The following is a 1153433-nucleotide window of genomic DNA, read 5'->3' on the forward strand; positions in this document are numbered from 1 at the left end:
GTGCCTATACCAGAGCCCAGAATCCAATAGGTACTCAAATATTTGTTGAATAAATCAATGAATAAAATAACGCCATGTCCCCAAAGATCTTTCCATGGCATGATTACATCCCTATGGATTGGAACACAGAACAGCTTAAAGATGGGGGAGAGGAGAATGGAAAAGATGGCTCTCATTAAATGGAAAAGCAGAGGACCAGAGCTTTAAAAATCTTTTTAAAAAGGCATGCAAGAGAATTGGGAATGTGTCAAAACCAAATTTCTGCCTTCTTTCTAGTTTGAACCTATAGAGCAAGCCTCAAATATGGCAGGGACAGCCTGAGTATTTCAAGGTGTCAACATATGACCATTGTATTTGGACACTCAAACATATGCTTTCATTTTTGGTAAGGCTGCACTCCTATTTGAGGCTTATTTTGTAACGTTTGATCCACCACAATATAATTGAAATAGAAAAGCATCTCATTTTAGAACCGCAAGCCAATACTGAAACACATCACCCTTTATACAGAAGGAGTGTGTGAGCAAGAGTTCCCGCTGGTTGTAACTGTGCTCCCACCACCATCTGAAGCCTGGAGCAACATGCCCCACATCCCCTGTAGGCCCAGGCAAAGACTCTGGAAAATGTAATCCATGTACACTTTCAGTTTACTGACAACAATAATTAATTAGTGTTAAAATGGGCTCAGCAAACCCTCTTTGTTTGAGGCTTGTTTCTTCATTCATTTTCCATGTCCCCCAATTAGGCAACACTTGTGGGTGGGAAGTGTTTTTGCTTTAAGGAATTAGTTAAAAATAAAAAGTATCATTTTGCATACTGCAAGGAAAAACAGTCCCCCCCCACACACACACCCCAGAAATCACCTCATACATTCCCATAGCTGTCTGCTGGAATCACAAGAGACTATGCCAACTGGCAACCACGGGTGCGCATTTTTAACTCACTGGGGAGTGAAGCAAGGAAAACATTTTTGTAAGGCTGTTTAAAAATTATTTGCAAGGGAAACAATTAAAAAAATGTGTGGCCATTTTCTTGATGTGGAAGAAATGCTATATCCAACATCCAATTCCATGGGCCAATTTTCTCCTGCAAGATTTATGAAACAAACACCGCCAAGCAGACAGAAATCTAAATAGTAACATGTTTCACTTTAATAGAACTTTAATTTAATAAGAATAATACCCAAAATACCCAGACAGTTTTATAGCACTCTAGTAATGGTATCCCACTTTCTCTTTGGAGCCCTTGGGATGATAAATACGCCTTGTACATCACCACCAGAAGCTGCCTGGTAACCAGCTGTCAGGATGGCTCTGGCTGGGCCTTCAATCTTCCGAAATTAGTTAGGAATTCCATTTCTCCACAAGCACACAGATGCCACATCTCTAGGCGGATACTACGATTTCTACTCTGAAACCTTCACTTCTTGTTTGGTAAGTCTAAAGTTCATGAATAATCCCCTGTCTATACATACTGACAGGCTGAGGCTCATTCTCAAAGTTGAATAACAATGTTGTGGAAAGGTTTTATTTTTATTGTTCTTTGGGACAGAGTATCTAAACACAGCAGAGACCCTTTATAAAATCACAAAGTGGGGGGTCCAGATGGACATCAATATTGGCTTCTCCTGCTATCAGAAAGTACAGTGTTCTTATGAAAACTTTCAGAAGATGAAATGGTGCAAAGAAGCAATTACTATTCCATAAAAGTGAAAATTCTCTTTAAATTTCTTTCTGTTGGTAAAAATGGGTACTAATGTCGGTGTTTCATAAAAGCTAAGTGGCATAAAACAAATTTTCAGATAGCAGAGAAACCTATATTCTGATGTGATACTGTCTCTAACTTTTCCTTTGTGCTTTAAAAAACATATTTCAGGAACTAGCATCTGATGCACAGTGCTCCAACAGCAGTGTAAGAAGGGTCCTTGTCATAAAGGAATTCTGCTGCAATTCATAGTCAGGTCTGAGGAAGTGTTTGTGTTGAACTGTTTTACCTCTGCATCCATTCATACGTGAGTTTTATCTACTTCAGAACTGGCATACCTGTGGCATGCAGGCTGTTTCTCCCTCCACACAGGGCATCAATGACAACCAATCAATCAGCACAATTTTCTGTTGAGACCAAATACCACCTCAGAATCTTGAAACAGTGCTCCAGAAAGCAAGCCCCAGTCCATTAGATGAGCTCAGCACTAAACTATAGGCCACCCTCTGGTTTCTACATTTTGACTGTTTAAACAAAACAAACCACTCCCTTAAACAATTGGCATTTGGGGGAAAGAACTTTGTGTGATCTATTATTTAAAAGATAAATGATCATTAACTTCTGGTGCATCTCTCCCTGTCTGTGTGTTTCCACTATGCTTAATTTGAGCTGTCAGTGTTACTTACACCGTCACTGAAAGTGTGTCTGCCCTTTCTGTGTGGCTGACTCCCTTGAATTCATGGATATCAGGCTCCATCCCTAGATCCAATCCTATGATGGGAATAGTGTTGATGCTAAATCGATGCTCATTGGCTTAAATTGAAAGCATTTAGATGAATTTATCCAACTATGATCCAGTGTTTCTAGAAGGGAAGCTAACTGCTTTCAGGAGTCCAGGAAGCACTTAATGTCATGGGACAAAACCAGGGACAGCAAAATGCAAGAGTAAAGGGTAGGCTTCCAAGCATTTTAACTGCAATTAGAACCAAGAATCAGTGTTTCAAAGTGCAGCTGCTAATTCAAGGTTTATCCAAACCAGGGGAATGCTTTGGTCAGCAAAACTGGACAAGAAAATCTCTTGAGAACAAGCTGTCTCATAAGATTTCCGTTACCTGCTGCTTCCAGTCGGACTGAAAATACCTCCGGGGCAGCCTTTCCAATGGTGGTTTTGGCACTTCTTCCCCCAGATGGAGCCCACAAGTGCAGGAGTGCACAGAAATCAAATGTCCTGGGAGGAGAGTTGATTAAATGTTTTCAAACCTCAAAAAAGAAAAAAAAGGAAAAAATCAGTTCAGGTAGAGTTCAAGTTTTGGGGTCAAGCTGCAGGGACCCCTGGGACTCTTTTGTAGTGAGGCCATTAACTTACTCCTTGAAATCGTACCCCAGAGAGCTTATCAAGAGCAACAGCCTTAGTTCACAGCATTGCCCCTTCTTTGTTTTGTGTGGTCTGTTTGTCACAGAGTGAACCCAGAATCATGCTGTATTCTGTCTGCTAAAGGAGAATGTGAGCCAAGTCACATAAGAATTTCACATTCATCCAGAGTCAGATGCCTTCTTTATTCTCCACACTTCCTTCTACTTTCCTCTTGAAATCAGAACTTCAAATGGCTGACCCTTGCACAGATCTGTTTTTCCTGCCGAGATAGTATCATTTCAAGCTGCTTTTTCACATGAAAACCCTTCAAGGCCCTTGATGACACCCCCCCACCTCCAAAGATGCTGACAGATGAAGCTGGAAAAAACAATCCAGTGTGTGTTTGAAAATGAAGAAATTCCAAGATTTTTACCTAGTTTTGAGCACTTTCCAGATGTTATTGAGTGTGGTTGACTTTAGGGATAGATTGCTATTTTTCTGAATAGGAAATCAGGCTTCCTTTTCACTTGAGTGCAAGAATAATTCATGAAATAACTGGGTGGGGGGAGCATTTTAACTCCTGTGTCACCAAGGGCGTCTCCCTTTGGCTCTCCACCCCTTCTCTCTTTGTGGTGCTGTCTGCTTTTGGCTCTCTGGGAAGCAGAGATGGATTTTGATTATTCCTTACATAAGAAGGCTAACAACTTTACTGCCTAAGATGATTAACATGATGACAACTGAAAAAACCAGGAAGGGCCCAGGAGGAAGCTGCTGACCCTGTGTCTACATATTGACAGAAAGAACTGTGGCCTTCAGAGCTGGGGCAAGCATCCTGTGTGATGAGGGAGAGGGGCCAGAACAAAGACCCTTCAAGATTTCAAACTCTGGTGTGTTGCATACCCACTAATCCACTGATCAAATGCGTATGGAGAGCTGATTAAGGCATTTTGAGAGGAATGCAGATTTCTCTCCCCCATCCAGTAGAACCCCCTGTGATGAATAAAGGAAAATAATAAGAGTATAGAGGTTGAGTCAATGTCAGAAAATATATCTTCATCTTGCTGTACAGGGACTAACTTAACCAAACTGGAAAGCAGACAGCAATTCTTACAAATAGAGCTCTGATCTCATTTGTCCTAGGAGCTCAGTGTGAGCATAAAAAGGCTCTGTCCTTAAGCTAGGGTTATATAGACTCAGCGATTCAGAGGGAATGCCTCCTTCATTTTTACAATTTTGAATGTATGTGTATGTATAAACATATATAAAAACATAAGTATATATAGCATGCACATATCTGCCTGTGTATTGTGTACATGTGCATAATTTTTGTCTATCTGAAGACCATAAAATATGACAGTATCAAGAAGGGGAAAGTCCTATATAGTGGTGTGACTTTTTAAAATGTTCTGTTAAGCAAACTCATTGCCTGTAACACTGTGGTGAGGGCAGCAGTGGAATGGAAAGGAACTCAGTGTTAAGTCCCAACTCCCTCCCTTACATTCCAACTATGTTAGAGCTTTACTTTCTGTGTTAGATTAATTTAGACTGTGTGGCTGCAACCTAAGCCTTCGTTTTGAAGGAGGGAACAATGGACTAGGTGGAGAGAAGGGGTTGGAATTTTAGAAATTCTGACATTTACCTTGCCATGTATGGCCACCATACCAAACCACATTAAGAAAAAACCCAAACCCAAGTCTGCGGTTTCATTCCATGGCTGGTCTATACAATGCAGCCACTGTGTACCATGTACCGTGTAGGATCAGTCATGTTATAACATGAAGGGAGACAGAATTGTTCCCAGAGCAGCCCAGAATCTGTGGAAGAAGGAGGCCTACAGTGAGAGACAGAAAATTAAGCTCAACAATGGCCAAGAAGTTGTCAATAAGATTTTCCATGATATGAGGTCTCTTGTATTTGCAACAACCTCCCGCACATAGGAATCTTTGGGATTTAAAAGTAGGACATGTTTTTACAGAGAGGAAACAAGTAGAAACATAAGTGTATCCCCAAACTCTCCATGGAGTTCATTAAATGTCTGTTTTGAGAAAGCATTTTCTTAGGTACTCCTGTCATGGGGTTTCTTATCCCCTGGGCCAACTGGGAGAATATCCGCCTTTAAGTAAAGGAAAGCTTCAGATAGGGGAAACAAAAGTATAACATTTTGGAACAGGGTTGAGATACCTTATCTGTAAAGCACCAGATGACAAATATTATCAGTTTTGCAGTCTCTGTCACAATTACTCGACTCTGACTAAGCAGCTGCAGATAATACCTAACAAATGGGGTGTGTGTATCCCAATAAAACTTTATGGATAAAAACAGGCGTGGCCTGGATTTGGCCCGCCAGCCATAGTTTGCTGATCCTGATTTTAGAAGATTCAATTTCTGTTTGTTCATTTGATTTGTGGTTTTTGACATGGAAAAGTAACAGTGGTGACAAATCCCAGTTCCCAAGGATGCCCATGCACCTAGATATAGGGATATCTATACATAGAGGAATATCTATACATATTCTGAGCAGGTGTGCCAGCTTGACCATATATCCTACCAAGAGACTCATTCTTTCCTCACTCAGTTTGATAACATGAGTATCACTTTCCAGACTTGACCGTCTGAAACAAGGGGCAAAATCTAAACATTTTTCATCTGAAGACTCGCTACCTGATCCAGCAGCCTCAAAAGAAATTTTAATTTTATTGGCTCAGACTCAGATATGACCCCTATTAGATATAAAACCTCCTTCTCCATTAATTTTGATCAGTTGGGATAGAGGACTCTATTACATGTTCAGAACTATCCAATCTGAGACTAGAGATGGTCCAAGTCCCATCCCTGCCCTACCAGGACCCCAAACCACTGTCCCCATCACAAAGGGAAGTGACAGGAGGTCAATGAGAGTTCACACGCACACACACACACACACACACACACACACACACCCTTTCTCTCTACATTAGAACATATGAAGAAACTGATTGCACGAGTCACTTTCATTAGGTTAACATGTGCTCATTTAGCCAAACAGGTGAAACTGATTAATGCCAGGCTTCAAGGGCCAGGGGCTGCACAAGCAGAGTGGGCTTTGTGTGAGAAAACTGGGATTCTTCTGGTTTGAAATTTGTGAGAAATTCAATTTGAGTGCACACCCTTTTCACCTCTGAGGCAAGCCTGAGGCCACCTGAATCAAAACCAGATGGTTACTCAGGCCTAAAGACAACAAATAGCGGTTCGAAATCCTGTCGGCAGAGGACCACCAAAGCAAGGGCTCATTTTGAGAACTCTGCCCTGATGCATATTAATGTTCCCCAGATCTGGAGCAGAGCCTCAGCCCTTTTTCTACCCTCAATGCCCAAGAACATCGCATCATTGTAAACTGGTTATTTGAGCCGGTTTAAGTGAAACCCATAGCTCCCTGCCCCTCATGCTCCCCCCTTCTTTGCAATGTGCCCCTAGCAGGGGCTGGTTTGTTTTGGCAAGGCGAGCAGGTGCCCTCCCAGTGCTGAGATCTGAGCTCCGTCAGGAGTGTCAGCGGTGACCTGAAGTCTTGGGTGGCCGCCTTCACGCTCTCACTTCCCCCTGTCAGCTGATACATCTACCACCCACACACTGGAAGGTTCCGGCGAGCTCAGAGATTCCTGAAGGCGGGAGCGCTGACCTCCTCTGCTCCCCACCCCCCAACGGCTGGGCCCTCTGGAAGAGCCAGGGCACGCTTGGAAATCTTGGGCTCTGATTTTTCATAAACAATGGGAGAGGTGAGCATTTAAACATGTGGTCTGTGAAACATTAGCTTCCAACTGATAATTGAAATAGGGCCTTATAAACAAATGATGCCTTAGATGTCTAGAAGTCTCTTCTAAATTGCCTTTGAAAAGAGAAGTGGGATCAATGGGTTATTTTTCAGAGACTGGGTTTGTCTGGGACTCCAGTCACATGGACATCACAAGAATGGGCTTTTTTTCTCTGTGCTTTATCATTAAATTCACACGCAGCATCCTGGAGACAGGCAACCCCCCAACTGGCCACAGAAGTTGTCAAGCAGCCATCTCCAGTGCCATGAAAACCAAGCCTGAGGAGGCCCACGGCAGTGTGGTAGACTTGGTTTCCATTTCTTTCCTCATACACAAGACATCCATTTAGATTATGGAATAAAATCCCCCTAATTGATTTACATCTATTCCCATAGCATTGCCCAAGCTCTGACCTTAGTCTCACTTCTGGAAGTCATCATGAAATCCCTGCAGGCTGCATGGTGAGAACGGGGCCTCTCTACTCTGTGTGGGTGCAGGTGCTGATCCCCTTGCAGCCCAAACATCCTGCTGTGGGCCAGGCCACCTGCTGTCCACTCAGGTGGAAGTGGGACCACATGTCTCTGTCCAACCCACCAAATTGCAAGGGATGAGTAAGGGAAACAAACAGGCAGAGCAGGTGCTGGGGAAGCATCCAGAATAGGACAAGGGGAGGCATGCACTTGAGCACCATCCCCAGGCAAGGCTTCAAGGTGGAATTGCCCAGTGCCTGGGGCTTCATAGTCCCTAGGAATAAACTAGGGTCATTTTTCCTCAGAGTCTTGCTCAATCTTTCTATTGCACAGAACATTTGAAATCATTCCAGGAATTGGGGGGTACAGAAACCCCATTACTTGCAGAATGACCAATGGGAGGGGGGAGCAGGTGTGCAGTACAAAAGGGCACACACAGGGTAGTCTTTGTTTTGGTGAGCAGGTGATGGTCATTCTTATTTTAATGAGTGTATGGGTGTCTCTTTGGCTGATAACATTATTTAGTGCTTACCAGCAGTGCCAGGCATGCTGTTAAACACCTTGTACATTATTTTACTCGATTTTCACCACAACTTACATTCTACCCACTCATGGAAGAATAGTTGAGGCTTACAGAAAGTGACTTGCTTCATCTAGGAGAGCTGATCTGTGTGGAGGATGGCATTGACCAGAGAGACCTAGCCCTTCTCTGCAACATCCCTACAGTGTTCATCTGTAGCAGCCAGCAATGCCATGGGCAACCATATTTGCTGACCTATTGTTCTTGATCCAGTTGGGGTGATTTGGGGGAGCTGAGGAGGGTCCAAGATGCTTATCCAGGAGAAATCTAAGTACCGTTAATATTGAAGACAGCAGAAACTCCCAGAACTGAGAACATGAGTACAGAGAAGCTCACACACACACACACACACACACACACACACACGGCACTTTAATAGCCGGAGGAATCAGTAATGAAGGAGAGGGAGAGCCTGCTGACACAACGGTCTTTTAACTATTCACTCCCTCCTGGTCTACATCCCACCTTGAACTAGTGACTGGGGTGGGGAGAAGGTGTGGATAATGTTGAGGGTGGAGCAAGTGCCTTGAAATGCCATATTGTCGCGACACCAGTGGATTGAACATCAAAAGTAAAGTGGGGATTGTGGCAAAGTTTACAGGATGGGGTGGATGTGGCCAAGGAAGGAGCGTGCATTATGTCTGCAGTTTCCAGTGGCCCTCAAACTCTGCTTCACAGTCCCGCGAGTTTCCCACAGCCTCTGTGTGTTTGCAGATGAATAACATTGGCCACGCCTGGCCCGGATGCACCAGGAGTCACGAGGGCCCAGCTTCAGCACCAGAAGTCTCTGTCTCTTTTCGGGGTGACAATTGGTCACAGTATGAGTTAAGCCCAAACTGGAAAGGACACCAGCTCAAAGGTCGGAATCCCACTGCTAGACTAGACACCATAAACCTCTGTATAACTTGTCTTCTTAAGTCTTGAGGCACATAAAGAGCTAAACTACAAGGTGAGTTAAAAAATAGAAGGTGAGAAATAATCAGTGGTTCTGACCCCTGGCTCCTCCTTACAATGATTGGGGAAAAACATTAAAGAATGCTGAGCTCCAGGCCCAGATCACACAACTCAGAATCTGTCTCCATGGAGCCCAGGCATTGGGCAACTGTTAAAGCCTCCACGCCACAATGATCCCATTGTGCCACTGGGTGGAGACCCATTGGACAGCATGGACACTGGTAGGGTTTCTAATGAACAGTACTGCAGGCAGGAAGGAGCCAGGTCAAATCAGAGCATTGGGATGAAGAAGAGGCTTGCTTCGTAGCAAATCCCAGAACTTAGAAAATCTGACTGAGAAACCAGGACAGACCTACTGAGTGTGTGCGTGCGTGCGTGCGTGTGTGTGTAAATATTCCCCCAAACAATAGTTAAATGCACATCTGTACATATACATACATATACATATATATTTATTTTGAGGGGGATATTTAGTGCTTTTTATTGTGTGTGTATATATACGTTATAGTACATAGTATATTTTTGTTGTGTATATACACACTATGGTATATATATTTTTTGTTTGGGGGAAATTTCTTTGCCTTGTTGACTAAAATGAAACTAAGTTTCCCTGTTTATAGGTGGGAGGCGTTAGCAGAATTGGGGAGCCCCCCCCACTTAGGCTACAGAGGGCACTAGTGAGCCTATAGGGAGCAGCAAGCACAAAAGGGTCACTCAGGAGATGGGATATTTTTTATTTTTGAAAGAAAGAAAAGGAAGAAAGGGACGGAGGAAGAAAGCATCCCCTTCTAAAATTTAAACAAGACTTATCTGGAGAGCTACAGACTTTGTGAAAAAAGCCAGCCCAAACATTGGTGGCATACCTTCCTCCCTGAAGAAACTTTGAAGCTACCTGTCTCTGTTTTTAAGGAACCTGCTTGAAGTCATGCGTTCAGCCCAGCAGGATTCGGGATGGTTAGGAGCAAGCAAGGAAGCTGGCCCATGTCTGTCATGTGAGGCCACAAGTGATCAGAGGGGAGGTAGGTCTTTCTGTCCCTGACTTGATAGCTAAGAAGCTAAATTTGTCTTGACATTATTTGAAACTTATGTATCAGGTGTTGCTTGGAGAGGTAACATCTGTCAGAAAGGGTTCTATGTTCACTTAAAGAAAAAAATCTGTACTTTGCAAGATTACAGTTGCCAAACTCACTCTGTGGTGGTTGAGTCAGAGGTAGAGCTGGATATTGTAGACACCATCTGGGCTTTCATCACCCCATCATGAAGCATTTACATTGTACTTTATATTTGCAGTGTATTTCACATTGTATTAATTTTCTCTAAGGTTTACTATTTAAAATTTTTTGCTGGGTAAAATTACAAAAGTAATTTAACAAAGCAGCCTCATATAAACTATCCACATGCCGAATAACAACCCACAAAATAGGTTTGTTTCTTTGTTACAGACAATGAAATTGAGGTCCAAGAAAGTGTAAGCTGTTTCAGTGGTGTCTGCACCTACTGTTTTCTGCTGTGGACTTTAGAAATGTTGTGCCCTGAGTTTCTTATGTTTCACATTTTTACCTGCAGTGCTATTCCTTTCATCTCCCATGCAAAAAAAAAAAAAGTGTCTTTTTCCTTTTGTATCTACTTATTGCACATTTTAATCAATGCATAGCACCTGTGTGTTTTCTGATGCTACTTTGATCTTTAAATGTCACTGATGGGAAAGAAGATTCTCATTTTGATATCATCACAGAGTTTGAACACGCAAGGTGTAATAAAGAAGTAGTAGAGATTCTTTTATTTTAATTTTTAAATCAGCTTTGTTCTTGACTTTTTCAGTGAAACTATGATTGTCCTTAATGTGAGATCAAACAACTCAAATCCTTTTTGTAAATAGGAGGTGTGTGTGTTTGTGTGTGTGTGTGTGTGTGTGTGTGTGTGTGTGTTTGTGAATGCTCAGTTTTCAGACTAATTTAGTTGTCTTTGTAGTATCTCTATGAGGTGTGATGGGAAATTCATCTCCATGTTCTGCAGATGAAACTGAAACCAAGATCAAATAATCAGTCACCAAGTTCATGAAGGATTTTAAGGAAGCTGTGTAGGATTGGGGAGGTTTAGGAAGGTGGTGGGGGTAGGAGGACCATCTAGTAACCAAAGAACCAGGCAGATGACCTTGGACAACTTACCTAACTTTAAGCTTCCTTACTTTCAACAGAAAAATGAAAATAATGTCTGCCACACCTAAATTTCTGTTGTTATGGCTATCAAAAGAGATTATAGCTGGAAATGTTTTCTGAACTCCAAATTATTATATACTTGTGCATATAATTATACATTATTATATATGTTCCTTTGTATATGAATTATCTCATATATATCCATACATAGCAATGCATTATTAAAATCAGGATTGAAGTCATTTCATTTCAGAAAGGGCAATTTCATTTCAGAAAGGGCAATTTCATTTCTTAAATTTAGTAATAGCAAGCCTTTGCTCTAGACCCCTTGACATAATATAACCGATTTTTAAAATAATTTTAAAATGAGATTCTTATTTAAGTAAGAACGGCTTATAAAAACAAACCTTAAATACATCCAACAAAAGGTCATTCATTGTAAGGAAAAAGCATATTTTATGAATGTGAATCAGCTTCAGATTAACACTAGTACTTCAAATATGTGTGAGATGAGATGACATTGCTGGAAAATATATTACAATCTCTTTCAAGGATTCATATACCTTTTTCTCCTTTTCTCCTTAGCTTATGGAACCAATATTAGAGAGGTTCTTTCTCCTTTAGAAGCCAGGAAATGTAAGACACTCTTAGAAAGAAGCTCAAGGATTTGATGGGCTCAAGCCAAGACCTATTGGTACCTGGGAGGCCTGAGGCACAGCAGGACTGTATGCCTCAGGGGTAGGCTGAAATGATAAGACACTGCCTTTCTCTAGTTCCACCGGAAGTTATGAGTGTACTGCTGTTCTTTCAGAAGGCTTTCTGTTTTCTAGGAAACTACCCCAAGAAAATAACCAGAAATGTGGATGAGATTTACATATAAGGATAGTTACCCAAGTGTTGTTTACAATAGCAACACTAGAACAATTATTAAATATATTTTGTGTATGTATATGTGCAGTTGTCAATTTGGCACTTTCAAAGAATATTTATTAATATAGGAAAATATTTCATGTTGCAATGTTAGATAAAAAGGGAAAAATATAAAATCAGAAATGCAATGATACCAATTTTATAAATGTATATGTGCATAGAAAAAGAAGACTAAAAGAACACACATCCAAATCATAACCATGGCTCTCCAAGGAATGGATATGAAGAAATTCAATTTCCTCTAATACTTTGCTGTATTTTATTCGTTTTATACAATAAGCATATATTATGATCAGAAAGAAAGTTTACTTTTACCAAGCAAATCTTTTCCAAGGATGTGGGTTCTATCCTGACTCAGAAATAAATCTATGTAGAATAAGAACTTATTTTTTCTTTTTCTTTTTTTTTTTTATGAAATTTATTGTCATATTGGTTGCCATACAACACCCAGTGCTCATCCCAACAGGTACCCTTCTCAATGCCCATCACTCACTTCCCCCTCCCTCCCACCTCCCATCAACCCTCAGTTTATTCTCAGTGTTTCAGAGTCTCTTATGGTTTGCCTCCCTCCCTCTCTGACTTTTTTTCCCTTCCCCTCCTCCATGGTCTTCTGTTAAGTTTCTCAGGATCCACATTAGAGTGAAAACATATGGTATCTGTCTTTCTCTGCCTTATTTCACTTAGCATAATACTCTCCAGTTCCATCCACATTGCTACAAAAGGCCATATTTCATTCTTTCTCATTGCCAAGTAGTATTCCGTTGTATATATAAACCACAACTTCTTTATCCTTTCATCAGTTGATGGACATTTAGGCTCTTTTCATAACTTGGCTATTGTTGAAAGTGCTGCTATAAACATTGGGGTACAAGTGCCCCTATGCATCAGCACTCCTGTATCCCTTGGGTAGATTCCTAGCAGTGCTATTGCTGGGTCATAGGATAGATCTGTTTTTAATTTTTTGAGGAACCTCCACACTTTTCCAGAGCAGCTGCACCAGTTTGAATTCCCACCAACAGTGCAAGAGGGTTCCATTTCTCCACATCCTCTCCAGCATCTATAGTCTCCTGATTTGTTCATTTTAGCCACTCTGACTGGCATGAGGTGATATCTGAGTGTGGTTTTGATTTGTATTTCCCTGATGAGGAGCAACGTTGAGCATCTTTTCATGTGCCTGTTGGCCATCTGGATGTCTTCTTTAGAAAAGTGTCTATTCATGTTTTCTGCCCATTTCCTCACTGGATTATTTGTTTTTCGGGTGTGGAGTTTGGTGAGTTCTTTATAGATTTTGGATACTGGCCCTTTGTCTGATATGCCATTTGCAAATATCTTTTCCCATTCCATTGGTTGCCTTTTAGTTTTGTTGATTGTTTCCTTTGCAATGCAGAAGCTTTTTATCTTGATGAGGTCCCAGTAGTTCATTTTTGCTTTTAATTCCCTTGCCTTTGGAGATGTGTCAAGTAAGAAATTACAGCTGAAGTCAGGGAGGTTTTTTCCTCTAGGGTTTTGATGGTTTCCTGTCTCACATTCAGGTCCTTTGTCCATTTTGAGTTTATTTTTGTGAATGGTGTAAGAAAGTGGTCTAGTTTCATCCTTCTGCGTGTTGCTGTCCAATTCTCCCAGCACCATTTGTTAAAGAGACTGTCTTTTTTCCATTGGATATTCCTTCCTGCTTTGTCAAAGATTAGTTGGCCATACATTTGTGGGTCCAATTCTAGAGTCTCTATTCTATTCCATTAGTCTATGTGTCTGTTTTTGTGCCAATACCATGCTGTCTTGATGATTAAAGCTTAGTAGTAGAGGCTAAAGTCTGGGATTGTGATGCCTCCTGCTTTGGTCTTCTTCTTCAAAATTACTTTGGCTATTCAGGGTCTTTTGTGGTTCTTTACAAATTTTAGGATTGCTTGTTCTAGCTTCGAGAAGAATGCTGGTGCAATTTTGATTGGGATTGCATTGAATGTGTAGATAGTTTTGGGTAGTATTGACATTTTAACAATATTTATTCTTCCAATCCATGAGTATGGAATGTTTTTCCATTTCTTTATATCTTCTTCAATTTCCTTCATAAGCTTTCTATAATTTTCAGCATATATATCTTTTACATCTTTGGTTAGGTTTATTCCTAGGTATTTTATGCTTCTTGGTTCAATTGTGAATGGGATCAGTTTCTTTATTTGTCTTTCTGTGGCTTCATTAGTAGTGTATAAGAATGCAACTGATTTGTGTACATTACTTTTGTATCCTGCGACTTTGCCGAATTCATGTATCAGTTCTAGCAGACTTTTGGTGGTGTCTATTGGGTTTTCCATCATGTCATCTGCAAAAATTGAAAGCTTGACTTCATCTTTGCCAATTTTGATGCCTTTGATTTCCTTTTGTTGTGTGATTGCTGATGCTAGAACTTATTTTTTCAGCTTCTGGCTATTCTTATATAGCCTTTGTTTTGAGAAAATGATCAGTTCCTGGTTGTAGCTTCTGCTGGACCATGCCTTGTGTCTGTAATTAGCCCAACAGGGTGATAACATGCCACATCAATAAGACTCAACATGGCAAGTTGGGGTAAGTAAAAGGATTTGAAAAGATAAATTCACTTGTTTGCTGGTTTGGCAAATACATGTTGATCTGCTGCTCTGCCAGGAATATTTTTAGGAAATTTATGTTCAGGAAGCTGGTATGATTGACCTGAAGAGATAAATCTAGGGCTACAGTTTGAGGCTTCTTCCCTTCGGGAGCTGTGTCCAGCTTAAAGGTTCTCAAATATGTCAGTTCTTCTCCAGGCAGATTTGCAAAATTCTCTGAGAGATGACTTGTGTTATTAAATTTAAAAAGTATTTAATGAAAATAGGGGCACCTGGGTAGCTCAATCAGTTAGACATCAGACTCCAGATTTCAGTTCAGGTCATGATCTCCATGGTTTGTGAGTTCAAGCTCGCTCAGGCTTCACACTGGCAGTGTAAGCCTGCTTGGGATTCTCTCTCTCCCCAGCTCTCTCTCCCTCTCTCAAAGTAAATAAATAAAACCTTAAAGAAAAGATATTTAATGAGAATGTTCTGTGTGTCAAATACTATGCTAAGTATCTTGGATATGTAAAGGAAATGTATTGAATGACCTCTATAGCAAGACAGCAATGTTCTTTACCACTTGAACTGCCTGTGACCGTCATAAGCCACTACTGTTCATTTTGCAGATAGGCTGAGGAAACATTATTTGATTCCTCCATTGCATGCTTTAAACTTTGTCATTATGAATTTCCATTCTATCAGTTATACTTGATATACGAATACTGCTCCCTTCCTAATTCTTTTGGTAAACTTTAAAGGCACCCTACAAATAACAATGGTTTTTCCCCTCTTTTTTTCATAAGCACTATGAAGCCGATGTGGACAATAGACCATTACAGTCTAGTCTTCCAGTTGTTGTAAAGAAAGTTGCATTCACTTAGTACATTTTATTATCCTGCATATATTAGCACTGGATTAATCAAAATCACTCAGGAAGTAAAATACTTGTCCAAACAATATACAAAAAATAGCTTACAGTTTTCCCTAATAATCTCACTGCTTGACACTCCCTGAGGCCCAGTCACTGATTCTGACTTTCAGAATCAATATCTTTTATAGTATTAGAGCTGGGTGACAGTCAGTGACCAAACCTCTCCTCCAAACTAACTACAAGTCTACAAGCATCTAGAATAATAATATTCAGGAAGCTAGCAAAGCTAACAAACAAAATCTCTAGTATGAACACTTATGACTAATACTGCATTTGCCGACAAAATATAGAAAATAATTTCTATATATACTGAACATTTTTTTGTATGTAGAACCATTTTAACAGAGATTCTCAAGCCTTAATAAGCATGAAAATCTCCTGGGACCTTGTTAAAATGCAGATCCTGAATCTACAGATGGGGCCTAAGAGTCTGCATTTTTATCAAGGCCTGAAGTGTCCTAATGCTGCTGGTCCATGGCCCACACTTAGAGTAGCAAGGATCATTAGGTTTGTCTTATAGAGAGAAATATAAGCATTGGCAGAAAAGTCTGAGCTAACATAAATAAAGAAATCTTCTTTTAGAGCAAGATAACACACTTCAGGAAATTCTTTGAGGTGTGGGTCTTTGGGACATTGTCTTTGGAAGGCCATACAAGGTGAAGTCACCATAATGGCCAGGGACCTCTGGGGTGGGAGTTGCAGGGAAGAAGGGAAGCTTACCAGCCCACCCACTTCAGGCATGGAAGCATCTTGTCTTCAAACATATAGGCCAAGTGAGATATAAGTATGGAAATGCATTGCAAAGTACAATATAAATGCTGGGTGATGTTATCACCATCATTATTTTGCACAAATGCGCTGGGTGCCTGAGGCACAGTCTTAGGGAGTCTGAAAAATAAAAGAAACACAATTCCTATTCTAGAAAGCACTGGATGGCATTAAAGATAGATGAAACACAAGTATAGAACAAATTTGCTCATCTCATCTTCAGCCTCAAAAATATAAACCAGACTGTTTTCCCCTAATATGTTTTACATTTTCCATCCATCCACATATCTATCCATCTGTCTTTCCATCCACCATCTATCTATATATGTACACATGTATGTGTGTGTGTATATATATATTCCCTACTTACATCTTTCATAAGATTGAAATTTCTCAGTCCTTGTTGCTGCATGTGATTCATGATGCTATTTTATTATATGCATTAGATGTTGGACATATATTAGATGTTGGACAGTTAGCAGTAATATGTCACTTCACTTTTTGGTCCATGCTGACCTATCTATGCTCTTATGGATCTGCTGTCAATACAGACAATGTTTGCTCAAGAGTGAAAACTATTTGCTTTTCATATGTTTGTATGTTTCAGTCTGGTGGGAACTACATAGAGGATAGAATTACCTTTCTCTTAACAGCTACCTGGTCATAGACATTCCAACTTGATATGTATTGGAGAGAAGTCACTGGGCTTCAAAGTCTAAGTTGTGATCAGTGGACTCCCAGCTGGAATAAAAATGGATGGAAAATTCCTGATCAAATGTCAATAGTAGTTGACCATAAGCAGTGTATACTTCTAGTATTTCAGTCCTCATTTAACATTTATTCAGCAGTGATTTGTTGACCACCAACCCTGAGCAAGGATCTTGATTACAACAGAGAACTAGACATAGTATTGGCCCTGAAGGTGCTCACATCCTGTGTTAATGTGTGTTGGCATGTGTGTGTATGTGTAAATAGGCATGTCTGTCCCAGGGTATATGTGTGTCTGGGTACAATCATCTAAGTGTGTGTGTGTGTGTGTGTGTGTGTGTGTGTGTGTGTGTGTGAATAGGGAGGGAAGCCCTCAAGTGGACAGATAAACTGACTTATTAAAAAATATGTCAAAGAAAAATAGAGGACAACACAAAGTGCTGAGGGGACACATGGTCTCCTGACCCAGTTGTGGAGGTTAAAGGAAGCCTTCCCACTGGGGTGACACTTAAGCTGAGACTTGATGGATGAATAAGAATAGCCAGGCAACATGTAGAAGAAGTGAAGGTGTTTTAGTCATAGAAAGGGTAATCAAAGACCCAAGGTGAGACTACTTTGGCATGAATGTAGCTTTTAGTGTGGAGCAGGAGGGCCTGTGAGAGGTGCTGTAGGGGAGGGAAGCAGATGAAACCTCCCATGTCCAAGTATGAAACAAGCTCCACAACACATTTCCGCTACTCACTGCCTGCCAGGGTAATAATCCCTGGAATATTCTTATGTGGTCTGTTCACTGATAAAACCTGAAAATCCTTGAACTTTTCTCCACCTTATTTCTTCCTGTTCCATGTAATTGTTTTGCAAAGCACAAAAAGACCTAATTTTGGTAGGCGTAGGAGAGAAAAGGGAGAGTTTTTCCCTTATACCATAGCTTTTTATGAACAAAGAGCGTTTCTAACTCCCACTTATAGAACATTCACGTGCAGTGAGGCATCTCAACAAGCATTTTAATAAATACCACACTCCACTCTCCTATGTTTATGCAAGAACATTAAGGCCTATCTCCTGCAGCTGATGGTTTATAATCCAGATTTAGGTGAGTTAATGTAAACGGTCTGATGGACTTGCCTGGATGGATAGCCAAAAAGCAATTTCTTATGAACATGGAACACAGTGTTGGGGAGGCTCTCAACGTGATGAAAGAAGCCCAAGATAGCATCAGAAATGACCTAATAGAGGAGGAACTAGGGCAGAGGTGATCAGCATCCCAGCTTTTGCTAAATTTAACATGACAAGCCAAGTAAGAGAAGTCATTATTGAGAAAATGTGAAAGTCCAGCCAAGAGTTTGGGTGATGGAAAATTAACTATAGTTGAGACATAAAAGTTTATAATGTAGGGATTGTAGAATGATTGGATGTCTTTCATATTCTAAGAATGCAGTTCAATGGACCATCTCTTAGCATTATTCTGAAAGCTTTACTTTTGATTAAAATCATAAAATCTATCTTAGAGATCCAGGAAAAAGTGTGTATACCTTAAACCCAAACATTTTACTACCTGGATGACTAATATTCTCATTTTCCTTCTATCTTTAATTTAAGTAAAAAGGTTGTGGCCAAACTAGAACTTTGTGTAGGAAATTCAAAGAAATTAAAGATTTTAAAAGCATATTTAAGAGTTTACATATTTCATCATTTTCAGGGGATACACGATCAGGTCCAGACTTAGCCACAGTCCTTGGAAAAATGGCTGATGAATGTGCCTTGGTGTTGTCTACCTGGAGGGGCTAGAGGTTGACTGGGGACAGACTCCAGCCAGCCTTGTGAATAGTCCCATGATGCATCATGTGCTGATCTGGAAGAAAAGGGTGATCAATGAGGGAGGAGGTCAACTAGAGACAGGCTAGATTTGAATCCTGGCTATGGTCCTCTCCAGATGTGTCTCCGTTCATTTCTACCTTGTCTGCTTCACTTATATCCACTTTCTTTACTCAGCCAGAATCTCAAGTACTCATGTCATTACACTGGGCTAGATGATGAGAGAGAGCTGAGGTTTGGAATTGCTAATGCCAAGATCTGTCACACTAGAGAGCATTGTGTACCATGAACAAGAAACCCAAAGGAATAAAAAAGTAATAAAATAATAATTGTGGTTATGAGGTGTTTAACAAAGCCAAATTTCCATAATATGCTAAATAATAAAAAATGATTCTCAAGAAACACTTAACCCTAATAAGAAGGAATTGCATGGTTGTAAGTAGTTGAGTTCAGTTCAATGAACATTTATGGAGATCCTCTTATATTTGAGGTACTGTGAAAAACAATGGGGGAAAAAGATGAATCACACATGGTCACATTGATGACAATTCAGTCCCTGTCCATATCCAATGTAAATGGAATGATAACATATCTAAAAAAAGAGAAAACATCAACTTATTACCAGCTCTGAGCCGGGCACTGTTCTGGTCTCTGAGGCTATAAAGTGTATTAAAACAAACTTTTTAACCTTAGGAGCTCATAGGCTCTATGGCCATTGCCTTTTATCTGTTGCTTTATAAAGAGTAGAAACTCTTGGGATCAAAAGAATCATAATTCAGTACATTAATAAAACTCTGAAAGATGCTAAAGCTTGGTCTAGCTATTTGGGAAAGTAATCAAAAAGAAAAGATGGGGTTTCTAACAACGGAAAAGGTGGAGAGACTCTCAGTCATTTCCTGAGCATTGAACTCTAACGTATGACATGTATATTCTGATTTGACACACTTTCATCTTCTGTGGCTGTTTTATTTTCAAGTATTTGAAACAGAGCTATAAGATTTAGCAAATAAAAATATAAGAAATTCAATTAATTTTCAGATAAGGTTGAATTTCAGAGAAGCTGCTCATTCTTTATCTAAAATTCAAATTTAACTGAGTGTTCTGAATTTTATCTGTTAAGCCAATTAGAAGTTAGCTCTTTATTTATAGAGATTATGTAATCCAGTTCTGCTGCGGAGTACCTATTTTTAAGCCTGAATAAGTTGTTTGCTTGAAGTTGTCTCTGGATACCTGAATTAACTTAGTCTTGCTGTTTCAATCTTGTTTTTTTTTTTTATTTATATTTAACATAAGCCTAAAATCTTTGTCTGTTTCTTTGAAGAATTTTACTAGCTCTTTTGAGTTTTCACTTACCTAGCTTGCTTTTTAATATTCATTTGGCCTCTATCAAATTAATAATTCCATTCTTGGTCTTATTTTCTAAAAACTATTGGTATACATGATCCATACCAAGGTGTCACATGGGAAATTAGTGAATTTTAATCAAATTACACATTACATAGTATACCCTGGAAAGTTCTCACCATTCACCCAAATTTTTCTGCTAAATAAGGAAAGGGTAGCAGGAAGAGTAAGAGTAGAGTTTATCCTGTTGAGTATATGAAATCAGTCAGAGCAATATTCTTTATACAGGTCATTTAGTTTGAAATACATAATTTCATTGGTCAAAGTCAGATTAGTTAAATTCATATATTGATTCACAGGTAATTAAATGGGAAGACAGAATGCCAGACATAGCAGTGTGAGAAAGATTGGCATCCACCACTGGGGAGTTGATAGCCCATAGCTGTGCTTCTAACACAGTGGTGGCCAGCCATATGGGGCTACTTGATTTTATTTATTTTTTTTTCAACGTTTATTTATTTTTGGGACAGAGAGAGACAGAGCATGAACGGGGGAGGGGCAGAGAGAGAGGGAGACACAGAATCGGAAACAGGCTCCAGGCTCTGAGCCATCATCCCAGAGCCTGATGCGGGGCTCGAACTCATGGACCGCGAGATCGTGACCTGGCTGAAGTCGGATGCTTAACCGACTGCACCACCCAGGCGCCCCTGATTTTAAATTTAAATTAACAAAACTCACAACGCCCCCCCAAACCCCAAATAATCCAGTGAAGTAATGAGCAGAAGACATGAATAGATACTTTTTCAAAGAAAACACCCAAATGGCCAACAGACATATGAAAAGATGCTCAACATCACTCATTATCAGGGAAATACAAATCAAAACTACATTGAGATACCACCTCACACCTGTCAGAATGGCTAAAATTAACAACTCAGGAAACAACAGATACTGGCGAGGATGCAGAGAAAGGGGAATTCTTTGCACTGTTAGTAGGAATGCAAACTGGTGCAGCCATTCTGGAAAACAATATGGAGGTTCCTCAAAAAATTAAAAATAGAACTACCCTATGACACAGCAATTGCACTAATAGACATTTGTACAAAAGATAAAAAAATGCTGACTCAAAGGGGCACAAACACCCCAATGTTTATAGCAGCACTATCAACAATAGGCAAATTATGGAAAGAGCCCAAATGTCCATCAATTGATGAATGCATAAAGAAGATGTGGTACAAATATACAGTGGAATACTACTCAGTGATGAAAAAGAATGGATTCTTGCCATTTGCAACCATGTGGATGGAACTAGAGGGTATTATGCTAAGCGAAATAAGTCAGTCAGAGAAAGACAAATATCATATGATTTCACTCATACGTGGAATTTAAGAAACAAAAAAGATGAACATAGGGGAAGGGAAGCAAAAATAAGTTAAAAACCAAGATAGAGGCAGACCATAAGAGACTCTTAACTCCGGATTACAAACTAAGGGGAGGTGGGTGGGGAGATGGGTTAAATGGGTGATGGACATTAAGGAGGACACTTTTCAGGATGCACACTGGGTGTCATATGTAAGAGACGAATCACTGGGTTCTACTTTTGAAACCAAGACTACACTGTATGTTAACCAAATTAAATTTAAATTTAAAAAAATCACATTTGGATTAGCCACATTTCAATTAGTCAATATCTACATGTGGCTAGCGGCGACTGTATTAGCATAGATGATAGAAATTTCCAATAGTGTTGAAAGTTCTAGACAGTGCAGGTCTGTGAGGATAACAGATGGGATTATTAATTCCACAATCAATTATTTATAGTAATTGCAATTATGTTATGTGACATGAAATAGATGCTTAAGGAATTATTTGATTGCAAAACAGGGGAAAGCCTCTCTGAAGAAGGGATATTTTGAGGTGGAATGGAAAGGATGGGTAAAAACCAACACACAAGTAGCTAAGGGGCAAAGAGAACTATACAGGTAGAGGAGATTAGTATGTGCAAAGGTCCTGAAAGGGAAGGAACAAACAGAAATTAAAGAAAAAGCAGAGGGCACAGAAGAGAAAGAGGAGAGAGGCCCAAGAGGAACCTAGAGGACCATGGTGAGGGTTTGGGTCTTCATCTGAGAAAACCACTAAAGGATCATACAATGAAGAGTGATGAGTTGAGATTCACACTTAAAATCATGGCTCTGGCTTGGGGCGCTTGGGTGACTCAGTCGGTTAAGTGCCTGATTTTGGCTCAGGTCATGATCTCATGGCCTATGAGTTTGAGCCCCGCATAGGGTTCTGTGCTGACAGTTAAGAGCCTGCTTCAAATTCTCTGTCTCCCTCTCTCTCTGCCCCCTCCGTGCTCGCTCTCTCTCTCTCTCTTAAAAATAAACATTATAAAAAGAAAAAGAAAAAAAATCTTTGCTCTGGCTGCTGGGCAGCAAAATGACTGCTGAGAAATGAGATATATGATATTGCAGTAATCCAGAGAAGACAGCATGGTAGCTGGGTTGTGTATTAATTTGCTAGGACTGCAAAACAAATACTACAGACTGAGGGTTTAAACAGCATAAATGTATTGTCTCACTGTTCTGGAGACTAAAAGTCCAAGATCAAGGTGCTGGAAGTGCTGGTTCCTTCTGTGGGCTGTGAGGGAGGATCTGTTCAGGCCCCTCTCCCTGTAGATGTAGATGGCTGTGTTCTCCCTGTGTCTTCACCAGTCTTCTCTGTGTACCTGTTTGGGTCCTAATCTTCATTCTTATAAGGACACCAGTCAGATTATATCAGAGCCAACCCATATGACCTCATTTCACCTAATTATCTCCTTAAAGACTCTATGTCCAAACAGTCACATTCTGAGGTACTGGGTATTAGGACATCAACATGGGAATTTGGGGGGACAGAGCTCAGCCTATCATAGAAAGTTTAACCTTCTAACTAGTGTCAAAGTTGTGTGAAGGTCAAGAGAGTTCATCATATGTCATTGGCCCAAACCCCTACCCACCCAGCAACACAAGAAACATCCAATTGGAGAAACACATAGGGTAGAAAAACACTCTCCACCTTTCAGGCTCTCTGGTCATGAACTATTTAAGAGAAGTTCAGTGAGAAGAAAGGAAGATCAACAGAAGTGAGGTCTCTACCCAGAGGCTGATGGTGCTATGCATTTTAGTGATCTGCCTAGTCTTTTGTGGCTCTTGAGTGGGAAGTTTTTTGGTTTAAGATCTATAGGATCTTGGCCCCTAACCTTCTCCTGTGTCCCTTTGGTTTGATCTCTCTCCCTCTAAGAATGGTCTCTGCAGTATTCTCACCCTCCTGGTCAACTCTCAGTTTAGACATCAGCTTCTCTGGGAAGCTTTGCAAGAGAGTTCAGTGTCCCTCTTAAATTATCCCATGACACCCTCTATCTGCCCCCATTAAACCTGCCTGTTCACTCTGTGTCACCCACAGTGGTGGCTGATACTGCCCAGTTCACAGACCACTGGGCAGAGGCTACATGAGTAGCAACACTGAAATGTTCTTTTTTTAATTATAAGTAATAAAATTCTTTTTATTATAAAAAATTCTTTTTATTATAAATCAGAAAATGAGTAAAATTATCTTAAATAAATCTCTGATTGTTATAAAGTGTCAATGAGTTAAACTCCAAGAATAATGCCAAAGGGGGAAAATTATCTTAAAGTAATGAAAGCTTTTTTAAAAATATAATTTATTGTCGTTAGGCAACATACAGCGTATACAGTGTGCTCTTGGTTTTGGGGATAGATTCCTATGATTCATCGCTTACATACAACACCCAGTGCTCATCCCAAGTACCCTCCTCAATGCCCATCACCCATTTTCCTCTCCCCTGCCCCCCCCCATCAACCCTCAGTTTGTTTCTCCGTATTTAAGAGTTTCTCATGGATTTGTCTCCCTCTCTGTTTGAAACTATTTTTTCCCCTTCCCTCCCTCCATGGTCTTCTGTTAAGTTTCTCAAGTTCTGCATAATAACTGAAAACATATGATATCTGTCTTTCACTGACTGGCTTATTTCACTTAGCATAACACTGTCCAGTTCCATCCATGTAGTTGCAAATGGCAGGATTTCATTCTTTCTCATTGCCAAGTAGTATTTCATTGTATATATAAACCACATCATCTTTGTCCGTTCATCAGTCGATGTACATTTGGGCCTTTCCCATGATTTGGCTATTGTTGAAAGTGCTGCTATAAACATTGGGGAACAAGTGCCCCTATGCATCAGCACTCCTGTATCCTTTGAATAAGTTCCTAGTAGTGCTCTTACTGAGTCTTAAGATAGTTCTATTTTTAATTTTTTGAGTGACCTCTACACTGTTTTCCAGAGTGGCTGCACCAGTCTGCATTCTCACCAACAGTATAAGAGGGTTCATGTTTCTCCACATCCTTGCCAACAACTGTTGTTTCCTGAGTTTTAATTTTAGCCGTTCTGACAGGTGTGAGGTCACCTGTCAGTGAGGTATCTCAGTGTGGTTTTGATATGTATTTCCCTGATGATGAGCAATGTTGAGCATCTTTTCATATGTTTGTTGGCCATCTGGATGTCTTCTTTAGAGAAGTGTCTACTCATGTCTTCTGCTCATTTCTTCACTGGATTATTTGTTTTTTGGGTGTGGAGTTTGGTAAGTTCTTTATAGATTTTGGATACTAATCCTTTATCTGCTATGTTATATGCAAATATCTTCTCCCATTCTGTCAGTTGCCTTTTAGTTTTGTTGATTGTTTCCTTTGCAGTACAGAAGTTTTTTTATCTTGATGAGGTCCCAATAGTTCATTTTTGCTTTTATTTCCCTTGCCTTCGGAGACGTGTTGAGTAAAAAGTTGCTGCAGCTGAGGTCAAAGAGGTTGTTGCCTGTTTTCTCCTCTAGGGTTTTGATGGTTTCCTGTCTCACATTTAGGTCTTTCATCCATTTGGAGTTTATTTTTGTATATGGTGTAAGAAAGTGGTCCAGTTTCATTCTTCTGCATGTTGCTGTCCAGTACTCCCAGCACCATTTGCTAAAGAGACTGCCTTTCTTTCCATTGGATACTCTTTCCTGCTTTATCAAAGATTAGTTGGCCATACATTTGTGGGTCCAATTCTGGGTTCTCTATTCTATTCCATTGATCTATGTGTCTGTTTTTGTGCCAATACCATACTGTCTTGATGATTACAGCTTTTTAGTAGAACCTGAAGTCTGGGATTGTGATGCCTCCGGCTTTGGTTTTCTTTTTCAACATTACTTTAGCTATTTGGGGTCTTTTGCAGTTCCATATATGATTTAAGATTGCTTGTTCTAGCTTTGTTAAGACTGCCAGTGCAATTTTGATTGGCATTGCATTGAATGTGTAGATTGCTTTGGGAAGTATTGACATTTTAACAATATTTGTTTTTCCAATCCATGAGCATGGAATGTTTTTCATTTCTTTGTGTCTTCTTCAATTTCTTTCATAATTTTTCTATAGTTTTCAGCATATGGATCTTTTACATCTTTGGTTAGGTTTATTCCTGGATACTTTATGGTTCTTAGTGCAATTATAAATGGGATAGATTTCTTGATTTCTCTTTCTGTTGCTTCATTATTGGTGTATAGAAATGCAACAGATCAATGTACACTGATTTGTATCCTGTGACTTTGCTGAATTCATGAATCAGTTCTAGCAGCTTTTTGGTGGAGTCTTTCTAGTTTTCCACATAGAGTGTCATGTCATCTGCGAAAAGTGAAAGTATGACTTCTTCTTTGCGAATTTGGATGAATTTTACTTCATTTTGTTGTCTAATTGCTGAGGCTAGTACTTCCAACCCTATGTTAAACAACAGTGGTGAGAGTGGACATCCCTGTCATGTTCCTGATCTCAGGGGAAAAGCTCTCAGTTTTTCCCCATTGAGGATATTAGCTGTGGGCTTTTAATATTTGGCTTTTATGATGTTAAGGTATGTTCCTTCTATCCTAACTTTCTTGAATGTTTTTATTAAGAAAAGATGCTTTAGTTAGTCAAATGCTTTTTCTGCATCTATTGACAACATCATATTGTTCTTATCCTTTCTCTTATTAATGTGATGTATCACACTGATTGATTTGTGAATATTGAAACAGGCCCACAGCCCAGGAATGAATGCCACTTGATCATGGTGAATAATTCTTTTAACATACTGCTGAATTTGATTTGCTAGTATCTTGTTGAGAATTTTTTCATCCATGTTCATCAGGGATATTGATCTGTAATTCTCCTTTCTTGTGGGGTCTCTGTCTAGTTTGGGAATAAGGTAATGCTGGCTTCATAGAATGAGTCTGGAAGCTTTCTTCCATTTCTATTTGGAACAGCTTGAGAAGGATAGGTATTAACTCTGCATTAAATGTCTGGTAGAATTCCCCAGGGAAGCCATCTGGCCCAGGACTCTCATATGTTGGGAGATTTTTGATAATTGATTCAATCTTGTCACTTCAATTTCTTCTATTCTTCCTGTTTTAGTTTTGGTAGTGTGTGGGTATCTAGGAATTTGGCCATTTCTTCCAGGTTGTCTAGTTTGTTGGCATATAATTGTTCATAGTATTCTCTAATAATTGTTTATATTTCTGTGGTATTGGTTGTGATTTCTCCTCTTTCATTCATGATTTTATCTTTTTGGGTTTTCCCTCTTTTCTTTTTGAGAAGTCTGGCTAGGGGTTTATCAAATTTGTTTATTTTTTCAAAACACCAGCTCTTAGATTCATTGACCTGTTTTACTGTTTTTGTTTTTGATTCTATATTGTTTATTTCTGCTCTAATATTTATTATTTCTCTTCTTCTTCTGGCCTTGGGGTTTCTTTGCTGTTCTGCTTCTAGTTCCATTAGGTGTGCTGTTAGGTTTTGTATTTGGGATTTTTCTTGGTTCTTGAGATAGGCCTGGATTGCAATGTATTTTCCTCTTAGCATTGCCTTTGTTGCATTCCAAAGGATTGAACTGTCATGTTTTCCTTTTCATTTGCTTCCATATATTTTTTAGTTTCTTCTTTAATTGACTGTTTGACCCATTCATTCTATAGGAAAATGTTCTTTAACCTCCATGCATTTGGAAGCTTTCCAATTTTTTTTCTTGTGGTTGATTTCAAGTTTCATAGCATTATGATCTGAAAATATGCATGATGTGATCTCAGTTCTTTTATATTTATTGAGGGCTGTTCTGTGACCCAGTATGTGGTCTAATTTCGAGAATGTTCCATGTGCACCCAAGAAGAATCCATATTCTGCTGCTTTTGGGTGAAAAGTACTGAATATATCTGTCAAGTCCATCTGGTCCAGTGTATCATTCAGGACCATTGTTTCTTTATTGATTGTCTGTCTAGATGATCTGTCCATTGCTATAAGTGGAGTATGAAAGCCCCCAGTAATTACCGTATTCTTACCAATAAGATTACCTATATTTATGATTAATTGATTTATATATTTGGGTTCTTTCAAGTTGGAGGCATAAACATTTATAATTGTTAGCTCTTCTTGATGGATAAATCCTGTAATCATGATATAATGACCTTCTTCCTCTCTTATTACAGTCTTTAATTTAAAATCTAGTTTGTCTGACATAAGAATGGCTACTCAGTTTTCTTTTGACTTCTAGTAGCATGATAGATGCTTCTCTGCCCCCTCACTTTCAATCTGAAGATGTCCTCAGGTCTAAAATGTGTCTCCTAAAGATAGATTATAGATGGGTCTTGTTTTTTTTTTTATCCATTCTGATACCTTATGTCTTTTGATTAGAGTGTTTAGTCCATTTACATTCAGAGTTATTATTGAAAGATATGGATTTAGTGTCATTGTGTTATCTGTAGGTTTCATGCTTGTGGTAATGTCTCTGATCCTTTGTAGACTTTATAGTGTTCTACTCACAGAGTCCTCTTTGGGATCTCTTGTAGGACCTGTTTAGTGGTCATGAACTCCTTCAGTTTTTGTTTGTCTGGGAAAGCCTTTATCTCTCTGTTTATTCTGAATGACAGCTTTGCTGGATGAAGAATTTTTAGCTGCATTTTTTCCTATTCAGCACATTGAGTATTTCCTGCCGCTCCTTTCTGGCCTGCTAAGTTTCAGTGGACAGGTCTGCTACTACCCTTATGTGTCTACCCTTGTAGGTTAAGGCCCATTTGTCCCTAGCTGTTTTCATAATTCTCTATTTATCTTTGTATTTTGCCAGTTCCTCTATAATATGCCATGGAGAAGACCTATTCTTGTCAAATCGGAAGAAAATTCTCTGTGCCTCCTGGATTTGGATATCTACCTCCTTCCCCAAATTAGGGAAGTTTTCAGCTATAATTTGGCAAATAAACCTTCTGCCTCTTTCTCTCTCTTCTTCTTCTTCTGGAACTCCTATGATATGGATATTATTACATTGCATTGAATCACTTAGTTCTCTAATTCTCCCCACGTGGTCTAGTATTTTCTTATTTCTCTTTTTCTCAGCTTCATTGTTTTACATAATTTTATCTTCTGTTTCACTTATTATCCCTTCTGCTTCCTCCATCCTTGATGTCACTGCATCTAGTTTACTTTGTACCTCATTTACAGCATTTCTTAATTAGTCATGATTATTTCATAGTTCCTTGATCTCTGTAGCAATAGGTTCTCTGTTATCTTCTATGATATTTTCAAACCCAGCTATTCTATTAATCTTATGATTATTATTCTAAATTCTTGCTCAGATATATTTTTTATATCTGTTTTGAGCAATTCTGTAGCTGTCATTTCTTCCTGGAATTTCTTTTGAGGAGAATTCTTCTGTTTTGTCATTTTGGCTAGTTTTCTGTCCCTTATGTGTTTTAATAGCTTATTATGTGTCCTGCACCTGCAAGCACTATTATATTAAAAAGAAATCATACACCGTTCAGGGCCTGGCCCTTCAGAAGTTGTTTTTGGAGTGTGTTGCATGCTCTCTGTTGTTGTGACTCTGGTTCCTTTATCTCCCTACTTGTAGTGGTTGTTTGGGCCTTCCACCAAGTGTGCTTTGATTTGTTCGTTGAAGTAACCTTGGAAAAAGTTCAAGAAAGGGGAGTGGTGGTGGACAAAGCCTTATCCTATACAAAGAGAGAAGTGAGAGGGGTCCGGAAAAAGGAGAGGAAAAAATTGACCAGGTAGAGAATTGTAGAAACTATATGGCTTAATACAGAGAGAGAGAGAGGGAGAGAGAGAGAGAAATAAAGAAGAATGAGATACAGAAGAGGTGTAAAAAGAATAGATTAAAAATGTCTATGGAATGCCACGTTGTCTCCTTGGGCCCCTGGAGATGTTTCTGTCACTCTGTAGCCTAGATTCCTAGAATTCCAAGTCTTCTGGCCTCAATACTGCTGTGTTTGAGGGATGAGGGAACTTTGGGTCCCCCTACTTCTCTGCTATGTTGACTCCCTTAATCAATGAAAGCTTTTCCAAAAGGAAATTTTCAGGAGCTCATAAAATTCATCAAACAAGTATAAAATTAAAAAAATAAAAATAAAAAGGAGGATGTTTGTGTGCCTCAAACAAATCATAGAATGAATTAAATTTAAGAATAACTAACACTCATTGAAAACTCTAAGAGCACTACTGTGCTGAGCATTTTACCTGCATTATGTCATTTAGTCCTACAGAAGCCCCTGAAGTAGGTCATTATCTCTGCTTATCAAACAAGGAAATTGAGTAAATAACTTGGCTACAGTCGTAGTATTCAGTGTCTGAGCCAAGATTTAAATCAATGTTTGTTTGATTCAAAGAATGTGCTTATAAACATTATGATGCAGATAAAAGACAAAAGAAAATACAGGAGTTATCTAACAAGATTGGCACTTTTAAAAGTAACTTGTGTGTCACTGTCTTCCCAGGCTCAATCCCCTGGTCTCATTTAAGGTTCTGTGTGCACAGGGAAGTGGACCATGCCTTCACTGCTCAGAGAACTGTTAGTCTATCCTTACAGGAAAAGTATTGGTCAAAAAGAGATCCCCAAAACACAATTTCCCTTCTAGAAATTGATCCTTAAAAGTAGCCAGTAAGTCAGAAAAAGGATTGCTTAAAACACAAAAGGGGCACCTGGGCGGCTTAGTCAGTTAAGCGTCCGACTTTAGCTCAGGTCATGATCTCACAGTTTATGGGTTCAAGCCCTGCATCAGGTTCTGTGCTGACAGGTCGGAGCCTGGAGTCTGCTTTGAATTCTGTGTCTCCCTCTCTCTCTCTGCTTCTCCCCCACTTGTGCTCTGTCTCTCTCTCTCTCTCTCTCTCTCTCTCTCTCAAAAATAAATAAAACATTAAAAAAATTTAAAAACCACAAATGCAGCTTAAATAGGTGTAACAGTAATAAATTAATATATAATGTTATATTATGAAGCCATCTAAATGGTATTATTGGAAAATATTAATGATATTGGAAAATGTTCTTATGATTAAGGGGAAAATTCAAGGGACAAGTTCAATGATCTGGATATATCATTATCCAGATTTTGTGGGTTTTTTAAAAGTGTACACACACAACACTGAAAAAAGTGATTGGAAAAAGTGCATAAATCATTAGTAATAATTACTCTGAGTCCCACATCTTATTTGTTATTTGTATTTTTCTGTTTTCCAAATCCTGTGTAATGAATGTATGTGATTTTTATATTAAAACATTAATAATATAATTTTTAAAGGCCAAATAATTTATGCTATAATGTTATAGAAATAATTCTATTAGTTGTTAATCAGTTAAAGAAATAATAGACTAAAAAATACAGAAAACAATGAAATAGGAAGAAATTTGAAGTAAATTTAACAGACAAATGTTTATTAATAAATGTGAACAATAGAATTTGTAATGGTGAAAAACTAGAAAAAGTTCATATGTTCAATGATGGCGAAATCATTATGTTCATCATAATATGTGAATCTATACATGTTTTAAAATTATCTTTAAAAAATTGATTTATTTTATTTTATTTTATTATTTTTAATGTTTATTTATTTTTGAGAGAAACAGACAGAATGCGAGTGGGTTAGGGGTAAAGAGAGAGGGAGACACAGAATCCAAAGCAGGCTCTAGGCTCTGAGCTGTCAGCACAGAGGCCAACAGGGGGCTCAAATCATGAGCTGTGAGATCATGACCTGAGCTGAAGTCAGTTGCTCAATCTACTGAGCCACCCAGGCACCCCAATTTATTTTTATTTTAGAGTGAGGGAGCACACGAGTTGGGGGGACGGGCAGAAGGAGAGGGAGAGAGAGAGAGAAAGAGAAAGAGAGAGAGAGAGAGAGAGAGAGAGAATCTTAAGTGAACTCCATGCTTAGTGTGGAGGTGTGGAGCCTGACACAGGACTCAATCCCAAGATCCTGGGATCATGACCTGAGCCTAAATCAAAAGTTGGCTGCTCAACCGATTGAGCCATTCAGGCACTCCTATTGGTGTTTTTAAATAGCCCACAATCTAAGAGGCAGAATGTGACCTCCAAAGCCTAAAATATTTGCTATCTGGTCCTTCACAGAACAAGTTGGCTAACTCAGTGTAAAATATTATGAACACATTAAATTAATAAAGATAAAGACTTTATTATAGTAGTATCAAAATGTGTATATAAAATTATATGAAATATCACAAAATGAAAAGATACATAAAGATTAGCAGAGACCAAAAACTATTATGATGGCTCTCTTTTTTATATTCATTTGCCATCACATATTTTTGGAGCACTCACTATGTACCAGACCCTGTTTGTGCACATAAGAAACATTATGAACAAAACTGACAAGAATCCCTTCCACCATGGAGCTTACATTCTAGTGGGAGGAAGGAAGACTACAAACAATAACTAGTATGTCCAAAGCTAAGCCAATGTTATCTAAAGCTTATGTATCAAATAGGCAAGCACATCTTCTTGAGAAGGTGACATTTCATCAAAACTTGGAAAGGTGTAGAGACTTAGTGATGTGAATGATGTGGGCAAAAGAACATTCCAGGCAGAAGCCCTGAGAATGGAGTATGTCTGTAAAGTTGAGAGGCAAGAAGGCCAGCAAGCTGGACCTGGTAAGTTAGGTGGAAACAGGAGGAGATAGGTGGGAGAGGTAGTTGGGTGGGGTCAGATCATATAGGGCCTTGAAGACCCTTGAAAGGACTGGGAAAAATGTTTAAGCAGAGAAGGGGCATGATGTGAGTTGTATCTTGAAAGGATGGCTGTATCTACTGTAATGGTCATAGACTATAGAGGCAATGGTGGCAGGAGGGACACCTAGTAGGAAGCCAATTGTAGAGGTCCAGAAAAGAAAGCAATTGGTAATGACCCAAATAGTGAGGAGTAGTCAGATTCTGGATATTTTTTAATATTTAAATTTTAGTTAATATACAGTGCGATATTGGTTTCAGGAGTAGAATTCGGTGATTCATCACTTAGATACAACATCCAGTGCTCATCACAAGTGCCCTCCTTAATACCCATCACCCATCTAGTCTATCCCCCACCCACCTCCCTCCATTAACCTACAGTTTCTTCCCTATCTTTGAGAGTTTTTTATGGGTTGTTTCTCTCTTTTGTTTTTTTTCCCCCTCCCATATGTTCATCTGTTTTTGTTTTTAAATTCCACATATGAATGAAATCTTATGGTATTTGTCTTTCTCTGGCTTATTTTGCTTAGCATAATATATTCTAGCTCCATCCATATCTTTGCAAATGTCAAGATTTCATTCTCTTTGATGGCTAGATAATGCACACACACACACACACACACACACACACACCACATCTTCTTTATCCATTCATCAGTCAATGGACATTTGGTCTCTCTCCATAGTGTGTCTATTGTTGTTAAAGCTGTTATAAACATTGGGGCGCATATACCCCTTTGAATCTTTATTTTTGTATCCTTTGGGTCAATACCTAATAGTGCAATTGGTGGACCATAGGGTAGTTCTATTTCTAGTTTCTTGAGGAACCTCCATACTGTTCTCCAGAGTGGCTGCACCAGTTTGCATTCCCACCAACAGTGCAAGAGGGTTCCCTTTTCTCCACATCCTCGCTAAAATTGTGTTGTTAATTTTAGTCATTCTGACAGCTGTGAGGTGGTATCTTATTGTGGTTTTGTTTTGTATTTCCCTGGTGATGAGTGATATTGAACATCTTCTCATGTGTCTGTTGGCCACCTGGAGGTCTTCTTTGGAGAAATGTCTATTCATGTCTTTTGCCCATTTTTAAATTGGATTATTTGTGTTTTGGGTGTTGTTTTATAAGTCTTTTATGTATTTTGACACTACCCTTTATCACATATGTAATTTGCAAATATCTTTTCTCATTCCATAGGTCGCCTTTTAGTTTTGTTGATTGTTTCTTTTTCTGTGCATAAGACTTTTATTTTGATGACATCTCAGTAATTTTAGCCTTTGTTTCTCTTGCCTTTGGAGACATGTCTAGAAAGAAAGAACTTGGTATGACTGATTTCAAGGAGGTTGCTTCCCGTGTTCTCCTCTCAGGTTTTTACTGTTTCAAGTCTCACATTTAGATTTAATCCATTTTGAATTTATTTTTGTGAATGGTGTAAGAAACTGGTCCAGTTTCATTATTTTGCATGTTGTTGCCCAGTTTTCCCAATACCACTGTTGAAGAGACCATCTTTTCCCATTGGATATTCTTTTTTGCTCTGTTGAAGATTAATTGACCATATAGTTGTGGGTTCATTTCTGGGTTTTTTATTCTGTTCCTTTGATCCATTGATCTATGTGTCTATTTAAAATGTAAGTATTTAGTGAATGGAGCAATCATTTGTGCCCAGGTCTGATTCAATGCCCTTATTTTATTTAATTCTTTTTTTTAAAAAAATTGTAAAATATATGTAACACAAAATTTACTATTTTAGCCTGGGCTCCTGGGCGGCTCAATCAGTTAAGTGTCTGACTCTTAATTTCTGCTCAGGTGGTGATCTCATAGTTCGTGAGTTGGAGCCCCATGTTGGGATAGGCACTGACAGTGCTGAGCCTGCTTGGGATTCTCTCTCTTTTTCCCTCTCTCTCTGCCCCTCCTCCTCTCAAAGAATAAACTTTTTAAAAATTTTACTATTTTAGCCATTTTAAGTGTACAGTCCAATGGTATTCACATTATTGTTCAACCATCACCACAATCCATTGCCAGAATTTTTTTAACCTTCTCAAACTGGAACTCTGTACCCATTAAACAACAATTCTCTGATGAGTTATTTTAAGTGTTCAGGAATAGTGTATTTATAAAAATGAAATAGATTACCTATACTAGATCTAAATAGTTATTACATTAAGGAGAAGGGAGGCATTTTGGACAATTTTATTAAAATAAAAGTATTCATTAAACGTTTTTTAATAAACTATATACAAAAAGAACTGTCCTTAAGTCTTCATTGCTGAGACAAAACAAAGGAAATACTTACTGGGGAACCACCAGTCGTGTATCCTTCTAGGCATCTGAGGCCGCCACCTTTTCTCCTGGGTGCCCTGGGTCTCCCAAAAGCAAGACTCGGGAGTCCAGACAACCATCCACATTCGTGGGACAGGTGAGAGCCATCATCATAGCATAGGATATGGGAGTTCAGTCTCACCTCTACAGCCACAGCTCATCTGTCAGGCATTTAAGAAGGATGCTGGCTTTAGAATGGTTTTGGCTTTGCCTCAGCCCTCAGCTCATTTTAGTCCCACTTGAAGAAGATTAGTCCCCAAGACCCCACAGTTAGTGTCCTTGCCTCAAGTGTTCTATTTGACTGAGTCTTCAGAGAGCCCCTTAATTCTTGTAGAAGAAATGAGGAATCCTCCCAGGTATCCCCCAAGTTAGGAGCAGAGCATCCGGAATACAAAAAGCAGTGAGATTTTGATGAGTTCTAGCCTAATTACCTTCTCCAGGAAAGTACTTTGAACACCATCTTCAATGATCTAATATTAGTGTTAAAAAGACTTGGACATCCAGGAAATTTGTTTGGAAAGAAATATACCATAAAACAGGAAAAATGAAAATACACATAGTTCCAATATAGAACACATTTGAGGGACCGGAATTTTTAAGTGAAATATAAGACCACAATAACTTGAAAAAAAAGATACAATAACTCAAAGTGTTTTCCTACATTTCAGAAGAACATGGTGAGTATAATAGCTGCCTGTTGACCTTTTGCTGTAGCTGAACTAGACAATACATAATGAAACTTGGGATCCATCCAGAAGAAACAAAGGAAAAATCTCAATTCACCTGAAGAGTACTGGTGATCACTACCTTCTCTTCTGAAAGTGCTCACATTAAAAAAATCATTTTGACAATTTTTCAGTAAGGCCAGCATGTAATGTTGTTTATCTCCATAAATATTTCCACATCAAATGAAGTAACCAATAATAGGCTTAGTAATAAATTAAAGTACTAGCTCTGTCAGACATTATGCTAAGAATTTCATGTGTAATCCTTGTAACAACTCTATAGAATAAGTATTACTATTACCCATTGTGCCAGTTATTAACCTATTATAAATATCAACTAATGAAAAAATAACGAAACTTAAAAACATTATGCTAAGTGAAAAAAGCTAGCCACAAAAGACTACATATTGTATTATTTTATTTATATGAAATAAAAAATTTCAGAATAGGCAAATCTATAGACAGAAAGTAGACTCATGTTTGCCAGAGACCAGGGGAAGAGTGAATGGGGGTAGTGACTGCTAGTGTGTAGAGTTTTTTTTTTTTTGAGGGGTGATTAAAATATTTGTGGTGATGGTTACACAATTCTGTAAATACACTAAAACCCATTGAATTGTACACTTTAAATGGTTAAATTTTATTATATGTGAATTTTGTATCAATGTAGATGCTTAGAAATATATCAAATATGGTTTCATGATTAGTTACAGAAACAGGGATGGTAACAACTACACATATTTTTTCGTATATTTATATCAAATGTATGTGTATATACTAAATGTTTCCTCTTATTGCCTATGCTGCCATTTATTATTTTTACACAACTTTTGACGCAAGGAAAGTTTAACCTAGTCTTTAAGTGACAGAACACTTAGATGGGATTGTTGCTGAATTTGAGGAATAATTAACATAGCCTAAAGATGGACAACATGACTGCCTCCCTGAGATAGATGCAAAGACTGTTTCTTTTCCTCATTTTGAGAAGAGGGTAAGCACATCTTCTCAAGGATGTCCTGTTCCAAGGACAGTTTATCTTGTCAGGTAGAAACAAGGTTGTTTTGATGTACTATGGAAATTCAAATAGTAGCAGTGTGTGCTGGATGGTGAGTGAACAGGGGGAGAGTTTGCTATTGGATCTCACCATTGAGCTCTCCTTCTATCTTTTGCTCTGTGATGCTGGGGCAGGGGCTCTGAAACCACATGTCTGCTTTTCAGCTCATTCCATGTTGGGCTCTGCCCACTAGAGTAACTAGGGAGAGACTGGAAAGATAGGGCAGGAAGAGTGATTTACTCCTTTCTGGTGGCTTCCTATTTGCAGTTTCTCTGGGTGTCACTCCAACAGCATTTCTTCAATCCAGGAGCTATTGTTTCTTCTTGAAGCAGTGGCTGAATCAAGTTTGAAATTTTTCCAACACTTGCAGATCAGCATCATTGAATCACTTCTGAGACAGTGGGACCAGTCCGCCAGTGTCTCCTCCTCAGAGATCTGTGCCCAGGCCAATGGACACCTCCTCTAAACTCAGACATGCTAACACTAGCCACTTGGATACTTAGCACATCCTCCTCAGAGATCCATTTTGACTCTTCAGGACTTGTTACGGGTTGAATTGTGTCTCCCCCGCAAAATTCATATATTGAGTGTGACCTCTCAGTAGTTCAGAATGTGACTTTATTTAGAAATAAGGTCACTGCAGAGGTAATTAGTTAAGGTGGAGGTCATTAAGGTGGGTCCTAATCCAATATGACTAGAGTCCTTATAAAAAGAGGAAATTTGAATGCAGACATGCACACAGAAGGAACACCATGTGAAGATGAAGGCACATGTTGGGATGATGCTTTTAGAAGCCAAGAAATACCAAATATTGCCAGTAAACCACCAGAAGCTAAGGGAAAGGTCTATAACAGAGTCTACCTTGTGGCCCTCTGAAGGAGCAAACCCTGCTGATACCTTAATCTTGGACTTTCAGACTCCAGAACCGCGAGAAAGTAAATTTCTGTTGTTTAAGCCACCCAGTCTCTGATGCTTTGTTGTGGCAGTCCTTACAGACTAATACAGGACCCTTCCTCCCAACTTCTAAAGTTAATAATTCCAAACTTTTCCTTTTATTACCCTAATCCAGGGGGTGATAGATGCTTCTTGAAATTACTATCTCCACAATATCTTATTGTTCTCTTTTTATCTTGAGGAGTTACATAGTTAATTTTATACCAAGATAGAGATTCTTTATTTTAAATTCTAAGGTTCAAATACCTTGTATATTTTCTACCTCCTTACTGCAATTGGGCTGATACACCTAATTTTCATATAAAGAAAAGAATCATAGAGGGATTAAACAATTTACATGAAGGCAAAGAGCTACTGAATAGCAAAGCTAGGTTGGTATGGCTTTAGAAGCTATTTCATTAAGTGGCTTTGTTAGGTGAGAATTTAAAACTTGACCCCCTATGGCTGTTGTACCAGCTTTAAAGAGGCCAGTGATGAAGCTTTGTTGATCTTAACTGATTGAGCCATTTGTCTACTTCTGTGTATATGATGGTGGAAATCAACATGTGATACAATATCTTAATTCTTTGTGCCCATTTTCCAGCTGTATGTCTCTGCTTCAGACCTACTTGTCTTTGATCTTTATTTTTTTCTCCTTCCATGCCCCTTACCATCATGAAACCATTTGCCACTTCCCAGAAAACTATATATTCCCATTTTGGGCCACTTCTTTCACATAAAGTGGATGAGCAGGTGCAGTCTTACAGCTCTGCCCACTGAGAAGCTTTGGCCTCTCCACTGCCTTCAAGGTCGTGCCTGATGTGATTGCAATGCAGCCATTATCCATTTTCAGCTCTCTATCACATACCAAGTTGGACATCTATAATAGAGCTCAGACTTTTTCCTCTTCCTTCTGCTGGTCATAGAGGACCCCTATCAGCCACATGTAGGAGCTGAAAGAAAGATGTAAACAACTATAATTGATGACATGTAGGTCTGGAATGCTTACCCATGCAGCTCGTTTTGCCCTCTGATGCCTGCTTAGGCTCCATCCTGGATGTATCCTCTCCATCCAGTGATGGACTGCTGCTGGGTCCATCCAATATTATGACTTTGTGGGTCTGATAAACCAAGCTAATAATGGGAAGTTTCCCCATGGTCAAGTGTTCCATCTCTAACAGAGCTTAGTAACACTGCAGGAGATTTTTTTCTTAAGCGTGCAACTCTGTGCTGCTGATGGAATCAGCACGGCCCTGCTCCAGAGACAACATTGTGACTCCTCCACGGGATTTAATACAGATTCACACAGCATTCAGCCCTACAGACACCACTGACATCATAGGGTCTGCCATATTTCATGGTCTCAATGGCAGAACTGATTCCAGCATGACCCATTGTTGAATCCTTTACTGCTCCAGACTTCACTTAAATATGGCAGACTTCCATGACAGCTGATACATGGGCCAGAGCACATCCTAGGCATAAAATGTGAGCAGCAGAACTCAAAATGGCTGATTAGGCAATGTGTTTCCTTATATGTGGTATGGATGTAAGATATAGCACTTTATCTGTTACTTTGGAGGTAATATCTGAGCACCGTCTTAACCTCTCCAAAAAACTTTACTTAAATGGCATCCCTCTGAATTTTGGTATGGTTTATTCCCCACCTTTGGAAACACACATGTCTTTACCAAGGCCTCCAACATACTAGCAACTGCTTGCTTGTCCTGTCCAGTTTGATGTCATCAATTTAATGAATTAATATGACATTTCATTGGATGTCGAGTGGTCCATATTTTCTTGGACTGATAGAGAAGGTAGGAAAGCTGTGATAGTCCTGGGGACTAGTTATAAAGAATGTTATTGACTATTTCACATGAATAAAACAGGTTCTGATACTTGTTTCTTTTTTAAAAATTTTTTAATGTTTATTTATTTTTGAGAGACAGAGAGCGTGAGCAAAGGAAGGAGGGCAGAGAGAGAAGACACTAAATACAAAGCAGGCTCCAGGCTCTGAGCTGTCCACACAGAGCCCTACATGGGTCTCAAACTCATAAACTGTGAGATCATGACCTGAGCCAAGGTCAAACGCTTAACCGACTGAGCCACCAGGTACTTGTTTCTGATGCAAGTAGAAAAGAATACATCTACCAAATCATTAGAATCTTCTCTAGCCACAATAGCACATCCAACCTCTAGCATAGTATTTGCAAATGGAATTATTACTTCCTTGAGCTTGGTAATCTACACAGATGTTAAGATATTAAGATGTTAAGATATTAAGTTTGTACAAGTTCATATAGAAAATTGTGTGGTCAGAAATGAACACTGAATGCCACTCAGATCTGTTCTAATATGTGAAAATTTGTAGTTAGCAATTGTTTGGTTTAAAAAAAAACATGCATAGATACTTGTAGATAATAATGTCTTAATTCCTCTTTTCTATCCTTGGTTTGGGACATTGCTCTATATCCTACTGAAGAAATTTCTCCATCAGGATTTCCTACCGGACTGGTCGCCAATCATTTTTCTCTTTGCCTTTTTAACACTAACACCTGACATATGTATTTCTTGATCTCAGGGAAAAAGCTCTCAGTTTTTCCCCGTTGAGGATGATGTTAGCTGTGGGCTTTTCATAAATGGCTTTTATGATCTTTAAGTATGTCCCTTCTATCCCGACTTTCTCAAGGGTTTTTATTAAGAACGGGTGCTGGATTTTGTCAAAGGCCTTTTCTGCATCGATTGACAGGATCATATGGTTCTTATCTTTTTTTTTGTTAATGTGATGTATCACGTTGATTGATTTGCGAATGTTGAACCAGCCCTGCATCCCAGGAATGAATCCCACTTGATCATGGTGAATAATTCTTTTTATATGCCGTTGAATTCGATGTGCTAGTATCTTATTGAGAATTTTTGCATCCATATTCATCAGGGATATTGGCCTCTAGTTCTCTTTTTTTACTGGGTCTCTGTCTGGTTTAGGAATCAAAGTAATACTGGCTTCATAGAATGAGTCTGGAAGTTTTCCTTCCCTTTCTATTTCTTGTAATAGCTTGAGAAGGATAGGTATTACCTCTGCTTTAAACGTCTGGTAGAACTCCCCTGGGAAGCCATCTGGTCCTGGACTCTTATTTGTTGGGAGATTTTTGATAACCGATTCAATTTCTTCGCTGGTTATGGGTCTGTTCAAGCTTTCTATTTCCTCCTGATTGAGTTTTGGAAGAGTGTGGGTGTTCAGGAATTTGTCCATTTCTTCCAGGTTGTCCAATGTGTTGGCATATAATTTTTCATAGTATTCCCTGATAATTGTATCTCTGAGGGATTGGTTGTAATAATTCCATTTTCATTCACGATTTTATCTATTTGGGTCATCTCCCTTTTCTTTTTCAGAAGCCTGGCTAGAGGTTTGGCAATTTTGTTTATTTTTTCAAAAAAACCAACTCTTGGTTTCGTTGATCTGCTCTACAGTTTTTTTAGATTCTATATTGTTTATTTCTGCTCTGATCTTTATGATTTCTCTTCTTCTGTTGGGTTTAGGCTGCCTTTGCTGTTCTGCTTCTGTTTCCTTTAGGTGTGCTGTTAGATTTTGTATTTGGGATTTTTCTTGTTTCTTGAGATAGGCCTGGATTGCAATGTATTTTCCTCTCAGGACTGCCTTCGCTGCATCCCAAAGCGTTTGGATTGTTGTATTTTCATTTTCGTTTGTTTCCATATATTTTTTAATTTCTTCTCTAATTGCCTGGTTGACCCACTCATTCGTTAGTAGGGTGTTCTTTAACCTCCATGCTTTTGGATGTTTTCCAGACTTTTTCCTGTGGTTGATTTCAAGCTTCATAGCATTGTGGTCTGAAAGTATGCATGGTATAATTTCAATTCTTGTAAACTTATGAAGGGCTGTTTTGTGACCCAGTATATGATCTATCTTGGAGAATGTTCCATGTGCACTCGAGAAGAAAGTATATTCTGTTGCTTTGGGATGCAGAGTTCTAAATATATCTGTCAAGTCCATCTGATCCAATGTCTCATTCAGGGCCCTTGTTTCTTTATTGACCGTGTGTCTAGATGATCTATCCATTTGTGTAAGTGGGGTGTTAAAGTCCCCTGCAATTACCACATTCTTATCAATAAGGTTGCTTATGTTTATGAGTAATTGTTTTATATATTTGGGGGCTCCAGTATTCAGCGCATAGACATTTATAATTGTTAGCTCTTCCTGATGGATAGACCCTGTAACTATTATATAATGTCCTTCTTCATCTCTTGTTACAGCCTTTAATTTAAAGTCTAGTTTGTCTGATATAAGTATGGCTACTCCAGCTTTCTTTTGGCTTCCAGTAGCATGATAAATAGTTCTCCAACCCCTCACTCTCAATCTAAAGGTGTCCTCAGGTCTGAAATGAGTCTCTTATAGACAGCAAATAGATGGGTCTTGTTTTTTTATCCATTCTGATACCCTATGTCTTTTGGTTGGCGCATTTAATCCATTTGCATTCAGTGTTATTATAGAAAGATATGGGTTTAGAGTCATTGTGATGTCTGTATGTTTTATGCTTGTAGTGATGTCTCTGGGACTTTGTCTCACAGGGTCCCCCTTAGGATCTCTTGTAGGGCTGGTTTAGTGGTGACAAATTCCTTCAGTTTTTGTTTGTTTGGGAAGACCTTTATCTCTCCTTCTATTCTAAATGACAGACTTGCTGGATAAAGGATTCTTGGCTGCATATTTTTTCTGTCTAGCACACTGAAAATCTTGTGCCAATCCTTTCTGGCCTGCCAAGTTTCAAAAGAGAGATCAGTCACAAGTCTTATAGGTCTCCCTTTATATGTGAGGGCACGTTTACCCCTTGCTGCTTTCAGAATTTTCTCTTTATCCTTGTATTTTGCCAGTTTCACTATGATATGTCATGCAGAAGATCGATTCAAGTTACGTCTGAGGGGAGTTCTCTGTGCCTCTTGGATTTCAATGCCTTTTTCCTTCCCCAGTTCAGGGAAGTTCTCAGCTATTATTTCTTCAAGTACCCCTTCAGCACCTTTCCCTCTCTCTTCCTCCTCTGGGATACCAATTATGCGTATATTATTTCTTTTTAGTGTATCACTCAGTTCTCTAATTTTCCCCTCATACTCCTGGATTTTTTTATCTCTCTTTTTCTCAGTTTCCTCTTTTTCCGTAACTTTATCTTCTAGTTCACCTATTCTCTCCTCTGACTCTTCAATCTGAGCCGTGGTGGTTTCCATTTTGTTTTGCATTTTGTTTAAAGCGTTTTTCAGCTCCTCGCGACTGTTCCTTAGTCCCTTGATCTCTGTAGCAAGAGATTCTCTGCTGTCCTCTATACTGTTTTCAAGCCCAGCGATTAATTTTATGACTATTATTCTAAATTCACTTTCTGTTATATTATTTAAATCCTTTTTGATCAGCTCATGAGCTGTTGTTATTTCCTGGAGATTCTTCTGAGGGGAATTCTTCCGCTTGGTCATTTTGGTAGTCCCTGGAGTGGTGAGGACCTGCAGGGCACTTCCCCTGTGCTGTGGTGTATAACTGGAGTGGGTGGGCGGGGCCGCAGTCCGACCTGATGTCTTCCCCCAGCCCACCGCTGGGGCCACAGTCAGACTGGTGTGTGCCTTCTCTTCCCCTCTCCTAGGGGCGAGATCCACTGTGGGGTGGCGTGGCCCGTCTGGGCTACTTGCACACTGCCAGGCTTGTGGTGCAGGGGATCTGGCGTATTAACTGGGGTGGGTAGGCAAGGTGCACGGGGCAGGAGGGGCAGGCTTAGCTCGCTTCTCCTTAGGTGATCCACTTCAGGAGAAGCCCTGTGGCAGCGGGAGGGAGTCAGACCCGCTGCTGGAGGTTTGGCTCCGCAGAAGCACAGCGTTGGGTGTTTCCGGGGAGCAAGCAAGTTCCCTGGCAGGAACTGGTTCCCTTTGGGATTTTGGCTGGGGGATGGGCAGGGGAGATGGCGCTGGTGAGCGCCTTTGTTCCCCACCAAACTGAGCTCTGTCTCTGGGGGCTCAGCAGCTCTCCCTCCCTTTGTCCTCCAGCCTTCCCGCTTTCCGAGCTGAGCTGTTAACTTATGACCTCCCACACGCTAAGTCACGCTTGCTGTGGGAACACAGTCCGTCAGGCCCCTCCGCTTTTGCCAGCCAGACTCGGGGGCTCTGCTTGGCCGGTGAGCCGCCCCTCCAACCCGGCTCCCTCCCGCCAGTCCGTGGAGCGCGCACCGCCTCGCTGCCCTTCCTACCCTCTTCCGTGGGCCTCTCGTCTGCGCTTGGCTCTGGAGACTCCCTTCTGCTAATCCTCTGGCAGTTTTCTGGGTTATTTAGGCAGGTTCAGGTGGAATCTAAGTGATCAGCAGGACGCGTGGTGAGCCCAGCATCCTCCTACGCCGCCATCTTCCCTCTCCTGACATATGTATTTCCAGCCACCAAGTTGTATTGATAAAAACCACATGAAAATACCATGAAGTCAAAGGACAGTATGTTTACATATAACACATTTTGTTAAAAAAATTGTTTTTAACATTAAAAAAATACCTACTCCTAAAACTAACTCTCTCAACATGGGCTACTTGATCCAACCCCATGCTTTGTGATAGCTCTAATCCAATACAGTCAAGGTACTGAGTTGTCATTGGATATCAATCACTACTTTAAAAAAGGAGAAAAGAGACAAACTTAGATGAGGTGACTTCTGTGGTCACGTTAGAGCCACCCATGAGGCAGTCTGGATCCATAGCCTTTATCTCCTGGCAGCCTTGATTGAACGGAGGCCATGAGAGATGTTAAAGCCCTCTTAAACTCTCATCCCCCCTTTTTTCTATCATGTTTCACAGACTACTTCCTGTCACCCAATTGCCTACTTCTTTCCTTCTGCCAACAAGAAAATTATTAGGTGCCGGCACATTCAGTAGATTGTTATTCAGTTGCACTTGAAAATGTTCATTTACTGTAATAGGCTCATTATTCTAGGAATGTAATTGGAACCCAGACTGTTATGACCTCAGGAAATAGAACATAACAAAGCTATGCAGAAATATTAACTTTGCCCCAAAGCAGGGCAGCCTTTTCCTTAGGGAAAATGGAGGAATCCATCATCCTACCTTCCCATTCTCTCACAAAATCACAGATGGTTGGGTCTTTGTGAACTGTAAAAGACTTCTAATCGAAATTCCTTAATTGACCCATGGGAAAACTGAATCCTATCAACTTAAAAAAAATAGAACTTTTACTGTCTTGGAAAATTTTTTTCTAGTGACAACTAAAATTTGGAGTAAGAACTAGGCAAGAAAGGCTGTGTATACTTAGGTTTGTATAGCAACTGCAACACAAAGTTGGGTGGACTTATAATCAGTTTGAAGATAAGCACTGAAAGCACTTAAAAAGTGAAGAAAACCAGAGGGAGGGGTAAAAATTAAAGTCCATATTAATGGCCCGTGTAGAATGAGGGGATTAGACAGGATGACAAACTCTCACATTCTATTTCATGATGTCTATTATGCCTTTAAAAATTATTAACAAAATGGAGTTTAATATAGATATAATGCACTGTACACCATCCAAATAGCTGATGCAGGAATCTGGTTTGATATTAATGATTTAGACTGGAAACTGTTCAACATATGGGCTTAAAATAATTAGAAATGTTATCCCCTTCAGTGTGAGCAATGCTTAGACTAATCTGAGACCTTATTTTTAAGCCTCAGAATAGCTGTATTGCAGAGACCTCATTTGAGTTTGGTTTCCCTTTTTGGAGTAAAGTTTTATGGCCTCATGTGACTTTATAAGAAGGGCATCATTATATGCGCACACACATACATATGAACCATGTTTGAAATTTCTAATTTCAGCCTCTGAACAAAGAAACTATTTTGTAGTATAATAAGACATATTTACTAGTATTTAAATGGCAGGCTTATTGTAAGTTTTACAACATTAAAAATGCAATGGTATTTTTTAGACCCAAAATAATTTATAGTGCTTAACATTTCTGAGTTGGTTTAAAAACACAGAGCCAAGACCAACAAATCCAATGGAAAAAAAATGGGCAAAGGATAGGAGTAGACAACCCACAGAAAAGGAAAAGTAATTGTCTCTTAAAAATATGAAAAGATGCTCACTGCACTCAATATAAGAGAAATGCAAATTAAAATATACTGAGATGTCATATTTTAATCAATCACATTGGCAAAAATTCAAAAATTGTTAATACTTTCATTGGTGAAGCAGTGGGGAAACAGGCCCTCGCACACATTGCTGGTGGGAGTGTAAATTGCTACAGCCCCCATGATGGTCTATTTTATAAATGCATATTATAAATTATAAATGCATATTACCCTTTAACCCATTAATTCCCTCTGTAACTTTATCCTACAGATACACTTGCACACGTGCAAAATGACATATTTACAAGCTTTTCCATTGCAACACTGTTTATGATAACAAAAGATTGGAAATACCCCACATTTACCTTAGTAAGGACTATTTAAATAAAAAATGGAGCATGCAGTTATTTGGAAAAAAATGAGAAAACTGCCTATATACACTGATACGGAAAAATCTCCAGATACATAATTTTGTGAAAGAACAAGGTAAAGAAGCTGAACATATAGTATGTCCCTTTTGTGTATCAATAGAAGGAGAAAGAAGAGTATATCTTTACATTTGCTACTATTTATAATTAAAAACTCTGGAAAGCTGCACAATAAATAAACAAAAGTTTTATGGAAATGGGATAGGTAGCAGAAAAACATAGGAGGAAGACATTTTACTCCACACCTTTTCATTTCTTTTTATTGTCTTCCAGCTTTATTGAAATATAATTTGACATAAAAATTATGTAAGTCTAAGATGTACAGTGTAATGATTTGAAATATGTATATATTGTGAAAAGAGTACCACAATAAAGTCGCTCAACACATCCATCCCTCACATAGTTACAACTTTTTGTTGTATATGTGGTGAGAACTTTTAAAATACTTTTGGCAATATTTAAGTATACAACACAGTATTGTTCATCAGCCACCATGCTGTACATTACATCACCAGAACTTACTTCTCTTACAACTGAAAGTTTGTGCTCTTTGACCTCTCTCACCCACGTCTTTCCATACCCCACTCCCTCCCCAAATCTCTGGCAACCATCAATCTGCTTTTGTTTACTAAGAGTTTGATTTTTTTTTTAATTCCACATATGAGTGAGATAATACAGTACTTGTCTTTCTTTGTCAGACTAGGAATAATACACAATACTTTCAAAGTTCATCCATATGGTCACAAATGGCAAGATTTCCTTTTTTATGGCTGAATAATATACCAGTGTATATGCGCACGCGTGTGTGTGTGTTTCCTACTACATTTCTTACATTTTTAATATTTCTTACTATTCATTCATCAATGGACACTTAGATTGTTTGCAAGTTGTGACTATTACAAATACTGCTGCAATGAACATGTATGTGTGGATATCTCTTCAAGATGGAGATTTCATTTCCTTCAGATATATGCCCAGAGTGAGATTGTTGGATTGTATAAAAATTATATTGTTAATTTTTTGAGGAACCTCCATACTGTTTTCCATGGTGACTGAACAATTTACATTCCCACCAACAGTGTACAAGGGTTTCCTCCTCTCCACATCCTTACCAGCACTTGTTATCTCTTGTCTTGAGATGATATTTCATTGTGGCCCTGAGTTGTATTTCCCTGACGAGTAGTGCTGTCGAACAGCTTTTTATGTACCAGTTGGCCATTTGAATATCTTCTTTGAAAAAATGCCTATCCAGGCCCTCTGTCCAGTTTTTAATTGAATTACATGTTTTATTACTATTCAATCACATGAGTTCCTTATATCTTTTGGATATTAATCCCTTATCAGAGATGTGGCTTGCAAATATTTTCTCCCTTTCCATAAGTTGCCTTTTCATTTTGTTGGTTCTTTTCTTTTGTTGTGCAGAATTTTTTGGTTTGATGCTGTCCACTTATTTATTTATTTTTCTTGGTTGCTAAATATTTTCATTTCATTTTTAAAACCATGTGAATTTGTTACTAATCAAAATGATTAAATAATTTTAAAAGTAGAGATAATAAGGAGTCAATTTGCCAAAAAAATCAAAGCTTTGAATATGTTTCATTTGTTCAATATTTTTTCATTTAAAATTTTTTAAACGTTTATTTATTTCTGAGAACAGAGAGAGAGAGACACAACACGAGATGGGGAGCAGCAGAGAGGTAGACACAGAATACAAAGCAGGCTCTAGGCTCTGAGCTGTCAGCACAGAGCCAGACGCGGAGCTCGAACTCAGGAGCGGTGAGATCATGACCTGAGCCAAAGTTGGACACTTAACTGACTGAGTCACCCAGGCACCCTAATCTTTCTTAATTTTAGTAAACATGTTTTTTAAGTTTTAATTTTAATTCTAGTTACTTACTATACAGTGTTATATTCGTTTCAGGTGTATAATATAGTGATTCAACAATCTATACATCACCTGGTACTCATCATAAGTGCACTCCTTAATCCCCATCATCTATTTAACCCATCCCCCATCCTCCTCCACTCTGATAAGGAACAGTTTGTCCTCTATAATTAAGGACATATATAATCATGTTTTTTTAATTTGTCTCCCTCTCTCTCTTTTTCCCTTTCTTTTGTTTCCTTAATTCCACACATGAGTGAAATCATATGGTATTTGTATTTCTCTCACTGACTTATTTTACTTAGCATTATATTCTCTAGCCCCATCCATGTTGTTGCAAATGGCAAGATTTCATTCCTTTTTTATGAATGAATAATCCATTATGTATGTGTGTGTGTGGGTGTATGTGTGTGTGTGTGTGTGTGTGTGTGTGTGTTTGTATATATATATACCACATCTTCTTCACCCATTCATTAATTGATGGACACTTGGGCTGCTTCCATGATTTGGCTATTGTAAATAACACTGCTATAAACATAGGGGTACATGTATCCCTTTGAATTAGTGTTTTTGTATTCGTTGGGTAAATACCCAGTAGTTCAATTGCTGGATCCTAGAGTAGTTCTATTTTTAACTTTTTGAGGAAACTCCATACTGTTTCTGAGAGTGGCTGTACCAGTTTGCATTCCTACCAACAGTGCACGAGGTTTTTTTTTTTTTCACATTCTTGCCAACACCTCCTGTTCTTTTACTGTTGATGTTAACCATTCTGACAGATCTGAGGTGATATCACATTGTAGTTGTTTTTTTTTTAAAGAAGTACTGGTATTTTATTTTTTTAAATTTTTTAAATGTTTTATTTATTTTTGAGAGGGAGGGGGAAGAGATAGAGGGAGACACAGAATCTGAAGCAGCCTCCAGGCTCTGAGCTGTGAGCACAGAGCCCAACATGGGGCTTGAACTAACAAAATGTGATATCATGACTCGAGCTGAAGTTGGACACTCAACTGACTGAGCCACCCAGGCGCCCCTCACTTTGTAGTTTTGATTTGCATTTCCCTGTTGGTAAGTGATAATGAACATCTTTTCATGTGTTTGTTTTTATGTCTTCTTTGGAGAAATGTCTGTTTATGTCTTCTGCCCATTCTTTAATTGGATTGTTTGCTTTAGGAGAGTTGAATTTAAGTTCTTTATATATTTTGGATGCTAACACTTTATTGGGTATGTCATTTGCAAATATCTTCTCCCATTCAGTAGGTTGCCTTTTAGTTTTGTTGATTGTTTCTTTTGCTGTGCATAGTTTTTTATTTTATTAAGTAGTTTATTTTTGCTTTTGTTTCCCTTGCCTCAGGAGACATATCTAGAAAGAAGTTACTATGGCCAATATCAAAGAGGTTACTGCCTGTTCTCCTCTAGAATTTTTATGGTTTCTGGTCTCACATTTAGGTCTTTAATCTATTTTGAGTTTTTTGTGTGTCTTTTAAGAAAGTGGCTGGAATGCCTCGGTGGCTCAGTCAGTTAATCGTCTGACTTCGGCTAGGGTCATGATCTCACAGTTCGTGGGTTCGACCCTTGCATTGGGGCTCTGTGCTGACAGTGTGGAGCGTGGAGCCCACTTTTAGTTCTGTATCTCCCTCTCTCTGCCCCTCCCTTGCTCACACACTCTTTTTCTCTCTCGAAAATAAATATTAAAAAAATAAAAACAAAGAAAGTGGTCCAGTTTCTTTCTTTTTATGTTGCTGTCTAGTTTTCCAAACACCATTTATTGAAGAGACTGTCTTTTTCCCACTGGATATTCTTTTTTGCTTTGTTGAAGCAGATTTATTTCTGGGCTTTCTATTCTATTCCCTTGACCAATGTGTCTATTTTTGTGCGAGTACTACCTATTTTGATTACCTCAGCTTTGTAATATAACTTGAGGTCTGGAATTGTGATGCCTCCAAATGCTTCTCTTTTCCAAGAATGGCTTTGACTATTTGGGGTCTTTTTGAGATACCATACAAATTTTAGGGTTATTTGTTCTGGTTCTCTGACAAATGTTGGTATTTTGATGGGGATTGCATTAAATGTGTAGATTACTTTGGGTAGTTAGATATTTTAAGAATATTTTTGCTCCAATACATAAGCATGGAATGTCTTTCCATTTCTTTGTGTTGTCTTAAATTTATTTCATCTGTGTTTTATAGTTTTCAGAGTACAGGTCTTTCACCTCTTTGGTTAGTATTATTCCTAGGTATCTTATTCTATGAGGTGCAATTGTAAATGGAATTGTTTTCTTAATTTCTCTTTCTGTTGTTCATTATTGGTGTATAAAAATAGAACAGATTTCTGTATATTGATTTTGTATGCTGCAATTTTACTGAGTTCATTTATAAGTTGTAGAAGTTTTTTGTGGAATCTTTCAGGTTTTCTATGTATAGTACCATGCCATCTGCAAATAATGAGTTTTAACTCTTCCTTACTGATTTGGATGCCTTTTATTTCTTTTTGTTGTCTGATTGCTGTGGCTAGGACTTCTAGTACTATGTTGAATAAATGCCATGAGAGTGAACAACCTTGTCTTTTTTCTGACCTCTCAGTTTTTCCCCATTGAAGATGATGTTAGCTGTGAGCTTTTATATATAGCCCTTATTATGTTGAGCTATGTTCCCCCTAAACCTATTTTGTTGAGGGTTTTTATCATGAATGGATGTTTTACTTTATCAAATGCTTTTTCTGTGTCTATTGAAATGATCATATGGTTCTTATCCTTTCTCTTATCACTGTGACATTATCATGTTGGTTACCAATATTGAACCACTCTTGAAATCGAGAAATAAATCCCACTTGATCATGGTGAATGATTTGTTTAATGTATTGTTGGATTTGGTTTGCTAGTATTTTGTTGAGGATTTTTGCATCTATGTTCATCAGGGATATTGGCCTGTAGTTCACTTTTTTTGTGGTATCTTTATCTGGTTTGGTATCAGGGTAATGTTGTCCTCATAGAATGAATTTAAAAATTTTCCTTAATCTTCTATTTTTTGGAATAGTTTGAGAAGAATAGGTATTAACTCTTCTTTAAATGTTTGGTAGAATTTGCCTGTGCAGCCTTCTGGTCCTATACTTTTGTTTGTTGGGGTTTTTTGATTACTGCTTCAATTTCTTTGCTGGGTATCATCTGTTCAAATCTTCTATTTCTTCTTGTTTAAGCTTTGGTAGTTTATATGTTTCTAGGATTTTGTCCATTTCTTCTAGGTTGTCCAATTTGCTAGCTTATAGTTTTTCATAATATTCTCTTATAATTGTATTTCTGTGGTGTTGGTTGTTATTTCTCTCTCATTTGTGTGTGTGTGTGTGTGTTTTATTTGAGTACTTTCTCTTTCTAGATAAGTCTGGCAAAAGGTTTAACAATTTTATTCTTTTTTAAAGATTTTTAGTTTAGAGAGAGAGAGAGTGTGTGTGTGTGTGTGTGTGTGCAAGTGGAGGAGAGGGGGAAGAGGGAGTGAGAGAGAGAATCATATTTTAATATTTCTTTCTTTATTTACTTATTTATTTACTTAGAATACCAGTTATGTGTAGATTATTTCTCTTTAGTGCATCACTTAGTTCTCTAATTTTCCCCTCATACTCCTGGATTTTTTTTATCTCTCTTTTTCTCAGCTTCCTCTTTTTCCATAATTTTATCTTCCAGTTCACCTATTCTCTCCTCTGCCTCTTCAATCCGAGCTGTGGTTGTCTCCATTTTATTTTGCAGCTCATTTATAGCATTTTGTAGCTCCTCCTGGCTGTTCCTTAGTCCCTTGATTCCTGTAGCAATAGATTCTCTGCTGTCCTCTATACTGTTTTCAAGCCCAGCGATTAATTTTATGACTATTATTCTAAATTCACTTTCTGTTATATTGTTTAAATCCTTTTTGATCAGTTCATTAGCTGTCGTTATTTCCTGGAGATTCTTTTGAGGGGAATTCTTCCGTTTTGTCATTTTGGGTAGTCCCTGGAATGGTGCGGAACTGTGGGGCACTTCCCCTGTGCTGTCTTGAATAACTTGTGTTGGTGGGCAGGGCCGCAGTCAGACCTGATGTCTACCCCCAGCCCACCACTAGGTCAGACTGGTGTGTACCTTCTCTTCCCGTCTCCTAGGGGCGGGATTCACTGTGGGGTGGCGTGGCCTGTCTGGGCCACTTGTTCACTGCCAGGCTTGTGGTGCTGAGGATCTGGCATATTAGCTGGGGTGGATCGGCAAGGTGCACAGGGGTGAGAGGGGCAAGCTCAGCTCGCTTTTCCATGATCCACTTCGGGAGGGGCCCTGTGGCACCAGGAGTGAGTCAGACCCGCTGCCAGAGGGATGGATCTGCAGAAGCACAGCCTTGGGTGTTTGCAGGTGCAAGCAAGTTCCCTGACAGGAACTGGTTCCGTTTGGGATTTTGGCTGGGGGATGGGCAAGGGAGATGGCACTGGCAAGAGACTTTGTTCCCCACCAAGCTGAGCTCTGTCGTCTGGGGCTCAACAACTCTCCCTTCCATTGTCCTCCAGCCCTCCTGCTCTCTGAGCAGAGCTGTTAGCTTATAACCTTCCAGATATTAAGTCCCACTTGCTGTCCAAACACACTCCACTCCGTCAGGGCCTTCAGCTTTTGCAAGCCAGACTAGAGGGCTCTGCTTTGCCAGTGGGTTGCCCCTCTGCCCCGGCTCCCTCCCAACAGTCCATGTACCGCGCACTGCCTCTCCACCCTTCCTACCCTCTTCTGTGGGCCTCTCATCTACGCTTGGCTCCGGAGAATCCATTCTGCTAGCCTTCTGGTGGTTTTCTGGGTTATTTAGGCAGGTGTGGGTGGAATCTAAGTGATCAACAGGATGCGGTGAGCCCAGCGTCCTCCTATGCCACCATCTTCCTCCTCCCTTCTCCTTATTTATTTACTTAGAGAGCACATGTAAGAGGGGGCGGGGCAGAGAGAGAGAGGGAGAGAGAGAAACCCATGCAGGCTCTGCACTGTCAGCACAGAGTTGGACACAGGGCTTGATTTCATGACCTTGGGATCATGACCTGAGCTGAAATCAAGAGTCAGACACTCCACTGACTGAGCCATCCAGGTGCCCCAGTTTTATTCATTATTATTATTATTTTTTTTATCAAAGAAGCAGCTCCTGGTTTCATTGACTTGTTCTGTTCTTCTTTTACTTTCTAATATTTATTTCTGCTCTAATTTTTATTATTTCCTTCCTTCTCCTGGTTTTAGGTTTTATTTGTTGTTCTTTTTCTAGCTCCTTTAGGTTGTTTATTAGAGATTTTTCTTGTTTCTTGAGGTAGGCCTGTATTACTATAAGCATCCCTTTTAGAACTGTTTTTACTGCATCCCAAAGGTTTTGGACTATTGTGTTTTCATTTTCCTTTGTTTCCATGTACTTTTTAAATTTCTTCTGTGATTTCCTGGTTGACTCATTCAGTTTACTAGGATATTATTTAACTTCCATTTATTTGTGGTATTTCCAGCTTTTTCTTTGAAGTTGACTTCTAGTTTCATGGTGTTGTGATCAGAAAAGATACATGTTAAAACTTTGACCTCTTTGAATCTGTTGAGGCTTATTTTGTGGTCTACTATGTGATCTATTCTGGAGAATGTAGCATTTGCACATAAAAAAATGAGTATTCTGTTTTAGGATGGAATGTTCTGAATATGTCTGTTAAATCCATCTGGTCCAGTGTGTCATTCAAAGCCATTGTTTTCCCCTTGATTTTCTGTTTAGATGATCTGTCCATTGATGTAAGTGGTGTGTTAAAGTCCCCTACTATCATTGTATTATTATTTATTAGTTCATTTATGTTTATTATAAACTGTTTTATATATTTGGTTGCTTCTATGTTGGGTAGATAAATATTTGCAGTTTTTATATCTTCTTGTTGAATTGTCCCCTTTATTATTGTATAATGTCCTTCTGTGCCTCTTATTACAATCTATTTTGTACAATATAAGTATTGCTAGTCTGGCTTTCTTTTGACATCCTTTTGCTTGATAGATGTTTCCACATTACCTCAGTTTCAATCTGCAAGTGTCTTTAGGTCTAAAATGAGTCTCTTGTAGACAGCATATAGATAGATCTTGTTTTGTTATCCATTCTGTGTCTTTTGATTGGTGTATTTAGTCCATTTACATTCAAAGTAATTATTGGTAGATATGTATTTATTGTCACTTTCTTATTTGTTTTGTAGTTGTTTCTGAATGTTTTTTTCTGATCCTTTTTTGTCTTTCTTTGATGGTTTGCTGGTTTTCTTTAGTGATATATTTGGACTTATTTCTCTTATTCGTTACATACTTATTAATGGTTTTATAATTTGTGGTTACCATTATGTTTGTATATAATTTCTTGTGCATATAGCAATTCATATCAAGTTGATGGTCATTTAGGTTTGAATCCATTCTTTACTCTTCTCCTCCCCCATGTTTTAGGTATATGGTGTCATATGTCACATCCTTTTATTTTGTGAGTTCTTTGATTTTTTACAAAAATATTCATTTTTACTGCTTTTCTGTTTCCTATGTAAATACTGTCACTTTTGATCTTTCCTTTCCACTCAAAGATCTTAACTATTTCTTGAAGGGCTAGTTGTGTGAGAAACTCATTATCTCTCCTATTCTGAATGATAGCATTGCTAGATGGAATATTCTTGGCTGAAGATTTTGCCCATTCAGCACTTTGATTATATCATGCCACTCCCTTCTGGCTTGGAATGTTTCTACTGAAAAATCTCCTGATAGCCTTTTTGGATTTCCCTTGTATGTTACTGTCTTCTTTGGTGTTGCTCCTTTAAATTTTTCTTTATTACTATATTTTGCCAATTTAATTACAATATGTCTTAGTGTTGGCCTGCTTTTGTTGATTTTATGGGAGTTCTCTGTGCCTTTTGGATCTAGATATCTGTTTATTTCTCCACATTAGGGAAGTTTTCAGCTATTATTTTTTCTGCCTCCCCCCCCTTTTCTCTCTTCTTCTGGGACTCCTATAATGTGAATGTTATTACATTTGATGGAGTCACTGAGTTCCCTAAGTCTGTTCTCTTTTTGTATAATTCTTTTCTTTCCCTTCTGTTCAGATAGATTATTTTCCATTACTCTATCTTCTAGGTTATTAATTCATTCCTCTCTTATTTCATTTATTGAGCCCTTTATTTCTGCCATGTTATTTCTGTGTTAAGGGCCTTACTCATGTGTTCTACTCTTTTCTCAATTTCAGTGAGTTATCCATATGATCATTGCTTTAAATACTCCATCAGGCATTTTACTTATATCTGTTTTGCTTAGATCTCTGGCTATCGCCTTGTCCTGTTCTTTCATTTGGTATATATTTCTCTGTCTTCTTATTTTGTCTAAGTCTCTGTGCCTCTTTTTCTGTGTTAGGAAAGTCAGTTACATCTTCTGTTTTTGAGACTAATGGCCCTGTGGAGAAGAAGTCTTACAGTGCCCTGCTGTGTAGTGTCCTGTTTCCCAGGGCCTAGTACTTCTGGGAGTGTCTGCAGTGTTGCTGCATGTGCTCTGCTCTTTTGTTTTGGATGCTTTGTCTTTCAGGCCAATCATCTGCAGAGGCTCTCCTTGCAGTGTTGTGGGCAGTGTTTGGCCCCTGGCGAGTTTTAATGAGATGTCCTTTGATTTGTTTATAAAATGAGAACTGTTGCTACCAACACCAGAACTGAGGCTCCACAAAACTCCCAAATTGGGAGATGCATTTGAGTAGGGGTTTGCTCCAATTGACCAGGTCAGGGGGCCTGCCAAGCTGAGACTGAAGCAAGTGGGATTGGGAAGGGCAGTTCTACCAGAGTGTGGGGGATTGGGAAGCTAGCTTCATATAAGGAAGCTAGGTAGTGAGCATTAGTGCGGCCCTGGTTCCCACCGGTGGTCCTGTGCTTATGCTAAGGAGAAGGAGAGGAAAAAGGCACAAGTCAGTTATTTTGTTCCTGGTAGGGTCTCTCCATGAACGCTGCCTCTCTGGGATGTACTCCAAGATGAGCAAAAAACCTCCCCACTCTGTGCCCCAGGTACTCTTTAGATTTCTCTTTCCTTGCTCTATGTCATGCGTTGTTTCCCTACCTTCTCTCTAGGAGCAGTGCAATGTCCTTGGGACTCTATTCCAGTCAAGACTGCTGACCCTGAAAGCTCCATGTTTTTAAGTTGTGCTGGTTGCCAAAAGTCATGAAATTCAGTCCCCTCTTACTTTCCATGCCGATTGTTATGGGGATTTATTTTCCCGTTGTGTTCCCCAGCATGCTAGCCTGTCTCTTGCCCTTCTCCACAACCACATCCCCCTCACCACTGCAGCAGCCACAATCCATTTCTCTCCCAAACTGCATCTCCCACCTTGTTTGATGTGGCCTCTTTTCTATCTTTAGTTGTGAAGTTTTTTTTCCAGTTTTCAGGTCAATTTTGGTATATTTAGGAGATCTGATAGTTATCTAGTTGTATTCATGGAATGAGGCAAACCTAAGGTCCTGCTACTCTACTGCCATCATCCAACCTTCTCATTTGGTTCAGTTTGAGTTTATATTACAATATAATTATAATTTTATATGTAAACTTCAGCATATATTTCATGGTGATTAATTTTTTTTTAATTTTCTTTAAAAAATACTTTTTACTCCTTATTTAGACCTAGAGTTAGCAATAATAGGTAGAATTAGCCAATATATCATAACAGCTCCAATAAGAATAACTTCATTACATAAATGTTTAAACAACATGCTGAATTTTATTGCAATATTATTACAATAGCTTCCTAATGTTCTTCTACCTTGCTTTCCTTCAGTGCATTATCAGTCCAGCAAACAATCATCGTACTAAAATTATAAATAAGACCATGACAATTTTCTGTTCAAAACTCTCTAAAGTCTCCCTATCTTGCTCTTAGTAAATAAAAACCCTTTTGATTATCTTTGAGGTCTGATGAAAGCAGCCCTCCAGCACCTCCTGTGCCAAGTATCACTATGGCCCTCCAGCTACAAATGCATTCTTCTTTGTCTGCCTTGCATCACTGGAGTAGGTCCTTATAGGTTTTCTCCTGGCACAATACCCTGCTTTATTAGCAGAGGGCACTGCAGGGGGAAAGGGCTTCTCCTCCTGGTTGTGGTGTTTGATCTTGCTCTCAAAACTCAGCTGCCAGTCTTGTGCAGAAGACCCAGAGATGCCCACTCTCCAGTGTTTTATTGGCATCCCTGTGCATGCCTTCAGCTCCATCTGAAGTTTGTCACTGAATTTCTGTTATCTAGGGAACTATGTCATACCTTCTTAATGACATCTGAATCTGTGCCTTTGTTGGAAATGAGGGAGAATCATCCAACTTTATTCCTTCCTGGGGTACTGTTACTCAGTGCTATAGGTGTTGGCTATCTTTAAATCTTCTATTCACATATCCTTTAGAGTTCTCTCTACATCTTAGCAGGTAATCTCCCTTTCACTAGTTAATGATTTGTAAACTTCCCTGTTTTAAAAAAAAACCTGTATGACAAAAATCAGTTGCATTTCTATACACCAATAAGAACATTATGAAAAGGAAATTAAGAAAACAACCCCACTTATAATAACATCAAATAAATAAAAGACTTAATAATAAGCTTAACATTAGAGATGAGAGATTGGTATACTGAAAGCTGCAAAAGTTGCTGAAGGAAATTAAAGAGAAAAATAAATGAGAGACATCTCATGTCCATGGACTGAAATCATATTTCCCAGTTTTTAAAATAAACAATCTGGATATTCATCCACTCTTAAAATTTTGAAATTAGACATAGGACTTAAATTGTTAAAATGCCCATACTCTACAAAGCAATCTACAAATCCAATGCATTTCCTATCAAAGTTCCAGTGGTGTTTTTTTTTTTTTGCAGGAATAGAAAAAAAATCCTAAAATAGACATGGAAGTTCAAGGGACCCCAAATAGCCAAAACACTATTGAAAAAGAACAAAGTTGGAAGCATCATACTTCCTGGTTTCAAAACATATTACAAAGCTACAGTAATCAAACAATGTGGTAATGGCATAAAGATAGACATATAGACCAATGGAACAGAATAGAGAACCCATAAATAAACTGTTCTATATATGGTCAAATGATCTTCAACAAGAGTGTCAAGACAACATAATGGGAAAAGTATAGTCCTTTAACAAATGATGTTAGTAAAATTCCATATCCACATGCAAAAGAATGAAGAAATGAGTGCTGCATCTCAGCTGCAGTAGGCCCTTAGATAGGAGGCTAGGCTATCTCTTCCACTTGACAAGAGCCATTACCAATATTGTTTAGGCAAAACTATTTAACAAATTTTGGAATCATCTATCTTTCTCCTTCAGATTGGGCTTTGACAGCGATTAAAAGGGAAAGTGTTAATATTTTGTGGCAATTCTGATGTGAGGTGCTCACCCTTTGTCCCCATCTGTATGTTCTTCATTGTAACCCCAACAGAGAAAGAAATGATGGGGTCTGCTCTTTCCATGGGTGATCTCTACTGGCAAATATTAATTTAGTGATCTGTTCTAGAATGTTCCTGGGGATTGGTTTCATGCTTACAGGTTCATAATTTCCAAAATTCATCCTTATACTTAAGTAAACTAACAGGATCTTTGCCCTTCCCCTTCCCCTTGTAACACTGCTATGATTTTCTATGAGTTAACATAACAATATGACTTTGAAAATATATTTTCCATTTTTAAAAATAAACAACCTGGATGTTCATCCATTCTTAATTTAAGAGCTTGCTAAAATATATGAAGTAAAAATTCCAATATGTAATATCCCATATAAAATACAAAAACATCTATAATCCTCAATTACTTATCATTTAAAAAAACATTAGATTATTTTTCTTATAGGTGCCAAGTAATCATAAACCCCAATAATCAACTTCAAGATACTAATTTTGCTTAAAATCCATGGTAAGCTGACCTTATGTGAGGCAATCTAGAACTGTTTTGTAGGCTTGCTCTATTTGTGTACCTCGGTGAGTCCTCATATTTTCTAGGAAACAGAAAGGCAAAAATAAGGCTAAAATCAGCCAGTGGTACTTGGGCCTTCCTGATCACTGTCTGCCCTGTGCAAGTAAGTGTTCTGAGACCCTGTACTTATACATGTCTGCCATATAAGAAAATTCAACCACCAGGTCCCAAGCCAAAGATGTATTACTCTAAGTTATATTAGCAGTTATGACACATCATCCTTTCTTTTCCAAATTTCCCCCATTTGTACTTTCAGAAGTTGGCTTTGTGCCTCTGCATAACATGTCAGGGCCAAGAAGTTGCTCTGAGCTCATCTGATCTGGAAAGATAAGATAACCTGTCAGATTTGGATTTTGCTGCCTTTAGAGAATGTGTATGTAGAAATGAGTGGCACCAGTGAGAGTTCAAAAATTTTTTTTCCAATAAATGAGAGACTCTGAAAGGTGAAAAGTTGAACGTGTGAAATGGCAGGGTTTAAAGAGCTCATGCCCAGCATTTGGCTTTTAACCCAGTTCCGGGAGTTCACACTGAATAATCACTGGATTCAGTGGGAGTATTACAACAATGCCCCTCATTTCAAATGGCGTTAGTTGTGAGAGAGCAGGAGCCAAGGGTAACTTCTTTAGAAAGAGCATATTTCTTCAAGGGATGTGTCAGAAGACAGACAGAAAGAGAGAGAGAGAGTAGGTAGAAAGGGTGCGTATTGAGACGAAAAGGGGAGGTTGTGAAAGAAGGAAGGAAGGAAATTAAGTTTGATGATCAGCAGTAATTTATTCTTTTAAACAATTTGTTTTGTTTTGTTTTGTTAATGGGGGTTCAAATATATGCAAATACAGATTAAAAAAATACTGCTACATAAACTAAAGTCATTTTTGGAGACGTGGTGAAGCACACTATTTTAGCAGGAAGTTTAATTCCACTATCATAAATTAAAAAGCATCAAGGTCTTGTATTTACTTGCCCTTGGTTGATCTGTGATTGCAGAACAACTGTGATATAAAACGATGCCCTCAAACATATATGCTGTAAAGTGGTAAGATCAAGTTCACAAAGAAACACACTTTATAATGATTGAGTTTGCAATCCACAATAGTCATGAATACGCACTATATAGCAAAGCACTAACACAGAGTAAGATCCACAGGAAATGCAAGAAGAAATATGCAGAAATTCACTGATGGTAGAAGACAGTTCACTTTAGATCAAAATGATAAACACACACATACACACACAGAAGATCTAAACAACAAATAATGAAGTAATTACTGTGTATCAGACTATATCCTAAAATCAGAGTATAACTCTTTTTTTCCAGATGACTTAGTAAGTCACAAAAATTGACCCTCGCCAACCAGAAAGGAGACCTCAATACATATTTTTAAATTAAAAGGTAAAAATAACAGTTTCTGATCATAATACAATAAAATGAGAAACTAATAATTTAGAAGCTAAAAACAAATAAACCTACCATCTATAATCATTTTTAAAAATCTTAATTCTTCAGTTATTGAAAAATAAAAATAGAATATTTAAAAAGGAATATGTATCAAATGCTATTGAAACAATTAAAGCAGTGTCCAGAGGAAATAGTAGCTTTAGATACATATATTAATAAACAGAGAATATGGAAGATAAGCAAGTGTAAAGAGCTTGGGAAAAAACACAACAGAGTGAATTTAAAGAATGCAGAAAGAACGAATTAGCACAAATAAAAGCAAAGGATAAATTAAAAAACAGAAAGCAGTAATACCAATAAATGACCCAAGTATTGGTTTTGGTAAAACTCACATCAAAATACATTTGAGGAGAGAAATGCAAATATGAAAAATTGGAAATGGAAATGCAAATACAGAGTAATTAAAAAATTTTATGTTTATTTATTTTTGAGAGAGAGATACAGAGTGTGAGCGGGCAAGGGGCAGAGAGAAAGGGAGACACAGAATTCGAAGGAGGCTCCAGGCTTTGAGCTGTCAGCACAGAGCCTGATGCGGGGCTAGAACTCACAAACCATGAGATCATGGCCTGAGCCAAAGTCAGACACTTAACTGACTGAGCCACCCAGACACCCCTAAAAAAATTTTTTTTAAGTAATCTGTGCACCCAATGTGGTGCTCAAGCTCACAACGCTGAGATCAAGAGTTAGATACTCTACTGACTGAGCCAGCCAGATGACCTAAGTTTTTTAAATTATAAGAAGTTAATTTTAAAAGTTCATACAAATAAATGTGTATTAATTATCAAAATTGGCCCCCAAATTGAAAAGTCCACTCATATCAATTAACACTGAAGAAATAAGGTTACTACAGATCTGCTCTGTAAAACGCACCAAGTCTGAACAGTTGCACATAATTCTACCAAATCTATTTAACTGGTTTCTCAGAGTATTCATATTTTTTTTTGTACAAGAGCATATCATTGATAATAAAACTTCCCAAACATTATCACATAACAGAAAACTACAGGCTTATCTCACAAAAACTATATACAAAGCTGTACAAACAGAGAAAATGGCCCCACTGAACCAGTGTGCACTGTGGACACTGAGATAGCATCTGTGGTGACTGTGTGGTTCTTTGTTGTCCATCACACTCTGAAGCAATGTCTGGCACTCTGATAGAGCCAGAGGTGACACACCAAGGTAGGGATCCTGGCTTTTATGCCACATTACTAAATAAGCACCAGCCTCTTGCCTGGTGTGATCAGGAACCAAGATACAATATCAGTATAGTGCAGTGGAACCTTGGCTTCAGTTCTAGCTTGTCAGACCAAGGTTCATGAACTGGAGAGCGGAAGCATCAGACACTCCTCTGGTGAGAAAAGAATTAGAGTTCAAACCCTGCGGCTACAGTGATATGAAGGTAACAGCAGGATATACCTTATCAACATTCAGATTTGGGGAAATGCCAGCCCTTATTCTAGCATGATCAGGAGCCAGGATCTGGACCCTGCAGTTGACCAGAATTTATGCCTTATACGCTGAACTGTAGCTACTTTACAGGTAACTTTAAAGAGAAGCTCTTTTTTTTAGAGGCCAGGTTTCCAGAGATCTTGGACAAATTAATCCTTACTGCTCAATTAGTAAATAGAACCCAGAAAAATATTGAAAGAATAATGTGCCACAACCAGGTAGGCTTATCCCAAGAATTCAAGGATGTGGTGCACCTGGGTAGTTCAGTTGGTTATGCGTCTGACTTCAGCCCAAGTCATGATCTCATGAGTTGTGAGTTCGAGCCCCACATCGTGCTCCATGCTGACAGTGCAGAGCTTGCTTGGGATTCTATCTCTCCCTCTCTTTCTGCCCCTCCCTAGGTCTCTCTCTCTCTCTCTCTTCCTCTCTCAAAAGTAAATAAATAAACTTAAATAAATAAATAAACTAACTAACTAACTAAAAAAAAGAACTTAAGGATGGTTCAATAATAGGAAATCTATTAATATTATTCACCACAAAAAAATGTCAAAACTTATATGATTTCCATAGAAAATTTAAAAATTGTCAAGATCTTAAATCCATTCTCGATTTTAAAAATAATAATTTAGAAGGAGATAAATTCTTTGATCAGGAGATTCTTTTGTAAGAAGATACAGAAACAATAGATGTCCTTTATCATTGTTATTTAGAATTACTCTATAGACATTAGAAATTCAATTAGATGAGAAAAAGAAATAAAGACATAAATATTGGAAAATGGAAAGTATAATTATCATTTGCAGATGATATTGTTATTTTACTAGGAAACCTAACAAAGTCAATCTAAAAGTATTAAAAACGATAATAGAATTCAACAAAATGGTTATGTAGATAATGTTTATAATAAGCAAATTTTTAAAAGATGATGAAAGAAAAGACCTCATTGTCAAAGTAATGATAAATACGAAGAATATAATGAATAAGAAAGTTGCAAGACCTAAATGCTACTGAAGGACAGAGACAAAGACTTGAACAAATGAAAAGGCATTTTTCCCTAAATTAATCTATAAATTTAACATAGTCCCAATAAAAATGCCAACGAATTTCTTTGTACAAAATAAATTAATTTTTAAAATTAATGTGAAAAACAAGCATAGCCAAGAATTTATAAGCAAGAGTTAACACAACTTGCCATTGAAACATATTAATTACAATATGGCACATAAATGTATAGATTAATGAAATAGAATAGAATATCCAAAACTAGAACAAGATAAATACAAAAACACAGTGTTTGGAAATTGTAGCATTTAAAATCAATGGTGAAAAGATGGATTACTTATTAACAGAACAACTACACAATCACTTATTAAAATAGTAAGGTTAAATAACTATTTTGTATCTTGCATGAGACAGCTACCAAGATGTGAATGCAAAAGAAAAATTCTTGAGGTAAATTAAAAGTGCTACTCCAGTGAATCATGAAGAAAGTGAATGACAATTAATGATAAGAAAGTGAAATGGTGCCCAGAAATAAACCTATGTTTATATGGTCAATTAACCTATGACAAAGGAGGCAAGAACATACAGTGAAAAGAGTCTCTTTAACAAATAGTGCTGGAAAAACTGGACAGCGACATGTAGAAAAATGAAACTGACCACTTTCTTACACCATACACAACTATAAGCTCAAAATGGATTAAAGAGACATATGTGAGACCCCAAACCATAAAACTCTAAGAAAAAAACATAGGCAGTGATTTCTTTGACATTTGCCATCAAAACATTTCTCTAGATACATCTTGGGCAAAGGAAACAAAAGCAAAAATAAACTATTGGGATGACACTGAAATTTTATTTTATTTTTTTTTAATTTTTTTTAACATTTATTTATTTTTGAGACAGAGAGAGACAGAGCATGAATGGGGGAGGATCAGAGAGAGAGGGAGACACAGAATCCAAAACAGGCTCCAGGCTCCGAACTGTCAGCACAGAGCACGACGCGGGGCTCGAACTCACGGACGTGAGATCACGACCTGGGCCGAAGTCGGACGCCCAACTAACTGAGCCACCCAGGCGCCCCGACACTGAAATTTTAAAAAAGCTTTATATAGTGAAGAAGGCCATCAATAAAACAAAAAGGCAACCCACTAAATGAGAGAAGATATTTGCAAATGATATATCTGGTTAATAGGTTAATATCCAAAATATATTAAAATATATAAAACTCAACAACAAAAAATAAAGAAAGAATCCAATTAAATATGAGCAGACCTGAACAGACATTTTTCCAAAGAAGACATATAGATGGTCAATAGGCACATAAAAAGATACTCAGCAGCCCTAATCATCAGGGAAATGCAAATCAAAACCACAATGAATTATCACCTTATGCTTATCAGAATAGCTAGAATAAAAAACAAAAATACAACAACAACAAAAGAAAACAAGAAATATCAAGTGTTGGCAAGGATGTGGAGAGAAAGAAACCCTCATGCGCTGGGGGTAGGAATGCAAATTGGTGTAGCCACTCTGGAAAACAGTGTGGAGGTTCCTCAAAAAATTAAAAATAGAATAACCATATGATCCAGTAATTCTACTACCAGGTATTTAATCTCCAAAAATGAAAACACTAATTCAAAAAGATATATACATCCCTATGTTCATTGCAGCATTATTTATAACAGCCAAGATATGGAGGCAACACAAGTGTCCATCCATAGATGAACATAGATGAATGGATAAAGAAAATGTGATGTATATATTCAAAGGACTGTTACTCAGGTACACACACAAAGTGAAATTTTGCCATTTGCAACTACATGGATGGACCTGGAGGGTATAATGTTAAGTGAAATAAGTCAGACAGAGAAAGACAAATACCATATGATTGCACTCATGTGTGGAATTTAAGAAACAAATGAATAGACAAAAAAAAGAGGTGTAAAGAAAAGACTGACATACAGAGAATTAGTGGTTGGCAAAAGGGAGGTGGGTTGGCAATGGTTGACATAGATAAAGGAGATTAAGAATACACTTATTGTGGGCCACCTGGGTGGCTCAGTCAGTTAGGCATCCAACTTTTGATTTCAATTCAGGTCATGATCTCACAGTCCTGGGATAGAGCCCTGTGTCAAGCCCCACGTTGACAGCATGGGGCCCGCTTGGGATTCTATCTCTCCTCTCTCTGTGCCCCTTTTCTGATTATGCATGCACTCTGTCTCTAGCTCTCTCAAAATAAACATTAAAAAACACACTGTGATGAATACTGAGTAATATATAGAGTTGTTGAATCATTATATTGCATGTCAGAAACTAATATAACACTGTATGTTAATTATACTTTAATTTAAAAAAATAGCAAAACAACCTTATTGCTGATATTCAGAAAGTTTTAGTGGTCTTGATAGAAGATGAAATCAGCCACAACATTCCCTTAAGCCAAACCCTAATCCAGAGCAAGGACCTAACTCTCTTCAATTCCATGAAGGCTGAGAGGTGAGGAGGCTGCAGAAGAGAATTTGGAAGCTAGCAGAGATTGGTTCATGAGGTGTAAGGACAGAAGCTATCTCCGTAACATCAAAGTGCTAGGTGAAGCAGCAAGTGCTGATGTAGAAGCTGCAGCAAATTATCCAGAAGATCTAGCTAAGATAATGAAAGTAACTACACAGATTTAAGTGTAGATGAAACAGTCTTATATTGGAAGAAGATACCATCTAGGACTCGCACAATTGAGAAGAGAAGTGACGCCTGGTTTTAAAGCTTCAGAAGACAGGTGAAGCTTTGAGGCATATTAGGGGCTAATGCTCCTGGTTACTTAAAATTGAAACCAATGCTCATTTGCCACTCCAAAAATCCTAGGGCCCTTAAGAATTATGCCAAGTCTACTCTGCCTGAGCTCTATACATGGAACAAAAAAGCCTGGTGACAGAACTTCTGTTTACAATATGGTTTACTAAATATTTTAAGCCCACCTTAGAGACCTACCACTCAGGAAAAATGATTCCTTTCAAGATATTACTAATAGTTTATGTATATATTATTTGTTTATGTACATGTTGTTTTATTTTGTGCTGAACCACTGGAAAATATGTCATAGACATCATGCCACTTTACCCTGAAGTACTTGTATGCATTTTTCCACATAATCACAACCCCAGTTTTACACCTAAGAAAATTAGCAGTAAGTTCATAATACCATTAGTAAATACTCCGTTTACAAATTTATCAAACTGTCCCAAAATACATTTCTATATCTATATTGTGTTTCTTTATATTAAATTCAGGATCCAATCAAGTTTCATACATTTCACTCAGCCGATTATCTCTTTTGTCTCTTTTCATGTGGAAGAGTTCAACCTCCTCTCTCCATGTTTTTGAAGTTTTCTTGTAGAATATTTACATTATTGTTTACTTATGGGTAGAGGAAATGTAATATTTTCTGAAAGGTATTAATGGGTTTTTCCTCCCTTTGGCACTTTTAGAATTTATGTGTCACAACAGGAATCAGGACTCTTACAGAGGGAATTTAAAAAGAAAGCTTTAATATTCCACTTGTGACATCCAATATATACATATTTTTCTCAGTCCAGAGCAAAACATAACCTGGAAATATAGATTTGTCAAGAAAAAAAAAGAATTTCTAAATCCTGTACCTATCCTTTTAATACATCATTGAACAAATCTGAAAGACTCAGATCATAACATTTTTTTCCATGGTGTTGGAAGGAAGCCCATTCTAAACATGGGGAAGAGGCCATGAGGCTAACAACCCAAAAGAAGAAGGGACATAGAGAAAGAGGAAGGTCAGCCCTAGAGACTGAGGAAGGAAAAGAAGATTGGGATGGAGTGATAGGGTTCGTCACTAAAGCCCTTTTCTTCCACCCTAAGGGCTGCAAATTGGGGAGAGGGGGAAAGGAGAGAAGAGTTTAGAAACATCCAAATAGATGAAAGGATGTTGAGAATAGAGAGAATCTAGCCTTTCTCCATCTTTGGGACTCTGAGAGAAGTCCCCAGCACCAACCCTAGGTCACTTGATTCAAGTAAAGGTATTACCAGGACGTGCCAGGTAAGATGAACAGATTAAGTGTAAGTCTCCAATTCTCTTTTGGCTCCTAGTGATGTGCATGGCCCCCAAGAGTTCCCATGTGTCTCACTAAGTGAAGAAAAAGGGGACTAAGGGACTGGCAAGAGACTGGCTAGAAGGGGGTTACTGTGGTGGAGGCCGAATGGCCCCTGGCTGGTGGTTGCAGTGGGACTACCTAGAGCTGACTGTGAAGGGATCTGAAGCCAGAAGGACCACTATAACAAAGGGAAGTGGCTAATGCTCCAAGAACCACTGGAAGTCCTGCCTGGACCAGGGCGATGCCACAGGCTCCATAGGTTCCCAGCCCTGACCTTCAACCTTGGAGGCCAGCAGTTCACCTAGTGAGCAGGCTGATGAAAGCCTCCCTGCAGAAAAGCCAGAGGGCAGCACCAGGGCCCCACATGTGGGTCTGAGCCTTCCCTGTCACTCTGGGGCCATGTAAACTCTTTCCTGAATAACCAGACACCATCCTGGAGAGACAAAAGGTAAGCCCTTTCAGGTTTGAAAACCTGAACATTGACCCCAAAGATACCTGGGTATCAAAAAAATCCTGTTTAACTTATTGAATTTAAATAAATTTAAATTGGAAATGGGCAAAAGTTTGCTTTTTTCCCCTGCCATCTATAAAATTCTTATAAGGGGGATCAAAACAGTTATAGAAAAATGAAGGATATTTTCTCTACCTACCTCAATGCAGTTTTTTTTTGTGATGGTAATATATATGTTCATACATGTGAAGGAAAATATAAAAACAAAAAAAAGCAAAAATTACCTTTAGTACCTTCAACCTTCAGTTTCTCAACTCCTCATTCTACCTCTTCACTTCTACTCATGAGTGTTCCCACACCCTCATCCTGTCTCTTGAAGGCCCAACTAGATCTGACTTCAGTAAGCACTGTCCCAGCTTTCTTTTCTTACTAAGTCCCTGCTTCAACTGTTCAGATAACCTGAAGTCTCCTCAATGGCCCGAGGCATCTATATCACAGAAGGAAGTGATATGACAAACCTGGTTACTAACACCTATGATGTAAGATAAACGATTGATAGGTCCTTAATATGTAATGTGGGCAAGGATTCTTTGCAAAATACGAGAAAATACCTAGAGTTGTAACCCAAAGAGGAAGTTTTCAGCAGGGGAATTTCAGAAGTCATGGCTATTGGTTGGGTCCTCCAACCAACTAGTGCCCAGTATTCATATCTCATCGATTGCTAGGTTAGCCAGTGTCCACATAGGAGGCAGATGGCAATTTAAAGGGTTTAACTGGAAAGGTTTTAATTAAGAGGTTACTTACAGAGGTTTGGACAGATTAAAGGGGAAGCCAGGTATACCAGAAACAACAGTAGGAAGCCACTCCCATCTAAAAGGTAAAGCAGAGGGTGCTCTCTATGGAGGACACAGCCGCTGAAAACTCAGAACAGACAGAAGGAGTTCTTCCAATGGAAGACATAGGCACCATGGAGCCAGGGCAGGTGGATAATTTTCAAACACTTTCTGCCCCATCCTTTGATATACCACTAGTGTTGTCCATTAGTCAAACCCAACTGGATGCCTTCCCTAGGCATAGAGCAAGCTGGGAAGGGTGGAGTATAAATCCAGGCTCTGTGGCCAATAGAGAATACCCATCTGTACCTAATGTCATCTAACCCTCACAGTCAGTGTCTTTCTTCTTCAGAGATTATACTGCTTATAACTGTATAATTTCCAGAGTTCACACTTAAATTCATGTTCATGAGTACTGATAGAATTTATTCTTTTTAGGATATGAATTAAAGTCACTGAGAAACTGACATATAGAGAACTGATGTATTATTAAGTCAATGAAATCATGTAAAATGTCTCCAAAAGTAAATTAAAATTAAAAAAAAATTAAAACAAAACACCAGGAGGGCATTTTCTAAGGAGATAATTATTTGGACACCACTGAAAATCAGGGCTCATATGATGTGTTTACAAACACATGAACCTAAGATAAATTGAGCCTAAGATAAAATGAACCTAAGATGAACCCTAAGATAAATTCCATCATCTAGAAAACAGGATTGTTACATTCCCTGCAGATATCACAGGCAATAAGACACAATAAGATTATGTTTGTGAAGTATTTCTTCAACTGTAATGAACTAGGCAAAAATAGGTTTATATTATTATATTTATATAATACAATATATTATAATGTTATATATAAATAAGCATACGTTATATTATAGATATAGAAGAAATTTTTTAGTTTACTCTTTTATTTAAAAAGTATTTATTAAGTACCTGCTAGGGACCAAGGCTTTAGGACACATAAACACGTGAAGTTTCAGCCCTCGAAGAATTTATACTCTAGCAAGTATAGGGGTCAGTAAAGTGCAGCCCATGGGCCCAATCCAGCCTGCTGCTTGTTTAATTATACCTGTGATCTAAGAGTCATTTTTAAAAATCAAAAGAAGAATAATATTTCATGCAAAAAATTATATGCAATGCAAATTTTAATGTCCATAAATAAAGTTTTATTGGAACATGGCCATACCATTTATTTATATATTGACTATGGCAGCTTCACACTGTAACCACAGAGTTGAGTTGTTGAGACAGAGACTGTGTAGCCCGCAAAGTCTAAAGTAGTTATTATCTGGCCCTTTACAAAAAAAATATTGCTGATCCCTGGTCTAGCAGAAGACAAACAAATAACTACAGCAAGTTCAAGTCAAGTATATAAGGGTGAAGTCAGGGCAAAAAGCGGGAAAAGATTACATCTGCCTGTGGGAGTGGAAGCACAGAGCAAGGGGAGCCAGGGAGGCTTTATGAAGGATGCAGGGTTGGCCTTTTAAGAGCAAATTGGTACAATCCATATAATAATGATGAATGTACCCATCAGCAGGACTTCCTCCAGAAATTGTTCTTCTTCCAGAAATGCTGGTGGTGGATTTATACAAATCCCAACAAATGTTTCTCCTTTTCCCTGAGTGACCAATTCCAAGCACTTGCTAGATTGCTAGATTAACAGATACCTGGGAATTTTAGAGATGCTATATCTGGCCATGGTATAAACGACTCACTCAGAAATTAAAGCCATGCCAACCTATCACCTTATTGCCACTAAATTTTCATCAACTACACTCACAGAGAGAGAAATGGGAGTTTTGTAGTTGGAAATGATAAAGAATAATGAAAAAGATAAAGAATAATAAAAGATTGGGTTGAACCCAGGGCCCATAAGTGGAAGGATAACTCCATGAGAAACCACAGCACTGACTGAAGGAAAGAGCAAGAAGCTAAAATAAACAATCAAAGGCAAGAACTATCAAATTGTCAAGAACAATAGGCCCCGATGAACGCATACCCCCAAGAGCAAGCTGCAAAGGCAGCATCTTAGGAGAGCAAGCTGCAAAGGGAGCATGTTAGGAAAACAACATGTCAGAGCCCATAGCCTCATGTGGCAGACTGGTACAGGAAGTTCATTTCCTCTCCCCAAATTCCAAAAATGAATGAAATGTTGCTCCCAGACAGGAGCAAGGGGGCCATACCATTGACTTATTTGAAATGGACTAATCGTTCTGATAAACAAGTTATTTTATGAAAGTATTTGATGCTGGTTGAGTGTCTCTCTTCCTTTTGATTCCTTCCACGTGTTAGCCATGGTCTTGGCCTCTCAGCACACGATGGTGACTGATGCTCGTTAGAAATAGCAGCCTCTGCTGGAATCTGGAAGGATTCCCAAAGAACAGCAGGAAGGCAATAACTTGTGTGGAGAGGATGTGCGGTCACTGGCAGTGGTGCGAGTGGCAGCAGGTTCAAGCATAAGAGACTCCAAATATTTGGAAAACTCCCAACTTCTTCTTGAGTCTGCTAGCCTTCCCTCTGTCTGATTACCTGACAGGGGACTAAGTTCCTAGCATCACCACAGGCCAGCACAAAGTGGCCTAGCCACCGCAACCCCACAAATTACCCAGGGTCTTTTAGTCCATCTTTCCAAGTCCCATAATAGCAAAGAGCTAAAGAAATCTTGGCATAGATCTGAACTTCATTTATATTTTCTTGAAGATCCATTCATTTTCATCTCATGATAAGAGTGTGTTATGCTCTTTGGGATCCATGGCACTTCCTAGGAATTGTAAAGAAGCCTTACTCAGACATGGTCCTTGCCTAAAAAGATCTGGCTTTCTGGTAGTAGGGATAGTTCTTCTATTTCACAGATTTTAAATGCTTACATTTTATATAGCCTCACTATAATGCTATGGGCAGATCATTTTATTCCCACTTTACAGATGAGAAAACTAACCCTAGGAAGGCAGAGTACATTGTCCAAATTGCTTTATACAAAAAGTGCTGGAACTGAGGCAGGGCCTAAATATTTAGAATCCAAGGACTCAGTATTGCATTAGCTGAATCTGCTTGGAGATACACTATGTTTAAAATCATCAACTGAACCCAACACTTTCCAAAAGAGTTAATATTAGAGATAGTTTTTAAACCTATGCCAAGGGAGCAAGATTCTTCTCTAAGGAGTAAAGACTAGGTAGTGGATAAATGAAATATAATTTTGTTGATTTTGAAAATGTGTGTGTGTGTGTGTGTGTGTGTGTGTGTGTGTCTGCATATAGGGGGCAGCTGTGTGTATATATGAATTTCTCTATGGGGGCATATAGGTATGTTTTGAGTGCCTGTGTGTAAGTACATAAGTGCACAAAGCAACCTGCCAAGAAAAAAAAGGGGGGGAGTGGGAAGGGAAACACACGTTACACTAAGCACAGAATTCACTGCCCTAGGAATTAAGAGCAGACGATCAAGAACTTTTCAGAAAGGGAAACCTTGAGTCCTGAAGAATGAGCCTCTCCATCCATGGCAGGAAAGCCAATCCCTCATCTTGTTGTCAGTTTTCCGTATGTATTCAGTTCAATCACGAGGGATTTTTTAGAAGCTGAGGAAATGGGTGTTTATAAATGTAGATCTAAAATGAGGACACCATAGGTTATGGCGTGAGTTTTATTTACAGTTTCTCTGTGACAGTTTTAATCCTATTGGCATTCTTTTGCATTATTCTTCAGAGAATTTTTATTCGTGAAAAACAGCAAATTGTTCATCTCTGAAACACTAGATAGTTTTGTGACTCTGAAAGTATTATGAAAATTATAAATGATAAGGAAACTCTGGGCCAAATTTTTTTATACAACTCTCCAAGAATTATATAGGATGGGAATCTGACCCTTTGAGAGTTAAAAATGTTTCTAAAGACAGAGAAGACTTGATGCACTAAGCCAGAGTGCATTAAATCACATTGGTAGTGCAATTATCTCTCAGCAAAGATCCTTGGAGTTGAAGTTCAAGCTGGGGGTCAGGAAGATGGTTGGGGGAAACAGGGTCCCCCTTGTTAAAATAAAGCAATTAGTTTAATATATACTGTAGGGAAAGGAGAGAAGGGAAGGGAAATTCCCCTTGTCAAATGTTGAACATTAGAGTACTGCTTAGAGCAAAAGTAATAAGGAGCTCTTCATGAAAAAATTGGCCATCTACCATGTCTAAATGCAAACATGTGTGTTCTTTATTTCTTTAATTCATTTAAACTTCTGTTAACTGGGAATATTTTTATGTGCATTCTCAGTCATTCCCTTTCTCACTTGAACAAAAATGTGTCAGGGGACAGGAATGGTGCCCATGCAAGTACATTTAGATACCATAAAATATTTAACAGCTCTTTCTAGTATGGTTAAGCCCCACCAAATGGCTAAACAAACTTTAATTTACAATTCACGGGCTGAAGCATTCAAAGGGCCATAATATTTTGCTGCTGCTAATTTATATCTCTTAGAGAGACATTAAATTCAAAGTGAGTCATTTAGAAGTTCCCAAACCCACATTCCTTTCTGTGAAATAAAGATCTTTGTTTCTTAGGAGTTTACATCCTTTGCCATCAAGAGGAAGCAGCTTTGCTTGTTAATTTTAAAGGTCTCTGCTCCCTGTAGAGATTTTTAAAAATCGCCCTTGAAAATAGGTGATTTTGACCCAACTGAGATCCAGAGGTTGCTTGGTTCTTATAAAAAGAATGAAATAAATAAGTTTTGGCAATGAAACACATGATGACTTAGGTGATTCTCAAGAATATTATTCTGAGTTTTCACTGACCTGAAGGCCTTATCCAAAAGAGTATGATCTACGGTATGACCTCATATTTCTAAAGTTATAGAACCAGCAAAATACTCTATATTGAAAAAAAAGAAAAAAACAGAATGGTGGTTGTCTGGGTGAAGGGAAATCAACTGGGAGGGGGTGGGCACAAAGGAACTTCCTTAAGGTGAAAGTAACATTTTATATCTTGACATGGGGTTTGGGTTATACATTTATTTGCCAAAATTCATCAAATAAGCACTTAGATGTACATTTCATTTTATGTTAATTTTACCTCAAAAGAAAAAGTACATTTTAAACAAATGTAGAATTCTGGTTATTGATGTAGTAAGGAGAAGCAATTGATGCCTATAAATTACTCTGAAATGCATCCAAAAAAATAAGACAGTTGGATGGATGGAGAGATACAAGATAAAACAAGTCTAGGAAATTATTAATGGTAGGATCTAGCTGGTTGGTATATAGGTATTCCAATAAAATCCTGTCAATCTTTTTGTAATGAAATGAGATTTATCATAATAACAAGTTGGGAAAAGGGTGAAAGGAGGTACTATTAGTAATTAGGCCAGAAACCCAGACATAGGTTGAAACCATCTCAGACAAGCTTGGACATATGGTCACCTCGTGTATAAGTATTCTTGGTTCTTAATTTAAACACTCCCCAGGTCCACTTTCATTGAGCCAAGACATGTATTTCCTCTGGGTTATCTCAAATAGTGTTAAAGTCCTCACGAAGCTACTCAAAAATCACACAGTCCCCCTTCCTCTAATATAGAAGCTATAGAATTTGTGCAGTAAAGAGTAGATATGAGAGCCAGTTCTGGGCTATGAGATGTGCGTGGATGTCAGGATAGAGTGTCCCAGGAAGGTTTTTATCTTATTTTTGAAAGTTTATTGATTTATTTTGAGAGAGAAAGAGTGTGTGTGTGAGCAGAGAGAGAGAGAGAGAGAGAGAGAGAATCCTAAGCAGGCTCCTGTCAGTGTGGAGCCCGATTCAGGGCATGTTCCTATGAACTGTGAGATCATGACTTGAACTGAGTTCCAGAGTTGGACACTTAATCAACTGAGCCACCCAGGTGCACTCCAGAAAAGTTTTTAAAGAGGAAAGACTCAGTAGGAATGCCCCCATTTAGCCTTTTGTCTTTTTTCCTTCATCCAACTCCTTTCTTCCTGCCTGGAATACAGTGCCGAGAGAGGGGGTGGCCATCTTGCAGCCATGAGGATGAAAACCCACACACCAAGGATGACAGAACAGAAAAGGAGATGGAGCCTGGACATTATCCCTGTGTAAGCTACACTAAGATTTCTTATTACCTGACTCAAATAAACTCCTTATTTTTAAAAACATCTTCAGGTTTTCTATTACATTCTGTCAAATGCATACCTAACTAATATTCAGGGTATTTTAGATTAGCTCTCAAAAAGATTTTGCTTTAATTCACATTAACTTGAGCAATGAATGCACTTGAGTGCTGAGAACTTTAGGAAGAAAGAAAGGTGAATTCCACACAACTAAAACAAACAGAGAGGTTCATGAAAGCCAGGAGTATGGGAGACTTAAAAGCAAATCAGCATGTCTAACTGTTCCTCTTCTACTATCCTTTACATTTTTGTATGTAATTTGGTTAAAAAAAATACAAAAGACAGGACAGTCTTCAAATAAAGAGCAGCTGTCCCAGAGAGCATGATACAGCACCCTGGGAGGGGTTGCAGAAAGAACCAACTGTTGGCAAACAGCTAGCCCTAGGGTTACACCAATTGTGTATTTGAGTGTATGTGAGGACTCCAGGTGATTCTTTATCCCACCTTCTAACAACCGCCTTCCATTCTCAGCAGATAGCTCTGTCTCAGAGCCAAAGCCATACAGGTTTTCAAATGCCAAGGGTCCATGGGCAACTACCATGGGATACTGAGCCCAGGGACACCTTGGTCATAATGTTGGGGAGTGAGTCCCAACTGAATTTAGGGCTGAGAGTAACAAGGATATAGTAAACTAGGGCAACTGAGTTATTATACACACATTGCTGTTACTTGCCAACCCCAGGTCCTCAGACCAGGTTTAAATGGTATAATATTTTGGGAGAGGCTGGGTGGCTCAGTTGCTTAGGTCATGATCTCATGGTTCATGAGTTGAGCCCCACATTGGGCTCTCTGCTGCCAGCATGGAGCCCACTTCGAATCTTCTTACCCCCTTTCTCTCTGCCTCTTCCCTGTTCTCTCTCTCAAAAATAAATAAAATAAAAATTTAATAAATTAGTATAAAAATTTGCACAGAATGAATTCACACTACATGAAAACATAAAGGGGATACAGATCTGTACCTTTCTTATATTTCTAGAAACAGCTGGCTTTCTGCCCATGGCATATGTAAAACTTAAATCTACTAAATTTTTAGAAATGATGACTCCACTTAGCATTGGTATATAGGACACTTTATATAAGGTCTTTCATCATCTTAGGGTTCAGCATCTCCATGTCATTCTGATATTGTTTTAATTTCCACCTTCGAGTGAGGCAGCCACACTGAGCAGGTAATGCAGGCAGCTAACAACAGAAACACAAGCAGAAAACTGTCTGCCTGTGTTGCTCCTGACATCCACATGGCGAATTTCACTGGACACTTGCTTATTACAAAACTTAAAAAATATTGTAAACATCTTTCAAAGCCAAACCTTGCCCCACTTCAACAACTAACACGATGTGAGTGGCCTATGAGTTTATAAATCTGGAAGTCACATTCAATCACTAGCAGGAAAGGGAGTTTACTTTCATGGCCAAACCTGTTTTCTGCTTATGACAGGATTTTTTAAATTGCTAGTGAAAATTGCTATGGCACAGATGGAAAATTACCAGGCAAACACTGACTGTTTCACTTTGTGATGATTATTTTGCTCTCTTTTGTTTTTGAAAATAGTGTTTTTTTTTTAAATTAAAACTTGTGCTTTCTACTATTAAAGTTCTTGCCCTGCATTGGCTACACATTTGAAACAAGCCATTTTATTTCAAGGAATATACCTGTTTGAAACAGGCACAAGTGAACGTGATCGTATTTATGTCTCTGATTTAATCATTCTCACCATTAATTGGAGCCTTGACTCTCGTAGTTTGGTGGGCACTGCCCTGGGACACTGGGATATTTGCACAACTGACAAACTGGACTTATGATGCAAACATCTGGGGGTTTGGGTCTTTGACATAGTTTTCCCCTCAGCACTCATGCTTAGCATCCTGCAGACAGGACCTCAGTTACATATGTCATCCACATAAACCGTACACTTTGCCACCCATTCTCGACAAGGTGTTAAATACAAAGAAAGTCTGTCTGACATCCAAAATTTTAGTTAGAAAAGCAATTAAAATATATTTTTGCTGGAGGATTTTTAAATGCAAAAGAGGATTCTCTTACTTAAAAGCAAACGAGCATAACAACACTTAAAGACTACAGAAAGTGTCTTTTCCCAATTGTTCTTTTTCTTTTAATGTCTCAGCACATGTCAACTTCTCCTAAAGCCTCTCTCCTACTTCTCTCCAAAGTCATCAGAAAGACTCCTTCAAGTCCATCTGAACTGAAGCTTGCCTTTGTCTCTGCCCATCCATCCCTTTCTCTTCTCCTAAAAATGTTCTGGGAATCAATCAACTCCACCTGGACTCTCTACCTTTGCTACTCCATCATTACTTTAAGTTTGCTCAACAGAGGCTCTGTAGTAGAGCAGATTAAGACAAAATCCCCTCCTTGGGTGGAAGTTGGGGGAGGGAGGATACTGATAGGAATAAAGTTTCCACAGTTGAAGGGAATACAAACATTCAAAATGCCCCTTTAGCCAATTCCATCCTCTTTTCTAGGGAATCAGAACTAATAGTAGATCTCAAGATTGGTAGTTTCAAATCCAGTTCCTTCATCCAGTTTACTCTTCTGACTTTGTACTATAGAGAGGATGGCTGTGTGAAAGTAAATGGGAAAATTTTCCCCACTCTGTCTATATCTAACAAAAAACTATACACAACTGTATTCAACAGTAAGAACAAAATGATAACTACAATCACTAAGGCCTGGGCAGATTGTCTTCAGGTCCATTCACATATGTCTATCTTAACTCTGTCCTTTGGTTAAACCTTGCATCAGCTGAACGAAAATAGCCTATTTATAGTCCTATGTGTAACTCAGAAAATCAAGAACTTCTCTTTGAGATAATTCACAGCCTGCAGAAAATCTACAATGAGTTCTGAAGGGCCTACTACAGGAGTGTGCGTGCGTGTGTGTGTGTACACAGACACGTGTGTGTTTGCCACTGGAATATATGATGCACCTGGTAGGGTTTACTCAGCAGATAACTTAGGTATCATTTGCTTCATTTACTCTTCCATTTTCTCCTGTGCCTGGAGCAGTATAGATACCTGATTTCAAAAAATTGAGCTATAAATACACTTGGAGTATCATATTTTTAGTTTCTTATGACAAAAACAAATCACTGCTAGTGTGTGAGAAATGCCAGAGTGGAGTAGTGGGCATCTGATATTGAGGGCCCCTCTTATTAAGAATTGGCCATGGGTCAATTGCCCTCAGTTGACTCCATCGCATTTTGTCTCATTATGTGCTGTTGTGCAGCCAGCGGATCTCCGCTCTCCTAATCTTTCTGTCATTAATGATTGGCCTTCATTCTGGCAGGATTTTGGCTTGAAACTGAATACTTTTGACAAGTTCTACAAAGACGAGAATTTAGCCAAGGGGCTCTTTTGTCAATTAAAACATTTTATCCCACAATTGCCATTAGGGGCTTTCCAGGGCTCAGGAGATTCCTATTGCTGTCTGGATTTCAAGAATGAAGAGGAAAAATGTTAGACCTTCTGAAGTCATCCCTTCAATCACAGGAAAGGCAAATTCTTTCATCTAACATTTAAATACTTGCCCAGAAAGAAGACATACATGGAAGAAGGGCATTTTCCCAATTTCTCCATGAGTGATTGTCTAGTGACTTAGAATTATCTAGACAGCCAAAGCAAATATATCAGACCTAAGACACCATTTAAGGTTCGAATTGTCCAAATTGGCTGTCGAAGCAAGCTGCTAATTCAGAATGATTCTAATTCACAAGAAAATTGTTGATACTTCTGCTTCAGTTGTTGAAAGCTGGCCTCAGGTTTCTTAATATTGTTGAGTATTACATGGAAAATACACAGACATGTTTCTAAAGTATAATATACTTATTATTGTATAGTAGTGGCTTTCTTCAGCCTGCTTCACAATTAATTGTTTAGTTTAAGACACCAGGCTTTGTTCTGATTGTCATTTTTTGAAAAATTACTTGTTTGACTCAGGTCATATTTCCTTTTTTGAGATGATTTAAGAACTTTAATAAACTGTAATCTGAAAACTCTCAGGAACGTTCTTCCTGCTCTTCTGGGAAGAAGACACATAGATGAACCCAGGGCTAAGACTGAATTATGTCCTGAAAATCCAAAGGCCAAAAGGTCTGGTCACTCCTCAGAGCCAGAGTGGCTGATTTACAATATCACCAAAGTCCCCATGGATGTGTGATCACTTCTTGTTTCCATTGCCTTTGTAAATTTTGTGTAATTTAAGAATGTTAATGCAGATAGGGTATGAAATGCCAGCAAATACTCACAAATCAAGAAGTTTTACCCAAAACTCAAACTTCCTCTTGCTAAATGCCTCTGGATAGAAATTAACTTTCACCTCTAGCAAGTTGGGAAAATGATAGATTTGCTGAGCCTATTAGTTTAATTTACTAAATTTCTTCACAAAACTTCAGGTGTGTAATGTGAAAACGTTTTGGTGAAAACCAACAGAAATTATGAAGAACCATCTGAAATGGACAAGATACGCTGAACTGAATTAAGTTAGATTTCAAGATCTTTCAAAGTTCTCCTCACACTTGGTGCTGTTCAAATTTGTGAGAATTTTTCATCTCAGATAGGTCCCAATTAAGATCTAGTAGTACAGAGATAGCCCCCTCCACCCCACACACCAATGAGATAATAGAAAAAGTAAGAAAGGGGATGAGTCACTAGAAAATTAGGAAATTATCACATGCCCTTCTGTCTGTCCTTTTCTTAAAATAATGGAAAAGGGGAAATTAAGAGTTCTGGTTATTTTCAGAATTAATTTCTACAGAGTCAAATTTTATTCATTGTATTATAGATCCATTTCTCAGAGCCACTTTTTAGCATAATCCCTTGGGTTTGTACTTCCAAGGACATTCTTAGCACAACCATTTTCCTATTTCTTTTCTTGCTTAAATTAGAGCAAAGAGTGAGCAATAGTGACTGAGTTACACTCAGGGGACTGAGTAGCCAGGTTGTTCATACACATGGCGGCCGCAACAAAAGCCATTAGCAATTTCCTGTTCAGTTAGGAGTTCACTTATTATTTATTCTTTCAATCCAAAAATATAAACCAGAAATTGTTCCTGCTTATGTGGGGGGCAAAGATGGTCATTCCATAATCACAAAAATATGTATTAAATTACAATTATAAAAAGAGAGGTTAATTAAATTACCTTTGTAAAGGAGAGGTTTGGGGATCTCTGAGGTCTTCCAACAGGGGGCTTGACCCAATGGGGACATCAGGAAAGGACTCCTGGAGGAAGCAGTAACTGGACTGAGGTATGAAGGAGGGGTGGGAGTTAATTAGCCAGAAGGAAAGTCAGAAGGAAATAACTGTCCAGGCAGAGAAACCAATATACATATAAAGGGGGGGCCTGTGTCAGAGGCTGGGGTGAGCCTGCCACAGTGTGAGGATTTGCTGTGGGGCTGAAATACAGAATGCAAGGGAAAAAAGCATGTATGAAGTGAGTCTGGAGACACAGGTCATGGCAGAGCCATGCCAGGATCTTGGAGACCACATGAAGAACATGCTCTCTTAAAGGCAAGGGAAAGGCAGTGATGTGGTTTAAGTTTCATTTTTAACAAGATTGTTGCGGCCATAGGGTGGGAACTCAACCCAAATGGGCAGCAGAGAATGTGAATAGAAAAGACTATTACAGTGGTCCAAAGGAAAGACTTGGATGGCTTGGACTGGAGAGGTGGAGATAGGAATGGGGATGCAGTGGGTGTGGGGTAAGGAGGGGAAAGAGCCAGAGATGACTCCCAGGTTGTTTGTTTGCCTCCTGGGGAGTTGGCAGTGCCATTCATCAGGATAATGAGCTGGGCAGGCACTAAGCTTTCAAGGGAAAACCCGACTTTGGTTTTAGACACGTCAAAATTGAGCTGCTCTGTGATATCTCAGAGGAAATGTCAAGTGGTCAGTGGGATACACAGGCCTGGGTCTCAGAGGGAGGTCCAGGCCAGAGGTAGACATGATGAGTTATATAACATGTTAAAGGTCAAGCATAAGCATAACTGGCATTACTAATCTATTTGCAAACACAATGCTGGGAGCAAAATTTAAAGTAATAAAAACATCTGGATACCTCTAACTGTTATCAATCACTCTCAACACTGTTCTCCCTCTCCTTCCCTCCCCTCCAGGCTTGACACTTCATTATAACTCCTCCAGGCCCTTCATCTTGTAGTTGGGATTCCTCTGGGAAATCTATGTGCCTCTGGGTTTCACATGTTAGAATCATTGTCTTTCTCCCTGTCTGGGACAGCTAGGGCTCTTTAGCTCAGTGAAAGCACCAGTATGTTGGTCTCTTCCACAGCCTACTGCTATGCCCCCCAATAACTTGAGCTGTGCTCCACCCAGAGAATTTCTGTTACGTCTTTGAGTGCTGGGCATAGGTTGAACAAGAGAAAATGCTTAAAAGGGATACCATATTTTTTTAACATCATAAAACCTGGAAATGTTCTCTTCCAGTAAAATGACAGTTTTCCATTCTCTTGCCTAACTGGTGGCAAATAGCTTAACTGTGTTTTATGTATTATACATTTAACATTCCAAAAATTGGTCAGAGCATCTGACACTCACAAAGACTATTCTGGAAGAGTTAGACATTTTGAAATTTAAGTTTATGAAGTAATAATTTAAAATTTTTAAACAACTTTTTCAAAGTTTATTTATTTATTTTGAGGGAGAGATTGAGGGAGAGCACAAGCAGGGGACGGGCAGGGAAAGTAGAGGAGAGAGAATACTAAGCAGGCTCCATGCTATTAGAGCAGAGCCCAATGCGGGGCTCAATCTCATGAACTGAGAGATCATGACCTGAACCAAGATCAAAAGTTGTACACTTAACCAAATGAGCCACCCAGGCACCCCTAAAAACTTTTTTAAAAAAACTTTAAAAAAGGTTTTTAGGCAAACAAAATGATAATATTTAACTACATTTTTTATCAATCTGAATTTAATACCCATTATCCTGATCTACTTAAAAGGAGTGGTTGTTACAGAAAGGCTTAACCATCATAAGAGCTTGTCTTAGCACTATTTCTTCCTCTTTCTTTATTTACAACCTAATGGGAGCCACTCAGTCTCTTTGGACCTCAGTGTCTTCATCTGTAAAATGGGAACATTAATAACTGGCTTCAAAGGATGGTTTCTAAAAACTGTATATCTATATAAACTCTTTTAACTTTACCCATAAAATCTATCATTTATTCTTATATGAATGTAAAATATTACAATTGCTAAAACTTTCCAAAAAAAGTTTCAACTTTCTTAATGTCTATTTCTTCTTGAAATGATTTATCTAAAATCCTTTTGTAACTAGTATTCTGTGATTTATGTGTCAACTTGACTTGGCCACAGGGTGTCCAGATATCTTGTTAAACATTATTCCAGGTATATCTATGAGAATGTTTCTGGTTGAGATTAACATTTGAATCAGTAGACTGAGGTAAACAGGTACCTCTTCCCAGTGTGGGTGGGCTTCATTCAATCCACTGAAAGCCTAGATAAAACAAAAAGGGTGAATAAGAAAGAATTCACTTTCTCTTCCTGACTGTCTTCAAGCTTGGACTTTAGTCTTTTCCTGCCTTCAGACTAGGACTTGCACCAGAATTTGCACCATGATTCCTCCTGCTTCTCAGTCCTTTGGTCTTGGACTAGAACTATACCACCAGCTCTCCTGGGTCTCCAGCTTGTCAATGGCAGAGTTTGGATTATTGGCCTCCATAATCACATGAGCCAATTCCTTATAGTAAATCTCTCTCAGATAGAGGGTTGGATGGATGGATGGATAAATAGATAAATAGAATTGAGATAGGTAAATAGATAGATAGGAGATTAGATTAGATAGATATATAGATAAAAGATAGATATAGATATAGATAGATATATAGATTGATGGATAGATCAGTAGATAGATACATACATATATAAATATATACATACATAGATATAGATAGATATCCTATTGGTTCTATTTCTCTGGAAGGCTCCAACCAATACATACTCCTTCTTCTAGATGGAAGTGGTCAGAGGGCCTGAACTATTTCTGCAACACTATATGATTGAAAGAACGTAGTCTGTGGCATCAAGGAGATATGTGCATGGACACACTCATAAGCCCAGTGTCTTTGAACAAGTTATCCAAACTCTCAGAGCCACACTTTCCTTATGGTAACCTAATCTCCTAAGACCTTACCAATTGAGGAAAGAGGCTAGTTTATAGTAAGATTTCCATTAATGCTAGTACCTTTCTCGTTTCTCCTCCTTTCCCCGCCAAAGCTTCTTGTAACCCCTGTGAGTGCTCACCCCTCAGTGAGCTGTTTCACAATGCTGGTGGCCGCCAGGGAGGGCAGCAGCCCATGGTGGGCACTGCTGATGCGTAAGCATTCAGACAGCAAACCACAATTTCTACACACAGTGCTGCTAAATGCCCTTAGGGAGTTCACTAACCCTAAAAGACTCCCAAGACAATTTGAGGTCATAAAAACATGAAACATTAGAGCTATATTTCAGAAAATAATTTCTAAATGTTTTTAACTCCACGGAAACAATCCACCCTTGCTGCACACCCTCCTCCCCCCAGCAATGCCAGCTGACCCACAGCAGCTGGGGTCTGCCATCATGAACCACCCAGTGGCCCGGCCTACAGCAGGATGAAGTGCTGGGGCCAGAGCCACTGGCAATGGCCCTCCTTGCATCATCCCTGCCACGGAATCAGTCACTTGTTTCTTTCCTCCTCTCTGGGAGGTTCTATCCTTTCTCTTGGAAGCCTTTTCCAGACAGCAGAACAAGAGCCCCTATCCATGAAATGCCCTTTCCACAGCGTTGCTGGCTTAAATCCTGGCTCTTATGGCTCTGACCAAATGTAAGTATGTATGACCCAATGGGCAGACTGGTTATTTTTGGAAGGGCACTGCTGTTTACTTTGGAGAAAAGTCACCATGCTAAGAGTGACAAATACTTTTCCTTTTGCTCACAGATAATTTCTCTAGGGGCAATTTGGCAATAGCCAAATTTTTAGATGATTTTTTTTAAGTACCAGCATTGAACCATAAATGAGAACTGTGTTGGTATATTCCTGTACTCCCAAGTGGGGTTGAGAAGTGGGTCAGCTTGGAGGAAGGAAAGGAAGTTGCCAGCACCATTTAGGGACACTGAGTTTGTCCTTCTTCACATTTAACAATTCAGGAAATGCAGAATCAATGAAGACATAGACAGTTAAGGCCCTCCTGATGGGGGCATCACTAGTCTGAGTTCCTATTATTTCCTGCTTGTGTGCTTTAAAGGCTAACCTTCCCATGGAGACATGACCAAAAATGGCCTTCCCCCAAAAGGATTGTCCATGCATTTCAATGTGTCACTATGTTCTAGTGTCTCAACATTCTATCTGCTTTTTAATCAAAATGAAAGCTGTTTAATGGGTACAAAGTTTCAGTTTGGGAAAATGAAAAAGTTCTGGAAATATTTGCATAAAAATGTAAATGTATTTAATGCTACTGAACTGTACACTTAAAATGGTTAAAATAGTAAATTTTATGTTATGCACATTTTACTATGAAAGAAACAGAGAGGGAGGGAGGGAGAAAAGGAGGAAGGGAGGGAGGGAGCAGGGAAGGGAAGGAGGGGAAGGAAGGGGAAAGGAAGGGAAAAGAGGGGAAAGAGAGGAGAAGAGAGGAGAGGAGAGGAGAGGAGAGGAGAAGGGAGGGAGAAAGGAAGAAAGAAAAGAGAGAAGGAAGGAAGGAAGGACACTGCATTATCAGATTTGTCAGATTATGGCTTGTTTTTATGCCGTTGATATAGAACTCAAAATATTTTAGTATCAGAAAAAGATTTAAATGACAATCTTTCAGATCCCCACTGTGGTATCTTTGCCACATTGTGCTACACAATAGTCTAATTTACAATCAAGTGTTTTTCTCTGCCATATATATATCCATGAAAATCAGCCTATCTATGGATTTATCTCTATCTTGTTCCTATATATAGAAACACTCACACAACTACAGTGGACACTTTGAAATAAGAAAAAAGAATCATCCATGGAGATGAAAGACATAAGGAAATAAGTATACACATAAAGGAATGGAAGTAGTGTTTTCCAGACAAATGTAAGTAACTAAGCCAAATAATAAATGCTTTGCTCTTGGAGATGGTAGACATACTGCTCTCAGGTGCTTTAGCACTTGTACGTCATTCAAACTTCTCAGGAGGCTGCTTAAACTTATTATTTGCTGCTCAAAATCCTCCAGAAACTATTAGCTTATATTAAATGTAAAGCCACTAAATTCTTTCCTAATGACAGAGTCATTCAGAGTGGCTAGTTTGAAAGACGTACAGCTAACTTTACACCAGGGACGTTTTATGGAGAAACTTGACCTAGGCGCTGCCTTCTTTAAGTGCCCCTCTCAATCACCCCAACAGGAGTTGTCTTGGGGCCGTTGGGAAAGAAAATCACACCAGTGAAAGGCAATGCTGTGCATTTTCTCTTGGCTCTGGAACTCTTAATAGCACGCTCAGAACTCACTGTCTTGCTTTGAATTGTGGCCGCTTGAGACTGTCAATCACTACAGACAACAACAGTCATATATCACATTTATAAACCACCTCTCATCCCCAAATGCTTGGCAGTCACAGAGAAATTATATCGACCACTTTTCCTTCATGTGGCTTACGAAATTCTTGAAGAAATGCTTGCTTCCTAACAGAATAGCACCAAGTGCACAGTCAATGTAGGCATCATTTTTACCTACCGAATGGATTACACTTTCACAGGCAATTTTACTCATGCATTCCCATCTGAACTGCACAAATAATAAGAGCAGAGCAAGTCACACCTATTTGAAAGATTAAAAACCTAAGGTCCTGAGGACTATAACCCAAATCTCGATCTCTTAACTCAATGTTTGCTCAGATACATGCATTGAAAGGTGCCAAGGAAGCTTTATTAACCTGCAATTTCTCAAAAACATTTCATCTTTCCTCGGAAACTCTTAATTCAGCCTCTTACACAAGAAGCCATTCAACTTTTAGGTTCTATATACAGTGAGAGGAGAAGCAGAAGGAGGAGGGTTTTGCTCTTTGATCCAGGGACAGAGGCTCACTTCCACTCGCTCCTCTGTGAGAGGAGAGGGGAAACTGAAGATGTTTTGCCAAACCACTTCCTTTAGGGAAAATAGTAACAATCACTGATGTTTAGTGAGCAATTGGTATGTACCAAGCACTGAACTAACATACTTCATGTGCATTAACTCATTTCATCCTCACAACCATCTTATGTGATGGATACAATCAGATGGGTACTATTGGGAAAAGAAAACAGGAGTCACAGAGAGGTGAGGTGGCCCACATTGCTTGAACTTGACTGAGCCAGAATTCTGACATGGATGACAGGGCTGCAGAGCACATGTTAACCACTACTGTGCCCCTGTCTCTATCTAGACAGCTGTTTCATAAGCAGTCAAAATCTTTCACACATGTAATTATTGGAGTACTTTCTACTCATCCTCCCCACTCTATCCTCATTCTTTGTACAGCAAGAAAGAAGGTTAAGTGTCACACACACACACACACACACACACACACACACACCCCATCAGAGTTTCCAGCCCCTGAAGGATAAGCAAAGATGCTTTATGCATTCTAGGTGTGTGCCTGCATTCATATGAATCTCTGTAAGGAACTTAAAGTATAAAGACCTGGTATACATATCATCATGCAGATTATTCTACCTTATAGAACACTTCAGCTCTGTTCTAGTCATAGCAGAGGTAGACACAGGCAGAGCTGAGGCAAATTTTGGAATGCTTATTTTTCATCAAACCAGAGTCCCCCCCGTCCTTTCTTTGCCAGCCAACACCAACTCATTGTTTGGGTCTTAACTCAAAAGTCTCTTCCTCTAGATAAGCTTCTGGATTCCCAAAGCCAAGTCAGTCCCACCAGTCACAAGGAGACAGAATAGAAGAGTTATCTTTATAACAAAGGTAGTGAGAAGTATGTAGGGGAGTTGGTCCAATGTGAGAAATCACAGAAGACTAGAACCTATGCATCTTTGATCACTGGTGCTTGGCAGTCTCTAGCATTATAAATACTAGCCTGTCACATCTATAGTGTATGCATCTACAGTGATAGTGAAGTTTGGTAGGTTTCTTTATCCTTTGTGTCAACTTTTGGTCAAAAGAGTGATGGGTGGAGATTGTGTAATTTCAGTCAGCTCACTAGGTCCTCTAGGATTCAAATAGAACTGGCTCAGCCTCCTTCCCACATCCTGTGGGAAGTATTAAGGCCCTACTCAAGATTTCTGCAAACTCCATGGGAGTAACAGTCCCATCCATGGTCACCTTTTTTTCCAACTTCCTGTCCTGCTGACCTTTCCAACTCATTCACAGCTCACCTTGAGTGACTGCTTCCTTCTCTCTGCCCTGTGGGAGCCGAAACCTGGCCACAGGTTTTACCTGTGATTTCACCCAAAGCCACTCACAGAAGTCAGGGGATATACAGGAAAATTTTACTCAAAATTAAAGAATAGGGGAATGGGGTTGACACAACACAGCACACAGCATATGATTTCAGATGAAGGGTTAGGCATCCCTCTTCTATATATCTTCCCCAGTGAACTTCTCATTGGCTGATTTTCCCCCTATTGTCTCTGGTCTCCCAACCCAGTGGAAACACTTTCTTTCAACATCTCCTCATCTTGTCTTTGTGTATTCTTCTTGTTGTTATTGTTGCTCTGCACCTAGCACATTACTGTTCTTTTCTAATCCCATTAAGTTCCACCATCTGTTTGTCATTTATTGGCCCTTATAAACCATACCTGCATCTCCATAAACAAACATGCCCATTTCAATATTTTCCAAAGCAAGTTCAGTTCTCTCCAAAAGAGGAATTTTGCAGTCTGTTCTTAAAGTCACAATTTTCTCCAACCTTTCCCAGTAGAAGTTATAATCATCCTGGTATCAAGAGAAAGGGAGATGAGTAAGGTGGGGAAGGGTGGGTATAGGGTGACATATGGCTGGCAATTTGGCTGTGGACCAACAGTAGCCTAAATGGATAGATGGCAAGACCGAACAGGGACAAAGCCACCTTCAGCTGATTCTTAAAATACAAAAAGAACTTACTGTGTAATGATCAAGGGCAAGAGCTAAGCCTAAGAAAACAAAGATTCAGCTCACCTCCTTGTCCAGGGAGAGGCACACAGGAAACACAGCCTGAGATACCAGCATCTCATATGATCACTGGGGGAGCAAGGCTGACAAAATATCAGGGCTGTCAGAGCTATGGTTTCATCCTTTTGCTCTGGCCTTTTCTGTTGTACATTCTAAAAGTGTACAGAGATCTCAAAATTCTAGCCTCTGCACTCTTATTTACCTCCATTTTCTATCCCTGCCCTATGAGCAATCAGTCCACACTCTACCAAACTCTCAATATGCTAGCACTGTTGATTGCCTAATGTACAGCCATCTGAAATCCACCTTTTCCTTCCCCATTTTATTCAGGCATCCGCCCCTCCCACAGTGACTTCATCTCCTGTCCTAGGGTACATCTTGGCCTATCTTAACCAATTGCAATAGTTCCACCCACCCGCCCTCCAGAGGGATTGGTAGAAAAGGAAGGTCTGCAGAGGGAGCATCTTTGAGTCATTTCCTTCTCCTCAGGTGGCACCTCCATCTACACAGGTGCCTGGACTCTGCAGCCATCTGCAGCTGGCCAGAGGATGGAGGGACAGGCAGGAGCAAGAACTTGGGTTCCCTGTGACATCAGGGAGCTGCTGTTCTGTGAAATAAGAAATTATTGGGTTATCCAAGCCAATCTGTATGTGGGGAGGCGGCTTTATGTTATTTATGATTGAAAGCAACTTGACTAACCCACCCAGAACATAAGAATTGTTTCTGCAATGTATTAGATGATAGCAGGTTGTTAAACACATACAGCGTGCCACTGGCCTGAGCGTGAGCAGATACCTTCTTCACATGGATGTGCCCAGACTTTGCATATTAAGGCATACAGGGTAGCATATTCTTGTTCTTAAAACTTCACATAAACTGTAGCTTTGTTTTGAACATCAGAATAGGCTTCTCTGTTATCAGAAGACTGAAGATATATACTAGGACCTTTACCTTTTCTAAGAGTGGGTAAAAAGATCTCTAGATGGCTGGTGAAACGTTGGTTCATGAATAGATGGGTAGCAGGGAAGTGAAGATGATGCCAACTATGTGTGTGTCTGTGTGTATGTGTTATGTATGAAAACTGGCTAGAAACCAAAGCTAACAAACTTTGGCTCCAACTAACAGATCTGACATAAATGGCATGATTGCTGGAAGTTCATTAGTGTTCTCTTACTGAATGGGGTTTGGCACTGGGCTTGTTTTCCATTGGCATGAGAGAGTTAAGAAAGAAATTGCCAATGAATTTTTAGCCAACCAGATTATAATCAGCATGCTCCACCTGAACTTGGTGCCTACACAGCCATTTCAATTAACACCTGGAAGTCTCTAGTACTTGGTGGGAAGCAGATGAAAAGATTCAAAGTTGGGAAAAAATGTGTTAAGGGGCTGGACCTTGAGCTCACAGAGACTCAGACTGTAGCTGGGGGAGATGAGGCAAACCCATGTGTAATGAGATTAGAAGCATGTGCCCTGGGGCATATATTACACTGACAAATATAGACCCTATATATGTTATATATTCTCCCAACCCAAGGTGAAGGCATGAAAACCTTCCAGACATCTGGGCTGTGGCCTGGGTCCCAGGGAATTCTGCCCTGTGGCCACCCTCAGGTTCCCCTCTCCACTCTTCTTTCCTTTCTGTTTCTGTCTCTTTACCTCCCAGGGGCACACATTTATTTGGCACAAATATTTCCTGTCAACTCCAAATGCCATCTGCTGTCTCCCAACTCCACATTAAAACCCATTCCCAGAAGAAGGATCTATTGTCAGCCATTTCTTCATCATCCATCTCAGCCCAGCCATATCAGATCAAAAGAGCTGTTTATCTAATATACTTGTGCTGCAGAAACCATGACTCTGATGTATCTCATCTCCTGGAGTCTAAGATACTGTACATCAGCATGGCTGAGTTTTGCTTCCTCTGCCTAGCTGTGGAGTTGACACACTGTGAGGAATTCTCTGGTTGCTTTGTGGATACAATCAATTGGCTCCAGACAAAACCAAGTACTCCTCTGAGTCTGAGTTTTGAAAATTATGAGTTTGTTGTCTTTTTTCTGAGTGGTTAGGGTTGGCACCAAGGGGGATGGGATGGAGATAGTTATTAAGGATGTGTTTCACTCAAAAAATAGTAGACATTTAAAAAGAGAAAAAACAGAGTAAGAGATATGATTTGGACCATTTCTGTTCAGAAAAATTCCTTGGTAAGAGGCTATCAGAAAGAGCCATCTTCAGACATCATGATCACAGGGACATTAAATAATGACCCAGGGAGATGGTGGGTGGATCTGCTGATAAATGCTGAAAAACATCACCTGGGTTTGCATTTAGCCCAAAACAGTAATGGAGGGTGACAACTGGATGGTTCTGAGAAGGTCTCTATATACCTCCACTGCCATACACACCTTCTCAGGTATCTTTTAGAAACATGAATTCATCCATACAGCCCTTGAGATTGAAGTTATTTAATCAGGATTTAAGAAAAAATTGAAGTAGCACATAATGTTATTCACCCCAGATCTTAGAGGGAAATACCATATTATGATGGAAAAACCATAACCTCCAAACTGGCCATTTATTACACAAAAATAAAATCTCAATAACTTCCAAAGTAGTAATCATACAAGCATAATATTTTTGTCCTAATATAAATATATACCAAAAAATTTAAAAGGTAAAATCATCATGACTCTCATGAAACTATAAAATGAATACATAAGAGATTTTATTTTTACACATCATTAACCATTGAGAGAACCAATGAGGCATTAATTACAATGAGTTCAAAACAATTCAATACACACACACACACACACACACACACACACACACAAGCACTCTTAGAGATGTTGAAATGAATTTACAAATAAATGCCATTTCCACAGGACAATAATTAATTGCATCTCCACTAGACACAATCATTACATTTCTGTGGGTGAGAATCATTTACATTAGCTTGAAACTTCTTCAACTTAAAGAGTTCTAAAATAGCTCAAAGACAGGGAAGTGAGAGATAACCTAGAACAGTGTGCTACAAAGGATACCCAGTAATTTCTGCCCATTTCAGACTTTTCAAAAATGTTCATGTATGTGTGTGTATGTAATTTTTCATTGGATTTATGTATCATATAGATGGAAATGACTTACTGTTAGAATAAGAAACAACTAAGCAATAATACTTTTACTAATTTTGGTTTTATACATGTTAAAAAACATCATATTCATCTAAATAAGTAGACGGTAAGTGAAGGCTTTGTTGAAGCAATGGCATTCAATTCTTTGAATTTCTTCTGAGTTCTATGTCATGATGATCAATAATCAAAATTATTTTTAATGATCCATCAACTGATAATTAGACCTTCCTTTGACTTCATTGAGAGCAAAGGATTAGCAATTATCTCATTTGCTACTATCATTAGAGTCATTCACATTCTCAGTACAAATATTTTGAACTGTTTCTTCATTGCCCATGATGAATTTTATATCCTTGAGCAATGCATCATAACAGTCTGAGTAAGAAGTATGGCTTTTGCAAAGTGGGGAAGGGAGAGGAGGAAAAAAAGAATAGGCATTACTCACTCACAGTGTTATATTTCTCTTGGTACTTCCCAGTATCTGGCACATAGTAGAATTTTTTTTAATTAATAAAAAAATTAGTGAATACATGGTGTCAAGGCAGATTTACTATAAAACTAACAAAGCTCAAACTTCAGAACCCTTTAATGCATGGGCCCCTTCCAAAGGCTTGGATGGACACCTCAGGAAGGCATCCAAATGCCCATGTTCCTTGAGTGGGCCCCTAACAATGTGTTTACATGATCATATGTAATAAAATTACAAGAGAAGGATACTTCAACCACAATGAATTAATGTCTTTTCCATTCTTATTTACTATAAATCACATTTTCCCCTCCATAGGGTGAATTGGAGTGACTGAAGGCCACTTGTGATTCAGTTAAGGGATAGTTGGGTTGGGGATATAATTAGTTTGGATTTAATGAGATAAATTTATGTGATTTCCAGGCACTCTTCCATACTTTTATTGCTAATTATCCTGATGTAGTATGGCTTCTAAGAATATCCCCATTGCACACTGCTCACTCAGCATCAAGAGTTGAAGATACAGGGCAGGAGATAAAAATACAACCTACAGCATCTGGCTGTGGGCAGTGAAGAAGAAACAAATTTTGGTGTGTATAGAAATAGAAGCTACCCCATGGAAAATTCCTCCAATCATCATATAAAATTATACACACAGGATCATAAATACCTCTGCCAAAGCAAAAATTCAGTATGCTTTCTTTTTCTGTTTTTGGTGGGAGTGGAATATTTGATAAAATTCGAATTCATTTTTTTTGCATTTGAAAGATTAAACGTTTTAATAAAATAAATGAGAATTATAAAACCTTGATTTGGATGTATGTGAAAGTATCTTCTTTTGGAGAGTTTAAACTTATTAAAGAACTAAGAAAAGTTTACATTAAATTCAACAGAATATAAACAAAAGTGATAAAGACATGCAATGAAATCAATAAGAATTATTTCAGTATTTTAACCAAAAAAAGAGTTTAGATTATTCAAAACAAAACAGTAATTCATCAAAAGGAAGAGATAAATTCTGAGTAAAACTTATGAATAAGATTGGATTATAGGAAACTCTAATCAATGAAGATGTAAGAATGATATGTAACACATTAGAATAAGATTTAAATGTCTTCTTGATTTGAAACAAAATAGCTATATTGAAGAAGCATAAAACTCACAGGTTGCTTTCACTGGCTATTGACGAAACTAATGAATGTATATCATCAGTTTCAAGAGTATGATTAGTCAGTGTAGAAGGATGTCTGAAATATCCTGAAATATTACAGTTCATGTATGAGAAAAGTTTTCCCCAATTTTGAGAAAAATCCTAAACTTTACCGAATACGACCAACAGTGAGCGGAAAATTAAAAGAAATTTTTCTAAATCTTTAATAACAAAAATTAAAATTTAATCAACCATGCTCAAAGAAAGTGTGAATTATCTTTCTGTTCTCTCAGGTACTAAAAAAACTGTCTTTTGAAGAGGTCATCAAAGAGGATATAGCTAAACAGGTAGGAAAAAAGTGTTTTAGAGGTGTGTTGGATGTTTATTAGGAATACATATTATTCTCCTAGATTTTGTGAGGTCTGAGGTATATTCCAGAATTTTTACATTTATAATATGTTTGGAAAGATTTCAGTCATATCACTTCCAAAATTTCTTTTGCATGTTCTTTCTCCTCTTCTGCTAATGTTAAGCCTGATTACTCTATCCTCTCTTACCAACCCTTTTGTATTGTTTCATTCTGTGTCTCACCATGCTTTATTCGGAATATTTTCTTCTGATCTAACTTCCAGTTTACTAAATCTCTTCTTGGTTATGACTAATCTATTAATTCCATTCATGAGTTCTTGATTTTGGTGATTGAATTTTTCAGTTTTGGAATTTGCTTTTGATTTTTGTGGCCTGATATGTTTTCTGCCAAAATTCTTAATATTGTCTCTCACCTCCTTGAACATATTAAGAATAGGTATGGAAAAGTGTGTATTTCTATTGAATTTTCTATCTAATTTTTATTTTTCTATTTCCATTAAATTTAGTTTTCCATTTCTATTAAAATTTTTAATTCTGCTATCTGAAGTTCTGGGGCTCTGTTGCTATTGTTAATTTTTTCAGCAGATGTTTGTACATGCTGTCTTGTCTCCTAAGAAGCCTGGTTATTTTCTATTGTATGCTAGATACAGTAACCCAAAATTATTTGTAGAAATAATTTTTGGCTCAGGTGCTTTTCCCTGAAGGCACTTAAATGTCCCTGTGGGAACAGCTGTGAGTCTGAATGATGGCATTGAGTGCGTCATAGTGTCAAAGGACAGCCCTGAAATGCAGGGCTGCCAAGGTGTGTGTGTGTGTGTGTGTGTGTGTGTGTGTGTGTGTGTATGTGTGTGTGTGTGTGTCCATAACACAGCACATTTGAGGCCCCCAATCAAAGTGAGTGCAGGGTAGGGGTACAATTAGTTTGGGTCTAGTGTTTAAGAGGTTGATGATCCGTTACTTCAAGGAACATTTGTATTGTTACTGCATCCTGATCTGGACATGGCTTCCAGGAATGTTCAGAGCCCATTCTGCTGACATGCCCAGTGTGGTGACCTGAAGGTACTGGGTCAAAAGTCTTCTAACAATCCAAACATGTTCTATAGTGCCTGGCACTGGAATACATGGGGAGGGAAAAGAAACCAAGTTTGAAAAATATGGAGTCAGAAGCCAGCCTTTGGAAAGGTTTTTCAAATCTTACAGCTTACATACGAATGAAAGTTGATAAAAGTTATTCAAAACTTGACACCACTAAAATTTAAATGATGATATCAATAATAAGCTGCAAAACTGAAAGAAAAATTTCTAAACTATCCATAAGAAACAAATTTTTATCACTTGTGCTAGAAAAAAGACTGAAATAGGGGCGCCTGGGTGGCGCAGTCGGTTAAGCGTCCGACTTCAGCCAGGTCACGATCTCGCGGTCCGTGAGTTCGAGCCCCACGTCAGGCTCTGGGCTGATGGCTCGGAGCCTGGAGCCTGTTTCCGATTCTGTGTCTCCCTCTCTCTCTGCCCCTCCCCCGTTCATGCTCTGTCTCTCTCTGTCCCAAAAATAAATAAAAAAAAAAAAAAAAGAAAAAAGACTGAAATATATCACTACTCCCTCTATAAAAATGATATTACAAAATTGGTGTCATAGGAAATGGTAGTTATCCAACTGAAATTGTAAGTACATAGGAAATACAGAGGTGGGTTGGAAATTTAAAGTAATAAAGATATCTTCCTGGATTTTATGCTGTTTGTGTTATTTAGCAAGTTTTGAAAATTTGTAAACTATTGTGACTTATTTTCTTTCTAAATGATAACATTTCCCATTTAATTTTGTATTTATCCTTTTTGAAAGAAGACTCTCAAATTGCTTAGGCTTCAGGCCCCTCTTGGTCTGGGTTTGTACCTATGTGTGTATTATAAAAAGCTTCTTTCTGTAGTTGTTTGAGAAGAGATTCTTGGCTCTCATCATGTCACTTACATTTTGTGGGTTTCTGTTTAGTCATCTGGAAAATGAAGGAATTAGCCTGAAACTTCTAAGGTCTATTGTCACTTTACATGCAGTGGCCCTGTGATGCTGTGAATTAAGGCAAGAGCTTTAGTGACACTTCGCTCACCCTGGTGTCCTCATTTGACAGACAAGGAAAAAAGTGACCCAGACCACCTCAGAACTCAAAGCACACAGACCACCTCAGAACTCCCGAAAAGAGCAGCAGAGGGGCACCTGGGTGGCTCAGTCAGTTAAGTGTCCGACTTTGGCTCAGGTCATGATCTCACGGTTGATAGGGTTCGAGCCTCTCATAGGGCTCTGTGCAGACAGCTCAGAGCCTGGAGCTAGCTTCAGGTTCTGTGTCTCCTTCTCTCTCTGCCTCTCCCCCACTCACACACTCTCTCTCTCTCTCTCTCTCTCTCTCTCTCTCTCTCTCTCCCAAAAAATAAACATTAAAAAAAAGAGTAGCAGAGAAGAACAAGAGGCTAAGAACAAACCCACAGCAACCAATGTGTCCACATGCCAGGCAAGATCCCGAGACACCTGGGCAGGACCTGCCGGGGAAGTGGCCAAGGCCAGCTTTGCAAATTTCAACCCAACACCATCTCCTGGGTATAAAATGGTTAGTGCTGAAGAAAACAGAAGAGAGAATTTATTTGGACAGAGCTTTGAAAGTCCTGCCGCGTTTTCTTTTCCCATACCAGAAGTTTGGCATTATTATTTTTGCATTAAAGTAAATCTTTTAATTATTAAAATTAAACGGTTTGACTAGAAGTGACCAAAGGAGAATTTTTTTAACATAGTATGATTAGAAAAATCACAGAATTTATCCCAGATTTTCTCCGGGGTAAATGAGAAGCCAACATAACTGGTTTGCAAGGGCAGTCATGAAAAAGCATCAAATTATTATATGGTTGTCATTAAGTTCTGCTCTTTTAACTTAATGCTTTAAAAACATTAGATACAGAGATGTTATATAAACTATACTGTGCTTTATAAATTTTAACTTGGGTTACATTTGGAGATAAAAAGGTCATTAGATCCTTAGATTTCATAGATAAGTATAATTTAGAAACATTTTGAGAGCTTGATATCAGACTGCCAAATCCTTATTTGGCCAAGTAAAAACATTTTTTAAAATCCCACCATCTACCATCATGAACATTTCATAAGGGGAAGAAAAACTTTATACTAAGAAAGTATGAAAAGATATAATGATATATTACTGGAACAAAAAACAATACTTGCAATCTATTAAGTTAACTATGAATATTTACCTCATAATTGTTTTTCCCACAGATAAGTAAATATTCTGTAACATACATGGGTCTGGAAGCTGTGAATTAAATGTTTGTGGAGGCATTGCTTTGACTGTGGCATTTGAGAAACCAGAAAAAAAAAATCAAAACATGATGGTCCTCCCAGTATGTCAAACCTGTGTAAATTGACATGACCCACAAACTGAAGCACATATCCTGTCAAACCTCTCTGATTTTCTCACATGGTAAATCAAAACATGAAATATTAACATTGCCCTCTTAAAAGCCTCCTTCCTGGAATTACCCATAAACTCTAAAAACTAACTGGGTGTGAGGTGGAGGCAGGAGGGGAGGACTCCTCTTGAAACAGCCACTGGAGAGAAAACCAAGCAATCACACTGCAATTGCTTCCACTGCCACATGGTGGTGCTGTTGAAGCTTGGTCTCGCACAACCTGATTCCACCGTGAGGTGAAAATCCCTCTTCAAGGGAAAATAGGCCCCTTCCTCAGTGTTACTTGCTCAAAAGTATTCTATATTTAAGCCCCAGAGTTGCAGCTCTTAGAGATATACTCTTTCAATTCACGTAGACAGTCCTTCCAGAATACCAGCCACCCCAGGCCTAGTTCTAACCTACAGCAGCTCACAGATAGAGATCAGGCATCCCCTTTCTCCATAGTGGCCAACATAGAAGGGGGGGCAGATTTTCCTTTAATACCCTCCCAACACAGATCCTCTCTGACACTAGGATGTCCTTGTTGAAGAACCTCTGGGACCTTGGGGCCCTCACCTCCCATCACACAGAGCAATCTCATTGATGGCAAGGTGGTTCTCCACTGAGACATCTACTACAGAAAGGCTGGCAAAAGAGAGAACTCAGATTTAATCTCTATTCAGGCAACACTCTGTGCCAAACATGCCCCTTACACGTTGCCACAGAACCTCAGTACAAAACTGAAGAACTGTGAGTCAGCCACTTGGCCATGAACCTCCACAGAACACGAAAGGTATAAGGGATGCAGGGGTGCAGCCTGCACCGATGGCCAATGGTGATGGCAAGGGAATAGGGACATAAGGGACCAGCCTCACCTCCGCTCAGTACCACCTGCAAGAGTCATCCTAGCGTCAGTCACTTGGGGGCAGGCTGGAACTTCTGATACTTGCAACAGCCCAATTTCCCTCTCCATCCACCCCATCCTCTCCTTCCCACAAAGGGTTACTCTTTTTTAAAAATTTTTTAATGTTAATTAATTAATTAACTTTTTGAGAGAGAGACAGAGTGTGAGTGGGGGAGGGGCAGAGAGAGAGGGAGACACAGAATCAGAAGCAGGCTCCAGGCTCTGAGCTGCCAGCACAGAACCCTCCATGAGGCTCGAACCCACAAACTGTGAGATAGTAAACTGAGCTGAAGTTGGAGGCTTAACCAACTGAGTCACCCATGTGCCCCCAAAGAGGTTACTCTTGAGAGGATGTCCCAATAAACTCTCTGCATGCTAATCTCAAGGTCTAATTCCAGGGATGCCAAACTGTGACAATGGCCCATCCTTCAGAAGTTCTAGTCCTGCCAGTTGGATTCCTCAAGATCACAACAAATGACGTGAATAACTAACTTATGACAGTGAGCAGTGATTGCCAAGGAACGTGTGAATATGCAAAGGGGGGTAAATGGCCCCAGCAGCTGATTCAGTGTCCTGTCCAAACTTCAACAATTGGCAGGACAGCCGGGATAGCATTGCTATAGAGAGCAAACTCACCTATGCTGTTATTCTCTTGGGATTTAACATTTACTAAAGACAGGGATCTGGTTGTACCATTTAGTGTCCTTGAGTATGGAATAGCTCCACTCTGTACCCCTTGATCATAGTCCCTTCGTAGTTACATGGAACAGGAGTGGTGGTTCACTCTGAAGACAGGTCTGGTTTCCCATCCCTGATAAGCTTGCTCCCCGAGCCACAACCACTCAACCAGGAAAAAGCCAGTGGGGGCACTTTCTCAAAAGGTGGCTATATACTGGGCAACACTAGGGACTTCAGACTTCTCTTTTATCCCATCCAGCAACCCTGTGAAGCAGCATAGCATGGTGGTTTAGAGCAGCGGCTCTCACTGTGGTCCCTGGACCAGCAGCATCAGTGGCCCCTGGAAAATTCTCCTAGAAATGCAAGTTCTCCAGCTCTGCCCAGACCTACTGAATCAGTAACGCTGGTGGGGTCCCGCAATCGGCATCTTCACAAGCCCTCTAGGAGACTCTGATGCATGCCAACATTGAAGAACCACTGGTTTGGAGCAGAATTTGGTAAGCTTTCCTTAGACAGGGTCAGATAATATTTTATCTTGTGGACTATGTGGTCTCTCTCACGGCTGCTCGGTTTTGCAATTGTAGAGCAAAGGCAGCCATGGGCAGCACATAATTGAATGAGTGTAGCTGTGTTCTGATAAAACTATATTTGTGAATACTGGAAAGTGAATTTTGTGTAATTTTCATGTGTTGTGAAATAATATTCCCTCAATTTTTGTCAACAATCTAAAAATTTAAAAACCATTTCTAGCCCACTGGTGTAGAGTTTGAATTTGAATTAGAGTCCTGGGTCTCCCCTAAGCAGTCGATAGCTTTGGGCAAATCACTTTGTCCCTGTGCCTCAGCATCCTCAAATGTGAAATGGGGCAACGGTGGAACATGTCTCCTACAGCTGTTGTTAGCATTGAAGGGCTAACACATGGAAAGCACATGGCATGGCCCTGGAGAGATGGTTTCAATTGTTTTTATATCTGTGCAGAACTTCCTTCTTACTGGCAGATGTCCCTTTCCTGAGAGGCTCAACCCTCTGGCAGGGCGTCTTTTCCCAAAGCATCCCTGAGGCTCCCAACATGTTTCGCATGCTTCCCTACAGCACTGCACACGAGAAGGGGTTACTCTGCTGCTCTTGCTCATAAAGAGAAGACTCCTGGGGTTCTGGCAGTGAAAGAGTCAGTAGTCATGGGAACAGACTCGTTTTTCAGGCCTCAGTTCCATTTCTGGGCCAGCACTCCGCTCTGTAGGCTCTGGTTCTTCCATGGTGTCCTCAGCGATACATGATAGCTCCAATTTAACAGTTTACCAAGTCAGTCAGCCCTTTCTTCATAGCTTGGCCTGGAACGTGCCAAAAACAATGTTTTAAGCACTGTTAGGGTGGGGTGCTTTTGTGTGTGAGGGAGAGCATTGCAAGTGGAAAAGAGACAGGAGCAGGAAATGGCAATTACTGTGCTAGAGAGCCAACGTGCCATCCTTGAACAACACCCTGGGAGGGAAGACAAGGCAGTAAGAACAGAAACAGTGTGAGGGTGGCCTAAGCTGGGCATCTTGGATGATTCAGACGTGGAGCCAGGGCTAGGTCCCAGGCACATGAAAAGCCAGTGATGCTGCTGGGTTGGGACTCACGGCACTGGTGACCCTCATACTTTGTTCATTGTGTTCCAGGCTTTCCTTCTTCCACAGTGGTGTCCCTCCTGATCCTTCTTCTTCTCTCATGTCACATGAGAAGTTCATCCTCTCCACTCCATCCTCAGGCTTCTCCCTGCATCCAGTTAAATGCTCTTGGAGCAGTAGAACTACATCGCTTGCTTCCACCAAATAGCTTAACATGTGTGGTTGTCCACGATATAAAATAATGAAACACGCTACTGGGGAAAATGTGGAGTGTTTGCCTCCAAAAATTAAGAGTAAGAGACAAAGAAGAACAAAATGGTCTTTCTATGTCAGCACTTTCCTGTTTCCCTGAATAGAAAGTGAGAGTCTAATGCAAAATGCAAATTTCAAATGTACATATTTTATCTAGTATCATTGTATTTATTTATCATAGGAATTCCAAGAGGTAATTAATCTTCCCCTTATTCAGAGATGAATCAAGGAGACTCAATGAGGCTAACTAGCTCTCCCACGGCCTCACAACCAGACAACGGAAGAGAAAATAATTTATTTTGCAAATGACTCAGTGAGAAATGGCTCCAAAATGATCTGATGGGACAGAAAATGAGGAAAGATCCCCTGAAATAAGGAAGCCCCCAAACATTGCCAGAAAGCGACTACAATGTGGGTCATGTGTAAATGGTCACTTCTGTATGACTATTTTTTTTTAAACAAAGTTAGTTTTTACTTATTAAGACAAGCTTTCCAGAATAAGTCTCTCCCTATCTTTCAGTTATCACTTGTTAAGATCCCTGCTGGCATTTTCTTCCATGGAGATAACTATTCAGTTGAAATTTCTGACCACTTCATCATGTGAGTGCCTAAGATGGTTCCTTCACATCCAGTCCTCAGGCACAAACACTCTAAGCTAACATGTTATTTTTTTCCCTCTATTCCTCTTCCAGTCCAGCACAGTCTCAGTTGTCACTCTAGGTTGATTCCAACTCCTGCTTAGGCCAGGATCAAGCCAAGTTTTTCCCAGTGCCAGCTAGACACAATAGACATGAGGGGGTCCCAGCAGGCAGTGTCCAAGGCATATCATCTTGGTGAGATTCTTTGAAAGTTGTCCAAAGTTCTCTCTTAGTCTGGAGGATGTTAAAGTGAGTATGTAGTCAAATATGGAAACCTTAAGTAAAAGTTGATGAAGAAACCAAACTTGGAGCAATTGGCAAACATTTCCTGAACACTAGTGCCAGACACAGACCATGAGCCAGAGAAACATGGCGGTCAATCTTGGGTGAAGTAAGTTTACTGTTACCGCTTCGCTCAGCTGAAGCCAATAGTGGGAGAATCCTGTCTGACATTTAACTGTCACTAATTATCCAAATTTAACCTTCTTTCTGTACTCTGTATTCTGTCTTTCAAACTCGACAATCTGATTTCAATTTTATCCCTAATTCAAGGAAATTTCTACATTAAGGCTGTATTTCTCCTTGCCTATTCTCCTTCCCTTCAGCATGGGACAGTGTTCATCTATATACTGATGAGCCTCAAGATGTGAACATACAAAAAGGTCTGCATGAGCTAATGTTTCTGACCCTCCTGAGTGAATACAAGTAGAAATCACACCCCCTCCCACACAAGCACTTTTCATGTTATAAATGCTGTGAGAAGTACTTCCTCATAGAAGGGATGCCCAGCATGGCAGGTCTCAGCCTTGCTTCTCCTCCTCTCCTGACCCTATTATTCTCTGCTGACTCCACCCCACAAATTCTCCTCATATATTTTGCTTCAAAGTTTGTCCAAAAGGTTGTGAGTGAAATCTTTGCTTCAGCATTTTCCTCACAGCTCAGGAAGGGAGAAAGAGACAGATGGAGGACACTCGCCCTCTGGCCCCGCCTGGGGCCTCAGCCGGGCGTCCTGCTGGCTGGCAGAGGAATGATAGATGGCGCCCCTTCCTCGTGTGTGTAGGGGAGGCTGCCTTTGCCTGATTCCGTCCAGTTAGCAAAACAGGGGGAGCTGCCAAGACAAACAGCCGAGGTATGAAAGTTAACAGCTAACGATCACTGCGGTGTGAAACGGACCCATGAAACGAGACATCAAGGATGCTGCTTGGAATAGCTTGAATGTCGAACATTCTTTCCCAGAGAAAGGATGGACAGTGGCACAACAGCAGTGTGGGAGACCCAGGCCAGGCAGGCACACCCGCGCCCTGGGGCGTGTAGGGGGGGGGGGGGTGATGGGACTTCTGATGCCACGGCCTCAGGCATCATGTTGGAAGGGCAGGAGGCAGTGTCCACTTCTTACCCATCCTGTGCCAAAACCCCCAGCCACCTCCCCGCCCCCATTCAAAAAATAGCGTGGCTATTAATACGTCATATCAAAAGAGCCCTTGTAGTTTATAATCATTTTCATCTGGCTTAGGGAAAAGCAGCCATAAAACGTCTGTTGGGTGACTGCGTGGGCCGGCGAGGCAGGTTTACATTAGCTAGTGCTCAGAACGTGGTAGCAAATGACAGACGAGGCAGAGGATGGTTTATGGTCCTTAATGCCTGTGCTGACACGGAGGATTGGGACAAGATTTATACTAGGCTCGGGCCATCACCGAACACTGAAAACCAGTCATTACAAGCCGGATGACAACTGGAATGCAGCAATCACTTGGAGGAATATTTATTTGGTTTTTAAGTTTTTGGATGAATCTGGTTTTCAGAAAGTGAAGGCCCGCTAGGAAGTCAGACTATGCCATTATTACATCCAAACCATTATGCATTTGCTAGCCAATTATGTAATCCTATATGGAAAACATAACCAGAAAGTGGGATAAGCTCAAGACACGGAGGCTCATTATTACAGGCCTCACCACCATAACTTCATTTGTGGTTACCACACACCCTAAATATTATTAATGGACTAAAAGAATCCAATACTTGTAAAGTCTGGTCAGTATCATTAAGCCCGTGGTCCACTGTGACAGTGAATTTGATGGAGTGGCAATACATATTAAGGTACTTTTCTTCTGACTCATTGTACTGAACTGATACTGATAAAGTAGCAAAAATAGAGCTAGACATTTTTATTAAGCCCATTGTCAGCCTAAAGATTTCAATTAAGTTTCTATAAACACATCTTCTTTTTACACTAAAATCATCCCAAATGTTAACATTTCTGCTCTCAAGCAAGTCATGCCTTGGAATTAACGACGTTTACTCATGACATTCTTAATGGTTCTAGCTTCTTTCAGATAAGTAAAGGAAGTTGGGCGCAAATGACTGATATACCACTATTTCTACAAAGTATGGCATGACACTTCCTGTATAATCTTGAATTCATTACATCCCACTTAACTATCTTGTTTTTCTTTCCTATCCAGAACTCTAAGCAAGCATCTTTCTCTGATAATTTTTCTCCTCAGAAAAATCCATAATTTTCTGAGTACACAAAAAACAAGAAAGCTTGTCTGATTTATGGTCCACTCACCCTCATGGTAGGTGTCATATACCACCTCACACGTCACTCGGCCTCTCTTGTCAGCTGAGGGTGCCTAAGCCTGATGCCTGCACAAGCAATGTCCATGGTGTGAAAATTCATTGAACGATTTGCTTACGTGGGCACATTTCTAGGTATATGTCATATTCCAACAAAACAATTCATGTTTTAAATGTACATAAACCATGACCATAGAAGTGTTCTCCCTGTCTCCTCTACATTTTCAAGTCTAAGATAAGTAAGAAACAAATAAATGTAAAGCCCTCCAGTGTGTGCCATGAATCTGGAGCTTTGGGGTAGACCATGTCAGGTTTGAGAGAAAGCAGCATGTAGGCTTCAGGGAAAAGGCAGAGACTGGAATCCCCATCTTCTGACACTTAATGTGCCATTTCCAGTGTGTGTCCTGGATTTCAGGCATCACTTCTTCACCCACCCCCAGCTCACTCTCACCTTCTACCTTGCAGGTTTCAGATTTGGTTACATTTGTGTTGATCAAACTTCAAGACCAGAGGTTTCCAGAAAGAAATTTAAAAAACCCCACAACTTTACCATTGTGTTTTTCTTTTAGCATAATACTGTGCAAGGAATTCATTCTGATTCTTAAATTATTTACACACCCTTTTTTTGACCATGTCAGTAATCAAAATATTTCTTTTTCTTTAATGTTTATTTTTGGGAGCAAGAAAGTGTGAGTGAGGTAGGGGCAGAAAGAGAGGGGGACAGGAGATCCTAAGCCAGCTCTGTGCTGACACTAGCGAACCCGATGTGGGACTCAAACTTACAAACTGTGAGATCATGACCTGAGCTGAAGTCGGATGCTCAACCGACTGAGACACCCAGGTGCTCCAATAATCAAAACGTTTCTAAGATGCTATTTAAAGCTAATGAATTTGGCAAACTCAAATTCATTTTGTTCTCCACTCAAAGCTGTGAGCTTCCAAAGCCGGTGGCGGGGGGTGGGGGTGGGGAGGGCGGGATGTGGCCAAGAGTTGCAGCACCCAGCTGCTGTCTGTCCATAGTCTCCATTGCAGCACACTCAGAGCCTGCCTCAGATATTCTCTGTGCGTCCCTCCAGGCCCCATCCTCATTCGTCTCCATGTTGTGATGGAGAGACCTCACCAGGGAGCCCCATTATCCTCTGACTCCCAGGTGGGTTTGGAGGGTGAGGCCAAGCCTTTGTTCCCCCAGCAACCTTCCTGAGGAGTTGCTTCTGATGTGCTAAGTCTCTTGAACTAAAATTACAGCTCTTCTCAGGTGGCGCTCTGCACCCACTAACTGTCCTTGCTCCTTCTGGCTGAGGGATGCTAATAGTTCTAGCTCTTACTGTTACTTGTACCTGTAGCCTGATTTCAACATTGTAAATAGTCCCTTCATTTAAATCTTCATTAAAGTATTATAATCAAAGAGCCATACATTTCCTATAAAGACCCCGACTTGATATGGGATCTAAAGGGAGACTGTGGTCAAGCATAAAATGGAGCCACCACTATATATTGGATTGTCAGAAGCTGTTTATGACTACAGAAAAGAAAGAATGTGTGCTGCCTTCCAGTGAGGCCCACTGGAGTCTATACATCTGAAAGATTTTTCTGGGAAGTTCTTGTCATAGTCTTTGGTGGTCTATCTCACTGTTCTTGGTAGTCTATACTCTATTGCTGAGCATTGCTGGCCTCCTGACTGGAGGACTGGAAATAGAAGGGCTGGCACATGATGACCCACAATGTATACTGTTGAATATGCACCACTCACAGGCAAACCACTTGATGAATTTTCAAAAAGGGAAAACACCAGTATCAAGAGCGCCCAGATCGAGAAACAGGTGTTACCAGCACCCTCCAGGCTTCCTCATGCTCCTGGTCACCCCACCAGCAATGAAAGCCTTTATACTGACTGTTAACACCAGAGTTCCAGCTTTTCTGTTTTTGAACTATGTGCAAATAAGATCTTGTAGCATGTTTTTCTGTGTCTAGATTTTTTTGTGCTTTACATTATGTTTATGAGGTTCATCCATGTTGTTGCATATGTCATTCTCATTGCCAAATAGGTTTCCATTCTACAAACAGATCACAATTTACTTATCCATTCTATTCTAGAAGGATATTTGGGTTGTTTCCACTATGGGGGCTATGAAAACTAGTGCTGCTATGAACATACTTATACATGTTTTTGTTGAACGCATTGCATGCATTTGTGTTCAGGGTCTGAATGCTATGATTTGTACTAGCTTCTCACCACCCTTTGAACCTATGTCCCCTCCTAATTAGTGCTATTCGGAACAAATGGGAAAAAGGGAAACTGAAGTTCGAGGACAGAAAGGGAGATAAAGCATACAGCAAAGCTGTGGTATAGATTTGCAAGAGTGAATTTGATATTGAATCAAAGAGCCAGGGGCAGTTAATCTGCACCTTAAAACTGTCCTGTTCCAAACATGCATAGCTTTGTGTGCCATGGGGGTGGGAGATGGGGAGGTTCTTCATATCAAGTAGACCCAGAAGAAAATGCCTCTTACTTTGCATTATCTTACACAAAGGAAAATAAAGTCACAGGCATCTTGTTGAAATTGATGGAGGGGGGATCCTGAAAAGTTTCTACCCAGCAAGGAATGATAAGTGGCAAACAATCACAAAGTTCCCACGACTACCAAACTCAGATGCATTAAATGCTACTAATAATCTCGCTAACTGGTGTTTTAGCTCTATTTTTTTTTCATTTTAATAAGGACATCTTAATAAGGGCTATTAACAACGTGCTTACTGTCCTAATTCCCTGCGGTGTCCTAGGGTGACCATACAAATGCCCTCAACCTGAGTGGGCAACACTGTCTTACTTTCTCACAGTTCTGGAGGCTGGAAGTCTGAAACCCAGGTGCTTGGTTTTTCCTGGGAACTCTGAGGGAGGATCTGTTCCATGTCTCCCCTCTTAGTCTCCAGAGTTGCTGGCAATCCTTGACAGTCCTTGGCTTCTGGACGCATCGCTGGAAGCTCTGCCTCCATCCTCACATGGCCTTCTGCCTGGGCATGTCTGTGTCCAAATGTGCCCTTCTTATAAAAAACACCAGTCACACTGGATTTAGGGCCCACCCTTCTCTGGTCTGACCTCATCTTTACTTGATTACATCTGCAGAGACCCTATTTCTAAATAAGGTCCCATTCACAGGTTCTAAGTGGACATACATTTTGAGGGAACACTTTTTAATCCAGTATACCCCTACATGATTTTTCCCTGTTAACCTTAAGTATGATTTTTCTTCCCACAGAGATGTTCAAGAGCATAATTCTTGCACTTGTGGAGGAAACCCAGATGTATATAATGAGCCTTGAGTTGGAGCAGGAATGTGAGTCGGGAGGAGAGAAGAGCCTCTTGACCTTTCTATGATACATGCAGCTCTTTTGTCATAACTGAGGAGACAGAAGACTAGGGGGAGGAGGCTCTGAAGACAGCTTCTGGTAATGTTGGCCAAAGTTTTCCTGCACAGCAAACTAGCTTATAAACCAGGAGTGAGGAATGTCCAGAAAAGGGGGAAAAGCAACCACTCACAACCAGGAAGGAACAGGGATTTCCTAAGTTTTACAAGAAACATAGAAAATGTTAATTGATTAATGTTTGCTAATGGCCTAGTTCCAGACAGCCCAGAGCACCCACCTTCCAGGAGAGTAGAGCTCCTGTGAAGATCGATTGAAATTGTGTACGACTTTTGTCTTTAATCTGTGATGCCAAGTTTCTGTCTGTCATGCATTTCCTCTATAAATTGCTCTTTGTTGTTGAAGTGTGTACAGCATGGCCTTACATGACACAATTGCAGAGCAGCCTGTGGATGCGAAGTGGGGGAAGGCTGTCCTTTTCCATAGCATGCTGCTCCCAGTGGTGCTAAGCAGGAACCAGCCAGGCCAGGGTGGCTGTTGGGAAAGTTCTGGAGAGCTGGGAAGAGGTCTGGCTACCATGACTACTCTACCACTTTCTCTTCTCCTCCTCTGACCTCCCTGTCAGCATGACCTAGAACACCTGAACTGGCAAAGCTGAGTGACAACTATGTTACTCTTCTGGTCAACCAGGAAGCAAGTGGATTTGCAATTTTCAGGTGACTGCTGAATAATAACCAAAAAAGAGAGCATTGGGAGTCTCAATCTATCACATACATTCTTATTCCATAAAAAGGCAATTCAGATCATTCAGCCCAAAATAAATGCATTATCATGTGTGTTCAGAAATGCCTAAATTCACTCTATAATTTTGAATTATCTATTTTTAGCATTTAGTTCATGACTAAAGAAGCTGAAGAAACACTGCAGGCAACTAGCTCAATGGCATAACGGCTACCGCTAATGGTAACATTCACAGCCCAGCTCAGTTCAGGGCAGGGTATATTTTCACAAAATGGTTCCTTTGAAAGCAGAAACTGAAAGTGGTGATTAGGTTAGGTGGAATGTTTGAGTTGAATTTGGCTTCTCCTTAGAAACTCATATAAAGGGGACCTTTGGGGCAGAAGTTTCTGAGACAATTGCACAAGTAACAGAACTGAAGTATTTTCTGCTTCAAAAACATCTTTCACTAAGGGTTGCCCTACACCACACTGAAACTGTTGAGCTCTGCTGACTTCCGTTCTAACTTTTTAACAGACTAATCTCTTCACGTTGGGATTTCTCAGCTGGTGATGGGCACATGCTGAGCGTAGGCTGAAGTTCAGAAAAGGAACATCACAGGAGGAGACGTGAGAAAGAAACTAACCAGGAAATTCAGATTGTGCTTACGATACCATCCATCTGTCATTGATTTTGTAGTAGAGTTGCAACTCACCCACAGTTAACTTCTAAAATCAGTACTCAAGAGAGAAACAGGGTGTCACCTTGAACGATCCTGAGAAAGTCCCACACTGGGCATCTCTTTGGACACCTCCTTCCTTGTTGGAAGTGTTGGCTGTTTCTTTGAACCCCAGACAGAGTTGTTGACCTAGGTTTGGAGGGCATTTATCTTTAAGCCTTAGAATCACACTCAGCTCCTGCGATGTTGATACCATGAGAGACACATGTGGTCTGTCACAACTGACAGCACAGGCACCCAGAACTGCCCACTGTGGCTCACTCTGGGGTACACATTCATCAGTGGGTGTAACTGACCAGTGTTCAGTATTTTTTCTTTTGGCTGAACTCATGAAGTTGAATTCACGGAAGTGCAAAGTAATTTTGATACTCTATTTCTTTTTTAAAAAATTATTATTTTTTTCTAAGACAGAGAGAAACAGAGCACGAGCAGGGGAGGAGCAGAGGGAGAGAGAGAGAGAGAGAGAGAGACAGAGAATCCCAAGCAGGATCCATGCCCAGCACAAAGCCCAACCTGGGGCTGGATCCTACAAACATGAGATCATGACTTGAGCCAAAATCAAGAGTTGGACGCTCAACTGAGCCACCCAGGAGCTCAATACTCTATTTCAAACAAGCATTCACTTGTGAATAGTGATGCAGAAAAGCATATGTGCTACCTGTACCCACATATGCTGGATCTGTGGATTTCATCAAAAACGAATAAACAGATCCATTTATGGTTATTGGTTTAATAAGCTTCTTAGTGGCAGACACACGTCTAGAATTAAAACTAATGAACCTATATAAATCATTGATTTTGTGAGGCTTTAAATCTATGGGCTATAAACTATAAACTTTTTAAGATATATTTTATGAAATATTATGTTACTGCAAGTTGAAGACAAGCAAGAACTAAATAAATAAGTGTCATCAGCTTAAAATAATGTAATGAAGCAAGTATTAGGGAGAGAAGGAGTGAGAGAGGGAGAGGTAGATATTAATTTTTGTTACTGGATACTAGGCTATATAATAAGCTCAAATATAATTTACTTTTAACAAAGATTATTTTCATAAACCAAATAAATAATAATAAATTATGACTAATGGAAGAAGTAGAGCAAAGTTTTCTAGCAAATAAAAACAAAATTAAAAGAATAGAAGGCATAATGATAACTACATTTATTTTAAAATACTACCATCTTAAAGAAAAATATTATTATTTTTTAATGTTTATTTATTTTTGACAGAGAGAGAGACAGAGTGCAAGGGGGCAAGGAGCAGAGAGAGAGAGGGAGACACAGAATCTGAAGCAGGCTCAGGGCTCTGAGCTATCAGCACAGAGTCCGACTTGGTGCTCAAAACCACAAACCTTGAGATCATGACCTGAGCTGAAGTCGGACACTCAACTGACTGAGCCACCCAGGCTCCCCTTAAAGTAAAATATTATTAAATTAAGTATGATTTTAAACAAATTTCTCATGGAAGAAGTTGGAAAGATTTTAAACAAATTCCTCATGGAAACAGTTGTAAAACGTCATGATCTTTATAGAATTCTCTGCCCTCAAATAGCCATGGGAGAACGAAACACTTGGATGGACATTTTCTTAACTAGTTTTAGCAAATCTCATTTCCCCTCTCCCAGCCAAATTCTTCCTTCACTGCTTTGTCTCCTGGAGTTGACACAAAATAAATCTTATTAAGATTGACAAAATTTGTCTCAAAATCCAATCAAAAAAGCTTGTGAGATCCAGCTGACTGATATGGATAGAAAAAAAAAACAAATAATTAAAAACTCTTCCTTGAATCTATAATATTGGAGTTTTGTTCTGGAGAGAGAAAAAAATGAATTTAGAGTTCTAGGGAAATAACTGGAGTAAGCTGGTCCCATGGCCTCATCTACCCCCAGGGGCCTCCCACTGCAAGAAGACAAGAGGCCTCCTCTTAGGACTAACCCATCCATGTCCAGCATGCCCAGAACAGGAGTCAGGTGTGGGCATTTGGGCTGGGGCTGGCCTTGAAGCTGGATGCATAAACATCTGTGGTTACTGTACCATTTGTCCAAAAACAAGGAAATAAAATGCATTTCCCCACAAATCAAACATTTCAGAGCAAATCTGATTTGTCATAGGAAGATTGGTACAAGAATTCTTAGCTTGTCAGAGATGCCCAACCAGCTTTTTGGGATTCATCATAAAGTCAAAAACCCCTCTAAAATCACCATAACCCCATCTCGCACACGTGTGTACACACACACACACACACACACACACATACACATACACATTCATCCATGGACACACATGTGTACACATACACTCACACACACATGGGCTTCTAGGCACATAAATTGCTCTGTTTTCTGTCCATTGTATGGATGTGGCACTGTATATGCAGCTCACACATCCCATGGCATTTATTCCTGGCAAGGTACTCAGTTCGTGGTTGAAGCATGGTGCTCATGAAATACAAAGGACTAGTTTCTGGCTAGAGGCAAACATGATGAAAGCATCTCCCACATAGCACTTCTTCCATTTCTGTTCTGGGACTTTCCTAGGGATGTCCACCAACTCAACAGAGTGGAATGTGGTGTGTGTGTGTGTGTGTGTGTGTGTGTGTGTATAAGAGTTATGTGGACAGATGCCCACAAGAGTCTGGGTCAAGACCACCAGTCTTTTTTGCCTTCTGAACCAAGCCAGAATTTGAATTCAGGTCTCCAGAGGGGGGAGCTTGCCAAGCCATCTACTGTCATAATTGGTGCTACATCCACTACAAGCAGAAGTTCTGGGAACAAGGGGAAAAAAAAGCTTGGAAAAGAGAACTGGCCTTCGACATTCCCCACAATCCAAACCAGCATGGCCCTGAAACCCCAAAATAGTTCCCTTGAGGGACACTTGTTTATTCGTCTGTTTGCATCCCTTGGTTTCCTACTTTTACCCAAAACCAGAGAAAGGGACAAAAGATACTAAAAGCAATGGTACATTCTTGCCATATTTCTCATCCATTCAGAACTAAGAAGCATCAAAAATCTTGTGGGAAAGCCACTTCTCAGGAGATTTCTAACTCAGTTTCTCAACTATAGTGGTCTGGAGTTTGTTCCTAAGTTTTAGATAAGTTCCTAATTCTTGGTTGCTTGGCTCCTCAAATTTCAAATCCTCAGGTTCACATCAATCATTCCAAGAAATAAGCAAAATATTTTACATAACAAAATTTGTTGGTTTTTAACATATCTTTGGTCTGGATTTATAATATTTCTATGTCTTTGAGGAAAAACACATATCTTCTGACAAAGTCCTCCCTCTCGTAATCTGAAGCCGGCTTTCACTAGCACCGCAGACCCCAACCCTGAGCTACTAAACCAAGTGTGCTCTAAACAAAATGTACAAGGAAACCACAGAAATGAAGACAATTAGGGTAAATAAGATCCAGTGATCAAATATAGCTAATTTGTATCCATAATATTTGGGAGTTACACAGTCTGCTTTAATTTGAAAGATATCTTCCAGACCACACTGGTTTTTTTCCAAGGGGACTGCCTTTTGCTTTTAATTATTGAACCTTAAGAATTCTTGCTATAATTTGGGGTTAGCTTGTAATTCTTGAAGAAGAAAAAAAATCCAGCCCATAAATCCTTCTGTATTCCATCACTTCCAATAATAGGCTTCTGTGACCTAATTCACCATCAATTAACTGCATTTTTCAGAGGGAGCGGGTGAAGCAGGAGAGGAATTGAAAAAACTAAGCTCACGGCAATCACGGCCTCAAATAGCAGTAGAGTGAATGGACACTCCTTGGCAAAGAGCCTTGGCTAAATAGAATGTATAAGAAATGTCTCAAAAATAGAATATGTAGTAAGGAAAAAAATGAACTCTAAATAGCAAGACTTCAACCTACTGTTTTAAGAGATTTTGAGCATTCCCATGGTAAATAGTAGTTAGGAGTTCACTAGCATTGCTCACATTTTAAGCAATGTATTCTGAGGCTCCATCTTATTATCAGTAGTGATCCTTGTGATAGGAGGTGGGCCATTGCCCTGGTCGCACCCAGGTGTTTAGTGGTGCACAGGGGATCCCAACAACAAGTTGCCTTCATTCTCCAACTTGGGCCTGTAGCAGTGATGACAAGACTTGCTCTCCCCATTACATTAAAGGAAGGGGTTACAGCCTAAGCCTTCCCACTTAACTGTATATCATTTTGTACATTTGTACAATCTGTCAACACATACCATCTATGAACCAGTGACAGACTATATTAACCATGCCTTTTACTGTCTTTATTCTGATACTTTAACATCTTGAATCTTTGCTGACTCTGTAAGGGCTGTCCCTCTCAGGGTTAGCCAGTTCCTAGAGATAGTAAAGACATGAGCCATGCATTGCAAGCTAACCAATCCAGAGCTCCCACACTCCTCTGTAGGGCTCTCACACTCTGGTCACTGTCCACTCACCTAATCACTCCAGGGCCAGATATCAGACAACTAGGGACAGTCCCTATGTCCCAGAGCCCACTGAAAAATTTCAACCTTGTCAATCCTGAGCCTGCTTACCCTGTCTCATTCATTGCTTCCCCCAGAAACCACAATACAGTCTCTTACCACATACCCCTCTGACTGCCCCTGATGCTTTCCTGTGTAGCCCTGGGTGGTGTGGTGTGACTCCTCCCCTTGGGGACTGTGAGCAACAAACTTTATTTTCAATGGCAGCAGCCATCTAATCTGTTGACTTTGCCATACTTGAATGATAATAAAACCTATATTTTAATTTTGTTTTTACTTTAGAGAGAAAGCATGTCATCAGGGAAGAGAGGCAGAGGGAGAGAGAGAAAGAGAAAGAAAGAATATCTCAAGCAGGCACCATGCTCAGCGCAGAGCTCAATGTAGGGCTCTATCCCATGACCCTGAAATCATGACCTGAACTAAAATCAAGAGTAAGTCTCTCAACCAACTGAACCACCCAGGTGTCCCATAAAGCCTATACTTTAAAATAGCATTTCCAGCTGGAGACATCAAAGACTCAGAAATTCCTTCTTAAGAACAGGTTCATTTTTTAGCAAACCAACCATGGAAAAAAATAACAAGGACCAATAGCGTTCCTAATTTTAAAAAATGAAATAATTTCTATCAAAGTGGGAATTAAAAAAAAAATATATATATATATATATATATATATATATATTTGCAGGAGCATGCTATGGAAAAATGGGAACTTAAATTGTGGGACTGTTAATAAGAACAACTTTTCTGTGAGGCTATTTGGCAAAAGTATTTAAAGCCTTAGAAATGTGCATACACTTTGACCCATAAATTCTATTTTGAGGACTATATCCTAGGGAAAAAAAACTAAAGATTTAGCGAAATGATTTTCCTAGAAGCATTGTTCATAACTGCAAAGAGTACAGTGGGGGTGGGGGTGGGGCGGGTGAATCCACAACCAAATATCCAGGAACAGATGACTGGTTAACTAATAGCACATTCCATCATTCTATCATTTAAAATGATGGTGTAGGTTATCATATACTCACATAGAAAAATGTTTACAACATGATTTTAGGTAAAAAAGAAAAGATATTACACAGTGGTGTGTATAAACTGATGAAAAAGGTAAATAACTATATCTAAATACAGAATACCCCAATTAAAGATGATGGTGTAAGTTATCATATATTCACACAGAAAAATGTTCACAACATGATTTTAGGTAAAAAAGAAATTACACAGTGGTGTGTATAAACTGTTGAAAAAGGTAAATAACTATATCTAAATACAGAATACCCCAATTAAAGATGATGGTGTAAGTTATCATATATTCACACAGAAAAATGTTCACAACATGATTTTAGGTAAAAAAGAAAAGATATTACACAGTGGGTGTATAAACTGATGAAAAAGGTAAATAACTATATCTAAATACAGAATACCCCAATTAAAGATGATGGTGTAAGTTATCATATATTCACACAGAAAAATGTTCACAACATGATTTTAGGTAAAAAAGAAATTACACAGCGGTGTGTATAAACTGTTGAAAAAGGTAAATAACTATATCTAAATACAGAATACCCCAATTAAAGATGATGGTGTAGGTTATCATATATTCACAAAGAAAAATGTTCACAACATGATTTTAGGTAAAAAAGAAAAGATATTACACAGTGGGTGTATAAACTGATGGAAAAGGTAAATAACTATATCTAAATACAGAATACCCCAATTAAAGACATGAAGAATTTATCACCTATGTCTCACAAGTAGAAAAACAGATATTAAGCAATATTTGTTCTGAGTGTTGTCAAATCACAAATCACCCATGTGTTACAGAGAGAAATGTCAGTGCTATGGTATTGGAACACCAGGGACATATTGAAAGACTGGAAGAGTATGCTCAAGGTGAAAATAATGGTTATTCCTGGATGATGACATCGTGGGTGCTTTTACATTCTCTTCATTTTGCTTTTTGTATATCTAATGTGCCTACAATGAAGTTATCTCATTTGTATTAAGAAAGAAATATGCTTTTAAACACTTTTAAAACAACCTTTTTTAAGGTATGGACAGAAGGGTCAACTTAAAAGAGGTATTAACATAACTCACTCAGCAGAATAAATTGTACCATTTTTAGGACTATTAGGATTTCTATGGGTCACTTGGGTATAAACTAGACCACAAGGACTGACAACCTGATTTTCTGACTGACTATATTTTGTAGACCAAAGAACAGGGCATATAGTTTGGCAAATGCATCCCAGAGCATGGCAATCATGTGGTTGCTGAACTCGTCTAGCCTTTGAAAACAGCAAAGAACCACAAGTCCAAGGCTTGAAGGAAAATCAAGTCAAAAAAACACCTAAACAAATAAGAAAAAATAAATAAGCAATCTGCATTAAATCACCACTCAAATCACTTTGACTCAGCAACATTATGGGAGATCTCATCTGTGCCAGGCAGGGGCTGGGTGCTGAAGGCAGAGAAATGAATGGGACACAGATTCTGTCTCTCCAATGCAAGGCAATTTAGCATCTTCTCACACAGTGAGCTGCTGTTCCCAAAATCACCTGGGAGACGTCCAGACACAAGGTCAGAGGGGGCAATTACAAAGGTCCTGGAGGTGTGAATGCAGAAAGGTGTAGGCAAAACAGCCATGGAGCCAAATTCTACTGACTGCTTATGTAAGTTAACTACCCTGAGCTCCAGTTTCCATATATGCAAAATGGGGATAATAATAAATGCTTCATGGAGATGCTGTGAAAAATCACACCTATGAGGTAACCAGGTGAGTTCCTATCTTTCTATTTCTATGAACACCCCACTGAACAAATGGTTAGCACCTGTTCGAACAGTCCAATGCTCTTCTTAGCTGACTCAACCTTTTCACCATATAACTTAAAGTTGCTGTTTTAATCAATAGTTGTTCTAAGAGCACCTAGAGGATATCCAGCATTAGTATCTGTGCAGAGTTCTAGACAGTCTTCATTTGATCACCTGAATTTCCTAAGAATTATCCTGCAATGATTTTCTAAAGTAGAGTTGCTTGAGCTGACTGAAAGAAAATATTGTGATGTTTTTTTCATATGTCTTCACCTATTTTCTATCACATTTCTCCTTTGCACATTGAAAGAATTTTTAATTGTCTTGCAAACATGATTTATCTTGTAGCTCTATAGACATTGGCCATCCATTTAAGTTACTGCCCGAGTGGGATTTGCAAGGACTTTATAGGGGAAACACTATAAAAGTGGGAGAGCAAGGTAAGTTAGGGGGCACCATGAGAGTGTGATGTAAGGCTAACCCTGAGGAAAGAGGAAGCAGAAGTTGGTGGCAGTGTCCTCGACTGCTCTTCAATCTGAGGATGTTTCCACAAAGTCATCAGAGAGTCCTCCAGACAATGCTGCCCATCAGAGCAGTCCTGGGTCTCCCAGGGACAGACCTGCCTCAGTATCCCTGCTGCTTAGTCATTGGCTGGGAGCAGCCTGTGGAAGCATGGGTTCAGAGGAAAGATGGATGGTTTTCAGAGCCAGAACTGGGCTCTGGCCTGTTACACACCCGAAGCTGAGGCACTTCTCATGGCCACCACACCTACATTGAGGGAAACTAATTCTGCAAGTGTTCATTAATCTGAAACTTTGCCCTCATATGTCACTAGAGTATCCAGAGATAACACAAGATTTTAACATTACTTTATCATGGCACTTCATACTTTTCAATGTATGTCTTGCTTTACTCTTTGACTAATTTCAGCAAATATTGGCTGGGATCCTGGCTCTGCACTTGCCAGCCCCAAAAGCAAATGAAATGCAGTGTAGAGTGGGTCTGGCCAGCACAGTGGGGTGCACAAGGCTATTTATGAAGGGGAGAAATGGTCAAAAGAAGCGAATGGAGAAGGGAAAACAGAGTCTTCAGAGTATAGACAAAATTAAACTAGGGTATGTTCATAGATGCCAAAGGAAAGAGAACATTGAAGGAAAGGGGGTCAACCTGGCAGACAGATTGAGAAGACCTAAGAACCTTAAGTTGTAGTAGCCAGGAAAAACACTGTATTTCCATAATATTGATGATACTTGGAGATATTTTGTCTTTGTTTAAGCCATGAAAGATCAGGACCAGCACTCAGTTCTGGGGTTCATCTTGTGAATTTGCCATTGAGGTATTCTTATGTGACTCTTACCCTTCATCCAGCCATTGCTGTTATTGTCACAGCAACTCTGTGCTCTTCTGGGATCCCCACACATCTCTTTCATTCAGATTCCTCATTATGAGAGAGTGGCTACTGAGGCTAAATACATGCTCTCACTAGGGGAGATGAGGCACAAGGTGGGTCTTGTGCTCAGCAGAATCCTGTCTGAGTCTCCACTGGTCAATCACGGAGCTTCAGGGGAAAGTAACAATATAAGATAAGGAATAGGTTTTACTAGAAAACATTATTTAGCCAAGGGTAAAAAAGAGAAGAGAAAGCACAGGTACCCATGAACTTCAAAACATCTCACAGAGACATGTGCCAGAATCAGGGCACAGCCAGACTTGCTATGGGGTCTAGTGGAGGAACCTCTCCACAGTATGGGCCTCCCTTTCTTTAGGTCCATTATGGCAAAGGATTCCTGTCAATGGGAGAACATTGTCAGTCAGTGCCAGACATTCTGGTTTTGGGGTGTCAACTATTGACAGAATTAAACACCTGTTGAAGAACATCAGCCACCCAGAACCTGGAGACTTTAGGGATCTGAAGGAAATTTAAGTCTCCCCTGTAAGGGGAAAAATCTCAAGCCCCAAGGGCAAATCCTCCTGCAGAAAAATAGGGGTCCCTTGGTACCAGAATTTATCAATCAGATGACACAAAGTTAGCTTCATGAGCACTTTAAAACCAACATGCTCATTTCACCCCAGATCTGTAACCAAAATAACTATATTATACAAGTGTATGTGGCATTAAAAATAAGATCAGGACAAATGTGATGGCTGTTCAAAAATGGAAAGAGAGCTTCAGCAAGTGAGATTATGAGGTAAGCCTTCATAAAAGAGAATTTGATCAGGGGCCAAAGGGGTGTAGTAAAGTTTGGGCATGTAGGGTGGTGGACAGGGGCAACTGAGATGTAAATCAGAACTAAGTTACAGAGAGGAGCATCTTATCAGAACACAGGTGGCTTTCAACACCCTGTTAACTGAAACACTGGGAACCATATTCCGTATCTCCTTAAAAATTTATTTCAAAACGGAGTAAAATGGTGGTTATGAAGAATGGTGGGGGGATAAAATTGGGGTGTTTAAGGGTACAAACTTAAAACAAATAGTAAATATGCCATGAAGATCTAATGCATAATATAATGAATATAGGCTCTAATATTATATTATGATTCTGTAATGTGACAAATATCACTACATCTGTGCTTATGTTACAATACATAAATGTATCAAAGTAAAACCCTGTACACCTAATATTTACACAATGTTGCCTGTCAAATTTATTTAATAAAAACAATTCATAATGGAATTCAGGAATATCATTTTGATTGGGCAGGTTATAATACCAGCAATTTAGACTCAGTGGCTGTTGGAGTGTGCTTCACTTTTCTCATAGTTTGGTCTGTTGTTCCATTAGGATCCAACACAATTTTTTTGTTTTTTATTTTTCTAGACTTAAAATTTTGCTACTGAGGGTAGAAATCCCCACAATGGAATTCTTTCTTCTTCCCAAATATGCAATTCTTTTCAGTTCAATTCAGATGTTGGGATTCTGAATGTTTCTTGACATTTTGGGGCAAACTACCTAGTCTGGAGGTACTGCAGGATAAAGAACTACTGGAACAAAACATGAGTCTCTAAATCCTGACTAGGAATGTCTAACAAGAGCACTTTTGCATCAAGGAGATGCAAAACACACAGGGGAGGTCCAACACTCAGTTCCCTCTTTTGGCTCTAGTGCGTTTCCACATTTGTCATTCAAGCTGTGACGTATTTCCAAATGACCCCAATATGTTTTTCTCTCTTTTATATTGTTTGTCTTGAGGTAGACTGGGTGTTAAAGATAAGCCAGGTTTGGAACTGGGTTGGAACCAAGTGTGACTAATCACCAGTCACTCGTGCAAAGAATACTTTCACCCCTCCCGTATGCCAGAGCACATCCCTCCCCTCATTCTCTACACTTCAGGTCAAGTTCTGCTCTCCCTGACCTTATTCACCTCCAAGAAAATGCCTCCAATGTATATAGTAAATTCAATTGGAGCCATAACACTTCTTTTCAAGTCCATGATGTACTACTGCACAGCCAGAGCTGATTGGTGTAAATAATCATGCTAACTGCTGGTTCTTCTGTCTAGCTCTTACTTCCAGGTAAAAACAAGTTCTAGTCCAAACTCTGCAACTAGCTCACACTGGGACTTTTTGTAAGTCAACAAATTCTGGGTGTATGTTTCCTTATCCATAACAAAAAGAAGTGGACAAATATGGGCCATTGTCATCCTTCCCCACATCCATATGCATGGCAGACATTATTAATCAATCATGACACTGAGTTCCAACATGAACTCAGAATCCTTCTAAACCCAGGACTCCAAGCAGCTGCCACCAGCCAACTGGTGTTGGCTTTTGAAATAAAAATGATTTGCCATCTTGGGATTAAGCTTTCTTACAGATCTATCAGTCTATTATTGCATTAAATGAATGTAACAGCAGTATAGCATTAAGAACAATGGGATAGACCCACCAATTCTAATACGAATCCACTTTTTTTGTAGTTGACATTAAATAAAACCTCATCCAACTTTTTAAACCAACGCATGTCTTCACTTGAAGTAAAATATCTCTAAATTCAATGATGAAACGATGTTCATTGGATAGGACAACAGAGTTTCTTTGGTATACTTTGAACCCATTCCCAGTTAAGACCTAGCTTTTTAAAAAATAATTTCATAGGTCAGATTACCAATATCTTGTTATATTATCTGAGTTATTTTTTTCTGTACAATTGTACATTTTATAGAATTTAGAGCAATCAGGTAAGGACGAATGACTAAAGATAAATCTTTCTTCAGTGAAATGAATTAAGTAGTTCTGGTAGCCCATGCATCAGAAACTATCAAACCTAATGATAGGAACTTGAGGCTGAGGATCTGGGAACCTTAGGAAGATAATGCCCTAATCATGCTTCTGGAATACCACAGTCTTTGTCAGTTTACATACATCTCCTCTATATGCTTGTGAGCTCCTCAAGAACAGAAACCCTGCTCTATTTATCTCTAAATCTCAAAAGCCTGGGACATCAACCAACCAGTTGTGGATGAATGGCTTTTGAGTGAATCTTCTCATTTCTCAGGACTTCAAGGAGCAGGCCTGAAAATACATGGGGGTTTTAGAAGGCAGCCTGTGATCTCTCTGCACACATGCACATTACTGTTAGGTGGTGGAAGGGCCCCAAGAATCCTTTCTTTCTTGGAACACTGTTCTTGGAAAAGTGGGCAGGAACACTGCTTCCCGGCTTGACTACACTTTCTATCAGGCTGATCCAATTTGCAGCCTCTCCAGCAGGAACTCAATGTCCAGAGGTGAGAAGGGGGCTTCTTTGAAGAATCAATAGCAGATGCTGAGAATGTCCCAGTCTTTGGCCCTCGGGCAAAACACATAAACTCGAAATGACAAAAAAAAAACCCTAGAAAGTTCATTAGAACATCTGGGCACCTTATCAGGGATTTATCAAGCTTTCCAGAGTTGATCCAAGTCTTGTTTTAATAAAAATTCCCTGCCCATAAACAATTTATGCCAAGGATTTTTCCTTTTCTTCTCCTCCTTCTTCTCTTTCTTCTTCTTTCCTTCCTTCTCTGGCTTTTATCGCTGCAAAAAGTCAATTCTGATAGTGAACAAGCTTCATATTTCCAGGGCTGCTACATATACTGTTATTATCAAACATTTGTGCTTGGGTTAACCACTCTATGTCAAAACAAAATAAGTGTAGTGGACATCCATCATCACAGCTTGAACTGGGGAATTACACAAGGTTGAATTACCCTTTACTTTTGCAACTGGGTCCTTGGCCAAGACAACATAACCTTTCAATTCTAATTTGTATAAATAAGAAAGATCTGTATATGTTTTACTGATTTTTAAACTGGTAATTTTACACCAGTCACGTATTTCAATTAACTAATTGTTATTCCTCTGTACTTGTGCCTTGAGATGACTTAACCCAAGAAGTTGCAATCATAAAATTAAAATAAAGAACAATATTCCAACAGAGTACTGCCCATCTATACAAATCAACAGCCTTTGTTCATAGCCTTGGGGGAAAATAATGTTCTTTGAACAATCAAAATGATATTACCATCACATTATCATAAACTCCTCCTTTATTTCTCTGCTCTGCTCTGATTTAGTTGTTATGTTTTCATTTGAGATTCTTTCATTTACATGAATAAATTAACTGACAATGGAAGTCAATGAGACAAAGAGAGGGAGTACAGTTGCAGGCTCAGAAAGGGACAACCATGGGGCCTCAGAACCTAGAAATTCTCAAGAGTCTAAAGATGGAAACTCAAGAGCCCCTGCAGTTCTGAAGACATGAAAGATGTCAGGGCCTGGAAAGAGCAGCTAAAACCCAAAGACCTAAAAAGCCAGCTGATTGAGTAAATAAAAATGTGCACTGAATTTAAAAGATAAGAAGAGGAGCAAAGCTCAGTAGACAACTAGAGTTTTAAAGGCGTTTAGGGTGATAAAGAAATATCTGCTGAAGAAAAATGGTTAGTTTCAATCTAATCCACCTTCAAGCCTGCAACAGATTCAGGGTTAAAGGACACACATATGAATTAACAGATAGACATAGATATATTGTAGATTTGTTTTAAATTGTATTTGAAATAACTATGAAGTATGGTTTTAATACTTCAAAAAAATGTTGAAAATCATAAGGAATGGGATTTTTCATTTCAATTTCTGTCTGAGCACCACTCACACTTGATTTGAAGAAGAACGTGGTATGCTCCTCAGCTACGACCATGTGACCAAACTGTATTTCCCTCATCTAAAAATTGAGCACCTTGCGTCCTGATGAGGTAAGATAATACACCAGCAGACCCTCTGGGTGCCTCTAAGTTCTCAGGCTTGGCAGCCTTCATCCTCTACAACCTACAGGAGACAGGGAAGATACACCTTAGGTGGTTACTGACCAGGATGTGCAGTGGGATCCATGTAGATCTTGATTACACAGCTGTAGATTTAATATCTCATCCACATGCAACAGAATAGTATTGGCTTCCATTTGGAGATGACTTGCTTTAGAAATAAGGCATTTGGATCAGACCAGAACATCTAAATTCAGGGTTTTCTACTAGCTCCCAATGTTCTTCTTTAGTACCTCATTACTGATGCACACACAAGCTCTCATATACATTTATGTCATTCACCTTGAGGTCTTCCCACCAGATCTAAATACCCAAAGGGCAGGGTGTGAACATGGCACAGACCATGCACTTCTGAGTTGCTCCCAAGTAACCATATGGCAGTATATTGTGGTGGTTGAGATGAGGCATTTAAAAGACTTTGTTTCTCCTTTGAGTCATAGTACAGGAGAGGACATTTCCAGTTAGTCAAATGAAGTATAGAGGCTACATTTGAGAGGAATTTGTATTTTCTACTCCTTAGGTTTTCCTAGTAGGAATAGAATTTCCACACACTTCACTAGCGGGAAAAATATGGGAAGACTCTCTCACTCTCTTCTCACTCTCTCACTCTCTTCTCCCTAAACAATGGGTATATTATGGGGATATTTGTATAACTGGCTCATTTGAGAGAAGGACATAAGGACAAGCCAACTTCTGCCTCTTCTGGGTTCTCCAGCTGCAGATCAGGTTGGTGATGTCCTGCTCTGTAGTCTCCATCCAGGGGCGGGTGGAGAGCATGTTTGAGGCTGGTGGGGATGTTTGGTCATTTCAAGTGTTATTTATTTTAAAAGTCTTGTGGCTACTGGTCCAAAAATGCACTTTCCAATAGAGATGATGATTTTTCATCTCTATGTGACTCCTATGTTTTATCTTATAATTACATCTAATCTCTGGTGACGGATGAGGGGACTGGACCATAAAAAAGCAAAACAGAGTGAGGTAGAAGATTTTAAAACATGCCCCAGGAATGACATGCCCACAGGTCTGGCAAAAGGGGAAAGACCAAGGAATGCCCAGGTCCTCCTCCCTGATGTCCCTCTAGCCCAAGGAAGAAATGGAGGTTAATGGAGAAAGCTTTCTGTTTTTTTGTTTTTGTTTTTGTTTTTTGGTTGCTTAATGCCTCTCAGTCTCTCTTACGGTGCCTTATGCTCACATCCCTGTCTCCAACCCATGTGTATCTATCTAGTGTTTGCCAAGCTGTCTGATATACTGTCTTCATTTTTTTCTCTTATTTATTTTTATACTTGTTTTTGTATTTCATAAATAGTATTTAAATATATTCTCATTATGAAAATTTCAAATGCTACGAAGTGGATGTCCTGTCTGAATTTCCCCCATCCTCCTAATCCCAACATTCTTCTTTGAGAACCACTACTGTCAAACATTCCTGAAGACCAATTTTAGAAGCTCCTTCTATAGTGAGGCTCTCCTCTCCAGAACACTCCACCTGATGCTTCCTCCAGAAGACCAAACTTGGTTTATTTAAAACCAAGGTGTAGCTACACCTCAGGGTTTGAGCTTCCAGATATCTTTATACTTACAAAAGCACTGGCTGATTCAACCTCCAATTTAACAGAGAAATATGTTAACTATTGTAATGCAATTAACAAAATTGAGGCAATGGGAAACTCTATAAGACAGTTTGGAGAAACTCAGTTTCTTCAACAAATACATTTCCAGAGGGGAAAAAGAAAAGAGAGATGGGGTGGGGAAATCCACAGATTAAAGAAACATCTTGACAAAATGCAATGTTTTAAACTTGTTTGGATCTATGATTCAGACAAACTAATAGAATAATTAAAAGACATTGATGAAACAATTAGAAATGTGAACAAGGACTAGCTATCAGGTGATAATAAGGATCACTGTTAATATTGTTGACATGTGATAGCAGATTTATATCTTTATATTTGTGAGTTCTTATCTTTTAGAGATATCATCTGAAACCTTTATGAATGAAATTATATGAAGCCTGGAATTACTTCAAAATGGTTCTGGGCAAGGGAGAGTGTGTAGGGGTGAAATGGAAAGAAGACTGGTCACACTTTGTAATTATTGAAGCTGAGTGATGGGTACCTGCAGGTTTTCTTTTGCATGTGCTTAGAATTTTCCATTAAAATTTTTTTTAAGGCAGAAAACCTTGGCCAAATTTCATTGGCACAGTCCTGAGGGAACAAATCTTTTCTTGCCATCCTCCAAACCTATTGAGTTGGGTGTAGTTGATGGAGAAGCCTGGTGGCAGGTGTGGGCACAAACCAGGCTGAGAAAGGGCTCAGGGAGTTGGAGTGGCCCTGACCCTGTTAATGAAACTTGACTACTCTCTGCAGAATGCCAAGTTCAGTCTTGGACTCAGATGGAAAACATGAACGGCCTCCTTTGCAATGACCCCAGCTTTGAGGTTCCTGTCATTTTATTGCAGGACTAGGTTCCCACACCCTGACTTAATTTGAAACATTCATGCACATCTCTTCCCCATTATGAAGAAGTGGAGAGATGAAGGTTTTAAAAGCAGCATTTCTCTGTGATTGCATGGGTAGTGTTTTTGCCCTGGAATGTGGGCAGCCTGACACATATGATGCTGAGAGCAGATGCTACTAAGCAGGGCTTAGGACTTTGCCCAGGAGTGAGGACATGATTGGAATATTTACTTTGAAAAGTAGCCTCCATAAATGGGAAATGATTAATTCACCATGAGGAATGTTTTATTCTACAGGGTGATACCCTCAGGAAAGAAAGGGCCTCCTTGAGAAAACCAGATTGAGGAGATCTCTGTTGGTCCCTTCCCCTGCGACACTGGCTTGACTATGTACCTTCATAGAGCAAAGAGACAGCACAGAGAGAGGGCAGGAAGAAGGAATAAAATCCCCTTTACCTGCCTTGAAACAGTTATAATCATCAAAAGACATTATTAAGAAGGTGAAAAGACAGCCTACAGAATGAGAGAAAATATTTGGAAATCACCCATCTGACAAGGGTGTAATATCAAGAATATATAAAGCACTCCTGAAACTTAACATCAAAAAGACAGTTCAACTTGAAAATGGGAAAAAGACTTGAACAGACATTTCTCCAAAGAATATAAACAAATGATCAAAAAGCACATGAAAAGATGGTTGACTTATCTCATCAGTCATTAGGGAAATACAAACCCAAATGACAATGAGATACCACTTCACACCCATCAGGATGGCTTTAATCATAATTTCTTTAAAAAAAAAGACAGAAAATAAGTATTGGCAATGATTTGGAGGAATTAAAGCTCTCTTACACTGCTGGTAGAAATGTAAAATAGTTATGGAAAACATTTTGATGGTTTCTTAAAAAACTAACCATAAATTGCCATATGGCCCAGCAATTCCACCATTAGGAATATACCCAAAAGAACTGAAAGCAGAGACTCAAACAAATACTTATATACATCATTGTTCATAGCAATGTTCTTCACAAGAACCCCCAAGTGCAAACAACCCAGATGTCCATTGACACATGAGTGGATAAGCAAAATGTGACATATACATATAACAGAATATTATTTGGCCACAAAAAGGAATGAAATTCTGACACTCCCTACAACATGAATAAACTTTAAAAAACATTAAGCAAAGTGAACAAGCCAGACATAAAAGAACAAATATTGTATGATCCCACTTACATGAAATATCTAAAGTAGGCAAATTCATAGACACAGAAATAAATTAGAAGTTACCAGGGCCTGGGAGAGGGGGAATGGGGAGTTATTGCTTTAATAACTTCAGTGTAAGTTCCCGTTTTTCAGTAGTTTTTCTGCTTGTGGTGATGAAAAGGTTTGGAAATAGATATGGTGATGGTTGCACAACATTGTGAATGTAATCAATGCTATTTGAATTGTACACTTGAAAATGGTTAAAATGGAAAATTTCATGTTATATCTACTTCACTACAATTTTAAAAAATTAAGAATATACTAAAAATTGTACACTTAAATGGGTGAATTTTATCTAAGTAAAAGTGTAATAAATTGTACACTTAAATGGGTGAATTTTATTTAAGTAAAAGTGTAAAAAAAGAAGTCACACACACACACACACACACACACACATATCCTAAAAAACATTGCAACTCCTCTCCCATGCCTACGTCCACCAAAGATGTGGCTGCTGGAGAAAACAAAGCCACTAGTGCTCAGTGTTAAAGTGATATGAACTCAGCTTCAAGGGTCCTATCTTCAGTTGCCCTCAGAGCTACATAGGCACCTCCTCACAATCCGTGTCAGCTAGAGCTGACCTGTGCCCCTTACTGCTGATGCTGGCAGAGCCTGACCATAGGTACAACCTTGTGTCTTCCTGGCTTCCAGCATTTGAGGGGAACATGCTCTGCCAGCTTCCATTCAGCAGCTCTGCCAAGGACACAAACCAGCATGTAGAAAATTCAGTTTGTGACCCGCCTAGTAAGCTTGGACAAGTAAGCCACTCACTTGTCCTTAAACAAGATCCAACAACTAAGGGGGACAGCAGACACCACCACCAAAAAGCAACTTTGGAGAAGGGTAAAGCCCTGGTCCTCTTCAGGCAATGCAGGCTGAGCAGGGAACAAACCAGAAGCCCCCCTGTGAAAGAGACTGCCAGTTTATCCCGATGAAGCAGGGCCATGCCACATCCAAAACTCTAGCCACTTCATCCCCTGCCTTCTCTCCCTCTTCCAGTCCATGCTCCAGCCACAGCACCCAGGCTGCTTCTCTCTGAACTGGCGCTGAGCCTCCTATGCCTCAGGACTGGTCAAGAGTTTTCCAGCCTAGAATCATCCTCTGCCTCTTTCTCCCCTGGGTCTCAGTCCACTGTTACCTCATTTCTGAACCCTTTCAAGACCCTCCAAATCTGGGTTGGTCAGCCTTCTCTTTGTGCTCCCACTTGTAACAAGAACTTGTGCCATCCATGCTGGCCTTTCTTTGAACTAGGAAGTACGTGAGGACACGGCTATGTGTTTATCTTTGTAACCCCATTGCTTGGCATGGTGGCTGGTACATAATGAGCTCTCATGTATTTACTGAATGAACAATTGAACGGCACAGAATTGTCACAGCATTGGACAACCCAGGGGATGGCACTCAAATTGAAGTGGGGGAGGGGTAGTTGCAGTTCCATAGAATATGACGTAAGTGGGCTCTGGAGCTGGGCAACAGGGAGAGCTTGAATGACTACCACCCCATATTCCTGTAAAATTAACATTTCCCCAAGGAGGCTCACAAGCCCCAGCACAGGTGTGTTTCCTCCCAATTTTCAAAGAAAATTACTTGTTCAAGGCCCCCAGAAATGACTGTTCATAAGTAGCCACTGGCCAGTCTTGGTCATGCTGGCTCCTGCATCCTACTTTGGAGACTACACACTGGATCTTGGGGTCTGAGAGTCTCAGATAGGACTCCCTCTTTCATTTTGTGTGTGTCGAGAGGCCAAGGGCTGTGGGCGGTCAATGACAGCAATGCTGACATGGAGAGCTTTTCATTCCCACTTCACTATAATTGCACTAGCCTCTTTACATTTTGTAATTTGCAATTGCAGTCAAAACCACAAAAATAAACCCCACTTTCTAATTTTCCATTTTCTGGATGTTATATTTTTATGTAGAAAGCAATATCAGTTGTTGTGCTCCCATTTCCCCCTGAAATATCTAGATGTCACTTTAATAGTATATGAAGTACATATCAAAGATTCTCCCACATCAAAGAAGCTTAACAATAGTGATTGTCAACACGAATTTCTACTTCCTATTTCTACTCAAACCTGAATTTTCCCCTAAGATTTCCAAATGCATCTTGGAGTCTTTGGCCAACTCACATTTGTGTCCCTTCATGCTAATATGGAAACTACAATCAACTGAACATTTATTGTTTTCTTTTTAGTAAATGAGTATGTGTTGGAGATTTTTTTACTGCATCATAAAACCAACATAAAATGAATTTGCTCCAGTGCTTCCTCACTCTTTAAAACTACCATGCCTCCCCCTGCTTGTGCTAGTCTTTCATTGGCATCTTGCCCAGACCTTAACTAGGTTATCAGCTGGGTGATGGCAGGCAGCCTTGAGTCTCAGGGCTTTGGCCAACCCTGGGTGTCCTGCTGTCTGCCCATTTGGGAGTCCTTGCGGGACAGTCAGACTGTGATCAGTTTGCACCCCCAAGGGGGCTTGGCCACTGTGGATATCGCTTTTATAGACTCTAGTTGTTTCTGACCCTATGTTTTTTATTACATTCCTTTGCAATTCTAGCAGCTGTTTTTGTCAAGAGTCTTAATAAAGTTTGAACTGCTAAACGAACTTTATGGAAATTGGTCACAGAAGTCTGTGCGGCACCTTTTAGAAAACCAGAGGCTAAAGTGCCCTACAGCTATGCTTCATAGTAACAATAGTGACAAAATAAACCCAACAGTATGGGTGAAAAAGGATGGTTTTGCAACTCATTACTAACTAGGTTTCCAGACTAGATTTCTGAGACTATCTTCCATACATAATTAGTTTCTTTACCTCTATCTACCATAATTTATTTAAAATGTTTGCGGCATGGCTGAAATTATGAAGATGCCTAAAATACCTTTACCTTTTAAGACAGTCAACTCAAGTTTCTGTTTTGTGTCTCAGGGGTTTACTTTTTTTCATGTTCTTCAATTTTATATAACCTAAGACTCAAAAGAACTAAATTTACATATTTAGTAGAGTTCTCTGGTCTATGAAAGAAAAACAAAATATCTGAGATACTATTAGCTTACATCTCTTATTTAGTATTTACTTATACTAAAACATTGTTCCATTTTGTTAAGCATATTAATTTGGCCATGAAGTTACTTGGATTCAACAGTACCCATATGAGCCAGTAAAGAACTCTCAACTTGTTCTAGACCTGCCTTGAGTATAATGGTTTACCTTCCACTTCACATACCAGTGTTATGGAAGAATAATTCACCAACAGACCAAAACTAACCATTCATCTGTTTGGGGTTCAACTTCATGCATTTCCACGAATAAAGCAGACTCTGAAAGCACAATACCAAGTGTCTCAGTAGCCTTTGCCAGGTATCTGAGTACCCACCTCCCATGTTCCTGTACAACCATCAGTCCTTTCTTGCACATCTCTTTGGAAATTAATTTTGCCCCCCAAACCAAGAAGTTTAAAATCAGATTAAGTTATTAGCAATACAGCAACACTATAGCTAGTTGAAATAAAACATTTATATAGAGATGACTCGGTAACTTTAGGCAGGTCACCTTGGATTTACAAAGTATAAAACAAGGAAGTGAACTATATTACCTTGAAATGTCCCCATACCTCTAATACTGGAACATCTAAGACAAGGTGAGCATTCTAGGCTGAGATGAGAGATGGGCCAAAGTGGTAGTCATGTTGGGTAGAAGGCATTACTAACAGGGTGCTTTCACTGTAGAACAAACAGATACTTCCACCCTTCCAGGTGGGCTGCAACGAGAAGCACTTGACATTAAGGTGCTGGATCTGTCCCTCAGCTCCAAAGCAAACTGAAACTCACAGAGCCTCTGGTTGTAGGGTCAGCCCACAAATCCAGCTTCCTCTTTAGTCTTTTGAGAACTGCATCTGATTTTAATTTTCTTTTGTCTGTCATAATCTATTCCAATTCAAAGGAGAGGGAAAATATAATCATGGTAAAGGGCCTCTCAGGCTTTGCAAAGACGTCACAGTGAAATATGAAATATTGTAGATGATTTAGAGTTCTATTCTTATTTATAACCTAGAGTGAATGGACACTTTTTTATACCATTCCGGCTATTTAAAAACAAAAAAAAAACAAACAGCCCAATGCCAATAACTTACTTATGTTCTGATATCCTAATATCTGTGCTGTAAACAGTGGCAAACTGCCTCTGATTAGAATGATCTTCAGCTGGCCTGGTCTTCCTTTCATCACAAAAGCACACATTTCCCTTTAATGACCAGTAGAGGGCGCTGTTGTATTTGATGTGTTTCCACACACTCAGGAAATTTTTCCTTTCTGAGGGAAAAGGGTTCTTTCCCATAGTAATATGAACATGATGTACGATAATGAAAACAATAACTACACCAACATATTTTCCCCAGAAGTTGGGGATTTTTTTTCAGAGTGTGAATGTAGGGCTTCAATTATAAGATACTAAGATAAATGAATTGACTTTAGAAAAGGGTGTGAGGTATTGAAACATATTTTCAAGATGAACATGGGCTTCCCAGACCTTGTAATTCGACGATTTTGACTACTGTATGTTAGGAGTTTCATTACATGTCATTGTTCAGCAGTATGAAGATAATATAATGACAACAAAATAGAGTGAACAGCAAGATTAACATCTGGCCACAATCAGCCTGGTGTCATAGAATATACTCCCTGAGTTTCACAGGGTATGAGTCTGGCAAGAATGATAGAAAGACACACTGTTAAACCGAGTTGTGACAGCTGAATATTATTTTCAACCACTACACTTAAGATCTGTGTAAGGTGCTTCTCCATTTCCTTTCCTGAAGCCTGAACACCAAAGACACTTTTTATTTCCCACAGTAAACTTCTGCTACATAGCAAAACTTTTTGTGTAGTTTCTCACTAATCATATAATTCTCTGTGTCACGTAACTTAATAAATCAATTTAAGAAACATAAGCATGCTTATAGCATGCTCAAAAGCCACTAGAACTACAAGCAAGGAAACCTGACTTTTCGTTCAAGCACGTTTTCATGAACTCCTAGAAGGGTTGCCACGTAAAACACAGGAGAGCCAGTTAAATTTGAATTTCAAATAAACAACAAATAATTTTTTTGGTATAAGTATATCCCATGCTATATTTGGGATCTACTTACACTAAAAAAATTATTCATTTATCTGAAATTCAAATTCCTATAGTTTTATTTACTAAATCTGACAACCCCTACCCTTAGGTAACCAGGGCACCTAAATTGAGAATGGCTGTCCTGTACAGTCTCTATGGAACTTCAAATTTAAAATCCTATTTGTCTGTAGTGCGTGAAAATATGAACTTACAAACACTTAAAAACATGCCAGCTCTACAGCTTTTGGAGAAGATGGGACACAGGTTTTCTTTCCTCTCCTAACCTAGTCTGCTGCCAAAAATCAGATGGAGACAATTTGGCTTGATTTAATACCCTGTTTCACGGAAAACTCAGCTTAGGGAATAATGCTTTTGTGAAGCCAGGCTGACAGCTAACAACAGGATTCCACCCAAGACACACCTAATGAGACTCAAAGATTTAACTGCTCTTCGGCCAAACCCAGGTATAAACCTGAGGGTCAGAACAACCAGCCCACCCCAGTGGAATCCCAGACTTGGCACCTGTTACTCATTAATTTAGCTTCCATCTTGGTCATCTGAGCAGAATAGCACACTCTAGCTGTCTCCTGTTTTTTTTTCCAGAAACAAAAGTAAGCAGGTATTGTGGAATACTTAGCAAACAGGGCTACCTGCATTGAAAAGGGATAATGAGCCAGGCCATCCCCAGGAGCCCAGTGAATTAGGCATTTAAGGATGCTCCCTAAGGCTTTCAGACATTGGGAAGCAAACAAGAGGCAATTTAAAATGCATTACAATTCCCAAGCTGCTGGCTATCACTACTCCCTTAGAAACCCAATGTAATGCCAGAGAATGAGTAGCTGAGTGAGGGTAATAAAGCCTACCTCACTGCAATTACTCAGCAGCACAAGTGAAGCATAAATTGAAGAGATCAAAACCATTATGTAATGATGATTGTTGAATTCCCTGAAATATCACTAAACTGTTGATTAAACCAAAGGAAGTTTATCTGAGCTCAGTGCAGTGAGAGAATGCCATCTTGACAGATCTTAGCACTGTCTCAGAAGGCAAGGTCGGAGAGAAACCTTCATAGGGCTCTATGAAGCCCTCAACTTGAGCCTCGACTTGAGCCCTCGGAGGCCAAGAATTGAAACTGCCAGGGATTAGACGGCTTTGTGACATACAAGTTTGGGATCAGTTGACACAGTGCAATGAGTGCCTTGAAGTGAGTCTTGATAAGTAAATTGTTGCTTTAATAAGCAAGCCCTTTGTCCAGGTGAGCAGACTACTTCTGATAAATTGATTATAGTAATTTCCTGAAGTAAACATTAAAGTTAATTTTTGATTTACAGCCTTATCTCCCCCTGGGTAAGTTTCCCTGGAACAAACAACTAAATCATATTGATATGGGTGGTCTCAGATCTCTCCTCCCATGGCAACCTTTGGTTTCAGGTGAGCCCTGATATATAATTACTGTGTAATGAGCACCTACTAAATGCCAAGTACTTTCTACAGGTTTTTGCATATAAACATAGATGTTAGTATCCCCATTTATGGATAAGGAAACAAGTCTAAAAGGTATTAAGTAATTTACAAAATCCTTCTGGATCAATCATTTTCTGAAGGAAAGTACAGCAAAGCATTTCTTATCTGACATAAACAGAAACTGAGGCAAGTTTAAAGGTTTTGGCCAAAGTCTGAAGCCCTTTGGAATGTCTCTTGGATCCTGATCAAAGCGTGAAGTTTGTTTCCTACAACCTCTTTCTAGAATCTTTTCTTCCTTTCTGATGCCCCTTTGGATTAAGAAAAACACAGTCCCTACCCGAGAGAAGTTCACAGTCTGATTTATTATTTTAACAAGCCAGCTCAGTGTCTATTCTACCTACTGGTAAGATGAATACCGTGACTCCTTAAAACCCAGCACCTCATGCTCAGCTTTGTGCTCAGAACAACATTTCCGTTCACTTCATGTGAGGCATGAGAAACGATCACGTTACTTTCCTAAGGAATGAAATGGGCTGAGCACTGTAGCAACTTTTCTTTCCAGTATAATCCATCAAAAGCATGGTCTAAATCATGATAACACTAAGTCCCAAATTTTCAAAGTAGGACATGAAATTATATCTCAGTGACTTCCTTGACCCAAAAGAAAAATGCAAAGCTGGACTTACTTGGTTTATCTTCTTCTTAATCATGACGGAGAAGTGTATTTAAAACACCGAGCAGAATGCCATTTTTCAACTTTTCCTCACAATGTTAGATGTCTCTTGAACTACAGTATTTATTTAAATCATCAACTCCAGTGACCTTGCTCCCTATATTTATTATGCTTTGGATGAAATAATATTGTAGGAGTTCCTATTTTTTAAATTCCATGCTACCATAAAATATACACTGGATCTATCAGTATTTTATCAATCCTTTCAGGACTTTGAAATCATAAATGGGTTAGCTTTCAAACCTTCCCTTTCTGAGAAAAATAAGATAAACTCTTTTTCATTTACCTTGGAAAGTGCTAGTTTCTTTGTTTTAAATATACAGCTCAGATTCATGTTTCTTTTTAATAGAATTTTCTGTTTTCCTTATGCCTCGCCTGGACAATCCTCTCAAAAACAGAACTGCTTTTGGACTAATGTTGATACCACAGATTAAAAGGGGATATAATTCCCTAACCATGAAAGGGAATATTATCCTTAATTCTTAATAATAACAGCAGAAATAAAACCAAGAACCTTTAACAACATATTTCACTATGATATTTTCAAAATAAAGATGACAACTTCATTTTTAACTGACAAATTATACATCTATTACTGTGTTAGGCCAAATATTGCCTAAAATAAGTGGGGTAGGATTTGCCTTTCTTTCTTTTTAAAAACAATTATATTGACTTTATTCATTTCAGTGGGGGTAAACTTTATTTACACAGCTAATATACCAGTGTGAGCATAGGTGTGATATATATTTGTAAACCACTAACAACACTGAAGCTAGTTAAAATAAAAACAGTTCTATTTTGCCCATCAATGTTGGAAAATAATTACAATAGCTGATATACTTTCTACCCTTTCTAGCCTAGAGGATCTATTTAGGACTAAATCGAGTCATAGATTTTGAGCTATTATTTGTGTTACAAATAACAAGTTATCAAAACCTCTTAGAACAAATTTCTTTCCATTGTCACCCTTCTAAGGAGCCTTTGTAGACATTTTTTCCTAATCAATACCTGTGAAATTTTCATGCCATGGACGTAGTGCTTATGGACTAAATGTATATGTTTGTGACTTATACACAAAAAGAGGAATATTTTTTTCAGTCTCCCCCTACCCCAACCAAAGAACCAATTTTCACTCCTTTGATGGAAATATTACTCCTGCTGATTTTGAATTTTTTTTTAAAGATTTTATTTTTCTAAGTAATCTCTTCACCCAACGTGCAGCTCGAACTCATAACCTGAAGATCAAGAGTCACATGCTCTACCGACTGAGACTGCCAGGCACCCCTTGAATTTTTTGGTAGAGAAAGATACCATACCCAAATTCCCACTTGGAATGAAGTTTGTTCTACTTGCCTTGAATCAGAGCCTGAAGAATGGGCCTAAAGTAGACTAAGTCCAAAATCATTTTTTGGGCATGGGTGGGGAGAGAGAAATCTTCAATTTTAAGCTGATTATTTTTCCTGAAAAAAATAGTTTTTATCTAATAACGGGGAGACTCTCACTGACTGAAAGCAATGTTGACCTTGGTACTCAGCTGTAAATATGACCACTTCACCCATTCGCTCATTATCGTTCATTAATTCACTTACTGACTTGTTTGCCCAGCAAGCTTGATCTTAGCAGTTAAAGAGACAAAGATGAATTCTATTTTGAGCTTGAATTTATTCATCTCATTGATGAAACCACAAATTTTACAAGTAGTAATAAAAAATGTAAATAAATCTACATATTCTGAAACACCTGGAATGTCTAAAGAAAGTGGATTACTAATTTGTAAAGAAGAAACAATGATTAGGAATCACAGCCCAATTACACTCTTTGTGTGTATAGACAATTCCATTCTTTTGAATAAGCATACAGAACACAAACCAACAGCCTAATTTTGGCAATCCACAAGTGTGTTAATAAATCTGCCTTAAAACCAATTTGCCAAAGTTTGAATTATAACTTTAAAGTGCCCATAATGGGGATGGAGAGATGGTGTCTTGCAGTGGTCAGCTCCTGCTTTGAATTTAATTATTTCAACCATTTTAAGTTTAAATATTGGTTTCCTAAAGAGGGATAGGCATATTTTTAGATTTTTTTAAAAATCAGTCACCTCCTTCATTCCTTTTTCTCTCTAGCCAGCCTTAAACCTCAGACACCATTTGTTTAAGAGTTCACTTTAACATCCATGATGTAGTGGGAGTCCTTGCAGCTTTGGCAAGCATACGGTTCACTGAAAAGCAACTTTGCACTAGCACACCATTTATTTCTGAAATGCTGGCAAAATTGAAAGAGGCTCTAACTCCACAAGGGATAACATTTTTCTTCAGGAAAATTGTCAACACAGGTAAAACAGCTGTGTGCAAATTAAGAGAAATTAGCTATTGAGTCAAATTCCTGTAGTTCAGGGATGATATTTATTGACATAAACATATTCTAAAGTAATAAAAAGTAGTGTTTCCCAAATGAGATCCAGGGACACCGATGATAGTGTATCTGTGATCTATAGTCCATCTGAGAATGAAGGGGGAAAATCACATCATTTCTAACTATTTGGCTCTTCCCACTCTTGTTAACGTGGGTATGGGGCTCTAGCAATTAAACGGTGGGAGGAAGGTCAACACAGATGGAGATTTGAGGCCACCAAATAGGGAAGTGATGTCTAACATTTTCCCAGAGGTTTGCATTGCCAAGCTTACAAGATAGTCTCCATCTTTTCTGTGATTTAATAGCTGCAAAGAGTATGGATATTGTGAGAGACAATTTGAGGGCATATGTGTAAGTATTGTTAAATCTGGGGAAAAGCAATGGGAAAAGCCTCTTTCAGCTAACTAAGGAAAAAAAGTACAGCCTTTCCAAGATTTTTACCAGCAAGTCCAGATTTTAAACTTGGCTACTGTCTACGAAGAAAAAAAAAGTAAAAAGGGTTTGCTTTATGCCAGCAGATATGGGATATAGAAAGAAGGCAAAGACAACAAAAATATTAAAAGCCTAGAATTAAAGAGAATGTAAAAGTATAGATAACAATATAGCAAGAGAGAGATTAGAATGTAGTCAGAACAATAGGAGCGTCTTGGGGTAAACTGTTTAGACTGGCATTTCCCAAAGTATATCCTCTGGACCACAAGTCAACTATGGGTAGAAATGCATATTCATCTCTCACTTGGTTTACCATACCAATTTCTTTTTTTTAAGTTTATTTATTTTTGAGAGAGAGAGCATAGGGGAGAGGCAGAAAGAGAGAGAATCCTAAGCAGGCTCCATGCTTAGCATGGAGCCCAATGTGGAGCTCAATCCCATGACTGTGAGATCATGATTTGAGCCAAAATCAAGAGACAGATGCTCAACCAACTGAGCCACCCAAGTGCCCCTACAACATCTATTTCTTTTTTTTAATTTATTTATTTTTGAGAGAAAGAGGGGCAGAAAGAGAAGGAGACAGATAATCCTAAGCAGGCCCTGTGCTGTCAGCCCAGAACCTAACACGGGCCTCAAACTCACGAACCAGGAGATCATGACCCAAGCCAGAATCAAGAGTTGGACACTTAACTGACTAAGCCACCCAGGCACCCCCTACAATACCTATTTATATAAGAAATTCTCAGCACTATTTACTGAAACAAACTGTTCATGGTAGATGTCAGTTGTGTTGTGGGATGGCTTGTGCCAACTAATGAGAGCTCATTGTTCATTTTCAGGAATTTGCAAATGGATTTTTAAAAACAGCCATTACTTAAAAAAACAAATTATATGCATTTACAATTAAATAAGTTATCTTTAAAACAAAGATAACAAGCCCATTTGGTGATTTTTAAAATTTCAGTTATATGTTTCCGCTCTAGCTTTCCATTTCAAGTATGTTCACAATTGCTTTTTGGAGCATTTTGATAAGAGTTTTTCTGATATCTCTGTCATGTAATTACAACATCTGTGTCATCTCATTAGAGTCTGTGAGTCTGTTGATTGCCTTTTGCCACAAAAGTTGAGATTTTTCAAATTCTTTTTATGCCAAGCAATTTTGACATTTTGACTATTTTAAGACTCTGAGTCTGGTTTAAATATGTGGAAACTTGACATTTGTGTTTTAGCAACAGTCAACCTGCATAGGTTCAGGCTGCAAGTTCCAACCCGCCATCTTTGGTTTGTGGTTTCAAGGTCTGTTCAATTTTCAAAGCCTTTGCAGTGTTATTTGGATCTACCCTGCATACAGTGACTAGTCTGGAACCTGGATGGTGGCCTATCTGTTATTCAGTTCTCAAAAGTCCTTTCTGTGCTGATTAAATCAGATTCATCCATGTGTAACTTTGAGGTGAGCCTAGGATTTCACAAGTAACTTTGCAAGTTTGCTTTCCCAAACTCTTCTCTCTTTGTGCCCTGTGAGTACTTCCTGGTTTCCCAGGGCCTCCCTCTTTGTCTTCCACCTAGAAAGCTGGGACTGTAGTTACCCTTCCATAGCTATACCCACATCCTGCATCAAAGAGTAAGAGAACTGGAGGGGAGAGGTCGTAAGCTTGCTGCCAGTTCAGTGTACTTTGAATTCTGGTCTTCTGCAACCCACCTTCTATTAGCTACTTTCCAGAGTCCCAGAGTAGCTGCTCCACACATCCTGTCCAGGTTGCACAGCTACATTCAATGGGAGACACGGGGAGGAGTGAGTATTCTCCATTTTATCATGACCCTCCGTGCATTTTCTGCCAACCCACCTGCATTCTGCCCCCCTCCCCCCACGGAGAGAATCTTCTTCCATCTATTCTCCTGTTTTTCTTCAGGAGAAATATCCCTGTTTTCCTTCATGGTTCCTTATAATTTATCATTTCTGGGCTCCTTTTCATCTTACTCACTTTCCTCTGGATTTTCCCAAATTTGTTAATATCGCTCTTAAGATGTGGTGCCCATGTATTGAAACCATTACCTCTGTCGATCTGGATACTGTAAATATAATCATGCAGTTTCAAGTGTGTTAGCTTTTTCAGTAACTGCATTTCATTATTGGTTCAGACTAATTTTTTTTAAGTCCCAGGCCTTTTGCATATGCATAATGTCAGGTCTTTACTACTCTACTGCCGTTGCTTTTTTTTCACCCAAATGTAGGAATTTAAGACTTTAATGTTATATTTTACCTTATTGGGTCTAGGCATCATTCTTGCCTATTGAAGTAATTTGGAATCCTGATACTATTATATATCTATTATTTTATTAGTTATTTCTCCTAGCATTGTGGAAAAAGAACAGAAGTGGCTTTTATTATGTTCTGAGGAGTCTGGTAAAGTGGAAAGATTTTCAGAAGCTAAAGTCCATTTCTGCATTATGCCCAAAACATCTCACTAGTTTTGTCGGAACATATTGAATCCCCAATTAAATGGAGCTCCAATTTTTTTCATTGGGGTTCCTCTTCCCCATGTCATATGGGGGTTATCTCTAGACACCTATTTCAAAGTGTTCTGTGTTTCAGTAGGTTCTATAGACTGGGGCAGGTGGATACCCTGCAGCAGTTGGAAGCAGTTGGCCCACCTACTCTGGAAGAGTTTGAATTGGAAAGATAGCTATGGGACAGCTTTTCCACACATAATATAGGAAATGATCTCATAGTTGGGAGTTTGAGCCCTCTGTCCAGCTCTGTGCTGACAGCTCAGAGCCTGGAGCCTACTAAGGATTCTGTGTCTCCCTTTCTCTCTGTCTCTCCCCTGCTTGTGCTGTGTCTCTCTCTGTCTTTCAATAAGTAAATAAATAAATAAATAAATAAATGTAAAAAAAAAAAAAAGGAAACAGAGTTGACCTAGTACTGAAAGAAAAGAAGAAAAGAGAAGGGGTGGGAAGAAGAAATAATAAAGGGAGACAAAGAGAAGGGGAAAAGAGGAAAGAAAAGGAAGTAAAACTGGATCCCAAAAGGAGAAAACTTTTGGTTCAATGGTGCTCATCCTTGCTCACCTCATCCTGTGCTCTTTGTGGGTCTACACTCTGCTATGCTTACCCTACATCTTCAGACAGAGCTCCCAAAATGCCATTGTCAGAGATAGTGAACTGAGCAGAATGATGTCCTTTCCAGACTAAACATTTGGGGTCTAGAAGAAAGAAATATGGATCAACAAACCAGAGTCCAACAAAAGAGAAAAGTGAATCCTGGAGAGAATTGAGGAAAGCATTTTTTATGGAAAATTTCAAATGTGTTCTAAAACAGAATAATGTAATATACGTCCATATGCCCAACATGTAGCTTCAATAATGATTAGCTTACCACCCAGCTGGTTTCATCTAGACCTTCACCCATATCCCTCCACCACCTCACCCTATTGGGTTGTTTTGAACCAAATCCCAGACCTCATACCATTTCCTTAATAATACTTCAATATGAGGGCTTTTAAACTAGGACAACTTCTGCACAGAGAAGGGGCATATAAATTCCAAGGGAAAGTAAAACCTGAAAACAAACAAAAGTAAAGCCACTAAAGAAAAATTTGAGAAGTCAAGTGGGGAAAGGGAAAAAGGAATTCATTCTTAAAAACTATTCTTAAATTTTGATAACATTTTACTTTTCAAATAAGACATAAAATTCTATTACCACTCCTTTTTTTCTAATCAAACACTACAGCAGAAATCGGACACTTAGTAAAGAAGCGAGACTTGTACTGGGGAAAAAGATCTGTCCACTCCATACAATTAAACATGAAAGAAACATATTTGAGCTGCGTTGGTCCGTGGTGACAACACTTTTTAAAATATATGGATCGTGACCATATTTTTAAAGTTTATATTTATTTTGCTTCATTCCACGAGAGGTAAACTGGGATATTCAGTTATAAAACAGCATTTTATTGCTTCTGGATAATTCCCCAAGAGAGAAAAATAGGGTTTCTTCCCCACCCCCACCAAAAAAAAGTGATATTTAATGAAACATCTAGACTTTTCCCCTTAAGGTTAGGCATGACTTTTCAGAATATTTTTATAAGCATCTGATTTCTTCCACCTGAATTTAGCTGATGAATCAGAGTCCAGGTATGAGTTTGGAAAAAGGAGAAGAAATACTTGTGGCTCTAAAAACAGGATTTACTCTTCAGTACATGGAATTGTCCTGTCAGATGAAAGACCTGTCTCTAGGAAGGACCATGGACTGCCGAAAAATGATGCCCACTCAGAAACCATAGACAAGGGCTCAGCAAGTAAGATTTCACTCAAATTGCCAGCTACTTGAAAGAAAAAAAGTACGGATGGTTTCTAGATCACACTCAGACTCCATAAAGAGTTTGTGGGCTTCCAATAGTTGTTAACCCAACTAGTCTCAGAGAAGGATAAAACAAACCAGAAACAAAGGTATGAAAGGTTTCTTCAAATAAACAAAGATTTCCAAGGAAAACAGGAAAAGGCCCATTGAGGATTTCACCAAAGGTGAAACTTTTCTCAGTGAGTTCTCAACGCAGTGACCCCTGAGCACCCATTGCGCTCTTGGCTGTCACATCACCTTCACAGAGTGTGGCTGATAAAAGTTGTAACTGTGAGTACCTGCATCGCAAGTGTGCACCCCATTCAAAGTGCAGCGTTTTCTCCCCCTTCTCCCCTTTTATTTCCTGTGATGGTGTTATTTGCTGCCTCATTTTTATACCTCTGGTTTCCATTAAATAAAAGTCAGGAGCAGAAGACTGTAAATCTCTTCATGTTCTACGTGGCTGTAGGGCAGCCAGTCTTCAGCCCCTACCTAAGGGCCTCTCCTGCCAAAGCCCACTATTCCAGCCCCGGGGGACCGGGGCCCACCAGGAAGGGGAGGGAAAGGAGGCTTTCTTGCCTAGAGCCCGTTAACCCGAGTGTACTTTCTCTTTCTCGGGTTTGTTTTCTCAGCTGGTGGCACATGCGCTGCTCCAGCACCACTAGGTCTAGTGGAAAACAGCTTCCTCCAAAATCTAACGGTCCATTTTAAAGAAGTGGTTTGGAGCTTAGAAGAAGGGAGCTCAGTTTTAGCTCCATGCCCAGCTTTCTCTGTTTTTCTTAGTACATGGAAATATGAGCTGTGTAAACAGTTCATATTTCACATTCCACCTGTAGCAAAATCAGCCAAAGCAGACAAGGGAGGCTCTTTAGACCTGTCTCCACCTCAGTTATTAGTGTCTTCCCATCATTCTCTTTGTTTCCTATCACCCCGCTTTCACCAAACACACACACACATGCTCACCATGGTCCATATCCCAAGGGAAAATGTCTTTTCCCAAAATATTTCATCCTTACAGCGTTCTATGACTCACCAACTTCTCCACCGGGAGGCTCCAGCTCCACATAGCAATTGGAATGCTTTTACCCATCAGCACCTAAGCGAGGGTTTTATTTGCCCTTCTTCTCTCTAACCAAACATCAGTGAAAGTTGGACCTCAAAAACCTAGCTAGCAGCTTTCAGCTGGGAGCTAAATAGGACAGTTCCCTGAGAAGTTACCCATCTCCTTTCTACAGGTGTCCTACAGCTGCCCTTTTTCCTTTTATCTCAGCCCAAAAATGGTCCTAGAGCTTTGATTGGCAAAGAGCCCCCTACCTGTCACATGGTAGACAAGCATCAAGTCCCTTTCATTGACTAGAGAGATATCAACGTGGAGGGGAAATAAATGAACAGAGATGACACACATTGCAGCATTTGCAAAGCCCTTCATCACAGAAGGGACAGACAAGCTGGTTCCACCTGGCTTCAAAGTCTCCAAGCTATAACTTATTCTTACCCAGAGGTAAATGCTCAGTGGTCTGCAGGGATGTCTAGTAGTGAGGTCAACTCTGGCCCATTAACCAGCAGCCCTGGCCTCAGGCTAAGCCCAGAGGAAAGGTAGCTGGTGTCAGCAATGCTGCATTCTAATTCCAGGTGGCCTGTTTCTGGCTGGAAATGGGAGAGGAGGAAAGGGAAGCTTCTTTGTGCCTTGCCTTCTCAAGGTGCAATGAGACATTGCAAGGAAAGACATAAGAAGAGGAGAGAATGAAGGGAGAAAGGGAAAGACAGGGAGAAAGAGGACAGGAAGACTTCCCTGGGGACAATTACTGGTCTCACATGTAGCCGTAACACCAGCTTCTAATTTTGAGTTGTCAAGATTCATCTCCCAGAAAAATCAGAGCCGAAAAGAACGTGCAGTCTTCTTGAAAGAGACCCCACAGTATCTCCAGATGTTTTGGTTTATTCTGTGGGGAGGGGAAAAGGCCTAGGTTGAGAGAATCAAATATGTTCATTCCCTGAAAGAAGGAAGGTCACCAAATGGGAACAGTTTATTCGCCTTTGGAAGTATTACATTTCAGCAGAAGGAGCCAGGAATAAGATATCATTTGTTAACTTTGCTAATCCATTAAGTATACATTGGACAACTGAGCTATTATTTGGAACTCTGTGCTATGTGTCCTCTAACAAGGAAACAATGTCCTGCTGAGTTTAGGTGTGGTGTGTGCTAAGACTACATAAAACTTTCAGCAGCTTTATATGAAATTGATTTTTATTTTAAGGAACAGCACATATTGAATCAGTAGGAGAGAGAGAAACCACGGCCTTCCATCTCCTCATCATGAAATACATTACTAGTAAATTACTGGATGCTTTAAATGGTTTATGGTGATTTTTATCAAATCAACTCCAGGACATAGGATTTGTATTTTTGTGTATGTGTGTGTGTGTGTGGGGGGGGGTTCTCCTAAATGAAATATCTCAGAATCATAGAAACATTTTGAATTAAAAGGAGTGTTTGTGTCCCAGATTCTCATTCTACTGATAGAAAGTTGAGGCCTAGGGAAAGGTCAGTGAATGCATGAATACACAAGTTAATTTGGTGACAGAACCAGGAGTCGAAAAATGGATAATACTAAGACCAAGCACCAACCAATGAGAACACAGAGCTAGTGTGGTCATCCAGTGCACACTGGTTAAATACTAGTTACCCAGCCATTCCATTGCTCTGTCCATTGTCTGTGATTCATCTTGGCTTTGGGTTTAGGGCAGTAGCTCTTTCTGTCCTCCACGCAGCCCTTTAATTTATAGTCTCAGCAACGTTTGAGGGGTGAGCAGCAGAGGGATGGAAACCAACAGTCCCATGCCAGTTACTGTGGAATAAGAGAGATGCATGAGATGCAGTTCCTGGAAATCTGACCCCTTGATATCATTGTTCTGCATGACTTACAGATGATTCACACAGACTGGCTAGAACTGGCTGGTTGCATCACCCTTCCTTATTCTCATGACACAGGACAGGGCATGGCAGGTAAAGACAGAGGGTGAATTGAAAATACAGATTAAAAGACTCCTTTTCTGTCATTCCTGTTCCCCTGACAATGACCTGTCCTAGGAAATGTGTGACAGGAGAAACAAGCTGACAGGTGGAGTGAATCAGAGGCTAAACCACAATCAAGAAAGAAGCATTGGCCCAGGGGATCACAGTGTTGTTGCCAGCTTAGAACCCTGCCCTGAGCCTGTAGTGTCACCAACTTCTCCTCACAGACAAGTATTCTTTTTTTTATTGTCCTGGCCAGCTTTTATTTCTTCTGGTAACAGCACCTCCATTTTCCTATGAGGTCCCACCCTATCCCAGGCTAACACCCAACTCCTGAGGTAGGTACAAGGCTCGGGCCTGGATCATTGGGGCATTCATCCGACCTTTGTGGCCTCAGTGGTCAGCTCTGGGATGAGCTCATGAGTCAAGTCAGGCCAAAGAGACTTTGTCTGAGGAATTTTATTGGAGAGACACAGAGAAAAGCATTCTATTTCTGCTGGAATTGCTAACCATTAAGGTGATGTAACTGCAGAGAGCTTTCAGTGGCCCACCTGAGAGCTAAGCCAATAAGTATGAAAGCAGATCTGAGAGCCAGAGAGCAGAGGGAAAGGGAGAGACAAAATCTAAATGACACCATCGGAGCTCCTGGATTCAGTTATGTCCAAGGTCAAATCCAAGGCTTTTCAATGCATTCTCTTTTTCCTTAAGTCAGTAGTTGCAGTTTTGCCACTTGATGAAGCAAATGCAGGACCCATAATACCAGCATTCACACAGAGCTGTGGGAAAGAACAGGCACATTGTGAAGCAGCTACAAGTCCTGTCAAAAGAGTAAGGAGTGTTAGGCCTCATCACCTTCCACTAACCATTAAACAAGGTGGGCTTCTTGGAGGTAAAAACACACCAGCATTGTATTTTGAAGTGAGAGTGAACTATGCTTTGGTGGGGGTATATGTAAAGTATGACGGAAGAGAGAGACAATCTAACTGAGTCTGGGAGAAAAGAAGACCGCACTCAAGGGCCATTTGCTAGATGAGGGAAAATAAAAGGAGAAGTAGGCTGAGAAGGAGAGGGAGATGAAGGGCTTGGTTTTAGAAATATTAAATTTTAAACAGTCCTCAGGACAGCTGAGTGGTGGTGTCCAGTTGACGTTTCATATGTGATTCTTAAAGCAAGGATGGAAATGTAGGTTAGAGAAACCAAATTTGGAGTCAACACCATGGGTGGGGTGGTAGGTAAACCATGATCACATATGAATGAGATTACCCAGAGACAGGGATGAGAAGAGGAACATGACCATGGACAGACCTTGCAGGATGGTGACATTTAAAAGACAAGACTAAGGAAAGGGAGCCAGGAAGGAAAAGAATAGCCAAGAAGGAGAAAGAAAATCAATAGGAAATGTTGTCCCCAAAGCTAAGCAAGAAAATGTTTCTAAAAATGAAAACAATTGGCAGAACCAAATGCCACAGAAAGGTCCAAAAAATAGGAAAGCTGGGAAATACATCCTTGATTGGCTAATCTGAAGGGCAGTCTCATGGTATGATAGTGACATGATCAACTGTCTGGTGTGCTATCCCTCTCCTGAAATGCCCCTCTGCCTTTTTCCAAGAGAACCAGTGTTCATCTCCCTCTATCTTCTCTCCTTCCCCATGCCTTTATCCATGTCTTTTTCTCACTCCTCTTCCTACACACTTCCCTGGAAGCACTTAGCACATGCATAGAAACTACTCCTTTTTATACTTTTCTCTCTTACTAGGCTATTGGCTCCTTGAAGCCAGGGATTCTGTATATTCATCATTTTCATTTAAGCTATTTAATTGAGGCATAATTTTCATATATCAAAATGCAAACATCTTAAATATACAACTCAACCAATTTTTAGAATATTTACATATTGTATACTCCCAGCCAGATCACAATATGCACATTTCTGGTGCCCCAGATGCCTACCCCATTCCCTTTCCCAGTAAACTCCCCCAACACCAAATTAATCACTATTCTGAACTCTGTCACCATAGATTAATTTTGCCTATTTTGAACTTAATATGAATGGAATTTTGGTGTATGTAGTCTCTGGAGATGTCCACTTTTTCTCAGCACTTTTGCTCACCCAGGTTGTTACATGCAGCTGTAATCTGTTCCTTTAAATTGCTCTATATTGAATGGGTATACTACCATGTATGGATTCACTTTTCTATCACAGGGCTCTTGAATCATTTCCAGATTGTGGCTGTTAAGAACAATACTGCTTTGGACATTCTGGCATATATCTTCAGTGGACATAGTACTCATTTTTTGAGGTATTTTCCCAGAAGTGGAAATCCTGGGTCTTACATTTGGTCTTTTTTTCTCAGCATTTATCGCCTTATCCTCTGTAACAGACGAATAGAGTAGATACCAAATAAGTCAAAAATGCTCTTGGTAATATCATAAACATTTTTTCAACAAATATCTTGTAAGAAGTTAAATGCCATTTACTATATTTTTGTGGTATTATCATCAAATATTTTTATATGTATTTCAAAGAAGTACATCAAAAACTAGAGAACTGTTGGGCTGATGGCTCGGAGCCTGGAGCCTGTTTCCGATTCTGTGTCTCCCTCTCTCTCTGCCCCTCCCCCGTTCATGCTCTGTCTCTCTCTGTCCCAAAAATAAATACACATTGAAAAAAAATTAAAAAAAAAAAAAAAAACTAGAGAACTGGCAAAAAGTTCAATTAGCAGAAGACATAAGCCCCTGTCCTTAAAGAACTCATAATATAAGCTCAAATTAAAAAAAAAAAAAACTGTATAATTTCAATAAATAAGGTAAATAGCTTTTGAAATAGATAAGACAGAATATGAAAAATTAGTTTCTGGGGAACTCAGGAAGATCTGCTATTTTGCCAAGGGAAGGAATGAGACACATATTCTAATCTAGGTTGGAAAGATGTCTCAGTCAATACAACTATATTTGCACAAGAAATATGTTTAGGTAGGAACACAGCCTCAGCAGGTGCTCCAGGAATAACATGGCAAGAAAGGAATCTCACCAACATGGTACCAAATTTGTAGAGTGTTTTGCAGGTACTTGCTTCAGTTTTTACCAGTTAGAAGGAGTAAATACCATGGGAAAGCTAACAAGTCATGAGAAATGGACTTTTATCACAGGAGAACCATGCTCGGACAATGCCAGGAGATTGCCTGCCACCTCTTTCTCTTCCTATTCTCCTTGATGGGCAGAATCTGACCACAAATTTGGCCTGAGTTTGCATGAAAAGAAGTGAAGTATTACCTTAAGTAAAAGATAAGAGGAAATGTAAGATAATGTGACTTCTGGTTTGGACTCAAGCCTTTGTCTTCTATCCATCTCATTCCATCCTCCTAGCCCCCTGCCCAACCCACTGCTCTAAGGCATGACTCAAGTGCAAATATGAAGTCAATAGAATTTGTTGGTGTTTTTCTAGGTCTCCTTCCATCCCCTTGGAAATCTTTCCAAGAGGAGGAAAAAATGACCTCCTGCCTATCCAGCTTAAACTATCAATACAAAATGATTAAATAAATAATTTAGGCAGAGGGTGATGATGAGGGTGAATTCAAGGTCATTACTCTTCTGTGGCTGGCAGATACTGATAAGAAATACCAGGAAAAGTTGAAAAAGGAATGAACACAAAGAGAGGATAGGCCTTTTCTGGCTGGGTCTGCCCCAGCTCCATTCATTCAATCGTCAGGTTAAACACAATGATACATTCATTTGCTCTGTGGTCTCACCCGTTAATAATATATGAAGGTTTGAGTAGAAAAGAGCCTGAAAATGAAAACTTTATGGGAAACAATAACATTGTTTTCACCTGTGGCCCAGGGCTCTGTGGTACTGGCAGTATTGGGACAGACAAGGGGAGTGAGCAGTCTGCTTGCCTGTGCTGGGGACACCAGCTTCCTGTGATGCCTGCCCCTGGACAATTCAGAAATGCTAGTCAGTACTTCTGAGGAGACAGGGCTTCTGTGTTTACAACTCCAAGGACACCATTTATGTTGGGTGTCACTAGGAAAGAGAACGGGAATGAATGTTGGCACAGTGATTGTATTTCCCTATTGAACATTGGCCATGTGTCATGAAATATCCTGGACACTGATGAATTTTAAATTAGTTATTTCATTATCTTGGTAAATCTACTCAAAAGTGTCAGCATCACAAGTTCTATGTTTTGTAGTTTGAATATACAGTTGACCCTTGAACAACACAGATTTGAACTGCATGGGACCACTTATACATGGACTTTTTTCAATAAACATACGAACATATTTTCTTTCTTATAATTTTCTTAACAATATTCTTTTATCTCTAGGTTACTTTATTGTGAGAGTACAGAATGTAATATTTATAGCATTCAAAATATGTGTTAATCAACCATTTATGTTATGAGTAACTGATACTGGTCAACAGTAGATTATTAGTAGTTAAGTTTGGGGTGAGTCAAAAGTCAGACACCGATTTTCAACTGCCTGAGGGTTTGGTGCCCAAACCCCCATGTTGTTTAAGAGACACACACACACAAAATATAAGCATATCGGGTGCAGGGGAGGGAACGGAGGCGACCATAAAAACTATAAGAACCAACCCCAAAGAAAATAACCCATAGAAGAATTGCCACTAATGTATCCCTTTTGCCAATGCCACCCTCCTTTCTCTATCCACTGGAAATGGTCAATAAATACACTATGGTTTAGTTCTTGACTAGAAATTCTTAGAAGATGTATATCTAACTAAATTAGAAGTTTCCCAAAGGCAAGCACACAACAGCGTATAAAGTAGACGATCAAGAAATAATTTTGTATTTGACTTGACAGTGCCCCCCTTTCTTTTTATTATCTTCAGTTAGATATGCCAAAGGTCTGTTTCCTGCAGAATTCACCTATTCTTGAGGAAAACACCATTTCTAATAGCATTAAAAAATTTGATCTCTGACCACCATCTCCTCTTTCTTGCTCAATTCCTCTAACCCCAAACTGCAATAATGCTTTCATCTAACTGGTATGCCCAATCTATTGATCAAGTCTCTTTATGGGCCTCACACTCAGGTGAGACCCTTTAAATTTATTTAGTTTAAATTTGGTAGTGAACATGCATATATCCTTAACTCCTTTGCTCTTTCCTGGTTTGCTCAGGCTTCCTTAACAAAAAACACAATCTCAATAATGTCCAACCCTCAAGAAATTTAATTCTACCTCACTTACTTCATACTCTGACTATGACATCCAGCTATCATGCTTTTTGGTATTTACCCAAAGGAGCTGAAAACTTATACCCACACAAAACCTGCACATGGAAGTTTATAGCAGCTTTATTCATAAGTACAAAAACTTGGAAACAACCAAAGTGTCCTTCAGTAGGTGAATGGATAAATAAGCTGTAGTAGATCCAGACAATGGAATACTTTCAGTGCTAAAATCAAATGAGGTATCAGGTCACAAAAAGACACGGAGAAAAGTGCATATTACTAAGTGAAAGATGCCAATCTGAAAAGGCAACACACTGTATTTTCCATCCACATCACCTTCTGGAAAAAGTAAAACTAAAGAGATTGTAAAAAAAATCAGTGGTTGCTAGGGGTTGACCAAGGGAAGGATGAATTAGTGACACACAGGATTTTTAAAGCAGCAGAACCACTCTGTAGGCTACAATAATGGTGGATACATGCCACTACACATTCATCCAAATCTGTAGAATGTATAATACCAAGAATAAACCATAAAGTAAATTATGAACTCTGGGTTATTGAATGTGGCAATGTGAGGTCATCAGTTGTAACAAATGTACCACTGTGGTGGTAGATATTGATAATGCGGCAAGCTATCATGTGTGGGAACAGGGCCATATGAGAAATTGTTTTACCTTTCTGTCAATTTTTCTATAAACCTAAAACTTCTCTTTAAAAGTGTTACAATTTTTAAGACTTTACATTTTTATATATAAATATATTTGCATGTAAATATATAAATATAAATATATATGTTATGAATATATATGAGCATATAAATTTATAAATATATAAAAATAGATATTTATAATATGTTTATAAATATCTATATTTTAAGACTTTACATTACATCTCAGGATCACCAGAATAAAGAAATCAGACACTCCAGAAGTGAGGATGGGGAATCTGCACTTTTAAGAAGCTCTCCAGGTAATTTATATCCATGCACATATCCATGACAATCACGCTGTAAACCTATTAATGCTTTTCAAGTTTTTAAAATTTTGAACCTTTTCTCCAAATGTCGACCTTCAACTTCCTATTAGATCAGACAGGTAAACCCAAAGAAACTCAGATTTAAGCAGACAGAGGTGAGTCCTTGAAAACCTTGTCCTCTTGCAGTGACCTCTGACAGAACAGGGCTGGCCTCCATAGTGCTTCATAAAGGATGGGAAGGCTTCAAGTGTAAAGTTGTAACTCAAGGCCCATTTCTTTTAGGAAATTTGTATTAACATTAACTTTTCACTGACTCAACCTATCACTTCTCATTAAATTAGACTCCACTAACATTCAAAATGACTCTTCCTTGAAGATGTTAAAGTATAGAATTTCACCCCCTAAAGCTCAACCTCCCTTCCTTTGGCAGCCCCCACTCTTACCTCCATTCCACCCGAGCAGGACTTCAGTCCCTCCTTCCTTCTCTCTGGAGGCTGACCTCCTGCCATACTGACCTTCTGCTTCACTGACCTGTGCTAATTCCAGCCCTGGACTATCCTGATGATCTCTTGTCTCCATTCTTCTTCCTCAATTTCCCAAATACTGCTTTAAAAAATGACACACCCACATTGACTTGCTCCACCGCAAATTCATGTTTTTCAAACTTGCCTGGAACTACAGCAGAGAAATCCACTCACTCATCTTGGGTCAGTTCCCCTTCCCTTCCCTTCTCCCAAGAAGGTGATACCCAGCTCTGCCTACAGTCTTCAAAGTGACAACTCCTTTGGGATTCTTAGTAGATAATATTCCCTTCTGACTTGACAGAGAAAACAGATGCAATCTGGCATGCCCTCCCACAATTTCCCTCCACCCTTTTACTAACCTTATAAATACATCAGTATTTATAGTCAATGTTTCAGAAAAGATGTTTTCACTTCTTTTTTTTTTAATGTTCATTTATTTATTTTGAGAGAGAGAAAGTTGGGGAAGGGCAGAGAGAGAGGGAGAGACAGAACCCAAGCAGGCTCTGCAATGTCAGCACAGAACCCCACACAGGGCTCAATCTCATGAACCCTGAGATCATGACCTGAGCCAAAATCAAGAGTTGGACACCTAACAGACTGAGGCATCCAAGCACCCCTGTTTTCACTTCTATTTAAGATAATTCTCTCCCATGCCCCTTGTCGATCTCCTCCCTTCTCTTCTGGAATATCCCTCTATTGTACCTTTAATCTCTTTCTTCTGTTTCTATTCCTTAGCCTGAAAAAAAAAAATACACAAAGAAAATACATACAAAAAAACACCTTTCCAACTCTGTGCTTCCTCAAGCTACTTAGTATCTCGTTTCTCCAGCTAGACACCTCCAAACTTTATGAAAATACTCTAAATGGCTATCGATACATATTTGCCTTCTGTTTACTCCTCACCCAATGTGAACTTTTGTCCCTTGCTCTTTCAAGACAATACTTTCTCAAAAATTAGAAATCTTACATCCTCATTTAATGCCCAACCCAGCCCAGGGTCTCTCACATAGTGGATTCAATGGATATTTGTTGAAAAACCACCCCCAGTAATTTCCTAATTTCTAGATAAGAATTCCTTTTGTCAGTAGGCATTGTAAACTATTAAACTATTCTCTCCTTGCCACCATAGAGTCTATTTTCCACAAATCAGCTTGAAAGGTCTTTTTAAAACATGTAACAGATGTGGTGAGCAGACTTTAAAGCAGTGTCCGTGACCCCACCTCCTGATATTCATGTTCGTGTTCACCGCCACTGAGTGTGTTTGGAATCTGTGACTTGCTTCTAACCAATAGAATATGGCAAAGATTGAATGTTATGATCCCATTATGTCATATATGACTCAATTTGCAGTATTGTTCTCGCTAACTTTGAAGAAGGAAGTCATCACGAATCCTACAGCACAAGGAAATAAATTCTGCCAAAAACTATGAGGGATCTTGGAAGCATGTTCCTCCTCAGCTGAGCCTCCAAATAATAACACAGCCCAGCTGACACTTTGCAGTTATATGAGATCCTGAAGAGAGGACCTAGCTATGCCATGCCCAGAGTCCTGCCCCACAGAAACTGTGAGATGATAAATATATATTGTTTTCAACTGCTAAGTTTGTAGTAATTTGATATGCAGTATAGAAATCTAATATATCTGACCATAACATCCTCATGCTCAAACTCTCAATGGCCTCCTACATTAAGAATAAAACCCAAAGTCCTTACCACGACCTGTAAGATCTTTGTAATCTGGCTCCTACACCTCTCCAGATTTGTCTCCTCCCACTTTTCCTCTTGCAGCCACACCAGTTTCCCTGCTGTCCCTCAAATACTCACATCCATTTCTGCCTCAGGGCCTTTGCACATTGTGTTCCCTGCCTGGAACATCTACCTGCAGATCTTCCCATGATTCACCTTTCAATTCATTCATGACTTGACTTAAAAGTTAGCTCCTCAAGGAAGCCTCCCTCTGGTCCACATCCTCTACTCCAATCCTTATCAATACCTATTATAGATACACACATATTTGTTTATTCATTGACAGTTTATTTTACTAGAAACTAAACTCTTAAAAAAAACTAAACTCTCTCGGGACAGGAACATTATTGGTCTCATTTTAGCATAATGCCTAGGATAATGCCTGGCACTGAGTAAGTGAGTAAGCAATTCATAGTGAATTAATGAATAAATTATTCTACCTGACCTATCTGAAGCATTGAGCATTTATTGATTGCCTCCTTGAAACATTCTCTTCTTACTATTCTCTTGGTTCTCTTCATATGTCTTAATAACTGACATTTCTCTTTGCTGACCACTTCTCCTCTTCCAAATACCCATAGAAGTTCTACATAACTGCAGCTCTTTGGCCATGAATAGGTTCCCGTCCCTTTGGCTGGACTAGGAATTCTCTCCCAGGAATTTGAAGTCCTGCAGTAACAAAAGATGACTTTAACTTTGGGCCGGGATGGTGGTGCTATTTACTGAGATGGGGGTAGGGAGGGATTGGGGGGACAAAATCAAGAATCCTGCTGTGGTCACATTTAGTTGTAGACACCTATATGGTTCACAAGTGGAGCTGTCCCCTACACAGTTGGAGCTTATTGAAATGGTAGAAATGATAGATAACGTAGATGATGATAGATAGATAGATAGATGATAGAGAAATAATTGGTCTACAGATGACATCTAAAACCACACAACTGGATAAAATCACCTACATAGAAATTACATCTAAAGACACAGAGGACCCAGGATCAAGACCCTGGTGTGCTGCACCATTAGAGCACAGAATAGCACCCAGCAAAGGCTTCAAATGAGTAATCAGTAAAGGAGGAGGAAAACCAGGAAAGTATGATAGCACACAATTTTTTTTTAAGTTTTAAAATAGAGGAAATGGGGGCGCCTGGGTGGCTCAGTCGGTTGAGCGACCGACTTCGGCTCAGGTCATGATCTCACGGTTCGTGAGTTCGAGCCCCGCGTCGGGCTCTGTGCTGCCAACTCAGAGCCTGGAGCCTGCTTCTGATTCTGTGTCTCCCTCTCTCTCTGACCCTCCCCCACTGTCTCTCTGTCTCTCTTTGCCTCAGAAATATATAAACATTTAAAAAAATTAAAAAAATTAAAAAAATAAAATAGAGGAAATGGTTAACTGCGTCAATTTGTTTAATTGTTTAACTGTGATAGTTCAGATTTGGGTACTCGGTAGAAACTATCTTGAAGTAAAGGCAGTGAGCTTTTCCCTACAAGGAAAACAATTGTCAGTCTTGTTGGCAATGATAAAATTTGAGATAGCTAATAAAATGAAGACGTTTTTAATTTTAAAAAAGAATGTGTATATACCACCATGAGAAGTTTACACATACTTAGACTTTTTGATGAAGTTCGTGGCGATACCAATGAGTGTGATTTTTTTGATATTATAAATGAAATATCTCAATATTCAGAAAATGTGAAAAACTCTATGAACGTTTTCAAAGTGATCAGTAAATAATGTTACAAAATCATACATGGGTAACAAAGACAGACATATAGACTAAAGGAATGGAATAGAGAGCCCAGAAATAAACACTTGCATATATGGTCAACTGATCTTTGACAAGGGTACCAAGATCATTGGGTGGGGGAAAGACAGTTTTTTCAACAAATAGTTTCTGGGAAACTTGGATATCTGCATGCAAAAACTGGACCCTTACTTTATATAAAAATTAACACAAAATTCATGAAAAACCTAAATGTAAGACCTAAAACTGCTAAGAAGAAAACATAGAGTGAGATATTTATGGATTTGGCAAGGACTTCCTGCATATAATACCAAAGACCACATGCAACAAAGAAAAAATCGACAAATTGGACTATATCAAAATTAAAGATTTCTGTGCATGACAGGACACAACAAAATAAAATGACACCAGACAAAATGGAAGAAAATATTTGCAAATCATATATACAATAAGGGTTAATATGAAGGTGAAAAACTCCCACAACTCAAAAACAAAAAATCAAATAATTCAGTCAATAATTTGACAAAGGACATTGTCAAATTTACCAAATTTTTACAAAGTAGACAAAGAAAAAGATATGCAAACAGTCAAAAAGCACATAAAAAAGATGCCCAACGTCACTAATCCTTAGAGAAATACAAATCAAAACCACAATGTGACATCACCTCACACTTGTTAAGATGGTTACTACAAAAAGAAGAAAAGAAGTGCTAGCAAAGGTGTAGAGAAATTGGAACCCTCGAATTCTGTTGATGGGGTTGTAATATGGTGCAGCCACTGTGGAAAACAGTATGGTACTTCCTCAAAAAATTAAAAATAGAATTAATATATGATCCAGTAATTCCATTTCTGGGTATCCTAAAGAATTGAAAGCAGGATCCCAATTGATATCTGCACACCAATGTACATAGCAGTAGTATTCTCAATAGCCAAGGGGTGGAAGCAACTCAAGCCTCTATCAACACATGAATAGATAGAAATGGATAAACGAAACATGGTGTATAACCCAATGGAATATTACTCAGCCCTAAAAAGGAAGGCAATTCTGACATATGCTACAATGTGTGTTACAAATAGTCCAATACTGTATGATTGCACTTACAGGAGTTATCTGGAGTACCTGAATTCATAGAAACGGGTGGAAGAATGATGATTGCCATGGGCTAGGGGGAAGAGGGGAATGGAGAATTATTATTCAATGGGTACAGAATTATTATTCAATGGGTTTTACTTTTTCAAGACGAAAATTTTGGAGATGGATGGTGGTGATGGTTGTACAACAATGTGAATGTACTGAACTGTGCACTTAAAAATGTACAACAATGTACATTTTTAAAATGTACACTTAAAAATGTACAACAATGTAGAAGAACGGAACTGTGCACTTAAAAATGATTAAAATGGTAAACTTTATGTTGTGTATATTTTACCACAACCTGAAATAAATAAGTACAAATCATTCATGAGTAAAATATCCATTCAAAAGTACAAAATAAACCAACATATATATTTTTTAATTTTTTTAATGTTTATTTTTGAGAGACAGAGAGACAGAGTGCCAATGGGGGAGGGTCAGAGAGAGAGGGAGACACAGAATCCAAAGCAGGCTCCAGACTCCAAGCTGTCAACACAGAGCCCGATGTGGGGCTCGAACCCAAAAATGGTGAGATCATGGGATGCCTGGGTGGCTCAGTTGGTTGGGCGACCAACTTCAGCTCAGGTCATGATCTCATGGTTTGTGGGTTCGAGCCCTGCGTCGGGCTCTGTGCTGACAGCTCAGAACCTGGAGCCTGCTTCAGATTCTATGTCTCCCCCTCTCTCTGCCCCTCCCCTGCTCATTCTCTGTCTCTCTCTTTCTCTCAATAATAAATAAACATCAAGAAAAAATTTTAAAACAAACAAATGGTGAGATCATGACCTGAGCCGAAGTTGGAGGCTTAACCAACTAAGCCACTCAAGGCACCCCTAAACCAGCATATTTTAATGTAACATGATACTAAAAGTTTAGTGGTAACATTTTCAGATTCTGCATTACAACTAACTCTTAAAAATTATCATTGAGTTTTATGAAGACACAAGAACATTTATAATTACCCCAAAGGGTATTAAAACATCACTCCGTTTGCAGCTACGTATCTATGTAAGCCCAATTTTCTTCATACATTTCAACCAAAACAACATATTGCAACAGCTTGAAAGCAAAGCACGCAAGACAACTCAACTATCTTCCATTAAGACAGAGAGGAAAGAGATTTGAAAAAATAGAAAACAACACCACTCTGTTCACTAGCTTTTTACTTTGGAAAATACAACCATTTTCCTAAAATTAGGTCATTTATGTCAGCATACATAACCGTTTTTATTTTCATATAAATTAATAAATATTTTTAGATTTGCTCAGTTTAAATTTCTAACTGTAAATATCTTTAGATATGCCTCACATAAATATAAGCTCTTGGGGATTCTTAAGTGAAAAGGAGTACCAAGACCAAAAAGTTTGAGAACTGCTGCTCTAGACTAATGCAAAACAGAGGATAAGGCATTTAATCCTTTTCTCAGTGCTCTGCCCTTGAAAGATTACAGCTTTAATTAATAGATAGAATTTAGACAATCACATTCTGGAGGCCGAAGTCTGAAATGAGTATCATTGGGCTGAAATCAAGACGTCAGCAGGCCTGTACTCCCTCCAGAGGGTTTAGGGGAGAATCTGTTTCCTGTCTCTTACAGCTTCTGGCGGCTGCCTGCATTCCTTCACTGTGGCTTCATCACTCCAGTCTCTGCGTCCATCTTCACATGGTCTTCTCTTCCGCCTGAAATCTCCCATGCCTCTCTGCTATAAGGACACATGCAACTAGATACCATTCTTTTGCTTTATTAGAGCAATCTTATCATGATTATATTTGTTTCATCTTTTATATGTCCAAATGGTGTCAATGAAAAACGATTTGATTTGTTCACGCTGTAACTTGTGGTTGCTTTTTTTTTTTCAACGTTTATTTATTTTTGGGACAGAGAGAGACAGAGCATGAACGGGGGGAGGGGCAGAGAGAGAGGGGACACAGAATCGGAAACAGGCTCCAGGCTCTGAGCCATCAGCCCAGAGCCTGACACGGGGCTCGAACTCACGGACCGCGAGATCGTGACCTGGCTGAAGTCGGACGCTTAACCGACTGCGCCACCCAGGCGCCCCTGTGGTTGCTTTTCTAGTTTTGTCTTAATCCAGTGTAAAGCGATGCTAGTAAAAGTATAGGTTCTAGAGCCCAACTACCTAGGTTTGAATTTCAGCTCCATTGTTTCTAAATTGTATGCCCTCAGGAAAGTGAGCTGTTCCTTTGTGCTGCAGTTTTCTCACCTATAAAATAGAGATGATAGTAACACCGACCATTTAGGATTGTTGGGATTAAATGAGCCGATGCTTGTCAAGCACTTAGGATAGTGCCTAGAACATAATAAGCATTGTGTTATTATACGAACAACTTTATTAGAAAGAAGTTAGATCTGGTTTAGGAATTAGATCACTGGGATTGGGATCACTACACTGACACGATTGATACTGATGAAGTATCTGTTAAGTCACAGGGCATCGGGACCTGTGCACCCCAACAAAGGCATCACTCTACATTTCCATACCAAAAACCATCCGGAGGTTTCTGAGGTTTCCACGGCCAGTGAGTGGTGCTCCTGTCACCCCAAGGACATCCACACACCACAAGGGACCTTCTCTTAGTCTCCAAAGTCGGGAGGCACTGTCAGGTTTTCTTCTTCAGCTTGAGGCATTGCTTCTTTCTGAAAATGAATAGCATATATTTATGGAGGGAAAATGACGGCATGTTTTCTGTGAATAGCTGCATCATTTTTATTCCACTTCCTGTTTCCACCATTTGAAGTATTTATAAAGTTTTCCATTGGATCCTCTTTTGGGACAGACTGCTTGTCTGGAGGGGGAGAAGTGGAGGGACACAACTGAATACTATCACCAGCTGGGCCACCAGGCGCAAGGAGCAGGGTCTCCAGCAGCATCTGGGCGCCGCGCTCAGCAGGATGGCACGGGCCGCAGAACCGGTACCAGGCACCCGTGAGCCTGACAACCCGGCCAGCGGGTGGCTGCTCTCGCCTGGAACTCATTTACAGTCGTTACGTGAGTGTGCGAAGAGCAAAGGCAGTTGCCCAGAAAACGGAGGATGGAAAATGACGGTTATCGCAGACTGTGTTAAATAGCTCCGTGGTTTGTGTCCCACAGGAATCCGGAAAGTGGAGGCTCTTGAAAAGCTGTCTCAGAAAGTCTCTAAAGAGAACCTATTAGCAGCAATCGAGCCCTGAATAACCTGAGTAGTGACGTGACGCCGAGAAGGAAAGCCTGGAAAGAAGGGGACACAGCGACCAAGGGACAGCAGATCTGGGGCGCTGTCTGGGGACTCTGCCGCCGGCCCGTCAGGGCGCAGGGGCTGACTGTGCCTGGAACAAATGATTCAGTACATTTCCCAGAATGATTTTTCAAGCTGGCTTCTTTGCTGGATCCGAGACCCAACCCGTCTGTTTATAACATGCTAATTTCAGGGCAGAGTGAAAGCCACTGATCCAAAGCTAGCCCAGAACCAAAATAGAATCCACTGCTCCAGGACGGCTTGGAGCCTGCCCCCCCGCAAAGCCCCTTCTGGCTCGAAGACATTCCCCGCAGCTTGACTCCTCAAAGGAAAATGCCTGCTTTTGTCGAAGTCTCTGTGTGTTACATCATGGGACACAGCGTGGTTCCTTTCTTTGTTGCTGATTTGTAATCTGTCTGACCTTTAAGGAGAAAAAATACCTCCAGACTTGGCTCCCAAGCTTGTCACCACAGAACAAGTGCTGGGAGCGGCCACGCTAAGTTAGGCAACACCGAGGCACTTGTTCATCCTCACGTTGTTTCCTCTTAAAAAATATCTCCATGGTCATGCGTCTCACTGAAACAGCTGGAGGAGATCTGACCTGCCCAGCCAGCTCGGCCAAGGGGAGTCCACGGCATACTCACATGGGGTTGGAGTCAGAATCGCAACGGGCGTGAGGCAGGGGTATACAGGAGCATCGCCCCTGTCAGCTCTCCAAGAGAATCAGAAAATGTTGCAGAAGTCGCCACCAGGATGCATAAACTAGCAAAGACAGCTTTAGAGAGGACTTCCAAGGCCCTTAAGGAACAGGTGTTCTGCACATGCTCAGGTACTCAACTAGAAAGTACATTAAAAGCACACAAATGCTCTTCTTTTAAGATTTTATTCAAATGAGTATTATAAGAGTCCCAGCAAAGTATTTAGCCCTATTAAGTAACTAGACCATTTATCATAGTAAAGGGAAGGGAATTGGGGGTTAACATACTTCTAAGCTTTTCATTCAAGGGAGAAAGATGAGGGAAAACACATAATATATCTTAGAAACAGTAATGTCCTGTTATTGTTAAAAACTGCTGGGACCTCATTAGAGCCTATGAAAACATCATCTGTAAGTACTGAAAGGCAATAAATCTTCAATAGGCAAAAAAGAAAGTGGGTAAATGGAGAGAAAGGCAAGAGGAAAGAAAAATGAGAGAAGAAAGAGGAGAATAAAACAGAAGAAAATTACCATCTATCTGTTGGTTTTCTCACCAAGCTATGAGCCAGCAAATTCCATGTTTGCCTGCCAACCAGCTTCCCAGAATGAGTGTGTCAATTCAGTGACTTGATACAGGTTGATAAGGTAGGAAACTACATGAACTATTTTTATTATTTTTTTTATTTTTTTTTCAACGTTTATTTTTGGGACAGAGGGAGACAGAGCATGAACGGGGGAGGGGCAGAGAGAGAGGGAGACACAGAATCGGAAACAGGCTCCAGGCTCTGAGGCATCAGCCCAGAGCCCGACGCGGGGCTCGAACTCCCGGACCGCGAGATCGTGACCTGGCTGAAGTCGGACGCTTAACCGACTGCGCCACCCAGGCGCCCCAACTATTTTTAAATAATAATCGACAATTAATAAAATCTGTTTAAGATAGAATTTTTTTTCCTTTTCAGTTTTTATACTGTGAACCTTTCAGTGGCCATAGTTCCTTTCTTGAACATGGAAATTCCTTTTCATAAACTTCATCCTGTAACTGAAGTTGAGCCAGTTTTCAATAATCAAGCAGAAATTAAACAGTAAAGGTTCAAGTTGCTCATTTTGGACTAACTGAAAGTCGTCCCTGTAATCCATTCTTATTGGCACATAGCCAAGGAGCATCTTCCAAGCCAAATGCCTTTACAGGATTCCAGGGGCTGTGTGGCTCATTTATTATCTTATAGAACTGAAAAAATGCTCACAGGTAATAAGTAATAAAGCCCTCTTTGAAAAAAAGAAAAGAATTACAAATTCAGCAGTGAGCTATGTGAAAAGTATAGACAGACAGAACTTGAAGAGTATCACAGCAACAAAAATTTGTCAACAGAGAAATCCCTTGATAAATAGAGAGCATACTACATTCTGTATTCAATAAATAATACCTTTTTCTCTATAAAAGAAATTACTTGGCTCTTCAACTGGCCAGTCTGTTTGATGCTGAAAATTCTCCAATATCTCAGTGGCTCTTACGTGTGGAAAGGAAAATATTCTGATCACTGTTTGTGCTTTTTAATTGTCTATTGATTATTTTTTAAACAAAACTGCTCTAAACATTTTACCTACTATTTCCATAAACTTTACTAAATAAAAACCTAAATTACTAAATATTAAATATGAAGTTATAAATTTAACAAACTTGACTCCTCTGAACATGAACATTTAAATAAATGATTGATATCAAAAATTAAACAGACTCTTCCAAAGATTTCATGGGTATAAGTCTTTTCAATGTTTTAAGCACATAAAAAAGGACACATTGGAGTGCCTGGGTGGCTCAGTTGGTTAAGTGTCCAACTCTTGGTTTTAGCTCAGGTCATGATTTTGCAATTCGTGGGTTCCAGCCCTGCCTCGGGCTCTGCGCTGACAGTGCAGAGCCTGCTTGGGATTTTCTCTTTCTCCCTCTCTCTCTCTGCCCTTTCCTTGCTTGTGCTCTCTCTCTCTCTCTCTGTCTCTCAAAATAAATAAACTTAAAAACAACTTTTTAGAGGGACACATTATTACAATGAATACAAAACAGATCAATGAATTTACACTCAGACTAGTTTACCAAAGATTTAATTCATGGATTTATTTGCTTCTTTAATTTTATTCTTATTTGTATTCTAACCTCCTTTTAGAGTACAAATTTCACTCAGCAAAAAAAGCTAGGATCACCTTCTTAGAGTACCTGTGATTGCAAACATGAGTTTTGAGACAAAAGACAAAATTTAGACAGTTTCCAAGGAACTTGTAAGCAAATCATTTGCCCCAGTACCTTATTACAGTTGTTCTTAGTCCATTACTTCAGAAATTTTCTAGATCATTTGCTTTGGAAGTTTGGATGTGTTTTGATTTTTTTGTGACCTTAATCATTTTATTATCAATATCAAAATAGTACTTATTTGACATGTCTTTGGTTGTTTTTTGTGTCACTAAGATATTGTAACATTTATTTTCATCAAACGTTAAAATCCATAATATTGACATAAAGATGCCACTGAAAGCCTATTACCCATTTTTCATCCACCTTTGTGGATGGGATGCTGGGATGGCTCAATTCTGATGGCATCCTTCACACCTTTAGGGTCTCATATTCGCTTGTTTCCTCCATCTTTCTTTACTTATAGACTTGATTAAATAACTGCAGCATAGAAATGAATGAGCAGAACACTTCTTAGAGAAATTAAAGAATCCAGTTCTCCTTTAGATCAAGTTCCTTTTAAACTTGCCTTTGAGTACATTTGTTTAGATTAAAGATGAGTACTATCTCATTATTATGAAGATTTATTGTCATCTGTCTCATTATTTCACACAGCGGTTCTCTAAGTATGGTTCCCAGACTAACAGCACCACCTGGGAACTTGGAAGAAATTCATATTCTCTCGCTCTATCCCAGAACAACAAAGTACGAAACTCTAAGAGCAAGATCCAGCAATCTGTGTTCTCCTAAATACATCAGTGTCCACGTGACTCTGATAAATGTGGGAGTTTGCTACAGTACCACCATTGAGAAGTTTATTTAGTCTTTTTATTTCCTTACACCTATAGTCAACATATAGAAGTTTTATTGTGAGATGCTTCCCAAATTTTGAGATTACTAATCTTTGAGGTGAAATTAGCTGGAATGATTACTTACTGGAACAGTTTTGTCAAGCTCAGAAATAACTCACTCTAAGAAATGGATTCTATGGATTCTAGAATCTATGGATTCAAGAAAAAGGTCAAGAAACATTCTCAATCAAGTCATAGTACTGGGATGTAATTAAGAAAAACAAATATCTGATTTAATTAAAACTTAGAAGAATAAGTCTCAAAATAGGGAAATTGTGTAAGGAGAGAGGGAAGAGTGTATGTGAAATAATAGAACATATATACATTGGTGTCTGGCCCCAATTTCTGACACAGAGTTTCTAAATCCCTTGAATTTCCTGGATGTCAGGAACATCTTTTGCTCTAGTAAGGAGATATTGGTGGGTTCTTGAATAACTTCACTATGGAAGCTGGTCACCAGAAAGACCCAACCATGACTAAAAGCTTGGAACTTTCAGCCCTAACCCTTATTTTTCTAGGAAAGGAAGAGGGACTGAATATTAAGTTAACAATGGATCATGCCTACATAATGAAGCCTCCATAAAAGTCCCTAAAGCACAAGGTTCTTAGAGCTTGCAGGCTGCTGAAGATGTGGAGGTACTGGGAGGGTGGTATGCTTGGAGGAGGCACAAACACCCTTACCTTTTCCCCCATGCCTTGCCCTACAAATCTCTTCTCTCTGGGTGTTCCTCTGTATCCTTTATCATATCTTTTTATAGTAAACATAAGTATTTTCCTGAGTTCAGTGAGCCATTGTAGCAAATTATCAAACCAAGTGAAGGGGTCACAGGAACCCCAATTGATAGCCAGTTGGACAGAAATACAGGGGACTTGAGATTGGCACCTGAAGTGCAAGGGGTGGATGCAGTTCTGTGGGACTGAGCCCTTAACCATTGGTGGGATATGAGTGTCAGAATTAATTTGTGAGACACCCAGCTGGTGTCAGGAATTGCGTGATGTGTGGAAAATCCACACATTGGTGTCAGAGGTGAAGTGTGGAGGTAATGTTGTAATGTTGTGAGATGAGATGAGAAACACAGGAATGTTTTTCCTCATACAGGGAGAAAGAGATTCTATGCAAAAGACTGGGCATTCTGGACCCTAGAAAGATTTAGTGTGTTCTGCACAGAGACCATTCAGTTGTGCCCTTCCTGTCCTGCATCCAAGCTGGTTAGGCTGTTGGAAGAAATTGTGCAATGGCACAGATGAGTTCCACTATAAAGTCATGATTTCCAGCCTTGGTTGGGCCCAGAGTGGATTCTACCATCCTCCTACTTGCCCTTTCTCACACTTGCCTAAAACTCATCACCCAATGCCTGGGCCTTCATTCACTCTCAAAAAACAACTCTGTCCCCACTTCAAAGAGAAAGGGCATCAGATCAGAAATCCCTCAAATTTCTGCCCTGGAACATATAGATTTAATCTGTAAGCATTCCCATCCTTTTTCTTCCTTCCTTTTAAAATTAGAAGATGACCCTTTTCATCATCAAAGGTTAATAACTTTCACCTGTGCTCTAGATCCTGTCCCCATCCCCCATGACTATCCTCCCCCTCCTTTCCCTTCAATACCTCCTTCTATATTGTTTCATTCCCAACAACATATATGTGCATTCAAACCCCCCTTACCTAAATAACAACAATGACACCGTAAACTCATATTTCCTTCCAACTATTTGACATTTAGTACGAATTTTAGGTAGTTTCTATGTTAAAAGAGCAGATTCACCAGGTTCTGCCAGGAAATATCTTTATTCTCTACCCCTTTTGTTCCAACCTGTTCTGTGGAGTTTGTTCTTGTCCTTGCCTGGGTGGAATATTGGGCAAACACCACAGTTTATCTGCTCATGTTGAATTGTGAAACTAAACAAGAATAGTCACCTTTTGGCAATTGTGGGGTTTTTTTTTTGTTCCTGTAGTAATCATGGGTTTTATTTAAGGCCGCTTCCCTCTCCCAGCTGTGTCCGAGGCCTTAGGGTGAGGGATCTCTTTTCTCTATTTCCAAGCTTAATGCTTCCACTTCTGCTCCCTCATCAAATAAAATATAAGGGAAAAAGTAAAGGCAGAACCAGAGAAGATCTTATTTGACAGATAGTGCCTTCATCTTCTCACCTTACCACTGGTCTTTGGGTACATTCAAAACTATTATTCTCAGAAAGCATTTGTAGATTCATCAGAGACGTTCTTCATAACTGTGGATCACTCATGGAAAACTTACTTCCTCTGTTTAGCCACTTACAACTTCCCTTTCTGATGATCCAGTCAATGCAGACTCTCTCTGTTGGGACCCTACTGGCCCTATCGGCCCTACTGGCAGCTGTCTTATGTAAGATCCTCTTAAACATGAATCCAGACATTTATTTTCATCAGTATGGTGGACTAGAAACCCTAAATGACTCAGCCTCCCTGTTCAGAAAAGGAAATAAGTGAAGTCTGGATAAATATGAAACAAAAGAAAATAACAATTTAATGAATCAGCATCCTGGCAGTAAAGTGAGGAGTCTATCTTACTATGAAACTTGGAACCATGAGTTTCCAGTTCCAAAGTGAAACACTGAGACTGGAACCATGGAGAGTAAGCAAGATCCAAACCAGCCTTCACCCTGAAACTATGTACTGAACTCTGATGACCTTTCATTTCCACTGGAGAGTTACACAGTGGCATGAGAAACAGGAAATTAAGACTTCAGCACACCCAAGGTGGAGAAATACTACATAAGGTGGGGCTTATAATGTCAACTTAGTATAAAGGTGAATGGGAAACAAACCCAGCACAGAAAGGGAAAGTAAGGGATATGCCTATTTTGAACATGTCTATTATTTAATTCATTACTGTCAATTCCACTCACATGAGTTAGTAAATAGTACATACTACTTTTGTCAGTTTAAAAAAAACACAGATAATTTCACTTAAACTGGTCCCAACTTGGTCATGCCCGCTGGCAACTGATAGAAGAAATCTCATATATTCTCAAAAGGAACTCAACCTCAAAACAAATCTCAAAGAATTCCAACAGAAAATGTTTCAAGAAACAAAAAACACAGAAGGAGACAAGGTACCATGAGTAAGAAGCAGCAGAACACACACACGCGCACACACACACACACACACACACACACACACATTGCAGTTTGGGTTTTGTGAAACCAGTTGCCAGGTCAAAACTTCAGATACAAAATGTTTATTAGGATCAACAACAGTGAAGAAAAGAGAGAGAAAGCAAGATTAGACAGAAGGAGAGGTGGAACTGCTGTGTAGCTCTGACAAAACCTCGTCCAGCCCCAGCAGAGAGCACTGGTAAGAGTATTGTCCATCAGAATCATCCTACACTGGGCCAAAATGGCCAGGCCTTCATACCCTCACTCAGTCTCCAGATACAGGTTACTTTGAGTATGGCATGGCCATTGGTGAGGCAGCTCTCTGCAAATGGAGGCTGCCTGCTGAGCCTTATTTCTTCCCACATCTGGGCATCAATTATTTCCTTGAAGAGGAGTATAGGTAGCACATCTTTATGATAGATAGATAGATGATAGATAATCAGAATAGGTCAGGTAAAGATTTTAAATATGGAAATTATCAAACAACATAAAACTGGTATTTTAACATTTTAATAAATGTTTTATTCTTTTAGAGTTTCTAAAACAACCAAGCAAATTTATAAAGTAAAACCTCTAGAAATGAAAATTATAATAACTAAGCTTAAAATTTCATTAGACATGTTAAAAAGCAAGTTAAGCACACTAAACAAAAAATTACCAAGCTGAAAGTAAGAAATGAAGAAATTATTCTTCATCCCAGAGAAACAAAGGTGGAAGAGAGAATGAAAAGTTGTCACTTACGTGTCATTGGAGTTCAGAAGGAGAAAAGAGAGGAAGAAGAGGCAATATTCAAAAGACAGTGAATGAGAAATTTCCAGATTTGTTCAAAGACCAAACCTCAGATTAAGGAAGACAAATCAATTCCTTGTGGGATAAAAAGATAGACACATCATAAAACTGTAAAACGGCAGAGACAAAGAGAAGAGTTTAAATGTAAACCAAGAAAAGAGACAGAAACTTTGATGGGAAGGGGATTATATTGAAGCCTGACTTCTTATCAGCAGTAATAAAAGCAAAAAAGAGTGAAAAAATTTATTAATATAATGAAAGAAAATTACTGCCATCGTTAAATTCTTTAGTCAAATTAAGAAAATAATCACTTTTTCAGAAAAAAAAACCCAACAGACCCTTATGAACAGAATTTCTTGAAAATACAAAAAGTTCTAGCAATGAAAAGAAATGTAAAATATTTAATACTCTTAAGTTAAAAAATTTATTTTCATCAAAAGACACTTTGAAAAGAGTGAAAACACAAAGCAAAGAATGGAAGAAAATACTTGCAACACATTTAACCTACAAACTCTACTATCCAAAAAATATATAATGATCTTACTAGCAGTTAATAAAAATAAGACAACCCAATAGGAAAATAGGCAATGAACTCGAAGTGGTATTGCACACAACAGAAAATCCAAATGAGAAATAAACATAATTTTAAATGCCTAAACCCAGGAAATGCAAACTAAAATCACAATGAGACACCATTATACCATCTTGTCAAAATTTTCAAGTTTGATAATATCAAATTTTGGCTTGGATGTGAAGCAAAAATGGGACTATCATACACTGCTGTTGGGAGTGTAAACCAAGAACAGGATGTTATGGAAGAGAAAAATAGAGGATTCTTTTCAAATTGGAAGTTTTCAGATGGCCTTTTTAAAAACCTTTAGCTGAAACTGAAGAATCAAAAGCTGGTTAGACCAAGTAATTCCAGGCAAAAAGAACACTTTGTACAAAGGTCTGAATTGGTAAAGGGCTTGGCATGTTTGAGAAACTGAAAGCCAGCATGGCGAGGGCAGATGGAGCAAAGAACACAGGGCCAGAAAAGCCCAGGATTAGGCTAAACGGACAGGCAAGACTCCTCAATGTCTTTGCAGGCTACTCTAAGGATTTTGATTGCAATCCTGAGCCATGGAGGCCATGAAAGTAGGCAGAGGACTGATGCTCTAAGAACTGCATTTCTCAAAGATCGTGCTGGTCAATACTAGGAAGATGGGTTAAATGCATGTGTGTGCAAGAGTTGATACAAGAATGGGACACCTGGGTAGCTTAGTCGGTTAAGCGTCTGACTCTTGGTTTGGCTCAGGTCATGATCTCGTGCTTTATGAGTCCAAGCCCTACATCAGGCTCTGTGCTGACAGCATGGAGCCTGCTTGGGATTCTCTCTCTCTGCGCCTCCCCTGCTCGTTCTCTCTCTCTCTCTCAAAATAAATAAACTTAAAAAAAAGAGTGGATACAAGGAAACACTTATCCTTTGGCAATAATCCAAGTGATTAATAATGATAACATCCAAGTGATTAATAATGATAATAATGAGAAGTGGATAGATTGTGAATATTCAGGAAGTAAAATTAATAGACGTTGGTGACGGCCTGGAAATGGTGGTGAGGCGGTGCCACACGCTCAGATAGGAAACCCTGGAAGAAAACAAGGCTGAGTGTGGGGTAGAGAGAGATTGTTAGTTCTATTTTGCACAAGTTGATTTTGACATACTCATTTTGGAAAGGATGCATTTGATACGTAACTTTGGATCCAGAGGGATACTGGAGCCAGCTCACACATGCTCTGCATCATTCAGTGATACCACGTCAGTAGCTTGATATTGGCCCTGGTTAGAATATTTACACCATGGAAATTGGCAAATACTACAATTCAGGGTGGGTTTCCCTCTCTTTGGAGAATTGGTGGTTAAATATTTTCCAGCACACCACTCTTTGGGTTACAGGGGAATAGTCTGATATAGAGATATAAAATTTGGGAGTCCTCAGAAGGCAGTTGGAGGTTCTCAGCTGTGCTTCATTAAGCAGCAACTCATTCTTCGAACAGAGCTGAAAAGCTTAGCAGGGCATTTGCTCATGCCATCCCCATAAAACTGCCTGTTATTGACACATGAATGGCTGCCAGACCCTTCGGACAGGTTGGGGATAATTTTATAAGAAAAAGAGCGAAAAAGAAATGTCAAGAAACCCAATTCTCTTCCTGTTTTTGGCCTTGGTAGTGTGGCAAGGAATGTGAAAACAGTGTTGCAGATTTATGTGCATGTTCCATTTACTGCCTTTGGAAGCATCTGTACTTGCTTCCTTAGGAGCCTCTGTGGTCGGATGCCGGCTCTGTGCACACACCAGCGCTAGGTGGCAGGGCTTGTGCACACCTAGCTTCCTCTGTCCTTACATCCAGGCATAAGAAAACATACATGAGTAAAGAACCCTGCCGACAGCCTTGTTTCCACCCACAGAACCATGCACTTCCAGGCAGCACATGGAAGCAGAGCTTAAGAAAACACAGTGGCTAAGGTGTCTGACAACTGGAGCAAGATGTGTGGCTAATGCTCCTCAAAAAAGGCTCCCAGGGGCTGCAAAGCAGCAGTTGTGCGTGGTTCTAGGAGCCCCAACCCTGCCCTGTAGGAGGTCTTGGCACTCATCCAGAGATAACAGCTAAAATGACGGTGACAGTAGCACCTTCCTCTAGTCTTAAGACTTTATGCTTTTGCAGGCGTTTTCACATAGTTTCTCATGTTTGTTTCTTTGCAACAGCTCTATGGAGTTGAAAGCACAAGTGCCACTATCTTCCTTTGTTTTACAAATATAGTAACTAAGATTCTGAAATTCTGGGTTTCCAACCCTTTAAATTAATAGGGACCACTAGCAGCACTGTGCAAGGACTGGGCAAAATCCACTCCAAGTATTCCCCATTTATCTACTATCTGGAGTTTTGTCATTGGCGTCCCTGGGCTCTGGACCTCCCTACATTCCCCACTGTTTCCCTGATTTGAATTCCAGGTAATGGCATATATATTCATACATACAATAGAATATATAAATTCTATATATAATTGTGTCTATTAGTGACCAACTAAAAAATATTTGGTGTAATGGAAACATCATTAGGATAAATATATAGCCTACCAAGGTAGTGATTACTTTAAAGTACAGTCATTTGGGTTTATAAATAATGGTATTTATATATATAATGAATGTTCATGTGTGTGTGTGTGTTCATAGGATATACATGTTCAATGTCTTATCCTACAGACTGCTCTCTAAATGCCTACTTTAGGTGAAGGGCCTAAAGGCAGCTGTGGAATTGTGAAACACACATTGGCTGTGATAGTCAGCTTCTAGGATGCCCCTAGGTATTCACCTTCTGTGTGGTTCCCTGCCACACTCAGCAGGGCTGACCTGTAAAACTAATAGGATATTCCAGAAATGACAATACATGATTCCTAAGGGTAGGCAACAAAAGGCATTGTGGTGTCTGTCTCTCTTTTGGGTCACTCACCCTGAGGGAAACCAACTACCATGTCGTGAAGATACTCAGGCAGCCCTACAGCAGAGCCACCTGGAGAGAAACTGAGGTCTCCTGCCAACAGCCATGTGAGGGAGTTAACTTGGAAACAGACCCTCCAGCTCCAGTCAAGCTTTCAGATCATGCAGCCCCAGCTGACACCTGGACTGTAGCCTCATGGGAGACTCTGAGCCAGAACCATCCAGCTATGATGCTCTTGAATTTTTGTTTCACAGAAACTATGAATTAATAACCTTTTAGTGTTGGCTTAAGCCAGCAAGTTTTGCGATGATTTATCACATAGCAATAGATAACTAAAACACTAGTTTTAAAGCAGGCAACCCAAATTAAATCCAAGCTGTAGCACTAAGTAGCCTTGGGAAATTCACTTCACCTCTTATTTACAAATTCTTTAAGATTGAAATAACAGTATCTACCTCAAAGCATTGCTTTAAAGAGTAATGTGATCACATAACACAGAAGAGCTTAGTACAAAGTCAGCATTCTTGGGGTACTAATTCATTCTGATTTACTCAGAACTTCCTTGATTTTTGCGCCGAATGTCTGACATCTGGAGAACTCCCTAAACCCCATGCACATTGAAATAGTTGGTCACCTTAGCATTCATTGAAAATTTGTTTAAACATAAAAGGTGTCAGTGGAATATAAGCAAGAGAATCTAGAAGCATTAGGTAGACTAGCCCACACCCTATACCTACACATAAAGAGAGATTCCAGCTATAAGATTGCATCACTATAGCTGTGAAACCCAGACATGGTAAAATTGACAAGTTCTTCCTAAGAACTTCTAGTTCTATAGTGACCCCAGAGATGTCTGGTCTGCTGGGAGCTCTGCTGTTTCCATAACTCTAGTCTTACCAGGGAAATTCTAGGTCTTCCCTTACCACTCTTTCTGAAGAATGGAACAAGGCCGAATCCACACCACCAAAAGACTGATCTAGAACATCTCACTGTTGAAGTTTGGCGATCATGACAGGGAAATGCAACTCTACCAATACTAGAAATGGCAGCTCTGAAGTCCAGTGTCAAACCTAACCACAGAGAACCTTCCCAGACAGAGTTCAATCCTGCCTTGAGTTGGCCTCTACAGAAGCCCCAGGCATCTCCCAGGCTCCTCAGAGTGTCAGTTCTGCCTGGAGTTCTCACCTCTAAACCCTGTTTGCCCTATGCACATCTCCATTCACCCCGAAAACAACCAGCTGCCTCTCATCCTTCATGTCTATGGTGAGGTATTGCTTCTTAGAAAGTTCCCCCAACTCCCAGGGAGCTACTCATGGCACCTGATGTTTACCCTGACATACTGCATTACCAGTTCTATCCATGCGCACCATCCCCACGCCCCATTATGCACTGCATCTTGTTCACACTTCTCTCTTTAGAGCCCACAGTGCCTGGCACATGGTCAATTAAATGTATCAATGCATGACTAAATGCTTTTCATTTCACTTGGCTCAATTTTGCAAAGACCCACTTATGGGACACAAAGTGAAATGCCCCTTTTGCTTCCCAAGGAGTCATGGATTGCTCCAGCTCATAAGCCAATGAAGAGAGAAGGCAGCAAAGACTGCAGAGTTCATCACTTGTACAGGATATCCAGCGGTGGATGTCTATTGATAACACTTGACAACAGGGAGTGCCTATCCTAAGGCAAGGCCAGAGTTGGTAATAACTCTTGAAGAACATCCTGCTCTCTGTCTACACTGATCACTTAAGAAGTCAAAAATAAAAGTAAAGTGTCTTCAAGGAATTTTCTTTCTTTTCTATATGACACAGACCCAGACTGGACCATTTGACAAACTCCAGTGCTTGGTGGATTCCCTGTAATCAGGAGTGTCTGCCCTGAGCTACTGAATTACCTACCCACAAACAACCAAAGAGAAGCCAGGTTAGTCTGGGTAACACACAAAAGAATGATTTTCAGGAAGATCTTGAAGTAGCTGACCCTCTGGACAAAGATGGGAAGCGTGAGGTCAATGACGTGAGTGAGCACGTGTGCAGCAATAGGGGCCTGTGGCTTTCTGCCAGAGGCTCCTACTTCATGCATTACATGTCTCATCAGAGAAAATAATGTCTTCTAGAAATCTCAGTCACCTCAACATCTGGTTTAGTGCTCTTTCCAGCAGCCCAAATAAAGTGACTTGCTGATTTCAAAATCAGGTCAAAGTAAATAGAGGGGAAGGATGTTTTGACAAATAGACTTCATTCTGTCTGGTAAACAAGAGAAAAAAAAGTCAAGGCAAAACCTTGTAAAGAGAAGCAGTAATGAGTGAGCAGCCCACAATACTTTTGGGGGTAAGTAAGAGCATTGAAATTCAGTCTCTAAGACAGTTTGTCTGTTATGATGCTAAACAGGGGAAGGAGCAACATCTCATAAGCTTGTTTTACTACAAATTTGCTATTATGTGCCTGCTACCTAGAAACCAAGCATTAGGCTGTATGTGGTTCTCCAAGATAGCATAAAGGATCAAGACACATAAAGTAGCAGACTGAGCAGCCACAGCTGCCCCTGGTATTAAGGAAAGTGAACTAACATTAACTGAACATCTTTATGCTTTTACATATATTCTTTAATGGAATCCTTGGAACAAAGATGAAAGGATAGTTATCATCCTTGCTTTATAAATTAAATTAAGCAACTTAATCTGGTATATGCAACTAAGTAAATTTCAGAGCCATGATCTGAACCCATGGCTCCAAATCTGCTGTTCCTGTGTTCTAGAATGTACAGTAACCCCTCCAGGCTAAGACTACTGTAGTGGCATCTTAGATCACTTGCAACACGCAGGAGCTAAGTGACTTCATTTGCTGGTTCAGTGGAGATTTCAGCAGATCCATAGTCAATCATAGCAGGCTACTGATCAGAGCATTCTCAGCAAATGCAAACCTCAGGCTATGCACTGCTTCACTTTTGCAGTCCTGCCTTCTACCATATTGGGACTTAGTATATTTTCCATAAGATGGAGTATCAAGGTAACTGCATAAAACTCACACTCACTTATGTGTTTTTTTTTTCAAATTTGAAAATCCAAATTCCCCATCTGCTCACAGAGCCATGTCTGGAATTAACCAGACAGAGTGATATCCTTACATTATAGAGTGGGTGCAGAGTTAAGGAAGTGAATTGAATTTACAGTGGTTACCATTTTTTGCCAAGAAACTCATCCAGCTGGGGTTGGAAAACCAATCCTCAAATGTTGGGTATTAATTGGACCCTTGGCCAAAGCAATCACTCTATCAGCCAATTAAGGTCCTTGAAGCAAGAGTATACTGTCATCCAGAGCCAACACAGACGGCTTAAGTCCTGGTCACACACCATTTCTTTCCTTCTGCCGCCAAACCCGTGGCTTTGCCCCTTTGTCTCCAGTGACTTGAGTTTCCCTTCTTCAGTCTGCTGGCAAAATTAGGGGGCTTTTACAGCACTCCAGGACCCGCCTACCCTTGAGTATTAAAAAAGAAGCCACAGTTAGTTATTGAAACTTGTGGAAAGTTTGTGAATTTTCAGTAAGGGTCCTGGAGGAGTTCGTGTTCTCCTGGAAAGAGACAAAAAGAGTTGGAGAACCAGGAAGAGAGGAAATTCTGGAGGCCAGTGAATGGGTCAAAATAGGATAGAAGACATGCCAGTTTCTCACTGTCTTTCTTTCCAATATGAAAAGGAATGCATAGTTGGGACCTATTTCTATTGTTTTCAGCATCATATTTACTACTAATAAACATGTTGCCCATTACTTATAGATAAGACAAATAAACCAGAAGCTCTAGCAACCCCTGGACTTGGACTAGAATCCAGACTCTGTTGCTTTCTAGTTAAGAAACATCAGGCAGGAAACTTGTATTCTCAAACCTCCATGCTGTCAGCCTTAAGTTGCCAAAGGTTTTAAGTGAAAACTATTTCACACACTTAACACAGAGTATGTACTCAATAAATGTTAGTAACTATTGTTATTGTTCTCTGACCATTTTTAAAATCTTTTCTGTTCTTTCCATTGAAAAAAAGTGTAAAATTGGACATTAATTTCAGCCCAAAGCTGGATAATTGTTTTCTAACTTAGAGCCATGGCGTTCTTCTATTAGGACACATGTAGACCAGGTCAACCCTCGGAGATTTTCTGGTAAATTGCATAGTGTGGATGCCCAAACCCATGTATAAGATGCAGTAAGCCTCTTTGGATATTGGGCCAGAAAAATGGAGAACACAGGCAACTGCAATTTTAGCCAAAGAGAGCATGTTCATTTGAAATATTTCAGTCAGTGAGGAAAAACTGAAGGTTTTTTATGGATTGAATTATCTGGAAAAATGTTTCAGGCTCCCAGAGTATCCAGACAGTGAAATGATTTCCTACAGTATGCAATCTATATGGGAGCCCACAGATGCAATAATAACCAGACTGAAGTGTTAGACTGAACTGGTAAGAGGATAGGGGAACATTCCCTGCTGGCAGTTATCAGCTCACAGGGCTCACTAGAGCAAGAAGTTGTTGTTTGGCTGACTGGTGATGCCACTAGGCAGTGTTGGAGTGACACTGACTGGTTGGAACAAAGCCAACTGTGATATTCAACAACACAGAAAGATATCACTTTGACCTTTCTGATATTATTCCTGATAGATATCCAAGATTTGTGACAGCTGGCTCTGTCCAAGAAAAATGTAGTGGCTACCACAATGACAATTCATGGAGTATCCTTAGAACTCTTTATTTCCAAGCCCAATACAAAGACTGTTATGGAAAAAAAATCATCCCTATTCATTCACCTATGCTTCAAGACTTCCTGCCTTCTTCATTAAATATCCTTGTTATATTCACAATTCTTGACTTTGTTCCCTTTCCTACATCTGCCCTGACCATGAAACCAATAAGGATGATACAGGCATTTGTCCAGCATGTATTTTTATTGGTTTCCCTCAATAGAAGTGAAATATGTGGGCCCAAAGGGACTGGGTTAAGACTTTATATTGAGAAAATTCATCTGTACTGATAAGTGTCAAGGGTTTAGTGACAAAGCAATTCATTTACCATCAGGTCAAAACCATGTGCCAAAGACTTTGAAGATCTTAACAGGAAAGACTAAAAATTCTCTTCAAGGCAAAGATACCCATGAAAATGGACTGCAAGTTATAAAATGAACCATGGAGGATTTGTAGATGAACAAGCATGCCCCTGGGCTAAGGTACTTCAAGTCCTCCCTGCCACCTGAAGCCTCACTTGTTCCCAGTTCTAATGCCAGATCAGAGTCCTTCCAATGCCTCCCATGCACAGGCAGACACTGCCAGTTGAACCCTGTGGCCCTGCCATGTCCCACGAGTAGATACAGTCTTTGTGGCATCTGTGGCCCAATACCCAGATACCCAGGGCAAGATGGACTTTTGCTCCAGGAGACACTAACTCAAAGGACCTAAAACTCACAACCATAACTTTTAAAGACTGCATTATAAAAATGGGTTGCAATTACAAGTTGGAAACTCATGAATTCTTTCAATGGCATAGAAACAACAGTATTACTAAAAATACCTATTGAAATAATAAAAAAAGGATGTTACTCAGTTGCACCCACTGCTGTCAACATTCATGAGTAAGGTATTTGAAATACAAAATCAATCAGAAGGCCTACTTGATGCTACTCTCCTGAGCACCAAAAGGTCAGGTAGAGCTCTTAAATCGGTCCTGCTGAGATCACTGGCCTGGGTCCTGGGTGCCACAATGGCGAAGGAGGGCGAAAGAATGATTATCATCTCCATAGCTACCATTACCAAACACTTGTGCTAAGAGATTTACATCCAGTCACTCATTTATCCCATCACAAACCATACAGAAACGTACTTCCCTGCACATTTACCAGGCTTAAAGAGACCAGGAGTAACTTGCCCCAGTTACACAATTGATATGTTGCAGAGGATTTGGGGTCAAAATCAGAGCCAGGACTGTCTGGCATATAGTATTTGGCATATATTATAAAACCCCCATCTAAACTACTATATCAATGCATCTCAAACTTGAGTGTGTATTCAAGTCACCTGGAAAATCTTGTCAAAATGCAGATTTTGATTCTGCAGTTCTGAGTAAATATGAGATTCTGCATTTCTAACAAGCTCCCAGGTAATGTGGGTGCTGCAGGTCTCGAACATGACTTTGAGAACTGAGGTTCCACATGATACTCCTTCTGGTATGTCTAAAAGGGGAACCCACAAGGGGAAGAGGGAGAGGCACAGGAAAAGAAGAAACAGGAAGGGAGCAAGGTTTTCTTCTGAAAAATGTGGTCTCATCCCATTTTATATATATGTATATTATATATATATTATGTATATTATATATATATACATATATATATAATATACATAATATATATATATATGTATATACATATATATAACAAGTAAGAAACCCACAAAGTCAGTAAGTATTCCATGAAATCTCTTAACTAGGAACTAAATACAGGTCCTATGTATCTATTTCATAGATCTTTTCTGAAAACCTTGCACCCCAATTCTGCATTTTAAGAAATCAGCTTGTGGGAGTAATAACTGATCAGACTGAAACCTGAGGACAAGGTACAGTCACAGTTGAGTAAGCCTGAATGCTTGCAAGAGTCCTACCACTTGCACTGTGGGAGTGTGAGAGCTGCTTCCCTTCAGGGACACCTCCAAGTCATGCAAGGTCATACAAGACTGGCCTCTCAGATGGAAATGGTGCCAATGACACTTCTAATGGTACTTCCTTCCTCATAGGAATTTTGGGGGACACTTCATGGAAGATAGTTTTATTTTCACTCAGAGCATCAGGGCATCTGATTCTTGGGAACAAGTTCAGGACATGAAGGAACACTCCAGAGACATCTGGCAACATCTGAAACTCCAGCCCTGCACACAGGACCTGAGGTAGCTCAGGAGCACAGCAATGTGTCTGGGTCTTACCAGGGCAAATGTTGCCCCTCTGGGCTTCTTTTGTCACATTTGGCTCCCTCTCTCACTTGTGGGCATCCTCTCTCCTCCCCACACCCAGAGAGCAGAATCAGGAAGTGCCCAGTGCAGACCTACGCCCTCATTCTTGGCAAAGTTCATCCTTCCTGAAGAAAACATGTAGTGCTGTGGCCACCCCTAAAGAGTGTGGTGAGGGTTGGGCAACAAACATGATGTGTTTTCAGCCCAACTTTCAAAAGTCTTTGGCTGGAAATTTTAGTGAGTGATTCTTCCATGAAATTGTCATCCATTGATCCATTCATTCAACAAATATCCACTGAGTATCTACTATGCTCTAGGCCCTGGGGCTATAGCAATGAGTGTAGCGCAGTCCATGGGCTTGAAGGACTTGGAATCTAGAGGGAGAGACAGATGTGCAAACAAATAATGATGACACATATCATGCCCCTGAATTACTTCCAGTTCTGTGCACAAGGCTGGGGGTTCAGATGCTGTAATAGAGGCTTGTTCACAAGTGGGAGGGAACAAGAGGTGGGAAGACCTACATGTGTTGAGCACTTACTATGTGCCAGGAACTTTACAACATTCCTTCATTGCTTCCCAGTCTTTCCACATTATTGTGCATCTGAAAAATGAGAATAGACCTGTAACACACTCAGGTAAACTCGGAAGGGTACTCCTCCAGGGCTAGGTACCCTCCAGGTCTCTCTATAGACTGCAGGGAACACATCTCAGTACTACCCACCCCTTTCTCGGGTGCCTCATTTTGCTGTAGAGGCAGGCAGGAATGCATTCAATGCATCATCAAAACTTCACAGCTCTACAAATGGGGAAAATGAGGATGCATTGAGTTTAAGAAACTTGTTCGAGGTGTCACAGCTCATAAGAGGTGAGACTGAGATTCAAACCTAGGCCCATCTTGTTTCAAATTCATGAGAGTTTCTCTTTGGTATTACATTGCCTCCAGCTCTGCCTTCGCTGGGGGAAACACTTCACTGAGAAGTGGGCCCCAGGAAAGGGATCTTGACAAATGAGCAGTCTTTTCGAAGGGAAGAGAAGAGATTTCCAGAAGAGAAGAGGAAACAGCAGGTGCAGGTGCAGACACATAGGGACATGAAATAGGTTTTTCCATCCCAAGTTAAGAGCTGTATAACAGCATTCATTCATAAGTGATGAGAATAAAAGGAAACTGGTTATTACAACCAGTTACTTGTAATCATTTCCCTCCTCATCTTTTAAGGAGAAAGGACACTTTGCTCAGGCAGGTCAGATTTCCAGATTTGTGCTGCTGGCTGAGTGAGGAGATGGAGGGGAGATGTCAGATGCAGAGAATGGGCTTACCTCAGGCACCTGGGAAAGATGAGGTGTGGTGGGGTGAGGTGAGCCAGCACTGGGAGAAAGGGACAGAGACCAGAGACCACAGTGAGAGTGGGAACATGGAGGGTAACGGAGAGATAGGGAGAGAAGCCAGAGAGACTTGAGGGAAAAGACGGCTGCAGGAGTCTTGCTGTGTGTTGGGCAATTGAGAGACCTTCAGCCGAAGCCTAACATAACTCCTATGTTTCTGTGAGCTACATGGCCATATCAGGAATGCCCTTGTGGAAACTCGGTACATTTGGCTTGTACAGTTGATCCACAAACATGCTCTAGAGACCCTACTCTGTCCAGCTGCTGTGCTGAGCAGTGAGAATCCAGTTCAGAACAGCCCCACCGTCTGTATGTATGCAGTGAATCGAAACAGACACACACACAAGTCAGCACATGAACTTAGCATAGATGGAAGGGCCAGCACATGGAATCACCCTTGTCCATCTTGTTACTGCCTTTTGCCTATGACAAATCATACTGCTGTGAATATTCACATACAAGACTTTTGTAAGTGCATGTTTTCATTTCTTATGGGTATGTACACAGGAGTGGAGTTGCTGGGACACAAAGTATCTCTATGATTAAGTTTTTACACATACTCTATATCTTACTTATTAATTTTAATTATACTCTTCCCTGGCTGGCCCAGGAGAACCAAGGACCTGGCTGGTCTAAGTAATTGAAGGGCCTCTAGAATCCCATGAAATGGGTGGGCATGTGTTTATGTGTGTGCTCACATGTACAGTGTATTTTTGTGCACATGTATGTGCGTGTGCATGGACATGTGTGTATATGTGTGCTGGCAGAAGAATGGTAAGCGCAGGAAAACAAAACGGAAGGCATGAGAGTAACCGATGGATGAAAGGACAGCTAGGCCTGATCCAGCTCAGTGCACTGAAGGAGGAAAGGCCACGAGTGGGGAATGTTACAGGGGGTGGGTAGCACCTAGTGATGGGCAGTATAAGAAACTGTTGGAGTGCTGGCCTGGAGGACTTGATGTGTCCCCATGTCATTGACTGAAATAAGGAGTAATGGAATAGAAGCAGATTTCATGGGATGGCTTTGGTTTCCTGGTTTTTTACTCTCTTAACATATATTCGGACTTATTTTTAAGTCGAAAAGACATGCCTGAAAATTATAATCAATAAAAGACACTATCATCAGGGCTACTATAAAGGAATCTACAGTATAGAGTTTCCTTTCCTTTGAGGCTTGAGATCTAATACAAACAGCATTAAAGAACAACCTGAGATGGCATAGACACAAAGTGAAGTTCATTTGTAACATAGATGTATATATTTTAATACATATGTGTACACATGTAATAAAATGGAGTACAGAAATCAAATACTGCCTCAAATTGAGAATAGTTAGAATGTATGATTTTTTCAGTTAATAGGTAAACTATTTTTAGAGTTCATGGGATAATTAAATATGTATGTGTATATATATATATATATGTATATATATATATATATACACACACACACACAAAGAAGTAAGAATAAATTGGCAAAAACAGTAATACAGTGAGATGGTAAACATTGAGTATATTAAGATAGATGTAGGTACAAAGACAGACAGACAGATAGTAGATAATTCGTTTCCTATAGCTACCATAACAAATCAACATAACCTATGTGGCTTAAAGTAGCAGAAATATATTCACTCACAGTTCTGGAGGCCAGAAGTCCAAAATCAAGTTTTCAACAGGGACAAGCTCCCTCCAGAGACTCTTCAGGAAAATATATTCCTTGTCCTTTCCAGATTCTGGGGGCTCCTGGTGTTCTTTGGCTTGTGGCTGCATCACTCCAATCTCTGCTTGCACAATCATATGGCTTCCTTTTCTTCTGTCTGTCTCTCCTCTATGTATGTATCTCTTCTAAGGACACTTGTCATTGGATTTAGGATTTACCAGATAATCCAGGATGATCCTCATATCTTGAGATCCTTAACTCAAATGACATCTGCAAAGATGCTTTTTCCAAATAAGTTCACATTCACAGGTTCACAGGGCCTGTGAATTAGGCGGTAGACAATAGGTGGGGCTTCCATTTTCTATTACATTTATTAAATTCCATCTAGTGTCCAGGCTCATTTATTCTCTTAACTTAGTTGCAATAACAGTTATAACTGAAGCAACTATGAGTCTCTAGCATTAGTTTTACCATATCATTTTGGGTCACAAGCTCACAAAATACTACATTTTTTAAAAAGATGATTGTCAAACCAGATGCCAGAAGTTCTCCTGAGACACTCTATAATTCAAACCACAGGCTCCTCAGACTATGTTTTAAGAAGGACAGTCCTATAATAAAAATACTGTGTGGACTTCCTCTTGGCCTTCCAGAGGCTGGTGGCACAAGAGCCCATCACCTGTGAGCAGGCAATGTTCTGGACACTGCTAGGTGAATACAGCCAAGAAATAGTCCCTGTGCCCACAGCCCCAAGACCATCAGGTTCCAGAGACCATAGACCGTCATATAAAGCATGTCTATGGAAAAAAGATTTTTTAAGAGTATCCCATTTCTTTAATCTTTCATTCCTCAGTGCTGAAAGAACTCCATAAAAAATAAATAAATAAATAAAGTGTTTTGTTTGGGCCAGTGGAAGAGGAAGACTGGGGTTTATTTCTGTTTAATTTCCAAAATGCAAACAACTAAAAGAAAACTTTTGATTTTCTTTGCATCCCAGATTGGTCAGGGCTGACAGTTGTTGCACGGCTGTCCATGAAAACATCAAAAAGTGACCCAAATGGCATAAGGCAGCATGCCCAGAAAAAAAAGGGAGAAATATAAAAAGGACTAGAAAAGCCAAAGAAAAGAAGTTTCGAGCAAGAAAATATACTTCAAATTTAAATATACAGTAGTTAGGTATAATAAGTATATTTTCTCAGTTTAAACATCTCTTCATTTATAGCATTTTGTTTTTCTTCATTTTAGTGACCATTCTGTGACTCAGACTACAAAATAGCTCATAGTGTTTTTTATTGCCATAAATTCGCCATGTTTCCATCATTGTGCCACAATAAAACATAGGAAGTTATTATTATTTTTTAAAGAATTAATTTAAGCCATTATATAACATCTCCTTAGCAACATTCACACAGGTGTGAACCCAAACCCTCAGTGACTTTTCTCATGCAGGGGAGCTAGCATCGGCCTCATCTGTTCAGTAGGAAGACCTTCTGCTTCATTTTACTTTTCACTTGACACAAATACCCTTTGGCTTTTCAAACATTCTCTTTGAGATATATATACGATACATATATGCCTCACATAGTTGAAAAAATAAGGAAATGCTCCAAGTGAAAAATCACCTTTAACTTTCCTGTTGCTGTTCCCTGGACATTTCAAGCAATTTAATGTATGTATTTACATAGCTATCTCCAACAATCCATATAAGTATTTCAATATTTATCTTTATTTTTTCCTTTGCATTTGTTGAAAACTTCTTTACTTACAAAAAAAAAATCTTGCAACACAGCATTCCCTTGAATAAAAATTCCATTAATAGGCCAGAATTATGTAGGAAGTAAAGTGAGTGAGGACTAGCATTATTCACTTATACTTACAGATTAATACCATATTATTAAATTTTCAGTTCCTATTATTAAAATGACATTTATATCCTGTTCAACTGCCTGGATTAAAAAGAAATCAGCTCTTGAGAAGCATAAATGCCCAAATGCAGAACAAACTATAATGCTTGGAATGACTTGCTGCTATTACTCAACAAAAATAAAAAGTATAATGTCAATGGTAGAGGTTGCAGAGAACAGCTGGAAAATATTGCCCTCTTGATAGAAGTTACCTTAATTGTGAGATCATTCCCAAGCCAGGATATCATCATTTAAATTTGCTTTTCTGTCCCCTGGGCAATATTTTACTATTCTGTGTCTAACCAATAAAGTTTACCTCAGTTGTTTATTTACAGTTACTGCTGTCAGTTGCCAAGCCAATAAAATACATAGGCTCTATTATTTATCACAAGAAATATGTGTGTTTTATAGACATTTATGGTAAATTTTTGTGCCTTTTATAGGTTCTGTAACCAATACTAAGTCTCTAAACATCTAAGACAGCTTCTGCCCTAAGGGCATCGTTTCCCAGCTGTTACATTAAACATAAGTCACTACCTATTTTGTAAGGTTTTTAAATTAATACATGTTACAACTCTACATTTAATTAGAAACCCATTCACCCAATCAGGCACCTACTAGGTGCCAGGTGCCATGTCAGGTCTGGGGAATAAATAAGATCTTACCAGTACGGGAGGGCTCAATGTTTCCTGATCTTGTAGATAGTGTAGCCTATCAGACACTGAAATATTCACAAAGGAGCAATGAAGATATACCTGCCAGCTTTTACTAAAATCATAATTTTAAACAGAACCTCTTTACCTGGGAGCTCACAAGACAATTACCAAAACAAAAAGAAAATAATAATTATAATAAAATAATAATAATTATAACAACAACAACAACAACAACAATAGTATTTGAATAACATCGTGGATAACAGTCCAATCTAAGGAACAGAATCAAGTGATGTCTACAATGGACCAAGAAAATAGGAGGTAGGACAATTAGCAGCCTAACTTGCATGATATACATACATAGGCAAACATCTCAGAGTGGTTTTCTATGCTGACAGACCCAAACAGCTCTTTCTGGTGCTACTTAGATGCAGATGAATTATATTTATATGCAAATACAGTTGATTCTTATTCATTGCAGTTCACTGAATTAGCCAATACTGAACCAATGCTCCTGGGGGAAATCCAGGGTTGGGTTCCTTTCAAGCCTCTGGTCACATTTTTATTGACAGATCAACACAGGATGTCTTTTACATGCATTGCTGTTTAAAGATACCTTTAATGTGTAGTGTTGATTTATTACCATTAAACTCATCGTGGACAGCATTATAATTCGTGCCTGAATGAAGTGCTTCTAACCTATGTATTTTCTCCTTGAGGCACACACATCACAGCCTTCTTGCACTTAGGAAGACTAGATAACATTTCAGCACTCTGCTTGGAAATCACTTTAAATAGCAAAATCACTATTAAAAGGCACAAAAATGCAGAAACTGGGGCACTAAATAGACCATGAAAAGGACATTTGTTTACAGGATGAGAAATGAACCAAGGAGGCAGAGCATCATCTTGTTTAACGTCACCTGGGACCATGTCCACTGATTGACTCAAATTTTTTGATGCTCTGTGCATGTCCATGAACGACCACAAAAGCCCTATAAGTTTTGATTTGGGGATTACAAATATATTTTACCAAGTAGGTGAATTCACAAATATAGAATAGCAAATAATGAGGATTAATTATATATGGGACTGTCAAGACATTTTAAAACTTTTTTAAAAATGTTTTTATTTATTTTTGAGACAGAGGGAGACAGAGCATGAGCAGGGGAGGGTCAGAGAGAGGGGGAGACACAGAATCTGAAATGGGCTCCAGGCTTTCAGCGGTCAGCACAGAGCTCCACGTGGGGCTCGAACTCACAGAGTGTTAGATCATGACCTGAGCTGAAGTCAGACAGTTAACCTACTGAGCCACCCAGGCGCCCCATTTTAAAACTTTTTAATGTGAAAATGTTCAAACATACACAAAAGTAGAGATAACATTAACATTTACTTCTATCTGAATCTCTTTTCAAAATCACCTCTATGACCTACATATTTCAGAAGATGAAATTTGTGCTTGCCCTCTTCAGATAGCAGAAAGATTAGCACATAGCCTGTCTGGCTGATAAGTCTAGGACCTGGTATTTGCACGGTTGAGTTCTTTGAGAATCAGGAATGAACAGAAACCATGCTGAACATATCATTGCAAACAGGAGTCTTACTGAAGAAATGTTTATGCTATAGACGCATGTAAAAAATAAGCCTTTTATTTGGAAAAACAGGCATTAGCGTGTGAAAAGAGAATTTATTCATCAAGGATATGTAAATTACAATTCATATCAATTAGAGTCCTGCATGAGGCCGAAGTTGAAGGCATCTAGCAACTGATAATGAAGCAGCAACTATCCATGTTTGAAAAGCATTTTGATGGACTCTAGACAACCAAACATACTGAAGAAAACTGATGCAAAAAAGCTAGCCCAAGTCCTGGTTGGAAATAGTAGATTAACCTGAGTGTGGGTTAGATGGGTGTGAAATTACTACTTTGAGATATTTTATAATTTTAAACAGAAACCTCTTTACCAAGGAGTTTACAATGCCAATTGTCAAAACTAAAAGAAAAGTAAAATAATGATGATAAAAACCAAACTGGTAAGAAAGAAAGAAAAAGAAATTATTTTGGGGCAAAAGAACTTAAGGATTCTTTTTCTCTAAGTTTTATATTCACATATAAAAAAAATTTCCCACAAAATGTCACAGCATAGTAAGTATTCTTACCATAAAATTGCAAAGATAATTTCTAAGCAGTTTTGTTTTCGATCTCACATTCCTGAAATGAATACAGAAATTGAAACATCTGCCATATGCATGTGAATTTTAGACCCTGAGCGCATACCTTAGCAGACTTGCAGAGCCTAACACATTCTTAACCAAAGACCACTTGGATTACCTTTCCCTCCTCTGTTCATGCCATTCTCCATAGCAGGAAAATGTATCATGTATCATATCATTTGCCCCAAACCAATTTTTCCAAGTTTCATGGTCATCATCTCCCTATTCCTGGAACAGAACGGTCTTGCAAAGTTTGCCAACAGTAATTCAGACTTGGGCTGCTAGTCACTTCCTAGACAAGGCTGTCTTGACAACCAGTACCTGGTTTCTCGACATTCCACTCTATGTAATGAGATGTTGCTGCCCTGTTGTGTGGATAGATGTTTGAGTAGGATGCAAGAGAGAAAGGTTTATACGCAGCCTCAATTATCTACCCCTGACTAGTCAGGACAGACAAAAGTAATTGGGATAATGGTTTTGTGGGGGGAAAAACAAAATTTAGGAAGCCAGGAACTAAATAAGTGACTGGCCACATGTTAAAATATGTCTCTTTCTTAAAGTACCAGAATGGGGGAAGGGTGGGGAGGACGTCAGGGAGAAGTAGGCCAGGATCACATTAGGGTGGCTAACGTTGTCCTTCATCAGCCCAGTGCTGGCTCATTTCCTGGACCATTCAATCTATCTTCATTTTTCTGGCACTGGACATTTGCCTGCAACAAGGCATTCCCAATATGATCCAAGAATGTCTTTTTATTTATGTTATGATATTCAACACAGCTCTCATTTCTTAATTCACATAAGTAAAGACATCTTAAACTTCTCATTTTAGCATAAAGCAATATTCTGTGCTCTGATCAAAGACAGTAACTCTTGGGTTCTTTATGCCTGGTTAATTTCAATACAATGTACTCCTTCAGAGAATTAGTACTTTTATTTCTAAGAGAAAGAATAGTAGGGAACCGGAGGCAGTAAGCCTATGACTTCAGCAAGGAATCAGATGTCAAATTTAGAATAATCATCTAAAGATTAAATGTCCTTTCTGAAAGGATCAGTAGTAATTAAGTAGTGGCAACTTTACTGATCCAATTGGATTACTTTCCTTAGTGACATTTTTATCTTGGTTTTGGAAACTGCAGAGTGTCCAAAGAATTATTTCCTTATTCAAAACATTTTAATATCAACTTCTACTTTAATTTAGGGAAATGTTTTCTACCAAAATTAAATAGACATATCTATTTATGTATAATTACTCAATATTTTTGATGCTGAAAAAATTTAGTGAAATTAGCTTTTTCTTACCCAAAGACAAATATCATCATTATATTCTCTACCCCAGCTTATCTCCTTCACATTACATATTCACAATTTTCTAAATCATGGATGATGTATAATTTATACATAATCATACATCTGGGAGATCCAGTCACCACCTTTTGACTCTCTGTGTGTGTGTGTGTGTGTGTGTGTGTGTGTACTCTCTTTACTCCATCAGCTATGACTTTAATGATTCCTTAACACAATTCAACCAGTCACAGATGGAGACATATACATATGTGTAGGATATGTACATCCTCATGTATTTCTGCCATGTAGACAAAATCTGGGCTTTATCTATTTGATTTGCTTGTCCTGAAGTTTCACTGGCCACAGGCTGGGTTACATTGCTCAGTCTTTCCACTGACTAAAGCTATTGGGAAAATCATTCATATTGGCTCTGTGTTCGGAGAGAGGAACAGAATACTATAATTTGAGTTCAACAGAGCATGGCCAGAACATATGTACATTACCCAGAGTGCAGGAAGGGCACTTGGCCAGGGGAAGCATATGCATAGAGACAGGGAGTTCTTTCTACTTGCCTGGGCACTTTCCTGGTCCTACCCCTCCCTCCCTTTGACCATAGTTAGTTTTTCCTTGATGGAGCCTGCCTGCTTTACTTCAGCACAGCTAAGAAGCATGAAAGTGTGGATTCACATGGTCATTCTTCCATTTATTCCTTTATTCAAGTAGCATTCTAAGGGCACACTATGTGCCAGACACAGTAGGCTCAAGGGACACCACAGTGAGTAAGGTAACATTATTACCAATCAAGCCAGTGAGAGGATAGAATTCTCAACAAGATTAGAATTTAATACCTAGACCTTAGATACTGGAAAAGAAAACACAGCTATAAGGAGTTCCCAATTCTGCTCACTCTCTCCGTCATTTGTCCAGTACTATAACAACTTACGGTAGAATATGTTGCATCTTAGGTGCATCTTTAGGATTTAGCATGGGGAAGAGCCACAGGATGCTCAACATGTTATTCACTTAGTACTCTGTGCCTTTACAATGACAGTTTATCAATGAATTTATTGTAATACTTGCTTAATGTCTGTCTCTTATTGAGCTATGGTAGTCATGAAGGCAGGGTCATAAATTATGTTGTAAACATTTAAACACAAATTTATTTTTTACATCACCAGATGGGGTAGGGGTGGGGAAGGGGAGAGATTGACACCTTGCCTCCTCCATGACTATACCTTCTTTATATCTATGACATTATAAGTAAGTTCACATCAATCCATTGATTCTAACACAACTCAGAATAATTTAGTTAGGAGTTAGTTGCATGAGGCAGCTTTTTGTTTATTACAGAGAGCACTATGGGACATGCAATTGAGTCTCCATAACATCTTCCTGCCTTGATTCCTAAAATCCATCTCCAATGCACATCCTGAGGCATAAAGTTCAATTGAGATTGAATGCAGCTATCTCAAATAACCCAGTCAAATTAGTGTCAGTACAATGATGTATGTCAACAAAGAGGAATGAGATGGGATTGGACACCTTGTACCCATTGGGCTCTATGTACCTGTACCTGTGCATCACATGTCAAAACATCACATGGCATTGAGAAAATGTAGTAGAAAAGCTATAATTCTTTTTTTTTCTATTTTTTAATGTTTTATTTATTTTTGAGACAGAGAGAGACAAAGCATGAGCAGGGGAGAGGCAGAGATAGAAGGAGACACAGAATCCAAAGCAGGCTCCAGGCTCTGAGCTGTCAGCACAGAGCCCAACACGGGGCTCCAACTCACAAACCGCGAGATCATGACCTGAGCCGAAGTCAGATGCTTAACCGACTGAGCCACCTAGATGCCCCGGAAAGCTATAATTCTACACACACAAATTGTATAAGGTGATTTTGCAGTGCTTCTTTAACATACTACAGGTCCTGCCAAATGTGCTTCTCATTATAAATAGGTTTGTGACAGGTTCCTTTTCAAATGAGTTTACTACCTCTCCTACTTCAGAGAGCAGCTGGGGAAATGAAATTATATATTTATACCTATCTTTTGCTTTTAGTTATCATCATCATCATCATCATAATTTAACAAGCAATGATAATTTCAGCCTTGAATATTTAAAATGTTTTTATATGAAATTTTGTATATCTTGGTGATACCAACTCTTTCTAGGGTTGACAAAGATTTTTAGTTTATTAAATTGTTGGTTAGTTTGCACCTGTTTACAAAAATCCACTAAGATCCAGAAAGTCTTTATATTTTTCTTTCATAACTTTGCCCAGTTTTCAGCACCTCCACATGCTCAAAAACTTTATTAAAGTATATCTTCCCGGGGGTGGCACCTGGGTGGCTCAGTTGGTTGAGCATCTTACTTTGGCTTAGGTCATGATCTCACGGTCCATGGGTTTGAGCCCCACATCGGGCTCTATGCTGACAGATCAAAGCCTGGAGCTTGCTTCAGAGTCTGTCTGTCTGCCTGTCTCTCTCTCTCTCTGTCCCTTGCCTCCCCCCCTTTCTCTCTCTCAAAAATAAATAAACATTAAAAAATTTTAAGTATATCTTCCCCAAAGGTATATACTTCTCCTAGCATATAGGAAGTGCTCAATAAATATTTCAAGAAGGGAGGAACAATCTTATACAACTGTCTTATGTACCAGTGTTGTAAAGCAAAATATTCAAGGAACTAGTTATCTCAAATGTGTTAAGACCCCTAGGATTATGTCCATTTAAAAGAGGCCTTCTTCAGAGGGCATTGTTGAAAACTCTCAACTCTAATATAGGCTGACAAGACCAGTTCTGGAAATAATGGATCCGGGGTCAAGTCTGGGAAAAGCATATGTGTACCTCCTCTGAGAAGTACCCAGTTACAACTCTGTGTAACAGTACTGAAACCAAGACCGTCCCTGCCTTCCTTCCTTCCTCCTCCCTTTCTCTCTCTCTCTCCCTCCTTGTTTTTTTCCTCCCTTCTTTCTTTTCCCGATTCCTTCCCCCTTTCCCTATTTCTTTTCTTCTTTCCTTCCTTACTTCCCTTTTATTTTTTAGAGCACCACACGAGACTAGTTGAGGAACACTCTTTATAGAATTCTGGTCTTACAGAACCACTTACAACACAAGAAGAACAGGGCCCTCCATCAATTTGACCAGGGCCAACCATCTCTCAGAAAAATTATCAGGAGGTGACTTCTTCCGTGAAACAGGACAGTACTTACCTCACAGGGGTATGATGATTCACTGAGTTAGTACACATATGATGCTTAGAGCAGAAGTGCCATACATGGTAAAATAAATATAAGCTATAATGACTATTATTAATTTCTGAGGTTAACCATTCAGCTAGCCCTGAATGCCCCTTCTTTGACTTGTTAACGGGTATATGCTCAGAACACTGCTCTTGGTGGCAAATATTTTTGAATCAACAAATGAACTGGCTGCTCCCAAGTGCTTGCTATTTTTAACAATTTTTAAAATGACCTCTCTTACTTTTACTTGGTGGGTGGGCAGCTGTTTGCAATTACAGCCATATATGTGGTCCACAGGTAAGCCAGGGTTGGGGAATCTGGCTTTTTGTGAAACGTTTTCAAGTAACTTGCTGCCACATTGCACCTGGCAGCCAAACCACAGCCAGTGGAAATGTGTGAAAAGAGATGGCAGAGTGAGTGCTCCCTGAAAAACAGAAGAGTGACTCATGCTCGTAAATTATCATTACCATGGTAATTCTTGAAACATACTGCTCAGTCTTGGCAGGGAGGGTGGGCGGTGGGGAGGAGCCTCTGGAGGGCATCTCAATAAAGTGCTCATTGACCTGTTGTTGAGGACATTGGCTTCTCACTTGGGCTTCTTTCTTTTATTAGTGTGGCCAGAAGACAAGTTGGTCCTAGAAAGGAAGGTGTTCTCAGCTGGGTAGAGAAGAAAGTCTCCTTCCTGCCTTGCTACAAACCCCGAAACATAAGTCCGTGCCCCACCACATGATAGCAGCCATCAGCCAGCATGTGCGTGGATTGGGAGGAAAGGGGGCATGTTTTGCTTTGTTTAAAATTATAAGATCTTGAAACCAAGGAAATAGTTAAATAAAAGATTCCTGGCAAATATGCACTCTTTTCATCAGTGTAAAAGCTATCAAGCTTTAGAATATGGAAAAGGCGGTTTGGGAAAACTCCATTTGAAGGGAGCCTCCTGCTCCTTAAGCCCACGACCCTTCCTGCTGCCCTGTCACCTCACTGTTCTTCAGCTTCTTATCCTGATCCCGGCTGTGTCTGTCTGCAGATGCCTGCTTCTCTCCATCCAGTTGTGGGAATGCTCACACCGGGTGTGTACGTGTAGGCAGGGTGTGTGTGTGCATGTGTGTGTTGGCTCTGGGGTATGTGGGCACAATGTGTATAGTGTGTATGTGTGTGTTGGGTGTGGAGAAGATTTGTGCGGCATGTGTGCATGTGTGTGCGCGTGTGTACATGCATATGGTGTGTATGTTGGGTGGAGTGATGTGTTGTGATATGTTGGGGGAGTGTTGTGTACATTAGGCATGCGTGTGTGTTGGGTAGGTGAGTGTGTTCATGTGTGTGCCTGTGTGTGTATGTGGTATACATGTGCAAGTGTGGTATGTGTCTATAAGAAGAGACAGATGCTCTTGGCACAAACAGGAGGGATTTCTACCCTAAACAAAAAACTAGTAACTCATTTTTATGCCATCTTCTATGGTCACTGCCAAGGCCAAAGCCTTAGACTTATTACATAAGACAGGGAGAAGATACTCATACACCCTTTGGGCATACACTTGGGAGAGCAATAAAAGTATATAGATTAACTAAAGGTTGCCAACTGGTTTTTCTGCATTTTATATTATACTGGCTATGTCAGTGACTATCAAATATGAAATTAGCACATCTTTTTTTTTTTTAATACTCTTTCTAATTTGTCCGTGTTTATTGCCTTGGAACAAAAGAAAAAGAAGTTCAGAAGAAAGGAAAAGTAGGAAAGGAAGGGGGATAAAATGGAAAGGTAAAGGAAGAAAGAAAGAAAGAAAGAAAGAAAGAAAGAAAGAAAGAAAGAAAAGATTTCAGACAGAAACCCGGGAGTGAGCAAAGGAGACAATTTTTGGCCAGCATTGCCTGCACGTGCCAAGGAGGAGGACTGCTCTGGAAGCACCGGAAACCCAGAACAATTGCCGACTGTACCTAAGGATAAGTGAATTAATGGCTCCAGCACTGTCGACACTCCCTCGCTAGCACGTTCTCACCTGTGGCATGTCGGCCAGCCTGAGTTTGCAGGTTCAAAGCTGGCTTTGTATATCCATTCCCTTGTGAACTGCGTTGGATTTTCCCCACATGCACACTTTTACATAATTGTTGCATGTTCTTGCACTTAATGAGAATAACATGATGCTTGTGTAAAGGAGCCCCAGGTGTTCTGGAACAGTGATCTTTCAGATAAGAGCTTTGGGGGTTGGGGGGGGACACAACCACGGGATGTCATCTGCTAGACGCTGCACCCAAATTCACAGCTTGCCCTCGATCCCAATTTTCCTTGAAATGAAGCCAAATCAAATTATGAGTATTACCAAACAGTTGACTGGCATAAATGACAGTAGCAAGCAATGTCAGGGCTTTTGTGATTATGCTAGTTTCCCCATAAAATGGTATGCTAAAGAAACTTCCAACCTCCATTCCATCACTCTAGGGAGTTTAAACATGTTCAATAGATTCATTCACAGAATGTTCCAGCTAGAAGTGACTTTAGCGGTCATCTGGTGCAAACACCTCATTTTCAGATGAGAACCTGAGGCCTAAATGTATAAAATGACTTGCCCAAGGGGCCTTAGCAGTTTTGCAGAGAACCAGGCTGGGGACTGAAAGCATGCTCATGCACCCGTCAAGAATATGAGTGTACACGTGATAGAGAGCAAGTGGGCTCGGACTGTTTTATCAAAGGGGCAAGAGAGGGCCTTTACCACAGACTTCATTTAAAGAGGTGCTTTTAAGTGAATCTGTTTGCATATACCCACCTCAGCAACTTTTTGTGCCAGGTCCAGAATAGAGGCTGTGCATGGTTTGTTATGAGTGAGCACACACGGACATTAAGTAGGGTCTGTCCGAGCAGACCTCACTCATAAAGCACCTCCTTTAAAATAGATCTTTTACAGTATAAGGTACCCTTTCCACTGTCATTTGAGGGCATCTGTTGTCTAACTGACCGGAGGAAAGCAGAGAAAGAAAGTATCATGAAGGAGCATTCTCAGACTTGAAATTAGGTATTTTAAAACTCGTATGAAATATGTGTGTGTGTGCATTTGTCTTGCTCATAGAAAGAAATATGAGAGCAAAGTTTCCTTCTTTGAGGGAAAGAGAAAGAGGCCAATACATTACAAGCTCAGAGCATAAGAGAGTTTGGCAAATACAGACTGGTCTGTCTGTTTTATTACTTTTGAGATTATGTGGAAACTAGGTGGGTGGGAAAGTGTAACTTCCTCCTGTGCTGGCTTGAAAAAAAAAAAGATGTAGAATTGAATGTCAATCTACCTCAAGCAATAAGCTATCACAAAGACGATGTCTAAATTTTTTGACATGGACCTCAGGCCAAACAAGAAAAAGCTGAAAGGCAGGGTTTGTAAGTATCTCAGTGACATATGATCATCATATCCATAGATATCTTCATTTTTTTATTCCTCAAAAGTTTCCAATAACAGACCTGGCCACAGGCTCTATATCCTGCCTGCAAATTTCCTCCTATCCTTTTGGCTTATCTAACTCCTGCAATACTAAAGTTCTCAGCTCGAATCTGATTTTTTTCACTATGCTTTTCCTGTCCCCTGATTTAACCTACTTTCCCCCTCTTGCAGCATCCCATGGTGCTTGGGTGTATCTCCCCACACTCGCATAAAGTCATGTGCTGTGCTAGGCTGGAAGTTATCTGAGGTTAGGAAGCACGTCTTTCCATTCACAGCTGTCTCCCCGGTGCGTAGAAGAAAGCTTGGCACATAGAAATTCTCAGCGAATATTTGGTAGATGGGAAGACGGATGGATACATACCCTTTCAAGATTCAGACACTGTATTCAAAGTACCTCTTTTCAAACTACAGAAAGAAAACACTTTCTTTTTCTTGAACCCTGTTTTCTTGACCACTCTCTTCCAGTAAAGTACAATTAACCCTTGAATAACATGGGGGTCAGGGCCACCGAGCTCCAGCGCAATAAAAAATCCACATATGACTTTGACTCTGCCAAAACTTTACTAATAATCTATTGCTGACCAGAAGCCTTTCAAATAGCATTGTCAATAGCCACCTATTTTGTAGGTTGTATGTGTTATCTACTGTGCATTTGCAGTACTGTACTGTTTTTATTGAAAAAACAATCTGCCCATAAATGAACTCATGCAGTTCAAACCCACATTGCTCAAAGATTAACAGTAGTTTTCAATAGAAATGTAGGAGCGTTGAAGATAAGCCAAACTAGCTGCCATTTGCATTGGCCATAAATGTAAGATTCCCATGAAAAGCTGGTTCATTGTGTGTTAGGGACACTTTGAATTCCAAGTGTTGAAATAAAGTAGACCTCTAAGACCTAGCTCCACACAACTTTGAGTCAAGAATTGTGTCTGATTCTTTTTTGGTTTCCTACTAGATTTTCAATAAAAGTTTGTTAAATAATGCCCATGTTTCACACAGACCAAAAAATCACCTTTATATAACATCAGTGTGCAAACTGGATAAATCATAAATGAGTTTGCCTTAGCAAACACATTGTTCCCTCTAATTTAATGCCAGTGCTATACATCTAGCATCTGATAGTGTGAAGTGGTCTAAATTACCCCAGAAACAATAATCTGCACATATATTCTGAATTATTTGAATTTCTGCCAGCCATAGCTTAGTATCACCTCTTGATACAATGTCCACTTCTGCATTGGGCTTTATGAGGGCATTAATGCCAAAAAGTGCCACATTTCAAGAAGCTATTAAAGTAACAGATTTATCATGTAAATCAGGGGTATGCAAACTTTTGGAAAAAATGTTTATAAACTTATTTTAAGAGAGAAAGAGCACAGTGGGAGAGGGACAAAGAGGGAGGAAGAAAATCCCAAGCAGGCTCCTCACTGTCAGTGTAAAGCCTGACACCGGGCTTGATCCTACGAACCACGAGATCATGACCTGAGCCAAAACCGAGAGTTAGGTGCTTAACCAACTGAGCCATCCAGGTGCCCCAGGAGTGTGCACACTTTTATACCAGGTGCCAGGTATAAAATATGTTAGGTCTTGCAGGCCTATTTCTGTTGCATTTGCTCAGTTTGGTTGATACAGTACAAAAGCAGTCATAAACACACATAATAAATAAATGGACAGGACTGGGATCCAAAAAAACTGTATTTACCAAAACAGTTTGCGGGTAGTGTTTGTCTTACTCCTGATCTAAATGACGCATGGAGCCAAGTGAAGGCCAGACAACATAGCAGAGCATTACAGGGAAACTTGCCAGTAGTTTGAGTAGGGAGAAATGATGGAAGAATAGAAGGTAATGCAATGATCACCAGATTAAAAGTGGAAAAACTCAGCTTTAGCTGTCAATACCATATTCACATTGAAAGCAAAGATTTGGTATAGAATCACTTATAGAATTGATTAATGTGTAAATCATTATAAATTCATGAAATGTTATAATGTACTTGCAGAATTTATAAGAAAGTTTATACATAGTTTTAGGACTATACAAACTAAGTATTGAAACAAAGATACTTTATAAACTGGGAGATTCTGTGAGAAATATTTTTTCTTTAAAAGACGTGTGTCTGGGGGTAGTGGCTCAGTCGGTTAAGCGTCTGACTTCCACTCAGGTCCTGCTCTCGCAGTTGGTGAGTTCAAGCCCCATGTCGGGCTCTGTGCTGACAGCTCAGAGCCTGGAGCCTGCTCCAGATTCTGTCTCCCTCTCTCTCTGCCCCTCTATTGCTTGCACTCTGCCTCTCTCACTCTCTCTCTCTCTCTCTCAAAAATAAACATTTTTAAAATTTTTTTAAAAAGATGTTTGGACATTTCTCAAGATTGAGAACCACTTGTCCAGATGAAATTAATATTATATTCTACAACAACAGCTTCACAATACACAGAGTCTTGATCAGATATCTGGTCTTTTTGGCCTGTTTGGTTTTGTTTCATCAGGTTTCAACATTTTAAATTTTTTTTTTCAACGTTTATTTATTTTTGGGACAGAGAGAGACAGAGCATGAACGGGGGAGGGGCAGAGAGAGAGGGAGACACAGAATCGGAAACAGGCTCCAGGCTCTGAGCCATCAGCCCAGAGCCTGACGCGGGGCTCGAACTCCCGGACCGCGAGATCGTGACCTGGCTGAAGTCGGACGCTTAACCGACTGCGCCACCCAGGCGCCCCAGGTTTCAACATTTTAAACAGTGTTTCAGTCAACACAAAAGTGAGAAAACCTTCAGGCTTTGGGGTCTTTTTGGAAAGAAAGTGTTATGAAGTTTATGAAGCTGATATATATATGTAGGTGGACACACAGGCGCATACACGCACATGTGCCTCAAGCAAACAAGCATTTGGGGAGACTCTGGAATGAGTCTGAAGCCGGCTTGGTTAAGGCCTCAGCTTCCCCAAAGTGTTCCATGTTTCACCATCGAGTATGATTTTGCTGCTGTGGGTTTTTTGTAAATATTCTTAATCAGATTAGGAAAATTTCTTTCCATTCCTAGTTTGCTGAGAGTTTTATCATGAAGGAGTGTTGAATTTAGTCCAATTTTTTTTTCTTCATCCATCAAGATGGTCGGTCATATGGTTTCCTCTTTTTTCTAGTAATCTGATGAATTACGTTGATTGAGTCTCAAATGTTAAACCACTCTGATTCCTGGAATAAACCACACTTGAGCATGAGTATTATCCTTTTTATATATCACTAGATACAGTTTGCTAATATTTTCTTAGAAAACTTAGCATCTGATAATTTCCTTTCTTATAATGTCCTTTTCAGGTATTGATATTCAAAGTGGACTGGCATGTAAAAAGAAAAAGCATTCCCTTTTTTCCTATGTTCTGGAAAAGTTTCTGTAACATAATTATTGTTTCGTCCCTAAATGTTTGGAAGAATTGACCACTAAAAGCATCTGGACCTAATTTTATCTCATATAAAAGATCCTACAAAGCCTTACTTCATTTTTTCACAATAGGAAAAAATCTACATAGAAATCAGATTACAAACCTCTGAGTACCTCCCACACTGTACTCCCCAATACCCACCACTCTCCCCCTCACTCTTGTCCCAGGATGTGTAGGATCATGGGACCCAATACCACCATAGCTTCATCATTGTAAATCTCCCAGCACACTTTAGCTCCACAGTGAGTAACCATAGACCAACGGGATAGTTACCAAAATACTGTCTGACTTACTTCACTCTCAGCCTTGTACTCCAGGGATCCAAATCTTGTAAATTTAAAAGATCCAAGGTCTTTGGATCAGTCAAAATTAACCATAGTATGCTAGGATAACAAATAACTCCAGAATCCCAGGGACTTACTCCATCAGAGATCTTTCACTTGATCACAATACATGACCATTTCAGGTTACTCTAGCCATGTTCTTGACCCCTTGGGGACCCAGGCTAATGGAGCAGGTTCTACCTTGAGCATGGCTGTCACTGGAGCTGAGGGAAAGAGAACACAGACAACCATGTGCTGACTGCCAAAGCTACTACCCAAAAGTAGCAGGTATCACTCCCACTTACATTCATTCCACTAACCAAAGCAGGTCACATCCAAACAGAACCCAACAAGGTAGGGCTATATTTGTGAACAACAGTGTTCTGACCAGATTTAGAGCACCAATTCTCCATTTCTCTCTGGCTCCCACATCATCCTGAGCCACCCCAATACATATGTACACACACACATACCCAAACACATACACATACAGAACTTGGGTTCTACAAAAGGACTCCTGGTTCCAATGAGATGAACTGTATGGGCTCAGAATTGCTTTAGACCCCACATCCCCATGTCCCAGACTGCTTATCAGAGAAGCATATTTTGGTGGTGCAAAAGCAATCTGATTCCAGTGGGGAAGCATGGCTTTCACTTTCTTTAACCATATTTCACTGATTAGGTAAAGAAAATACCCAAAATACACATTACTGAGTACCTGCATCTAAGTCCTGGTCTTCAGTTGGCAGAATCAGTAGAAGAGACATCTTACTCCCCCATTCCTGCTACTACCTGTACATTCCCTTTTCTTTTGATGAAACAATACATCAGTTTCCTTCTGGGGACTCCTCCACTCCATGCCAAGCTCCAGTATCAGGCCCTGAGTTAACCCAATGATGTGTCCCACTCTGGCTCATGGCCACAGAGAGCACAAACACCTGAGGCTGTAAGGCTAAGACATCTGTTTGCTGGAACCTGTAGGAAACAAGAACGTTCTCTCCCTTCAGAGGGGGTTACCAGAAGCAAATTCCTTTCTCCCTCTGAAGGATAGGCTATAAGGGTATGAAGCCCAAAGATGTCATTGTCATTTACATTGGGAATTCTCAACCTTGGCTCTATTGACATTTGGCCTAGATGATTCTTTGTGGTGGGGCCATCCTGTGCATTGAAGGATGTTGGGCAGCATCCCTGGCCTCTACCCACTGGATACACATTCTCAATTATGGCAACCAAAAATGTCTCCAGACATTGCCAGATGTCTCCTGTGGGAGACTAAATCAGCCCAAGTTGAGAACCACTGGTTTATGTCAAAGCCAGTTCCAGCAGTGTTTTTTGTCATTTGCAACAAACAGAAAGCTATTACAGCACATATGAATGATACCTTTGATCATGTCTTAGAAATATTTTAAAGTGGGATAGTATGAATTAAATTCCTCCAGTGAACCTCATGTTTGCTTGTTTTTGAACCATTTATTTTAAATAAATTTAAATCTTACTTTCATTTATAAGGTTCTAAAGGCAAGACAAGGTTTTAGTTTGGAAGACCGCCTTTAAAATACTGGTTTAAGTATCAAATAGGGTTGGAAAAAAGGACACCAAATTCTAACAATTAGTCTAATTGTGGCATATTTGTAATTAGGCCACAAATTTCAAGGAAATAGTGCATCCAAACAGAAAGAAGAGTAAGATTAAGAAATGAACAAAGTCAGGGTGCCTGGGTGGCTCAATTGGTTAAGTGTCCGACTTTGGCTCAGGTCATGATCTCATGGTTTGTGGGTTTGAGCCCCACATTAAGCTCTGCGCTGATGGAGCAGAACCTGGAGCCTCTTCAGATCCTCTGTCTCCCTCTCTGCGCCCCCCCGCCCCCGCTCTCTCTTCTCCCTCTTTCTCTCTCTCAAAAATAAATAAAAACATTTAAAAAAGGAAATGAGCAAAGTCATTATGCTCTTTAATTCTTAGCAAAAGAATTAGGTCATTTGCAGAAAAAGCACAAGAAAAAACATCAGTCCCAGGAGCTAGGGGGAGGGCCATGTCTTTGCTTTGTACCCATCCTGGGCAATCCCTGATCAGATGCAGATGCCTCCCAGAACGGGATGAGACCTTGGAGCTAAGCCATTTTCTTCTGCCAAGGGCAGTACTCAACAAGGCACTCAGCTGAGAGCTGGCAGCTGCCAATACTAATGGGTCTGAAAGAATCTGCCAGCACTATGGGAATCTGAGTGGCTTGGGTCCACTGGTGTGAGTGGCTGATCCAAGCAGGATGGTATCTACTCCAAGGCTCGATTGAATGTTTAACACAAAATATAAATCTTACATCATTAGCTTATTGGTTTCAGGGGGGCCTGCATCTTGTCTTTCTACTTATCATTGTATCCTTAGCACCCAGAACAAAGCCTTGCACATGGTAAGGGCTCAACAAAAACGTATTGGTCAGTTAGCACTTGGACAAGTATTGCTTCACAAATGCTGAAACATTGATTACAGTAAGTTTCAGTGTCATTCCAGGGTTCTCAGCTGGGTTATCTGTATACAAATTTTGTACTACTAAATTGTGTAGATTCATTGTTTCTTATAAGAGTTATAAAATTGTACAAATGTAGGTATAAAGTTTATTTTAAACAGCATAACCCCCTACTTGCAAAGGCAAGTCAGTCAATCCTCGTGCCAGGCTACTCTTAAGAGAGTGCAGGGAGGGGCAGTGAATAGCAATCCTCAATGATGGAATGAGGCAGAAAACACCTCCAACATCACTCCCCTTCTTGAGAGACCAGGGGCCTCTTGGCACCTAGCACATGCCTTCCAGTCGGGCCAGCTGGGTGAGAGAAACACACACTGAGATGGCTGGGGTTCCTCTGTGGAAAGGGGGTGGGGAGCATTTTGGACAGCTCTTTGGAAAGCTGTAAAATAAAATGCAGTTCAGAACACATGGTGTTTGATCAAACAGAGCCTCCTCTCAAGTGCCAAGACTCAGCTAAGGGACCTAAAACTACATGTTATAAGCCAGCCTTTGCTTTCATATGCATCCGTGTGTTATTTCATTCTACTTGAGAAGAGAACCGAGTTGCCAAGATAGGAGTGTGTGGGGTGTGTGTGTGTGTGTGTGTGTGTGAATCCTGGCACACAGTACATTCCACAGGATATTTTATTTCTTAGAACACAAGTTAATACTTTCTCATTTTTATTGTTTTTCTTAGCTGAAGTATATGTTCTCTACAGAATTATGGTCCTTTACAGTTATAACTACAATTACAAACCAAGATCAGGGATCACTAATTTCTTTTGTATTTGAAAGATTAATATTTTTTAAATGAGCCATTTTTTTTAAATTTCCAAAGAGAAGGCATCATCAGTCTGTTTGCCGGCTGACAGGAGACCAGTGGTGTGCTTTGCTTAAACATATAGTTTGGTGGTTGCCAGACTTTGTTTTTTAATTTTTAACTTAATGTTGTGTTTGAATAGTTAGTGCTTGGAAATGATATGTAATTCAAAAGCAGATGTAGAGGAAAATTGAACTTCTCTCCTATCCTTATCCCTGAGCCACCAAGTTTCCCCCTGGAGACCCCCCTAGGCACTCACAGTTACCAATTGTTTTTTCTTGTACAAGTGGGAGCTTACACTATCACACTATTCTGCACTTTGCATTTCACCTCCCAGTAGAGCTTGGGGATCACTCTATATCAGTGCAATTTCCTCCTTTTTTAAAAAATACCGACAAAGTATTAGCATTTAAGTTATTTCCAATCATTGGCTATTATAATTAATGACTTTGTAGACATGTTGTTTTGCACATGTGCAAGTACAGTTGCATAAAAAAATTGCTGGGTCAAAGTGTTTATTGTTTTTATAGATAAAAACAAATTGCACCCCCTAGAGATTATAAATGGTTTACATTCCTTCCAACAATATATGAGACTTTTTTGTTTTTACTTTTATTCCAATAAAGTGTGTTGATTTTTTTTTAATTTCTGCCTTTTTGATAAGTAGAATATGGTATTTCTGAAGGAAGTGGATGGAGGGGTATGACAAAATAAGACTGGACATGATAAATGTTGAAATTGGGTGATGGATATAGGCAGGGGAAGTTGATTGTACTGTTCTACCTACTTTAGCATAAGTCTGAAGTTTCTACAGTAAAATGCTTGGTGAACAAGACTGATTTGTATTTACTTTTCTAAGACCTGCCTATGTATATATTTTTCCCATATTTCTATTAAACTGTTGAAACTTATTCTAATTGATTCATAAGTATTTTCAATATTAGAAAAATTAACCCTTTATGAAATGGTTTTTAAATATTTTTCTTATTTTCTGCTTTCACTTTTGAGCTTTCAGAATTTTTATATATATTTGAATTTAAAAATCTTTGTTTTATGACTTCTGAAGGTTGTACCATAACTAGAAAGGCCTTTCCCACTCAAAGATCATTTTTTAAATTCATGTCTTCTAATAGTATGTTCATTGTTCCATTTGTTTAACATTAAAGCTTCAGTGGGTCTAGAATTTACATGGAGCTAATATTTACGACAGGGATCCAGTTTTATTCAGATGTTTCCCTATTGTCCTAACATCATTTTTATGTGATCCATTTATTCTACATGGATTTTATGCCTTTATCAAACACTGAAACTTGAAATCTCCAGAGGTTTTAGGGCTTCCCTATTCATGGGCCTGCCTCCCATGATTTTTCTGGTAAAGCTAAAACCCATGATTTCTTTCTCTTATCTAATTGCATTGGCTAGTACCACCAGAACAATGCTAACTAATAATGATGATTGTGGACATCCTTGTCTTGTTCCCAACTTTAGTGAGAATATTTGTATTTCCCCATAAAGCATGATGCTGGTTTCAGATTGAAATGGGTATCTTTTATTTTAAGGAAGTACCCAAGTATTGCTCATTTCAAACTAAAATATCCAATAATTACTAATTTCAACTCCAAAAATCTCTGTGGCTTGAACAAATAAAGACAGTTTGGGTTTGTTTTTTATCACTCAAATCACAAATCACAGCCCACCGTGGATCATGGGGCAGTGTGAGAGCTCTAATCTCTGCAGTCACTTAGGGACCTATGCTTCTTCCATCTACCATTTCCCAGAGCCTCAGAGGCCTCCCTGAATTCTCTGTATCTGGGTAGCAGAAAACAAGAAACAACATATAGGAAATTGTTTGGGAGATGTTCTATGAGTCAGGCCTAGAAATGGCTGATAGCTCTTCTTTCCACATTTCGTTAAAAGAACTCCTACCTGTGAGAGAAGCTGAACAATGTTGCCTATCTTTGTGCTCGACTTCACAAAGAAGGAAAAAATAATTTAGTTAATGCATTGCTGTGTTCATTATTCCTATTATTTCCTGTCTACCTCTATGCATTTTACCCATATACGTACTTTTATGTATATAAACAAGTCATTTTCTTTACCAGTCAGGACTGGCTACGTTATGCTGTAGTAATAGACAACCTAAATATCTCAGCTTACGAAAAGTCCACACACCCAGCACAGTTCAGAGGAGTGGCTCTGTTCATCCCAGTTATTCAGGGACCAAGACTGATAGAGGGACCAAGTGAAACATACTTCCATGATAGCTGGGTAGGTGAACAAAAGGCTATAAAGTCAGGCACTACATTTTGTTGACAAAAGCAAGTGACATTCCATGACTAAATGCTGGGATAAAGAAATGCAACTCTCCCATGTACTTGTATATAAGAGGTAAACCAGATATAGGTGAACTGTGGAAGTACCTGCATTACTCAGTGTGTAGGGCAGGTATTCTAAAGCCTATCTCACATATAATCTATAATTGTCTTTATGTTCATAGACATGTATTAACATAACTGGAAAACACTGAAATGCACTTCACTCCCAAAGATAGGATAAAGTATTTAAGAAATTGCTAAAACCTTGGTCAACATGGGCCTATATCAATATCAATACCATTAGCCACTAAACTCAACAGATCCTATCTAAAAAGAGCGTGTCCACATTTGTTTTTTGTAAAATGGGTAAGTCAACCTTAATGGATTTCACTAACCCATTCTACAGCCTCCAATCCAAGGACTAACATTTACTGTGCCTAAAGATTTTAAGTCAGTTGGAGACTGTCAAATACCATACAGATGCCAAAACTAAACTCTACCAGCAAAGATTTGTAGAAATTAAATACAAAACCAAAAAATCTCTTAAGCAGTTAAATTTTCAATAGTTCTTCTCTTTCAAGTTTTAGAAACAAATTTCCCCTCTTTATTTATGGACTACCAAGCACAAAGTATTATAAGAAAGCATATGTATTCCAGGGAAATAAATCAATGGAGAAATGTGAATTAATTCCTACTATGTGCAAAAGCCCTTGGAATGTGAGTAATTTGTTTTTCCATTTCCACCCATTATTCAAGTTTCTAACTGGAACTTTATTGGTTGTGGGATAGATCAGAATAGGTCAGCATGAAACCTGAGTTAAAAGTGCAATGTGGTATGGATAATCTTCCAAGGTTTTTAAAAAATGTTTATTTATTTATTTTGAGAGATAGAGAGAGAGTGGGGCAGAGAGAGAGGGAGAGAGAGAATCCCAAGCAGGCTCCACACAGTCAGCATGGAGCCTGATGTGGGGCTCAATCTCATGAACAGCAATATCCTGACCTGACCCAAAACGGAGAGTTATATGATTAACTGACTGAGCCACCCAAGCACCCCAGCAGTGACTCTACCCTGACCAAGTGTTTGAACAAATGATCTGGGCTAAGCCTGTAAACCCTTCTGTTAAAGAGAAAAAAAAAAAAAGGATAGGAAGGGTTTGGGGAATTCCCCTGAATGGCTGGGACTCCATTTGCTCCCCCTGCCTTATTCTGACCTCCACAAGGCCAGACTGTGTTTGCAGTCTGCCTTGTCCCCTTATTTGCCTCTTCAGCTAACAATTACTGAGAACCACTATGTCCCAGATTCTGTGCCAAATCATGGAGATACAACACAGAATAGAAGTTGGCTGTACTTTTGAGAAAGTCATAATCTAATTTTAAAAATGTTTATTTATTGGGGCACCTGGTGGCTGAGTCGGTTAAGCATCTGACTTCAACTTGGGTCCTGATCTCATGGTTTGCAGGTTCGAGCCCCACATTGGGCTCTGTGCTGACAGCCCAGAGCCTGGATTCTGCTTTGGATTCTGTCTCCCTCTCTCTCTGCCCCTCCCCCACTCACAGTCTGTCTCTCTCAAAAATAAATAAAAACATTTAAAAAAGTAAAAATGGTTATTTTAAAAGTCTTTTTTATTTCAGAGGCATTTTATATTTTTATGCTGGCAATATACATTCCTATCACAAGTGGCTTTTACAAAAATGAGTTTATATTGATGCCTCTTTTTTTTAAATTTTAACTCCAGTTAACATACAGTGTTATACTAGTTTCAGGTGTACAATAATGATTCAACAATTCTATACATTACTCAGTGCACACCACGACACGCACACTCCTGGAGTACCTGACTGGCTCAGTCAGTAGAGCATCTAACTCTTGATCATGAGGTTGTGAGTTTAAGCCCAACGTTGACATAGAGTTTACATTTTTTTAAAGTTATTCTTAATCTCCTTTACCTGTTTCACCCATCTCTCACCCACCTCCCCTCTGGTAACCATCAGTTTGTTCTCAGTAGTTAAAAGAACTATTTTTCAGTTTTTGGTTTGTCTCTCTCTGTCTCTCTCTGTTTTTCTTCATTTGTTCATTTGTTTTGTTTCTTAAATTCCACATATGAGTGAAATTATGTGGCATTTGTTTTTTTCTGACTGGCTTATTTCATTCAGGATTGTACTCTCTAGATTTATCCACATTGTTGCAAATGGCAAAATTTCACTCTTTTTTATGACTGAACAATATTCCATTGTATATACCTATTGTATATATCCACTTCTCTATTCTTTCATCAATTGGTGGACACTTGGGGTGCTTCCATAATTTGGCTGCTATAAACAATGCTGCAATAAACATACGACCGCACATATATCCCTTCAAATTAGTGTTTTTGTATTCTTTGGGTAAATACTCAGTAGCATAGTTGCTGGATCATAGTGTAGTTCTGTTTTTCATTTTTGAGGAAACTCCATGTCATTTTACACAGTGGCTGCACCAGTTTGCATGCCCACCAACAGTGCATGAGGGTTCCTTTTACTCCACATCCTCACCAACACTTGTTGCTTTTTGAGTTTTTTTATGTTAGCCATTCTGATAGGTAGGAGGGGATATCTCATTGTGGTTTTGATTTGCATTTCCCTGACGATGAGTGATGTTGAGCATCTTTTCATGCCTGTTGGCCATCTGTATATCTTCTTTGGAGAAATGTCTGTTAATGCCTTCTGCCCATTTTTCCATTGGATTATTTGTGGGGTTTTTGGCGTTGGGTTATATAAGTTATTTATATACTTTGGATACTAACCCTTTATCAGATAGGTCCTTCATAAATGTTTTCTCTTCTTCAACAGGTTGCCTTTTAGTTTTGTTGGTTGTTTCCTTCACTGTGCAGAAGCTTTTTATTTTGATGTAGTCCCAGTAGTTTATTTTTACTTTTGTTCCCCTTGCCTCAAGAAACATATCTTAAAAAACGTGGTTGTGGCCAATGTCAGAGAAATTACTGCCTGTGCTCTCTTCTAGGATTTTTATGGTTTCAGGTCTCACATTTAGGTCCTTAATTCATTTTAAGTGTATTTTTGTGTATGGTGTAAGAAAGTGGTCCAGTGTCATTCTTTCACATGTAGCTGTCCAGTAAGAAAAGGGATATGTACATGAGGGCAACTCGTACGAACTGCTTCCCAACACCTGGAGGGCTGCAGGTCCTGCCTCATTTTCTTCACTTTTCCAGATTTAATCAGAACTAGCTCAAGCCTCCACCTACAGACTGGCAAGAGTTCTAGGATTACAAACATGCACGTTCTTGTCTTCTTCTAGATCATCTGGATCATCACCTGGAATCCTCCACCATGGTCTTCTTCCAAGTAAAGGAAAGCCCTGTCATTACCCAGCCTCCATTTCTAGTCTGGTTCTCACTGCCCTTCTGCACAGCTTCACAACTGGTTCCCCACCTGTCAACAGCGCTGACCCACACTGCAGCCAATAGGCCTTGCAAGGGAAGATGCCATGCAGCATTCTACACTCCCTCTGTGCTAACTCCACCTGGGTCCCCACCACCCAGTCTCTCAGGACTGTGGCTCAAAGTCCTCAGTTCCTCCACACAACCTTCCTGCATTCTCTTCCAAGGAGGTACACAGCTTCGGGCACTTCACAGAGTCCACGGTGACTTGAGGATTCCTCCAGTGGCATGACTGCTTTCCTTTTCAATACTGGAAATATGTTGGCTTTACTTCTCTTTTTCAGGCATTGTTGTTGTGGCAGACCTAGATCTTTGGTCTACCTGGCAAGCAGGAGGACCTATTCCCAGATATTCTGGCAGTTCACTTTGTGGTCTTGAATCAGGGCCACAGCTTACAGTTGTGAAAGCGGCACATTGCACAACTTCAAGAGAGGGATTGCTGGGTCAGAGGACAGATGCACACTTTATTTCACAAAGGAACTGACAGTTTCCAGAATGACTGTACCAGTTTGTACTCCTGTTAGCAACGCCCTGTCTCCCCACATCTTCGTCAGGCCTTGACTCACCCATCCTTCTCATTGTTGCCATCTTGATAGGTCTGAAGTGGTTTCCTTTACTATTATTTCCAGAGCTGGAGTACCGGTGACACTGAGCCCTTGTTGTTTCTAGTCTGTCTTTGTCATGAACCTATGCTTTAGTGACGAATTTGGGAATATGCTTACTCTAGTATGGTATATTTTAAAGATGGCAAATAATAGAACACCAGTCCCCTCGCCCCTGCCCAGATATTAGTTTTTCCAAAGCACTATAAATTCATCATCTCCTTGGATCCCCACAGCCATAGACTGCCCAGTGCTTTCCCATGCATGCCTTCTGCTGTGGGCCACTGGGCGCAGTGCTGAGAGAGGCACTGGGGAGGGATGGAGACCACGCATGACATAAGCATAAGGTTTGCATTGAAGTTCTGGAAATGGATGGAGGAGATGGTTGCACAATAAAGGAAATGTACTGCTGAACTGTACATTTAAAATAATTAAAATAATGAATCAAAGGTATATTCTACCACATTTTTAAAAATACTTATTTATTTTTGGGAGAGCACAAGAAGAGGAGAGGCAGAGGATCCAAAACGGCTCTGTGCTGACAGGCTGACAGCAGCGAGCCTGATGTGGGGCTCCAACTGATGAGCCATGAGATCATGATGTGAAACACTGACCTGAGCCAAAGTCAGGCGCTCAACCAACTGAGCCACCCAGGTGCCCTATTCTACCATAATTTTTAAATATTTTGTTAATGTTTACTTATTTTGAGAGGGAGACAAAGACAGAGAGAGAGCATGAGTGGAGAGGGGCAGAGAGAGAGAGGCAGACACAGAATCTGAAGCAGGCTCCAGGTTCTGAGCTGCCAGCACAGAGCCCGACACAGGGCTGGAACTCATGAACCTTGAGATCACGACCTGAGCTGAAGTTGGACGCTTAACCAACTGACCCACCCAGGTGCCCCTTACCACAATTTTTAAAAGTCACCCTGGTTGCCTTGTGGATCAGATGCTAGAAAGGCAGGAGTGGAAGCAGAAAGACCAGCTAGAAGGCGACTGTAGTAGCAGAGGCAAGAAACAGTAACTTAGATCAGAATGGTGGTGGTGCAGATGTGGGTGCAGGGATATCCTAGCATTCCCACTTGTTCCTGAAAATCAGAAATTCTGTGCAAAAACGCTAAAAGCCTATGTCCCACTGCTTATAAATGGAAAAAAGTTATGCCACATTGTACGGCAACCCCAAACCCCAATCAATTTTCTAAAACATAACTGCAACATGGTGAAATGTCTCTATATAAGTAATATATAATACTACAGTGTAAAATGCTTAAGACATCATTTTCAGATCTCCAAATAATGTGACTGTTATGTGCCATATGTTAATTTGGTTTGTAGGCAATAACATGTACAGCTTGCATGCTACAACATAAACATTTTGTTTACAGTGAGCCATGGCAAATAACAAATAGCAATGAATATATTTGCGTAAAAAAATGCAGACAATGTGGTACCTGGGTGGCTCAGTAGGTTAAAAGCATCTGACCTTGATTTTAGCTCAGGTCACAATCTCACAAACTGTGAGATTGAGTCCCACATCAGGCTCTGCAGTGACAGTAGGGAGCCTTCTTGAGACTGTCTCCATTCCTCTGCCCCTCCTCTGCCCCTCCCCCATTCACTCTCTAGTTCTCTCTCAAAAATAAATAAGCTTTTTAAAAAATGCAGACAAAAATTTTCAATAAAAGTAATGCTTTTTTTGCCTTTTTTTTTAAGGCTATTTCTTGTAATGTTCACAAGTTCCGGGAATTAGGGTGTTGGTCTCTTTGGGGGGGGTGGGCAAAAATTTACTGTTTACTAGATTTTGGAAGATGCCAGGAAAAATGTAAAGAACTTGAGTTCTTTGTGATGGTACTCAGCTGCTGAACCCGGGAGCTCTTACCTCTGGGTTTCTTATTTTATGAAATCACACATTTCCAAATTGTTCAAGCAAAAAAAATTTTTTAAGCATTTATATTTGGCTGTTTTCCAACTGATATTGACAACATCTTCATGATACATGGTTTTATCCAGTTGATACTTATCCACTAAATTTATACTTGTGAACAACACCAAAGTAACCAGACTAAAAATTCAAGTGAGTTACAGCAAAGATCCCAGATAAACAAGGGGAAAAACACTTGTCCATAGATAATCTACCAAATTATGATCACTACTTGGAGAATTTAAAATTAATCTATATTATTAAAGCATATTTTTGAGAAGGAAGAAAGACTTGCTGTATATATTTCAAGTATTAAGGTAAAAAGGTAGCTTGTCCAGGGCACCTGGACAAGGGCTCAGTCTGTTGAGCATCCCACTGCTGTTCAGGTCATAATCTTGCACAGTTCGTGAGTTCGAGCCTCTCATTGGGCTCACTGCTGTGAGTGCAGAGCCTGTTTTGGATCTGCTGCCCACCTCTCTCTGCCCCTGCCCCCCACTGTCTCTTTTAAAAATAAATGTCTCTTTTGAAAAAATACAGTGGTCCTACATGGGCTAACCCATAATAATTTAATATGAAAATATAGTGTGCCAGCTTTTTCTAAATATACATCTAAACTAGATATCTCAGGAGTCCTTATTAATAAAACATTATGTTGCTACTGAACAGAAAGGAGCTCTGGGGAATGGTGTTAAAAAGAAGAAAAAGGCAAGGAAAATTCAGAATCTGGTCTCCTTGAAAAGGCGATTCAAAATACCTGCAAGAAGAAAAATGAGAATTAGGAAAAATACAACAGTACTTTAAAAAAAATCTCTCCTCTTTTCTTTTTCCACATATTATTTAACACAGGGATTGCTATAATTGGCATGGATGGATGGATGGATGGACAGATTGATGAACAAATAGGTGACTAGGAAGACTCATCATTTGGAATCATTTCTATGAAGAGTAGAAAAGACAGTAGGAGAGTAATTATTCAGGAGCATGATCGTTTTCAATAATTGATCTCCTCTTCCTCATTCAGCAGCAGCCACACATCCTCCCTATATCCTTCAGCACGCCTAATGGTTGTAAGGAGTGCTAAAGTCTATCTGTGAACTCAACTTTTAATGTAAGACTCTAATTTTGAAATTACATGGACCCTACTGGGTTTTTATGTGGTACATTTTATGCATCAACATACAATATAAATAAAAAATATTTATAGACCCAAAAGATTGTTTTAAAATATGGTGGAAACAAAATGGACCAATTAATGTGTGAGCAACAGAAAAAAAAAAAAGATATTACTATGTAAATTCACCTATTAGAAAGTAGAGTGGACTCTCCAATCTCCCGCTACTTATTTAAGCCTACATCCTAGTCCTGACTCAGTTAGAAACATGTTTTGATTCTTTAGACAACTTAACTTGGCTATTTAAGAGCTCTGTTTCCCTGACAAGAGAGTGTTGAACCAGGTGGCTGTTATGGTATCTCTCAGTTCAAAAACTGAGTTCAAAAACTATCATTTTAGTGAGTAGTAGTTTGAACTAATGTGTAAAGAAAAACAAATGTCAAGTCCTCCGGCTAGATTTTAACCACTAAATAAGAAACTCTGGGCTATTCTCCAAAAATCTTAAAATTTAGTTGGAGTCCAAGGAGACAGAATTGCTGAAAATAAGTTGTGTTGCTGTATGGAAACAAACCAAAATATGTTTTTAACCAAAATATTTTATTTATGTGTTCATACAGTCATACTTTTAGTTATCTACCCCCCAAATCTCCAATATTATAAAAGTTATTTTAAATTCTAAGCCTATAATTAATAGTTTTTCAGGTTCTATTTGCTTGTTTTTTAGCTTGCAATTCTAAAATCTTGCCTAGGAATAGAGACCTCCCTGTTTGGGGCATTTATGCTCTTCAAGTTACATAAGTCGGAATATTTAAGTGTGGTATTATCATTTTATGCAGATTTCGATCTTTTCTCTGATGCGAGCTTTTATGGCGATTTCCCTGAATCAACCCTTCCTTCCTGCTTCTCTTTTGTAAAACATTTGGCCCATTTTAACTGCACAAATGCTGCTTCCTTGTGTTTCTTCCATGCAGCTCCTGTTTGCAAGTACTCTATTCAGAAACTAACAAAAAATAATGTGAGATATGCAGCCATATTACAGAGATAGTAGCAAAAATATTTGGTTAAATGGATTTCCAAGATCAAATCTGTGGTTCCCAGCAAATTTATTGGTAAGTAAATATTTGTAGTAAACGGGTAACGCCGAAGTAAACATGAGGGCCATTGTGACGAAATCAATGTAGCATCATTAAAATAATAGATTAACCATTAAAATAATAGATTTCTGTGTCAGTGAAGAATGAATTTAAATGCAACGAATTAGTAACTACGGACCCTCACCTTGACTAGCAATTTTAAACTTCCCTTCCACCAAATGTTTAATAAACGCTGCCGACATGGGAAACAAATGGCTGACATAAGTCTCGCTCTCTTTTGTTTAACTTGTCTCCACTATGGATATAGTCTATGAATGAAAAGACAATAGTTAGAACCGGAGGTATTTACAAAAGGAATGAATAGTACCACAAAGATTTATAATACTCCTATAACTTTTATAAGTATATTGGAAATAGTTTGTAGCAAATGTGATTCCAATAGATATCCACTAATACAAAAAATGCACATAAAACCACATTTCTGCTAAAGGCATTGTCAGAGAGAAGGAAAGAGACCGAATTTTGAAATAATGGGGTTTCGCGCCACAATTTATTTTTATCACATACTTTCTGTAAAAGAAATGGTCACACAAAGAACCTTCCTCAGTTAGACCAGCAGGTGGCGATATTGACCGTATGCCAGGACAGCCTAAACCTGGCTGGAACTTGTCATTGTTTCAAAAGAGTAATTCCCAAGAAATACAAATGAGTTAATCTTATCTGTGTTTTGAAACTTTCAAAGATATTATTCCATCCTATCAGAGACTACTGTGAACTCCCTTTGTAAAGCCTGATGATCCATCTATTTCTCTTGGCTGGATGTATAGCATTAAAGAGATGGCCTTTCTTTTCCAAGTCTTAGTCAACCAGTGGATGTATGCTTTATCTATTTCATAGTTAGAAAAGCACCACTGTTTACGTTGCCCAGGACAGAGCTTTGGAACTACATGGGAATTTTCCTATAAACATACAGAGCAACAATATGCATGAGAGAAAATGAGTTTATAATTGGAGTTAGAAGCATTAAAATAGTCCAAGCTATTCTCAGAATAATTTATATACCTACTACAAGCTGTTCAAGGATCTTCTGACAAACTCCTCTTTAATTGCATATTTATTGTATTTTTATTTGATATAAACTTATCTGTAGGGGAGGTTATTGTTTGCCTACCAAATGGAACAATCTGATATCAGGATTCTGAATCGTATCAACGAAATGAAACCAATTGGTCATATCATCAGAGACATGTTTATAAACATAAGTACAAGTGTATCATGTGAATAAAATGTTCACATTCTTTTTTACCAAAGGTTTCAGTGTTGTGCTACATATACCTTTCAGGCACATCACTGAAATGCTAAATGAGTTATTTATCCCTTTCAGTTAGAGTAAAGGTTGGCAAACTTCTCTTAAGCAACCAGATAGTAAAATTTTCCTCTTTAAGGGGTAAGGGGCAAAACTGAGTATATTATGTGGGTATGTATACAACCATTTAAGAATGTAAAAACCATTCTTAACTCAAGAACAGTACAGCACCCAGCAGCAGGCCAGATTTGCTTTGCAGGCTGGGGGTTGCCAACTAGTTTCTAGACAATAAACCCAATCATGTAAGTCAAGCCCAGAAAGACTCCCAGAAAGATAGACCCTAGCCCTGCCTATTATGTTAAATTTTTCCTATTTAAAACTTTTGCCTGTTTAAAGTTCTATAGTAGAATTTGACATGGATCTTTAGTATTTTTTAAAACATATTTATTTTCATTAGGAAATAGAAAATCCTGAGCCCGAGATCAGAAAATCTGGTCCAAATGACAGCCATGATGCTGCCCAGTGGGCTGGGTATGGTGAGGGGAGCGAGTGAGGAACAGAAGTGTCGCAGAGAAAACAAGCAGAAACCGCAACACTGAACACACATGAAACCACAGCATACGCTTTGCAGTAGAGACTTAGTTAGAATGTCTTTAAGCACTCAGTGTTAATGAGTCTTAGTTTAAAATTTTTTAAACTTTATGTTCAAATTTAAGTTTTGAAATTTTTACAAATCCTTAGCACTGTTGGCTTTGAAAGAAAATATCTCACTTATTGCGGACTGCTCTGTACAGTGAGTTTCCTCCAGCAGCCACAACAGAAGAGCATTAGGAGGTGGGCTGGTGTTGGTGTTTATCCTCCGTGGAGATTTGAGGGCTAATGAACTAATCTGTAGAACTAACTTAGAATGAAACATGAGTTTCAGATTCACAGTTTCTCTTTCCTCCCTTTCACCAGGATCAGACGATATTTTGCAAAGTGGATTAGCTAGTAGGAAAGGAATAACATAAAATAACAGACTCGCTCAATAATTATTTTATCTTTGACTCTGCAGTATAGTCAGAGATACTCTCAGAAGCTTGCTTTTTAGAAATGAAGCAAAGAAACTTGAACAAGTGTGCCTGCCTGCTGGGCTGACTTAGAGCTAGGAGGGGCCTTCAATATCCTTCAACCCCAGTCTCTTTTTTACAGATGAATGAACTATGGCTCAGAGAAATTGTGTGGCTTACACAAAATCACACAGCAAGGAACTGGCTGGGCATATTATATACAGTCTGTTTAAGACAAACTTTAGAGATCCACGGTAGAGCTAAAAGGAAGTTATTTTTCTTTCAGTGAATGGGTCTTAGACTCACAAGATGACAGAGAAATACAAGTTAATTTGAATGCATTGTCCAGAGATTCAGTAACAATGAGAAATTAAGGGGTACAACTTTGATCACTCCATGCTGGTTCTGGTGAAAGTTGTAGGGAGTTGTGGGGGGGGGGGGGGCAGTGAACATGCTCAGCCAACCTGTACATGCCCAGGAACTAAATTCTGCCACCTCTGAGTGGGGACCAGCCATACCATGTTGGACAGTCTCCTATCATGGCACAGACCAGCAGTATGTTACTGTTGCTCAGACAATTCCAGACAGAAGGGTATTGGACTCTACATTTTGTGGAATCAAAGGAAAGCATCAAAAGAGACCAAGCATTTCAAGGCTGGGCTCTCTAAACACAAATAACACACCAACTCCTGAAATATAAAATACACAAAGACTCTTACACCTTTACATATAAACACATCAAACTGTTTTATTATGATCAATTCCCATCAGCTTGTGTTGTTTTTAGATTTAAGGCTTCTACCTTGTGGGACACTCTGTGACCCATAAAATAAATTTTTCTTACAAATTAATATTTGCTCAGAGAGGGTTACAGGCATCTAAAGTGAATTACCCTTGTGCCCCCTATCAAAATGGTCTAAACATCTGGATTCCATGTGATTAGGACAGTTTTCATTTTAAAAGTCATGTCGCCTTCTAACCCATAACCTCATTACCATTCAGACTCTCCACTCATCTTCTCATCTATTCCAGAAAGAAATAGGAAGATGATTTTTTTAAGTTTTTATTTTAATTAAAGTTAGTTAATATACAGTGTTATATTGGTTTCAGGTATACAATATAGCGATTGAACACTTCTGTACAATACCTCGTGCTTATCACAAATGCCCTCCTTAATCCCCATCACCTATTTCACCCATCCCCCTACCCACCTCCCTTCTGGTAGCCATCAGTTGGTTCTTTATAGTTAAGAGTCTGTTTCTTGGTTTGCCTGTCTCTCTTTTTCCCCCCTTTGCTCATTTGTTCTGTTTCTTAAACTCCACATATGAGTGAAAACATGTGGTATTTATATTTCTCTGCCTGACTTAGCATAGTATCTCTAGCTCCATCTGTGTCATTGTAAATGGAAAGATCTCATTCTTTTTTATGGCTGAATAATATTCCATTGTACACATATATACTGCTTCTTTATTCATTAATCAATGGACAGTTGGGCTGCTTTCATATTTGGCTTTTGTAAATAATGCCACTCTAAATATAGGAGTGCACGTATCCCTTTGAATTAGTGTTTTTGTATTCTTTCAGTAAATACTCAGTGGTGTGATTGCTGAATTGTAAAGTAGTTTTATTTTTAGCTTTTTGAGGAACCTCCGTACTGTTTTCCAGAGTGGCTTCTCCAGTTTGCATTCTCACCAACAGTGTAAGAGGTTCCCCTTTGTCCACATCCTCACCAACATCTGTTGTTTCCTGTGTTGTTAATTTTAGCCATCTGACAGGTGTGTTGAATGTATTTTTGTGGATGGTGTAAGCAAGTGATCCAGTTTCATTCTTTTCCCTGTAGCTGTCCAGTTTTCCCAACACCATTTTCTTAAAAGACTGTCTTTTTACTGTTGGATGTTCTTTCCTGCTTTGTCAAAGATTAATTGACCATATAGTTGTGGGTCCATTTCTCTAGTCTGTTCTATTGATCCATGTGTATATTTTTGTGCCATTACTATACTGTCTTAGTAACTACAGCTTTGTAATATAACTTGAAGTCTGAGATTGTGATGCCTCCTGCTTTGTGTTTCTTTTTCAAGATTGCTTTGACTATTTGGGGTATTTGACGTTCCATACGTATTTTAGGATTGTTTGTTCTAGCTCTATGGAAAATGCTGTTAGTATTTTGATAGAGATGGCATTAAATGTGTAGATTGCTTTGGGTGGTATGGACATGTTAACAATATTTGTTCTTCCATTCCATGAGCATGGAATGTCTTTCCATTTCTTTGTGTTATCTTCAATTACTATCTGATGTATTTAATAGTTTTTTCAGAGTACAGGTATTTCACCTCTTTGGTTAGGTTTATTCCTAGATATCTTATTATTTGGGGTGCAACTATAAAAGGGATTGTTTTCTTAATTTCTCTTTCTGCTGCTTCAATGTTCGTGTAAAGAAATGCAATTTATTTCTGTACACTGATTTTGTATCCTGTGACTTTACTGACTTTGTTTATCAGTTCTAGCAGTATTTTTGGTAGTCTTTCAGGTTTTCTATATACAGTATCATGTCATCTGCAAATACTGAAAGTTTTACTTCCTCCTTACTGATTTGGATGCTTTTTATTTCCTTTTTGTTGTCTGATAGCTATGTCTAGGGCTTCTAGTACTATGTGGAATAAAAGTAGTGAAAGAGGACATCCTTGTCTTTTTCCTGTCCTTAGACCGAGAGCTTTTCCCCATTGAGGATGATGTTTGTTAGCTGCGGGTTTTCTTATGAAGCCTTTCTTATGCTGAGGTCTGTTCTCTCTAAACCCATTTTGTTGAGAGTTTTTATCACAAAGGATGTTTCACTTTGTCAAATGCTTTTTCTGTGTCTATTGAAACGATCATATGGCTCTTATCCTTCTCTTATTGATGTGATATATCATGTTGATTGATTTGTGGATATTGAACCACCCTTACATCCTAGAAATATGTAAAATTCACTTGATCATGGTGAATGATTTTTAAAATGTATTGTTAGACTCAGTGTGCTAGTATTTTGTTGACGATTTTTGCTTCCTTATTAATCATATTGGCCTGTAGTTCTCTTTTTTTGTGGTGTCTTTACCTGGTATTTGTATCAGGGTAATGCTGGCCTCACAGAATGAATTTGGAAGTTTTCTTCCTTTTCTATTTTTTGGAATAGTTTGAGAATATTCTCTTATAATTGTATTTCTGTGGTGTTGGTTGTTATTTCTCCTCTCTCATTTGTGATTTTATTTGTTTTAGTCTTTTCTCTTTTTTTCTTCCTAAGTCCAGTTAGAGGTGTATCAATTTATTTATTTATTTTTTCAAGGAACCAGCTCCCGGTTTCATTGATCTGTTCTATTGCTTTTTTTAGTTTCTGTATAATTTATTTCTGCTCTAATCTTTATTATTTACTTCCTTTTACTGGCTTTAGGGTTTATTTGTTGTTCTTTTTCTAACTTCTTTCAGAGTAAGGTTAGATTGTTTATTTCAGATTTTCCTTCTTGAAGTACCTTTAGCTTTTGTTTGTCTGGGGAATTCTTTTTATCTCTTTCTATTCTGAAATATAGCTTTGCTGGATAGAGTATTCTTGGCTGCAAATTTTTCCCATTAAGTACTTTGAATATATCATGCCACTGCCTTCTGGCTTGCAAAGTTCCTGCTGAAAAATCCCCTGCTAGCCTTATGGGGTTTCCCCTGTATGTAATTATCTTCTTTTGTATTGTGCTTTTGAAATTTTTCTTTGTCAGTATATTTTGCATTTTAATTATATGAATGTTTGGTGTGGCTCTGCTTTTGTTGACTTTCCTGGGGATTCTCTGTGCCTTCTGGATCTGGACACATGTTTCCTTCCCTGTGTTGGAGAATCAGCCATTATTTCTTCAAATAAATTTTCTGCCCCCTTTTCTCTCCTCTTCTTCTTCTGGAACTCCTATAATGTGAATGTTATTATGTTGATGGAGTCATCAAGTTACCTAAGTCTATTCTCACTTTGCATAATTCCTTTTTCTCTCTTCTTTTCAGCTTAATTACTTTCCATTACTCTGTCTTCTAGGTCATTAATTTGTTCCTCTGCTTCCACCAGCCTGCTGTCAATCCATCAAGCATGTTCTTCACTTCATTTATTGAGTCCTTTATCTCTATTATGTTATTTTTTTAATCTCTGTGTTAAGGGTCTCACTGTCTTCTTTTACTCTTTTCTCAAGTCTGCTGAGTAACCTTCTGATCATTGCTTTAAATTCTCCATCAGGCATGTTACTTATATCTGTTTTGCTTAGACTTCTGCCCATCGCCTTGTCCTGTTCTTTCATTTGGGAAATATTTCTCTGTCTTCTCATTTTGCCTAAGTTTCTGTGTCTGTTTCTATGTGTTAGGAAAGTCAGCTACTTCTCTTATTCTTGAGGGTTATTGCCTTATGCAGAAGAGATCCTGTAGTGCCCTGCAGTGTAGTGTCCCATGTTTCCTAGGACCTGGCACTTTAGGGGATGTCTCTGATGTGTGCTATGAGCTCTCTGCTGTTGTGTCTTGATGCTTTATCCTTCAGGCCAGTCATCTGCAGAGGTTCTCTTTGCCAATTATGGGCAGTGTTTGGTTCCTGGCCTGAATGTGGTGAGTTTTAACTAGGTGTGCTCTGGTCTGCTTGTGAAAGGAGATATGTTGTTAGCACTCCTGGAACCAAGGTCTGAGTCACGAGATGTAGTATGAACAGGGGTTTGGGCTGGTCTTCTGGGGGATGGAGCATAGAGGGAGGGGTTTAGTGTAAGCAAGGTAGGTTGCCAGAATCTGTGCTGTACTGGTTCCCACAGGTGGCTCTGTGTTTATGCTGAGGTGGTGAGGGAGAAAAATGGTGCCTGCCAATTCCTTTGGTCCCAGAGGGGTCTCTCTGTGAATTCTGTCTCTGTGGGACATGCTCCAAGCTGAGCAAATAACCTCCCCACTGTGTGCCTCAGGTGTTCTTCAGATTGCTGTTTCCATGCTGTATGTCAGACGGCTGTTTGTCCTACCTTCTCTCCAAAAGCAGTCCCAATGCCTCTGGGCTCTCCCAGCACTGAAGCCCACTGACCTTTAGAACTCCAGGCTTCAAGTCTTGCTGCTTGCCAGAAGTCATGAAACTCAGGCCCTCTGGTTTTCCAAGCCAATTGCTATGGGGATTCATCTTCCCTGAGGGCTCCCCTCTGTGTTATTCTGTCTCTGGACCTTTTACTCAACCACAGCTCCCTCCCACTGCAGTGACCATGATCTGTTTCTCTCCCAAACCACATTTCTATACTTCCTGCCTTCTTCACTGTGGCCTCTTCTCCACCTGTATTTGAAGAGTCTATTTGCCAGGCTTCAAGTTGATTTCTGGGGTATTTAGGATGATTTCATTGTTATTTAGTTGTATTCATGGAATGCGGCAAACCTACAGCCCTCCCACTCTGCCACCATCTTTCTTTCCTAAAAGGATGATATTTTAAAATTTTATCTACTTGAAATTTTTAAAAATATTTTTTCCGATATAATGCTAGACAAATGCCAACATAATGCCAAATGCAATGTGCAAACTGGCTTGCAAATGGCAAACATGGAAACATCCCCCCATTCTGGCTCCAAGTGGTACTCCCTTCTCTCCTACAGGAAAGAGAAGGTACTGCAGGCACCATGTGAACAGTCATGAATGCCCCGTAAAGTAAATTTCCATTATCTTGTATGCCCAGAAAATGTTTGTTTAAAAAATATGGTGAAGAGGGGTCTGCCATCACAGTGCCCACTGTGTGTCCTTAGACATTGGCTGTCCCAGCTCATCCCAACACATTTTTTCAGCTCTAGCTTGCCTGAAAGAGCTTTTTCTTCTTTGGTTGAAAGGTCTTAAAGAAGTGAGCCTGAATCTCCTCTGGTCCTGGCTCTGGCTCTGTGATGAAGCCTATCTGGAGTGAAAGAGACATGCAGAACCATAGAGAGGTTAGGCAAGGGGGTAGAGACAGGGTTAATAGCTCAGAGTCCCTGTTTCTGATCACCTCTGGCTTTGCCCTTGTCTTACCCAGCTAAGTAAAATGATGGATCTCTTATTTTGCTTAAGTGAATATGAGTTCAAATTCAGTCACTTGCAACCAAAGAATCCTGACTGAAATAAAAACCAATGTAGAGGCCAGTCCACCTACTGCTATGATGCAGACACATGTTTTCATGTAGTTTAAAAGGATAGTAGTGTTACTCCTGGACCAAATAAAAGAAGACATTGTGCTTTATCTCTACACTTTCTATCTTAAGTCATCTCAGCTACTGGAATTTGGAAGAGGAAATAGGCTTTGCCACTTGCTGATTTTTCCTTGGGGATTCCTATATTGATCCACTTGGGCTGCTATAAAAAAAATATCATAGACTGAGTGGTTTAATTTTTTCTTTAATGGAGCTTACTCCATGCCAAACTTGGGGCTTAAACTCATGACCCTGAGATTGAGAGTCATGTACTCTACCAACTGAGCCAGCCAGGCACCCCAAACTGAATGATTTAAACATAGAAATTTATTTCACATAGATCTGGAGGTTGGAAAGTACCAGATCAAAGTTCTGTCAGCATTCAGTTCCTGGTAAAAGCTCTCTTTCTGGTTGGTAGATGGCTGGCCACCTTCAGGGTGGAGAAAGAGAGAGAGAGAGAGAGACTTGGACCTCCCTGGTGTCTCAGGTTTGTTTTTTTTAATGTTTATTTATTTTTGAGAAAAAGACAGAGTGTGAGTTGAGGAGGAGCAGAGAGAGAGAGAGAGTCACAGAATCCGAAACAGGCTCCAGACTCTGAGCTGTCAGCACAGAGCCCAATGTGAGGCTCAAACTCATGAACTGCGAAATAATGACCTGAGCCAAAGTTGGATGTTTAACCAACTGAGCCACCCAGGTACCCCACCCTGGTGTCTCAGAATTAACACTAATCCTGTTGGATCAGAGTTCCACCTTTATGACATTTATTTAACCTTAATTACTGCCAAAAAAGGCTTATCTCCAAATACAGTTACATTGGGGATTGACCTTTCAACGTATGAATTTTACAGAAACATAACAGTCCACAACAGTCCCTTTCTGAGGGGAAGGACTCTCTCAGAAACGTGAAGGCCAGAATGATAACAGCTGTTGAGGAAGGGAGGCACAGAGATTAGATCAGCCATTCTTGACCAGTTTAGTTCAGCAAACATTCATCAGTTCATTGCTATATACCCGGACCTGTGCTAGCACATGGAAATAAAAGTGAATAAGCTATATAGGCCCTGGTATAGGCAGAGTGTTCCCTCCTAGCAGAGGTGGAAACTGGGGGCTGTGTGGTCACCAGCTGGGACATCACTGGTCTGGCATTTGGATAAGTGCCTGTCTAGTGCCAACCACGGGACTTGGTCTCCATCACATTGCTCTAGGTGTTTGCTGTGTGTTAAATAAGAAGTGAATTTCAAGATATCCAACATGCTAAACTTAAGTTATGGGAAAAAATGGATAAAGCTACGTGCCCTACCCTTAAGGAGATTTCTGATGAAGGAGTAATTGGCCAGCAAATAGATACATTTGATGTAATACAAAAAATAATCAGAGTGGTGAGAGTTCAAAGGTGCTACAGAACCCAGGGGAGGGCCTTTTACACTTCAGGACACACAGGTAACCTTCACAGGTGAGACAAAGAGGTGAAAATGTCATGTCAGGTAGAGGGATGGCATGCTATACATTTTCACATAAAAAATGTTAGGAGAAGGAGGTTGTTAGGAGGTGAGGCTTGGTAATAAAGGTAGAGGGCCTATTGTGAACTTGCTCCTATTGTCACTCTAGAAGCTTTATATGGAGGAGAAATTGGTCAGGTTTATGTGTTAGTTACACCATTATGGAGCTGCATGGAGGACAAACTTGCATGGGACAAGAGCAGATGTAGGAAGACCAGCTCAGGAGATGGCTGCAATTGATCAAAGGATAAGGGTCCTCCTTTGAACCAAAACATTGGTTCTAGGGATGCAAGACAGATTTGAACAAATATTTAGGATATAAAATGGGTAAAACTTGGTGACTGATGGTATCAGGAGAAAGATTGCGGAAACTAAGAGTATTACATAGTCTTCCCCACACTGAAGGACTAGTAGGGGGTGGTGCTGTGAACTGGGAGCTGGTATGAGGGAGAGAGAAGATTCAGAGAGGGTAGAGCAGGTGTGTGACAGAAAGCATGGCTATCAATCGAATGATAACTTATATGACATGAACGGTAAGAACAAAAGGTGCCCTAACAGCAACAGGGAATAAGGAAGGGGCACCTGGGAAGATTTCCATGGTCTCCAGAAGTTTTAAATGAAACCTAGAAAGGACATGGCCTTATGCGGGGTGGGGGGCGGGGGTAATATTCAGGGGGGGCTGAATATTGCCTGCCCATATTTTTTATGATGTTGTCCACACAGTGTTGGTTTATTGTTTCAATGAGTCAGTTACCGACACTTACAAACCAACCGTTTATATACAAAACCTGGATCCTGGTCTCTCAGTGATAGTGTGTACAGGGTACGGAACTGGTTCTGCCTTCTTCACTGGCCAATAGTCAGCTGGCCTGGGGTGTCAATATTGGGCCTATCAGACCAGGCAGGCCTACTGCCTTACCTGTTTCCTGTATGTTATTTGGCCATATTGCCCCACAATATGGTAAAGACAGGAGAAAATCCAACCTTGCTATTATCAACCTTGGTGAGATTGTTCATCTAATGGAAATATAAATCTCTTTCCCAAAATTCAGAGTTAGGACACTTTATCCACTGACTAATGGCTTCCCAAAATGTTTTTGTGTTAAACTAATTATGCCAAATATTTAGAAATATTTTTATTGGGAATATATACTATACTGTTATTTAAATAACTAGTATAACTATCAATTTTCTCCAGAAAATTCAAAGTGTTCTACTAAATCCTAAAGAAAATTTAACCCCAAGCTTACGTTGCTTATGATCCTTATCTGGAGTCAGCATCAAATATGGAGGGGGAAAAGTTATAGTCAAAGCAGACACAACTTGATTATAATACAGGAGTCCTCTGGGAATTCAATAGTCTCTCTGGTGTTCAGTTAGTATCAAATTTCCATCTGCTGAGTAGGTCTCTAGTAAATTTGCAGAGGTGGTATTACAGGGAGGAAAGGACTGTTTCAAGGGCTGGGAAATAGGGAAAATCCTGGGTTACTTGAAATTCCTGCCATGTATGTGGTCTGTTTACTCTGAAGAAGACATTGTCCAAAGGGGGCAGGGTTTAATGTACTAAGAGTATTACTCACAATTGATGAGGATGACGGTCTACATTTACAGATAATTCACCTTGAGTCCTTAAGGGTATGGCAGGATATTTGTCCCTTTTTTCTTTATTAGAGTATGCTCATTGATCTGAATTAAGGGATTTTTCTTTTTTTTTTTCTTTGCCTTCAGTGTGTGTGTGTGTGTGTGTGTGTGTGTCTGTGTGTGTGTGTGTCTGTGTGTGTGTGTGTGTAAGATAGGATGATTTTTCCTCCAGTTTAGGAGATGAAGCATTCTCACCCATGGGTGATTGAAGAGTGGGTCAACTAACTGATCTGCTGGGCTAAACTTCACTTTGGATCCTATCTCATTCCCCCTTTTCGAAATGTTCTGTCAGATGTTGTAATTCAGATAAAGGAGCTAGTTCTTATTCCAGTTTCTATTTTCAAAATAGGTCTCCACTTCCAGGCTCAACTTCACAAACAAAATTAAATGATATTCCATCAGCATCTTCTTTACCTCCTAAATTTGTCCAAAGGTATTTTCTAATCGATTCTGAAAATCTCCTATAATTCTGTCTTTTCTGTTTTGGGTTTTTTTTTTTTATTGAGGTATAATTGACATATAACATTATATTAGTTTCAGGTGTACAACATAATGATTCAACATTTGTATACATTTCAAAATGATCACAACTTTAGGTCTAGCTAACATCCATCACCATATACATAGGTACAAGTTTTTTCTCTTGTAACGAGAACTGTTAAGATCTGTTCTCTTAACAATTTTTAAATATGCAATACAGTACTATTAACTACAGTCACCATGCTATACATTACATTCCCATAACTTAATTATTTTATAACTGGAAGGTTGTACTTTTGACCTCTTTGTCCATTTTGCCCACCCCTTAGCCTCCCATCTGTTCTCTGTATCTATGAACTTGGTGTTTGTTTGTTTTTCAGATTCTATATATGTAAAAGCATAAGGTATTTATCTATTATCTAATATATTATATCTATACTTATCTAATATCTATATCATAAGGTATTTGTCTTATTAGCTAATATATTATATATATTATTTATATAATAAGAAATTGTGAGATATATTATTCATTCATCCACTGATGGACATTTAGGATGTTTCCACATCTTAGCTGTTGTAAATAATGCTGCAGTGAACACAGGGGTGCATGTATCTTTTTGAGTTATTATTTTTATTTTTCCAAATAAATATACAGAAATAGAATTGCTCTATTTTCCTATTTTTCATTTTTTCAGGAAGTTCCATACTGTTTTCCATAGTAGCTGTAGCAATTTAAATTCCCACCAGTAGTGCATAAGAGCTCCCTTTTCTCCATATTTTTTTGCCAATACTTGCTATGTCTTCTTTTTTGATAATAGCTATTCCAACAGGTGATACCTCATCATGGTTTTGATTTGCATTTACCTGATTATTAATGACGTTGTGGACCTTTCCATGTACTTGTTGGCCATTTGTATGTCTTCTTTGGAAAAATGTCTATTCAGATCTGCCCATTTTTTCAAAATAGATTTTTTTTTTGAGTTGCAGGAGTTCTTTATTTATTTTGGATATTAACCTCTTATATGATTTACAATTTTTTTTTCCATTCAGTAAGATCCCTTTTTATTTTCTTGGCTTCCTCTGCTGGTGTAGAAGCTTTTTAGTTTGGTGTAATCCCACATGTTCATTTACCTCTTACTGCCTTTGTTTTTTATGTCAGATTTTAAAAATCATTACCAAGACCAAGTCAAGGAGCTTACCACCTGTTTTCTTCTAGGAATTTTATGGTTTCAGGTCAAACATTCAAGTCTTAAGACATTTGAGTTAATTTTTGTTTGGTGTAAGATAGTGGTCCAGTTTCATTCTTTTGCATACAGCTGTCCAATTTGCTCAACACCATTTATTGGGGAAATTGTCCTTTCCTCATTGTATATTCTTGCCTCCTTTGTCATAAATTAACCGACCATATTTGTATGGGTTTGTTTCTGGCTTTCTTTGTTTTCTTGATGTATGTGTCTATTTTTATGCCAATACCATACTGTTTTAACTACTGTGGCATTGGAATATATAGTTTGAATTCAGGAAGTGTGAAACCTCCTGCTTTGTTCTTCTCTCTCAAAATTGCTTTGGTCATTAAGGGTCTTGGGATTCCATACAAATTTTAGGATTTTTTTGTTCTATTTCTGTAAAAAATGCCATTGGAATTTTGATAGGGATTACATTGAATCTATATATTGCTTTGGATAGTACGAACACTTTAACAATATTAATTCTTCCAATCCATGATCATGCTGTTTCTTTCCATTTATTTGTGGCTTTCTTCATTAATGTCATAGTTTTCAGTATGCATATCTTTTACCTGCTTCATGAAATTTATTCCTAGGTATTTTATTCCTTTTGATGCAATTATAAATGAGATTTTTTTTCTTAACTTCTCCTTCTGATGGCTCATTATTAGTGTATAGAAACACAACAGATTTTTGTATACTGACTTTGTATCCTGCAACTTTACTGAATGTATTAGTTATAACAGTGTTATGGTGGAGTATTTAGGATTTTCTATTTAATATCATGTCATCTGCAAAGTGACAATTTTATTATTTTTTTTCATTTTGGATGCCTTTTATTTCTTTTTCTTGCCAAATTGCTCTGGTTAGGACTTCCAGCACTTGTTGAATGAGTGGTTAAAGTGGGCATCCTTGTCTTGTTTCTGATCTTAGAGGAAAGGCTTTCAGCTTTTCACCTTTGAGTATATTAGCTGGGGATTGTCATGAATGGCCTTTATTATGTAGAAGTACATTCCCTCCACAACTACTTTATTAAGAGTTTTTGCCATAAATAGATGCTGACTTTGTCAAATACTTTTTCTGTATATATTGAGATGATCCTATGATTTTTATCTTTAATTTTGTTAATGTGGCGTATCACATTGATTTGTGGATGTTGAGCCATCTTTACATCTCTGAAGTAAATCCCTCTGGATCATAATGTATGATTCTTTTAATGCATCGTTAAATTTGGCTTGCCAATATTTCGTTAAGGATGTTGGCATTTATGTTCATCCAGACATTTGACCGCTAATTTTCTTTTCATGTAGCATCCTTGTCTGGTTTTGATATCAGGGTAATGTGGGCCTCATAAAATGAGTTTGGAAGCATCCCCTCCACTTTCATTTTTCAGAATAATTTGAGAAGAATTGGTATTAATTATTTATTGCATTCTTGGTAATATTTACCAGTGAGGCCATCTGGTTGGACTTTTGTTTCTTGGTAGGTTTTTGATTACATATTCAATCTCCTTACTAACAATCAGTGTATTCAGATTTTCTATTTCTTCATAATTCAATTTTGGTAGGTTGTATGTTTCCTGGAATTTATATCCACTTCCTCTAGTTTGTCCAAGTCCTTGGCATATAATGGCTCATAGTAGTCTCTTGTGATCTTTCATATTTTTGTTCTATCAGTTGTAATGTCTCCTCTTTCATTTCTAATGTTATTTATTTGAGCCCTCTTTCTTTCTTGGTGATTTTAGCTAAAGGTTTGCCAGTATTATTTATGTTTTCGAAGAACCAGCTTTCACTGATGTTTTCTAATGTTTCTTTAGTTTCTATTTCATTTTTTACACTCTGATCTTTATTTCCTTTCTTCTACTAACTTCGGGCTTTTTGTATTACTCTTCTAGTTACTTAAGTGGTTTAGTTGAGATTTTCTGTTTCTTGATATAAGCATATGAACTTCCCTCTTAGAACTGCTTTTGCTGAATCCCATAGGTTTCAGTATGTTTTATTTCCATTTTCATTTGTCTCGAGGTATTTTTTTATTTCTTTTTTTATTTCTTTTTTGACTGATTGTTCAGTAGCATGGTTTTTTATCTCCACATATTTGGAGTTTCATCTTTTTTTGTTTGCATGATTAAATTATGGTCCAATAGATTTTTCCTAGAAGTGTTTTGTATATGACTTTTCAGATACTCATACTGACATTTTCGGCCTTTTTTGACCCTCAGGTTTATTGAGGAATGAGGATCCTGCAGATCCTTTTCCAAGTTAATCACCTTTTCTTATCTAAAATTCAGCATCTGAGGCTATGATCAACATATGTACAAGTTGATATAGGTCAGGTAATTTCGTCATGTGCCCCCCTCCCAATGAATTCTAAATTTTTACATGAATATTAACTGGTCTTGTTTGGGTTTAGGAAAATCTTTCATTATAGTTCATAATTCAGCTCAGGTTCACGGTTTAAATTTTATAGTTGTCTGCATATTCAACTCATGAGAGAGATGGATATTTAGATGTAATTACAATTTTGGATAAGAGAGTTGTTTGGAAAAGGTAGGGTGGTTGAACAAGGGAGATGAGAGAGGAGTTGATAGAGGCACAGAAAGGGGACATCAGAAGGATACGGGGAGAAAGGCAAAGCTGAATATATAAACTAGTCTAGTTCACTCTTGCTTAAGTTCGCTGAATGACTCAATTAGCTTTGTTCAAAGAACCTTTTAGTGAAGACACTTTTTACTAAGAATTTTGTTTTGATACCTCTGCATATCAGTCAAAAAATGCTGTTCATTAAGCCCAATAAATATTATTTCCTTTCTTCTTCTCAAATAAATGTGTTCAATCAAATGTTCCCCAGAGTAGACACTAAAGGCCCAAATCATCCTTGGTGAAATTACGCCAAGAAAGACAGGCACAAGAATTAGGGTTATGAAGAGAGTACCTATATGAAGCAGGAGTTTTTCCAGTTAGAGGAAGGGATTTAAACTGAGACGACACCATGAAAGCTGGCAACAGTCAGTAAAAATGTACTGCCTGTGCATTCATACCTCTGCATTCCCCTTACCAGAAAGTTAGCCACCTCCAAACCCCACAATCTGCCCCCAGAAGGCAGAAAAAACATTGATAATACTTTCTCTGAACCAAAAAGCTCTCAGGACACAAAATAAAGACAAGGAGAACCTCAACCAGTTTTGTTTGTGACCCACAGCAAAGTCTTTCCAAGTGGACACTGGTCATGTGAGCACTGTAAATGCACCCATCTGGGAGGTCAGCTCTAGTAACAGGCTCATAGGTCCTATGCCTGTGCTCTACCTTGTGATTCTCCTTCTTAGAACAGCATAACACAAAACAGTAACACAAAGACAGCAAAAAGGAATTAAAAAGAATGGCCTGACTCCACCAAGGATGCCCCAAATTTGGAAACCAGTAACAAAACCTAGATAACATATTGAGAATAAACAGCCAAGGAACTCAATGCAGAGAGTGAAGTTGAGACACACTGATAACTTGCCGCATCAGCACTGTCCGCAGCAAAGCATGCGGGGCCTTTAGGGGTTCCACATCTCCCTGAAGGCTGGGGTCCGTGATAATAAGCCATACAGACCATATCACAATGGGACCTCCACTTTAATTGTGGAAATAAGTAAAGATCAACCAAATAGAGAAGAGCAAAGCCTATTTATTCAGAGCTTGCTGTCGTGAGGGAGTTAGCCACCATGACTTGTGTTGAGCAGAGACTCAAAAGGAGACAGAAGAATAGGAAAATCTTGTAGTGGAATAAAAGAAAGTCTTCAGATGTGCCTTGATTGGAGGTTGTTGGAATGGGAAAGCTATAGATGGACTAACTAGAATCAGGACATCACACGTCATTGGTTAGGGGTGCATATTTGGATTTCTCCAGTTAGTCCTAAGTCAGACACAAGGGCAAATATTAGGGAATCTATCAGTTATTAATCAAGTCCTGGCTGTTGTAGGCCAATTGTTAAAGAGGGTATAGTATGACTTCTTGAACTGGTTGCTGCAGATAATGGTTTGACTTTCTGGACTGGTTACAACAGATAATGAGTTGGTTTTCTGGGCTGGTTGTTACAGACTATGGGTGAGAATTCTATGTTTATACAGACAATGATCTGGCCATTGTCCATTGGTACGTGTAGTCTTTCAGCACAGAGCCTTAAACCCAGCAATTTTACTTCTGGAAATTTGTCTTACATCAATTAAATGAGCTATGTCAAGGTTACTCATGACAACATTGTTTGATAGAAAAAAGAGAGAAAACAAAGAAAATGTCTATCATCAGGGCACAGGATAAATTAGGATGTAACCCTGTAATGTCCTTTAATTTGTGCTCCCAAAGCCCATTGAACAGGCTTTGACTACACACTGATAAGGTATCCATTCATATGTGAGACTTCTTTAACGCATTCTTAAGAACTCAAGAAAAAATTTAACTTTATTAACCTTTGTGTCCTCTCAATAAACATTTGCCAAGTGAGAGTGAAATACAAGATACTGTTCCTTTCCAACCAGAGGATAGGCATTTGTAAAAAGCAGTGCAGAGTTTAAATTTCACTAATAGAAAAACACGGTTCTGTAAATTACAGCATTGTCTAACAAGTTTATTCTACCCTGATTTTGTATGTCAGAACATATTTGCAGAAGCAATGTTTAATTCAAAGTAAATAATATTCTTGGGACATTATCTAAAAGAAGTGGTCAGCAAACTTTTTCTCTAAAAACTTTGAAATAATAAATATTGAGGCTCAGATGGTAAATATTTTAGGCTTTGAGGGCCATATTGTATCTGTCACCTCTTTTTTGTTTTCTTTGTTAATTTTTAACAATGTTTTAAAAATGTAAAACTTTCTTTATTTCAATGGTGGCATAAAAACAAGAAATAGCTGGATTTGGGGTTCACAGACCCCTGTCTAAAGCCAAAGTTCATCGCCTTCTTTCTAATATTAAGCAGAGAACATTTTGGAGAAATATCTAAGTATGAATATCCAAATATCATTGAAAGGGTATAAAATGGACTTTTTCAGTCAAAAAAACAATACAAAGAAAGAGATTGAAATGACTTCTGGAACTGTAGAATCAGAATCACACAGAGGATTTGTTAAAACCCAGATTGCAGTGGGTCCAAGTTCCCAAGTGATACTAATGTTCCCTGTGCAGGAACACACTTTGAGAACCACTGCTGTAGAGGTAGAGTCACTAAATGAAAGCCTCTAAGTTCCTTATTTTGTGCAATTTTCCTTTGCTGTGTCAGTAATCTCTTCTAGTGACTGCAAATACTTCTAGGCATTAAACTTCTTCTTAGCTGCCAGTGTATCAGGCAATTTATAGATGTCACACTGAAATTTCAATCCATCCAGCAGTGAGGACAAAAGAAAGAGAATGTTGTCAAACCAGTAACATGCCCTAAGGAGCAACTCTAGAGCAAGAATACAGAAGGAATCTAGCAGTGTGATCCCCTTTTGAACTGAGAACCTCTGTACCCCTCCCTGAGGGGAGCCCTAGTACTGAAGGCTGCTGACCTACATGAGCCAGAATGCAATATGGTGACAGCCTGTATAACCTGTGTGACTAGTTCAGCCAGTGGCCCTAGGATCCACAATAGTTTGAGGTAAGATCCTTTTGTTTTCTATTTTTCTACACATTTATTTTGTTCTGTTCACATTGCACAATTATACAAACCTACAACCTACAAAATAATATACAACCTACAAATACAACCTACAAAAAGTACAAAAACCTAACCATTTTCCAGTTATGCCAGTTCAGTAAATGCCAGTTCAGATTTAAGTTACAAAAAAGAAAAACAGTAGAGTAACTTACAAAGAGTTTGGGTACCCTGCACAAGTCACACTGTCTGTCATGTGATGTATTTGCAGCTGTAAATGTTGCCAAAAGAGAATCTGTTCTCTGCATCAAACCACACAGTTTCTGTCAAGGAGGCTTCCTTAGATCAGTGTGCCTTTTCTTCTGAGGGCAAGAGCAACAAGACTTTGAATAGGCTTGAAATGGATTGTTTCTACTCAATAAATGTTAAAATTCATTTGGCATTTACAATAGAGTTGTTTGAAACAAACTTTGTTCCAGAAATGCACCACATGTAAGCACTGTCCCATCTGGTTTTACAATTTTTACAGTGAAAATACCCATATTTTTGTTTCAAAAACTGGAGATTGGGCTTTCTGAACAGATTGGTGGCATCTCTCTCCATGCTTGCTTGCTCTTTTTCCTTTCCCTAGGACTTGCATCATCTTCCTACTCCAATGCATCATGTTGCCAGAGTTCCTCCTGCCTATCACCTTCTGACTTTGATGGTGGTGGCTGGCCTCCTCACTGCCTGAAAGCACCTACCTCTCCTCTGCTTCCTCATCCTTCCACATCTGGACCAAGCCTCTGCAACCAACCACCACAAATAGATCACCCAGGTTGGTAGGGGTGTCTTGTGGCCTGTGCTGCCCCAGGGAAATGGCTGTGCAAGTGCAAGGTCCCAGAAAGCACTGCACAACTTGCCCACCCACAGGCTCATCTGCACACCCACCTATTGGTGCTGGCCTTGCACAGCCACAGGCTCAAGCTGAGGTTCACCTAGGAGCGAATGGTCTTAAGCTAAGCCCTTTTATAATGGTCTATGTAGTAACTGGAGGCATTCATGGGTGCCAGAAATCCTGGCCTGGCCAAGAAAGTCGGGGGTGGGGGGAAGACACTTTTACCTCTTCTAAGACTGTGCTCAGAGGGTCCAGGGTGGGCCAAAGGCAGTGTGTTCCCACAGCCATGGTATAAGCCATAGGGAACACAAACAAAGCCTTCCATCTGCTCACCCAGTGCCCAGCTACAGCACAATATCCTGGTGCAATTTGTGTACTTGCTTGTCTTCTACCTTCATTCACCCCTTTTTTCTCTTGATCAAGTTGGTTCTCAATCCTTTTTTGGTGGATTCAAATGTTGGTGTCAGTTTGGTTTATTAGCCTTCCTAAAGGCTGATAACCTGTGCCAATTTTTGTCATTGTCCTTACCACACTCTATGTATGTATTTTTCCGGGCACCAAAGACCAGCTTATATGCTGAGTTAATATATGTCAACCACGTGGACCAGTACCTGGCACATAAGTTCTTGTAGTTAAACTAATTTGCTTGGAAACACTAATAATAATAACTTGGGAAAGTCCAGAACACACACGACTGACATTGGAAGAGCCCACTTCACCACTACCACTCCATGGTCTGAAACCTATGTCAGTCCTAAAGAAAATACTGTATCTGCTCAAGGACAAATTTATAAATAATAGAGGAGCCATCATCACTTATCGAAAGGAGAAAAGAGGTTAGGAGGCTGATAAGGTATACCACCACAGAGAATGCCAGTCATCAGCCAACCTCCTCAAGGTTTCCCAACACTTACACCAAATCCGGCTAAAAGAATGGGGTTTGCCACTCAAACAAAACAAAACAAAACAAAACAAAACAAAACAAAACAAAAGTTTCAAAATACTGGGAACAAAGTTTAAAATGAGCAAAGTAATTTCACTTATAACTCTTAAATAATATTTTCTTATTAATTAAAAAAGTACATGTCCAAGACTGCTATGAGGAACTACAATAGTAAGCACAGTCAAAATTTCTATTCTCAAAAAGCTGAGGCAAATTTTGTTTCCTCAGGGAGGCAAATACACCATGAGTCACACATTCAATCAAAAATAGGCTCTTCACGATAAGAAAATGGCAGCATAGGAGGACGCTGGGCTCACCGCACATCCTGTTGATCACTTAGATTTCACCTACACCTGCCTAAATAACCCGGAAAACCACCAGAAGGCTAGCAGAAGGGAGTCTCTGGAGCCAAGCGCAGACGAAAGGCCCACGGAAGAGGGTAGGAAGGGCGGAGAGGCGGTGCGCGCTACACGAACTGGTGGGAGGGAGCCAGGGCAGAGGGGCAGCCTCCCGACCAAGCAGAGCCCCCGAGTCTGGCTTGCAAAAGCGGAGGGGCCAGATGGAGTGTGTTCCCACAGCAATCGCGACTTAGCATCTGGGAGGTCATAAGTTAACAGCTCTGCTCCGAAAGCGAAAGCCAGAAGGCTGGAGGACAAAGGGAGGGAGAGTTGCTGAGCCCCCAGACGACAGAGCTCAGTTTGGTGGGGAACAAAGGTGCTAGCCAGCGCCATCTCCCTCGCTCAACCCCCAGCTAAAATCCCAAAGGGAACCAGTTCCTGCCAGGGAACTTGCTTGCTCCGCGCAAACACCCAACGCTGTGCTTCTGCGGAGCCACCCCTGGCAGCAGGTCTAACTCCCTCCGCTGCCACAGGGTCCCTCCTGAAGTGGATCACTGAAGGAGAAGCGAGCTAAGCCTGCCCCTCCTGCCCCCGTGCACCTTGCCTACTCACCCCAGCTAATACGCCAGATCCCCAGCACCACAAGCCTGGCAGTGTGCAAGTAGTCCAGACGGGTGACGCCACCCCACAGTGAATCCCGCCCCTAGGAGAGGGGAAGAGAAGGCACACACCAGTCTGACTGTGGCCCCAGCGGTGGGCTGGGGGCCGACATCAAGTCTGACTGCGGCCCCGCCCACCAACTCCAGTTATACACCACAGCACAGGAGAAGTGCCCTGCAGGTCTGCACCACTCCAGGGACTATCCAAAATGACCAAACGGAAGAATTCCCCTCAAAAGCATCTCCAGGAAATACCAACAGCTAATGAACTGATCAAAAAGGATTTAAATAATATAACAGAAAGTGAATTTAGAATAATAGTCATAAAATTAATCGCTGGGCATGAAAACAGTATAGAGGACAGCAGAGAATCTCTTGCTACAGATCAAGGGACTAAGGAACAGTCAGGAGGAGCTGAAAAACGCTTTAAATGAAATGCAAAATAAAATGGAAACAACCACGGCTTGGATTGAAGAGGCAGAGGAGAGAATAGGTGAACTAGAAGATAAAATTATGGAAAAAGAGGAAGCTAAGAAAAAGAGAGATAAAAAAATCCAGGAGTATGAGGGGAAAATTAGAGAACTGAGTGATACACTAAAAAGGAATAATATACGCATAATTGGTATCCCAGAGGAGGAAGAGAGAGGGAAAGGTGCTGAAGGGGTACTTGAAGAAATAATAGCTGAGAACTTCCCTGAACTGGGGAAGGAAAAAGGCATTGAAATCCAAGAGGCACAGAGAACTCCCTTCAGACGTAACTTGAATCAATCTTCTGCACGACATATCATAGTGAAACTGGCAAAATACGAAGATAAAGAGAAAATTCTGAAAGCATCAAGGGATAAACGTGCCCTAACATATAAAGGGAGACCTATAAGACTTGTGACTGATCTCTCTTTTGAAACTTGGCAGGCCAGAAAAGATTGGCATGAGATCTTCAATGTGATGAACAGAAAAAAATATGCAGCCGAGAATCCTTTATCCAGCAAGTCTGTCATTTAGAATAGAAGGAGAGATAAAGGTCTTCCCAAACAAACAAAAACTGAAGGAATTCATCACCACTAAACCAGCCCTACAAGAGATCCTAAGGGGGATCCTGTGAGACAAAGTACCAGAGACATCGCTACAAGCATAAAACATGCAGACATCACAATGACTCTAAACCCATATCTTTCTATATAACACTGAATGTAAATGGATTAAATGCGCCAACCAAAAGACATAGGGTATCAGAATGGATAAAAAAACAAGACCCATCCATTTGCTGTCTACAAGAGACTCATTTTAGACCTGAGGACACCTTCAGATTGAAACTGAGGGGATGGAGAACTATTTATCATGCTATTGGAAGCCAAAAGAAAGCTGGAGTAGCCATACTTATATCAGACAAACTAGACTTTAAATTAAAGGCTGTAACAAGAGATGAAAAAGGGCATTATATAATAATTACAGGGTCTATCCATTAGGAAGAGCTAACAGTTATAAATGTCTATGCGCCGAATACGGGAGCCCCCAAATATATAAAACAATTACTCATAAACATAAGCAACCTTATTGATAAGAATGTGGTAATTGCAGGGGACTTTAACACCCCACTTACAGAAATAGATAGATCATCTAGATCAATCACGGTCAATAAAGAAACAAGGGCCCTGAATGAGACATTGGATCAGATGGACTTGACAGATATATTTAGAACTCTGCATCCCAAAGCAACAGAATATACTTTCTTCTCGAGTGCACATGGAACATTCTCCAAGATAGATCACAGACTGGGTCACAAAACAGCCCTTCATAACTATACAAGAATTGAAATCATACCATGCATACTTTCAGACCACAATGCTATGAAGCTTGAAATCAACCACAGGAAAAAGTCTGGAAAAACTCCAAAAGCATGGAGGTTAAAGAACACCCTACTAAAGAATGAGTGGGTCAACCAGGCAATTAGAGAAGAAATTAAAAAATATATGGAAACAAACGAAAATGAAAATACAACAATCCAAATGCTTTGGGATGCAGCGAAGGCAGTCCTGAGAGGAAAATATATTGCAATCCAGGCCCATCTCAAGAAATAAGAAAAATCCCAACTACAAAATCTAACAGCACACTTACAGGAAATAGAAGCAGAACAGCAAAGGCAGCGTAAACCCAGCGGAAGAAGAGAAATAATAAAGATCAGAGCAGAAATAAATAATTTAGAATCTAAAAAAAACTGTAGAGCAGATCAACGAAACCAAGAGTTGGTTTTTTGAAAAATAAACAAAATTGACAAACCTCTAGCCAGGCTTCTCAAAAAGAAAAGGGAGATGACCCAAAATGATAAAATCATGAATGAAAATGGAATTATTACAACCAATCCCTCAGAGATACAAACAATTATCAAGGAATACTATAAAAAAATTATATGCCAACAAATTGGACAACCTGGAAGAAATGGACAAATTCCTAAACACCCACACGCTTCCAAAATTCAATCAGGAGGAAATAGAAAGCTTGAACAGACCCATAACCAGCGAAGAAATTGAATTGGTTATCAAAAATCTCCCAACAAATAAGAGTCCAGGACCAGATGGCTTCCCAGGGGAGTTCTACCAGACGTTTAAAGCAGAGATAATACCTATCCTTCTCAGCTATTCCAAGAAATAGAAAGGGAAGGAAAACTTCCAGACTCATTCTATGAAGCCAGCATTACTTTGATTCCTAAACCAGAGACCCAGTAAAAAAACAGAACTACAGGCCAATATCCCTGATGAATATGGATGCAAAAATCTCAATAAGATACTAGCAAATTGAATTCAACAGCATACAAAAAGAATTATTCACCAAGATCAAGTGGGACTCATTCCTGGGCTACAGGGCTGGTTCAATATTTGCAAGTCAATCAATGTGATACATCACATTAATAAAAGAAAAGATAAGAACCATATGATCCTGTCAATCGATGCAGAAAAAGCATTTGACAAAATTCAGCATCTTTCTTAATAAAGACCCTCGAGAAAGTCGGGATAGAAGGAACATACTTAAAGATCATAAAAGCCATTTATGAAAAGCCCACAGCTAACATCATCCTCAACGGGGAAAAACTGAGACCTTTTCCCCTTAGATCAGAATCATGACAGGGATGTCCACTCTCACCGCTATTGTTTAACACAGTGTTGGAAGTTCTAGCATCAGCAATCATACAACAAAAGGAAATCAAAGGCATCAAAATTGGCAATGATGAAGTCAAGCTTTCACTTTTTGCAGATGACATGATATTATACATGGAAAATCCGACAAACTCCACCAAAAGTCTGCTAGAACTGATACATGACTTCAGCAGAGTCGCAGGATACAAAATCAATGTACAGAAATCAGTTGCATTCTTATACACTAACAATGAAGCAAATAAAGAAACTGATCCCATTCACAATTGCACCAAGAAGCATAAAATACCTAGGGATAAATCTAACCAAAGATGTAAAAGATCTGTATGCTGAAAACTACAGAAAGCTTTTGAAGGAAATTGAAGAAGATATAAAGAAATGGAAAAACATTCCATGCTCATGTATTGGAAGAATAAATATTGTCAAAATGTCAATACTACCCAAAGCTATCTACACATTCAATGCAATCCCAATCAAAATTGTACCAGCATTCTTCTCGAAGCTAGAACAAGCAATCCTAAAATTTCTATGGAACCACAAAAGGCCTCGAATAGCCAAAGTAATTTTGAAGAAGAAGACCAAAGCAGGAGGCATCACAATCCCAGACTTTAGCCTCTACTACAAAGCTGTCATCATCAAGACAGCATGGTATTGGCACAAAAACAGACACATAGACCAATGGAATCGAATAGAAACCCCAGAATTAGACCCACAAAAGTATGGCCAACTAATCTTTGACAAAGCAGAAAAGAATATTCAATGGAAAAAAGACAGTGTCTTTAACAAATGGTGCTGGAAGAACTGGACAGCAACATGCAGAAGGATGAAACTAGACCACTTTCTCACACCATTCACAAAAATAAACTAAAATGGATAAAGGACCTGAATGTGAGACAGGAAACCATCAAATCCCTAGAGGAGAAAGCAGAAAAAACCTCTCTGACCTCAGCCACAACAATTTCTTACTTGACACTTCCCCAAAGGCAAGGGAATTAAAAGCAAAAATGAACTATTGGGACCTCATGAAGATAAAAAGCTTCTGCACAGCAAAGGAAACAATCAACAAAACTAAAAGGCAACAAACGGAATGGGAAAAGATATTTGCAAATGACATATAGGACAAAGGGCTAGTATCCAAAATCTATAAAGAACTCACCAAACTCCACACTCGAAAGATAAATGATCCAGTGAAGAAATGAGCAGAAAACATGAATAGACACTTCTGTAAAGAAGACATCCGTATGGCCAACAGGCACGTGAAAAGATGCTCAACGTCGCTCTTCATTAGGGCAATACAAATCAAAACCACCCTCAGATATCACCTCATGCCAGTTAGTGGCCAAAATGAACAAATCAGGAGACTCTAGATGCTGGAGAGGATGTGGAGAAACGGGAACCCTCTTGCACTGTTGGTGGGAATGCAAATTGGTGCAGCTACTCTGGAAAACAGTGTGGAGTTCCTTAGAAAATTAAAAATAGACCTACCCTATGACCCAGCAGTAGCACTGCTAGGAATTTACCCAAGGGATACAGGAGTACTGATGCATAGGGGCACTTGTACCCCAATGTTTATAGCAGCACTCTCAACAATAGCCAAATTATGGAAAGAGCCTAAATGTCCATCAACTGATGAATGGATAAAGAAGTTGTGGTTTATATATACAATGGAATACTACGTGGCAATGAGAAAGAATGAAATATGGCCCTTTGTAGCAACGTGGATGGAACTGGAGAGTGTTATGCTAAGTGAAATAAGCCATACAGAGAAAGACAGATACCATATGTTTTCACTCTTATATGGATCCTGAGAAACTTAACAGAAACCCATGGGGAAGGGGAAGGAAAATGAAAAAAGAGGTTAGAGTGGGAGAGAGTCAAAGCATAAGAGACTCTTAAAAACTGAGAACAAACTGAGGGTTGATGGAGGGTGGGAGGAAGGGGAGGGTGGGTGATGGGCATTGAGGAGGGCACCTTTTGGGATGAGCACTGGGTGTTGTATGGAAACCAATTTGACAGTAAATTTCATATATTGAAAAAATAAAAGGAGCAGAGGGACTAAACAGACATTTTCCTAAAGAAGACATCCAAATGCCAAAAGAAACATGAAAAAAATGCTCATTATCACTACTAATCAAGGAAATGCAAATCAAAACCACAGTGAGATATTACCTCACACATGTTAGAATGGCTGTCATCAAGAACATAAGGGAAAAAAATAAGACAGAAAAAGTTTTGTCAAGGATGTGGAGAAAAGGGAACACTTGTACACTGTTGATGGGAATGTAAATTTGTTCAGTCACTATGGAAAAGAATACAAAGTTTCCTCCAGAATTAAAAATAAGTCTAACATTAATCTAGCAATTTCACTTCTGGGTATATACATAAAGGAAATGAAACAGAATATTAAAGAGATGTATGCACTCCCATGTTTATTAAAGCACTATTCACAATAGTTAAGATATGGAAACCACCTAAATGCTTATCAGTGGATGAAGGGATAAAGAAGATGTGGTGTATGTATACAATGGAATTATTCAGCCATGAGAAAGGACATCCTGCCATTTGTGATAATGTGTATGGACCTTGAGGAAATTATGCTATGTGAGATGAGTCAGATAGAGAAAGACAAATACTGTATGATATCACTTATTTGTGGAATCTAAAAAGGCCAAATTCACAAAAACAGAGTAAAATAGTCATTACCAGGGGATGGAGGTAGAGATATTGGACAGATGTTGTTCAAGGGTACAAACTTGCAAGAAGTAAGAAGTGAGTCCTAGAGATCTAATGCCCAATGTTGCAAAATAGACAACAATATGTATTGTAATCACTACTTAAATAATCCAACCACTATAAAGAAATAGCAATGTAATGTGATAGAGGTGCTAAATATTGCTACATTGGCAATCATACTATAATATATAAATGTATCTAATTAACTAGTTATACATCTTAAATTTACAGTTATATGTCAAATATATTTCCATTTAAAAATTAGGTGCATAATATTAATAATAGCTAACAATAAAAAAGTCTATTGACAGATGGATGTTATCAACAAAAAGTGTATATACCCACAGTAGAACATTATTCAACCTTAAACAAGAGAGAAAACCCAGTGCATGCTACAGTACAGATGAACCTTGAAAATATTATAGTAAATGAAATAATCCAGATGAAAAGAACAAATATTATATAACTCCACTTACATATGTACCCAGTATAGCAGATTCAATACAGAAATGTTTATTAAATGTTTCTTTTTATCTTTTGCCCTTTTATAATTTTTTTTATGATTCCATTTTCTTTCTTCTTGATTTATATGTTATTGTTGTATTAACTCTATCTTGTTTTTCCAATTCCACTAGACATTGTCTTTATTTGTTTATTAGTTATTTAAGCTTACCAGTTATTTACTACTGTCTTTACTCTTTATTCTTTCTTGCACATCAGATTTTCCACTACGATTATTTTCTTTTGCTTGAAATATATTCATTAAAATTTCTATTAGTGAGGACATGTTGAAAGTGAATTGTCTGTTTTAATTATCAGAAAATGCCTTTTTACAAGCTTATTTCTGAAAAGATATCTATTATTGTTCATTACCGAGTGCAAGAGTGACTACTATAATCTTTCAGCACTTTGTCTTCTGATTTCCATTGTTGTTGAGAAATCTTTCACTCTGTATTTTCAATATAGTTGCTTATAATAATTTTCATTTATAATTGTCTTTCATCCTTTTTATTAAGATTTTGTTATTTTATTGTGCTATCTATTTGAAACTAGAGGAAGATCTTCTTAGTAGACTTCTTGATTTTGTAAATTGGTAATCTTTTATTAGTTTTAGAAAAGCCTCAGCCGCTTTCTCAAATATTAGCTCTTTCTCATTCTCTCTCTGTTTCTTCAAAACTCCAGTTAAACATCTGAGAGCTCACTTTCTAACTCATCTTTCATGTTTGGTTTTGTTTCTTTGTGTTTCTTCATGCTACATTATGGGTTATTTATTCTGATCTATCTTTCAGTTTACTAATTTTCTCTTTGATAGACTTGAATCTTCTATGAAACATATTCAACAAATTTTTAAAGTTCAGTTTTCTGTTTTCCATTTCTTATTCTATTTGGTTCTTCTTTACATTCACCAGGTAACTTTTCATAGTGTTCTATTCCCTGCATACGTTTTTTAGTGAACATGACTGTTTTATAATCTGTGATAACTTCACCTAAAGTCTTTTCAAGATTGTTTTTACAAACTTCTAGTTCTGCCCATGAGAGAGTCCTATGATACTTTTTTTATTGTGTGCTAGGTGCTGTCCATGAAAATTTATTTGTGAACATCTTTTTGAGGCCCAAGATAAAGATATTTCTACCCAGTGTCAGGTACCTAGTAGCTCCCAGTCTAGGGTCATATTTTGTTTTGTTTTGTTTTACTATTTAAACAATGTTGTTAAGATTATAAATTACATAAAATAAAACTTGAATACTTTAATTATATCCATATCAGTATCAGTTGACAAACATGTTTACAACAGTGTGACTGATGGACATAAACATCAAGATATAGAACAATTTTCCCCCGGAAATTTTCTTGTGTCCTTTGCAGTCTGTATTTCCCACTATTAACCCCAAGGAACCACTAATATGCTTTCAGCCATTATGTATTAGTCTAGCCTGTTTCAGAATTTCATAGAAATAGAACATTAGTATGTACTCTTTTGTACCTGCCTACTCCTGTTCAGCATGTTTTTGAGACTCATCCATGTGTATCAATAATTTGTTTTTTTATATATAAATTTATCATATCTTTACCTGTTCTCCAGTTCATGGCTATTTGAAGTATTACCAGATTTTGATCATTATAAATAATGCTGCGATGAACAGCTATTTACAAATATTTTTATAAATACATTTTTGTTTTCCTTGGAATTAGAATTGCTGGATGGTATGGTAGGTACAAGAGTAACTTTCTAAGAAACTACCAAAGAGTTCTCCAAAGTGATTGTACCACATAACTTTTAAATAAACTCAAGGGTTAAAAATTTTAACCATGCAGGAGAAATGAATTAATGCTGCAAATCTTCAAGGGGGGGCTAAAAAACATCACTGTTTCTGGGATGTATTTCCCTGCCCTCCACACCACCTATGTTCGGTTTGGGGACAATTTTTCTTATAGGTACCCAGTGAAAATTCACTTCTGATTCACTTGGCTATGGGATTTTTTTTTTTGCCACTTTCTGAGGTGATCAAAACCAAAGAGCAAGTTTACCAGCCTCTGTGAGTGCCGTAAGAGCCCAAGAGGCTTTTGTGCTCTGCTTACCTTCCTGGGCTCCCATTTTCCTTTAGATTTTGGACAGTGAATTCCTAAGGTCTTGGCAAAGTTTTGATGATGTCAAGAAATAATTTTTTACATTTTATCCAAAATTTTATGTGTTTTCAGAAGGAGGGTTGGTTTCAATAACCTAGTCCACATCAACAATTTGTTCTTTCCTTTTGTCTCCTTTGTTCTATCAGAAGATAGATCTGTTTTATATTCTACTGTTACTTCTGAATTGTCTGAATTTTTATAGTGGTTATGTGTTCTACTTACAATAATCAAAAATGATAAATACATTGCCAATTTGAAAAAAAAATCTAGCAGTGGTTATCTATAAATTTTTCTGAAAATAACTGTGCCTTATTTTCCTTCATGTTCACAATGGAAAATGAGAAGTATTTTTCTTATTTCCTTTATAAAAGGAAGCACAGTTTTGTGTGTTGAAATTGAAGGTGGGGTGAGGACAGAGGTGTGCCACTCAGGGTAGCATATATAATGTCAGACTAGTTATTATGGGTTGAATTGTTTCCCCTCAAAAGATATGTTGAAGTTTTAACTCTTCATACCTCAGAATTTGACCTGATTTGTAAATAGGGTCTTATAGATATAATTAACTTAAGATGAGGTCATCCTGGAGTAGGATGGGCCCTAGTTCAATATTACTGGTAATTCTTATAAAGAGAAAATGGAGACAGAGACACACAGGGAGAGCATCATGTGAAGATGGAGGTAGAGATTGGATTGATGCATCTACCAGCTAAGAGACACCAAATATTGGCAGCAACCACCAGAAGCTAGGTCAGATGCACACATCAGATTCTCCCTCAAATACTTCAGAAAGAACCAGCCAATCTTGATCTTGGACTTTTCACCTCCAGAACTGTCAGAGAATAAATTTCTGCTGTTTTAAGCCACCTAGTTTGTGGTACTTTGTGAGAACAGCTCCAGAAAGATACCACACTAATAGAAGAAAAAATACTGTGTTGTTCTATGTAGGAAATCATTAGTTGAAAGAATACAAGGAAAGCCAAAATCCCAGTGAAAGAATGCTAATTTAAGGATAGTATAACTGTGAGGGCTAAATATGGAAGCACTACTTCTCACAGTACCCCCAAAAAGTATCAGGACCTCTGATGGTGTTGACATATGAGGGGAAGCACCAAACTCCGTAGAGCCACTCTGAAAGTGTAGCTCACAGAGTGAGTGGACACCCTGGGGAGCAGAGTTGCTGATGTTCCAACAGACAACAGGGACTCAGACAATAAACATCTTGGTTGCATTCTTGTGGTAAGGTTTAATGTGTTTCTCTGTCTCCTGTACTTCCTATAAACTGTAAATAAACCCTAATATCTACTTCAGATGTGATGTAGATGATAATAGACCATAGCACCCCAGAGGAAAGATTCAGGGGCCACAGATGAAAATGGAATATAGAAAACAGTGTGGAGCTTCCTCAAAAATTAAAAACAGAGCTATCATATGATCCAGCATTCCACTTCTGGTTACTTGTCCAAAACAATTGAAAACAAGATCTCAAAAAGATACTTGCACTCCCAGGTTCATTATAACATTATTCATAATAGCCAAGATGTGGAAACAACCTAAATGTCCATAAGTTGATGAATGGATAAATAAATATGATGTACACATACAAAAGAATATTATCCAGCCCTAAAAAAAGAAGTAAATTCTGTCATATAACATATATAACCAATGAGGACATTATGGCCATGCAAATAAACCAGTTATAGAAGGACAAGTACTGCATGATTTCACTTCACGGAGTATCTAAAGTAGTAAAATTCAGAGAAGCAGAAAGAAGAATGGGGTTGCCATTGGCCAGGGAGTAAAGGGAAATGAGGAGATGCTGTTCAATGGCTGAGTTTCAGTTATGAAGGATGAAAAAGTTCTAGAGATCTGCTGTTACAATGTGTATATAGTTAACAATACTGTACTTAAAAATTTGTTAAGAGGGTAGATCACATGTGTTTTTTTTTTACCACAATAAAAAATAATTTAGCTATTATAATGGCAAACATTCAAAATATCAACAACAAACTGTTGACAAGGCTATGAGAAAATACATACTCTCATATGTTGCTGTTAGGAATGTAAAGCTGTACAACCTTTATGGAGTTTGGCATCATTTGACAATATTACATATGAATGTCCTCCAGAAATCCTCTGACCTGGCAGTCCTACTTCTAGGAATTTATCCCACGATACACTGGCAAAGATATCAAAATACAAATGCACAAAACTATTATCTGCAGGGCTATTTGTAACACCAATAACAAAAACATAATAGAGTACTATGCAGCATTAAAAAGGAGTGAGAAACATCCCCATTGTTATGAACTGAATGTCTGTGCCCCCCCCCCAAAATTCACAGGTTGAAATACTAACTCCCAATATGATACATCTTTGGGGACGTAATTAGGTTTAGATAAGGTCATGAGGGTGGGACCCCATGATGGGATTGCTCTCCTTATAAGAAGAGGATATCTAGATAGATATGGGAAAATATTTATGGATGTAATAATAAAGTTGAATTTTCTTCAAAAAATACAGAGGGGAAAGAGTAAGCAAATGTATGGATGACACAAGCTTAGCCACTGGTGTTCACTGAAACTGAGTGATAGGCGCACAAGAGTTCGTTATATTTTTCTACATATCTTTGTACATAACAGAAAGATTACCTAGCACAGTCTTTCAAAGAACAAGCAGATTCATATATCTTGGTTCCCCTGATGGTTTGGCAGAGGAAAAATAAAATGTTTTCTTCTACCCTTTTAAATTCAGTGGCTGGGTTTATAGATCAAATTGACAAAGATTAGTAGGATAAATAGGTGTATTGTATATGAGGAACTCACAGAAATGAAATGAAAATCCCAAAGAGGTGGTCAGACCCAGAGGTCTATATAGTATTTTAACAAAGGGTAATAAATTTGTACAGAAGCTAGAGTGTATTCTGCTAAGCGAAGTAAGTCAGTCAGAGAGAGACAAATATCATATGATTTCACTCATATGTGGGATTTAAGAAACAAAACAGATGAACACAGGGGAAGGGAAAATAAAGAAGAGGGAGGCAAGTCATATGAGACTCTTAACTATAGAGAATAAACAGGATTGCTGCAGTGGGGGCGGGGTAAGTATTAAACCGGTGATAGGTATTAAGGAGGGCACTTGTTACAATGAGCACTGGTGTTGTATGTAAGTGATGAATCACTAAACACTACTCGTTGAAACCACTATTACACTATACATTGACAAACTAGAATTAAAATAAAAACTTGAAACAAGCAAACAAAAAAATTGCATAGATGTTACAAGACAAAGAAAATGGGTTTGAGGCTTTTAGGGGCAGTACATTAAGGAAGGTAAATATATGGGAGAAACTAATGGAAAATAAAGATTATTTAGTAAGGTTTGTTTATGCAGACACATCTTAATACTATCTCCATCTTCTGTGATAGAGACTGCTCAAAAATAAATGACTGGGATCTCATCAAGACAAAAAAGCTTCTGCATAGTGAAGGAAACAATCAACAAAACTAAAATGTAGCCTACAGAATGGGAGAAGATATTTGCAAATGACCTATCTGATAAAGGATTAATATCAAAAATTCAAAAATAACTTATTAAACTCAGCATCCAAAAAACAAATAATCCAGTTAAGAAATGGGCAGAAGATATGAATACACACTTTTCCAAAGAAGACATCCAGATGGCTAACAGACACATGAAAAGATGCTTAACATCCCTCATCATGAGGGAAATACAAATTAAAACCATGATGAGATATCATCTCAGCATTTAGTCAGAATGGCTAAAATTAACAACACAAGAAACAACAGGTATAGGCAAGGATGCAGAAAAAGGGGAACCCCTTTACACTGTTGGTGGGAATGCAAACTGGTACTGCCAATCTGGAAAACAGTATGAAGGTTCCTCAAAAAACTAAAAATAGAACTACCCTACAACCCAGCAATTGCACTACTAAGTATTTACCCAAAAGATATAAAAATGCTGATTCAAGGGGGAACATGCACCCCAATGTTTATAGCAGCTTTATTGACAATAGCCAAATTATGGAAAGAGACCAAATGTCGATTGACTGATGAATATATATATATATATATATATATATATATATATATATATCATGGAATATTACTTGGAATTCAAAAAGAATGAAATCTTGCCATTTGCAACAATGTGGATGGAACTAGAATGTATTATGCTAAGTGAAATAAGTCAGTCAGAGAAAGATGAATATCATATGATTTCACTCATATGTGGAATTTAAGAAACAAAATAGATGAACATAAAGGAAGGGAAGAAAAACTAAGATGAAAACAGGAAGAGAGGCAAACCATAAGAGACTCCTAAATCCAGAGAAATTTTTTTCCCTCTCACTTATTCCTGGGATGGGCTGGCAGGTCCATGACCATCAGGGATCCAGAGTCCTTCCACCTTTTCACTCTGCCATCTTCAACACATGGCTTTCCACCTCACCATTCCTGCTTGCTCCTTGAGCCCAGTCATGATATCCACATTCCAGCCAGCAGAGAGAAGGAAAGGATGAAAAGCATGTCTCTCTCCTGTCATGATAGTGACTAGCTAAATGATTCTCTGTATTAGGTACAAAGTTCTAAAAATTAATCACTTGTTTCTATAGAGGCCAGAGTCTTCATATACGGATTCCTCTTACAAAGTGGGAGGTTTCTCACATTTCCACCTTATGTCTAATATTTTCTGGTAGCAATAAAATAAAATACAACACTTTTTTTTCCAACTGTCTTTGCCAGCATGCAAGCAGAAACACACCCTGGTATTCAAATAAAGTGACTTCTGGTATGGAAAATGGCAAGCCCTATGCCATAAAACTTCAAAACCAATATAACACTGGTATAAGAACCCCTAAAGAGATTTTACATCATTAAAAAATGAAGTGGAAATATTAACATTGAGTTTTCCAAGACCAAAGGTATGTGACATTTTGCATAGATGTCAATAAGATGTTTCAATGGTACCATTTTGAGACTGAAATAAAAGAGAGCTGATGTTTGTATGTATACTCATGTAGGCTTTTTTCTGGATTTTCATCATCCTTAATTTTCTTGTTTCTGGAAAAGGCTTACTCAACCCTGAGGCTTTTTTTTTTTTTTTTTGGTAATAAGACCTTTCCAAAGGTCTCTGATTCGATGGCACTCAATAAATCTTTAAAATAGTAAAATTGAAAGAAACATTTTTTAGATGCCCCAGGACAATATCCTATCTCACAAGCATTAGAATTCGTACTCAAGGAAAAGAATTTCTCACAATAATCTGGAGATCTCTAACAACTCACTCGTTAGTGAATAAAAGCCAAACTTTCTAAACAGGCTGATGATTATATTATTATGGATAAGCTGGTCCCTGATCCAGTAGTGATTCTCCACCATCAACAACTTGATGATGTAGGCTAAAAGGAATAATAAAGAAAGAAGTAAGACATTCCAATCCGGTCTGGTGATGTGTACCTGGTTATTCCAGGCAAAAATGAGGTATCCAGCTGTTAAATGCTTTTATATGCATTTAAGAAGAGTAAAAAAAAATGTATCTTATAAAGAATAGAGCATTATACCTACTTGTGGAGAATATATCCTGGTTTACTTTTTAGAGAGACACAAAATAAAATCATTCTGTTTTCTTAATAATTTGAATGTGTAGGTTCTAAGATGTCCCTAAATCATACTTACCTTACTATTGTGGGGATCCATTAGGACACCACAATTGGTATAAAGATTATTTTAAAGTGATAACATTTGAGCTATGGAAAGATGCAGAAAGAAATCTTGTCTGAACTTCCCATATATGGCTAAGGCAGAGCCTCTGGAAAAACACAACTGTCATGAATCTCCCTTTAAGGCAATTTCCTGCAAATTCAACTTTCCATGGAGACACACTGCCCATTTCCATGAGCATCAAAAAGCCCAACAGAGGGGTGCCTGGGTGGCTCAGTCAGGTAAGGGTCCAACTCTTGATTTCAGCTCAGATCATGATCTCGAGGTTCATGGGATTGAGACCCTGCATGGAATTCTCTCTCCCCCTCCCTTTTTACCCCTCTCCGCTCATGTTCTCATGTTGTCTCTCTCTCTCAAAAATAAATTAATTAACATTAAAAAAACCAACCTTCTCTACTTTCCCACTGAAGACTTCAATGCCCTTTTGTTAAGTTGGTATATAAACTTTTATTCTGGCTCTTCAGTGAGTTACTCATTACTGAGAAACTTCCAAGTGCATGTATATGTAAACTTTGTCTTTTCTCTTATTAATCTTTTTACTACCATGGGCCTCCAGCTATTCAAATCTAAGATGGTGAAGAAAATATATCCTACCAACGTCACCCAAGCCTCTGAGGTTACTATGCTTACAGACATATGTTGAGAGTGGGGACAAAAAATGTAGACTTGAAAGTATAAAATCAATTTACCCATGCTTACATGACAGACCATAAGGCAGGCTAAGAGCAAAGTATAAGCTAAAGCACCCCTCTTCGCAGGTAGGATATGTGTTATATTCCTTGGACACTTCTAGGACCAAAAACAAAACAAAACAAAACAAAACCAAGCAAAGGGTTAAACTGATAAGAGTCTTCACCAGTTTACAAGAAAAAGGCAATTCCATGAATAGGCTAGAGTCCAGGAACTCCCCACTGTCTTAATGTTAATGCTTTGCTAGAGGGAAAAACAACCTTAGCTTGAAAATAGCTCAGCCTCCAATAATCTGTGTCTTTAGCATATGACAGATCTTTGAAAACTTCCTCTTGACTTTACTTCCCCCGCCCCATAATATATAAGGAGTCACTCTTCCACAACACTCTTCACAACGCAGCTCTTTCTGCCCATGTGTCCTGTCCCTGTGCTTTAATAAAATCACCTTTTTTGCACCAAAGACGTCTTCAGGATTTCTTTCTTGGTCATCAGTTCTCAACCCCACCATCACCCCAAAACCCCATCATTTGGTTCCCAGCATGGGGAGATGAGTCTTTTCATCTGGACTCTGACCTTTGGTGCAAACTTGGTGAGCACTTTCTCTTTTCTTCCTTTACTCTCATTTCAGGGGTTTTCGAGGAGTATGGTTTTATTGGAATACTTTCATTCGATTGTTCAGGCTGCAATCCTCTAGCCCATGGTTACTCTATGGGGAGGAGAGTAACTAACTTCTTGGCTAGAAGTTAGTACCTTGACCAGAATGGTAATAAGACCCACAAACGTGATGCCCTCTCTTTATTCCTGTCCTTATACAAAGTTGTCTTTCTTGGGCAGGGGACAACCACCTAGGTGACTAGTATGGCTGCCAATCTTCAGACTCCTGTGTGAGGTTTCCTCCTCATTGGTCTAATGTGATACCCTCTACATGTCTGGTCTAGCAGCCTCTGGCCATGAGACCTCCACTGGGACCCAGACAAAACCAGTACCCAATTGAATTAAAACCAAACCAGGGACCATTTCCTAGGGAAGTTGGCTCTAAAGGCAGTATGTGTTGGAATGTTGCTTAGATCATGATGGATTTCTGTCTTTACTGTTATCAGTCAATGTCTTCTACTAACACTACTTAAATTACAAAATTGGGTAATTCCCCTTTGTAAAATATTTCCAGTGTTTTCCATGGGTTAAAAACAGCAGTTCTTCATGGCCTTCTTAGCAAGGCAAACTCAGGTTCATACCCTGGTACCCATCTGTAGTCTAGAATGCAATGGGGAAGTGGGGGGACACTAGCATCCCTCCTCAGGAGCCCTTAGTGGCTTTTCAGTGATCATAGTTGCTTCTTTGGAGGGATGCCTCCAGTCACTATGACACCAGGAACTTCTGACATATCCTGTGCATGGGATGCCACCTGGAAGTCGTCGGTGGGTGGGGGGGGGGCGGTGTTGAGGGAATCTTCGTGGAAATGGGCCTTCTCTACTTCCCTCTGTCTACTTTTCTTTCTAGGAGGAGCATGGGAGCTTCTCTTTGGCCCTCATGGACTTTCCCTTGGGATGTCTTTTCAATCTACTAGAAACAATTTGAATTACAAAATGTAGAAAAAGACTGATCTCCTGTAACACTGCGTGGCCTTAGTAGAATCTAGCAGTTAGATCTCTTTTGCAGGAAACAGGGCAAATGGACAGAGGTACCCTACCTAGGGCCTCAGGTTCTAAATCAGGACCTGGACCAAAAGACTTGTTGGAGAATGTGTTTGCCCAAATGCATTTGGCTAATAAACTCCCTCCTGACAAATCAAATGTCTAAACAGGCCTCCTGATAAAACTCAGTCACTGGAGTTCAGGCCATCCCTGACTCTTTCTCTCTGTTCCTCCTCCTAATAGATGGGAGGGCATCTCCCTCATTCATTTCCCGGATTAATGGCTATAACTGAAGTCAATTATGGTTAGTCTACCTAAGGACAGGGACTTTAAGAATTATTCCCAAGCAGCTGCTGAAACTCCATTTGTTTTGGGGAAATTCCCTGTCTTCTCAGGCCTGACATGGACATTCCACTAGTTGGCAAAAAAAAAAAAAAAAAAAAAAAAAAAAAAGACATGGCATCTGCTTCTCTGTCAGAACTGACATAATTTAGGACTGGGAATCCTCTTTCTCTGCCTTCTGCTGGTACCTCGCCTCTTCTGCCTTCCCCTCCCGGTCCTCTTGTTTCTGCACCACCTTGGGTACAGCCTACATAACTGGCTCCTCAGTGCCTCAGGCACCATCTGCTCTTCCCACCCTCAACGTCAAGGAGCAAAGAGCAATCCCTTGGACCACCCACTTCAGATTTCCCCACCAGTGTTCCAGGTAAAAATTGACAATGGGGAACAATTGTCTTAAGTGGACCCAAGTGGAACATATTCATTGTTTAAACTAAGTTAAGTTTGTTGGTTTGATATAGACCTGTTTATCAGCATTAAACATAAAAGTTTTATTCTATCTAGGTTTCCTGAAGATCAAATAAGCTCATGTTATCTCTGTTGCCATTCATTAGCAAAAAAAAAAAAAAAGACTTACAATAATGGTTAATTAAGAAGATAGCTTTCAAAGTCTTTGGTACCCTGAAACTTCAAAGTTTTGTTTGCATGATAAAAGAGATTGAATTCATTGGCTATCTAATGAGATAAAAAACTAAAGCATTGATTACTGAACATAAGTTTGCACTTTTGACTTCTTTTTCTTCCACCTGCTTTCGATTTATTGCAAAAAGGCTTGTTGGTAAACATCTTTGTGCTTAAGTGGTTCATAAATTTTCCATCTAAAGAATTCTGGTGTAACAATTCATAATTGGTTACTACTAAGTTTTCACTGGAGATGAAGGTTTCTAAGAGTTAAAATTCTACTCAATATAGTTAAGACTGATGGGAATAAGAAAAACAACTCTGGATGTAAAAAAAGTAGAAGATATGTAATAAAGATGTAAGGAATGGAAATAAATTTTTGTTGAAGGTAAAAGAAAGTAATTTTGTCCTAAATGAGATTGGTTCTTTAGAGAGAAATGACTTGGGACAAAATTTGAAGGTGAAGGAAAGTTGTAGGAGGTTTTTAAAGGGAAATCTTTAGAAAGAAATTTTATGTATGGTTGGGATGGACTAAGGTTGCAATGAGTGGATTTTAAAATATACTGTTTTAAGATTAAAATTCTGCTTTACTCTACATTAAAAAAAAAGGTTTTTTTAGATTGTTGGTCTGCTCTTGATAAGAAAATGTAAACAAAGCTTTTTTTCTCATGTCTGTCCAGGAAAATCAAAGCTTTAAGTTTTAAATGTTTTTTTTTTAATTTTTTAAATATTTATTTATTTTTGAGAGACAGAGAGAGACAGAGCATGAGCAGGAGAGGGGCAGAGATAGAGGGAGACACAGAATCTGAAGCAGGCTCTAGGCTCTGAGTTGTCAGCACAGAGCCTGATGCAGGGCTTGAACTCACAAACTGCAAGATCATGATCTGAGCCAAAGTCAGATGCTTAACTGACTGAGCCACCCAGGTGACCCAATGTTTTAAATGTTTGTGTTTATGTTTATATGTTTATGTTTATGTCTTTATTAGGTCTTTGATTACTTAAAGTTAAAACTTTTCAATGTTAAAGGAGCTAAGTTTTGCTAACAACTATATAACCCTATATATTTGCCTTTAGAATATCTTATTGCCTTCTTGGTTAAATAAATAAGATCAGTAATGATCTGTAATCCTATTTAGGACGTGCTTTATAACTTTCTAAGGTTTTAACAAACTTCCCAGAATTTAAAATTATAAATTAAGTCTTTGACCAATTAAGGCTTGCTTATTTGGTATACTAAGTTACTCTGGAAACACTGTCAAACAAATGATGATAAACCTTAGGTTGCATTGCTTGGGTAAATGCTATAACTGCTCAATATAAATGCAATTCCTGAAATTTTAATATTTTTGTATAAGGTTCTCACTTGATACTCTGATTATTGAAGTGTTATGTGTCACAGAAATAACCAAATTTCCTTGTCAATTGAATCATAATAAATTCTCATCAGATCTTTAACAATGTCTACCTCTGAGATTTTGTCATTTATAATTGTTCTTTTTCTCTCACAAAATGTATTTCATCTTCAAGGAGATTAATTAAAAGGACTTTTAGGACAAATATAGGTATCTGACATATTTAAAATCCTAAGAGGTATTTGGCATCTTTAAAATCCTAAAACTAAAATGGGTAAGAATTTCCAGAATTAAAAAGCTGCATTCAAACTGAACAAGAATTAGTAACATGGGACTAAATGAACTGAGAAAGATTATAGTTTTTGTGACTCTTGTTAGAAATATTGCTGGTTCTCTAATGTTTGCTCTTCCAGATTAAAGAAACTTCTTTTAAGATATCTATGACATACAGAAATAGGATAAAGCATTCATTTGTAAACAAACCGAGGCACTTAATTATTCTCTCTTTAAAATTCAAAGATTCTCAGTGAGTATTCTTTCTTTCATGGCAATCATACATATTTGTATAAGTTCAATAAGAATCTGTTCATCTTGGAAATACTGGTTATTTTACCAAGGCTTTGATTGGAATGTCATATTTGAGCGCAACAGGCATAGCTTCAGATATAACCATATAGCTTTAAGGAACTAAGGTTGACCTTATGAAACATGAAGCCAATAAAGCTCCTTGGAAATGCTGGCCTATACCTATCTTACTTACAGAGTTCTCAGGAGCCTTATCAGGCAAGTAAAGAATGCCACTTCCTGGTAGGTGCAGGAATCTCAGGATATGTTGGGAACCTTGTGAATAGAAATTTGCCCAAATCAGTCGCTATTGCAGCCATGCCTAATGGCTAACTTGGCTTGGCTTCTGGCTTGGAGAGGCTACCAAAAGTTCAATCTAGAGTCCTTATAAAAAGTTTCAGCAAAGCAAATTATAAAAGATCTATATGATCAATCACTATCCTTGCTGAGCTTATGTAAATAATTAGGCCAAGTTTGTTAAAACTGGACTTATTTTATAAGTGAATTAGTCCTGATTTGGCTATCTCTAGTTGAAGGTTATTAGAGAGAAAAATCATGTTTCAGTAATGCACTTTTATGGATGTTAAATTCCAATTCTGATTGTCTTTAAAAGTTTGTTTGCCTAAGCTGGACAACTTGAGGTAAACTTAAGAGATACTGTCACAATAGCACAGGTCTGGACAATCTTCTTGCTTGTTATTCTGTGAGGATAGTAACAGGACCTCATGGGTATATTGTTTAAACAACTGGAAAATGAGATGGATTCCCCCAAGAATTATATATAAAAGACTTTTCTTACTATAGACTTATCAATAGACAAAAAAATATAGTGCTTTATTAAATTCGTTTAAGGCCAGGTTAATTCATAAATCTCTAAATATGCAAACCATATCCTCCCTAAAGCTGATCGGACAGTTACTAGAAACCCACCCCATATAAACCCGGGAGACCTGGTTTATTTAACGATTGAAAGTCTAATACAGAAGGGAATTTAATTCCAAAATGGAAGGGCCCCTACTGGGTCATATTATTTACTCCCACTGCAGTAAAATTAGAGGGGCATTCTTCAAGGGCTCCTATATCTAAAGTAACACCTGTACTCCCTTCACAGGAAACCAGTGAGCAAACTAATGTGTCTTCTTATTCCTGTGAACCCATGAAAGACCTCAAACTTCTCTTATGAGGGTTGTACCTTTCTTTTTCATTCTCCTTTCCCCAATTTATACTGACAATTCCTTCTCAAAATGGGCCATTCAAAAGGATCACCACAGACATTTGAATTATAAACTAGAAAACTCCATCTGATTCCTGCTGCTTGTTCCCACTCTATCTGGGGATGCCTCAAGCCTGACATCTAAAAATCTTCTCACTGGCAGCACTGACATATGTTGGGTTTGTAGCTTGCTCTAACCATTAACTTATATTTTACACCCCTTATTAATTGCCTAATTGCTTACTAAACAAAATTGAATCTATATGACGGCTAAAATACCACCTGTTACCCAGTTAAGGCCTTAAATGACTCTCAAAATAACATACTAAAGTAACACAAATCCATAAAACAGTTCTACAAAATAGAATGGCATTAGATGTTTGCTGCACAAGGTGGAACTTATGCTCTCATAAAAACAAAATGCTGTGTATATATTCAAGATTGCCACAAGAATATTTCTGTATATCTAACTAACATGAATACTCAAATTGGTGCTTTAAATAATCCCTCTTTCCTTTAATGATTAGTTAAACATCTAGACTGGAGAATTATACTCAACTATTAAGGATCTCTCTGTTGGACTTCTCATTCTTCTAGCCATGCTTATCCTAATAGGTTACCTTTTTCATTGTCTCTGCTTGGTGCCAAGACTCTATCACTACAATGACTTCTCAATGACAGATAATCCTTACCTACATTGATACCAACTTAGTGTCTACATTGGATTTGGCTGCCTCTGCCTTTTGTTCCCCCGACTGACCAATGTTCACCCATAGGTAGGGACATCACTATACCCCTACTCAAAAGGAAGAAGCTGCAGAAGATGAGACCTTCCACCTTCAACAATTTCAAAGATTTGAGGGTCAAAATTGTTCAGGGGTGATATGATGAGAGACCATAAGGCAGGCTAAGGGCAAAGTACAAGCTAGCACACCTCCCTCCCCAGGTGGGATATATGTTATATTCCTTGGACACTCCTGGCTACCCAAAAACAGGAAAGGACAAACAACAACAACAACAACAAACCCACAAATGGTTAACTGATAAAAGTCTCCACCAGTTTACAAGAAAAAGGCAATTCCATGAATGGGCTAAAGTCCAGGAACTCCCACTGTCTCAGTGTTAATGCTTTGCTAGAGGGAAAAACAACCTTAGCTTGAAAACAGCTTGGCCTCCAGTAATCTGTGAGACTTTAGCATATGAAATCTCTTTGGAAACTTCCTCTTGACTTTACTTCGCCCATAGTATATAAGATGTCACTCTTCACAACGCTGGTGCAGCTCTTTCTGTCCATCGGTCCTGTCCCTGTGCTTTAATAAAGTCACCTTTTTGCACCAAAGACCTCTTCAGGAATTCTTTCTTGGCCATCACTTCCAAACCCCACCATCACCCCAAAACCCCATCACAGAATAAGTTAAATATCTTACTAGAAGCTTTGGCCTGATGTAGAAAATCTCTTCCATTTTCTCCTGTGCTCCTTGCCTCCCCTGCGTCACTTGATTGGCTACAGTATAATAGTCACAAAAATAAACAAAAGGAGAGCTCCTGGAAGCATGGAGAGGACAGGGAATGGGCTTCCTTATAGGTATTTTAGGGGTGGAGAAGGAACTTGTGGACTGAAAAAAAAAGCCAACCTCAAAATAGGTTAGTAAATGTTTTATTTGTTGTCTTACTAAGGATTATAGACTGAGAGATACTATTTCAGATTGCTCTGAAAGAACTACGCCAAAGTCCATCAGTTTACAGGGGGATTATGTACAAAAAGGGGAAGGAGTATACATGCTTGCAAGCAGCTCTCCAAGGCATAATTGCATGTCACAAGGTATAATTTGTTCATCTGTAAAAATTAAGGTTTACCAATTTCCACATAAGTATGCAAAAGATCTGTAGAGCATCTTAATATCGTAGTGACTAAATGGGTGTCTCTCAATGGGATGGAGGCCCCCAGATGTGAGGTGGTGATCTTGTGGAAGCTGGTGTTGGTGCGGGAGGTAAAAGATTTCACCCGAGGCATAACAAGGGAGGTAGAAGTTGACTGAATGCCCTGCCAGGGAGCAGCAGGCAGGACAGCAGAGGAGAGTCTGTATCTGTAAGAAGGCAGTGGGAGAGGTCTGCATTTAAGGAAGGTAGGTGAGGATGTATGGTGACATGGAATTTTCCCTTTCTTGGTAACTGTGCCTAGTTGTTAGTAACCCATCAGTCAGTTAGGGTCTATGGGTATTTATCATTGGGTGACCTGATGGGCCTGTCTGTATTCAGCCAGGTGGCCATTATGGCCTTTTCTGCATTCCATTGCCCAAGCTTATTTGTCTAAAAGTGCCCTCCACAAATATGTCATGTTTCTATCACATTTGATTGTTCAAAAATATTGCTTGACTGCTTCCACTTAACTGTTTTTCCCATTCTTCTTGTTTTTAGTTTCTTCTTGAGGTCATTTGAGACAGTCACAGGAAGCTGACATTAGTCATCTACTGTAGTTTCAGTGCACAAACCAATCACTGGTACCAGGCGGGGCATATCAGCATGGAGTCTTGGTGGGTGACTACCCTCCCCTGGAGCAGCCTCTGTAATATTCACAGCAGTGGACTAGTGTTGGGGTGCCTGTCTTCATTCAGCCTCCTGACCACTACATCCTGCTTAAAGTTCCACTCTAAAACCATTATCTCCATGCCATTAGCTCTTCCTTCACAGAAACTTATTAGGGGAAACCAAAAAGAGAGCTTGAGCCTAGACAATGCAGTGTAGGCTTCCTGGAGAAATCTTAAGGAAGAAGAAAATACAGAACTTGGTGTAAGAACTGGGCTGGGAAGAGAGGAGGATGTGTCCTATATTAATAAGTTCAGTTTGGAATTTTAAAGAATTCTTTTTAAGCTAGCCTCAAAACTCCTCTGTAGAAGCTTCTCTGAGAAAACACTTCAGTGGAATTTGATGACAGATCAGTCCCAGGGCATGATTGGAAAAACAGAGGAGTGACTTAGAAATATCTAAATGGTTTAATCTACATAATAAAGAATCTGAAGTTTTGGAGAAAATATTCAGAGAAAACACCAGAAGGCTGGAACCCTCCTGGAAAAAGGGGGCTGGGGAAATGGGAGTCAAGGTACCAAAGAACAGGGAGTTTGAGTAGCACTCATCTGTAATTCCTCTCATTACCTCCTCCCACCTTTGCCCAGAAAAGACACTTGGTAAAAGGCTGCTCTGCACATCTGCTGTCCATCAGTGATAGTTTGTGAAAAGTTACAATAGCACCAAAAACAGCTGTGTTCCACATTCCTGGGGAAGAAGTCTGGACACTGAAGGGAAGATGGAATGGGGTGGAGAGTTTAGCAGAGGTACAGGAAACAAAGGGCAATGACCAGGAGAATTCCCCAGAATGAGGAGATGGAGCTCCATCTAATCTCATTTCACATTAATGTGCAGCATGCCGACATAATACCAGGCCAACTGGAGTTGTTTGAGAGTCCAACACTTGATTACACTAAATCAAGGTGACTGTTCTCAGCAGCTGGAAATCACGAAGAGATTCCTTGCTGTGAGTGGCTCCTCCCCTCCCACTCATGCCCCAAAGACCTGTCATCAGCTCCTTGGTTCTCTATGGTCCCAAGCCCTTGGCTTTGTGAACAAATGATTCAAGAAGACGATTTAGGTGATACAAACAAACTTGATTTAACACTTCATGGACAGTCTCCTTTTGGAGAACTGCAAAATGGGGCAAGGGCAATAAGTTTTTATAGGGTAAAGAATTATTAAAAAATAAAATTCAACCGAATAAATTTGAAGATCTAAGGCTTTGTTAGGCAGGAAGGAAGGCATGAGCAACAGGAGGATGGACCTTAGACATCCTGATGGAGAACCTCAACAGAGGACGGCCCCAGGACAACCCATTCCACCCATCCAGTGGTCGGTTTGTGGTTACAGCATTCCAGCCGAAGAAGAGTTAAGTTTGTTTGTTTTGCTCCTGCAGAAAGCAGAGGCTTGTCCTTATTTGATGTCTCTAGAATAGAAACAATATTGTGGTTTCCTACCTTGTGCAGGCATTTCAAATACATCTTGGAGAAAGGACATGCGCAGTTGGCTAATTATTGTTATAACTTGGACCTGTCATTCAAATGTTGCACCCCTAGGGTCCACTCCCCCCCAAAAAAATTGAGATAAGCCCACACCCTGGAATTTCCAGGGCCTTTGTCTCTCTTGACTGGCCTGCTCCTCCCTTGGAGAGTACTTTAATAAAACTTTGCTTGCTTTACTTTCATTTCTCTGTTCTGAAATTCTTCACCGTGGCAGTGAAAAGAACTGAGGGTTCTTTTTCCATTTCACTCTCGGTAACATCTTTATTAAACAATTCATGAACCCAGCAGCACCCCATCTAGCATATAGAGGGGTGCTCTGAGGAGTTCTACAAAATGGAAGGTTTTTATAGGTGGAAGGTGTGGGCAAGAAAATTATTAGCAAAAGAAAAGGATTGTTCCAGAGAAGGCTGTTTGCTACAGGAAAGAGCATGGTGTCTTATGTAGATTACCTCATCTTTCATTAGGAGATGGAGAGGACCCAGGTAACAGATGCAGCAGTGCTGATGGATAGAAAAATTCCCTGACTGACTGTTTAAGGACACATTTCTGGGGGAGGTTGAAACTGCACTTTGCTTGGGTATTAAGCCCTGGTTTGGAAACTCAGTCTAAGTGACACCACTTGGAGCCTGTGGTTTTCTCTTTAACAAAATAAAGAACAAGAGAGAGACAAATAGAAAGTATCTGATTGGCTGGGGCCACATAGTCAACCTTTTTGAGGTGAGGAGGTCCAGAGTTTGCTTGGCTTTGGGGATTGGCTGACTGAATATACTACATTCCTAGTCAAGGGGAGCATTTTCAGGGATATGGCAGTTATCTAAATGTCGGTTTGTTGATGTAGCACCCCAAGCAGCAATGGCTCCATCTCAATAGTTTTCAAAGCCAGTCTTTCCCTCAGCTTTCACTTAGACTTTTCATTGCATTGCCTTTTTGATGTTCTGAATCTTTATATCCCTTATAGATTACAAGCCCTTTGCCAGGTGTATACTTTGCAAATATCTATGTCTTGCCTTTCACTCTTGAAATGGTATCTTCTGAGGAACTGCAGCTCTTAATGTTAATGTAGCCCAACTTATCAATGTATTATTTTTTTCCTTTATGGTTAGTGCTTTTTTATGAAGCCTTTGCCAACCTGAAGGTCAGGAAGATATTCTCCTATGTTTTCTGCTAAAAGCTTTTGGGGCACCTGGGTGGCTCAGTCGGTTATGCGTCAACTTCAGCTCAGGTCATGATCCCACAGTTTCTCGGGCTGAGCTCCATATCAGGCTCTGTGTTGACATCTTGGAGCCTGCTTTGGATTCTGTGTCTCCCTCTCTCTCTCTGCTCCTCCTGCCCCCTTGCACTCTGTCTCTCTCTCTCTGTCTCTCAAAAATGAATAAATGTTAAAAAAAAAATTTTGAAGCTTTGTTAAGAAACAAAAACACTAACTCAGATATCTGTAACGCCATGTTTATAGCAACATTATTTACAATAGCCAAGATGTGGAAACAACCTAAGTATCCATTGCCTGATGAATGGATAAAGGAGTTATGATATATAGATATAGATATTATTCATATTATTCAGCCATAAAAAATGAAGAAATCCTACCATTTGTGACAACATGGATGGACTTTGAGGGCACTATGCTAAGTGAAATAAGTCAGAGAAAGATGAATACTGTATGACTTCACCTAGATATGGAATAGTAAAAAAAAAAAAAAAAAAACTCATACAAAAAGAGGTAAGACTGTGGTTACCAGAGGCAGAAGAGGAGTAGAATTAGAGAAGGTGGTCAAAAGCTACAAACTTTCAATTATAAGGTAAATAAATAGAAGGGGTGCAATGTACAACATAATAACAATAGCAAATACTGCCATGTGATGTATAAGAAAGTTAAGAGAGTAAATCCTGAGATCCCAATACAAGGAGAATTTTGTTTCCAACTTCTTTTTATTGTATCTATATAAATGATGTACTATAGTAATTATTGTAGTAATTATTTCATGTTGTTTGTAAGTCAAACCTTTATGCAATACACTTGAAACTCAGTGATGTATGTCTTTTATATCACAATATAAATCTGGGGGCAAAACTTTCTTATTTTAATTATTTACATTTAGATCTACAAGATTTCCTGAATTTTTGTATAGGACATGAAGAGGAGTTCTAGACATATTTATTTTATTTACGGATGTCCAGATGACACAACAGCATTTATTGAAAAGGCCTCCAGACCCCATTATACCATCTTTATAATAAATCAAAGGTAGTATGTTTCTGGACTTTCTACTCTGTTCAACTGGTCCATTTGTCTATTCTTATACCAGTGCCACATCTTAATTACTATCACATTAAGTCTTTATATCTAGTAGCAATACCCACCAAATTTATTCTTCTTAAAGAACACCTTTGCTATACTTGCTCCATTTCTTCCCATACATACATTTTAGAAACAGCTAGACTATTTCCATACTATAAACTTGGTGGGATTTTTGACTGGGATGAAGCTAAATGTGTTTATCAATTGGGAGAGAACTCAGATCATGACAATATTGGGTCTTTCCATCCATAAACATGATATAATCCCCCCTTCATTTGTTTAGAGCCACTTTAATTTCTCCCAGTATTGTTTTGAAGTTTTTGATGTACAATTCTTATACATTTTTTATTAGTTATATTACAAGGTTTTTTTTTTCATGTTTTTCTGAAGTTGTGAGCTATCATCTTTTGAAATTCATTTTTTGTTAATTTGTTGCTGATATAAAAAAATACTGTTGATTTTTGTGTGTTTGGTATGTTGACATTTCAAGAACTTATTTTCTTTGTTTTTGTTTTGAGAGAGAGAGACAGGGAGAGCAGGAGAAGAACAGAGAGAGAGTCATAGAGAAAATCCCAAGCAAGCTCCATACTATCAGCAGAGATCCCGACATGTAGCTCAATCTACCATTAGATCATGACCTGAGCCAAAATCAAGAGCTGGACACTTAACTGACTGAGCCACCTAGGGGCCCCCAAGAACTTGTTAAATGTATTTATGAATTACAATAGTTTTTCTTTGGAATATTTTGGATTTTCTAAGTACAACATCTTATTGAGTGAAGATTTCTTTCACCTTTTATTTGTTAATGTGGCAAAATAGGCTGACTGATATGTAAGTGGTAAACTAACCTTCATAGCTGAAATCAACCCCACTTATTTACGATATACAGTCTTTTCCATTTGCTAAAATTTTTTTTAGAATTTTTTTGGTAGAAATTGGCCTGTAATTTTCCTTTCTTGTATGTTTTGGAATTAGGATTATACTGGCCTTAAAAAAGAGTTGGGAAGTATTGTTTCTTTGTCTATTCTTTAAAATGGTTTGTGGAAGATTGCTGCTGTTTCTTTATTAGATTATTAGAATTCACCAGTGCAACCATTGATACTGGTGGTTTTGTTTTGTTTTGTTTTGTTTTAAATTTTACTTATCCAAGGGACATCTGGGTGGATCTGTCAGTTAAGCTTCTGTCTTCTGTTCAGGTCATGATCTCGCAGTTTGTGAGCTCAAGTTCCGCACTGGGTTCTGTGCTGACAGCTTGGAGCCTGGAACCTGCTTCAGATTGTGTTTCCCTCTTTCTCTGCTCCTCCCCTGCTCGTGCTCTGTCTGTCTCGCTCTGAAAAATAAATAAGCATTAAAAAATTGAAAAAACATTTTAGTTAGCCAACATATAAAGAATATTGGTCAGGAGTAGAATTCAATGATTCATCACTTACATATAACACCCAGTGCTCATTACAACAAGTGCCCTCCTTAATAGTCCCCACCCATCTAGCCCATCTCACCTTCCTCCATCAACCCTCAGTTTCTTCTCTATCGTTAAGAGTCTCTTGTGGATTGTTTCCATCTCTCATTTTTCCTCCCCACCTCTCCCCCTATGTTCACCTATTTTGTTTCCTAAATTCCATATATGAGTGAAATCATATGGTATTTGTCTTACTCTGATTGACATATTTCACTTATCATAATACCTTCTCGCTTGATTCACATTGTTGCCAATGGCAAGATTTCATTCTTTTTGATGGATAAATAATATTCCATTGTGTATCTATACCACCTCTTCTTTTCCATTCATCAGCCAATGGACATTTGGTCTTTTTCCACAGTTTGGCTATTATTGATAATGCTGCTATAAACATTGAAGTGCATGCACCCTTTCAAATCTGTATTTTTGTGTTTTTTTTTAATTTAATGTTTATTTATTTTTGAGAGTGAGAGAAACAGAGGGTAAGTGGGGGAGAGGCAGAGAGGGAGACAGAACCTGAAGTAGGCTCCAGGCTCTGAACTGTCAGCACAGAGCCCAACGCAGGGCTCAAACCCACAAACTGTGAGATCATGACCTGAGCTAAAGTTGGACCATCAATTGACTGAGCCACCCAGGTGCCTCTCGAATCTGTAGTTTTGTATCTTTTGGGTAAATACCTAGTAGTGAAACTGCTGGAGTATAGGGTAGTTCTATTTTTAGTTTGTTGAAGAAACTCCATACTGTTTTCCAGATTCGTTGTACCAGTTTGCAATCCCACCAACAGTGTAAGGAGTTTCCCCATTCTCTGCATCCTCACCTACACCTGTTGTTTCTTGTGTTATTAATTTTAGCCATTCTGACTACATGGCAAGGTGATATGATCTGTGATGTTGAGTATCTTTTCATGTGTCTGTTAGCCATCTTCTTTGGAAAAATGTCAATTCATTTTTTTTCTGCCCATTTCTCAATTGAGCTATTTGGTTTTTGGATGTTGAGTTTGGTAAATTCTTTATAGATTTTGGATACTAACCCTTTATCAAATGTGTCATTTGCAAATATATTCTCCCATTTTGTAGGCTGCCTTTAAGTTTTGTTGATTGTTTCCTTCACTCTGCAGAAGCTTGATGAGGTCCTAATAGTTCATGTTTGCCTTTGTTTCCTTTGCTTTCAGTGACATGTTTAGTAAGAAGTTGCTGCAGCTGAGGTCAAAGAGGTTGCTGCCTGTGTTCTCCTGTAGGATTTTGATGGTTTCCTGTCTCACATTTAGGTCTTTCATCCATTTTGAATTTATTTTTGTGTATGGTGTAAGAAAGTGGTCCAGTTTCATTCTTCTGCATGATGCCATCCAGTTTTCCCAGCACTATTTGTTGAAGAAACTGTCTTTTTTTCCCATTGGATATTCGTTCCTACTTTGTCAAAGCTTAGTTGACCATATAGCTGTAGGTCCATTTCTGGGTTTTCTATTCTGTTCCATTCATCTATTTGTCTGTTTTTATGCTAGTGTCATACTGTCTTGATGACTACAGCTTTGTAATATAGCTTGAAATCTGGAATCATGACGTCTCCACTTTTGCTTTGCTTTTTTCACAATTGCTTTGACTATTTGGGGTCTTTGTGGTTCCATCCATATTTTAGGATTGTTTGCTCTAGCTCTGTGAAAAATGCTGGTGGTATTTTGATAGGATTGCATTAAATGTATCAATTGCTTTGGGTAGTATAGACATTTTAACAATATTTGTTCTTCCAATCCATAACCATGGAACGATTTTCCATTTCTTTGTGTTCTCTTCAATTTCTTTCATAAGTATTCTATAGTTTTCAGGGTACAGATCTTTTACCTGTTTTGTTAGGTTTATTCCTAGGTATCTTATTGCTTTTGGTGCAAATGCAAATGGGGTCAATTCCTTGATTTCTTTTTCTGCTGCTTTATTATTGGTGTATAGAAATGCAACAGATTTCTGCACGTTGATTTTATATACTGTGACTTTGCTGCATTCATGCATCGGCTCTAGCAATTTTTTGGTGGAGTCTCTTGAGTTTTATACATAGAGTGTCATTATTATCTGCAAGTGAAAGTTTGACTTCTTCCTTGCTGATTTGTATGCCCTTTATTTCTTTTCGTTGTTTGATTGCTGAGGCTAGGACTTCCAGTACTATGTTAAATAGTAATGGTGAGAGTGAACATCCTTGTCTTATTCCTGACCATAGGAAAAAGGCTCTCAGTTTTTCCCCATTGAGGATGATATTAGCTGTGGGTCTTTCATATACGGCCTTTATGATTTTGACGTGTGTTGCATCTATCCCTAGTTAGTTGAGGGTTTTTATCAAGAATGGATGTTGTATTTTGTCGAATGCCTTTTCTGCATCTATTGACAGGATCATAATGGTTCTTATCCTTTCTTCTATTAATGTGATGTATCATGTTGATTGATTTGCAAATATTGAACGAGCTTTGCAGCCCAGGAATGAATCCCAGTAGATCATGGTGAATAATTCTTTTAATGTACTGCTGAATTTGATTTGCTAGTATCTAGTTGAGAATTTTTGCCTCCAGGTTCATCAGTGATATTGACCTGTAATTCTCCGTTTTAGTGGGGGGTCTTTGTCTGTTTTGGAATCAAGGTAATGCTGGCTTCATAGAATGTATTTGGAAGTTGTCTTCCCATTTCTATTTTTTGGAAAAGTTTGAGAACAATAGGTATTTAACTCCTCTTTAAATGTCTGGTAGAATTCCCCTGGAAAGTCATCTAGCCCAGGACTCTTGTTTGTTGAAGGATTTTTGATTACTGATTCAATATCTTTGTTGGTATGAGTCTGTTCAAATTTTCTATTTCTTCTTGTTTCAGTTTTAATAATTTGTGTGTTTCTAGGAATTTGTCCATTTCTTCCAGATTGCCCAGCTTTTTGACATATAATTTTTCACAGTGTTCTCTTATAATTGTATTTCTTTGATGTTGGCTGTGATCTCTTCTCTTTCATTCATGATTTTATCTATTTATGTTTTTGTTTTAGCTTTTTAATGTTCATTCGTCTTTGAGAGAGAGAGAGAGAGAGAGAGCAAGGAAGAGGTAGAGAAAGAGAGAGAGTGGCAGAATCTGAAGCAGGCTCCAGGCTCCAAGCTGTCAGCACAGAGCCTGATGCAGGGCCTGAACCCACAAACCATGAGATCATGACCTGAGCTGAAATTGGATGTTTAACCAACTGAGCCACGCAGGTGCCCCTGATTTTATCTCTTTCAATCCTTTCTCTTTTCTTTTTGAAAAGTCTGGCTAGGGGTTTATCAATTTTGTTAATTCTTTCAAAGAACCAGCTCTTAGTTTTGTCTGTATGTTCTACTGTATTTCTTTTTCTATATCGTTATTTCTGCTTTAATCTTTATTATTTCCCTTCTGTTAGCTTTAGGCTTTATTTGCTGTTCCTTTTCTGGCTCCTTTATGTGTGAGGTTAGTTTGTGCACTTGAGACTTTTCTTGCTTCTTGATATGGGCCTGTATTGCAATATACTTCCCTCTTAGGACTGTCCTTGTTGCATTCCAAAGGTTTTGGATTGTCATGTTCTCATTTTCATTTGCTATTATGTATTATTATTAATGAGTTATTGATTAATATATTTGGGTATCTCCAAGTTTGGGGCATGAAAATTTACTATTGTTGGATCTTCTTTATGGATAGACCCCTTAATTATGATATAATGCCCTTCTTCATCTCTTGTTACAGTCTTTGGTTTTTTTTTAATTTTTTTTAACGTTTATTTATTTTTGAGACAGAGAGAGACAGAGCATGAATGGAGGAGGGTCAGAGAGAGAGAGGGAGACACAGAATCTGAAACAGGTTCCAGGCTCTGAGTTGTCAGTGCAGAGCCCGACACGGGGCTTGAACTCACGAACCACGAGATCATGACCTGAGCTGAAGTCGGACGCTTAACTGACTGGGCCACCCAGGCACCCCACAGTCTTTGTTTTAAAATCTAGTTTGTCTGATATAAGTATGACTACTCCAGCTGTCTTTTGACTTTTATTAGTATCATAGATGGTTTCCCATCCCCTCACTTTCTTTTTTTTTTTCAATGTTTATTTTTGAGAAAGAGAGAGAGAGAGAGAGACAGAGCACAAGTGGGGGAGGGGCAGAGAGAGATAGAGACACAGAATCCAATGCAGGCTCCAGGCTCCAAGCTGTGGGCACAGAGCCTGATGCAAGGCTTGAACTCATGAGCTGTGAGATCATGACCTGAGCTGAAGTTGGATGCTTAACTGACCGAGCAACCCAGGCGCCCCCCTACCCCACCCCAACCTCCTCACTTTCAATCTGCAGGTGGCTTCAGGTCTAAAATGAGTCTCTTGTAGGTAGCATATAGACGGATCTTGTTTTTTTCTACCCATTCAGATACCCTATGTCTTTTGATTGGGGCATTTAATCCATTTTCATTCAGAGTAATTATTGAAAGAGTAATTATGTGAATTTAGTGCCATTGTGTTACCTGTAGAGTTGGTATTTCTGGTGATGTTCTAGAGTTTGTTGCTTTTGGTCTATCCAGTCTAGTGTAGTCTTTGTTGCTTTTGGTGTTTTGTTTTTTTTTTTTTCCAAAGAGTCCCCTTAAAATTTCCTGAAGGGCTGGTTTAGTGATCACAATTCCTTTAGCTTTTCTTTGTCTGAGAAACAGACATCTCTCCTTCTATTTTGAATGACAGCCTTAGTGGACAGAAAATTCTTGGCTGCATATTTTTCCCATTCAGCACGTTGAATATATCCTACCACTTCTTTCTGGTCTGCCAATTTCTCTGGATGGATCTGCTGAGAACCTGATCTGTCTTCCCATGTAGGTTAGGGTCCTCTTTTCCCTTGCTGCTTTCAGAATTCTTTCCTTGTCTGTGCATTTTCTAAATTTGACTATGATACACCTTGGCAATGGTCAGCCTTTGTTGAATTTATTGGCACTTCTCTGTGATTCTTGGATTTTGATGTCTGTGTCCTTCCCCAGATTAGGGAAGTTTTCAGCTATAATTTGTTCAAATAAGTCTTCTGCTCCTTTTTCTCTCTTCATCTTCTGGGACTCCTATGAGAGGAATGTTATTCCATTTTAATAGTTAAGTTCCCTGCATCTGCCTTTGTGATTCATGACCTTTCTTTTCCTCTTCTTTTCAGCTTCATTATTTTCCATAATTTTATCTTCTATATCACTAATTTGCTCCTTTGCCTCAATCATCCTCATTTTATGGCCTCCATTTTGGTTTGCATCTCAGTTATTACATTTCTAAATTGGTCTAACTAGACATTTGTTCTTCTATCTCTGCAGAAGGGGATTCTCTGGTATCCATTATGTTTCTTCAAGCCCAGCTAGTATCCTTATCATTGTTGTTTTAGATTCTAGTTCAGACATCTTATTTATATCTGTATTGATTAAATCCCTGGCCATGAGTTCTCCTTCCTGTTCTTTTTTTTTTTTTTTTTTTTTTGCGGGGGGGTGGTGGTGAATTTCTTTGTCTCATCATTTTGTCCAGAAAAAAAGAAGAAAGAAGACAAACACAAACAAACACACACAAACAAAACAAAACAAAAACAAGCAAACAAAAAAAACTAAATCCTGGGTGTGTTTTGGTTTGCTTGTTAAAAGAATCTAGAGTCAACAATAAAAATAAAATAAAGACAAAATTTAATACATAAATGAAAAATAAAACAAATAAAGGAACTGAAAAGATAAGAAAATAAATGAAAAAAAAATTAAAATAATGAATAAAAATAAAAAGGAGGTTGCGCCTGGGTGGCTCAGTGGGTTAAACATCTGACTGTTGGTTTTGCTTAGGTTATGATCTCAGGGTTAATGAGTTTAAGCCCTGCATCAGGCTCTGCACTGACAGTGTGGAGCCTGCTTGGAATTTTTTTCTCCCTCTCTCTCTGCCCCTCCCCCACTCACTCTCTCTGTCTCTCTCTCAAAATAAATAAATAAATAAACTTACAAAAAATTTTTTTTAATCTAAAGAGGAAGGTAGATCTATTTCCCCTAGACCTGAAGCTTTGTAGCACTCTAGGATCAGAAGACTTGGGGCAAGCAAGTTATTTGTGCTGGTCTTCTGGGGGTGGGACGTGTTGTGCTGATTCCCTGGCTGACTTGTTGCAGTAAAAATGCTCCTCCAGGGGAGGGGGAGGGGAGGGGCTTGGTGTATGTGACTCTGGCCTCCACTAGGTGGCGCTGTTTTGCTCCCTGAAGGCTTTCAACACTGATGGGCTGGATGAATATGGCAGGCCCCCCACTCTCTAGCTCCTGAGGTGAAAGATTGCACTGCCACTCTTCAGGGAACTCTCACAGAAGAGCAATCAATCAATCACGCCTCTCCTGTCCCTGGTTTCTGTCAGAACCCTGTGTTCACGCTGCCTGCTTCCTAACTTTTTTTATCTCAGGCTCAAAACTCCAAATTTTAAAGACTCTAGAAGGGCAAACCTTCGCTGTTCCTCTGGGCTTTTTCCAGCCCCTGGAAGGAAAGTGGTCACACAACTGAGCAGCAGTTCAGAGTTTATGTCGAAACAGAGCAGAAAGCCAGCACCTCTGCTTGCTGCCCTCAGCCTAAGTCCCTGCTCCTATCCCTGGAAAAAGCACAGCATGTTGGTACCACCCATCCCTCTTGTGACCCAAGGGATCCTCAAACCATGGTGTCATTCCTGGGATTCCATCCCACTTCACCACCTGCATACCTTTAACCCAGGCACATCCCCCAATGTAGCAGACTTCTAAAAGTTCAGATTTTACATTCCACTGCTTATATTATTTTGTGGTAGCCTCCATAAGCAACTTCCTTCCCCTCTGCTGTACCCAGAGCTCTTTCTGCCCCAAGTTAACTGCCCACACCTCTTACCTTCCAGAAGGTGGTAGCTTTTCTATTTGTAGACTTGCAATTTTTGTTTTCTCAAATATCCAATTGATTTATTCTGTTTTCAGAGTGATTTGTTAACTATCTAGCTGTGTTTGAGGGATAAGACAAGCTTAGGGTCTCCCTTCTCCTCCTCCATTTTAACTACCTCCCAGATTTTTTTTTTGAGTCCGATGTTTTTTGGGGTGTGTGTATGTGTGTGTGTGTGTGTGTGTGTGTGTGTGTGTGTGTGTGTCTGGAGATGTTTAATTATAGATTCAGATTTTTTAAAAAAAATTAATGTTTATTTATTGTTGAGAGGCAGAGAGACACAGAGTGTGAGCAGGGGAGGGGTAGAGAGAGGGGAAGAAGACGCAGAATCCGAAGTGGGCTCCAGGGTCTGAGCTGTCAGCATACAGCCCTATGCGGGGCTCCAACTTACAAACTGTGAGATCATAACCTGAGCAAAAGTCGGTCATTTAACCAACTGAGCCACCCAGGCGCCCCTATAGATTCAGATTTTAGAATAGATATATGGGTTTTTAGTTTCTCCTTACGCCCATTTTGGTACACTGTGTTTTCCTAGGGATTTTTGAACTTCACCAAAATTTTTAATAGCATATAAATTATTCACTATATTCCTTATTATCTTTTCAATGTCTGTAGAATGTCAGGGATGCCCCATTTATTTTCTCTTCATATTGACAATTCATGATAGCATGCAAAAGGCCCTAGCAATTTTATCATTCTTTTCAAGTAATAATTTTTGTTTTGCTTATTTTCTCTATCAAATATTTACTTTTTGTCATATAAATTTCTGCTCTTTTATTTACTTATTTCAGTCTTTTAAATTTTGCATATATTTTAATCTTCATAAGAAATAAATTATTGCTTTGTATGTCCAATATTTAATTACATTTACCCTCACATCATCCTTTTCCATTTTCTTTAATTCCTGTCCCATGTTTCTATGCTTCTGTATGAAACTATTTTTTCTTCTTTATGAAGAATTCCCTTTAGTATCATTTTTAGTGCACATCTGCTAGTGATAAATGTTTTCAGTTTTATTTGTCTGAAAAATATCTTTGATTTCCCTTCATTTCTGAAGAGAATTTTGTTTGGTGAGGTTCTAGATGAGCAATTATTTTCTTTCAGCATTTTAAACTTGTTATTCCACAAGTTTTTTCAGCTTCCTTCATTTCAATTAAGAGGTCAATTATCAGTCTTTTGTTGCTCTTACAGATATAGTGCCTTTTTTCCCATCAACTTTCTTTAAAGGTTTTGATTGGTCTTTGGTTTTAGTAGTTTGACTATAACATGGTTAGGTGTATTTTATTTATTTATTTGTTTATTTTTAATATTTATTTATTTTTGAAAGAGAGAGAGAGACAGAGTGTGAGTGAAGTAGGAACAGGGAGAGAGGGAGACACAGAATCTGAAGCAGGCTCCAGGCTCTGAGCTGTCAGCACAGATACCGATGCGGGGCTCTAACTCATGAACTGTGAGATCATGACCTGAGCTGAAGTCAGAGACTTAACCGACAGAGTCACCCAGGTGTTCCTGGTTAAGTGTATTTAAAAAAAAATAATAATTACTGCCTTGAGTTTAAAAACTCAGATCTGAGGTTTCTTTGTTGTCTTCGTCTTTCATTAGTTTCAGATAATTTGCAGTCATTGTGTATTAAAATATTATTTCTGACCCATTCTTGTAATTTTCTCTTTTGAATACTGTAATTTCAAGAATACATAATATACTCTTTCCTGTATTATCCATCCTTTGCTGTTCACTATACTTTCATCTGCATATTTTGTTCACCTTTCTTCTAGTTCACTAACATTTTGATCTTGTGTAGCTAATCTGCTTTAAACCCGTTTATTGTGTTCTTAATTGCAGATATTTTATGTTTCCATTCTAGTGTTTCTATTTTCTTCCTTTTTTTTAATTTAAATTTTCTGGTCAAATTCTCCCTTTTTTCTTTAGTATCTTGACATATTGATCATACCTTTTTTAAAATGATTATTTTTGAGAGAGAGAAAAGACAGAGCATGAAGGGTGGGGGGCAAAGAGAGAGTGGGAGACACAGAATCTGAAGAAGGCTCTAGGCTCTGAGCTGTCAGCACAGAGCCTGATACAGGGCTGGAACTCATGAATTGTGAGATCATGACCTAAGCTAAAGTTGTACACTTAACTGAGTGACCTAGGTGCCCCATTAATTGTAGCTATCTTAAATTCCTTTTCCAATAATTCCAATATCTGAGTTTCTTTGAGATTGTTTTTATTGTCCTTTTTTCTTCTTGTTTTAAATCATAATGTATGTCATGCCTAGTTATTTTTTTATTGAATGTTGGGCATTGTCTTTGAAAATTTTTAGATGTTCTAAAAAATGTTATCTTCCTTCAAAAAAGATTTAGTCTTTAATTCTGTTTCTCTAGGATGAGACTGTGAAAAGTTCTATTGATTTTTCTGCTCTTCCTAGCAATCATTTCCTTAATGTCTTTGCTTGAATTTTTGGTCTGTTGCTCTACACCCAGAATCAACAAATGCCCTGAGGAACAAAATATACTGTCAGCTACATGGTTCTTCCTTCTCCAAGATTTTGTCCTTTCATTCCTACTTACCTCAGCAGCACGTTGATGCTTTCAAATGTATTTCTAAACTATCTATTTAATTGATATTTCTATATATAATCTTAGAGGAGAATTGTTCCAATCTGTCATGCCTGGAAGCTGGTTATCTTTTTTAAACATAGTTTCATTATATTCTCCTCTGCTTGAGTTCCTTATTGCCTACAGCATAAAATCCAAACTCCTTCCCTCTTTACCAGGTCAGACAAGTTTCTTTTCACCATCTGGTGCTAATGTATCTTTCTAATCTCATATCCTGGTGTTTCCCTTCATTCACTCTATAAGTCAATCAAATTGAGCTTTTCATAAATCATCACATACATCATGCTCTTCCACCTTTGCAAACCTTTTCACATGTTATATCTCTTGCTATAAATTTAGTTTCCCTTCATAACTATTCCCAAGTTACTACTGATCATTAAGACTCATTTTATTTTTTAATGTTTATTTATTTATTTTGAGAGAGAGAGAGAGTGCAAAGGGGAGCGGGGAGGGACAGAGAGAGCCGGAGAGAGAGAATCCCAAGCAGGCTGTCAGTGCAGAGCCCAGTGCAGGGCTCATCTTACAAACCATAAGGTCATGACCTGAATGGAAATCAAGAGTTAGATGCTTAACCAATTAAGCCACCCAGGTCCCCTTTTAAGGCTCATCTTAAATGCTACTTCCTCTATGAAGCCTTTGCCAGTGTTTCAAGACAAAATTAAGTGTTTCTTCCTTTATATTCATGTTGATGATTCCATTTAAATGCTCTTTTTAAAAATAGTATCGGTTAATGTACCTATATTATTCAATAGGCTTGTGATACTTGAAGGCAAGTGAGTGATATCATGATTGCTTGAATCTTCAATGACCAGCATAATACTTGGTATTACAATAAGCTCAGATTTAAGACAACTTGTTTTATATATTTTTTAACCAGGAGCCCTTCATCTTTTTATTACCTGTCATCCTAGCCATTCCATATAACCGTCTTGCCTTTCACAGCCAAACTTTTGCCACAATGGTCTTCAACTCTATATTAATTAATCCACCATCCAATATTCCCTCTTGTACTAATATTTGGCAGTTGCTCTCACTACTTTACAGAAACAACACTCTTGAAAACCCCAATAATTTTCCTTCTTATTACATATCTTATTTTAAAATAATTTAAAATATTTATTAATTAATTATATTAATTAATTAATTAATTAATTAATTATTAATTAATATTTATTATTAATTTAAAATATTATTTAAAATAATTGTATGAGGCATACAAATGGCTAACAGACACCTGAAAATGTGTTCAACATCACTAATCATTAGAGAAACACAAATAAAATCCACAATAAGATATCACTTCTCACACGTAGGAATGGCTATTATGAAAAAGAAAACAAATAATAAGTATTGAAAAGGAAGGAAACCCTTGTACACTGCTGATGTGAATGTAAACTAGTGCAGCCACTATGAAAAACAGCACAAAAATCCTCAAAAATATTAAAAATATAACTGCCATATTATCCAACTATTCCACTTCTGTGTATTTATCCAAAGGAAAATGAAATCACTAACTCAAAAAGATATCTGTACCCCTATGTTCATTGCAGCATCATTAATAAAACCCAAGACATGTAAACAAACTAAGTGTCCATTGATGGATGAATGGAGAAAGAAGTTGTGTGTGTGTGGGGGGGGGTATACACATGAATTCTGCCATTTGTAAGAACAAGGATGGACCTTGAAGGTGTTATGCTGAGATACGTCAGACAGCTCAAGTATGGTCTCACTTAGATACGGAATTTTTAAAAATCAAACTATAGATACAGAGGAAAGATTGATGTTTGCTAGAGGCAGGTGGGCAAGATAAGTGAAAGTGGTCAAAAGGAGTGAACTTCCAGTTGTAAGATAAAGAAGACATGGGAGTGTAATGTACTACATGGTGACTATGGTTAATACTGTATTATATGTTTTAAAGTTACAAGGAGAGTACATCTTAAAAGTTCTCATCACAAGAAAAAAATTTTTTAACTATGTCTGGTGATGGATGTTAAATAAACTTATTGTGGTAATCATCTCATAATATATACCTGTATCAAATCATTATGTTGTAGGCCTAAAACTAATACAATATGATATATGCCAATTGTATCTTAATTAATTAATTAATTAAAAATCATTTGTATATAATTTGTTTCTCTGATAGACTGTTAAAAATTGCTGGTAGAAATTTTGTGGATATTATATCAGAAGGTCTTACACTTAGTAAGTCAGACAACAAATAAAGACCATCCTCAAAGATCTTACCTCTGTCCTATGTCCCATGTCTCCTTTGCATCAGCTCAGACTGCTGATCTTCATCTTCTTTAAATCTCTTCCCTCAACTTGTGAAAATACACCATTTTGGCACTCTTAACCTCCACTTTATGTTAAATTGTGTGGGAATGAAAAAGAATGCAAAGGAAGAGGTGGTCAATATATAACTGGATGTGACCTGCTGAATGGTAAGCAATGCCTCTACAGTTTTGACTATGAGACAGCAATGGAGGTTACACCAGGGTTTGCAGCAGTTGCAGTCACAGGCAGTTTCTCCCTTTCTGATATCCACAGGCATGAGTTACTGAGTAAAGATTCCTGGTATCTATTTTGCAGTAATAACAGGTGGAACCCAAATTATCAAGAAATGGGGCTAGAGAAGAAAAAAACAACCAAAAGAATGAGGGGAAGCTACACTAGGTGATAAGCTATAAGGTTGGTTAGTCACAAATCTGGACCATACAGTTATCACAATGATTGGGAATAGGTCTGGAAGGAGTAGAAAGAACTGCTCAATCTCATAGTGGGTAGGCATGAAGTTACCAACTAGAACTCCTAGTCCTCCCCAATTTTTATTCCCATACCAGGGTGTGTACTTGGATAGACTTTGGCCCCGTGTAAACTTCTCTAGGTTTGCTTTTTTTCTCCTATTCCAGCTCTGAGCATCCTTCCAAGTTCTCTATTTTTATCTCTGTCTTCACAGCTTCATTTGCCTACCTCCTTTCAATGATCTCTCTGAAGACATCTCTGCTGGCTTCAAAGAGTCTTTGAGTCTAAGAGATCTCCAAATCCAAATCTCTAGTCTTATCCTTTGTACAAAAGCCACATATTTCTAACTTCCTAATGAACACTTTCATGCCCTCATCTCACTGTCAAACTCCATCTTCCTCCTTAAGCTTTTCCCAACTTCCCTATTTCCTGTATTTAACCAGACTGAGGTTTTGTTTTATCATCACAAAATAGACATTATATTTTCCATACAGAGTTGTAAGGATGATAAATAAACTGTGTGAAACCATTGTTGGCACACAGTTGGGGCTCAATAAATGGTTCTCATTCATGAAAGTAGTACATTTATTCTCTGGTATCCTGATCATTTAAGTTCATGGTAACTCCTTTTTCTCTGTGTCCCTCATTCCCTACATTCATGTATGCTCAGCTCTATCATGTCAAATTTTCAAATATCACTGGCCTCATTCTCTGCTTTGGACTCTTTTTCTCCCACATATGAAACATTTAAACATATAGCAAAATTGAAAGAATTTTATAGCAAACATTCCTATATCTACTACCCAGCTTCTACTGTGAACATGTTACTACACTTGGTTTATTATATACCTTTACACCCATCAATTTATATCAATTTTTAATACATGTCAAAGTATATTAGAGATATCAGCACATTTCCCTCTAAGTACTTTAATATGCATGCCATTTGCCAGAGTTCTATATTTTTTGACAGTTTTTCTTCTGTAATAAAACTTACATATGATCTAATATACACATATGTATATTCACTGATCACTTGATATATCTCTATCAAGATATAGAATACTACTACTACCCCCAAAGGATTTCCTCATGCTCCTTCCCAGTCATTCCCCACTTTTCCTCCCCAAGCAAATCTTTTTTTTTAATTTATTTTATTTTTGAGAGAGATAGAGAGCAAGGGGAGGAGGGGCAGAGAAAGAGGGAGACAGAGCCTAGTAGGCTCCATGCTGTCATCACAGAGCCAGATGTGGGGCTCAAACTCACTAACTGTGAGATCATGACCTAAGCTGAAATCGAGAGTCGGATGCTTAACCGAACTGAGCCACCCAGGTGCCCCGACAAAGCAAATCTTCTAATTGGTTTCTTGCCTAACCTACAATTACTCTTTATTATAATTCACCACTTATCCAGAAGCTAAAATAATCTCCTAAAACACACTTTGTCATGCCACCACTCAGTTCGTAAAATCTGCATTGCCTGTGAAGTGCAAGCTGCCAATATAAGACCTTCCCCAGTATGGCCCCACCTTTTTTTCAGGTGCTTCTCCACCACTCCTGAAGTATAAAACATTTGAAACTCTCTCGAGGCATTATACACTGACTTAGGTTTAGTTAGTTCTTGAAAGCTGTTCCAAAAGCACCTAGAAGATAACAACAGTGTTTCAAGTATGTTTTTATCCCACAATATGTGAGGATATTTCCTTGTACAAGGATATTTCCTTGTATACAATTTACTTCCCAGATATTCATGGGATAAACTAATGACAAATTTGAAAAATGGAATAAATAAGTTGGAAAAGGGAATGTCTTTAACTTTCTGAGCATACCCTCGTATTAATTTAGATTAGTTATATTTACTGTGCCTATCTTGTAAGAATGTGGTGAAGGAGGCATGCAAACATTTCCCAAGGAACCCTACAAGATTTAGAGATGAGGGAAAGAGAGACATTCAGTGGGCAAGAAGGGGGATCCTTTGAAAATTTTTTATTAGGATTCTAGAGTGTAATCTCATGTCATCGATGAAATTGAAATTTTTATTTCTCTAAGTTAGTTCCCACATTGTCAACTAAAGACTAATTATCAAGTTTCAAATGTAGAGCTTACAACATGGATTTCAACTCTGCTGCATATTAGAAGCATCAGGGGAGCTCTTAAAATCTCCTGATGCCAAGGCTCCACCCTCAGTAATTCTGATTCCATTTGTCTGGGGTTCAGTCCAGGCAGGCATTGGTATGTTTTTAAAGTCCCCCAGGTGATTCTAATGTGTAGTCGTCACTGCTATATGAATGGTCTTTACACAGAGACTCAGCCTCACAGCCAATAATAAATACACAAGCAAATTTACTGCCACCTCCTCTCTCTCTAGAGACTCAGTGGGAAAGGAAAGAGCAAATTCTTAGCCAAAGAGGAGAATTAGGGGTATTAGTTTTTCAGCATTCCTGGCAGAGTGGGGCATGTGTATCCCCTGACAAGGGGGGAGTTTTTCCAAGAGCTACACGTTCTCAGAAAGCTAGGCCCATACTCTTAGAATCAGAAGAGGATGTCAGCAGCTGCCAGAGAGGAATCACATCACTGGTAAGATTCATGTAAGTCCAACTGCTTCAGGTTGTCCCAGGGAGAGACCATGAGGATGGGTAGCTCAATCATATGGGAAGTGACTTGAAAGGCAGGGGCAGAGGACTTACAGACAAAAATAACCATCAAACCTGTAAAAATACATATCTAGAAGACTTCCACATATGATATGAGTTGGGGCCTGCCTTTTGGAAGTGTAAGGAATAGAATGTGTCAGTCAAATTTTTATTTAACAGTCAAAGGTCACTAGTGCTCCTCAACCCTTTCACTCCATGGCGGTAATGGAAAATAGTATAATTATCCATATATTGGGTAAACTGGAGGGGATGATGAGAAGGGTTTTGTGTTGGACTTAGTGAAAAAATTACTACATTTTCTTTGTATTATATGATTAAAGAAAAATAAAATGCTAAGTATTGAAGAAAATATTATTCAATTTATTTAAAATTTCCAAGTAAAATCTCATTAAAATTTTAATGAGAAAATTGAACTTGTTTCTTTAGCATAATTCACTTTTCTTTTGAACCCCAATGGTTTTTTTATCCCTTCAGCTATATCACTGGGCCCTGCAGGGCTTGTTCTTCCCTTATCCCACTCATATATTCTGCCCTGCTCGTCCCTCATTGTCAACAACTTTATTCTGTTTGATGTATATTTTTGTTTGCACTCTCATTAAATGTGCTTTGTTGCTATGTATTCTGTACTTTTAACTAAAGTAAATGGCATTACATTATATATAAAATTTTATTTCCTTTTTTGTTTCCAGTAAACACTCTTTTCTAAGTTTTATCCATATTGTTCTGTGTATTTTTTAAAAAAGTTTACGTATTTATTTTGAGAGAAAGAGAGAGAGTGCTAGTAAGGAAAAGAGCAGACAAAGGGAGAGAGAAAATCCTAAGCAGGCTCTTCACTGTCAGCACAGGGCCCGATGCAGGGCTTGATCCCACAACTGTGAGCTCATGACCTGAGCCAAAATCAAGAGTCATACACTTAACCAGCTGAGCTCCCCAGGTGCCCTTGTTCTGTGTATTTTTTTAACCCATTGCTTCTAGTTGTTGTGCAGTGCTTTATGTAGTGCACTTACAGTTTTCACCCACCCACTCTCTCAAGGATAGATATATGTGTTGCTTTCAACACCGTGTTATCATGGAAGAGTATTCTTCTGTAATTAAGGGAAATCTCTTTTCTGTCATCAACTAGAACTCTGATAATTCAGTCCCTTTAAATTATACTTCTTAATCTAATTTCTCTTCTTTTGAGTTTAAATCAATTATTGAAAATTCAGAGGTTAAATCATAATGTAGTGGAGTTCCAATCCACTTAAACTTTTATATAAATTTTTACAAAATAATAATGATTTTTCCTCAAGTATACTCTCTATTATACTTGTCACTGTACTATTTTCAGTAATTTTGTTGAAGGATTGAAATTACAACACGACTAAGCATCTTCAGTGAACCTCATTTTACCTCATTTTTTGAAGGCTGAAGTTTTGCTTTGATTCCTTAAATGTTATCAGTTCATGGTAGTATATATTTTCACACAGCCCGTGCAGTTTTTCTGTCCCAAGTATAAGCCACAAGTTTAACCTTCTTTTGCATTCGAAGCCTGATGTTTACCCTTCTTTTCTCACCTGTGACAGGTCAGGCCTGATGCAGGTGGGAAGTCCATTATCGACAATGGCTAGAGGTAGTTGGTTTCTTCTCTCCCTCTACAGTTTGGCTTCTACTCTTCTTCTCTCATCTTGCCAACTATGTATGGTTTCTGACCCTTCTCTGAAATGAAGATAGAATGAAGAAAAATGGGGACAGGAAAATTATGTTTTGCATGCTACTGTCAAAGTTGCATCACTCTCTGGATCTGGTAGATATTTAAAGCTGGGATTTTCTCAACTATAGCTCTCTTTTTGTAGGTGACATACTTTTCTACTTCTCAATATTAAGACATTACCTCAGACCCTGAGTCTTTGGTAGTTCACTTCTGGGCTCTTTTTTGCTGAGTTCCTTTTGTCCCTGTGGCAATCTTTGGATATTACATCAGGTTCTCTAGTTTGCTCTTACACGAGATCCACACCTGGTTTGTGGAGTCCATACATGCATGCTTTGGACCAAGTCTGGGAGGTTACCATACATGCTCTGGACCATCTTATTGCAGTAGAAATCTCTCTTTGGCTTCCTTTCCCTAAAGAGCAGTTGACCAGCTTAGCTCCCATCTCTCATATTCTCTAGACAAGAGGCAGAGGACAGTTCTTTGTGTCTCTCACACATCTCTTGTAGTGGAATCCCTTTCTGGGTTTTGGGATAATTTAGACAATCTCACCACCCTGGGAATGAGATTTCCACTTGGAGAAAGGGTGACACTCACAAGACATCAGCAGTTCTTTTCAAAAATACCCCCCAAATTCTCTTTCAATCTTCACTCTTAGTCCCTTTGTGCCCTTGATATAGGTTAAGGATTGAGAAGTTATTTAGCTGGCTTTCTGTCCCCTCTTTTCTGCATGTCTTACACATCTATGTGTCTCAAAATTCAGTCTGGCATTTAGTGTCCAAAGTCTTAGGGGGTTTAGCTGAAAGTGGTCTTGTCACATTTCATTGCATGTAATATGACACCCCCACTGATACAGGTTGAAGGCTTTTGAGGAAAATGAGAGCAGCAAAAGGAAAATAAAAACACATGTACCATTTAAGACTTGTGGTTCAGCTAATCTATGATTCTGCTGCTAGCATAAACTTCATGTGAGACCTCTCTCACAACAGCATATCTAATCTTTTTGACACTGACATTAAAAATTGGGTAAACCCCAGCTTCTCTTAGTAGTCATGTGTAGCTCTGTTTATTCTAAACTTAACTAATCATTTTGGGGACAAGTTCTATTTTTTGGCCAGTTTTGCTCCAGGCTCATTGGAGCACCAAAACTGAAGGCAGTAAAGGCAAAGAACCAGATGCCACAGGAAATGTCAAAGTAGGACAACAGAAAAATGCATGATTCAAGCAGGAACCATGAAGTCTTAAACATTGGGAAAAGATTTTTCCAGATTATTGGGAAATAATTGCCAGGTTTGGGAGACCCTGAAGTTGACATACAAAGCAAAGAAGAGAATTGCAACTGAGAGCTTGAAATTAAAAAAAAAAAGAAGATGAGGAAGAATGTATTTTCATTTGTGTGAAATATCTGTGTGAATAAATAACATGAGAAAAATATGTTGATATATTTTCACACAATTTTATCAGTTTCTTAGCTGTAACTATCTCTAATACTACTGGTCAATGGTATTTCTTTAAAGAGTTTTATTTGGTATTATTATTGTTAGATATTTTTTCACAAAATTACTTGCACTCTTCTTCAAAGTGGCATTTTGTTGTTAACACCTTTTAGAACTTTTGACTCCTTCAGTCATCCTTCTCAGTAGATCATATTATTTCTAATTGAGAAAGTGTTCTTCCATGGGCCATACAGTACACAGTGGTCTCTAAGTAAATTCTGCAAATGGTGGGCATTCTCAATTCTCGTTATTCTGGTATTGAAATATGTAAGTATTTGCTGTTGAAATGTATAACTATTTCTAGTTATTTTGGTATTAAAATGTGTACATGCTCAAGGCATGGCTTGTGCCCCTGGCCCCAGCTCTTACAACCTGGGCCCTGCCATGAGCCTTGAGATCATCAAGTCTAATATGACATTCTTCTTTTTTCAATATATGAAATTTATTGTCAAATTGGTTTCCATACAACACTCAGTGCTCATCCCAAAAGATGCCCTCTTCAATACCCATCACCCACTCTCTCCTCCCTCTCACCCCTCATCAACTCTCAGTTTGTTCTCAGTTTTTAAGAGTCTCTTATGCTTTGGCTCTCTCCCACTCTAACCTCTTTTTTCTTTTTCCTTCCCCTCCCCCATGGGTTTCTGTTAAGTTTCTCAGGATTCACATACGAATGAAAACATATGGTATCTGTCTTTCTCTGTATGGCTTATTTCACTTAGCATCACACTCTCCAGTTCCATCCACGTTGCTACAAAGGGCTATATTTCATTCTTTCTCATTGCCACGTAGTACTCTATTGTGTATATAAACCACAATTTCTTTATCCATTCACCAGTTGATGGACATTTAGGCTCTTTCCATAATTTGGCTATTGTTGAGAGTGCTGCTTTAAACATTGGGGTACAAGTGCCCCTATGCATCAGTACTCCTGTATCCCTTGGGTAAATTCCTAGCAGTGCTACTGCTGGGTCATAGGGTAGGTCTATTTTTAATTTTCTGAGGAACCTCCACACTGTTTTCCAGAGTGGCTGCATCAATTTGCATTCCCACCAACAGTGCAAGAGGGTTCCCGTTTCTCCACATCCTCTCCAGCACCTATAGTCTCCTTATTTGTTCATTTTGGTCACTCTGACTGGCATGAGGTGATATCTGAATGTGGTTTTGATTTGTATTTCCCTGATGAAGAGCGACGTTGAGCATCTTTTCATGTGCCTGTTGGCCATACGGATGTCTTCTTTAGAGAAGTGTCTATTCATGTTTTCTGCCCATTTCTTCACTGGATTATTTGTCTTTCGGGTGTGGAGTTTGGTGAGTTCTTTATACATTTTGGATACTAGCCCTTTGTCCGATATGTCATTTGCAAATATCTTTTCCCATTCCGTTTGTTGCCTTTTAGTTTTGTTGATTGTTTCCTTTGCTGTGCAGAAGCTTTTTATCTTCATGAGGTCCCAATAGTTCATTTTTGCTTTTAATTCCCTTGCCTTTGGGGATGTGTCAAGTAAGAAATTGTTGTGGCTGAAGTCAGAGAGGTTTTTTCTGCTTTCTCCTCTAGGGTTTTGATGGTTTCCTGTCTCACATTCAGGTCCTTTATACATTTTGAGTTTATTTTTGTGAATGGTGTGAGAAAGTGGTCTAGTTTCATCCTTCTGCATGTTGCTGTCCAGTTCTTCCAGCACCATTTGTTAAAGAGACTGTCTTTTTTCCATTGGATATTCTTTCCTGCTTTGTCAAAGATTAGTTGGCCATACTTTTGTGGGTCTAATTCTGGGGTTTCTATTCGATTCCATTGGTCTATGTGTCTGTTTTTGTGCCAATACCATGCTGTCTTGATGATGACAGCTTTGTAGTAGAGGCTAAAGTCTGGGATTTTCATGCATCCTGCTTTGGTCTTCTTCTTCAAAATTACTTTGCCTATTCGGGGATTCCAGATGAATTTTAGGATTGCTTGTTCTAGCTTCGAGAAGAATGCTGGTGCAATTTTGATTGGGATTGCATTGAATGTGTAGATAGCTTTGGGTAGTATTGACATTTTGACAATATTTATTCTTCCAATCCATGAGCACGGGATGTTTTTCCATTTCTTTATATCTTCTTCAATTTCCTTCATAAGCTTTCTATAGTTTTCAGCATACAGATCTTTTACATCTTTGGTTAGATTTATCCCTAGGTATTTTATGCTTCTTGGTGCAATTGTGAATGGGATCAGTTTCTTTATTTGCTTCATTGTTAGTGTATAAGAATGCAACTGATTTCTGTACATTGATTTTGTATCCTGCGACTCTGCTGAAGTCATGTATCAGTTCTAGCAGACTTTTGGTGGAGTCTGTCGGATTTTCCATGTATAATATCATGTCATCTGCAAAAAGTGAAAGCTTGACTTCATCATTGCCAATTTTGATACCTTTGATTTCCTTTTGTTGTCTGATTGCTGATGCTAGAACTTCCAACACTATGTTAAACAATAGCGGTGAGAGTGGACATCCCTGTCATGATTCTGATCTAAGGGGAAAAGGTCTCAGTTTTTCCCCGTTGAGGATGATGTTAGCTGTGGGCTTTTCATAAATGGCTTTTATGATCTTTAAGTATGTTCCTTCTATCCCGACTTTCTCAAGGGTTTTTATTAAGAAAAGTTGCTGAATTTTGTCAAAGGCCTTTTCTGCATCGATTGACAGGATCATATGGTTCTTATCTTTTCTTTTATTAATGTGATGTATCACGTTGATTGATTTGTGAATGTTGAACCCGCCCTGCATCCCAGGAATGAATCCCACTTGATCATGGTGAATAATTCTTTTTATATGCTGTTGAATTCAATTTGCTAGTATCTTCTGGAGAATTTTTGCATCCATATTCATCAGGGATATTGGCCTGTAGTTCTCTTTTTTTACTGGGTCTCTGTCTGGTTTAGGAATCAAAGTAATGCTGGCTTCATAGAATGAGTCTGGAAGTTTTCCTTCCCTTTCTATTTCTTGGAATAGCTTGAGAAGGATAGGTATTATCTCTGCTTTAAACATCTGGTAGAACTCCCCTGGGAAGCCGTCTGGTCCTGGACTGTTATTTGTTGGGAGATTTTTGATAACTGATTCAATATCTTCACTGGTTATGGGTCTGTTCAAGCTTTCTATTTCCTCCTGATTGAGTTTTGGAAGTGTGTGGGTGTTTAGGAATTTTTCCATTTCTTCCAGGTTATCCAGTTTGTTGGCATATAATTTTTCATAGTATTCCCTGATAATTGCTTGTATTTCTGAGGGATTGGTTGTAATAATTCCATTTTTATTCATGATTTTATCTATCTGGGTCACCTCCCTTTTCTTTTTGAGAAGCCTGGCTAGAGGTTTATCAATTGTGTTTATTTTTTCAAAAAATCAACTCTTGGTTTCGTTGATCTGCTCTGCAGTTTTTTTAGATTCTATGTTGTTTATTTCTGCTCTGATCTTTATTATTTCTCTTCTTCTGCTGGGTTTAGGCTGCCTTTGCTGTTCTGCTTCTATTTCCTTTAGGCGTGCTGTTAGGTTTTGTATTTGGGATTTTTCTTGTTTCTTGAGATAGGCCTGGATTGCAATGTATTTTCCTCTCAGGACTGCCTTCACTGCATCCCAAAGCATTTGGATTGTTGTATTTTCATTTTCGTTTGTTTCCATATATTTTTTAATTTCTTCTTTAATTCCCTGGTTGACCCATTCATTCTTTAGTAGGGTGTTCTTTAACCTCCATGCTTTTGGAGGTTTTCCGGACTTTTTCCTGTGGTTGATTTCAAGCTTCATAGCATTGTGGTCTGAAAGTATGCATGGTATGATCTCAATTCTTGTATAGTTATGAAGGGCTGTTTTGTGACCCAGTCTGTGATCTGTCTTGGAGAATGTTCCATGTGCACTCAAGAAGAAAGTATATTCTGTTGCTTTGGGATGCAGAGTTCTACATATATCTGTCAAGTCCATCTGATCCAATGTATAATTCAGAGCCCTTGTTTCTTTATTGACTGTGTGTCTAGATGATCTATCCATTGTTGTAAGTGGGGTATTGAAGTCCCCTGCAATTACCACATTCTTATCAATAAGGTTGCTTATGTTTGTGAGTAATTGTTATATATATTTGGGGGCTCCCTTATTCGGCGTATAGACATTTATAAGTGTTAGGTCTTCCTGATGGATAGACCCTGTAATTATTATATAATGTCCTTCTTCATCTCTTGTTACAGCGTTTAATTTAAAGGCTAGTCTTTCTGATATAAGTATGGCTGCTCTAGCTTTCTTTTGACTTCCAGTGGCATGATAAATAGTTCTCCATCCCCTCACTTTCAATCTGAAGGTGTCATCAGGTCTAAAATGAGTCTCTTGTAGACAGCAAATAGATGGGTCTTGTTTTTTTTTTTATCCATTCTGATACCCTATGTCTTTTGGTGGTGCATTTAGTCCATTTACGTTCAGTGTTATTATAGAAAGATATGGGTTTAGAGTCATTGTGATGTCTGCAGGTTTCATGCTTGTAGCGATGTCTCTAGTACTTTGTCTCACAGGATCCCCCTTAACATCTCTTGTAGGGCTGGTTTAGTGGTGATGAATTACTTCAGTTTTTGTTTGTTTGGGAAGACCTTTATCTCTCCTTCTATTCTAAATGACAGACTTGCTGCATAGAGGATTCTCGGCTGCATGTTTTTTCTGTTCATCACATTGAAGATTTCCTGCCATTCCTCTCGGGCCTGCCAAGTTTCAGCAGAGAGATCCATCACGAGTCTTATTGGTCTCCCTTTATATGTTACAGCACGTTTATCCCTAGCTGCTTTCAGAATTTTCTCTTTATCCTTGTATTTTGCCAGTTTCACTATGATATGTCGTGCAGAAGATCGATTCAAGTTATGGCTGAAGGGAGTTCTCTGTGTCTCTTGGATTTCAATGCCTGTTCCTTCCCCAGATCAGGGAAGTTCTCTGAGATTATTTCTTCAAGTACACCTTCAGCACCTTTCCCTCTCTCTCTTCCTCTTCTGGAATACCAATTATGCGTAGATTCTTTCTCTTTAGTGCATAACTTAGTTCTCTAATTTTTCTCTCATACTCCTGGATTTTTTTATCTCCCTTTTTCTCAGCTTCTTCTTTTTCCATAATTTTATCTTCTAGATCACCTGTTTTCTCCTCTGTCTCTTCAATCCGAGCTGTGGTTGTCTCCATTTTATTTTGCAGCTCATTTATAGCATTTTGTAGCTCCTCCTGGCTGTTCCTTGGTCCCTTGATCTCTGTAGCAATAGATTCTCTGCTGTTCTGTATACTGTTTTCGTGCCCAGCGATTAGTTTTGTGACTATTATTCTAAATTCACTTTCTGTTATATTGTTTAAATCCTTTTTGATCAGTTCGTTACAGGTGCTATTTCCTGGAGATTCTTTTGAGGGGAATTCTTCCGTTTCATCATTTTGGATAGTCCCTGGAGTGGTGCAGAACTGCAGGGCACTTCCCCTGTGCTGTCTTGAATAACTTTTGTTGGTTGGCAGGGCCACAGTCAGACCTGATATCTGTCCCCTGCCCACCGCTGGGGCCACAGTCAGACTGGTGTGTACCTTCTCTTCCCGTCTCTTAGGGGTGGGATTCACTGTGAGGTGGCGTGGCCTGTCTGGGCTACTTGCGCACTGCCAGGCTTGTGGTGCTGGGGATCTGGCATATTAGCTGGGGTGGATCGGCAACTAGCACATGGGCAGGAGGGGCAGGTTCAGCTGTCTTTCCTTCAGTGATCTACTTCGGAAGGGGCCCTGCAGCACTGGGAGGGAGTCAGACCTGTCACTGGAGGGATGGATCTGCAGAAGCACAGCATTGGGTGTTTGCGCAGTGCAAGCATGTTCCCTGGCAGGAACTGGTTCCCTTTGGGATTTTGGCTTGGGGGATGGGCGAGGGAGATGGCGCTGGCAAGCGCCTTTGTTCCCTGCCAAGCTGAGCTCAACAACTCTCCCTCCCCTTGTCCTCCAGCCCTTCCACTCCCCAGGGCAAAGCTGTTAGCTTATAACCTTCCAGATGTTAAGTCCCGCTTGCTGTCAAAACACACTCCGTCCAGCCCCTCCGCTTTTGCAAGCGAGACTCCGGGGCTCTGCTTTGCTGGCCGGCTGCCCCTCCACCCTGGCTCCCTCCTGCCAGTCCTTGTAGAGCGTACCGCCTCTCCGCCCTTCCTACCCTCTTCTGTGGGCCTCTCATCTACGCTTGGCTTTGGAGAATCCGTTCTGCTAAACTTCTGGCAGTTTTCTGGGTTATTTAGGCAGGTGTGGGTGGAATCTAAGTGATCAGCAGGACGCGGTGAGCCAAGCGTCCTCATTCACTGCCATCTTCCTCTGACTCTCTGTCTCACATTCTTTTATCTCATTGAAATTCTGGCTTTTTCAAACTCTTTAAAGCTTTCCCATGTTCTCTCTTGAGTAGTGCTGTACAAGAGAATGTATTGGCACTATATATGTAATTTTAAATTTTCCAGTATCCACATTAAAAAAGTAAAAGGAAACAGGTGAAATTACTTTAAATATATTTTAATTTGAAATATCCAAAATCTTATTATTTTAATATGTAATCAACATACACATTCTTGAGATGTTATATATATATATTTTTCTAAGCTCTCAAAAATATAGTATGTATTTTACTCTTATGGTACATCCCAAGTGCTCAATAGTCATATATGACTAATGGCTACCCTACTGGACAGAATAGATCAGTCCTGGAACCAATGTACTCCAAGTTTGGTCCACAGACCAGCAGTGGCAGCATCACCTGAGACCTTATTAGAACTATACAATCTCTGAGTCTGCTCAAGGCTTATTTAACTGGAAGCTGCATTAAATTTTTTTTTCAGGCAATGGGATATTTTAATGTTCTACTCTTTTCAGTACTAAGATGTATTTTAATTACAATTAAAGAAATATAGTCTTCCATGAACTAGCCAGGGGGAACATATGTAACATTATCATTTATTGTTTTTATGAGAACATGTAATGTTTCTTTTTTTTTCAATTTTATTTTTTTTTAATTTATATCCAAATTAGTTAGCATATAGCACAACAATGATTTCAGGAGTGGATTCCTTAATGCCCCTTACCCATTTAGCCCATCTCCCCTCCCACACTTCCTCCAGTAACCCTCTGTTTGTTCTCCACATTTATGAGTTTCTTATGCTTTGTCCCTCTACCTGTTTTTATATTATTTTTGTTTCCCTTCCCTTATGTTCATCTGTTTTGCCTCTTAAAGTCCTCATATGAGTGAATTCATATGATTTTGTCTTTCTCTGACTCACTAATTTCACTTAGCATAACACCCTCCAGTTCCATCCACGTAGTTGCAAATGGCAAGATTTCATTCTTTTTGATTGCCGAGTAATACTCCATTGTATGTGTGTGTGTGTGTGTGTGTGTGTGTGTATACACACACATATATATATCTACATATATATATATCTAGATATATATATATCTACATATATATATATGTAGATATATATATATATATCTACATATATATATATATAGATAGATAGATAGATATAGATATATATACCACATCTTCTTTATCCATTCATCCATCGATGGACATTTGGGCTCTTTCCATACTTTGGCTATTGTTGATAGTACTGCTATAAACATGGGGGTGCATGTGTCCCTTTGAAACAGCACACCTGTATCACTTGGATAAATACCTAGTAGTGAAATTGCTGGGTCGTAGGGTAGTTCTATTTTCTATTTTTTGAGGAACCACCATACTGTTTTCCAGAGTGGCTGCACCAGCTTGCATTGCCACCAATAATGCAAAAGAGATCCTTTTTCTTCACATCCTCTCCAACATCTGTTGTTGCCTGAGTTGTTAATGTTAGCCATTCTGACAGGTATAAGGTGGTATCTCATGGTGGTTTTTATTTGCATTTCCCTGATGATGAGTGGTGTTGAGCATTTTTTCATGTGTCAGTTGGCCATCTGGATGTCTTCTTTGGAGAAGTGTCTATTCATGTCTTTTGCCCATTTCTTCACTGGATTATTTGTTTTTTGTGTGTTGAGTTGAATAAGGTCTTTATAGATTTTGGGTACTAGCCCTTTATCTGATATGTCGTTTGCAAATATCTTCTCCCATTCCATCTGTTGCCTTTTAGTTTTGCTGATTGTTTCCTTCGCTATGCAGAAGCTTTTTATTTTGATGGGGTCCCAGTATTTCATTTTTTATTTTGTTGCCCTTGCCTCCACGGAAGTGTTGATTAGGAAGTTGCTGCGGCCAAGATCAAAGAGGTTTTTGCCTGCTTTCTCCTCGAGGATTTTGAAGGCTTCCTGTTTTACATTGAGGCCTGTCATCCATTTTGAGTTTATTTTTTTGTATGGTGTAAGAAAGTGGTCCAGGTTCCTTCTTCTGCATGTCGCTGTCCAGTTTTCCCAGCACTACTTGCTGAAGAGACTGTCTTTATTCCATTGGATATTCTGTCCTGTTTTGTCAAAGATTAGTTGGCCATATGTTTGTGGGTCCATTTCTGGGTTCTCTATTCTGTTCCACTGATCTGAGTGTCTGTTATTGTGCCAGTACCATATTATCTTGATGATTACAGCTTTGTAGTATAGCTTGAAATCCGGGATTGTGATGTCTCCTGTTTTGGTTTTCTTTTTCAAGATTGGCTATTCGGGGTCTTTTCTGGTTCCATACAAATTTTAGGATTATTTGTTCTAGTTCTGTGAAGTGTGCTGGCGTTATTTTCATAGGAATTACATTGAATTGCTTTGGGTAGTATCTATATTTGTTCTTCCTATCCAGGAGCATGGAATCTTTTTCCATTTTTGTGTGTCTTTTCAATTTCTTTCATAAGCTTTCTATACTTTTTAGTGTATAGAGTTTTCACCTCTTTGGTGCAACTGTAAGTGGGATAGATTCCTTGATTTCTCTTCCTGTGGCTTCATTGTTGGTGTATAGGAATGCAACAGATTTCTGTGCATTGATTTTATGTCCTGCAACTTTGCTGAATTCATGAATCAATTCTAGCAGTTTTTTGGTGGAATCTTTAGGGTTTTAGATATAGAGTATCATGTCATCTGCAAAGAGTTAAATTTTGACCTCCTCCTGGCCGATTTGGATGCATTTTATGTCTTTGTGTTGTCTGATTGCAGAGGCTTAGACTTCCAATACTATGTTGAATAACAGTGGTGAGAGTAGACATCCCTGTCTTTTTCCTGTCCTTGGAGGGAAATCTCTGTTTTTCCCCATTGAGGATGATATTAGTAGTGGGTCATTCATATATGGCTTTTATGATCTTAAGGTATGATCCTTTTATCCTTACACTCTTGAGGGTTTTTATCAAGAAAGGATGCTGTATTTTGTCAAATGCTTTCTCTACATCTATTGAGAGCATCATATGGTTCTTGTCTTTTCTTTTATTGATGTGATGAATCATGTTAATTTTTTTGTGGATATTGAACCAGCCCTGCATCCCAGGTATAAATCCCACTTGGTCGTGGTGAATAATTTTTTTAATGTATTGTTGGATCTGGTTGGCTAATATCTTGTTGAGGATTTTTGCACCCATGTTCATCAGGGAAATTGGTCTATAGTTCTCCTTTTTAGTGGGGTCTCTGGTTTGGAATCAAGGTAATGCGGGCTTCATAGAATGAGTTTGGAAGTTTTCCTTCCATTTCTATTTTTTGGAATAGCTTTAAGAGAATAGGTGTTAACTCTTCCTTAAATGTTTGGTAGAATTCCGCTGGAAAGCGATTTGGCCCTGGACTCTTGTTTTTTTGGCAGATTTTTGATTATTAATTTGATTTCCTTACTGGTTATGGGTCTGTTCAAATTTTCTATTTCTTCCTGTTTCAGTTTTGGTAGTGAATATGTTTCTAGGAATTTGTCCATTTCTTCCAGATTGCCCATTTTATTGGCATATAATTGCTCATAATATTTCTTATTATTGTTTTTATTTGTGCTGTGTTGGTTGTGATCTCTCCCCTTTCATTCTTGATTTTGTTTATTTGGATCCTTTCCTTTTTCTTTTTGATCAAACTGGCTAGTGATTTATGAATTTTGTTAATTCTTTCAAAGTACCAGCTTCTGGTTTCATTGATCTGTTCTACTGTTTTTTGGGTTTTGATATCATTCATTTCTGCTCTAATCTTTATTATTTCCTGTCTTCTGTTGGTTTTGGGTTTTATTTGCTGTTCTTTTTCCAGCTCTTTAAGGCATAAGGTTAAGCTGTGTATCTGAGACCTTTCTGCCTTCTTTAGGAAGGCCTGTATTGCTATATACTTTCCTCTTATGACCGCCTTTGCTGAGTCCCAGAGGTTTTGGGTTGCAGTGTTATCATTTTCATGGTCTTCCATATACTCTTTAATTTCCTCTTTAACTTCTTGGTTAGCCCACTCATTCTTTAGTAGGATGTTCTTCAGTTTCCAAGTATTTGTTACCTTTCCAAATTTTTTCTTGTGGTTGATTTTGAGTTTCATAGTGTTGTGGTCTGAAAATATGCACGGTATGATTTCGATATTTTTGTACTTGTTGAGGGCTGATTTGTGTCCCAGTTTGTGGTCTATGGAGGAGAACATTCCATGTGCACTGAAGAAGAATGTGTATTTCACTGCTTTAGGATGAAATGATCTGACTGTATCTGTTAAGTCCACCTGGTACAGTGTGTCCTTCAAAGCCATTGTTTCCTTGTTGATTTTGTGATTAGATGATCTGTCCATTGTGAGTGGGGTGTTGAAGTCTCCTACTATTTTTTTTTATTAAATTTTTTTTAATGTTTATTTACTTTCAACAGAGAAACAGAGCATGAGCTGGGGAGGGCCAGGGAGAGAGGGAGACACAGAATCTGAAGCAGGCTCCAGGCTCTGAGCTGTCAGCACAGAGCCCGACGCAGTGCTCAAGCTCACAGACCATGAGATCATGACCTGAGCCGAAGTCAGACGCTCAACTGACTGAGCCATCCAGGTGCCCCAAGTCTCCTACTATTATGGAATTACTATCAACGAGTTTCTTTATGTTTGTGATTAATTGATTTATATATTTGGGTGCCTCCACATTTGGTGAATAAATATTTACAATTGTTAAGTCTTTTTGGTGGATAGACCCCTTAGTTATGATATAATGTCCTTCTTCATATCTTGATACAGTCTTTATTTTAAAGTCTAGATTGTCTGATATAAGTATGGCTACTCCAGCTTTCTTTTGTTGACTAGTAGTATGATAGATGGTTCTCCATCCCCTTACTTTCAATCTGAAGGTGTCTGTAGGTCTATAATGGGTCTCTTGTAAACAGCATATAGATGGATCTTGTTTTCTTACCCATTCTGTTACCCTATGTCTTTTGATTGGAACATTGAGTCCACTGACATTTAGAGTGAGTACTAAAAGATATGAATTTATTGCCATTATGTTGCTTGTAGAGTTGGAGTTTCTGGTGGTGTTCTCTGGTCTTTTCTAATCTTCGTTGCTTTTGATGTTTGTTTGTTTATTTATTTATTTATTTATTTATTTATATTTTCATCTTTTCTCCCCTCAGAGTCCCCCTTAAAATTTCTTGCAGGGCTGGTTTAGTGGTCACAAATTCCTTTAATTTTTGTTTATCTGGAAAACTTTTGATCTCTTCTTCTATTTTGAATGACAGCCTTGCTGGGTAAAGAATTCTTGGCTGCATATTTTTCTGATTCAGGACATTGAGTATATCCTGCCACTCCTTTCTGGCCTGCCAAGTTTCTGTGGATAGGTCTGCTGTGAACCTGATCTGTCTTCCCTTATAGGTTATGGACTTTTTTTTCCCTTGCTGCTTTCATGATTCTTTCCTTGCCTGAGCATTTTGTGAATTTGACTATGATATGCCTTCTTGATGGTCGATTTTTGTTGAATGTAATGGAAGTCCTCTGTGCTTCCTGGATTTTTTTCCACTATGATTTGCTCACATAACCCTTCTACCCCTATTTCTCTTTCTTTCTCTTCTGGGACCCCTATGATTCTGATGTTGTTCCTTTTTTAATGAGTCACTAATGTCTCTAATTCTTAAATTGTGCTCTTTTGCCTTAATCTCCCTTTTTTTTCTGCTTCATTATTCTCCATAAGTTTGTCCTCTATATCGCTGATTTTCTCTCTGCCTCATCCATCCTTGCTGCTGAAGCATCCATTTGAGATTCCAACTCAGTTATAGCATTTTTTATTTCATCTTGACCAGTTTTTACTTCTTTTATCTCCGTGGAAAGGGATTTTAATCTATTTTAGACTCCAGCTAGTTTTCTTATTATCATGATTCTAAATTCTGGTTCAGACATCTTGCTTGTATGTGTGTTGGTTAAGTCCCTGGCTGTCATTACTTCCTTCTCTTTCTTTTGGGGTGAATTCCTTTGTTTAATCATTTTGAAGGGAGAAAATGAATTAATGAGGTAGAAAAAATTAAAATAAAAAATTAAAATTAAAAAATATATTAAAATTAAAAAATTAAACACACACACACACACAAATAAATGATGCTACATCCTAGGTGTGTTTTGGTCTGGGTGTTGAAAGTGGCTTGATAGAGCAGAGAAAAAAAGGGGGAAAAAGAAAAAAAGAAATCATTTGAAAATTTTGAAAACATGAATACACTGAAGTAGACTAAAATAAAATGATGGAAGTAAAATAGAATTTGAAAAAATTTACACAAAAGTAAAAAATATAGTAAAAGAATTAAAGAAAAATATTTTTAATAAAAGTTGAAAACAAAAATGATTTTTTTCTCTTTCTGTATTCAAGAAAAAGAAAATAAGTAAAAAAGAGAAAAAAGGAAAAAAGAAAAAAAAAAGAAAGAAAATTGAATAGGTGGACCAGCTAACCGACTGAAATACGACTGAAATTACTTCATTTTCCCCTAGAAGTCAGACTATGAAGTGCTTTATAGTCCATAAACTAAGCAGGCGGTGAGACTTCTGTTCTTGAAGAGTGAGGTTGGCCCAGTTGGGCGGGGCTTAGTGTAATGGCTCCATTCTCCACTAAATGGCGCTCCTAGCCTACTGGGGTGGGTTGTTGTGGTGCTTGTAGGTGCATGTGCACATACGCGGGAGCAGTGAAAATGGCTACCTAGTCTCTAGTATCAGAACTCTGTTATCCCTGATCAGCAATTTCTGGCCCATATTTTGTCTTCAGCTTTCATCCACTCCCTGCTTTTACACTGTTCATGACCAAGCCCCAGGTAGTACCTCTCTCCCAAGTTTTGTCTCATATACGGCTGTTTTCCCTGGCCCCTTACTTCTGAGGGACTGTGGCTTTGACCCATTCCAATCCTTTGCAGAGGGTCTCACTGAGCAATGGCTGAATGCCAGTCGCACAGGAAAGTTTGCAGGACCGTTCTGCTGCTAATGCCCAGAGGCTGTGGCCAGGTGCCAGCCTGCCCCAGAAAAATTTCACAAGATAGTGTAGCAGAAGCAGCGTTTCAGGGATTATGGAAAATCACAACATACATCTGGCACCAGGCTTCACCCTTAACGACCTTGTTCCAGCACCAGCAAATGTGGACGTTCTCTGGGGTCTGCTGGGCCAAGGTTGCCTCACAGCCTCTACCAAATGTCCTTCCAGCAGTGGGACAGCTTCTCTCTGTGTGGCCTGAGAAACTCCCAGACTCCACTCTGCTTCTGGGGATTCACCCTTCCCACCAAAGCACTGCCAGGTAGCAAGCTGTGGAGTTGCAGACTCTGCGCTCCCCCTGTTTACAGTCTTAATGGAATTTAAACTCTCCTTTCTCCTTTCTCCCTTTTTAGTTCAGTCCCTGTGGCTGTTTCCACTTTTCCACTTTCTCTCCAGATGCTTTTGGGTAGGGGTGCTTTTCCCATATTCTCCCCATCGTCTCCATCCTCTCTCCACATGCAAAAGTACCTCTCTGCCCTCTGTGGCTTCTCTCTCCCCAAGTTCACCTCTCTGTGCCGCATACCTGCTGAATTCTGTGGTTCAGGTTGTGCAGATTGTTGTGTTAATCTTCAGATCAGTTTTCTAGGTGTATAAGATGGTTTAGTGTTGGTCTGGGTGTATTTCATGGATTCGAGACACACAAAAAAATTCCATGTTGTTCTGCCATCTTGGCTCCCTCCTAAAATTTTTTAATTAGTTAATTAATTTATTTATTTTTAAATTTACATCCAAGTTAGTTAGCATATAGTGCAACAGTGATTTCAGGAGTAGATTCCTTAATGCCCCTTACCCATTTAGCCCATTCCCTCTCCCACAACCTCTCCCGCAAACTTGTTAGTTCTCTAAGTGTCTCTTATGTTTTGTCCCCCTCCCTGATTTTATATTATTTTTTCTTCCCTTCCATTATGTTCATCTGTTTTGTATCTTAAATTCCTCATGAGTGAAGTCATATGAGATTTGTTTTTCTCTGATTAACTTTGCTTAGCATAATATCCTCCAGTTCCATTCGTGTAGTTGCAAATGGCAAGATTTCATTCTTTATGATTGCAACTCTCCATTGTATGTATATGAATGGAGTAATACTCCATTGTGTGTGTGTGTGTGTGTGTGTGTGTGTGTGTGTGTGTATATATATATATATATATATATATATATACCACATCTTCTTTGTCCATTCATCTGTTGATGGACATTTGGGCTCTTTCCATACTTTGGTTATTGTCAATAGTGCTGCTATAAACATTGGGGTGCAGGTATCCCTTCGAAACAGCACACCTGTATCCCTTGGATAAATACCTAGTAGTGAAATTGCTGGGTCGTAGGATAGTTCTATTTTCTGTTTTTTGAGGAACCTCCATACTGTTTTCCAGAGTGGCTGCACCAGCTTGCATTGCCACCAACAGTGCAAAAGAGATCCTCTTTCTCTGCATCCTCATCAACATCTGTTGTTGCCTCAGTTGTTAATGTTAGCCATTCTGACAAGTATGAGTTGATATCTCATTGTGGCTTTGATTTGTATTTCCCTGATGATGAGTGAAGTTGAGCATCTTTTCACGTGTCTGTCAGCCATCTGGATGTCTTCTTTGGAGAAGTGTCTATTCATGTCTTTTGCCCATTTCTTCACTAGATTATTGTTTTTTGGGTGTTGAGTGATAAGTTCTTTATAAATTTTGGATACTAGCCCTTTATCTGAGATGTCATTTGCAAATATCTTGTCCCATTCCTTTGGTTGCCTTTTAGTTTTTCTGATTGTTTCCTTTGCTGTGCCAAAGCTTTTCATTTTGATGAGGTCCCAATAGTTCATTTTTGCTTTTACTTCCCTTGCTTCCAGAGACATGTTGAGTAAGAATTTGCTGCTACCAAGGCCAAAGAGGTTTTTGCCCACTTTCTCCTTTAGGATTTTGGTGGTTTCCTGTCTTACTTTAGGTCTTTCACTATTTTGAGTTTATTTTTGTGGATGGTGTTATAAAGTGGTCCAGATTCATTCTTCTGCATGTTGCTGTCTAGTTTCCCCAACAATATTTGCTGAAAAGACTGTCTTTATTCCATTGGATATTCTTGTCTGCTTTGTCAAAGATTAGTTGGCCATACGTTTGTGGTTCCATTTTTGGGTTCTCTATTCTGTTCCATTGATCTGAGTGTCTGTTTTTGTGCCAGTACCAGTGTCTTGATGATTACAGTTTTGTGATATAGCTTGAAGTCTGGGATTGTGACGCCTCCAGCTTGGGTTTTCTTTTTCAAGTTTGCCTTGGCTATTTGACGCATTTTCTGGTTCCATACAAATTTTAGGATTGTTTGTTCTATCTCTGTGAAGAATGCTGGTGTTATTCTGATAGGGATTGCTTCATTAAAATATTGTTAATGTTTGTTTATTTTTGAGAGACAGAGCAGGAACAGGGGAGGGGCAGAGAGAGAGGGAGACACAGAATCTGAAGTAGGGTCCAGGTTCTGAGCTGTCAGCACAGAGCCCAAACAAGACCTGAACCCATGAACCATGAAATCATGACCTCAGCCTAAGTCGGACATGGAAGCTGCATTTTAACAAGACTCCAGGTGATATAGTTTCACATGAAAGTTTGAGAAGCTCTGGTTTGGAAGACACAGTCAGTCCTCAGTAAAATCCCCCATACCTTCTGTCTTCCTGGACTTCTGAAATTTAGCCTTGATCTGTAGGCGTTGCTTCCTCTGCAGCTTTCACAGGTGGTGTCTGTTTTCTCTGCCACATCCTTATATCAGTGGGCCTATAGGTGGGGTGGATGTCTTCTCTCTTACTCTGTGCCCTTTGTGACCATTCTTCTTCCTACTTCACTAAGGCCTCACAGCTTTGCATCTCATGTCAGCAGATTATACCACAAACTTGCTCATTGTTGCTGTCTTTGACTAGCTCCCCAGGTCACTCTTCCTCATTCCCACCTTTCTGTCATTCCAACAGGACTTGGTGATTTCAGACTAATCTCAAGCCTTTACTAGGCTGAAGTATCCACTTCCAAGGCCACTCGTGTAGTTATTGACAGGCTGCAGTTTGTTGCAAGGTGCTGGACTAAGGGTCTCAGCTCTTCACCATACCATGTGGTCTCCAGAGACTGCACTCAGCATGGAAGCTGCTTTCCTAGAGTACAAATGATTCGAGACACACAAAGACAAAGAGTGAGAGAATATGCAAGATGGAAGCCATAGTCTCAGAAGTCACATCCCACCCCTTGTACCATTTTCTATTTGGTAGAAGTAAGTTCATATGTGTAGCCATACTCAAAGGAAGCAATCACAAAAAGGAGGGAATCTTAGGAGTTGGGGATCTTTGGGGACATCGTGGAGACTGTCCACCACAGTAATCTTCACACTCCTCTTCCCCTCACCAGCTCATAGTGCTCCAGTTTTTCTGGCTTCTTTTCTGTTCTCTGGGAATCCAAGCATGTGCTCAACTCAGAGTTTTGCCTTTGCTTTCCCTCTACCTTGAGCACTTCCCCTCCAGATATCCTTATGACTTACTCCATTACTTCCTTAAAATTTCTGTTAAAAATGTCACCTTCACAGTGAGATCTTTCATCATCATAAAATTTAGAATTATAGCCCTCTACCTCAACCTCCTGAAACGCTCTATCCCCTTCTCATTCTATTTGTCTAGTTTTCCTGTTGTTATCTAACATATTGCCTTACCATTAGTTTTCTTTTTGGATTCCTCTCACCACAGCAACATTTTCTTAACAGGCTTTTTGACTTTAATCATGAATTCATTCTATAACCAAATGAGTATGCCACTAAAAAGGCAAATATGATCATTAATGCTTCACATTCTAAAATTCTTCAGTGACACTTGATAGACTGAAGAAGTAGTCTTTTTGGGAGAAGACTAAACTAGGTTTGGTACTGGCCTCCAGAAGGACATTTGGAAATAAATGGACTGTGTAGCAGATATTGTTGGTTCTCTGCCTATATCCCTTGGGACTTAACATTTCAGTACACCCCAGCCCTTCCAACTCCATCAGTTTTTGAAGAAATATTCTACACCCCAAGCATACCAGTATACTTTGAACAAGACTAACATAAATTGGAGTATAGATACCTCTGCTTCCTTGCCCTGGTGAGATAACTACAAGGTGCTTTCTATACTATTTCCAAGTTATCCTACATGATTATACTCAGTCATCCACAGCAGTAGCTAGTTTGATAACATACACTTTTTGGTTTTCCTTCATTGTTTGTATCATTTTCTCATTCCCTTGCTAGTATTTCTTGCACCTCCCAAGTAAATTACTTGGATTCAAATCCTGTGTCACTATCTGCTTACAAGAGAATCCTAACCAAAACAGGGTATTGCAGGTGTCACAACAACCAGGGATCAGGAGGCCAGGAAGAATGCTAAATATCTTATGATGCATAGACAGTACAACCAAATGATGAATTATCCTTCCCGAAATGTCAATAATACAGTGTGGCTCCTTATAATGGAAAATAAGACACATCACTCTTTTCAAATTTCCTCTCCACTATAATTTTCATCTTGCCTCATTAGATTCAATTTCTAATTTTACCTTTGGATGTCATTTTTGTTTGTTTTTAGCTCTTAGTTTTGTCATTCCAATTCAGAATGGCATAAAGGATAAAGAATATTTATACCTACCTTGTATAATTCCTAGATTCATTCCTGAGAATGGTCCTCCAGGTACATTCTGGTGATTTATGTGGGGTCTCTGGAAGAATCTAAACATCTAGTGATACTTAAAGAAGACACTGGGTCTAGCAATGTCTCTCAACCAGAGTTTTATAGTTGCTCTACAATTGATTGCACTCAATCTACACCACGGGGTGTTAAGTGGCAGAAAATGTTCACCATTAAGTCCATTATGATTGTGGAGTTACAGCTAATCGTTGATTCACTAAACCAAATTATGTTTTTCTTCACGAAATGCCTGGTCTGATTTTACTTAATTTCATTACTGGAAGGTCAAGTAACAAAATGATTGCCATGGCTTTGTTTGGCCCTGTCAAACTCTATGATTTTTTAATAGCTTATAAACCAGAATGCTTGGGATTTTCCCACCTTGATTTATGATAAGTATGGAGTAAGAGTTAAAGAGATAGGGGGCACCTTGAGTTTTACCTAGTTCAATTTCCTATTTTCCTGTTAATCCTCAGGATAGTGTCTCACTTCTCAACAAAGATCTATAATGATTCGTATTATGCTACTTCCATTAGTAGCTCACTCCAGCAACTGTCAATGCTGGTAAGTCAGCATTAACAACAAGTTATCACAGTACATATAAATATTTTCTGAGTGAATATTTGATAATCAAGATGTTCAATCAAAGTTTAAATTTAGGTCCCTTTGCCTTTCTTGGACTTCAGAAAAAAGAATATGGCCCAACATTTTTCTCAAAGCCCTCTATTAGACTTGAGGACAACACTAAAAACAGTTTTTCTTCTTGACAAAAAGATTTTTTTTTAAACTTTTAATAGGAGCACTTGTTTTTTCCTTCAATTTTTCATGATAATTTTGGCTGCTAGTCTCTGTTTTTTGCAGACAGGAATACTGAATACAGTAAGCTGGAAAGGCTTTCACAAACAGTGAGAAAGAAGGAAGTAGAACATTCTTGACCTGGAATGTCATAATCTAAATGGATTAATTTTTAAGCTACCCCCATAAAATAGAACTAATAGTTAGAAGCATTGTCTGTTTCTCATCAAGATTCAATTCAGTAAGCATTTATTGAATATCCTTTCAATCTGTTCTGGGTGTGTTCAAAGAAGTAAAATGTGCAGTCCTGCTTTTGAAGAGCTGGTAACTTCAGAGGTGCTCTACTTTCTCAATAGTTTCTTAGTTCATTAAGAATTCTGTTTTGATTTAGTATAATCCAAGAAAGCTTTTGCAGGAAACACTAATTTCTGGTGTTTACATGCCTTAAAGCTTTGAATCAAGAGGCAGAAAAAGACAGTTGGGGAGGTGTGAAATTTTTTAACTGACCAAGAGTTTCCATTCACTTTGAATTCTCTCCATTTTGCTATTTCATGTTTTTTTTTCTCTCTTTTTTTTCCAAACACTATCAAAGGTTTACTCTTGATTCCAAAGTTCATATGAACTTTGCATATATGGAATTCCCAGTGTAACAGAGTGGAATGCATGCTATTTTTAGTAAATCCTTTCTAACTTTTTCCTTTTACTTATTCTCATCACCCTCAGACCCATGAATTAGCCCTTTATGCAAATTTTTTCAGAGATTTTTAAAATATGGGCAGCAGCTTTTTACAAGTTGTAATAACCATTCTTAGATGATACATTAAAAGATCTGGACCCAATTTCAATGTGTGTGTGTGTGTGTGTGTGTGTGTGTGTTGTGGGGATGGGAGGATTGGGGGATTCCCCACACCAATATGGAACAATTCTCTGACACCGTTGGTGGTCCTACAATTCAACTCAGTTCTGATACTAATTACCAAGAGATAGCATCAGATTCCACAGGTTAAGGGCTCAGTCCCACAAGACTGCCCTCCACTTCAAATGCCAAATATAAGCCCTGTTTTGTTACCTGTGCCTCTGACTGATTTGGTATAGATTGGAAATTACCATGATCCCATCCTTGGGTTTGATTAGTTTGCTAGAATGGCTCAAAGATTCCTCATCCCATGATCTTTATCTTTTCTCTCAACAAACCACAAGTTTCTGTGTACCTGGGCTGTTCTAGCAAACCCCATTTCTCTGACACCAACTAGAGGTTCTGGTCGCCAATTCCAATGTGTAGAAGTAGTGGCCTTTTTCCACACCACCACGCAACTTGGGGATACACACCCATGATTCCTATAATTCAACTCCATTCTGACCCTGTCTGTCTGAAGATTGCGTCAGATCTCATAGGTTAAGGGTTCAGTCCTCTCTATGGACTTCTGATATAAGTCATAAATCCAGGTTTTCACCTGTGCTTTTGACCAACCTGGTATAGATTAGGGGTTTCAGTGATCCCCAACTTGGATTTGATCAGTTTGCTAGAGCAGTTCACAGAACTCATGAAAACATTTTATTTACTAGATTGCTGATTTGTTATAAAAGGATATAACTCGGGAAAAGCCTGATGGAAGAGATGCATAGGGCAAAGTATGGAGATCTTTCATGCTCTCTGCAAATGCATCACTCTCCCTGAATTCCCATGTGTTCACCAACTTGGAAGCTCTCTGAACCCATCCTTTTAGGTTTTTATGGAGGCTTCATTACATAGGCATATTGATTAAATTATTCACCATTGGTGATTGATTCAATCTCCAGCCCTGCTCCTCTCCCTGGAAATCAAGGGGTCGGACTGAAAGTTCCAACCCTCTATTCAGATTGGTTCCACTGGCAACCAGTCGTCATCCTTAGGTAATTTCCAAAGTCACGTCATCAACATAAACTCTGTTGTGGTGGCAAGGGGCTTGTTATAAATAACAAAATAACCCATTTCAATTTTATGGCTCAGAAGTGGATTTCAAGAACAAAAGACAAGAGACCAAATATTATGAGAAAAGATACTCCCATTGCTCTTATTGTTCGAGAAATTGCAATGGTTTTAGGAGCTTTGAGCCAGGAACCATGGAACCAAGACCAAATATATATGAGAAATATATTTTGGTCAATGACCAGATATGTATTTATTATAAATCACAAAATTGCACACATTAACCAGAAACACAAAATAAAGACATTATTAAAGTATCCATTTTTCATATTTTAGGTCAGATTTATTATTCACTACAGTTATTATTTGAAATCCTGTTGTTTAAATACAGTATTGATGAGTTTTTCGATTTTGTCAGAATTGACTTGGAAGATATATAAGGGAAAGTTCCAGTAACATTCTTATTTTAGGATTTCAACACACAGTATTAATGTTTGGTCCAATTTATGCCTTGGTTGATCTGAATTCATGCTAATGTGGGGACCACTTTGACATAAAGATTATTTTGAATTAAAAAGAAATCAAAACCCAGTAGATTCAGGAAAAGCTCTTTTTGTCCTCCACAACTGTCTAAAAAGAATTTAGATAGAGGGTCAACTCCAGGAAGAGTGCTATCACTGTAGGTAACTATATTATACTATGAACTAGGTATGGTGGACAGGGAGGAACCCAGGGCAGTCAGTTTGATCCCTGTCTTCTGTGTCCTATTGTTTCTGAATAGCCTAGCAATCATTTGTTTACAAAACATTTACTCTTTTACATCTCTCTGTGAATTGCATTTCTTCCCCTTGAAGTCCCTTATTCTCCTTACCTCTTTCTCCTTAGTTCAGAATGACATAAAAACCTCACTTTGCCTGACTGTCTGGAATTTCCATGTGTGGATTCCCCGTATGCATGAAATTACATTTGATTTTCTCTGATTAATCTGTCTTTTGTCAATTTGGTTCTTAGTCAGACTATAGAAGGACACTGAAGGGGATAGGAAATTCTTTCTCCCAACATTAATTATAACTGAAAGGGAAACTGGCTTTATCAAAAAGTAGACCATACTTTTTAATAATCACAGATTTTAGAATAGACCTAAAACAGTGATTTTTTCCCAGCCCCTTAAGACTTCAGCTCCTTGAGGGCAAGCCCTGTGTCTTAGTCCCTGTGCTTGTAAAATAGAAGGAGGGGAGCACCTGGGTGGCTCACTTGTTTAGGCATCTGGCTCTTGATTTCTGCTAAAGTCATAATCTCACAGTTCCTGGGATCAAGCCCATGTCAGGCCCTGCTCAGACAGAGTGGAGCCTGCTTAGGATTCTCTCCCTCTCTCTCTGCTCCTGCCTCTCAAAATAAGTTAATAAACATAAAAAAAGGGGCAGGGAGGACTGGAAGGGGAAGGGAAGAAAATCCTCTCTATTGAATTATAAAGCAATTGAGGACCAGAAATTTTCCTTAGATTATAGAACCAGGCAGGGTTGCAATCTCAGATATTCTGCATCCTCATAGAATACATTTTGCTCTCTTAAGCTGCTTCCTACTAAGACCATGTTTTTTTCTGATGGTATTTCTTGTTAGGTAAAGTAATTGTCCAATGTTTCTGTCTCTACCCAAGTGATGGACAGAATTTTAGTCCAAGCCTCTGTCTTATCCCTTCTCCTCCTTGGAGAAATGTTGGAAGGAAACCTTTGACTTGTACTTCTACCTCTTTTTTCACTCCATGCCAAGGGAGGAGGTGCAATGAGTATGATCATGATTGGTGATGAGTTGCTGGGTTACTGTGGCTAAAAGCAAGAATCAGGCTTCTCACTTCTTTCGCTCTGTTCTTGGGCTCTGTGGGGTCTTGTCTGTTTCCAGCTCCCATATGATGAACACACCTGGCAGAGAAAGTGATGAACACACCTTCTCAAGGCAGCAGAGGGATCCACCATCATTTCTTGGTTCCAGCTTTGCAACTAACCCCTGGATGCATGTCAGACAGGCCTCCATTCTAGGCCAGCTCTCTCCAAATAAGGAGGAGGGTGGTAGTAAACCACTAGGTTTCAGAACTGAGTCAAATTCTCTAAGAGCTTCCTAAAAGGGGGTTGTGCTGTGCACCAATGTGGACATAATGTCCTGCATTAGACTTTCAATCAGTTGTCACCGTTATTTGAGTGCTCCATCAGTAGCAAAGGCTGGAAGCTTAGAGGGCATAGCTAGGCCATTCCAACATAACAATTATCACCATGTCAGAGGAATTGTTTATTGTTGTTGTTTTCAGTATGGAGAATTTCACCATCTACAAAAATACACAAAATAATTTTAATAAATTTTCATGTACTCGTTTGCCAATCCCAACAAGTATTCATTCATGGCCAATACTTCTACATCTGTTAAGCCATTGAAATCTTATTTTTCCTAAGTGACAAGTGTTCCTTGCGTGTAGCTTTTGCTTTCTTAGGCTACACAGCCAGGGGTGGATGGTAGTTAACACTTGGGGTTAACAATAACAACAGCAACAAGACAATAATATCAGTGTGACTTCTTGCCCTTGGCTCCCATCCAACAGCAGCAATGGGATCCCAAATTTCCTTGTCACTCTCCTTTCTCTAAGAGGGTTCTAGAGGGTTCTAGAGGGTTCAGAGTATTCTCTGATTCATGAATTGTTTTTGGCAGCCTCTATTTTTTCCCCCATGGTCAGAGGTGTTCTTCTGCCACTTAGAGACTTTGGGGGACAGTTGCCATCTCTGCCACTATTGGGATCAGCATAGTCTTTTTTTAAGACAACTTTTAAGTTCATAGAAAAATTGAGAGGATGATATAGAGATTTCCCATATACTTTCTGCTCTCACATGCATACCTTACCACATTGCCAGCACCCCCACTCCCCTCCCCCCAGAGTGGTGTATTTGTTACAATCAATGAGAACCTACACTGACATATCATAATCAAACCAAGTCCATAGTTTACATTAGGGGTCACTCTAATGTAATGAATGTGTTGTATATTCTGTGGGGTTAGACAGATGTTTAATGACATATCGACCATTATAGTATCACATAGAGTAGTTTCACCACCGCCAAAATCTTCTGTGCTCTGCCTATTTACCCCTCTCCTTACAATACTTGGCAACACTGATCTTTTTACTGTCACCACAATTTTGCCTTTTCCAGAATATCATATAGTTGGAATAATATAATATGTAGTCATTTCAGATTGTCTTCTTTCACTTACTAACATCCATTACTCCATTTCTTTAATAAGATTCCTCTTTGGTGCTCACTTCGGCAGCACATATACTAAAATTAGAATGATACAGAGAAGATTAACGTGGCCCCTGTGCAAGGATGACACGCAAATTTGTGAAGCGTTCCATGAATTAAAAAAAAAAAAAGATTTCTCTGCCTTTTCATGACTTGATAGTTCATTTTGTTTTAGCAATAAATAATACTGTATTTTCTGTGGATAAACACAGTTTATCCATTCACTTACTGAAGGACATTTCGATTCCTTCCAATCTTTGGCAATTATGAATAAAGTTGCTGTAAACATCCATGTATAGTTTTTGTGTGAACATAAATTTTCAACTCGTTTGGGTAAATAGCAATGAATGTGAATGCTGGTAAGAGTTAATATAGTTTTGTAAAAAATGGCAAAATGGTCTTCCAAAGTGGTTGTACTATTTCGCATTCCCATCAGGAATGAATGACAGTTCCTGTTGCTCCACATCCTCATCAGCATTTGGTATTGTCAGTGTTCTGAATTTGGGCCATTCTAACAGATGTATAGTGGTATCTCATTGTTGTTTTAATTTGCATTTCCACAGTGACCTATAATGTAGAACATATCTTCATATATATATTTGTGATTTGTATTTTTGGTGACCTGTATGTTAAGATATTTGGCTTATTCTTTTAAAAATTTTTTTTAAATGATTGCTTATTTTTGAGAGAGAGACACAGAGCATGAACAGGGGAGGGGCAGAGAGAGAGGGAGACACAGAGTCTGAAGCAGGCTCCAGGCTCTGAGCTATTAGCACAGAGCCCGACATGGGGCTCAAACCCATGAACCATGAGATCATAACCTGAGCCGAAGTCTGATGTTTGACTGAGCTACCCAGGCGTCCCAATCTTTGGCTTATTCATTAAGTGGGTTGTGTTTTCTTATTGTTAATGTCTAAAGAGTTCTTTGTATATTTTGGAAAACAGTCCTTAATCAAATATGTCTTTTGTAAATATTTTCTCCTAGTCTGCAGCTTGTCTTCTCATTCTCTTGACATTATCTTTCACAGAGAAGTTTTTAATATTAATGAAGTCCAGCTTATCAATTATTTCTTTCATGAATTGTGCCTTCAGTGTTGTATCTAAAAAGTCATCACCACGCACAGGGCTAGATAGTAGATAATGTAGGTTTTCTCCTACATCATCATCTAGGAGTTTTATAGTTTTTCATTTTAGATTTAGGGATCAATACACTATTTGAGTTAATTTTGTGGAAGGGTATAAAGACTGTGTTTAGGTTTCTTTCTTTCTTTCTTTCTTTCTTTCTTTCTTTCTTTCTTTCTTTCTTTCTTTCTTTCTTTCTTTCTTTCTTTTTGCAAGTGAATCTGCAGCTGTTCCAGCACCATTTGTTGAAAAGACAAATAGTCTTTGCTTCACTGCATTGTCTTCACTCTTCTGTGAAAGATCAGTTGACTCTATTAATGTGATCTATTTCTGCGCTTTCTATTCTGTTCCATTGATCTTTTGTTTCTTCTTTTTCCAATACCACCCTGTCTTGATTACTGTAGCTTTGAAGTAAGTCTTGAAGTCAGATAGTGTTAGTCTTCCAACTTTATTTTTCTACTTCAATATTGTGTTGGCTGTTTTGGGTATTTTGTCTCTCCATACGAACTTTATTGTTTTTAATGTTTATTTATTTATTTCTGAAAGAGAAAGACAGAGTGCAAAAGCATGGGAGGGGCAGAGAGAGAGAGGGAGAGAGAATCCCAAGCAGGCTCCACCTGGCTTGAACCCACAAACCCAAGAGATTATGACCTGAGCCAAAATCAAGAGCTGGATGCTTAACTGACTGAACTACCCAGGCACCCTGTCCATATGAACTTTAGAATTGATTTGTCAATATCAGCAAAATAACTCGCTGGGATTTTGATTGGGATTGCATTGAATCTATGGACCAAGTAGGGAGAACAGACATTTTGGCAATATTGAGTCTTCCTATCCATGATAATGGAATACATGTCATTTATTTAGCTCTTCTTTGACTTCTTCCGTCAGAGTTTTATAGTTATCCTTACATATATTTTACACACATTTGGATAGATTTATACCTAAGTATTTCATGTTAGGGGGTGTTAATGTAAATAGTATTGTGTTTTTAACTCCAAATTATACTTATCCATTGCTAGTATATAGAAAAACATATTTCTATTTCCTAATATTTTGGATACTAATTTTGTATTCTGCAATATTGTTATAATTGATTATTAGTGCCAGGATATTTTTGTGTTTGCTTTTTTTTTTTTTTTTTTTTGGTCAATTTTTTTTGGATTTTCGACATAGATAATTATGTTACCTATGAACGAGGACAGTTTTACATCTTCTTTCCCAATCAGTTTACATTCTGTTTCTTTTCCTTGTCCTATTGCATTAGCTTGGATTATTATAAATGATTTTTCTGTATCTATTGATATAATCATGTGATTTTTCTTTTTCAGCCTGCTGAGGTGATGGGTTACATTAATTTGGTTTTCAAGTGCCAAGCCAGGCTTACATACTTAAGATAAATGACACTTGGTTGTGGTATATCATTCTTTTTATACACTGTTACATTCTGTTTGTTAATATTTTGTTGAGGGTTTTTACATCCCTGTCCATGAAAAGTATTGCTTTGTATTTTTTTTCTCCCTTGTAATATCTTTGCAAATTTTGGTTAGAATAATGTTGGCCTCATAGAATGAGTTAGGAAGTATTCCCTCTGTTTCTATCCTCTGAAAGAGATTGTAGAGAATTGGTATAATTTCTTCTTTAAATGTTTGGTAGAACTCACCAGTGAACCCCCCTGGGTCTGTTTTGGAAGCTTATTTATTATTGATTCAATTTCTTTAATAAATATAAACCTATTTAAAATGACTATCTATTATTGTATAAGTTTTGGCAGATTTTGACTTTCAGGGAATTGGTTCATTTCATCTGGTTGCCAAATTTTTTGAAATAGACTTGTACATAGTACTCTTTATTATGCTTTTAATATCCATGACCCATGTGTTCTTTAGAAGTGTGTTGCTTAATCTCCACATGTTTTAGGATTTTCCAGTTGTTTCTGTTATTGATTTCTTGCTTAATTCTATTGTGCTCTGAAAGCAGACATTGCATGACTTCTACTGTTTTACCTTTGCTAAGGTGTGTTTTATGGCACAGAATATACTCTATGTTGGTGAATGTTTCACGTGAACTGGGAAAGAATGTACATTCTTCTGTTGTTGGATGAAGTAATCTATAAATGTCAATTATATCCAATTAATTGATGGCGTTGTTGAGCTCAACTATGTCCTTACTGATTTGCTGCATGCTGGATCTGTCCATTTCTGATAGAGGTCACCAGTCTACTTTTTGTCATTATTACTGCTGTAATTGATGTTGCTGTTGCTAATCTCACTGTGGTCGCTGCTGTTCTTGCGAATGCACTATTGTATCTTCAGTATGAGGTTCCTTTTTTAAACTTGTTATTTTTAATTTTTATTATTGTTTTTAAAATTTATGAGGTGCCTTTTTATTTGGATCTCTTGGATGGGTATTGTCCTTTAAATTCTTACTGTCAGCTTTTTCTTTGAACTTGGGAGAGTGTTGATGAGGACACTAGGTGAGGAATTATTTGAATAGCTTCACCAACTCTCACACTTAGAAGTGTTTCTCCCTTTCAATGAGGAGCTAGTGCCAGGATAAGTAAGGGATATCTCTGCTTTTTCCCATATCACACCTCATTCACCTGTGGCTTCTCTCAGAGGTAGGGAGAGTGACTGCCTTTGTAACTCCTCTTATTTCAAGTATTTTACTTCTGATGTCCTGAATAAAACATGACCTACAATTCTAAAGCACATCAGTGTTTTATTTTTGGGGGCAGACACAAGATCCTTCTGTATGTAGCCCTTGCAAGTCAGGATCCTTATCCAAATTATGGGAATGTATGAAGTCCTCCAAAGATAAACCCAATATCTCCTAAGACTTGGAAGAAACAGGTCCAAAATTGTGACTGTATGTGTATCTTACATTTCCTCCAGAAAAGCATACAACATATATATTTGTTTTTACATTTTGGAGGTCTGACTCCTATCACTACCTTCCTCCCACCTTCATCTTCCACCCACCTCAACCCACCTCCCTCTTTTGTCCTCCTTCCATTTCTGCTCTCTCCACTCACCATCTTGAGGTTCTTTTCAGGTGGTATGAAAAAAGAGAAAGGACAGAACTTTTGTCATCCTACTAAAGGTTCTGTTCTGTATTACCTTGGAGGAGAGAAGTTGGCTTGAAGAGTGATGAGATAGGTAAATGGTCTTACCTCTAGAGTTTTCACCAAGCCTTCTCAGATGTGGTTTTCTTTACCATTAGTTAGGCATACAGCGAGTGTTCAACAAATATTTTGACTGACTGATAGTTTCCATCAATCCCGGTTTTGATGCAGTGGGGACGGTTTATTTCCTGGGCCTTCTTAGGATAGTCTTATCCAAGCTCAACCCATGTTCGTACAGGTATGAGAGCCAGGCTCTAGCAGCACATAACGACTCTGCTTTTTATTCTCTTGTGCATTGATTCCATGCATGAGTAGGGGCTCTAACCTTTTCATTTGGACTCCATTCATTACATAAAGATATCTAGAATCCCAAGGCTTCATGCCATCCCAAAACACGCTGGATTTTTAATCACTGGTGGGAAAGCTGTTTGTCTTTTTGTTCTACCTGCATTTGTCAGCTACTTATAAGAGTGAGAAAATAGCAGATATATGTACCCTACAGGCTTCATTATGTGGCTGGCATGCTCCCTTTACCAAGGCTCTCAATCATAAAACTGCCTTAATATGGTAGATCTTTGCCTACACTAGCATTATTGGGACTATTAGGGCCCAAGATAATTTGGACTTTTTCCCTTTCATAATCCCTTGACATTTGCATTTACTCTTCCTATTTTCATATAGATGTATGACTATGTAGAGAAGAACAGATTATGGTGAAACCCTATAGTGTGAAGAAAATAAATCAAGATATAGAAATTGATTGTGTCTTGGTTTTCTATTTTTTAAGCAGTATCCAATTAGAAAATATCAGGAAAAATAAACTCCCAGTGAGAATAACTACATAAATTATAAAACCTTGGTATGAATCTAATAAGAAGAGTATCTGAACTATGTGACAAAACCCTTAAAACTTTAAAGTCCTAAGTTAAAGGGTAGGAAACAATATTATAAAGAAATAAATATTTTATATTAATCTATAAATTTAATGGTATTCCCCCTAGAAGTCTCAGTGGAAAGAATTTGACAAAGGATTCTGATATTTTCCAGGAAGAGAAAATGTGTGGAACTAAAAAAGAAATTTTGAAAACAAAGACTCATAAAGAGAAAAATATTATGACATATAAAGCTATTATATTAAAAGAGTTTGGCATTGAAAAAGGAATAGATAATTAAATCAACAAAACAAATGAGATTCTAGTATAAGAATCATGTCTAAATTGTAATTTAAGATATAACAAAGGAAAAATAGACTATCAATAGATGGTTTTGAGATAATTGGCTATCTGTTTGAGAAAAAATGTATTTTATTACATTTTATATAACAATGTAAACAGAAAAAATAGCAGAACAGTTCTATAATCTTACTGTGAAGAATACTTGCATAAGTTACTTACTAAAAATAAAGGGAAATGAAAAGAAATGGACCCTAGGGACAGACCTTAGGGTCAATAATTTTCATCTCCTGAAAGTCATGAAAGTAATATATTTATAATATATAAAATAACAGAACTTGGGGCTCCTGGGTGGCTCAATCGGTTAAGAAACCAAGTCTTACTTTCAGCTCAGGTCACGATCTTGCAGTTTCATGAGTTCAAGCCCCATGTCCGGCTCTGCGCTGGCAGCACGGAGCCTGCTTGGGATTCTCTCTCTCCCTCTCTCTCTGCCCCTCCCCCACTCACACTGTCTCTGTCTCTCTCAAAATAAATAAATAAACTTTAAAAAAAATAAATTAACAGATCATTACTATCTAGCATACATAAATATCTTTCATAAGTCTGTAAGAAGATAAACCCAATAGGAAATGGATGGACAAAATATATGACAAGGTGATTTAGAGAAAAATGAATAAAAATGGTAAAACAATCATTTGAAGAGATGTTTAACTTCACTAATACTCAAAAACATGCAAATTAAGACAAGGTACTGCTGATACTATCAAATTTTGAAGAATTCCAGATTGAATATTCAGTTTGGGGAAGGGACTGGAGAATCAAATACTTTTATGCACTGTGAGTGGAAATGTAAACAATGATTACTTTTATTGAAGGCAGTTTGGCAGCATGTATTGGCACCTACTCTCTGGTCCAGTATGTGACATATGGTAGGCATGCAATAAGTATTTGTTGACTCAGTGCAGGATGACTTCTGTGACTGGAAAGAGCATGGACTTTGCAGTCAAACAAAACTGAATTTTATTCCTGGTCCTGACTTTATTTACTAAGTAAACTTCAAGCAATTTATTTAACTTCCTTATGCTCCAACTTCCTTTTCTAGAAAATGGAGATACTTCTTACTTTTAGGAGTTATGAGAAATAATGAAACAATACATGCAGTGTTTCATTCATGGCTGCCAAGTTGTAAATGCTGGATAAATGAAAGACTTTATTGTTTCCCACATGGTTTTTCTGGCCACCCAAGAGAATTCTATTTCTTCAGATAACTTTACCCAGACTCTTTTACATTCTCCTTCCTCACCATCCAATCATCTTGCTATTTAAATTCACCTTTTCCAGAGGCACCTGAGTGGCTCAGTCAGTTAAGTGCATCTGACTCTTGATTTTGGCTCAGGTCATGATCTCATGGTTCAGGAGATTGAACCTGCATCAGGCTTCACACCGGTGTGGAGTCTGCTTGGATTCCCTCTCTCTCCCTCCCTCTGCCTATCCCCAGCTCTGTCTCTGTCTGTCTCTTTCTCACAAAATAAATAAATAAATAAATAAATAAATAAATAAATAAATAAATAGACAAGCTTTATATAAAAAAATAAAATAATTTCAGTTGTTCTAAATCTGCCCTTATGCTGTTATCTTTTGTGCTGCCAACACTTCATTAGAATCTTCCAATTAAGGATGATGTTCAGTATCACATGAGTTCTTTAATAGACTCATCACCAGTACTTTTTGTGGATTTAATTGCACCCCCTCAAAAGACATGTTCAAAGGTCCTGGGACTGTGACTTTATTTGGTAGCAGGGTCTTTGCAGATATAATTCAGTTAAGATGAGTTCAAACTGGAATCGAATAGACCCTAAATCCAGTATAACTGTCCTTAAAAAAAAAGAAAGAAAGAAATCTGGACACAGACACACACAGGGAGAACATCAAGTGATTGTAGAGGCAGACACTGGAGTACTCTATCTTCAAGCCAAGGAACCCCAAGGATTGCTGGTAACTATCAGAAGCTAGGCAGAGGCAAGGGAAGATCCTCACCTAGAGCCTTCAGAGAAAACATGGCTATGATGACATCTTAATTTCATACTTATAGCCTCTAGAACTGTGAGAAAATAAATTTGTGTTAGGCCACCAAGTGTGTGGTACTTGGTTAAGGTGCTAAGAGACTGATATTCTGGCCACAAAAGGTCATTTGATTCTAATTCTGGAGTTAGTAATTATCTGTGGAACAGTTGGAGGCAACACCAGGTTTTTTATAATTAAGGATACATTTCCTAAAATATAATCTTGCTTTTCCAACATGAAGCCAGCCTTAGAAAGGGGAGAATAATTAAGGATTAGAAAGGGTTAAAAAAATCTCTAAGGAAACAAGACAACAAACTTGTTCTCTCAGGACACTGCCTCAGGAAGAATAGTCAAATGGGTAGGTTCCCAACCAGTGAGCTCCAAAGGCTCAACTTTCTTTGGCAGTATGCCCTAGTGGCCATTAAATTTTTTCTGCACTATATTCCTTTCCTTTCCACTATTTGGTGGCCTGGAGATATGCATTAATAAGAATACATTGAGTTGTAAGTAACAGAACACTCATGTAAAGTAGTTTATAGGATAAGGAACTTTCCATCTCACATAACAAGAAGCCTGGAGCTAAGAAGTTTCAGGATTGGTTACTACAGTTGCTCAGCAGTTTTCAGTTGCTTCTCTACAATTTTGACTTCCTTTTCATAATCACAAGATAGCTACTGCAACTCTAGGCATCAAGCCTTCACGTCACAATCCTCAAAAGCAGAAAGATGAGTTTTTCCTCACCTATTTCTTTTCATGAGGAAAACCCTTTCCAGAAGTTCTCAGCGGATCTTTCTGATGTCTTAGTCTTGTATAAGACTCCATCAAGCTATCCAAGATAATGGATGATGGCATATCCATAGCTTGCCATAGTTAGACAGTTTCAGGGTGACTATGTGTGTTTGATGCCTGGTCATTAAATAACTAGAGGATAATGCATCTACATGGCATTGGTTGTTTAGTCAAAATTATATCTGGAATCTGGACAGGATGTAGGTGATATGCCTGTGAAAGAAAGTTTTTGAAACAATGTAAAGTAATTATGCTGATTTTCCAGGTTGCCATATTTTAGGTTTTAATAGTTAGTCTCTACAAATGGTTCTCTGACTGAGCCATGACTCTGAGTATTCATGCTCTGGTGTAGTCCCTACCCCTTGAATCTGGACTGGCCTTATAACTCTTACAGCTTGCTTTTCTTCAATAGAATGTGACAGAAGTTACCCTGCATGGCTCCTGCATGAGCCTACATCATACAAAACCTTGCAGCTTCTGCATGGGATTCTTGAAATGTTCACTTTTGTGAAACTAGCTGCCATGCAATGAGTCTGACTACTCTGAGACTCTCACAGTGTGAGGAAGCTCAAGGTAGCCACATAGAGAGGCTACATGGAGAGACAGAAATGCCCAGCCAGACTCTAGCATGCTAGTTACCCCAACCAGGCATGAAACACGTGATTGAAGAAGGCATCTTGGACTTCTAGACCATTAGGCCTTCAGATGATTCCAGTCCCAGATGCCATTTGACTGCAACCAGAAAAGTGATCTTAAGTAAAAACTTTCCATCAGAGCCCATTCAAAAGCAAATAATAACTTTTTTGTTTAAGACACCAAATTTTGGGGCCTCCAAGGAGAGAGGGTTGTAGACAGACACTGTGGTCAATAATGTCCATCTCCCGATATTTATGACTTCATGGAATTCCCTTCCCTTGAGTGAGGGTGGGATCAGTGACTTGCTTCTAATCAACAGAATATGGCAAAGGTGATGAGATGTTTAGGTTATGTTTAGGTTATGTATAAATAAGACTCCATTGTAGCATACTGAAGTGAGAGGTTCTTCTTGCTGGCTTAAAGAAGTGAGCAGTCTCACTGAGGAAGCCCACAAAGCAAGGAACTGCAGGATATCTCTCAGGATTGAGGTTGGCTTCTTCTGACAGCCAGAAAAAAACCAGGGTTGTCAGTCATGCATCACAAGTAAATGAATTCTGCCACCCACCTAAAACACTTGGAAGCAGTTTCTTCCCCTGTCAACCCTCCAGATGATAACATGGTCCAGTTGACACCTTGGTTACAGTCATGTGAGACCCTGAGCAGAGAACCCAGGCAAGTTGGTCACAGACTCCTAAGCACAGAAGCTGTGAGATAGTAAATGTGTATTGTTTTCAGAGCTAAGTTTGTGTTAATTTGCTACATGGCAATATAAAACTAACACATGGAGTGAGTGTATTTTGCCTGAGAGAGGGATGTGAATTGAATGGTCCAAGAATGACCTGAAGTGGACAGTTTCCAAAGAGGGCTGCCATCAATTCCTCTTTGCACATTCATGCTGCTTCTCACATCAAGAGGTGGAATCTAACTCCCTTCACTTGACTCTGGGCTGGGCTTACTCAGTTGTTTTGCTTTGACCAATAGAATGTGATAGAAACGATATTCTGAGACTTCAAGGCCATCAAAATGAGTCTTGAGGTTTCTTCCTAGGTCTTTTAGAACCCATACTCTTGTTAGACCTGAACCACTATGTAGGATGTTTACCATGTTGGAAGAACCATGTATAGAGACCACATAGAGAGGCCAGATGCAGAGAATGTCCTGGCTATCTGAACTCTCTGCTGATGTCAGCCTTCCAGCCTTCCCTGAGAAGGCACCAGACTGTGAGTGAAGACTTTTTGTCCCCTTTAGGCCATACTAGCTGTCATCTCAACACCAGTGAGTGACCCCAGATGATATCACAAAGAGCAGGACTGCCCAGAAGAACCCTGCTCAAACTACTGACACACACAACAAATTGCAGTTTGTTGCGTGCAGTAATCAGGCAAGATTTGGTTGGGTCTCTTCCAGGAAAGGTAGAATACCACCAATACTAACCTGAGGATATCTCCCATGGAGGTGGGGAGAGGGGGACTCAACAGCAGAACAATTATACCCATCACATCTTGTTGGGTAGAGTTGTATTACTTGCCTGTGCCAATCCTTCACTAACTATGGAATTAACTAAGAATGGAATTATGATGATTCAGATTAATCAACATGCACCTCCTGGTGCTCCTTTCCCTGAACACTTGCTGAATACTTTGTATGTTTGAAGTCAAACCATAATCTCTGCCATAATGATTACCTGCTGCCATACTCATCATGCCAAGACCACAGATGATACTGATTTTGCCTCAACTATCTCCACTGCTTGCTGGCAGCTGAAGGCTATGTCCTTACCAGTGCTTACTGCTCTTCAGTGAGGTTCCTGGAGGAGCAGTTGACTTTTTAGGTGCTTACACTTTGCTTTGAGAACTTGGGACAAATTACCCCTGATCTGCATCTGAGGATTATTTAATGGTCTCAACTACTATCACATCAGCAGTGAGTCTTCTCACTAATAATTAGGACACAATGTGGGACAGAATCCAGATGCTCTTTAGCCCTCCTTATATCCTAGAGTGAGGCATCCTTAAGGCTTGCCTCCCAGAGATTGAAGAATTTCCCTCTTGGTGAGAAGGAGGAGACCATTAAAAAAACTTCATTAGGATAAAAAATTCTCTTTGCCGTGGAACACCTAGGTGGTTCAGTCTGTTAACCATCTGACTTTGGCTCAGGTCATGATCTCATAATTCGTGAGTTTGAGCCCTGCTTTGGGCTCTGTGCTGACAGCTTGGAGCCTGGAAGACTGCTTCGGATTCTGTGTCTCCCTCTCTCTCTGCCCCTCCCCTGCTTGCACTCTCTCTCTCTCTCTCTCTCTCTCAAAATAAACATTGTAAAAAATTTTTTTACCTTCTCTTTGTCATTCCTCTAAGGAGGTATAGCAAATTTTCTAATGCATAGGATTTGTGGTGCTTGACTGTATAATCCCTAGCATTCATCTGTTACCTGTATATATTAGGCTCATAGCCAGGCCCTTTACTAGTCATATAGGTACTAGAAGGAAGATGGAAAGCCGTTACTAGTTGAAATGGGCTCTGTTTGAGTTTGACATTTATGACAGCATCTTGAATATGTTAAACATGTTAGTATAAAAGGATAAAGTTTCTCTGGAATTAGAATGCTTAGAATTAAAGGGGCACCTAGATGGCTCAGTTGGTTAAGCATCCGACTTCGGCTCAGGTCATGATCTCATGGTTCATGGGTTCAAGCCCCACACTGGGCTCTATGCTGACAGCTCAGGGCCTGGAGCCTGCTTCAGATTCTGTGTTTCCCTCTGTCTTGGCCCCTCCCCCACTCTCTCTCTCTCAAAAATAAATAAACATTAAAAAAAAGATAGAATTAAAAATGAGGCCTATATTTTAACCTTGAGGCAATTTTGACATATTATAAGGATCAGACTAGTAGTCAGGAACTGGAAATTATCCATGGGCAGTCAAAGGTGTTTTATTCCATCATCTAATTGAAGGAATAATGTATTACCTCATCTTTAGTGTTTTGTGTTATTGGAGATCCACTTTTTATTGAGCAAGTCTTTAGGAAATATCATAAAGAGAGTAGTGAGCACATCATATGCATTCTCAAATCCAGAGAGGAGAATGCTGAAAATAGAAGCCAAGGAAGACTTAAAGCTTTACATACTTTCCTCCAGGGTTTGATGCCACTAATGGAAAAACAGTGTTGTATGCATCGAGTGGAGATTCTAATTAGACAGCACAGCAATGATCCCAAGGCTCTGATCCTGGGGTTTCGTGAATTAGGAAACTCAGATTACCAGAGTGGAAAACTTTCTCAATAAATAGCTCTTCTAGCTTGAAAACTATTAGTCCAACTAAAAAAATTGGAAATTAAAAAGCAAAGGAGGTAGAGACAACATGTTTAGGCACACATGCTCTATTAGAGACAGAGGTACATCCAGGGCCCAGAACTCATACTTCTTTTTTTTTTTTAAGGTTTATTTATTTTTGAGACAGAGAGAGACAGAGCATGAACAGGGGAGGGTCAGAGAGAGAGGGAGACACAGAATCTGAAACAGGCTCCAGGCTCTGAGCTGTCAGCACAGAGCCTGACGCAGGGCTCGAACTCACGGACCGCGAGATCATGACCTGAGTTGAAGTCGGACGCTTAACCGACTGAGCCACCCAGGCGCCCCTGGAACTCATACTTCTAATACTCATTTGCCTGAAGACAGAGAGCTATGTGATAGAAAATTACAAGAGTGAGGATATGATAAATACATGTCTTCAGTTATTTTGAAACCCTTTCCCTTTTCTAAGAACACAGTCCAAAAAATCACCATAGTGTGATTTCATCAGTAGAATGGAATAATCCCAAAGTGAGGTGACAGATTTCAGGAAGTCCTTACAAGCTTCAGAGCTATCTCGTCACCTTCCAGTTCTGTTTCTAAAACTCTGTTGCTTTTGCCATGAATTCTAAAGGAGACTGACACAATTTAGTATTATTCCAAAGAGAAACATGGTGGAAAACAGAGATCATAAGTTGTCCCATCTCCAATAGAGTTGGATTTTATAAGATCTAATGTAAAAAGTCACTACTTCTATTCTGCTTGTTTCCTAAACTGGAAAACTGGTATAAATCCTGAAGTAGAGGTAAGGTAAAAAGGAAAAATGGTCTCCACTTCTCCCTTGTATGTTTTCCCTACTACAATTCTTCTCTTTCAATCATATTCACGCACAAGTAACCATTTCATTAGTCTTTCAGTTTTGGTTACAAGCCCTGAGTCTGGATTTTGTGTCTTGTCTCTACTGCTGTGTCAGTCAGTGTGTAGAGTGGGACACAGACACTACCCTAGATATTTCAAGCAGAAAAAGAGTTAGTGCAAGAAATTTTGTTTACAAACTCTTTGCAAAGACCAAGTTTGGCATTTTTTTTTAAAGTAAACAAGCATACAGCACAACAATTGGACTCTTGGGCAAAATGAAAACTATATTCACACAGAAACCTGTACATGAATGTTTACAGTAGCTTTATATGTAGCAGCCCCAAACTGGAAACAGCCCACATATCCTTCAATAGGTAAGTGGCAAAACAAACTATGGTACATCTATACCATGAAATAATTCTCGACAATAAGAACACCAAACAAACTATTGATACACACATCTTGGATGCATCTCCAGGAGACTTAAACTGAGTGAAAAAAAAAAAAAACAATTCCCAATGATTACAAGCTGTATTATTCCATGTATGATACTTTTTGAAATGACAAAACTTTGGGGGTGTAGGACATATTAGTTTCCAGGGATTAGGGGTGGTGATGTAAAAGGGCAACATGAGGCATCCATGTCAGAACTACTCAGTATTTTGACTTTGGTGGTTGATGAATGAACCAACATGTGTGATAAAAGGCATTGTATAAACACACACACTGACACAGACACATGCACAAATGAGTACAATGGGGGAAATCTGAATAAGACCAGTGAATTGTATAAATGTCAATATCTTGCTTATAATACTGCACTGCAATTTCTGAGGAGGTGACAAAGAGGGAAATTGGGTAAAGGGTACATGGGATAACACTGTGTTATTTCTTACAAATATATTTGAATCGTACAATTATCTCAATAAAAACTTCAGTTAAAAACTTTTTTGGGTCATAGCGAGTCTTACATCTTTTGACATGAAACGCTGTTGCCAGGAACACTGAAACATTGTGCCTGTGGTCCTGCTTTGAAAAGCATTCACAGAATTACAAGCTGAAGTCAGGTCTTCAAACACCATGCTAGCACTTTGCCGTCCACAGAAGGTGACTGACTTAATTGGCCCAAACACTGACAGCCTCTGGATTACTGACTGGAGGTCTTCAGCGAGTTGCATGTTCTTCTTCACCCATATAGAAAGGGAACAAGTGGAGCAGTAGTACTATTAGAAAATAAACAAGAATCTTATTTCCATTTTCCCCCATAATTTAATAAAAAAGGCATGAAGGGAAAATTGGGATATTTCATTGGAAATAAAAGCAGTGTTCTGGATCAGTAATTACATAATAAACAAAAAAAAAACACTTCTTTTGTAAGGGTGGTAGTGCTTGGGTGGCTCAGTCAGTTAAGTGTCTGACTCTTGGTTTTGGCTCAGGTCATGATCTCACAGCTTGTGGGTTTGAGCTCCATGTCAGGTTCTGCACTATCAGTTCAGAGACTGCTTGGGATTCTCTCTCTCCCTCTTTCGCTGCCCCTCCCCCCTCTCAAAATAAAGAAATAAACTTTCAAAAACAAACAAACACTTCTTTGTAAGGGATGGAGGAACAGAAGCCAGGGAACCATCGCTGGGCTGTTGATGTCAAGGGCATACCACCATAGTTCCAAGCTAGAATTTAGGAAACTGCTGCTGCTGCCACCCTACTGGCTGTTGTACTTATGAAACTTGTGTGACTAGACCCAAACTTGGGGTCTAGTTGCCAAAATTCTCAGGTTAGTTTGACTAGAAGTAGAAAGATGGCCTTTGTTTTACCTCAACCTACCAGACGGAGGGGGAACACATCTGATTGCTGTGAACTCAATTTGCTTCCAAAATGTCAGAAGCAAAATGATCTGGGAAATGTGGGGTTTGACACTTCAATTTTTACAGATAGTAAATGGAATGGGGATTGAAAGGGTCAATCATGATATTTACCATAACCAGCCACTAGCTATGTGACCTTAGGCAAGTTTATTATCCTTTCTGGTCCCCATTTTCTATCAAACAGAGATCATTATAAATGAGATATAGCATAGTGCTTGGCACATCTTACTGCTCACTTAATACATTCTAGTCATTATCATTGGTTTTCTAACCTGATGTATGGTGACAGAATATTACAAATGTTCCATAGGTTAAAAGCAAAGGAAAGAATGATTAAAAAAGAAGAGATAGTTTGGAGGTGAAAGCAGAGGTCTTATTTTTGAATACTTCACGTCTACTCAATGTCAAGTAATAAAGATGTGAAAAAACTTATTCAGCATATTAAGTATTGAGTACTAAATATACTTATTAAGCATAGTAAGCATATTAATTACACTTATTAAGCATATTAAGTATTAAGTATAGAATGGTTGATGCTGTGAACCGAATTGAATCCTCCCAATATTCATATGGTAAAGCCCTAACTCACCATATGATGGTATTTGAAGACGGGGGCCTTTGGGAGGTAATTACATCATGAGGGTGAAGATCTCATGATGAGATTATTTCCCTTATAAGTAGAGACAGGAGAGAGATGATGTCTCTCTCTTCACCATGTAGGACACAGCAAGAAGATGGCCCTTGGTTATCCAGATGGAGAGCTCTCACCAGGAACCAAATCAGCCAGTGAATACCTCCTCTGAACTCAGAGCTATTACTATCCACTAAGTAGCACATCCTCCTCAGAGATTTGTTTTGAGTTGACAGGACTTGTTATGGGGTTGAATTGTGTCCTCCCCTCCCCTCAATTTTATGTTGCAGACAACCTCCCTGCCAGTACTTTAGCACATGACTTAATTTAGAAATAGGGTCATGGCAGAGGTAGTTAAGCTAACATGAGGTCATATTGAGTGGGCCCTAATCCAGTATGAGTGGTGTCCTTATAAGAGGAGAAAATTTAGACACAGATACATGTACAGGGAGAATGCTATGTGAACATGAAGATGGCCATAAAAAGCTAAAAGAGAAACTGTAGAGGAAACTAACCCTGACAATCCCTGATTTGGGATTTTCAGAATTGTGAGGAAATAAATTTGTATTATTTAAGCCACCCAGTCTGTGGTACTTTGTTGTGGCAGTCCCAGGAAACCAACATACAGCCCTACCACCTTTCTTCAGAGAAGTTTTCTAGGGAAATATCCTTCACTTTTCAACCTTTCACTGTGTCTCAGAACTACCATTTCCCTCAATATTTTGTAATTATTTTATTTATAGGACCTACAACATCATCAATTTTCTATGGGTCTTCTATTGTTATACTTCTACTGTCATACTAGAAAAAGCAAATGTTCAGTATTCAGTGGTGTGATAGGAGGTCTCACAGCTGCAGGATAAACTTGGTAGGTCCTCTCTGAGTAACCATTTTTTTTCAGCAATTTTGGGGAAAATGTTAAATAATGTATTTGAAAGTATGTTTATATTAAAACAAACATAAGTTTTCAAGATAATTTAGTAGATTTCAAAGACATTTCTTGCTTATAGTAAGTTCCCCTAAATGAAAGTGTTCACTATCTTGTGCATCAGGGCCTCTTCATTAACCATTCAGAGGCAGCCTTCTACTATTGCATGTAATACACATTTATTCAGTTCTATGTATAGAATAGACAGATGAGGGACAAAGTGTGAAACCAAAGACAAGTCTATCTATAAGACAAGGAGTATTCCTGAGGAGCTTAGGGGACAAACAGATTTTAATTTTAATTTTTTTTAATGTTTATTTTTGAGGGAGAGAACAGAACATGAGGGGCAGGGGCAGAGACAGAGAGGGAAACACAGAATCTGAAACAGGCCCCAGGCTCTGAGCTGTCAGCACAGAGCCTGATGCGGGGCTCCAACTCAGGAACGGCGAGATCATGACCTGAGCCAAAGTTGGACACTCGACCGACTGAGCCACCCAGCTGCCCCAAACAGATTTTTATTTTAAACCTGAGTTTTTCTGATTTGGGGATTTGAGGTCTATAATAACTTGCATGATAGGTTGGGGACTCTCTAGTCACTCACTTTGTGATTTGGAGTGATGATCTGAGGTGATTTACTGCAGAGAGGAATAGCTGCAGATAAGAAGAGCAGTGGAGACAGGGAAGTTTTTGTCTCTTCTGTGGATTCCAGCCAACTGCTTAGGTACACACACCTGCTGCCCTCCCAGTGTGTGAGTCACCTCTGCTCTTCTCTCTGCCCAATGTGTGGCTGCCATATGGAAGCCAATTCAGCAGACATCAAGCTAGGACCCCACCTTGCATTTGAATTGTTATTTTTTTGAAATTGGCCATGTCTAGGTTTATAGGACCTTGCAGTCTTTTCAACATTTCCTTAAGTTGCACATGAGTGAGGCCAGACTTACTTGTACTCTGCCAGACCTCTGAACTAGAATACTTTGAATCCAGTTACTTGGAACTTTGTGCCTGGTTCCAAGCTTCAGGGAAATATGAGAAGAGCCAGAAAGCCAGGATACAGGTGAGGTTAGTCTTAACTCACATCTGTGACACCATTTAGGGTCCTTGTAACGCTAGTGCTTTCAGTACACATAAAACCAAACTCATCAAAAGGCATTGCAACAGGTTTCCATAAATTATTTATCAAAGCTAATGGCCCCAGGCCCTGTGACGCCTAGATTTGGAATGCAAGGCTTTCTCCTCACTTAAAGGTCAGTCCATACTTTCTCTCAGCATCCTCTGGAACTATTAGCATTCCTGGGAGATTCAGAGGGGCGGAGGACAAGAGATAGGAGTTCCAAGGAGGGTAAGATGGTGAAGTCTAGGCCACTGACGCCCCGACCTCTCCACGCCAGGCCTTGCCAAGGGACTGGCCAGGCGTAAAGACCTGGTAACAGTTCCCTTCCTGAAGCTGCCTATCACACCCGGACAGAGCAGACACAGCCCAGCGGCCAGCCCGCCCCTCCGGCGCCCCACCCCACCCCCGGAGCCCGCGCGGCCAGCAGCGGAGGGGGCGTGGCGTGGCGCTGCGGCCGTCGGCGGGGGGCGGGGCCTGCCGCGGGCGCAGAGGGAGCGTCGCGGGCTGACGCGAATGACGCGGCGCCCGCCAGGCCGCAGCCCCGCCGCCCGGCAGTGGGGCCCGCCTCGGCCCGCCCCCGGCCCTCCCCGCCCGGCCTCCCCAGCGCCCCTGTCAGATTGTGGCGGCGGGCCGCGCGGTGCGCTAGTTCCTTGCAGCCTGGGCGAGGAGACTTGCGCGCGGGCACACCCCCACGTCCCTTAGGCGCCGCTGCCTCCGCTCCACTGGCCTCCGCTCCGCCCAGCCTTCTGCCGCACGCCCGTAGCGACATGGCACACGCGGCGGTACGCTGCCCCAGTGCTCGGGGCTCCGGGGACGGCGAGATGGGCAAGCCCAGGAAGGTGGCGCTCATCACTGGCATCACGGGCCAGGTGAGTGCCGAGGAGGGGGTTTGAGCCGGGCCTGCTGATGCCGGGGCACATGTACGCCTTGTCCCGCGCTCGGGGCTGCCCGCGTTTCCAGGAACAGCCTTCTGGGCATCCCGGAAGGTTTCCGATGTGGCTTGTCGTAGAGCTCGGAGACAAGATGTGTCTTGTGGAGAGTGTCCTGGATACATTGGATGCTTCTAGGCTTACCTTGGGGGCGTGGAGGCGTGTGTTCTACTTGGGATGTGGTCCTCAAACCTGAGTAAGATTACGCTGTCTCACCTGTCCTGCCGGCGACTGGAGCGCTTGTTTTTCCAAGCCCTCTAGGGTGCACTTCCAATTCAGTTCTTTAGAGATCCTAGTGCTGGAGGAGGGAAAGGGACTGGTTTTCCGTGAGAGAGAGAGAGAGAGAGAGAGAGAGAGAGAGAGAGAGTGTGTGTGTGTGTGTGTGGAGTCAACTTGCTGTATTTCCGTGTAAGGGCCAAGGCCACTTACCTGCTAATGCTTGGGAAGCAGGGGAGTTCTTGCTCTTTTCGTTCCCCCCAACCAGATTTCCAGACGAAAAGACAAAATAAAAGAAAGTAGTGCCGTGGGGCCACAGACCAGGAAATGTTTTTGTTTGGGGAGTACACCTCACAAAACCTTTTTAAGTACACAAACTCCTGAAATTCATGTTAACACATTTGAAGTGTATGTGACAGACTGGTCCAAAAGTTAGGCTAGGGTTCTATTTTCAAATAAAAGGAGTTCCTTGAGTGAGATAATCATGAGGAGCTGTCCTGCATGTTGGAACCCCCATGTGCAGACTGAGCGTGACTGTTCCTGACAGTCATCTCTTAGAGATGTTGCAACAGGTAGGACCCGACCACTGTATCTAACCAGACTGTGCTGTGTGAGATTCATTGGTGATGGAATAATTTTGCTCATGTATTTTTGTAGATAGTATTTCAGGAGATTTCCTGGTAGTGGCTAATATTACTCTGTAATGAAGATGATAATAATAGCTAATAAATGTGTTTATTATGTATCGATCACTTGACTAATATTAACTCATTTAGTTTTTACAAGTACTCTTGGAAGGGGATTTTTTTTTTTTTAACCTTCACTTTACCGATGTGGAAAGTGAGGCATGGGGGTTTGATTTGCTGAAATCAAACAACTAGAAGTGTCTAATTCGGATTCAAACTCTTTTCACAAAGCACTCTAGCATTAGAAAAGAAGTTGGAATTGGCCAGATGTAGAGTCAAAGAATATTAGACAATTTTAACTACTGGATATCTGATTAGTTTCTGATTATTCATGCATCTTACTTTGTTTAAGGTAATTACAGTAAACAACTGTTTGAAAACTGGTTGAAGAGGTGTGTAGGACAAGGATTTGAGGTTGAGGAAGTGAACCATTAAATTAGTCAAGGGCCCATATGCTTCCAGGTCACGGCCTACATACTTTTTTTCTCTCTCTAATGGTGAGGACTCTTCCAATTTCTTATACTAGATCTGAAGGTCAAATGTTTACTAAGGTTATATGAACTCTTGAAGGTAGAGATTTTTTTTTTTTTTTAGTACCATTAAGAAATTAGTTAGGCTGTTAATGTAACTCTGTTGGTATGGCTTATACCAATTTGAGTGACCAACACTGTGAATCAATGCAGGTTAGAAATAAAACCTTGTTGAGAGCTTTGAACACAGTCATCTGGTTGGTACTGAGTGACAAGGGAGGAGCAGAAGTGGCCCCCACTGTAGTTTGTCCTGTAGGCTGCCACAGGGGAGTCTTTCTTATACATGTGTTCAGCATGCTATGCCCTGGCCAGACACTTTTGGTTCATCACTTCATTTCTGACTTTAAACTCCTGCTTGAGTTTCAGGCTCCTTTTACTCTCAGCACCAGCATTTTAAGCTTTCCTCCAACATTCACCCTCTGCATTATTCCTTTCCATGTTGGGTTGTTGTGTTGGCTTCCATAGCCCCTGGCACAATGTTGAACTCTCTATTGCCATGTAAGTCCTTGTTAATGGAATTTAATGCCCTGCTATACTTTGCATTTATCTTCTAGGACAGTGACTCCCTACCTGGGTATTAAGGAACTTCAGAGGACTATGGAGTTAATACCAGAGGTCTGAAAATCTATACGTTATTATTCATTTTAAAAATAATATTCAGTGAGAGCTTACTGAGCCACTCTGCAAACATTTTATATCCCTGCCTTAGAGGCAGATACAATTTTTATTCCCAATTTACACCTACCTAAGTAAGGTTAAGAATGTTCCCTGGGAATGCACATCCAATGAGTGTCAGAGCTGAGATTTGAACCGAGAAGTTGCTTAGACCCATTTTGTTAACACACTTCTGTGGTAAGCTACACACAATTAAAATACAGTTCTATGTGTGTGTGTGTGTGTGTGTGTGTGTGTGTGTGTGTGTGTGTTAGAGAGTGAGGGAGAAAGAGAGATTGTTTTACTCTAAGAAGTCTCAGATTCAAGAAGATGAGGCAGACACCATTGCCCTTAGGGCATTTGTGTCATTGTGCCATGATGGGCTCTTAAATGGGTTGTCCCAAATTCCCACTTGAGAATGAATGCAGATAGCCATGGTGCCCTGTCTGCTATTTATCATCTCTAGTATTTATCATCAGGCTTCATAGTCTAGCTTCAGCCCTCCTGTCTATTCTTAATACAGTAGTTGTGAATCATTTTCTCAAGTTTTTACCTCAGTAAATCACCTTAAAGAAAAACAGGCTCTGGCTTTGCATTGCTGCCTCTAGGCCCTCTACCAGTCATCCCCAAAGCTCACCTCCATTGATTGTCTTAATTGTGCTTGTGGTTCTTTACTACATATATGGGTGGAACTGTTCTTGCTGTTGTGTGAATACTGTCTCTTTGTACCTCATTGGAGTCATTTTGTGGCTGAATGCCCTCACACGTTGTACTCCTTTTCACTCTCCTAAAAGCCTCTGTGCACTCCAAGTAATCCTGCCAAATGCAGCCATTCCATGAACTTTCTTTGTGTTTACATATATGCACCCCCCCCCCCATTGGCTTTATAGGTAATTTACATATCTTGGTTCTTTGGTTGGTGAACTGCTTCAAGATAGAAACCTTTTCAGCATGTTATCTCCCACATAGTTTTAGTTAGTGGGCTTTCAAAAATGTTGACTTACTCTTCTCATTAACAACACATCTTTGTTCCATGTCTGCAAGGTACAATGCTTGTTTTGATGCTGGTGGGAGTATAAAGATATTTAAATTTACTCATTGCCCACTGGGATTTCACAGTCTTTGAAGAACTTAAGACAATGCACATGAAAAAAGTAGTGTTGTACAAGTATGTTAGGGGCCAAATGAGTGGTTTATCTAACCTCAGGATTCTGGGATAAGTTGTTGAATGCTAGAAATAGCAGGGACTATATTGGGGTGAACAGCATGCATAGGAATGCAGAGAGGGGAGGGTTTGGGGACAGTGAGCACAGATACAATAATAACAGAGGGAATTTAACTTATAAATTAGTTATACCCTTGCTCATTTCCAAAAAGATTCTGAGGTGGCATCAATAAAAAAACACACCATTGGACCATCATAAAAAGAATGAAAAGAAAAAAAGCCCCAGCACCCCAAAACCAAAAAACAGGAGTCTGCAGTGAAGGCAATAGAAAGGTGGAGGTAGTGTACCAAAACCCAAAACTAAGAGGTGGCTGCTGTCAAGGTGGACATAAGATTCAACTTTGAGGTTCCTTATAGTCAAGACAAAGTGATAGGTGAATGATAGGTGAGTGAAACTTTTTATTAGTATTACACTCTTAGAGAAATAACTTAAAAATGTTTATTTATTTTGAGAGAGAGAGAGGGAGGGAGCATGTGCACAAGCAGGGGAGGGGCACAGAGAGAGGGAAAGAGAGAATCCCAAGTAAGCTCTGCACTGTCCGCACAGAGCCTGATGTGGGGCTTGATGTCACGAACCGTGAGATCATAACCTGAGCCGAAGTCAGGAGTCAGCTGCTTAACCAACTCAACCACCCAGGTGCCCCTAGAGAAACAACTTTTAAACAACAGAACAACATGATGCACAATATGCTTGATAGTAGTTTTTTAAAGAAGACACTCATCTCCCTGGGACACTTTTATTACTCCCTATTGGATGACAAAGGCACACTTTTTTGATAGAGACTTAGATAATTGAATGGTTAGTGTTTGTGAATTTTTCCCTTTTTTAAACATATACTTTTCTAACATCTGTTATTTCAAGCTGGTCCCTGCCAAGAAAGCAGGCAAGTTGGAGCTGTAGATTACTTTGTCAGGTATGTTGGTTGTCAGTTTAAGGTTGGTGTTTTAAAAGTGGAAGAATTTGACATGGTGAGGTCCTTCTCACTTGTAAGTTGGTCTAGATTTTCTTTGGGAAGTGGTTTAGATCTGGCCAAACATTTAAGCAAGTACCTATTCAAGGTTCCAGATTTCTGCATCATGACAGATGGAAGAGAAAGCATTTATCTTTAAATAGTCAAGAGGAGTTAACTTGTCTGTGTTTGGAAGACAACAAAGAAACTTTTGGTCCCTTTGGGTTATCAAGGTCAGATTCTTTAAGTCATATTTTGTTTCAGAATTTTTTTTTATGGCTTATTTTTTATTTTCACTGATTTTGTTTCATTTGAGCATACTCTAGCTTCCATGAAACAATCCTGGCCTTTAAAGAAAACACGTTAAATGGATAACCTAATTCCCTGGACTCGGGTGGCTTTTGCAGGCTTCCTTTTCTTCATTGAAGGGTTAATTTAGCACATTGGAAAATAATAATTGAGAATTGGCAGGAAGTACCATTCTCCCCACAATTTTCCTTAACTCTTTTTAATTAATGCTTCAATTGAATTATAATAGATGAAGGGGATACTACCTCTTTTGGTTTTACTTTCTGATGCATATTCAGTTTCCCACAAATTTCTACATTCCAATATAGGTATCAGAATCATCACTTATGGAGATGGAGATTTATTTTATTTATTTATTTATTTATTTATTTATTTATTTGATATGAAATGTATTGTCAAATTGGTTAACATACAACACCCAGTGCTCATCCCAACAGGTGCCCTCCTCAATACCCCTCACCCACCTTCCCCTCCCTCCCATCCCCCCATCAACCTTCAGTTTATTCTCAGTTTTTAAGAGTCTCTTATGGTTTGGCTCCCTCCCTCTCTAACTTTTTCTTTCCTTCCCCTCCCCCATGGTCTTCTGTTAAGTTTCTTAGGATCCACATAAGAGTGAAAACATATGGTATCTGTCTTTCTCTGTATGACTTATTTCACTTAGCATAACACTCTCCAGTTCCATCCACGTTGCTACAAAAGGCCATATTTCATTCTTTCTCATTGCCACGTAGTATTCCATTGTATATATAAACCACAACTTCTTTATCCATTCATCAGTTGATGGACATTTAGGCTCTTTCCATAATTTGGCTATTGTTGAAAGTGTTGCTGTAAACATTGGGGTACAAGTGCCCCTATGCATCAGCACTCCTGTGTCCCTTGGGTAAATCCCTAGCAGTGCTATTGCTGGGTCATAGGGTAGATCTCTTTTTAATTTTTTGAGGAACCTCCACACTTTTCCAGAGCAGCTGCGCCAGTTTGCATTCCCACCAACAGTGCAAGAGGGTTCCTGTTTCTCCACATCCTCTCTAGCATCTATAGTCTCCTGATTTGTTCATTTTAGCCACTCTGACTGGTGTGAGGCGGTATCTGAGTGTGGTTTTGATTTGTATTTCCCTGATGAGGAGTGACGTTGAGCATCTTTTCATGTGCCTGTTGGCCGTCTGGATGTCTTCTTTAGAGAAGTGTCTATTCATGTTTTCTGCCCATTTTTTCACTGGATTATTATTTTTTTGGGTGTGGAGTTTGGGGAGTTCTTTATAGATTTTGGATACTAGCCCTTTGTCCGATATGTCATTTGCAAATATCTTTTCCCATTCCGTTTGGTTGCCTTTTAGTTTTGTTGATTGTTTCCTTTGCAGTGCAGAAGCTTTTTATCTTGATGAGGTCCCAATAGTTCATTTTTGCTTTTAATTCCCTTGCCTTTGGAAATATATCAAGTAAGAAATTGCTGTGGCTGAGGTCAGAGAGGTTTTTTCCTGCTTTCTCCTCTAGGGAGATTTAGTGAAATGTGATAATGTCTGTTAAAACTAGCCCATTTGATTGGTAATGGCTACATGGAATCCTGGAGCCAAGGCTTTTTCCAGTGCAGGGGAGAGGCCCATGATTGGTTAGTGATGTCTGCTTGGGAGAGGGAGTGACAGCATGCATGCTATGTCTTTACAGGATTGCGACTCCTTGAGAATAGGAAAAACGTGTCTTAGTCATTTATCCCCTGTGAGGTACTGAAAATTAAATTAATTAAATTAATCTTTAGTTACTGTTGTTTATTGTCTTGCAGAAGACTTTCCTGGAAATTGCAGATGATTGTAGAAATAAGAATAAAATGTTAATGATATATTCCTTTTTGGTTGGGTAGAAGCAAGACATCGTCAGGGTACTGGGCAGATTGGGATAGTATATACTTGACAAATTGCAGTTTAGGAGGTGGAATGATTTATTATAACTTAAAGTTTAAAGGACATGGAATATGTTCATTTCAGGGAAAAAAGGTAACATGCCCAGTTTTGTGTGATAGATTTCCTACTGTTTTTGTATTCATATTTACCACTAAATTTGAAGTATACTCCTGTGGTATACATGTTGGGATTTTAGAGCTACAGTTAAATACCATTATTGTGTAGAGGAGGAAAGGAGACTGAGAAAATGTGATTTCCCCAGGCCACACAGAAAATTAGTGCTCGTGTTGATTAGCACCCTGGACTCTTGTGTTTCTATTATGTTAGGACTCATCAACACTGTCTTCTGCTAACAAGAAAGGGAGACTGCTTTAAGCTAGGAATATTAGAGTAGAAACTATATGTAGTAATATTATAGTGTTCTAGAAAGTTGAATAATAATAAATATACATGTGAAGAGTAATCAAATCTGTCGTGATATGTAAGGTAAAGGTAACTTTATGTAACATTTAACATCTTGTATTAACAAAATATTTTCATTCTGCAAAAATTGTGAGGCTTAGGGTAATTAAATAGGAATCTTTAGTATGGGATCTATAAAGGAAAATTAACAAGATTATAGGGACTAAATAAAGAAAGGTTAACTTTAGACAACACATTCTTTCAATTTTTTTATTTGAATATAATTGACACACAATGTTACATTAGTTTCAGGTGTATAACATAGTGATTAAACTTGTCTATACTTTATGCTATGTTGACCTCAAGTGTAACTACCATCTGTCACCATACAACACTATTACAGTACCATTGACTGTATTCCCTGTGCTGTGCCTTTTATTCCTGTGGGTTACTTACTTCATAACTGGAAGACTGTATGTCCCACTCTCCTTCACCCATTTTGCCCATTCTCCCACCTCCTTCCGTCTAGCAATCATCAATTAATTTCCTGTATCTACAGATCTGATTCTGCTTTTTGTTTGTTTATTCATTTGTTCTGTTTTTTAGATTCCACATATGAGTGAAATCATATGGAATTTGTCTTTCTCAGTCTGACTTCTTTCACTTAGCATTATACTCTCTAGGTCCACCCATATTGTCACAAATGGTAAGTTCTTATCCTTTTTTAATGGCTGTGTAATATTCCTGTGTGTGTGTATGTATGTATGTACTACATCTTCCTTATCCACTAGAACACTAGGATACTAGTGTCCTCCATGGACACTAGGTTGCTTCCATATCTTGGCTATTGTCAATAATGCTGCAATAAACATAGGGGTGCACATATCTTTTCAAATTAGTGTCTTTGTTTTCTTTGGGTAAGTACCCAGTAGTGGAATTATTGGATCATATGCTATTTCTGTTTTGAAGAACCTTCATGCTGTTTTCCACAGTGGCTGTATCAATTTACATTTACACCAACAGTGCATAAGGCTTCTTTTTTCTCCACATCCTCACCAACACTTGCTATTTCTTGTCTTTTTGATTCTAGCCATTCTGACAGGTGTAAAGAGATATCTCACTGTGGTTTTGATTTGCATTTCCGTGATGATTAGTGATGTTGAACATCTTTTTATGTTGGACAACACATTCTTTAGAGACCTTAGACATTCACTATTCATTCAAGGTCATATGCTGTCCTGAGCTGGTCAGTGGCTCCAAACTTAGTGCTACCTTATCTACTCATGACATGGGAAAACCCAGTGCTGCACATCTCCATGTTTGGCCTCTGGACTCCAAGGCTGAAATGAGAGTGGCTTTTATTAGTTACTGACTTGATTTCTGGATGAACTGAAAGTACACTTAAGTGTCTTTGTGATCCTCAACAGCTCTTTAAGGTGTAGAGTTCTCAACTTCCTGTTGAAGCAGCCTTTCCTGAACTTTTGTGAGACAAAAGTTACCACTAAAGAAGAATTATATGGTTGTGATTCTATGTAAAGAATCAGGTTTAAGGAGTGAGGCAAAATGTTTGCCTTCTGGATATTTAGTAGATAATTATTGGGGATAGGGTACAGAAAAAAATTACTGACATTGATAGAATGATTACTGTGTGCCATGCAGTGTACCAGGCATCTTTACAGATTATCTCTTTTAACCCCAGGTGGTATGAATTTTTACTGTCCGCCTTGTATTAAACAAGGAAACCGAGACTTGGAGAATTTCAAAATGACCAAAGAACCCTTAACGCACTAGTTTTTTTTCCCTCAGGACCTTCTTTCCTGCATTATCAGACTAGCTCTGTTGGGGCAGTTTGTCAATTAACTGCAGAAGTTCACTGCTCTCAACTTGTTTTTAAAGGCTGCTATATAATTTGATTGGTGCCTTACCATGCTCCTTAGGTGATGTTAACATTAGCAGTGTGTGTGTGTCTTAGTGGAAGTATGGAAGAGGGGGTAGGGAAATGGGTCGAGCACTATGTTCTCTGAGTCCTTTTGAAGGGTTCTTGTGGCTCATTTCCCCAGTGTTCTTTTCAGTTCTCTAAGGGGTTTTTATAGTAAGTGATGAAAATACTTCTCCCTGCTCATGAACCTTCCTCTTCCAGGGGAGACCCAGGAGCCAGTAGTCAATTAATAGGATCCTCAGAAACAGGTAGGTCTCTGGGGCTACAGTGTGGGTGATGGGCTGTCGGGATGAAAATTGTGGCTGGAGAGCTTATACATAAGCTCTGATGGTCTGAGTTTTCAGTGTGGTGGAGAGAGGCAGGTGAGAGGCTGAGATGCTTGCTTGTGCGGCTGCTACGAATTGTTCCCAAGGATTCTTCTACCTGCACATGGATCAGAGAGTTACAGCTCCCAGTTCACTTGTTGTGCCCTTAGATACATTTTTTTTTCTTTCTCTAATGCTACTTTTTGTTTCTATAAACTGGGGTTTGTCCTTGATGTCAAGGTCCAGATTAGATTTTCCTTAGACTCAGAAGTCTTCTAGATTCTTGTAGCCTGTTATGAACAAACATGGTCTAAGCCTGAAAATAGTTTTGCCTGCAAAATGATTTTAGCAAGTACTTTTGATTTGATGTTTCTTCTGGTGAGTTAGTTTAATCTGAAGAGATGCTTCCTTGACTTGAGAGTAGCCTCCCCTCTTCTCTCTTCCAATAGCATTGCATTTGGGCTACTAGCAATTCTTCTATTTCATATCTCTTCTAAATTTCCAGGTAGTAATTTTTTTCATGCCTAATTTATCTCTCCTCCCAGAGGCAATTACATTTTGGTGTGAATCTGTTTAGTAATAGAAGTATTGTTAGTCATAATTAATGCATTCACCAAATGTTTGAGTGCCAAATATGTGTCAAGCACTAGGGATATAACAGTGAACAAAACGACAAAAATGACCATCCTTACAACATTGATGATGTTCTAGATGGTGTTGATAATTATGGTAATTATAATAATTAGCACGTATTGCACATTTACTTTCTGCCAGGCACTGTTCAAAGTTATTATATTTATTACTGAAGCAACAGAGCACTCCTATGATGCAGTTTTCTTATTATCCCCAATGAATACAGAAGTTAAATATATTATCCAAAAGTGGGTCCAGTCATTTTTTGCAGAGTGACATCTGAAATGTAAATCCCATTAATTTTTTCTATTAAGTTTGTAATTGGTATCAACATATAAATTCCAAGGAGAGATACATAAATTGTATATCAGATTTGAAAAACAAAGCATATTTAAGAGTTTTTTGCAGTTGTGGAAAGGTGGATTATAGTAGTAAAATAAGCCTGCACTAACCACTCGCTACATTAGATACCTTTTATTTTATTAGCTGTGTCATGTGGGTCATATCTTAGTTCTTTGGAGGACCTGTATTGATGACTAATCTTGTAAACTCTTTAGGCTGGGGCTCTGTCTTGGAGTAAGTGGAAGAGAATGAGATAGATTTTTAGCCCAACTTGGGTTTGAATTACTGATTAGTTGCTTATGAGCTGCATGGCTTTGGGCAAGTTTTAACCTTTGCTGTTGGGTTAAAAGAGTAATTCTACCAAGTAGAAAATAATTCTTGCACATAATAGGGACTTTTGCCCCACTATTAGAATGTACCTTCTCTTCACAGTGTTAAGAAGATAATAAAAGATTTCTTGAATTTAAGGAAAGAAAGTTGAATGAAGAGTGTATTAATATTTAGCTTTGCTTTGCATGAGTCTATTATCAGTGGCAGAAAGTTCCATAGCATTTGGAATCAACCACAAGGCTGTAAAGTACTGGAGGTGAGGAGATTTGACATCACTAAGTCTTACAGACTGATTATATAAGCAGATCTGGGAGCCAGTCTTATCTTCCTGTGTAAGAGGATTGCAGGCAGTGGACTGCACTCTGAATCTTCCTTACTGTGATTGTGGTCCTGGAATGAAAGGTTGGCATAATTGGAAATGAGAAAGATGTGTTGAGTGCTTTCCTACTTTGATCAAAGATTGTTATGTGGTGGAAACGTTTTTTAGTCTTTACATGTAACTAATTGATTACCTGAGGAAAGAACATGGAACTGAGAATCAGAAGCTGGGTTTTAACACCACCTTTATTTTATAGCCTTAATTTTTTCTGAGCCTGTTTCTTAATCCTTATTGCAAAGATGCTTTGATCATCTCTCAAGTCTATTCAGAGTGTAAAGTGCTATGACTTTAGGATTGAACCCTAAAGGTGGTTCAGTGAGTTAAGTGTCCAGCTCTTGATTTCAACTCAGGTCATGGTGTCATAGTTCGTGAGTTTGAGCCCCGCATTGGAGGGCAGAGTCCCACATCATCCAGAAAGAGCCTGCTTGGGATTGTCTCTCTCCCTCTGTACCTCTCTCTTTCTCTCTCTCCTACCAAAAATAAATAAATAGGAATTTGTAAGGTTAAAGTGAAAAATCTGAGCTGTCCTTTTTAGGTTATACCTAATTAAGTGGTTTTTTTTTTTTATGAGAATGGGCTTTTAAATTCCTGTTATTTATTATATATATTTTGAGCTTAGCATTTAATAGTTGAGGTTTTATTCATTCAGTAAATATTTGCTGAGATTTATTCTGTGTTGAAGTAGGTATTGGAGATATAGGCACCAGCAAGATGAATATGATTTTGTCTTTAAGAAGCTGATAGTCTGGTGAGCAACAAGCAATTTTACAGCATGTTAAGTAGTATGATAGTAATAAATAAGTCACAGAATCACATGAAGATCCTTTCTTAAATAAAAATGCTCTAAAGTATCATTGGGGCACCTGGGTGGCTGGGTCAGTTAAGTGTCGGACTCTTGGTTTTGGCTCAGGTCATGATCTCGCAGTTCATGGGTTTGAACCCTGCATTGGGCTCTGTGCTGACAGTGTGGAGCCTGCTTGGGATTCTCTCTTTCTCTCTCTCTCTCTCTGCCCCTCCCCACTCACACATGCGCGTGCGTGCTGTCTCTCTCTCAAGTTAAAAATTCTCTAACGTATCATTAATTCAGTAGATTTATTGATTGAGCATCTCTTCCTCGGAAATTTCTGGTTATAAATGCTGTTGTATTAACAGGGTTAATTGTGAGGCCTTCTTGTGGAAAGCTGAGCTGCCTAAGCTCATATACTACTGTATTCTTCTTTTTGACATAGAACTCTTTTGCATAGTCTTATATTCAGTGAAGAATGGTTAAAGATGTTACTGTTTTGACACTCATTTTTCTGTCTTAGAAGCTGTATTTCCAGCTTTTAACAAGGGCAGAGGTGAAATGAGCGGTGACGAGGCAGAGACACTGTGATGTGACAGAAAGAGCTCGGCCTTGGGTGAGCTTGAAACCTGGGCTCAAATCCTGCTTTGAAAAAAGTACATATAGAAATGTCTGCCACTTATTGGCTGAGTGTCCCTAAGTAAGTTACTTAATAACCTTGAACCTTAGTTTCCTCTCTAAAATGCAGTTAATTATACCCACATTACAAATCAATGTGTGTATTACATATGATTATAATACCTCACACAGTGCCCAACACAGTTTCTGAAATGATAGTGCTTATTTATTACGCATAATAAATAATTCATTATGTATAATTATGTGTAATAAGTTCACAAGATTGGGAGGTGTGAGAGAAGGATAGATAAGTGTTTTCAGAATACAGTTTGTTGTAGATAATACAGAATGAATTTGAGTAGTAAAACAATGGATGCAGGAAGACCTGCTAGGAACCTCTTGTAATTATGAGGATATAGATACAAACAATGTTGGTTGTGGAGAAGAAAAGGGAACCAAAGGGACAGTAGGACTTTGTGATGAGTTAGATATAGAGAATGTAACAAGGGCAGGAGTTGGAGATCTCAAGGATATTTTAATTTTGGAGACTGGCTGGATGGTATTACCATGGCCAGAAATGCAGTCATGGGGAAAGAAAGCCAACTTCTGGGGAAGATACTGAATTCAGTTTTGTTCTTCTTGAATCTGAGGTGAGAGCATGACATTCAAGTTCAAATAACCTGTTATCTATTTAAAATATAAGTCTGGGATGCAAGTGAGAGATCATGGCCACATAGTCTCTTAGAACAACCTGGACAGCAGTTGTGGAGTGGGAAAGCCGTAGATGTGTCCATGCTACTCTATGGTACTCTTTGTTAGTCCTCTTGCTCATCCCCCAGAATTTTCTGTGGCTCCCACTTATCTGGCATAAAAACTAACATTTATCCTTTTAGTTTCATGATTGAAGTTAATTAACTAGGTTATCCCGGTATACTTCAGCTCTCCCTCCCTCTGTATTTATATTAATTACTTAAATTTTACTGATATCATGTTCTTGTCCAAGATCCCTCCAACTTTCAGCTTGTTTTCCCTTCCTTCCTTCTGTAAAGAATTTTGGGAATCCCATACTTCCAGATTAATTGGAAGTAAGGTGCCCAGTTCCATTAACCATTTCCATGAGAACTCAGTACATGGGAAGGGACTGAATGAAACATACTTAGAAGATAACCGTGTGGGATAGAAAGCCAGTTATTGGTAATGTTCTTGGCAGTGTTCGCCAGTGTGCCAAACTTAGTCTTTGGCAAGCCAGTAAGTGGTTTTCCTGCCAAAACTTGTGACTTACCATAAGTAGTAACATAATTGTGTATAAATCCATTCACTGAAATGACTCTACTTTTAGGATGTTGTTTTGGTGCTCAGTTACATAGAACTATGTTACACAGAATTGTGGTTTTAGATGACTTTATATGAAGTGACTTTTTTTTTTTAACATTTTTAATGTTTATTTATTTTTGAGAGAGGGGAGAGAGAGAGAGAGAAAGAGAGAGAGAGAGAGAGAGCAGGGGAATGACAGAGAGAGAGAGGGAGAAACAGAATCCAAAGCAGGCTCCAGGTTCTGAGCTATCAGCCTAGAGCCTGACATGGGGCTTGAACTCCTGAACCACGAGATCATGACCTGAGCCAAAGTCAGACGCTCAACTGACTGAGCCACCCGGGTGCCCCTATATGAAGTGTCTTTGTTGAGGAGTGTTTGCCTTATCTTTTTCAGATTGGTCATACTGTTTGTGCCTTTTAGGAATTTTACCACATGTGAATTTTAGGATATTCTTTTTCTGACTGTCATATGACTTATTTAACTTCAAGGGTAAAAAAAAGTAAAGGTTTATTAAGTATTTATAGAAAGTGTTTATACTTCATAATAACGCTTGAAAATTGTGCCTCTGGAGCTTGGTTATATTGTATGTGCTTGAATATTAGATTTGATTATAATGCTGAAATTAATTGCTCAGTCACATATAACAGAGGCAAGTTCCTTAATGAAGAAGAGTGAAAAAGCTTTGAATTGCACCTTTAGCAATCTTAAAAAAAACAAAAAACAAAACAAAGCTAGAGACCCAGTCAACATGGCAGAGAAGTAGAGGGACCCAAGTTCCCTCGTCCCTCAAACACAGCAGTGTTGAGGCCAGAGGACTTGGAATTCCAAGAGTCTGGGTTGCAGAGTGACAGAGGTGTCCCCAGGGGCCCATGGGGACAACTTGGCAGGCCATAGGTGCGTGATTGTGAACTGGGAGAGATAAAATAGGGTGGCATAGGCATGGAGGAGAGGGAGCCCCTTCTGTTGAGAGACAAAAGGGAGAGAAAGAGAGGCTGTTGAATGTAGGGCTGTATTTGGACAAGAGAAAAACCATGGACTGGGGATTGGAAAAAATGGAGAAAAATCAATTTCTAACTGCAGGCCTTTCTCTGAACTGGGGCCGCTGACCTGTTTGTGCACCTGGGGAGGAGGGGAGCCAGCCCTGGGCTCGGTAAGTAGCTCAGAGGTGCAGTCTGGAATGGGAGACAAAGACTGCCTGTGCCTGCCAGCCAGAGGCCATTTATTGGTGAGGTGGAACGGCACTTGCCAGAGGAACTGGAAGTGTGGATCAGGATCCTTTAAGACGTGGGGTATGAATCCCAGCTGAGCACCTGGCAGGTGAGGGAGACTGGAGCAGGACAAATGCCTTGCTGGTGCCTGCACCGCACTGCAAGGATGGCCTAAACAGAGTGGTTTGGGACGTGCACACAGGGAAGAGAGACTAGGGTATGGCCATTTTTCTCCCTATCACCAACAAGGTAGGGCTTCAGGGAACGGACAAGGTGACACTCACCTATACCAAACTATGCCCCTCTGTGTCTGGTAACTGTGTATCTACCAGAGGAAGATTGACACTGATGGAACCAAACAGTCCTTCCTCCAGACCAGTGCAGGCACGGGTTCCAAGGCACCAGCGGTTTTGCATTTTCTGATTTAATTCTTGGTCAATTCTTATTGTGTGTGTGTGTGTGTGTGTGTGTGTGTGTGTGTGTGTGTGTGTGTGTATTTTTTTTTTTTTTTTCTCTTCCTCCTATTCTCTAGTCTGGTTATTCTGGTTGTTGGTTTGTTTAAGCAGACATATTTATTCTTTTTACACCTCTTCTGTATCTCCTTCTTCTTTAGTTTCCTCTCTCTCTCTCTCTTTCTCTCTCTCTCTCTCTGGATTAAGCTGTATAGTTTCTCTGCCTGGTCACTTTTCTTCTCTTCCCTTCCCTTCCCTTCCCTTCCCTTCCCTTCTCTTTTCTTTTTTCTTTTCTTTTCTTTTCTTTTCTTTTCTTTTCTTTTCTTTTCTTTTCTTTTCTCTTCTCTCTCCTCTCTCCTCTCTCCTCTCTCCTCTCTCCTCTCTCCTCTCTCCTCTCTCCTCTCTCCTCTCTCCTCTTTTCTTTTCTTTTCTTTTCTTTTCTTTTCTTTTCTTTTCTTTTCTTTTCTTTTCTACCACCCCTTCATTGCTCTCTTTGCTAGGGATATGGCTTCTTCCACCACCACCCCTCCACCCCCTTTATAAAAAAATTTTTTTCTAGGGTTACTTCAGCAAACAAATCAGAGAACACCTGGTGGAAGGTCGAAACCACCACTACAAGTAGGGAGATAAAGCAACCAGAGTCACAACAACAGAGAGCACATAACACTCCAGAAACACCTTCTGAAGGGCTGGGCGCTGGACAGCATATGACTCCTTTTCAATACAGTAGTGCTCACAGGTGCAGGACACATAACAAGCTATTAAAACACATAAGGGACAGAAAACTAGTCAAAATAACGAAATGGAATAATTCTCAAAAGAAATTCCAGGAAGAAATGACAGAGAATTGCTCAAAACATATGTAAACAATATATCTGATCAAGATTTTAGAAAAATAGTCATAAGATTAATCACTGGGATTGAAAAAAATAAGATAGCAGAGAATCTATTGCTGGGGAGATCAAAGAACTAAAAAGTCGCAACGAGTTCAATGCTGCAAATGGGGTACAAAATAAACTAGATGCAGGGACAGCAAGGATGGAAAAGGCAGAGGGAAGATTAAGTGAAATAGAAGATAAAATTATGGAAAATGATGAGGCCAAGAAAGAGACATAAGAAAATACTAGACCATGAGGAGAGAATTAGAGAACTAAGTGATTCAATGAAACGTAATAATGTCCATATCATAGGAGTTCCAGAAGAAGAAGAGAGGGAGAAAGGGGCAGAAGTTTTACCTGAACAAATTATAGCTGAGAACTTCCCTAATCTGGGGAAGGAAGCAGACATCCAAATTCAGGAGGCACAGAGAACTCCCTTCAGATCTAACAGGAATAGGTTTTCTCCCTGGCATATCGTAGTGAAACTGGCAAAATACAAAGATAAAGAGAGAGTTCCGAAAGCAGCTAGGGACAAACAGGCCTTAACCCAGAATGGTAGACACATAAGGGTAGTAGCAGACCTGTCCACTGAAAATTGGCAGGCCAGAGGGAGTGGCAGGAAATATTCAATGTGCTGAAAAGGAAAAATATGCAGCCAAGAATCCTTTATCCAGCAAAGCTATCATTCAGAATAGAAAGAGAGATAAAGGCTTTCCCAGGCAAAAACTGAAGGAGTTCATGACCACTAAACCAGCCCTACAAGAGATCCTATGGGGGACACTGAGTGGAATGCTGCAAAGATGACAAAGGACCCGAGAAATCACCACAAGAAGGAAACCTACAGATAACACAATGACACCAAATCCATATCTTTCAATAATCATGCTGAATGTAAATGGACTAAATGCTCCAATCAAAAGACATAGGGTATCAGAATATATAAGAAAACAAGACCCATTAATATGTTGTCTACAAGAAATCCATTTTAAATCTGAGAACACCTTCAGATTGAAACTGAGGGGATGGAGAAGCATCTATCATGATACTGGAAGTTAAAAGAAAGCTGGAGTAGCCATACTTATATCAGAAAAACTAGATTTTAAACTAAAGGCTGTAACAAGAGATGAAGAGAGCATTATATCATAATTATGGGGTCTGTCCACCAAGAACTAACAGTTATAAAGGTTTATGCCCCCAATTCGGAAGTATCCAAATATATAAATCAATTAATCACAAACATAAGCAATCTTACTGAAAGGAATATGGTAATTGCTGGGGACTTTAATACTTCACTTAAAGCAGTGGAAAGATCATCTAGGCAGAAAATCAATAGAGAAACAATGGCCCTGAATGATACACTGGACCAGATGGACTTGACATATATATTCAGAACTTTTCATCCAAAAGCAGTGGAATACACATTCTTTTTGAGTGCACATGGAACATTATCCAAGATAGATCACATACTGGGGCACAAAACAGCCCTCAATAAATATAAAATAATTGACATTATACCATGCATATTTTCAGATCACAATGCTATGAAACTTGAAATCAACCACAAGAAAAAGTTTGGAAAACCTCTAAAAGCATGGAGGTTAATGAACATCCTACTAAAGAATGAATGGGTCAACCAGGCAATTAAGAAATTAAAAAATATATGGAAACAAATGAAAATGAAAGCACAACAATCCAAGCCCTTTGGGATGCAGCAAAGGCAGTCCTAAGAGGAAAATACATTGCAATACAGGCCTATCTCAAGAAATAAGAAAAATCCCAAATACAGAATCTAACAGCAAACTTAGAGGACCTAGAAACAGAACATCAAAGAAACCCCAAGGCCAGCTGAAGAAGAGAAATAATAAAGATTAGAACAGAAATAAACAATACAGAATCCAAGAAAAAAAAAACCCAAAAACAGTAGAACAAATCAATGAATCTAAGAGATGGTTTTTGGAAAAAATAAACAAAATTGATAACCCCCTAGCCAGACTTCTCAAGAAGAAAAGAGAAGAGACCAAATAGATAACATCACAAATGATAAAGGACAGATCACAACCAACCCCTCAGAAATACAAGCAGTTATCAGAGAATACTATGAAAAATTATATGCCAACAAACTGGACAACCTGGAAGAAATGGACAAATTCCTAGGCACCCACACACTACCAAAACTCAAATGGGAAGAAATAGAAAATATGAACAGATGCATAAGAAGAAATTGAATTGGTTATAAAAATCTCCCAACAAATAAGAGTCCTGGGCCAGGTGGCTTTCCAGGGGAATTCTACCAGACATTTAAAGCAGAGTTAATACCTATCCTTCTCAAGCTGTTCCAAAAAATAGAAATGGAAGTAAAGTTTCCAGACTCATTCTGTGAAGCCAGCATTACCAAACCAGAGACTCCACTAAAAAGGAGCATTACAGGCCAATATCCCTGATTAACATGGATGTAAAAATTCTCAACAAGATACTAGCAAATCGAATTCAACAGTATATTAAAATAATTATTCACCATGACCAAGTGGGATTCATTCCTGGGCTGCAGGGCTGGCCAATATTCACAAATCAAACAATCAATCAATGTGATACATCACATTAATAGAAGAGAGGATAAGAACCATATGATCCTGTCAATAGATGCAGAAAAAGCATTTGACAAAATACGGTATCCTTTCTTAATAAAAACCCTCAAGAAAGTTGGGATAGAATGAACATACCTAAACATAAAAGCCATATATGAAAAGCCCAGAGTTAATATCCTCCTCAATGGGGAAAAACTGAGAGCTTTCTCCCTGAGATCAGGAACACGACGGGGATGTCCACTGTCACCATTTTGTTAACATAGTGTTGGAAATCCTGGCTTCAGCAATCAGACAACAAAATGAAATAAAAGGCATCTAAATTGGCAAAGAAGTCAAACTTTCACTTTTCACAGATGACGTGATACTCTACATGGAAAGCCTGAAAGACTCCATCAAAAAGCTGCTAGAACTGATACATGAATTCAGCAAAGTTGCAGGATACAAAATCAATATACAGAAATCTGTTGCATTTCTTTTTTTTTTTTTTAATTTTTTTTCAACGTTCATTTATTTTTGGGACAGAGAGAGACAGAGCATGAACAGGGGAGGGGCAGAGAGAGAGGGAGACACAGAATCGGAAACAGGCTCCAGGCTCTGAGCCATCAGCCCAGAGCCCGATGCGGGGCTCGAACTCACGGACCGCGAGATCGTGACCCGGCTGAAGTCGGACGCCCAACCGAATGCGCCACCCAGGCGCCCCATCTGTTGCATTTCTATACACCAGTAATGAAACAACAGAAAGAGAAATAAGAAATGGATCCCATTCACAATTGCACCAAGAACCATAAAATACCTAGGAATAAACTTAACCAAAGATGTAAAAGATCTGTATGCTGAAAACTATAGAAAACTTACAAAGGAAATGGAAGAAGACACAAAGAAATGGAAAAATACTCCATGCTCATGGATTGGAACAACAAATATTGTCAAAATGTCAATACTATCCAAAGCAATCTACATTCGATACAGTCCCAATCAAAATTGCATCAGCATTCTTCTTGAAACTAGAATAATCTTAAAATTTGTATGGAACTACAAAAGACCCTGAATAGCCAAAGTAATGCTGAAAAAGAAAACCAATTGGGGAGTGCGGTTTGGGAAATCTGGAGCCCAGGAGGTGAAGACCTGAAAGATCTCCATACTGGCTGCACACCTAATTCTGACATTTTACCTCAGCTAAAAGTGTGAGGAGAACTTGGAAAAGTCTGATCATTGTGAAATCTACGGATGCTGGCATTGACAGAGAACGTGGCCCGGCACCCTCCGTGTAGTTGGGAGTGTATCTCTCTCATGTTTGTGTCACCGGTGTCTGGCACTTGTAAGGCTCTTGATTAATGTTCATTGGTGGGAGAAGTAAATCTCTCTTAGGGGGTGATGTGCCCTGTGCATGGGGGAGAATGGCCCTCATTTTTTGGGCTCCTCTCAGCTTTGCCGATGAAGGTTGAGAAAGTCATGGTACAAGCTCTCCCTGGGCCTAGAGGAGGCAGTCCCTTGATCACTTGTGAAGAGCCATGCTGCTTCCAACCACCTGATCCCATCCCTTTACCTGGCTCTGGTCTCTTCTGAATAAAGAGATTGGGGGAGAGGGGTGCAGAGCAAGGACATACAAATGTTTAAGTGAATGTTTAAAGACAACTAATATTTCATCAGATGCCCACTATGTGGAGCCAAGGACCTTCCCTTTTTGCCATATAATCTTAATCTTCAAACCTGGCTCTACACTGAGGACACCACTTCACCTATAGCTCTTTTGAGAAGAGGTTGTCTGTATTTCCATAGTTTACATATCCCAGGGTGAAGTTTTGGGGCCAGCAATCTTCCTTGACCCTAGTGCTGCCCCTTCTATACCATTAACTTGCTACCCTCTAAAAAAAAAAAAAAAGAAGAAAGAAAGAAAGAAAGAAAGAGAAAGAAAGAGAAAAAGAAAACCAAAGCAGGCATCACAATCCTAGACTTAAGCCTTTACTACAAAGCTGTAATCATCAAGACAGTATGATACTGGAATAAAAACAGACACATAGATCAATGGAATAGAGTAGAGAACCCAGAATTGGACCCACAAATGTATGGCCAACTAATCTTTGACAAAGCAGGAAAGAGTATCCAATAGAAAGAAGATAGTCTCTTTAGCAAATCGTGCTGGGAGAGCTGGACAGCAACATGCAGAAGAATGAAACTAGACTACTTTGTTACATCATATACATAAATAAATTCAAAATGGATAAAAGACCTAAATGTGAGACAGGAAACCATCAAAACCCTAGAGGAGAAAGCAGGCAACAATCTCTTTTACCTCAGCCACAGGAATTTCTTGCTCAACACATCTCTGAAGTCAAGGAAAATAAAAGCAAAAATGAACTATTGGGACCTCATCAAGATAAAAAGCTTCTGCACTGCAAAGGAAACAATCAACAAAACTAAAAGGCAGCTGATGGAATGGGAAAAGATATGTGCAAATGACATATTGGATAAAGGGTTAGTATTCAAAAACTGTAAGGAATTTACCAAACTCAACACCCAAAAAACAAATAATCCAGTGAAAAAATGGGCAGAAGGCATGAATAGACACTTTTCCAAAGAAGCCATCCAGATGGCCAACAGACACATGAAAAGATGCTCAATGTCACTCATCATCAGGGAAATACAAATCAAAACCACATTGAGATACCACCTCACATTGGTCAGAGTGGCTAAAATTAACAACTCAGAAAAGAACAGATGCTGGCGAGGATGTGGAGAAATGGGAACCCTCTTATATTGTTGGTGGGAAAGCAAACTAGTGTAGCCACTCTGGAAAAGCAGTGTGGAGGTTCCTCAAAAATGTAAAAATAGAAGTACCCTATGATCCAGCAATAGCACTACTAGGAATTTATCCAAAGGATACAGGAGTGCTGACTCATGGGGCACATGTACCCCTATGTTCATAGCAGCGCTTTCAACAACACCCAAATTATAGAAGGAGCCCAAATGTCCGTCAACTGATGGGTGGATAAAAATGTGGTTTATACATACAATGGAATACTACTTGGCAATGAGAAAGAATGAAATTCTGTCATTTGCAGCAACGTGGTTGGAACTGGAGGGTATTATGCTAAGTGAAATAAGTCAGTTAGAGAAAGACATATTATATAGTTTCACTCATATGTAGAACTTGAGACACTTAACAGAAGACCATGGGGGACTGGAGGGGAAAAAAATAGTTTCAACAGAGAGGGAGGCAAATCGAAAGAGATTCTTAAATACAGAGAACAAACTGAGGTTTTATGGGGGCTCACGTGAGAGAGGGAAAAATGGGTGATGGGCATTGAGGAGGGCACTTGTTGGGATGAACAGTCGGTAATGTATGTAAGTGATGAATCATGGGAATCTACCCCCAAAACTAAAAGCATACTGTATACACTGTATGTTAGCCAACTTGACAATAAGTTATATTAAAAAAAAAAAAAGATACTTGTTAAAGGCAAACTTCACTTATTCACAAATTTCACTTAACACAATGTTATGGAAAAAAGAAAAACCCTATTATTTTAATATGATTTACTCTGTTCCTTAGAAGAGTACTGTCTTTTTATAACTTTTCACAAAATCACTTGGTTTTCCAGTATTCCTTTCATAAACTGTATGTTTATATTTGTTGTTTATAATTTATTTGTACATATTTTTATTTATTTTTTCTTAATGTTTATTTTTGAGAGAGAGAGAGAGAGAGAGAGAGAGAGAGAGAGAGAGAGAGAGAGGCAGAGTGTGAGTGGGGGAGGGGCAGAGAGAGAGGGAGACACAATCTGAAGCAGGCTCCAGGCTCCTAGCTGTCAGCACAGAGCCTGATGCAGGGCTCGAACCCATGAACTGAGCTATTCAGGCAGCCCTACATTTGTTCTTTAAAAATGATGAACTGGAATTTTACAGATATGTGTAGGCCATTGTAAGATTTTTTTGTTGACCAATGTTGAAAAGCTAAGCTTTTTATTTTAGCTTAAAGTGGAATCTCTTAAAATTTAATCTTGATTGCAAGAGACCTGCCAGGGTGGCATGTATTCCTGTTGGAGTGAATGGGAGTGAACCAAGTCCAGGAGAAAGAATGAGAACCACAGTTTGTCAGGAATTGCTTGTGGGCTAGCAAGTGAGCCTACTGCAGTTTCTCGGGTGAGGGCCTAAGACTGGATCCACCTGGATCAGAGACAAAGGACTTTATTATTTATCCACAGGAGGCAGTATGAGCTTCATGTTTGCAGCACTTCTGTTTGCATCAGATCCTCCTGCCCCCTCAGGTCTGTGGAGGCAAAAAGGTGGTAGGTTTAGGTAGATGTGGCAAATGCAGTGGGTATCATGCCTCACAGTTGAGAAACCCTAAGGTTTTGGGACCCTAATCTTTTATAAGGGGGCTGCTGGAAAATTTGACCAACCTTTGCTTGGGAGGGAGACATTATTTTTCTAGATAGAAAACAGGTCTTCCCTTTGCTCCAGAGATAGGAGACAATATGTTCATCTTAAAAGGCTATCTACTTTACAAATACCCTTGAAACGATAGGATTGAATGAAAGCTGTCAGTGGGTCTGCTCATAAGACATACGGAAACAGGTGAGATGCATGGAGAACTGCTTCCCAATACCTTTTACTCTGTGAATTGAAACTTACCAGTTTGACAACTTAGAGATGTTTTCTCCTTATTTCTCCATACATCTCCATGAGAAGCTTGAATTTTATTTCGGATCCCCCTTTCTTTTACCATTTTTACTTGAGGAACAAAATCATAAGACTTGGACTTTGGTGCTTAGTGTAGGCTGGGTAAATGTGCATTGCCCCTTGGGGAATGTAATTTATTTTTTGTTTCATATATAGTAGTGGGTAGTATGGTGAAACATTGAATAAACTTAATCTGGTAGATTTCGTCTCTGTTGGCCTGAAGAACCCCAACTCAGAAGAACATTTTTCCAACTATGAAGAGCTCACATCCATACTTCTACTGACTATGATCCCAACTGGATAATTCTAACTCATTTAGCTTAGAACCTCCTTTTCCTCATTGCACCCCTATGTGAACACATGCCATCATTCGTTGTTATTTACTCACTGAGTGAAAGTAAACTTCTTTCATTGATTTTAATGCTTTTTCTTGCTTTGTTTTAAAATCATACCTAATTTAAACTTTCAGCTTCACCTTGAGATTACTCCTATCAATTATGAGAATGTTTAGCTAGTGCCTACCATGTGATAATAGGCCCTGTCCTCAGGGTAAGAAACTGTAGGTCTTTTCAGATTTTCTTAAAGTTTCCCTGAGTCTTGTTTTGATTTTTATGAGTTTTGATGTTATCATCAGAATGTATTGTAGCAACTTGCATGTTTGTTAAAGAATATGATTTTTGCACTCAAGGATTGCATTTTTCTAAGTCAGGCCTTGTATAACTGTTTAGCAAGATCAAAGTTTTTTGGTGTGGTTTACCATTGCAAATTGCTAATGTGCATGTAACTTTGGTTCATTCCTGTGTTAGTTATAAGGGCTTATATTTGTATATTAATTTGTTATTTTCAGAGAATTAAAAAATTGCTTCCATTGTTCTTAATAGTATTCTGTGAGGCAGGCAGGGCAGGTATTACTGTCATTTTACAGTTGTGGTGACCAAGACCTAAGAGTGATCAAATGACTTGTCAGTGTCTTGGGGCTAGTAATTGTCAGTCATAATAACTCCAGGCTTTTTGTCTCTGTCTTTCAGATGTTTACAGTCTACTAGATTAAGTTAATGTAATTTTCTTCTATTTTCTGTCACCAATGTTTTACTGTAGTCTGGTATTTTTCTTTACTGTTCCATAAACAGACTGTGATAGGTAGGGTAGTAATGCTCCCTACCCCCACTGCAAGATGTCCACATCTTAATTCCTGGGTCCTGTGAATATGTTACTTATGGTAAAATGGACTTTGCGAGTATAGTTAAATTAAGGGTCTTGAGATGGGAAGATTATCCTGAATTATCTGCATGGGTCTAATATAATCATGAGGGGTCTTTAAATGGGATGGAAGGGAACAGAAGTGTCAGGAACAGAAAGATGGCATTGTGAGAAAGACTTGACTGGCCATTGCTGGCTTTGAATGAGCCATAAGCCAAGAAATGTGTGTAGCCTCCTGAAATGGAAAGACAAGGGAATGGATTCTCCCTAGAGCCTCCAGAAAGGAACTAAGCCTTGTGGGCTCTTTAAGGTCCACATCAGACTTCTGACTTGCTGAATTGTAAGATAGTAAATGTATGTTAAGCCATGAGCTTGATGGTAGTTGGTTATACCAGCAATAAGGAACTAGTACACAAATCATGTGTTTGTCCATCCTTTTCACTTACTGAGAATTCTCTTTTCTGTCTCACTTTTGCCTATTTATGTCTCCTCAAACCCTCCCTTCATGTTCCAGCCCTTATTCATTTACATCATCTTGGAATCTTTTTTGTATTTCTAACTATCCAACAAATACATATATGTGTGTGTGGGTATATATACGTATATACTTACAAAATATATGTATATTTACAAAAATGTGTATATATATTTACAAAAATATGTATTTTATTGTTTCAAGTTTTTATATATAGTCTAGCATATAGTGTAATATTAGTTTCAGGAGTAGAATTTAGTGATTCGTCACTTAATATAACACCCAGTGCTCATCACAAGTGCCCCTCCTTAATACCCATCACCCATTTTGCATATTCCCCTTCCCACTTCCCCTTGAGGAGATCTCAGTTTGTTCTTTATAGTCAGGAGTTTGTTTTATGGTTTGGCTCTCTGTCTGTTTTTCCCCCCTAAGTTCATCTGTTTTGTTTTTTAATTTCCACATATGAAATCATATGGTACTTGTCTTTCTCTGATTGACTTATTTTGCTTAGCATAATACGTTGTGGCTCTATCTACGTTGCAAATGACAAGATTTCATTCTTTTTTATGTCTGAGTTATATTCTATTATACACACACACACACACACACACACACACACACACACACACCACCTCTTCTTTATCCATTCATCAGTCGATGACATTTGGGCTCTTTCCATAATTTGGCTACTATTGATAATATTGCTATAAATGTCAGAGTACTTATGTCCCTTAGAATCAGTATTTTTGTATCCTTTGGGTAAATATCTACTAGTGCAACTGCTGGATCATAGGGTAGTTTTATTTTAACTTTTTTTTTTTTTTGAGGAACCTCCATACTGTTTTCCAGAGTGGCTACACCAGACTGCATTCCCACCAACAGAGTAAGAGGGTTCCCCTTTCTCCACATCCTCACCAACACCTGTTTCTTCCTGTGTTGTTAATTTTAGCCATTTGGACAGGTGTGAAGTGATATCTCATTGTAGTTTTGATTTGTGTTTCCCTAATGATGAGTGACGTTGACCATCTTTTCATGTGTTTGTTAGCCATCTGGATGTCTTCTTTGGAAAAATGTCTATTCATGTCTTCTGCCCATTTCTTCACTGGAGTATTTGTTTTTTCGGTGTACAGTTTGGTAAGTTTTTTATAGATTTTTTTATATTAACCCTTTATCAGATAGTTTATTTGCAAATATCTTCTCCCATTCTGAAAGATGCCTTTTAGCTTTGTTGATTGTTTCCTTCACTGCACAGAAACCTTTTATCTTGATGAAGTTCCAATAGTTAATTTTTGCTTTTGTTTCCCTTGCCTTCAGTGACATGTCTAGTAAGAAGTTGCTCTGGCTGAGGTCAGAGAGGTTGCTGCCTGCATTCTCCTGTAGGATTTTGATGGTTTCCTTTCTCACATTTAGGTATTTCATCCATTTTGAATTTATTTTGTGTATGGTTTAAGAAAGTGGTCTAGTTTCATTCTTTTGCATATTGTTCTCCAGTTTTCTCAACACAATTTGAGGACACTTTTTTCTGTTGGATATTTTTTCCTGCTTTGTTGAAGCTTAGTTGACCATATAGCTGTAGGTCCATTTCTGGGTTTTCCATTCTGTTCTATTGATCTATGTGTCTGCTTTTGTGCCAGGACCATATTGTCTTGATGACTACAGCTTTGTAATATAGCTTGAAATCTGGAATCGTGATGCCTCCACCTTTGCTTTTCTTTTTCATGATTGCTTTGGCTATTTGGGGTCTTTATCATTTCATCCATATTTTAGGATTGTTTGCTCTAGCTCTGTGAAAAATTCTTGTGGTATTTTGAAAGGATTGAATTAAATGTGTCGATTGCTTTGGGTAGTACAGACATTTTAACAATATTGCTCTGCCAATCCATGAACATGGAATGTTTTTCCATTTCTCTGTGTCCTCTTCAATTTCTTTTATAAGTTCTGTAGTTTTAAGAGTACAGATCTTCTACCCCTTTGGTTAGGTTTATTCCTAGGTATCTTATTGTTTTTGGTGCAGTTGTAAATGGGATCAATTCCTTGATTTCTCTTTCTGCTGTTTCATTATTGGTGTATAGAAATGCAAGATTTCTATACATTGATTTTGTATCTTGCAACATTACTGAATTCATGTATTAGTTCAAGCAATTTTTTGGTGGAGTCTTTTGAGTTTACATAGAGTATCATGTTATCTTCAAATAGTGAAAGTTTGACTTCTTCCTTGCCGATTTGGATGCTTTTTATTTCTTTTTGTTGTTTGATTGCTGAGGCCAGGACTTCCAGTACTGTGTTAAATAACAATGGTGAGAGTGGACATCCCTGTCTTGTTCCTGCAACAAATATTTTTGAGTGTCTTCTGGTAAGTAACATATTCCTTCTTTTGGAATTAAGGAGAGTACAAGATGTCCCTGTTTTTGAGGAGCTTAGTCTAACAATAAGCATTAATGTGTCATTTCAGGAAATGTTTATTCAGTGCTGAGCTTTGTGGTACCAATATGCTCCTAATGATAAAGCTGTCTCATCATCATCATTATTGTTATTTAAAAACAGAATTCTCCTTTGTTGGCTTCAAGGATGCAAGTGGCCATGTTGGCAGGGAGTTGGCGAGTAGCTGAGGGTAGTCTCTGGGTGACAGCAAGCAAGAAATCTAAAGCCTTAGATCCTAAAATTCTGCCAAAAAATGGAGCAGATCCTTAGATCCACTCAGGCTTTAGATGGGACTTAGTTGGAGGACCCAATTAAGTGTGCCAGGTTTTAGACCCATAGAAAATGTCAACTAATAAATATGTGGTGCTTTAAGTAAGCCTCTGAATTTGTGGTAATATTGTTATGCAGCAATAGATAACTAATATGAGGAGAACTAACATACTGCCACAGCAAATGCAGAAATAGCTGTAAGATAGGGTACTGTAAAGGCCACAGTAGCAGTGTAAATAGGTGTTTTGCTTATCTGGGGGACATGACTGTGGTTGATGAAATAAAGGAGAACGTCATTGAGGAGGTGCCTCTGAACTGTACTCTACAAGATGGCAGGACTTTGAGAGGATAGACTTTTCTGGGCAGATGGGGAAGAATGCATAAAGCTTGTTTCAGGGATGTTAATCACATTATTTGACTGACATGTAGAGGTGATGTGAAAATAGTGGAGGATAGTCTACTAAGATTGGATGGATGAGATTATGATGAGCTTTGTAGGTTAGACCCTAGGGTTTGAGCTTCATCCATTAAGTGGTAAGAAGTCATCAAAAGTTTTTGTTTTTGTTCTTAAGAAAGAGTGTGAGAGGGGCAGAGAGAGAGGGAGGCACAGAATCTGAAGCAGGCTCTAGGCTCTGAGCTGTCAGCACAGAGCCTGAATGTGGGGCTCGAACTTGCAAACTGTGAGATCGTGACCTGAGCCGAAGTCGGATGCTTAACCGACTGAGCCACCCAGGCGCCCCTCATCAAAAGTTTTTGGATAGAGAAGTGGTATGACAGAAGTTGTTTTAGGATATTGATTGGGGGAGGAGGTGGTAGACAAAATAGTTTGAAAGGTAGCTAGAGGAAAAAGGACTACTTTTTTTCTTATTACAGGTGTGGGGAGGTAAGAATCTGAACTAAAGTGATAGTTATTCGTTCACTTAAGAAATACTTACTGAACACTTAAAATGAGACAAGCATGCATAGATAGGAAGGAAACAGTGAGAAGGATTGTGAAAGGAGAATCAAAGAACTTAGCTACTGATTGAATTGTTGGATTGGGGGGGACCAGAGGAGAAGCCTTTGTTTCTGTAGTTGATGCCAATGACATTCAATTTAGTCACTTCCTTGTCCTTAGCACAGTGCCTGGAACATCATGGGCTCTCAGTAAACATTTATTGAGTGATGTCTGGAGTTAATATCTCCTTTGTAAAAGTCCTGGATGAAATATTTACTGCATAAAAAGAGCACTGGGCATGTAGGAGTGTAAAGTTTCACTGAACACAGCCACATCTATTTCTTTACTACTATCTATGGCTGCTTCCACATAGAATTGAATAGCTGCAGTAGAGACTGTGTGGCTTGCAAGACGTTTCCTATCTGACTTTGTCCCGAAAAAGTTTGTCAACCTTTGTTGTAGTTATCCTCTTAGAATGGACAGTTGAATTGCTATGGTTATAGATATGGTCTCTCCAAATGGGAGAGCAAGGAGATGGATGGATGAGGAAATGTTTATACTTCAGGATTAGAAGAGGGGGAAGAGGTAGTGAGGGAGAGAGAACAGAGAACAGGGTACAGGTTAATAGGATGTAATTGAGGAAAGGACGGAGGTGCTTGTTATTGTTGCTAAAACACAGATAATCATAAAATTTATCATTAGTGACATTCACTACATTCATAATGCTGTGCAACCATTACCACTATCTAGTTTTGGAACATTTTTAGCACCCCAGAAGGACACTCCATACTCTTAAGTATTCACTTCCCCTTCCACAGCCCTGAATTCAGTCTCTATGGATTTCCCTATTCTGGATATTGCAAATTAATGGATCATACACCACGTGACCTTTTGTATTTGGCTTCTTTGACTTGGCATAGTATTTTCACAGTTCATGTTGTAGCATGTATCAGAATGTCATTCCTTTTTATGGTTGGGTAATATTCCATTATATGGATATACTATATATTGTTTATGCATTCATCTAGGACATTTGGACTATTTTCACCTTTTGGATTATGCAAATAATGCCATAATGAACATTCATGTACAAGATCTGTTTAGACACCTGTTTTCAATTCTCTTGGGTATATTTCCTAGAGTGGAATTGCAGAGCTGAATTTTGAATAAGGAGGCTTAGTATTGAAAACACTCCAAGGGAGGTCAGGAAGAAATTAGAGCTGAGAAAGGGCTTTTTTATTTTAGTAACAAGAAGTCGTTAGGCAATTTTCAGTAGAAGTAAGAAGGGAGCAGCAATCACATTGCATAGTTTCTCCAAGGCAGGGCCAAGGGTGGGAGACTGCAGGTGTAGGTTACAAGTTTGTAAGATTTGGCTGAGAAGAACCAGAAATAGTTTCTTATCTATTGAAGGCATCAGGTTAGTGAAGGTTTTTGTTTTTCCTGATAGAATGGAAACATGTTCTTTTCAGAGTGGAGCCAGTGGAGGAAAAGAGAATGTGGTTATGGAAGAGGCTAAAGCAGGGAGGGTGACAGGCACAGACAGGCCTGACAGGTAAGAGCACGTAGCCCTGCACAGGGTGCTTGTGGTGCCAAGGCTGCCATCTCTGCCTGTAGCAGTCTTGTGGGACATATTCTGCAATGTGATTTTTGGTGGTGTCGCTGGCTGTGAAGCTTCTTTGGTCTGTGCAATAGCTTTAATAAATTTGTGATTTAATAAATTCAATAAATTTATGATTTGGTTGGCTGCAGAATGGTTTATTTGTATGGTGTGCCAGTAAGATCCACAAATGATTCCAGAGTGGAAAGTGATAGTATATGTTCGTGGGTGAGGTGTGGACAGAGAGATACCAACCAGGTTTTGAAGGCTCATAAGAACACAAGAGTGCATGTGAGTAGATCACACCAGTGAGGTCGCTGTGGTTTGATTAGGGTGGTATAAGTACATTTCCTGGTGAAAAGTGCTGAGAAGCAAAGAGAATGTGGTGATTTGTGTTTCAGAAGTGGCATCAGGATTTGGGGGTAGGGTTTTCTTGCTGTACTTTTTTGTACCTAGAGGAATGAGTGAGTAAAGTTCTGAATGTCAGCAGCTCCCAGATTTTAAGATTTCATAGACTGATAAAAATTTGTGATTGATATATGGTTTTTATTTTGGGATGGTAAGAACCTCAAGAATAGCAAATTCCTACTGGGCATCAGTCATTTAAGTAAAAAAAGACATTTTACACACTAAAATGTAAGAAGGATATACTATCAGAATAAAGAACAATCACCAATTTATATATTTTTGGCTATGACCTACTTTAGTATGGTAATCTTTCTTATTTTGTCAAAGAAAGGGTTAAAAATGTGTCATGGATTAGCATTAGTCTGTTGACTGCATTTGGGAATCACCATTGAATATTGTTTTATTAAAAAAAATTATTCACTTCTCTGATTCTCAGAACTCATATATAAATTTCCTGGCTTGGGGTGACCATTTTCTTCTGGACTCCAAGATAGGCCACATGATCTCATGTCTATATGATCTAGAGTGGAACTGAATATTGGAAACTAGAGCTGTCTGGAAGAATTTGGAGTTACTGTACTTTATAATACTTTGTCCTTCCTGGTACCCGTAACTAAGCAGTAGTTAGTTGGTTCATTGAGATTTCCCTTTTTACCACTTTCTTTGGCATTCTGGGCAGCCTCCTTAGGCAGTTTTCCTACCTCATAAAGAATACCAGCAGCAGCTGGTAGTCAGGAGACCCCAGTTAATTGACCCTTACAGCACTGTTTCTGCAGCTGTGCCTAGTCTTTGAGTGTGTGTGGAAGGAATATTCAAATTATTGTTGTGTTGTTTCAACTTTAACTTCGGAACCTGAAACTGAAATCAAGTTTTGTGTTGCTTCTGAGTGGTTTTGACTCTGTTTTGTGAGGTTAGTCAACCCTAGGTATACTGGGAAAAAAAGTATTGAGTGAATTTCTCAAGGGTAAGTGGAAAGATTTTTGGGGGTTGTTTTTGCAGGGAAGTGATAAAATACATAATGGATTTTTCAGAGAGTTTTGCTTTTCTACACTTAAATGTAAATCTTGAAATAGAGACATAGGAATTGGAACAGATATTGAACTGCCTCTATTATTTCTATTTTCTTCCAGTTTTTTGTGGCCTATATTTTTTTTATTTCACCCCTCCTCCATTTTTTTTTAATGTTCATTTATTTTTGACAAAGAGACAGGGACATAAGGAGACACAGAATCTGAAGCCAACTCCAGGCTCTGAGCTGTCAGCACAGAGCCTGACATGGGGCTCGAACTCGCAAACCGCGAGATCATGACCTGAGCCGAAGTCGGTCACTCAACTGACTGAGCCACCCAGGCACCCCTCATCCAGTTTTCTATTTGACTAAGTTAGAAGGTTTTGAATTATTTTAACTTACATAGTATTTTTTTTCTGTTGTCTTTTAATTTTTACTGATGTTTGAACATATAGATTTTAAACTATTTAAGCATAATCAAAAGTTTATATTATTGCCATACTGTTATTATTGGGATTTTGATTTTAATTGCTAAAAACAAGGAAATGTTTTAAAAGGAATTATTTTAAAAGGAATTCTTTTAAAAGCAAATCATTAGGATCCCAACTGGAAATCTTAGAAGATTCTCTATATAGGGCACAGTGGTTAGTGGAGGGCTTAGGGTTGGGTCCAGGAAATGTGAAATTACTACTCAGCTTTTTGAACAGTGCAGATCACTTAACCTTTATGGGCTTTGGTCTTTCTTCTCTTTAAATATACATTTCAGGAAATAGATGTAAATATACATATGGACTAAAAACATCTAAATTTACTTTTTGCTTTCCTAAGTTAAAATCTACAGCATGTGTAATGGAAACTAGAATGTAGTAGGACATTGACTAATGTGGATAATTTTAATGTTTGGGTTTGGCAAGGATTTTAGGAATTAGCCCACTGCAGGACCCTGTACACAGAGGAAGTCAGCCTTGGCTCTTCAGAGGCTTATTCCAGTGTCACAAAGGCTGTCATGGAAGAGGCAGCAGTGTTGCCCCCAAAGGCATTTTGGAAAGATGACCACAGTAAATGCAGGGGCAGAGGCTGTTCCTCAGGGCCCTGTAAAGGAATAAAGCCTTTTTTTCAGGGATGATTTTGGTAAAGCTCCCATTTCTGGTATCTTAGATCTGGCCTTGGAATTGAGAGAAATCTGTTCCTAAGGGAAGAGGAGAGCCAGATGAACATGGGTTTGAATCCCGACCGCAGTATTTACTGGGTGTCATGGGCACATTTCTGTGTCTCTCTATACCATCCTCACCTGTGCGAAGAAATAATAAGCCTACTTCTGAGTGCTATGAGGATTGAACTGTAAGAAAGTGCCTTGCACGCTGGCATTCAGGAGATGGGAGCATCATTATCCTAGAGGATCATTTTGGTTTTTCCTGTGTGCCAGATGGGATTCAGGTAGTCCCTTATCTCCTGACACCTGATTGACGCTTCTCCCCCCACTTCCGTTTCCCCACACCCTCTGTAGCAGAGCCCTGGGTGAGGGTGGAGACACAGGAAGGGGTGGGTAGGGGTGAGGGGGGCCACTTGGCCATAGGCTTCAGAGACTCCTGCCACTCTTCTCTTCTCCTTGTCTCCTCCTCCCCTAATATACAAAGCTGTAGAGTTTTCCCCAGGAGCCTCTGGTTGCTATTGCTGCCAGGAACCTGGCTGCCCCCCCCCCCCCCCCGCCCCCGCTATTGTTGACTAGAGCCTCATTTTACCCTGTTTCTCAGACATCATACCTGGACCCCTACATGATGAAGGTGTCAATGGAGAGCGTGGGGCAAGGAGGGAGCTCTGCAACACTGCCCAGTTCGAGCCAAGAAAGGCATTCTGTGTAGAAAAAGCATCATTAAGGTTACTCTTATTACTACATATTATGGGCTTCAGGACCAAAACTTGTGTTCAGCTGAGTGCTCTCCTGTGGTGAACTGGGTTTCATGTTTCACATAGCAAGTGCATTTTGGTAAGGATTTGTTAAAGCACAGCTTTTTGGCCAGTTAGTACTACCAACCAAAAGCCCACCAGACAAGTTGAAACATGAGTACTGCAGAGCGGGGAAGGGCTGCTTTCTTGACTCTGCAACAAGTGCCTCCTTTCTCTTAAATTTAGTCTTTTTTTTTTTCTCTGTTCAAGATGGCTTTGGTTTTTCTGCTCAGGGCACACATTTAACATGCAGGTGGAGAGGGGTTGGAGTAGACAATGAAGAAGCAGGGAGGGTTGTAAAGTAGAAGAGAAAGAGAAAGGCAGAAGGCCACAGAAGTGCTGAGAAGCATACAAGGGTGGTGGTAGCGTTTTATTTATTTATTTATTTATTTATTTATTTATTTATTTATTTATTTATTTATTTATTTTTAACGTTTATTCATTTTTGGGACAGAGAGAGACAGAGCATGAACGGGGGAGGGGCAGAGAGAGAGGGAGACACAGAATCGGAAACAGGCTCCAGGCTCTGAGCCATCAGCCCAGAGCCCGACGCGGGGCTCAAACACCCAGACCGCGAGATCGTGACCTGGCTGAAGTCGGATGCTTAACCGACTGCACCACCCAGGCGCCCCGGTGGTAGTGTTTTAGTTCTGAGCCTCTTGACTTTTTAAGTCCTTTCCCACTGTGAATAGATCATTTAAAACAGTGATGAGATGTCATAAACATTTAATGCTGAGGGACATTCACGTTGACATAGCCTTGCTGTTTTCATCCAAGAAGACCCAAGGACTCTTTGACAGGTTTATTTAAATAGGTCTACAAACACATATATATCAATGAAAGAAGGTGTTACTTGAATGATGGTTTATGCAGAACAGTGTAGTTAGTTTCAATAAGGTAAGAATATGGCTATTCCCATATGCTTCTACACATATGTATAGAATCTCTTACATCTTTTTTTAATGTTAATTTATTTTGAGAGAGAGAGAGAGAAAGAAAGACAGACAGACAGACAGACAATCCCAAGCAGGCTCCTTGCTGTCAGCATAGAGCCTGACTTGGGACTCGATCTCACTGAGATCATAACCTGAGCCAGAATCAAGAGTTAGCTGCGTAACCAACTGAGCCACCCATGCATTCCTAGAATCTCTTACATCTTAATGAAAGATGTTACTTAAAGGACATAACATACAGTGTAGTTTCGTCTTTTTGATTATGTTGATTTATTTTTATTTTTTTACTGATTTTTTTCTCCAAGTTTTGTTTTGTTTTATTTCCAGCTACTGAACATATAGTGCAAATTAGGTTCAGGTGTAGAATTTAGTGATTCATCACTAACATACCACACCTGGTGCTCATCACAAGCGTCCTCTCTTCAATACCCATCACCCATTTAACCCATCCCCCGCCACCCACCCACCTTTTCTCCAGTAACCATTAGTTCTCTAGAGTTAAGAGTCTGTTTCCTGGTTTGCCTTTCTTCCCCCCCTCCCGCCCCGCTCATTTGTTTTATTTCTTAAAGTCCATGTATGACTGAAATCATATGGTATTTGTCTTTCTCTAACTATTTCGCTTAGATTAATACTCTCTAGCTCTATCCATGTTGTTGCAAATGGCAAGATTTCATTGTTTTATTCTGCCCTTTTCCTTTAGGAAGAGTTGCTGAATTGTTCCTCTGCTGCTAAGCCAGGTACATTTTATCTCAGTTTAGCTCTGGCATGTTTAATTTGCTGCTTTCTTCCCTTTTGTGTTGTGCTTCCCATTGTGGGTACTGCACAAGCTTAGGCCATGCACTTAGAAAGAGGGCAATGTCTTGGGTTTCACTGAGGTATGAGAGTGTGTAGATTTCCTAAGTTGTCTGGAAATACTGCCCAGAACTGAGAGGATGGAAACAGGCATGAGAGCCAATGTTTGGGGAGCTGCGGGTAAGTTCTGAGCATCCATATACATATGGCCATGCTCAGAGGGATCAGGCCCTGCCTTTTTCTTGCTTGTGTGGCCACTGAAATCCAGCTGCCATTGGGACCCAAGATTCACCTGTGCAGAGCCGCTCTTTATTCTGGAATTCCAAGGAAACAATCCCTGTCCTGTTGACCTAATTCTTTAGCTTCAGCCATGATTAATCTGTTACCTCATTCACTAGATCCATCTTGGTATTTCTTGCTGGGGTTTTGTTTTTCCCTATTCACTCTCTACAAATTATTGAAATTCTCACCAGAATCAGCTGAGTCTCTGGAGTGAGAGTTCATTCCAAAAGGATAGTTATTCTTTTTGGTGTTTTGACCTTCAATTTCAATCCTTTCCAAAGAAATTCTCCTTTTGCAGATGAAGTAGGAACCATCTATAAAGCATAGTTGTTGGTGGCACAGTAGAACCACTTCATTGGCTTGAAAAGTCTTGGCTCTTCTCCTGATCAGTTTAGTGGAAAGGGTGGGACTAAGACTTTGCTGTTTTTTTTTTTTTTTAATTTCGTTTTGAACATTTATTCATTTTTGAGAGTGAGAGAGACAGAGCACGAGTGGGAGAGGGGTAGAGAGAGAGGGAGACACAGATTCTGAAGCAGGCTCCAGGCTCTGTGCTGTCAGCACAGAGCCTGATATGGGGCTCAAACTCATGGACTGTGAGATTATGACCTCAGCTGAAGTTGGACGCTAAGCTGACTGAACCACCCAGGTGCCCCAAGACTTTGCTGTTTTTAAAGACATTCCCAGTGATTCAAAAGTGAGCTTGGAAAAAAAAAAGTGAGCTTGGGCAGAGAAGCCCTCATCTAAGGGGATTGTGATAGTGACTTGAAGCTTAACTGATTTTTTTCCTTAACATTTTCCCAATTATTAAAAAAAAAAATGCATGTTTACTATAGAAGATTGGGAAAGTATAAGAAGGAATAAAGTATCAGGCAAAAACAGAAACAACAACCAACTCATGTAATCATACTGCTCAGTAGTAATCTTGGGTAGCATTATTGTTTTTTCACTGTTTTGACTAAACTTTCTGATTTTCTTCAGTGCTTTTCAGCAAATATTATGGGCCTAGAGTAGGATATGGATCTTATAGTGGATGTGGAATCTTTCTTGAATATTTCTTTAGCGGGCGGCAAGTACTGACTACAAGGGACTGTAGTGGACTGTGGTACACACCTTATGGTTCAGTGGTGAGGATAACCCCATCTTCAAGATTTCTGACGTAACCCACATGACACTTCCTTGGCCTCTGCTACAGTTGTCACAGATACCTGCTTGTGTATTTTAGTTCAAATGTCAGTTGTTTTAATTGGTTTTATATTTTGAGTGAGATGATGTGATTTAGAGGAATAAATTCAAATAGAATCAGAGTTCATTAATTTTTGATATGGTATATGCAAAAAATTAAAAAAAAATCCCTGTGCTATTTATTGAAGATTACAATTCCACACATTCATATTCCATTGCTGTTGATGCTGATAGGGAAGGTTATGATACCTTTGCTCTTGGTGTCTTTTTTAGTTGACTTTTGTTAATGACATACGGTGTGAAAGCACTTTAAAACTTGACTTATTAATGTTTACATTTATTTTAACCTACAGTAATGCCACAGTGTAGTGCACTTTTATTCGTAAGGACAGTCACCATATGTAAATGAACCTCTTAGATGCAGCTGGTGATCATGACCCCACAGGTCTCCAGGCAGCTCTGACATCTTCTTTCAAAGTTTGTGGACTGCATTCACAGCCACTACTGTAGAGGACACTTTGACCTCACAAGTTTTATATTAATTCTACCCAAGAACCAGGATTCTGCAAACCAGGATTCTGATTTCAAAACCAAGGCTAGTTTTGAAAAAAGTCAGGTGTATATTTGGTGAGTATGAATGCTGGGATGGCTCTTTATCTTGGGTGGGGGAAGGTGGAGTCCTCACCTGGCTGAAGGGCGAAGTTCTATCTGGATTTCTCAATTGGTTTTCCCCTCTTGACAGTTGGTTACATATGCATGGTGAATTGTTGTAAAATACCAGTAAAAAAAACCAAAACATAGTGTATAAATCTTGACTGCTAACCTGGCTGGGTGTCATCTTTTAGAAACCACCTTCTTGCATAATTATTTGTTTTCTCTCTTACTCCAGTTTCTTCCTTTTTATAGTTCCCCCCTCCCCCACCTTTCTACTCTGCCCCGCTCCCCCTACTTTTTTCCCCTTCTTCACATTAGGCTTTCTGGGGTTGGAGTGGTAATGGCTTATCATGTGGGAACAGAGTTCACATGGCAGGAAGTAAAAATGGCAGGAGAGCTGTAATGGCAACCCTTGTCCTCTTGTGGTCCCAACTGATTGCCTTGCGGTTGGTAATTGTGCCCTAGGAGAGTTTTGAAAACAAACAGTGGACTCTTATTTAAATAGTTCTGGAAGGAGCATTAATGATGTTTGCAGGTCATGGTCCAGATGGAAGCTGGCACTTTTCTGAATCTACCCCTCTCATTTTACTCTTGAAGCATTTCCTTATTCTATTCTGTGTTGGGGTTTTGCAATCACTCCCTTCTGATCCCTAGGTTGATATGTAATTGCAGGTGCTTTTCTATTTCCTTTTTGCAGTGATATTGATCATCAGTGTTGGTCTATAGCAAACACACTGATCCGGATGCAAGGTGGAACATCTAAGAGTTAGCAGATGACTTATCATTCACACAGAGTGACGTGGGACAAATCAGAATGAATGCAGAAGAGAGGGGTGGTATAGGACCAGGGCCTTCACTAACAGGAAACAGTATAAGTTAAAGGGGCGGTTTGCTCTGCCCCTTTGTCTTTAATACAATCAGCAGGGGAAAGGCTTGTTAACCTCAGCCAGTGTCTGAAATTGGGCAGACACACCTGTGTTTAGATGGCTGTTTCCCAATTTTTAGTTCTGTGGCTCTGAGGTGGTTATTTAGTCTCTCTGTGCCTCTGTTTTCTTTTTTGTTAAGATGGGGATAATAACACTACCTATTTCATAGGGTGAGAGGTGAATGAGATAATGCATGTTAAGGGCACAGCCTGGCATATAATAAGTATGCATGAATTGTTTACTGCTAACCATCCTGAACATTAGTCTATCTTGCCCCAGAATTCTTTTCCTGAAGATGTGCTATAATTTTGACAGGAATACTCCACCAACTCTTCATGTCCAAATAAACATGTTTTTATAAAGATACTAGATGTTGGTCAACAAATGCTGTACTCATGATACTTTCTTTATCAGTAACATTCTGAGACACAGTACCAAATTTATGCACAAAATATTTCTGACCACTGATCCCTTTTACTAAATATATTTCTCCTAAAAGAAGCATCATGGAGATCTTTTAATCAGGAAGCAATTAGTTGCAAATTGAAAATAGTTTCCAGTTTTTTGCAACATTGACGGGGTTTCCAACATTTTACCCCAGCTGAAAATACCTGGTCATCTAAGCCTAATGCCCAGAGGTCATTGTTGTCTTGTGGTCAACGGTCTGTTTCAGAGATCCCTGCAGCGAAAGCTGAATGAAGATGAAATATGTAATCCAGCATCTATGTCAATAGGAATGGACAATTTCTAGGGTTCCACAAGGGGCTGTCAGGAAAACTACTCCTGTAATTGTTCCCATAGCTTTTGTTTCATGGCTAAGCATCTTTATTACTGATACTCACTTTCTTCTGTCTTAATTACTATTCAATTTGCTGTATTTGGTCACTTTCCCCTCATACCCTGAAACTTATTATCTAAGCTCATCTATGACCTTTCATTGCTAAATGTCTTTTGTTTTTTCATGACACCTGCTGTGACTGTGAGGCACTTTTTCTTGACCTTCTCCCCTCTGCTGGTTTTCCTTCTACCTCACTTTTAGTGCTGCTTCTCCTCTTCTTCCCGCCTTCTTTGAAGGTTGGTGCATTTTATGATCCCATTTCTGGCTTTTCTGCTCTACACACTTTTTGCACCAACTTTCTCTAGCTCAGATTGGTTTCCTGAGTTCTCGACCCTTGATTTCCAAGTGCTTCAACATTTACATACAAGTATTTCATGGAAATCCTCCACATGTCCAATGATGAATTCATCCCCTTATTTCCTCCTACTCATTTCTCTGTTTAATCCCATCCTAATCCACAGTGGCACCACACAGTCCATTCAGAAGCCATTCAGAAATCGTGGAATCATCCTATTCTCCACTTCCTTCACTGCTCCTGTCTTTACCAGCAGGTCCTGTTGATTTTATCCCACTAACATAACTTTTCTAGTTATTTCCTCTGTTCCTTTCACTGCCCAGGTAAGTCACCTTATCCTGGCTGGGCTATTGTCACCTCCTACCTGACTTTTAGCCTCTAGTCTCTGCCTTTTCCGTTAATTGGATGACTGAAATGACCGTCTGATCTTGTCACTACTGGTTAAAACCCTTGGTGGCTCTCTCCTGTTCCAAGGGGAAGTATGAATTCCGAGTGTTTAGGCTTTTTATAACCAGAACTTTTCTGCCTTTATAGCGGTGCACCCCCCTCTCTGTGTGTTCACCTTGTAATCCAGTCATTCTGTATGCTGACATATGGGGTCTCACTATATATGTATTAGTCAGGGTATCCAGAGAAATAGAACCATTTGCCTGCATATATACAGAAAGAGAGATTTCTTTCAAGGAATTGGCTGACTCATGTAATGGTGGAGTCTGGTAAAATTGAAATCTGCAGGGAAGGCAGGCAGGCAGGCTGGAGACCTAGGGAAGAATTGATGTTGCAGCTTGAGTCTGCGGACTGTTTGGAAGCAGAATCCTTTCTTCTTCTTTGAGTGGATTGGAGCCCACCCACATTGTGGAGGGTAATTTGCTTAACTAAAGTATGCTGATTTGAATGTTCATCCCATTAAGAAAATACCTTCATGGTGACATAAAGACTGGTGTTTGACTGGGTACCCTAGCCTAGCTAAGTTGACAATAAAATTAAACATCGCAGTATCTTTCTCAACTTTTCTCATGTTCTTATCTCTGCCCACATTGCTCCATACACCCACTGTGGTGCCCACTGACCAGCAACTGCTACTACTCATGTACTCAACTCTCAGCCCTGCCCTGACCTTCCCAAGGAGTACAGTATTTCCTCTTTTTGTTCCTAATTGGCTAGCAATCACCTCTATTACAATATCATTCCCTTGCAGTGTGTTCTCTTTACTTGCCTATCTTTCCTAACACAATAAAAATGCCTCAAGGACAGATTCTGTTCTCTTCACAGACTCCATGGCTTAAACTCCTGGTTTGTGCCTAGTAATTGTGTAATGAATCAGTGAATAAATGGGGGAAGTTGGGCCCAAGGATCTCAGACAAGCAGTGATAAAGGATCTCAGACAAGCAGGATCTCAGACAAGCACTTATCATGGAGGAAAGCAGAGGTTTTAGAACCATCTTGAAATTCAGGAGTCGTTTGTCACAACACTGGGGTGAGATCCATAATCCCAGGGGAGCTGTGAAAGATGCCAAGGGAAATTAGGTCTGCAGTCACATTAAATGAGGATTAGAGTTAAACTCTAAGAAGCTCCAAAACTCACTGCTAGAGCATTCATCCAGGCAGTGATGGTCTAGTGATTTCCTGAGAATTTACAGCCCTGATATTATGACTGTGACAACGTGCAAAAGCAGTCACTTATCAGACTTCAGCATATTAGATGCTTCTTGGTAATCAACTGCAAGCAAGTGAACCCTGTCAGAAAAATGTCTTTGTTTTGTTTTTCATTATGTTGGAGAATAATTTAGGTGGAAATACTGTATGTATGTAACGTATGTAATGTAATGTAATGTAATGTAATGTAATGTAATGTAATGTAATGTAATGTATGTAATGTATGTGTGTAAGCCTATTCCTTTATAGTCCTTTAATTTTTTTTTTCTTCGCAATGTCCTGGTTGCCTCTTAAAGGGGAAGGACCAAATTTCCTGCTTGCCCTGTTGGCAGTGGCTATTGATTGTGGTTTCTTTCTTTCCTTCTTTCTTTCTTTTTTTTTTTTTTCTCTTAATACTATGTGGCACATTTTGAAAGTAATTTTTTATTTTGTTTTTGTTTGGAACTACTATGTGTTGAGTAAGAGTTTCTAATTCTTCTACTCATAAAATTCACTAAAGTCACTTTGTTAAAGTAACATTTTAGATGATGCTTTTTAAAAGAATGTAATAATGTGTTCAAGGGAGCCTGATGAATATAACGAAATACAATGCAGTTGAAGTCAAATGGCTGGATAAATTGTGACATTAAGAGCGAGAACTGGAATTCTCAAGTGAAGCCTGAGTAAAGCTGGGAGATTAACTGCATGCCACAATTCTGTACATCTTTTCTTAGAGGAGGGTCACAGTTTTGTCTATAAGCATTACTATAACCAAAACACAGAAGGAAATATAATTAATTTATGGTATTTGGAAAAAAAAAAAAGAAAGAAAGCAGCTAGGCTGCTTTGGAGCAGTTTTCACTATTCAGATATCAGAGTGAATTTTTTTTTTATAGTTCCCTGTTTAAGTCAGTGACCAGAAGGTGTGGTCTGTCCACAGGTGTGGTCTCTGAGCTGTTACCGCCTGTGACAAGATAAATACAGAAGATAATAGTAACTTTAGAAGCTTTAATACCAAGTTGACATTCCTTTGACGTTCACATGTATGGTCATTTTCCTCTTAATTCTCTTTGTATTTACCAAAGAACCAGTTCCTGATGGACTGGAAGTTGAAAATGATGGCAGGGATGACAGTCTTCACTGCAGCTAATTGAGAGGCACTGGTTTAGGAGAGCCTGTGTCAGGGGACTACAGCGTTGCCTTCTCATTGGACATACTATGCTGTTGGCTGGTTGGCAGTGTCAGCATGCCCTGCAGTTAAAGCAGTTCTGTAGAGATTCAAGTTCACAGGTCTCTTATGATCTGGTTTTCAGTGAAATTTTGCTTTATTAAAAATTTCTACTTTTTTTTTTTTTGAGTAGGTAATAATTCATCTAACTTAAAATACAAAAAAATACAAATAGATGTTAACATGAGTCTCCTTCCCAACCCTGTCCCTCACCTGGCCAATTTCCTTTCCTCAGAGGAGCCACTGGTAGCCTGTGTTTCGTGTCAATTGTCTTTCAGTGTCAGAGTGGATTACTCCATTTCCTTCAGAAAATCTCTGTGAGAATTTTTAAGTTTTGGATAAATATGGCAGCAGTGTAGACTCAGAGTTAGCTTTTGTATATTGCTGATTAGGTGCAGAGTGTTTTCTTTTGCTTTAAATAAAGTTGCCTTTTAAATAAATGACAAGAAGAAAGAAAGTACAGTCTTTTATATGTACTGATTTACCCTTGAGGTGAGAATGGTAGACTCTAAAAGATACTAGGCTGCTTGGGGCAGGCAACAGAGTAGAAGGGCATCTCTCCTCTGCATGGAGTTGGGTTCAAGCCCAGTCTCAGGTTTTCAGGGACACTCCACCGTGACAAGGAAAAACATTGGTCTTAAAGGCCCTATATTTTACCTTACATAGTAGTTTTAATCTAGAAGAGTTTTAAAGTGGACATTACATTATCTTGGCTATAAAATGATCTCAGCAAACATCTAAAGAACATTTAATTTTCAGAAATTTAAATTCTTGCTCATTTTCGAGATGTGTCCCAGAATGTCCCAGTATAGCCTGTGTACCTTGGGCATAGACTTGTTGGGCATATAGGGGAGTTAAACCTTCTTTTAAAACAAAGTAGTTATTCTAAGAACTGTGGTGATTGGTTAACAGGAAATCTGTGCAAGTGAAGAGTGTACAAAATGGAAAACAACATGGTGTGATATAAAGAGTGCACGCAGGCTTTAGATCTGAGTTTGGGACCTTGTGACCTTCAATAAACTTTACCCTCTGTGAACCTCAGTTTCTCAATCTATTGAATGAGGTTAGTTAACATGTTATTGCTGGGTTATTGGCACATAGCAATAAATGATAGGGCAGTTGTAATCTGAAATACTTTAAAATATACACACATTAAAATATAGAAAGGATTCAAAATTATAAATGTAGATATTTAAATATACTGAAGAAGCATCACATGAGAAGGACAAAAATTTAAAATAATGTTAATGTCCCATGCTCTTTGAGGTGGATAAAAAAGGCCCCTATTTTCCATTCCAGGATGTGAAAGTATGGTGCAAAAGTGAATCATTAATTGCTGGCAAAGACTGACTCTTAATCCAAGAAACAGTGTATAAACTCGAATATCTTGTAATTCCTGAATTATCTAATCTAACTGGTTTGCCCTTATCCTGTACTTCCTGTGGGTGAGGGTTTTTCCATCCCCTGTTTTTCCTCATTATATCTGTGAAGAGAGAGAATTTAGGTTGATTTACAGAAATGTGGGATTTGTTTTTTTGTCATTTAGCCTCCAAATTTCCAGAGGACAAGTTCTGGATATCTTGGTAGTCAGATAAATTTGTTATAACCCTTTAACTTTCTTTTCTTTTTTTTTCTTGAGGTTTTTATTCTAACTCTGCAGATTTTTTTTTTTTTTTTTTTTTTTTAAGGAGTAAGTGAGAAAATGGTTTATCAGGCTTATCAGGCTTGGGATGGGGTGATTGTAGGGTCAGTAAAAAGGGTGCTCTAGGGAGAAGTTGGTGAGGACACTTAAGGACACTCCCACAGGCTAATACCATTTTACAAACCATTTCTCAGTTCCTGTGGAACCTGAGAGCATTTTCTTTCAGTTTGTCTTTCAGATATAGCTAGACTAATTCCAGACTCTAAATGACATTGATTAAAATAAGTTTTGGATAAATATGAGAGCAGTGTAGATATGTAAATATGCCAAGCAGTGTATTGCTTGGCTTTTTATTTTCTAGAATAAAGCCAATTTTGTCTTGTCTCTTTTCAGAGAAGGACATGCAGAGCTCTTGTTTCTTGGTAGGTTTTGGCTCTAGGTGACTCCATTCATCCCATAAATGTTCCCCAGCAGCCTGGGCGTCCAGCACCCTGGTGGGGCTGGGGAGTTCTGAGGAGAGCTCAGAGTGATCTTGCCCTCAAGGAGCTTACTTATTTGTATTAAGATACCCTGAAATGTCAGTTATTAATATCAAAAACCATTTTACTTATAATCTAACTACAATTAGGAATGTTATTAATAGCAGCTAAACATTATGAGTGCTTACTCTATCAAGCCCTGTATGTGCCAAGATCTTCACATATTTAATCCACACAAGGGCACCTTCGCTTTATTAGCCATTTGCAAAATCATTAAAAGCATAGTTTGATGTTTCCTATTTTATTTAAAAAAATTTTTTTTTCAACGTTTATTTATTTTTGGGACAGAGAGAGACAGAGCATGAACGGGGGAGGGGCAGAGAGAGAGGGAGACACAGAATCGGAAACAGGCTCCAGGCTCCGAGCCATCAGCCCAGAGCCTGACGCGGGGCTCGAACTCACGGACCGCGAGATCGTGACCTGGCTGAAGTCGGATGCTTAACCGACTGCACCACCCAGGCCCCCCGGATGCTTCCTATTTTAAAACAGGGTTGGGAGACCTTTCTCCTACTTTACCCCAGTGAAAGGCTTAGTTCAAAAGTAAGTTAGTGAAATTACATCTGTCCCCTTTAAAATTAACAAACCACAAATACAAACCTTCACTTAATATTACTGTCTAAAATCTACTATTATGTTTTATTATATGAATATTATATTACACTATAAAAACATTACAGTATATAAGAAGTGTACCACAGACCTATATTATGGGATGTCACAAGTAACAATGCTTCATAGCTCTTGGTGTAGTAGGGTTTAAGGTGAGGGGAAAAAAAATCCAAAGAGGGAAAAAAGGTGGGGGGTGGTAAGGGCATTTTCCTAATGGGATTGGGGTGGTTGGCAGAATGGAAGAGAAGTGGGATGGAAGCAAAGGGTGGAGTCAGGTGGGAGGGAGGTGAAGCAGAGAGGCTTAGAAGGCTTTTAAGCGGATTAAGAGGTGTCACAGCTTGGGCTGCAGAGAAACTGCCTTCTAATGATCTTTAATCCCTCTCTCTGCTTGAACTGCTTACCTACTTACTACTTACAGAGAGGTGCCCTCCAAGTGGGGCAAGAGTGACAGCCCTAATCCGAATCCTTTTGCAGTTGGGTGGGACACTGCCTGGCCCTCAGGACCCAGTGAACAATCAAAGACAGGTGTGTCCTTTGGGTCTCCCAGTCTCATGGGGGAAACAAGACACTGTGTAGGTCCCTGTGCACGGTAAGAGTGGTGGTGAATACTGAACTTGGGCCTTGGGGCACAGTGGAAGGAAGGTCAGGTATTCTGGAGCAGGTAATAGCTGAGTTGTGAATGGGGGTCATGCCAGACAGAGGTACCTGCACAAGCAAAGGGCAGGCAAGCTAAGAAACAGCGTTGGTTCGTTCAACCAACTTAAAGCACTTTTAATGTTTTTGGAGCATGTGTTAAATACAGTGTGAAAAGGCCTCTTGTGGGAGGATATGCACGATTTTAGTGATTCTGTTTTATTTTTAGAAATAAAATTTTTATGTATGAGCATTGACAGCAGTTCTAAGTGAGCCAATTTTTTTTTTTTTAACTCTTCTTGAGTTACAGACCCTTTTGACTAAAGCCTGGATCTTTACTCATAGAAAAACATGAGTGCAATAAGTGTGCATGCAGGTACACACTTATACATAAACATGCTCACACAAAGACACACTCACATACACACATGCTTATGTATCCCTCCATATAGTACTGGAGGTTCACAGGTCTTCTACTAAAGTACATGTATGTTCCTCTGATTGCCTCAAAATCTGTTTCATACTAACTTGAGCCAGTGGAGATTGTTTTTCTTAAAATGTTCAAAATAATTTATCCTAAATCTAGGAATTATGAAATTAGATGGGCTATTATTTTCTTCACAGACTTTAAAAACATTACCCACATATTTCTGAACCTTAAATACTATAAGTTAGAAATTAAAATTATTTCATGTTGTGAGTTCTTTTAAGTAGTGTGTATTTTCCTCTTAAAAAAGCATTTTAATAATCTGAAATCTTTAAAATTTTTATTTATATTCTGTCTTATGTCAAAAATGATTGAAGGCAGTTTTATATATTACGCTTTTTATTAAGGAAATTTTCAAATATATACTGAAGTAGAAATCATAGTATAATGAGTCTCTACATGATATGACTTAGGTGCTACAATTATTAGATTGTAGCAAAATTTATTTCATGTGTAGCTCTATATTTTTCCATGATCCCCTCTCTCTAAGTTTTTTATAGTAAATTGTGGGCTTCTTATTATTATATGTGTATTTATTATATATCTCTAAATGAGTCTCTTAAATAATGACTTTCTTAAATGATTCTCTAAAATAACTATGCTGCCAGTATTTCATTCCCCCTTCCTCCTTTTCTATCCTTCTCCCCTCCCTGCTCGCTCTCTCTCTCACTGTTTTCTCTCTCACTGTTTCTCTGTCATAATGTATTTGTTAAAGACACTGGGCCATTTGCTGTGTCTTCTTTCCATATTTTGACTCAGGCTAATTTTATTCCTGAGGTGTTTTTTCATCCTTTGTATTTCCTGTAAATAGATATTTAGGTTTAAAGGCTTGATCTTGTTTTTTTTTTGGGGGGGGGGGGAGCAGTGAGGGTAAGAGTACCCCATAGCTGGTCTTGTGTACTTCCACTAGGAGGCATATATGTCTTGTTTTTCTTGTAATAGCAGCCATTGAGTATCAATGGACAGGATCCATGATTTCATTAGTGATTACAAAGTGGTGATTATTGAATTTTGTAATTCATTCTGCATTGAGTAGCTGAAATACTTGTAAAAGGAGAAACTTGTAAGTATTTAGTTACTTTGGGGTGTAGGAAAGGCAAAATAAATGATGCCTCTTTTTTTTTTTTTTTACCAGTTTTTAAGACTTGGTCCATACCATCCTACAATGTGAACAATTTTTTTTCTTTTGGTATCATTATAAACTCATGGAATTATATATTTTTTTGTGTGTTTCAGTCCATTGTAACTAGTTGATGCTCAAATTGCCTCATATATGGCCATGGAAACCTTTTCATTTGACCTCTGCATCCCTTTGATGCAGCTGTGGTAGTCTTTTGCTTCATTACTTTTTGGTAGGAGAAGATAATCTATTTATTTTTCCTGCTTCAAATCTGGAATCAGTTATTTTTCCAAGGACCTTGGGAGCAGGTTTATTTTAAGTTTGAAAGTCTTTAAATAAAAAAAAAAATAATCTTTGTTTTTCATGCAACTGCTGCAAAAGCACTGATTTTGGTTGAAGCTTTGCAGTGTGGGGGCATTAATGGTTTACCTTTTTGCCAGGACACTTAGAGCAGTGTTTTGGACATAATAGGAGCTTAATAAATATTTGCCAAATTGTTGTATGGATTGTTTTATTTGACCAAAAACTGAATAGTGGTGGTTCAGTCCTTCTCCCCCTTTACGCTTGAATTTTAGTCTCTTCATCTTTATTCTCAGTGATGACCCATATGCCTTATCTGAGATTGCTGAGCCTGTTTGGGCTCCCACATCTAGGGGCTTCTCCTTCATCTCAGAATGCTTTTATGTCTACATTTTGTACAGCTTTTAAAACTATCCCTGATCCTGGTCTATTATTCCTTAGTCCCTGACAGGAGCAGCAGTTCCACTGTCCCAGCTGATTGTCCTCCCAGGTTCCAACCTGGTAGGATTGCTGCCATCTGTATGAAAACAGACTATGAGATAGCCCCTTGCTTTTGGTCCTCCGGTGGCCTCCAGGAGGAGGCCTCTTTCCTCTTTCCTAACACTCTCTGACCATTAGTCTTCTGAGGTGCAGCTACCTAGTGTTTTTTGTTAAATGGTGCTTCTTCCCACACTGTGACCACAGTCTCTTCTAGGCCTGTCATTGTTTTGTTCTTTTACTCTACATGTACCCTTGCCCCTGTGCCCCGACCCACCGTAATAGAACTTTTTCACGTATCTTTATGAAAATTAATTTATATTTTATTTGCTTTCTTTTTTCAAAGTGAGTTCACATTAAGTATCTCCTTTGATTCCTACAATTGCCCTATTAGGACCATTGGGTCTGTATTGTTTTCATTTTATGAGTGTAGAAATGGAAGCCCAAAGCTTGTTGGCCCTAAGATCCCACCATTAGTAAATGACAGATTAATGAGCAGCTGGGATTAGAATTTAGAGCTGTAGAGGTTTTTTCACTATGCTTCACGGACAACCATAAATCAAGGGACTCCTTGCAAAACGTTTTGAGGCATTCTTGAGTTAAAATGGTCTAAAATGGCTTTCCTGAGTGATATTGGCCCCTTATGATGAGCTTTTACTTTGCATTATCGTTTTATGGTTTCTAAAGTAGTGAACAGACCTTTGCAGTGAAAGCCCATGTTCCCTTTATTCAGTTCAAAAATACTGGGAAATAATGGAGAGTAAGGAGTATTTTTGACTTCCCTGTCCCTTAAGTCACCTGGAGAGGGAGTAACCTTAGGGAAGACAAGTTAAGTAAAAAATGACATGAGCATACAGAAGAAATGATAAGAAGTGACCTAAAAAAAGTTTTAAATGGTGATTTTTTTTTTAACAACTATTCAGAAAATGACTTTTTAAGAAGAGGACAGTGTGCTCTTACAATCTGAGATTAGAGACCATGTCAGTCTGCATGAGTACAAAATTATTTTAAGATTATTCTCAATTGGTAAGCTCAGTGTTTCTAATTTAGTTTTTCAAAAGGTTAATACAACTTTGTCATGTTGAAAAAGGTGACAACTGAAAGAGTAAGCAGACCCTTTCTAATGCAAAGGCTACCTGTGATATTTTTCTGCAGTGACTATAATCTTTATAGCAGTTTTATCATTTTTATTCCCTTGCCAAACATGAGTTTGGGGCTGTGCAGTTTTCACAGACAATGCATGTTTAAGTGTACATTTTAAATGTAATTAGGAGTGTCCTGTAACTTGTATTATTATCTAAGAGTTATTGTAATGTTTTTGAATTTTATCCCATTGATTTTCATTTTTTTTTTTTTTTCTGTTAGGCAAAGTCCTTCGAAATGGTAGTTATGCAGATACTTACTGCTGAAGCAACATTTTGTTTAAGTCTGGGAAAAGTATAAACTGTGAATATATTTATATGCATTGTCATTGAGAAAGACATTCTTGAAATCATAATTTTCCCAAGTAGAAAATAACATTTGAACCACTTAAGGAGTTAGTTGAGGTATTGCTATTTTGTAATTGAATCCAGATGTTAAAAAAAAAAAAAATTCGTGTCAGAGGTAGTATAACTTTTCTTTATCACATCGCAAAATATCACATCTAGTTGGCTTTTTAATCAGTTGAATTATAGAGAAATGTAACAAGTTCTAAATGAAAAACATTAAAATTTCCCACACAATTTTATATTTGTTTAGTTGCATGAACTGTAGTTCAAAAGGGATGGATTAAATGATTAATTGTTGAAAGTTTAATTAAATTTTAGGTGGTTAAACTAGAAAAAATGATAGCAAAGTTGTAATTTTGGAATCCTTCTATATTATGTCTTATAAGAGTACTTGATTTTAGTTCCTACTTTGGCTTGCTTAAAAAATTAGAAGCTATTAACTTGGTAGACTTGTTTTCAAAGGGGATAAATATTTTATGGGAATTTAGAATTCTGGAGCAATTTTTTGGACTCCTTTTCACTATTACCTAATTTCTGATCCTATAGGACAAATGATTTTAAGAATACTAATGTGAAATTTTTTTTCCCCACTTTACATGTCCTTTGGGAGTTTAAAAAAAATTACTGCTTTTTTGAGGAGAGGAGTTTCACCAAAAAAAGAGCATCTTGGTGGGGGGATACCTTGGTGGCTCAGTTAGTTGGTTGAGCGTCTGACTTCAGCTCAGTTATGATCTCATGGTTCATGGGTTGGAGCCCCACATCGGGCTCACTGCTGTCAGCACAGAGCCTACTTCGGATCCTCCATTCCTCTCTCTCCCTGTTTCTCTCTCTCTCTTTCTCTCTGCCCCTGCCCCTCCCCGCATCTCTCAAAAATAAGTAAACATTAAAAAAAATTTTAAAAAAGCATCTTGGGACATAAGCCCTATTTAAAAAACGTATAGGACATGTATTACTACTATAGTGAATTAGTCTTGTCTGAAGTTTAAAATGCAAATTAGAAAATTGTAGGGGGAAGAGTAATTGAAAATGCTGTCAAACGCATTGGAAACAATCAGATGTTATTTGAAAAACAGTCTTTGTCAAAGATTCCTTGCCATGGAATAAGATTATTTTAATTACTTCAATAAATAATTATTGAGCATTCCCCATGTTCAGGCCTAGTGCTAAGGACTGGAGGTAGGAGCCAGCTGGAGACTGCTGGCCTTAGCAATTAAGTACTCTTGCAAGGGATATTTGCATATGCATCCAACAGAATAACTTCCCTTTCACTTCTGGGATGGTTCAGGGAGGGTAGGCATATAATAAACAAGTAAACAGAACTATTTTAGGTAGTCATTAAGTACAGTGAAAGAGATTAACCCCATGTGGTATGAGAGGGTGCAGAGTGGCTAAAGCATTTCCAGGTGCTATGTCTAGAGATGGTTTAAAGAAGGAGATTCCTTTATCCCTGTCACTTTCTGTCTCTTTCTGTCAGGAATAAGAAAACCTTTCCTGAAGCCCCCAGCTGACTTTCTTTTATGTCTCCTTGGTCTGTACTGAACTGCATGTGTTCTCCTAACCCATCTGTTGGCTCACTTCTGGAGCTGAGTTGCACTGGGAAAGGATGGATAAATATATTTGGGATTTTGTTAGAAAACTTAATAGTTAACAAACACCACTATAATTTTATTTAATAATAACTAAAATGTATTGAGCAATTACTATGTGCCAGGCTATATGTCCTCAACACTTTATGTGCATTATTTAATCCCTTTATCAGTATGCTGAAGTAGGTGCGGAAGCTGAGGAGTATAGAGAGGAACTGGGATACTAACCTAGCACCCTAATCCCAGACCTGGCATTCTCAAAATGCCATCTGTAGAAGTAGGAAATATATATTTGAAATATTCTACACACATCTGTTAATTATAATGAAAAACGAATTGAGGATCTGAATTGGTTAACTTTCAGTAGCTAGAAAACTCATTTACATGAAGCTTTTTGTTTCTGCAATGTGGAGCAGTTACTGTTTTTTTCACTAATTGTATGTATAACAGAATATGTCACCTTTGTGTATGTTCAGGCTATCTTGCTTAGGAATCTTTTTGTGTACATAAACTAGATTTTTTGGGTCCTGATGGGAAGGAGTATATGTTCTGTCTGTGTGTGGCTAATAGCAGTAGTGCTAAGCTAGTCACTTAGCTCAGTGAGCCTTTGTTTTATTAAAACAACTTAAGAATCTGCCTTAAGCTTCATGTTAAACATTGTGATAAATCATGCATTAAAATTCCTAGATTTTCCCCTTAATTTAAAATTATTTTTATCTTACTTTGTCCTTTTCTTAGGACTACTTGTCTGATTTCTAGAGGTTTTAATAATTGCACAGGTTTGATAATGCTAAATATAAAAGCAGTATAGAAGTTTTCTCAACTTCATTTCTTTAAGAGAGAGAGAGAGAGTGTGTTTGTGTGTGTGTGTGTGTGTGTGTGTGTGTGTGCGCGCGCGCGCACGTGCGCGCGCTAGGGATACGTTATACTTCAGAATTTGAACATGGCTTTTCCCTTTTTACTTGGCACTTGTAAAATCTCATACTGCAGTTAGGTCTGTGCCTGCTGGTTACTGGGGAGGTAGGTAGTGGGTAAGGACAGCAGCCTGTTGTCCTTAGGGAGCATAGGCAGTGCTCCCCCTAGAGGAATAAGAGGTTCAGTAATTAGTCGTAGAACTCAAGAAATGGTGAAACATTACATCTGGAATGGAATGGCTAGCAACATCTACCCCACAATATATATTCTTGATTCAGTATGGATCAGTGCTCTTATTTTGTCTCCTAGGGATATTTAAAATCAAAATTAACCAAGCAAAACCCCTGCCATATGCTAATACTAAATATTGCCATCATTTAAAATAATGGGTATTTTAACACTAGAATAGTGAGGAAGTAATCTCAAGAATAGAAGATTTTATTTATTTATTTATTTTTTAATTTGTTTTTTTTTCAACATTTATTTATTTTTGGGACAGAGAGAGACAGAGCATGAACGGGGGAGGGGCAGAGAGAGAGGGAGACACAGAATGGGAAACAGGCTCCAGGCTCTGAGCCATCAGCCCAGAGCCTGACGCGGGGCTCGAACTCACGGACCGCGAGATCGTGACCTGGCTGAAGTCGGACGCTTAACCGACTGCGCCACCCAGGCGCCCCAAGAATAGAAGATTTTATAAAAAATCTGGAAAAAAGCTCTAGGCTTGTCTGATATTATCTTAATTTTTTTTTTTTTCCTTTGTAATAGCTTGGTGAACTCTGAGTCAGGGGTCTGCATTATAAGAAGGAGGTCCAAATGGTGGTCTCAAAGTGATGGAAGAGGTAGTTATTACCTGTGCTATGGACAAAGTTAGATTACCTTGACCCAAGACACCCTTATTTTTCCTTAAATGAGGATGGTGATAGTGTTCAGATGGATGTTTCACAGCTTGCTTAATGTAGCCCACTCTGCGGGCCTTATAATTCAGTTAGTGATAGTTACTTAACAAAAATGGACAGATATTACTTGAAGAAAATAGTAAACAAATGGTCTTTCTAAAATTATGGGCTTTCCAATTACCACATTTTGGGCATGTTATTTTCGAAAGTACTTTTACTTCCCTTTAGGTGTTTCAGCTACACTGAGCTCTTCTACAGTCTGGACTGCCATCAGTCTATGGGAAAATGTTTTGAACAATCATGTAGACAGTTTCCTGTAAGCATCTAAGATATGTGGACTGCGATTGGTACTGCCTCTTTGTGACTCTGTAACACAGTGGGAAGATTGTATGTGTATTCTCTATATAGTACTCTAGGTAGTTTTCCTGTGACTGTAAGATGTATGGTATATCATATATGTGTGTATATTATATATGATAATATAATAAATAAATATATGTGTATATTTATTTCTTGGTTCTCAAGATCTTATTTTAGAGAAATATTCTCAATTTTTTTTTGGTACCCATAGGAATTTACTTGTGTAATTGCCCTTAGTACTTAAGAAAATTGCTTCTGGCAATGTTAATATTGCAGTCTTCCCAGGAGAACCTTCAAATGGAAAGGTCTTTCATCACAGAAGAGAAGGGAGGGTCTAATATGAGAACCACTTTTATTTTTATTTAGCGATGGTATGCAGTTGCTCTCATAGATAACATTCATTCCTTCAACAAATATTTATTGTGCATCTGCTAGGAATGAAACAGTTCTAGGAATAATGCATATAAACTCATAGGCAACTTGAATCCAATACACAGTCTGTATGATTGTAATTCTAAACTCTGTCATTATAAGCTCAATATTTTATTCTCATTTTGGCATAGACAACCAGTTGGTTGTTTATCATTCTTTTCTTCTTCCTTCTAAACACAATCATTGTATTATTTGGATTCAGCTCTTTGCTTAGGTAAAGGATGGTATTTTCTAACTTCCTTAACTGTCACTGATTCTGTGACTGATTTCTGGCCAATGAACATAAGTAGAAGTCTGTGAATCTTCTGGAATGGCTGCTTAAAGACAGTTGGGCCCCCATAGCCTTTACCTTCCGCTTTCGTGCTACCTGGTATTTGGATGTGATGTCTGGAGCTCCAACAGCAATTTTTGATGATGAGATAAACTTGAGGATAGAAGTAAGAAAGATAGAAGGAGCATAGGTCCCTCTTTATTGTTGACCTAGTAATCAACAGCCACACCAGCCCTGGACTGACAACTACTAAACTTCTTTTATGTGACATGTGTTAGATTTTAACTTGTATGCAGCTGTACCTAATCCTTACTAAGTAACTCATGTTTTCAAGGTTGCTTTTGACCTTAACAGCATGATTATAATTAGAACACCACCGTTGAGCAGACTTCTGGGGGTTACCAACGTGCTTATCCTCCCTTCATGTTCCTGCTGACAGTAGTTCCAGATTGCAAGTAAGGAAATCCTCAGATTAAGGAACATCAACTGCACTGTTACTGAACAAATATGCCTTGAAAAACTTCAAATAGAAGTTCTTAAAGTACTTTCCAGATCAGCAACACTGGTATCAACCTGGGAATTTGTTTGTAATCTCATGGCCATACCCTAGACCTTCTGAATAGAACTGTGGAGAGTGAGACTCAACAGTCTGTGTTTTAATGAGTGACTCTGATGTAGGTTAAAGTTTGAGAACCACTGCTTTATGATTTTATGCACCTTGTCACTCAGATAAGCAAGGTGGTGTTTTCATATGAGGTTGGCCAGGCAATGGTGGGTTGGTTGGGTTTGAAGTTAATTAAAATGGCCATTTCGACTCTTATCAAGTGGTTTTCCCTTATTTATGGTGGAACTGACAAATGAGCACTTAAAAAGATGCATGAATTCATGCAAGAGATAAGTATACCCCTTAAGGGAGTCAGCACAATTTCTAGTGCCTTCTAGTGCATCCCAGAATCACCACTGGAGTTTGCCAGTCAGTGCAGCCCACCTGAGGTAAGAACACAGAATCATCAAATACCAGAGGAAATGATACTTTGTTTGAATTGGCAATTCTGGTTTCAGGTTTGGATATCTGTGCTTTTTATGTTCTCTATTACACCATCAAACTATTCAGTGAAGAATGGACAAATTGCTTGTGAGAAAGACAATCTATCCAAACTGACTCATGAGGAAACAGAGCACACAGACACTAGTATATTTATTAAGGAATTCATAACATTATCAGAACCCTTCTCTCTCACACACACATGCAGAAGCCCTCCTAAACAAACAAAACCCTGAAAGTTTAGGCTGAATGCTGAAAAGGAACAAGCCATGTAGAGCTCTGGGAGTGCAGTACACAGGAGGAGAGCAAAGGCACCAATTTAAAAACCTCCTCGGTGAGGTCTCTGATGTGTACAAGGACCACATCATTCAGGATCTATAAGGACTTGACAGAGTGTTTGGATTTTCTTCTAATTGAAATTGGGAATAAATGGAAGGTATTAACTAAGAGAGTTATAATCTGATTTGAAATTTGATAAACTTGTTCTGGCTGCTGCATGGATGATAGACTATAGAGGGCAACGGTGGAAGAAGTAAGAGCAGTTAGCATGCTGTTAGAATAATTTGGATGTAAGAAAATTGTGACTTAAACTAGAGGATGTGGTGGGAAGAGTTCAGATTTGGAATACAGGTATGCTTTGGAGATATAGCAGGTTCAGTTCCAGACCACTGCAGTAAAGAGAATATTGACATAAATTGAGTCAGATGAATTTTTTGGTTTCCCAGTGCATATAAAAGTTACATTTACACTATACTGTAGTGTATTAAGTATTCTGTACATACATTAATTTAAAAATGCTTTATTACTGAAAAATGCTAACCATCTTCTGAGCTTTCAGTGAGTTGTAATCTGGTGGAGGGTCTTGCCTTGATGCTGCTGGCTGCTGACTAGTCAGGATGGTGGCTGCTGAAGGTGGAATGGCTGTGGCAGTTTCATAAAATAAGACCACAGTGAAGTTTGCCATGTTGATTGACTATTCCTTTCACAAGCAATTTTACTGTAGTGTGCAATGCTCTTTGCTAGCATTTTACCCACAGCAGAAGTTCTTTCAAAACTGGAGTCAGTCCTCTCTAGTCGTGCTAAGTTTTTGTAGTATTCTAAATTCTTTGTTGTCAGCTGCATCTTCACCAGGAGTAGATTCTATCTCTAGAAAACCATTTTCTTTGCTCATCTGTAAGAAACAACTTCTTATCTAGTCAAGTTTTATTTTGACATTGCTGCAGTTCAGTCACATCGTCAGGCTCTACTTTTCATTCTGGTTCTCTTGCTATTTTCAACATATCTGCAGTTATTTCCTCCACTGAAGTCTTCAACCCTTCAAAGTCATTTATGAGGGTTGAAATCAACTTCTTCTAAAGTCCTATTCATGTTGATATTTTGACCTTTTCCCATGATTCATGAATATGCTTAATGGCATCTACAATGGTGATTCCTGTACAGAATGTTTTCGATTTATTTTGCCCAGATCCATCAGAAAAATCACTGTCTATGGCAGCTACAGCCTCACAGAATGTATTTCTTTCTGTTTTCTTAAATGCTTTATTTATTTTTGAGAGACAAAGAGAAAGAGAGAATGAACGGGAGAGGGGCAGAGAGCGAGGGAGACACAGAATCGGAAGCAGGCTCCAGGCTCCAAGCTGTAAGCACAGAGCCCGACACGGGGCTTGAACCCACGAATTGTGAGATCATGACCTGAGCTGAAGTCAGAGGTTTAACCGACTGAGCCACCCAGGTGCCCCAAGAGTGTATTTCTTTAATAATAAGACTTGAAAGTTGAAATGACTCCCTTATCCAGGGCTACAGAATGAGTGTTGTATTAGCAGGGATGGAGACAACATTAATCACACTGTACATCTCCATCAGAGCTCTTGAGTGGCCAGGTGCATTGTCAATGAGCAATAGTATTTTGAAAGAAATCTTTTTTTTTCTGAGCAGTAGGTCTCAATACTGGTCTTAAAATATTCAGTAAATCATGTTGTCAACAGATGTGCAGTCATCCAGCCTTTGTTATTTTATTTAGAGAGCACATGCAGAATAGATTTAGCATACTTTTTAAGGGCCCTGGGATTTTAGTAATGGTAAATGAGTATTGGGTTCAATTTTAAGTTACTATCTGTATTATAAACCCCTAACAAGTCAGTCAGCTTGTTCTTTGGAGTTTTGAGGTCAGGCATTGCCTTTTCCTCTCTAGCTGTGAGAGTCCTAGATGGCATTTTCTTCCAATAGAAGGCTGTTTCATCTGTATTGAAAATCTGTTCTTTAGTGTGTAGCCACCTTCTTAATGAGCTTTGCTAGTTCTTTTGGATAACTTGCTGCAGCTTCTACATCAGTACTTGCTTCTTCATCTTGCATTTTTGTGGCTTCTTAAACCTTATGATCCAACCTTGTTAGTCTTACACTTTTCTTCTGTAGCTTCCTCATCTCTCTCAGTCATCATGGAATTAAAGAGAGTTGGGGTCTTCTCTGGATTCTGGTTTGATCTTCTATCCACTGTTAAAACTTTCTTCATATCAGCACTAAGGCTGTTTTGCTTTCTTATCATTTGTATAATCACTGGAGTAACACTTTTAATGTCCTTCAAGAACTTTTCCCTTGCTTTCACAGCTTGGCTCTTCAGTGCAAGAGGCCTAGCTTTTGGCCTGTTTTTGGCTCTTGACATGCCTTCCTTACTAAGCTTAATCATTTCTAGCTTTGGATATAAAATGAGAGACATGTGACTCTTCCTTTCACTTGAATACTTAAGAGACCATGTAGGGTTATTAATTGGACTAATTACAATATTGTTGTGTCCCAGGGAATAAGGAGGCCTGAGGAGAGGGAGAGTAATGAGGTAATGGCCGGTCAATGGAGCAGCCAGAACACATACAACATTTATTTCTTAAGTTCATCTTCTTATGTGGGCAAGGTTCATGGTGCCTCAAAACAATTACAGTACAACATCAAAGACCACTAATCATAGATCACCATAATAAATATAAGACTAATTGAAAAAGTTTGAAATATTGCGAGGATTACCAAAATGTGATCCAGAGACAGGAAGTGAGCAAATGCTATTGGGAAAATGGTGCATTGGCTTGCACAGTGCAGACTTGCTCAATGCAGGGTTGCCACAAACCTTCAAGTTGTAAAAAATTCAATGTCTGTGAAGGCAATAAAAGTGAAGCACAGTAAAACAAGATAGGTCTGTATATTTTAGAGTCAGGATGTATGGAATTTGCTATAGGATTAGACTTTAGGAGGTGAACTTTTCAATGAGGGCATTTTATATGCAACTAATGGTGACTTAGGCTGAGGAAGAACAATATAGTGATTTATTTATTTATTAAAATGTTTATTTATTTATTTTTGAGAGAGAGAGAGAGAGAGAATGAGCGAGCACAGAGAGAAAAGGAGACAGAGAATCTCAAGCAGGCTCCATGCTGTCAGTGCAGAGCCCAAGGCAGGGCTCGAACCCATGAACCATGAGATAATGACTTGAGCTGAAATCAAGAGTTGGACACTTAACCAACTTAGCTACCTAGGTGCCCCTGTTTTAATCTTTTGTTATTTATTTATTTTTAAATTTTAATTTAAATTTTAGTTAACATACAGTGCAATATTGGTTTCAGGAATAGAATTCAGTGATTCATCACTTACATACAACACCTGGTGATCTTCACAACAAGTACCCTTCTTAGTACCTGTTACCTATCTAGCTTGTCTCCCACCCATCTCCCTCTGTCAACCCATAGTTTGTTCTCTGTCATTACAAGTCTCTTGTGGTTTGTTTCCCTCTCGTCTCTCCCCCTCCCCATATGTTCATCTCTTTTGTTTCTTGAATTCCAAATATGAGTGAAATCATATGGTATTTGTCTTTCTCTGACTGACTTATCTCTCATAGCATAACACATTCTAGCTTCATCTGCATCATTGCAAATGACAAGATTTCATTCTTTTTGATAGATAAGTAATATTCCATCCTATCTGTATACTACTTCTTCTTTATCCATTCATACGTCAGTGGACATTAGCACTCTTTCCTTAGTTTGGCTATTGTTGATAATGCTGCTATGAACACTGAGGTGCATGTACCCCTTTGAATATGTATTTTTGTATCCTTTGGGTAAATACTTAATAGTGTAATTGCCAGATTGTAGTGTAGTTTTATTTTTAGTTTCTTGAGAAATCTCCATACAGTTCTCCAGAGTGGCTATACCAGTTTGCATTCCCACCAACAGTACAAGATGGTTCCCCTTTCTCTGCATCCTAAGCAACACTTGTTGTTTCTTGTGTTGTTAATTTTAGCCATTCTGACAGATGTGAGGTAGTTTCTCTTCGCAGTTTTGGTTTGTATTTCCCTGATGATGAGTGATGTTGAGCATCTTTTCATGTGTCTGTTAGCCATCTGGATGTCTTTGGAAAAGTATCTATTTATGTCTTCTATTTCTTAATTGGGTTATTTGTTTTTTGGGTGTTGAGTTTGGTAAGTTCTTTACAGATTTTGGATACTAATCGTTTATCTGATATGTCATTTGCAAATATCTTCTCCCATTTGTAGGCTGTCTTTTAGTTTTGTCAATTCTTTCCTTTGCTGTGTAGAGCTTTCTATCTTGATAAGATCCCAATAGTTCATGTTTGCTTTTGTTTCCCTTGCCTTCAGTGACATGTCTAGTAAGAAGTTGCTCCGGCCTAGGTCAAAAAGGTTGCTGCCTGTGTTCTCCTGCATTTTGATGGTTTCCTGTTTGACATTTAGATCTTCCATCTATTTTGAATTTATTTTTGTGTATGGTGTAAGAAAGTAGTCCAAGTTTCATTCTTTTGCATATCGCCATCCAGTTTTCCCAACACCATTTGTTGAAGAGAGAGCATGTTAGGGGGACTTGAGGGAGGGGCAGAGAGAAGGAGAGAGAGTCCCAAGCAGGCTCATCATGGAGCCCCACATAGGGCTTGATCCTATGACCCTGGGATCATTACCTGAGCTGAACTCAAGAGATGGACACTCCACTGACTGAGCCACCAGGTACCCCAACAATACAGTGTTTTACACCATCAACCATATAACTCCAAATCGGTTGCTTCAGCTCTGCCACTTTTTATCAGAATGACTTTGGCTAAGGTTTGCTGTATCTTTAGTTTCCTTATTTGTAAAATGATCATCATCCATCTTGGAGATCAATGGGAGAATTAAATGAGAAAAAGTATATTAAAATACTTAGAATAGTACTTGCCACATAGTAAAAGGTCGGTACATAATAGTCATTATTGTTTTCCTTTGTAAAATTTTACACATAAAAAATGTCAGTATTAAAAAAGCTCTTTGTCAAAGCACATATACTGTAGATTGTTTTTTTGTCATTGAAACAAATAGTCATGATAGCTTTAGGCCTTGTATTAATTATGTAGGAGATAGGTGACTGTTGGCTGTTGACAGCACCTGACATGAGCATGAGCCAAAGAAGAGTTGTAGAGTGTTCTAAGTAGTTTACCACATTTTGGCAGTAGTAGAATGAGATAGATTATATGATGATTCCTGGTTTCTAACCTGATCCCAAACCATCAATTACCTGAACTGGCAGAAAGACTAACATAAAGATGATAGGAAAATGACCTTTGTTACAGGCCAGTCTACAGCTATAGTGATAGGAACTTAATACGTGAAGTATGCTTAGAGAAATGCTGGGAAGGATTGGCCTATCAGAACACAGACAATCTAAGGTACTGGTTTTATCATTTCCTGAAAAACCTTTCTTTCAGAATGCAGGGCATCCAAATTAAGGAAGTTTGAAAATCAAGTTGTTCAGAAATACTTCAACTTCATCTCAAGGGAAATTACACCCTCACCCTCCTCCTTTAAGAAAAATGTTAAATGCTGATTGATATATGTTGGTTCACACTAATTTTATCTTACCGATAATTTTTGTTCTTACAAAATGAATTTGTTTTCCTAAGATATTATGTAATCATTTAAAGATTTCCTTTTCTCCTACTAATATGAAGATATTTCCCTTACCCACCCTCTCAGCTTTCTAGACTACCACCTTCTACCTAAAAGGGCTACTACAGTGTTTTTTATCAAAATGCGCCATGTAGGAAGGAAAACATAGCAGAATCATTGGGATCAACCTAAACTACTTATATTTCTTTAGTATACCAATAAGATGCTATTTTAAAGATATAAAAAATTCATTTTAAAGTCAAACACTTTCTCCAAATCATTACCGAAAACATTATAGGAGCATTTTTAAAGTCATTAAAAAAATATTGACACATAAAACAAAAATTTCAGTCTAAATGTCACAATAGCATTCACCCAGGGCTTCCACAGTGGGCCTACTGTACTGTGTCTGAAGAAACTTGGCATTTTGTCTAAGAACAAGTCAATAACAGGAACTCAATCATAAATGCCCTGGTTTCCTGCTAATATAGGACTTTCTGCTGCTGACTTGCACTGGGCAGGAGCACACAAGTTTAAATAACAGCTGGCAGCAAAGCCTGACAGGGAAGGCAGTATTATTTTTAAATTGGGGAATTGTTTTTCATAAATTTCTTTTCTTACATATTCTTTTCCAATTTTACCATCATTATTCATTTCAAAATTGAATAAATGTTCTCAAAGTGGCAGGAAAGACTATATTGAATCAATAAATGTAACTCCCTCCAGCCCCCCAGTGGCCTCAAATAATTTCAATACATACGCATCAGCCTTTTATTAATTGGACAAGCCTTCAAAAATGAGGAAAAGTAATTTATGTTGGCAATTTGATTAACAGGCTTCCTATGAACACACATTCCTATAAAGTTAACAAGTATGAACCATTCAAGACACACCAAGAAAAGTTCTTAGAAACCTTTCAAATGAAAATACAGCAGAATACTCATGGCAAAAGGGGGTGCATAGCCTCTATCAAAGTGCCTTTGCTACTTGACTCAGGCTCACTTTCTGCAGAACTTGTCAAATGTAAAAAGGCTTTAGGACTGTGCACATGATCTGGGAGACCTTTATTTCCCCTGCTGCTCCAACCATTCTATCTACTAAGGTCCAGAACCAAAGGCACAGTTCATCTTTATTAGAGTAAGAGGAATTTCATGTTAGAAGTCATATATGGTATTGAGATAAACCACACCAAACTTGGCGCCATGTTAAATTCAATAGCTCCTTCTGGGCCTCCCTGTCTTTGCCAGGATGTAGGTCACAAGTCTAGTCTCTGAGCCTGTAGGCTATCATGACTGTTCCCACCTTACCTGGTTTTCATCAGTTAACTCCATTCCCATGTGTACAACCAGGCCCCTCCTTCCAGCCAAAGGGCACAGAGAGAATTATGAGGTAGTCAAACAAACATTTGAGTTGAAACCAGACATTCAAGCACACCAGTGTCAGAGAAAATTGTATCTGTCAAAAAGAGAGAAACTGAGAATATGGCAATAGTTACCCAGAGCCAGTAAGGTGCAACTCCCGCTTTGCCATAATGTGATTATCTGTTATAAGTTATGTTAATTAACAACAATAATAATGGATGATATAAATAGCACTGGAAAATACCCTGTAGTAGCTATTGAGTTAATGCAAACAAATACTGCTTATTTTAAGGTTTCCCCTCCCTCTAAAACTACTGTATAAAGTGTAATAGTTTGAAAAAGTTACATCTTTTTCATACTTAGAATACTTAAATGTTTTCTGTACTAGTCTGATATTTTTCTCATTACAACACTGAACATCTGCACAAAGGGTTGACCTGACAGTTAAAGAACAAACAAAAAAGAGCTTGGATCCAACACAGAGACCACAGGAAGCTAAGAACATCTCCTGAGGAATAGTTATGTGAGGTCAGTACTCTAAATTGTTACACCAAAAGTTGGGCTGAATATTTACGGTTAAAAATGAAATTGCCACCAATTGAGATGATTTTTGTTGCCTTTTCAATAAACTGGGTTAAGCCATATGAAATTACCAATATTCAACCATTTTGAATGGTTTTGTATGGCTCAACATAAAATTTAGTTTCAAGATTTCATGGGGTTTTGTGTGGCTCAACATAAAATTTAGTTTCAAGATTTTAGGCGGTTGCTATTGTGTTCATTCATTTAATAATTTGTCCAGCTTTAATTCCGTATGCTGTGGTGTGCCACGGGCAGGCCTGCCACTGCCCTGAGAACAAGCTAGGCACATAGAACACAGAAGTATGTAACTGTTGAGCCTCATAGAATTTTAATAGGGCTGCAGGCCTTTGAGCCCTAAAGTGGTTCTTCCCCAGCTTAGAATACAATAAGTAGTAGCCTGTGCCTCTGGGTTCCTCCAGATCTGGTGTTCTTACCCCAAGTAAGCTATATTGACAGACAAACTACAGGGACCTCTGAGAGGCTGTTCCTATTCCTACTTTGTTACATTTAGGTCTTACATGAATTCATGCATCTTTTTTTCTTAGTGTATTTGAAGCCCTGTCATTGGGTTCATACTCCTTTAAGAAAGATTGTGATGTTTTTTTTATGAAGTCGTCTGCTCATCATTTTGAAATATCTGTCTTTATTCCTGGTAATATTCCTTGTTTTGAATTTGACTTTGTTTGATATTAATTAGCCACTCAGTTTTCTTATGGTTAATGTTTGTATTGTGTATCTAAGAATGTTTATTGTTGAGTTTAATACACATTGATAGCCTAATCTGTTTATTTAGAGGTTGGACTCCTAGAAATCTTGGTTATTTGGAAAATAGCTTTTGTTTTTAGAAAAAAATTTCTGAGTCATTAAAATAAGTGTTGTATGTCCTAAGCCCTTAGTCCATGGCAACGACCCTCACTTCTTCTGCTTACTTCTATTCCTTACTGGGCTCCCTGCTTCTACCCTTGCTCTTTATACTGTCTTCAGTATAGTGATCAGTGACTCTTTAAGTCAGGTCATGTCATCCTCGTTCCAAAACCCTCCAGTGGCTTCTAATCTTATTCAGAAAAAGCCAAAGGCCTTACTGTGGTCTGTTAAAGCCTTTCAGGAAATAGTTCCTGCTACTTCTTTGACCTCATTTTCTACTAGTTTTCCCCTGCAGGCCTCAGCCACACTGGCCTCCTTGCTGTTCTTTGCATACACTGTGTACATCCTCAGCTCAGGGCCTTTGCACTTCCTTTCCTCACTTGCTGGGTCATTCTACCTCAGATAGCCAAATGGTTTGTTCTCTCTCTTCCTTAGTGTCATCTTCAGGTCATGCCTGAATTGTATTTTAAGTATCAGTACCCTCCTTCTTCACTCCTTTACTTTGCTTTATTTTTCTCTCTACTACTTTTCATTACCTGACATGTGCATTTGTTGATTGTCCATATTCTTTGTTAATTAAGAGTGTTAAACTTTCTAAGTTTAGGGACTTTGTTGATGTTTCCTGCTGGGATCCCTACTGCCTGGAATACTGTCTGACACATGGTGGGTGTGCAATAAATATTTGTTTAATAGATGAATGAATGCATACTAGTACTATTTGTACTTACAATAAGGTTTCCAAATGACAACATTCATATATATAGCGTTCAAGTGCATAATATTTCTAATCTGCTGTGAGTTGGAATATCATTTATTATATAGTTTGGGATTTTTTTACCCTTCAATCTTTTGGAACTCCTTAATTCTCAGACTGTCCACTTTTTTTTTTTTCCACAAATATTTCCTGAATCTGCTCTGTACTATTTCTAGGTACTGCTGAAAAGTAGTTAACAGGCAAATAAGAGTCCTGTTGTTAAGGAGTTTATACTTGAATGAAGGAGACTGAAATAAATGAAGGTAATTTCCCCAAATGATAAATACCATGAAAAGAATTATAGGAATAGAAAGTAAATTGGGTTTGTGGCTGGGATACTGCATTAGTTTGTTGGATAAGACCTTTTGAGGAGCTATCACAGGAACTGAAAATGGAGAGAAGGAGCCAGCAGCCTGGAGGAGGTGTTAGGGAGGGGGCAGTGAGTAGAGCAGGTAGAAGGGAGGGAGAGAGGGGAGCCAGGCAGGAAGTAAGTAGAGGATGGATTGGGTTGGATTTTGTAGGCCATAGTGTCAACTGTACCTTATATTCCAGTTGAAATGGAAGCCAATGGAATGATATCTGATTTACATTTTATAAAAGATCGCTAGCTGCTTGTGAGTTGTTGTGTCAGGGAGTTAATTTATTTTGGGCTCCCAGTAAGTTCTCTAATAGAGAGATTTCAGCATAATACTTAATTTTTATTTGCATCCATAAAACTGGCATTTTTTTATTTAATGGGTTTTAGGAAAATCTCAATTATTAAATACATAACACCATATATTGTGGATATGAAAGTTAAAAACACAAAGTAAATTGAATTAAATATTTAGTCTAAATATTTAGGGGGGCACCTGGGTGGCTCAGTCACTTAAGCATCTGACTTCAACCAAGTCATGATCTCACAGCTCGTGAGTTTGAGCTCCACATCGGGCTCTGTGCTGACAGCTTGGAGTCTGGAGCCTGCTTCGGATTCTATGTGTCCCTCTCTGTCTGTCTTTCCCCGGCTTGTGCTCTGTCTCTCTCTCTCTCTCTCTCTCTCTCAAAAATAAACATTAAAAAAATTTAAAAAAATATTTAGATTAATTTAAATCTAAATATTTATAAATCTAAATAAATAAACAATATTGGATTATGAAGTCTTATAGGAAGTTGCATTTTCAAATTACATTTCTGAATATTTAAAATATTCCAGTTAACTCTCAAATGAATAGATTGTTAGAAATTAGAGATTTAACTTTATGAAATAGGTAAGATCTTTTATTCTTTCCCTAGGGTAGCAGTGGCAAATGTTTGCCTCACCTGAATTATCAGCTTGATGAGTGGCTCTTTTCTGTGTCTTCCCATTCTAACTGGGAGTGGTCTTAGGGATGTCTGTTGTTTGTATTTCGGACAACAAAAAGTGCACAATGCTTAGTTTTTCTTAAACTTGATGAAAAGTCTAATGTGGTATAGAAGTTATTCTGCTGTGGTACAGAGTTATAACAGTTCTAATATTTTCCACTTTCACAAGGTCAATCATAATTTTCTGATTCTGTAAAATACCTTGTATCAGTAAAATAATATAAAAATTTTTTAAGTTTATTTATTTTGAGAGAGACAGAGACAGTGTGAGTGGGGGAGGGACAGGGAGCAAGGGAGAGAATCCTTCTGCTAGCACAGAGACTGACATGGGGCCTGAACTCACGAAACTGGGAGATCATGACCTGAGCCGAAACCAAGAGTCGGATGCCTAACTGAGCCACCTAGGCACCCCTAAAATAAAATTTTATTTGTAGCTCCACGTGTCTTTCTTGCTCACTTCCCTCATTTTTTATGTTTCCAATCCAGTGATTTCTGGGGCCTGATTAAAAATTGATGTAACCTTGGACCTTCTAGTCCTTGAAGAGTCCTAGCATGCTTTCACATTGTAGAAAAGAAAAATACACAGATTGACAGCTGTGTCACTGAAGGAGAAACAAAGTATATTAGTTAATAGCAAGGCCCTCAAAGCATCTCTGGGAATTTTGGAGATATTTATTTCACTTCCTAACAACTATTTTTTCCTGTCATGAGGCAGGCAGTGATGAGACACCTGTTAACAAGACAGCCCCTTTTCCAGGAAACATACAATCCCTTAGGAATTACATGTATTTGTACATGTATACGTTACAAATATATGTATGAATCCAGATTTCTCATCATGGTCAAGGAAATTAACCCTCCAGCACTTGGTGCAAGTTCTGCATTCTTGGTTCCTTCTTTTATCAGCCAGTCTCAAGCTCAGCTTCTGGTGGCTGTTTAAACTCCACATACTTGCTATGGAGTGATGAGCCTGTGGGGTGATAGACATTATTTCCTTGGTATAGGTGGGGGGGACAAGAATGATTGTTTGGTGTCTCCCCAATGGTGGATGACAGCTGAGGTTTGAGCCCAGAACTTCTGACTCTAAAGCTCATGTCTTTCCACTGATACCCTTGTTGTTTCTGAATAATGAGTTCTTGAGGAAGTGAGTGAAAGACCAAAACAAATCTGCCTTTGAGCCCTGCAGACCAAGAAGCGATGAAGAGTAGGATTATTTCTTTAGGGAGCATTTTTCCTTTGCCATCCCTGCCTTTTTGCAGACCCTTTTATCAAAGGTGCCATTGTTTTTCTCACAATGCTGTTTATTTCATAGTAGCACCTAGAAGTAGGAAGTTTTGAAAATTAAAGCCATATTGTTAGAGGATTTCAAGGAAAGGAGACCCTTTGATTGGCACTGAGGAAAATGTCCCATGACAATGTCCTGAGCATGTCTCACTTTTTGATGTGCTCACAGCAGGGCCTGAGCTTCTCAAGCTGTGGTGCTTGCCCACGAAGGCAAATGGTACAGAAACAGGGAGGCCTTTTTGCGGGAAACATAGTCATTTTTATAGATGTGCCCATTGACGTGGTCAGGTTTAGCAACTTAACTCAAGACCACACAGGGAGCTGGGGAAACAGCTGGCAAAAGAGCATCTGCCTTCCAGCCAAATGGTCTTTTCCTAAAACTATCTACCTTCCTCAGGAAACTAGTCTTTTAATAGAAGCCTTGCCTCCACCAAGAACCTGGGCTGGAAGATGAATAGAGCCATCTTGAGAGCTTCCTATCCATTCAGTGTTTCCACTGGGCAAGTTGTATGGCCTTGAATCACAGAGATGATTCAGAAGCACAGAGCACGCTGACGTGAGGGTGCAGCTGTGCATAGTGCACCTCCCAGTAAAATCAGTAATGGAGAGTAGTGGTTATAATGTGTATGTGAGTTTGCTAATAGCTGAGTTTTATTGGTTCTCCATTGAAAAGATCACTGAAAGAGTGAGGAAGTTGTCTCTCCAAAGAGGGGTGTGGGACTGCTGCTATACCCAGTTCACCTCATTGATCCCATTCACTTAATTAAAAGTCTCAAATGTCACTGTTTTTGTCTGTCTGTCTGTTTGTTTGTTTGTTTTGGTAGATATCCATTTAGAGTCAAGTTTTAGATTATTCTCATCATTAGGATTGTCATGGCTATTGTCTAATGTACTCTAGCTGCTAGGCTATTTTAAGATAAAGGTATACTTTGGACATAATCTGCTTTTATAAAAATTTGAGTCTCCTTGGGAATTCTTTTGGTTGTCACAATTTGATGTCAAACAGAGTTATAAAGATTGGCATTCTGCAACTTTCCTCTTGTTGACAGAGTATACCTTGTTTAACTTTTTTCTCTGATTTTTAAATGATGTCTCTGAGCACCTATTGCTACCTTGCTGACAGTTAAGACAGTGCCCTGTTAGAAGTTAAGTTTGCTATTCTGAATTGCCCAGACGTAGGCAAGAGGTAAATAAACCACAGGCAAGCCTGCTGTGTGATCTACAGGTACTGTGGATTTATTTTGGATTCAACACTTAGTGTAGGTGTCAAACACTGTTGAAAAGACATAAGAACAATTATAGAGACCCACTATGATAAATTTTCAGGTGTGGATGCCGTGCTTAGCCCTGTGAATTTTTTTTTAAGTGCTTCTGAGTGGAGTTGTGCCTTGTGACCTACACTGTTACTAAATTTTGGTAAGTGTAATTTCTTTTTGGTCCTGGCATCAAAAGTAAAATATGTAGTATCCAATTCAAAGTTTGTTCATAGCACAAGGTGTTTATTCATGCAGTGAAGGAAATAAACCACCAGGTGGCTCAAGTATATAGCATCTGCACTTCTTAGTCCTGGATAATTATACTTAGTTTTGCAGTTGCTTTCCACTTTTAATAAAAACCATTGTGAGCATTGATTTTTTTTCACATAGTCTTAGAATGTTAAAACAGAAGTTTGCCTTTTTGAATTGTGTCACTGACTAGGATTTACAAGTTTTGGACCCAAACACTATGTTTTGCTAAATGTATAGAAAACTTGAACATTATTTTTTTTTTGGCTGAAGTAAGTGTCCGTAAATTGTCATCTTAGAATGTTATGATAATTTATTTATCTGTTTATTTTGACATATACTTTCCACAGTTGCAAAAAAAAATTAAAAGTTATGTTATTCATTCACTAATTAATAGATATGTTGTTAAATTTCACTTTTGAAATTTAAACTGTTAGCCTGGTTTATATTGTCTTATTTTATGCTTGCATTCTTTACAAAAATGAAGAGATACAATACCTAAAAAATCAACACATAGTTTTTGTGGACTTATTATTGCCCAAGAGGAATTAAAGAAACCAATTTTGTTACATGATAAGAAAGGTTGCTATGTAGGTTCCTACCAGCATAGACAAAAAAGATTTAAAATGCCAGAATATTTGCTTTATTTTAGAATGTATGTATAATAAAGTTAAAGTAAAATTAACCCTTGGGATTCTGCTTTTTTGGCAGACCGAGACACATCTTAATTTTGGTTCTCTTTATTTTTTAATCACAGATTTCCTGGAGTTAGGACTTTTTTCTGATAAGTTTAAGGCATATGAGAGCATAAAACACTTGTTTAAAAATTTCCTGTTTTCTGTTTATCTAGGTCTTTTACTTGAGAATTTTTGGACAGTCATTAGGACTATCACTTTTATTATAAAATTCGAAAAGGGAAAAGGTGAAATTCAGAACAGGGTTTTTTTTTTTTTTTTCTTTGTGTTAATTCTGGTTACAACTTTTGCTGGAACAAAGATAAAAAAGGTTTTTAAAAAACTTGTATTAAAACTACCATGATTTTATTTGTTGTTGTTAATTTCATGTAAGTATAATTATCTCAGAAAGGAAACCAGAATTTTTATTGATATTATTAAGCATGTTTTTGTGTCATTTTAGTGAAGGCTGATAATTCCAAAGATACTTTTTAAAAAAAGCAGAATAGCATTTATTTAACACTGCTCTACTGTAACTGCTCAGAGGCAGTGTTACTGTGTCTGAAAGTCTTGGTATATGGTCTGTTGACTAATAAATATGTTCTATTAACTAATAATAAAAATACTAATTTTCCCCCTTGTATACACGGTTAGCTGTGTGGTAATCAAGAATCTTAAACAATGCATCTTTGTTAAGATACTAGTTTTTGTTAAAGAAATTGATGTGGTTTAAAAAAACTATCAATGAAACAAAAAGACCAAATAACCCCCAAAGAAATCTTATACTGCACTCAATAGACTTATTTTTTAAACTATTGTTGTTTGGGGGACAATGATATGTGAAATAGTTTAAATCAAATTATTAATTATGTTAATTACAAGTAAATACTTTCACTGTAAGAGAAAAAAATAAAAAAATAAAAAAACTATCAATGTATGTGAACGGTGTAGAGGAAGCTGCATGTATGTTTCCTCCTCCCCCATGATTAGGAAAATAAAACAACAAAAAAAGCGTGTGTGTGTGTGTGTGTGTGTGTGTGTGTGTGTGTGTGGCACTTTTTTTTTTTTTAATGTTTATTTATTTTTGAGAGAGAGACAGAGCACAAGCAGGGGAGGGACAGAGACAGAGGGAGAAACAGAATCTGAAGCAGGCTCCAGGCTCCAAGCTGTCAGCACAGACCCGACACGGGGCTGGAACTCCAAAGCTGCAAGATCATGACCTGAGCTGAAGTCAGATGCTTAACCGACTGAGCCACCCAGGCGCCCCATGTGTGTGTAGAACTTTTTAATCCTACTTATTTTTTATTTATGCTGGTGGCTTGGCATAAAAGTGGAATCTTTTTTGTCATAATGATAAATTAGAAATGTGTAAAGCAAGTTGATTGATAAGTAAGGAAGTAAAATTGGTAGAAAATGCTTAAAGATATCATTTAGTGTTATAATCCTTTTAGATATATTTATTTATTGGATTTAAACAACTGTATATGTGTATCCCAGGAGGAATAGACCTTTAAGAATTGTGAAGCATATTTCCCCTAACTTTATTTTTCATATTTCTTTATAACCTTTCAAAAATTTTTGCATTGTATTTTAATACCCTTCCTCCTGCTTTAAAATTCTAAATTCTTTTTAATTAGTTTTACTGTGTATGTTGCTTCAGAAATGACAATAAATTTAAAAGTTAAGCTTTGATATGAAAAGAACTTAAGTATAGAATACAAAACTGCCTTGATCAATTGGTGCCTCTCCTCATATACACACAGTCCAAACTGCTGACAAAGCTGAGATTAAGTCAGGATTTCCTGAGGTTTGGGAACTACCTAGCTTGACTTGCATCATGTTGAATTGAGAAAGACAGGTAATATTTATATGTCATTTTTTAAAAAGTACTTTCACTAAGCTTTCACTGTTTCAGGGATCGATGTGGCTATTGCATGTGAGTTTGGTGCTTTTACAATCTTAAAATGAAATTCATGGTTAACACATCTTAACTACCACACATTAAAAAAAAAATCTATATAATGTTTTTAGTGCAGCTAAAAAGAGAAAGTAATTTGTAAGGAGAATTTGTGTTTCTGTATATAAAGGTGTAGATGCTGTTGCATCAGAACATTTGGTGAAGCACTCAGATATGTGCACCTCAGCTCGAATCCCAGATGTGATGGCTGCAAATCCAAACTGTGACACCAGTGAAGGGCAGTGGCAGCTCTGCAACACTAGCGGCCATGCTGTTGGTATCCTTGTTTTTTGAAATAGACCAATTTGGGTAAATTTGGAATAAAATAGCAGTTTTCCTTAACACATACTCTTTAATACATACTTTGTGTCTGTGTAAAAACGTAGTTAGGATCTGTGCTCAGATAATTAGAAAACAGGTTTGTTGTTGTTGTTGTTGTTGTTGTTGTTGTTGTTGTTGTTGTTGTTTTTAAATGCACAGGAATACCCAGCAGCACTTTTGAAAACTGCGAGGGAAGGACAGTCTTTGGCTGTAGGACTGTTCAAGGTATTGCAGTACTGCCAGCATTCCTGGTCTCCATCCCCTAAGCCAGCAACATCCCTCAATGATTCTGTTAATCACAATGTTGCCATAAATTTCTAGCCCCCTTCCTTCCTTTTTTTCATACTTGAAGACAAGTTTTATTTTGGGAGAGTTTCTAACTGTTAAAGCTGTAAGCAAGTTCCATTCTCCATAGCAGTTCTAGAGACCTAGTAGTTTCAGAGATCCCAGTGTTCAAAAGTATTTCAAAATTAATAACAAAAACAAACCAATACCAACAGGAAAGAACTTTTGGATTGGTTTGGAATGGACAGCCATCGATTTCAGTCCACTAGGGCTATGGGAACATTGGCTGTGAGAGCCAGTGGTAAAGACGTAGCAAATTACTTGGTCATATTCATTCAATAACGCTGTTAAGAACTTTCTTTGTCAGGCAGTGTCAGGGTGAATGACACTTGTTTTCCTTCCTGAGAGAGCTCAGTCTGGTGCGTGAGAAGACACATATATATATGCTGTGTAAGGGAAAGTGAGGTAATTTGATCACAGACAGGATCCAGAAAAAAGTCCTGTATAGAGCATTTCAAAAATAAGCTGTTTTCCTCTACCTTTATATTCTCTCTTGTGTTGTGTTAGGCCCTTAGGATAATGGCCAAGAGGACACTGTCATCAGGAAGCACTGGGTGGGAATTCTAGCTGTGCCCCTTATAAGAAGTGACACCTTGAACAGAAACTTAACTTGTCTAAGCATGGCTTTCTCCCCCTGTAGAATGAAGATAATGAGATTACCTACATAATAAGACAACTGTAAGAATTAAACAAGAAATGCTGTGTAAAGACAGCACAATTATCAATAATGAGTGTAAAAAAGGTTGTCTTTTAGTATTTTTTTTTAACATAAGGGAAAAAAAACAGGCAATAAATTGGGTTGGTGTTACTCTATTTCAAACTATTTTTGGTCTTTTATTACAAACATTAAAAAAAAAGTTCCTGTGGCTTGTAATATCAGATTTTCATTACATACTTGATCTTTTTTTCTTCCCTCGCTGGTTATTTTTTTAGGAACAAATTATAAAAATAATAAAAAAAAAAACATTTGTACTTTTAGTAAAAGTGGCAAGTTGAATGTTTTCAGTTGGGTGAGTTGCCTTCCTGAGTGACCTTAGTGACCTCACCTCTGTCTTGAACCTGAGGAGAAAGGAGATAGGAGTACTGAGAGGATTTAGGATGAGAAAGAAATCTGTTGAAATATGAAGGAAAGTTATTGAAATCTATAAAAGGTTTATGTTTGATTATGCAAGTTATCCTTTCATCTCACTGAGTTCCATCATTTAAAGAGAGAACTATTATATGTGTCATTAACCTGGTAGTCATGGAATCCATTAGTTATCTTGGTCACAGAAAATTTGAGCAGAATTGATCTTTGTGTTGTAGTGGTTGGTACTTGTAGACCTAAACCATCAGTTATGTAGTAGAATATCAAAGCCATTCCCTATAACCAGTGGGATACAGACTGAGAAATAATTATTTTCAGATGTGAAAGTATGTTTCCAATCCTCCAGAGAGGTGTACTAGTTTCATATTCTGTAAATGCCATCCAAGTATGTTCTGGAAGTATATTCAGAACTATAAAGCAGGAGATTATGAACTGCAGAGTGAGCAGAGTCATGTAGAGCAATGGCTGCTTTCTTGGCTTCTAAATACTGTGTATTCTTGGGTCCCATGGAGATCTATTTAGTTAGGATTTTTAAGGTGAGGCCTGGGGTCTTTGCTTCCCAGTTGATTCTGACAGATCATATAGATTTGGGAATCATCATTATGGGAAAATTAACCCTCCAAACATAAATCAGCCTGCATTTCTTGTTATCCATTTGCTATCTCTACTTGGATGTTCTCCCTAAATCTCAAAATCAACACAGGTTAAAAAAACATCTACACTCCTGACTTCTGCATCTCCCCTCACCCCCCACCCCCGCCTCTTCCTTACCATTAACTTCAACTCCCAGTTGTTATTAGCTTGATTTGTCTCCCTGTTACCCAGGCCTAAAATACCAGTTCCTTTTAAATGGTTTTCTGTTCCTTCCCCACCCCCTGCTTTTTCCTTTTTATTAACTCTCACCTGGAATTTTGCAGTCTCACTGATTGTACTGCCTTCAGTCTTCCCCACAAGTTTTTATCAATATGAGGTCCATTTTCTTCTGTGCTGATACTGTGAATTAACCTAAATGCTTTAACCTAGCATTCTAGCCTTTCCACAGATTATCACAGTTTTATCCCTTATGTGTATCACAAGTTTGGCCATAGTGGATGATTGACTGTTCTTTTACCCTGCTTCACCTTTCTCGTGTACCCACATTATTGCTTGCGGGAATGGTGTCCTCTTGTGTTGGGTCTCACTCTGTTGCTTTCCCACTGTTCATCATGACCCAGCTCAAGTATTAGGTATGGAGGAAGGCTTCCTGATCCCTCCTTTAACAGATGTGCCCTTGGCTGCCTCTGATTCCTCTGCAGCATGTTACAGTTCCTTAATTATTGTCTTATCTTAGTATTGACATTAAACTCCTTGACAACTGAGGCTTACTCATCTTGATACCCCTGCAGCACTAAGTAAAGAACCTCAGTCATTGTAGATGAGGGAATAATAATTCTTTAGAATTATTTAGAATTTAGAATTTCTAAATTCTTTAGAATTATTTAGAACCTCAATTCTTTAGAATTGAGGTTACCTGGAAAATATCTCACTACTGCAAAGAATAGGAATTAAAACCTCTAACTACCTTTTCCTACCTCAGTAATGAACCCAATCCATATCAAAATGGAACATTTTATTTTGGAACTCAAGGAGGAGGTTGGTTGGAAAGCTAAAATCACTTCTATTTGACCATTGATGAATTTAACTAAATTAGACTTTGTGTCTAAGGAGAGAGCTCTGAGTATTTACGGAAGATAATAAAATCCATATTCCAGTTGTGTGCAGTGCAGGAGCCCTTGTGCACCCAAATTACCTCCTTACTTTAAGTCCTCCCTCTTCTGTGGAAATGGATGTGTTTCTTCTAGGGATGTGGCCAGCTGTCAGCCTGAAGAGAAAAGAAAGAGCTTGAGTGTATAGGTAGTTAATTTGTCAGTTATTAATTGGTCTGGATTAGAGTGCTATTTTTGTCCCTTCTAAACTGGAAGCTCTGCAAGAGGCCTGGAGACTTCACTGCTCTGCTTTCCTGGGCAGATTACTTGTGAGTATTGTTTTCTAGTGTTTTAGAGGAAAGAATTGAGTTCAGTGATTCTGAAATGAAAGTGCTGGTTTAAATCTGTAATTTTCTGCTCTTTAGTAATTGACTATATTGGAAACATTTTTAAGGGACAGTCCCTTTGAATAAAACAATTTCAGCTTGAAACCATTACTTGTTCCCTCCTAATATGGATGCCATTTTATGTTATCTATTATAGTGAAAGAAAGATAGGTAAAAGTCACAGCCCGGATTTTAAACCTTCACTGTTTTATTTGCTTGACATGCCACTTAAGCAAGAGCTTCTTAACTTCATTTTAAACCTTTATGTTCTCTTCTGAAAAATGGGAATAGTGGTGGTACTATTTCCATCGGCTTGTGGGTTGATCAAATGGAATGATGGGTAGCAAACACTTAGCACTGTATCTCTCATGGTATGGGTGTTTTCTGCATGGAAGACTGCGAGGCATTTTTGTGCTCCTTCCATTTTGTGTTTTGTCTAAGAGCTTGGTACCTCTCCAAGGAGTAGCTTAGGTCTAGGATGAAAGTCAATCTTGTGATTGTGACTAATGGGGCCACAGGTAAATCAAATCTAGAGAACTGTGAATGCTTGTTAAGTAGTGAATGAAAGAATGAAACTTGTTTCCTAAGCATGTTATAGGACTTGGTAGTCTCTGTGACTTTGTCCCAAACCACGAGGGTGGAGCTGAAGCAGAATCTGATGGTCTATGTAAAGGTCTGTCCTTGGACTGAGTCAGGAATGCTTTACCAACTGGAGGCACCTTCTCTCCTGAGTGCAGAAAGGACCAACCAACCGAAACCAACTTATTTACTGTTTCTTTTGTGAATCTGACTTGAATTCTGATTGAGATGTAGAACATCTCAGGTCTTAAATAATACCATTACAAAATCAATAAAGCAGACACGCTATATATGATAACCTAAAGAGGAAGAATCCTTTAGGATATTTTAGTGATCTGGCAAAGTTTTAAAAACATTGTTTTTAAACATACAGTATCATGAATGGTTAATAGTAGACTTCACTTTTAGTTGAAAGTATCACATTTGTCACATACATAACATTATATATAAATAGATATACATATATATCTATTTATTTGTGAAATGTGGCAAATACCTAAGTAAAGAATTTTTTTCAGGTTCCCATTTACTTTAGAGTATTAGTACATGGCAACTAATGATTTAAGTCCTACACTTTGATTAGTCAGATCTTGATAAGTAAATCTACGTAGGTGGTTTGTGGTTTCTAGTCCTTGCTTGACAGAATGGATTTTTTTTCTTTAAATTAGTGAACAAAATTAAACAATGGTCTTCAGCGTATTTTAGAGTAAATGCTTAAAGGCAGCTGGAGGGGACACCAAATACAGAGCTAAAGTTTTTCTAGAGTGTTTATTATAGGAAGGCTAGCTAGCACTTTGTTTCTGTGGAAGTAACTCTTGGGGGTTGTTGCAGATCCCCGCCATCCAAGTTGTTCCAGATATTCAGATGTTTTAATGGAAATCTTTAAACAGTGTCCTTGGCCTTATTCTGGGAATCAGCTAAACTGAATAGGTAGACTTATGCCAAGATTTAATTAGCACTTTTGGTATTTTTAAGGAGTAGGCTCAATCCTACATTGCAATAACATAAACATGTGATTTTTGAAGTCCTATGCAAATAATATTCTAATAACATGGTACATTAAAACATCACAACAGTGCCTGTACAATTTAAAAATGAACACCTTTCACTTTCCTATTTCTCTTAAAGTTTTTGTCCATAGGATACTTGATTTTTCATAGTAGGGTACCTTGGTTCTCAGTTCTAGTTTGGCTGCATTAGAACCACAGTGGCAGCTTCGATATTGGTAGCTTTGGGGATTTGAAGCCTAGGCAACTTTGAGAATTCTTTGTAAGGATATAATAGAATAAAGTTTGAACAAATATGTAGTAATTATTTTTTGACAGATATTTACTAAATATATCTAGTTCTCAGTTTTCTATAAACCGTGAGTAATAAATATGGAGAGTTTTGGGGAGATGGTGAATGGTTAAACAGGAGTGGCAAGAATCTGAGCATGTATGAGATAATCCTACACAATTCAAGGTCTGCTTATTATATAGATGTGGACCAATGTGTTTTGAATGGACTTTTTTTTTTCATCACAAGCTGATGAGGTCTAAGGACATGGAGTTACATTTATATATTTAATAGGTATAACACCATCATGGTCCCAGTTCTCTAAAAATGGCCCTAGTATGGCAGCTAGAATTTTCTTCTGAGGCACTGATTATGTCTTGGGAGAAATCCTAAATGTCATCACTGCTGATCTGGGAAGTGGATGAAGGAACTTGCATGTAGGATGGAATAACACTAGCAGGAGACACAGTACAAATCTGTGCTCTTGTCTGTATCATTATACAGTTGTTTTAGTCTTCATAGCCAGTGTTCCAGCTCTATTCCATTTTTCCTCATCTCTCCAGGTATCACCACAGACCCATCCCTTTTAGCAAAATATCTTTTCTTCCTCACAGTTATGTCCTAAAGTTGATATCTGAATAGACAACGTTAGAAGTAATATGAAGACTATACAATTATAAGAGTGCAGTATTTTCAGGAACAGATGATGATGCATACAAACTTGCACATTTCACTGCTTAGCTAAGTGCTGAGTGTTTTTCACAAGCCAGGAAAAACTTTAGAGTCAGACCTAAGTTCAAATCCTGGCTTTGCCTTGTCTTGACTAATATGCCTCCCTGGGCCTCTCCATAAAACATGAGCTCTGAGAAAACAGGGGTCGTGTCTCTTTCTTCCGTTGTGCAACTCCAGTGCTGAGAATAGTGTCAGGTACAGACAGATACATACATAAATGGACCTAAGGTGTGCCAAATGCTGTGCAAAGGAAAGACTGGTGACACATTGGAGCAGTATCATAGTCTAATCTGCTCAGTTTGCCAGTTCACAGTGGGATAAGCACAGAAAGTGAGAGACTCCTAGTAACGTGATAGAGAAAATTTTTGTCTGTTGATGCTACTAATGCAAATTTTGAACTTATGCTTTGTATGTCCTTTTTATTTTATTTTATTATTTTTTAATTTTTTTAAGGTTTATTTATTTATGAGACAGAGAGAGACAGAGCACGAGTAGGGGAGGGGCAGAGAGAGAGGGAGACACAGAATCTGAAGCAGGCTCCAGGCTCTGAGCTGTCAGCACAGAGCCCGACACGGGGCTTGAACTCACAAACCGTGAGATCATGACCTGAGCCGAAGTCGAACACTCAACTGACTGAGCCACCCAGGAGCCCCTGTATGTCCTTTTTAAATTCCATTTTAAAAAGAAAATAATTTTTACTGTATTTTACAAAAGAATAGTTCCATGATAGATAGGAAATTAAAACAAGAAAGCCGCCTTTCTTCACAGGTAGTTTGAGAAGCACTGCACTGGAGAGTAACAGGGTGGTTTAGGTCAGGAATGGCCTCTCTGAAAAATGAGATTTGTGTTGAAATATAAAGATATTGGAGAATATCTTTCTGGACAGAATAAACAGTAGTGCAAAAGCCTCAAGGTACAACAAGCCTAGTTATTATGTTTTAGAAACAGAAAGAGGCCAGGAGCATAATGAGTAAGAGAGTGATGAGAAGAGTGGTTAGGAGGTGGGTAAGGTCCCCGATCCTCTCAGGGCTTCTTGACCCTTGATAATGAGGTTAGGTTTTATTCTGAGTGACAGTTGTTGGATGGTTTTTGTTAAGAATGTGGTGTGACCTCATTTATGGTTTAAGATCACTTTTGCCACATGAATTATATGGTCAAGTGTGGAAAAGAATGCACCAGTTAGGAGACTGGTATAGTAGTCTAGGCAAGAGGTGATGGTGGGTTGGATAGTCTAGGCAGGGGAGGTGAGAAAAGTAGACTAATCAGAATGATACTTTGAACTTGAACTGATAAGATTTGCTGATGGATTAGATTTGGGGAATAAAAAGAAGGGAGGAGTCAAGGATGAATGCTAAGTGTTTTTCTTGATCATTTGGATGAATAGAGATTCCATTTATTGAATGGAAAGACACTATTAAAAAATATTTAAATCTTAGTTAACATATAGTGTAATAATGGTTTCAGGAATAGAATTTAGTGATTCATCACTTACATATGACACCCAGTGCTCATCCCAACACATGTCTTCCTTAGTGCCCATCACTGATTTAGCCCATCCCCCTACCCAATACCCCTCCAGCAACCCTCAGTTTGTTCTCTATATTTAAGAGTCTCTTATGGTTTGCTTTCCTTTTTTGTCTTATTTTTCCTTCCCTTCCCTATGTTCATCTGTTTTCTCTTTTAAATTCCACATACGAATGAAATCAAATGATATTTATCTTTCTCTTACTGGCTTGTTTTGCTTAGCATAATACATTCTAGTTCCATCCATGTTGTTGCAAATGGCAGTATTTCATTCTTTTTGACTGCTGAGTAATATTTCATTGTATACACCAAATCTTCTTTATCCATTTGGAATGGAAAGACACTTTTTGAAGAGAAGGGTGAGTGGGAACTGAGCATTAAGAAGGGTTAGTTACCTTCCTTGTTGATAGGTACCTTTTTCATGAATCCTTTTAAAAGTGGAATTTCATAGATCTATCTTACATAGTATTGTTACACATGTCTTGGAGAGGAAATAGCTAATGACGTATGCTTCTTGGGGTCTCTTATTCTAAGGGTCTAACAGACATTGGAAAAAAATCTTTTTGTTTATCAATTATTTTGGAAATCTCAGAAAAATACTTAGGAATTAATGGGAGGATTTGTTGACATTAGTTATTATTTATTCCAAAGCAGCATCCTGCTCTGTATGTATGTAATTTGCATTTGCTTATGTGTTTACAAGGAACAAGTTACTCAAGTAGTGAAGTATAGATATGGTGGGCAGTCATATAGCTTTATCATACACAATTGTCTTTTTTTAAGACAGTGAGAAAAAAGGGAAAAATTCAACTTTCATATTAGCTTTTAAGTCCTGAACTTCATTTTCCAAGCCATTTTTGTGTTTGCTAATAACTTTTTTTTCCTTAGAAAATTCAAATGATGAAAAGATCAAGATTTATGACCAAATTTGGGGTTACTATACTGGGGCTAGCCCCTGGCCAGGGGAACAACTGAGAAAACAGATTAGTTCTGGTGTGTACCTTTCTCTGCAGCATTAGAGTCTCTCCAGAAAGACCCAGGTGTTTTTTATTTGGTCTGGGCTCTGTAAGGTGAGATTCTGACATTATTCTTCTTTTATTTCCGTGAGAGAGTTCCTTTGATATTTTGAAATATGCCTTGCCCAACCTCTGGCATCTCTGCCTACACTGGTGGCCAGTTTTGCCAATTCTCTGGCTTTCATTGATTCAATCCTGTACTTCTGAGCAGTCCTGAAGTGCCCCAGTTGCTGTCATTCACACCACAGACTGAGAATTGCTTAATCTACCTGCAGTTAACCCATACTTCATGATTGGCCCTTGCCAATAAATTGTGCCACTGCTGTATTATATCTTTCAGTATGATCAGATGGGTGTATCACCTTAAATTTCCATTTTTTAAGTAAGAATTTAATTTATTTACTTTGGCAGTTAATTTCAAAATAGAGAACCTTAAAAAAATATATGTGTATATATATGTATGTATATACATCTATGTACATATTTTGCATAACCTTTCTGTACTCTCTGTGGACCTTACTATTGCAACTTCCTGAAATCAAGTTTTGAAGATACATTTAAATTTCTTCTTATGAAGAGCAACTGCCTCTTTTTACAAATGAGTTATCTTGGATTTAATTTAGAGTTCTTCTATGTATTGTGCTGTGTTTTGCCATCTTTATCATGCTTTTCTATGTGTACTATGGTAGTTTGCATTTCTCATCTCTTGGACTAGATGGTAGTGTTCTTGAAGGCAGATAGCATTTTTCTTCATTGTTATATTCTACACAAATAGTAAATTGGCTATTGTGCAAAGTAGTTTTTCAGTGAAAGAATGTCAAGAGATCTCAAATTATGCTCTTATGATAATGGCATCTCTTTTTCTATATGTAGTCATGGTAGAGATTATTTTTTAACAAAGAATATATTTCCAGGGGTATATTTTGCCACAGAACCTCATTGTCAATGGGGGAAGTCAGGGCATATGGATGTTCAGACATTGGAAAGGGTAATTATAGGAAAATTCTATTAAATCATGACTTATAGAGCCAGCTATACTTTTGTCTTATCATTATTATACTGTTGTTTTAGTCTTTTTAGCCAGTGCTCCAGATCTATTCCACTTTTCCTGATCTCTCCAGGTTTTACCATAGACTTATCCCTTTTAGCAAAATATCTTTTCTTTTTTTCTTGCTTTTTTTTTTTATTTTTTTGAGATCAATCCCATTCTTAGGCAAACCACACCTCATCCTTTTAAAATCTTACTATAGTTTGATGGTCCCTCTCTTCTCTGGTCTTCTTCACCAAGTCTGGGCCTACTAGCTATGTTCTTTTAACCAAATACTGTTCTTTCTGAGTATGGGTCCACTTATTTTGTACTCTTCCCTGTATTTCTTTTCCTCACTTGCCTACAAGCTTTCTGAGATTGTCCATCTTCTAAAATAAAATCTCTTCTTTTGACTCTTCTACCTGCTTACATTGCTTTTCTGCTCCTCTGCTTACCTTGACAGCCATACCTTTTTAAGATGTCCCCTCTGTGCCTGGCCTTTAACCTGGCCTTTCCTTATTCTTGAACCCTGTACTGCAGCTTGTGCACAGAGCTGCATGGAGTCTTAGTACTGGGTGGTATCAGTTCTGGGGAAGGGGCTTCAGCAATTGCTTCCAGGCCATCTCCTACTTTACTACCTAGGTTGCAGGAGGTGGGCTTCTGAGAGAGGAGGTTTGAGAAAAGAAGGATTTTCTTAGGATTATTCTTTGCCACCTATCTTGCCTTCATTGGTGCTCTCAATGTCCCCTCTCCCATCCTATACCAGGCAGATCAGTGTTGTTTGTATACCTGGCTGTAAGATAAGCCATTATATGGTTTCTGTGAATTCCCCTATTTCCTCTCTGACCTATTCCCTACCATCCCACACCCCAATTTCCTCTATACTAAGTTATTTTACCAGACATTTTGTTAGGAACTTCATGCTTTAATTTTTGCCCCCGCTTCATGAAGGCCTATACCCACTTCACAGATGAAGTGCAGAAAAGTGAGATGACTTAACTGAAGTGATAGAGCTAGTAAGAGGCCAAACTCTGGCTTCAAAGTCTGTTTTTAACTATTGTTGCATTGCCTTATTGTAGCTTTATGGTGCTTAAAATTCTTTTGATATGAGATAAGATTGCAAACAAAAAAATTAGATAATATGCTTAGGAAAACTCTTAATATATAATTAGTGAAAGAATATCAGAATCAGAGTCTATTCTGTTTTGATACTTTTTATTAATAAACAGAAATAGAATTTTATCCTGGGTGGCTGATGTGGGCTGGTAGTAGCTGGGGAGGCCTGTAACACCAGATTCAAAAGTTGTTAATGTTACATTTTGCCTGGAGTCACATCTGTTGCCTTTAGCTGGTTAAGGACAAATTGAAACATCTTTACTCCAAGGCACTTTTGTATGATAGTGATATACATAAGCAGCTTGGTGGGAACATTGCTATTGCCTCTGTTCCCTCATCTATAAAATGGGGGTAAAGATACTACTACATTATTAGATGGAGATAATAGTACTACAACCTTACAGGGTTGCTTATATGGACTGTGAGTAAGTATAAAGTGCTTGGACCACATTTTAAGGATGTATAAGTTTTAGATGTAAAGTAATAATTAGTATTATTGTTAATAGAGACTGTTATTGGCTACTTTATTTATGGCCTTTAGAGAGGGACTGGGTGCCTGACTTTGTGTGTGTGTTAAAACAAAAGTAGGTTCATTTCTCAGGAGTTCTCTTCCTCTAGGTTTGGGCAATTACTGTGTGAGTGTGATAGAAAAGTTGATTTGAGTGAGCAGTTCATTGAGGGAAATGCTGCAGCCATTGTCTCCAGTTCTTCATAGACCTGGAGTGTGGTAATGTTTCCCTCTTTTTTCTAACCACACTGATTCCCTCAGGAGTATTTGCAGAAGAGTGGATCTGATGTCTCTTCTGCTTAACATTCTTTACATGGAAACTTATCTTTCTCAAGGGCAAGGTGGCATGTCTCTATGGCAAAGAATTTTCTCTTTGAGTTGAACTGTACTTTGCTTTAGTTCTCCCAAGCTCAGGAACCATGTTTTTATTATTCTTAAACTGCTTGGAATTTGCTGAGCCCTTCTAAAGCTTAATAATATTCTAGTCACCTCAAATGTGCTATACTTACAGTACTTAAGATGTGATGTTCTCTTGGGGCACTTGGGGTGGCTCTGTCAGCTAAGTGTCTGACTTTGGCTCAGGTCGTATCTCGCGGTTTGTGGGTTCGAGCCCCGCGTCGGGTTCTGTGCTGACAGCTTGGAGCTTGCTTGCTTCATATTCTGGGTCTCCCTCTCTCTGCCCCTCCCCTGCTTGTGCTCACTCTCTCTGTCAAAAATAAGTAAACATTAAAAAAAATGCAACATTCTCTTTTTGAGTTCATGCTTATTAATTTAACTTATGTTAATAAGCAAAACATCTTTTTTAAGAAGCAAAAATGCAGTTATTTTTCAGGTTCCTAAATCTGGCCAACCATGAAAATGCTAGGGGAGGTTTTTGAAAGGATTGTACTATATTGTGTTTCACGTTACTAGCCCTCAGGTGACTGTGATAATGAGTCAGGTGCTCTGGTGTGGTATATTTGAATGAGAGAAATGTCTTTAATTTACAATAAGGATTTTATGAGGTAGATAGTATATTTGATCACATTTTTTTGAGATTTGGGAACTCCGAACCTCCATATCTAAAATTTTATTTTTAATGTTTATTTATTTTTGAGACAGAGACAGAGCATGAACAGGGGAGGGTCAGAGAGAGGGAGACACAGAATCCAAAACAGGCTCCAGGCTCTGAGCTGTCAGCACAGAGCCTGATGTGGGGCTCGAACTCACGAACCGCGAGATCATGACCTGAGCCGAAGTCGGCCGCTTAACCAACTGAGCCACCCAGGCGCCCCTGAACCTCTATATCTAAACACAGAAGCTTGCACACAGAAGGTGCTTAATAAATATTTATTGAATAAGCGAGTGTCCAAGGTCACATGACTAGGGTTAGCGGGAGCCTATAATTTGTCTCTAACCTGATCCTAAGCTGTATAGTTCTACTTAATAATTATACTGTGTTGAGATCTGGGGTTGGAATCCCGACTTTGTGCCTTTGCTGGTTGCATGGCTTTGGCCCAGTATGGAATCAGTTGGCTCCTAGGTAAATTGGTGATGCCAACCTGTCCCTTTCAGTCCTTAGGTTAAGAAGTGTTATGTATGCAGTTCCTCACACACTCAGGTGCTTGAAGAATAGTAGCTATTCCTAGAACTAATACTAATACTAGCCTAGTACTAAGCAGATGTGGAAACTGTCCATTTTCTAATCAAAATACTGGCTTTATTTGAAATGAAATAAATAATGAAAACTGCTACTGCAGTAGTTCACAGACCTAGATATTTTCCTTTATTCTTGATTCTCAGAACTGTTAGCAACCACAGCCTTTATAGGCAATCAAGTAAATTCATTTTCCCAGAATAACTGATGTAAAATAGAACTTCATGCCGGCACTCTTGTCTGTTTAGTTTCAATTAATGTTAGAATAAAAGTATTTATACTAAGAAAAATGGATGCATATTAAACTCTTTTCTGTGTCCTCAGTCTCTACTTTTTGAACTCTTTTAAACTCATGACTCTCTGCCTTCCTGCCCTCTTTACCTCCGTGCCCTATGAAAACATGGAAGCATCTGGTATTATTTAACTTTATCGATCCATCAGCTGGGTGCAGGTGGCCTAAAACTGGTTCATTCTGAAGTGTGTTATCTTAAACTATGGACTTGTGCTTTAAGTCCTTTAATTTCTTTCTGTAAATGAAAAATTTCCAGCCCCCCCACTTTTTTTTGGAGGTATCAGTAAGTGGACATCAAAATTTTTGTTTGCTTGTCTAATATTGAAAAGCTTTAAGGCTGTGCATTTTCTTTGGAGTGTATCTGATTATAAGTGTTGATAAGTGGTAGTCCTTTTATTTTAAAACTTACCTGTAGTTGCAGATTTTTTTTTTGTCTGTTTTATGCATTATTCAGTATAGTATTTTAAAATTTCTGGTATTTTTTATTGTTTAAAATTAGTAATTTTATTGCTTTGGAACTGAGACTTTGGCTTTGTGTCCTTTATACTTAAGAACTTTCTGAGGTTTTCTTTGTGTCTTGATGTATTATCAATTTTTATAAATGTTCCATTGATGGTTAAAAGGAAGATGTATTTTTAATATGTGCGTTACAAATCTGACACAAATCCTTTAATATTATCAATTATATTATTCCAATCCTCTGTGCTTTGTAATTTTTTCCTACAGAATATACCAGAGAGGTGTGTGCTCTTTTTTTTTTTTCATTTTTTTTTCAACGTTTATTTATTTTTGGGACAGAGAGAGACAGAGCATGAACGGGGGAGGGGCAGAGAGAGAGGGAGACACAGAATGGGAAACAGGCTCCAGGCTCTGAGCCATCAGCCCAGAGCCTGACGCGGGGCTCGAACTCACGGACAGCGAGATCGTGACCTGGCTGAAGTCGGACGCTTAACCGACTGCGCCACCCAGGCACCCCAGGTGTGTGCTCTTTTAATGGTGTCAGATTTTGTAAGCTCAACTTTCCTTGCACTTCTAATAACTTTTGCCTCTTAGTCTTTTAATTCTTTTTATTTTGAATTCAGTGATATTTTACAAATACAAATTCATGACTGGTATATCCTAATCACTGTTCTGCTTAATGCTTTTGCCTTAAAGTCTACTTTGTCTTATATTAATAATGCCACTCCAGGGGCGCCTAGGTGGCGCAGTCGGTTAAGCGTCGGACTTCAGCCAGGTCACGATCTCGCGGTCCGTGAGTTCGAGCCCCGCGTCAGGCTCTGGGCTGATGGCTCGGAGCCTGTTTCCGATTCTGTGCCTCCCTCTCTCTCTGCCCCTCCCCCATTCATGCTCTGTCTCTCTCTGTCCCAAAAATAAATAAAAAACGTTGAAAAAAATTAAAAAAAATAATGCCACTCCATTTTTCTTCTATTTATTCTTATTTATTAAAAAAAATTATTTTTACATTATCTCTACACCCACCATGGAGCTTGAACTCACAACCCTGAGATCAAGAGTCACATGCTGTACTGATTGAGCCAGCCAGGTGCCCTCTTTCTTTTATTTTTATCTACTTGATATATACCCAATCTGGTTATTTTGAGAGGTAGTATCCTATTTTTTTCCCTTAATCGGAGAGGCTTTAGTAGAGAGGAGCTAAATTCATTTATAGTGATCATCATAACAGATTAGTTTGGACATATTTCTGCCTTCTTGTTTTTTATTTTTAATGTATTCTTGCCTTGCATGTGGGTTGGAAGGCTTGTTTTTGGTATATATCCTGTCTTTTCTTTGGGGTCTTCTACAGTTTGGAATCTGTTTTTGCTTCACTTTTGACCTTCACTGGTTTTAGTGGGAATTTAAATCTTTTTTCAATTTTAGTTTCTTTCCTTATTTAATTCACCTTCCTTTTTACTTTATCCTATTTTTACCGTAGCTGCTTCTTTCATTATGGCTTTTTGCACTTTTTCGTAAGTCTTTTTGCAATCTAATTAAGATATTAAAGAGGTTTTTTTTTTAATACTTTCTGCTGGCTCCTCTGGTAGATTGTTTCGGTTTTCTGAGTCTTTAGGATGATGATCATATTTTCCTTTCCTCTGCTAGTCATCTCCCTACCCTCTACCCATCATGGGAGCATTGTTTCATTAGGTTTGTTTCATTAACCCAGTGCATTTATTGAGTGCCTGCTGGAGATGCAGAGGTATTTTAGGTTTATCTGAGTTAAAGCCTGGATTTTGGTTTTTCTTAAGCCAGTTTTATCATAACATCTGCCATTTTTTGGGATTTGCTTGTCTGTCAGAATAGTTGTAAGTTTTTGTTATTTTCTGTTATCTTCAGTGATAATGGAAAGCTGGGACACTGTCTCAGGGACTACATTTTATACTTGAAGGCTGCTAGGGAGACAAGTCAAACGGATGAGATACCCCTGAAATGACATTAGACATGTATAGTTTGTTGTGAAAGAAAGCTGGCTTAATCCTTTCAGGCTAATTTCAGTGGGTGGTTCATAAATCCAATCCTTGGTCCTTTTCCTGGAGAGGACAGACTGGATCAGCATTGGCTGTTGTAAACTAACCTGGTTGCTGGGGGCCAAGGAAACTGTGTGTGCTTTAGTATAAGCATTTCCTAGTGCCTAAAGCCTGCTTGCTGCCAAGTGTGTGACCTCTAGGCTGGTGTTTCTCCCACACCTGTGTTAAAATAACTTAGGTAAGATGGTTACAATCCAGACAACTAGGCCTAAACCCACAATAAAAATCTTGAGGGGAGGTGGGAAGGCCTATATATTTTTAATAAGCACCACAGATCTTTTTATCTTTTCATAAGGGAAGTTATGGAAATATAGAAAGAGAGAGGATAGAGTTATGAACTCCACACATCCATCATCTATGTAGCTTCATTAATTATCACTATATGGCTAGTCTTATTTCATATATATCCACTCCTGTTTCTTTATCCTGATTGTTTTAAAAATAATCCCAGGCATCATGTCATTTATTTCATTTGTAAATATTACACTATATATCTAAGAGATATAAAGCCCAATTTCATTTATGAAAAAAACCGCAATTCCATTTATCATGCTTAAAAATTAAAAACTAAAATTTAAAAAAATGAAAAAATAAAAATCCCTTAATATTATCAAATATCCAATCCACGTCTGCATTTCTCTAGTTATCTCTGTCTGTGACAGCTAGTTTGAATTTTGTATCTAAGGTCTGTGCATTAAGATTGGTTTTCCCTCCATTTCCTTTTGTTGTTTTGTTTTTTGGAGATTTGTTGTTGTTGTTGTTGCAGAAATCAGATCTATTGTCTTAGAGGGTTTTGCACATCTGGATTTCACTGATTGTGACCCTATGGTGACATTTAACATATTCCTATATTTCCTATCCATTGGCAGTTAAATCTAGAGGCTTGATCAGATTTGGGCTGCTTGCTTTTTTTTTTTTTTTTTTTTTTTTTTTTATCTCCCAAGAAATGTCAAAGGTAATGTTTTATACTTCCATTAGGAAGGTATGTAATATCTGGTCTTTTCTCTTTTTGTTATTTTTCGGCTATTCATGTTCACTGTCTAAGTCTATTCATTAAGTATTGCAAATGGTGATACTCTAGTTCTGTTATTTCTTCTTGTTTGATTAGTCATAATTCTTTTGTAAAAACAAAAAGGAGCTTACCCATATCATCTGTTTGGTTACCCTAAATCACAGATCATATAGGAAAGATGGAATAGTGGCTTGATTCTTACCAGCTTTCAAATTAAGGAGGTGGTTTTTAAAATTTTTTTAATGTTTATTTATTTTTAAGAGAGAGAGCATAAGCAGGGGAGAGGCATAGAGAGAGGGAGACACAGAATCTGAGGCAGGCTCCAGGCTCTGAGCTGTCAGCACAGAGACTGATGCAGGGCTCGAACCCATGAACCGTTAGATCATGACCTGAGCCGAAGTCAGACGCTTAACTGACTGAGCCACCCAGGTGCCCCAAGGAGGTGTTTTTTTAGTGCATTAGTTTACTAGAGCAGTCCTAACAACACAGATTGAGTGGCTTAAGCAACAGAAATTTATTTTCTTGCAGTTCTGGAGACTAGAAGTCTGAGATCAAGATGTTGGCAAGATTGATTTCATTCTGAGGAGTCTCCTTGGCTTTTAGATGGCTGTCTTCTCTTTTTAAATTCATATAGTTGTCCCTTAGTCTGTGTTTATATCCTAATGCTTTCTTATAAGGGCACCAGTCATATTGGATTAAGGCTCACCAACATGACCGCATGTAACCTTAATTACCTTTGTATTCTGTCTCCAAATATAGTCACTATTCTGAGGTACTGGCATTAAGATTTCAGTGTATGAATGTTAAAGGGAACAAAGTTCATTCCATAAAACCTAGCATCCTGTAAATGTGGATTTTTTTTAGAAGTATCGTATGGAACAACTTTCATATGTTGTAATCCATTGCAGTTATCTTCAGTGATGCTCAAATTTGTCCTCTTGGAAGCCTATTTAGGTTGCTCCTAAATTGTCCTTTAGATAGAATCCCATTATTCCTGATTAGCTTTCTGGTTTTTTTTGCATTCTTCTAGAACAAGATGTTCTAAGCCTGTCTTCCTGCTCCAGACTTGCAAGGACATTTCTTCCAGGAGTCCTGGTTTCTTTTAGTGAGATATAGTACCAGATGATTCTGAGTACACTAATCTTTGGAAATCTCATGAATAAGCGATTTTTGGTTTGTTTTTTCTTTTCTCTTTTCTTTTCTCTCTCTCTCTCTCTCTCTCTCTCTCTCTCTCTCTCTCTCTTTTAATCACCACAGTGTAGGAGGCACTATAGTATAGTGGTTAATAGTTCTGGCTTAGAGAGTCATATTGCTCAGATACAACCTGGCTCCGTTACTTACAGTATTACTTACTTGACCCTAAGCAAGGTGCATAGTTTCTCTGGGTCTTAATTTAATCATCACACTCATTCATCATCTACTGTAAAGCCCCCTGAAGGCAAGGACTTTCTCTATATTTTTTACAGCTCTATCTTCACTACCTCAAATAGTGCCTGACACATAATTGGCACTTGATCAATATGTGTTCTGTGAATATATTTATGAAATGGAAATAGTAGGAGTACTATTCTTAAAGAATGCTGAGATGCTTAGGGGATAATGTTTATAAAATGCTTATAGTCACCAAGAACTGTGAAGAGTCTAAGATTTTACCCTACTTACAAGCCAGCCAATTAGCCTGCCAGTTTTGTGGGTACTGGCAGAAGACATAAAACTTTTGGGTTGGAGACAAAGGGCTTTATTAAACACATAGCAATAGCAGATACTAAAGTGTCACATTTTCTTGCTCTCATTTTCTGAACCCTAGTTTTTGCAGGGCAATACGAATATGGCAAGGTGAGATCTATATATGCAATGGGCTATGTTATAGGAGAAAACACTGAGCTTAGGGAACCTGAATCTTTTATGATGGACAGTAAACAAACTTGTTCTGGAAGAAGACACTTTATCTTCTTTACATCCTTGAAAAGATAGCTTTGAGACAAGAGGACATTCAAATACCTCTGCTTGCAAGATGTGCAGAAACATGAGAAATCCATGGACAGTTGTTTTTCAACAAATGGCATTAATAGATGTAGTAGTCAGTATAATTGGTCATGATGATATTGATGATTTCCTTATGCTTCTTTCCCAACCTAAACACAAGGTTTTCTTCTTGCCACCTTAATCTATAATCCTTATTTAATCTCAGCTTTCCAACAAATAGCATTGATATATGCGGTCAGTAAATATTGGCCATGATGATATTACTGATAATTGCCTTATGTTCATTTCCCAACTTGAACATAAGGTTTCTTCATGCTGCCTTAATCTAATCTTTATTACATCCTTGTCTTTCATCTTTCATTGCAAGACTCTGGGAAGGGTATTTTGTGATTTCTGGTGCATTGACCATTATTTTATATTATATTATTATTTTATTTTGTTTTGATTTGTTTTATTTTTATTATTTTATTTTATTTATAATTGTGTATATATTTTTAAGGGATTTAATTTTTTTAGCTTAAATCCCAGTTAATGATTTCAAGAATAGAATTTAGTGATTCATCACTTACTTATCACACTCTGTGCTCATCTCAACAAGTGTCCTCCTTAATGCTCCTTGCCCATTTAGTCCATCTCGCCATCCAACACCCCTCCAGGAACGCTCAGTTTGTTTTCTGTATTTAAGAGTCTCTTATGATTTGTCTCCCTCTCTGTGTTTATATTATGTTTGCTTTCCTTTTTTTTAATGTTCATCTGTTTGTATTTTATAATTTTTTAAAATGTTTTATTCATTTTTGAGAGAGAGAGAGACAGAGTGTGAGAGAGGGAGGGGCTGAGAGAGGGAGACACAGAATCTGAAGCAGCCTCCAGGCTCTGAGCTGTCAGTACAGAGCCTGATGTGGGGCTTGAACTCATGAACCGCAAGATCATGACCTAAGCTGAAGTCACCGCTTAACCGACTGAGTCACTCAAACGCCCCTTTTTGCATTTTAAATTCCACATATAAGTGAAATCATATGATATTTGTCTTTCTCTGACTGACTTATTTCACTTAGCACGTTTAGTTCCATCCACATTGTTGCAAATGGCAAATTTCATTCTTTTTGACTGCTAAGTACTATTCCACTATATATATATACACACACATACACACACACACCACATCTTCTTTATCCATTCATCTGTTGATGGATATTTGGGCTCTTTCCATATTTTGGCTATTGTCGATAGTGCTGCTATAAACATTGGGGTGCATGTGCTCCTTTGAAACAGCACTCCTGTATCCTTTGGGTAAATTCCTAGTACTGCAGTTGCTGGGTCATAGGGTAGTTGTATTTTTAATTTTTTTAGAAGCCTCCATATTTTTTTCTATAATGGCTGCACTAGTTTGCATTCCCACCAGCTGTGCAAAAGGAACAGTTTCTCTTTCTCTACATCCTTGCAACATCTGTTGGTGCCCAGGTTGTTAATATTAGCCATTCTGACAGGTGTGAGGTGGTATCTCATCATACTTGTGATTTGTATTTCTCTGTTGATGAGTGATGCTGAGCATCTTTTCATATGTCTAATAGCCATCTGCATGTTTTCTTTGGAATGGACGTGTCTATTCATGACTTTTGTCCATTTCTTCACCAGATTATTTGTGTTTTGGGTATGGAGTTTGGTAAGTTCTTTATAGATTTTGGAATTAACCCTTTATCTGACATGTCATTTGAAAATATCTTCTCTCAGTCCATCGGTTGCCTTTGAGTTTTGCTGATTGTTTCCTTTGCTGTGCAGAAGCTTTTTATCTTGATAAAGTCCCAATAGTTCATTTTTGCTTTTGTTTCCCTTGCCTTTGGAGACGTCAAGTAAGAAGTTGCTGCAGCCAAGGTCAAAGAGGTTGTTGCCTGTTTTCTCCTCTAGGATTTTGATGGCTTCCTGTCTTATGTTTAGTTCTTTGATCCATTTTGAGTTTATTTTTGTTTATGGTGTAAGAAAGTGGTCCAGGTTCATTCTTCTGCATGTCGCTGTCCAGTTTTCCCAACACCATTTACTGGAGAGACTGTCTTTTTGCCATTGGATATTCTTTCCTGCTTTGTCAAAGATTAGTTAGCCATATGTTTGTGGGTCCATTTCTGAGTTTTCTGTTCTGTTCCATTGATCTATGCATCTGTTTTTGTGGAATTACCATACTGTCTTGATGATTACAGCTTTGTAATACGGCTTGAAGTCTAGGATTGTGATGCCTCCAGCTTTGCTTTTCTGTTTCAGGTTTGCTTTGACTATTTGGGGTCTTTTGTGGTTCCATACAAATTTAAGGATTGTTTGTTCTACCTCTATGAAGAATACTGGTGTTATTTTGATAGGGATTGCATTGAATATGTAGATTGATTTGGGTAGTATCGACATTTTAACAATATTTGTTTTGCCAATCCATGGGCATGGAATATTTTTCCATGTTTTTGTGTCTTCTTCAATTTCTTTCATAGGCTTTCTACAGTTTTCAGTGTATAGATTTTTGTCCCCTTTGGTTAAGTTTATGCCTAGGTATTTTATGGGTTTTGGTGCAATTGTAAACGGGATCAATTCCTTGATTTTCTCTTTCTGTTGCTTCATTATTGGTGTATAGAAATGCAACTGATTTCTGTACATTGATTTTATATCCTGTGATTTTGCTGAATTCATGGATCAGTTCTCGCAGTTTTTTGATGGAGTCTTTTGGGTTTTCACATAGAGTATTATGTTGCCTGCGAAGAGTGAAAGTTTGACTTACTCCTTGCTGATTTGGATGCCTTTTATTTCTTTGTGCTGTCTGATTGCTGAGGCTAGGACTTCCAACCCTATGTTGAATAACAGTGGTGAGAGTGGACATCCCTGTCGTGTTCCTGACCTTAGGGGGAAAGCTGTGTTTTTCCCCATTGAGGATGATATTAGCAGTGGGTCTTTTGTATATGGCTTTTATGATCCTGAGGTATGATCCTTCTATCCCTACTTTCTTGAGGGTTTTTATTGAAAAATGGTGCTGAATTTTGTCAAATATTTTCTCTGCATTATTGAGAGGATCATGTAGTTCTTTTCTTTTATTAACGTGATGTATCACATTGACTGATTTGTGGATATTGAACCAGCTCTGCATCCCAGGAATAAATCCCACTTGGTTGTGGTGAATAATTCTTTTAATGTATTATTGGATCTGGTTTGCTAGTATCTTTTGAGAACTTTTTCATCTATGTTTATCCGGGAAATTGGTCTGTAGTTCTGCTTTTTAGGGGGGCCTTTGTCTGGTTTTGGAATCAAGGGAATGCTGGTCTCTTAGAACGAGTTTGGAAGTTTTCCTTCCATTTCTGTTTTTTGGATCAGCTTCAAAAGAATAGGTGTTAACTCTTCTTTAAATGGTAGAATTCCCCTGGAAAGCCATCCAGCCCTGGACTCTTGTTTGTTGAGAGATTTTTGATTACTGATTCGATTTCTGTACTATTTACTGTCTGTTCACATTTTTTATTTCCTCCTGTTTCAGTTTTAGTAGTTTTTATGTTTCTAGGAATATATCCATTTCGTTCATATTGCAGTTTGTTGACATATAATTACTCATAATATTCTTATTATCCTTATTATTGTTTGTATTTCTGCAGTGTTGGTTGTTATCTCTCCTCTTTCATTCATGATTTTTATTTGTTTGGGTCCTTTCCTTTTTGATCAATCTGGTTAGGAATTTATCAATTCTGTTAATTCCTTAAAAGAACTAGCTCCTGTTTTCATTGATCTGTTCTGTGTTTTTGATTTCAATGTCATTTATTTCTGCTCTAATCTTTGTTATTTCCCTTCATTTGCTGGTTTTGGGCTTTATTTGCTGTTTTTATTCCAGCCCTTTTAGGTGTAAGTTTAAGTTGTGTATTTGAGACCATTCTTCCTTCTTTAGGAAGGCCTGGATTGACATATACTTCCCCCTGCCTTTGCTGCATCCCAGAGGTTTGGGGCTGTCGTGTTTTCATTTTAATTGGCTTCCATGTACTTTTTAATTTCCTCTTTAGTTTCTTGGTTAACTCACTCATTCTTTTAGTGTAGGGTGTTCTTTAATCTCCAGTACTCATGGTCTTTCCCCAGGTTTTCTTGTGGTTGATTTTGAGTTTCATAGCGTTGTGGTCTGAAAATATGCAAGGTATTATCTTGATCTTTTTCTACTTGTTGAGGTCTTATTTTTATCCCAGTATGTGATCTATTCTGGAGGATGTTCCATGCGTAGTCAAGAAAAATGTGTATTCTGCTGCTTTAGGATCAGATGTTCTGAATATATCTGTTAAGTTCATCTGGTCCAGTGTGTCATTCAAAGCCATTGTTTCCTTGTTAATTTTCTGCTTAGATGATCTGTCCATTGTTGTAAGTGGGGTTTTGAAGTCCCCTACTGTTATGGTATTATTATTAATGATACCATTATTCTCTAATGATACCAGTATTCTTTATGTTTGTGATTAATTAATTTATATATTTGGGTGCTTTCACGTTGGGGCATAAAGATTTACAATTGTTAGATCTTTTTGGTGGATAGACCCCTTACTTTTGATATAATGCCCTTCTTTATTTCTTGTTACAGTCTTGATTTTATTTAAAAAAAATTTTTTTTAACGTTTATTTATTTTTGAGACAGAGAGAGACAGAGCATGAATGGGGGAGGGGCAGAGAGAGAGGGAGACACAGAATCGGAAGCAGGCTCCAGGCTCTGAGCCATCAACCCAGAGCCCGACGCGGGGCTTGAACTCACGGACCGCGAGATCGTGACCTGAGCTGAAGTCGGACGCTCAGCCGACTGAGCCACCCAGGCGCCCCACAGTCTTGATTTTAAAATCTAGTTTGTCTGGGGCACCTGTCAAGTCGGTTAAGAGTCCAACTTCATCTCAGGTCATAATCTCGTGTTTTGTGGGTTCGAGCACCACACTGGGCTCTGTGCTGACAGCTCAGAGCCTGGAGCCTACTTCAGAGTCTATGTCTCTCTCTCTCTGCCTGTTCCCCTCTCACACTCTATCTCTCACTGTCTCTCAAAAACGAATAAATGTTAAAAATATTTTTTTAAATCTAGTTTGTCTGATAGAAGTGTGGCTACTCCAGTTTTATTTTGATGACCATTAATGTGATAGATCTCCATCTCCTTACTTTCAATCTGCAGCTGTCTTTAGGTCTAAAACGAGTCTCTTGTAAGCAGCATATAGATAGGTCTTGTTTTCTTATCCGTTCTCATACCCTGTGTCTTTTGATTGGAGCATTTAGTCCAATGACATTTAGAGTGAGTACTGAAAGATATGAATTTAGTGCCATTGTTTTGCCTGAAGAGTTGGTGTTGTTCTCTGGTCCTTTTTAGTCTTTGTTGACTTTGGTCTTTTTGTTTTGTTTTTTCTTTTCTCCACTCAGAGTCCCCCTTAAAATTTCTTGAAGGGCTGGTTTAGTGGTAACACATTCCTTGAGTTTTTGTTTGCCTGGAAAATTCTTTATCTCTCCTATTTTGAATGACAGGCTTGCTGGATAAAGAATTCTTGGCTGCATACTTTTCCGATTCAGCACGTTGAATATATTCTGCCACTCCTTTCTGGCCTGCCAGGTTTCTGTGGATAGGTCTGCTGCAAACTGATCTCTCTTCCCTTATAGGTTAAGGACTTTTTTTCCCTTGCTGTTTTCATAATTCTTTCCTTGTCTGTGTATTTTGTAAATTTGACTATGATATGCCTTGGTGATTGTTGATTTTTGTTGAATCTAATGGGAGTTCTCTGTGCTTCTGGAATTTTTATGTCTGTGTTCTTCCCCAGATTAGGAAAGTTTTCCGCCTGTAATTTACTCACATAAACCTTCTGCCCCCTTTTCTCTCTCTTCATCTGGAACTCCTATGATTTGGGTGTTACTCCTTTTTAATAAGTCACTGAGTCCTCTAAGTTTTGTTTCATGCTCTTTTGCCTTTGTTTGCTTCTTTTTTTCTCCTTTATTCTCCATGATTTTGTCTTCTGTGTTTCTGATTCACTGCTCTACTTCATCTGTCCTTGCCATCGTGGCATCTATTCAAGATTGTATCTCAGTTACAGCATTTTTAATTTCGTCTAGACTAGATTTTACTTCTTTTATTTCTGCAGAAAGGGATTCTATGCTTTTTTCACCCCAGCTAGTATTCTTATTATCGTGGTTCTAAATTCTAGTTCAGGTATCTTGCTTGTATCTGTGTTAATTAAGCCCCTGGTTATCATTTCTTCTTGTGTGTGTGTGTGTGTGTTTTACTTTGGAGTGAATTTCTTCATTTTGTCATTTTGGAGGAAGAAAAAAAGTAACAAAATAAAAAAATAAAAGTTAAGAAATTAAAGACAAAACAAAAAAAAAATCAAATAAAGGAAGCCAGGTCCTAGATGTGTTTTGGTCTGCTTGTTGAAAGAAGCTTGCTAGAATAGAGTAAAAGGGAAAGAAAAGAAAAGAAAAAAGAAGGTAAGAAAAAATTTAAAATTAAAAAAATTATAGAATGAAATAGAATAAAATGAAATAGAGGAAATAATTAAAAACATACAGCTAAAAAAGTAATATAAGAATATAAAAATAAAAAATGAAGAAAATAAAAATAAAAATTTTTCTTTCTTTATCCAAGAAAATGAAAAGAAAAACCAATTTAAACAACAACAACAACAACAACAACAAACCCAAAAAACAAAACAAAACAAACCCCCACCCCCCAGAAAACCAAAGAATAAATGAACCAGCAAACACAATGAAACCCAAATGAAGGTATATCTAATTTCCCCCTGGGCTATGAAGCACTCTATAGCCCATTCAATAAGCAGGTTGAAAGGCTTGTACTCTTGTAGGGGATATGATTAGAGGGTGCAGTTGGATGGGATTTGGTGTAACAGTTCCGTTCTCCAGTGTTGGTGCTGCTTAGCTTACTGGGGTGGATCATTGTGATGTGCATGTGTGTGTGTACACATGTGTGTGCATGGAATAGATGGAAATGGCTTCACCCAGCTCTGTAGTCTCTGGCACAGGAACTTCATGCTGTCACCGACCCGCAATCAAATACCCCTCCTTTGTCTCAGGCCTCTGTCCACTCCCCTCCTCTACACTGTCCATGTCCAAGCCATCTGCCCTCCAGGTGGCACTTCCCTCCAGGGTTTTATCTCACATGGGGTTGTGTTTCAAAACTCCACATTTCAGAGACCCCTGCAGCTTGGACACACGCTAACTCTCTAGTGGAGGTCTCACTGAGCAATGGCCGGATGCCAGCTTGCCCCAGAAAATGTTTGTGTGGTCACGCAGTAGCAGAAGTTCAGAGATTATGGTAAATCATAACACATAGCCAGCACCAGGTTTCACTGCACTCTGGCATCTTTGTCCCAATACCAGCAAATGTGGCTGCTCTCTGGGGTTCACTAGAACCTTTGCCTGTGGGGAGGCCTAATGGCCTCTACCAAATGATCTCCAAGCAGGGGAACCACTTCTTCCTGTGTGACACATGGACCCCTCAGGCCCTGCTGCCTCCTTCTGGGATTTTCCCTACTTCCTCACCAGAGCACTGTCAGGCACTGGGTCCAGAACTTCAGACTCTGTGCTCCACTGTTTATAGAATCCTGGTGGTATTGAAACCCTCTCCTTTCTTCTTGTCAGTGGTTTTGGGGAACAGATTTCTTGTTCAGTCTTCTGCAAGTGTTTTCACTCTCTCTCTTTCTCTCCAGCTACTTTCAGGGGAGTGTTTTTCCTGCACTCTCCCCATTTCTGTCATTTCTCTGAAAAAACAGCTCCCTACCTTCTGTTGCTTTTCCCTCCCCAATTCACCTCTCTACACAACATACTTTCCAAGTTCTGTGGTTTAAATTATGCAGATTTTTGTGTTAATCCTTAGATCAAATTCCTAGGTGGCAAAATGGTTTGGGGCTGATCTAGCTGTGTTTCAGGGACAAGACGAACTGAGGGTCTCCATGCTACTCTGCCATCTTGTTCTAAGACCATAATTTTATTTGTTAATTTTGATTGTTTATTCTAAGTTGCAATTTTGTTTTGTTTTGTATTGTTGTTGTGTTTTTAAAAGTCATAGCCCTTTACTCTGCAATAATCCTCTCTGTATTATATTTTTGGTCTTGAGTATGGCTGAACATGCAGCTGTTTTCTACATATACACCTTTCTTTCTTATAAGGTTAAAAAAATTTTTAATGATTATTTATTTAGAGAGAGAGCACAGTGGAGGAAGGCAGAGAGAGAAGGAGACACAGAATCAGAAGCAGGCTCCAGGCTCTGGGCTGTCAGCACAGAGCCTGACATGAGCTGATGTTGGATGCCCAACTGACTGAGCCATCTTGGTGCCTCTCTTGTAAAGTTTTAGTGGAATTTTTTTGTTTGGTAGATTGTGTTAGAAATGTCATTTTATCTTGCCAAAGCGGTCCCATGTTGAACAAATTACTACATTCTTTCTCCATCGTCTCTTTCTGTTTTGTTATTGTCTTTTGAATATATATAAGAGCTCATCAGTCATTTATTTTTTTAATTTAATCACTTTAATTTGATTAATGCTTTTGAAGTATGGTTGGTATACATTGTTACATTGTTTTAAAGTATACAACATAATGATTTGACAGAATTATACGTTATGTTGCTCTTTTCACAAATGTGGTTACTGTCACCATATACTGCTATTACAATATCATTGACTGTATTCACCGTGATGTCTGTACCTTTTATTCCTGCGATTTATTCATTCCATAACTGGAAGCCTATATTTTCCACTCCCCTTCACCCATTTTGTCTATCCCGCACCCCCTCAGCAACCATCAGTTTGTTCTGTGGATTTATGGGTCTGTTTCTGCTCTTTGTTTGTTTTGTTTTTCTAGATTCCACATATAAGTCAAATCACATGATCTTTGTCTTTCTCTGACTGACGTTTCATTTAGCATTATAACCTCTGGATCCATTCATGTTATTGCAAATAGCAAGATCTTATCTTTTTTTATGGCTGAGTAGTATTCCATTGTGTGTGTGTGTGTGTGTGTGTGTGTGTGTGTGTGTGTGTATCACATCTTCTTTATCCATTCATCTATTCATGAATACTTGGGTTGCTTCCATATCTTGGCTATTGTAAATAATGCTGCAATAAACACAGTGGTACATATGCATATATCTTTTTGAATTAGGGTGATTTTTTTTGCCCCTTTGGGCAAAAAACCTGTAGTAGATTTACTGGATCCTATGGTATTTCTGTTTTTAACTTTTTGAGGAAACTTCATACTGTTTTCCACAGTGGTTGTACCAATATACATTCCCTCCAATAGTGAACAAGGTCTCCTTTTTATCTACATCCCATCCTTGCCAATACTCGTTCTTTCTTTTCTTTTTCTTTTTTTTAAACGGTCCCCATTCTGATAGGTGTAAAGTGATATCTCATTGTCACTTTGATTTACGTTTCCTTGATGATGAGTGATATTGAGCATTTTTTCATGTGTCTTCCATCTGTATGTCTCCTTTAAAAAAATGTATATTCAAGTACTCTGCCCATTTTTTAATCAAATTGGGGTTTTTTTTTTTTGGTATTGTCTGAGTTTTTTATATATTTTGGATATTAACTCCTTATTGGATATATTATTTAAAATATCTTTTCCCATTCAGTAGGTTGCCTTTTTATTTTGTTGATTGTTTCTTTTGCTGTGCATCAGCTTTTTATTTTGGTCTAGTCCTAATAGTTTATATTTGTTTTCCTTGCCTTAATAAATACATCTAGAAAAATGTTGCTATGACAGATGTCAGATAAACTTCTGGCTGTGTTTTCTTCTATGAATTTAATGTATTCAGGTCTCACAGTTAAGCCTTTAATTTATTTTGAGTTTATTTTTGTATATGGTGTAACAAAGTGGTTTAGTTTCAGTTTTTTGCATGTAGTTGTCCAGTTTCCCCAGAACCATTTATTAAAGAGACTGTCCTTTTTCTATTGTATATTCTTGGTTCCTTCATTACAGATTAATTGACCATATATTTGGGTTTATTTCTGGGCTGTCTACTCTGTTGTGTTGATCAGTGTGTCTGTTTTTGTGCCAATAGCATACTGTTTAGATTACTACAGCTTTGTAATATATCGTGAAATCTAGAGTTGTGATACTTCCAACTTTATTCTTCTTTTGATTTATTTGGCTATTTGGGGTCTTTGTGGTTCCATACAAATTTTAGTATTACTTGTTCTAGTTCTATGAAAAATGCTGTTGGTATTTTGATAGAGATTGCATTGAATCTGTAGGTTGCTTTGGGTAATATGGACATTCTAGCAATATTTGTTCTCCTAATCCATGAGCATGGAATATTTTTCCATGTATTTGTGTCATGCTCAATTTATTTCATCAGTGTTTTATAGTTTTCAGAGTACAGGTCTTTCACTTCCTTGGTTCAGTTTATTACTGGGTATTTTATTCTTTTGGTGCAAGTGTAAATGAAATTGTTTTCTTTTTTTTTTAATGAAATTGTTTTCTTAATTTTCCTTTCTGCTACTTTGTTATTAGTGTATGGAAAAGCAACCAATTTCTGCATATTAGTTTTGTATTGTGTAACTTCATTGAATTCATTTATTACTTCTAGTAGTTTTTTGGTGGGAGTCTTTAGGGTTTTCTATGTATAGTATCTTATCACCTGTGAATAGTGACCATTTAACTTCTTACCAAATGAATGCCTTTTATTTCTTTTTGTTGTCTGATTGCTATGACTAGGACTTCCAGTACTATGTTGAATAAAAGTGGACATCCTTCTGTTGTTCCTGACTTTAGAGGAAAAGCTTTCAGGATTTCTCCATTGAGTATGATGTTAGCTGTGGGTTTTTCATATAAGGTCTTTATTATGTTGAGGTCTGCTCCTTCTAAATCTACTTTGTTGAGAGTTTTTATCATGAACGGGTGTTGAATTTTGTCGGATGCTTTTTCTGAATCTGTGAATATGGTCATATGAGTTTCATCCTTTGTTTTGTTAATGTGGTATATCACTTTGATTGATTTGTGAGTATTGAATCATCTGTTCATCCCTGGAATAAATCCCACTTGATTGTGGTGAATGACCCTTTTAACCTATTGTTAAATGTGGTTTGCTAATATTTGTTGAGAATTTTTGCACATGTTTTCATCAGAGATGTTGGTCTGTAGTTTTGTTTTGTGTAGTGTCTTTGGTTTTGGTGTCAGGGTATTGCTGGTCTTGTAGAATGTATTTGGAAGCTTTCCTTCTGTTTTTTGGAATAGTTTGAGGAGAACAGGTATTAATTCTTTAAATGTTTGGTAGAATTCACCTGCTCATCACCCCATTTGATGAAGCTCATGAGACCTTTGAAACCTGTGTGACAGTCTCATATACTTTACTCCTCAGATTGAAAAGACAGACTCCTGAATACAGGTTCATGAGTTTCTGAATTTCCATACCAATGTGTATTTGTAATTTTTAATGTTATCATTTTGACTGATAGGTACATAGTAGTAGTAATTTTTGTCCGTCTGACATATATTGGTTTTTAGAGCTTTAAGTCTTCCATAAAAAGGTAACTGGACAAATGTGCTTTTTTAAATTTAGTTTAGAATATATAGTGACAGGATGAAGGACTTAAAGCAGTCTAGAAGTGATAAGATGTTCTTACAATTACAGTGAGAAATGGGATTCCCTTTCCACTAGAGAGCACATTCTAAACTAACCCAGGAGTTTCCAGGATATAGTTGGGAGGCTATGCTCTGGCCAAAGGAGTGTGACCATGAGACTGAGCTGTCTTTGAGTCTGTTTCCCAAGTCTGTGTCTGAGGATAATGTTCTGCTGCAAGACTGGTGTGAGTTAAGAACCATGGAACTTGGCAACTATTTTATGAAAGTAAAGGGAAAAAGAAATTACTCTTAATGGCCTCATTGAGTTGCAGTTGTGATCATTAATTTCTTGGTGCCTCTGCTTCTCCAGATGATTTAAAATTATAGTGTCTTTTTTTTTTTTTTGGCTTCCTAGTTGCTTCAAATAGTTACATGTCCTATTGTTGAATGAGCTATTTCTTGGGAGAATTTTTAAGCTGTTTTTTAATATTAATTGGGCTTTTGGTTAACTATTTTTATAGTAATGGTAACTTTAGTTTCCCTCTTCAGTTTCCCAAGGTGCCTTCCAGTTTCATAACTTGTGCCTGATTTATGTCTGGTGAATATAGCACTACCTATGTTTGAAGTTGTCCTAGATATTAAGAAAGTGGATGATTTTTATTTTTTCCCCTGGAAAGTGGAGTCTAAAATGAAATCTGTAAATTCTCTTTGAATCTCAGTATCTTTTTCAAATATTCTTTCTATCTATGACTTAAAGCTTTTAAGTATTCATATGATATAGTCCCATTATCTCCTGCCAATATAATGTACTCATATAGAATTAAAATTTCAATTATTATTTTTGTACTTTTGTTGACCATAAAGGATCTAGAAATCCATGAAAATCGAGAGTGAACTTTTTTCCTTTAAATATTCAGAAGTAGAGTTTCTTTCATAGTTTTGATTTTGCCTACAGTGGTTGCGTTAAATTTATATTTAGAAATAGAGTCCTTATTTGGCATCAACTTTGTCCCATTTTAAAATAAGCAGTTGATGTGTTCTGGCTAGTATTTGAAGAATGTAACTGATTCAGTCAATTTCAGAAAGTACAGCAAAGACAAGGTGTAGTAGAAAGCTAAATTTGTGGTACATGAAATGAAAACATAGTTAGGGCTTTTTCTAGAGTATCCTCTCTCAACCACATACAAATAAAATATGCTAGTTATTGAACATTTATTTGTATTTTCATGGGCTAAAAGCTGACAACAGATGAAACATTCAAATTATGTAAAATGTTCTGGCTCCATATTCTGAGGCTTACATTTTGTTAGTTATGTAGTGACCCTTTACTTCTCTCCCAGTTTCTTCTACTCAGGAACCTTAGGACTTGAAATGGTACAAGTGAAGCTGTCAGGTATGAACATAGTTTTGGTTTTAGATAACTGTTATGGTAAATCGAAACTTTTGTACTCTCACATCACTATAGTTTGTAGAACATCTGAGTTGAGAAGGGGAAATGAAAGAATTGAAACAATATTGCTAATACATTTGTCCTTCTGAGGAAGGATGGAAAAGAGGAGACAAATGCACAAAAAAACAGAGATGGAAGAAGCACCTTAGAAAAGTTTGTACCTGCTCAGTGCAGAGGCCTGAAATGATGCCTGGGAAGTATAATCATGCTATAGACTTGCTTCCTGCATCAGCATTGACTAACAGTTACCAATTCTCAAAGGAGGAATGCTTTGGGCTTAGTCATTACAGGCTGGCTAGCTGGGAGCAGGCATTGTAGGTGAAGGATAATGTAAAGATATGAAAGAGCTTATTACATGTGGGGGATGCAGGAGGGGGAATGACAAGACATTAGGTGGAATAGTGAGGGTCTTTCATATCTTCCCATAGAATTACAGTTTTCTGTTGATATAGGGTGACTGTAAATTTGAAGAGGGGTTGATTCTGATTGGTTTTGAATTTTATTTTTATTAAAAAAATATTTTTTAATGTTTATTCATTTTTGAAAGAGAGCATGAGCAGAGGAGCGGCAGAGATAGAAAGAGAGGGAGACAGAATCTGAAGCAGGCTCCAGGCTCTGAGCTGTCAGCACAGAGCCCAGTTTGGGGCTTGAACTAACGAACTATGAGATCATGACCTGAGCTGAAATCAGAGGCTTAAGACCAGTAAGAAAATTACTGTTTTATTTATTATATATGTATATAGTTTATGTATTTATATATCTTTAGTTATAATATCATGTTTCTTCATCTGTAAAATGAGAATGTGAGTTATTTCACAGGCTAATTTGAAGGTTAAAACTAAAAAAAAAATTATAATAGTAATTTTTGTTTTCAGCAGAGGGCCTAGCACAGAGTAACAGCCTAGAAATTGGGAGCTAAAACAATAATAATGTTGCTGTCATTTTTACTGTTAGTATTTTACTGGGAACAGTTGGGACTTTCTTTCCCTAAGAACTTGTATATTACTTTATGGAGTTCCAGTAAGATATGTGTAGGAATGGACTTGTTCTTATTTATTCTGCTTGATACATGATCTGCATTTTCAGCCTGAAGACTGTCTGTCTTCAGTTCTGGATATTGTTATGCCAGTGTTTATTTGAATATTCATTTCCCTCTCTTACTTCTGTTTCTCAATGTGCCTATTGAGTATTATTGGAGTTTGCCCAGTCTATCATTCATGTTTCTTAGTTAGTCTTACATATTTTCAGTCTTTCTGTCTCTATATGAATCATTGTGGATGCCTTCTTTCAGTTTGCTAATTTATATTATTATATTTTTACCTTTGTCAAATCTACTGTTCAACCCATCTTTGAGTTTTTTAACCTTAATGACTGTATATTTTCATTTCTGGAATTTCTATGTTTCTTTTCCAGAGCTGTCTGTTTTTATTTCATAACATCCTGTTCTTGCATTATGAATTTGGTTTCTTTCTTTATCTCTTAAAACATACTTACTTTAAGTCTGCATTTAGTGGTGTAGCTCAGGAAGTTCTAACCATTTGTTTGGCTGAAATATAGATGGAAAAGTGGCTCACACTGAGTGAGTTAGAAATGCTGGATTGGCCCTTGTTTAATGTAGAGGGAGGGATAAAAATTTTAGGGAGATTGGAATATTAGAATAGATATTTCCTTTAAGACCTGCTCACCCAACCTGGGAGGGCCGAAACAGACCTATCTTTCCCCAGTACTGTGAGAAACAAATTTCTGAGGGAAGCCTCAGAAACCTTGAAGAGCTTTGTGATCTCCCTTCCCTTGTAGACTAGACATTACAGTGGGAACTGTGGTCACTGATTAGGAGAACCTAAGTGCAATGAGAGTAACGGGATCTTGGGGTAACAGGGCCAAGTGGCAGCACTCAGCCACCAAAGACAAGGTAGGGATGACTACTGTAATGGACAGTAGAGTCAGAGTAGAGCTGTGGTATTGGATAGTTGATTGTGGTGTTTCTAGAAGTGAAATAGATAGGAAGCCTACTAAATTCTTACTTGATCTGTATAAGCAGAAATGTTCTAGGTCAAGTGAACAAAAGTCTAACCTGAATTATAAAATTAGAGAGTCACATCCCCTTAATCAGTTACCAGATTTGAATGAGTTTACAGACTCAGAACCCTTCAAATGAAAGAGAGGCTAAGTCGCCTTGAGGAAAGACCCACGTACACTGCCAAAAGTTTATACTGTTAGTTTTTCTCCCAGTCTTCCCCAAAGGGATTTATGGCCTTTTCTAGGGTAACTGTGTACTGGGGAAAAGGATATAATCAGATTTTCACACTCTGAACTGATTTCAGGAGACCCAAAGTGTCAGTGTGGTCCTTTAGTCACACTATGGACTATGGACTACGGACTTTTGGAAGTCAGATGATCAATGGATTTTTAACTTTGGTCCATCTCATACGGGCCCAGTGGATCCCTTAACCTATCCTGTGGTTATTTCCCAGTATCAGAATGCATACTTAGAGTAGACATACTCAGCAGCTGGCAGAATCCCCACATTGGTTCTTTGACCTGTGGGGGGAGGGATATTGTGGTGGGAAAAACTAAGTGGAAGGCACTAGAATTGTTTTTACCTAGGAAAATAGCCAAAAACAATAGTGCATTCCTGGAGGGATTGTGTGGATTAGTGCCACTATCAAGAACTTGAAGGATGCAGAAATTCGAATCACATCCCCATCCAGTTTACCACTTTGGCTTTGTAGAAGATAGATGGATTTTGGAGAATGACAGTCGATTATTGTAAGCTTAACCAAGTGGTGACTCCAATTGCAGCTACTGTACAAAGTATGGTTTCATTGCTTGAGCAAATCAACACATCTCCTGGTATTAGTCTGGCAAATGCTTTTTCTTCATCTTGCTTTCAGCTGGCAAGGCCAGCAATACACCTTTACTGTCCTACCTCAGGGATATATCAGCTCTCCAGGCCTATGTCATAATTTTGTTGGCAGGGATCTTGATCACCTTTCCCTTCCACAAGATATCATACTGGTCCATTATGCTGATTGGACCTAGTATATAAGGACTACTCCAGATTTGCTGGTAAGATACTTGCTTGTCAGAGGGTAGGAAATAAATCCAACTAAAATTTAGAGGCCTTCTACCAGTGAAATTCCAGAAATGGGGTGGGGCATGTAAAGATATTCTCTCTTTTTTTAAATTTTTAAATGTTTATTTTTGAGAATGAGAGAGAGAGAGAGAGAGAGAGAGAGAGAGAGAGAGAGCGAGCATGAGCAGAGGAGGGGCAGAGAGAGAGGGAGACACAGAATCTGAAGCAAGCAAGCTCCAGGTTCTGACCTGTCAGCACAGAGCCCATTGTGGGGCTTGAACCCTTGAACCATGGAATCATGACCTGAGCTGAAGTCAAGAGTCATACACTTAACTAATTGAGCCACTCAAATGTCCCCTTTAAAAAAAGGTTGTTGTTTTTTTTTTTTTTTTATGTAGATATTCCTTCTAAGGTGAAGGATAGTTGTTGCATCTGGTCCTTCTTACAAACTGTTGGACCTCTTTGAATTTTATAGGTAACATATTCTTCATTTGGGTGTGTTACTCTGGCTCCTTTACTGAGTGCAGAAAAGTTGCTAGTTTTGAGGGGGTGCTCAGAAGAAAAGGCTCTGCAGAAGTTCCAGGCTTTCATGCAAGCTGCTCTGCCAGTTGGGCCATATGATCCAGCAGCTCCAATGGCACTTGAAGTATCAGTGAGAGATAGGGATGCTGCTTGGAGCCTTTGGCACACCTGTATAGTCAGACCTGTTGCAACATAGTGCCTTAGGATTTTGGAACAAAGCCCTGCCATCTTCCGCTGCTAATTACCGTTCTCTTCAGAAACATGAGAAACAGCTTTTTTGGACTGCTAATAGACCTTAGTGGAACACTTACCAATAGGCCTTGCAATCTGAACTGGATATTATCTGATCAACCAAGCTATAAAGTTGGGTGGACACAATGCACTGTATCATCAGATGAAAGTGCCATATGTAAGATCAACTTAAGAAGATCCAGAGAGCACAAAAAAGTTATAAGAAGAAGTAACCCAAGTGCCCATGGTCCTACTATCATTACACTGCCTCCTCTCCCCTAGCTTGTATGTATGATTTTTGTAAGGAGTTCTCTGTGGTAGTGGAAGAGAGGACTTGGGCCTGGTTTATAGATAGTTCTGTAAGTTCATCTGAAAGTGGACAGCTGCAGCACTGCAGCCCCTTTTTAGGACATCCCTGATAGACACTGGTAAAGGGAAATCACCCAGTGGGCAGAACTTTGAGCACCAATTTGATTGTTCACTTTGCTTAGAAGAAGAAATGGCCAGATGTGCCAATGACCAATTCACTGGGTTTGGCACTGGGTTTGGCAGTGATCACTGGTTTGGCTTGGTGATCAGGGAGTTGGAAGGAACATGATAGGAAAATTGGCTACAAGGAAATTTGAGGAACAGATGTGTGAGTAGATCTCTGATTGGGCAACAAACATGAAAATATTTGTTTCCCATGTGAATGGTCACCAAAAGGTAACCTCAGCAGAGGAAGATTTCAATTTTTTTTAATTTATTTTTATTTTTTTGAGAGAGAGAGAGAGTGCATATGTGCACATGCGAGGAAGAGTGGGGGAAGGGCATGGGGAAAGGGAGGGAGAGGATCTTAAGCAGGCTCCATGCTCAGCGTGGAGCCTGATGCGGAGCTTGATCTCACAACCGTGAGATCATGAACTGAGCTGAAATCAAGAGTCAGATGCTTTACTGATTGAACCATCCAGTTGCCCCAGAGAAAGATTTTAATATATCAAGTTGTTAGGATGACCCATTCTGTGGATACCAGTCAACCTCTTTCCCAGCGACCCCTGTCATCACCCAGTGGGCTCCTGGACAAAGTGGCCATGGTGGCAGTGATGGCATTGTACATGTTCTTAGCAACATGCATTTGTATTCATCAAGGCTGATCTGGCTTTGGGCACTGCTGACTGCCCAATTTGCCCACAACAGAGACTAACATTGAGCCCCTTTATATGGCACCGCTCCTTAAAGGTCATCAACCAGCTACCATGGTCTGAGGCTGATTAAGATTATTTACATTGAACTGCTTCCCTTATGGTAGGAATAGACACTCTGGATATAGATTTGCATTTGCTATATATAATGCTTCTTCCCAACTGCCCTCCGTGGAGTTCCAGAATGCCTTATCTACCATTGTGGTATTCCACACAACATTGCTTCTGATCAAGGAACTCTTTTCACAGCAAATGAAGTGTAGCATTGGGCCAATGGAATTCACTTATTATATTATGTTCCCCAACATCCTGAAGCAGCTGGCTTGATGAACAGTGGCATGGTCTTTTGAAAACTCAGTTGCAGTGCCAGGTGCCCTACCTTGTGGGGCTGGAGCCAGGTTCTCCAGAAGGCTGTATATGTTCTGAATCACCATATGGTGCTGTTTTTCCCATAGCCAGGATTCACAGGTCCAGAATCAAGAGATGGAAATGGAGTGGCACCACTTACAATTACCCCTAGTGACCTAGTAGCAAACTTTTAATTCCTTTTCCCATGACCTTATGCTCTGCAGCCTAGAAATCTTAGTTCCAGAAGGAAGAATGTTTCTACCAGGAGACACAACAATGATCCCATTGAACTGGAAGTTAAGATTGCCACCTGCCACTTTAGGTTCTTCATGCCTCTGATTCAGCAAGCAAAGAAAGGTGTTACAGTGTTAGCTGGAGTGATTGATCCTGACTACCAAGAGGAAATTGTACTGTTCCTCCACAATGGAGGCAAGGAAGAGTTTCTGTTGAATACAGGAGATCCCTCAGGGCATTTCTTAGTATTATATGCCCTGCATTAAGGTCAATGGAAAACTACAACAATCCAATTCAGGCAAGGCTTTAAATAGCCTGGACCTTCAGGAATGAAGGTTTGGGTTACCCCACCTGGTGAAGAACCATGATGATTTGAGGTGCTTGCTGAAGGCAAAAGAATGAAAGAAGGTAGTTATAAAAACTAGCTACAGTGACATGACCATTATGGAAACAAGGGCTGTAATTGTCATAAGTAATTTCCTCTTTATTTTGTTAGGCATATACATGTGCTTGTGTGCATGTATGTGTATATACACACAATATGTATATATACAGACACACACACACACTATAGAGCGAATATCTTTGTTTTCTTCCCTCTCTTATTCCCTCATAATGTAACTCAAGATGTATTGACTTTATATCATAGTATTTATTTAAATATTATTTATTTTATATCATAGTATTTAACTTAATGGGTTATTAAAGAGGAGAACAGGGGCGCCTGGGTGGCGCAGTCGGTTAAGCGTCCGACTTCAGCCAGGTCACGATATCGCAGTCCGTGAGTTCGAGCCCCGCGTCAGGCTCTGGGCTGATGGCTCAGAGCCTGGAGCCTGTTTCCAATTCTGTGTCTCCCTCTCTCTCTGCCCCTCCCCCATTCATGCTCTGTCTCTCTCTGTCCCAAAAATAAATAAACGTTGAAAAAAAAATTAAAAAAAAAAAAGAGGAGAACAAACCTCATTCAAAGACTTTACCTCCTCTTCTCTGGGGAAGGGGTTAATGCATTTTCAGTTGTACAAAGGATAGTTGTATCATGTTAGGCTGAATTATATATTTATTGTTATAATTTATTTGGGGATTTGAGGAGATGTGATGAATATGGGTACTTCCTTGAGAAGGAGTACACTTGTGATGGTAAATTTTATGTGTCAACTCAACTGGGCTACAGGATTCTCTGACCTTTGGTCAGACATTCTACGTGCATCTGTCTCCCATCCAAGTACTAACCAGGCCCGACCCTGCTTAGCTTCCGAGATCAGATGAGATCGGGCGCGTTCAGGGTAGTATGGCCGTAGACTCTACATTCATCTGTGAGGGTACTTCTGGATGAGATTAACATTTGAATCTGTAACTGAGTAATGTGGCCCTCCTTAATATGGGTGGGTGTCATACCATCAGTGGAAGCCCTGAATAGAACAAAAAGGTTCACGCTCCTGCAAGTAAGAGAGACCTCCTCCTGTCTGAATGTCCTGAAATGGGACAACAATATATATATATATTCCTAACTTTGAACTATAACTGAAACATTAGCAATTCTTGAATCTCAAACCTACAGGCTTATGCCATTGGCTCTCCTAAGTTACCAGCTTTCTGGCTGAGGATCTTGGAACTTCTCAGCCCCTGTAATTATGTGAGCCATTTTTTTTTTTTTTATAATACGTCTACACACACGTGAGCACACACACGCACACACACACATATCCAGTTGGTTCTGTTTCTCTGAAGTACTCTCTGATATAGGCTGTTTAGTGTTTGCCACTCTTGGGCTTGAGAGTTCTACATTACTTGGTTAAGTTTGGAAATCTGACTTTACACTTGTGATTCTTTCTCTTCCTGAGAATCCAGGCAGATAACATGATTTCCTACCCTTCTCCTGGTGATTTTTCTAGTTCCTGTTAATTGTTAGGATAGTTTCCTATTGTCACCTGGGGCCACATACTCAACAGAATCTAGTATTCTAAACCTAGCCTGTATCATTCTTGATTGGGCATCTTAAGAGCTTGCGCATACTCTGCTTATGACAGTTTCACATCAGCATTGTAGAGCTGTGAGAAAGTTAGAAAGTTGTCTAAATCGATGGGCTGCTTTTCGTCTAATTCTTTATTCCTAGATATAATCATAGAGCATATAGAGTGATAGAGAAAGGTGGCTGCAGGCACACAGGATGGCAGGAATAAAGTGACATTGCAGTGGCCCCAAACCTAAAGATCAAGAGGAAACTCCATGTCTGTGAGAAGCAGCGTGAGTGAGGAGGACATATGCATCACCTCACCTCACCTCACATTACATATGTGTTCTCCTCTCACCCCAGGGCTGCTTTTTAGATGTTACTAATCTAGCAAGTCTCAAATGTGGTCACTAGCAAAACACCAGGAAGGGGTGTGTGTGTGTGTGTGTGTGTGTGTGTGTGTGTGTGTGTGTGTGTGTATATGTATGCATGACAATTTGGTATCTTTGATTCTATCATTTGTACCAGGAATAACTTTTACTAGCAATAAATATAACTATTTTAAGTATGAAGTTTAAAATTCCAACCCTGAACACAAGACTGGAAAACACACAAAAAATTTACTCTTTTCCCTTAGCAGTCAATTTCTGCTTGCTCATAGCTAACAAGTAGTTTCAAGTCCCAGAGGTATAAGAAAGAATCATGAGAAAGAACTTTGCAAACAGATGCCTATTATTTGGTTTTAGCTACAGAAAAACCACACTCTTAAATTGTGGAATACTGGTGTTCCATGGGAGGAGAATTTGAGAACCACTAAACTTGTCTAATCAGTTCTTTTTCACCAGTGCAAAAACTGGCCCGTATACACTGTGGCTTACTTTGAATTTCAAGGGCACATAGCTGCAGGCAGAACCGTGGCTAGATAGATCCCAGGTGTCCACACTGTTAGTCAGGTGTGCTTTCCATCCTTGGAAAGTGGGCTTATTTTATTTTATTTTTTTTAAATCAACACTAGAATATTTACCCAGGTCTGGCTCTGGGGGCCAGCTTAGTCTCCAGAGATTTTGCCTCTGAGGGCAGTGACCTTATCAGGCATAGACAATTTCCTGTGTCATTAAGATGTTCCTTGGCAGAATATTATTTTTCTTGGTGAATATGTTGTGGTATAAAACAAGCACAGAGAGCCAGGTCTCTGTTTTTCCTGAATGAATTAGCTGTATCGAAGCTTATCTGTTGCAAATCTTGCTTTTAAGTTTATTGACAGTGACTCCTGTCATTAGTGACTTGCTTGGTTGAGGTCTTGGCTTTCTTATTCTGACTTTTTGCAGCCTGAGTCACAGCCAGGAAGTTCTTTGAAACCAAACCCTTAGCTCTTCTTTGTGTTTCAGGGAGAGTTTGGGAAATAGTAACTGCTTAAAAGGGTACTTTGGTTTCTTCATTGAGGTCCTTTATCTTTTCACCGGCCTGAGGTATGTTCCTGTTGTGTCCGAGAAAAATTGGTGCTTGAGGGTCATGGTGGGAACTGAGGTCTTCCCAGTTGCCTCTGGGTCAGCACTTCATAGCACAGCTTTGTTGACGTTGAAAATGAATGTCCAGATCCTCAAGTACACGCAAATGGAAACAAAATCCTCAAAGAAACACTTTGAAGCTCCCTGAGGATACTATTATAACCTCTGCTTTATTCATAAATCTTGTCTCAGAACTCATAATGTTTAGGATAGCGGATATAGTGTGTGCTCTGTGAGCACCTATTGTCAGTCATTCATTACTATTTAAATAACTTGTTTTAATCCATGAGTGAAACTAACTTATACATAGAATGAAAGATTAATTGTACTCTAAAATTGTCTTTGCATAATAGGTTTGACAAAATTTATTAAAAATGTTTCAAAGAGCATAAGGTATAGTTGTTATTTATTCAGGTTGCAAGAATAATAGTATATATTTAGGGGAGTGATATTTTTTAGAAAATGTATAATGTGTGTTGGTTTAGTAAATTGAGTTATCTTTATTTTTTTTTTAATTTTTTTTTAACGTTTTATTTATTTTTGAGACAGGGAGAGACAGAGCATGAACAGGGGAGGGTCAGAGAGAGGGAGACACAGAATCTGAAACAGGCTCCAGGCTCTGAGCTGTCAGCACAGAGCCCCGCGCGGGGCTCGAACTCATGGACCGTGAGATCATGACCTGAGCTGAAGTCGGCCGCTTAACCGACTGAGCCACCCAGGTGCCCCAATTGAGTTATCTTTAAAGAATTAGTTTCAAAAATATATAAAATGATTAATAAATTTGGAGTTTAGCATGAGACCTGGATTGATTTCTTTATCTCTGACATGACTTTCACCTATTAAAAGGGGTCACAATAGTACTCATCTCCTTTTAATGAAGATTATGTGAAAGAAGTTGTGCTTGTTACATGCTCACATAATAACTGGACACTGTCCATAAATGTCAGCTGCCTTTGTCATTTTTTCTCCTGGTGAAGAATCACTGTCCAAAAGTCACTCTTCTCAAAGTTTAGTTGCAGCATTTTAGCACAAGTTGCAAATTATGAAGATGAAAACCATTGTAACCATTGTAAAAATCTTTTGGAAAATACAGTACTACTTGTTTTTTATTGGTGGAGAAGTTTTCATTTGTCTTTTAAAATTTATTTTAAAAATATGTTAATATTTGGGCTTAATTAGATCATGGTTCCTCCTATTAACTCTGAAAGGATTGCATTATATTTGAAGTCAAATAATTTTTTGTTGGCTTCCTTGTTCATTTACACTCCTATACATGATGCTAATATAATGTGACCATAAAACTGCAAATATATTTGTGTACATTCCTTACAAAGAGGTTTTTAAAATTACTTTTTGGTCTACATTTAGTGTATATACCCAAATTTGGGCTTGCTTTAACTTGACAGGTGGTAGAGAGATTTTGTAAAGTTCTAAAATATTGAAGGAAAACTCAATCCATCCAAAAACAATATGGCCAACTTACTTATGTTTGTTATTGCTTACCCAGAGCACTTATATTTTATTTATTTATTTATTTATTTGTTTATTTATTTATTTATTATTATTATTATTTTTATTTTAAATTTTAGTTAGGGGCCCCTGGGTGGCTCAGTCAGTTAAGGGACGGGGTCTTGGTTTCGGCTCAAGTCATGATCTCATGGTTCATTGAGTTTGAGCCCTGAGTCAGGTTCCATGCTGACAGTGCAGAGGCTGCTTGGGATTCTCTCTCTTTCTCTCTCTCTGCCCCTCCCCCGACTCGATCCCTCCTCCCCTCCCCCCATCTGTCTGTCTGTCTGTCTGTCTCTCTCAAAATAAAGAAACTTAAAAAAATAAATTTTAGTTAGCCAACATACAATGCAATATTGGTTTCAGGAGTAGAATTCAGTGATTCATCACTTACATACAGTATTCAGCAGAGCACATAATTTTTTATCTTCATGCCCCTTACTCTTACTTTTGATGATTTCTTTTCCTGCAGAGTTAACTTTGAAGATTCTTGATAAAAGCAGCTGTAATTCTCACAAACAACTAAGGACTTGGGAAAGACTACCTTGCTACCTCTGGTGGTATAGGGAATTAATTAAGATGGACATCCTAAGGGAAAGAAGCATCCATTTATGCCAGTTGGAGAAGGAGAAGCCATCGTAACCGTATCTGGGTATACTGCTTTGAGTGAAGGTTAGGAGAAGTAATTTGAAGGGATTTGCTCAATTCTCATCCCTGCCTTTTTCCCCCAGCAGTGAAGGGAAGTCAGAGCAGTGAGCTTAGTAGCAATCAAATGGGCAGCTGGTATCCAATGGGGATTTTTACTAAGGAGTGACCAGTTGTGATCTGTGATTCTTACCAAGGTTGGAAGTTCCTTTGTTAAGGTACTCTGAAGTGGTATTATGTGGGAAGTACCATTTTATTTTGGCCCCTAGGTATTATGTATTTGAGGTTGATTAGAAATTTTGCTTCACATTCCTTCATTTTTCAGGAAACAAACATCATAGGACATATTTATACTTTACTTTTCTGTTCTAGTCTCACCATACTTTAGAAAGTATTTTCTTACTATAAGTTGACTACCTTCCAGAGGAGTTCTCTGAATGTGAATGAGACTGCCTTTTGGTTTCTGTGTTTCCTTTATGTATACATATGAGCTGTGTATGTGTGTTTTAACATTACTAGTACTATGAAGGAAAATAAAATTTGGAACCAGCAAGGTGATGAAAAGGCCACTGTGGAAAATTGAATGGAAAAGAATGGTGCTTTCTAGAGGAGGGAGGGATTGATGTGGTTTGGGGGATGAGGTTTGTTTTTGTTTCAGCTACCATCTTGGAGACAATAGTGAATCAGAACTGTATCAGGCAGGCAGGTTTTAATGCCTCTTTCCAGAGATGTCTCTCTTAGATACACTGGGAAAAGCTAACATAGACAGTGTATTTGTTCTGCTTCTCATTTTACCCTTGTGGAATGAAAGAATCCTGCTGAACAGTGCCAACGTTAGTTTAGGCTGAAACACATAATTGTATTGGGTAATAAAGGAATTTAAAAATTCCTGTTTTTTTTTCTCCCCACTGTGGTTCTTTTTAACAGAACAGGCTAATGGTAAAATACTTTTGCAAGTGTTCCCATTCATCTCCAACTGATGCAAGATGCGTAGTGGCTTGTGGTTTGCTAATTACTGAAGCCCTAATTTCTTTGGCAATTCTGTCTTCTGTCTGAAGAATTCCTTTTGGCAGTGAAAATATTAACTCACACGACAAGATGCGCACTGGCATCTTTGGTTGAAACAACATGTATGTGCTGAGATTCTCCACAGGATGTGTTTTCTTTTTTATTCAGAGCAACAGATTAGCAGTCCTTGGTCACTTGGGTTGAGACATACACAGAATTCTTACTACTTGCTTATTTCCCAGCTCACTTAAAATGAATCTGAGACTGGTAACTCCCATCTCACCACAAAAATGACCATATCATAATGTCCACATTTAAAAAGAAGACAATGAATTTGAAGGCCCTTGATCACTTGAGCAATTGTCTTAGGGGAGGTCTTTGAAGAACCTTGCTGCCCAGAATGTGGTTCACAGATGATCAGTGTCCCTGAGAGCCTCTTAGACATGCAGTCTTTGGCTTTGCCCCAGTCTGATGGAATCAGACCTTACATTTTAACAAGATGTCACAGTTTTTGGATGCATGGTAAAGTTTGAGAAGCTCTACTTTGGAATGTATTGAGTCTATAAGGAAAATCTGTGCTGTATTGCTGTTACAAATGGAGTTGTTAGTAGGTTTATCACTAATTTTTGCACTTTCCACAAAAGTTAAATCCCCTGAAATACAAATAAATAAAAGTTTGTGTGCATACTTAGAAAAATCTGAATGAAGTCTGTTTTTTCTTTATAATAATAAATTGGTTATAGTTTTGTGTTCTCTTCTACAAGGTTAGCAGCCTGCTCAGAGCTGTGGTATTTGGCTTTCTTATTTAAAACCTTGGGTGCTTTTTGCTTTCTTCTCATTTTAATAGGACATTGAACAAAGTATGGGGTTGATATTTCGTGTGTGCAAGAAAATAGAAGCATATTCAAAGTAGAAATTAGAAAGCTCTCATGCACAGAAACAAAAATAATGTCTACCCCCCAAAATGTTTATCTTTTTATAACAATGATGTTTTGAATCATATTCTTTGTTTCTTACCTGACTTTAGGATAAGAAGAGAGTAACTTATTTTGTTGGTCACATTATGAAATTAAATTTTTTTTGTTGGTTACATTATGAAATTAATTTTTTTATTAAAAAACCCCTAAAGTATAAATCCAATCTGATTTTAATAGGTATCAAGGACATCTTTTAAGACTGTATTTAAAAAAATACGTTTATTATGAGAGTCAATATTTAGTTGTATGCCTAATTCTTATTAGTTTACCCATTTATTTATTGAGTATAAGCTGTGAATGACACTGCAAAGCATGGCCCTTTCCCTTCTAGGATCTAGAAGTTTTCATTAGGTTTTCTTAATTAAAAAAAATCAAGAAAATAATTTTTATTTTATTATTTTTTTAGTAGGAGCAGTTTTTCTTCAGGTTTTGGTATAGGGATGTATATATAATGGAATTCCTTGAGGATATTTTTTAAGTGATTGAAAATACTGCCTCTAGTATTTATCCTTCATACTTTTGCCTAGAAATTATTATGCACAACTTACAAGTACGGGGGAATAAGTTCTTAAGGTATTTAATAATACATTTAATTTTCTAAGCTTTGGGCTTAGAAAGTGGTATCAACTGAAAAGATTTAAAGGAAGAAAACACTATACCATCTATTTAGATTCTTTGTAACATTTGGCTCCAACCTGTAAGCATCCTATCTTCCTTGAATCTTTAAAAAAAAGTAATCTACTACTCACTTCTAACAGATGCCAAAAATAATTTTAATTTTTTTTGTGGTTCATGTATTTCTTTATAGCTCAATTTGATTTTCTAAGTTTGTTGGTGTAAAATAACTTTTCAGAACTTTCAAATTATGGCCATTGTGTTTGGTTTCGTATACGTAATTTTCAACTCACATTTGTAAAATCTTCACAACCTGATTAAAAAACACCTTTTAGCAGAAATACTGATTCCTACCCTCCCCTACAAGAAAGAGAAAGCAACTTGATGGAACTGTTGCCAAAGAGGAAATTGGCATTATGGCTATTCTTCTCACACTTCATTTTTCTTAAAGATATGGTATCCCCCAATGCTCCATTAATAGGGAGCTCCTATGAACATAGTGCCTGAATTTGAAAAATTTAAAACAATTATGTTCTTTTTATCTGTTGCTTGGGACACACTAATCTTTTCCCGTCAGTCAGATGCAATTAGGTTAAAATGTTAAGCTGTCACGTATTGGTGGTAAGGAAGTCAAATGTTTCCTTTTAAATGGGGGAACCATTTAGGAGAGAGGTCTAAAATAAATTTGAGCATTTGGTCACAAGGTTTAGCCACAAAAGACATCCACCCAAATGGTAATTACCTTTCAAGTCAGTCTGTGAATCATCTTAATTTTTGGAAACTGTCCAGTTTTTTAATTTCATTATTAATTGTCAAATTAGGAGAAAAAAATCGTTATCCATTTTGTAGTTACTCATTTCTTTTTGTGTTTTGTCTGTTAAATAAAATTAGCGGGAAATAGTAAAGATAAACTTGGTCATATGCAGACCTTTAACTGGTAATAACAAGTATCCTTGTGATTTGAATAATCTACATTGTATCATATTGGACATATAAAGTCTCAAGTAAAGAAGTTAGTTTTTTGTATTTGTTTTTGTTTTTTAACATATCAGCATTTATGAATTCATGCCAGTATTCTGGAAGGACTTGAGACTAAGCATCCCACAAGGAAGAGCCTCACCTCTGGTTTTGGAAAACATATTTCTAAAGTAGGTCACATATATTATGAGTTGAAAAAATAAAGAAGTACTATTAAAGAAATCAGTGAAGGTAATAATCAACCTCTTTAAAAGGTTTAAAATTAGATTGAGCCATATGAAATAGGTAAAAAGCTGTAGGTAAACTGTTGAATACATTTCATATGGTTCAACCTATTACAGTACTCTTTTGGAACTGACTGGTTTGGTCTAGCTAAACTTTTTTTTTTTTTTTTTTTTTTTCATCTCCTCAGTAAGAGGCTTTTATTGAATTTCCCTTAGCCAGATAAAATTCAACACAGGTTTGGGTCTGGCCAGAAGTTCAGGTTCATGTTTTTAGTGATAAATAACTTGAAAAATTCAGCTTTTTACTCTGATCTTTCATATAATGGCATTTCAGTGCCTACATTTATTGATATCTTATTAGTCTGATATTATAAACTCTGAACTAGTCAAGAGAGCAAGTTTTGGGTGGCACCAGACAATGAATGTCTGGAAGTTGAGTGGCCTAAGTTTTAGGTGGAAAAAATCTTTTACTGAATTTGACTTGGAAAAAGAGTTGGTGCATACTTGTGGTCACTGACTTTCTTTCCTATTTTATGTGCCAAAATCAGAATTATAGATCCTAACCACTTCCCAGTATCTTAATTTAATTCTGAGTATAAGACTGCTGTGACACATTGTTTTAATGTATTAGTTAATGAAAACTATTAACATCAATCTGGACTGCAAAGAAAATTTATTTAATGTACCATTTTGATATTGAACAGAATTTCTGAAATAGAGGTAAAGATTTTCCAAATAGGATCATTGTATGTATTTATAAGCCATTTTTCTTTTAAGTCCAGAAAAATGTGGACTGAGCCAACTGTTCAAGAAGAGAAACTAAATATACTTCACAGCTTTTTCCATTTTTGTGTCTAAAATCTACCTTGAAATATCAAATATTTTCATTTAAGCTTTCAGTAACTGTGATTGTGATGTGGAATTGTATGTGTCACTGGGATGAATAGTTAGAGAATACTTATGTATAAAAACATAAAAGCAGCCTTAATAAAAACACTTTCTTACTTTTTATACAAAAGTGTTTTATGGACAAGACAAAAATCAAACTGTATAGAAAGTCTTTCTCATCACTTTTATCTCTACCATTCTGTTCTCCCCTCAGAGTACAGTTTTTGTTGTATCTTTTCAGGAATATTTTTATGTACGTGTCAATATATATACTTTTAAATTTGCAGAAATGTTTTATTCTACATGCAATTCTGACCCTTGCTGGAATAAACATTCTTGTTACATACATATAGGTAACTGGGTAAAAAGTGTGATGTTGGTATCTCACTTTGATTTATATTTATCTCATTTTGAGTACGGGTCAGTATCTTTGTATATATATATTTGTTGTCAATTTATACATATGTTGTCAGGCATTGCCTTTTTCCTACCAGATTATTTGTTTTTCTTCCTAGATATGTTCTTTGTATATGTGGAAATTAGCTTTTTGTCATATTGAAGATAATTTTCTCTCCATTTTCTCATTTGCTTTTTAATTATTTGGTAGTTTTGGTGCTACAGAAAATTTTAATCAGTCAGGTTATCAATCTATAGTCTCTCAAGTTAGCAGTCTTTTTCTTTATGATCTTGATTTTGTGTCCTTATTAATATATTCCCTGGTCAAAGATTATGAATATATTTACCCATATTTTTCAGGTATTTTTAAGGTTTCATTTTTAACTTTTCTTTGTTGTGCCTGAAATTTATTTTGGTACAAGGAATGAGATAGGGCTGTAGCTTTATTTTTTTCAAAATGTTATTTCGTAGCATCATGTATTTAATAATCCATCTTTTCTCTGTTGGTTGAAATATGCCAATTTTATGCTATATTTATGTATTTATTTGGGACTGTATCTAGGTTTTGGTTGTATATTTACTGTCTTTCTGCTGTATCATGTTTTCATAACACATAATTTTAGACTAACAGGATTCCATCCCTCCAACTAATCTTTTGCAGGATTTCTAGGTTATTCTTGCATATTTATTTGACTGTAGCATATAACTTTGTCACCTTCTATCTAAAACCCTATAACCTGATCTTGAATTAAATTTAAGGTTAATTAGGGTAGAATGTATGCCTTCATAATGTTGAATCTTCTAAGAGCCAAGATTGTCCTTCAGTATTTTAAAATACCTTCTGTTTTTTACAGCTTTGAAGAGCTTAAGGTTTTCCTTATATAATTTCTATTAATAGTTTGTTAACCCTGATTTCAGGTATGTAAATTTTGTTGCTAATATAAATGGGATGTTTTTCCTCAATGTAATTTTCTTACATACAACTTTTTTTTTTTTAATTGGAAAACTCTTGATTATAACCTGGTATCTTAATAGATCCTTGTTTTTTAGCTATATAGTTATATCATCTGAAAAACGATAATTTTTATTTTCTTTTTTCTTATTTAATTACATTCACTAGTAGCAGGAAGCAAATTGACCAATAAAGTACTTAGATTGCATTTAGTTTGATTAAAATAGCCTTTACGGAAGGTATTCTTGAATATAGTTTTTTGTTTAAAAAAGGGAGTTTTAAATACCATTCTTAAAGAATTAAGTCCAAATTATGAGGAGATAAAAATACAGACTTAAGTATTTGTTTATAACATTAATATTTTCATGTTAGAGAACTGTGTATGCTTATGACATTGATCTGTCAGCTTGTGTATGACCCTTAAGTATGGTGGAGTTCCTATCAGAATATGTGAACTTCAATTTGGAAACCTAGTATAGATTAGCAAATGAACAGTTTAGATCCATGTTTCTCAAACCTGTTCGTAAGATAACATGAAATATTTTAAGGAATACATTTGAAATCAATTGTTATATATTTATCTTAGGAAAAAATTATTTACCCCATTTCTAATGTGTGTTTCCATTGTTGACATTTGCCTACAGTGAGGTTAAAGACAGAAAAATGCACAAAAACACAAAACAGAAAACAAAAGAGACACAGCAAAATAATTTACAGAAAAAAGTAAAGAACAGTGTATAAATGTCATAAAGCTTTTAAAGAATGAGAAAGATTGAAATTTGGAAAATCTAGTTTTAGATTAATAATATTTTATAGACATTTTCAGATATCAATAGTGGTTTTCTATGTTTTTTTTATTAGTATTTCTTAATAATTATAATAATACAGGTAATAATACTGAAGATTATTATGAGCAAGAGATTACAATAAAAGGTTTTATACATTTTCTTATATACTGATTATAAGAATACAGCTTTCTTGCACAAGATTATGTAGCTATCAAATGGTTATCCTGTTCATTTACTATCAACTCTGTTTACTCAGAATGCACTCATTCATATGTTCATGACCGAACTATTTTTGAAAGTTATACTTCTTTTCAGTAAAAATAAAATTAAATATTTTAAGATAATACTCCTTAGAGACAAAACCATAAAAATATATTATCTCAGTACATCATATCAGTAATAATTCAGGGAAATTTGCCCGTGTAAAAGTAGTCCAATTATATTCATATTCAAAATTTCTAAGTATTCAAACTAGTTGGAAGCTGTGAACTGTAACTGTGGTCTGAATAATTTTTGTGGAATGGAAGGAGATAACATATTTAGTATTACATAATAATTAAAGAAAGGGGTATTGACACACTTTGAAATATTAGCTAACCATAGCACTTGTAATCTTACTGAGTGATTAGAACTCCATATATAGCCAAATAGCTACCAAGTTTGCAGAAAGTCAGTCTTTGGAATATGATTTAGTTCCAATTATTGTGAATTGCTAATCTGAAACTTCTTATAGGTGGAAATAATTTCAGAGATTATTTTAAAGTTCCAGTTTTAATTTTACAGATGAGAAAATTAAAGCCAAAAGCAGTAAATGATTTTCCCATAGGACAGCAGAATAATTGGTAAAGCCAGCTGCCTGCTGGAATCTATCTCTAGAATTCTGTGGAGATCATTTATGTTGTTGGGGGAAGTAGACTGTACAGCCAGAGGGATCCAGCCAAGTGAAATTATTAATTTATTTTTCCTCTGTGGGAAGTCTTGATTTCGTTGTCATCCTAGGTAGTTCCTAATGCTGTTTATCTTTATATACCTGTTTCTAAAAGAAAATCTTTTGAGAAGTATTTATTCTTCCCTAATAATATGGACTAGATGGAATGAGCATTTTCTGGCAGAAATAATAAAATATAAACTTTTAATGAAGAATACTGTGTTGTGGCAGTGTTTGCGTTGAACATCTTGTTATTAATAAAAAAATAAATTTCAGGACTCAATCTACATAGCAAACTGAGAAGAGGTTCTTCTTAGTGTTTTTTTCTTGTTTCCAGGATATAAGGTAATTTTAAGACACTTAAAAAAGGGGGGGGGGAGTGTAAAAGAAAACTCCCAAACCAAAAAACCTTGGTTCCTAGTTAATGCACACAGCTCCAGTTGGGACCTGCCTTGTGTACTCAATCTCCCCACAGCTTGTAAAGTCAGTTAAATATAGTCACAGTTGAGTTCTGTGGAACAGCAAATAGGAAAAGAAGGGAAAGCTGGAGGCGTATTGGTGAAAAACACTTCAAAGTAATTTATTTTGACACTTTTTAAAGGCTTCTTTGTAAATGTACTTTTAAATAGTAGTTCTGTTTCCTTGAATCCACGCAAGAGCATAAAATAGACGGGATTCAGGAGAACTGGCGTGGGAATATTTTCAGCTCCATTTCTGCCTGTGTTGGGACAGCTGCTCTACTCTGCACTGCCTGTTTTTTTTAATGGACCTAAATTCAGGTGACTGAAAAAGCCATTTTGTGGTGCACACCTTATGTGCGTGTTCATTGTATGTGTCTCTTTGTTGGAGTTTTGTGGTGATTATGTTGTCCACCTATTAGTTTTCCAAACAGAAGGAAACACATAAATGACCCAATACTTGATAGCAGTTTGGTTAATAAATAAAAAGGTAACACATCTTGTCCTCAACATCCGTTTCAATGAATGAATGAATAAACTAATTACCTCTTTAAACCCAGCCCCTGGCTGGCTCTTCAGTGGTATTTCCCAATTAGTAAAATAATTACCTACCTTTTCTCTGTTAATTACTCTAGATAAAGTCAGGTTACCTCCTTAAACTGTCTCAGAAACCTTGGGCAAGCAAAAGAACAGTATTGTTTTCTAAAGCTTTCTATATTTTACATTATTAAGGTCTTGGTTTCCTCACTGGTGAAGTAATTAGATTTAATTGATCTGTATGGCCCTCTCTGAGTCTAATTTTACGATTCATAACTGTTTCAGTGGTGCTTTGGGAGCCCAGTGTGCCAGCAGTACCTCCAGTGTAACACACAAGAATAATTTCTTACCTTCTCTTCCACTGTATTTCTACACACCCACAAACATTGCTCCCATGGACTTAGTCAGCTTTGGGTTCCTGTGAAGCACAGCTCCCTAAACTCTACCTTTTTCACAAAACTGATATAGCACGCCAGAGTGTGACAGCAGGTCTTTGAGAAACCCTGCTTTCAACTACCAACTTCTTAGATGTGAACACGGACCTGGAGGATGCTTTTAAGTCTTGTATTTATACTCTGCTGCCCTACTTATGACTTCGAAGTGCATGTTGAGTCACTGAATAGATCTATTAACTGGAGGTTTTCACACTACAAATCAGAATTTACCACACTCGGCTTAGTCACACTAGTGTTTAATTTATTTTGGATCAGCCCCTTTAGCTAGGAACTTAAGGTTTTACTGCTCTAAAAATGCTTTTGAAATGTTATTTACCCTGTTGCTCACTCAACATCTGACAAAAATGTGCAAGTGCTTCCAGGAATAGTAAAAATGTGTTTCAAAACACTGGACCAAAACAGGAGCTTAGTTCCATGGTATGGGTGCCCCAGCTTGAAAATGTCTAATTTATAACAACCTTTACAGATGCTTTTACACAGGATTCTTTTAAACAGGGACTACTACTAACATATTTCAAATGTGAGTCAATACATAAATATTTTGTTAAGACGTCTTGTCAGCAACACATCTATTTCATTATGCATGAAATGTAACTACTTTTAGTTTCTAAGTTGCTGAATTATCTAGTATGCTCAGGGGAATTTCTCTGAAGATTTACTAAGGCTTGGTTACATCTTTATAATTTTTTGAAAATTGTAGAGAAAAGTTCTGTGTTTTGTAGCATGATCTTTATAAGGATCTCATTAAGAATTGAATCTCTGTGAAGAGTATGAGATTATTGATATTATCACTAGATAGATGGTGATGGCATGCATCTTTGTGGAGAGGGGATGGATAACTTGATAAATGTAGTGACTCCAGAGTGATTACCTGAGAATGCAGAGGTTTTCAATGTTTTGATGCCAGACTTAAGATAATTAATTCTAGGGCTTCAAAGTTATAAGAGTCTGATGTCTAGGTCTTTCCTCCCCATTTTGGAATATTATCAAAATATCTTAATACTTTTGGATTAAGTCATTGAAAACATTGGGTTCAGCATCTCATGCATCTCTTCCAGGCTAGCAACCAATGTCATGTGCCACTGAAATTAAGGGCTCTGAACTTGTGTGTGTGTGTGTGTGTGTGTGTGTGTGCGCGCGCGCGCACGCATGTGATTGGTTTTCTAATCTTGGCAGGGTCTGCTGTATCAGAGGTTAAAGGATTACTCTTTTGATTATCTTCATGATTTGTTTCAGAGCATTACTTTTGCAGTTTGGCCAACTGGTAATTTTTTTTTAGGTTTCATCAAAACTAAAGAATTTTTTGAATGTCTTGTTTTTCTCTTAATTCCAGAACACTATTTTTGACTCTAATAACACATTGAAAGAATATAGATAGGCATTCTAAATTTAATAATTAACTGAATAAGCATAAGTCAAAATGGGACTTATTATTTTTTGCCTTTTGGTCCTTTAGTTCAGTTAATGGATACCAGTTCTACCAGTGACTTCCTCCTTCATTCTTCAACCCTCTACCAAGAATATCTCATTTCTCTACTAATTACGTTCCTTTACATCTTTAAAAGTTTGGACCCAAATTCACCTTTGGGAGGGCTTTCTTGACAGATTCTACCTGACAGTTAGCCCTCTTCCTAGATATAGACCATATTAAAATTTTTTTTAAATGTTTATTTTATTTTAGAGAGAGAGATGGAGTGCGAACGGAGGAGGGGCAGGAGAGAGAGAGAGGGAGACACAGAATCCGAAGCAGACTCCAGGCTCTGAGCTGTCAGCACAGAGCCTGATGCAGGGCTTGAACCCATGAACTGTGAGATCATGACCTGAGCTGAAGTCAGATACTTAACCAACTGAGCCACCCAGACACCTCTAGACTACATTTTGAAAAAAAAAAAAAATTAACCAATATTGTATGAATAGTGTATACTGTATTATCGTATGTACAGCACTGTGGTAGAAGGCACTCTGAGGAAAACAGATGAACGCTTTTTTATATCCCTGCAGGGGGACGCCTTTAGCTCAGGTCATGATCTTGTGGTTCATGAGTTCGAGCCCCACATTGGGCTGTCGCTGTCAGCCCAGAGCCTTCTTCGGATCCTGTCTCCCTCTCTCTCTGTCCCTCCCCTGCTCTCATGAGTGCGTGCACACACATTCTTTCCCTCGCTCTCAAAAATAAATAAATATTGGGGCGCCTGGGTGGCGCAGTCAGTTAAGCATCTGACTTCAGCCAGGTCACGATCTCGCGGTCCGTGAGTTCGAGCCCCGCGTCGGGCTCTGGGCTGATGGCTCAGAGCCTGGAGCCTGTTTCTGATTCTGTGTCTCCCTCTCTCTCTGCCCCTCCCCCGTTCATGCTCTGTCTCTCTCTGTCTCAAAAAATAAATAAACGTTGAAAAAAAATTAAAAAAAATAAATATTTATATCCTTGCAGGAACCTACTGTCTAGTTGAAGAATCAAGAAACAAATTTAAACACTCATATTATAAAGACAGGTTTTTTGTTTTTTTTTTCCTTGTGGAGGTGGTTAAGAAGCTGGTTTGAGTGTGCAAGAATGTAAAAACATGTTAATTACAGTCACATACTTGAAAGAGCCATGAAGCCTGCTTTTTCTGATACTATTATAGAGTCCTAGCTCTTGAGAACCACAAGGGCCATTAAAGATTTTGTAACTTAATCAAATTCCAGTGTTATATGACCATAGTTTGCCTGCTGGACATGTTCATTTGAGTATTATTGCCTAAAACTCAGAATGCCTCCAGCCCACCTAATATTTACTATTCTTCCAGTCAATTTGACTCTCCTTTCTTCTGCCTTGTAACTGTTTACTTTGCTCACCTGTTACATTTTCCTTACCACCACCCTCATTTAGGAACGTAACCATCTTTTTCTGAACTCGTATAGTTATTTTCTGATTTGTCTGCCTCTGGCTTTCAGTCAGTTCTCTTCACTACTGCCTTTTATACAGGTGTAAAATTTACTGATGTAACAACTATATGCAATGCAAAGACTATAACTGGATCTTGGATTAAAAAATAAAGACTTATAGAAACATTTTGAGGCCAACTAAGAAGCTTGAATATTGACTACACTAATGGCACTGAGGTCACATAGGAGAAAATCCTTCAAGTTTCATGCCAAAGAAGTGTCATTAAGAGTGAAGTACCATTATGTCTATACCTTACTTTCAAATGGTTTTCCACCCAACAACAAAAATTGTGTGTGTGTGTGTGTGTGTGTGTGTGTGTGTGTGTGTGTCAAATATGGAGGGAGATAGAACAAATCTGTAAAATTGTTAATTGGTAAATCTACGTGAAAGATTAACGTTTACTGTACAATTTCATTAACTTTCATGCAGATCTGAAAATTCTCAAGATTAAAAGTTGGGAGAAAACCTTAGTAATTACTTCAGGGACTAAAGGCAGGTTTTAGGTCAAGTGACAGTACCTGTGAATTGGTAGTGACTATGTAGAACTCTGTGGAAAGAGGTATGTGTCCAGTGGGCACTAATGCTGTGCATGCTCCGGATAGGTGGAAGGTGGCATGGTGATGTGTGCAGATACTTGTATCTCTGGCCAAATTACTACGTGCTCTTCTTAACCTGTCCATGGAAGCCTTTATTCTGAGATGCCCTGGCCTCATCTACACTATTCCCTCTTATTACTGTTCTCGAGTCTAATCAAAGTTTCTGTGCTTTCAAGTATTCCTTTTTCTCCTAGGTTATTATCATGTTGGGGCTTCACTTCTGCTCCTTCCAGGTCTAAATCCAATGGCCAGTTACTTTAATTATTCTTGGAATAGTGGTACTCTTAACTCCTTGGTCCTTGTCTTTCTTTTTTGCCTCTCTGCAAACTTTCAACCCCAAATAAATTTGACCATTCTTTTCTTTCCTGTGTTTATGCTGAAATGACAGTGTTCTTGGAAACACAAAACAAAACAAAACACAACAAAAACCCAAATAAGTATATGGTATCACTCTTTCTTCGTAAGTGTCTGATCTCTTTTGGGCACTCAGTAGTCATCTTATGTTGATCAGTCTTCTTCTACTTCTCTAAGTATTCTGTTTAGTCTCTTTCTCTAGGTTCCTGAGGCAACTTGATCTCCCTTAGCAAATAACCTTGCTTTTGAGCTCCCGAAACATCCTTCTCTTTCCAATACTAAATTATCTCCATCTGCATCCATCCTTCTCTCCAGCTTTGGGGAGCCATTGTGCTTCCTGTTTAGACCAGACCTTCTCTACTTGCTCTTGAGCCTGTTCCCTTCCTCCACATGCCAGTTATTCTTCCCCTTTGTTTGTTCATCCATCTCTTTCTATTAGCTCTCTTCCATTTTAAGAAATAATCTTTATAGTTTATTAAGGACCTGTTCTATGTCATGTACTTATTTATTTATTTAGTATTAAAAAATTGTTTTAATGTGTGTTTATTCTTGGAGAGAGAGAGGGAGAGAGAGAGACAGAGCATAAGTGGGAGAGAGGAAGAGAGAGAGTGGGACACAGAATATGAAGAAGGCTCCAGGCTCTGAGCTGTCAGCACAGACCCTGACGCAGGGCTCGAACTCATGAGCCATGAGATCATGACCTGAGCTGAAGTTGGATGCTTAACTGACTGAGCCACCCAGGTGCCCCTATTGTTATTTATTTTTAATTAGGGAATACTTGATATATGAATACATAATATCTTGATAATTTACAAAGTGTAGTAAGGAAATGAAAGCCCAGATTAATCTACCACCTAACTTAAAAAATAGTGGAATCCTGATGAAAGCTCTCTATCTGTTCTTTCCTGTAAAGCTCCAGGGGTAACCAGGATCATGACATTTGCCTAATCTCTTGCTTTTCTTTATAGTTTTATCATACAAGAATAGTTACTAATTACTATATTGTTTAGTTTTGTGTATTTTTTAATTTATAAAAAGTATGTCATGCTATATATTGTATATATTTTTCATTCAACATTGTTTATAATATTTATCAACTTTGAGGTGGGTAAATATACTTGATTCATTTCCATTACTGTGAATACTCACTTTTCTGAGTATACCATAATCATCAGTTTTCCTGTTACTGATCAGCTGAATTGTTTCCATTTCTTGCTTTTACAAATAATGCTTCTGTGAAGATTTTTTATGTGTCATGAACAGGAGTCTCTCTAGGGTGAGCAATTTCAACATTGGAATATAATTGACTGCTATCTTGTAAAGGGTTTTACTTCCACCAGGAGTGTACACAAATATGTCTTCATAACATATTTTTGCTAATAATTGATTTTAGTAAATTTTTAAACTTTGGCTAATCTAGTGGGTGTAGATTGTTATCTCATTGTGGTTTTAATTTGCATTTCTCTGATTACTAATGAAGACTGGGCGTTTTTCATGTGATTACTGGCAATTTGTGTTTCTTCTTTTGTCTTTAAATGTTTATTTATTTTGAGAAAGAGAGAGAGAGAGAGCTAGCAAGTGCTGTCAGCAGAGAACCTGATGCAGGGCTCCATCCCACAAAACATGAGATCATGACCTGAGCCAGAATCAAGAGTCCTATGCTTAACTGACTGAGCTACCCAGGTACCCCTCTGTTTCTTCTCCTGTAATATATCAGTTTGTGCATTTGCCAGTATTTTTATTGGATTGTCTTTTTAAATATGATATTTAGGACTTATTGATATATTCTGGGCATTAAACTTTTCTGCTCTATATGGGCTTAGACTATAATTGTACGTAATAAACTTTCGAGAAGTTGAACTAAAATGCGTATCTATTCGATTTCTTATCATTATATCCCTAATTGAAAATTGAGGATTCTTGCCGTGATGCTAGTAGCCCTTTAGACTAGGTCCTTGCCCTCATCTCTACCCTTACCCTGCTGTGCTCTCTCAGGACCCTGGCTCCAGTAACAGCCAGGCACTTTTAGCTGACTGGATTTTCTAGTTTGCCTTATCATGGGTTAGTCCCTTTTATTAGAAAGGCTGTCTTCCATTCTTACCCTCTTGTAAGTTCCTACTTGTCCTTTACTACCCACTTTAAGCACTGCCTTCTCTGTGGATCTTTTCCTAACCTTTTCTGTATGTCATCATGTTTCTTTCTAGGGCCTGTACTTTGTCTCTGGTCCTAGTGTCACATAATTGCCATATTGAGGACACAGCAGGCACAGGAGTTGGAAGATTTGAAGTCACATAATTTGGTGTATTGTTCATATTTAAAATTTTCTGTATGTTCTGATGTTTCAGTACCTTAAAAATCTTTTTGGCTAGGGTATAGCTAGCTGCCCTCCTGGAGCCAGCCAATAGAGATAGCAAAGGCCCCAGCTGGAAGCATGTCTTTGATACCAAACTAACCAATCTAGAGCCACACGTCCTCTGTCTGGGCCCCTTACACTCCAGGATACAATATTCTTCTTCCTTCTGCCTCATCCTGGGGCTAGGTGTCAGGCATCTGGGGGCCACTCCGATAGTTAAAGCCTGTCAAAATTATTCAGACTACCAAAGTGAAACTGCCCTGTCCTCCTGTCTTGCCTTTCCCTGGGAGACCCTGATAAAGGCTCTGACCTTGGCTTTTCCCTTGCTTTTGCTTTCTGCCTCTTGACTACCCTGAGGTTTCTCCATTATGGCTTTACGTGGTATGCTGTGCCTTCTTGTTTCTAGGACTTGTGAATATAATAAACTTTTTTCCTGAGCCTTTCCTGTGGTTGTATCTACTGACCATCACATGAAAGGTTACAAAACATATTTTTCCCCATTTTATTGAGATATAATATATATACATACACAAACACACAAAAATGTTTTTTGCGCTTTGTATGAGAAGTCTTAGAATTTACTTTCTTAACAACTTCCATATATACCATATGGCAGTATTAACTATATTAACTATAGTCACTATGTTGTACATTATATCCCTAGTACTTATTTCTCTTATAATTGAACCTTTTGACCAACATTGTCCAATCCCCTAACGCCTGCCTCTGGTAACCACAAATTTGATTTCTTTCATAATGAAGTTTTTTTTTTTTTTTTAAGATTTCACAGATAACTGAGATCATACAATATGTACCTTTCTGTTTGATTAATTTCACTTAGCACAATACTCTCAAAGTCCATTTGTGTTGTCACAAATGGCAGGGTTTCCTCCTCTCTATGGTTGAATAATATTCATATATATATATATATATATATATATATATATATATACACATATATATATGTGTGTGTGTGTGTGTGTGTGTGTATGTATCAACTTTTTTACCCATTCATCTGTCAGGGGACACTTAGGTTGTTTCCATATCATGGCTGTTATAAATAATGTTGCTATGGACATGGGGGTGCAGATATCTTTTCAATATAGTCAAAACATCTGATTTTTTTAAAAAAAATTTTTCCTTAATGTTTATTTTTGAGAGAGAGAGAGAGAGAGAGAGAGAGAGAGAGAGAGACAGCGAGCAAGTGGGGGAGGGGTAGAGAGAGAGGGAGACACAGAATCTGAAGCAGGATCCAGGCTCTGAGCTGTCAGCACAGAGCCTGGCACAGGGCTTGAACTCATGAACCACGAGATCATGACCTGAGCCGAAGTTAGATGCTTAACCGACTGAGCCACGCAGGTGCCCCAAAACATCTGATCTTTAATTTATACTTTGCTTCTTTCTAGCTATACGACCTAACTTTATCTTCTTAAGAACCCTGTTTCCTCATTCCTAAAATTGGGGTAATAGACCCTACCTTTAGTGTTATTCAGAAGGCTAATGCTTACAGAATATTTCTACCAGTTCTGCCCCATGATAAATATTGCCCATTATTTTTATTATTACTGTTATTATTATTACATGTTTTGATAGACACAGCTCTCTCATCTACCATATTTTCATCTCTTGAAGGGCAAAGATCATCTCTGTAACCCTCCTTCTAGAACATCAATAAATACTTGACACATGAATGAATGAATGAGTGAATCAATGAATGAAAAAATACATAATGCAAGGAAGATTAGAGCCAGGATATGAAATGCCCACATTAAAAGTGTGTACTTTTATTTGGTTAGATTTTTGGGAATGGAAGTGATAGTTCATTGAGAGCTTTACTGGAGCTTCTTAATTAGAAACTTTAAGTTTAATCAGAAGGGCTGGTGGTTTCTAAACTGTGTTTTGAAGAGCCTGTGGCTGCCTTGAGGTGCCTTAAGGTAGGATGGAGGTAAAGGGTGTGACACAAAGAGGAGTGGGAGGCAAAGTGTATGGGAGGGACTCTTTCCTCTTCCACATCTCCACAGAGCTCCTGACCTTGAAACCAGATAGTTTTGTGTATACTTTTGTGCTTTTATGTATTGGATTTCTGCTTAAGTTTCATTGGAAAGTAGTTGAGTTGTAGGAGTAGCACAGCCCATTTACCGTGGTGTGCTGGGTGTGTGATGGCTTAGGTATTGGGGGTGGGAGGATCAAGGCAGTGCCCCATGTGCTGGGAGAAGTGGATGGCAGCTGAGAACCTGAGAGGCATCCTGGGGGAGAGCTCACGCAGTGCTGAGGAAGTAGAGCCCGTAGTGCATCTCCATTGGCAGTGTGGGATGTGAGTCCAAGCTGATTGATAAGACAGCTTTTGATATAGAAGTTGTAGACAGCTGATTGATAAGACAGCTTTTGATATAGAAGTTGTAGACAGGGCATTGGTATGTCTGCTTGAGATGAAGACCTGTGAGATTAGAAACTCAAGCGCATTGAATTTTACTTTATTGAGTGGATAGGTGTTGTGTGCCAACTACCTATCAGTGTTCTGGGTCATGATGAGCAAAGTGATTGTGGTCCTGTCCTCATGGATCCTGCAGTCCAGTGGGGAAGGCACATAACCCATTGTCACTGACCTATGATGAGATATGAAGCAAAGAACTGTGTGCTTTGAGTGTTTCTGACAGGTAGGAGATCTGATTCAGTCAGGGTGGAACATAGCAGGAAGAATTTTCTGAAGAAACAATGGTTGAACCAACATCTACGATTATGGGAGTCCTAATAAGTGGACAGTGGGGGCAGGGTAGTCAGGAGAGTTGAGGAAGAGGGAGCAGCCTGTGTGAAGCTCAGGAAGTACAGCTTATGGAGCCCAAGGAAGGCCAGTGTGGCTGGTGGGCAGCACACTGGAGGGAGGACTGGCTTGGCTTTGAACCTCATAGTTCCTGACAGTCAACTAGAAGTGCAAAGAGCAGAAACTTTCCTCTGACCCTTTCCCCCTGGCCCTGCATGACCTTTGGTTGGCACTCCTTAATACTTTTGAGTCCTGTATTGGTTTCCTAGGGCTGTTTTAACAAAGTACCATAGGTGGAATGATTTAAGCAACAGACGTTTATTCTCTGGCAGTTCTGGAAGTTGGCAGTCCAAGATCAAGGTGTCAGCAAGGTTGGTTCCTTGTGAGGGATATGAGGGAGAATCTGGTTCAGGCCTTTCCCTTTACTTTTGATTGTTTCTTGACATATATGGCATCCATTGGTTTGTGTAAGCATCACCCCAGTCCTCTGCCTTCATTTTCGCATGATGTTTTCCTTGTGTGCATCTCCGTCCAAGATTCCCCTTTTTATAAGAACACTGTCAGATTAGGGCCCACCCTACTCTGGTGTGACCTCATCTTAACTAATTTCATCTGCAATGACTTTTTTTCCAAATAAGGTCACATTTTGAACTCATGGGGGTTTAGGACTTTCATATGTGAATTTTTAGGGGGACACCATTCAGCCTGCAACAGGTCCTATTTTTAGCCTGATATTGTTATATGTTTAGAAAATAACTACTTCAAATATGAAAATGAACTTTCTCTCTCCTTTGTCTTAGAGCCTAGAGATGAAAACATAAAATTGAAACTGGCTTGTAGTAAACATGCAGTAAAATTTAGATAATAAGGTCTTTGTTCAAGTGCCATAATTTACTTCCACCTCATAAGAAAATACAAGTGCCCATTGTTGGTTGTGTACCTATTAGACAGTTGCTGCTGAGTGGATGTTATTAGCCTGAAACCAGTGGGACCCACATTTATGCTGGGTGGGGGGTAGGGGAAAAGAAGGGAGAGGGAGACAGAGACAGAGAATGGAACCAAAACTAAACCCAGACTTCCTGGCATGTAAGTAGTGTTTGCAGAAGGTGCCAAGAGGACACTTTAGAGGCTGTGGTGCCAAGTGTGTGGCTGCTGGGCCATGAGTGCAGCTGCTAGCAGTTTGTGGTCAGATGTCCGGTATATAGAGAGTGGTTTCCAACCTACCTGGTCATCCTTCCCTTCCATCCTGTGGTTTCCTAAGCTTAGGGACCTATTGTCAATTCAAATAAACAGGTTTTAAGTGGTGTTAATTTTTCCCTCTAACCTCTATATTCCTGCTTGCTCAAAATCCATGTTCAACTGTAGGTCACTGTCAACAGTTTTATGAAGACTGAAATTCATCTGGTGAATACCCACCTGTTAGGTACATAAGCTGGCAAGCATTTGGTGGGTTAGTGCATACACTACAATAGATTATGAAATATTTTGAATTTTACCCCAAGCTTAACACAACATATTTTTTAAATTTTTGAGAGAGAGAGAGAGAGGGAGGGAGGGAGGGAGGGAGAGAGAGAGAGAGCGCAAACAGGGGAGAGGGGCAGAGGGAGAGAGAGAGAGAATCTTAAGCTCTATGTGGGGCTCAATCCCATGACCTTGGGATGATGACCTGAGCCAAAATCAAGAGTCGGACACTTAACTAACTGAGCCACCTAGGCGTCCCAACACGGTATTTTTTCTATTCAGTTATTTATTCCATGTGGATGGACATTGCATGTGGATATGACAAAAAGGTCTGTGGCCAGTTTGGGGCATAGACTCTTAGAGTTGAAGGAACCTTATTGGTTTTGTGGACCAACTTCCTACCCTTGTGGATTTTCTCCTACAGCAGTATAATAACTAGCCGTCTAATCTCTGCAAGAATATCCAAATCAATCAGGAACTTGCCTGATCCTACTCTCCTTGAGTATTTAATTTTTGGCTTTTACTGACCCCTTCGTAGTTTTATTTTAGCCCTTTAGTTAACAGAAGTTACCACTATTTTCCTTCCCCCTTTGATTGTTATTATTCTCTGTTCTTTTGTTCTTTAATGCCATTCTCATTTATCACCTTCTGAAGCTACTGGAGTTGGTCATTGTCCCTCATAAGACTTGGAACAATTCCTAGAGGTGGTGGATTCATCAGAGTAGAGTGCAATAAAAGTTACTGTATTGTAAACTGAGATGGTTAGCTCAACTGGTTACATGTTCTGTCCCCCAAAGCCATGAATTCTACCACTTGGAAGTCACCTGGAACCCAGCTTCATAATGTGCTAGATTTCCTCACCCTTAAGAGTTGGCTTTTTATAACATTTCTCAAAAACCTTTAATTTTTTTGTATTGTTGTTTGAATATAGTTCAGACTTAACTTGGCTAAATTACATCCCTTCCAGAATGTGTTTTGGGTCAGCATTTCCTAGACCTTGTTAGTAGAACACTGGGCTTGCCAGAGGTGAACAGGATCTCTCTCTTTCACCACCATCCCTCCCTCAGAGGCAATAGGGATTCTGTCATTAAAAAATTGGGAAACACCGCTTCCAAATTTCCCCTCTTGCTCATTCACAAGGTACATTTGCTGAAGGTTTTGAGAAGTCCTGAAGTAACTTCCTAGGGCTGCTGCAGCAAATTGCAGACTGGGTGGCCTAAAACAACAGATTTATCCTCTCACAGTTTTGGAGGCAAGAAATCCAAAATTAGCTGTGGGTAGGGCTATGCTCCCTCTTGAGGTTCTAGAAGAGAATCAATTCCTTGCTCTTCTGGCTTCTGGCGGCTGCTAGCATTCCTTGACTTGTGGCTGCATCACTTCGGTCTGTTTCTGTGGTCACACGGCCTCCTCATCTTCTGTCTGTGAAATCTCTCTGTGCTTCCCTCTTAGAGGGATGCTTGCAACTGGATTTGGGGCTATCCAAAATAATCTCCACATTTCAAGATCTTGATCACATTTGCAAAGACTGTTTTGATATAAGATAACAACATTCATACAGTGCAGTCATTAGGTTGGGGCTATGCTTTGGGGGGCCATTATTTACCTACCACAGTTGATCATCTTTTATCCATTTAGGACACACTTCTTAGCCACTCCTTCTTATGCCAAATTGGTTTTCCTTTTCATCAAATATTTATCTTGAAGCTCATCTTTTCTGCTTTTCACAATGCCTTCCTATCTGTCTTCGCTCCCTACTTCTAATTGCTAAGTAGTTTGGTTTATATTTTTAAAACACCTTGCACTCTTGTGTCATTTCTCATTAAACTCTGTGCCTTTGTTGAACTTTGAACAGTGTGGGATAGTGGGCAAGAATCTCTGGAGTCAGACTGTCTGGGTCTAAATCCCAGCCTCCCTTCCCTGGTTAATAGCTGTATGATTTTAGGTAAGTTACTTAATTGCTTCTGCCTAAGTTTCATTGTCTGTAATGGGGGATAATTAGAGTAAATGCTTTAAAGTGTTGTTTTGGGAATTACATAAGTTAATAAATGTAAACTGCTGAAAACACAGCTTATCACTACACTGTCCAAAATTGTAGCCATAAGCCATATGTGGCTATTGAACAATTAGGATGTGGATAATAGAACTGAGGAAATGAATTTTTTAAATGGAAGCAATATAAAATAAATTTTTGTTAAACACAACTCTCTTGTTTTGGTTAGGATTACATTTCAGTTTAACTGGTGTATTTCACACTTAAACACACCACTGATTTTGTTGATGTCACCTAATTTATTCACTTGGAATGATTTTTTTTCTGTGTTCTATCTAACATTGTCTTGCATTTATTTGAGTATTTTATTCAGACAGCAGGACTTAGTGATACATGTACCTCATCATTGGTAATTAAATTGAAATGTTTATAATTTTAATTAAAATGTAATTTTTCCAATTAAAATAGTATAAACCAATTTTAGAATTCAAATCAAAGGCATTTACTGCTGCAGAATTGAGTGCAGACATAGAAACTAGTACTATGATCAGAGCAATGAAGACATAAAAAGACTGGAAATTCTGTGATTAATTTGCAATTTGCTCTGCCAGAGCAAAACAGAAAAACTGTTGTGTTAAAAAATTTAAGGAAAATAAACTGGGTAATATTAAGAGATTAAGATTTGATTAGAAGTTTCCTCTCAGTGGTGATCAAAAAAAATTAATGCATTTAGTTGCCTGAAATCTGAATTAAATATCCAGTACATTTAAAATTTTGGTAGGATGAGCGCTTGTCACTTCAGCCATCTAAAAGGCTTAGATTAATGCACAAAAGAGGAAAACAATTTTAGTCGGAGAGGTGGGAAAATAAGTTATTTGTTACTGAAGTTTTATTAGAAAATTATGAGAAAATACAATAATGTATATACACAATTTTAAAGATACTCAATTAAATCACCAGTTGCCTATAGAATACAAGGTCTTTCTAACTATCAAAGATTAGTTTATTTGAAATTTGAAAAATTTTCTTTTCTTTATCTTTCAACAAGTTGCAGGGTCACTGCCTAGTTACTACTTTAGATATCCTTTTTCTCAAAGGATTTAAAAATTTACAAAGAAATGATATAAATTTATAGTGAGAAATACCAAATTTGTAGCATAGATATTTTTGAATGTTCTCTATGTCAGAGAAGAATTTCAGATGGATATAAAAAAATTAATTTCTATTACAACAGGTTTCTATCACTTCAGCTATGTTAGGTGAAATATCTGCATTTATGAATTTTAAAATAAGAGACTGATATTTCTTTTATTGCTTCTTTTCACTATATTCTGAAGCAGACTCTAAAAAGTGTCATAGGGGCACCTGGGTGGCTCAGTTGGTTAAATGTTCAACTCTTGATTTTGGCTTAGGTCATGGTCTCACAATTGGTGAGACTGAGCCCCACGTGGGGCCATGTGCTGACAGCATGGAGCCTGCCTGGGATTCTCTGTCTCTCTCCCCCTTGCTCTCTGTCCCTCCCCAGCTTGTGGTCTCTTTCTGTCTCTCTCAAAAATAAATAAATAAACTTAAAATGTGTCATAGATAACTGGTTAAAATTTTTCAATCTATACATTCAAATATATGAATCATTGCCAGTTCATAGACCTGTTGAAGGAAATAACAGACAAGGCTGTGATCTTGCGCTCTTGGCCAGCATTCATTGGTGGAGTCATGAATGAGTTTTACAAAGATTGCTGTAATATTTACTCCAATATAAGATTTTCTTTTCTTTCTTGAAATGAAAGGGATGCTTGCCAGATAATTATAAAGAAAACATGGCAGTGTGATTTATGTTTTCTCAGTTTTACCACACTGCTTATGAATGAGTTAAATTTGAAGCTGTAAGGAAAGGAAAAGTTTATTTTTGACCTAGCTAGGGAGGTGTGAGAATTCATGTTGAAATTGAAAATCTTTATAATACAAATAAATAATGAAGTTATACGTTTTTCTAACATGAATCAATATGTAGAAGATTTGAACTCTTAATAGGATTACATAAACTGGCTATAAAAACCAGAAAGAAAATTGGAAGAACACTATGAGAGTTGCTTTCCGATGTATGCAAATACTCATTTGGATTCAGTGTTAATACTTAAGACTGAGTTAACCTGAACAGATACGGATTTTAAACTGATAGCCTTTTGCTCCAAAGTCAAATCAGTTTTTCTTAAAACAAAGCAAAACAAAACAAAACAAACTGAATCAGTTGTACCAGTGTATATAATGGTTATTAAAGGGAAATTATTTTTTTTTGGTATTAAATTTTCAGAAGATTTGATATGACCAGTTGTTCAATTTTATGAAATCTAGATACAGATCAAGTGCTTCTGAAGAAAATTTAAGTTTGAATTGAGATGTGTTGTGTCAAATAACAGATTTTGAAAAATTTAATACAAAAAAGAATATAACATCTCATTAATAATTTTCTCTTAATGTATTGATATAACATTCTGGATATATTGGGTTAAATAATTTTTTTAAAATTAAGTTTTGCCTATTTTTAACTGTTTAAAATTTGGCTACTAGAAAATTTAAAGTTACACATATGGCTCAGAATATATTGCTGGCCTAACCCATCATAGGTATACAGTGAATGAATGGTAGCATTAATATGATCGCTAATATGATGATGATGATATATTGTTGTTGTTGTATTGATTCCTTGTCCTCTCACTAGATTATAAATTCCTTAGGGGTAAGAAATAGATCTTATCCTTCTTTTTTTTAGGTTTATATATTCATTTTGAGAGAGAGAGAGAGAGAGAGAGAGCAAGAGAGCACAGCATGAGCAGGGGAGGGGCAGTAAAAGAGGGAGAGAGAGAATCCCAAGCAGGCTCTGGGCTGTCAGCACACAGAGCCCTACATGGGGCTCAATCTCATGAACCATGAGATCATGACCTGAGCTGAAATCAAGACTCTGATACCTAACTGACTGAGCCACCCAGGTGCCCCATCTTATCCTTATTTTTATTTGCCATGTCATATCGTGTAGTCCTTTTTTAAAGGACAGTGGATTGATTGCCCCAGGATCTGCTTTTAATATTCCATGTATGGACCTGTGGGGGTTTTTTTTCATCTTCAGGATAATGGCATAGAAATCTCTTTGAGTCTGTGAACATGTGCATGCATACAATCACACACACACACACACACACACACACACACACACACACACATACACACACGAGTATTTTGTTTAGTATACTTGAAAGGGAGTTATTTAAACATTCATAATCATGGATTATTGCAAAAGTAATTGGTACTTACTTTGAAAATTGTATTTCAGTAAGCTTTGAGTTTTTATATATTTTTTATATACATTGAAAACCTTTAAAAAACTGACATTATTAGATTCTTGTTTTTGTTGAAACACTTTTATTTTGATTGAAGTAGAATTATTTAGGAAATAACACTGTAGTTAGGATTAGACAAATTGGCTTCATATTCTGCCATGTTCTCTAACTAGCTCTGTGACCTTGAACAAGGGATTTAAGCTTTATTTTTTTTAATGTTTATTTATTGAGAGAAAGAGAGAGAGGTGGGGGAAGGCGCAGAGAGAGAGAGAGAGAGAGAGAGAGAGAGAATCCCAAGCAGCGCCTGACATAGGGCACAGTCCCATGAACCACGAGATCATGACTTGAGCAGAAATCAAGAGTTGGATGCTTAACCAGCTGAGCCACCCAGGTACCCTGGGATTTAAGTTTTCTGAACCTCAGTTTTCTAATCAGGAAAAAGGGGGGGATAATATCAGTTGCATTACTAGGATGGTGTGAGAGATATAAATGGGAAAAATATCTTAGAGTGCTTAGCAACCATAGGAATCCTAGAAATATACATTATTATTATTTTGATAGAAATAATAATAAATATCTTGAAAAATGTAACACAACATAAGGTTGAGTTAACCACATCAATTAAAACGTGATCGCTTATGGGATTTTTAAGCATAGAGTTGTGGTACAAAAAAAGCCTCTCAATTGTTTCAAATGTACAACCTAAATCTGTAAAATATAGTCAAATATCCCCAAAGTCATAAACATTAGGTGAGAGACTAGCTGGGAAACAAATCAATAGTTAGACATTTAAGTATTATAAGATTAGACCAAAAGGTGCATCTGATCAGGTAAGACTGAACTAGAGACACCTGGTTTTCAGTCTAAGACTCTGGAAATGTTGGGAAGTTGGAGTTTGGTGCTGCTGTAAGCAAGGTGGGGAGTTGATTTTCACCTAGAGAATTTCCACTCCTCCTCGTACTCTTGCCCCTGTGTGCCCTTACAAAACTCTGGTCTTCATTCGAGCGCAATGTTGATAATGTTTTTTGTCGTATTAAGTCAAGATTTTAAAAATTTTAGGGTTGAATAAGAACTAAGCTCCACTGCTGTTAGTAAGATAAAGCAAAACGACAGGATAAAAACGACTTAAAGCGTAAGTGCTGAAGAAATTCAAACTGTCATCTCAGTATCTCACAAAGAGTTCCTTTTATCCCTCTGTTTTTTTTTTTAATTTATTTCGAACATTTATTTATTTATTATTTTTGAGAGACAGAAGGAGAGTGCGAGCAGGAAAGGGGCAGAGAGAGAGGGAGATACAGAATAGGAAGCAGACTCCAGCCTCCGAGCTGTCAGCACAGAGCCCAATGTGGGGCTCAAACCCACAAACTGTGAGATCATGACCTGAGCCAAAGTCAGACGCATAACTAATTGTGCCACCCAGGTGCCCCTTATCCCCCCTGTTTCTATGTTAGGGCTGAAATATCTAGAAACACACCTAGATTGTGTAGCCTAAAAGGCAGTGACACTGGAGAGAGAGTTGCAAGCACAGTGGAGGCACATATTTTTAAATATGTGATTCCCCCTCCCCCCCCAAATGGTTTTTAATAACTTCTTTGGGTGGTAGAACCCAAAGCACAATATTAGCACAACTTAACAAGTAAATGGAGAGATTTCCTAGCCACAAACTGGATGGACTGAACCTACCCACAGACCGGACAATCCAGGGAATCAACATTGTTCATGGTAGGACCTCTGTGATTTACGGCATTCCTACAATACTTTGTTCTTTGTCCTCTGGCTCTTAAAGTTAGTTGGCTTTATTAGTTTTATGATATGCAGCTTTCGGGGTAGATGCTTACAAATTTCTCCATTTATACTTGTGTACATATGCTTGAATTTTATCTGTTTCAGTGATTTCAAGTTATGTAAATCACAGTAAATCACAGTTCATATTTTGTATCTTTCTTCAGTGATTTACAATATCTCCAGGGTGATGGATATTCCATGGTTGCAGAGCAGATCTGAAATGCATCAGGGAGCCTATAAGTGACATTTCTGTCATAGTATATATTTTAGAAACAGTCTTAACTAGATTGTGCCAATAACTTAACCCTGAAAGAAATTAGGTTAAAAGAACATTTGTAAATAGTTAAACTCTGCTTGTTACCAACAGTGACATTTTAGTAACAACCTGTTAAATGAATTTGCAGTAAGATAGGGAAAGATAGAGACATCAATATATGTGTATTCTTTTGTTATTTATGACCTTTTTAAAGCTGTAAACAAAAGGACATTTGTTTCGTCTTCCTCCCTTAGCCAGGACACAAATTATAAAAAGAAATGTATAAGGAAGTGTTAATAAATCAGGTAAATACTAAAATTTCATAATTCTTCTCTTTTCAGTACAAAGAAATTTAAAGTTTTTCATTAAGCATGGACTTGAACACTGGACAAAGTATAGCACTGTTTTAGTTTTGAGTACCTGTAAAAAATCCTTTCCTGTATAAATCACTTGAATGAATAGAACTACATAAGCGTATAGTTTGCAAAGAAACAGGCTTTAATTGTATAGAATGTCACTTTGAGAGATAATGAGAAAGGGAAAAGGAAAGAGAGGAACTCTGTTTTCAAAATCTGTATATATATATTTACTACAAAGAAGTTATTATTTAAGCATGAAGTTTACTGGTGATTTATTATTAACTTCCCTACAGATCTGTCCAAATCTTTATCAATGTATTTGGAACGCTGAGTTATAAAAACTTTCAGTTAGTATATTGTTCTAAACTTGAAAGGAGTTAATTCACACCAGCACTGAATGGCCAGTTAGGTAGATATTTAAAGGGATTTTGACAGGGATATGTTTCTTGTATTTCCTCCCCCCCCCCCCCCCCACCTTGATTTCATGCTCAAGTGTGATGATTTATTTCTCCAGGGAAGTCTGCCATCCAGTATAGAAGAGGTCAATATGGTAGTATTTCATAGCTTTTCTTTTATCTGTACAGCCTTGCCACCCTCTGTCTATGACTCATGCATCTACTGGTGTTCACTGATAGCAGAACATTTTGATTAGCTGCACAGGTTACCTGGTTACTGTTCTCAATCTGTCCACGTGTGTGTTTGCTGATGTATGTGAAATGTGGAGGTCTGAGCCAGTGTTGGAGCATAATCCTATCTAGGCCAGGAAATGCCTGGCTTCCCAGATACTTCTCAGAGCAATAGGGCATGGACTAAATCTCTTATTTCCTTCCTGTCCTTTATTCCATAACACCTATGGCCCAAGTGGATGTTTGATATTACTAATCTGGGACAGTTCATGTTGTTAATAAATTGTTTAGTGACCAAATTTTATGTTAAAACATCTGTCCATCATTATGGGGTAATTGATCCTGTTAGTGAAACAAATTGTCATAAATAATTCATTACGTGTGTGTGTGTGTGTGTGTGTGTGTGTGTGTGTGTGTGTGTGTGTTTGTGTGTGTAGATTACATATATATTTCAAATTCTTTTTCTGTTTACTGACATCTTGGGCAGGTTACTTGGTCTCAGCTCACCTCAGTTTGCTTATTTGTAAAATGGGGATAATAATAGTGCCAACTACATAGGGTTATTGTGACTATTTGAAAGTTAATGAATGTAAAACATTTAGTGCATGTCTGGCATATCTTATCTAAGTGGTATATAAGCACTTACTATTGTTATTAATATTATTTGTAGTAATAGTAAGTCATGTGAAGACTTTTTTTTTTAATCTCTGAAGGATAAAACTTCAGCATTAGTGAAGAATAGGAGAGTGGGAGAGAGAAAAACACAGAGGTTCAAACTAAAGGAGCTTACCCATTAAAAAAAGGAAAGCTAGTCAGTGGGATACAGTATTCTTTGGGCATACTTATATTCATGTAGAGATGAAAGTTTGGCTCATTCTTGATGTGTCTACGTATTATGTACACCCAAACACACTTTAGGCTGTTAAAAAATGCCTTTATATTTCCTTTCGAGGCTTTTTAAAACATTTCTGGGACTGTGTGTGTGTGTGTGTGTGTGTGTGTTGTAATTCTAATTATGTAGTTAAAAATTGTCTTTCTATACCTTATTAATAATTGTTTCCTTTCTACATCCTTTTGTTAACCCTTTAATCCCATTTTCCTTAAAGCATTTGTCTAATTACAGAAATTTATTTTACTATGTTGAAGTTAACAATATTACAAATGCTGGGTTGTGCAAATTTAGCTGGAATTCATATTTTGGTGTTTGCATTCTTCTTTGGTCATTAAACCAAGAACGTGCAACAATCATTTGCAATTTGAAAAGAACATGTATTTTAAACCAGCTAAATGGGAGTTCTATCACTGAAAATCAGTTAATCTGTTTCAAAATACTTTTTTGAGTAGCTTATATGAGAGAGGAAAATTAATTTTATGTGTGTTCTAGATACTAACAAGAACAAATCAATTGGCAAAATACAGCCTACTAGAAAAGTGGATGGGGCGCCTGGGTGGCGCAGTCGGTTAAGCGTCGGACTTCAGCCAGGTCACGATCTCGCGGTCCGGGAGTTGAAGCCCCGCGTCAGGCTCTGGGCTGATGGCTCAGAGCCTGGAGCCTGTTTCCGATTCTGTGTCTCCCTCCCTCTCTCTGCCCCCTCCCCCGTTCATGCTCTGTCTCTCTCTGTCCCAAAAATAAATAAACGTTGAAAAAAAAAAAGTGGATAAAAAATAGAAAAAATAAGAATAGATAGTTCCTAGAAGAAATAGTATATATGATCACAAACAAAAAACTCTTCAGTCTTAAGACTAGCCAAAAAATGAAAAGAAAAACATCATTTTTAACCTGTCAAACTGGAAAAAAAAATGTTTGTAAAATTAACCTTTTAGGTCATTTTTTTTCTTTGTGATATTTTTTCTTCAGCAAATCTTTTTTAAAAAATTTACCATGGACACAAGACTTAACATTACAGTCATATGTAGGATTATTGGAGATATCTGGCTTCTTTTTAAAATGTTGCTTTTAATCTAGTTCATGATGGTTTACTGGAAAGTCTTGTGTTTGGCAACAGAGCTGCTGTATATGTATATATATATATATATATATGTATGAGGTGTATGTGCAAGCACTTCACACCTGTTTGAAGGGCTCTTTCCCTGGCAAATAGTCAGAGGGAATGGGTGGTTACAGGAAGAATATCTTAGCTGCTGGGCACAATAAATTTTTTATTGTTCAGAGTTTGTTGATAGCGTTTCTAGATTACAGTGCTCCTCTCTAACAGGAAGTAAATCACAAAAAGTGAAAGTCTGTTTTTCTGTGGCAGTGGCTTTTATGGGGAAATAATTGTTAATTTTGAAAGACTACTTGGGTAGCTCAGGTTGGCTTGGGCTCAGGTTATGATCTCGCGGTCCGTGAGTTCAAGCCCCACATGAGGCTCTGAGCTGACAGCTCAGAGCTGGGAGCCTGCCCAAGATTCTGTATCTCTCTCTCTTTTTCTCTCTCTCTGCGCCTCCCCAGCTTGTATTCTCTCTCAAAAATAAATAAATAAACATTTTAAAAAAATAAAAGACTATGGGAATTGGGAATTATTTATGTTTTAAATATTGATAATATCCTCGTTTCCTGTCTACCACTCAGTTAGTTTTCACTCCACTGATAATTGTTGGCTGTATTCTTGTTCTTCACTTGGAAGTGCATTAGTGTATTTTACTTGGTTCTCAACTGTAGACATTAGTCCATTCTCTTCTTTTTAGATTTTTTTGTGACACACACACACACACACACACACACACATACACACACACACACACACACACGTGTGAGTGGAGGAGGGGCAGAAAGAGAGAGAGAGAGAGAGAGAGAGAGAGAGAGAGAGAGAGAATCCCAAGCCGACTCCACGCTGTCAGCACAGAGCCGGAAGCAGGGTTCAATCTCATGACCATGAGGACATTACCTGAGCTGAAATCAAGAGTTGGATGCTTAACTGACTGAGCCACCCAGGTGCCCCTACATTTTTTTGCAGTAGTTTTTAGTGAAAAATTCTGAGGCCTGGGAGTTGAAGACTGTTTTTTTTTTTCTTTCTTTCTATTTTTTGCGTGTAGATTTTGCTACTTCCGTACTGTGTGACTCTACATTAAACATTTAACTGTTTTGAATCTCAATTTCCTGACCTGTAAAATGAGAGAGTTGGATTAATTAATCCCTATGGTCTTTTGAATTCTGTGAGTTTGACAAAGATTTTATGCAGTGATTTGTGTTACAAACATGAGCCAAGTGAAAATACTTTTCAAGTATATTCTGCTTCTGCATTCTTCATATTATGTGGCTAATCTTCCCATTGGAAGTTTTCATTCTAATTCTAAACTGCATCTTCCATTAATCATTGAGCTGTTTGCATTTCTTTTATGGGGAGGTACAGATTACTTTGATATTGTAATTGCTATTAGCTGAAAAGATGCTTATTTTAGTGTAATTAGAATTTGTAGAATTAAAGAACATAAAGGGCAGCATAAATTGGTGTTCTCTCTCCTTCCAGAAGGGATATTCTATTTCCTAATGCTTGAGATGGTCTAAACAAAGAAATTCATGTGTTAGTGGCATGAATTCTTTAGCCCAATACTACTTATTCTGTTCAAAGAAGCTGCCAATTGGTTCTTAGGCAGAAACACACAGTATAATTTAGCATGCAGTTCAGAGGAACCGCTTCGCAAATTGCATACAAGAAAGTGTCCTTTTCATTTGTTCTTCTGTACTATAAGTGCATTCCTGTCTGAAGAGAAAAGAGAAATGCTAGTCTCCTCTGTAGGAAGGTAGACTGCCTGGCACATACGTGCTTGGATGTGGGCTAGATTAGAGGATCAGTCGGTGCTTAATATAGCCTTCGGTGGCCATTGGGAGAAGGGGTTAGCTTTATTTACTTCCTTCAGCTTTTTATAGTTGTGAAATTTTAGGGAATTTTAATGCTACATTCAAAATAGGATTGAATTAGAGGCGCCGGGGTGGCTCAGCTGGTTAAGCATCTGACTTTGGCTCATCCAACTTTGGAATCCTGCGTTGGGCTCTGTGCTGACAGCTCAGAGCCTGGAGCCTGCTTCGGATTCTGTGTCTCCATCTTTCTGCCCTTCCCCCCACTCATGTTCTGTCTGTCTCTCTGTCTCTCACAAAAATAAACATTAAAAAAAAATTTAAAAACAAGATAGGATTGGATTAATTTTTGCAATTACTCTTTATTTTTATGGGTGTTTATCTAAAATATTTCTGAATACTCCATGAAAGGTAAAAAACCAGAGATACCCAAGTATAGGGACTATAGGCATCAGGCACACCTAAATCTGGCACTTTTGGTCCTTGGTCATTGGCCCCGCCTCCTTGGCTCTAGAGCACCAAACAGTAAATACATCCACAGCCAATCCAAGTCCATCTTCAAACAACATTATACTGTTTCCTGTGTGGAGCATACACCCAAACAAAACCTGAGAAATCTCAGGTGCTGTGTATGGTCTCCTTCCTCTGAGCTCTGGAATGTTCTAAAATTAGTTTACTTAATCAAAACTAGAAGCACTGATTAATCCATAAAACACTGTGTAATGGAAAATGACTAAATTAATTTGATTTAAAAGTAAACCCATTATGGTCTTTCATTATTTTGTTAGGTTTTGACATGTTTTCGTAGATCCCAGGTGTAGGAGGGTGAGGAAGAAGGTTGTTTTCTAGGTCAAAATTACAGGAGACTTAGATTCTAGTCCTGGCTTTGCCTCTGTAGTGTGATATTAGGCAAAATGACTATCTTCACATGCCTCATTTACCTAAGATGTAGTGGCTCTTGCTTTCCAGGCTGAGTTCTTGCAAGAATAAGATAGAAAATGTTTTTGTGTCTTGAAAGTGTTATAGCCATGGTGATTACTCAGATCTGTATAGCATTTAATACAAAATGGAAACCCTTAATTACCTTAATGTGTGCAAAATTAAATGTAAAAGAGTCACAAATGGGACATTGTCTCTCCAATTAAAAAGTTTTCTATAACAAGGATTGAACCCAGGCTGGAATTTGTACCAAATTAATTGTGTTCATAGCAAGTGAGTTGGAAATTTAGTTCATTTAGTTCCTTGTTTTCTGGGGGATTAAGAATCAGAATTTTTAATGTTGGTCATAGGTTCTCAGTTGCCATGACATTTCAGTCATTAGTCTGATTGAAGCCTTCTCCAACAACCCTGTTCTTCTAGAGGAGGCAGAAAAAATGATCTTGTTGGCTTGGCTGACGCCTGCCTGTTTAGATACTGTGTCTCCCTGTGGAGTCCCCTCAGGGGCCTGGGAAGAGGACAAGGGGAGGCCAGCTGGGCTGCCTAGGCCAGAGACCAAGAGCCTTTGCTCTGCTCCATTTCCCACTCATTGTGCAGCCCAGGCCCTATCACTTGAGAGACCTGGCAAGGAAGTCAGGAGGAAGTGAGTGCCCTGCTGGTTCAGAATGTTCCAGTGTGGTTGGAAAGTTTGAGAAGGGCCCTGGGTGAGAAGAACAAGACCTTATTGACAGGGTTCAGGCCCGATCAGGTCTGTTTCACATCAGCTTTCTGAATAATCACAGCCCTCCCAGCCCCCATGGATCTCTAGCACTTTCACCTCTGCCTTATTTTTTTTTTTTAAAAATTGTATGTAGCCATGGTAGAACACAAAGCGCTTTAAATTTTTATTCCAAAGAGGAATTATGAAAGATGAAAAGTATAGTGTTGCCTGCTTCAAAATGACAACACTAACACCAGCACCAAAACAAAACTTCATATTTTGTAGGGTTTTCCAGACTACTGTAAAATTATGCCTCTTATTGTAAATGCTTTTTCTATTAAGCTGTTTTCTCATTGATTGATTTGTAAGACTACTCATTATTCTTACATTTCTGTTGGTCTGTTCTAGTCTGAATTGTTCAGCCCTCTTATCTGATTTAGTTTGCATGTTGGGTATTTAAAAACTGTGTAATTGTGTGTAAATCATAAGATTGAGAGGAAAAGGAATATGTTAAACAATTTCTCTTCTCTACATGAGTCTATAAAACAGAATATTTATGTCAAGTCAGAAGAAAATCTGCTGGTGGTTTTAATGAACCACAAAATGTGTCCCTTGTATACCTTGCCTTGTCATCCTGCCTGAATTTATGTGTGACTCTGCATTAATGTAGTAAACACTCTTTTGGCAGTCCTGTCATTTTCAGGACCCATAGGGTGTCTCCAATTCCAGCTTTAAGCCAACTAATGACAATAATAAGACTTGCTTCACTTTTCTTTTTCCTGGAATGTCTGGTAGGAACTTTTGAAGCTCAGAGGGATATTGTAAACTTTTTCAAAGTGAAGAAACCAAATATCCCCAGCTACTTTTGAGTACACAAATATCCAGTAGTTGGAGCCTCCCATTTTTATGTTTAAGTCTGGATAGGATGGAGGGGACCTACCCAGGCTGAAAGCAGGTGGGCAGTTAACAGGTTTTACTGCAAAATGTCTATCCAACTCATATTTTGAGCAAGGCTGGTAGCTTTTTTATAGTACCTCTAGAACAGTGATTTCTCACCTTTTGGTCTCTTAATAGTTTTATTAGAAGACTCTCATACTTCCTTTCCCTAAACCTGGCACATGAAATATTTTAGTTTAAATGACACTCTTCCTTATCTAGAAATTTTTACAAGAGTTATTAAAAGCCAGTCGAGAATCTCTGTGTTTAGTCAGATACCTTCATCCTAATGTAGGGATTAACTGCATGATTTAAGATGCATTCTTTCTATTTTGTAAAAAATAAACATCCTTCTTTTATTTAAAGTTTGTGTGTGTATGCATACACATTCAGTGATAATAACACAAATCTGATTGTGTTTATCCCCCTCCCCCAAAAGTCTTTTGTTGCTGAACTTTCCAGAACCCCTGAGTTAGAAGCCAACTCCCACCAGTGCCTAGAAAGCCTTCTCCCACGAAAGTACTCATCTTCCTCCTTTCCACTATGATGTCTTTTTTCAATAACATTAACACTCTAGTGCTCCCTGCCTCCTCCTCACACTCAACCTGCCTTCTCCCCAAGTCCCCACAGCTCTCATCTAATTCTTCCCCAGTGATTCCTTTTTTACAACCACCCAGAATTAGTCTTATTCCTGTATGTTCCTGTAGTACCAAGGACTTCTGCTTTGCTACACATACTTTGCATAGTAAAGTGGAAAAACCTAAACCCAAATCCATGTGAATCTTAAGTGTCATGTTCTCTCTGTTGCCCCATATTATCTCCCCAGATTTTGTTTCTTACTCCATGAATAGGACAATGATAACATTTTACTGTGCTGCTTTGGTGCTCAAATGAAATAATGTCTATGAAAATGCTCAAGGAATAGTAGAAAGTTGATCATTATTCTGTTTTTACCATCATTATCTGTATTATTTTTATTTTGGTTGCCATGATCCTTAATTTAAGTTCATATAGCCTCTTCAGTGCTTTTCTCAAAACTCTCAGTTTTGGCTGCCTTCTCTCCTCGCCATGATGAATCTGACAGTTGTCAATTTTCCTTCCCTTCCCAGGATGGTTCATACTTGGCTGAGTTCCTGCTGGAGAAAGGCTACGAGGTGAGTGACTCAGTGAGCAAGCACAGGCTGGTGGAATCACTTGGACGCAGTGGCCTCCTGCTTCCTCTGCCGTAGTCCTCCTGTGTGTGTTTTCCACTGAAACTCTGATAACAAGTCAAAATCAGGGGAAGAATGTGCCGCTTGGCTTGTAACCATGCCAGCTCATTGTGCTATTTATCTGTTGGTGAGCACTGGTGGCTTCCCCCTGTTCCTTAGTGTTTAACTGCTTTGCACGCTTCCCACATTCTTAGATAAAACAGCAATCTGTGTAAGCTAAAAGCTATAATATTATTAGGGTTAATTTATGATGTAATGTGTTACATAAAAAAAAAAGTCTCGCAGTGAAGTCACTTAATTCGGAAATTGCACAGAGCAATAAAAACTAAGCTGATCTTTGGCAAGCTTGAATGAAACATTTACACTCAGAGGTTTTTGCTTTCTAATAGGCAGCCATATATTTTATGGAGGCTGAAACTTCTGGGTTTGCTGGCGTCATCATCATTGTCGTCATCTTTTTCTCCTCTTTTGTCCTCTCCTTCAACACTGACTGCTTTCCTTAAAGGAAACCGGAATTTTACATATTGAATTTGATATAACCCCATGTATATATCTTACCTTTTTAAAGAACAATTCTCAGATATATACATCTATGTAAATTCATGTTACACAGAGAAGAAAAACCTATACAGTGACCCATATGCTCTGGGCTGATCTGGGAGTGTTTATGTTAATAAATTTGGATTCTCTGGATTATTCTAATTGTAGGTGTACTGTTTTAAAAAATGTGCATGGTGGGCAGATGGAAAAACAACAGCAAGGAATTTGGCATCTAAATGCCAACAGGATTTGCTGAAAAGGAAACTAACTTTCTTACTATAACTCATAATCTTTTCTGAGAGCCTTGACTTTTAGACTTTAAGAAGTAATAGCAGATATGTTTAGCACCTTCTATTTCCTTACCTAGCCAGCTAGTTTTATATTTTGCAAAAATATCAAAATGAGACAACTATAATTTTGAAAGTGTACATGTGCACTTATGTTCATATGCAAAGATTTCCTATAATAATTGAGTGATAAATACATATTCTTTAAAGCAGAGAATTTTAGAGTAGATCATATGTAATATAGAAGAGTTAGTTTTAGATAAAGACTGGTATTTATTTAGACTACATTAACTTAGTGCTTTGGCAAGTCTAAAAGGGAAGGAATAGCAGAGAGACTTACTCTGTTTCAGGTGCTGGCACTGGCTGAGAGGTGTTTGGTAGCTAGAGAGGAGTTAGTGATTTGGCTGTGTATCAAGTGAACCAAGAGAAGGAAATTTGTGAGTAAGAGTTGATGGGGTTCAGGATGTGCTACCTCAAAATATGGCACCTCAGCATATTGAATATTTTAAGCTGAAGCAGTTTGAGAAAATAGTGGAAGTTGGAGAAAATAGAAGGAGTTTGAGAAAACTGTAGAAGTTCTTCCTGTTAATCTTTTTTGGTTTAATGTGGAGGAGGAAAAAATTTTTCCTCAACTCTCTTAGGGTCCCTGTCTGGGTCTGAAAATTAAACTGAGAAGCATGTAAATTTATTTAATGTAAGTTTTATGTGACATGGAAACCTTCATAAAGAAATGAAGATCCAAAGAAACTGTTAAGGCTAGGTATGTTTATGTTAGGTTCGATGGAGAGTGGATGGTCGTGGAGAAATATGACAGGTCAGGCAGTATGATGTGAATATAATAAATAGGGGAAAACTTAACAAGATTTGTTTATTTGAATTCTTCTTGCTATCCCCTTGTCTTCAGAGACAAGGATGCTCCTTTTCTCCAGTTGTAGGGTGGATACCTCTCACTAGAGGGTGTCGTGACTGTTGCAGGGGAGAAGAGCAGGGGGAAGGTTAGAGTGACTTTCCTGCTTCTACTGTTTTCTCACATTCCTTCAGCTTAAAATATTCCATACACCAAGATGCCATATTTTGGGGTAGCGTGTCCTGAACCCCATCATGGTCATTGCAGTTTTGAACAGTGAGGTGATATGTCAGACAGAAAGCTTAAGCTGTGTGGTGTTGAAATTTACTTCCAAGGTGGACATGGGGGACTAAGACATGGGTGAGGATGGTGGCAACAAGTTGTAGCCACAGCTAGCCCAGAGGAAAATGGAGCAGGCATGGCAGCGTGAGGTGGAGTTGTCACTGTGAAAATGTGGTGGACTAGTGATAGGGCCTAGGGTTAATCTCGATATGGTAGATGGTGAACGGTCTCAGCATGATGCTGCTGTTAGTATTACTAGAAATGGCTGGGAAGAAGACCTGCAGAGGGACATGCGAAGCTCCATTTAGGTGGCTCGTTAAGGAACTAGCAGACTTGAGAAGATGTTCCTAAATGGTTGACAGACATAGAAATAAATATAATGAGAACCTAGGACTGCCAGGTGAGCTACAAATGTTTTTTTTTACGTTGACATTTGAAATTATAACAGCATATTTGATTATGATAAACGCAACAGAAGGTCCACTTGGCAAATCACAGTTAATGAGAGGAATGAATCATTGAAACAATGATTGACCAGGGAAGGGAGATTTAGGAGTGAGATCCATAAATTGATAGAGGGAGATACTACAGACAGTACAGGTAGAAGGTATAGAGCTACAAAGCATAATCAGAAATGATTCCTCTTCATAGTCCAGGGGAAATACGACTTTTGTAGGAATAGGGGAATGAAAGGGTGTTTATCCATATTGTATTCAATTTTAATAGGCTGCTGTCTTCAATTTTAAGACATGGATATAATTGTAGGATAAGCTATTAAGGGAAATCTAATAGTGGCACAGACTTCATCTTTTTGTGTTTAGGTTGAAGTAAATATGAGGGTCATTTTTCAAAGGGGCTGCATTGGAAGTTTTCCTGAGTTATCAGCCAGCAGCCCCTGGTTGCTCAAGACCATGAGCAAAATAATAGGGCTAGTAAATTGCATGCACTAGGATAAGAGGAGACACTTGTCTGTATCTGATTCCAGAGGGTCAACATCAGCAATTTGGATGAGCACAGACTTCTAACACAGTAGGTTCTCAACCTGTAGTATGCATCAGAACCACCCAGAGGCCCCATTAAGATGCGGATGGCTGGTTCAGGGGTCTGGGAATCAGCCTTTCTAACAAGCCCCCAGGTGTGACTGATGGCTGCTCTCCTGGATCTTACGGTTTGAGAACAAGTACAACTAAAGGTTCAAATGAGATCATTTAATCACATGGTGAAGATGAACAGAATTTCTTAAGGCACCTTAATTTGTGGGGCTTTGCTTCTTTGAGCTATCATATTATTTTGAATTTATGCTTCGTATAAGGAATATCACTAGGATCAGAAATAACTGGAAACAATATGCTTTGGGGTAGCAGAGTATATCCCAGGAACAAATAAGCAATGGGAAAAAGAGCCATAGATTTTGTGAATAGGCTTGATAATGAGGCTGAGTTCTTCCTAGAGCAGAAAGGGGCAAACTTTAATTGGCTAGTAATGGCAAAGTCAGCCTTTCATTATGAAGAGGGGGAGGCATGGACTCTACAGAGAAGCAGTAGTCAACTGGAGCAGAGCAACCGGTTGAAGAACAGAGACAGGTTGGTGAGGTAATGATGATGGAGCCATGTAGATAAAACCAAATCCTATCTATAGAATTAACACAGCACAGTTACATATATTCCTTTACTTTTCTTTAGTCAAAAAAAAAAAAAAAAAAGCAGAGTACAAAAGGATTGGCTAACTTTATATTTTTTTAATTTTTTTTTTAACGTTTATTTATTTTTGAGACAGAGAGAGACAGAGCATGAACGGGGGAGGGTCAGAGAGAGGGAGACATAGAATCCGAAACAGGCTCCAGGCTCTGAGCTGTCAGCACAGAGCCCGACGCGGGACTCGAACTCACAGATTGCGAGATCATGACCTGAGCCGAAGTTGGCTGCTTAACTGACTGAGCCACCCAGGCGCCCCAGGATTGGCTAACTTTAAAGGAAAGATAGACATTTGCATATGACTTGAAAAGGAATATCATATATTAATAAACTGATTAGTTATTGTTAATTACCTTCTGTGACCTCACATATTAGATTCCTGAAGCAGTGGGCCCTGGACTTCTAATGTGGCCACTGAAATCCATGCATTTGATCATGCTCTGAATGATATAAGAAAGTAAAGGATTGCTTTATTCCTGGTTCAGTTCTCATTGAGAAGAGACTCTATTTAAAATTTTAAACTTATAGTTTTTAATGTTGCTTTTTTCTTGAATTTTGCTTAACATTAAACATTAAAGAGAATGAATCACACACTTGTTTATTATTTATAGAATATAGGTGCCATATCATGATGAGGGAAATTCAGAATTGTCAGGTTTTATAGAAATTCACCCTTTAAAACCTCAAATATTTAATTCTACAGTTGTTAAAGTGCAAAAGATAATTCTCCCTTATAGTCTGTCAGCCAGCTCAGAGCCAGGAAGGTGAACAAGGAGGTCCAGCTTACAGTGGTGAGGAAGTCCTTAGGCTTGAACACTGAACAGCCTGTTTCCTACTCCTCCTTTGCCATTGGCAGCTCTGTGGCCTTGGGCAAGTCACTGGACCTCTCTAAGACTTAGGGTTTTGTTTTGTTTTGTTTTGTTTTGTTTTTTAGGTAAATGGGGATAATAAATGCATCTATTTCCTAAGATTGTCTTGAAGATTTAGGTGAGACAAAAAGATGGAAAACAGTCCAGAGAAGCTGTGTGGGATCTATGGGGCTTTGGTTGATATAAGAGTAACAAGGTGACACAGTGCTTGATGCTGACAAGCCAGGGGATAGAGATTTTATAGAAGGCTCCTTAATCTAGTTCATTAATTAGCATTAGTGAAAGGTAGGCCTGTTAACATTTCCTAGGATCCTATCCCTGTATTCCTTCTTGCCATGAGGGGAAAAGGAGCATTGACAGAAGTGAAACTTCTTATGAAAGTTTCAAGTGCCTTTCTGTAATCACTGTTAGCAGATAAGCTAGCAACATACTTCTGTACCTATTTTGTACCCCAAAACACAGAAAAACCAGAAAAACAAAAGTCAAAGTTATATATTTAAAGAGCTAAAATATATCTGGGAGTAAATATATATATATATTTAATAATATGTATATATTTTAAAAGCTAAAATATATCTGGGAGTAAACGAAAAATTTATATTAAATAACATGGTAACAACTACAATACAACATATCGAAATTTAAAATAAGGAATAGGTGAATTGTGGGTTTTCCTTCTAGGAAAGGAATTATAACCAGGGAGTATCAGGAAAACAGAAAGAAAATAGCATATAAGGATTATCCAGTTGTTATCTGGGAGATCATTTGTTACAACATGGAGTTCCTATGCATCCAGTCATGATTGGTGAGAATCTATAAAATAATTTTTCTGGGTGAAAAGAGGCAAAAGTTTTTATGGATTTCATTTTGAAACATACTGAATGTTGGTAGAATGAACCATGTATACACTTTAACTTTACCACGTATATTAGCTGTGTGATCTCAGGCATTGTCCTCTCAGGCACTGTATTATAATCCTAATAATATTAGGAAGATTAAGTGATTTAATGTCTATAAAGAACAGTGTCTGGCACAGGGGTCATTGCCATGTACATATTAGCTATTGATGTTACCTATATTATCTATGCTTTTCAAAAGGCAAGTAGTATTAAACATACCTGGGAAAGCATCCTTCCTTGGCTCCAAGAGAAATCTAGACACTGAAGAATTTGAAATCTAGTGGTTATAATTTTTCTGTTTTCTTGATCAAAATAACAAACATCCTGAAGGATTTGAAATCCAGTGGCAACAATTTTCGGTTTTTGTGATTGTAATAAATAAAGAAATGAGCAAGCATTTCTCTGTTTTATTGCCTTATCTGAGTCTAGGTTTTGAAGTAAAATTAACTTTGTTCTGACATTGAGAGAACTCGAAATTTTTTTTTCATCGTTTAGTTAAATGGAACATAAAATTTATTTGTCAAAATACTTATTTCTATTTAAGACATCGGTTTTTCGGAATTATATTTTGTTTTTGAACTACTATAACATAATAGTGATTTTGATTAAGTTTATATGGAGTCATTTTCAGCTCATTTATCTTTTCAGTTTGGTTTCCTAACTCCTCAGCTCCTTTCCCCCCAAAATCCTTATAAAAACAAACAACAACCATGCATACATCCCTTCTGTAAAGAGAAAGCTGCTAATCTCAAATTCTTAACTAGATTATCCAGTTTGCACACATTTTGGCTTGTCTTAAAGTTTGTATTTCACCTGTCTCTGAAGCAGACAGACTCAGCTTTCATTAGTTCTTAGAATAATACTTGCTGTCATGTATTAAGCATTTGGCAGGTCTTTCTTTCCCTGTATACACATACCAAAAGTTGGGAGTAGGGGAAATTAAAACACATTGTGTGTGTGTGTGTGTGTGTGTGTGTGTGTGTGTGTGTGTGTGTTATAAAAAAACTTAGTGCTTAATGCTTTTGGTTATAAGTGTGACAGAAAGTCCTATGTTACTCATTTGCTGTGACTTTGTGTAGTTGTCTGATTTCGTACTGAATCCAGCAGTATCATTTGATATTTTTATTAGAGCCTTTAAAGCTTATATGCATTGTGTATGTATAAGGAGTTGCTCTTTGTTTTGGGCTGTTGGAATATGTGACTTACCCAGAATCCAGCGATCAAGAGAAAAAATAGACTAAATCATATTTTTATTATTACTTCATTATGAAAATTCAGTTGTCTTTAGAACATAGAAATTCCTTTATATCCAATGAAATAAAGCTCTACTTACATCTGAGAAATCTATGTTTCAGAAATAACTTGGTGGTCAATACCAATTTTGTTATGTATAAGTATGTATGTGAACTTGATTTTTATTAAACAAAAATTATTTGCTGAAATTGTTTGTTAAAATTGTTTGTAGAACAGTTCAACTTTACAATTAAGCTACAACCTGAAAAATTGGACCATGAAGTACAATAATTCTAGGCTTGATGTGTTATTCTCTACTTTCAAATTAAGAAATGGATATGTGTACCCAAATCTCAATTTAGTGTTTCCTAGATTTTATTGTTTTTTTATTAAATTTTTTTAATGCTTATTTATTTTTGAGAGAGACAGAGTGCAAGTGGGGGAGGCGCACAGAGAGAAGGAGACACAGAATATGAAGCAGGCTCCAGGCTCCTAGCTATCATCACAGAGCCTGACTCAGGGCTCAAACTCATGAACCTGAACCAAATCATGACCTGAACCAAAGTTGAATGCTCAGCTGACTGAGCCACCCAGGTGCCCCTACATTTTCCTCCTGAGATGTCAATGAAGTTTGAGATATTCCCTTCTTAAAGTATTTTCCTTTTTACCAAATTTTCTTGGGTTTAGTTCTTTTGGAAAATAGTGTGGATGAGTGCTTTTCTCTTTGGCTAAAGCAACTAACCAACAGAATTATTAATTGTGGGTGTGTTGTATCCTTTGAAGAAGTTAATTTCTCATGTATGCTGTATAAAATGACGGTGACATTTCTTTCTGTTTGAAAGAAAGTCTTATGTGCTTATAATTCCACTCCCCGCCCCCCCCCCCCCAATTTGGAATATTTGAGTCATGCCAAGGATTAATTTTGGTTTGAAACAGACAGAAAACGATTGAGTGAAAATATAGAAGTGTATTCAGCTGCAAATGAGACTACTCAACTTCAGAAGGAACACTTCTAAAATAGGTGAAGGATTAAAACTGCCACCAGTAGAACTGGAACTTGGGCAGCTGGTGACATAAGCTCATATTAGCATTGGCAACACAAAGGGAGCAATCTTGACACCAGAAGGAAGTGAGACCAAGTCTTGAACAATTTCTCTTATGTATCAGACACAAATAGTCTTTTCTTCGGTATCAGACAGGTATGCATTCTTGTTCCAAGGACTTTATCCCACTGTCACACTTATTATGGTTAAGTCAAAGATAAAAATTAAAAAGTAAAAAATCCTTTTTTTATTTGAATTTGCTTCATGTGTTAAATCTAGTCGTATATAAGTCTTGTTCCTAATCTGTGCTGTTTAGTTCTTACTTTTCCACAAAGCTGCATTATAGGAGTTGCTGCCAGATTATATTAGTGCACCCATATATTTATTTATAATGAGGACATTGGAAGGACATGGTGGCATCAGAGCCTTGTGGCCTCATGCTTTGTGTTAAAGAGGCTGCAAGGCAGTTTTACCGATATGGCCTCGCATGGTCTGTCTTCAGTTTCAAACTCAAGAGATATTTTTGTCAGCAGCAGGGTTCTAAGTGTGTGTGTGTTTGGAAAAGGAGACATTTGAGTATCAGTAAGTAAGCATTTGCTGTGAAGTCGCATAATTATCTAATTACTTTTGTTGAGATTGCCAGTGAAAACACCACAGAGAGATGGAGGCACCATGCTGGTGGCTGGTGGGCAGTGGTTGGGGAGAAAGTAAGCAGTGGAACTATTTCTAACAAATTAAAAATAATGTTTATTTAAAAATAATAATGTTTATAAATAATAGTTATTTTTCTCACAAGGTAAGCATTAACAAAAGAACTTTTGAGGTGCTTGTTAATCATCATTACATGTTTATAATTTCTTTTCTTTCCACACTATAAAAAAATGAAGGTCCATGGAATTGTGCGGCGATCCAGTTCATTCAATACAGGTCGAATTGAACATCTGTATAAGAACCCCCAGGCTCATATTGAAGGAAGTAAGTCATTTTCTTTACTAAAATTTCTTTCTATAACTTCCTGTATTATGATAAGGTATTTTCAGATGTCATTTTTCTCAAAGCCCATCAAGTTGCAATTATTTACCGGTGAATTGCCTGTGTTGAATTCTATCTGCATACTTTGAAAACCCTTCCATTGCTTGCTGCCCCTGGGCCACAGTGTCATCTTGGTTAGTCTGTTACAGGATATTGGTCAGGTGATACTGCTCAAGGGACCAAGAGTAGACATGCCTTTGATTGCCCTTCTCCAGGTGTCCTTACCCCCTCAAGTAAGATCAGGTCCATATTCTCAGAACACTCCTTTACTTTTTATGTTTGGTCTAATGTAATCAAGCCAAGTAATCTTTGTACATGTATTTAATTTTTAAAATTGTGAAGACAGGTCCAAAAACAAATGGCAATCAAAACTATATTTAATTGCTTTGCAGATCATTGCAGTTGCATGTTTTTTTGTTATTAAAATTGCCTGAATGTAGCCATATAGTCTACATAGCACAGTCACAGAGTTTTCTCATTTGCTCTTTACAGCAGCTCCTAAACTTGTGAGTGAAACCATTTTACAGATAAGGAAATGGAGGCAGAGGGAGGTTGTAACTTTATTTGAGGTCATACACCATGTAAAAGAGCTAGGACCAGGACACTGGGTTTTTAAACTCCAAGTTCAGCCGGCTCTGCTTGTCCAGTTTTTCCAGCTGGCAGGGATGATTCCGTCAGTTTGTAAAGCATAAGTCATTTTGTATTCATTTCAGAGCATCGAATACTTGGAGTTTTGGGTTACTTGTACAAGTAGTGACATCATCAGGAAGATGATCTAGTTGTCTCCACTAAAGGCTTTTCACCTTTATATTTAGTTATTTAGTGCATCCTCCTTGAAAATTATGATCATTTTTGTGCAAAGTGAAGAATGGCACTGCCATTGGATCTAAACATAGATTAGTATTATGTACAAATAATGTAAAGATCAAGCTAGCAAATTGCCCATCTACAATGTGTCAAATTCTTATAGTAATGAAGTCAGTGTACAGATCTACTGAGACTTAGGGTTAGAATAGGCCAGTTGTTCTTTAATCAATTTAATCAATTATGTCACTACATCACTCATTTCATGGATGGCTTAAGGATTCATGTTTGTGAAGAACTTAAAAATCACCAGATAAAAGCATCTGATTCACTATTACCTAGTGTATTACAGAGTTCTTTAGAGAATATATACATTAGTGTGAGATTTTCTTTATCTGAATATCACTCTTATGTAACATACCTTACAACTATCTGGGAACCATAAGATTCATTAATTGTATAATATCTGCCTTCTGTCTTGATATGACTTTTATTTTTTAATTAATTAATTAATCTTTTATTTTTTAAATGTTTATTTATTTTGTGTGTATGAGAGAGCGAGAGCGAGAGCGAGAGAGAGAGAACACAGAAGTGGGGGACGGAACAGAGAGAATGGGAGAGAGAGAATCCCAAGCAGTCTCCTTGCTGTCCATATAGAGCCTGATGTGGGGCTTGATCTCACAAACTGTGAGGTCATGACCTGAGTTGGAATGGAGTTGGACACTTAACCAACTGAGCCACCCAGGTGCCCCTTGATATGATTTTTTTAAAACGCTCTTTTGAGTTTTTAAAAATCCTCTTTAGGATTTTTAGACATAGGCAACACATGTGAATAGCTTTCTACTCTTTAGGTTCTTTAAAGATGAGAGTTATTCTCTGCTACTCCAAAACCAGTCTGGTTTTCAGACATTTAGAATATACATTTCCATTTTGATATTTTTAAAAATTGGGCTCTTGTTGTTTTCTTCTATCTGACGGTATGTTTTTGAATTCTAAAGACATGAAGTTGCACTATGGTGATCTCACTGACAGTACCTGCCTTGTGAAGATCATTAATGAAGTAAAGCCTACGGAGATCTACAACCTTGGAGCCCAGAGCCATGTTAAAGTAAGCCATTTTCACAGTCACATTTCTTTGCTGTGTTCTTGAGTTGTTCTGTATTTTGTCTGTTGTTTCTTAATACAATAATACAGGCACTGCTCCTAGTCTTCAAGTTTAATTAATGAATCTGATAGAAATACTAATACTTTTTAGAAGTTTATTCCGTTATTGAATGATATAAAATCTTACTGCTAACATTAAAATAGCAGTATTCCTTTATTTTGGATTGATCTTGTAGTCTGTTCTCTGCCATTTCAAATCACATTGTGAATGAAGTGTTTTGTTAAAATATTGAAAAATGTAACTCAATAAAACTTCTATTTTAATATTAATTTTTGGTAGTGGTTATACTATTGGCTGAGAAAGTAATATTTTTGAGTTAAATAATATGTTAAAATTAACTGAATTAAATTTTTATTATAGGTAGTAAAAATCATGGGAAGAAAAGCCTCTTGTCTCCTTAGTATGATACAGCTAATGTTGATTTTTTTTCCCTTAATTCAGATTCTCCGGTAGTCTACCTACCTCTCTTTAGTTTTTCTTTCTGGAAAAAATTGCAGTAAACCTGAGTAGCCCATTCCTCGGGCTCTACTAATCTCTTTAATTCAAGTTTTTGTTATATTCACTTGAGTGAGTGAAATCTGAAGCCAGGAATGATATGCATTCTATTTAGATATTTATTCAATCAGGACAGTGGAGCTTAGAAATAAAAGCAAATAACTCTAAGTTAAAACAGTCCCTCTCTCCCCCCAAATCAGAGAATCTATCAGTGATTTTTTCTGTTCAATGAATGAATTCAGCAGTCTTACTTCAGAATTGTATTCCTTTATATCCCCAACTGTGGCACAGTGGAAGCTATATGTCTCAGCTAGTTTAAGGGACAAATTATAAGTTTCTAAACAAAATGAAACAGGTGTGAACATAGTGAGAGAAACATAATGGTAGGCCCAGTCTTATAATTGATATCAAATTTAAAAATAGTGTATAAATTCTCATAATGTACATTTTTCTCTCAAATATTAACCTTGACAGCTACATATTAGTAAAGATGCTTCTTATCTGTGCTGTCTAGGAAAAAAATGTTTTTCCTTTCTTAATCTCTGATGATACTGTCCTGTATCCAGCATTAAGCTTTGGGCTGTGAAAATTATCAAGGTTTTTCAGTTAGAGCAGAGCTGGTTTTCTAAATGATTCTGAATGTATTTTCTCATTTTGAAAGGGTATCTTATGCATACTATGCCTGGAGAGATTATCACCTGTCTTTTCTATAGAGACATAGTGGCTCTCTTTATCACTCCAGGAATGAAGACTATTTATCCCTAACTGGAACAATCAGTCCATCTTCCACATTGTAATTTATCTAGCTGCTTTTTGGCCTTCCTCACCAAAATGAGAGTATCTTCCAGGCAAAATAGAATGTTTTGGAATGAATCCTCTGTTAATCAACTTCCTTTAGATTAAGAACTTTACTTTGTGATTCTAGATAGTTTCTCACCCCTGGGGCTATAAACTGGCATGGTGGGAAGCTAAAGGAAATTTTATGGAAATTTATTTATAGAAAGTCTTCCCCCTGTCACTTTAGAATTAAATGGATCAGGCTTCTTTTTCCAAAAAGTTCAAAAAGTTAGTTGTACTTTTCTTACTTGAGTGAGCCTGTTACTGTGTGGTTATTATTCTGGAGTGGTTGTCCTGTAAGTGTAGAAAGTGTAGGAGACTGAGTTGTTTCATTCAAAGTTGCTATGTATGTGAAGTTTATCTGTTTTCATTGTGTTTTGCTGGCTTCACCTAAAGGCCAGTTAATTGGCAGAAATGGTGTCTAATTGAATATGAATCTTGCTTTGTCAGATAATTTAGCCCTTTAACAAATATTTGCATGCATGGTGGAATAGAGGATACAAAGATGTATAAATCCCACTTCTGTCACGGAGGGTCTAAACTTTTGTAGAGGTGATTTGTGGCAAGTGACAGAGGCTGGCACTAGTATCTTAGAGTCTTTAGAGAAGGGTGAGAGAGAACTTCAGTCTGAAGAGATTCAAGGAGAAGATTTAGGGAGGAAATTTGCAGACATAGTGGGAACTGGCAGTTGAAATGGAGGCAGTAATGTAAGTCTAAGAGTCAGAAGTGAGAAAACTTGGGACACATTTTTAACATGATAAGCATTCCAGATTGAGCGAAAAATTTGTTGAAAAATGAGACATAAGGCTCTGTAGATAGTTGGGCTACCTTTCAGTAGCCTCTGCATATTTAAAAAAAATTTTTTTTAATTTTTATTTATTTTTGAGAGAGAGAGAAAGAGTGTGAGCTAAGAAGGGGCTGAGAGAGAGAGAGAGGGAGACACAGAATCTGAAGCAGGCTCCAGGCTCTGAGCTGTCAGCACAGAGCCCGATGTGGGGCTCAAACCCACATACTGTGAGGTCATGACCTGAGCTGAAGTCTGGTGGTTAACCAACTGAGCCACCCAGGTGCCCCGCCTCTGGATATTTTTGACAATGGGGAAAATAGATTTAGAGATGAGGTTTACAGGTAAGTCTAGTGGTAGGGCTTCAGAAGAGATAGGAAGCTGTCAGATGAAGACGGCAGGAATGAAGTAGATGATACAGGATGCCCGGTAGGACAGACCTCTCTACTGATAAGATATGGGAGCCAGGGAAGAGGGAAAACAAGGTTCCAGTGCCGAGGGGACCAGACAACTGCTGGTACCAATACCAGAGCAGGCATTCAAGGCGGGACTGTTGGAATCAGACAGGGTAAATGAGAAGTTCCTTCACCGTGTTTGATTCCAGGGTACTGGCAGTACTTGAAGGACATTCAGGTGAAACAAGTCATGAGGTAGTTTCAAATATGTTGTGAGAGAGACTAGGGGTACAACAAATGTAAATTCAGCTCTGGGAATTCTTGCAATGCAAGACAGCAGATAGAAAAAGAAGAGTAGAGGCCTGAAGATTGAACCTAAGGGGACAGGAGTGTATTTAGAATGGGAAGAGGAAGAATAGTCACTGATAACAGGAAAGTGGGAGATTGACATGCAGGAGGGTGGAATTGTGTCACAGAAGTAAAAATCAGGCTATTTCAAGCAAGAGGGGATATCGGCATTGCTAGATACTTCTAAAAAGAGCATTCTAGCAATATGATAGAAGAGTTAGCTAGCACAGAGGGTTTAGAAGTTGAGGGGTTATAAAGGAAATGTAAATTGAGTGGATTCTTTTCTAGAAATTTCCTGGTGTAAGGAAGAGAGCATATCTGATAGATAAGGCTCACTTTAGCATCAGCTGCAGGTTGCAGGGTGCTTCCCCAGAATTTCTGATTCATGAACTTATGTTTTTAGGACATGTTGATAATGCTGATTCTGGTCTGGGAATTTCACTTTGAGAGCCATTGCTCTAATGTTTCAGGTTTTTTAGTTTATCTATTCTTGATATGTGTCTTAAATGCATTCTTTTTAGGCCTTCTTTTTTTAACGTACCAGCTTTTTGAATTTGGTATAAAATAGTCCTGTTCCTTGACAGGTAGTGAACTTGTGTGCTTTTAAAGCCTAAAACTATACCTACGATCATGAATGATGAGAATGGAGAGTCTAAGGAGAATCTCGTATACATTTATATCAAAATTCTTCACATTCACAAATCTTTTTCTGAGAAGTATGTAGTCCATGAGAAATAACTAGTATTTTAGGGGAATAGTATGAATACAAACCGCTGTTAGGATGTCTGTTAAAAATCCGTGTTCCACGTTACTATTTCTGCTGTGAGCTAATGTCCGATTGATTATCAGTCATAGAAGGAGTGGGTGTGGGTCAGGGGCTGGTGTGATGGTAGCTGGGGATGACAGACTGCCCTGTTATTAGGGAGATGTTGCTCAGTTCCTCAACCACTCCAAGGCTCTTTGCATTGGGCTTCAGTTGTCTGCCTGTTCTTTTAGCAGCTTGTTAGGGGGTTAGGGTGGGAAATATATATGTATTTATATTTGAAGTGAATTCTCAGTGTTAACTTTGTAGGATTTATTGTATTCTTAGACAATAGTTTTCAAACAAAAGTTCTTTCTGACTGTGAAATGCTTGCAATAAGGTTAATTAAAATACATTTTTATTATTTGGTTTGGAGCTTTTAAGAAGGACAATTCTAATATTAGCACATTTTGTATTTTCTTTTGAATCCGTGACTTCTAGACTGGGCATTGTTTGTGTTGGCTTCTCTTTGTGCAGGATAAAGTCTTCTATCACTCTCACTTCCAGTTAATTTGCTGTGGGCTATGGTATGCTAAAAGTAAGGAAAATAAAATAATAGGAAGTTGGTCTGGTTTCCTGTAGGAAACCAATGAAGATGAAATTGGTTCTTGGAATAAACCCACAACAGTCTGGGAAATACTGACTGAAGACATTTTTCTGAATCATAAACAGAAAAATTATGACTCATGAAGTGTGGGTCATTGAGAGGCTGATTTGATCTTATGTGGGAGAAAGTGAGAGATGACGGAAATGTACTAGTTATTAAAAGTAGTTAAACCTAGCATGATGACATCATCCAAGTAGGAACAAATTATCCAATATTTAGTCCAGCCCATTTTGATGGAGAACATGTTTCAAGAGCCTGCTTTATTGTTCTTTTCTTAAAACTGTGTAAATAATAGTTTTTCAGTAATTTCTGTCTTAAATTTCTTACCTGTCCAATGTTCATTACTATTGTGATTTTGGATTTTTCCACCATTCCTCCAACTTGTTTGGTACTCTCATGTCATTCTTGAAGCTATAGTGTTGGATGTGATCTTTCTATAATAAATCTAGTCCAGCATTAGTCTTTTTTGTCTCACAGTGTCCTGTTGGAGTTGCCTTTATTTTTTTTTCAAAGAAATGAAAATTATACAGTCATGGAATATTACAGCTAAAAGAAACTTTAGAAATGATTTCATATGGGGACCTCTGCATAGCTCAGTCGGTTGAGTGTGTCTGACTCTTGATTTTGGCTCAGGTCATGATCCCAGGGTTGTGGGTTCTCTGTGCTGAATGTGGAGCCTGCTTAAGAGTCTCTCTCTCTCTCTCTCTCTCTCTCTCTCTCTCTCTCTCTCTCTCACTCTTTTTCCCCCACCCTCTCTCCTTCTCCCTCTCCCTCTTCTCCTGTCCTTCGTCCCCCTTTGTATGCACGCATGCTCTCACTCTCTCTCTCTCTTTCTCTCTAAAATAAAAAAAAATTAAAAAATGATTTCATATGCTTTTCATTTTATAAATGAAGCTACTCAAAGTCACACAGCTAGTTTACTGGCCAATCCAGGACTGGAACTCAGATCTCTATATTCTATAATTTATTTTAAGGACCATGCAAGAAAATGATTTTCTCTGTAGTAATAAATGTAATGTAAAGTAGTTCTCACCATAATTTTTTTCTTTCCCCACATACCTAAGTTTCTTCTTAAGCTTACTCTTTTCCCCCTGTGTCTTCAGTGGAGACAGAAAGTCGTTTACTCTTTTTCCTTCAGTTTTGAGAAGGATTTTCAAATCCCTTCTCAGTGTTGCAGACCATTATTAAGTCTTTATCTTTTTCAGATTGAATAACTCCATAGTTTTCATTAATTTTCTAACTCTTTAATGACATTTATTTTGTTTCATGAAAGTTAGGAGGCTGTCTTTTTACCAGAAGGTAAACTAGAGCATGACCAAGTGAGCAGGAGTGGGATTCCTTGTCTGGTTGTGTGGGACCAGTCAGCAAATTGTGAACATGGAAGCACAAAGGAGCTGAGTCTAAGTTGTCCTCATGGTGGGAACTTCCAGCCCAGGAAGCTAGACAAGAAGCAGAGCTGATCGTGAGCCAAGGAGCTAGCATAGTGGCCACGCACCAAGTTAGAATTGGGAAGAGATGAGAGAAACACCAGGCCAGGGAATGAAGCTGGGAATTAAAAAAAAAAAAAAAAAAGGAAAAAAAAGAAAAAGGCATGGGAATTAGACGAGTGGCCCTTGGGAAGGGGACTGAGCTGTTTAATTACCTGAGTTAAAGACTGTCATCTCCAGTGGCTTTTTCCTGGCTTGTTCTAGGAGTTGAAATTTATAGCTGGAGAGCTGACCCTCATATTTATCTCCAGGAAGCCTAAACCTCTTGTGGCTTCTCTCATTGAGGGGAAGGGGGTGGGTGACTTGATGCATTGGAGAATTGCTTATGGTAGGAAAAGGCAGGTGCCTAGGTTGAACATCTGGTTACTGCCTGACTAACTCAGTTATAGAACAAAATAAAATTGCAACAACGTGGCCCTGTGCTGTGTAATCATAGCAAGGGTAGGGGGTGGCCTATTAAAACCCAGAGCAAACAGCAGAGAGGACTGTTCTTCTGTGTCCCTGCTCATTCATTCTTTCTTTTTTTTGGGGGGGGTGGGGGTTATCTTGGGGAGCCCTCAGGGAGGGGTGAGTAGAGCAGGAAAATGTGGGGTATAGCTTGCTGTTAGGACAGGAAATGTGAGAACATCCTTGTATGTGGATGAGAGTCTAGCTCCATGTCCCACACAATTGCATGCTAGATTTCATTAAATCAAGTTGTGTGAATGCAGCTATCTAACATGTGGTCTGGTTGCTGCCTTTTATCAAGCCTTATGCCAGCAGGATCAGGAGGAGGCTTACAGATGCAAAACATCCTTAGTGTTATCTTTCAAAAAAGATCACATTATACCACTTTGCTTTTACAAAAGACCTGAATTAGTACCTGTTATCACTAAAATAAATATGAAGAGAATTTTCACTTTTATGAAAATAATAGGTCAATAGCAAAAAATCAGGTTCAGTGTTTGTTTTGTATTGAGGTGTTGTAGAGGCAGCCTGCACCCTGAGCAGTGAGAGTGGCACATCAGACTTCTTCCCCAGGAATTACATTCAGCATCTCAGCATCAAGACACCATAGCTTTGAGCAGTGTTTGTGAGCATCTGTGCTTTATCTAGACTTATTTTGTGCACCTGTTAAGCAGGATGTGTCTTAAGGTATCAGGAAAGCCTAAGAGAGGTTATTTTTTGGGTCTGGGAATGCTCAAAAATTATTCCATATAAATTAATGGTAATTGTTCCTTGCTTTCATGCCATTTTGGCTTATCAAAGTTTTCCTAGAACTGTCTACTTTTGGATAGTGAGGGAAACCTGCAGATGATCATGTCATGGGGCAGAAGGGAGGAAGGTTTTCATGGGACACTATAGACAAGAGTTCTTAAATCAGGGATGCACATAGAATTCCTAGGACATACTCTAAAACTTTAGATCCAGGCCCTCTCTAGACCCTGGGCCTTGGTGTTTTTTCTGGCTTTAGATCCTGGCCATGTTACATGCCCCTATCAAAGGTATGTGACTTTGATAGAGTGCTCAGTGCTTTTTAGCCTCCATTTAGTCATCTATAAAATGAGCACCTTCCTTCAGTTGTGGGTGCTTTCAACATGCTTCTATCTATAGTCTTTTATGCTTGCTTTTGATTGTTGATACTCTGTCCTAGATATCCACCTGCTTGTTCCCTTAACTACTCCCAACCTTTACTCAAACATCAACTCCTCAAGGCCCTCCTGACTATGCTGTTTACAATAGCAACTCCTGGGAATGGTGGCACAGTCCATCCTGAGGGGGAGGGCTAACAAATGAATTTAGTAGGAACAAAGGAGGGGGGAGGGAATTGCAAATTCGCTATTCTGCTCCCCTCAACCTCCAATCCCAGTTTGCTGTTTGTCATACTTTAGGCTAACATGAGGCAAATTATTCAGGGAATCGAATGCATGAAGGTAACACAGGGAATCTACATGCCATTCATTGTTTCATCCGCCAGTGATGGAGGCCTGCCCTTTGCCACAGCAGCTGTTTGAAATTATATGCAAGAATGTTTTCCTCATTCAAATGCCTGTAGTTCCTGCCTCTGAAACGTTAACTTGTTATGTCCTATTATAAAGGGGAAAATGATGTTTTGGGCCCTTTGATTTTTATGAAGTGAGCCATAGTATTTTGAGGTGGAAGAGATCTTAGCGATGAGCCAGCTTAAGCCCTTTTTTTTACAAAACACCACTTGGAACTTCCATTTGATGAGCAGCAGGGTCTACTATCTAGGCTGGAACCCAGAACTGACACCACTTGATTTTCTTGTCATACAACTGATCTAAGAAGACTGAGGTTGGAAAGGTATCACTGAAATATCAGGGGATGATAATGTAAGACTCTGATGTTTGAAGTTTTACCTCTCTTCTTGTTCCAACCATTTTAATACAGTGAAATGAAGTTTTGATGCAATAGGTTTGAATGAAAAGCATTGTTTTTTCCTTAATGGAGGAAACTGGTTGTAATTGATACCATATGAGTAGTGTTTGCATAGTGAAGAAGATCCCCTAATACAACAATACAAGATGTAATGGTAGCACATAATTGATATTAATATAAAATTAGTATATAAGGAAAATAGAAATCTACAGTACTAAATCATCAGGAATAAGCACAATCTTTTTGGCTAAGGTAATTCAATAATAGTTTTTATGTCAAGTGCCTGTACTGTGCTAGTGTGTAAATAAGTTTCCCTAAAAGCTATAGGATGCTAATAATATTTGCTACTTATGGAATCAGAAGTATCAATAGCTTGATAGCCAAAATGAATAAATTGTTCCTATTTGGGTACTTTTTTAAAAAAAGAAAAAGCCAAGTCAGTTATATGACTATTATCAATTAACCTATTCTATAAGATTTAAAAATAAATATTTCCATTTTAATACTACAAATATATTTTTGTCCATATATTAGTATATACAAATTATAACTCCTTATTTGGTCTCTGAAGATAACTTCTTTTGTTTAGCAGATAAATAAATTAATATAGGCTTATATATTTTGTGAGGTTTAAAATAAGTTCTTGGGGCACCTGGGTGGCTCAGCTGGTTGAGTGTCCGACTTTGGCTCAGGTCATGATCTCGCAGTTCAGAAGTTTGAGCCCCACATGGGCTCTGTGCTGAAAACTCAGAGCCTGGAGTCTGCTTCAGATTCTGTGTCTCCTCTCTTGGCACCTCTTCCCCTGTCCCACCTTGCTTGCACTCTGTCTCTGTCTTTCAAAAATAAACATAAAAAAAAAGGCTAGTTCTTTCATTTTCATGTGGAATTCCCTTTTTATATGTAATTCTTTTGTGTGCTTACAGCAACATAAAGTCACCCTAATTGTTAACGATTATGAAGGTACCTTATGGGCAGAAGGCTTTACCTTTAAAGAGCAATGAATACAACTTTGACAATCTGAGTATTAATAAGGTGTGTTTGCAATTAGACCTAATATCCATGCCTTCAGTGGTGTGTCTGTTTCTGGAAAAATTAGCTCCCTTACAAGTGAAGTGAGCAAGATGAATGGAGCAACTACTGGATGCTCTTACTCTGTGTAGATAGTTGGCTTGCGTGATACAAATCTCTACTTTTAAGTAAAGTTGCATTTTGTATGTTTTGTTCCATAGCTCCATTTCTTTCTGATTGATTCTGTTGATCATCACCCATGTGGGCACAGTCCCCATGATATTTAATAATTTGGTAACCACTTTAGTTTGTTACAAGGAAATTGTAGTATAAAACCTTTTCATTTTATAATTTAATGTTTAAGCTTACAGTGTATAAACTCCTCTAATGTAAATATGGCTAATCACTTCCTATGGTTCTTAGAAGGAAGTTTAGCATTTTTTATCTTATATTCATGAGGGTAGAGCAGGACTTTATAATGCTTGTGGGCCTCTGTGTGTCATCTGGCTCAAATTCTTTCTGGAAGCCTGTTACAGATTTGAGCAATTGAATTCAAATCTAAAACCACTTAAAAAGTCCTTTATAGTCCATTAAGAATTTATATGAGAGAGAACACTCTATGAAAGTTCTCCTCTCCCTGTTCAAACAGATTGTTCTGTTTTATTAGATCTAGGTGGTATTGTAATTTTGATAACAGCTAATAACGTTTGGAATCTTGCTTATAATTAGTAGACCACACAAAGGTATGTTTGTTGGGTTTTGCACTCTTAATCCACTTATTATTAAATAAAATCCAGAGTATTATTTTATCTTTGCAATAATTAAACTAAAATTAATGCAAATAGGTAAATGTTTATCTTAATATCAATTTCTAAATATATTTATAAGCACAAATAGCAAATAGTGTAGGTACTCTGAGTGAAACTTTTTGTTTTGGATTTTTAATGATGAAAACTTTGGATTCCCAATTAGATTGAAATGTGTAATTTGTATAAATTAAGATGTAGGCATAGATAATAATTTAATATCACAGTTAGATGTATCTGTCATCCCGATCCTCAAAAAACCCCACAAAACACTTGTGTGTAAATTTAAGAATTTAAACTTAATCATTCTTTTAAGCACCTCCTATGGCCTGGTATCAAATATAATTCCTACTATATCCTTTTAATACAAGTGGAGTTTATAAAATTCTCTTTGTTAAATGTAGATCCTTAAAATTGGTATAGTAAAATAAAATGAAACCTTTTGTGTTTAAAAAAATGTAATGCTTAAAATCATTTTTATTTCTATTTAAGTTATTAGGTATTGGATACCTTACAAGTGCCAAAAAGAAGTAAATTGTGAGAAAATTGCTGTAATTTAGATTTCAATTTTTTGAAAAAAGTCTACGCTACTGTTTTTAGTAAAATTCATACAATGTGTATATCATTTATGGATGTTAATAAAAAATCATCCGTGATGAATTTAAATTTGCTTTCTTTACAGGTAAACATCCATAAAGGCTTGGTTGGGCTTCTTAAACAATGTTGTTTGTCATTAGAAAAACTTAGACCAAAAATTCCTTAAAAAAATGTTGAATTTTAAACAATGAGCTCAACTTATGTATAATTATAGTGTTGATTAAAATGAAATGTTCTCCAGATGACAAATATTGTGTTAGTAGCAATGATGCAGTTATTCTAAATGGCAGATTGTCAGAGGCAAGGCAGTCAGTGTGAGCTTTTCATTTTGTTTGGTAAATCAGGGTAAAACCTTTTCCTGAATCTCCTTTCTACTCCCACCCCCATACACTTTAGTTGTGTTAGGTTTTGTTTTTTTTTTTTCATGATTATTTATTTTGAGGGAGAGAGAGACAGAGTGCAAGCCGAGGAGGGGCAGAGAGAGAGGGAGACACGGAATCCAAAACAGGCTCCAGGCTCTGAGTTGTCAGCACAGCGTCTGACGCAGGGCTCAAACTCACAAACTGTGAGATCATGACCTGAGCTGAAGTCAGATGCTTAACTCACTGAGCCACCCAGTTGCCCCAGTTGTGTCAGTTTTTTTTTTAACAGTAAAATGTCTTCTAGAAATCAATAGTATTGACAAACATATAAGGGACATTCTTTAGGACTATTAACACATATAATTAATCCTGATTGGAAATATCAGTCTTTACCTTTTACCATGCAGATTGTTAAATGGTTTAGTAGAGGAAAGTTTTGTTTGTTTGTTTTGCTTAGGCTTCCATATGGCTCACACTGGAGTGATTTTGTTTGTTGTTTTGACACTGACATTTGTCAGGACAATTCAGAGCCATCAGCACCACTAAGGAGGAGGTTGAGAGGCTCTTCAGTGTTCTGATGTATTTCTCTGTCTTCCCTAGAAAAGAAGGATTTGAGTGTTTGACAGACAGTGGTTAATTAGTAGATCACAATATTTGAATTATTGGTAGTTTGAATAATGTGAATAAATACTTTTTTATCTCGTTGCTTTGCATTCGCTTTGTATTAATTATTATGAAAGTGTTTTGGGTTAGTGATCTTTTCAGCATATCACTTGGCAAGATTATTTAGATTGCAGTTTTGCAAAAATTAATTTATTGTAAATAATTGACTTAAAACTTCACCTTTTCTTGTCATTGTTTCATTTCTAAACATAACTCTGTAGAAGTTGCCATATTAGCTAAAATTTATTGGCAGTAATAATGAAAAAAACTATTGGTTTTGGTTTATGTTAAATAATGTATCCTCACTACTCTTTCAGTGTTAGAAAGTTGTTGTACAGAGAAATAAATAGAAATTCCTGGTAAGCTTCGGCATTTTTGTGGGGAGGCAAATTATTCCTGAAGCTTCCGTAGTCATCTGTCTAGATTAGAGCCATGTTTCTTTTTGGAACAGGGGAGGTTTCTGGTGCTTGGAAGATTGTTGTGCTCTTTTATACACATAGATGGCAGCAAAGTGTTACAGACAGCGGAAGTCAACCTTGTACTTCTAATGAAAGATGAATGACAGTATAAACTGACTTCTATCAACGTAGCTGCCTGTGTCCTGTAGTTAAACATAAAATAAGAAAGAAAGCCACTATTGATAACACAAGGATATAGGAGAATGAAGAAGGCTATGAGAAGCTATAGTACACTGAATTTCTGGACAAATCCCAGGTGGGGAGGCTTAATCTTTTAAGGTATGTCATCCACTCCTGTAAGATGATAGAAATCAGCTAAGATAATATGCATGTCAAAATAAAGAGACCGCTAAGGACTGAGGGGCGGTAGGGAAAGAGGGAAGTAAAAGAGAAACTATACACAAGTTGCAGCGGCTAGTAATGGCCTGCTGCCTGAGGGTACTGTAGAGTTTGGCCTGCATGTCTCCTTCTTAGTTAAGCAAGTTACAAAGAGGAAATGTCAGTCCACGAATCAGACAAACATTCCATGGGAACATTTGCTCAAATGTCAGCATTTTAGAAAATAGAACTGCAGTCTGTTATGGTCTGGTCCCCACACTGGATTTTCTATTAAACACACTGGTGCAGATATATATTTCTTCAGAATGGATTTACAATTAAGAAGTCATTTTATGTCTTAATTAGCATTCCTATATAATGACATAATCACTATAAAAGATGACAGTCATCATTATAATTAATATTTAATATGTGTCTGTTTCTGAGGACCTTTCTGTGGCTTCCCACAAATTTCCAAGGTAATTTTCAAGTTGTAGAATTGAATTTGGTGAAATCACAGACATGAGGATCTAATGAAGTAAAATCGTATTTATTAGAAACCTGAGATATGGAGGCAAGTTATAAAAAAGCAATTTGTAACATGTCCTGAACTATCGAATCATGTCAGTATCTTACTGGTTATAAATATAATAAGGGTTCCTTAATACCTCTAATGTAATGGTAATGTTGTTCAAGAAAACATTTCCGTACTCTTTAGTTTTTTTTCTGATCTAGTCTCATGCGATTTAGTACCACAGACTAATCTCTGTGTCACAAAATTGATTCCAAAGGTGTGTATAACAACTTGCTCAAATGCAGTGTCTGGCAAGTCTCTCTTGTGACAGCAACTTATTTCTCACATAATTATTTTTTTAGTAAATTTGATATCTTAACAATCCTTCCCCTCATTTCGGGGTTCAAAAAATAACACTTAATATAATTTATTTCTCATACTTAATAAAGGCTTACTTGAGAGTATATTGCCATTCACTCTCTAGCCGCTTCAAGCAAACGAGGTTAGAAGGGAATGTGGTTTCCCAGGGTGTGCGGTGGTTTCCAGCCCCATTTGCTGTGCACTGTGATGGGCCTCAATGTTGTTTTAATGAAGCATAAAACATATAACGGCGGTTGCTTGTTACTTATTAATGATTAAATGGTTATACTCTGTCATATCAGTAGAAAAAGAATATACCCCCATATATATATTCTATTAAAAAAATCTATTTTGTTAACTTCAGTTTGTGTGCACAGATAGGTCTGTGTTACTCTCAATTTTTTAGTTGTGAGCTGTATAAATACAAGAGCTAAAAAAATTATGAAAATTTGAATTTTATTAATTTTGTGGGCTCTCAATTATATAAGATGAACTTTCACAGTCATACAGTTCTTAAAACCAAAGTCAAGGATGTTCCAATTAGTCACAATTACATATAAATTTCTTTATAAATCATTATCAAAATATCAAATATGTTTTCTTTAGATTTATATATAAATATAATTTTTTTAGATTGACATCTGCTGTTTGGAAACAACTTTCAACTAGAATATAATATGTTTTGCAGGTTGACAGCATACTTTTTTTCATATTTTTTGTCCCTTTTTGGCAGTATTAGATTTAGGCTGTGTGCTTTTTCTTAATGGGATAGTATCATGCAGATTATTTATGTGACCTTTTCACTGCTGCAGTTTTCATAAAAAGGGCAGTGTTGCAACACCACTTCCTCCAACTTCTTGGTTTCAAAGAATCATACCTAAAGTAGGCAAATCTAACAGAAGAACATTGTTTTAAAGCTTTTTTTAAAACCAATATATTGATTTTTGTTAATATTAGCACATCAATTGGCACATCAATTTTTCTTGATAAAATGTTTGTAAATATTTTACATAAATAATTAAATGTTGAATGATTAAAATTTTTAAAAATTGCTTATAACACTTTAAATGGATTTTAGAAGGATGCACTTTATAAATAATTTTTGATATACTTTTTAAACTAGAAAAATAGATCATGTATGGGTTGTAGAGGTCTTCCAAAATTTTATTGGCATCTTATAACCAATTATAATTTGCGATGGCTTTACATTTGTAAAATGACTAAATCCTATAAAATCTTAGATATTTGCAAATAATATAACAGTAGCTTATGTTATACTGGTCTTGAAGATTTATGTTTCTTAATTATATTAACTTTTATGTAATTAGTTACGTAGGATTTAAATTGAACAAAAAGTAGGCTGCACTCTATTATTTGGAATTATGCTGTTAAAATATTTGTGTTTATAATTCTTAGCTTTTCATTCTTATTATGCCCAAATTGTGCTTTTTTAAAAAAAATCTGATAAAAGTATTTTAAAGTATATAAATATTCAAAAATTATTTAAATTGATAGATGAGATAGACTATAATCCCAAAACATATTTTCTCGTGTAACCATTGTTTTTTATGAAGTATTAATAATTAGTAGAAAAATTGATATAAATGCCCTGAAGTCCAGTTTTGGCTCCAAATTTATCCATTTAAAAATTCTTTTTTCTTTTTTATAGATTGCATCTTTATTTTTGTATTGAACAGTTAGATTCATAAATGTATTACCTATAGTTTGTATCCTTTGAGGGATGATGTTTTTAGATGTGATATGCTCTCTCATATTGTGGGAGATTCTTTTATATCTTTAGTGTTCTCTCTCTCCCCCTGTTTCTTTCTCAGTTTCTTCTTGAGGATTCTACTTATCAAGTTGAACATCTCTTATGATGATGAGTCTTGGTGGTGCAACTTTATTGGCATAAGATCCAGAGACTAATCCATAAAACACAATTACAGAAGTCTCCAAAGTATAAAATATTAACTTGTCATTTTTTGAGTTTTCCCTTTTGACAAGCTTCATTGATTTTTCTTTTTCTTGTTTTGTACGTTTTCCGCTGTGCTAATTCTGGAAGAATTTATAGATATCATGATGGGAAAATATGTATTTTAACTGACAACATAAATATCTTGGTTATATAATTACCTGGTCAGAGATTTTAAGTTACAAACCAGTAAAAAATCATTCTTTATAATGTAGCATAAATTATACTTTGTATTTTCAGTAAAAAGTTGTTAGTGAATTTGAACACTTTTTTTTAAAGAAATCTCAGTGTCAGTTGACATGCTCGTGAAATATTTAATAGAAACAGTGCAGTTTAATTTTATCTTCTTTTATGATAAAATACTGGTTTACAGAGAGTTGACTCATCTTACTCATTTTTTTGCATTCATTGAAAACTTTTAATGAAATCAATTTTCTGGATGAGATTTACATTTCTATGTGTAAAACAACAAGTTCAGAGATTTAGTGCTTCCCTTTGCTTTTTAGGGGCATTTCATTTTCTCTACTGTAATAATCTTAATTCCAGATGTTAGCACATGGCATTCATGTAGTGTTCTAATTACGTTTGTTTATTATTTTTTTTAAATATTAGCTCTGTGACCCGATGCTATATGTGGTATCTTGATTTCTCAGTTATATAGATTTTGTTGTCATTTAGTGTATATTTGCAATCTTCCATGTGTATTAGGTAAAGACATGTTTGTTGCTACATATTAAATCTCTTACTGAATAGTCTTGTAGTTTATTTAAATTGTGTTGTGACTTGAGACCTTTAGGTATACAGCATCATAAAATTAAATAAAATAGTTTTTTGCATATAGAGATAGCATAATGAAATATCACCATAATGATGAAAAATTGATTGTTGGAACTTTGAAGACACTAAGAACACATACTTAAACGTGACTAATGTCTGAAAGTTCTTTTAGATATTTGTAATAAATCTGTAAGATAACTACATGGTTGACACATGAACTAAGGATTTCACCATATTGACAATTGAGATTGTATATTTAACCCATTTTTAATTATATAATTATTCTCTTATTTAAGCTTCATTGATCATATATGTGATGGGCATATTAAAATGTAAAACATTCTAAGTACTGGTATAGGGCATTTTTTCTTTATGAAGAGAAGTAAAAAGAATTGGACTTGTCAAATTTTTTTTAGTCATATAAGAGCAAAACTTCTGAACAAGACATGTAACTTCTCTGGGCCTCAATTTTCCTCATCTGTAAACAGGGTTTGAGACTTTTTGGGAAGTAAGGAAGAGTTAGGTTATGTGCTCTTGAAGATCTCTTTCAGACCTAAAACCTTATGATTCTGTGATTTATTTTTGCAGTGGTATTATTGCTTATTGATATAAATTATGTGTCTTGTCTAATGTAAATATAAATGTTAATAAAAATTAATGATGAAAACTTCAAACAGTCTCTTTTAAAAACTAATTTTGGGCAAGATTCAATTGACAGATTTTATTATATAATGGTTTTCTCAAGAAATATTTGACATACTCATTTAAAATGGGCTTATACCTTTTTAAGAATTTAATACAGAATAGTGGAAACTCTGGGATGGAAAAAGCATTAGAGTCCATTTTGTCAGAAAGTACAGACTAAAGTTGAGTGCTTTGTAAATTGTTGATCACACTGTTACCATGGGTCTATCTTATCTAGAAAACATTAGCATGTGAATATTTTCTTTGAAACAGAAATTTGAATGAATAAAATAAGTTGGTTTTCTGAATAATACATGCTAAGTTTTCTTACATGTAAATATGTATATGCATTTCCATAAATTGATTCTGAGGTATATAAATAAATTTAGGTACCAGTGTTAATTTGTTTCTACATTTTGCTTTAGTAGTTATGTCTTAATTTCTGAAAATTTATAGACAATTGCAGTAGAATGAATCTGTTGTGCCCCAAATTTGGTCATAAAGGAAAAACAAACCAACCAACCTATGTTCATGCCCTGAGTGTATTGAATATGCAGTTTGTGATTATGGAAACTAAGCTTCTAAATATTGTAAGTACATTTCATTAAAGTACAACCTCCCATAAATTTGTGTTTAATGACATTACTTTTGGGGGGAAGGGGAGGGATTATGGTTGGAGTAGTTAAGGTTGAAGTATGTTTGGTTTTTAGGGTAATAGAGTTTGCCACTTATCAGTATTGGCTGCTCTATTAAATATATGCTAAATTGGAGTTTATAATGTAAAATGTAGTGGTCAAATATATAAATGAATTTAGAAAACAAAAAGTGAAAGTTTAAAAAAACTTAAAAGATGTGTCTTTAAAAGATATTCAGTGGCAAAGTCCAAATTCACCATCTGGAAGAAAAAATATAAATTAAAAGTTTTAATTTCCAAGGTGTTCATTTTTTGTTGATTTTTTATTTTAATAAGGAAGTGCTATATAAGGAAGTGTTTATAAAATTCATAAAAAAATACTACATAGTAATCAAAGCATGTCTTCTCCTCTTAGCTTTCATTGTATTTAAATATTGTATTCCCAGTGAAAGAGTACAAAATTATAACCAGCATAGAGTAGGTTATTTTTAATTATTCAGATTTCTTTTCTGTTTAGGGGCATTTTATGTATTCAAGGTGGCAAACTTGTTTTTAGGTTGTTTTTTCAAGCTTTTATCAGTCTTTTATTCATCCCAATTAGGGCATTCCTAAAATATTTACTCTGAGCGCTTTTTATTAGTTTTCTTATATGACATTTGGAAATCTTAAAAGTTTTGTGCAGTGATTACTCTAAGTGTAACTTAAATAACTCAGATACGTAAAAGTTAGATTTTCCCCCACCTCTCTTCTATGCAGTTACCATAAGGATTTAAGAATTTGTGTCTAAATGAAGTTATAAATTATTTACAAATTCTTAGATTGGACTTTGTCTTTTGCTATTTACAATAAAAGCTTAAAATTTTTCAAGTAGATTACTTTCTTTGTGACTAAATTTTCATTATTTGAAGAATAATTACAAAAATAACTTATTTGTAATTTTCTTAATATCCTACCTTTTTTGTTTTTACTAATATAAGGGAATATTTAATCAGCTTTACTTTTGATAGCTAATTGAAGTTTTTTTTTTTTAAGCTATGATACAAAATTGGAAATATACCTGAAAATTAATTATAGACTCTACTTAATGGCAACAGTTTATTTATTTGACATTTCTTTTGTTATCACTATCTTAACCATCTAGATTGGTGACTGCCTTCTTCTAACTGGAAGATCCTAGTCTAATTCCTTCCTTTTACATATTAGATAACTGGATCACAAAGAGATGAAGCTCCTTGCCTTTGGTTGCCCTAGGTCAGGCACAGCTAGGTTATGTGGGGACTAGAGTTAAGGCTTTCTCTTTATTCGGAGCTAAATCTTCTCTACCCATTGCCTCTCACTTGCTTTGTCTAAGTATGACATGGATGGATTGCTTGGAATTCTTTCAAAGCCTTTCCTGTGTAATAATGATGGCAAAGATTTCAAGCATTTGTCAGGGGCCACTAATACATGTTGTGACAGCAGTTTAAGGGGGGAAAGGTGGATTTATTACTAATAAAACATTAAAACTCTTATATTTTAAAGCCAAACATAATTTACATTCAGTTTTACCCCTCACTGCTCTACCTGTCTATTTTTGATTTAAACTGCCACCCTCTTTCTCGTCCCGGCAACATTCATCCTCCTCCTAGCCATCCCCCACATCGCCACCCCTTCAGGAGATAGGTGGGAAAGCTGGGGGTTGTTAAAGTGCTTTGACTAGAACCATCTGTTTTTGCTCTCTCCTAAACACAATAGAACAGGCATTATTCCATGGGGTGGGGGCTATGTATATTCTTATCTATAATAATAAAATATAAAAAATAAGAAAAGTTTCAGATTCTAAAAAATCCAGTGATATGTAAACAGCTTCTTTTGGACTTCTGAATATTCTTGCAATTCTTTTGTCCATTTATGATCTGGAACTAGCGAACTTGCATGGTTTATTTTTCCTTTTCCTTTCAAATAGCATTATTTTCTTTGTATTTTGCTCAGTATGACAATGTTAAGATGAAACTTGTTAAATAGATCCACATTGTCTATCAATATATACACATTATGTATCCCTCTTTAGTAACTAGCTTTTTTTTTAAAAAGGCAAACTTATTCTTTGATTTTTAAATATGTAGACATTTAGAAATATGGAACTTGCACTCGCTAATTTAAATGGTTTCTAGATGTATATACATACACAACTAGAATATAAAGTTGATTTTGGCTTTTTATGGCATGTGTTCATTGTGACTTGATTGGGATTTTCATGAGATAACTGTGCTTCAGAACTGTTGCCCATCTGCTTGAATTGAGAACCTCAAGTAGATTTTTACTGTTCTCAGGCTAGTGAGAATTATTTGTTCCCCTTGCTTTTGATTAGTCCTAGAATGATTGAGCAATATGTGAACTTCACAGCAAGAGAATCTATTGAAGTATTTTTTTAGAACTGCCATACATTGCTCTTAATGATTTTGAATTGCACTTGACCTAGTAACAGCTGTTACCTAACTTGTCTTTTTCCATAAAATGGCAAACCATTGATGTAGTGGTTTCCACTACATCAGTGAACATGAAGATTTTTATTTCTGAAACAGACACTGTGAATATTTCCTTTAACTGGTTGTGCTTAAACTGTGCTCAAGTTTACAAGTATGTTGTATTTTCTTAAAATATAAGTAAATTCTAGTAATAAAAGAAAAGTGAGATAAATACACACACACACACACATATTTTATTTGGAAATCCTAGAACACATTTTATTTCTCTGTACAGATAATATGCTGCTTCAAGACAACCTGATGTATAAAAACCTTAATTTGAAAACAAATTATAATTATCATTTTTAGCTATAAAATGAGTATTTACTTTACAAAATAGTTTATTTCAGTGTTCTTTTTAACAAATCGTGTTACTTTACCAAATATTAAAATGTATCCTTTTATTCTGTAAATTAGAGGACTTTATGTAATTTCATGGCTTTATCTCTGATTTGTAGTAGAGTTGAACCGTCGGTATATTTATTAGATATTCTAGTGTTCCTTTCTGTGAAATGCCTTTTCTTATCCTTTGTCCATTCTTTTCTTCTACCATTTTTATTGCTGATATACAGGCATTCCTATAAATCTTTTGTCAGTTATGTATGTTGCAAATACATTCTTCCGGTTTGTCACTTCTGTGCTAATTTTGTGGTGACTTCACTGAGCATGAATCTTAAATTTTTTTGAGGTCGAAGATTTTCTTTTTGGTATACTTTCTGTGCCTTGAGAAATCCTCTTTTGGATAGCATGCTTTCTATTAGGTTCCACAAATGTGTGGAATTTTCAGCTTCTTTAAAAGTTGTCATCTACTACATGAGGATTCATACACTAGATTGAGTTAGACCAAATAACCTCCAAGTTTCCTTCCAGCTCTACAATTCTAAGATGTAGATGGATTAAAAATAAAGGGTTATGTAGTATAAAATACATACCAAATTTTCAAGAAACACATTGTATTTCATTGAATCTAAGATACTACTGATTTAAGGTGTATCATTATTTTATTTCACATACCATTAGGAAAAGATAAGCTTCCTAATTAAACTATGACATAATTCTTTCTTTCCACTTAAAATGCTTTTATTTTCCACTTATAGAAAAGCTTACTCAGATTTATTGAGACATATTTATATCATATTTTACTCTTGTGCATGTATCGAAAATAAAAATATAAGTGAAATAAATTGGTTACTCTGCAAGAAAACACAGAATTGTAGACATTCCTCCAGGACAAGTGTCTGCTTAATTTAATACCAAACTTGTGCCCCACTCCATATTTTAGTTCGTTTCTATATACAATAACTTTTTGTTTTAATGCTGATAGTGTAATTAAAGGTAAGATATATAATACCTGCAGTGCTCCCTCTTTAACTGGGGCAACAAGAGCATGAACAGTGGTGACCAGCTGTGCACATGTTTAGTCACTGACAGCTACAGCATGACTCGCACTTGGCTGATCACAGCTCTAGATTGTAAGGTGCAGCCTGGTTTTGGACATATTAAAATGTGAAAAATGTCCTCTGTTAAATGTATGATATTCTGTGCTATGTTGGAAAGCTAGTTGCATGTGTTTAGTGCTTTGAGGGAGTATGCCATCTGTTTTCACAGTTTCCAAATTACTGGAGCAAATAACCATTTTTCTTATTTTTAATGAGAAAATTCCATGTGGGATTCTGTTTTATTTTCAGTGTTGGTTAGTTGTGGTGCCTGTACCAGACCTTAGATGGCTTAACAAATCATGGAATCTCACAGTTAGAAGAGATTTTACAGGTAGTCTATTATCTTTTATATAGTGCAGGAATCTTTTCTATAGCTTCCTTGACTGTATATGATCTCATTTATGCTTCTGTCTGGACACTCCCGTTCATGGAGCTGGCTGCCTTCACCAGCAGCCCGTTCTATGCTTGGACTGCTTTCTTGTCAGAAAGATCTCTACATTAAACCCAAATCTGCTTCTTTCTGATTCTCTATGCCATTGATTTTAGTTCTCTGTGACCCCCAAACTACACCAAAGTGTCTATCCCTCTTTTTATATAACTTCCTCTTGAATTTTTGAATGTAGTTTTAAATAGCTTTAAATCTCTTCTTTTCTCTCTTGGTGCTTGGTTTATTGGTATCCCTTGTAGTATGTGGGTTTAGTGAAGCATATGGCACTCCAGGGCTACCATCTTCTCTTTTTGTGCAGTCTAGAATCATATTTTGCTTTCTTGGCAGTATACATGTTTCCTTCAGCCTTATTTTTATGCTTTAATATTTGGACCCAGTGAGGCCTTCAGATTACCTTTGCTAAATTACCATCTTGTAGCTATAAGTTAAAATTTTCCAGTCTGTAGTGTTTAAACAAATTAATAGCTTTATTCTGTTTTACATTGTTCATTATAATTGTAATCACTTCTAGGTATCTTTTTCTAATGTGCTCAGCGTGTTTCCTAAGCCTGTGTCCACTTCACTGATGTGTATTTTGAACAGATGTGAGCAGAGCTCTTGCTGCATCTGACAGAATCTTCCCTGTGCAGATGTGTGTTGACACTGGTCTTTAGCTTCCTTCAGGAGTGCTCATTTAGCCAGGTTAGAATCCCTGCTGTTTTCTCAAAACAAGGGCCTGCATTTCATTATCCTCTCTACATGAAGACTTGAAGATTATTGGGAATTATCAGAGGACTCTTTCTTGAGAAATCCGTATTCTACTCTAAGTACTGTTTTTCCATTATACCAGGACTTTTAAATTGTTTTGAATGAAAAAAAATTTTTTAGTTACAAAAGTAACAGCATTAGAACAAATTTGGAAAACAGAAAATAGTTAACCTAAAATCTTAACACTGGAACCTACATTTTGCTGTGTTTTTTTCTGTTTTCATTCTTGGTCTGTTCATTTACATGGAATCATAATATGCATTCAATTTTTCATCTTTTTAGCTTTTTTTAATATTTGCTCGTTTGTTTGTTTGTTTGTTTGTTTGTTTGTTTGTTTGGAATCTCTATACTCAACCCAACATGGGGCTTGATCCCACAACTCCAAGATCAAGAGCTGCATGCTCTTCCGACTAAGCCAGCCAGGAGCACTGCATCTTTTTTAGAATTAAAACTTTATAAAATGGTTCTTTTTGTTTTTCACAATAAACATTCAGTGACTGCAAATCTTACAAGAGTCTTTCAATTTGAATAATCTTGCTGAATGTTTTCTTAACTTTATATTTATATTAATTAAGCATTATAATTAAAATGCTTCTTGTGCATTTTTATTATTTGGATCCTCTCCGTGTCTATAAAAGGTACTGTTATGCTCATTAACTCTAGTTATGGGATTAGGCTGAGTCTGTGGTGAATGTATGAAATGTTTTGGATATTTTTAAGATAAATCCATGTTTTTGTTTTTTCATCATTTTTCTTATCTTACAAAAAAAGAATATATAATGCAAACAACCCCTATCTTTTGGTCTTTATTTTTATTGTTTTTCAAATGTTTTTTTGTCTTCTTTAAATATTAAAGAATGTCTTGTGGTCTTTGTAGACCTATTTTTCTAAAATAGAGATTTCTAAAAGCCCAGTAGGAATAGCATAGGCTGAATATGTTTGAACTTAATTTTCAGTCCAGTTAGTTAAATCTGGAAAGACTGATCACATTGGAGATAGAGTTGGTGGTGAGGCTTGACACTTTCTCCTTTCCTTTACTTTTATAGTTTTGGCATATATCAATGGACAAGTTTAAGATACAGCCCAGAAGTAGAATAAGCAATAATAATAATACAAATAATATAAATTTGTGTAATTGATAAATGTTGCCTTAATACACCTATCTGTTGGTATTTCCTGACAGCATTCCAGTATCTTTACTTCTGTATCAAACATTCTGCATTATTTAGGATATCATTTATATTGCTATTAAATTAAAAATTCTTTTTTTCTGGAATGTCTAAAATGACCAACTTCTACTTACAGAGCTCTGAGTGAGCTTTTTGTTTTTACTGTCAAGAGAAATGCAGTTGGTTCTGAGTGTCTCCATTTCATTGTTAAGGGTGTGTTTACAATAGTTTTTTCTTCCATGCTCACTGATAGGGGTATCAGTACTAGATCATCTTTATTTACTGGTAAGAGGCCTAAACATGTCTCTGTATTTCCTAGAACTATAGAATCTCAATGTCTTAAAAAATTACCTAGCCTGACTCTATATCTGCTATTTGACTACTTTCTGCATTTTGGAACATATTTGTTGCCTAAAACATGACAGGCTAAGACTATACCACTATATAGGTGCTGGAAAAATAAAAATAAATATGGTAGTGCTTATCATCTGTTATCACACTTGAGTATAGGTAAATATTGTAATAGAAGAACACAAATAGTGCTGCATGATCTTTGGTGAGGGAATAATTAATTCTAAGGATGAAGGGCTTTGTAAAAAGGGTGATGTCAGGGAACATTTCAGGACAGGGGCCATATTTGGCCTAGAATGATTGAAGTTATATTTTGCCAGGTAAAGAAGGAAACTGATTCAGAGAGAACAGAACAAGTTGAGGCTTGATGGTATGATGGTACACTCATGAGATACTCAGTAATATTAACAAGTACAGTTGACCCTTGAACAACACAGAGGCTAGGGGTATCAACCCGCCATGTAGTTAAAAATAGACATACAACTTTTGACTCTTCCAAATCTTAACTACTAATAACCTACTCTTGACTGGAATCCTAACATAAACAGTTGATTAACACATATTTGTATGTTATATGTGTTATATATTGTATTACAATAAAGTAAGCTAGAGAAAAAAGGTTATCAAGAAAATCATAAGAAGAAATACATTTATACTACTGTACTGTATCGAATAACATCCATGTGTAAGTGGACACAAGCAATTCAAACCTCTGTTGTTCAAGGGTCAACTGTATAACCTCAGTAGTTTAACTACTTCACTACAACATGTCATGGCAATCCATTTCATCCTCAGACAATTGTATTTGAAAATTTCTCCTCCTGTAGTCTGTTTTACATCCATTGTTTCTAGTTTTTTTCTTAGAATTCATGCAGAACAATCCAATTATTTTGGAAAGGGTTTTCCATGTAGATACCTTTCCGCCTCCAGAGAAGGCCCTGACCTTCTCTTTTCATGGACATAAATACTATTTCCTGTAGTATTTCTTCTTCTTATGTGGATTCAGGTTCCCATAACTATATTTATTCTTATGTGCTTAACACATCCCATTTACCTTTATTTTTTGAAGGTGTAATAATGCTCAAAATTGAATATCTTATACCAGATTGTGGTCTGGCTGGTGTGGAAAGAAATAAGACTATCATTTTCTTTGTTTTAATGACTAAACTTCTGTTTTTCAGACCAAGATTGGGAAAGCCTGTTTTAGACTGTCCCATTGTCTAGTCCTATTAAAGGCACTTAACTTGTAGCTCATGATCACTTGACTTTTATGGAGATCCTGAGAGTAAAAAACAAAAAAATAAAAATAAAAATAAAAACTGGATAGAATTTGAGTACTTACAATGGAAAATGTACTAATCCTAAGTTCAGTTCCCCTGAAAATGTTTTATTGTTTTTTGATCAGTTGAACTTGTTAAATGTATGAGGCTATGTGTTATATAGCTAAGGGTATTTTGAATTTTCCTTTTGATATGTGTTGGTTTCACATCCATCCAAACATCTGGTGAGGATATTTCAGACCACATTGGGTTTTCTATCAGCATACTTTAAAAGTAAGCAATTCCAGCTAAACATTATGAAGTTTTCTATAGTATAAACCAAGAAGCAATTTAGTTGGCAACCCCAAAGTGGAATGTAGAATGAAAATGAAATGAGATAAATTCCCCCCAGCGGCAGTCCACATCGTACACCCTAAAGGGATGAATGCTGATATTGTACATAAAGTATGCTTTATAAAAGGTTGGAATTTCCAAATATTTATCATGGCAGTGTTTTATACTTAAATCACATAATGAATATAGTGTCATTTTCCTTTTAGTTCTCTTAGGCTGATAGTTTGAACTAATAAGTGATGAGACCTTGAAACTTCAGTTAAATCCTTCTTTGATGCTCTAAAGTATGTATTCCATTTTGGTTGTGGAGGAGTTGTTCAAATTATTTTATGCCATTATAAACATAGTAAGAGTTCAAATATTTTAAAATATTTGTTTTAATTTGAACTAGTATCAGTATAAATCAAAGTACCATTCCAAAACCTTTTTGTTTTTATACCTCTATAATTAAGATTAAGAAACAAGGTTTTTTGGTTTTGTTGTTCTAGCTTGTGATTGAAATCCTAGAAAGCAATGTAAAACAGGTCATTTTATAAATGTATGATTTTTTAAAATCTATTTTTGTTTATTCAGGCTGAATGTTGCTTTGAAAATTCAAGAGATTTGTTGATACTTGGAATGTACATCATTAGGAGTATTTTCTATGTATTTGTTGGTTGGTGGCCTAATAAAATAATTTAGTTTTTTAATGGTAAGTGACTTTGTTTATAACTATCAAATTAATACGTTAATCTCAGTTTTGCAAATACTTAATCTTTTCTAAGTGGAACAATTGCATATACTTGTTTCTCATTGCCAGCAGATTTGGATCATATATTTCCTTAGTTTACTACAATATTTTTGTGTATAGAGATTTGAATTAATTATTTTGTTCAATATCTACGGATATTGAAGGCTAAATTATTTGGATCAAATCTTATATTTAAAACAACTGAAAATACATGATAAAAAATATCTTAAGTCTGCTTAAAATAACTGAAGAACAAATAAGATAGTGGACGATAATTGGGCTAATACCTATGGAAAAGTAGGGTAGGTAAATCACATATTTAGGCTGTTTTAATCCTGAGAGCATTTGCCCATTTGGCAAACTTGAACTTAGTTTTGTCAGTCTTGTCAGTGTGTGATGAGAGAGACAGAAATCAAAGGACTACATCTTTAGATTTAGGATGGATTAAATATAAACCTTATCTTTACCACTAGGGGATTCTACAGGAATAATTCTTTGATGCTAAGCAGAGCACAGTTGAGGGGAAATTGCTAAGAATATATAACCAAAAGTAGACCTTTAGGCATACTTTAAGCCTAGGATTTAGTGATAGGAGTTCATTAACTAGTAGCATCCTAAATTCCTGACAGGAGCTAACAAAATTCCTCTTGAGGGGAAGCTGCCACAAATAAGCCTCACAAATAATTTTACAAAGAAAATGAGCAGCACATAGTAAAAAATAACCAGGCACTCAAGGAAAAAAGTAATTTCTAATGAAACCTCTCTTCTCACATCTTTCTTCTGCGTCATGTATTGCTTCTGTTTTTCTTTCTCTTTCTCTTTTCTCTCTTTATTGCTATCTAGTTTCCCTTCTTCAGTTTTGTAACAGCTTAGAATGTTTTCACTGAAAATTATCCTCTGCTTGGTAGACTCTCAAAGGATTAGTTTTTCATTTCTGGTGCTATTGCTCTGGTTAAATCCTTCCTCACCATCTTACAAACAGTTTGTTGTTAGAGCCTTCTAGTTGACTTTAATTTCCCCTTTTCTTTCCAAATTCAATAGTAAATCAGTTTCAGGCTAATTAAGTCCTTCAGTAGGTTCTCTATGAAAATTCCACTTGATTTCTCTGTGAAAATAAAGGTAGGGCCGAGTATTGGGAACTAGGAAATGGTTGAGAGCCATTTACTCATATGATTCATTCCCATACTAGATTACTATATCACAAACTAACCTATAAGCTGTTTGAAGAATGAGAGTTCTTCTATTTTGTTTTAGTGTTTACACTGGTTCTTCATATAGTGATTTGCACATTGTAGTTGTTCAGTAAATGATCACTGAATGAATTAATAACTAAGAGAAAGCAGATAACTCTTCTGAAAGAAATCATGAGTTACTAGGCAGGTTAAGGTTGATACAAGGAACACTACCTTCATTATGGTTTGTAGAACATTTTCCCATGTCTTCTCTGTCTCTTTTATCTTTATGCCAACCTTGTGGTACAGGCAAAGCAGATTCCTATTATTGCTGTTTTTTTTTACAGGAAAGTTAGCTCCTAGCCATCTTTTCCTTTTAAAAATGAGTCACTTAGTTTAATTCCAGAAGCATTAATGAAACTCCATATCCCTCACTCTGTTCTTGACTGTGTTGTTGTTGTTGTTGTTGTTGTTGTTGTTGTTCTGATCTCAGCTGCATTTTTATTTCTGATTCTTGCTGCTATTACTAATTTAGTCTTGTAACCTTGTCAACACTTGACTTTTTTCTTCCATAGCATTATCATTTGTAAAATGAATACTCCATATCACAGTGTTTTATTATGACTCTTTAATTTTGACCTTCTTTTTAATTGTCTCTCGTTTGTCTGTTCCACTGTGTGAGTAGATTATCCTTTGCAGACAAGTGAAGTAGATAAACCCTGAATTAATTGTTAAATCCATAGCTCCTTTTTCAGCTATTGTGGGGTTAGGAAAAACAAAGACCTTACAAAATATGTCAACAGAGTATATATGGTAAGGCCAATAATCTTAGGACACAGAACTTGGACAATGTAGATAATTCACCTTGATTATGGAGACTTCCCTCAACCTAAATTTTGTAAAAAATAAAAACTTCTTTGATGTTGATAATATTTAAGAACAAAGAGTCAAACTGTGTTAAGTCTTAGGATAATTAAAAGTTCAAGGTACAGAGCTTATTTGCAGTTCCATTGGAGAGGCAGTGGCACTCAGGGAACACTGTAAAGTCACGTGATCAAGTGCTAATGCATACAGTTTGATTAGCACAGCATTTATTGAGTGCCTTCAGTTCCCAGGAATTGAGGATCAGTGTAGCAATCTGTGCTTAAATTTGAAAGCTAAAGATGAAATGGTCCCTAAATCAAATTCAGTCTCTTCTTTTGGAGATTTCCATGAAGATTACATTTGGAGAGAATTCATGGCTACCAAATGATTATTTTTTTTTTACCAATGTTGAGCTAACCCATTCTCCTATAGGTAATTAGTACTCCTGGTAACTTGTTATAGTTACAAGGCCAAATCCTTCAACTTGAGGAAATCAATCTAAAAATATCTGCAGTCTATAATTATCTATCAAAAATATCCATGATAGAAAGAAGGAAAAAGTGCCTACATTTTTCATACACAAAATAAATAATTTTAATTTCTTTAAATAAAATTATAAGGGCTGGCTATTGGTTTATTAAATGTACTTTTATTCAGGATTGAATCATATAATGCTCTTTCTTTGTCATTCTCATCTGTTCCGTCGGAACTTCTGCGGATCCCCCAAACCAAATCATTCTGGTTGGCGGCATCAGTATTGTATGAAGAACAATACCAAACATGTGCTTGTAGTGGGAATGGAAAAGCCTTTATGAGGCTAAGGCACTCAGATCCTCATAAATTACATCTGTGGTAATAATTCTTTAGTATTTTAGCTCAACATTTCAACAAGTTTTTTATGTTAATATTTTATTTGGAGCAATATTGTGATTTTCCAAGTGATTTCTCTTATGGAAACTCTTGAGTACATGAAGGACACAGACAAATATTTCAGAGCTTTTTTATTGCTCCAGACAGCAGCAAACACATGGCAACAATAATGTACTAAAAGGAAAACTCTTATAGTCAGCCTGAACATTCTTTGTCAAAGCCCTTCTTTCATAATCTTGACCATAAAGGGCCTGGAAATGCACACTACCACCTCTTCATTGTGTTATTCTCTGCCAGCACACAACCCAGAAGGGAAATAAAACACATTTAACTGATGTGCACCAGCAGAATGAAGTCTATCAACAACTTTCTTTAAAATGTCTATTATATGAATTGAAAAGTATGTAAATGCTGGGAAGCAGCCCTCATCACTAACTATAAGAAGTTTCAAAGTCCCTGAGGTAGCTACAGAACAGCAGCTTTGGGGAGAACATCACTCTGGCTGTTCCTGATTGGTTATTCTGTCATGACATAAATGGAGAAACTACCTTGCCAATGTGCCTTGAAAGGTCTGGATCTTAGTAAAGGATCTCTGTTGTATTTGAATGATGGGAACCCAAGATATGTGAGGCATGATTTTCTATTGTGTGAGACCAGATGCTTCTTTGAATTGTATCTTATAACAAAAGAAGTGTTGCTTCTAGGAGAGGAGTGAAAAGACAACAGGAAACTCAGGTAGGGTTTTTATAGTTTCTGCCACTAGTCAGGAAGGTCATTGTTCAGATAGAGTAATTGCCTCAAGAGGCACGATTGCTGGGTAAATAGGCCTACATGGACAGTGTTGGACCCTTTGTTAGTAGAGTGTTCTTCTAGGTGTCAACTCTGTAAGAAAAGAAAGCATGTCTTTGGGATGACGATTTTCACCTGGGTAGATCAACCACAGCCTGTTAAGTTAGGGAGATCAGATTTGAATACAGGTCTGTTCAACTACAAAAATGTCTAAATTTCATGGTAGGTTTTTTTCCTCTTCTGATGAGATTGGCACATGAAAAAGTAAGAGAAGGTAGAAGTAAGAACATATGATTGTTAAAAATGTAGATGTTAGATGGATGATGTTAATTCATGATGAAATGTGATGAATCTCATCCTGAATTAAGAACATCATTTATTTACTTGACATAGTGAAAAAACAAGCTTGATTGATTTGCTAGATTAAGAAACTATAAATAAAAGAAAAAAAAGTGAGAGAAAAATAAAAATAGTACAACCTATGTTACAGATACCTGGGGAGATGGATAGAAGGGAAAGAGAAAAAGATTGAGATATGGGAGTGGGCCTGGGATTACCCTTAAAGATCTTTAAGGCAAGAAAAATAATTTTTGTTTCTTTCAAGGAAGAGAGAATAATTTAAGAAACTTAAGGATCTCATGGCATTGGTTAAACATTGTTGTAGAAGAGGCAAACTTTTCTAAATGTGAATGTGTTAGTTCAGAATATTTTCCTAGGCTTTATTTGCTTTGCCTTGTAAAAACTGGTATAACCTTGAAAAATGATAGGGTTGCTAGATTTTGTACTGACTGCTGAATTTGGTTATGGTTTTATGTGACTAATTGGAATGCTGGTTCTTTCACTTTAGTAGTGTTAGAAAGTTTTCTGATGAAGGGAATAGCCCTCTCTGGTTTACTCAAACTATGTATAAACTAACCATCTTACTTCTGGAAAGTTGAATTCAAGAATTTTATTTGGATTATTTTATTATAGTTACTTTCTGTAAAATGAAGGGTAATTGGCTAATCTAGGATCTGGTAGCAATTTTAGAGATTGGAAAATTGGATCTCCATCTGCCACTTGAACAAATAAGCAGCTTCTCAAATGTACATCCAACCAGCAATATTCAAATGGTGTATTCACAGGTCTGCCTCTTGTTCACTGGCTTATTATGGTCTATGTGATTTAGAAAATCTGTCCCCTCCCTCAAATCTCCCAAACCCAGAAATACAGGCACCTCTACATAACAGGTAGACGTACTTGGAAACACATAGGCTTATGTGAAAAGTATCCATGAGGGTGAAGGAAAAGGTTAAAGTTACATAATCAAGTATAACTTTATTGTCTGACCGAAGACTTTGGTCAGGAAAAGTAAGTTACCTGTATGTAATGTCCTTGAGACATAATTTTGACTGACTTACTTACGATTCAGTGTTGTTTATTTTAGTGGTAGCTGTTTCTTTCTATGCAAGTTGAAATAATTTCTGTTAATGTGGCACATTGTAATACCTACCCCCCAATTAACTGGAATGTTTTGGTAAAAATAGACCTCCACTTGAGTATATCTGTCAAGAATCACTAGTAAAATGATAAATATACCATAATTTAAAAATTACTTGATGATGGACTTGTCCAACAAACAGTAGTTATTTTTAAGAATACTCAAAATGGCCTGAAGATTTGTGAGAAATCTGAGACCTTATTGTAAAATCAAGGCAAAATTAGCTTTCAGATGGCATAGACAGGACCTTCAACTCCTAAACTAGAAGGTGTTGAGGCCAGTATTTCAGAGCAGTTAAAATTAACCTAAGTTTCAGAAGAGATATATGGTTAATACTCTGAAGTGACATTTCCATTTGAATATATGTGATTCGAATGTTACTTCCTAAATGGTTGTTTTGGATCCTATTTTTCTGCCCATTTCATTTAATTTTCTAGTTCTTTAGAATAACCAAAAGTGTTTCTATGGTTTTTGTTGTTGTTTTCTTCAGGCTGTTACAGACACTTGAAGAGTTACAGATTATCTAATAATGCCAGTTCTGGCTTTTGGGAAGTTAGTTTAGATGTTGTGGGAGTTTTTCTGTTGTCTTGGGTGATCTAGACTCAAGGTACATGATGGAAAACAAAGGAAGTATGACTAAGGAAGATACTGGTGTTTGTTAAGTTCCTGACATTGGGTTGAAGACTTTGTATGTTAAATAGATATAATCTTGTGTTGATTACAAATCACAGTGTCTGGTTTCTATCCTCGGCCTGATGTTATCCTTAGAGTCCAGATTTGTCAACTGATTTGGAGAAATTGTTTATATAGTTTATGTGCAATTATCTGGAAAATTTGTGAATACCTGCATTTTGGGTTTGAGACAAGTGCTGAAGTTTAATGTGACTTTAAAAAAAGAAAGAATTACAGGAAATAAAATCTTTTTAAAAAAGACCTCTTATTGGGGCGCATGGGTGACTCAGTCCATTAAGTGTCTGACTTTGGCTTGTGAGTTTGAGCCTCACGTCAGGCTCTGTGCTGACAGCTCAGAACCTGAAGCCTGCTTTGGATTCTGTCTCCTTCTCTCTCTGCCCCTCCGCTGCTCATGCTCTGTCTCTCTCAAAAATAAACATTAAAAAAAGACATCTTATTAAGAATAATTAAGTTTGCGTACTTGCTAGTAACAAGTTGTGTAATTGTGGGTAAGTTTCTTGACCATTTTGGGGCTCAATTTTATTATTTGTCAAATAAGGAGATTGGATTAGAGCAGTATTTCCAAACTTTTTTTTCCCACTGCAATCCACAGTAAGAAATATATTTTATAAAGCATCCTGGTATGTATGTGTGTATTAAAAACAAAAGTGTTGCGGCACTTGGGTTGCTCAGTCGGTTAAGCATCCAACTCTTGATTTCGGCTCAGGTCCTGATCTCATGGTTTATGAGTTCAAGTTCTGTGTCGGGCTTGTGCTGACAGTATGGAGCCTGCCTGGGATTTTCTGTCTCTCCCTGTCTCTGCCCTTCCCCCGCTCATGCTTGCTCTCTCTCTTTCTCTCCCTCTCTCAAAAACAAGTAAATAAACATTTAAAATAAGTAAATAATAAATAAATAAATAAATAAATAAATAAATAAATAAATAAATGCTTTATATATGTAAAATGTTGCAAAACAATACATGTCATTCCAATGTGCAGTATATTATTTATTTTTTAAAAATGCCATCCAGTAAATTGATTTCATGACCCATAGTCATCACTTTCAGTTTGGAAGAACACTGGATTATATGCTCTCAGCCCTTTCAATTTTAGGATTCAAAACTGAATTTTAGAAACCAGTTTTATGATTATTTGACCAAAAATAAGAGTTAAGTTTTTGGCAATGACAAACCAATCCTCATCATAATGTGGAGGGGATGTGTTGGCAAAAAATGTCTCCTGTGTTTGTGTGAGTAGAACTGGCAGATAGGAGGGGCTCTCTGGGACTGCTGTGGTACCTGTCATGCCAGGCGGCCAGGCACTGACTAGGCCAGCAGCAGGGACTTCTGCTGCGTCTCCTCTTTTGCTGGTTGTGCCTTACTGTTTCATTCCTTAGAGCTGAAGTCATCAGAATTCAGGAATCAAGATTAGAGTAGCAGATTAATTAGGTAAGAGTAGAGGTATGTAGCATTTACATTTGTGCTACCTTACTTTCCTTGATTATGAAAAGAAAATATCTGAAGTCCATCAGCAGAAGTGGCAAGTAAATGAAACAGTGGGTTTTTGGAAAGTATGTGTATTTTCTGTGTTTAGTTTGTGTGTATGTCGTGTGTGTGTGTGTGTGTGTGTGTGTGTGTGTGTGTAAGGTAGAGAACGCATATTGTATTGTGTGTTTTTTGATCTTCTTTCTTCATTTTGAATGTTACTACATTTTGAATGTTATTACTATATAATTTTTTTTCAAAGATGGCATGAACAATAGAAACAGTTGACAATAATGTTAGGACAATGAGGTGGTTCCTCATTGTGGCTAAATCTGAAATTTGTGGCATTGTTGGGATTGAGCTGGCTATTGGTTTAGTAGTTAAACTACATTCTGCTCACTTGTTCTCCTCTTGAGAGTCAGACGCTTTTGAAGTAGGTAATGTTTGAGAGTGTACCTTTCTGGATATGTGGGTATCATTTTGCTTTGAGGAGGGAGAGAGGAGATTTCAGGAACAAGCACATTGATTCTGGACTTCCAAAGATCTCATGAGAACAGACGGAAATGGGAGAGTCAGTAGCCTACCCTGAATTGTTCATGGTAAATATCCTCTAAAAGAGAAGAGGGCTCCACTTGCAACCTGTACTCTTAAGAGACCTGTGAGAGTGAGTGGCTACATCATGGAGTGGAGCTTGTGCCCTTTGAGATGGTGGTTAGCCTTATCAATGAACACTAGCAGTTTTGACTCTTGAGGACTGCCAAGGGCAGAGGAGTGAGCTGAAGAAATGGTTGATAAATCCAAATGATTGGGGGAGTCGAGCTGAAGGATATAGATAGGCAAAAAGGAAGTGGTCTAGAGGAATCCAGAGGAGGAGGTACTGATGCCTGCAGTGGCTCTTTGTGTAAGGCTTGCTTCATAATGTTGTCAGGTACCAGGGCAGGGTGAGCTGCAGAGAGGGGAACCTAGAAGCCCACTGGAACTAAGCCCTCACTAGTATGCACACTTAACATGTAGTCAGAGAGAACTGTATGTAGTTTCTAGGGCACATTTCTCTATCCTGAGTCCTCCTCGTAGTCTTCATCTTCTAAACCTTGCCTCCCCTTCCTCCTTCCTTCATTTTTTTTTCCTTACAAAGGCTTGATTTTACCATGATCTTCTTTTCTCCCTTCAGAAGTTTAAAAAATTGAATGTGAGTTTCTCGTTGAAACCTGACATCTGACATTTACTAATATACTTTATAAACAAAGCTTTAGTAAAAATATTGAAATTTTTTTTGGCTAGATTACTGATGCTTCCAAATACAATAGCCCTATTAAGTAGAGACATTATCTCAATTTTTCAAAAAATTGATGATCCTATTAATTAGTCGGTTGAAGCCTCTGAGATTGCCATTTTGTCACCCCCAAATAAATATCAGCAGTATTTGATTGTTCAACCTAATAACTTAGCAAAGATCAAATATCCAGGAATCATTCTAATTCAGCTCTGATGACCCCAAAGCCCATCTTCATTTTTCTCCACTCTTCTTTACTGCTTTTTATTTGAACTTCTCCACATTTTAAAAACTCATGGAATAAATAGTGTAAAAGCAAAAGATGTTTCCTCATCATGTCACAAAAGCATGAGAGCACATTCTAGGTTGGCACCTGAAAATAGAAACGTGAAGATGAAAAGGGACATTTTGTCCAATATTGTTGTGAATTAAGTGACTACTAAGAATTTTGGAGGGAAGGGTGATTTTAGGATTCCCAGTATAATTATTTCTAAGTGAACTTATTTACTGAAAGTGAGCATATTTATAGGCTTGAAATCTGAAGCAGAATGCCATTTCTTCAATACTAAATATATTCCTTTCCCATGTATCTGCTCAGTGGCTTCTTCACATTCTAGAGATTGGCCCTCTGTCCTCCCAGGATGCATGATGATGAAGAGTAACTAGATATGTTTAGAAAAGATGCCTCCCCCCAAGCCCAGAGCTATTCCCGAGATGCTCTTGTGCATTCAGCACAGAAGTGGCATATGCAGAAGTTAACATGAGTTGTGGCAGGTGGGAGCTGTATTAATTTTCCCTGTGCACTGACTGTCTAATCTAAACATTCCAATGTTGAAAACAAAACCGATAGTTGATATTTCTAGGGAAGGGTCATTGAGCCTCAGATGGATAAAAAGAATATATGCAAAAAGAAAACAGTATGTTAATGCAGAATATCTGAACCCAAGATAGAGAAAGGTCACACACTCATCTAATTTAAGGGGATAGAAATTCACAGATGTGTTTGTGATTTTACCAGCTATAGAGATTTCAAATATTGAAATGGCATTTGGAACAGGAAGATAGGGTTCAGATTAGAGCACAGTGAATAACAAAGTGAAAATGTTGTTATTCTAGCAGCTTACAGATACTTCATTGTATTTGCCTCTGCTAAATCCTGATGAAATGATCTTGAAAGAGTGATGCCTGTTGTTCTTGGCTTTTATTGATTTTGTTCCATGCAGTGTGAAGGATCTGCTGCTTGTCCTAAAATAATGAAATTGAGAGAAGATTGATTTTGGATGACTTCCAGTATCTTTCCTTAAACTTCAGTTTGCAGAAATTGGTCACTCAAAAACAAAACCATAACTCCCACAATTGACTCCCCACTGCTATGAGACCAAAATTTACAGCTCACGTGCTTCGTAGCTTTGAGAGAATTGAAAATTCCAGCCTATTTTGGAGCAGTAATACTTCTATGTTTGATCAGTTCCAAAAAAAAGAAAAAAGAAAAAAAAAGGTTAGGCCTTTAGACACCCCAGACTTTCTGGATATCTTACTTTTCTTGAAATGTGTCACGGAGAACAGCTGCTGGAACGCTGGAGAATTATGGTGTTGAGGGTTAACAGTAGAGGAGGTTTCTTCCTTCTCTTAGATTTTAAATATTTTAGAGGCTCTAAATAGTAGAAACTAAATAAGTTGCTTTTTAAATAAATTAATGTTAGCCTTGCCTTATGGCATGTGTTTCCTATTGTGTAAAGGAAAAGTTAAACCTGCAGAATGTGGCTGTGACCACACACACACATAAGCCCCTCCTCGCAACACCCACACTACACACCCACCTGCCTGGCATGAACTCTCCAACTCACATGTTGATTTCTTCATTCATATAGAGTTCTACAAATTGACAGAAGGCTTTACTGTTATTTTTACCCATTTTTTTTCTTTTGGAACCTTAATGGTAGTGTTTGCATTTAGAGATGAAGAAAATGAGGCCTGGGTCTATGGTTTGAACTTCCCAAGATCACATTAAAAATAAGAAATACAGGCATAGACAGCTTAATTGGACCGTGTTGGAATTGCTATTCAGTCTTTACCATATCACTTGCTGTTTTACTATCTTGGAAATTTCAAATATGGAAGTATAGGTGGCTGAATGGGAATTTGGGGTTTGAGGGTTTAGAATTTTAGTTTCTTTATTTTTAAAGTAAACTCTCCCATGTGACATTGTCTTTTATAGCTTTTTAAGTCTTCAATTTAATTGTTAAGGAATATGGAGTGTTTATTCTTTTGTTAGAGATCCAGCCTCTGGCACCTTTAGTCTACTGTATTTACTCTTTTGTTCTTTCACTCATTCAACATTTATTGAGCTTCTATTATGTATGAGACAGTTGTGTGGATACATAAATGTACAGCATTTTTTTCCCTCAAGAAATTAATTAGCAGAACAGATGAGTTCAGGGAAAGGAATCACAGAGTGCATCACTCAGGCTTGACTCTCCTTGCACTTATGCTAAAGGAATAAAAGCAGGTCCTTACTATTTCTTAGTTAAGTTCGACTCATGAGCCTAAGATAATGTAAGGAAAAGAAAGACAACTGACATTCTCTGTACACTCTGTAAATCAGAAATTTCTGATTTAGTTATTGTAATAAGTTGAGTGGGGATTTAGGATTTGAGGTTTATAATTCTGATTTGACCCAGTTAACACCTGGGATGTGGGGTTGTTGGGGTACACTTGCTGGAAAATCAGATTCTTAAAAGCAGCTCTGTATATGTGGACAGTGAAAAGAGGAAGGCATTGAGAAAAGATGGTGAGTGACCTTTGCCTCTGCTTTATGGGAATCTGTTATTTTGGGACCAAAGGAGTCATTTCTGAAATAAGGGTATGGCTTCTGTGGGTAGGCAAGAGTGAGGAAGCATTACATAAGAGTAGCTACAGTATATGTGGTAGTGGGAGATGAATACCAGGAGAGCTGATTAAGAAGTTACCAAGACTGTTTCTAGGATGCATACTCTGATAAGAAAGCTTTGGACATGTGTGTGTTCAGAAGTTAGAAGAAGAATTAGTGGAAGGAGCAGAGAAGTACTGAGAAGAGTAGGAGGAGATACAGGTAAGTATCGGGTCTTAGAAATCAAGGTCCAGGGAGTCCTGAGAATCCAGGGTATCAGTGAGGTCAAGAAAATTGGGACTAAATAAAGTGCTCAGATTAGGTAGCCACTGGTGTACTTAGAACTGACTTTTTGATCCAACTTTTCATCTAACTTTTGTCATGTATTTTTTCTTCTCTTTGTTAATTTATTTTAAAAGATCTGTACTATTAATGATGTCTATAAATATATATTAAAATATATTTTTGATTAGTATATTTTATTACCTTTCTGGCCTCTGCACTTGTGTCTTCCTCCATCAAATTTCTATATCTTAAATAAAGGACATTACTGTATCATAAATTCGCTTTTCTTTTTTTTTTTTCAACGTTTATTTATTTTTTGGGGGACAGAGAGAGACAGAGCATGAACGGGGGAGGGGCAGAGAGAGAGGGAGACACAGAATCGGAAACAGGCTCCAGGCTCCGAGCCATCAGCCCAGAGCCTGACGCGGGGCTCGAACTCACGGACCGCGAGATCGTGACCTGGCTGAAGTCGGACGCTTAACCGACTGCGCCACCCAGGCGCCCCCATAAATTCGCTTTTCAAAATATTTTGACAATGGTATTTCAATAGAATTTGGTATGTGTTTTATTTTGTGTCTTTACGAACATTATGCTGAGAAAATGTCCATAGGCATCATAGATTGTCAAAGAGATCCATGGCACAAAAACCATGCAGGACACTGCCCTGGAAACTCTCTCTGTGGCTTGTACTTCTGTGTCACTAGCACAGTGGCTTCATGTAGGTACTAAATAGGTATCAGATGAACAGCTAAGGAATAGTGTATGAATAAACACACAGAACCTTCCTCTTCAACAGGAAAGATGTAACACAGTTACGTTTCAACTCTTAGTTACAGTCATATTCCAATAATGACTAGACAGTTTGAGCTGGGGTCCACCTGACTCTCCATAGCTCTAGGCTCATTTTATCTTTGAAAGGCAATGTAGGGTAGGGATAAGAGCATGGTTCTTGGTAAGAGTGTGGTTCTCAAGCCAGACTGGGAGATTCAAAGCCTAACTCTGTAACTGCCTAGATCAGTGTACTTGGACAAGATATTTAATGTTTTGGACTTAATATTTCTGTAAAATAGGATGGTAATAGAAAAGAATATAAAAATTGTAGATACACTATAATTATGGTATATGCTTGTGCAAAAGTAAGTAAAAGTCAATAAAGTGCTTGGAGTGGTAAGATTCTGTTTTTGTTCTTGTTTTTGTTTTTGTTTTACTTTCTATTTTCTCTGTAAAATCACTTAGTTTTATAGCATTTAAAACACATGTCAGATATAAAAGACTGCCTCTTGTTGAATTGTAGGTAATAGAGTTAAAACTGTAACTTTCATGGATTAACCTGCTAAGATACAAGCTTATTTTGAAGAAATGTGATGATAACAGGGGAACAATTATTTGTCACTTGTTAAAATAAGAATGTACTTCATAATAATTTGTTTTCTTCAGAGATTATGTAATTGAAAAGGAAACATTAAGAGGATCTTATATAAAATCTCATTCTTCTAGTTCAAGCTATATCTTAAAGTTCAGTGCCTCTATAGAATTCTTGTTTTAAGTACTTGTAACACCTTTATTCATACTATGATTATAACAATTAAAATGTTAATTATGCTTGTTTATAAATTATTTATTTAAAAGATAGAATATGTTACAGGTAAATTGAGTAAAGTTTTATCCCCAAACGTTCCTTCAGTGGCAGACAGATGTTTATTTTTGAGTGAATTATTTTTATCTACAATATGATAGACTGTTTCCAGTTATATGCTCTATACTTTGCACATAGCCTTTGATTAGGTATTTCTTATTTGGGGGGAATTTTTTGTATGTGCTCAATTTAGGTGTTCTTGGGACAATTATTCATAGTCTTAATTCTGGAGTAACACAAAATAAGTTTTCTCCTTTTAACAGAAATCTTTTTTCCGCCCATATATAATCACCTCCCCTTCTTTCATCCGTTTCTGACAATTGCAGAGTTTCCTCACCCCGCATGCTCCTCTTGCTTCTTGCCGTGCTCATGTAGTTGTGCTTGGCCAGGATGGGTTCTGAGGACCCAGCAATGCCATTGCCTCCCCTAGTCCACCAAATACTCCACTACTTGTGTGGCCTGACATCTTTTTAGCTTTTGTAATTTTTATACCACCCTGTAAAGACCAAAGTTTTCTAGTCTTTAACACATCAACTGCTTAACCGCTATCAAATCATGTCTGTCTTTCTTTTCTTAGATGTGGAAATTTATATAATTATGAATGTCAGATGTTATATTTTCTTTTTGTTTCATTCCAAAAGCCATTTAAAATTGATTGATTGATTAGTTTCCCTGCCTACTCTGAAACCCAGAGAGGTAAAGCAACATCACAACCACCTTCTTCTCAAGAGCCTGGCTTTTCATAAATTTATAATTTTATTTTGATTTGGTTTGCTTTTCTGTCATCTATTTCTTATAAGATTTGCATTGTAGGGGAAGCAGAACTTTCCCTTTAACCCTGTTTGGGTCTCTGGCTGGGCCTGAGAATCAAATCAACATAAGACCGATTAACAGGGGAGAAGCATACAGATTTTTACATGCATATATGAGAACACCCAGAGAAAATGAAGACCCAAAGAAGTGGTTTGGTCCAAGTGTTTCTATACTAAGTTGAACAGACAGAGGTACTTGTGGACAAATAACTAGAATATATGGGGAGACTCAAGGAAGATAAGAGTGATTTTAACAAGGTCTGTTTGTACAGATGTTCCTTGGCCTCTACACTCCATCTCTGGTGATAAGAACGTTCCTTTCCTCCTGGTATAGGGAGGGCATCTTTTATGTAGGAGTTTTCCTCCTGCCTTCAGGAAGGAAAGAGGAGGTCAGAGTGCACTTCTTATGTCTGCTGTTTCCCTAGTGTCTCTTTCTCAATGTAATCCTTATGCCAAGGTAGCATACTTTGGGGTGGCATATTCTACCATCCTTCAGTATCAAACTGTAATTAAATATCATAAAAGTCAGAAATTATAGCCAAATTTTATTAGTTATTCTTTCTTATTGGGTTTGATGCTTATGTGGTCTCAATAGGATTTTAGGGAAGAGAGTTTCAGGGCAGTCAGGCATTGTGCTTCAGAGCTTGGGGTCTGGAGCTAGATGGCCTTGGCTCAGATCCTGCCTTTGCCATATTCTGGTTTTTGTGACTTTAGACATAAAGTGCCCCTGTTTTCTTTTCTTTTCCTTTTTGTTTTTTTAAAGTTTACTTATTTGAGAGAGAGAGAGAGAGAGAGAGAGAGAGAGAGAGAGAGAGAGGGAGAGGGCAAAGAAAGGGGGCGAGAGAATCCCAAAGTAGACTGTACTGTCAGTGCACAGCCTGATGTGAGCCTTGAACTCATGAACCATGAGATCATGACCTGAACCAAAACCAAGAGTCGGACAGACGCTTAACTGACTGAGCCACCCAGGGACCCCCTCTGTGCCCCTGGTCTCTTATCTCTAGCACAGAGACAGTTGCATTTAATTCATAGGGTTATTGTGAAGTTTATGGGACTATTAGTGCTTAGAATGACACCTCACTACTCCCCACCCCCCCCCCCACAAATACTCCATTCCATAGATGGAATATAGATATCTATCCATTTATAGAATGGAATATTGTGGAATTCCACAATATTCCATTCTATAAATGGATAGATATCTATATTCCATCTATAGAATGGAATATTGTGGAATTCCTAAAGAAATACCTGATGTGAAACCAGCCTAGTCATTCTGAAAGCTGGTGAGGCTAGACTACTTCTTTCTTCCCACACCAGCTGCACTGACCATCCCTGTACTCCTCAGTTCAGTATCAGAACTTGTGTCAGGAAGTGTAAATGCGTGCAGCAGGACTGGAGGAACCATGGGCTTGGCTGGAGTCCTACATCAGGAGGGCAGGGGGTAATAGAGCTAGAAGAAATTGTGGGGCAGAGAGGGCAAGGGGACCTTGGAACCACTGAAAAGGGGGAAAAACATGTGGACAAAGTGTCAGCCAGCCCCTAGGAGGAAAAAAAGGGAAAGTATTCAGCAAAGAGCTAATCTGCTTGAGGTGGAAGTGTGATTGGTTAAAATATATTTTCTTTTTTTCTACCTTTCCCTTTCCCCTTCATCTCCCTCCCTCAGTCCTTCTCTCCTCTCTCTTCTCTCTCTCCTCCCCTACCTTTTAGTTTTCTTTTAAACCTTCTCTTGCTTGGTCTTGGTATTTTCTTGCACTTATTTTCAAAATACTTTGACTAAATTGTTACAAACTGAAAAATAAAGTAATTACATTTGTACAGTTGTGATTAATAACTTATTAATAAGTTTGATTTTTTTAATGTAGAAAAATAAATTCATTTGCTAAGATTGGATTACCTTTTAGTATCAGTTTGGTGTATGAAAGCATAATTTATGACACGGTCTACTTTTCAGGTGATGGAAAATATAAGATCTACTTTTTGTGTTTTGAAAACCATTTCATTAGGTACCCATTCGTTGATATTTAAAATTTGTGAGATACCTTTTCCACACAGACTGTAATTAATTATTCATTCTTGATATCTTTATTTGTAGGTCACCTATTTATATAACTCAGTTTGTCTATCACCTGGGTATGTAGCTGCACTGGTAACATCTGTTAACTCATGACTATTTTTGACCAGTAATGTTAGGGGCATTAACGAGTTTTATTTATTGCTGTTCTTTTTAAACTGCTCAGAGTACTTCTAACCTTCAAACAGCTTTTCCCGGCTTGTTCTCTCAGCACATTTGACATGCAACAAAAGTGACTTTTGTCTTGTTATGGAAGTGGGCCAAATTGTTTGACATGACGACAGGTGGGATATTATTTAGGGCTGCTGAAACACTGGGTTCCATGGCTGCTTTGTTCCCTCTGGATTGGGTTTTGACTTGCATGTTTCTGACAGCCATTGTGGCATCAACCTCCTTTATTGAATTTGGAACACGTCTGCAAGAGCCAGCCTTATAAAGATTTTAGCTAGAATGTTAGCATTTTCTTAAACGTTTTATACAGTAGTATTTATTGTAGTTTGATTTATTAGTAGTGCTAGAATTATACATAGCATTTGTTATGGTTTGCTTTTGTTTGTTTTTACATAGTTTCTTATTACGGGAAACATAACCATTGTTTATGGTTGTGGATATTTGTGATTTCTGATTCCTTCGCCTTTTAGGTCTCCAGTATGAAATGTCTTGACATGTGTTTATTTGCAAATTGAGAAAATATAAGAGATTTCTATCACTTTAGACAAATTCCTTAACAAATTAAAGGTTTCCTTTTGCTTATTTGATATCTTTAATATCAAAATTATCAGAATCTATTATTAGAGCAGTAAGTGATGCAAAAATTAAGGTGATCCAAAGCCTAAGGTATGTTAAAATATTCTTCCTTCTTTCTAACCAAAAAGATAAATATTCAGTACCCTTTAAATTCCAGGCCCTGTGGTATGTGTTAGAGAGATAGCAGTGAAAAGACAGAATCTTTATTCTTCTGAAACTTGTGTGGGCTTGCGTGTAACAGCTTGCATCCATAGCTCATTGGGGCAAATGCTGTATTCCTAGGATCTGACTGAAAACAAATTCTATAGCAAACTGGTTGTAGTAATACCTATAATTTATTTAGAGCTTCAGGCTTTGTGTATTACATCTCTACTCTTTACAAGTGAGGAGCTATTAGTATTTTCATTTTATAGGTAAGTGAACTCATTGAAGTCGATGTCATAGGTAAGGTTCAGAAAAATTGATTGATTTGGTCCACATCATAGTGCCTCCTTTATTGTAATTTTAAAACTACAGTCTGTTGCCAGTTGACCGTTTCCATTATGACTCATTATCTCTCATTATAGGTTTTAGACTAATGCTGCTACCTTGTTTTTAAGATGAAATCAGTGGGTAGCAGTTTAAAACTTGATAGTTTTAGAAACGTGATTTAGGTCATTGACAAAGGAAAGTAGTATTTTTGTAATTTGATTTTTGGTTTTTAGTTTTGGTTTTTGATTTTCAGATAAATTAATGGTTAGCCTTATATTTTTGCCAGCCATGTAGTTTTGCATATAGTTTATGTATATATCCACTAAAGCAAGAACATACTTTTTTTTTTTTAGTGCAGCCTGATAATATGGTTATCACATGTTATATCCCATATCACAGTTCTTCTTGGGATCTTTGTGAATATCCAATAGTCCCAGTTACCCTAAGCATATGGAATCTTTCTTCCTAATTTTTGCCCAAAGCAACAAATGTTCTAGGTTAACAATGCAAGGCAACACACAGTGTATTTACAATTTTACTTTTGAATTGGACCTACTTATATAGTTCTGTGATATTTTCTAATATATAGATTATATTTACTGAAGGCAGAAAATGGCCCAGAAGGATTTCTTTTGTATATGATTGTTCAATCGTCTTGGGGTGCCCACCTCCTGCTCCTGCTTCTTGCAGTGTGTGAGGCACATTCCTCTTTTGGGGTCTTGTGATCCTTCTTCAGCTCCCTAGACTTAAGGTGACTGCAGTTGTGAAACTGCCTCAGGGCTAGCTGCAGGGAATACTGCTAGCAGAGTGCTTTCTCCGGTTTCTTGTGCTGATCCAGGCATAATTTTGGTCAAGAAAATATTGAGTGAGTGATTAACATTGAGTTCTCAATTTTATTCAGCTGCCAAATTCTTAGCACTAGGAAATAACCCAAGCCCACCACCTTGCACTGGCTTAGGGTTCCAGGTGTTAAAAGTCAAAATTCATAGCTATAAAAACATCGAAAGCTTTTAATGTACTGTGAAGATAAAGAATGACTAATGATAGAGAATTTGAATCAACACATATTTCTTCCTTTGTCATCTTGTCTCTTGTTGTATTTGGAGCTGTAATAAGCATTGCAACAGAGATAGTTTCAATAATGTGGGTTGGTAACCACTTCAGATCTGTAATACTGATCAATAAATAACATCATTTTTATTCTCCAGAGTAACAACATAACTGCAGTTGAAGATAGATTTGGAGAAATTACCAGTCCACAGAAAAATGTTTTCTTCAGTTTTCAAAATGCCATGATCATTTCTTATTTGATGCCCTCTAGACTCAGAGTTGTAAGGTTCAGGATGTGAACTAGTATGGTATAGATGTGGAAGTCAGCATACAGGCAGTTGATTGGTTCTAACAAGGTTCTATAGGACCTGGATCTGTCCTCACTTCCTACCATTCCTCCTCTATCCCTCAGTGCCAGCCACACTTGCCTTTTTCCTGATGCTAGACATGCCAGTCAAGCTTCTCCCGCTGTTCCTTCTATCAAATGCCTGCACAGCTTGTTTCCTTCTTTTGTGTCTTTCTTAGATGTCATCTTCTCAGTAAGGTGTTCCCTTTCCCTGATTATGATGTGCAGTCTGCCCATAACTTGCTCCCTTTTGTTTTTTCTTCACAGCATTTACTTAAGACATACTGTATATATTCAACATATTTATTTTATTCGTTATCATTCTTCAGCATCACTAAAGTGTAAGATTCATCAAGACAGAGATTTTTGTCTCTGTAACACCTTCTAGAATGGATTATACTAGAATGGAGCCTAGAATGGTGGTGGCTCATTATAGGTGCCCAATCAGTATTTTTTGAATGAATTGAAGATTTTTAATATAATCACAGAACTTCAGAACTGGCTTCCTTTTATTTTGCTGTTAATTTTTTCCAATATTTATCAAGAACCTGAAAATAAGATAAGAATGTTTAAGATGTGCTTTCTGTTAAGGATTTGAGGGAAAAAAATTATCATTGTGGAAACCTCCTACCTAGCTCTTATGGAGAGTGAGCATAGTGAGGCAGTTGTGATGAGCAGCTGAGGAGGGGGCCAGAGATGTTAGGGTCTAGGAGGTAGAATGCCCAAATGCCACCCCTGCTTGGGGGTTTAGTTGTGTGACCTCAATTTTTCATTTGTAAAATGAGGGTATTAGTTAATGTCAATAAAATTACTTCTGTGGTTTACTTACTAGAGAGAACAGTATAGAAAATTAAGAGCATAGTCTGGTGAAAAAATGAAGGAGGTTTATGTTTACTGATATATTATTTTGTTCTTTTATCCTGAAAATGTAGTTGTATTATTTGTTGTCATTTCAACTATAAAGCTTATTCTATAAATTTGTAAAAAAAAAAAAATAAACAAGAGCCATACTCTAATATCAGTGCTGAAATGGAGCAGTTCTATTTCCATTTTTTTTAATTTGTATTTTTTAATCTACAGAATTTTCCAGTCAATACCTCTGAACTTTGTTCTATCAGAATTATTAAATATTTGAGGTTGCTAAAAAGTATTCAAGGATGAAATACTATTATTTTAATGATCATATTTTCAATCTGCCTTAAATTAAAAGGAAATAATAGTTCCAACAAAGTATGTATTCTCAAAGGTAGCTCTTTGTTCAATAAAGAAACTCTGGAGATGAGAACATGTGTAGTGGACATCACTACCAGCAGTTTAAAATGAAATTCATAACCCCTAAAATAACTTTAAAATATGTGACTACCTCTATTCTCATGGATAGAATGGATGAAGGAAGGGTTAGAAGATCTAGATCTGTTTCCAGGTGTACATTTGATTTATACAGCAGTCTTAGGAAAACTAGATTGTTTTCTTGTGAGTCTATTGATGTCTACATGGACTTACAAACTTATATTTTGGTGCTTCACTCCACATACCTGTCCCTGCTCCAAGAACCTTTACAGTGGCACTGAATGTGGTAGTTAGAGATATTTTTAATATCTTTGGTGATGTGAGACTTACCACCTTTTGAGATATTTCTTGTACCTTCAGTTAGCTCTATTTGAAAGCTCTTCCTATGCTCATAATACATCTGCCTGCCTTTAATGTTTACTTCAGGAATAAGAAAAATAAATTAATCTCTTTTCTACTTGGTTTTTTTTTTTTTTTTTTTTTTTTTTCAGATACGATAATTTATGGTCTGTCGTTATTCCAGGTTAATTATTCCTGGCCATTTTGTTTTGTTTTGTTTTGTTACAGTTTACCCCAGTCATGGTTCTGAGCCTCCCAGTATCATCCTTGTCCCTCTCCATGAGACCTGCTCCAGCAGGAGCAGGCCTTGCTTCTGGTGGGGCACCCTGACTTAATCCATAAACCAGATGCAGCTTGCCAGCCTGGAGAGGGTGGAGTGGCCGTCTTCCCTCATTTTGGAAACTGCTTCTATCTATATATAGCTATGATGACATTAGCTTCTTTGGGTAGTCAGTGTCACACTGTTGAAATGGTGAGCTTCATTTAATTAAAATCTGTTTTGTTTTCTTCTTCCTGCTTGTATACCAGTGAACCTACACCATCATCATTCTATCTTAATGAGGCTTTTTCTGTTTTTGGTTTGGTGTTTTAGTCTCTTAATATTCATTTTCATTAAATGTGCTAAATATAGACTCTGGTCCCAGTGTTTTGATTTCTTTTTTTAGGGATATTATTCCTCCTAGCTTATTAACCTTTCATTTCACTTTTTTTGTCGCTGGCATACTTGGTCTGAGGACTTAATATAAACATTGACCAGGATAAGGCTGAAGATAATGCCAGCACTAGGGTACTGAGGCTTACCCCTATATACCTCTAGACCTGCATTGCCCAATTTCATGTGAGGGCATCAGACAGGTTTTAATGAAAGATGTAATATAATTTGTGTTTTGAAGGATGAATATGATTTTGGGAGTAGATATTAGTGGAATTGTTAATTTCTTGGGAAAACTGGGTAATACAGGTAGACATGAATAAGTCACCATTCTTGGGGATTAATATTTGTGGGGGCATGGTTATGTTATGTTAATTCATAAAAAATAAAGTAAATATGTGTGTGTGTGTGTGTATACAGTTGACCCTTAAATAATGCAGGGCTTAAGGGTGCTATCACCCTTCTCCCCTGCACAGTTGAAAATCTGCAATCTATGTATAAGAAGACTTGTGCAGTTCAAACCCATTTTTTCGAGGGTCAACTGTATATACAAAATGCTGACCTAAGTATGAATTATGAACTAGAGGAAAAGAATGTTTATTTGTTCACTTATTCAGTCAGCAATTAATTGTTGAGTTCCTACTCTGTCCTGACCCAGACCTGTATAGAGAAGATACCATCATGAGGTCTTGCCCCTGTAGGGACTCAGAGATCAGTGTGAGAGACACAAACAGAAGCAGGTCACTGCAGTTTTCTATAAAATATGGTTGAGATAGGAATGATGTCCTTAGAAAGCAAGGCCACTGGCGTAGGACTCCATTACCCAGTGGGTAGTTTCAGCATTTGTCACTTGAGGTAGAAGTGTGACAAAGACACTGATGTCATTTCCTTCAAAAGCACTTTTGTTTCATTTTCCCAGTCATGCTAGTCACTGCTCCATTTCCATAATCTCAACACCCAGTAAATGTTCTGGGTAATGTTGCCTTTTTGCAGAAACAGAGATTCCTATTCTCAGCAAGTCCAAATGTACATGGAATAAGTTTTTAGTTTTAAAAATATAATGATGTTAAATTAAGACCATATTAAAATCAGAATACTTTTGGTTGTTATACAGTCAATGTTTTATTACCTAGGTGTAGATCGCTAGTGGTAGGAGTAATGGAGAGTGTGTTGGTGGAAAAATTAAATAATCAAAAATAAGATGGATTGGTCCTCAAGCCTGGCCATACATCAGAGTCACTTTTGGCGCAAAAGAAGCACAGATCCCTATATTCCAATCCTGGAGATTCTGACTCAAGTCAGTCTGGGGTTATTTCTTGGCATCTATGGCTTTTTAAGGATCTGAAGTGATTCAGATGGGCAGCCAGGGTTGAAAACCACTGGTCCTGTGTGGAATTTTATAATAATAGATGCCACATTGCATGTTTTTGTGACATGCAATGGCCTTCTTTTTCATAGTCAGAACCTGACATTCTGTCTGTACAAATTTGAGCCCTGTTGTATTGTTGAACATTTCAAGTTAATAAAATGACAGAACCCAAGAAAAACAGGGACACTAATAATATACAGTGGCCAATAGCAAGAAGTCTGAAGCCAAGTTGGTAGTCTTTGAATTGGGCAAGTGACTTAATTTTGTGGGCCTCAGTTTCTTCGTCTGAAAAATGGGGATAATAGTATTTATTTGTAGGACTTTGTGAGATATATAAAGTTAATATATGTGCTTTATTTTATTGTTTCTAAGATGTACATGTTGCCATCTCTGATATGAGGAGACATACAAGCAATATAATGTTCTAGTTCACTTGAGAATGTTACTTCTTTCTGTGTGCTACATAAAATAAGAGTGTATCTTACAAGTGATGATGTCTTAGATACATTTATTTTATGAAATAAAAATGATTAGATGAGCTAATTTTTGTTTTAATAAAGTGTAATACCTTTGTCTCTTATTTACACTTAATTACTGTGATTATAACTTCAAACAATTATTGAGCATTTTTTATGTATCCAGGATGGTGCTAGTAAGCATTTGATCTTCATACTAGAGTAGCAATAGTAAGTATTTTTTAGGTGATGATTTTGCAGCAGCTAGAAAATTACAAAACTGAGATTTAAACACTTTTTACTCCAGAGCTCAGCCTTGTAACTTAACCACTGTACTCTACTGATGTCTTCATATTTAATCTACCGATCTGTGTGTAATCCTCAGAGTTGGTTGGTTCTTTTAGGTAATGGGGCAAGAGACGTATAGAACTGAGGGAAATCCAAGTTAATGCTGGATTTCCCTCAGTTCTTATGTTCCCACTCCATCAACCATATAGCCCTACATACTAACATGATTACCTGTGAGGTTGAGGGATGAGATGGTTGAGAAAGAGAGAAAATAATTTGACATCCTTGAGGCAAGATTCTGGATAGTGCAAATACCAGAGTCATCATACCCAGACATGACAACATGTAGGAAGACTATGAGTGTTATAATAAACAGTGAATCAAGTGACAGTTAGGTATCTTTTTATCATTGGTTTTCAGTAGCTAGACTGACACGCCTAGGTGTGGTTTTCTTTGTATTTATCCTGCTTGATGTTTGCTACACTCTATGAATCTGTAAATTAGTGACTTGAAGCCTACTGGAGAAATTTACTACTTTTGTCCTATTCCCCTTTTGTTTTGTTTTGTTTTGGGTTTTGTTTTTTCTCTCCCCCTCCCTCTCTGAGGACCCAGTTATAGGGCTGTTTTAATATTGTCCTGCAAGGCAATGGTTTTTCCATTTTCAATATTTTTTCACTCTTTTCCTCAGATTCTATAATTTCTTTTGTTCTGTTTTCAACTTTACCTACCCTTTGCTTTGTCATCACTCATCAGCTTGCTAAGCTCATTTGCTGCTTACCAAATCTCATTTCACTTCAGTATGATGCTTTTTACCAAACTAAAAGGAGAAGTAGACAGACTGTAGCCATAGTAAGAAATTTTAACCTACTTTCCTTATAACTGCTAGAAGCAGACAGAAAATATCTATAAATACAGAAGAATTGAACAGTGTGGTTAACTTATTTGAGCTAAGTAAATGTCATCTGGCTTGATACATACTTAGGTCAGTCTTATACATACTTTTCCACGGAATATAAAGAGAAAGAATATTCCCTAATTAATTTTATGAAGCAGCATAACTTCAATAGTATAACTTAATAAGAGTATTAAGAGAAAGGGACATTACAGACCAGTCTCACTTGTGAATTCATATAGGAATTTCTAAACAAAATGACTGCAAACCAAAACCAGCAGTTTATAATAAAGATGATAGGTTAGCCAATTGAGTTTATTCCAGGAATGAAAATATTTAATATTTCAATCAATGTATTTCACCACATTACTTACATAAAGGAAAAAAAATTATATATTTTCTTAACAGAAGCAGAAAATTATTTGATAATAGAATTTTATTAAAAATGTTTTAATGTTTATTGTTTTGAGGGACAGAAAAAGAGTGAATACAAGCAGGAAAGGGGCAAAGAGAAAGAGGGAGACATAATCTGAAGTGGGCTCCAGGCTCTGAGCTGTCAGTACAGAGCCCACCCAATGCAGGGCCTGAACCCAAGAACCATGAGATCATGACCTGAGCCAAAGTTGGACGCTTAACCAACTGAGCCACCCAGGCACCCCAGAATTTTACTTTTTTTTTTTAAGAGGAACCGTCTTGAAGGTTTTTTTTTAAATTTATTTTAATTTATTTTTGAGAGAGAGGGAGAAAGCTTACAAGTGTGCAAGCAGGGAGGGGCAGAGAGGCAGAGAGAGAATACCAAGCAGGCTCCACATTATCAGTGCAGAACCCAACACGGGGCTTGAACCCACAAACTGTGACCTGAGCCCAAATCAGGAGTCAGATTCTTAACCCATTGAGCCACCCAGGTGTCCCAATAATAGAGTTTTATATGCCTGTTTTAGTGTGTATGTTGGTTTCCTACCTCTGCTGTAACAAATTCTCACAAACTGAATGGCTTAAAACAACAGAAATGTATTACAATCTCTTTTTATAAGGGCACTAATCCTATCATGAGGGTCCCACTCTTATGCCTCATCTAACCCTAATTAACTCCCAAAAGCTTCATCTGTAAATACCATCACATTGGAGATTAAGACGTCAACATAAGAATATTGGCAGGACACAAACATTCAGTTCATAACATTCCATCCTTGATGCCCCAAGTTCATGCCTTTCTTACATGCAAAATATATTCATTCCATCCCAATAGCCCCAAAAGTGCTAACTCGTTTTGGTATCAGTGTTAAAGTCTAAAAGTTCAAAGTCTCATTTAAATATCATTTGAGTCAAGTGTGAATGATATTGGAGGTATGATTCATCCTGTGGCAGAGTTCTTCTCCAACTGCCAATTAGTAAAACAAGACAAACAATGTGCTTCCAAAATACAGTGGTGGGGGAGGCATAGTATAGACATTACAGTTCCAAAAAGGAGATATTGGAAGGAAAAAGGAGGTGATGGGTCCCAAGCAAGTCCAAAACCTAGCAAGGCAAATTCCATTAGATCTTAAGGCTGGAGAATAATTCTCTTTGGTTAGATGCATCCCCCTCCAGGTCCACTGGGGTGACAGTACCACCTGGAGAATGTGGGAGGGGGTCTTGCCATTTTAGCTCTGCATGGCCAGTTTCCATCCTCAAGGTTTTGGGCAGCTAAACCCCCATGGCTGTCAGAGTGGCCCTGTCCCCAAGTCCTGTTGAAATGAGGCTGGTGATCCTGATGATCTCTGAATCTCCTTCTGTGTCCTTTTTTACCTCTTATTAAAGAATAGTATACAATAATAGCCAAATAGCACTATCTTCCCATTCTGTCAAATCCAAAAAGTCCTATAGCTTTCATTTTGTCCTGCCTCTATCCCCTGCAGTTCAAGCTGTCAGTGTTTCTACTCATATAATCCCATAAACTCCTTATCAAGTGTAGTCCAACTCTTTAGAACATACTTTCTGAGTGTTTGCAATGTGGTAGGTTGGGAATTTTCCAAATCTTCAAGTTCTGATTCCTTTTTGCTTGACAGTTTCTTCTTCAACTCATCTCTGTCTTCTGGCATTTTATTATAAGCAGTCAGAAGGAACCTCATTGCTCCTTCAATACTTTGTTTAGAAATATACTCATTTAAATCTTCAGTTTCATCACTATCAAATTCTGCCTTCCACAAAGCACTAAGATATTTTTCTTACAAATTCTTTGCAATTTAATAACAAGGATCATCTTTTCTCCAGTTTCTTGTATCAGGGTCCTCATTTCTGAGACTTGAGCAGATTCAGTCTTAATGTCCATATTTCTAGCATGTACTTCAAAACTCTTCTAGCCCTTACCCATTACCCAGTTAAAAAGCCACTCACACACTTTTAGGTATTCGTTAGAGCAGCACTCCACTTCTGGTACCAAAAGCCATCTTATTCAGCTCATGCTGCCATCAAAAATATTATAGACTGAGTGGCCTAAACAACAGAAATATTTTTCCTCATAGTCCTCGAGGCTGGGAATTCTAAAATAAGGGCAGACTTGGTTCCTGCTTTACAGATGGCTGCCTTCTTGCTGTGTTCCTCACATGGCAGGGTGACAAAGAAAACAGGCTCTGTGGTGTGTCTTATAAGGACACTAATCTCATTATGAGGACCCCTCATGACCTCATCTGTCTCTAGTAACATCCTAAGGCTCCACTTCCAAATACCATCGTATTGATGGTCAGGGCTTCAACACATGAATTTTGGGGAGATACATTCCATCCATAACAGGATATTAATGGATGAAAAGTCAATACAGTAAATAAAGTCAGTTTCATTTCTATACAACAACAACAAAAAGAAAACAGTATTAAAAGACATTGTTTGCAATGGTAGAAAAATATCAAATGTACTAAAATATGCAATATCATAACAGGATAAACATTTTTAAGAGGAAATTACAGAAGACTTAAACAAAAGGAGGTGATCCTATACTATTATAAGTAGGATGATGCAATATAAAAAGGAAGATTCTCCTCTAATTCATCTACTGACTTATAATCCAGTAGGGGTGTGTGTGTGTGTGTGTGTGTGTGTGTGTGTGTGTGTGTGTGTGTAAACTGGTAAATGACTCTAAAATGTATGTGGAAATGCAAGGGGACAAGAAGAGCCAACACTTCTGCAAAGAAACCAGCATGGTGTGAGGAACTATTTAGTTGGTTATTAAGATTTAAGTCACATTAATTAAAACCCTTAGCCTAAGTGCCACAAAGAGACCAGTGGGACAGAGTATTAAGGAGTTTGTGTACTGCCCTGGGGACTGACTCATCTTTTCCCTAAAGAGTGTGTCAGTTGCCTGCCGTATGGAAAAAAACCTACACCGCATGAAACAGTTGTAGATGGATTATGAATCTGAATGTGAAAGGAAAAATAAGTAATCTTGTAGAACATTATATAGTGAAATGTTTTTATAACCTCAAGGTAGGGAAATATTTCTTATATAAGACATAAAAAGCGTACTAGATTAGTTTGGTGTTTGCAGTTTGAATTAGTTCTTGACTATTGGCCATCAGAGAATATTAGTAAGTGAGAATGTGTAAACTTGAAAATGATCATTGATTTCTTGGATACTAGTTTTAAGAGTTTTTATATTGTACAAATTTAGTGTTGTTATTCAGTATAAACACAATGGTAGAAACATTTGGGAAACATTGATATAGCTTTATCTAAAAGTATCTAGAATGGAAGTCAGCTATAGAACTTTTCTAAAACTAAATGTAGTTTACCAGATAGATGGAATATTCCTTATAGGATGACAAGGTGTTTTTAAAATATTTGCTATGTATAATCTTATGTGATTTTATTCTTAAAAACTATGTGGATGACTTGGATATAATATGGTTTTAAAAAAATCATGCTGACAATTTGCTATTTTAGAGGAACTTCATGCTTAATTTGCTTTACAAAGGCAAAGATCCCTCTGGGACCCCAGTAATGATGCCTTCTTCCCCATTCCTCTAGTTCATTTTTTTGTAAAGTTAGATTGGTTGTTTGAGTTTGCAAGGATACTGCAAGAGCATTGTGCTAAAATTTTAATACAACTCAGACTATGCAAGATCATGTAAAGAGGATTGCCAGATTTGTGTTCTGGTGGATTATATCAAATGTCCATTACAAAAAGACTATAATCTAGGGTGTGAATTGGGTATTGGTTGTAGTATATTTTCAGGCTGCTTATGATGTTTTAGTGTCTGGAATTTATCCAAACATAACTAAAAAGTAAAATTTGTGCTCAACCTAGAGTTTCTAGCTATTCCTATATGTGTGCAGTGCTTATGTATTGCACATACTCATGAGTATACACAAGTAGAAAAATATTTTTGCTTGAATATAAAATTAACTCACCATTTAATGTACAGAATATGATGGATTTTTTGGGATACTTTCAGCATTGTAATCACTGTCCATATTTCTTTATCACTCTTCCCTGGCAAGTATGAAAGTGTGTCAGAAAATGAGCTGGCTTCATGCTATTTTTTCAATTACTTTATTACATGTAATATGGCAAAAGATATGGAAAAATTAGTGAAATGAATTTTAGGAAAGTATAAATTATGTAAATTATTCAAATTGATTCAAGAAAATCTAATCAGAAGATCTAGTAACAATGACATGTATATTTATATTTCATGAGGTATGCTTGAATACTTTTGTGTAAGATTTCTCGAATTAGCTAAGATTGGTAGGAGTCCTGTTAAGTCACAGAAATAAAGGATTTTTTAACAGACAGTAAGAAGGTCCTACTTGTGAAACCAGCTGTCCCTGTGGTCCAGGTTCTCTTTGCCCCCATGGACTAATGCATTGAGTGACAGCAGTAAACTTGTGCTTGCTGCAGTATCCCCTTTGTCTTCAGGTAGCTCTTTTGAGCCTGTGAGACTTGATCAAACCCCAGAGAGCTCCAGAAATTCTATCCTCACCATAACACTATCTTTATTAGTACTTTAGTCAACCATAGGAATTTATGGAAAGCATTACATGAGTAGTTGATTTAGTAAAGTGAAGGGTGATTATGATATAAATGTTTTGTGGTGTGTGTGTGTGTGTGTGTGTGTGTGTGTGTGTGTATTACCATCATTTGTATAGTGGCTTAATGTAAAGAAAACACACCAGTGAAAGCAAATAATTAAAATTGTTAGGCATTGTTACTGTTGGTTTTTTTTTTTAAATATTAAATTCCTCATGTTTATGAGTGGTTTTGAAAATAATTAGGGATTTGGATCTCCATAGGCCAGCACTTCTCAAAGTAAGTTCTGGGGACTACCTACTTCAGAATCATCTGGGGACATGTTCAATATTTAGGTTCCTATATTCTAAGCTCGACTTTTTCCATTAGTATCTCAACTGACAAGCCCCATAAATCTGTTTTAGAATAAATTTCCCATGTAATTCTTATTCTGTAAGCTGTAAAGAAGAGATGTACATCCTGTAAGGTAACCAGCTACCTTTGAGTATGGAGGATGGACTGTGAGAGAGGGCAAGTATTCAGGCTGGGCAGGGTAGGGAGAAGGGAGTGGATTGGAAAATACTGGGGAAGTGTAAGAAGGGTGACTCTTGACAGGTCAGCTATTGGGCATTAAGAAGAAAGGGGTCCAGGAGGATTCCCTATCCGTTGTAATAATTGCTGACATTTTGATATTTTCTTTACTGTTGAATAAAGTATTTAATAATCAGGGTAATGATTGTTAAAGTTAAGTAGAACAGATGGGAACACTCATAAATGTAAGCACATGTGGCATTCAAACAAGTTAACTTTTTTGGTTTTCCTTTTACTACCTCTTCTAATATTCAAAGTCATTTTATCATGATATCCACTGTTATATTATGCCCATCAGACAAAGATCTCAATAGTTGATCAGGATGTTTTATCCAAATTTTAAGTAATATCTCTTCCATTAAAGTTATTTGGTTGGGATAGAACATTCTAAATGCGATACATATGGATGTTCCAGGTGGACAGATGACCACATAAGCAGGTGATCATATATATATTTTTAAAGGTATTCTTTACTTTCTTTGTTTTCACTCTTTCTCCACTGCCAGTCATAGCAGATTTTTTACCCTTCTTACCTGAAACTTTCCTCACAGTTTCCAAATTATATATTTCTACAAAGTCTTATTAAGATATAAAATTGATGTTTACAAAAATTTATTAAGCACTGTGTTCAGTAGATACCCCTGAGCCCCACTTATCCTTCTGAATTCTGCCTCTTCCTGCTCCCCAACCCTCTTTGAGGCCCAAGGATGGGAAGGTGAGGATCAGGGACAGTATCAACTGTCTGTAGCACATGCTAGCAGATCATGTTTTAAAAGTTGAAAGTTCAATGGTTTGTTTCTTTAAGCCCAGTCAAAATGGCCTTGGTGTCAAAATGGCTATGTAAAAATGTTCCAGGCAAGATAGCTTAATTAAATGATTTGAGATAAATGTTATAGATGCTGTTATTTTTACCTGTGATCCTTTCCTGAATGTATCATACTCTCCAGGTAGCTGAAATAGTCATTTTCTCTTATGCTTCATTTTTTCCATTCATTACTTTTCGGTAGGAGGGCAGGCTACACATTGTAGAATTCTCTTAGGCATTTATTTCTCTAAATCTTTTTCACCTTTTTTAACAGGTTTTGTAGTTTTTAGAAATTCTGTCTATATAGGCACACATGTATATGTACACTTCTATATAGAAGTGTGTGTGAATTTATTTGTATCTAGTGCAATATCCTTTTGAGCATTTATCACCTGTCCACTTTCGATCCACAGAGCCAGTATTCTGCAAGTAAAGTTGCCTTCTGTTACCTTTGGTTCTACCTCATGGAGTTTTCTACAGTTCTTAGGGGGATTTATTTTACTTGAAAAATCAGTGTATATCTCTTGTAGTACTGAATACAAAGATGATACTATCAATATATTTGTTATAATAGAGCGATCTTTTCTGATAGTAGGTAAGTCAAATAGATCATATAACTGTTTCCTATTGTACTAGCATTACTATTGACCCTTTGATTTAATCCTTCCAATGGACATGGAGAGCAGGCCTTGCCATCATCCACATTTTTTTCTAATCTGTGGAGAGCGATAAATGTGGTCTAGTGTGTCCTCTTAGGTAGTAAGGTTCCATTTGACTCAGAGAAAGTACATGAATGGAATTAAAGCTCTCTAGTCTACAAATTTAAATGAGGGCTATGTATTTGAAGGAAGTATTCATTAAAGTTAGTGTGGAATCATGTGTTCCATGCCTTCTGCATTTAATTAGTAACTCCGTATGTCCAAAGTTACTTAGTAGTTAAAATTACAAATAAATCATATTTTTTAACTTAAGATTTCATTGTATTAATAAAAGGTGGAGAAAAATTTATGGCCCTGTGTTACTGAGCAGTCATTGACATGATGAGCATACTTCTGTGGGAGTATTTTTTCTTTAATACTGTGTTTCTAATAGGAGTTTGTGTTAGGAAAAAATACTATGGAGAAAAGCCTATATGAAGAGATGTTTTCTTGCAGGTTTTTTTTTTTTTTTATATTTGTTTTCCCTGTATGAACAGGATATTGCTCTGACATATCAAAGACTTGGTCTTGCTGCCAGCTGAAAGAACACTGTGAAGCATACCAGCCTAGTGGAGGTTGGGGACCATAAGTGAATGCTAAGGATGTGAAAGCATTAAGCGTCCACCAAACAAGCCAGCATTCATTCCTAAGAGTGGCTGCTCTGGCAGCCTTTCTAGCTTTTGCCAATGTAGCTTGCTTATCAAAGCACTTTATCGGTGGGGAAGGGATGTGGGTTAACCACTTCACTTAGCTTTAGCTTCCCAGCTCACAGTCTGTCAGCAAACAGCTGCTTTTCAACATGTACGCCCTGCACTGCGCAGCTGATGCAGGAGTGGGGACAAAACCAGCATTGTGTCAGGAGGTAGGGGGAGGGAGGGACATTGATCTTCAGCGAAAAGTGTCTGAGCCCGACTTCAGGGTTTAATTTATAAGGGGTTCTTTGGTGAACCAGTTTCTTCCCTCCTCTTTATTTCAAGGTTCAAGGTTAACTTTAAAAGTATGGCTTACCAAGGTAGGTAATCTATAGATACATTGTGGCAAGTAGTGGTTAAATCATTTATGTTTGTAAACCACTGTTGTACTGCTTTTGGTAGTTTTTTTTCTAAGACTTCTTTTCCCTCTTCTGCCTTTCCCCAGTGCTGTGCTGAGTCTTCATTTACTTGTTATCTTTCTGTCTTCATTTCAGGCTTCTTTAAAAATAATGTGTAAGTTAGCAACTTTTAGATCTTAGTGGTAAGGGAGGACCAGCTTTAGTGTTTGTAAACACTAGAGAGCAGCAGAACCAAATCCCAAGACAATCAGATTCTACTAGTCAAGAATCCAGGCACTCTGTCACATCACAACCTAATTTGTAGAAATTTCTTTAAAATGTGGTTAAAATGTGGTTGAATAAGGATGCTCTCACAGATGTTCAGTTTTGTTGTGGATACAAGGTAGGGTCTAGCTTCTTAGCCTGTTTGATCTCTGACTTTTCTGAAGGCAGTTTCCTTTGCTGCCTCATCTCCCCCAGTGCTCCACCCCCACCCCGGTTATGGAAGCACATGTTAGGATGCTGGCTCTTTGTCCCTGGAAGAGCAGAACCCCCATGGTGTGCTGACTTGTGAGGGGTGTGAGGTGGGAAGGAACATATTTCATTGGGAATGTTTTATTTGAAGGCTCCTGTTACTGCAGCGTAACATAGCTTTTTGACTGATTCCAGATTGTGGAAAATTAATCTGATTTGCCTACCTTTTGGACCATTTATAAATATCTACTAGGATTTTCATCTCCTACCTTCTTCTTAAAAAAAAAAATAGCACTCAGAAGATGTGTATTGCAGGGGATTGAGAGTGGTACAGTTAATGTGAGAGGTCCAAACCTAATAATTGTTGGTAAGCAGATAGAACCATTTTCCCAGCCTGTAAGTAGAGATACCTTTTATTAGGGAAATGTTATTGATAATCATGATGCTACTAAGGGTTCTTTCCTTTTATCTCATAAGTTCATATTTTTACCTCACTTCTTTTTGATTCCAAAAAATAATTCCAGGTAGAACAGAAGTGGGAATTGAGGCATCTAGTAAGTATTTTAAACCTTACTTCTGAAAGTATATTTTATGGCTAAGATGCTATAAGGGATCTGTGGCCATGTTAGTTTGGGGGAACACTGCTTACCATGCAAGTTTCACAGGATATATTACCATACTAAAGGCTCTGAGGTCTTCCCATGAAGCAGTTTTTTTTAAACCTATTTGACAGTTTATTTTTCCTATAGAATATCTTCATGAGGATAACTGCTTACCCTCAGTATATCCTATATTTACTTCCTAGCATTTATAGGAAGATAATTATTGTTAATCAACATATGATTCTGCTGTGTAAAATGCTTGGCATTTTGCCTGGAGCCCTGCTTATTTGAAATACACAAATACTGTACTGGATGATGCTAGGAATATCTTAATGTCTAGTATGGACAGCTAAAGCCTAGAGTAGTAGAAGTACTAAGGGATCTATGATACAAACCTTCTGGTTCTGCATAGCTTGTATTTCTAGGTGCCAATAGCTAACAACCTGGTGTCTGGCAATAAGATACTGAAAAGTTATAATTTTGTTTCTAGTTAGCAAACATACTAAAGAATCAATAAGCTAGTTTACTCCTGAGATGTACATTTATAAAAGACACCTTCATAACCTCTTACACTGATATATTTAGGTCTTTATCCAGCCAAAACCTAATTTACCATCACCTTGTTATCTTAAATACTTTACACAGAAGGGTCATAAATCCTCCTTAAAGGGCTTTATTTCACCATTTAATTAAGTCTCCCTGATTTCCTTCATTGACTTTAAAGGGGAGTTAAGGGTTGAGTTGATTTTCATTAAGCACAAAAATACTTATATTAAATTAAAGTTGGGTGAAAGGAGAACACTGTTCGTTAACTCTTAATGGCACAGTATATTGAAGGCTGAGATGCTCTATTAGGCCAGACTAGCCTAAGACATGAGATTATTCTGGGAGAGAGGATTTTTGAATACTCTTTTGCTTTATCCTGTGCTGTTTTCTCTTTCCTAAAGAACTTAATTATGAGTAGTAATATTAATGTAATTGACAAATTTGAGCTTTTATGTAGCTCAAAGTCCTGTGCTACTTATGTTGGGGTAGAGGAACAGAACTGAATCCGGTGGTTTAGTGGAATTATAAGAGAAATGAATAAATGTAAAGTAGAAAGTGTTAAATCCCATTTGGGTACAGATGTGGGAGGTAAGAATAATGGGTGATTCTTTGGGAAATAAAAGAAGACATTTTTAAGGAAGTGCCTTGTTAGTTGGGTTGATCTTGAAGAATGGGTAAGCTTTAAATTTTGGAAGATGAGGAGAAGGGTATCTGCACAGATCAAATCAAGCATTCAGAGCAGTAGGGAAAGAAAACATGGCATCTAAAGGCAGAAGAGTTGATTTGATCTCTTTGCTGTTTCAAAGTGAGGTCTGCCTTCCACAGTGCATGAGGCCAGCTGAGGCTACACAGTATTCTATCTGTGACTTTTAGATAGATAGGTATGATGCTGTATATGTAAAGGATTTTATCCAGCTTCAAGTTAAAGAATCTTGGAAAGCAGCTTAAATGAATTTATTTTTCCAATGTAGCATGAAGTTTCAAGAAGGTAGACTAGAGATGATACAGACATTCCGCAATGCTATCAGGTGTGGCAGCTTTTACTGTTTTTCTTCAACCATTCTTAACCTAGACTTCCTTTTGGCGTCCTGGTAGTGACTTCACCTTGGGCATTATTACGCTCACATTCCAGACAGGGAGAAAGATTGGTTGGATTCTCATATCTGACTCTACATTTGGTTCATTTTGATACCACATGTCAGGTAGCCTCTGGAAGACTCCAGTGTATACATGTGAAAATACAAGAATGAAAAACACAAAAAGACAAATAATTTTTGATGATTTAATTTTTTGATGATATTTTTGGTTTTGCAGCTCCCCTCGAAAAGTCTTGGGCACCCTCAAGGGTTCCCAGACCACACTTTGAGAACTATTACTATAGATCAGTGGTGGGCACACTCTGGTCCTGTGGGCCAAAGGCAGTCCTGAGATGAGAATGGTGGTTACATTTTTTATAGCAGCTTTATTGAGATATGATTCACATACTATATAGTTCACTCATTTAAAATGTAAAATTCAGAGTTGTGCAACCATCATCACAATCAATTTTAGAACAATCATCACCCCAAAGGAACCCCTAGTTCTGTTACCTGTCACTCTTCATTTATCTCCTAGCCCCTCCAACCCCTGGCAACTGCTAATGTACTTTCTGTCTCTAGATTTGCCTATTCTGGAAAATTTGAAATTTGCCATTTCAAACAGTGGGTCATGAAATATGCAATCTTTTGTAGCTGGCAGTTATTACATTTTAAAAAGGTTGTACAAGGAATATAAAACAAGGAATATAAAACAGAGATTGGGTATGTCCTACAAAGCTTAAAGTATTCACTGTCTGATCCTTAGCAGAAAAGCCTGCGTCTTAAAGAAGATCAATGTACTTTTTTTGTGTGATTTTTATTTTTTTTATTCTTTCCTTTTTACCCAGATTTATTGAGGTATTGCCGTATAACTTTATGCAAGTTTAAGGTTACAATGTGTTGTTTTGATACAATAATATGTTGCAAAATGATTACTACCAGCATTTGCAAGTACCTCCCTCCCCTCATGTAAGTACCATTTCTTTTTTGAGGTGAAAACATTTAAAATGTGCTTTCTTAGCAACTTGTAAGTATATTATGCAATATTATTAACGACAACCACCATGCTGTACATTAGATCCCCAGAACTTATTCATCTTTTAACTGGAAGTTTATACCCTTAGATTAATGTAAATTTTTGTGTGTGTGGTTCTAAATACTCATTATTATTATTTTTTTAATTTAAATTCTACTTCATTAACATACAGTGTAATATTAGTTTCAAGTATAAAATTTAGTGATTCACCACTTCTGTACAATACCCGGTGCTTATCACAACAAGTGTCCTCCTTAATTCCCATCACCTATTTCACCCATCACCCCACCGACCTCCCCTTGGTAACCATCAGTTTGTTCTCTACAGTTAACAGTCTGTTTCTTGGTGTTCTTCTCTCTGTGCACTCTTCCCCCACCCCCCATCTCCCATTCATTTGTTTCTTAAATTCCACATATGAGTGAAATCATATGGTATTTGTCTTTCTCTGGTGTATTTCACTCAGAATAATACTCTAGCTCCATCCATGTAGTTGCAAATGGCAAGGTTTCATTCATTTATATGGTCGAGTAATATTCCATTGTGTGTGTGTGTGTATACACCACCTCATCTTTCCCTTTCCTTTTCTGTTTCTGCCCTTGCTCCTTACCAATCCCCCTCCCCCTTCCCTTTCCCCTTCCCCTTCCTTTCCACTTTCTTTGTCCATTCATCAGTTGGTGTATATTTGGGCTCTTTCCGTAATTTGGCTATTACTGATAATGCTGCTGTAAACATCAGAGTGCATGTATCCCTTCAAATTAGTATGTGTATTTTGATGAAAGAGATATTTTTGAACATATAGCCCCTATTTACACACATATATTTATAAAATTGTATACTCTTAATCTTGTACCATTGTATTTGTATGTTATTAATTACTCAACTCAAGAATTAAAAGAGGTAAAATTAAATCTAATATATCTAATATATATATTTATTTATTTTAAAAGTTTATTTTTGCAGTTGGGGGGAGGGGCAGAGAGAGAGGGACAGAGAATCCCATGCTGGCTCTGTGCTCTAAGGGCAGAGCCTGATGTGGAGCTCAAACTCATGAACAATGAGATCATGACCTAAGCCAAAATTGAGAGTCAGATGCTTAACTGACTGAGCCAACCAGGTGCCCCCAAATTACTTACTTATAAGTAGGCAGTGTTAGAAGCATGTTGGCATTTATCAAAATGTAGCATCTAGGCCTCTACCTCAGAGCAACTGAAAAAGATTCTTTAGAAGTTGAATTCAATGATCTACATTTTAATAAGTACCCCTAGCAATTCCCATGTGCAACCAGGTTTAGGCACCACTGCTATGTATTTTTAGGATCTAAGGTACCATGTACAGGCACACTGCAGGGCAAACAGTATAATAAAAAATAATGGCAATGAACCTCTGACAGTTTAACCCCTTAAGAAATTAATTTCCGGAAACCTTCTTTTATCGTGAGACCATTCTTTCAAAACATATTTTTTTTCTTATGAATCAAATATTGCCACTTGTTCTTTGGGAAGTACTCTAATGAGATTTAAGAAAAAAGAATAATATTTGGTTTAGTGATAAAATGAAGCATGTTTTCTATGCCTGACCAGTTTCGGTGTACATCTTTTCCTGAACATCTGTAAAAGTTTCCTTGGGCCCTAGAAGAAAAATAATGGAGCTCCCCTCACTACTTCCCCCTACCCCAACACCTCTCATCAAACAATATGATAATTTTTGGGGTGCCTGAGTGGTTCAGTCAGTTAAGCCTCTGACTTCGGTTCGAGTCATAATTTCATGGTTCCTGGGTTTGAGCCCTGCATCGCGCTCTGCACTGATGTGAGGAGCTTGCTTGGGATTCTCTCTCTCCCTTTCTCTCTGCTCCTGTCTCTGTCTCTGACTCTATCTCTCTCTCTCTCTCAAAATAAATAAACTTAAAAAAAATCAATATGAATTTTTGAGGGAAATAAATACTGCTTTAGTTTATCAATTTAAGAGCAGTATAACATGATACTTTGAGAACTTCTCACTGAGTTCTTTGCTATTAATTTCATGCTTGGGTTTATTCAGTTTTTCTTTCAGCAATATTTCATTGATTAATGAATCATTGATTCAATGATTATGCAATGATTATTTCATTGGTCACATGGTTTGTCTCAAATTAAGAATATCAATTTAAAGTCATCTAGTAATGGAAATGACTTGAATTGCAAAGACCTTAATCTTTCTTTTCTTGCATGATTTTTTATTCATCTGATTGCAAGATTTAATATATTCTCTCCTTTGAATAAATACCAAGAACTTAGTTTAACTACATGTTATATGTTTTTTACTTAATCTTTATGACTTTTAATTTAGAAATTTTAAAAAATGAGTTTTGAAAAATCCCAAATTTGTGTTAAAAATTTTCTTTGCAGTTTCTTCTCCTAGGAGTTGGTGAATTATATAGCAAACCAATAAGAGGGACTATTTCATGTCTATCAGATGTGTTCTATTTTAAATGCTGGCACTGTTTTTTACCGTGACTTTGTGGAAGACATTTTAATTAGCAGGGAATTAGCAATTTTACAATGTTGAGTGGAGATGCTGCTACTGATTATGGTGTTGTTTAAATAGACTCTTTGTGAGCAAGCTACTTTTTTCTTGTCTGCCTGTATATATATATTTTTTACTTTTTTAAGGTCCCTAAGGGCAGGGATCTTTATTTCACTCTCAGATGTATGCTGAGCCCCTAAAATAATATCACTCAATAAATATTTAATGAATGAATGGATTCCACAACTTATTTTGAAAAGGATTTAAGGAACTTTGATGATACATCTGATATGCCAAGAGAAAACGAATTTAATATTGGTAGGAAGAAACTGAGACAATGGGAAAGGATAGGTAGCTAAGTAAGATAGTACCGAGAATGAGATTAGTGTAAAGATTATACACATGAAATTCTATAGACTTCTCGGAGAAGGGTTATAGATTTGGCTTTGCGGTTTCCAGCTGTACAGGATTCTGTATCAAGAAGATAAAAGGCAAATTAGATTTACTGTCTCTTAAGGCATCCTTGACCTGGGCTGCTCTCCTTTCAAATGTTTGACATTGATTACAAAGCAACTGAAGAATAGATGTATGTCTCCAGTACAAACCTGTCACCACTACCAGAAAAGCAGTTCACAGTATCTATCTTACAGATGATGGAATACGGGCAGCAGATTCATAGATGAAGGACAACTGAATATTATCTTTTGCTGGGATTCTATTCTACCCTTTGATCACTGAAAGATCCTAACATCTGCACTTGTTCTTTGTAGATCTTTGTGTACACCCATTTTTTTATGATAAATTCTGATGATAAAGTTGTATATTTTCATTATAGTTGAAAAGTTTAGAAAAAATTAGACAATGATAAAAATGGCTAATAATTAAAAAAAAATTTTACATTTATTTATTTTTGAGAGACAGAGTAAGACAGAACACAAGTAGGGGAGGGGCAGAGAAAGGAGACACAGAATCTGAAGCAGGCTCCAGACTCTGAGCAAGTGTTCAGCTCAGAGCCCTATATGGGGCTCAAACCCATGAACCATGAGATCATGACCTGAGCCAAAGTTGGTCACTTAACCAACTGAGCCACTCAGATGCCCCTAATAATGTTTTTAGAAGGCATAGTACTAAAGTAAAATGTTAATTTTATCTTCAAAGTCTTGAAATTATAGAAGCCAGGAAGTGGTGACCATAGGCTTAATGTTCTCTAGATTTTAGCATTTAAAAATCAGAAGAGAACATGTAAAGCACTTAGGTTTTAAATGACCTCCTAGCCCTTTCCCATGCTCACTTTGCTTCTCAGCCATGTAGCTTCCATACTAGTCCAGTTTAGTACACCAGGAATGCTCTAACACCAGGTTTCACAACATGGCTTTGTTCTTCCCCTAGATATCCTCATAGCTTTCTTCATCTCTCTCCTCCTGTTATCAGGTTAACTATGAGAGCATACATCTTTGTCTGGCTTGTCACTGTATCTTAAGTGCCTAGAATACCTGCCATGTAGACGAGCTTGGCATATTTGTTGAATGAATGGATTTCTGGCTTCTTTTGAGAAATCGGTCAGCACTGAGCCTGGTTGCATTACTGTGTGGAGACGGTCATCTGAGGCAAATTAGCAGAAAGGGAAAAGAGCTCCCTAGTTCATTGCTTCTCAAGGAGCTTATTAGAAATGCAGAATCTTGGGCATTGCCCCAGAACTACTACATCAGGATACGCTCTTAAACAAGGTGATTCCTTCATGCACATTAAAGTTTGAGGAATATTGCATGAGTTTACCACAGCCTGCACCTGCCCTGCTTCACTTATTTATATTACATGCTTGCCTCTCTCGGCATTTGAATTTGTGACCCTGCTGTATAAAGTAACATGATCATTTTTATGTGTGAGAGAGTTGACATGGTAATAATTGATTTTGTTTATAATAAAGGAATTGGAGAAAAGCCTTTTATTGTATTGATATTGAGTCACAAGGATAATATTCATGTCCTAAGCTTTTCACATTTTAGTGAAACATGGGCCCTATATTACTGTTCCAAGGAATATGTTTTGACCTGCAGTGTATCCACATTTTAGTGTAGCACTTTACAACAGTTTTATTGTGTTTGTTTAATGCACACTGCCTTCTTTGGAGCCAATACGTATTTTGGCAAGTGTGTTACTTTTTAAAAATATCTATTACTTTCCCCCATCAGAAAGTAATAGTTCCAAGGGAACTGTTATAGTGAGTCTTATAAATTCTTCTCTGCACACATGTCATTGATCCCTGGAGAGTATTAGAGCCTTTGAGACTTATTGTGGTCAAGTTTGTTGTATAAACTCTTTTTGCTGTAGATCCTTGGGGAAATTTTAGATAGGAGAGCATTTTATGTATGTATAAAGCAAGTCTATGTAAAACAGAAATTGGGGCAACATTTGAAGTTATATGTCCTCTCTTCTCCCTAGAAAGTCTCAGATGCTGAAGTAAAAATAGCAAAATATCCTTTAAGGTGTTTTATAAATACCAAAACAAGATTTACCTCAGTTATCTTTCAGCTTTCCAGATTCACAGAACTTGACAGGCATTCCTGTGTAACACCTCCACAAATACTAAAGGAAATGTAGGCATATATTTATTCTTGTTGAAACTCTATATTATTTTCTATTTTTATTTTCTATTTTTTAGTTTATCTCTTTATTTTGAGAGAGAGAGAGAGTGAGAGAGAGAGAGAGAGAGAGAGAGAGAGAGAGAGAGAGAGAGAGAGAGGCAGAGAGAGAGAGAATCCCAAGCAGGCTCCGCACTGTCAGCGCAGAGCCTGACTCAGGACCTGAATTTACGAACTGTGAGATCATGACCTGAGCCTAAAAGTTGAATGCCCAACCAACTGAGCCACCCAAGTGTCCCGACTCTCTATTTTAAAATAAGTTTTTATAATTAATTTTTTTAATTTAAGTGCAGACAAACAGCACAAACTTTTGTGGAGGAGATGAACGGTAACCAGTGGTGTGTGCTGTGGAAAATGACCTGGACTACATCATGGTCCCTGTGTCAGCACTGCATTTCCCTCCTCCTTCAACCTGTCCACTGCCTGGACTGTCCTTGTGGTGCTTGTTGTCTCAGGAGGAGAAACACAGCCCAACAGTTAGATAAAAGGTATAAATCTGTTTTATAATAGAGGTTTGACCAGGATCAGATTAAAATCCTGAAGGGACCTAAAGCATGGAAAATAGTATTTCATGCTGCTGCCTCCATACCCCAAAATATAATTCCAAATGACCCAAAACTTAAATTCATGTTAAAATTAAAATAGCTTCTTTGAAATATTTCTTTGAAATGTTTTGATATAAAAATCCTAGATCACTGCAGATACCCTTTTTTGGGTGACACGTGTATCCTCAAGCATATACTTACTCAGCCTCAGCTTTTGCCAGAACACAACTCAAGAATACTTCATAGTAGAAGTGATGCTTAACACAGGTCTTACAGAATGAGCATGTGTTTTGCTAGTCTTACAAAATTTGCCACTTATGCTGTATGGAGAGGTTGGGCTGGATTGTGGGTGCAATTTGTAATCTGGTCTCCATCATCGAGGCTATTCTTGGAAATCACCAATACCCTAGACAACTTATAATGAGTTTTGGCTTGGTAGGTAATTTATCTGTTATTGCATACCTCTTAGTTGAGGTGCTAAGAAATAGGAAAATGTCCTAAGGATTGCCGGTAGATGGTGAGAAGAAATATGAGGGGATCAGAGACAGAGTAAATTCACAAATTGGACAGTCACCAACTGAGTAATTAAATAAGGGTGTAATTTATTTTATTGTAGTTGAAAAATATTTGATGTGTGTGTGTGTGTGTGTGTGTGTGTGTGTGTCACACACATGAGACAGAGGAGACAGAGATGGAAGAAGCAAAAGGTGATGGCCAGTGATTAAATTTAAATCAACATTTATTAGGATTTTGATTGGATTTATTTTGTCTTGAAGGAGAGAAAACTTTAACAAAATGTTTTACATTCATTAAATATATAGAATAAAGTTTTTTTTTAAGTTATGATAAAGGTCTCAAGAAATCTCTGCCTTCTTATTCCCTCTGGCTAAAAAAAAAAATAATAATCTCATAGCAAAGCCATCTATCTTGTATAATTATCCTCATAAACCTCTAAAGTATGCTTCTCTCCCAAAACATTATTGGCGTTGATCCTGGCATACAGTCATCACACCAGTAATTACAGCTCTTAACTGGAATATAGTCATCAGTATTTACTAGCCTCTATTATGAACACATAAATCATTTAATAAATGGTGAGTGGACACATTACTTGTCATTTTGTTTATGTTAGGCATTCTCTGCAGGTATTCTACATGAAAGTTAAAGCAGTCTGAGGCTCTTTTTGTAGACTGTGCTTATCATTAATAGAAAGCAGCATGTGTGCATCCTGCAAACCCATTTCCTTATTTAAAGTGGGCATCCTTCCTTTACTGAGATGTGCTTCCTCTTTTATTACAGGACTGAAGACCAAGCCTTTGTAAACCCTTAAAGGCACATCCCTTCCAAATGACCTTTTGTCCTGAGCGACTAAGATGTATTGTTTAGTCCACTCAGAATTACATGGGGTGTCCTAGGAATTTTTGTTTTGGTTAATTAAATTTGGAAATGTGTCATTTTTTCCTATTATAAAGCATAAATGAAAGTCCACTAAAATTGATTTTGGAGTTCTGGTAGATGAGATAATTGCAGAGCGTAAATGATTTAGGATTTAAAAATTATGTGCCTTTTCTCCACTCAGAAAAACTGAAACATATTTAACTTCAATTAAATTATCTCTTTGTGTTTTCTTCAACTTATAAGGGCATTTTAGACCCTTGTCACGTACTGAGCTAACTTATTCCTGTTCATTATGCTAAACAGAATAAGAATTTATTTTACTGAGAGTAGTCTTTTTCCACTTAAAGATGTGGTTAAAGGAAGCTAAAGCAGAGATTTACAGCCGAACTTATAAAATACGTAAGATGCTGTTTTACAAGTTAGATCTCTTTAACTAGGGCCCTTTTATAGTAGCTGTCTTTAAGGGTGTTCTTTTGCCATAAATTCTTTGTTTTTCCTTAAGTGTTCAAAGTTTTTAAAAATCTTTGTTCAAACAACTATGAGCACTAGAAATTTTTTGAGTCTCAAAGTGTAGAAAAAAATGACTTTGCAGTGGCAATAAGTTTAATTATATCACTATATAAAGCCAGTTTGATTTTACAGATTATTTCCTCAAGTTTTCATTTTTCACATAGAAATCCATTTTTTATTAAAAGGGCTTTTCGTAAACTTTATGAAATATAAGTTTATGACTTCTCATTAAGTCTATATTAGGTCATGCCATTTTACCTTATTTTCCAATAATTATCATGTACTCTGCTGTTCTCTGATTGCCTTATATTTGTTTCTGGAAGTATTCTTTTGTCTCTTATTTGCCATTCAGGCATTAGTAAATTCTGTTGTTGGGTCTTACTAATATGCCAAATACTCTTATCATTATGTTGATCATTCCTATTCTTTTTTTTTTTAATTTTTTAAAATGTTTTTATTTATTTTTGAGATAGAGTGACAGAGTGTGAGTGGAGGAGGGGCAGAGAGGGGGAGACACAGAATCTGAAGCAGGCTCCAGGCTCTGAGCTGTCAGCACAGAGCCTGATATGGAGCTTGAACTCATGGACTGCAAGATCATGACATGAGCTGAAGTTGGACGCTCAAACGACTGAGCCACCCAGGCACCCCGATCATTCCTATTCTTACTCTAGACCATAACACTTTTCTCCTGGACATTCTTTAATTCCCAGCTCTATTTTGCATATTTTATACATACCCAAATAAAAACCATCTTTCTCAATCTCCCACTTGAAGAAAAATCACCTAAGTCCCCTTTTGAGCATATTGGAAATCAAAGGGAAAGAAAAAAAAAAGAGTTGAGTCCTGTATTTCAGAGCTCTCTACCTGTGAATCTCACTGTACTGGACTGCCTTTTGTTTTTTTCCCTGCACCTTTACTTGCTCTCCCCAGATAAACTACTTGCTGAAAATTTGTCCACTCCTGTCTCAGCCTTACCTAAGGCCCCACATTCTCCTCATGAATGCCACTCCTCATTTAGTTAGAAAACCTCAACTTCAAATGGACCATCTCTTCATGAAGCAAGCAAGGATCATCTCTTCATGAAACCATTTTAGATTGAGTTCTTTTGTTTTAATACTTTGTTTTATATTCTCCGGTTTCAGCATCGAGTTTACTATGATATTTTTGCTTATATTAATGTGTTATGTTAATGCTTATGTTAATATGTACTCCATAGTTTCTGGGTTTTTTATTTGGTTTTGATTTTTTCTTCTTTGACATTATTATTTTTTCTTATATGATCTATACCTTCATTGGAAAAATTTATTGACTCATTTCCTATTTCTCAATAACATCTCAGGATTAGTACAAAGCCCTTCCATAGGCAACATTCAATAAACTAATGAAATACTACATTCATTATATAAAGTAGCTTAAAGTATGCACCAACATCCCACTAAATCTGGTGGCCATATAGTTGGTCGTCTCATCCACCAACACTAGGTTCTATGAAGTTTGCTTTGTGATGTATCTATAGTCATCATCAAAACCAGTCTAGGAAGAATTTCTAGGAAATGTTGAGATTGACTGTAAGCAGTTTAGGAAATGTGAATGCTAGAATTCTACATTTTGCTGATAACATGTCCAGATCATACAAAGGACAAACTGACTTTGGCAAGGTTGTGCCTGTAGCCAGGGATGTAGAAAATAAAAGTTGCTACTCTAGGATGCTGGTGGCTTTGAACAGCATGCTCTCATTTGCCAAGAGAAATGGTCTATGCATTAATATTAAACTATCTTTTCATGTTTCATGTATAACTTGCAAAAGTTTTTTGTGTTGACTTTGTGTTTGAAAAGTCCTTATTATCCTTATTTTCCACTTCATTAAACCTATGATGCATGCTGAAGATGTTTGTGTTAGGGCTAGACAAGTGATGCTCGTGATCAGCAGAGGAACAAATGGAGCCTAGTGAATGTGGAGTGAAGGTATATGCTTGGGAACCAAGGTTGGAGCCTTCTGAGTTTGAACTGAGAGAAATTGGGAGGTTTTCTACACCCTGAGATAAAGAGAGCCACATGGCCAAAAAGCCTGGGGGGGGGGGGGGTAGGGCGGGGAGCGGTGGCCCAGACCAGGTGGTGGCCCTTTGACCTCCCTTTGCCTTTTGAGCACTGTTGTTTTTTTTTGTTGTTGTTGTTGTTGTTTTGCAGCTAAATGGTGCCAATTGAACTAAAGTGATTGTTCTGAGGATCAAACCTTTTACATTGAAAAAATAATAGTAAAATGTAAGCATTTGAGCAAAATGTGCTACGCAACCTTAAAATTAATTTTAAAAGTTAATTTGTTATATCAAAAAACTTTAAGGGCCATGTAGCTGTTTAAAAACTTAAAAAGAAAGAGATAATATCTTAGAGTAAGGGAGACTTGATAATTTAACATGGGACTGGTGAAGTCATCTTCTTTACGGAGATTATTCATTCAAACAAGAATTATTACCTGTGTAGGTTTGTTAGGATTAAGAAAGAACTTGCTGAATTTTTTCATTTTGCGTTTTCCAAATACTGACTTCACCTTGAAATGTGTTCACATTGCCAGAGAACATCTTGACCTGACAACTGGCTGCATGGCGTACATCTTTATACATTCTGAGCAATCTTACATCCATTCATTTATAGATCCAGAGGTTACGGTACAAGGTGGAAAGTACAAGTTTACCAGTTTATATATTTGTTTTGAGCCAGCATAGTCATTATTCATGCAATGTTAGTTGAATTTACTTGCTTAATAACATCATGTATAAAGTTAAGTAAATGCTTTATTTGAAAATTCTTGAAGTACAAAAAGAAACACTTGTTTGTGTGTGAGTGTGCCTGTGCACATATCAAGAGTTCTAAATATTTATTTTCAGTAGGCTCTAGTATCTTTTTATGTCAGACCTTAGTTTATGGGCTTATCAATGTGTGAATACAAATGGAACAAATTAGGTTTCAAAATCTCAATAGAAAATTAATTTTAGTATCTTCTGTTTTCTTTGAAATATTGTTCCATTTCTTACATTGATTATTATGTTTATTTACTTTAGTCTCTTCTTTTCCTAAATGACTACATTGAAGATTATAATATTCTCACAAAGTATTAATCTCTCAGTATCATTGTGGATTTATCTGTTTTTCTTCATTTATGATTATCATATCCTCTTGGTGGATGGTTTTACCAGTATGCAATATACCTCATTATTCTTGTCACTACTGGAATTTAAAGCAAAAAGAATGAATATTACTGAATCCACTTTCTTTTTGTAAATAGTTTCCTGGGATATCTTTTTCTATTCCTTATATTTTCAACCATTCAGTGTCCATTTAAGCATATGTTTATTAAAAAAATTATTTATTTTTTTGTAACTTCGATTTGTCACTTTTATAGAAAATTTAGTGTTTACATTTACTGTTATTACTGATGTAGAGGTGCTTATTTCTATCTTGTTAATATGTGTTTTCAACTTTTTATTTTACTTTTTTCATGTTTCTTCCCTTTTAGTTTGGTGAATCTTTTGGTTTTTTTTTTCCTCTTAACGTCTGGTTCAGAAGTTACAATTTTCATTTGTATTCTTTTTGCGGTTATGCTTAATTTTAGCACATATACTTAACACATATACTTTAATCCAAATCTAATCACTAGTCCTCATTGCCTTCTCAGAACACTTTGATCTGCTGCCTCCCATGTTCCAGTTTATTGCTGTCCAGTTTGCATGTCTTTCAAATTAATCATTGTTATTTTTCTTGTTTTTAAATGTAGCTTGTAATTGTTTAGATTTATCCATATGTTTACCAGTTTATTTGCTCACCCTTAGTACTTCCATCCTGTTCCTGCTTTTTGAGTTTAATTTCCTTCTGGTTAAAGTAGGTCCTTTAGTGGTAGGTTTAGTGAAGGTGTGTGACTTACAAACCCTCTACCTTTGCCCGAAGATATCTTAATTTTGTGTGTTCTCTAGTTGAATGGTAGTTTTGCTAGTTTTTGAAAGTTTTGTCTTCTATTCAACCTATCCATTGATGCCTTTTGTTGTTATTTTACTAACTATATGGAATTTGTTTGGTGCTTTCTTCAAATCACCTTTTCTTATTTTGTGGCTTTGCTCACATCTCTTATCTCTTTGAATATTTTAAATATGCTTATTTTAGAGAGTCTTTGATTTTCCCTTGTTTTCCTTTTAAGGAGTGAAAATTCTGTGTGTTACATCTTTGCTTTCTGTACAATGTCTGTGTAACCTGGGTTGTGGAAATGTCCCCAAAAAGAGGGTCTTCATCTTTGCTTCTGCCATGCCCCCAGGTTTCACTGGTTTCAACCAAGATTTCATGTTTGAATATGAAAATGATAGCACGGAAAAGACTGTTCATCCAATAGTTATTATGAGGAAGAGTCAGAAGTCCTGTCCTTTTGTAGCTTGTAACTATCTCAACTAATGACACACTTAAAAGACAGGAAAAGCCTTATTCTGAAGTCTACATAAAAATGGGTTTAACTTGACAGTACATATTTAGGTAGTTGCCACTATTTTAAATGTTAATGTAATTTACATATGGGTTTGAGTATAGTTTTCAATATAACTTAAATGAATTTCAAGTCGACTATTTGAAATCCCTCTGGGAACATAGTTTGGATCTATATCAATATTGCTTGACATTTGCTAAGTCGGCCCAGCATCTGTGTATGTAAAGAAATAATCAGTTATAAATAATTGTTTTGAAAAAAAATCAATTAATTGTCACAGTTTTTAAAAGACAGGTGCCTGAATAATTCTATGATTCCTTAGAAAGAAAGCTGGTTAGAGTTTTAGGGGGTTTTCTCAGAGTGTTCTGAAAAAACAAAAAATGCCTGGGATGTTTTCTAATTGACTGATTTCCAAACTATTTACATGTGAGCAAAATCTTATCTTTTCTTGGAATGCTGTTCTCATATATATATTCAGTACACAGTGAAATTCAAAACCACATTTCAGTCTAAAGTGTTTTGTGCACCAGCACAGTGGCATATACACAATAGCAAATATTATGTAGCTAAGGAGCTCAGTTTCATATTGTGTTAAATGTGGTGATTTTCATTTTGTAATCTGCAAAATTGCCAGTGTATTTAACAAGCTATATGTGACTTTTTTTACCTCCTTTTAAAATTAAAATTGTAAAAATCATTGAAACTCTGCATGGTTTTAAGTAATGTGTAGCACCATTGTACTTCTTTTTATCTTAGAAACCTCACAAAGCAAAAGAATAAAGGAAAAATGCCACAAAATTATCACTTGGCTTTCAGAATATGAGCAGCTGCCCATCAGGGATCAGTGACTATTCTTCCCATGCATGTGTCCTGTATCCACCCATTTACATTTAGTACCTTGAAGGTTCTGCCCTTCATACTCTGGCTGATCTGTTTGCTTTATAGTTTTCTTCAGCCCCCACCCCCCATGAACTATTAAAAAAAATTTGCTCCACTTCAATTTCTTTAGACTCTGTTTCCTGTCCTTTTGGCATTGCCTCTGCCTGGTTTTGGCATAGCTTACATGTGTTATCTGTGTCGTCTTTCCATACTCTGTTACCTTGCTAGGCTGAGGGAGGCTGCCAGGCTGTAAAATAGATATGAAACTGAGGTTTCTATGAAAAGCATTCCCTCATCCCCAAGTCCAGCTTTTCTCATCCTTTGGCTTAATGGTATTACACAAAGGCCATTTGATGTTAGGCCTGCTGTGTTAGCAATTTAATGATGTTGAGAAAGAGACAGTGGCCAAGTCTTAATGAGAGTTTGCTATTTCACAACCTCTAAATCAAGACATACAGCTGAGGAAGTCTGGCTTCTTGCCACCGTACCAGCTGGGTGGTATATGCATTGTTAGTATCACCTTACATCCTGACTGGAGCTCCAGAGTGTGGGGTGTATGGTGTGTGATGTGGTGGGGAGCTGTTTCCATGGATGGGTGGGGATGGAAACTTACTTGGAACGTTGTCATTAGTGGGTATAGCTGCAATGTTCTACCCCTTCAAGATGGTAGTATCTCTAGTATCCTATATCTAGGACTACAGTTTTGGGAACTGAAGTTAAGACAAGATGTGGAGACTAAGAGAGTCTTAAATATTTTACTTATTGTATTAATTTTTGTCTCTTTTTCTCTTTATATCTTTAATTCTGTATTTATTATTTTTTAATTAATTTAAAAATAATTTTGTATTTACTATATTTCTAGACTCAATCCTTGAGTTTTTGGACTCAGCTTTTAAAAACTCATTTTATATCTCTTGGTTATTAGGAAAAGGGCACGTTGGTCTTTTAGTCTGCTAATTTATTATTTTAATTGTTTTAAGACTGCTACAGCTAGCATCTCAGCTGTTGATCACTTCTGTTATTATTTCAGATATTAGTCAGTTATCTATTCTTTTTTTGCCATATTCCTAAATTTTAGGTTTAGTAGATAAAGAGGATCAGCATTTGGATCCTTGGAGTGGCTGGTTATAAATAGACCGGAAAATAGCAACAAGCTGGGCTGCTGCTTCACTAATGGCCCTTTTCAAATACTTAAAAGCAAATGATTCATCAAATAGAATCACTAAAAGCAGAAACCTGCCAATTTGTAGAATTTGACTCCTCCTAATCAGAGTAAGGCAACAGGATGTTGAGTTCCTGCTCTGCACCTGATTAAAGCCAAATGCACAAGGAACAGCTGGACAAAGGAGGAAGCACAAGACCATCTCAGCTGGGGGTAGAAGGGCTAAGGAAATTTAGAGGAAAAATGATTTTTAAAAAATCTTACACATTTGTTTTATTTTTCCAGATATGCTTAGTAGATAAGCACATATTCAGTCTCATGCTTTAATTTTTTTAAGTTAATATTCCATCCACAATTTAAGGAAAATAAATCTATATAGGTATGGTTTAAATAAAATTTCTTCCTGAGTGGATGCACTATTTCCAGATAATTCTATTATCATCCTAATTTTTCACATTTTCTTCTTAGGCATCTATTCTAGCTATTAAAACAGTCTCTCTGCTTCATGTATATTAAATATTAATGGTTTCCCCCATTCAGTTTCTATTTTATTAAGCAGTTTTCCCATTAAGGAGTTCTTTGATGATTTTGATTTTTTTAAAAAATGTATACATATGAATGCATTGTAGTATTTTTTCATGATTATGAAAGCATTGCAAAATGTACTATTGGTAATTATTTTAATATTTAAAAAAATTTTAATGTTTATTTTTGAGAGAGAGGGAGAGACAGAGAGAGACAGAGCATGACTGAGGGAGGGGCAGAGAGAGAGAGGGAGACACAGAATCTGAAGCAGGCTCCAGGCTTCAAGCTGTCAGCATAGAGCCCGATGAGGGGCTCGAACTCACGAACCTTGAGATCATGACCTGAACCGAAGTTGGATGCTTAACTGACTGAGCCACCCAGGTACCCCTGTAATTATTTTAATATTTTTACAACATTAAGGTAAAACTCTTCTTCCTTGAAAATAAGTTTAAAAAAAGCTTGAAAGCATTCCACCTACTCTATTGTAAGTACTAGAACTGAGAAAGTATTAAAAATTAAGATAATTTTTATATTATTTTAATTTAATTACACTTTTCCTGTATTCCTTACAAATATCTAACTACAGTATAAAATCACATCATCTGCTAATAGAGGTAGTTTTATTTCTTCCTTTCCTATCTGGATGCCTTTTATTTCTTTTCTTGCCTAATTATTCTGGCTAGAACCTCCAGGGAAACATTGAACACAATTGAAGAGATCCCGCAGTCTTCCTTTATCTCTTATCTTATAGGGGAAGCATCCAGTCTTTCACTATTAAGTATGATACTAGCCATGTTTTTGTTTTTGTTTTTTAAAGATGCCCTTTTTCAGGCTGAGAAAGTTTTCTACTCCTAGTTTTATTGGGTATTATTATCATAAAAGAGAGTACAATTTTAGATATTTTTTCCTCTGTTATAATTTTCTCTGTACCACCAGTTTATAGCAATTTTATTATAATGTGATGTTTGGTTTTCTAAGTAGTTACCTGCTAGGGTTTCGTTAGGTTTCTTGGATCTGAAGGATTCAAATTATGAGTCTTCATTAAATTATGGTGATTTTCATTCATTATATCTAGAAATATTGTTCTTGTATTTTAATAGCATGTATATCAGACCACTTAATATTTTCCTATTTGTCATTGAGCCTCTATTCAAAATAAATTTGAATCTATTTTTTGGTTCTTTGTGGAATTTTGCTGATTAAGATATGAAGACTGTTTTCTTAATTTTCCATTCCTAATGAGATTAGCAGCTTTGATCACATTTCAGTGTTTATTTTAACTTTCCATTTGTAGTATATTTTCTTTACCAATTTTTATCCTCTTCATTTTTGACTTTTTTGGTACAGATTAAATTTCCATTGCTAGATTTATTCCCCTCTTAGACCTGCCTTATCCCACCTTGACCTGTCTGCTGTTTTGAATGTGTCAGTATCTTTTATAAGAACTTCGATGATCTTTGAATTAAATCCAAGACTTCCAGGATTAACTTTTGGTCCTTTTAAAATTCCTTTTAGCTGTATTTCTTTTTTTCTCTTCTCTCATTCTCTCTATTGCTTTCCTTAGGATTCTTTCAGTTGGTTTAGACACTTTCATTAAAAGAAGATATAGATTTTTTTTTCTTTTTTCTGCTTTTCAAATATTATTATAGGGCCTATTTCCTTCATTGATTGTTCTTTTCTCAAGAATACAAAAATTGGAATTGCTTTTGGAATACTACAGCCAGAAAGTCTTTTGAATCCTCCATAGTTGTGAGCTATTTGTCCTTTTCTTGAAACTTTTGTCATGCTGTTATTTCAAAAGATAAAACTTTCTCTACCCAGTGACAGAGATCTCTCTTTCTAGGTGTATGGCTATTTGTTGACGTTATTTGGATATAGGCCAGTAATTACTCTGATTTGAATTGTCTTCATGATTTTCTTCCACTGCAAGTCGTAATATATATATTTGCCTTCACTTCATCTCTTAATATGATAAAACTCCCACAATATGTTTCTTAAAATCATTCAGAACATTTGAAAACTCACTGAGGTGACACAGTCTGTTTTTCTATATCTTACTCATCTTGGAATCTGGTGATTACTTTTTGTGTTTAATGGTGATGTTCTGTGTTTATATATATATAGATGAGCTGGCTAGAGAATGCCACTTTCTGCAGCAGAGATGATTTTAAAGTCACTGTAACCTACAAAAATAAAGCTTTAAAAAAAAATCTGTGAGGCGCTCCTGGTGGCTCAGTCGGTTGAGGATCCAACTTCGGTTCAGGTCATGATCTCACGGTTTGTGAGCTTCCGCCCTGTGTCAGGCTCTGTACTGACATCTCAGATCCTGAAACCTGCTTCAGATTCTGTGTCTCCCTCTCTCTCGGCCCCTCCCCTGCTCACCCTGTCTCTCTCTCTCTCTCTCAAAAAAATAAATAAACATTAAAAAAATTTTAATTAAAAAATAAAAAGCTTCTGTGAAAAAATCAAAGGTGATTTGTGGAAAATCAGATGGTTGAGAGGGAAAAATGCCATATATTTTCTGTTGTATACTTTCATACCTTGAAGCTATGAAAGGATGAGATTTTTGCATAGTTACTCCATCCAATTAAAACTTGCTCAAGTAAGTCTAGGGTTTTTAAAGTTATTTATTTTCTATAATATTTAATAGAGTACAAAGAATACTCTTTCTTTCAAAGAATATGGAACTTTCTTTTATCTTTTATCACTTTTTGTTTCTTCCTAAGATAAGTTCCAGGAAATTATATAATAGAAGCTTGGTATTTTCCTTTTACATAAAACTTGCGCTAAGCACATTGCTCAAAACACTTGTGCATTTGAGGGAAAAACATTTGCAGTATATCCGGGAAATGGCTCTCTTACCTGCTTTGAACACCTTGAAAACTTCATGTATTGTGGATTCATGTAAATTAATTTATAAGTCAAAGTGAAGTAATTTTGTGATGATTTATTTATTTGAAGGAAAGTTAAATACCTTGCTAACTTTTTGGTTACAGGATGGAAAAGGTGGTGGAAAATTATTGGTGCATAGACACAGTGGAATGATATTGAAAAGTATTTTCAGATAATATAGAGAATATACATAAAATAATAAAATGCTACATAAAATATTCATTTTTAGGTTCATTAATAAATACAAATTTTATTTTGTGGCAGTTGTTAAGAAGTATACTGCCATCAGCAGAGATTTGGAACCCATTTCTTTTTTGCCCCTGAAGCCAGTGAATGGGTTTGATGGTTCCTACATTTCTGTCACTGGAGCTGGGTGAGTGGTGGTGAGACAGGTCCAAGCAGAGATCTTTTAATGGAAGCTTGGACGTGCTTGTCTGGAGCTCAAAAGATGGTTGAATTAGAGATGAGGATTTGGAGGTTATTAGTGTATTGAGAGGTAACTTTGAAAAAGTTGGAAAGAGTGAATTCTATGGAAAGATGGCTTCTGGAGATACCAAAAGATATGGGTGTCCTGGATATTAAGAGCCTAGTTAGGAGTGACAAGAGAGGCAAGATGAGAATTAAGGCCTGGTGGTTTCAGAAACCAAGGGAAGCATTGTATTTCAGGAGGCATGGTATAGTTTCATTGAGTGAAATGCATTCAGAAGGGGTGTCATGTGTTGAGGATCCAGCTGTATTTGGAAGCCATACATTGGAAGTGTATCTCTGTGCTCTTCATGGATTGGAGAAGCCAATCCTAGCCAGATAGTTAGGTTTTAATTGGATTAATGGAAGATCATGAAGGTAAGGTGAGTCCTGACACATGAGTAAGGTGTTAGGATATGGGATTTAGGCTTTCCTCATGCATACCAAAATTTCTGATCAATAATAAGATGACAAAGATGAAAACTGTTAGGCTCAATTTCACATGTCAAAATGCCTGTTGATTTAGGATGTTATCTCCTGTCCCTGTCTACTCCAAACCATATAAATTTGTTTCTTCTCTTTCCCTTACAGTGTTGAAATCACAGAGGAATAATTGTTTTCTGTGGGGTAAATGGCCCTGATAGACTAACTCTGACTATAGTTTTCTTACATCTAACTTGGACCATACAGTTTAACTCTCTGAGTCCTAGTGATACTTAACATCTTGCACAGGCCTTGTGTTTTGAGGTAATTTAAAACCTTATTAATCCAGGCCCCATTGAATCAGGATTTGAGCCATTCCAGACACAAGGCTTATTAAAACTCACTGTAACAGTCTCTGAAAAAATTTCCACTAAGCAAACTAATAGTGCGAACAAGATTTTAGCAAGAATGTTCAAACTACTTAAAACAGGACTTTGTTTATAAGCACCCGTAAGTACTTCTTAAGTACTTTAGAAGCTCTCACTTACTTATAAACTATCTATACACTCATTGCAAATCACCCTTATCTAGTTATTAAATCTATGGATTGATACTGCATAAGATTTTATTAGTTTAATTCCAGTTGCTGTACTTTATAGGCAGTTTTCAGCAGTGAATGTCAAACATTAGCTCAAATAATTTTCTAAAGAGTAGCATTAAATCCAAATACCAAAACCCATTTAAAACTTGCTTATAATTAGAGTCTTTGAATCCCTTATTTTATCCCGCTGTCCTTATTTCCATCACTCCTGCACTCTCCCCACACAGTTTTAAGAAATGTCAGTGGATGAAGTGTTCAGGATTTCTTTTCCTTTTTCCTGATTGACAGTACCAGAAGTTTAGAACTTCCGTAACAACCTTGGAGCTCAGTTATATTTTAGAAAGCTTGGGTCAATACCAATATTAGACCAACCTCAGAATGTGGAGTCTTTATATCAAGTCCTGGTTCTAGTAGCTCATGGGCTGTGAGAGTTCCCTGATATAATATCTGTTACCATTTGGAAGAACTTAAGAAAAACTTTAAGTTTTAAAATTAGTTTATTATAGTAAATTACTAAATAGTTATGTAAAATTCAAAAAATGGCTAAATTCTGTTCTCAAAGTTTGAGTTGTTTTGAAGCTGTGACAGGTAACTATTTCATATGATGGATAATGAATAGTGGCTTCTCGATGGCCTCGGAAGCTCCTGATTTCCACTGTACCCAGAAAAAAGTGCTTTGGAAATTTTGCTGCTTTAATTCTATATTCCCTTAAGGAGTAGGTGTGGCATGAGTAATAACTACTTTCTAAATTGTTGGTCTCATGGAAGGGAATTATCCTGTAGCCTTTTGACAATGAACATTCTCTAAAAAGGGCTAACAAATAACTTAAAATATAGAGGTTAATTAATATCAGATTAATTTTTATTTCTGTGACCTCTGAATGCTTTGTACTCTTTAAAAGGAAGGGCCTTTTTGTTACAAGCTGAACTGTAGCAATAGAAGATTTAATTATGTGGCATATAGTACAGGGTTGTATGTGAACATATCACTGGGTCTTAATTTTAACATGTGGTAGGTGTCTAAATGTCAAAATATAAAAACCTGCATTGGATCTTTACCAGAAATTTAGGGCAAAATCATCTTTATGGGCAAACATAGCATTGAAAAAGGAATCATAATTCACAGGATTTTAGTGTAGTAGAAGCTTAAAATAATGGGCTGTGGCCCTAATTTGGGGCAGTGCATTCCCTTAACTTGAAAGGTGTCAAGTTAGTCCTGAGATGATGTTATCCCTCCTTATTGCAAGACAACAATTTATTGCTAAATTCTGTTGTATTCCAGTTTGACTATTCTGAGATTGTAAGGCAAATATTTGAGATCTAGGAAAAAAGTTACTCCTGTGTGACTCCTCATTCCTAGCAAATCTTACTCTAAGACGTGCCCTGGGAATTTGCTGCTGCTGCCACTTGAAATTTTTTGCTTTAATCTTTGTCACAGATTCTTTTGGGGGAGTGGTAGGGCATAAATGACAAGTGCTTTCTAAATTTATGGCTTAATGGGCAGCGTGCTTCCTGGTCATTTAGCTTGGCAGTGCTTTGACTCTTTGGAATTTTCAGTAAATTATTTTATTTACAGTTTTCCAGTTTGCAGAATTGACATAATATATATTCTGTTCTTACTTAGAGGGATCTAAAGGATATTCATAAAATAACATTTAAAACCTCAGTGGGGTCCTGTGCCACATAAATATATAATATCATCATCATCCTCTATCAACAGCATTATTGCATGGCTTTCTCTGTACTTACATTAATTATGACTAAGCAGTAAGTCATCCTGTGTATGGATTCTGAGTTTTATTCTTGTATTCCTTTACAAGTAGGTTAACTCAGGAAAGATGTGCTTTTATTATCAAACACTATTGTAGAAGATGGTTTTCTACATATTCAGACATGGACCTTTTGTATTTTTTTTTTTAATTTTTTTTTCAACGTTTTTATTTATTTTTGGGACAGAGAGAGACAGAGCATGAACGGGGGAGGGGCAGAGAGAGAGGGAGACACAGAATCGGAAACAGGCTCCAGGCTCTGAGCCATCAGCCCAGAGCCTGATGCGGGGCTCGAACTCACAGACCGCAAGATCGTGACCTGGCTGAAGTCGGACGCTTAACCGACTGCGCCACCCAGGCGCCCCGGACCTTTTGTATTAAATGCATTTTTTTTTAACTTTTCTTTCTTTTTTTTAATTTTATTTTTTAAAATTTACATCCAAATTAGTTAGCATATAGTGCAACAATGATTTCAGGAGTAGATTTCTTAATGCCCCTTACCCATTTAGCCCATCCTCCCTGCCACAACCCCTCCAGTTACCCTCTGTTCTACATATTTAAGAGTCTCTTATGTTTTGTCCCCCTCCCTGTTTTTATATTATTTTTTTCCCTTCCCTTAGGTTCATCTGTTTTGTCTCTTAAAGTCCTCATATGAGTGAAGTCATATGATGTTTGTCTTTCTCTAATTTCGCTTAGCATAATACCCTCCAGTTCCATCCACATAGTTGCAAATGGCAAGATTTCATTCTTTTTGATTGCCGAGTAATATTCCATTATATATATATATATATATATATATATATATATATATATATATATATATCTATCTCACATCTTTTTTATCCATTCATCCATTGATGGACATTGGGGCTTTTTCCATACTTTGGCTATTGTTGATAGTGCTGCTATAAACATTGGGGTGCATATGTCCCTTCAAAACAGCACACCTGTATCCCTTGGATAAATACCTAGTAGTGCAATTGCTGGGTCATAGGGTAGTTCTGTTTTTAATTTTTTGTGCATTAAATGAATTCTTATTTTTTTTCATGATTTATGTTAGTTCATGTAAAGTAGGTTCAAAAGAATTACAGCTTTTTGAAATAACCTGTATTACCAAGAGCTTTTCCACAACCAGGTACGATTAATAGGTTTTTCTGGAATTATTTTAAAGTATCATCTAATTTGCAAAGATAGGAAAATTCTGTAGAATTTGGATTCCTTGTTTAGATGCAATGCTTTGAAGGAAGTAGACATTGAAAAAGTGGCTGCTGAATTGAATTGTATTCTCTTTCTAGTTGTGATTTCTCTTACAGTGTTTAAAAAAACCTCTTGTATAGACATTGGGGTCTGAAATCTCTAATGTTTGTTTCTAATATACTTTGAAATTGTTATGAAATAGATCTTGATAACCTAGAGCCTTCTTCAACATTTAAGTCCCTCATATTAATATAGGGTAGGATTTCATAACAAGATATTTTCAATTTAAGGAATAAATAATAGTGAAATTGAAAGACCTGTTCATATTCAGTTTAATGCTTTTTTACTATATTAAACATTAGTTCCTAAAAGAACCCTTCCAATTTAAAAAAAGAGGGGCGCCTGGGTGGCTCAGTCGGTTAAGCCTCCGACTTCATCTCAGGTCACTATCTGGTGGTTTGTAAGTTCAAGCCCTGCATCAGGCTCTGTACTGACAGCTTGGAGCCTGGAACCTGCTTCGGATTCTGTGTCTCCGTCTCTTTCTGCCCTTCCCCTGCTCGTGCTCTGTCTCTGTCTCTCTCCCAAAAATAAGTAAAAAAAATTTTTTTTTAAGTTCATTTAAAAAAAGTTAAAAAAAGAAAAAGGTTATGAAAAACATTGAAGTGGGAATATTTTTTGACAGTATGTTTTTATTTTTAATTTAATATCTAAGTATATCCCTCATTCATCCTGTCTCGTCTCCATGGTGTTTATCACCAACTAATACATAATTTTTGTTGATAGTTCATCTCTCCCCAGTAGGATAGAAGAATCGTGAGGGCAGGGACACTGTCCCTACTACTGTTTAACATATGGTGGGCACTCAATAGTATTTGTTGAATGAATGAATGAATGAATGAACGAACGAACAAACCCTTAGTTCCAGAAGATGGTGGAGCAAAAAAAGTGTGATCCAAAAACTTTATATAAATCCAATTTTCCCTTCATGACCACTTTACAACAAACATTTAAAAACAAATTTTAAACAGGATGTAGATTATACAACATCCAGGTGCTTTTTTTGGAAAACTACTTGAGAAAGTAGTTCAACCAACAAATTGATGAATCAAAATAAAGAAAATTGGAATAGTGAAAACATAATAAAAGAAATTGGTGGCAAAGAGTGAATCAATTTAAATATAAAAATAAGGCTACTACATTTAGAGATTTGATCCATTTTGAATTTTGTATATGGAATGAAATAAGGGCTCAACTTTATTCATCTGCATGTGGTTATCTAGTTGTCCTGGCACCCTTTGTTGAAAAGATTGTTCTTTTCTCATTTAATGGTCTTGGCAGCATTGTTGAAAATCAGTTGATCGAGACTATTGGGTTTATTTCTGGACTCTAAATTCTATTCTATTTGATATATATGTCTGCCTCTATGCCAGTATAATGTTTCCTTGATTACTGTTGCTTGTATAATATATTTAGGATTTGGGAAGTCTGAGTTCTCCAACTGTGTTACTTTTTAAGATCGATTTATTCTTTATTCTTTAAAGAGTATTTTATTCTTCTGGATCCTTTGTAATTCCATATGAACTTTAGAATCACCTTGTCAGTTCCAAACAACTAAATATAAGAATACTAAAACTACAAAACTTTTAGGTGAAAATGTTGGAGTAACTCTTTATAACCTTGAATTTGTCAGTGGATTTTTAGATATGACACCAAAACATAAGTAACAAGAAAAAATTCATGAATCAGACTTCACCAAAATTAAAATTTCTGTGCTTCAAAGGATACCATCAAGAAATTGAAGAGCAATCCACAGAATGGGAGAAAATATTTGCAAATCATATATCTGATAATGAATGTATATTTAGAATATGTAAAAACTTTTACAACTTGTAAATAACCCAATTAAGAAATGTGCAATAACCCAATTAAGAAATGTGCAAAGGATCTGAATAGATATTTTTCCCAAAGAAACAAACCATAAAAACAAACAAAAAAATAAAAACAAAAACAAATAAAAAACCAAAAAAACTCAATGGCTAATAAGCATATGGAAAGATACTTGATGTTATTAGTCATCAGGGAAATGCAAATCAAAACCATAATGAGATACCACTTTATTCTTTAGGATGTCTGGAATCAAAATAATGACAAGTGTTAGTGCAGAAATGGGAATCTTGTACACTACTGGTAGAAGCATAAAATGGTGTAGCCACTTTGGAAAACAGAATGCAATTCCACAAATGGTTAAGCATAGTTACCATATGATCCAGCAATTCCACTCCTTAGTATGTACCCAAGAGAATGAAGCATATACTCATGTAAAATTTGTATAATAATGTTTATAACAGCCATTATTTATACTATCCATAACCCAAATGTCTGCCTGTTGGTGAATGATAAACAAAATGTGATATAGCCATACAATAGAATATTATTTGTCCATAAAAAGGGATGAAGTAGTCGTACATGCTATAATGGATGAGCCTTGAAAACATTATACTAATTGAAAGAAGTAAATCACAAAAGATGACATTTATGTGAAATGTCCAAAATAAGTATTTAAGGTGGGAGGAATTGTTTTGTGGAGGTGATTGCTAATGGGTAGAGGACTCTTTTGAGATTACTAAAATGTCCTAAAATTGACTTTGGTGATGGGTGTACAAATCTATGACTCTACTAAAAACCACTGAATTACCCACTCGAAATGGGGAATTAGGAAGTATGTATACCTCAAGTTGTGAATATGTGAATTACATTTCAATAAAGCTTATATTTTTTTGAAAAAATAAGGCTGAACAACTGTGTGAATTATGTTTATCGAACAGAATGTCAATGTTAACTACAGTTGAATCTTGAACAACACAGGGGTTAGAGGGGCTGAACCCCTGTGCAGTCAGAAATTCATGTATAACTTTTGACTCCCCATAAACTCAACTAATAGCTTACTGTTGACTGGAAGCCTTAACATGAACAGTTGATTAACACATATATTGTATGTTATACGTATTGTATACTATATTTTCATAATAAAGTAAGCCAGACAAAAGAAACTGTTCTTAAAATCACAAGGAAGAGAAAGTATATTTACAGTATTGTATAGTATTTATAAAAAAAAAAATCTGCATGTAAGTGGACCTGTGCTGTTCAAACCAATGCTTGTCAGGGGTCAAATATATATTTAAAACCTGGTATCATTTTACAAAATTGGGAGAGGAGAAAGATTGCCTTATCATTTATAGCATATTAGCCTTGTCCTTTATCCTTAAGTGATATAGCCTTTATTTCCTATGATTATCCCTTGTTTGCTTCCCTCATGTTAACTTCTTTGTTGTTCCTGGAATTCACTAAAGTTTCTACATTTGTAATACCCTCCACATGGAACATTCTTCTCCCAGATATTTACCTGGCCTGTTTTCTCAATACTTTTAGATTTCTCTTCAAATAGTGCCTCATCAGAGGTCTTCTCTGCCTGCCATACTTACCTGTCATGTTTTCTTCCCTCACTGTATTTAAGGGTCAGTACTGTGTGGTAGAGGCACAACCTCAGAGCCAGACTGCCTGAGTTTGATTTCCTGGCTTTGCCATTCATTTACTGTGTTGTGACTTTGGGCAAGCATCTCAATCTCATTGTGCCTCTTTTTCCTTATATGTAAAATTGGGTTGTAACCATATGTCCTTTATAAAGTTGTCATGAGGATTAAATAAATTAATATAGTCAAAGTTTTTCTTTTTCTTTTTTTTTGAGGTTTGGTTTTTAATTTTTATTTTTAAAAAATTCCAGTGTAGTTAACATACAGTGTTATATTAGTTTCAGGTATACAATATAGTGATTCAGCAATTCCATACATCACCCAGTGCTTACCACGACAAGTGCACTGCTTAATCTTCATCACCTATAGGCAAAACTTTGAGAGCAATGCCTGGCATGTGGTCAATGTTATCTGTTATGATTACTGCCTGACATTATAAGCTTATGTACTGTCTACGCTCCCACCTGATTATAGCTCCATGAGGGCAGGGATTTTATAGGTTTTGTTTACTACAGTTTTCCCCATGCCTAGAGTAATGGCTGGAACATAGTAGACTCACAATAAAAAGCTGTTGAACAGTGGGTTTTGTTTGATTATCCTTGACCTCTTATTTTATTGAACCTATCTTCTTTGTATGAAACACTTGTTAAAAAAAACATTGTTCTGACACTTGTTGATATGTTAAGGAAGACTTCCTTCAAGACTATTGCAATAGGGATAATGCATTTGAAAAGAGAGATCAGGCTCAAGTCTAATTACAGGACAAGTCGGCTTTATAGTCAAGCAACAGAGTGAGCAGGTCAGTGAATAGAAAATTACCAAGAGGCAACATCGCATCATGGGTAGGGGGATTTTATGTTAAACCGACTTAAAACGATTCTTGCTGAAGGCTAGCCAGGTGATCAGGTATCAAAATTGGGAGAGGAGAGAGATCAGGTATCAGGGGGGATTCTTTTTAAACAGACTCAGGAATCTTAGTACAGCTGTACTGATGCAAGTACATCAGTACTTGGATTTGAACTGTAGTTCTTGATAAATCTGTTAATATGGTAGGAGTTATAAATAATACAGACTTAAAAAGAGAAGCTGCATGAAGGGAGAAAACAATTTTGAAAGACAGTCTGTTCTGATGTGTTGGCTGACCAAAGGGGTCCTCAGTGACTGAAGTGGGAATACCATAGGGGTTGTTGCACAGAACAAGGTTTTTGAAACGTTAAATTAGAGACCGACTGTGGGAGGCTTGGAAAAGTATGTTAAAATGGCTCTGGGAAGCGCTTAAAGGTTTTTAAGCGAGTGAAGACATGGACCAAGCACAGATAACTGTTAGGAAGGCCTGTGGTTAGACTGGAGGGAGTGAGATGGCAGAGCCTGTAGGAAGCAGCCCTCAAAGAAAGGTAAAAGAAAAGGTCATAGGTACTTAGTAACAAATTTAAACACAAATTTTCCTGCTCATAAAAATACACATATGAAAAATATTAAATTCTTAGTGCATATCTTAAAGCATTTAATTTCCATGTATATATGCAAAATACACAATTGATTTTCCCTTCCTAACATTGTTGTGTCCTTTAACTAAAACTGTGTGCCTTTGTGGTGGCCTTGAGGTAATTTAAGACAAATGGCATGCATATTCCTGTTATGTGTTTAGCCGACTTTAAAGTTCACATTCAGTTTGCAAGCACAGGTGAAGGCTTGTGCACTACTCTTATGTAAGTCTCATTACTATTGCTCTTCCTGGAATCTCGTTCTCCTGACTTTCCCAGGCTGTCACAGTTGTCTGCCCACTCACCTCTTGCCACTGTCCTCCTTTCCTACACCACTCCATTCTCAGTCCCACTTTCAGAGACATCTGGGTGTGTCACCTTTACTAGCAAGATTCAGACTACCTACCCTGACATCCAAGGCTTTTTAGTCTGGTCTCAACCAATTTTTCAAGCTCTTTGTGTCTCATTCCACCTAATGATGTCTATATTCTTGATTTGCCAAGTGGCACTTTATGGCCTGATCACTTTATGGCCTGTACCATAGCTACCTGTAGTTGGCTTGCTTCTTACTTTTTTATTGCTGGTAGAGCAACATAGGGTGTAGAACGTGTAAAACGGAAGCCCTGAAAATACCTTCTCCACTCTCCATTTTCTCTCTTCCTCCCAACTTCTTTTATTTATTTATTTTTGAGTACTTAATCTTTTACATTCTAAGATTTATATAGAAATCCTGCAAATAAAAACTGTCTAATTGTGTTTGAACTTCTAATTATTTTTGCTTTATACTTTTGGAAACTGTTATGTTGCTTTGTGTTCTAAATGTTTCATTCTTGTATATATCTTTTCATATTTTTATTTTTTATATTTATTTTAACTAGATAACATATCTTTTTCCTGATTAATACGGTTTTTTGGAATTATACTTTATTTGATGTTAGTATTGCTACTTTTACGTTATTTTTATTAGCATTTGTCCTTTTGTTTTCAATCTTTCTGCTTCATGTTTTGGGTAAGTATCTTGAAAATAGCATCTAATTAATTTTCCTAATACTCAAAGAACTTTTTAGTCTTAAATAGAAGAATTCAAGGCATTCGCATCTATTTTGATTCTTGATCTATCTGTCCTAATTCCTACGATTGTGATTTTATGTTTTTAAAAGTTTGCTATGCTTTTCATTTATTTTCTTCTGTTTCTGATTCTCTTATTTATCTCATTTTCTTTAAGCTGTATTCCACCTCCAGTTATTTTGGGGTTCTACATTCCAACTATATTTTGTTGGTGGTATTTGAAACTATGAATTCCAAGAATTTAAGAGTATCTGCATCTCACTACATCCTTGCCAAGGATAAAAGGAAATCTTATGCATGGTTTATGCTTATCTATTCTTTTCCTCCTTGAGTCCTAGGTTCTTAGAAACAATGTATATTTTAAATATTAGTTCAAATTTTTTTTATGTTTTATCTTTTCTATTTTAATCATTCTGTAATTGCAGTTAATTCCACAACTGCATTATTAAGATGGTTTGGGCTAAAAATTTTTATTGTTTGTCACACATTGCTTTACTTATTTGGATTTTTTTTTAGGTACTACCTCAAATAATACTTTACCTGAAAAGAATGCATTATTGTTATACTTTGCAAGTCTTTTCATTTGCAAAAAATGGTTTTCTTTTATCTTCACATTTAATATTATGTCTTTTTCTTAAGTTTATTCATTTATTTTTGAGAGAGAGTGAGGGAGGGGCAGAAGTGGGGAGGGACAGAGAGAGAGGGAGAGAGAAAATCCCAAGCACCAACACGGTGCTCTAACCATGAGATCATGACCTAAGTCAAAATCAAGAGTCGAAAACTTAACTTACTGAGCCACCCAGGCAACTCTTCACATTTAAATATTATATCTGATTTCAACTCTGGGGTCATAATCCTTTCTTTCAGATTGGTATATTTATTTTCTCCACTATGTTTAGCCTTTAGAATTGTCTTTCTCTTCCCTTCTCCACTCTTCCCTGGCCTTCCCTTCTTTTCCATTTTCTCCTTTTCCCGTTCCTTCCTTATTTCTTACCAGGGAGCTCATAGTGATTTTCTCTTTATATTTAGAAATTCCACCAGGGGTTTGGGTGTATGTGATCTGTCAGTGTTCTGGTCCAGCACTTAGGGGGACCTTTATCCTCAGGGAAGTTTTCTATTTTGTTGATTATTTCTTCTCTTTCACCCATTCAATTTCATAGCAATGGAACGTCTTGGATATAACACTTATGTTTCTTGCTATTCTCTCACCAGCTTCCCTTCTGCATTCTGGAAGACTATTGAGTTGGTGTTCTGAATCAAGAATTTGGTTTTCTTGAGTGTTTTATTTGGTTACCTAAAGTCCCCAACAAGTATCTCACCTAAGCAGTTGTGTTTATAATTTCCTAGAGCTATTTCTTGGTTATTTTTTCATAGCAGTCTTCTCCTGCTTCTGAGATGGCATTTCTTCAGATCTCCCTGAAGATACTAATTTTCAACAGGGCTTTTTCAACTATTTATTCCAGTTGCTCCCTCTTCCCCCTGTTTTTGGATACTGATCTATCCCAGTAGTGCATGCTTTTCATTGCCTGCTCATTTTGATGAAGGAAGGTGTGAACTGATCACTGTTAGTGGTTGGCGGGCGCCACTTAGCAGTTGTGGAAGTCTCTTGTTCTCTGAGGGGCCTCTTCCCACCAAATGGTCAGTGGGGGTGAGCTCCACAGGGTTCACAGGCCAAAAGGTGGCCTTCCCTTGCAGGTGTGTCACCTAGGAATGGACAAGAAGGTCACAGCCCCTTTTAGGAAGAAATCAGAGGATGTTGAGTGGGTTGTTTTCTGTCTCTGCATAACTGGCGATTTGTGTCCAGGGATCTTAGAGCCATGAAGTCCTCACATTCTTTTTTTTAGTATATGTGCTGCCGAAGCGAGCACTGAAGTCCTCACATTCTTAAGAGAACCATCAATAGCTGGGACCTCATTCCTTTGTCAAGCCTTAAGAAGCAGCATCAGAACCAGCTTTGCTATCTGCCAGCACTTTCTCTGTCAACCCTATAACCTCCTCCCCGCATCCATCAAAGCATATTGAGTAGGAAGAGGGGAAAGAATCATTAGGCATGAATTGTCAGCCTAGTGGGGAATGCTGTGGCTGTTTCCTTCTCTGACCAAGCTAATGTGGTGGGGGGGGGGCATCAAAAGAATTTCTTGGGAAAATTGGTGATGCTCCAAGAAAAATACATCTCATTCTTTCATTGGAATTCTACTTAGGTAGTATGGTAGAAGCTATAGATTGTCCCCCAGTTTCTTTGTTTCTCTTCTTAGTAATAGAATTCTGAATTTTTGTCCTGATTATACACCCTTTAATAACTACATTTCTACCTCCCCTTGTATCTAGGTGTGCACATGTGACTACTAATGCACTAAGAAATTGCTTTCCAGTAGAAATAACACGTAATATACTGTAATCTTGTGTGTGTGTGTGTGTGTGTGTGTGTGTGTGTGTGCGTGTGTGTGCATGTGTATGCATGTGTGTATTTATGAGTCTATAAAGGAGAAAAGATAGACTCTTCTTCATGGGAGGTTGGATGTGATGGTAGGGATTCTTGCAGCCATTTTGGCCCAAGGGTTAGAAGCCATATTATGTTGATAGTGGAGCAATAGAATGACTTATGATAATAGAGAATAAACTTTCATCTTGTCTAAGGTTCACTTAGACAAGGTTCACTGGCTTTTCTATTACTTTCATCTGAGCCCAATCCTAACTAATAAAGGCATTCTACTTGAGCAGAGGAGAAGAGAATTGGAGAGAAATGGCAGGGCATAAAGAAAGAACAACAGTGGGATAGCCACCCTCTTGCTGGTATGGAAGACTGGACCTTCAGTGAGGAAACCCCAGCAGTAGGAGACTATTAGATGTGCTACTGGAGGCAGTTGTTAGAGGTGGAGAGCATATCAGAAAATACTGTCCCAAAGCCAGATTTATCCCCCAGGAAACTGTGTCATGGTGCAGCTCCTCCCTGTTCCAAGAATTCACTCTAGCAAATTATGCCTTAGTTAGCATATGTGCACCTGCCACCCAATGACCCACCTGGTTGTTAGGCAAAGAAGCAGAGATCACCAAAAAAATAGGAAACTAACCCCAAGAGGTGTCCCTGCAACAGTTACTACTGCCCTCTCTAGTCAGAGGTGCTGGATCGGAAGGGAAAGGATCAGAGCAGAGCAGGATCTCACCAAGCCAGGCCCCCTGGGGACAAGACTGGCCTGCATTGGAGGAGTGGTTAGGAAATCAGACTGATGACATCTGAGAGTAACTAGCAAGTTCTAGAATCTGCCCACATGTAGTTGAGAGTTCTGCTTAGAGAAAGGAATATTTGAAGTTGTAAAGTTGGGGACAGTGGAGAAGCAGTTTTAAACATTTCATATTTGTATTTCCCCAAGTGCAGGATCTTCAGTAAACCAGTTATGTAGCTACCTGTAGAAATATTGGTGGGGGTGGGAGCTGATTGACTGATCTTCCTCAAGACAAGACAACAATGGCATGCTTTGACCAGCCACTATTTGAGGATTCTGATATTCCCTTAGTCTGTTTGTTTGTCTCCACCTTCTGTTTCTTTTCCTCTCCTGTGTTGGTAGCATCTATGGATATGGTGGGGCTCACAGGCTGCCTTGTCTAGAGTTGTAGCCAATAGGAAGTCTGCCCAGAGGTATGTGGAGGTGGGTACATTCTTTCTACATGACTGTGGTCCCCTGTCTTTCACTGTGAGCTGTCTGTGGCATAGTCCCTCTTCTCTTTCCTGCTTCCTGCAACACCCCCCACCCCATTATATAGTGAGCTATCCTCCGCAAAATAAATCTAGGGTCATCACAATGGTGGCCACTCAGTTTCTGTGACCCCATTTTTTCCTGGCTGTGTTGTAAGCCGGATTGCTGCTTTTATTGGCCTAGAGGTTTCTACAGGTTTGTGGGGTGACTTAAAAAGCTTTTTGCCTTTTTCTATCATAGTACTAGTAACTCAACATTATTTTGCCTGATAAACCTGACTATACATTCTTTATGGTGTTTAAAAATTCTTTAGTTTTCTTTTGTTGAATGTGCCCTTCTCTGTGTTCTAGCACTGCTATTCATATTTTTCTTTTATATATAATATATATTATATTTCTTTATATTTCTCCATTATATTTCTTTTCTTTATATATATGTTTGTGTTTGTTTTTGTTTTGAGAGAGGGCAGGGGGACACACACACACACACACACAGAGAGAGAGAGAGAGAGAGAGAGAGAGAGAGAGAGAGAGAGAGAATGAATCCCAAATCCCAAGCAGTCTCCATGCTCAGCACAGAACCTGACATGGGGCTTGACCCCATGACCCTGGGATCATGACCTGAGCTGAAATCAAAAATTGGATGCTCAACTGACCGAGCCACCAAGGTGCCCCTGATATTTTTCTTAATTTTATGTTGCTTTGGTGATTTCAATATGATTTCTTCTTTTAAAAAGGAAGGGATTTCTAGGTCTTTCAATACTATTTCCTCTCTCTGCCTTTCCCCCCAGTTTGTCCAGTAAAGACCTATAATCTCTCATGGCTTAGCTTAATTGTCACCCCTCCTTGAAGGCCCAGACTACCCAGGGCATATTTACTGCTCCCTTCCTCCTCTGTGCTATTAATACTTGGCATCATTCTAATGCATTAAATATGTTTTAATATATATATTTTTGCATGTATGTGTCCCTTATACATTATGGGTTCCTTAATGACAGAGTTTGTGCTTCATTCCTCTTTCTGTTCCCAAACTGTGCACAGTGCCTAGCCCTAGTAATATGCTGTACATATTTGTTGGAGAGTTATTTATGGTTTGCTTTCTTTTTTTTTTTTTTTTTTTTTTTTTTATTTTTTTTTAAAAATTTTTTTTTTTCAAATTTTTATTTATTTTTGGGACAGAGAGAGACAGAGCATGAATGGGGGAGGGGCAGAGAGAGAGGGAGACACAGAATCGGAAGCAGGCTCCAGGCTCTGAGCCATCAGCCCAGAGCCCGACGCGGGGCTCGAACTCCCGGACCGTGAGATCGTGACCTGGCTGAAGTCGGACGCTTAACCGACTGCGCCACCCAGGCGCCCCTATGGTTTGCTTTCTTGATGCTTTGTGAAAATTACAAGCTACAAGTTATAGAATATAGCATATTATTTCTCTCCTGGGAAAGAAACACTAAGAATTTTAGAACTGATATAAATATATCCTAAGAGTTTAGTCTTCTGCTTTCACCTACTAACTTTATATCATGATTATATCCATATTTATTTGTTTTGGTTGAGGAGTGATAGTTGGAAAGGTATATGAGTGTATATGTATATATGTGTGTGTAGGGAGAATAAATAAAATATTTTTTTAGTGTATAAAGACCAAGCAAACAAAGTAGTCAGTATGGGTTTATATGTCTTAGTAGCCAAAGAATATCAGTACAAATTGAATGAATAAGAAAATTATTTATATTCTAATCATAATGTGTACTTCTAAAACCAGTTATTATATTCCTTTTGCATATGCTTCCCCTTATATAGGTTACTGTCTCATTTCCTTCAAACACACACACACACACACACACATACACCCCAAAGAAAGATTTAAGCCAGGAACTAAGGGTTACCATGACATGTATCAGGTCACTTGGAAGGTATGGTGTGGATGATCAGAAGTGTGCAGAGCTTCATGGAGCAGTGATTCTTGTCACCCCCAGCCCTGTTGGCACTTGGAGAACACAGGAAATTGGCAGCTAGAGCTAGCTTTTAAAAAAAGAATCCACTTAAATTCCAGACAACGATAAGTCTTTGTATTAAAAAAAAATTCTTTTGAGCCTATACAAACTTCTTTTCCCTTTTTGCTCTTTTCCTTTTGGAGAAGGAACCATTAAAGATTAAGGTCAGGAGAATAAATTAAAAGAAATTTTCTAATGTTAGATTTAACTTAAAACTATGCAAACATTTATTAAACAAGTTTTCTGGTAACATTTGACAATGAAGAACAAATAAATAATGAAATATGGTTCAAAAGAGATAGATACAGAAAACATCAGTATTTTTTTAATAAATTTTTAAAAAATATTTATTCATTTTTGAGAGAGAGAGAGAGCGCACGCAAGTGTAGGAGGGGCAGAGAGAAAGGAAGACACAGAATCCGAAGGAGGCTCCGGGCTCAGAGCTGTCAGCACAGAGCCTGATGCAAGGCTCAAATTCACGAACTGAGAGATCATGACCTGAGCTGAAGTTGAACGCTTAACTGACTGAGCCACCCAGGGGTCCCTATATTTTTGTTTCTTGCTTGATGATAATCCTTTACGTTGTGGTAAGATTTAATTTTTTATTTCATCATCTGCCTACAACAGAAGTTTATTGAACATCTTTTATGTGCCAGGTCCTCTGAGGAGATGCTGGGATGCAAAATGGAAAAGCCCCAGCCTCTGCCCTGAAGGAGTCTACAAATCAGTGTGGTAGGGTCTTATATTAAATTGGTATTGTAGTATCAAAAGTAATAGAGGAAGAAATATCTAATTCAGTTCCTGGGATTTAGAAACTACCAAAAAATGAATGAGAGGCTCAGGAATTTATTGTATAAGTAAGGCAGCATTCTGTGCAATGAAACAAACAAAAATGCTGAAAGAAAGTCCTAGAAAGGAGAATATCTATGACCTGTTTGGAAAATGAAGAGTAGTTTAGTGGACTGAATGTGCAGTAGGTAGTGCATGGATCTGGGCAAGGGTAAGACGAGAGGTCACAGTGGTAACAAGTGGAGACATCTAGATTAAGGACTCCAGGTGTCCTGGGAGAGAATCTAGACTTTATTCTGCAGAAAAAGCAGTTGGGTGATCTACTTCTATCTGTGGTGCTGGATTGTTTTCTTATTAATAGCTCTTCCTTTTTCCTTTTTATTCATGAACATATTTCAAAAAAGATCTTTTGGAAAATCTCTATGGTTTTTGTGGGTAGTGTGTGGGATCTTTTGGGTGAGAAAGAGGCTGCAGACTGGCTGCTCTAAAGAAGCCTGTTAGTCTCCTGTAGATTAAGTCACTTAACAGACAATTATTGGGTACCTTCTGTGTGCCAGGTGCTGTTCTAGGTGTTTGACACCCATCGGGGGACAATGTAAGCCCTAGCAAGGTGGATGTTAATACTGTAATAGTAAACCAGAATAGTAAGTAAGCAGGTAGGTAGGCAAGCAGATTACATGTTATTTTAGAAGGTAATCAATAAATACTATAAGCCAAGGAAATAAAGAATGCTAGGGACAGAGGTGGAATGCAACATGGGTGATTGGGACCTCATTTAGAAGGTAACATTTGAGGAAAATCTTAAATAAAGTGGAAGTGTTCAGGCACGCAGATATCTAGAGGAAAAGTATTTTAGGTACAAACAATAGGCAATGCAAAGCCCCTAAGTCAGGAATTTCCATAAAAGGTTTTAGGAATAGCATGGAGACCAATGTAGGTGAATGGTTGTGGGCTTGGCCTGGGAAAATAGCAGTGGGAACTGAACGGAGATGCCATTTTAGGCTTCAGAAAGGGAAAACAGTGTCAATGATGCTCTTCAAGTGAGATGGAGATCTCACTCCTCCCCCACCCGCCACCACTTCAGGTACCTCAGCTTCTTATCTGTGCTTCTGATTGTCTACAAATTGGAGTTCCCAATGACCCATCCTCCCCCTGGACTATATATATGCCAGCCACAAGTCCAGTATCTGTACTTCTGACCAACTGGCTGTAAGTCAGAGGTTCCTATGACCTCCTGTCAGGTTCAACTAGTTTGTGAGAGCTGCTTACAGAACTCAAAAGAAAATTTTATAACTAGATCGCTGGTTTGTTATAAAAGGATGTAAGTCTGAAATAGCCAGGTGGCAGAGATCCACAAGGCAGGGTATGGGGAAAGGGCATGGACCTTTCATGCCCTCCCTTGATGTGCCACTTGCCCAGAATCTCCATGCGTTCACCAACCTGGAAGCTCTCCAAAGCCCATCCTTTTCAGTTTTAATGGGCATGATTGATCAAATCACTGACCATTGGTGACTGATTCAACCTCTGGCCCTCTCCCCACCTTCCCTGAGTGGGGCTGAAAGCTCCAACCCCTTAATCACACTGTTGGTTCTCTGGGTAGTCATCCCCATCCTTAGTCACATTATTAACATAACAAAAGGCTGGCTCTAATCAGTTCCATCATCCAAGGATTTTAGGGGCTCTGTGCCAGAAAGCGGGGGGGGGGACGTGAAAACCAAATATTATATATATATATATATATATATATATATATATATATATATATATATATAGTAAACCACAATATCACAGGAGAAAAGACCAATGAAGTTTATGTAGAGTAAAATATTTGAGAAAACTTATTCCCCAACGACTCTTCTGTTTTCTGGGTGAAATAGAGAGCTAGTGTTCTGGAGAAGGAGAGAAAAAGGATAGGGTAGGACTTTGAGAGGAGTGGTAGGGAATCCAAAAAGGGAGCTAATTAATAGCATGTGAAGTGACTACAAACTGCATAGATTGATTGCTCGCAAATTTACAATGTTACCATGTTCACTTAGGGTATTCTTTGGCAGCCAAGGAGTTCCAGTACAGAGGGGGAAAAAACAAGGAGAAATTGGGAGTTATCAGGAGTGTGTTCCAGTATTAGTAAGAATGTAGGTTAATTAGTTGACCAATGGGGAACCAGCTAGATTTCCAAAAGGAAATAGGGACAACATGTGAGCAAAAGGTTAATCAGTGGAGAATTTCCTTCACCCCAGAATGTGGCCTGCAGAGATCACAGTAGAAGGCCAAAAAGGGGAAGGGGACTCAGTGGAGTAGGATGGTAATAAGAGTGGCTGACTGTTCTTGGCACTTATTGTGGAGAATCTTCACAGTTGCCTCACAGGGTAGGTAATATTAATATCTCCTCTTTTACAGATGAGGAAACTGAGAAACAAAAGGTTTGGCAGCATGTCTAAAATTGTTCTACTGCTAAGAAGTAGAGCTGGGACTCAAAACCAGGCAATCTGGCCCCAAGAGCGCATCCTGCATCCTTAACCTGCCACCTCTGATCCTCTCCAGATCACAGAAGGCAGGACGGACCTGGGCAGGGATGAGAGAGGGCAATTGACCAGAAAGGTGTGTCATGAGAAACTGAGGAACTGGGAAGAAGAGTGATGTGAAGGCAGTGTTCCAGTCAGATCAGGGGTGTAATGAGAAGAAGCCCGAGACTCTGCCTGACAGCTGGAGTCCTGACTGGCCCATCCTTGGTCATGCAACCTCTGAAGCTGCTTTAAATAGTTGCCTACTACATAGGTAACAGGATTTTTAGGTACGGTTTTTATACTTCCCAGTTAAATTTAAGAGAGAAGATACCTCCTAAAATCAAGAATATGTGTCAGAAATACACTTTGTGCTGATTTTATCAAGATAGTGAAAAACAGACACTCTTTTTCTTCAAGTTTCCAGATATGATAAATAAGGCCTGTTTATCTGTATATTCCTTGGCCCCATGGACAGTACTGGAGGAACTCCTTTGATCTCTTGCCTGGGAAACATGTTCCCAACACTTAATAAGTAAGTTTTGACAGGTGGGGTGGAGTCAAATGATGGAAAACCTTGAAATACACAGTGAATAGCTTAAAATTTACCTTGAAATCTATATGAAAGTTCTAGTAGCTTGTAGACAAAAAGGGTGACTTAGCAACAATTAATGGGTAGGGAAAACATTAAGTACTAAGAGAAAACTCAAGAGACATTTGCCTAAATTAGTCCTGAGATCATGAATTTTAGGATGGCAGTAGTTTCCCTCCTGAAAACTTGAATTGTGTACTTTCCTTTCTATAAGATGTGTATGAAAAAAATTATTTCCTTTTATTCTCATAGTACTTTAAAAAAATCTCGGGGCGCCTGGGTGGCGCAGTCGGTTAAGCGTCCGACTTCAGCCAGGTCACGATCTCGCAGTCCGTGAGTTCGAGCCCCGCGTCAGGCTCTGGGCTGATGGCTGAGCCTGGAGCCTGTTTCTGATTCTGTGTCTCCCTCTCTCTCTGTCCCTCCCCCGTTCATGCTCTGTCTCTCTCTGTCCCCAAAATAAATAAACGTTGAAAAAAAATTTAAAAAAAATCTCAAAGACCTCCATAAGTTGTTAAGCTCTGATATAGATTCACAGGTCACAAAAATGCTGTTAGCCCTGTTTTACAGAAGGAAAAAAAGACATTGTGGTATGAAGTCCAAGGTAGAAACGTCTCCATTGCACTCAGTTCTAACTCCAATGTGGAGTCACTATATTCAGCTAATCTTTTTATTATATTAAATGTATTTACATTCATTTATTCTTCTACTAGCATAAAGTTTATAAGCAGCCCCACTTGTAACCCTAACAATTTATGGAGGATTACAGTTGTCAGGAAGGAGAGCAGTGAACAGTGCTCATGTGACCACAAAGGCCCAGTTCCTCCACTTGGTGGAAAGCATGCAAGGGTGAATTCCAAACACCCTTTCCCTGCTGATATAGAACTGCAGATATGTAGAGATTCCAACCATTTTGTCTCTAATGTACTGGTAAAACTCAAGTTTCATATTTCTGAAGCCAAATATGTTAAAGCTAAACCCTATTGCAAGCCTCCTGCTTATGCCTTCATTTACAGGCAAGTACGCCCTTTGCATTCCAGCTCTTTTCATCTTGTCAGAATTCCTGCATTCTTTCTAAAGGTGACATATGCTTTAAATATCCAGAATGTTCAAGCTTCTTAAGAACTGTTAATTTATATGTAATAGGAAAATAAAGAATAGCCCCAAAGGAGAAAATTTGTTAGTAATAAAAAATTACAGATAACAATGTGAGTAGAGTCTTGGCATTGGTGTCTTTGGCATTTCCTACCACTTTGGGTTTAAGGTTAATTAATGAAGAGAGAATAAGAGTTTGCACAATGTGTATGGTATTTTAATTCCTAGCGGGTCTGTATTTGTTTTAAAAACAGATAGTAAACAACTTTAACTCTACATGTTAGGTTTTTAACGTTTTTAATTTTGCCTATTCAAGCAGGATCATTATGGAAGTGTTAGCCTCAAATACAATGAAATGTTTGGGATTGGTATTTCGTATCAAACGTCCGAAACGGAAGCTTGCTTTGTTTTCTGGAGTAATCTTAACACCTCCATTTCTAGTTTAATAATCAGGATTGCATGAACTTTGGACACCTTTGGATATATTTCTTTTGAGCATACTATGGGTTCTTCTATTTATTCTTTGATATTTTCCTTTTGTTCTTTAAAACTTAAACATTCCTTCTTTATTTTGTGGTACTTTGTCCATCATGAACAGTCTTCTTCTTTTTTTTTTTCCCCTGAACATTTGCTGTGTCTGTAACCACATACCATACCCAAGAGGCTCTCGGTTCTGCAACAAGTCTGAGCATTTGGCCTGTTTTTGTTTCTGTGAGGACAGGTCAGAGTGCCAGGCCAGGCATTTGACCCACAGGCAGAGGAACACAGGGACTATTACTAATTTTGTATGTGCTTTATTATGGTTCAGCACAGAGCATGAAGCATACTTGGTAAAGAAGAAAACATTCATAAATGCTCTGTAGTTTTCAAGTGTCAGTTATGTTTATAGTCAGAGCTTTGGCATATTAAGAATGGTTATATTATTTCGGCTATGTTTTATTTATTTTGTTTATTTATTTATTTTGAGAGAGAGTGAGCACGGGAGGGACAGAGAGAGAGGGGGGAGAGAGAGAATCCCACGCAAGCTCCACTCTGTCAGTGTGGAGCCCAATGCAGGTCTCGAATGCACAAATATCGAGATCATGACCTGAGCTGAAATCGAGAGTTAGACGCTTAACCGACTGAGCCACCCAGGTGCCCCTCTGCTGTGTTTTAATGGTAGGGGAGCATTTTAGAAATACAAAAAAATTAAAAAATACATTCCTAATCTTTGGTTTTCCAGAAAAGCAACTGACTTCCTCACAAAATACCTTACCTAAAATAACTGTTTCTGATTGTTGGAGAGCTTAAGGAGAAGACTAGGACTATTTTGTGCATCTCCCTTGTACACATATTCTGAGAGAAACAAGGGAGGAAAGCATGAGAATGAAGAGTAACCTTTATTCATCACACATAACATGATCACCTTTGTTTTTCCTCTATGAAAGCTGGTGCCCTTTGACTTGTGTCTACCCTGTCTTCCCTCCCCAGTCTGTTGTGACAAGGGCCAGGGGAAGAAGTTAGTCATCACCCAATGCCCTCAATACTCTAGGCACTCAGAGCATATTTTTTCAAAGACTAAGCAAGGTCTGTTGGACTCTTTCAAGTTTTCAGAGTCAATTTTCTTTCTCTTTAATTTAAACGTAAATTGTCACTCTGGGTGAAAATACTCATGTGTGAAAGCAGAGCCTTTCTTCTTTGGCAATGTCTGGGTTCCCTTGTTACCCCAGTGGAAGCCCTTGGTCTCTCTCTTTTTCCCCCAACCCTGACCACACACCAGCCTGGCCATTCTGTTGTAAGGCACCACTGTTCTCCAGGGATTTGCCCATGTAAAATCTTTCTTCTCCATCACAGCCTCTTTAACTTGTTCTCTGACCCTTCCCCATACCTAGAGTTTGTCCATTTCTTAGGTCTAGGTTTCTAATTATTTAGCTTTATCCACTTCTTTTCTTGCACTTTTCTGGCTATTCTGGCTTGAATTCCTAAAACATATTGCATTAACCACTTGATTGTAACCTGTAGCATTGCCAAGATCCCATTTCCCCTTGACCTTCCAGTTCTGTCATGTGGAATAAACTCTTATAAACTTTCTCCACTCCTACTGTGAGTAATGTTACTGTAAGAAAATTCTGAAGTCTAATGTAGGAGGACCACCCTCCCCATCCTCATTGCCCAGTACCCCAGCATCACACTCCTTTACTGAGAACTGGAATGCACAAGTGTAGCTTGGCCGAGTCTGTCTGGCAGTTTCTTGAAGGTTTGTGGTTCTCCTCCTGTGTATTTTCCTTTCCATGCCACTTTTATACATCCATCTCTCCTTTAAAGCTAGATTTAAAATTTGTTTTTCATATTTAAAAATCTATTCCTCATTTTAAAATAGTTGGTTTTATTTTAATTTGTTTTTAAACATTGACAATTTCATTGAACAACTACAGTCACGTTACTCTGCATATTCGTTTAGTATGAGAGAATTCTTTGTTGTTAAATTCATTGTTGCAGATGACGTGCATGCCCTGAGACTTCACGTGAGGGCTGCTCCACCAGTGAAGAACATGCTTTCAGGCTGACATGGATAGGGAGTCCAGACTGGAGCACACTCAGGGCCTTGGGCTTGGAGTCTCCACAGAAGGAGTAGTTTTTGTCCCAAAGAGGTAGAGCCCTGAATGGAGGTGACAGGAGTGGGTTTGGGTGGGAGAAGTGGAAAGTAGTTGCAGTGAGGACATATTAATTGCATCCTCTCCTTTTTAAACCTCAATTTCTTTTTTAGCTGCATTCTGAATCCTATAGACTTATGTGAAAACTAGGCCACTATTTATAATAGTGTATCTATGGGAAAATAATATTCTGAATTATGAAAAACCATCCTAAAAATATATTGTTATGGACAATCTAATTGTAAATCACAGCCACCCTGCTTTTTGGAAAAGTGAAGCTTCCACTTAGGATTAAATTGCACAGAAAAGTCAGGTACCAATTCTATACAATTTGTTATAGAAAATATTGTGTATTATGGAAAATGTTGTAAAGCATACATGGGTGTGTGTGCATGTTGATGGTGGTTTGTATGTTGGTGTGTGTGTGTGTGTGTGTGTGTGTGTGTGTGTGTGTGTGTAGTGGTAGTTTGGTTGTTTCCCTTATATTATTATTTTTTCCCCTCGTGTTGATCTCACCACCACTACTTATTGACTGTGACCTAGGCAAGCTCATTAAGTGCTATAAGCTTCATTTTTTCCAGATATAAAATAGATATAATAGTATTCCCTGACTCACAGACTTGTCGTGATGCTTAAATGACAGAGTGCTGGTAGGGCACTTGGCCCAGGGCCTGCTGCATGGCAAGTTTCAAACTCTTATTACATGACTTCCATCAGGACTACTACTTCTGTGGCTACTACATTTTTGTTATTATGTTTCCCCCTTTTGCTCAGAGAAGTCTCATCTTATTTAAAAGTGCAACCCAACATTCCCTGTCTCCATTCCCTGCTTTGTTTTTCTCTATACCTCCTAGCAGCATCAAACTTTCTGTGGTTTTTAACTTGTTAATATTGTATGTTTTCTTTGTCTCTGCCTAGAAAGTAAGCTCTACAAGGACAGGGATTTTTGCTTGTTCTGTTCACTGCTGTATCCTTAGTGCTTGGAACATGCTGGAGCCTCGTGAGTTGCTCTATAAATATTTATTGAATGAACAAGAAAATTACTTAAAAATGATCAACTGATACTTTTGCAAATAGTATGACTCAGTGTATCTGAAGCAAAAAGCAAAAGTAAAATAAAATGAGAGAAACTTTCATGTCAAAGAGACACCTCAACTTTAGATGGATTTTAAATTTTGAGTATATTTTAAATGTATGTCTATAAATAGAAAATAATGAAAACTAGTTTTAAAATGGTTTTTAAAATTCCTTTCCCACATTTAGGCTCATTCTCCTTTTTCCCTTGACACAAATAAGGAAAAATGAATGGCCTATCTTTTTACATCTTCATACTACTGTTCTCTGGTGATTTCTCAAGTCCCTTGTCTGCCCCTTAACTTCTGAGTAGTAGTTAAGCCACTAGCACAGCTGGATCTGGCTTGTGTAAACAAACTCACAGAGCATTATCATGTCATGCACCATGGAGGGTACAGCATTGTTTCAGAAAGCAAACTGTTTCTGGCTCCACTGTTGGTCTGTTTTGCAGTGTGAAATAAAGAGAGTGGGGCCTAAACAATCTCCTTTGCAAAAGTGTGACATATTGCTTCCCTCTTATTCTTAAATGCTGTGTAGTTTAAAGCTAAAAAAGTTTGGAATAGTGGGTTTGAGATTATCTTGAAAGATCAATCACTTTTACCAGATATCTCTGACAGCCCTCCAGATCTTTAAATTAGTAACAATGAATGGAGAGATCAGTAAACCTAATGGCAAGATAAAAGTTTTGTGATGGGGGTTTAGAGTCATTGTGATTCTCATGGTCTCATGAAATCACTCCTTCAGCCCTCATTTTATTTTCAGATTGTAGTATTCATTCATGTAAAATCTACCTTCATATAGAAGTTTGAAGATAAAATATTAATAAAACTTTGTGGTTATGTAGCACCTCATTTTTAGTAAATTAAGGCACCTTTGTTATTTAATATTTTTTTGAAGTTTATTTATTTATTTTGAGAGAGAGAGAGACAGACCGACAGATAGAGACCATGAGCAGGAGAGGGGCAGAGGGAGAGAGGGAGAGAGAGGATCCCAAGCAGGCTCCATGCTGCCAGCACAGAGCTCAACGTAGGGCTCTATCTTAGGAACTGTAAGATCATGTCCTGAGCTGAAATCAGGGGTTGGATGCTAACTGAGCCACAAAGGTGCCTCTATTATTTAATTCGTAATATATGTTTTTGTTCTCTTTAAAGTAGTGAAAGGCTAGGTTTCTTAGTGAAAACTAACACAGAAATAGTTGAAACTTTTCACAAATGAAAATTCTGAGTCATTGATGATGGTAAGTTGAGAAGGGTCATAGCAGTGCAGTGTCTGGCACTGATGCAGATACACCTGTACAAACTGTATTTGTACCTCTCTGAAGAGTTAATCTTGAAGGCGACTATAATAAGTTCAGGTAAAACAAGTAACAACATCTCATTTTACTTTGGAGAACTCCCAAAAGTAAAAGTCCTTTTCTGGGACATTTTAAAAAATACAAAGAATGTCATTTACAGATTACCTGTGACTTAAAACCTTGTCCTATTATAATCTTAAAGGAAAGTGATGTTCTTTTGAATAAAAGAAATGCTGAAACTTGAAATGATTGGTACTCACTAGTTCTAGGTTGTTCACTTTCCAAATCATCATAAATATGCCACTATACCAGCTAAGTTTTGTGCATCATGAAGTCAGAGGAACAGATTGGTTCTACTTAAAATATAGAAAAGCACATTTCCCAGATACCACCTGTGGCTTGTGCAAAATCTGACTTGCCCATCTTCCTCCAAGGTAGTTTGCAAAACTGGTAAACCTCTGTTGTCTTTCATTTCTTGAAGATCCCAGTTTTAGTGACCCACCTTTTCCTGTTTCATTACTGATCATACTTCCTTACCTCTCTTTCTCTTTTCATGAAATTCGTATGTTTTCTGGCTACATTCTTGACAGTATGCTCGATATTGAAGTTTGAAGAAAGGTAAGTCTTCAAAAATGTACCCATTCTTTTGGAATCTATTCTTGCTGTGGTATGTCTAGTTGTATTTCCTAAACACTTGTTCCTTTCTTTAATCTTCATAATTTGAGTTTTGCTGGTATATGTTTTATTTCCAGAATTCTGAGCCTTTTCCAAATCATTCTTGTTTTGTTTTGCCTGTTTTAAGGAATTATTTCTTGTTTTTAGCTGATGTTATTTTTTTCATCATCTGTTTAAGGTATAATTTAAATTCAGTGTTAAAGGAATATTAAAGAGATATATTTAAAAGTCATTTTCAGATTGTAATACTGTTTTCATTTCCTATAGAGTAAATTCTTCCTTAAATTATAGATATTACTGGTTCTTCTTTTAACAGAAATATTCTTCTTTAAAGTTTTGGTTTGCAGACCCATATTTAAACAGGAGCCTCCTCTCTCTATTCTTATCCCTTATTTTTCATTAACAATTTTGTGGTTGTCACCACTCCAGCCTCTAGAACCACTCCTATATTGGTGGCTTAGAGTTTCCATCCTGCTTTGATACTGGAAATCTAGTAGATCCATTCAGTTGCAGATCTGTCTAGCATCTTTCAGCAGATCCCCATGTAAAGTTTTATGTGCTGCCATGTGCCTCTCTTTTTAGAGACTTAGCTTTATATTGAAACAAAAATACTATTAGTTTCAGAAGCAGGTTTTTTTTCCTTTTTCTTTCATAGGCCAGAAATTCTGTCCCAGACCTTCATTTTAAGCAGCACACCAGGCTTAAAACTCCCTTCTCAGGGTGGGGGAAGAATGAAAATAGGTGAAGGGAATATGAGTAAACTTACCGTGATAAGCACTGAGTAATGTACAGAATTGTTGAATCACTACATTGTACACCTGAAATGAATATAATACTGTACATTAATTATACTGGAATTAAAAAAAGAAAGTTCTTCAAGAAAAGAAATGAGTCCCTCCTCATTAGTGCTTTTAGCCTTCTTTGCCCATTACTCACAAGAGCTGAAATTCTACCTGTGCTTAATTCTGGCCTTTACTTCCAACTGGTTTACAGCTTTGGCCTTAGTTACTGCTTGCTTTGTGTTCTAATAACTTCTGTTTGGAGTCAGGACTACAAAGCTATGTATTTTTAATGATTTTCTCTTAAATTTCATTATTGCTGTGCTTATAGTGGCACAGGTAGGGGATTGTGGCCTTAAAATATGGCGACATATTTTGCCATGTTGACTTGAGTTATTTAAGATGGGGCAGTTGAACTTCATCTGCAAGCTATGTGGAGTCATTACACTTTTAGGAGAGTATGACCTGATAAGATTTTATGTTTTAGAAAGATAATTTCAGTAGCATGCAGTATGGATTTTCAAAAGGCCATATACAAGGTTGGGACACCTGTTTGGAGAATGTTGCCTACATGGTAGAGGGTCATGGGAGACCCAGGGTGTTAAGTGGGATAGAGGATATTAGGGTGACCAGGAGCAACTGCAGTGTATCAGACAGTACATCCAGTGATTCCTGAATGGCTTTCACCTTCAGGACCAGCCTTATCTCCTGATTGTAGTGCCTCCTGGCTATTTGGAATAGAAGATTAAACATTTGATTTTCCTGGCTTCTTCTGATCTTCATATCAGTCAAGTTGATGTTTGCTGGATACATGTTGGTATCCTGAATTACATGAAAGAGAAAGGATTAGAATGGACTTTATTTTTGAGAAAGAAACTGAGACTTAAAGAGGTTGACTTGAGTTTTGACAAAATAAGGACTAGAGCCCCAACATTTAAAAAATACTTTTTTTACATTTATTTATTTTTTGATAGAGACAAAGTACAAGTGGGGGAGGGGCAGAGACAGAAGGAGACACAAAATCTGAAGCAGGCTCCAGGCTCTGAGCTGTCAACACAGAGCCCGACATGGGCTCGAATTCACAAACTGCAAGATCATGACCTGAGCCGAAGTTGGACGCTTAACCGACTGAGCCACCCAAGCGCCCCTAGAGTCCCAGCATTTTAATTAATTGTCACCAATAACTTCTTGTGTCATTTTCTTCTGGTTTCTCTTTTACCAATCATACATACACAAGGGAATTACTGTCATCGCAAATTGGTATTTTTTTTCTGCCTCTGGGAACTTACAAGTTCTAATTCTTTGGGGGTTTTGTTGGTGGTGGTGGTGGTGGTGGTGGTGGTGGTGGTGGTGGTGATGGTGTTTTTGCTAAGTTGCAACTTGGATAATGATTTTTTTCTCCTCTTGCTTTGTGGTCAATTTCCTTTTGTTCTTATTTTCTCTGTCTAAAATGTTGTAGGTACATCATTCTCTTCCATTCCTTTCCTTCATTCTATCTTGTCCTCAGTGTCCCTGCTTTTCTTGCATCGGTTTACAGATCTTAAGGAAGTAGACATCAGGTCACACTGCAGCAAGTATCATCATGCTAGTATTCAAAAGAAAATAAGACACGTATCCTGTTCAGTGTGACCTTTGTTTTCCTGCAAAATCTAAATTTTATATGGCCCAGCAGTTTGAATGTGGAAAAAACCCTGAAAACATGGCTTTATGTTTTTCTCATTTTAAAAGTATGAGGCTAATACCTTCTTCTGTGCTTTTTTGTTACAGAGAGATACTACTTCAAAAATAATGTTTAATACCACTAAACAAACACTAAGAATATTAATAATGGTAATACTATTATTGATAATCTTTTCCTCCCAGAGAATACTTTAATATATCTTACTGAATTGCCTTGATCTCATGTTTACATCAGGTTTTTACATCATTTTGTTGCTGTGGAAATGATTCTTCATTAGAACTAACACATGAATATAGAAAAAAGCATCTGTAGAGGAAGGAGCAATTTTGAAATTACTGTCATTTCTCCACAGACAATCTCTGCCATATTTGGTGATATGGAAATACTCTGCTCTTATTTATTCATTCCCTGAAGAAACTCACTGAAGGCCTATCACGTGCCAGGCACTAAGCTAGGCACATAGAGGAAAATAAGATGGAAAGTCACTGTTATTAACTTTGCCTCTAAAATTCATGAGTTTTTTTTAATGCATAATATGCTTTCAATAGTATGAGTTCCTCCCAATGGAGCAGATTAAGCAAATTGTTCTTCAGATATCACCTAGTTAAAGACAGACTTCTATTTTGTTAATTTAGTGCTTAATCAGACTTAAGTGAAGGGTGTGCCTCATTCAAGCCTTCTGAACTTCTAATGAGCTGGTTTATGGTCTTTCTATTCATATCCTTTATTATTTTACAAAGCCTTAGTCATTGCACCCACTTCCTGGCTTAGGGTTCACAAACCAAAGAAGTCTAACTTTTTTTTTTTTTTAACCCTCTCTTCATTCCATAGCTGCTCTGTTTCCTTAAACATTTTCCTAGTACTCTGGATATTCTTTGAGCTCCAGATGACTCTCTTAAAATACAATCACCAGGACTCCAGGCCTCCCAGGGGTGCAGGAAGCATGGTATTCTACAAAGGACACTGCTTTCTGCTCTGTTGGCTCTGTCAACAGAGTGTGAGACTCCACAGTTGATTAGCCATTTAGTGTCAAGCCAACTCCTCATGTCTTCAGGAATATTCAGAACTCTGAGCATGTGGGTCCAATCATTCTTTTTTTCCCTTCCTGTATTAAATGCATTATCTTCATGTGGTCCAATTCAACTCCTTTAGGCAGTCCCATGGGATCTTGCAGTTTACTGTTTCTAGTGTGACTTTCCACTTTTCTGGAAAAACAACAGAAGTTTTGGAGGTTTTTATAGTGTCCCTCCATTTTGCAGATTGTTTCAAAACATTAAATAAGGACAGTCCATAAGCTAGTCACCATCAAGGATCTACTTTTTGTATTTTGTTCTTCCTGCCTGTAAGTTTTTATTCTTTTAGTGTTCTGTCTAGAAGGTGGGAGGTACTGGGCATGGAGCGGCAAGTCCCCTATTAGTGCCTAAAAGACTCGGATATTCTCCCAGAGGCAGTTATTGTGATTTCTTTGTTAAATGCACTTTGTTATGGTATTTGTCAAGGCTTTTGACAATCTAGGTGAATTGTATCCACAGGTTCTTCCCATACTCTTCCTTGCCTCTGTGCTTATTTATACCTTAAAGAATTTTGCAAAAGTTATAAGGCAGTATCTACTCTCACAAAGACACTTTTATTTTCTGCCATGACATATCTTTAACTATTTATGGATTCTGCACATTACATACATTTTGCTAGATTTTTCACTATGAAAACAAGATCCCACAGATTGGTGATTTGAGTTTTCCCCAGTGTGACCGTAAAGTTACCTTTTTATAGAGTAAACTCATATTAGGAATCTACTGGCATTTTCATCATAGTTCATATAGTTTTATAAGATCACTCAGGGCTTCTTGAATGCCAGTCAGTCTCAGTGATTTGTCTGTTTTTTAGTTTGTCTCTTAGATCTAGAACAGCTCAGTATTTAGCACTGTTCCTTCCTACCTGCTTCAAACAGCAGAACACACCCCGTGTCTGCCATAGCCATGGAGAGCAAATTTTCTCAGCCGTCTCTTCCTGGAGCCCCTGCATTCCTTCCGGACTTGCATCTCCCAGCAGCCCTCTCTGTATCTGGTTGTACCTCTTTTGATTGTCTTTCAACCTCTCCTCTTTCTTTCTTGAGCATTATTTTAATTTTATTCTAGTTTTCACAGATCCATCTTTTCCCATGCTTCCCGGTTTGTTTTTATTGCTGGTTTGCCACACAGTTCCTGTTTGTTTCAAGTTCCTAGTTCTTAGTTACAAGGATTTCAATAAAGTATTTTCAACAAAACCTCCAAGTCTCTTTTGAGGAGTTAACTTATTTAAACATAGCTTTGTTCATTTCTCCCATGGCTTAGGTATTTTTTCTCTTTAATTCCTTCCAAAACTGATACAGTATATGCTATTTGTGGGATAGAGACTAGACAAGAGAAACAGAGGCAAGGGAGGACTGAAAACAGTTGATTACCCAAATAACATGTTGCTTTGGTCTCTCCTGTGGCTTCCAAATACTTGCATATGCTAGTTGCCAGTGGGGTTCAAGCCTCAACTAGTTATTTGTCCTAGAAGCTTTAGTGGTAATTCTTAACGAACTCTTCCTGTGTGGATATTGAAACCTCTATTATTGCCACCTAAGTCCATGTTCTGGTTTCCCAGACTCATTCAACCCTTTCAGCAAGCTCTCATTTCTTTAAGATGATTTATAAATTAAAAAAAAAAAAAGATTAGCTATTTAGATCCAAGGGTAAGTACTTTGTTCCTACTTTAATGTTGGTAGTAGATAAATTCCAAATGTAATTATAGTAGACACAAAATGAAAGTAGTAATACTTTATAATAATAATGAAGACTATGAGATGTTTGCTGTGTTTCAGTCCCCTTATACCACAACTGAAGTAACTTCATTATTTTGTCTGTGTAGAGAACACTCCAAGTTACTGTAATCTGAGTAGCAACTGACAGCAAACATTAAATACACTAGTCGTCTCTGGATTAACTTCAACAAATATAGTTAATTCCTTGGTCTAATATTTTAAGGCTCTTGGTTAAGTACCTCTGATTTAAATAATACCTCAATTCACTCTTGTGCCATCACCCTTTGCCAACAGAGGGCTTGGGGAATGTTAGATCATTTTGTTTATGTATGATCAAAATAATACAGAATATTAAAGTTATAAAAATATAGGTATCAATGCTAATTTGATACTCATTTTGATTTGCATGTACAACTCTAGTGTATTTACATAGTTTTGATTCTTAGTCATTGAGGTCAAGAATGTATTCAATATTTCAGACCATAGAATAAAAGCATGTAATAGTAATGCTTTACCTTATATATATCCAGAATCCAGAATGGCTGATTAGAACTTGTTAATGGGCTGGGTATGGGTTCTGAGAGAGATTTATGGGCTTTTTCTCTCTGCTTTTTAAACTCAATTTAGTTAACAATAGCAACAATAAAAGATCCCAAACAGTTTCATCCATTTCTCCCACCCCTCAAACCCCATCTAACCTTCCTAGCCTCCCACCCCCCTGCCCTGTCCTCTTATAGCCACCAATCTGTTTTCTGTTATCTGTGAGCTTGGTTTTTATTGTTGTTGCTGTTGTTGTTGTTTTAGATTCCACATGTAAGTGATCATACTGGATTATTCTTTCTCTGTCTGACTTGTTCCACTTAGCATAATGCCATTGAGGTCCATCCGTGTTTTCACAAACAGCAAGATTGCATTATTTTTTATGGCTGAATAATCCAGTGTGTGTGTGCGTGTGTGTGTGTGTGTGTACCATAATTTCTATTCAGTCATTGATGTGTACTTAGGTTGTTTCCATTCTTGGCTATTGTAAGTAATGCTTCAGTGACATGGGGGTGCATATATATTTTTGAATTCGTGTTTTTATTTTCTTCGGATAAATACCCAGGTGGAATTGCTGGATCGTATGGTAGTTCTATTTTTAATTTTTTAAATTACTTTTTAATGCTTATTTTTATATTTATTTATTTATTTATTTATTTTGAGAGAGAGAGATAGAGTGCAAGCAGGGGAGGGACATCGAGACAAAGGGAGACACAGAATCCAAAGCAGGCTCCAGGCTGTGAGCTGTCAGCAGAGAGCCCAGTGCAGGCTTGAACCCACCAACCATGAGATTATAACTTGAGCTGAAGTTGGGCACCCAACGGACTGAGCCACCCGGGTGCCCCATTCTATGTTTATTTTTTTTTTTGAGAAACCTCCACTCTGTTTTCCATTAGTGGCTGCAACAATGCATTCTGTATTTCCACCAACAGTGCACAAGGGTCCTCTTTTCTCTCTTGACGTTTTGATAATCGCTATTCTATCCAGTGTGAGGTGATACCTCATTATGGCTTTGATTTGCATTTCCCTGATGATTAATAATTTTGAGGACCTTTTCGTGTACCTGTTGGCTATCTGTATGTCTTCTTTGGAAAATGTCTATTCAGATCTTCTGCACATTTTTAAATCAGATTTTTTTTTCCTATTGAGTTGTATGAATTCTTTATGTATTTGGGGTATCAGCCCCATATCAGATATATAATTTTCAAATATTTTCTCCCACTCAGTAGGTTGCCTTTCTGTTTTGTTGATGGTTTCCTTTGCTGTGCAGAAGCTTTTCAGTTTAATGTAGTCCCACTTGTTTTATTTATTTTTATTTTTTAAATATAATTTATTGCAAATTGGCTTCCATACAACACCCAGTGCTCATCCCAACAATCACTTGTTTTATTTTTGCATTTGTTGCTTTTGCTTTTGGTGTGAAGTCCAAAAAATAATCACCAACACCAATGTCAAGGACCCTAACAACCTGTGTTTTCTTCTAGGAGTTTATGGTTTCAGATCTTATGTTCAAATCTTTAATCCATTTTGAGTTAACTTTTGTGTTTGGTGTAAGATAGTGGTCCATTTTAATGCTTTTGCATATGGCTGTCCATTTTTCCCAATACCATTTATTGGGGAGACTGTCCTTTCCCCATTGTGTATTCTTGAATTCTTTATCACATGTCAGTCTACCATATGTGTATTGATTTACTTCAGGGGTCTCTATTCTGTTTCAGTGAACTGTGTGTGTTCTTATGCCAACACCATACTGTTCTGATTACTATAGCTTTGTAATATAGCTTGAAATCAGGAAGCATAATGCCTCCAGTTTTGTTCTTTCTCAATATTGCTTTGACAATTAAGGGTCTTTTGTGGTCCCATACAGATTTTAGGATTGTTTGTTTTATTTATGTGAAAAATGACAGTGTAATTTTCATAGGGATTATATTAGATCTGTATATTGTTTTGTGTAGTATGAACATTTTAACAATATTAGTTCTTTCAATCCATGACCATGGTAATCTTTACATTTGTGTCTTCTTCAGTTTCTTTCATCAATGCCTTGTAGTTTTCAATATATAGGTCTTTCACCTCCTTGGTTGAAATTAATTTTAGTTCTTTTCTTCTTTTTGATGCAATTGTAAATGGCATTGTTTTTTAAATTACTCTTTCTGATAGTTTGTCATTAGTATAAATAAACAATGGATTTTTGTGTATTGATTTTGTATCCTCCATTGTCACTGAATTTGTTTACTCGTTCTAACAGCTTTTTGATGGAGTCTTTAGGGTTTTCTATATATAATATGTCATCTGCAAATAATGATAGTTTTACTTTTTCCTTCCCAATGTGGATAATTTTTATTTCTTTTCCTTGCCTAAATGCTCAGGCTAGGACTTCCAATACTATGCTGTATAAAAGTGGGGAGAATGGGCATCCTTGTGTTATTCCTGATATTAGAGGAAACAGTTTCAGCCTGTCACCATTGAGTATGATTTTAGCTGTGGGCTTGTCATATATGGCCTTTATTTTGTTGAAGTATGTTTCCTCTTTACCTGCTTCGTTCAGTTTTTATCATAAATGGGTATTGAATTTGGTCAATTGCTTTTTCTTCATCTTTTGAGATGGTCATACATTTTTATCCTGCATATTGTTAGTTTGATGTGTCACATTGACTGATATACAGGTGTTGAACCATTCTGGCATCTTTGGAACAAATCCCACTTGCTCATGGTGTATGATATTTTTAATGATCATTAAAATTAGTTTGCTAATTCAGTTTGCCAATAATTATTGATTTATTTACATCAGTGTTCACCAGGGATATTATCCTTTATTTTATTTATTTATTTTGATGGCATCATTGTCTGGTTTTGGTATCAAGATAGTGCTGAATTTGTAAAATGTATTTGAAAAAGGTTTCCCTGCTTCTGTTTTTTGGAAGTGTTTGAGAGGTATTGGTATTCTTTGAATGTTTGGCCGAAATAACCAGTGAAGCCATCTGGTATTGGACTTTTGTTTTTTTTAAGAGTCTTTGATTACCGATTCAATCTCCTTTTTATAATTGGTCTACTCAGATTTTCTGTTTCATCATGATTTAGTCTTGATGGGTTGTATGTTTCTAGGAATTTATTCATTTCTTCTAAGTTGTCTAGTTTGTTGGGGTTTAATTGGTCATAGTAGTCTCTTATGATTCTTTTTCTTTTCTGTAGGTTTCAATTATAACATCTCTTTCATTTCTCATTTTATTTGAGCACCCTCTCTTTTTTTTCTTGGTGAGTCAAGTTAAAGGTTTGTCAATTTATCTTTAACGAAGAAGCAGCCCTCAGTTTCATTGATCTTTAATATCATCTTCTTGTCTTTTTAGTCTCTATTTCATTTATTTCTGCTCTAATCTTTGTTATTTCCTTTCTTCTACTAGCTTTGTTTTTGTTCTTTTTCTAGTTCCTTGAGGTCTGAAGTTAGGTTGCTTATTTGAAACTTTTCATGTTTCTTCAGAAAGGCATTTATCACTATGAACTTATAAGCCTTTTAGAACTGCTTTTTCTGCATCCCATACATTTTGTTATGTTACATTTCCATTTTGTTTCTCTCAGGGTATTTTGTTTGTTTTTTTCTTTTGATTTCTCCTTTTACCCGTTGGTTATTCAGTAGCATGTTGTTGATTTGCCACATATTTGTGAATTTTCCAGTTTTCTTCATGTAATTTGTAGTTTCATTCCTTTGTGGTCAGAAAGGTGTTTGATATGATTTTAATCTTCTTAAATTTGTTAAGTTTGTTTTGTGGCCTAAGGTAGGATCTCTTTTAGAGGAGTTTTTCTTCTTTAACCACATTCTAAAGTATTGATACTGTCACTACCACTCAATATACAGCAGACATTCTTTCCTATGCCATGACTCCTTCAAGTAGTCTGGTGAAGCCTATACATATTCTCAGAGTAATGTTTTTGAAAAGCATAAAGCAAAACAGTTAGGGTTACAAAGGAAACTAATTATATTCATATGCTAATATTATAATTATTAAAAGCCAGGCTTGTGATGTAATAATGTGATGTGATACATTATATGGCAAGACCTGAAGTCACCACTGTGGCTTCAAAGCAGTGATGGGCACAAGTGATACTTTAAGACCTTTGTAGCAACTATGCTGTGGTATAAAAATGTCTTGAATATCCATTGGTGAAAAAGTCACATGTGGTGCTATTATTACCAAGGATTTTTGCTTATATTCAAAATTGAAAGAAATTGTCAATTTCAGATAGAATTTGCTAGAAATGAAAGTGTATATTTTTCTTATCCAGATCTACATGCCTCCTTGAATTCTAACCATGGACCTTGTGGACCTTGGTTTAGTATTCCAATGTAATTACTTTCATGTAGTAAGCTTGTATTTCTGCTTATTTGTAGAGAATCTTTGTAACTTTTGCTCTTGAAAAATTGGATAGTTACTTCTGGTATTGTTTTTTCATACAAAAATGATTACAGGTTTTTCTATGTTTATCACCAGCTGATACAACTCTGTAAACTGGAAAACAAAAAGATGTCTGCTATAGCTGATTTGTGATAATTGGAGTCACAAAGTATTTTTAAATTAAGATTTTCTACAAAACCTAGAGACATAGTTTAATTGTTTTCTTTTTTTCAACTTGTGGTCTCTCTTAAATGAGAAATCAAGAAAGGTTTTAAAGAATGGGGCCAGAGATTCTTGGAGATACAGAATTTGGCAAAGAATTGTGACCAAGGTGTTATTGCTGAAGTGGGGAACAAAAACTCATGTCAGAAATGAAGATTTTCAAACTGAAAGAATTCAAACTGAAGCTGTCCTGGGACAGCTGAGCTTCCTTTTGGTGTTAGTAAATGGGAAGAGTGATAAGATTTAATAAGGTATTGCAGTGTGGTTGACCTTCCACAGCAGGAACTGTGCTCTTCAAGAAGGCAAAAACGTTAGAAAACTCTATGAGTAGAATACCATATATCTTTTCTATTCTGATTAGAAAAAGTTTCAATTTGTCTTGATGGTAAAAATATGGTGTGAAAAAAAGTTTATGTTAGTCATTCATTCATTCATTCATTCAACAAATCTAACTTGGCTAGTAAGCAATAGGAATGACACATGGAAAAGCCTGGTCCCCACACTGTGGGTAGTAGACAGAGACAAAAGCAGTATGGTGCTGCCTTGACTCTATCAGAGTTTTTTTGGAGCATGGTGCATCTGGGGATTGTTACCTTGTTCTGTATAATGAAAGTTCTGATTCCCTCTGAGAGTCCTTAGTCTACTTTGAGGATTTCAAAAACTTATTGGAAACTACATATTAATTTATATTGGACATATAAAGGTAAATAAAGATATCACATTTGTTCAGTCTGGCAGGAGTGTATCACTTCAATAAAGTAATGCCCTTATGATTATTTGGTGTTCCAATTTGTAGTTATAAAAGGTTTTGAACAAAAATACAAGTGCAGTGAATAAGGAAAAATCATATAAAATCAGGTTTATAAATGTGAGTAATAAATGTTTCTGATCTGGGCCTTGGCTGGGGGCAAAAAAGATGCATCTTGGACTGTAGTGCACAGCGAGAAGCCCTTGTTGAAATGATGCTGCTCCTCAGTTCTTGAACCATTGTTCCTCCTCAGTACCTGCTAAACAAACTACAGGCTGGCATATAAGACCTTTCCCAGAATGACTTCTACTGGTGTTTACAAAATTAGTTCCTTCTGTTTCTTGTCCTTTCTCCATCTAAACTGGAGGCTTCTTGTTTCCCAAACATGGCCAGTGCATTTTCCTTCCTTTTGCTCATGCTGGCCCATCCATTAGATGGCTTCATACCCCTCCATCTACATTTGCTTATGTAGGCCATCTCTTCGCTGAGCCCTTTTTGATTTGTCCTTGTCATCTCTGCTCCTTTAAGTCTATATCCCTACCTTGTTACAAACATTTCAGCCATGCCTGTCTTAATTCCTATTGCATTCATTTTGTAACCTCTTCACACCTCTTACTTTTTCTTTTTCTTATTTTTTTTCTTTTTCTTAGAGTACAAGTGGGGGAGAGGGGAAGAGGGTGAGTGAGAGAGAGAGAGAGAGAGAGAGAGAGAAAGAGAGAGAGAATCTTCTCAACCAGGCTCCATGCCCAGCACAAATCCTGACACAGGGCTCGGTCCCACAGCCCTGGGATCATGACCTGAGCCAAAATCAATAGTCAGATGCTCAACTGACTGAGTCACCCAGGAGCCACCACATTTTTTTCTGATCTGTACCCATAAGACAAGTGAGGAATACAGGGGTCTGTTTCTTTACACCTTTGTATTTCCTATAATCAGGATATGTTGCCCTGCTGCTTGGGGACGGTGCTTCTAATACAGGAGTGCACCCTCTCTAGATCCCCTCAAGGAAGCCCTTCCTGCCCACTGACATACAATTCTTCAGAATCCATACTTGTTTCACTCTGTTAAAACAGATTTACTTCTAGTCCCAGCTGCTAAATAAATGCCAGCTTTGCTGGATTTCTGCTGAGAAAGGCTGATTCATGATGGAAAGTAATGTTTTATTGTTGTTCTCATTGGCTAATAACTCTCACTTGTAGATTCAAAGTCTTGAGGAGTAGTAAAACAGTGCAGCTGCTTGTGTGGTCTTAGGCATTTCCAGCCTACTGGTATTTTGAGCCTCCTATGTCTCTAAAAGCAAATGTTAGAGGAAGTGTTCTGGTCTCTGGTTATCTTTTTCAATATATAGTTCTTTTGCCACACCAGTCTTTTCTCTGAGGCAACATTTTTATTCAGGAAACTTTGGCTCATTCATTGAGATTTTTAAAATTTCATGTACTTCATATGTAAAGTTCACTCCATTATTAATTGTAAAATAAGGTCATTGAGAAATTACATGCCTAAACTTCAGATTTAGTGCCACTGTATTCATTCAAATAATGTTTCTGGAGCACCTTCTGTGTGACAGGAACTCTTCTAAGTGGTAGGAAGCCTGGGGGAAAAACACCAATAACCTGCTGTCCTCAGAGAGCTTACAGGCTGGCTAAACAAATGAAGACACTTAGAGTCAAATGTGTTGGGTACTCTGGAGAGATGTCTGCAGTGAGAGGATGGGTTGGAAAGAACTGTTTGCTCTAAATGGCAAGGTCAGGGAAGGCTTTGTGAGGGAAAGAAGAGAAGGTAGCCAGCCAAGCAAATATCCAGAGGCAAAATATTCTGAGTTGAGGGAAGAGTGAACACCCAGGCCCTGAGGTAGGGCTTACTGGGAGCATTGAGGGACTAGTGGGGCTGGCATGGAGGCAGATAGGGAGTGAGGTTGGAGAGGCCAAGTCATGTTGGACTTGGAGGCTGCAAACAACATACATTATAAGGGTATACGGATAGCCGAGTGGTCTCACGCTACACCTACTACAAATAACTTTGTGTATCTTTAAATTCCTCTATAAAGTTTCCTTTGTGTTTCAGGTGAAAAACATTTCTGACCTCATGTATTCAATTTTGGTGATCATTTTTAATAGGTAAAAATGGCAGCACTGCAGTCACCGTCATTTTGGAAACCAATCTACTAATTGGACATAGTTCATGTTCTCTTATAATAAGCTAATATAAATAACATTTTAAATGTCATCATCAACACAATTTTCTCATCCTACTTGGTTAGAATGCCCACTTCCAGCTCTGCTCATTTTTCGTGTGGTTATAGAATGGACATGAATTTATGATAACCTTGAAGAGGAATAAGGTGGTAGAATTATCATTATTATTTGCTTTATTTAATGCGAAATCTAGCACAGTGAACCCAGACCTGCAGTATAATAGTCTGATACAATTATAACAGTTCTAGAATTTACATTCCAATCTGCAGTCTATGTAGAATTGCACTGTAAACCTTCAGTTCATGTCTGGATCCCACATAGACTTTTAGGTGACCATTTCTAATTTTCTTTTTGTTTTAAGTGAGGCCACAATTTACCACTGATATACAAATGAGGATAACTGAGGATATCTGTTTATGTCTTTGAATGTTGAGAAGAGCAATTTTCTTTATATTTGTACTTGAATTAACTATTTTCTTTTAATTTTAAATACTTCTCTGGTTCTATAAGGCTTTACTACTCTTCTCTGAGACTGTCCTAATAGTGTGTTACAGATGAGGATATCCCACTACAAGATCTTTGGACATTTCAATAACCCATTTCTCCTACACCCACTTCATTGATTATAGTCTAAGATGGTTCTCCTTTACTCTGAATTCTGCCTCTTTATATAGTGTAGTATTTAACCATTAAACCTTTGTTTAATAATTGTTATACTAAAGCTTTGAAATTTATATAGAATTTTGTCCATCTTGCTCTTGGAAATTTTACCTATTTCAGTACTGTGAAATTACCAACCCTTTCTATCATTCTGGTAGCCTGTTTTCTTTTCTACTAGTTTTTGGGTTTTTTTTTTTGTATTTTTATTTTGTTATTTGTATATTTGACATTTAAATTCCTCATTTGTTTACACGCTGTCTTCATTCAACAAATACCATGCCAAGCAACGTTTCAGTCTAAGGGATACAATAGAAAAGATAAAATCCTCGCCGTCAAGGAGCTTACATTTTGATGAAGGTGATAGAAAATAAACAAGTAACAGATAATATATTAAAATGAAGAAGAAATGAAGCAGCGTGGAGTCCTGGGTAAATATAAAGATGACAAAGCATTGGGTGTTTTAGATACAGAGGAAGGCAAAGAAGCCCTTTCTAAGGGGTGACATCTGAACAGAGATAAGGGAAGAAAAAAGAGAGATAGTAAAGAAGGAAGAACACACACACATAGAAGGGACACAAGTGTAAAGGTTGTAGGCAGGAGTTGGCACTAGTCTGGGGACAGCAGAATGTCCAGAGAGGTAGGGTCGTTAGTGAGAGAAAGCAGAGTAGGCAATGAGATGGAGAAGCACTTGGGGGCCGGGTGGGAGGAGGACTGTGGTTGAACTAGTAGCTGCTCAGGTGCTGCTATAGTCCTGGTGGAAGGTGATGCAGCTTTCATAAGGATGCTGCAGATGGTAGTGGGGAAGGTGTTATTTCTGTGAATTCTGAAGGACAAGAAGGGCATCCATGAAACCTAGGTTTTGTCTCAAGCAGTAGGTAAATGGGTATCATTTGCAGAGGAGAGGCCAAGGGAAGAACTTTGGCGACAACATCCAGAATTCTGTTTTGAGCCAGTGCAACATGAGATGATATGAAGCCTGTCAAACAGATGGGAAGAAATGGGGGGGGGGGTCCTATAGCTCAGGTCCAGGCAGGCCTGGAGATGGACCCTTGGGGTCCTAGGCACAGTGATGCTAATGTGAAACCCAGACCGAGTGAGACACCTCACAGTGGGTGGGAAGGAGCCACAGGGCCAGAGTGGAGATGGTGGGACAGCACAAGAGCCCAGGAAGTTGTGTCAGTGAAGTAGAAGAGAATTAGAAGAAGGTAGGGCTCCAAAAGCCAAGTGAAGAAAAAAATTTTAGAAGGGAAAGGTAGGGACTAATTTTGTAGGCTTTGGTTTTTTATCAGTCTTATTTTTTTGTTCTCCTTATTAGATAAAATAAGTTCCTACTGTTAACAGAGTCTCCATGCCTCTGAAAATGCAGCTCTGTTCGTGATCGGAAGCATACTCCATATTCATCCTGTAATATTGAGGAAATATGGAAGAAATAATGATAAACTTTTTTTTTAATTATTCACTCTTGGCCCCAAAATATAACTATGATTTAGTTCAGGGTGCAGAAAGCTCTTTCTGTAAAGAGCCAGTTAGTAAATATTTTCGTTTTTGTAGAATATATATTCTGTGTCTCAGCTACTCAACTCTGCTGTTACAGTGTGAAAGCAATCATAGAAAACACATAAATGAATGCATGTGGCTGTGTTTCTATAAAACTTTATTACAAAAACAGGTATAGGAACAGATTTGGCCTGTAACTTTCCAGACCCCTGATGTTCTGGTGTATTTCAGAATCGTACTTGTAACCATGAGAGGTTTATCAAGCTACAGAGGAGTAGTCTGATTTTTTTTTTTTTTTAAGAAAGCCAGTTAATTTGTTGCTCTATATTATAAAACCTTGCGGACAGTTAGATTTTATTAGCCAATCATATTCTTCAGCATTTTGAACATTAAACATATGCTGAATTCTTGATGGACTTACTAAAAAAATCTGTACGGAACCATCCTGCCCTATAACTCCCACTCCCCTGCCATATTTACTTTCTTAAGCCTAACTGCTTTTAATTCTTTTGGACATGATTAATTGGATATTCTAGCACAAGAAAAGCTTTTTGTTGTGCAGAATCTCCTTATCCTGTGTTTCAGAAATAGGAGCATATATATACACAAGGACTTCTGCTTCACTGTGAATATAAAATACAATTATGTAATATATATAACTTTCCTGTAAGTATAGTATGTGGCTTCAACACTTGCCTTCAGCCTTCTGTGCCTCAGTTTTAGTGTTTACCTGTTTTAGGATTAAACATGTATATGCAAGATGTTTAGAATGATGTCTGCTCAATATTGAGTATTCATATGTCAGCTTTTCTTTTCATATAGCTGTTTATATAATATGTATATAAATGAAAAAAAATAGCCAAAGAGAAAAAAATATCCAACATTGTCTTGCCCTTCGTACTTGACTGATCCCATCAAGACAGATTCCAAATGTGATTGGATATTAATTTATACATAAAAAAAGATTTAAGTATTGGCTTGGCTGATATGTAGAAAGGATCTTAAAGATCATCTGGTTCATGGGTTTTTCATCTGCATTTCATGAATCGTTAGAAACTGTAGACAACATGGCAACACTCTGCATGTATACCTGCACACATGTACATGCATACACAGTTGCACATATGTGCATTTCTGTGTCTTGCCAGAGTCTGAGGCTTTCATTGTGTCCTCACAGAGTGAGTCTCAGAAAGGCTGAGCACTGAGCACCATTCCAGGAATGGAGACCCAGATTTGCTGTTCCTGACTTTTAGTGTGACTTTTATCAAGTCATTCTCTGTGAACCTCAGAACTGGTTTCTATTTCTCCTAGAATTGTTATAAAGCTCCAACAAAAGCATTTTTGAATTGTAAAATGTCCTATAAATGTATAGTGGTGGCACTATACTATAAGAAAACTAGAGCCAGGAAGAGTGGTTGAGTGGTCTGCTCAAGAGCCCTGACATCCCCATCTTCTGAAATCCACTCAATGAACTATACCCTCAAATTGGAGCCACAGCTTTTTTTTTTTTTTTAGAACAAAATGACCCAATTCCAAGACCATTCAGTGGAAAAAGAATAGCCTTTTCAGCAAACAGTGCTGGGACTTGACATCGATGTGCAAATAACTACTTTGGACTTCTGGCTCACCACATACATAAAAATTAGCCAAAACTAATTGAAGATCTAAACATGAGAAATAAAACTATAAAACTCTTGGAATAAAACTAGAAGTCTTTATGCTCTTGAGTTAAGCAAAGCATTTTAAGATATGACACCAAAGCACAAACACAAAAGAAAAATTAGATAAATTGGACTTTTATGTTTCTTAGGATACCATTAAGAAAGTGAAGGTGTTTGTATACCTTAAATTTACACAATGTTACGTGTCAGCTACCTATCAATAAAGCTGGGGAAAAAAGTAAAAAGACAATTACAATCCATGTATCTGGTAAGAGATTTTTATCCAGAATATATAAAGAACTTTTATAACTCAATAATAAAAAAGATAAATAACCAAACTTAAAAATGGGCAAAAGATCTGAATAGACATCTCTGCAAATAAGATGTACAAATGACCAATAGGCACATGAAAGGATGCTTAACATCATTAGTCATTAGGTAAGTGCAAATCAAAACCACAGTGAGACATTTGTGTGGAACCACGAAAGAATCCTAATAACCAAAGCAAAATCTTGAGAACAAAGCTAGAGGCACCATGATGCTTCCTGATTTCAAGAGGTACCATACTTCCTGATTACGAGCTGTCATATAAAGCTATTGTAACCAAAACAATATGGTATTGGCATAAAAACAGATGCATAGATCATTTGAACAGAACCAAGACCCCTGAAATAAACCTATACATAGATGGTAACTAATTTATGATGAAAGAACCAAGAATGTATAATGGGGAAAGGACAGTCTTCCTAATAAATAGCTTTGGGAAAACTAGGCAGCCATATACAAAAGAATTAAACTGGACCACTATCTGACACCAAACACCAAAATTAAATAAATTAAAGACTTGAATGTAAGACCAGAAAGTATATAACTAGAAAAACAACAACAACAACAACAACAACAACAAAAACAACGACACAGGTGGTAAGGTCCTTGACATTGGTGCTGGTGATTATTTTTTGGATTTCACACCAAAAGCAAAGGCAACTAAAGCAAAAATAAAATAAGTTGGAGTACATTAAACTGAAAAGCTTCTGCACAGCAATAGAAACCATCAATAGACTGGAAAGGCAACCTACTGAATGGGAGAAAATATTTGCAAATCATATATCTGATAAGGGTCCAATATCCAAAACAAAGACTTCAAGCAACTCAATAGCAAAAAAAAAAAAAAAATCTGATTTAAAAATGTGCAGATCTGAATAGACATTTTTCTAAAAAAAAGACAGATGGCCAACACATACATGACAAGGTGCTCAATATCATTAATCATCAGGGAAATGCAAATCAAAACCATAATGAGATATCATATTGTACCTGTTAGAATAGCTATTATCAAAAAGTCAAGAGAAATCAAGTGTTGGTGAGGATGTGGAGAAAAGGGGACCCTTGTGCACTATTAGTGGGAATACAGGAATGTATTGGTGTAGCCACTGTGGAAAACAGCATGGAGTTTCCTTAAAAAATTAAAAATAGAACTACCGTATGATCCAGCAATTCCTAAGGAAATGAAAACACTAATTGGAAAAGGTAGTTACATCCTCATGTTCATTGCAGCATTATTAACAGTAGCAAAGATATGGAAGCAACCTAAGTGTCCATCGATGGCTGAATGGATAAAGCAGATGTGGTGAATATATACAATGGAATATTATATTAAGAAGGAAAGAAGGACATCCTGCTATTTGTGACAACATGCAAGAAACTTGAAGGCATTATGATAAGTGAAAAAGGACAGACAGAGAGATAACTACTCATGATACTACTTTATGATCTCATGTGTATGTGGAATCTAAAAAAAAAGTAAAAGAGAAAACAAATACAGTCATAGATACAGAGAATAATTTGGTCATTGCCAGAGACAAGGGAGTGGGGTGGTGGACAGTGGATGAAATGGGTGAAGGTGGTCAAAATGTACAGACTTGGAATTGTAAAGTAAATAAGTCATGGTGATGTATAGTGTGATGACTATAGTTAATAATGCTGTATTGTATCATTTGCAAGTTGCTAAGAGACTAGATCTTAAAAGTCATCATCAAAAATTTTGTAACTGTGTGTGGTGTTGGATGTTAACTAGACTTGTGGCCATTTCATGATATATGCATATACCAAATTATTATTGTACACCTGGAACTAAGATAATATTTTATGTCTATTATACCTTAATAATAAAAAAAACCCACAGTGATATACAACTTCACACTCTCTAGGATGTCTACAATCAATAAGACAGACTATAATAAGTGTTGAGTAGACTGTGGAACATTTGGAACCCTTATTTAGTGCTGGTAAGAATGTGAAATGGTGCAGCCACTTTGGAAAATAATGTGGCAGTTCCTCAAAATGTTAAATGTTGTATGCAAATGACACTACCTCTAGGTACATGCCCAAGAGAAATGGAAATATGATATGTGAAAGAAGCCAGTTATAAAAGGCCACATGTTATGATTCCATATGTATGAAACATCCAGAATAGGTCACTGCATAGATGCAGGAAGTAGATTAGTGGCTGTGGGGGTGGGAAGGGAAGATGGGCAAGAGATTGCTAATGGGTATGGTGTTTCTTTAGGGGATGATGAACACATTCTGGAATTAGATGGCGGTGATGAGTGCATAATGCTGTGAATACTAAAAACCACTGAGTCGTAAACTTTAACAGGGTCAATTTTATGGTATGTAAATTTTATTGTAAGAAACTGTTACTTGAAAAGTGTAACCCCAAATTGTGCTTTCTTGCCTATGAAAGCTTGGGAGGAAACATACTTTTATCCTATTTAAAAAAAATTTGGGGGGCGGTGCCTGGGTGGCTTAATCGGTTAAGCGTCTGATTCCAGCTCAGGTCATGATCTCACAGTTCATGAGTTCGAGCCCCATGTCAGGCTCTGTGCTGACAGCTCAGAGCCTGGAGCCTGCTTCAGATTCTGTGTCCCCCTCTCCTCTCTGCCCTGCCCCTGCTTGTACTCTGTCTCTCTGACCCTCGAAAATAAATAAACATGTAAAAAAAATTAATAAAAAAATAAAAATAAATTTTTTAAGGGTTTATTTATTCTTGAGAAAGAGCACAAGCAGGGGAGGGCCAGAGAGAGAGGGAGACACAGAATCTGAAGCAGGCTCCAGTCTCTGAGCTGTCAGCACAAGGCTGGATGTGGGGCTCGAAGTCACAAACTGTGTGAGATTATGACCTGAACCGTAGTTGGGTGTTTAACCAACTGAGCCACCCAGGCACCCCTACTCTTATCCTGTTTTATCTCACGTCTGCCATGTGAATTTTACTGACAGGCCTAGATGACATGCGTTTAGAGTCAGGTCTGTGGTCACCAATCGCCCAAGTTCCCTAAAGACAGACTGCACAAGACTGCACTTTGTGCCCAGGTGACACTCAGGACTGGCAGCAATGAGGGCCGGTAACCTCACTCACCTCAGAGAGGGGTTTTTCCAGGTGAAGATTGAGGTCATTCACCAGGCAGCAGGGAAGCATCTTTGTATTGTGCCCAGCTGTTATTGGCCTGCAAATAAACCAGTGACAAAGATTTTCATCATTACTATTTGGGGACATTTTAATATTAGGTTAATTTATATTTATTGTGCTTAGAAATAATTTAAGAAAAATAATATATCAGTCACATTTATTTTTAAGAACCATCCTAAGGAAGCGCAAAATATTTATTCCTTGAAACCTCTTTTTGGAAATCATTCAATTCTATACATTAGTACTTATTGTATTTAATGTGCCTCAAAATTAAAAGATTATGTATGCATGTGATATGCTAAAAATCTTGTATCTTAGTTAAAAATTAAAAAAATAAAACAATCTTTTAAAAAATCAACTGTGTCCAAAACACATATTCTCAAACTTCTCTGCATAAAAGTCAACTGGGATTGACTCATTATAAATGTGGATTTCCTAGGATTCTACCCCCAAGAGATTGGTTCATTCTGGAATTTTAGAAATACCACAGGTGATTCTGAGGAGCAAGGGTTTGCACTTTGAGAACCACTGCCATAGGGAATTCAGCCTAGAATTAGGAAGTAATATGTGTGTTTAAAGTGTTCTTCACTTTACCATGGATAATTAATAGATATTTCTTAAGATATTTTTCAGTCATTTGATGTTAGAATAGATCACATTCATACTCTTATTCTGCTATTAGAAAATATTTTTCCATGATTTTTATTTTTATTTGTTTCTTTTTTTTAAATTTTTTAATGTGTATTTATTTTTGAGAGAGAGAGAGAGAGAGAGAGAGAGAGAGAGAGAGAGAGAGAGAGAGAGAGAGATTGAGCACAAACAGGGTAGGGGCAAAGAGAGAGGGAGGCACAGAATTCAAAGCATGCTCCAGGCTCTGAGCTGTCAGCACAGAGCCCGACCCGGGGCTCGAACTCACGAACTATGAGATCATGACCTATACTAAAGTTGGACACTCAACTGAGTGAGCCACCCAGGCACCCCTCTTTTTCTTTTTTTTAAATTTTAAATCCAAGTTAGTTAACATATAGTGTAATAATGATTTCAGGAATAGAATTTAGTAATTCATCTCTTACATATGACACCCAGTGCTCATCCCAACAAATGCCCTTCTTCCACCCAACACCCCACCAGGAACCCTCAGGTTCTTCTCTGTAGTAAGAGTCTATTATGGTTTGTCTTCCTGTCTGTTTTTATCTTATTTTTGCTTCCCTTCCCCTATGTTCATCTGTCTTTTTCTTAAATTCCATATTTGAGTGAAATTGTATGATTTTTTTTTATAAGCATAACATTTCTAAGTAAGTGAAATTGTAAAATGTGTTTGTTTTACCACCGTCAGCATCTGTGTTGCTGCTAAACATTAATGTAACACTGTCTTCACCTGCTATTTCCAGATTTCTTTTGACTTGGCTGAATATACTGCAGATGTTGATGGAGTTGGCACTTTGCGGCTTCTGGATGCAGTTAAGACCTGTGGCCTTATCAACTCTGTGAAGTTCTACCAAGCCTCAACTAGTGAACTTTATGGGAAAGTGCAAGAAATACCCCAGAAGGAGACAACTCCTTTTTATCCTCGGTCACCATATGGTGAGAACGCATGGGTATAAACTTGTACATGTGCCATGTTCTTTTGGCATGGTCGTGCGTGTGCTTCTGCTTTAATTCTGTTCCTTTCTCTCATCTGAAGTCATTTGAGTGTGAGATTAACACTCAGATTGGACTAAGTGAGCAGACATTGAGAAGCATACCTTTATACACTGCTAACTACAAGTATTTGCTACCATTGCCTCCAGGGTGAAATTACCACTTCACTTCACCAATCCATGTTCATTCAGTCTTCCATACAGATCACTTTGAAAGGAAAATTAGGCCCACATGACTTTTTTTTTTACTAAACTAACTGTTGTAAGATTTGCTGAAGTGATAGATTTCATTTCATGTTTTTTATTTTCCCAACGGAAGTTTCCCTGGGTTCAGATATTTAAAAACAAACGAACAAAAAAACCAGGTCTATTATATCTTATATATTTTTTAAAAAAGAGTATTCATGGAAGACTTTAGTGATAAAACTTCTAAGCATCTAGAATATTAAGATTCCTTTTTTTTTTTTTACTTTCTAATTCCTTAAAACTAAGAAAATGGGAATAAGATCTTAGGTCAACTTGATATATTGCATACTATAGTTGAATCAGTTAGATTATGGAAGACAGAACTGTGGCTATTACAAAAGTAAAAAATTCTTAAATATTTTCTTGTGCACATGATTAACTGGCAAAGGAACCTTTATTTTGTCTTTGGCTTTCATTCAAATTTTTTTCTATCTTAATGTAATATAAATTATAGTTTTTGCAAGTTGTTACTTATTTAAGATGAGTGAAAATCACTGTCTTTTATAAGGAGACACCATCATTTATAATAATTACTGTCTTTTATTTCCTCTTAAAAAATTGTTCAACAGGGGCAGCAAAACTCTATGCCTATTGGATTGTGGTGAACTTCCGTGAGGCATATAATCTCTTTGCGGTGAATGGCATTCTCTTCAATCACGAGAGTCCTAGAAGAGGTCAGTAAATATGTTAATGGACAAGAGAATTTCAGACTTTTACAACAACTAAAAAAGTTGTATGTTATATTCTGTATATGTACTGTGCAGACTGGGGAAAACTTCACATCTGCTTTTAACTACAATTGACCCTTGCACAACAAGGTTTTGAACTGTGCAGGTCTGCTTATACAGATTTTTTACAGTACACTACTGACAATGTGTTTTCTCTTATGACTTTATTAATAATATTTTCTTCTATCTAGCTAAGTTTATTGTAAGAATACAGTATATAATACGTATAACATACGTATTATGTTTACACATATAATATGTTGACACATATATTATATGTGTATATATATATATGTTTACACATATAATATGTTGACACATATTATAAAATATGTGTCAATCGAATGTTTATGTTATTGGTAAGGCTTCTGGCAACAGTAGGCTATTGGTAGTTAAGTTTAGGGGGGAGTCAAAAGTTATATGCATATTTTCTACTGCATGGAGGGTTACCATTCCTTACCTGTCTGCATTGTTCAAGGATCAACTATATTTTGAATGTCAGAAGTGATAAATGAAAAAATACAAATCCAGACTTAATTATTTAGTAAGTTTGCTAGGTTTTTTATTCAACATGAAAACTGAACACTGTTCTAATTTTACCATTTTCATTGGTAGGTCTTCTCAAGCACATTTTCTTTCTTTTTTTTCTTTTTTTAATGTTTATTTACGTTTGTTTTTTTAATTTTTTTTTTAACGTTTATTTATTTTTGAGACAGAGAGAGACAGAGCATGAACGGGGGAGGGTCAGAGAGAGGGAGACACAGAATCTGAAACAGGCTCCAGGTTCTGAGCTGTCAGCACAGAGCCTGACGCGGGGCTCGAACTCACGGACCGTGAGATCATGACCTGAGCCGAAGTCGGCCGCTTAACTGACTGAGCCACCCAGGCGCCCCAATGTTTATTTATGTTTGAGAGAGACAGAGACAGAATGCGAGTGGGTTAGGGGCAGAGAGAGAGGGAGACACAGATCTGAAGCAGGATCCAGGCTCCGAGCTGTCAGGACAGAGCCTGACATAGGGCTCAAACTCACGAGCTGTGAGATCATGACCTGAGCTGAAGCTGGCTGCTCAACCGACTGAGCCACCCAGGCACCCCACAAGCACATTTTTAACCTAAATATTAGGAAGTTTCAAAATGAATGGAAAGGAATAAGTAGTAAACTAATGGTTGTTTCTGGAAGTCACTCTTACTTGTGTAGACTCAACTTGTAGAATCCATATATTTTTTTACTTTGAGTCAGTTAGATGTCAATATTCTTTCTTTACATTCCATTGAAATAGACATCCAGAAATTACCATGCTTCTAGAGTATATGTTAAAATAAATTTGAAATCAGTTCTTGTATTTAGAATCATCACTTTTTTTCAGAAAACCATATTTGTTTGTATTGCCTTGTTTGCTTCTCATAAGTTTCTGTTGAAACTGTTAGCAACATGCTGGCTTTTCCGTTGCAAATGTAAGGTTTTAAATAAGAAAATGTGTACTCTTATCATTATTTCTGATTTGCTGAAGCATGAGAAATCTTTATAAAACTTGTATACTCTTCACAAAATGATAATTACCTGTACAATACAATTCTAAGAAGTTTTATGAAATTTCACTATCCTTTAGCCTTTTAGCTTGAGAATCATTGAGACGTCCAGTCCTAATTTGTTTCATTCAAGTCCACCAACTAATGCTTATAACTTTTTCAGTGAAATTTTATGTGACTGTATAGCTACATAATTAACCTATAAGTCATGAGGAAAGAGTAAAGTGATAGATTTATAAAGGTATCTTTAGCATCAGTACATTTTTATTTTATGATTGCATAAGTTAAAAATTCCCATGATGGGCCATTAGAGCATAAGAACCCAATCTGTCATGTCTGTTGCTCCAAAAGAAAACAAAAAGCAGCCAGAAAAGTTTCTTTAATTAATTTTGTGGTTGTGGATATTCTTAGTAGAGGGAAAAGGAAAAGGAAGATCGTAGCTATCCTTGCTCACAGCATTTGGTGTGCGGGATGCTCAAGGCATCTGTTCAGTAAATGATAGTCCCTCCCTCTTTCATCCTAACTATGTTGATACCCATTGTTTGGGTTTTTGTGCTTTCCACCCCTCAACTTTTCCACCTGAAAAACAAAATAAATAAGTAAAAGTCAATTGTTTTGGATAGGTTAGGATAGGGAAAAGCATTTTTAGTTGCAGAATGAAAAGATACATTAAAATATAACTTTCCCTCAGAAAAATCCTCTATTTGCATATCTTATAATGAGAACTAATTTTTGTCTTTGTCAGTGTTAAACACTTTAAAATTTTTTTATTTTATTTACTTTTTTTTAACATTTATTTATTTTTGAGAGAGAAAAAGTATGAGAGAGAAAAAGTATTTTTGAGAGAGAAAAAGAGAGGGAGACAGAGGATCTGAAGCAGGCTCCATGCTGTGAGCATAGTTGAGCCAAATGTGGGGCTCAAACTCCTGACCTGAGCTGAAATCAAATCTGCTGCCCAACTGACTGAGCTACCCAGGTGCCCTAAAAAATTTTACTTTAAAATTAATAACTTCTTTCTTCCCTTTCATTTCCTCTCACTGACTCCCAGCTCTGTCCTCAGGCCCACTAAAGCTCCTTCAGAAACATTTCAAGTGTCTTTATCCTTAAACATACAGAAAGGGTTATTCTATATGTAATATTCTACATCTAGGGCTTTTGTTAAATATTTGTTAAAAACTTGATCTTGTAATATACACATTCTGTTTTATTATATACCTGAAAATCAATATTTCATTTTTTATTTCATTTAATATCAAATAATGAAGAATTATAGGGGTATATGTAAAAATGATATAATACTTATTAAGATTTCTAATAGTTAATACTTAAAGCATTTTTTGAATTTGAAAATTAATTTTCATATTAACTTGGTCCTACAATACTATTATCATTTTCTCACAATTATTATTTTTATTTATTTATTAACCTTTTCCAAGGAGATTCTTTGGAATCTACCATTAAGGAAGTCTTCTTCCTGTGTTTTATTTTTGAATCTTCAGCTTATAAAACAATACCTCTGTGCTAATAAAAATTCAATACATATTTTTAAATGCATGAATGAATAAATGAATGAATATCTCATGTTTTAGTAAAACTTTACTGAGTTGAAAGCTAGGCAGTCTGAATTAGAGAACAATAGGAATTTATGTAAAAGTTTTAAATAAATATTCTTTTACTTATTTCATGTATAAGGGTAACCAAAGGCTAACTATTCTGAAGTAAAGATTAACCCTGACATACTTTAATAAATAGATAAAATTCATTTCTAATTAATAATCTTAGTCTGTATGCCTATAATTGCTATAGTACTTTAAGTTTGTTTTCTTAAGTAGGTTTAGTATTTATACCTCAGTCCTCTTTTGCCCTGTTATCACAGTGATCAAATAAAATACTTTTTTTTTAATGTTTACTTATTTTGTTGAGAAAGAGTGTGCCAGGTGGGGAGGGGCAGAGAGAAAAGGAGACAGAATCCAAAGCAAGCTCAGTGCTGTCAGTTCAAAGACTGATATGGGGCCTGAAGCCAGGAACCATGAGACCATGACCTGAGCCTAAGTTGGACACTAAAGTGACTGAGCCACCCAGGTACACAATACTCTTTTTTTAATGCAGTGGTAAACTTCAATCTAGTCCTAAGGTATATATCCCAAATGCCCAACTAGTAGAGCCCAGACTGATGCAGCCTTTTTGGGGTATGTGCTTTTTCTCTAATGAAAAATAATGACCAAGGCACCTTTTGACTACAGGAATAGTATTCTATGGGAATTTCTAACTTTAAAAAGTATGAATGAAGAATTTTTCAGTATAAAGATATTCTAGACCAGAATTTGGCAAATAATGGTTCATGGGTCAAATCCAACCCACCAGCCTATTTTTATATATTAAAAAAAAGTTTTATTGGAGCACAGCCATGTCCATTTGTTTGTATATTAATCTGTGGCTGCTTTCACAGTAGTCTGGTGGCCTGCAAATCCTAAAATATTTGCTGTCTAGCCCTGTAAGAAAACATTTGCTGGCCCCACCTATAGAATAATTTTTTTCTCAACATCAAGAAACTTTCAGTTGGGTTTAATATTTCTCCCAAGGTAGCAAGATAATCTTACACAAAAGATTTCTTATAAATATTGAAGTCAAAGAGAATAAATAATTAACTCATCCATTAACAAAATTCTGAAGTGTTTGGGTCAGTTAGGGTTCTATTATGCTTTATTGAAGCACTAAGGTGTGAAACCAAATAAACTAGTAACTGACTGAAGATCTGTAGCATAGCTCATTACAGCAGCCCTCCCTCCTGAGTTTGACACTTTTTCCATTATATTTTTGACGGGGTTATATGTCTTTTCTCTATTCCAAATATTTTGTAGTTTTCTTTTTAAGTGTACTTATTTTGCTTTGTTATGGAAAGATCACAATGCCTCTAAAGATAGTTGTGATCACCTGTGTTTGGCATCGAATTAACAGTTGGAAATCATTGATGTAGAGAATGAAGCCAGTAATCAAAGACTTGGCCCCTTTTTCCCTCAGTCAGCCATGTAGTCACTCTTTCAATTAAGGCAAGATAGTTGACATGCTCATGCTTTAGGTATGCTTATTTTATAAAATAGAGGCACTTTAGTAATATTTAGTACAAATTAGTAATGAACAGTAGTTGAAATTCCATAAAGGCATGAAAATGTATGGTATGTATTGTATGCTGTGGGAATAACTACCATGTTTTATATGACAATATCCACAGATATTCATTAGGTGCTTTTATTCGTAAGCACTCAACTTTTTAAAATAAAAAATGTACTATTCTTTTTTGAATTAAAGGGGTAGTTGCTTTATGAATAAATTGCAAAAAACAAGACATCTATCTGAAAACCTTTTTCCTCTCATGTTGTTTCTCCAAATTTGAAGTTCTCTGTTCCCTTTACATATCTCTATATATGTACATAAATACAGTGTTCAGTTTGCCACAAATGTGAACGTGGCTATAGTGAAACTTTTCTTCTGGAAATACAGACTTATATATTTTCTATTTAGGAAATAAAGGCTGGGTTTATTGTCTAGCACTATTAAATTTCTTTGAGGAAGGTGTCATGTACAAAAAAATCTTTCAGCATTTGTTGCTAAGTGTTTTTGAAAGTTATATCAGTTAACAAGACTGATGTCATAAAGCTATTAACTATATAAATTAAACTATGGAAAATATTGAGAAATTTTTAAATTACTTTAAAGTATTTCATGAATAAAGACATTAGAATTTCTTTTTCAATATATTGTTTATCAGTATAAGAGATTTTATAATCTCTTAAGTTTAAGATTATTCTATAAACCAGAACATTAAAACAAGGCTATTTGTAAAGCTAATGGTAATATTTCTAGTTCTCATTGTTTATTAATTTAGAAATAAAGTAACAGGAATTCTTACTATTCATCACCTGGATAATTAAAACATTTTGCTAATTATATTTTATTCTTATATTAGCAGACTACTTTGTCATTTCACAAATAACAAATTTGCTGACCTTTAAAAACTATAAATAACAATATATATGAAATAATATATTGAAAAAAACATATTTTACATGATCAAGAGTGAACAAAGAGAGATATCCTACCTTCTAGTTTCCAAAGATTAGAAAAGTCAAATGATTAAACTTGACTTGATTTCCTGACTTTAATAACTGTAGCCATCATGATTAAGAGTGAAATGCACATAATATTGAGCATTCATTGTTTGTGACTTTTCCATTTTCAGTATGAGTGTAGAAGTAGTGTCTAATATCTTACAGCTAAGTAATGGTGTAGGTTTCTGAGAGACTTCCCACAGTCTATGTCCTTAAGGAGAAAGCCCACACTAGGAATGTGTTCCATGAAAGTTCTCTGCTGTCTGGTATCAGCAGGTGGGGCTCAAGTGTCTGCTGGTTCACAATGGTGGGCCCATTGACTTTTGACCCTCACTTGGATGCCACTGGTGTTACAGAAGGAGGTTAGTTTAGCAGTTCCAGTCTTTTTTTTTTTTAACGTTTATTTTGAGAGAGACAGAGAGAGAGAATGAATCCCAAGCAGGGTCTGCACTGACAGTGCAGAGCACAAAGTGGGGCTCGATCTCACAACTGTGAGATCATGACCTGTGCCAAAATCAAGAGGCAGACACTTAACCAATGGAACCACCCAGGTGCCGCAAGAGTTCCAGTCTTTTTATGAGGATATTTTTCTAACATTGACTCATCTTAATGTGTAGATCATTAGATCAGTCTGGACAGTATAGTGACTACTACTTCCAGAATAAACTGAAGAAGTAAAGTTTGGCTATGTGAACCTACCTCATCACTATTAGTTTGCTAGCAATGAATCACATGCAGTGACTGCCTTCATCCCTTGGATACCTTTAGCCTGAGTAGGAAAGAAACCAGGGTCCATGTCAACAATATTATTTCTTCCATTTTCTTCCCATTCTTTTTCTTCTTTTTTTTTTTTAAGTGTTTAAAACTGGAACATTTACTCAGTTCTACATAAATTAATATTTTTTCTTAGGTTTTCTCCTTTTCTTTCTCCTTCCATGTTTGACCCCTAAATAATGCTGTCACCCACGTATGGTGTATAACTGTGCTACCTTCTCTGTGACCATGGAGTCCTATAAAGAGACTCCATCATTGTCTTCTCCCTCCAGGAGCTCTGTAGTTTCTGGACTCCTGTTTTCTCTAGAATTCCAAGAAAGCCTAATAAATACCACGAAGAGGCTGGGGCATTTATGTGCTTATTTTATTTTGTGTTTCTTAGTTGAGAGGAACTTTTTATCATTTCCCAGATGAAGGAATCAGAGTAGTTTGGCCTCATCATCATCATCATCATCATCATCATCATCATCATCGTCAAGCATTATAATAGTGAAAAATGTTACATCCATGAGGTGTTTTGTTGCATTTGACATTGTGATTTAATATCTAAAGGTACTTTTAGAGACATTTTAACTAACTTATTTAACTTACACATCTCTTTATTTGTATGTGGAAATTCATACACCTATTTTTTCTAATTCTTTAATTTAAAAGTGTATAATAACCCATTAAATAATATTCTTTATTTTAAAGAGCTTTTAGGGAACAGTTGATATCCACTTTTATGTATTCTCCCCAAATACCCTCAGAATTTATGAGATGGGAAGGAGTTTAAAGATCACCCCCTCCCATTGATTTCATCAATGAAGAAACTGGAGCAGCATGAGGTTGTGTTGTCCAAGGTGACAAAACTAACATGTGTCAACACTAAAGCTAGAGGTAATCCTGAAGAGAGAAATGACATAAGCATTGTTCATATTTGCAGAAATAGCATGTATATGAACTGTGAGTTGGAAGTGAGCAGATCAACTCCCATGCAGCAGAGCTGGTACTTGTACTATGGAACAAAGCAAGCAGAGAAGTGGGAAATCTATCTCAATTGCTTTTATCTTTTTGTAAAAGACATTGATTGATTCGGTTAATGGAAATATAACCTTTCAGATATTTAGCAGAATAATCATAATAAAACATTACTTTTATAATATTAAAATGTAAATACGCTATGAAGACAATGACTTATCTTGAATATCACCAAAAAGTTGGCAATGAGAAGAAACAGAGCTAATACAAAATACGTTAAAAATCATGTGGTAATAAGAAGATATAAAGTACTTTAAATATACCTGTAATTAAGAGTTTAAGACTACCACAAATGGATGGTGTACTACTACTGTTTAGATATTGAGCCATTTTTAGATGAGTGTAACACATTCCTCTAAATATGGGCTTCATAAGAAATCATATATATCAGTCTAAACACAGTATTCAACTGAAAGAATCTGACATTTTAAGGTTCATGAACTTGTGGTTTTGAGTTTTAGACTTGAGTTTTGTTTTGTTTTGTTTTTTTAGCTACCAAGTGTTTTGCTTTTTAAAATTCCTAACTATATTTATTGTTATAAATTCATCTTCATATGTTTAAGCTATAATTCCTGTAAAAATCAACTAATTAAGTCACAGTAAAATTTTGGATAATTTTCCCCTTCATTTTTTTCTAATGATTGCTCTTATTCATTGCTGGAAGATAGACTAATTCTCAAGGATTTTGGTTCTCAACTGGGAGGGAATGAGGGTAGGAAGAGTGTGACTTTGCCCCTCAGAGGACTTGTGACAATATCTGGAGGTGTTTTTGGTTGTCACAACTGGAGGTGAGGGTAACAGCAGGAATGCTCCTTAATATCTTACAATGCACAAGAAAACCCCAACAGCAAAGAATTATCCAGCCCCAAATGTCAGTGCTAAGGGTGAGGTAGCTGGCTCTAGAATTTCACCCTTGAAATGTTATCATCCTATCTAGATAAATATCATCTATAAGACTGGGATCTTCTTTTTCTTTACCTATCACTTTTATTTTGCAGTAAATCCTTCATGGAGCTTTAGCAAGCATTTACCTAAACACAGGAGAAAAAAAAGAAAGAAAAGAAAACTTCTGATTTAATAAGTAGCTCCATGTGAAACCATTTAGGCCTTAAGTGTTCTGGTCTTCTATAGGTCAAACGCCAGTCAGGGAAACCCAGAGAACAGAACTGTTATTGCAGGGCTCTCCTAATCATTTTGGGCTGAATTCTTACTTTCGTGACCCACTGGTCTGCAGAACCACATCAAAGGTAGGACCTTGACGACCTTCCTTCCACCTCCAAAATAAATGAGCATATTTATCTTTTGTTGTAAGTTATAACAAGAACAAAGCTTTCCTTTGGGAATAAGCAATAGAGTCCATGTTCTGTCTTTGATATAAGACAATAACAAAAATGGATTCAAGATAATTTTTCAATGCATAGGATTACAGTAATATTAGTGTGAGATGTTCACTTTATTTGGGAATTTTCCTTTAAAATTATTTGAATTCATAGATAATTTTAGTACTTTAGGGATAATAGAATTCAGGATATCAATTAAATAACTTATTTTTATAACTAGAACTTGTTTTTATTTATTTCAACAGGCAGAAGCATTCATTTGTGTGTGTGTGTTTGTGTAAATAAAACAGTATTTTTAAAAATTACAAAGTTATTATTTGCCTGAGTAGCAATTTAGGTCATATAGAACTATCAAGAAACAAGCAAACCAATATCTAACAACCCAGTGTTTTATTTGTATTTCTGTCTGTTGAAGCTACCTTGTGGTTCTTTTAGATGGGCATCATAGCCTCAATGTATTGAAAGAAAATTTGGCCGCCCATTGCAACATCAGCAGATGAAGTAATCTCATGCTAGAGTTCAGCAGAGCATTAATGTGTTTTACACAATGCCATTTTGTCTGTGTGTAAATGGTTAGACTGTTGGCAACTCACCTTGGACCCACCTGATTTTAGGTGGCCTTTCCGGTTAGGCACAAAGTGACATCATCTGGCTTACTATTACATTTGTAGACTGTGATACTTCACAGATGACATCTGCACTTGGAGATCACAGAGCTGTCTGCTGATATTATTCACTGTGGGGAGATGAGGTGTAATTGCTTAAACATGAAAGACTTTTGAAGCAATAGTTGTTCTAATTGAGGTGGTTGTTACCACTAAATAAAGTCAAGTCCTTCTCACCTACTGAGGTGAGATTTCTGAGACTGTTGAATTGATTTTTTTAATGTTTTGTCATTTCTGTGACATTTACATTTGAAACCAAATGAACAACTGTCTGATCTCACATAGTGCAACTCCCACAGTTATAAGCAGGCAGTGTACACAGTGGTTAAGAGTGCATTAAGCCATTCAGAGCCAGGCCTGGATGGAGTCAGCTTGGCTGCACTACTTTTTCAGACCTCAGTTTCCTCTTCTGTATTGCTAATGTGCCTGCCTAATAAGTGCACTGCGAGGGTCAATGAGGCAATATATGTTACCTACCTATGGGTCCAGTGTAAAGATAAAATAGGAGAGCATATGTGAAAAAGATTAATATAGTACCTGGTGGATTCTGAACATGTGTGTATTTCTTTTTCCTTCTTTATTTCCCTCTTACTGTATTTTCAGCACTGAACCTAAAGTATTTCTTTTTTCCTCCCCTTCTGAGGTAAGACTGTGTTGGAGCCAAACCAATTTGTGGGGTTCTAGTGGCTATTGGCATAAGACTAAGACAGTGAGAAATATAAATCCTGCAGGGCCTGCCAATTAGAGATGGTTTTGAACCACAAACAAAGTATATTACTGATGTTTACAGATGAGTTAGAGTAGTCAATTTATTTGCATGAATTGCAAAAAGAAAAAAAATGTAGTATTGGAGAATTGCTGTAATCACAGGAAGGCCATTTTCAAGTGAGATTCAGGCAGTTAAACCAGTGAACCTTTAAATTAGGGAAATCAAAAAAAGATGATGGATATGGAAGGAGTATGGTAAACATCAAACACGTATGAAAGACCCTTGGGAAAATTAATGAAACCTTCTAGTATTTTTTTAAATGATTCAGATATTTTTATTAATGTCCTTGTGAGAATGCTACATGAAATACAAAGTGCTGTTTTGTCAAAAAAAAATTATAAACAAGAATTTTTTTTTTTTTTTACTTTTTGGCTGTACTTGGAAAAAACACATCAGTACAATTATAATTTAAATTTCATTAATTATAAGATAAATTACAATTCTTTTCAGAATAGCATTTTCCCTCAAATTCAGTTTGAATCAAAGTTTTCTTTTTCACTATTAATTATGAATTTTGTTTTCCCTTTTAATTGGTTCAGGCTCAGGTAAGGATACAGAAGTATTCAACTGCTTCAATCCAGGTTCTATCACTTAGTAAATGAGCAACTTTTGGCAAGTTTCTCAGTCTTTCTGAGCCTCAGTTTTCTCATCTGTAAAATGAGATAATATTAGTCTTCACTTATGGGGCATCTGGTTGACTCAGACAGTTAAGTGTCTGACTTCAGCTTAGGTCATGATTTCATGGTTCATGGGTTTAAGCCCCATATGAGGTTCTGTGCTGACAGCTCAGTTTATGACTTTGTGCCCCATGCCAGGCTCACTGCTGTCAGCACAGAGCCTGCTTCAGATCCTGTTTCCCTCTTTCTCTGCCTCTCCCCTGCTCATGCTTTCTCTTGCAAAAATAAAAAAATAAAAAGTGAAAAAATTAAGGAAATAATGTAAATAAAGTTATTAGCACATTATTATTATTACCACTACTACTAGTAATGTTGCATCTGGAGAAGGAGGGTCAATTTGTACCACCTCACAATCTAAAATGTAGGAATAACAAAAAGGAAATTAATGAAGGGATAGGCAACTTGTCTTTCCTGAGCAAGTATGGAAGTTAAGCTTTCAGAGCTTGGTAACTGGTAATTAAGGTAGACAAGATGTGATAAAGTAATATACAGAGTATTGAACATGAAGTATTGGTAAGAATAAGTTCTGAACTTCTGTTGTTTATGGAATGTTTAATTCCCAGAGTTCATTTGAAGACTGAACTCGGAGCAGAAAAGATTTTTCTAGATAAAGGGTTTAAAATCTTACTTTCCTATGCTCACTTTTGCAGAAGAAAACTTGTGCTATAAGAAAAAACTGGTTGCAGGGATACCTGAGTGGCCCAGTTGGTTAAGCATCCGACTTTGGCTCAGGTCATGATCTTGCAGTTTGTGAGTTCCAGCCCCGCATCGGGCTCTGTGCTGACAGCTCAGAGCCTGGAGCCTGCTTCGGATTCTGTGTCTCCCCCTCTCTCTGCCCCTCCCATTCTCAGGCTCTGTCTCTCTCTGTCTCTCAATAATATAATAACACCTTAAAAGAAAAAAAAGGAAAAAAAGAAAATACTAGTTGCAAAGAAAAAGAAAGATCAGAGAAGAGCCACATAGCACTCTAGATCCACAGTAAGCATTCTGGAAGCTCAGTGGAGGAACTGAAGCCTTGCATAAAAACCAGCTGATAATGATTCAGTGCTTAAAGACAGCATTCGGCCAGTGCATAAACCAATACTAAAACAGAATGATAAACTTGCGGGAACAAACCCAGCTGGACACACTAGCCTGCAAGGGGCACAACAAAGAGAATCTGCCCAGAACAGAGCAGTTCCTTAGGTCAAGATCATGTGTGTGTGTGTGTGTGTGTGTGTGTGTGTGTGTGTGTGTGTGTTGGGGGATGAGGAGGCATTGGACATTTTTACCAGAACCACTGAATATCTTTTATAGTTTGTTAAGTACTTATAAATACATTTATAATAAATATAATCTGAATTTAGCCTGGACTAAGATTAAGAGTGGGATTGGCAACCTCTTAAAGCTGAGTCACTTAACTAGGTATGAGAAAGGAGATATGATGCAATGAGAAGGCAGCATCGCTTTTTTTTTTTTTTTTTTTTTTTTTTTTTGGTAATGAGGAATTTTGTGACACTAGAGACTTAGGGATGCCAGGAATACTCCTTTGGGGCTCAGATTATGAACTGAGACCATGAGGTAGGAAGGGGGCATCTCCATCACTTCCATGTAAAGCACAGTTCATTGAGGGAGAACATTTCCCTGTGGACCCTCAGGACCTGTGCAGCTCTGAATTCTCAGAGGATCAGGAACCCATGTGGCAACTCAAGTTCTCATGGAGGGTGCAGGTGATTGTGGTTCCTCCCTAAATTAATTTAATGCCAGGAGGGTGAGAACTTTAGATAACTGGTTTTGAGAATGTTTAAAATATCCCAGCAACTTCTAGAATTGTTGGAGATTCTGCAGGTAGGGGTACTGACTCAGCAAAAGTTGAACCCTAATGCTACTCTTAACCTCCTTTATAGTTCTAGACTCATGGAATCCTGGGGGGCATGCAGTTACCAAAACAAACTTAATAAATTATTGGATCTTATTAGAGTTTGGGCTCAACCATTCTCAATGAATCCTTTTGCCATCTTCATACAGTCCTGGTTTAATGAATGCTTTTCAGTTATTGTTATATAGACATTCCTGGTCTGGACAGACCCTAATGATGAGTAAAGTAAAAATTCCTGGAGTGAGCAAAATTTATGTTCAATAAGGCTAATTTCTGCCAGAATAGGCAGGTCATTATAATAAAACTTTTTAAATATCTAGCATGTTTAAGATTTCTTAAAAGGTGCTAAAGCAGGATGCACATGAGAATAAGTAGCCCATAATGGGATGCAATTAAGGAAGTGAAAATACAATCTGATCACAAAGAAACACTTCCTGGCCATGAAAAAGGTAGGTATGCGGCATAATTTTGTCAATGGAATAGGGGAAGCCCCAGTGCCCACAAGATGTTAAAGAAGTCTGGGTTGAAGTACACAGGAAATGTCTCAACCCTGGCCCAGGTGCCTCTTAAAATCCTAACAATGAATTTGTACAAAAGGAGCAAAATTTCTTTTTAAGGAAGAGGAAGGAGTTTCTCAGAGGAGCACTGATTAATTTTATTAGAGGCAGACAAAACGAGTATTGTTAAGAACCTTAGTACTAATATATACCCATGTGGACAGCCATAGGACTGTACACTCTCAGAAGCCTATGATAACTATTTAATCTGAGGTGCTAGACATTTAGGAATGTTTTCTTAACCTGCAAACAAAGGGAAATATTCCTTATAGGGAGCAGGGGAATGAAATTATTTTTAAAAAATGAATGTAATCTATTGTTCTACACCCAGCACTATAATGAAAATTCATACCATATATGAAAAAAAATGACATGTGTACCTCTCTTTAACAGAGAAATCGAACTTTGTAAACATAGCTGAATATCACTATGTCAATTAAATTTTGTGGTCATGAAAATGAAATTGCTATTCTAGAATAGACTTGGGGGTAGGGATTTCAGGAGTTGGGTGCTCCCCATGGGCTAGCTTTAGAATATGGCACCTCTGTCAGGAGGAAAGGCTCCTGGGGGTGGTTAATGTTCACTTTGAAGCCTTAATTAGCATCCACAGTGGCTGCCCTGCCACACACTCCTTTCCTCCAGCTAATGGGATGAACACACCCTGTGGCCACTTCCTTCAAGGTCTTTGACACTAGCTTGATGTTTTTTGCATATTCCTTTTTTCTTTGGTTCGATTCTAAGTGTGTCTAAGATCAGAATTTTTAAGCACAAATCATTCTTGAGAAGTATGGAGGGCTCCTGAGCTAATAGCTTGCATTTTTAAGAAGTTTTAACTTTTGAAACTATTAGTGATATTAATGATGATGATGGTAACAGCAGTTAACACATAGCCCTTACCATGCACACAGTGCTGTGTTTTTCACATTTCTTTTATTTTTTTTTCAACGTTTATTTATTTTTGGGACAGAGAGAGACAGAGCATGAACGGGGGAGGGGCAGAGAGAGAGGGAGACACAGAATCGGAAACAGGCTCCAGGCTCTGAGCCATCAGCCCAGAGCCTGACGCGGGGCTCGAACTCACGGACCGTGAGATCGTGACCTGGCTGAAGTCGGACGCTTAACCGACTGCGCCACCCAGGCGCCCCTCACATTTCTTTTAACTTCGTAGTAAAGCTATGGTTATATCCATTTTATAATGGTTATATCCATTTTATAGGTGAGGAGACAGAAGTTTGGAGAGATTAAATTACTTTCCCATAGTAAGTGAAGTGTCCAAGATTTGAACCCAGGCAGCCTGACTCCAGAACCCCTACAATTATCCATTACGTTATGCTGACTTCTAAGATGGCCTGTCTCTTAAGCCATGCTTCATTTCCCAAATGAGCTTTATTCTAATCACATCAACTCCTTTTTTGACCCTCAAATTTTTCCTCAAGAGTTTTATTCCTATTTGACATTTTTGTTTCTTCTTGACTTTCCTGGTTTTCCTTATTTAGTTTTGCTAAACACTAAATTTAATTAGTGAAAATACGAAATGATGAAGCAAGATGTGGAAGCAAATTATTTTTCCTGAATTTTGTCCTGTAGTTTACATAGAAACTGGGGCAATATGAGACTAAGCTATCTTGAAACTGAGTGTATTAACTTTCAAAAACTATGTTGCATGGTTTTTAGTTTATAGAGACTATTAGGGAATCAATTATACTGATGAATGATAGCTACCCTCACTGTTTAGAATTCTTAATATTGTTTATACACTGTCAAATAATTTTTAAATTTGCTTTTTCACTGATGGCAACAATCTTTGTTTTTACAAACTGATGTGAAGAATATTGGGTTTTGCAGCTCACAGACATTCCTTTCATGAAAATCAAACAGGGGCCTCAAGAGCAGTATGTGCAGACTCGAAAATTCAAGGCAAGACTCCCTGGACAAAAAAATAATAATAATAATTGTGTAACAGTTTATTTCCTTGCATATTATGGTTTAGGGTCAGCATGTCTTAAAATGTGTTCTATAACACCGATTATTAGGTTCTCCAAAGAAACAGAAAAAATACGAGATATCTATACCTATATGAGATGTACTGTAAGGAATTGGCTCATGATTATGGAAGCTGAGAAGTCCCATTATCTGATGTCAACAAGTTGGAGATCCAGATATAGTTCCAGTCTTAAGTCCAAAGGCCCTGGAATGGGGACTCACACTTGCAGTATAAGGAGGAGAAGGCAGGGGAAGACAGATGCCTCAGCTCAAGCCCTCCTACAGAGAGGAGGAGTTCTCCTTTTATCCACCTTTTTGTTGTGTTCAGGCCTCTGAGGGATGGAATGAGGCCCACCAACGTTAAAGAGGGCAGTGTGCTTTGCTCAGGCTATAGATTCAATCAAATGCTAATCTTATGGGAACACCCTCACAGACATACCCAGAAATAATGTTTAGCCAGATATGTGGGTACCCCTTGGCCTGGTCAAGTTGACTCAAAATTAATCATCGTACTGACTGAATGCTTTTTTTTTTTTTAATCATTACCTAAATTTTCAGAAAAAGGAATTTATTCTTCATTCTCTATGATAATTCAGGAATAGTTTCTGTCTCTGCTCTGGTGTGCCTTAGATATGCTACTGTCATTTGTGTGACCATCAGACTCCCTGGGCCTTCAGCTGAGAACCCCAAATAGATCAGGAATATCAAGAAAGCATAGATAGTAGTAGCAGAGAGGGACTATGGAACAAATAAGAAAGTCATACTTTCCCCTCCTTGTGTTTTTCATTCCTTAGTATTACATATTTATTCCATGTCAACAATTAAGGTGGCATTTATTGACTGGTAACCAATACTTACAACTCATCCTTTATTTCTGATTACTCTTGCCTTTGGAGTCTGACCCTTCTTGAAAAATATTTCATAAACTGAAGTCCAAACCACATATCAGCAACAGTTATTACAGAAGAAGAAATATTAGTTGCTTTCCTTGGGTGAAAAACTATCATTTGTACTCATTTGTTTTTGGGGTACTGCATATCTTTATTTTTCTGTGATATAAGAGAATAACAGAAACAAAGTCATGACTACCAAGTAAGATTATTGTGTAAGGAGACACAGTTGCTTCATTTTATAGATATTTGTCTTATCCTCCATTTTCTATCAGATGAAAATTTGAATCAAAGCCCTTTTGAAAATTTTCTTACTTTGCAGTCTTTACACTGGAATGGCTATATGCCAATACTGTTTTTTTAAAGTTACTTTGAACATGAAATTAGTATGAACGGGCTCTGCTTTACTTCTCAAATTTCAGTACAATTTTGAGTCAAGATGGAAGCCAAAGAAGAAACTGAATCCAAGAGGGTCAGTGTGAGCAATGTCAAATAGAAGTACGAACATTGTCCTGTGAAATAGCTCTGTATGTCAATTCTGAAATACAGCAAACATAATATAGAATGATGTCAGATAAGGCATTTTAATGTCAATAAGTCATTTTGTAAAAATGAGTTGATTTCAAAAATATATATATCTCTATATTATTCCCATGCTTTTTCATTCTTGTATACATTGCATATATTCTCTCAGAACAAAGTTTGATTGTTCTGCATCAATCCCTTACCTCTCCCCACTCCCTACCTCTTACTGTAGATTGAAGTAAGAGTAGTCTACAGAGGTCCTGAAAAATATGGATGGTGAGAAGAAATTATGACTACAATGTGTCAGAAGAGAGATAAGCTGCCTAGTATGACAGATAATTTCTTCATCATTGACTGCTATCTGTAATGTTATCTTTATGCTTACTGGGTATACATGTCCCTGTAAAACAAACATACTAGTTTAAGTATTTAATCATTCCCAAGAATCTAGAATTGTGGCAAAAGAAATAGAAGAACTAAGTTCATGATGTACTGTATTTACCAATGAAAAGATAACCTATTCCTTAAACTGTTGAATACTCCTACTTCTTTCCTGTTCAGAAAATGTTTATTAAATACCTATCATGTGATAAGGCCTATACTAGACTCTGGTGAAAGAGATGAAGAACATAATGCTTGTGTTTAAAAAGCTCACGGTGGGGGCACCTGGGTGGCTCAGTCGGTTAAGCGTTCGACTTTGGCTTGGGTCATGATCTTGCAGTTTGTGGGTTCAAGCCCTGCAACAGGCTCTGTGCTAACAGCTCAGAACCTGGAGCCTGCTTCGGATTCAGTGTCTCCCTCTCTTTCTGCCCCTCCTCCCACCTCTCTCTAAAAAAAATAAACATTTAAAAAAATTAGAAAAAATAAAAATCTCACAGTGGAGATAAGTAAACTAAAAATTACAATGAAGTGTAATAAAAGCAGATGGACATATGCAAGAGGTGATTGAAGAGTATGGAGGAGGGACAGCTCACCTATTGGTGAGGGGAGGACTCAGGAAATCCTTTCATCAAGGTGATACTTGAAGTATGACAATTCAGGAGCAAAATGTGGATAAAGATGTTTCTCACAGAGGAGGCATATGCAGAGAAAGAGAAGGGACCTAGGCTTGCTGAGGAACCTGTACAGTTGGATGCTGCTGGAGAGAATTGTGGGGTAGGAAAGGGGCAGGTGGAGAAGGTGACAGATGACAGATCACACAGAGATATTGTTACCACTGAAGAAAGAGGGGGTTGTGATCAGATTTTCATTTAGGAACTGTAAGTTTTTAAAACAGACTTCTCTCAAAGCAAGAAGAGCATCTGGTAGGAGGGCTAAATGAAATCTTTCACTGAGTTGGACTTGTGCATCTGTGGGGAATCTAGGTTTAGAAATGTCAAAACTCACACTAGGCTTGAGTGAAATAATTAGAGTTAGATGGCAGGTTGGGTGTATATTACCCAACTGTGGGAATGACAGAGATGTATCTGGCCTGACCTTAGTGACAATTGGAACCAGAAGTCATATATCTTCAGGGTGCTCTCTCTTTGTCTCTTGTCTCCATTTTTCTTTGTCTTGGTTTTGTCTTTTTAAACCACTTTCTTCTATGAAACCAGAACTAGGGTCACTACCAGCTTTAGTCTCACTATGCTCCCTCAACTCTATTTAGAAAAGGCCAAGGGAAAGAGTCTAATTGGCCTGCCATGATGGGGTGCCTGTCCCTCAACCAGTCACTGTAGCTGTGGTTCTTTGGGTCAGCGTGGATTCGGTTCATGCTTTTGAATAAGTCAGTGCAGTCAGAAAGGCAGAGTCAGTCCACTGCCATTAGGACCAGGCAAAGAAGGATGGAACACAAAAATGTCCTTTAGGGGCATCTACAAATTAGGCAGCCATCTCTATCATGGTCTACTAGAGGCTTGATTTGGAAGTTCTGTAGGAATGTCTGAGAAGTAGAACCAGTAGGAGTTGGGCAGTTGACTGGCAGATGTGAATGAGAAAGAGTCAAAGGGGATTCCCAAGTAGCTGGGTAGATAGCCCATTCATCAAGCAGTGACATCTAAAAAATCATGTCAGCTGAGGTAAAGGAGACATGAGTGAGATAAAGGTTATATCCCCTGAGGTGAGTAGGAGAAAAGCCGGATGGAAACTTGCAGATCACATAAAATGATTACCAGCCAGGCAGCAGGAGCTTAGCTTGAGTTGGAGAGCATAATTAGAATAGGTGTGTTCTCCCACAGCACTCAGGCCACAACATAGGAGGAAAGACATTGATATTGATATGAGGTTTTGCAGAGTATGTGAAGTGGAACAGCCAGGAGAGCAAAGGAATTAAGGGTATTAGCAAGAAAATGCTCAAAGTGATGGCTCCTTATATGAAAAAGAAGGAAATAAAGACTAAGGAATCTGCATGAACAAGAGACTGGGAGTTCTGTATGCTTGGAGAACTGGTATAATGCTGCTGTGAGGATGGACATTGTGGACAGGAGGATAAATCATATAGCAGAGGGAAGTGTTTGTTTAAGATTTGAGAGGGAAATAGAAACCCTCAGAGGGAACATCTGCACATTTTTTAATCTGAATTTTTGTTCTTTCTACCCTCTCTCCTATGCCCATAGATGGGCTGTCTGGAGAACTCAACATTCGTCCACTAGGCCCTGTTTGTAATCACCAACCCAAAGGTGTGACACCAGCAATTTTCACCTCTCTCCTGGATCATTTCTATTTCTCCCTCATCACTAGATCTCTCCCTTCAAATGTTACTTTTTCTCCCATCTTGAAATAAAATTTTCTCAGTCTCTCCTCCATTCTGTCTTTAACCCTCTCACCCATCAGATTTCTGACTACATTCCTCTGAGGCTCTCTGATCAGGGTCGCCAGTCACCTTGAGTCTGCCATACCCATTGGTCATTTTTCCATCTGTCCCCTGTCTTCCTCCCTGACCTACAGTCGTGGTGATTAACAACCTCCTGGGCACGCGCTTTCCAGACTTTCCGGATTCTTCCCTGCTCTTGTTTTCCTTCAGCCTCACTGCTTCCTCCTCATCTGTTTGACCTCTAAATGTTGTAGTGTCAGTGGATTCGGTTCTTGGACCATTTCTGTTTTCTTGCTCACTTCCCTCTCTTGGTGGTCTCAGCCGGTTTCAGGACTTGAAATACCATCCACACATCAATGGTTCCCAAATGTGTGCTTTCACCTAGACCCTCCTCAGGAGGCCAGACTCATATATTCACTTTGACTTTAGATGAAGACTCACCCTGTCTCATCATGATTTAAATATTTCATGTTTATTAGTTCTCTGATAGTTTCGTCAGTGTATCAAATGAATGGAGAGACTTAAAATAACACAGTGTATCTGTGGGTAAGTTTAGCGTTTATATATAAATTTGTTTTAATTTTGTGGGATTTTGTCTTTGTCAGGATTCGTTTGTTTGACTAAGGCAGTGATTCTCAAGGAGGGGGGCAGTTTGTTTCCCCACGGGACATTTGGCAATGTCTGGAGACATTTTTGGTTGCCACTGCTGAGAAGGGGGTGCTACTAGCATCTCTTGGGTAACAGCCAGGAATGCTGCTAAACACTCTGCAATGTACAGGTCAGCCCCAAATGTCAATAGTGCTAAAGCTGAGAAACCCTGAAAATGAAGATTTGTGAATTTGAATCATCTTAATCTCGGTAGAAAAGGCATTGAACATTTGATGCAAAGAGCAAAGTAGCTTGAATCTTTCTCTTTAAACATGTATTTATGAATAATTGCCAAAAGGTGGTAGCTATCCTCGACAAATGCACGTTGTGAATGGTCCTCTTGTAAGCCTGAGATTCCTTTAAGCATGCCTGTTGGATTTTGAGTACCTGCAGTTAAATAGTGTTGCTCTTGGCAGGACTTGGTGAGCAAATGAGGTATGAGCTCTCTGATCTCTGCAGTCTGCTCAGTCAGCCATGACCTTCCCAGTGTCTCTTCTTTCTACACCCTGTCTGCAGCGAGCCACGGCCCAGGCAGTTCCCAGTGGGGTGGCCAGAGACTACCACAGGGGGGGAATGCAGGGCCCCAGGGCGGAGGTTCATGAGGGGTTCAGGATAAATTGGAATGATTTCTGTTTTGCAATGAATAGCATCCAAACGGGCTTTGTACTTTATCTAACTCCAAAAAATCTTTAAATCTACAGCTTTTGGATGAAGTACTGGGCAATGAAATAAAACTTTTCTTAGAGAAATTGTGGTTACTTCACATACTATTTGGATGCTGACAGGGATATATTTTGCATGTATTTATATGTATGTCTTCAGCATACATATTTGTATATACATGTGCACATACTAACAATGAAAATTGCCACACAATCACAGCTACTTTGCTTCTTGGGAGTTAGACAGTATAATGGCAGGGCCAGAATGAAGCAGTTTTATTTAATGTGGTAAGCAGAATTATCCCTCGTAGGAATTACTGTATCTCCCTCAATGTTTCTTCCCTTAGTTCTATTTGATCATCATAAAATGTCCATTGTTGTATTTTGTATGTTATAAAAACAAAAATAAAAACAAAACCTCTGTTTTGTACAGAGGGTAGTACATTGTGGTAAAGATGGCGATTTAACAGATGATCTAATTCTTTAATTGCAATAAGTATGCTGCTATTCATGTCTGAAAGTTTAATGCTGATAATTTACGATATATGTTATAAATTTTGTCAGTTCTTCTTTTCCTTAAAATTTTGGTTTAGAAGATATTTGACTATAAATATTATTGGTATATTTTACGATATTATAGTAAAAAGTTTAACAAGGCATATGTGCGTATACATACTCACACATACATTGATGTAAGGATTAGATATAAGAACAAAGCCAGGAAATTAGGAATTTGGCTTTAGTTCTATATCTGAGCTGCCTCCTGTGTGTTGGTGCTGGAATGATCTCACAGCAGGTCTTAATCATCTGTTCTCACAGGAAGTGAGGCCCAGTGTAAAGGGGAAGAACCACAAGACAAGACGATATTCTAGTTCAGAATTTCATAAGGAAAAAAAAAGCATATTTGCCTGTTGTGTGAAAAAGATTATTAAAAGTAATCGTATTTGAGCCAAAGACATACATACATACATATTGAACAGGCATACTCTGTTTAAAAGAAAACATAAAAATAAATTTTTTCTGAATGTCTAGTATGAAAATAAAAATAAATATGTGTTGGGTGGAACAGTTATTTGCTTTGCATCCAGCTATACAGAGCAAATAATTTCTTTTAATATCTTTATTTCTCTAAATCTGTCTTCATCTTCCTGACAATCGCCTCCCAACTGTAGGTGGGGACCACTAGGGACCCCAAAGTGGTATCCAGTCCTGTTTACCTAGTTTTAATAGACCTTTAGGTAATGTCCAGCCTCTTTAATTAGAAGGCTCAGTTTTGGCCTTAGCAACAAACTAGAAGAGCAGAACCTTATTAACGTGGGCACAGTGGAAGGGGATGAAAGGTTGCAGAGGTTAGCATCTCCTGACTTCCATCAGAAACAAACATAGACCCTCTCAGGAGGAAACAGTCATTCTCAGACATGTCCTTTGGTTTCCAGCAGATTAAGATTACTAAGTATGAACTCTGAGTGTCATCAAATGCACAAGGAAACAAGCTACCATCAGTCATATTCAGCAGGAGAAAAACAAGAAATTAGTCCCCCCAAGAACTTTAAATAGTGGCATTATCAAATTCAGAATATAAAATTACTAAGATATCTCTAGGTAAATAAATTGATAAATCATAAAAAATAAATAAGCAGCAACAGAATATAGAACTGCCCGGGCAGATTTGAAAAAGAACCAAAGAGAACTTTAGACATAAAAACAAAAATAATTATGGAAACAAAGAATTATATGGCTGACTTTAAAATATTAGACTGCTGAAGGAAAATTAAATGGATCTCAGGAAATTACCCGGAACATTGCAGAGAAGGATAAAGAGGTGAAAATTATTAAAATAAATAAATAAACAAAGAAATAAATAAAAGAAGGTGGAGAAGAAAGGAAAGAGGAAGAAGAGGAAGAAAGAAATTAAGATTTTGGAAGGCAAAATAAGAATGTCTAACATTCCTTCCCAGAAGCAAATAGTAAGAGAAAAGAAAACAGAATAGAGTGATGAAGAGGCAATATTGGAAGAGATGGTTACTGAGAGATTTCCAGACCTGCTATAAGAGACACTGTTAAGTGTTGTGTGCATCATGCAGAAAACGTATCTAGACACATTGAGTTGAAATTCTGGGATACCAGAGGCAAAGGGAGAATCTTTAATGGGAGGAAGAAAGATGACCTACTAAGGAATAATAGAATGACCTCACACTTACCATAGCAAAAAATGGAAACCAGGATACAATGGAATAATACCTTTAGCATGCTCAAAGAAAATAGTTTGCACCCTGCAGTTGTGAAATTAGCAAAATTATCTTTCAAATATGAGCCAATTTCTCTACATTAAAGGAATTTCAAAAGGATACATTTTCAAAAGAAAGGAAATTATGCCAGAAGGAAGATTCAAGAAGGAATGATGAAAAGGGAAATTGGTAAATATGGGAATATGCATGGCATTTCCAGTCCAAAATTATAAATAGATGTGTATTCTCTGAAGGAGAGACTCTGGGAGCTACTCAGATTAACTGAGGCAAACTGCAGAGTTACAATAGAGAAGAAACTTATTTTATCACCTTTAAATTAATCTTTTGCAACCAGATACTGTTTGTTGTGCTCATGAAAGATATATCATTCTTTTAAGATGTTATTAAAATAATATAACAGTGCTTGATTTATGTTTTATCATTTTCTCAAATATTCTAATCTGTGATCCTTATAGTGGATTGAGTGATCCCAAAAAGATCTGCCTACTTCTTAATTCCAGAAACTTGTGAATGTGATCTTATTTGGAAAAAGGGTCTTTACAGATATAATTAAATGAAGAATCTTGAGACGAGGAGATCATCCTGAATTACCAGGGTAGACTTTAAATTCAATGACAAGTGTTCTTATAAGAAACAGAAGAGGCAAAGACATAGATGTACAGGAGAGGATGGTGTAAAGATGGAGGAAGAGATTGGAGTGATGTAGCCAGAAGCCAAGAATCAAGAATGCCTGGAACCAGAAAGAGGCAAAGGAAGGTTTATCCCCTAGACTTCCCAGAAGGAACTTGGCCCTGTTCAATTTCAGACTTGTATTTCCAAAACTGTGAAAGAATAAATTTCAGTTGTTTTAAGCCCCCTAGTTTGTACTAATTTGTTATGGCAGCCACAGGAAAGTCATACAGTCCCTAAAGGTTAAACTTATACTTTTCTCAAACAAAATAAAATGAAACAAACAAACAAAAACCAAATTCAATTAAAAATGTAATTGTCTGCTGTATTACAGTTTTGAAGCCAGTTTCTCTAGGCATGCCATCTTCTTCCCGTGTTTGTCTTTGAGATGGCATCTGGCTATCTGGGACACAGATGTGGCTTATTTGACTTGGTGTTGACAAGGAGGCAACTGGAATCCTCAGGCCCACATGGTACACTCGGCACACTGCTGATCTCAGCTGCAGAGCTGCTGATACAAGCCATTCCCTTGCCTAATGGCGAGGGAGGCGGCAGGCTTGGCTCTTTTTTGGTGTCTGCTGCTTATAAAATTCAGGGGCTTCTCTTTCCATAGGCTCCTGGAGTGAGTTAGCCTCACCCCATCCTTCATTGGCGTGGTGGACCCACTACATGTAAGATGTAGTCCATATCCTACGGGTTTTACCTCCAAGCCTCAACTACAGAGCATCCTCCCTCACCACCTCCAGCCCACTCAGGGCTGCAGGGCAGGCCTGTTGGCTCTCACACCACTGCCCATGCCCTGTAAGAGAGCCTCATAATACTGCTTCATGTATCTTGATGCAGCTATCCCAGGTCAGTCTGGGTGGCATCCTAAGGAGATCTCTCCAGAGTCTCCAGCATGAAGTAGGTTGAAGTCTCCTCCTCTTGATGATTTCTTCAATATAATTTACTTGTTATCCCACAGAAGCTAGGTTAGAACATTGCCTCTGCTGGTGTCCTCCACTGCCCGGGGTGGCCTGGGCACCCCCTACCTGCTACCTCTTTTTGTCCTTTTTACAAGAACCACAGGCCACATGCCTGCCCATCAGAATGTGTGAGAAACTTTGGGTTGTGACCACTCTTGGTTTTTGATACACTAAACTTATTTAGAAAATTACTTGTCCATGACCTTATTTTCAAACTTACTGTCTCGTTACGGAATCCTATTTTGAATTATAGGGATGAATATTAACTCTTTCTTTTTGACTATTTGATACAGTTCTGTTCTTTCTCCAGACTTGGGCTAACTGTGGAAAAGGTCACATAAAGACAAATGTGGACGAAAAAGATTTTACTATTTTAGAAGATTTATCACAGTAAAAATATCCAAGACAATAAACATTTATAGCTAATAGAAGTACTTTACAATGATATAGAGTTATACAGCCTTTAAACTAAGTATCTTACTAGGTCCTTAGAGTGGATTATTATCCCATTTTATAGATAAAGCAACTGAAAAGTTAAAATGCTTATTTAAGGTAATGGCACTTATAAAGGGAACAGAACTATTAATAACTCATATAGTATATAACCCTACTTCCAGTGTTACACTTCCAAGGCCATGTCCTTTGCCTCAGCTTGGACATTAAAGCTAAAGCCTATTTCTAGGTCCTGAGGTGGTATTCCAGTCATGTTCTTAGCCCAGAGCCCTTAGTGTCCACCCAGACATGTGCTTTGGAGCTTTCCCTTCACTTGAGTACTTTTCTGAGACTCAGCTTTGAATTTAAATTAATAATACTAATGCTTTATCCAGCATATCTTGGTGTTTCTTAATGTGGCAGTTTTTCTTATATGCAACATTGCCAAAACAGAAATTCTTTTCTTTTCATTCTATCTGTGCTAGAACTCATGATCTCAGACTTAGAACTAAGATTTGGACTAAAATTCATCTTAATTTTTTTTCTTATGGATATACATTTATGTGACCACTCTTTTTTTCTATGTTAATGAGTTTACATTGACAGAGTAACGTTCAGTGGTTTAAGACATGTTTATTAGTGCTTTCATTGTGTGAGTCTGTACATTTGACTTTGACTATTTACCTCTATTCTCAACTTTAGATTTTCAAAATCAGAGAATTAAGAGACTTCATCATAAAAGATGTAAGAAATATGAACTTTCATTCATGCTTAGTTATAGATACCACTAACATTGTAATGTAATAATTATCATAATAGCTAACATTTATTGAGAACTTGCTAATCATATTACCTTGATTTTCTCACTTAAACATCAAATCTACATGGTAAGTATTGTTATTATCCTTGTTTTACAAATGAGGACATGATGATATTATTCCTTACATTTCCATAATGATTTATGTTCTACAGTGTTGTTTCAGATACAGGAACATTTGACATGGCACATATCACTGTATTGATAGTTTACAGAACAGACTGTAACTTCAGAGCCTTAAATGGTTTGTGCAAGACCACATAGCCAGTAGCTATTAGAGCTGGCCTTTGGTCAGTTCATTGGGCTAACTTTTCATTTCTTGACACTAAGGTCTTCTAGTTTAAGGCTCTTAGAAATCAAGTGTACATTTAAAATAATTACGAGAGGTCCATTATCCACGTGTTATAATGCACAACCACTTAAATAATCTCATCTGAGGAAGGATACCTCCTGCATTGCACTGTGGCTTAGTGAAATCAGCACAGGTGGGAAAGCAAGCCAGACAGGCTTGGATCAGGCTTACCTGCTTGTCCTGACTGTTGGGCAGTTTTGCTCAGCCTCTCTGCCTGTCTTTCTCCACCTGCACACTTGGGATGGTTTGTCAAAGTGGCCTCTAAGGTCTCATTCTAATATATAATTATTTTTATAGTTCTCTCCCAAAAACAGCAGGTGATAAGGAGTAAAAATGAAGAGAGCAAATTTAAAAAATAATAATTTTAAGCCTCTCCAAAAACTAATTAGTGAAGCATATGATAACAGCAATGTTTAAAATCAATCTGAAAATGAAATTAAAGAAAACAATTCCATTTACAATAATGTCAAAGGAACAAATTTAACAAAATGAAAGCAAAACTTATTTTCTGGAAACTTCAAAACATCGCTGAAAGAAATTTCAAAAGGCCTAAGTAAATAGAAAGACATCCTGTGTTCATAAATTGGAAGACATGATATGGTTAAGATGACAGTATTCTTTCTTCATATTGTCCTGCAGATTCAACACAATCCCTATCAAAATCTCCAGTGGCTTTTTATTTTTTTGCAGAAATTAACCAGCTGAACATAAAATTCACAAAGAAATTCAAGGGACTAAGAATAAGTAAAACAATGTTTAAAAAAAAAAAGTCAGAAAACTCACACTTACTGATTTTAAAACTTACCATAAATCTAAAGTAATTAAGAATATGGGATACTGTCATGAGGATAGATACGTAGATCAATGGAAAAGAATTGAAAATCGGAAATAAACTCACACATTTACGATTAATTGATTTTTCACATAAGGTGCCAGGACAATACAAAGGAGGAAAAAATAACCTTTCCAATAGATGGGGCCAGGACAGCTGTATATCCACATACAAATGAATGGAGTTGAACCCTTTTCATCACACCATACACTAAAATTAACTGAAAAATTAATCAGAGGCCTAAATGTAAAAACAAAGTCTGTAAAAATTTACTTTAAAAAATACGAGAAAATCTTTATGATCTTGGGTTAGGCAAAGTCTTCTTGGATATGCCTAAAGCTCGTATTACTCCAAAATAGACAAATTGGGCTTCATCAAAATTAAAAACAAAAAACAAACAAACAAAAACTTTTGCACTTCAAAGGACACCATTAAGAAAGTGAAAAGAGAAGCTATAGAATGTGAGAAAGTATTTGGAAATTATATATCTAATAAAGGACTTGGATCCAGAATATGTAAAAAAAAACCTCTTACAACTCAATAGTAAAAACACAACCAACACAATTAAACAATGGACAAAGGATCTGAATAGACATTTCTCCAAAGAAGGTATACAGATGGCCAATAGCATGTAAAAATACAGATGCCCAATCTCATTAGTCATCAGAGAAATGCAAATCAAAACCATGCTGAGATAACACTCAGTATTCACTAGGAAGACTGTTACCGGAAAAGATAAACCGTAACAAGTGTTGGGAAGGATGTGGAGAAATGAGAACCCAGTTCACTGCTGGTGGGAATATAAAATGGCAGATACTTTGGAGAACAGTTTGACATTTCCTCAGTAGGTTAAATGTAGAGTTGCCCTGTAACCCAGTAATTCCACCTGTAGGTATATACCCAAGAGAAATGAAAACATGATGTCGGTACAAAAACTTCTACATAAGTGTTCATAAGCATTCGTCACAATCACTGAAAGACGGAAATAACCCAATGTGTACCTTCTGACTGATGAATGAATAATGTGGTATATCCACATAATAAAATATTATTTGGCCATAAAGAAAGAATGAAGTACTGATTTATGCTGTAACATAGATGAACCTTGAAAATGTTCTGCTAAAATGAAGCCAGTCACAAAAGACCAAAAATTAGTTTGTTTATATATGAAGTGTTCAGAATAAGCAAATCTGTAGTGACAGAGAGCAGATAAGTGGTTACTTAGGGCAAGAGGCCTTTGGGGAAAATGAGAAGTGACTGCCTAAGTGTTTTTTGGGGGTGCTAAAATGTTCTGAAATGTTAGTAATGGTGGCTGTATACTTTGTAAATGTATTAAAAGTCATTCAATGATACATTTTAAATGAATGGGTTATATAGTATGTGAATTATATCTCAAGAAAGCTGTTATAAAGAATAACATTAAGAAATTAATATTTGAAACTATCCCATTTACAATTGCACCAAGAACCATAAAATACCTAGGAATAAACCTAACCAAAGATGTGAAAGATCATTATGATGAAAATTATAGAAAGGTTATGAAGGAAATAGAAGACACAAAGAAATGGAAAAACATTCCATGCTCATGGATTGGAAGAATAAATATTATTAAAATGTCAATACTACCCAAAGCTATCTATACATTCAATGCAATCCCAATCAGAATTGCACTGGCATTCTTCTCAAAGCTAGAACAAACAATCCTAAAATTTGTATAGAACCACAAAAGACCCCAAATAGCCAAAGTTATATTGAAGAAGAAAACCAAAGTGGGAGGCATCACAATCCCAGACTTTAGCCTGTATTACAAAGCTTTAATCATCAAGACAGTATGGTACTGGCATAAAAACAGACACATAGACCAATGGAATAGAATAGAGACCCCAGAATTGGACCCACAAATGTATGGCCAACTGATCTTTGACAAAACAGGAAAAGAATATCCAAGGGAAGAAAGTCTCTTTAGCAAATGGTGCTGGGAGAACTGGACAGCAACATGCAGAAGAATGAAACTAGACCACTTCCTTATACCATACACAAAAGTAAACTCAAAATGGATGAAAAGCCTAAATGTGAGACAGGAAACCATCAAAACCTTAGAGGAGAAAGCAGTCAACAACCTCTTTGACCTCAGCCACAGCAATTTCTTACTCAACACATCTCCAAAGGCAAGGGAATTAAAAGCAAAAAGGAACTATTGGGACCTCATCAAGATAAAACGTTTCTGCACTTCAAAGGAAACAATCAACAAAATTAAAAGGCAACCAACAGAATGGGAAAAGATATTTGCAAATGACATATCGGATAAAGGGTTAGTATCCAAAATTTATAAAGAACTTACTAAACTCAACACCGGAAAAGCAAATAATCCTGTGAAGAAATGGGCAGAAGACATGAATAGACACTTTTCCAGAAAAGACATCCAGATGGCCAACAGACACATGAAACGATGCTCAACATCACTCATCATCATGGAAATACAAATCAAAACCACAGAGATACCACCTCACACTGGTCAGAGTGGCTAAAATGAACAAATCAGGAAACCTCAGTTGCTGGCGAGGATGTGGAGAAACGGGAACCCTTTTGCACTGTTGGTGGGAATGCAAACTGGTGCAGCTGCTCTGGAAAACAGTGTGGAGATTCCTCAAAAAATTAAAAATAGAACTATCCTATGACCCAACAATAGCAGTACTAGGAATTTACCCAAGGGATTCAGGAATGCTAATGCATCGGGGCACATGTACCCTAATGTTTAAAGCAGCACTTTAAACAATAGCCAAATCATGGAGAGAGCCTAAATGTCCATCAACTGATGAATGGATAAAGAAGATGGGGTTTATATACACAATAGAATACTACTTGGCAATGAGAAAGAATGAAATCATGCCATTTGCAATAACATGGGTGGGACTGGAAGGTATTATGGTGACTGAAATAAGTCAGTCAGAGGAGGACAGATATCATATGTTTTCACTCATATGTGGAACTTGAGAAACTTAACAGAAGACCATGGGGGAAGGCAGGGGGGAAAATAGATATAAACAGAGAGAGAGGAAGGCAAACCACAAGAAATCTTAAATACAGAGAACAAACTGAAGGTGATGGGGATGGGAGAGAGAAAAATGGGTGATGGGCATTGAGCAGGGCACTCCACAGTTGGGATGTGCACTGGGTATTGTATGTAAGCCAGTTTAACAATAAATCATATTAAAAAATTACATTTTGAGAACTACATATTCAAATAAACTTGACCATTACCCAAGACAACTTTTGGATGCAGATAAGGAAGGTTCCACATCTCCTAGCAAGACATTCTGTCCCATCAAGGAGGGAACCTGGGCTTTATAATTTTACAGTCAGTGATGTAAATCTGTTTTAAAATGGTCAGTTTGCATAGGTTCTTTGAATCTCAGCTTCTTCACCTACAAAAGGGGTAATGACAGTTCTTAGTTCTCGGGTTTCTCTGAAAACTAAATGAGTTTTTTCATCTAAAGAGCTCAGTGCGGTGCTAAAAGTGATAGCCATTGTTAGAGGTCTTGAGGTTATGATCATTGCAGGCTTGTGATAAGGATTTAAATACAGGCCTGCTGGAAACCCCTGCACTGCCTTTGCATGTGCCTGGAGCACTGTCCTTGTCTCACAGCTAATTAGTTGCTTCATGACCTCATGAGGAGACTCCATGCAGGCTGCTTCTCTGGTGGGTGTTTCCTGACCACATCCAGCTACTGAGTTACCAGATTTGACTGTTTCTGTTCTTGCAAATCTGTCAACTCACTTCTGGCAGCACTGATTTGTCTATCTTACCCTCTCTCTACTACTTGAGAGTAACTGCTACTGCATCACTCCCAAGTTCCCCAGCTCAGTGCTTAGTGCTTGATAGGTACTCAGTTAATACTATTTGAAAGAATAAATAGGGAAGGACAGGACCTAGATACATTGAACATGGTCACATGCTTCCATTTGACCCCTAAACATTTGCTTACTAGTAAAGAGAATAATCTGAACTATTTTTTGTTGGGAACTTTATTTAGTGATATGGCATCACTAGTTTATCTAGTATATTTGTAATGATAGTATAGTCCTGATATTAAAATAAAAAGGCAGACATCAAGAAATCTACATTTAATTATAAATTTAATTTTATTTGTTATAAGTCAGTGGAGAATAAATGATTGCTAATGGGTAGCAGATTGAGAAGGATTGCACCTATTTAATATTTCTTCATTTTGAAAGTCTGGTTTTTGAAGCAGCTCTGTTTTATAAACTGCCATGGAAAGTTGAAACTTTGGATTTATTAATGTACTCTATGAGCTGCTAAGAAAAACTGAAAATTTAGATTTCCATAGAAATCCCATTGTCATCTTTAATGATGGCATTGGTATAAATGCATATACCAAATTTTTGTAGTCAGTGATCTAGTATATGTTGGCACTTGCCCTGGGCCATGTTCTTGCCAAAATTTAGTAAACCTATTTAGAAAAATTCCCCTTATCACTGTGCCAGTTTCTCTAGAAACCAAAAGCTTTCATCATAACTAACCTCCCTGCTTAATCTGCAAAAGAACAAAGCTAAAGTTATTGAAATGTGATAAATTATGATAGTAATCTATCTAAACTGTATGAAGCCATCATTGACTTTATGTGTATTATTACCTTGAGAATTTGGTGCTTTGTGCTAACCTTACCTAGAAACAGAGCCATGGGTAAAATCATCTCCAAAGTGTCTTTTATTTTGTCCTTCTCTATAATCTTTTAAAAAGTAGAACCTTTCATTAAGACCAGAGAACATAAAACAATTTCAGTTCTTTCTTCAATTTATGGCACCTTTCCTCCAATCATTTCAAAATATTTATGCAGAATTCAGGAGCCCATTTCTGTAGATAGCACTTAAGTGAATTTGGAAGGTGGCATTTCAGTAAGTATAGTAGAGAGAAACTTTTGAGTTGGAACTGTGTCATAATTTATAACTGGATAGCTTTGCAAGTTTCCAAAGAAGAATGATCACCACTTATTGGCAACCCAAATGCATTTCTTGTTTGTTTCCTGTAACTGGTTAAAGCCTGTGAGCTACTCCTCTCCCTTTCCCCATGAGCTCCAAAATAGCTTTATTAATAGGAACATACGCTGTTTATGTTCTTTAAAAAAATCAGGGTGGTCTTAGATGTCTGTCTTCCATTCTGGCATTTCCCTTTGTACAACCCTTTTGAATTTTCTGTTTAAAAACTGGCATTCCAATAGCTTTTCTTTGGCCTAATGCCTGGGTCACATATTGCAGCAGCAAATTAGGAATGTTAAGACGTCCCCAAAAGAAAAATGTTTGTTATGAAAGTAGAGCTGATGTGACACATAGAATTAGAGCTTCTTAACTTATCTAAATGACAGTTAGTGATCATTTTCTTTCATTCTTATTTTAAAGGAGGGGGAATGGGGGAGAATGAAAGAAATGCCTAGAGGCTGAGATTGGATTTGGTTCACCAAACTGTTAAATGTCAAATGTACTATCTGATAATACATACATCCTTTTATCTCTTTTTAGGAGCTAATTTTGTTACTAGAAAAATTAGCCGGTCAGTGGCTAAGATTTACCTTGGACAACTGGAATGTTTCAGCCTGGGAAATCTGGATGCCAAGCGAGATTGGGGCCATGCCAAGGACTATGTAGAGGTAGGAACTGACTCATTATGTTCTTAAAAATACCTGTATCAGTTGGTGTTTTCAATGCCAGGCCTCTGGTGGAAAAGCATGACCTAGAAGAAGTGGTAGCATATAAAATTTTGCTAATGCAGATATATTTACACTCACACTGCTTTCATTTTAAGGCTCCATGGTTCCATTTTACATGTAGATGACACTGAATGTTACTTGAATATGGAAACCTTTCACAATTGTTCTTTCCATCATCAAAATGAAGGTGTCAGTCAGTTCCGAGGATGGTTGAAAAATGTTTGAGTAGTATTCTTTCCTTCCTAAAGCCTCTATCTCCTCACTTTGTGCACCTTCTCCCTCCTGCCTACTCAAAAGTCATATAACTGTGAAAAAAAATTTAGGTACACAGGTACAGTTCTCAGAGCTTCAGGAAATGTTCCCTAATTTCAGTTTGTATAATCTAAGACTTTCAGGTTTACATTATTCTACTAAAGTACTCTAAGAGTGAAATTCTTGCGGAGGTTTTGGTTTCTGCTGCTTGAGTGTCTGGTTATTACCCTACATACTTCTCAATGTGTGACTTTACACACCAATGAATTTTGTTCATTAAATAGAGATAGAGTTGTTAATAATGATAATATTGCATAATACTGGATATAGTTGAAGGGAAATTCAAGTTCTCACTCTTGGGACTTATCTGCACATTAAATTCTGGTCTGGATTAGATGTGTTACATGTGTAAGTAGTATGACTTTTCTTTAAGCAAATGGTTATATTTTACCTTTCCCTGATCAGTATCCTTTTAAATATACATGGCTCTTTCTGTGGCCAGACATGAAGGAGCATGTTGGTGACATTGTCTTTTTCCCTGGAGTCTGTTTGTCCTTGTTTAGGTGCTTACAGATTTCCTGTGCTCAGGAGACTATTTCTGTCCTTAATGATTCCTCTCTGGGAAACCGGATCTGGCTTCCTTGTTCATTGATGCGATTCAAAAAGAAACTTGAACGTTTACGAAAGAAAGCAAACAAGTAGTTTACTTGCTAACACAGAGGTTAGTTTCAGGTGTTATTATTTTTGTTCATAACAATTAAAAATGGGTACTTGTACACCTAATACTGATTTATATTATGGATGAAGAACAGCTTTGATTTTAAATTTTGAACAGCATAACATTTAGATAATTTCGGTATGTTCTTTGAAGCTGTCATTACAAAGAGGCATTTTATGACAATAGACATTAGATATATTCTAAGAACATTTCATTAAAAAATATATAAGCCCACCTTTTCAGAAATTTAAGAAGTAGGAGAAAGGAGATGTTAATAATAGAAGCTGAAACTCTGTTTTGTCTAATCTATATGGCCTTACCTACTTAAAAATATGTGGCAAGGTTCATAAAAATGAATTTTTTTTCAAAACTATCATTCTAGCTTTCTGCATATGCTTAGAGCAGTAGATAGCTGTATAGTTATCTTTCTTTATCCAAATTCTTGTTCTCCAAATTCAGAACCAAATAGATCAAATTTCATTCTATTTAACTTTATTTTTTTGCACCGGGGTAAAAAATGAAGTTTGTGCTAGAACTCAGAAATAGATTTTGATAGAGAAACAGTATACCAAATCTTAATAATGCTTATTACCATTTATGTTTATTTTTCTCTTTATATTTCTATATTTTCCATATATTTGAAATGAATATAAACTTTTCAATCAGAAAAAAATTTAACAACATTTTAAAAATAAGCCAAAAAGTGTTTTAGAAACTCATGACACTGTTAAATACATAAGTAATGAGTAAGTCTTTGTGAGCTCAGTGGATCTGGAAGAAGGACCCTGGTATCATCTCATTCCCCAAATGCCAAGGCTAGCACTGGTCCTGGGTGTAGCTCAAACCTTGAAACAAAGGGGCCACATTTGTATTCATTTAAAATAAAAGCATTTTATAAACACTTTGGCTCAAAGACTTCAAAAAGGTCTTCCCAAATGCCATTTTGAAGATTCCTTGACAAAATGGTATCAGTACAGTGAACCAAAGCATCCACACAAGAGTAAAATGTTCTGGCCTTTCAGGAAAAATGTAAAATTTTCAGATTTTATGGAGAAACAGACATACAAAATTAAGTCATTGTCATTGTCATTCAAGACCTGGCTTGTTCCACAGTACAAGTAGGTTTTGCTGAACCCTGGGGTTCAGACAGTAACACATGTTGATGATGCAAGAAGTATTATATAGTTCTCATTTATGGGTCCTGAAGGATGTCTCAATTTAAATTTCTTGATTTCTGAAAAAGTGCCATTATTAAGTAAGAATACGTAGTTTGCTATTTCCATTTTAAGAAGTGTTACCATCTCTTGCATTTCTAAACGTGTTAAAATGAGGTTACTTCACAGACTTACGACTAAAGGCAGATGTTGCTAAAATTAAAATCAACAAGCATAAGAATGAAAAAAGAGAAACATTGTTTGTTTAAAGTGCATCTGCATCCTGGCGCTATAATCAGCTTTAGAATAAAGCCTTGGCAAGTACAGATCAAACAAGTTATAATAGCATCTTATTTACACATGTTTTAATTATATAATCTTTCTCATTTATACACAAACATATTGTACTGGTGAATCCTTAGATTAAGTGACTTACACTTTTTTACTTATGGATAAACTTCCATGATGAAGAGTAGAGAGCATTTGACAAACAGAGTATAGGGATCCTAGCTGTGTCAGTGATTTGTTCTTCAGTCTTAGGTCTTTATATCTCAGCTTACCCATCTGTGAAAAGGGCCTAATAACAACCCTGTAAAAAATTAGCATTAATGTGCTGTACATTTGTGATTAGAATCTACCTCTGTCTTGTAAACATTTTTGCAAGAATTTATACAAAGCCACTTCCTGTTGCTGATTCAGGTTCATTAACATCCATTTATAGTCTTGTTTCCTAGATCAAAATGATTTAAAACTTAAACTGAGTGGGTAAGGGGTATTTCAACTTGAAGTGAAGAATATAAAAACTATATTAAATCATGCTGTACTTCAGAATAAATAAGTTATGTGCTTACATCTTTTCCAATAATATTTATTATAAACATTTTAAACGTACAGGATTGTTGAATGAATTTTACCATTAACAGCCATATACCCACCACCCAGATCCTATAATTAACATCTACAATTGTTGCAACTTGAGAAAAAAAAAAGTATTACTGTTTAAAAACTACTCTGTAGTGCTGATGGCTCAGAGCTCTAAATACTCAATTTACACAAACGCGGGTTGTCGAGAATTTGTACTTCTTACAGGATATAGTCAGTTGATAATTCAAACTTTTGAAATATTTTTATCTTCTTAAATAATTATGTGACACCATCACACTCTTTTCATGCCTGCCTCCGTCCACATACATTGAACCATTGTATTTATGAGAACACATTCAAACAAATTCAAGATGTCAACACAGTACCAGTGGTGCCTGAAAGGAGAGGATCTCTAACTTCTCTAGGAGGCACTGTTCTTTCCACACACCTTCTGTTGACTACCTACCATGGTCATGGTTCTAGTTGCTGTAGATGACAGTCTCGTAAACTTTGTCTAAAGCCACATAAGCCTGCACAATGCTAAATTTCACAAATGTAAGCAGATTTCTTTATCATGGACTGGCTTCTCAAAACTTAGAATATATGAATGTACTACTGCCTATTAAGATTAATAAAGTGTTTCTCAAACTTATTTCACTTTGCTACCCAATTATATATATATATGTATATATATATACATATATATATATAAACATTAACAGTGAAGAGTTGGAAAATGGCACTATATGTTTAAAATTGGGGCGCCTGGGTGGCGCAGTCGGTTAAGCATCCAACTTCAGCTCAGGTCACGATCTCGCGGTCCGTGAGTTCGAGCCCCGCGTCAGGCTCTGGGCTGATGGCTCAGAGCCTGGAGCCTGTTTCCGATTCTGTGTCTCCCTCTCTCTCTGCCCTTCCCCCGTTCATGCTCTGTCTCTCTCTGTCTCAAAAATAAATAAATGTTAAAAAAAAATTTTTAAATTAACGTTAACAGTTTGATTAATGAGGTGCCAGTGTGATCCTACCTTGATAAAACTAGCTAGGATACAACTTTAGCTGGAAAATATGGAACAATGACCTAATTGATAAGCACTGGACTGGAAGTATCTTTAAGCTTTTATCAACTCACAAGAGGGTCCTTAGTCTTGGGATACATGGATAATCAATGACCCAAGTCTGAACTTTTTCCAAGACTCAGCAAAACCATTTAAAAAATATCATGAGGTTTTACTACCAACAACTGACCATACAGATATTCCTGAAGAGTTCTCCTGTTCTAAAGGCAATCCAGGGCACATTCATATTATGGGGGGTAGGGCGGGATTTTTGAGACTCATCTGAATTTTAATATAATAGTCCCTCACACACACCTCTTTCTTTTCTCCCTCCCTCCCTCCCTCCCTCCCTCCCTTCCTTCCTTCCTTCCTTCCTTCCTTCCTTCCTTCCTTCCTTCCTTCCTTCCTTTTTCTTTCTCCCTCCTCCTCCTCCTCCTCCTCTTTTTCGGCAGGGAGCATATATTAATTTTAAAAAACTACTTTTAGAAATAAAAATAATAAAAATTGCCAAATGTTGGATGCTCATTATGGGTCAAAAACTTTATAGAGGACTTTACATACATTATCTTATATGAAACATACAACAATCCTTCATGGATGAAGGAACTGAGGGTTGGAGAGTTCAGGGTACGATTTGCCCAAAGCCATGGCCATCAGAGGTGAATGAAGCCAGAACTCCAGCCCAGGCCTGATAGCTAAGCCATGTTCACAACCACTAATTCTCACTGAAGTGAGGGGAGGAGAGACATAAGCAGTGGGGTCTGCCTAACTTTCCATTTCCCAGAGAGCCAAGACATTGAACTTCTCTCTCTTTTCTCTCTGTGCCATTTATAGTTCAAATGGAGGAGAAATATCTGGAAGAGAGTGTGTGGCTGAAACAGAGATGATCAGATCTTGCTGAACTCATTATATTGACCGTATTAGGCAAAGATGCGGAGGGTGTGTTTGGGGAAAATGGATAGTTAGATGTCCATCCCTCTCTGTTCATTGTCTTCTGCATGAGTTAATCTTTCTTACAGCTTCCAGTTCTCAGCTGATAAAAGAGACCAGGGGAAAGCCAGGGAGCCTCTGGCAGGGGGAGAAGTAGACTGTTGACAGAGCTGGGGAGGATTAACCAGTGTTTCCCCCTTGTTTCTAATTCATCTGTCAGTCTGCTGCTAGCATTTTGCATCCTGTGTTAATTCATACAAATCTGGAAAGAAAGGATGCCATTTAAACTTTCTGAGATTTTATTTAAGGGAAAGCTTACTAGTTGCAACATCAACAAATAGGTTTTTTTTTTCTTTTTTATGTTCAGCGGAGTAGCTTGATTACTTGTTGTGTTTGAATTCTCAAAGTGTTCATGGTACCAGAGTCTATTCTTTAGTAAGGCCTCACTAAACAAATGCAGAAAGTCATAGTTGCCTTATTTCCTCTGGCCAGGTCTTGTGTGGCTGGGGATGATATCACAGGAGTGAATGTGCCCCAAGATCCCCAGAACCTCTAGACTGTTTAAATTGCTATCTCAGTGAATGAAGACTACACCATCAAAGTTTCTAAGATGGATTATTCATCAAGTTTTCATCCACAGATAGTTTAGGAACAAGGAGGTGGATGCATTTTTAGATATTTTCAATTGTATTTTAAAAATCTAAAATTGAGCATCTGACATTAAATTGGAAAAAGTAGTTCTTGGCAAATGTGTATAAGTGTGTGAATTTGGAGGGAAAAAATGAAAATGAATATAGAATGGAGTTGCATACTCAGGAGATACAGTGCCTGTGGAAACGGATTATGAAACTTTGTGTAAATGCCATTTAAGTTCTAATGGGTAGCAATTAACCACATTAAGGTGGAAGCTTGTACTCCACCCTTTACTCACTCTCATGATGCTAAGTGTTATTATACCACTGTGGAACATGAAACGATAGCTTGTACCTAAGAAAGTCCTGGTTCTATTTCTGAGAACAGTCCTAGGGAAACCCCTTCCTGTTCCTCTTAGATTATGACACTCATTGACTTACATGTAAAGTGTACTGTGAGATTCCACGAGCTTTCTGCTTCCACTGCCCATCAGGCCTGCCCAGTCCCTTTGTGCTGGTCCTCATCCAGCCTGAGCTACCCTTCCTCATGCTCTCCTCTGTCCTTCCTGCTTCTGTCCTTTCACTGGCCTTCCACTTCACATCTGCTTCCTCCCACAAATGAAAACTGGCTATTTAACTTTAATAACAAGGCTATTCGTGTGATATAGACATAATTGCCTCTTTTAAAATACGACATCATCTAAATTTGATGATGAATTTGCCTGTAGAAGGTATGTATCTCTAATATTAAATGCTTCATTTTTTATACTAGCACACTCTGGAAAGGACAGAAAGTATTTGCAATGAAGTTAGTCTTTCCTACTTTCATGTGACTCATGCCCAGGAATGCCAATAAATTAATCTCTCTCTCTCTCTCTCTCTCTCTCTCACACACACACACACACACACACACGCACACACACACACACACACACACACACACACAGAAACAATCCTAATTTTTACACTCATTCTAAAGTACTGTTTGATTTCATCCTAGTTTTCTGCTTCATTCACAGGGAATTATTTACTAAAATTATGTTTTATCCTCACAGAGTCTGGCCCTGTGGCCCTTTCCTATAGCTTTCTCAGACCACTTGGGAGCCTCTTACTGCCCTCGTGATCCCAGGCTCCAGGTTCCCAGTCTTGGCCTTATGGGGCCCTTTAATACAAGCGTGTTAATTTTGCCTTTATATCCAAAACCATAAAGCAAAAACCTGTTCCAAATAGAATATTCTGTAAGGCAAGGACATGGATTTTATTTTCTGCTTCTGTGTACCATGCTAGAAAATATCTCCTCTGCTTATTCTCTGCAGTGAATTGTCAAAAATTCTCCTTATCTTTTCTTTCTAGGGAAGGAAAAAATTTTGATCCCTTCTCTGAGTATTGGATCTTCTGCATTTGTGAGATCAGTTATTTATTGTTCTACAAATTGAGTTTAGTAAAATTGGGATACCTGATGGCTTTGTAGAGCAATTAGATCTGAACTCAAGGACAATCTCTGTGGTAGATACCTTAATCTGTCCCACTGATGGTCTGGTTGCCCAGGGAAGCAGTTGTGATACCAAGAGGCAGACACCTTTTTGGACTGTCTTGGGAATAGATGCTGTACAGGAATGAAATGTCTGCCACTTTGAGTTGCTAGTTAAATAGCTTTAAATGGGTTTGTTCCATGACTTTGTCCCATGTTCTTTATTCTCTGCCTTATTGTGGTTCAAGAATAATCAAAAGCCACTGTCCTCTTGGGATCAGATTTCCAAAAGGTTTTCCCATGTAGCTTTTACCATTGTTCGAGAAACTGGATGTATCACGCATGCAGGCTAAAATATGCCCCAAATGGATGAATTTGGGATACCATTAAGCAAAGATCCCATTTTCATTTTAGGAAAGATAGACTGGGGCTTGAGCCAAGCCCAGTTAATTAACAAGTGCAGTTTTACAGAAGTAGAATTACTTAAAGGCAAAATTGAGAAACCTTTTGTAAAACTGTCTTTGCATTGTTGATTTGAGTCTCCCATGGAAATAAATAGTAAAGTTCCTACAGAAAGAGATGAATTACTCCTTAGAATAGCTTCCCAGCTACCTCTCAAAGTTATGTAAAATATTTGAGATCACTTCTGTTATGTTTTTTCATTATAAGGGGAATGGTTGGGTTTAACTCATTACTGTTTATTACTTCCTGAAGAATCTAAGTGAATTGAAATCTCTGAGAATAAAACCATTTCTCCACAAGCATAGGCTATGATGTGGTTAGTTGGCTAGTGTCAGTCTCTCTCCACGAAGCTCCTTGAAGGCAGGGACTGGCTATTTTTCCTCTTTGTCGTAATTGTGCTTCCCAACATGCCTGGCACAGAATGGCAGATGCCCAAAAAATACTATCCTGATTTGACCATTTCTTTATATGGTTTATAAAAATGAATATGTATATATGAAATGTGTTTTATCCCTCTCATTATTAAAAGATTATTTTCTAAACTTAGCATAAGACATTATCTACTGAATATGATTTTAACCATATTTTAGGTTTTAATTGTGATGGATTTACTTGATTCTAGCAAGTAATTTTCAAGCAATTTTCACTCTTGTTACATGCAGACCATAAAGGAAAACTGAATAGTGCCCATATGTTCTTGTACTATGATAAGTTTCCCAATTATCTGCAGATTCTAGTATCATTAGACTTTATTCCTATTTGTAAAAGAAGGATGTTTGAGCAGATGGAAGAAGTAGAATGAAAGACTGATATACTGGTCCTGATTTACCAGACAGAATTTTCATAATCACAAAAGTAGCATTGGCTTACAAGATTAAGTGCCCCTCTGCATGACTGGTAACACTGACGTCTGCTCATTCAGAAACATCTTTCCTTGTGTGGTCCTCACTATATTTTGTCGCAGTTTTCAAGCCTCTCATTTGGTAGAGGATTCTTCTAGATAAAGCAGGATTTCTGTCACGAATTCTATTGTTTTTGGAAAACTTTCACTCCTCCTTGCTTTCCCCCTTCTTGTCCCCCCTCCCAGTCCCCAGTATCTCCTTCACCACCCACACCCACACACATGCACACATACACATAATAGGAGCAGGTCACTTTCTAATAATACGGCTTTGTTTTTGTACATGTAAAAGTTAAAGATTCTTATATGGAGATCTCTGATAGCAGCTGTAGAAAACTGTAAACTGTGTAGCTAGCAGAAAAGAGAAGTATTCTGTAGTATCTTTTTAAGTGCTCCGAGTGTGTACTTTCATTTCCTCCCCTGGCCGAGCAGATCCCTGTTCCCAGGTCCATCCTCCAGCTTCTGACTCACAAAGTGGAGTGGTGAGCTTCCGCCCCAGGGGCGATGGTGTGTGGGTTGCCTGGGTGGAGCCTGGAGGAGGCAGGTTGCATTCCAGGAAGGTGACCAAGGCCCTTGCCTCTTGGCCATTCTGTCACCACGTCCACACAATACAAATACTCATGCTGGGTGTGGCACTTGATTCTCTCTCCTTGCCAGTGCGAAGGCAAAGATCAGAATCCCCGAGGCTTCATGGCTTCATGTGTTTTTTCTTATAATATCTCCTTTAAGTCAAGAATTGCTGCTGATTTTCACTGGATCTTAAATTTCAAGTTGAAAACAAAATACAAAGAGCTTTCACCAGACTTTTTTTTTAACCCCCTGTGAAGGTTATCCTCTTATATTTGTGTAGTGCTTTATGATTTATATCTTTGGATTCAATTCTCCCAATAAATTTTAGTCAGGGATTAGGAGAGCAGGAATTGTTATTTGCATTTTCCATATGAAAAATCTGGCTTGGAAAGGAGATGCCCAGGCCTTGTATTGAACATGGCTCTTCAGCACAATCCCTTCATGTGATACAGCATGACATTTCTGGCTTGATTCTTGGTATAATGAGTCATTCTTGTGAGATTTTAAAGCCATTTTTTTTTTTACCCCTCTAATAAGAATACCCCTCACTAGGAATTACAGATTAACTAGCATTTTTACCACTGGCCTTCTGTGGAAAAAAGAACACACAAAAGAGAAACTGAGATAGAAAGAAACTCTAAAACATTTGAAGAGCCAAAAATTAAAAGGCCAGGTCTTCTATTCTAAATGGGACACTTCCTCTGCAGTATTAACTTAATAGTTGTATACTCATATAATTTGAAGAAGATATCAACTCTGTACAGGAAATACAGGTTTCACAGAAATCATTTCATTTGATCCTTATCTTCAAAAAAAAACTGAATAAGTTTGAAGAAATGGGATAGGTAGTTTAAATTCCATCACCTTTTGTCAGTGACAGCTGAAAGCTTCATTGTAGTTAACTATCTGCTAGAGCCTTTGGGAAACCAAAGCATCATTGACTGGCTGGGCTAAATGAGTCATCTATTAAAATTATCCCTAATGAATTACTGGTTTGCTTGTTTAATTGCGCGTGGTGTAGGGCTCTGAGATGTTAGAAGTCTAGTGAGACTCAAAGAAATTGTATTGACTTCATTAAGCATGTCAGTAGGATCTTTCCTAACTCACCATGTGCAGACATTCCTTCTTCTCCTCCCTCCATCTTCCTTTCTTTCTCTCTCTTCCTCCCTCATTCCTTCCCTGTGTTCTATCCCTCTTTTTCTCCTCCTTCCCCTTCCTTTCCCCTCTGTCCTTCCACCCCTCCTGTCATCTCTCTCTCCCTCTTTCTTCCTCTCTCTCTGAAGGGGGGAGGGGGGAAGGGGAGGGGAACAGTATCAAGAAGTCTTACTTCTGAGCCTCTGTGATAGGGCTAACAGTGTCTTGAGTATTAACCACCTGGCTTTGCTCAATGAAAACCCTTTTAAAGCATGACAGACTACTAGTGATATGCCCTGTTTCACTTGATGTGTGCTGGGCACTATGTGAACAGCATTATACTGTGGCTAGGTGGCTGGTGGGCTTCCTCTTACCAGCTTCCTTTTTCCTTTTCCCAAAAGGGCTTCCTTTTTCCTACAGCTGTGTTTTCCATATAAACTGGAGTAGCAAAAACATCAGGATGAGAAAAAACTAAATTCCAATGAAACCATGATTATCACACAAGTTTGTGTTAAAAAAATAATTAATGACAGTTCTTGCATCAGGAAGAATTTTAAGATCTTTAGGTACAGCTTATGTTCCATCTTTGTAGCATGTTTGAGAGGTAGCTAGGCAGTCTGCTCATTTCTTCTCAAAATTCTGCTCTGCTTTGGGGTCACTCTGAGCTGCCTCTTTTTTATTACTCTCCTCCCCAGCTGCTTATCCACAAGGATTGACCATTTCCCCTATAGTCCTGTCACCCTTTATTTACAACCCTTTGAATCGCTGCTGCCAGAGCCCTTATCCCAAGTTAGCTGGGCAGCCTTCTCACAGACACAAAACTTTCCACATCTGATCACCATGCTGACCTTGTTTCATAGCCCCGAGTGCCCTCAGAGTACCTGAAACATAGGATGTGCTCAGTGGGTGTTTATGGAATGAATACCCCAGAATGAATGGACCTCAAACCAGATTAGTTTCATCTATTCATTTAATTTAAAAACTGAAGCAACTTTATTTATCCTCCTATCCTTTGCCCTCATCTAGCAGGTGAAGCAGTTCATTATTCAGAGATATTCACTGATAGATTGAGATAAAACAGTTCAGAGTCTGAACATAACTCCAGTCTTTCACGGTCTTCCCACTATAGCATCTGTCAGATCATGTGACCAACACAAGGGCTACATTATGCATTTTATCATCACTGTGAAGACTCATCATCTAGGTGGTCCATGCACCAGTTAGGGATTACACTCAGTTACAAGTGACAGCTTACTAGGGATCACTGTTTATTTACCACCAGAAGTCCAGAGGCAGGGGCAAGCCACTTACACAATTCATAGATGCCAGGCCCAAATATCTGATCATGACTCCACGGTGGCAGCAGTCCCAGCTGTCCCCAGCTGCGCAAATCCCCTAAGGACTGTGTCAAAGAAGAGAAGGCCACAAATCTCTGGGTGACCAGCCCTAGCATTCTGTTAGCCAGAGCCATGGCCCGTGGCCACCCTGCTCAGTAAGGAAGATCATGAGGCCAGGTTTGTAGTCTCTCAGACTCTCTTCCTGGTTGAAGACCAGAGACTGGGTGCTGCAGGAGACACCTGCCTGTGTTCAACTATGCTCTTGCAAATGGCATGGTTCTGAACTGGCCAGAGTGGGTGAGGGACAGAAAGAGACCTGAGGTATGAGGCTCCTTTCCCTGCCTCACCCCAAAAGCTTGTGTTGAGTGCTGTACCACATTTGGACTTCATGTGTTTGTAAACAACACATTAAATTGGATGTTCAAGAAGCCAGAGTGTAGACTACAGTTACTTTAAACTCCGTATTTAAAGGCTTATTTTTTAAATAGTTTTTGTGATAATTCACAGATGCTCAGTCTAACACAAATCATATTCTATTGGCTTCCAGAATTTTGCAGCAGTACCTATTTAAAGATTGCTAGTAGCTTTTATCCACCATCAAGAAAACCATTCAGATCTATGGTATAGATCTACTGTGCTATTCCCTCCCCCACCCCTTCCACTTACTGGTATGGATGGGAACGTAATGCAAAACCGTGCTTGTCTTATTTACATAAATCTCCCTGTTAGCTTTCCGTTTTACCATATCTGCATTTTTGTGTTTGACCTATTAGTGCTTTTTTGGTTTTATAAAGAAAAAAAAAAGTGCTTCCCTCAGCAGAACCATCTGGCTTCGTTTCCTGTTCCTCAGCAACTCTATGTGTATTCTAACAAGGCCAGCCCTGTGGTTTTCCGAGTGGTGCTGTTACACTGGTGGTCTTAGAATTCAACAGGAGTGATGGAAAAGTTACACTATAGACTTCTTTCAAGTCTAAAGTTTCCAAGGTGAAAAAAATGCATATTATTGTCATTTTGATATAGCATTATTTTTTTCTGTTACTGAAATATAGTCTTTTAAAATGAATTACACCCTTCTATTTTTTGAGGAAGAAAATGCTTCTCAAATGTCTTTTAGATAATGGGCTACCAAATTTGCATATCAGCAAACTGAGGTGAATGAAAATATAATTGTGACATGCTTATAATATGCAAGTTTTTTTTTTTTTTAATTTTTTTTCAACGTTTATTTATTTTTGGGACAGAGAGAGACAGAGCATGAACAGGGGAGGGGCAGAGAGAGAGGGAGACACAGAATCAGAAACAGGCTCCAGGCTCTGAGCCATCAGCCCAGAGCCCGACGCGGGGCTCGAACTCACAGACCACGAGATCGTGACCTGGCTGAAGTCGGACGCTTAACCGACTGCGCCACCCAGGCGCCCCAATATGCAAGTTTTTTTAAAAAGTCAGTTAACAGTAACTAGTTTTTTTTTTCTTAAATTGTGATATAATTCAAACATAACATTACAGTTGATACTTGAACAGCATAGGTTGGGAACTGTGTAGGTCCACTTATATATAGATTTTTTAAAAAATAAATACAGTATAGCACTGTAAATGTATTTTCCTTATGATTTTCTTATTGATGTCTTCTTTTCTCTAGCTTACTTTATTATAAGAATACAGTAGATAATACATAGACAAAATATGTGTTAATCCACTGTGTATGTTATTGGTAAGGCTTCTGGCTAATAGTAAGCTATCAGTAGCTAAATTTTGAGGGAGTCAAAAGTTAATAGATGGATCTTTGTGCAGGGGTGTCAGTGCCCCTAACCCCTGCATTTTTCAAGGATCATCTGTATATTAGTGTCAGGTAAAAGCATAATTTTTCAGTCTTTATATATATTGCAAATTGATCAGGACAGTAAGTCTAGTTTAGTTAACACTCATTACCATACATAGTTACCATTTTTTTTCTTTTGGTGAGAACTTTTAAGACATACTCTCTTAGCAACTTTGAAATTTACAATACAGTATTAGAACTATAATCACCATCCTGTACATTACATCCCATGACTTACTTGTAAGTAAGTTATGATGGAACTTTATTCCTTTTGACCACTTTCACCCATTTCACCTGCCCCCAACTCATGCCTCTCGCAGCCACCAATCTGTTCTCTGTATCTATGAGCTAGTTTTTTGTTTTTGTTTTTGTTTAGATTCTATATATAAGTGGGATCATACAGTATTTGACTTTCTCTTTCTGATTATTTCATGTAGCATAATGCCCTCAAGTTCCATCCATGTTGTCACAAATGGCAAGATTTCCTCCTTTTCTCAATGGCTAAATAATATTTGTATGTTTTTGTATAATAGGTATTTTCTTAAAGGATCAAATAATTAAAGGACCAAGTAACAATAAATAAGAGGAAGCCAGTTTTGTAACTGAAAGATTCTCTATACTCTCTTTTTTGTGTGACAGAAGATAATATAAATCTACTTTTGACAGGTGATTTGTTAATGCTGCTTTGGCCTTTTAGTACGCTTAGAGATCATCTGGGAATTGGATCTGTTCCCAGACAGGCATGTGTGTAAGGAAGTGAAACTCTGTATTTTTTTTATTAAAAAATGTTTTTAAGTTTATTTGTTTATTTTGAGAGGGACAGAGTAAGTGGGGGAGGGTTAGAGAGAGAGGAAGACAGAGAATCCCAAGCAAGCTCTGCACTACCTACGTAGAGCCTGATGTGGGGCTCGAAGCCATGAAACCATGAGATCATGACCTGAGCCGAAAACAAGAGTCGGACACTTAACCAACTGAGCCACCCAGGCACCCCTAAACTCTGTATTTTTATGTTGTAATATTCCACAGATTTTCTAAAAATTTCTCACCAAGGGCAAATATGCCCTTATTTTCTCTTTTCTGAAATGCTTCTTTTAAATATAACATCATTGTTTTTAGACACAAATTAAAAGGCTTTTTTTGAGAGTCAAAAGGTTTTTATTTGTATATGTGATACCTACCTGTGTTCCTGCCTTCCATCCATCCATTTATCTTTTCATCCTTCCATCCATCCATACACATGGCAACTCAGATACATAATCTATAGAGAGAAGAAGATCCTCGTGGTATTTTTTTCTCCTTCTTTGTTTTCTTTCTTAACTTTCTTTCTTTCTTTTTTAAATAGGTATCATGTTCATCAACCAGTAGGCATTACATTTGGGGACAAATTTTACTACATATATTAAAATTAGAGTGTTAACCTAATGTTTATACGTAGGAAGGAGAAAAAAATTCTCTCCAGAATTATTTAATTAGGTCACTTATTTTTGGTGATGAAGGATGATGAATGCTAATAGAAAAGGACTATGAGATCTCTGATTCTTCTGTGAAGTTTAAAAACTATAACCTCCCACTTGCTGTTTTTTATGAAGGAAGACACTGAAAGAAACTCTGCACTAGGGGTTACAGTTATTTGTGGTGTTTTCCTCCTGTATTTGTCTTCGATCCCTCCAAGACCTTGATTAGCCTGAACGCTGCTTGAAGGTGTGCAAAGTTGAAGGGAATGTTCATTTTTAATTTTAAGAGGAAGAGAAAAAGTTAAAAATTAAAGCTAATAAAAGTTAATGAGGAACATTAAAATCCTTTAATGGTTCAATTTATATTGCAAGTCAGAATGGTTAATGCTACTATTGTATACATGTTGGCAACATCCTTTCTCTGCTGTAATTCTTTTCCCTGGAATATGAGCCAATGAAACATGGAAGGCATATCATACTTTCATGATCTCTGCTCATTCTTTTCACAAACTCCACACTTTTTTTAATGGGAGGAAGAACTGGGACAAAGAAATTAAAATGTAAAAGTCTGCTTTGGGTTTTCTCTCTCTCTCTCTCTCTCTCTCTCTCTCTCTCTCTCTCTCTCTTTGCCATTTTCCCCCTTATTTGACAGATTACTGAATAAAACATAGTTATCAGCAGAGTGACCACTTCTAACTGTCTCTTTGTGCTTAAAAATTTATTTTGGGATGGGAAGCATTCCCCAAACCCAGAGGGTACACTTAATATGCCAGTTTTCATTTGAGAAGAATTACTTTTCAGTTGTAGGTGTTCTGGGATGTAGCCTGACTCAACATCCAGTATTAATGGACCAAAGATAGAACAGCTGAACTTTCTGACTGGCCTTCTTTGGGAGACATTAGCATGTCCCTAGAGACAGTTTCCCTAGCTCTAGTTACTCGGATCAGTATGTAGGGAAAGCTTATTACTTTTAGAAACATTACTCTTGGATGGCCCCGTCTGTTACTAGGATCAAATATATGGTACGCATTGCTGTTTTCTTTGTGTTGGAAGTGAACTAGAGCCTCACTGTATCCCCAACTGCAGAACCCAGACTATGGGAATCCATTCCATATCAGACCACCTTGAAAGAGGTACTTCGGTTACTAGGATGAATAAAAAAGCCAGACCATCCTCATGTAGAAATCATTGCAACAGTCACAGATGCTGTAGAACAATTCTAAGTAATGGTTAATGAAGTGAACCTTTTGTGATTAAATTATAATCAATTGCCCTTGCTCCAGAGTTATCAGTGATTTTTCTTAAAAACACATTACCACATTTTGTATAGCAATTTTTAAAAGTTAATCCTCCACTCATCCAGGAAAATACTTTTATCATACATATTCTAGAGGGCATTTACCTCATGAGCTGGTTTTATTAGAATTAAATATATGCTGTGGACCTTACCTCCATTTAGAACATGAAATCTTGCTTGTTTTCTTGCCTCCTGTTTTCTTGGCTTGAGAACTTCTTGTAGTAAAGACAGTTGACTGTATGGCTTGACACACAAAACCCTGTTCCATGCCTGCTCTGCTGGTGGTCCTTAGACTGTGCTGCTATTTGCTAGCTGTGGGGCTGCAAACCCATCACTTTTTCACTCTGAGTCTTAATTTTCTCCTCTTCAGAGTGAGGGAGCTGGGGTCCTACACAGTGTAAGATTCATAATCTGAGAATATGATTTTAGCATAATAAACACTTTTTCCTTGAAAGTCTTATTTGCCATCTAGTATAAAATTTGTTTTGTTTTCAATGATACAGAATATGCTTTCATGTTTTGACATTGTAAAATTCCTAAGTGAAACAAATCATTTATATAGCCTGATGTCATGTATTTTTTTTCCAGTTTTGCCACTTAATCCGGACTAATTTAAAATTTCTTTTTTCATGCCATGATAAAAGATGCTATAGAATATCACTGTGAGTCATTTAATTTTAGGAAATTTAAAATTTTCTAGTAGCCACATTTTAAAACATAAAAAGAACCAGGTGAACTTAATTTTGATATTTAACCCAATGTATCCAAACTATTCCTTTTTGTGTTACTAAGTTTTTACAATCTATGCAACAATGTGTTTTATACTTTACAGCAAATCTCAACTCAAATTAGCCACATTCCAAGTCATGTTTCAAACTAGCTCTTACTGTAGTGAACACTTTAATGAAATTCTGTATATTTGTAGATTTAGAATTTGCTTCATTTATACACAGAGTTGCATACTTTAAAACTAGTTTTTTAAGTTTATTTTGAGAGAGAGAGAGAGTATGAGCAGGGGAGGGGCAGAGAGAGGGAGAGAGAGGGAGAGGCAGAGTATGAGCAGGGGAGAGGCAGAGAGAGAGAGAGAGAGAACCAGAATTGTAAGCAGGCTCCACACCATCAGCACAGAGCCCAACATGAGACTCCCAACTCACAAGCTATGACATTATAACCAGAGCCAGATGCTTGCTTAACCGACTGAACCACCCAGGCGCCCTTACAGAGTTGTATACTTTAAAACCAGCATTCATACATGTAGTTGTGGAATCCTAGAGAAGGACATCTATGAGAAAAGAAACCGTAGATGCTTGTATGATGCCATTTTTTAGATAAGCAATTTGTCATTTTTCTGTGTAGTGATACGTGATTTGACATCAGTGGCCCTTCCTCTGTCCCACTAGTAATTGTTGGGGACCACAGCCTGGTAGTCTCTGCACGCTCAAAGGGGCAGGCAGAAGACTTTCTTCACAGTTTTTTTTTTCCCAGAGTGAGATTTTATGGAGATTTTGAAGGGCTGTAGCTAGCGCCATTCACAAATGGACATCTTCAATCATCTGAAATGCAGATTACCCTTGGGAAAAACAGCCACACAAGAATCACTGTGAGACTGGGGGTACCAGTTAAAAGGAAAGCAGCTCAGTCAAGCCTTAGACTTTGCAATCCAGAGAATTCTACAATTTTTAAAGTAAAGGACCTTAGAAAGCCTGTAGTTGTTGACATAGGATTAACCATAAGAACAGAGTAAGGATTTATCTTTGGATGTTTGATTTAGACTAGATAGAGTCATTGTAACTGTTCTTTTAGACAGATGATTCAGAGGTAGGCAGAATCTCAGTTGTCAAATGAAATTCTGGACTAACTTAATTAAGTGCTTTAACTTCATACTAAGAATCAATTTAATTTTGGAGAACAGTTTAGCTGTACCTTTCTCTATGATTTGTTCCATTTAAAGACTGCCAAACTTCACTAATTACAAAAACCCAAAAGTCTTTGTTTAAAAGGAACTTCATCAAGTCTCATGGTGTGTGGTTTTTGTTCTTAGGGACAGCAATACAAATAAATTAAACATTTATAACTTTACCGGTATGACTGATAGCCTAAGGTTTCAGGCGAATCCTCCAGTCTTTCTGTTTATATAGCATCTTCTTTTCCAAGGATCTCAAACTACCTTTCTGAACAAGTTGGTATAGGTTTCCTAATTACAAACATGTGGATGCTTTAACACCCCTGGGGGCTAGAATAGCTGCCTCTAGAGTCAGCCCTGAGTCTGGGGCAAAACTGTGATATTTAGCCCAGGTCTCCTGATTCTTAGATTTCTGCTCTCATGTTTAGTTATGAAAAAGTATGAAGAGAAAGGGTAATAGAGACCATTCCAATATTTGTCCAACTGTGTATGAGCAAATAGCCACAGCAAAGTCCAATTTTACATCTCTCATTTTAGTCTTTGAGCTAAGAAGTAAACAATTCATGCTTTAGATTGCCAAGACTCTGTTTGAAGGTCTGAATGAAGATCAGAAGAAGTAAATCAAGAAGAGAAAAGAACTGTGGCTGAACAAAGGGATTTACTCTCCATGACCCCTTTGTTCTTGTCTGGATAGTTCTGTTAGCTGGATGACACTAAAATGATACAATCTTCATTGAGTTTATATCACAAACCAAATTACATGTATCTCAAAGAAAATTTTTGATTCCAATTAATATTTTTTATCAGAAAAAAATTCAGAACAAAATTGGCCGATACTCAAAAACTGCTTGTCAAAGAGAAATCTTAGGTAAAGCCTTTAAGTGAAAGCTGTAAGAAAGGAATGAACAAAAAATGGTATAGCTCACTTATGACCAGGTATTATCTCTAATAATCTCTAATATCTCGGGGCTCCTGGGTGGCTCAGTCGGTTAAGCATCTGACTTCGGCTCAGGTCATGATCTTGTGGTTTGTCAGTTCAAGCCCCACGTTGGGCTCTGTGCTGACAGCTCAGAGCCTGGAACCTGCTTCAGATTCTGTGTCTCCTCCTCTCTCTGCCTGTCTCATGCTCATGCTCTGTTTCTCTCTGACTCTGAATAATAAATAAACATTATTTTTTTTAAATCTCTAATATCTCTAATAAGCATGCAGCATGTTATTTATAACCCCATATTAATGTAAACTTTTTGTGTGTGTGTTTTTGTAAAATGTATGTTCCCATGGAGACCAAACTGGCTCACAGGGAAAAACGTTTCTGTGTTAGTTCTTGCACAACTTTGCTTTGTTACAGTGAACAAATCACTTATATTTTCTTTATGAAATTATTGGCCTATTCATCTGAGAAAATAAACACACTATGTCTTATATAGAAAAGGGTGCACCTATTTCAGTTAAAAGACCCCCTTGAAGATAGAACATTCCTAGGTGTGTTCATATTACTTCCCTTATTTCATCACTGAACTGGCCCAAATTAGGTATCTGGTCTTTGATTTCTTTTTTCTTTTTCTTTTTTCTTTCTTTTTTTTTTTTTTTTTTTGAGAGAGAGGGTGCAAGTGAGTGAGGTACAGAGAGACAGGGAGGCAGAGAGAGAGAGAGAGAAGCGGGACTCATCTGAAGTGGGGCTCGTGTTTTTGCCTGAAGTGGGGCTCGAGATCATGACCTGAGCCAAAGTCAGATGGGCAACCAGCTGAGCCACCCAGGCACCCTGGTCTTTGATTTCTTACACAAAACTTCTTTATAAATACTTTTAGAGAGTTATCTCTACTCATAGGTCACAATTACTGCTTTATACCAGGTTTGTTTAAATTCCACTAAAATTCTTCTCTGAAATTGGTCCTGTGTGGCCTTTGATTTGTAAGAATTCACCCACTGGTTTATCATCTTCTCCCTCTGCATCGTATGGAGCTTTAAAATATCTGAGGGGGTGGGAGGAATTAAAGTTAATGCAGATGCACACACAGACACAGAAATGCACACTCACACCCACGCATGTATGTCCATCTTCTCCTAGAAGCCAAGGATCAAATGGGGGAGAAACTACATATGTGAAAACAGGAAATGATATTAGGGGTGAGATTGCAGGTACAAACATATGAACATATTACCCTCACCCTTCATCTTCCTGTTCATAAATTGACAAAGAAAATGATGGATCCTGGCAGCACTTGACTAATAGCTCTTCTGTGTGCCTGAGCGCTCACCCTCTGTCACCAGGCAGAGGGGCAAGTGCCATTCCATTCCTGCCCCCTTGCAGCATCTGGAGCTGCCATGCTTGGGCAGCCCCTGCAGCAGGTCCTCTGGCCCTTCCTGCTGTCTCGGTGTCACTGAGCATATGATGGCTGGTGAGAAGGACCTTGCAAGCTGTGGTGTAGGTCACCTTGGCCCTGCGGAGAACAGGGAGTACTCTTCAAAGAGCCCTTTTGCCCCACCGGTTCCTTGTGATTAGGAGGCAGCTCCAGAGGGACAGAGCCCTGCCCACCTCCTCTCCAGCACAGAATATTTTGAGATCTGCAGGAGCCCACCCTGCCCTGCGCTGGTGTGCAGACCCGGGTCCCCTACATTAAATAGGTTTTGTGAATGTACAGCATTTCTCAGCCAGGGCTCTCTAACCTCTCAACCTCGAAATCTCTTTGAGAAACTAGAGTATAATAGAGATGTAAAGAGAGTTTAATTTCCAAAACCAGTGAATAGATGTATTCAGATAACTTTCACTTAAGGTTAAAAAAAAAAGAAAGTCTATAAAAATTAGAGTATGCTGGCTTCAGTGACACAACAGCTGCATTTCATTGTGCATTTATTCACGTCAACCCTGGTTATTGAATTTGCAGCAATTAATGTTTTGGTTCAGGGATGCTGTGGATTTCCAAATGTGGTGTCTCTCTCCATGCTCGGAACTTGTCTGCTGTCACACCACACCTCAAAGTAGGTGACTGACACTTGCAGGAATGGCAGACTGACCACCCACAAGATGGTTCCTCTACATATGCGCATTGTTATGAAAAGCCAGCTCTGAAACATGATAGCACTTTGTAAGGTCTCTAATGTGCTGGTGACCTAACAATTGTGTTTAGCGGCTTAAACCTCAAGTCTAATCACAAAGCAACAGTTATATTAATCCTTGTCACAAGCATCACTCATTCAGTAGTTTTAAGTAAAGATTATTGTATGTTTAGGAACAGCCTTTATATGTGGCTCTGTGAAGAAAGAGTCAATACTATGGTATGGTGGGTGGCTCACATTTGCAGCCACCTGGGCATTCCTTCTCAGAGACTTCTGTTTCTGTACACATGTTCACAGACAACCTTTAGGGTCATGCTCACCCACTAGCACCCATGGATGAATTATCAGTGCTAGGGACAGGTACACAGGTGAACACTGATAACTTTGTTCCTGTCCCTCTCGTAGCACTCTCCCCGTGTCTTCAGCACCAGGAATGCCCATGTCTAATGTGTTAAGAGCTTTACCAACATGTCCTCTGCTCCTCACAGCAGCCATGCAGAATAAGTGTTTTTCTCCCCATTTTGCCAGTGGATAAAAGGAGGCTCAGCTTGGTTATACCCAGAGCATATGTGGATAGCAGCTGTGATGGAGTTTGAATATACTTTTTCTACTTTTGTAGGCCATGCCACTCCCCTTCTTCTTTTTTTGTAACCCACTTTTCCTACCATTATATCCCTTTAGAGAACTTAACTTTGCCTATAATGATTTTTGACACTTCTCTTGTGTCACCCGTATATTCCTGGTGACACCAGGCCAGGACCATGCGCACAGACTTTCTCCCTCCAGGAGCAGGGAGGGCTTGTCAGTATTCAAAGATCCTGTGGTAGAAGCCCCTACTGTGTGCTAGGCATTATGCTAGGCCAAACAAAGCTGTAGAGAAGCATTAGCTGGACTTTCATCTGCACATGCTCATGTCGCACTTGGTCACCGTGCAGATACAACTGTGCTCAAGCAGATAGCAGTGAGCTCAGCACATTGTCAAGGCTTCAGCCAGGAAAGGGCATTACGGATAGCCTTCCCATGACAGAAACAAATTCATTAGTTAAGTTTACTAACTCTTCTAACTTTGTTTAATCAAATAACTGTAACTTCTTTTGGCTTATTTTGTCTGTCAAAAAAAAAAAAAGCATAGGAAATCTGACATTACTTAATCAGCCAAAAGATCTTTGGTGTTGCTAAGTAGGAGGTACATTCTGGAGAATGTTCCCCCAGCTAGGAAGGAGAGGCTTGGCTGGGCCACTGCTCCCTACATGCAAATGAGAGCCTTGATTAACACTGATGCCCCACTGGGAATTGTCCTTATCCCAGAGATAAGGCCAAGGCTTCCTATCCTGCTGCAATCAGCCCACTATTTCAGGACCATTTTCTCTCATCCATGATTGCATTTATTTTGTTATGTACAATTTTAAGTTATTTAAATCATTTTTTTAATGGCTTTCTCAGAGGCCATTCTCTTCTGAACCGTTTGTCCTGCAGCCCTCGGAAGTCTGGAGGGCCTGTGCTGACATCACGTGTTCTACATTCAACAGCACTTTTCTGTTCTGAGCTTGCCCTCCTCCCCAAAGCTGAAATAAATCAAAGTTGGTTGAGACTCAGTCGCAATAAATCAAGACCTGTCCAGAACTGGAGCCTGCCCAGTCAAAATGTCATAGCTTGGCTTTCACTGAGGATTAATTAAAGGCCTGATATAAAGCCCAGATGTGCTTTAGGAGAGTAGCAAGCTGCCTGGTGGCTGCGTCTCCCCAGGTTTCTGCCCACCCAAGAATATGCTGGAGGAGGACGGGAAAGGCATCCAAGGTTGGGAGGGCACAAAGGGGGAGGGAAGCTCCCATGAACCCATCTGAGTGGACTTTATCTAATTTGGAGGAAATAGAACAAGCTGTCCAACAAGGGAAAATTGTATCAATGTCAGGCTATGTGTATACAGTATTTAAATGGAAGGAAAATATAATAGCTCAGAAGTTGTATTTTAATTGAAAGACAAAATGAACCAAGTAAAGGAGCTTTTGTTATAAAAAATATATATAATAAAATTAATGCCTCCTTCTTTGTAAATTTTTTTACAAAAACCTGTGCAGATAAAACACTTTTGAGGTGCTTTTATTCACAGAAAGCTGAGTTAGACAAGGATAGCTTTGGATTAGCGTTCACTCCCAGTTTTTTCTTTAGTTCTGCATGCTTCCACATATCCATCCAAAAAAGGACAGTTGATTAAATTCCCACAGAACATGTCTATATGAAAGTGATTATGTAAGATGGACTAATTCTCCATATTCACCAACAAAATATTGCATTTGAAATAGAAAACAAGATATAACTTATAATTTAAAACCTTACACAGTAGCCATGTTTTTGTACGACTTTAATATTTACCACTGTAGAAATTCGATTCTGAAACTGGATAAAAAGAGGGACACCATCTGAGCCCCTGGGTGGCTCAGTTAAGCATCTGAGTCTTGATTTCAGCTCAGGTCATGATCCCAGGGTCATGGGATCGAGCCTCATGTTGAGCTCAGTGCTGACAGCATGGAGCCTGCTTGGGATTTTCTCTCTCTCTCTGCCCCTCCCCGGCTGGCGCTCTCTCTCTCTCTCTCTCTCTCAAAATAAATAAACCAGAAAAAATTTTTTTGTATTAAAAGTTTGATAATACATCAACAGTCTTTTCCTGTGGTAATACATATACTGAATATCTGAAAATCAGCTGTTTAGAAACTTCATAAACAAAAGAGTGAATCTCCTGATTGCTATACAGTGTATAGTGGATAATTGGTGCTAATAACTGGAATACTTTCATAGGGAAAAATAAGGCTCTTTGTGACTAGGAGAGCTTGCTATTTTGTATGTTTTATGTTTACATGAACATTAAGCTTTTATCAATAGAAAGTTCAGCTTTTCACAGAGTGATAGATTTCCTCACAATGTTAATATTGATGTTCACATTCTGGATATGAAACTTTTGTTTCTTATGAACTTCAATAACTAAATGGCATATAAATTCAACAGATTTCAGAAAGACATTGTGGTTTCAGCTGAAGTGATCTGAATGTTTTTATACTTATTATTTGACCCAGGTATTTAAATATACAATCATATCTAGTTGTAAGGTTTTTTTTAAACTACAGAACTTTTAATAGCCACATTATAAGTGATTATATATAATTTCTTAGTATTTTTTATCCTATAATCTGAATATCTTGTGGCTGAGGTAGCAATTAGGGTTTAGCATATTTTCACAATTTGTTAGAAATAACAATTTCAGCTCTTTTCCAGATGATCAAGCTATGTCTTTCTATTGAGATTACTGAAGATTGGTAGATCATTTGGGGTTGTTAAGGATCTAGCAGCATATTTGGCTTTCTAAGGACTTCCTCAAGGGCACCCTCTTACTGGAGTGAGTTATCTAGGAAAAATTAATTACTGCAAACTTACATTTCCATTAGTACAGACAACTGACATTTTCAATAGTTTTGTCATATCATGCTTTATTGCTTAGTCCATAAGTAAATTTTATAGTTATAGTTACCATTGTATGTTTTTTTTACCATTTCTACGTTTAAATTTTACTAATACTGTGTGAGGTTGAAGGTTGAAGAGCCCAGGTCAGTGTGTATCTAGAGTGAAGATTGGGTTTTAAGAGTCCGGAAATTTAGAGAAACAGACCTTTCTTAGGGCCCACTTTAAATACTCTTGCATACTCAACTCTCAGTACACAAACTTTAATTTATGCACTTCTAGAACTTTGAGCCAATTGACAATCGGTGTATAACATAGCCTGTGATACCGTAAAGGGACAGATTTTCTAATCCATTAGGCTTTTCTTTTATATTTCAATTTGAAGAATTGAAGAATATATATATATATATATATATATATATATATATACACATATACATATGGTACCCTTGTATCTTGGGACTGCAATCTTTTCAGCACCCAAAATAGGCCTTTTCACCTGTCTGGCCTTTTAGTTCATGCAGCATCCATAGTAGTGATTTATTATTTAGTTTTTTATGTGCTTGTCTATCCAGACATTATGAGTCGCTCAAGGGCAGCAATGCTATTTTTCATGTGGTTTCTTCAGTGTCTAAATAAGTAACAAGCACATAGGATCAGCTCAATATATGCTGATGACTGAAGAGACAAGAGATTTGGCATGTGTCTTTTCAGACTAGTGAGGGGCACTTTGATACATCATTGCCATGGCATTGCAGAGGACACAGCAGATTTCTCTGACAGCCCTTCAAAACTACTCCCTAAAAATGCTCCAGTGCAGAGAGGAAGAGCAACAGAAATCTTCTAGTAAATAAAGTATTTGGGGAAGATTCATTAACTTTTCTACTTGGATGACGTTTAGTTTCTAGAAACAGTAATATGTGGTCCTCAACAGATATGAGTTACTACAGTTCCCTAAAATAGGTGGTCTGGCTCCCAGAATAATCTTTTTCACTATATATTTTTTCTTATGTGCTTTTAATCACATTGAGGTGAAAAGCTAACTTAATAGGCCTAATATACTTTAGATAACTGTGAGCATGTGCACTGTTACAGTAATAATATTTGTGCCAGTAAGAACATATTATTACCAAACCCAAAGATTAACACACTATTCAGAAAAGATCGACTTTAAGTTAAGAGCTTGCTGTAGTCAAAAATCAGAATTATGTTACGCAGTTGAGATGAGAAATGCACCTTAATTAACACAGACCATCCATAGCCGCAGAGTACTGGGCCTGGGTGGTGACTCAGGCCTGCCTGCCCTCTGGAGCTGAGACTTGGAGCTCAGGCATCGAGGAGCCTGCAGCTCTGATACTTTAGCTCCACCATAAAGTAAGGTCGGCTGTGAGGGCCTGCTTGGGCTCTGCTGCCAGCACCCTGCCTCTCACTAATTTTGATTGTTGTTGAAGACACATGTTTCTTGCTAGTTAGATGTATGAGGAATTGGCCTAGGGAGGAAAAAAAAAAAAAGGTTACAGCAAAGCCTGTTCCCTAGTACAATAATGTCAGAATAGCATATTGACATAAATGAGTTGCCTGAAACACTCTTGAATTGAAATCATCCAGAAGCACTTTTTTGAATTTAGGGTAGGCTGCATTCACAATGTATTACATTTTAGACGAGAGAGTACACGTAGGGGTGCCTGGTTGGCTCAGTCTGTTGAGCGTCCGACTTCAGCTCAGGTCATGATCTCATGGTCTATGGGTTCGAGACCTGCGTTGGGCTCTGTACTGACAGGTTGGAGCCTGGAGCCTGCTTCAGATTCTGTGTCTCCCCCTCTCTCTGCCCCTCCCCCATTCATTCTCTCTCTCTCTCTCTCTCTCTCTCTCTCTCTCTCTGTCAAAAATAAATAAACATGAAAAAATTTAGACTAGAGAGTATACTTAGACATTGTTTTTACTCTGATCAGATGTGGAAATGAAGACCAAAAGATGTCAGTGACTTATTCAGTGTTGTACAGCCAAAACTTAAACAGACAAACCAAACACCTGCCAGCCTTTTTGGCTACTGTTTTTTCTTTCCATTGTTGTCTCATATTATCATATTATTTTAAACATTGGTGAAAGTTGACCATAAAGCTTCATGATTAGTTTCTGAAAATACATCCAGCCATATGCTCATCACACATGTGTCTTTGTATTTTATATTATACTTAAATATAAGGTATCTTAAAAATGCCATCATTTATGAAATCTGACATACTTACCAGCATGAGGCCTTTATGAACATATTTTTGGTGGTAATATATGCTTACCTCTTAAAGTTAAGGGGATGACCACAGAGATGGATTCAATTGCAGCTCTGTGCTACCTGCTAAAGTATCAGACAGTTTTTTCCTTCATGCCTTGTTGGCAGTATTTGCTGTAGACTCCACATGATAAAAGTATTAGATTGTTACATTTTAGCAGTTATCTATATCTGCTCAGGAACCGCCTCCACTTGGGTGGCCATCCACCACATGTTAGACCCCAAGGAGATCACCCCCACAATTGTACTCTCTCTCCTACTTTGCCCGGTGGGAGGCCCTGACTGCTGAGGAAGACTTCTGACTGCTGAGGAAGACTTCCAAGCCACTCATTTGGCACAAATAGTCTTCCTGCTTCTTTAAGAAGCTCTCCTTCCTAGGGAAGGGACAGTTCGTGTAGAAAACAGACCTGAGCCTTAAATGTTGGCTAGAAACATCTGGATGGCTATGTGGACTTTCTCCAGGAACTAACGACAGGGTGTCCAGCCACAGGTGACTGTGTTCTTTTTGCCCAACTTCTTTGCGTCCAGATCCCAACTGATGCTGTCTTCAATAAAGATTAGGTCATGTTTACAAAATAGTCTGAGCTAAGGTTTTCCTGAAGCCTTAGGAGATTGTTTTTTGGCTTTGAAATTTAATATTTTTTATAGTAAACTTATTAAAAGTTCAGCTTTTTTCCATCATTTCCTGGAATGGCCTGAGGGTTTTCTCTCTCTTGATTCTGTGCAGCCTTAGCTCTGGGTTTTCTTAGTGAAGGTCTTCTCTCTTTAATGGAGGCTCCTCTTTAAAAGTCTGTTAAATCATCTTTATCCAACTTTACCCCATGGAGAATAGTTACCACTCTTCACTTTACCCCTTCTTCACATAGTGTGATGCATGAAAACAGTGCTTTTAAATTTCTTCTTAGTACTAAAGTTAGATGTTTTAATTATTCCAGTTCTTCAGTATTAGATCAAAGCATTCAGAAAACAACAACAACGACTATAACAACTACACTAGTAACATTTAAATCTGACACTTTAAGTATTATTCACACCAGATGTCTTACAAGCTCCATAGACATGCAGGATGGATGGAGAAAGAAGGAATAAGGAGGGAGGAAAGGAGGGAGGGAGGAAGATTTCCTTCTAATTTTATTCTATTGCCACTTCTAGAGGAGCATTTATAAAGGAAGTGATAGTTCAGGAAGCACTTTAAATACTTTATCTGAGCTCTTTTCTTTCATGGTGTTTATTAGAAAAGTAATTAACTCATTATTTGTGTGATCTGTGGTGCTCTTCCTCCTCCACTGTATTGTAAGCTCCATTAGGGCATGGCCCTGTCTGTCCTGTTCACAACTAGAGCCCCAGCCACATGCCCACCTCCTGGCCTGTGATAGGCTAGCTGGAAGTATTGATTAAATGGCTGAGTTCTTACAGCACCCTCCCTCACCTTAAGTGTGACTCTCCTAGGAGATTATTTTGATCCCCAGTCTAAGAATCTGTTCACAAGCTCCTGTTGCATCTTGTTCTTTGTTTTGAAACTCACAGAACACATGTACTTCATTGTTCAGAGACCTTCTTCCATGCTAGACTGTCAGGCTCAGGAAGACTTGGCCTGTGTGTGATTCTTCATTGCCGAGTCCCTAGGGCCTAGCACCATGCTGAGTGCATGTTGATGCCGTTTGTTGAATGAGAAAACAAGAAGCAAACCCCAGATAAGGAGGGTGGACACTGTTGTTTTAGGGCTTTATAGAAAAGGGAGTTGGGCCTGAGAGAGTGTACAGCTTGACTTGGGTCAAATGGTATATGGTGGAACTGTTATTTGCTGGTCTCTTGGCTTTATGTCTTGTGTTTTTCCACTGTACCACACTGACTCATTTGTGTGAAATCCACCTCGTGATGCTATCTGAAGAAGACAGTTTCCAGGTCCTGAGGGACACAGCTGCAGCCTTGAGGAAGGGGATCTGAAAATGAAGTCTAGCAGTAATGGCTGATGCCTTCCACATCTCCTTCAGGGACTGACAAGTGTGAGTTTGCCTAATCAGCCTGACATGCTCCTCCCAATTGTCTGCAGCAAGACTCAGGTACCCCTCCCCTTAGAACTTCCAGGGTGGCTCAGGTTCCCTTTCAGGAATTCTGTAATGAAACACTCCTTGAGGAAATCTAAGGCAGTCTCTTCTTTTCTCCCTAAGGTGAAGTTGTTGTACATAGACATAATATTTAGGCGTATGTACCCACACCCCAAAATCTATCCATCCCCAAAAAAGATTTCTTCTTCAGAGTTCCTGGAGAGATTGTGCTTCCTGGCTGTAAAAATCTCTCATGATCAATAAATACCACCTGCTGAAAATAGTTACAAGGTCAAGTGATTCTTCCTTGGAAAAAAAAAAAGAGACTTTTTATTAATATACTGTGCTTACTCATACTACATCTGCAGCTGGAACCTTCAAGCAAGAGTTACCCATTCCTTCATTTAGTCACCAAACACTCACAGGTGATCCACTCTGTAAAAAATAATTCCCACCTTCAATAGCTTAGCATCCAGGAGAATAGAAGTTGATGGTGTCAGTACAGAGACCGAACTACAGAGTTTCTAAAGTATCTTTCAATTCTAATTTTTTTAACTCAAATAATTTAATTCAGAATGTTTTATTCTCTTTAGTAAGTTTTATTGTGGACAGAAGCAATGGGAGAGGCCTTGAGGATCTCCTTGTGAGGCAGGGTCTGCTGTCCAGTCTGAGCCCTGACAGAAAAGGAAGGATCAGGGTGTGCTGTGTCCTGGATGGGCAAGGGGGTGGCTTTGGCATGAATCCAGCCTTCACAAGGGATCAGATACTCTCAGGTCTTAAGGAGCTTCTTTTTGGTGAAAAGCTGTCTGGGAATCGTTCAGTGTTAGATAGATGGAGAACACTGATCCTGAGAACAGGGTATCAGTGCCAGGGTCTCTATCTAGCTCTGATAGTTTTACACTTTTGGTTCACTAGTTCATTGGTGTTTTTCCTTAAAGAAGCTTGAGATTGCCATATGAAAGCGCTATCTAGTTACATGAGGAAAAATATCTTTCTTGTAGGATATGTGAATTATTTGTCTAGACTTAGAACTGCGTCCTAGCTGAACAGGGCAGGAGATGGATTGCAACAAGTTGATTTATAAAAAGGAGTACTTCTGGGACACTGGGTGGCTCAGTTAGTTGAGTGTCTGACTCTTGATTTCGGCTCAGGTCATGATCTTGTGGTTCCTGAGTTCAAGCCTCACATCAGGCTCTATGCTGACAACACAGAGCCTGCTTGGGATTCTCTCTCTCCCTCTCACTCTGCCCCATGCTCTCTCTTTCTCTCCCTCTCTCAAAGTAAATAAATAAACTTAAAAAATAAAAAAATAAAAAAATGACTACTTCTGAAGTACGAAAAAAATTCATTTTACAAAAGGATTCCCTACAGGGTGCTTTGAAATTACTAGATCTCCTAGTACAGTAAAAATAGAAAGCATTACCCGTTTCATTCATACACATTTTGAAAGCATGCATCCTTTGCCTCATATGATGTGCCAGACTTTTTGAAATGTGAAGTGCCCCATTCTGATGTAAAAACATCTAGTTGCCTAAAAAAAGAAAGCATCAGGCCAGAGGAATTGCTCACCAAACATGTCTTACAATACAGTGGTTGGCAGAACACATCCCACATCAGTAACTAGGGGCTTATTGCCCTGAAAAGACTGACGAAGGCTTCTGTGAACCTGTACCTCACCTGTGCTCTTCATCACTCCAGCACTGTAGCGCATGATTGTGGTCTCCGCCTCTGGAGCAATGCACGTGCTCGTCTCTTCTTTGCCTGTGGTCTACAGCTGCAGCTAAAGTGAACTGCCTTCCTGCACTTCTGTCCCCCAAAGTCATGCCACCTACTAGCAACCACTTTTTATTTAGTTCTTTTGTAGCAGTTGCCATTTTTGTCCTGCAGCAAAAGTTCAGCTAAATTCTTACTGTAAAAATATTAATATGGCTGGGAAAGCAGCCTCCTAGCAACCTGAAGACACCTCCCAGCAAATTTCTGAAAGTGTATATATTCCTTTAATACTCGTCAGAAAATAAGAATTAAACATGCACAATTGGGACCATAAAGGAGGTTTCACTTGTATTTATGGTAAATTTTATTTTGTGCTTACATGCACAGATTATACAGTAATGAGTCTAGGTTTGGCTAGGTACAGTTTTTTTAGATGAGTGAATTTGATAAATCACAATAGTTAAAAAAAGAAATTCACACATATACAATCATGCCCTTCGTTAAAAGTAATGTAGTCAGTAGCATAGGTACTTTGTACCGGCATTATGTCTGAGATATTACAGGTTCAGTTCCAGACCACCACAATAAAGCAAATATCGCAATAAAGCAAGTTAAATGAATTTTTTGGTTTCCCAGGGAATATAAAAGTAATGCTTACACTACACTGAAGTCTATTAAGTGTGCAATAAATAGCATTATGTCTTTAAAAAAACAATATATACACCTTAATTAAAAAATACTTTATTGCTAAGAAATGCTAATCATCATCTGAGGTTTCAGCAAGTCATAATCTTTGCTGGTGGAGGGTTTTAGCTCAATGTTGTTGGCTGCAGACTGATCAGAGTTGGTCATTGCTAAAGGCCAATGAAGACGTTGCTGAAGACAATAATGAAGTTTGTTGCATTGATTTAACTTTTCCATTCAGGAACAAATTCTCTAGTAGCATGTGATGCTCTTTGATAGCATTTTACCTGCAGTGGAACTTCTTTCAAAATTGGAAGTCAATCTTCTGCTGCTTTATCAACTAAGTTTATGTGATATTCTAAATCCTTTGTTGTCATTTCAACAATCTTCAAAGCATCTTCACCAGGAGTAGATTCTATCTCAAGAAACCACTTTCTTTGTTCATCCATAACAAGCAACTTCTTATCCATTCATGTTTTATCATGAGATTATGGCAGTTCAGTCACATTTTTAGGCTTTACTTCTAATCCTAGTTCTGGCTGTTTGCACCCCATGAAGTTATTTCCTCCACTGAAGTGCTGAACCCCTCAAAGTCATCTATGAAGGTTGGAATCAACTTCTCCCAGTATCTTGTTCACGTTGATATTTTGATCTCTTACCATGAATCATGAATGTTCTTAATGGCATCTAGAACGGTGAATCCTTTCCAGAAAGTTTTCAATTGACTCTGCCTGATCCATCAGAGAAATCAGTATCTATGGCAGCTATAGCCTTACAAAGTGTATTTCTTAAATAATAAGACTGGAAAGTCAAAATGACTCTTTGATCCATGGACTGCAGAATGGATATTGCGTTAGCAGGCATGAAGACAACATTCATCTCATTTTCATCTCCATCAGAGGTCTCGAGTGGCCAGGTATATTGTCAACAAGCAGGAATATTTTGAAAGGATTCTTTTTTTTCCTGAGCAGTAGGTCTCAACAGTGGGCTTCAAATATTCAGTAAACAGTGTTGTCAACAGATATGCAGCCATCCAGGCTTTGTTGTTCCATTTTTAGAGCACGGACAGATTAGATTCAGCATAGTTTTTAAGGGCCCTAGGATTTTCAGAGTGGAAAAAAGGCATTGGCTTCAACTTCAAGTCACTAGCTGAATTAACCCCTAACAAGAGAGTCAGCCTCTCCTTTGAAGCTTTGAGGTCAGGCATTGACTTCTCCTCACTAGCTATGTGTCCTAGATGGCATCTTCTTCCAGTTGAAGACTGTTTCTCCTACATTGAAAATGTGTTCTTTAATGTAGCCACCTTCATCAATGACTGTAACTAGATCTTCTGGATAGTTTGCTGAAGCTTCTACATCAGCACTTGCTGCTTCACCTTGCTCTTTTGTGTTATAAAAATCACTTCTTTTGGGGCGCCTGGGTGGCTTGGTCGGTTAAGCGTCCGACTTCGGCTCAGGTCATGATCTCACAGTCCGTGAGTTTGAGCCCCGCGTCGGGCTCTGTGCTGACAGCTCAGAGCCTGGAGCCTGTTTCAGATTCTGTGTCTCCCTCTCTCTCTGCCCCTCCCCTGTTCATGCTCTGTCTCTCTCTGTCTCAAAAATAAATAAACATTAAAAAAATATATATTTAAAAAAAAATCACTTCTTTCCTTAAGCCTCATGAACCAGCCCCTTCTAGCTTTAGAATTTCCTCTGCAGCTTCCTCACCTTTCTCAGCCTTCATAGAATGGAAGAGAGTTAGGGCCTAGTTCTGGATTTGCCTTTGGCTTGAGGGAATGTTGTGGATGGTTTCATCTTCTATCCAGACCACTGAAACTTTCTTCATATCAGCAATCAAGCTATTTGGCTTTCTTATCATTCATGTACTCACTGGAGTAACACTTTTAATTTCCTTCAAGATTTTTCCTTTGCATTGACAACTTGGCTAATTGTTTGGTACAAGTGGCCTAGCTTTTGGCCTGTCTTGGCTTTCAACATGCCTTCCTCACTAAGCGTAATCATTTCTAGCTTTTGATTTAAAGTAAGAGATGTGTAATTCTTCCTTTCACTTGAACACTTACAGGCCATTGTAGGATTATTAACTGGCCTAATTTCAATAATATTGTGTCTCAGTGACTACAGAGGTCCAAGGAGAGAAAGATACTGCCTGGCCAGTGGAACAGTCACAACACACACATTAATCAGTTAAGTTTGCTGTCTTAGTTGGGTGTGGTTAGTGGGGCCCCCAAACAATTACAAGAGTAACATCAAAGATCACTGATCACGAATCATTGTAACACATATAATAAAAAATGAAAATTTTGAAAATTTGCAGGTATTACCAAAATGTGACCCAGAGTCAAGAAGTGAGCAAATACTATTGGAAAAATGGCAATGATAGACCCAGGGTTGTCATGGACTTTTAATTTGTAAAAAAACTGCAATACTGCAATATCTGCAAAGTTCAATAAGTTGAAATATGCCAGTACATAATTCAAACAGCTTCCCATTCATGTTTGAGAGTTTGGAAGTTAATTTTTGCTAAGGATTCCATTTTTTTCATGTTATTTTTAATGTTTGTTTATTTTTGAGAGGGAGAGGGAGGGGCAGAGAGAGAAGGAGAGAGAGAGAATTCCAAGCATGTTCTGTGCTCTGACCATGGAGCCCGACATGGGACTTGATCCCACGAACGCATGAGATCAGGACCTGAGCTGAAATCAAAAGTCAGACACTCAGTTGACTGAGCCACTCAGGTGCTCCATCTAAGATTTCCATTTTTAATGCTGGTGTTTGGTTTTATACATATATATAAATATATAACAACTGGAGCACATTTTCTGTATTGTATTTTAGATACAATATAATTACCTTCTAAGTCTATATATTCTGTGTTTTAGGTACTTTAATCATACCTATAAAATGTCAAACATTTAATATGGATAACCATGTCTGAAGTCAAGCACATTACATTATTATTCCATTTTAAACCATATATGTTATCGGGGCACCGGGGTGGCTCAGTCGGTTAAGCATCCGACTTCGGCTCAGGTTATGATCTCACCATTCATGGGTTCGAGCCCCATGTCAGGCTCTGTGCTGACAGCTCAGAGCCTGGAGCCTGCTTCAGATTCTGTGTCTCCCTCTCTCTGCCCCTCCCCTACTCATGCTCTGTCCCTCTCTGTCTCAAAAATAAATAAACACACACACAAAATTTTTTAAACCATATATGTTACAGGAAATGCATACACTCTTGTGAAAATTTAAAACAGTCAAGTCAAAGAGTAAGATGTTTTTCACTAAATGACCTTTCTTCTATACATATTTTTTTAATTTAACTACTTTCAACTCTTTGCAATTTTATGTTAATTCCTTATCATGCCTTTTTAATGTATACTAACTAGCGTGGCATAAATATTTTCTTTAGAGCCAAAGAAAATGTCTAAGCTCAAGTTAAAAATCAAACTATGAAAACAATTTCTTACTTTCTTTTTTACTTCTGGTACTTGAATTCATATGAGAAAGCTTTCAAATTTCAAGAGTTTAACTAGTAGGAAGGTAATAAAGGAGGAGTAGAGAAAATATGCTTGGATATTTCCTGCCAGATTACTTTCATGAGCATTTTAAGTGCAACAGTATTTGAAAGGACATAATTAAAGTCAACTTAAGGTTTTTATTCAATATATATTATCACCTGTCCTGTGAACAAAATTATTGAGTGACTTTGATACAGTGTTAGGCAAAAGCATTACAACTGTGCACCTTTGGGTGTTTGCAGTACTAGTCCTAGTCAATGCTAATTGAAGAAATATGGTCTGGAGTAACTCTCATAACCCATCCCTTTCATGATGCCTCACCTCAGGAGGGTTTTTTCTCCCTCTTCAGATATTTAGGTCTTATGAATTCTCTGAGAAACCAAAAAAGGCCTCCAAGCATGGGTTCTTCATATTGCCTGTGGCAGGTCCTGGTGTGCCTTCTGCCTCCTCCAGAACCCAAGAAGTTCTTGCTCTAAGATTTTGAAGGCCCATGTACTTTTAAGGGACACACGTTCAAATGGACCTTGAATCCATGGCACGTATATGGTTTGCGGCCAAATAATCTTAAGATTTTCAGTGGGGAATTACGAGCTCAGGCCTCTGGGGTATATCAGACCGGGAAGGTGGGCTCAGGCTAGCTTTGTCAAATTAGGATTTCAGCAGTCCTGGTGGTGGGTCTGCAACTGCTTGGGGCAGATGCCCTCCTCAGAGCACTGACTCTTGGTCTGTAAGATGAGACCCACACTCCTTGGCCTGATCATCTTGGCTCTGTATGGCCTGCCCTAACTTCACTTCCCAGCCTTTTCATTTAGGTTCTCAGCTAGGTTTGCCCAGGAGAACATCCAGATCCCTGAGGACAGAAGTGATTTTTCTCTTCCAGGCTTGTGTGACAAATTACCAGTACCACTTTTTACATTGTGGTAGTCATTTTTACCTGCATGCTTTATCTCCCCTAGTAGGCTTTGTTCTAGAAGAAGAGTCATATGCCTCAATAGTGCCTAGCGGGGTTTTGTACACAGTTGATTCTCAGTAAAGTTTGATGAGTGGCTGCATGTGTCCTCATCCAGCCTTAATTATCTATTGATGTAATTGATCAGTACTTCTCTGAAGTGTGTTTGAAATAATAGGCAGCCCTTTCATAGTATGGTTGCCAGATTTAGTAAAGAGAATCCAGTTAAGTTTAATTTCAGATAAATGGCAAATAATATTTGTTTAAGACACATGTCTTAAATACTGCATGAAAATATTTATAGTAAGAAATTATTGTTTACATGAAATTCAAATTTAACAGGGTGCCTTGCATTTATTTTGCACTCCTACCTTGTGACCCTGGCTAAAGGGGCACTAGGGCTAATTCTGCTCTCCCAAAATTGTCATCTCACCATTTAGTCATAGACTTCTGATGTATGACTTTTCCTTAAGATGCACGTCCTTAAGATGGCAGAAGTCACACCACACCCAGTACTGAGCGCTGTGACAATAGCGTGGATGACATAGTAGAGAAGGTGCCTGGCCTCTTGATGAGGCCACATTCCAGAGGAAAGGTTTGTCAGTCAGACATCAGAGACATAGTGGTGAAGTGTGGTAAATACCTGAAGAGATGGTCAGCTTGTCCCTGGGCAGCCTCATCAAACCTTTGGATCTCCCTAGGGGTGTCTAAGTTGACATTTTCAGGCACAGCCTTGTGTTTTGAAACCTGGTTGAAGCCTGGGTTTAGCTCATTTGAAGAGATAGAAGAAACCCATTGCAATTCACTTGAAAAGTTGGTGATAGCCCACGTGAAGGCAAGAGGCAATGATATGTGGGTCTTTTCAGTGGGGATGAAATAAAAGCCCAGTGTTATGGAAGCTATTCTCTCAAATTAGGTTTCTTTGAACCTCTGTCTCCTGATTCTGGGTCATTCATTCTCTTTACCACCATGTTGCTTTGAGAGCAGCTGCCAGCTCCTCCCCACCTTTACTGAGCATCCAGTACTTCCAGACCACAGCTCAGATTAATGTTATCAGTAGAGAGGTGCCTGGGTGGCTCATTCAGTTAAGTGGCTGGCTCTTGATTTCGGCTCAGGTCATGGTTTCACAGTTCATGGAATCAAGCCTTGCCTCAGGCTCTGTGCTGATAGTGTGGAGCCTGCTTGGGATTCTCTGTCTCCCTCTCTTTCTACCCCTCCCCTGCTCATGCTCGCTCGTGTGCTCTCTCTCTCTCTCTCTCTCAAAATAAATAAACATTTTAAAAAAACTTGTTAAATGTCATCAGTAGAGTCCACAGTGTCACGTCTTTGAACACTTCATAGGACTGACCTTATTTATTTGCATTTGACCCTCCCCTTCATGCATTCTTATCTTTCCTTTCTTCTCTCACTCCCCTTCTTTTTTTTCTACCTCAAGTATGTGTAAGCTTTGCTCCCAGCATTGGGGGCACTGCACTGAATACACTGCCAAGGTTGCTGCTTTCCATGAGTTTACAATTTAATGAGAGGAGACTCTCAGAGACAAAGTACTGTCCCAACTTTGGAGGAAGTCCAGCACGGTGCTGTGACAGGGTGGCTGGGACAGGGTAGTCAGTGAAAGTGGTGAAGTCCTCTCTGAAGAGGTGCCATTTAAGCTGACAGTTGGATGATGAGACAGAGCCAGCAAAGCAGAGAGCCAGGCAGGCACTCTGCAGAGAGGCAACAGCAAGTGCAAAAGCCCTAAAATAGGCACAGGTTTGACTCATTTGAGGAACAGGAAACAAGCCATAGTTTCTGGGACAAAGTAAATGAGGAGGAGAGTGCTATAGGCCACGTAAGACATAGCGAGAAGATGGCTATCTGAAAGTCAAGGAGAGAGGCCTGGGAACTAGGAAACTAGAAATCAACCCTGTTGACACCTTAGTCTTGGACTTCTGGCCTCCACAATTATACAAAAATAAATGTCTGTTGTTGAAGCCATTTCATCTGTGGAACTTTGTTATAGCCACCCTAGCAAATTTGCACAGCCTTCCTGTGCCGTCTACTCTCCTTGTACTAAGCCCAATCCATGCTTCAGCCAGCACTGTATAGTGAGACCTTACATCTATCCCGAGTGGTACAGACTTCTCCCATCTGCCACCCTGCTCCTCCTCTTGAATCTGCTGCCTTTGTTCATGTGACCCCCATGTGTGTAGTTGTCCTTAGCCCAAAGTGGGAAGTGATCCTAAAGATCCTCACTCCTCCTCCTCCCTGGCCACACCCCCCACAGCGAGCCTAGGAGCTAGGTGTTCCACTTACAAAGACACCAGTTAAATCCCTGTCTCCGGATCATCCCTATTAGAGTCACCTATGATTTGGAACTTCAATATCTTTACTTAGAAAAAGGTTTTTAACCTGTCTACAGTTTAGGTATTTGATAGCACTTGTGGTTTGTATGTCATACTTTGATGGCACAAAGTTTATATCACCATTCAAAATATAATCTGGATCATGTTATTCCCTTGTTCAAGTGTCCTACAATAAGTTCTAAATTTGACACAGCAATATGCAACATACAGGTGCACCTTCACAATCTGGCTCTGCTTCCTCCCCCGGTCCCATTACTTCCTGTCATTCACACTCCTCTCCCCTCAAAGCACCAACCCTTTCCCATTCTGTAAAGTTCCCATGTTTTGTCACCCTTCTGTACTTCCATGCATGTAGTTTTCCCCCCGCTTGAAATTCCCTCTACCTACACCCTACCTGTTCACTCCAACTTCTACTAGACTTTAAGTTGCTTAATATAAAGACCTTGTCCTCTCATCCATTACCCTCACCAGTTAGTTTTCAGTAGTTGTTCAGTGAACTTTGTTGGGGCAAATAATGAATGTGTCCTAAAGGCCTTAGGTTAGTGATTTTGTCCCCCAGGGAACATTTGGCAATGTCTGGAGACATTTTTGATTATCACCTCTGCTGGGTAAAACCTAGGGATGCTGCTAAACATCCTACCATGCATGGGATAACAAAGAGTTATCCAGCCCAAAATGTCACTAGTGCCCATTTGAGAAACTCTGCCTTAGCTTCTGCCCCTTAGGGAGAGGTCCTTCCAAGCCAAGCTCCCTGCCCCCACAGCTCTGCTTGTGCCTTTGTTATGGCTTTTAGGAAATTACTCTCCAATTGTGGCTTTACTTTTCCTATCCTTCCTAGATTGTGTTCCTTGAGGCTAGGAAGGAACCTTTGTGCCTTCAGTGCCTGACCTGTGGCTGAGGGAAATAATAGTTGAATCCAACGAAGAGAGAACTGAATGGTAAAAGATACTAATGCAAATTTTCTCTTCTTTTTAAACTTACATCAGTTCTGCATCTCTGCACTTGATGGTTATGATTGGAAATGCAGAGGGGGGTGTGGGTGGAATGTGAATGGAAAGCTGTGCAGAAGCCTGCTGGCCAGGGCACTAGTGTCAAAAAGGCTCTAGATAATTGGCACTCAAGCTTGTTTTGTGTGCCATTTTTACTCTGTATTAGCTAGAAGTTATATAGGAGAAGGTGAAAGAAATTAGAGCACTGTTGCCTAATGGAAGATTCTGCAGTATTAGAAATGTTCTCTATCTGCAGTGTCTGGTACAGTAACACCAACCACAAGTGTGGCTGGTCAACTCAGGAGCTCAATTTTCAATCATGTTCGTTTTAATTAAAGTAAACTTAAAGGTCACATGTGGTCCATGATTGCTGTAATGGACGCTTCAGACCTGACGCCTGTTTTGGGGCTGCCCTACCACATTTGGTGGTCTTAGGATCGTTTTGTTAACTTTATCACGGTTGATCATGGGCAGGGAAAAATGATAAGTGAGATAAAGTTCTAAAAAAGGAAAGACAATACAGTGGGGAAAACAGTCCATTTTTCTATTTTTTTTTTTTTTTTAATTTTTGGGACAGAGAGAGACAGAGCATGAATGGGGGAGGGGCAGAGAGAGGGGGAGACACAGAATCGGAAACAGGCTCCAGGCTCCGAGCCATCAGCCCAGAGCCCGACACGGGGCTCGAACTCACGGACCGCGAGATCGTGACCTGGCTGAAGTCGGACGCTTAACCGACTGCGCCACCCAGGCGCCCCAACAGTCCATTTTTCTAGAGTGACTTCTTCAGTGTGTGGCAGATGGAAGCCAGGTTTAGCTGCGCACACGTCCAAAAGCTTGACAGGCAAGCCAGGGACCACTACCCTCACACCCTCCCAGATTCATAGCCCATGAAATAAAATTATTCCCACTGCCAGAATGTGCCACAATAATGTGCCGTAAGGACTCCTAGAACCTCTCTGGCCTTTGAACAGGTTCAAAATGTGCCACTTTCAAATGGGGATGAATATAAATTCTACAAGAGATCAAATTTGTTAATAAATTATAGAGCCTGATGAACACAAAAGAATGCCTTTTGTTTGGAATTTGCTTTGAGATGTAATTTTTGTAAAATAAGCTTTTTGTTAATCAGTAAAATAAGTAAAATCCCATAGCCCAACCAGACATATTTTGAATGTCTGATTGCTGTGACCCCAATTATCAGTAGACACTGGGCATATTTGAGAGAACCATAAGACATAATCTCAAACTCCATGGAGCTTAGAATCTTTTGCATAAAAACTTGATTTCTAAAAACAGATTTTTTTTTACTTCTATACTATTTCTTTCCAATGCTTTTCACAGAATAGCCAAGCAGTAGTATCTATTGTATTGTATTGTATCTATTCCCTTACTAGGATATCTCATTATGGAAATAAAATAATAGATGTAACATCTTACTTTCTATGTAATAAGAGAAGGATTTAGGTGAAAATGAGATAAATGGATGTTTCAGTGTAAAGAAATATTATTCCCTCCTATTAATGTTTTAATATTAAATGTTTTAATATCAAAATTAGATGGTTATTTAGGAAGGGAAACGTTTTCTACAATGAGATTATTTTAATAGGACAGTATTAATGTGTGTCTGTAAACCCTTTTGCCTGTAACTGTGCCGTCATTCTCCCAATGGAATTCCCCATGGCTTTTCTCAGCATGGCGGTCAGATCAGATTAGAAATGTGAGTAAAATATTATTGCAATCAATTAAAGCATTAGGCTCATAAATTGATCAATAATTTTTCAAGAACATGATAGGTCATGATTTCTTTTCATTTCATTGAAGAAAAATGTGATAGCTAAGATGAAAAGACAGGTTTATTTTTGTGTCAGGTATTCTCTGATTAGTTAATGAAATATTTTCATCGGTTAGGGTGACCTCTTGTCTCTCAGCTATGTATTGACTTTCACAACAGTGCCTTCCATCCTTCTGATTGCAGTCAGGGGAAACCACATTCCCCTCAGCCACCTTCAGGCTCTGTCTTATCTAACTCAGAAGTGCTTTCCTTCCAGAGAGGGCTTTCTTTGGAGACGAATGTCACTGAGCTTCCGTGGTCTAAACCCAAAGGTCTCAGATTTGTAAAAGGGTTCATGGCAGGTCAGATATTTTTCAGTGTGTTTTTGAAAGGGTTGCTTGAGCTAATTTAATTTCTTATATTCATTAATTCCTCTCCTTCCATCTCCACCCCCCTCTGAATAAACGGCCCTTCACATGAATCCAATTTAGCTTCAATGCACCTTATTCACACTGCCTTTTATTGCAAGCCACATTCCAGCCAGCTGTAAGATTGCCCGGCTGCCTCAGGTTTCCCGATTTAGCTCTGGAAATGATTTCAACATGGCAAAAACTTTTCACTGGCCAATTTGGAAAACAGGATTCAATTTGTGAAGAAAGCCCAAAATGGCAACTGAAAATGAAGAAGAGGGTAGAGTAAGTTGCAACGGGGGTAGACAGTCAGAGACAGAAGATGAGAACCCTTTGTAATTCTCTTCCTGGTGTTCCTTCCTTCTCCTGTACCTGGCCCCTGTTCCGTTTTCTTCAATTGAGGTAGAATGGGGAGGAGAAGGGTGGGGGAGCTAAACCTGAAAATCAGTTTTGAGTCTTGCACTTTTGTCCCTCTCTTTGGGGCTTCTCTTCTTGGCTTTCGTGTAACTGCAGCACTGGTATAAACATGGGGCTCTCTACCAGCAGCTGGAGGGAAATAGGCAGCAGTGCCCAGGATGAGGTTTAGAGCTCAGGCAAAATTGCATGGTCTTATCTGGGAGCAGCCATAGGAAGGGGAAACAGTTTGCAGCTGTGAGTGAGAATGCATATCTAATTAAAGTAGGCCAAGGCATCAAATGTTCACATTTACACGGCTGGGGGTAAAAAATAGTAACACTTCCCTTCTGCAAGCACCATTGAACTTAAAGCCACCCTGCTAAATTTGAGTCTATTAGATCCAAAAGTTATTTTTAAGTAATTCATATGGGGTGTTAAACGGTTAATTAAAAGTGGATTTATTGTAGGCTTTGATAAAAAGATATGCTATTGAAATGCATACAGGCAGAGTGTACATTCCAAAGCCTGATTAATTTCAAAGTCTAGGAAGGATGTACTTCTAGGTAAAAATTTTGTGTGTGTCATTCTTTTTCTCTTCAGGTGTATATTTCCATTTCTCCCAAAATAAATGTATTTAAATATGAGCATAGTTTAATAGGTGCCACTTATATCTTTACTATGTTGCTTCTCATATATATGGAATTTGTGATGTCAAAATAATAAGCAAATTTTTGACTATAACAATTTACACATTGGGGCGCCTGGGTGGCTTGGTCGGTTAAGCCTCGGACTTCGATTCAGGTCATGATCTCACGGCCCGTGAGTTCCAGCCCCGCGTCGGGCTCTGCTGACTGCTCAGAGCCTGCAGCCTGTTTCAGATTCTGTGTCTCCCTCTCTCTCTGCCCCTCCCCTGTTCATGCTCTGTCTCTCTCTGTCTCAAAAATAAATAAACGTTAAAAAAAACAATTTACACATTTAGCTATATCATTTTGACATATATACTAAATATTGACAGTCATTTAAATTTGTGAAGTTCTTTGGTCTCATTAGCCATTTCAGCATCTAGAAGAGGTATTGATGTAGTCATGTAAAGCTGGGAAAAAAAAAAGAGCCTGTCTGGCTAATTAGGAGCTCAAATATTTATTATGTTAATAACTTTTTAAAAATAGGTCAGACATTTCTAATCTACCACTAAAACTTTTCTAAGTTAGCATAACCTATTCTAGAAGTTTGGGGGTTAGACCAAGAAATATGAGTAGGCCCTTGCTCTAACATCGTCATACCTACCTCCAGTTTATTCCACAACCCAGCACATCAGACTCCTCTGCTTTGATTAGCTAAGGTGTGATAGCTTTGGTTTGGAACAGCTCGGTCAGTACACCGGGTTAGATATGGATTTATTTCTCAACTGTGTAGAGGTCAACAGTAGTGAATATTTGATTTAGGACAATATCAGAATGTAAAGGAAGAACTAAATGAAAACAACTTGCAAAAGTAGAAACTACAAGGCTTGACAAACGTTTATGCATGGGAGGTAACAGAAAGAATCAAAGATGACTCCCCATATCTGAACAAGAGAATAGATGGTGGTGCCAGTTTAAAAAAAAATCAGGAGTGAACTAATTTCTAGAATATTAGTGTATGCATTTATGATTGATTGGTTTTCAACAAGGGTACCAAGACGATTTGGTGGGGAAAGAACCTCATACTGTACACAAAAATTAGCTCAAAAATAGATTGTAGACATAAATATGAGTGCAAAACTATCATATTCTTAGGAGAAAACATGGGAGAAGATCTTTCCAACCCTTAGTTAAGCAAAGCCTTCTTAAATGTGACATCTAAAGCACAAGCAACAAAAGGAAAAGTAGTGAAACTGGACCTCATCAAAATTAAAAGATTTTATGTATCATAGGACACCGTTAAGAAAATGCAAAAGCAGCCCACCAAAGGGAGAAAATATTTGCAAATTGTCTGTCTGATAAAAACCAGAATATATAAATAACTCTTATAACTCAATAATTAAGACAAATAACCCAATTAAAAATAGACAAAGGATTTAAATAGACATTTCCCCAAAGAAGGTATTCACATGATCTATAAACACATGACAAGGCATCATTAGTCATTAAGGATATGCAAATCAAAACCACAGTGAGATACCACTTCACACCCACAAGAATGGCTGTAATCAAAATGACAGACCCATAACAAGTATTAGTGAGGATGTAGAGAAACTAGAACCCTCATTCATCACTGGTGGGAACGTAAAATGATTCAGCTACTTTGTAAAACAGTTTGGCAGTTCCTCAAAATGTTAAATATAGTTTAATTTATAAATTGGGCACATAAGAGATTGATAATAAACTAGAACAATTATAACAATATACCATAATAAAAGTTATGCAAATGTGGTCTCGATCTGTCTCTCATAGTATCTTACTATACCGTTTTTTCTTGTGATGATGTGAGATGTTGAAATTCCCATGTGATGAGGTGAAGCGGGAGGAGTGACGTAGGCACTGAGATGTAGCATTAGGCTGCTACGGACCTTCTGACTGTGTGTCAGAAGGAGGATCATCTTCTGGACCACAGTTGATCTCCTGAACTATGTTAATGGAAACTGTGGAAAGCAAAACTGTGGATAATGGGGGACTGCTGTATCTCCATATAATGGCACAGTATGCAACCATAAGAAGAATGAAGTACTGATACAGGTGACAGCCAAGATGAACCTTGAAAAGATTATGCTGAGCAAAAGAAGACAGACCTAAAAGGCACCATGTTGTATGATTCCATTTATACAGAATGTCTAGAATAGGCAAACTGTGGAGATGTGAATTAGATTAGGGGTTGCCTAGGATGGACACCAAGGATGAAAATGACTGCTAATGGATGTGGGATTTCTTTTGGGGAAGGTAAATGTTCCAAACTTGGATTGTGGTGATGGTTGTACAACCCTGCGATATACCCCAGCCCATTGAATTGTAACCTTCAAATGGGTGGATTTTATGGTGTGGGAATTATATATCAAAGAAGATGCTTTTTTTTAAAAAAAATTTTAATGTGTATTTATTTTTGGGAGAGACAGAGACAGAGCATGAGTCGGAGAGGGGCAGAGAGAGAGGGAGACACAGAATCCGAAGCAGGCTCCAGGCTCTTGAGCTGTCAGCACAGAGCCCAATGCGGGGCTCAAACCCACCAATCCTAGGATCATGACCTGAGCCGAAGTCGGACGCTTAACCGACTGAGCCAACCAGGCACCCCTCAATGAAGATGCTTTTAAAAGAAATTAAAATGTTAATCTTGGGAAACCAAAAGTATATACAAGGGTGAAGTCCAGGGAACCCAGGAGAGAGGTCTGGGCAAAAGGGAAACCTCTGGAGCCCTCTGTAGAGGAGTGGGTGAAGCTGGGGAAGTGAATCAAGTATCCAAGGGAGAATGCAGAGTAAAACTAATGAAGTTACTTGCACAACCTGAGGACACAGGTATTTTTTGTTTTTAATGTTTGTTTATTTTGAGAGAGAGGGAGCACATGCACACATGTGCGCAAGGGGCAGAGAGAATGGGAGAGAGAGAATCCCAAGCCGATTCCACGCTGTCAGGGGGGAGCCCAACACAGGGCTTGGTCTCACAAAGTGTGAGTTCATGACCTGAGTGGAAATCAAGAGTCAGATGCTTAACCCACTAAGCCACCCAGGCATCCCACACAACTATTTTTTTAAGGATAGAAGTCAGAAGAATGGTCTGAGAGATAATGAGAGAACAGTTAACAGTACAGAATAATTGAAAGGAAGGGGAGAGGTGAATACATAGAGGAGGTAGTTCATAAAGGTAAATTTGGAATGACCAAATATGCAATTGGCTTGGTTTGGGAGATTGTAATTTTACAGTTAAGTGCAGAAGGGGGGGAAAAGCCAGATACAAAATTTTAATGAATGAGGCTTAAAGAAGGTAGTGGAAAAAGAAAAAAGAAATTAGGCTGAAGGGAGGTTCTCCTGTTGATAATGATAATGATGTTGTTTAGAAAGGAAAATCTTAAGGGGCGCCTGCCTGGGTGGCTTAGTTAAGTGTCAGACTTCAGCTCAGGTCATGATCTCACAGCTCAAGGGTTCAAGGCCCACATCAGGCTCTGTGCTGACAACTCAGAGCCTGGAGCCTGCTTCGGATTCTGTGTCTCCCACTCGCTTTGTCCCTCTCCTGCTCACACTCTGTCTCTCTCTCTCTCCTTGAAAAATAAATACTTGGGGCGCCTGGGTGGCACAGTCGGTTAAGCGTCTGACTTCAGCCAGGTCACGATCTCGCGGTCCGTGAGTTCGAGCCCCACGTCGGGCTCTGGGCTGATGGCTCGGAGCCTGGAGCCTGTTTCCGATTCTGTGTCTCCCTCTCTCTCTGCCCCTCCCCCGTTCATGCTCTGTCTCTCTCTGTCCCAAAAATAAATAAAAACGCTGAAAAAAAATAAAAAAAAAAAGAAAAAGAAATACTTAAAAAGTTTAAAAAAAGAAAAAAAAGAAGCGAAAATCTTAAGATTTAGAGGTTGAGGGAAAGGAGCCAGAGAGGGGAATGACTGATAATTAGTTCAGAGCAGAAGAAAACTCATAACAAAGTAAAACTCTGGATCTACACATTATAAACACTTAGTACACCACCTACCTCTACCTCCATAGCCCCTTCTTTCTATTTTGGAGATAGGCATTACCTACAGTAAATCTTTTTTTTTTTTTTTTTCTTAACTTAATGAAAAATCTATCTTAGTTGTTGATAAGTTGTCATTTTGTAAAGTGTTTCCAAAATCTGTGCAGTTTCTAACATTGGGGACTGGACTCTTCCCTGCTAGAGGCCCATGATTTGGTAAACTCAGGGTCCAGCACTGCCTCTTATGCACTTGAATACGGTGTTGTAAGTGTCTCTAAATATGTGGTCTCAGCTCTAAAATGGGTGATGGGCATTAAAGAGAGCCTTTGTTGGGATGAGCACCGGGTGTTATATGTAAGTGATGAATCACTAAATTCTATTCCTGGAAACATTATTAAATGTTAACTAACTTGGATTTAAATAAAAAATAAAAATAAAATGGTAATAATAATCTCTACTTGCAAGGTTTTTGTTAGTATTACTGGAAAAGTATTATTGAAAAATATAGCTTGTAAATAATTGATAAAGAATAAAGCCCTAGAATGGACTATCATTGGTTCTAATCTAGGGCAATCTCACTCTGCCTCTGTTTTCTCATCTGTGAAATGGGTAAGATAGAGCTACTTATGTGGTTGTTATGATGAATAAATGAGAACATGCATGTAAATACAGAGCCTGGAACATCACTAAATGCTCAATAACTTAAAGTGGAGTGAAAATCTAAGAAAAAACAGAAAAAAAAAGAAGAAAACTTTTCTCCAGTTGTTAATGAGAGCTAACTAAGAATGAACTCTGCTGATTTAATCCTTTATTCAAATTAAAGTCTAAGCTGCTGTGATAAAGTTTACTATTTGCTAAAAGAGTCCAATCTAACCATTTATTACAGTAACCAGGCAGTACTACCTCTGACATGCACTCTTTAGTCTTTTTACCCTCAGTCATTGGTGTTGATAAATGTAATAAAAAGTACTTCTTTTGTTCTTGATTTAAAAAAAAAAAGTTGTAATTAATTGCAATGAAGTAGATAAGGCACAATGTGAAGTGGTCATTGTTCACTGCAAAATTCCTGGGTCAGAGTAAGAAGCACTGACAAGTAATCCTAACAGTACATTTTCTTATTTAGGATGCTGTTAATGAAGTAGCTATCAGATTTATATATGCCACTGTAAATGAAATGTCTTTGTAATACAAAGCCTATTTGTTACAGAACAGGGTCTCTAACTTAAGTTTACCTTTCCATCTCTGATATGTGATGAAGTTATTTGATTTATTGCAGAATAAAATCTTTGCCATTTCTAGTCATTATCCTTTTTCCATTGATATTTTAGTGCTTGTTACAGTAAAATTCCAACAGAATTACACAACTGAGAAAGAATGATTTGATAGGTCCTAAAAGTATATACCCTAATGGATTTCTGATGGAGATTGAACTTGATGGCAGTATGTTACGTTCTTGAAGTTGGAAATTAATGTTATATTTTTAGGGGACATTCTTGGCATTGCTTTTACGTTTTGGGAAGAGGGGGGAAGAATACCATAACTTTTCTTCTTTTCTCAGACAAATGACCAAGCAGGAAATTTTTTATAAATTACAAAAACATTCACTTTGAATAGCATGCTGTGATTCCCAGCTAAGTCACTCTGGTTCACCCTGTCCTTTGCATTTCTGCAGACAGCAGTAATCAAAGCAGTATGGGAGCCATGCAAGTCTGATTTGTCAGTGTAGCCCCAGGAGTTCAGAAGTCTCCTCTGTTTTTGAGGTATAGAACAAGAGGAAAGGGCAATGCTGGACCCACTGACTGTGACTGGATGGCCGTCCAGTGGCCTGGCTGGCCCACCATAGAAGTGGTCTAAATGAAGTCTGTGGGCTTCATTCTCCAGACCAAAGGACGGGTGTCTCTTAAGGAATGACAGGTGGGTGGTAACATAGGAGGAGGGAAAGGATGGAAAACATTGGAGAGGAAGCAGACAGCCCACAGACTGGCAAAATGGACTCTGTTTGCCCTTTGACACCTAGGGAGCCTGGAGGCCAAGGAACAATCATGATATTACCTGGTCACTTTCCGCTGTGATCTTTATGAATTAAAAATTCAGGGTTGTTTTTAGCACTATGAAAACACTGGTTTGTTCCTTTGCCTTTGTAGTCTCTAGCCAATGTTAGTTTAGATGTATTCCACCATTTCTCCTACTCTTCTTTGGTATGAGAAAGTGACAGAAAGTTCAGATTAAACACTTGACTTCTTTACTTGGATTCATAGACACATTAATTTGATATATGATCAAGATAAACAAGCAGAAAGAGAATGAGTGGGAGAATCCACTTATTCTAAGATAGCTTTCCTTTTTCAACTTCAGAATGAGAAATAATTATATTTATCTCTGTCACATGGAGATAACTAGGCTGTAAATTAATTTCCATGCAGGTTTTTCTAATAAATTACAGAGTTTTGCTCTTTTCCAGAATCAGAAGTCCAATATGGCGTGTCTGGGTCAAGTGCTCAGGGCCTTCTGACCCTATTTCTTTATAACAAGGGCTTTATCCCCTTAAATCCATAAATTATCTGCAACGTCCTTTTAACTTCTCTGAGGAGAGGTGCCAGATTTCTTAAATATTTCCTGTTTTATCAGAGTTCTATATTCATTTTTCACTTGTTTCAACATAGTTTCCTCCTATAGTTAAATCAGCATTTCAGAATTCAACATTGAGTGGGGAGCTTACTGATAAATGATAGAACTTTGTAGCCTGAAATAGATAAATCTTGAGCCACTGCCAGTAGGTAAATAACTAACTTCTTTTCAAGCAATTTAGAAGTGATCAGCTACAAGGTCAAACGACTCAGGGCACTGTAGCCTAATGCACTTTTTAATGAGTAAATCATTGCTAGCTGGTGCTCTCACAATTTAACTCCTTTTTAAATATACTGCCCATGAGTTATGCCCCTAAAAAGCAAGTGAGGTACCCTAAGGGCCAGAAGGGGACTGAGAACATTTACAAATGAGCGTGACACTAATGTGAACCAATGGATTATTTGCATTCCACTGCTTCAGTTATCACTTAGTGGCTGCAGGCTCCGATGGCAAGCCTGTGGACTGCATTATGTTAGCCTCAAAAATAAATGCTAATATCTGTGATGTTTTCACATTCCCCACCATATTTGGTAAATTGTACTAGCTTAGCCCCCTAAGGGCTGCCAAGAGTCTTATTGGCAAAAATGCCACTTTGGTGAAGACATAACTGACTACCAGTCCTATTTGTAGGCTTTCCCTGGTTGACGCTACATCATTTCCTCCCTAGGACTCTGGGATTTGTGCTTTTTATTAAATATTGACGATTTGAGTTATATATAAATTGCTCTTATGTCACATTTTCCTTTGTTGGCAGTGTTCTTTTGTTCTTTATAATTTTATAAAGGAAGTTCTCAACTATGTAAGTTTCGTAAATCGTTGTCTGGATCTGATTTTCACATAGATATTTGATTGGGTACTTGGGACCAGTTGGTGAGAAAAGTAAGATGCAAGGGATAGAAGGACAATGACTGTGTGATTCACATTCCCATGTGCAGGTCGATCATGGCCTTTTCCGTAAATTGAACCTCTTGCTCTAATTATAATTCCATTATACCAAAATCTGCACTAGTTGGAAATTGCATGCTAAATATTACATAGGTAATTGAAGAATATTTAGTTTTGATTAAATAGACATGTAATAATGTACTTGAGTGTTATAAATTTTGTTTTGCTAATAAGAACTTAAAACATATGAGATCAAAGTGTTTTTTAGTATATTTGATGTTTAAATTAAATTAACATTAAAATATAAATATTAATATTTTAATGAATTTTTAAAAATAATTTGGCTTAATATGCAAAATAATTTGTACATATTTAGGTAGGAAGAAAAGTCTCTGGGTGCTGACTTTTAGTTGCATCTCTGTTCCTTAATCTGTGTCTATGTGAGTTAAAGATTCACCTAAATTTTTTCATTAAGACAGGGTATTAGAGTAAATAGATGATATATCTGTGAGCCTTTCTAGAAGCTTTCAAAATCTATTTTGTAATAGATGTAGAAAAATCATTTTGTTATTTAAATTAGTCTTTAAGATATTTAATTTGTGTTTTATTTTACTTCTTTTTATTACTAACTTTTTTAAGCATTTTTTTTTAAGTTTATTTTGAGAGAGAGAGAGAGCCTGAGCACACATGCACTTTGGGAAGGGGCAGAGAGGGAGAGACAGAATCCCAGGCAGGCTCTCCACTGTCACTGAAGACCCCAAAGCAGGGCTCAAAACCATGAACTGAAGCCAAGTCAGATGCTTAATTGACTAAGCCACCCGTGTGCCCCAATTACTAACTTTTAAAATCCAGTGATTAGGGGTGCCTGGGTGGCTCAGTCAGTTAAGCAACTCTTGGTTTAGGCTCAGGTCATGATCTCACAGTTTTATGAGTTCAGACCCTGCTTTGGGCTCTGCACCAGCAGGGAGCCTGCTTGGGATTCTCTTTCTCCCTCTCTCTGTGCCTCCCCCACTTGCACTGTCTGCCTCTCTCAAATAAATAAGTAAACTTTAAAAAATGATAAAAATCAAGTCCATTGATTATATATAAAAAAATAGACCAATAAAAAATTGTGACTAATTCATAAAATTATATTTTTTAAGAAAAAAGGTCTAGTGCATGTATTTATTTTATTTATTTTATTTTATTGTAGCTAAATTTTAGTTAATATACAGTGAAATATTCATTTCAGGAGTAGAATTCAATGACTCATCACTTAACATACAATACCCAGTGCTCATCACAATAAGTGCCTTCCCTGATACCCATCACCCATCTAGCCCATCTCCCACCTACCTCTCTCCATCACCCCTGTTTGTTCTCTATCTTTAAGAGTCTCTTGGGGCGCCTGGGTGGCGCAGTCGGTTGAGCGTCCGACTTCAGCTCGGGTCACGATCTCGCGGTCCGTGAGTTCGAGCCCCGCATCGGGCTCTGGGCTGATGGCTCAGAGCCTGGAGCCTGTTTCCGATTCTGTGTCTCCCTCTCTCTCTGCCCCTCCCCCGTTCATGCTCTGTCTTTCTCTGTCTCAAAAATAAATAAACGTTAAAAAAAATTAAAAAAAAAAAGAGTCTCTTGTGGTTTGTTTCCCTCTCTTTTTTCCCCCTCTTTCCATATGTTCATCTGTTTTGTTTCTTAAATTCCTGTGTTTATCTTTAATGTCATAAATTGCATATGTGTAAAAAGAGTGACCTTTTTCTCTTGGTAATGGCTTGTACTGCTACTGCCAGCATAGCTACTATTTTATGAGCTACTATGAACCAGGCTAATTCATTATACTGTGTGTTTAATCTTCACAAGTGCATGCATGATATATATTATTAACTCTTTTTTTCTGCAGATGAAAAAAATGGAGCTAAGCTCTAAGGCATATAACTGTAAAAACAAAGGAATTCTGAATTGGATAAAATCCATACTTTTTTCTGTTATGTTGTATTGCCTTGTCCTTATAAATCTATTCTTGGATATCATCAGATAACAAATTCAAGAGCCACAGAATTTTAAGATCCTATCTGTAGCCATATTTATAAGCCATGCTTATCAAATAATCAGAAACAAAAAACTGTGTTAGGATTCTCTTGATCACAGATTCTGACTGTAGGTCACTTGCCAGGTATTGCTAACTGCATTGAGTTTAAGATTGAATTTTAGAGTTTTTATTTCCTTCCTAAGTCCAAATGTGGAGTTTTTTTCATTTCATTATTTCTCCTTCTTTCTAAGTGATCCTGAGTCACAATCATTCTAATTGCAAAATATGAAACTTTTGTCAACTTGTCATCCTATCCTAAGAGCACCAAAAGAGCACTCCTGATTATATTTGGTCTATTTCATTCCAGCCTTTTATTAATATTTGAATATATGTGTGTGCGCTCATGTACACACATACATGCGCATCCTCATACATGCTAAACTAAATGGAGGATGATTTTAGTTATAACCAACATTTGTATTTCTAAGTAATATTGTATCTCTACAAACAACAGCAACAAGAACAACAATTCAATAGCTCCTTGGTCAACCTCACTTGAGAGTACTGTGCAGGGATTTTCTCTTCCTCCAGTTTTGAGGGACCAAGGATTGTAAAGAATTCTCATCCCCCTGCTGCCTGGTAAATATGCTTAATTTAGACAGCATAAACTGTATGTTCCAGTTTGAAAATGCCACCCCATGTTTTTAAACCAATGCCTTCCTTGGTTGATTTAGAAAAGAAGTTCTAAAAATAAAATACTCACCATAAATAAACCTACTTATGTGTGTGTTCAAAAATAATCATTTTGATGATCTTTTGTGGATGAAGCTTCCTTGACATAGGACCTTATCTGGGAAAAGACTGTATTAACTTTTTCTATAGCTGCAAGACTTCGAATCACACTGCTCTTTCTCTGTGATTCTTGAAAGTATGTAGGCTTCCTTCTACTTACAATCCTTGCCAGATCTCTGTCGGACTGTTGGTCGACTTGCCAGGTCTTGAATGATGTCTTTTGCTTCATCCTGCTGTGCATCTTGCAGGAAAGCAGATGCTCTTGACCATTTGAGTAATCTGAATCCTGTTATTTCCAGTAAACTCAGTAGGATTTCTGGGATGAGAGTTGGAGCCGTCCTGCTGAAACAATGAGATGAGAGATGAGAGGTTTACTGAAAAACAGAACAGTCCATTTTCGGTAGATAAATTTGTCTCATTTATGTGGCTCTTATTTTAATCAAATCTTTGAAGTTTTAAGGAGAACTCATTGTCTCTTCAGAGTCATTTCTTTTGACTAGTCACTGTTGCCCTTGCAAGGCTACATGGCAGAGATTTATGATGATGTACTTTAGGAATTTATTTGAAATTGCTTTACTTAAACCTATATTCACCCTGCTTTTTGCCTAGAAAGTAAGCCATTTTAATTTTCAATCTCAGTTTGTTTTTTAAAAATTACTTAATGATTTTTAAAAATATCTGTTCTTACAAGTTTGATTTCAAAACAGGAGCTTGTCTGCAAATAGTTTAAAATGTAGTATAGAGTATTATAGCTTCTCTTTGTTTTTGTTTCATCTCCTTACTCACTTCTTCCATGTTCTGGATATATGTCCCAAGGTTAGTTTCTGTATCACTGGTTCTAGTTCTGCAGGAAAAGGCTGCTTCTCCAATAAGTTCAGCCTATTTGATTTCTTAATGCCCTCCCCGCCTTTTCCTCCTGCCTAGTTGTTTTGTTTTTTTTTTTTTTTTTAATAGATGAATGCCTTCTTTACTGAGAAGAGCACCCATTTCTAAAAATTCATCATTTTGCATCTAGGAAATATACTTCAGGAATTATTTTACCTTTGGTTCAGTCTAAAATTGTCAAGATAATAGAATGTTTTTATTGTTTCTTCCTGTTTGATTTCTGCTATCATATCTCATCAACAATTTATAGCCTTCCTTCCTAGTTTAATTTTTCTATTAAGTACTGTCACTACCTAATAGGGATATGTATCTACTTTTTAATTTCAGTGTCCATCAGAATACACAGATACCTTGTCATGGGTAGATAGTGACTGAGATTTCCAACCGGATGTGGGGCGTTGTTTCTGTTGCTGGAATTATCTTTGTTTCTAGTGATTGTCTAAGTATATTAACGGAATTTGGTTGTAATTGGGAAAATATTGAAACAACCATTTTGCCTTCAATCTTTGCTTTGAAAGATAACCATGTTAGTGCATACTTTCTGGTTACTTTGGCAGAAATAATCAACTCTAGCAGCTGTTTGGATATTAACTGAAATGGCTAGGAAACAAAGCAGTATGCTTGCAATACTAGGTAAAGGAAGGTTATTAAGCAATATTGGGTAAAATAAGAATAGTAAGCCCCAACTTAGCCCAATTACTTTTAAATTTTTTTCTTATAACAATAAAATACTTTCATAAACTTTCTTTCCCTTCCTTTTTATTTTCAGACTCTGCCTTACTACCCTGTAATACAAGTGCTATTTAAGAAAATACATCATTACTTACTGTTATACATAACAACTCAAATATTTGTCAGATAATAGAACTAATGAATTAGTTCTTCATGTTTATCCCTCTTCATGTTTATCCCTCTTCATGTTTATCCCTCTTCATGTTTATCAAAGAGCTCTTCCATATCTCAGGTGTGGAATGAGGTTGTATGTTCATGAAGCAAAATGAGTAGTGCCTCCCCAGGCCCTTTCGTTACAGAACCAGGATCTACTTTTTGTCACCTAGAAAGGCTAGACTGCCAGTACCTATAGAACTTGCCACCTCTTGGAGCACTCTTCTGTGTCTCATGCATAATGCCTAGATCAGAACTCACTACATGAAGGAAAGTGTTAAGAGATGTCTTAGACATGCAGCCCATTTCCAGATTGATCAACTGAAACCATCTGTCCTGTGCTTGCCCTGGCAAGTTAGTAGATCAATCTGTCATAAAGTACTGGGTTTTCTACTACTTAAGCACAGAGAAGTAAAAGTAAGAGAAAATCTATAGTGAAAGGAACTTCTCTATGTTACCTCAGTATAAAAAACTTGACTAACATGAAGAGAAAGATGAATACATTTCTTTCTTGAAGAAATATCTTTTATGTTTTATTTACGTTTCTGTAGGCAACGTAAAAATGCCTACATTTATTCATAATTCTGGGTTCACTTTAAGTGTACTCGCCGAGCCAGCTTGCTTCCTTATTTGCAATAATAATAATATATTAGAATACCTTCAGTCAGTATTCAAACTCTGCAGGTATACTTTAGAAAGATTTCTGGCAATTCTGAGAAACTCAGCCACTTTCCTTGGTGACCTTTTTAGTGGTTTGCCCCTCTTGCAGTCAAGTTGTCCTTCTCACTTATATCTAAATATTTTTCTATATTTTGTACCCAATACCTTTTTAAATAGAAATACCCAGTTAATTCTTATATTTTCTATGTCCATAACTAGATTTTAGAAATAATCCTTGAATTCTTTTTTCATTTTTCTTTATTCACAACTTTTTGTACTAATTTATTTAACAAGTATTTACCGAATACCACCCATTTATTGAGAATTCATTGTTTTGCTGGGGATGGGTAACAAAATGAATACACTGCAGCCTCTGACCTTACATGGTCACTGGACATGCTCAGTGAGATCAATCACAATAAGCAGTGGTGAGTGTGATGACAGCTTTAGGCCTGGGTATGTTTAAAAAAGTTAGGACTGTTACATACCCCACTTTCTATCATTTGCTCACTTGAGTATCTATCTATTGGGAATATATTCTCTCTTTTCGAGTCTTATAAATTGTATTTCTAAATGCTATTTTTCACGTATCTATTTACGTGGTTCTCCACTAGATTCTGCAGAAAGTGCACTGGGTTTATTTATACTAAAATTCACATTTCTAGGGATTAAATAATATCTGTTAAGAACATTAACATGTACATTGGCATTTTTCATCTCACCTTTCTCACACTTTTGTGAATGCAACTTACTTTTTCACACAAAGTTTTGTGTGGCCAGTAGAAATGTTAGAGCATAGCCCCACAGGACTGGATGTCACATGTCTATATCTGTACAAAATGGAGTACATGTGCAGAGCCAAGAATTCCCCTGGGGTTGCTGGTTATGTTCTTGAGGGTTAACGCATCACATCATCCCTTAGAACACCCATGGTTGTAAAAATGGAAGAATGTCCCTGAACAGCAAACTGATGTAGATTGTTTTACAGAGCTAGCTACCTGAGGACTTTTTAAAGAGATAATTCTGCATACAAGTATGTGCTATAGATATTATAGTAGTATTATAGATACTGGGAGTATGTGTTATAGATGTTATAGCTGTATTATAGATACTTGGAGCAGGACGTTAGCCAGTTACATGGTCCAGTCATATAAGAGAGCAAGTGGATGTGGCTGGCATCTAAATCGTGATAATTTGCTTCAAAGGACTTTGCATATAGATCTTATAACTTTAGATCTATAATAATTGTATAATTTTACTCCCTGGAGGAAGCATTTCTCAAAAAAAAAATGTGAAATTTCTCTAAAATCCACATCCCGGAATATACGTGGTAAAGATCTGTTGTGCCAGGTGGCCAATGAAACAGTGCACCTGCCAGCCATTTTAGTCTTTAAATCTCTCCCAGTAGATTAAGATTACAAATGACCCATGTTGGATAGGTCTTAAATTTTTTCGCTCCAAAAAGTGCTTTTATGTAGATATCCAAGGTCAAAAGAGGATAATGGACAACTTGACAAAAGAAGGTGTGCTTTCAAGCCTCACTCTTTTTTAGGCCCTTAATTTTTTCCATCCGTTCTGCTGAACATCTGGGCATATACTGCAAACTGAGACCACTCTTCTGTGGATCTGAATGTGAGGCTTAGGAAAAGTTAGGTGAATGCAGTTCCTCCACCACAGAGGTGGATAGTATGTCAGCTTCAGCAGTGGGCCTTCTCTGAGGTGACCCTGAAGGAAAAAGAGAAGACCCACCCCGCTGGTCATCAATATGTCCAAAACCAAAGCTTGAGGCTACTCATTTCTGTAATTCTGAGGACCGGTGGCTCTGATACACAGTAATAGCAGAAAGTTCTGTTACACTGGCATTTTAGCCATAATGTTCCTTCCCCAAGGTATTTGTTCCTACAACATCTCTTTTTCCTGGTTTGTTCTGTGTGGGCAGGGATAATAGAGATGATCAGAGAATCTCTGTACACATGAAAATTAATCACCTTGTTTTCACCAGAAATAAAGAAGGGAAGAATTTGATCTCATGGTATATTGTAAGTAAAAGTTTGTTGAATAAACAAACAGGAATAACAGTAATAATACCTAATGTTTATATTGTATATCAGAGGTTTTGGAAAGCTCTCCTATGAGTAACCTCATTTAATCAGTCTTCAGGATAGCACTAGTTGGTACTATTATTCCCATGTTAAGTGCGAGAGATAAAGATCACAGAAGTTCAGGAACTGTCCAAAAGCCAGGCGTGAACGTAGGTCTTAAACTCCCAACCGCCTCCACTTTCTAGCAGCCTGACACAGCAGCCTCCCCATAACCTAGCCATAGGTTTGTTTCTTTAACAAATTATCACAGTCGTTTTCAGAGTCTATTTATTATATCCTGAGGATTACATTCTTAAGTTAAAGATTATATAAATCAATAAATGGTCTCTTTTATGTTTCCTTTTGAAAACTTTTTTTTCTTATCACCTTCAGCTCCAGAGCATAACAGAAACAGACCATATCTTCAAACTTACGAACATCACATTATCTGTACTTTTTTAAAATGAAGATAAAATAAAATATTGCATAGGTTATTTTGAGTACATATTTTAAAGCATGAGATTAACAATATGTTGTTCTTATTTTAAGCAAATTTGACTTTGTCAAGTTTACTTTGACATAATATTTGGCAAATAGAAATTGTGAAGATATTTGGCAATACTATAAGAAAAAACACATTGAGCATCTTGAGATATAATATAGTACTTTAAGAATAGTAGTAAAGATTCTATACCCTGAAATTTTGTAAGATTTCCAATCTACCTGTATAATTCTGTTTTTCAGTTGTTTTGAGAGAGTAATAGAAGGCCATGGGTTTTATTTTGTGTGCATGGGTGTGCGTGTACATGTGTGTGTTTTAATTGACTAAAATATTTTTATAATGTATCCCATGGCATTTATATACATTTAAAAATCATTTTAAACCTGAAACTCAGAGATTGTGTTGGTACATATTTTTCCAGACTTTATGCATACATATGTAAATTTTAAAAAGAGGGGAAATAAAACATACTTGGTTAAATAAAAAGTATACCAATATTTTTGTAACTAAAATCTGAATCACAAACATAAAAATTGATATTCTTTTAAATTATTTCAAATTCATTAGTTTGAAAGAGTTTTTTAATGGAATTTTTTGGATATTCTTATACTATTTTACAGTTTTATATTCTTTTTATTTTGGATTATATGTATCCAAGAATAAGTAACCTCAAATGAGGCAGTCACATATTTTCCAGAGAAGAACAAAAAATGTTCTAAACGAACTGGATAATTAAACATTTAGGCTGGGACGCCTGGGTGACTCAGTCGGTTGAGCCTCTGACTTTGGCTCAGGTCATGATCTCACGGTTCGTGAGTTCGAGCCCCGTGTTGGGCTCTGTGATAACAGCTCGGGGCCTGGATCCTGCTTCAGATTCTGTGTCTCCCTCTCTGCTCCTCCCCTGCTCATACTCTGTCTCTCTCTCAAAAATAAATAAAGATTAAAAAAAAAAAAACATTTAGGGATGTGGACAAAATGACCAAATGACTCTAAGTGTTCAATTTACTAAGCATATATACACATCCTTTAAATAACTGAATGCTTAGAAATAGTGGGGGTTCTTTCTACTCATATTTTATAAAATGATTTTATTCAATATCCTTGGACACATCTTTGATACCTCCTTGAGTCATCTGTCTTTCAGAGCACATGCTGTTCATCCAAGGGCTTTTGAATTCATTGCTGGTGCTGCCAGAGGAAGAAGGTCTATCCCAAGCCCCAAGTCTTTAGTGCATAACATGAGGACATGTACTATTTCATTCACTGCATGGAGATATATATATATATATATATATATATATATATATATATATATAGAGAGAGAGAGAGAGAGAGAGAGAGAGAGAGAGAGAGTCAGGCTCCCCATCCCTAGTATAGCATTTTAAAGTGCTTTCTAAAGTATTGTTGACATCAAACTCATAACTATGAGGTCATACTTGCAATAATTACAGCTATTTTTTTTTACTGCTTTTTAAAAACAGATTCTTTCATGGCCCCTTGAAGCATGGAAACTAGGATCAATTGATGTTTAATTAACATGTCTTCCCTCTCGCTCAGCCACCCCAATACAGTACTTTGGTGTTCAAAATAATATGACTGAGAGGCTGCCCCATAATAAGCAGGATTTTGTTAGGACTTAAATATGAGGTGACTCCCTTTTTGCTGAGGTGTATTAGCAGGAAAATTTGAAAGTTTAAATTGCAACTACAAAAGAAATGTCCACCTCTTCGCTCTTCTTGCTCTGTCACCTCTTTAACTTCACGTTTGTTCTGGGAGATTTTCTGTATAATCAGAATAACAAACCTGAAATTCCGGTGGGCCAAAGTGAAAAACTGGAATCAAGAACAGAGTGACTGCTAGCATGGCAGGCTTGGTGGCTTTCCTATCCACTGTGGGTTGGCACACTTCGTGCCCTATGACAGACCATGGTTTCCCTTCCTCCTGTTGCTGCATTTGCCTCCTGCAAGCTGTAGTTACATACTGGCTCCAGTACAGCTGTGGCTGGCAGGGAACACAAAAGCACAATCAATTGATTGTTTCATATGAATAAAGGGAGTGTATGGTGTCACAGGATTTAATTGAGTTCTCATGGATGTTGGTACTTTGAAAGAGGTTGACACTTGCCTTTTCTCCACATACTGTGGCCCCTCCAAATGAGGTAGTGTGTTGTGCTTTCCTCCTGTCACCAGCTGCTCTCATCCATTAAGCTGGTCTTTCACCAGACTGGCCTTACTGAGGTACCTGAAACCAGAGATAAAGAAGGACGACCGTTATCACTTAAAAATAAGTATGCTGCTTTGTTGTTGAGGTCTCTCAGCTTTTTACATAGTAAACATCTTCAGCCTTTTCAGTACTTTTCCCTCAGTGCTTATTTCCTCAGTACTGCCTGAATATTGAGAGTGTCAGCTGGTATTTCATTTCTGAGTGTCTAAACTTGTTGTGTGCCCTGTTTCCAGGGAACAAGTGGCCCCAATGTAGGCTGGGAAGTCGTTGCTCAAAATTCCATTCCTTTATTGAATGGTTGAGTTGTGGCATTGCACTCTTCTTCCAAAGGTGGGGCAGGATGGCTGGCAATGGAATTAAGCATGCGGATGTGGATGTAGCCCAAGTGAAAATTGTCTTAAGGAAAAGTGGTAGGAGTAGGTCAGGATGCAGAACACCCTCTGACCCACACAGTTCATGTTGGGATAAAGAATAACCATCCTGACAACTTCCCTTTTCATCTTCAAAGCGTCAGCCCAGCCTTCAGTCAGTCCATTCTCCCGCACCTCTGTAAGGTAGGCTTTTCTTGTCTTCATTTTTCATATAAAGACACAGGATGGGAATAAGCAATTTGCCTAAAGTCACCGGGGCTGTCCCTCACGATCCATGTCTCTCTGTCTTTCCTCCCCTGTGAAATAACTCACCCAGACTCATAAAAGTGTGGGGATTTTAGCAGTTTCCAGAAACCTGTGTGATGCAAGAATCTAATGCCACTTGTTGCTCTTGAAAACACTGTGTTGCCTGATTCTGCAGCACTGTGTCTGCTTACAACAGCAAAGCACAGACTGAAAACACGTAAACAGCTGTTGGAGATAGGGGGCGGGCTGGCGGGGAGGCCGAGTGTAACAGAATAGGCTGCCAAATTCTTGGCTGCCATATGTGCTGTGTAATACTTGTCATCTCAAGTGAGTCATTAAAAGGTTTCCCCTTAATGGGGCTTTGAAGTGCTGGGACAGCTTGAGCGCATCTATAAATTGCCACAAACAGCCCTCTGACTGAGTTAGCTAATTGCTTGCTCTTTGACTTATTAGGATCAACTGAGTTAAATAATTTGTCACATGTGTGGCTCGTAATAAATAATGTGACTAGCCAGTTTGTGAGCTGTTTTGGTGATATATTGTACCCCTTTTGGATGTTGTCACATACAGCTAGCAAATGCAGGCTGTTTTATTCGTAGGACTATCATATCCCTGCATAAAGAGTAAATTCTGACAGAGCCACTGGGGAAATCTTTTTTTAAACAGTCTAATTACAAACCAATGTGTTCATTTCATCTTCAACCTTCCCATAAAGTATTATTAGTCATCACTTCTTTTGGTTATTAAGCATATATATCACACATCATGCATGTCATAGGTGAAAGAATATAAATAAAAGTATTGAAATATTATCATTAATATGGATTGAATTTTTATAGTTAGAGTATAATCTTTTGCCTTTTTGAAAAATAAGATAATCCTGCCAGCAGCCTGGCGGATGTCCTCAGTAGCTCAGTACTGCATATAGGCCAGCATTTATGCTGTGGGCCAACAGTGGGCTGGATGCTATAGGCCACACCGAGGGCATTGTTGTCCACTGTCAGAGACAGACAGCAATAAGTGGAAAAGATAGAACAATAGGCAAGGGAGAAATTATTTTGTGAAAAGGATCTGGGAAGACAATTGTCCAGTCATCAGAGAGGGAGTATGCTCTGCTGGCTAGAAGTTAGAATTAAGTACTTCATTTGCCCATTAAATAATCTGGTACCTAAAGGTAGTCACTGCATCACACAGAAGGACAAAGTTGCCAGCACATCTGGACTGCCTGGCTTGAATATCAATGTCATGTATTTGTTCCCATTCAGAGAAAAAAAAAAGGGAAAAAAATGGCAAGCAGCTTGCCATGTTGTTAATCTTAGTCTGGACTATGTTCTTGTAGAAAGTATTATGTGACTAATAAGAAAAGAATTGAGCTGTTTTGTAACTATTTTTTTAGATCCTTACAAGAATACATCATAATTGGCTTTCCTTATTATTAGCAATAGCAGCTTAGAGCCACAATTTTGTTGTATTTAGCGTAGAACAAATATATCTGAAATGAAGGAAGCTATGCTTTTCTTTTATAAAATTCATAGATTCGTCCTTCAGAGTTTCATGAAGAAATAATTCTGAAAAAAGGGATAAGAAAAGTCCAGCTTACCAAAGGTTTCTTTCAGTGTTTCATTTCATGGAATGTCATTTATAATTTATTTGTCTGTGCTCCCCAAAGCCCTCAATTGAAATAATAATAGCCTTAACTTACATTTTTATGGCAATTTTAAAAATTAAAATATTGCATTCTCTATATGTGTTACTTCAAAATTAACGTTCTTCTGCTCTTTTCTCTAATGACCTATTCTTTTTCTCTCTTTGAATATATTTACTTAGGGTTTTAATATATCTCTATGCTTGCACATTATCACTGAGACAACAGGCAATAAAAATGCCAGAAAGTCTCAAACAGTGAGGCCAAGAAGTCACAAACAGGCCCCAGCTGGAGGGTTTCCAGTGAGTTCTCCCCTTTCCCTCCACCCCTTTGCTGGCCAGCCCTTTCTTAACCCATGGTGCTTGGTAACTCCCCTTCTGGATGTTCACTGTGTAATTAGATAATGGTTTAGGTGTGTGGGGTAGGGGATCGGGATATGAATGGCTGCATTTAGTTTGGAGAAGATTAGGTATTTACTCTCTCATTAGGGGAAGCCACCCAAACCTGAATTTGTTTTGTATGGAAAATAGTCACTGTCTGCGACTGACTCTGACATTCATTTTTCCAGCATATGGCATAAGTGACGTTTTCAGTTCCCCAGGCCCTATTCATGTTTATTTTTGCTTACATACATACCATTGGTAAAATTTATCATGTGTGCCTTCTACAGAGGTGATATATAGAAAAATAAAACTATTGATATGGTTTAATTTAAATAATTATGTATGTTTCACATTTGTTTTGAATACTATTCCTAAATGACTTCTTAAATTTCATAGGTGTGTCCTGGGTATAACAAAAAGAATGATTCTATTGAAAGGAGTATGTGTAAGTAAAGGGATATTTAAAAATATTTATCTCAGGGCACCCGAGTGGCTCAGTTGGTTAAGCGTTCAACTTTGGCTCAGGTCATGATCTCACAGTTCATGGGTTTGAGCCCCGTGTTGGGTTCTGTGCTGACAGCTCAGAGTCTGGAACCTCCTTTGGATTCTGTGTCTCCCTCTCTCTTGCCCCTCCCCCACTCACACTCTGTCTCTGTCTCTCTCTCTCTCTGCCCCTCCCCTGCTCACGTATATCTCTCTCTCTCAAAAATAAATAAACATTAAAATTTTTTTCAATAAATAAAAATATCTCAAGGTAACTGGCACTGAAGTATATTTCCTCCTCTTAAAAGACAAAATGTACTGGGGTTGTACACACAGCCAATCTGGCTTCCTCTATCACAGCAAAGAGCCCCAATGATGATTTGGGGATTGCTTTGCAGCTGTGTTATGTATATGTGGAGGCAGGGAAGGGGGAAGAAAGACTGAGATTGTGGATCCATTAGCACCAGCATATATTCTGCTTCTAAGAGCTGAGTGCATAGTCATCACTGAAAGTACAAGCTGGTTGAAGTGCTCATCCTTAGCTCTTCTCTATCATGTACAATGGCAGATGTGTCCTAGCTTTATATACAAATCTGTCATAACAGTAACAGGGTTCTCATCCCACACTGAGGAACAAGAGGGGCTGAAAGAAACTGGCATTGATTTCACTGTTTATTTCTGCAGATAAACCCTATGGAGTGGCCATTGAATTAAATCTTTCAAGTCAAGTGCCAAAAGACAGCATGTTGGCAGAAACACAGTGGAGTCTGGCTGCTTGTCATGGCCTTATTCTCCCCTCTACCCAGAAAAGCAGGTACCAGATGTGACCTGCTCCTCCCCACCTGTGAGAGAGAGTAGGCACCACTTCCTCTGCGGGCAGCTGGTGGTGGACAAGCATAATTAGAGACTACCATAACCTACAGCACCATGGCATACACCTCCCAGTGGCTGCCTCCCCTATGCCAAGCTTTATGGAAACATCCTGAGAAATCAGTCTGCCTATGCTTATGACCATAGCACACCAGGAGGAAAAATAGGGAGGTAGTCGGAGGACAGAAACCTTTTGTCATTAGCAGGTGTCCTCTAAAGATTGAATGGGGAAATAGCCCACTAAATGTTTCAGGACAAGATTGTCTCCGTCCCACAGTGTGGTTCCACACACTGGATTCTGTGATTTCTTTTTCTGTAGGTTCTTAGCTTTTTATTTTTTTTAACATTAAAATTTATTTTCTGCCCATAAGCATTTCATTCTACTTTCCTGCCCTGCTGACAAGCAGGGGTAAGATGGTCCCAGATTTTTCAGCATTCCTAACCATGTCAGAAATGTTACTGCGTGAACATCTAAAAGCTGTGGCTCTCACACAGATCGACAATTCAGAATGCCCACATACCAGACATTCACCAGGGAGCAAGATCTTGACAGCCCTCCCCAGCTTCTGCCAAAAGCAAGTCTGAAATCATTGCTGTTAAAAGCATGACACCATGCCAACCTCTTCTTTGCTATATATACCGTCTCTCTGCCTCAAATTAGATCACCCTAGAGAAACATACCTAAACCACATTTTCATTATCTCCCCCCACCTGAATGGTCTGTCCTAAGTTGTGATGTGTGTATGCCTTTGCCTTTTATTTGGGCGTTCTATTTAGAAAAACAAAGGACAAGAACTAGAACAGTTTAGCATCTCCAAAGACACCTTTGAAAACATTCCCAGTTGTGTTACTCAGTCTCCATGTATAAGAATTCATGTACCCCTTGCCAGAGAAAAGCATTCCTGAAGAAGTAGTACTTCCCTTTTATTCAAACAGAATGAACTACATAACCCAGTGGGGCTCCCTTCTTGCTTTCAGTTGCATTATCCACTTACAGACTAAAGGAAGCTTGATGTCCGTTTTTTCTTCCAACTGACACAATATGATTTCAGATCTCATTTAATACTTCCATTTCAGGTTGTTATTTGAATTTAGTCATTCACATTAAACATGTCTGAAATCATTTTTAGGAGAAAAGTAGATGAAAATCATGAGTTGTTAATTTAAAATGAACATTTTAAACTTAAAATTTGCATAAAGATCCTACTTCGATTTCTTTTTGTATTTTATTGAAATGTAATTGACATACAGCACTGTGTAAGTTTAAGGTATACAGCATAATGACTTGACTCATATATATTGCAAAATGATTACCCCAAGAAGTTTAAGTAACATCTATTACCTCGTATAGATAAAAATAAAAAGGAAAGAAAGGTTTTTATTTGTGTGTATGTATGTGAGATGAGAACTTTTAAGATCTACTTTCTTTATAACTTTCAAATGTACCATGCAGCTCTGTTAATGGTCATCATGTTGTATATTGCATCACTATACTTATTTACCTTATAACTAGAAGGTTGTAACTCTGTACTCCTTATTTCAAGTAACATATACATACTGCTTTTTAGATTCTGAATTATTCAGCCCTTTTACTTGGATACTACTAAACATTCATTTGTAACCTTTGTACCAGAGTGTACTGGAAAGAGGAGGCCTAAACTTAATTCAGAGATTTAGGAATGAATCCCAACTCTGCCCCTTTTGACACCTTTGAGATAAATTTCATCATCTGTAAAAGTCTTTTACTCAAAGAATCTTTAAAATTATTTTTTTTTCAACGTTTTATTTTATTTTTGGGACAGAGAGAGACAGAGCATGAACGGGGGAGGGGCAGAGAGAGAGGGAGACACAGAATCGGAAACAGGTTCCAGGCTCTGAGCCATCAGCCCAGAGCCTGACGCGGGGCTCAAACTCACGGACCGCGAGATTGTGACCTGAGCTGAAGTCGGACGCTTAACCGACTGCGCCACCCAGGCGCCCCTAAAATTATTAAATGAAGTGAGGAATATATAAATGCCCATCTCAGTGCTCTGCAAAATAGTGTTCTCAATTTCCTTACATCATTTTTAGTTCCAAGGTTTGAGACAATCTTGTGATGAAGTATACTCACTTTATGAAACTAATTCACCTCAAAATGATTGCTGTTTTCCTTGGGTCATCTGTATACTCACCCCATATTTATTAATATAGAAAACTGTTTCCCAGGTTACCTGATTACTCATTTAGGATAGATGGCTGAATAAATTGATGGGTAAACATCTACTGCTTGCAGAACAACTATTGAGAGGTCATGTTAACATTTAGGACCCTGCTTGGTCTACCTCTCTCACAGGGAGAGAAAACACCTACCCATATGTGTGCAGGGACACCTACAGTAACAGAGGCTAATTGGTGATAGTATGTTTCTCCCACCTCCATTCTGCCTTCTGTTATCAGTATTACAGGATGTGTGTTTTCTTCAAATTTTCATAAGCCAATTTTACTTTTATTCTGATTTGTCTTCTCAGAATTTTCTTTGATTTGCTGACTTATTTTTATGAAACATCTAAAGCCATACTTATTAATAATTCAAAATTACTCAGGCAATAGAGGGAAATTTCCTCTTACATTTTTATTCTCCAAGATATGTGTCCACATGTTTCTAGGAATCTTTGTGGTAGGCACCTTCTTGTGCAGTACTTAGAGAAGGCTTGCAGGTTTACATTTTCAAATGGAGTGGGTGTCAGTAAGCTGGCTGGTATGAAAATGTACAGTGTTCTGGTGGTCTGAGTGCACAGTGTTGTAAAATCCGGATGAATGGATTCTAGACTGGTCAAAATTATTTCCGTCTATATTTGTCCGCAAACCCTCCCAAATCTGTCAGGTATAACCCTATTGTTACCTTCAAAACTTACCTAATTGCTTGTATTACCCTATAATAGTAAAAATATATCTTTGTTAACATTTCAGAAGGGAGAAAACTTTTGTAGGAAACATGTTAAGATTATTTTATGAGACTTATTTAACCACTTTTTAAAGTAATCCTTATTTTGGCGCTATTAGTGTGCCCCATAAGAAAATGCAATGCGTAAATATTTTAACTTTAAAATTTGTCACAAATTCCAGCCCTTTTGAGTTCAAAGTGATTTTTCCATACATTCACCAGAAAATCATCAGAAGGGAACACATAGAATTCTGTAAAATTATTGTGAGTAAATTGGGAAATATGGCTGAATATACCCATACAATTTGTCAGAAACATATCTTTGCATAAACTGAAAGACAACACTGATTTTTTAATTAATTTTTTTGGTATTAATTAAAAAGTTGACAAAACTATCAATGTATTAAAAACTATGTGTGTGTGTGTGTGTGTGTGTGTGTGTGTGTGTGTGATAATTCAGTGAGGTGGTATGCTGGGTGCTCTCTTCTTCCTGAAAAGGACATTACCAAACCATCCTAACCATGCAGCATGAATTGCCCTAGGCAGAGTATAACACCACAGGTTGTGCAGTCTCTGTTCACATAGTAGGTTTTCTACCGTCTTCTGAGGATGATGATACTGTAGTATGGCCCTAGTATGGCCCAGAGCTAGTAACCAAAACAGTTTATTGCTTTGCCTTTTCAAAATTAAGAATAAAATCTGTATGTTATAGTTAGTAATTAAAAAAAAAAAACACTTAAATATTTTCCTTGTCATGGTCTCAGCAGGCTTTACTTGTTGAACTTTAGTAAGCAAGTTAGAGTTGACCCATTGAACTGACAGCTAGTCAGGAATAAACTGAGCCCCCTCCTTTAATAAATAGAAAACTGAACGATTAGCAGCAGAATTAGCTCATACTCACTACTACCTGCTTTCTGTATGGCACTCAGTAGCTCCAACCACTTAACATTTTTAAGCCTTTTTTCCCCTCTGTAATGTAAACTCTGAAGCTTAGGCTTTTTTAAAGCATATACCCTTCTCTAAATAAGCTTGATACAATAAAATCTTTGTTCTCTGCAGCATTGCAGATTCATATATGTATATATACACACATGCACTGTCTAATATTTATCTGGTCTGGAATAAGCATTAATCTTTAATTACTGTATAAACATTTTAAACAGGTGTGGAATAACTGCACTCTCAAAAATGCAGTGTTTATCTCCTCACTGCCTGATGGCATTGGCCCCACTGCCTGATGGCTTTCACCTCCCCGTGCTTGAGGTGGAAACGGAGAGGCAATGGGTAAAGGGCAAAGAAATGCCCCAAATCCCACATGAATCAGAAATTTCCAGTTATAAATTATGCACCACCATAACATCCTTTACCACAGTTTGTGAGCCAGGAATTGAGTTTGAGGTAGTTTATAGCAGAAAAATGTGTTTTTCTGTATGGGTGGGGGTGGTGGTAAGGAGGTTAGGGGTTGTGTATATATCCATGCATTTTTTTTCTTCCTGTGGATTGTACACTAGCAGCCGCCTTTTCTCGGGGCTGTGCACGGAGCCTGTGGTGTGAGGAGATATAAAGCAGCATTTTTCTAGCTGCCTTGGAAACAATGAGGGCTCTGTTAAATGAGAACCCAAACCTCTGCAGACGGCCTCGCTGGTTGGAATGACTGGTGAAGCCCAGGTTCAAAGCCATTGGCCTCCAAGTGCTTTAATTCAGCATTATTTTTGCTCCTCTGACCAAACTTTTTTTTTTCTTTTTTCTTTCGTTCTTTTTTTTTTTTTTTTTTTCTCTTTTAGTTAAACCTTCTGAGGTCTCCTTGTTTGGTTGGGAACTGAGCAGTGACTTTTTATAATTAGATTAAACTTAATCAAATGAAGTCTTGGATATTTTTTAATGTCATTTAATCTCCTCCTCTTCCCCCATGGATTTTATCACCCTACCTTAATCTGTTGTAAAATTTCACCTCATTTTTGCTTCATTCCACATTTTCCTATTTGAAAACTAGAGGATAACAGGTTTTTCACTCATATTTGTTTTTCCTTGAAATAAAAACAAATGCAGTTGTATACTAGACATTATACCATATAGTTGTTATCTTTCTATGACTTTTTCTACTATTACAAATCTACCAGGTTGGAGAAGTTAAAAAGGAAATATAAAATATAAAAGATTCTATAATCAATGACGATATAGGAAGAGAGGGCTATAAAGAAACCCACAGCTGAGAAATATTTCTTACAGAAAGAAATCTATGTCTATAGTAAGCACAGGCTGATGAAATTAGAATATTTTGGACAATTTCACATGATAATGCTGTGAAGAGAGAGGTACTTAGGAGTGTGAATGTGGTGAGCACAGATGATGGCATTTCTATGCTTCAGCAATAAAAATTCAAGCATTCTTCTCATGTCCAGTCAAAATTTATATTACTTATATTATGATTTGCAAATGAAATTTGAAAACAAGGCAAAGGAAATAGTTCAAACATACACCTTACATCCAACATTGTTGTAAATTCTAAATACCATATGAAGTTTGACTTTACTTAGAATCTTTCTGTACTTTTGGTCTGGAGGGAACAGGCAACAGAGGAGGCATCAGACATTTGCTGCTTAGCTCCGAGTTTACAAGGGTATTTTCTGCTCGGATGAGGGGGAGATCAGGTTTCTAGTGTGTTAGGCTGACGGCAATGAGGGGGGTGTGCTGATGGGTCTGGTTCTGATTTTTAAGTAGTGTTAAAAAGGTCAAGGTTCACATTTTTTTCATTTTATCCTGAGTTCATCACCAGCAAATCTTCCTTTGCCACGTTTAGTACATGCTACTAAATGAATGAAGACCAGGAATGAGGATCACAGATTTGTTTCCACCCCTGTTATGTGCTAACATACACCACATAAAAAATATATATATATATAATGTCATTGTTGATTGACCCATTGCTTCATAGTGTTGACTAAGTAGTCTAATAATTAAAATGTTCAGTTAACATTTCTTATTTGTAGGAAAAATAATTTACCACTTCTTCCCCCCCCCTTTTTTAAATATGAAATTTATTGTCAAATTGGTTTCTATACAATACCCAGTGCTCATCCCAACAGGTGCCCTCCTCAGTACCCATCACCCACCCTCCCTTCCCTTCCACCCCCATCAACCCTCAGATTGTTCTCAGAATAATTTACTACTTCTAACCTTTGAAAATAACAATTGAATGCTATTTTATTAATTTATTATTTTTCCCTCATCATGGTTCTTTAAATTTATACTTCAATTTTTAGAAGTGTTATGATGAACTATCTTATATAAAAATATATGGTATTGAAATTCCCTATCTTTTTTTGTAATACAGAAATTAACAATATTTTCTGAAATCCCTGCTTTGAAAGATTAATCAAAGTAGCATTCCTATGTGGTAATGCCGACAAATAATAAGAAAAGCTTATATAAATAACTCTGATTTCTGTAGTTTTTATCTTCTTCAGATTGTTTTTGAATTGATAATAAACTAGAAAACCTTTTTCTTATTTTCATAAAAAGTGACTTAAAATTTTTATAAATAAAAAGTAATGATCTACTTTACTAAGTAGAATTAGATACTACTAAATTAGATAACTTAATTTTATCAACTGAAAATCTGGTTTATTGGCTAATTTGTTTGAAACCGGTTAATGTCTTTTTAAAGGATGCAACTAGAAAATATGGTCTCAAACTCATTTTTAACTTTTGTGATAACTTCAAAAGTTAGCGATTTGTGATGTTGCTAAATGTACAGATATGGAGAAATGTACATGTTGTGAGATGTTTGCATGTATTAATAAATACATTCTTTATAATAATGGCAAAGATAAAGTGGTGTATAGATACCAAACTACTGTACAGTTTAGATACATATATGAAGATATTCTTATGTGAGCTGAAGCAAACCTATAAACATGTCTAAAGCTTTAAGAGTGAATTTAATTTATAAGATTTAAAAGAAGATTTGGGGAAATTTCAAAATCTTTAAATTACTACTAATAAATTAGCCCATTCTCATGCTGTTTTAAAGTCAAAAAAAGAATGTCATCCATCCAGATACTTTATGTAAATTTAGAGGTGTTGAATAAAATTACCAGGAGGTTATCCCTCCTTCTCCTATTTATATTGGCAAACATGCACTCACACACAAAATGTTTTCCTGTGTTTAGAAGTACTATATAAGGAATTAATATGTGAACATATTACATAATAGTTTGGAGTTGTGCACCAAGTGTTTGTGCTGCTGTTTCCAGTCCACTCTCCTCACACACAAAAATCCACTAAACCAAACAGGAAAAATATACCCTCTAAAGCAAAATCCTGACACATTTTTTACTTGACTTGCAGAACTTTTCCTATGATGAGTTTTCCTCAATATGTTGTAAAAACCCTAACAATTATATGTGATTATAACACCTGATAGGAGCTAATTGATATATTCAACCTATCATTGATATCTGTGTTACCTCCTACAACCACACAAATAATAAAGGTGATTCTAAAAACAGATAACAGGAAGAAGGTTTAGAATTTAATGTCTAAAATAAGATTCCCTAAAACATTTTTCTTCCTGTTCTGCAGAGTCAAAATACAAGCATCATTTCTTATGTGTTAAAAAGTGGAATAATGTATTTAATTTAGCATCTATGCAGTTAATGTTCATAATAAATTGCCTATAGCTTCAATATTTAGCTTCTCTAATTTTAGAGATGTTTCCTCTTCCCAGTGTTTTGTGTAAGTTGTTTATGCAGGTTTTATATTTGGAAGAGAGAATGATCCTTGGAAAGACTTATTCTTAACAACGTCATGAACGTTGTATATATAAATTATATCTCTTCCCCAATAGATTTTATATTATGCCCATTATTTTAGTCTGCTCAGCGGTACAAAATAATAAGTCCACAATTATTTACAAAGGAAAATATATATGAATAAAATATTAGATGTTTTCAAGTTAATTTGAGGCTGTTGTCCATTGAGGATTTTGTTGGGTGCAGCTGGGAAAGATTCTTTGGCGGAAACTAATCAGCACAGGCTATAGCAACTTGTGGAAATATATAAATCATTGACTCCTTTTATGAAAGATTTCAATATTTGTTAGCCTTGTTCTAGGTAATGCAAAGAACTTCTCTGAGATTCATTTGGTATATTTGGCAAATTCTTTTTAATAGTGTGGTGTGTTGTACCGAGCACTCAGTACAGCAGTGGTATGTGTTGCTAATATACGTTAGTGATGTTGTTCCATTGAGCCCAAAGCTTTGCCAGCAGGACTCTTTGTCTTCTTCTATTGTCTTCTGTTCAAGGTGTGTTTATGTAAAGGGAGAACCACTATTTTAGTTTCAAATATTAAACAAAATAATTTTTATTTCTGTTTCAATACCGATGGATCACCCACAGCCTCTAAAATAAATAGATGAGTTTAACTCATCAAACAAAACCTTATTTTCATTGGTCTGGTTTATGAAGAATGAGAAGTCCTAGTATAGGAATATCTATTCTTTCATCATCATTATCTTCCTTCCCTTTCAGGTTAATTTCTGTAAGTCACAATTAAATACTCAAAGGTTTATAACTAAAACTTACATTGTTATGTTTTCTATTCTTCAACGTATTCAATCATAATCTGCTTTTCAGTTTGAATTTAACAAAAATAACTTTTAGCAGAGTAGGTAAAATGTATTTTGTCCTTGTAACCTAGACTTTTTCAGAAGAAAAATCACACAGGACCAAGTGTGTTTATTAACCCTGAGACTCACTGTGATCAGGGACTCAACAGTATCTGTCTACATTCTCTCATACCATCTTTTCACAAAAGAGGACTGTGGCAGCCAGTCAGAGGGCTAATGTCATGCCAGACCACTCACAGCCAATTAGCCAGTTTCCCTGTGGACGGTGGGTACTTCTTGGGTTTTTTTCACTTTTTGAGGGGAGGGAGGTTTACAGCAATGACCTTTAGCCACTGACATTTCTGCTTCATGCCCTGAAGACTGAGGAATTGGATCAGCCTGTTTGGTGCTAGCAATCCAGCCGTATAGGCTGCGATTTTCACAGGAACGAGGTTCTCCTGCTTTCCCTCTAAAAGGCAAGACCCAGATTCTTACCCCACTGGCTGTGTGGCCAAACTAAACCTCCGTGCTGTCCCCCAGGTACAATAAGCTGGAGTGGTCTTTCCTGGCTCCTGTTCCCTGAGGAGTGTACAACTCTGTGACAGGACAGTACCATTGCCTGGGGGATAGCATTCTGAGCCTTCTTGGGATCTGTTTTTTGAGGAGATTCAAGCTTTCAGCTCCTGGGATTTTTGAATGATGAAAGGGTGACTTGCTGGCCACCAGAGAGAGGTGGACAGAGAATGACACTTTCAATGACTGTTGTCAAGTAAACAGCATCATTAAGTTGGTAATTTTAAATATTGCTTAGAAACTACTTCAATGTATACTTTGGCCTGAAGTAGGAACTGAAAGCTTCACATTTGAAAGGTTGTTAGTTAATAGAGAAAATAGAAATCATCTGTATTGTTCCAGAGGTCAAAATAATATTGTGCATTTTTATGTTTTTTGTGTAAGACAAACTTTTAACACTCAGAGTTGTTAATAATGGCAAGGGCTAATTCAAGTGCAGGGAAAGCAGTAGCCTCATGTTAATCTAGTCCTAGAACCCCTGGATTCTTAAATCTGTTTGTTCATTATACAAACTTTTGTTTAAATATGTTTCATCATATTTTCCCATTTTTATACATATATATCCTCCTAGAATGAGCATGAACTCAACACATGAATGATGAGCCCAGAACTTCAGAGATGTCAGTCTGGTTTTATGGTCCTTCACATCCTGAGGGTGCCTTCACCTTGTGTGCTTTTTACCCTGCAGGTAATTCATAAAACTTCCCTCCAGCAATCCAGCTCAAAAGCAGATGTCTTATTTAGTTTAACAGTACACTAACTGGAAGGCAGAGAAAAGACAGATCTTGTTTCTGTAAATTACATTCTTGAATTGAGAGACCTGATATTTCATTGCCCTGCTAGTGGGCTCTGGGCCAAGATGCATAAATGCAAGTGTGCTACTAACTGACCAGCAGCTACTACAGCAGGATGAGGAACAGCACCTTGCCCAGGTGGTGTAATCATAATAAAAGCAGAAACATTCAGATTCTTATCATCTTCCCATCAGTGTTTCATGGCTATGTAACGCAGCAAATTAGAGAGCTTAACTTTAACCTTCTGAAAGTACTGTTAGATTTTACCTTCCTAATCAAGTTCTAAAAATCCAACCTTGTGGACTAGGACTTCTTTTTTTTACAGTTTACAACGTAAGATCGTAGATTCTTCTTATCCCTTTTTTGGGCAATATACATATATTAGTGAAAAATTAGTTTTTGTTTTTTTGGATTTTTTTGAGTCAGGGTTGTTCAGGTGTGACTGACATATACCCTCTTCAGTGTGTAGTTCTGTGGTTTTTGAAACTGCATGTAGTCATATATTCAGTGCCATATTCAAGATTAAGATAACTAAAATTCAGAACAGTCCCATCACCTAAAAATTGTTCCTTCACTCCTTCCAATTATAACCCCTTGTAATCATAGATATGTTGTCTGCCACATAGTTTCTCCTTTTGCTGAATGCCATATAAATGTAATTATATAGCAGGTGGCCTTTGTAATCTGGACGTTTTTACTCAACATAACATTTGAGATTCATCCCTTTTGTTGTTTATATATGTAGTTTTTCCTTTATCACCCATTTTTAACTGAAAAAAGTTACAGAACTTCATTATAACATTTTAACTATATATCACATTTATATTACATGTAGTCCCAAGATTTTTAAGTATATATAATTAAAGTCTGAGGCTAATGATTTGTTTTGAATTCACGTATTCCTTTTTTTAATACATCACTAGGAGGGTTCTTTTTTTTAACTCCTATTTGCTTAGTCTCTCTTCTTAACTGAATATGATGTCTAGAACACCAGTGGGAAACAAGAGTGGCTTCTAGTCCAATCGTATTAAATAAGAGTTTCTACTCTCTTAAATCTCAGAAGGTTCCAGGTCCACTCAGCCATCCACTTGGTAAGAGGACAGGGCTGGAAGATTCCAACACTCCCAACTCTCCCTCTAAGGCTTCTGGTCTTTTGACAGACCATTTAGAAACAAGAGCTTTGGGGTAACTTTTCCTTACTTTGTTTTTTAATTTTATTTTTTTATTTTTGAGAGACAGTGTGTGTGTGTATGAGCAGGGGAGGGGCAGAGAAAGAGAGGGTGAGAGAATCCCAAGCAGGCTCCATGCTCAGCAGAGAGCCTGACAGGGGGCTCAAACTTACAAACTGTGAGATCATGACCAGAGCAGAAATCAAGATTTGGATACTTAACTGACTGACCCACCTAGGTACCTCTCCTTACTTTTAAGTAAGGAAATTTTGCTTTTTAAAGCAAAAATTTGAAGTTCAGTATCATGATGAGGTATGGACTTGTTAAGGCAGTTAGACTCATTTCATTGCACTTTTAATGGCCATTAGTAGCTAAGATATTGCAATTTTCAACCAAATGTAATTTATTGTATTAATCTTTTTCATCCAACATGCTACAGCCTAGCCTAAGTTGACCTGCGTAAGAAAGTTTTTGTTTTATTTGTTCTGTGTCATTAGATTAATTTTGGTAAATAGTTTCTAGATTCCCTTTGTACAAACAAGGGCATTTGAAGAAAGTATTTCCATCAATAGAGCTGAAATGGCACAAGGGATCATAGTTGGATTTCTGTTTTCTTATGGGGTATCAGTGTTTACTGTTTACTGATCTCCTAGGTAAATGCTGGGTCTGGATGTCAAAATAAATAAATAAATAAAAGTCATGTGACAGTATCATAGTTAATCACTACCAGTGCCCAGACTGAATCGCCATTTTTTTTATATAGGTCTGAGTATAGAGTTCATAAAGTATAAACCAATAGGGCAGAATGTGTCTCCTCAGACCAGATAATCTGACCACAGCGCTTCTGATTTCATCTTAGTCCTAGGTAAAAAAAAAAAAAAAAAAAAAAAAGAAAGAAAGAAAGAAAGAAAGAAAGAAAGAAAAGCCTGAAATACGGCTGACATTTTCTCCTTTAATGTAACCTGCCAAAGCTTCTAAATGATCTAAAACCATTAAAATTCTCTTTTAAAAAGTTGAATAGATTTTAACCTCTCATGTACACAGCAAAGAGTAAAGAATAAAAGTCATCATCTTCATTGAATTCTCATAAGATCAATTGATAATCCTTAGTATCAATGATGTCAGGGAAAAACAGAAATGTCACAAATGTATCTTTAAGCTTGCCAGTGAAAATGAATGTGAGTTAAGAAAGTATTGACTCTGGGTGTCAGAAATAAGCATTTGAATTTACTCTTCTCTCTATTACATTTCTTTGCCTGTTTTTATCACTGTTTGGTAATATGTAAGATGCTCCTCAGAGAAAATGACAACCAAAGAAAGTAATTGGAATGAGTAAAATCCAAGCCAAATACTAGTATGAAGTAGTAGAGAAAACGGAATGGAAATCTAGTGACAAGCAAAGCATTGTTATTGAAAGGTTTTGGAAAAAAGCCTCTTTCACGTTGCTGGCCCAGTTAGGAAGTTTGGTCCCTGGTACAAAGCCATACAGCTGCACACAATATAAAGGAAGGTTAACAGCATATTTGGTGCGTTTATAACTTCCCTGGGGCATTTTAACAGTAAAAATAGTGATTGTTAACCCGGTCCATCTGAACTTAAATATGAGCTTACTTTGCAATAAATGAGGGGTAACGTCTAAGCAATTTTCTCTAGGTTTCATTATTGTTTGAAGATTTTACATTATGGCCCCTTTTTGTCTGATTTTATTTGTTTTATCCAATGTCCTGAGATATTTGGAGTCATAGGTAATTAGATGTAGGACTCCCTACTCTGAGCTCTACTACTTTACTCTTATGTATATGACAAAGATCTTCATAAATATATTACATAATGTACTCTAATACACACTTTACCCTTATGGTGTGACATGTGTTCATAAATGCAACACAAGCTTGTGGTGGATGTGGCAGTAGTTTATCTTAAAATTGGTTGGGTGAATTTTCCAAGATGTTTATAGATGGCTGCCTCTGTACTTTGATTATAATTACATGAATGTGATTCCTAACAGTGGCAACTCCTAGATTGTCAAGGTGGTTGCAGCCATATTTGTGGCTTAATAAAAAAATAATAATAATAATAAATTCTGCACATGGATCACTGCTCAGTCCTATTATAAAATAAGATGAATAATACCAATGCATTTTATTATATTCCCAGTAATACATATGTGATAAAAGGTAAAGGCATCATCTTCTCCAGGCTTTGCGACATTTGCATTCTGCTTGGTAGTTCTAATGCTCACAAATGGGAAGCCAGCACATTCAACCGTAAGAGACCATTCTGTTTTTTTTTTTTTTAAGTTTATTTATTTTTGAGAGAGAAAGAGACAGAGTGTGAGCAGGCAAGGGGCAGAGAGAGAGGGAGACACAGAATCGAAGCAGGCTCCAGGCTCTGAGCTGTCAGCACAGAGCCCAACGCAGGGCTCAAACCCATGAACTGTGAGACACTTAAACGACTGAGCCGAAGTCGGACACTTAAACGACTGAGCCACCCAGGCGCCCCAAGAGGCCATTCTTAATAAAAATAAGGTTAGGATCTCTTTCCAAATTAGCCCCTACTGATCCTAAACAACCAACTATTAGCCAGAGTCAAACCACAATTTCCGAAGTGTAAAGAGCTGAAGATACTGCAACAGGCATCCCTTCTCAGCCCAAATTCAACATAAGCACCCCACAGAGTCTGCTACCTCTGTGTGTCCCCAGGCCTTGTTTATTGTTCATGGGCTTTGGAAGCTGTTACTAGTAATCCTGGGCTTCCCATTATGATGTCTGGAATGAAACTCAGCATATAGGACTAGCAGGTGAGTTCTTGAAGTGTGAAGCAGCAAGACCCAGTTACATTCACTACAGTGAATGCCATGTATATGTGTTCTCCTCTTAAGACCTCATCCTGTTTGTACTTCATAACTTAGTAGTGAAGTCAGTATTTTCTAAGACAAAAGCCTCAAGCATGTCTCAAGAGGATAGATTTGAATGCTGAGCACTGGTATTGCCAGTGTGTGCACATGGTATGCTCATTCCCTCAGAAAAGTACAGTGAAGGGGCGCCTGGGTGGCGCAGTCGGTTAAGCGTCCGACTTCAGCCAGGTCACGATCTCGCGGTCCGTGACTTCGAGCCCCGCGTCAGGCTCTGGGCTGATGGCTCAGAACCTGGAGCCTGTTTCCGATTCTGTGTCTCCCTCTCTCTCTGCCCCTCCCCCGTTCATGCTCTGTCTCTCTCTGTCCCAAAAATAAATAAATGTTGAAAAAAAAAATTTAAAAAAGAAAAGTACAGTGAAATCATGTGTTAGCATGTGGTACAACTGTATGCATTCTAGGACTGATTTCATTTAATTTCTTAGACTGAGTGTGATTAAAACCTCATCAACAGTATTTAATATTTTTGTTCTATCTCTCCACTGTGTATAATAATTTATGTACCTCACTTCCAAGATTAGACATAAGGAATGAGTGTCCACTTCCATGTGGCTGTGTCAGGAGTGAGGTGGTTGATCACAAAGTTGAGATATATAGGAGGGAATACCAAAACTGCTAAGCCAAATAAGGAGCTAGATTAAGCTCTTTTAAGCTAGCTGTTGGGGTGGAACCCCCTACATGTTGAACCCTACTGAAAATGAGAGGCTCTACTCTGTTGCAGTTTGTCCAAATGAGCTCCAGCTGTCATGCTCTGGGCAGTGTGCCAGTGTAGCCTGTCTTGAGCAAAGCTGGGGCATCCCCATCATCAAGTGAGAAAGTCAGCTGCAGACTATTAAGATGCAAATTGTGCAGATAGGTTAGCTCTCAGCCATTTGAAGAGCTAATGTCTACATCAGTGGCAAAGTTTGGCACTCCATATGGTAGTTAATAATGTTTTTAGGGCCAGGAGGAGTTTTCTGATTTATGGAAGTAAAAGGAGAGGTGCTGAGCTGTAAGTAGGAATAGATACAGGCAACCTCTAGCAGGTAGGTTAGAGTGCAGCTTTCTGTGACATGGCAGCAAGCCCAGGTGAATTATCAAGATGGTTTTCATTTTCAGCAACTTTATTCACTAGAATCAGGGGATGAAAATAGTTAAGGTATTTTAAGCACACATACACCACCATTATCACTATCACCACCAACAACTAGTGTGTTTGATCCTCACTGACCATACTCCGAAATACAAGACCTACCCCCCAGGGCAGTCTATGCACTTACAGAGAGGTTTAGATTTCCAGAAGGTGTTCAAGTGTTCATTGTTCAGGTGTCTGGAATTCTGAAGGATTTTGAAACCATTGTGGAGAAATTTTGGAGTTAAGAGATTGCATACAGAGACATACATAGTGTCTATGAATATTAGTTTATAAATCCAATCTCACAACTCCAAAATCTCCCCACAGTATACATGCATGCACCCCTTCACACATACATAGGGGTGTATGTGTATGTGTTACAATAGTAGTAACAGTTGTAGGAGAAAGGAGAGGAATATATGATACAATGCCTAAAATTTGTTGGAAAGGTAAATTTAAATTCTGTTTTAAATGTTTCAAATTCTGGAATGGTGAATTTGTATGTATTTTCTCCTAGAAAAATACTGTTTTCCTGTTCAATCTATTTGGCCTCCTGCTATCACAGTGTACTTTGGTTAACAAAGGTAATATTTTTATTGCTTAGTCCCATTGAATATTTTACTTAACATATTATCCTTCAGTTCTTTTCCTCTGCCATTTGACATCATTTGCCACTCATTCAAGACAATTATCAAGATAACAGATAAAGGTGGTCATATATAGTCCTGCCAGTGGTATTTTGAGGGAGTGGAATCAACCATCTCGGATCTCGTGAATTCTAGAATCCATAGTGGTCTGTCTCAAAGAACTCTTCTTGGTCGTTGGTCTGAAAAGAGAACTCTCTTCTGTTTAGTTTTAACTGCTCAATCTGCCCAGCCACTAGCTTGTTGCTTTTTCACTTTTCTTTAGTAAGCAGGCGTTCCTCACAATGGTAGAAATAAGAAAGAAAAGGGATTGAAATTTGAATTACCAAAATATGTGACTTGATTGATGGTTTTAGCAAACTGGTTTTAGATGGTTTTAGAGGATACTGGCACTAATGACTGAAAACAGAATTGGGGATCTCCTTTGAATGTATTTGGTTGATGCTTTGCACAATTCCTGTAGTAGATCATCAAGGCACCGAGAGCACCCTGATACCTTTCCTGACACAAAGTGGGGAGATTGGGTGATTGATTAACAGATAACTAAAACATGGGAGTTAGAAACAAAGTAAAATAAAATATGGGAGTTAGCTATGTATTTGTTATAAATAAACAAAAGAGTTTAATTTTTATCTGTTTTATCTGATTCTTTTCTTTTTTTTTAAGTTTTTATTTAAATTCCAGTTAGTTAACATACAGTGTAATATTAGTTTCAAATGTACAATATAGTGACTCAACAATTCCACACATTACTCTGTGCTCATCATGATAAGTGTTCTCTGAATCCCCTTCACCTATTTCACCCATCCCCCAGCCCACCTCCCCTCTGGTAACCATCAGTTCTCTAGACTTTCTTAAGTACTTTCTTAGTGCTTTCTTGGTTTGCTCTTCTCTCTTTTTTTCCCCCCTTTGCTCATTTGTTTTGTAATGTAGGATTTTTAAATGCCAAGTGAGTACCTCCTAAAACTACATGCTTTGGGGGTCTTACTAGATAGCTACACACTCTGGCCCAACAGTACTTTCTTCCGTCTCTAATGAAAACAAAAAATAAGCATCAATTCCTAGCACAGAGCCACTTATTTATCATCTTCCTTCTCTTTCTTTTTTGTTCTTATTTTCTCTGTGCTTTACAAAAAACCACTCCTTAGCAAGAATAGCATGATAATAAAGGAAATAGTCCAGCATAATTAATCAGAGATTTTGAAGTGCCTCCTCTCCTATCAACTTAAAGACACAAACATTTCAGGACACTGGGGATTAGATTATTTGTGAATGAGGGCTATTTCCCTACTAGACTGTGAGTTTCCTAGGAGCAGGGGATAGGGCTATGGACAGCTTTGTACTCATATATTGTGCTCATATATGTGCTCATATATTGAAAGAAGATGGCTCTGTAGTGGGATTCTCAGAAATAACTTCCAGAATAGAGGTTCACAACCTTGCCACTGTTGATGTTTTCAGCCATAAAAATTCAGTCTTTCCTTTTTGCAGGATCCCTTGCTTCTACCCATTATTAGCATACACCAACCCAACCATGATAACCACAAATATCTCCTGACATTGCCACATGTTCCTTGGGGGACAAAATCCACCCCCCCTCCCCACCGTTGAGAACCATTGTTCTATAAGGATGGATGGGGGTTAGATAGTGCTAGAGGAGGGCACTAACAGAAAATATTACTGTATGAGACTGTCATGAGACTTAGTGTATTTTGGTTTTTATAACAACAAAATCTGAGTTTTTAAAACTGAAATTTCAACTCAGTACATGGTATTTGTGCCCTTACTTTCAGTAAAATAAAGCCACCAAGATCAGTCTCAATGCTGGTGGCCTCATCCACACACAGAGACATATATTCATCTTTCTCTAAGGTCTCTTTCTCTAAGTCACATATCTGTATGTGAGAATTCAGTGTGCATTAAAAATATGTCTTTTTGACCAAGTGTATTTCCAGTTTTACAGAATGAAATCGTTCCTGCTACCAAATTTTACCTGGGTGTGAATTTTTACAACTGAGATATTAATCCTTGAAAAGAGATTTTTATAATGGAAATGCTGACACAACCTTAGCTGCCCTGCTTCGAATGGCATCATTATATTATTCCACTCTTGACCATGTCTGTGTTCTGAAAACAGTGGTGGCATTGTCTGCCTCTGAATGGTGCTAAAGGACTGAGGAGGGGAAGGATTTGGCACTGATATCAGAGTGGGGGAAATAATTTAAAATAAAAAATACACTTTATGTGCATGACTCATTCATTCAACTCAGGGGATTTGCTAAGTTGAATAACTAGGTTTGATCCACATAGGATTTGAATGTTTCACCACCCATGGTATATCAAACTGATGATAATGCCTTCTGGTTCCATCTTTGAGACTATCTTAACTGACTCTTGAACTGCTAAAATGGTAACCCAGTGATAAGTATTCTTTTTTATAGACTAATCACTTCTGTTTAGTCTACCTTAATATTTTAATTTCCTGGTAGACTCTGTAGCTCTAAATAAACACAGAAGATATGCTTGAAATAATATTTTTTGTCTCCATACACGTTGCTGTCAAAGTGCATGCACGTGGGTATGCACACACACATGCACCCTGTTATCTCCTTGGGACAACATTTTACAAAAAGACACTATGTGCTTGGTGTTGGCATTATTGCACGTCCCAGATACTTTTCAGAGGTTTCCTACATGCACTTGGTGAGGAGGGAAGAAATGGAAAGACTTCTAGCAAGGCCCACCTCTGTTTCCTCTTTTTCTCAACAAGGACGGAAATGAGAATGTTCTCCAAATGATAAACATACTTCATGACTAATGCCACTTACTACTGTCCTTCCACCATCCCCAGGAATAGGAAAAAGTAGCTGATGGTAGTTAATAATGAAAGTCAAGGAAAGAAGTGGGAATGGGAAAGGTAAAATGCAAAACTGTCAAAGCATGAGTTATGGGGGAAAACATCTTTTAACAAAGGGAAAAACTTGTGGAAAATACTAAAATACTGCTTTTAAATGGGTTTGCTATAGAGCACAGGGCAGAAAATGTATCACTGTGTCTAGAATGGAAAGGATACTAAAGTTTTAACAAATGCGTCTTGCATATGCATTTTTGAGTTAAGTTATTAAAGCAAAAATCTTTTATTGTTAAAGAAAATGTACTTGAAAGATTTTGATGAAAATGAAGCATTCGTAAATTTAATTTATTGTTTGATTTCAACTTCTCGGCTCCACATCTGTGTCCAGACCTTCCAAGGGCGTGTGTGACCTCTTGAGGGGACGCAAATACCCCTGAGTCGTCAGCAGCTACTGCTGCTTCAATAGGTAACTTGCAGTTCAGTCACCTCCGAAATCGTGGTGGCTGGAGTGACAGTTATGGAAGAGACATATTTCAGAGCATTCTCTGCGGCCCCAGAAGAGAAGATACCTTGCTGTCTATCTAGAAGCAAGCACTCCATGTCACCCCCTGACTTCTGTCTGAGAGTCTGTGTGATTTAGTGTCAGTGGAGCTCAGCTCCCTCTTTACCATCTGCTGTCAGCAAGGGCAGGAGACAGTAGTTTGATCTGTTACAGAAACAACACAGGTGATGATCGAACATGCATGTGGGCGCGTGCTCGGCAGTGTCTGTTGAGCAGCCTACCTTGTTTTTTTTTTTTTTTCTCATTTGAAAGAGTTAATCTTTTTCTGAATAAGAAATAGAAGAGGCACTTGAGAGAGAGAGGTCCATATGTTACAGAAATGACACAACAGTTACCTCGGATTATCATTAAAAGCAGTTCATGTTCTGTGGATAGTTCTCAGTTTCAGCCTTTCTTTTTTTATTATCACTTTTTAAAAATGTGGTGTTTAGTGGTAATCACCAGGCTAAGAGAAAGCTCCCTGGCACTTCACTATTGGTGATCACTTCCTTATTAGTTGGCTTGTATTTATAGCCCTGCAAACACGTTCCCATTATTAAATTCTGCCATTCAGTGTGGGCTCTGCTGTACAGTATGTGTGTCCTGAAGCAATTAGATACCAGCACAAGTAAGAAGCAAATTCCTGCCCTGAAGCTCCTAAGTTTAATAAAGTATGTTATTTCCAGTAAACCCCTTTAATATGAGTATAGGATTATATTATTGTTCACCAAATGTATTTAAATATTTAAATGTTTAAATGACATCAGCAAACACCTAAAACTTATTTCCTGTTGCAATAAAATATATTTTTTCAGTCTTATAACTCTCCACATTAATAATAATTAAATGGTCAGAAGACAACCTTAATTACAGCTAATCACTCAGCCTTTCCTCTCATTGTTTGGAACAAACAAGTGTTTTCTAGATGTCTTAACTGGGCTGCCTTGTGTTCCACTCTTCTTTTTTTAATCTAATGTGTAAAAAAGGGTGTTTGATTGATGGAACATCCCCTTCCACAACCCCTCCAGTAAATCTCTCAAAGTCCTTAACCTTGTGCAGCCTGCTTGATAGAGCATTTGCTGTTGTTTATAGTCTGTTATCCCTGGGATTGGCTTTCCGTGTAATAAAGTACTAAAAATCTCGTAGAGTAGGATCAACTTGGGTGTTCTGCGGTTTGCATGGTGGTTGTTATGCCTAATTCCCACAGCAGAGAAGGGAATTAGAGGGAGCATCATAAAGAACAAAAGTTAGTGGGTTGCCAGCTGAGTAAAGCCCTCCCTGTGAACAGGTTTGGGTAATAGTGATATTTCTAAAAGGGAGGGCAATGACACTTAAGTGAGGTTGGTCTTAGGAAGCAGTTGCAGGTCTGGATCCAATAATGTATCATTGACTGCGTCTGGAATAGATCGCCTGGATAAATTAAGTGAACTCTTACCCTGCTGGGAGCTTTTTTGCTGTGTGCTCTGTGCTTATTAGCCTCCTAGCCCCTAGTTTGACCCTGTTCCCTTTTTAAATTAATGCATCTCCAATTCCCTAATCTAGACATTTTTTTTAATCTCATGTTTCTTTGTTTCCACCCAATTTGAGGAAATAGCTGAGGAGTTTTCAACTGTTTACCCAGAGGCAAAATTAACAGGTGCATTCAGGGTTATTGTAAGACTCATCAAATACACTGAGAGCCTGGCCCAAATCCAGTTCTGATAAACAGACCAGCATTGTAAATTAATTGAAAACTGACAAAGATAAAAAGCATTATTTAGAGGCCTAGATAAAAGTTTTATGTGTGCTTGCAGAAGAGCCTTACTACAACACATATTTTGACACATTCGTAATAATGACTTTCTAATGAGCAAAACCTGGGTTGTAGAAACTGCAGCTGAACCAAAAAGGGGGGCCCCATTTTTAACACAGTCTGGGAATGTATTTACATCCAATAGCAGCTTGGCACAAGGAAGAAACTATTCAGAAGTTTGCCCACATGTTTTGCTGCCAGTTTATGCCTTTATTTGGAGGTCTTTATGTGGAGCAGAAGGCCCATGAATCCGCATGTGTATGAATGCAGAGAATTCCGAAGAAAATGCACCAGGAGAAATAGGATGTGTCTGACATTATATTCTGCATTGGAACACATCAGGATCATTTACAGGGAAACAAATGGTATTTTATACGCAGCAAATGTGTTCAGGTACAAAAGCTCTTTAAGACCTAACTTCCTTATTGTGAAAAATGAACTTCATATTTTGCAAAGAACACTCACTTTTTCTGAGCAATTCTGGCTCCACGAAAAAGGTTTTGAAAAGTTCTTTGTTAGATAAAAAGAAGGGATTGCAAAACTGTGTCATAATAATACTGACGGAGTTGCTGGTTTATATAATATGGCAAAGAGCTTCAATCTGAACTGCTGATTGTCTACAAATAATAGGGTAATTCTTATGGTATACTCTTTTTAGAATGAGGAGGTTCTGATAAAGATTTAAGAAAGTTCGATTCAGGGTAAAGCTATATAGCCACAGAAATTCTAGGATTTGTTTTTGCAATGACAAAATTGTCTTACTCTGTATCTTGTGGGTATTCACAAGTTATTCACAAATAAGCTTTCATGTTTTTGTGATAACTAACAAGTCAACAAACTTTTCTGTGTCTGAAGAGTAAAAGAAAGAAATAACATCATCTGTGTCTTTATGTTATCTGCTTTAAGAAAGATCATCATGAATATCAAGTCATTATATTCCTACTTCCCTGGTTTATTTATTAGCATATGTGGCCTGTGGATGCATGAACATTAAACCATTTGATCTACATGCTTCTGGTGGTCATATCCCTTTATGAATACCCTTGCTAGATTTTTTTTCCTGGAATGTAGCATTTTTTTTCACTTATTTACTAAATATGTATTAAGCATCTAGCACAGGCCTTCAGAGCTATCAAAAATGCCTTATATATATTATATGCTTTCACAGTATTTGCTTAACAATTAATTTAATCAAATGACTAAATCACAGGAATAAAGAAACATGCTTAGAACATATACTTACAGGTCTAGGCCAGTAGTTCTCAACCAGTGGTGAGTACTAGTAGCATCTAGTGGATAGAAGCCAGGGATGCTGCTTCATATCCTGCTGTGCATAGGGCAGCCCCCCAACAAAGAACCATGTAGCCCAAACTGTCAGTAATGCTCCTGCTGAAAATCTCTGCTCTAGTAGAAGAGAAAACATATACATAGCCATTCCTACCTGCCACCCTTCTTCACCATACTTTGCATACCCTCCCTGGGTGATTCTTCCACTCCTGGGTTTCAACAGCCATATGCACTCTGGTTCTAAACTTTTGTTTCCATTCCAGTTTTCTCCCTGCACCCAGCTCTATACAGCCTGCCCTCTAGACATTACCATCTTGGTATCTCAAAGACTTTCTCAAGCACAGAGCCTCTAAGACAGAATTCACCATCTTCCCTCCAAACATTTGCTTACAGCATTCTGCTAGGTACATGGTTGGCACTCAGAAAAGAAAATGCTTTGTAATTCAAATTGCATAAGTGACCCAAGGCAGAGAGTAGTAAATATCAAGAGAGGGTATCTGTGGGAGTTAAAGTACAGATAAAGTGCTTTCAGCTTTAAAGGTAGTGAGGACCTGGAGTGGAGTGGAAGGAGCAGAGATCCATGAATATTTTACAGGGAAGGTGGCATTTGAGCTGGGCATTAAAAGCTACATAGCATTTAGATGCCTGGGATTCTAAGTGGAGGAAATAGATGAACAAAGGTATAGAAGCTGGAAAGTAGGACTGTGACCAAGGAATATGTGATGGAATGCTCTGTGTGGAGCATTGCATACAGAAGGGAAGCAGTAGATGATGAAAATAGAAAGATTAGTTGGTGCCTGATCATGGAAAATTTCAGTGCAAAGCTGAGAAGTCTGCTTTGCTCTGTTGGCAATGGAGAGCCATGAAGATTGAAAATAGACATGATTTGAGGTGGATTTCAGTAAGACTAAACTAATCGCAGTGCCTGGACCACCCACTGCTTTTCACCTCTCATCCTTCAAGTCTCTGTTTCAATGTCACTTCCCCAGAGAGTCTTCCCCAGCTCCCAAGGCTTGGCATACTGCCCTTGCTGTTGTACTCTCCTAGTATCTTCTACTTGTCTTGTGTAAATCTTGTCACTCTCTTTCCTCCTCCTACAGTGCTTATCTTCCCTTCAGACTGTGAACTCTCAAGTCAGGGACCTTGTCTGTCCCAGTCTACCCAAATTCCCAGACCAGCACAAATCAGAATTTCAGCTCCAGTTGACAGAGATGTTGCATTAGGATGATGTGGTAGAATTTACCAACTGATTAACGTCGGGGCAGAGTAGAAGGGTGAATCCAAGATGACTGTATGGTTTTAATCCCTCCTAACAGGGGGTGTGTGGTACATTAAAGGGGTAGGAAATAAATGGGTTGACACACATTCAGCAGAAAAGAAGCTGATTTTTTCTCATTGCCATGTAGTATTCCATTGTGTATATAAACCACAATTTCTTTATCCATTCATCAGTTGATGGACATTTAGGCTCTTTCCATAATTTGGCTATTGTGTATGGAAACCAATTTGTCAATAAATTTCATATATAAAAAAAAAGAAAGAAAAGAAGCTGAGCTCCATATTGCACATGCTGAGACTGAAGTCAGTGTTAGTGTGGAGAGATTTAGCAGGTTTGGGAAATGTGGAAGAGAACTAGGCATAGAGGTTCAGATGTGAAAGTCAGTTACAGTTACATTCAAAACCTGAGACAGACTAAATAGGTTTCTGGTATTTTGATCTTAGCAGAATGGAAATTTCACCACTGCCCCCATGGTCTTTCTTGCCATCTTCCCAAGTTCTTTAGGAATATTTACCCTCTCTCCAATAAAAGATACACAATAGTGAGTATTAAGTACATCTGGAAGGTTGAGAATGATGCCAGCTATTCTTTTTCCCCTAGAGTCTTTTCCACCATAACCATCTGTTTTGCCAGAGTTTTTGCTTTCTTGGATCAATAGACTCAAACTGACAAATTTGCTGCATCATGAAAGATATGGGTTGTACAATTTCTAAATGTTAAAAAAATACTTCCTCAGATGCTCTCCTGGGGCCTTGTTGTATGGCAAATGTAACCCTGCTTCTGGCCACATCTCTACCTTTTACTTACTCTCATTACCTATTCTCCTTGCCCAGCTCTAGTTTTCCAGAATTTGGGTTGCAGTTTAACAATGTAGTGGAGGAGATAGAAGTTTGTAATGTAGGATTTCAAAAGATGTAGAGAATATTTTCTATTGCCTGTGCCTTCCAAACTCGGTTTCTCCATTCCATCCAGACTCATCGTTCTCCCATCTTTCCTGCTCTCTCTGAAGGGAAACTTATCTTTTTTTTTTTTAATAAACTGCAGTTCACTTTACCCCAGTGTTGAAGTAATTTTGTTTCTCTTTATTGGTTGTGAGAATTTTAGAGATTATAAGACATTAGAAGTCATATTGTCTAGCCCCCTCCTTCAATTCCCCATGTCATATTATCAAGGAAGCCATAGGGTGAGAGGTTTCCCCAGAGGCCCACACTACGGGCCCAGGGTTCAAAATTGCCCCACTATGTTATTATGCATGAACATTGCTGTGAGGACTTAGAAGGGTGCCCTGTGAACAGACCAAAATAATAAAGAGCATTCTGAGAAGGTCTCAATTATATTAGATATCCATTTAATATTTGTAAGCAATGAAGTAGCTCGTTAATAAACAAAATTATGGGCCAGGATATTATTCTGATATAATCTATGTGCATTTTATATGAGAACCGATGTGGGGCTTGATCCCACAACCATGAAATCATGACCTGAGCCAAAATCAAGGGTCAGACGCTTAACTGGCTGAGCCACTCAGGCACCCCAAGCCATTTATTTTATTTTTAAGGTATAATATTGAAATCATTAGAGAGTCATATGATGATATTGACAAATTACCTCAATCTTAGATGTAAAATGCAAAGTGATGTGAAACCAAATTGTCTTGCCATTATTTCAAATGTCCTACTTTTCCTCAGTAACCAGAGTCAGTTTCCTAATCAGTCTGAACATGAGCAAAATATTAAGATACATGATTTAAATGCATTGGGCTTTAGCAGCATTTACTGAGCAGTGCAGTAAAACCTAAAGATTTCTTCTAAGGGTAAATTTCCATTTCATTTAGAGAGAGGCACCTAATTTAGTCATTATCCATTCACATTAAGAAATGTTACTTTAAGATTATAAACACAATTCTCTGTTATTAACTCCTACTTAAATGAAGTTATGTAAGAGAGAAGTTAACTAGTTTATGAAAAGTATGTATTTGGAATTGGGCCAAGAGTTATTCTGAAATGTATTTTCATATAGTAATGCTACTAAAAGTTGCTAGATATAGTACAGGCAGTGTGTGCATTCATTATCTTTGCCATAATTTCCAACCAAAATATTTTAAACAACAAAAAAGACAGGTCTAAAATATGATTTTTTTCAGATGTCTCCAGAGAAAAGGTGTAGATTGTTATATTTCTTGATATAAATTTTTGAAAGATTTTCTCTGATAAGGAAGGCTATCAGTGATTTCAGAAAAATTCAAACTAAATGTAAAAAGTGTGCCAAGCATTTATGTCCCAAACCAGTTAAATTCAAAAAGTATGGTATGCTGAGAATTTTAAGTTTAATCCTGAAATAGGTAAAAACTGTTTGAGATAGGTTTGCTGTGATATTAACTCTTTTAGGGACCAAAAAATATACATAATCCATTCAGCAAGGACTCACCTTCGTCTTTTGATTTGGAAAAAAAAAATTCATTTTACTTGGAGTTTTTTTTTTTAAGGCTTTTTTATTTAGGCAATATACTACACTTGGAAAAACATAAGGTTTAGCGGCAAACCCCAGCTCTGCCACTTAACCAGTTGTGAAACATGGGGGTAACAAGCCATATGAGTAGGATAACTGTGTAAATTAAATCGGGTGGTATATATAAAGCTACTAATATGGTACCCAGCACATGGTAGATATTCAATAATTATATTTGTTGCTGTTGTGATTACCTGTATATTTATGTTGAAAATAAAACCTATGAACAAGGTAAGGAAAAAGGCTCTGGAGTGGAAGTCTAAATAGAAGGCTGGCATCATCCTTCACCAGCATATCAGATAGGTTGTGTGGCCATGGTGGCATCCATCCTGTTCCTCCATTCTTCTTGCAGAAAGGCCCTGTGGTATAGGGCATGTGGTACAGGTCAGTGGCTGCCCTGTGCTCAAACAGGGCCTCAACAACATGGGCCTTACATTGGAGAGAGCCACTATAGGGCCCTAGACATTATACTTTGGTTGTTTTTCCACCTTAACTGTATATTGATATAGATTCTTTTCTAAAATAAGAGTCAGTAGGGGCACCTGGGTGGCTCAGTCATAATCTTGCATCCCTTCAGCTCAGGTCATAATCTTGCAGTTCACAGATCCAAGCCCCGCCTAGGACTCAGTGCTGACAGCTCAGAAACTAGAGCCTGCTTCCGTGTCTCCCTCTCTCTCTGCCCCTCTCTCCCCCCAAAACTAAATAAACATTTTTAAAAATTTTTAAATAAATAAACACATAAATAAAATAGGAGTCAGGAGACCCAGAAGGATTGACAGATATCTCCTTTTGCCCCACATGGTCATGGCCTGTTTGGTACATGAATGGACCTGCCTGCTTAAAGCTCTGCCACTCTGAGAGCCACCCACTTGGGTGTGGGCAGTGGCACTGGCACATCGGTGTGTGACTCCTAATCTGTGCCATCCATTACCTACCACCTAGGCAGAACCTGAGCAAGCAGCAGAGCTAGATATTCTCTTATTAAAAATATACAATTTGAGCCTCTGTGTCTCATTGCAACCTTTGAAGGAAGTTGGTCTCCTTCCTCCTACCCCCTTCTCCCAAAGTAGGATACTTTTAGCTTCAGAAGTTACAGAAAATTTGAATCAAACTGTCCTTAACTGTAAGGAAATATATTGTCACACATGACCTGACATCCAGAGTTGGTCTGGGTTTTACCGTCAGCTGGTTCCTGTAGATGGCTGTAGGCCAGCCACCAATAGCAATCAGGGCCACATTCTTTTCCATCTGTAGAAACAGAGATGATGTCCAATAGCTTTCCCAGAATTCCCCAGCAGACCTCTGCAATCTCCTTGGGCTAGTGTTGAGTCATCTGCCATCCGTGGCCCTTTGCTAGTCAAATGAGTGGGATTGCTCTGATAAGCTTGGACTAGAGCTATGGTCCTCTTCCCTGAGGTACAAGGGGTTCTCTTGTGCTGGCGTTCTCTTAGGAAGGAGAATATAGGAAATTACTCAGGCCATTACAACAAAGCCACCACAGCATACTTCCTGGAGGAGGGGATCTTTGTGCTGAGTTTTAAAAAATAAGTAGAGTTAGAAGGCAAGGAAGAGGTTTTATTAAGTAGACGGGAAGAACATATACAGAAAGTTTAGATGTCTGAAATAACATGGTCTTTTGGAGGGAACTGTAAGTTGTGACTATAGAGAACGAGAGTAATGAGATATGAGCCTGAGGAAGAGGTCTGTTTATGTCATGGCCAAGCTTGAATGCCACTCTGAATTATAGGAATATGCAGACTAGATATAGGGAGTCTTAATTCTACATTAAGACTATGGTTGGGAAAGTAAAGAAGAAGTGATCTTCAGAGAAATACTTCAGAGGTAGGGTTGCAAAACTTCCTGGCCAGTGGGATATAAGGGAATGAAGAGAAAGGAGCCACGTGACAGACCTGACAAGTCCTAGGTCCTTCAGCCTCTGTAACCACCTGTATTAGCATCATTTCTCATAGTGTCTCCTGCTCACACGTGCGCACATGCACACACACACATACATAGACACGCACAGAAATTTTTATGGCAGTGGCATTGTAACAGAAACAGAAACATGCCTGAAAGATGTTAATTTTTTTATGTGTTCTCTTCCCCATTCTAAGTATTAATGTCTTCCCCTTCCCTAGTTTTTGGAAATATTTTAAAGGAATGATTTCTCTTGTTTGAGGATACAATAAAAATGACTCTTTTAAGAAAGATTTGGTGGGGCACCTGGGTGGCTCAGTTGGTAAAGCAGCTGACTTCAGCTCAGGTCATGATCTCGCGGTCCGTGAGTTCAAGCCCCGCATCGGGCTCTGTGCTGACAGCTCAGAGCCTGGAGCCTGTTTCAGATTCTGTGTCTCCCTCTCTCTGTCTGCCCCTCCCCCATTCATGCTCTGTCTCTCTCTGTCTCGAAAATAAATAAATGTTTAAAAAAAAAAAGATTTGGTGATTTCTAATTAGTTGTGACACTGATCTTTAGAAAGAATCAATCATTTCAAACCTCAATATTCGGTTATCAGTTACTTTTGCATTTGCTGGGTTACATGTAAGTTTCATTTTGTAGAGTTTGGGAGGAAACATACCATTTTCCAGTATCATGTTTCTTACAAATGACTGAAATATGCTTAGTCAACCTCCTCCCCAAATAAAGTTCACCGTTGAACTAAAGACCAAACTGGAAACAAGGAACGCCTTGAAATATTTGGGGATGTACTGAAAGCAAGTGATTATAGAGAGGGAGTCCATTTTATTTTTAGCACTTCCAGCACTTTGGCACTCCCTAAAGATAAACGCCCAAGACTTATCAGCCTTATTCTTTACTGCTTAGGATCTTTTTACATTGCTAAAGCATTAGTTAACAAAACTTGAAAACAAATTACAGAGAATTTAAAATGTACTGCTTGTTCAGTCTCTGATCCTTAAACTCTGTATGCTCTTTGTCCATATGTCAATGTTGGGAAAACATGAGGAAGCTTGACTCATAAATTTCAGTCTGTGCTATTTATTTTTTAATTTGTATTATGTATACAGTGAGCTTGATTATGCAGCAGTCCACCCACACATAGTAAGTGGCTGCCAGATCCAGTGAGCACCAAACTACCACTGAGGCATTTTACCTAACCCAAATGCCATTTACTGAGACGGTGCTGGAGAGCACACGTTATGGCTACTCTACAGACTTCTTAAAAGTCTAGCCTGTTCACTTGCCTGTTTTGGCTTCTACAGAAAACAGGCTTCTTGATCAGCTGGACACCAGAGCCCAGAGTCTCTCCTCAGTGTTCTACTTGGAAGTGCAGCTGACCCAGACTTTGGTTTCTTAAAGTAGCCAAAAACTAGCATCTGGCCCTAATTTAGACTCAGCTTATGGGCTCCCCAGTAACAGCAGCAGATACTTCTCTCACTCTCTTTTCCTCTCTCGCTCAGACGGGGCACAGAGCTGTGGAGAGGAGATCAGTAATGTATGCTTCTATTTTTCTCTCTGAACTCTCTTGCTCCCAGTACTTCCTCTTTATACTTGTACATACCTATTTGACATTTCTGGTTGTCAACATTTGCTTTTGTGAAGCTGTTCGTGGAACAGCCACCTTTATTTAATACCCATTCAAAGATAGTTATTGACAACCTACTATCAAGAACCTGCCAGGCATAATGTGTGTGTTCTGGAAATGTGTCTAAGGCAAGTGGAACATGTGAGCAGTGTTGTCATTCCTGAAGTGATGGCTGAGCTGCGCCTTCCAGGTGTGAGGTCTCGAAATGTCCCAATAGAACAACATCCGTTTTGTCTTTTAACATTTGGTGTTGCCTAATGAGGGCTTTTTCTTTCCCAATCTTTTGCATTAAAGTGTGTTCCTAACATTCTAACATCTGAAGAGCACTTGTTCTGTATATTAGATGCTGTGGGGGTTTCGAATAAGGGTAGGAAAAATGCAGTCCCTGCCTCTTAGGTGCTTCCAGCTAGGTGTCTGCTGCCTAGAAAAAAATATATATATACTTCCCAAATCATACCTCAATAAAGTTAATTTTAAACAAACAAATGAAAAAGGTCCCAAAGTATTCCTTTCATGATTGTGAGCTAAAGATACAGTTAATCCTAAAACATCCCCACAAAGGCTCAGGGCTCACTAAAGCCAAAAGAGTGGCCCACAGTCACTCAGCCCTGCTGCTTCCTTGTTGCATTGTCAGTGTGACTAGTAGTCCACCCTGCTCCTTCCACAGGTAGCTTCTAGTGGCGAGTACGTTTGGCTTTGCCTGACAGAGCTCATTGTGGAAAAACAGGGTTTTATTTCCAGTTTCAGGGAGAGAATTACAACATCAGTTAGAATAGTACATCTGACTTGGAATTGACCAGAGTAGTCACAATGATGGATCTGAGATATACTTGAAGGGATAATTGTACACAACCAGTTTAAAAGCTGGTAAATATTTAAGGGTCAGGGGTTAAATGTCAAAGCCACAGAGCTTGGGCTCAGCTCCATAAAGTATTAAGAATGACTGCTAATTAAATCCAGGGTATATTTCACCAAAGGGAAATAAATTTGACAGCTAACAACCAATACTGGATTACCACCTTACAGAGGTTAGGGATCATGCTAGTAATTGTAGATGGTTTACAGTTTTTAGCCCAATAGTAATCGGGAGGATGATTGCTTACAGTTACAGATTACCACACTCAACAAAGTTAAGTCTTATGAGTCAAAAATAAGTATTACCAAAAGGCATATGTACCTGGGTCCCCTGGCTCACTTTTTGTTTAAAAATAAGTGCCCTTTGGCTGTTGCATAGCAAATCCCTAAAACAAATGTAGTCAAAAGACATGCTCACTTTTTTTCTTCTGAGCTGAACATTTTTTTCTGTGATTAGTAATTACCAGCCAGTGTAATAGCCAGCTATGAAATTAGCGAATTTGATTTTTAAGCCAGTACAGCAAATTGAAAGCAGAAAAATTGTCAGCCAAAGGTAAAGTAGTCCCTTTCCTAGTGGCACACTTGTTATACTTAGATGATACGATATTTTACTTAAATTCAGCATTCTTAGATGGGCATATAATTTGGACGCTACTTTAGATGCCCCACCTCAGGAAAAAACTATTTATCTTAAGATGAGATATACCTTATGAGCACTAAGCAAACAGAGTAATTGTAATATTTTAATAGCTATGTTTACATGCAGATCTTGAGATTATTTCTGCATTAGGTGATTTATAGGGCTATATTAAGTAAATCACATTTGGAATGCTGCTCCTAAGGATGAGTCACAAAACACTGCCATTTCCCCTTTCTCCTTTCAAAAGAGAGCTCCAGGGGAAAGACAGAAAAAGAACTCCTCCACTCCCTGTACTAATCTTAATGCTAATCAAGAAATCAGACCATTTAATCAAGTGAATATTACAGCTATTTTCCATATTGATTTCCACTGATATGTCTGTTTAAAGTGAAATTATCTAATGCAAAATTTCATAGAGATAAATTTATGTTGTAGAAAAAAAATAGCCAAAGCCATTATAGAAAACCTCATCATCCCTAATACTGCAGCTTCTGCAGGCTGAACTAATTATTGCCTAATCTTTAACCTGAGGTATTGGTTAAATCAATTAAGTCGTTAGGAGTAATTTCAATAATGCTAGTGTTTGCAAGAACTACATAGCAAACACCATTCGCCTTAATTAGACTTTTAAATTCAGAACCCTGTCTAAGTCTGGAGCCAAGTCCTCTATTTTAAATCTCTCTGTATTCACTTAGTTGTAAGGGGAAATTTTTTAATATGTCTGGCTCTAAGTAATTAGTTTGCAAATTTGTAATGTGAGATGTTGTGGGAGCTGAGTTTGGGAAGGAAAGCAGTGCCTCCTCCCTTTTCATTTTATTAGCTTTTCCTGTATCTGGAGACTTCCTGCAAGGATGGAACATTCCTTTAAGTTCAACTTGTGGGAGTTTTGCACCAATAGCATAAAATGGCTCTAGACAGGTACCTGCCACTGACCTTCATGTACCTTTTGCCCTTTAAGAAAGAAAAAGCAATGCTTTTCTTTGTCAAACCTCTCAGAGCCTGTGGTGGGCAGCTGAGCCATATGGGAGTGCCTGAGTTGTGTCTGTGCGGTCCTCCTGTCTCCTCCTCCCTGGGAGGCCTTGGTCTCCAGCGGCTGCCCTCCATGCGCCTCTTCCTCTCTGAGCAGTAGATGCTGAGCTGGAGATCCTGTCCAGACCTGTGGGAAAGTGCACAGAGCACCAGCTATTCAAACTGTTCCTTTCCCACTCACTGGGAAAGGGACTCCAGACAGGAAGGTTTCATTAGCCTGAAAGAACATCGCTCCTTCGTTTTAACTCTTTGGTTCCTCTGGCAGTAAATCCATTGAGAGCGGTATTCACATTTTAGATGTTGAAGTTCTTTCTTGGGAGAATTATAATTGCTTTTCTCCCACAAAGATTTTTCCTAGTTATATCCTTTATCAGACAAGAGTTAATCATAATGCATTTCTGCCCATAGAAAGTGCAGGCTTTAGTAGCAGGGTCGGTCAACACTGTGAGCAATGCCATTTAGCAACATGTATGCAAGTAACAAGCTAAGAATCTAAAAGGTCATATTGTATTAGAATTTGAATCTTCAGTAAAGTGTAATTTGTTTAGGATTTTCCCATTCTTCAACAATTGCATTTATCAAATTTCATGGTAACTTACTGTATGTTTAAAGCAATGACTATGTTCCCTGCATTGGAAAAAGCTCTCTCTGCACCCACTCCCTGCCATTTTGTAAGTGCAGAAACATCACCACAATAATGACATACAATTATAGTAAACATGGAACAATCTGTGCATTCTCAGGTTTATCTTATCATCTAACCATATGGTAAGCCCAAATAGGTTAAGTGTCTTTTCCCTAAGGTGCAATATTTCTATACTTTTGAATGCAATTTACATTTTATTTTTAAAGCCTTGCAATCACACGTATGAACATTCTGAAAATTAAATCTTGTATGAACATAATTGCAAGAGTTAGCGGAAATTGAACAAATGAAATATAAAGACTTCCACTTCCTGTATATGAATTTTTAGCCTTTTCCCAAACTTTCTCTATTGTAAACTTAAAGCAAAGTCTTATCAGCAAGTAACATAGAGTAGCAGCTGGATATCATTAAATCCCTCTGTCTAAGCTATTCTTCTTCATTACCTTTTTCCTGACAAGCTCTTGCTCTGCACAGAAAATGTAACTTTGTGATAGAGATTTATGTAATTCAGGTGTCCTCTATTCTGAATAAGAGCTTGGCTGCAGAAGAAAGGGATTTGCAAGAATCCATAGAATTTTATAAAAAGAAAAGGGAGAACCTGACAGAATTCAGTGAAGAAACACGTGTTAACATAACCAGTTCATCAACCACTTTTACCTGTGCTCTTTTTTATAGGCTATTTTCATAATAAGAATATTTTCCTGCAAACTGGAACAGCTAGATTTTTTTTTCTGTGGATGCAAGAACATTAGCTACTTCATCATAAAATACATAGAAATGCTTTCCAAATGCTTTCAGTTTCAGTGAAGTGTTAAAATGTCTGTACTTAGCAATGTAATAGAAAATACTGACAGACATCTAACCATAAACACAAATTATAACAAGCAATGGAGGTGCCTTTCTTAGTTTAGTGTAACAGTGTAATGGTTATTAAGTTGGTGGTGATGTGGTAACATAGACACACTGATTTGTGAGCATTTAATTTGGTTCACTTTTCTTTAATTATACAATAGAACCACTGGGAAAAGAGACTTCTATCTCTTGGAGATGATAAGACACTAGGGAATCAAAAATTATATTTAAAAAAATAAAACAAATGAAAAAATCCCTAATGACTTTCTGGAACCTTAAATTGATAGTCTCTTCTTTCCTTGTCAAAAAATAGTCCTTTTTTTTTTTTTTTTTTACCGTATTACCAAATCGATACCATAAAAAAATAATCAAAAAGCACAATAAACAGTTGATATTTATGCCCTTGCTATGTGAATTACAAATACAAAAAAGCTTAAGAACTTATAAATAGTTGACTCATCAAACCTAGATATAAACTTAATGATTTAAATGTAAATATTACTCAGGTGGTTGTTACCATTTCATTGTGATGGATCTCCCTGTTTTTCACCTTTGTTTCACATTATTTTCTGTAAATGCTGGATAAAAATGCCCAGAATTGGACATCACAGCTTCCCCCCAAAAAGCAACGTTACTCTCAGGAATTCCACTTCTGCGGCTGCGAGGGCAGAGAAGGTAGAGCCTGGTCCAGCATCAGCTACTTCCAACCTGTCCCCAGCTGTTTGTCTGTGTGCTTAGTCCTAGGCTGACTCCTCATGTCCTTCAGCAAGTTTACATATTGTGTCATCTGGGAAAACTTTTTGACAGTCTCCCCTTAGGGAGGAGAACTAGGTTCTATGTCCCTCCTGCTCATGCCTGTATCACATATCATCTCATTTTAGCACTTAATGCTTGTTATTGTCTCTCTTTCTCAATGAAAGATAAATGCCAATGTGAACTCTCATCCTTGATGTGTAAGAGGTCATCTGTCTGTCAGAGATCGGGAAGGCTCTGTGACATATTGGGGGCCTGTCATCTCTTGGGAAGTTTATATGTGTAATCTCATTCACTCCTCTTAGGAACATTGTAAAGTAGGAGGAAGATCCCTTTCATAGACTCAGAGAAACTGAGGCTTAGAGAAGTTGAAAAGAACCTACTTAAGACCATACAGATAGTAAATGGCAGAGTCTACATTTGAATTCAAAAGTGTCTGACTAAAATACTCTCTATCTTAAACAATTTTTTAAAAATTCCTTTTTACTAACTTAACCTAGGAACATCTAAACTCCTGCAATTGGTATTTTGACACCTGGTTATAGGTGCTTTGGACTCATTTTGAATTGCCTGTATGGCTTGTCTCATTTATGACATTATAAGCTCCTAATGGACACTGGTTATTTTTTAAAATCATCTCCCCCCCCCCACCACCTCTACCTCTGCTTGATATCTAGAGGGTGCCAAAAGCTCGACATATAATATTAGATGCTTAATAAGTACTTGTTGAAAATATAAAAATTAGGGGCACCTGGGTGGCCCAGTTGGTTAAGCATCCAACTCTTGATTTTGGCTCAGGTCACGACCTCATGGTTGTGGGATCCACACCTAGCATGGTGCCTGCTTCAGATGCTCTTTCCCTCTCCCTCTGCCTCTCCCCTGCTCACGTGCTCAAGCTCTCTTTTTAAAAATAAATTATATATTAATTAATTAATTAAAGGTAGAATACAGTATTGTTTATAATAGGCAGATGATAGACTTCAACTCAATTTTGGATCAAACTCAAGGATCAAAAAATTAAACCCAAGTCATCAGATGTACTTTCTTAGAGCTACAGAACAGAATCAACATAAGATTTAAAAATCTAAAACACTTATCTCAAGTTTTTCTATTTCCTTTTTTTTATTTTTTAAGGGAGCAGGGGGGAGAGGAAGTCTATGTCCATTAATAGAGAACTAATTAATACCTAAATTAAAACAAAGTTAAATAAATTATGATAATTCTATAATGTGATTTGATTGCAGCCATAGAAAAGAATAAGAACATTCTCCGTGAAACTGGAACACCTCTATGATAGGATAAGATGACAAAGTAAGTTCAAAATAGCGTGTGTAGTATAGTATTAAAAAGGTGGGTGAGAGAGATAGGAATGCTACTGAGGTTGCCTAGTTGAGGGGCTAGGCAGGAGAGTGCTCAGGAACTGGATGGCAGCAATTCAGTACATCCCTCATTAATTTGGGGGGATTTTAACCATATGACTGCAATATCTGATTTTTCAAAATGAGTTTTCATGAATTACTGCATTTGATATAGCTTAAGAAATGTTTCAATCCATTCTCTATAAGAACAGAACAGTTTTGTATTCAAATTAGGAGTATATTACAAACGAAATGCTGGTGCTTAAACCAAACCTCACAAAAGCACTGTAAATAAAGGGTTTTGCTGTGTTTTATTATTTAATGAAAGAGGGAGTTTCTGACTCTCCACACAGATGTCATGTGCTAAGAAAAGATGGATCCCAACTGGGGACAACGGAGGGAAGATGTATCATGGTGCCTCTGACACTCAGTAACCCCCAGGAGCCCCAGGACCTCAGTGCAATTGCTCAGGGAAATGCAGCTTTGTAGGTCTGCGTCTGTTCTGCCAGATGGAAATTAGTATCTTAAAATAGACCAACTTTTTTTTCCGCCACTGAGAACATTTTAAATGGAATCTCTCTTAGATTTAAATGTTTTTTAACCTTTGGTGGACCCTTAATAAAACTTTGTAAAGTATCTTTCATTTTCTTGCTACTTGATGAAATTAATGTCAGCCGGTTTAATTTCAAAGCATGCCAAACATTTTAACCTGCAAATCAGTAACTTTTCCCTTTTCAGTTTTAACTACTAGATTTTAAAAAATTAACCTTTAATAATTTCTTTAAATTTTTTATAAATTTTAGCTAAAACCCAAGCTCTGCCTTAATGATTCCATTATGTTTGTATATATAGGCGTTCATTTTCTAAATTGTAGGAATACTAGAATTGTTCTAAGGATTTGAAGGAGAATGCACACTGTGACTTTAAGGGCAGCATATTTTCCCATTTAGACACTGACTAGAAATAGAGAAAAGCTAACCAACCACCTCTTAGTTTACTTTTTTTATTTAATGAGCAACTTGGGTTCATGTTAATTTCTGCCTCCATAAATTACCTTACTCTTAAATAATGAAGGTTTTTCAACTCACTGCCTTTCCATCTGAATATTCTTTTTTAAACAACCTTGGTTCTAGTTTTCTACTTTGCTGGGAGAGCTGGGTCATCCGAAATATGTGTGGGGTGTGAAGTTTTGTTTTCTGCAAAAAGATTTGTCATGAGTCTAAACATCTCTCTCTCAAGTAATTTACCATTTAATTACATTGTGTTATGTTCCCTCAGGAAGGGGAGGAGAAGGGAAAGGAAGAAAACTCAAAAAAAAGTTTTTTAAAATGTGTACTGCATTCAGGATTTAGATTTCACCTTATAAAGTTTTTATTACAGTGTCCTCCTCCTCTCATTGTGTCATGAAACAGTGAATCACTCCTGTTTGTCTCTGAGGACAAATGCTGTTCTCATGTTTTATCCTGACACCTCTGAGATGAGCTTTCCATATGAAGAGAAGGGAGGACATTTGATGCTTCCAGTGTTATTCTGGGGCCTCCCCTTTTCTGGGAGTCGCTGACACATGTAGTTTGGGCAGTGAAGCCCAGCGGGAGGTGACATCGGCGATTCCCCTGCTGATTAATGTGCCTGAGGGTCCCTGCCACCCTTTGCCCCCTTCCAGTGTGTTGGTTTTAAAGAAGGAGCCTTTCATATGCTCCACTGCCGGCTAAGCTGGGCAGAGGTCCAGTGGCGCCAACAATTTTCCGTCCTTTGTATGAGTGATCAGAGGCCAACCCCAAGAAACTGACAGTGGTTTCACTCAGTGCTACTAATGATCTTCAGTAGCCGAAGACTTCCTTCCTCATGTGGCCTGAATGTTTTGCTGGGTGAATGTGTGATTTGGAAAGTGGCCACAGAGACACACAACCAGATAAAGTTCATCACAGGCGTCACACGTCCAGTGGCGACGTTTTCCCTGGAGGTATTCAGATCTGCATTAGATGAAGTTCAACTTAAAAGAGAGAAATAAAAGTTACCTTTTGTGCTAAAGGGTTTTTGCAGATATGCTTTCTAAAACATGAAGGCTCACTTTGTTAGTTCTTTTTCTTACTGAATGTTTACAGTCAAGCTAACAATTCGCGTGGCAGACAGTTTTTAAGACCAAACTGTCTTTGCTTCTCTCTTACCTTGCCTTTCCTTTCCCACTTGCTGCTTTTTCATCCTGAATGCCCAGGGAGTCATGACAACCAGGTTGTTGCTTGCATTATCTGCATGGTAAGCAGTGCCGGCTTTTGTATGACCTATCGGACCAAAAAGAAAAAAAGTCATTATTTCAACCTGAGGGTCAAAATGCTACAAAGAAAAATTAACCTTTAAGGAGTTTTTCTGTTCTGCACCCTAGTCTTTGCTTAACTCTAACCAAATCATGCAACATGATAGTTTTGTCAAATTTATGAAATTTCTGAGGTTATTTTCAAAACCACCTCCTGGTTATTTGCTCTAGGACAGATCATTTATGACCATAAAGAAGCTCATCCTTAGAATCATCTATTTACAAAAAGTGTCCTGCATGGAGATAGAAATGGTGAGAGTAAGTCACCAGAACTTACCTGTGGCGCTTGCACCCTGGCTGCAGAGCGACCCAGTAATCAGAGGTTAATATGGACCTGAATTAGGCTTTCACATATCATATATCACCTTTTTCAGTATACTGATTAGCACTGGCAAATACCTGTGGAAACGAGTTTCAACTCCTCAAATAAATAATCTTATAGGTGTTTGAAGAGCTTTCAGGATTTCATCAAAAACCTAAAAAGAGTAGGAACACCTTTGTTCAGATGAATCCTCAGAGAGGTAGAATAAAAGACTGACTGTCCCTGAGTGACATGCCATTCTACAGTGTTTTTTTTCTTTTATTAAATCATGCCCTAAAGCATACTTCCCCTAAAACATGCTTCCCCTAAAACCCACCTCTGGGATTCACAGTTCTCTTCAACTTGTGCTCTTCCCTATCCCTTTGCTAAAAACTTTATAACCATATCTAAAATACTTGAATAAAAGTGAACCTGGCATCTGTTTGGTGCTTTGCAGTTTATAAAGATGTTCCCTTCCCCAACCCCAAAAGCAGGATCATCATGATTCATTATCTTACTGAAGAAACTCGTAAGCACCATTGGTTAAGTGGCAGAGCTAGAGTGAAGGCCTTCTTGCTCATTGCCTATCACAAATGGCAGAAGGAACACAGCCACTGATTTCTCCTTTGGTTTCAGAATGGGAGGACTTTGACCTAATGTTAAGGAAGCCAGTGTGGCCAGTGGAATAATGTAGAGGGAAGAAAGCCATCTGACTTCCTCTAATCCTGTAATGATGGTACTATCTTTGTAGCCAGTCAGGAAGCAATTTACAAAAGGCCTTACCACAATAATTCTGCTAGTTTGTTCTGATTCGGAAACATTAGACCTGTATCTATATTAGCAAAATAAAGCCAACAGGATCACTGCATTCATGTTTGCAGAATTGCTGTTGAAGAATAATTTAAAAATGATAATACTTTTGGCAAATAATTTTCTATTTATGAGCAAATAAATTTCTAGAAAGAGATTAAATTTTCTAGAGTGCTTCCTTTCTTGAAGGAAATTAAAAGTACTGTTCCAGTGATCATATGAATGATACAAAAGCAAAATAACCTTATTGTTGATATTTATAAAGTTTTAGTGGTTTTGGTAGAAAATCAAGCCACAACATTCCCTTAAGACAAAGTCAGCAAGGTCCTGACTGTCTTCAGTTTTGTGAAGACAAAGGTAAAGGAGTTGCAGAAGAAAAGTGTGAAGCTAGCAGAAATTGGTTCATGAGGTTTAAGAAAAGCGATCTCCATTACATAAAAATGCAAGGTGAAGCAACGAGTGCTGATGTAGAAACTTCAGCAAACTATCCAGAAGATTGAGCTATGGTCCTTAATGAAGGTGGCTGCACTGAAGAACAGATTTTCAATGTAGCGGATACAGCCTTCTATTGGAAGAAGATGCCATCTAGGACTCTCATAGCTAGAGAGGAGAAGTCAGTGCCTGACTCAAAGCTTTAAAGCTTTAAAGCACAGGCTGACTCTCTGGCTAAGGTCTAATTAAACTGATGGCTTGAAGTTTAAGCCAATGCTTATTTACCATTTCTAAAATCCTAGGGCCTTTAGGAATCTATTCTGCATGAGGTCTCTAAATCTCATGCTAAATCTATTCTGCATGAGCTCTCTAAATCGAATAACAAAGCCTGACTGATTGCACATCTGTTAAAAACATGGTTTATTGAATATTTGAAGCCCACTGTTGAGACCTGCTCAGAAAAAAAAAAAAAAGATTTTTTCAAAATATTCCTCCTCATTGGAAATGCACCTGGTCACCCAAGAGCTGAAATCGAGGTATACAAGATTAATGTTATTTTCATGCCTGCTAACACAGCATCCATTCTGCATCCCATGGATCTAAGAGTCCTTTTTGACTTTCAAGTCTTTTTATTTAAGAAATACATTTTGTGAGGCTGTAGTTGCCATTGACACTGACTCTTCTGATGGATCTGGTCAGAGTACATTGAAAATTTCTGGAGAGGATTCACCATTCTAGATGTCATTAGGAACACTGAGAGAAAGAGATCAAAATATCAATATGAACAGAACTTTGAAAGAAGTCAATTCCAACCCTCATGGATGACGTTGAAGAGTTTAGGACTTCACTGGAGGAAGTGACTGCAGATGTGGTAGAAATAGCGAGAAATTAGAATTGGAAGTGGAGACTGAACATGCAATCTCATGATCTTTGCTTTTTAATCAATTACAGGCTTTAGTGGTATTAATAGTAACAGAGTCGTCTAAGAACTGATTGCATCCCATTCAAGACACATAACTCCTTGGTTGAAAATGTTTTTTCTAAGGTGCACTCCACTGTTAAATTGTTTTGCCAAGAGAATAGCAAATTAATACCTTATCATTTTTGAAGATACACATTCAAAGATTATTAACACTAATACATGGATATCCATGAGTTAGTACCACGAGATTCACACTATTAAAAACTGAATGTGTCATTTTGAATTCAGAACACTAGAGTACTTTCTGTTCATGAAATACTACTATCTGTAGCATTGAACAAAAGAGAATAAGGCTTATATAATCCTCTTTTTAGGTGTATAAAGAGAATGGAGGAGTATGAGCATAGATATTATAGATGCCAGAAATGCGTGTTCGAGTAGAAAAATGTCAATTCAATAAAGCATATTTTCTAATCACCCAAATTCTTTATGGAACTTACTGTTTACTAAGAGTTTTCTTTATATTATGCCACTTGGTTCTTACTCTGCATCTATGAAATAGTCATGGCAGATGGTAGTAACCATAATTATTTATAAGGAAACAAGATTTCAAAATGTCAAATGGCCAACCTTGGACTACATGGTTAGTAAATGGCCAAGCTAGTACCAAATCCTTATCTTTTTCCTTCTTATTTCCTTTTGTATATATTCTGTAGATACTTTCTTTGTGGTTATCATAGGGATTATATTTAACGTCCTAAAGTTATAGCAATCTAATTGAATTTATACCAGTTTGTCTTCACTGCAGCGTTATCACTACCTTTTTCTGTTAGCAATGTTACAGATTACATTGTGTGCTCAGTAACATAGATTAATGATTATTTTTATACACTTTCCTTTTAAATAATGTAGAAAATAAAAGTAGAGTTACAAGCAAAATTACAATAATAGTAGCTTTTATAATGGCTATGTATATATCCTTACTGGGGATCTTTGTGTCTTATGACTTTGTGTCTTATGACTGTTTAGCATCCTTTTATTTCAACCTGAAGGACATTTCTTTAGTATGTCGTGCTGGACAAAGTCAAGTGGTAATGAACTTCCTTAGGTTTTGTTTATCTGGGAATGTCTTCATCTCTCTCATCATTGAAGGCCAGTTTTGCTGGATATAGAATTCTCAGTTTACAATGTTTTTCTCTTAGGACTTTGAATATATCAACCAGTGGCCCTTCTGGCCTCCAAGATTTCTGATGAGAAATTGGCTGATAATCTTTTAATTTGGAATTTATAACTATCTTTACAATATTTGTAGGAAGCATTTGCTTAGCATATTAACATCTTAAGCAAAGTGAAAATGGTGTCTACCTACAACCAACTTTTAAGCATTTAACATAATTTTAGGAACCTCTATTGAATGAAAACAATTGGCTAATATAAATCTTGTATCTCTATATAAATATAGATTTCATATGCTCTCTACTTAGAAGTATTCTGTGATTCTCTTATTACAGATATTCAAACTAGTTCCTCAAATTAAACTGGCTTCATTTATTTGACATAGCTCAACTTTTTTATTTATCTGGTTTTTTGCAAGTCTGGAATTATATAATATATCTTGTCTAGTAAATTTTTAAAAGTTAAGAAAATATATGTTTTATGAATTTTTTTAGGTTTTCTGTATCTCCTATTATCTCTATTTCCTATTCTCACAAGGGTCATAGGACTCTTTTAAAGGACACTGAACAAGTTAAACTTTATCAAGAATAATCTCACCTGATGCTTTCATATCTGTAAACCTCAGGCATTGTGTCCCACATGCAACTTTGAAATGGTGACTGACTCCATATTTATTTGCAAGTAAAGGATTTAGATGTTAACAAAAAGTTTTAGGGGTGCCTGGGTGGCTCAGTCGGTTAAGCGTCTGACTTCAGCTCACATCATGATCTCACAGCTTGTTTGTTCAAGCCCCACATCAGGCTCTGTGCTGACAGCTCAGAGGCTGGAGCCTGCTTCAGATTCTATGTCTCCCTCTCTCTCTGCCCCTCCTTCCCTCTCTCTCTCTATCTCCCTCTAAAATAAAACATTTATTTTTTTTTTAAGTTTTGAAAAACTTTGTGTGGCTCCTTTCCTTCACCCCCACTCCTGTAATTTCTGGCCTATGAAAAGTGACTTCAGAAAAATAATCAAACACTTAGTAAGCACCTATGATGCATAAAGTACTATGCTAGGTGCTCAAGGATTTAAATGTTGTAATTCATGCGCCCACCATCTAAAATAATATTTACAACATAAGAAAACACAAAATGTTCAGTACTAGAATCCAGGGAAGAGGACAAAAGAGACCAAAATCACAACTTGGAAGTGAGGCTATTAAAATAATAGCTACAAAATATTGAACACTTAAAATGTACCAGACACATAGCATACATTATTCCATTTAATCTTCGTATTCTACATGTTAAATAACATCTTCACTTTAGAATGAGGCTCTGAGTGTGGAGAGTTTAGGTAGTTTACAGAAAGCTACTTGGATAAGTCCATGCTGGAGCTGGATTTTGGACCTAATGTGATGCCCACACCGTTATTATTGCAAACACTATGCCTTGCTGAGAACCTCATGGGAGAGACCCACAGAAGTAAGGTTGCCAGGCATTTTAAGAGGTGAGGATTTGGTGTTCTTTTTCCAAAATAGAAGAATCAACAGAGGTTGTAGCACAAAGGCTTAAAAAACATGTGGACATATTCAGAGACTGTGAATAGTTAATTGTGGAAGGATGAGCAGGTATAGAACACAAGACTGAAGAGGGAAGTAAGAAAGATGCTGCGGATGACATAGAAATGTCCAGCCTGGGTGGTTCAGTCAGTTAAGCATCTGACTTCGGCTCAGGTCATGATCTCATGGTTCGTGGGTTCGAGCCCCGTGTCGGGCTCTATGCTGACAGCTTAGAGCCTGTGGAACCTTCTTTGGATTCTGTCTCCCACTCTCTCTGCCCCTTCCCCACACTCGCTCACTCTCTCTCTCTCAAAAATAAACATTAAAAAAAAAATTAAAAAAAAATAAATTCAAACTCAGATTCTCTGGGCTATGTGCCCAGCTCTAGGAGGCTTCCTTCATGTTGCATGGACATGTGTCGCCTTTGCATGGATTATAACACGAGTTGCAGGCCCTGGAGTTGTGCAACACTGGCCATCCTGGACTGGGAGACAGGAGACAAAATCATCGCATAGTTTACGAGTCATGGATTAATGGGGTGGTGTTGCAAACAGATGAGACCATTGCAGAGCAACACGTGGACTTGTAGCTAATTGAAGCTGTTGGGTGAGGGAGGAAAGGAAGGAAGTCTGAGGATTAACATTTGGCAGTACCGTAGCAGAATTAGGGACACAGGAGAAACGACTTTCTCAGGAGTTGGCAGACGGTGAAGTGGGCTTGCATGTGAAGTATTGACAATGCTGGACTATTAGAAATGTCCATGCCAGTGTGGCAAAGGGGATTTTTAGTCTTTGTTTTGTCTTGTTTTTGAGTTATGGACAACTTTCAATGAAATTTTTGGATTCTCAACAAAAACACACATATTTATTCATACATTCTATCATAACTTCAGTACCCTGACAGACTACCTGAAGTCCAGCCATGGACCTTCTGAACCTACAGTTCAGATCCTTACGCTAGAAACAGAGATATTTGAAGCCATATTGGTGGATGAATTTACTGGAAAACAGTACGTAAAAGGAAAAGGAAGGAAGATAAGGTCACAACTTTAGGAAGTGCCTAAAGTCTAGTGCCAGGAAGAGGAGGAGGAGGGGGTATTCACGGAGTGTGTAGGAAAGGTAGAGAAGAACACTTGGTTAGTACAGTGTCTTTAGAGCCCCAAGGAATCTCTTCAGAGAAAACAGTAGTCATCTGTGTTTAAAATAATATAATTAGGAAGATAGTATCTGAAAAACTGTAGATTTGATGAATAGACAGTTATTTTTGTTTAATATTGTCTAATATTATTATTCCCATTTTTTAAAACAATTGTGTGAGGTGAGGGTTGATTTTAAACTGAAGAGTGGGTTGTAAGAAATTAGAGATAATATAGAATTTTATTAACTTGAGGCTACTGAAATTATGATAGAATGTATGAATAAATATGTGTGTTTTTGTTGAATATCTAAAATTTATATAATGGGTATTTTTTCAGTCATTTCTGACCCCAAAATATAATCAAACATTTAGTAGCTACCTACTGTTCTGTGTTAAGCTCAAGAAGTCCTTTAAGTTAAAAATTAGGGTTTTTTTAAATATATTTTACAATTTTATATGTAAATGAATTTTGCCAAATATTTTACATATTTCCCGTATGCATACAAAATCTTTTTAAAAAGCTTTGAATTTAAAATTACAGAAGGTCACTGAAATTGAGAGGATGTTTAGGAAAAAGGAAATCCTGTGGTATAAATGACCCAAATACACAATATCTTCACGTTGGAGTTACTAGGTTGAAGTACTTTGTTATTACATTTTTTTATTCTAAGGAAAACCTTCTTATTTCTCCTTTCAGACTTCTGTTTATTAGGGAACTATTTAAAAATAGTAAACCAAAAATAAAAATATTTGTTACATCAAAGATCATTTTTAAATTATTTGTCATTACATTATAGGTCATTTTGAAAATTAACAATATTTAAGTGGTTAAAATATTAAAGGGGCATTTTACTGAAGTGAAAATAGATCACTGTAATCTGACTTAGCATCTGGTGTAATAAAAAAGCAAATCCCTGAGAATATAAATAAATCTCAAACATGCGTCTGTTTTTATTTTATTTGTACACTCATCACAGTCTTAACTAAGCAGATAATTTTATTTCTCCTTTCTTCCTCTCTCCCGTCTATCTGAATACCAACTATGAAGTAATTTTCTAGGTAATTTTGCTTATCCAGAAGCATATTAATAGTTTTCTTGAATCATCTCATGACTGTATATTTTGTTTCTGTGATTCTTTTCTGCTCTTTGAATTTATCAAATTATTACTGGTTTGGAGTTTTTATATGAATTTTTCCCCGTTTTAGTCTTAAGGAACTCACTTCCTATGAAAATAATCAGAGCACTGTCAAGACTACCAAGAATATGTGACCTAAAACTTACCCCAATACTTCTCAGAATGATGAGTTTCTTAATACGTTTGGGCTTTGCCAAACCATCACATACTTTAAAATATAGCTATGGTTTTGAATTTCCAAGTGCATTCACTTTAAATAATTTTATAATGTTAATATTTTTAAATGGGAAAATGTGAATTGGGTCAGAATGCTTGTTTTTTCCATGTGTCCTTCAGCTCAGGTAACATGTTGCACCATTTCATTATGCAGAATGCAATGAACAAGAAGTCACTTGTCATAGCTGTCTGTTTCCTGGTAGTTTACACACCAGAAACTGAAATCTGAGAACGGCACTTGAAGGAAAACAAAGAGCTTTACAGTATTTTTTTTTCTTTTCAGGAAAACACACAGAAGCTAATTTTAGCTTCTTGATCAAATTGACCCAGCCTTTAACCCTGGCAAACTTTACCACAACACACTTCCAATAGACAATAGTTTGCATACCAGCATCACACTGGAAACAGATGTGCATGCAAAATTGGCCTTTTTTTCCCCTCCAAAGACTGAGCCTGCCACTGTAGTGAAAGCTGAAATGTGGTCCTTCCTAATTGAGGTAAAAACTGGGTCTTCTTTCAAATTTCAGTCTTCAGGTTTTCCTGACTTCTTAAAAATTTATTATGTCACAGTTATGTTTTGACCAGAGTTTCAAAATATCATTCACTAGAGAAACATCTCTTGGCTTCAGCATGATTTTTATCCTGGGGAAAAAAAAAAAGAAATTGTTAGCAGCTGCACTGTTCATGAGTGATGGTTACACAGTTTATATATTAAAACGTTTGGAATGTGAACAATTACCTCTTTTACTTTCTCACCAAGTCTCCTATAGTTTATATAAATTGAATTTTTATTACCAAAGAAATGTCAGCCTCCCCCTCCTCATTTCCACCCATCCTGGCCTTCCCAGGCACACTCCCTGTAGTGCCCACCCGTCTGGCTGTCTACCGTCTACCGTCCACCAGCAGTGACTCCTGGCAGCACACTGGGCTCAGGCTGAATGGAGCCTCCAGGAAGGAACCAGGAAGGTTGTCTCAGCTTAGGAGTATTTAGCATAGGCTCTTCTTGGAACCTGTAGGGAGACCCACTAACTTCTGAAATACTGGAGCGTTTTTCTGTTTTTGCCGGCAGACAAGAAACAAATGTCTATGTTTCCGTGAGCAATGAAAAAGAATCTTTCTTATTTCATTTGCTTTAATAATTACCTCTTTCAAAAGATCCTTCCACTTTGGGATGACTATAGTTGAGTGTAATATATGTGTCCATATATAGAGTCCATGTATGTAAGGCACAGTTAAGTAACATTCTCCAGTACTTTGTGTAACTGTTTTTGTAATTTCTGTGTGGAACATATTGGCTGTGCAAGTCACTGAAGTCACTAAGCGGGTTAATGACAGTGGGGTCTGAGCTAGAACCCCAGGGTCAGGTTCCCAAGCTGAGACCCTTACCCACATGTGCAGAACGACCTATTGACCAGCCATAGAGTGTTCTTAAGCTTCCAGGCAAAGAAATACTAATTAATAATTTGTATTTTTAAAATACACATTTAGGGGAATTATGATTTTTGTAAAGCTGTGCACTTTATATTATAGAGCGTTATGTAAGTTACTAGTCTATCAAATTTTAGAAATTAAATGAACTTACTCTTCAATTTATAAGTAAGTTATCCCCTTCTTTAAAACATTCTTCTCTCAAAAATAATCATGAATACCACTTAACCCTCTAGGTGAATTGTTTATATTAAAATTTAAATAGAATTCTGGGAGATTATAATACATCTGTATGGAATTACATTAAGTAAATAGATGTTGGACACTGTAATAATAATTGCATGTTATATATATTAAATGCAAAAACCATTCTCAATTTTACAGGGTACATAAGCAGTCATTGGTCAGAATCTATACCAAAATATTATTTCTTATATCTGCAAGTTAATAACCAATAGCTACATTTGAACTTTGTGAAGGGAATTTAAACTATTTTCCTGGAATTTTTGTTCGACTGCCAAAGGAGGAGAATTCTCATCGGATTTTGATTGTGAAATCCAGTACTTTTTATGTGTATGTTTTTATTACGAAAGATTCTTATGCACATTTTATTTTTTTCCTAATAAAGTTCATGCCTCTTCTTTTCAGTAACACGTGGATAGCAGATAACGACCCAAGTCCTTTTTACCCACTTAACAATTTATGCTAAATATGTTTTCAAGCTAGTAAGTTTCATCTCATTAATGCTGAGTCAAAGATATGTAGCTTATAAACTGTAACAACAGATTAGGAAATCTGTAACTTCACTAAATAATGGCTATATTATCAGAGGGCTTTTATATTAGTACCAGACAGAAGTTTTTGTATGATGTGTATTTATTGTTGTATACGTTGCCAAAATAAATACTCAAAATTTCAGCAGTTTTCGCTTAGCATGAAGATTCCTAATTGTACCATACTATTTTATTTTCTTTAACATTACTTCCAAAGCTTTTACCTGTCACATTCCTGTTTCTATGAGAAATGTAACCCAAAGTACAGACTCTAAAATGAATATAAAGAATTATGTTTCACGGAACGGGCATCTTCCATGAAGCAGAGTGAAGTGACATACCCAAGACCACATAGGTGGCAAGTAGTGGATCTGAGATTTAAACCCCGGCTCCTCACCTAACTCCCAAATGCAAAATGCACTTATTTTTGTGATCTAGTGTAGGTCTATATGTGTGCCACATCCATTACATGTATGTTACATGTATGATATAAATGTATGTGTGTCTATGTTGTACTAGTCCCCCTACCACCACCAACACTCCAAGTAGCATTTTTTCACCCCAACAAAGTTTTGGGAGGAAACTTTTATTTAAAGAAACCTAACTTTCAGTCATTACAAACGATCTGTCTTGATATCCCAATGTTTAAAATTCATTAGCTATGTTCTTGGCTGTTACATTTTAATTTACCCAGTTATGTTTCCCAGGAATGTAACAGATTCAGGAGATACACACAGTTTTGGTAATACTAAATCTATTGTCATATTTCTACATAAAAATGCATTAATGCACATTCAGATATATTTATGTGCCTTGATATTCTGTAATTTTATGGTTTTCTGTTGGGCTAGTGATTATGAGGTAAATTATAAGGCCAACCCTATATTTTAGAAAAGTGACTAGTGGATTCACTTTTCCTCTCTTTTATTAGCTTTTGTAATGTTGTAATCTTTCTTTCTTTTGCAGTTCTCCTTGAAACAAAAGAAAGAAAAAATACTTCATTTCATTACAATCTCCTTTAGGGTATACTGGGCAAGGGTTGCCTTTTGTCCTCTAAACCAAGCTTTTACCTGCTTCCTGAGGTGCAGCTCCTTTGATGTCTTGAGAGAGTCAGGGTGAATGGCATACAGGTTATGAGCTCCGCGAAAGCCACGGGGTGCTCTGACCCAACTTCGTCAGAAGTTGTTTGCCCTTACAAGGACAGAAGCAACTAAATTGTTTGTTCTGCTATAAAGTAAATGGGCTACTGAGAACTTGTTTGTATTTTTATATGCTTTTATGGTTAATGTTTTCAGTGACCCATGTTATAAAGTAAACCATAACTACTTCTGTAAGCATGTTACAGTAGTAAAGCAAAACTGTATATTCCTAGATATTTATATCACTTCACTCAAAGCCTTGGAGTGAAACTTAAGAAAAAAAAAATTCTTCCCAAACATTTCAGAAACTCAATTTCAGATCCTTGGCAGTCTTATGTATAGGCTTTCTTACATGATTGTTGAATAACATGTTATTATACGTGGGGGAAGAATAGTTCTTTTGTTGGCTGCATTACATTTTGTGGTGAAATTGGAGAAAACAAATCATTAAGGAAGTCTATTTTAGTTCAAGACATTACACACTTATGACGAGTCTGTTTTTTAACCCTGCCAAGTTAAAAGAAAATGCAGACCCATTTGTATTGGAACAGGAAGGCATGTTCTAGATTGCAATCTATCAGTAGCATCATGTGTATTTATATATGAAGGAGAGCAATCTATTAAATATATATGTGTAGACACCAGCTTATATGTAGTCATGCTACTATTATGTATAGTCACTGCTAATTTACTAATGACAAATTTTCTAGATAGTGCTTGAGAAGAATGGAAAAACATGTTTTCTTGATGAAATGTTAAACTCTGATAACCCCACCCAGACTTACTCTCCTCTGGCAGTTTCCCTGGTCTTCCAAAACTCTATCACCACCCTTCCATTGGAATTCCTATTGAAGAAGCATTCTATGATCGAAAGACAAAAAGAAAACCTCTCACTACTTTATAAAACCACACATCTGCGTTTATCTATTTGTTGCAGTTAGCATGAGCAGAGAAAAAGGTATAAACAGAAAAAATACCAAACTTTGAACACTGGTTAATTAGTTGAATTCAACTTTGTTTGAAAAAGGAGGAGAAAGCCTGTTAAGTCTTTATACGCTTCTGTGCCCTTTGATTTATTACAATGAGAATATATTACATTTATATTAATGTTATAGAGAAGTAGAAAACAGTAAAATGTTTTACAGTATACTATGAATTACCAATAGCAGTCAGGCATGTTATCCTGATGATATCTATGTTTCAGAAGAGGTGATGTTACTGCACATGAGTACATCTAACAGTGGTGTTTTGTGGAATCACCATATTATGGTCATCGAGAGCTCCTGGGCTTTGAAATGGGACAAAATGGGGATGCAGTCATAGCTCAATCCTTAGTTGATGTGATTTAAGATAGCTAAATAATCTCTTTGAAGCTCAGTTTCCTCATCTAAGATAAGTTATAAAAATATTATTTCTATTAAGATGGTACAAAGATGAATGCAGATAATTAAAGCTGCTAGCCTGTAGCAGATCTTCCATAAATGCCATCTAAAGCATTGCCAAGCACATAGTAGGCTCTCACAAATATTGAATAAATGGATAAATGAATAAATGATTACTTTTCCACCCACTCTCTCTCCTCTTGCCCAGTCACACCACCAGTCAATGTCAGATCAAGGCCAAGAGTGCAAGCCTCCCTCTCAGCTCTACACCTGCACCTATGGGACAATAAGCACTCTTACTCATTCATTTCTCATTGCAAATAGCTGGGATTATTAGCAAGCATACATAGACCATATTAGAGATAGGAAATGTATTTAGTGTCATGGACAAAGACTTTTTTTTCCAGTTGAAGTTTTCTCTTCCTCTTTTATTTTGCAATATTCTATTAGACTGAGGGTTTTTTCTTTCTTTTTATGTGAAAGGAATCTGGAAGAGTAAAAACATGGTTGGACATCAGTGTAAATTATAAAGAGGCAGAAGGCCATCAAAAAACAGTTGCACTAATTAAACAGTTATCTATAGAACTTACCTTGGCCTTTTTACTACTCATGCACTTTTCATTTTTTTTAAATTTTTTTTCAACGTTTATTTATTTTTGGGACAGAGAGAGACAGAGCATGAACGGGGGAGGGGCAGAGAGAGAGGTAGACACAGAATTGGAAACAGGCTCCAGGCTCTGAGCCATCAGCCCAGAGCCTGACGCGAGGCTCGAACTCCCGGACTGCGAGATCATGACCTGGCTGAAGTCGGACGCTTAACCGACTGCGCCACCCAGGTGCCCCTACTTTTCATTTTTAAAAAAAGAAAGGAAAGAAGAAAGGGAAGGAAGAAAGGAAGGAAAGATGGAAGGAAGGGAGGAAGAAAGAAAGGAAAGAAGGAGAAGGGAGGGAGGGAGGGAGAGAGAGAGAGAGAGAGAGAGAGAGAGAGAGAGAGAAAGAAAGAAAGAAAGAAAGAAAGAAAGAAAGAAAGAAAGAAAGAAAGAAAGAAAGAAAGAAAGAAAGAAAGAAAAAGAAAGAAAAGAGAAAAGGAAAGGAAAAGAAAAAGAAAAGAAAAGAAAAAGGAAGGAAGGAAGGAAGGAAGGAAGGAAGGAAGGAAGGAAGGAAGGAAGGAGGAAAGAAGAGGGAAGGAAGGAAGAGAGGGAGAGAGATAGGAAGGGTGCCTGGGTGGCTCAGTAGGTTGAGCTTCTGACGCTTCATTTTGGCTCACGTCATGATCTCTCAGTTTGTGAGTTTGAGCACCACATCAGACTGCACTGGCAGTGGAGAGCCTGCTTGAAATTTTGTTTATCCCTCTCTCTCTCTGCCCCTCACCCACAGTCTCTCTCTCTCTCTCTCTCTCTCTCTCTCTCTCTCTCTCTCTAAATGAATAAAATAAACTTTAAAAAATAATTAAGTTATCTAATGTTTACTTTGTGAAAATGATAACTTGTTGGGTTGAAATATTTATAGGGCTGACTGACTGACACTTTAAACTTGCCTCAAACCTAAGGTAAATTGCTGAGTTTTTTATTATTATTAAACAAATTGCTTTTTTATTTCTGGCAATACATGCACTGGAAAAAAATTGTCTTAAGTTATCTAAAGTATTCCATCATACAGAAAAGCCCACCTTTCTGTGTGAGAGATATACTATGTACATGGGGAATTTTACCCAGAGCAGCAGGCTATTGCGTGTTACAGAGGGCTAGTTCATTTACATGATCATGTATGTTTTATCTTAGACTTTATGATATTTTATTGTATGCCTGCTATTGTCCCCAAATGTGATGTGTTCTTTTCATATTTGATTTAAAATAAATACCTTTTCTTTTCTTAGTACAATTCAAGTACAGAACTATTCATCCTATCATTTTTAACTGGAAACTGAAACATCAAGAAACTTTACAAAATCATAAAATAAATGTAGCATAATTGGCTTTGTATAAACAAGTTTAGAGGCTGAATTGTAAAGCAGAATTGTTTCATATAAGTAAACTTTGAATGTGTGTATATAGACATATACACACCACACACACTCATACGTTTCTTTTTAATAAAAACATAAAATGCCTTCAAATTAAATCTGCTCTTCTTCCACTTGAGAGTTCTTTAAAACTATAGACATTAAGTACCTGCTTTGTATTATTAAATCTTACATTATTTAAGTCTTTATAATATCCCACATGTTTAAATTGCTCTTTCGCCCCATATAGCACATCAACAAACTTAAGAGAATACAGCTTGGGTGGTCCCGAATGTTCCAAAGGCAGCTGCACTTTTTTTCTCTGGGTGCCCTTATCTTGGGTATTAATGTTGAAAACATTATAAGACTTTTCATAATGCTCCAATAGTCTTTCTGGTCCCCAAATGTACACTTCTTTTAGAAAGAAAAAAAACGCCATTTTAGCCTAGTGCTTTGAAAGTGGAATGCTTTTTCTTTGTAAAAAAAAAAAAAAAAAGTTCTTGTCTCTGCTACAGACAGTCCTACAAATGAGAGGAAGGAAAACCTCCTCAGTCATGATGAAAAACCTTCTGGCAGCCAGGGTAGATTTAATCAGACTTTTAGGCTAGACTGATACTCTGATTTGGTATAAAATTATGTGGTCAATATTTGTTTTTCTCATCAATATGTGGGACTCTGCTGAAATGAAAATGGAAGCACAGAAAGGATACATAACCTTCAGGTTACTGCAGAGCACCAAGCTTCCTTTTGAGGACAGCATGGCTTTCATGGTGTCAGCTCTTCAAAATTTGCTCATGTGAAGCAATTGCGTTTTGTAATTTAGTCTTTACATTTCTTTATATGAAACTGAATATTAGTATCTATATTAAACAATGAATGGAAGTTATTCTGTGGTGTTCCCCCTAACATTTCAGTTTCAAATTATCAAACAACAGGATGAACAATTCTCTGTTTAGTTGAATTGTGCTAAGAAAAATTTTAAAAGGAGTTTTTTTTTTCAAATCATACATGAAGAGCCTAGGTTAGTAGAGACTTCTTGACTAAAAGAAAATTCAGTGAATTGCTTCTTCTCTCTTACTTATGGATCTTAAGTATCCTGTGGGAGTGTTGGAAAGATGCTCTTATTAAAACCTCTGGAGCTGTCTCTGTTTTCTCAAGCATACATTATTAGCTATCTAGAAGTAATTACCCCCAAGGCACCTCTTTATGGACTTTATGATTCTGTCTGTCTCCTGGGTTATCATGTAAAGTTTTCAAATGAAGAAGAACCCCCCATAAGCGTTCATTCTTTTTCTCAAGTCAGATGAAGATAGGAATTACTTAGGAATAGTGGTTCCTAAAATAGCCACATTGGCTATTGAGTTCTGGGTCTCTCTTATGAACTTTCATATAAAGAACCCTTTAAAATGATTATGGGGCACCTAGATGGCTCAGTCGGTTAAGCGTCTGACTTTTGATTTTGACTCAGGTCATGATCTCACAGTTAGTGAAATCAAGCCCTGTGTCAGGCTCTGCAGCGTAAAGTCTGCTTGGGCTTTTCTCTCTCCCTCTCTCACTTCCCCCTCCCCACCCCCGCACATTCATATTCTCTCTCTCTCTCTCTCTCTCTCTCTCAAAAAAAAAATAATAAACCTTTTTAAAAAATAAAATAATTATTTATTAGTTATGTATTGGTTTTTATTCTTTCCCGAGATCCTTGAAAACATATACTGACACTTGATAACCTCATTTTAGAAGTACAAAATTACAGAGAATATCAAAGAGAGAAAAAGCAAAGAAAGCTGTAGCAAAAACACAGTTCCCTTGCCAGGTACATCCTTTCTGTGCTGGAGTCTAAGAAGTTTATATCCAACTCGAACTTTGTGGCAAAAACAGAGAAAAAAACAGAGCCTGCCTCCTCCCAGTGAGTCTGACAATTCACACCAAGATCCCAAACCTGGCTGCTCACCCACATTAGAACTGCAAGGACCAGGCCCCTCGTTTGTAGCTTCTGGCTCAGCCTACCTGGATTTAGAGACTGGGGATCTAGATGCACTCACCTGTGACCTGCTTTTCCTTCTTATCTTCTGTTCTCCCTTCCCTTCTCTCTCCTCCCCTGACTCTCCCTTCTGCTGCTCCTCTCACTGCTTGTCCTTCCCTTTTCCTGTCCTTCTTTCTTTTTCTCCCTGTATCCTCCTCATGAATTTCCTGGAAGATTCTACAGCTGCTCAAATGGGAACCTCTGATTTTCTCTACTTCTTTCAATTCACCATTAGCTACTGAAAGTTTAAAGTCCTCAGTAAATAATCATCTGGTCCTAATTTATTGACTCAAAGCTTTCTTTTCATGTGCTCTTTACATGAATCATAAGGAGTACTGGGCATTCCCTTAACTTATTTTGTACATTCATTCCCTTTTCCCTTTGCTGTACTGTTTACGGTACTAGGCAACACAGCCTTTCTGGTTCGTGAACGCTTCTTCATTCTACCAGGCCCTCAACTAAAATTTTACCTCTCTGAGTTTTGCTCCATTCCACCTTTTATCCTATTCAAAATTCACTTCTTCCTCCATTGTGCCCACATAGCATTGTATACAGATCTGTATTTTAGCATTTATCATATCTTAATTATAATTCCCTTCTCCTAGTTGACTTTGATTTCCATGATGGTAGGGAAGGTATCATTATTTTTATATATCCAGCACTGTACCTGAAACCTACTAGGTGCTTAGTAAACATTAATTGGATGAATAAGGTGAATAAATATCAGAGCTTCTAATTCTGAAGTTATGGAAACAAATCATTTTACAGTTAGATACTTAATTTCACATGGGTTTGTGTTAGATATTCTAAGAGAATCCCCTAGGGGCAGCTGGGTGGCTCAGTAGGTTGAGCCTCCAACTGTTGATTTCAACTCAGGTCATGATCCTAGGGTTGTGAGACTCAGCCCCACATTGGGCTCCATGCTAAATGTGGAGCCTGTTAAGATTATTTCTCCCTCTGCCCCTCTCCCCCGCTCAAGCTCACATTCTCTCTTTCTCTCTCACTCTTTCTCTCTCACTCTCTTGAATTAAAAAAAAAAAGAGGCAGAGAATCCTTTAGACATAGGCTTTAACTTAATGAACCATCAAACTTATTCAGAGGATGGCAAATAGTAGAATAGGAATATAAATCAGTATGTCACTCTCATCAAATATTGAGTTCCTACTATATGGGGTGACAGAGGATTAACAATATTGCATCTTCCAGTGATACACAAAGATGGTGCCTATGGATGTTCTCATGCTTGTTGTAACAAGAGGCAAGACACCTCTTTCCTCTAAGTCTCCTAGAGTATTGTAGAGGTCTTTAGTTAAAAGATAAATAATCAAAATATTGATAGTTACTGTACACATAAAATTTTACATTAAAGATGCATTGAAGTGTAATGATCTATAATAAATAGCAGTACTCATTTCTTTCATTCATTCAAGATGTATTGAATCACCTAGTATGTACAAAATACCACCAGGAGTTGAGAGAAACAGAAACATGAATAACACTTAGCTGATATTACTTACATGACTTGTTTGTCAAATTTCTATCCAGGGCAGTTCAGCCTTCATAGCATCATGTTGAATATTAGAGAAGACCTCAAGACTATATTCTTAGATGGCTTCTATGAAATAGGACATGTTTCTCTTTGACAAGGGTGGAAGTTTTTAAATAATTATTTCATCATTTCAACCTCAGCAGGACATGAGAGTTTATCCAGTAGAGTGATGTCTTTGCAGTCAAAGTAATCAAGAGACCAAAAGAAGATTTTAAAATCATCTTCTTAACATGAGACAAACTAACACAATTCTACTTCATGTTGACACAATCTTCCTCACACCATTACAAATCATTCTATAGAATACTGAAGGGGAAAAAACAAAGAACATAATGAAAGGAGAGGAAGCAATCAAGACATGTAAAAAGCAACACATCTCTGCACGTGCCTAAGCTATCCTTGTGAAATGGACACCTATTTCCACAGAAAATAATTGTACTTCTACGTGCTTAGTACATGTAAGAAGAATATAATGAAGTCTGTTCTGTTCTAGTTTTCATAATTAATTTTCACAAAGATAAATTTTTAGTTTCCAAGATTGTTCTGTTTAATAGCTAAAAGATGTTGACTTTGATCATTAAATGGTGTTATAATGAAATTAGCCATGGTGCTGAAAGAATAATCTTCCTAAATGCTAGTCTAATCTTGTCATTGCCCTGCTCACCTTCAGGGTGACACCAGCCCTACTTTGGCAGAGGAAACCCCATCATGATTGCCCCCTTACCTTCCCCACCCACCCCATACTTCTCTCCCTGTCTATTCCCTGGACAGGCTCTTCATGCCCCTTGTTCCATCCATCAAGAAAATGGTTTTTCTGTCCTTATCCCCCCACCTTCCTCTCCCTGTGCTGCCCAACAGGCTTCTCCTGAGCCTGTCTTCCCCATCTGCAGCCCAGTTAGGTTAGGTGCCCTTGGTCGGCACCTTCCCATACAGGAGCCTCCCCTGTGAGAGCTGAGGGTGTGCAAGTATTATTGTTGATTTAACCATCTCCCTCTGCTCCCAACTCTGAGCTCTTTCAGGGAGCAATAGGGCTGTGCCTTATTAATTTCAGTACTCAAGCCACTGGCCTAGGGGCAACAGCAGACAGCAAGTGTTCAGTATGTGGTAGTTGCATACATGAAGGAACTATTAACCACATTTGAAAATTGGTATTAGTTATTAAAAATAATCTTCCACGTTTTATGTGTGTGCACCTATTAGATATCAGGACCTACCCTTGATATATTCAAATAAGACCGTGAATATAAAATATATTTCAAGGTCAACCCTTTGAAGCCACCAGATGATGGTTCAGTTATTTTAATGCCATGCCCCGAGCTGCTAGCATAAATGTTCCATGAGTGGTTTTTGCATCATGTTCCTTCCATTCTCCTCTTCTCTTTTCATAGTTAATCTTGATCTATTCCTAGGATCTCAGAATTCTTTCACTAGCCCTCTTTTTTGTCACTAGTTCTTTAATTTACACATTTGGTTGGCTGGTTCCTGTTACTCGGCCTACAAATCTGTCCTATGTCATCTCCTTTGAGTAATTTACAACCATCATAAAATGCCACGCAGAGGCGCTTTTTTATGTTTTTGAGTAATGGCGAGAAAGAATTGCCCTGGGAATCAAAAATCCAATGAGTCATAGATTATTTTGTTATTTATGACCAGAGAGTGGTCATTGACAATATTTGGCAATTTTACAGCTATGAACCTAGGCTATTGTGCTTTAGAATGTAATTTATTAAGCAAATAAAACTCTTACTGGTAATGGGTCCTGTTAAATCTGGGGAACCATGTGAGCTCCAGGTCGGTACAGCTGTGGAAGTTTCATAGTAGCCACATACATCTCAGATGTCTGGACACTAATATTTTACACTTACTTCATGGTTTTATTTACTCAGTTGCCGTTATATTCTTGATTGGATTCTGACCAACCATTTTGGTTAAGAAATCATCAGCTTTGAGTAGAGAGGGAGGAGCCTAGAGAAAATAAAATGAATTTATGTTTAAAAAGCATAAATCCTTCCTTCATTAGATATAACATTTAGTAAATTTAGCCTGTAAAGAAACACCAGATGTGTTCATGGAAATTGCTGATGTAAAATCATCTTGGAAAAAGAAAAAAGACAAGGACCTACACTTAACTAAATATAACTGAAGAAGAGATATAGATAGATTCAGAGATAGATAGATATGTATATGTATGTATACAGATACACAAAGACACACATATACAGAGAGAGAGAGCATACCCTAGTGCAAACAAGTATGAGAGAACAAGGTTAGGAGTTAGTTTTTGAAATTATTCATTTATATCAGTAGTATTTTGTAATGGTGGTTTCAGTTTAATTCCTGCCACACTTACTTTTAATATGTTTGGAGAAAAAGATAATCTTGGAAGCCTCAACAAAGTTGATCTTATTGTAAATAGTGGCATTCAGCAGTACTTTTTTTTTATTGTTTTTTTTTTCTAAACTGGAAATGTACTTCCTTGTGTGTTATTATTATACATCTATATCCAACAACATCTAGGATTAGAGAAATTCAGTTATATACTTAATGGCATGAAACACTCATAAGAAGTTGGGTCTAACGCCATACACCGAATGCTGATTAACAAAAATATTCCAAGAATGTTCCTCCGTTTGAAATTTTGCATCCATCTATCCATTCTACAAGTAATTAATTAAACCTCACCATGGTCATTGCCTCATATATCTGTATAAAATATAGTTGGAGAAGTAACACTTAAGTATGTATGGTAGAAGTAGCACTACTGAAAATAGAATTAAAAGGAAATGAAGCCAGTCATGTGACCCTCAGGGCTGCCCTGAATTTAGCCACACGCCACCTAGGCTTTCATTGCCATTTCACACTGTGTTATCATTTCCCATTCACTTTTCTGCCTCCATGATTAAACTGAAACTTCTTGCCATTTATTTTATCAACTGTGTGTGTGTGCACAATTTCTAACAGAGGATCAAGTAGCAAGAACATGCTTAAATGAATACACAAGTTACCTCCCTACTGGTTGTTTTGATCCTATTACCCCAGAAAATTGATGGTGTTCATTTGGAATATTATTGGACTCTTGGCTTTTCTTTCTTAATTTGTAGGAGTTTCTAATATAGTCTAGAAATGAAGTCTTCTGTCAGTTATGTATAATGTGAATTTTTTTCCCACTCTGTGGGTTGCCTTTTCACTTTCCTAAGTGATTTCTTTTGAATCAAGTCCAATTTATCATTTTTTTTCTTGTATGGATACTTCTTTTGTGTCTTTCTTAAGAAATCTTTGCTTATATCCATGGTCATGAAGACAGTCTGTGATTCCTCAAGAAGTTTTGCAGTTTTAGCTTTCATATTTAGGTAATGTCCCACTAATTTTGTGTATGGTGTTAGGGGTGCAGATTCATTCTTTTATAAATGGATATCTGGTTGCTCTAGAACTCTATTGAGAACATCTTTCTCCCATTGAATTGCTTTGGTGCCTTTGCTAAAAATTTGCTTTGGTGTCTTTGTTAAAAATTAGAATAATATGAGTTTTAAAACTTCATTCTTTCATCCATAAATTCTTATTTGTATTTGTTACAAATACTCAACTTGTAACTGAAAATCTGTCATTATAAGCAAAAGATTCTTGTCAGTAAATCCTATTTCCTCTAATATGTTCATTGAATTTTAAAAGTATTGTGACTAAATATCGTGACTAAAACAAAATAATTACAATACTAAAAATACTTTTCCACAACACACAAATTGCCTCTGCTCCCTTTACGCTAACCCAGTATTGAGATTTGCTAGTCTAAATGAAGACTAAATATGCAGATTATAGTTATACAAAACTTAAGGGACTGAACAATTAGCCATCTTTAGCCTGAAGCCTGAAAGATATATGAGACTGAACATTGACTGTCATCTCCCATGGAGAACCATTAGCTGACTTGTGAATTTGAGTGATAGTTATAGTTCTATTTTTGAAAGATCACTATTGTTAAATACAGTCCTATTTTCATATAGATATCAGTGTGTGAAAATATCAACAGAGCCTTTTCCTGTTTTAAAATGTAAGAATACTTAAATTTTAACCTAGGCAAATTCAAATCCATCATATTTTACTAACAAATAGTAATGGCTGCACCACCAGAAGGCTTTTGTACCAAAAGATAAAATTGATAGGGTTAGAAATAGTGTTTCCAAAGGACTATTATGTTAAGTTACAAATGGGCCTACCAAACTCAGGTCTCAATTAAGATAGTATGTGCATGTGTAGTTTCTTTTGACACTGGATGGAGGGCCCATGCCCAAATTCAAAGACTTTTTCTGACTTGAATTACATTGACAACATAAACTCTAATCCAAAGGAATCTTCTTTTTGATTCCAAAACCAAAGTCTCAATTTATAAGAACAGAGTTCAAAATCTCTAAGAAATTTTAGTTGTATTCAATATTTTAAGTAAGCATAATAAACAAATACTAGGACCTATTTTATAAGTGTGAATAACTCTCTTGTAAGCTTCTGAAGTTGATTTTTGAATGGTTAAATATGTCTTCAAAAGAATAGACCAACTTAGACTTAGGGCAAAGTTGGTTATCTAGATACATTCTTACATGTAAATCACAACTTCATTTTATATATATATATTTTTTTCACATTTCCATATAAATTGAAGCTCCATAAAAGAGAATCCCCAAATTGGAAACAATCTAAATAGCGTATATCAGAGTTTCTCAAACTGTTTTTGTCTCAGAACTCTCCCAACCTTCTTTATAATCTTAAAAATTATTGAGCACCTCAAACTGTTTTTACTTATGTGGGTTATATCTATCAACATTTACCTATTAGAAAATAAAACTGTGATATTTGAGAGATATTTATTAATTCTTTTTAAAAATAACATGGTAATATAAATAATAGAAATAAATAATAAAAATGTCTTTGTAATAGAAAAATAATTTTACCCTCAAGATTAAATTAAATGGTCCCAGGGACCTCATAGGGTTCCTGGTTCATACTTTGAGAACTATGGCCCTGTACTGTTGAAATGTTTATGCAACTACATCAGAGCAGTACAGCAAGATACCATACGGCCTTATAAAATGGCATGCATGTGGATGCTTCCAATACACAAGAATACATTTTTAATAATATACGCTCCCCAACTTAGGAAACAAAATGAATATAGAACACAACAGGAAAAATAAAGCATACAGTTTAGACCACTTCTCATATCAGTACAGTTGACCCTTGAACAACACAGAGTTAGTGATACCAACCCCTCACACACTCAAAAATTGCATATAATTTTTGACTCCCCAAAACCTTAACTACTAATAACCTACTGATGACTGGAAGCTTTACCAATAATATAAGTAGTCAATTAACACATATTTTGTATGTTATATGTATTATATACTGTATTCCTAAAATAAAGTAAGCCAAAGGAAAGAAAATGTTGTTAAGAAAATCAAAGAAAGATAAAATACATTTATAGTACTGCACTGTATTTATCAAAAACAAGCTACACATAAGTGGACCTGCACAGTTCAAACCTTTGGTGTTCAAGGGTCAACTGTACTTCATAAAATCAAACAGCTTAACACTGAACCATCTCAAAAAATTAAACTAATAAGTTACCTTTCAGAAATCTAAGGTAGAGCTGTAAGTTCTGTATGACAAAGAGAGATCCATCAATTCCAAAAATGAGATAAAACAAGGAAGAAAGCTGACACTATTGTAGACAGTAAGAGGTTTGTCTTCATTTCTCTTTGAAACAGAAAGCCACTTCACTTCTTTCGAAGGATGGCTAAGGGATACTTGGAGGCCAATGTTTTTTTTCTGAAACAAAAGCTTTAATTTTGTTGAAGCACTGAGAAAAATTTTCCATTGATATCCTTAGAGTTATATACCTCAAAGTTTGGCAGATATACCTTTAGCCTAGAAAGTATTAACAGCAATATATTTCAGCTGCCAGTGAAAAATGAACATACGGTGTTGAAGTGTTTTAGAGAAAATAGAATAAACACATTTCTACCATGTAAAAGTATCTATTAATAAGGATTATAAGTAAATTTCTAGTAGGTTTTTAGAATTTTCTGTTCATTGGCTTCTTTTTTTGTAGTTTAGTGTATTATGAACTTCTATAATTTCAAATGAAAGTATATGCAATTCATGATAAATAAGAGATATATGTGTTCTCTGATAGAAGAGGAACTAGTCAGTCAGCATAGTGTAATCAGTGGAAAGGACCAGCAGGCACTGAAGTTCTGATTGACTGGCAGTTAGCAAAAAGCAGCACTTTTGACACAAATTCCCAGAAGTAACAGAGAAAAGCATAATTGCACTGAAGTGTAGGTGGCAGAGGCCACAATTACTGGTGGTGGGGGGATCAGCCTCAGAGATGGCTAAGGTGGTGCACCAGGCCAGAGGCCCTCACTGGGCAGAGTTGACTTACACCTCGTGGACATCATGGCCCCACTGAAGGGACGAGCATGGGGTTAAAACAGCTTCTATTAGAACCAAGTTAGTGTGTGAAAGTAAACCCTCCAAATAGCCAGCTTTCACTGGCAAGCTGAATAAAGGTTCTTGTTCCTGCTTCTTTAGAGAAAATGAATGTATGAATCAAACTTATCCTTTAAAGAATGAAGACAGTAAAGGGAACAACTGACAATAGTTAAAGTTTCATCTCAAACTTGAGTAGTGGCCTTATTCTTGTCATCTGTGGTGTTCTGGTGGAAGGCCAAGTCATACCTTTCCTTTTATTGAAACTGCCAAGATTGTAGGAACTCTCTAAAAATATGTACTAAAAATCAGACACTAAATTACACCTGTAAGCTTAAAGCAACAAAAATAATTTAGTGACCTTATTCACCCCTTCAATTGAAACAAACTTTCTACTGTATACTTCCTGTACCTCAAGTGTGGAGAGTTCCTTTTTTTACTTCTGAACCTCTCCTCCACTCTCTCCCACCTCATTTCCCCTCAGTGTAACCGAATACTTTCAGCAACTGGAGGCCCAAACAATCTTGTTAACTTGAAAGTTTTCCTTCAGATTTATTGACCCAGCAGAGTTAAACAGGGTAAGTGTTGATCAACACCTCTCAGGTATTTCTTTAATTATTGCACTGGCATCTCTAGGGCCTCATAAAAATTTGCAATAAAGTAACGATTTTATTTATTTATTTATTTATTCATCTATTTATTTATTGGGGGCGGATTTTGGATTTTCTAAGGGGAGCCTCTACCTTTTGCCATAAATTGTAGCTGTAGCCTTGATAATACTGTGGTTGAACAATAAGGTCTCCAGAGCTCCTCAGTGAAAGAGATTAAACTGTAATTAAACTACACTATGAGTAAGGAGGGACAGAGAAAAGAAGAAGGAAAAAAAAAAACTGTGGTTTTCATAAAGCAGAAAAGAAATACATTGACTGGTGTTTACAGCCCAGAGACGTTTTTTGCCTTTGCAACTACAAAACAGTCTTATTTTTAGCCAGTCAAGGTTTTGCAAGAATGCCGTATCAATCCCACAGTTCTGTTCTTTGAAATAATTGCACCAAGCTGGTCCCAAATCAGCAGTAACTAACTGAAAAGCAGGAGGGAAACATTTCTCAAACATACAGTGCCGATGAAATTTGCCATAACACTATGAATTATGTCGGCTGCCTGCATGAAGTTCCACATAATGGGAAAAAAGAATTTAACTAGATCTTAATTGAACATACAGCTACATAATATCCTTTTGTTTAGGCTCAAAAATGGATTTTTTTAAACCTCCTTATCAGTGCAGCTATTAAATATTGTGGCTCTCCAGCTATCAGTCTCCGATCAGCACAGTTAGTGCATTTTACCTTCCAAGGAAGTGCACTTTGAGCCAGCTGGAGCACAAGAAATGTAGGAGCTGGAGAAAGTCGTAATTGAAACAGGCGACTGCTTCAGTACAGACAGGAAATAAAAGGAAGACTGGCCCTCCAACGGATTAAATTAGATGTTTCAAATTCAGACAGTATCAGGAAAAAGAAGACTTATGTTAGGGGGGAAAAAGGTAACAGTAAGTTCATTCAGCTGAGTACCCCCTCCTCTCCTCATAACACATGTTTTTGCTGGAATCTTACTGTGCCGCCCAGTAGGGTAGAATCGCCCAGGCTTCTCCCTGCCAAACAACAGAGTAGCAGGTCCCTGTGTTAATGTCACACTATCCTTTCCCTCCTGCCTGCCCTCTCCCTTTCAGAGCCCTTTGGTATTCTGTTTCCATAAATTAGGCGTGAAATTACGTTGGGCTGAGGATACATGATTTCAGCTGTTTTATAGCTGGAAAGGAAAATCTTTTAGACCTAAAGCAAAAACATTTTTTTAAATATACTTCCTGCCTATTAGTTTGAGATATGCCTATTATAGAAAATGCTTGCTTTGTAGAAACTTTCTTTTCTTTTAATCTCACAGAATTCTGTCTTGTCCTTCAGTTCAAGTCAAGTGACATTTATTGAATACTGACTGTATACAAGGCCATGAGCTAACTGGTGTTGCCGATACTTATACATTCATTAAGATGATAGTAACATAGGTACAATTCAGATTCGCAAATGAAGACTTGTACTTTCGGTACAGTATTTTAGCAAGTAGATTTTCTTTTGCATTGGAATAATCAAGTGAAATTGTTGCAATGATTTTTTTTTCACTTTCGTTATGTAGTACTGCATCTCATTAAGCAAATACAGGCCTTTGTTTAACACAGTTAGGTAAATGTCCAAATCTAAAGTTTGTTACCAGCAGTGCTTGAGACATTGCTTTTTAAGGTCAGTGCGTATTTCAGCATTAGAATATTCACTGTCATTTATATATGGGGAAGGGGTGTAGCATTAGATGAGGTGTTTTCTCTGAGATATATTTAAACACTGAAAAATTCAACAAGCTAAAAATACTGTAGCTCTACACTGTCCCCTCTGGAAAGCTGATAAAACTAAACATTACTACAGCAAATGGATAGAATTCCAAACTTACAGAATGAAAATGTCTTTGTTTTTCCTACTCTGTGCCTCTCCATGTTCGTAAAGCATAGTCTTACAGAAACATGGGGCTACAGCCCAGCGCTACCTGCCGGATCCAGGCCTCATTTGCTCAGGTGTGCTCACAGTTTTAGCTTCTTGAATTAAGCCCTGGGAAAATTCCTGTGCAAACATCTGTTTCTTCTTCCCTGCCTCTCCAACAGGAGCAAGATGGGGTGGGGAATGCATCATGTGAGTGGGTTTTGCATGGAAAATGTTGTGGGTTGCTTCCACTCCAGCTGGACAGCTTTATATAGCTATAAACCTTTACTGCTGTATTAAGGTTCCACTCAAAGGGTATGAATCTCTGATATTCATGGTCCAACAAAACTGTTACTAATTACTTATCTCCTGAATAGCTACCAGGATTGGCAACTTGAACAACAACAATAATCTGTGTACTAGTATTCTCCAGCAAGGGAACATCCTCCTTCATATAAATAGCATGGCTTGCAGTTTTAAAACTCAAAGGAACAAACTAGAAATGTATACCTGGGGCCTTCATAAAGGCCATCATGCTCAGAGAAAGCATATCCCTCACTTCTGAAAGGTAGTTTTAACACGGGTCTTGAAGAATGGGGAAGTTTTACAAATAACTTTGGTTTCTAAACTTAGGGCAGGCTGTGCTGACTGTGGGACCTCGTAGTCAGGACTGCATTCCAAAGAGTGCCTGGAAGTAGACCGTGTCCTTGGAGCATACCTTTTCAGGAGCAAGGATAAGGTGATGGCTGCCTGCTGCCCAGATCTTTTGTATCCACAGCCCTAAACCAGGACCTCGCCTTTCAGGGGTTATAGTCTCCAGACCTCCCTACAGAACTCCAGAGTTCTGCTCATAGGTTGCCACACTTCGAACTTAGTGAAACAAGATGGTAATTGAAAGACAGGTTCTCGGAGAGCCTGGGTGGCTCAGTCAGTTAAGCGTCTGACTTCAGCTCAGGTCATGATCTCACAGTTCATGGGCTCGAGCCCCGCTTCGGGCTCTGTGCTGTCAACTCAGAGCCTGGAGCCTGCTTCAGATTCTGTGTCTCCCTCTCTGTCTGCCCTCTTCCCCTCACGCTCTGTCTGTCTCTCTCTCTCTCAAAAATAAGTAAATATTTAAAAATTATTTTTTAAAAAGGCAGTTTTCTCTATAGTGTTGTTTCACAGAGTTGAGGAAATGACACTTTCTTCTCCACAAAGGTTGGCAGAAGCTCTCCCCAGAAGTTTGCTCCCAAACCTCAACATCTTCTGGTGTGACTCTGTTCTTGAAGGCCCAAGCCCATGTCTGTGCATTCAGATGCAAAGTAACATCCACCTAGTGCAGCTGTGTGACAAGGCTGTGTCTGCTTCACCCAGCTCCCTGGAGATGATGAGTATTGTGCAGGACCCTAAAGAAGTGAACTTTAATAGGAGCCATAAGCACACTGTGCCAACCCTTTATAGATGCCACCTCCATTTGGCCTCACACTGGCCCCTCTAAGACAGACCAGACAGATTATCTGTTTTTACAAATGAGGAAACCCAAAACTTTATTAGAATCAATATAACTGGTCTTCAGTTGGGAGTTGCTGGGATTCACTCCCCAAGTTCTCAGAATCAGAAGTCTCTTTATTTTCTTATATCACATTACTTAAACTAGACCTTATTTACTTTGAAAACCTAGTTTGGAGACCTTGTTTCTCAGAAGGAGTGGTTTCCAAAAGTCATCCACCATATAGGTGTCATCAGGCAGCCTTCATTAAGATGGAAGGGAGGGAGGACCACATGGCCAAGGGGAGAGAGGTGAAGGCCAGCCCTGAGCAGGTGAATACATGAGCATTCTATTGCATTCCCCCAAGTTTCTGCTCTTTTCCTCACAGCAGAGCTCTGAATACTGAGATCATCATACCTAGTTGGGATTTTAATTGTTAAGAAAAAATCAAAGCCAAGGTGTGAATGATCTGTTAGCTTAATTAACCCTTGCAGAGTTTGTTAATTCAAATGAATCTGTAAATGATATCAATGTGTGGGAAGCATTTGAAGTAGGGATGGGTTTTCTTCTCTGTTCAAAGAGAAAGTCCCCAAACTATTTTATCTAGGAATAAAGTCTAGGGGTTTGTTGAATATGATGTAACTCTGAAATCAGTGTGTGGTAATGATAAGGTATAGTGTTGAATGAATAGCATATGCATGTATCCAAGAATTATCTTCTCCAGAGTCTCTCTCCAATTTCAATTCTCCCTCACTCCCCAGTCCCTTAACCAATTTCTCTTGACTTTCTTCCTTTGTGATCCTTTCCATGTTAGGGTCATGTAACATCTATTTATTCTGAAATGTGACCAAGTACATAAGGAAAACCAGAGTTCTATTTTCTTTCTCTCCTTAGCCTACTTTGACAAGAATGAAGACCTTCCGATTTAAAATCAAAGTGATCTTGATCATTGTTTCCCATATACCCATCAAAGATATTACAATTTCAAAATGAAAACTAGACCAAAAATTCTTGGTTGAAGTGCATCTGGGCTGTATAACACCTCATCCTTTGTTAAAAGACACTACCTTGCTGAAGCTTAGGCCTCAGCAATATACACAGTCTGATCCACCACATCAGGGTTACTCATATCATTAGAAATTAAATCCTGAGAAATTTGATATTTTAAAGAGAACCTGTTTTTTTGTTACTTGAACTTGAGGTCAAGAAGGAGGGGATGGCTGACTCTTTGGCCAGTGGGAAGCTCTGGGCCTGGACTGAATGAGCAACCCTCTTTCCTCACTTCCATTTCCCTATTCACTCTCCTCCTTTAGCTCCAGCTCCCCAGTTCTAAGGCCCTTTGCTCACTGATGTTTGAGCTAAATGATATCCTGGGGATTGTTAGGAGTAAAGGTTTAGAAAGTTTGTATTTAAAAATAAGTAGTGGTGATTGAAACGCCTCTTTACTGGCTCGTGAAGACTGGGCCTAGAACAGCATACATGAGACAGAAATAAAATTGGGGGTTTCTGTGTTATTTGTGTCCAGCTTCCTGCCTTACTAAATTTATATGGCTACTTCCCATAAGTAACAAGCATGTTTTGAAGCAAGCAAAATGCAGGTTTGTGCTGCCATCGATGTGTCATAGCCTGCAGTTCACACCCCCAGTGTAGGTGTCAACAAAGCTGTCTCTTACTCTCCAAGGTATATGGTGCCAAAACCAAAAAGTGGGATCTGGTTGCAAGGAAGGCGCTGGCAAAACAGAACTTTATAGTGCCTGGTTCTGTTTGACATTTAAGGGACATTCACTTGGAGGACTCCCAAACACGTAATGCGCCAAAAGGAGGAATGCTTTCTCTTGAAGATTCAGTGGGTTGCTGGCTGCAGGGAGAATTATAAAGCCCTCTGATCAAAAAGAGACTCTCATTACTAACCTCCACATGCTCCTCACTCATATACCAGCTTCCAGAAAGTCTGGTGATGTTCCAGAGCCTCCCACACAAAGGGTTTACACAAGACTCAGTGGTTCTACAGGTTCTGTTCTTACCTGAGAACAAATGAGTCCAGGAAGGTTTACTTAATACATCCTTCAAAATCCAGCTTCTTTCAAAATTGTCTATTATAGTCACTTATTTGAAAATCATAACATAGTTGTATGGAGTTGCATTTTCAATAATAGCTTTTAAAATCCTTAAAATGTTTACCTTAAGGTGTGTGTGTGTGTGTGTGTGTGTGTGTGTGTGTGTGTGTATGATTGCTGTGTAATTAGAAGTAAACTCTTAAATCAGAATTTAGGAAAGATTGGCCTTTTTCAGTATGTTGTCATAGTTGAAATTTCTAGAACTATGGAATAAAATGAGTGCTTTTCTGAAGTGGCATAAATTGAGATCGAAACCAAAACTGAGAGACTGTGAAAACTTTGTGTCCTTTTACTTCTTTGTAAAAAGAATTGCAGTAGGGCGTTTTCCAGGAGTACTTTTGAGTATATAAAACCAGGAAATAACTATGTGACATTCCTGGCACTAATACTCCAAAATGAGTCAGAGATAAAGTTGAAACAGAAAACTACAGTGCCCTGCCTATCATCAAAGAACACGTATTTTGACGTGTTAACAAGCCTGTCCTGGTATATGCAAAGGCATGGGGTCTGATAATTATTGAGGGGTCCTGGAGGCATTGCTCATTGGGAACTCCAAGTGCCTTAATTATCCTGTGTTCTATGTGAAAGATGTCCCATGGAGCAAAATTCCACAGCATCAGTTCTGAGCCAGATCTCCTGGGTTCAGGTGCGGGCTCTGCCACTTCCTAACTGTGAAATATTGGGTGAGTCTGAAGTTCTTTGTGCTTCAGTTTCTCCGTTTATAAAGATGAACATAATAATAGTACTCTGTCATAGGAGTCTTATAAGGGATTTAACACAATGTAAAGTACATGAAACTGAATATTTTCAAATGACAACAACTATGATGTTGATAGTGATGATGGTATTGACAGTTGACATCCACTTACCACTGTGTTTTGCATCACACAAATCAGAACATCATAAAATTCTTCTTGAGGAGGAGCTTTCAATCTCATAGAAAGTGGACACAGGTAGAAAGAAGTCTGTTATATATTTATTACCTAAAGAGGGAATTGAGAAAATTCTTTTTACCAGGTACACTTGTGGTTTTACCATGCTAGCTATAAAATTTGGGTTATCCTTGGTGGTCACTTGATGTGGGTATAGTGACACCATTCTGTTTACTTCCTTGAGCCATTTAGATAAACACTTCTCATCAGAAACAATATAATTTTTCTCTGACCTATTATTAGTAAATGGGAAAAGCACCCCTATGAGCATAGTATATGTGTAAAAATCACTGCAGTTTGAGGAATGGGATCTTTAGTGAGTGCTGAGGAAGGGAAAATCTTATTCTCTGCTTCCTCAAGTTTCTTGCTATTAAAATAAAGTGAGCATTTGGATGGAAAATGCAGCAAATTAATATTTTGTGTTATTTTTAACTGAAATGGGGAGATGAATAAGTGAATTTTTATGTTGCTGAAAGAGCAAATATATGTAGTGGTTCAATATTCCAAAGTGACATAAAATTTGAGGGTTATGATTTGAGAAGTTAGCATCCCAAGGAAAATTTCCAAAATAGCATCAAATTTGAGATTCTAAACATGGTTTAATCGTTAAGAGCACTTGGGGAGCTTTATAAATTTAGAAGTTCCCAGGCCCCTCACCAGTTTACCTAGTTGCAATCTGCAGAAGTGAAGCCTGAGAATTTTTTTTAAAGCACCCCAAGTGATTGGAAATACACATAGTTAACAGCATAGTTTATAACTGAACCAGCTCTGTTTTTTAATACTATTTTTTGGAGTATGGTCTTAGTGAAAAATAACAAATTGTATACATTTTTTTCTCCATATCTTCCCAAACCAAGATAGAAGAACCCCAGTGTGCTGTAAGCCTCAAGGAGAAAATGTGAAGGTGGGTGGACTTCTGGAGCTAGCTAGCATTGCAGGGATCGCTCCCCAGGGCCCTGTCCATGGTTCCTGGCCGCAGAGCCCTCTTGGGTCCTGTGGTGATTAATAAGGAAGTGTGTATACATCCCTGTGCATATACTTGGAGAGAAACTTATTCCGACTGAGGTAACAGCTCTGATTACAACTTTCTCTTTGGCTACAGACATCCTGCTTATGTGGCATAGAAAGAAGGGAACTGGCCAGGCCCTGTCTTCTTCCTACCCCTTGGCTCCACTGGCTTTTAGAAAGAGGGTCATTGCAAATATAGATTATGCTTTATGATAAATTATCAAAACTCATTCAAGTGCCTCTTTAGTGTCATGTTGCAAATGTTTCTTATATACTTTTAAATCAAAGAGCTGTTTAACCTGAGTGTAATAAAATGTGAATGACTTAATGTGTGTGAACTGTTTTCAGAATAGAACATCTATTTACATGTTCTTTTTATTACAAAGCCCATTCTAGTATTGAAGCATTTCATGTGGACTTCAGGTTTAGAAGTATTTTATCTCCAAATTCTATTTGAATTCAAGGCATAATTCCTATAATTTGTCTATTTGTCACTGTATGGTTATTATTTTTAAATTTGAAAGTTTTCTTCCACCTTTTAATTATTCTCCATTAGGAACTGTAGTACCTAAATCTTCTTTCTAATAGAGGTTTTAAAAGATATACATAAAGAAAAGGAGATTGGGAGGAAAATCAGTAGTTAGATTCTACATAGTCATTTAAGCAGTTAGACGACATTGTATGTATTTGTGTAACTTTGATACCACATGGGTTTTAGGTATGGCTGATCATTTAAAAACAAAACAAAACAAAAAAGTCACTACTTCAAAGTCTTTGGTAGCATATATAAATCTTTATATAAAAATACATTAATTTAGAACACTTAGGATATTATTAACATTTAAATACATTTGGTCTGGAATGGGACATTTCTGTCTTCTTTTCAAAGGTTCCAAATGGATTTTATATTCCCTAGGGTAATAATGACAAGTATGTCCTATATAGTACACATATGAGAATCCTTTCACATAATACATATAGCTTTTAATCAATCTGTAAAATTATTTGGGTACTATCATTAATATTCAGAGTTGATTAGAAGTTTTGAAAATGATATTTTATCCTTCCTTTGTCCTGAGACAACAATATTAACCCTACTTTTTCATGAAGTCAGGCTGAGGCCAAGCTGTCTCAAGGCAGGTAGATTTCCAGTAGCTTACCTCTCTCTGACCCTATCCTTAGACATAAAACCATTGTAACTGACGATCCCATGTTTACACTATCAAACACCAAGCTCTCCATGTTTGCACTACCTGAGTGATGCTACAGTTTTCCAAGTTTTTTCTCAATAAACTGGTTTTATAGGGGATATATTAGATTGAGAAATCCACAGAGTAGAGTAGATATAAAGAAATAGGATTTGGAATGTACTTATTTAACTGTGGGAATCTCCATGGGTTTATAAAAGAAAGACCTCACTGAGTGTTGTTTGTGGCATTGAAAAATGGCTTATACATTCACTTCAAAGGTTAGAATAAACTTCTCATATAGATCTCAGAACCATACTTTGTTGGTTTTGTTGTTGTTTTGTTTTATTTTCTTTTTCACTAAAACATGCCCTCATAGGACATCGTTCATTTTCCCATCTTTAGTTTAGCAATATTTTTCTCCATTTTAAAACTAAGCCATTCCCACATAAGCATATAAAGCCCTTTCCATCACTTCACCTTCTCCCATCCTGGTGGATTCCTTGTCCTGCTAGACCAAGGCATACTGTAATTTAAGCTCAGTACAAACATCTCTTCATTTTTTGGCCCTGAACTGTCAAATTTTCTGTTAAGTCTTGAGTATTTGGGAAAAGCTCTCAACCTTAAGGCAGAGAATTTGTGTGCATTCATGAATACTAAGCAAAATGAGTACCCACTATTCCAGGTGACCATAAAATTGCAGTGCAGGAAAGGAAAGGATAGTAATTATCCCCCGAAGGGCTTTTAACTTTCTTTGGCATTTTAAAGGAGGAAGATTAGCTGCCTTCACAATATACTATATCTATCACCTCTGCATGTAAAGTACCCTTAGCCTTCACCTAGGGCAGTTTAGAAGCATCCAGATTTCTTGGAGTTGACTGCATTCACTTAACACAAGAACAGACTCATCAAGTAAATAGACATCTTAAAGGCATACATTAGGCTTTAATTTCGTGAACTTCTGGAAGTAGGTCATTTATAGTTCCCCATTCAGATTTCAGACCTACTTTAGAGGAACATAGGAATTTATCAGTTTACCTGAATTTCTTCTTGTAACTGTTCTAAAGGCAGCTGGAGCTTTTAGGCTCACTTTAACCCATATCTATACCCCTACAACAGCCCCATAGATTCCTAAAATCATTCTAGAGTAGAGAAGTTCATCACAAATTCACAGTCATTTTATCATGGGTTCCAAGACTACCATAGAAGATGAGGTATCTGGGAATTTATAATGGCCCAGGAAAGCTCCCCTTAGTGCCCCGAAGAAACCTCAAGAAGTCATTTGCTGAGAGTGGAAGAGATTGCTATTAGAGTGAGTATAGAGAAAGGGGATCAAGAACGAAACTCTGGAACATACCCGCATGAAGATGAAGCATATGAGAACAGAGAATATATTGCAAAGTGAAAGCATCTAATAAGAATTTCAAACTGAGAGAAAATGGAAAATAGAAGGAAATTACCAAATCACTATTTGAAGAAAAATTCCCAGAACTGAAGAATATGATTGCCAAAGCTTTATGAGTGTCTTGCTCTGTGAATGAACAAAGATCCCCACACCAAAGACCATTACTGTGAATGTTCAGCGTTGGGATCAGAGAGAAGATCCTAAAACTTCCAGCAGTACACATAGGTTTCACACAAATGATCAAGAGTAAAATTAGGAGCAAAAATGGCAATGTATGTCTATTCCAACATTGAAATGAGAAGCCAATGAAGCAAAGCCTTCTAAAATTTGAAAATGATTTTTTTTTAATTTTTAAATGTTTATTTACTTTTGAGAGAGAGACAGAGCATGAGCGCAGGAGCAAGGGGAGGCAGAAAGAGAGACACAAAATCCGAAGCAAGCTCCAGGCTCTGAGCTGTTAGCACAGAGCCTGACGTGGGGCTTGAACTCATGAACCATGAGATCATGACCTGAGCTGAAGTTGGACGCTTAACCAACCTGAGCCACCCAGGTGCCCCTTGGAAATGATTTTTAATCTGAATTCTAAATCTGGTTGAGATACTATGGACATTTTCAAATGTGTAACTTTTTAAAGAAATTATCCTCTGTGTACTTTTTGAGAAAACTACCCAAGAATATACTCCACTGAAACAAGTAAGTAAACCAAGAAAGAGAAGGGTATGTAGGAGTAGGAGATGTAACACAAACAGGACATGGGAATTCTGAAGATGACAACAAAAGAAGTCCCAAGAAGACAACAGCAGCAGGTCTAGAGCAATTAGTAAATGAAGGTGGAGGGCTTAAGGAGATGTGTCTATAGGAAAAAAAATTAAAAGGTAACAATAAGTACTTGAGTACTTTAAAGTCATGGACAGTTAAATTGCATTTTATAGAGAATTGAAGGGTATGAGAAAATTCGGCTATACAAAGTAGACTAATCAAATAAAAAAAAAAAAACCATGTATAAGTATGGTAGGGAGAGGGAAGAGATTTCTAAGAAAGGAATTGAAATCCTAATCTGCTGGTTGATTCAGAAGTGGGTAACATTTATTTAGAAATCAATAATGACTACTGTGAATGAAGATCTAACACAAAATTGAGAATTAATTATAGATGTACAGTAGGGTGGAAAAGTATGCAAATATATTAAAAATCTCCATCTGCTATAATAGGAAGTCAGAAGGTAATGTCTAAAATGGATTAATCAGAAAATAACAGACACATTATTTGGCAAATTATTATAAGTGTTAAAAGTTGGGAGGAGCAGGATATAAGGGGATTCTGCTTTTTTAATGTCTTTAAGCACTATTTAATTTTTTACATTGTTTACATATAATATATTGATTAATTTGAAATTGATTTTAAAAACAAGTATAATTCAGCACTATGTTTTTTTTTTTTAATGTTTATTTATTTTTGAGAGAGACAGAGACAGAATGCAAGTGGGTTGGGACAGAGAGAGAGGGAGACACAGAATCTGAAACAGGCTCCAGGCTCGGAGCTGTCAGCACAGAGCCCGACGCGGGGCTCGAACTCCCGAGCTGCGAGATCATGACCTGAGCTGAAGTCGGACACTCAACCGACTGAGCCACCCAGGCACCCCTAATTCAGCACTATGCTATACACAGTTTTAAAATTAAAGAATATGTTCAGTTTTCATCTTTACTAAATATACCAAAATGCACACAGTATTCCAAGAATAGGAATTGAGATATAATGGATATATACCATTATATTAGTTTCATGTGTATGACATAATCATTCAATATTTACTGTATGTATTGTGAAATGATTACAATATGTCTAATTAACATCCATCACAACATGGTCACAAATCTTTTTCTTGTGTTGAAAACTTTTAAGATCTACTCTCTTAGCAAATTTTAAATATACAGTAACAGTATTATTCAGTATAGTTAGTATAGTAAAATGTTCATTTCATTTACCTAGAAAAAGAAGGGAAAAGGGTGTATTAATGTCTTTTGCCGTTGCTACAAATCCCCACACTTAATAGCTTAGAACAACACTACTATGGACTGACTTGTGTCCTCCAAAAATTCATGTGTTAAGGTGCTGACCCCCAGTGTAATGACATTTGGAAATGGGGATTTGGGGAGATAATTAGACTGAGATAAAGTCATGAGGGTAGGCCCCTCATGATGAGATTAGTGCCCTTTTAAGAAGAGGAAGAGATCATAGGGTTTGCTCACTCTGTCTCCACTATGTGAAGGCACAGTGAGAAGCCTCCCAGGTATAAGCCAAGAAAAGAACTCTTACCAGTAACTGAACATGCCACTCTGATCTCAGACTTCTAGCTTCCAGACCTGTATGAAAATAACTGTTGTTTAAGCCACTGAATCTTTGGTGTTTTGGGGGGCAGCCTGAGCAAACTAAGACAAACACAGATTTATTATCTTATAGTTCTGGAGGTCAGAAGTCTGAATGGGTCTAACAGACTTAAAATCAAGTATCAGCAGAGCTGTGCTCCTTCTGGAGGCTCTAGGGGAGAATCTGTTCCTTGCCTTTTGTAGCTTCTTCAGTCTGCTTGTATTCCTTGGCTTGTGGCTCTTTCTTCCATCTTCACAGCATACCACTTCAATCTCTGCTTCATTTCCACAGCATCCTCTCTGCCTTTTCCAGTCCTCTTGTTGACCTTATTAAGGACTTTGTGATTACATTGAGCTCACCCAGATAACCAGGATCATCTCCCATATTCAGGATCCTTAATCACATATTCAAATCACTTTTGTCATGTAAAGTAACATATTCACAGGTTAGGGGGTTAGGGTGGACATCTTTGCAGGACCATTATCCAACCTAACACAAAAGAGGTAAAGAGAGTCAGCAGGTATAAACAAACAGAACTTCTTTATACTTTAATCCCCAAGTATCAAGATTGCTGATAGTGAATTGAAATTTGTGAATCATATGTTCCTTGCTATATTCAGAGATATATAGAAATTCACATTTAATTTCTGTTTTAACTGCAACTATTGGAAACCTTAATATTTGAACAAATTTGGGAATTTCATAGATAATTTGCCTTGTTACATCATCAAATTGTATCTATTAAAAGAAGACACATCAGTCAGTTAGATGCTTGAGTCAAACAAGTGAGCCTAAAACCCAACTCTGCCTGTTCCTGTATAAGTTTTGACAAAGTCCTGTGCCTAACACATTGAAGATGTTCAATATGTGAGCTCTTATTCTTATTATTAATTATTGGTTTGTCTTCTTCACAAAAGTGGCTTATCTAAATAATAAACCCTAAATCCTGAAAGCTTATTCTTGAGCTGTCATACTGGAGTGACACTGTTTATGTATGGATTTGTCAACAAGTAAATAAGATTAATAAGATTGTCAGCAGAAAAATGGGATTTTCCAGGTGACCCTGAAAATGGGAAAAGCATTTCATGAAAAGGTATAAGAACTTCAGTCACAACAAATGCAACCCCATATATTTAAGAATTTTTTAAAAATGTATCTTTATGGATACAAGATGGGGGAAAATAATAAGATATATCAGAGTGGTTTACAAATTGTTTTAATTCTGGAAGCTAATAAATTTAAGTATTATTTAAACAGGAGTGAGACTGCCACTCATCTGAATATAAGCACAATAATTAGCTATGCTACCAACAGCAAGATGAAATAAGAAAATTTGGGGACACCTGAGTGGCTTAATCAGTTAAGCATCGAACTTGGGCACAGGTCATGATCTCACTGTGAGTTTGAATGCTGCATCGGGCTCTGTGATGACCTGGAGCCTGCTTCAGATTTTGTGTGTGTGTGTGTCTGTGTGTCTCTCTCTGCCCCTCACCTGCTCATGCTCTCTCTCTCTCTCAAAAAGAAATAAACATTTTAAAAAGAGAGAAGAAAATTTGTTGTTTGGTTTCATCTAACTTGTATATTTAAGAATTTGACCGGCCTTTTCCCCTCATTCCTGGAAGGAAGACTAAATCCTTGGACTTTCCAGAGTGATAGGGGCATCTTTGTTATTCATGGTGGGCCCCCTGAACCATCCTGAGTTTATGCTAATATGGTGACTCATATGGACCCCTAGATAGCTTGAGGACAGGGCCTGACCCAGGCCACCCAGCGTGGTTGGAGGGTAGAAGCTTTGAGCCACATGAGGTCAGCCCAACCTCCTGGCCTCTGGGGAGAAGGGAGCTGGAGACTAAACTCAACCCCACAGCCAGTAATTCAATCAATCACGTATTGGACACCCAGTCATGTACAATGGACACCCAATAAAAACTCTGGACTCAAGGCTCAGTGGAGCTTCCTGGCTGGTAACCATATTAGGTGTGTTGGGAGGGTTTCTTATCCTGAAGACACAGAAGCTTCAATTTTGGGACCCACCTGGACCATCCTCTATGTCCCTTCATTTTACTGGTCTTAATTTGTATCCTTAATTTGTACCAAATAACATTTTCCTGAGTTCTGTGAGTCATTCTAACAAAATATCAAACCTGAAGGGAGTCATGGAAACACCTTGAATTTATAGCCAGTTAGTGAGAAGTACGGTGGCCTGGGGACCCCAAAAAACTTGTGGCTTGCATCAGAAGTGAGAGCATTCTTGTTGGGAGCTACATCCTTTGATCTGTGGAGTCTGACTCTGGATGGTTAACATCAGAATTGTGTTGCAATATTGCACTAACAAATTGAGGGAAGGGAATGACCCAGAAACCCAAGATAATTAAATCAAACATTTGGTGTTTGAAAGAGTTAAAATTATTTGACCTAAGGGGCGCCGGGGTGGCTCAGTTGGTTAGGCGACCAACTTCGGCTCAGGTCATGATCTCGCAGTTTGTGAGTTCGAGCCCCGCGTCGGGCTCTGTGCTGACAGCTCAGAGCCTGGAGCCTGCTTCAGATTCTGTGTGCCCCCCTCTCTCTGCCCCTCCCCTCTTCACGCTCTGTGACAGAGTCTCTCAATAATAAATAAATATTAAAAAAATTTTTTTAAATTATTTTACTTAAAATATAGAGTGCCAAGTTGCATCAGCAGTGTTTGAGCCATATGGAGCTTTGATACTTCTAACTAGCTACAATGAAGTTTGGCCTAAAGTGAGACCTTTGTAGAATTCTGACAGAAGTTCTTATTTTCTTCCCTAGAGTAATGATGTCATCACCTGTAGCCCTTATTGTTCCCTCTCCAATGCTAGTTAAATATCAGAAATGGCCACTTTCTTCCCTCCACTGTTTTCATCAAACCTTCTCATGTACTTCAGCTAAGAGACCCCAACACAGTCACCACATGCCTGTGAGTTAACTGATCCATGCTTCTTAGAAATCAACACAAAAGCCCCCAAATAAATGCATTTGTGTGCTCTAGCCCCTGCTTTTCTTTTTAATTTTGAAGACATCAAAGCATCCAGTGTAGTACACAATGTGAAAAGGCATTCTTTTTTTTTTATTTTTTTTAATGTTTATTTATTCTTGAGAGAGAGACAGAGCATGAGCAGGGGAAGGGCAGAGAGAGAGGGAGACACAGAATCCGAAGCAGGCTCCAGGCTGTGAGCTATCAGCACAAAGCCCAACGCGGGGCTCAAACTGACAAGCTGTGAGATCATGACCTAAGCCGAAGTCAGATGCCCAACCGACTGAGCCACCCAGGCACCCTGAAAAGGCATTCTTTACCTATGAAATTTCTCTCTGGATCCTTTGAGTCTATCTCCTCCCCCCCCCCCCCATATTTCTTCACCTCCTGATATGAACTCTGGATCGCCCTCCTGACTATTGTGCCTTGGTAGTAGTCTCCTGGTCCCTGCCTCATGACTCATGGTTTCCTCTCTGTGCCTGCTTCTGGCTGGTTTGCCAAGCCTTTCCTCATTGCCTGTTCTAACCTCTGGGTATTAATATTCCGATTTGACATCTAGACGACTGAGACAGAGAGGGTAGGTCACCTGCCAAGGCTGCACGGTGAGCACGTGGCAGGGCTGGGCTCCTCGCCTGTCTGCCTTAGGGCTGTGTTCTCCATTCTCCCACACTGCTCCCCACCAGCTGAGCCTCTGTTACCAGGTGCAAGTCTCTATTTCAGTCCTGCACACACTCCAGTATGAAAATGGTGGATCAACCACTGAAACCTTAGTGTCAAGAAAGTTACAAAAGTATGTGTGTCCTTCAAAAATAAAATTCCAAACAAGTTCTTCTCTTTTCTCTATTCACTCATTATCGGAAGCTTATGAAATTTCTTTAGGCTTTATTTCTACTTTACAGTCTAAATTCTCTCTCTGGTAATCCATGAAAATGTCTTTATATCTTTTTCACATTAAAAAATATTTCAAATATCCAGAACTTCCTCTCTTCCTTTTTTTCATGTATTTGGATATAGAAAGTTTACATATTAATTTTGTCACACACACACACACACACACACACACACACACACACACACACACACACAAATGGAGTCAAACCAATTAATGTTTAAATGTTAAAAAAAAAAAACACACACACAAATCCAAAGGAGCATTTCAAGATCTGTTTTTTCCCTTATTATAAGTGAAATTCCCATTAGTGGCAGCCAGGACTGAACACCGATAGAGAATGGGGTCTCTTGTTTGCAGAGATGGACTTATCACATGGTTAGCAGCTGGGATTTATGTGGAGGCTCATTAAATAAAACAGCAGTGGCAGCTACCTCCTGCTGGAATACACTTGGAGGTACAGTACCTGAATTTTTCCAATCCTAGCTAGTCTTTTATACTTTGTTTTATGTCTCTCTCATTTTTCTGACTGTTCTTGACATTTTCTGACCTCACAGTACTTTTATTATTATTTTTATTGCTACTATAACAATGATAACTTAAGGGCCTGATTTATATGATGGCAACTTAGCCAAGGGGGAGATTAAGGCATACCCAAAAAACATGCAGTAAATGTTCAAGTCTATTACTCTTTCATTTTTATTAAGTGGGAAACTTTAGTTTTGTTTTGACACAAATGAATTTGGAGAGTCATGAATAACTGCAGGATTGTGTTTGCTGGGGGCATATTGCTGTGGGTCCAAGAGCAGATGAAATAATTTAAGACATCTTAAGGTATCTATAACTGATACATACATTGTAACAAAACACTCAATTTATTCTATTTTTTTGAGTAATCAATAGTGATCTTTCTTTCCAAAATAATTATAATTTTCAGAATGATAAACATGCCACAAATTATTGATAAATTTCCATATTGTAATAATTTAAATATACAACTGCTTCATTTGGGAGATGCCAGACCTCCTGCTCCCCCAACAAAAACCAGTCTCCCACGAGGGTGAGTAGCACTCCTCTGAATGCCTGGCCTAAATCTTTTCAGCCTCTGCATGCTTAGTATGTAGGCCTAGGACTGCCCAGTTGGCACTGCTGGCCACAAGCAAGGGCTAGGACTCAGTTTGCTGAAGTCCAGCGTATGGACCATGAACCTAGGATGCTAAAGTCTTCCTCCTGTCCTTCAACCCACAGCCTTCCTCTAGACTCTGCTGTGCTTTCCAAGACTGTGTGATGGGGCCTCTGTCTTGAGTCTTTGCATTCCACTTCCCAGAGCTCAGAGCCCTGCTCTTTACCCCAGCCTTCTGGACTAGGGTTCTTATTGGCACCTGCCCTCAGCAGACTCCTCTTCCTATACTTCCCACCCTCAGCTGAAGTTCTATACCAACTGGATGCTATTTGTCAAGGCATTGCCATTTACATCTGTCTGAATTATAGTTATCAACCTCATTGATGGCTGGGTTTTAATGAATTCTGATGAACTGAATCATACTGTCCTATTGTTCCATTATTTCACCATTTCCATAGAGTTACTGAAATAACATCGTTCTTTATGGGATGAATAGTTTGACCTAGGCTATCACTAGGCAGACTTTCCAAGACCTTCACAGTCTCCAAGTCTTTAGACAGCATATAACTTCATGCAGAAATAGTAACACACTTGTTTTAGGTGTATTCTTTTTCCTTAACCACTGTACTCTTTAACATTTCACTCTTTATCTAATATTTCAACTCTCTGGCTGAGAACCATCTCTCCTTGACTCTTCATTTCCTTCATCAACACCGGCATTTGGTTTTATTTCTAAGAACATTTTTCACAAGAGATGTTTTCACGTCTTCGTGGGAGTAACTCAGTAATGAATGGTGACCTTCTGAAACTCATAGAGGTGCTCAGCATAGTCATTCAATATGGCCAATTGTATTTCTAGAAATGGCCATAGCAATATTTGCAGTCCCACATGTTCTTCCAGAACTTTACCACTCCCCTATCAAGAAATGGAGCCTCATTTTTCTGCCCTAGAAATTTGATGGACCTTTGTGATTGTCTCAGTGAATAAAATGGAACCACAGGTCCCCCCTTCCATGGTATTATGGGATGCTTGCTCTTGGGAACCAGTCATCATCCTATGAGAAGATCGAGTCAGCCCACATGGAGAGGCCTGAGTGGAAAGGAACTAGGGCTCACAGCCAACAGTCAACATTGACTTCCAGACATAGGAGTAATCATCTTTCAAATAAGTCCAGCCCCCAGCCTCAGGGTCTTCCAGCTCAGGCTCCAGACAACAACTCTGTCCAAATTGCTGACCCAAATAATTCATGAACATAGTAAATAATTGTTTTGGGGCGCTACGTTTTGGGGAAATTTGTTACTCAGCCATAGTGGCCATAACATTCACTAGAGAGCTAATGCAGACAAACCAGCCTCAGAGACTATAGTGCAGATTCATACCTTGGCACAACTTTACAGTTGCCATGTCATAGACCTATGGCTCCTCGCCAATAGTGGAAATGCTAGCCTCTATACCCACCCATACCCAAACTGCTAACCCTGAGCCATGTGAACACCAAGCCAGAGTGTGTTTATCTTCTACTCTTTGATAAAGCCAGTCAGTCTTGGTGTTAGGAACATAAACAAACTTTAAAATGAGCATGTATTTTGCTCTTCTTGAGAGAAACAAAGCAAAACAAAACGAAACAAAACAAAACAAAACATGGAAGTTTGGACTTTGCCAGTTTCCTATAGATCCATGTTCCTCCTCAGAGTTTTTGCTGGAAAACAACCGCTCAATCCAAAATGGCATCTCCTAATGCCCGCTTGCATTCCGGTGGGTCCAGTGTCTATTTCAGAATAGAAAGATGTGTCATTTCTGGGCCTTCTTCTTCCTGTCTTTCCCTTATCCTGACTAGAGATTAAGCTCTCTGAGCCCCTAGGGGTAGATAGATCCACAAGATGGAAGGACCTTGGTCCCTGAATCAGCATACAGAAGACTAACATTAAATACCCGATTGAATCAAAGATAGCAAGGATGGAGAAGGAATTCTATTGTGTTAAAACTTTGGCATCTAGTACTACTGTAGCTTCTAGCCACATGTGCCTGTTGAACACTTGAAACAAGGCTAGTATAAACTAAGATTTTTGTAAATGTAGACTATATCCTGGATTTCAAAGGATACAAAAAATGTAAAATATCTCAATTTTTATATAAATTACAAGTTAAAATGATAATATTTTAGATAGATTAAGTGACATTAAAATTCATTTTATCTATCTTTTTTTATTGTGGCTACTAAAAATTCTAAGGTTCCTTTGTGGGTGACTTTGTACTTGTGGCAGACAAGGCTGTGTTAAAACATTGAGATTTCAGGGTTTGTCTGTTACAGCAGCACGCATTACCCAAACAAACACAATGGTACCATGCAAAAGTGTAGTGTTGCCTGGTCTCCCAGACCTGTTGCAGTTCCTATCTCCTATTAGAGATCCCCTATAATAATACTATGCAATTTTCTTAGAAACTGATTTCTCCAGAATGAGATGTTCTCCACATTCTTTAAACTTAAAACAAAGCATTTTTATGTGTCTACTTCTTAGGACTTTGAGAATCTAGTTTTTCTGTCCTGTCATTTAGAAATAAGAGAGTTCTACAAAATATCATTATGGCATTCAGTTGCCATAGTCATGGTGAAATTACTGTCTTTAGGCAAATGCAACCTATTATAATTGTATATAATATTATGACTTTCATCTGATAAAACTATTTTTTCTTGCTAATTGTTAGAATTTTCTTATATACCTCTTTTTTATATAGCTTTTTTTATATAGCTCTTTTTTTATTTTTTTAATACTTCATTCCAAAGATTTATTAAGAGTACACATAAAAACATGTTTTCAATCCTGTTTTTCAATTATAAGCCATCTGGATTTGTTACGGCCAAAGAACTTCATGAATTACACTCCTAATCCTGTTTAGCTAATATAAGTCTCTGCTAGAAAATAATGGGTCAATTTCTTAGGACTTTGAGATATTACTGCAGCTTTATCTAGCACATTTTTATTTTAATCCTTGCCTTAGACTAAAAGTCATCTTTTATGCTTTTTTAGAGAAAAAATTATGCTGTAACATAGATTACTTCCATATCAAAACTACTCTGAAAACCTCTCACTTTTTCTTTCTGCATGCTTTCTGAATTATAATGTTTCATATATTGCACAATTTTAATTTCTATTGGTATGTCACAGTGATTAATTATTCAAATCTGCAAAGGCACATCTGTGATAAACCCAAGAATGAAATCAGTCTGTTTTACATGTAATGCAAAGAAAACTAGGCTACTTTATGGTCAGTCACCTCCAAAGGAAGAAAAATCCAACGTTGTAGAATCATTGAAAGGTGGTCTTACTCTTTTCTGCAATCTCTAGAAGAGGTGGCAAAGAGGAACCAGTCATATGACACAAAGCAGTGAGTCAAAGCACCCATCTACCCACACATGCCCTGTTTCTACCCCATCTCTGCCCCAAACTCTAAAATTCATGTAGATCTGACTCTCCTCTTTCCTTCTGTCTCTGGCCTCTTTATTTTCCTTTTTCACCCGTATTCCTTCCAGCACCAGAGAGTCCTACGATCAGACAAACACTGAACATCCTCAGGCAGTAATAGGAGAAAGAGTTCTGTGAAAACTTACAAATGAACTTTTCTGGTCTTTGTCACATACTATTACACTTAGAGAGTTTTTTAAATTGGTAATCATAAATAGCCTACCTGTAACATGCAGAATGTAACTTTCATTACAGCAAATTTAACTTCCTAATATTTTATTGGTGTCAATTCAAGTTGAAGTTTTTATGTTTTTATTTTTTTAAGACCAGCCCATCTAGCCTGACCATCTATGCAATTATCACAAATCCAGGGCTGGCCATAGACCCAGGGTAAAGGGCAAGACTTTATAAGGCACCCACACTAACAATATGTTAACATTTTTTCTGTCACTAAGACCAAAGAGCCTCCTGTCCTTGTAGTGTGCATATTTGAACCTCATTAATATATGAATGATCTGCATTATCAGGTAACTGATAGTGATGTTTTTACATTTCTTGCTTTTATGCCTTTTCAATAGTGATTCAGTTGCCACCTCTGAAGACAGCAAAGCTGTATTTATTCCAACAGCATTATCATTACCTGTGTAAAACATCACAATTCTTCTTTTTTATTTTAAACATTATAATTATAATTCTTCTTAAGGTAAAAAGAAAAGTTAACTTTATTCAATATGTATTTTATTATTTTAATTCACAACTTTATTTAGATTTTTATATTCCAGTGAGTAAGAGAACTATGCCCCTCCTTTGGATTCTTTGGACATGTGGATTCTGAGCAATATTTAACATTCATCTGACATTTATTAAGTCAGGCCCCAGGGTGACAGTGGTGAGAGAAGCACCCTCAGGACATGTATAGTTTTATGGGAATGTACCAGCACCCCACACAACCTCAAGGGCAGGACTTCCCAGTGGAATAGATATCAGGAGTGTCTAAGCTAACATGTTTTGAGTTGAGTAATCAAGTCCTCAGTTTTCTCCCCAATCAAACAACTTTCTTAACCTCTCTGATCCTCAGTTTTTGACAGGGAAATAGTTATGTCTCCTTCTCAGTGTTGTTCTGCCAATTAGCCAAGTTAAACTGTGGCTGTGCATAGTGCCTGGCACATTGTAGCATTTACTAACATTGCCATTTAACCCTTACACATTCCTTCCTAGCAATTCCTGATATTTCCCTTTGCCAAGATTGAGTTAAAGTCAGTAAGCTTTAAGAATCAGACAGCCAATGAGGCATTTGTATTCAAAGTCTCTTGATACCAAGCTTTCATCCTTCTGTGCATTTGATGATGGTCCCTTTTGCTCTAAATTCAGGTTTTTATTGGTCTTGAAAGATATTATTAGAAGATTAAGGTTTTGGAGCATTTTATTGCCTCTGGTCAGAATTTTTAAAGCTATCTAATTGTCCTTATCTAATTGTAACTTTCTCAAATTAACTAAGAAAAAGAATCCTCACAAAGCTCAAACTGAAGATTATTGTGTTTGGTTATATGTATCTAGAAACAGCAACTCTTAGAACACACCTAGCTTTGGGTGCATTGGTTTGGATGTTTTGTTTTCCTTGTTTTTTTGTTTTTTTGTTTTTTAAGTACATGTAAGTAAGTCTTTTGCTAGGAATTTCTTTGGGGTTAAGTTGGAGTAAGGAAATAAATGAAAGAATTGGACCAAATTCTGTGAGTCTGGACTAAACCACGCCAAATTCTCTTTCCCCCCATGCAGTTTCAATAGAATTCCATTGAATTAATTTTACTTGTAATAAAATCAGTTGTATTTCAAGCCTGCCTCCAGACTCTCAGATCCTTTTGATCCAAGCACAACAGCCTGTTGCTGTGCAGTCTGTTGAACTTGGCTGTGAGGGTGGGACAGGAGTTTGTGTTTGAAGTTAGCCCATTCTACCCCTGCTCATCAATATTTCAAGACAGCTGGGATTCTCTGGAAATCTTTTGCCAAGAAAAAAAGTGGGGGAGAAAAGTTGGGTTGAGAGGATTGTGCTACTTCTAAATTATTATTCCTACAATACTATAAAATTATAAAAGGCTCCACAACCATTAAGAATATTGGAACCTGGTGACTCATCTTTCAGTACTAAGTTAAAAGGAAAGGAAGTTATGACCAGCAGGGTTCATTCCAGAGGATATTCACAGTGGGACATTATTCTCCAAACTGACAATGCAGTAGGGTTCAAGTCCACATGGTAGAGCTTCCCCTGTCCTTCACGTGAAGTGTCCCAGCCTGGGAATAAAGGTGACAGAGGACAGCAGAGGCAACCAGGTCCAAGATCTTGACCTCCACACTTGGGAACTCAAACTCCCCTGAGGTTGATTCGGAGCGAGGCCATTAAGGAAGCAATCAGAAGGCTCCAGAGTCAGCTTGAGGAGCAAAGGGCTGGGAGCCCATGCAATGGCTCAGAGTAACCCTATCTCCACACCAGAGAGAATGCGCAATAAGACAGCCACAGAAATAGAGCCCACTCATAGCTTCTGTCCCTCACTGGAGACCTGAGTCAGCAGCAGGGACACCTGGAGGACCAGGAGGCCATTTTCTCACTGTTGCTTAATTAGCAAAGAGCTTTCTCTAACCAGCTTTCTGTTGTACGCCTTCTCTGATTTCTGCATCTTCACAGATCAGGGACTTCGCACGTAAGTCAGTGCTTACGAACTTGGTGATCTTACAGTTCACAGATGGGTTTTCGTCTGACTTTAGTAGTTGCAACAGTTGCAGAGAAAGATTTACTTCCCCTGGGTAATTTTTCAAATGCAAATTGTGTATGCAATGGGATATGACAGAAAAAGAAAAATCTGGCTCTAGTTTTTAAAATTTAAAGTTGGGTTCCTTGATATGATGGTTTTAAATTTATACATTAAAAAAAAAACTGATGTGGAGAGATGATGCTGCATCATAATGTAGGTCAGATCTGTCCTTGGACTTTGCACTTGGGAGTCTCTGGTTGCAGGGGTGCCTGGGTGGCTCAGTGCATTAAGTGTCCAGTTTGTGAGTTCAAGCCCCATGTCAGGCTCTGTGCTGACAGCTCAGAGCCTGGAGTCTGCTTCAGATTCTGTGTCTCCCTCTCTCTTTGCCCCTCCCCATTTGTGCTCGCTCTCTCTCTCTCTCTCTCTCTCTCTCAAAAATAAACATTCAAAACTAAATAAATAGTAAATCTCTGGTTGCAATTCAATCTCTCTGATTAAAAAGAAAAATCACCCTGGAGTATAATAATGCAAAACATGCCAGCATGGGCTTTCTCTAAGTCACGTCCCATCAGGCACTTGAGTTACTGTAGTGACATAAGTGAGACTTGAGAAGTGACAGAGCGGTACAGTGTTGATCCTCATGGAAGAGCAAACGGACAGGGCAGAGAAGCTCCTGTCTTCCTGGGCCCGATACCCAGCATCACCTGCTCTCACCAGGCAGGCAGGTGACAGGGAGCTTTGACACACAGGTGTGCAGACCCTTCTGTCCCTCCCCTCTCACAGGCCAATAGAGACAACCCCCAGCAACCCTCAGGGCCATGTTTGCTACTGTAGAAGCTATTCAAATAATAGCCACTGTTTCCATTTATGGAATATATTCCATGTGTCTCCCATCATGCTGAGTACTATAATTTAGTTCTCCTAAGAACCTCTGTGCTACTATATGTTCATCACTGTACAGGTGAGGAAACCAGGACATAAAGAAGTAAGTGATTGGCCCAAAAGATGAGAAGTAGCTTTTTAGAAATAAAACTTTTATTCATATATCCTCAAATGTAGTTACCAAAATGAATTTTGTCATATCTGTGAACAATAGGCTGCAGGTAGACAGACTGTATTAAATATGTTTCTCTTTTTATATTTGGAGTCTGTCACCAGCTCTTTAGAAAACAGTTATTTGTGTGTGGCCTGAGGGAGCTATATGGCAGGAGGTATCCTCAAAAGACCAAACTCAGAACTGGACTCAGCAACAGAGGCAGGACTAGGGAAGATGTGATTCTGTCAGGCTGGTTCAATAATTGCCTGCTTGTGCCTGTTGTTCACTAAAATGTACCTGATCCTGCAGCTATAGGACTGGCTCCCTTGGAGAGTTCTGAGCAATTAAAGACAGACATTTTGTTTAATTCATCCATGACCCTCAATAAATGAAAAAAAAAAAATTGGATTGATCAGTGGTGTTTTTCTTTTACCTGTCTCAATTACAAGGACTGATTATGATTAGCACACAATATTGAATTCTGCTTCCCAGCTGTTTATATAGTATTCTTCAGGGTGGCAGGGGAGAGCAACAAAAAAACATTTTCAGGACATTTCCTGTCAGAGGACATTCCTATTTACACAGACATGTACTCATCAAGAAGAAGACGGATGTCTCCACAGGGGTCAGATGCACAGTCTCTCACTGGAAAATCGGGACCTGGGTCAAAAAGTTTCCTTCCACAGTCATAATCTCTAGAAATTTCTCAAGTCACTCATGGATCTTTGGTCATTTTTAAAAAGGATTTGGAAGAAGAAAGCCTGGGTAGAATTCCAGACTGTTAAGTCACCAGATACATGACCTTAGGCCTCAGTGAATTCATCTGGAAACAAAGGGAGTACATACAGCTCCAAAAGCATTGGTCAGGAGACTGTGTCATCGGGGCTGTGTCAGAAGGGACAGACCTGGGCCTAGAGGTCAGAGGGGAGCACTGAGGGGAATGAGAGACCCATCTCTGAAGTTTCTCATCAAGTGTCATCTTGGGTCTGGGATAGGAAGGCTCCCAGCATTGACCTCAAGAGAGACCTGCCAGAGAAGGGCCACTGCTGTGCCCAGAGAAGTCATGTGGATTGTGGCAACCCACCTCTGGCCTAACTTGTAAATAGAGTGGAGACTTTTTTGCTTGAGGCCCTAGCCAGGCCTGATCAAGGGAGCAGCCTGGGAGGCCATGCCAGCTCCTGCAAGGTGACAGGACAAGCCCTTGGAAGGACCAGGCAGAGCATTGAGAAACCTGAACCAGGGGGGTCAGTGGGGGGTGCTCGGGTTGGAAAAATATTTTCAGGCATATTTCTGCCTTAAAGGAAAAAAAAAAAGAAAAAGAAAAGAAAATCCAAGGGGCCAAGTTCTGACGGTGGAGCTGGTACAGCCCTGGCCCACACTGGTCAGGCTGTCGACGCGCTTTGAGGTCTGAACTGCAAACGTCAGCAGGCTTTTTCCTGGCTGGCAGGAAGGGAAAGTTCCCTCCAGTGACAGACAAAAATAATGGATTTGGGGCAAATCTAGGCCTTCAGAGGTTACAGTGAAAATTAATGGAGGGCCACGTTAACTAATGTTACTCTAATCCCGCAGTTTGGGGCATTGGGCTAAATTTCTGTTTTATGGCATGTTTTACAAACTAACCCATTTTAGATGTTGGAACACTCCAGGCTGGAGTAAGTTCCAGGTCAGGAAACTTGCCCCTCCCCTGGAATTCCACAGCTCCTGGCCACTCCTTGGTGTAGCTCCTGCTGTTCCACTTGTCTGCTATCTCCACTGAACCTTTAACATCAGCTCATTTATCTTTCAGGTGTTATAATCATTGACTTCAATCAGTATTCCATTATCCTAAACAGGCAATTATCTACATTGTCACTTTTGCCTTTGCTCTTTTGACCTAGGGGTCACAGAGGCCCGAGTGTAACTGAATCCAACAAAATTATTCCCTTACCTGTCATATAAATAGTCATCCCAGCAAAATGAGACCCAAGGGGGCTTTTCAAGAGGTGTTGAGAAGGCCAGTCTAACTCGATCCTTTATTCAGCTCTTTAAGGAATGCAGTACTGTTTTGGCACTCTATCAAAATAAAACAAAGTTCCATTTTTCAGCTTCTTTTTTTAAAGCATGCACCCCTGAGCTTACAAATGCTTCTTTGTGGCCTTCTTTATTGAAATTTCCATTCAGCTCTTCCATCTGTTAGCTGTGTTTACCACTATTTCTAGGGAAAGAATTCAGCATTTCACCTTTATTTGGGGTGTAAGGTCATAAAACTGCCTGGATTATTTCAGCTATATTTATACCAAACTTAATATTGCTTCTTTAACAGGTTTAAAGCTTTTAATTCCCTGGTTCATTATTCACAGTGAGTAGTCTGAAGAGAACAGTTTGTGTTTTAAAATGAGGAAGGCATTTTATACCTTCTTGCTATCCCTTCTTCACCTCCTCAAAGAAAATGTGTTCCACAAATGTGAATTTCATCCAAAGAACATCTAACTAAACCCCAATTCTGTCCTCTACACATGGCAGCTGACTGCCTAGTATTGCATTTCAGGAGCAGAAACTTGCTCAACATTCCCCTTTTTCCTAGAAATATTAATGTTACTATGATCTTAGCAGTCTCTTAGAAGACTCATGGTATAACACCCACTGTTGAAGCAAGATCTCCCAGATGGAGATGACATATATGTGTAAATAGTTTTGTGTGTGTGTGTGTGTGTGTGTGTGTACATATGTGTATATACATATGCATGTATTTATATATAAAGTATATATGTATATATTTTTTTTAATTTCTCAAAACAAGATGACTCAGCCTTCAGCAATACATTTGAACTACATTGTTTTGGACTACATCAAAATATAAAAATGCAAACAAACTTTTTTCTTATTAGAATTGCCACATCAATTTGTTTTGTTTTGTTTTTTTAAGTTTCACATGTTTCCCATGAACTTTAAGGAAGCAGTATAGAATAGTGAAAAGAACATCGCCTTTGAAGTGGACAGACAGTAGATAAATAACCAGGCTAATTAGGAACTGTATAATGTTAGCACAATAATACATCTGACCTCCATTTCTTCTGCCATCAAATAGGAATAACACAACCTATTTAAGTGACACTGTGAGAATCAGGGCATATGTGAAGTGCCTGTATGGTGTCTGGCACATGGTAGGTGTTCATCAATGATGGGCTGTATTATTATTATGCCAGATTATCCAGAGTAAGAGGTGACTAGAATTTGTGTCTAAACCATTTGTTTTCACACTAGTGACTATCTGACACCTATCATCTATGACTCTTTGTCAGATGGCCACCTACAAATGTTCCATGTTGTTGCTTCCTTAGTTGATCAGCCTCAGGCCATGTCCCCCCATAACTTTGCAGATGTTGATGGAGAAGAGTGTCAATCTTCACCCTTATATTTGATTATTTCCTGTGTTAACAGGCTCTCAGGGTAGATAATTGAGTGCCCAGATAGCAAAGAGCTAAAGCCATGCTTTGGTTTTGGGGATTTGGTTAAATGTAGGGTTTCAGCCCTTAGGTCTGGGGTAGAAACTGAGATTCCATATATTTGATTCTTTGTTTATCAAGGCTCTAAGATTCCTCAAATGCAGTGTGGGATGTAAAGCTTTGTAACAACAGGAATACCTTAGATTTAAATGGAAATCTATGTAGTTTAACATAATTGGTTTAAAAGAAAGGCAGCAGCTGTCCCATGACTCTAAGCTGAAAGGAAATAGAGAAATGGTATTTAATCACTATCCTCCCATGACTGGTTAAGAAAAGTCAGTATCTTTTTGCTCATGTTGTGTTGTCAATTCCAGATTATGCCTGGTTTTCAGTGCGCAGACGATGGAGGTACTGACTCCCTGAACCTAGCAGATTGACTTCTCTGGCTGCCCGTGTGATTCCAGGATTGCGGCCATGCAGACACCTATCCATACTTAGAAAGGGAGGTGACAAAACATGCAGTATATTGCTCAGTAGAATACTGGCCATAAAACCCCACAAACCTCATGGGTCCCATTTTTTACTTCTTAAACACAAACTATTCTTTTCATTATAAAGACAGAGAAGAATAAACATTCATTTTAGAAAATTTAAGGGAAAAAAACCCAACACTTAGAAACAACCACCTATCACTCATTTTTTTAATTATAGGATAATTTCTCTGTATTCTGGAGAACAATATTTTGAGTTTTAAGCAACACAAGTTTCCAGAGGAAAAACAATTGGCCAGTCGCCTTCATCCTGCTTCACGGCAATAGGGAGAATATTTGGCAAGGCTCTGCCCCCTCCCATCCCAGGATTTCTGGGGCAGGGCATCAGAAATATAGTGAATTTCTCTATATATGCAGGCTTCCAAGAAGGGATGAGTTTTGGCCCTGCTAAACACCAGATCAGGGAAGCTTCAAAGTATAGTGGGTTCAAGTCCATCCTGTGTAGTGTGGGTGCTGTACTTACCTGCACACTCATTAGGATAATCTAGCAGGTTGAAGTAGAGCTTCGTATTATAACAATCAACATATTAATAAATGTTTTCCACTGAAGAAAAGGAAAAGGCACTTTTTTTCTAATGCACAGAAAGATGCCTTTTGAGCTAGCAGCCACACTATTACGTGGTAGTGATTGTCTTAATTAACCTTTATGTAGTTTCGGCCCTTTAAATATCTCCCAAGTCTATACAGATAGACACGAGGCCATTGTTGTGAACAAACGACATAGAAAAACAAAGATGAGGCATGTGGACTTACTGCGATTGCCCATAAAAGTCCTTACTGTCAGCTGGGGCGTTAGTTTGCTAGCAGAATTCAGCTCTTCTCTTGAAGACTTGATCTTTCTCCTTGCTCCTGGATCCCTGAGTTGTTTTATTTATTTATTTTCAATGATCACATTAGGTGTTATGGATTTCAATTAAGTAGTTTTCTCTGACAAATTTGTTCCTTTGGAGGAAGCCAGAGACAAGAGGCCATCAAGTGGCCTCACCTTGAAAATCCCCAGTACCCTCCCCTGCTCCTGCCCATGGAATGGACAATTATTTGCTGTGTCCAAAAGAAATTTCTCCATAGTATGTCCTGGCTCCACTTTCAACTCTCTGAAATTCAGTTCCCTTTCCTTAATCTAAGGTCATCTAAGGTCTTGTGATCTTCTAACATTTATACATCTATTATTCAATCAGAGTGGCTGGAAAAGATGACTGCAGTAATTAAATATGAAAATTTGTTTATGAGCACAAAAGAAAACTTTGGAAGCTCTTCCTTTTTTAGTCTGAGTCAAGTAATTTCTACCCTGACATGAGTTACCATGCTTTCTGAACTGTAACTTGCTGCACATATGTTTTCAATGTGAGCCATAGCTTGAAACATCTTTCCTAGATTTTTGGTGAGACAGGACAGAGTGTGTGTTTATGCCTGTGTTTGTCTGTGTCTGCACATTTACACACGGTCATCATTTGGGGATGCTGATGGGCCCTAATCCACTTTAATAGCCTAGTGAGAGATTGCATCATGTTTTGTTTTACCAAATATGAAAACTATCTGCAGCTGTGAAGGAATAACTCTCATAATTCATCCAAGAGCCTGCCTCTCTTACTTGTGGGATCTATTCCATATCTCATATCAACTCATTACTCTGTGTATCCTCCATGTATGCAGAAAGACCACATGATAGATGCTATACAAGGATGTTATTTCCACAAGAGGGGGAGGTTAAACCCTGTGACACAGGAGTGATGAGGCACAAGTGAATTAAGAAGACAGTATATCTCTCCACACCAGATAATATACTGTCCTTTATTCTGCAGCTATATTTATATTAACAATGTAGCTAAAAAGAGAGATGAGGGAAATAGAATTCTTATGTTTTTAATTCATTTGTTTATAAGTCCTTGTCACCAGCATATTCAGTGCTCTTTGGGAATTTTATAAGAAAAAACAATGGACATGGCCTTCTTTTAAGACTTTCTTTAATGAATTTTTATGTGTTATTCTAATGTTGATTTTAAATACTTGTAGTCATTTCTGTACTTTAAGTGTAAGCTACTATTCAAAAATTCAACCTAGTTCCTATTTTTCAAAAATGTGTCATGTGTAATTGTTTGAACTTTTGACACAATAATAAATATTTGAATTCAAAGATACTCATAAACTGTTAATGGATTTGATATTTTTAAAAAACAAGCTGTACCCCTTTATGTTAAAATCTCCTCTATCCTTTCCAAGGAGACTAAAGTCTTGATTAACTCATTCTTGGAATAAGATATGACTACTTCCACAGAGTTTCTTCTCCACATCCTCTCATGAGGAATTGACCATGTAGAACTCATAAAATTAGTTAGACATTACCTGGGCCAGTCCATCCAGTAGCAGTTGGAACTGCTTACCAGTAGTAGTTCTTAGTCGATAGCCGACCTCTTTCAGAGTGAATTGCTCACTTCTGTTGCCCATGCTGTGAAGCTCTCATACCACATACACTCAGATTTTCCTCTGATACCACACAAGCCTTTCTAAGTGGTAGCCCTCCTTTTTCATTTGTACAATTCTAATTATTGTAGTGCTGGGACACCCAGAACCTTTTTGTGAAACGACTTTGTGCAGTTGACCCTTGAGCAGCACGAGATTTGAACTGTGAAGTTCCATTTATACATGGACTTTTTTTATATATATAGTATAATTTTGTAAATATAGTTTCCTTATGATTTTCTTAGCATTTTCTTTTCTCTAGCTTACTTTATTCTGAGAATACAGTGTATGATATATATAGCATACAGAATATGTGTTAATCATTTATGTTATTATATTAGTAAGGCTTCTACTCAATAGTAGTCTATTAGTAGTTAAGTTTTCAGGGAGTCAAAAGTTACATGCAGATTTTCACCCGTGTGGTTGGTCAGCACTCCTAGCCCATGCATTGTTCAAGGATCAACTGTACAAGTGCTTCCCAGTTATAAAGAACACGCCTCCCTTTTTCCTTAACATTCCTTCCTTCCCCTATTCTTAGGGATTTAAGGAGAGAGAGAGAGAGAGAGAGAGAGAGAGAGAGAGAGAGAGCGCAAGTGAGCAATGGGATTTGATTTTGGTCTTCAATTCATTGTTTCCTTCTGCTTCATTTTCCTTGTAGCAATAACTGCAAATAGCATGAGATTTTGGAAATTACAAAAGGGCAGTGTATATTTCGACACATTGTTGTGCTGTTTTCATAAATACCATTCTTCTAGTCCATCAAAATGTAAACCTCAGTAAGTGCAAGTTTCTGCTTTCAAGGATATTCTTTTTATTGCTCTTAGAAGCCAGCAAAAACCTCTTTGCCTCACCTCCCTTTTCTTTCCTACACTATTAAGTTTCTCTTGAGACTGATAGTCTCCATATTATTTGTTCATGCTTCCCAGATAGCTCCTCTCTTTTTCCTTTTATTAAATATTTATAATATTCATAGAGCTGGGCTCAAATATCACACTGTACCAATAGATACTGGTAACATAGGATGCTCTCCTGGCTGGACATATCAGATGTTATAAAACTGTCAATTTTCACTTGGACCACTTCTTATTTCTACCACTGTGGGACTTTAGCAAATCAATTAACAGCTCTCGGCCATTGTTTTCTCATGGGTAAAAGAGAAACAGTAATACCTGGTTATTTAATTCAAAGTTTGTTGTGGGATCAAATGACATATTATGAGGGTGTTTTAGAAAACATGGTGCTGTATAACTAGGATTATAACATGCTAATTAATGGAGGCCACCATTTTATTGATCTACTATGTACCAACCATTGTTATAGGCACTTTAATTCATTTTCCTGCTTATCTTTTTAAAGCCTGCAATGGAAGCATTGTTACCCTTATTTACAGTTGAAGTGACTTGCCCAGCCTCCTAGACATTAATTAACAGAGCTGGGATTCTAACTAGGGTCTGTCCAATGCTCAGGCTTTCCTCGTGGTTTCTCTCTGCATCCTAAGTTAGGAGGAAGAGGAGACAAAGGAAGCCACCATCATACCCATCTTTAGCAGGATGTAATTGAAACTGAATATGGCTTGTTTGACTGTCTTGCAGCTGACATGCTCCAGATTAATCATATTTTCAAGTTTAGATTTCTTACTCCAAAAGAGTACAGTGTTGGAGTGCCAGAGGAGATGCAGGTGTTTTAGCATATAATGTGTGAGAAATAAGTGAATTTCAAAAGTGACTATATCTTATAAACCTTTTACTTATTATATTTATTTAATTTTAGTTTATTTATGTATCTTATGAACCAAATGAAGAATGCATGAAGTAAGTCAGAGCCTTTGCTACTACGTGACACTCTAGCAGACACTTCTTTATTTATTATATTGGCAGCTTTATTTTTTAAAGAATCATCAGTTTAAAGGTCCTTTCAAAAAGATTGGGTGCTTTTGGCTAAATGATATTTTTCCCTCATTAAGAAAGCCATTATGGGTTCGCCTGGGTGGCTCAGTCAGTTAGGCGGCCAACTTCGTCTCAGGTCATGATCTCATGGTCTGTGGGTTCGAACCCCACGTCGGGCTCTGTACTGGCAGCTCAGAGCCTGGAGCCTGCTTCCGATTCTGTGTCTCCCTCTCTCTCTCTGCCCCTTCCCTGCTTGCTTTCTGTCTCTCTCTCTCTCTCAAATAATAAACATTAAAAAAAAATTTTTTTTAAGACCATTATGGATGCTTCTAATTAATTCTCCTCCTCCCCACTTCTACTTTCCTGGTATAAGTTTTTGCTTTACTATTCAGTGGTTGGCTCCCAGAACAGGAAGACAAGTTTGACTTCATAAAACCAACAACTAGCAGTTGCACAGTGGTTTACCCTTTACAAAGAAAGCACTGTTCACTCCTATTGTCTCACTCCCAGTGCTGGGGGTCACTGTCATAGGACTCCAAATCACAAATGAGGAAACTGCCATCCTAGGAATGCTTTCGAGCTGTTGCATTGACAGTGTGTACAGTTTCATGCCATATCTGCTTCATGGTCAGATTCTCCACTGCAAGGACTGTATGCTGTATTTCTTTGTGTCCCACACTGCTTTTAGTGAAGTACCTTAAACCTGACCTTCAGTAAATGTGCACTAGAAGGAAGCATGAACGAGTGAATGATCAGTGGAAATTGTAGTGTTTTCTAATCTAGAGTCCAAAGATGGCCTTTAGGGAATATCTGTGAATCTCCTAAAAGCGTAGGCAAAAATGTGTCCATGCATAGGCTCACACGTATGTATGTTTTCAATGAGGAAGGAATCCTCCTTATTTTTCATCAGATTCTCAAAGGAGTCCATGACCCAAGTAATGATTCATGTTAATAATTACTGCTTTAAAAAATTAAACAGATAGCCACAACTATCTTTAGATTTTATTTAACATTTATAACAAAAGGTAGAAATCACCAGAAAATTAGATTTAACCTCTATGTGACTTAAAGGCTATCAACATTTTATGTCTGAGTTAATTGATTTGGTTCGTTACAGCTTAAAACTGGTGAGGTTGAAGCCTGGGCTTCAATCTTCCTATTTACTAATTAACAGCACAGTCCTATGGCCACAGATTTTACCAAGTCGCACCAGCCATCTTGAAAATGCCCACGATGGATTTGAGAAGGGGCAGGGAGTTATAGTATACCGGTCAACTCTGTCACTGTGCTTCCTATAGTTTGTACGTACATCTCTTCAGTCTGGATACAGCTTGCACTTCAGCTGAAAAGTAACTAAATGTAAGCTAAAACAAAATTTCCCCCAGCTTTGAGAGTTTCCGAACCCAGTTTTTAACATTCAAGAACTTTATTTCTTCGTAAGACATTACATATCTTCTGTTACTCTGGTGCTTCTTAAGGGAAGAGTCTTCCTCTTTATCTCCATAAATAAAAGATGCACTGCCATTGTATGCTATGTATTCAGTCAGTGTCAGTCATTGTTTTGAGGCTTTAGTGAAATAGTCGGGGGGCATATTACACAGAATCACTAGGTGAAAATAGAGGACTCTTCTAGGAACTAATTACATCAGTAGATAACCTAATGTAAAGTATAATATACTAGCAAATAGTTTTTATCACCAAGTACTTTGCTGTCTATAGTAGAATGTAGTATAATCAAAGTTAGCCATTATCCCTCATCCAGGGGAATATTATTCTATACTTTTTATCTCTTACAATGGTCAATGAATATTAAAAGGAATCTAAAGTTAAAAATGTCTAAAAGTGCACAGCATAACTTTTAGTCTGAAAAATGTCAATAGATGAATAGATTATGAATATTCAAAAGACACGAAAGATTTTTTAAATCAAAGCAAAACAATATACATTGTGGTGTAGTACCTAAGAAGAAACATTTATTCATCAGAGAATTAGCAAACATAGTGCTTCCTTGGTTGAAGTAGAAGAGCTCCAAGTTATACATCCAAATCTGAATTCTTTAATAGTGTGTTGGTCATATTTATAGACAAGCTGTATTGATACCTTTTTTTTAGAGCTATTCTCCTAATTAAATTTTTTAGAGGCAAACGATACAATGGTTATCCTGCACTTTTTGAACAGATCTTATTAATTATACTATCATTCTAAATATTTACAATGTGTTTTTTCAAATATTTGTAGATATAATAGAAAGCATGTCCCTATGACATTATATGCCTTACTGAATTGACATTAGATATTCCCATGTTTACACACTACATATGGTTAATGACTCATGTTACCTATTACAGTTTCCTGTTTCCTAATTTAAAAGGTATTTAAAGACTGAAGTACTAAAATGTTTATTTTTGACCATGGGATCTTACTGCTTCATATAGTAACATATAAACAGTCTAAATACTCATTTTGACACCAGAAAACCCACTTTTTACCTTCATTATGAAGCTAAGATTTGATCAGCTGAGGTCAAGTTGGACACTTAGCATCTCTGGCATTATAGTTGGTGAACTCTGTCACAGAGAGGAGAGTTGAACATAAACACTGAGCATTTCTACAGCAGCTTAGAGCTGGGATTAACTTGGATCACCTAGTCTTCTGCTTTTAATGAAATTCTCTCCCTTGTATTTTCATGTTTGGAAGAGAGTCCAAAGTTATCTCATGCTAATTTAGTCAGGCAGTGCCCTCCGGGGATGTCACAGGCTTCCCTGACCTCTCCAGAGAGAGATTCGGTGAAGGGATGAGGAGAATTAAACATTCCTGAGAAATTGGAAAGCAGCAACCCCCAGAGAATTTGCAGAGAAACTCGCTCCAGACTCAGCTGCCAGATACTCAAGTCACCTTTTCAGCACTTGCTTGATGTCTCTCTCAGTCCCATCTGGCTTGACTCAGAGGTCAGTCTGGGGACTAGAAGAGGTGGCAGCTCTGAGAAGAATTCAGGGGAGGTCTAGCAAATAGCACTTTCTGTCTTTGTCATTTGTTGTTATCTGTAATGCATTCAAAAAGGGGGACAGAGCATGGGATGGAAGTAGTGCGGAATTTTGCTTGGCTCTTTTTTTTGAAATATTTTTTCTTACCCCCAAATTTACTTTAGATGAACTGGTACTTTTATGCCCCAAATTTTGGGTTCCCTGATTTTTGATGAATGCAGTTTAATGTAAGGGTTGTTGTTGTTTTTATTATATAGGAGCTCTGCAACTGATTATTTTGTAATTATATTAGCTGTTTTACAAAGGATGTTTTCACTTGTGCATTTAATGAAATTTGGGGTAAAAGGGGATTGGAAAATATGTTTCCGGTTTTAAAAATTATATTCTCTTTGTGGTTTATATTTCCTACATGAAGAGTTTCAGAAAAGTAGGAAAACAAAAGTATTCTTAAATGTGGTATCTATATTATAAACAAACTAAGGAGCTACATTTTATAGTTTAATTTTCTAGTATGGTTTTATTTTCTAGTAAGTTGAATAAAGTTCAGTATTCCCTGCAGTAGTGGTGTGAGAAGAAGATTTGGAGATCCCTTGCTCAATTTTACACTCAAGTCAAATTCCTCAAGAAAAAATAACCCTTATTGGGATACTCCTTTAGGCCAGATTACTAAATAGTCAGACCTCAGATCTGGCTTCATTGGTATGCTTTGTTTAGTCCAGGTAATGTTTAAAATTTTTTTAGCTAACAGCTAAAATCTGTGAGAGGTGTGTGTGTGTGTGTGTGTGTGTGTGTGTGTGTGTGTGTGTGTTGTGTATTAACATAACTCTCAGTTTTTAGTATGCCAGATTTGCAATTTCTTTTATGTAAGCAGAAGATCTGGCAAGACTGGTTCTACATCCCTATATGGGTACTGTCTGTTGAAGTGAAGTTATTGCCCCTTCTAGAAGGGGGGCATACTCTCCAGAACACGGGGGGGGGGGGGGGGGGTAAAACCCAGCCAGGGGGCCTTGAAGGCATTAGAGTTGTGAAGCCTGTCTTAGACCCCTTCTCCAGTGCCCTGTCAAAAAAGAGAAATCATTTTTCAAAGTAAAATACTTTGTTCACTAAAAAGTTGTTACTAATTTTTGTATCAAAGCAGGTATCTAAATATATTACTTATTTCTTCACTGGCTTACAATAGGATTCTCAAATGCCTTTATCTCCTCCATGGTGACCTAAAAAGAGGATTGGCCTAAAAGACAGAAGGTGAGGGCTCCAGGGCTAGGCCTGTCTCTAGCCATCTGCAGTACTTCGTTGGACCCCAGTTTTCATATCTCTAAAACCTATACGAACCTGCCAACTGCCCAAGGCTCTGTGATCTCTGCCACTGTTCGGTTTCCAGTGATTCAACACACAGTAGCTTAGATTTCCCAATTTCTATAGTTTCTCTGTCAAAAATAATAATAATTTATCGTAGACTCAAACATGTTGATGCACGGAGGGAGTATGTATGCAACAGAATATGCAGAAAGTCCCTTTGTAAAGATAAGAATTACTCCAGTAATCACCCTCCCATTTTATCTGTCTAGTTTTCTGAAAGTGCAGCCAGTTTGTGGGGCCAGTCTGACCACAGTCGTGGAGGACACTTGCACTTGATATATGAAGTAGAGTTGTTAATAAGAGGACTCAAGGATGTTTCAAAGAACCCAGGGTAAAGTCTTCAAAATCCCTTGTATGTAAGGCTGAAAAGTGGAGAAGGGAGGAGGGTTCTGTGCTGAGTCTTAGAAATGCCAATCCCAAGCCCTCTCACTATTTTGCCATTTCCTAAGCCAGTATGTGCAGAAAGAGTTAAAGGGCCTTGAGCCTTAACCCACCATTGGGGAGTGTCTTGGGCACTGGAGAGAATCTGGCACAGGACATGTTTTCATGGAACTGCTTATCAAAACTAAGCTTCTGCCATTTCATTTAGACGGGTGGATTGGGTGGAAAACTGGCACAGGGATCAGGAAATCTGCCTTCTGTTCTTCATTCTGCTGCTGTGTGACCTATTTGCAGGTCATTCCCCCACCATGTCTCAGTTTCTCCATCTGTAAAATAAGACGATGAAATTAATATTCTTTGTATAAAATGTTAGAAAGCTCTTCTGATGATTTTCATCAAAACTACTGCAACGGAACATTTTATTTTTTTTTTACTAAATTTTTTTTAACGTTTATTTATTTTTGAGACAGAGAGAGACAGAGCATGAATGGGGGAGGGTCAGAGAGAGGGAGACACAGAATCTGAAACAGGCTCCAGGCTCTGAGCTGTCAACACAGAGCCTGATGTGGGGCTTGAACTCACGGACCGCGAGATCATGACCTGAGCCAAAGTCGGCCTCTTAACCAACTGAGCCACCCAGGCGCCCCAACGGAACATTTTCATGGGGGCCCTGTCTTCATCCATTCTTTGGTTCACTCTTTTCTAGTGCCTTCTTATCTGATTGGAGGAGTTTTTCAAACCAAGACCTTTTAGACCACTTGCTACCTATTAATGGGTTGTGTTCCCACCTAACCTTCATGTTAACACCATCCCCTGCTCTAAAAAGAGAGCAGTAGAGGTTAAAAAGCTCTTGGTTCCAAAATAAACAATAAAGTTTGGAAACACTTAGACCAAGATAATTAGGAAAATGATGTTGAATAAAAGATGACATTAGACCTATTATAATGCTTAAATTAGAATCTAGTTCCTAAAAGCACAATCTCCAGTTAAGTGATCTGTTTTTAAAGGTTTTATTTTATTTTTTTAAAGATTTCATTTATTGAAATCTTCTGATCACTCCTCAGTTCAGGCTCTACTAATGGGTTTTTTCTTCTTCATTGAGAATCATATTGGAAAAGACTTCTATCAACAATTTACTATTTAGGAACACTTGAACAAAGGACCACTATCTCACAACAATTAATGAAGCTAACTAATCAGAAAAGAAGACTTAAATCTCCTTTGAAATATCTACCTATGTAACACAAATTCATTTTCCTGAAATAGCAAAACCCATATATAAAACAATGTATAAGGTACCAGGATTTTTATGCTCTTTCAAAACTTGAATGTAAGTGACCTATTTTGGGCAAGAAATCAGAAATTCTTAAGAATGGAAATGTTGAAACCCCAGATTCCGTTCTAAAACACATTTTTAAAAGAATTAGTATACTGAAAAATGCTGTGTTTTAAGTATAATAACAGTCTATGGAATTATCACATCATATCTCAGTGATCGTTATGGAACACTGATCTCTTAAGCATTAACCCAGGAATTTTCTCCAATAATATTATCATTTGTAATAACAATAACATTGAGTAGATCACAAAGTGCTTTCAATAGATTATCTAAAGGGATACCTAAAACCCTGTAACCTGTGTAAAAAAATCAAGAGTGAAATAAGTGGCTCACCTAAAGTGACAAGCCCAGAGTCTTAGGACTTCTGTCTGAGTTCTTTTCACTACATAACATTAAGGCTGTCCTTTATGACTGCCTATTTTCCTGTAAAAACACCTCGTTTGGAAAGAAGAATAAACACATAAGGCCTTCATCTCTTGCCCCTGCGATTCTCTCAGCTCTCACATCCAGCTACAGAGTTTCATTTTGAGTTTGTGCTTTTGTATTCAGTCTCACAGCACAAGCCCAACTTTAAATAATTGTCTCCTATCTTGTATGAAACTACACAAGTGCTCACAGAAAAGGTTCCTAAGCTAGCAGCACTGTTTACTGCTGGGAACAAGATCATATTTTAAAAAAAGCTTTTTTTTCTTCACTCCTTCTGTCTTAACCGCCACTGCTAGTAGCACTAAACCAGATGAAACTAAACCACATGAAAAGCAGGTAGTTCTGAGATGCCGGGTTCTGTTCTCCAGTAGGCCCTCCAAACTAGCAAGTGGGGTACTGGGGAAGAGTGGATGTCTCAGCTAAAGTAGATTGGGTTTTCAGCAGGTGGCGCTGTTTCCTCCAAGTGAGCAGGACATCTATGCCCCCCAGATGTGGGACACTGTTCCCCATTATTAGCAAATGTCCAGTATTTGTCCTTTTTTCTCAATGGACCTCGCAAAGTTTTAAACCAATCTAACATTGAGTTGGAGACAAAAGTGAGTTGTGCAAACTGAGAAACTGGTTCTCACTGCTCTGTAGGTCATCATGCCACCAGGTTGGCTGGGATGTATCTGTTCCCTCTAGAGTAAACCTGCAGTCCATTTCACCGTTAAAAACACAATGCTTGATTTTTTTCCGTCCCTGTTTGTTCTGGAGTCAGTCACACATAGGCAATCTTCTATGAAAGAAAAAAGAAAGGCAGAAACAATTGTGTAACTGTCATTACCGCCAAGCATGTTCATTCTCTCACTGACCAAGCGCTTTAATGTCTGTGGACACATGCTTCTGGAGGCCTAACCAGATAGTGAGGATAGTGCACTGGGAATAGAGGATTTATCACTTGGCTGCCGGTTTACTTGTGAGGAAACACTGGGAATTTATCTCTATGCCCTTGGAGAATTGCTTTACTATACATCTTTACTATACATCAAGACTTAATTCACTGATTCTTCAGCCCCCTTATTACATAGTCTGCTCACTGGACTTTGTACTGAATTTCTTCTTTGTCAATTTTATTCAAGAGGATTTATTCCAGAAGGCACCCTCTGAATGAGGGAGCTGGCCTCATGGGAAAGGACTCTTTATTTTATCATCACATCTGCAGATGACCCAATGGCCACATTTAGCAACATCTTAGATTATGCCCTAAAGCTCTGCCTGCACAAATCGCCCTTACCTCTTTAGTTTTTCCCTCTATGATTTTGGAAAGGATTTGGTAGAAATGGGAACTGATTTCCTCATTTTCAAGAGCAAAGTACACTAAATATTCTGCCTGCACACATATTAGTACTTTAAAAATACCAGCTTCTTGGGGAGCCTAGGTGGCTCAGTCTAAGCGGCCGACTTCAGCGCAGGTCATGATCTCGCGGTACGTGAGTTCGAGCTCCGCGTCGGGCTCTGTGCTGACAGCTCAGAGCCTGGAGCCTGTTTCAGATTCTGTGTCTCCCTCTCTCTGACCCTCCCCTGTTCATGCTCTCTCTCTGTCTCAAAAAAATAAATAAACGTTAAAAAAAAATTAAAAAAATACCAGCTTCTTAATTTATGTTCAATAGCTGTTCTTTGAATCGATAACATAAGGAAAAGGTTATCTCCCGTGATCCAGAATTCCATTCTTCTCCTTAGTAGACCAGTACTACCAAAATATTTTAGTCAATTATTATTCTATTATCTTTTGAATTTTGTTACTAAAAAACTGTGGAAATCTAAAAACAAAAAACAAAAATTGCTAACATTGGTTAGCATAACCAAAATGCTAACATAATGTCTCACAGTGAAGAAAAAAACTTATGGGAACACATTAAAATTTTAGTTTTGAAATGTTACCAGTTTTAGGTTTTCTAAATACCGTTTTACCCTTGGTAGGTGCAATGAAATGGAAACACTATCATATTCTTTGATAAAGTGAACAGGTATGTGAATGTGAGGCATTTAGTACATTTCATTTTGAAGACCCGGTACACTGCATCTCTTCCAAGGAAGGTTCAAATCATGAAGTTAAACATCTCTATTTTGTAAACACCACTCTCAAAGTTCTCTCTTTCTCTGAAAGTTGGAGGCTGAGAGAATGAAGCACAGATCCTCTCCAGGCCAAGTGTTGCATCATAAGCCCTTCGCGATCAATAAGAACATTGTGGTGGTTATTTCATAGCTGATTAACTTATATGTCTACAAGCCAACACTTGACTTGAAAGGCTGGTCTGGTTTCTCGCGGTGCAAGCATGGCCTTTACTAGCCTGTCCTGGCACCAAGTTCTGGGACTGCTCTTTCCTGACCGCAACCAGGGTACAGCCCTACAGTTTCATAGTGAGTAACCCATCAGCTGGAGCCTGCACTTCTGTGAAAGGGCATTTTGTCTTTTAAGGCAGTACCATGATGGCAAGATAGTTAGCATTAGAGAGAGAAAAAACAGAATTGAAAACCGCATCAGATATCTGGTTGTGGACTCTTTGACTTTGAAGAGACAAAATGTGGTGGCTTTATTTTTCTTAATAACTGGGATAAATGCAAACAATTACAGGTAATTGAGCATTTAATAATGAGATGATGTAGAAAGGCATAACTTAATAAAAATTGTCCATGTGTTTCTCAGTTCATTTTTGAAACACACTGTGTTTCTTGGCTTTTCCATAATTGGTTTATATGGTATTGTATTTTAATTCATGTCAGGATCTTAGAATTTCCTCTTAAGAGTTTTTGTATTCTTCCTTGCAAGCTTTCTGTTTCATTTTTAGGGAAATGGAATCCTTGCGTCCTGTAGTTGAAGTATAATTTTATAGTGTTCTACATTACTTTTAATTTTACCAATTGTAGGGTAAATAAACCATTGTATACTTAGGAAAAAAAATTGGCAGAAAAGCAGAATATGTTAAAGACTCTTGCTTTTCATTGCTAGTGAGATTTCCCAACTGGAGCTTCTCTGTTTTATTTTGCCTCTGGCTAACATCTAAAGATCAGTAATAAAGCTCTATGCAAATACTTTCATGTATTTAAAGAACAATATTTTGACACTCATTGATACAAGCAAAAAAATACAACACTAAATTAGTGTTCAGGAAAACAATGAATACATTGTTCATTCATATGAAATGAATGTGAAAAATGTTGTGTTATATTAACAGAAAAGATTTCCCTCAGTTTGTGACCTTTAGTGTTTGCTAAATGATATTACTTATGGTGTTGTGTAGTAATAGACAATTTTTTATTGTTAACAATGAGTCTTGAGCAGTCATTGATACTTGTCAGACTACTGGCAATTTTAGTCACCAAAAAATAATTATTATTCTCCAGAGTCTGGTAATCTGAAGTAGGCTTTGCTAAAGATTTTTAAAAACATTTTTTAGACATTTTTTGATTTCCAAATACTTGATAAGTTAATGTTTTGAAAATGTTAATTCAGCGTATTAAAGGCTTGTTTTTTGAGATTTCATCTAGATTTATAAATACCCACCCCCCAAAAATCTCTTGTCACCATCTATGTGTTTTCAAAATTGAACTTTTAGGAGCGCTCTTGATTTTTTTTTTTTTAATTTGGAGAACACAAAGGGGCTTGTTGTTCAATTTTCAGTAGTGTGAAGCAGTCCATCTTGGAAGTGGAGTTGTCCCTACATTATTGTTTTTTATATATTACTGGAATTTCTTTCCTCCTGTATCACTAGGCTCCAATATTACTGCTACAATAAATGTTGTCTTAATTGCTTCCCTTTTCATCTCTCAGTCAAAGATATTACAGAGTCAGCATCTGGGAAATAATTATGATAGCAGAAACATTACACTCAGGGATAAGACCAAGTCAGTAAAGGCAATTTGACCTCCCAGAAGAACAGCACTGTTTATCTTGGGATATTTTTATATTTAACAACCAAAAATTAAAGGCATAATGATTAAGTCTGAATCTGTTCAAGTATAGTTTTAGGAGTATTGAGTGGTAGAGTGACTTTTAAATTGAAATCCTGATTTTTGTAAATGAAGACATTGTGGGGAAACACATTTGAAATGAGTTTAAATGAACAAGTTAAATGGAACACTAATTCCGTCTGCAGTCTTCAGAGGAACTCAAAAATGGGCGGTCAACACTGCTTGCTGGGATTAAAAAACAGACTAAGAATTCTCTGGATCTCTCCTCCTCTGCTCATGTGCAGTAATCATCTCCTTTGTGCTCTTGTATCTCCTTTCCTGCTAGCATTTGTCTCATTTGCCTTCTGTTATTTTGGTTGCTGTTAGACACATGGCAGTCTTCTGTATGGATGCTAAGTTCTCAAATGGTGCCTTCTTGCCTCTGGCACTGCCTTCTTTCACTGAATACAGAGCCTAACAAATGATTGGTCCCAACACTGAGACTCAGCAAAGTTCTGAAAGTCTTCTTCCAACTGCAGCTGTCTTCGTCTGAGCTTATTGGCACAAAGAGCAGAAACCAAGTCAGAGAAATGCAAGTAAAAAGGGATTTCTCATAGAGTGTTGGGATAATTTACAGGAACTGGGAAATGAAATCTACTTTACTGTTTGTCTATGCATCTCTCCCCTCAACACCACCCAAACCTTGTACTCTACCTTTTCCCACTCCTCTACCCAAATAGGTCTTTGCTCTGCTCTGCTTCTTCTGTAGGCCTCCCCTGGACTTCAGCAGGGCTGGCTGACTCTATGTGACAGTCAGACAACCCCAGTGCTCAGTGCTGTGGCATTCATTCAGTCTCTGGGTCTCTTACTACACACTCTTTTAAGACAGACTGGCCTAGAATATGTCAGGTCCCCATCCATGATAAGGGATTTGGGAAGGAGGGAAGGTATAGAGACAAGTCACCTGGCTTAAATACAGCTGCCTGATTCACTCCCTCAGCAAGAGCTGTAAGGATAGTCTTGCTTAGGAGGAAGGTTTTAGAAAGATTCCATGCCTAATGTCTTCTGGAAACTACCTAGAGTTTATGTCTCAGAAGTTCTTTCTTAAATCCAATGTTGAACTTTTAAAACCCTTTTTGTATATAAATGTTGGCAGTCCATAAGTCAGGCACAGCATCTACATTGTTTATCCCTCCCTGATACACCATCAGACTCTAGCAGAGTGGCACCTAGAACCTATAAATAAGTATTCCATAAATACTTAATTGACTGACATGGCCACAGAAGTCCATGCAGCTATTCCTAACAACCGTTTCTAATAGAATTTTCACATGAAAATGCATGTTCATGTAATGCAATAAGAATACTGAAAGAGAAATTGAGATTCTACTCCCAGCTCTGGCACTAACCAGGTATATAACTTTAAGCAAGTCACATGATCTCTCTGGTTTCAGTTGCTTCACCTTTAAAATGAATTGAATTGGATGAGAACATCTCTGAGGCCCCTTCCAGCTATAAAATTCTGTGGCTCTGACTAACAGAATCAAGATTAAATTCACTCCACCCTTTAAGTCTCCCCTCCCTGAGCCGTATATGGGTGCAAGAATTTGATCATGGAGATGAACTAGATCCTCCCAGACACCAGTAACCCTCTCTAGCTACATAATTATCATTGTCATCATCATCATCATGATAAATAATAGTCTTTGAACACTTACTATGTCTCAGGCACTGTTCCAGACACTTTACCTATATTACCTTATTTAATCTTAAAAACAACCCTATGAGGTAAGTACTGTTATTGTTCTCATTTTTCTGAGGAACTTGAAGATTAAGGAACTTGCCAGAAGTTTCCAGGTGAGTCCTGCCTGGAGCTGGGGTTTAAACACAGGTGGTCTGATCCCAAGTCTGAGCTCCAGCTACAACAAGCAGTGGTTCTCAGTGTGGTCCCAGACAAGCAGCCCCAGCTTAGGCAAACTTCTTAGAAATGCAGATTTTCAGGCCCCACCCCAGACCTATTGAATCAGAAACTCTTGGACTAGAGGAAGCCAGCAATCTGTTTTTAACCTTATAGATGGTTCTAATGCACACTAAAATTTGAGAATTCCTGCCTCCTCTCCTCAACACTGTATTTCAGCATACCCATAAGTGGTTTTCTAGGTATTTACTCCCCAGGTATTCTAATTGGGGAATAAATAGTTAGAGATGTAGTACTGTCGCCCATTTGTACATGGACAAGGCAAGCATTCAAATATAGGTGACCATAAATTAGGAGCTAGTTATACTGCTTTTCAAGCTCTCTATCTCCTAGTTAACATCACAGATGAAGTCACTGCCAGAAAAGTCAGGAGGTGGAGACAATTACAAAGGAGGGAGGAGAGGAAGATTATTCCTCCAGCTCTGCTACAGAGATGAGGAGGCCTCCTCCATGGAGCTCCAGGAGAGTCTTTGACAGGTTAAGCACATAGGTAGGACAGTGCATCCCATAGCAGGTGGACTCTCCTTCCTCACCCGAAGCTGACCCTTCAGCCCTGACCTGTCCTGTGTAGTGTCCACTAGCTGCATGTGGTTACTGAGCACTTACAGTGTGCCCAGTCTGAATAGAGATGTGATATAAATGTAAAATACACACTGTACTTCAAAGACTTAATACACAAAAAAATAAGGTAAAATATTGTGATAATGTTTTATATTGAAATGATACTGTACTGTATATATTGGATTAAATAAAGCATTAAAATTAGTTTCACCTTTTCTTTTTACTTTTTTTAACATGGTTAATCGAAATTTTAAAATTCAGTATGTGGCTTGCATTATATTTCTATTGTTTTATTTTTTTTATTTTTATTTTTTTTAACATTTTATTTATTTTTGAGACAGGGAGAGACAGAGCATGAACAGGGGAGGGTCAGAGAGAGGGAGACACAGAATCTGAAACAGGCTCCAGGCTCTGAGCTGTCAGCACAGAGCCTGACGCGGGGCTCGAACTCACAGACCGCGAGATCATGACCTGAGCTGAAGTTGGCCGCTTAACCAACTGAGCCACCCAGACGCCCCTATATTTCTATTGTTTTAGACTAAGCTTGTAAAGTCCTGTCAACATCTCCCATAATGCACATAATATGGTGTGTATATAGTTTTTATTTACTGGTAACAATGATTATCAAACCTGGAACTGAGAGATCTATGGCAACACTGGGACCTGTTATTCAAGGGAGCCCAGAACAAGCCCAGAAGTTGGATTCCAAAGGTCAGAGTCAGACTGAGGCAGAACTAGGTGGCCAGGACAGGCTTGAGGGATAAGGTCATAGAAAAGTCAGAGCTGGCTTCCCAAGAACATGTTCAGGCCAGGAACTATGAGCAGGGAGATGGGCGATCAGGGGGTCATGAGTATAAAGTAACTTCCTGCTGCATGCCCACAGCTTTTATATTGTTCCTGCTGAGCCAGGAACTAATTCTAGAATGGCTTACCTGGGTATGCGAGTGGGAACAGGTAATTGGAAACACCTGGTTGAGGTAGGTGGCTGGGCACGCTCCAGGAAACAACCACTCTGAGAAGTATGTTGTGACAGTAGTGATGTTAGGGCCAAGTAAGAGTATTTGTTAAATTACAGTGACCTGAAAGTGAATTTCCATATTCCAGGTGTTAGTCTTCAAATTACTGTCACCCTCATATAAACCTAATGCCACACAATGTTAAAGATAGATGGAGCTCTATATAGAAACTATGAGCTGAAGCAATAATGCTTATATTAAAGGCAGCCATAGTTATTTCATTACTATATTGAAACAATCAGCTTTTGTGATAGCCATCGCAAGATAGGCCTTTGTGGTAGATTTTTTCTAGAGATGGCTGCAATAATCCCTCCTGTTCTGCAGGCCCTTTTGCACTGTGACTCCACAGCTCTTCTCATAAAGAAGGAGATCCATTTCCCTTTTGTAAGAATTGGGACTGACCCTATAAATAGTAATATGAGAGGAAGTGAGGTCTTATTAAGATCTTATGAGACCTTGCAGCTTCTGTTTTGTAAAAAAGCTTGAGCTGGACAATGAGAGATCACGTTTGGGGGACATATGGAGGAGAACTGAGCACCAAGGACCTAGGCCTCTGAGGGAGGCCAGCAACCCCAGTCAGATCACCTTGGTCACAGAGAGCAGGGTCGAGCCATCCACCCCAAGCCCTCCTAAATTACCAGCTCATACAATCCTCAGCTGTAAAAAGGTTTAAACCATGAAATGTTAGGATGGCTTATTAAGCAGATTAGACACGTGAAGCATCCCTTATTTGTATGTGGATTTTACATTAAAGTTCTTTCATACATGATTTTATACTCACATAATTGAGGAATACATATAATTGCTTAATGCCTATGTACTCAGAATATATTATGTTATACATACATACATACATACATACATACATACAAGATGTATGTTTTGCTCAAATTAATTTTGAGTCCTAAAAGGCCACAAAATGGTATTACAGAGGAATGAAGAATACCTCAGTATACCCACCTTTATACTGCAGAATGGCAAGAGGATGTTGCTGAAGGAGGAACAAATTTTGCTGTCTGTGACATAGCCTCCTAGCTGAGAGTGCAAATTATGATCTGTTGTAAAGGCAGCAAGGAAGCAATGATTGCCAGGTAGTACCATAACAGCCTTGTTGTTTATGGACTATTCTGCAAGCCACACTAATCAACTAAGTGCTGAAAAACGAGGACAGCCATGAGTTCAATGAGAGGCTTTTGAGAGAACTTTGAAAGGGTGCCCTCAGTGCACTTTCCTGTGCCTCATATGATTCTTCAGCAAATCTCCAACCTTGTTCAAATAGTATTAATAATTTGAAAGGCACTACTCCAGGATCTGTACCTGAGGTGGGAGTGAAGAGAGGGTTGCAAGGAGAAGAAAAGGAGTAAAACAGATGAATAGCACATATCATAAGGAATATTTATTATTCAAAGAAAAATACATAGCTGGAGCTCAGTTTATTGTTCTCCATAGATTTAAAAAAATTAGAGGCAACATATTTTTGTTGAGTTTGGTAAAAGTAAAGGTGGGCAAATTACAGTCCATGGGCCAGTTGACTGATTTTGTAAATATGTTTTATTGGGATGCAGCCATGCCCATTTGTTTCTGTACTGTCTGTGTTCTTGTATATGTTCTTGTGCCACAACAGCAGAATGGAGTACTCATGTTAGATATCATATGGCTCACAAGCCTAAAATATTTAGTACATTGCCCTTTAAGAAAAAGTTTGCTGACCCCTGGATTAAAGAAAATAAATGGAAGAGTTGAGCTAGAAGTAATCAGGAAAGATATGGAAGAGAAAAAGAAAATCCATCCAGAAACTGAAGCCCCACTAGCAACAAAATTTAAAACAAATGTTACTGAAAAGAATCAGGTGAACAGGCAGGAAGAAACCACATAAAATAATAGGGAAAAGAACAAGCCTAAAAATGATTCAATAGGGCGTAATAGGCACAGAAAATAGAAAAACAGAGATACAACATGTGCATAATTGGTGCGCCTGAAAAAGAAATGGAACAAATAGAAGAGATAAAATATACTCAAAGATTAATAGAAGAAATAAATACATAATCTGTATCTGCCTATAGTATCCCAGAAAAAACTGATTCAGGATGATTAACACAAGACTATGAGCTTTTAGGTTTTCTCTTGTTTCCAGAGGAAAACTAACCCTTGCCCTTGGAATTTGTACATTGATGTACCTAGCTAGAAAATAGGGATAGAGGGCAGGGCCAATTTTGACACAAAGCCTTTTTTCTTTCAGTGCATATTATATCAATGTAAAATAATGTGTTAATAGCAAAAGTAAGAAACAAGAGCTCTATAGCTTTCTAAATTGTGTTCTGTTATTTTATTGTTTTTATTAATTTATTACCTAATGATTCTTTTCAGTAACTTTGTATCTTTAAAATGTCTGAAGAACTCTATGAAAGGAATCTACAAACCACAGTATTTTTGTCCATGAAGAAAATTACTAGATTGAGAAGGCCTTAAGGCCAGCCTTTGGTTTTATACTAGATAATTTTCTTGATATAGTTTTATTTATATAGTCATTTGGTACCTGTTTCCCAACTATGTCTTAGTAGGGGGTAGTCTCCCATACTAATGCTCAGGACTACATATGTGGGTACTACAAAGCATAAAGCCTGACATAGCGCAAGACTACTTGAACTCCTGACCTGAACTGTATAAATACCAAGCTGTTATCATGAAGACAGCTACTAAAGTTTAAAGACAAAATGTATGTGAATGGAGCCCCAGTTGGCATTTTTTATTGGGAATTTTTATTTCCATTTGTTCAAATTCCCTTGATTTTTATTGGAATTATTTCATAGACTTTCTCCCCTGAAATATATACATGTGTATGTATATGTATATGTATATGTATATGTATATGTATATGTATATGTATATATGTGTATATATATATATATGTATACATATGGTTCTAAGATTATTTTTATGACAGTAGCACATAAAGCACAAAGCACAGGACTGGAAAAGCAGCAGTCAAATAAACATAGTTAAACATAACCTTGATTAACAAATCTTGTTATTCATGGATGACAGCTCAGTTAATAAGTGTTTGTGGCTTGGATACTGAACTGGAGGTTAATGGCGAGGTGGAAGCAATTGTAGAATCCAGATTTTTAAGACAAACACACCTCACACCCCAAAAGGCATGCATGGAATCAGGTGTAGTTAGTCGGCTGTGGTGATGTACTTTGGGTGTTCTCCTTCACTGGTCCAGCTGTGAACAGCCTCCAGAGCTACCAAATCAAAGAAAGCAGAATGATCCTTCACTACCTACTTCCGCATTCATGATTTGAATAGCCAAAGAGTACATTTTGGGACAGAGTGTTTTTCCTTGAATTTTTTTTTATTTTGACTTCTCTAAATTAGATTTATAGAACAGATATGTTCTGTCTATAATTATATAGTTACCAGAGAACACATGTCCAAATTTAACTAATATTTATAACCATCTACGCTTGGCCTTCAATGTCAATGGTATGGTGTCAGATTTCTTCTCTACATCATGTGCCTTAAAAGCAAAATGAATGTGAGACATGATTTGAAAACTGCACTTTTTATTCGCCATTAAGGGATATTTTTATGTTGAAGAATCTAAAGCCTTGGTACATTCCTTAACTGTCTTTTCTCCCTGTGGGATGGATTAAAAAGCAGGAGATTTTTTTGTTTGCACTGGTGATCAGGTCACGGCTGAAAGTAAATAAGTATCTGAGGAAGTGGATAAGTCAGTCATATCCTTAAAGGGCACTGAAAGAATGTGGGAAGACTCTCTTTTTTCTCCTTCATTCCTGGAGAGACAAAGAGAGAGGACTGACATCTAAAACATGTAACCTCAAAATTGTTTCTATAGTCAGACGTCAAAGCCGAGTGGCGATTTGATCACAGATTGTGGCCTGGCTGTGTTATGGGTCATATGTTCACCATGTGAACAGGAAGGTGAGAAGTGGTGAGCTTTTGCCTCAGTTGTGCTATCCATCAGAGAATAAATGGACCAAATCAATGTGTGCAGCTGTATAAGGAGGTGAATGGCTGAGTACTTCTCACACAGGGGCCTTTGTGTCCTGGACATGATCTAGCATTATGATGGGATGCACTGGGCCTCGGCTCTGTGGCAAATTACTAACCCATTATCACACCCAAACACAAGATCATTTATCTTCTAATCCAGAATGTCACCTGTTCTTCATTTACCAGTCAATAACCATTAATTATGCTCAGTGGAAATTTAAACAAAGCCCTTTCCCTCTGTTAAAACCAGTAAACTATTCAGTAATAACAAATAAATCTGGGGTTGTATATCCTTTCCCTTCCCATTCCCAGACTGGAGTCTGGTACAATATGAACTTTAGAGGAAATGCCTAGAAATTGATAGGTCAAAGGCCACAGATAGTCTGATGGAAAAGAAAAGAGCAGACTCTTGGCACCCACTTTAGTGAAAGTGAGAGTCTCCTACTGATCCCCAGATTCCCGTCAGGGAACAAAACAAGTACCAGGGAACTCGTGCCTAGTGTTTAAAGTAATCTACCATTAACGAGTAATCATATTTTCTCCTTTTATTTTTAGCAAGCTCTTGCTTTCTTTCACACGACTAAAAATATAATTTTTTCAAAACCATTCTAGCACAACATAGTGTTTCAAAAGAAATAAGCTGAGCAGTCCTGAAAGACCTATTTTAAATGTTATTTTTAGAATGGAAATTTGAGTAAAACACGTGTAAGTGTATACACTAATCCCTCAGAAAAATGTTCAAATAGAAATTGTAGCCAGAAGCATAATTTAATTTTTCCTAAAAACTCTGAAAGTATTTTTGAAGAAAGCCAAAACAAGCATGTGTGTGTGTGTGCGCGTGTGTGTGTATGTGTGTGTGTATGCGTGTGTGTGTGTGCACACGCGCGCGCACTCAGGGAAGATGGGAGGGTCAGCTTAGTTGGGGAAGGGTGGCCAAAGGGCAGGCTCAGTCCCAGGGAAGCCAACAATACTGTGTGCCACTGGTCACGTGGAAACTCAGTGAGATAATAGGAATTTATTTCAAGGACTAGATCTTGGGCTTTTGTATGGGATCTGGAAGGAGAGGTCAGAGTTTCCAGACAAATGAGGGAAGAGGGTATTCTAAGCTGCAGGAACTGCACATGCAAGGCACAGAGACACTGGGAGGTAGACCCCCACCAGGCCTGTGCTAACGCGCATGTGCCTTGGTGCCCATTACAAAAGACAGCCCTGTGAGGACCTTCACAACAAAGGGTGCTGAGCACAGGGCTTGGCCAGCACAGCGGGGCTGCATTTCAGAACCCACTAATCCTCTCAGCCTAGAGCATTTAATAGCTGATCCCTGAGTTCAGGGAGGTACAAAGATTTTGTAAACTCTGTGTTGCATGGACTATCCCAATAAAGAGAACATCTTGCACTTTTATGTCTTTTAAAAATTGATCAAGTTTTATTACTAATACTAATTTAACAATTTTTGAAGTGTTGCTCATCAACTGTGTTCACCAACTGTGAACTCCTAATGCAAAATGAAGCTGCAGAAATTTCATTAATGTCAGCAGAACTCTCTCCTAGCCAAGACAGTTTCTTTAGCTACTTTTCGGTATATCACTGACCTGAATCTACTGCCATTGTCCCAGCCAGTGTACCCCATCTCCAAGGTGCATACAATTGCCAAAGGTATCATCTTCCATAGAACCAGAATATGATTTGAAATAGTCTTGTAATAGACCAAAAATACAAAATATTCACAAGAAATAACTTAAAGGGAAAGATCATTTTTTTTATTTTTCAGAAGGATGCCACAAATTCAAATGAATAAAGAGGAATTAAACTTTTTGGGTTACATTCTCTAAGAAAAAATAAATTGCCCCATTGATTACAGCAACTTATATTTCAGCTCCAACAGCAGCTGGGGAGACACCAACCAAAATAGTTTTCTTTAAATGTTACAGGAGTTTAATACACATAATATTGGGGACTGTGTTCTAATGAAGTGCCTATTACCTTTGCCCATTTTATTTTGAAAAGTGGGCAAGAATGATGAAAAAACACCTTTTTTTGGCTTGGATTTTTATTAAAGAGGCATGCTTAGTCAACTATAAGCTATGATTTTTTTTTAAATCTGTGTCTTCTGTGCAACAAAATCACAAAAAGTAATGTACAGTTCCAAACTATAGAAACTGTAGTCCTGTATAGCTACTGATAAAAGTTACAACTGAGTGAAGCCAGGCTATGACAGTTGCCACCAGTTTGTGTCTCAGACATGCAGCTGCATTGTTGCCCAACTAGACTTCTCATTCCTGTGGAAAAAGTGCACCGCCAGTATGATGCCCCCATTGAGTACCTGACCTTGAAATGCTGCCTGATGAATCCTGAACTCTGGTGAAAACATTCTTATTGCCACTCAGATAACTTTTTAAAAGTGACAGTTTTGTTCATCACATGATTCTTTTCCCATTAATGATTCTTGATTATTTTGCTTTTTGATGTCAGCACGTTGGTAAATTTCTAACCTTATCTTTAAAAATTTGGTTCTACTTTTGAGGAAAATCATCTGTCTTTAAAAAATGACTTTTTTTTTACCTTCTGTCCATGATATTAAGGAAAACTTGGCAATACTTTTTAAACTCTTCCTTTCTTAAGTATATGTAAAAGCTTCTTTGCCACAGATACTTGTTCCTCTAAATTGTAGCCCAAAGACCTGCTGTGTGGGAATCAAGATGCCTAAATGTTCTCACGTCTACTGAGTCCAGACTTCTGTGTCCCGGGCATCTATACTACGATGTTCCACAGATGATTCTCATGCACATTCAAGTTTGAGAACCACTACTGTGATGGTTAGAATATGGTGTTAAATTCATGCTCATTTTCTAGCTGTGCAGGTCAAAGAATTCATATAAGGAGAGCATTAGACAGAGGCAGCTTTTAATGCCTTAAAAGCCTATGTAAGTGAACCAAAACCTAAGCCAGAGTCCATGCACTCAAATCCAAGAAAATGAAACTTAAGAACAACCAATCACAAACAGCTATCTCCACTTTTTCAAATAAGGCAACTGTGTAAACTAGAGTCAATCAAATAACTTTTTTTACTGTGCTTCAGTGTCTACTCTATTAAAACCCTACTCCTACTTTCTGTTAGTGCAGCGCTCCCAACCTCCTTTGGTTTAGTTCTGCCCTATTTGAATTGATGTATGCTCCAATAAACTCTTGAAAGAAAAATTTTTTAATGTGCCTCAGTTTACCTTTTAGCAATGTCCATATCCAATTACATGCTTTTGATAACATTATCTTTCCCAAGGGGCAACTGGATGCATTCAACTTTAACTTGGATTTGCCTCTCTCTCTCTCTCTCTCTAGGCTATGTGGCTGATGTTGCAGAATGATGAGCCAGAGGATTTTGTCATAGCTACTGGGGAAGTCCATAGCGTTCGGGAATTTGTAGAGAAATCATTTTTGCACATTGGAAAAACCATTGTGTAAGTAACTAAGAGTTGATTTCTGGTCATTTATCAGACATTTGCCGGCAAGTTTGTATAAGTGCTTGCTATCCACCTTGGTTTTGTCTTTTTCCCTTTTTACTCTCTTGTAAAGCAAGACATTGAGTTTCAGTCTGAAGCAGAGACTTTGTTCTTCACTGCCTCTTTTTTTTTTTTCTTTTTTCAAAGTTTTAATTTTAAACTTTTTACAAAGGTTAACACATGGTTTACTGTGATTTTACTGTAGGTAATTCTACTCTTACCAGATCAATGTGATAACATTACACAGTCTTTTTTAATACTGTCATTTATATTTTAAAATTTTGAAACCACAAAAAACTTACAGAAAAATTTCAGATCCGTTACAAATGATCTTCTTTTCTTTGAACCATTAAGAGAGTAGATTGATCCATCACCCTGGACTTTGTGTGTATTTCCTACAAACAATGACATTCTCCTAAACACAATAAACCATCAGAATCAGGAAATTCACAGTGATAAATTGCTACTGTCTAATCCTCAGATCTCATTTGAGTTTTGCCAACTGGGACAATGCTATACTTTATACCAAAATGATCTGGTTTATAATCATGAATTGCATTTATTTGTTGTGTTACACAAATTTTGGAGTCAGATTTTTATTGGAATATTTGAAAGATTTGTCAGAAATCCTTTATTATAGATGGAAAATTTTTCTGTCTTGGTAATTTTTTATTGTGATTGTATACATACACACACACATATAATTTGCTGTTTTAATCATTTTTAAGTACACAATTCAGTGACATTAAGTATATTCACAATGTTATGCAATAATCACCACCATCCACCTCTAGAACTTTTTGATTTTCCCCAACTAAACTCATTCAACAGTAACTTGCCATCCACCCTCCCCACCAATCCCTGGCAACCTCCATTCTACTTTATGTCTTTATGAATTTGCCTATTCTTGGTACGTCATATAAATTGAATCATACAGTATCTATCCTTTGTGTTTGGCTTATTTCACATAGCTTTATGTCTTCATGATTGATCCATGTTATAGCCTGTTTCAGCATTTCACTTTTTTTAGGAGTGAATAATATTCCATTATATGCATATACTACATTTTGTTTATCCATTCATCTTTTGTTGAACCCTGGGTTGCTTCCAAATTTTGGCTATCATGAATCATGCTACTATGAACATGCATATTCAAATATCCACTTGAATCCCTGCTTCTAATTATGTTGAATAGGGGCGCCTGGGTGGCGCAGTCGGTTGAGCGTCCGACTTCAGCCAGGTCACGACTTCGCGGTCCGTGAGTTCGAGCCCCGCGTCGGGCTCTGGGCTGATGGTTCAGAGCCTGGAGCCTGTTTCTGATTCTGTGTCTCCCTCTCTCTCTGCTCCTCCCCCGTTCATGCTCTGTCTCTCTCTGTCCCAAAAATAAATAAACATTGAAAAAAAAAATTTTTTTTTTAAAATTATGTTGAATAGTAGAATTCCTAGGTCATATGGTAATTATATGTTTAACTTTTTGAGGAGCTGCCAAACTGTTTTCCAAGATTCATTGTTGAAGTATAAAAAAAAGACTTCTACTTTGAGCTATGATAGAATGACAGAAATCATATTAAACCTTCCATCTTAAAAAAAAGGGGGGGAACTACATAAAATATATGAAATAATTATTTTAGACATTGAACAACAGGCAGTGCAAGTCTGTGATCCCTGATAGAAAAGAAACAAATGAGGTGAGCTCTGCAATCACTCTGCGCCTCTTCCTGGAGGCACAGTCTCAACCATGGAACATGGAAGAGGCACTCCAACAGAGAACAACTGTTTTGCTGAGTTGAGGAGATAGAGGACAGAACTGAGAGAATCTGAGGCACCTAACATTATGGGGTAGAGCTCTAGAAAGGTGGGCTCTACAAAGAAAAAGAACTCCAGAAATCTACATAAGGACCCCATTCAGTTTGTACTGAATAATAAGATGTAGATATGCAAGAAGAAATTCCGTAAATTTAGACAAAGAACTACCTGGAAGCTGGGAACTGAACAATATTTCGTAGAGCTTGCTCAAGTCTGGGAGGCATTTGTGTTTCAGCCAGCCTTATTGGAGAGACCTTGTTCATCACTCAGAGAAGCAATTCAGATTCTAGAGGGCTGTCTCAGTAATGTGACTAATCCTGAGAGTAAAGCCTACTCCAGACTTTGGCTTACAAAGTTTAAATACAAACTTCAAAAGGATCAACCTGGACACAAATAACAGCCCCTTACTAAAACAAAGCCTAACGTTCTTCAAAATAAGACAGTAAAATCTAGACTCAACAACATAAAATTCTTAATGTTCAGCATTCAATAAAAAATTAGTAGAAGTGTCAAGAAGCAGAAAAATGTGACCTATAATCAAGAGAAAAGTCAATCAATAAAAACAGTCTGAGGAATAATAAAGATGATGTTACGAGCGCCCAAGGATATTAAAACAACTATTGTAACTATGCTCAAATATTTTAAGTAAAACATGAATTTAGTGAGAAGAAAGAGGGAAATATATATTTTTAAAATAGCCAGATGGAACTTCAAGAGATGGAAAATTAAGTATCTGAAATGAAAAATTCACTATTGGCATCAAGAACAGATTAAATATTGCAGAAAATACTGTTGAACTTATAGTAAAAATAAAAATGATCAAAGATGAAACACAGAAATAAAAAAGACTGGAGAAAAAAATAACAGACTCTTGGTGACCTGTGTTACAATAGCAAACAACCTAACGTGTAATTGAAGACCCAGGGGAAAAGAGGGTAGGGCACAGAGAGAGAATTAAATAATGGCCAAAATTTCCTCAAATTTGGGGAAAACAATAATATCACAGATCCTTAAGAGGCTTAATAAATCCCAAGCAGGAGAAATAAAAAGAAGATCTCACCAGGATATATCATAATCAAATTACTAAGAATAAACACTAAGGAGAAAATCTTAAAGGCAGCCACAGAAAAAAAGAGAATTATTTACAGAGGAACAAATGAAAGCAAGTTTTGTTATAAGAAACTATGTAAGACAAAAGACAATAGAGTAACATCTTTAAACTGCCAAAAGGAACCTACAACCTAGAATTCTATACCCAGGGAGGCTATTTCAAAAATGGAGGTGAATTAATACTGTTTTCAAACAAACAAGGCTTAAATGTTCTATTGTTAGCAAACATTTAGGCAAAAAGAAAATGATATTAGTTCAAAGCGTGGGTCTCTATGGGGAAATGAAAATCAAAAGAAATAGTAAATATGTGGGAAAACATAAAAGGTTTTTTCCCTCATTTTAAAATTGAAAAGGTAATTGGTTGAAAGTAAAAATCATAACATTATGAAATTTCTGATACATATAAATAAATTATATGACAACAGTGGCATAAAGTATGGGGCAAGATGGAAGCATTTCATCATTATATTGTTTGTAAGATACTTACACTAGATGTGAATTGATACAAAATTATTCAGAGATAGACTGCAGTAAGTTGAAGTGCATACTACAAACATCAGAGACTACGAAAAACAAAACGAAAAATAGCAATAAGGCAATAGTGGAGTTAACACAGAATCCTGAAAAGTGCTCAGTCTAAAAGAAAGAAGGAAAAGAGGGAATGGGAACAAATATCAGATGGGATGAATAGAAAACAAGTAGTAACCATATTGATAATACATCCATTGTAAATGCTTTAAAGGCAGATTTGTTGCACTTGATAAAAAAGCAATATGCCATCTACAAGAGACACACATTAAATGTAAACACGTAAGTTAAAAGTAAAAAGAGAAAACATGCAAATACAAATCATAAGAGAGCTGAAGTAGCTATATTTATATGCAATGAATTAGACTTCATTTAATTAGAAGGAATGAGTCATTTCATAATTTTAAAGGGATCAATTCATCATGAAGACATAACAGTTTTAAATGTACATACACCCCATTACCATTACTGCAAAATACTGACAGAACTGAGGAAAAATAGACAAACTTTATATTTGAATACTTCAGCACTCTTCTCTCCATAATTGACAGAACAAGTAAACAGAAAATCTTTAAGGATATAAAAGACATGAACAACATAATTAATCTACTTGACCAAATTGATATTTGTAGAACACACCACCCACTGAGCCCAGAACAGCAGAATATATGTGTGTGTGTGTGTGTGTGTATAAATATAAATATAAATATATATATATGTATATGCACACAAATACACTTGTGTGCATACACATTCACCAACATAGACCATACTCAGTGCCATAAGAGAAGTTTATAAATTTTGGAGTATTAAAATTGCAAAAAATACATTTTCTGACCAAAGTGAAATTCAGTTAGAAATCAGTAACAGAAAAATATTAAAAATTCCCAAACATTTGGAACTTGAACAACACACTTCTAAATACCTCACAGGTCAAAGAAGAAATCACAAGGGAAATTAGAATATATTTTGAACTAAATGCAAATGGGAACAGCATGCCAAAATTTGTGGGATACAGCTAAAGCTGTACTTAAAGAGAATTTTTTGGCTTTGAACACCACTATTTAAGGAGGAAGGAAGGAAGGAAGGAAGGAAGGAAGGAAGGAAGGAAGGAAGGAAGGAAGGAATAAAGGGAAAGAAAGAAAGAAAGAAAGAAAGAAAGAAAGAAAGAAAGAAAGAAAGAAAGAAAGAAAGAAAGAAAAAGAAAAGATCAGAAGATCCCAAACCAGTTATCCAAGCTTCCATCATAAGCAGCTAGAAGAAGAAGAAGAAATTAAACCCAATACAAACAGAAAAAAGAAATAATAAACACAAAAATAGAGATTGATGGAATAGAAAAATAGTGGAGAAAATCAGTACAATCAAAATCTGGATAAACTTTTATCTGATGGGGGAAAAAAAGACACAAATTATAACAGATTATATTTATTTGAAATGAAAGAAGGAACATCACTACAGATCCTGCAGATATTAACAGAATAATAAGGAAATACTATGAACAATGTTTGCCAATCACTTTTTCAAATTAGAGGAACTGGACAAATTCAATAAAAGATACAACATTGCCAAAACTGACTCAAGAAAAATGGAAATTTTAGCTGTATCTCTGTTAAAGAACTTAATTTCAAGCATTTAAGGAACAAAATAATATCCTTACTATACACACTTTAGGAGAAAAAATACTTCCTAACTCATTTTATGAGGTCAACATTACCCTGATAGTAAAAAACAAAAAAATATTACAGGAAAAAAAAGTGTACAGACTAGTGTTCCACATGAAGATAGAAACAAAAAATCATTAAGAAAATATTAGCAAATTGAATCTAGCAATATATAAAAAGTCGATACACCATGACCAAGTGGGATTTATTCTAGGAATGCAAGATGAGTTTAACATTAAAAATCAGTATAATTTAGCATATTTAAAAAAAACAGAAAAGAGAAACCATGTGATTTTTTTTCAATAGTTGCAGAAAAAGCATTTGAAAAAAGTCAGTGACTATTATTTAAAAATATATATATATATATATGGGGCACCTGGGTGGCTCAGTCGGTTAAGCGTCCGACTTTGGCTCAGGTCGTGATATCGTGGTCCATGAGTTCGAGCCCCGCGTCAGGCTCTGTGCTGACAGCTCAGAACCTGGAGCCTGCTTCTGATTCTGTGTCTCCCTCTCTCTGACCCTCCCCCCATTCATGCTCTGTCTCTCCCTGTCTCAAAAATAAATAAACATTTAAAAAATTTTTTTAAAAAGAACTTTTTTTTAAACTATATTAGGAACTGAAGGAAATTTCCTCAAGTTGATAAATGGTCTCTGAGAAAACCCCACAATTAATATCTTACTTAATGTTGACAGACTGAATGCTTTTCTCCTAAAAATCAGGATCAAGGCAAGGATGTCTGCTTTTATTATTCCTTTTCAAACTTATCTTGAAGATCCTAGCCAAAAATAAAACAAGAAAAATAAATGAAAGTAAGAAGTATATCTGTCTTTATTCATAGATAGCAGGATGGAGGACATACAAAACTTTAAGTGTTATACCAAAATAGCTACTAAAACTAACATTTAACTGTTTATTTATTGATCAATTTGTTTAACAACATCACAAGATACAAAATCTATACATAAAAATCAATTTTATTTTTATGGACTGCCAGTGAACAATCAGAAACTGAAAATTTTTAAAAACCACAATGCCACTTATAACAGAATCAGAAAAACATGAAATACTTAGAGATGAATTTAATAAAATATATGAAAGATTTGTACACTAGAACCTGAAAAAACATTGATGAGAGAAACCAAAATAGCCCTAAATATAAGGAGTAATACACCATGTTCTGGGATTGGAGAACTGAATATTAAGATGTAGATTCTCTTCAAATTAATCTACAGATTGAGGTGCTCCTGGGTGGCTCGGTCGGTCGAGCATCTGACTTCGGCTCAGGTCATGATCTCACAGTGTGTGAGTTCAAGCCCTGCGTCGGGCTCTGTGCTGACAGTTCAGAACCTGGAGCCTGCTTCCGATTCTGTGTCTCCCTCTCTCTCTGCCCCTCCCCCGCTCATGCTCTGTTTCTCTCTCTCTCCCTGTCAAAAATAAATAAACATTAAAAAAAAGTTTAATCTACAGATTGAGTGCAATCACAATCAAAGTCACAGTCTTTTTTGGTAGAAATGTACAGGCTGATTCTAAAATTTATATGTAACTTCAAAGGATCTAGAATCTTGAAAAAGAAGATCAAACTTCTTTTAACACTTAATCTGCATGATACCCACAGAAAGATAGATTTATAGATCAATAGAACAGATTGTAAAGCCCAGAAGTAGACTCACACTATACCATGAATTGAATTTTACAAAGATGTCAAGGTAATTAATTGGGGAAGGATAGTCTTTTCAACAAATGGTGCTGGAATCATGAATAGCCATACCATATGGAGTGGGAAAAAAATGAAACTCAATCCATAAATCACACCATACATAGAAATTAATTGAAAAGGATCATCGCTATAAATGTAAGTGTTAAAATTAAAAACGATTAGATGAAAACGTAGGGGAAAGGCTTTACAACTTTGCTGTAGGCAAAGATTTCTTAAGTTGTTTTTCTATTAGGTTGAGTTATAAGAGTTTTTATGCTTTGCAGATACAGTCTCTCAGCCCATGACTACCTTTTAAATTTCTTAATGGTGCCTTTCAAATAGCAAAAAATTTTACATTTCCATGTAATTCAATTTATCATTCTTTATGGCTTTTGGTTGCTATGTGTGTTTGCAGTGAATGTATCAGTTTGGGGTGAAGCCAAGGATTTCTTAGGACACCAAAAGCAAGAACCATAAGAGGGAAAAAAAATAACAAACTGAATATCACAGTTAAAAACCTCTGCTCTTTATAAAGAAAATGTGTGATATATACACAATGGAATATTACTTAGCCATCAAAAGGAATGAAATATTTCCATTTGCAATAACGTGGTTGGAGCTAGAGAATATTATGCTAAGTGCAATAAGTCAGTCAGGGAAAGACAAATACCATATGATTTCACTTATATGTGGAATTAAAGAAACAGAACAGATGAACATGCGGGAGGGGGATAAAAAAGAAAAAAGAGGGAAGCAAACCATAAGAGACTCTTAAAGATAGAGAACAAACTGAGGGTTGAGGGAGGGAGATGGGTAAGGGATGGGCTAAATGAGTAATGGGTATTAAGGAGGGCACTTGTTATGATGAACACTGGGTGTTGTATGTAAGTGATGAATCATGGAATTCTACTCCTGAAACCAACATTGCACTGTATGTTAACAAACTAGAATTTAAGTAAAAATTTGAAAAGAAAAGGAAAAGAGAATGCTAAACAAATACACAAAAATCAACAAAAAAAAAAACCCAAAACAAACAATACACCTCTGCTCTTTGAAAAGTGACCATTAAGAAAATAAAAAGGCAATAGGGCACTGGATGGCTCAGTTGGTTGAGCGCCCAACTTCCGCTGAGGTCATGATCTCACGGTTCGTGAGTTCGAGCCCCGCATCGGGCTCTGTGCTGATGGTTCGGAGCCTGGAGCCTGCTCCAGATGCTGTGTCTCCCTCTCTCTCTGCCCCTCCCCCACTCACACTCTGTCTCTCTCTCCCTGTCTCAAAAATAAAATAAACATTAAAAAATTTAAAATAAAAGAAAAAGGCAAGCATGGTCTAGAAGAAATAAGTGTAATACTTACATCAGACAAAGGACTTATATCTAGACAAGAAGACAAATAACTCAATTAAAAAATGAGTCCAATATTGGAACAGAAACTTCACAAAAGAAAAGGTACAAATGATTATTTGGCACATGGAAAGATGCTCAGTGTGACTGGTCAACTGGGAAATGTTCATTAAAACCACAGTGTAAATACTATTACACTCCCTTTAGAATGACTACAATGCCATAGTGCCAAGTATTGATGAGGATGTTGTAGCAGCTAGAGCTGTCATACATTACTGATGAAAGTATAAATAGTAAAACCACCTTGAAAAATAGTTTGGCTTTCTTATAAAATCAAATCTATATTTATCATTTGACCAGCAATTTTCCTAGACACTTAACAAAGAAAAATTAAAATCTACATCCACATAGACACTTATAGATGAATATCTGTAACAGCTTTATTCCTAATTAAAGCACTGCCTCCCCCAACATTCAGTCAACCAGTGAATGAATAAACAAAGGTTATGTGTCTGTACAGTGGAATACAGTGGAGTTCCAAAAATGAGTGGACTAGGATGAGTCTTAAAAACTAATGATTTTAAAAATCTTAAAAAATCTAAGCATAATTGCTTAGTGAAAGAAGTCACCCACAAAAGAGTACATGCTGTAGAATTCTATTTATAGGATATTCTAGGAAAGAATAATTTGGACTGATAGAAAGCCAATCAGTAGTTAGTTGCCTAAGCATGATGGGCTGAGTTTAGGGTGTTGACTGGAGAAAAGCACAGGGAAGTGGTATAAATGTCTCATATCTTGACTATAGTGGTTGCATGAATGTATGCATTTTTCAAAACTCATCAAACTGTCTACTTGTTAGACATTTTATTGTTTGTAAATTATACCTCAGTAAAGTTTTTTTTTAATATAAAAGGGAAAAAAAACAAGGAACTTCAAGAGGCCATCATCAAGAAATGTTTAAGTGACTGTAATCAATTGTTATCAAACTATTAAAAATAATGCTTAAGAACAGGGCACCTGGGTGGCTCAGTTGGTTGAGTGTCTGACTTTGGCCCAGGTCATGATCTCACAGTTCATGAGTTCAAGCCCCGTGTCGGGCTCTGTGCTGACAGCTCAGAGCCTGGAGCCTGCTTTGGATTCTGTGTCTCCCTCTCTCTCTGCCCCTTACCCGCTCATGCTCTGTCTCTCTCTCTCTCAAAAATAAATAAACATTAAAAAAATTTTTTTAAATAATGCTTAGGACTTTAAAGTATAATTATGACAATGTTAAGTTAAAAAAAAAAGTATACAAGTTTAGATCTGTTGTATGATCTAAACTCCCTAAAACTGTGCCTACAAAACATTAGAAGAAAACACAATGGCAGTTTCTACATTGTGAAATTATGGGCAGCTTTAGTATTCTTCTGTATATATTGCTCTGTATTTAAATTTTCTGTGAGGAACTTGTGTCCTTTTATAGTAAGAAGTCACCTTACACACATTTTTTTTTTTTAATTAGGGATAGTATTACAAATGAATCAGATTCTCTTTGAGAAGTGGATGAGACTTGGCCATTCTCCCATCTTGGGGCTAATGTTCTGTTTTCAGTCACTAGGCCATTCTTCTGACCTATGCTCCCCATGAGCTAAATGCCTGTTTTCTGACCTAGCGCAGTCTCTCACAAAGTAGAATGCTATTCCAAGAGATGTGTATGAAAGCATTCCATGTCTCCTTCATTTAGAACATACAGAATATTATAACCGCTCTTGGAGAATTGCCAGTAAAGCAACTGTTTAACTTTGTTTAACCCAGCATTTTCCAAGCTTAATTTTTAAGTTTATATTAAAATCTTATAAAAACAAGAGTTCTGTGGCTCACCCACGGGGAAACGTTCCTCTGTCATTCAAGCCTGAACAACAGATATCTAACATGTCTGACTCCCTCCCTCTCTTCCAAAGTAGTGCTGGCCATTGGCAAGTTCTCCCTCAGTAGAAAAGGCCTGGCAAAGCAGTTGAGTCATTTTCACTAAAATCTGTCTCAAATTTCAGGCAATGGCCTTCATTTTGTTTCAGAAGGCAGACTACACCACAAATCAAGTTTTTAGTGGTATATTAAAATTTTCCTTTGAGTGGTATATAAAATTTTGGTAAAGCAAAAAACTTTTTGCACATTCTTAGAAAAAAGAGATTGATGTGAAGTGCTGAGCATTCTAGATGAACTAAAGATCTGGCTTTGTCCCTTTAATAAGAGTCTTCTGAGTGGCAGCAGTTACCACCTGTGTGCCCAGTACCCTTCAGGTCTTGCTGTGTCCTATCACTAGAGTTGTGGGAACAGAATGCTTACATTGCATATTCTTCATAGTTTGTCTGAAAATATAAAATTCCTTCTCAGGGCTAGATAATAAAATCATGATGGCTTCGTGAATGCTGTCTGCAAGTTATGTTCTATTGTTTGTTTTTTTTTCAATTTCCTTCCTCTGGATCTTCTTTGGGCCCCATGCATCAGCATACCAATCTCAGCTGGAAGAAGAGCAGGGAAGCCACAGGCAATTTCATGTGCTATAGCCAAGGCTGTTCCTTGGGCTTCAGAGTCCCCACTGCAGCTGTGAGCTCTGATGGGCCAGCAAGTCCTTCTTGGGAACAGTATCCACACAGTCAGAAACCAGGCAGAAAGGAGCAAAGAAAACACACTGATATCTGAACAGAGCTTAGAAGGCCAAGGATAGTATTATACCTCAGTAACTCATAACGCTATTACAGTTTGAGGAGACATGCTTTTCTAGACTTTCAGGAGTGTATATACCTCTTTCTCCTGGGGATGCTGTTTTCATCTTTTTCAGAATTGCTCGATTTCAGTCCTAAGACATTCATCCTTATCTGTACACAGTGTGGCATAATATTGTATTGTAAAAGCACAGTACCAGTGCCACATTCCCTGAGTTTGAATCCCAGCCCTACAACTTCCAATGGGAGTCCTTTATCTGTGTCTCTATTTTCCCAACTGTAAAAATGGGGATAATAAGAGTACCCATCTCACAGGGATGGGGTGAAGATTAAATGGGTTAAATATATTTGAAGCATCTGAAACAGTGCCCTATGCTTCTGAAGCTCTATATTAAGTATTTGCTATCAATAAAGTGTGTAATTGATTGAAAACATTGGTCAGCACTGAAAACAAGGAAAACATAAAATGTGGAAACAGTATGATTGGAAAAGTGATTATATGTGTGGGGAGAAGAAATGTTTCATGTTTGTGTGACCAGGCAGAACTGAACATAGACACTTAGCAGAGAAAGGCGATTGCAGGAAGAACAAACTTGCCGGTTGTAGTTGGATAGAAATTATGGGTGTAATGAGACATCTCTTCATCTCTAACACCTGACCCCTTCTGAGAAGTAATTGTCTATTTATTAGAATTAGGACACCTTTTTGCTGAATCTATCTCCTGTAGAGCAGTGGTTCTCAAACTATAATGTTCTGTGGATCACTTGGGGATCTTTTCAAATGCAGATTTGGAATCAGTAGGTCGGGGCAGGGCCTGAGATTCTGAATTTCTAATTGAGATACCAAGTGATGCCAGTGCTGCTGATCCATGGACCATACTTTGAGTAGCAAAGCCTGAGAGAATTATGGAGTCTCAAGTTTGAGATGCACCTTGACAATCACCAAACCCAAACCCTTATCACTTTCTACTTTGTTTTCAGTCATCTGTGACTTTACCTTCCCTGATAGACTAGACAGTGGGCTCTTTCAGGGCAGAATGCAATTCTAGTTCCCTTTTTTTCTGTACCTTTCATTCTGGACAGTACAGTGTCAGACATTTTGTAAATAAATCAACATTTTAATGAGTCTACAATGGAAAAATAACTTATGGAAGCTGGGGGATTTGATTTTAGGGGTTTTTGGAGGGGGGAGGGAGTACTTGCTTATAAATGAAAAGACTTAAAGAAAAAAATTCCAGGCATCCATGAGAAACAGTTCAGTGGGCACCTATAACTAGTTTGTTCCTTTTCTTCCTTTTCCATTCTATTCCTTACATCTCCAGTGTTCATAAGATTACTTAAATGCCAGTTGAATTTAATTGTAATTGGATTGAATTTATCATCTGATAAATTCAGGTGAAAGAGTTCTCTGGACTTTCCATTTCTGCTATTAATAAATTCAGGAATGCACAAAGATGAGATGAAGAAATCTAAAAAGCAAGGGTCATACATACCTCTTTTCTTTTATATGGCTTGAAAGAGGTAGACCAAAAGATGACTGGAATCTCCAAAGAATGAAGCCAAAGTTTCTGGAAATTGCTTCTGGTCCTACCATGACTAAACCAATCTCTAATATGAGATGAGATACTATGCTTTTTTAATACAAGTCACCTCAGAACCTAAGGAAGGATGGTTTATTTATTAATCATTAGGTACCCAATCCCACCAGTCCTTGATGAATCAAGTTCTTACAAATGAACTAATTATTACTGCATAAAGTAGTTTGCTTATTTTTGACAGATTATTATAATTTTTGTTATTTTAAAAATTATGATAATCTGTCAAAAATAACCTGAAAATTGGAGAATGTCTAAGAGCTTATCTTTTTGGAAACATGTAATGTGCTTTCCTATCACATTTTATATTTTAAAACATTTGACATTGCTTAAATCCCAAGACTGCATGAAAGTCCATAAGCCCATGACCAATGTCTTTGTTTGTATACATCTTAAGGCAATTTTGTTTCTGAATTGTAGTATGTAGAGCAAAAATTTTAATTAGATTTACTTTGTATAAATCATTTTTCATTCACTTACATTTTCGTCCTTAGCTGGCTAGCTGACTTATAAATTTGTTTTCCATAAAAACATTTTGTAGGAAACTAACATTAGTTAGAAAATTACAGTATGTGAAAGCAAATATCTGGTCTTTTTTATTTTAAATACAATTCTGCAAGTTGAAAATTTGAACAAAAATTAAAAGTGCAAAAATTAATCTTTGCAGTGTAATTTAGTTATCTAGATAATCGTTATGCCCTCAATTTCATATTTTACAGAAGATATTTCATGTTTCAAGAAAATTGTCCATATTCTTTTATGGACTTGAAAATGCATTATTGATTACTTAGGTTAAGATTGAGGGTTTTTTGCACCTTTTTGATATGGAATTCATGTTGCTTTTAAACAATCCTTCAAAAGGCTTTATTAAAATGTATACTTTAGAAGAAATTAATAGCCTCTGACTCTACATGGAAGCAGCATCTTAGTCTGTAAAAATATGTGCACTTTGTGTTTCCTCGAGGAATCAAGCATGAAATTTTATTTTTAGGGGTATTCTGTTGAGTTATGAAGGATGATATATATAAGTTCTTATTTTTTTAATGTGTGAAATATCCATGCTAATAAAACAAAGCCTTAAGCATAATGGAAGTATTTAGGAAGGAGAGTTGAATGAATAAGCATTTTTAGTAGTCATAATTTTTTTTTTGTTTTTAAGGAAGTGAAACTGAACTCAAAGTAGCCTTGGGGACACTCGGATCCAGGGCCTGGAGATCTGTCAGGGCTCTCTCTGCTTCTTGGAATGCTGCCTTCATTCCCTCAGCATGTTCCTATGGCAGAGGACATCATTGATAGCATTTCTGGGGATGCAGACTAACACAGTAAATGAAGAATAGAATCTTTTTGATAGTTATCAAGAAAGAAGATGGAGGAAGGATTCTGGCTGGCCCCACTGAGCCCTATGATAACCTCTAGACCATTCACTGAAGACAGAGTATGGGGCCAATGCCTAGGCCCTGTCTTGTTAGGGAGAGAGAATTCTGTGCTTGGCAGGCCATAGAAGTCCATGGTCTGAGTAGGAGAGGATCAAGGTCCTTCTCCAATAGCAGGATGTTATTTCTAGAAGAAAAGCAGAAAGTACTGCTAAGCAGACAAAAATAACATGTTCATATAGCATTTAATGGTCATTTAATATGAGCCCCAAAGTGTGCTATGAGCTGCCCACTTATTCAGTTTAATTCCAGGTCTGGGGCACTGTTTCACTGAGAAGGATACTGAGGCACAGTGAAGTCAAGTATCCTCTGAAGGTTACCCAGCTAGTGAGTGGTAGAGCCAAGATCTAAACTGAGTACTTTTTGACTCAAAGAGCTTTTTATATTGCACTTTTCATCCTACTTGCTTATATCCTTCAAAACAATCTTTGTAATGTGATGGTTGTATGCTAACAGTGGGATCACATCATAAGGAAACAACTTGCAAAACAAGATCGAGGCCCACATGCCTCTGTGAAAGGGAGGCCCCAAACAGAATACCAAGAGAGCAAAAGAAGTCAAACCTTGGTTTTTAAGCATTCAAGAGCCCATGTTCTGGTGGGAAAAAAAACAGATTTGAAAGATCTTTCAAGGATAATCTTTACTATATGCAGTTTTGTTCATAAGCTCTGTCACTAGAAGCAAATCCCCCCTAACCTGTAGCACCACACATAGTTCCTTGAGCATCTCCTGTCCTTTCAGATCCATAATTGTAAGCGAATGAGCCAGGCCTGGCATCTGTGTCAGTCACCAGTGTCCTCAGTGCTCACAACAACTGGTCTGTAGTAGATGCTCTGTGATACCTTCTTACTTGAGCCCAGATGGATAGCCAAAAGCCAGTTTGTCCAGAAAAGCCTTTCAGGAATGTTCATTGTCACCCTAACTTCCCCTAGTTGGATTCATCGTGGTTCACTCTCTCATGGTGGTGACAGCTATAGAGAAGCCACTATGCTTCCTACCCTAGAGAGCTGCTAAGGAAGGATGATAAGGACCTTAGTTTACACAAGTGCCTGGAGGTGGAGATGGAGAGGATGGACTGATCCAAGAGACTTGGAATCAATAGGATTTGGTGAACAATTGGATATAGAAGGGAAGGGAGAGATTGATTAGTGTGCCATCAATTAAGATAGAAAACTTTATGCCCTCTCACAGTTTTACCTGCTGTAATTTACGTGCTTAAAGGAAAATTGTGGATATTTTCTCTAAACTGAACTTTTTCTTTAACCTCATTATTACATGATTTTCATATCAGACACACCAATCACTATCTGCAATATTCTCACCTCAGCTGTTTGAAGGCCAGTTATCACTTTCTAATTCTATTATCGTTTTTGAAATTATCTGTTGTAATTTTCACTGAAAAAACCTTGAAAGATGTTGCCATCTATATGTTTAGAATTGGCACCAATATTTTCTCTTAAATCTTTGATATCATTTGAGTGATTTTTTGCTTTGAATTTATTAGAAAAATAGCATGTTCATTTCAGTTTGGGTGAGTAGAAGATTCTCAGGGAAATAGATCAGTACCACATACAATCCTGATAAAATTTAAGGTAATGTTGGGCAATTAAATTCCCATTTGGTCATTTGTATTAAGAAGGCACCCTTATGACAACAAATGTTTTCTTCCAAGAACATTACAGGGTGTTTGTTTATTTGGAGGAGGGTGCGTTGTTGGGGTTGTTTTTAGTGTTATGTTTTGCTTTACACTTTCCCATCAAGTTATTACTAAGTAATGTGAAAAGGAAGTACTTTTCTCCTACAATTAAAGTGATAATAGCATAAACCCAAATAGGTAAATACTTGTCTTGACTAATTTTTTGTCGCTAATCTTGTTAAATTTTGAGAAGAGAGTTGTAAGAATAGCCTACAGCCTTGTGAGCTCCACCATCCGTGCTGGGGGGAAAAAGATGTTTCCAGCCAATGGAAATATTTATCATAGTTTGTGGCACTCTGTCTACATTTTGGGTAAAAATAGCAGGGGCCAGAAATTATTTATTTAAAAAAATTATTCACTTAGAAAGAAACTCATTTCTAAAATCCTCTTGGCTGAGATAAGTCATTTTATGTTCATGCATATTCTTCTCCTAATTGGGAATTATTCCCTGGTGGGTAGGATTTCTCGCCCCTGGGCCTTGAGGATGAGGGTAAGGAAGACTGTAAAAAGAGGAAGGCCAGTGGATAGAGGTTAGGGTGTAAATCTTGTACCCCTGTGGCTGGTGTATCTGCTAGAAAGTATTCCTCGGGGTGCCTGGGTGGCTCAGTCGGTTAAGCGGCCGACTTCGGCTCAGGTCATGATCTCACAGTCCGTGAGTTCGAGCCCCGCGTCGGGCTCTGTGCTGACCGCTCAGAGCCTGGAGCCTGTTTCAGATTCTGTGTCTCCCTCTCTCTCTGACCCTCCCCCGTTCATGCTCTGTCTCTGTCTCAAAAATAAATAAACGTTAAAGAAAAATTTAAAAAAAAAAAAAGAAAAGAAAGTATTCCTCAAGAATTGGCTGTGCCTATGACTGTGTTAGATTGCATCATGGGAAAACAGATCCCTCCAATGAGTTGTTTTGTTGAACAGAATTTTCCCAAGACCTACTTCCAAGCGTTCTATTTGGGGGGGAATGTCAGAAGAAAGAAAATCACTGTGTCTCTGCATTTTTTCTCCTAGGGAGATTTCATAACTTTAAATGTAGGTCCACTAAGTGTCCCTTTCCCTGACAGAGCATGGCTGCATTTGTTTTTGACCAGCTGCCTCTGAGCCCCTACTTGCTTTAACTCCCACCTGAAAGCTTTAACTCCAGCTTGCTACATCTTTCTTTGGTGTCCATACTATCTAACCAAGTTGAACAAAGTCTGTGAGACTGAATGTTAGAAATATAACTCACCTTTAGTCATCATCACTTTGAATCTGCCACTGTTGCTAGAAAAACTCAATCACTGTGAGAAGCCTGCACAGAAAGCCTATTCCCAAATGTAGGCACTATGGGAACTTTCTGGCGATACTCTAAATAGACCCAGGCCTTGAAAAATATCTACATAATATTTAGTCACAATAAATAGATTTGGATTTGTCATATAAGCTTCAACTTATTGAAAAAGACTCTTTCCCCTGCCTCCCTTCCTCCTTCCCTCCTTCCTCTCTTCTTTGTCTTTCTCCCCTCCCCTCTCTAGCAATCTGAACTCTATTATTTGCCTTTGTAAACTTCTAAGATAGTTGAATTTTTAACATGTAAAAAAACCCCAAAATATAACATGCTAAAGTGATGTGTGAACCTTTACTGAAACAGCAGGTTTTTTAATTATTAACCTGTATAAGATCTAATTTGAGTCCTGATTTCATGCTGTGTCTTGGAGGCTGAGGCAACCCTCATTCTATTTCATGTATAGTTGATGTAATTCACATTGTCGCAGGTCAGTTTAAGTTCTTTAAGGGTCCATTAATCCTCAATAAATGCTTCTTCTATAAGTTACCTAATTAAGCAGCCAGCATAGTTCTTAAGATGTAGTAAATGCACCATAAATGTGCTATTTTTCCCCTCACTTTTTCTCTCCAAGCAAAACTCATCTAAGAGAATCAGAAGACATTTCCTTTCCTTTGAGTAGTGTAGACTCTAATTGGCTGACAATACATTATTTACCAATATACACAAATAGATGTTGGTATTGTGCAAATTCATTCTATCAGTACTGAAGTGATATCACCATGATCACCATTGGAGCAATGTCTGCAGAAAGGTACATCTAAACGGGCTCTTAGCCAAAGAGGGAGGTATGGATGGTAGTTAAGAAGAAGGAAAGCATTCCAAGTGGGTGGAATGGCATGAGAAAAGGCATGGAGGCAAGAGTTAGTAAATTGTATGTGGGCGATAGGCAAGCTGATAAACTGGGTTGGACCAGCCAGACCACATTGGGGCATATTGAGAGATACTCACACCTACTATTCCCTCTGCTTCTCTGCACTTCCCACTCATTCTCTAGGTCTTAGCTTAGACATCCTCCATAGCCCAACATCCTACGCTCAACCAAGTCTTGCTAGGTGCCCTTCCAGTCTTCTGGTATCACTCTGTGTACCTTCTACCATCATTCATACACTACATTGTAGGGGCCACTAGACTTTAAGCCCCCTAAGGACAAAGGCCATCTAGTTTTCTCATACCTGTGTCTTCAGCACCTGGCTTACTTTAGTAAATACTTTTAGTAGGCACTTAATAGGTATTCAGTGAAGATTTGTGGGAGGTGGGAGGAGGAGAGATGGATAGATAAGATTGGGCAAATAGAGGAGGTACAGAGGACAGAGGCCTTGAGCTATGGCTGAGACTCATACAGAGCTCAAGCACTAGTCCTTAAATTGTACCTTCCCACTACCACCCCTTAGTAAGACCTCCATTCATTTTGCTTAGTCCTGTAAAACAGAAGAAACTCCACCTACAATCTTTGGAAGTGTATAGGATGCCCCAGGTGAGTTAAAATAAATTAAAATAAAGCAGGTGGATAGAGCATGGTTAGCAATCCATGCAAAGATAGCATAGAAACACCAAGGCTTGTTTAAAAACTAGGTGTGCATTTGAACTTCCCTTCACTGCCATTTTACAGCTGAGAACAATTTCTGGTCTTTTTCCTATTCGATCTCTTGATCTACCCTCGTTAGACATGACCACACAAAGCTTTTTTCATTGAGTTAATCATTCTAAATTTCCTAAAGATTTCCTAAAGATAAAGCATAAGGAAAAGACACTTTGAAAGTACAATTTAAGTCTCTCAGCAATACTGATAAAAAGAAGAAAGCAAGGAAACATTTACCAATCAATAACTCTTATTGATAGTAACGTTTGGGAGGGGCCTCCCATGAAAATGACAGTGACCTTTTAAGAGGGCACCACACCTATTCTGCTTTTTCCAACTGTGTGAGATAGAGGTGTCATCCAATGACCTTCCCAAAATTGTTCAACCTCCTAAACTCCTCTCCCTTCACATGTAAACTGCAGATTGTACTACCTGCCTGATTCTTGATGTGGGGATTCATTAGTTGGCATTCACAAGAGGCCCACGATATGGAAAGCACAAAGTAAAGGTAGTTCTTACTCTAACAAGTGACATGAACAGCTATTTAATGGATTTAAATTTTACACTTTTTGTTGTAGTTGATTATTCATTAACTGCATGCAATAGCTGGAACCCCATTATTTAATAACAATTATCCTTATTAACATAAATAAAATGGGATAAAATTGAGCATGAATGGAGACAGGAGTCCCCATTTCAATAGCAGTATTGTCTTTCTGTGCACAGCTAAGTTCTCATATATACATAAATTAGAGTAGACTTTGTGATTAAAACCATGGTCCCCTGAACATAAAAATTACACTCTGTCCTCCTCTCCTGTTCCACTGACTGGTTGCCCTTTACTCCTTTCTGGTAACAGTCTCTCCTGGCCTTGGGCTTCAGCCTTCTTGTCTCCTCAAGAAACTATCAGTTATCTCTCCCTTCTCTGCCTTCAGCTGTCCTACATTGCTCCTTCCCATCAGTATCTTGACATTTTCAGATCCTTACATCTTTAAAAAATGGACCTCTGCAAACACTCATTCCCTTCAGACACTGGCCTTCCTCTCTTTTCCCTGCTCTGTCAAAACGTACCAATGAATTGCCTCCTCACCATCTCCCTGTCCTTACCTCCGTCCCTCTGCCACACCTCAGTCCACCTTCTGCCCCATCAACCCATCAAAGCAGTTCTTTCTGCCATCCCCAGGGACCTGCATGCTACTAAATCCTATGGACCAGTTTCAATTCTTCAATTTTTGACATCGATGCAGCATCTGGCATTGTTGATGTACTCTCCCTCCCTTGCCAAACACACTGATCCCTCACTTTCTGAGATCCAACCCTCTACAGTGTGCCTGCTTCTTCCCAGGTGGCTCTTCCTCAGTTTTTGCAGACTTGCTCTATCTGCCTTGTAGTGTTTTCCTCCATGGATGAGATTGGAGCTGGGGTGTCAATGGCTCTACAACATCAGTTCCTCCAGATGTCCAGAAGGCAGGGTGAGAGAGGGAGATATGGAGGAAGCATTGCGTCTTTAGGGGAGGCAGGCAGGGCAGGAGCCCTGGGGATAGAATTCTGTAGGCCATGTCGAGGGAGTTGCTGGCAACAGCCTTGGTCAGAGTCCTCTGCTAACTCATGTTTGTAATGATTTTTCCTTCATTGTTGGGATTTTTTTTTTTTCCAGTTAACACCAGCACATAATTTAAATTCTAATCATTCAACAGGAATTGTCACCAACTCCAGCAATCTCCCACCCTCCACCCCTTCTTCCCCATTTTCACAGCTATTCCTACCCACTGTGTGGGCCATTCTTTTGGCACTTTATGTCTGGAAAAGTATGTTACTCTGCTCTGTTAAATTGTCTTGATTTACCTCAAGAGAGTATTTACTCTTCTCTATGTTTTTCTGTTCTCTTTCTGGAAATCCTTTTGCACTCTATTATACTCTTCTAGCTGATTACTTTGGCATTTACCTCCATGTTTCTAAGTAATATGTTTTTATTGCTGATTCTTGATTTTTATCCCCTTCTAGGCATTATCTATTGGCGTCCTCTTATTCAAAATGAGGGCTTTGTTTTCTGTTCCTCCCGATTTCTCCATTCTCTGAATATTCTATTGCTGTATTTTAATTTGAGGATAGCTTAATATTCAGTGTTAAATTATCATGACTGATCAATGGTTTTCATTCCAGTAAACAACAATTACTTTTTTTCTGTACAATTGTCATTTGTTTAACACAGAGCTAATAATTTTCATTTGTCTTCATTTGCTTTATTTTCTATATATTTATCACTAACTACCCCAGACTTTGCTCCAGCTGTCTAAATCACCTTTGAATGTGTTCAGGTCTGTGGGTTATTCTATCAGTCATGTCTTCCTGTAGCAGGGCCTATAGAACCTTCTGACCTGATTCCATCTAGACTGGTGGAGGGTTGGCATTGTGTGATCTGCCTTCATGCTCATCTGAAGGGTTCTCTTAGCCACTCTCTTAAGTTGGGTCCCCTATTTCCTGGCATCTTTTTAAAACCTCCTTCCTCATCAAGATAAAAAGCTTCTTTACAGTGAAGGAAAACAATCAACAAAACTAAAAGGCAACTGATATAATGGCAGAAGATATTTGCAGATGACATATCAGTTATAAAGGGTTAGTATACAAAATCTGTAAAGAACTTATCAAACTCAACACCCAAAAAACAAATAATCCAGTGAAGAAATGGACAAAAAACATGAAAAGACACTTTTTAAAAGAAGACATCCACATGGCTAACAGATACATGAAAAGATGCTCAACATCACTCATCATCAGGGAAATACAAATCAAAACCACAGTGAGATACCACCTGTCAGAATGGCTAAAATCAACAACTCAAGAAACAACAGTGTTGGCAAGGATGTGGAGCAAGGGGAACACTTTTGCACTGCTGGTGGGAATGCAACCTGGTGCAGCCACTCTGGAAAACAGTGTAGAGGTTCCTCAAAAAATTGAAGAAACCTAGCCTACAATGCAGCAATTGTATCCAAAGGATACAAAAATGCTGATTCAAAGGGGCACACGCACCCCAATGTTTATAGCAGCACTGCCAACAACAAATTATGGAAAGAGCTCAAATGTCCATCAACTGATAAATGGATAACAAAAATGTGGTGTGTGTGTATATATGTATATACACACAAACACACATACAGTGGAACATTACTCAGCAATCAAAAAGAATGAAACCTTGCCATTTGCAACAACATAGATGGAACTAGAGTGTATTATGCTAAGCAAAATAAGTCAGAGAAAGATAAATATCATAAGATTTAATTCATATGGAATTTAAGAAACAAAACAGATGAACATAAGGGAAGGGAAGAAAAAATGAGATAACAGAGAGGGAGGCAAACCATTAAGAAATTCTTAAATACAGAGAACAAACTGAGGGTTGCTAGAGGAGTGTTGGGTGGGGAGATGGGAAATGGGTGATGGGTATTAAGGAGGGCACTTGTTGGGGTGAGCACTGGGTGTTATATGTAAGTGATAAATCACTAAATTCTACTCCTGAAACCATTACACTATATGTTAACTAGTAACTAGTTTGGGTTTAAATAAAATTTAAATAAATAAATAAATAAATAAATAAATAAATAAATAAATAAATAAATAAATAAATTTTTAAAAATAAATAAAAACTCCTTGGTTTGATGAAGCAAAATCTTATTTCTAAGAATAGTGCATGGAAAGCAAATATTTTTGACCCAGTACATCTGAAAATACCTTTATTCTGCCCTCAGAATTAAGAAGGTAGCTGATGTAGATTGCTTGGTTGGAAATACTTTGCCCTTAGAATTTTGAAGGTATTGCTCCATTGCCTTTTAATTTGCAGTGTTACTATGGGAGACTGAGAGCCATTTTGCCTCCTAGTCCCTGTGTATTCTCTCTGGAAGTCTGTCAGTCTTTTTCTTTGTCCTAATGTTCTGAAATTTCATGTGATATGGGTTCCATCCATTATTCAGAGCACTCTGTTGGGCCCTTTCAGTCTGGAAATGCATGTTCTTCTCTGACCAATTGTCTTGATTTTACTTAATTATCTGCTCTTCTCTGCTTCCTTTTTTTCTGTACTTTTTCTGGAAATTCTATTATACTGACCTCTTGAGGCCATATTCTGATTTTCTTATCTTTCTTCTGGTTTTTCATATCTCCATCTTTTTGCTCTCCTTTCTGGGAGATTTCCTCAGTTTATCTCCAAAATCTCCTCTTGAACTTTTAATTTTTTCAATTTTTTTTTCAATTTCTAAGATTTTTTTTTCCAAATTGTCCTTTATTATATACTGTCTTATTTTTGTTTCTTTGGTATCTTTTCATATCTCTGAAGATATTAATGGTAGAATGTGTGTTTTTGTTTTGTTTTTTGATTACCTTTTCTATTTGTCCTATTTTCTCCAGCTTGCTGGTTTTCAATTTGTTTGTTATGATTTCTCTTTCCTATATGTGGTTTTCCCCACATGTCTGTCTGGTAGTCCTTGGTTTTCTGCTCATGTTTAAAAGTGGGGGCTAAAAAGCTAATTGGGAGTTTGAGAACATAGTTAGAGCTTGTTGACTATGTCACTTACAGAGGACCCAACAGGACCATTTAGTTTGGAGAATCCCTGATACCCAGAGAAGATTCCTCGTCTCCTGCCTGAAAGGAGACATGCCTGACTGCCAGCACCCTGGGGCTGGTTGGGGAGTCTCAGCATTCTGTGCACATACCTCACTACATTTTTCCTTGTTTTCAGCATCGTGGCCCTACCCCTTCCCAAGCCCAGTGACCTTCAGATCTGGGACCTTGTTCTCCAGGGAGGGTGAGGCAGTTGCCAAGCAATGTGGGATCTGGGAGGGGACTGGGCATCACACTGCTTCTCAAGGAAAGTTGTAATCCGCCCTCACTTCCTGACATCTGAAGGCTCCTGCAAGTGTAAATTGGGTTCATTTTCAGCTTCCCCACTGCTGGCTTAGGAGTCTGTTTTCTAGGGCTTCTGCTAAGTCCTTTAACACTCATCCATCTGGCCTTCCAGCTTCCAGAATTTGGTTTCTGTTCTCTTTTTTGCTCTTTTAGCCTTTCTGAGTATGTTCCTTTTTGAAAGGGGCATCAGACAGGAGCAAAACTGTACAAACCACCACCTTCATTCAGAACCTAATAATTCTCCCAGGACTACTTTGTGTCATTTTCTAAATTGTAGCTTTTGACAACGTCCTGTTTCCTTATATATATCCTTAATAAAATAGTATTTTTTTTAAATAATCCTTGAGAACTTTTGTGATATTCAGGTTTTTATAAGGGGTGCATCGTGCCCTCCCTTACTTTAACATAGTCTACTAAGCTTGACTTAATACAGTTGACTTTGCTTTTGTTGTTCCTTAAAGGAATTCCTAGTTGAGTAGATTTTAATAACACCTCATCTTTCCTTATTGTGCTTGATTCTGTTGTTCTTGAATGTTTTCTATTGCCACTTAATGCTTATTAGGAGCCAACAATATATTTTAAAAATTGAATTATACAGAGGCTCTTCTCAGTGAGCTGTTGATCTAAATTGGTGGGTAGCAATTCCTTTTAATTAGCTGAATCCTCTATTCCCTGTCAAGCTACCTTCATTTCATTAACATCCCAGCTCTGCTTTGAGTCATAACATTGCTTGTTAGGACAAGTTAGCTGTTACCTTTTACTTGTTAATACAAGTGTTTTGTGTATTGTTGTAACTGAATGTTTTTTGGCCCTTGGCCGAAACTTTTGCTTACTGCCTTCATGCAGACCTAGTGCAAATTACAAAGCGGTTTTGCCAACTCAGTTCTGCTTTGAGCCCTTTCCTGGTTATACTCGATTATTCGATGCAACTGTATTAGTAGTGGGGGCAATGCAGTAACCACAGAGACGATTTGGACTGTAGACAGCATTTGCAAGATGGCAGCCCTGTGGACAGTATTCAGACAGAGGCCAAGAAGTGGGCCCAGAGCTGATACACACAGGTGCCCAAGTAGCATCAAACTCAAATCTAACCTGCAGTTTCCTTCCGTCAGTCGTTTCCCATTTCAACTACTGTCATAAATCCCACATGTTAGGGGCGCCTGGGTGGCGCAGTAGGTTAAGCGTCCGACTTCAGCCAGGTCACGATCTCGCAGTCCGTGAGTTCGAGCCCCGCGTCGGGCTCTGGGCTGATGGCTCGGAGCCTGGAGCCTGTTTCCGATTCTGTGTCTCCCTCTCTCTCTGCCCCTCACCCGTTCATGCTCTGTCTCTCTCTGTCCCAAAAATAAATAAACGTTGAAAAAAATAAATAAATAAAATAAATAAATCCCACATGTTAGCATATGCCTTCAGAGCAGCCAAAAAGAAGCAGTAAACCGCAAAATTTAAGCTGGTCCAGCAATGCAACTTTTTGGTATGAAAAGGTATTAAATGTTTTAAGTTAAGAATGAGGATATAGCATTAACTCATCCCCTAAAGCACGAGTAAGGAACCTAGGGCCTACAGGCCAAACCCCACCTGTTTTCTACTGTCCTGTAAGGATGTTTTTATAGTTTTAAAGGGTAATTTAAGAAAAAAAAATGATGATGATGATGATGATGATGATGATGAAGAGGAGGAGGAAGAGAACAGAATGGGGAGGGGGAAAGGAAGACTATGTAACAGAGACTATATGTGATCTGTAAAGCCTAAAATATTTACTTTCTGGTTCTTTACAGAAACAGTTTGTCAGCCCCTGCTCTAAAGACACAGCTGGCTTTTCCTCATTCCTTTCCTGTCCGACATGTTCCCTCCCCAGTCAAGCTCTCCAGGTCTTTTCCAGGCCTTTATCAACTTAAATATATGTGTGTTCATGTGTGGTTTCAAAGAAATCAACTAAAAGTACATTTGAATCACCAATTTTCAAGTTGGTGACATCTGAGAAGATTTATCAGTAAGAAGGACAGAATTACGGATATGTATGTGTGCACATAAGTCAGCCTGACCCATTATAGATTACATACCCAGCTACCATAGGAGAAAAGAGTAAAACTGTGAGCAGTGATTTTTTTAACCCTTTCGGCTTACTGGGAGATACCATCAGGAAGACAGATGCTGGACTGTTTCTCTTTGTTAGTATTAAACATGAACAAGAATAAAAACATGCTTATGAGATACAAATATCCTTTCACCCACTGAAAGCCTTACCAAAGAAAAGGCTCCACTTCAACAATTAACTTTAAAATTAGCTAGGTAATTTTTAAAGTAATGATTTATCATTCTCCCTTACTGCAGATATTTGCCAACATGTGGTCTTTTCTATTAGAGACAGATAGGGTTTATAACCACTTTGGGTTTTCTCATTTTACACTATTTTCAGTCTGCATGCTCTAAAGCATCCGCATACCATATCCAGGTGAATTTTCCAAAAACTTAGTTCTGACCCTGCCAAATTAGTCTAATCAATAGTAAGAAATTAAACCAAAAAAGTAAGTTACCAAACACCTCTTTTTGAGGCAACTAATTAATATAATGCCAGTTGTTCAGTTTTATTATTCAACATATACTATGAATCCCTATGTGTTATGGGATGTTTTTCATATTTGCCTTGAGTCCACTGGCAAATTCAATGTGCTTAGAAACTGAGTTTTCCCAACAATGACATGTTATCCCTCTGCTATAAAAAAGTAAGTTGAGAATAGAACATTCCAGTGATTGTTCAGAAATTAAGCTTATAAGGGCAATTTATGTCTCTACTACCCAGCTATGTCCAAAATACAGCCACAATCAATATTTACTATTTGTCTTCAATGACACGTGTGAATGACATAGTCAAGCAACTAATTTAATGTTCTACTCTTTCCTTTGATCTCCACTGTGCCTCTGATCCAGGGAGCACACAGAATTGTCCTGTTGGCATAGGATTCCTCTCCAACTGATAAAGCAAACTAGGTCTGGTGATAAGCATGGAAGTCAGACATTACTTTGTAATTTCTTTTCTTTCTTTGCTGAAAAGTTTCATTTGTAAAAATAATTTTAATTGTATAGTATTGTCTCCAGAGGCTAACAGGAAGCCAGTGTCTTCATTTCTTTAAAAATGAGAACATAAAATGGAATTCCAGAAAGAAGTTGGTCTTGAAACTTGTGAGCATATCCTGCACAATGTGCAGTATAGACTTGAGGGGGGACTGTTTCCAACTGTGGATGTTTAAGGAAGAAAAACCCAAGTCCAAAGCACACCATAGCTGATGCTAATATACCCTCTCTTAGCAAGCAGTAAACCAGTTGTGTACTTTTTTGGAGGTTTAATAGTCTGACATTTGTTAATGAGGCCTACTGCTGACTGAATAGAGGAAGGGAACTTGCTATAACACAGAGATGAGATGAATGGTTAATATAGGGTATGAAACTTATTCCAAACTGGAGTGCATTGAAGTTTACAATAAATATCCCTAAAACATCACTACAAATTTTAAAAAATAAATAAAAGGGAGACAGGAGACATTAATTCATAATAATTGATGTTATCAAGAATAGTCTAAAGAAGTACAAAATCTTTGAAATCCCTGTGCCCAATTCCTTATTCTGGCTAATCTGTTCACTTCTGAAGTTGCACTTCTGAACCCATCATGATTTTCTTACAAAGAAGGAAAAAAAAAAACTACCCTTTAGAAACAGATCTGGAAAGGCTTTGAAAGTCACTGTTGCCCTGATAACATGGTGACACATCAGCTGTGTTCCTGTAGTTAATGAGCTTATATACTCCTGCAGAGAGAAGGCTGAGCCATCCTGAGGGACTATAACATGGCAAATGCTCCCAAGCAATTAGAGGCTGATTAAGTGTTTATCTCCTTTACAGGTGGGAAGGAAAGAATGAAAATGAAGTGGGCAGATGTAAAGAGACCGGAAAAATTCATGTGACTGTGGATCTCAAATACTACCGACCAACTGAAGTGGTAAGGACTCCTTGGCCACCCAGTGCGTGGCCACATTTGGCTGGCTGGTTGGCTGGGAAGATGTTCTTAGTGAATATCCACAGTCAGCCTTCAAAGCTTTCCATTGGGTTCTCTGACATCCTTCAATTGTCAGGTCCCAAAACAGACTACAGTGAATTGAATTTGAGTTGTTATTCTCAGCACGAAATCCATTGCTTTATCAAGGAAAACAAGGGTAAAATACAGCCAAGGAAGTAGTTGATTTAAGAAACAGAGACTTCTATCCAAGGCAAGTCTCCTCACATTATTAGCTTTGATAGCTGATCCCTGATATGGGATGTCTGACTTACAAGGCCCTCCATAACCTGCAAGATCTCAAGACCTGGAGGGCTGCATACCTTCCCATATGCACATGCACTCACACATGTACCCACACTGACTCACATGCACCCACACAAACCTAACCCATAAACAATCCCCCCGTACATTTTTCTAAGATTTAGCTCATGTACTGTCCTGCCTGTGAATACTTTTCTGGTCAATATACTACTTACTACCACTAAAATCTTTCCTCCTTCATTTGTATCTACATTATATGCTATGCATAATCATGCTGTAACACCTATTATAATTTATCATACTCATTTGTTTACATGACCTTCTCTTTTTACCAAATTATGAATTCTTTGAGGATAAGGTCTTTTTAAAAAATATCTTAGGCTTTAATAAGTAGGTGCTTAATAAATATTGACTGATGGGTGGATGAATACAAAATTTTCTGTATTAAGAAATGACCTATAGATTGTTAGTGCCTATTATCCTTCTTTCCTCAATTTATAAAGATTTTTAGCTTGGTTCTGTCACTTTAAAGTGGTCTACCTTCATACTATGGTGACAAAACCCAGCATGTTAAATAGATCTAAAAATAATCAAAAACAGCATCTTCAGAGAGAATTGTTCAGAGGTTTCCTAATGAAATGTACATTAGCTGTGAAAATAGAACCTGTTTTATCTGTGCTTTGAAACTTATATGTTGTACAGTATTTCAGAGATTAGGAAAACCCCAGAGAAGAGAAACTGACAGTGAGTATGTCATCAGTAATCACCCTCTAAAATCTCTTTTTTTAAACAAAAGAACAAACTTCATTTCATGTACTCTGACACACAGGAGGAAGTAAAAAGGAAAGGAAATCAGCAGTGCTTAGAGACTAGAGCTGTAGAGTCAGTGCATTGTCCTGGCACAGGGCGTGGCTGGGTCTCTAACACACAGTGAACAATGGTTCCCTGTGCTAATGGCAAGTGGGTGTGCCAAGGAGAGGATGTGCTCCATCTCTGGGGGAGGAAGATACCAGCACACTCCTGCTGACACCGCAAGGAATGCCTATCTATGGAGCCCCCTAGCCACGCTGGCATTTGTTTCCCTGTCCTAAAGAGGTGCCACAAGGGTGTCATTTTTCCAGACTATTGCACAGATCACATAAATGGACAAATTTATTTCTCTCCTCACGAACAAAAATTGTCATCTCAGAGTAGAAAATTTACTGAGCCCACAGAAACCTCCATCCTTGTAACAACTGAAATGTGGTTCTTTCTCTGACACCAAAATAGTTTCAAAAGCTAGGAAGTCATTAAGAATGGCTTGTCTGTCATTCTTACTTAGGCAAGGTGGGGGATTGATAAGGACACAGAACAAAAGAATTTGCTGAACAGGAAAAGGACCCTTGGACTAACAAGATGGTTCTTAGAGTCCGTATCGACCCCTCTTTCCTGCCCTGACAGTGCTGCATCCCTCCTCATTTCTTTTGTCCATTCAAATGTCATCATCATACCTGTTCTGCAATTCTGTTTACACTAGTGTTGTTTGAACATAAGAGAAGCATCTTATTTCAAATGCTTGCTTGCTTTTTTTCACTGATGGGACTCTCACCCTAGATTTTCTTTTGATTTGGGATTCTCTGCTTGATTGGGGATTTTTAACTACATTTCATCTTTCTAAGCCTTTAGGCTACATTTGTTTTGTTCACTCCACTTCAACTTAATATTCTGTGGGACAAGCTTTTCTTGTATAGTGAGACTAAACTTTTAACCTCATTCCTCAGAACAACAAGTTTTCCCAAAACTTGGACTAGCTTGACAGACTTATATAGAATTGCCTTAGGGGTGTTAGTATTCTTCTAGTTAAAAGGTGACCAGAACTGGAGACTGACTTGTAAATGAGCTTTCACTTAGGTGCAGGGCCCTAAAACGAACACATCTAGAGTCATTCAGAGTGAGTCCTGAAAAGCACCCAGCTTCTCTGAGGTTTGTCAGCACTCAGTATAGGGTGGACAGGGAATTCTCCCATGTCTAAACTGGATCCTTCCCATTTAAGTGTCTTAAATCCATCTCGCAAGAGCCAGAGACTTCTTTTTCTTTCTTCCTTGAATTCTTTAAAACTCTGATCTCCTGATTAGCTTTAATCATGCATCTTCCCAGATTCTCAGCATATAGGGCACTCTGAAGCCAAAAACATAAACTAAATCTTCTTAGAGTCAAATGGTTCCAGAATGACTGCTAGGAAAAAATAAATAAATAAATACCATCAAGAAAATTTGAAAAAAAAAATGATAAGGACATATCAGGTCTCAGAACATCAATACCCTAATGCAACTGAAGGGAAATAGAACTTTGTGTTGTTGTTTGAATAAGATTCAGGCTAGTTTTAAGAAAGGTTCTTTACTCAGCACAGGACAGCACTACCCCAAAAAAGACCACCGATGATGCCATATAGAACATATTTCCACATGCACCAGTAATTTTTGTCCTCATTGATTTAGCCACCACAAAACCTTAAATCTTGCTTCTGTTACCAACATGGAAAGTCTTGAAAGTTTTTGTTCTGAGCTAAGGACTCTGGCATCCAATTAGAGCAGAATGGAGTCACATTCTTTTAGTTCTTTACCTATCAATCTCTATGTTTCCTTTAAATGTTTAGTTTTGCTTCTGTGAAGATCTTGATCCTGGACATCAGACTTTAAATCCCCCATTGCCCCTGATTTCCAGTATCTGGTGATGGCAATGTTAACGCTTGAGTTCTGTGCCTCTTAAATCTCCTCTCTTGTATATAATTTCCTGTATGTGTACCCATTTATACACAGACTCATTGCAATGTGCTTCATTCAGAGAGAAGAAGTAGCGTCATGCCTGAGTGTGGGCCTTAGGGCCAGACCGCCTGAGTTCAAAAACTGCCAATGACTAGCTGTGTGACTAGGCAAGTTACTCAACTTCTCAATGCCTCTGTTTCCTTGACTTTAAAAATGAGATCAGGGGCGCCTGGGTGGCGCAGTCGGTTGAGCGCCCGACTTCAGCCAGGTCACGATCTCGCGGTCCGTGAGTTCGAGCCCCGCGTCAGGCTCTGGGCTGATGGCTCAGAGCCTGGAGCCTGTTTCTGATTCTGTGTCTCCCTCTCTCTCTGCCCCTCCCCCGTTCATGCTCTGTCTCTCTCTGTCCCAAAAATAAATAAACGTTGAAAAAAAAAATTAAAAAAAATAAAATAAAATAAAATTAAAAAAAAATGAGATCAATAGGAGAGCTAGAAGTCTATAGAAGTGTTGAAGAATTAACAGTCAATTATACAAAATGCTTATTAAAATAGTATGTTACACAGTAAAATACCCAATATTGATGTGCTATTATTGTTATTTATTTATTTATCCATTTACCAAATATTTACCAAACACTATGTTAGGCCTATGAGCAAAACAGACACATTCCCCACCCTTGTGGAAATTGTACATATAAAGAGAGGTATAGATCAGTTACTTAAATCTAGTACCTTTTGAAAAGTACAATGACACATGATAAATTGTACAGATCAACCAGTAAAAAGTAGATAAGAAGGTATAATAAAGTCTTCAAGCCAACATTAATAAGTACTTTGATATTTTATTCTTGATTTTTATCTTTTCTAATTCTCCTTCCGAAGCTTTAGTAGCTATTCGGTGGTATGGAAATAATAATATTGATTTACTACTTAATTTAAAATAAAATAAGATGTCTTCATTTTCTTTGAGAATTTTTCACTTGGAAAATTTTCAAAGGTTGTATTAATGAGAAATTCATCTGAATGTTTTAACCACACCAAATTTTTAACCACACCGAAAAGTCAATCCATTGAAGGGGAAAAAAAAGGCTAAGAGTTTGTTTTTTGTTTTGTTTTTTGTTTTTTGGTTTTTGTTTTCTCAGTTAAACTAACAAAAATCACTTTTTTTCTGCAGAGTATTTTAGGAAATGACATAGGGCATATATTCACAAACCAAAATTCAAATCACATACCTTTCATGAAAAATATCTTGACTTAAATGCTACTAGATGTTGTAAATTAAATTTTTTTCTTGCTATTATATTCATCTCAACATTCATTTTTCTTGCCATTGTATTTCTAGTGTCCTCAATTGTAATTGGTTTTGTTCTGTTTACTTAGATACTTTCTGTTTATTCCCATTCTTTATAGATATTAGAAAAATCAGGAGTTAAAATCCAGAATTGAGAAGGCAGTAACTTCAAAGAAGTCCAACAAGCTAGTTAAAACAACACCTTCCTTCAGTAAAAACGTGTGGCCTGTTTCTAATCAAATTACCATATGCTTGTCGAGTTGTCCCCTCTGCAAACTTTTCCTAATATTTTTCTGTAAATGATGTTAAGTTAAATGGCCCATAATTGCTTGCTCTATCTCAGAGCCCTGTTTAGAATAATGCTGGGTAACACTTTCCAGACCTCAGGAATCTGATCTATCATCAGAAGATGTGTATACGTCCTTCCTTCAGCTCCATCTCTGGGTACTGGGGGTCTTGAAACTGTCCCCTTTCTCTCCCATCTCTGTTCTCACCACCTTCTCACACTTCCCCTCCCAAAGCAGGAAATTAGATCCTCCCAACTCCAACCCTTCATCTTCTCAGCACTGTTAGAGCCAGTTGATCTTTCCCTGTCCTGATCCTCTGACCTCCAAAGCTCTAATCCTACCCCTCCACTGCTGTTTTTCTTTGTTCCTTGTTTTGACTGGTGGGAGCTAGGATAAGGAGTTGCAGAGAGAGCAAATTAAGGGCGAGTCCCTTTCTTCCTGCATTCTTGGACCTGTGAAAGGAGAGGCTGTTCTGTAAGACCCCTTCCAATTTTTCATATCCTAGCATTCTCCTCTTTTACAACTATCACAATGGAGTGGGATGCTAGCACTAATGTGCCATCATAATGCTTCCTCTGAACTTCTTATACTTGTATTTTATAAATAGTTTATATCTCTAAATCACTGTTTATATATTTTAAGCCTCCCTCTTAGGCTCCTCATACTAATCTTTATATCCTTCCTTAATCACATTGACCTTTCCTGCCCTTTTCCTTCCTTGGATTTAACCAAAGGAGCTTTAAGTTTCAGTCTCTTCAGTTGATTCTCAAATATTCTACTGTATGTTTTCCATACTTCATAGGATCCCATACAGAACCCCTAGGGGCATATAACATTCCTCTTAAAGCCTGTGTTCTTTCCTTGGTTGCTACCCCCCTCGAGAGCATTTCATATCTAATGAAATAGTAATTGGGTGCTTACTATAATGCCCCCAACATCCTATTTTTCCTTGAAAGTTTTCATGATTAGATCCTGATCAGAACAATGTAATTAATGATTCATAAAATCTATATGAATATACATAAGTATATACTTTATCTTATTTAAAAATATTTTTTGTGTTTGTCCTAAAAAACTCTCTGATGTCCTTCTATAGGTGGGGGTTTTTCTCTGCACCAATTAGGAATTCCTATAAAATCTGTACTTCCCCCCCCAAAAAAAAGCTGTCCAGCTAATGACTACCCCCATTTATAATTACAGTGTTGACCTCTTGACATCTACAAAAGAAATTCCAAAATCTTAGAAATTTGTTTTAGCTTCTGCAGCTACTTTTCTTAGGAAGAACTATTAGTACTTGAGTTCAGCTTCTACCTCAGCTAGCCCTGATGCAGCTTACTCAAAGTATAGAATTACTTACGGGAGGCCCATCCATCATGGGTGTGATCACCTGTTCCCTCTTCATTTTCATCCAGCCAGCGAGATCTGTATTTTGGAATTTTAGAAATCCCCATTTGCTGTTTGTTTGTTTTTTAAACAAATTGACAGTGTTTTTCCTGTTGTATCAAGCTATATTTATCTTCTAAAATAAATACAAAAATCTTCATTCATGGAGATTTCATGGATAGATCTATCTATGGTTTCCTTCCTCCACTCTATTCTGCTTTATCTTCTCAATAAGGTTAATTATTCCTTACCAAGTTTGATTTTTTCCCCAGCACTTTGTTCACTGAGGAAAAAAATATTCCAAGTATTCCAGGTCTACCAAAATTTAGTCCATGTACATTTACTCTTGGCCCCTATCTATCTTTATCTTACCCTAGGCCTTCTGTTGCCTCACTCTCCATGCCCTTGGTTCATGGCAGACTGGTTTCTTCATTCACTGTCACATCTACTAGCAATGTTGAGAATTCATTTGACTGCTTTTGTCAGAAACCTCCAATTTGGTATCCACAGCTGATGGTCTAACTTAATAGCTCTGATCTGCCTCCTAGATAATTACATGTTAGGTGCTTGGCCTGCTGGTAAATACCTAGTTCCATTCAGCCACTGTTCAGTATAGGTGCTGTCCTTAATAGCAAAATCCAGTTTGTACATTTTGTAATGCTGTCATAAATTTGCTGGTTTCTTGGATAAATCAGAAGTGCACTGCTTCATGAAAAGCTGGCGTAAGAATATCTAAACTTAAGGGCACCTGTGTAGCTCAGTCAGTTGAGCATCTGACTCTTGATTTCGGCTCAGGTCATGATCACCCAGTTCATGGGTGCAAGCCCCGCATTGGGCTCTGTGCTGACAGTGCTGAGCCTGCTTGGGATTCTCTTTCTCCCTCTCTCTCTTTCTGCCCCTCGCCCATTCACACTCTATATCTCTCTCTCAAAATAAATAAATATTAAAAAAAATTTTTTAAAGAATATCTAAACTTAGAAATAAGTAGGTTTCTAAGGTATTAAAAGATTATCTAATTTCAGGATTTATTACCAGAATCTTTTAAAAATTGTATGCTCATTGTATACATTTAAAATATAACTCTTATTTACCTTCAGCTTCTCCAGAATATATCAGTATATATAAAATAAAGTATTCTTATATGATTGCAGTCTTAGAGATTCAATTAAAAAAGAATGTTTACTGAATTTCTACCATGGAGATAAGTCCTAGAACCTCTGTGAGAAATGTGAAGATGGATGAGATAAGGTTCTTGTCCCATGGTAACTCTCAGACAAATGAGGAGGAGCATCTAGGAAGCTATTGGGACAATCTAGTGCAGGTATAAGAAGGAGCTAACTGAACCAGGGCAGCGGAGGCGAGAAAATCAGTGACAAATGCCAGGACATTGCAGAGATGGTGACCACAGGATTAGGTATGGATTGGATAGTGACATGTGGATGACAGACAGGAACTGAAGGTGGTTCCCTGGAGTAGAGGCTGAACCGTGAAGTAGGTGAGAGATAATGATGCCAGAACTCACATCAGAGATATAAGAAGAGGACTCCGTTTGCAGTGGGAGGTGTTGAGGAATTCTGGTACAGTCATGGTGCCTTAGGGATATCCACATGGCAATATCAAGCAGGAGTTGGAGCTGGAGGCCTGGTGTAAAGAAAAGAGGTCAGACAGGGCCTCTAGACAGGGTAGTTGTGCAAAAGGAAGAGTTAAAGCTCTGAGATGAACACCCCAAAGAGAGCATGGCGGGTGAAAGGAGAGAAAAGCATGAACAGGGAGCTAGTCACAAAGCCAGGCAATTTGAATTTCAGGAGATAAGCCTCAGAAACCTGTTTTTGGAAAAGCGGGTTAAGAATTTACAGAACTCTGGGGCATCTGGGTGGTTCAGTCGGTTAAGTGTTTGACTCTTGATTTCAGCTCAGGGCATGATCTCACAGTTCATGAGATGGAGCCCCAAGTCAGGCTCTGTGCTGACAATGTGGAGCCTGCCTGGATTCTCTCTCTCCCTGTCTGCCCCTACCCTGCTCGTTCTCGCTCTCTCTCTGTCTCTCTCTCTCTCTCTCAAAATAAATAAATAAACATTTTTTTTAAGTCACAGAATTCACCAATCAAATGTTTGTGTCCAAGAGCTGCAGAGCCAGACTAAAGTGTCTGCCATCCTTGATGATTATCCCCTGCCTTCAAGGCTCCTTACCCAGCTAATATCAAAGAGTTTCCATTAACTGGCAGATGATTACTGCCTGTCAATCCTGGCAAAACTGAATTTCAGATGTAAGCAGAGACCTCATTTCATATTGATATGTACTGGAAGGTTGCAAAGCATCTTAGAATTCTTAAAGATGAAAGAGCTTATATAAATATAAGGTACTTTGTGCTGCATATTACCATTTTTATTACTGTCATCATGATTAATTATCATCATCACCCACTGCTGTGAAATTATTAGTTATCAAGAGACATCTGAAAGGATACTTTGAGCTTATCAACTCCTGAGATTTTCTTTTATTTAAATCTTTATTTTGTTTTGCATCTATACCTTCATGCAGAAAGGGTTATTTGCTACTTACCAGCTCTGTACTTCTTGATCCAGTGGCAGAAATGATGGTCACAGTGAAAGTTAAAGGAGATGAGTTAGGGACCCTCTCCTCTTACTCTGCTTAAACTGTGTATTCCCAGAACCTATAATAGATCCTGAGATTTAGCAAGTTCTATGACTACTCCTAGAATGTAAGTATCCTTAACAGTCTAGAGAGCAGCCACCAAAGAGAATATATTAGGCCATCATGTATGTTCATAGTGCTCCATTTACCTGCCAACCACACCCTTCCATCCCCTCTCAGAAATCTTCCTGCAGAAACCTATCTTTGTACTTGCTTCTTACAACGAGCTAGATGTCACTTTTACAGTCTAAAATCTGTGTTGGTTTCCTATTGCTGCTATAACAAATTATCCCAAACTTAGCAGCTTAAAACTACACAGATTTATTATCTTATACTTCTCGATATTAGGAGTCTGAATTAAGTTTCACTGGGCTAAAATCAAGGTGTTGAAGGAGCTGTATTCCTTCTGGAGGCTCAGGGTTCTTGGGCTGTGGGGTATTCAGTTGGCAGAGAATAATTAATCACTTTGACCCACTGCTGGATCACAGTGCTTTCTGTTGTTTGGAAAACACATTATTTATCACTTGGAGAAGAAAGAAGAAATGGGGGACTCTAGTTAATTGTCATTTTAAAGTTTAGTAATATATGTACTCAAAAAAAACCCCACCAAAATACTAATATGCACTTGAGCAACTATGAGAACAAACCATCCTAAGTCTGAGGGAACAGTAGGCAAAGGAATAAGAACAGGCTTCCTAAAGAATAGGAGCTTTAGAGTAAAGTTTTGGAAAGACTTGTGGTTTGAGAGACAGAGAACACACTCCAGGTTGGGGCAGGAGGTGTCCAGGAAATGAACCAGAGGGGCCTGCAGAGACAAAAGGCAGGGAGCCCGTCGTGCAGAGAGAACCTGTCCAGCACAGCAATAATGAGGCCCATCACCACTAACTCTCCTTCCTAGCCTCCATTTGTGCCCAGCACATCCTCTGTTCCATGTTGCTGTGCCTCCAGCCTGTCTGCAGCAGCTCAGCTGCTCCTCCTCCTTTATTTCTAGCTTATTTCTTCTTTTTTATTTTTACCTTCTTATATTTGTCTTCCTGTACTTCATCTTCTCTTTTCTTGCTGTCATGGGTCTTAACATCAGTCATGCATCATTCTTAAACTCCGTGTAGCCACTATTCTTTCCAAGACCACCAATCTGCCTTGTGTTACGTGGCATCTGACCCCTAACTGTCTTAAATTCTAGAAGAGTGCCCCTTGCGTGTCCTATGATGTTAGTTAAATTCTGTGTTTGAGACTAATTCCTAAACAGTTCACAGCTGTCTTAATGCTTAAAAGGCAAAGTCAAGAATAGAGACGACCTTACTTTCACAAGAAATTTTGTTTATCTCATAAACATGGGTCCTTAACAGCTATTCCAAGGTCAATCTAAATATGCGAGTTTTTTTTTTCCCAAATATTCAAGTTTATCGTGAAATGTTTCCCAATCTTACAGGGAATTTTTTGAGAATGAAATTAATCCTATGTGGAGTGGTATTAGAAAGGCACTATACATTTTAGATTCAAGTTGTTTCTATTATTTTTGGAAAAATGTTAGCAGAGAAAATGTGCCTAAATGATCTTCTAGAACCACTTGTTGAACTTTTGGGAATATGTCAAGTTTCTCTAAGTCAAGATGGTGAAAAGAAATAATCTGTTTCTGAATTCGTTTTAGCTTTGGAAGGTTAGAGAGTGAGTGCTACATTGCCTTATTAAAATTCTAAAATTTATAAGAAAGTGCGGTGGTAATTTGAATCTGTTCTACTGGCTAGCATTAGAAATTTAAAAGTATAACTCTCAACACTTTTTATTCCCAATCCTCTCACTTTTATAAATCTCAAAGCTTCGAACTTCTCCTTCCTTCTGTTTTTTCCACTGTAGCATAACAATGAATATTTCCCACCAGTCTCAAAGGGCATATTGAAAAACTGATGAATTATTAGTTTCTAGGCCCTGCACAAATGTCAGCCCATTGGTGAAGCCTCCTTTTATTTCTTTAGGCAAAGTTAGCACTTAACCTCTTATGAAGCACTTGTCCCATTGTAATGTGATGTGTCATTTCCACCTGGGACCTTGGGGGCAGGAATGACATCTGATGGCCTTGGATAGTACTTGGTACATAAAAGGGGATCAATTAATGAATGCATGTATGCCACATCAAAGGATCATTCTCCTGCTTTCCAACCAGCTCTGGTATAAACAAAATTACTCCAACACTGTAATAAACTGTAACTAAATTCCAAAGGAGAAAAAAAAGTATAAAAATATTTTTCCTCTTTTCCTTTCTATTTGAAATTCTACTACAAGATGAGTATTGGGTTTATTCATGGCTTACATCTGTACATCCAACCTTTAAACAAAATTCATCTTCCTTTTATATCCCTTCATCTCTATATATCCCCCATTCACGAGTTCTTTATTTCTTGCCCTTTTCTTTCTTATTTTTTTGCTGATATTGCCTTCTTTCTTTCTTCATCTTTTCTGAAATTCATTTTTCCAGAGGTTCTGATTGTTTCCCTACTCCAGTCCCTGCAACTTCTTTCTTAAGCAATTCAGACCATCTCAAATAAGCTTTTAACCCATTCCAACCCACCAGAGTTGTGTACTGGTGCCTCTTAATAGGAAGAGCTGGTAATGGGGATATTACAGACTGACTCTAGAGTAGATCCCTTTGGCATCCATCTGGTGTGTTGTGGGTACACTGCTGTGCACTGCTCATGTGAGAAACCTTATTGTTGTCTTTGAAATCTTGGAGGGAGTGCACCAATAGCATCACATATGCAAAAGGCATGCTAGGTTGTTTCTAACTAAGAAAAGTACACCTGCCAAACAGAGGCATTTTCAGTTTTGAACTGCTAATAAGAAATGCCCTGGTGGCAGCTACCATCTTTCTTTTCCCTACTCTGAGACTGTATGTGTTGAGCAAAGTATTATACGGCATAAGAGACGCTCAGCTGTTCTTTTGGCTTTGTGCATTGCATGTGTTCCTCTGCTACTTCATCTCCAAAACTTTTTGAATAAAAAAGTGATAAGCATAGATCAGTAAATAGCTACAATGACTGGTACTTTAACTGTGGAGCCAAAGTCTACCAGAAACCTAATGGCATGTTATCTCCCCCTCACTTAAACCTCCAGTGTTTTCCTGTTTTTTTTTTTAAATGAAGACTAAAATTTAAATATATGATTGTGTAAGAAAGGTAATAGTCATTTAGAACAATATTTTTTTTAATTCTGAAATAAGCATTGGACTCACAGAGAAGATTTTCCTATTAAGGCTTGCATTGTATTCCTCTTTGTGCAGCCATTTTGGTAAAAAATACAGTCAGATGCAATGGAATAAGCTTCAGACCTACTTTCTAAAACAAGTATATAAAATATAATTTTTTTAATATTGTGTTTCCCAACGGAGGAGACGTGGGTCTGATTGAGTATGGCTCTCTTGCTAAAAATTGTGGATCAATGGATCAGAAAAGAGGGAGAATGTGGATCAAAACAGTTCTTTTTTGAAGACTTTGTTTTGCGTGCTGCCAGGTTGAGATGAGAGAGAAGCCATTTTCACAGTTTAGCACATCTGTAAAATGTAGTGTGAAGGTTGGGGGGAGGGAAGTCCATGGATCTAAAGCCTATTTTTCTATTGGTGATATGAAATATTCTCTTCATGAATCAGCACCTCCCACTTGCCCTAAAGGTGGGATGGCTGTTGATACCAATGCATTGTCTCCTCTTTCAGCTGGTGAGGGAGGGTAGTGGGAGGCAGTGCAGCCTAAGGGAGTAGACGCTGAACAAACAATGCCCACACATCCGATCCCAGTGTGGGCGGGTGGTGGGTGCCCAGGAGCGGCAAAGGCTCGCACCCAGTCATCACATATGGTGCTGAGCAACCACCAACTGATCCAAAAAGGAACTGAAAAGATAAAATGCTAGAGTCCATTCATAAAACCAGGATATTTCTTATCCCATAAGGACAGTGGTAGGTAAGAGAGTAGTTTTAATCATGGTTTTCTTTAATGTATTTATGAAAAGGGTGGCGCTTCATCTCCTGTCACTTGGGTTTGTCTGGAAAAATATAAAACAAAATTCAGTTTCTTGTCCATTTAGAGCATCTACTATGGGCATATTTCTTCTAATTTATCAGTTTTACATTTGTGACTTGGTTCTGCATAGTCTTATACTGTTTCATCACTTTGGGATAAGCATGGATGTAAGGACCATTGCCTTCCAGCTTTCTGCAACAGAAATAACTTCACACATCTGCATCATTGTCCCCATATGTTGATGTACATTTGTCAGTCATTTTGATTCACATCACTCTGTCCTCAACCCTCCCCAGCTGAATATTTATATTGTTTCACTACCCACCAATCTTGAAATCCAAACTAAACAACCCATTGCTTCCTAGAAATACTCTCCTCTCCTTTTCTGCATTTTCATGATGTTGCTCTTTTTTTTTTAAATAATTCAACCTCTTTTCTTTCCTCCTTCCTCCATCTTTATAAATTTTCCAGGTAGCTAAACTTCATTTCTGATTCCTTTATATTTTGTGGTCTGCATCACAGACTTAAAAGTAAAGCATGTATTTGTTTTTAAACATGAGGGGATAAGTCATTATTTCTTTTGGAACTTCTATCTGTGTAGGTGACATTTTGTGCCTCAACTCCCACTATAGACAATAGGTTAGAAATGTTTTTGCAGTTATTGTTTTTTATGGAAACCATTGACAATGATATTAGTTTATTCATCCAAAGGAAACACCAAGGAAAAACACTCTGGTTAGATAATTAGGAGTTGAGATAGAATGCAGCTTCAGAAGGTTATGTTTAGCTATCTACAACCTTAACATCATCTCAGTGTCCTTGTCTTCTAAATGAAGGGTGATTATGTTAACCTACACAGAGGTACTAGAAGGCTAAGTTAATGTTTGTGAAACATGTTGACATTTTATGACCAAAGATACCATCTTAGTATAAATTGATGTGGTTATTATCAAAGAAAACCTCTCTAACGAGGAATCTGAATTAATTTGGCTGAATTAGTCGACCTCCTCTGTATCTGCTGTGAAGCCCCAAACCTCTGAATTCTTGAAATTTTCTCTCTTGATCCTGGAGTCTGTTTCTAGGTGTTGGAGAGGATTAGAGAATAGGTCATGGTCACAGAATTATAAACAGAGGAAATGTGTCAGGTATTTGTAAACACTGAGATGAAGGACTGAACCAGGTTTGCAAGACAACTTCTTCAGGTGACTATCCAGCACAGCCACCCAACAGATGCTTGCTGGATACCACATTATGTTAGCCCTGAATGCTCATGATGGCATTTATCATACCATATTAACAGTCCCTCTACCCAGCTCAACCCATGTGGCCAACAGGAGCTTCAGTCCACACTGCACAGAATCTGACTGGCTTTTAAATGATTCTCTTTACCAAGTTGTATCCTCAGGCATAATGTGGCTTTTCAGGAATATGGACATATGCAAATGCTCTTTCCTGTCTGATGGAAGGTGGGAATATAAAGTAGAGTATTTAGAAACAAAGTCAATTTGACAGGCATGGTGGAGGTAAACAGCCTGACTTCTGCAGGAATAGTGTTGACAAGCAGAGACTCTTGGGAAGCTTCCAGGTACATCATGGGCTCAGACTTCAGGGATTTAGGCAATATAAAAACAGTTTTTTAAGATCCAAAGTCATTTACATTAAGTGAGTTTATATCGGTTGGAGTTTTATGTTATTGTTTTATATACATATGTAATTTTTATTGACTATTACCAGAAATAATTCTGCAGTTAAGCCACAGGCTGTTGCTAGAGATGCAAACTCTTCATTCTTGGGTGCTCTGCCCTGGTTGAGCTAGACAGATTTACAACTAAAGTCCATTTTCATTGAGAGAAGGGACATTTTCCCTCCACCCCCAAATTTCAAGTTCTGGTTTTGAAACGTAACTCTCGGTCCCAACTTTAAATCATAGTTAGAGCACAATTTGTTGACAAATTCCTCTTTTCCCTTTGTTTCTCTGACATAAGCAGTGTCTCAAAACCATGTAAGGGCAGCTCAGAGAATCAAGTTCTTGCCTTAGAAAGCAAGATTCAAGGTCTTGGCCCACAATACTTGTTCATTTCTGTCTGCTGTTGTGAAAATCAGCTAAAAACATCAGGTGCTTCTTCCGGGCCCTGTGGGGTGAGGGGGAGTAACAGGCAGAAAATCACTTTGCTTGGCGTTGGCCTTTGCCGCCATTTTGAATCTGTGACCAATCTCTGCTGTCTTGCATCTCTGATTTCTCCAGCACAGAACTTCATTGTTATTTCTTCCAGGTGCCTGGGGAGCATTAATTTCTCCATCATCATTTCAGATGGGGAAACTGGGACACCAAAAGGCTGAGTGACTTGCCTAAGGTCATACTGTATGGTAGTGGCCCAGCCGGTTTCCAGGCTATGGTTCCCCATTAAGCCTTACCCCCCTTTTCTCCAGGGTCATATGTTCTAGGTCACCTGAAAACTTTGCCTTCTACCCCTTGGCCATCAGGGACACCTGCTCTTGGTCTGTTCCAGCCAAGGTCCCCTCAGCTCTGGCACCAGAAGGGGTGGCTAGCACTGTGATTCTGTGAAGGTCTTCCCTGGCCTTTTCTCAGTGCAGCTTTTCTTTGTTGCAGTGAGTGGGTTTGCACCTACTTAATGGTCTGAAACTATAAACCCAGCAGGCAGAGTCCGGTGATATGTTCAGAGGACGTAAACCTGTCCTGTCTACCTGCAGAATTGAAGCACTGTGAACCATTCACAGGCCATCAGAGAGCATTATTCATTTGGCTGCTCTCCCCCAGTGGTTCTGAAGAATTGTCTACAAGTGGGAGGGGCAATGGCCCAGCTGGAGTGCATCACCATATTACCTGACAATGGCTCTTTGTCCTTTTAGTGTGTGACTGGCTCACATTTTACTTACCATGTAAAAAAGTCTTTTTGAGGAGTGCTTCTGGTTTAGGTTTAAAAGAAAAATCAAAGCCACCGAGATACAGCATAATAAGATGTGACCCTAGTGGCTTTTTGCTCTTCCCCTGGGGCTCAAGGGAATGTTAGCAAGGCCCAAAAGCCCACCTGGCAGTCACTATTTTTTCTTTAATGTGCCCTTAGAATTCTTAGAGTAGACTACTAGATTTTAATTTAAAAGGAATATTTTAATAATTTTAATAATTTTTAAAGGAATATACCAAAGGATTTATAATAGCCATAGTTTAGGAGGAAACCAAACCTGTTTTTGCCAATATCTAAACCATTTTATGGACCACTTATCTGATGCAATGGGACTTTCTCCCCAACACCTTCTTCATATCTAAACTGTATTATTATTACCATACTTCATTGCACAGCTACTTCTTTATCCCTGAGCAGTTCAGATTTGGACCCACCCCATGTGGCATGTTTGTTCTTGTCACTGTCACTGTACCGACAATGCCCCCAGAGGGGTTCCGACTGTAAGCCCACTCCTCAGGCCCCCCTTCCCCCTTCCTCCACCTTTCTGCTTCTCTGAACATGCCCCACAGATTGCTGGGAATGCAAAAGAGTGACATTTCCAGCATCTACAGAGTTATAGCCTTCTAGTTATTTCCTCCTTACCTGTGAGATATATAAGGATGCCATGTTTTGTTTCACACACTTTCTGTGAATGGCGAACAAATGGCTCACTCTTTATGGCCCCTGAGGCCTTAGGAAGGTGTGGATGGGTACCTTTCCCACTTGGCACTTCTGGTTATTTCCTCTCTCTGCCATTAAAATTGGGTGAACAGTGTATTTGTTTATTCTTATTTCATTTATTTACACCTTATTCCATAAAATGTTTAAGAAAATATAATTACCTCTGTCACAAGTAAGGGCATAGGCTATTTTGTGAAATCTTTAGTGTAGTAACAGAGTTCATATTCAAAATGATTTTCCTCCCGTAACACATGTTTTAAATAATATTAGGGCCCAGCCCTGCCCAACAAACACCTATCTTCCCAATAACGTATTGAAAACACTAATAAAAATATTTTAACTGTACTTAATTACCATATATAACATTGTTTTTCTATGGAAGCACTCGTTCTGAATTCCAAATCTAGGTGCTAATGACATGGGTCTTTCGGGAAGAGTGGGGTGGATGGGTAGGGAAGGATGGATGCCCAACAGATGTTCCTCTAGTCAGAGTTGTGTGTGGTCACTCTGAGGGCTGCCCTGGGAGACACAGAGGGCACTTCGGTCCAGTACCTCCCTCCTGGACAAGATAACGGTGCTCTGGAACAGAGCCCTTAAGAAAGTTGTCCTCTCTTTACTTCTCTGAACTTCGTGGCTATTCAGTCTATCTTTAAAGTCTCTTCTCCTCCTTCTGTGAGACCCAGAAGTATTTTTCAGCAATAGATAGATGAATGGAAAGATAGGTATTTTGAAAAATCACAATCTTTTTGGCCCATGTTTTGACCCCCAAAACCTTATAAGTTGGTTTTGCTTTCTTGAAGTCACATAAAAGTATGGTTAACAGAGACGTGGTTCTGGTGGGCACAATGGAGATGTAATTTTAATTCCTTCTATTCCCAACCAATAATAATATTGAAATTTTGGGTAAACAACATTGGAGAAGTACTGAAACTTGAGATTCATTTAACTGCTAAAATACTACTCTGCTATCCACAAACCACCAGTTATAAATGTTTCCATGCCCAGTTCAGCTGACAGCAAGAGAATTTGGAAAGTTAGAAACTAGGACCTAGTAAGAGATGCCAAACACTTCCTTGCCTTCCCTATAATATTGTCATGAGTGTTTTCCTTTAAAATAATTTCCTTAGGGCTTAGAGATCTGTTGGACAGCATAATATTCAATCATAAAAGTTAATTGTGTAGGATACTTCAAATTGACATAAGGCACCAAAGCCTTTAAAAGCTGCATTCATTCAGACTTGTTTGAGATAAAATGTTGAATAAGAAAAGTAGTATTGAAAATGGACAAACAGTATGATCGCTACCATATAAGAACAGTAAGAAAAAGTTAGAAGGAAATAAACATTTAGCCACATTCTTCAGACTTCTCTTGTGTTCAGGCCTCTTTCCAGCACAAATGTTAACACTGACTGTGTTTTGATGATAGACCTTTAAGGGGTCTTTCCCTCTAATGTACTGTATTTTCTAAATATTTGCTGATGAACATATATTACCTTAAAATGGAAAGTAAAAAATGTCAGTCACAGATCCCAGAGATGTTCTCATCAGTTAACATAAAGAAAAGCATGAGGAAAAAGACAAGTATTTTTCATAGGGCCTCAGGTTAGAACAAGTGAACAGGAAAACCTGTATGTTTCCCTGGGCTTCACCCTTTTCTTCATGGCCTCCTACATCTAGCAAACCTTTGAGCCCGCTTCCTGAAGGGCCCTTGAGTGTATCACCCCCTCCAGTGCAGCCAGCTTCACCTCCTGCTTTCATCCCTTCCCTGGCCCTTCCTCAGAGTTATCAGTGCAAAACTGCCACAATCTTCTTTTGAAAGTGAAGATCTGACCTTGTTCCTCCCAGCCTCAGGCCTTCCAGATGCACCCCTTTGCTTACAATGGCCTCCCTTCCTCACTGCCTGCCCTTCTGTTACTGTCTGGCTCCAGCCCTGGGGTGACTGGGGATGCCACCTCCCAGGATATGACATCCCTTCCCTCTGCCCACCCCATTCCCAAACGCTCCTTCAGCTAACTCTCCTCCTCCCTCAGGTCTCAAGCTCACCAGTAGTTCTTCTGGGAAGCTCCCTCAACTTCCCAACACTGAGCAAAGTGTTCCCTCTGCCATTCTTCTGTAATGCCTGCACTTCTCAGAAGGTGTTGCCTACCACTCTACACAGCCCACAGCCTCTTGCCCAGGATTTCAAAGTTCAGAAAGCTCTGGAAAAATCAAATGTTTCTCATAACCCACATGGCAGCACAATCTGGCCTGAATGGACAAAGGACTATTTACAGTCTGTCTTTATACCATTTAGTGTGAATATTCATAATTTCACACCTCTTTTGCTAAAGAGATTTTAATTTTGCTGAAGAAATCTGAATGCGTTTGATTATGGGGTGCTTCTCAGGCATTGCCAGGAGTGTTAAGAAAGATGGGATTAGGGTAACTGTATTCGTTATACAATTTCTGACAGTAAAAAAGGGGCACTGGCCAGATGCAACCTCAGGACAGGTATAAATAGGGTGGCCCAGACAGACCAGGGCAACGTTCACTTGTGTGTGCTACATCTGTCATGTTGTCTTTCTGGAAGCCAAACTATCTCAATTCCACAATGCTCCCCAAAGCTTTCGCATAAGGAATTGCACACCTGTGTCCTAATTGCTGGTTTCTGCATCTCTTTCCGCCACAGTATTTTAAGCTCTGTAAGTATAGGGAAGGTGTTTTGTTCCATTTGTATACCCAGTGCCTTGCCAGACACATACACCCAGGCATCCCCATTGTCCTGCATTTTAACCATGAGTTTTATCATTAAATGTTTTAATACCAAAGCCATTTAATAATCCAGTTTCAGGGGCACATGGGTAGTTCAGTAGGTTAAGTGTCCAACTTCAGCTCAGGTCATGATCTCACGGTTTGTGAGTTCAAGCCCCGTTTTTGGCCTTTGTGCTGACAGCTCAGAGCCTGGAGCCTGCTTCGGATTCTGTGTCCCTCTCTCTGCCCCTCCTCTGCTCACAATCTGTCTCTCTCTCTCTCTCTCTCTCTCTTAAAAATAAATAAACATTTTTTTAATTCTGTTTCAAAGATACTTTTTAGGTTGAACAAATGTGTATCAACCCCTCTCAAATGACAGAAGAATGGTTTTCATAGACGGATAGCCCTAATATTAGTTCACAAAGCATGCGCGGGCAGGGCTATGTTTTATTTATTCACTTTCTGTTTGTTTATTTCTCTTCTCATACATGGAAATAATAATAAGCACAATAGTTCTAGCGTAGTATTTACTGGGCACATATTATAAAGTAGTCACTATGCAGAGCACACCTTGTGCATTTTTCATTGAGTCTTTTCAGTAACCTTATGAGGCAGATATTTTTATCTTCCCCATCCATCTATCCAGGCCCTCTTCCTCTCTGGGGTGTTCCTTTAATTTCCTGAGTTTCTTTCTGGCAGTCTCCCTGCTTCATCCTCTTCCTTCAGCAAACCATCTCGACCTTCCTTCTTCATAAGCACATTCTTGCCTGTTACCTGTAGTGGTTCCCAATTGCCTATCTCATGGAGCCTGCGCTAGTCTGCCCAGCCTTCACATTTCCCTGTTGGTCCACAAATCCTCTTCACCAGGCAGGGTGGTCCCCTCACCCCTACAAATGCCCCCTCCTGGAATTTTCTGTGCCTTTGCTCAGGCTCACCCTACCCACTGTAATGTTCATTTTCCTTTTGATGGAGAAGCACAGAATTTAATCCTTGTAGACAACCTTGTATTGTTGGCTGATTATATCATTAGTGTTTATCTTGTCCCCTTAGCAAAAACGTTAACTTGTTAGAGTCGAGAACCATGTCTTGTCTTGCTATTGTATCTTCACAGTGCCTGTCACTGTGACTGACAGATGATAGGTAATTAATACTGTGAGTGATGGGCCTTAGAAAGTCAGGGTGCACCAACATTCAGAAACACATCTCTCACGTGGGAGAACCATGTTTTTAAACTCATTTTTACAAGAAACGTATATCAAAAGTGAAAGAAAAGGAGAACAGAAATGTTCAAGGCCTAAACCTGGATCTAAACATCAAATTATGGAAGAGACAGACACAACTGAACAGTACCACAAATGGGGAAAAAAATAAAAAAGCCTTGGCATTGTAGCTTCTGTCACTCGTTGTGAACCAGGGGAGGGTTATGAGATGCTCAAAACCACAGTTCTGTCTTGGGCCTCTTGAATGGCAGTGTGATGCCCAGGAGGATCTTCAGTGTCTCCTTTTCTTCTCCCTGCTGGGGCAGAGTGTGGCCACAGAGGTGCCGACAGACACACCCAGGGAGACTGGCTGGCTTGCTGTGCACTGACTTACCAGGTGTGGTAAAGAGGGTTGTATGTCTTTATACAAAATAGCAATTAATGAATTTCTACCCAGTACAGAGAAAGCCATATGCAAAAGCAATCTTTAAGAAAATTGTGAATGAAAGTTCCTAAATACTTGAGCTACAGACTCCTTTTTGGTATGACAAGACATGTTCAGATATGTTGCATTATCAGTTTGGAATGGAACTGAAGAAAGGTGAACTCAGGTAGCAACTGCCTGCCTTAACACTATTTACAAACTATCAGTTAAAATGTCTGCTCTCCCTGAGGAAAAGAGAGGGAGGGAGAAGCAGAAGGGAGAGTGGGAGGTAAGAGAGAGGGGGAGGGAGGGGAAAGGAGAGGGAGAACGAGAGGGAGAGGGAGGGAAGCAGGACTCTGTACTTGCTCACAGTTTCCCCCTCCATGCCCTGCATGTCTGCCAGCTCTGTTGTTCAAGAGCAGCTATCACAGAAAGAATCCATGACACATGCACTCTCCTTGTTGTGCTGAGGAAAGATTCCATCTTTCTCAGCCAAAATGCACCGCTGCAGCTATAACTTGGGGCATGCGCTATGTTCATCACTTCAACCTGTCTTTGCACATTTGGGCTCCTGTCCAACTGCGTTAGGAAATCCTCCGAGGGTAGTGATGTCAAAAACCAGCAGTCATAAGTCAACACAGTTGATCTTTTCTCAGTGAAGACCAGGGTGGTGTTGTCACAGAGAAGAAATTATCTTTCATAGAGAAGTGATTTCCCTCAGGGTCACTAGCAGGGCAGTGAGGCTGTGTGGTTATCTGCAACACCACGTTCTTGAGCTCTAAGACCCTGAGTGCTTATGGCTTAAAGGCATCAGCCTGGAAACCTGCAGAAACTTACCCCTGGAAGCTTTTAAAGGCTGTCACTCCCCACTCCACAGGCTGACGCCACCGTGACTGACAGTGCTGTTAATAACACCTTGGCTAGGGGACGGGGAGAGGGAACAGAGAATGACAAAGAACGAATGCACAGGTGTTTGTCTTCATTGTGGCTTCTCTCAGAGGCATTTTTGTTCCTCCCTAAGGAGCAAGATTCAGTACATCTAGTGTTACCCTTTCTAGTGCTCCTTAGGACTGGCTCACCGCCCACATATAATTATAAAACATAACAAGGATCAGTGTTGTTAAGAAAGGGGTCAGTACATTAACCTCTTAAGTGGGCAAAGGGTATTTTTAATCAAGCTTTTTAATGTTTTAGTCCTGGTTCTGCTACCGTGTGTTTTTCTAGCTTTGCTGTGCCTCAGTGTCCTCACCTGTCAAACCAAGGAGCCAGACCAGGAGTTTCTACTGCCCTAAATGTCTTTAGTTCTATTAAAGATTCTCTATCAGTGCCTGGATTAACGTATACCTTTACAAAAAGTCAAACCCAGGCTACTCTTGTTAAAACAGGACATTAAGTCAGGCATTGCTGAGAAAACAGCTCTTGTGTTACCTTTCTTCAGTGTCTATCTGGTCTTAAAGGGGAGATTCCAATTTCAAGTTCAGTAATACCCCAGAGAGCTATGTGTCATTTTAAAAGAATCTCTCACACCCCCATCTCAAAAATCTTGGACATCTGACATTTCATAACATCACGTCTCCCTATAAACGGCAAACTGCTACATTTGTGAACCTGCTTGTAGCCACTTTGGAAAAACCCTTTCTCTTTGAATCAGAACATGTTTTACTCAAATAAAATTATTTGTCTTATCCATCATAGGTAAGTAAAACTAATTCATTTTAAGACATTACTTTAAGCTTATAGAAATGGAAGAAATATTTATAGAGGTGTGAAAAGGAAGAAACTCATTTATAAGTATTTATATAGATGTACATATAATTTAAAATTAATAAGGCTTCTGCCCCACTGACCTTAGACTTAATGGCCTAATGTAAGAAAATGGAATGGAATAAATTATCTTATTTTTAATTCTGTTTCACAAAGACAAAGACCATAAGAGAAAATAAGATTAATTTCTTATAAATTTGAATATATATTCTTTAAATTGTACAGACATATCTTTATGCTCAAAAATTGCCTTAATTAAGGGAAGAAGTTACTCTGTCGATGAAGGAAAGACTGTCAAAGTAGACGTGGGTTTTAGACCTGAAAACCCATCAGGAGGGAGTAATCAGGTAGGGAAGGAGTGCTTTCTAGAGAAATCGGAATCAAAAGACAGGACTTCCATCATTTTTATTTCATTTGCCATGGGAAAACAATACCTGAAACATTCACAATGAAAGAAGGGTTACCTGTGTTTTTGAATGATAAATACAATTTCTGTGAAGAATTAAGGTTAGTTCATTATAATCCAAAGCTTAACAAATATAGTTCATCCCTTTGGACAGAATGATGTACTCCACTATAATGGATGGAAGGAGGGAGGGAAAATGGAGTTAACAAAGAAATGAACTGTAAGTATGTGAAGGAGCATCTCTAGTCATTGCACAATTGATCACCTAAAGCTTCCTAAACCTAAACATCACTATTCACCCTCCCCCGACTGCCCTCCTTTTAAAGGGCCACAGCCAATTTCTCTGGCATTGTCACCAGAGCGTCGGCCCAGGATCCTATACTTTGCTATTCTGATTTATGAATAGGATAAGTTACGGCTGACCCCTCTCTTTGACTCCTGCTGCTGTTTGTCAGTTATCTTTTAAAATACAGTAATAGTCTCAGATTTCAAGACCGAGGCTGGGGTGGATTTTTGCATCTAGGGCATATATGCACCTGGAGTCCAGTGATGGACAGTGACTCCTGCAGGACGCGACCCACAGATGGAGAGGAGTGGCCTTGGCGAGTTTTGTGCTAGCGCCTCCATCTGTTGTATAGAACATGCATCAGACAAAAGCGCTCACTTCTGCAAAACACACAAAAAACAGATACCATTCTCCTATGATGTTGCTATGTTTCTTCTCAAATCAACATCTCTGATGTCCGGTCTTTTTTTTTTTTTTTTTAATGTTTATTTATTTTTGAGGCAGAGAGAGACAGAGCATGAACGGGGGAGGGTCAGAGAGAGAGGGAGACACAGAATCTGAAACAGGCTCCAGGTTCTGAGCAGTCAGCACAGAGCCGGACGCGGGGCTCAAACTCAGGGACCGCGAGATCCTGACCTGAGTGGAAGTCGGACGCCCAACCACTGAGCCACCCAGGCGCCCCTGATGTCCGGTCTTTAAGTCACCATATTTGAGCCACCAATAAGAATTTAAAATGTGATATAGAATCCTTCCTATGCAGCTTCAGACTGTATTCAGAGTACTAGGAGCCAAAAGACTATAAACAGGCTTTTTTTTTTTCCTACCCCTGCTCCCAGGAAGAAACTAATAATTAGAGTTTATGAAATGTACTCCAGGCTCTCCCCTCCCCTCCTGCTTTAAGAAGTACTAGGGAGCCCCATTTGATCTGTACATCAAATTTTTTGTTTTTAATTTTCTTCTGATAACTTTTGTGACTGTATGAAAATGAAATGAGAGAATTACTGATGTTTTTCCAGAAATAGTAATTAAATTCAGATATAAAAATAAAAACTTACCAAGAGTAGGGGTGCCTGGTTGACTCACTCAGTTAAGCATCTGACTCTATTTCAGCTCAGGTCATGATCTCGCAGTTTTGCGAGTTTGAGCCCACACCAGGCTCTGTGCAGATGGTGCAGATCCTTCGTGGGATTCTCCCTCTCTCTCTCTCTCTCCCTCTCTCTCTCTCTCTCTCTCTGTTCTGCCCCTGCTCATGCTGTCTCTGTCTCAAAATAAATAAATAACAAAAAAGAACTTTCCAAGAATAGTTGCAAATAAAAGTGAGAAGTTTCCTTAAATGATTAAAAAAAATTCTCATACTCAGATAAATTAGTAGGAGCATGAGGATTTTTCCTTAAAGAAGTATTTCTTTGCCTGCATTTCTAAGCAATCTAAAATTTCTGCCACACTGTTAAATACAAAGTACAGTTGACCCTTGAACAACCTGAATTTGAAGTGTGTGTGTCACTTACCTGCAGATATTTTTTTATAAATACTATACAATGCTATAAATGTATTTTCTCTTTCTTATGACTTTCTTAACTATTTTTTCTCTACCTTACTTTATTGTAAGAATACAGTATATAATTCTTATGACATATAAAATATACGTTAATCGACTGTATGTACTATTGGTAAGGCTCCCAGTCAACAGTAGGCTATTAGTAGTTAACTTTGGGGGTGGGGTGGGGGGAATGAAAAATTACATTTGTATTTTCTACTGCAGGAGGGGTTGACGCCCCTAACCTTGCATTTTCAAGGGTCAACTGTGTTTCAAATTAAACAGTTTTCTACTGAGAGTCTTTGAATAGATGGATAAAATAGACAGTGGGGACAGTTTACACATTTGGGGGCCTCCCTTGTAGAGAAGAATGTAAAAATAACCTTTAGAAGTTTTTTACACAGGTGGAAGACCATGTGAACTGTTCTGGGCCCCACCTGGGCCTCATTGCCTCAGGCCAGCCAGTTTCTGTGCACAGGGAAGGTGTATCTGCTCCTTAGCTGTACCAGGGAGGACAGGAGACATGGCGAATGCATAGTGTGCCATGGTCTGTGTGGGTCACAGGATAGTGGCTCCCAGAGATGTCCCCATCCTAATCCTAGCACCTGTGCCTGTGCCACCTTACATGGCACATGCAGGTGTGATCAGGTTAAGGGTTGTGAGATGGAGAGATTATCCTGAATCACAAAGTCCTTATAAGAGGGAAGCAGGATGATCAGAGCAGAGAAGGAACTGTGATCACAGAAGCAGGTCTCAGAGTGACGTGAGGAAGGAGCTGTAAGCCAAGGAATACCAGTGGCCCCTGGGAGCCAGAGGAGGCAGGGGAACCAATCCTCCCCTGAAACCTCCAGAAGGAACCAGCCCTGCCAATACCCAGAACTGGAAGAGGATATTTTGTTTCAAGCTGCTACTCTGTGGGAATTTGTTAGGCAGCCCAAGGAAAGACATTGCACTTCCCTGACTGCAGCATTTCCTTTCTGCCCCCCCCACCCCCCCACCCCCCCGCTGCAGCACATCTCCCAGGGTCCAGGCCTTTCTGAATGCCCCTCCAAGCTGCCCAGGGCTCAGGGCCCTCCTCAGCCCCTGACTCTGGCTTCTTTTTATTTTCCCAGCTCCCATTTTCTTTATTTCTCTTTCCATTCTCAAAATATAACCCCCCAGGCTTATTTTTCCAGCCTGATGTGCAATCTTCCTTTTCTCTCTTCTGTTTCTTCCTTATGGAAGAAACTGACTAGTCCCTTACTAGAAGAGCAGCACAGAATACCACACTTCTGTAACACTCAGGGCAACTTCTCTTAGTTAACACAGTGTGGATCTGTGCTTTTTAAATAATACATAGACATACACATAGAATAGATACAACCTATAGAGCACAGGGGGTTGATGGTTTTTGAGGGTCCTAACTATGAGGTACACATTAGTTTTACATGAAAATGGGGATTGAGAGTTTTTATCACTCCATTATCATAGGCTGTTATCAAGTATGTGCACAAATCCTAGTGTCACTGTCTACTCAGAATACTTTTGGAATTTCCATTTGGCCAGGTGACAAGAAAGCATTCACAATTCTAAGGAGTAATTTATCTGCTCCTTCCCAAGGAAATATGCACCCCTACCACAAAAAAAGGAAACCAGGCCACAGGCTGCCGCAGAGGTGGCACCTGCACCAGAACACTCCCCTGTGTCCCAGGTTGTACACACGGGAGACATGAGGCCTTGAAGGTGCCAGCACGCTGCCCTTCTCAGTGCTAGGTGCTGTGGTGCTCAATCTTCTCCAGTTCAACCCCACTTTGTCGACCTAACTTGAAGCAGCAGTCCTGAGTCAGCTCATCTCCCCACCATCTCATTTCCACAGTCAGGAGATGGGTGATTCCATGTATTTTTTCTAATAAGCAAAATCCCCACAGATAAAAGAGGCCATCACAAAATACTCAACTCTTTCTGGACACAGAAGACTCTTCCTGATACAGATGCATGTGTGTATTTACCACACAGGTGGAGGGCAGTTCAGGGAAATTGAGTTTGCATGTAAAAGATCTCAGTCCTGACTTCATAGGTGTTGCCCACCCATCCCAGGCCTCATCTCCAGTAATATTTCACATGTATATCATCTATAAATACTGCAATGTGTGTATATGTGCATATATACACAAAGCTAAAGTATACATTAACCAAGATACGCTGTGTCTGCCAGGGCTTTAATCTCCCCAGGAGGCTGTTATTACTGGAGTCAGGCCCTGGAGCACCAGCTGAGGAGAGGAAACTAGATTCTAGTGTGCTGGGCTGGGAGGAGGATCTCTTTGTCTCCCCTTTTCTTTTTAGAACACATGAATAAATAGCACTCACATGTGGCCACAGATGATGTAATATGTATGACTTGTGCCTAAAGATGTCTTTCTTGTCAGTATGTTACTTTTTGGAGATACTTTACACTTGATAATCTCCAAGTAATACTGGATTACTATGGAACAAGGGAGAAGAAGGCACTCTTCTAGCATTTTCTCCATTCAATTTGAATAATCAAAGATGGAAGTAGAGGAGCCTGAGTGGTTCAGTCAGTTAAAAGTCCAACTCTTGATTTCGGCTTCGGTCATGATCTTATGGTTCCTGAGATCAAGCGCAGACAGCACAAAGCTTGCTTGGGATTCTCTCTGTCTACACACACACACACACACACACACAATCTCTCTCTCTCTCTCTCTCTCTTTCTCAAAGTAAATAAGCATTTTAAAAAATCAGAAGTGAATGAAAATGTTCAAAGGAAAAAGTTTTCTCTCATGAGCTTTCATTGCTTCCATTTTACTTGGCATCTAGTCTAACTTTTGTGTATGCTCTAAACCAGTGGTTGTTTTTGAACTTGAGTGACCATCAGAATCACCCATGTTAAAACTCAGAATCCTGGGCTTCATCCCCAGAGCTTGTGAGGCATTAGGTCTGGCAGGGTGCTCCAGAATCTGTTCTTCCAACATGGTCTGAGGCAATGCTGGTGTTGGTCTGGGGACTACACTTTGGGAACCACTGATTTAGAACATGAGGTCACAGAGCTCCATGGTTTTTGCATTGTTCTCTGTTTATAAATATCTTAGGTATTTTATTTTATTACTAGTTCAGTCTCCATGACTGATAAGGTGACCACCCATCCCAGTTTGCCCAAGACTGAGGGGGTTCTTGGGACACAGGGTTTGCCATGCTGAAAATGGGAAAGTTCTGGGTAAACTGGGAAATATTGGCCACCTCAGTTACTGATCCAGCTTCCCCAAATCCTTTCCAGAATGGTTCAGCTAAGGTACTGACACAACAGGTCCATTTCCAATGGATTCCCTACTCCCACTGAAAGGGCCATGACGGGTGCCTGGGTGGTTCAGTCCATTAAGTATCCAGCTTAAGCTCAGGTCATGATCTCATGGTTTGTGAGCTCCAGCCCCGCATCAGGCCCTGTGCTCTCAATGCAGAGCCTGCTTCAGATCCTCTATCTCTCTCTCTTCTCTCTCTCAAAAATAGACACTTTTTAAAAAGGAATTGAAAGAAAGAAAGAAAGAAAGAAAGAAAGAAAGAAAGAAAGAAAGAAAGAAAGAAAGAAAAGAAAAGAAAAGAAAGAAAGAAAGAAAGAAAAGGCTGTGAATGTGCCACCCCTGGGTCTTATGGGCAAGGTGGCAGAAGTAATGATGGTAGAACTTGACTGATACTTGCCATCAAAGCACAGTTATGCTCTTTAGAGATGCTAATTAAACCTCACGAGGAATATATAGGAATCACAGACACTGTAAATATGCTGACTTGTGGCTGGTAGGCTTACACAGCAAAACAGCTGTTATAGTCTTGAATAGCACCTATGTTACTGGGTACCTACTGTGTGGCAGACATACTACTATGCACCCTTTGTGTACTAGCTTGTTTCATTCTCCCTGCAGCGCAACCAGCTAATTGTCATTGTTTCTGTTCTCCAAAAGTGGATACTTAAAAGGACCATTTTTACACAAGGGTCATAGATCTTGTAAGAGGCCAAGCCACAGGTCAAACACTTGTTCTTTTACCACATGACCTTAAAGAACATTAAATCCAAGTTTTTTTATACTAACCACTATCCTTCCCACCATTCGCATTCTTTTACTTTATTGGAGATAAACCCATTCTGTAGTAGAGGGCAGTGGATTCACTTCAAAATGCCTGGGTTTTTGTCTTCTTCCACTACTGTAGTCTTCTTCCACTACTGGCTATATAAGTTAGACCAAGTCACCTTTTTAACCCCTCTGAGCCTCACTTCCCTTATCTGTGAAATGAGGATAATAATACCTTCCCTGCATTCCACCTTACCTTGTCTTGAAAAGCCATAGAAGTATTGTTGGGGGAGCACCTGGGTGGCACAACTGGTTAAGTGTCTGCCTCTCAATCACAGCTCAGGTCATGATCTTGCAGTTTGTGAGTTCAAGCCCCGAACTAGGCTGTGCACTGATGGCCTGGAGCCTGCTTGGGATTCTGTCTCTCCTTCTCTAGGCCCCTCTCTCACTTGTGCTCTCTCTCTCAAAAAAAAAAAAAAAAAAAAAAAAAGAAGTATTGTTTAGGAAGCTGTTGGTAACCTGACAAAGTGCTGAACAAATGTATGCATAGTTATTAAACCTTCTGTTGTTCTTAAAGAAAGATTTGGTGCATCAACTTGAGGAATAGTTACTTTAGTGAAAAAGAAACAAAGCAAATTCAAGTAGCCATCATTAGCAAAAAACTGAAGAAAATTCTTGGGAGGGGTTGGGGAAATGGTTCTTCAGCTGGTTTTATAAGGATTAGCAACTTGTATGACCCATTGCAGAGCAGCCAGTTGAACACTGGCCTTGGCCAGTATTGAAGGGATACAATGAGAGGTGTAGACCCCTCTCTTTGTGAAATGCTCTTGTGAAGACACAGATTACAGATGCGTAAAAGTAGGCCAAGCATGAGCTGTCACTTCCTCAGGGTTAAAAGGTCTCATTATATTTCACTGTGGTTATTTTCCTTTTTGCTTAAAACATTAGGAACTCTAGAGCACTGAACCAAGATCATGGAATATGATCATCCTTTTCCGAATGTGTCTGCTTCTGCCTTTCCTACTTTCCTGTTCTCCTTCCTTTTTCTCTGTGTGCAAAGATGTGTCTGCCTATAGCTTTATCATCTAAATTGATACAGGTGGATTAAATCGTGTCCTCTCATTTCCTCCTGCATTATTTTTTTTTTTTTGTCAAAGCTTCAACTCAAAAAAAAAAAAGTGCATGATAGTTTTCAGTCAGGTTCAGCTTGCTCACAGACCCATGGGCTTCTCCTCAGCACTCTTTGTTCTCATGGTTGAGTCACTGGGTGCCAGCTATTGTATTTAAGCCAGAAGAGGTGCACATGGGACCCAAAGAGGAGGTGCCACAATCTGAGAGTGACAGGGCGGGTTCCCTAGCACAGGGACCTTACAGGGAAAAGCACACATCTACTGTTCATAAGCTTGGCAGTACTGTCAACAGCTACTTCCACATTCTACTTGTCACGGCCAAACGTGTCGATGTAGACTTCAAGGAAGGACTGACATATTAGACATTGTCTGCTACTTCATGGGAGAACTCTCTGTAATAGTATCTAGCATTTAGAAAATCTGTTTCCTGTATATCACTGTTACCCCTTACTCTTCTGAAATAGGAAACATAATTAAATCATTCATATTTAAAATATTGCAGGGGCGCCTGTGTGCCTCAGTTGAGTGTCCGACTTCAGCTCAGGTCATGATCCCACAGTTTGTGAGTTCGAGCCCCACGTCGGGCTCTGTGTTGTCCAACACAGTCTCTTCAGCTCAGAGACTGAAGCCTGCTTCTGAATCTGTGTCTCCCTATCTCTCTGCTCCTCCCCTGTTCATGCTCTGTTTCTCTCTCTCTCAAAAATAAATAAACATTAAAAAAAATTTTAAATATTGCATTTCTAGGCCAGGATTGTAACAGTCTTTATATTAACATACCTGTGATTTCATATAAAACATTACTGACATTCAGTTCTATTATTTCAAAGCCATTCATTGGTTCAGCATTTTTATTGAAGGCTCAGAAATCCATTTATTTCTAATGGTAACTCACTGTGGAGATTTATAACCCTTATTAGAAATGAGGATTCTAAACAGCAGCATAGCTTTTCAGCATTCTCCACATTGCATATTATGTTGGTGATGACATGTAGATTAGTTGTCCTTGGATGTTTCATCGTAGGCTATAGTTGTCAGTCACAGTAAATGACCAACCTCTCACTTTTACCTTCAGGAAAGCTTGTTTGTTTGTCTTAATGTGTTCTTAGAAAGAGGAATGAATCTGTTCTGTGATTGTTTGTAACACCAGACAGGGACAGAAGGAACAAGGAAACAAAAGGAAGTTCTACCTAGAGCAAAATCGTCCTGGTGTAGCACTGTAAAGACATGTTCTCCAACCTAAGAGCTTTAGACAGTTAGACTCACTAGACAGAGTTTGTCCTGAGTCTTTAGTGTACATCTATAGTGTGAGCATCTATAAAAGCAGCAGATATTTTTCATTTGAACAGATGTCCGGTTTTTTTTTTATTTTTTAAATGTTTTTATTTATTTTTGAGAGAAAGAAAGAGACAGAGCGTGAGTAAGGCAGGGGCAGAGAGAGTGGGAGACACAGAATCTGAAGCTGGCTCCAGGCTCTGAGCTGTCAGCACAGAGCCCAATGCAGGGCTTGAACTCTTGAACCATGAGATCATGTCCTGAGCCAAAGTTGGACACTTAACCAACTGAGCTACCCAGGCACCCCAATAAATCAGTTGTTAAATTAAAATATACATGTGTTCTTGGAGTGCCTGGGTAGCTGCAACTTGGAGGTTACTGCATGGAATAATAGTATTTACTTGATAAAGTTGCTTTAAAGATTGAAATGAGATAATGTACATAAAACACATCATACTTAGGGGTATGTAGTATATGCTCAGTGAATGATGAAGAGGGAAACAAACTAGAAGCCATGCCTGCTAGTGACAGACCCTTTGCATTTTTATTGATTTTTTTTTTCTGCAGTGGGGAAAAGTCATCCAAAGTCAACCCTTGTCAAGTTGATGGCTCTGTCAAGTGATAGCAAAAATTAAGCATGGGAGATATCCACTTCCAACCAAAGATGGAGTGACAGGGACCAGATCTACCCTCCAGTCCAGAATAAGACAAAACACACATGACAAAATATACAAGACAATGCTTTTCAGTTCTCTGGATATCAGACGGCAGAGGACAGTCATCCCTGACAAATGGGAGACAAATGAGCCCTTGGGAGAATTTCCAAGATCCAGCCTGGGGACAAGAGTTAGCCAGAGCCCAGTGGATTCTCTAAGTTGAGAGGACAGAGATGGGAGTTCAGGGAGGCCAAGCTAGCAAGAGTCTGTAGGACAGAGTACCAAAGAGGAGAGAATTGCACAGATTACTCCAGAGTGTGAGGGGGCTTCCCCTAGAGTATTTAGGAAAGTACTGATCAGCACACACATATGAGGAAACTAAGTCTGGGGAAGAACCACCTGAATGAATTACAGGGATCAGTACCAAGCATTCACACAAGGCTGGGAACATTGCCTGTTCCCACCAGCCAGGTTGGAAAAGTTCAAAATCCACAAGCATTAATTGGAGCACTTAGAAGGGTCTTGCCCCTGTAATGGGGATTTATTAGCCCTAGATTGGGCACTGCTCCAGACCTACCTAACAAATTTTAGAAGGAAGACCCAAAATGACCACATTCTTTTCAAGTAAGTTAACTGTGTCCCAGAACAAAGTTCAAGATAATTTACAAGAACAAAAATATCTACCATCCATAAGGTAAATTTCACAATGTATATGGCATCCAATCAAAAATTACCAAGTTTGCAAAGAAGCAGGAAAATATGTCCCATATTGAAGAGAAAAAGAATCTATCAAAACCAACCTAGAACTGATATAGATGTTTAAATTAGTGGCAGGGACATAAAACAATTTTTAGGACCCTAGTCATTTCGTTTTAAAAAACTAGGCAGGGGGCTACTGGGTGGCTCAGTCGGTTGAGTGTCCAGCTCTTTGTTTCAGCTCAGGTCATGAGCCCAAGCTTATGGGATCAACTGCACTGACTGTGGAGCCCGCTTGAGATTCTTTCTCTCTCTCCCTCTCCTTCTCTCCCCACCTTGTGCGCGCGCGCTCTCTCTCTCTCTGTCTCTGAAATAAAAAATTAAATTAAATCAAATTAAATTAAAAAATGAAAAGTTAGGCATATGGAAGAAATAAAGAAGACTCCCAAATTGAACTTGGAGAGATGAAATCTATGTTGTCTGACATGAAACTTATATTGGATGAAATTAATGGTATATTAGACATTGCAAAAGAAAAGATTGGTGACCTTAAAGACATAACAATTAAAAACTATACAAAATGAAACACAGAAAAAAAGAATTTCCAGAAGATGAGCAGAGTATCAATTCCAGAGGACAGCTTCAGGTGCCCTAATGTGCATGTAATTGGAGTCCCTGAAAAGAAGGGAAAACAGAAGAGCTATCTGAAGAAATAACTAAGATTTTTCCAAATTTCATGAAAACTATAAACAAAGAGATCCAAGAAGCTCAACCAACCCCAAGCACAAGGAACAGGGAGAAACAGGCACTGAGGTGCCTCAGAATCAAATTGCACAAAACCAGTGACAAAGAGAAAATGTAAAAGAACACGTGACACACATAGGAACAAAGAGAAGGATGGCAGCTCTTCATTGTATGTTAATTATGAACCTTAAAGCTGTTAAAACAAATTAAAAATACTGTAACTATACCATATGAAACTGGTTTTCTAAGTGACTTGTAGACTCACTGTTAAGGAAATTCCCAAAGGGACACTCCAGAAATATTTTGAAGTCCAAGATAATTTCTTTAGAAGAAACAATGCACAGTTCATTTGTATACGTAAATGTGAAACAGTTTCATTTTGTTTAACAAAAGCAATCTGATTACTTGGTCATGTTTTATATATTAATACTATATATTTCAATCTGCTTTCTGTGCTATTGAAAGCCAATTTGAATATTTATTTAAGATTAGGCCAGGTGGGGTCCACCTGACTTAGAGAAATTATGGCTCTTTTTGAACTTTATTATAATTTTTTCAAAAGGCATTTAGGAAGTCCCTATTTGCATGACACTATAGTATGTAAATCTATGTTCCAGGAGCTAACGATGTAAGACAGCCTTCAAATCAGTCTTGTAGGCAATGGAAAGGCAACTTAGACAAAAAGTCTGGGAATATTAAATCGTTTGGTGACACAAAAGAAAAAGGAAGATTTCTGCCTCAGTGAGTGATGGAATCTACACTGAAGTTACAGGTTTACCTGCCCAGGGTTCCCAGGAGCATGTTTACTCCTAATATCCAGTATCTATATAAGAAGATACAAATGTATCTGATTCAAAGATGTGGGTGTAGTTTGTTAAATTATACCTCTATTCAGTTCTACACTAGTTGTGACTCAGGGGGAGTGTCCCTAGATTGCTACATTGCTAGATGACATTAGTCATGAGACATTTCATTCAGAAAATAAAAAGTTACTTTATAATAGCTAGTGAAAGCTTTTAAGTACTCATTGCAAAGTAGTTTTAAAGGCCTGCACTTAAGGTAATTTTATAGGCTCTCTTGGCTAGTGTTTGCAGTCTTGGGTGTGGGGAAGTCAAATGAAGAGAAAGAGGGAAGTGGTAGATGAATCCTCCCATGATTGTATTGAACCCAGAAGAAATATGGGACCCTACACAAGCCATTTCTGCTGTATCTCTTAAGTGGTTAAATAGATGGATGGATGGATGGATGGATGGATGGATGGATGGATGGATATAAAATTATTGATATATAGATATAGACATATAGAATTGATGATAGATTGGGTAGATAGGTAGATAGATAGATAGATAGATAGATAGATAGATAGATAGATAGATAGATAGATAATAAATAAGACTGAATGCTTGTCTGCCTATGTAATGGGCTACTAGTGCTGGTGATGGTACAGAGGTTATAGTTTCAGAGCATCATTTTTCAATGCAACCTTCATAATTAAGACCATTATATAAGAAAGTGATCTTTTACAACAATGACCATGTAAATACACATTTTCTAACATTGGTTTTTGGGTGATCTCCAGCGCAAATGACATGAATTTAAAGTCTTATCATTTATTTCTCTTCCAAAATGTATGTGTATATATGAAAAGCTGACTTTTTTTTCCCAATAAACTCATGTTCCTTTATGGATACCAAATTTGGGGAAAGCACTACCCCCAAACTCTGCTTATACCGCAAAAAAGTTAATTTGATACCTTTACAGAATCTCTGCTTTATTTGATACCTATGTCCCTAACAATGACTATTAAGCCATATCTTAAAAATAAACTAAACTGTGCACAGAAGTATAAAGTCCTCAGATAAATTCTTCCATTTTGGCTAGTACTTAAGATAGAGACCTTACAAGAGTTATGGTAGATCTGTGACTCAGCAACTAAAGATGTGCATGAATACTGTAGACAGGTTTTAGGAAATAATCACAGAGAGGATTTAAAGTGGAAACACACATAATTTTAGAAGGTAGGGGGGACTAGAATTGCTTGATTGCCATAGGAAGATTTAAGTGGGAGAAAGAACTTTGGAGTCGGGCTTGGTTTCCATTCAGCATGCCCTGCCTGTGTGACCTTAACAAGCTACTGGATTTCTATAAGCCTTTTTTTCCATCTGTATAGTGGGGATAAGAACCACCTTTCAAAGTCTCTGAGACTAGTAGAAACGATACACCTGACATGTAATAGGTATTCAAAAAACATAGTGGTTATTTTTGCTGATTCCCAAAAACTCAGAGTCAACTGTGACTCTCGTCTTTCCCTTATCCCCATATCTTATCTATCCACCAGCAAACTGCACTCTCCTTTGGAAATACATATCTGGAACCCAGCCACATTTCACCACCTCCTTAAACTAAGCCACCACATTCTCTGCCATGAATTCTTCCATAGCAGCCCCTCACCTTCCATTCTTGTCCCGGCTACAGCCCATTCACATGACAACAACAAAGTGACACTTTTAAAAATGAAGTGACGTAATGTTACTTCTCCCAACAAACCCTCTCTCTGTGGTGTTCTGTCCCTCAAAATAAAGTTTCAAATAAAACCTACCAGGCTCTCTATGATCTGCCCCTCCCCCCACTCACCTCTCTTCAACCTCAGTGACCCTTAACCCCAGGGTACACAGACCTGCTCTTCCTTCAGAAAGCTGGAAAGCACAGATGGCTCCCTCACTCCTTCTGTCTCTGTATAAATGTCACTCTATCAGAGGAGCCTCTGTAAAATAGCAGCTGCCATCACAGCCTACCTTCTACCTTCTCAAATCTCTCCTCCCATTAGAATGTAAACCCTGTGAGGCTGAGACCCTCCTTATTGTGCTTACTTCTGTGCCTCAGACAGTACATGGAACATAGCTGTTCGATGACTACCTATTGGATGGATGAGTTAATCTTGGCCCCTACATACCATTGAGGGAGAGGCCTGGAATGCAATAGAAAGAGTTCTGGGCTGAAATTCAGAACACCTGGGGCCTGAATTCAGGTCCTGACCTTGATACTCACCACCTGTCTGGCCTTGGACAATATCTAGACCTAGAAAGAACACAGGCCTTGTTCTTCACCCCAGTAAAAATGGAAGCCTGGGCCACTTGCAGCTCTGAACACTGGTTACCTGTGAAGTGTGGGCGAGACTGTGTATAATGTATACTGCACAGCTGTTCCCATCCTTTCTTCTCCCTGTTGGGAACACATGGGAGTTTTATCTTTGTGTTATGGGAGAAATTATGTCTCTGAGGAAGTTAGTAAACACTGGAGAGGTTACTGCTGTAGGGAAGGGCTTTGCAAATAGCTCTTCCTTTCTCATCTTGGAAAGTATCACATTTGTGATTTTGCCTAAAGCTGGGGTGGACTAAAACTCCATAATGTTCCAATTCTACCTGTGATTCTAAACATTTGTATCTTCCTTAACTTAAAGTGAATATTTGAGATAGAGGAAAATGAAGTTTTACAATATTTCAACAGATGGCGCTGCTGGTAGCTATTATCTGACTAAAAAAATACATTTCAGGTTTACTAACTTAAATAATCTCATTTTGTTAAAAATTTTATTGCATCCTGGGATGATACATTAATCTGGTTAGTCTTTTATCTTGCCAATACTTCAGAAAATGAGTGATTTTAACCAGTTTGTACAGTGAAGCCAGCCCTGACACATGGAACAGTTCAGTCCCCACAGTTGCCTACATTAATATATCATGCACTTTTACCCAGTGGTGTCATAGAAAATATGACAAAATGCTTTACTTGGAGGAAAAAAGATCATTTGCACATAAGTACAGTCCATTTTGGCTTATGACATAAATGCAAACCAATCAAGGAGATCTATTTAGGTATTTTAAGTAGATACAAAACAATGACCCATACAAAGAAGATACTGTGATTTCTTAGTGGGCATAGAGAAAGATGCATGAATACTAGAGCCCAAGGAGAAAATGTTTTGTACAGAACGATAGTCAACATGTTAGAGATGTCATTTACACTCATTCATCAGCTTCTTCCACCCCTGACCAGTGTTTCCATCTGGTCTTCAAGCAAAATCATTCTAATTACACAGCCATGCACTTGCTTCTGGGTGTGGTTTCCCTGATTGCATACTTCAGCACAGATTACAAATATTTGGCAGGATTCCTCTTTCTGTGGGAACCAGACAAGTCATAACACCAACTGAACGCTCTACGCTGTTGTGCAGGAAAGAACCGCATCATCTCAGGTTTCAGAGTGCAGAGTATGAGAAACTCGCTTCAGTTATACTCTCCTCTTACAGCCATATGCCTCAGCCGGGAAAGGGCTGGTAATTAGAGTTATAGGCTCCTATTCTACTCCCACCTCCAACAAGAGCCAGCCCAGAAGTCCCCAACATAGAGTGACATTTGTCTCAGAGAATGGTTTTTTTCCCTCTGTTTATGTCATGATTACCGAGAATGGGAAGGGGAATTTAAGATTCAGGCATGTGCCAAAAGAAGGTTTCAATATGTGGTATTTAAGAACTTACTGCTAAGATTAAGAAGTTGTCACAAATTGTTAGCTTTTAAAAACTGAACAGCATTATTAATGAGTAAAGCCAAGAAATGTTGAGTGAAACAGCCATAATTTTTCCTTCAACTCGAGCCTAAAATTTCCACTTCTGTGCCCCTCTGGTTCCTTTTCACCTTCTTTACTCTGTTCTTCCTGTTGAATGTTCCTACCTTCGCAAGGCTCAGCCCCAGGACCCTGGTGAGATCTGAGCTGTGGATGAAGAGTGGGTCCCAGCAGGGCCTCCCCTGCTCTCAGAATTAAGGAGCCCATTGGTATAAGTCTGACAATATGAGCATCAGTAATCTGTCAGCATAGTAGGAGATGAGGAATAGATCTCCAACAGACCTTTTAATTGCTTTAAGGTTAAACAGTGCTTTTTTATTGTTGTTTTTACTTTATTACTGAAGCTACTTAGCAAACAAAGAACTTCACTATTTGTATAGTTGAAAACAGAAGAGTAATAACAACACTTGGCAGTCCTCTATCACTTTTTATCCAGATGTCCCAAGGTGCTTTACAAACATTAAGCTCAGTCTCCTCCCCACCTTCTTCTTTTTATTTTTTAAGGTAGGGAAAGGGAAAAGGGAAGGGGAAGGGGAAGGGGACAGGGGAAGGGGAAGGGGAAGGGGAAGGGGAAGGGGAAGGGAAGGGAAGGGAAGGGAAGGGAAGGGAAGGGAAGGGAAGGGAAGGGAAAGGAAAAGGCAGTTGTGCCTCAGAAGTACTTGAAGGGGTAAAGAAATACTTAAGCCTAAGATCAGCATGGCTTTGGTGATAAGCACCATTAACACAGATAGGCACAAGGTTATCATTCTAAACAACAACTAAACAGGAAGAGGATTAACAGTTTACTCAATATATTTACTTGGGGCCAGGCACCATGCTTGGCTTTTCTCTCTCCCACCCAGCTTTAATGAGGTATAATTTGTTTAAAATAAAAATTACTTTCAGTGTACAATGTGGTGAGTTTTGACAGTATATAAATTGTATAACCATCACCACAACCAAGATATAGAACATTTCCCCAGAAAGTTCTCTCCTGCTCCTTTGCAGCTAATCCCTCCCTCCACTTTTTGTCACTGTATTTTTTCCTCTCTAGAATATCATGTAGAATGTCGTGTAAGGTTTCCCTCTTTAGAATGTCATTAATTTGTAGTCTTTTGTTTGACTTCTTTCACCTCCTGTAAGGGCTATGAGATTCACCCACTTTCTTAGTATGTCAGTAGTTCATTGTTTGTTGCTGAGTAGTATGCCACAGCGTGGATACATACAGTTTACCTGATGAGCAGCTGAAGGCCATTGGGTTGTTTTCTTTTGGAATGATAGAAATGTTGTTTCTCTGAACATTCATATACAAGGTTTGTGTGGACATATGTTTTTATTTCTCTTGGGTAAATACTTGTGAATGGGATTGCTGGTTCATATTGGGAAGTATATTTTTAACTTTATAGGACATTGCCAAACTGTTTCCCAAAGTTGCTCTGCCCTTTTGCCTTCCTGCCAGCAATGTCTGAGAATTCCAGTTGCTCCACATCCTCCTGTTTCTATATTATTTCGGTTACTCCCCATAACAACACTATGAAGTTAACTATTATTGTTGTTATTCCCATTTTACAAATGAGGAAACTAAGACCTAAAGACAGCAAGCGACCTGTGTAAGGTACATAGCAAACAGATAGCAGATGCAGTGTTTATCAGACCAGGTCTATTGATGCCAAAACCCCCCTCACCTTCAATTACAAAGTGTACTTTTAAGGTCACAAAAGCTTTTGTTGGTAATCTGGAGGATTTTAAGACAGATAAAATATGATTAGTTATATGTCAAAAGTCAAGAGCCTGAGTTATAAATACAAAGTTGAATGAATGTGTGCGAAAGAATTTTTAATTAATAGAAAAACAAATTTAGGGAAACAAGTGAGATGAAAACATCTCTCATGTCTGAAGCCTTTATTCCCCCAAATCAGCATATCATGCCATTTCTATATGATACCTACCCACCCCCTCCTTGAAACCCACAGGAGTAAATGCTTACATCCTATTTGCTGAAGTTGCGAGAAAAGCCAGTGCTGAAGCCAGGCTTTCTGGGTCTCCGACATTAACCTTTCAGCCAGTTTCTTGGGTTAAAATGATTTGTCCTTTGTGACAGGGCTTAAAGCCAATATCCTAAAATTTTAAAACTAGAGCCATTGGTGGGGTAAAATGTATATTATAGGAACCAATCCCAAACAGAAAGGAAATTAATGAAATCAGCAGAGTGAGGTTTCTATGCATTCACTGCACATATGTTTTCTTTGCCTTTTCTACATCGCCTGTACAGAGATCTCAAGTCGGGAAATTCTCGGGACCAACTAGACCAATAGTGGCCCTTTCTTTATTTGAATTTAAACATCAGAAGATTTTGCAGAAAAACTCAGATTCCTCTTTCTGAGAAATGAGAAGACCTTGAACACTGAATGCACATTCCCTTGCTGATGTTGTTTGCCTGCTTTCTTGGCCTAGGGGACATGTTGTGACCGTGGTCCACACAATTGGCTAAGGCACCAGAGTAGTCAAAGAACAAAACCTGAATCTCTTTAATTGGGGAGTCTTTGTGAAGCTGAAGAGAAATGCCAATAGTTCACCTACCATTGGTTGTCAGTTTGATGGGGTGGAAGGCTAGAGAGGGGAGCCCCAAGAGAACTTGTTTGGGCTTAAGAACAACACTGGCTTCTTCCTTTCTAAAAGTGTAACATGTTGGGACCCCTGAGTGGCTCAGTCAATTAAGTGTCCGACGCTTGATTTTGGCTCTGGTCATGATCTCCCAGTTTGGGATCCAGCCCCACGTCTGGCTCTGTGCTGACAGCACGAAGCCTGCTTGAGATTCTCTCACTCCCTCTCTCTCTGCCCCTCCCCCACTTGCACTCAAACGCTCATGCTCTCTTTCTCAAAATAAATAAGTAAACAGTTTTTAAAAATAGAATAAAATAAAATTAATTAATTAAAAAATAAAACGGTGATGTGTTATAAAGTGTGCTAAGATTTGGGGGAGGGCAAAGATTCTTTTTTTGCTTTTCTTTATAGTTGTCTTAGAATAAGTTATAGAATATAATAAATTTAATCAAACCACTCACAATTACATGTGCAATTGGGGGTAAAGTGTAGGTATTCAGGAAGCATCAAAGTTTTTGAAGAAAAGAGCATTTCATAAACCTAGAACATATCAAATACTGAAGACTCTAAGGCTTAACAAGTGAAGGGTCCGTAATTTGGAGATAGATCTTCTAAGTCCCATAAGTTTTCCATTTAAAAAAGGAGAGTGGGGTGCCTCGGTGGCTCAGTTGGTTAAGTATCCAACTTTGGCTCAGGTCATGATCTCACAGTTTTGAGTTTGAGGCTTTGGAATCTGTGCTGACAGTTCAGAGCCTGGAGTCTGCTTGAGATTCTGTGTCTCCTTGCTGCCATCCCTCCCTTGCTCCCACTCTGTCTCTCTCTCGCTCTTGCTCTCTCTCTCTCAAAAATAAGTAAACATTAAAAAAAAAAAAAAAAAAGGAGATCAAGTGCCTGGCTAGCTCCATCCGTAGAGCAAGCAACTCTTGATATTGGAGTTGTAAGTTCAAGTCCCACATTGGGTGTAGAGATTACTTAAAAATATTTTTTTTTGAAAAGAAGTCGCGTTGGGGCGCCTGGGTAGCTCAGTCAGTTTAAGCATCCAACTTTGACTCAGGTCATGATCTCGCAGTTTGTGGGTTTGAGCCCCGTGTCAGGCTCCATGCTGACAGCTCGGAGCCTGGAGCCTGCTTCAGATTCTGTGTGTGTGTGTCTTTCTCTCTGCCCCTCCCCTGCTCACACTCTGTGTCTCTCTTTCTCAAAAACAAACATTAAAAAAATAAAAATAAAAAGTTTCCGTGTTAACATGCTAAATGCAGGTCCACAGCATTCTTTTTATTCAACTTCTAGCACTTTCTTATGATGCTCAGGAGACCAGAGGGCTGGTGGGATCTGATTGGTCTCCTCCCAGCCCTCTGTAACTGCTTTTGGTAAAAGCCTTTTCTGTCAGTCAGGCAGCCTGTGCTGTGCACCTAGGTCTGCCAACTCTTCCCCTTCATGCAGAGCCACACTCCATCCTGAGCAAGGAGCCTTTTGTAGTTTCCCAAACTTCAGATTCTGAACACTGTTAGGGCTACTTATTTTCTGTGCCATTTTGGAACCATGCATGCTAGAACACAGCTGACTGAAAATGAAACATAAGTGACTTATCCAAAAATGTGGCAGAATTTTCAGTGTGATGTCATATATATCAGTCAAGCAGAAGCTTTTGTCACATTCAGATAAGTACCAGCATGTCCAGGTGGCAGGATACTACCCAGAGGCAAATGAGCAGACACATTCCTCTCCCTGCCCTGACATACACCCTGTGTCCATCACCTCTCCGTTGTGTGTGTGTGTGTGTGTGTGTGTGTGTGTGTGTGTGTGTGTTGCTTCTTTGTTTTTAGCCACCTTCCTAGGGAGGTAACAGTAAGCCCAAGAATTATATTATATTACCTCTAGCCCACTTCTGTGTTTTTTCTTTAGGAAACATCATCCAGAGTGATTTGTCATGAGAAGCAGTGTTTTAGGTCATTTATATCAGTTTAAGAAATGACAAGGATTCTTGAACACTTACCCTAAGTAGACATCCTCACAGACTTAGTTCATGGTTTGCCTGATTGGGAACACTCTGTGCAAAAGTAAGTATAGGGGAAACTGCTCTGTGATTCTGATAGCTCAGATGTTGCATCTAGAATATATGCCATAGATGACACTTTGCCTTTAATGTAAGGATCTCAAAGGACATTATCAATGTGACATTACATGTTCTGATATATCTCCCAAGGGAGAGAAACGAGAAGACAGGCACCATTCCTGATATAAGAAATTGAACCACAGTAAAGAATTAGAGCTAAAATCTGACCTGAGTACTTTAGAAGACAGAGAGTTTAAGAAGAGAAATAATAGGCAAAGGGATTCTGATATTTGGATTGGGACTCCAAAACATTTCAATCCTGATTTGGGTCAGGCCCCCCTATTTATTCACCGTAACTCACCTCCTACCTGTCCTGTTCACTAACCCATCTACCCAGAACCATGTCTTATCTGTTTGGAGGATTCTGGAAGAAGTCAGGTTGGTGAAGGGTCCACATGTTTGGAATTTGTGTTAGCTACAGAAACATGCTTCATGAATGAAGGTCACCTCTGAGGCTTGGTGGCAATGATGATGGTCTACTGAACAGCTGATATTAAATACAATAGATTCTCTTAGGCATTAAAATCTCCTCTCCATGGGCAACTGAAAATGTAATCTACAAAATGAGTATAATTTCAGTTTACAACACCTAACCTAATCTGTAAAATTACAGACTAGTTGAAATTAATGATCAATTTGGCAGGTATTTGTGCAATAGGACTATGGCTTATCCATGGTACAACATCCAAGAACAATATATTCCATTGTCAATTTTTTATTTTGTTTTCTTTCCTTTTTTTTTCTTGTTTCTAGGAGACCAATTAATTGTTCAAAGGTACTATATAGAGGAGATTTCAAGAGCATTTACTTTGGCACGGTCTCTGCCCTTTTGTGGTCTGGCTAACAATAAAGCTAAAATTTGTTTTGTAATGATGGTTCCAGTTGGACTGGAATCCCTTTGAAGTTCCTGCATTTTGCTGTTGTGAGAGCTCAAGATATTATTTGATTGCAATAAAACACTCTTGAACATTATCAAAATATGGTGCACACTGAACTGTAGCAACTTGCAGTGGCCAGACTCCCCCTTGCAGGTGTTCTGCATGAGGGGAGCACACAGCAAATAAAGGTGTGCCTTCCTCAGCATCCATTTAGTGCTCGGTCGTTATTCCATGGGCCATTCATGGATCTTAAACTCCCTGCAAGGTCAATATCAGCAAATGTGGAGAGTACTCTTTTAGACAGGGTTACTTTGCTATCAGAATCATATTCCAGGTATTAGAATGTGCTCTGGTAGGTGCTTATTTTAAACAAATAATGAAATCCTTGTAGTGTTTAGTGACACTGCTGACTGGGCTGTGGGCTTGTGTAAATGAAAATATTTAAAGTGATTTTTAATGATTATTTTAAATAATGAAAAGAAATGCCTGAAAATATATTTTGACCCAGAGAAGTCTTTCTTTACAGAAACTTATCAACATGTCATGTGAAAAAATAATTATAAAATCTATTTTAATCTTTTACCTCTGACTGAGTCTTAAATTAAAATGTTCTACCTGTCTGGTTTTTTACCACTTCCCCTGACTTACGTTTTGCCTTTTCATGTTCGATCTTAGTTGCATTTAGTTGAGGAGAAAAATAAAAGTCCGTTAAACTGTTTTCTGGTTCCCACTCTAACATATAAGAAGTGGGGAAGTCTTCATTCCTATCCTCACAACAGGAAGAAAACTGAACTAACTGAAAATCAACAACTCTTCTTAGATCCATCAGAGAAGTGAGGTCACAGGACAAAACTGCTGTCCAAAATTAGTAAGAGAGGTGAATACAGAGAATCAGAGAGCTTAGGAACAGAAACTTCCATTGGGCCATCATCATTAAGATGGTTAACTAATTGTTGGAGGTTGAGTGTGGACTAGCTTGAGAGATCAAAACTCTTGGGGGCCCAGTATCAGGACCCCACACTTTCATGAGTTCTCCCTCACAAATTTTACTTGTTCCCAGAGTTAAGATCAGAAAATGGGAGAAAGATCAGAGAAAAATCCCTCATGCTTTAGCCAGAAGGAGGAGAAAAGTAACCATTTTGAAATATGTCCAGAGAGATCTGTTTCACCTTAGCAAAGGCCTTCCCTCAAGGGAAACGATTTTACCAAAGCCTAAATGATGTGAACAAAGGCAAATGCCCACCTCCAGTGCCCTTGAGCACTCTTGTGTCACTTAAGTTGGAGAGGAGGAAAACTGAGAAGCACTTATGAAGGTCACAGCCCAGGGACACAGACCCAGTAATAGAATGAAAACTAATCATAGGATTATAGAATGTTTCCTTTTCTCCCACATTTTAACACCACAGCCTGTATAATAATGGGGGGTTCCAGCTGAAAGAACTGGTCAGACTCCATTTAAGAAGGAGTGTCTAGGGAACCCAAAGACAAAAGGGGAAACAAAAACAAGGACACTGGAGGAAATTTTAGCCTCTGATGCAGCAACAGCAAATAATAAAAACAACCTAACTCATAGCCAGACATAAACCTCACACCAGAGGCCTATTGACCTTAGATTCTTTTATCCAATACATCAAGTCTGGCTTCCACCTATAAGATATGCTAAAAGGCAAAAGACACAGCCTGAAGAGATAAGGTGAGCATCAGAACCAGACTCAGATATAGAAGAGATTTTAGAATTATCAGACTTTAAGTTAAAATAGCTGTGATTAATATACTGTGATCTAATGGAAAAAAAGGGACAACATGCAGGAACAGATAGGTAATGTAAGCAGACAGATAGAAACTCTATGAAAGAACAAAAAGAAATGCTAGAAACCCTAAACAATGTAACAGCAATAAAGAATGCCTTTGATGGGCTCATCGGTAGACTGGACATGGCCAATGAAAGAATCAGTGAACTTGAAAATATGTCAGTAGAAACTTCCAAAACTGAAAAAGCAGAAAGAAAATAGAATGGAAAAAATTGGGACAGAATATCCACGAACAGTGAAATAATTACAAAAGGTGTAACACACATGTAATGGGAATAGCAGAATGATAAGAAATAAAGGAATAGAAGAAATATTTGAATAAAAAATAGATGAGATTTTTCTCAAATTAGTGGTAGAACACCAAACCACAGAGTCAGGAATTTCAGAAAAGTCCAAGCAAGATAAATACAAAAACAAAACAAAACAAAACAAAAACACTGAGGTATATCATATTCAAACTACAGAAGTAAGCTGGTGGGGGGGAGAACATCTATAGAGGAACAAGGGTAAGAATAATATCAGACTTCTGTTTAGAAACCATGCAAGCAATAGGAGAGGGAAGTGAAATATTTAAGATGTTGAAAGAAAAAAAAAATACCAACATAGAATTCTGTATCTAGTGAAATCATCCATCAAAAGTGAAGGAGAAATAAATACTATCTCAAACAGAAATTAAGAAATTTGTCACCAGTGGACTTACCCTGCAAAAAATGAAGTTAAAAGAAATCCTCCATAAAGACGGAAAATAATATAGGATATTTTTGTGGATCTTGACAAACTGATTCTAAAGTGTATATGGAAAGTCAAAACACCAAAAAAAGCCAACAAAGTACTTAAGAAGAACAAAGTCAAAGAACCGACACTACCTGACTTCAAGACTTACCGTAAAGCTACAGTGATCAAGACAGCATGGTATTTGCAAAAGAATAGACAAATAGATCAGTGGAACAGAATAGCCAAGAAACAGAACCATGCAAATATAGTCAACACATCTTTGACAAAGGAGCAAAGGCATTCCAGTGGAGGAAGGCTAGTCTTTTCAACACATGGTGCTGGAACAACTAGAAATCTATGTGCAAAAAAATTAATCTAGACACAGACATTATACCCTTCCCAGAAATTAACTCAAAATGGATCATAGACTTAAAGGTAAAATGCAAAACTGAAAAAGTTCTGAAAGATAATATAAGAGAAAAATCTAGATAATCTAATGACCTTAGAGTTTTTTAACTACATCACCAAAAATGACCTTGGATTTTCAGTTTCAACCCCAAAAGCACAGTCCATGAAAGAAAAGGTTAATATGTGAGGCATCATTAAAGTTAAAAACTTCTGCTCTGTGAAAGACACTGTTAAGAGAATGAAAAAAACAAGCCAAAAACTTGGAGAAAAATCTTTGCAAAACACCTATCTGATAAAGGACTAGTATCCAAAACATACAAAGAACTCTTAAAATTCAACAATAAGAAAATGAACAACCAACCCAATTACAAAATGTGCAGAAATCTGAACAGACACATCACCAAAGAAGATATACAGCTGACAAATTAACATATGAAAAAATGTTCAACATCCCTTGTCATTAGGTAATTGCAAATCAAAGCAATAACAGGAGGGGCAGCTGGCTGGCTCAGTCAGTAGAATGTGACTCTTGATCTCCAGGTTGTGAGTTTGAGCCCCACATTGGGTGTAGAGATTACTTAAAAATAAAACATTTACTAAATAAGTGAATAATGGAATACCACTACACACATTAGATTAGGGAAAATCCCAAACACCAAATGTTGGCGAGGGTGTAGAGCAACAGGAACTCTCATTCATTGCTGGTGAGAATGCAAACTGTCACTTTGCAGGAATGTTTGCAGTTTTTTAAAAAACTAAACAGTCTTACCATATACCAGTTACACTGCTAACTATTTACACCGTTGACTTCAAAACTTATGTCAGCATAAAAGCTGCATATGACTGTTTATTCATAATCATTCAACTTTATTCATGATCACCAAAAACTGGAAGTAAGCAAGATATCCTTCAGTATGGTACATCCATACAATGGAATATATTATTCAGTGATAAAAAGAAATGAGCTATCAAGCCACAGAAAGATATGGCATGTTTAGACTACAAGTTTAGGTACATATTAAGTGAAGAAATGAAAGAAGCTAATCTGAAAAGCCTACAATTTTCTATTATTTCAACTACATGGCATTCTGGAAAAGGTAAAACTATGGTGACAAGAAAAAGACCAGTGGCTTGCAAAAGGTTCAAGGGGAGAGAGGAAAGGATAATAGGTGGGGTACAGAAGTTCTTTAAGCCAGCAAAATTATTCTGTACAACACTGTGATGCTAGGTAGATACATGATATTGTACATTTGTCAGCACCCATAGATTGTACAGTACAAAGAGTGAACCTAACACAAACTAGTCAATGCATCAGTACTGGTTCATCAGTTGTTACAAATATACCACTCTAATGCAATATATTACATAATAGGGGAAATTGTGCAGGAAATGGAGGAGGAAAGCATATATGGGAACTCTCTATACTTTCTGTGTAATTTTTCTGTGAAGCTAAAACTGCTCTAAAAAACATAGACTTAGAAAGAAAGAAAGAAAGAAAGAAAGAGAGAGAGAGAGAGAGAAAGAAAGAAAGAAAGAAAGAAAGAGAAAGAAAAAAAAGAGAGAGGGAAGGAGGAAGAAAGGAAGGAAGGAAGGAAGGAAGGAAGGAAGGAAGGAAGGAAGGAAGGAAGGAAGGAAGGAAGGAAGGAAAAGAGGGAGGGAGTGAGGAAGGGAAAGGCCCATTGACAATTTATCTGAAGAGAAGTCCTAGTGAGAAACTTGTAAGCTAATCATGCCAAAAAAGTAGTGGGAGGGAAGAAGGGATATGGCAATGCACTGATCACTTGGCCCTATATTTTCTGGGAACCAGGCAACCTGTGGATTTGTGCAGGCATCATTCTGCTGAGGGTGAGCAGATTGGACAGCCTGGGATGTTAGAGAGAAAATAGTCAGTACTAGTGATGGCCTGAAACTGGAGAGGTTCTCTGAAATCCCAAACCTCATTTGTTTTCACGAAAGTTCAAACCACGGTGGGCCTGCTTGATCCTCTGCCAGCTGCTGTTGGCTGATCGATGGTTTGTTTCATGCTGTGTTTAAAAATATGGAATTAGGAATTGGGTGGTACATTCTGAATCCCTGCTGAAATGTCTGGCTGGGCGTGGTGGAGAGTGCAGAGCCAGCAATAAGCTTGTCTTTCCCGACATGCCCACAAGGACACTAGGGAATGGAGTTCTCTCCAGCCTAGTGAAGACTCTGACTTCTGACCAGCAGGGCTCAGAAAGCCTGCTCTGAGAGGGTCAGAAGAATACAGCATGAGACAGGACACATAAATTATGAATAAACAACCCCCTTCTGCACCCACAAATTTGCATCACCACTGTTCCATTGCCCTGTGAGGTGTTTGGATCCTCTTGAGACTTTTCACTTTCTGGAAGATTTTTCAGTCCAGTGGCAAAATAGGTCTTCTCTCTATACTGCCACGTAAAACCTCTGCAGTCTGTCATTTCTTGGGATCCTCTTAACCAATCTGAGAACTATCTCTCAGCATCTGATTTTGCTGATTAAGGAGACCAGGCATTGTGAAATGCCTTTTTACACTAATCTTAAAGACTTAAATAATGACAGCTAATGTTAGACATAAAACTAGAAATTCCAGGGAAATTTTTGTTTCTAAGAATTATCACTCTGCTGCAGGAATTAAACATAACTCTAGATCTCTATATTTATGCATGCCTATATACACACACAGAAGCCACCCAATCAGTGTCTCATCGACTACTTTCTGTCACATCAACCCTGCTTTCCCACCTACCTCTGCCTCTCTTTGACTCCATTTTTATCCTAACCACCCACCATCCCCCACCAGTTCTCTCCCATTCTCTTCCATCTACTCTCATTCATTCGTCATGATGTGGACACCAGACCACCCTTATCATTTTGGAAAATACAACATAACGGTGGCTTCAAATTTGCCAGTACCTCCTTTAACCCATACCCATCATCCATAAAGCCATACCCAAATGTGATTTTATTGGGTGACTACTAGGCATTTGTCAAATCCAGTGCAGAACACTCTTTTGTAGAAATACAATAAGGAACTATGTGGTGGTGTTGGGTCTGTGATTTTGCCTATTTTTAATTTATCTCATTCAGGAATACACAAAATGCTTGCCTCTTAAATCATCAGAGTGATATCATTCATTCAGTGCCTCTGTTTACGTAGGGGTTTACATGTATATACACTGGTGACTATAAGCTAGAAAATAAATAATGCCCTTTATCAGGAGTCTTTAGTGGTAGTATGGAGTGTTGGTGGTGTTGCTTTTGGCCTGATCCCAGTGGCAAGCCATTCACCTCCTTGTCACTATGGCACTTCATAGAAAAGCAACTTTTTACAAAAATTTTTTAAACATTTATTTATTTTTGAGAGACAGAGAAGGAGCTGGAGAGGGGTAGAGAGAGAGGGAGAAAAAGAATCCGAAGCAGATTCCAGGCTCTGAGCTGTCAGCACAGAGCCCAACGCGGGCTTGAACCCACGAACCTCAAGATCATGACCTGAGCGGAGGTCAAGACGCTTAACCGACTGAGCCACCCAGGCGCCCTATAGAAGAGCAACTTAACAGAAAATTTGTTTTCGGTCGCTTGCTTACTCTGAACTGGGCATAGAGAGAGAGGCAGATTTTTAAACACATGCACCAACATGAATGTGTCTGAAAACTCATAAATGAGAGTGATAAGCCTGCTACCAGGCTCCAACAAGCTGCATCTTTGTAGGTCACAGGTTGTTCAGGAAGGGTGAGTTCAGTGAGGCTGATTAACACCTTGGACAAATTTTATGTTCTGGGGCCTTTGTGGGTTACTGTGGTTTGCAGGACACTGCCATCAGATCTTTGCCCCCAGTCCTTAGACTCATGCCTTCTGAAGGCCCCCATGGTTGCTGGGAGATGAGCAACATGGAAATGAGCTTCATTGCCTAGAATTTCAAAAAGCCCTGCAGCTATGTGGTGACAGCAAAACTGAGCAAAAGTCCGCCTGGATGAGCAAGGAAAGATGAACAACTTGTAAGAGGCGTGGTTCATTGAATCCAACCTCAGAGCAAGAGTTTTCATGTTTTCAGAATGAAGACACATTTTTTTAAGAAGTACGAGGTACTCACCCCAGGCCATGGTTTGACCTGCAGATGACTTCAGCTTTTGGAATCATGGAATGCAGAATGAAAACTAAAAATACAACTGAAGACAAAAGACACAAAGATGATTATCTCTCTTACTACTGAACTGTTACCTTAGGAAGATTATGTCTAAGGAATATAAGTCTATTTAATTTTCCTCATTTTAAATGTACTTTTTCATTATAAACCAAGTTAGAAAATATTCTAGCTTTTCACATTAGTGTACTTTTTTTCTCTTATCTTCACATGGATAAACAAATTCCATTGAAATATCTGAGCTACTCATTAATTAAGAAAAACAAGGCATCAGTTACTAGTCATGATGCCTCAGAAACTTACAAATCCCTCATCCAGCCCATGTTACATGAAGTCGGAAAGGCTTGATCAAAATTTCCCTAGGCATTCTCCTCTCACTTTTAGTTTAGGTGGAAAAAGCAAGCCAACAGAAACCCTTCATACTAAAATAGCTCTTTTAAATCGAAGCAAGAAAAGTATTGCATCAGAAAGTTGTATACAATGGCTGTATACAATGGGATCCAGGGCATCCCTTCTTGCGTTTGGTCCTCATTTCAAACATGTAATACCTTCTCCTTTCCAAGCCACCACCCTTTCACCCTGCAATCCCAAAAGACCACCCAGCACTGAGGTAGGCTCCCTCATTCTCATGTCAGGTCAAACAGGCATTTTCTTCTTCCTGAAGATTTCATGGGTCTAAAAGTTCTGTTCAATCTTTCCACTCCTTAATAAAGCTGAGGAGACATTCCCGAGAAGCCCACCAAGCCTTCCATGGGCAACTTCTGTGGTCTCTGCCATAAACTGGCCATCATAGGACAGGTCGTGACAGCTCTTGATGGCAATACTCTTGCTTCCAGTGAGTTCACTGTGGAGTGTGGTGGAAGGTGATGACATCATTTTTCAACACCCCCATTTAAATAGCGAAACAATGCATATTGTTTCTTTTTATTTAAGTGACAGAGGGAGGTGTTATTCTCGAAGTACATTTTTTTCTCTAAATAAATGCTTCATACATTTGCTGAATCCTAAAGATGAGAATAGTCTTAAAGATCATAGAATTCTGAATTGTGTCCCAGAGCCTGAAAGAAGAGGAGATGCCATCTCCTCTGAAGTACACACTCCCTGATGAGCAGGCAAAGACCTAAAGAGACTTGTGAAACTTCCAAAACCTGGCTGTGACAGCACCAAGCCTTGATCCCAACTCTCCCAATCTTTCATCTGTTTATCCCATGAAATAAATGCCTCTTCTGTCTCCTCCTTCTGAAGAAAAGAAAACAATTATTTTAATCAGGCTACCAAGACATTTGACAAAGTTTCTTTGACCTCAGTATTAGATTTTAAGGTTTTGGAGAGTTCTCCCTTGACTAGTTGATTTCTTCATAATATCAATTTGAGTAAGATATGTATTCCCTTCAAATCTGTGACTCTTCACTAATTCCAGTGATTGAGGTCCACATGTAAATCCCTTTTGATAACTCACTGGCTTTATGGTCCTGAGCTGATAACCTTGGTACTTGCTTGATTTTGCAATAATCAGATGAAACCTTGCTAGAAGCAACACATATTCCAAAACACCTTATTTCTAAGTTGATAGTATTTTTTTCCCTTAATGGAGAATATTCTCTTTTAATGTTTGGGTTCCTTTTTTACCCTGTGTCTCTGAAAATATCTACATTTCCTGCCTGTTTTTTTAAAACTTAGAATTTATAATTTAAATATAGCTTTATTTCATTGATAAAACATTTTAAGGTAATTTTTATTAGAGTTTATAAATCTTATAATCATGCATGTATTTGCTTGCCAATGTACAATTTTAGCATTTTGACAGAAAGGGACAGTATTCTACTTATTTGGAAGCTAAACCACAAAGTGACTGAATAATATTTTTATACAGAAAAAATTAAACACTGCGAAGGTTGATCTTCTCTTTTGAAATAGCCTTACACTGAAGTATATTTAATAAGTCATAAATATACTCTTATATTTTATAGAACATCTAGGTTTCATTCATTTGAAATATTAATAAATAAATAACAATGTAGTGGTAACTACCTTCATTCTTCCTGGGCATGTATACAGGTGAAGCTTTACTAGAATGTCAGCTACAAGCAGATTTGTGGAAAATTATGATATCACTAATATGCTTGAATGGGGAGAGGATCCCAATCTTCATTTGAAAGAAATTTAATCAGGACAATACATATGTTCAATGGCTCTTAAATGTCCAAGTTGCTGATAACTGGGACACACTTTTTCATTTTTTATTGGAATGGCCACCTTGGAGTAAACCTTTGAGAAAGAAGAAAAACTAATAAAAATATATCACTTAAAAAAATTCAGAAGTGTTTCAGACCAACTCTCATACCCATTCCTATGCTGCCATTATACCAACTGGTCTTCAGAAGGACTGTCACCATCAATTTTTCATTTTTAAAGGACTTTAATTCTTTCAGCATGTTCATATGGTTTTATAAAGCCCCAGATACCCAGCAAATCCCCTTGGTGTTGTAAGACAAGATTGCTGTTAAAAAATGTTTAGGCTTAGTCAGCTTCTTCTCACTGCTGACTTCATGAGGGGCTCTGGGAAATGGTGTTTATACTAAGCTTAAATTGATAGGGCAAGTTTAATGCAGTAGGGTCAAAGGTACAACTGCTTAGCTGGTCTCATCAACCACTCAAGTTTCAGCATCGGTTTATAAAGAAAGGTCTGTAATGATAACATCTGGCTGCTTGAGCGTGACTGCGTTTTGCCTACTATGATTGAATGGAATTTAATGGTGGGGAGGAGAAAACTTAGGGCAATTTCATTCTTGAATTATGGTTCCAGATGGACAAGGCAAAATGGCAGACTTTGATCAATCTGGATCCAGCCATCTAGCAGTTTCTTGAGCAGACTTGCTTCTTCCATCTCCACCCCACCTCTGGGCCCCTGTAAGACAAGCATCGTTGCTGAGTCAATGGCAGAGGCCCAGAGTAGGCACAGCTTTGAATAAGCTACTCTTTGGTATTATGCATCTAGCTTGGCCTTGCGTTGTTGCTCTGTGAGGAGTCTAAGAATACTTGTGCTCAACAGAAAACACAGCACCCTTCCCCCAGAGGGTGCTCCATAAATGGTTGCTAACCAACTAGGAGATTTGATTGCTAGCCATGTTCATACTGGCAAAGAAGAGATAAAGTTAGTTCCAGATCTCCACCATCATTCCAGTTAACTACTTTGTGCCAAGGGTACAAAGACACTGTGACACTGGGGACCAAAAACTGTAAATGTGTCATAAATTTGCTATAAGACATTATAGGAGATGCCTACTACATAACTCGTCCAGCAAGGGACTGATTCAAATTGTACCCCATTACGCCAAAGATCTTGTGCATTCTGTGGGTACCCAATTCCTTCTGTTATCAACCACAACTCCGTAACATGAAAAGCTCATTGTATAAGTATAAATTCATGTTGCTTAAGGTCCTTTAGAGTCTTTTGAACATACCTTTGGATCACTGAGTATCTGTAAACTTTTTAGATTTTCAAGAACTTCTTTTTAATATAAACAAGTAGGTAGACAAAAAGTAAATGATGGCAGAGATTTACCTGTAGTACAATAAGGCTGTGCGAATGGGAAGAGGAGTTCTCTGATGCTTAACATTTACCATATTTGCTCCACAAATGTGAAATGTTCTTGGTGTTGGTGCATCTTCAAGACTAAGAGAAGAGGAGTCATAGCCCACCAGACACACAGCGTGAAATCAAGAGGGTAGAGAAAGAGATGCACATGTGGTGCAGGTGAGGGGACCTTGGCCAGAGTGTGAGTCCCACTTCCAGGACCTCATAGCTGCTTGACCTTAGGGGATTCATGCAGACTTTGTTTGTTTATCCGTAATATGGAACAGATGCCTAATCTACTTAATGTAATACATACTTACCCCCATGGCTTATGAATCAAAAATGATATACATGAAAGTTCTTCTGTGGACTCAAAGTCCTACCTGAATGTACATGTCATTATCACTCCTCCCTTGATGGTCCATTTGGCTGATTCCTGTTAATATGATCAGAGGTCAAGCTTAACTCCTCTAGGTCACATTAGAAATTAGAAATAAGGTCCTCAGAAGGAAATATTCTACCTGTGACATGACTGACCTTGATATAGCAAATCCAAACCTACCAAATAAATTAAGGATGATATTTACAAAATGGTTGTCATTTTAGCTCTCAGTAAGATCTTTTTCAGTGAGCAATCTTCCTCATTACATTTAAGACATGAGTACAGGGGCACCTGGGTGGCTCAGTTAAGCATCTGACTTCAGCTCAGGTCATGATCTCACAGTTCATGAGTTCAAGCCCTGCATCAGGCTCTATACTGACAGCTCAGAGCCTGAAGCCTGCTTGGGAGTGAGTCTCTCTCTCTCTCTCTCTCTCTCTCTCTCTCTCTCTCTCTCTCTCTCTGTTCTTCCCCCACTCACACTCTGTCTCTCTCAAAAATAAACATTAAAAAAAGACATAAATATATATACAGAAGTTCTATTTTTCTAGTGCTGTAGCCATTGTGTGAAGCAAGACACATGTATTGTCTTCTCCCCCTTCTCCATCGTCCTGTCATTGCCTTCTTCAGTTTGCTTTATTTCAGTTACAACTCAATAGCCATTGACAAAGCACATCTCCACTAAAAGAGGAAAACCTAGACACCAAAACAACAGCAAAACCCTGCTCTATACATATACATATCCTTATCAGATACGCATTCCTACCCTTTAAGAAAAATGGGAGAAAGTAATGTATAGAGTGAACCTGAGATAAGTATCTTCTTTGCACTAACAAGCCAGGGTCTACATTCCTTTCCATCTTATTTTAATATTTCATTATCACTTTCAGTTCCTAGGCTGGCCTAGGAACTCTCTCACACATGGGATTGAAACCCTTTAAAGTAATTGTGATTATACACTTTGTGCATTTAAAAGCATAAGCCACCTTTGAAGACAGTGGAAAAAGATAAACTACCAACTTCCAATTCCATGAATCATGTTCTGTTCAAGGGAGTTCTAGATGTGGAAAGCCAACTGTATATGTAGAAGGATATATATATTTATTTACACAGCACGTATGTCATGCATAAGTGATCCTGATGAATACTATTGAACTAAAACCTGTTAATTTTGTAGTTGGGACTATTTTAACTTTAATTTCAAAATGTTTTCATTGCCCTATACCTTCAATATCAATGAGGTAAAGAAAACTCTACCCATATGTGCAACCTCTTTATTACTGTACTAGTATTTTCCAAATTAAATATTATGCTTAAGTATTAAATATTAACATTTTCTCTTAATTATTAGACCAGAACTGCAGCTGATCAGCGAAAGTTTACATGAGGCTCAAACCCTTCAGTACTGGCAGAGTCACACATTAAACCACTTTTTATTCATCTCTGGCTTACACTCAAAAGAGCATCACTTTCAACTTTATGTGGTTGTCCACGTTGTAAATCCAAAAGTAGGGCCATATGTAGTGGAGTGAGAATTCTAAGGAAAATGGGACCCTCATTCATCTAAGGCCCCTCTAGGAGAAATGATTCCTCTTCACTAGGGGCGAAAACTCCCAACCTTCCATGTGAGCTAGTAGTGAAGTCATAAGAGTGCACCTCAACATTACTCTGTATGACACTGAACAATAGGATTTGTTGGGGAGCTGGCAGGTGGGGCAGGGGTCACAGGGATAAAGGAGATGCACGTGTGACTCAGAAATCGCTGTGGCCAAAGGTGGCCCAGACTTTTATTGGTTTTGGCCAAAGGCTGATACAGGATTCAAGTAGCAAAGAGCAGATTCTTGATCTTAAAAATCAATTGTTAAGATGCAAACTTGGTTTCTTGGAGTAGGAGTAACATTTAAGAAATTAATTTGACAAAAAGAATCACCAAAGTAAAATCTTTATGGATTATTTTTTTTTATTTGTAAGCAACTTTTAGCCTGATTATTGTAAGGAAACTATAACAGTTGGTACATACAAATATTAAACATGTATCCAACAAATTCTTACTCGGTACCAAGCACTGCCGTAAGGCCCTGGGAGTGCAAATTCCCTCCTCATAGGATGCTTACATACTAATGGGAGGGCACAGAACATAAATAATTGAATATGTCAGGGGAGATATGTGCTATGAAGAAAATACGGTGGGGTAAATAGTGATCAAAGAAGGCCTCTCTAAAAATAAGACATTTGAACAGAGCCATAAAGGAAGTGAGGGAGCAAGTCACACAGATCTTCAGAAGAAGGGTACTCTATGAGTTCAAAGGTGCTGTGTGTTTTGCCAGTTGAAGGAACAGCAGTGGGACCAGTGTGCCTGAGAGAATGAGAAAGGGCTGGAGGAGGAGAGAAGTTTAGGGAAATAGTCAGGAGCTAGTCACATAAGGCAACGCAGGCTATTGTTAGCATTTGGGGTTCTAGCATATGGGAGTTATAGAGAGTTGTGGGGTTGTTTTGGCAGGAGGAATGCCACAGTGCAACTTGTGTTCATAAAAACATCTAACTGCTGTGGAAAGAACTCTGTAAGAGGCATTAGTGGAAACAGGGAGAAAGTGACTTGGTTTTCTGCTGTTCTAGGAAATTGGCGAGGGGGCAGTTCAATTAAATAGGTCAGAATGAGAGGAAATTTGGGGGTGCTTTGGTGGAGGGGTTCCACAGTTTGGACGGGCTTCATAAAGGGAAGCAGTGGCCACCTTTTCTGAGGCAACACGCACATCTCTACTTTGGTGTTTTCTACCTGTAAGAGTTTCCACATCTTCGATTCCCATCAGTTCCCAATATCCCTGACAAAGGTTTCGAAGACATCTCAAGTTGAATTTCTCTCTCTTTCCTTTTCCAATGCACACTCTAGAAAAGTTGCAAGATGCTAAGAAAAGCTACAGTACCATATTTGAGCAGTGAGCTCTATGAAAATAAGAAATTTTACATCTTCGTGGAAAAGCATGTCATATAAGGAAATATATTTGAGAGGAAAGTGCCAGACCTCTCACAATATCAAGAGATGGGAGAAGTATGAAGCTTTTAGCAAAATAAATAAATGCAAACCTCTGTCCTCATTCTGACAGTCTTGTGAGGATTTGTAGACTATGAAAGTTTTGTTTCTGAGTCCTCATTCAGTGTTTCATTCAACAAACATCCATTCAGCCCCAAAGTAGCATTGCTCAGTGCCCTGGGCCTTTTGGTAGGAGAGAGAGGAAATGGTATTCAGGATTATTCCCCAAATTTTTATTTTCATCAAATAACCAGAGAAGCATTGGGATTATTTCCTTCAATTAAAAAGTCAAGACATTTTCCTTGCCTCTCATGACGGTATGTATAAGTTAACACAAGCCAACTGATGTGACATCCACTTGAATGCTCTCTGGATATTCCAGTGAGTTACCCCGACACAGTTTATGCAGCCTCCGCACTTCCCTCACACTGTCCTCAAGTCCCTCGCAGCTGCAGGATTGCCGAATTCAAAATCAAGCCCCCAGCACTGTGCCACTGTCAACTTTACAGCCGCTCCCAAGCCTCCACTGTCTCCCAGTTGTTCCTGGAAGCCTCCTGCCCTTTCATTTGTTGAAATGCCTAGAGTCCTTCCTTGTTTCCAGTGGTGTGGGGTCATCACTGTCAGCCAGACCTGGTTTGAATTCCAGTTCCTCCAGAAAATTGACTGTCAGTACCTCAATTTCCCATTCCTAAAATGAGGATAAAAATCAATGTTTTCATATGCTGGAGTTGATTTGAAGATTAAATCAGTGAATACTGATACACAAAAGGCACTCCAGAATTGCTGGTTCTCTTTCTTCCTCTTCCCAGATGCAATTCTTCCGCCTTTTCCCAGCACTTTCAGTCACCAGAGCAATTTGCCACTCACAATTCACAATTCCCACTGACGTAGTTTTTCATTCAGTTATCACTGTTCTCCACCATTTCCCCGGTGTAGGTTTTTGCTGCTGTTGTTGTTGGTTTTGATCGCCCTTAGATAATAGGCTCCTCCTGCCCATGCGTTCTCTTTTCCTCCATTTTTTCCTCCCTCAGTAACCCACCCCTTAGATATGACAGCTCACTTTCCCAGCTATCTGGCCGGCCTGAGCATTCTCCCCAACCAAGCCACTAGTGCACTTCCAGTGTGGTGAGGGAAGGCAGAAGCAGAGGGCCCCCATCCTTCCTCCACCCATTGCAGCTGGACAGAGCAGTGGATTAGCCAGAGCGTGGCTCTCACTCAGTGCTCGCTCGCGCGTGCGCTCTCTCTCTCTCTCTCTCTCTCTCTCTCTCTCTCTCTCTCTCAGACAAACTCTATTCTGGGTCAAAAAGTGATCAAGGAGTGGCATCTCCAGTGGAGTGGGACAGGGTCCAATAGACAGCCTGAGGGCTTGCCTCCTCTGACAGTTTGTCAGCAGGTCTGCTGCAACCTCACGCCCTCAGACAGAGGCACTTCTTTGCTCCTGGGCAGTAAGGGCTCAGGAAGTGCCGTGAGCCAGCTGACTACACCACTAGCACACCTGGGTGCGAGTTTGGATCAGGTGCTTCTAATTTACGTTCCCAGACCCACTCTGGGCTTGTTGTGTGGCCTCAAGCAAGCCACTTAACCTGTCTGTTTCCTTATATGTCAAGTGGAGATAATAATACTTAACTACATCACAGGGGTGGATAGTGTATATTAATTAATTAATGTTTGTAAAGTGCTTTGAAGATGCAAAGCTGGTTAAGTGTTTAAGTATTCTGATGATAGTCCTCGCTTATTATTAGAACCTTCCCAGGTTCCTGGACCATCACTCACTGATTACGACTAGGTTCTAATAGCACCTGCTGTGCAATCCACTCAGGGATCTAAGGCACAACCCATGAGAATTTAGCCCAAATGGATTTATAATTTGAAAAAGATGTCAGTGAGGCCTGTGCCCAAATGTCGGGCCAGTTACAGGGCTCCCTAGCAATTTTCCAGAAGCCAAGAGGACTGCATCGTGGTATTTGCTGCAAATGGTGCTTGTTGTAATTGCTTTCATCTTTTATGTGGTGCTGCTCAGATATAGATTGAAAACTGCTTGCTGGGACTTGCGGTCTCCTCAGGCCATATCTCAAGGTCAAGATGGGAGAAAATGGAGGCCATATGGTGTGGCCAGCACTGATTTATTTACAAACCCTTGGAACTGTGCTGGAAAGAATGAGAGTTCCTAATATACTTGTCTTCCAGGCAGCTCTGAAAGATTCCAGGTGTTGTTCGTGAATATTTCTTGCACCCCTCTTTGTGGTCATGTCTATTTTAAAAAGACTTTATAGTGGAATTTGGATTTTATATTTGTGACTGTCTTCTGTAATGTTCCATTACTTATATCTCACAAACCAATTAGGTAGGTTGAACTCAGGGACTAGGCTGCTAGTAATCAAAATAGAATGAATCCATTCCCAGCCTTGTTAGAGATGTGCCTCTTATCCATCTAATCGATGAAGTGAACAGAACAGACTGTGTCCCGCAACTTACAGTTTCGGTCACACTCTACACCTGATAACTCTAACAAAAAAAACATGTAATTCCTACATATTTTTCATTCATTAACATTCATCTTCATTTTTTTCTACTAGAAGTACCACTCATGACCCCTTACATTCTTTTCCTCATCAGCCTTTCTGGAGAAATACATACTATGTGCAATCTTTTCATTGTTTTCAAGAGCAGAAGTGACTTTCTTAGTTTTTCTGGATAGTTGATGTTTTCTTTTCTTTTTTCTTTTCTTTCTTTTTTTGTTTAGATGTTGGGTACTGTAAACCTAAAGATACTATGAGCCCCACCCTTCAAAGTTTTGTATGAAGAATTAACTCTCAAGATTTTCAGAAGTCCTGAAGCTGAAATCCTAGGCTTTACCTTAAAAAAAAAAAAAAAAAGTATTCCAATCCCATTAAGGCCCCTTGAATTTTAATTGGCACATAGATTGGTAGCTTTATCTTTCCCTTCTCATGATTGCTCCAGATATGATTATCAGGGGCTTTCCAGGCACACTTAAGCAAGGAAGTGTGAGCATATACATAAAACAGCATGCATGTTATTTTCTTCAAGGTGCTACTTAAGTACCTGCTTTAAGAACACAAGCAGGTCCTTCGGGATGGAGGAATAGTGTGGGCATGGGGCCAAACTCTGCTCTCACAGAATGTCTGTGTCCAAGGCATTGATACTTCTTTTGGGGATGCACCACAGGGAGCCTGAGTTTAAAGAGGACTCCCTTTTTCTGGTAAACATATGTTAACTCATTAGGGAAATAAAGTGGTTTGAAAATAAATGGTGCTGTTTAAAAAATGGACATTACAATTATGATAATCTCTTTTTGCTAGCAGCTAGCTTCAGTTTCTTTTTTCAAGTGATTTATTCTTAAAGGCCCTCTAGGGGCGCCTGGGTGGCGCAGTCGGTTAAGCGTCCGACTTCAGCCAGGTCACGATCTCGCGGTCCGTGAGTTCGAGCCCCGCGTCGGGCTCTGGGCTGATGGCTCAGAGCCTGGAGCCTGTTTTCGATTCTGTGTCTCCCTCTCTCTCTGCCCCTCCCCCGTTCATGCTCTGTCTCTCTCTGTCCCAAAAATAAATAAACGTTGAAAAAAAAAAATTAAAGGCCCTCTAAAGTTTGCTATGATAAACTGTCAGAGTAAAAGTGTCCACTACTTTAAACAGATTTATTATAACTAGAATCTTATACGGAGTTGAGGAGAACCAGTGGAAAAGGAATATGCTCTTATCTTGTTGCCACCTCACAACACTAGCCCTTTGGTTCACCCATGGGCTCACATTGACCTCCCCAGAGCTCTCACCTACCTCCCAATCTGCTCCTCTCCATCCAGCCCTTCCTTCCTGCCCTTGTTCTTTGCTACAGCATCTGATCCACTCACAGTAAGGTGCTCGGATTGCAATACACACCACCATGATTTGGTGTGGGTGAGGTGGCTCCTCACTAGATAGCCGTGCCCCAAGAGATGGTACTTTAGTTAAAACAGCTGTCCTAGTGGGATCTAACTGAGGTGATAATATACTACACCTCAGTATAGTATAATATACCATACTGATGTATGGTAACGTTGCTTACTTTGTTCAAGTAACTAAAGATCAGTGCATTGTACAATTGAAATGGGTGAATTATATGATACGTAAAATATAGGATAATAAAGTTGTAAAAAAAATAAAAGCCTGCCACAAAGTTACTCCCAGTGTGCAATCTCCCATGTTCCCACCCAGCCCAGCGGTGGGATTTTCCAGCCTCCCACCCAATGCACAAATGCTCACATATCCCACAGAGGCTAAGCGGGGTCTGTTTTGCCCAGTGATGAGGAGTTGGTCACTAGGTCACAAGGTGGCCCTTTCTGTCAGAAAGCTGTTATTTCTTTTCCATTAAAGCTATTTTTTTCTATTAAACTAAAATCTGCCTCCATATAACTTCTATATTTATCTACCCCAAACAATGCCAATCCCTTGCCCATGTGAGTCTTTCAGATATTAGAAGACAACTCTCAAGCCTTCCTCATTCCTTGGACATTTTTAACAATAGGCTTGGCTGGGGTGACACCACCATGCTGCCAAGGTGACTGTGGTCAAGACATTGACCTCTCTGGGGCTGGTGCCTCAGTCACTGGTCTGTAAGAGGAAAGTTGAGCCACGCAGTTTCTCAGGTGCTTTAAGTGTTCCAGATTCTATGGTTTTGAGATGAAGGATTATAAACATATATGCTATATTTTTTTAATCTTGCTCTTTTATTCTTTAAAAATTAATCATTCAGAGACATTACTTTTTTATTCATGATCAGTAGACTTGATATGAATTAGTATATCATAAAGTACATGAAGTATTGCATAAAAATGGAAGTCAAGTCTTCCACCTGACCCATAATGCCTATAATGAATTCCCACCTTCACACAAGGTGATTATATTTCTGGGCTCTGTGGCGCGGCTTAGGGAGTCCTGGCCAGCCGTCAGCAGAACTATACTGTATGTTCTTCGTTCCAGGTGTAAACACTGTAAATGTAACAAGATTGCACAAATTTAACTTCAGCTTTGAAACAGTGAACCAGGTGAAGTGTGAGAAGCAACTGCTGGCTAATAATTGATATTTTCCCCTAAGTCCCCATAAAGAGATAGCGTCATGTACATCTTCATTATAAAGAACCACAATTTTTATAAAGTGAGTTCATGATGGACCACCCCAACTGAAGAGAAAAGAGCCCTCAAGACAATGACTTTCAGTTTAGAATTCAGGGCTATTTCCTAGATCATCTTTTGGATATCTGTTTGCAAACACATACCCTTCACACTCCCAGCCTCTGAATTCTTCCATGAGAATCCTCCAGAAGTGTTGGACCCCAGTGCTGTACGAGGCACAATTGAAGAGAGAAGCCCAGTTTCCAGGCCCATGCTGGCATGACACTCACTACCCACAGAGCTCATCTTATACTTTGAAAAAGGTAGGGGGTGGATTCTACTCATAATTATTACGTGGATTTTTTACTTGAGTTCTTTGTTACAGGAATCACTTTAAGGAGTAAAGAATAAAATTAACAAAAGAGAATTTTGCTTAACTCTCAAGGGAGAAAGAAAGTGAGTAGGTAGGAGTGAGGAGCCTAGGGTGCCTCTCCTTGACTATCATTTTTGATGGAAACATTTTATAGCACCCAAATGGTTGCTGCTCCTGAAGGAATACTAAGGACAGGAAATCTGGTCTCGCTTCATAAACTCAGGTAGTGAAAGAGCCGTGTGAATACCAGTTAATAAATGCCTAGGTCTGTTTTTAACAATGGAGGGTATCGGTGTCCTGCTTGAAAGCATTCCTAAGCTAGTCGATGTTGTAAAATAATACAGAAAACTGACATTTTTATCGTGACACAAGTTACCATATAGCAGTTATCTGCTGGCTCATCTGGTTTTTATGATCCACAAGGTAGCTGTCATATCGAGACTTGACCAGCGTCTTCAGGCTCAGGCTCTCTCATTTCAGCACCTGCCTAAGTGCATAAGCGCCACTTCCAGCACAGAGGCTAATGGACTCTGTCTGCAGGCCTGTGCCAGACAAGCTCAATCCTGGCTCTGTCTCCCTTCACACTTCACTCTCAGCTCTATCTGCAAAAACAACTGAGAGACAGAGACTCCACCATGCTCATGGGCACATCGTCTGGCCTTCATCTCATCAGGAATCTGATGGCGTCCTGGTCAGATGTCTATGAGTCAGCCAAGAGAACCAGGCTCCCAGGGACCTGATCTCCCTTCTGTGGTAAAGCCAAACCCTCTAGAATGTCCTCTTCACCAGAGTAGTGCAGTGTGGCTGGATGATTCATGTCACCATTGATGAACCACTTACCTGGGTCCTATTTGGGTAAATGAAGGGCTGAAATAGCCACTCTGTGCAGGCTGAAACAGCTCTCATGTGCTCCATGAGACAGGAGGTGTGGCTGCCATATCCACCATCATAGCGTGACACAAAATCATTGAATGAAAGAATTAATTCAGCATTTTTAATCATTCAGATCTCTTGCAATATCACGATGAATGACCATAGGCTATAATAGATGAGGATTTTTTTTACACCCCCACCAGAACAAATTTCTTCTCTGTGAATGGCCTGGTGCAGAATGGGAGTTTGACTTCAGTGAGATGGGATGCTGGATGGAGCAGAGGTTCCTGGTGAGACGTGTCTGTCCATGGGCCCAGTACTACACAGCTGCACCTGTTTCCCCCTTGAGAAAGCATCTAGCATAGTCTTCTGGGATGCCAGACTCAGTCTTTCCTTGTGAGTCTTTCCTGTGTGCCTTGTGCCTGGTGAGAGACCACTGGAAGGAACACTCAGCCCTTCTCCAACACAGTGTACTGTATGTTAGAGACCTTCAATCCTTTGCTCAGTTCAATTTTATGGAGGGAAGGGGTCACAGTGTGCAGCCAGGAGCCAAACCTGGATAGGAAAATAGAAAGTTACATTTTCTTACAATCAAGTCAGTCTACCTTACTGCATGTACTGATTCACATTTACAAAGAAAGCTCTTTGCAGATGCTACCTCATCTGAGCCTGAATTTGTGATTCGTGGTAGTAAATCTTCCTTGGGAACAGGGGAAAGAAGAGAGTAGGGCAAAAAACATTTTTCTAAAATGAATAAATTGCTTCCTCAATGACAAAAAAAAGATAAATCTGGGTCTAATTTAGCAACTTAAGTAGCAATGGACTGTAGAGGTAGTAACTTTCTCTTCCGAACTGCACAGCTGTGAGGCCCTGTTGCCATCAGACCCCACATGTCTTAGCACATGCTTCAAATAGTCAGGGCTCAAGAAGCCACACTGAGTGCTTAGAGACAGTAGTGAGGATATTTCCAAAACTCAAATACCAATGACAGTAAAACACTGGCATTTGTTTCTCTTTAAGAAAATTTTGTTTTTATTTTTTAATTTTTTATATTTGAGAGAGAGAGAAACAGAGAGTGCTTAGGGGAGGGGCAGAGAGACAGAGACCGAATCTGAAGCAGGCTCCAGGCTCCAGGCTCCGAGCTGCCAGCACAGAGCCCGACGCGGGGCTGGAACTCACAAACCGTGAAATCATGACCTGAGCCAAAGTCGGACACTTAACTGACTGAGCCACCCAGGCGCCCCTAAAAATTTTAATTAACCATATCTGAAAATTGGCCAAGTCATGTTGGAAAATTAATCTTATTAGTTAAAATAATTCACTTGCATAAATAAGTGAAAATAAAGAGATTCATCCTAATGGATTTGGAAGATCTCATATACCTAGGGTTATGGAGATAGATGTCCTAAGTCCACCATTTACCATTTGTGTGAACTTGACCACTTACTTAACTTCTTTGTATCAGTCTCCTCATATATACACATACATTGGGAGGTACTTGACAAAAAGATGTGACCCTGACTCTGAGGAAATTATGGTAACATATACCGTGGCCAAAAACAAAGCTCTGAATTGTGGATTCTGGGTGATATGTATAGACATTCATTATACTCTTCTTTCTAGTTCCATGTTAAAAACGTTAAAGGTGGGGCACCTGGGTGGCTCAGTCGGCTGAGTGTCGGACTTCAGCTCAGGTCATGATCTCACAGTTGGCGAGTTCGAGCCCCACATCAGGCTCTGTGCTGACAGCTCAGAGACCGGAGCCTGCTTCCGATTCTGTGTCTCCCTCTCTCTCTGACTCTCCCCTGCTCATGCTCTGTCTTTCTTTGTCTCAAAAATAAACATTAAAAATAAATAAATAAATAAATAAAAATAAAAATGTTAAGGGCTTTTGACATAAAAAGAAAACTAATATATTTTATATAAATGGAAAATTCTTCACCTAAAAAAGAAATATACATGATATATATCAACTTATATATATATATATAATATATTTATATATTATGTATATGTATATATGTATATGTATAATATATATTTTGTATATATGTATATGTATTTTATATATATATATATATATATATTATATATATGTATCAGTTGAACATGAAATAGTTGAGTGAGTAGCCCTAGAAATTTAAGAAAGCCTGGATGATACATGGAATAGTTGAATGATTATATTATACACCTGAAACTAATATAACACTGCATGTTAATAGATAAATAAGTTTTTAAAGAGAAATTTAAGAAGGGAATAATCAGAGTTCATATATTCATCCCTGCACTTTTTTCTTCTTTTTTTTTAGCGAGTATATTGAGTTCCTATGATGCAACTAGCACTGTGCTAAGTGCTGATGATACAAAAATTAAAGTTCAGATACCACCTAAAGGAGTAGTTCTGGTGTGACACTTTTTGAAAGATAAAGGACAGTTAAGAGATTCAGTATAGTAATGACTTATTTATTTTTAAGTTGAATATTAAAGGAATATTTTTTAATTGTGATGAATGCACATAACAAAATTAACTAGGTTAATCATCTTCCACTATACGGGTCAATGATCTCAACTACATCACATTATTATGACACCATTACCACCAGCCATCTCCAGAACTCTTTTGTCTCACAGAACTGAAACTCTGTACCCATTAAATAGTAGTTCCCCATTCTCCCCACCCCAGTCCCTAGAAAGCACCATTCTACTTTCTGTCTCTGTGAATCTTACTACTGCTCTGGGTACCTCATGTAAGTAGAATCTTCTATTTATCTTTTTGTGTCAGGCTTATTTCATTCCACATAATATCTTCAGGGCTTATCCATGTAGCATGTGTCAGAATTTCCTTCCTTTTTTTAAGCTAAATAATATTCCATTTTAGGTATATACATTTTGCTTATCCATTCATTTGTTAATGGACACTTGTATTGATTCCACCTTTTGAGTATTGTGAATAATGTTGTTATGGACATCGATGTATAAATATCTCTTTGAGACTCTGCTTCTTAATTCTTTTGGATAGATACCCAGAAGCAGAATTGATGAATCTTACATTAATTCTATTTTTAATTTTTTTGAGGAACCTTCCAGTTGTTTTCCATTGCAGCTGCACCATTTTACATTGCCACCAACAGTGCTCAAGGGTTCCAGTTTCTCCACATCCTTACCAACAGTTGTTATCTTCTGTTTTTTGTTTTTTAATAATAGCCGTCCTAATGGATGTGAGGCGGTATCTTATTGTGGTTTTGATTTGTGTTTCCATAATGATTAGAAGTGTTGAGGATCTTTTCATTTGCTTATTAGCTCTTTGTATATCTTTGTTGAAGAAATGTCTATTCAAATCTTACGCCCATTTTTTTAAAAAATTGGGTTGTTTATTTTGTTGTTGTTGACTTGTAGGAGTTCTTTATACATTCTGGATATTAACCCCCTATCAGATATATGATTTGCAAATATTTTCTCCCATTCTGTAGGCTACCTTTCCATTCTGTTCATTTTTAAATTTTGATAATCCAGTTTATCTATTTTTACTTTTATTGCCTGTGCTTTTGGTGTCCTATTCAAGAAATTATTGCTAGATCAAATGTCTAAAACTTTTCCCGTTTTCTTCTGACAGTTTTATAATTTTAGCTCTTAAGTTTAGGTCTTTTATTCATTTTGAGTTGATTTTCGCATATGGTATAAGAGTCCAAGTTCATTCTTTTGCATGTGGAAATCCAGCTTTCTCAACTTCATTTGTTTAAGACTGTCCCCACTGAATGGTCTTAGTACCCTTGTCAAAAATCATTTGACCTTACATGTGAGGGTTTATTTCTGGAATTTCTATTCCCTTGTTCTGTTCATCTGTCTTTATGCCCATACCACACTACTTTACCATAGTTTAATAATAAATTTTGAAATCAGGAAAAGACCTCCAACTGTGTTCCTCTGTTTCAAGAATCTTTTATCTATTCTCAATCCCTTGAGATTCTGTATGAATTTTAGTAGGAATTTCTATTTCTGCCAAAAAAATCCATTGGGATTTTATTAAGGATTGCATTAAATGTGTAGATTTCTTTGGCTAGTGTTGTCATCTTAACAATGTTAAGTTTTCTGATCTATGAACACAGCATGTCTTTCCATTTATTCGTGTCTTTTGCACTTGTTTCTGAAGACCAGTTGTAAGCACAGCACCATCTTTGATCATAGAAAAAGAAAAACTTAAATATTTTTCTTAGAGCGGCTTGAAGTCTAATTTGAATAAGACAAATAATACGAATGAGTCAGGGGATGGATGAGAAATGACACCAGCTGAGGACATCAAGGTGATGCCATGAAGTCAGAGGGGGAAAATCTGTCTGACCAGTATTAGGACCCCCAGGGAGATTGACATGAGGGGCTCAAGCCAAGGAAAGAAGCAGTAGAGCCAAGAATACAATGGGTTGACGATCTGAATGACTGAAAGTGAGCTGGAAGGCCAAAATAAAAAGCAAGCAAGCCTGAGAGACCAAGAGGAAGCTTAAGCAGAAATGGATAACCTGGCAAAGGTTGGGAAGAATGCCAAGACAGCACCCCTGTGTGTATGTACATATGTGTGTAGTAGCCTTTGTATATCTGACAAGCAGGGGAAGGACACACAGCAAAACATAGCCAGCAGGAGACCTTAAACAGTATCTGAGCTGGCAAACAAACAAATAAAAAAACAGTTTCTTAGGAAACCTAATGATCTCAGATGTACCAGTTCTATCAAGAATATGCTCAGATTAATGTCTCAGAGCTCTGTATCACTATCAGTAAAAACATAAAATGAGGAGCTTTTGGTTCTCATCATGTGCAGTGCAGAGGATAGCTAGCTGAGCATGTGACATAGGAGTTCATGGTTTTGTTTGTGTTTTTGTTGTTGTTTTGGTTTGTTTTTTTCTTTCTTTTTTTTTTTTTTTTTTTTTTTTGCCAATGCATGCTTGGAAAAGAGGTATTTGTACAGTTGTTTGTTTCAGACCAGAAAGAAGGATGATTTCTGTCATTATGAAGTGCCTGCATCTACAGGTTGTCAAATACATTATCTCATTTAGTCCTCCTTACAACTCTATGAGGCAGAGATTATGGCTTCTATCTAAAGACAAACAGGTAGGTGCAGAGAGATGGTCCCAGAAACATTAAAAACTGAGCAGTGACACCTATATACCACGACCTAAAAGCCCGCATTTACATCCACTTTCTCCAGGGTCAGGATGAAGGAGGAGTAACACATCTGGCCTCAGCTGCATCCTGGCTTCAGATCTCCTGGGCAAGAGATCCATGGGTGTTCTAACCCCTGATCACAGATATCTTCAACTGCTCTTTTACTTCAAGGAGGTGTGCACACAGCATAGTTAGAGTGTGGGTGATACAGGACCCAGAAATCGAGGCTCGTGGAGCATCTTAGAAGGGAGTTAGTTCCAGGAGCTTTGCTTCTCTGTCCCTTGCCTGGAAAAATCAGAAATGCAAACCGAAGAACATGAGCATAGGGCAGCTTGGGAGAAAACTGCACTGGGCCTTCACAGGTCAGTCCAGTACACTCCTTTAGATCAACTTGACTCTTTGAATTAGTCCTTAAGTGTCCCTAACCTGCATGACAGGAGTGAGCTAAGACAGGATGAGAACAAGCCACGGGGATGAGTGTGGGCTGCTGCCTACATGCTGCAGCAGGCACAAGTCAGCCAGCCCCAAAGTGTCTCCTTGCCCGATTAGATCTAAGGGGAATGTGCACACTGGTAATGGTGGTGAAACCAGCATGGCCATAATTATTGAGATAAGGTACTCAAAGGGAAACATGTACGTGTTTAATACCAAGCTTAGTTTTCATCCTGTGAAGAGTCCAAAAAAGCCACTCACCAGTTTTCATTGTTGATCTAGTTCTGTCACAGACTGTGGAGCTGGTCCCGCCTCCCCAGAGAGGCATGGCAAGGTTGCTAGGTAGTTTTCTGTTTCATTCACTTGTTCATTTTTTTCCCCAATCTAACAAGACTGCCATAATTCTATAAAACATTTAATTAGTAGATAGTGAGTTAAGAGGGGTTTTCCCTCTGTCCTTGTATTTTAACCTACTTGGAAATTATAATGAAAGAAGAATTGGAGCCTTTCGGGTTCTGCCTGGTTACTAATGTACTGTGGCATATCTCACATATTCTTAAATAGGTGCCACTGTCACAAGCCATCAATGGGACACTCGGGAAGAGGGTTGCAGCACTTAAAGGAGCCTCTTCCCATTTTTAAAGAAAGAAATCAGGGCACCTGGGTGGCTCAGTCAGTTCAGCGTCCAACTCTTAGTTTCGTCTCAGGTCATGATCTCACAGTTCGTGCAATCAAACCCCATGTCAGGTTCTGTACTCAGCTCAGAGCCTGCTTTAGATTCTTTCTCCCTCTCTCTGCCCCTCCCCTACTCATGTGAGCATGTGCCGTCTCTCTCTCTCTCTCTCTCTCTCTCTCTCTCTCTCTCTCCTCTCTCTCTCTCAAAAATAAACACTAAAATTTTTTTTTATAAAAAGAAAGAAATTAATGTATAGTTACTATTTGTTTTTTTCTTGACATGGAGTTTGATCATTAAGAGTGCTGTCAGAGGACAGTTGTAAACACCGGGTGCAAAAAAGGTAATCCTTTCAGTCTTTGCTGGGCTCACAGCTGCGTTGACAGTTAAAACTCCTTGTGCTACAAGTGCACTCATCGACACCAGGCTCCACAAAACAAGACAGGGAAAGGAAGGGGCTGCAGTCTTGGAGCTGGAGCACCGAGAGAGGCCTCAGCCATGAAACCCATCCCCGCTGCTTCACAGCTGAAGAAACCGAGGCCACATGGAAGTGTGCCTCGCTAAGGTCAGACAACTAGGTAGCTACTTGGAGGACCTTTTTCATAAGGTGAGGTTCAGATTCACTTGGCCAGGAGACGTGCTGGAAAGTTCACTGTGTTCTTTTTAGGGCTCTCTGATAAATGAATTTGGGGAACTATGAAACCAGGAACTGGGCACCCACATAAAGAAATAAAGCATGTTAGAACTGTTTTCTGAAAGAGGAATTAGGAGTGTAACATCTAAGAGATATCTTGGAAGCACAGTAAAAATGTCTTTATTAGAGAAGGATGCAATAACCTTTTCTTCAGAAATAGAGAAGAGATGGTTTAGAAAGAATAACCTGTGGTAACTGGCCTTTTGTTTGAGAATGAGTTGGAATGTAGCAAAAGAAAAAAATGCCCTTTGGCCTGCACATAATAAACAAGATGTAGTAATTAGAGAAAGAACATTTAGATCTATTGCATCTGTACCTTGTGTAACGTGCTTTCATGTTACAAGGTGCAATGGTAGAGGATTTCGGTTCCTCTAGGAATCTTAGTTTAATAGGTGCATTATTAGGAAAATTAAAATGTATTATTGTATGTGATCTAAAAGAAGCTAGATGCACAATGTTATATCTTTAATGTTGTTGGCACATAGCACATAAATATAACATGTTAAATTGAGATTGAGAAATCATCAGTCTGATCTTCCAAATTGACCTCTGAGATTGAGCTTTCTCATCTGTTAAGAAGTGAATGATGCATACTTGAAACATGGATTGAGGTGGGTAATGGCAAGACTAATAAAAACCCTACAGTGTGATAGTCTCATTTCTTCCTAGTACCCAGGTTTATTTTTCTGAGAGTGCATCACAATGTTATTCTAAAACAGGACCTTAATTGCCAGAAAGGGTTAATGCATACCTGCACCAGTGAAACCCAATTTTATGACAAGTGATATTTCACATAATCTGAAACCTACCTAGCATGTGAACGGTATTCTGTAACAATACTCTAGGTTAAAACTTTAAAAAATAAGAATTATAATTACATTTGTGTATTTTGAAAGCTTGCCTAAAAAAAAGCTCATGTTCTCTTTAGTTTTGATTCTGTTTAGTGTTGCCTTTATGGCCATTATATCTGGAAATTTAGAGCAATAAATTCAAAGAAGAACTCTAAAGAGAAGACCGTTTATGTTTTAGATGCTTTATCATCAAGAGCTCTGCAACAGCCAGCAGAAATATTAAACAGGGAGGCAGCAGCCAATGATCACCACAATATTTTTGTACTTAGACTGATAAAATGTAGCCATTTTACAAGAATGATTTTATTTAAAATTATTAATAGTTGCAATGTTTCATTATTTGGGAGTAGTAATTAGCTAAGCTACCTATGAATTAAAGTATTATGAAACTAACGGATCTGACAGTTCTTTGTGCAAAACAGCTTTGCATTTTTATGGAGGAGGCAAGAGTCACACTTCTCCTTGTGAAAATTTAATTGTGTATTTTTAGAATTCGTTCAAAACTTTCTTCACTATATTAGCAAGGAATAAGGGTGAGCAGGACTGATGCTTTGTGTGTTTTTCTCATATAAATTCAGTAACATTGTGTTCCTAGTTACAAAATTAAGCCATACCTTATGGAGCAGCCCTCAATAGTGATGTAAAAATAACCTATAGAACCTCCTGTGTTACTGAATACAGCTCCATAGGCAGTTTCAAATAAGTAAGAAACTCAGAAAGCATGGCATTGGAGAGAAAGGTTTTCTTCAGATCAAACTAACTACTGAAACGTGCAGGTATGTTAGAGATGTGACTTCCTGTGATATTCACGCAGAATAACTACACTGCTTATATTGTCACTTTGAAAGAATAGTAGGAAAATCCTGAAAAGAGAATATGATGAACCATTGCCCAAATTATAGAGCTCCAGGCCTGTTCTCATCAAACCAGAGGAAAGAGCTTAAAACAATGACTCTGATAATCTTTCAGTAAATATATCTCGAGCACTCACTGCAGGCAGAATACATGGCATTCATAGGCAGTATGGATAGGGTGGTAATGAGTAAGATAAGAGTTCCTTTCCCATCCAGAAGAGGCCGCAAGTACAGCCTCCTTGCACATCAACAACAAGGATGTGGGGAACCGAGTCATGTCAGTGGGAAGAGCCTAGAGCTGCCTGAGTTTGAAGGAAGACCAGATCACTTAGGATCAGTGTGCTCTGGGAAGAGGTGGCATCCAAGCTGGTTCCTGAGGGATGGGTATAATGTGAGTGGGTCCAGATGGAGAGAAGGACATCCCAAATAGAGGGAATGGCTTGTCCTTCCCACCCCGGCTTTCCATGGAAGGTTTCCATGATTCTGCAGGACTCAGCCCAGACACCCTCTCCCCTGCAGAGCCCTGTCTGTCCCATGAAAGAATGGGTACTCATCTCTCCTCTTTTTTTCCTCCACTGTCCCCCCTAATGACATTTGTCACTGAGCTCCGTTATTGGCTTACAGAACTGTCTCCCCTACCATTCTGTGTAAAGCTAGAGGCACTGCAGTTTATTTTATTTTGGTAACCAGAGTCTCAGCCACTTGGATGCTTCCAGACTCATCAGCCTACTGGGGACTGTTTTTAAGATATTAAAGGAAAAAAAATGCTCGAATTCTTGTCCCTGCATGCTGAAGGCAACACAGTGTTTCTCCCAGCACTTGTGTGAATTACCTGGCTTCAGGGATGCCCTTGCTTCTGCTGGACTCTCCAACCTTGTCTGGGTCTCCTGTATCTTCCATTCTCCACATGACATAGCAAATAAGATGTTCTGTAATTTCAAGAATTTGGCAAACAAGCTATATCTTAATGAATAGGCCAGGGTTTTTTTTTTAAGTTTATTTATTTATTTTGAGAGAGAGCATGAGTAGGGGAAGGGCAGAGATGGAGGAAGAGAGAGAATCCCAAGAAGGCTCCATGCTATTAGAGCAGAGCCCCACAAAGGGCTGGATCACACAAACTGTGAGATAATGACCTGAGCCCAAATCAAGAGACAGATGCTTAACCGACTGAGCCACCCAAGTGCCCTATGAATAAGCCAGTCTAAAATCACATATTGGACAGGCTGGTTCTCCAAAGTCCCTGGTTATTATTCCCTGTGGAACATTGGTTCCCTCGGGAGAGGGATCAAGGTCCTGTCCCTCTGGCACCTGCTGAGCTCCTCCTACCAGGTTTTGTCACCTTTATGCAGAGCCCTTTCCTACTCACCTCTTGCCCAGCCAGACCAGAGAAGGGACAGGAGGCCTGACTGCCCATGCCCAAGGGAGCCATCAGGGTGGTCTGCTTGGGAGACAGGCTGTCTCTGACCTAGCTTGTGAATTAACCTCCCCACTCCAGCCTCATGGCATTTAGCTGTGTATGTTCAGCATGCAGTACCTGGAATGTGGTAGGCATGCAATTAATGCTTCTTCATTGAATTTTTACATTTGGGAAGGTAGGGGAGTCCTCAGCATATGTGTGCTTCCTGATTGATCTGACTTGTCCTGAATGCAGGGAATATTTGGAAAGGAATGGGAAATAAACCTGGAAATGTAGGTTGGGATCAAATCTTCAAAGATAATTGGAAGTCAGAGAGAGAATTTGGATTTTATTTGGCAAGTAATTGAGATTTCTAACTGAAGGAATGTCACAAAGAGCTTCTGAAAGAATGAGCCACATCTCAGAGAGAGAAGGGACCCTGAAGCCAGGGAAACACTGGTCTGTGAAAAGAAGGGGACTGTCGTCATCCATGTACATGTGATCTGAAGGCCATGAAAGGGAAAACTGACAGCAATAAGGTTTGGAAATGAATGATGTGTGGAAAATATAGAAGAAACAGCTAAAAGCTGACCAGAATTCTAAGGAAAGGAGGCGGTGTTAATGGTTACAATGCAATAGGAAAGGGGACGGGTGTATTTAGCAGGGGGGGAATACTGACTTTGGTTTTAAGCATTCCTGTGTCCATTCGACAGATACTTGTTGAGTGCCTCCTGTGTGCCAGGCACAGTGCTAGATCCTGAAGATAGAGGTAAATGAGAAAGACACACTTCTGTCCCTCATGGAGCTTAACATTTTAGGGAGGCTGACAGTAGAACAATAAACTAATTGACAAAGTAATTACAGACTGTGGCAAGGGACAGAAGGGACATTAAGAGGACACTGTAACAGAGAGAACCAGGGGAAGACTTCTTCAGGGAAGGGCCTGTACGCAGGAGGCCATCCCGCACACTTCCCAGGTCCCTGCAAATGGGCAAGAAACACTTTCTGCCCACGTGGAGCTTCCATTCGATTGTGGGAAAGAAGCTCAGTGGTTAAGAGCAAGAGTTTAGGTGTAAAGCAGGCGAGAGTTTGAAGCTCATTCTCCTCCACCCCAACTCATTAACTCTGTCAGTCTCAGTTTCCTCATCTGCAAAACGGAGATGATATCCAGCACGTAAAATGACTGGAAAAATGAGGTGATGTCATAGACAGAAGGTGCATAGCGAGTGTGCAGAGGTGGCAGCTATAGAAAGGGTGTTGGCACAAAGCATGGAAGCACTATGGGGTGGGTAGAGCTGTGGGGGGGCCACACCCACACATGGGTGCAGGGCCCCGGGAGACTTTCACCCATGTGGCAGCACTGGCACAGCAGTGACACTATGAGAAGACACAGCACAGGAAATGACATACAAAGTGGTGAGGAGAGCAGGAGCAAAGGACAGTCAGTGACAAAGCCTTGAGCTTAATGGAGAAGCCATTTGGTTGCTCTGTGGGCCCTGTTTCTGGAAACTGAGAGGAGAAGCAGGAAAGCTGGGGGGCAGGGCATGTTGAGGGGAGACAGTCGGAAGCCTGGCAGAGGTGATCACAGTGGTAATTTACCAGTTCAGCTGACAGGGCCCCCACCCACAACATAGTGGTACCCCCATGCATGCCGTAACTCACCCATTTCCTCAAGGTGGAATCAGGGTCTTACCTGGCAGGTAAGCATCCCTGGGGAAAGGGCAGCAAATCATCAGACTAGAGGCTGCAGGCTGCATGTTGGTGCTGTGGACGTGGGCCTGCCAGGCCCAGCGGGCATAGAGGGCATCCAGGGAGGAGCTCCCAATTGCCAGGAAAAGTCAGGACCCAGCAGAATGCGTGGGTGTGGGCCTTGGGCCCAGAAGGGTAGCTATCTGGGGAAGCTGGGGGCTAGATGGGGGCTGTGAGCCCTGGGAGCAGGTCTGCTGAGGCAGAGTCAGAACGTGATCTCCAGGGAAGGCTCGCCTTCAGGATGTTCTTCTTTGTGCTCTTCAGTGTTTCAAAAGGACTTTTGCAGGCTCCACTTGCCTCATTTAAGCAATTTGGGAGCCATTTGGTGATGGAAGTAATTGAGAACCTCAAGGGGTAGGGCAGTCGTGAAGTGTCTGGCTACACTGGACAGTCTGGGCTACATTCCAAGGAGAGAGACTGTTTTTCCTTTTAATACCTATTTGTATACCCAGAAGTGGACTGGGTCCCAGGGATACCAAGCTGAATAACCCCCCAAAATGCATACGGGTCTGAGGAAGTGATTTTAGCACACTTTTGCTGAGGGTCCCCTTCGGGAATTCTGATTCATTCAGCCTATCTAAGGATCCCACCAATTCCACTTTTAACAAAATCCACAGAATTTGTTGAGGAACACCAAGTTACCTGAGGAGACAGAGATAGAGAAGGGCAACCAGATAAGAGAATGAAAGCAAGTACCCACTTGATCTGGCTGATGCCCACCTCCTCAGCAGACATCCCTAGGATGTAGCTGGATCCACTCTTTCAGGGTCAGAGGTGGTGGCTAAAAGCCCCTGAGGAGTCCCCATAAGCAACTATTCCAAAACAGGAAAAAAATTAAATAACAAAAGAAAAAGCTCAAAGTGAGGAAGGGTCTATGTGAGGAATAAAGGTAAGGGGTTACATGTGGCTGGCTGTTCCTGGTATGCATTAGGATCAGAGACCCATCCTGCCCTGAGTACCACTGCATCCTGCTAACTTCCTGTAGGACTCTAGGGACAGTCCCTTCTGGGCCCCAGCTTGTCCACCTGCTGATGGGACCAGCACAGCTGGCACCCTACATCTTTCACATAGACACTACCAGCAGGTCATGAAGGCAGGTTTTATAAAGTCAAGGCCACATTGGATTGGCCTTAACCTAGGAGAGGGGAATATTTTGAAGATATAAAAGGAGAAATTTATTTTCTCCCCCACAAAACCAAAAATTTCAGACAGACCAGAAGAACAGTTATAGAACCAATGACAAGGAAACATGCTGAAATGACCCAGGTGTCACAGAAATGAAGCCCCTTCTATCCACCATTGTCTAAGGAGCATGACTTCCAAGCAGAGAGAACTGGCCAAAATGGAAAAAGTGGTTGGGGGTACAAAGTGCCAGGGTGTGCTTTCTCAGCTGGTAACCAAAGAGAAAGGGCAGGAAATCCCAAAGGGGCAGGCCAAGTCAGGGCCTTCTTTGGGGCTCTGAGGAACTGTCTAATGTGTTTTGGGAAAAAAGATGTGTTGAGTTATTGGCAGCATTTCTATCTCCCCTTCAGGAGGGTAAGCTAGAGACATACAAGGAGCCCCCAAACACATATAAAATATTAAACAGAATGTTGGCCAATATTTAAAAGACTTTCCTTTAAAATAAATGACTCCTTCAGGGGGAAAAGAGAGAGAAAAGGATAGGAAAGAAAGAAACTGTTCAAGAGAAATGAGGTGTAAGCACTGGGCTGTTAAAGTGTGATGCTGAGCCTTCAGGACTGAGCTCATCTGCCAGGATGGTTCATGTGTCTTTTCCTCCTCTACCCTCTGTGCCTCCTTGGATAGGGTGACTTTTCCAGTGCTCCAGTCAGAGGGATGGTGGTGCAAGAAGGGCTGAGTCACCCGATAAAGATCAAAGTGGCCCTTCAGGTTCTGCCACTGGCTCGAGTAAGGCAGGCACTTACTAGGCTTTGAGGTGCCCTGACCATCATTGAGATATTTCCCTCCTTTGACAGGAAGAAGGTAAATCTTTTCTCCTGAAAGACCTTCTCTGTACCATGACCCTGCGACACTTTCTGTGTGCCATCAATTGGCACACAGTATTTCCCTCCATTTATTTTTGGTAATTTGGTAACAGTGACATAGGTTATCCCAGAAGAACTTACTATATCAGATCCCACTCTCCTCCTCCAAGAACTCCAGGGTGCCTACAAGTGGATGAGGACCTACAGCCTAAAAGGAAGCCCCTGGGCTTTGGAACTCCTGACAGAGGCTGTCTGTGCTGCTCTGGCCTCCATCCCTTTCCCAGGACCCCTAAAATGAGTCCAATCTGCTCACCAGTCCCTAGGTGGCCAACAGGTTCCCCAAGTGAATCCCTGAGGCCACCTGCAGGCAGAGGGTCTGACGAGTACCCAGAGGAAGAAATGTATCCAGGGATCTTTCTTGAAGCTCCAAATTATTATATCCTGGATTCACTGCCACCTGTAACAGCCTACCTTACCCCATGCTCATGGACCACTCTAAAATTCTGGGATTTCTGACTAGCCAGCTCCCTACAACCACAGGGCACTAGCCCAAGCTGCATCCCCCATCTGAAATGCTTCCCCAGGATCTCCCATAGCTGGCTCCTCCTTGTAGTTAGGACTCTGCTTAAACGTCACCTGGTCTGTGTTCCTGACACAGGAACCATTTTCATCATGGTCTTGGTTTCCTCCCTGCTGGTTTGTTTACTGCCAGCACCCCCACAACAGAATGTGCACTGCCTATCTGTCTCATTGGCTGCTATGTTAGCAGCACTGGAACAGTGCTGTGGGAATACAAAGGCAGATTAGGTATAATGGGGTGGGGTGGGGAGAAGGTTGGAATGAGTTCAGGGAGTAGGGAGTCAGTTAGGACTTGAAGAGGGGAGAAGAATGAGCATGTGTGGAGGGCCTTATCTGACAAACACGCAAAACATCACATCCTTTCCCCAGCTCCAGGTTGTGGTACAAATGAGATTTTCCACCTGAGTCTCTCTGTCCCTAAGTCCCACATGTTTTACAGGGGTATAGTCGAAATAAATGAAGAGGAAGAGGAAGAACATCACAGGCTATAGGGAACTAACAGAATGATGAAAGGGGGTTGCCCGTTGCTGCAGTCAGAAGTTTTGGTGGAGGGATGTCGGGCCCGCTCTTTGGAGAACCAGCCCCTAGGCTTGGAATGGCCCCCAAGGCATCTTGCCAGATCCTCCAGGCCCTGGTGGAGCCCTAACGTTATGCACTGACAGTCGCTGCCGTCTGCTCAACACCAGGCACTGCTCTAAGCACTTACGGTCTCTGGTCTTTATTATTGGAAGATATAATTTAACAGGTTTATAAATCATAAAACTGAGGCTCAGGTAGTAAGTGACAGTATTGGGATTCAGCTAAGGTCCAACTGCAGATTTCATGCTAAACGAGCCCTGACTGCTATGTGCCTGGGGTCCATACCCAGCACAAGGTGAGAATCCCATGCCAGCCTGCCCCCAGCCATACCAAACTGCAACTCTTGGAAGATTCTGTAACACCTTTGTGCCTTTCAGCTCCTGATCCTACACCTACACTGTCTTTACCTTTGCCCTTTACCATCCTCCCTCCCACTCATTCTTCATGACCCAGCTCAGGGAGCATTTGCTCTGAAAATGTTTCTGAAGGCCTTGGTCCCTGATGGGCTGCAGTCCCCTCCTCTGGCCCACTGTGAGAGTAGCTCACCCTAGCACCTTTTCTAGAGGGAAAATGTTGAGAGAGTCCTCCCATTTACTTGTACAGGTGCCATGGTGACATACTTACACAGGGTACTTTTCAGTCTCACCATTAATGCTCATTCTCCTCCCCTTTCTTGTTGCTCTTCAGGTCTCAACTCTCTCTCTACTCCCTACACTCACATGGCCTCCCTCTCTGCCCATCTGCCATGTCGCTCACTCTTTGCTGTGGCACGCATCAGATGATAATGCCATGAGCTCACTAGTCTTCATCACTGGACCTTGATCGTCTCAAAGACCAGCAATTATGGCTACTGAGCGCAAGAATGCCTTAATGTTGCCAGGATTACATTACATTACATTTACAGAAAATAGGCCAAGAGGTCCTAATAGTAAAGCACGATGCAGCTGTTGTTATGTGATAAATATTACCATTGTCACTACTATCACCATGATGGTGATAAACAGAGACATCCCTTTCTTTCTGAACTCTCACTGTCCAAACTCCAGAACTAAGTCACTTTGGGTAAAGTCTTTAGATACCACGTGTTCTCCAGACTCGCTCCAGTAGTAATCTCCTTCACTATCCAGACCCTGAACCTGAAAAGATATACACCCTGAGGAAGAGTTGCATTTCTGTTAGTTATGGTCATGGCAGTGGCGTAAATAAGACTGGACAACTCTTTTGAATTCTGTGAATTGAAGTCTTTTCATAGAAAAGGGTATTCCATGGAGGTCAGACACTGAGGAAAGGCCATTTGGAACTTTCCCAAACTCACAGAGTTCCCATGTCAGGCATCTCTTAGTATTCCTTGTGGTCCTAGAAAGCCAACAGTTCCTAGAAGATTCCACCCCAGAGCCTGGTTCTGCCAGAGGAAGTCCACTGGGAGTCTCATGGCCTGGTAGTGTCAGCGGGGTACAGATGAGGAAGAATCCTTCCACAGGCAGTTGCCCACTGGTCTATGTTTTAGCTACCTGCAAAGTCCATTATCATGACCATTCCTGATGGAGCTTGAGGAACCGATGGTTGTTTTTTCTTAGAAAACTGCATTAATCATATGAACCAAAACAAAATACTTCTTCATCTGAGGCTCCCCCTATAAAACCTTTCACCTCCAGCTGAGGAAAAACAATGAATTTGCTTTTGCTGTACAATCCATGGCTGTGTCAAAGTTTTTCAGAAGGTGCTGTTTTGACATCAAGAGCCATGTGCTTATTTCAGTGTGGTGTCTCCTGATAATGCTTCCTTTTTTTCTGACTCAGGTTTCCACTCCTAAATCTGCTGTAGTGTACAACCCACGCAGGCAGTCTAACCAACAGTTTTAGTGTTTCTGGACCTCTAGTGAAGTGAAAGTATATTCCCCTTCTATTATGTCTTCAACAAATTCTCCAGGGTGGCACTTCATCCTCATTAAGAACAGCTGCTTGATGGGAATGTGTGACTTGGTGTATTGTACACCTCAACTGTCAGCCCACATACTAAACAGAGAAGGAGAAGGGAGGGAGTGTAGATAAATGGGCTAATTACCTGGTCTGGGGTCACAGAAACCTGGTTTTGAATCCAGGCTCTACCACAAACTGACAGTGGGCATTTACCGGAGCCTCACTTTCCTCATGGAGCACACAGGACTGTTAGAAAGTTTAACAGTAGGAGGTATGTAAAGTGCTTAGCACATGGCTCAGGCAAGGGGCCCAATTAATAGGTGTTGTTATTGCCAGCTCAAAGCATTTCCCAATTTCCCCACCCCTAAACTAGTAATAGGTCTCAGAGCCTCTATGGACTTCTGGAGTGAATGACAGCCAGAAACACTTCATGTCCAAGTCCTGAATGGTCAGAGCTGGGGTGTGGAGGTGGCTCATTGGCCCACTGAAGAGGGAACCTCTCTTAAAAGGCCCCTGAGTAGAAGCTTCCTAACCCAGCAACAGTCTCCAGTAGGCCAAGCCATTTGATTAGGATTTGCATCAGTGGTAGATTTGTTCCCCCACTTTCACCACTATTTATCAGGCAAGTGTCTCAGTGACATGCATAGCCCTGGGCAATAAGATACTGCAAGTATTCACTTTACAGCCACAAGACAGCTGAAGCACTCAGTCTGGCTGGTTATTTGAAAAGCTCCCCAAATGTTCAGGGATGTTTTCATGGGGAATGTTTGAAGCCATAGTTCCCTCTGGGCCCCGTGCAACACATCACTACCAAAACCACGCCTGTACCCTCAGGTCACCTGCCTCCTGACTAGTGCTCTCTACATGGAGCCATCCAGGAAGTATGGGCTGACCCACCCAGGAAGTGTGGGCCCAGCCTCTGTGGGCAGAGGTGACCAGGGCCAGCATAGGCCTCGGCCATCTGATTGTGTGCTAAGTCACCAGCTCCCCCCACTGCTCAGCTTACCAGGAGCAAAAGTCACAGGGCAGTGCTGAGGCTAAGCCAAACCAGGGCCCAGCTGGAGCAGAACTTGAGAACCACTGCTCCTGCTGCCACAGCCACTATGAAATGATGAGCAGTCATTAGGCAAGAAGATGCAATACATGATCCATATGGCACTGATGCAAGGCACGTAGTGCTTGTGCAGGTACCCATAATCCTAGCAGAGTGGCAAGCAGTAGCTTAGAGAAGGCACCTTAAAATTCTTCCAGCCCATTTACAGATGAGGAAAGCTTGAGTTATTATGGAACTCATGTGGAGGGCCAGAGCTGGGCCTCACCTCTCTGCTCTGCTCCCTCCCCATCATTCCAGTTCCCCATATAGAATCCCAGAAAGGTCAGGTTTGGGCAGGCTTTCCCAGTTCAGAAATCAAACTCAGAAGGAATTGACAGTGAAGTGATTAGGGCTGCCTTATGTGGCAGTAGGAGACCCATTCTGAGGTTGATGGTGTTGGGACCCAGACTCTGAGATCCTCCAAACTGGGGGCTCTTCCCTCCACTGAGCATCAACCTTCTAGGAACCTTCACAGGGCTGTGTGTACTTACCTGAGCCTTTGATTCTGTGAAGTCTCTGCCCTACACAATTGAGGTGTAGCAGTAAAACAAAGTGAACATAACTTAGAACTGAATCCCAGTCTTCATTTTGCCAGCCTTCCAACCCTGACTAGCCCTTTGTCAGTCCTGGCCCAATCTTTGGAACACCTCTCTCCTCTCCCCCCAAACTCAAGAATGCCAGGACCTTCAGAGTTGGTGTCAATCTGCAAAGATAGGCCTACTTTCTATGCCATTGAGCTTTTGTAGACTTGATGTGGCCAGAATTCTAGAACCATCCAATACTCTAGTCTTTTTTGTCCCTCTTTCCTGTGTTTATTTGCAGAGTACATCATGCATAGAAAAGAAACTGAGGCTCCTGTTTGGTGGTTTTATCAACTTACTGATCAAGAGAAACAACATAGTGATACAAATAATCCTGGGACTGATTCCTTGTGGCAAGAGGAATTCACCCCTTGATTTCCTCTGACATTTTTGAGTGTGTCTTCTCTGTCATCTCTTATCCCCCTTAATTATTAAGAACGATACCACAGTGGGCACTACTTTGGAACTACTACATAGGAAAAAGTTCTAACTGCAGAGTCATGTCCTAAAGATAGTCCTAGGAAAGCACAGAAGAGCAAATCAACAGAAGCAGTATAGGAAGTTATTACTGTTGGGCATTGCTGCTGTAGGGGTGGGTTATGTAAAAGAGTATGATCTTTATATTTCTATAATCAATAATTCCCCACATCCAGATAGAGCTATTATTTCCAAAGCATTTTCACATACACTCAAGTGTTATCTTAGGCAAGCTAGCAGAGTGTGAACCAAACTCTTGTTTTATCTGTGGACATTAAAGCCATGCTCCGCTATGGGCAGCCAGCAACTCGGACTCCAGGCTTTGTCTGTGAAGGCCGCTCCAAGCACAAACAGAGCACCTGCCAAGGGTTACTGTGCAGAATGTCACACTTGGAGTCCCCACCAAAGCTTTCATCAAAGTCAACCTGATTATTTTCCACTGCATTTTCCTGAAAGGATGTTATGATTTTCTAGATGTTTGGTGGCTGGCGATAAATCAGGCTTTTATGATGTCATGTGAAAGGCCACCTCTCGGACTTCCTCCTGCCACAAGCCATAGATTAAAAGCGGGACGGGTTGGTAGGGCATAGTGTACACAGTTTGGCTTAACCCTTTCCTTGCTTGTCCTAAGGCACAGCTGAAGCTGTCCATTAGCTAGGGTCATGGAAGAAGGTGAGCTGCCTTCCCCTCTCCTTCCTTTCACACGAACACAGCTGGGGCCTGTGGAAACTGAGCTCCTTTCTCTGAGTTAACCAGACTTCCTCAGCTAAGAGGCTTTGGCAACAAATCAAGATCCGAAACAAGACAGTATGTTCCATGGAATGATATAAGAGAACATAGGTAATTTCACAAAAGTAATCTTTTCAAAGAGCCTCTGTTTCATAATCATGAAAATGAGAGATTTCCTTGAAAAGGAGATAAAATCTAATGTCAATGAGGTTGTGATAAAAAGTTACACTCCTACTTTGCTGGTAGTGTTTGTAAATTCATACAGTGTCTTTGAAAGCAATGAAAAGGTTCTCATTCAAGCCCAAATCCTAGGAGTTCTCTGTGAATCCTCTTTCCTCCAAATCCAGTCCTTCAGCAAGTCTTCTCACTCTCACTATCTCTCCCCGCATCTGGGCTGCTCTCCTCTCCTGCCACAGCCCCGATCCAGGCTCCCATCCAGCACAGCACCCACACTGATGCCTGAAAACATCCCACGGAGCATGTGCCCCCAGTGCCGGAAGCCTCCAGGGGCTCAGAACACAAGCCAAACTCCGTGTTTTGGGTAGTAGGCTGATGAAGGACTATACGTTTTAAAGCAAAGCTAGGTTCTTTCTCTGTAGATGAGTGAACCTTTACAGACATAGAATTTGGTAAAAAAAAAAAAAATATATATTAACTCAAGCAACTTTCAGTGCTGTGTCCCATTGTCTTGAGAACTAGTGGACGGGTGCCTGGGTGGTTCAGTTGGTTAAGTGTCCGACTTCGACTCAGGTCATGATCTCACGGTTCATGAGTTTGAGCCCCCCATCAGGCTCTGCACTGACAGCTTGGAGCCTGAAGCCTGCTTCGGATTCTGTCTCCCTCTCTCTCTCTCTCTGCCCCTCCCCTTCTCACAGTCTGTCTCTCTCTCTCTCAAAAACAAATAAATACACTTAAAAATTTAAAAAAAGAAAACTAGTGGAGAAAAAGAAGGCAGCTCTCAACAAGGAGTATTTGTAGTTAGAGTTTCACTCCGGCCAGAATTCTGCTCACACAGGAGGAAGTGAAGGGTGGGGCGCCATCTCTGCAGCCCTCTGGAGGTTGAGTGTGTCCTTGTTTGGCCAGAAGAGGTGCGGCCCTTCTACCACATACCCCAGCAGGTGCCAGCTCATAGGCCAGGTTCCTGCCTGCTGGCCCCATGACATTTCTTGGGCCCTATGTCCCACAGGGCCAGCTGAGCATAATCCTGACTTAACTGCAATAGCTCAGGCAGAATCCCTTCAAGAGTGGCCAGATGGTTCTAGGTTGGGTGGCACAAACAAATCAAAGCGTGGCAGCTTTTTTAGGAGGCAAAGGGGTTGAAGCATGCCAGGCAAAAATATGTCATCCACCCTTTTAAACATTTAGCTAAAAGTCAGTCCCATTCATACTTTGAAAGATTGCATCGGCATCTGAAAATCAGACTTGTGAGCTATATCAAGTTGAGTTAACCAGCTGTATGACTGTGGCCGGCCAGCTGCAAATAGTTTACGACACAATCTGTGACTAGAGAGTAAAGTCTTGTGAAGACACGGCTTTGCTGGGAGAGACCTGGGCCCCGTGATAGGGATTACCCAGCAGGCCAGGCATGATCTGACCTTTTTTTACTTCTCCAACTTTGTCTTGGGCTCTGATCACCCTCGTTCATTTTGCCCAGACACAGTGGCCTTCTCTCTGCATCTCAGACCAGCGGTGTTGCTTCCTAAGGTCCTTATACCTGTGGTGTCCCTGAAAGACCCTCCTACCCCAGGACTTCCTGTGACTAGCTTTTTGTTGTGATTCAAATCTGGGATCATATGTTACTTCTTTAGGAAGGCCTTCCCTACCCAGCCTTCCCACTCTTTATCAAGCTTGCTCTCTCTTCTGTCTTTGCCAAACCCTCTCAGTAGTTGACATGGTCTTATTCACATCTCCTGTCCTCTTGACTGTCTCTCCCAGCTGGAACATAAGCTCATGAACATGGCCTTGTCTTGTCCACGGCTACTTCTCCAGCATCTAAAACTATAAACATTTGGCAGCAAAGGATCAAGAGCATTATGAAATGTTTACAATAATTGGGGGAAAGTAGAATACAAAATCCTGTGTACTCTGGTTACAGTGATTCAAACAAAATGACGATTTAAAAATAGTAGTAAAGGTTAAGTGCAAGGTTAAAGTAACATACAAGCATCAAAGAAAAACTATAAGACAATCCACTTAAAAGATTACATTTTCATCTGTGATATTAACTATAAGAAATTAACAGGATAGCTTTCCCTATAATTCAGTGATAAGAGCAACACTAGCTAGCCTTAACAGTGTAAAATGAATTGGAAATAGTGCTAGCTACTTTCTATGTGTAATCTTGAATTCTCACAGCAGCCCTGCAAGATAGGTGATGCTTTCCCCATTTTACAGATTTAAAACCTGAAGCTTAGAAATACTGAGAAACTTGCCCCCCACACAGCTAAGTGGTTGAGCCACGATACAAAGTCAAGTCTCTCCAGTGATGTCTCTGTATTGGTGGTGGTGTCTAAGAATCTTTTGTTATTGAGGTCGAAGTTATACACAATGAAAGGCACAGATCTTAACTATATATTTGGGTCCACTTTGACAAATGCATACACTCATGTATGCTACACTCCTATCAATGTAAAGAACATCACCCAAAAGTTTCTTCGTGCACCTTCCCTGTTGCTCTTTTCCCCTGTAACCACCGATCTAATTTCTATCACCATCAATTAGATTGCCAGTACTAGAACTTCATACACATTGAATCATACTGTATCTACTCTTCTCTGTCCATTTCTTTCATTCATCACTGGAGTATGTTCCATATTTCTATCTGTTGTTACAGTCTTTATTATTTAGAGACCTTTGTGCCACTCAAATTAGTGAAGCATAAAGTATATTGCTTATAGTACTTTTTAGGGAGGGTTTGTACCACTGAGCATTGTGAGTGCTGGACTAAGTATCAGAAATCCTGACTTCTAGTCCAAAACTCTACTACTAGATGGCTTTGTGACATTAATCAAGTTATTTGTTTAAATATCTCTATAGATACGTAGAGGTATAGGATTCTATTCCTCTTATAAAAATATAAAAGAAAGAATGCCAGGTAACATGTGATATAGATACCCAGAAGCCTGGTAAACTCTCTATTAACCATGGTAATAGGAAACCAAATAATGGATAGATAAAATCATAAAAAACCTAAATATTTGTCTTAATGCTCTTTTCTCCATACCTCTCAAAAACCTTACTAACAAATGCCATCATACTTGTCTTAATTTTTCCTCAAATATAAAAGTCCCTAGAGAAACAACCGTAAAACAAGAATTTGGACTTAGTCAGCTGCCTGGTTAATCCTAGAGTTTCTTAAGTTACTGAGGGCATGAATGCTTGAAGGAATGTGGGGGTATACATTTGAATGACCCTGTCATATAATTTTTATTTTGGTTGGGAGGAGGATGGATGGTCAGATGGATGGATGAATGGATGGACGGACAGATGGATGGACTGAAAGGAGGGAGGGAAAGAAGGACTACTGAAGTGAGTTTCTGAATTTGAGTGACCTATGGTACTATATAAAATGAGAAAAATCCCAAAGGAAAAAATATCCCATCTATATTATGGAGGCATTCATATCACTTACAATATTTTTTAGTACTAATATTCAAAAGGAGGGCAGAACCTTTTCTAAGGGGTGGTGTGTATTTCCTAACAAACTGCAAAGGAACAAGCTTAAGGAAAATCACCTTCGCCTGTTGCTATTAGGGGTCTCGTGTGACCCAAGTCAGCCTCCCCCAAGTGAGAAGGTACCTTCCCTGGTGACAAGGTGGCTCCCCACCACATGCATGCTGAAGATAAGCTGCACAACAGAGTTGGGCTTTAACCCTCATGGATACTTTGTACAGTGCTTTCATCCCTAGGAAATGGGCACCTGAAACAGATACAAGATCTCTTGAGTTGCATTTTGAATGTGATTGCCTGGAGATTTAATTAGCCGATGTATGTAAAGTACTTTGAGGTTGAAAAGTACTAAGTGGCAAAAGAAAGGCAGCCTGCTTCTTGTGCTCCAGAGTGCCACTTGCCAATTAGGTCACAACAATCTTTAATCGGTCCACTTAAAGGTGCTTTATCTCCTTTCCTCAGGGTTTGTGTCACCTCCTACCAGCATGGGTAAATCTTTACACCCTAGATCCAGTTATTAACAGTAACCAGTAATTTCCATCGAAGATGGTGCTGGCTTTGAAGCCTGGAATGCTGAGGTCACTAACAATCTTATCTCCCTTTCATTAACTGGCTCTGCATCACAACTGTGAGTCAGCCCCCCATATCAACTGTTTGGAGTGAAGATCAGTGAAGAAATCAGAACCAAGAGGGCTCCAGTTACAGTACTTAATCTAGCTTTCCCTAGCTTGATACTCCTGTAAGCACCAGGGATCAAGAAATAAAGCTAAAAACAACAACAAAAATTAACTCTATGATTACAATGTAGATGTAGAATAGGTACAGAAAGACATTAGTACCTCATAAATGTGTATGATGCAAGCCTACATCCTATTCCCCAAATCCTATTGCTTATTTTATTTAAAGCAACCTATTAACACCAACCTATGAACAGACAGTTTCCCCAAAGCTACAAAGCACAGCTTCTGAAAGATGTTTTCCTTTGCTCAGCTAGCTCACTCACAGCCTGTCTGAACAGGACAGGCCCTGAAGGCCCTCAGGGCTGGATGCTGCAGATAGCTGGACACCTCTTGGGACCCTGCTGTAAGGGCACCCTGCTCCTCTGCCCCTTCAAATGAGGGGAGAAGCTGGGCCTTAGCATAACATGCGTTGTATGGCTCTGTATGTCCCTTCCATGCAGGATAATGGACCACTGCCCTCGTCTCTACACGTCTCAAGTATGTCTGCCTGAAGGGGCTTTCTCCACAATATTTTTAAAAACCTATTTAAAAGAAAATTAGTGTGGTTAAGTCCTGTATGTCTCCTGCATGATTGTGTTGTCAATATGTCTTATAGAGTGCTTTTTGTCTAACTACATTTCTTTCTTTTCTTTTAAATTTTTTTGTTTATTTATTTTTGAGAGAGAGAGACAGAGACAGAGACAGAGTGTGAGCAGGGGAGGAGCAGAAAGAGAGGGAGACAGAATCCGAAGCAGGCTCCAGGCTCCGAGCTGTCAGCACAGAGCCCGATATGGGGCTCGAACTCACCAACTGCAAGATCATGACCTGAGCCAAAGTCGGACATTCAACCGACTGAGCCACCTAGGTGCCCCACTGCATTTCTCTTTCTGTGCTAACCATATTTTTAGAACACATGTTAAAAAGAAGCATCTAGGGGAGCCTGGGTGGCTCAGTTGGTTAAGCGTTCGACTTCGGCTCAGGTCATGATCTCGCGGTCCATGAGTTTGAGCCCCGCATCAGGCTCTGTGCTTGACAGCTCAGAGCCTGGAGCCTGTTTCGGATTCTGTGTCTCCCTCTCTCTCTGACCCTCCCCCGTTCATGCTCTGTCTCTCTCTGTCTCAAAAATAAATAAACATTAAAAAAATTTTTTTAAAAAGATGCATCTATATGTAGGCTGCACTATAAGTGCCATTAATTGGGTTCTCCCTTAATAAAGTGAATACTTTCTTTTACCACCTTAGGCTTTTTTTACAAGTGGGAGCATAAGGAATACAGTGTTCTCATTCACTGTCCATGAAAGCTCTACCATGCTAAATAGATTTTTCAGTAGTGTCTAAGCCATACACACACAGAAGTATTTCCTTCCCTTTGTTTAGTAGCTCTTAATAGCTCCTGGTTCCAAATGATAAATGCTACCAATTGAAAATAAGTGGTCCCCAACCTAGACTAATGGGATCACTGAGGGGTCACAGGATCCTGGAGACCCCCTCAGGCACCATCCAAGGGGTCAGTACAGCACATCCTGAATCATAACTAACCAGGCTTACATGCAAGGCCACCAGTGGAGGTGACAGTGGTGATGATGTGAGGGCTCTGCAGGGCATTCAGTGTGGGGTATATATGTGTTACCCTGTGCCGAGTGCCTCCCAGCAGCCTCCATCCGGGTAACTGAGGACAGGGACACAATGCAGGGCCTGCTCACTCAGTTTTGCTCCCTTTGCCACTTTATCTCCACTGTCAGTACGTTCTTCGCTCATCAGAGCCGGTGCTGACTGACTCAATTTCCCTGAGGTTGAGCCCAAGCATTGTTTGGGGTCTGACGGCATTCTGTCAGCTCCTGCTGATGGACAGTCCCACCGAGTCCAGCTTCCTGAGCAGACGAGACGGCCTGCTGTTTTCTTCTTGTCTCTTATCACCTCTTGTCATTAAAGGAGAGGCCTTGCTTCAACTTCAATTTGTGCTGATATATGGCAGTAAAAGGGAAGAGAGGGGGAAATGTTCGTTCCGTTATTAAGGCCACTGCCTTTCTTACTGCTCTGAGATTCACTCCGTCTCTGGGAAGGTTTCAATCAAATGATGTAGTTGTGAGCATGCAAGAGTTTAAATTGCCCAATAAGAGACATACTATATTGCAAACTTTCTGGGGGAAATCTCAGTCTTCATTCCCCCACCCCATTCTTGCTGACTCCCAGCTGCACATCTTGAATCTTGACTGGGATATTCTAGGCATCTTTAAAGCTTTTTCCATTTTACTGAAGTTTGTTGTTGTTTTGGTTTTTGGTATTTTGTTTTGTTTTAGCATTTCTTTTTCTCTAAAAAGAAGCATTTACCCAAGAGTAATCTTTTTCTGCTCACTCCACATTAGCATAAAGTTAGATCAAGAACCAAATTTGCTTCATTCTTTTATTCCCTTGGAACCTAAGCTATTCCTCAATTTTGCCTTTAAAAAAAAAACAGAAGAAATGAATATCCAGTGTTACTCACAGCTCTGTATTTTAAATTCTTGAAGATATAACCAGGGCTTTCACCAGTCTTAGTTTTCTTTATTAACATCCCCTGTCTATACATCTTCTCCTTATTTGTAACACTCAAGAGTCAATTTCTTTCAATATGCACATTAGAAATTTAACAACATCCTGCCAAAAGTGCTCACACTCTTAAAATGGTTCTCCACCTAAACAGCTGTCCTTTGCAAACCTCACAGGCAGACCTGTTGAGGAAACATGGTATCCAACACATGATTTGAAATAAATATTTAAATTTCCCCAACACAACCACAGAGAAAAAGGGAGACAAAGAAAATTACACTATGAATTTTGAGAAGTTATCCTATGTTGTCAATCTATTTATTAGCACTCCCCACAGTGATTTTCAGGAGAGAGGGTGGGTATCAAAGACATTTAATGTGTTAAATGATGATCAAAATTTTAAAAAGATTGGGGGCAGGGAGGAAAGAAGACTAACCGGTGTGATTTAAAGATGCGCTGTTATCTTGATTGAGATAAAAAGGCACCCAGGAGATTTGAGGAAAGGGAACTATAGTTAGAGTAGAAGATAATGGCACAGCATGGTCTCTCCTTTTCTGGATTTTATGTTAACTACTGTGGGCTCAGGAACTGGCTTAATGACTTTTCCAGGATTTGGTCTGGCCCTTTATCAGTTCACTATAACAAGAACATAAGCCAGGAAAGCCTGAAAAATTGCTGCAGCAAAACATGCCCTCCTACTGGGCTGCTGTTTCCAACTCTGGCCATTGGCATTGGGCCTGTAGGGTTTATGCCTAGACAGAGCCATCAGAGGACAGCTCCTAAAGGTCTGACCAGTCAACGGTAGGCAGGGAGTCCGAGAAAAAATAAGGGGGCTCTGGGCACCTGGACATGCACGTTTTCTCTTTGCTCATGCTGTTTTGCTGCTGTAAAATGCTCAGCTAAACCTAATTGAATTTGACAATAATAAATCACATGTTGAAACTGTATAGCTCACCTAAGGAATAGCAATGGAAACAGTGAAGACACCAGAAGCCAGAGTTCAGGAAATGTCATATTCACATAGAAATGCTTTAAATTTTTCCCAGAGCTTTATTCTCTCTCTCTCTCTCTCTCTCTCTCTCTCTCTCTCTCTCTCTCTCTCAGAAAAGCTCCAGACCACCCAGTGCAGAAAGCCCATTTTGGAAAGTGTACATAAAATCTCCTTAATCAGCTCTTGCCCCTGTTGTCATACTATGACTTTAAGCCTATAAATAAAGAAGGAACTGAACTGTCAAAAAAGAAGAAAAGGACAAAACAGATGAATCATTCTTCTCTCTCCTCCTTAGGAGCTGATCACGCCCCTAGAGGAGAGGATTTGTCAAATGTAAAGGGAAACTGTAGTGTGACCTTATCTGCCTCCCTCTCCCTCCCCTCCCCTTCCCCTCTCCACCCCACCCCAGCATTGCCCCTGTAGTCCTGTGAGAAGAGCGGTTAGTTCCTGATGTTCTTGTAAGAATCCAGCTTCCCCAATCCCATTTCTTTTCACGGTGGCAGAAGCCTTATTTAAAGAAGCATTTGTGTGTCCTTGCTGTCATTCCAGAGCCACCTATACTCCTGGGCCACACTTTCCCCACCCCACCCTTTAAGTCCACCTTATGCCCCAAACCCTGCAGCCTAAACCATTTACTATATATTTTCCCTAAAGGGACCCAACAGAAAGAAGTAAGAAAATCCTTCAGGAGAAGTGAACAAGCTAGGATGTCCCTAATCTTTCCCTAAAAGTTGACAGGGGCAAAAGCACACGGACTAGTCTAGATGTTAGCTCAGTAGCAGCTGGCATAGAGAGCTGCTGCTTTGTTTTGATGGAACCTCATCCTCTTCCTTCACTAGGTCTCTTGGTCTAATTAAATTTCAGGGAGACAGAGCCTTGGCAGAAGGTTAAAGTAAGCTGCTAGACTGGAATGTAGGAGCTGGGCTCAAAACTAAATTGGGAAGTTTAACTGGGTGCGTCTCTGGTTTCAATGAAATACTTTTACAGTGTATGGTAGCAATGTCTGTTGCTGAGCTTTTGAAAACCATTTTTCTTTTTCCTTAATTGTAGTTCCCTAGTTGTTTTTATATTATGAGCTACTTGTAGAAAAATACAGGAAACATAATTACAATACAAAGCTCCCTTTCCCAAGCCTACTGAGATCATTTGAAGCCAAAATGGGTTTTAGGGTTTTGCTAACTATAAGTTCAGAGCCATGAATTGCATCCTATGCAATGCTGGTTGATTTACAGCAAGTGTTATGTGATTAAACAATAACCATGTTTCTTCAAGCTATGTAACTGCTATAGAATTGAGGGAGGCTGTGTTGCTTCATGACGCCACATTTCACAGCTCTCTGGGGAAAAAGAATGAATATCTTTGTGTGACTTTTATAGTAAAATAGAGAAGTATTGTGGAAATATATACAAGTTTATTTAGGGAAAGGAAAGAGAAATAAATTAATTTGTTTTTCCACTTATATTTCCAGCACTCCATGCAGTGTTAAATTGCCAGTTATTAATTTTTGTATCCTACTTTTCCTGAAGAATCTGTATGTGGACTGTTAGGACCAGCAGAAATAACTTGTTTTATTATTATTTAACACTCTGGAGAGGAAATCAGTACTTCACTGTATTGTGAAATGCAAACGCCTTTGGGAGTTTGATTTATTCAAGCCTAAAAAGTAATGATGGATGATGGAGAATGAGCGTTGTTGAATGTACTCTGTTAGAGAACGATTTCAAGCATACAGTACAGGGCGCTGCCGCCCTTATTCAAGGTGGGTCCATTCCAAGCCCCACCTCCAGTGATGCTTAGAACTGTCAATAGTACTGAACTCTATGTATACTATGTTTCTTCCTACACATACACACCTATGATAAAGTTTAATTTATAAATTGGGCACACTAAGGGATAAACAATGATAACTAATAAGAAAACAGAACAATTATAACAATATCCCATAATAAAAGTTATGTGAATGTGGTGTCACTCTCTCGAAATACCTTACCGTACTGTACTTACCCTTCTTGTGATGATGTGAGATGATAACATACCTAGTGATGAGAGGCAGTGAGGTGCATGACGTAGGCATAGGGGTAGGCTACTGCTGACCTTCTGACTGTTTGCCTGCTCCAGACTCAGTTGAAGGCAGGTAACTGAAGCCATGGAAAGTGACACTGAGGGTAAGGCAGGACTATTGCATGCTCATTCAGAAGTAGCATCCAGACACCCTTCAGTATGGAAGTCTCAGTGAAGGTGGGCACCAATTCTGCCCAGCCCTTTGTGGCCTTTCTGATCATGAATCTCTAACAAACTCCCCACACGTGCTACCTTTCAGGGAATCTGAAGAAAATCAGTGGGCAGGCTTTCAAGCTGCCGCTTCATTATCTGTTACTTTCACTTGATGTAACTGGTTTTAGGCTGTTCTTTAATATTGTGTATAACTAAAATAGTTTCTCAATGGGGTATATATCCTGTTTAAAGTACAGCTCTTTGTCATACCACCTTCACATTCTTCTGTCTTAAGGACTCATCTTGTGTACTGTTTGATGAATACATTTGTACATGTATTTAGGCAAAGCTAAATGTTTATTTCACCCCCCCAATGGTCTGTTTCAAAGTACGTCTCTTTCCTCTTTCTTTCTTTCTTTCTTTCTTTCTTTCTTTCTTTCTCTTTCTTTCTTTCCTCCCTCTCCCTCCCTCCCTCCCTTTCTTTTTTCAAATCCTCTTGAAATTCTCATCTCAATGTTCTTCCGAATCAGTCTCCAGAAATCTATAATAAGAAATGGGTGAGTGAGGGCTGAGGTACAGGATTTATACATCTCCCTATAGTTTTCTATTAGACAGTTTCCTTCTAAGGAAGTCTCTTAAGTGGATGGAAACTCTCCTAAAGCAGTTCCATGCCTGAACTGGTAAAGCTGAGCAGGGCCGACCCAACCTGAGTCTTTGGCGTTATAAATAGATGATAGATAGATAGATAGATAGATAGATATTTTGATAAGACCTTGTCAGATGGGATGAGAAACGCAAGGATCAAGTAAATGTCAGCTTCGTGTACAGGAGCTGGAGGGTCGTTTCAAAATCAACTTGATCTTCCATCAGAGCAGTTAGGGAACGCTGGGCAAAGGAAGGAGTGCGGTGGAGCTGAAGAAGCTGCAGGGTGCTGGCTCTTCGGAGCTGTATTTTCAGACAGCTGGTTGCACGTATTAGTGGGTCGTGAGGTGAAGTGGCTTGAGATCATTATTTTCTAAGGAATGGGACAGAACAGAACAAAAGAGAAAATACTGTATGTCGTGCCCCTGGACAGTAAGGGCGAGGATTGCTTCGTGAAACTTCAGTTTCGTTTTATGTGCACGCGGGTGTGCTGGATGGCAGTGAGCCGCCCGTCTTTACCGTGGGTCAGGAAAGCTCGAGGCCACCGCCCGGAAAGAACAGCTCTGCGGACCGGGGATTACCCAGCCCCCCGCCGCGGAGTCCCGGGTCCCCCAGCGCCGCGCGCCAGCACGCTGCGGACCCGGCGCCCCGGAGCCCCGGAGCCTCCGGGGTGAGTCGGAGCGCGCCCGCGGAGGGCTCACGGCCGTCCGCCCTGCAGCGGAGAGGAAAGCTGCCGCGGAGCGCGGGGGCGGGGAGGAGGCGTCTGCTCATTTACTCCTCTACTTGCCTGAGAAGTGCGGTAATTCGAAACAGTTCTCACAGTAGCGTCCCTGACAACTTCATGTTGGGGTGGGTGTGTGTGTGTGTGTGTGTGTGTGTGTGTGTGTGTGTGTGTGTGTGTTTTAAGTCATTTAGCGTCAATGGGACGCCGCGGAGGGGAGGGGTGGACAGGAGGAGGTGGCTGCGTGAGCTGGGGACGGAACCGCTGTCACGGTCCGCACTGATCTGTGCCGCGCATTCTTAAACGCGACCTTCCCAAGATTTACGGCTCCGGGAGCCGCGACTGAGCGTGCCTGACGGGGACCAAAAGGAGGGAAACGGGGAGCCAGCCGTGTGCATCCTGAGCTGCCCGCCGACAGCAGCGGGAAGGACGCCGCCGCCGCCGCCCCCGACTCACGTCTGCTTTATCTTTCCCTCCCCCCGCAGGACTTTCTGCAAGGAGATTGCACCAAAGCGAAACAGAAGCTGAGCTGGAAACCCCGGGTCGCTTTTGATGTAAGTGCCTTTTTTTACGGCAGAATCCGCTGGCCCGCTCGCTGCGGGGCTGGGCCGGGTCGGGCCCGGCGGGAGGGGTGGCCGGCCCGGCGAAGCAGCGAGGCGTCCGAAGCAGCAGCGTTCGGGCCCCGCCGGGCGCCCTAGGTGTCCCAGGCTTGGAAGGAGAGGAGGGGGCAGGGTGGAGGCGGGTAGGGTGGAGGGAGGGTTGCCGAGGCCGCTCCGCGCGCGCCACAGGGGGTGGAGGTGTCACCGGGAGAGTGTGGCAGAAACTTCTCCTTCACCGCCCACCCCCTTTGTCTCGGGTCCCAGGAGCTGGTGAGGGAGATGGTGGACGCCGACGTGGAGCTCATGAGAAACAACCCCAACGCGTGAGCGCGACCGCGGAGCCCCGAGCCGCCCCTGCCGGCCTACGGTCCCTGCTTGGAATCGGCGGGTGCGGGGCCGCAGGTGTGATCTGGGAGGGGCGGGAGAATCCGGCCCGTTCCGTGCGACCCTCCTTGCCACTGCGCCTTATTCCCGCCGTTAGGATGTGGGACGGCTGAGGTTTGTAGCAGCCGGGACGTGGCACTCCGGGGTTCGGCCCAATTTCCATTTGTCGAGGCCTCTTCTGAAGGGTTTTGTGAAATCAACAAGATGTTTTAATCACAAGTTCACTATACTTGAAATTATGTCATTAGACAACTGAAATTGTGGGGCTTTCAAATTGTTTTTCTCTTTTATTAAAAATGTCCTTTCTATGAACTAGCATTAACAGAGTCGATGTCAATGTTTTTCCCGAAGTATAAGAGCGGCTATAAGGACCCCCAAACAAAAACACCCAAATTCTTGCCTTGGAGTGAAATAGCTTCCTTTAAGCCTCCCTCCCTTTGGAGAGAGCCCCTGCAGGTAGACCCCTGCTGGGCCTGAGCCTGGCCTCTCTGGAGTGTTCTCCTAAGGCTCTGCCTGGGACACTTCTTTCCTTCTGGTGACAATAAGCCACTCTATCCAGCCGATCTGGAAACCCAGTTCCTGAAGAAAGGAGGCATTCACACCCCCTCAGGTCTCTCTGCTGACTATAATTAGAACCCACGGGGCTCCCACCATCTCAAAAGAAGTCTTGAGAAATAGAGGGGGGCTAGAAGAAGCAACGTGAAGGTAAGTAAATATTGTTGGAACATTCCAGGCCAAAGCCCCTGATTTACCCAGAGGTCTCTGAACCCATGCCTTTCCTTGTGGTCTAGAATCTTTCACACAATACTTATTTCCAACCACTTCTCAGTACCAGATCACTTTTTAAATCTAATTTTGATTTAGTCATTCAACCAATTTATATTAAGTAACTAATATATGCCAGACATTGTGCATTTGAACTACATCAATGTTAATTAAAAATTATAATAAAGAGGTTTAACTTGGGCCTCAGATGACTGGATCCACTTTTATTGAGTGCATCATTTAGGTGGCCTGGCTTTCACCGCAGGTATGTTCTCCTGAGCTGTGTACAGTGGATTAAGGCAGGTTAAGGCAGGTGGACACATAAATGTATATAACCCACAAGCAGCAAGCAAAGATTTGTGTACAGGTGTATACTTCTGCATGAAATACAATATTTTGCCCTAGAATAAACTGGGTCAGGACTCTTCTTTTCCCCCCTCACTCCACCTCCAAGGAAAATAAAATAAAACTTTACAGCAAATGGAATTCCAGCCTTTGCACATGCTTGTGTGAATGCCGGTGAACTATTTCTGAATGTCTTCACCGGCAGGTTTATGATCTGGGGGAGGACCCAGGCTCCAACGGCTGGCGGCAGGAAAGAGGGCTCTTTGTGTGGCTGCCTGAGTTGCTGCAAGAGCATGCTGGCCAGGGGCAGCCTCGGCTTCGATGGAGCAGAACTGGGGCAGCTTGAGCTGGCCCACCCGGTTCTCAGAAGCTGCCCCAGGACAGGCCTTCTCCCAATCGGGATGCTGCTAATGGGAAACAGATGGTCCTGGAAGGCTGGGCTCCAGGACTGAAATGGCTGGTGGGCACACATACACACTCACAAATACACAGTCACACACATTGTCACACATCCAAACACTCCCATGCACACAAATACAAATACTCACCTACAACCTGCCATCTCACACACTGACACACAATAGTCTCACAAACACTTGAAAACACAACTCACAAGCCTGCTATCACAAACACACGGCCACACACATAGTCTCATAAACCTCACAAATCACACACACATTCCCCTTAGCCTTGACCCTGATGGACAGGCACCCCCTCTCCTCCTCTGACCCCATGAACCTTCACCTCATCCCACACCCAAGTATAGAGGCCATTCAAGGGTCCTTCAGGCTTTGCAGTGGCCCCATGTAATTCAGTGTTTTGAGGCTGTTAGCCCAAAACCATAATAAGCTCCTTAGTAAGGATCAGGAGGGATTCTAGGCAGGGGCTTAATGGAACTGTAGTGGAGTTATAATGTTATATTATTTTCCTCACGATGGCCCAGAGCATCAGTTTTTGAAAGACACAAGAGTATGTTTGGTTGCAACCTTCTTTCTATTTCTGAACCCTCAACTGGGGGGAAGGGGTTGGCTCGTTTGGCTTCCTGGTCTCCTTCTGTTTAAAAGGTGAAAAAGGGGCTTCTGGGTGGCTCAGTCGGTTAAGTGTCAGGCTTTTCAGCTCAGGTCATGATCTCACCGTGTGTGGGTTCAAGTGCCACGTTGGGCTCTGTGTTGGCAGTGCAGAGCCTGCTTGGAATTCTCTGTCTCCTTCTCTCTCTCTCTCTCTCTCTCTCTCTCTCTGACCCTCCTTCACTGGTGTGCTCTCTCTCTCTCAAAAAAAAAAAAAAAAAACTTAAAAAGGGTGAAAAAGAGAATATATTTGCTTAGGTATTTATGTTCTTTCTGTGCTGTGAATTTCACTCAGACATACCTTCAGGACAGTTCTTTTTATTAAACAGTGTCTTCCATCTTAAATCTCAACTCAGTTTCACTGAACTTATTTACCTCCCCTTTTCCTGGTTAGCCAGCCCTTGCTATTCAAGTATGATAAAATAGCTTCCACCTTTTTTTTTTTTAAGTAAAATCTAAGAAAGTCAAACTTTGAGTACATTCAAACACAACACCAAAGGCGCCAAACACCACATTTATGCCCCTAATGAACACCAAGGTGCATGGATACCTGGGCCACCCAAGCACCTCACTTTCAACCTGACCTGCCTGCCTGCCTCTGTCTTGGGAGGTGTCTGTTGCCCTTTGTCTTTAAGGAATTAGGAGGGAGCTAGGCCCCGCATAAAACTGACACACCCCTACAGCTGTTTGGGGATAAAGGCCTGCAGTGCAGGGAAGTGTTGAAATGCTAGGGGAGATAAAGTTCCCCGCCAAGATGACTCCTCAGGAAACTCGATTTCAGGTCTACCGTTGTGCGGCAGTAAACCATGCAAAACTGCTTCAGGCTTCCTCTTGGTCTTTAGTCGCCTTACCAACACCAAGATTCCATAGAACCCCTGCTCGCTGGATGGTTGACTGCTGGCATGAGACTTTCCCCGTGTTCTTAAAGCTGGAAGCTGGAAGCAACTCTTAAAATTTTCACCTCAAGTTAACCTTAAATGCACTGTTTACAAATAACTTTCTAAACCTCAAGAAAAAGCCTCAAAGCATCCCAGACACCGTGTTTATATTTGGAAATTCAACCAGGAACTCTCAGTTGTAACCTGGATCCCAATAAATCCAAACCCATACGTCATCTATTTTTCACAACCTGTCCTTGCAGGTTTGCGCGATCGATCTACGTATGGTACGCTGGAAGGGGGTGCGGAGCGCTCCCACCCCGGTTTTACAAAAAGATCGTGCACGCGCGCATGTACGTATCTTACAAATAGTTCAACATGTCCCAACATTGCCACCTACACCTCTCTAAAAATCGTTGATATTAATAACTGGAGGTGCCGAGAAGTTTCACAAACGGCAGCGACAACTGGGACACAAAGCTGCTCTGGGAGCTGGTCCACCCTCCGCAATCGGGGGTTTCCCACCATCCGCGGCGTCTTTTTCGAGCTCACAGGGTCTGGATAGGATTTCTTCCGGGAGGCATAGGGGGCGCTGCTGCCTTGCTCCAACTAGGCCCCAGTCCAGGGCTCCCAGCGACCTCGCAGCCACATTCCCTGTCGCACGCACACCCCGGGAGCGTCGAGCACATTTTCAGGGACTGTGCCATCAGAATTATTACTCGTCACTGGGGCTCTAGCCACTTCGCTTTCCCGAGCCCGTGTGGCCGCCATTGCCTCCCCTTAGGCCCTAGCTGCGATGCTTCCCGCAGGCCGCCTTGGGCTCACCCTCGCCCCCGTCTGGCTCTCCCCGAGTGCACTATGTCCCCAAAGACGTTTCCAAGGCCTCCGTTACGAACGACGACACGGCCCCACCCCACCCTCACCCATTTCCTCGGCCAGTGTCTCTCTGCTGGGAGGCCGACGACCGCGACCTGACCCCGGCCCCGCCGCCTACTCCCCAGATCCCTCCCTTCCTCCAGGGTCAGGGATCACACAGCGGACGCCCCGTCTCAGCTGCCCCTTTTGATCTCTAAATTCGGGACCGAGGTGCTCGCCTCTGTGCACACCCAGCATGTAAGGTGCCTAAGGGCCCGACGACAGGTGCTGAGGCCTAGGATGGCCCGCGTACCCCGCTCACTAGCCCAGCAAGTTCGGGCGAGGCTCTAACTCAGGACCTCCAAGCTTCCTCCAGGACACCGTGTGCTGGGGTGTTCGTGTGGCTGACCGCGGGACCGACCGGCGCCGCGCGCGTGCGCAAGCGCCGGCCGCGCCCCCTCCGCCCACACCTGGGAGGCTAGCCCCGCGCACGGGTCGGGGAGCGGGGGGAGGGGTGCGCAGCCTCAACCTCCCGAACAATCGAGCACCAGCGGGGGCTGAGGAGGTGATGGAGAACTGTCCTTAAGAAGGAAACCCTCCACGCCTCAGCCCTCGCCTAGCTAAGGCGCCAGTGCGCACGCGGAGCCGGGCGCTCACAAGCCTAAGACCTAAACGCGAAAACACACGGATTGGTGAACTGGGGAGACAACTGAAATTGGGGCTCCCCAGACTCCTGCCACTCTGAGACGAAGCGCTGGGCACGGGCCAGCTTGTGAGGAAACCGCCCAGCCCGAGGCCTGGGCTGGAGTGGCGGGCCCCGGGCAAGGGAATGTATATTTGGAAGGGGTCAGGACCTCGGCTGGAGTCTGGCTTTTTATGGCGAGGAAGCCGCCTGGGAAGGGCCTTCTGGCGAGGCTTTCCTGTTGTGCCACTTTCCCCCCCGCCGCCACACACACCCGCCCCCCACAGCGCCCGAGAGGGAGGGAGGCACGATCCCGCGGCACCCCGGGGCCCCTGGCTCCACGGACCCTGTCTTGGCTTCTGAGATGGTGGATAGGCCCTCCCGGGAGCCAGCCCGCAAATACGGAGCAATGATACGTTATTTCTCGGTCAGCAAACGCACTGTAAACAACTGCCCTGTATCTCCTGGATATTCCATAGAACCAGAGTGGGAGTGGGCACGCAGGAAACTCCCGTAAGGACCCAGGACAGGTGACCTAGGACAGCCGCTCGAGTTGTCTCTGGGAACTCCTAGGACCTAGGCAGCCCTTGGCTGTGGGAACAAGGACAGGGCCTCCACCCACACACATACCCCTCCCGAGGCTCCCCCCCCCATACTTCCGGCGGAGGCTCCGCGGCACCCTTTCTCCCCGAGTTAGCCCACCACACTCCTCCTCTCGCCCTGACCTGAGCGGCCAGCTGTGAAGCCCATCGTCCACTGTCCGCGTGAGTCCTCCGTGGGTGATAGCAGACATCCTCTTCATAACCTCAAGGAAGCCCTTCTGTTGTTGTGTGTGCCAGGGCTGCAGAAAGACCCCGAGGTTGGAGCGCTACTGCGCTGGCGCTGTGGAACTAGCCGGCAACTTGGGGGACCATGGCAACCCCCAACGCGGGCCTGGGGCGCGGGGCTTTCAGAAGCGGATACCTCTGCGCACCTTCCGGGTCTCGGATTTTGTTCAGCTGGGAGGACAGAGTTTTCGTTTCTCCTCCAGTAGCATACTTTTAAGAATCCTACGGCCACCTAGACACGTGCTCCCCACCCCTGTCCTGTTTGCACATCTGCACCATTAACAAGACCCAGGTACAGCCTCCGGGACCAATGACCTGCTTTTATACTGAAGGAAATGAGGAGGCCTTAAGAGTTAATGGCGCTAAATGTGTTGGTTTTCCTGCTTTTTCCCTAGGGTAGGTAGTAAGGGAGGGAGGGTGCCTGTCTTCTCTTTTTTATTCTCCCCCCCCCCCCCCCCCCCCCCGCCTCCATCTCTCTGTGTCTCTCTCTCTCTCTTATCTTTCAATCTAAATCAGCCTCAAAGCCCTCAGACCCCTTCATTCCCAAACTCAAGTTCTGAGACCCTCCAAGCCCTTCACTGAGGCCTCCTCCTTGTCCCTAAGCCCTGCCTGGGGTCCCACCACCCAGGTCAATGGAGAGGCCCCACCACCTGGCCCTGGCTGCCAGCCCACTGCTCATTCTATGGGCCCACAAATTGCATTTCCATGCCCACCCAAGTAGCACCAAGCTGTGTTGACTTAGGGGGCAAATGAACAGCCCACCCAGTCTCATTCTGGGGAACAGGGACAGCTAAGGAAAGAAGATGAGCAGTTTAGTACATATGACCAGCTGTGCTGACCAGTGGGTTTGAGGGAACTCAAGGGCAGACCAGTGAAAAAAGAAGATGCTCTTTAGGAGAACAGAAGGAGGTGCCATCTGGAAGAGCAAGAGGCCTGTGGAAGTGCCCCTGAGGCTTTCTCCATACTCCAGGTGGGTGAACTCTGAGCTGGAAACAATGTCAGACCCTTTCCTAGCACCCCTCAGACCAGCTTCCCCCCTCAGGCTGTCTCGCAACGGGAGCTCCACCCCTCTCTCCTGTCTTGAAGACAGGCTCAGGCCTATATGCAAGGAAATTCCAGATCCTACTGCATCTCCTATAATATGCTCAATATGTTGCAAATTTAAAATCAGTGAGGGAAAAAATCAAGTAAACAACAAAAAAAATAATATAAAACAGAGGGTTTCATTGGAGCCAGGGTAAGATGCGAAAGGAGCAGAACAAAGGTCTTAAGTCAGGCCTTATGCTCTCTGCACCATATTTTGGTTTCCAATAAGGTGGACATGGTACATTTTGCTCAATTTTCCACTCCTAATCATGTTGAGAATGTCGTGGAGAAGTGGCTTTCATTCTCCTGAATGGATTTTGGAGCTGGAATTCTTTTAATTAAGTATTGTTCCTTTTCCAACCGGACTCAGACCTGGAACCTGCCAGTCCTGCCTGAATATAGCCCCAGCTCTGTCTGAGGCCTGAGTGCAAGCTCCAGGTCAGGACCCCATGTGGCCATCACCCACAGGGCTCAGAGCCTGGTTATATGTGTTACTGGGGAGGTGGCTCAAGCTGGAAAGGAGACATCTGGGAGAAACTGTGGGGCCTTTTAAAAGGGCCTGGGAGGGAGAGGGGTGGGAGAAAGAAAGTGAGGAAGAAAGGGACAGAGGGATAGAGACACGAAGACACACAGAACTTAATGGTTATGTTGGATTCACACTAAAAAAGGGAGAGACAAAGTAAAGGAGGTTTCTGGTCACAAAGGTCCAGCTATGAATGTAGAGCCCAAGTAGTAAAGGAAGACTTTCTATTTAAGTGCAAGTGAAAATGCCATTAACAAAATCTCTTTTCAGGGAAACTCTTAGCTTCCTTAAAAAATGAAATAGGAGCTTTCAGAAAAGTGGGGTTTCTGAAGCTGACATTTAGGGCCCCATAGCAAATCTCAGCAGGTTTTGTTTTGTTTTGTTTTTGTTTTTTTTCATGCCATTGTGGCTACTATCTGAATGACCTAGGTCTTGCTTGGGAGCTCGCCTGAGTTTAAGGCTGCTTCACTCTCTGCTCCCGCCATACCTCACAACTTGGTGGGGGTGAGGACTATGACATAGTTTCCTGGTCCCTTTTCTCCCTGCCTCCCTCCAAAGTTCCTTGCTTAGCTGAAGAATGACTGCCCGCACAGCAGAATCTAACCTGCCTGGCCAGCTTTATGACATGGCCACTATCAATCTTGCCCTTAACGTGACATTTGTTTATGACCCAATGGGAAGGGCTAATGGCTTCATGAGCCCACTCTGAAATGAGTTAAGAGAAGTCTAAAGAGAAGGCCCTGGGACAGCAGGCAGGGTCCAGTAGTAGGAACTAGGTTCAGAAGCAAAGGGGGCCCCTCTCCAGAAGCTCTAAGATGTGGAGTGTAGAAAGAAACTGCTACTCCAACCAGCCTTGTTTCTAGTGCTGATAATAGCTGTAGAGAACACCGGTATGGGTGTTCAGGACCTGGGTGCACTATGGATGCCTCCTGTCCTTCCTGGGCAACCTGGCCAGGCAGCCTGGACCACCAGAGGGTTCAAGGCCTCTCTGGAATTTTGTGCCATGAAGAAAAGGCCCTCCATCCTAAAACTGAGACCCCTTCCCTAGGGAACAGGGTGGGAAAGAAAGGTCCTATGTCTCTTCTTTACCTATCAAAGTTCAGGGGAGCCCGATAGGGCTATAAGGCACTCTTGTTTCCTGACCCTTGTTTCTGACCCCCGCAGGAAACAGCCAAGAGCTTACAGACCACCAGCACAATCGAGCCTTATTCCTCTGCAAACATCGATTATTAATGACACAAGCTGTGTGGAATGATAAATTGTAAAATGCATGCTTGTTTGCATGCAGTCTGGTGAAATAAAGACTGCTAACTACATAACCCTGGAAAACAGCACGCGTTCCTACCACACATGCAATATGCCAAAATGCAAGTTTTTATGTGGCATGTAACATGCTGGCATTTACTTGCTCACTGTATAAATTGCAAAGAAAATAAATGCACCCACTGCTACATAAAGGACAAAATACTATCCCAGAGCTTTCTACAGAGGCTAATTTCAAAATTAGCCAATTCCCAACCATTAGATCCTGCTTTGTGTCCAAGGCTAATTTCAAAATGTACTGTCTGTTAGCTAAAATAGCAAGAAGTTTCTCTTATAATATTTTACAGAAAAAATATCCTTATTGTTGAAAAAGTGCAATACCACTAAGGAACAAGTAGTTCCCCCAGATTAAATAAGGTCAGCGGTAATTGTTTTTCTTAAGACGAGAGTCCAAAAGCACATGTATTGAGAATTGAAAACATTACCTATATGGTTTAAAAAATCCGAATAATGAGCAGAACTTCTGACCTTCCACTCTGACATAGCTCCTGAGCTATGACTTAAGGCAACTCCTGTAGATATAACTATATATGTATAACACAAACACCTTCCCAGACATATATATCTGCCATGACTAATTTTCAAACGTTGCAGTCGAAGAGGGCAGTAACGATTGCTAAGAAGTTTGTCCCAAGGCAAATGTGTAAACAGTCCCGAGAGCTTAGAAGAACTCCTCCCGGGCTGCCTCAGTCCAAGCACCGCATTAATGCCGGGATCCTTCTCCAGCTGCAGGAACTCAGGCTCCAAGGAAGGATGAGCAAGGGATGCCCGCTGCCCACTCCACATTCTGGCGGAGTCGAGAATGGTCTCCAGCCCCGAGCGAGCCCGTTCTCCGCCCCCCCCCCCCCCCGCCGCCATGCTCACCCCCGAAAGTCCTTTCCAGTGCAGGCCGCGTGCCCTCCCTCGGGGCGCTGGGGCAGACGCAGCCGCACTGGTCAGGCCGCCCTCCCCACTTGCCTGCCTCACTGTCCCGCATCCCACCCCTCGCAGCGGCTAGGTCGGGCCCTCAAGAGCCTGGCTGCGGTAGGCCCAGGGCTGGCTGAGGACGCGACGTGCTCCGGCCTCAAAACCCAGCCTCAGGGAGAAGCAGAGGGGTGCGAGCACGTGGACCCCGAACTCGCCGAACCCGCTGCCCGCTTGCATATCTCCCGAGTCCCTTAGGCCCAGCGACTCCCCGCGCCGGCCACCGCCAAGTGATTTGTGGCCTGTAAACCGACCCCACACGCCGCGCAAGGACACAGCCCAGCCGAGGCCGCCTAGGGCCCCAGCGCTGGCCCGGGCACGTCCGGCGCGACCAGGCGACCAGGCCGAGGCGGGGCGGGATGGGAGTTGTCCTTCTAACAGCGCGGCTGCCGAGGCTGCGGGGCGCCCTGTCACCCGGGCGCGATGGAGTGCCTGTGACCTTTCTACCCTGGCTAAACACCTAAACATACGTGTGTCCTCACAACAAAGGCGGCGCGAGAGGAGTATAAATAGGGAGGGCCGTAGGCCAGGTGGCGCGAGGCAGAGTTGCGGGATGCGGAGCGGGTAGGCTGCTTTCCCCGGGCTCCGCCGGCCCCCGCCGCGAGGGCTGGAAAGCGCTCCTCCTGGCTCGGCGACCCTCGTCCCTCCACACACAGCCCTGCTCTTTGCCATTTTCTGCTCAGCGCGGTCCTCCCGGCACCTACGACCCAACTTGTGATTCATCCATCACACCTAACAGAGGTCTCCTCGGGCTCTCTGCTCCCCAAGCAACCTCTTTTGGGGGGCAGGCAGCGGCGAGGAGAGCGAGAAGCCGGGGAGGGGAGACGGCGGGGCGAGGGTAGGCGTGAGGGGGTGGGGGGCGGGAGGAAGGAGCTCCAAACACAAACAGAAGCTGGGCCCAGGCCGCGGCGGGTAATTACAGCTAATTAGCTGCAGAGCGTTCCCGTCCGGGAGCGGCGTCCCGGAGGCCGGCGTTGGGCCAGGAGCTACTCGGCAGGACCAGGGCCGCGAAGAAACGCCCCAGCAGGAAAGCCTCGGGTGGGCCACAGTCGGGTGGGCCATGTCCCCAGTCCAAAAGGTTGAAACCAGGCAAGTCGAGAAATGTAACGTCTCTTGGCTGCCGGAGCTGCTGGGTCTTGGGATTCGCCACCAGTCCGAAAGGACAGGGCCATTCCGTGGGTCACCTGCTGCTGCCTCCCATCCGGGCCTAGACAACCCAGCTCCAGCCACCGGACGCTTTGTCGGCAAATCCTGGCTCCAACTCGTCTCCCAAAAGTGGACCAACGCACAAACTATGAGATCTGTCAATGGATTCTTTCCCTTCACCACCCACCCGCAAGGGGTAACCCGAGGCAGCTCCAGAGCCTAGGGCCGAGACAGCCGAGCGGGGAGTTAAACGCAGCAGTAAAGCGAGTCCCAGCCGGCCTGACCCGGAGAGACACCCGCGCCCTGGGCCGCTGCAATCTTCTCTAGCTATTAGGTTACGACTCTGAGGGAGGAGACCCAGCAAATCAGAGGCCACGTAAAGCAGTTTTTGACTGAAATTAGAGTGTATTTATTTGCAGCAATCCTTTAACAATGATCAAATTTTGACAACAAGCAATAGCAATTACTGCTAAGTGTTGCCTCTAGATAGGAGCGGCAGATAGCAGGAAACTGTATTATCTCGAAAACAAACTGAAAGGCCCTGAATGTCTGTAATCAAATCGCCATCTCTCCAAAGTCTGATTGACAGGGCAGATCACCCTAAGATAATGAATTTATTACATTTCCTGGGTTATTTACAAAGGGGGAGGGCCAATCTGGATTGCCCCCTAGGTTTAACTGTAAATTGACAAGAAAAAATGGATTGAAAAGAAACCACCCTAGACTAAAATGTTCTGCTCTTCTCTCCTTCCTTCTTATTGCTTTAAATCTTTTTCAAAAAATAATTGTTCTACAAACACATCTTCTAAAATAGTTTCCCAAAGATTAAATATCCCTTTCCAACCCACAGTACATATATATTTTTAAATCAACCCTTCTTTGTAACGCATGAAGGATTGTAAATGTGGATGAGTTATATACATTTATAAACGGGTTTATTTTTCTTCTTACAAAGGAGTGAAATTAATAGGAGAAATATCTATCCAGCATTTGGCTCACAGGGATGTATAACACACATCATGATTTTTTATATGATGCACAAGCCAAATAGTCATCTGTATATATCTCTACACACAGGTATCACTGTGGTAATAACGCTGCTGATTCATGGGCTTAAAATTTCCAGATCATGTTCTGTCCTTACTGAAAAAATATATTTTCGTATACGCCAACTCAGATCTGTTTAGCAAAGTATCTTTGACTAGCCACAAAGCAAGCTGACTATATAGTACATTTTGCAGAAGATGCTGCAAGAAGAAAAAAAATCTAAACAAAAAGAGACTTTTATGTGAAATTTGACAAGGAATAGTCACAGGGCTTCTCCATTTTGAAGATATTTAGGAGGAGAATAGGTAATTTCTAGTGTTTTAATCTGAAATCTTTTTTCTTATAATAATTAAGGCTGTATTAAAGTATCCAGACATATAGATCTCATTCAAACTGAATGGTAATTTATTAATAAACAAACAATGAATATGTTCAACAAAAAGAAAAAAAGATGATAGAATAAGATTAATACAGTTTCCCTTTTTATAATGAAAAAAAAGCACAATTTAAAGTTTCAGGCAATTTAACGTCAGGTTTTGGAAATACTTTCTGGCGTTTGGTCCACGACATCCAACTACAAATTAAAAATAAATTACTATATTGCAATTTACATTTTAAAACAAGTCCATGAATAAAAAGAAAGCGATTTTCATATATGGGGACTTTCCCCCTCCTTTCAACATAGGATAAAATAATATCTTACAAGTGAGAGGTGAAGGAAAGAGAAGGGCAGGGGAATGGAAGAGAAAGGAGGAAAGCGTGATCTCTGAAAAGCAAGAAGAAACTTACGTGTTATCTGGAGTAACACTGTCCTTTAATAAACCATGATTTTGCTGTCTCTGTACAAAATAGTTTACCGTTTTGTTTATTTAGAAAAGGCAAAGTGAAGGTGGCTCTGAATCTTTTAAGAAAATAGTTTTCTTTGTGCTGGTTGAGTTGAAGTTTTGGAGGGATTCTGTTCACTCGTTTGGTGAATGTTTTTCAAGTTTGTTTTTAAATTGGAATTTTTTTCTTTTTTTCTTTTTCTTTCTTTTTTTTCTTTTCTTTTTTTTCTTTTTTTCTTTCTTTTCTTTTTTTTTTTTTTTTTTTTTTTTTGGTTTCGATTTTGCATTGATGGTTCTTTTGGCTGTTCCTGCTTTGGGGTTCGATTCATTTCGATTTTGAGGGGGGGGACAGGGAGTGTCAAAACTTACTACAGTCGTAGACGAAAGCCCCGGACGTGCGGTACAGAGACTGGCTGGAAGGGAAGGCCATCTGACAGCTACTATTCCCGTTCACTGGAGAGTTGTTCAAGCCGATCCTCTGTGACTCGAACATCTCTCGCACAGAGTGGAAGTTCTGCTGCTGGCCCGGGTAGCCCGCGGCGGCTGCCGCCGCCGCCGCACTCGCCAAGTGGCCCAGGTCTCCGCCCGCCTGGTTCAGGTACCACGAGGTGAGGCGGCCTTGGTGGGCCGCAGGGTGGTGGCCGGTTTCCTGGCCGCCGCCGCCGTGACTCAGGGACGAGGAGCTGCTGCTGGTGACTGGGGGCAGAGAGTAGTCGGGGAGGGGGTCGTCCACCGCGGAGCCGCCGGTGCTCCCCGGTGCGCCCTGCAAGTGGCCGCCGCGCTCTCCGGCCGCGTACAGGCTCATGGCCTGCAGGTTGCAGTGGTAGGTCCCGGCGCCCGCCGCGCCGCCACCGCCGCCGCCCCCTCCGCCGCTGCCCCCTCCCGAGCTGCCGGCGCTGGAGCTCTGGCTGCAGGGGGAGCTGTAGAGGGAGCTCTGGCCAGGCGAGTAGGCGCCGAGCGCCAGCGGGGGTGCGATGCCCGAGCGCGAGGACCCGGCCGCCGAGGCCAGGAGGCCAGAGCTGAGCTCCGTGGCCGCGCCCTGCGGCGACCCCCGCAGCGACGTCATGATGTTGTCCACGCTGAAGCCCTGGCTGTGGTGCGGCGGCGGAGGCGCTGGCTGGGTGGGTGGCGGCGGCTGCGCGGGCTCCGCGCCGTCCAGGCTTAGCGGCCGCGCCGAAGGCAGGCTGCCCGGGGGACTGCTCCCACTCGACAGGCTGCTGCTACTGCTGTCGGGGCTTTCGATTTTGGGCACCGCGGCGGCGCTGCCGCTGCCCAGGGCGGCAGCCGGGGACAAGGGCTGGGGCGGCGAGGGGCACGTACCGTTCTCGGTTTTGATGTCCTGAATGCGCACCGGCGGCGGCTGCGGTCCAGGCGCGGCGCCGTCGGCCTGCTCCGGCGGCGCGGGCGGGGGCTGGCGGCCGGGCTGCGGCGGCGGCGGCTCCTTGAGGTGCAGCCGGTCTTTCTCCTCCTTGTCCTTCACTGCGTCCTTCTTCTTGAAGCGCCGCCGCCGCCGCAGGAAGCTGCCGTTCTCGAACATGTTGTACGAGTCCGGGTCCAGCGTCCAGTAGCTGCCCTTGCCCGGTTTTTTGTCGTCTCGGGGCACCTTGACGAAGCACTCGTTCAGCGAGAGGTTGTGGCGGATGCTGTTCTGCCAGCCTTGTTTATTGTCCCGATAGAAAGGGAAGCGGTCCATGATGAACTGATAGATGCCATTGAGAGTTATCTTCTTGTCGGGGGCGTTCTGGATGGCCATGGTGATGAGCGCGATGTAGCTGTAGGGAGGCTTCACCATGTCCTTGGGCTGCGGCTGCGGCGTGTAGGGCCCGTAGGCGCGGGCCATGCCGCCCGGGTACTGCTCGGCGTGCGCCGGGTGCGAGTACACGCTCATGGGGGCCGGCATGGCGGTGTAGCCGCCCCCGGCCGCCGCGGCCGCAGCGCGGTAGTAGCTCTGCTCTCCGCCGAGGTAAGGCACCACTCCCAGGGAGTTGGGGCTGGACACGGAGTAGCGCGCCTGCATGGCCCCCGCTCGCCGCCGCCGCCCCGCGCCTCCCGCCGCCCCCCACCCTCCCTAGGCCGGCCACGCCAAGCCGGCTGCCCAGTCCGAGTCCGGGCCCCACAGAGCTGGTGCCGGGCCGCCGCGCTGAGTCCGGCTCGGCCGCCGCCGCCGCCTCCGGGAGCCGCCGGCCGCGCACGGCCTCTCCCTGGGCTCTCTCGTGCTCCTGGGGCGCCCCGGGCCACTTCGGGGTCGGTGCTAGGGGAGAGGGCCGGACGAGAACGCGGCAAACGGCCTTAGAGGAACCCGCGGAGCAACTTCCAGGCGAGGACGGCAAAACAGAGCCAAAACTAAAAAACAAGAAGGCGCCCTTCTCGCTACACTGCCTGTGCCTTCCAGGAGACTCTGCCCTGAGTCGCCGGCGAAGGCGGCCAAATAACCAGGGGCGGGGGGCAGCGCGCCGGCCGCCTTCTTGGGCCCCGCGTCACCTTTTTTTCAGTCTCTCGCGCGCCGGCCGCTTAAGGAAGCATTGGGAAAACTTCTGAACTTTTGAGCATCCGTCACCCAGGCGAGGACTTTTTTACGCAGTTACATTTTTTCCGGGCAGCGGAGCCCCGCCCCACCACAGCGGCAGCAGCCAATGGTAGGCGAGAACCGCCTCTGAATGAGCCGGAGGCCGAACCCTGCCGGCCCGCGCCCAGCTGCGGGAGGACCGCCGGGCTGACCACACGCGCGCCGGCCGTTCGGAGTCTGCGCCCCTGCCCCTGCTCCTGCCCCTGCCCCTGCCCCTGCTCCTACCCTTGCCTGCGCCAGGCTTGCCACCCACAGCAAGATCGGCCCCCTATTCCCAGATGCCCACCGCCGCCTCCGCCGGTACTGTCTTCCACCCCCCAGCTCTCTGCACAGGCGTCCTTTGGTCCCGCAGACTTCCTGGGTCCTCCTGTACCCTACGCAGACCCTTCCTCTGTCCATTGCTCCCAGATGTCACCGAGTCCTCGAGCCCCAACTGGCTCTTTCCCATTCGGTGTCGGATCTTGCGGGCACCAGGGCCGGGATTTCCTGGGCCTCTCTTCCCCTCCTCCTTTCCCCTCACCTTTCCTCTCTTTCCACTTCTTCCCTCCCGTCGCCACTCTCACTGGGTTCACACATGTGTTCATTTGCCCCCCACCTGGAGGTCCTCTTGTCTGGAGCTGGGTTACAAAAGACACAGTTTTAAAGGCTTAGTCACAGCCATGCTGTTCCCAGTGGGGCAGGAGTTGTCGCCCCACCTCGTCTTCCCCGTGACCCCTACCCAGTAGAAATAAGGTGTGTGTGTGGGGGGGGGGGGTATATGGGGCCTTGCCGGACCGCTGCCCAGGTAGGCTCCGCCCGCCCAGCTTCAAGACACCCTGCTTCTTGTGCCCCAAGGGCCCTTGGCGGCCCGGGGGTGCTTGAGGCTCAGGCTGCTGAGGCCAGGAGGCTTTCTGCGCTTCCCTGTGGTAGGGAGGGGGTGTGTGCATACGTGATCCCTAAGGTTTGCCACTGGCCTATGGGTCTTGTCTGGTCCGGCATGTTTCTGCTCAGAGGAGGGGTCACGCTTCGGGCTCAGTGACATTAGCAGGTGTGATGACAAGAGGCAAATAAACACATCCAAGAACTTAACGCGTCTCAGTTTAACCTCCATCTCCACACGCGCGGGGCTGCCGGCTTTCAGAGATAACGGGTGTGCTGGGGGAAAATGTTCAGAATCACACCTGCAGAATGGCTCAAGGATTGGGGTGGGGGTGGTAAGCATACAAAGCGTACCCTTGTGCACGCCTGAGATTTGCAGTTTCTGAGCGACTGGAATGGGATGGAAAGACGACAGAAGAAAGGAAACGAAGGAGCAAGAAAAAGATTGGCCTCCCTGTGCCTGCAGCGCATTTCTGTGTTTTGGCAACTCTAGAAAAGACCCTCCTGAAGACTGAACACTGGATTCTTTACTAGAAGCTGGGGAAACTGGCAAGTTTAGGAAACTGTGAAGAAGAGTAGTGTGACGCATTTAACACCTCCACTCCCCCAATTTCTGACAATCTTTAACTGCAAGGATGTGTTGGGAGCCCCTTTTGGCTTCTCAGCTGGAATCCCGGTTTTCTCACTCACAAAAATTCTCCTTGTAGCTTCAGTTGTTAGATGTTAAGACGCTATCTTGTGTAGCGGGCTCAGCTCTGTGTCACTTGAACATTAAAAAAACACACAACAACAACAATGTGTTTCAGAATGGACATTTACACGGAGAGAAGAGGACCTGCTCCTTCTAGAACTAGCCTTGGGGGGGGGGGCCCAGAAGTTCCCATTCCTGTGGCAGCTACCTCTTGGCCTGCTGTGCTCTTGGGACACTTGAAACTCCTTTTCCAGGGTGTTTGAAAGGCGGGGTCTCGGAATGGAAGAAACGCTTGATTTATCAGCAGGAGGCTCAGTACTTGATATTTCCTAAACACTAGCAGGGGGAGGGAGGGAAGAGAAGACCCCCGACTTGAAAAAGGAATTTGTGTCCCATTTCCAGCCCTGTACCCTGACATAACCAGCCCCTTTGGCTGAGGCTTTATGGGAGCATTTTGGTTTCAACCTGGAGACCAATTAAGTGGTCTCCCTAAACACCCCAGCGTTTGGTGAATTTGGACTTTAAACGCATCTCCACTGCTGGCAGTGCTTGGAGAGAAAGTGGCAATAGCGACTCGTTTGTTTTCCTATTGTGGGAAATGCCAGCGGACCCTGGGTGTTGCAATGGACGGTTGTGCTTCACTGTCTCCCCCCAGCTCACTATCCCCTGCCCTCTCCTCGCTCTCGCTCAGCAGCCCAGAGAAATGTAAACAGCTTGTTATGTAAATTGCAAATCGAACAGCGGGGGTGTTCTGGGCTCCCCGCTTTGGATATAAAAGTTGCCGTTGTGAAATTAGTATCTGGCATGCGGAAAAAAAATGGAGAGGTGCAGTTTTATAAAGATCAACTTTCCACTGGTTTAGCTCTGGATATTCGCCAGGAAAAGATATTTGCATTTGTATTTTATAAGCTTACTCGGAAGCAAACCTCCAGTAAACGGCTTGATTATATTTCAAGTACTTTGCTTATTTTATTATTGTTGTTAGTGGTCTTGTTTTAATGTTAAGGCACAGAAATAAAGTCTTTGGGGGAATGGGTAAAGTTTTTATTTTTCAGTTTAAAGTTTTTGATTGCCCCGTTTTTGCTGCTCCTCGGGGTAGTTCAATCATCCGTCTTCCGGACAACTACTGACTCAATTGGCAGACATGCCCCCGCAGGAAACCTTGGGCTTCTTTTCTGACACCTCCCATAGTTGCAGCCTGAAGGTCCTGCAGGCGACAGCGGTAATGGATGTTTGGTGGAGCTGTCGTTTGGCCCGCCCTGCAACCCCCAGCCCTTCCTTGACCTGCCAGGTGGGGTTACAGTTCCCGGGGCCCACTTACGGGCTCATAGCTCTGAGGAGGGGGCGTGACGTCACAACGATATTTAAAACAAGGCCTCACCGGGCCCCTACTGTAGAAAAGAACCAGGGAGATGTGGCCAGCACTCCAGGAAATGCCTGGATTTGGGAACGTGGGGACACCACAGGAATGTGTGTATTGGGGGGAGTGGGGGAGGAGATGGTGCCCTAACGCAGGTCACCAGGAACCAGAAGGAGCTCTTTCTCTTCTTTTTATTCCAGTCAATAATAATAAGGAAAGAAGGATCGGGCGAGCTCCGAGTTCAAGAAATGAGTCTCCAGGCGTCTGAGCCCTGCCTAGGGTGCATAGATTGTCCTCTCCGTCAGAGACCCCTCGGGGAGTTTCCAGCGTCCCCCTCGGGCCCGGCAGCCCAATCGCCCCTGTGACCTGCCCAGACCCCCTCCCAGTCCTCTGTTCCCGCGTATCCAGCTTTTGGCTCTCGGTTTTGCCCAGGAAACCGGCCCATCGTAGGGGAATCTAGGACGCCCTTGAGAGATTTTTTTTTTTTGGGGGGGGGGGGAGCTTAGCCCAGGAGCTGCGGAAACAGGAAAGGCGGGCTTAGAAGATGAGGGAAGGGGCTTCCCCTGTTCTAGACGGTGCCGCTAATCTAAGGGATTCTGCAAACCCAGGAGGGAGGCTGCACGTCAGCAGCCCCTTCGCTGTCCCCTTCGCTGCTAGGGGACAAATTGGAAGATTAAGGCATTTATTCTGCCAATGAAATTTGAAAACTCCCCACTAGACCGAAATCACAAACAACTGCAACAAAGTCCGTGTGGGGGTGTCTTTGGGATATTTAGATACATGCCTGTAGTTCTACATATGGCCTCATTTGCGTAGACCAGGAGTCCAGGGGTAAGGGAGGATATTTCGGTGTCAGTAACCGTTATTCGTTACCAAACCTTCAGCTCCGAAGGTAGCCTTGGTCTTCAATGTGACTTTTCAGCTGAGGGAGGAGGCGGGGACCGAATGTCTGGGTTGCCGAGACTCAGCGGGTTTCTTCCTTCTTCCCTCTTAGTTGGGGGGCTTCTGAGAAGAGATTGAGTTAACGCAGTACCTCTAATTCTGCTCCCTCCTCAGCAGAAAAATACTTGCTACAATAAATAAAAAGAGCATTTGTTTTTCGATTATGTTTTAAAGTGATCTACATTGCCTGTCTACATGATTGAACTAATTGGATAGTTGCTCTGGTAGAAGCAACCCTTCACAGTTTATGTGATGGAATAATTTAACGTCATTCCCCCAGTCCCCAAGCTGGGCTGTCCCCCTAATTACACAGGAGAATGCTTGCCAGCACCTGCTCTTGGTTACCCCGTCGGGCTGGCCCACCTGTCACCTCAGAGCCGGGCTGAGTAGCAAGAAAGGGACACAAGGCATAACGGAAGTGAATCTTTACGTTGTAGTGGCTGGCTACGGAAGACTCAGGGGTTCCTTTGTCCAGGCAGAGGTAGATGGAGACCCGAAATGTCTTCTTGAATTAATAACCCAGGACAAGAATAAAATCTATAAAAGGGTGGATGATCGGAAAGGATTAGGTGCCTGCGCGTGCATGCGCGCACCTCTGTGTCCTCGCATCCAGGTCCCCAACAGACTCAGGGCGGCTGCCGCAAGCCAGGTGCTGAAAGTGTAGAGGCCCCGCTTCCTCCCAGCTTGGTAACATCTGCTCATTTAAGGCGCGCGCCGCGCACGGCGCAGCGGTCCTCCAGCCCCAGAGGCTGTAGCACAGCACCGAGATTGTAGGGTACCGGCGGGCGCCAGCCGTCAGAAAACCACGGGGTGTAGGCGCCTTCTCCGGGCTGGACTGAAAAGCGCGCGCTCCGGCACGGACGCGCCTTGGCTACGGGTGTTGGTGGAAAGGCTTTGATCCGTGAAAAGACCCACAGACAGTTCAGAACCGCAGGCCGGGCGAGGTCGGCTGCACCTTGCTGGCGGCTGGGCCTGTGTCGTGCGGGAGACGAGTGCTTCCCGGGTCTCCAGCCCCGCCCCGCGGCTCTGCCACCCTTCTCCTAGCTGGAGAGCCACCGTCGCAGAGCCTGAGCCTCGACTTCCCGGGGCCTACGATTGCCCGGAGGGCTTGAGCTCTGGGACATCCCTCCCGACGTCCCTTACCCCACCTCGGGCCGTCCAACCGAGCGTATGCAAGGCCGGGCCTGGTGTGCGGAAAGCGCGATCAGCCTCGCACCCTTGGACTCTGGGGAACTGCCGCGGGGCCCTCGACCCCGAGCCGGCTGTTTGCACTTCTCAGGGCAGGGACCGGCAGGCACCTGGATCGGAGCAATCGGCCTCCGGGGAGGGCGGCTGTGCTGGCGTGCGCCTGCGGTTGGAAGCGGTGGCCCGGGGTTCGGGCTCCCCTTCCTCCTTCCACAGACTTCCCGCCTTTTCCCCCGCGAACGCAGAGCAGGGAAGAAGTGTGGGAAGTCCAGAGGCCACTCGGCAGCACTGGGCTGGGGCTCCCGGGCTGGGGACGCAGCCCCAGCCAAGTCCCGTGTCCTGGGGCCCCGGACTCGCCCCGGTGGCTCTGGGCTCCTTCACTTGGCACTGCGCGTGCTCCGAGCGCCCCCTGCGGTCCGTGGCTTGGTCTCCCCTGCGCCTCTGAGGCGGCGGGAGGCTATACTGCCCCTCGCAGGCCCATCACTTCCGGAGCCTTTCCTGGGGAAAGGGGCTCCTGAGGTAGGGGTCCCTGGGGGAGGTCACGAAGCTAGAGTGGGACCCCGAAGTGTCCGGCTCCTTGTTTTAGCACCCTGCAATCTACCCAGGGTCCAAGCAAGAATAGTCTGAAGTCCCGTGGAGAGACCATCTCAGACTCCAAGGCAGGGACGAGGGACGTTTTTGTTCCTGGAGCCCGAGGTGACCTGGTATTGGGGCTTGCAGCCATCGGCTACATTCCTTCCAGGCGGCCCCTTTTAATTGATGTGCACGTTACAGAAAAGGCAAGGCCGCTTCATCAAGTGAATTACATTCTAGGAGATGCCAAGGAATGTATTTACTGGCAGCCAGGTTTGCCAATAAAAGTTGCAAATGAAGACTGCTGGTTTCCAGGAAAATGTACTTCTGTTTTTTAACCACACCTTAGTCTTAATTATGAAAAACTGAATCTCCAAAGAACCTGTTTAGAGAACAGGACTAGTGAGTGGCAGTGATAGTGGCTACTAGTGCGGTCTCACACCCCCACACACATTTACACACCCCAGAGACACTGTATGACAACACAGACCATGCACACTGCAGCTTTACCCACGGAGAGACTTGCCAATATTTACATACACAGTAGACACAGACACAAGGCTAGACGCTGGCACGCAGAGAGGTATGCATTCGGATTAGTGCTATTTAGTTTGGAAGCACAGATATAAGAAAAGATAAACTATGGCAAATAAAGAGGCGAATTTCCACAGAATATTAAATAGAAGTAAATGTATGAAAGGAAAGGAGGCACTTGCTCTGTAGTATTTAGCTACTACTAAACTTGCCCTAGTATTTTTTTAAATGTTTTATTTATTTTTGAGAGTGTGGGAGGGAGAGGGGCGGCGGGGGGGGGGGTGGGTGCAGAGGATCCAAAGTGGGCTCCTTGCTGACAGCAGCAAGCTCCATGTGGGCTCGAACTCACAAACCAGTTGGAGGTCATGACCTGAGCCAAACGAAGTCTGATGCTCCACTCATCAACTGATGGAGCCACCCAGATGCCCCACCCTAGCATTTTTTAAGGCCAATAGTCGACTAGGGTTAAACTATAAATTTAGGGCAACAGAAAAAGAAACCCAGAATTTACTTTTACTGAGGTTCCTTTTTGCCTGAGGTCACACCTCCCCCCCCCCCCGCCCCCATCAGAATGGGAAAATCTCCCCACTCACCAAATGGGACAGCTCTGTTTTCCCTAACATTTGACTGCTCTTCTAGACCTTAGTTTGGGGCAGAGTGAATACTAATGCAGGGTAAATCTGTTTGATATGACATTTCTCTAGTCTCAACCACAGACCCTTAAACAATAACAATAAGATGCACAGAGCATTTATTGTGTTGTTCTTCTGCTGAGGGCTTCATATAATCATTTCGTTTGATCCTCACAAGGACCCCATTGTAGACACTATTATCTGCATCTTATACAGAGGGGAACTGAGGCTCAAAGCGACTAAGTTACTTGTCCAATTTTACTTGGTGTATCTCCTTGGTTCTAACATGCCATTTATGATAAGGTACATCATTTATGTGCCACTAAGAAGAAAAATTAAACCAGTAAACATCACTGGTGGTTTAAGTCTCATCTCTATTTTGGATGTTAAAATGTACATTTTAGATCATTGATATATTGACTAATCCATTTAATCAGCAAATATATGGACACTTTTTGTGTTCAGCATTATTCTAGCAACTGATATATAACATTATATATAACTGATTATATATAACTGATATATAATACCCTTTACTGGACACATTTGGGAAGGCAAATAGTAATAACTGTTGGGAAACGTTCATCCACATAGATGCTTGAATCTGTTGTATGTGTGTAAGCTTAGCTGACTTGCACAGAGCTAGTGTGTCTGCACACAAAGGCAGGGCTCCCACCCAGCACTTGCAGCCTTCTCTCCGTTGGTCACTCCAGCTCCTCAGCCTTAACTTACACCAGGCCCAAGTGCCTAATGCAGTGGAAGCCTTTGGCCATGTGGTTGGTGCTTCAGGGGGCAGGGTGGGGACAGCATCAGGGAGGGCCAGAGAGGTGCGGGGAGAGAATAGGCAAGAGGGCCTTTGTATCCTTTCTAGGAAAAAATCCCTCCCTGCCCAACTCAGACTTGGCCTGGATAGTGAGGTAGGAAGAGGGTCACCTAGCGGCACAGCCAGAGGAGGCCCCAAGCCCCCAGCCCTGTTTGTGGGCCGGCACCATATCTCACATCTTGGAGCTTCTGGAGGGCAAGGGGCTCTGCTCTCTCAGGGAACACGGAAGAGTTGTATCCTGGACCCAGTGGTGTGAAACTGCCTCTCTGCGCTAGGATCCCTTGTGTCTTCCCAGGAAGAGCAGTGTGCCCAGTTGGGGTAGCCAGTGCATCCAGCATTGGTGGGTGTGTCCCATCAACTGGTGGCTGCAGCAGGCAGTGGGCACCAGGGCCAGACTCCCTTAGGACCGCCCCAGCCCCCCGCCGGCTGCGGTCGACAGTCTGGGACTGCCCTGCTTCTCTTCAAGGCCAGCCAGTGTGGGCGTCTGGTCTCCCCTTTGTCTGTCCCTGCAGTGAGCGGAGGAAGGTTCTTTTAAAGGCAGGGCTGTTGTGTTCACACAGGCGCACGCACGTAATCCCGAACCAGGGCCTGTGTTTAGTCTATCTCGCTGACGTCCTTCCTGAACAGATGGGAAGAGGAAACGATTCTCCTAGCCATTTTTGCCTTCACTGTACCCTGGCTCATCCATCATTTTCTCACCTAGCATCTCCAGGACGGCACAGTCTCCACTGACTGCCCAGAAAGTCCCCACCAGCAGGCTGTCACCGGAGAGGCTGGCCACCGCCTGCCCTGCATGTACTTTTCCTCCTTCCTTTAACACAAAGGTTTACATTATTGGCCATCCTTATGATGAAACAGGCTCCAGATTAGATAAGGTTAAATTACACTTTTATAAGGTGCCAGTATCGTCTTAGGAGACATTATCCTTTTATTTGTGAGTGTGCGCTTATAATAATAGTTTGTTTTTGTACTTATCTCTCTTCCCAAGTAGACAACATATACACACACTGTGACTTATTAGGGAGAGGACCACTCACTGCCCCAAGGGGGGAAAATTAGCTACTTGCCAAGAAAGAGCAAGTTGCTAACGTTGCTGACTTCTGGGAACTGGCCCAGTCAGCAAGGCAGAATTGTTTTGCTTTTGTGTGTGGTAATTCTACATAGTGCCCAGTGCCATCTTAAGAAACACCCATAGTAGTTTTCATTGTTTGCCTTTATGAGTATTTGCTATCAAAGATTATTTGTTAGGTGTATTTGTTTTAGTAAGGAACACGTCCAAAGGCAGGCAGACGTGTCACTGGGAAAATGTTTTGGCAGGAGCCAGGCAGGGGTTTTACATAATAGGAAAACAAATGGGGCCCCACCCTCCTCACATCAAGGCAAACAGTCACATATTTTGTTTAATATCAGTCACAATGTCTACTGTCTGCTGGAAGTAGGTTAGTTTTCTAGTAAACATCACTATCATTGATGTCAACTGTTTTTGTTTTTGTTTTTTTTTTTTCCTGGAACAGCCTCAGACTTACTCAGATCATGATGCTTTGTCCATTTTAGTTAGTCTTTGGATATTTTACAAGAGAGGGTGAATGCATAGCAATAACATTTCCTTTTATTTTAAAATGAATTTTGAAAAATATGTGTTTCATATTTCTCCTTAGTTTGGCAAATTTTGAATTTCCCTTGATTATGGATTAAGTGGAGTTTTTCTTACTTGTTGCCTTCCCTTGCTGGTTTGTACATTCATTTTCCTGATCGTATCTATACAGCTTTGCTGATTTCAAGGAGATTCAATCATCAAGTGGTGCTGACAGTCTGTTGAAAATCTCGTAAAAGGAGAGTTGCACTTTATTTTCTGACTGTGCCAAACTTTTTCCAAGTAGGTATTTAGAACCCAGAAAACATCCCCTAGCAGATCAGAGTAATATTAAATACAGGTCAAGTGCTGGATTCAAAGTTCTTGGCAACGTCCCTTTAAAAACAAATTTCTCTGATATGCCTAGATCTGCTTTTCCAATATTAGCATAACTTTCAGTTTTATCCACCCGACAAATATTTTAAGTGTGTACATTTGGTGGAAAAAGAAAATGATGGATGCAAAATTTGTTCTCTCTCTTTGGGCAAGTTTGAATTTTTAATAGCTCACTTGATAAATTCGATTCATTTCCCCTCCCCACAGTGCTTCATTTCTGGCCATTTAATACTATACTTAAAATTTGAAGTCAGCTGGGTGTGGGAGCATGGGAGGAGAGAATGGGGGGGAGCTCTGAAAAGAGATCAAACCAAGAGCCAAAATTTTGAAGAAAAAATTAGATGGGTCTTTTATTGATAATAACTTTCTCTTAGAAAGCATAGTGACTGTGGTTGTGAATTCTTTCATATTATGAAGGGCTTATTAATGATCATATGGGGCAGAGAGTCATATGGATGCTGTTGGGAAGCTCCTCTCATCCTCCTGGCTGGTGACTCCACTGGGAGCCCCTAGGGCTGAATAGGAAGACATAGGTCCCCCTGTCTACTGACTGGGTATTTTATTTTATTTTATTTTATTATTTTATTATTTTATTCGTATTTTTTTTTTTTGCAGGAGGAGGGTAGGGTTATTTTTGTTCCAGCGTGCCTCCTCTTTTTTTCTTTTTTTAAGGTACATGAACTCTCTAATAGTTCAGTGCAAACTGCGTCTATATCATCCAGTTTCCTCCCTTGTGCCCCTGGGGAGGGAAAGAGAGATGGGGGCGAGTGGCAAAGAAAAGGAACAGATGGAGACAGGAGGAGTACGGGCCAGTTCCTCACCCCTCACCCCTCACCCCTCCCCCCTTTCCTTACTGGAGACCCATTCTAGGGACTCCTGAGAGATCAGTGTCCTGGTGTTGGATGCCCCTGGGGGTGAGTGTTTCAAGAAGTTGAATGTAGAGAGACACTGAGCTTCTTGTTAGGAGCAGAAGAGAATCCCAGAGAAGGAGGTCGGTCCACCTAGCTGCCCTGTCAAACACAGGCACACCTGACAGGAAGCTGTGTTTATATCAGTGTTTAGGAAACTTTGGGGGCCTTCTTACTGTGGCCACCAAAGGGAGGGGAAAAGCCATGGTCTTGGTGTGGAGAAGCTAGGCAGGGCCAGGAGCCTATAGTCCTCTTTGCCAGGCCTGCCTTGCCCTCCCCTTCCTGGTGGGGTGGGGTCTATTTGGAAGAAGCTGGAAGCTGGAGGAGAAGTCATTTGTGCATTCTGTTCGCTGGGCCCAGCGCTGGTGCCTGCTGCCCTCACCCTCTCTCTGCGTGAAGTGTGGGTGTTCTCCGTGAATATTTTCCATCTCTATGTGGAGTTCTATGCCTGCCTAGTCCCATTTCTGCCCACATTCGGTAGACACCATGAAAGGCCATTTTTCTTTTTGAAGCGGGTCCAAAATAATACACATGATGAAGTGCAGGCAGGACGCCTGCGGAAAAAAAATAACTTCTCCCAATTATTTCAATGGAATGAAATGGCTGGGCTGCTGCAAGCAGAATCTGACAGAGAAATGAAACCTTGCCCCATTCCGGTCAGGGCACTAGCCACAGGGTGGAGCAAGGGGACCTTGGCTGCCACAGCATTTGACTGCACAGGGCACGGCCCGGCAGCTCCAAGCAGGCACAGAGTATCTAGCATGAGGTGCTGAGTGCTGCCTCAGTTTACCTTGTTTTCAAAGGAGAGAATAATATATCTCTTTTAACTGAAATGTTTTAACTTAAAAAGTTTTAACTTAAAAAGTTTTAACTTAAAAGAGGGATTTTTATGAAATGATCTCAGTAGAGAACCTTTGGAATGCCTTTGAAAAAAGAAACTGTATAAATACAGGAAATTAAAGAACGATGATTATAAATAGTGAATGAAAGAGTGTACCGGTGCTCTGAAGTTCCAGTTAATGCTACTGGAGTCTCATGTCTCTACCCTGGGCAGCACATGCAGACTGGGGGTTGTGTGTTCAAGTCTAATTGTGCTGAGAAAGAAAGCTGCAAATAAATAACAGCATCATAGAGAGTCAGATGAAGGGCCCAAGCGAAGGCTTATTCTCAGAGCACCTGCCCAGACTTTATGGCTGGCACTGGTTCATATATGAACTGGGTCACCGAGCTGCAGAAGAAATAGTGTTTCAGGGAAACAAAGAGAGCCATGAAGTGCAGAGGAGAAAGTCCTATATATATTGCAACTGATACTTCAATTAAACATAAGCAAGATTTTCGATAGTGCAAACATTGAAGCAAAACCTTTTGAAGAAATTTTGACTCATACTAGACGTCCATTAATGACAACATCAACCTAATGGGTTCCCAAACAATCTTAATTATGAGGACTTTGCAAAGTATGAAAGTGAACCCATGGATGGATTCCTTTGGACACAGAATATCAAAAACATGCAAAGTGAAAGTGATCGGTAAGGTAGTAGGATGATGCTTTCGTCCATGTAAACATTTCTTTAATGTATGATTTATATAGGTTTTCAAATTATAGAAATATAGAATTTACATAGAAATTCAAATTATAGAAAATTTCAAGCTGGAAAATGGATTTGGAAAAGCATCATTTGCGATTTGAGATGCACAATCACATCAAGAGAAGCTTCTCTGGAAAGTCCTCCAGCCGGCAGCTGGGCCTGGAAATTCCCTGGTGAACAAGTATGGGACAGGCAGGGGGCCTCATGGGGAGGTGTGGGAAGAGAAAGAAGTGGGGGAAGAAGAGGTGTCAATGGCCCTAAGTAATTTGGTGAGAGGAAGAGATAAACAAGGGGTCTAAAGCCTCTGGGAAGGTAAAGAAGGAAAGCCGCATTGAGTTTCACATAAAGCTCTTTATCTTCTTCTGCTCTGATGTTATCACACCTTTAAAATGGTAAATCGTTTATATAACGATTGCTGATTCACAAAATGAAGGTGCTGCAAATTAACATGAAGACAGAGTAGAGCAGTTCAAGGGGAAAAAGCTTTGGGGAGTATTGATTTCCCTCTGGTTTTGCATTAATCTTATCTGGGGGGCAGGGAAGAGGGAGAAGTCTTGGTGCTGTGGAGGGTGAGGTGAGGGGGCTGCTGGGGGAGAGAGGTGATTGCTTGTGGGCTGTTCTTCAGGTTTTTCTGGGTGGTGTGTGCCTGTGTGTGTGTGTGTGTGTGTGTGTGTGTGCCGCGCGCGTGTGTGCATGCCTGAGAGGCTCTAGGGCAAATGTCTCTAGCTTCCCAGTGAGAGAAAATTTTTCACGAGGGCTCGGTCTCTTGGCAAGCCAACTATTGGAGCTTCATCCTGTGTGCTGTTACCAGAGGAAGAAAAGCCCAAGTTATTAATGTGATGTCAGCCTTAAACAGAAGAGAGGTAGAACTAGAGGTAGGTTCCATATTTTGCATTTATTTGTTGCAAATTCAGTTGCTATGGGTTTTTATGTTTTGATGTGAAGTGTTCTCTTGTGTGTGAATCTCAATAAACTAGAATGGGACTGCAGTTTTGAAGACTGGAATCAATGGTTTTAGTTATTTCTTGACTCTGTAAGAATGTACTAACAGAAATTATTCCCCACCTCACCCCCACCCCCTTTATTTTTCTTCTCTTTTCTTCCCTGCACTCCTCCAATCCAGGCTGTGGGTCCTTTAACATGCCAGTCTACAGGGACTGTGATGGAGCTCTGCCCCCATCTAGTGTTAGTAATGGAGAAGTGCACTTCAGAGCCTTCCAAAAGCCAAGGAAGTTACACACCAGCCGAGTGAGGAGAGGACTTTATCAAAGTAAAATCCTAGAGGTTTATGGGTAAATATTTGCAAGTCAAGAGCCTTCACAATGGATTTGGAATGGTAGTATATCACATGCGCTTTAAGTAAGCTCTGTTCAGCTCTTTAGGGAGAAGGAGCGATTGAATTCCAAATTGGGGTCTGTTTTGGTGGCCCTGTTTCCCTACAGTGGCTAAAAAAAGCCACAAATGAACTTAAATTCCCTTGATTTCTACTTTGATCAATCCCTTTCTAAATCCAGATGTACCTATGAGAGGTAAACTGAGGCTCAGAGAGGTTCAAGACACGTGCTTGGTCACACACCTTGCTGACAGATCTGAGGGCTCTGCTTCATGCTCTTCTACTCACATTATTTCCTAGACTGATTTTGAAAGCATCATAGCCCTTCCTTAAAGAATACCCCCTAAACCAAGCTATCCTTGTGTTGTATCTTTAGGGAGAAAGGCGGACAAGAGAGGGGCTGGGGGGAAGGAGAGCTGGGACTCTGAGGACTGGTCCCAGGCAGATTAGTTTAAGGGAAGAACAAGTATGGAAATGAAGGAGCCAGATTTTGGGTTTCCTAAAGCTCTCCATCCCCAGGTACCTGCTGGAAAGTCTTTGAAGAACAAACTCTCACCACACTGAGCTGTCAGAGAGGGTATTTGAGAGAGGGCATGGCCATTATTGACCCGATGCAATGCCAACTTTCCAAACTCAAAGCTGACCTGGGCCAGAAGGCCCTGCTGGCGAGGGCGCAGGCTTGAGACCCAGGGGGGTGTTTCACCCTGGCCAGGCATCACCCAAGTAAGGGCTGTGCCAAGGCCATCCTGGGAATGAGCCACAGGCTCATGGGAGCTCCTTGGGGATCCCCCAACCCAGCTGGCTGACATTTTCTAACCATCCTGGAAGCTGAAGATTTGGATGTATCACCTAAAAATCTAGCTTTTGGGAAAACCTCAGCTAAGGTTCACATGAGGTGGCCAGGTTACCTAACTGAAATATTTAATATAGTTAATGATATTTCATAATAATAAATGTTTAATGTTAATATATCAATAAAATATAATTACTAATTTAATTAAAACAACATTTATAACTGTCTTGAATGATTCCCTGGAATTATCTAAAGCTTGGGGTGCCTTGGTGGCTCAATCAGTTAAGCATCAGACTCTTGGTTTTCTCTCAAATCATGATCTCATGGTTTGTGAGATGGAGCCCAGAGTCAGGCTCAGTGCCGACATCATGGAGCCTACTTGGGATTCTCTCTCTCCCTCTCTCTCTCTGCCTGTCTCTCTCTCTCTTTTGAAATAAATAAATAAATAAATAAATAAATAAATAAAAGAGAAAATATTCTTCGAAGAAGGATTATGTAAAGCTCACCCTCATCTGTGTGTGCATTGACTTAACCCCTCCTGGCCATTGGTTTATGCTTCTCAACCTTCTGCACTGATGTGCCATCTTGGTGGGTGCCACTGTCCTCAGCACCATCTTTCCTTTTCTCTTCTTTGCTAAATGCAGAAACACTGTAGGGGAAAGAGAAGAGAGACATCCCACCTAGTGGGACAGCCAGCAAGCAGGGAGGGCTTGCAGGTGGCAGTCGTGTTGGTGAAGAAAATCTCTGTGTTGACTGAGGTTAGAGTGTAACTAATTTAATCTTTCCTAGGACAAAGCTAGACTTCTGTTGGAAGTTTCCCAGGGTACGCATTTTGAATTTTAATTTATAAGTGCAAAAGCTTTCTTCAGTACTTATAGTTGGTTATGCCGTTGACACAATGATCTGGATTATCCTGATCACAAAAGCACTTGTAGGTTATTAAACTGCACTGTCTGAGGAAGACTCTTAATTGGTTAGTGGGCTCACAGATTGTCTTCCATCGGGGTCAAGCTATCTGGGTGCTTCCCCTTCCTCCTCCCTCTGCCTGTGGCCCTGATGGACCCCAGTGGCAATAAGGTCTGATTCCCAGATGGGGAAGAGAAGCTGGTGGGAAGGAGCCTGTGGGAGACAGGAGCAGCTGATGAAGGTGGGGCCGTGTTAGGCTGAGACACTCCTGGGTATTGTGAGGCAGTGTGAACCGGCTCCAAGGGCATCTGCCGCCCCAGGGACGTGGTTATCTCCCTGCAGACTCTCCCTGCCCAGGTATTGCCTGAGTGAAGTTATATAAAAAGGCTTTATGAGCTGGGAAAGTGTGTAATTTGTTCTGGAAGAACATAAAGTTCATTGTTTTCCTTTGCCTGTGGCTTACTCTCCCCTCAATTTGTCTATTAGGAATGCTCACGACTTTGTCTCATTTCCATGGGCAAATTTTCCATGGGCTTCAGTGAGGCAATTTTAGAAAACAGAATTTGAGTCCTTCCACAGTGAGAGAGAAAATAAGGCTTTCACTCATTCCCACAATTTTTAAAAAGGAGTTTTCTTAAGGATTAACTCTTGAAAACTTTCCTTATTTCCTTGGCATTTTGAATCATATAGAATTCATAATACACCCCCCAAATTTATTTTTAAATCAGAAGTGTTCAGTTGTGTTCAAACAGAGGGTATAAATGTGAGCACTTTCTCAACTTCATCCTTTTGGCTTTCACCTTGAGAGACTTGTAACTTGCAGGGTCGACTGACATCCTCTTGAGGTGAGTCGTCAGCAAGAAGGCCACTTCTTCTTGCAGACTATCTAAGTGTTCTGCAACAAGTTTCACAGCTGCAAGAAAGCTAGTAGCTTGGTTAACCTACACTTGCCAGCAATTTCTTTCTTGGCCAGACAGTCATTTTTTTTGTGCCTTTGTCTGGCTTTTTTCTTTTTTTGAAGACAGCAAAATGAAAACTTAAAAAACATTATATTGTATTATACGTACACACACACACACCACACACACACACACACACACACACTAGATTCACCTGTGGAGACCACATAAAATTGTGGCCCTTAGCTACCAAGCAGGATCAAGTGACAGCAAAATAAAGACCAATCAACTCAGGGGGTGATTTTTGCTCCTACAACGGTACCCCAGTACCCAGGAATCTGCTTTTGTTAAAATTCCAAAGGAAGAAAGACAACTACCTGGAGTCCCCTTTATTTGCTTCTTCCTTGAACGAAAGGCTTTTCATTTTCTTTGTTGTTACCCCCCTTTCATCCTCTGGAGAAAAAGCCAGGACAGCTTCCCTGACCAGAGGGTTGACAGTGACTGGTTAATGCACCTACCTGGAGCTTCCTTCTTGTGAGGCAGGTTGGAATCCTCTGTGCCCTCAGAGGCCAGCTCCTCTGGACAAAGATGACAGGGTTGGCTTCCTCTGGGTTGGTGACAAGGTGATAGAAACATAGAAGCTTACCACAGGTGCCCGGTTCATCGGTTAAGTTCATGGGGTGTGAGCAGCCTCATCAAGCTTCTAGAAAGTGCACCGAAGGAGGAGAAGCTCCTCCTGAGACTGACGAACCTGAGGTGACAGATTTTGTGCCTCTTTTCCTGGCGCCCATTGTGTGTTTGCACAAGCCGAGCAAAACCCCTTGTGAATCACTTTGCTGCTTGCAAACGCTCAGCATAGCTCTCAAAATCGCCCAAGGATCTTTTTGTAAGTTCAAAGGAAAAATGTGCTATTTCAGTCCATGAGCATATCTCTTTATAGCTGTAGAACTATCACGTCATGGAATAATCACGCTGCACCTGGGGATGGGGGGGTGCCTGATCATTAAGGGCTTTTTATTTTATTTTTTTGGTAGCATATTTTCCACTGAATATACTTTAAAATCAGATTTATTTGGCTGTCATCTTCCATTCATGGGCTGAGTCTAGAAGCATGTCTTTTTTAAAAAGATTGAACAAAACTAATCTTCCTGAGGCTTTTGTGTGTGTGTTGGTGCAGAGGAGGGCACAGAGAGAGTGTGTTAGAAGGAAGTAGGAGCATGGATTTTGAACTTTTCCTCCTTTACAACTGAATGTGAGCCACTTTTGTGGCCATGGAACACCATCGTGGCTGAACCACAACAGCTGATGTTGTCGGTGAGTTTTGTCTTGTGGAACACACAGTTCTTACACACCAGCAAGCTGTCTTTGAAGTCAGTGGAAGCTGTGTGCCAGACCAGGCCATGAGGGCTACAGGTGATACCGCTGGGGACAAGAGCCAATGTTATATCAATGGTGGCCTCATCAAGGAATGATCTTCTAGATTCTTTAGAGAAAAGGTGAAGTTACAATGACTGAAAAACATGTTTGATGATGTCATCTCAGCCGATCTTTATAAGATGGTTTGAAATTACCGTTATACTTGATTGTCATGATTTTTTTGAGTTTACTTATTTATTTTGAGAGAGAGAGAGAGAGCACGTGAGCAGGGGAGAGAGGCAGAGAGAGAGGGAGGGAGAGAGAATCTCAAGCAGGTTCCACTCCACACTCAGTATGGAGACCCAAATGGGGCTCGATCTCACAACCTTGGAACTGAAATCAAGAGTTGGATGCTTAACCAACTGAACCACTCAAGCATCCCAATTGTTATGATGTTTTAAACACAGGAAAGGTCAACTTCAAATGGGCCCAGAGAAGAACAACATTTCAGCACAGTAGGATTGAGACATGAATAAAATTATGCCTTCTAGGGAATCATTCAGTTGTTTCAACCAGGAGTTGAAAGAAGAGTTTGTTGGGAGTACCAGAGATTCACACATAGGACTGAGTCAACAAACTGGCTGCAGATTTCATTTAAACAGCACAATATCTTGTGCACTCTGTCAGCGAAGACCAAGAACAGCCTGCTGCTGACTGAGTGGTTCTAGTTTCATCCAAAGGTTTGGCATCTTGCAGTACTTAGACTCACTGGCAGCTTGTTCACCTTCCTGAAGTAATCTCCCACTTCTGCCAGTCTTTTTCATGAAGGAAACTGTGCCTTGCTCCCCAAATATCATAAAGTCGATTCTCATGATTCTCAAATGTTAAGTTCTGTAATGCTACTATGAACTCTGAATTAACAAATATTGAACCATTGATCTTGGGGAAAATACAGGGTTGGGTTCCTGTGAGTTTATGGTATTTCCATCATCTGATCAATACATAACCTTGTTTTATGTGTGCTTCTGTTCTGAGACATCTTATTTAACATACAGATGGTCTCCAACTTATGATTGTTCAACTTATTATTTTTCAACATTATGATTCACTAGAAACTGTACTTTGGATTTTGATCTTTTTCTGGTCTAGCAATATGCAGGATGATGCTCTTTTGTGATGCCAGGCAGTGACAGCAAACCTCAGTTCCCAGTCAGCCATGCCATCATACAGGCCAACAACTGACACACTTACACAACCACTTTGTACCCACACAGCCATTCTGTTTCCACTTTCAGTGTAACGTTCAATAGATGAACTGAGATATTCAAAACTTTATTATAAAATAGACTTTATATTAGATGATTTTGTCCAATGGTAGGCTAATGTAAGTGTTTTGAGCACATTTAAGGTAGGCTAGGCTAAGCTATGATGTTCAGTAGGTTAGGTGTATTAAATGCATTTTCAACTTACAATATTTTCAACTTACAATAGACTTATTGGGATATAACCCCATTATAAGTTGAGGAAGATCTGTATATTGTTGATTCATTGCCATTGAATCTATGGCCAGCAACATTATAACTCAACCCTAAATGAAGCCCATCTAACACACGTATTTTCTCCTTGAATTACATCATAGCCCTCTTGCCCTTAGAGACACTACACAGCACTTCAGCACTCTGCTTGGGGAACATTTTCTCAACTGAGAAAAGAACACTTCTTTACACTGTGAGAACTGAGGTAGAGAGTCACCTTGTTTGACCTCAGCTGGGAATGTTCAGAGCAACTCAATTTGTTTGTTTGTTTGTTTTACTGTTCTGTGTATGTCCATGAATGACCATGAACATACTGTGAGAATTGACTTTGGAGTTAAAATAAATTTTAGTGAGGAGGAGAATTTGCAAATACAGAATCTGTGAATAATGAAGATCAACTGTATTTTGATGAACCTAATGTGCCTTCTTAAGATCTATTGACTCTAGGTAATGATTATTGTCTAGTAAGTTAATTTTTGGTCTGATTTAGTGTTAAAGCAAAGATAATGCATGTTTTAAAAAATTAACTTCATTAATACAGTGTTCTGTTAATCAAGACACATGATTTTGAAAATAGCTCTTTTCCCTTTTCTCCCCTTAAAGTCAACAATACTCCTTCTGTCTCATCTTTCCACACCCATCAAAAGTTGCTAATCAAATACCCTCTGCATTTCTAGATATGACTGAGCCTTGATATTAGCCTCATTTGTCAGTCACCAATGGTAGAATTTAGGGTTGTTTTAAAGACCAGAATTTCATCATTGTTGAACTATTGGATGAGAATGTATCAATGTACTAGAAGGAGTAAATGACTTCACTTGGAGATGATGCTTTTGCCTTTTGGAGCTATTTTGGGAAAAAAAAATATTTCAAGTGAAGGATCTCTTTCAGGTGTCCTTCCCACATTTTCATGACAAGGAAGGCTTATCAGTTTTTTCCAAAGTGAGATTATGAAACCATCCCTAAAGCCTAAAGTGAATTCCACAAAACACTAGTAATATGGATTATGCAATTGGATAAATTTGAGAAATTCTGAGCAAAGTCAAACTTGTTTTTCTATTGAAGGCCTTCACAGAACCTTTAGCTGCCAATGTACATTTTGAGGTATGTAGCGTGTTCCACACGGTGTTGGCCATGGGATTACCTCCCAGAGCATTGTTCTCTCGGTCCCTTCTTGGGACACACTACTATAGAGGCTGGATGGTGCACAACATAGACAGAGCACGTCTACACTGGAGGAGTTGTCACTGGTGCATGGGGTCAGGTGCAGCTTCCAGGGGGCAGATGGCAGTATGTGTGAGACAGATCATGATGGGGGACAAACACAGTCACTCCCATTGTCTTGGGTGAATGAAATGATGCTCTCCCTCCTTTTTCTTTCACTACTGGGGATTGTTTCCTGTTTTTTTAGGTACCAAAATGGACACACTCCTCTCTCCATGTGATTTTGCAAGAAGCATTTATTGACCACTGAGTATGAACAGGCACTGTGCTAAGTGTGGGTAATAGGAAGATGAATGGAATGATAGAGTTGCCAAAATAAGAGAAACTACAGTGAGTTGCCTTTGATCTTGTTTTTCATGCTGCAACAATAATTATCTCAACCTTAGTTACCAAACACAAATATTTCAGGCGGAGGCTCAGACATTCACTGCTCTTTGAACCCCAATGAACACAGTGGAACTGATATCGGCCTTGTAATGACTATTGTTGGAGCATCATGGATTTTCTTTATCCTTTTGCATTTCTCGTGTAGACAGTGTGACATGCGTAACAATTGGATAATGGTAATAACCTTAAAAAATTGTCCCAAAGTGGGCTTTTGAAGGAGAGTCAATCAATGAGTCACATGGGTTCTCAATGTTCCTCTTTTGTGCAATTTGAAGCTCAATATTGGTCACCTCTGTAAGAAAAGCACAAAAGCATTAGTACTGAATTAGATCTGGGCAGGTGTTGTGCTAGGTACCAGGCAACAGCATTAATGAGATTTAGTTCCTGTCCTTATTGAGAGAAGGTCTTGCCTTTATAATTAAATTGTAGCAATTACAGCTACCAGTTCTCAAATACCCACTCTGTGCCTGATGCTGGAATTTTCCACGTTTGCTGTGAACAATAACTGTGATATTGCTGGGAGTGTTTGGGACAGAGATTTTAAAAAAATCAAATGGACTCTAATCCTTGGGGATTAAATGGAGGTGATGGCAGAGCATTGAGGACACTGGCTGGAGTGGGAGTGTAGGAAATGTTGCCTCTGTTGCCCACTGTAATTGTCACACAGGGCAACATCTGGTTCATCTTTATCTCCCCAGTGCCTGGCTCAGAACTGATGCTCTGTAAATGTTTGTTAAACAAATAGCGATGATGATTTAAAGATGAAATGACAATTGGCTAGTCAGCAAAACAGGGTAGATATGAGGTTGCTTTAGTACTTTATTTTATTTTATTTTATTTTAATTATTTTGAGAGAGAGAGAGAGAGAGAGAGAGAGCAAGGGAGGGGCAGAGAGAGAGGGAGAGAGAGAATCCCAACCAAGGTCTATGCCTGCACTGTTGGCATAGAACCCAACACAGGACAAACCCACGAACCATGAGATCATGACCTGAGCTGAACTCCAGAGCTGGATGCTTAATTGACTGAACCACCCAGGCACTCCAATACTCATAATTTTTAGAAGAATTTTTCCTTTTGATCATTTAGAGAACTAATGACACACATTTAGAGAATTGAGTTGATCCATCAGATTAATAGAGCCTGCGATGTGTATTTCTGTGATTTATCTAGATAATTCAAGAGCAAGTATTGGGGGTTGCATATTATCTGAAAAATGGCCTAACCCCTCCATTTCATGCTGTGTATCGGCAGATGTTCTGGAACATTACACACTCTTACCATGAACTTGATGACAAAAATGCTCTTCTTTGTGTGTCGGTATTTTATAGGAAGGATTATCATGGTATTCTGAGCATGTAAGGTTCTCTATAAAGGAGATGGCTTGAGGATATGTACATAGATTTATCTTTAGAGTCTACAGTGTATGCTATTTCCATAAAGGTCACTTTATGTGAGCTCACAAATACCTTCATGGGACTTAATTCCGCAGCTGCCAAGCCAGGTGAGCCAAGCTGGGCTGCCCCAGGGACTGGGCCTGGATGAAGGCTGCAGAAGTGCCTCTCCAGTGTTAACAGGAGCAAGCAGGCTGGTTACAGAGGGTGGAGTCACATTTCTCTGCTCCTTTATTCACTTGCTCATAACTTTCTGCCAAATTCTTTGGGGCTGAAACCTCTTGCCTGGTCCTGGGCCATGTCTGCCCAAAGGTAAATTTTTTGCAGAGTTTCTGCCAGAGCTATTAAGCCTTTCTTGAGTCAATGAAAAAAAGAAATCTTCATTTGAATTGGTTGGCTTCAGTTCGCCAGTAATTCAAAATTTAACCCAATCACCCAAGGGATGTTCTCCTTTTTCTCACCCCCATATACTCACACACACCTAACATACAGTCACACCCACACACCACACACCTGCACACACTGACTCATGCACATACCCACCCACCCAACACACACACTCACTCAACACACACACCCAGCGCACACTCATGCACTATACACACACACACCATGCACACAAGCTGACACTCAGTCTAGCTGATGCAAACCCTGAGCCAATGGGTCGTTTTTCCTTCTCCCTGTCTGGTTATATGTAACAGGAAAGGAAGGGAAACTGAGTGGCAGATGGACTCACCAGATTTTGGTAGGGTATAAGCACAAACAAATGCACTCATTTGCCTGCTGCTTCTAAATTAGGAGTATGAAATATGTATCAGGCATTGCTAATGTAACAGCAGCAGTGAAGGCTAAATTCTCAATCCTATTAATGCTACATTTTTGTCACAATGGGCTGGTGGAGGGGAGAAGCATACACCCCTTGACCCACTGGGGTTTGATCCTCTATCATGAATGATGTCCTTCAGTATCTCCCGGATCCTGACCTCTCTAGTCATAAAGAACCCAGGTTTCTGTACACTCGGGGAAACAAAAGGAAGATACCTATGGCCATACCAAGTTACAGAGGTGAGTCACACCCGCCTGGGCATTGCTCTCAGTTTTCTCTACAACTTTAATATTCCATTCATTTAACCCTGCTTGTCAACAGCTATCGTCAGTAGCAATAGTTATCTCCAGTTTTTTTTGTTTTTTGTTTTGTGTTTTTGGGAAAAAAAAAGTGACTGGTCTTGGGGCGCCTGGGTGGCGCAGTCGGTTAAGCGTCCGACTTCGGCCAGGTCACGATCTCGCGGTCCGTGAGTTCGAGCCCCGCGTTGGGCTCTGGGCTGATGGCTCAGAGCCTGGAGCCTGTTTCCGATTCTGTGTCTCCTTCTCTGCCCCTCCCCCGTTCATGCTCTGTCTCTCTCTGTTCCAAAAATAAATAAACGTTGAAAAAAAAATTAAAAAAAAAAGTGACTGGTCTTATTGAATTAAGTGAGCACTGGTCAGTGAGAGCTTTGCTCTGGGAGAGATAGAATCAGAGCTAACAACCTACTTTTCTTTCTTTCTTTTTTTTTTCACAGCCTGTTTACAACAGAAGCTCTCTTCAGAAAGGCTTTGATTAATAATCACTACCTAATTTGACACTAACACTACCTAATTTAGAAAAACTGAAGTTCTTCAATTTTGCATATTTAAATGTTTTATTGCCCTGTATAATTTTGTTTTGCAAAAGGAAGACAGAAAAACCTAAGGCCACAAGAGGGAAAAGGGCAAAGGATCTAGGAAGGTAAGTTGGAGATTGTTCCAGGACACATGTGGCTATAACAGCAGGCACTCACGCTCCAGGAGTCCATACCCTTCTGATCCCTGGCTGGGAACTGTGACTGAAGAGGAGGGCTTACCCCAAGCTGGCCTGGGGGATGGCAAATTGGGCTCATGGCCAAGAATCATATGCTTGGAAGACCCTGTTCTGTGGGCTCAGAGCAGCAGCCCAAGGTCACTGTCAGCTAGGAGTTGACTTTGCTTTGGCAGCTATGAAATCCCAGAAGCCCATTCTCCTATAAATAGCCTGTGAACCCTCTGGGTCCCTAAGGAAATGCACCCCGTTCTTTCTATGGACACTTCAGCCTGCATGTGCCTTTTGCTGAATGTGTTTTCTCTTCCAAGCTGATTTAACCTGCACAATAGCACACAGGAGAGTGTCAGGATGCAGGGAGGCTGAGAGATACTTGCAAGATTGCCTGAGCTTCTGTCCCCACAGGATCACCTTCCTGGGCATTATGGCAGATCAGGAACATCCTCTCAACAGACAGCTACATTCTGCAAAATATTCTGTTTTCATGCTGAACAACCAGCTCCGGGAGAGGGTAATGGGTTTCAAGTGGATCCTGGAGCTCCCTGCCATAGTCTAGGCATTTCAAACACTCTGTTTTTTTTGTCTTAAGAATAGACTGAATTGATAGAGTCAGTACGTGTGGCCTTTTGGCATCTGGGTGGCTCAGAAGGGTGGGGATGTGTTTTGTGTTGGTTTCTGGATGAGACCCATGAGGAGCAGTACTTCTCCCCACCTTTCTTGAACAGCAGCCAGCTCTCTTGCACTGTCAGTTTTCTCACCTCCATATTTGTTTATGAATTATCTGGAAAGGTGATTGTTTGAGCTTATTGAGATGGATAGTACCTAGAGGCACCTGGGAGAAGCCAGGCTATGTCTACACAAGCAGAGCCCTGTGGGAGAGCTCATGGGATAACTTAGAGCAAATCCCATGTTTCTGGTTACTGAAGAAAGGAATTTTTTGGTTCTGAATTGTTGAGGTTAGTTATCTACAGAAACCAAACCCACCAGGTAAGCAGTTGGCTCTTTATTTTGCACAATTTAAAAAAGATGACAGAATGAGAATGTTGGGAATCAAAGTATTGACCAGAAAACTCATAGAATAATCTTCAAAATAAGTACCACCAACATTTAAGAAATTTTTATTTAAAAATCAGAAGTTTTGGATGAACTTTTCCTCTTTCTTTTAAATTATTATTATTTTTTTAACAGGCAATACAAGAACATGGTTTAAATAGAAGAAGGATATAAAAGGGTAGATACTGACAAGTCTTCCTTCCATCCAGGTGGCTGACCTTCTGTTTCCAAACTGCAGCCCCCAATGTAACTATTTTTATTAATTATGTGTGTGTGTGTGTGTACTCAGTTGTGTGTGTGCACGTGTGTGTGTGTGTGTAGGGAGGGAACATTATGTGCTGTGTCCTTCTACTATTTAATTGTGGAAATATAAATAAATTAAAAGTATACGTTCTTATTTTTCTTCTTTTTATAACCAAAAATACCTTACTCTTTCCATGTAACATTATGTACTACAGATCTGTCCTTAGTACATAGGAATCTTCTCTCTTAGAACTGCCTGCTGCTGTTTGAGGTGGGTGCACCGAGATTTATTAACCCAGCCCCACAGAAATGGGTATTTGTGTTGTCAGTCTTTTACTATAACAAACAATGATTCAAAGAGTCAACTTGGAAATCTGTCATTTTATATGTATGCAGGAGTATCCATAGGGGAAATTCCCAGAAATCAAATTGCTGGGTAAAAAGTAAATGCATTTATAATTTTGATAGATGTGAAATCCCTACTCACTGTCATTTTGGCATTTTGCCCTCCTACCAGAAAAGCCTAAGAGAATCATTTTCTCACAGCTTCACGTGTTGTCAAACTTTGGAATTTTTGCCAATCTGATAAAGTGAGACATGTGACCTCAGTGTAGTTTTGATCTGAATTTCTTTTGAATAAGATCAAGCATTTTTTCATGTTTCATATCTCCTTTTTTTGTGAACTATTTCTTCCTTCACTTTCTTTTCTATTGGGTTTTTGGACTTTTTCTTATTAACTTCTAGAATTTCTTTATTAATAGGAAGAATAACCTTTCTTTATGATATGTGTTACAAATAGTTTGTCATTTGTCTTTTTTTAAAATGTTTATTTGTTTTTGAGAATGAGAGACAGCGAGTGGGGGAAGGGGCAGAGAGAGAGGGAGACAGAGGATTTAAAGCTGGCTCAGTACTGACAGCAGAAAGTCCCATGTGGGGTTTGAACTCACAAACCATGAGATCATGACCTGAGCTGAAGTCAGATGCTTAACCAACTGAACCACCCAGGCATCCCTGTCATTTGTCTTTTGACTGTGTTTATGATATGTTTTTCAACTTTCTGTTATGAATAAATAACTCATCAAAGGAGTAGTGTAACAATCACTTGTATATTCACTCTCTAAATTCAACAATTGATGGCAGTTACCACCTTTGCCTTAGCTGTGTGTGTGAGCATGTGTATGTGTGAATGTGTGTGTATGGACATATGAAGACATGAGTGCACATGTGTGTGAGTATGTGCATATAAACATAAGGTACAGACAGCACGTCTCTTTAAACCCAAGTCCTCAGCATGCATGTCCTAAAAGAACATTTTCTTACATAGTTCTATCATTATTACATCCAAGAAAATTAATAATTCCCTAATATCATCTAATATCTGTATTGCCTGTGATAGATTTACCGTATGATTGTTTTTGATTTTGATATCTTTACATTAACTATTTTCTCAATTTTTTTATGGCTACAGAATTTTTGAGTCTTAAAATGACTTTTCAGTTAGAAAGACATTCTCATTCAAGGTTATACAAGCCTTGGATTTCTTCTGTTCTTGAATATTTCTAGTACTTTTTGATGGTTTCATTTTCTTACATTTGAGCCTGTGACACATTTGGAGCTTATGCATGGTATTTTCTGTGAGTGATGGGTCCAGTTTACTCCAAATGGCTGCATTAGTCTCCTGGTTTGCATTGGTCTCCCTTATGATAAAGTCCATCTCTGTTGCCACAGATTTAAGATGCAGCCTTTGTCAGACATTTATTTCACATATATGGACAACTCCTTTCCACTAGTCTGCCTTCCTTTCAGTTTTAGTTATTGGGTGTTTAATTATTGGTTTTTTAGAGTGCATTTATACGTCTTAAAGCTGAACCTTCCTCATTTTTCTTTATTTTCATAATTTCCTTGGTTCTTCCTGTTTTTCATATAGACTTTAGAATTACTTGTCCAGAAAAATCCCCTCCTTAAAATTGAGATAGTATTTATATTTAATTAAACAAATTAATTAATTAAAGGGAATTGACATCTTCTAAAAAAATTTTTTTAATGTTTATTTATTTATTTTGAGAGAGAGAGAGAGAGAGAGCACATGCAAGCAGGGGAGGGGCAGAGAGAGAATCCCAAGTAGGCTCTGCACCACAGCAGAGCCTGACACAGAGCCCAAACCCATGAACGATGAGATCACAACCTGAGCCAAAACCAAGAGCTGGAGGCTCAATTGACTGAGCCACCCAAGCACCCTGAGAGTTGACATCTTTTGGTGTTGAGTCTTCCTATCAAGAATATGGTATGTCCTTCCACTTAAAAAAGTTTACCCTTGTATTCTTCAGGAGCATCTTGAAGTTTTATTCAGAAGGTTTATACATTTTTTGTTAAGTTTTACCTAGATATTTCGTCTTTTTTATTGCTCCTGTTAACGATGTTGCCTTCCCTGCTATCTTTCAAATGAGAGTTTGTACATACAAAACTATTGATTTCTAGATGTTAATTTTCTATCTTACTACTAAGAGTGCATATTTGTGTACTTGAGTCATTGCACAAAGCATGGTGAGGGTGTGGATTGAATTCAACTTGCCCTTTCCTGGTCAGGCAGCATGGTCATGGGGCTGTGACCACCAGAAAGAGGTGCCTTTTCTAAACATCTTCACAGATGGGGGACATTTTCCTTAGCTGAACCAGGCATGGGAAAATCTAATGTCAATCTTGCTTCTACCTGTCTGAACTATTGTTTTTAGTAACAGTTTTGGTTGCTTCTCTTATGATTTCCTGGTTGCAGTGATACTATCCACCAACGGTGATAGTTTCACCTTCCCCTTAATTTTTATATATCTAATTTCTTTGTCATATCTAATTGCTTTGGCTAGCATGACCAGTATAATATGAATGGCTGTGATGATGGTGTACATCCTTTGTTTTGTTACTGATGTTAGTAAGAATACCTCTTGTGTTTCCCCAGGTTCACTTTTTCTTTTTTAACTATCTTAACCATTTAAAAAATTACAGTAAACTAGGGGCATCTGGGTGGCTAAGTTGGTTTAGCATCTGACTTCAGCTTAGGTCATGATCTAGCAGTCCATGAGTTCGAGCCCCACGTTGGGCTCTGTGCTGACAGCTCAGAGTCTGGAGCCTGTTTCAGATTCTGTGTCTCCCTCTCTCTGACCCTCCCCCACTCATGCTTTGTCTCTCTCTCTCTGTCAAAAATAAATAAACATTAAAAACTACAGTAAACTACACATAACATAAAATTAAACATTTTAAGTGTAAAGTTTAGTAACATTAAGTACATGAATGTACACGGTATTATGCAACCATCACCACCATATCTATGTCTAGACTTTTTTCATCTAGCAAAATTGAAACTCTATACGCGTTAAATACTAACTCCTCATTTCCTCTATCCCCTAGTCTCTGACAACAATCATTCTATTCTCTGTCTCTATGAATCTGACTACTCTAGGAACCTCATACAAGTAGATCCATGCAATATTTGTCCTTTGTGACTGGATTATTTCACTTAGTGTAATGTCCTTAAGGTTCATCCATGTAGTATCATATGTCAGAATTTCCTTCCTTGTAAGGCTGAATCATATCCCATTGTATGGATACACTACATTCTTGGAGGGACCTTAGTTTCACTTTTAAATATTGATGCAAATTTCCTCAATGAAATGTCTGCTCTTGTTCATTGGGGTTTGCACAGCACCCAGCACAGTGCCTAAGCACAAAATAGACGTTTACTGAGTGAATAGATAGCAAATCAATATCCAGCTGTAGCTAAAATTATGGAATGGGAATTTATAAAAATTATATCTTCCATGTGTATGCTGCTTTTGAGGATTTAACACATTTAAAAACTATACTCAGGGATGCCTAGGTGGCTCAGTCAGTTAAATATCTGATTTTGGCTCATGTCATGATCTCATGGTCTGTGGGTTTGAGCCCCACATTGGGCTCTGGGCTGCCAGCTCAGAGCCTGGAGTCTGCTCCAGATTCTGTGTCTCCCTCTCTCTCTCTCTTTGTCCCTCCCCCACTTGTGCTTTCTCTCTCAAAAATAAACATTAAAAAAATTAAACAAAAGTATACTCATTTTAGCTATACAATAGACCTTTGAGGTAAGAGTTATTACTCATATTTTACCATTTATAAATGGTACAGGTAAGAAAAATTGAGGCTTAGGAAGATTATATGACCAGATTAAGGGTTTAATAAGTGGCAGAGGCGGGAAAAAAATCCATGGATTTCTCTCAAATTTCAATACTCTTTCTTCCCTCCCCCTTCTTATATGGTGAAATAGAATATATTTTCATAAAATGCCTTCCTGTGCATGGATAGCTAAGTGAAGCCACTCTCAAAATAAAAAAAATAAAATATTCCAACACCCCAGAACATCATCCTACCCCTGGGAAGGGGTGCTGTGGGCTTTTCCAATTACATCTTTGTCCCACTTTTCTGGAGATTCTTCTTTTTCTTTTCATTGTTTTACCACCTGGATATAACCCCTAAACAATATAGGCTGTGTATGGTTTTTGGCTTGTGTTTGAATTTTATATAAATGGAGTTATATTTTCTATTTCTTTTGGTCACACTTCTCTACCTCAACATTATGTTTATGGGATTGATGCTTCTTATTGTGTATAGCTATAGTTTGTTGGTCTCATTGCTTATACTATTTCTTTGTGCTTATTATTCATTGATTTTATCACTGCTGGATGTCTGAGTTGCTTCCAGTTTGTGGATCTTAGGACCAGTATTCTATGAAATTGCTATGTGTGAATCTGGATGCACATGTGTGTATATTTCTGTTAAGTTACACCAGGTATGGAATTATTGAATCCTAGTGTCTTATGCTCCCCTGACAGTGTGGAAGAACTCATGGTCCAAATCCTTCCCAAGTGATAGCTCTGTTTCTTGAACTCAAAGTGGGAGGACCCAGCTCCTATCTCCTGGGTCCTTTTTCCCCTCTCTGGATGGTCCCTCTTCTGGGGTTCTAAACACCCTCATACTTCCATCAGCCCAAAAGCTACATCTTCAGTGAGGCAGCAGTGGCTTTAGTTATTGGCCTAGGCATGCAGCATCATTAAAGAGTGTGGTCAGTGAGATGGGATATCTCTCAGAAGACCAGAGCAGGAAAGAGGCCTGTGGAGACATTCAGTGAGTTTGGAAACTGAGCTGGGCTGGGACAATACTTGTTTGTTTTTACTGTTTGTTTTTAAGTATTTTCTGTCAGGCTTAGTTACCTCTTGCTGCCCCCATGTGGCTGTATCGTGGAATGGATTAGCCCCTGGAGGCTAATCTGCCCATAGTTTTCTGCTGTCTTTGGACTATTTGATTTTGCCTCTTCAGGTGTCCTGGCACCTCCAGGCAGGTAGTGCCCTATCTAGGTCCTTGGGGTCCCTTATCTCCTCTCCATTGTCTCATAGGACACTAGCCCTCATCCACTCTGTGCCTGAATTTCTCCAGAAACCTCTTTAACATTGTCTGCCAAGATGCTCCTTTAACACAAGCATGAGTGGGAGACCCTGGGGCAGACTCATATTATAGGCCCAAGAGCCTACAAGACTAAGAAGTTCAGGTGACAAAAGGAGGACAGGAACTCTGGGGATTTGGGGGCGGGAAGCTTCAAGATAAGTAGAAGAAAACAAAGAAGTAGAGGCAGCTCAAAATTTTGCTAGAGCATACTCGCACACACCACAACTAAATACTGAATTCTGCTTGCTCTTCCACTCGTCTCTATGTCATGACTGGGGGTCAACAGATAGTTTGTCCTGTATCTTGTATCTTTATATCACAGATGAGTATAAATCACAGATGGATACACAACCTAACCAAAACTGAACATTTATTGAACAATTATTGTGTTTATGAAGATTTCTTTCTAAGGCAGAAAAGTGGGTATAGATTAGCAAGATTTTGGCAGAATCTTAGCTTACCAGGGTGTGAGATTTCTATAATGGTCCCTGGTTTTAACAACAAAGCATGGCAGCGCTTAAAGGGCACCTTCAAGCCAGGCAGAACCCCATGTCACCAAATGCCTCTTCTAAATATTCTGGCTAAGGAAGTTCTCTCTACACTGGTTTTATCACCTAATATAAAATCGTAGCTTGTTGTTCTCAGTCAGCATAGTATTATTTTTTAAAAAATGGGGGGAGGGAGACTCGGGAGAGCTTTTCCCAGCTGCAACATGAGTAATCCATTTCTAAACTGCTCCAAATAATGGTCATCTTACTGTACTTAAAAACCATTTTTTCCCTCAGATCATTGATTTCAAAGATAGAACATGGAAAGTAACTCTCCCATATGTTCTTGCAGTTTTTTAAAAAAATTTAGAATACGAGGTTATGTGTTTCAGGGGATAGGTTCAGGCTCATTGAATGGAAGAGGAAGACAGACATACTATTCCCATAGAGTACAGCCCTTGATGCTGCGCAGATCTTAGGGCTCAGGCAGGGTGAGGAACTTGCAGTGGAGCAGCACCAAGGGAGAGAAGAGCTACAGTAACCCCCATGGTGTCGTCCACAATCTCTTTGCTCTGCTGGACTCTCCACCTTTGCAGATCCTCTAGTCTTGGAGGCTAATCTGCAGAGTCACTCACACCTCAAGGGTGGTTTCTTCAGCCTTCTGATTTTCTTCCTGGACCAGGGGAGCTAGCCTAGCAGAAGGTCACTGAAGATCACTGCAGTGGGGAAGGGGAGGGAAGTAAGGTACAAGGAAGATGGAAAAGAGCTCCGTGAGGAGAGATGGAGAGAGCATACTTGCCCCAGCAGGGGCTCCTGCATACTGTTCCTGGGGCCACTTCTGCTTGAGCTTGTCACCCTCTGTGGGACCATCTCTTTGACAGCTGACTTTGCTAATCCCAGTACAGGCAGGCCAGCAACCACAGTCCCTGGAGGCTGCAGGTTATAAATATATTGTTGGCTCTCTGGCCAAAAGCCTGGGTGTGGTCTGCAGCTGCCCAGGTCCCACTCCTGTGGAGAATGGAAACCTTCTTCATGGGGGAGGCCTAGTGATTATTTTAGGTTGTTCTTGCCCTGGTTGACTTATAGCTGCTGCACTTACTCAGTGTTGCATGCTGTTGACCCTCCCTGCATTGCTCAACCTTTCGCAGTCTATAACTCAACTTTGCGGCTCTTTTCTGGAAGACTTCCAATGTCTCAATGTTCTTCTGAACTTGGGGTGCTCCAAACTGTCTGCGGTCTTCTTAAAGGCTGAACTAAGGTTGGGATCTGCAGAATAAAGAAAGCCTTGTTACATCTCAGGCACACAGTGTCTGGCCTCTTTGTATACACCCAGTGTATCAAGTTTTTTAAAAGTCCTTTTTGTGAGTACATTACATCATATATTTATAAGTACTTCTCTATTCATTGATACGCCTAGAACTTTCCTGGAATCTTTGCTTTCCCCACCTCATCTTTCTATTGTTTCTCTACAGTATCTGTCACAAGAACAGAAATTAACTAATAATAATGTGGTCACTCTTCTTTCCAGGGCATTTAATGTGGTGATAAGGTATGCTTTTCCCATTCAAAGACATGTCTAACACAGGCTCTCTTTTCAGTTTGGGAGATGGATGCGCTTCAGACCGAGCTCTCTTTGCCTAGAGGGGCTGCTATATTCAGACTGCAACATCTTTTTAGAAATTAAAAAAACTGAATTCTGATTTCAAAGCAAAGAGGGATTCCTCTCCCTCCAGTTATGGGAAATAGAGCTGTCTGCTACCCGTATTATTAATTCCTCTTCCATGTAGTCTGCCCACTTCTTCCAATATATTATCTGATCTTTTTTTCTCCTGCCTCTTGCAAATTACAAGATAAAATCATGGAGTCTTAGAGTGGGAAGGCTACAAGGACTAATTTTAGGGATCAGACACCTAAGCCCCAGAAGAGCTGTAACTCGATCCCAGTCATGGTTACAAACAGACTGACCAGAGCCCAGGAAGGGTAAGCTTTCCCTACCATTCATCCAACTAGCAAATAAATGGTCAATGGACTTGGATGTCAGCAAGAACTCTGTGGGCATTTTCCCCAAATCTCATTCTCAATTTATGAAGAGGGAATTTGTATGATTTTTCCTGTGCATGGCTACTAGGCTTAAATTCATCATACCTTGCTTAGCCTTTGTGGAAAGAACTGTGGTCAAAATCTGACTAATTCATCAATGGATTTATGGTCTGTTCAAAGCCCATGCAAGAAATGGAAAGAACCGTGGCCATGAACAGCAGGATTTATTTGGTACGAGGTGGTTACCATAGAGGGACTCTACAATTTGTTGGCTATGAGGTTTTTGAAATGGTGGAATTTTGGACATGTGGCATTATTGTTTTTGGAAAGATGGTGGAATACCCCACTCAATTATCTGTTGTGCTTGGATGAGTAATAAATTCCAGCAAGGAAATGCAGAAAACAGAATGGTAGTTTTTTCTTCTTGAAAATGTTGGTTGGTGCTTTAATCCCTCCCACCCTCCTCATGTCCCACCCATTTTTTCCTTGTGGTTCCTTCCAGTTGTTCAAAACAATGATTTTTCTACATAAAATAATAAAACATAAATGTGAAAATAAATCCCACTGATGGCCTTTAAAGTCAGGTTACTCTGTGCACAAGTGCTGGCTTCACTTCTAAAAGCTAGGTATCATTGTTGAATGCTGGGCATCTAGAACATCTGGGCCCAAAGTCTCTGAGCATTCATTGCTGCATTTGCCCTTAGGATTCACTCGTCCTTCTTTCCAGGGACATCTTGACACAAATGGTATCCAAGGTTCTCTTTGTCTTTTCTAGTACAGTTGTTTCTTATACTTAAGGACCACAATTTGAAAAACTTATGTTAGGCTTTGAGGTATTTCCAAATACCTACACTAAATACTACACTAAATGCTACACTAAATAGCTACACTAAATTTAAAAATTTAAAAAAACTTTTAAATATGTTTTTATTTATTTTTGAGAGAGAGAGAGACAGAGTGTGAGTGGGGGATAAGCAGAGAGAGAGAGGGAGACATAGAATCCGAAGCAGGCTCCAGGCTCTGAGCTGTCAGAACAGAGCTCAATGTGGGTCTTGAACTCATAAACCGTGAGATCATGACCTGAGCTGAAGTTGGATCCTTAACTGACTGAGCCAACCAGGTACCCCAGCTATACTCTATATTTTATAACCATTTATTTCTCTCTCTCTCTCTCTCTCTCTGGTGTCCATTTAAAAATATTCTTCCTTAGGGCACCTGGGTGGCTCAGTCGGTTGATCGTCCGACTTTGGCTCAGGTCATGATCTCACGGTTCGTGGGTTCAAGCTCCGTGTCGGGCTCTGTGCCGACAGCTCTGTGCTGACAGCTTGGGGCCTGGAGCCTGCTTCAGATTCTGTGTCTCCCTCTCTCTCTGCTCCTCCCCTGCTCACTCTCTGTCTTTCTCTCAACAATAAATAAAGATTTAAAAAAATATATTCTTCCTTATTTGGGACTTGGGACTTGTCCTTGGACTCATGCAAGCACTGCATGCAGTCAGTAGAACGGCTCCAGACCCAGGGGAAGGAAGTGAGTATGTGGCAGCTCTGGGTTGCAGAGGTGGCTGAGATAGCACGCTGGCTGCCTCAGATTGCTGTCACCCTGTGAGTCTGCTCGGTAGCCCATAATTAATGGCACAGGACCAGCCAAAGGGCTCAACTTCATTTCCAGGGCACAACTTTCCACATCACAAATCTTTCCCAAAGTTTCCCTGCAGTGGTAAGAGGTTCCCGCAGCTCAGGAGTGGACAAATAGGCACTCTGCTGTCACACACTGTCCCCATTCAAGGCCCTGGCTGCAGGCTCAGGGAGGCCAGGGTAGTGAGTGTCCTGGGAGGAGCTGAATGACCCTTCATCCTTTCAGGAGATGTTTCTTAGCACTGAGTCCTTGGTGAAGCTGAAGGGGCATGCCAGAAGGAATGTCCAGCCAAAGCGCTGATACAGGTGTGGGTCATCAGGAGCAGCCACTTCCCTGAACCCTTGGTCTTTTCTGTTTGCTATTTGCCTAATTTGTTAAGCATGGCTAAAAAGGCATCTTAAAAATTTTTGCTAAGACTCTCAAGTATATCTAACACTTTTGCATCTTTATTGCTCTGGAAAAGTACATAGCCTGTTCCATTGTCTCAGCACAGGGTTCTCAAACCTCAGAGCTTCTGGAAGCCTGGCATGGCTGCTGTGCGGAACAGAGACCAGACAGCTCACCCCAGAGGCATCTGCTCACAGTCCACCAGGCTCCTGGCCTGCAGGATGGTGGGGCCCAGGGTAGCCTCATCTCTCAATTACGGGGGACGAGAAACAGAGATTTGTGTGATGTCTTGACTTTTGCATGGTGGCAACCAATTCAACTCCGTTTTAAAATGTTTCTCTCATTTATTTTATTGGGGCAAAATATATATATAACCAAGTTTATCATCTTAACTATTTTTAAGCTCAGTAGCGTTAAGTATATTCATATTGTTGTACACAAGATCTCCGGGACTCTTCATCTTGGAAAACTGCAGCTATGTATCCATTAAACAACAAGTCCTCATCCTCCTTTCCTCCCAGGCCCCGGGAACTACCATTCTGCTATCTACGAATTTGACTACCTCATACATGTGGTAACTCAAATTAAAAAAGAAAAAAGCTCTGAGAGTCCAACAAGACCATTTGGGATCTATTTACTTTTTGCCAGTTCTCTCTAGAATCCTTTCATGGTGCCAGTGAGAGACAATACATGTTTTTCCTGAAGAGCTTGTTTTCTTAAGTTACTGGTAGTTAAGTAACCATGCAGTTAAGTTATCCATTGAGCAATGATTGATTCTGAGCCTGGTGTCTGTTTCTCCAACTACTCTTCTTTCATTTATTGTCAGGACTGGTTGTTCTGCATATCATTTCATTAACTGACCTCAAAATAGTACACGGCAAGGCACCAGGCTTGCACTTAAGTGCAAGATAATAGTATGATAGAATTTGAGAGATTAAAGCCTCTTAAGTAAGGATGTAAGTCCAAGAATGAAAGTATTGTAGACATCATTAAGTAATTGAAATTATTAAGGATATTTAACAGACTTTCTTACTGTATGATACTGATATAATATAGATAACATTGGCATCCTGGATTGTGCCTTTGGTGTTTCTGTTGTAGAAAGAATCGTAGGCTGGTAGACTGACCGTGAATAAGGCATTTCAGATCTTTTTCACAGCTAGGGATCCTAAACCCCAGGCTGTGACCCTTCAGCATTGTGGATCATAACTAAAAATTAAAAATGAAGTTTTAATTTCCTTTCCCACTGGGGCCAGAAGTTCAGAGAAAATGAAGCTGGCAGACAGCTCACTGGCAGCTTCTTTCTCTCAGACCTCACCCAGAAACATCTTTCACAAAGCCTGTTGAAATGCACACGTTAATCATCAGAACTGCATTTTCCAATTGTGGGGAGCCACAGCCCTGCTTTCCCATCAGAACAAGGCTACCCTTTTATTCCCAATCGCGAGTTGGATGCGGACAGTGCTGTCTTTTCCTGCACAGGCTGAGGTCTGGGTGTGAAGAAAGGTTTCAACATAGGGCTTCTGGGTTTGCCATTTTTGGAAAGAGAACTTTTGGTGCTCCTGGACTCCCTTTCTTTTTGAAAGCGAGAACACAAAGGCTGAAACCCTGAGACGCTGGCCTCTGAGGGCTTGTGCGGGAGTCAGTGTTATGACTGGGCTGAGGTCCCAACTTCAGGATGCTGTGGGGATTTTGGCTCCCTTCCTGATAGAGCAAAATTATTGCCTAAATCTTCTAGTTTCTCAGGTAGAAATGATATCTCCTGTGAGACTGTCACTCAAGGGGCTCTTTCCCCATTTTTTCCTTTCTCTTTGCTGCTCACAGCTTTAAACTGTAGGGGAACTGTCAGCTTCTTGTGTTTTCTAAAAACCAGACTTGCACTTTTAAACATTTCCCAGGAGAACACTGGGCCACAGTCTGCATTAGCTGTGAGGTGACATGGTGTGGTGGGTTGACAAAGAGCCTGGGAACTTGGAGGTTGTGAGTTTTATAGTCTCAGTTCTGCTCCCTCAAGGAAACCCGCGGGGTCTATTAGTGGCCTGGGTTCCCACACCTACAGAGAGGGGGCAGACAAGGGGAGGGGGCTCATAGCAGGGGTGTGCAGTCCCAGAGAAGACTCCAGGCTCCTTTTGTGCTTGTGGGTGGTTATCATCCCAACACCACAGGGCAAGCTCAGGGCCTTAACATGAGCTCTGCCTTAGTGGGGGTTCATGTTGAGATAAAACTCTGGTGATGGGGATTAGGAGGAAGGGAAGTCATGTTTATTGAGTTCCTAACCAGAGACCATGATTAACACTTCAAGGTACAGAGAGAAGAAACCTAGTGAGCTCAAATGCTAAGTCATCCCCCCTTGCATTTTCCAGACACATAAAAGATCCTGGGAAGAGATTGCTGTATCTTTTCCACAGATGAGAAATCTGAGATTCAAGATAAGTACAGGACACAGGACAAGGTTGGAACTTGGCCCAGGTTTGTGAGAGCTGAAGACCGCATGTTTTCTGCCACTGGAACTGCCCTCTAGAGTCAGTGAGGAAATTTTCAGAACAGAGAAATTTATCACGATCTGATGAAGGAATCATCATTCATAATTGAGACTTCTCCAGAAAACTGAGGCTGTGGCCATCAGCTGATTACAGGAAAAGCATAAGGCCCACTGTGTGTGGAAGGTCCACAGTGGGTGCAGTTAGGAGTGGGTGACTTGGCCATAGTGTTTGTGGGGGAAGCCTTTAATGGGAGGGAGACGGAGTGAGGATTATGTTAGGTCACTTTGTCCTGTTCCAGACCGTAAGATTTGGTTCAGGTTTGAGGATGCACAAGAATTAGTCCAAGGTGGCTTTATTTTGGTTTCCTCTCGAAAGAGGAAATAAACAGTGAAAAGACTATAAACAAGCCAGGGATGCAAGTAGTGACTGTGGCCCTCCTTAGCCCCTGCACATCTCCTAAGTATGGAGTTCCCTGGGTTTGGCAGGCTGCTCCTGTGTGAGTTGTCTGCCAGTTTGGAAGGCACAGCAAGGATAGTGTGTATTTGTTGCACAATACCTGGTGCTTCTATTGGGAAGATTTGAACAGCTAAAGTTGATGTGAATGTTTGGAGCCAGAACCTGGGCTGAGATGACTTGATATCTGAGTTCACCTGAATCTCTCAGGAAGCTTGGGCTTCCTCACAGTATGGTAGCCTTGCACTAGTCAAGGCTACAGGATGGCATAGAGCCATCTTTAGTGAACAAGGCAGAATCTGCACAGTCTTTTATGATCTAGCTTTGAAATTGCTCATTTTTATTGTTTATTTTTAAAAGAAAATAACATATCCCAATACAGATTGGTATTAAATGAAAATAATTTTATATTTACCTTTACCTTTTAACACGTAATTTCCTCAATATTCTTCCCTAGCAGTTACTATGCCTACATGAGCACAAACAATTGATTCATGTCTGGAAAGGTAGTGTAAGAAACTCTGAGGACCTCAGCATAAAAACTGTAACTGGTGAAAATCATTTTTTAAAGCTCCAAACTTTAAAATCCCTGGAAATTGTCCTAAGAGTATACAGTAAATGAAGAAATATTAATTCAAGAAGTTCTACTAAGTCTTGGTAAGAAAAAGAAGATTCTGCGGTACTCAAGCCACAATCTGCTCACTCTATCAACTCAGCATGATGGAAGCTACTTTTTGGATGGGTGTGCTCAAGAACGTAAGCCTTCCTGTCTGACCAGCTTCCAGTCAAGGGTTATTTTGTCTTTCTAGGTGGGAAGGACCATGAACACTTCTCATCTCCCCTGGTTCTGTGTTAAATAGGCTGAATTCCAGGTGAGCATGGCTGAGGTTAAGGACTGAAGTTGAGGATTGAGAAAAGAGACTTTTGGTCATAGAATGGAAGCTCTACTCTAAGTGGCAGGCCATGAGTACTGGGGCTCCAGTTGTCCTCACTCCAGCTTATTAATAGGGTGGAGGTTTCATGATGGGAGAGGCACAGTGAAAAGACCAGAAGCTACTGCCCCTGCCTTGCATGCTGCTTAGAGAGAAGCAAGCCATTACCCTTGTCCCCAGATCTGGAGCATTTTGAGAGACTTTGGCTGACAGGAGAGGTGGGCCTTAAGAACAGAGCATTCTGAAGTTCTCCCCAAATGACCTGACTTTATTTGGAACAGAGGGGGGAAGTTCAGACAGATCTAAGAGAGCTCTCAAAAACAATGGTGATTCTGGTGGTAAGCGATTAACAGAAGGCTGGTAGCTCCATGAGAGTGACCTAAATTGTAGGACAGCTGGTTTATCAGAGAGAATCAGGGAAAGACTAAGAAGAGCCCTCTGAGGGGCAAAACAAATCTTAAAGACTAGCCTTGAAAGCTTCCCCTGGAAAAGCGTCTGAATTTACTTGAAACTATGAAGCAATTTATGCACCAAGGCATCATCAAAAACAGACCCATCAGCAGGCAATTAGTAGAACCTAAGAGCTGGGTATGAGATAAACAGAGACAGACAGCCTAACAGATCAGGGAAATAAACAGTGAAAGAGAGACCTGCTAAAGCCACTGTCATCCCAGGGTGACTAGGCTATGCTTTTTTTTTTTTTAAATTTTTTTAGTGTTTATTTATTTTTGACAGAGAGAGAAACAAAGCATGAGTGGGGGAGGGGCAGAGAGAGAGGGAGACCCAGAATCTGAAGCAGGCTCCAGGCTCTGAGCTGTCAGCACAGAGCCTGACTCGTGGCTTGAACTCACGAACTGAGAGATCTTGACCTGAGCCAAAGCTGGAAGCTCAACCGGCTGAACCACCCAGGCGCCCCTAGACTATGCTTTTTGAGGACCAATATCAGAGACTACACAGGGGAAATAGACTTTGCTGTTTTAGACCAGCCAAATCACTAAACAAATACATAAGCAAATGGCACAACAAAAACAACAATAATCCCCAGAAGGAAAGGGGAAATCAGTATCCTAAGTTGCTATAATACGTTATCTAAAATGTCCAGTTTTTGCTGAAAAAAACAAGCCATTCAAATAAACAGGACAGTGAGAACTTTACATGGGGGAAAAACAGAAAAAACAAGACACTGCTTGGGAGAGAGCCCAGGCATTAGATTTAACAAAGACTTCGACACAGCCATTGCAAATATATTCATAGACATAGAGGCAGCCGTGCTAAAGGAAGTAAAAAAGTATGATGATAACAGCTCATCAAATATTAATATTAATAAAGGGATGGAAATTGTAAATAAAGATCCAAATGGAAATTCTGGAGTTGAAAATTATGATAACTAAAATGAAAAATTCACTAGAAGTACTCAACAGTAGATTTGAACTGCTAGGAAAAAAAGGATGAAGACTATATACTCTGCAAACAGACAAAAAATGAAGAAAAATGAATACAGCTTCAATGAAACACAGAACACCATACAGTGCACCAATATACATTTAATGATTGTACAAGTAGTACAGGAGAGAGGGGGAGGAGCAGAAAAAATGTTCAAAGAAATAATGACTGAAACTCCCCAAAGGTGATAGAAAACATTAATCTATACGTCCAAGGACTTCAATAAATCCCAAGTAGAGCAAATACAGATTCGCGCCTAGACACATCATATTAAAAATGAGCCCAGGGCACCTGGGTGGCTCAGTTGTTTATGAGTTTGAGTCCCGAGTCAGGCCCTCTGTTATCCATGCAGAGCCAGCTTCAGATCCTCTGTCCACTCCCTGTCTCTGCCCTTCCCCTGCTTGTGTGCTCTCTCTCTCTCTCTCTCTCTCTCTCTCTTTCAAAAAAAATGCTGAGCCCTAGCGACACCTGGATGGCTCAGTCCGTGGAGCATTCCACTCTTAATTTTGGCTCAGGTCATGAGATCAAGCCCTATGTTGGGCTTCGTGCTGAGCATGGAGCCTGCTTAAGATTCTCTCTCTCTCTCTCTCTCTCTCTCTCTCTCTCCCCCCCCTTCTTCCCCTCTCCCAGGGTGTTCTGTCTTTCTCTCTAAAAATTGAAAAAAAATGCTTAATCCTAGAAGGATTAATAATTGATGTCTCATTAGTAACAGTGGAGGCCAGAAGGCAATGGGATGTCATATTCAAAGTACTAAAAGAAAAAAGTCAACAAATCTTGTATCCAGCACAACTATCTTCCAAAAAGGAAGATAAAATAAAAATACAGATAAACAAAAACTAAGAGATTTCATTGTTGGCAGAACTGCTTCACAAGAAATACTAAAGGGAAATTTTTTAGGTTGAGAGCAAGTGACCCAGACAGGATTTTGAATTCACATAAGAAATCAAGCAGTACTTGTAAAAGTAATTATAAATATCATATATTGATATAATATATTTATAATATAATTATTAAATAATTATAAAAGACCCCAATAATGCACATTTTTCCTTTTATTATTTAAAAACAAGTTGTATAAAACAATATTTTATACAGTTGACCTTGAACAACATGCAAGTTAGGGTTGTTGACTCTCCACATAGTAAAAAAATTCACATATAACTTTTGACTCCCTCAAAACTTAACTACTAATAACCTACTGTTGGTCTGAAATCTCATCAATAACATAAACAGTTGATTAACACATATTTTGTATATTATATGTATTCTTACAATAAAGTAAGCTAGAGAAAAGAAAATGTTATTAAGAAAATCATAAGAAAAAGAAGAAAATCATAAGAGAAAATACATTTACAGTCCCGTACTGTATTTATATAAAAATAAAATCCATGTATAAGTGGACCTGTGCAGTTCAAACTCATGTTATTTAAGTGTCAACTGTAATAGTACTGTTGAGCTAATGACATATAAAAATGTAATATATTTTACAAGAACACACAAAGGAGGTGATTGTGAGCAAAGCTACATTAATGTAAGGAAATTATGGCAGATGGTAACTGCAATTCATAGGAACAAGTGAAGAGAGCCATAAATGATAAATCAGAAGGTTAAAATAACAGACTCTGTAAATAAAACTTGCTGTGCTCTCCACTCAGCTTCTTTAAAAGACATAAATTTATATAATCTAATAACTATAACAATGTATTGCTTGGTTTGATATAAACAAAATAATACATTGTTATAATTATTAGGTATATATAGAAAACTAATTATATATATAGGATATATATATATATAATTAAAGGATTATAAGAGAATACTATGAACAACTGTATGCTAACAAATTTGATAACTTACATGAAATTGACAGATTTCTAGGAAGCTCAAACTACTAAAACTGACTCAAAATAAATAGAAAATTTGAACAGACTATAAAAAACCAAAGGATTTAATTAGTAATTTAGAAACTCCCCACGAAGAAAAGCCCAGGCCCAGACTTTACTTCTGAACTGTCTAAACATTTAAAATACAGTTAATAGAAGCAAGAATACACAATGGGAAAAAAGATAGTGTCTTCAACAAATGGTGTTGGGAAAACTGGATAACAACATGAAAAAGAATGAAACTTGACCACTTTCTTATACCACACACAAAAATATACTTAAAAAGGATTAAGGACCCAAATGTGAGACATGAAACCATAGAAAACAACACAGGCAATAATTTCTCTGACATCAGCCGTGGCAACATTTTTCTAGATATGTCTTCTGAGGCAATGGAAACAAAAGCAAAACTAAACTATTGGAAATACATCAAAATAAAAAGCTTTTACACAGCAAAGGAAACAATCAACAAAACAATGGGAGAAACAATGGGAGAAGACATTTGGGAGACAATGGGAGAAGATATTTGCAAATGACATACCTGATATAGGGTTAGTATCCAAAACATATATAGAACTTATATAACTGAACACCCAGAAAACAAATAGTCAAATTAAAAAAAAATGGGCAGAAGACATGAACAGACATTTCTCCAAAGAAAACATACACATGGCCAACAGACACAAGAAAAGATGCTCAACATCATTCATCATCAGGGAAATACAAATGAAAACTACAATGAGATACCACCTCACACCTGTCAGAATGGCTAATATCAAAAACACAAGAAACAAAAAGTACTGGTGAGGATGGAGAAACAGGAACCTCTGCACTGTTGGTGGGAGCACAAACTGGGACAGCCACTGTGGAAAACAGTAAGGAGGTTCCTCAAAAAGTTAAAAATATGATCCAGTAATCGCATTTCTGGATATTTACCCAAAGAATATAAAAACACTAATTTGAAAAGATATATGCACCCCTATGTCTATTGCAGCATTATTTACAATAGCCAAATGATGGAAGCAGCCCAGGTGTCCATAAATAGATGAATGGATAAAGATGTGGTAACACACGCACGCACACACACACACACACACAATGGAATATTATTCAGCCATAAGAATAATGAAATCTTTCCATTTGCAACAACATGTGTAGATCTAGAGAACGTAATGCTAAGTGAAATAAGTCAGTCAGAGAAAGAAAATGGTTTCACTGATATGGGGAATTTAAGAAACCAAACAAACAAACAACAACAAGAGACAAATCAAAAAATAGACTCTTAATTATAGAGAACAAACTGATGATTACCAGAGGGGAGGTGGGTAGGGAGATGGGTGAAATAGGTGAAGGGGATTAAGAGTACACTTATCATGATGAGTACTGAGTAAAGTATAGAATTGTTGAATCACTAAATTGTATACCTGAAACTAATACAACACTTTATGTTAACTATACTGGAATTAAATAAAATAACATAGAGTTAATACAAATTTTTCCAAAGGAAGGGAAGGAACAATTACCAACCCATTCTATGAGATCATTATTACCCTTATAGCAAAAGTTGACAGTCATCACAAAAAAGGAAACTATCTCTTATGAATATAGATACAAAAATCCTTAACAAAATACTTGCAAATTGAATTCATCAACATATAAAAAAGATTGCGTACCATGCCAAGTGGATTTATCCAAAAATTTTTAGTTCGAACATAAAAAAAATCTATGAATACAGTATACCATATCAGTGCAATGAGGACAAAAACCACATAATAATCTCAACAAATTTAGAAAAAGCTTTTGACAAAATCTAAAACACCTTCATTATAAAAATACTCAAAAATTAGAAATGGAAGGAAACTTCCTTAATTTGATAAAGGACATCTATAACAAACCCACAGGTCACATCATTCTTAATGGCGAAGAACTGAGTGTTTTTTCTGTCAGATTAGGAACAAGACAAAAGTATTTGCTGCTGCCACTTCTATTCAACATTATACCGGAAATTCTAACTTGGGAAATTAAACAAGGAAAAATAAAGGCATCCATATTGAAAAGAAAAAAGTGAAACTATGCATATTTGTAAGTGATATGATCTTATACAGTAAAACCTTGGACTGTAAGTAACTTGATCTGCAAGTGTTCACAAGACAAGCAAATATTTCTCTTTTTTTTTAATGTTTACTTATTTTTGACAGAGAGAGACAGAGCATGAGTGGGGAAGGGGCAGAGAGAAAGGGAGACACAGAATCCGAAGCAGCTCCAGGCCCTGAGCTGTCAGCAGCACAGAGCCAGACACGGGGCTCTAACTCACAGACCTCGAGCTCATGACCTGAGCCGAAGTCGGATGTTCAACCGACTAAGCCACCCAGGCGCCCCAAGCAAATATTTCTAATAAATATTAACTTGATAAGCGAGCAATGTCTTGTAATATGAGAAGTACGTGACACTGAACATCATATGATCACAACTGAGCCAACGGCTGTTGAAATTTGGTTTGATATACAAGTGCTTTGGATTACGAGCATGTTTCTGAAAAGAATTATGCTAGCAAACCAAGGTTTTACTGTATATAGAAAATCCTAACAGCTCCACTAAAAACTACTACAACTAATAGACTAGTTCAGCAAGGTTGTCAAATACAGGATCAAAATATAAAATCAATTGTATTTCTATACACTAGAATCAATCCCAAAATATTGTATTGCTATATTGTACACCTGGAACTAGTATTAAACTGTATGTTAACTAACTGGGACTTAAATAAAAACTTAAAAAACAGTTGTACTAACAATAGCTTCAAAAAGAATACTTAGTGGGGGTGCCTGGGTGGCTCAGTTGGTTAAGTGTCCGACTTTAGTTCAGGTCATGATTTCACAGTTTGTGGGTTTGAGCCCCGTATCGGGCTCTGTGCTGACAGCTAAGAGCCTGGAGCCTGCTTTGGATTCTGTGTCTCCCTCTCTCTCTGACCCTCCCCTGCTTGTGCTCTCTCTCTGTCTCTCAAAAAGAAATAAACGTTAAAAAAATGTTTTTTCTTAAAGAATACTTAGGGCACTTTTTAACAAAAGAAGTGAAAAATTTACATGCTGAAACCACAGAACACTGTTGAAAGAAATTAAAGACCTGAATAAATGAAAAGACATCCATGTTTATGGATTGGAACGCTTAATATTGTTTGAATGGTAGTATCTACCCCCCAACAATTGACCTATAGGGTTAAAACAATTTAGTTCATAATACCAGCCGATTTGTTTGAAGAAATTGACAACCTGATTCTCAAATTCATATGGAAAGTCAAAGGATCCAGAATAACTAAAACATTCTTGGAAAAGAAGAACAAAGTTGGAAGGCTCACACTTTCTGATTTCAAAAATTACTACAACACTATAGTAGTCAAGACAGTGTGGCATTGACATAAAGGTAGACTTATAGATCAATAGAATAGGATTGAGAATCCAGAAATAAATGATCACATTTACAGTGAATTGATTTTCAACAAGTGTCAAGACAACTCAGTGGAGGAAAGAATAGTCTTTTCAATACGTGGTGCTGGGTTAATACTGGATACCCACATGCAGAAGGGTGAAGTTGGACTCCTTATTCACATTATACACAAAAAAATTAACTCAAATATATAATAGACCTAAATGTAAGATTAAAGTTATAAAATGTCAGAAGAAAGTATAGATATAAATGTTCATGACTTTGGGTTAGCCAAAATTACTTAGATATGACACCAAAAGTATAAGCAATAAAAAAAATAGGTATATTGGACTTATCAAAATGAAAAACTTATGTACTTCAAAGGATACCACCAACAAAAAGAATGAAAAGACAACCTTTATAATGGGAGAAAATATTGCAAATCATGTATCTGATTACATAAATAACTCACAATTCAATAATAAAAAAAAATAACCCAAGTTTAAAAAGAAAAATAACTAAAAAATATGAATAGATATTGCTCCAAAGCAATACAAGTGGCCAATAAACATATGAAAAAATGTTCAATATCACTAATCATTAAGGTAATGCATATTAAAACCACAATGAGATATCACCTAACAATTAAAATGGCTACTATTTAAAAAAAAACAACAGAAAATGGCAAGTGTTGGTGAGGATGAGGAGAAATTGGAATCTTTATGCACTGTTGGTGGGAATATAAAATGGTGCAGACACTATGGAAAACTGTATGGCAGTTCTTAAAAAAAAAAGCAAATTACTATATGATCCAGTAATTCCACTTTTGGATATATGTCTGAAAGAATTGAAAGCAGGTATGAAAGAGATATTAGTATGTCTATAGGCATAGCAGTGTTATTCACAAGAGTCCAAAGGTGAAAATAAGTCAAGGGCCCATCAACAGAGAGATGAATACACAAAATGTGGTGTATATATGATGGAATGTCATTCAGCTTTAAAAAAGAAGAAAGAAAATTCTGACACATACTATAATGTGCATGGACCTTGAGGACATTGTACTAAGTGAAATAAGCCAGTCACAAAAAGACAAATACTGTATAATAACACTTATATGCGGTATCTAGATTAGTCAAATTCATAGAAAAAGGAAGGTGGTTGCCAGGGACTACGGGGGAGGAGGAATGGGAGATGTTCTTTAATGAGTGTAGAGTTTCAGTCTTGGAAAATGAAAAGTTTTGGAGATTGACTGCACAGCAATACAATACTGAACTCTACACTTCAAAATGGTTAAAATGGTAAATTTTATGTTATATGTATTTTACCACAATTAAAAAAGAAAGTAGTACTGGTACATGCTACAATATAGATGAACCTTGAAAACATTATGCTGAATGAAAAAAGCCAGTCATGAAATAACACATGTCATACGATTCCATTCATATGAAATGTCCAGAATAGGCAAATCTATAGAGACAGAAAGCAGGTTCGTGGTGCTTAGGCCCGGGAGAGGAAGTGCAGAGGGAAAATAAGCAGTGACTACTAATGGCTATTGAGTTTCTTTTTGGAGTGATGAAATGCTCTAAAATTTATTTCAGTGATATTTTTGGACCTCTGTTAATAAACTGAAACTTTTAAATTGTACTCTTTAAACGAATGAATTATGTGGCATATGAATTATATATGAATGAAGCTACCATATTAAACAAATTTTAAGAAATAAACTTTAAAAATGAGCATGCACAGGGGAATCTTAAAATGATTACTTTTTTTGTTTTTCCAAGAAGATAATCTGGTGCACTGGAGAAAGTTCCTGGGATAGTATTAGCATGAGGCCTATGATGGAAGGATAGTTTTGATTCTGCTTTTGCACAAGGAGGAAGAGGGGCTGAGGGGTGGGAGGAAGCGATCATTGTTTTCCTGAGAGGCTGGCTCATTCAGTTCATCAGTAGTTAAGTACCTCTTCACGTGCATGGCTGTAACCTAGAGCCTATTCCTTCAAAGCTAGCCTCCAGCAGGTAGTTCTGCTTTCTGGTGTTTGCAGTTTCATGTTTCCATCTATGATAATTTCCCTTTAACCCAAGGAACTTCCTTTAGTATTATAGTGTCAGTATGCTGCTGCAGATTTCCCCCAAATTGTTTTGTGGTGTCTTTATTTAATTAGTTTTCAAATAACAGTTTTACTGAGTATAGAATTCTAGGGTGTTTTTCAGCACTTTAAGGATGTAATTTTTCTGGTTTCCATAGTTTTTGTTGAAAAGTCAGCCATTGGTTTTATTGTTCCTTCTTTGAAGATACTGTGTCTTTTTTTTCCTGTGGACGTTTGTCTGATTTTCGGGTTTTCTCTGGGTCTTCAGTAGTCTGACTATAATGATCTTTGGTATAGTTGTCTTTGATTTATCCTGCTTGGGGTTCCAGAGATTTTCAAATCAGTGGTTTGATGTCATTCTCCAGTTTTGGAGCATTCTTGGCTATAATTTCCTCTGCCCTCTGTATTGTTTCTACTCCAATCTCTCTCTCTCTTTGTCTAAGACTTTGATCACATATATGTTTTTTGACTATGTGCCCCACATGTCTCTTGTGTTTTTCTTTTTTCTCCCTGTGCTTTTGTTTATATATTATCTATTGACTTGTATTTTTTTTGGAAGAAACAGTAAAATTATTTATCTACAAATGGCATGATTGCTTATGTTGAATTGTGACTCCACTACTTGCTTTGTGACATAGTTTTGTGATCTTGGGCTAATTACTTAGTATAATAAACTTTATTTCTTTTGTGTTTTTATTTTTTGTTTTCACAATTAGAGCCACTTTTTTATACTAAATATAATTTATTGTCAAATTGGTTTCCATACAACATCCAGTGTTCATCCCAACAGGTGCCCTCCTCAATGCCCATTACACACTTCCCGCTCTCCCCAACACCCGCATCAACCCTCAGTTTGTTCTCAGTATTTAAGAGTCTCTTATGGTTTGCCTCCCTCCCTCTCTGTAACTTTTGTCCCCTTTCCTCTCCCTCATGGTCTTCTGTTATGTGTCTTGATCCACATATGAGTGAAAACATATGGTACCTGTCTTTCTCTGCCTGGCTTATTTCAGTTAGCATAATACCCTCTAGTTCCATCCACATTGCTGCAAATGGCAGGATTTCATTCTTTCTCATTGCCAAGTAGTATTCCATTGTATATATAAACCACATATTCTTTATGCATTTGTCAGTTGATGGACATTTAGGCTCTTTCCATAATTTGGCTATTGTTGAAAGTGCTGCTGTGAACAAGAGGTACATGTGGTCCTATGTATCATCACTCCTGTATCCCCTGGGTAAATTCCTAAAAGTGTTATTACTGGGTCATAGGGTAGATTTATTTTTAATTTTTTGAGGAACCTCCACACTGTTTTCCAGAATGGCTGCACCAGTTTGCATTCCCATCAACAGTGCAAGAGGGTTCCCCTTTCTCCACATCCTTGCCAGCATTTATAGTCTCCTGATTTGTTCACTTTAGCCACTCTGACCCACGTGAGGTGGTGTCTCAGTATGGTTTTTATTTGTATTTCCCTGATAAGGAGTGACGTTGAGCATCTTTTCATGTACCTGTTGGCCATCCGGATGTCTTCTTTAGAAAAGTGTCTATTCATGTCTTCTGCCCATTTCTTCACTGGATTATTTGTTTTTCGGGTGTGGAGCTTGGCGAGTTCTTTATAGATTTTGGATACTAGCCCTTTGTCCGGTATGTCATTTGCAAATATCTTTTTCCATTCCGTTGGTTGCCTTTTAGTTTTGTGGATTGTTTCCTTTGCAGTACAGAAGGTTTTTTATCTTGATGAGGTCCCAGTAGTTCATTTTTGTTTTTCATTCCCTTGCCTTTGAAGATGTGTCGAGTAAGAAATTGCTGCGATTTAAGGCCAAAGAGATTGTTTCCTGCTTTCTCCTCTAGGTTTTGATGGTTTACTGTCTCACATTCAGGTCCTTCATCCATTTTGAGTTTATTTTTGTGAATGGTGTGAGAAAGTGGTCTAGTTTAATTCTTCTGTATGTTCCTGTCCAGTTCTCCCAGTACCATTTGTTACAGAGACTGTCTTTTTTCCATTGGATATTCTTTCCTGCTTTGTCAAAGATTAGTTGAACATACATTTGTGGGTCCAATTCTGGGGATCTCTATTCTATTCCATTGGTCTATATGTCTGTTTTTGTGCCAATACCATGCTGTCTTGATGATTACAGCTTTGTAGTAGAGGCTAAAGTCTGGGATTGTGATGCCTCCTGCTTTGGTCTTCTTCTTCAAAATTACTTTGGCTATTCAGGGCCTTTTGTGATTCCATATGAATTTTAGGATTGCTTGTTCTAGTTTCAAGAAGAATGCTGGTGCAATTTTGATTGGGATTGCATTGAATGTGTAGATAGCTTTGGGTAGTATTGACATTTTAACAATATTTATTCTTCCAATCCATGAACATGGAATGTTTTTCCATTTCTTTATATCTTCTTCAATTTCCTTCATAAGCTTTCTATAGTTTTCAGCATACAGATCTTTTATATCTTTGGTTAGGTTTATTCCTAGGTATTTTATGCTTCTTGGTGCAATTGTGAATGGGATCAGTTTCTTTATTTGTCTTTCTGTTGCTTCATTGTTAGTGTATAAGAATGCAACTGATTTCTGTACATTGATTTTGTATCCTGCAAATTTGCTGAATTCATGTATCAGTTCTAGCAGACTTTTGGTGGAGTCTATCGGATTTTCCATGTAAATAATATCATGTCATCTGCAAAAAGTGAAAGGTTGACTTCATCTTTGCCAATTTTGATGACTTTGATTTTCTTTTGTTGTCTGATTGCTGATGCTAGAACTTCCAACACTATGTTATACAACAGCAGTGAGAGTGGGCATCCCTGTCGTGTTCCTGATCTCACGGGGAAAGCTCTCAGTTTTTCCCCATTGAGGACTATATTAGCTCTGGGCATTTCATAAATGGCTTTTATGATGTTTAAGTATGTTCCTTCTATCCCAACTTTCTTGAGGGTTTTTATTAAGAAAGGATGCTGTATTTTGTCAAATTCTTTTTCTGCATCGATTGACAGGATCATATGGTTCTTCTCTTTTCTTTTATTAATGTGATATATCACATTGATTGATTTGTGAATATTGAACCAGCCCTGCATCCCAGGAATGAATCCCACTTGATCATGGTGGGTGATATTTCTTTTTATATGGTGAATAATTCTTTTTATATCTGTTGAATTCGATTTGGTACTATCTTATTGAGAACATTTGCATCCATATTCATCAGGGATATTGGCCTGTAGTTCACTTTTTTTTGCTGGGTCTCTGTCTGGTTTGGGAATCAACGTAATGCTGGCTTCATAGAATGAGTCTGGAAGTTTTCTTTCCCTTTTATTTTTTTGGAACAGCTTGAGAAGGATAGGTATTAACTCTGCTTCAAATGTCTGGTAGAATTCCCCAGTGAAGCCATCTAGTTCAGGACTCTTATTTGTTGGGAGATTTTTGATAACTGATTTAATTTCTTCACTAATTACGGGTCTATTAAAATTTTCTAGTTCTTCCCATTTGAGTTTTGGAAGTGTATGGGTGCTTAGGAATTTGTCCATTTCTTCCAGGTTGTCCAGTTTGTTGGCGTATAATATTTCATAGTATTTCCTGATAATTGTTTGTATTTCTGAGGGATGGTTGTAATAATTCCATTTTTATTCGTCATTTTATCTGTTTGGGTCCTCTCTATTTTCTTTTTGAGAAGTCAGGCTAGAGGTTTATCAATTTTGTTTATTTTTTCAAAAACCAACTCTTGGTTTCATTGATCTGCTCTACTGTTTGTTTTTTTATTGTTTTTTAAATTATTAAATAAATAATATTATTTATTTCTGCACTGATCTTTATTATTTCTCTTCTTCTGCTGGGTTTGGTGTGTCTTTGCTGTTCTGCTTCTATTTCCTTTAGGTGTGCTGTTAGATTTTGTATTTTGGATTCTTCTTGTTTCTTGAGGTAGGCCTGGATTGGAATGTATTTTCTCTCAGGACTGCCTTTGGTGCATCCCAAAGCGTTTGGATTGTTGTCTTTTCATTTTCATTTGCTTGCATATATTTTTAAAATTTCTTCTCTAATTGCCTGGTTGACCTATTCATTCTTTTTTTTTTTATAAAGTAGATTTTTTTAACGTTTATTTATTTTTGAGACAGAGAGAGACAGAGCATGAACAGGGGAGGGGCAGAGAGAGAGGGAGACACAGAATCTGAAACAGGCTCCAGGCTCTGAGCTGTCAGCACAGAGCCCGACGTGGGGCTCGAACTCATGGACCATGAGATCATGACCTGTGCCGAAGTCGGACGCTTAACCGACCAAGCCACCCAGGCGCCCCTACCTGTTCATTCTTTAGAAGGGTGTTCTTTAACCTTCATGCTTTTGGAGGTTTTCCAGACTTTTTCCTGTGGTTGATTTCAAGTCTTATAGCATGGTGGTCTGAAAGTGTGCATGGTATGATCTCAGTTCTTTTATACTTATGAAGGGCTGTTTTGTGACCTAGTATGTGATCTATCTTGAAGAAAGTTCCATGTGCACTCGAAAAGAAAGTATATTCTGTTGTTTTGGGATGCAGAGTTCTAAATATATCTGTCAAGTCCATCTGATCCAATGTATCATTCAGGGCCCTTGTTTCTTTACTGATTCTCTGTCTAGGTGATCTATCCATTGTTGTAAGTGGAATATTAAAGTCCCCTGCAATTACCACATTCTTATCAATAAGGTTGCTTATGTTTATGAGTAGTTGTTTTATATATTTGGGGGCTTCTGAATTCAATGCATAAACATTTATAATTGTTAGGTCTTCCTAATGGATAGACCCTGTAATTATTATATAATGCCCTTCTTCATTTCTTGTTACAGCCTTTAATTTAAAGTCTACTTTGTCTGATATAAGTATGGCTACTCCAGCTTTCTTTTGACTTCCAGTAGCATGACAGATAGTTCTCCATCCCCTCACTTTCAATCTGAAGGTGTCCTCAGGTCCAAAATGAATTGACTTGTCTTCAATTTCATTTCTCTTCTTTCCAGCCTGCCTTTATATCTACCCAATGGAGCCTTAATTTTATATATTATGTTTTTTAGTTCTGTAATGTCCATTTGATTGTTTTGTATTGTCTGTTGAATTAGCCATTTTTTCATTGGTTTTTATCCATCTTTTCCTCTATTTTCTTTAGTGCATTCTTTGCTAATTCCAAAATCTGGATTTTCTGTCAGTCTGATTTAGTGTGTTTTTTTCCTCTTGATTATTGGACACATCTTCCTGCCTCTCTGTTGTTATATGCCTGACATTGTGTAAAACAAACAAACAAACAAACAAACAAACAACAATCGTAGCTCTGTATAATATCTTTGATAAACCAGAATTTTCATTTTCTTATAGTAGCATAAGGGTGAAGGGATGATTTCTTCAATTAGAGCAGGGATCATTGTGAAGTGGGGCTGGGTTCCAGTGTATGTAAAACTTTGTTTAGCTCTGGTGAAGTGTCTTAGCTTTGAATTGTTGATCTCTTCCATCTTAGATGTTTTGGTGCTGGAGGTTTTAGCTTAGTTCTTTACTTCAGCTGCTACATGCTGCTTCAAAATCTAACAAATATCTTGAGGTAGAAACCTGTTGTTTGTTTTAGGCTCCTTCTTAGCAGGATGTTATCTTCAGAGTACCATAAGACTGGGGAAATTTTTACTCTAGCTTTCTAGCTGAGTTCCCTAACCTTCTACACCATCCTAGCATTAGCCAGTAACTAGTGGGTTTCCAGGCTATATTATATTCAGATAGATTTTGTTTTAGTTGAAACTCTCTTGGGTTTTTTCTTCCATGTATTGCTTGAACATGAGGAACTGCTTGAAGGCAAAAACTGTACCTTACTCAGAGATCACAGATTTTAATTATATTTTTAATTTTTTATGTTTGTTTGATTTTTGACAGAGAGAGAGAGAGAGAGAGAGGGAGAGAGAGAACATGAGTGGGGGAGGGGCAGAGAGAGAGGGAGACACAGAATCTGAAGCAGGCTCCAGGCTCTGAGCTGTCAGCACAGAACCCAAAGCGGGGCTTGAACTCATAGACTGTGAGATCGTGACCTGAGCTGAAGTTGGTGCTCAACTGACTGAGCCACCCAGGCACCCCAAGATCATAGATTTGGAGTTGCAGTGAATATATTTCATGTAGGCATGAATGTCTTGCGTAATAAGAGGAATGTGAATGGACATTGGGATGTTAAAGAGGTGGGCTGTTGTTGACATTGTTGGTTGTCTACTCAGGATCTATTCCCTGCTTCTTTCCTCTTAACTGGACTTTAAATTTATTCACCTTTCTGTTGAGCACCTTCCTGTTGCACACCTTCCTGTGTGCAACCTCTGCCTCAGGGAAAGCTAATTCCATCCTCAGATCCAGGAAGTGGATCTAATTGGTCCAGAGGTAATTGAATCTCTTTTGCCAATGATGTGGTTAAGAAAGAAATAGGTGGTTGTATGGTTTTGATGGATGGATCCTTGACATTGCTTTTGCATGTGGGAGGTTTATAGCTGAGGATTTTTTGAAAATCACAGTTATGAAGTTTTCTAATTTAGTTTCTAAAGTAGTATCAGAAGCTGAATAGTGGGTTTTCTCCTTCTCAGACAGCATCCGTTATCAAGTTCTTTAAGCTGAAATGCTTAAAGTGGTCTTAATGTTGGCTTTTAGTATGTTGCATAATATGCCCCAAGTAGTCTGTTAGGGACAAAGTGTATCTATTTATACTCTGACCCAGTTTTTGAATATTCCCATGAAAGTGAATAAAGCCTCATTGTGATAAGGGGTATTAGATCCTTTTGCCACTTGTGGTGCCATATATCAGAGCCCTATGGTTGACTTGGCCTTTCAGTTTTGTCCATGGTAAAAATTGAAGCTCTGTCCTCAAAACTGAACTGAATTCATAGCTAAAGTCAACTTGGGAAATGATTGATTTTTTCTGGCATTATGTTTTCATTTCCCCTGTAATTCACTTCCACCAGAATTTCTGTGGCTTAAGTCAAGGAATAGCAGCTCATTCACATTTATAAAGCCTCCTGGATAACTTCATATCTTTAATAACTGGGTCCTAGTGATATTTTAGTTTTATGCCCATCAGCATTTCATTCATGAATGAATGAAAAATGTCATATTTTCATTCCTCTCTTCAATAAACACTGTTTGAGCACTTAATATTTCAGGCACTATATTAGGATTTAGGACATGGAAACAAGACTCTCATCTCACCTACCCCTCCTCCCCCACTCCAAGAACACTAACATGAAAGCACAAGGACAAATGTTTCTGGTTGTTTATAGTAACAAAAAGGTGGAATTAATCCAACCATCAGGAAGAAAATGGTTAAATATTAATTTATTCATACAATGGAATACTATATAATAATTAAAATTAATGAAAATGGTACATATTATACCATGGATAAACCTCAAAAGCACAATAATCATAAAACAAAAAGCAAGCAGCAAAGTAATACATATACCCTGATGCTACTTATGTAAACCTTAGAGACCCAATGTATGTGATAGTATATCTTATACATATGAAATAAAAGTATAAAATATGCTTTAATAAGGGCATTTCCTATGGGAAGGAAAGAATAGAAGAAATAGATGGGGGAGGTCTTATCTGAGTCAGTAATATCATCACTATTTTTTAAAGAGAGACAGATGAAGTCAATTAGATAAAACATTAACCCTTCACTCAATTTTAGTAGAGGGTTTATAAGTGTCAATTATATATACTTTTATGTATTTTAAAATATGAAATATTTTATAATTAAAACAACATTTAAATAAAAAAGACAGAGGTATTATCTATAGTAGCCCACATTTTAGTGAGGAAGCAAAATGAGCAAACTAAAAGTGGTTTGATACATGCTGATAACATGAAAGACATAGGGATGTAAAGGAGCTGCTGATAGTTCAGACTTGGGGTTTTAAAGCACCTCCTGGATAGGTAATGGCTTATTGGAGTGTTTAAAAGCAATATTGGAGTAGGGGACATAGTGGGAAAGAACATTCCAGGCAGACAGCAGAGCCATCCTCAAGACCTCTAGACTATTAGGGTAGTAACTATTATAAAAAACTTATGATGTGCTTGATGCTCTATATGTGTTGCTCTCTCTAATATTTATAACAGACTTTTAAGAAAGTCATTATTGCCCCAATTTTACAAACAAAATAGCTGAAGTTTAAATGACTTGCTCAAGATCACATAACATGTAGGTGATGGGTCTCCCACTAAGGTCTGTTGGGCTCCACAGTTTGTGTTTTTTCCATTAGACCATGTGAGACCTTATGTATCCTCTCCATCAAAGAATTCCACAGAAAAAGGCCTCATCTATAATAGTTATGAACTGCATAATATTGAAGTCATGCTATACATTTGTTCTTTTTGAGGGGAAGGGAAAATCACAAAGCAGAACGATCTCAAAAGAGGCATCACTAAATCTCAAGGATCTAGATCTAATTGACAATTTACAAGAAGTACAGGGGACATGTAAATGACACCACTAATATGCAGTCAGCCAATTCAGAATTTGGAAATGTTGAAATGCTATTAGATAGATGACCTGGTTTCTTCAACAAATATATCAGGGAAAAAGAGAGGGAAAATATAGATTAAAAAGGACCTGAAAGATATATCAGTCAAATACAATGCATGGACTTTGGACCTGATTTGAATACACAATCAAAAAATCATGAAATTGTTATAGAAATGTGAATGAACCCTGACTGGATATTCGAGGACATAGAAGATTACTGTTTTCCTTTTTTAATGTGTGATAATTATAGTGTAATGTATTTTCCCCCAAAACAGTAATTATATTTTGAAATACCTATGGAAATATTTTTAAATGAGTTGATATATCTTGAAGCAAATATGCTTGAAAGTAATTAGAGTATTATGTATGGGTATATATACATATGTATTGATAATTATTGAATTGGCCAAAGGGTACAGAAAGGGTTATTACAATATTCTGTCTACATTTGTGTGTATATTTAGACGATGTTTCAGTAAAAAGCTAGAAAAAATGGGAAGCAATAGAGATGATCTCATACAGTTTTCTTACTGATGTTTGAAACCTCTGTGTAATGTCAGTTACATAAAAATGTGAACTCATCCATTCTTCCACTCTTTTAAACCAATTTTTTTTTCTTTGGAGTTTAGTGAGTTTTTTAAAAGTAAATACTTGTGGAGAAAGGAAAGCCTGATTTTCCTGGCAACGTTGTCTTGGCCTGGGAGATTTTTTATTATATGGCATATGCTTAAATATTTCAAGTATAAAATTAAGTAGCTCAACTTTTTTTCATTTGCAAGGGAAGCTTGAATATTTCATGATACATTTAAACTTAATCTAACCTGAAATAAATGTTAAAATATTTGATTATTAGTTAAGTTGATATATAGTTTTAATTGATAAGTTAATTGTAGATCTTTTTAGAGGCAGAAGTCTTGAGTATAAACTAAAAAAAAAACTTTTAGCATGTTGGCATTATTGGGTTTTGTAGACATTCTTATTTTACACTTTCCAAATGCTGATTGCATATAGGTCTAACGGGAGAATAATGTGGCTGATTAATTAAGTAAAGGTGATTATTAAAAAGTAACAATATGATGGCTAAATACAAGGTTCTGATAAATGCAATCCAGACAGACCTGGGTTGGTTCTTGGGTTCTTTTAGCTTGGATACATTAACTCTTATCTTTAAGCCTCAGTATGCTCAGGCAGCAAACAAAGGTGTGAAAATTCCATGTGATAATGCATGCCTGGCACATAGAATATGCCTTGCACATACTAGCTCTTATAGTTAATTCCTGGAATCCCTATGTGTAAAGATAATACAGGCATCAGAAACAGTTACAGAGACTATGGAAAATGTGAACCACTGTCCTCTGGTTTATCATCTGTTTGAGAAACAAGCGGTTACCATGCATGGAGCTGCTGTGTCTGATCTGTGTGGTGAGAGAGAAACCCATGTCCCAAGTGGTCTCTAGCACCTAACAGCCACACCAAACTTGAACACCCATCAAAGCAGACTTCTGCTTAAAATGATATTCCACCTGTTTCAGAGCAGGAAATTAAAAGTTTGTCTCTGAAAATGATGAAAAGATTTCAAACATGTATGTGCTCACACATTTTTGGAAGCAGTTAAGACACTTATAGTAATATATGCTTGTGTTTGTTACCAAATTTTATTTTTAATAAAGAAGACTACAGTTTTTTAAAAAGAGAATACAAAGAAATGTACCTGGATCCTTTGCCTTTAAGTAAACATAATCAAGAGCACAGCCACCTGGTCCCATATGACATTATGCATATCTTTTAAAGAGTTTTCAGGAACTAAAAATTTTTTTAAAGATGAAGTTATAGATACCTCAGATGGTCAATTCCTGTGATGTTGCAACTTTTTAAGGCTTATTAACTTTTCCATGTAGTTGAGGACTTGGGAATTCACAAACAAAGGTGCCCCAGAACCCTTCTATTCTTCAATGTTAATAACATGACAGGTGGCAAATAATAAAAATATTTAGAATGTCCCCAAATGAAACTTATGGCCAGGATATGTTTAAATTCTTTTAATATCTGATTGATTTCTGGTAAGACAAGCGTTTTATACATGTGTAAACAAAAAGGCATGCAACATAATCCATTTTTAAAGGAAAGAATAATTAAAATAGGAACAGGTTAATGTCCTTAGCAAGGAAGCCAACTTTCCAATTAAGGAATCTCTTTGACTTATGTGTTAGTTCTAAATCCTAAGTGTTGATTCAGTGACACTGCACACTTTTGTCTTTTCAGTTGCTAGAGCAAGTGTTTATTTTATTATTCAAAGAATATTGAATTTTGGAAATGACACATAATCACATAGGATTGACTAATCAGTTTTTTTGCATTTTTATTTAGTTTTTAAAAATATATCAAAATGTAAATGACATTGTTAATTGCCAATTGTTACCATTTTTTGATTTTTGAAATTGGCGCTGTTGCCAAAGTCTGATAATATGGTTAATTGGAAATTCATGACACTACTTCAAATGAGGCACTTACAGGTTTAAAAAAATAAATCAAAAAAGCTGTGACTTCAGGAATCACAGTTAATGAGAAATACAATTTATGCATTTTCTAATGGTTTCTCACATATTTGAGCCATCACACATTATATTAGTTGAAATGACCTCTTTTCATTTAATTTCCCTTTGGTGTTTCTCTTTAAAACTTATAGTGAATTTGTTTCTGTGTCTTTCTCTGCCACTTCTCTGGGTCGAGTGAAAAGTCTACAGCTGAGAAGTGGAACAGAGACCTCGTGGGAAAGCAGGAAGCAGTGACAAGACCCATCCCCAGGAGGTGGTGTGTGCCCACCAGAGAGCTTCCTGCTTCCATTCAGCACTTCAGCACTTGTGATTTGAGAAGATTCAGGCACAGTGGAGGATGAATCTAGGTTCCAGGGCCTTCTGAAAGGTAGAGTTGTTTTGCTGACAGATTTGGACTGTTTTTGGAAAGAATATTGTCATTGGTATGATCAACTGCCATCTAGTTTTGCTGCCAGCTGCCAGGTGTTGTGGGAAGGGGAGAGATAAGGAAAGTGGAAGAGAAATAACTTGAACAACTAGAGGAGTAAGTTTTCACATCTTTCACCATTCTAGCTTAAACTGTAGCGTTTCTCTTAAGTCCTCATCTGCCTTGCTAGGTCAAAGTACTTTTTACTTTATGTGAAAAATGCTTCCCAGGGGAAGTACTCTGACTCTGTTTCTGAAACTGATTAATGCTCTTAGAATCCCCAAAGAACGATTACTAAGTGTCTAAGTTACAGTTTCAGAGGAAATGGGATGTGTTTTTGAACCCATCTAAAATGGCTTCATGGAGGGTAAATCTCAAGTTGCATTTTAAAAAAGGGAAAGCCTGTGGTTTGGCCAAAAAGAATGAATTATGTATTCTAGATCCATGTGCAGCGACTTGGTTTAGGGGGGAAAAAGGATACATAGGGAAAGGAATAGAAAAGAGGGTGTATTGCCCAGGTTTGTATGCAGGCAATAGAGTTCAATCTAGTTAGTTAAACAGAAAGGGATTTATTACAGGATGCTTGTTGGTAAGATTGAAGAAACATTTTTCATATTGGTCTTTTAAGAGCACTGCCCACAATCACCCTGCAGAACTAAAGAAGCTATTCCCTCTCCTCTAATTCAGCTGACATCAACCACATTGGGAAATGGTGTCCACAGCAGAGGCTCCAAAGCCATACCATCTGCCATGATCAGGAAAGCTATCCTGGCAGGTAGTTGGCACAATCAGGAAACTTCCATGAGTAGAAAGCAGCTGGCTCCAAAACCATCCTGAGCCTTATGCAATCCACACCAACAAAATAGTTACTCTGGGCAGTACTTTTGAGTATCCCATGAAGCCAATAAATAGACACCTCATTCACAGAGAAACCAGATGCTTCCATTATGGTGCTTGTCAGCAGAAATATTAGAAACATACCTTCTAAATCTTACATTTATGTTTCTAAATAGTGGGGCTTAAATTATTATAGAACTTTAGATGCAAGAGAATTGAGAAACTGCATAAAACCCTACTTTTCTAGCTTCTGAAATACATAAAAGTACGCTGGAAGGATGCTGACAAGGATGCTGGTTGAATCAATTCACAGCGCATGTCACAGTTCCCTATGGTTACTCAATTCTCGTACATGTTCTTTCCCCCATATTTAAACTTCAAAACATCAATAATTCCTTGTGTAATAGAAACTAGAGCTCATTTTGGGTTCTAGTCCAAGATTCCAAAGGATACCCTGAATGCATATTCACCAAGCAATTTCCTCTGAAAGAAATCCAGAAACCAGTTGAGTGACTCCTACAAATTGGGCAAATGAGAAAATACCCACATTGAATAGACAGGAAATGCTGAGACACATTCTTCCTGTAAACCCCAACCCTGGAACAGTGCTGTACAATTGGAAGGGAACTGTCAACTCCTAGCTTCTTCCTGAGGAGTGAAAGATTTGGACCCAACATCTAGCACCCTAACTTTTAAAACTCCCACCTAAGAGATGGGTCCCTGAAACACCTAACTCTGAAAGCCAATGGGGCTTGTATCCACAGGACCCACAAGACTATAGCAAACAAAGAAAGTTCTTAACAGGCTCTCCAGTACACACCATGGCTATTCCCTCAAGGCTCAGTACAAAAACAACAGACACAATGCCCACCTTCAATTCTTTCCCTGAAAATAGTCTATTTGCATTCATTAAAAGCTGCTGTTTAAGGATTAGGCTTCTAACTTAGCATACATCTAGGGGACGACCACCATCTTCCCCAGGGATCGGGATGCTTCCTTAGCCTTTTCCCTCCAGTTCATTCCAAATCATTGGTATCTTCCTGGGTGGAGCTTATAATACACATGTTAGCATCCCAGTTTTGGTTGCTGCCACCTAAGAGATAGGTCCCTGTAATACATGGCTCTAATTGCCTATGGGTGTTACATTCATGAATCTCACAGCACTGTAGCAAACAAAGGAGCACTTGCTTACTGGGTATACTACCAGGACTCAGAGTAAAGGAAGCAAACAGAAACACCCATCTCCCAGTCTTTCCTTGAAAGAGGTCTATTTGCATGCTTTTTTTTAAAGCTGCTGCCTAAGAGTCATGCTTCTAATTTAGCATGCATCTAGAGACTGACTGAGGTCCTCCTTGGAGATCAGGGAAGCCTGTGAACACCTCCACTGCCTTTTTCCTTTAGCTTGCCGCAAATTGTCAATATCTTTCTAAAACGTGATTGTAAATACATCTGGCATCCTAGGTTTTACAGTTGCCACCCAAGGGATGGATCCCTAGATCTCCTGGCTCTTAGTCATGGGACTTGCATTCATGAGTCCCACAAGATTAGCAAACAAAAAGTTTTTAATGGGCACAGGATCCCCCCTCCCCCAAACTTTACCAACTGCAGAAGGAGCAGAAAAATACCCTCTCCCAGTTTCACCCTGGAAAGTCCTAATTACATACTTTTCCAGCTGCTGTGTGAGGGCATGAATTTTTTAAAAAATATTTTTAAAAAATTATTTATTTAAGCTCAAGTTAGTTAACATACTGTGTTGTATTGGTTTCAACAGTAGAACCTAATGATTCATCACTTACATATAACACTCAGTGCTCATCCCAAGTGCCCTCCTTAATGCACATCACCCATTTATCCCATCCCTGACCCAATTCCCCCCCCCCCCCAGCAACCCTCAGTTTGTTCTTTATCTTTAAGAATCTTTTATGGTTTGCCCCGCTCTGTGTATTTACCTTATTTTTCCTTCCATTCCCCTATCTTCATCAGTTTTAAGTTCCACATATGAGTGAAATCATATGATATTTGTCTTTCTCTGACTTGTTTACCTTAGCATTCCAGTTCCATCCCACATTATTGCAAATGGCAAGATTTCATTCTTTCTGATTGCCAAATAATATTCCATTGCATTTATATACCATCTCTTCTTTGTCCATTCATCAGTCAATGGACATTTGGGCTCTTTCCATAACTTGGTTATTGTTGATAGTGCTGCTATAAACACTGGAGTGCATGTGCCCCTTCAAACAGCATTTTTGTATCCTTTGGATAAATCTTAGTAGTGCATTTGCTGGGACATAATGTAGTTCTATTTTTAATTTGTTGAGTAACCTCCATACTGATTTCCAGAGTGACTGCACCAGTTTGCATTCCCACCAGCAGTGCAATAGTGTTCCCCTTTCTCTGCATCCTCGTCAACATCTGTTGTTTCCTGAGTTGTTAATTTTAGCCATTCTGACAGGTGTGAGGTGGTATCTCATCATGGTTTTGATATGTATTTCCCTGATGATGAGTGATGAGCATTTCTTCACATGTCTGGATGTCTTCTTTGGAGAAGTGTCTATTCATGTCTTCTGCCCTTTTCTTCACTGGATTATTTGTTTTTTGGGTGTTGAGTTTGATAAGTTCTTTATAGATTTTGGATAATAACCTTTTATCTGATATGTCATTTGCAAACATCTTCTTTCATTTAATTGGTTGACTTTTAGTTTTGTTGATTGTTTCCTTCACTGGGCAGAAGCTTTTTATCTTGATGAGGTTCCAATAATTCATTTTTGCTTTTGTTTCCCTTGCCTTCTGAGATGTCTAGTAAGAAGTTGCTGCAGCCAAGGTCAAAGAGGTTGCTGTTTTCTCTTCTAGGATTTTGATGGTTTCTCTTCCCATATTTAGGTCTTTTATCCATTTTTAATTCATTTTTGTATATGTTGTAAGAAAGTGGTCCAGTTTCATTCTTCTGCTTGTTGTTGTCCAGTTTTCCCAGGATCATTTGTTGAAGAGATTTAGATTAGTTGACCATTCATTTGTGGGTCCATTGCTGGGTTCTTTATTCTGTTCCACTGATCTATGCATCTGTTTTTGTGCCAGTACCATACTGTGCTGATGATTAACAGCTTTTTAATACAGCTTGAGGTACAGAATTGTGATGTCTCCAGCTTTGATTTTCTTTTTCAACATTACTTTGGCTATTCAGGGTCTTTTCTCGTTCTATACAAATTTTAGAATTGTTTCTTTAGCTCTGTGAACAATGCTGGTGTTATTTTGATAGGGATTGCATTGGATGTGTAGATTGTTTTGGGTAGCATCAACATTTTAACAGTATTTGTCCTTCCAATCCAGGAGCATGGAATATTTTTCCACTTTTTTGTGTCTTCAGTTCATTTCATAAGCTTTCTATAGTTTTCAGTGTACAGATCTTTTACTACTTCAGTTAGGTTTATTCCAAGGTATCTTATGGTTTTTATTGGAATTGTAAATGGGGCGAATTCCTTGATATTTCTTTCTGTTCTTCATTGGTGTATAGAAATGCAACCAGTTTCTGTATGTTGGTTTTATATCCTGCAACTTTGCTGAATTCTAGCAGTTTTTTTGGCGGAATCTTTTGGGCTTTCCATGTGTAATCGTCTATGAAGAGTGAAAGTTTGGCTTTTTCCTTGTCGATTTGGATGTTTTTATTTCTTTTTGTCCTCTGACTGCTGAGCTAGAACTTCCAGTACTATGTTGAACAACAATGGTGAGAGTGGACATACCTGTAATGTTCATGAACTTAAGGGGAAAGCTCTCAGTTTTTCCCCATTGAGGATGATATTAGCTGTGGGTCTTTCATATATGACCTTTATGATATTGAGGTATGTTCCTTCTATCCCTACTTTCTTGAGGTTTTTTTTTAATCAAGAAAAGACGCTGTATTTTGTCAAATGTTTAATTTTTTTACTTTATTGGGATATAATTGACATAAGCACTGTATAGTTTTAATGATTTGACTTATATATATTTTGAAATGGTTACATAAGTTTAGTTAACATTCACCATCTCATACAGATGCAAACAAAAAGGAAAAAAGAAAAGTTTTTCCTTGTGATGAGAACTCTTAGGATCTATTCTCTTAACAACTTTCAAATATACCATACAGCAGTGTTAACTATAGTTATCATGTTGTACATTACATCCCCACTACTTATTTATTTTTTGAGTATAGTTGATATACAATGTAACAGTTTCAGGTGTATAATGTAGTGATTCAACAAGTTTATACATTATTCTATGCTGACCAGAATTATAGCTATCACTGTCACCATATTTATCTTATGACTGGAAGTTTGTACCTTCTGACCACCTTTATCCAATTCTCCCTCCCCTGGCCTCTGGTAACCACAAACCTGATCCCTTTTTCTACAAGGTTTTTTTTTAATATATGCAATTTATTGTCAAATTGGTTTCCATACAACACCCAGTGCTCATCCCAAAAGGTGCCCTCCTCAATACCCATCACCCACCCTCTCCTCCCTCCCACCCCCCATCAACCCTCAGTTTGTTCTCAGTTTTTAACAGTCTCTTATGCTTTGGCTCTCTCCCCCTCTAACCTCTTTTTTTTTTCTTTTTACCTCCCCCTCCCCTATGGGTTCCTGTTAAGTTTCTCATGATCCACATAAGAGTGAAACCATATGGTATCTGTCTTTCCCTGTATGGCTTATTTCACTTAGCATCATGCTCTCCAGTTCCATCCACGTTGCTACAAAAGGCCATATTTCATTTTTTCTCATTGCCACGTAGTATTCCATTGTGTATATAAACCACAATTTCTTTACCCATTCATCAGTGGATGGACATTTAGGCTCTTTCCATAATTTGGCTATTGTTGAGAGTGCTGCTATGAACATTGGGGTACAAGTGGCCCTATGCATCAGTACTCCTGTATCCCTTGGATAAATTCCTAGCAGTGCTATTGCTGGGTCATAGGATAGGTCTATTTTTAATTTTCTGAGGAACCTCCACACTGCTTTCCAGAGCTGCTGCACCAGTTTGCATTCCCACCAACAGTGCAAGAGGGTTCCCGTTTCTCCACATCCTCTCCAGCATCTATAGTCTCATGATTTGTTCATTTTGGCCACTCTGACTGGCGTGAGGTGATACCTGAGTGTGGTTTTGATTTGTATTTCCCTGATAAGGAGCGACGCTGAACATCTTTTCATGTGCCTGTTGGCCATCCGGATGTCTTCTTTAGAGAAGTGTCTATTCATGTTTTCTGCCCATTTCTTCACTGGGTTATTTGTTTTTCGGGTGTGGAGTTTGGTGAGCTCTTTATAGATTTTGGATACTAGCCCTTTGTCCGATATGTCATTTGCAAATATCTTTTTCCATTCCATTGGTTGCCTTTTAGTTTTGTTGGTTGTTTCCTTTGCTGTGCAGAAGCTTTTTATCTTCATAAGGTCCCAGTAATTCACTTTTGCTTTTAATTCCCTTGCATTTGGGGATGTGTCGAGTAAGAGATTGCTACGGCTGAGGTCAGAGAGGTCTTTACCTGCTTTCTCCTCTAAGGTTTTGATGGTTTCCTGTCTCACATTCAGGTCCTTTATCCATTTTGAGTTTATTTTTGTGAATGGTGTGAGAAAGTGGTCTAGTTTCAACCTTCTGCATGTTGCTGTCCAGTTCTCCCAGCACCATTTGTTAAAGAGGCTGTCTTTTTTCCATTGGATGTTCTTTCCTGCTTTGTCAAAGATGAGTTGGCCATACGTTTGTGGGTCTAGTTCTGGAGTTTCCATTCTATTCCATTGGTCTATGTGTCTGTTTTTGTGCCAATACCATGCTGTCTTGATGATGACAGCTTTGTAGTAGAGGCTAAAGTCTGGGATTGTGATGCCTCCTGCTTTGGTCTTCTTCTTCAAAATTCCTTTGGCTATTCGGGGCCTTTTGTGGTTCCATATGAATTTTAGGATTGCTTGTTCTAGTTTCGAGAAGAATGCTGGTGCAATTTTGATTGGGATTGCATTGAATGTGTAGATAGCTTTGGGTAGTATTGACATTTTGACAATATTTATTCTTCCAATCCATGAGCAGGGAATGTCTTTCCATTTCTTTAAATCTTCTTCAATTACCTTCATAAGCTTTCTATAGTTTTCAGCATACAGATCCTTTACATCTTTGGTTAGATTTATTCCTAGGTATTTTATGCTTCTTGGTGCAACTGTGAATGGGATCAGTTTCTTTATTTGTCTTTCTGTTGCTTCATTGTTAGTGTATAAGAATGCAACTGATTTCTGTACATTGATTTTGTATCCTGCAACTTTGCTGAATTCATGTATCAGTTCTAGCAGACTTTTGGTGGAGTCTATCGGATTTTCCATGTATAATATCAAGTCATCTGCAAAAAGCGAAAGCTTGACTTCATCTTTGCCAATTTTGATGCCTTTGATTTCCTTTTGTTGTCTGATTGCTGATGCTAGAACTTCCAACACTATGTTAAACAGCAGCGGTGAGAGTGGGCATCCCTGTCGTGTTCCTGATCTCAGGGAAAAAGCTCTCAGTTTTTCCCCGTTGAGGATGATGTTAGCTGTGGGCTTTTCATAAATGGCTTTTATGATGTTTAAGTATGTTCCTTCTATCCCGACTTTCTCAAGGGTTTTTATTAAGAAAGGGTGCTAGATTTTGTCAAAGGCCTTTTCTGCATCGATTGACAGGATCATATGGTTCTTATCTTTTTTTTTTGTTAATGTGATGTATCACGTTGATTGATTTGCGAATGTTGAACCAGCCCTGCATCCCAGGAATGAATCCCACTTGATCATGGTGAAGAATTCTTTTTATATGCCGTTGAATTTGATTTGCTAGTATCTTATTGAGAATTTTTGCATCCATATTCATCAGGGATATTGGCCGGTAGTTCTCTTTTTTTACTGGGTCTCTGTCTGGTTTAGGAATCAAAGTAATACTGGCTTCATAGAATGAGTCTGGAAGTTTTCCTTCCCTTTCTATTTCTTGGAATAACTTGAGAAGGATAGGTATTATCTCTGCTTTAAACGTCTGGTAGAACTCTCCTGGGAAGCCATCTGGTCCTGGACTCTTATATGTTGGGAGATTTTTGATAACCAATTCAATTTCTTCACTGGTTATGGGTCTGTTCAAGCTTTCTATTTCCTCCTGATTGAGTTTTGGAAGAGTGTGGGTGTTCAGGAATTTGTCCATTTCTTCCAGGTTGTCCAGTTTGTTGGCATATAATTTTTCATAGTATTCCCTGATAATTGTTTGTATCTCTGAGGGATTGGTTGTAATAATTCCATTTTCATTCATGATTTTATCTATATAGGTCATCTCCCTTTTCTTTTTGAGAAGCCTGGCTAGATGTTTGTCAATTTTGTTTATTTTTTCAAAAAACCAACTCTTGGTTTCGTTGATCTGCTCTACAGTTTTTTTAGATTCTATATTGTTTATTTCTGCTCTGATCTTTATTATTTCTCTTCTTCTGCTGGTTTAAGCTGCCTTTGCTGTTCTGCTTCTAGTTCCTTTAGGTGTGCTGTTAGATTTGGGATTTGGGATTTTTCTTGTTTCTTGAGATAGGCCTGGATTGCAATGTATTTTCCTCTCAGGACTGCCTTCGCTGCATCCCAAAGCATTTGGATTGTTGTATTTTCATTTTCGTTTGTTTCCATATATTTTTAAATTTCTTCTCTAATTGCCTGGTTGACCCACTCATTCGTTAGTAGGGTGTTCTTTAACCTCCATGCTTTTGGAGTTTTTCAAGACTTTTTCCTGTGGTTGATTTCAAGCTTCATAGCATTGTGGTCTGAAAGTATGCATGGTATAATTTCAATTCTTGTAAACTTATGAAGGGCTGTTTTGTGACCCAGTATATGATCTATCTTGGAGAATGTTCCATGTGCACTCGAGAAGAAAGTATATTCTGTTGCTTTGGGATGCAGAGTTCTAAATATATCTGTCAAGTCCATCTGATCCAATGTCTCATTCAGGGCCCTTGTTTCTTTATTGAGCGTGTGTCTAGATGATCTATCCATTTCTGTAAGTGGGGTGTTAAAGTCCCCTGCAATTACCACATTCTTATCAATAAGGTTGCTTATGTTTATGAGTAGTTGTTTTATATATTTGGGGGCTCCGGTATTCGGCGCATAGACGTTTATAATTGTTAGCTCTTCCTGATGGATAGACCCTGTAACTGTATATAATGTCCTTCTTCATCTCTTGTTACAGCCTTTAGTTTAAAGTCTACTTTGTCTGATATAAGTATGGCTACTCCAGCTTTCTTTTGGCTTCCAGTAGCATGATAAATAGTTCTCCATCCCCTCACTCTCAATCTAAAGGTGTCCTCAGGTCTAAAATGAGTCTCTTGTAGACAGCAAATAGATGGGTCTTGTTTTTTTATCCATTCTGATACCCTATGTCTTTTGGTTGGCACATTTAATCCATTTACATTCAGTGTTATTATAGAAAGATATGGGTTTAGAGTCATTGTGATGTCTGTATGTTTTATGCTTGTAGTGATGTCTCTGGGACTTTGTCTCACAGGGTCCCCCTTAGGATCTCTTGTAGGGCTGGTTTAGTGGTGAGAAATTCCTTCAGTTTTTGTTTGTTTGGGAAGACCTTTATCTCTCCTTCTATTCTAAATGACAGACTTGCTGGATAAAGGATTCTCGGCTGCATATTTTTTCTGTCTAGCACCCTGAAAATCTCATGCCAATTCTTTCTGGCCTGCCAAGTTTCAAAAGAGAGATCAGTCACGAGTCTTATAGGTCTCCCTTTATATGTGAGGGCACGTTTACCCCTTGCTGCTTTCAGAATTTTCTCTTTATCCTTGTATTTTGCCAGTTTCACTATGATATGTCATGCAGAAGATCGATTCAAGTTACGTCTGAAGGGAGTTCTCTGTGCCTCTTGTCTTTCAATGCCTTTTTCCTTCCCCAGTTCAGGGAAGTTCTCAGCTATTATTTCTTCAAGTACCCCTTCAGCACCTTTCCCTCTCTCTTCCTCCTCTGGGATACCAATTATGCGTATATTATTTCTTTTTAGTGTATCATTTATTTCTCTAATTTTCCCCTCATACTCCTGGATTTTTTTTATCTCTCTTTCTCTCAGCTTCCTCTTTTTCCATAACTTTATCTTCTAGTTCACCTATTCTCTCCTCTGCCTCTTCAATCCGAGCCGTGGTGGTTTCCATTTTGTTTTGCATTTCATTTAAAGCGTTTTTCAGCTCTTCGTGACTGTTCCTTACTCCCTTGATCTCTGTAGCAAGAGAGTCTCTGCTGTCCTCTATACTGTTTTCAAGCCCAACGATTAATTTTATGACTATTATTCTAAATTCACTTTCTGTTATATTATTTAGATCCTTTTTGATCAGCTCATTAGCTGTTGTTATTTCCTGGAGATTCTTCTGAGGGGAATTCTTCCATTTGGTCATTTTGGATAGTCCCTGGTGTGGTGAGGACCTGCAGAGCACTTCCCCTGTGCTGTGGTGTATAACTGGAGTTGGTGGGCAGGGCCGCAGTCAGTCCTGATGTCTGCCCCCAGCCCACCGCTGGGGCCACAGTCAGACTGGTGTTTGCCTTCTCTTCCCCTCTCCTAGGGGCGGGATTCACTGTGGGGTGGCGTGGCCCGTCTGGGCTACTTGCACACTGCCAGGCTTGTGATGCTGGGGATCTGGCGTATTAGCTGGGGTGGGTAGGCAAGGTGCACAGGGGCAGGAGGGGCAGGCTTAGCTCACTTCTCCTTAGGTGATCCACTTCAGGAGGGGCCCTGTGGCAGCGGGTGGGAGTCAGATCCGCTGCCAGAGGTTTGGCTCCGCAGAAGCACAGAGTTGGGTGTTTGCACGGAGCAAGCAGGTTCCCTGGCAGGAACTGGTTCCCTTTGGGGTTTTGGCTGGGGGATGGGCGGGGGAGACCCACCAAACTGAGCTCTGTCGTCCTGGGCTCAGCAGCTCTCCCTCCCTTTGTCCTCCAGCCTTCCCGCTTTCCGAGCAGAGCTGTTAACTTATGACCTCCCAGAGGCTAAGTCGCGCTTGCTGTGGGAACACAGTCCGTCAGGCCCCTCTGCTTTTGCAAGCCAGACTCTGGGGCTGTGCTTGGCCGGCGAGCCACCCCTCCGCCCTGGCTCCCTCCCGCCAGTCCGTGGAGCGCGCACCGCCTCGCCGCCCTTCCTACCCTCTTCCGTGGGCCTCTCGTCTGTGCTTGGCTCCGGCGACTCTGTTCTGCTAATCCTCTGGTGGTTTTCTGGGTTATTTAGGCAGGTGTAGGTGGAATCTAAGTGATCAGCAGGACGTGCGGTGAGCCCAGCGTCCTTCTATGCTGCCATCTTCCCCGGTCCCCTACAAGTTTTATTTTGTTTGTTTGTTTGTTTTAGATTCTACATATTAGTGCTATCATTCAGTATTTGTCTTTTTTCCGTCTAACTTATTTCATTCCCTCAAGGTCCATTCATATTATTGCTAGCTAATTTGTATTACAAATGATCTACATATGTATATTTTCCTTTCCTTTTACTATTTTTTGCACAAAGAAGATATTTCAAAGCTGTTTTAACCCACATATGTCAATTGCCCTGGGCCCTCTGCTGAAGGAGCCTGTGACTAAAGTTCCCCTGAATCCTGCTATTGAAGCATTTTCCCCTCTGTAAGCTGTGGGTTGTTTGCTGGACAATCTCATGCAGCCTAACCCTTTCCCTCCTGTGTGGCATTCCTGTTTGGCTAACTGGGAGGTTAAATCCATAAGCTTGTTTTCAGTTAATGGGACCTTTATTTAGAGATAACAGAAAGAAACATGTTGTAAAAATACTTTTGTCTCCTGCCCTTTTACTAAGTCCCGGGAAGTGGAGACATCATAGGACTACAGAATGTAAAGTTTATTTTAGAGACATGCTTGTCCTTTCCCTAGGCATCTGTAATGTCCCTGAAGCTGCTCAGTTAAAACTGTCATGTGTTAGAACCATAAGTTAGTTTTGGGACCATCTTATTATTTAATTTCCTTGGTTTAGGTGTGTTCCCCATTCTAATCCTGAGCTGAGGGCATGACTTCTAATCTACCTGCATCTAGGTGCTGATTGTGATCTTGCCCTTTGATACAACTTCAACTACTGGGGGGCTCCAAGGACAAAGAAAGCAGCTCGGACAATCACAGAGGTTTGGGAGACAACCAAGACCTCAAGCTATGCTGATAGACAAAGTTCATTTCTTAACCTGAAACTAGTTTTTCAAGACTGGGAGAGTTAGCTGTTACATCTAATGCACAGAAACCAACACAGAGAAGCCAGGAGAATGAAGAAATAGAGGAATGCATTCCAAACAAAAGAACAAGATAAAACTAGAAACAGACCTTACAAAAAGGATATAGCGATTTACCTGATAGAGTTAAAAGTAATGATAATGAAGATACTCAACAAATTCAGGAGAACAACACATGAACAAAGTGAGGATTTCAACAAAGACACAGAAAATATTAAGAAGTACCAAACAAATCACAGAGCTGAAAAATGCAATAATTAAACTGAAAAACTCAGTAGAGTTTCAACATCAGTCCAGATCAAGTGGAAGAAAGGATCAATGAACTTGAAGACAAGGCAGTGCAATTCATCCAATCAGAGGAGCAAAACGAAAAGAAGAATAAAAAAAAAAGAAAGAAAAGTGAAGACAGCCTAGAGGACTTATGAGACACCACAAATAGACCAAAGTACATATTATAGAATCCTAGAAGGAGAACAGAGAGAGATAGGGGCAGAAAGCTTTTCAAAGAAGTAATGGCTGAAAACTTTTCTGCCTTGAAGAAAGAAACAGAAATCCAGATAAGGTTCCAAACAAGATAAATCCAAAAAGACCCACACTAAGATACATTATAATTAAATTATCAAAAAATTAAAGAAAAAAACCCCTTAAATGCAACAAGAGAACAGCAACTAAATTCTCCAGTCAAAACTTGGAGAGTGAATGGATAAAAAAACAAGACTCAACTATATACTGTCAACAAGAGATTTGCTTCTACTCTAAGGACACACAAAGAATGAAAATGAACAGATGGAGAAAGATATTCTATTCAAATGGAAACCAAATGAAAGCAGGAGTAGCTATTCTTATAGGAGACAAAATAGACTTTAAACCAAAGACTTTAATAAGAGACAAAGAAAGTCATTATATAAGAATAAAGGGATCAATTACTCAGAAGGATAAAACATTTGTAATTTTTAAAGTATAGTTGACATACAATGTTACATTAGTTTCAGGTGTATGACATAGAGATTCTACTAGTTCATATATTATGCTGTGCTCACCACAAGTGTAGCTACCTGTTCTCACACATCACTATTACAGTAACATTTACTGTATTCTGTATGCTGTGCCCTTTATCCTGTGATGTATTCAATCCGTAACTGAAAGTCTGCATTTCCAACTCTTCTTCACCCACTTTGCCCAACCCCCATATTCCTCCCTTCTGGCAACCATCAGTTTACGCTCAGTATTTATAGGTCTGATTTTGCTTTTTGTTATTTATTTATATTCCACATACGAAATCAATAGTAGCTGTCTTCTCAGTCAGTCTTATCTCAGTTAACATAATATCCTCTAGCTCTACCTGTGTTGTCTCAAATGGCACAATCCCATTATTGTTATGGCTGTAAAATATTCCAGCCATACACACACACACACACACACACACACCACATTGTCTTTATCCATTTGTCTATAGACACTTATATTGCTTCCATATCTTGGCTATTGTAAATAATGCTGCAATAAGCATAGGGATGCATCTTTTGGAATTAGTGTTTTATTTTCATTTTCTTTGGTTAAATACCCAATAGTAGAATTATTTTATCATATGGTATTTCTATTTTTTAATATTTATTTTTGAGAGAGAGAGAGAGAATAAGTGGGGGAGAGGCAGAGAGAGAGGGAGACACAGAATCTGAAGCAGGCTCCAGGCTCCACACTGTCAGCACAGAACCTGATGTGGGGTTCTCACCAACCATAAGATCATGACCTGAGCTGAAGTCGGTTGCTTAACAAACTAAGCCACCCAAATGCCCCTGGTATTTCTATTTTTAATTTTTGAGGAACCTCCACACTGTTTTCTAATATTTGTAAATATTTATACATGGAACAAAGGAACATCTAAATATATAAAACAAATACTAACAAAACTGGCAGGAGAAATAGACAGCAGTTCAATAGTAGAGAACTTCATTAGTAATAGGGAACTTTAATACCCTACTTTCAATAATGGATAGACCATCTAGACAGAAAATCAAGAAGAAAACATTGGAATTAAACAACACATTGTACCAGATGGACTTGACAGACATTTACAGAACATTCTATTCAACACCAGCACAACACACATTGCTCCCAAGTACACATGGAACATTCTCCAAGATAAATCACATTTTAGGCCACAAAAAAATTAATGAATTTAAAAAGATTGAAACTATATCCAGCATCTTTTCTGACAACAATGGTTTGAAAATAGAAATAAATTACAGGAAGAAAACTGAAAGATTAACAAATATATTGAGATTAAAAACATGCTGCTGAATAATCAATGGTCAAAGAAGAAATCAAAGGGAAAATGAAAGACTATGCTGAGAAAAATTAGAAAACACACATACCAAAACTTAGAGCATGCCACAAAAGCAACTCCAAAAGGGAAGTTCATTTTTTTGTTTGTATTTTTTATTTATTTTTATTTTTTATGTTTAAAAATTTTTTAATTTCTATCCAAGTTAGTTAGCATATAGTGCAACAATAATTTCAGGAGTAGATTCCAGTGATTCATCCTCTATAACACCTAGTCCTCATCCCAACAAGTGTCTTATTTAATGTCCCTTACCCACTTGAACCATCCCCCCTCCCACAACCCCTCCAGCAACCCTCTGTTTGTTCTCTATATTTAAGAGTCTTTTATGTTTTGTCCCCCTCCCTGTTTTTATATTATTTTTGCTTCTCTTCCCTTATGTTGATCTGTTTTTTTATCTTAATTTTACATGAGTGAAGTCATTTGATATTTGTCTTTCTCTGACTAATTTCGCTTACCATAATACCCACTAAATTCCTTGCATGTAGTTGCAAATGGCAAAATTTCATTCTTTAAAATTTTTTTTATTAATTTTGAGACAGAGAGAGACAGATCATGAGCAGGGGAGGGGCAGGGAGTGAGGGAGACACAGAATCCGAAGCAGGATCCAGGCTCTGAGCTGTCAGCACAGAGCCTGATGTGGGGCTCGAACTCATGGACTGTGAGATCGTGACTTGAGCTGAAGTCGGACGCTTAATCGACTGAGTCACCCAGGCGCCCCAAGATTTCATTCTTTTGATTGCTGAGTAATACTCCATTGTGTATATATATACATATGCCACATCTCCTTTATCCATTCATCCATTGATGGACATTTAGGCTCTTTCCATACTTTGACTGTTGTCGTTAGTGCTGCTATAAACATTGGGGTGCATGAGCCCCTTCAAAACAGCACACTTGTATCCCTTGGATAAATACCTAGTAGTGCAATTGCTTGGTCAGAGGGTAGTTCTATTTTTAGTTTTTTGAAGAACCTCCATACTGTTTTCTAGAGTGGTTGCACCAGTTTGCATTCCCAACAGCAGTGCAAAAGCGATCCTCTTTCTCTGCATCCTCGCCAACATCTGTTGTTGCCCGAGTTGTTAATGTTAACCATTCTGACAGGTGTGAGGTGATATCTCATTGTGGTTTTAATTTGTATTTCCCTGATGATGAGTTATGTTGAGCATTTTTTTCATATGTCAGTTGGCCATCTGGATGTCTTCTTTGGAGAAGTGTCTATTCATGTCTTTTGCCCATTTCTTCACTGGATTATTTGTTATTTGGGTGTTGAGTTTGATAAGTTCTTTATAGATTTTGAATATGAGCCCTTTATCTGATATGCCATTTGCAAATATCTTCTCCCATTCAGTCCATTGCCTTTTATTTTTGCTGATTGTTTCCTTCACTGCGCAGAAGCTTTTTTTTCTGTGAAGTCCCAATAGTTCATTTTTGCTTTTGTTTCCCTTGCCTCCAGAGACGTGTTGAGTAAGAACTTGCTGTGGTCAAGTTCAAAAAGTTTTTGCCTGCCTTCTTCTCTAGGATTTTGATGGCTTCCTGTCTTAATTTAGGTCATTCATCCATTTTGAGTTTATTTTTGTGTATGGTATAAGAAAGTGGTCTAGGTGCATTTTTCTGCATGTCCCTGTCCAGTTTTCCCAGCACCATTTGCTAAAGAGATGGTCTTTATTCTACTGGATATTATTTCCTGCTTTATCAAAGATTAGTTGGCCATACATTTGTGGGTCCATTTGTGAGTTCTCTATTCTGTTCCATTGATCTGAGTGTCCGTTTTCGTGCCAGTACCATACTGTCTTGATGATTACAACTGTGTAATACATTTTGAAGTCCAGAATTGTGATGCCTCCAGCTTTGGTTTTCTTTTTCAGGGTTTGCTTTGGCTATTTGGGGTCTCTTCTAGTTCCATACAAATTTTAGGATTGTTTGTTCTAACTCCATGAAGAATGTTGATGTGATTTTGATAGGGATTGCATTGAATATGTAGATTGCTTTGGGTAGTACAGACATTTTAACAATATTTGTTCTTCCAATCCAGGAACATGGAATCTTTTTCCTTTTTTTGTGTGTGTGTCTTCAATTTCTTTCATAAGCTTTCTATAATTTTCAGTGTATAGATTTTCATCTCTTTGGTTAGGTTTATTCCTAGGTATTTTAATGCTTTTTGGTGCAATTTTAAATAGGATAGTGTCCTTGATTTCTCTTTCTGTTGCTTTGTTATTGGTGTATAGGAATGCAACCAATTTCTGTGCATTGATTTTATATTCTGCAACTTTGCTGAATTAACGCATCAGTTCTAGCAGTTTTTTGGTGGAATCTTTTGGGTTTTCCATACAGAGTACCATGTCATCTGTGAAGAGTGAAACTTTGACTTCCTCTTTGCTGATTTGGATGCCTTTTATTCCTTTGCATTATCTGATTGCTGAGGCTAAGTCTACCAATACTATGTTGAATGACAGTGGTGAGAGTGGACATCCCTGTCATGTTCCTGGCCTTAGAGGGAAAGCTCTCAGTTTTTCCCCACAGAATGAAATTAATGGTATATCTTTCATATATAGGCTTTTATGATCTTGAGGGATGATCCTTCTATCCCTACTTTCTTGAGGTTTTTTAGCAAGAAAAGATGCTGTATTTTGTCAATTGCTTTCTGTGCATTTATTGAGAGGATCATGTGGTTCTTGTCCTTTCTTGTATTCATGTGATGTGTCATACTGATTCTTTTGTGGATATCAAACCAGCCCTGCATCCCAGGTATAAATACCACTTGCTTGTGGTGAATAACTTTTTTAATGCATTTTTGGATCCGATTGGCTAGTAACTTTTTGAGGATTTTTGCATCCATGTTCATCAGGGAAATTGGTCTGCAGTTCTTTTTAGTGGGGTCTTTGTCTGGTTTTGGAATCAAGATAATGCTGGCTTCATAGAATGAGTTTGGAAGTTGCCCTTCCATTTCTATTTTTTGGAACAGCTTCAAAAGAATAGGTGTTCACTGTTCTTTAAATATTTAGTAGAATTCTCCTGGAAAGCCATTCAGCCCTGGACTCTTGTTTTTTGGGATATTTTTAATTACTAATTCAATTTCTCTACTGGTTATGGGTCTGATAAAAATTTATATTACTTCTTGTTTCAGTTTTGGTAGTTGATACGTTTCTAGGAATTTGTCCATTTCTTCCAGATTGCTCATTTTATTGGCATGTAATTGCTCATAATATTACCTTATTATTTTTTTGTATTTCTGCTGTGCTGATTGTGATCTCTCCTCCTTCACTCTTGATTTTATTTATTTGGATCCTTTACTTTTTCTTTTTGATCAAACTGGCTAGGGGTCTATCATTTTGTTAATTCTTTCAAAGAACCAGCTCCTGGTTTCATTGTTCTGTTTTACTGGTTTTTTGGTTTCGATAGCATTGATTTCTGCTCTAGTCTTTGTTATTTCCTGTCTTCTGCTGGTTTGGGGTTTTATTTACTGTTCTTTTTCCAGTTCTTTAAGGTATAAGTTTAGGTTGTGTATCTGAGACCTTTATTCCCTCTTTAGGAAAGCCTGGATTGCTATATACTTCCCTCTTATGTCTGCCTTTGCTGCATCCCAGAGGTTTTGGGCTATGGTGTTATCATTTTCATTGGCTTCTATGTACTTTTTAATTTTGTCTTTAAGTTCTTGGTAGGATGTTCTTTAGTCTCCAAGTATTTGTTACCTTTCCAAATTTTTTTCTTGTGATTTATTTTGAATTTCATAGTGTTGTGGTCTGAAAATATGCACTATATGATCTCGATCTTTTTGTACTTGTTGAGGGCTGATTTGTGTCCCAATATCTGATCTATTCTGGAGAATGTTCCATGTACACTCGAGAAGAATGGGTAGTCTGCTGCTTTAGGATGAAATGTTCTGAATACATCTGTTAAGTCCATCCAGTCCAGTGTGTCATTCAAAGCCATTGTTTCCATGTTGATTTTTTGTTTTGATCATCTGTCCATTGTTTTAAGTGGGGTGTTGAAGTCCTCTCCTATTATGGTATTATTATCAATGAGTTTCTTTATGTTTGTGATTAATTGATTTATATATTTGGAATTCTTCCACATTAGGAGCATAAATGTTCACAACTGTTAGATCTTCTTGGTGGATAAACCCCTTAATTATGATATAATGTCCTTCTTCATCTCTTTTATTTTAAAATCTAGAGTGTCTGATATAACTATGGCTACTCTGGCTTTCTTTTCATGACATTAGCATGATAGATGATTCTTCATCCCCTTAATTTCAATCTGAAGGTGTCTTTAGGTCTAAAGTGGGTCTCTTGTAAACATCATATAGATGGATCTTGTTTTCTTATCCATTCTGTTATCCTATGTCTTTTGATTGAAGCACTTAGTCCATGGACATTTAGAGTGAGTACTAAGAGATATGAATTTATTGCCATCATGTTTCCTGTAGAGTTGGAGTTTCTGGTGGTGTTCTCTGGTCCTTTCTAGTCTTTGCTGCTTTTGGTCTTTTTTTCCCTGTCTTTTCTCCCCTCAGAAATTCCCCCTTAAAATTTCTTGCAGGGCTGCTTTAGTGGCATGAACTCCTTTAGTTTTTGTTTGCCTGGGAAACTTTTTATCTTTCCTCTGTTCTGAATGACAGCCTTGCTGGATAAAGAATTCTTGGCTGCATATTTTTCTGATTTAGCACATTGAATATATCCTGACACTCCTTTCTTGCCTGCCAAGTTTCTATGGATAGGTCTACTGCGAACCTGATCTGTCTTCCCTTGTTTGTTAAGGACCTTTCCCCCCTTGCTATTTTCATGATTCTTTCTTTGCCTAAGTATTTTGTGAGTTTGACTATGCTAAGCCATGTTGATCATTGGTTTTTGTTGAATCTAATGGGAGTTCTCAGTGCTTTCTGGATTTTGAGGTCTGTGTCTTTCCTCAGGTTAGGAAAGTTTTCCACTGTGGTTTGCTCACATACACCTTCTACCCCTTTTTCTCTCTCTTCATCTTCTGAGACCCCTATGATTCTGATGTTATTCCTTTATAATGAGTCACTGAGTTCTTTAATTCTCATGTTGTGCTCTCTTGCCTTATTCTCCTTTTTTTTCGGCTTCATTATTCTCCATAAGTTTGTCCTCTATATTGCTGATTCACTGCTCTGCTTCATCCATCCTTGCCAGCATGGCATCCACTCAAGATTGCAGCTCAGTTATAGCATTTTTAATTTTGTCCTGACCAGCTTATACTTCTTTTATCTCTGCAGAAAGGGATTCTATGCTATTTTCAACACCAGCTAGTAGTCTTATTATTGTGATTCTAAATTCTGGTTCAGACATCTTGCTTGTATCTGTTGTTGATTAAGTCCTTGGCTGTCACTTCTTCCTGTTCTTTCTTTTGGGTGAATTCCTTTGTTTCATCATTTTGAAGGAAGAAAAGGAATTAATAAAGTAAAAAAAAATTAAAAAATTAAAAACAACACAAAAAATCAAATAAAAGATGCTAGATCCTAGGTGTGTTTTAGTCTGGTTGTTGAAGGAAGCTTGATAGAATAGAGGAAAAAGGGAAAGAAAAGGAAAAAGAAGGAAAATGTTTGAAAATTTGAAAAAATAAATACGATAAAATGGAATAAAATGAAATGAAAAAGTAAAATAGAATGTAAAATATTTACAAAAAAGTAAAACATATAGTTGAAAAAAATAAAGAAAAATATTTTTAATAAAATGGAAAATAAAAATAATTTTTTTCTCTTTTTTTAGTTAGGAATAAGAAAGGGACAAAATAGATTAGATGGACCAGCAAACAAAGTGAAATACAATTTAAATTACATCCAGTTTCCCATAGAAGTCAAACTATATAGTCCATAACCTAAGCAGGCAGAGATACTTGTGGTGTTCCTTAAGAGCATGGTTGGCCTCGTTGGGCATGGCTTGGTGTAATGACTCCATTCTCCACTAGATGGTGCTGCTTAGCTTTCTGGGGTGGATTATTGTGGCATATGTAGGTGTGTATGGGCATGTGCAGGAGGGGTGAAAATGGCATCACCCAGCTACCCAGTCTCTAGTATCAAAACTCTGCTCTCACCAGCAATCAAAAACCCCTCCTTTGTCTCTAGCTTCTGTCTCCTCCCTGCTTCTACACTGTGACCAAGCCATCAGGCTGCCAGGTGGCACTTCCCTCCTGATTTTTATTTCAGATGGGACTGTGTTTCCCAACCCCTCACTTCTGAGGGACTGTAGCTTTGACCAGCTAAAACCCTTTGGGGGAGGACTCAAGCAATGGCCAGGTGCCAGCCCACCCCCTGGAATGTTCATGCGACTGTGCTGCTGCCAATGCCCAGAGATTGTGGCGGGGTGTCAGCCTGCCCCAGAAAAAGTTCACATAATTGTGTAGCAGCAGCGTTTCAGGGACTATGGAAAATCACAACACACATCTGGTGCCAGACTTCAGTGAACCCTTAATGTCTTGTTCCAACACCAGCAAATGTGGTTGATCTCTGGGGTCTGCTGGGACCTTTGCCTTTGGGGAGGCTGCATAAGTCTCTACCAAATGTCCTCCCAGCAGGGGAACTGTCTCTCCCTGGTGGCCCCAGGACCCCTCAGACCTTGCTCCTTGCTCCTGGGGAATTGCCCTTCTCACCAGAGCACTTCCAGGTATCAAGCTGCAGAGTTTCAGACTCTTCACTTCTCTGTTTATAGCATCTTAATGGAATTTAAATCTTTTCCTTTGTCTTCTTTCCTTTATCCCTTTTTTGTTCAGTCCCTTGCAGCTGTTTTCATTCTTCCTCTCTCTCCAGCTGCTTTCAGGGGAGGGATGCTTTACCCATATCCTCCCACTATCTCCATCCTCTCTCCACAAGCAAAAATAGCTCTCGGCCCTCCACGACTTCTCTCTCCCCCAGTTCACCTCTCTGTGCCATGTAACTGCTAAGTTCTGTGGTTCAAGTCGTGCAGATTGTTGTGTTAATCCTAAAATCAATTTCCTAGGTTGCAAGATGGTTTAGTGTTGATCTGGCTGCATTTCAGGGATGAGAGGTGCAAAAAAACCTTCCATGCTGTTCCACCATCTTGGCCCCCTCCTCTTAAGTTTTTATTTAGATTCCAGTTAGTTAACAACAGTTTAATAATAGTTTAATGTGTACAATAGAGTGATTCAACACTTCCATACAGCACCCAGTGTTCATCACAACAACTGTGCCCCTTAATCTCCATCACGTATTTCACCCATCCCTCCACCTCTCCTCTGGTAAACATCAGTTTGTTCTCTATAGTTAAGAGTCTGTTTCTTGATTTGCCTCACTCTCTCTTTTCCCTTTTGCCCATTTGTTTTGTTTCTTAAATTCCACATAAGAGTGAAATCATATGGTATTTGTCTTTCTCTGACTGACTTATTTCACTTAGCATTATATTCTCTAGCTCTATGCATGTCACAGCAAATGGCAAGATATCATTCTTTTTTATGCCTGAGTAATATTACTATATATATATATATATATATATACACACACACACACACACACACACACATCTTTTCTTTTTTATCCATTCTGCAATCAATGGACATTTGGATTGTTTCCATTATTTGGCTATTGTAGATAATGCTGCTATAAACATAGGGGTGCATATATCCCTTTAAGTTAGAATTTTTGTATTTTTTGGATAAATAGCTACTAGTGTAATTGCTGGATCATAGGGTAGTTCTATTTTTAAGTTTTTGAGGAACCTCTATGGTGTTGTTCAGAGTGGTTGCATCAATTAACATTCCCACTAACAGTGTACCAGGATTTCCCTTTCTCCACATCCTTACCAACACCTGTTGTTTCATGTGTTGTTGATTTTAGCCATTCTGACAGATGTGAGGTGATATCTCCTTGTGGTTCTGATTTGCATTTCCCTGATGACAAGTGGTGTTGAGCATCTTTTCATATTTCTGTTGATCATCTACATATCCTCTTTGAAAAAATGTCTATTCATATTTTCTGTACACTTTTTAATTGGATTATTCATTTTTTGTTTGTATTTGATCTAGTCTGGTAATGTTTCATGTGCAGTTGAGAAGAATGTGTGTTCTGTTGCTTTAGGATGAAATGTTTAGAATATATTGTCCATCTGGTCCAGTGTGGCTTTCAAAATCATTGTTTCCTTGTTGATTTTCTGCTTAGATAATCTTTCCATTGCTTTAAGTGGGGTTTTGAAGTCCCCTACTATTATGGTATTATTATCAATGAGTTTCTTTGTGTTTGTTATTAATTGATGTATATATTTGGGTGTTTCCAAGTTGGGGCTAGTTTATTTATATTCAAAGTAATTATCAATAGATATGACTTGTTTTGCCATTGTTTTGGAGATTTTCTCTGATTCTTCCTTGTCTTTGTCACATTTGGTCTATTCTTTCCATTGAGAGACCCCTTTACTATTCCTTTATGAGCTGGTTTAGCAGTCACAAACTCCTTTAGTTTTTGTTTGTCTGGGAAATTCTTTTGTTTTTTCTTTTATACTGAATGGTAGCCTTGTTGGATAGAGTATTCTTGGCTGCAAATTTTTCCCATTAAACACTTTGAAAATATCGTGCCACTTCCTTCTGGTTTGCAAAGTTTTTGTTGAGAAATCTCCAGATAGCCTTATGGGATTTTCCTTGAAAGTTAAGGACTCCTTTTGTTTTGTTGCTTTTAAGATTTTTTTCCTTTATCACTACATTTTGCAAATTTAGTTGCAATATATCTTGGTGTTGGCCTACTTTTGTTGCTTTTAATGGGAGTTTTATGTGCCTTATGGATCTGAACGTCTGTTTCCATCCCCAGATTAGGGAAATTTTCTGCTATTATTTCTGCAACTAAATTTTCTGCAGCCTTTTCTTTCTCTTCTTCTGACTCCTATAATGTGAATGTTATTATGTTTGATGGAGTCACTGAGTTCCTTAAGTCTATTCTCATGTTGTATAATTCTTTCTTTTGTTCAGCTTCATTACTTTCCATTATTTTGTTTTGTAGGTCACTGATTCATTCTTTTGCTTATTCCAGCCTGATACTCATTGCATCAAGTGTGTTTCTAATCTTATTTATTGCATTCTTCATTTTTTATTGATTGATTTAAAAAATATTTTTAAGGTTATGTATTTATTTTTGAGAGGGAGACAGATAGAGTGAGCAGGGGAAGGGCATGAAGAGAGGAGAGAGGTAATCTCAAGCAGGCTTAGCACTATCAGCAGAGCCCAATGTGGGGCTTGAACTCACAAACTGTGAGATCATTGCCTGAGCCAAAACCAAAAGTCAGAATTTTAACTGACTGAGCCACCCAGGTGCCCCTGATTGATTCTTTTTAAACTTTTTAATCTCTGAGGTAAGGTTCTCACTGATGTATTCTATTTTTTTTCCCCTTAAGCCCAAGGAATATCCTTATGATTGTTGCTTGCTTGCTTTATTATTTATTTATTTATTTATTTATTTAGATTGTTGCTTTAAATTCTTCATCAGCATGTTACTTATATCTCTTTCACTTAGATCTCTGGTCATGGCCTTATCTTCTTCTTTCATTTGGGATGAATTCCTCCATCTTTGCATTTTGTCTAAGTCTCTGCCTTATTCTCTATCTTAGAAAAGCCAGTGATGTCTCCTGCTCCTGAAAGTGATGGCTCTATGAAGAAGAGGTCAGGCAGTGCCCAGGGCTTGGTGTTTCAAGAAGTATTTCTGTGTGTGTTGTATGTGCTTTGCTGTTATGTTTTGGCTGCACTATCCTTCAGGTCAGTCATCTGCAGAGGTTGTTATTGCCTTCAGTTGACAGTGTTTGGTTCCTCTCCTGAATGTAGTGAGTTTTAACCAGGTGTGCCCTGGTCTGTTTGTGAAATGAGACCACCTCCACCAAAACTGAGGCCCTGAAGAATTCTCTGGTTGGAGACATGGTGTAGGCAAGGGTTTGTGCTACTCTTCTTGGAGAGATGTTCTCTGTTGGGACTGAGGCAAACGTGATTGAGAAGGGCAGTCCCGCCAGAACACATGAGGATGGAGGTTCATGTAAGCAAGTTAGGCACCCAGTGTTGGTGTTGGGCAGTTTCCCAGGGCTGGCTCTGTGTCTATGCTGAGGGGTAAGGGAAGGAAGTGACAGTGGCCATCTCACTTGTTCTTGGAGAGATGGCTTCATAAATGCTGCCTCTCAGGGATGCATTCTAAGAAGAGGGAATTATCTCCCCCCTGTGTGCCCCCTCAGATCACTGTTTCCATTCCTCAGATCACTGTTTCCACACTGTCCCTGGGCCGTTTGCCTGCCTGCCTTCTTTGCAGAAGAAGGGCAGTACCCCAGCCAACCTGCTGACCTTTAAAACTCCAATCTTTAAGCCCCACTGGTTGCAAGAACTCACGAAATTCAGCTCTTCTTGTTTTACAAACCAATGGCTTTGGGGAGGTGTTTTCCTTATGTAAATCCTGGTGTGCTTCTCTCTCTCACCCTTCTCCACAACCAGGGCACCTTCCCCTCTGCAAAACCCATAATCCATTTTCCCCCCAAAAGACATCTCTATACTTCCTACCTTCTTTAAGGTGGCCTCTTCTCTCCTTTTAGTTGTGAAGTTTGTAATGTCAGTCTTCAGGTCTATTTCTGGGGTATTTGGATACTTATCTAGTTGTGTTTGTGGGACAAGGTGAGTCTACAGTCCTCCTATTCCATCTTCATCTCCCTGGGCCTAAAATCTAAAAGGGAAGTTTACAGGAATAAACGTCTCTATTAGGAAAGAAAAATCTCAAATAAACAACTTAACCTTATACCTCAAAGAATTTGGAAAAGAAGAACAAGCTAAGCCCCAAATTAGCAGAAGGACAGAAATAACAAAGGTAAGAGCAGAAATAAATGAAATTGAGACTAAAATGGCAATTTAAAAGACCAATGAAACTGTAAGCTGTATTTTGAAAAGGTAAACAAAATAGACACACCTTTAGTTAGACTCACCAAGAAAAAAGAGGAATGAAATAAAATTATAAACAAAAGAGGAGACATAACAACTGATACTACAAAAATACAAAATTCATAAGAGACTACTATGAACAATTGTATACCAACAGGTTAGATGACAGAAGAAATGAATAAATCCTAGAAACATACAACCAACCAAGAATGGATCATGAAGAAATAGAACATCTGAAGAGAATGATTAGCGGTAAACAGATTGAATCATTAATCATAAACTTCCTCCAAACAAAAGTCCAGGGTCAAATGATTTCACTGTAAATTCTATCAAACATTTAAAGAGTTAATACCAATCCTTCTCCAGCTATTCCAAAAAAAAATAGAAGAGAAGGGAACACTTCCAAAACCATTTTATGAGGCCAGCATTGTTTTGATGTTTATTTTTGAGGGCAGGAGGTGGGGGGGTGGAGAGAGAGAGAGAGAGAGAGAGAGAGAGAGAGAGAGAGAAAATCTCAAGCAAGCTCCACACTGTCAGTGCAGAGCCCACCGTGGGGCAAAACTCATGAACTGTGAGATCATGATTTGAGCTGAAATCAAGAGTCAGATGCTTAACCAACTGAGCCACCCAGGTGTCCAGAGGCCAGTATTACTTTTCTATCAAAACCAGAAGGACACTACAAGAAAAAAATTACAGGTCAATATCCCAGATGAACTTAGATATAAATATCCTCAACAAAATATTAACAAAGCAAATACAACTGTACATTAAAAGGATCATACACCATGATCAAATGGCATTTATCCCTGAGATACAATGATGTTCTAACACCTGCAAATCAGTGTGATACACTACATTAACAAAAGGAAGGATAAAAATCATGATATTCTCAAAAGATGCAGGAAAGCATTTAAGAAAGGTCAACAGCTTTTATGATAAAAATTTCAGCAAACTGAGCATACAGTGAACATAATAAAGGCTATATATGATAAGCCCACAGTTAATATCATACTCAATGGTGAAAAGTTGAAAGATTTTCTTCTAAGAACAGGGGCAAGACAAGGGTGCCAATTCTCACCATTTTTATTCAACATAGTTTTGGAAGTCCTAACCAGAGGAATTAACTAGAAGAAAGAAAGAAGAAAGAAGAAAGAAAGAAAGAAAGAAAGACCCAAATCAGAAAGGAGGAAGAAAGATGGTCTCTATTTGCAGATGACAGGATATTATAAATAGAATTCCTTAAAGATTTCACCAAAAACAAACAAACTGTTAGAACTAATAAACAAATTCAGTAACATTACAAGATATAAAATCAATATACAAAAATCAGTTGTGTTTCTATACATTAAGGACAAACTATCAGAAAGAGAAAATAATAAAACAGTCTTATTTACACTAGCATCAAAAAGAATAAAATACTTAGGAATAAATTAAACAAAGGAAGTGAAAGATCAAAACACAAAAAGCTATGACATTGATCAAAGAAATTGAGGAAGCCACAAATAAATGGAAAGATATTCATGCTTGTGAATTCTAAGAATTAATATTATTACAATCTCCAAACTACCCAAAGTGATCTACAGATTCAATGAAATCTCTATCAAAATTCCAATGGTATTTCCCATAGAAATTTAAAAAATCATAAAATTTGTGTGGAACCACAAAAGATACCAAAGAGACAAACCAATCTCAAGAAACAAAAACAAAGCTGTATCACACTTTCTGTTTTCAAACTATATTACTAAACTACAATAATCAAAACAGTATGGTATTGGTATAAAAGCAGACATATAGCATAGAGAATAGAGAGCCTAGAAATAAACCTATGCATTTTTTCAATTAATTTAACACAAAGTAGTAGTTTCTACAATAAATGGTATAGCTGAAAACTGGATAGCCAATGCAAATAGATAGATGATAGATGATAGATGATAGATAGATAGATAGATGACAGATAGATAGATAGATAGCGTGTACCCTTATCTTATACCCAGAAAAGTCGACTCAAGGGACGCCTGGGTCATTTAGCTGGGTGGTTTAGCTGGCTAAATATCAGACTTTGGCTCAGGTCATAATCTCACAGTTCATGGGGTTTGAGCCCCACATCGGGTTCTGTGCTGACAGTTCAGAGCCTGGAGCCTGCTTTGGATTCTGTGTCTCCTTTTCTCTCTCTGCCCCACTTGTGCTTTCTGTCTCTCTCTCAAAAATAAAATAAAAATAAACATTAAAACAATTTTTTAAGTCAACTCAAAATGGATTGAAGAGTTGAACATAAGAACTGAAGCCATAAGATTCCTAGAAGAAAACATAGTAGGTAAGTTTATTGACATTGGTCTTGGCAATGATTTTTTGGATTTGACAACAAATGCAAAGGCAACAAAAGCAAAATAAACAAATGGGGTTACAGCAAACGAAAAATCTGTACAGCAAAGGAAACCGTTGACCAAATGAAAAGGCAACCTATGGAGCAGAAAAAATATTTGACAATCATATCTCTGATAAGTGGTTAATATCCAAAATATATAGATAACTCATACAAGTCAATAGAAAAAAAAACCTTACCACAACCACCACTAACCACCCCCCCCAAAAAATCAAGCAATCTGATTGAAAAAAGGAAAGAAGAACTGAATAGACATTTTTCCAAAAAATACATACCGGTGGCCAACAGGTACATGAAAAGGTGCTCAACATCACTAATGATCAGGGAAATGTAAATTAAAATCACGGTGAGATACTACCTCATACCTGTTAGAACAGCTATCGTTAAAAAGATAGGAGATAAATGCTGGTAATGATATAGAGAAAAGGGACCCTTTTGCACTCTTGGTGGGAATGTAAACTGGTTCAACCGATATGGAAAACAAGTAAGGAGAGTCTCAGAACAATAAAGTTAGAACTACCATTTGATCCAACAATCTTATTTCTGTGTGTATATCTAAACAAAATGAATACAAGTTCTCAAAGGAATATCTGCACTCCGATGTTCATTGTAGCATTATTCACAAACCAAGATATGGGAACAACTTACATGTTCATCAATGGATAAATGGAGATGTGGTATATATACATACAATGATCTGCAGAGTGATGGGATATTTCTTTCCAAAGCAAAAGGCAACTTCCTTTACCTTACATACCTACCGTTATTAAACAGCTACAGAACTTGATGGGAGTCTGGATTTGGGAATTAATATTTACTTCATGTGAATGTGCACTTCGACCCATTTATGAATGACCACCAGCTTTGAGAGTTATCCAGGGACAATTATTCAGGCCAAGACCAAGAGGCTCTACCGCTTAGGTCCACAACAGGTCTAAAAGTGCTTGAAGCATCAGTGGTAGATTATGATACTGATAGTGCTTGCAGAAAGTCAAGGAAAATAGCTGAGGCTGTCTGTCCAATCATGCAAGTTAGTGAAAGACTACAGCTTCTCAGTACAAAGTACAAGAAAGAACACCCAGAAACTGACCATCTGGCCACGTGCGCAATGTGATGGTTTATACACACACATGCACACACACACACACACACACACACACACTGTGGAAAGATTACCAAGATTAAGATAATTAACCTGGCTATCACTTCAGATAGTTAAGTATTTTTTATCTTTTTGTGGTGACACTGCTTAAGATCTACTCTCTGCATCAATTCTTTTTCTACTTTTTGTGTTTATACATGGAACTGCGGGAAAGTCCCGATCACAAAATAAAGCTGATAGGAATGGGAAAGGGTTTGTGATGGTTCTCTGTTTTTCCAATTCCTTCCTAGTTGTATTTCTAAAATCACATAGCATTTCTTTGTTTTTAAAGTTTAATTTATTTTGAGAGAGAGAGAGGTGGGGGAGGGGCAGAGAGAGAGGGAGAGAGAGAATCCCAGGCAGGCTCTGTGTTGTCAGTGCAAAACCCCATGTAGGGCTCAAACCCATGAACTGTGAGACCATGACCTGAGCCAAAATCAAGAGCTGGCTGCTTAACCAAGTGAGCCACCCAGGGGCACCCAAACCACGTAGTATTTCTTACCCAAGTTCTCTTTTCTTTCACAGGACTGTCCCTCTAAAATGACACATTCTTTGACAGTGGCTGAAGGGTGTAAGAGGTGAAGAGATTTTTAAACAACAGTTGACATCATGCTCACAGCTTCACTTCATCACACACCTGAATTAGGAACATTCCAGCACAGACCAAAATACTCAGTTGCCAAAGCCAAGTCTCACACTTAACAGAAGGTAACACAAGACAGGGGAGGATGGAAAGGCAGGAGGATTCATGGTTCCTTGGTTGGTTATCAGGGAAGGCTTTCCCTGTGTTAGGTTGCTAAGCCTAGGGCAATCACCTGAGTCAGTCTGGGAGGGCTGAGGGCTATTGCTTTCTGTTATAAACTGGGTGAAGGGTGATTGCGCATTTAATGTCTTTGAGGCAAGAGTATATATGGAAGGTGAGGATATGGACATAGATTTCTTTAAAATGATCTGTGTACCACTTGTACTTAGGAGTTGGAAAACCACTGAGATAAAGGATCTTTGATTTTCATTCCTAAGGACCCCAATGTGTTTTGCAACCCCTCCTGATACCAATTACTGTATTGGTTAGGGTTTGGTTATAGAGTAAAATCCACCCTCAGTAGTTTGAGCAAAAAAAGGATTTCTTACAGGATATTAAATGGCTCATAAGATCAGTGGGGAAGGTGAACAAACAGACTCTATACCAAGCTCTCAGTAATGACTCCCAGAGTATCATGTAGCAAGGAGGCTTGTGGCTCTTCCATAGTGCACAGTCTGACACTTTGGCAAGCTGCTGAGCCAACTATATTGCCATTGCCGAGCCATGTGATGTTTAGATTTCTAACCACTGAAAAAAGGAAGGTATGCTAAAGAAAAGGATGAAAGAGATGGAATATCAGAGTGTAGATGCACAACAGCAGAATGGTGGTAAACATGGAAAATGTGGAAAAGATTGCCCTCGTGGAGAAGGAAAGAAAAAGGCATTAGGGCCATAACCAAAAGAATCCATCCTGGGGAACCGACAGTCACAACTTGCAGAGTCCTCGGAGAAGGCACCAGAATTTATTGTTTTGATAACATTTATTGGATTTATCACATTAAGTGAATATTTTAACACAATGGACTGAGAGAAGAGGGTGTTTTGAGGCTTGCTTGGTTTGTGGAAGAAACACAATCAGAGGAAGGAGGGAGTGAGGCTTGCTAAGGGGTTTGGGCAGATAACTGCCACAACATGACTTAGTGTACCCATTTTTACCCCTAGAGATGACTCAAATTCAACGTGCCCAAAATATGCTCTGTTTATGGATACAGACTACGATAGCAGTCTGTGCCTGAGAGTCTCCAATTTCCTTTACACATAAGGGTGTTTTCTCTCCCTATGTATTCCCAAAGACCATGCAAGATGACTTTCTGTTTCTTCAGAGACTATAAACACCATAAGGGCAGGACTTTTGTTTTCTCTACCACTGTATTCCTGGCACAAAGATAAAAGAGTACCTAGTGAAAACGATGTCTTTGATAGATTTTTATTGAATTAATGGATAAAATAATGAGTGTAGAAAAGGAACCCACACTCATTAATGGGTTTGTGAAAGGTTTTTCTCAGTGTCTGAGTAATAAATTGCCAGTTCCAACAAAAGTTGTCATTGGAGGGTCATTTTAACCAAGTCTAAGATCTAGAGAGCAGAGTCAGGTGTCTGGATTACCTGGCTGACACCACCAGTTCCTGACATTAAAGTCAAAGGCACAACAGTGTCATATGGCTTTAAAACTACAACCTCAACAGCAAACAATTTAATGAGTGCTTACTATGCACTAGATGCTATACCAGTACTTAATATTCATATCTCATGCAGACCTCATAAACACACTTGAGATAAATTTTATTATTCCTATTTATAGTTTATTGTTAATAATAAAATTAATAATAATAAACAATAAAATATATTTATTATTTCTATTTATAAATGAGCAAACTGACTCTCAGATAAAGCAGCCCAAAGTCATTGGTTTAGAACCTAATTTTTACTTGAAGCCATTTATTCTGGTTTCTGAATAGGAACACTGAAAGGAAACTCACATGACTTGGTTCTAGATCCAGCTCTGCTGCTGAGTACCTTGGTTTGATGGACATGACAGCTTCATGGTTGTCCTGCACACTCACAGATCTATCCTTCCCAGCCATTGCTTGTGAGATTGGGCCACGTGGCCAACCCTGCCAGTGAGTGGTGAGTGGAAATGACTTGTGTCACATGCAGGTGGAAGCATTGTGATCATTGTCTCTCTCTTCTGCCATTGTGACTAAAGAAGATGTGTGTTATCAGTCCTGCAGCTGCAAGGTAGTGAAGCTTCCATCACCCTTGATTCCAATGATTTTATAGAGCAGAGCTCCCTGATAACCCATGTTGGACACATCCTGAGTGAGAACACATGCAGGATTTTAAGGATGTTTGTTATCGTGGGATAAAACATCTTATACTCTTACACTTGGTCAACTCTCCTTCACTCCCTGAGTCTAAGTTTTATCATCTGTAAAAGAGTAATAATATCTATAAGACAACTGTATGGGCCGAGTTAAAGGAGCCAACAGTTCTGTCCAGGCCTAACATTCTTCAAAGAACATTTAGCTTAGCAAAACAGCATGCTTTAAAAACAGAGTTTTCTTTGTGGCCGCCATATGGTGCAATGAAGGACTTAAAATCTTCATTTCCTTATGCTCAGATTTGGAGATAGGCAGAATTTGAGACACAAGCATTCCTCATGCCTTTAGGTTGTAATTTTCCATGCCGCCACCAGAGGTCAATTCTATATCATGTCGAAAAAGATTCTGCAGGTTAACTTTGCCTTTGTCTCCCCAGCTCCCTAGCCCTTTGTAAAACACAGCAAGGCAGGTATGGACCATTCCCCAACCTCTACAAGATGTGCTCTGACTAATGAAATGTGGGAGATGGTGACCCTGGTCGCTTCTAGATGGAGCCAGGAAGGGCTGGTGGGAGACCCTCCATGCTGTCTTTCCTTGAAACCGTGAACTTAGTGCTAAAACGGCTGTGACCTAGGATAGTGGAATGTCAGCTCCACAGCCTGATGAACTAAGATGAACAGAGCCCTCAGGCAGACCAGCTGCAGACATGCATATGAGAGAGAAATCAACCCTTGTTATTACAAGCCACGGAGATTTGAGGGTTACTTTTATTGCAGCATAACTTAGTTTGTTACTAATGCCAGTATGAATGAGGCAAAGTGGCAGTGATAGAATCTAGACTGGGAGTCTGAATTATAGGTGTTACTTGGGAAACCGTGGGCTAAGTTTCTCTGGGAGTTAGTTTTCTCATCAGTAGACAAAGGAAATTGAGCTAGATTTTCTCTCCATCATCTTATGATTGTAATAGTCCTCTCTCTCTCTCTTTCTCTCTCCATCAATCTATCTTTATTCTAGAGACTAAAGTGAATTACTTAGTAAACCATGATATTTTTGCTATAGTCTGAATGTTTGGGTGCCTCTAGAATTCATATGCTGAAGACCTAACACCCAAGGTAATGTCATTAGGAGGTGATCCCCATTCTTCATGGAAGATGGAGCCTACATGAATGGGATTAGTGTTCTTATAAAGACCCCACAGTGGTTACCAGTTCCTTCCTCCATGTGAAGATACAGCAAGAAGTTTGCAGTCTGAAACCCAGAAGAGGGCCCTCACCCATGCATCCTTGCACTTTGATTTTGAATTTCCAGCCTCTAGAACTGACAGAAATAAATTTCTGTTGCTTATAAGACACTAAGTTTATGGTATCTTGTTATAACAGCTCAAATAAAAAAGACTAAGACAATTTTCCCAAAACTCAACTCTTACATTCCACTTACCCTTCTATGTGAAACTTAGCTTAAACCTCATCACAGACTTTTCCTCAGATGACATTACTTTTGAGATGAAGAAGAAAAACATTTCGCTCTGTAAAAGCCTTTTGTGTTTTTGCAGGTCCTTGCTTCCTTTTTGTTTTGTACGCAGAGATTGAATAAGGAACTCTTGAATTTGCATTAAACAGCTGGAAAAGGTATCTAAGCAAACACATTCCCATCAAAATAGTTTTACTCCTCTTTTTACATCAATTTACTGAATCAAAAAGAAACTTCCTCTTACTGGAAACTCAATTCCTGACAGATGGAGAAAAAAGGGTAAAAATCTGTATAAAATATCACAACCAAGTGACATGGCAACCTTGTGGTGAGAAGCTCCATCCAAAAGGGAGATGCACTCAAGAAAATGAGAATAAGATTTACAGGAGAAATTTACATTGTGAAAAGCAACGATCAGTGAAAAATCATGTTGTGTAATTCTGTAAGGAATCTGGCAAGGAAAACATGACTCTCATTCTGCAGAAAGGACAAAGGGCCACAGGCTAAGATTCTGGGGTGAGGAGGAATCCCTAGATGGAAGGGGAATTTTTCTGTTGGTTATCAGGTAATAGATCATGTTTTGCTTTTGGAGCAACAGCTGGGAAGGTGGAAGTTTATTGGAAAGTTGGTCAATAAACTCCTGTGCCAGAAGTATCAATAAAATCTCTCTCAAGCAGTTACTCTCTTTCTTTACTTTGGTTAAGATTTAGCACCACTGTTTATAAAAGAAAACCTCAAATAACAGTGATTTAAACATATAAGTGTTTATTTTGTCATGTAAAGCAGGTCAAGATATAGGCATTTGGGGGCTGATATGGCAGCTTCACAATGTTGGCAGGGATTCCTGCCTCTTCTGTCTTTTTGCTTTCATATTCATAGTGCATAACTCCCATTTTCAGTTTAACCTCATGGTCTAAAATGGCTGATGGAGCTCCTGCCATCACATCTGCATTCCAGACAGCAGGAAAAATGAGCCATGAATGGGCAAAATGGGTTCACTACCTGAGTTAGTTTTCTTTAAGAAATATTTCCAGAAGTCCTACCATCACTGCCTCATTGACAGTAGTTACTTGGCAATACCTAAATGTAAGGGCTGGGAAATGCATTCTATTAGTTGGGAATGTTGCTACTACCTAATAAAATCAGGGTTCTATGACTAGATAAGGGGAAAAGGGATATTATGAAGCAACTAACAGCTTTTTCCACCTGTGAGATAGATGGTTCTTGAGACCAGTTATAGATTCAGAAATAGCAGAGCATACTCAATTTTCAGTTGAGAAATTGTTGTATTGGCCCTAAATTCTGAAATTTCTTATATAACTTAAATAAGGAACAGTTCTTAAATAATTGTTCATTATGGGCTGGTGTTTCCCAAAGTATGTTTTGACAACAACTAGTTACATCGGCTGTTTATAATTGTCAACAGTTGTCATATATACAATTTGTAAAAAAATGTTTCAGAAACAAATACATTTTAAATGGATTTCACCAAGACTTTAATATGCTAATGTGTATTGTGACTCTCTAGAAATAATGGTTCCCCAAATCATGTGACTACTGAGATTTTCACCCTGAATATTCCTTGGAATTACTGCTCCATGGATACACTTTCTGAAATATGCTTGTAGATTATAGTGCCCTGGGGAAGACTTCTCAATGTTCCTCTTCTAATGACAGGATTAGAAACTATGAGATTATAAGCTTCTGAGGACTGAGACTAGATCTTCAATTTCTTTTTACCTTACATATTGCTTAGAATATTGCTTGTATGCTGCAAGCAATCTCAATATATTTGCTAATTGGTGCTTAATTAATTGGGTGGTTATGATCATTTAATTGGGAACCCAGAAATAAAGAATTTTTGCTCTATAAGAAAAGGATTGGATCTCATGTATTTTAAAATGTATGTTTTTTATTATTATTATTATTTAGGTATGGTGAAACAAACAGATAAGGAGACAATTGCCATTGAGAAAATAGTTTATTAGTCACAAGTCTCAAGAGGAGGGCATGTCATGCCATTCAGGACTATAAGGGGAAACACCACGGTTGGTCAGAAGGCAGATGGAGGTGGAAGAAAACACAGGCCAGAACTGTATTGTGGTTTCAATAGGAAGGGACAGGCAAGGCAGAGTGGGCAGGCTTAGGATTGGCTATTTTGAATAATGTCAATGGGCTCTGGGGCACAGGGGCTCTCTCCGATGGTCCCATACCTGGCCTTGAGGTGATTAGGGCATGAGGATTAGGGCTGGAGTGAGAGCCCCACATCCGAGGACTCTGGATTGGCTGACTTGTATCAAAAGGCATGCCCACAGGTAAGTTCTTTGCCATCTCTAAAGACCGACTAATGCTGGGAGAGACCATCTTTCCCTGTTGGTGAAGCGTCAGATGTCAGATCATCAGAAACACAGAAAATAAGAAAATATAGTGAATCCACCACATGATGGAGTAGGGCTTCCTGCCACCTGTTCCCTCTTCCTTTTCCATCTCAGACTGACCTATCCTGGGCGTTTGGGTCCCAGGACTCTTCCTCTTGCCAGTGATACATTCTCTACACTAGTTGCAGAATGTAAGAGGCACTTATTAACAAAAATTCTCACTCCTATCACATATCTGGATATAGAACATTCCTACATGAGCCACACACTGTCAAACCAGCCTCACCTTCACAGATAGAACATCAGGTGGGAAGTCCTGGGGAAACACAAAGTCCTATGCCTGTTTCATTGTTACTAAGACTCCCCTGCTTTGTCTTTGGAGTCATGTGGGAAGGGTGAGGGGGATGTTATCTTTTGTGAAGTAAAAGAGGGCAGTTGTGAACTCAACTGTGGGATGCTCTTGGGGGAAAGTGCATATGTGAGCCGAGGATCTGGAAGTGGATTTCTTCCTTGTCACCATAATCCACCTGTGTTTCTTGCTCCTCCTGGATCACTGTGAAACAGAATGTGACCTCTCAACTTCTCCCCTGTGCTCCAAACCAGAGGGGTGTTACAAACTCACATTATTTTAGGGGCCGGTAGGGGGAGACCAATTAGTGAGTCAGCTGGGTGGGGACAATAGGACAGAGAGGGATTTGTGTTTAACTGAAGAGAACTTCCCCTGCCAGTATCATTCAGATTAAAAAATTTTAAAGCACAGTGTTGGTCAAATTAACTACATTCCTGCTAAATTGTCCAAGAAGTCTTGTGTTTGTGGCCTCCTAGTCCATCTCTATTATATTATTTTATTAGCAACCTTCCAAACACAACATTATTCTCATGTTACTGATGCAGAAATAGGAACTCTCTTCAGAGAGATGAAGGCAGAGTGGATTTTGGATCTGGGCAAACTTTCATTCTGTTTGCCATTCTTTGTCAAGTAACAGATACATGATCCAAGTCAGGTAATGTGACCTTTTGACTTCAGTTTTGTCTCCATAAAATGGTATGTGACCTCAAAACTGACATAAGGAAAAGGACAAATGAAGGGGAGGTAATCATGTTTGCCTTGCAAGGTTGTTGTAAAGATTAGAAATGATATTTAAGCAAAACACATAGTATAGTTCTTAGAACTTAGTACATCCTCAAAAAAATAGTACCTGAAACTATTAAAATAAGATGTAAGTTATATTTTCAATACGGGAAAACATCTGGAGTTTGAGAGTATGCTGTGTTGACATAGTTTAAATCTTAATATTTGGGAACATCTGGAGAGTTTAACATTGTGTAGGCTGACCTTCAGAGAAGCTAAATGAATTCTTTGGGGTTAATCTTATAGTAGTAAGGAGAGCTCTAAACAACATGCAGGCTTGAGGACTTTGAGACGTGTTTTTACTCCAGCATAACTATGGAAGTATCCTTACCTTCTTTTGCTCTGGCTGTGGAGTGGATTGGTCTGTACCTGGGATCACTCTTACATGCATGCACACATCAACAGACACACACAGAGATGAGAATGTGTCTTTTATTGAGGTTGTCTAGAAGCTCCTAAAACCTTCAAATGCAGGTGGTTTCAACATTGGGGGAATGAAAGAAACCAAAGCAGTCTTGCTTCCTCCATTGACCGATCAGATCAATCATAGGTCAACTTTCTGGTTCAATGGACATCACCCAGGAAGCCAAGATACAGTAAACTGCCTGTTCTGGGCTCATTACATATGCTTGTTAGAGCCCAGCCTATTATTCTGGAAGAGGGACTGTGGATGGGCCTTCTGGCTTTTTGGTTCTGAGTCTGTGGCTCTAGCAAGGATTTTTTATCCAGAGGCGCTAAAACACTGAGGACAGAAATAAATGCATAAGCACAAAAACTTCCCCAGGCTGGTCCAGATGCCTGTGTTCAGAGCCTGCACCCACCCAGCTCCCAGGTTGGAACACAGCTGAGTGAAGCACTTCCCACAACAAATCCTCACAATATGAACTGCTTGGAAATTCGCCATTCCTATCAGAAAAATTAGAGGTCCCAGTGTTGCAGGAAGTTTAGAAAAGGAAGCTTTAAACCCACATTCCTTTGGGAGATGCTGTCCTGGTGGGATTATTGATGCCATGGGATGGAGGTCTCTGAGGTGACCTTCTTGGGCATTTGCTTCAAAGTGTTTCATCAACAAAGGGAAACTCATCTTGGGAAATTAGTCTTCAATGTCTACTAAGGTCCTGCTAAGAGCCCTATCTGGCACCAGACACATTAACACACAAACTGCAGCAGTCTCTGCCCTCAGGGGACTAATCGTGCATTTACATTCAGAGGTCAGATCAGCACAAGAAAAACAAGGCAGGCAGGGCATCCAAGGTGAGGCTAGGGTACAAGATACATCCTCCATCACTGTCCTTGATTTTCCTTTAGTCTTTGTTTATTCATTGCTTTTGCAAATCTAGGCAATTGCTAAGGTCTGTTATTTCTTTTTATTAGGCTTAAAAGTTACTCTTGCTCTATTATTGAGCGCACACACACACACACACTTTTCCAAAATCATGATCAGTATAAAGGAAAAGCCAAAAGAAAACAAAATAAAACTTGATCCATTATTTTAATCCATTAGACCACATATAGATTTTGTTCAAATGAACAGTTTGCGACTACAGACTGATCAAGTAAAACATAATTACCAAACCTTTTCTGTGCTTTTGCAGACAATGGGAAAATTTGTCACTTCTACTGTGAAATGAGTAAAAATACTTACTCACTTCATATCCAAGCTCATGATATTCTTCAGAGGATATTTGAACTCCCTTAGAAACATGCCCTGGTTTAAATGCAACCTTTTATCACCATGTAACCCCTAATAATGTTCGCAAATAATAGTCCCTTGGTCTGGATGAAGCACTTCCTCTCATGATTTCCCTTGGTTTCCTTCACTCCTCTTCATGGGACTCTGACCACCCAAGTGTCTGGAATTCTGCCTCTGTGGCTTAGAGGAATGAACTCTGAACAATTTTGAGGTCTTTGTTGTTTTTACAAATGGCACAGTTGGTACTGAGAAGAGAACCAAATTATATCATTTCTTTCTTTTTTAAGGCAAGTCTCGTTCACTTCAAACCACTGAAAGGTATTCTTTAAAAGAGGGTTATTTATTTGGCAGTATCTACTATATCTTGGTTTATTTATTTTTAAGTGTTGTATAAATGGCTTATATAGGCTGATTTCCCCTACCTAGAAGGTTTAGGCTTTCTTTAGGTCATAAGGTAGTTCTGGGACTTGATCTTGATACCACGGTTTCTAAAACAAACCGGACACAATCTATTTGAGGTGTCTTTGGGGAGTAGGGCCCACACTATGTAATAAAAGCAGCTGCAGGAAATAAATCTCAGCCCTTACAGCTTGCATATGCTAGGGTTGTTGAAGGTGGAAAGAGAGTTGGTTTCTCTGAAAGCAAGGCATCTGAAAAGTTGGAGAGCTCTTTTCTCAATTATTTATGATAATTGCAATTTCACTGCAAAAGAATGTTGAAGGTTCTTATGCCTACTTATTTTACAGCTTTCAAAATAGTACAGCATATTTCTGTATGCACGTAGACAACGTTAGCACAGGAGCATTTTGGAAATTGGGGGCCACAGGTAGCAGGTATGGAGCCCCAGGAGGTGAGCAATGCTGAGGAGAGATCCCATGGGAATATCAGACTTGTCCACAGAGGCAGTCTGGGGCTCCTAGCCTCTGGAGAAACAAGATCCTTACTTGAGGAGATGATGATATCTAATGGGGTCTCTGATGCCTGCTCATCTCAAGCTTCCTAAGTAGTTTTGTTTTTATTTGTAAAAAAGGCATGATCAGATCACAGGGTAAGCAGTAAGAAAAATAAAGCTAGAAAATACTGGTAATATGGGAGAAATATCTGGGTCTGATACTGAATAAAACTTTAAAAATAACACAATGAGATGATAGAGATGATAGCACACTTTTTACTGATGTGGATGTATTAAGGACCAACTGATTACGTCTTTGGAAATTTTACTGACCAAGATAAAATTCTAATACAAGAGGATTAACTACAGTCCTTTGACTACCTGTGGAATGCCACTCCGTTATTTTAAATAATAGTTTTAAATTGGGATATATTTATTGAAAATATTTGCAGAAAACAAACAAAAAATCATCCACAATCACCATCCAGGTATAGCTACTGTTAATGTTTTGGTATTTTTCCTTCTAGTCTTCTCTCTTTCTCTCTCTTTTGTTTATACACATGAAATATAAAGTTGAGATTTTACTGCATATATATATATATATATTTATAATTTTTAAACTTCTTGTTTTCATTCAATGTCAAATCAAGAGCATCCTTTCTCTATAGTCAGTATATTAGTTTATGTAATTTGAATTTGGGAAACATTAGGTAATATTTTTTAATCTTTAATTTTAGAGAGAGAGAAGGAATGCATGGGAGGGGCAGAGGGAGAGAGAGAGCATGGATCCCAGTGATGGGCTTGATCTCATGACCCTGGGATCATCACCTGAGACAAAATGAAGGGTTGAATGTTCAACTGACTGAGCCACGCAGGCACCCCAGGATGCTATTTTTTTATTTTATTTTATTTTATTTTATTTTATTTTATTTTATTTTATTTTATGTTAAGTTTTTTGAACATTAATTTATCATTGAGACACAGAGAGACACAGAGAATGAGCATGGGAAGGGCAGAAAGAGGGGGAGACACAGAATCCGAAGTAGGCTCCAGGCTCCAAGCTGTCAGCACAGAGCCTGCCGGGATGGGGCGGGTGGGGTGCTGGAACTCACAAACCGCAAGATCATGACCTGAACCAAAGTTGGACGCTCAACCTACTGAGCCACCCAGATGCCCCACCCCTGGATGTTATTTTTTAAAGTTTATTTATTTATTTTAAGAGAGAGAGAGAGAGCACAGGAGTGGGGTTGGGGCAGAGAGAGAGGAAGAGACAAAACCCCAAGCAGGCTCTGCACTGTTAGTGCAGAGCCTGATGTGGGACTCGAGCTCATGAATGGGGAAATCATAATCTGAGCCAAAATCAAGGGTGGATGCTTAACTGAGAGCCACCCAGGTGCTCCCCCCCAGATATTCTTCTTAAATTTTTTAAAACATTTATTCATTTTTGGGAGACAGAGAGAGACAGAGCACAAGCAGGGCAAGGGCAGAGAGAGAAAGACACACACACACACACACACACACACACACACAGAATCCGAAGCTGGCTCCAGGTTCCAAGTTATCAGTACAGAGCCCTATGCAGGGCCTGAACCCACACCCGTGAGATCATGACCTGAGCAGAAGTCAGACGTTCAGCTGACTGAACCACCCAGTCACCACCCCCCATGCTATTTTTAATGTAACAATCCTTGTGCCAGAAAATGGAACTTTGATTTCACACATATTTCATTGTTCAAGGATTCTCAAGATATTGCAATGGACCATTTCCAACTTGCCTAAAATGAAAGACCATTATGGAGCAACTTCTTTCCTGATTCAGGCTGCTTTTGAAGCAAAGGTCTCACATCAGGACTGGAGGAGGGTCTCTAGCCTAGTGTCAAGGGCTAGGATAATGTACAGGACTTCACAGTTCTATGTGGTGGCTTCAGGAATGGTACACACTCAGGGGTGGTGTGGCCCAATAGGTCATGCCCCTCCTCTCCTTGCTTCGGTGTTCTTGGGGTCCATTCTTTTCAATTGTGAGATGAAGGGCAAGGTTAGCTAAGAAGTCTAGTGCTCAGCACAGAGATGGGTAATCAATATCTACTGCTGTTATTATTACTATTACAAGGGCCTCAAGGTGTCTTCACATACAAACACCCATCCTTTGATCTGCTTGGAAACTAAGGTCTCACTTGAGAATAATTATTCAAAAGACTTCATCAAAATAACAGCAAAGAGAACCTAGCAGCTCATGAAGTGGATAATGGAACATGACTGAGTGGCTTTTTTTCCAGGAAAGCAAGGGAAATGATTAATAATATGGAACATATTCATAAAACACAAAAAAGACATAATTTACTCTTCTTAGAGATCCTACAAAGGCATTTATAAAATGCATCCATTCTGTTTTTACCTTTGTATAATGAAGAATTTCAAACAAATACAAAAGTAAACAGAATAGTATAATAAACACCCATGTCTCCACTACACAGTTTCACCTGCAACCACTCTTTTCTTCCTTTCAAGCTTTATCGAGGTGTAATTGACAAGTAAAAATTGTGTATCATTAAGGTGTACCAACTATGGCCACTCTTGTTACATCTGTACCTCCATCTACTTCCCTTTCTTTTATACTGTTTTGAACCAAACCGCAGACATCGTATCTTTTATCCATTAATATTTTAGTACATATCGCTTAAAGAGGAGGATTGAAAAACAACCTTAAGGCCATTATCGCATCAAAAAAAATTAACAATTCTTTCTTAATGTCATCAAATATCCAGTAAAATTCAAATTTCTCATTGTCTCATGATGTTATAATTTTTTTGGCAGCTTGCTTGTTTGAATCAGGATCCAAATAAATTCCACACTTTGAAGTTGATTGATGCCTTTTGTCTTTTTAACCTACATTTGTCTCCCTCATGCCTTCTCTCTTTTCTACCCTTTTAGAATTTATTTGTCAAATAACCTGAGTTGTGTGTCCCATAGTGTTTCTTATAGTCTAGAATTTGCTGATTGCTTCCCTGTGTTATGATGTAGATAGTTCCTCTGTTCTCTGTGCTTCCATAAGTTGGTAATTGGATCTAGTGGTTCGATCAGATCCAGCTTTGACATTTTTGGGGGACAAAATTATTTCACAGGTGGTATGTGTGTTTTCATGAAGAGATACATTATACCTATGTGATTCTTTGAGATGTTAGCAGCCATGTTTTCTCAATGCTTAGCTAGCTGGCTAGATACTTCAAGAGTGTCTGGGTGGCTCAGTCAGTTAAGTGTCTGACTCTTGATTTTGGCTCAGGTCATGATCTCACAGTTTGTGAGACTGAACCCCACAGCCAGGCTCTGTTCTGACAGCGTGGAGCCTTCTTGAGATTCTTCTCTCTCTCCCTCTCTCTGTTTCTCCCTCTCAAAATAAATAAACATTAAAAACCCCCATATTTCAATCCCAACAACAGTGTCAGGCTTAAAATGCAGAAACACTTGAAGCATTTGTCTCAAAGAGAGGAAGAAGACAAGAATATACACTTTCACAAATATTATGTAACACTGTTCTAGAGATCAGTTCATAAATTACAGTAGAAAGAAATATGATATATACAAATTAAAAAGAAGATAAACTCGTTAATCGTTAATTGTAGGTTATATGATAGTTATTTTTTTCCAGCAGATTTTCTTGGGTTTTCCAGGGAATTACAGATAGTTAAATATTTTAGTAAAGTGACTAGATTCAAAGTTTGTATTCTATAGTCAATGGCTTTAATATAGACAAATGAAAACTAGTTAGTCTAAGACTTAATAATAAATATTCCATATACAAAAGCAACAACTACAAAAAGAACACACCTATGAGTAACCTTAATTAGAAATGTGCAAAATAATTATATAAAAACTCATCAATATGCTACTAAAGGAATCCAAATAGGACTTAGCTAAAACAAAAAACAAAGAAATCCATAAAACACGTAAAGCAACAGGAAAAAAAAACAAAAAAAAAAACAAAAAACAAACAACCCCCAAACCCAAACAAGTAAATAATCCCCTTCAAGCCAAAAAAAAAAAAAAAAAACCCTCACATATTATGTTCTTGTGTAAGATTCAGTATCATTAAGAGGTCAATTCTTCATAGATTAAAGATTTCAATATATTAGATTTTTGGAACTAGACAGTGTATGCTAAAGCTCATATGGAAAGGCAAATAAGCAAGGATAGGCAGGAAAGTTCTGGAAAAAAGGGATAATGGGGCAGGGGACTATCTGTGCCAGATATTAAACACATTATAAAATTACAGTAATGAAAACTATGGGTTTCTGAAGTATTATTAGAGACAGATCAATAGAGCAGGATAAAAAGTTCAGAAACATTCAAATATGTATAATAATTTAGCATATATACTAAAAGTGGCATTTCAAATTAGTGAAGAAAATGTGGTTTCTGGAAAAATGAAGCTAGCATTATGTTACATATTAATTACACATTACATAAAAATAAATTTTAGATCAAAGATTTAATCATGAATAACAGAACTATTAAACTATTTTGTAATGTTAAAACATGGGGGAATTATAAAAATAATATGAAGTGAGGAAAGCCTTTTCAATTATGAAAAAAACTCAGAAAAAGTAAAAGAAAAATCAGTATGCAAGAGAAGAAAATACTTCTGCACAGTGGAAAACAAACAAAACAACACTACCCTCTAAATACCTAAAAGTAAAAGGTAGAAGACATGTAGGGGGAAAATGCTTGAACTTGCACTATACAGAGATCTAAAGCTCTTGATATATAGAGAAAGGTTTTATAAACTAGTAAGAAAAAAGCCTGGTGGAACCTCAGGCAAAGAAAGGAAAGTGATAAAGATAAAGAAAAACAAATGGCTCTGAAACCTCTGAAGAATGCCTAATCTTATTTATAACATAAGAAATACAACACAAAACTACAATGAGATTTTTTTCATTTTCAGATTAGCAAAGATTAAACAAGTGATAAAATATTGTTAAGCATGAGGGAAGAGAGGTATATTTGTACACTGTTGATGCAGTCTGAATTGGCATGTCATCCGTGGTGGGCATCCATATGAAAAAATGCACATACCCTCTGACCCAAAAATCCCACGTTTAGGAATAAATCTATCAGATATAATTTCACAAGAATATGTAACATTACCTATAATAGCAGAAAGTTAAGAATACTTTAACCTCCCATCAGTGGGAGACAGATTAAATAAATCAAAATAAGTGTATACAAGCGAGTAGTATCCAGCCATGAAAACAAAAACAAAAACAAGGCAACTCTAAATGTATTCATATAGAATAAGCCTCAAAACATAATGCTAAGAGAACTTGAGGAAGATGGTGTATTAGGTGGACCCTAAGCTCACATCATCCCATGGAAACAACTCCATAACACTCATATCAGTGTATAAACCCAGAAAATGACCCAAAGCCTGACAAAACAAACTCTACAACTGAAGGTAGAGAAGAGACCACATCAAAGAGAGTAGAAAGTGTAGAGACACAGTGAGGAACTGAAAGGGCCCTGGTTGCCTGTGGCTGGGAGAGAGCTGGGGGTAGGGATAAAGAAGGGTGAGAAACAGACTATCACACTGGGGACCCCACATGGGGGAAAACGATGAATCCCAACAATATTTGGTTTTGAAAGTGAGAGGGGCTGAATTTCATGAGTTCTTACAACCAGTGGGACCTAAGGACTGGAATTTAAAAAAAATCAGTGGGCTTGGCTCTGGGAGAGCCAGGAGGATGTTAGAAAGCTGAGTCCTCACTCTTAAAGAGATAGCACAACAAACGACCTGTGGAGATATAGCATAGAAGCAGCAGCTTGGAAAACCCCTAGGCATGAAGGAGGGAGAGTTATGTTTTTATGTTTTTATTTTTTTTATTTATTTATTTTGAGAGAGAGAGAGAGCATCCATGAGGGGCAGAGGGAGAGGGAGAGAGAGAGAGAGAATCCAAAGCAGGCTCTGCACTGTCATTGTGGAGCCTGATGTGGGGCTCAAACCCATGAACTGTGAGATCATGACCTAAGCCAAAATCAAGAGTTGGGTGCTCAACCAACTAAGCCACCCAGGTGCCCTACGAGGGAGAGTTATTTATACATCTCAGAGGGAGACTCTTCCAGGAACCAAGTAGCTGGCAGGTGACATTTCCCTCCCCTGTCTCTCAGAATAAACACACAGCCACCTGCAGATATCAGCACAACATTGACACTCTGACACTTGCTACCTAACTTGTTTACACCAAGCCCTGCCCCCTGAACTTTGGTGGGTCCATCCTTCCCAGTCATTTGCTTCAGTCCTGGTACTGTAAGTTCCCTTTACCAGATGGCCAGCATAAACTTTGCCAAAACCACAACTCATGGGGTGAGTCATAGTGATGAGGACACACCCACCCCCGTGGAAGGGTATGTGCACAGCTTGTTAATACTGCATCCTTACCTATGTGTGCTTTGCAGAGCAGCCCCAGCTGGCCCAGTCTCTGCAGTGGCTGTGTGTCCCTTGTGCAAGAGGAACAACACCACCTTGTTAAAATTGTGTGCCCTGCCCACTACTTTCAAGAGCAGGAGACATCACTGACTTTCCTAACACAGATAAAGAGACACAAAGTTAGACAAAATGAAGAGATGAAGAATATGTCCCCAAATGAAAGAATAGGACAAAACCACAGCAAGAGACCTAAGTGAAATGGATTAAGTAATATGCCTGATAGAGAATTTAAAGTAATGATCATAAAGATACTCACTGGATTTGAGAAGAGAGTGAGACCTTTAACAAAGAGATAAAAAAGAACCAATCAAAGATGAAGAACTCAATAAGTGAAATTAAAATACACGAGATGGAATACATAGCATGCTAGAGGAAGCAGAGGAACAAAATAACGACTTGGAAGACAGAGTAATGGAAAATAATCAGGCTGAACAGGTGAGAGAAAAAATTATGTAAAATGAGGAAAGACTTAGGGAACTCAGTAACTCCATCAAGCATAATAACATTCACATTATAGGGATCCCAGAAGAAGAGAGAGAAAAGGGGGTGAAGAAATAATAACTGAGAACTTCCTGGATCTGTGAAAGAAACACAAATCCAGAACAAGAAGTACAGACGTCCCCCAACAAAATCGACCAAGGAGGTCCACACCAAGACACATAGTAATTAAAATCATAAAAAGTAAAAAAAGAAAGAATTTTAAAAGTAGCAAGAGAAAAGAAGACAGTTATATATAAGGGAAACCCCTTAAGGCTATCAGCAGAGTTTTTGGCAGAAATTTTGCAGGCCTGAATGGAATGACATGATATATTCCAAGTGCTGAAAGGAAAAAAATCTGCAGCCAAGAATACTCTATCCAACAAGGCAATCATTCAGAATAAGAGGGATAAGGAGTTTCTCAGACAAACAAAAACTAAAGGAGTTCATGGCCACTAAACTACCCATACAAGAAATTTTAAAGTGAACTCTGAGTAGAAAGGAAAGGCCATAAGTAGGGTATCAAATGTAGGAAACAAAAAAGTAGTAAAAATCAGTATGTTTGTAAAAATCAGTCAAGGAATCCACAAAATAAAAAAGTGTAAAATATGACACCATATACCTAAAACATGGGAGAAGAGTAAAGAATAGGTTCAAGCTTAAGTGACCATCAACTTACTATAGATTGTTATATGCAGAAGATGTTGTATACAAACCTAATGGTAAACACAAATTAAAAACCGGTAACAGATATGCAAAGAATAGAAAGAAAGTAATCCAAGTATATCACTAAAGAAAGCCAGTGAACCATGAAAAGAAGAAAAGAAGAAAGAAACTGAGAATAACCACAAAACAACCACAAAACAAGTAAAAAATGACAATAAATATATATCTATAAATAATTACTTTGAATGTAAATAGTCTAAATGCTCCAATAAAAGATAGGGTGACAGAGTGGATAAAAAACAAGAGCCATTTATGCTGCCTACAAGTGACTCATTTCATACCTAAAGACACCTGCAGATTGAAAGTGAGAGTCTGGGAAAACATTTTTCATGCAAATGGGTGTAAAACAAAAGCTTGTGTAGCAATACTTATATCAGACAAAATAGACTTTAAAACAAAGACTATAATAAGAAACAAGGAAGGACATTATATAATAATAAAGGGGACAATCCAACAAGAAGAAATAACAACTGTAAATATGCATCCAATATGGAACCACCCAAACACATAAAACAGTTAATTACAAATATAAAGGAACTATTTTCAGCCATTCTTACAGGTGTCTAAAAATAGCTCCTTTGTATTTGTTATTAACTGTTTTATGTGTTTGGGTGGTTCCATGGAGGTTCCTCAAAAAATTTAAAAATAGGGGCGCCTGGGTGGCGCAGTCGGTTAAGCGTCCGACTTCAGCCAGGTCACGATCTCGCGGTCCGGGAGTTCGAGCCCCACGTCAGGCTCTGGGCTGATGGCTCAGAGCCTGGAGCCTGTTTCCGATTCTGTGTCTCCCTCTCTCTCTGCCCCTCCCCCGTTCATGCTCTGTCTCTCTCTGTCCCAAAAATAAATAAATAAACGTTGAAAAAAAAATTAAAAAAAAAATTTAAAAATAGAGCTACCTTATGACCCAACAATTGCACTACTAGGTATTTATCCAAAGGATACAAAAATGCAGATTCAAAGGGGGCAGAGGCACCTTAATGTTTATGGCAGTGCTATCAACAATAGCCAAATTATGGAAAGAGCCTGAATATCCATTCACTGATAAATGGATAAAGAAGAGGTGGTATATGTATATACAATGGAATATTACTCAGTGATCAAAAAGAATAAAATCTTGCCATTTGCAACAACATGGATGGAGCTAGAGTGTTTATGCAAAGTGAAATGAGTCAGTCAGAGAAAGACACATTTCATATGATTTCACTCATATGTGGAATTCAAAAAACAAAACAGATGAGCACAGGGGAAAGGAAGGAAAAATAAGATAAAAACAGAGAGGGAAGCAAACCATAAGAGACTTTTAAAGACAGAGAGCAAACTGAGGGTTGCTAGAGGGGAGGTGGGTGAGAGAATAGGCTAAATGGGTGATGGGCACTAAGGAGGGCATTTGTTGGGATGAGCAATGGGTGTTATACATAAGTGATGAATCACTGGGTTCTACTCCTGAAACCAATAGTACACTGTATATTAACTAACTTGAATTTAAAGAAATACATTAAAAAATAGGAAGTGGGGGAAAAATCTAACTAAATTCATCCCTTTTTCCTGATTCTCTGTCTAAAATGAATAAATATAAATATAAATATAAATATAAATATAAATATAAATATATATATACATATATATGTATAAATATATATATATACATATATATGTATATATATACTAATTGATAGCAATATAATAATAGTAGGAGAATTTAACACCCTTCCATCAGTGGACAGATAATCCAAACAGAAAAATCAACAAGGAAACAGTTTGAATGACATGTTAGACCAGATGGATTTAACAGACACATTCAGAACAGTTTATCCTAAAACAGGAGAATACACAATCTTTTCAAGTGTACAAGAAACAGTCCCCAGGATAGATCATATATTAAGTCACAAAACAAGTCTTAACAAATAATAACAGATCAAAGTCATACCATGCATCTCTTCTGACAATAACACCATACTGTTATAAAACTAGAAATCAACTAAAAGAAAAAGGTTGGAAAGAACACAAATATATGGAGGTTAAACAACATGCTCCTAAATATGTTACTAAACAATGAATAGGTCAACCAAGAAATCAAAGAAGAAACCAAAAATCACATAGAGACAAATAAAAATGAAAATAAAGTGGCCCATAATCTTTGTCATGCAGCAAAAGAAGTCCTAAGAGGGAAATTTAGAATACTACAAGCCTACCTCAAGAAGCAAGAAAAATCTCAAATAAACAACCTAAACTTACACCTAAAGGAGCTAGAAAAAGAAAAACAATGTCCAAAATTGTTTGGAAAGAATAAAATAATAAAGATTAGAGTAGAAATAAATGATATAGAAACTAAACCAACCAACTAACAAACAAAACCCTCAACAGAACAGATCAATGAAACCAGGAGCTGGTTTTTTGAAAAGATCAATAAAATTAATAAACATCTGGCCAGACAAGAGATAGATGATAGATAGATAGATGGTAGATAGATAGATAGAATTCAAATAAATAAAATCAGAAATGAAAGAGGAGAAATAACAATTGACACCACAGAAATACAAAGGATTGTAAGAGAATCTTATGAAAAATACATGTCAACAAATTTGATAACCTGGATGAAATGAATAAATTCCTAGCAAATAACCTACCAAAACTGAATCAGGAATAAATAGAAAATTTGAACAGACATATTACCATCAATTAGATTGAAATAGTAATAAAAAAGTTCTCAATGAGCAAAAGTCCAGGACCAGACAGCTTCACAGGTGAGTTCTGCCAAACATTTAAAGAACAGTTAGTACCTATTCTTCTCAAATTATTCCAAAGAACAGAAGAGGAAAGAAAACTTCTTAATTCATTATACGGGGCAAGCATTACCCTGATACCAAAACCAAATAAGGACATCACTAAAAAAGAGAAGTACAGGCCAATATCTGTGATGAACATAGATGCAAAAATCCTCAACAAAATACTAGCAAATAGAATTCAACAATACATTTTAAAACATCATTCACCATGATCAAGTGGGATTTATTTTCAGAATAAAAGGGTGGTTCAATATTCACAAATCAATCAATGTGATATATCACATCAATAAGAAAAAGGATAAGAATCAGGAACAAGACAAGAATGTCCACTCTCACCACATTTATTCAATACAGTACTGGAAGTCCTAGCCACAGCAATCAGATAAGAAAAAGAAATAAAAGGCATCTAAGTTGGTAAGGAAGAAGAAGTAAAACATCCACTATTTGCAGATGACATGATACTGTACACAGAAAACCCCAAGGACTCCACCAAAAAACTACTAGAAATGATAAATGAATTCAGTAAAATCTTAGGATACAAAATCAATGTAGAAAAATCTGTTGCATTTCTATATGCTAATAATGAAGCAGCAGAAAAAGAAGTTAAGAATCCCATTTACAATTGCATCAAAAACAATAAAGTACTTAGGAATAAATTTAACCAAAGAAATGAAAGATCTGTAACCTGAAAAGTATAAAACACTGATGAAAGAAATTGAAGACAACAGAAAGAAATGGAAAGACATTCCATGCTCATGGATTAGAAGAATGAATATTGTTAAAATGTCTATACTACTTAAAGCAATCTACACATTTAATGCAATCCTTATCAAAATGCCAACAGGAGTTTTCACAGAACTGGAACAAACAATCCTAAAATTTGTATGGAACCACAAAAGACCCCAAATAGCCAAAGCAATCTTGAAAAAGAAAAGCAAAACTGGAAGCATCATAATTCCAGACTTCAAGTTATATTACAAGGCTACACTAGTCAAAATGGTAGTGGAACAAAAATAAACACATAAATCAATGAAACAGAATAAAAAACTCAGAGATAAACTCACAATTATGCTGTCAGTTACTCTTTGACAAAGGAGGAAAGAATATGCAATAGGAAAAGATAGATTCCTCAACAAATGGTGTTGGGAAACTGGACAGCAGCATGCAAAAGAGTAAAATTGGACCATTTTCTTACACCTTATGCAAAAATAAACTCAAAATGGATTAAAGACCTAAATGGGAGATGTAAAACCATAAGAATACTAGAAGACAGAACAGGCATTAATTTCTCTGACATTGGCTATAGCAACTTCTTTCTAGATAGGTCTCCTGAGGCAAGGGAAACAAAAGCAAAAATAATCTATTAGGATTACATGAAAATAAAAAGCTTCTGCACAGCAAAGGAAACAACAAAACTAAAAGACAACGTACTGCATGGGAGAAGATATTTGCAAATGACATATCTGATAAAGGGATAGTATCCAACATATATAAAGGACTTATACAACTCAACATCAACCCTCCCATAAATAATCCAATTAACACATGGACAAAAAAAAAAAAAAAAACCAAAACACATGGACAGAAGTAGGGAATCCAAATGGCTCAGTTTGTTGAGCATCTGACTCTTGGTTTCTGTTTGGGTTATGATCCCAGGGTCATGGGATTGAGACCCTTGTTAGGCTTAAGCCTCTGCTTAAGAATTTCTTTCTCTCCCTCTGCCCCTGTCCCCAATTCTCTCTCTCTCTAAGATAATTTTAAAAAAGAAGGCATGAAGGGAATTTCTCCAAAGAAGACATACACATGCCAACAGACACATGAAAAGATGCTCAACATAACTCATCATCAGGGAAATGCAAATCAAAACTATAATGAGATAGCACCTTACCACTGTCAGATGGCTAAAATAAAAAACACAAGAAACAACAAGTGTTGGTGAGGTTGTGGTGACAAAAGAACCCTCATACAGTGTTGGGAATCTGGTGTGGCCACCCTAGAAGACAATAGAGTTTCCTCAACGAATTAGAAATATAATTACCCTAAATAAAGATAGCACTGGGTATTTATCCAAAAAATTCAAAACACCAATTCAAAGGAATACATGCACCCCTATGTTTATTGCAGCATTATTTATAATAATCAACTTACAGAAGCAGTCCAAGTATCCAAAACTGGAAGCATCATAATTCCAGACTTCAAGTTATATTACAAGGCTACACTAGTCAAAATGGTAGTGGAACAAAAATAAACACATAAATCAATGAAACAGAATAAAAACATATATATATATATATATATACACACACACACATATATATATACACATATCTGGCATATATATATATATATATATGCCAGATCTTCTTTGTATATATGTGTATATATATATATATGTATATATATATATATACATATATATATATATATATATATAATGGAATGTTATTCAACCATACAAGAGAATGAAATATTGTCATTTGCAATGACATGGATGGAGCTAGAGAGTATAATGCTAAGTTAAACTAGTCAGTCAAAGAAAGACAAATACCATATGATTTCACTAATATGTGGAATTCAAGAAATGAAACAAATGAACAAAAGTAAAAAAAAAAAGAGAGCTAAAGAACCAAAAAAATACACATTTAACTATAGAGAACAAACTGATGGTTACCAGAAAAGAGATGGATGGAAGGATAGGTGAAATAGGTGATGGGGATTAAAACCACACTTATCATGAAGAACACTGAGTAATGTACAGATTTATTGAATCACTATAGTGTACACTTGAAGCTAATATAACGCTGAATGTTAACTATACTGGAATTAAAATTAAAACTTAATAAAAAAGAAAAAAGATTACCATGAAAAAAAACATATGCTAAGTGAAAAGAGCAAGTAATACCGTGCTATCATATGTGAAAAAGAAAAACTATATACATGTCTATATTATATATGTGCAAAATATCTTGAAAATTTGTGGAGGGTTTGGTAAACATAGAGTAGGCTGTCATACTAACTGGGTACAGCAGAAGCAAAGCACAGGGTACAGATAATGATGTGAATATTAGAAGGAGTAGTAAAAACAAACGGCAACCCTGAAACCAAATAAAAATTAATGCCCCCCACAATACCCACATAGAAAGACTGGACTAGGATCCTCACAGAAGTTTGTTTTAATAAAGGCCCAGTCCTTTCTTGCTTACCCAAGGAAGGTTAGGATTAGGTTTGTTCTAGCTAAAGCCATTCATTCATTTAACATTTTTACCATGTGAGACATGCTATGAATTCTGAGAAGTAAGAGATGCTGTTGTTTTTCAGGCCTGGACAATCTAGTCGGGAGACAGATAAGCTTCAAGGAGTTCAGGAATGAGATTATCTCAGGAGCCACATCTCATGGTTTATAAAGGGAAGTAACTTTCCAGGACGGTGGGAAAGCTTTTGGGCAGAGAGCTGTTTAATATCAGAATAAGAGTATTGAATGTCTGAATCAAGGTAAGGCCCTGATCCTTGAAACTGGAAATCTCCTTAGATGCCCAACATCTAGGAAATATGGCAAATACCCAGATATCTTGCCCTCAGTTTCTCCCCAAGTTTCTCTTTCTTGTCATCCCAAACTGTCCCTTAACTTCTTCGTAAGACAATAACATGCCTCTGATGGCCTGAGGAAGAGCCTATGGTCAAGCACCAATGTCTTCACCAGCTCAAGATAGAACTTCCCTGCACAAGTGTCTGGTGGCTCTGGATGGACTTAATTCTTAACCTCGAGTTAATGGATGCTACAGAAACTCTGAGACCTCTGATATGGTAGGTATGTATCATGAATTTGTGAGGCTGTAATCTGTGTTTCTGTCAGATTCCCAAAGTGGCCTGGATTTAAAAAAGCATCGCTCCTGGCTGCTAATTTGGCTTAATGTTGGAAGCTTCAGCCCATGGTCCTGAGGAGAAAGACTTTACAAAGAAGACATACAAATTGTCAATGAAGAAGACATGCAAATCCTCAACAGGCACATGAAAAGGTGCTCAGAACCACTGATCATCAGGGAAATACAAATAAAAACCACAAAGAGCTATAACCTCACACCTCTAAGAATAGCTATTATCAGAAGAGATCGGGGGTGTTCAGGGTGGTATGTCTGTAGACAAGAATAGCTATTATCAAAAAGATAAGAGAGAACAAATGTTGATGAGGATGTGGAGAAAAGGGAGACCTCGGCCACTGTTGGAAGGAATGTAAACTGCTGCAGCCACCATGGAAAACAGTATGGAGATTCCTCAAAAAATTAAAAATAGAACTACCGTATGATTTAGCAATCCCACTTCTAGGTATATATCCAAAGGAAATGAATACAGGATTATGAAACTGTATCTGCACTCCCATGTTCATTGAAGCATTATTTACAACAGCCAAGATATGGAAATAACCTAAGTGCCTGCCAATGGATGAATGGATAAGAATGTGGTATACATTAAGAATGAAATAGTATTCAACCATGAGAAAGAAGGAAATCCTGTCACTGACAACAACACGTTTGGACCTAAAGGCGTTATCACTAAGCAAAAGAAGTCACAGAGAAAGACAAATACTGTATGATCTCCTATCTGGAACTTGAAAAAGCTGACCTTGTAGAAACAGAGAGTAGAATGGTGGTTACTTAAGCATTGGGTTTCAGGGAAGTGAGCAGATGTTAGTCAAAGAGTAAACCTCCACTTATCAGATGAACAGGTTCTGGGGATCTAATACACAGTGTTGTGAATACAACTAAAAATACTGTATTATATACTCGAAAGTTGCTAAGGCAGTTGATTTGAAATGTTCTCACCATAGAAAAAAATGGTGTGATGGGATGAAGGCATTAGCTAATGCTATGGTGGCAATCACACAGCAATGTATAACTGTATCAAATCAACACATTGTGCATCTGAAACTTACACAATGTTATATGTCAATTATATCTCAATAAAGTCTGGGGAAAAAAAGACTTTGCATGCCTATCAGTGCTACTGGAAAGGTACCAGAGAGTGTGTGTTGAAGTATTGTCTTTGAAGGCAAACCACCTGTATAGAGCGAGCTTATGTTTGGGGTCATGGAGTTAGGAAATGTAACTAAACTGAGTGCACCTTCACAGTCCCATAGAAGAGAACAGGCCTCAGGGAGGCAGCAGTGGTCAACACAAAAGCCAATCTTTACCACAAAAGGGAGAGAATTGACCAGTAACTGTCCCTCTGCCAGGATTTTTTTTCTTTGCACTCCCATCTCCTAGCTCAATCTCCCATTCTCTTCTAGTCAGCAAGATCTAGGTGTGTGATTTGTACATGAAAGGCAACATATACAGGCTATTCTGATGCTCTCCACTCTCTTTCTCCCTTTGGGTCTCATTTGCATCTTTTCCTTGGAATGGAATCTAAAGAAGGTAGAATGAATGTATAGCCTTAAGCTATTTTAAAAATGCTCAGAGTTTGGGGTTGTGGTGTGGTGGGGTGGGGTGGATGATGACTTCACTAGTCATAAAAGAAATGTAAATTAAAATAACCTTTGAGTTTATCAACTTTTAGCTTCTAAGTCAGAAAAAACTAATTTAATTCCTGGCAAAGTTGCAATTAAAAAAGTTATACTTCCTCTAAAGTGACATTGTAAGTTGTTAAAAGATTTTCAGAACACAAGTTGGAATACCCTGAGTCCTGGAAATGATTATACCAGTGGATACACTAATGTTTCACTCATAGAAATTCATCCCAAGGAAATCAATGGACGAAATAACTGGTCTACACCATTGTGCGTCTACATGTCCAGGAATAGGGGGATGACAAAGTCCCAGTGTTTGCTGAATGGAATAGTGTTCAAGCAGTAGAAATTATAGTTGTGTAGACTGTATCACAAATGGAAGTGGCTTTAAATAATAAATTAAGTGAAAATATTGGATGTCTGGTTGAAACTTGATAAAATACTCATTCATATGGTCAGGATTGAAAAGTATATAAATAGATGAAAATGGGGCTGACAAAGTTGTATTTTGGGTTATATATGATGCTAAAGTGTTTTAAAGTGAAAATGAAAGATTGAAAAAGTGTATTTTAGAAAACACAGTCCATGGTGTCTCTCAGAGAAGACAGAGGACTAATCCATCTACAAAAGGGATATCTCCAGCTTAGGATCACAGTGATGAGAACTGCAAAAAATTCTGGAAACTTTCAAGGATGCTTCTCCAAGTGGGTGTCTTGAGCAAGTGGCCCTCTTCTTACTGGAATCTCCAAATTAGAATGATCATCCAGACAGAAGACACAAATGGAGGAGAAATCATGTTCTCCAAAGCTGAAGAGAGATTTTTGGAGGATCTAGGAACAGATCTAGGAACTCTTTCACATGATTGGTTGGTCTGAACACTAGTTTTGCACCAGAGAGAGGCCTGGCCTTGTGGTCGTAAATATGGGGGCTGTTGACAAACGGTTTCCCACCCTGGGACTTGGGTTCACAGTTCAAGAGTCACGTGGGTCTGCTTGAGCAGCAGGGCTTGGCCTCTGAGCTGAGCACAGGCTTTGAGAAGAAGCTGGGCTGGCTGAGCCTTACGGGAAAGGAAATGCTCAGGTTTCACTGGAAGGAGGGTGTGTGAGGACGGGGCCAGGGCTGGGAGTTTGAGGGAAAGAATGGTCCCTTTCAATGCAGACAGATGCAGTCTGGCTCAAAGTCAGCCTGGTTAAAAAAAAAAAAAACCCAAGTGGTCCAATAACATTAAAAAATGTGCACACATTCAAAGTTGTATTTTAAATACCGCACAAGGGCAGATAATAAATGTGATGGTTTTTCCATCCTGTGAGTGTGGAGAGCCTCCCAAAGCCTTAGCAGGTGTGCACAGATAAACATGTATGCATGCTCATTTGGGGTGTATGTAAATACCCTCATACAAGTACGTGTACACATGCAATACTATCCATGGCACACATACTTCCATTTTCTCCTCAGAAAGCTAGGAGTCTGCAGTTGATCTAAGTTTGGCATGGGCTGAAGGCAGTACTTGGAATGGCTGCTTGGACTGGTTGTGAGCAGGGCGACAGGCTTGAAGCTTCTAAGAAAATGAATTACCTTCTTTATCCTGCTGGTAAATGAAGATGGCTGCTGTTAATTTAGAAACCACGGTGAATTTTGGGCCCAGCCATGACAAAGTCCTTAAAGCTTTACAACAGAATTATTCTATTCATAGGTTTCCAGTTTCTAAGTGTTCGTTTCATGATGGGTAAATGGCATGGAGAATTAGAGTTCTGGGGCTTCCAAATGCCCATTTCCATGGGCTTGCTTCTGGGTACACCCATCCTCATGTTCTCTCCTCTTCCCTGTGAGCTCATTTAGGTGTTCATTGTGCCAGTGTCAGCCCAGAGATGCAGGGCAGGCCAGGAAAGCCCTTAGGGTACCTGTCTCCAGGGCTGGGGGCATCCCTGGGAGAGTCAGCTGGGCCTGGGTCAGAGGGAGGGCTCCATAAACCTGGCACTCACGTCCACTTCATAAAACTGCTGCCTAATTAAAGGCAGAGCAGTTCCAGGGCAGGCGGCTCTGTGGACTGGAGGGCTGCACGGTTCGACAGCAGCTCTGCAGGTCAAGCTGAAGTAGCAGAGGTGGTGCAGGCAAAGTTCCTGTGGGCCTGCTCCTTCACCTACAAAGCTGAAAAGTAAGGCAAAGAGGGGTGGGTTGGGCCCACATGATCCCTGAGGGGCTGGCTGGGATGACCCATGGGAGTTGCTGTAGAGTAGGCCCTCCAGAATCAGATCAGCAGCTGAGGAAGCAGGCCAGGGCTGGAGTATTTAGCCTACTCCCTAAATATTCTTCCTGGGGAGAGCGAGGTGTTCTATGAAAGAACAAAGAGTTGCAGAACCCTGGGCCTTTTTTGCATTTCAGAAGGTCATGGGTGCTCTTGCTTCTAACTGTGTCCTTTTCTAAGAAGTGTGTGCTGGGCCAGCCTTCCTCCTCCTCTGAGACTCTTCTCTCTGGTTTCATGTGTGCTAATAGGGGCATGCTGTGCCAGGCCATTTCTCAGAAGCCTGGTGCTTAGAGGGCTCTTGGGGATTATCATGTCCAATTGCCTTCATTTTACCAATGAGGAAACTGAGGTTCAAAGAGGCTGTGGGACTTGCCTAAGGCAACACGGGGACCTGAGAGCTGGGCCATTGAGTCAGGTGTCCCTACGTGATGCATTGCTCTTTCTACTCCTTCTTCCTGCAGGTCCTGGGGATCAGGGTTGTCCTGAAGATTGAGGAGGTAGGTGAAGTGTTCTGCAGAGTGTGAAAATTAAACAATGCATGCAAGCACTCACCCTGTAGGTAAGAGCAGTAAACTGGAGGAAAATGGAGAAAGGGTCAAGATGCTGTGCGCCACGTTCCCCTGTCCACACGCTGGCTCTCCCCACAACTGTTCCCCCAGATGGAAGACCTGGTGGGTCCAGAAAGAGGCCTATGAACGTGGCTAGAAAGAGCTCTGGTGCCCAAGGTCTGGAAGGCAACAGGGCCAGGCAGTAGAGAGCCACCCCTCCCTTATCTTGACCCTTCTGTTTCTCTGAAATGGGGCGGGAGAGATTGGGAATCAGCCACCTGAAAGTGTTGTTATTGTGGTAAAACACACATAACATAAAATTTACCATTTTAACCATTTTTTAAGACACAATTCAGTGGCATTAAGTATAGTCACATTGCTGTGTAGCCATCACACCATCTATCTCCAGTACCCTTCTCATCAAAACTGGAACTCCGTACCCCTTTAACAACAACTCCTCATTACCCCCTCCTTCTAGGTCCTGGAAACCACCATTCTGCTTTCTCTCTACTTTGAATTTCTATTTGATGACTCTACGTACCTCCTGTAAGCAGAATCATCCAGTTTTTGCCTTTTTGTGTCTGGCGTATTTCACTGGGTATAATGTTCTGAAGGTTTCTCCATGTTGTGGCATAGCCACCTTTGACTTTAAACTCCGCATGTGTTGAGGTGCCTGGGTGGCTCAGTGGGTTAAGCGACTGATTCTTGATATAAGATCAGGTCATTATCTCACGGTTCGTGAGTTCGAGCCCTGTGTCAGGCTCTGCCCTGACAGTGTGGAGCCTGCTTCATTTCTCTCTCTCTCTCCCCCTCTCTTTCTGCCCCTCCCCAGCTCACACCACTCTCTCTCAAAACAAACAAACAAAAAACTCCACATGTGTGGCAGGTTCTTTTCTCCCCAGACCACAGTTTCAGACCATTTGGCAGTGCTGGCTTGCTGGAAAGGGGTGGCTTCATGCTGGTGTTCCCTAGTATTGTAGGACTATGGTATGGCCCTGGGTTTCTGGAGCTCTTTGTTCTTGACTTTAGTCTCACATTGGCTTGATTAGCCACAGATCCCTCAGCAGTTTCCTTCTTCTACTGTATTTGCACAGGAAGGAGAATGAGGACTCAGGACAAGTGAAAGGAAGAAGCTACTTAGTTTAGGGATTTTCACACCCTCCTGTAAGATTTAGAAATCTGGAGTGTGTGGCTGGGTGCCTGGGTGGCTCAGTTGGTTAAGCAAACTACTTCGGCTCAGGTCACGATCTTGTGGTTTGTGAGTTTGAGCCTATGTGGGCTCTCAGCTGTCAGCATGGAGCCTGCTTTGTATCCTCTGTCCCCCTCTGTCTCTGTCCCTTCCCAGCTTGTGCACTCTTTCTTTCTCTCTTACAAATAAGTAAACTTTAAAAAAATATTTCTCCCAAAATCTGGCATGGCTTTAAACGTATTTTCTGGGTTTTTCATAAGTTAACATTAAATATTTTAGAGAAAATAGTTTTATATGGCCACTTAATGCCAGGACTTAACAATGCTTGTCTTGTGTGCTGCACTTTCCTATGGACAGCCATGCTACCATTGTAGCCCAGCACAAGGATGACTTACGGCAAAGAGGCCCTTCAGAGAGATGGTGTCTGTGGTGCTGGCAGCTACCAGGATGGGCCTGGGAGCACCCTGGCCTGGCCATCTAGAAGATTCCTTTTTTCTTTTTCACATGAGACACCCCATGGAGGTTCCCAGAAATAACTGAGTGGAATTGGCAGAGAAATGGGCCTGGGTGGGAGCAGGGGGAAGGAGGATTCCCAGTTATAAATTAGCAGCAGGACAGGTCAAAAGCAAGAGAAATAGGTAAACAATGACTGTTTCCCCATCTGCACTCACAAACCAATAAGCCTGAGTGTGCAATTCCTGATATGGAAGATACTGGGAGAAGAGGAAGTGCAGATCTCCTCCTAGAGCTTATAATCTTGGGAAATAACACGTTTCATTTGTTCCTGAAGGAGAGAGTGTGGGGCTGGCCCTCTGAAATGCATGCAGTGTAAGCTCCTCTGCTGAGAGGGCCATGCTCCTGGAGGGGTGTAGTGTGGCCTGAGAGAACATGGCTGAGAGTCCGTGGCCCTGCGAAGGGACTCTCTAGAGCCCCACAGGGGAGTCAGTTAGGCCCTTTAGGCCTTAAATTTGCAAGACCCAACAGAAGTGGACCCTTATGCTTCTGGCTCAGACCCTGAAATTATGACAGGCAGGGAGGGAAGGCATCTTAGACAGTTGGGCCCTGTTCTCTGAGGAAAACTTTTTTATTTTATTTTATTTTATTTTATTTTATTTTATTTTATTTTTTTTATTCATTTTATTTTATTTATTTTATATTTTTAGTATATATATATTTGTAGGGTAAAATATGCATAGAATAAAATTTACCATTTTTACCATTTTCAAGTGTACAGTTTACTGACAACAAGTGCATTCACATTGTTTTGCACCATCACAGCGATCTGTCTCAGAACTCTTTATCTTGCAAAACTGGAACCCTATACCCATTAAACAGTAATTCCCCATTCCCTCCCCTACTGGGAACAACCATTCTATTTTCTATCTCTATGAATTTGACTACAGGGACTGCATTTAACTGGAATCATCCAGCTTTTGTCCTTTTGTAACTGGCTTATTTCACTGAACAAAATGTCCTCAAGTTTCACCCATGTTTTAGCATGTGTCAGAATTTCCTCCCTTTTTAAGGCCAAATAATATTCCACTGTAAAGATACCACTGAAGAAGTTCTAGGATTTTGTGGGTTTGTTAGAGAAGTTAGCGATGCAAATCTTATCTGTTACTTCTGCTTTTTAGTCTCTGTTTGGCTTTGCATCAAAGAGTTTCTCCTCTTTTTAGAGCTATAACCTAGGCATAGGGATGAAGTTCACCTATGTGGCAAGTAGGCAGGACGAGATGATGCCAGGCAAGCTGAACAGACCATTAGGGCTCTGGGACTCCAAGAGAGATAAAGAACCATGGACTGAGAGCAAACCCATGAGCCAGGTGGGCTTCTTGGAGGAGGCAACTGGGCTTGAGCTAGAGGGAGAGGATGTGAAGAGTAGTTGGGGAGAAATCAAGGAGGACAAAACAGCCATGGGGGAGGCACCAAGCTGTCCTCATAAGCAAGAGTATTTATTTGTTAGACCTTTCTGAAATAAGAAGTTTGAAAGTAACCTTCCTGCTATTTCACTGAGATAGTTTCCTTTTGCATGGAATAGAAGAAAGACAATTTTCCTGTGGTATCAGGAAAGGTCGTGAACTCTGAAGTTGTGAAGATCTGCATTGTGGTCCTAGTTCTATGTTATATTGTGTGAGCTTGAACATATCTCTTAACTTGAGACAAATTTTTCATATATGGAATGAGCACACTAATACCTGATTTTCAGATTTTTGAGAGTATTAATGTATTTGAAATCTTGTTTTTTATTTGAGAGAGAGAGAGAGAGAGAGAGAGAGAGAGAGAGAGAGAGAGACAGCAAGCAGGGGAGAGAGGCAGAGAAAGAGTGAGAGAGTGAGATAATCCTAAACAGGCTCCACATTCAGTGCAGAGGTCTACTCAGGGCTTGATTCCATGACCCCAGGATCATGACCCAAACTGAAATCAAGAGACTGAGTCACCCAGATGCCCTGAGGGTATTAATGTATTTAAAATACCTAGCACAGCACTTGGCATATAATAGAATCTCAATAAACAGTAGAAATGGTATAAATAGAAATAGAGATAATACTAGTAGAAGAGTAATAGAAGACTTATTTATTCAACAAATACTTACTGTTGTTTGCAATGAGACTAACTTTGGACTAGATGTTAAGGATATTGTGAGCAACATAGGCAAGGTCTCTGCATTGAGGAGCTATGTGAAGAAGGAGATATATGAAAAAGCAAAATGAATAAGCAAGACATGGTTGTGCAGTAATGTGAATGTTCTTTTTTAAAAATGTTTATTTAGTTTTGAGAGTGAGTGGGAGAGGGGCAGAGAGAGAGAGGGGGATAGAGGATCTGAAGCAGGTTCTGCACTGACAGCAGAGAGCTTGATGTGGGGCTTGAACTCATGAACCATGAGATCACGACCTGAGCCAAAGTTGGATGCCCAACCAACTGAGCTACCCAGGTGTCCTTGTGAGTGTTCTTAATGCCAATGAATAGTATACCTAAACAGGTCAAAATGATGAATTTTATGTATTTTTTTGTTATTCTCTATGTTATGTCTGATGCTCCACATCACTCACCATCAGGGAAATACAAGTCAAAACGATGATGAGATATCACTTCACACCTGCTAGAATGGCTAAAATTAACAACACAAGAGGCCATAGGTGTTGGCAAGGATGTGGAGAAAGGGGAATCCTTTTGCACTGCTCATGGGAATGCAAACTGCTGCAGTCACTCTGGAGAACAGTATGGAAGTTCCTCAAAAAAGTAAAAATAGAACTACCCTCTTATCCAGCAAGTGCAATTGCAAATATTACTAGGTATTTACCCAAAAGATAAGAAAATACAGATTCAAAGGGGTACATGCACCCCATTGTTTATAGTAGCACTATCAACAATAGCCAAATGATGGAAAGGGCCCAAATGCCTGTCGACCAATGAATAGATAAAGAAGATGTGATTATATATATATATATATATATACACATAAATATACATATGTGTGTATATATATATATATATGGGTGTGTGTGTATATATGTATATATATACATATATACACACACACCCATATATATATATATATATATACATATGTATACACATATACATATGTAATGGAATATTACTCAGCCATCAAAAGAATGAAATCTTGCCATTTGAATGACATGAATGGAGCTAGAATGTATTATGCTAAGTGAAATAAGTCAATAAGAGAAAGACAAATATGGGATTTCACTCATATATGGAATTTAAGAAACAATATAGATGACCATATGGGAAGTGGCGGGACAAAGAGAAGAAAGGGAAACAAACCTCAAGAGACTCTTAATGATAGAGAACAAACTGAGAATGGAGGGAGGTAGGTGGGAGATGAGTTAGATAAATGATGGATATTAAGAAGGGAACTTGTGATGAGCACTGGGTGTCATATGTAAGTGATGAGTCACTGGGTTCTATTTTGGAAACCAATATTACACTGTATATCAACTAATAAAAATTTAAATTAAAAAAAAGAAGATTGTACAGCAGCAAGAGTAGAGACAGGGCACCAAAGGGCAGGCTGTTGCAAACACAGGACAATGGCTTAGTGGACAGGGAGGAAAGTGAATGGATTTGAGACACAGAATAGGGAAGATTGAATATGAGGGTGAGGAGGGAACGAGACTCATTGTTTTTGATTTGGGCAACTGTGTGGTACCACTTGCTGAAATGGTGGCAACTGGGGAAGGAACATATTCAGGAAAAAAAGCAACTGCTTCTTTTTTTTAATCAGTAATGTCTATGTAATGAGGCCTCCCTAAAACCCCAAAAGGACAAAGTTTGGAGAGCTGCCAGGTTAGTGAACATGTGGAGATTCAAGGAGAGAGGTGCTACCTGGAGAGGGCATGGAAGTTCTGCTCCCTTTCTCTATACCTTGTCCTATACATCTCCTCCATCAGGATGTTCCTGAGTTATACACTTTGTAATAAATGGGTAACCAAGTAAGTAAAATGTTTCTCTTAGTTCTGCGAACTTCTCTAGCAAATTAATCAAATCCAAGGAAGGGGTCATGGGAACCTCCAACCTACAGTCAGTTGATCAGAAGCCCAAGTGACAACTTGGACTTGCCATGGGCATCTAAAGTGGGAAGAGAGGGCAGTCTGTGGGACTGAGCCCTTAACCTGTGGGATCTGACACTATTTCCAGGAAGATATTTTCAGAAATTAGTTGAATTGTAGTGCGTCCAGCTAGTGTTGGAGAATTGCTTGGTTTGGGGGAGAAAAATTGATGTCAGGATCATAAGATATCTAATAAATATCCAAGTGGATATGACAAAATGTCAGTTGGATATTTGGATCTGGAATTCAAGGAAAAATTTGGAGTTAGTAATTTTGGAAATCACCAGCATATAGATGGTGTTTATGGATGTAAGACCAGACAAGAGCATATTAGAAGTAGGAATAACTGCCATTTCTTGAATACTGACAGGTACTGGGCACATTTAATCAAACTCACTTGTAGCAACAACCCTAAGAAGGACGTAGTATTACCATATTACCATTGAGATGGAAAATGTTAGTCATAACCAAACTCCATGCTTCCCTTCATTCATAGCAATAAATTTTATCTGGGATTTAGACATCAGCTGGATGCTACCTCTCCCAGCCCTCTTTGCAGTACATGGGTCAAGTTAATTAAGTTCATCCCATAGAGTGTTAACAGAAATAACATGGGTAACTTTTAGACTGGGGCGCATGAGACAATGGTGTGTATCAGCCATGCTCTCTATCCCCTCTTTACTGACAAAAATGATGATGACCACAGCTGCCTTGGATGCCATGCGTTAAAGATGGTGGAGATATTCTCAGCCTGGGTTCCTGGATAACTGCATAGGTCAGAGCCACCTGCCAAACTGGAACACTCACTTTGGACTATTATATGAGAGAGCAGTCAACTCCTTTGTTCTCTAAGCTCCTGAATTTTGTTGCTCTCTCTGTTATAACAGTTTATTTTATTATCTGTTTATTTTATTTTCTCCTAGAACAGTTTATTTTATTATCTACTATGATCATTTTATGAATGTTTGGAGAAGTTAAGATACCCAAGGTCACAGAGCTAGGACCCAAATACTGTTCAGTCTAATTCTAATACCTGACCCATTCATTGCCTCAGGCCAATAAAGATTGAGAAGTAAACTAGAGCTTGGGAATATATGTGTCCCCATTTCACAGCCAGCCTGGTAGTTCAGTGAGTATGATCAGCGGTAAATCCTACCGTCTGGTAGAGAAAATTGAAAACTAATTTGTTTGTATAATTCATGTTCCAGAGAAACTTTGCAGAAAAGTTGGAGGTCTTTGTAATAACTAAGAAGGCAATGTGTTGCTTGGTGCCTACATTACAGTGGAGGGGAGACCCTGTAAGGTCATGGCCAGTGAGGTTTTTCATCTTCCATATGAGCCATACTCAGTTCTTCAGAATTTCTGGGGAACTTGATTCCAAAAATCTCTCTTCAAGATGTCTGAAGTCTTATGAAATCCCATGAGAAAGAAAATCTTTGGGTTTGGTTTCCATGGCAACCAAACGGAGAGGCAAAGAACTGTTTTAAATTTAAGAAGGATTCTTTGCCTCGTCTGGAAAAGAGCAGTCTTGACCTTTGTGATCCAGTCTAATGCCATCTTGGACACATCTACCATTATGTCTGCATTGTGATCTGAAACCTTCTTGAGCACAATTCCTCTCCTCCACCCACATTTTTTCCCTTTTGTTTAATCACACCCTTAACACCCTTGGGGCATAAGTTTCTTGATTTGCTTTGGAGATATGACTATGATTCCCAAACATTTCCTCCTGGGTAGTCTCTAGGGCTATTAAAAAAAAAAAAAGCAGGTTGATGGAAGGTGGGGTTGCAGAGATTTACTCATCTTGAGGTGGACCAAGACATGCTTCCGTCTGTAAGTTCCCTCAACAAACCGTTTCTTGTCAAGTTGGACTTTTCATCCTTTTGCATTGGTCTTACATTTCTTCTGCTTTTGGAGACTGTTTTGCATATACTTCCCTTTCATGGAACACCTTCATACCACAACTGGAGAAATAATTCCTGTTGTCACCATTATGCCATCAATCTAGAACTGGGCCTGGGATAGATTAATACACAAAGATGAACTTGGCCAAAGGAAGCATGGCCATCAGTGCAGAAGCATACTGCCTACTCCAGGGGAGCACTGATTTCTAGCTTAGGTGTGCATTGTTGATCACCACTGCCCCCTGTGGAACCAAGGCCAGCAGAAGACCCTAGTTCTGTGGTAGTTGTGGGAACTTTAACTTGAAGGATGAGAAGCTGTCTGAGCTACAGGATTGATTCCCAGCACTGGATCACTGCATAATTTATTGTCCAAACTAAGATGATTTTCAAAATGAAAGGGACAATATTAATGATTATCCTGGGACAATGGGATACAATCAAACTGCCTCAGGGAAACTAGGATGGATGGTCAACCTTCTATACACTGTTGTTCCCAGAAGGGTCTTGAGAATCTCTGCCGTGATACATGGGCTTAAGTGTATGAGCTTTTGTAAGAATCTTTTCCTTACATACTGGCCCTGTGTTTTTTTTTTTTAAACTCAAAACATTAATTTATTTACATCTTTTGATAGAGGGCCAAAATCTTTTCTTTGAGTGTCATCATTAGAAGTTGGAGTTCCACGACATCTTTCTTTAATAAATAACATTCAGTACATTTATTGATTGATTTCCAGTTTCAGCTTCTTTAAAGTGAAGAAGGAACTTAATTCAGTAGTGAAGAAATTCCAATATAGACTCCTTCTCTATTTTAATGATTTTGTTCTTTATCTCACCTGAACCTAATTTGACAGCAAAAAATTTTAGTAATAGTTTGCCTTTACTGAATATTTTTTATTAATATAATTTATCGACAAATTTGTTTCCATACAACACCCAGTGCTTATCCCAACAAGTGCCCTCCTCAATGCCCATCACCCACTTTCCCCTCTCCCCGACTCTGCATCAACCCTGTTTGTTCTCTGTATCCAAGAGTCTCTTATGTTTTGCCTCCCTTCCTCTCTGTAACTTTCCCCCCATTTTCCTCTCCCCCATGGTCTTCTGTTAAGTTTCTTAAGGTCTACCTATGAGTGAAAACATATAGTATCTGTCTTTCTCTGACTGAATTATTTCACTTAGCATAATACCTTCTAGTTCCATCCATGTTGCTGCAAGTGGCCAGATTTGATTCTTTCTCACTGCAAGTAGTATTCCATAGTGTATCTATACCACATCTTCTTTATCCATTCATCAGTTGATGAACATTTAGGCTTTTTCCGTAATTTGACTATTGTTGAAAGTGCTGCTATAAACATTGGGGTACATGTGCCCATATGCATCAGCACTCCTGTATCCCTTGGATAAATTCCTAGCAGTGCTATTCCTGGGTCATAGGGTAGATCTATTTTTAATTTTTTGAGGAACCTCCACACTGTTTTCCAGAGTGGCTGCAGCAGTTTGCATTCCCACCAAGAGTGCAAAAGGTTTCCCGTTTCTCCACATCCTCGCCAGCATCTATAGTCTCCTGATTTGTTCATTTTTGCCACTCTGACTGGCGTGAGGTGATATCTCAGTATGGTTTTGATTTATATTTCCCTGATGAGGAGTGACATTGAGCATTGTTTCATGTGTCTGTTATGGTCCTGTGGTTTTTATGTGTTTGCCTTGAATCAGGTTACAATTATGAGTTAATAAAAAGAATGCACAAAATCTTATATTTTTAAAAATTTTATTTATTTATTTTTAGACAGAAAGAGGGAGTGAGCGAGCAAAGCAAACAGGGAAGGGACAGAGAGAGAGGGAGAGAAAAAATCCCAAGCAGTCTCTGAGCTATCAGTGTAGAACCTGATGTGGGGCTCATTCTCACAAACCCTGAGATCATGACCTGAGCAGAAATCAATAATTGGACACTTAACAGACTGAGCTACCCAGGTACCCCCCAAATCTTCTTATTTTAATAAATGTTCCAAGAAAACAAATGCTAGCTTCAAGTTTACTCTTCCTTCCATGGTCTTGCAGGGCTATCCAGGGCAATGGCATGTAAGAGGAAGTATAAAATCTCAAAAGGTAGAAGCTCCCCAAACTAATGGACTTTCTGACTCATTTATGGGCTAAAATTTGTGGACTTATAAGTCTATAGTGTGTTTCTTTTTATTTTCAGCAGAGCATTTTGTATGTCTTAAAATCCACATTCAGGCATGTTCCCCAAAGCTAGATATGGATGATCCTGGAGTGAGTTGCCCCTCTTCAGTTGACTGCATCACTCATTCCTGCTTCCTTCTGTTTATCCTGCCAATGGAGGGGTCAAGTTTGGAACAGGCAACTACTCTGGTCTTCTTATCACACCCTGCTTGGCCTGTCTTATCCCTAGAAAATGATTGAACTAAAATTCCATTGCTTTTGGTGTTTCTGATAAAGGTAGACCAACCTTTCAGAACCCTGTTACTTGTTGTTGCCTTTGATCATTGGGAAGTTTCAACCATGCTTTTGGGTCTCTGCTCTCCCATCTTCTGCATGTCTCCTGTGGGTGTGCACCCTGAATTCCTGTTAGAAGTGCTGGTGTCATGGAGCAGTGACCCTGACTAGAGAATGGATACTTTGCTTTCCCTCAAAAGAGTTCTTTTGCAACATTGACTTTCTTGTAATATAGACTCTGTTGTGTGCATGCTGGGGGCTTTCAGTTTGCAGTTAGAGCTCAGTAAATCCCATGGCGTTGAGTTAGCCCCTGGGGTATTGCCATCCACCTCATAAAACTCCTACTTAATTAAGTATGGTATATACAGTTAGAAGCCTTTGTTCTGGACAAAGCACCAGACCTGAGCATGTAAATGTGTTCCTGCCACATCTGTGCCATGAAGCTGGTGGGCCCCTATATGACTGCAGAAGGAGTGAATCTTCTTCCCTCAGCTGAAGGGCTGTCCCCTAGGATCATAGAAAACCAAACTGGTAGACCCTCTCCTGCTCCGTCAGAACTCAGAACTCAGAAGCCTTCCAGAAGTTTGTTTTTGGCAAAATGTATTTCATAGATGTTGAAATAATTTAACTGATGTTGAAAAAATACAAAACCTCTTTGACTAGAGGAATTGCCATATCAGTGTTCAATTAGAAATACCTTTGTTTCTGGGCACTTGGTTGGCTCAGTCAGTTAAGTATCCTACTTTGGCTTGGGTCATGATTTCGCGGTTCATGAGTTTGAGCCCCATGTTGGGCTCTGTGCTGACAGCTCAGAGCCTATAGCCTGCTTCAGATTCTGTGTCTCTGTCTGTCTCTGCCCCTTCCCTGCTCAAGCTCTCTCTTTGTGTCTCAAAAATAAAGTAAACATAAAAAAGGAAATACCTTTGCTTCAGGAGAGCTTTGAGCAAAAGGGAATCAGACATTTAGATTCTACTTATCTGAATTAAAAAGAACAGCTTCCCACCTTCTAGTGATAGTACTAAATAACAATTAATGTCAGGGGATTCTTTTACCTAACCTTTTATTTAAATTTTAGTAGGTTAACATACAGTGAAATATTGGTTTCAGAAATAGAACCCAGTGATTCATCACTTACATGCAACACCCAGTGCTCATCACAAGTGCCCTCCTTAATATCCATCACCCATCCAGTCCATTCTCCACCCACCTCCCTCTATCAGCCCTAAGCTGTCAGCACAGAGCCTGATGAGGGGCTTGAACCCACAAACTGCGAGACCGTGACCTGAGCTGAAGTCGGATGCTTAACTGATTGAGCCACCCAGGTGCTCCAGTTTGTTTTCTATTATTAAAAGTCTGAGGTTTGTTTCCCTCTCTCCTCTTTCCCCCCCTTCCCATATGTTCATCTGTTTTGTTTCTTAAATTCCACATGAGTGAAATCATAGGTATTAATCTTTCTCTGACTGACATATTTCACTTAGCATAATACTGTCTACCACCATCCATATCCTTGTAAATGGCAAGATTTCATTCCTTTTGATGGCTGAGTAATATTCCATTGTATGTATATGTACATATGCCACATCTTCTTTGTCCATTAATTAGTCAGTGGGTATATGGGCTTCCTCCATAGTTTGGTTATTGTTGATAATGCTGCTACAAACATTGGGGTTCATTTACTCCTTTGAATCTATATATTTGTATCCTTTGGGTGCTTAGTAGTGCAACTGCTGGATCATAAGGCAGTTCTATTTTTGGTTTTTTGAGGAACTTCCATTCTGTTCTCCAGAGGGGCTGCAGCAGTTTTCATTCCTATCAACAGTGCAAGAGGTTTCCCTTTCTCTGCATCTTCATCAACACCCGTTGTCTCTTGGGTTGTTAATTTTAGCCATTCTGATAGGTGTGAAGTGGTGCTTCTGATGAGTACTTTTGTGCATCAGTAATAAGGAGATACTATATAATTAACATTTGTAAAAATAAGTTCATGAGATAGGGCCATATGATGATTAAAGGTGTGCTGGGGCTGAGAGAGGGGCTACAAAGGGCTACTGCTAACTCCAGTACGATGCAAGGACCACTGTGACCACCTTGGACCATACAAAGAGTCATTTTTTTTCAGTGAACACAATACAGTCTTAATTCAGTTGAAATGAAGACTTTATATAATTTGATGCAAAAAGAGAGGGGTTTCTTCTGGATTACCTATTGGACCCCTTCCAGCTCTGAAGACCTCTCAGGACACTTTACATAACATTTTTCTTACTGGAAGATACAGTGCATATAGTAGAAAGAACATGAGCTTTGCAGTCAGATATACTTGATATACCTTTGCAGACAGCTTCCAATCCTGGGTCTATCACTTGCTGGTCACTGACATTAAAATTACTTCCCCTCTAAGCTCATTTCCTTGTCTCAAAAATGGGATGGTATTCCTTATTTTATGGGGTAGCAGTGGGGCTTAAATGAACGTGCCATAAAGAGCCTTTCCTCAATTCACCCAGTACATGTGAACCCAATGTTCCCAATGATTATATTTAAGAACATGATGGACATGTTCATGTTCCCTTGTCTCCTGGGATGGAAGCAGAAGTATCCACCTATCTTTTCTCATCTTAAAGACAGGGCACTGAGATAAGGATGACAGAGGGTGAAGAAGCATCTTTCTTAAGCAGCAACTCTGCCAGATTTTGGTGACATATATGATTACAGCCTTGGTATTTGGTCCAACTTGCCTTGGGGTCAGGTGGGAGCCATCTTAGGCTACAGCTGGGGACTATGATAGATGACAGGATCAGAGAGTGGGCTGAACAGCTATGTCTCTGGAAGTTCAAGATACTCTTGAAGAATCCTGGCCTTATCACCATCTTGTCCCAATCACAGCTGGATGGTGGCCATAAACTACATCCAGTAAATGAGTGTCTTGCTGTGTAACAGGCACTGTTTTAGGGTGTGAGGATACAGTCCTGGATAAAATAAACAAAAATCCCTGCCCTCTTGGTCCTCACATTCTGGTGGATAGTTACAGATAATTCATGGGAACTGAAATATAAGAACTCTACCAGCAAATACTTCTTGTCTTGAACTGAATTACCTCCATAACTCCAGCAAGGGCTCTGCAAACTACATCCCTCCCTATTCTCCACTGGTCCTCCTTTGAGTGAGGTCAGACTTGAGAAATCTTAGTTTGCTGGGACTCCATTCTCTGTGTGCCTGCTGAAAGGTAACAGGATGGCCCCATGAATGTGAGTCTTTGAATTTCATAAAGCTCCCTTCCTAGATGAAGGCCTTGGTGTAGATTACGCAAAAGGTTCAGAGGCAGGACTTCCAGAATGGCTGCGTAAGGAACTAAGAAAACTCTGTCCTCAGCAAAGATTTAACTGGTGAAAATTATTTAAAAAGATAAAACATAGCCCAATAACCATTTAAAGCCTTTAGTTATTGTTCGAAGGGCACATAGCAAAGGAAGAATTTTTGAGAAAATCTACTATATCTTCACAAGAAAGCAAAAGTCAGTGGCGTTTGAGCCATGACTTGCTCTCTTCACCCTCACCTCACCCCTAGCTCTGTGTGATGTCAGCTCTACTCTGTGATGGCAAGTGAAGCAAAGAGGATGGGGGCTCACTCCCCTAGTTCATCCCAGGAGGCACAGGTCATTTACACTTCTCATTCCCCTCAGCCTGTGTTGTACACATGTTACTCCATTTGGGCATGGCTGGAGGACTGGGTTCTCTTCCCTACAGGATATAGGGATGGAGATATCATCCATGTGTAACTGGGGCCTCATTGTCCCATTCCAGCTTCTTCAAAGAGTGGAGCTTCCATACAGGGAGAAGCATGCTGAGAAGACCAGGGGTCACCATCCCTTTCAGAACCTGCCCTTAGAGTAGAGGTATCCCTCTGGGCTGTAGGATGAGCCCCAAAACATTACCCATGCCACAAAGAGACCCATTAAGAAGGAACTTAAGCACAACATCTGACAAGACACTGGCTAAAGGCAGTGACTCCTGGGAAGCCAGATATAAAAATATGATAAAATTTATTCCTGGTTGTCTAGAAGACTGTGCATACCCAAGGCTGTACCTTCTCAGGAAAGAGAACAGTTGACTACTAGTCCTGACTGAAGATAGGGCAATATCATAAATTCCCTGAACTGTGAAAGCATCTCCAAGCCACATACAGAACCAAAGGATAAAAATCTAAGTTGTTAAGGGCCTTAAGCACAACTGTTGACCAATAAGTGGTTTATGCAGACCCAGGTGACCTCTACAAAGTCAACTTAAAAGACATAAGTAAGCAAAAATTTCTGAGGAGGGACATCAGTGCCTGTGCCCTGAAAAGGAAATATATTTTTCAGAATTAGCCCAGCCAAATAAAAAAAGTTAACAAATTAATGAGAAAATCAAAATGGGGGCTCAGTTTCAGAGTTACTACAATATACTAGCTAAATGTCCAAGTTTCATCAAAAAATTCTAAGCTACACAAAGGAACAGGAAAGTGTGGCTGATATACAGAAAAACAAAAACAAACACAAACAAACAAACAAACAAAGCAGGCAATAGAAGCCCCTTGGAGGAGGCTTAGATGTTGGATTAGGTAAGTAAATACTTCAAAGCAGGGATTACAAATATGTTCAAAGAACTAAGGAAATCCTATTTCAAGAATTAAAGGAGGGTATGATAAAATGACTTATAAACAGAATATCACTAAAAGGATAGAGATTATAAAAAAGAACCAAATGGGAATTCTGGAGTTGAAAAGCACAACAAACAAAAATGAAAGTTCACTAGAGAGGTTAAAGAGTAGATTTGAGCTGGTAGAAGAAACAACCAGCAAACTTTGAGGATAGATAGAAATTATGCAACCCAAAGAACACAGAGAAAGAGTAAGGAAAATGAACAGAGCTTCAGAAAACTGTTGGACTTATAAGCACCCTGACATGCATGTAATGAGAGTTTCAAAAAGGTTGTGGAAGATTTTTTCTGCATAACTGATAAAACAGGATTATTTTAGCCCCTTAGGGAATATTATCTATAACAAGATTTTCAAAGTTATTTGAGCATTATGAACAATCCATTCTACATTGCAATAATCTAGCACATATGTTTACACAGGCACTAGAAACAGTTCATAAAATAATATTTGTCATTATTTTATGTAATTTGCACTAATTTTCAAAATTTTTATTTTATTTTTCAAGAAATAAATTTTTTAATATGAGATTTATTGTCAAATTGGTTTCCATACAACACCCAGTGCTCATAAGAAAAATTGTTTATATTGATGGTCACAGCCCACTGATGTGATCCCGTGAGCTTCAAATGAGTAGTCTGATGGGTGAAAAACACTGTGCTCAGGAACTTTCTGAACCCCCTTAAACAATAGATTAAGAAATAGCATGCCTGGCATGACCAGTGGCTTCTCAGTGTCTCTTACTCCTCTTTTAGTGTTCTTCTATCCTACCTGATCTAGTCAATATTCATTCATCCCACGAGTGCATGTATCAGTGATTTGTTGAGTACCAACTGTGTTGTTGAGTACCAACAAGTTCTAGGCTCTGATGATATATCACTGAACAAAATAAACAAAAAAATCCCTGTCTTCTTGGTCCTCACATTCTGATTGAGGGAAACAGGTATTAAACAATATATAAGTGAAATATGTAGCATGTTAGATGGTGACAAATGCTCTGAAGTAGAATAAAGCTAGGTAATGAGTGTAAATAGGGTTTGTGGGGGCACCTGAGATCTGAAAGAAGTGAGGAATAAGCCATGAGAATATGTTGTGGAAGAGCCTTATAGACAGAAAGAACAAGTACAAAGGCCTTCAGGTAGGACCATGTCTGGAAAGTTCAAGGAGTAGCATGGACAGAATGGTTGGGGTGGACTGGGCAAAAGGGACAATAATAAGAGAGGAGGTTAGAGAGGTAACAAGATCAGATTATGTAGGGCCTTTTAAGACTTTGGCTTTTACTCAGTAATATGAGAAGCCATTAGAGAGTTTTGAGCAGTAAGGTGACATGAACTGACACACATTTTAACAAAATCACTGTGTCTGCTGTGTGGATTAGATTGAAAAGGACAAGGAAGGATCCAGGGAGACCAATTAAGAAGCTTTTGTAGTAGTTCAGGTGAGAGAAGATTATGGTACCATATCAGGGCAGTAGCAGTGGCACTGGTAAGTGGTGGCTGCATTTGGATATTTTGAAGATAGAACTGACAATATTTGCTGATGGACTGGATGAAGGGTGCAAAAAACAGGAGTCGTGGATGAGACCATCCTCAAACATTAAGGCACTCATCTTGTGTCCCATCCCATTAAACATAATTTTATCTGGCAGGCAGTGATGGAGACATTTAATTAAAATAAATTAAAATAAAATAAAATTCTGGAAGACCAGAATTCCAGATCCATAAAAAAATAAAATTAAATAAGAGATAATAGTTATGGTTCTGGCAGGCAAGGGAGTTGGAACAGATGTTTGAGGTGAAGCCAATTCCCTCTTTGTCCCTAAATCTCATGTTTCTAACCACTCTGATGCTATCTACATGTGACCTTGGACTGCTGAGTGACCTGTTTCTGTTCTAGATAACTATGACTTTCGTCTTTCTTCTCTGTTCAATCTGAGCAAATGCAAACTAATCAGGGGAAATAAAATGCATCCTCATTTGTTCCCTGCTTCATGTCTGAACAGAAGGGAAATCTCCCCTGCCCTTTTAGGACACTGTCTGTGCCCACTTTTCTGTTCTAGCTGTTCTGTCTGCTCATTTCCACGTCATGGGGGCTTCTGAGGATCAGAACTCCCTTAGCAGCCGGCAGGTGGCTCGAGGAGTCCACCAGCACGAGCTAATATCGCCCCCTGCTGTCCCAGCACTGCCTGAGACCTTTTGGTCTCTCTGTGCCCCAAGTCTGATACAAAGTAGCCAGGTAATGTTGTTCTTCCACACTCTGGGAGGGGATATGATGAAGTTAGTGCCCTATTTTTCCATTTCTGATGATGTAGTTAGTTAATACTATTTTTCGACAAACGCAACACACTAGTACTCTAAAAGAACTGTCTTTATAGGGCTAGCAGAACTAAATTCTTTCGGGGACTCAAAAATGAATTATTGGCTTTAATAGCTTCTCCATAACATGCTTAAACACAATTCCATCTTTCAGTTTGTAACACTTTCTTCATTGGTGTTTTTCCCCACCATCATGAAACACTTTACCTGTACATTAAGGGATGCTATGCTGTTAGAGATGGCCTTGCTAAGAATGATTCTTTCTTCTGAGTCTCAGTGAAAAATAAACTCCATGTTTTTGGTGAATGGACAAGATTAGCCCACCCCGTGTGCCCTGGAAAATATGCAGCACAGTTTCTGTGAAGTAGAAAACCTAGAATTCAGCAGCGGAAAGCCTTGTAAAGAAAACCACATGTTACAGTTTACAGGTCAGTTGATATCCTCCATGGAGGCCGCCTTCGTTTCTGGCTTGGACCTGCTGATACATCAATGCCACATCCGTCAGCACTGCTCAGGGATTCAAATGGAAGGCGTGGTCTTTGGGCAGCACATGCCCTCTGCACATTCACAGTTCCAGATGACACAGTCCTCTCTCTTACTTCATTAGTGTTTTGAATGGAACATTCCATTATTGGTGGTTTCTTTGAGCAAATTGTCCTTTAGATGGGTGGGTTAACGCTTGTTTAATGAAACCATTCTTGTTAAATCAAAGCCACCCTGAATAATGCTTTTTCCTGTGGAATTCGTCTTTCTGTATCTAAATGAGATGTTGAAGTATATTATGCACTGACCAACTGCATTTACATTAAGAGAGATTAGATAAAAGGGCCTCCCTGCTGCTGAGGGGCTCCACTGTTGCTCCTGGAATCCCCAGACATCAGGTTTCACACAGATCCTCTGTGGTTATCATTCAAGTTCTGAGTTGGGAAAGAGATGTAAGGATCCAGCCAGAAAAGATTTTCAGAGCCAAATATCCAGGCTTCTTTTTTTTCTAAAACTGACTTTGCTGATTTTGGCAAACTCTTCCACTTATAACACTTAGTGCATTTACAAATAATAGAGTGAATTGGGACAGAAGGGCAAGTGTTTCCTGATGATATCGTCAGATTTCATTGTTTAAGATATCACCACAATAAGAGATAATCCAATGTTTTGCACATCGTGCATTGTTTCAGTAACATGTTTTTGCCAAGTGAATTAGTAGTACATGGGGATGGGTGTTACATGGGTGTGGGTCTCTTCATTTATAAATACTTTGTGAGTTGAGATGGTTTATACACTAAACCGACCATTTGAAAGTTGATAGAAAAGGGCTAAATGCAGAGGATAGCTTGATAATATATTAAAAAACAAATATACAAAAATATTTTATTGGATTAATAGGCATTATATTTAAACAATAAAATAAAAGGAGATAGGTTCACATTCTTTTCAGGAGCAACTGAAGCTGCTTGCTTGCTGTTATAAGCTTATGTGTGGAGTCCAGTTGTTTTCTAGAGCAGTGGATCTAAATGAGGTGATTTCTTATGCTTAGGTTCAGAAAAACCTGAAGAGACAAAGTCAATTAAAGTGTCCAAATATTTCTAAGACTTAAATGCTGTTGTCATAGATGTAAAGTTATTCTCACCTAAGCTTATCACAAGAACCAAAATAAAGAAAACCTCGTAGAAAACATTCTGAGAAATGCAGTCTCTGAAGCTTGCTTTGAGGATTCAGTCTTCAGTAATTAGGGCTTTACTGCATGGTTTTATTTTATTTTATTAAAAAAATTTTTTTAGTGTTTATTTTTGAAACAGAGAGAATGAGCAAGCATGAGTGGGGGAGGGGCAAAGAGGAGACACAGAATCCGAAGCAGGCTCCAGACTTTGAGCTGTCAGCACAGAGCCCTATGCGAGGCTCAAACTCATGAACTGTGAGATCATGACGTGAACTGAAGTCGGACACTTAACTGACTGAGCCACCCAGGTGGTCCTTTACTGAGTGGTTTTAAATATTTGTTTGAATTAGAGCAGAAGCTGCTTATTCTGAAATAATTTTAGATTTAGAATAAAATTGCAAAAAAAGTAAAGAGAATTCCTGGGTACCCCTCATTCTGCTTCCCCTTATGTTACTATCTGACACATCCATATTATAATGATCAAAACCAGGGATTTAGCATCCATCTAATACTGTTAGCTAAAGTACAGATTTACAGACTTACTTGTTTTTCTATTAATGTCCTTTTCCGCTTCTGTTCCAGGATGCAGTCCAGGCTCCACACTGCAATTTGTTGCCATTTCTCAATTACAGTAATGACACTTTACATTTCTACAATGCTTCACAGTCTTTCATCCTTGGGATATAGGATTCCATCTCACAGTGGACCACCTCAGAAGTCAAAGCTCTGGAAGGTAAACTCTTTGGCATGAAGCTTTTGATAACTTCCCTGTATTAGTGAGACTTGCCAACAATCAGGAAAGAGTGAGGCTATTCAATATCAGAAAAGCACCAACTGCATTCTGTACATCTTCATACAGAGATTAGCAAATAAATAAACACATCAACAAATAAACACCTACAGCTTACTAGGAATGCCAGGAAACATGCTTCTGCTTTATTTTTCAGTTTCTCTTTTTTCACATTTTACTTTCTTATATGTGTTATTTATGGTAAATCCTGTGTCCTGTTTCTAATCTCTGATATGAAGGTAATTCTGGGTGGTGACACTTTAAATTTTTGCTACTGTGGTTCCTGGCATTGATCTTTGACATTACTAGGATGATGATGATGATGATGACGATGATAACTAGTATTTTGTAAGCAAATTTGCATCATAGAAGTCATAGGGCCTTTATTCCTTTACTCATTCTAACAGCATTTGTGGGGAGTAAGAGAGTCTAGTACCAGAGCCCAGCAGGAAACATCTCTGTGTCATATCAGTTTGATTTGCATTGACTCTGACCCTCATATCCTCTTCTTTGTAATTCTTCCTTTAGGGCAGAAGATGCTATTAGTTTTTCTCTGTTTTGGCCTCTGCTGCCAACTACTCTTCTTGTATTTCAATCTTGGATGTTGAAGTTCTAAACCCATTCGTCTTATTTAAAATTCTTACCCTCAGTAAATGTATCCACATCCATGACTTATAATTTCACTTAAATGGCTATTGGTCTAAGTTCCAAGGGGGCAGTGATAATGTCTGTTTATTTTTTTTAATGTTTATTTATTTATTTTTGAAAGAGAGCGAGAGAGACAGAGCACACAAGGTGGGGAGGGGCAGAGAGCGAGGGAGACACAGAATCCAAACCAGGTTCCAGGCTCTGAGCTATCAGCACAGAGCCTGATGCAAGACTCAGACTCACTGACCATGAGATCATGACTCAGGCCAAAGTTGGACGCTTAACCAACTGAGCCACCCAGGCACCCCGATAATGTCTTTTTATTAATGAAAGTCTAGAACTTCATGTACAGTACCTGGTACAAGGTAGGGGCTCAAGAAATCTCTACTGAACAAACATCAGAATCAATCTTTATTTCTAGTGCTGACCTATCTCCTAAACTCCAGACCCATGTCTCCAATCACTTACTCAACCTCTTCAAACTGGTGTCCTACAGAAACTTCAAACTTGACATTTCCCAAAGGAAGCTAAATTCCCCAGGCCAATGCACTTCCTCTCCATGATTCCCTTTTGTAGAAAATATCCTCAATGTACAAACTGTTGTTCAGGCCAGAATCCTGGGAGGTAGACTCCACTCCTTCCATTATCTCACTTTGCACATTTAATCTGTTAGCAAGTCTTAGTGTGTTTTTTTCCCTAAACATTTCTCAGATTTATCTACTTCTCTCCATTCCCGTTGGCACTACCCAGATCGAAGGCAACAATAATTCTCTCAGGTGCAGTTGCCTTCCTCTTGCTTCTAGTCTTACTCCTCACTCTTCAGTTTTCTTCTCTGCAGCCAGTGTGGAACTTCTAAAATGTAATCTGGTCATATCATTGTGACTTAAAAGCCTCCAGTGGTTCCCAGTGTACTGACGATACTCAGCACCATTTTACACATTTTTTGACTAAGATGAATGGTAAGAAATACTTGTCACATCTAGACCCAGTAAACATACACACTCATGCATATGTGCACATGTATGTGTAACACACACACACACACACACACACACACACACACACTTTAGTGGATTATAGCACTAAATTCAAGAATAAAGATGGATAGGATAAAAAGTAAAATAAAGAGTAATGTTCCACATCTATAACATGGCTTGTGAGACCCCTGGGGATCAGGTTCCTGTCTTCCTCCATGTACCCCTCCCCAACTCTGGCTTCATGCTATGTCAGGTCTGGGTAGCTTTCAGATTCTTCAACCTGCCATGGTCTTACATAGCCAGTATGTAATGTTTCCTTCCTCTAGAAAAATACTCATCTTCTTTACCACCTGCTTGCCTCTTGCCCCCAAACTTGAGGACTCAGCCTAAATGTCCCTTCATCAGTGAGGCTTTGCTTGACCTGCCTTTCCCCACAAGCCTTAGCTCAGGTTACCCCATGCCCCATGAACTTTCAGAGTACTGTGTGCCACTTATATAATGAAATGTGATTTCTTTACTCTGTAAGGGCAGCAGCTATACATGTCTTTCTCATCAAAGTATTCAGAGTGTCTGGCAAAAGACAAGTAATAAATATTTGTTAAATTACCAGATTGATGAGTCAGACCTTTTTTGTGTAATGGTCAGGCTCATAACTTACATCAATGAAGATTAAAGCATTGCTTCTTGATTGATTGGGAAATAATGATGAAACTAGGTTTGAATTTCTCAGCTAAATTTCCAGGAGAACTATATCTTAGACAGTTCAAGAAGACATTTATAGAACCATAAATTCATGTGCACTTAATGCTAACTATTTAAATAGTCTCACAGTAACTTTAATACATCATAAGTGTCTAAGTTAAACAGCCCTTGGATTCCTAAGATTAAAAAAAATAGCAAATGAGTTTTTATGATCAAATTGAAAATTAAAATTACAGAACTCTATAATATATAGTTGAAAATGTATTTTGATCATATAGTTAAATATATTTAGAGTTTCAACATAACTGTGTTTTTAGTGCTATTATTTATACATTGCTTTTATACAGGTAGATATGTCATATACCAAACATTAAAAACTGGAAAGAAACTTTTTTACAACAACTTTATTAGTTATAACCATGTTAGAATGACATGGAAACCCAGGCTTTAGGTCAAAGATATCTAATTTTATTATTGAGCTGTTCCTTACTTTGCAATGCTCTGCTCTACATTTTATTTGTCAAAATCTCTTAGAAATTGTTAGAAATCCTCTCCATTGTACTTCAAACCCTTCTGTAATGTTTCCCCAAGTGACTGTCCAGACTATACCTTCCTTTGTTCAGCACATGTTTTAGAGCAGACTCAGGCCTTGTGGGAGAAATACATTTCATGTCTAAACAGCTATTGTGATTAGAAGGTTCTTACTTATATTGAGTTGGAATCTTCCCCCCTCAACCCCTAGAGCTCTCCCCATTTGTACTGTCTCTCTCTGTCTTCTGAGTCCAACACAACAAGTCCAAGTCCATTTCCACAGCCAGCTCATAAGGAATTTGAAGGCAGCAAAAGGCATTGACCAACATTTCCTGACACTGCCCTTGACTCTACATAATTAACCCTAATATGGCATGATTTCCACATTCTTAACTGGCTTGGTCTGCCTCCTCCAGATCTAGAAAGCCAATGTTGTTTTTCAGGCGACAAATAGTAGCTGCTTAGGCAATATATTTATTAGCCAGGATTTAATCAGGAGACAGAAACCACTTAGTAATTTGAACAGGGAAAGTTTATTCTTCTGCATGTTGCTGTCCAGTTCTCCCAGCACCATTTGTTAGAGAGACTGTCTTTTTTCCATTGGATATTCTTTCCTGCTTTGTCAAAGATTAGTTGAGCATACATTTGTGGGTCCAATTCTGGGATCTCTATTCTATTCCATTGTCTGTTTTTGTGCCAATACCATGCTGTCTTGATGATTACAGCTTTGTGGTAGAGGCTAAAGTCTGGGATGGTGATGCCTCCTGCTTTGGTCTTCTTCTTCAATATTACTTTGGCTATTTGGGGTCTTTTGTGGTTCCATACAAATTTTAGGGTTGCTTGTTCTAGCTTCGAGAAAAATGCTGGTGCAATTTTGATTGGGATTGCATTGAATGTGTAGATAGCTTTGGGGAGTATTGAAATTTTAACAATATTTATTCTTCCAATCCATGAGCATGGAAGGTTTTTTCCACTTCTTTGTATCTTCAATTTCTTTCATAAGCTTGCTAAGCTTTCAGCATACAAATCTTTTACATCTTTGGTTAGTTTATTTCTAGGTATTTTATGCTTCTTGGTGCAATTGTGAATGGGATCAGTTTCTTTATTTGTCATTTTGTTGCTTCATTATTAGTGTAAAAGAATGCAACTGATTTCTGTACATTAATTTTGTATCCTGCAACTTTGCTGAAGTCATGTATCAGTTCTAGCAGACTTTTGGTGGAGTCTATCAGGTTTTCCATATATAATATCTTGTCATCTGCAAAAAGTGAAAGCTTGACTTCATCTTTGCCAGTTTTGGTGTATTTGATTTCCTTTTGTTGTCTGATTGCTGATGCTAGAATTTCCAACACTGTGTTAAACAACAGCGGTGAAAGTGGACATCCCTGTCATGTTCCTGATCTCAGGGGGAAAGCTCTCAGACCACTTTCTTACACCATTCACAAAAATACACTCAAAATGGATAAAGGACCTGAATGTGAGACAGGAAACCATCAAAACCCTAGAGGAGAAAGAAGGAAAAAGCCTCTCTGACCTCAGCCGTAGCAATTTCTTACTCGACACATCTTCAAAGGCAAGGGAATGAAAAGGAAAAATGAACTATTGGGACCTCATGAAGATAAAAACCTTCTGCACTGCAAAGGAAACCTATAAACAGCTCTGAAATCTATAAACAGCTCACCAACTCCACACCTGAAAAACAAATAATCCAGTAAAGAAATGGGCAGAAAACATGAATAGACACTTCTCTAAAGAAGACATCCAGATGACCAACAGGCACATGAAAAGATGCTCAACATCGCTCTTCATCAAGGAAATATAAATCAAAACCACACTCAGATACCACGTCATGCCAGTCAGAGTGGCTAAAATGAACAAATCAGGAGACTACAGATGCTGGAGAGGATGTGGAGAAATGGGAATCCTCTTGCACTGTTGGTGGGAATGCAAACTGCTGCAGCCACTCTGGAAAACAGTGTGGAGGTTCCTCAAAAACTTAAAAACAGATCTACCCTATGACCCAGCAATAGCACTGCTAAGAATTTATCCAAGGGATACAGGAGTGTTGATGCACAGGGGCACTTGTACCCCAATGTTTATAGCAGCACTTTCAACAATAGTCAAATTATGGGAAGAGCCTAAATGTCCACCAACTGATGAATGGATAGAGAAATTGTGGTTTATATACACAATGGAATACTATGTGGCAATGAGAAAGAATGAAATCTGGCCTTTTGTAACAACGTGGATGGAACTGGAGCTTGTTATGCTAAGTGAACTAATTCAGTCAGGGGCAGATACCATATGTTTTCACTCTTATGTGGATCCTGAGAAATTTAACAGAAACCCATGGGGGAGGGGAAGGAAAAAAAAGTTAGAGAGGGAAGGATCCAAAATATAAGAGACTCTTAAAAACTCAGAATAAACTGAGGGTTGATGGAGGGTTGGAGGGAGGGGAAAGTGGGTGATGGGCATTGAGGAGGTCACCTGTTGGGATAAGCACTGGGTGTTGTATGGAAACCAATTTGACAATAAATTTCATATTAAAAAAAGAACAGGGAACATTTAATATAAAGAATTATTAATTATAACAGGGGATTAGAGTCATGAAGGATTAGCTAGTTAGAAGTGAAGAGAATTCTAAAGAATAACAGAATTACAAGGAAGGGCCAACACCCCTAGGGATGAGATACAGTACCTGTAAAAGGGCTTCTAGTCTCTGACCTGAGGGCCAAACCTTGTTAGAAAGGCCATGGACATGACTCCTTAAATGGCAGAGCCACACATATAGAACTTTCTGGACATCTATCCATCAGAACTGACTGGAAATCTACTCTAGAAGCCAGAGAAAGCTGTTCAAAATGGGACATCTCAACAGAAGTCCACTGCCAAAATGGGGGCTGGAGTGGAGCTCCTAGCCATGGTGGAGGGGCTTCTGGTGTTGTAGGAACTATGTGTGTTGCAGGAACCTAACTAGAGAGCATACTGGAACCAGGAAGGAAGATCCTTCCTGCAATGTTTTTCAAATGTCCTCTAGTAGGAAGCTAAACATTATTTCAGCTGGCAAAAGGAAACATTTCATAGGCCCACCTCACTTTTCATAGTCAATTCATGAAGAGTCAAGTTGGAGCTATTCATAAATTGACAATGATCACAGTTAACTTGATTTACACATGACTTGATGTTATGTCATGATGACATCCCTGCTGTTTGCCCCCCTCCCTCTGTTTTCTGCTAAGTCTGAGTCATATTGGGGTGTGAATACTCTGAGAGGGAGGGAAGCATATAGGATGGGCAGACTCCCACAGGAAGAAACATGAAGCAGAGATGCTCAGGGTTGGCAGGCTGTGAAAGTCATATGACTTATAGCCCTCTGGTGGCATGTTTTAGGGTCAGAATACTAGATTATGTACCTTCTCTGTTTCATGCTGGCTACCTCACATCTAGCTTAATGACTTTGGAGTATCCAAATACTCTGCAAAATGAGGAGAGAACTTCTGTTCTGATAAGTCCCAGGTAACTGTAAGGGTCACATGAGATAGCAAGAATATGCAGATATGAGCTGCTGCGAAGATTATTTATCACTTGTAATACTAATACTTACCTTTTTAGGGTGGGTGGTGTTGGTGGATAGCTTCCTCCTTCTGAAGAAGAGACTATGGTGGAGAAAAACCCTTAATGTATTAAGTAAAAAACTTTTATTTTTAAATTTTTTTTAAGTTTATTTATTTTTGACAGAGACAAAGTGTGAGCATGAGCTGGGGAGGGGCAGAGAGAGAGGGAGACACAGAATCCGAAGCAGACTCCAGGCTCTAAGCTGTCAGGACAGAGCCTGATGCAGGGCTCGAACCCACGAACTGTGAGATCATGACCTGGGCCAAAGCTGGATGCTTAACCGACTGAGCCACCCAGGTGCCCCTTAAATAAAAAACTTTTAAAGGGAGTTAAATCTATTTATCTATTTGCTAGTGCCAGCACCCCTTTCTTTTCATAAGGCACACATTATGACTCAAACTCTCCCATGTACACAAAAGTATTCCTGCTCTATGCCTAACCAATTCCTGGCAGGGATGCAAGCTTCAGGAAAAGTAGAGGCTGGGAGTCAGGATATTGCCTACTTTGATTTTTTTAATGTTTATTTATTTTTGAGAGAGAGAGAGAAAGCAAGGGAGGGGCAGAGAGAAAGGGAGATACAGAATCTGAAGCAAGCTCCAGGCTCTGAGCGTTCAGCACAGAGCCTGACATGGGGCTTGAACTCATAAACCATGAAATCATGGCCTGAGCTGAAGTGGGAAGCTAAACCAACTAAGCCACCCAGGTTCCCCTGGATCTTGTCTACTTTGAATGAGGCAGCCTTGAAGACCTCGACAATCCAAACCACAGCTGTGACTAGGAAGTCTCTAGTCCCCCATAGTGGGACTTGCAATATGGCAGGAGGAGCCCAAGGCCATGGCATGGAAAATGGAGTTGAGAGTAGAGTCAATAAGTTCACTTCTTTTTGAAGAGTTTGGTAGCATGGAGAAGGCATGGCAGAAAGCTCAGAGACAAAGGGGCCACCTGAGGAGGGTTCGTTATTGAAAACAACTGGGTAGGTAGAGAGGTTGCAGTGAGGTGGTCTGACAGAGAAAGCAGAGCTTTTACAAAAAAAGAGCTGGGGGAGGGAGGAATTCAGTTCTGTTGACATGAACATTGGTCTGCATTCCTACTCCAAGGAAAGGCTGCCTTCCTGCAGACTGCTGTAGAATTCCTCACAGCTAATCCCAGACACCCCTACAATCTGGGTTTGGGCTGTGTCCTGAAGCCTGGGCCAAGAGAGCTGCTTGCCATTGATTTTCTTGCTCTACATTAACCAGACTCAGGTTCTGCTTGCCAAGTCCATGTTTGCATATAAAGTTAGGAGCTGGGGCCTGAATCCAGGCACTGGAGAGGTGAAAGGTTAGTATACCAATCTGCTGCCCACCCTGCTCCCAGGCATAGCATCACACGTAATTAACGACAAGGGCTGGTTGAGTGGTGAATAAAATACAAGTTCCTTAATGGAACACTGAGTGTCCTGTTTGTGTTTGCAGCAGGTGGGACTCATGCCTAACCTAACAGCCTGATTGCTGGAGCCAGGCTCACAGGGGAGCTATTTATGTTGGTGCCTAAAAAAAGCCCCAATAGTTCTCTCCCATAGTATCCTGCTGAAGTGGACTGGCTTTCTATCTCAGTGGCCCTGGGGCCACAAAGCACAGATGTGACCAAGGAATCCAGCTTCCTTGACAAGTTGTTATCATGGTTATGAGGCTTTTTCTATTCTCACCATCATGGGAGGCAGGCTCTGGTTCCCTAAAATCATAACTGATTTTCTCTCTTGTCCATGTATATTATTTCAACTTCAGTTTAAGACATATTATTACTGAGTGATCTAGGCAAGGATATGTATTAAGCCAGTGTTCTTATTAGAGCAGTGAGAACTAAGTGCTTGACGTGTGAATTGTATACAGACTATTCTTCCTTTTAAGGAGGTTATGATATTGTGATTTATAATAAGAACTATCTATTTGGTCTTTGACCATGACTGCTGGATTACAGCTCCTAAAACCCTTGGAATTTCCTAATCAATAAGAGCAATGGGAGCATCTTTTGTTATAATATTTGGCTTCTTGTCCTCAGTTCCTGAAATCATTTTAGAATCATCAAAGTAAAATGGGTATCTTGTTATTCATAACAAGCCCCTTTCCAACACAACTGGGTTTATGTGAGAGAGGTGATTTTGGAAAGCATCTAAGGATGCCGGCTAGTTGCCAGGGGAACTAACCATGAGTAAAGGGTTGGAACTTCCAGTTCCACTCTGATTTATGAGAAGGGGAGAGGGGCTGGAGGTTGAATCAATCACAATTGGCCAATGATTTAATCATCCCATGAAATGAAGCCTCCATTAGCCCCCAAAAGGACAGGGTTTGGAGTGCTTCTGAGTTGGTGAACATGTAGAGATGGGGGGTGAAGTGGCGTGCTAGGAGAGCATGAAAGCCCCATGACTTTTGCTCATACTTTTCCCTATGCTTTCTTCCATCTGGTTGGTCCTGAGTTGTATATGGGGTTCAGAGAGCTTTCAGTTTGGGGAAGCACACTTCCAGGTGCTGCTATGGCCCGTCCCAAACTCCATTAGGACAGAAACTTCTTTGTTGAGGATCTTGCCCTTTGTATCTCTTCTTCGGACTGTTGATCTGCATTTTCTAATATCCTTTGTAATAAACTAGTAATTTGGTGAGTAAACAGTTTTTCTCAGTTCAGTGAGCTGCTCTAACAAATTAATCAAACCGAAGGATATGGTCATTGGAACCTCTGAAGCACAGGTGGCAGCGTAGGCTTGACTATGTCTGACCTGAACGAAAGGAGGGGGGTTTTGGGACTTCTCATCTGTAGCTGGTAGGTCAGAGGCACAGGTAACAATCTGAGCTTACAATTGGCATCCAATGTTGGGGAGGGGAGGCATCTTTAGGGACTGAACCCTTAACCTGTAGAATCTGATGCTATCTCTGGATAGATAGTATTAGAATTGAGTTGAATTGTAGGATACCCAGCTAGTGTCCATAGAATTCTTGGAGGAGTGGGGAGAAGACCCCATATCAGAATTGGTGACCAGAACACTTTTAGAAGTGTAATGGGTTGAATTGTGCCCTCCTCGTTCATATGTTGAAGTTTAATCTCCAGTACCTCAGATTGTGAATTTATTTGGAGATAGAGTCTTTAAAGGGTTAATTAAGGTTAAATAGGTTATGAAGGTAGACCCTAAGCAATGTGGCTGCTGTCCGTATAAGAAGAGGAGATTAGGACACAGACGGGAAGGCCATGTGAAGACACAGAGAGATGACATCTACAAGCCAAGGAGAGAGACCGCAGAAGAAAACAGCCCTTCTGACACCGTGATTTCAGACTTTAAACCTCCAGAGCTGAGAAATAAATTTCTGTTGTTAAAAAGAAATTGTTAAGCCACCTAGTGGTACTTGAGGTACTTTGTTATAGCAGCCCTAGCAAACTAATGTAGGTCAGCAGTGTTCTAGTTGTTTACCGCTGCACAAAAAAACGACTCCAAACCCTACTGACTTAAAGTAACAGAAAATTTTTTTAATAAACTCCAGCTTTGTGGGCCAATAATTTAAGCAGGTCTCAGTTTGGCAATTCTTCTGCTCCACGTGGAATTGCTGAGGTCCATTTGGTGGTATTCAGCTGGTAATGCGCTGGTGTGACAGTCCAAGAATTACATGTCTGATGCCATGTGGGGATGGCAAGAAGGCTGTGCTGTGCTGGGTCTGAGGACTGGAATAGGTACTCACGGTCTCCCACATCTGAAGCCTTAGGGTATTTAGACTTCTTACACTAAGGGTCAGGGATCTAAGAATGGGTGTTCCAGCATGCAAAAGGAATGTTACATAGCCTTTTATAACCTAATATCAGAACATGACATCACTTCCACTACACTCTACTAATCAGAGCAGCCATGAGTTTACCCAATTGTAAAGGATGAGGAGAGCAGCCTTATCTTTTGATAGGGGAAGGGATGAAGAATTTGTGGTCTTATTTTCAACTGCCCCATGTGGAAAGTACATCAGGAAGATCATGAGACTACATGTCAAGGCTGGAGGTGTACCAGCCCTTGTTATATTAGTAATACACTGAATGGTTTAGGGCCATCAAGGCTTTAGTTCCTACCTTGTAAAAAGATAGTATTGAATCAAAGGGCCTCTGAGATCTTTCCAAAACTAAGATTCTAGGAATAATATCTACATCTAGGAAACATATAATAAATGATTTGACAATTCATAAAAAATATCTCACAATAAGTCAGTGGCAGAATGTGCTTTGTATTGTTTTTGTGGCTGAGTGAATAACTAAAACTATATTTTATGCAGGCTCTGCCATTTGGTTATTCCTGGATCTGGTGGCTTATACACTGTTGAGGAGGTGGTAGGGAAGAGTCCACGTGGAAAAAAAAGACAGCCAGTCTTTCCAAACATCAGAATGTCTGGGTCTCTGGGACACAACACAAGGGATCAAATAAAGTCTCAGCATAAGTAATTGGGGTGATCTGATGATCTTTAGCTGGTGGGGTTGGGCTGGGGGAAATGCTGGAGTAGTTTCTGGGGTAGTGGTGGTAGTAGTGGTAGCCTCTGAGTAAGGAAGGGTGTCATTATTTACTGTTCCTGATGTATACTAATTTATCTATATTTAGAAAAATAACTGAGAGCCTAATGGAGTTCCTCAGAGTGGGCATAAGAACTCAAGCAGGTTTTGTTTTGTTTTTTATAATCTGGAAAAAGCAGTCTTCTGCTTTCTATGGGGGATTAACAGGGAGAGATAGGGTTGCCGGGTCAATACTGGGATCTCAAGATTATCAGTGTGACAAGACCCAGATCCTGCTTGGCTAAGGCTCACTGAAGAGTAAATCAAACAAGGAAGAAAGGGAGGAGAAGTGGGTCAGGGTCTAGTATGGGAAAACCTGGAACTCAAGACGGAATCTTAAAGGTTTTCCTTACTTAGGATTCCAGCAGAAGCTAGAGCATGTGCTCTCATCTTGGAGGGAAGGGTCTCAGGCAGGCCTGAGAACTCTGAGACTCCATGGTGCCAACAGCAATGCCTCAAGTTTATTTCTCTTTTGTTCTTGTGCAGTTAAGGTGACTGTAAATTCCAGTGCATTTCAGCTGTGCTCAGAATTCCCAAGGAAAAACGTTTTGAGCATGTGTAAGTAAGTAATGGAGGAGTGGTGCCTGTTTGGAGGCCAAAGGAAGTTTCTACAAAAGAAATAAATATGGAGCCCACAAGGGGAAGAGGACACAAGTCAGCTGGCTCCCCTCCCTACCTGGAGTTATGTTCTCTTGTTATAGCCCTTCTCTGCTCAGATCTCAGAATTTCAATTCTTCATAAGGGAGACTGAAGCTGGATGTTGATAATACTGATAAAGCTCCTCTTAAAGGTTTCCTTACATTGATAAAATAGCTTGCCTCTGTGATTCATTTTGTTTTATGTAAAATCAAAACAATGACAAAGATAATCTGGGCTAAAGGAGAACTTGAATTCTAATCAAGTCCCTCAAGATGATTTGAATTGGGTAGAATTTAGAGAGTTGCCCAAGTGGTTACTTGGCTATCAAGTTTTTTTAGTCAATAAGTTTTTTTAGAATTCATCAGTTGAGGAACTTCATAGGGGAGCAAAATTCTTTTCTCTTTTGGCTTTTGGGATCAGTAATTAAAAGTGGCAGTGTGGTTTTGTATTGGAGAGAAAAATATTTGGTGAAAAACTTAGAGCTTTCCTCTAAGCTCAGGCACAAGACAAAGATGTGCACCCTCCCCACTTTTATTCAACAGAGTACTAGAAGTCCCAGCCACAGCAATCAGACAAGAAAAGGAAATCCATTTGTAAAACAAGTGTAAGGAAAAAGGCATCCATTTGTAAAGAATAAGTAAAACTTTCACTATTTTCAGATGGCTTGATACTCTATATAGAAAACCCTAAAGACTCCAAAAATGACTAGAACTGATAAATGAATTCAGTAGAGTCACAAGATACAGAATTAATATACATACATATGTTGCATGTTTAAATACTATTAATGAAGTAGCAGAAAGAGAAATTAGGAAAACAACTCCATTTACAATTGATTCAAAAGGAATAAAGTACTTAGGAATAAACTTAACCAGAGAGGTGAAAGACCAGTGCTCTGAAAACTGTAAAACATGACACAAACAAATGGAAAGATATTTTATGTTCATGAATTGGAAGAAGCAATATTATTAAAATGTCTATACTACCCAAAGTAGTACATTAAAATTAAATCTACAGATTTAATGCAATACTTATCAATATACCAACATCATTTTTTCACAAAACTAGAACAAATAATACTAAAATTTGTACTGAACCACAAAAGACCCCAAATAGATAAAATAATCTTGAAAAAGGACAAAACTGGAGGTATCACAATACCAGATTTCAAGATATACTACATATCTGTATTAATCAAAACAATATGGTACTGACACAAAAATAGACACACGGATCAATGGAACAAAACAGAGATTCCAGAAATAAGCCTGCATTTTTATGGTCAATCAATCTATGACAAAGGAAGCAAGAATGGGAAAAAGACAGTCTTTTCCATAAATGGTGTTGGAAAAACTGGTTCGCTACATACAAAACAATGAAAAAGGACCATGTTCTTATACCATATACATAGATAAATTTAAATGGATTAAAAACCTAAATGTGAGACTTGAAAACATAATATTCCTAGAAGAAAACATAGGCAGTAATCTCTTTGACATCAGCTGTAGAGATGTTTTTCTAGATATGCCTCCTTTGGCAAGGGAAATAAAAACAAAATTAAACTATTAGGACTATACCAAAATAAATTCCTTTTGTGCAAGGAAGGAAACCATCAACAAAATAAAAAGACAACCTACTGAATGGGAGAATATTTGCAAATGATATATGTAATAAGAGGTTGATATCCCAAATATCAACATAAAGAAATTTCACAACTCAAAACAAACAATCTGATTAAAAAGTGGTCAGGGGAACCTGGGTGGCTCAGTCAGTTAAGCAACCAACTTCAGCTCAAGTCATGATCTCCCGGTTCATGGGTTCAAGCCCCGCATTGGGCTTTGTGGTGACAGCTCAGAGCTTGGAGCCTGCTTCAGATTCTGTGTCTCCCTCTCTCTGCCTCTTCCCAGCTCATGCTCTGTCTCTCTCTGTCTCTCAAAAATGAATAAATATTAAAAAGTTTCTTAATTGGGGGGGAGATGGTGGCGCAGGAGGATGCTTGGCTCACCTCATCCTGCTGATTGCTTAGATTCCACCCATATCTGCCTAAATAACCCAGAAAACCACCAGAAGACTAGCAGAACGGACTCTCTGGAGCCAAGCATAGAAGTGTAGGCCCATGGAAGAGGGTAGGAAGGGCGGAGAGGCAGTGTGTGCTACACAGACTGGTGGGAGGGAGCTGGGGCAGTGGAGGGGCAGCCCACCAGGCAAGGCAGAGCTCCCAAAGTCTGGCTTGCAAAAGCGGAGGGTCCAGACTCCATGAGTTCTGACAGCGAGCAGGACTTAACATCTGGAATGTTAAAAGTCAACAGCTTTGCTCTTGGAGATCTGGGAGGGAGAGAGGACACTGGGAGGGACAGTGGTTGAGCCCCAGGAGACAGAACTCAGCTCAGCAGGGGAACAAAGGCACTGGCAAGCACCATCTCCCTCTCCCATTCCCCAGCCATAATCCCAAAGGGAATTTGGTGACCTGTCACCATCACCAAAATTGCTTGCACCGTGCAAATGCCCAACACTGTGCTTCTGTGGATCCATCCCTCAGATGGGTTGGCCTCCTTCCCGGTGCTGCAGGCCCCTCACTCAGGGGACCACCAATGGCACAGCAAGCTAAGCCTGTCCCTCCCACCCCTGTGCACCTTGTGGATCCACCCTGACTAATATGCCATCCCATCAAAGCAGCACCACAAGCCTGGCAATGTGCAAATAGCCCAGACAGGGGCCACACCACTCCACAGTGAGTCCTGCCCCTGGAGGAGGGGAAGATAAGGTACACATCAGTCTGACTGTGGCGCCAGCCATGGGCAGGGGGCAGACATTGGGTATGACTGTGGCCCCACCCACCAACACAAGTTACTCAGACAGCACAGGGGGAGTGCCCGCAGTTTGGAGTCACTGCAGGGACTACCCAAAATTACGAAATGGGAGAATTCGCCTCAAAAGAAACTCCAGGAAGTAGCGACAGCTGACGAATTGATCAAAAATGATTTAAACAATATAACGCAACAAGAATTTAGAATAATAGTCATAAAATTAATCGCTGGACTTCAAAAAAGCATAGAGGGCAGCAAATAATCTATTGCTACAGAGATCAAGGGACTAAGAAATAGTCATGAGTAGCTAAAACATGTTATAAATGAGGTGCAAAGTAAAATGGAGGTGGCCATACCATGGTTGAAGAGGCAGAGAAGAGAATAGGTGAATTAGAAGATAAAATTATGGAAAAAGAGAAAGCTGAGAAAAAGAGAGATAAAAAAAAATCCAGGAGTATGAGGGGAAAATTAGAGAACTAAGTGATGCACTAAAGAGAAATAATATATGCATAATTGGTATCCCAGAGGAGGAAGAGAGAGGGAAAGGTGTGAAGGTGTACTTGAAGAAATAATAGCTGAGAACTTCCCTGATCTGGGGAAGGAAAAAGGCATTGAAATCCAAGAGGCACAGAGAACTCCCTTCAGACGTAACTTGAATCAATCTTCTGCAGGACATATCATAGTGAAACTGGCAAAATACAAGGATAAAGAGAAAATTCTGAAAGCAGCTAGGGATAAACGTGCTGTAACATATAAAGGGAGACCAGTAAGACTCGTGACAGATCTCTCTACTGAAACCTGGCAGGCCAGAAAGGAATGGCAGGAAATCTTCAATGTGATGAACAGTAAAAAATATGCAGCCAAGAATCCTTCATCCAGCAAGTCTGTCATTTAGAATAGAAGGAGAGATAAAGGTCTTCCCAAACAAACAAAAACTGAAGGAATTCATCACCACTAAACCAGCCCTACAAGAGATCCTAAGGAGGACTCTGTGAGTGAAATGTTGCAAGGACCACAAAGTACCAGAGACACCAAAACAAGCATGAAACTTATAGACATCACAATGACTCTAAATCCATATCTCTCAATAATAACACTGAATGTAAATGGACTAAATGCTCCAACCAAAGATATAGGGTATCAGAATGGATAAAAAAAAAATAAGACCCATCTATTTGCTGTCTACAAGAGACTCATTTTAGACCTGAGGACACCTTCAGATTGAAAGTGAGGGGACGGAGATCTATTTATCATGCCACTGGAAGTCAAAAGAAAGCAGGAGTAACCATACTTATATCAAACTAGACTTTAAATTAAAGGCTGTAACAAGAGATGAAGAAGGGCATCATCTAATAATTACAGGGTCTATCCATCAGGAAGAGCTAACAATTAAAAATGTCTATGCACCGAATACGGGAGCCCCCAAATATATACAACAATTAATCACAAACATAAGCAACCTTATTGATAAGAATGTGGTAGTTGCAGGGGACTTTAATACCCCACTTACAACAATGGATAGATCATCTAGATACAGGATCAACAAAGACACAAAGGCCCTGAATGATACATTGGATCAGATGCACTTGACAGATATATTTAGAACTCTGCATCCAAAAGCAACAGCATATACTTTCTTCTTGAGTGCACATTGAACATTCTCCAAGATAGATCACATCCTGGGTCACAAAACAGTCCTTCATAAGTATAAAAGAATTAATATCATACCATGCACACTTTCAGACCACAATGCTATGAAACTTGAAATCAACCACAGGAAAAAGTCTGGGAAACCCCCAAAGGCATGGAGGTTAAAGAACACCGTACTAAAGAATGAATGGGCCAACCAGGCAATTAGAGAAGAAATTAAAAAATATATGGAAACAAATGAAGATGAAAATACAACAATCCAAACGCTTTGGGATGCAGTGAAGGCAGTCCTGAGAGGAAAATACATTCCAATCCAGGCCTATCTCAAGAAACAAGAAAAATCCCAAATACAAAATCTAACAGGACACCTAAAGGAACTAAAAGCAGAACAGCAAAGACACCCCAAACCCAGCAGAAGAAGAGAAATAGTAAAGATCAGAGTAGAAAAAAACAATATAGATTCTAAAAAAAAAAAAACCAAACTGTAGAGCAGATCAACAAAACCAAGAGTTGTTTTTTGAAAAAATAAACAAAATTGATAAACTTCTAGGCAGACTCCTTAAAAAGAAAAGGGAGATGACCCAAATAGATAAAATCATGAATGAAAATGGAATTATTACAACCAATCCCTCAGCAATTATCAGGGAACACTATGAAAAATTATATGCCAACAAACTGGACAACCTGGAAGAAATGGACAAATTCTTAAGCACACACACACTTCCAAAACTCAAACAGGAAGAAATAGAAAACTTGAATGGACCCAAAATCAGCAAAGAAACTGATAAGTTATCAAAAATCTCCTAACAAATAAAAGTCCAGGAGCACATGGCTTCCCTGGGGAAATCTACCAGACATTTAACGCAGATAATACCTGTTCCAAAAAATAGAAAGAGAAGGAAAACTTCTAGACTAATTCTATGAAGTCAGCATTACTTTGATTCCTAAACCAGACAAAGACCCAGCAAAAAAAGAGAACTACAGGCCAATATCCCTGATGAATACAGATGCAAAAGTTCTCAATAAGATACTACCAAATTGAATTCAACAGCATATAAAAAGAATTATTCATCATGATCAAGTGGAATTCATTCCTGGGCTGCAAGTCTGGTTCAATATACACAAATTAATCCATGTGACACATCACATTAATAAAAGAAAAGATAAGAACCATATGATCCTGTCAATCGATGCAGAAAAAGCATTTGACAAAATCCAGCATCCTTTCTTAATAAAAACCCTTGAGACAGTTGGGATAGAAGGAACACACTTAAACCTCATAAAATCCATTTATGAAAAGCCGACAGCTAATACCATCCTCAATGAGGAAAAACTGAGAGCTTTCCCCCTGAGATCAGGAACATGACAGGGATGTCCACTCTCACCGCTGTTTTTTAACATAGTGTTGGAAGTGCTTGCATCAGCAATCAGACAAAAGGAAATCAAATACACCAAAATTGGCAAAGATGAAGTCAAGCTTTCACTTTTTGCAGATGACATGATATTATACATGGAAAATCTGATAGATTCCACCAAAAGTCTGCTAGAACTGATACATGAATTCAGCAAAGTCTCAGGATATAAAATCAATGTACAGAAATCAGTTGCATTCTTTTACACTAATAATGAAGCAACAGAAAGACAAATAAAGAAACTGATCCCATTCACAATTGCACCAAGAAGCATAAAATACCTAGGAATAAACTTAACCAAAGGTATAAAAGATCTGTATGCTGAAAGCTCTAGAAAGCTTATGAAGGAAATTGAAGAAGATACAAAGAAATGGAAAAGCATTCCATGCTCATGGATTGGAAGAATAAATATTGTCAAAATGTCAAAGCTACCTAAAGCTATCTACACCTTCAATGCAATCCCAATCAAAATTGCACCAGCATTCTTTTCGAAGCTAGAACAAGCAATCCTAAAATTCATATGGAACCACAAAAGGCCCCGAATAGCCAAAGTAATTTTGAAGAAGAAGACTAAAGCGGGAGACATCACAACCCCAGACTTTAGCCTCTACTACAAAGCTGTAATCATCAAGACAGCATGGTATTGGCACAAAAACAGATACATAGACCAATGGAATAGAATAGAAACCCCAGAATTAGACCCACAAATGTATGTTCAACTCATCTTTGACAAAGCAGGAAAGAATATCCAATGGAAAAAAGACAGTCTCTTTAACAAATGGTGCTGGGAGAACTGGGCAGCAACATGCAGAAGGATGAAACTAGACCACTTTCTGACACCATTTACAAAAATAAGCTAAAATGGATAAAGGACCCGAATGTGAGACAGGAAACCATCAAAACCCTAGAGGAGAAAGCAGGAAAAAACCTCTCTGACCACAGCCACAGCAATTTCTTACTTGACACATCTCCAAAGGCAAGGGAATTAAAAGCAAAATAAACTACTGGGACCTCATAAAGATAAAAAGCTTCTTCACTGCAAAGGAAACAATCCACAAAATTAAAAGGCAACCAACGGAATGGGAAAATATATTTGCAAATGGCATATCGGACAAAGGGCTAGTATCCAAAATCTATAAAGAGCTCACTAAACTCCACACCTGAAAAACAAATAATCCAGTGAAGAAATGGGCAGAAAATATGAATAGACACTTCTCTAAAGAAGACATCCAGATGGCACAAGAATAGATGCTCAATGTTGTTCCTCATCAGGGAAATACAAATCAAAACTACACTCAGATACCACCTCACACCAGTCAGAGTGGCTAAAATGAACAAATCAGGAGGCTATAGATGCTGTAGAGGATGTGGAGAAAGGAGGACCCTCTTACACTGTTGGTGGGAATGCAAACTGGTGCAGCCGCTCTTTAAAACAGTGTGGAGGTTCCTCAAAAACTTAAAAACAGATCTACCCTATGATCCAGCAATAGCACTGCTAGGAATTTATCCAAGGGATACAGGAGTGCTGATGCATAGGTGCACTTGTACCCCAAGGTTATAACAGCACTTTCAACAATAGCCAAATTATGGAAAGAGCTTAAATGAATGGATAAAGAAGATGTGGTTTATATACACAATGGAATACTACGTGGCAATGAGAAAGAATGAAATATGGCCCTTTGTAGCAACGTGGATGGAACTGGAGAGTGTTATGCTAAGTGAAATAAATCATACAGAGAAAGACAGATACCATACATTTTCACTCTTATGTGGATCCTGAGAAACTTAACAGAAGATCGTGGGGGAGGGGAAGGAAAAAACAAGTTAGAGAAGGAGGGAGCCAAACCATAAAAGACTCTTAAAAACTCAGAATGAACTGAGGGTTGATGGAGGGTTAGAGGGAGAGGAAAGTGGGTGATGGACATTGAGGAGGTCACCTGTTGGGATGAGCACAGGGTGTTGTATGGAATCCAATTTGACAATAAACTTCATATTAAAAAATAAAATAAAATAAAAAAGTTTTTAATTAAAAAAATGGGCACAAGATCTGAATAGACATTTTTCCAAAGAAGACATACAGATGGCCAACAGACATTCAGATGAGCAGCATGAAAAGATGCCTAACATCGCTCATCATCAGAGAAATGCAAATCAAAATAACAATGAGATATCACTCTATACCAGTAAGAATGGCTAAAATAAAAAACGCAAGAAATATCAAATGCCAGTGAGGATGCAGAGAAAAAGGAACCCTTGTGCACTGTTGGTGGAATGCAAGCTGGTGAAGCCACTGTGGAAAACAGTATGGAGTTTCCTCAAAAATTAAACATAAAATTACCATATGATCTAGCCATTCTACTACTAGGTATTTACTCAAAGAAAACAAAACACTAATTTGAAAGGGTATATACACTCCTATGTTTATTGCAGCATTATTTATAATAACCAAGATACAGAAACAACCCCAGTTCCATCCACAGAAGAATGAATAAAGATGTAGCATATATATATATATATATATATATACATATATATATATATATATATGGCATGTATGTAGCACACACACACACACACACAAACACACACACACAGTGGAATATTACTCAGCCATAAAAAAGGACGAGATCTTGCCACCTGCAACAACATGGATGGACCTACAGGGTATAATTCTAAGTGAAATAAGTCAGTCAGAGAAAGACAAACATCGTATGATTTCACTCTTATGTGAGTTTAAAAAACAAAGAAAAAAAGAGACAAACCAGACTCTAAAATATAGAGAACAAACTAGTGGTTGCCAGAGAGAATGTGGATGGAGGGATGGGGGAAATAGGTAAAGGGGATTAAGAGTACACTTATCGCATCAAAGAAAGACAAATACCATATGATTTCACTCATATGTGGAACTTAAGAAACAAAACAAACACAGGGGAGTAAAAAGAGAGGAAAACTAAGAAACAGACTTTTTAAAAATGATTTTACTTATTTATTAAAATTTTGTTTAACAAACCTTTATTTTTGAGACACAGAGAGACATAGCACGAGCTGGGGAGGGGCAGAGAGAGAGGGAAACACAGAATCTGAAGGAGGCTTCAGGCTCTGTGCTGACAGAGCTCGAACTCACAAACTGTGAGATCATGACCTGAGCTGAAGTTGGATGCTTAACTGACTGAGCCACCCAGGCACCCCTAAAAGATTTTATTTTTAAGTAATCTCTACACACAACATGGGGCCCAAACCCACAACCCCAAGATCAATAGTTACATGCTCTATCCACTGAGCCAGACAGGTGCCCAAAAAACAGACTCTTAACTATAGAGAGCAAACTGATGGTTACCAGAGGGGTGTTAAGTAGGTGATGGATATTAAAGAGAACACTTGTGATGAGTACTGGGTGTTATATGTAAGTGTTGAATCACTAAATTCTACATCTGAAACTAATATTGCACTGTATGTTAATTATCTGGAATTTACATAAAAACTTGGAAGAAAAAATAAAAATGCACACACATAAAAAAACACAAACAAAACAACAAAAAAGAGTATAGTTATCCTGGTGTGCACTGAGTAATGTATGCAATTGTTGGGTTCTATTGTACACCTGAAAGTAATATAACACTGTATGTTAATTATACTTGAATAAAGAAGTAAATAAGAAACTAAATAAATAAATACACAAATAAATAATAAAATACTAAGATGGAAAAAAAAAAGGGATAACATTTGAACAATTAGAGTTGGTCGGAATGGAATGGGCTTTCCGTAGAGGAAGGAAGATTCCCTTTCTCCGAAAGTGACCTGGCGAAGAGGTCTCATATATGGCTGGTCAGTTGACTTTTAAGGTACTTTCTTACTCCAAGCGTTCATGATTCTATAATTCCAAGCCTCAGCTTTTCTCCTCCTAAAATAAAGTCTTTGGGTCCAAGACTTCACATGGGAACTACAGACCCTGCCTTTCAATTCCTTCTAAAAGGTTCTGGAGCATGTGTTTATGTGTCCCTTGAGAAGGGATCAATTTAGTCCTAATTGTGATTTCTTTCCCTTAAAATAATAAATGTCAGACTTGCCTGAGTCTGGACTTTTCATTTAGAAATTTGTTCTCTAGGCAAAACCTTTGCAATGTGATAAAATAAAGCATCCCAGAGGGTTCTGCAACACAACCATAGCCACTTTACAGACCTGGGGAAAACTGCACTGCTACACCCAGCGCAAAACTGGACTGCACAAACTAATGTGTGCCACATATTCCCTCTTCTCTCAGAGCCGCCTGATGAGCCTACTCTGGTACAGTGACTTTTAAACATCTTTTACCATAATGTACATTAGGAAATATACTTTATATTCCAAATTAGTTTTCACTCATATGCATAACTGACATAAAAGTTGCACAAAATAATACTTTCTTTACCTCCTTATGACCTACTATGATATTCTCAATCATATTTTCTGTTATGTCCATTTATTTTTTTACCTCTATATTGCTATAAAATAATGCTAGTCACAGCCCACTAATTTGATTTTGTGACCCACAAATGGGGTGAGTCCTTAATTAGAAAAACACAATTCTTGTGGATTGAATTCTGAAGTCAGTCTTAAAATTTAGGCATGTTTTAGCCCCATTTAATGAGAAAATCAAGGCTTTGGTGTTAACCAACCTGCGAAAACCTATCAGGGTTGTTAAAATTACTGAGATAAATGAAATCCAATAATCTGAGACTTATATATGTTTGTATCTATTGTTGCATTGATTCAACAAACATTTTTATTTTGTCTGTCACCAATACTGTGTTACTATGTGCCAGACATGGCTAGATTCTATAGCTACAAACATTAGTATCCCATAATCTCTCTCTTGAGGGAGCTCACAGACTGGGACATGAGAACCAATTTAAGTTTAAGCTCTTTTCCTAGGGTTCTGTTGGCAAGAACAAATTTTTCTCTACATTGCAAAGGCTCTTCTGGTTGATCTAAGAATTAAATTGACTTAAGATATCAATAGGAGAAAATCAAATTTAGCTTTTTTTTAATGTAAAGGAACCCCACATATATGAGAAGTTCCAAAACAGAAAGGTAAAATGAGATATATTTGCGATCCTGAGCTAAGGAATCAGATAGTGTACAGGGATTTTAGAGGGGAGGAGGATAATTCACAGGACAATAAGGAGAGCAGATGTTTGATAATTAGATGTTTGCCCTGCCATACAAATGGGTCAGCCTGATAAAATTTACCTCTGGTAATAACTTTAATTCTTGGAAAGAACCGCAATTAGATTTCTCTATGCAATTAAGGAAGGAATAAAAGGTTTTCTTGAACCCAGAGGTTCTTGACTGCTTTTACCTCAGAATAGTCCACAAGCCAAAGTAGCACATTTTGGGGAGACTTGCTCTGAATCACTTCAGTTCCCAGAATATCACCTTGGGAAACTTGACCTTCATTTGTAGAACAAGTTAGGGTTCTATTGTTTTGGCTGACTTCCCCGCCCCCTCCAAAAAAATTAAGAATCTCCAATTCTAGGGCCACCACATTTAGAACCCCCATGCTCATCTCTGGGATACCAGCATGGTGTAGGAACAAGTTCCTCCCTCTCTTTTGCAAAAGTGCTCCTCATTTGTGTCTCTTATACTCAGACAGAGGTCAGTGGCCACATGAGATTTCTCAAGAGGCAGTGGGAAAGAGGCAAGAGGGTCTCTGGGCACTCTGTGATGAGGCATGGCCATTAGGGCAGTGCCCTCAGGTGGGCCAGGTTCTTGAAGCTCTTCCAGGAGAGACAAGATGAGTTTGCTATTCAAGGCATTTGCTTTAGTTTTCCAATGAGCTTATCTTTCTCTTCAAATGAGGAGCTGTACCTGCAGCCTCAGAAAGTACAATTATAAGAATTCCAGAGCAGAAGTATCTCCACAGTTGGAGGGAGACAACTTTGCAGGAGCAAGGTGCATGGATGTGAATTGGGGGAGATAACACTTTCTGTGGAGAGACAAAAGGGAGAGAAAGAGAGAAGTTGTGAAGGTGTGGCTTAGAGTTAGCACAAGAAGAAAAACCTCTCTGTACCATGTCCTGGGAATAAGAAGTTTGGACTGTGCCAGTTCTTTTTTGCAAACAGCCTTTGGAGCTGAAACTCTGAGGTTTTGAAAGTGCATGACTTTCTCTGGAGTGGAGCCAGGTTGTGTGCTCTTGGGGAGGAGGTAGCTGGCCCCAGAGGGCATAACATGGTGTAGCAATCTCAGAGGTACACTGGGAGAAAACAGTCCCTTTCCTGGAGTACTTTAGGAAGAGGGTTTATTGCCTCCACAAGGACAAAAGTCCCTACAGGTGCCAAAGACCTTTCATCAGCAGGGTGGAAAGCATCTACTCTGGAAGAGGAGAGGAGATCTGCACTGTGCTACATCCTTTAAGACTTTGGGGTTTGAATCCCAGCCATGCGCCAAGGAGAAGGCACAGGAGAGTTTTGGAGCAGGGCAAGCTAACTGCCCTTGCTGTTCTGTGAGGGCTTCCTGAACAGCATGGGTTGAGATCCCTGGTCCAGGAAGGGGAGATTGTGGTGACACCATTTTCTGCCCAACACCAACATGGTGGGACTTCGTGGTGAGACCTGCTTACATGTGACCCTGTCCCTCTGTGCTTGGCAACTGCTTATTTACTGGGGCAAGACTGAGTCTGACCCAAGGCAGACAGCCTCTCCTGTAGGCCAGCACAACAGACAACTAGGCACCAACTGAAAGTTCTCGTTTTTCCCCCCTTTACCCCCCTCCCTCTTCTTTTTTTCTTTTGGAATCAGGCTCACAGTTTCTGATTATTTTGTCATTTCTTTTTATCTTTTTTTTATCAGTTTTTTTATTCTTTTCTGTTTCCTTCTTGCCTCTTTTCTTCTTTCTTTTCTTTTCTTTTCTTTTTTTTTCTTTTTTTATGTTTCCTTGGAATTAGCCTTATAGACTTTGGATTCTATGTTTGGTTTTATTTTTTCCCATTTCCTTATTCTCTTTTTTTGGGATCAAGAGTCCCCCTTTTTCTTTTTTTCCAGAGTTACTTCAACAAACAAATCAAAGCACACCTAGTTAAGGTTCTAAAAATTCTGCCCCTGCAAGCAAGGAGAAGCTCTACAGAGGACTGACTAGTGGGATAGAGCAGCCAAAATTCAACATCAGAGTGCACACAACATACACCAGAAACACTTCATCGAGTGCCAGGCCCTGGATAGTGTATGATCCCTTTTTAATATAGCAGTACTTGCAACTGCAAGACACATAACAAGCTTTTAAAACATGCAAAAGATAACAACTTAGCCAAAATGACAACATGGAGGAATTATGCCCAAAAGAAAGGTCAAGAAGAAATCACAGCCAGAGACTTGCTCAAAACAGATATAAAAAATATATTGGAACAAGAAATAACAGTCATAAGACTAATATCTGGGCTTGAAAAAAACACAGAAGAAGACACCAGAGAAACCCTTGCTTCAGAGACCAAAGACCTAAGAACTAGTCAAGATGAGTATAAAAATGCTATAGTTGAGATGCAAGATAAACTAGATACAGTGACAGCAAGTGCTGAAGAAGCAGAGAGAATAGGTGAAATAGATTAAATTATGGGAAGTAATAAAACTGAATGAATGAGGGAAAGGAAGTTACTAGATCATGAGTAGAGAATTAGAAATGATTCCATGACACAAAGCAATCTCTGTATCATAGGAGTCTCAGAATAAGAAAAGCAAGAAAAAGTGGCAGAAGATTTATTTGAACAAATTATAGCTGAGAACTTCCCTAATCTGGGGAAGGAAACAGGCATCCAAGTCCAAGAGACACAGAGAACTGCCTTCAAAATCAACAAAAACAGGTCAACACCATGGCATATCATAGTGAAAGTGGCAAAATACAAAGATAAAGAGAGAATTCTGAAAGCAGCTATGGACAAAAGGTTCTTAACTTACAAGAGTAGACACATAAAGTTAGTAGCAGACCTGTCCCCTGAAACTTGGCAGGCCAGAAAGGAGTGGCAGGAAATATTCAATGTGCTGAATAAGAAAAATATGCAGCCAAGAATCCTTTATCCAGCAAGGCTGTCATTCAGAATAGAAGGAGAGATAAACACTTTCCCAGACAAATAAAAACTAAAGGAGGTTGTGACCACTAAACCAGCCCTGCAAGAAATCTAAGGAGAACTCTGTGAGTGGAAAGCAGCAAAGATTACAAAGGACCAGAGAACATCAGCAGAAACACAAAATCAACAGATAACACTGTGGTAATAAATTCATATCTTTCAATAATCACTCTGAATGTAAATGTACTAAATGCCCCAATCAAGACATAGGGTATCAGACTGGATAAAAAAAGTGACCTATATATATGCTGCTTACAAGAGATTCATTAAGCTATTGGACATCAAAAGGAAGCCAGAGTAGCCATACTTATATCAGACAAACTAGATTTTAGAACAAAGACTGTAACAAGAGCTGAAGAAGGGTACCGTATCATAATTAAAGGGTCTATCCAACAAGAAGAGCTAATAATTGTAAATATTTTTGCTCTAACTTGGAGGCACCCAAATATATAAATCAATTAATCACAAACATAAGCAAAGTTATTGATAATAATACCATAATTTTAGGAGACTTTAAAACTCCACTTACAGCGAGGTGCCTGGGTGGCTCCGTCAGTTAAGTGTCCGACTTCAACTCAGGTCATGATCTCATGGTGCATGGGTTTGAGCCCTGTTTTGGGCTCTGTGCTGACAGCTCAGAGCCTGGAGTCTTCTTCAGGTTCTGTGTCTCCCTCTGTCTCTGCCCCTTCCTACATCATTATTGCTCTCTCTCTCAAAAAATAAACATTAAATAAACAAATAAATAAATACTCCACTTACAACAATGGACAAATCATCTAAGCAGAAAATCAACAAGGAAACAGAGGTTCTGAATGAAACATTAGACCAGATGGACTTAATAGATATATTCAGAACATTTCATCCTGAAGCATCAGAATACACATTCTTTTCGAGTGCATATGGAATATTCTCCAGAATAGATCACATATTGGGTCACAAATCAGCCCTCAACAGGTACAAAAAGATTGAGATCATACCATGCATATTTTCAGATCACAATGCTATGAAATTTGAAATCAACCACAAAAAAAAATTGGAAAGCCCTCAAATACATGGAGGTTAAAGAAATCCTACTAAAGAATGAATAGGTTAACCAGGAAATTAAAGAAGAAATTAAAATACACATGGAAGCAAATAAAAATGAAAACACGACAGTCCAAACACTTTGGGATGCAGCAAAAGCTGTCCTAAGAGAGAAATATATTGCAATTCAGGCCTATGTCAAGAAGTAAGAAAGGTCCCAAATACACAACCTAACTTTACACCTAATGGAGCTAGAAAAAGAGTAGCAAATAAAGCCCAAAGTCAGCAGAAGAGAAATAATAAAGATTAGAGCAGAAATAAATGATATAGAATCCCTCCCCAAAACCCCCAGTAGATCAATGAAACTAAGAGCTGTTGTTTTAAAAGAATAAACTGATAAACCCCTATCCAGACTTCTTAAAAAGAAAAGACAGTGGACCTAAATAAATAAAATCATGAATGGAAGAGGAGAGATCACAACCAACACCACAGAAATACAAAGAATTATGAGAATGCTATGAAAAAGTATATGCCAACTAACTGGACAATTGGGAAGAAATGGACAAATTCCTGGATACTCACACATTACCAAAACTCAAACAGGAAGAAATAGTAAATTTGTTCAGGCGCATAATCAGCAAAAAAATTGAATTGGTTATCAAATATCTCCCAAGAAATAACAGTTCTGGGCCAGATGGCTTCCTACGGGAATTCTACCGGATATTTAAAGAAGAGTTAATACCTAATCTCCTTAAACTGTTCCAAAAATAGAAATGGAAGGAAAGCTTCCAAGCTCATTCTATGAATCCAGCATTACCTTGATTCCCAAAACCAGACAAAGACTCTACTAAAAAGGAGAATTACAGGCCAATATCCCTAATGAAACTGGATGCAGAAATTCTCAACAAGATACTGGCAAATCGAATTCAACAGTACATCAAAGAATTCACCAGGATCAAGTGGGATTTATTCATTGGCTGCAGGACTGGTTCAATATTTGCAAATCAATCAATATGATACGCCACATTAACAAAAGAAAGGATAGGAATCATGTGATCCTTTCAAGAGATGCAGAAAAAGCATTTGACAAAATACAGCATCCTTTCTTGACCAAAACTCTCAAGAAAGTAAGAATAGAAGGAACATACTTCAACATCATAAAAGCCATATTTGAAAGGCCCACAGCTCATATCATTCTTAATTGGGAAAGACTGTGAGCTTTCTCCCTGAGATCAGGAAAATGACAGGGTTGTCCACTCTCACGATTGTTGTCCAACATAGTACTGAAAGTCTTAGTCTCAGCAATCAGACAAGAAAGAGAAATAAAAGCATCCAAATAGGCCAGGAAGAAGTCAAACTTTCACTCTTCACAGACAACGTGATACTGTACATGGAAAACTCAAAAGATTCCACCAAAAAAACCTGTTAGAGCTGATACATTAATTCAGCAAAGTCACAGGATACAAAATAAATGTACAGAAATAGGTTGCATTTCTATACACCAATAAAGAAGCAGCAGAAAGAGAAATCAAGGAACCAATCCCATTTACAATCGCACAAAAAACCATAAGATACCCTGGAATAAACCTAACCAAAGAGGTAAAAGAAAGAAGACATAAAGAAATGGAAAAAACATTCCAAGCTTATGGATTAGAAGACAAATATTGTTAAAATGTCAATACTACCCAAAGCAATCTACACATTCAATGCAATCTCTATCAAAATAACACCAGCATTGGGGTGTCTGGGTGGCTCAGCCAGTTAAGTGTCTGACTTCAGGTCAGGTCATGATTTCACAGTTTGTGGGTCCAAGCCCCACATAAGACTCTATGCTGACAGCTGGGAACCTGGAGCCTGCTTCAGATTTTGTGTCTCCCTCTCTCTCCTTGCCCCTCTCCTACTTGAGTTCCATCTCTTTCTCTCAAAAATAAATAAACATTAAAAAACTTTAAAAAATAAAACCAACATTCTTCACATAGCTAGAACAAGCAATTCTAAGACTTGTATGGAACAGGAAAAGACCCCAAATGCCAAAGTAACGTTGGTAAAGAAAACCAAAGTTAGAGGCATCACAATTCCGGACTTCAAGCTGTATTGCAAAGCTGTTAATCATCAAGACAGTATGGTACTGGCACAAAACAGACATATAGATCAACGGAACAGAATAGAGAACCTAGAAATGGATCCACAGATATATGGCCAACTAATCTTCAACAAAGCAGGAAAGAGTATTGAATGGTAAAAAGAGAGTCTCTTCAGTAAATGGTGTTGGAAAACTGGACAGCAATATGCAGAAGAATAAAACTAGACTACTTTCTTATACCATACACAAAAATAAATTCACAATAGATGAAAGACCTAAATGTGAGACAGGAAACCATCAAAATTCTACAGGAGAAAACAGGCAGCAACCTCTTTTATGTTGTCTGCCTCAACTTCTTACTTGACATGTTTTGGAAGGAAAGGGAAATAAAAGCAAAAATGAACTATTGGGACCTCATTAAGATAAAATCTTCTGCACAGTGAAGGATACAATCAACAAAACTGAAAGGCAACCAATGGAATGGGAGAAGATATTTTCAAATGACATATCAGATACAGGGTTAGTATCCAAAATCTATAAAGAACTTACCAAACTCAACACCCAAGAAACAGATAATTGAGTGAGGAAATGGGCAGAAGACATGAACAGACTCTTTTCCAAACAAGACAAGATGGCTAACAGACATATAAAAAGATGTTCAACATCACTCATCATCAGGGATATACGAATCAAAACCACAATGAGATACCACCTCACATGTCTCAAAATGGCTAAAATTAACAACTCAGGAAACAATAGATATTGGCAAAGATGCAGAGAAAGTGAAACCCTTTGCACTGTTGGTGGGAATGCAAACTGGTGCAGCCACTCTGGAAAACAATGTGAAGTTTCCTCAAAAAATTAAATAGAACCACCCTACTACTCACCAATTGCACTACTAGATGTTTATCCAAAGAACACAGAAATGCTGATTTGAAAGGGCACATGCACCCCAATGTTTATAGCAGTGCTATCAACAATCACCAAATTATGGAAAGAACCCAAATGTCCATTGACTGATGAATGGATAAAGATGTGGTTTATATATACAATGGAATAACACTCTGTAATAAAAAAGAATGAAATCTTGTCTTTTACAACAATGTGAATGGAAGGAGAAGATATTATGCTAAGTGAAATAAGTCAGTCAGAGAAAGACAAATATCATATGATTTCACTCACATATGGAATTTAAGAAACAACAGATGAACAAAGGGGAAGCAAAGGAATAGTAATATAAAAACAGAGGGAGGAAAACCATAAGAGACTCTTAAATACAGAGAACAAACTAAGGGTTTCTAGTGGAGAGGTGTGTGGGGGGATGGGTTAAATGGAGGATGAGCATTAAGGAGGGCATTTTTCAGGATGAGCACTTGGTGTCCTATGTAAATGATAAATCACTGGGTTTTACTATTGAAACCAAGACTACACTATATGTTAACTAACTTGAGTTTAAATAAAAAATAAAAATAATTAAAGACAAAAAAAGAACTCCAGGACCTGGTCTCTTTTAGTGTTTTATGTAATCTACACAATAATACTGGGAGGAAGTTTTGATGAGTCCAGTTTTAAGGATGAAGAAAGTGAATATATTGCATGCTGTCCAAGATGGCACAACTAGTAAATGGTAGAGTTAGGATTTGAGTTCAGGTCTATAGGATTCTGAAGTTGCCTGTGGGCAGGGGCTGTGGCTAATCCAAGGAAGGAAGGAACATGAAAGGAAAATGACACCTGGCTAGAAGGCTCTGAGGAGGTGGGAAGCTCAAGGCTTCCTCACTTCATTCTTTGCCCACTTACCCTGTACTCTGTTGCTTCTGTCCCTCCTCTCAAAATGAGGCTGTCTGATAAAGATTAGAGCCAGGGCCCAGGTGAATAGGCCAGGAGACACAGATGTTTTTGTTGTTGTCCACATTGCCCTCACAAAGCATTGTTCAACCTGCAAACAAAAGTCACTCACTCAATCTTGGCCCTTCGCCTGAGCATATTTTCTGTCCCTTCCTCAAGACCCCACCTTAATTCACATAAATGTATTAGTAGGGACCCAGAAGAGCCTCAGGCCTTCAGTTCACAGGAAAGACATCCTTCTTGTTTCCTGGAGATTCTGTCTCAGGCTCTGCTCTCACAATGGCTTCTGGTGGTATAAGGATGGTCTAAGGAGTTCTATGTTTGGTGAGACTTTGCTGCAAAAGGGCTTATCCTCTGGGCTGATGTGGTGGGCTTAATATGCAGATCATGGGAGAAAGGCTGAGTTCCTTCCCAGGATTCCTTGACTGTGTTGGTCATTTTATCCTTGACTTGTAACAGAATCAAAGTTTGGGAATACCTGGGCAGAGGTTCCCTACAAAATGTTCATGCTAAAGTATCAGTGATATATAAGTACACTTTTATTTTCACATCAAAGTATACATGAAAGAAATGTTTGTTCCTTGGGGAGACCACAAAAATAGAAGCCACAGACTGCCCTTTCCCATCTCCCACAGACAGTTGGCTTTGCCTGGGCCTTGTTTAGAAAATTGGGTCATTTCAGATTCTTGAGTCTTCACTTTTTGGCCCTTTATCAAACTAATAATTTTAATGTGAGAATCAAACCATTATTGCTGAGCAAGAACAAGGGGTCTAGGTCCCAGACAAAGCCATCTAGAATTTCACAGACAAGAGCCAGCATTATTCAAAATCAAACACCCCCACATCTAATTCAATTTATTTATTCAGCCAGGGACTTGGGGAATATACAATTTAAGCTGAAAAACAAGACTATAAAGGGTATTATATATCAATCTGGTTACCAAAAGAGGAGGCTACAGTCCAGCTTCTCTTTGACACCATGTGGCTTTCTCAAGAGTCCTGTATGTAAATCCAGGAGGCTTTATGCTGACAAAGCCCTTTGATAAGATCAGCCTTAGAACTATAAAAAACGCACTGGGAAAACTAGAATGAGTTTTGTTTTGAATATGCCATAAGTTTTGAAGAGGCCCCTCCATGGTGCAGAAGTCTGGGGAGCAAGTTCAGGAGCCTAAAACTTTGAAATACTTAGCTAGTGTGGGTTTTGATATGATTAGATCTGTATTTAGGTGAAGTGACAGACTTTCAAGATCTTGGATAACATGACTCCTCTCTTTGTAATATGGGCTAAATGGTGTCCCTCATCCCCCACCTTCCATTTGTTGAAGTCTCCCAACCCCCAGTAACTCAGATGTGACTGTGTTTGAGATAGGATCCTTAAAGTGGTAATTAAGTTACAAAGAGGGACCTGAATCCAATATGACTATTGTCTTTATAAGATAAGGAGGTTAAGGCACAGATACATACAGAGCAAAGACACAAAGGAGAAGATGTTCACCGATAAGCCAAGGAGAGTCCTCAGTAGAAACCAACCCTGCCCACACCTTGATCTCAAATTTCTAGCCTCTAGAACTGTGAGACAATAAATTTCTGCTGTTTCTGCCACCTAGTCTGTGGTATTTTTGTTATAGCTGTATAACACATAATATACTAGTATATTATAAACAAATATACTTTTGTTATAGCTATACACTAATATACTTTGTAATAAAAGATGACCTTTACTCCCCAGTTCCAGCAATGACTGGGAACATATTGTGGTGACTTGGAAAAGAAATTAAGATATCAGCTTCAAAAAGACATAATTACAGTATAATGAATGAAAAAGCTATTGTTCTACCCTCCCAGCCCCTTAGGCCGCCCTGCCCCACTTCTAGGGAGTTGAGATGAGAGTGGGTTCAGATCACAGGTATAAAGGGATACAAGATCAGGAATGTCTATTGGGAGCTTTATTTTTGTGTATCAAGTATGAACTAACAATATAAATGCAGCTAGTAAAATGTTACTTTTATTCATTCCTTTCAAATTGAATTAAATTTGACCTTAGGCCCTTATTCTGCTGAACTGGTGGAAAACCCATCTCAGTCATTAATGGGACTACCACCAAAGATTTTGCAAAGATGATAGGATTTTACATAGCCACGAAGTAGCAGAGAGACTGTTCTGGTCAGCATCAGAGGGCCATTGGCCCTGGGAATCTAGTGGCCCTTGTTGCTATCAAAACATGGGAATATCTCCAGGGACCAAGAGCATGGGTCCTCCTTAGGTATATCATGCAGCCATCTCAGAAGGACCTGCCACCATCCTGAAACATGGCCATGGGGAGAACCTGGTCCCTTTTTGGTGTTGGGGACTCTCTCTCCCCTACTCTTCCAGGACATGGTCCATAATCTCTTCAATGAATTTAGACCAAGGGTCACAAACTGGGCTTTGGGACTGGATGCAGCTCACAAATATGTTTGGTTGGCTTACATGAAATTAAGCTCTTGTTTTAATTAAGACCTCTCTACAGTAAAAGATGAGCCATTAACCAGCAGCTAGATGAAGGGACAGCTGAGCGTCCTGACAAGCCCCAGTTGGCTGGTTGGTGCTAGGTAGATGCTACACCCCATGGACCAGGTCTTCTAGTTTCTTCCTTTTTTTTATTACAGGCCACCCCTGTAATTCTTGAATTGACCATCCAGAGTAGGTTCACACAAAGGCAAGAAGAGAAGTTGTCTTCAGGAAACCCCATTCAGCTTTGTGATATGGACCTCTCTCAGGCAAGGAAGCATGTGGGCTTGGTGACCTGCTTGCAATCTTGATAAAAATGCAGGGAGAGAAAAATCTAAATTCTCCAGAACTTATATTGTCATATAGTATTTCACACACAAACAAGAAAGCAGAATAAAGCAGAATAAATAAGTCATATAGTATTTCACACACAAACAAGAAAGCAAAATAAAGCAGAAGAAAGCAGAATAAAATAATTTCACATTTTCTTATCAATAGCTGTCTTAACACCATTGTTCCAAAGTGGCTGTACTTTTTTTTGCTTCTGCTAGTCTAACTCATTGGCAGGAAGAATAGAAGGTCTATTTTAGGATCTAGGAGGAATTTTGGGCATAGGTGTTGGGAAACAAATGTATCAATGGTGGGCTATTTATAGGTCTAGATACTTCTTGAATTCCAAAGATAATGTGCAGGCTTGAGGTGGCCCAGTGCATCTGTGGAGTAGGCTGATGTTGTATGCAATAGGCAAAGAAGTCAGTGAAGACTAATCCCAAATAATAGCAACAATGGCCACCATCTTTGAGCACCTGCTTTTCAGATGAGATCAAGAGAATGACCTCATATGGGGCGCCTGGGTGGCTCAGTAGGTTGAGCGTCCAGTTTCAGCTCAGGTTGTGATCTCATGGCTTGTGGGTTTGGGCCCCACGTCAGGCTCTGTGCTGACAGCTTGGAGCCTGGAGCCTGCTTCGAATACTTGTCTCCCTCTCTCTCTCTGCCCCTCTCCCATTTGCTCTCTCTCTCTCTCTCTCTCCCAAAAATAAATAAAAAACATTAAAAAAAATTTAAAGAGAATGACCTCACAATTCTGGTGACTGCCATTTAGGAGCAAAATGATAACACCAGGATTTTGGTATTTAGTCCACTTATCAATTCTGCTCTTTTCCTTTATTAAAAAAGTTGTTAATGTGCTTTATTTTTTAGAGGAGTTAAGAATAGTTTTAGGGCAGTTTTTCTCAGTTTTTCTTATAACAAAATTCAGAAGAAAACACAGAAATTTCCTATATTCCCCTTGCCCTGCCTATATACAGCATTCCCCACTATGAACATCCCCTACCATGTGGTACATTTGATAAAATCATTGAACCTACATTGACACATCGTGATCACTCAAAGACCATAGTTCACATTAGAGTTCATTGTTAGCATTTGTATATTCTATGGATTTGGACAAATGTATCATAACATGTATCCTTCATTATAATATCATACAGAGTAGTTTCACTGCCCTGAAAATCCTCTGCTCCACCTATTCATCCCACCATCCCCCAACCCTAGACACCACTGATCTTTTTACTGTCTCCATAGTTTTGCCTTTTCCAGAATGTCATATAGTTGGAAGCATGCAGTTTGTTATTTTATTTTAAAAGTGATATATAGGCACTAACAATTTATTTTCCTTGTACTTAGATGCTTGTTCCATTTGTGAGAAGGTGAAGGATTCAACTGAAGTTCCTCTGTCAGTTATCATTGAGTGTCTCAAGTAGAAGGATTGAGGAGGAAATTCTGGAGACAAAAATAAATTTCCAAGGGAAAGACAGTGGCCAGACCCCAGAAAAAGGGCTGGGAATTGGGTTTGGGAATCTCCCTGTCAGCTTCCCTCCTTTTCCCTGCCCTGGACTACTTTCTCCTGCTTTCCCGAATGACCACCATCCCAAGAAAGCTTCATGAGGTTCCTCTGCAATTAGACTGGATCCCAGACTAGCTGAGCAAGAAATAAAAATGACTAACAAACATAAAAAAAAAAAAACACCAAATACACTAGTAACTTAGAAATCTGGAAAATGGAAATAAATGCAAAGAGGAGGAAAAAGTGACATATTTCAAACCATCTGTTTGTAAAATGTTTCTGATGATGGCTGAGGAACTCTAAAACCTTAAAGCAATAAAACAGACCTGGTTGGCTCTCACTTCTTTTATACTCTCTGAAAGCTGAGAAGTCAAGATGAAGTTAAAACCATTTAAGATGACAGTAGTTGCATGATAGGGATATTTTTTAAAAACTCTTTAAGATTTAACAGCTGTTAAAATTTTAACCTAAATTCTTCTGGTTGCTAAATTTACCTTAATTTGATACATTTAAAAACTTGATTTCTTCAATCACAGCACCCCATATCATCATTATTGCCGCTATGTTCACACCTGGCATAAACGTCCACAGTTCACTTTTTACATGGGCTAGCTCATGAAATTTCATGTATCTGTTACTTAGAAAGTTTCTTTTTTTTCCCCTCTTTATCATCATTTTTATCTTTTTTTTAAAAGGGCATTATTAAGTTACAATTTACCTACCTTAAAATTCACCTTTTGCAAGTGTACAATTAAATGTTTTGTTTTGCTTTTGTAGTTATGAAGTTGTGCAGCTGTTGCTATAATCCAGTTTTGGAATGTTTTCTTCACTCCCAAAAGTCCCCATGTGCCCATCTACAGTCAGTGCTTGCTCTCACCCCAGCCCTAGATGACTGGTAGTCTTTCTGACTCTATAGATTCACCATTTTTAGACATTTCATATAAAGAGCATCACACTGTCTGGATTTTTTTTCACTTAGCCTAAGTTTTTGAGATTCATCTAAGTTGTAGTATGGATCCATGGAATTGGCTCTTCTTTTAAAGTTATAGTCATTTTAGTGGGCTTGCAGGTCTTTTCATGGGTTTATTAGCTACTTGTATTTCTTCTTTGGTAAAATATCTACTGAAATATTTTACCCATTTTAAAATTGAGTTGTTTGTATTCTTGTTATTGAGTTGTAAGTGTTCTTTATTTATTCTAGATAGACGTCGTTTATTATGTATATGTTTGCAATTCTTTTCTCCCAGTCTGTGGCTTATATTTTCATCTTCTTAACAGCATCTTTTTGTTTGTTTTTGTTCCAAGTTTTTATTTAAATTCTAGTTAGTTAACATATAGTGTAACATTGGTTTCAGAAGTAGAATTTAGTGGTTCATCACTTATATATAACACCCAGTACTCATCATAACAAGTGCACTCCTTAATATCCATCACCCATTTAGCTCATCTCCCTGCCCACCTCCCCTCCATCAACCTTCAGTTTGTTCTCTATAGTTAAGAGTCTCTTATGGTTTGCCTCACTCTCTATTTATTTCTTCTTCCCGTATGTTCATCTGTTTTGTTTCTTAAATTCTACATATGAGTGAAATCATATGGTATTTGTCTTTCTCTGACTTGTTTTACTTAGCATAATACACTCTAGCTCCATCCATGTTGTTGCAAATGGCAAGATTTTATTCTTTTTGAAGGCTGAGTAATATTCACATATAAATCTCTTCTTTATTTTTTATTTTATTTATTTTTTTAATGTTTACTTATTTCTGAGAGAGACAGAGCATGAGCTGCAGAGGGGAGGAGAGAGAGAGGGAGACATAGAGCTCATAGCAGGCTCCAGGATCTATGCTGTCAGCACAGAGCCTGACACAGGGCTCGAACCCATGAACTGTGAGATCATGACCTGAGCCAAGTCAGACACTTAACTGACTGAGCCACCCAGGCGCCCCATATCTTCTTTATTCTTAATGGTACCTTTTGAAAGGTAAAAGTTATTAATTTTTACAAAGTCTGATATATGAAAATATTGTGATTGGACTTTTGGTGTCATATCTAAGTAGTCTTTGCCTAACTCCAGGTCACAAAGAATTTCTCCTATGTTTCTTTCTAGAAGTTTTATAGTTTTAACTTTTACATTTAGGTCAATAATCCATTTTGAGTTGATTTTTGTGTATGGTATGAGATAAGGGTTTTCTTTCTTTCGTTCTTTCTTTCTCTTTCTTTCTTTCTTTCTTTCTTTCGATATATGCATATCTAATTGTACCAGCAATATTTGTTGAAAAAGTATCCTTTCATCATTGAATTACTTTGGCAACTTTGTCCCAAAATATAAGAGTTTATTTCTTGACTTTCTATTCTGTTTTATTGATCCATCTGAATCCTTACATTAATTTTATACTGTCTCAATTTCTGTCTTTTTCACTTTAATAATTGTAGCTTTATGTTTTGAAATCAGGAAGAGGCTCTGTTCAATGAGATATATTTGTTCATGGTCCTTGGCTCATTCTCTGGAACTATGAGTCTAGCTACAGGTTACTTATGCACTTACTTTCTTCAAGCTTAAACTTCTTTATAAGAATCATTAACTTTTGATAAACTCATATGTAGAGGAAGAAACTTTCCAGGAAAAAATGACAAAAACCTTCCAAACCATTTATCTTAGTCATTTCTGTGGGAATCAGTATCCACCACAGTTTCATTTACAAAGGATGGCACAGTCCATATCTGACTTTTGCGTGGTTTAAATAAATAGACCCTCAAGTCTCATCCATCAAGTCTCTAATAGGCTTGTGTCTTCCCGGATTACCTAGTTGAAACACCATGGGGTACCTTCCTGAGTTATATACCACATTGACTTGCCTCAATGCCTAGATTTCACCATCACAAATTATTATATTGTGTGTTGTCTTCTTGTATGAATTTGGTTTCCTTTACTAAGTTGCAAGTTCTATGTCTTCTATTTTTTGTGTCTATGTAGTAACCATCCTATACTTGGCAATTAATAGATTATTGCTGGCTAATGGGTTCATTCATTTGTATACATATAGTCCTCTTTTTGATTCTCTTTAGGAAAGAAAACTGACTAGATTTGTACTTAGTCCTTAAAATCTTAGCTACATTTAAAATTAATTTTATTTACTTCCTTTATCAGTTATTTATCACTGCATAATAGACCACCCCAAAATTTAATAGCTTAAAATAATATTTATATACCTACAATTCTGTAATATGGTCCTGGCTCTGCTGGATAGTACTTCTGCTGGTCTCACCTGGGGTTATTCATTAGTAGCAGTCATCTGGAGGATTGACTGGGTTGAATGATCCAAGTTTGTCTGACTTCCAGGGCTAACATATCTAGTGAGACAGCTAGAACAGCTTGGGGGTTGGATGAGCCTTTGTCTTTCTATGTGGTCTTTCCAGTAGATTTGTCATACTTTTTAACACACAATATCTCAGAACACCAAGAGAGCAAGGCCTCTAGTCTTCAGAACTCACACACCATTCCTACTGCATTTTATTGGTCATGCCAAGTTATAATGCCAGAGGACAGGAAATAAACTCCACCTCTTGACAGGAGAAATAGAATGTAAAATCATAGGTAGGAGGAATTTTGCGTCATCATCTTTGCAGATACTGTATCGTACCTCCCAACTTAAGACATTGGTATTGTAAGATAAATACTGTTTTTTAAGATGACATTTTGAATAAATGCTCAAGAAATAGTAATTGGCTGGTTACATAGGTTATTCCTGAGAATGCCACAAAATAGAAAGAGGACATTAAAGATATTGAAAGTTATACTTCACAATATTGTTAAGAGTTTTGTCCCAAATCCCATGATGTTAAGAGAATTCTACCAGTCATGATGTAACCTTTTACTGGAGCACAAACTTAAACCAAAGCTCTTAATGCATCTTATTAGAATAAAAATAGAGTTAAAATAAAATTTCACCTCTTTTTCTGTGAAACCTCTGCTTTCCATGTCAGGCAGCTCTAGGCCATTCTAACTTCATTGGCCATTAAGTTCTGTTGACTCTCCCTACTAGATACAGTTGTCCACTCCACTTCACCCCATACTTCATCCCCCCTGTCCTTCCTGGTCTATTGGGAGGGATTCATCAATGATCACCCATCCTTCAGACTCATTCCTCTTCCACATGACTACCAATGTGATTTTTCTGAGGTACCCATCCAACATGGCACTCTCATTGCCATAGGATAAAGTTCAAACTCCTTAGCAGAGCGTTAAGAGCCTTTCATGATCTAGCCCCTGCCTACCTATCTGGCCTTATATACTTCTGCTCTCTGCTTGCATTCTTTACTGTGGGCATGCTAAATTATAGTACTTGAAATTCCCTGAACATGTTTTTCTATTTGAAATCTCTGTTGATTTACACACACTGTTCCCTAGCCTGGATGCCTCTCTCTCCACCCCAAACACCCACCTAATAAAAACTCTTTCTTAATGCACACATCAACTTTTTAAAGCCCTATGACACACCACCCAATAAAATAAAGGTAACATTTCTAAGCTGTTTCAGCCTGGCACAATATTTAATGGTATCATATATAGTAACAGTTATTGGTTTCCACCCAAAAGTTGGTACTCCTCTTCTTCCTCACTAAAAGACTGATCTGGCTCAGTTTTCCCACATTCTCTGTCCTTGTACGGAGCTATGCCCTAGCTATATGGGGAAAACCAACATTGGTCCAAGTCATGGTTTAGGGATGGGCTTTGATGTAATTCTGGTCAATTCAGAATAAGTAGAAATCTACAGATGGGTTGCTAGGAAAGATTTCTTCAACTCTTAAAGGAGACTCACAAGAAAGAAATGATTCTTTTCTTTCTTTTGAAAGTTGTTTTGCCTGCATATGATAAACCACAATTTGATAAGAATGAAGATGACAAAACTGAAAGTTGAAAGACAATTGAGTCCTTGACAGTACTATTGAGTTGCAGAATTAACCAACTGTGGAATTGACTTACAGCTAGACCTATTGGTGTGAGATGTCACAAGTTTCCTTATTGTTTAAGTCATTTTAATTTGAATTTATTGTTACTTGTGACCCCACATTGAGGCAAATGCACTTGTCTAAACTATTATCCTGACCAAAGATGGGAAAGTGTTGATTAATTTATTCTAAACTTTATGCCCCATCCCTGGACTCTCATGGGAGCCAGTTTTATACAAAACCCTTGGTTGCATGAGGTGAGGTAACAGGAAAATCAAGTATTTTCTAAGAGAATGGTAGTAGATGTTGGGGAAGCAGCCACAGTGCCCTCTACAGGAGATGAGGAACTGGTGAATTGGAGTCATCTACTTGACACAAATGTTGATATCTTGTGTTTTTATTATCATTCAACTTAATATGTTTCCTAATTTCCTTGTGATTTCTTTTTTTGATGTATGGATTATTTAGAAGTACTGTTGGTTACCTTATAAATATTTGGGGATTTTTCTAGCTATCAAAATGTTATTAATTTCTAACTTAAGTCTCTATGATTTCAATCTTTTAAAATTTATTGCAACTTGTTTTATGACATATGGCCTATTTAGGTGAATGTTTCATTTGCATTTTTAAAAATGTGTATTGTTGGATGTAGCATTTTATATAAAACACTACAATTAAGTGAGGGTGACTAATAGTTTTATTAAAGTCTTCTATATCCCTACTCACATTTTTGTCTAACTTGTTCTGTAAATTGCCTAGACAGTGGAGTTAAAATGTCCAATATTTCTCTTTTTACTTCTATATTTTTGCTTCAAGTATGTTGAGGATCTATTATTAGATGCTCAGTTGGATTTTTTTGTCTTGATGAATAAACCCTTTTATTATGATAAAATGCTCCTTTATATTTCTGGCACTGCTTCTTGTCTTGATATCTAAAATGGCTGGTATTAATATAATCACACTAGTTTTCTTATGTGTACTATTTGCTTAATGTATCTTTTCCTTTCATTTTACTTTCAAACGTGTCCTTGTATTTAGATATAACCCTTATAAAGAGCATGTACTTTGTACTTGCTTCTTCTCCAGTGTGACAATCTGTGCTTTTTAATTGGGATGCATAGAACATTTATATTTAGTAATATTATTGATATGTTTGCATTTAATTCCAGCACTTTGCTATTTGTTTTCTGCTTATCACTCGTGTTCTTTTTTGTTCCTCTATTTTCCCCTTTTGAGTTGAGTATTTTTTAGTATTTTGTTTGATCTCCTTTATTAGCTTTGTAGCTCTTTATATTTTTGGTGATTTATGGATTATAATGTAGATCTTTAACTTTTCTGTCTAGTTTCAAATAATATATAATACTTCAAGTATAAAGTAAGAATAGTAACAATAATTTCACTTAATCTCTTTGTGCTATTATTGTCATATATTTTACTGCCATATATATTATAAACCCCATAATACATTATTTTTTCTTTAATCAGTTACAACTTAGAAAGTTTAAAAGACAGTCTTTCATATTCACTCACATATTTATGATTTCAAATGTTCTTATTCCTTCCTATAGATACATATTTGTATCTTGTGTCATTTCTCTTCAGTTAAATAAACTGAAGTATTTTCTATATTCTTGTACTGCTGGGAAAAAAATTCAGCTTTTTAAACCTGAAAATGTCTTTATTTTGCTTTCATGTTTAAAAATGTTTTCGTGGGCATAGATATTTGAATTTACATTTTTCTTTCAGCACTTTAAAGATATCATTCAACTTTCTGTTGGCCTCCAATATTTCTGATGAGAAGTTAGCTATGTTAATATGTCTTTTTTCTCTGTCTTCTGATTTTTTTTCTTTATCATTAGTTTTTAACAATTTGACAATGAAATGCTCAGGTGTGGTTTTGTTTGTATTTATCCGACTGTAAGTGGGCTTTGCTCATCTTTTCATGGGAGCTGATGTTCTTTTTTTTTTTTTAATTTTTTTTTTAACGTTCTTATTTATTTTTGGGACAGAGAGAGACAGAGCATGAACGGGGTAGGGGCAGAGAGAGAGGGAGACACAGAATGGGAAACAGGCTCCAGGCTCTGAGCCATCAGCCCAGAGCCTGACGCGGGGCTCGAACTCACGGACCGCGAGATCGTGACCTGGCTGAAGTCGGACGCTTAACCGACTGCGCCACCCAGGCGCCCCATGGGAGCTGATGTTCTTAATCAAATTTGGAAAATATTTGTCCAACATTTTTCAAATATATTTTCTGTCTCATTTTCTTTTTCTTCTCCTTCTGAGGCTCCAATTATGCCTAGGTTAGATTTCTTGATACTATCTCACATGTCATTTTGGCTCTTTTCAGTGTTTTGTTTTGTTTTATCACATTTTCTAGTTCTTCAGTTTGGATAATATTTATTGAAATGACTTGTCTTCAAAGTCATTGATCTTGAAATAGTCTGCATTGTGAACATTTCTTAAATTTTTCAGATATTTAATTTTCTATTCTGGGAAGATTGGCTGATTGATTATTTTAGAATTTCTATTTCTCTCCCAAAATCCTTTAACGGTTCATCTGTGTATTCATCTTTTTTTTGCAAATTTCTTAACGTATCTATTATTTGCTAACTTTAGGTCAATTGTGGATGTGCTTTGTTAACTGCTTTTTGTTTTGACTATGGGTTATATTTTCTATTTCTTTCAATGTCTAGTAATTTTTATTGTATGTTGGGCACTCTGGATGATATGGTATAGAAATTTTAGTTTGGATTATATTCCTGTAAACATTTAGAATCTTATTCTGACAGGTAACTAGTCCCCCATGTGATTCGTTCCTTTGTGGGATTTTTTTCTACCTTAATTTCTAGCCACTGTGGCAGTTTCGAACTATGATCTCTGGCTTTTTATACTAATAAAACTGTGGTTTTTGCTTGATTTCTACTCCCCATGTAGACTGTGAAGGAGTTCTCAAAGGGAAAAAATTTGGATAAGTGTGGATCTCACCTCATATGTTTTTTCCCCCAAGAGTTGAATCTTCAGTTTCTGCCTATTTTGTTAGCCTTCTAGTGCCTGCAAATGGTTGTATTCTATCTTTTGTTCCAAATTTATAAGTAATACTGGCAGGAAAGTTAGTCTAATATAAACTATTTTGTCATTTCTAGAAGCTAAAAATCTCCAAGGCTTTAAATATATTATCTTATTTAATCTTCACCACATCTCTATGGTGATGATATATTATTATTTTGCAGAAGACACTGAAGCTCAACTCTTTGAGTAACTTACCAACAGTCACACAGCTAGTCTGTGATGGAAAGGAGTCTAACTGGACAATATAATTCTAAAGCTATACCATAATCATTCTATTCTATCTATCTACATCTATCTATCTATCTATCTATCTATCAATCATCTATCTGAAAATTCATGTGGCTCTGAAGCAGTAAGCACCAAGGGGATACCAGAGCCATTTTGAATCTGGAATGGAATGAACATTGGTAATGTGGGGACATAGACACATGTCATCCTTGATAAGGCAGAAGTGTTATTCATGAGGGTATGTGCCCTTGGTGGTGTGATGACAAATTTCTTTCTTATGGACACAAATATATTTATAGTTTGTAGCCATCAAATCAGGAACTTGACTAGACAAGCAGGAGAGGGATGTTGGTGAGATATCTGGAATCTTCTAGAAAAATAAACTAGAGAAGAATTTAAAGAGAATATGTTGGAACTACAACGTTATGCAGTTACACAAATGGGACATTGAGGTAGATAAAATATTGATGTAATGAAGCATCATTTTTAATGGGCTGGTGGGACCTGGGGGCCTCTGAGTTTTAAAGCTTTGACTGGATATAACTGGGAATCCAACAATCATATACAATGTTTCCTTGAGAAAATGTGTTCAAGCAACTGCCAAACAATTGATTCAAAATAATCTTAGAATAACAGTAATAAATAGCATTTTATTACAGGATATTCTGTGCTTAGACTGTGACTAATTTCTTATATGCAACATCTCATTTAGTTCTCATAGTAATTCTATATGATAGGTACTGTTTTGTAATATTTTATAGAGTAAAACAATTAGTTTTTATAGATGAAGTGTATCAATAAAATTTTTCTCTCCTAAAAAATTTAGAATTGCAACTGGAGTTACTCAATTGTCTCAGTTGGAACTTGAACTGGGAGAACATAAAATTTTGGGACTGGAGAAGCAGTCATTCCTTTGAATGGAGAAACAGGAAAATGGAAGAGAGAAAACAGAGAGAGAGAAAGAGAAAGGGAGAGACAGAGGAATTAAAAGAAGAATCAGGGACAAGAGAACAAGGGTTGCCAGAGAGAACAATGGAAAAGTGCAGATGGACTGCCCTGATTTTATGTGCTTTCCATTTCCTTGTTCTTGTCCCTTATGAGGCTTGACTCCTCTTCTTGTCCTTAGGTTCTACAAGGTTCCCTCTGTATCCTTATGGTAACCCATTTTTCTTAATCTACTTTAAATACAACTTTGTTACTTGCAAGACAAAAGAAGAGTTGTATTTTAGGAAGTAATGATTTCAGCTTAAAACATCCTGAGCTCTACCAAAATAGAGCTGTCAGTAGTCACCTTAGAACTAGACCTCACAGCAGACAGCCTAGCAGTATGCAGAACCAGCCCCACAAAGAAAAGCACGTCTCTATCCTGAGCACTAGCCCTTGGCCCGAAACATTGTAGCCATTCAAAAGTCATATATTAAATCAATCAATGAAGCTTGATCTGCTACATAGCAATACACTTTTGTTGCCATGTTGGAAGATTGCTGTGATTCCTTGGTGATTCCTGTTCCGAGCAGCAGCTCTCTTTATAAAGCCCTTTGAATAGAACAGTAGAAGATACAAGAAATTGGACTTATCATGTATGGGTACTAGAAAGTTTCCTGGAAAGGGTTTTTTTTTTTTCTTGCTAATTCCTCTCACAAAATCCCAATAATTACCTAATTTTCCTCTGGGCTTTTTGTTGTTTTGTTTGTTTGTTTGTTTGTTTGTTCTGTCTTTCCTAAAAGTGGAGAAGGAAAAGCTTAAACGTTTTTCTTAAAGCTTTTGATATGTAAACCTCAGTGTACTTGTACTTTAGACCATTGGAATATATATTTTTGAGCATTAACATTTGTTAACTAAACCTCAACTCAGGAATAAAGCTCATTTTAATTATGTTTTAAGCCTCTCACTGAATTTCTCTTTCTTTCTTTCTTTCTTTCTCTTTCTTTCTTTCTTTCTTTCACTCTCAGTGAATTTCTAAGGTTTGCCTGCTTTCTAGGTGTTTTCTCTTTAGGCCTAAGGTGGTCTAAAATGTAACTTAAAAAACAAATTGGGAAGCATGTACTTGCCAATAGATTTAGTAGGGATCGGAGATTTAAGGTGTATCCAGACATTTGAAAACTGACAACTATGCTGTAGGAAAAGCTGAGGAAGAAGATAAAGAGACAAAATTATGGAAGTAACTGATTTGGAAAAGATGCTCATGGAACATCGACAACCTAGTGGTCCCACTAGGGATTAAGAAATATAAGGGATTTGGGTCATTTTACTTCCTTTGAAAACCACAAAAGAATTAGTTTTTCCATTACTTGGGGCTTGCAACCTCTATGTGCAAGATGAATTCAAACAGATGTGTTTGATTTTAAATGTTCTCCCAAAAAACCATGTCTGTGCCTCCACAGAGTAAAGTGACATGGGGCAAAGTGGAAAATGGGGGTCCTTATGTAATTATGCATTTATCTTATTTCCCTCCAGATGGAGAAATAAGCCCAAGTCAAAGTGGCTGAAAATGGCCTTTGAAAACATATGTTGGGCTTTATAAAAACTATAATGCAAAATTAAACTTGGAAATCCAAAGATTTCATTGAACTCGAGGGAAGAAGATGAAAGAGGTAGAAGAAAGGATAGAATATTTGAAGGAGAAGACCTTCTTGGATATCTCTGAATTTTGTATGTTTAAGTTGTTATTTTACTCTTGTAGTTGTTTATTGGGGTCATGTTAATGAGAGTTAAGCTTGTCATTTGTCTCAATCTAAGGTTCTGGTTATAACTAACACACACACACCACCACCACCACCACTACTACCAGAACTATCATAACCACGACCACCACCACCATCACCATCATCACTGTCACCACCATCACTATCACTATTATCATCACCATCACCACTGCCGTCACCATAACCATCATGTTCACTGACACATCACCACCCTCAGTGTTTGAAGGGAGATTCCCCCCAGGCTAAAAGCAAGGTAAAAACATTAGCAAGTAGAAGTCTGTATACCCTGGATTTATACTTACCAGGCCTGCTAAAGAGGATTAAAATCCTAACTTAACAGGCATATGTTACAAAATTCTTTCAAATCAGCCCTTCTCCTATGCCATAGATCATGCATCAGCATCAGATCTTTTTTGGCACTTTACTCCACAATTCAGCCAAATCCTTACTTAAGTAATTTAACTTATTTCAAGTCTACATCTTACTGATGTTCCTTGCATTTTTACTTAACTATAGTCTTTGTATTTACTTTGGCTGATACATCATTGCATAGTTAGATGAAAAGAAATAGTTCTGTGTTTCCTAAGTTGCTAACACTAAAGGAACCACTTAATCTTTTGAGTATCTTAAGGAGAAATCCAACTTCAAGACACGTGCCAGCAAATGCATGGATTCTTTGTGCTGAAATTTTCAGGGGTCATGACTAATGTCCAGTGCAGAGCACACTTATAGACTATCATTGTTAGTTGGACTTGTTTCACCATATGAAAACCAGCATTTGGTGTTATTTTCAGAGATTGTGTCATTTCAGAAGTGTGCTTCCATTTTCATCTTGGTTACTATAATAAGAGTGATAATATTTAAATACAACGTTTATCAATTGCTTTCTTTGAAAAAGGTTTATTTTGAAAGAGAGAGAGAGTGCAAGCAGGGGAGGGGCAATGAGAGAGAGGGAGAGAGAGAATCCTAGAGTGGAGCTTGATGTGGGGCTCCATCTCATGAACCATGAGATCATCACCTGAGCTGACATCAAGAATCTGACATTTAACCGACTGAGCCACCTAGGCACTCCTCAACTGCTTTCTTGATATGTATATTCTGCCAGGCAATTTAAGATTTGTAACCTCATTTAAATTATTCAAGAAAGCTATGAGGTAGGTGAATGTTTTACATAGTGCCTAACACATGGAAAGTGCTCTTAAAAATATGAACTTATTTTAACTAGTATAATGCTCTGGGCCATAGAAGTTAAATCAAGTGCTTCTGGTCCCACAGCTAGTGAGCTTTAAGGCCAGAATTCAAGTCTAGTCCTATGTGACTTGGAAGTCCAATTTTCCCATCTCATCAGAAATGTTCCCCTATGATAGTAGATCACACACCTATAATGTGGGTTAACAAAAGACTACTATGGATCCACTTTAATTCTATTCCAAGGCTTCTTTGGGTCTAGTGGGATAAGAGAACATTCGTATCTTTGGAACACAACTAAGTTAGTCCCAAGGAACTGAACTTAGAATCTTGGATCAGTCCAACCATTACCTACCTAGAGCCAACTCTGAGGAAAATAAGTAACTGATAACCTCTTTCTCAGCAACTCCCTCCCCAGTAGCTCCCACATATTCATGCATGAACACACACTTACACATGCACATACACAGCCACATCCCCACCTACACATCTCCAGGTCCTGCCTTTCTTTTCTTCTAGCCTCTCAAGGCCTATTGTCAATGACTCCTACCAATACTAGGAGTGGTAGGTAGAAAATTCCTACTAGGATTGGTAGGTAGGAAGACTTTGGACCAGCTCAGAGAAGGCATTGCTTTAATACAAGTTGATGAGGCTTATGAAGAGTAAGCTTTTCTCTGAAATCTCAGAGAAGATATCACTTTTTCATGAGGTAGTCCTTGACTCAAAGGCTATTGGTATACTAAATAGATTCTTAATTATCTAGCAATTAACTTCTATATTTTCTTTCAGAAAATTTTATTTTGGGGTGCCTGGCTTGCTCAGGCAGTAGAAGATGTGACTCTTGATCTCGGGGTTGTGAGTTCGAGCTCCATATTGAATGTAGAGATTATTTAGAAATAAACTCTTAAAAAAAGTAAGTTTTATTTTGAAATAATTATAGCCCCAAAGGAAGTTGCCTACTACCCTTCTCTTATCTTCCCCCAATAGGAACATCTTGTATAAATATGGTTTATAACAAAACCAAGAAATTGACATTATACAGTTAACTAGCGTACAGATCTTCAGCAGATGTCACCAGTTTTTACCTGTATTCATTTATGTATGTTCGTGTGTGTGTGTGTATAATTCTATCCATTTTTATCTCATGTATAGATTTGTGTAATCACTACCATAAGCACATTCTGAACTGTTTTAGCCCCACAAAGTAACTCTTTCACCCTAACTCTCTATAGTCACATCACCTTCATACCCTCCCTATCCTTGTTCCCTAGAAACCACTATTTTTTCTTATCTCTATACTTTTGTCATCTCCTTAAAGTGATATAAATGGAATCATGTAGTATGTAATATAATATTCCAATATTGGTCTTTATCATTCAGCATAAAGCCTATGTGATTGATTCAAGCTGTTGTGTGTATGAATTATGCATTCCTTTTTATTGCCAAATATTGTTACATTGTACAGATGTACTTTAGCCATTCATACTTCCAAGGACTTTTAGGTTGTTCCAGATTTGGTTATCACAAAGTTGATGTGAACATTTGTGCATGTTTGTGTGTGGAGATGTTTTAATTTTTCTGGGATAAATACTGGTGAGGGTATTTGCTGCTCCTATGGTGAGCGTATGTTTCATTTTATAGGAAACTGCAAAGCTGTTTCCAGAGATGCTTCACTATTGTACATTTCCACCAGAAATGTCTGAGAGATCCACCTTCTTGACAGCATTTGGTATTTTCATTATTTTTTAAATTTTAGCTGTTCTAATTAATGTGTAGTATTATGTCAAATACTTGTGGTTTTAATTTGGTTTTAATTTGCATTTCTGTAATGATGAATAATGTTGAATAACTTTTAATGTGCTTATTTGTCATCCATATATCTTCTTTGGTAAAATGTCTGTTCAAGTCCTTGCTATTTTCTAATTGAACTGTTTGTTTATTTACTGCTGATTTCTGAGGAGGTCTTTTTTCAGAAATTTTGTTTTAGTGTGAAATGATCACCATGAAAGTCTAGTTAACATCTGCTACCATACATAGTTACACATTTATTTTTCTTGTGGTAAGAACTTTTAAGTTTACTCTCTTAGCAACTTTCAGATGTGGAGTACAGTATTATTAACTATAGTTAACAATTTTAAATGTTTATTTATTTATTTTGAAAGAGAGACAGAGAGAATGGGGAGAGGCAGAGAGAGAGAGAGTGGGAGAGAGGATGCCAAGCCGGCCCTACGCTCAGCAAGGAGCCCAACATGGGACTCAATTTCATGATGGGGAGATTGCGACCTGAGCTGAGGAGACTCAGACACTTAACCGACTGAGCCATCCAGACTCCCCTATAGTTACCATTTTATACATAACATCTCTGTGAATTTATTTATTTATTTATTTATTTATTTATTTATTTATTTATTTATTTTCCTTTTTATTTTAGAAAGAGAGAGAGAGCAACGGGGGAGAGGGACAGAGGGAAAGAAAGGGAGAATCCCAAGCAGGCCCCACACCCAGTTCAGAGTCTGAGGTGGGGTTTGATCTCATGACCTTGGGATTGTGACCTGAGCCAAAATCAAGAGTTGGACACTCAACCGACTGAGCCACCTAGGTGCCCTATATTTTGTAACTGGAAGTTTGTACCTTTTGATCCCCTTCATCCATTTCATGCACCTCTAACTGTCACCTCTGGAAATCACCAATCTAGTCTCAGTATCTGTGAGCTCATTTTCATCTTTTTTTTTTAGATTCCGCACATAAGAAAGATCATACATTATTTATCTGTCTCTGTCTGACTTATTTCACTTCAGAAATTTGAACCTTTGGGGCGCCTGGGTGGCTCAGTTGGTTAAGCATCCAACTTCAGCTCAGGTCATGATTTCACCATTCCTGGGTTCCAGCCCCATGTCAGGCTTTGTGCTGACAGCTCAGAGCCTGGAGCCTGCTTTGGATTCTGTGTCTCCCTCTGCCTCTGCCCCTCCCCCACTTGCACTCTGTCTCTCTTTCTCTCAAAAATTAAAATAATAACAACATTAAAAAAATTAAAAAATATATTATAAAAAAAGGAATTTGATTAAGCCGACCCCCATGAAAATATTCCTTCTTCCTACCCACTCTTAATTAGGATTTAATCATTTCTATGTCTTTGCTTTTGATTTACCAGGCTTTCCTCTATAAAATGCTTTCCCCTTTATTCTTAGTTTATCCATCCTTAATGGTTCAGTTCAAATCCGTTCTCTTCTAAGAAACCTTCCCTAGTGGGTCAAAGCCTTCATGGTCTCTCTTTTCTTGACCTTCGATTACATGTGTATAGTCATTACTGCACAACCTAATGAAGGAAAATGAAAGTTATGAGTGCCTACTCTACTATCTGTTTTCATCTACTTGGTGCTGTATTTGGAGCCTGAGGATCCATCATTTGTAAGAATGATTGTTTTTTCATGTCTCACTAAGGACAAAGTGCTAAATTTTTAAATATGGTACACCACTAAATACCACCCATACTAATTTTAGAGATGCTTCAATGTGAGGGCAATAGTAATCTTGGAATAGGAAAAAGAATATTTTACATAGATTGCACTGTATTGATGGGTTCATGAAGTTTAAGGTATTGCTCACTGTCACTCCTGGTGGTAGAGTCAGGGTTTACACAACTACCACGTTCTGGGCCCAATTAGAAAGCTGTTTCTGCTAATTAGTCTTGAATGGTTTCACACATGCTGCTTCTGTCTCCTTGGGTACATAGAGGATTCTTGACCTCAAAAAATTAATCACAGTATTAACATATGATCCAGCAATTCCACTATTCCACTTAAAATGGATATATATGTATGTGTGTGTGTATATATATATATGTATATGTATATATAATTATACATTATAATTTATAATATATATTATTAAATATATGTATATATTTCTCACCAGCTTTTGATATTAAAAAAGAGTGATGAGGGGCACCTGGGTGGCTCAGTTGGTTAAGCATCTGACTTCAGCTCAGGTCACGATCTCGCAGTCCATGAGTTTGAGCCCTGCGTCGGGCTCTGTGCTGACTGCTCAGAGCCTGGAGTCTGTTTCAGATTCTGTGTCTCCCTCTCTCTCTGACCCTCCCCCGTTCATGCTCTCTCTCTGCCTCAAAAATAAATAAACGTTAAAAAAATAAAAAAAAAGAGTGATGACATAAAAACCCACTGTTTTTTAAGTAGGCTTCACACCCAGTGCAGAGCCCAACACAGCCTTGAACTCATGACCTTGAGATCAAGAGTTGGATACTTAACCAACTAAGACACCCAGGCACCCCAGATATTCCACTTCTAAGAAATGAAAGGAAAAAAATCTAACAGATATTTGTACATATTCACAGCAGCATCATTCACAACAGGAAAAAGTAGAAACAGCCCAATGTCCACTCGTGGATGAATAGAAAATGAAATGTATTTCCATACAGTGGAATATTATTTGTCCTTTAAAAGAAAGGAAATTCTGACACATGCTACAACATGGATGAAACTTGAGTACATTATGCTAAATGAAATAAGCTGATCACAAAAGGACATGTATTGTATGATTCCACTTATATAAGGTAGAGTAGTCAAATTCACAGACCCAGTAAATAGAATGAGGAAGAAGGGATGCAGGATTATTAATTGATAGGTATAGAGTTTCAGTTTGAGAAGATGAATAAGTTCTGAAGATGGATGGTGGTGAATTACTTAATGTCACAGAACTATACACTTAAAAATGACTAAAGTGGTAAATTTTGTTTTATATATTTTACCACAATAATTTTATTAAAAAGTTCTTTGAGTGCTGAGACTATGGCTATATTTTGGGGTTTCCGTAGAAAGAGCCATATGCAAACCACTCAATGAGTAGGTATTGGTGGATTATTCAGGAATAAATCCTTGCCCTCAGCAAGCTTACACTCTTACTGTACTGTTCTCTGGTACATACAGATATGTGTGGAACTAGTCGATCCCTGATGAAACAGAAGCAAATGTGCAATAGTGTAAATAGTGCTCTGCATGAAGGCTAAGGCAATTCTAAGTAAGGAAAGGTCACTTTTCAAGGTGGGACAGTTTAGGAGGTTGTCATGGAATAGATGTCTTAGACTAAGCCTTAAAGAGATACATTAGTCATTAGAGTAGAATGTGTCTGGCTTCAGGGTGGTTGGAAGAGCAGAAGAAAAGGCTTGGAGGCTCGTAAGTTCAGAGGTGAAGCCAGGGACAAGAGGGTCACTGTGAGCAAGTGGTAAGCGATGTCACAAGATAGGAAGTGGCTGGTTGAGAAAGGGTATAGAAGGCAAGGATGAAAGTTTCTTTCTTGCTTGCTTTCTTGCTTTCTTGCTTTCTTCTTTCTTCATTCACTCATTAATTCATTTATAAACAGTGATAAAATATATATAACATGAAATTTATCATTTTAACCATTTTTAAGTGTACAGTGAAGTGCATTAAGTGTATTCACATTGTTGCATCCATCCATCTCTAGGACTCTTTTATCTTTCCATACTGAAACTCTGTACCCACTAAACAATACCCAGCCCCTGCCATCTTCCCCCACCCTAGGAAGAGAGGTTTAGTTTTGTGTGTTTTGTTTTAATTTAAATTTTAGTTAATTAACACACAGTGCCAATATTGGTTTCAAGAGTAGAATTCAGTGATTCATCCCCTACATACAACACCTAGTGTTTATCACAAGTGCCCTCCTGAATACCCATCCCCCATGTAGCCCATCCCCCACCTACCTCCCTTTATCAACCCTCAGTTTGTCTTCTATCATTAATAGTCTCTTGTGGTTTTTTTCTCTCTCTTCTCTTCCCCTCCCCACTTCTTATATGTTCATCTGTTGGAGGAGTTGGAGAACCAAGAGGTACAGTCATGAAGGATGAAGAGGGGACCAAAGAAGGAGAGTGGAGCAAAGTTGAGGCTAATGTTTGAACTTGGAGGATCTTATATGTCACCTGTAGGGAGTGACTGTATTCCTAGAGAGCCCTGGCCACAGACTTACTTCGTTTAATACTTATAATAATGGTCTTCAATAAGGGAATACAATACAGGGGAACTTTGGTAGAGGATGGCTGTAATTTGAACCCTAGTGCTCTTATAGTAGCCTCACCTTGGGAAGTCATTAAATCCTCTGAATCCCAATGTCCTCATCTGTAAAATGGGATTAATAACAGGACCTGCCCCATAGGGTTGTTCTAGGGATCAGCAAGAAGGAGTGTTAAGGTGCTATTCCATCCTGAATAGGATGGAGCAGATGTATAACAAATAGCAGTTGTGCCATTAGGTATCATCAGTTTATTAAATCTGCGTTTTCCAAACCTTCAATTCTTCTTCGTCCTAGGCAGATTTCCAGTATGGCCTTGCAAAATTCTATGCGCTGGTGCACACACCCTCATGGTCCCTTCCTCTGAGTGCAGGTAGGACTGTGAATATGTTGCGATTTCACTCCTGTGATTGGGTCACTAATCATTTGATTTTGAATTAATTAAAAGATGAGATTGTTCAGGGTGGGTCTGGCCCAACATGAGGAGTCTGGAAAACAAGCACTGGGCCTTTCCTGAAGTCAGAGATTCAAGGCCAGAATCTTCTGCTGCCCTAGAAGGAGCAAAGTCCATGTTGTGGAGAAGGCAACATGGTAGGGAACAGTGGAAAACCTCTAGGAGCTGAGTCTCACATCTAAAATAGCAAGGAATGTAACTCTGCCAACAAGCAAAGCCCTAGCTGACACCTGATTGCAGCTTGGTGAGATCCTGGACAGAAAACCCAGCCAGCCTATGCCTAGACTCCTGATCCATGGAAACTATGAGGTAACAAATGTGCATTGTTTTAAGTTGATCAATTTGTGATAACGTGTTATGCAGCAAGAGATAACTAATACACTCCAATTCATCTTCTGCCCCCACCATTCTGCTGAGCCTTAACACGTCAAGGTGTTCAATGTTCTCCAGTGTGTCCTCCAGTCACAGGTCACTTCTCTTTCCTCATCTGAATCCATCTTTGAGTGACACTTTTTTAAAAATTGTTTTAATGTTTATTTATTTTTGAGAGAGTAGGGGCAGAGAGAAAGGAAAACACAGAATCCGAAGCAGGCTCCAGGCTCTGATCTGTCAGCACAGAGTCTGACATGGCGCTCAGACTCATAGACTGTGAAATCATGACCTTAGTTGTAGTTGGATGCTTAACCGACTGAGACACTCAGGTACCCCAAATGACACTTTTGCTTTCTAAAACTCTTTCCCTTTTTGACTTCTGTGTCCCACATTTCTCTACAACACTACCTGTTTCTTTATCTGTCCCTGGTTTGTTCTCCTTCTCTACTCAATCTCAGAATGTTGGAGGCCTAGAGTTTAGTCTTGAGTCATCCTCTCTATTTAGGTCATCCATCCAGTCCCATGGCTTTCAAAATCACCTGTATTTCAATGACTTGCAGAACTATATCTAGAAGCTTGATCTCCTCTGTGGACTCCAGATACATATCCACACTTGATATTTCTA

General features: G+C 38.7%; 2 protein-coding genes, 2 long non-coding RNA genes and 1 other non-coding gene across 7 annotated transcripts; 2 read left to right on the plus strand and 3 right to left on the minus strand.

Moving 5' to 3' along the window:
- The first annotated feature begins 300368 nt into the window (after window positions 1-300368).
- Window positions 300369-300475, plus strand: LOC111560749. Its single transcript, XR_002742723.2, has one exon. It is a non-coding gene; the product is annotated as a U6 spliceosomal RNA (small nuclear RNA).
- Window positions 300476-318481: 18006 nt separating this feature from the next.
- On the plus strand, window positions 318482-947552 carry GMDS (GDP-mannose 4,6-dehydratase). Of its 3 annotated transcripts, XM_045057196.1 has the most exons (12): window positions 318482-318805; window positions 468987-469031; window positions 477670-477757; window positions 479617-479726; window positions 608509-608701; window positions 609573-609677; window positions 642384-642511; window positions 823660-823778; window positions 851076-851172; window positions 913953-914096; window positions 946737-946805; window positions 947115-947552. In XM_045057196.1, the coding sequence occupies exons 1-12, from the start codon at window positions 318704-318706 to the stop codon at window positions 947175-947177; spliced, it is 1263 nt and encodes a 420-aa protein (XP_044913131.1). In that variant the 5' UTR covers window positions 318482-318703; the 3' UTR covers window positions 947178-947552. The 3 variants fall into 3 exon arrangements, with proteins under 3 accessions (XP_044913131.1, XP_044913132.1, XP_003985902.2); XM_045057197.1 differs by lacking the exons at window positions 913953-914096; window positions 946737-946805; window positions 947115-947552 and adding exons at window positions 855660-855661; window positions 864047-864080 and having other exon boundaries at window positions 318484-318805; XM_003985853.5 differs by lacking the exon at window positions 913953-914096 and having other exon boundaries at window positions 318490-318805.
- LOC109499604 lies at window positions 391807-393404 on the minus strand. Its single transcript, XR_002156948.2, has 2 exons — window positions 392930-393404; window positions 391807-391998 (listed from the first exon to the last, which is right to left on the minus strand). It is a non-coding gene; the product is annotated as an uncharacterized LOC109499604 (long non-coding RNA).
- An 11571-nt stretch (window positions 947553-959123) lies between the features above and the next one.
- On the minus strand, window positions 959124-962123 carry FOXC1 (forkhead box C1). Its single transcript, XM_023253730.2, has one exon. The coding sequence runs from the start codon at window positions 961580-961582 to the stop codon at window positions 959924-959926; it is 1659 nt and encodes a 552-aa protein (XP_023109498.1). The 5' UTR covers window positions 961583-962123; the 3' UTR covers window positions 959124-959923.
- Window positions 962124-964670: 2547 nt separating this feature from the next.
- Window positions 964671-967835, minus strand: LOC123385319. The gene is made up of 3 exons (XR_006597627.1): window positions 967281-967835; window positions 965919-966110; window positions 964671-964887 (listed from the first exon to the last, which is right to left on the minus strand). It is a non-coding gene; the product is annotated as an uncharacterized LOC123385319 (long non-coding RNA).
- Between the last annotated feature and the right edge of the window lie 185598 nt (window positions 967836-1153433).

Source organism: Felis catus, chromosome B2 (genome assembly GCF_018350175.1).
Source record: "Felis catus isolate Fca126 chromosome B2, F.catus_Fca126_mat1.0, whole genome shotgun sequence".
In the NCBI taxonomy this organism is placed as follows: Eukaryota; Metazoa; Chordata; class Mammalia; order Carnivora; family Felidae; genus Felis; species Felis catus.

What these genes read in the sequence shown, in the direction of transcription:
- GMDS (XM_045057196.1), top strand. Translation starts at nt 318,704, where the DNA reads ATGGCACACGCGGCGGTACGCTGCCCCAGTGCTCGGGGCTCCGGGGAC. An exon ending in GAGCCCAGAGCCATGTTAAA is followed by an intron (nt 479,727 to 608,508) that starts GTAAGCCATTTT and finishes TGCTATTTCCAG; the next exon opens with ATTTCTTTTGACTTGGCTGA. An exon ending in TCACGAGAGTCCTAGAAGAG is followed by an intron (nt 609,678 to 642,383) that starts GTCAGTAAATAT and finishes ATCTCTTTTTAG; the next exon opens with GAGCTAATTTTGTTACTAGA.
- FOXC1 (XM_023253730.2), bottom strand. Translation starts at nt 961,582, where the DNA reads ATGCAGGCGCGCTACTCCGTGTCCAGCCCCAACTCCCTGGGAGTGGTG.